This window comes from Lutra lutra, chromosome 5 (assembly GCF_902655055.1).
Source record: "Lutra lutra chromosome 5, mLutLut1.2, whole genome shotgun sequence".
Lineage (NCBI taxonomy): Eukaryota > Metazoa > Chordata > Mammalia > Carnivora > Mustelidae > Lutra > Lutra lutra.
In genome coordinates this window covers 59,171,796-60,168,972 of record NC_062282.1, presented here as the reverse complement: position 1 = coordinate 60,168,972, position 997,177 = coordinate 59,171,796, and the positions used below count along the sequence as shown (strand labels likewise).

General features: G+C 43.6%; 3 protein-coding genes, 3 long non-coding RNA genes, 1 other non-coding gene and 1 pseudogene across 11 annotated transcripts; 3 read left to right on the top strand and 5 right to left on the bottom strand.

Annotated features, from left to right (window-relative positions):
- Positions 1-43,361: 43,361 nt before the first annotated feature.
- On the bottom strand, positions 43,362-64,313 carry SPDL1 (spindle apparatus coiled-coil protein 1). 5 transcript variants are annotated; one of them, XM_047731183.1, is made up of 12 exons: positions 64,154-64,309; positions 59,341-59,525; positions 56,975-57,151; positions 54,303-54,497; positions 53,341-53,490; positions 53,144-53,242; positions 52,955-53,065; positions 50,584-50,724; positions 50,054-50,157; positions 49,263-49,450; positions 46,801-47,140; positions 43,362-44,022 (listed from the first exon to the last, which is right to left on the bottom strand). In XM_047731183.1, exons 2-12 carry the CDS (start codon positions 59,497-59,499, stop codon positions 43,875-43,877), a joined length of 1,812 nt encoding a protein of 603 aa, XP_047587139.1. In that variant the 5' UTR covers positions 59,500-59,525; positions 64,154-64,309; the 3' UTR covers positions 43,362-43,874. The 5 variants fall into 5 exon arrangements, with proteins under 5 accessions (XP_047587139.1, XP_047587136.1, XP_047587137.1 ...); XM_047731180.1 differs by lacking the exon at positions 43,362-44,022 and having other exon boundaries at positions 45,619-47,140; positions 64,142-64,313; XM_047731181.1 differs by lacking the exon at positions 43,362-44,022 and having other exon boundaries at positions 45,619-47,140; positions 59,341-59,522; positions 64,142-64,313.
- A 134-nt stretch (positions 64,314-64,447) lies between these two features.
- LOC125099714 (uncharacterized) lies at positions 64,448-71,377 on the top strand. The gene is made up of 4 exons (XR_007127332.1): positions 64,448-64,491; positions 65,382-65,429; positions 69,736-69,844; positions 71,279-71,377. It is a non-coding gene; the product is annotated as an uncharacterized LOC125099714 (long non-coding RNA).
- Positions 71,378-290,492: 219,115 nt separating this feature from the next.
- LOC125101403 (U6 spliceosomal RNA) lies at positions 290,493-290,595 on the bottom strand. Its single transcript, XR_007127819.1, has one exon. It is a non-coding gene; the product is annotated as a U6 spliceosomal RNA (small nuclear RNA).
- Positions 290,596-319,770: 29,175 nt separating this feature from the next.
- On the bottom strand, positions 319,771-320,713 carry LOC125100804 (60S ribosomal protein L5-like; annotated as a pseudogene).
- A 45,657-nt stretch (positions 320,714-366,370) lies between these two features.
- LOC125100803 (atherin-like) lies at positions 366,371-366,739 on the top strand. The gene has a single exon (XM_047731241.1). It carries the CDS (start codon positions 366,371-366,373, stop codon positions 366,737-366,739), a length of 369 nt encoding a protein of 122 aa, XP_047587197.1.
- On the top strand, positions 366,371-962,189 carry SLIT3 (slit guidance ligand 3). Its single transcript, XM_047731238.1, has 36 exons — positions 366,371-367,002; positions 411,856-411,927; positions 418,108-418,179; positions 467,443-467,514; positions 767,373-767,444; positions 805,069-805,140; positions 826,041-826,112; positions 832,256-832,419; positions 841,588-841,729; positions 851,510-851,581; positions 856,395-856,466; positions 860,053-860,124; positions 870,957-871,100; positions 872,322-872,485; positions 882,287-882,437; positions 883,414-883,488; positions 890,654-890,797; positions 891,721-891,864; positions 894,465-894,628; positions 895,720-895,852; positions 908,458-908,526; positions 910,056-910,127; positions 910,748-910,819; positions 918,988-919,059; positions 920,982-921,145; positions 923,568-923,692; positions 929,750-929,847; positions 933,587-933,726; positions 936,891-936,984; positions 941,784-941,921; positions 943,581-943,821; positions 945,721-945,851; positions 954,072-954,226; positions 955,428-955,713; positions 956,454-956,659; positions 958,206-962,189. Exons 1-36 carry the CDS (start codon positions 366,806-366,808, stop codon positions 958,439-958,441), a joined length of 4,569 nt encoding a protein of 1,522 aa, XP_047587194.1. The 5' UTR covers positions 366,371-366,805; the 3' UTR covers positions 958,442-962,189.
- On the bottom strand, positions 621,432-642,803 carry LOC125100805 (uncharacterized). The gene is made up of 3 exons (XR_007127661.1): positions 642,647-642,803; positions 624,979-625,100; positions 621,432-621,723 (listed from the first exon to the last, which is right to left on the bottom strand). It is a non-coding gene; the product is annotated as an uncharacterized LOC125100805 (long non-coding RNA).
- Positions 957,118-977,887, bottom strand: LOC125100808 (uncharacterized). The gene is made up of 2 exons (XR_007127664.1): positions 977,656-977,887; positions 957,118-958,541 (listed from the first exon to the last, which is right to left on the bottom strand). It is a non-coding gene; the product is annotated as an uncharacterized LOC125100808 (long non-coding RNA).
- Between the last annotated feature and the right edge of the window lie 19,290 nt (positions 977,888-997,177).

The following is a 997,177-nucleotide window of genomic DNA, read 5'->3' as shown; positions in this document are numbered from 1 at the left end:
TTCTTTATTCATAACTCTCACTACCTCTTTCTACCTTATAGTAGAGAATCAACAAGATAGTTTAGGCAATGTCACAGCTGATGGACAGCTATGGCAAAATATTAACTTCATATTACCTAAAGTTATTTCCTTTTCTGTTTTCTAGCAGTACAAATAAGGTAGTACCTATTGTAGTGAGCAGTTGAATCAGTCAGGATTTCCCTAGAGAAACAACCAGTAGGAAAGGTACGTATACATGAAGAAATGTATTTCCAGAAACTGGCTTATGTGAATGTGGGGCTGAGTAGGAACATCCCAAATCCACAAGGCAGGCCATCAGGAAATGCAGTCTAGACTTTCTCAGGAGGAGCTGAAGCTGCTGTCCACATAGTTTGAATTTCTTCTTTTTCAAAGAAGGTTCATTTAAGGCCTTTCAACTGATTGGATCAGACCTACTCAGACTATTGAATCTCCTTCACTTAAAGTTAGCTGATTGTTGATGTTAATTATACCTACAAAATGCATCCATAGCAACACCAAGATTGGTGCTTTATTGAATAATTAAGTTTGTAGTCTCACCAAATCAACTCATAAAACTAATGATCTTAGCAGTATTACAAATCAGATTATACATCAGAGTTGGTGAATTTCTTCTGTAAATGATAAGCTAGTAAATATTTCAGTCTTTGCAGGCCAATAGGCAAAATCAAGGATATTATGTCAATACTTACATAAAAAGATAGGAAATATCTATCTTACATAAAAAGATAGATACTTACATAAAAAAGAAAGAAAAAATTTTATTGATAAAATGCAAAATTTGATATTGATAATTGAGTATATTATTTTGTGATTAGGTCTAGTAATGAGAAAAATAAATTTGGGGGGATAGGAAGCAAGATGACAGAGGAATAAGAGACCTAAATTTTGTCTGGTCCCAGGAATTGAGCTAGATAATTATCAAACCATTCTGAACACATACAAATTCAACAGGAGATAGAAGAGAAGAAGAGCAGCAATTCTAGGAACAGAAAAAAGACCACTTTCTGGAAGGTAGGACATGTGAAGAAGTGAATCTGAGGTGACCTATAGGAAGGCAGACCATGGGGGGAGGAGCCAGCTCCCAGCAGGTAATAGAGCAGCAGAGCACAAAATCAGAACTTTTAGAAGTCTGCTCCACTGAGGGACATCGCTCCAGAGGCTAAGTTGGGGGTGGAGTCCCTGTGGGGACAGTGTGGTCTCATGACCCATGGGGTCACAAAAAGACTAAGGGTGTCTGAGTGCTACAGAGTACCCACGTATCAGAGTGGTAAAGCCGGCTGCAGAGACGGAGCTGAAGAGTGGGGTCTCAGCTCAGGGTTACCTTAAACCATGATCCAAGGCAGAGTCAGACCACTGCTCTTTGAGCAGAGACGCCCCCAAATGGCAGATCCAGAGAGACCCCCTTCTTCTTTTGGGGTGCAGGAGCATGCAGCAGGAATCTGCTGGGTTTGGAGACTCCAAACAGGGCTGTGTGTCAGAGATAGAAATGTTTGGTCATGGGTGGGTGAGCATGGAGTGTGGTGGAGACCAAGGAGATAGGAGGGACTGACCGCTATTCTCTGAGAGCACTGAGGAATGGGGCCCTGAGCTCTTGGCTCCTCCGGGTTGGAGATTGGGAGGCTGCCATTTTCATTCCTGTCCTCCAAAGCTGTACAGGAAGCATTTAGGGAACAAAAGCTCCTGAGAGCAAACCTGAGCAGATTTCTTAACCTGGCCCCCACAAAGGGTGGTGCAATTCTGCCTCCAGCAAAGACATTTGAGAATCATTGCAACAGGCCCCTCCCCAAGAAGATCAGCAAGAACATCCAGCCAAGACCAAGTTCACTGATCAATGAGAACTGTGGAACTCCAGAGCAGGGAGAAGGAAACACATAGAATTCATGGCTTTTTTTCCCACGATGTTTTAGTCTTTCAAAGTTAAAATTTTTTAATTTTATTTTTTCTTATTCTATTTTTAAAATTTTTCCTCTTTCCTATTTTAACCCTTTTTTAAACTATTTTATCTATCAATACCTTTTTTTAAAAAAAACTTTTTAAATTTTCATTGTTATAGTCATATTCTATCCTTTCGTGTATTTAACCTTATTTTTAAAAATTTCTCTTTCTTTAAAATTTTGGGATACAGCTTCTTCTAACAGATCAAAATAAACCTTAAATCTAGCACATGGCTTTGGTCTAGTCTCCAGCCTGATCACATTCTTTCCTCCTTTCTTTTGTTCTTTTTCAACCAACTTTTTATCTTATCAATTCCTTTTTTAGAATCTTTTTAAAATTTTCATCTTTACAGTCATATTCTGTCCCTTCATCATGTTTATCCTGTGTGTGTTTATGTATGTGTGTGTGTGTGTATACACACACATATATATATATATTATATATATATAATATATATATATTTTTTTGCTTTAAAATTTTGGGACGAAGTGTCTTCTAACAAACCAAAATACACATAAAATCAAGTGTGTGGCTCTGTTCTACTCTCTCTATATATGTATATAAACAGACCCATAACCAGTAAGGAGATTGAAGCAGTCATCAGAAATTTCCCAAGAAACAAGAGTCCAGGGCCAGACGGCTTCCCAGGGAAATTCTACCAAACATTTAAAGAAGAATTAATACCTATTCTCCTGAAACAGTTCCAAAAAATAGAAATGGAAGGAAAACCTCCAAACTCATTTTTGTGAAGCCAGGATTACCTTTATCCCAAAACCAAAGACCCCATCAAAAAGGAGAATTACAGACCAACATCCTTGATGAATACGGATGCAAAAATTCTCACCAAAATACTAGTCAATAGGATCCGACAGTACATTAAAAGGATTATTCACCATGACCAAGTGGGATTTATTCCTGGGCTGCAAGGTTGGTTCAACATCTGCAAATCAATCAATGTGATACAATACATTAATAAAAGAAACAACAAGAACCATATGATACACTCAATAGATGCTGAAAAAGCATTTGACAAAGTACAGCATTCTTTTTTGATTGAAACTCTTCACAGTGTAGGGATAGAGGGTACATACCTCAATATTATCAAAGACATCTATGAAAAACCCACAGCAAATATCATTCTCAATGAGAGCTTTTCCCCTAAGGTCAGGAAAATGACAGGGCTGGCCATTATCACCACTGCTATTCAACATAGTACTAAAAGTCCTAGCCTCGGCAATCAGACAATAAAAAGAAATAACAAAAGACTTCCAAATGGGCAAAGAAGAAGTCAAACTCTCACTCTTTGCAGATGATAGGATACTTTATGTGGAAAACCCAAAAGACTCCACTCCAAAACTTCTAGAACTCATACAGGATGTCAGGATATAAAATCAATGCACAGAAATCAATTGCCTTTCTATACACCAATAGCAAGACAGAAGAAAGAGAAATTAAGGAGTTGATCTCATTTACAATGGCACCCAAAACCATAAGATACCTAGGAATAAACCTAACCCAAGAGGCAAAGAATCTGTACTCAAAAAACTATAAAGTACTCATGAAAGAAATTGAGGAAGACACAAAGAAATGGAAAAACATTACATGCTCATGGATTAGAAGAAAAAATATTGTGAAAATGTTTATGCTACCTAAAGCAATCTACATATTTAAAGCAATCCCTATCAAAATACCATCACTTTTTTTTTCCAAAGAAATGGAACAAATAATCCTAAAATTTATATGGAACCAGAAAAGACCCTGGAAAGCCAGAGGAATGTTGAAAAAGAAAACCAAAGTTGGCAGCATCACAATTCAAGACATCAAGCTCTATTACAAAGCTGTAATCAAGACAGTATGGTTTTGACACAAAAACAGACACATAGATCGATGGAACAGAATCGAAAGCCCAAAAATAGGCCCTCAACTCTATGGTCAACTAATCTTCGACAAAGCAGGAAAGAATGTCCATGGAAAAAAGTCTCTTCAATAAACGGTTTTGGGAAAATTAGACATGCAGAAGAATGAAATTGGACCATTTCCTTAAATCACACACAAAAATAGACTCAAAATGGAAGAAAGACCTCAATGTGAGACAGGAATCCATCAAAGTCCTTGAGGACAACACAGGCAGCAACCTCTTCAACCTTAGCCACAGCAACTTTTTCCTAGAAACATTGCCAAGCTTGGGAAGAAAGGGTGAAAAGGAACTGTTGGGACTTCATCAAGATCAAAAGCTTTTGCACAGCAAAGGAAACAGTCAACAAAACCACAAGACAAGAATGAGAATTCTTGACAGAATGGGAGAATATATTTGCAAATGACATATCAGATAAAGAGCTAGTATCCAAAATCTATAAAGAAGTTATCAAACTTATCACACAAAGAACAAATAGTCCAATCAAGAAAATGGGCAGAGGACATGAACAGACATTTCTGCAAAGAAGACATCTAGATGGCCAACAGACACATGAAAAAATGCTCAACATCACTCAGCATCAGGGAAGTACAAATCAAAACCACAATGAGATACCACCTCACACCAGTCAGAATGGCTAAAATTAACCAGTCAGGAAATAACAGGTGTTGGTGAGGATGCAGAGAAAGGGGAACCCTCTTACACAGTTGCTGGGAATGCAAGCTGGTGCAGCCATTCTGGAAAACAGTATGGATGTTCCTCAAAAAGTTGAAAATAGAGCTATCCTACAACCCAGCAATCACACTACTGGGTATTAACCCTAAAGATACAAATGTAGTGATCTGAAGTGGCATGTGTACAAAAATGTTTATAGCAGCAATGTCTACAATAGCCAAACTATGGAAAGAATCTAGATGTCCATCAACGATGAATTTTTACCACGAAGAGTTGTGACACATCTTAACAGAGTCCACTTCAGGTTTACTGAATTAATGTTCTCTCCTTGCCTTTGAAAGTATTTTTGCTGATAGTTTTTCCACATGGACTGTTCACAGAAGCTAATTCTTCATGCACTTCAAACTCAGCACTGACTCATCAAATAACAACTGCACTATATTGGTGACATCTGTCAGCTCATCAAGAGCCAAGGAAAACCACTAGAAATCATTTGCCTTGTTTTTAAATTGATTATTGATGTAGCTCCCAATGTCCTCAACTCTTCAGGCAACCACTGCTATCAAAAGGCTAGTGGTCTTAAATGAGTTTATTTTCTCAGACACATTTTGTCTGCTGCTACAATCAAACATGAAGAACTCACCATCAACAGATGTCCTTCCTCATGTGAGTAGTAAATGAGCCACTTTGAAACTTATTTCAGTTGCAGTCTCATTTTATTTTCATGAAGAAATTATACTATGGTGACAAATTCTGTTTTAAATTTTCTAATTTTTCTGGCCATTGCTTTCTTGTGGTTGAGAGTATTGTAAAGAGTGTGTCCTCTGTTATACTGTAGTCTTTTAGCACAGCTGTATGACTGCATAAACACACTGCTTTCCTGTCTAATTCAGCAACAAAATAACCCATACACCACTGTGCATTAACACCATGACACTTGAATCCCGCTACTCTTCCCTTCTTCTCCTTTTACTCCTTCTTCTACTTCTTCTTTTTCTGACATGATGGCTATTGTACTGGTCATTAAAATAAAATAAAATAAAATAAAATAAAATAAAATGTACAGAAATACTCATGGCACTTGAAACACTGTGGAGCTAATAATCACATGCTTGAGATTTGTAGGTTGCTGGACAGCACTGCAAAACAATGAAATTGTTGCAAGTTCTCAACTTTGCCATCATATCATGAAAGCAGCTATAGATGATACATAAATGAATGAGTAAGGCTATGTTCCAATAAAGCTTTATTCATCTATAGATGATGAAATTTGCAGTGCATATAATTTTCATTCTTCTTTTTATTTCTTTTCAACTATTTAAAAATATAAAACTGTTCTTAGTTCATGGTCCATATAAAAACAGTTGGTGAGCCAGATTTGGCCATGAACCATAGTTTTTCATCCCTTGCTATACAAAATTCTATCATCTTCATAAATCTATCGCCAAGTGATCTAAAAGATGCCTGGTTGTTTTTGTTTGTTTGTTTGTTTATTTTCATCTTAGTTTTCTAACATGTACACAGACAAGTCCATCAACAGTATTATAAAGTACTTGGTGGGGGGCTAACAGTAGGTGCAGATGTCTGAAAGTAAATAAGGTTGAGATTTGAAGAGTATTGAAGATATTTTCCCCATTCAGCTTGTGACACAACCTAAAGTAGGCATCATATATGTTAAACAAATCAACATATTAAAAGAGTTGAAAAACTGCTTGTAGTAGAGGGAGATGAAGTTTAGGAAGTTATTTTGAATAAGGTCAATAAATTTCTTAAAGGAGTAGTTTTAACGTAGAAATCTTTAAACTTCAAACTGATTAGCATCTGATTTTTGTATTTCTGAAATATAGGCTTTTTATTATAGTATATGGCACCATGAAAAATTTTAGTAAGTGAGACTGATGGTCAAATATAAAAATCTTACTAAATCCTCTTAAATAATTTATAATTGTCTTGGTCATACAATTTTATTAAACACCATCTGGCTATTTATCAAAGCCATATACCTGGCTACTAGGCTGTGCACTATTCATGACTGTAATTTCACATACTCTGAGTGAAGAACAAGTACTTCTCTAGGCCAGACCCTCCTGAGATCCAGATCCATGGGTCCAACTTCTTTCTGTACCTCCTCTCCCCAACTCACATTTATGTCTCCATTTCCAAAACCAAACTCATCATCATAGTCACATACCAGACCTATCCTTCTTTTGAGGCTTTCTATCCTATGTAACAGGACAAGTGACCAGATTCTGTGCTCCAACTGATGTGCTAGAATCCCAACTCCATCACTTACCTAACTGTGTACTTCAAAGCAAATTATTTAACTTTTCTAAGCCCATTTCTTGAAGAAAAAAATTGCTAACATTTACTGAACACTTAGTGCATGCCACTCTCCAATTAACATTATATATTCATTATCCCATTTAGTACTCAAAGTAGCCTTATGAAGAAGTACCACTATCATCCTATTTTGCTAATAAGTAAACAGAGGCCAGAGAGATGAGACCCTTTTTATAGCCACCAACCACTATGACTACCTATGAGTGGTATCATCACTTTCCCCTTTGCTCAGCTTAGAAACTTAACCCATCTTAATTTCCCTTTTATTGTATATGATCATCTCAAAAACAGTTCTTGGATCTGCCCTCTCCTCCATGCTGCTACCTTGTCAAGATCCTCATTTGAAACTTGGTCACGAGCTCCCTGCCTCCAGTCTTGCCTCCTTCCAATCTCTTCATTATGTTACTCCAGGATACTTTGCCCAAGCAATTGTGGTCTCCTCAAATTCCTGGAACATACTAAAAAAGATAAACAGATCAGGTTTGTGGTAACTTAGAAAATATTACTACCTTTTTGAAATCAACACATTACATAGAAAAGGGCCATGCAAAGCCTCAAGTGCAGGTCAAAGAAATCCATCTGGAACTATGTTTAGGCAATTATAGAAATCTCTTTCCAAGGCACACAGAAAGGGAAACTTTCAATGTCTGTTTTCCTCAGAATCATAGATTCAGGTCTGCAATTTTGCTACAATTCACTCATATGGCTGTAACCACTATTACATATTGAAATATTCCCATATAAATTGCTTAAAAGCCACTGTTTCAAGCCCCTGGAGTGGTCTCCTCCTATTCCTGCCTTGGGAAGGATTCAATGGGCACCACTGGGTCACTATGTTGCCTGCCAGCTTGTCCCCTATAATTTGCAGGGAGGGGGTCTCTTCTCTGTGTCTTCACAGTTCCCAGCCAGAGTGCACCTGGACCCAGGGTAGGAAGATGTCTGCCTGGAGGTAGCACTGGCATGTCAGTAGGTAAATGCTGAGGGTCTTCTGACTCATCCATTGGTGTCTTTCATGTGGCTGCCTTTGGGAACTATGGCCTCCACTGTATCATTCAATATTTTTACCATCATCTTTCTTCATGTTACTCATAAGAGTCATGGCAAATAGCTTCTATGAGTATGTTCCAATCAATTCAGATAGTCTGGAGCTAAAACCTGTATTACCCAACTACCCAGCTTTTATTTACCAGATTAAACACTAGGTCCCTATCATGACCAGAAAGACTCTAGGTAAGAAGGATATACATGCTCAAAAGTAATTAGCTACATTAAAGGAAGCAGCAGGAGTGACCACAAAGACTTTATGTAGGTAAAGAGGCACTCAAAGTAATTATGCCTTAAGGTAACAGTGAAATCTCTAGAAGTGAACATGGGAGTGAGAATTGGAGATGAGGGAAGATCAGAAGCTTTACTGCTTAATAGGGTTTACTTTATTCCATTAAATGTCAATAGCCTAAAACTTACTGCTAATTAACACTCCACAGGCTGCCAGGAGAATCTGTCTAATTTGCAAGGCTAAGATGTCAAGGCCCTAGTTAACTGTCCCTTGGTGCATCCTCTATACCCTTTAAGATACTAGTTGAACAAAGTAGAACATCATACAGGCCCCTCACAATCAGATTCTAGCTTTCCCCTACAGCTTCACTTCCTGCCTCCTTTGCACTGCCCTTTCTTCCACCACCACTCTCTCCCTGCAACACACACACAGAGTCACTCTCCACCACATGACACCATATAAATGGATGGTGTCTTATCACATGTAGTGTTTGAAGTCTCCCTAAAGTACCACAAGTTCTCACATCTCTGTGTGCTCTCACCTCTTCCCCAATAAGAACACTTTTTCATCTCTAGATCAAACTGTTCTAAGAAGACTTCCCCAGTAACCCCCTCCCCATCTCCCAGCTCCTCTTCTAGCCACAGCCAGACAACCCTTCTTGGTACCTACAGCAGCCCATGCCCGCAAACTACTATCCTTATTCTTTAACTGGCTATTTGTCCAGAAGCTCTGGGCAAATCTGCCAAGGCTCATACTGTGCAACACCAATATTAATCTTGTCCCTTGTGCATGTCTGATTGTCACTGACTTGAGTCCTTACCTAGAAAAAACTACTTTCAACCAGGGTTCCAGTACCAGCAGTCCAAAAGCCAAATCTGGAGGACAGCCTGTTTGTTCAACAAGTTCATTTGATTCTCACAGTGTTTAAATAAAAAAATAAATATTACCAAGAACTATCAGTCAAGGGATTACACCTAAACTTCTAGATTCTAGTTTGGAAAATATAGCTTTTATTCTGTGTGGCCATATGTTCAATTAAATGGTTATTGTGAGAGAAGAGGAAAACAGTCATTGAAAGAGTGGGGAGGAAAGACAAACTCTGCTTGGAGTTAGTTAAGGAGAGGATATAATATAAGAGGATAGAAGCAGTGAATATAAGCAACTTTTTAAAAAAGACTTATTTATTTATTTCCTTATTTATGTGTTTATTTAGAGTGCATGTATGAGTGGGGGGATGCAGTGAGAAAGGCAGAGGTAGAGGGAAATAATCTCAAGCAGACTTCATGCTGAGCATGGAGCCAATGTGGGGCTCAATCTCACAGCTCTGAGATCATGACTTGAGCTGAAATCAAGAGACAGTTGACAGACTGAGCCACCCATGCACCCCTATAAGCAAACGCTTTTAAACAGTTTTATTAGAAATGAGAGTCAGATAAATGGGGTGACAGCTGGAGAAGACCATGAAATCAAGAAGTTAAGAGAGACATTGTGACAATGGATATGTGCCTTTCAATCTGTTCCTGTGAAGAACAAAATTGCCTACGGTCCTAGGTGCTATGTTCTGAAATTCTTTCCTCCTCATTCATAACAAGACTATATGTCCCATGGGCTGCTCACAGCCAGTGACTAGGGGTGGTAGGAAGACCAGTGTAGGTATGTTCCTGCATTGACAAGGACCTCTCTGATCAGCAACTTCAGCCTGCGGACTCATTCTTGGCATTGCCAAAACTTTGTTAGAATTACAATGCAAGCTTAGACCTTCATTTGTCTCTTCCCTCCTTTTTCTTCCCCTCTTGTTCAGAGCTCAAATCTGCATCACAATCTGATGACTCTCCCAATCTTCCCATTTTTTTCTCACCAGTGCATGTGAGTGAAATGTCCAAACATATTTTTTTTTTGTGCATCTAATTCTGTCTTGGAATCTGCTTCTTGTTAGACCTGAACTGTTATAAGAAGAGATATTGGAGCTTATCTATAGCTTGATGGGAATAATCTAGGGATGAGGGGGGAAAGGGAACATGCTTAAGGGAAAGGGAATCATTACAGAGGACAAATCCTTGAGTATATGGGATGGGATACATGTTTTTTGATGGGAGTACCCAGAATCACCCATTCTAAAAGGAAGGAAGATAGAGCCAAGATGGTGAAAGAGTAGGGGACCTCGTTTCATCTGGTCTCTTGAATTTAGCTAGATTTCTATCAAATAATTCTGAATATCTATGAATTCAATCTGAGATGTAAGAAAATACTTGCTGGAATTTTACAAATAGAAAAGTGACTACTTTTTCAAGATAGGATGTGTAGAGAAGTGAATATAAGGGAATATATTGGAAGATAAATGGTGGGGGGAGGGAACCTCCTATCACAGGAAAGTGATAGGAGTGAAAAATCAAAACTTTGAGAAGTTTGCTCTGGTGAGAAACATCCATGCCTGAAAGGTGCTCAGGTGGTGAAGCAGGGCAGAATCCTAGGTGGGACACTGTGGTCTCAGGGGTCACAGAAAGACCAGGTGTGACTGAACCAGCAGAATTCCCAAACATTGGAACAGAGAAACTGGCTATGGGAGGGGGCTCTTAGCTTGGTTTGCCATAAACCCCAAACCCCTAACCTCCGCCAAACCTTGTCACCATCAGTGACTCCTCTAGCAGGGCCCTTGCAAAAGGCAGAAACATGGTGAGCCTCCACCTTTCCCTGGAAGGATTGTCGCAGGCATACACACAGGAGTCTGCAGAGTTTGGCACATGCAACAGTGAAAACTGCTTTTCCCTGAGAGTTTACTGAAGAGAAGCGGCTGTGATTTTTCAGCTCTGGGGTTGGAGATCAGGGCATGGACATTTTTATTTTCACCCTCTAAAGCCCCATGGAAAGCCTTCAGGGAACAAAAGCCACATAGAGCAACCCGAAGCAGCTTACACTAAGCCCAACCTCTGGCAAGGCATGGTGTAACTCTGCCCAGGCAAAGACACCTGAGAATCAGTGCAGCAGACTCCTTCCCCAGAGGACCAGCTGGAACAGCAGGCAAATTCCAAGTTTACAGAGCACACAGGACTACAAAACTCCAGCACTAAAGAAATATAGTAAATAGAATTCAAGGTTTTTTCTCATTCTTTTACCTTTTGGTTTAAAACTTTCTTTTTCTTTTTCTTTTTTCTTTTCAACTAGTTTCTAATTTTGTCAACTCATTGTTTTCAAGTCTTTTTAAATTTCATTTTTATTTTTATTTTTTTAAAGATTTTATTTATTTGACAGAGAGAGTAATCACAAGTAGGCAGAGAAGCAGGCAGAGAGAGAGGGGGAAGCGGGCTCCCTGTTGAGCAGAGAGCCTGATGCAGGGCTTGATTCCAGGACCCTGAGATCATGACCTGATCTGAAGGCAGAGGCTTAACTCACTGAGCCACCCAGGCGCCCTTCATTTTTAAATTTACATCTTATATTCATATTCTTCATTTTTTGCTTCCTTTCACTGTATTCAATTTTGTGTGTGTGTGTGTGTGTGTGTGTGTGTGTGTACACACATATGGGATTTAGTGTCTTCTAATAAACAGACCAAAATACACCCAGGACCAAATAGCCAAGTGTATCACCCTGTTTTGTCCATGTGGGAAATTGTATTGTCCTTTTGTTCTCCTTTTTTTTTTTTCTTTATCTTTTATTCTTTGGTTTCTGACTTCTTCAAATTTGTCTAGTGAGTATTTTGTTTGGGTCACAATTGATATTTTTTATTTCATTCTCTCATTCATCATTCTTCTCTGGGAAAAATGATTAGAAGGAGGAATTTACAACAAAATAAAGAACCAGAGGTAATACTCCCTACCACAGATCTAATTGATATGGATATGAGTAAAATGTCAGAGCTATAATTCAGGGTATCAATTATAAAGTTACTAGGTGGGTTTGTAAAAAGCATAAAAGACACTAGAGTATCTTTTAGTGCACAAATACAATCTAATCATTCACAATTAAAAATGCTTTAACTGAGATGCAGTCTAAAATAGATGCTCTAACACCTAGGGTAAGTGAGGCAAAAGAGTGATATAGCAGACAAGATGATGGAAAGGAAGGAAGCTGAGGAAAAGGGAGAAAAAAACTAATAAACCATGAGGGGAGGCTTTGAGAAATCAGCAATACCATAATGCAAAAAAAAATATTAGAATTATTGGGGTTCCAGAAGAAGAAAAAAGAGATTGAGGGATAGAAAGTATATTTGAGCAAATCGTAGCTAAGAACTTCCCTAATCTGGGGAAGGAAACAGGCATTCAAGTCCAAGAGATAGAGAGAACCCCTTCAAAATCAATAAAAATAGATCAACACCCTGACATTAAAAAAAAAAAAAAAGTGAAGCTTGCAAATTTCAGAGATAAAGAGAAAATCCTGAAAGCAGCTTGAGACAAGAGGTTCTTCACTTACAAGGGTAGGGACATTACACTGGCAGCAGACCTATCCACAGAAATGTAGCAGGCCAGAAAGGGCTGACATAATACATTCAGGATACTAAATGAGAAACATATGCAGTCAAGAATACTTTATCCGGTAAGGCTGTTGTTCAGGATGAAAGGAGAGATAAAAACCTTCCAGGACAAACAGAAACTGAAAGAATTTGTGATCACTAAACTAGCCCTGTAAGAAATATTAAAGGGAATTCTGAAAGCAAAGAGAGACCCCACAAGTAACATAGACCAGAAAGAAATAATCTACAGAAACAAGAAATTTACAGATAATACAATTAATGGCACTAAATTCTTATCTTTCAATAGTTACTGTGAATTTAAAAGGGCTAAATGTCCCAATCAGAAGACACAGGTATCAGATTGGATAAAAAAGCAAGAACCCATCCATATACTGTCTACAAGAGACTCATTTTAGACCTAAAGACACCTCCAGATTGAAAGTGAGGGAGTGAAAAGTCATTTATTATGCTAGTGTACATCAAAAGAAAGCTGGGGTAGCAATCTTCATATCAGACAAACTATATTTTAAACCAAAGACTACACTAAGGGATGAAGAAAGACACTATATCATACTTACAGGTTCTATTCAACAGGAAGATCTAACAATTTTTTTTTAAAGATTTTATTTATTTATTTGACAGAGAGAAGCCACAAGCAGGCAGAGAGGCAGGCAGAGAGAGAGGAGGAAGCAGGCTCCCTGCTGAGCAGAAAGCCCGATGTGGGGCTCGAACCCAGGACCTGGGATCATGACCTGAGCCGAAGGCAGCAGCTTAACCCACTGAGCCACCCAGGCGCCCCGAAGATCTAACAATTATAAATATTTATGCTCCTAACTTGGAAGCAGTCAATTATATAAACCAATTAGTAACAAAATTAAGGAAAACACTGATAATAATGCAATAATAATAGCAGACTTCAACATCCTACTCTCAGCAATGGAGAGTTCATCTAAGCAGAAGACCAACAAAGAAACAAGGATTTTGAATGACCCACTGGACCAGAAGGACTTCACAGATATACACAGAGCATTCCATCCCAATCTTCTTGAATGTGCATGAAACATTCTCCAGAATAGATCACATACTGGGTCACAAATCAGGTCCTCAAGTGGCACCAAAAGATTGAGATTATTCCCTGCATATTTTCAGACCACAATGCTTTGAAACTTGAGCTCAACCACAAGAGGAAAGTTCGAAGGAACTCAAACACTTGGAGGTTAAAGAGCATCCTACTGAAAGAAGGAATGAGTCAACCAGGAAATTAAAGAAGAATGTTTTAAAAAGGGAAAGAATAGAAAAACCAAATAATTCAGTCAAGAAATGGGCAGAAGACATGAACAGACATTTCTCCAGAAAAGACATACAAATGGCCAACAGACACATGAAAAAATGCTCCACATCACTTGGCATCAAGGAAATACAAATCAAAACCACAATGAGATGCCATCTCACACTAGTCAGAATGGCTAAAATTAACAATACAGGAAACAAAAAATGTTGGTTAGGATGTGAAGAAAGGGGAACCCTCTTACATTGTTGGTGGGAATGCAAGCTGGTACAGCCACACTGGAAAACAGTATGGAGGGTTCTCAAGAAGTTAAAAACAGAGCTACCCTACAACCCAGCAATTGCACTACTGAGTATTTACCCCAAAGATACAAATGTAGTGATCCAAAGGGGCACCTACACCCCAATGTTTATAGCAGCAATGTCCACAATAGCCAAACTGTGAGACAAGCTGAGATGTCCTTCAACAGATGCATGGATAAAGAAGTTGTGGTTTATATATACAATGGAATATTATTTAGCCATCTGAAAGGATGAATACTTACCATTTACATCAAAGTGGGTGGAACTGGAGGGTATTACACTAAATGAAAGAAGTTAATCAGAGAAAGACAATTAGTGTATGGTTTCACTCATATGTGGGATATAAGAAACAGTACAGAGGATCATAGGGGAAGTGAGGGAAAACTGAATGTGAAGTTATCAGAGAGGGAGCAAAACCATGAGAGACTCTTAACTATAGGAAGCAAACTGAGGTTGGCTGGAGGGGAGATGGGTGAGAGGATGGGGTAATTGAGTGATGGGCATTAAGGAGGGCACATGATGAGATGAGATGAGATGAGCACTGGGTGTTATACTCAGAGCAACTGATGGATTCTTGAACACTGAATCTGAAACTAATGATGTACTATATGTTGGCTAATTGAATTTAAATAAAAGGAAGGAAGACAGAAGATATGGTGCAGCTGTAGACTGGTAAGTAAAGGCGATAGAAACAAAGGTTGTTTTCAGAGAAGTAGTTGTTTTATCATATGATGAAGAGGTGAGTGAGGGCTGAATTCTAGAGCCAGCCTAACTAGGTTCAAAGGAAAACTCCTTCCAATGCCAGCTGTGTTACTTTGTTCCTCAGTTCTCTCATCTTTAAAATGGAGATATTTTACAGCATCAACTCCAGCAAGTTCACAGGACCAAATGAGCTAATACTTGAGAGCATGTAGAGCATTAATATTTAGCACATAAACATGTAAGAAATGTTAACTATTATTTTCTCAGCAAAATATGAAGGTCATCAGCTGAGATTAAGGAAGGAAAGAAGGTACAGAAAGAGAAGTGAAAGTCATCTTGCAGAATTGGTATATGAGTGCTCACTGGTCATAAGATTAAAGTGAGAGAGTCAAGATGACTGGATTTCTTCTGCCACATTTAGCTATTTGGGCACAAACATAAATTAAGCTGTGATTCTCTACTCTGGGTGCTGTAAGAATCACCTGGAGAGCTTTTTTTTTTTTTTTTTTTAAGGATTTTATTTATTTATTTGACAGAGAGATCACAAGGAGGCAGAGAGGCAGGCAGAGAGAGGGGGGAAGCTGAGCAGAGAGCCCAATGTGGGGCTCAATCCCAGGACTCTGAGACCATGTCCTGAGCTGAACCCACTGAGCCACCCTGGTGCCCCACCTGGAGAGCTTTTAATACTTACTATGTCTCAAGTACTCCCAACTGGTCTGAGATGGGAGTTCAATAGACTTTCAAAGATTCGAATGTGCAGCCAGAGCAGAAAAGCACTAGAATAAGGGAAGAACTAACTCAGTTTGACTGAGTTGGGTTTAAATGAAGTTTGGGGGTCTGTCCAGAGGAATTCAGAGGAGAGATCCAGGGAAGGATTAATTATGAATAAATAGAATGTAAGTTAGTTAAGGAAAAAACTGAAGACTTCCATGATGGACAGTAGAAAATTGGAAGAGTCAGGGCTTGCAGTTCCCACTGGGGTAGAATTGTTGATGTGGGAGTTACTCTGAGAAGAGAAATAGCTCGTGATCATATATCTTTATCCCACATGCCAAATACATTGTGAGCCCCTCAGATGTTTTACATAACCACACAAAAACTTAAGTAATTGAAGTATGCCATGAGAATTATTTGAACCCAACTGACCTAAAGTGGGTTTGTTCTAAAAGGAGTTCAGTTACAGAGAACAGAATCTGCTATAACTAATTTAAGTAGGGAGTAATATATTACAGTGTACTAAGTGGGTCACAGAACTGATGAGGGGGGCTAAAGCAACAGACACTGATATTTAAGTAATAACTATCAAAGCTACATAATGGAACTGGACTTATTAATTTTTAAAACTGCCATAGTTGATATCCCCTTTTTATAGTAATTCAGCAAGATAAACAGAAAAAAACAGGAAAAAAAAAAAACATCAAACAAGAGAGGTACCAAATATACACCAATGCAACCTTTTACATGCTGTTACTTAGGTGAAATAGAAAAGTACCAAGTGTTGAAAACTACGTCTTTGGGCGCCTGGGTGACTGAGCCAGTGGGTTGAGGCCTCTGCCTTCGGCTCAGGTCATGATCCCAGGGTCCTGGGATTGAGCCCCGCATCAGGCTCTCTGCTTGGCAGGGAGCCTGCTTCCTCCTCTCTCTCTCTCTCTGTCTGCCTCTCTGCCTACTTGTGATCTTTGTCTGTCAAATAAATAAATAAAATATTAAAAAAAAAGAAAACTACATCTTTTTATACAATCTGTCGACAAAGTCAATAAACAGGAAGTAAATTTATTTTTAAAGAGTTATTGGTTACTTTGTCAAATAATATGCCCAACATTCTACTTCATCATCCTCATACCTTTTTGGGTGAAAGACCTCTAAATTTAAGACAAAGGGTTCAATTGTTAATCTTAAAAAATGTACAATAAACATGATTTTTCCTGTTATACTTTTTTTCCCCAGATTAGGAATTAGACTTATTGCTTTAAATTTAGAGTATTTCATTCAAAAACTTGCTGAATATTTTTACTTGAAAATGTAAGTAATACATAGTTTAAAAAATTAAACTATGTTTCCCAAATTTGTGGACAGCTTGCACAGTAAAAACAGCTCAAGCCAACTTTCTACTTTCTTCTCTTTACTACTACTACTTCTTCTTCTTCTTTTAAATTTTATTTATTTATTTGAGAGTGAAGGTGTGAGAGCAAGAGAGTACACAAAAGAGAGAGCATGAGCAGGGGGAGGTACAGAAGGAGAGGGAGCAGACTCCCTACTGAGCAGGGAGCCTCATGCAGGACTTGATCTCAGGAAACAAGATCATGACCAGAGCCCAAGGCAGACACTTAACCACCTAAGCCACCCAGGAGCTCTCTTTACTTCTAATGTACAATTCCAAAATGAAGTTTGCTTGCTTGCTTTCTCTCTCTCGCTCTCTCTTTCCCTCCCTCCCTCCCTTCTCTTCCTTTCCTTCTTTCCAAAAAAGAGAGGTTTCAAAACCAGAATCTAGAGGAAATGTAAAGATTTTATTTATTTATTTGACAGAGAGAAATCACAAGTAAGCAGAGAGGCAGGCAGAGAGAGAGGAGGAAGCAGGCTCCCTGCTGAGCAGAAAGCCCCACGTGGGGCTTGAACCCAGGACCTGGGATCATGACCTGAGCCGAAGGCAGTGGCTTAACCCACTGAGCCACCCAGGCGCCCCTAGAGGAAATGTAAATAACAGATTATTCAGGGTAAAGAAATTCATTCTAACAAGATAGGAAAAACATTGTTTCAAAGAGCCATCTCTTCATTTAGGAGAAATCACTTCTTTAGGTTTCAAATTTCACTGTTCTTGTTCTGTTTTGAATTATTCTTTGCCTGTGCTTCTTTTAGTTTCTTTGTTGACATTTCTTTGCCCTCTTTTTCCAGATAACATATCTCTCAAGGCTCATAAGAAATACCATTATTAAAAAAGAACACTACATATGGGGTCAAAATTTCTGGACTTAAGGCTGGGCTCTGAAGAAAAATTACCTTGTCTTACAATTACATCGGCATTCTTAAACACAATGGCACAATATGATCTCTGGAAGGATCGACAAGTACTTATAGAAAAAAGTAATTGATACACAAGGTCAGTATCAATTTCACAAGTCCTAATGTTCCTAATAGTTCAAATTAAGTTTAAAAATTTCAGGTTATCTCATCTGCATCTCATAAACTTCTTGTAGATTTTATTTTAGCTAGCTATATATTATTATCTTAAAATAACCTAAATCTGGAATATCTAGAAACAGAATAAAGTATTTACAAAGATTAAAAAAATATATATTTCTGTTAGGTGGAGATAGGGATCAAGATTTATTTTGTCTTGATACATTTTACAAATTGACCCAGACTATCCTTTCCTCCCTGAATCTGTAGTGTCATTTTTTTGGTCATAAATCAGGTGAGCAAATGTATTTGGCTCTGTTTATAGATTCTCTATTCTCTTTCTTTAATCTGTTTTCTATGTTTGCATTTACATCACACTAAATTATCATCTTATAACAGATCTCCATATCTATTAATACAAGTCCTCCACTTGTTCTTCAAGATTTCCTTGGAAATTCTTGGCCTTTTGTATTTCCATGTAATTTTTTTAAATTAAAGACTTTACTTGAGAGAGTGAGGGAGAGAGAGTGAGCACAGAAGTAGAAGGACAGGGAGAAGCAGACTCCTGGCTGAGCAGGGAGCCTGATGCTACGCAGGGCTTGATCCCAGGACCCTGAGATCATGACTGCCTGAGGCAGATGCTCAACCCACTGAGCCACCCAGGCACCTCAGCATTTCCATGTAATTTTAGAATCAACATTAGAATTAACTTGCCATGTTCCAGAAAAACAAACAAACAAACAAACAAAACCCCAAAAGCTTGCTGGGAATTTTATTGAAACTGCTTTGAATCTTTAGATCAATTTGGAGAAAAGTGATATTTTTACTATGGTATATTCTGCCATTTATTTAGCTCTTTATGCATGTTATATTTTGTCATTTTCAGTGTAGAGGTCTCATACAACTTTTGCTCACTTTATACCTAGGCATACTATATCTTTTTTTTTTTACTTTTTTTTTTTTTAAAGATTTTATTTATTTGTCAGAGAGAGAGGAGAGCGAGCGAGCACAGGCAGACAGAATGGCAGGCAGAGGCAGAGGGAGAAGCAGGCTCCCCGCCAAGCAAGGAGCCTGATGTGAGACTCGATCCCAGGATGCTGGGATCATGACCTGAGCCGAAGGCAGCGGCTTAACCAACTGAGCCACCCAGGCGTCCCCATACTATATCTTTTATGCTCCTGTAAATAGCATAAAATTTTAAAATTTCATTTCTATTTGTTTGTAGCTGGTATTTTTTAAAATTAACACTGTATTCAATAGATATCCTTAGTAAACACAGTTCTAAATTTTCAGAGTTATCTACAAAGTGTTTTATATTTTCCACATATCCTGTCATATCATTTGTGAATAATGAAACTTAAGAACTTCTAATTTTTTTTAAAGATTTTTATTTATTTATTTGACAGACAGATCATAAGCAGGCAGAGAGGCAGGCAGAGAGAGAGAGGAGGAAGCAGGCTCCCCACTGAGCAGAGAGCCCGATATGGGGCTCCATCCCAGGACCCTGGGATCATGACCCGAGCCGAAGGCAGAGGCTTTAACCCACTGAGCCACCCAGGTGCCCCAAGAACTTCTAATTTTGATACAATTTCAGACTTATAGAAAAGTAACAAGAATAGCAAAAAAAAAAAAAAAATTCTGTATTCTCTTCATCCAGATTCTCCAAATGTTAGCATTTTACCACAGTTGCTTAACTACACGTCTTTCAATATATATACATGTTTTTTCTGAGTCATTTGAAAATAAGGTGTGTGACATCATACTATTTTGTCCCTAAATACTTCACTGTGAATTTCTTAAAAACAAGGGCAGTACAATGATCAGATTTGCAATATAATGATCAGATTTAGGAAATTAACATTAACAAAATAGCATCAGCTAATCAAAGTCCTCATTCAAATTTTGCTCATTGTCTCATGTTATCCCAGAAAATTCCATGTCATAACTCACAGTCATGAGTTACATGTCTCTGTAGTCTCCTTTAAACAGGGTCACTCCCACTACTTTTACTAGTCATTCATAATCCTACATTTTGAAGACCACAGACCAGTTATTGAATGCCCCTCAGTTAGGGGTTCAGGATGTTTCCTTGTGATTATATTCAAGTTATATACTTTATTGGCAGGAATACCAACTAAGTGATGTTTGTTTTCCTCACTACTTTTTATCAGGAGACCCATCTTAACAATTTGTCCTGTTACTCGTGGTATTAACTTTAATCATTAAATAGGGTTTCCCCACGTGAATGTTAGAGGAGATTTCCTATTGTAATTAATATGTATTTGTGGTTAGATATTGGGAGACTATGTAAATATTTTATAACTCATCATACTTTCAGCCCACTTGTTTTAATATCTATAAAACTGATTCTTTCCTGAATCATAGACAAAAAAGTTTTAATTCTATCAATCTTTCTACATTTATTAAATGGAATTCTACTGAGAAAAAGAGCTAATCTTTCATTGTTTATTCATTCATATATTTACTTATTTATTTAAATGAATATGAGCTCATGGTTTGTGATTTTCCTCAATGTCTTATAATCCATTACTATCATTTATTTAGATGTTCAAACTATCCTAGATTTGGCCGGTGGGAGCCATTCAAGTTGTGTTCCATGCCATTTTGACATGTTCCCATCAATCTTTCAGTACTTTCTTACTTTCTGGAACAAGATATTCAGGGCCCATCTCATTCATTCTCAGCGTTAGACCAGAAAGTAGTCATTTCTCAAATAAATGGTTCATTTAGTGGAGGATCATTTTAGTGGAGGATTGTATTAAGAAACAAAGATCTGAGTGCTGGATGTACTAGATGTGCTAATTGCTATTGAGATGCTCTTGCTTCTAAGGCTTCTCAGTAGATAGAAATAAATATATATGTATATGTATATGTATATGTATATGTATATGTATGCCCATGTCTGTGTCTATACGCATGTGTGTGCATGTATAAAAGTGTACACATACATGTGTATCTATCTATGTAAGATTTTTTTTATTACTGATACCTCCAATTCCAAGTCAACATCAAAGAGTTCATTTTTAGTTTTCCTCTTCATTAATCTTTACTCATCTTACCAACAGTGAGAAATCTGGCTCCCATTATTCACAATACATTTATTTATTTGGTCGAAACTTCAGTCCTTTTGCAAGTTTCCCCAGTCATTTTTTGTTAGAATGATTACCCTTAGGAGATTCCTCAAGAAAGGTCCATGGGTAGAAATATTCCTAAATCTTACAATGTTTAAACGGTTTTCCTAAAGCCCTGATGTCTAAAAAATAGCTTAAATACAAATAAAATCCTTGGTTCACACTTTCTTTCCTCAATGCTTTCGTTTTGTTTTGTTTTTGTTTTAAAGGCTGCATCATTATTGATGTTGTTTTAGATAAGTCTGATGTCAGACTAATTCTCTCTTTTCTGTAAGTTATTTCATTACAACCCCCCGCCCCTCCCTTCCCCCAGGGAGTCAATGAGGAGTTCTCTTTGTTTAAAACAAGCTAATAGTTTTGAGTGTTCAGAATCAATTTTCCCTATTTGGAGTGTTGTGTTATTATTTGATTCTACTTCATAGAGCTTTTGTGGAGGGTCAAAAAGGAGGGAGCTCATCAGTTCATAAAGTGGTTCCTATTTTCTGTTTCCCTCATAGAATGGCTTTATATAGTTTTAGGCTGTTTTTGCCTTGTGTCATGGAAGGTTCCTAGTCAAAGGGTGCCCCCTCCTGTCAGTGCATAGAAGTACAGTCTTTAATAAGTAGTTTGATAAGTAGTTTTTGTTGTCAGTGATAGGGAAGTTGGGAGACTTCTGAATCCTCTGCTATGCTTCTTTTGTCTTATAAGACCCCCACATTTTTGCTCTTGTTTCTTTCCCCCTTATTTCCAATCTACAAAGGAATCCTCAATAAGAAATTACTGATTGGTTTCAACTTTTGAAATTGATAAAGTTGTGTTTTTCTGTTTTGAGTAGTATTAGGTTTACATAAAAATAGAGCAGAAAATACAGAGAGGGGCACCTGGGTGGCTAAGAGGGTTAAAGCCTCTACCTTCAGCTTGGGTCATGATTCCAGGGTCCTGGGATGGAGCCCCGCATCGGGCTCTCTACTCAGCGGCAAACCTGTTTCCCTCTCTCTGTCTCTCTGCCTGCCTCTCTGCCTGTGATCTCTCTCTGTCAAATAAATAAATGAAGTCGTTAAAAAAAAAAAGAAAGAAAGAAAATACAGAGAGTTCTCATAAACATTTTCTTCCCCACCAGCATTTCCCCTATTATTAAAATATTGCTTTAGTGTGGTACATTTCTTATAATTGATGAACCAATACTAATACACTTCTATATGTAAAGTCTATAGTTTATATTAGATTGCCATTTGTGTTGTACAGTTTCAAGAGTTTTGAGAAACGCATAATGTCATGTATCTGCCAGTACAATAGTATGTAAAACAGTTTCATTGTCCTAAAAATCCTCTTTGCTCTGCCTAGTCATCCTTCCCTCCATCCCCAATTTCCTCTTAAAACCCTGGCAATTACTGATCCTTTTCCTATATCTACAGTTTTACCTTTCCCAAAATATCATGTAGTAGGAATCATACAGTATATAGACTGTTAACACTGGCTTCTTTCTTTGTTGTATTTACATACATTAAAAGCTGATGCCTAAGGATTAGGTTTCTCATTAAGCATCCATCTAGAAGCTGACTGTGTTCTTTCCCAGAGAAGAGGTAAGTCTGCAGAAACCTTCTCTACCCTCTCCCTCTAGCTCACTCTGTCACCAGTATCTCCTTGAAAGGAGCTTGAACACATGACTGTCTTTTGTGGCTGGCACCCAAGAGCTGGGCCCCTGCAATGCCTGACTCTGATAGCCAAAGGGGCTTGTACTCATGAGTCCCATAGGACTATAGCAAACAAAGAAGCAGTTAATAGGCATAGGAGTGCTTGTCTGTGGCTATATACCTGGTTCCAGTGCAGAGGGAGCAGGCAAAAAAGCCCATCTCCTACTTTTCCCATGGAAGGTCTCTAACTACATGCTTTCTTGGCTGCTGCCTGAGGGTCTAGGTCTTGGCTGCAGTCCTCCCCTTTGGAACACTGACAGGTCAATGCAAACCCCACTAAGAGCCACATGAAAAAAAGAAGGTAGCTTGGACAATTACAAAGGATTGAGAGACAACTAAAAGCTCAAACTGAGCTAATCAATAAGGTTAATCTTCTATATGAGATCACTCCATGAAGACTAGGAAAAAAAGGGGCACCTGGGTGGCTCAGTGGGTTAAGCCTCTGCCTTCAGCTCAGGTCATAATCTCAGGGTCCTGGGATTGAGCCCCATGTCAGTCTCTCAGTGTGGCAGGAGCCTGCTTCCACCACCCTCTGCCTCCCTCTCTGCCTACTTGTGATCTCTGTATGTTGAATAAATAAATAAAAATCCTTTAAAAAAAAAAAGACTAGGAAAAAAAACTCTAGGAACATAGGTTAATCAAACAGAGATAAGTGGATTACCTGATAAAGAGTTCAAAACAACAGTCATAAAGATGCTCATCAAGGTCAGGAGACAATGTATGAACAAGTGAAAATTTCAACAGAGATAGAAAATATAAGAAAGTACCAAACAGAAGTCACAGAACTGAAGAATGTGACAAAAATCTTAGTAGAGGGGTTCAATAGTAAACTAGATCAAATGAAAGAAATGATCACCAAATTTGAAGACAGGGCAATGAAATTCATCCAATTAGAGCAAAAAGAAAAAAAAAGAATGAAAGAGTGAAGATAGATTAAGGAATTTATGGGACACCATTAAATAGACCAATATTTACTTTAGAGGGGTTCCAGAAAGACAAGGTTGAGAGAAAGGGGCAGAAAACTTATTCAAAGAAATAATAGCTGAAAACTTCTTCAAAATAGGGAAAGAAACAAATACCCAGATCTAGAATGTATAGAGAATTCAAAAAATATAAATCCAAGAAGGCCCACACCGACACACATTATAATTAAGTTGCCTAAAGACAAGAAGAGAATCTTAAAAGTTGCCACAGAAAAACAATTTGTTACATACAAAAGAAACCCCACAAAACTGTCAATTGATTTTTCAGCAGAAACTTTGCAGACCACAAGACAGTGACATGATATATTGAGAGGGCTGAAAAAAAGAAAAATGACAACCAAGAATACACTGCCTAGTTAAGGTGATCTTCAGAATTAAAGGAAAGATAAAGAGGTTTCAATGCAAGATAAAGCTGAAGGAGTTCATCACCACTAAACTGACCTTACAAGAAATGTTAAAGGGAGTTTTTCAAGCAAAACCAAGAGGATGCTAATTAGTAATAGGAAAATATATGCAGGTATAAATCTCATTGGTAAAGGTAAATACATATCTTAATTCAGAATATTCTAATGTTGAAATGGTTATAGGTAAATCACTTATAAGTCTACCATGAAAAGCAAAAGACAAAATTACATATTAAAAAAAGCCATAAAACTACAATAATTTGTTAATGAATATACAAAGTAAAACAATGTAAATTATGACTTTGAGTACATAAAATGCAGGGAGGGAAAATGTAAAAATGTAGACCATTAGAAATTAAGTTGTTATCAGCTTAAACTAGATTGTTATAAGCTATTTTATATAAGCCTTATGGTAAGAAAGCAAAAGCCTATAGTAACACACAAAAGACAAAGAGAAAGGAATCAACACATATCACTATAAAAAATCATCAGATCACAAAGAAAGACATCAGAGAGGAACAAAAGACCAAACGACTTAAAATAGTTAGGAAACAATGAACAAAATGGCAACAATAAATCTACAGCTATCAATAATTTCAAATGTAAATGAACTAAAATATCCAATCAAAAGACATGAATGGATTTAAATAAAAACAAGCAAGACCCACTATTTGCTGCCTACAAGAGACTCACTTTATCTTTAAGGACACACATAGACTAAAAGTGAAGGAATAGGGGAAAAAAAAAAAACAACTAAAACAAAAATGGAAAAAAGTTCAAGCAAATGGAAACCAAAAGAAAGTAGGGATAGCGATACTTATATCTGACAAAATAGACTCTTAGCAAAAGATTGAAATAAGAGAAAATGCAGGTTATTATATCATGACAAAGGGAATAATCCAACAAGATGATAAAACATTTGCAAATATTTATGCACTCAACACGGGAGGACCTAGATATAGAAAGCAAATATTAACACACTTAAAAGGAGAAATAGACAGCATTATACAATAAAAGTAAAGGACTTCATTATCCCACTTCAACAAGAGATATATCATCCAGACAGAAAATGCATGTTAAGACCAGAGGGACTTAACAGACATTTAAAGAATATTCCATAAAACAGCAGAAGAATACATATTCTTCTGAAGTACACATGAAATGTTCTCCAGGCAGATCATATGTTACATCACAAAACAAGTGTTAATAGATTTAAGAAGACTGAATCATATCAAGCATCTTTTTGAACCACAATGATATGGGATAAAAAATTGGTTTACATGGGCGCCTGGGTGGCTCAGTTGGTTGAGCGACTGCCTTCGGCTCAGGTCATGATCCTAGAGTCCCGGGATCGAGTCCTGCATCGGGCTCCCAGCTCCATGGGGAGTCTGCTTCTCCCTCTGACCTTCTCCTCGCTCATGCTCTCTCTCACTGTCTCTCTCTCAAATAAATAAATAAAATGTTTAAAAAAAATTGGTTTACAAAAAGAAAGCTGGAATATTCATAAATGTATGCAGATTAAACTATATGTTACTGAACAACCAAAGCATCCAGGAAGAAATCAGAAGAGACCTAAAAAAGTATCTTGAAACAAATGAAAACGTAAAGACAACATACAAAACTTAGATTCAGCAAAATCAGTTCTAAGGGAACTTCATAGCAATAAATAGCTACATTTAAAAAAAAGGAGAGATCACAGAAAAACATCCAAATTTACACTGCAAGGAAGTAGAAAAACAAACAAACAAACCTAAACCTAAAGTTAGTAGAAATAAGGAAATAAAAATCATAGTAGAAATAAATAAAATAGAAATTTAAAAAATATAGAAAAGATCAATAAAACTAAAAGCTGTTTTTTAAAAAATACAGACAAAACTTTAACTACTATTACCAAGAAAAAAAGAGGATTCAAATAAATAAAACTAGAAATTTTTAAAAAGACAATACAATTGATACCAGAGAATTCCAAATAATAAGAAAATACTATGAAAAATATATACCAACAAATTGGAAAACCTAGATGAAATGAACAAATTCCTGAAGCATACAAAACCCTATCAAGATTGAATCATTAAAAATATAAAATCTGAACAGAACAATTACTAGTAAGAAAATACACTCAGCAGTCAAAAACTTTCCAACAAAGAAGTCTAAGACTAGACAGTTTCACTGCTGAATTCTATTAAACATTTAAAAAAATTATACCAATCCCTCTCAAAACACTTCCAAAAACATAACAGAGGAAGGAACACTTCCAAACTCTTTTTGTGAGGCCAGGATTACCCTGATACCAAAATCAGACATGGTCACTATAAGAAAAGAAAATTATATCCCGGGTGAATATAAATGCACAAATCCTCAACAAAATATTAGCAAACTAAATTCAACAGTGCATTAGAAAGATCATTATACCATGATCTACTGGGATTTATTGCAGGGATGCAAGGATGATTTAAAATATGTAAATCAATCAATGTGATATACCACATTAACAAAATAAAGAATAAAAATCACATGATGATCTTAATAGATACAGAAAAAGCATTTGACAAATTTGACATCCATTCATGATTAAAAACTCTAACAGGTGGATGTAGAGAGAATATATCTCAGCATAATAAAGACCACATATGACAAGACCACAGCTAACATCATACTGAACAGTGAAAAGCTTTTCCTCTAAGATCAGGAACAAGACAAGGATGCCCAGTCTCACAATTTTTATTCAACATAGTAATGGAAGTCCTAGCCAGAGCAATTAGGCAAGAAAATAAAAATAAAGGCATCCAAATTGGACAGAAAGAAGTAAAACCATCTCTATTTGTAGACATGATATGATATAAGGAAAAACCTAAGGACTCCATAAAACTTTATTAGAACCTAATCAACAAACTCAGTAAAGTTGCAGTATACAAAATCAATATGCAAAAATCTGTTGTGTTTCTATATACTAATCAAGAACTACCAGCAGAATAGATTAAGAAAACAACTCCATTTATAATAGTATCAAAAAGAACAAAACACCTAGGAATAAATTAAATCAAGGAGTGAAAGAACTACACACTGAAAACCCATAAGACATTGAGGAAGACACAAATAAAAAGATATTCCATGCTCAAAGAGTAGAGGAATTATAGTTAAAATGTCCACACTACCCAAAGCAATATACAGATTCAACACAACCCTTATCAAAATGTCAATGGTATTTTTTACTGAAATAGAACAAATAATCGTAAAATTTGTGTGGAACCACCCAAATAGCCAAAACAATCTTAGGAAAGAAAAACAAAGCTGGAGGCATGATGCTCCTTGATTGTAAATTACATTATAAAGCTATAGAAAGCAAACCAGTACAGTATTGACATAAAAACAGACACATAGATCAATAGAACAGAAGAGAGAAGCCCCCACATATATGGTCAATTAATTTACAGAAAAGGGGCCAAGAATATATAATGGGGAAGTCATCTCTTCATAAATGACTATATTTCCATTGTTCTATTTCTGGACTTTCTATGCTGTTCCATTAATCTATTTTGTCCACTTGTTTACCAATACTACATTGTTTTGATTACTACAGCTTTAAATTAAGTCTTGAAGTTGGGTAGTATCAGCCATCCATCATTCTTCTTCAATACTTTGTTGACTATTCTTGGTCTTGTGTATTTTCACCTAAACTTTATAACCAGTTTATCCATATTCACAAGACAACTTGCTGGCATTTTTCCCCCTGTGGGAAAATTTTATTTATTTATTTATTTATTTATTTATTTATTTATTTATTTATTTATTTTTCATTATGTTCAGTTAGTCAACATATGGTACATCATAAGTTTTTGCTACAGTGTTCAAAGATTCATTATTTGCATATTATACCCAGTGCTCATCCCAACATGACCTGCTGGCATTTTGATTTGGATAACATTAAATCTATGTATCAAGTTGGAAAGAACTGACACCTTAAAAATATTGAATTTTCCTACCAATGAACATAGGATATCTATTTATTTATATATTTTTTATTTCTTTCATCAAAGTTTTATGTTTTCCTTATATAGATCTTATACATATTTTGTTTGATTTATAACTATTTCATTTTGGGAGGTGATAATGTAAATGGCATTATGTTTTAAATTTTAAACTTTAATTCTTTTTTTAATAATATTTAAAAGATTTTTATTTATTTGAGAGATAAAGGAAAGAGAGAGAGAGCATAAGCAGGGGGAGGAGCAGAGGGAGAGGGAAAAGCAGACTCCCTGTTGAGCAGGGAACCTGATGTGGGGCTCAATCCCAGGGACCTAGGATCATGACCTGAGCCAAAGGCAGACGCTTAACCAACTGAGCCACCCAGGTATCCCTAAACTCCAATTCTTCATTGTTGGTGTTTAGGAAAGCAATTGACTTCTGTATATTAACTTATATTTTATAATCTTGCTGTAATCATTTATTAGTTCCAACAGGGTTTTTGTTGTTGTTGATTATTTGGGATCTTCTAGATATGCAGTAATGTGATCTGGGAACAAAAAGTTTTATTTCTTCCTTTCAAAATTCTATACTTTTTATTTCCTTTTGTTGTCTTATTGCATTGGCTAGAACTTCCAGAACATGTTGAATAGGAATGGTAACAGGGGACATTTTGTATTATCCCTCATCTTAGAGGGAAAGCAGCTAGTTTCTCATCATTAGGTGTGATGTTAGCTATAGGGTTTTTGTAAATCTTGTTCATCAGGTTGAAAGTTCCACTCTATTGCTAGTCTGCTGAGAGTTTTTGATTTTGTCAAATGCTTTTTCTGTATCTGTTGATATAATTATTCGATTTTTCTTCTTTAGTCTGTTGATGTGACTGACAGATTAGTTGATTTGTGAATTTTGAACAGTTCTTCCATACCTGGAATAAATATCATTGGCATGCATATAATTAATTATTTTTGTATGTTGTTGGATTCAATTTGTTTACATTTTGTTCAGAATTTTGCATTTATGTTCATAAATATTGGTCTGTAATATTCCTTTTTTGTAATTTCTTTGACTGATTTTGGTATTGGGGGTAATGCTGACCTCATAGAATGAGCTGGGTAGTAATCCCTCTGCTTCTTTTTTGTATAAGAGACTGAAGAGAGTTAGTATAATTTTTTTCCTTAAATATTTGGTATTCACCAGTAAAACTACTTGAGTATATTGCTTTCTGTTTTTAAAGATTGTTTATTATTCGTTCATTTTCTTTAATAGATTTAGGTCTATTTGGATTATGTCTTTCTCCTTATGTGGGTTTTGATAAATATTGTCTTTCAGAGAATTGATTGATTTCATCTAAATTATCAAGTTTGTGGGCATGGAGTTATTTATTATATTCTTTTACAATCTTTTTAATGTCCAAAGGATTGGTAGTGATGATCACTCTTTCATTTCTTACTTGTGTTTTCCTTTTTTCTTAGTCTGGCTGTAGGTTTATTTTATGTATCTTTCCAAAGAACTAGCTTTTGCTTTCATTAATTTTCTCCATTAACTTCTTGTTTTTAATTTTACTAACTTTTACTTTTATTATTTATTTTCTTCTGCTTACCTTGGTGTATTTTTATTTACCCTGACAGGCGTCTTTTAATTGGTGTATTCAGGCCATTCACACATAAAGCGACAGCTAAATTAACAAATACCATATTTGTAAATGTTTTCTATTCATCACTCTTGTTCATTTATTGTCTCTCACTTTTTTCCCACCTTCTATGGTTTTGAGCATTTTAGGATTTCATTTTATTTTTTCTCTTATCAATTACACTTTTAAACATTAGTGGTTGACCTAGAGCTCACAATATACATTTACAACTAATTTAATTCCACTTTCAAATAACATTATGCCACTTCATAGGTAGTGCAGATACCTTATGACAGAGCATTGTCAATTCCTCCCTCCCATTTCTTAGTTCATGTTGTCATTGATTTTACTTGGCTATCAGCTGTAATCACCAAATATGTTGTTACTTTACTATTTTGAACAAAATGTTTTCTATTAGACCAATTAAAAATAAAGCAATGGGGGGAAGAGTCAAGATGGCGAAGTAGCAGGCTGAGACTATATCAGGTAGCAGGAGATCCCCTAGACAGCTTATCAAACCATTGCAAACACCTACAAATCCAACAGGAGATCGAAGAGAAGAACAGCAAGTCTAGAAACAGAAAATCAACCACCTTCTGAAAGGTACGACAGGTGGAGAAGTGAATCCAAAGCGACGGGAACTTAGACTGTGGAGGGAGGGGCCGGCTCCCAGCAAACGGCAGAGCAACGGAGCACAAAATCAGGACTTTTAAAAGTCTGCTCCACTGAGGGACATAGCTCCAGAGGCTAAACCGGGGTGAAGCCCACACAGGACCAGCGTGGCCCTAGGTCCTGCAGGGTCACAGAAGGATCGGGGGTGTCTGAGTGTTGCAGAGCTTTTAGGTATTAGATTGGGGAAGCTGGCTACAGAGACAGAGCCGTGGAGTGAGCTCTCAGCTCTGGGTTACCTTGAACCAGTCGCAGGCTGGGTGAGCTCGGAGCGTGACCAGAGGCCAGGGAGACAGGAGTGTTTGGGCACTTTTCTCTGAGGGCGCACTGAGGAGTGGGGCCCCGAGCTCTCGGCTCCTCTGGGTCTGAGACTAGGAGGCCGCCATTTTCATTCCCGTCCTCCGGAACTCTACGGAAAGTGTTCAGGGGACAAAAGCTCCCGAAAGCGAACCCGAGCAGATTACTTAGCCCAGCCCCTGGTAAGGGCGGTGCAATTCTGCCTGGGGCAAAGACACTTGAGAATCACTACAACAGGCCCCTCCCCCAGAATATCAACAAGAAATCCAGCCAAGACAAAGTTCACCTACCAAGGAGAACAGGAAAATTCCAGTGGAGGAGAAAGCAAAGCACGGAACTAATGGCTTTCTCCCCATGATTCTTTAATCTTGCAGTTAATTTAATTTTCTTTTAATTTTTTTTTCTTCTGCTAAACTTTTTTAACTCTAACCCTTTTCTTTTTTAACGTTTTATAACTAGTTTATCTAATATATATATTTTTTTCTTTTTTGTATTTTTTCTTTTTTTTTATGGATTTTATTTATTTATTTGACAGAAAGAAATCACAAGTAGGCAGAGAGGCAGGCAGAGAGAGAGGAGGAAGCAGGCTCCCTGCCGAGCAGAAAGCCCGATGCGGGGCTCGAACCCAGGACCTGGGATCATGACCTGAGCCGAAGGCAGCGGCTTAACCCACTGAGCCACCCAGGCGCCCCTTTGTATTTTTTTCTTTATTTGTTTTCTTTTTTTAATTTTTTTTTTTCTGAACTTCTTTTTATCCCCTTTCTCCCTCCCATGATTTGGGGTCTCCTCTGATTTGGTTAAAGCGCATTTTTCTGGGGTCGTTGCCACCCTTTCAGTATTTTATTTTCTCCTTCATATACTCTTATCTGGACAAAATGACAATGTGGAAAAACTCACCACAAAAAAAAAAGAACAAGAGGCAGTACCAAAGGCTAGGGACCTAATCAATACAGACATTGGTAATATGTCAGATCTAGAGTTCAGAATGACGATTTTTAAGAATCTAGCCAGGCTCGAAAAAGGCATGGAAGATATTAGAGAAAACCTCTCTGGAGAGATAAAAGCCCTTTCTGGAGAAATAAAAGAACTAAAATCTAACCAAGTTGAAATTAAAAAAAGCTATTAATGAGGTGCAATAAAAAATGGAGGCTCTTACTGCTAAGATAAATGAGGCAGAAGAAAGAATTAGTGACATAGAAGACCAAATGACAGAGGATAAAGAAGCTGAGCAAAAGAGGGACAAACAGTTATTGGACCATGAGGGGAGAATTCGAGAGATAAGGGACACCATAAGATGAAACAACATTAGAATAATTGGGATTCCAGAAGAAGAAGAAAGAGAGAGGGGAGCAGAAGGTATATTGGAAAGAATTATTGTAGAGAATTTCCCTAATATGGCAAAGGGAACAAGCATCAAAATCGAGGAGGTGCAGAGAATGCCCCTCAAAAGCAATAAGAATAGGTCCACACCCCGTCACCTAATAGTAAAATTTACAAGTCTTAGCGACAAAGAGAAAATCCTGAAAGCAGCCCAGGAAAAGAAGTCTGTAACATACAATGGTAAAAATATTAGATTGGCAGCAGACTTATCCACAGACCTGGCAGGCCAGAAAGAACTGGCATGATATATTCAGAGCACTAAATGAGAAAAACATACAGCCAAGAATACTATATCCAGCTATGCTATCATTGAAAATAGAAGGAGAGATAAAAAGCTTCAGGGCAGGGGCGCCTGGGTGGCTCAGTGGGTTAAAGCCTCTGCCTTCAGCTCAGGTCATGATTCTAGGGTCCTGGGATAAAGCCCTGCATCAGGCTCTCTGCTCAGCAGGGAGCCTACTTCCCCTTTTTCTCTCTCTGACTGCCTCTCTGCCTACTTGTGATCTCTGTCAAATAAATAAAAATATTAAAAAAAAAAAAAAAAAAAAAAAAGCTTCCAGGACAAACAAAAACTGAAAGAATTTGCAAACACCAAACCAGCTCTACAGGAAATATTGAAAGGGGTCCTCTAAGCAAAGAGACCCTAAAAGTAGTATATCAGAAAGAACCAGAGACTATACAATAACAGTCGCCTTACAGGCAATACAATGTCACTAAATTCATATCTCTGAATAGTTACCCTGAATGTTAATGAGTTAAATGCCCCAATCAAAAGACACAGGGTATCAGAATGGATTAAAAAACAAAACCCGTCAATATGTTGCCTACAAGAAACTCATTTTAGACCCAAAGACACCTCCAGATTTAAAGTGAGGGGGTGGGAAAAAATTTACCATGCTAATGGACATCAGAAGAAAGCTGGGGTGGCAGTCCTTATATCAGATCAATTAGATTTTAAGCCACAGACTATAATAAGAGATGAGGAAAAACACTATATAATACTCAAAGGGTCTGTCCAACAAGAAGACCTAACAATTTTAAATATCTATGTCCCTAACGTGGGAGCAGCCAACTATATAAACCAATTAATAACAAAATCAAAGAAACACATCAACAAAAATACAATAATAGTAGGGGACTTTAACACTCCCCTCACGGAAATAGACAGATAATCCAAGCAAAAGATCAACAAGGAAATAAAGGCCTTAAATGACACACTGAACCAGATGGACATCACAGATGTATTCAGAACATTTCATCCCAAAGCAACAGAATACACATTCTTCTCTGGTGCACATGGAACATTCTCCAGAATAGATCACATCCTGGGTCCTAAATCAGGTCTCAACCGGTATCAAAAGATTGGGATCATTCCCTGCATATTTTCAGACCACAATGCTCTAAAGCTAGAACTCAATCACAAGAGGAAATTTGGAAAGAACCCAAATACATGGAGACTAAACAGCATCCTTCTAAAGAATGAATGGGTCAGCCAGGAAATTAAAGAATTGAAAAAAATTCATGGAAACAAATGATAATGAAAACACAACGGTTCAAAATCTGTGGGACACAACAAAGGCAGTCCTGAGAGGAAAATATATAGGGGTACAAGCCTTTCTCAAGAAACAAGAAAGGTCTCAGGTACACAACCTAACCCTACACCTAAAGGAGCTGGAGACAGAACAAGAAAGAAACCCTAAACCCAGCAGGAGAAGAGAAATCATAAAGATCAGAGCAGAAATCAATGAAATAGAAACCAAAAAAACAATAGAACAAATCAATGAAACTAGGAGCTGGTTCTTTGAAAGAATTAGTAAGATTGATAAACCCCTTGCCAGACTTATCAAAAAGAAAAGAGAAAGGACCCAAATAAATAAAATCACGAATGAAAGAGGAGAGATCACAACTAACATCAAAGAAATAAAAACAATTATAAGAACATACTATGAGCAACTCTACACCAACAAATTTGACAATCTGGAAGAAATGGATGCATTCCTAGAGACATATAAACTACCACAACTGAACCAGGAAGAAATAGAAAACTTGAACAGACCCATAACCAGTAAGGAGATTGAAACAGTCATCAAAAATCTCCAAACAGGGTGCCTGGGTGGCTCAGTGGGTTAAGCCACTGCCTTCGGCTCAGGTCGTGATCTCGGGGTCCTGGGATCAAGTCCCGCATCGGGCTCTCTGCTCAGCAGGGAGCCTGCTTCCCTCCCTCTCTCTGCCTGCCTCTCTGTCTACTTGTGATATCTCTCTGTCAAATAAATAAATAAAATCTTTTAAAAAAAAAAACTCCAAACAAACAAAGCCCAGGGCCAGATGGCTTCCCGGGTGAGTTCTACCAAACATTTAAAGAAGAACTAATTCCTATTCTCCTGAAACTGTTCCAAAAAATAGAAATGGAAGGAAAACTTCCAAACTCATTTTATGAGGCCAGCATCATCTTGATCCCAAAACCAGACAAGGATCCCATCAAAAAAGAGAATTACAGACCAATATCTTTGATGAACACAGAAGTGAAAATTCTCACCAAAATACTAGCCAATAGGATCCAACAGTACATTAAAAGGATTATTCACCATGACAAATTGGGATTTATTCTAGGGCTGCAAGGTTGGTTCAACATCCGCAAATCAATCAATGTGATACAACACATTAATAAAAGAAAGAACAAAAACCATATGATACTCTCAATAGATGCTGAAAAAGCATTTGACAAAGTGCAGCATCCCTTCCTGATCAAAACTCTTCAAAGTGTAGGGATAGAGGGCACATACCTCAATATTATCAAAGCCATCTATGAAAAACCCACCGCAAATATCATTCTCAATGGAGAAAAACTGAAAGCTTTTCCACTAAGGTCAGGAACACGGCAGGGTTGTCCATTATCACCACTGTTATTCAACATAGTACTAGAAGTCCTAGCCTCAGCAATCAGACAACAAAAAGAAATAAAAGGCATCATAATCAGCAAAGAAGAAGTCAAACTATCACTCTTTGCAGATGATAGGATACTTTATGTGGAAAACCCAAAAGATTCCACTCCAAAACTGCTAGAACTTGTACATGAATTTAGTAAAGTGTCAGGATATAAATTAATGCACAGAAATCAGTTGAATTTCTCTACACCAACAACAAGACAGAAGAAAGAGAAATTAAGGAGTCCATCCCATTTACAATTGCACCCAAAACTATAAGATACCTAGGAATAAACCTAACCAAAGAGACTAAGAATCTATACTCAGAAAACTATAAAGTACTCATGAAAGAAATTGAGGAAGACACAAAGAAATGGAAAATTGTTCCATGCTCCTGGATTGGAAGAACAAATATTGTGAAAATGTCTATGCTACCTAAAGCAATCTACACATTTAATGCAATCCCTATCAAAATCCCATCCATTTTTTTTTTTTCAAAGAAATGGAACAAATAATCCTAAAATTTATATGGAACCAGAAAAGACCTCGAATAGCCAAAGCAATATTGAAAAAGAAAGCCAAAGTGGGTGGCATCACAATTCCGGACTTCAAGCTCTATTACAAAGCCGTCATCATCAAGACAGCATGGTACTGGCATAAAACAGACACATAAATCAATGGAACAGAATAGAGAGCCCAGAAATAGACCCTCAACTCTATGGTCAACTAATCTTTGACATAGCAGGAAAAGAATGTCCAATGGAAAAAAGACAGCCTCTTCAATAAATGGTGTTGGGAAAATTGGACGGCCACATGCAGAAAAATGAAATTGAATCATTTCCTTACACCACACACGAAAATAGACTCAAAATGGATGAAGGACCGCAATGTGACAAAGGAATCCAACAAAATCCTTGAGGAGAACACAGGCAGCAACCTCTTCGACCTTGGCCACAACAACGTCTTCCTAGGAACATCGCCAAAGGCAACAGAAGCAAGGGCAATAATGAACTATTGGGATTTCATCAAGATCAAAAGCTTTTGCACAGCAAAGGAAACAGTTAACAAAACCAAAAGACAACTGACAGAATGGGAGAAGATATTTGCAAACAACATATCAGATAAAGGGCTAGTGTCCAAAATCTATAAAGAACTTAGCAAACTCAACACCCAAAGAACAAATAATCCAATCAAGAAATGGGCAGAAGACATGAACAGACATTTCTGCAAAGAAGACATCCAGATGGCCAACAGACACATGAAAAAGTGCTCCATATCACTCGGCATCAGGGAAATACAAATCAAAACCACAATGAGATATCACCTCACACCAGTCAGAATGGCTAAAATTAACAAGTCAGGAAATGACAGATGCTGGTAAGGATGCGGAGAAAGGGGAACCCTCCTACACTGTTGGTGGGAATGCAAGCTGGTGCAACTCTGGAAAACAGCATGGAGGTTCCTCAAAAAGTTTGAAAATAGAACTACCCTATGACCCAGCAATTGCACTAATGGGTATTTACACTAAAAATACAAATGTAGTGATCCAAAGGGGCACGTGCACCCAAATGTTTATAGCAGCAATGTCTATAATGGCCAAACTATGGACAGAACCTAGGTGTCCATCAACAGATGAATGGATAAGGAAGATGTGATATATATATATATATATATATATATATATATATATATATATATATATACACACACACAATGGAATATTATGCAGCCATCAAAAGAAATGAAATCTTGCTATTTGCGACGACATGGATGGAACTAGAGGGTATCATGCTTAATGAAATAAGTCAATCGGAGAAAGACAACTATCATGTGATCTCCCTGATATGAGGAAGTGGAGATGCAACGTTGGGGGTTGGGGTAGGAAAAGAATAAATGAAACAAGATGGGATCGGGAGGGAGACAAACGATAAGTGACTCTTAATCTCACAAAAGAAACTGAGGGTTGTTGGGGGGAGGGGGGTCGGGAGAAGGGAGTGGGGTTATGGACATTGGGGAGGGTATGTCCTATGGTGAGTGCTGTTAAGTATGTAAACCTGGTGATTCACAGACCTGTACCCCTGGGGATAAAAATACATTATATGTTTATAAAAAAATAAAAAATAAAAAAAGATGAAAAAAAATAGACTAGAAGAAAAAAAAACAATAAAAGTCTTTATTTTACCTTCATTCATTCCTTGTCTAATGCTTTTTCTTTGTGTATATCCAAGTTTTTGACCTAGATCATTTTTTGTTCTCTCTGAAATACTATTTTTAACATTTCTTCCAAAGCATGTCTATTGGTAAAATTTCCTCAATTTTCATTTTTCTGAGAAATTATTTCCCCTTCATTTTGGAGGAAAATTGCACTTAGTACAGAATTCTAGGTGTGTTAGGTTTTTTTTCTTTTGACACTTTATTTTACTCCATTCTCTTCTTGCTTGTAGGCTCCTGAAGAGAAGTCTGATGTGATTCATATTTTTGTTTCTTTATAGGTATTTTGTTTTTTATTCATGTGTTCCCCTTATGGTTTCTTTCAAGATTTTTGTTTCTTGAATTTTTTTTTTTCAGTTCATCATAGTTCTAGCTGCAGATTTTTTTTTAAAAAATATTTTTATTTATTTATTTAACAGAGAAATAGCACAAGTAAGCAGAGTGGCAGGCAGAGGGAGAGAGACAAGCAGATTCTCTGCTGAGCCAGGAGCCTGATGCAGGGCTTGATCCCAGAACCCTGGAATCATGACCTGAGCCAAAGGCAGCCGCTTAACCAACTGAGCCACCCAGGCACCCCTAGCTGCAGATTTTTAAAACTTATTCTACTTAGTGCTCTATGAGCTTCTTCAATCTCTAGCGTGGCATCTGTCATTAATTTTGGAAAATTATCAGCCATTATTAATATTCTAACTATGTTAATATATTAATATTAAAACACTTCTTCTGTTTCCTTCTTTCTTCTCATTCTAGGTATCTCATTACAGGTATTTTGCACCTTTTATAATTGTCCCAGAGTTCTTGGATATTTTGTCCTACATTTTTGTTTTTTGATTTCTTTTTCTTTTTCATTATTTTTGCATTTCAGTTTTAAATGTTTCTATTGGCATACCTTCATGCTCACTGATTCTTTCCTCAGCCATGTCCGTTCTGACACTGATTTTGGACTTCAGTATCCAGAACTATGAGACAGTAAATTTCAATTGTTTCATTCACCTAGTTCTTTATTATGGCAGTCCTTGGACACTAATACAGTAATATTATACTGACTTTCATCTTGATTTGTTCTTGCATTCCTGGGACACATCTGAATTGGTCATAGTGCATGATCCTTTCAAAATGCTTCTGAATTGGATTAGCAAATATTTTGTTGTGGATTTTTGTATCCATATTCATAAAGTATATTGGTCTGTAGTATTCTTTTCTCATGATGTCTTTGGTTGGAGTATCAGAGTAATACTTCTCTCAGAGAATAAGTGAGGAAATGATCTCTTCTGTTTTTTGGAAGGGTTTCAGAAGGATTAGTATTAACTCTTCTTTAAACATTTAGTAGCAAAAAAAAAAAAAGCAATAAATAAACATTTGGTAGCATTTACTAGTGAAACCATATTTTCTTAAGCTTTTCTTTGTTGAGATTCTTTTTTTTAATTACTAATTCAGTCCCACTCTTTTTTGTTATAGTTCTATTCAGATTTTTATTTCTTCTTGAATAAGTTTTGATAGTTTGATTCTAGGAACTTGAGCACTTCATCTAGGATACATTGTTGGCATATACTTGTCAATAGTATTCTCGTAATCCTTTTTATTTCTGTAAGATCTGTAATATTGTCTCCAATTTAATTTCTTACTTTAGTACTTTGAGTCTTCTCTCATTTCTTTCTTGGTCTAGCTAAACATTTTCCAATTTTCTAATCATTTCAAGAATAAACTTTTGGTTCCATTGATTCTCTTTGTTGTTCTTCTATCTTTTCATTTATCTTTACTTTAATATTGATTTCCTTCCTTCTGTGAGTTTTTTCTTTTTCAGTTTTTCAGAGTAAAAATTATTGATTTGAAATCTTTTTTCAAAGTAGGCATTTATAGTTACAAATTTCTTTCTGAGTACTGATTTTCCTATACCCCAAAGTTTTTTTTTTTAATAGTGTACTTTGTTTTCATTCATCATAAAGTATTTTTAAATTTCCCTAGTGATTTCTTCTTTGATCTACTGGCTGCTTAAAACTGTTATTTCTACATATTTGCAAATATTTCAGTTTCCTTTATGTTATTGATTTTTAACTTCATTCCATTGTGTTCAGAGAAGATACCTTTTCTGAGTTTAACTTTTCAAATTTATTGAGACTTCATTTGTGGCCAAACATATGGTCTATGCTATAGAATGTTCCATGTGCACTTAGGAAGTGGATGTATTCTGCTGTTGTAGGATGGAGATTTCTATATTTCTGTGAGGTCTAGTTGGTTTATAGTGTTATTCAAGTCTTCTGTTTCCTTGTTTATATTAATTCTGTTATTGAAAGTGGATGCTAACCTCTCCAATGATTATTGTTGAATTATCTATTTCTTCAATTCTTTCAGTTTTTACTTCATGTGTTTTGGGGCTTTCTTGCTAGGTGCATGTTTACTATTGTCCCATCTTCTTGATGGACTCACCGTTTTACAATTATATAATGTCCTTCCTAGATGTGTAAATTCATGTTTGTAGGGGCTTTGAGAGATTTGGAGACTGATCAAGAAAAAAAAAAGTGATATAACCATGAATGGCAGTTAACATACACAGTAAGCTTTACTGGGTGGCACCTATATCATGTTGTCTGAGTGAGGAAGTCCCTCATAGCATGAGAAATGTCCAGAAGCTACAGGGCAGGGGACAACATCAAGAAGAAGAGCGTAAGGAAACTCCTAGCAGAGAAGGGGACAGAAGAGAAAGCTTACATGTCTAGGTGATATTGCTCAGCAAAATGATGGGAGTCTCCATGTCTGAGATTCTGAAGAGCAATAGCAGCTTAAGACCTTATAACCACAAGACCCTCTCTTATTAGGCAATAACTAATGTGGTCAGTTTTGCAGAGTATGCAGAAGACACAAGCTCTAAATGGCTAAGAATCTGCTTATTTGGTATTTTTATAATAACTTGATGTATAAACATTTGAAGTTGGTTGGCACTGCTGGGGCTTTTGAGCTTATAGGTCTCAGTCTGTAGTAAAGAAATAAACTAGAAATCAGTTTGCAGAGGCCATCTTTGGTTCATTCATATATGAATATCTTTCATAGTTTGGAAATTTGGGGGCCATTATTTCTTCAAATATTCTTTTTGCACCTTTCTCTCTTTCTAGGATTCCTCTTATACAAATGTTGCTATACTTGACAGGATCCTACGTGTCTCTTAGGCCCTGTTCATTTCTCTTCTTTCTTCGGCCTGTATCATCTCAATTAGCCAATCTTCAAGTTCACTGATTTATCTACTTGCCCAAATCTGCTGATGAACCTCTCCAGTGTTTCTCATTTATTATTGTACTCAACTCTAGCATCTCTATCTAGTTCCTTTTTACAATTTATTGAATAGTCTCTCTTTGGCCTTATTCTTAAGAGTTTCCATTAGCAATTTAAGCATATTTAAAATTATTGATTAAAAGTTTTGTCTAGTCCAATTTTTGGGCTTCCTTATAGTTTATTCTCCCCTCCCCATATATCGGCCATACTTATTTCTTGCATGCCTTGAAATTTTGTGCTGAAAATTGGACATTTCTAATACTACACCATGTGACAACTCTGGAAATCATACATTCCCCCTCTCCAGAGTTTGTTGTAACTGCTTTAGTTGTTTCTGTGATTTTAAAATGACTTTTCTTCACCAATTTTGTAAAGTCTTGTGTTCTTTGTTGTGTGTGGCCACAGAAGTCTCTGCTTCTTTAGCTTAGTGGTCAGTTAAGTCATTCATCAGAAATTTCCTGAAATGCCAAAACTCACTGATTTTTCTTATTATTCGTTTTCTTATTATTATTTCTATTATTCTTCTCATTATTCTGATTTTATTATTCTTATTATTTCTGATTACATAAAGAAATGAATACAATCCTTATCCCAAACATGGGCACCCCATGCGTACTTCAATAAAAGTATTCCTCAAAACTGAAAAACCTCCCACTCCCATTTTCTCTTAATATCCCCACTTACCCACTCATATCAGATGTATCCTTTACTCCAAAGTCTAACGTCCTATCTTGCCAACACCTCTTGACAAATTTTTCTCTAAACAGTACCTCGAATCTTACCACCAATCTTCATTCTCACTGCCACTGCCTCAGTTCCCATCTGTATTTACTACTTGGAGTAATCAAATGGTCCTGCCTCCATTCTTATCTTTTTCTAATCCAATCTTCCATTATGCTTCTAGGGTGTTTTTACTAAAAATAATTTCAATAATTCACTCAACGTTTTCAATTTATTCAATAATTGCTTTGTTATATCAATTATTCAGTGCCCTCCTATCATCTACAGTGGTTCTAAAAATATATTCTTAAAACACTCAACACAGTTGCTTCAGTTTCTAAGGATGATGAAGCAGAAGGTATGTGAATAAGGTTTTCTTGTCATTCCTATTCTTCAACCTTTAATCACAGTTGCTCTATAGGATTAGAGATGTTGTTTAATGCCTTTATTCTTTAAACAGCTATTTCTTCTACCTATAGTGCTATTCTCTCCATGCCTTAGTAAACGTCTGAGACAATCTTAAAGATGACAAAAATATAAGAAACCTAAAGGCATTTTCTTGTTTCATTCTCTGTTCCTACAGGACTCTGTATACTCTGCTATTAACAACCTCTACCACATATTTTTCATCATCTGCTAATACCTGTGCCCTTGGACAAGTAACTTCTCTGAACTTGGCTTCCTCATCTATAAAATGAGAATGACTAAGTGCAATATTTAACTCAACAGAGATTTTGTGGCGGGGGGGGGGGGTCAAATGTGGAAATCTATGAAAAGGCTTAGAAGAATGCCTGGACATTAGATTTATACAAATGTTAAATGCAAGTGTTTACTACTAGTAATAATAGCACTACCACTACTCATCTATGTGCGCCCATTAAACTGTGAATTCTAAAGGGTTATTTTTATGCCCCCAGCACACAGCTCATAGTAAAAACTCCATGTTGGAAGGAATGGATCTACATTCTATAATGTGCAATGAATACGGTCAAATATTTGTTATTATCCTCAGGTTAAAATTTTCATTTCCTGGTGCCTTCAGCTACTTCTTTTTGCAAGAGATATTATTTAATGTGAAATCTCTAAATTCCTTAGAGTACGCTTTTTGCAGAAAATTAAGTTTATTTAATTTCTGACAAGTGGGAAGGGGTTTCCTTTTATTTAATATATTTCAGTAAACTTGTCTAAACTACTATGAAGGGCATTAAAAAGGGCATGTGATATGATGAGCACTGGGTGTTATACTCAACAAATGAATCATTAACATTGTATCAAAAACTAATGATGTACTACATCTTTGCTAATTGAATTTTTAAAAAAATTGTGTGTGTCAACTTGGTAGCACCACAGAACATAGATATGCAGTGAAACATTATTTTGGATATTTCTATGAGAGTGTTTTTGGATGAGATTAACATTTAAATCTGTGGACTCTGAGTAAAGTAGTTTGCACTCCATAATGTGAGTGAGTCTGTGTGTGCAATTAGTGCAAATCCTGTTTAGAACTAAAGACTGAGCTCCCCAGAGCAAGAGAGAATTCTGTAGCAAACAGCCTTTGGATCTGAACTGTATGTAACTCTGGCTCTTCCTTGGGTCTCCAGGCTGCTAGCCCATCCTGATGACTTTGAACTTGTCAGCCTCCATAATCACATAAGCCAAGTTCTTAACATAACTCTCTTTCTCTCCCTCTACCATCATCCTTCTCTTTATATATAATACATCCACCTACAGTATATATGAAATTAAGTTGTAGACCAGGCTACAATCATTTAAAGGAAAAAAAAAGTCTTTATTTGGAAAGTTTAGAATTAAAAAAATATCTAAGTATATAATTATATAAATTATATATGTGTATATATAAAAATTATATGTGCCAGGGAATTAAGAATCCATAAAGTTTTATTTTATTTCTCTTATCCCCTTTTGATAACAATGTATTATCTATACAGAGTAAAAAAATTCAAAAAGGGGATAAATTTTTTCAGTTTTATTTTAAATTTCAAAATTATATTTTTCATATATTATGAATTACTATGAATATTATGAATTATATTTTCATATAGACATTGAGACATAAAATTTAAATCATGTACATGGACACAAAGATGGACATAGCTAATTAAAACACTGACAAAATTCAGTTATAATATATATCTTTAAACCAAGTTTTCTGTTTTCATAATATAGTGAAAAACTAAGTTCATTAAAAAGTACATAGGAAAATATAATAGTTAATTTTGTATTCTCTTTTCAAATATGTGACTTTGAAGGTATGCATTAATAACACTTAAAAATCCATAGACAATACAACAAATAGATTCATAACACTTTCCTTTAATTATTAGTTTATTTACTGTAATTCATAGAAGCTCCATGAAGAGCCATCATTTAAGGAACTCTTCTGGTTAGAATCACAACCAAATTTTGAACATTTGATCAAAGGAACATGAAAAGGCCAGGTCTTGGCACAACAGGTTGAAAGAACTAATCTATAATATTGTGTATTTCAGATAAAAACAATCTTAACTAAGCTCCAAATCAACTTTTTTGGGCAAGTGGTACTTTACTCTCATTAAAGGAAAGTCCTTACTGCTGAGGGCACTGGGTCTCTGGAGTTGATTTGGAAGACACATATAAAATAGGGTGTGATTTCTTACAAGTTTCCTTTTCCAATTTGCTTGCAGTTTCTTTCCCTTCTTTAACTTCTGTTTGAAGCCTTGATTCAGCAGCTAACCTACAGGCATTAAAGCATCCACTCTGAATTTAAATGCAGTTAAAAAATTTAAGAAACAAACCTCTCATATAATGAACCTTGAATGAGACATGATCAATTTTTTTATGTATATGAGGAAAAAATTATAGTTGACCCCAGTACCATTAAGAACTAAGTCACTGCCTCTCTAAAAGAAACTTTTTTATATCAACAGACTTAATTTTTTAAATGCCTAAAAAGATATTTTTAAGGTTGATAAAAGTCATAGCAAAGCCCAAATTAAAGAATTAAAATATAATGGAACGTCAAATGTGATAATACACCTAATAAATAAAAAAATTAAATGCTAGAGCACAATTTTAATGTTAATATGACATACAAAAGGCAAACACAAGATAAAAATAACATAGTAACCTGGGCTGCATGAATACATACCAATTTGTCTCAAAAAACAAAAACCAAAACTTAAACTGAATTTCAACTAGCAGAATATTAATTTAAGAAAAAATAAACAGTGGAGAAATATTTTAAAAGGTTTATAAAGATTTTATAGCAAGAGCATCAATTAAATCTATAAAGCATCTAGTAGTGTAGTCCCCAGTAAGCCTGTATTTACTGTTACAATATTATCATAGGATTGCGCATCTAAGTTAATCATGCAGAGAACAAAAGGTTGGAAACGTCTTAAGGTAGCAGATGGACTCACACATACACAAAAACAAATGTTTTGTGGTATTTTATTTGTTTTTGTTTAATTTGCCAGACAAAATTCCAACATGTTACTTAATTTGAGTCAAACAAGTAGCTAAATACATTTTTTTAAGTAATTTTTATCAAGCCAAAAAAGGGCAGAAAAAAGAAATGAAGACAACACAGATAGCAAGGTCCGCAATGTTCAATTCTGGAACTTTGCCTCCAGAAATATACAATGGTCAAGCACACTTACACAATGAATCACATATATACGAGCATAACCTATTGAATTCATTTCAGAACTACTTGGAACTCTGTGTGTGTGTGTATGTTTGAGAGAGAGAGAGACAGAGAGAGATAAAATTCATTTCAAGGTATTTTTCCTCAAGAATATTAAACTTTTATGAGACTTACATGTTATTATATAAAAATTCAAGGAATGAAGTAATAAATTATATTTCACCCTTGAATAATGAAGGGGTTGGGGAACTGGCCTTTGTACAGTCAAAAATCCTTATGTAACTTTTGACTACCCCCAAACTTAACTATGGATAGCCTACTGCTGACTGGAAGCCTTACCCATAACATAAACAATCAATTAACACATATTTTGTATATATATTACACACTGTATTCTTATAGTAAAGCTAGAGAAAAGAAAACGTTATAAGAGAAAATCATAAGGAAAATACATTTACAACAATGTATTCAGTGAAAAAAGTCCACATGTAAGTGGACCTGCACAGTTCAAACCTGTGTTGGTCAAGGGTCAACTGTATGTTTTTTTTGTTTTTAAGATTTTCTTTATTTATTTGAGAGAGAGATAGTAAAGCATGAGTGGGGAGAAGGTCAGAGGGAGAAGCAGACTCCCCATGGAGCTGGGAGCCAGATGCGGGACTCCACCCCAGGACTCTAGGATCATGACCTGAGCCCAAGGAAGTCGCTTAACCAACTGAGCCACCCAAGTGCCCTCAACTGTACTTCTCTTAATAGTAATAGCAGCTCATGTTGTTGAGGGGCTTTCACTATAGAGCACCACCTTTAATAGCACTGAAGACTTTCAATAAAAAAAAAAAAATCAGATAAAACATATAAAACAGCCCCTTTAAAAAGGTGAGCTATGCCTGACTATATTAATTCAAATGCACACTAGTAACATGTCTTATTCTGTACCCTCCCATCTACAACTCATGTAGCCCTAGCAGCACCTTAAAGATCTCCTTTCATAAGCAAACAATCCAAGCTCTGTCCACATCAATATTCTTAATTTTTTAAATCTGAAGATATTTGTTTTAAATGCATCTATTATTCCACTGCATACAGACATCCTTTATCATCTTTTTATTACCTTCTCCATTTTCTTCATTTCTCTTGCCCTAACCTTGGTCCTGCTTGTGAAGACCTGGGCCTGTGCCTTATTCCACCCTACCCTTGGCCACTGTTACCTACCTTTCTCTTTCACTCACTTTCTCTTATCTCTATTATTTTCTTAAAGATAAGACTCTTAAAATTTTAAGTCCTATATACATATAAGTCTGACACTTTCTCTTTTAGTCACAAACTCAAATATGTAGAAATGAGAGGCTTTGAAGTTTTGATATAAAATGAAAATTACCTTTGATATTTAAAAATATCAAAATCAAAGCTCATTCTTAAAGACTTAGGAGAAACATTTTCAAGAGCCATAAGAAAAAATTCACCTAACAGTTATCAAGAAAGCTGCAATTTCTTAGACTAGAAAGCCCTTTTAAGAGGTAAGATAATTTTTCTTTCATGGCCACTCTTGAACTAGGGAAAAAAAAAACTGTTCATTTATTCAAACCAACAAACATTCAGAGATGTACTAGACTGTGATATTTTTGTTTCATGAAAGAGCAAAGTGTAACTTTTGAAAGTAATTCCTTTGTTCAGGAATCCTTTCCCTTTGTAATCATTTTAGTTTTTCTTAAGGTTTTAGAAAAGTTGAAGGTAGGCAGATGAAACTGTGGAATTATACTACATGCAATACTAAGAAAATAGATAAAGACACAGATAGCACAGTTCATGCAGCGATAGAGAAGAGATGGAGAGGCCTGCTGGTTGCCCTGAAGAAAAGAGGACACTGACCTGGGAGAATTTGGGGTGTTTCCACTTCTTTCACTTAAGGCTTCAGAGTCAGCTGAAACTCCTATAAGTTTCACACATTTCTTTTCCTTCTTTGGCTGAATGTCCATGGGCAGACTTTTGTGAGGAGAGAGATTGATTCCTGGTGTATTTATAGAAACTGTCTTTTCTAACTGCAAGTTATCTTCAGAAATGCTGGGACAGCACTGGGCCTCCTCTTTCTGAGGTGGTAATTTATAAACTTCTTCCTCAACAGCACTTTTGGTACATACATTGTTAGGGGTGGTTATATCCACAGGCAGGACTTCCCGCCTCTTTTTGGGTACAGGCACTTCGATTTTCTCTGAGAACAAAAACCATTAGAAATATATTCAGTCAGTAAGTCAAAACAAAGACACAGTAAACATAAGAGAACTACTTAAATAGTTTTCTCCTTTCCTATTCCTCATTCTTTTGAAACCCACTTATCTCCTTATTGAAATCTTTTATCCTTTCTTTCTTCATGGACTTCACTAACTATACCTTTTAAAGTTTATCTGGCTATAAATTTTTCCCCGGGAAATCAAAAGATTTAGTTCTTGCAATGAAAACTTCTATGTTCTGATACTGTGATAAAAGTTACATGGGGCTTTGTAAGACTCAGTGTGGAGGTAACAAAGGATACAGTGTCTAAGAGTCAAGGAATCCAGGTACAAATCCCATACCAGCACTCTGCAGCTGGAAGACTTTGGAGAAGTACTTAACCTCTTGAGCTTTATTATTTTTTTTAATCTGTAAAATGGGGATTAAAAACATCCACTCCACTTAATATTGTTTGTTGTAATGATTACATGCAAAGAACAAGTCAAATTCTCTATGGCAACTTGTGCCTATTAGCCCCACCCATAAAATATATTCAAGATCTTAGTACTTCTACTATGAATACTTCCCAAGTTCAAACCATAGTATGTCTCACTGCAGGCTATGGCAATAGCCTTTTGCCCCCTACTGCGTAACATAATATCATTCCATCCCCATGCAGGTCTATTTTCAGTCACTAAATTAATTGTTCTAATACTTTTTCCCTATCCCCCACCAATGCGTCTTTCATTTTCAAAATCAAAATCAATATTCAAAATAAAAAAAGTTAGTAAAGTTGGAGAAACCATAGTTGGACATGGGGTTAAATCGTTATTTTCCCTTTCTCTTGTACTGCACCCCACATCAACTAGATTCACTATACTTCCTTCTGTCTCTTTGCTGTGCTCAGTTCAACAGACTTTCGAAATTCGTAATGTATTATTCTTAATTAGGAAAGCCTATTAGAATCAGGGAAGAGAAAAAGGATGAAAAAGAAGCCTTTTTAAACTATAAAAAAAACTCACTATTGCTGACAACCTCCCCACTACTGTTAAGAATCCCTCGAGTCAGTGAGACAATAATGAAGAGAGTCTTAGGAATATGAACAGCGTAGGGGCAAAAACTGGCTGAAAATCTATAACCTAAAACACGTAATAACACCTTTTTTGGGTCTAAGAACCATTGTATTCTTAGGCTTTTTTACTTTTGGCCTTTATCTTTTAAAATTTACAAACAGTAAAATCACTCTTTTTAGTGTATAACATGCAGAGCCCACATGGTAATGGTATTTTCTACCTTACTGATTAGATTTGCTAATTGTCCCCTAATATTTGTTCTACTAGTCTTCCTCAATAATAGAGTCCCCAAAAGTGTACTCAGTAATATTGTAATAATTTTGCATGGTGACAGATGGAAACTAGACTTATCATGGGGGGTCATTTTGTAATGTATAAATATCGAATCATTATGATATATACCTGAAACTAACAGAATATTAGATGCCCATTACACTTAAAAAAAGAAAATCCCAAGATGTAGTTGGGAACATGGCTCCTGAGAATCAAGACTACCTTTCTCAGCTTTTCTCATAGGTGAGGCCACATGACTCAGTTTTGCTCAAGGATTATGCTGATGAACAATGCAAATGAAGCCTAGATTGTGACACTCTGACCAGTCCCAGAATGTCTCTTTCAGACTTCTGTAACAGGAGGACTTAATACCTATCTTGTTTAAGTCTCCACTATTTTAGGTTTTCTATAAACAATATTAACTAATACAGCTCCCAAATATCAGTTGCTTCAACAAAATCAAACTCTTCGACATATTGCATAAGATGCTACAATTGTAAATGGAAAAGTCTCTAAGGTTTTCAAACCTTATCAAGGTTCTAATATACAGATATCCAACAGAATATCTATTATATTCATTCATACCCAGTACTTAGTTTTCTTTGAATTTTCTTACACATTTTATAGCAGTAAATTTGTTTTATTAGATCAAGATACATAACCACAAATTAGTTTGTAATGGGATTTGCATAAAGCTGTAGTAAGAAAAAAAAAACCTGATATGATTTCTCAGAGTTTCTCATAATTTAAAAGACAAAATATATGAGACATACATACCTTCAGGTTCATACTTCAGTTTTAGCTCATCTAGTTTAGCTCTCAGTTTCATATTTTCACTTTGGGAGAGCTGGAGGCATCTTTCATTTGCAAAAAGTTTTCTCTCAATATCCAAAGCCCTTTGGCTCTCAAATAATGCTTTCATTCGTTGTATGGACAATTCACCTTTAGTGCTTTCATTTTCTTTGCTATATAAGTAAAAAAAAGGAGAACCAAAGAATATTACAATAACACATAACATATATAAGTGTTTTATACACATATGTAAAACATATTGTTAGTGCAAATCTTTTATTAGATATTTGAATTCTTAGATAAACACACATATTGGGGTTTTTAAGTAACAAAGAGACAATAAACAAAATAAGCTTTAACAATGGCACTTTCAAATAAAAAATGTCATATATCCTTCAAAGGAAAAGGAGGAAAATATTCTTTCCACATTAATGCATGTGTAAATAATTTCGTTTCAAATTAGATGATATTTGTTCCTGAAAAATTTAGATTATAAGAACATTTTCTATGTCAAAGTTCTTTTCTCTTACCAATCTAAAATGCTAAACATGAGAAAATAAAAATATTTAATGATTCATTGAAAGTATTTTTTTCTTCAATAACCAGCACTAATTATATCTTGACTGCATCTTATTTGCTACACAAAGATATTTTTGATGCTTTTTTTTTCCCGGAATTTCTTTTGGCAATTTGAAAACAAAAATTTGTAGTCACTAACACTACTTATTATAAGTACATCAAGAGAATGTCCATCTTTCTAAGCGCCCAACACTTACTTTAAGTTGTCAAGCTTCATCTGAAGTAAATCTGTGTAATAGGTGTTATCTTCCGGAGCTCCAGAGTTGGCAGAAAGCTTAGATTCTGTACTTTCATATAAGCTCTACAGAAAATAAGAATTCTTATTACTTAACATAAATTACAAATTACATTAATCCAGGTGTCCTTGAATAATACCGGTCTGAATGGCACAGGTCCACTCATATGGGAATTTTTCCACAGTAGAGTACTATAAATGTATTTTCTCTTCTTATAATTTTCTTAATGGTATTTTACTTTCTCTAACTTACTTTAAGAATACAGTATTTAATATGTATAACATACAAAATATCTGTCAATCACCTGTTCCTGTTATCAGTAAAGCTTCCAGTAAAGAACAAGCTATGCCTTAGGTTCTGGGGAGTCAAAAGTTATACAGATTTTTGACTGCGCAGGGTTGGGCATCCCCAATCCCCATGTTTTTCAAGAGTAAACTGATTTAAGATATTCAAACCAAATCTGGCTGCATTATTGAAGGGGTTACATGTACCTTAAATTTCTCCAGATTTCTAATTTCACCTAAGAGGTGTTTAATTTCACCATTCTTCTGCTCTAGCATAGCAAGCAACCGTTCCTGCTGTTCAAATTCAGTTTGAGACCCTTTCATTTGCAGCAATGTGGCGATTTGTAACTAGAAAAAAAAAAAAAAATTACCACCCAACACCCCACAGAGAACTGAGTGGAGGAAAGGAAGATTCTGATGACTATATTTTGGTACAATGCACATTCTGTACTGTGTAACCTTGAATTCAGTTTGGAAACTAAACTATGTCTACTTTAATAATCTAATAATTTGAAAACATTTATATCAAGAAGTTTAGTTATAGATATAACTCTTGAGTACTTATTTTACTTATGAGTAATACATGACAACTGTAACAATTATTTGTACTTCTGTGAAACATAAAATTGAACTAAATGGCTATGATCCAGAAGCATCACTTAACTGGTAAATAAACCTGTCCAAACACTGTAATGCTATACTTTAATCATCATATGCACTGTCATTAAGGTTCTGATGGGGTTTCTCAAAAATTTTGATTAACTTCAATAGTATTAAGTGGAAGAAATTATTACACTACTCACATTTGTAATGGCGAGATTTACAAATGACAAGGACGGAAAACAAAGGTAAGAGACATCGAAGGATACCAAGGGAATCTTCAATAAAAATATAAATACATTTATTTTTTAATAACAGTAATCAACTTACCTAATTATGAATCCACCAAAACCTGGAGTTACATACCTACTGAAGGGAAATTAACTGGAATCTAAAATTACCATTCCTTTCTGCCTTCAGAAATTTCCAGAGTTCTAAAAATTGCCAATAGTTTAGTTTTGAGTAAAGCAAGCAATGATAATACAGTTGCAGTTGTGGTTATGAAGATAGAAAGATGACTTTTAACATTCTTAAGGACCTGCTTTTTGTTCCTGCTTCAGACTGGAGTCTAAGAAGATTCATATCTACTTGCTTCTAAAGATAACTTGGAATATCATGGGAACATTGGGAGATTAATAATAGTAATTATACTGAAAATATATAATATGTATATATTACTATATATATATATATGTAGATATACACACACACACACACACACACACACACACTGTAAGAAAGCAAAAAGCAAATGTGAGAAAATTTACAAAAAAATCATTCCTGGATAGGGGAATCTTGGTAAACCAGGCAGTACTGTTGAAATCCTTAAAAACTATAGCTGTTTGTTAAATTGGCACTTCCTTATATGCCAAGTACTGTATAAGCATTTTACTATGTTTTCATTTAATTCCAGGACAATTTAAGAAGCAGGTTCTATCATATCTACTTTATAAACAGGGTGACTGATGATATACTGAAAAGTAAAAATGCTTGGACAAGGTCACACAGCTAGCAAGTGATGGAACTATAATTCAATCCCAGGTTGATCTAATACCAAAGTTTCATTACTAATTTTTCCTATTTTTAAATCTCACCACCCTGAATAAAAGGCAGAAAGCCTTCTAGACTTCCAGTTGCCAGTTAGGCATAACAGTTCAGGGATCGGGATTCTAAAAGACGGTACAATACTACAATCTTTCCAACATTTGCATGTTTTTCTGTTACTGCCTGTTTGACTAAAATGATAACCAAAAAAACCCTTAAAATTAAAGAGGCCTACTGAGAGTTGCTGGAGGGGTGATGGGTGGGGATGGGGTAATTGGGTGATGGGCATTAAGAAGGGCGCTTGAAGAAATGAGCACTGGGTGTTACATGTAACTAATGAATCACTGAATTCTATCTCTGAAATTAATAATACAATATATGTTAAACTGAATTTAAATTAAAAAAAATTTGTTAAATTAAATGGGCCTATATGCTTGTCTTGAGGAACTGTAAGAAAAAGGTATCCGAATCTCACTCTATAATAAGCCTTTGCAGGAGAACTGCAGAATGTGAGAGAACTAGTTTTCATTGAAGTAGGAATCTTAGGCCTGTGCTAAGAAATGCCAGGCCAACAGCTGGAAATGAAAACTTGTGAAATTTTTCTCTGCTACACAAAGATTTGTATATTTTTGGGAAAGAAATTGAGTAACCATTAAAAAAAAAAATCAATCACAAGGCTATTGAGTAACCATTAAAAAAATTAATCAACAGATGTTACCTGTATTACTACTAAATACCTACTAAAGGATTAATTTTTTGAAATTGATATAATAGAAATTTTAGTCAATCTACAGATATTTTTTCTAAAATAATGCAGTTCTAGAAATAATTAAGTACACTCTTTGAAGGAAAAGATGCTTTCTTTGATATATCTGTACACGTAATGCAGATACAAAATTGCTTTAATAAACCTTCAATGGTGGTAACGCTGTACCTTCATTCTTTGCATCTGTTCTCTGTTAAATGCATTTTGCTTCTTCAGTGACTGATACTTGACTTTCATACTGATAAACTGACGTTCCATTGCTGCCCTTCGATCTTCCACCTAGAAAATATTAACATGCTTCATTACTGTTGTATTAAGTGAAATGCCAATTTAATCAATGGAGTATTTGTTACATACCTCTGCAAACAAAGAGTTGCCCTTACTATTGGGGTCCAAGGCTTGCTGGAGTGCCTGGTCTAATTGCACCTGAAGATCTTGATTTGCTACACGAGCTTTCTAAATTTGAAAGGAAACAATTTAGCTAATAGAGGTTAGATTAGCAAGGAAACAACTTATTATTATTGGAAAAGATAATGTGACTCTAATCATAGTACCTCTAAAGCATTATAGTAAGAAACTGCTTCTTTCTCTCGCTCCTCTTTTTCTTCTTTAAGTCGGTCTACCTGGCGCATTAAATTAGTACTAAGAAGTTCTAGTTGTTCTTGTCTATATTGTAGTTCATTCACTTCTTCTTTGAGGGCGGTCTATTCAACAGGAATTGAAAAAGAGGAAATTGTCCTGAATAGTCTTTCATTTAGCAGCTGCTCAGTTTATCTATCAGAAGTGGTTCACGCCCAAAACTAAAACTAGAGTTAGTCAGTAGTTGTAAGATGCATAATAAAAGAATAAAAATCACTAAAATTTTTCAGCAGGGAGCCATATGAAAGGCTATCTTTCTTTCCTATAAATTTAAGTCTTTAATTTTTAATTAACCTCAGCCTGCAATGAAAAAATCTACATTCATATGCATATCAATTTCCATGAAACCAATATTTTATATAGGGCTTTTATGACACAAACTAGGATCAGAGTTAATGACTCTAAGTTCTTCCAAAGGTTTCATTAATCTAAAGGTAATCTGCTTTACATAACCACATAATCTAAAGCTTTACCATGAATGAATAATCCACCTAAAAACTCTACAAACTGCTTTTTAATTAGTAGCATCAAAGTTAAGATAAAAAATATTTCAGCCCCGGAGCACCTGGGTGGCTCAGTAGGTTAAAAAGCCTCTGCCTTTGGCTCAAATCATGATCCCAGGGTCCTGGGATCAAGCCCCACATAGGGCTCTCTGCTCGGCAGGGAGCCTGCTTCCCCCCTCTGCCTCCCTCTCTGCCTACTTGTGATCTCTGTTTGACTTGTGATCTCTGTCTGTGAAATAAATAAATAAAATCTTAAAAAAAATATTTCAGCCTTAAAATTACCTAAGGATTATAACAAAAACATGTAAAAAAAAATACACAAGGAAAAAAAGAAAAAAAAAACAACCAAAGAACATACATGCCATAAAAATTACCTTCATACTTTCCATTTCAGTCAGTTCAATTTGAAGAGCTAGCATCTCTGAAGACATGCTTTCATGTACACGCTCAGATATTATTCGCATTTCCTCTGATTTACATGAAAGGAGTTCTTTCTGATGATCTACTTTGTGCTTCAATTGCTTTTCACTAAGCCTAGCTTCATCTAATTCAGCTTTCAGTTTTTCTAACTAAAGTAAAAAAGAAAAATTCACAATTTTAAAAAATCAAAAGGTGATTGAAGGTCATCAGAATATACAGTGCAGTATAAATTACTCTGGTAACTGCAGAATAACTATTTTATAAGACAATCAAGATGAACAAACTAATTACACTTTCATACAGTTCTCTCTTGGAAAACTAAAAATATGTAGTTTAAAGGGAACAAACTTACAGCAGAAGGATGAAGTTTTAAGGTCAAGCCTAGATTTAGCCTGTTTTATTCCTCTTAGGTAAAAACTGTTAATGATTGTACAATTACTAGGTTATTGTGTGGCTCTCAACTGAGATGGGGGGGAGGGGGTAAAACATTCAGCACCACACCTAGCATTCATTAAACAATTTCTGTTATCTATAAAAAACTTCTGCTTGATGTCCAGGGTTATAATTATCACCTATATAGAATTATCTTCAATTAGGTATCAATGTTCTATATCCTGATATCTGCTTTCTATTTAAAAAATAAGAGCCTCTTGTTTTCCTTTTTCTATTTTCATGAGGTGAAAAAAAAAATTTTCAGCTGAACAATCTATGTTGAAATGTGGCTATTCTTCTGAAAAACATCACTGACTGACCTAAATTTACTGCCTGATGAGACTATTAAGTCTTCCTATTTGGCCAAGGCTAAGCATCTTAAAACAGTGATATGCACTGACCTACAAACATACAAATAGTCCATACAAGTAATCAAAGGATGTCTGGACTCTTGGCCACTTTGGCTTCAATGTGAAGAGTGAATAGTATGAAGAGCAATGATGGAAGCAGCCTACCTGGATAGAGGTCTAAAATAGTCTAGAGGAGAGGATGGTAATCTGGACTAGAATGATAGTAGCAAAGATGGATCCTTTGTAGATCAAGTTCTTAAAACCAGCTGATGGAGTAATTGTGAGATATAAGCAAGGGGCATCTGGGTGACTCAGTCAGTTAAGCATCTGACTTCAGCACAGGTCATGATTCCCAGGGTCACAGCGACTGAGCCCCAGGTCAGACTCCCTGCTCAGTGGGAGAGTCTGCTTCTCCCCTTCCCTCTGCCCCTAAACCCTGCTTGTACTCATCTTTTGCTCGCTCACTCTCTCTCAGAAAGAAAGAAAGAAAGAAAGAAAGAAAGAAAGTAAGTAAGTTAAAGATATCAAATATAACTCCAAAATTTTGGAAGAAGTGATTTGAGAACATCTGTAAGACTGAAAATATTTTTTGACTAATTTAGTCTTTGCTCTGCCAAAAAGCCATTCTTATATAAGTGGCCTTGCTTCAGATTGTGAATATTTCCTACATTACTCTTTTTCTGTTTAGATAATGAAAGCCACTGCTAAAATGAAAATATGACAGGGGCGGGGGAAAGGTATCATTATCAGTCATTGGTGTCTCAACTCAGATTAGTTCCAGACAAGGTGGATTACTGTTTGCCAGTACGAATATAAGATGATTCTAAGTATTACATGAAAGTGCATTTTGTTAGCTATGTTCATCTGACTACAATTTAGGAAAAAAATACAACCAACTCAAATATATAATTTCATTGATCTCATTACTTAAAATGAATAAACATTTAAAAAAAGAGTCAATTTAAAGAAATTAATTAACAGTATAGGTGGTACAGATATGGAAAAATTTTAAAAGATGCTACACAAAACACAGAAAATTAGAAAGCAAGCCGAAAGTCAGGTAATGTTTTGTAGAGAAGAGTTTGGAAAGTATGGACTCTATACAAAGAAGAGCGTAATAAAAGTTCCAGATTCCTGAAGGAACTGGATAGTTGGGGGTAACCAAAAAAGAATGGACAATTTGTTTTTAATGCGTGAAATGAAGCCAGTGTAACATGTCATTAGTCTAAGTATAGTGACATTGGCTTTGTAATCAGGCAGCTTTAGTCTAAATCTTGATTGATTTCTGCAATTTTTGTCCAATTTATTTAATCCGTTTAAGCACTGGTTTTCTCACCTAATATCCACAGACAATAATGGTACCTTCCTTACTGAGTTCTAAGAGGCAGATCATATGTCATTAGCTTATCTTCAATAACCAAAGAAGAAAGTTTGGTTATTCTAATGTTCATTAACTTACAATAAACTGTTGGTTTCTTTTGTAAGATTACAAAAGATTACTTCTTTCAGTGAAAGCTAGGAGACTGGTCCTTCTGAAAAGGAATTGCTATACTACGCACTACAAGCAAGAAGGTCATGCTTTTCACTAAACTAAAACTCCATAACAAATATCCAGTTACTGAAATTAAATAATTGTATTTAATTAGTAGAATGTTATTACTACAATTCCCTTGGGCAAACTCTTGTTTCTCATTGTTTCCACTCCCAATATTTTAATGATGGAGCCTTCATTTCCGCTATTTTGCACAGATGGCATTAAGAAAATCTTCATCACCTAAAATTTACATATTCCTAACTCCATAAGCATGAAACATTTTTGTTTTGACATACGTAGATATTCAAACCTTATTCTTTAGTTCATTTACTTCTTGTCCATGGCTTCTGCTCAGTTGTTCTTTCAATTGCTCCAGGTGTGTTTTTTGTTGTTGTTTAATAGCTTCACATTCAGAGCTCAAACTTTCTAACATTCGACTCTTAAGCTCAACTTCTCTCTGAAGAGTATATTTTTCTTGTTCATAATTCTGAAAACAGATTCAATTATAATTCAATTACATAAAAATAACTTAAAGCCATCACATATAAACAGTTCTCACCTTCAACTGTTTCATTCTTATTTCATGTATTTGCTGCTTTCTAAGTAAAAACCACAGGTTAGACTTGAAGTAACTCTGTAGCTAATCAGTCTTAAGAAAAGCTCAGAGGGTTTTAGTCCATGCTACTGATGTGGTAATTATTTCTATGCCATGTCAAGGAAGTAAGGTGTTCCGTGGCATGTCAACATGTCAAGTAATCTCTGCTAGTGAAAAAAACAAAAACAAAAACAAAAAACAAAAAACACTTAATAGCATTTCAGTTTTCCCAGTGAGAATTATTTGGTTTGATAATGATATTTATGGCTCTGAAAATAAAATAGTGGACAAGGCACAAAGTGAAATACTAAATTATCCCTTACTTTCAGAATGTAGTCATCTGAGAAATGTTTACAAATTACTCAGATGAATACAGTGTTGAGACAAAAGGAAGATTTAAGAAGGCTTTTGCTTTTGCTTCTGGTAGGGACAAACAGGGAGGAGGAGCAGAGGGAGAGGGAGAAGCAGACTCCCTGCTGAACAAGGAGCCCGACGTATGACTCAATCCCAGGACCCTGAGATCACGACCTGAGTCCAAGGCAGACACTTAATCAACTGAACTACCCAGGTGCCCCTCTGACAGGGAAATTTAAAGATTAAAAAAGCATTAGTTCAAAATCATTCAACTAGTTTTTAAAAGTAAGATTAAAAAAAAAAAACTAGATTAAATAAGAGGGAAAACCAAGAAAAGCAGTTTTTTTTTTACTGTACTTAAATTTTGAGATCAAAGTTTAAACATATTATTGAGCATTTACTACATAAAACAGATTAATTCATTCTTTCAATAAATGTGTACCAGATTTGACATATATAAAAGTGAACAAGAGAGACAAAATTTCCTCTCTCACGGAGCTTATAATCCAGAGTTAATTAGGTGAATCAGTGAATGATAGCAAATTTACAGAACACTCAGGGAAGGCCTCTCAGCTGAAGTGATATTTAACAGACACCTAAAGGTTGAGGACTCAATCCAAGACAGAAAGGGGATGTGCAATGCAGATGAAGGCAATATAGCTAAGCACAAGGGAAAGTAGTTTAAAATGAGGTCAAAAGGTTGGCATGGGTCAGATCACATAGGAATCTACAAACCCAAGTAAGGGATTTGAATATTGTTGTTAATACAATTATAAGCCATAGTTGTGTTTTTAGCAGGACTGTGATAGGATCTTTCATTTCTTTTTCTTTCTTTTTTTTTTTTTAAAGATTTTATTTATTTATTTGACAGACAGAGATCACAAGCAGGCAGAGAGGAAGGGAAGGAGGCTTCCTGCTGAGCAGAGCCCGAAGCAGGGCTTGATCCCAGGACCTTGGTATCATGACCTGAGCGGAAGGCAGAGGCTTTAACTCACTGAGCCACCCAGGCACCACTTTCATTTATTTTTCAATGGCCATGTGGCTGCTGTGTGAAGAATGAACAATGTGAAAGGCAATGAAGGAAGCTGGCAACCTGGTTAGAAGGCTACAGTAGTAATTTACAGGACAGATGATGGTGGTCTGAATTAGAGTGGCAATAGCACAGATGGATGTTTTCTAGGTCAGGTTCTTAGAGTTTGTTGATGGATTAAACATGAGAAATAAGGGCCACAAGGATACAGAGTAAAATTCCCTTAAATTTGGCTCAAGTTATTATACATTTACTAAGTAAGCTAAATTGCAAGAGAATGTTGTTAGCTGGCAGGGAATCAACTGTTCTCTCTGTTTATGTTATGTTTGAGATGTCCATTAGTAGGCAATTGAATACACAAGTCTAGGAGTAAACTAAGGACTTGCTGTTGTGTTATAAGGCATTTAGATGTTATCTAAAGCTATGAAACAAATGAGGTCACCAAGGAAGAGTGCAGACAAAACAAACCTAAAATCCAGTATGTGCTAAAGAAAACAGTAACCAGATTTTTCAAATTCAGAACATACATGGTCAGAAACACTATCAGTTCATTCACTTCAGTACCGTTTTTGAGAGATAGGGCTGAACAGCAACTAGAACTACAATCTTCAAAAGGAATAAATCTAATAATAATAATAATAATTGCTAGACAATACAAATGTTCTACAGCTAAGCACTACAGAGTCCAGGGTCCTACCTCAGTCATGGTCATCATTTCATTACGACATTTATCCAACTGATTCTGCAACTCATTTTGGCTCTCCACTAGTTGTAAGCCATACTGTGCAGCTTTAAGTCGCTCTTCTTCGACCTCTTTGAGCTTGCATCGAAGATCTACAATTATATCTGCCTCCATGTTTTTTTTTTTTCGTTTTTAGTCTACTGTAAATAGAAGAAATGAAAGTACTTAAGCTTAAACAAAATACTATGAACAATGGTAACAATAGTAAAAGATAAATATATCTTTCCCCCCAATACTACTGCCATATAAATAACACAGCACTGAAGATTGCATTATTGGCTTTTAAGTAGTCAAATTTGCATTCTTATTCTAAAAGTAAGGTCTGAAAATTCTCTTACCTGATTTGCGACTAAATCAAACAAAGAAAAAATATCGGACACATTTAACTTTGTTCCTAAGAAATGCAGTTATTACGAAATTGTTCACTTGTGTAATAAGCTTCCTTAAATGCTGAGGTAGGGTAGGTCTCATATTTATATCACCATAACAGGTAATCAAGTTAAGAGCACAATGAAAGAAATCAAGAATTTATAGTAACAACACTGCTACTTAAAATATAAAAAGGCAGCTTTGAATAAGGTTTATAAGGCAAGGACTATCATGTCCACAATTTTTTTTTTAAAGATTTTATTTATTTATTTGACAGAGAGAGATCACAAGTAGACGGAGAGGCAGGCAGAGAGAGAGAGAGAGAGAGGGAAGCAGGCTCCCTGCTGAGCAGAAAGCCCGATGCGGGACTCAATCCCAGGACCCTGAGATCATGACCTGAGCCGAAGGCAGCGGCTTAACCCACTGAGCCACCCAGGCGCCCTCATGTCCACAATTTTTCACAACAGTGCTAACTTCTTGAACACATTAAATTTGCTGTAGCAAATTTAGGCTCACTACTATTTTCCATTATTCATGAGAAGACATGCAAAACAGAATCATGTTCAGAGTAATTAAAAACATTTCTTTCATCCTAGATCTTCAATCAAGGACTTAAACATTTTATACAGAAACAGTCCACATAATTCAACTTTACTCATCAGCCTTTCCAAATTGGTCCATCTCTTAGGCCAGATTCAAACTCAGCTTTGCATTCGAAGAGCAACAGGCTGTTAATAAGGTTGTTTCCCCACTTTTCAGCCAAGGAATGAAAGAAAGAAAGAAGAGAAAAGAAAAGAAAAGAAAAGAAAGAAAAGAGGCAAACTCTTTCATGAAATTGACCTTCCAATGGGAGAAGACAAGTTATAATAGTATCATGATTATATGCATTAGAAAGTGAAAAAAAAAAAAAAAGAAAAAGAAAAAAAGAACAAGATAAAAGAACTTGGAAGAAGTGAGAGGTATTGCAACTAGGATGAAATCTAAAATAAGTGTTGGAGAGAAAAACCCTCATAGTGGCTTCCGGAAAAAAAAAAAAAGCCTTGCAAAGGATAAGAGAGTTAACTATGTATCTATTTCAGGAAACAAAAAGGAGTAGAGGAAGGGGGGTAGCACTAAAGTGGAAGGCCATCCAAGGAATGAACAAGATAAGAGTTTAAGTCACAGGAGATAATAGAGGAGAATAGGCAAATCAGGCCATCGAAAGAACTTTGGCTTCTACTCTGGGTGAAACTGGGGGTCCTTGTAAAGTCTGAAGTAGAGATCTGATACTTTAAAGGGATCATTTTGACTGCTATGTTGATAGTTTGGAGGGAAGCAAGTGGGAAGCAGAAAGACCAGGTAAGATGATTGCTTACACAAGGGTGATTGTATAGGAAGTGGGGAGAAATGATCACATTCTCCACAAATACTTTGAAGGTAGAGCCAACATGATTTCCTGAAAAATTAAACATGAGGTATATGAAAAAGAGAGAAGTTAAAAATGCCTGTAAGGCTTCTGGCCTGAGCAACTAGTAGAGCAAATTTGCCATCAGCTGAAGCATCAAAAATTATAAGTAAAAATTTTTTTGAAAGAAAATCAGGGGCTTATGTTTTGGACATGAGATATATCAAGTAACCAGTCCGCTATATGAGTAGGATTTGGGCTGGAAATATAAACGTAGGGGTTATTAACATAAATCCTTGTGCCTTGGTGTCACCAGAGTAAGAGCATAATTAAAGAGAAGAGGACCAAGGATTGAGCCATCAACAGCAAAATATACTCAGGCAAGACCAGTGAAGTAGGAGGAAAATGAAGGGTATGTGTTATCCTAGAAGCCAACTGAAATGGGTTGGAGAAAATGGTGGGAAAACAGGAAACGCAGTTTTGCTGCAAAGCTGAATAAATGGGGCAGTAACTGAAGGGGAAGTAGGATTAAGTTCGTCTTTTTTAAGAGACAATATTTTAAGAAAAAACCAGCATCCTTGTATGTCATGGGATAGATTCAGGTGAGAAAAAGTGATGATATAGAAGGCATGGAGAGCTACCAAAGTGGTGAAAAAGAGTGAGGTCTAAAATACAGGGACTGATTTTAGACAGGAGCATGAATATTTCATCTAAACTAAGGGAAAGCAAAGTATATGGGTACTGACACTGATAAGTAGGTAGGTTAGTGGTGGGAGTCTGCATAAGTGCCCTTCTAAATGCTCCAATTTAGGGGCGCCTGGGTGGCTCAGTGGGTTAAGCCGCTGCCTTTGGCTCAGGTCGTGGTCTCAGGGTCCTGGGATCGAGCCCCGCATCGGGCTCTCTGCTCAGCAGGAAGCCTGCTTCCTCCTCTCTCTCTGCCTGCCTCTCTGCCTGCTTGTGATCTCTCTCTGTCAAATAAATAAATAAAAATCTTTAAAAAAAAAATAAAATAAATGCTCCAATTTATCAGTGAATTAGGAGGCAAGGTCATTAAGTAAAAATAAAGATGAAGGAGGAGATAAAAGTTTTCAGAAGAGAGAGAAGGGGAAAAAAGGTATCCTGTTACCAAAGGCTGGCAGTTACTGCTCTAAAATACAGGAGCTTTCCGTGGTGCCTACATGGCACAGTCAGTTAAGGGTCTGACTCTTGGTTTCGGCTCAGGTCGTAATCTCAGGGTAGTGAGATTGAGCCGTGTAGGGCTCCTCACTCAGTGAGGCATCTGCTTCAGACTCTCTCCCTCTCCTTCTGCTCCCCCACCCCCGCCACCATTGCTCACTCTCATTCTCTCAAATAAATAAAATATTTAAAAATAAATAAAGACCTTTCCAAAGCCTGTAGGCGATGGGGTTAGGCACTAGTTACTGCACTGTTTATTATATATTTGTTGAGGATTTACCATTTGCCAGGCAGAGCGCTTCAAATGAATTATCTTGCTTAATTCTCTTGATGGGACTAAGTTAAACATTATTGTCATCAACATTTACCGAAGAAAAAAGGAGCTAGCCTCAAGACATCCCAGCCAGCAATGTCCAAGGAAGTAAACAAACAAACAAACAAAAAACCAACAGCTCTTATTCTTTCAAAAGATTTGCCAGAATTCCTATTATGTCTCGGGTACTGTGGTATTACTGAGGACAGAATGCTGACCCCAGAACTAAACAATGTCCTGCCTTCTTGAATCTTACAGTCCATTTGTGGAAAGGCATTACATCAAATAACTGTAAAGTTTTAGAAGTGTTTTAAGTGCAAGAGGGAACCTGTAACGTGGGGGCGCAGTCCTAAGTTGGGAAGTGAGGTAGGGGTGAGGAAGTAGGGACAAAAAAGATTTCTCCGAGGAAGTGACTTTTTTTGCAAAGGTCTAAAGGATGAGTAAGAGTTCGCCTGTCAATCTGCAAAGGGGTAGTGGGGCTGAAGAACTATACTTAACATATGCCAGACATTGTACGTGGTGCTTTGCTGGTATTATCTAATGCAACAACCCCATGAAACATAAGGTATTTCCACCATTTATACATATGCAAACTGAGGCACAGAAAGGTTAGGTAACTTGCCCAGGGTTCCCAGCTATCAAGTGGCCGAGACAGGACCAGGGTCTCGCTCCAAAGCCTGGTACCCGGAACCACTGTTCTGTTCAGCCTCTCAGAAACAGCGTGCACAAAGCATTCAGAACAGGTTGCTCGGGGATTCAGTCTGCCTCAGTTCTTATCCACAACACACTGGTAGCATGAGTCTGGACAATTTAAGGTCTTGTGTTCTCATCTGTAAGATAAAGACAATAACTAACTAACAGGGTTGTGGAGAGGAAACCAGCTACGGGATGACAAGCAGTTAGAATCTGGTAACGCAGCTGTCCTGGGGGAGCACTGACCAACGGAAAAAGAATGAGAGCTGTGATATGTGACTTTTAATATCCTAGGAGCCATGTTAAGAAAAGCAAATACAGGTGAAATTCTTTTTAGTAATGTTTTATTCAACCCCATTCATCCAAAACACTAGCATTTCAACATGTACTCTTTATCGTTATTAACGGGCTGTTGTTCTTTTTGAGTAGTCTTCGAAATGCAGAGTGCATTTTATATTTACGGCATCTCTCAACTCGGACTGCCACATGTGGCTAGTGGCTACCATACTGTAGCGCGCTGACATGGTGTTTGTTGTCACCCGGGGGCCCAGCCAGGCGACCCGGCCTTCCTTACTGATGCACAATAGCGGGGTGGGGGCGGGGGGCGGTACGCAGCCCAACGGAAGATTGAGACGCGCTCGGAAGCCGGCTGAGAAGAACTCTGGGTTCCGCTGAAGAAGCTGTTCCGGCTACGGGCCTCCGCGGTGACCCAGACCCCAGGTTTCCTGAGGGCCTGCTCTCCCCACTCCCCAGAGAGAATCCCTTGGCCGCTCCCACCGCTCCTCTCCACACGCACCTCCCTCCAGGCCCGTGGCCCCTACCTCTCTCCTCACCCCTTTCCCCAGCTGCTGCAGCCGGCGGCTCGTGACGAGGGCTCACGGCGCCCAGGTTCGCGACGGCAATACCACCTCACGACCAGAGACGCTCGCCCATTCACCGAGCTAGCTCTCGGGGAAGCGCCAGGGCTTTTTGAATGCAGTTCCCGCGACAGCTCACACTTCTCGCGAGGTGTTCCGCGCAAACCGCGCGCAGAGGAAAAACGGGGAGGAACGTCCGATCCTGCGCCCCGCCCCTTCTACCGCGCCTGCGCACAAGGATGTGGCGTGCTCGGGGTTTAGGTCTACCACAGGTGTAGCTCTGTAACTGGTCGTCTTTACTCAGGCTCGGTTTTGTATGTGTCTTACCAATGTCTAGTTTTAGTTGCCGTGTCGTTTGTTTCTGGTTGTTGTTGTTTTTCTGGGGACAGTACCTTCTGGAGAGAGTGTCACTACAAGGCGAGGCGGTGGGGAGTTCTGAGGTGTGCAAGCCTCCGGCGTCCTACCCGCAGATTGGCTGGCGCGCGTCGTGGGGGCTGTGCTCTCTCGTATCTTCCACGGTTCCCGGAATCTGAATCCGTGTGACGGTGTCTAAACTCCTCGTAGGACAGTATCACGGTCCCCGTTACAGAACAGGATGACAGTTATCGTTATAATGGCACTAACATTTGAGCTTTCACCATGTGCCATTACAGTGCTAAATTTTACACGGATTATCTCAGTTAAGTCCACAGCCTGATGAGGTGGGTATTAATTATCCTCTCTTTCTACTGAGGAAAACAGACCGAGGGGGAAAAAAAATACAATGGCCAAATGGTAGAACTCCAGTTTGAACTAATGCAGTCTACCGCTAGAGGCCAGGCTTTTGTGTGTGTGTTTATTTAAGCCTGTTCACTATTCAAACATTTAAGCAATCACAGATGACACTAGCCAACATTTACTGAGCACTTCTGAGTCCTAGTAGCTTTTATATGGGTCCTGGGCTTTGAAACCATCTTTCTTGCCTCCTTGAGCCCTTGATCATAGCTCCTCTCTTCCATCATCAGTTTTTTCCTTTCCTGGTGGATCTTACCTATCAGCAAATAAAATGACTGACATCTCAAAAAATAATTCCAATCTTTCTTAACTCCAGTCAGCTTCCACCCCATTAATTCTCCCTTGATAACAAAATTCCTTGGGGGGGGGGGAATGAGACTGGATATCTTCATTTTCTTAATTTTCATTCTAACATTTTTTCCCACTTCAGGTTTTGGTCCCCACAAGTCCAGTAAAATGGCTCTTCTCAACATCACCAGTGAGTTCAGTTTTGCAAAATCCTCACTTCGCTTGTATTATGACAGAGTTGATCACTCTCACTGAGTCTGGGTTTAGGTCTTGGTGTGCTATATACCCTCTCTTTTCTCTTAGTTTCCTTTGCAGATCTAGTTCTGATTGAGCGAGGCCAGACATGGAGGATTGATCTCAATTTGAACACTGGCAACAATGATAACTTCATGTTGCCTAGCAGATAAACTTGGGGTCTGAATGAGTGAGATGCTTGCTTATTTGTCATCACCCTCATGTTCTTGAGTAAATGAAATTCCATTTTCTCTACGATTTAACAAAGATTCCTCAACTGAATTCCTCAAAGTAAGACACCAGTCTAGCCTAGATCAACCATGACTGACTGAGATTAGGTAACCTAAAACGTATCTAAACTTCATTTTTCTTTTTTGTTACATGAGAAGGTAGACCTACATTTCACTAAGATTTCTTCTAAATCTAATTTTTAGTATATTAAACTCTTAACTGAGTGGCCATAATGTGTTAAGCACAGTGGAAGGAATTCAGAGATACGGTAATCTCTACCACAGTCTGGAAGAGGTTCACAAACATAAGTAGCTACAGGGCTGTATATAAAAGCCCTGTGAATGGCATATACCCTACACTAAAGGGTGTAAAGGGAGAAATCAGTTTTGTGTGGCTGTTCCATTAATTTGTTACAGTGCAGGAGGCACTTGAGCAGGGCCTTGAAGAATGGCTGAGTTAAGGAGGAGTAAATTCAAAGGGAGGGGATAACATTAGCAAAATCATACAAGCAACCCGTATCATAATTATGGTCATTCCTTAGGAACAGTCTGGGTAAGGTGTTACGACTACTACCACCAGATACTAGATGTTACAAATGAAATGAATTCTAGATGATTCCTGCTTGTTTGGATAACTTGCTTAAGATTCATAGTTTCCAAAACAGATGCACATACCCAGATGAGGTCAACATACCGTGCACTAAATGCCATGGGTCAGGAAAAAGAAAACAAAAACACATATATCTGTTACTTTCCATTCATATAAAGTAAGATGGGATTTTGCTTCCTTCCATAGAGTAGTGGAATCACCATGCATAGGAAGGTGATTTAGATGCTGGGAAAGAACAACCCTCCTCCCCAGTACAATTCCTGATATTATAGCTGTTCAAAACTAGGAGAGACTACTATAGTAAACTGGCCATCTTCCTTCACTATGACTATTTCAATGAAAATGAGAGGATTGGTTATCAGAAATGGTGTAGAAGGAGTGTTGCATTGTACTGAAAGATGTGTGTATTTTGATATGAATTTACTGACTGATTAATTTTTTTTATATTATAGGAGAATGGAATAGTCTTTGTCCTCAAGGGACTTAGGATTTAGTGAGAGAGGCATTTAGCAAACAATAAACCTTACTCAGAGTATGGTTTAGACTTTTCTTGTTCCTTCATATTATTAAGTAAAGTTCCAAGATAGTTTGGGGGTATCAAGCAAGAACAAGCCCAGGATGCTGTGATACAGTTTGCAAAAAGGAACTGGGTTGATCTACAAAGTTCCATAATTTATAAGAAATGAGGTTTTAGAAGTCGTACTCAAGGCTGTGATAATTGAGACCTGGAGAATGGCTAACATCAAGAAACAGTCTTAGGGAGAAGAGAGGGCTGTGTGTAGGACTTGATGATTGTCTTAATCCATAGAACAGGAGAAGAGTAAGGATACAACAAGAACAAGAAAAAAATCAGAAGAACCATCTGAGAAGTGATCAGGAAATTTAACCGTCAAAGTTATTGTGTTAATTAGATATCAATCTGAATGATTGCATCAGGCCAGCAGATTTGACTGTTTAATAGTAAGAATGACAGTGGCAGTCTTTTTTGGCCTTGCTATTTATAGCCAGCTTCAGCTCTTCGTGAACCCTATTGCTATACTCCTTTTCCTCCTGAATGGATGTAGTCCTCACTTGGAGCAAAGTTGCACCATCCCAATAGAGAGGACATTTATTGGTTAACTTCTTAGAATCAATTCCATTCTCCTTTTCCTGTCCAAAGCATTCTGATTATTCTTTTTTTTTTAATTTGTTTATTTGACAGAGATCACAAGTAGGCAGAGAGCAGGCAGAGAGAAGAGAGAGAGGAAACAGGCTCCCTGCTGAGCAGAGAGCCTGATGTTGGGGCTCAGTCCCAGGCCCCTGGGATCATGACCCAAGCCGAAGGCAGAGGCTTTAACCCACTGAGTCACCCAGGCACCCCCATTCTAATTATTCTTTAGTAATTCATTTTTCTGTCCATTTCCAACCACGTGGATTTTTTACAGTTGATCCTATCCTTCAGTCATGAGGTATCCCAACACTCTGGTTATAGTAATTTGTTCAGAGATGGGCATGCAACTGAATCCAAGCAAGTGAAACAAAATGAGATATTCAGCGAGACTCCTGGAAAAATGGAGTTTGTTAACCCCCCTCTGTATTTAAACTCTGTAGCCCAAAGCTGCCAGCTGCCATCCTGGTTCTGTGAAACTTAAGTCAACCTGGAATAGACTCAAAAACAGCTGATAATTAGGTTGAAAAAGAGTCCAGGTCATATTGTTTATACCCGTACATTAAACTCCTCTTTTTTTTTTTAAGATTTTTATTTTTTTATTATTTATTTGAGAGAGAGACAGTGAGAGAGAGCATGAGCGAGGAGAAGGTCAGAGAGAGAAGCGGACTCCCCGCGGAGCCGGGAGCCCGATGCAGGACTCGATCCCGGGACTCCAGGATCATGACCTGAGCCGAAGGCAGTCGTCCAACCAACTGAGCCACCCAGGCGTCCCCATTAAACTCCTCTTAAAGCAAGAAATATCCCTGAACAATAGTTTTTGCTCAAGTGGCTTCAATTTTTGTTTTCTTTTACTTGTAACATGAAGGGTTTTAACCAACAAACACAATAATACTTAAGTCTGGACCTGAGTGGACTAATTAACCTGTCAAGTTCCCAGTCTGCATTTAGGATGCTATGAGACCAAAACTGGAAGTTGCTAATTTCCAGAGATAGGATTTAGTGATGGTTCCTCTGAGAAAAATGCACTGGTTGAACTAAAAGGAAAACTTCTCCCAAATGAAGGGGCTTAGTGTAGAATAGAGTAAAATAGGATCCAAACAGCTTGTATGTAATCCCTTTCTTGGCACCACTTCACATTACCATTATGCCCCTGTCAAGCTGACTTCTTCAGGTGATTGTAGCACCTAATACAGTTAGAATAAACTGAAGGTTTATATCAGTTGCAGTTTTTACCTGCCAAAAATAGTACCCAGTCTAGCTAAAGATATATACATATTTATAAATACAAATATGTAAGTGTGTGTGTGTGTGTGTGTGTGTATATATAAAATATACCAGTCCTAATTTCTGCAACTATTCAAAAGACTGTAGTTAGTTTCTGACGACCTATCTTCCAGTGCCCTTTACGTATTTCCTTCATTTTTTGTCAGTATCTCAACTAATTGGGGCTCTTATTCCAGTACAGTGACCCAAATCTACACTGCTGAATAAAACATTTTCACTAGTTTATGATTTATATTACTCACTATTCTGTTGACCCAGATTTATTTGGTCAGACTCAAAGTGAGATAGGATACAACTTAAGGTTTTGTTCTTTCTCTGAGAACTTGAAACTGTCACACTACTTTTCTCTCTCTCTCTCTCTCGTGTGTGTGTGTGTGTGTGAATTCAGTGGAAAGAAGTGGTAACTGTCTAGATGCTTTAATATTTAGGTTAATATATTTTATTCCTAGAAAAAACAACTTGGGAGTGTACACAGTAAAAGGAGAAATTGATGAGTCAGCACCCCCAAGTAAGCCTCTGGATACACCTGTTCCATAATACTAGCTCATGAACTACCTCTTGCCTATTGCCACTAGGTGACAGTCTTTACAAATATTTTATCTGGAAGAGTGTCTTTCTGTTACAGAAATTAGATTCTGTTGGGAGAGATGGTTACCTTTCTAGTTTCAGCTAGAATATTAAGCAAGTGCATATATTTGTTATAACCTACACTTTTGGTCACTTGAGGTCATAGTTATTCTTCATCTGGAGGAGTAACTTCTCCTACCTAGAAAGTTTATTCCTTTCTACAGACTGAATTGCTTTAAAATTCATGTTAAATCCCTAACCCCCAATGTGACTGTATTTGGAGATAGGGCTTTAGAAGGTAATTATGGTTAAATATGGTCATAAGAGTGGGGCCCTAATCTGATAAGATTGGTGGCCTTATAAGAAGAGGAAGAGAAAAAGCTTTGTCTCTCTCTGACTCTCTCTCTGTCTCCCCATGCAGCACAGAAGAAAGGCCATCTGAGAAGGTGACATCTATAGATCAGGAAGAGAGCCCTCCCCAAGAACTGAGTGGACCAGCACCTTGACTTTGACTTCTCAGCTTCAGAACTGTGAGAAATGAATTCTCTGTTAAGTATTTCATTATTGTAGCCTAGAGCAGACACTCCATGGCTGGAGAGGCCTTATAACTAACGGTTAAGAATGCAATACATCTTCTGGAGTCAACATCTGGGTTCATTTGTAGGCTCTGTTACTCCCTAGCTGTGTTACCTTTAACAAACTACTTATCCTCTCTAAAACTTGGTTTCCTCAAGTACAAAGTGAGATAAAGTACCCAATTTGATAGGTCATTGTGTAGTTTAAACACTTAGCATCATATCAGTAATGTCACCTGTTAATAAAGCATTGTCTCAGCTCAAATGTTACACTGTCTGGGATAGAAAAGGGTTCCCCTTTTCTGAATCCTTATCCTAGGGTGTGTCTTTTATGTATAGTTTGTAGCACCCTGTGCTTATCCTTTGGAACACTTAAAATAGTTCGCAATAATTTGTGTAATCTATGCCCCCCTTACTAAACTATAAACTATTTGAGTCTAGAAAGTCTTATATGTGCTTTACTCACTGTGGTTTCTCTCAGCAAGTGTCATATTGTGTGGGACAGGTAGGTGTTAAAGTTGAGTTTGATTAATGAATGATAAATTAAATCATTAATTTAAATGAGAAATCTGTAAACTCTTTTTGAGAGAACCAAGTAAGGTAACTTGTAAAAGAATTACTATTCTTAATTCTGAATGAAAAGTGCAGAAAATATATTCATTGTTTATGTGAAACAAAAGTGTCCTAAAGATGGTATACCAAATAATCTGAAGTTTTAATCACTTCATTCACTTATGATATGTGTCCCTCATTTGAACCAATATTTCTTCATTGAGAATTTATATATTGATATAATGTATTTAATTCAAACATTTTAGATTATACTAAGGAACCTGGTATAGGAAATACTCTACTGGAGAGGCCTATAAAGCAAAGAATTCTTGGCTTAAGTAGATGTTCACTTTTGTGTAAATACAGAGTTGTATTAAATTCTTTTAAAGGAAGATAGACCCTTGATGAAGTTAAAGTTTGAAGACTCATGTTTTCCTAATATTTTATCATGCCGTGGGTGGATTTATCTATTTCCTGGAAAACAAAGCTTGTGGTCCTAATAGTTTTCCAAAAAGAGAAAATATTAAAAAGGGTGTATAATTTTAGTAATTATCTTAAAGTCCTTTGGTTGTGACATGGCCGGCTAAGTAAGTAAGGTGGCCCAAAAGAATAATAATAAGAAGTGTTAGTTTTTCATGTTTAAACAGATAATTTTTTGTTTCCAACGTTTTCTCAAAATATGGGGCATAAGTATTTTGTGGGCTTTCTATACCTTAGATGGATAGGAAACGTTCCCTGTTTCCTATCATGGTGATAAACCTTTAGGCAGCCTTGATACAGGACGTGATCCTTTTTTCAGTCATTGCCTTACCATTTTATTTGCCTCTGCGTTATCAGGCAGGATGCCTGGATCCTGGATTCATCACAAATGAACTCTGTCAACTTCCCCGTGATACAACACATTCTGGCAGTATTTGTCTACTTTTGATAAATTGGTCAGTCTTGTGAAATACTTCTCTAAACTAAAGTTCTGGAACTTGTCAGGTGTCCTCTCTGACACTCATGTCTTCCTTTGGATTTCAAATTACCCAACCAGCTGGGGTAAAGCCAGCATCCTCCCACAAAGCATGTTTCTTTGTAAATTCTGATCTATTGGCTTTTGGCACCAAAAAGTAATGCTCTTACACTTTCTGTCGGATTCAGATCAGTACTGAATAATCTCTTGGGGGTGAGTGACCTTTTAAATGTTGGAGGAGTAACAATTCCAGGGATCAGTGTTTGTTTAGCATTTGTAAGAAAAATCAGAAGGAATACAGTGTCCTTTTGACTACATTTGAATGTAACAAGGCCTAAATCTCTATGCACAAAGAAAGTATGTCTTCTGAATTACAAAGGTGTGTAATCATTATTATTATATATGACTGAAGGCAGGAGTTATGAAAGGGTCTTGGGTGACTGTTACCCTTCTACCTATAAAACACCTGGCAAAGGGATTAATAGTTATCCTATAAACAGAGGCAGAGTTAAGTTCTTAAAAACAGCATCCCATTCATACGATTTAAATCTCCCAGCCAAATGGAAAATGGGTTTAAAAAGTAACATCTAGTCTATTTTTAAATACAGTTGGGAGATCTGATTTCATTTCTACTCCCACAAAAATAAGTAGTGTTACTCTCATCCTAAGAAATAGATATACATATGTACATTTCAAAGAGTGGTTTCCAAACGTTGTTCTACATTAGAAATACCTTATATAGAACATTAATGAGGAGGTTTTACAACCTCTGATGCTAAGGCTGTACCCAACACTAATTAAATTGGAATGTCTGGGGTTGAGTGCCAGGCATCAGTAATTTTTAAAGATACCAGGGAGAATGCAATGTCCAGTGAAGTTGGGAACCTGGGTTAACACAGTCATGTACTCTCTTCTGCACTCCAGCTTTTCTTTTTTCTTTTCTTTTCTTTTTTTTTTTTTTAAGATTTTTCTTTGTTTATTCAACAGATATCAGGAGTAGGCAGAGAGACAGGCGGAGGTGTGGGGGGGGGGGAGCAGGCTCCCTGCTGTGCAGAGAGCCCGATGCAGGGCTTGATCCCAGGACGCTGAGATCATGACCTGAGCCAAAGGCAGAGGCTTAACCCACTGAGCCACCCAGGCGCCCCCCAGCTTTTCTTCATTGCCTCTTTAGTTAACTGGTTCTCACCCTGACTGCTCATTAGAATCACAGGCATCTTTAAAAAAAATTTTAAAATCTGATTTATTTGGTCACAGGGCAGTGTGTAAAAATCAGAAATGTTGGGGTACCTGGATGGCTCAGTTGATTGGGGGTCTGCCTTCAGCTCGAGTCATGATCCCAGGGTCCTGGGATCGAGTCCCTGGATTGGGCTCTCTGCTCAGCAGGAAGCCTACTTCTCCCTCTGCCTGTCTCTCTCTTTCTCTTTCTCTTTCTCTCTCTCTTTGCCTCTCATGAATAAATAAAGAAAATCTTAGAAAAAAAATAGAATTGGAAATGTTTAGCCGTTCCCCAAGTGATTCTAATGTGTAGCTCTGGTGGAATCACTGGGCTAGTTGATTGTAGAAAGAGGTAGGATAAGGTGGGCTCTTTAGTCTTTTCCTGGCAGTTAAGAGCTTTATACATTTTAAAATTATTGTTCACTAGCTTTGTTGAATGGATTTTTTCTTCAATTCACTAGGCTGTTAAGTCCAACCATTTTCTTGAACCCATTGATGGTAGGATTGCCCAATAAAACTCAGGACAGCCAGTTAAATTTGATTTCAGCTAAGCAATGAATAATTTTTAGTACAAGTATGGTCATGCAATATTTGGGATATATAATTGAAAAAAAAAGATTGCTTATTGGAAATTCAAATTTAACAGGTATCTTGTATTTTCATTTGCTACTTCTGACAATGCTTAGTGGTAGGAGAGCATAGCTCGTTCTTGGGAAAATCAGCAGCTGAATTCGGGGGGGTTCCACCCTTTTAATCTTCAGTTTATAGTCTGTATTTTAGCTCTTACCCCTTCTAGCTGTAGAGGTGGTAGATAAAAAGGCATGAGCATTTTGGGAATTAAAAATTGCTTAAAATCCTGGAGTGAGCCAAGAAGACTCACATTTTCCCTTCCTTTAGGGTATCATTGGGTGACCATCAGGGAAGCAGCCTAGGAGATGAGGGGGGTCAGCATGCAAGAAAAGAGAACACTGAAGGGGGTGGAGATCTGAATCTTCAATATAAACTTTAGTTTCAGGAATCCCAGTTCTGTCTGTGCTCTCAAGAGGATTACCATTTTGAGCCTTTTCTGTGACTTTCAAGTAGTTCAGAATTGCTTTTTAAAAAATTATTATTTCTTCTTAATCTATCTAAATATCAGATCCTTGCTGCTTTGGCTGGAGTTGAGATAGTTTCCAGGTGAAACTGTTCCCAGGGTTACTGAGTCTGAACTAATGGAAACTTCAGATTGTCCCTAGCAATCTTTAAGAACCCCTTCATCTCAAGAGGCTTCCCAAGCAGTCTGGGTGCCTTTCAGCCCCATCCTCAAAGGATTGTTCACCATAAGCTGATCCCTGATATTTCCTTCCACTCCACCATCACAAATAGGCTTTGAGCTGTAGATAAAAGTCATAAAAGTCATGGGTAGGTGTATTTCTTGGTCTATAGTGGGCTCTATACAAAAGGAAGAGGAGCAAGATTTCACAGTAATTCCCAGAAAGCAGGTGATGTCATGATATAACCAAATTTGAGCCTGACATTTTGATGAACAACTCTTGAGCACCCCTCATAATTTCCTCCATGGAGGAGATAGGCAAACAGGTAATATGTCAAATCCCCATTTGCCAGTCCAAGTTTACTAATAGAAGGAGGTGAAACAGGTGAAGCACGTTAACTTTTAACCTGTTAACACTGATTTTTTTTTCCCCCACTAAATGTTAGATGTTTAAAAGGGAAATGCACACTGGCAGAAAGGAGACAAGACAGAGGGTGATAGGAAGGGGCTAAAAACTGGCTTGCATCATGGAACATATTCTCAAGTCGGCTGGGCCCACTTTGTGCAGATGTTTCTATAGGAACAAGAAGGAGGGGTCGGTGTTCTAATATTTGGCACATTAACGAAGCAGTGGAATATCTCTGTGATGCTGCTCCTTTCTGTAGCTGGAGGTGGAGGTAGAAGATCAGAGGCTTTGAGATAAATTTATTGTTCAGATTGAGTTCAAAGAAATTGCTTACATTGTTAGTAAGGCTTTTTTTCCAAGTTTACTTAAAAAGGGCTAATTTATTTTTTAGGTTGCTGACTCTACTCTGTAAACCAAAGAGCTGTATGTTTATTTGCCTGTGGATGAAATGATCAAATCATCATCAGATATTTTTTTTTTAAGATTTTATTTATTTATTTGACAGAGAGAGATCACAAGTAGATGGAGAGGCAGGCAGAGAGAGAGAGAGGGAAGCAGGATCTCCGCCGAGCAGAGAACCCGATGCGGAACTCGATCCCAGGACCCTGAGATCATGACCTGAGCCAAAGGCAGCGGCTTAACCCACTGAGCCACCCAGGCGCCCAGATATTTTCTTCATAGGTGGGCAAGCATGTATCTATTTGGAGATAATAGTTTCAAAATTGATCTCCTTGAGTCTAAATGTTGAGCATGTTTTAGGGTAATGTAGATTAAGTCTTCCTCTTCTCTAGATGGTTTTTTTGGCTTCCCACTTTTGGCCTGAATGCTTCAGTAGCATGCCTATACAGCATGCACTTCAGAAAATGGAAGAAGTCCATTTTTCTATGTCAGTTGGAGGTTTGCAAACTGGTGGCCCACTGTTTAGTGTACACAGTGCAGAAAAAAGGAGGAAAAAAAACACAATTTTGTGCCAAAATAAGAAACCTGGGAATTTAAACACACACACATACACACACAATACGCTTACTCACACACCCACACTCACACACTCACACTCATATGGACTCACAGATTTTGGATTGCCAGCTTCTCTTGAAAAATCAGAAGATTTGGTCATGCGGTACACACATTCCTCATGCCAACATCATCATATTTTCTGGACACACATTTTCCAGTTTACCTGCCTGTCATTTTATCTTTGGACTTATTCATTCAGTGAAATAGGTCAAATACAAGAAGACATTTATATTACCTTTATGTATATTTCCTATATGCATTTGAATTTGCCATCCATAATATGAGACTAGATTGTATTATCCCTCCAGTGTCCTTCAATATGCTTCTGTGATTCTTCTCTTTTATATAAATGGAGGTTTTAATATTGTTAGGGATTATCTGATACTTTGCTTGAGTAAAGAACTTGACTGTATTGTAGCTCTAAAAGTCATTTCTGTCCTTCCGATTTGGTCTGCTGAAAGCGTGAATGAATTTATGACTAACAGAATAACTCTTCAGTTGATTTTCTTCTTTGGCTGTGTTTTTATTGATGGGAATTAAAATGATCATCTGGATAAACTTATTTATTAATGAAAACCAGAAATTAATAATTGGAATATTCAGAAGGGATTGCCTGTGCAGGCAAAATCTGGCAAAGAAATGCTCAACTGCTGACTCAACCTAGTATCAGACAACTTAACTCAAGAAAGGACCTTAGGGATAAAATCTGACCCCTTTGTCTTACTGATAAAACTGAATTTAAGAGAAATAAAGCCATTTATTCTTTTTTTTTAAAGATTTTATTTATTTATTTGACAGAGAGAGATCACAAGCAGACAGAGGGGCAGGCAGAGAGAGAGGAGGAAGCAGGCTCCCTGCTGAGCAGAGAGCCCGATGCGGGGCTCGATCCCAAGACTTCGGGATCATGACCTGAGCCAAAGGCAGCAGCTTAACCCACTGAGCCACCCAGGCGCCCCAAAGCTATTTATTCTTAATCATACCATAGGTTTATGTCAGAGCTGGGGCCCAAACTATCTCTTTTGACTTTAACCAAGGCCAGTGTTATTTCTCTTATTCTTGATTGCTTCTAATTATATAGGTACAGTTTCAGGTTTACTTCTCAATTTTCATTGTTATTTGTTCCAATAACATCATTTATACTAATAATTATTATAACCTTATCATAGCTATGCTTTTTATAATTAATAGAATTATTTATGATAAAATTATAGATCATTTCATACTTTTCTTGAAAATATGAAGATCACCCTTATTAATGAAAAATTTATAATTCATATTTTAATTTTAAAAAAGGCTTTCAAACAATAGGAAATGCTAGCAATAGTTGACTTTGCCTAGTTTTAGATGGCTTCCTCCACTTCTTTCCTATTATTTTCTGTTTGTCCAAATTTTCCATAAAGGATCTATATCATTTTTATAATTGTTAGAACTTTAAAACAGTTATATAAAAGAAACAAAGGCAAGTACAGCCTAATAAAGACATTTATGTGAAATTAAAATGTTCTCACACCTCATTCATTCCTATGAGTGGGATGTAAAGACCATTTCCTGTGACTCAAATATGCACACACAGAAAAAGGATTTGACACTTTCCCACAGTGAAAGAAAAATGTCTGGTGACCATGATTGCAAGGGGCATGTGCTGAGGGCTGTGACCTAGATCACATTCCAGGCTGAGTAACACGGACTTTAAAACTGAAAATCTAGTAATTCTAACTCTGACAATTATGATCCCTTTATAGTAATCTTGCTAATCAATTAGCCCAGTCTTATAGTATGGATTTTAAAAAAAAATTTTGGAAATTCTGAAAGCTAAGGAGAGTTCAAATTTTGATTTACCTTTTGTCTAGTGTTAGGAAATTTAAAGGAAAGTTTGCACCCAACATCTTTCCCAGAGGCTGCTGCAACAGCTGCATGGTTACCAAGGGAAAAATTTACTTGCATGGAGAGAGAAAATACTTCTTTATAAATAATCTGTTTTTACGACTCCTGTTTCTGGGAAACCTGATACATACAATGCATCTATGAGTTATTGGAGGTCATGTTCTGACTGTGTTTTTATTAAATATTTGACTTTTCACTTTTTTTTGTATTCACTAAGTTTGAGATCTGGGCAATTAAGGAGTTTGTAAAGAGCTTGCCACTGTCTCTCTTCTCCCTGTCTCCCTGTCTTTCTTTCTTTCTCTCTCTGTTTCTCCCTCCCTCCCTCTCTCCTTTCTTTCCTCCTTTCTATCCCCTCCCTTTCCTCTACCTCCCTCTCTGTATTTTGAAAATACCAAGTTTTAAAGTAAGGATCACTCTACTTTTTCATGCTTCTTAATTTTGATTTCTTAAGAAGATGAAACATCAGAGAATATTGCACAGCTCAGTATTGATTGACCAATTATTGTTCTCAGTCCTTTAATGTCCCTTCTGCAAATCTGGGATGCCTGCGAGAATAGTATTGACAAATAGAGCCAATGTTCTCTGTCTATTAGGAAGGCACCATTTTACTTACTTTCCCTTTATCATGGGAAAGGATACAAGCCCATCTTACAAAATAATGTTTTAGGATCCCAGAGAATCTCAATAAAATATTTCATCAAGTTTTTCTTTTTCTTTTTTTTTTAAAGATTTTATTTATTTATCTGACAGACAGAGATCACATGTAGGCAGAGAGGCAGGCAGAGAGAGAGAGAGGAGGAAGCAGGCTCTCCACTGAGCAGAGAGCCCGATGCGGGGCTCGATCCCAGGACCCTGAGATCATGACCTGAGCTGAAGGCAGAGGCTTTAACCCACTGAGCCACCCAGGCGCCCCTTCATCAAGTTTTTCTATCAGCAGTTAACTCTTAGCAGGATTACTCCCTTTTTAAAATTTTGGTGTGTTTCTAAATAAGTCATAATCTCTTTTAATATCTAAATCAGTGTGGCACACACACACACATGGACACACACACACCTCAGCTGCAATTTGTATCTATAAACTTTCTGGTATAGTTGGGATATAAACTGCTGCTATTTAGAGAGCTAGACAGAAGAATTCTTTGGCAAGACCTAATGACACTTCATAAGACATAGGCATAACATTTCTTCCCTCCTATTTCACTACTAAGTATTTTGGTAAATTTCATGTTCTCTGTCGGGGTCAGGATTGATGAGCTCTGGCTTCAGGCTGGGAGGGCCAAGGTTCTGACACACAGGCAGGAGAGTACTTAGAATCTAAATGACAAAAAGCACCTTAATTTAGAAGGAAGAATAATTGAAAAATCCCAGGCTGCTCATGCAGTTCTTCTCAGTTGATTCCTGGAAACAAACTTTCATAGTCAAAACTCCCTCTTGCTCATGAGTTCCTGCTTCTCACCCTACAATGACATAGGTATAAAATAAAACACATTTGCATTTGTAGATGTTGTTAAAGAAGATTCCAAAGAGGAACCTTGGTTTCTTTTGAAATCTTTAAAAATAACTTTTTAAAAAATACTTTTTTGCTACTTAAGTTGGAGATTGAGTATATTTTTCGTATTACCTTACAGTTTATGAAGCGCTTGCAGGTAGATTAAATTATTTAGCAGAAGAAAGTAAGAAAAAAATAAGAGAGTTTCCCCAGTAGGAAATGGGTGTATGAGTGTGATGTATTAAATCAGCACGGGGCGCCTGGGTGGCTCAGTGGGTTAAGCCTCTGCCTTCAGCTCAGGTCATGATCTCAGGGTCTTGGGATCAAGCCCCACATCAGGCTCTCTGCTCAGCAGGGAGCCTGCTTCTCCCTCTCTATCTGCCTGCCTCTCTGCCTACTTCTGCCTATTTGTGATTTCTCTCTCTGTCAAATAAATAAATAATCTTTAAAAAAAAAAATCAGCACAACATGCAAACTTGGGAGGAAGGTGCTTGGACGGGTGTGGACTGAATACAACTGGGGAGGGACCCAGCTCTGAAAGTCCCGCTGGCCACTGTAAAATGGGTAATTCCTGCCACTGGAGACAAACTAATCTTGGTTCCAGCCTCTGCTTTACTTCTTAACAGAGTAGTCTAAGAGTGGAGGCTTTGGAACCACATTTCTTAGATCCAAATCCTGTGTTCACACTTCTTCTAAGACCCTGTTCACCCTCCTGATACTTCTGTATTCTCATCACAGAATGGGGACAATAATACCACCTAATACATAGTGTTGTGAGGATTAGATGAGATATGATATGCATCGTGATTGGAAAGGTGTTGGCACACTGTATATCTTTAGTAAACACAAGGCACTATTAGTAAACATGTTACCTTAGAAAAGGCCAGTCACATGACTGCTTCCTATCTCAATATCCCCTTATATAAAAAGGGAGAATATAATTATTATAAGGATTAATTGAGAGTGTGTATTTTGTTAATTTAATTTTAACCTTTTTATTAAAAATATTGTAAACATACACAAAAGTAGAAGCTAATGTGACCTTTGTTCCTAATTTTCCATATGAGAGGCTTGGAAGTTGCCTCTCTGTTCTAATAGGTAAAAAGCCAAATAAACTAGAAAAATAAGAACTCTTCTAGGATGTGTTAAGAGAGGATGCAGGGTAAACCCCTGCGCTCAACATTGGAGAGGCAGAGAGATGAATACAGAAAGGCATAACTTTCTGGAACAGAGACTTAAGTGGGTACTCTTGGGGCCCTAAGTGCCACGTAGGAAAACACAAGCCATAATTGCCAAATTGCTTGAGGCTCAGTGCAGACAAGTGTCAGAGTTAAAAACTCCAGGGGAATCCAGGCATAACGGGACCCCTATAATATTGTGAGGTTTACCTCCAGGAGCTTGGCCAGGTTCACACAGTAAATATGGGAGAAAAATCCCATCATCTTTACAGCAAGGAGAGGGGAAAATAAACCATTTTGAAATATGCCAGAGCACTCTGTTCTTAATAAGACCTGCCATGAGGAGTAGCTAGCTAACCAGGGCCTAACCTGGCAAAGTATTATCATAGCTTAACTGACCCAGGGAATGGAAATAACTAGTTTCATCTGGCTCCAGCTACTCTGTGCCAACTAATGGGGGAGAAAAACAGCAACAACAAAAACAACAACTGAGAAACACTTGTGAAGTTCACAGTCCAGAGAGGTGGGATCACTGAAAGTTTGAAACCTGATCATAGCACTATAGTACATCTCTCCCCAGCTACTACCACATTACTAAACGCCTGTTTACAGCAATACTTTTAACCTAGAAGATTATATTTGGTTATCAAGGAAAAAATTATGAGGCATGCCCAAAGTAAGATATACATATATATAAAATAGTTTGAAGAGACAAAGCAAGACATGGCAGGAATGTTGGAATTAGACTGAGAATTTAGAACAACTGTGATTAATATGCTAAGGGCTCTCATGGATGAAGTAGGCAGCATGCAAGAACAGATGGGCAATGTAGGCAGAAAGATGGAAATCCAAAGAAAGAACCAAAAATAAATGCTAGGGAGACTAATATAAATAACTATATATGCCCATCATCAAGCATTAACAATGATCACTTTTTGCCATTTTTGTTTCAACTGTTAGTCCATCAGTTTTTTTCTGGGACTTTTTGACTAAGTTACAGACGTTACATTCTTTTAACCATAAATTCTTCAGCATGCCGATACAATAGATTATTTGCAAGATGGCCACAAATACTCTTCTGTGTACAATGTGACTTTGCAATGTGAGTTTGTATCTCCTCCAGTTAGGAAGTGGAGTCTGTTTCCAGTCTTGTGACTTGCCTTGATTAATGAATCTGGAAAAAGTGGTACTGGTGGGCTTCTAGACCTCCAAAAATTGTCCATTTGAGCCTAATCCAACTGCTGACCTCACAGAATCATGAGTTAATAGCACTACTAAGTTTTGAGTGGTTTATTTTGCAGCAATAGATACCTAATGTAGTGATGTGTTTTTAAAAGTGCCTAACGCAGGTCTTCATACATAACAAACATGAAGCTTTTACCAACCTGTCCAGAAGACTGAACTCACAAGGTTTCAGACATTTTACAACTCTGGGAGAGATTGTCAGCATGCTAGGGTTAGTGTGGAAATAGTATCCCATGGCATGAATCCTAAGTAAGATAGCCTTCTGTGGCTGAATTAGATATTTCAGTTTAAGGTCTAAGGGATGCTGATCCTTGACCCAAGCTTTATTGGGTCACAGTCTCCTTCGAGGATCTGATGTAGTCTATACCTTCTTCTTAGAAACAAATACATGTGTACACAGATCACTTTGCATGCACATGTGCATGTGCATGCATGCATGTAAGTGTGCTTACATCCTGGGGGCTCGTGGTTCAGTCATCTTACATGAGCACTGAATTCCTGTGGCTGCATCGTCAATGCTAACTGCCAGACAACTGTCTAGGTATTTACTTCATTGTAATTGCTGTTGCAGCTACTAGTGAATGAGGAAGAACTCTTGGTATGGGTATGGCTGGATTTCAGATTTAGAGTCTAAAAGCTTTTTCTTTTTTTTTTTTTAAGTCTTTCATATATTTTATTTTTTTTTTATTTAGTTAGCCACCATATAGTACCTCATTAGTTTTTGATGCAGTGTTCAGTGATTCATTAGTTGTGTGCAACACTCAGTGCTCATCACAACATGTGCCTTCCTTAAAGCTTCTTGGCCAATGCTTAATTTAACCAGATCTGTTTCTAGACCCTTCACAGCTTCCCTATCCAGACCTTCCTTTAGCCCAAACTCTGGGTGACAAAATGCTCGGAAGGTGGCAGCTCCCCAGAAGAGCCTCAGCAGCTGCACCTCACCATGCTGCTGCCACTGTCCGATGTACTGGATGCTCCCACAGGACTCTGCTTTGCATTTCTTGAATATTGTAGATGGTCATTTATTTGGCTTGCACAGACTATAAATATTGGCCTTGGTTCACATTTTACACTGCTAGATTGCTATCTGCTGTGTACCATATACTAGTGGGTTCAACATCTTATTGATGGAGATGGCCAGCTCTTTGGCCATTGAGTCCATCTCGTGCTAGTAGTCATAGCGTCCAGTATTCTCCAGGAACAGGCAGAGCTGGATGGAAGCAAGGGCATGCTGAAGGCTAGAGAGCCAGCCCCAGACTCAGGTGAACTGAGAACTTGGAATACGTCTAAGATCAAAATTAAAGTAACTTTATTATTTATAAAAAAGATAAATGAAAGGTATTGATTATTAGTAAATATAAAGTAGTATCCACTTCATGTCAATTATCACTCTTTTTCCTTTTTGTTTTATTCTTTGAAATAGCACTTACTGCCTTGCATAACAATGTGGATCCATTTATTTATCGTTCATTTTCCTCCATTTTAATACAGGCTTTATTAGAACATGGACTTTGTTACATAGCCAGCACAGTGATTGGCATAGAGTAGGTGCTCCATAGTTATTATAATTCCCTTTTGAATAAGTGGATGAATACTTGAATGAACCAATGGTAGTAAACTGGTGGTTCCCAAAGTTATTCCAACATTCTTGTATGTAAGCATTCTCTGGAGAGGGCTTCAAAAGATGGAACTGTCCATTCTAAATTTTGAGGGACTCTCATCATTGATATGAGAAATGAACTCCAGAATCAGGTATTTAAGCTCTCCAATTTATGCTGACACAAGTGGTCCTAGAAAAGTGATTTGAAAAGCTGCCTCAAGTGATTTATTTTCCCTCCAAACATGTACACCAGGAACACTTAGCAAAACATTGGAGTCCCATCCTTTGTCCCTGGTACTTTGGGATAAATAAAAATATAACAAACTTCTAAAATAATCCAATAGTAATTCAGTAACTCATTTTCATTTAAAATAATTTTTCTGTTTTCTCCCCATTTTTTCACTGTGTCCCTGGATTTTTGTTTGTTTTAAGTAAAGTTAGGTAATGGATATATGGTGTTGCTGTAAAATCCTTTTTTTTTCTTAACATTTTATTTACTTATTTGAGAGAGAGAGAGTGAGAGAGAGCTGAGAGGGGAGAAGGTCCGAGGGAGAAGCAGAAGGTCAGAGGGAGAAGCAGACTCCCTGTGGAGCTGGGAACCCAATGTGGGACTCGATCCTGGAACTCCAGGATCATAACCTGAGCTGAAGGCAGTTGCTTAACCAACCGAGTTGCTCAGGCATCCTGTAAAATTCTTTTTCTAGAAAAATTCTAGTGTAGCTAGCATACAGTGTTATGCTAGTTTCAGGTGTACTATATAGTGATTCAGCAATTTTATATATTACTCAGTGCTCACCACAGTAAGTGTACTCTTAATCTCCATCCCCTGTTTCCCCCATTCCTTCTCTGGTAACCATCAGTTTGTTCTTTATATTTAAGAGTCTGTTTTATGTTTGCTTGTCTTTTTTCTTTGTTTTGTTTCTTAAATTCCACATATGAGTGAAATCATATGGTATTTTTCTTTCTCTGACTGACTTATTTTACTTAGCATTATACCCTCTAGATCCATCCATATTGTTGCAAATGGCAAGATATCATTTTTTTATTATTATTATGTTATGTTAGTCATCGTACACTACATCAATAGTTTTTGATGTAGTGTTCCGAGATTCATTGTTTGCATTAACCCTCACTGTTCTTTTTCATGGCTAAGTAATATTCCATTGTATACATACAACATATCTTCTTTATCCATTCATCTGTTGATGTATACTTGGGTTGCTTCCATATTTTGGCTATTGTAAGTAATGCTACAATAAGCATAAGAAGACATATATACCTTCAAATTAGTGTTTTCATTTTCTTTGAGTAAATTCCCAGTAGTGGAATTACTGATTCATATGGTAATTCTATTTTTAATTTTTTGAATAACCTTCATACTGTTTTCCACAATGGCAACACCAGTTTGCATTCCATTAGCAGTTCCTTTTTCTCCAAATCCTTGCTAACACTTCTTTCTTGTGTCATTTCTTTCTTTTTTTTTTTTTTTAAGATTTTATTTATTCATTTGACAGAGAGAGATCACAAGTAGGCAGAGAGAGAGAGGGAGAAGCAGGCTCCCTGCCAAGCAGAGAGCCCGATGCGGGGCTCAATCCCAGGACCCTGAGATCATGACCCGAGCCGAAGGCAGAGGCCCAACCCACTGAGCCACCCAGGCACCCCTCATTTATTTCTTTTTGTAGGTTTTCCTGAGATATATATCTCAGAAAGGCTGAAAACTGCTCCTGACTATATATTTTTTTCTAACTGAGAAAAATGTGGTAGCAGTTTGCAAAAAGAAATGTTTGAAAAATGGACAGACTCACTTTTGGCACTGGAGTCTTTTTTTTTTAAATTTTTTATTTATTTTTAAAATTTCTTTTCAGTGTACCAGAATTCATTGTTTATGTACCACACCCAGTGTTCCATATAATACGTGCCCTCCATAATACCCACCACCAGGCTCACCCAACCTCCCACCTCCCGCCCTTCCAAAACCCTCAGATTGTTTTTCAGAGTCCATAGTCGCTCATGGTTTGTCTCCCCCTCCAATTCCCCCCACTCCCTTCTCCTCTCCATTTCCCCATGTCCTCCATGTTATTTTTTAGCTCCACAAGTAAGTGAAACCATATGATAATTGACTCTCTGCTTGACTTATTTCACTCAGCATAATCTCTTCCAATGCCGTCCATGTTGATACAAAAGTTGGGTATTCATCCTTTCTGATGGAGGCATAATCTTCCATAGTGTATATGGACCACATCTTCCTTATCCATTCATCTGTTGAAGGGCATCTTGGTTCTTTCCACAGTTTGATGACTGTGGCCATTGCTGCTATGAACATTGGGATACAGATGGCCCTTCTTTTCACTACATCTGTATCTTTGGGGTAAATACCCAGTAGTACAATTGCAGGGTCGTAGGGAGCTCTATTTTTAATTTCTTAAGGAATCTCCACACTGTTTTGCAAAGTGGCTGCACCAACTTGCATTCCCACCAACAGTATAAGAGTGTTCCCCTTTCTCCACATCCTCTCCAACACACAGTTTTTCCTGTCTTGTTGATTTTGGCCGTTCTAACTGGTGTAAGGTGGTATCTCAATGTGATTTTGATTTGAATCTCCCTGATGCCTAGTGATGATGAACATCTTTTCATGTGTCTGTTAGTTGGCACTGGAGTCTTATAAGTTAAAGAGCATATAGGTCAACTAACACCTATACTTAAAAAAATCAGTTAGGCTTCAAAGAATATAATCAATTAATTCATTTTTTAAAAAGAATACAAATAGTTAAAAGCATTTTTAAATTTTTTACTGATCAAAGAAATGCAAGAGTAGTGAGATTTTTCACTGACCAGTTTGGCAAAAATTAATATCCATTGTGGGAAATGTTGTAGAAAAACAACAAGGTGGTCTTGTACACAAAAACAAGCACTCCTACATGACCTGGAAGAAGTTTCCTAAAGGGCAGCTTAGAAATAAGTGTCAAATTTTTAAATGTGGATACCCATTGCCACAGCAATTATATTTGTGGGAACATGTCCATAGGAAATCATTGGATATGTGTTAAAGATATATTTTCAAGGATATTAAAGGATGGGCCATTTATAAAATAAAATATTTTCAAACAATACTAATATCTACTAATCAGGATTAAGGAACTTATTTGACATATATCCATAAAATGAAAATAGCTGACGTTTATTGAGCACTCACTGTTTGCTTGCTACTGTACTAAGTTCATTATAGGAATTAACTCATTTAATTCTCATAAGAATTCTCTGTATAGATAGTACTATTATCTCATTTTAAAAATGAGGAAAGTGAGGCACAAGGAGGTGAAGTAACTTGACCAAGGTTATGCATCTCAAGCAGTTGAGTTGGGGGTGACACCCAGGTACTCTTGCATGAGTCTGAATATGTGGAATATAACACAACAAGTATATGGAAAGGGGACAAGGTTATATTTAGTAGAGGCAAGTAGATTTCAGAAGAATCTAGCATGGTTACAGGAAGAATAGAGTGGAGGAAGGAAGAATATATATAGAATGCTTAGACAAAATTTGCAAGAGTTTATGCCTAATATATCTGGGGTTACTTTTAAATGACTTTCACTTTCTCCTTTTAATTGCTTACAATCTGAGATTCTTGTTTAGTAGGGTTGTATTTTTTTTTTTTTTTACAATTAAAAAGGTATTTTAAAAAAAATCCAACCTTTAACCTTAAATTTGTTTTGACAAATTTCAGGGCATTCATTTTTAAATCAGTTGGTATTGGTTTTCCCTGCTAATGTTTCCTACAAGTCAGTAACTTCCTAAATTTCAGTTATTAAACAGTTTAATGTTGGTTCCCATCTATATTTTAATTAAACTCTATATAACTATACTATGAGTTGCAATTAAGGAGGTTGCAGGGATATGAAGATATAATACTGAAATGATTATAATAGACACGGTTACTTAGCTACCCAACTAGTCATTGATGGGATCTCCACTCTGCAGATTGGAAAAGCTGGATACTCACTTTCACAACCCCTCTTGGACCTAGAGTTGGTCATGGGACAGAAGAGACCAAAGGGGCTGGCTGCCGCATGAGCTTCTACAGAATACTTTCTTTTCCTGGTAGAAAGATCAAACCTAAGTGGTACTGCTTTTCTGTCCCTCAAGCTGACAGCCAGTTGTGACAGCATGATTTTTGCAGTTATAGAAGCCATTTTGTGAATTTGAGGTTACAAGTGAGGGCAAAATCAAGAGATGTTCTGATCCTAACATATGATACTGCTGAACCAAAAACAACTGAAGCTTACCTCCAGACTTCTTGTTTTGTGTGGAAAAAGAAAACCTTCTATGTTTAGACCACTGTGAACTCTTTTATTACTTGCAACCAAGAATATTCCGAATGGACAGAGTACTCACAGTGCTCAGGTATTATTTTTTATTGTACTTAAAAATGTCTTATATCTTACCTTGTGTAGAAATACTGTTTGACTCATTTTTATGGAATTCTAAAGAGCTAAAAGTAAAACTAAAATTGAAAATTAGAAATAGAGATCATCTGGTTAAATTATTTTTTTTCTACTGCAAAAAATATTTAGGGAGAGTAAATGATTAGCACAAGTTTATTTGACTAGTGGATTTTTTTTTTTTTATAAACATATTCTGGAACTTTGTATGGTGATGCCTTCAGGTGGCTATTTCTGCTTACTGCAAGTCATAAGTCACAAGGTATATGAAGTACAAGATGATAAGACTATGAACAACCTACAGCATCTCAACAAATAAACTTGCCTGACAAGAAATATGTCTGCTCCTTCCCTGAGCATGGGAACTACTGGCTGATGAATTCAGAAGATATGCATGAAAAATGCTTGCCTGAGTGTATTGGTAGCTGTTCTTCATCATAAGCACTTAAAGAGTCATTTTGTTGGATGATTTTGGTCACTGATAGAGGTTGAGATGTGCAAACCTATGGCAGCCAGCACAGCAATGAACTCATTATTTTTGTCTAAAAGTCTAGCTCAGCCTCCACGAGAACATCTTTTTGGGATTTCTGTATCACTCACAGCTAATGAGTCTGGACTTGTAACTTACATTTCCAAAGTGAATTCCAGTGGTATAATATCATTTTAGAGTGAAGCTTAAAAAGAAAGAAGGTTGACACTAAGGGTATAATATACAACCTCATCCACAAGATATTTATTATAATAACTGCATTTGAACCTGTACCAATAAGATCTTTTTCTCATGGCCAAGCCACAAAATGGCCCCCAAATCAGAAAACAGCTATATCCTAACACTTGTGAGTCAGCTCTCAGCATAAAAGTCACCTCCAGTAGAACATTCCCTAATTCTTCAGTCTGAGGCAGCCTTTCAGCCACTCTAAGATATAACTCCACTTTAGTTTTTTCTAGGCTTTTATTACCATCTGGCCATTATTTTGTTAGTTTTGCTCCTTGTTCATTGTATCTCTCCCCTCACTAGCATCTCCCATCAGAGGCAGCCAGACCCACTCATCGTGTTCACTGTGTCATCCTCAGTGAAGATGTTGGGCCCGAGAATAGGAGTTCAGTAAATTGTATGTTGAATGAATTGTTGAAAGAGTGACTATGATGCTCTCTCTACTTTGACTATTTAGTCAAGTCAATAAATTATCTTTTCAGGGTGAGATGGAAGATGAAGTCTCTCTTTTTAGTTTTGGTGGTGGTATCAATTTGTGAGTTAGCTGAGTACTTATGTCTTGGTCTGAAGAGTTACAGTACAAATTAGTGGAAATATATTGGAGCAGTTAGAACTAGCACATGCCTTAGTCACAATAAAATTTATATTTGTGTGTGTGTGTGTGTGTGTGTACACATGTTGGTTGGTCAGGTTTCTATAACTTGCTTTTAACTGGGTGGCCAGTGGCCTAGATAACTGAGGAAAAGATACTGTTTAAAATTATGCCAGAATTATGCAGCTATTTTCACATTTTACTGCATAATATGTTAAGCAGATATTTTCACAACCTTCAACTGACCCTGTGCTCTAAGCATACATATACATCGCTTATCCAGTATAGACCCCAATATTAAAAGCCCTGAAACCATACCAGCATCAGACTCACTTAGAAAAACTGGGGATCTTGAGAGGTTGACGCTGTGCCCAAGGGAGAAAAGCCCATAGTGAACCCTGACACACCTACTGCCTACTCTTGGGATGGGAAATCATGTGGGATGTGATATAGCAATAGCATCATTCTGCTCCAAAGAGTAGCTAAAACAGCCAGGAAACTAAATTTTCAGAGCAAGATAAAACATTAATTACAGATGTCAAGATTAAAGTTTGCTTTTTCTGCAGATTCCATGAGGTCTCTAAGCAACTTGATCTTTGAATTCCCAAGGTACTAAAAAGTATACACAGAAGAGATGGTTGTCTTAATTTTGTAAGAATCCCTACCTTCAACACTGCCAAATAAAAATCTAGCTTAATGATACAGGCTACAAGGAATATTTTTGGGCTTCTTTTAGAGGGCTGACATTTAAAATACAATTTAAGCTGATAATTTAACTACAAGTTCTTCCAAAAAATCTATGAGTATACAAGTGCCTTGCCTGAGCTTAAAGAAACAACTGTGTAATCATCAAAATTGGATTTTGATTTTAGGAAGCCTTTCCACACACTACTTTTTAAAAGTCGTGCCACTCTGAAAGTGTTCGTCATTTTAAAAGAAAAGCACTTACCAAAAGAGGAATTTGGCTGCTGGAAGGCAAAGAGTTGAGTTCTTGTATTTGGTATTTGTAAATGTGAAGTCAGCTTTTCCTCTCTTCTTGCCTTAGTCCATTAATACTGATCTCAGAGAATCCTAGGGAACAGAATACAGATTAAATTACCAATGTCTAGGGTTTGGAAAAAGTTACAAATGTCCAATCAATATCTATTAGAGAGAAAATGTTGTTCTGAGTATACACTCTCAGACCACAGAAAGATAAGTATACAAGAAATGGAATAAGCTTTTTTTTCTCTCTCTCTCTCTTTTTTTCTCTCTCTCTTTTTCTTCTTTTTTTTTAGCACTAACCTACGTCTTAATATCTTAATATCTTATATCTTAATATCAATATCTTAATATCTTATATCTTAATATCAATATCTTAATATCAAGCCCCCTTCTGTTGAATGGCATAAAACATAAAGTTAATTGTGGGTAAACTCCGTCCTTCCAAGTTCAAGCTTCATAAGTTGAGAGTTTCTTTCTCTGTCCTTCTTCCTGGAATAGCATTAGCATCGTGGCAATTTACAAATCTCTCTGAAGCACTGGGAATGATGCAAAGCTTAGCTGCTCTGGTCTGCCTTTAGTAATATGGTTGGCCATCTTCAGCTCTCTAGGGCTTCAACAGTGCATGCAGCCTTCTTTACCTTTTTCCTCCAGGCAAGGCCACTGTCTCTCAAAAATCCAGGTGGGAAGTATAATACAAGTCTTCTCTGTTATCATATCTGATCATTATATCACTTCCCTTCTGCAACAAACACTAGCCACTTTGATGAGAGCCCCCCATTAACATCTCACTATTTTGCTCTCTTTTCTGATTCTTTTTTCTCCATTGCAAAAAGTTTGTTAATTTTGAAAAATTCAACCTTCAGAAATGTTGTAAGACTAATATAATGAACATCTGTATGCCTTTTACCTAAATATGCCAATGGTTAATTTTTATATCATTTGCTTTTTCTCCTTCTGTCTACACACAGAGATACACAGACACAAACACACAGACACACACACTTTTCTTTCCCCTGAATCAATAAAGTTGCCTACAACATATCATTTCATCCTGAAATACTTTATCATGTATCTCCCAAGAACGAGGCATTCTTCTACCTTATTGCATTTGGGAATTTAACATTGACACAATGCTTTTACTAGTATTACTAATATAGATCCATATCTGAAATTTTCTAGTCCTCTTGGCAATGTCCTTTATACATTTTTTCCTTTATAATAATCTTTGTATAATAGTCTGGGATCCAATTTGGGACTACTAACTGCCTTTAGGTATTATGGATCTGACTCACCTTTATTTTTATTTTTATTTTTTTTAAAGATTTTATTTATTTGACAGAGAGAAATCACAAGTAGGCAGAGAGGCAGGCAGAGAGAGAGGAGGAGGCAGGCTCCCTGCTGAGCAGAAAGCCCGACGTGGGGCTCGAACCCAGGACCTGGGATCATGACCTGAGCCGAAGGCAGCGGCTTAACCCACTGAGCCACCCAGGCGCCCCTCTGACTCACCTTTAAATGAGATTATCAGCTCAGAGAATTATCTTGTCAGAGTGTATGGAGGGAGAGAAGGAGAGAGTAGAGAGGGAAAACCTCAGTTTGTTCTTTAGGCCAAGCCCTTGGTTTTTAAGGCTCAGAAGCCAAGAGATCTATTATTGTACCACTATCTGCCTCGCTGCTCAGCTGCCTATCTTATAGGCAATATGAGTGCTAGCAAAGGAAACTGGAAGGAGAAAAATCATGCCAGTTAATATTACACTTCAAATTGTTACCCCGCACCAGTGTTATTACAGAAAAATGGATTTGTATCTCCCATTAAAGTAGATTCTTCTCCTTGGGGATTTCTTGATAGTGTTCCAGAGTCATCTTGTTCTGCCTTATAGAACTCAGTCTCTGGAGGACGGTGTTCTTCCTTCTCACCTTCCTCTCTCTTCTGATACCCTTCTTAGTGTCATATTATTGCAATTGATGCTAGAGAACAAATACTTTTGGTTGGCTTTTTGGAGGGACGTTTTGGACGCTGACTAAATTTAGGACAGTCATGTGGATTGGTATGAAATCAGTACTCTTTTTTAAAAATTTTATTTATTTATTTTGACAGAGAGAGATCACAAGTGGGCAGAGAGGCAGGCAGAGAGAGAAGGGGAAGCAGGCTGCCTGCTGAGCAGAGAGCCTGATGTGGGGCCCGATCCCAGGACCTTGAGACCATGACCTGAGCTGAAGGCAGAGGCTTTAACCCACTGAGCCACCCAAGCGCCCCGAAATCTGTACTGTTAAAGATGAAATTTGCAGGACACTGGCAATGAAGTGAATTGCTTTTGCACAGGCCTCCTGTAGCTAAAAGCATCAGTAGCAGCCTCAAGTTAAGTGTAGCAAGTTAAGAGTGTCTTTGCTTTCTGATTGTCTCTGAAACTGTCTCTGGGCAGATGAGCTCAGTTTATTAATTAAAGCTGATAACTTGTGAAGTTTAAATCAGTTGCAGGATTTCAGCATGATAACCTCACTACTTTTGAGAGGCTTATATTACAAAGACAACAACTATGACAATGAACTAAAGGCCTTTTGTACTGTTCTAGGCAGTATTTTACTTGACGTAGGGAGATGTTGTATAAATACTTACCAATTGCAACACAAAAGAGTAATTATTCTTATTCAATGATAACATAAACAATTGAGCTCAGATTCTGGGATTTACTCAATTACCCCTCAGAACATGCTTTGCTACTACAGAGATGTGCAGGGGATAAAAGAGAAAACAAACAAACAAAAGAACTCCACTTTTCTTTGAAAGACTAGTCATAGACTGGGAAAAATATATATTATTTGCTAATAGTATATTTACTATTTACTAATAGTATATTTACTATTCACCTATATGATAAATGAATTTATCAGAATCTACAAAAAGCTCTCACAGTTCAATAATATGAAGGCAGACAATCCAATTAAAAATGGGCAAAAGACACAAACACACACTTTGGCTGATAAGCAGACCAAAAGGCACTCAATAGCATTAGTCATCAGGGGAATATAAACTATAATGAGATACCATCTCACACCAACTAGAATGGATAATGTTAAAAAGACTGCTAATACCAGGCATTAGTAACCCAAATGTTTGTCAAGATGTGAATATGTTAGTATGTCCACACAATGAGATACTACTCAGAGAAAAAATAGAAAGGCATGAAGCAACAGCCTGGATAAATCTCAAAATAATTATATTGAGTAAAAAAATCCAGGCAAAAAAGAATATATATGATATGATTCCTTTCATATGAAACTCTAGAAAATGTGAAGTAATCTGTAGATGCAGAAAGCATACCAGTGGGTGCCTGAAGATGGAATGGGGAGAGGGTGTCTCGGAGGGATGGACTACACAGGGGCATGAAGGAACTTTGGGAGATGATGCATGTGTTCAGTGTCTTGACTCTAGTGGTGGTTTCATAGGTGTATGGATAGGTTAAGTCTCATCAAATTTTACACCTTAAATACCTGCAGTTTATTGTATATCAATTATACCTCCATAAAGCTGTTTTTAAAAAAGAAAGCATAGATTGGGAGAAAATGTTTATGATATATAAAATTTAAAAAGGACTAATTTCCAGAATGTAATAAATCAAGTTTACACAGCTCAGTAAGGAAAAAAGACAAACCAATAGGAAAATAAGCCAATATCTCTTATGGAATATATTAACTTGCCATGGTAGCTCAGAAGTAAGATGGGAGGAGGGAGGTAAATGGAGTTAAAGTGTTCTACCATCCTTGAATTTTTTGGGAATTGGCAGAAGTACTTATTTATATTAAATTTAAATATGTTAAAGATGAATATTCTAATTTCTAGGAAAACCACTCTAAGAGTATATAAAAATATATGACTAAAAAAAAAACATGACTAACAAGGTAATAGGGAAGGAAAATACAATAATAAAAACCTTTTTTTTTAATGCTCCCTATCCTGAGAGCTCTGAGTTTAAGTTTTCCATATCCCTCTCTAACCCTGGTTCAGTGTTCAAAACAGGACAAATTTGGAAATTGTTCAGTTTTCTTTTGTTTTTTTCTTTTTTCCTGGTTTGGGGTAAGAGTTGTGTGTGTATGTGTATATGTCACTTATTTTATTTTTTGCTGTTCCTGCTTATTCTTCTTATTATTATTATTCTTACTATGACTAATTATGTGCTGTATGTGAGAGTAAAAATAAATGAAAGAAAATTTAATCTGCTACTTACCTAAAACCTGGGTAAAATGCTTAACTGAGAAGGAGTCTGAAACTCCTAGTTTAAATGCATGATTTATGTCTCCTGTAGTTTTTATTTTATTTTATTTTATTTTTATTTTCAGCATAACAGTATTCCTTGTTTTTGCACCACACCCAGTGCTCCATGCAATCCGTGCCCTCTCTAATACCCACCACCTGGTTCCCCCAACATCCCACCCCCCACCCCTTCAAACCCCTCAGATTATTTTTCAGAGTCCATAGTCTCTCATGGTTCACCTCCCCTTCCAATTTCCCCCAACTCCCTTCTCCTAACTCCCCTTGTCCTCCATGCTATTTGTTATGCTCCACAAATAAGTGAAACCATATGATAATTGACTCTCTCTGCTTGACTTATTTCACTCAGCATAATCTCTTCCAGTCCCGTCCATGTTGCTACAAAAGTTGGGTATTCATCCTTTCTGATGGAGGCATAATACTCCATAATACTCCAAGATGGACCACATCTTCCTTATCCATTTGTCTGTTGAAGGGCATCTTGGTTCTTTCCACAGTTTAGCGACTGTGGCCATTGCTGCTATAAACATTGGGGTATAGATGGCCCTTCTTTTCACGACATCTGTATCTTTGGGGTAAATACCCATTAGTGCAATTGCAGGGTCATAGGGAAGCTCTATTTTTAATTTCTTGAGGAATCTCCACACTGTTCTCCAATGTGGCTGTAGTTTTATCTGCACTATCACAGTGTACTTTGAAAACAGATAATTGAGAAGTATGATATTTTGCTTTCAAATTTGTCTCAGGGACAGCAATAGAGTCCCATCACATTTACATATGTAGGCTACCTAATGTAGGCATCTGACCTTTAGCCCCTACACTCAGTAGTTTTCTTAGTCCTTTTTCCAATGAGTCATGACTAGGGAATTGCCAGAGAGTTGGGTGAAAGATTTTAAGTTTGTAGACTTAAATCTATAGTAGCTCTATAATAAATTACTACTGTGTCTGAAGTTAGTATTTATATATATTTAGTCTCATATTTACTATTGCTCTTTATTACTTCTTGGATCTCTGTGCTTCAGTCTAGGATCATTTCCCTTCCTCTTCCCTTCACTATTTGTTTATATGAAAATGTCTATTTTGCCTTCATGTTTAAAGAATTTTTTTTATTGGACATTGAATTATAAATTTACAGGGTTTTCCCAGTGTTTTTCTGATATGCTTCCATTGTCTTCTGACTTCCATTGTTTATATTGAGAAGTCAGTGTCAATTTTTTGTCTTCTTTGTTAATAATGCATCATTTTCCTTTGTCTACTTTTTCCTCTTTTTATTTTGAAAAAAAATTAAAACTAGAAAACTTGAAATAATGGTACAGTGAAAACCTATGTATACTTTACCAATATACACCAATTTTTTAACATTTTTCCAAGTTTGTCTTCTCTCTCACTCTGTCGCCCATATACATGCATACATATATACATGCACATATGTATGTTTTTATGTATACATTTACATATATACATGCATGCACACACACACACACGTCCTCACTGTCTTCACTCAGAATATCTCACAATCTGTCCTCACTCAGAAATGTACTGCTCTTAACGGTAGAATCTAATTGTCCTAATCCATCTCACCAACAACTCTGTTCACTGTTTCTTTTTTCTTTGTTAAATGCACATTCTTTTTTTATTAATTATTTTTATTAACATATAATGTATTATTTGCCCCAGGGGTACAGGTCTGTGAATCGTCAGGCTTACACACTTCACAGCACTCACCATTTCACATCCCCTCCCCAATGTCCATAACCCAAACACCCTCTCCATAACCCCCCTACCCCCAGCAACCCTCAGTTTGTATTGTGAGATTAAGAATCTCTTATGGTTTGTCTCCCTCCCAATCCCATCTTGTTTCATTTTTTCCTTCCCTACCCCCAAACCCCCCAATTTGCCTTTCAAATTCCTCATATCAGGGAGATCATATGATAATTGTCTTTCTCTAATTGACTTATTTCGCTCAGCATAATATCCTCTAGTTCCTTCCATGTCATTGCAAATGGGAAGATTTCATTTCTTTTGATGGCTGCATAGTATTCCATAGTATATATATACCACCTCTTCTTTATCCATTCATCTGTTGATGGACACCTAGGTTATTTCCATACTTTGGCTATTGTGGACATTGCTGCTATAAATATTCGGGTGCACGTGCCCCTTCAGATCTACTACATTTGTATCTTAGGATAAATACCTAGTAGTGCGATTGCTGGGTCATAGGGTAGCTCTATTTTCAACTTTTTGAGGAAACTCCATGCTGTTTTCCAGAGTGGTTGCACCAGCTTGCATTTCCACCAACAGTGTGGGAGGGTTTCCCTTTCTCCACATCCTTGCCAGCATCTGTTGTTTCCTGATTTGTTAATTTTAGCCATTCTGACTGGTGTGAGGTAGTATCTCATTGTGGTTTTGATTTGTATTTCCCTGATGCCGAGTGATTGTTGAGCACTTTTTCATGTGTCCGTTGGCTATCTGGATGTCTTCTTTGCAGAAATGTCTGTTCATGTCCTCTTCCCATTTCTTAATTGGATTATTTGTTCTTTGGGTGTTGAGTTTGATCAGTTCTTTATAGATTTTGGATACTAGCCCTTTATCTGATATGTTATTTGTGAATATCTTCTCCCATTCTGTCAGTTGTCTTTTGGTTTTGTTAACTGTTTCCTTTGCTATGCAAAAGCTTTTGATCTTGATGAAGTCCCAATAATTCATTTTTGCCCTTGCTTCCCTTGTTCTTGTTGATGTTTCTAGGAAGAAGTTGCTGTGACTGAGGTCGAAAAGGTTGCTTGCCTGTGTTCTCCTCAAGAATTTTGATGGATTCCTGTCTCACATTGAGGTCTTTCATCCATTTGGAGTCTATTTTTGTGTGTGGTGTAAGGAAATGCTTCGGTTTCATTTTTCTTCATGGGGCTGTCCAATTTACCCAACTCCATTTGTTGAAGAGGCTGTCTTTTTTCCATTGGACATTCTTTCCTGCTTTGTTGAAGATTAGTTGACCATAGAGTTGAGGGTCTATTTCTGGGCTTTCTGTTCGTTCCATTGATCTATGTGTCTGTTTTTGTGCCAGTACCATACTGTCTTGATGGTGATAGCTTTGTAATAGAGCTTAAAGTCCGGAATTGTGATGCCACCAACTTTGGCTTTCTTTTCAACATTCCCCTGGCTATTTGGGGTCTTTTCTGGTTCCATATAAATTTTAGGATTATTTGTTCCATTTCTTTGAAAAAAAATGATGGTATTTTGATAGGGATTGCATTAAATGTGTAATTGCTTTAGGTAGCATAGACATTTTCACAATATTTGTTCTTCTAATCCATGAGCATGGAACATTTTTCCATTTCTTTGTGTCTTCCTCAATTTCTTTCATGAGTACTTTATAGTTTTCTGAGTACAGTTTCTTTGCATCTTTGGTTAGGTTTATTCCTAGGTATCTTATAGTTTTGGGTGCCATTGTAAATGAGATCAACTCCTAATTTCTCTTTCTTCTGCTTTGTTGTTGGTATATAGAAATGCAACTGATTTTTGTGCATTGATTTTATATCCTGACACTTTACTGAATTCCTGTACATGTTCTAGAAGTTTTGGAATGGAGTCTTTTGGGTTTTCCACATAAAGTATCCTATCATCTGCAAAGAGTGAGAGTTTGACTTCTTCTTTGCCAATTTGGAAGCCTTTAATTTCTTTTTGTTGTCTGATTGCTGAGGCTAGGACTTCTAGTACTATGTAGATTAGCTGTGGTGATAGTGGACATCCTTGCCATGTTCCTGACCTTAGCGGAAAAGCTCTCAGTTTTTCCCTGTTGAGAATGATATTCACTGTGAGTTTTTCTTAGATTGCTTTGATGATATTGAGGAATGTACTCTCTATCCCTACACTTTGAAGAGTTTTGATCAAGAAAGGATGCTGTACTTTGTCAAATGCTTTTCAGCATCTATGAGAGTATCATATGGTTCTTGTTCTTTCTTTTATTAATGTATTGTATCACACTGATTGATTTGCAGATGTTGAGCCAATCTTGCAGCCCAGGAATAAATCCCACTTGGTCTTGGTGAATAATCCTTTTAATGTACTGTTGGTTCCTATTGGCTAGTATTTTGGTGAGAATTTTTGCATCTGTGTTCATCAAGGATATTGATCTGTAATTCTCTTTTTTGATGGGGTCTTTGTCAGGTTTTGGGATCAAAGTAATGCTGGCCTCATAAAATGAGTTTGGAAGTTTTCCTTCCATTTCTATTTTTTGGAACAGTTTCAGGAGAATGGGTATTAATTCTTCTTTAAATGTTTGGTAGAATTCCCCTGGGAAGCCATCTGGCCCTGGGCTCTTGTTTGTTGGGAGAGTTTTTGATGACTGTTTCAGTCTCCTAACTGGTTATGGGTCTCTTCAGGTTTTCTGTTTCTTCCTGGTTCAGTTTTTGTAGTTTATATGTCTTTAGGATGCATCCATTTTTTCCATGTTCACTGTTGTTGATTGAGAGAATCTCTAAATATTTAACCAAACAATATAAGCATTTGAAAAATATGCTAGTGTATTAGTTTTCTGTTGCTTCATAAGAAATCACCACAAACTCAGCAGCTTAAAACAACACATGTTATGTATCTTACAGTTTCTGTAAGGCAGGAGTCCTAGTTTGAGTTAGCCAGGTCCTCTGCTAAGGCTCTCATGAGTCTGCAGTTATAGTGTTATAGCTGGGGCTGTGACCTCATGAGACTAGGGTGAGACTAGGGTCTTCTTTCACACTCACTAGTTGGTTGGATTTAGTTCATTGTGATTATAGGACTAAAGTCCCCATTTTCTTGCTAGTGGAAGGAACAGCTCTCAGCTAATTTCAGGTCCTTGTTACATGTTTCCCTCCATGGGTAATTTAGATATGTCTGTTTGCTTTTTCAAGGCCAACAGGAGAATCTTGCTCTTGTCTGCTATGATATAGTCTCATGTAACATAACACAATTACAGGAGTGACTATCCCATTGTTACAGTCCCTACCCACACTCATAAGGAGGGAATTACACAGCACAAATACACCAGCAGGCAGGATTCTTAGGGGCCATCCTTCAATTCTGCCTACTGCAGTAAAATTTAATGACATTGATTAAAATGATATTTGGAGAACATCCTACGTCCCTTTCCCTTGGAAACTCAGATTGCTAAAACACTGCAGACATGCACTTGTTCAGAATTGTTTTCAATATTCTTACTGCATTGCAGTAAGACTGTTCTTTACTTAATTAGTTGTCTTCTTTATTTTCAGAAGTATATGCAGTTGACCCTTAAGCAATGCAGGGGTTTGGAGTGCTAATCACCTGCACAGTTGAAAATCCACATAAAACCTTGATGCCCTCAAAACTTAACTGCCAATAGCCTATTGTTGACTAGATGTCTTACCAGTAACATAGTGATTAGCACATATCTGCTATATTTATTATATGTGGTATTATTTCAATAAAGTAAGCTAAAGAAAAGAAAATATTATTAAGAAAATCAAAAGGAGGAGAAAATACATTTATTTTACTGTACTGCATTTGATACTGTAATCAAAATACATTTGATCCTGTAAATTTACATCATCTACTTGCAAGATGGATTGTCTGTCAGTACCTATGTCTACTGTCTTATATAATACAAAATAGTGTAGTGTTATTATTATTATATAGTATTATAATACTAACTATAGTTAGTATTACTAACACGACATCAAAAATGAAAAGAATGTGAAAAGTATTTATTTACAGGTATAACAGTTCATTCATTGATAACAAAGAAGCAGCAATATGATTGCTTTTGGTGGCCTAGTGTAATCAATACGATTGCTTCTTAGTAGCCTAGCCTATACACTAATGAATGAATAGTTATAGAAATTCTATGACATAGAGTATTACAGTCATATTCATAATACAGTGTGGATACATTTCTAATATGTTTTAAAAAAACACCTGTGATTGTAGGCTGTTACAGAGTTTCTCTAATTAGAGAGAGAGGCAGGCATACTGTATAGTAATATAATATTTTGAAAACAAATTTATAAATCTGTACAAAAAAAGAAACCACATCATTAATTTTATACTAAATATCATTCACCTTGTGGCTGTCCCATTTCTTTACAAGTCTTGCACACAGTGTTCTACATGATCAATAATACTTAGGTGATGATAACAACACAAAAAATGTCTCTTACAGCTCTTGCTATACAGTTGTTAGTTTTTTTACATGAAGACACATACATGCATACACAACAGGTAAGTTTGTTTACTGTATGGCATGATGATTACTTATTGTTAATTAAATGAAAGTAGATCATAATCAAGGTCTTCATCCTTGTCAGTTTCATTGTTGCATAGGCTGAGGAGTAGAAGAGGAGGAGTTGGTCTTGCTGTGTCTGTGGTAGCAGAGGTAGAAAAAGTAAAGGAGGTAGAAGGGGAGACAGGAGCAGTAGGCATACTAGTATAACTTTACAGAAATACATGGCAATTCCTGAGTTTTTGTTTTTCATTTCTCTAAAACTGTTTCTTTATAGTACCAATTCTTCCACCATTTGCTTTGATTTCAGCAACTGTTTCATAGAAGCCTCTATGTTGTAAAGAAGTCAAAAGCAGTCTTGAATAATCAGAACCTTTCTGCCAGATTGTCTACTGTCCGTTTGTTTTCTGGCACTGCTTCTACGTCTTCTTCAATGTCTGGCACTGGTTTAGAAGTACTCATCTCCATCAAATTCTCTTCTGTTCATTCCTCTGGTGTGGTGTCTATTAGCTCTTGAATTTCTCCAAGATCCATATCTTGAAACCCTTCACCTCTCACCTATTTTGCCATATCCACAATCTCTTTCATGATTTCTTTGATTGACTGTGTTGTAAATCCTGTGAAGTCACGAACAACATCTGGACACAATTTTCTCTAGCAGCAATTTATTGTTTTGAGCTTTGATGGCTTTCACAGGTTTTCATATAACTGGGATGGCATCTCTAATGGTGCAATCCTTCCAGACTTTCATGCTGTTCTCCCTATGGGGATTCTTGTCCGTAGCATTGACAGTTCTTTCCATGGAGTACCATGTGTAATGAACTTTACAGGTCCTTTTGACACCCTGATCTGGAGGCTTAATTAGAGAATTTGTGTTTTGGGGCAATTAGAACACTTAATTGCTTTCATTGTTGAGCTCACAGAGTTCTGGGTGGCCAGGGGCACTATCCAATATCAAAAGAACTTAAAAGTCTGTCCCTTACTAGGAAGGTACTTCCTGACTTCAGGGACAAAACATCAATAGAACTAGTGCAGGAAAAGTGTTCTCATTGTCCAGTCCTTCTTGTAATCGAAAACTGGCAACGGGTGTTTATATATCTTCCCTTTATGGCTTGGGGGTTAACCACTTTATAGATAAGGGTAGATAAGGGTAGTCTTGATCATAAGCCCAACTGCATTTGCATACAACAGTAGAGTTAAACTATCCATTCCTGCATTAAATACTGTATTCACTGCTCTTCCTCAGTAATAAATGTCCTTTGTTGCATTTTTCCCCCCAGAATAGGACACTTTTGTCTGTATTAAAAACCTGTTGATAACAGATATCCTGTCTCCTCAGTGATTTCTTATGGCCTTTGGAACTCATCTGCTGCCTCTTGATCAGCAGAAGGTGATTTGTTATCTCAACATAGCATTCGGTTTTAAGCCAAACCTCCTTCTAAAATTATCAAACCATCCTTTGCTGGCATCACATTCTCCAGCTTTAGACCCTTTACTTCTTTTTTTTTTTTTTTGACATATGTAAAGTTTTTATACACATATGAGTATTACATTTTTTTATAAATATATAATATATCCTTTACCTTCTTTTTGCTTAAAGTTGTCACATAATGACTTTGCTTTTTCTCAAACTGTGTTAGATTCTATAGACATGACTTTCTTATAGCAATCTTGCACTCATATATAAGCTGCATTTTCAATACAAGATAAAAAGGTAGTTCACAAAAAGTGCAAGGTTTTTGTATCTGCTAGTATAACTGCAGTAACAGTTTTACACATTTCCTTTTCTATTTTTACCACTTCCTTACACTGGATTAATTTATCTCAAAATAGTGGGCAACCACAGCTACAGACCTCAGTCCATGATACATACCAAGCAATTCGTCTTCTTCTTATAATGTCATGACTTTTCTCTGCTTCTTGAGAGCACCTCCAGCATCACTAATGGCACTTCATATGGGTTCCATGGTGTTATTGAAGGCTTACGGTATTACACCAAACACAATGAAAAATATGCAAGAACCATGAGAAATCACTTTTCACAGCAATACTCAATTTACCAGAGAGGTGAACTGCTCGCATGGAGATGATTAGTGTCACATAGCATTTTAAGTGGATTCTCATAGCACTTGAACTCACCACTATGAAATTCTTACAGTAGTACAGCATGTGCTACAATTTACTTCACGTAGTTAGGATTAGTATTGCATCCTTATGTTTTGTTTACATTTCTCTTGACTGCAAATGATCCCATGTACAGTCTGTAAGTGTGTGTGTAAGTTTTGATAAAGTTTAACTTTTTTTTTTTAAATTTATTTGACAGACAGATCACAAGTAGGCAGAGAGGCAGGCAGAGAGAGAGAGGAGGAGAGGCAGGCTCCCTGCTGCAGAGAGCCCGATGCGGGACTCGATCCCAGGACCCGGAAATCATGACCCGAGCCGAAGGCAGAGGCTTTAACCACTGAGCCACCCAGGTGCCCCGATAAAGTTTAACTTTTAATAATGTATTTATGTATATTTTATGGTAGTAAGTGATAAAAGAGTATATCCATATAACTTATGTATTTCATGACATATCCTTGTCTTAATTTTTCAGTATTTCTGGGGCACATGGTTCATTGCAAGTTGTTTCAAATTGTCACAAATCTCAAAAAAAAATGTCCGATATATTTATTGAAAAAGTCCACATGTAAGTGGACCAATGAACTTCAAAGCTGTGTTGTTCAGGATCAACTGTATTTTTAAATGTATATAAGTAAAATAAAAATCTATGTTTGTAAAAAAGCTTCTCAGATGCAGCAATGTAGAGATGAAAAAGTGATCTCCTTTCAGTTCCTCTTTCCATTCAATCCAGTTCATTCTCTAGAGATAATTGTTGCTATTGGCTGGTCCTTTCACACTTTCTTCTATGCTTTTATGTACTTATACATGCATGTTTGCCTAATTGTTCTTAAATAATTAATAGAATCATCCTTCACTTATTGTTCTGCCATCTTTTTTTACCTCACAGTGTATTTTGCAGAGTTTTTAATGGCAGAAGCTACTGCTGGATTCTATTTTTAAATACTGCATAATTCTGTATTTAAAAGAAGAATCGTGCTAACATGTACTAAGTACCTGTTATGTGCCAGATAATGTTCTGGCTCTTTAAAGAGGTATGTCATTTAATTCTCACAATAGTCCTACAAACAAGGAAGTTTTGTCTTCTTTTTATCATTGGGGAAGACTGAGTCACTGGAAAGCTAAGCAATTTGCCAAGGTCACATAGTTGATAAGCAATGGAGCTGAAACGTAAGCCTAAGCAATTTGGTTCTGAAGATTTTGTTCCAACTACTACACTCTGCTCCTAATATGAGATATATATATGAAATATATTTTTTAGTACTCACCTATTCCTGGACATTTAGGTTATTCCAATTTTAGACTATTATAAGTAATATTACATTGAAAAATCCCTGTTTATATGTCTTTGTGTTTCATGTACAAATATTTCTATGGGATAGAGACTTAAAAATGTGCTGTCTAGGGGTGCCTGGGTAGCTCAGTGGGTTAAAGCCTCTGCTTTCAGCTCAGGTCATGATCCCAGGGTCCTGGGATCGAGCCCCACATCGGGCTCTCTGCTCAGTGGGGAGCCTGCTTCTTCCTCTCTCTCTGCCTGCCTCTCTGCCTACTTGTGACCTCTGTCTGTCAAGTAGATGGATAAAATCTTTAAAAAAAAAATGTGCTGTCTAGGTCAAAAGGCATGCACACTTTAAAGTGTGATAGTTCAGATAAAAGAAGGCCCATTGTATTTGGCTTATTGACCATGATCAAAACCAAACTGGGGCACCTGGGTGGCTCAGTGGGTTAAGCCGCTGCCTTTGGTTCAGGTCGTGATCTCAGGGTCCTGGGATCAAGCCCGCATCTGGCTCTCTGCTCAGCAGGGAGCCTGCTTCCCCCTCTCTCTCTGCCTGCCTCTCTGCCTACTTGTGATCTCTGTCTGTCAAATAAATAAATAAAATCTTAAAAAAAAAAACTCAGAGCAAGTTATCACAGGTCCATCTACAGGATTTGAGAAATGTCTGAGCACTCAAGCCCAGTTTATTCTTTTATACTGTGATCTCATCCTTTGCTTCATGGACCTTGCAAAACTCCTTTCACAATCGGTCTCTAAGGAGAAATTGCCTAGTCCACATGTTGTTCTGCCCCAAATTATTGTTTATTTCATTTGCATTTGGCTTGTCTTGTAATGATGCAATTAGCATGCGGAGGAGTACCAGTTGTCCAGGGGATTGTGAATGGAGACCAGAGCTCCATCTCGGGACCTCCTCAGGTCTTTTTGGTTGGTTGGACTCTTAACAATGCTCTTGGTTATGCTTATTCTTGGGGTCACAAGAATATAAACATCTTCTCTGCCCTTCTTTGTTTATTTAAAGGTCTTATCAACCTATTCTCCTTACCTCTAAGTTTTCTAATTTAACTCTTTACTTTGACTTACTCATCTTCCTACCTTTCTCTTCTCCATTATAGTATATTGACTTTCTGAACAATACCGAATACTCAACATAGATGTCATTTGTCCAAGATTGCACATTTCTGTTAAGTTTCTCATTTAGATGTGTGCCTTAACTGACTCAAGAGAGCTGAAATTTCCAAGTAGTCAAATATCTTTGCCTTGACTTATTGAAAATGCAAGCAAGGGTTCATATTTGAGTGCCCTGGGCATAAAGTAATCAAGTAATCATGTGATGTGATATAGAAACTATGAAATCAGATTTAACATGAAACTTTCTTTTCAGGGAACTACCTGAGAGGTCTCCACCTGGATAAACGAGGACATTTTGTAAGGGTCCAACTCTGTGAACATTTTTAGAGAAGACAGAATTTTTAGAGAAAACAGAGAAACCTGTGCTTGTTGGTGGAATGGTATTCTGCTTTCCTGACAAATATTCTCTTTCTGCCAATGCCTTAAGATGATGTATGTTCCATTAAGGCTTTTAATAAATACTTGATATGGTATTCATTTCTTGCATCTCAGGTAAACTGATGGAAGTGGTCAAAATTGGTGTTTAAGAGAAATTTAGTTATAACCCTCCCTTCATTTTTATGTATGCCATACAACTCCCTAAGTCAAATACATCTTTTTATTTCAAGTCTCCATTTCATGGTTAAGTAATGGCATTTCTAACCTCTGTGAAGGTAGAAATTAATACAGAAATTTTATCACTGAATTAAAGTCAATTCATGAAAGATGACTTCAGTCTCTTTCCAGATTCTTTTGAGTCTCTCCCTTGAAATCCTTCCCCGTGCATGTGGACCAAGGGGGCCAGAAGGACAAGGTCTTCCCCCAGAATCTGCCAGCAGCTGTGCAGCAAATTGAGCCACAGTCAGAAGCAAAACATCAGTAGAGTAGGAACTAACAGAATTGAGGGGTCTCCTGAAAAGTGTGTCTTCTGTTAGCACCAGTTCCACCACTGCATAGAATAAGCCACTGATATGTTTTGAGTTCTGGAGCATTTCACAGTTTACTGCATCTCTTGTGGACTCTCTTTTGCTAGGAAAATGCCCAGAGTTAAGTAAATAAAACACAAGAGGCTGACTTTTTGTGGACAATAAATTAGAAGGGGTATGTGAACATTCCTGCATTCATTGATTAGATTTGAGACACATCGTCTGTTTCCTATTAAAATCTAATGTCCTAGAAAAAAGCATTTTTGGAAAAACTCCACTCGAATAAATACTAATCAAGAACTTCCTATCTTCGTTGAAATATCTGCTACATTCTCTCTTGGCCAACCAGCCATTGTTAGGCCAGATCCATTGAAAAAGGTGAAAGATCCACATCACCTACATGAATTTCAGACATTGCCCTTTGCTCTGATAATTAAAACATTGTCTTTGAGGCTGGGCTTCAAAATTATTTCCCTTTGATTGCCGAGAGCTCCTGTTTTCCACAGGAATGAGAAAGTGTCCGGTGAAAGGTAAGATTATCATTATCATCATCTTCATTGTCTTCATGACAGTGCATTCTCAACTGAAGAAAAGAGCATTTTAAGGTTGTAAGTATTTAATTTTCAAAGCTCTGCTCTTTCCATGTATTTTTTTTTTTAAAACATGGACATTTTTATAAACGAGGCTAACCCTGGTCATCCTTTTGATGTGATAGGCAAGCAAACTTTGTGGAAACTGCTTCCTTTCAGACTCTATAGTCAGAAAAATATATCCCATTTTCTTGTGGGATATGGTTACATGGGAAGAAGCCACAACAGGTCTCTTACCATATATTGACATCATGAGCTATACTAATCATATTCATGACTCACTGTTAGTGTCCTGCTCCCAAATCGAGCTGAATAAAAAAGGTGTCTGAATAATTCTAACTATAGTTACCACTTAGATTTCCTTTGAACTCACTGCTCTATATTTATGAATAAATGCATGTTTTTTCTAGGTTGCCTTTAAAAAATATTAAATAGAGAAGTAGCTTGTTTGGGCTGAATTCCTTTAAGCTGGAAAGCATATTCAAATCCTTGTAAATTCTGAGTTGGTAGTATTTTTCAGGCTAAGATCTATTTAAACACAGATAAGAAGATTTCTGTTCCTAGTTCATTTAGGTGTGAGATTTATGATGGAGTTACTGGTTCTTTTGACTATTCTATTGAAAGAAAGAAGAACTTAAAGTATGGGTAGAGTTTCTGTGTTATTTTTTTCTTAAGGCTTTGTCTGTTCTAGTATGAGATTGACTTTCCAAGCCATAAATAAAAATCACCTTCAGCTTCCTACAGTGTATCATTAAGAATAGAGCACTATTCTGAACTTGAGGCAGTTTGGGTACTGCCCTGATAGTTTTAGTATCTAAGGGTTCTTAGTCCCAACTGCTGGCTGGGACTCCTCTTTGAGAAGCCTGATCCCCTGAGACCATGACTAAAGAGCCCACCCAACTCTGCCTCCATCTACAACCCTGTGCCAGACTGGACCCCTTTAGATATTAGTTGAAACCTGGATCTAGGCTGAGTTTTCCATACTCTCTGTGAACCTGAATACTAAACTCTGGCCTTGGGAGTCAGGTCTAGAACTGGTTAATGGTTAATACTCCTAATCCTACCTGTTCCCAGGTTCCTTCTCTGCCCATCAGCTCATGTCTTTGACAGATATCACCAGAAGTATGGCAGGCATAAACTCAAGAATAGAAAAATGCAAATGAGCTTGAATATGAAATCTCAAATGGGTAGGCAAATCTGCTTTAATAATCTCCCAAAGTAAAACTAAAAGTTTTAGGTTTCATCTTTTGTTTGGCGTTTTATATATTATGCTTCTATTTATATGGATAATTGAGAGCTGATTAGATTTCTAGATGCATTACAATAAGTGATTAAGTTATAAACCACTGGATGTCACTCTTAAGCTATGCAAGTATAGCTGCAGTAAAGATTTTTGATAGTGAATTGGAAGTGGATAGTTAGGATATAGAGCTAGGGATAGAAACCATTTGAACTGCTGGGGTAGGTACATTTACAATGTCAGTGAACTATGGCAGAGTTTGCCCTTAAGTTCTTATATATTTTCTCTAGTCTCATTTCTCAGTGGCAGTTAAACTAGATTAGTAATCAGAGAAAATTCCCTCGGCACCAAAAAGCCAAAAAGACGTTCATTTATCTGTTCAATATGTACATTAATCACATGCTATAAGTAGGTTACTAGGCTAATGAACTATAGGATTCCAAGAAAAGGTGAATTGGCATCATAAATACATTTATCTTACTGGAATTCAACTATGGTAAAAGAAAATGAAGGAAAACTCTGCCTATTATTCCACTCAGTGAATTTATGCCCAAGAGTAATTTTACCTACTGTCTCTCAGCCTCAAGCTGAGAGGATTTTACACTCCACTCTAGGACACTGGAGCTGAGACTATGCAAACTACATTTCCCAGACTTCTTTGCTGGACTCTGGTTAGGTTCTGCTGACTGGAGGCACTGGCAGGAGACAGGTAGTAGAAGAAATATTCTTTCTGTTTTCTGTTCTAGCCAGCTTCTCTCCAGCAGTAGCACTCAAGTAGGACTCCAGGCTTGAGCTTATTTTAGCATTTCTTTTTTTTTTTTTTTTAAAGATTTTATTTATTCATTTGACAGAGAGATCACAAGCAGGCAGAGAGGCAGGCAGAGAGAGAGGAGGAAGCAGGCTCCCTGCTGAGCAGAGAGCCCGATGTGGGGCTCGATCCCAGGACTCTGAGATCATGACCTGAGCCGAAGGCAGCGGCTTAACCCACTGAGCCACCCAGGCGCCCCTAAGTTTAGCATTTCTAGCACCAGTTCTCCTGTAGTCCCTGCAGAGGTACCAGTAGCAACTGTGCCACATTTCCTCTTCCAGCCGTCTACCAGAGGCAAGTAACAATCATGTGATGCCCCCCTCAGAGGTCCCAGAACTAGCTGAGCAGTGACGCCTTGGAGGTCTGAACATCTGCTCTGTGGAGACACTTCACCCAAGATCCCAGGTTCTAACACCGTTTCTTCTCTTTCATACTCTCAGCCCTCAGAACAGTTAGTTTCCCAAGCTACTAATACCAGGGTTCCCTTAGCAACTGGTTTTGCTCTTTCAGCCTTCTAAATGTTGTATAACTGATCCTCTGCATTAAATCACCTCTGTCTTGAAATGTCATGAATGGTTTCTCTTTACTTGATGGGATTCTGAGTACAGTGAGCATGAGATGAGAGGTGTGAATGTTCTCTTTCCTCATTCAGTATCAGATTTTGGTGCTTCTGATAGTTGAGACATCTTGTAACACTGAATGAGATTCTAGTGTTTATAGTTCTCCTTTTCAAATAATGTGGGCCTTAATCATAAGGCAGCTAAAAACAGTAGAATGTAAAGCTTCATGCAAATAAAGGATTTAATAATACACCACCCTGTTTCAACACCAAAGGAAACCTGATGTTGAACTTAACGAAAAATGGTCACAGAATTGCCCCTTTCTAAGAGCTTTCCAAGGATGATTTGACCATATAATATTTTTTGCCTTTCAAGTTGATTTTAGAAACTGAACTTCTCACAGTACATGTCTCCATAGTATAATTTTGGAAAATTGAATAGGATAATAGTTCTTGCCTTCAGGAGTTTTCAGTCTGGTAGAAGAAATAAGTATATACAAACAGGAAGAAAATACATGTCAATGTTTGATAGGAACAACATACAAAGACAAACCCATTTGTCACATTAGTAATCAGGCTTCATGAAATAGGTTGAACCAGTAGCAGGAAAACAGGGAACATGATGCACAGTTTCTGCTAGAAATTTTATTCACTTCCCTGCTTAGAACAAGAAATGATTATCATTATTACTATTTCAATTTGAAAGACCTACTTGGAAGAAGATGCTTGCCTAGTCATGGAGTTTTGCTTAGTGTATAACCTTATCTTCTTTTGATATGTTTCAGTTCCATTTTATTTTATTTTTCTCAGTGACAATAGAGAACATCTTATTCCTCCTCAATGTCCTTCAATAATATACTCTTTAAAGGTGTAGAAGACCAGTGTTAATTCTTCATTTTATGCCAGATTTTCTTTTTCAGTGTTTGTTTGTCTGATTTTTTTCCCCCAGAAAACACATGACTATATTCACTAGTTCCAATTGTTATCATCCCCGATCCTCCTTCATGTCTTACTTCTGGGACAGATGAAATAATCATTGTCCTTTCAGCATAGAACACCAGGTTTAGAAAGACAAGAAAAGAAATATTCCAGCTCTAGTGCTGGGAACATCACTCCGTAGGCACTTTTGAACTTCAGTATGTTTCATCCTCATACCAGGTCATTTATCTTTGAAGGTGGCGACATACTAGGGTGAGAGATGACCTAATGATGAGGGATGTCTTCACAAGTTATGAAGAAGTAGTTTAACTCTTTTCTTAACTGCTGATCTTTGGGGATTCAGCACTTTTTCAAAATATATTTACTTAAAATTCTTTAAGGATTCCTTTAAAGGACAGGAACAAAAGGGAAACATAGAGGTTCAGAGCTGAAGAGAAAATATTTGTTGCTTTTTTCCCTCATGATTTCAGCTTCTTTGAGCAGTGTTTGGCCTGCCAAATGACTTAGTTTGAGGGGCTCTGCCCTTGTTTTGAACAGTGAGAGGGGTGTAGAAAAATTTTTTTCCCAAAGATACCTCTCCTAATACTTAAGAACTATATCAGAGCACACTCCATGCATATAATTCTGTTAATTTACCTCCCCTCTCTCTCTCTTTTTTTAATGGCAGCTCATTCTAGATGAATATGACAGTCTGAGAGGTATTAATACAATGGAAGTAATACACTTATTTAAGTCAGGGTTTACTCTACCCCCCAGAATGAAATATTTATGTAACTATAGCTTTCTGATTAAAACTTTTTACAAATGAAGGATCTGACGAGATACTGATATGTTTTGAATATAGGTCCATGTTAGAAGAACTTGGCTGCCTTACAACATTACGTTATAGACACACTTCAGTGTGGGGTAATACAATTCATACACACCTTAATGGGAACCTCCTGGCTCTGACTCACAGCAAGAAAGGAAGCCAAACACTCTGGTCTATAGTGCTTGTTTTAAATCTGGAGTCCTATTTACTTTGCACTTATTTTCTGAAGTGAATAGTATCACGGTGGCCAGGACTCCAGGTACAGAGCACTAGTGGGTAGTTGGGAGATACTTCATCCTTCGGAAAAAAAAAAAATTCATACGGTACGCCAAAAGAGACCATTCTCAAACAGTAAAGGTGCAAACAAGAGCCCACAGAGAAAAAGCCAAAGGATTTCAACTTTATTTAGAAATCATCTAACCAGGATATGTGGGGGAAATAATGCTAATTTCTAAAACAGGAAAAAAAAATTCATGGAGCTAAATCTTAGCCTGTAGCACCTAAACTATATGAATATATAAAGGGATTTCAAATTTGCAATCAATTAATTAAATAACAATATCAGACCAGCTTTTGCTATCACTAAATTAGACTGGTTGATTGATTAGTCACTTTTGCTACCTTATAAAATGAAACTAATGAGCTTAATGTTAGATCTATGTAATACAATTAAATTCCCTTGGGATGGTTAAATCAATGCGTTTTACTATCTATATAACTGATTGTGGTAATGGTAACTTGATCCACAGTGGTGCAGCAAAATTCTGTTTTTGAGATAGGCCCCCATGGCTTGTACAACTATGGTTGTTTTAGTTATGAAAACACAGTCTCAGTCTTCATGACCTAAGCAATGCAGGTGGTTAGGGCAATTCTCCAAGTACTCTAATTCAGAGAAAACATAGGCTCTTCTAGAAATTAGCTGGGTCACTTGACATGTGGTTTGCTTGAACTTGTTCAATACTTTTTTCCAATCCCTTAGTTTACTTCCTCCAAAGAGACACAACCCTTTGATGTCTGGACACAGAATATAAAATAGAGATGGAGAATTTTCAATGCTATAAGGCTTGAATAGGATTTTTCTAACCTGGCAGGTACAGTTTCACCTAAAATTAGCAATATTGTTGACCCAGGTCTGTGTTTCACTGGATGTATGTGGAGTGAAATAACAGAGATCTGTAGCTGTTGAAGATCAGGAACTAGGATGCCAAAACAGTTAGCTTTGCAATCAGATTTACAAATAATATCTTCCACACCAGTAGTTTTCAAAAGTTTTTACTAATCGTTCTATCCAATAATCAGGATTCCACTATCTTAGAAAAAGTCAATATTCTAAAATGACTTTTTTCTTTTTTTTTTAAAGATTTTTATTTATTCGACAGACAGAGATCACAAGTAGGCAGAGAGGTAGGCAGAGAGAGAGAGAGGAGGAAGCAGGCTCCCTGCAGAGCAGAGAGCCCAATGTGGGGCTCGATCCCAGGACCCTGGGATCACGACCTGAGCCGAAGGCAGAGGCCCTAACCCACTGAGCCACCCAGGCGCCCCAAAAAAGTCAATATTCTAAAAGAGGAGACTTATATGATTATAGCGGGAAATACAAACTTAAATGTCAGGATAAGATGACTGAATTAAATGCCCAACTATAAACAATATGTAGTGGTGGAGACTATAGCAAATTGGAACTCATGCCCCATCTAAAGATGGCATTCATTCATTACTCAGTTCATCCAATGCATTTTGGGTGCAAATATGGCCCCAGTCATGCCAAACCTTCCATTTTTCAACAAAACTCAGAAACCTAGATCTTTATATGAAATTTCCCAATGTTTAAATGTTGACAACCTCTTGAAGTTTGTAGAAGCCAATTAATAACACCCCCTCCCTTTGCTTCTTGAGTTCATTAGCAATTAAGAAATGACACAGTAGTAAGACAGGTGGAGATCAAGATATCAGCATTATTACTGATAAAGCTCATGGAAGAACAAGTCTGAAATTTTCGGCCAGATATATTTTCTAATTACCACTCTCCTCAGAAGAAACATTAGCTATGCAGACCTGCTCAAGGTGGGGGAGGGATGAAAAAAGAGAGAGCTCATACTGCTCTCAAATTGTTCATACGGTAACTTTACCCAATTAATAAATGACCAATGGAGATCATAGATAGTCTTCTACACATTTGGGAGAGAAATCAGAGGGTTGCTAGAGAGGAAGTCCCCAACACACACTATCACTTACAAGTGAAATTGTAAGGTGTAAGGCCAGGGGAATAGTAGAAGTTACACCAGAGTAAAAACTAATTCATTTTTTTAAAACGCTGCATAGGAGGGGCATTTGGGTGGCTCAGTCAGTTGGGTGTCTGCCTTCAGCTAGGGTCATGATCCTTTTTTTTTTTTTTTTTTTTGACGACAGTATAAATTTACTTTAAAATCAGTACAGAAATTTCTCACGTAAACAGTTACTGATAGCTTCATTAAATTATGGCATAATTATGGCCACTGAATTAAATCATTAAAGGAGAACAAGTTAAAAAGAAGAGAGGTATGAAAGTGAGAGCAGATACTGAGTTTGTATTCTTCCTGGTTGTGGTGGACTTTAATCCTTAAATATCCTTGCTTGGCAGGGAGCCTGCTTCTCCCACTTCTCTGCTGCGCTGCCCACACCTGCTTGTGCTCTCTCACTCTCGTCTCTCAAATTAATTAATTAATTAATTAATTAACTTAGTTAATTAAAATCTTTTTAAAAAGACTGTGCAGGACAAATACAGCTAAACTTAGCCCACAGATACCCAATTTGCAACTCTGGTTTATACTTAAACTGTTTTTGGTCAATTAATAACAATTTTAAGATTAAACATTTTCAGTAATAATATTATAAACATAAGTGCTAAAAATAGTATTTACTTTTTTTTTTAAAGATTTTATTTATTTATTTGACAGAGAGAGATCACAAGTAGACGGAGAGGCAGGCAGAGAGAGAGAGAGAGAGGGAAGCAGGCTTCTTGCTGAGCAGAGAGCCCGATGTGGGACTCGATCCCAGGACCCTGAGATCATGACCTGAGCCGAAGGCAGCGGCTTAACCCACTGAGCCACCCAGGCGCCCCAGTATTTACTTTTAATAGAATTCAACATATTAGAATACTTTTTGATGACTTATGTGATAATTTAATAATTGTGTCTTCTTTCATTGGCTAAATTTTCCCAACAATGTATTTCATGAAACAGATTTCAGATGATGTTCAACTCTGTACTCTTTTTTTTTTCCTGACCCCATAAAAGAAAGCCTGTGTTCAGGGGTGCCTGGGTGGCTCAATGGGTTAAGCCTCTGCCTTCGGCTCAGGTCCTGACCTCAGGGTCCTAGGATCGAGCCCTGCAACAAGCCCCACATCGGTCTCTCTGCTCAGCGGGGAGCCTGCTTTCCCTTCTCTCTCTCTGCCTGCCTCTCTGCTTAGTTGTGAACTCTGTCTGTCAAATAAATAAATAAAGTCTTAAAAAAAAGAAAAGAAAAGAAAAAGCCTGTGTTCAAAGTTCACAGCCCCACTTCTGACTTCACATTTCTCTCCCACTTGCACTTTAGTTTCATATCTGCTAAGACTCACCTTCTAATTTCTGTCCTTGCCTTACCCTTCTTTTTTAACATCTGAAGTTGTTTTCTTGGTGACTGTTTTAACTGCTCCCTGATTCTGATTTATCCTTCCCTATCCATTTCCAGCCATGCTCCCTCTAGGTGCTTTGGGTAAACACTCTACTACATTCAATACCAGAGATCTCCAGACACTGTGTGGTTCTCCCGTTACACTTACTCCAGACACTTCAACAGGAAATGGCATTCATAAGTTTTCCATTCTTGGTGGTTCTGGAAATTTTTATTAAATACATTTTGCAGTGAGTGGACCACTGGCCAGGGCAATGATATTTGTCATAACAGGATCAGTCCTGTTCTAATGGTTTGGCATTTTAAATGGGTTTCTTATTCAGCAGAGAAAGAAATCAAAGTCATCCTTGATGGGAATATCTTGATGTTTCCTCCCTAATGTGACTAAATCTCAAAAAGTGATTTTAAAATCTAGCTCCCACTTTTTATAAAACCCCTCTCTTAGAATCATAATTGACTAAAAAAGTCTTTTTAACTTCATCGTAGTGGTGGTCTGGGACTTTTTTGATGTGTAGCCCTAATTCACTGCTTGCTCTTTGGTGTGTTTTTTATTACTCAAAAGCTGTTTTTTTAGGCAAATGACACCTACATATCAAAATGATGACCCTTTCTTGGCATATTATCCCTGGTATTTCCCCCATTCAGAGCTTTCTCCCACCAATATTCAAGGGAGGTCTAGATGATCAGAGTGCTTTGAAGGGGGCATGAAACTGGATGATGGAATCTGTTCTTATCTTATTTTGCTCTAAGATGACCCTATAAAAGAAATTTACTGTCTATTTGGGGGCATGGGGGAAGAAACCTCAGCCCTGGCTTCTCAGCCTTCTCAGCTATGGGCCTTGAACTTCTGCTACGGCTAACACAACACAGTACAGAGAAGTTAATCTCCACTCTGGCAGGCAGAAGGTCAGAATACTTGCCTGACCAGCCATGAGCTGTGCAGAGAGTTAGGCTAGGAGTTGTGGGTTCCAACTAGGGAGAACCCTAGGCATGTGGCATCCACCAAAACTCAGTTACCAAATGGTGTCCACTTATTAAGTACCTACCATGGATTTGGAACTGCACTGTTTTTCATATGTAATCTCTTTTAACTTAATCCTTACTACATCCATGAGATAGGGATCCTCATAGATGAAGAAACTCAGGCTCACATGGTTAAAGACATAAACAAGGTCACACATCCAACTAGTAGCAGAGTTAGAATTTAACTCCAGGTATCTGATCCAGTGCCTGTCAAACACTGCCCATTGGCCTGTCCCTACAGTTTTAGTTTTCACTGAGGCATTCCATTCAGCATTCCAGTTCTCCATTTGCCTGGGAACCACCACATTTGCCTTGCTTTTAATAAACTGCCCAGGTAGATTTAAAGCTGCCATCAATGGGGTGGCTCTGACTGTATCTTTAACGCTGAACTCTCAGTTGGAGACAGTCTGTCTTAACTTGCATCCCTTCCCATTCAGCAGAAAAAGGGACTTCAGAATGCCTGTCATTATGCCCATGATTGAAAAGACTGATGCTCAAGGCTGTTCTCTGAATATGAAAATTGTTCCATGAAGTCCAGTTATATTACAGATTAAAGATATATCCTAACTTGAGGCTCTTACTTTTTGCCATTTTGATCTTTGTGTCATAAGATGAACCTTATCTCTCTGGCAGACATTTTTATAGCTGATGAGTATTGAAAAGTATCTTTTGGGGGAGGTTCTAGCAGTGGAATGTCATGGTTATATACATAAACTCTGGGATCTGATGCCCTGGTTAGTTTTTGAGCACTACTTTATGACTAAGTGACCTGGGGTAGGTTTCTTGATCTCTTTATGTTATACTTTCCTAATATATAAAGAGAAACAAATAATAACAACATAATGGATTTTTATTAAGATTAAGTAAATTAAAGCATATAATGAAGTTACAACAGTGTCTGGCCCATTGTAAGTACTCAAAAATCTTAAATCTAATATTATTAGTGTGAGAGTTTATAGAATTGTCTTTATCCTTTAGTTTTGTTTTATAGTAGGTAATTTTTACAAACTGTGGATATGTGATTCATGGAGTTATTTTTTTTAGTCTACAAAAGATAAAAATTTGATCCAACTGGTTTATATATAGAAAAGAAATTACTGACTCTTGTAAATCAAGCAATTCACAAACCAGTTTCCAGTATGGCTTGATCCAGGGCTCAAATGATGTCTCCAGAATTCATTTTGTCTCTATACATTTCTCAGCTATGTTGCCTTGGTTTGTTTCCATTCTTGGTGGTTCTTTTCTTGTGTTTGAAAGATGATTATTTTTTTAAAAGATTTTATTTATTTGAGAGAGAGAGAGAGAGAACATGAGAAGAGGGAGGGCCAGAGGAGAAGCAGACTCCCTGCTGAGCAGGAAGCCCAATGTGGGACTTGATTTTGTGACTCCAGGATCATGACCTGGGCTGAAGGCAGGCACTTAACCAACTGAGGCATGCAGGTGCCCCTGAGAGATGACTATTATCAGCCTTTGGAGCTCTGTGCTTCTATGTTGAAATCCAGTGAAAAGGAGTGAGCATCTTTATCCTTGAATTCCCAGAAAACATTCTGGGGTCTACTCTGATTGGACTAGGTCAGTCTGTATGCTCATCTTTGATTTGATAACTGATGCCATTTTGGCCAGGTCTGGATCATTAACTCCATTTTTGAGTTAAGGGTGGAGTCAACTCCATAGCAAGCGCATGGATTGAAAGTAGGGGAAATTGGGGAATAGATGCCAGAAGAAAGATAAAAATATCCCAGATAGCAAAATAATAGATGTTCACAGCATGAATGCTTTTAAATAAAGTTGGACTACTTTGCAACTACGGGGACCCTAGTTATTACAATTCAGTTCTGTTGTGTTTCCAAACCCATTACACTGGATTATGTCTAGCATTATATAAAAGACAGTATTAATGCAATAGAGATAGTGGATCTCGTAAATGAAACAAGCAGATATATGTTAACATATATAATGCTGAGGTATGAAAGATTTTCACATTTTGGTTTCTAAGAATGGAGAAGAGCTCTTATACTCTTCTTTTTTTCATTTATAACCTCTTCCTTCCACCTGCAAAAGGGGGAATTTTGGCTACAGTTGGGCACTTTGTGTGAAGTTCCTATACACAGATGGTTAAGAAGCTCATTTCCTCTTTTTAGAGTAGTTTATTCACTTGGTCCTGCTATGTAGGGAGAAGGCCTAGTCATCTCTCTTTGGGTGCTTCTTTTCCAGTGGGTCCTAAGAATTCCCAGTTTAGCTTTGGGCACTAAAAATTTTGCAGAGATAAGCATTCAAACTGGTTGGGCTTTGTTGAGATGGAATATCCTTTCTGTTGGCTTATAGTCCTTTCAGACCTGTTTCACTTTGATATATAGGAGCTGTCTATAGATTCAGTCCTGACTTGCTTGAATTTTGCTTTGGCTTTTGGGGTCAAAGCTCCTGTACTTTATATTTGTTTAATAGCTCCCCTGTAGACATTATAAAAGAAATAGTGGTATACTCAAGGTAAGAATTCAGGTAGTACTAGGGCCTCTGGCTAAAATACCATCAAAATATCTTTATACCATCACTTAATTGCACCTAATTATACATTCCAAACACAACTTTTGAGAACATTTAGATGTAACATTATTGGCTTTAAACTCCAGAATTAAAGGTCCAAGGAACAAATAAAAGGGAAATCAAAGGCACATTATATTGCTCACACACTTGAAGAATATAGATCAGTAGTCTGAGCTGGGCTGTCACAACTTTTTGTTAAGAACAAAAGAATCTGGCTCAAAAAACCAAACTTGAGTAAAACCTCTTAATGGAACCAAATGTTTACTAATATGATTTCCATGGGAGGAATCTGGCCCTAGATCAAAATTTTATTTAGTACAAACTAATCTACTAAGGGGATTTGTTTTCTTAACCCAAAGCCTGAAAATCATTTTTGTGAAGTCCATCACTGTATACAGTGTGACTATTGTGCATTCCCCATATTAGGAGAAAGAGTGGAAAATATCAAATCTTGTCAAATGAAGCAAAGGAAAAAAATTAGACTTTCATTTGTAGGAGAGAAAATAACACCCCTGGGACTGAAATGCCTGCTCTATTACTAGACAGTCTCTAATTGAGCCCTCCTTCAAAAATCCAACTTCATGACTTATGTCTTAGAAATTCCCTCTAATTTAAAGTGCTCAACAGTTTAACATCTGAGAATGTCCCCTTCTGAGCTGTAAGGACTAATGATCAAACGGAAACCTGTGAGATATAAAGACAGTTAACTTCTCTCATGTGAGTTCAGTGATTTAGAAAAGATTGATATGCTAGTTTTTTTTTTCTTTAATGACCTTTCCTGTATGTGGACTCTCTGATTCCCATAATAACATTTTGTTTATACAGATAATTTTCTCTCCAGCAGGAGCCCTTACATGCTTTAATAACCTTTTCTCATAAATCAACTCAGTGCACTGTAAAGTTTGACGAGGTACAGGGGCTAGGAAGGGTTTCCTTAAGTCTGTCAACTGGGGCTCTGATTGCTTCATTACCCACTCCTGAACTTTCAAGTGGGTTGATGTTGGTGTAGGGACCTGGGGGTAGGGCTTGACTAGGCAGGGAGGTCATGCCACAATGGCCCAGGGGCGAGTACAAGTTCTGTGAGAAACAGAGTATCTGAGAAGGTCTCATGTGAAGAAGACAAAATCTGTGTTTGTGTTCATAGTGAGGAAATCTTGGATCAGAGATTCTTGGGTTGGTTGTAGATTACCTAGGAATGCCATACTTTTTACTGCCCCAAGTCTTCACTTACAAAATAAAAATGTCTCCACTGGATGATTTGGGTAGATTACATAGTATTTTTTTGGTAGCACAAGACAGAAACAGTTCAAATTGGCACAGACACAAAAGAAAAAAAAGCAGATGGTATTAGTGGGATACCCAATGAAGGGCTTTAGGTACAGTCTGATCTAAGGAGCTTTTTCTTTTTCTCATTTTTTGGCTTTGCTGTTCTCAGTCAGACTTTTTACACATAGTGAGAAAAGCAGTTAGCAGCCTCCTTTTCTGATCTTGATAACGTAGGATCCAAAGGAAGAGAGAGAGAGAGAGACCTTCCCTCTCTTGGCATGTCTGTATCAAGCTTTAAGGAATACAGTGACACTGTGGTTGATAATCCCAGCAAGACCCACATGAACTCTATATGAATGGGTTTCCCAAATGTGTCAGAGAAAGGAAATGGGAAAATCTGCTAGAGTGACCCATCTCTGTCAGCTCTATCGTCTTCTTTCCTATAACCTGCCTTGCCCCTAGCACCCACCCATATACATGCATGTATGTATATATAACCCACACATACATATGAAGTATTGCTTACAGTTCTGCCTAAAATATTCTGAAAGGAAACCTCATAAAAATTAAAAATAATAAAGAAATACGACATAAACAATAAATTACAGTTCTTGAGGGTCTAATTGTAGTATTACAAGAAATTCCCTAGAATCATTTAATGTTTGTTTTATTTCACAAGAACCATTATATGTACTAGGCACTGTTCTAAGTATTTTACAAATATTAACTTATTTAATTCTTATGACAACCCTATGAGGTACATACTATTGTTATTCCTATTTTAGGAATTTCCACTTTAGGAAATTGAGGCACAGAGTGGCTAAAGCATTTGTACCCAAGTAGTAGGAGTCAGAACTAGGATTTTTTTTAATTTTTGTTTTATTTTTATTATTTTTTATTATGTTATGTTAGTCACCATACAGTATATCATTAGTTTTTGATGTAGTGTCCAAGATTCCTTGTTTAAGTATAACACCCAGTGCTCCATGCAATCCTTGCCCTCCTTAATGCCTATCATTGGACCAGACCATCCCCATCCACCTTCCCTCTACCATCAGTTTGTTTCTCAGAGTCCACAGTCTCTAATGGTTTGTCTCCCCTTCCAATTTTCCTCCCTTCATTTTTCCCTTCCTTCTCCTAATGTCCTCCATGCTATTCCTTATGTTCCACAAGTAAGTGAAACCATATGATAATTGACTTTCTCTGCTTGACTTATTTCATGCAGCATAATCTCCTCAGTCCCATCCATATTGATGCAAAAGTTGGGTAGTCATCCTTTCTGTTGGCTGAGTAATACTCCATTGTATATATGGACCACATCTTCTTTATCCATTTGTCTGTTGAAGGGCATCTTGGCTCTTCCCACAGTTTGGATATTTTGGACATTGCTGCTATGAACATCAAGGTGCATACGGCCCTTCTTTTGACTACATCTGTTTCTTTGGGGTAAATACCAAGTAGTACAATTGCCAGGTCATAGGGTAGCTCTGTTTTTTAGACTGGATAAAAGGACAGGACCCCATCCATATGCTGTCTACAAGAGACTCATTTTGAACCTAAAGATACATCCAGACTAAAAGTGAAGCCATGGAGAACCATCTTTCATGCCACTGGATCTCAAAAGAAAGCTGGGGCAGCAATTCTCATATCAGACAAATTAGATATTAAGCTAAAGACTTAGTCAGAGGTACAGAAGGACACTAGATAATTCTTAATGGGTCTATCCAACAAGAAGTTGTTGTAAATATCTATGCCCCAACATGGGAGCGGCCAACTGCATAAGCCAAGTGTTAACCAAAATAAAGAGACATATTGATAATAATACATTAATTGTGGGGGAATCTTAACACTCCACTGTCAGCAACAGACAGATCTTCTAAGCAGAAAATCAACAAAGAAACAGCTTTGAATGACACACTGGACCAGATGGACCTCATAGATACATACAGAACATTTCACCCTAAAACACAGAATATTCATTTTTCTTGAGCTCACATGGAACTTTCTCCAGAATAGACCATATACTGGGTCACAAATCAGGTCTCAATGATACCAAAAGATTGAGATTATTCTTTGTGTATTCTCAGACCACAATGCTTTAAAACTGGAACTCAATCACAAGAAAAAGTTTGGAAGAAATTCAGACTCTTAGAAGCTAAAGATCATCCTGCTCAAGAATGTTTGGGTCAACCAGGAAATCAAACAAGAATTTAAACAATTCATAGAAACTAATGAGAATGAAAACACATCTGGTCCAAAACCCATGGTATATGGCAAAGGTGGTCCGAAGGGGAAAATACAGAGCCATCCAAGCCTAACTCAAGAAAATAGAAAAATCCCAAGTGCATAAACTGTCTTTACACCTTAAAGAATTAGAGAATCAACAACAAATTAAGCCTAACACATGCACGAGAAGGGAAATAATTGAGATTAGGACAGAGATCAATGAATTAGAAACCAGAGATACAGTAGAACATATCAACAAAATTAGAAGCTTGTTTTTTTGAAACAACAAGATCAATAAACCACTGGCCAGACTAATCCAAAAGAAAAGAGAAAGGACCCACATTAATAAAATTTATGAATGAAAGGGGGGACATCGCAGCTAACACCAAGTAAATAGAAACAATCATCAGAAATTATTATCAACAGCTATATGCCAGTAAGTGATGCAAACTAGAAGAAATGGATGCATTCCTGGAAACCTATAAATAACCAAGACATAAACAGGAAGAAATTGACAACTTGAATAGACCAATAACTAGTAACAAGATGAAAATCTCCTAGTAACCTAGTAACAAGATAGTTAATTATCTTAAGTAACAAGTAACCTGGCAACCTAGTTAACCTAGTAACAAGGTCAAAAACCTCCCAAAAAACAAGAGACCAGGACCCGATGGATTCCCTGGGGAATTCTACCAAACATTCAAAGGAGAAATAATACCTATTCTTCTGCATCCCTGGGATGCAAATGTAGTTCAACATTCACAAATCAATCAATGTGATAGAACAAATTAATAAGAGGAGGGAAGAACCAGAGGGTCCTCTCAGTTGATACAGTGCAACTTCCTAAGGGGGCACGGGAGAAGAATGAGGCACAAACAAGTCAGTTGTTAAGAGAGAGGTAGCAGGGGACAACAGCTGAAAGGGCTGTCACCCTGAACAACTCCTCAATCCCCTATTTATTAGATACAAGATAACAACCAACAAAGGAGAAGAAGGTTATATATTAGCCCTAGGTCTTGTAGGTAAACAAGAAGGAATATGAGTCATATGTTGGTCACAAGTCTTATAGGTCAACAAGAAGAAGAGTAAGGTGTGTCGTCAAGCAGCAGGGATCTGTAGTTGAGCAAGTGCACTTAAATGGATTACCTTAACAGCAGGCTATCTCTGAGGTGGGGAGACAAAGAAAAAGGGAAGCAGGCGGTGTTCCACCTTGAGCAGGCTGGGCATCCTCAGCTGCTCGACTTCAATGACATATATCATCCTCTCCACCAGAGGCCTGCTGCTAGTATAGGTTTTTCTCAAGGTCGTCTTTAAGCATGCTTGCGTGACCAGTACATCTCCTCACTAATTAGAGTTATGTTTTAAGCAGTATATTATTCTGATGGACGGTTACAATACAGAAAAAGCATTTGACAAAATACAGCATCCTTTCCTGATTAAAACTCTTCAGAGTATAGGGAAAGGGGGAACATTCCTCAGCTTCATAAAATCTATCTATGAAAAACCCACAAGTACTATTCTCAATGGGAAAAAGCTGAGAGCCTTTCCCTTAGGATGAGGAACATGACAAGGATGCCCACTCTTGCTGCTGTTGTTCAACATCTTACTATAAGCCATAGCAACAGCAGTCAGGAAAAAAAAAAAAAAGGAAATAAAAGAATTTCAAATTGGCAGAGATGTCAAACTTGATCTTCCTTACAGATGACATGATACTTTATGTGGAAAACCCAAAAGACTCTAACCCAAACTACTAGAACTCATACAGCAATTCAGTAATGTAGCAGGATACAAAATCAATGCACAGAAATCAGTTGCTTTCTTATAAACTAACAATGTAACTGTAGAAAGAGAAATTAGAGAATTGGTTCTATTTACAATAGCACCAAAAACCATAAGATACCTTGGAATAAACCTAAACAAAGAGGTAAACTATCTATACTCTAGGAACTACAAAACACTCGTGAAGGAAATTAAAGAAGACATGAAAAGATGGAAAAACATTCCATGTTCATGGATCAGAAGAATAAACATCGTTACAGTGTCTATGCTGCCCAGAGCAATCTATACTTTCAGCGCCATCCCAATCAAAATACAGCAGCATTTTCCAAGTGCTGGAACCGTCCTAAAATTTGTATGGAACCAGAAAAGACCTTGAATCATCAAGGAAATGTTGAAAAAGAATAACAAAGCTGGGGGCATCATGTTGCCTGATTTCAAGCTATATTACAAAGCTGTGATCACCAAGACAACATGGTGCTGGCACAAAGACAGACACATAGCCCAATGGATCAGAGTAGAGAGCCCACATATGGACCCTCAACTCTATGGTCAAATAGTCTTCGACAAAGCAGGAAAAAATATCCAATGGAAAAAAGACAGTCTCTTCAACAAATGGTGCTGGGAAAATTGGACAGTTATATACAGAAGAATGAAAGTGGACCATTTTCTTAGACCATACACAAAGATAAACTCAAAATGGATGAAAGACCTCAATGTGAAACAGAAATCCATCAAAATCTTAGAGGAGAACATAGGCAGTAACCTCTTCAACATGGACCACAGCAACTTCTTTCAAGACACATCTCCAAAGGCAAAGGAAACAAAAGTGAAAATGAGCTTTTGGGAGACATATAAACTACCACAACTGAACCAGGAAGAAATAGAAAGCCTGAACAGACCCATAACCAGTAAGGAGATTGAAACAGTCATCAAAAATCTCCAAACAAACAAAAGCCCAGGGCCAGACGGCTTCCCAGGTGAGTTCTACCAAACATTTAAAGAAGAACTAATTCCTATTCTCCTGAAACTGTTCCAAAAAATAGAAATGGAAGGAAAACTTCCAAACTCATTTTATGAGGCCAGCATCACCTTGATCCCAAAACCAGACAAGGATCCCATCAAGAAAGAGAACTACAGACCAATATCCTTGATGAACACAGATGCAAAAATTCTCACCAAAATACTAGCCAATAGGATGCAACAGTACATTAAAAGGATTATTCACCACGACCAAGTAGGATTTATTCCAGGGCTGCAAGGTTGGTTCAACATCTGCAAATCAATGTGATACAACACATTAATAAAAGAAAGAACAAGAACCATATGATACTCTCAATAGATGCTGAAAAAAGCATTTGACAAAGTACAGCATCCCTTCCTGATCAAGACTCTTCAAAGTGTAGGGATAGAGGGCACATACCCCAATATTATCAAAGCCATCTATGAAAAACCCAACGCAAATATCATTCTCAATGGAGAAAAACCAAAAGCTTTTCCGCTAAGGTCAGGAACACGGCAGGGATGTCCGTTATCACCACTACTATTCAGCATAGTACTAGAAGTCCTAGCCTCAGCAATCAGACAACAAAAGGAAATTAAAGGCATCCAAATCGGCAAAGAAGAAGTCAAACTATCACTCTTCGCAGATGATATGATACTATATGTGGAAAACCCAAAAGACTCCACTCCAAAACTGCTAGAACTTGTACAGGAATTCAGTAAAGTGTCACGATATAAAATCAATGCACAGAAATCTGTTGCATTTCTCTACACCAACAACAAGACAGAAGAAAGAGAAATTAAGGAGTCCATCCCATTTACAATTGCACCCAAAACTATAAGATACCTAGGAATAAACCTAACCAAAGAGACTAAGAATCTATACTCAGAAAACTATAAAGTACTCATGAAAGAAATTGAGGAAGACACAAAGAAATGGAAAAATGTTCCATGCTCCTGGATTGGAAGAATAAATATTGTGAAAATGTCTATGCTACCTAAAGCAATCTACACATTTAATGCAATTCCTATCAAAGTAACATCCATTTTTTTTTTCAAAGAAATGGAACAAATAATCCTAAAATTTACTTGGAACCAGAAAAGACCTCGAATAGCCAAAGGAATATTGAAAAAGAAGGCCAAAGTTGGTGGCATCACAATTCCGGACTTCAAGCTCTATTACAAAGCTGTCATCATCAAGACAGCATGGTACTGGCACAAAAACAGACACATAGAGCAATGGAACAGAATAGAGAGCCCAGAAATAGACCCTCAACTAATCCTCGACAAAGCAGGAAAGAATGTCCAATGGAAAAAAGACAGCCTCTTCAATAAATGGTGTTGGGAAAATTGGACAGCCACATGCAGAAAAATGAAATTGGATCATTTCCTTACACCACACACGAAAATAGACTCAAAATGGATGAAGGACCTCAATGTGAGAAAGGAATCCATCAAAATCCTTGAGGAGAACACAGGCAGCCTTCTCTTCGACCTCAGCCGCAGCAACATCTTCCTAGGAACATCGCCAAAGGCAAGGGAAGCAAGGGCAAAAATGAACTATTGGGATTTTATCAAAATCAAAAGCTTTTGCACAGCAAAGGAAACAGTTAACAAAACCAAAAGACAACTGACAGAATGGGAGAAGATATTTGCAAACGACATATCAGATAAAGGGCTAGTGTCCAAAATCTATAAAGAACTTAGCAAACTCAACACCCAAAGAACAAATAATCCAATCAAGAAATGGGCAGAGGACATGAACAGACATTTCTGCAAAGAAGACATCCAGATGGCCAACAGACACATGAAAAAGTGCTCCATATCACTCGGCATCAGGGAAATACAAATCAAAACCACAATGAGATATCACCTCACACCAATCAGAATGGCTAAAATTAACAAGTCAGGAAATGACAGATGCTGGCGAGGATGTGGAGAAAGGGGAACCCTCCTACACTGTTGGTGGGAATGCAAGCGGTGCAACCACTCTGGAAAACAGCATGGAGGTTCCTCAAAATGTTGAAAATAGAACTACCCTATGACCCAGCAATTGCACTACTGGGTATTTACCCTAAAGATACAAACGTAGTGATCTGAAGGGGCACGTGCACCCGAATGTTTATAGCAGCAATGTCTACAATAGCCAAACTATGGAAAGATCCTAGATGTCCATCAACAGATGAATGGATAAAGAAGAAGTGGTATATATACACAATGGAATACTATGCAGCCATCAAAACAAATGAAATCTTGCCATTTGCGACGACGTGGATGGAACTAGAGGATATCATGCTTAGCGAAATAAGTCAATCGGAGAAAGACAACTATCATATGATCTCCCTGATATGAGGGAGAGGAGATGCAACATGGGGGGTTAAGGGGGTAGAAGAGTAAATGAAACAAGATGGGATTGGGAGGGAGACAAACCATAAGTGACTCTCAATCTCACAAAACAAACTGAGGGTTGATGGGGGGAGGAGGGTTGGGAGAGGGGGGTTGGGGTTATGGACATTGGGGAGGATATGTGCTATGGTGAGTGCTGTGAAGTGTGTAAACCTGGCGATTCTCAGACCTGTACCCCTGAGGATAAAAATATATGTTTATACAAAATAAAATTTAAAAAAAAAGGCAAAAAAAAAAAGAACTTTTGGGGCTTCATCAAGATCAAAAGCTTCTGCACAGCAAAGGAAACTGTCAACAAAACAAAGAGGTAACCCACGGAATAGTAGAAGATACTTGCAAATGACACTACAGACAAAGGGCTGATACCTAAGATCTATAAGGAACTTATCAAACTCAACACCCAAAAAACAAATAATCAAGTGAAAAAATGGGCAGAATACATGAGCATACACTTCTCCAAAGAAGACATACAAATGGCTAACAGACACGTGAAAAAATGTTCATCATCATTAGCCATCAGGGAGATTCAAATCAAAACCACATTGAGATGACACCTTACACCAGTTAGAATGACCAAAATTAGCAAGGCAAGAAACTACAAATGTTGGAGAGGATGTGGAGAAAGGGGAACCCTCTTACACTGTTGGTGGGAATGCAAGTTTGTGCAGCCACTTTGGAAAACGGTGTGGACATTCCTCAAAAAATTAAAAACAGAGCTAGGATTTGAATCCAGGTAGTCTAGAAAAAGTTCTATGGAAAAGAAATTAAATATATTAAATTCACTATCTCCTACTAATTAGCCCTTGTCCCATTAAAACTACTTCATTAATGTCTTCTGCATCCTTTGCTTGAACTGCACTTCAGAGTTACCAGCATGTATATGTAATATGCTATCCACTGCTTCTGACCAATCTCCTCACCTATTACATACAGCAGGGTTGGCATTGCTTCTGATCCAGACGGACCACAGAGATACTATGCAAAGAATCTGACACATAGTGGACTATCAATATGGATTCATTTTTTCTACCTGAACTGTTTTGTTTCAGCTTACTGTTACCTGGCTATTTTATTTATTTCTTTCTCATTTCTTAGTTTTGATTTTTTAAAATGAGGGGATCACTGTATCCCATTTGAAAGAGCCAACATACTGAGCTTTGAGCAGAGTTGGGAATAGCTTTGTGTTCTCATAGAAATATAAATGCCTTTTTTCTTGGGATCCATTATATCATGGACCATTTATCCAGACAGATAATCCAGCAACTGAAATCTCACTCCTACCAGACTATAATCCTATGATAAAGGACTAAACCATTTGTACTGGGTTGAATAGTATTCCCCAAAATTTACGACTATCTGAAATCAGAATGTGACCTTACTTGGAAATAGGGTCTTCGCTGATGTAATTAATTAAGATGAGGTCATACTAGATTAGAGAGAGCCATAAACCAAATGACTGGTGTCCTTATAAGATAGCCATGTGAAGATCCAGACACACAGAGGGAAGAGGGTCATGTGAAAACAGAGGCAGAGATTGGAGTGATGCAGCTACAACCAAGGAATGTCAGGAATCTCTGGCAACCAACAGAAGCTAGAAGAGGCAAGACAAGATTCTTCTTTAGAGCCCTTAGAGGGGCATGGCCCTGCTGATACCTTGATTTCAGACTTCTAGCCTCCATACTGTGACAGAGTAAGTTTCTATTGTTTGAAGCTACCCAGCTTATAGTAATTTGGTATAGCGGCCCTAGGAAACTAATGCACTCTTTGTGCTAATTATTTTCTCAGTGCTTTAAGTGCTCCCTCCTAGATTCTGCTCTGTGATGCTAGGGCTAGTATTTTGAAGCCATGTTTATGCTTTGCCAGCAGCTCCCTGTTAGATCTCCCAATTTGAATCATAGAAGGAAGCTTCACAGTTGGGGAGAGGTATGAGGCACGCTTTGTCCTGTTTGCTACTCTTCGATGTGTGTTAACACAGCAATGCTTCTTCACCCTAGTGTGGACAGTTAATTCCAGGAGCAGCCCATATTGTCAGAATCAGTCTCATTGACCTCCCCAACCAAGAAACCAGTACCAATCTTCTCATTTCCCCACAACAATCAACAATCATGGGGCTCCATGTCCTAGGAGACCGTCCTCTAAGTTTCTACATGATAATAATCCAACCTCCTACCTTTGCTTCCACAGCCCTAGGGTGGTCAGCTATAGTTAGTCTGTATGCCATAATTTCTTTTTGCTTTGTCAGTTCTTAGTAACAAGTTAACAAGTCTTTAAAATATATTTCACCCTTAAAATAACTAATGTAGTTTCTCCTTTCTAACTCGACTCTGATTGGTTCAGCCTGTAGTCCTTGGCTTAGTAAAATGCTCCATTCCTCCGTTTGTTCAAATTAGCCATGGGGAGGCAGATCAGTTAGGAGGATTGGGAGCAGTAACAGTAAGACCTGACTACAATGGCTTAACCCAAAGGCTTTTCTTTCTTTCTTTCTTTTTAATTAAGACTTTATTTTTTAGAGTAGTTTTAGTTTTATAGCAAAATTGAAGGGAAGGTACAGAGAGTTCCCTTATGCCTCCTGTCTCCACTTTTACACAGCCTCCCCCATTATCAACATCCCTCACCAGAACACATTTGTTACAACTGATAAACCTACATTGACACATGGTAATCATACAAAGTCCATGATTTACCTCTGGGCTCACTCTTGGTTTTGTGCATTTGGACAAATGTATAATGACATACACCCATCATTATAATATCATACATAGTATTTTCACTACCCTAAAAATCCTCTGTACTCTGCCTTTTCTTTTCTTGGCTTCTCCCCCATCCCATCCACAACCACTGATCTTTTTTCTGTCCCCATAGCTTTGCCTTTTCCAGAATGTCATGTAGTTGGAAGTTAAATTGTAAAAGTTTACAGTATGTAAAAGTTAAGTGTAAAAGGTTACAGTATATAACCTTTTCACATTGGCTTCTTTCATATAGTAATATGCATTTAAATTTCCACTGTGTCTTTTTTTTGGATTGATATTTTGTATCTTTTTAGGGCGAATAATATTCCATTGCCTGGATGTACTACTCTTTGTTTATCTATTCACCTACTGAAGGATATCTTGGTTGCTTTCAAGTTTTATCAATTATGAATAAATATGACATAAACATCTCTGTCTAGGTTTTTGTGTAGATATATGTTTTTAACTCCTTTGGGTGAACATAAAGGAGTACCAAAAGCATTTTTTATGAGGAAATATCCAGAAGCTGGCTTCCCTGTTGATTAATTCAGTGGCTCAAGGCTATAGTGTCATGACTGGTTCAAAAGCACTTCCTTTCCTCACCTCTACCTCATGGCCGTGGGATGTCTGCAACAGTTCATGACACAACAGATGTCACATGGAGAGGTGAGGATGTATAGTGAAGACAAGTAGCATGCTTCCTCCTGTATACCTTTTACTAGGGAGTAAAATCTTCACAGAAGCCCCCAACAAATTCCCCCAAAGGTTGAACTGTAACACATGTCCATACTCTAGCTCAGATAGGTGTCAAAAGTGAGCACCTGGCATTTGTAGCCTCTTATATGCAGGACAGTCACCATCAACTTCCTTCACTTGACAAACCTTTTCTAATATGAGCCTCATTTTCCTTGTCTATTAAGTAGGGTAATAAAAACTATCCATAAAGATTTTTGCAAGAACTAAATGAGGTAAAGGACTCAAATGTTCCTAGCATGTGTGGCATTTAATGCACATTCTATAGAAACAGACTTGTCCTCCTATTATCTGACTTCTTGTCCAAGGGGACTGCCTACCCTATACAACCAAGAAGATGCTCTTGGTTCTTGCTCTTGTATTTGGGAGGTCAGAGCTCAAAACTCCTGCTAGAGCTAATGGATCTTCCATTTACATGGCACTTTGTCTTTTTTTTGGAGTGCTGTCACCTATGTCACACAAAAATTGTGTGAGGAAGTCATCATTACCACAAATGTGGAAGTTGAAGTGCTAAGGAAAGAGTTGGATACCTGTCCCTGATGAGTTTATCAATATGACTTTTTAGTCCAGAGTTGTGGGAACCATTCTACCTTTTAGGATGAATCTAGGTGTCTGCAGAGATTTTGCCAGGAATAACATAGACCCCCCATTTTATGGTAACAAGGCTTTCTGCTCAAGTATCAACCACTGAAATTTTCTTAAGAGTTCCTGGGAGTATACACTATGGAGTATTATGCCTCCATCAGAAAGGATGAATACCCAACTTTTGTATCAACATGGATGGGACTGGAAGAGATTATGCTGAGTGAAATAAGTCAAGCAGAGAGAGTCAATTATCATATGGTTTCACTTATATGTGGAGCATAAGAAATAAAATGGAGGACATGGGGAGATGGAGAGGAAAAGGGAGTTGAGGGAAGTTGGAGGGGGAGATGAACCATGAGAGACTATGGACGCTGAAAAACAATCTGAGGGTTTTGAAGGGGCAGGGGGTGGGACGTTTGATGAGTCTGGTGGTGGGTATTATGGAGGGCATGTATTACATGGAGCACTGGGTGTGGTACATAACCAGTGAATTCTGATACACTGAAAAGAAATTAAAAAATAAAAAATAATAATAAAAAAATTAAAAAAGAGTTCCTGGGAGAAGTATTTTCTGTACACAGTTGTAAATTTATTCATCTATACCCTAAGAACATCATATTTCTAACACTGCATTTTTATTTTGACTTCGACTCTCCCCAGCCTTGTTCATCTGCACAAAGAACCACTTTGAATCCTTTCTGCTTCTGCTGAATTCACAAGCATATTAGAAGCATCAAGGAGAAAATGAGGTTGTTGGATCTGGGGCAATGCATTCTGAGTAATGGAGGATGTATGCTGTGTTATGGCCCAAGGCAGCCCCCAAGACAGAAATCTTCTCAGCTCATTTCTGGGGCTATTGGGGTATCTTCATGCTCTATCCTTGTAGGTCTGGGGAGAACTGCTCATTTGAAGAATCAGGACTACTTAGTCTTCTCTTTTCTTTATTTTTCCCTATTTGTGTTACATAGTTTCCCTCCTGATATGGGCTGTTAAGTGTACAGTCTTTTAACTATAATGTATCAGGAAGCAAAGGGTATTCACGTTGATTAACCAAGAGGTAAATTACCAAGTGCCTTGACTTTGAAACATCTCTCTGAATCTTATATCTTACAAGAATTCTGTAAGCACTGGTTTCCTCTCCCTACCTTTCCCATGATAGTATAGACTTACCCTGGGAAACACAGTCTTTCCTCATAACCAGAGAGACTCTGTTGCAATGGAGTGGTTCTCAAACTATGGTAAAAATACTAGGTTCTGCCACTTAACATCTTGAAGAACTGTTTAGATCCGGTGTGCGTGTGTGTGTGTGTGTGTGTGTGTGTGTGTGTGCTCTTGTGTGGGAGCACGCACAAGCATGATTGCACAGGTTCATGGAGGGTAGGCAGTAAATGTTACATTCTTCTCTAGGACAATCAGAATTTCTCATTCCTTTTTAAATCCTCTGTAGCAAAAGAGCTGAAGCACCCTCTTGCCATTTTTTATGGAACCCTCCCCCCCACACACACATGCATCTCTGCAGTAAGTGCTTAAAAAACTGTTACTGTCTGGCTGTAGTTGGAAGGAGACAGGGCAGGAGATGAAGGGCGCCATGTCTGTGAAAAGCTTCCCCTTCAGTCAGCAGGGAGCTTACTTGTCTACTCTATGGACCTTGGAGCCTAGCCTGCCCCCTACATAACAGGACATGTTATCAGGAAGGACACTATTTGACAAGTAGAGATCAAACTCATCTTAGGGATGGCAATTGGTATTCTTGTATGTAGCATAGTGGGGTTATCTGGGCTTCTGTCAGGCCTCCTTTTAATTTGATGAAAATGCAAACAATGTTATGTGAAAAGTCAAATGAAAAAAAGTTCTCAAAGCATTTTGAAGCATGGTGGAAACAAAACAACAAATAAAAACAAAGTATTTCCTTCTCCGGGAACTGCATATGAAAACTTCTGGAGAAGCAGGAAACAGCCTGACTAGGAACAAAGATTTTCCTCAGGCCTGGGTTCTGGTCCTTGTAACCGTCCCTCAATAATATATTGCTCAAAATATAACTTTAACTAATGAGGAGTTGTACTGGTCATGCAAGCATGCTTAAAGATGACCTTGAGAAAAACAATGTACTAGCAGCAGGCCTCTAGTGGAGAGGATGATATATGTCATTGAAGCTGAGCAGCTGGGGATGCCCAGCTCTCGCAGGGGCAGGACACCACCTGCTTTATGTGAGCCAAGCATCTGGGAACGCCTGGCCTGCTCAAGGTGGAACACTGCCTGCTTCCCTTTTTTGTTGTCTCCCCTACCTCAGAGAAAGCTTGCGGTAAAGGTAATCCCTTTAAGTGCACTTGCTCAACTACAAATCCATGCTGCTGGACCCCACACACCTTACTCTTTTGTTTACCTCGTTTGCCCTTAAGACTTGTGACCAACATATGACTCACATTCCTCCTTGTTTACCTACTAGACATATGACTATTGTATAGCCTTCTTTCTTCTCCTTTGTTGCTATCTTGTATCTAATACAAAGGAGTTGTTCAGGGCTACAGTCCTTCCAGCTGTCGTCCCCTGCTCCCTCTCTCTTACAGCTGACTTGTTTGTGGCTCATTCTTCTCCTGTGTGCCATTAGGTCCTGTCCGTGATACTTACCCAGAGATCATGGGCAGGTCACTTAACCTCTGACAGTTAACAGGGTTAACTTTTTTTTTTTTTAATGGAATTTTAGGATAAAGTGCAGGGACATCTGCTGTGACTGCAGGAGCAAGCTGGCATTGGTGAAGGATGAGAGCTAAGTGTTCACTAATAAGAGTTCTGTGTTTTGTTTTGCAAGTTGGAATATCTTTTCTCCTCTAATACATGGTGTATTTGTATGTAAATCTATGGCATGCATTTTAACATGGGGTTCATGTTACTCCAAAGAAGCAGCAGATTTTTAAAATCTCAGCTTATGTGGCTCATTTTTAAAGAATCTGAAATGAATTATTCCGTCTTTTTTTTCTTTTCTTTCTCTCTTTCTTTCTTTCTTATTCTTTTTTTTACAAAAAATCATTTAGGGAGAAAGGTCAAACACTGAACTTCTCTGTTGGAGAAGAAAAGTTTCCAAAAAAGAAACCATCAAAGTTGAACATGAAGTAAAAAATGTATACTTCTAAATAGGTAATAAGTGCCAAAAAATTAATCTAATATGTTCTCAGACTCAACAAACATGGTTCTCTGCACAGGAGACAGATTTCCATGCCCAGTAGAAAGAGGTGGGATGGGGGAGAGTATGGAGAACAGGGGTCTGATATCTATAAGCTCTTCATTTCTCCTCAGTCTGCCTCTGTCATCACCATTCCCACCCTGTCCGACCCATAGCAAATAAAGTCAGAGAACATGCTACTATATTATGACTTTAACCTTGTTGATTTCTAAGAGTTAAAAATTGACATTTTTAAAATGTTTAGCCTAAATGTATTATGCAATCACAACAATGCTTTAGCTTAGCACTAAATTGCTTTCCTACAAATGAAACAGATAAAACCACATTTTCATGTCTTTTCCTACAGCAAATATGTTGCCTAGTTCAAAAGTAGTTTATTCAGAGAGGGAGTATAGGAATAATCCACAGGATCAAAATTACTTAACCTCCAATATTTGCTATTATGAGTAGTGGTGCTGTGAGCATTCTTGCATGTCTCTTCTGTTGCAGGGTTGCAAGAGTTTGGTGTATTGGCTTAGGAAAGGAATTGGTGGAAGATAGTAAATGCAGTTGTTCAATCTTACAAAATAATGTCCAGTTGTTTTCTGAATTATTTATACTAATTTACACAACTGTAAGGAGTTGGGTTGCTACAAATCCCCACTGATACTTTGTATTATCAGACCAACCAATCTTTGCCAAACATCTATCTACATATTGAAGCAATAATACAATGACAAAAATTAAAAAGATGGCATAAGGTATATACTATTTTTATAAAGTTCACAAAAAAGGCAAAATAAAACTATTACTTAGGAACACATACATAAAACAGGTTTTAGAAAGTATCAGTCTAAAACTGAGTAATGGTTACTTTGGGGAGTGAAGGAAAGGACAAGGATAGGATTAGGCAGGAGCACACAGTTATTGGTAATGATCTAGCTATATTCTTATGCTTCGTAACTTACACACTGAGGCTTCCATTCATCCTCTCTAGAAAATGGGGCCAATGAAGAATATAAATTTCTGAAAGTTGTTGTGAGGACTAAATGACAGAATGCAAATAAATAAAGTCTTTATTCTAGAGTTGGTACCTTTAAATATTTTAGTGTTTGTTTTACAAGAACTCTCTTGCTGGACCTTAGAAGATTAGAGAAAAGAATGGGTAAATTTGCATTTGGATCTTAGATACCTTTGGAAGAGAAGCCTTTGCAACTTTTCTTCTTAGATACCCAAAAGAATCCAAATCCATCTGGATGACAGATTGAAGTTGGTGTTTGTTAAGTCCCTGGGGCAGGAATTATACCCTGAAGTAATATTTTGGTAGTGGGATGAGATGGGTCATGTGGGGTGGTGTTCAAAAGGGTCTGCAAAGTTACAGACACACTAAAACTTGTCCTGAATCACACATCTTGGTGTCAGGCCACAGTCCTAGAACACCAAGCAGTGGGTATGAATCTAAACAGGCCAGAATTTGACCACCACTATCACCTCATATCATTAATATGCAATAGCCACCACGTCAGCAGTGAGCAGGATACTCAGCCCCAATCATGAGTCTTTGCACTGCAGGGATTTCCTTGAATGTTGACTTGGACTCTGTCCTTGGTGTGTACAGCAGCATCAAGTAGGGCATGGAGACATTCCAAGCTTGTAACCCTTTTGGGTTGCATATTTCCAGAATAGTGAGGATTCCAACCAGTCTTTTAGCTCCAACTTAGGCCTCTGTGGCAAGCAGGTATTCTTTGGTGGTGGCAAGGAGACCTCAGCCTCAACGTGAGTTTGTAGGTAAGAGCAAGCAGGTCTGGATGTGGGAGCATGATGAATAAGCACCACCGGGTTTGTGCTTTCTAGACATTGCAAAGTTGGGGGGAAACCTCTGTGAGGAAAGAAAGGATTTCCTTGCTAACCTTGGCCCTGGGAGATCTGAGTGTTTACTATACTTTGGTCCACAAGTGGTTGGGGAACAATCGTTATTTGGAATCCAACCTATAAAGCCAGACACTTCATCAAAATATTTTCATATTGATTACAATAAGATGACATGTCTGCAAAGTATGAAGGCTGCCATCAGTTGAAAATAAGGCCTTGTACTCTGTCAACAGGGTACATATTTATGTCCTCATCTTGGTTAGATCTTGTGGGATGGAAAGGAAACTCTTTTTGAATGTACACTGGATAACTTAGGACCTATAGTGATAGTTCTAAGTCTTCTAAAGTGCATTTAGAGGGTTTTTAAAAAAACTTTATTTGTATAATTTTTAGTATAATAAGCACTCTTATTCCTACCATATAATATTAATAACTGCCACATTTGTCTACTTGCTAAATATTTTAAAAGAAATAAAACATTATAAATAGATCAAGTTGAAGTTCTTTTTCTACCCATTCTATCCTATTCTTACCCATTCTGTTTTCTTGCTCTTCCAACTGCTCTAAGGCAACTAATAATACAACTTGGGAGGCATCCTCCCCCTGCATGTTTTTATAACTTTACCATACTTGATATATCTATACAACATTATTTAGGTTTGGGTCTTTGTTTTTTAAGTCACTATAAAATGTATCATCTGTACATGTTTTTCTGAAACTTCTTTCATGCATTTGTTTTTGAGATCTGTCCACTTTTGATGCATTACCATTTTGCTATAATATGAATACTATAATATAAATATTCCATAATACAAATATATAATGTTTTACTTATCTATTCTTTTACCCATGGGTATTTAGATTTTTAAAAATATTCACAAATTCAAATAAGGCTATAATGAACAACCTCTTAAAGGATGTTCTTAGCATGTTCTACCAGTTAGATTTGCCTACTTCACAGGAAACATGGTTTATTGTAGCATCAACATAGTCATCAAGGACAACCTGTGATCACACTGTGGCCAGCTTGTCTAGTTTTGCAAATGGCAGTTGTTAAAATTTCGTGAATTTTGTAAGGCAGTTAAAAATAGCCATTATTGGGGTGCCTGGGTGGCTCAGCGGGTTAAAGCCTCTGCCTTCGGCTCAAGTCATGATCCCAGGGTCCTGGGATCGAGCCCCACATCAGGCTCTCTGCTCAGCAGGGAGCCTGCTTCCCTTCCTCTCTCAGCCTGCCTCTCTGCCTACCTGTGATCTCTGTCTGTCAAATAAATAAATAAAATCTTAAAAAAAATAGCCATTATTAAAAACACAATCTAATTTTACAGTATAATAAAATTATATTTTAAAGGTAGTAAGTACTCAAAACTCAGCACTTCCTAACTATTTCACAATAACTTGTGATTATGCTCTTGAAATTATTTATGTCTTATTTCTGTGTGGTGGAAATACTATATGATGATGCATGACTCTAATCTCTCAACTCTGCCTTGTATTGTTAGCTTGAAATTAGCCAAAGAGGGAGTATTTACACTATAGAAATCAGCGATGCTACCAAATCAAGGCTTGATTTATTGTTTTGTTGATTACATAGACCAAGAGTTGGTAAACTTTTTCTATAAAGATCCACAGAGTAAATATTTTAGGCTTTGCTGGCCACAAGCAGTTGCTCTCCGGACCCTCTCCCCCACTTTCTTCTTCCCCCTCGGCTCTTCCTCCTCCTTCTCTATAATCCTTTAAAAATGGAGAAAATACAGTTAGCTAATGAGCTTTACAGAAAAAGGAACCAATGGCCTGTAGTTTGCTAACCTCTGGTCTAAACATAAGAAAGTAATAGAGAAAATGTTAGTGCAGATTAACTGAAGAGTGTGTTGTGTATATAAATACACATTTGCGAATAGTGAAAAAAATTGGAAATGTTCTTCTAGTGTTTGAAAACTGTTACCTGCTTCAACAAAGAAGCTATTCACATCCTTCACAAAGGGATGAAATTTTGACATATGTTCTTATTGTTTATCTCTTTTTCATCTTACTCATTAACACAAATGAAACATCAACCAACATTCATTGGAACTACACCTGGAAATGTAGTTGTTGTACATTTATCAACATCTCTGGATCACACCCATTCAGTTTATGAAGAAAAGAAGCACAGAATAATTTGATTGAGATGCCTTATTATACACCACAAACACCCACCTACCCCTGCCCCCGCATACACCACTCATAGAATTGGCATATCTTCTTCTTATGTATGGTCTTCCAGTTTTCCACTTAAAACTATTTAAATTGCTACTGTTATGAATACTATGAACATCTTTATCATCATCATCATCATCATTATTTCACAGCCTGTCTTCTCACCAGATGGCGAACTTCTCAAGGGTAGGAACTTTGTTGTAATTATTCTTCTAAGCCTCAGCATTCTCATTTGAAAAATAAGCTTAATAATAACTACCTAATAGGAGTTTTCTGTGAGCATTAAATGAGATAATATATGTGAAGTGCTTTTGATGGTACCTGGCATATTTTAAACACTCAGTGACTATTAGGTATTATAACCATTATAAATATTAATGGTATTAGTATTATTCTCATTATCCTCAATATCAGGGTAGCTTCAAATCCCAAAATAGTTCCTGGCCTATTGCATATACACTGCAAGTGTTAAATTCATGAATGTGACCTCTTCTTAGCATATGGGATATACCAATAAAAAAAATTAAGCTGTTTAATCTACTTCTAATGTCCCTACGACAAAACACTAGATGATGTGGTGATACCAATGTATGTGACACCTAAATGTAATTCCCTTATTTAATGAGTTGACTAGGGAGACTGACCACCCTAAACAGTAGCTGGTAAAGTGCAGTGGAATGGAATAGGCTCTAAGTGCCAGGGCACAAGAAGTCAGGGAAGCTACTATCTTCTGCAATGATCAGGGAAGACTTATGGGTGAGATGGGTCATGGGCTGTTTCAGAGGGGCAGAATTTCTTTTGTCAAGGCCATCTAATACCACAAATTAATGTAGATCCTTAAAATAATGTATCTATCTTCCCCTCTCTTTTTTAGCAAATCATTTTCTTCTCTCTATGAAATGCCCTTAGTCTCTCTCACTTATGTATCTAGAAAAGCATCTCACCTCTCAAACCATACAAGCAAATTCTGACATATAAACAGCACCAAGTGCATCCTTGCAGATGCTGGCAGCCTCCCTATCTAAAAGAATTTGCAAATTCCTAATAACCCTAGACAGTACTCCCACATCCCGTAAAGTGCTGCAGTAAGTCACTTGGGAAGTATTCTACTTCCATGTTAATATTCTCAATATCTGGCGGGGCCATCTTGCAAGAGGGCCTGGCATCTGTCTTAATGAGGCTCTTCCATGAAGCTGTCCTGTGGTGAGCCAGGCTTTCTCTGAAATGGCCTCACCCAGATCCCCAGGTCTTTCTTCTCTGTCTATTGTGATGTCTGTTGTGATGTTTCTGATCTACAAGGTGTCCTAGGGCTCTCATCACAAGCTCAGGAAGAGCCTGAGGAGGAAGCATAATTCCAAAAGAATGGTCTTGAACATTTGTTGGCCTGCCAAAAAGGTCTGCATATTCTACTAGCTGGGTTTCTAGTACTGCAAAGTAGAGCTGGTATCATGCATATCATGTAGTACCTTTCTTTCTCTTTACCTGTTGGGTTTTGTGAGGGTGTAATTAAACTCACACTTCACCCCTTTGAGGTCTAAACCTTTTAAGAAATACACACCCAAGTCAGATGGAGCTCAAAATATCTATAACATAATTGGCAAAGATGGTAGAAGAATGATTTGATAGGGCCTAATGAACATCCTGTTCTTTACCTCTAAGTCTAGATCTTGGGATGAACATGGAGTAAGTGGGTCTACATAGCAGACTCTCCTCTAGCCAGCCACATGGACAGACATGGCTGGCCTCATACCCTGCTGAGGCCAGAGTCCTGAAAGAGAGACAGAGACTAGGCCCTAGGCAATAGTGCCTTCAAACCATTACCCTGCCCATAGAGACTGGCAAACACTAGATGCCAGAATCTGATCCCCTCACCAAGCAGAGAAGTCTCTCTTCATCATAGAGGAGAGCCAGAAAGAGGTAGAGAGAAGTGCAGCAGTCTCCCACTTCTCCCCCACCCCCAATAACTCTGAGAAGGGGACATTCCTATTTTTGAGTCAAGATGTTGGGCAGAGGAAAAATGCTCAGTTATCTAACACACACAGAGTAATACCTCATTCCCAAATAAACTGCTGACCAGTCACTATGCATCTCCATATTGTGACCAGTTGTTGGTGGCCTAAGGGAAAGCCTCTCTCTCTCCTCTCCTCTCCTCCCCCCGCCCCGCCTCCATTCCCCTTTCCTCCATTTTCTGCACTCCCATTTTTTCTTTTCTTTCCTCTTTCCTTCCTTTGTTTTGTTTTGTTTTCTTCCCTTTTTCTTTATATTTTCCTTTCAATAAATATTTATTGAGTGCCTGGTATATGCTGGTGATAGAATGGTGACCAAGACCAATATAACCCTTACTTTCAAGGAGCTTACATCAAGTGGGTAAGACTGTTGAAAAAGTAAGTACCAAGCAAATAGTAGTTAAGTCATGGTAAATGGTGTGAAGGAATCAAACAAAAATCTGAGATAGAGAATAATGGAAAGCATTCAGGCATTTATTTAGAGAGCTAAGGTCTCAATGGGAAAGTCTCTTTGGAGAGGTGTGTTTTAGCTGAATTCCAGAGGATAAGAAGTCAGGAGTGAAGAGGAAGTAGAGAGAAAGGGGGAATAGGGTAGGGAAGAGCTTTTCCTAGGCTACTTACAGGATTGGCCCTTCAGACAGGCCAAAGAAAGCAGCCTCTGTCACCATATAGGAGCTGCCTGTTGGTTTTCTCTCTCTGTGCAATGCTGATAAGTTGGTAGTGGCTTCCTAAAGTGTTGTCTTTTAGGTCCTTAAAGTCCTGATAGTAAAGAGGTCCATGGAAAATTGGTTGTGCCTGCTGTGGGAGTAGAAAGGGCTCCTGGGACAGAATTGTCCCTCCTATTCTGTAGGATTTTTCTGGTGGTCTGATTTCTAGGAGGTGTGGGAAGAATATGAGGATGATGTAGTTCCCACTATTACCTTAAAATAAAATTATTCCACTCCACACCTTCTATAGCAGAAGGTTTAATAACTCATTCAGCAATCATTTAGCCAATGAGCTGCAAGATTGAAGGTATCTGACCCCATCTTAATGTATCTCTTCAAAATTATTCCATAACTCTCCTATGTGTTACTTCCAGCAGTTGGACAAATTCCTAAAGGGGAGTGAGGAGTAGATCCCTCCCTATCCTGCTTTCCCATTTTAGAGTCTTTTTGTGACCCTACTATATGGAAAGTTAGGTGGCCTCTTTCTGTGAGGGTGGAGGGATACAGAAAATTCCTTTAGAGCACTTGGAATTGCAAGAACTACTACCTCTTAAATGGGATTTGCCTCATTCAATAAAAACCCATAAAATCCCGTATCACATGGTATACGTGCAAACCTGTATATTTATGAGTCATTTGGATTTGTGTTTCTCAAGTGATATATTCTTATCAATAGCTGTACATGAGATAATGTTATGTGGTGTGTGGACTTTTTAATTTTAATATATATGTTAATATAAGAAAAGCATTGGTCTATGATTTATACAAGAGATAAAATTACCTTTTCTAGTCAATCTATGTCAGTACAACAAGGTGATTTTTAAACAATAAGGGGGTTATCATATAGATGGTATATGAATGTAACAAAGGTATGACGATGACAATGCGTACACAAAGAGCTGACATTTGGGAAACACATTTCAAGTTTTGTATGGGTTCAGTAGTGTTCCCCCCCAATTAGTATGTGGAAGTTGTAACCCCTAGTACCTCAGAATGTAACCTTATTTAGTTAGGTTCTTTTACTAAGAGTGAGCCCTAATTTAATATAACGAGTGTCCTTATAAAATGGGGACATTTGGATCCAAAGACAGGCACGCATCAAGGAAAGACCATGTGGAAAAACAGAGAGAGAAGACAGCTCTCTGTAAACCAAGCAAAAAGACCTAGAACAGATTCTTCCATCATAGCACTCAGGAAGAACGAACCGTTCCTTGCTCACACCTTGATTTTGAACTTCTAGCCTCCAGAACTATTACACAATAAATATCTATTGCTTAAGCCATCTGATTTACTTCATTTTAGTAGCCCTAACAAATACAGAGTTTATTTTCGTAAAGTTGCGAACAATTGCCTCCTGGACGATTGTTGAAATCTCAGAAGTGTGGGCTTCTGAAAGGTGGGAATTCCAAGTGCCTGTAATGTACATGTACAGAAGATAGCTTAGTAAATCCCTTTTTCACAGACAATCAATATTCTATTAGTGTGGGGGGGTAAAAAAAAGAAGTTGCTTCTCAGTATCTAGATTATCTAGTAGAAACAACACTGGCCTTGGAGTCCAAAGACTTGAGCTCAAGTTCTTACTCTGCCACAGACTGTAAGGACTTTTTTTTTTTTTTTTTTTAACAATTTCTTCATTTGTGAACTCTCCTGGGGTCCTACAGTACCGATTCAGTTCTATTTTTCTCTCTTCAAGAATCCATGTTTAGAAAGTATATGTCAGTCATCTCCACAGCTGGAGAGGAGGAGAGTCAGGGCAGGGCTCATGAGATGGGAAGAGGTTTGACTAGCTGTCTAGACAGACAACCTCAATGTTTAAACCTGACTGAACATCTGTTATGCATCTAAGATACTCCTGACACTACATCAGTCTGGTCACCTGGCCAGCAAAGATGTTGTCTGATGATGGCAACTCAGGGGCTACAAGATAGTGAATTAGTGAATGGGAAAGAATCTATCTAGTCTACCGAGAATCCAAACCCTAAATGATATTAGGAACTTGATTAGGCTACTAGCTTTGGTCTACTAAGATTAAAATTCAATTTTCCTCTTAATTGGCAGGATTCCAAGATCCAAAAACCCTCATTGCCAAGTGTTTAGTCTGGCTATAAGAAAATGTATAAATTTTATTCTCAAAAAAATCAGTTAATCTGAACTGGAAAAGGTACCTCTTTCTTTAGTCTTTACTCCAACAGAGGCCCCATCCTCTCCAGTCACTACCAACCAAGTGAGGGAAAGACACTTATTCTGACATTGGAGATTATCTCCTACTACCTTCTTGTTATCTCCTTGAATTTTGGGGAACTCAGAGTGAAAATAAGAAAGGAATTTGAGGGGCTCCTGGGCAGCTCAGTCATTAAGCATCTGCCTTCCACTCAGGCCATGATCCCAGGGTCCTGGGATCAAAACCCACATTGGGCTCCCTGCTCCTTGGGAAGCCTGCTTCTCCCACTCCCCCAGCTTGTGTTCCTGCTCTTGCTGTCTCTCTCTCTGTCAAATAAATAAAATCTTTTTAAAAAGTAATTTGAAAATCAGTCACATGAAGTCACGTTAATCACATCATGAATCCAATCAGGGTGAGCGGCTGCCTTGTTGGATCTGTCTTAGGCAGCAAGATTCAGACCAGAACTCCAGCTAGGTTGGTTGTGGTTAGTTTCCATCTTCCCATACAGTGATAGTTGCTGAATCTGCAGGAGAAAAAGGAATCTTTAGATGGGAAAGACATAGGCTCATCCTCAGCTATGTATTTATCTGGCTTCAAATGAGAGAGAAGCTAAGAATATCAATATTATTCAATTATTCAATATTCATTATTCAATATAATTCAATATTCATATCAAATCATCAATAATATTCAATATGAATAATCAAATGAGAGAGAAGCTAATCTAAAGAGAATGAAAAGATATGAAGCAAAAAAATATTGTTTCTTCAATCTCTTCTCCAATACCACATTGTCAAAACAACAATAAGTGTTTCTCTGAGACAGTGTTAGGCATTAGAGATCCACCAACAGCAAACGTAGCACTGGTCTCTCCCCTTTCTGAGCCTGTGTGTTAGGAGGGAAGCCCAGTGTTTTTCAGAACACTGGATGTGCTAGCACTTTACATGGTTTATCTCATTAAATACTCCAACAACACTATTGGGGGACTATTATGATACCTGTTGTGCTATTAGGAAAATTGAGGTTATGCATGGTTTATCTTTGCCTATGGCCATGTATCCTAAAAATGGTGATGGTGACATTTGATTTCAGGTACTCTAGGGTGGAAGAGAGTATACCTATTCATCCGTTCTCAGACTTCCCAACATAGTCCTGTAAACAGTTATATATCTTATCTCTGCTCTGTTTACATGTGTGTTGGTGCCCTGGGAACCAGGACACATCCCTGACTGGACTTTGGCTTACTCACCAACATCTCACTCTTCTCTTAGGTCCTGCAATTCAGAATTCAGCATTCTTGTTTAACTTACCTCTGTCTCTCAGAAAGCTCAGTTGCAAAAGGCTATTTCAGTTCTGCAAACTACTTTTTTTTTTTAAGATTTTATTTATTTATTTGACAGACAGAGATCACAGTAGGCAGAGAAGCAGGCAGAGAGGAGGAAGCAGGCTCCCTGCTGAGCAGAGAGCCCGATGCGGGGCTCGATCCCAGGACCCTGGGACCCTGGGATCATGACCTGAGCCGAAGGCAGACGCTTTAACCCACTGAGCCACCCAGGTGCCCCTACTTTTTTTTTTTTTTAATGTGTCTTCTGACCTCTTTGTTCTCACATTCTCATAGTAACAGTTTGATAAGGATTTTTTTTTTAAGATTATTTATTTATTTATTTGACAGAGAGAGAGATCACAAGTAGGTAGAGAGGCAGGCGGGGGAGGGGGAAGCAGGCTCCCCGCCGAGCAGAGAACCTGATTCAGGGCTCCATCCCAGGACTCTGAGATCATGACCTGAGCTGAAGGCAGAGGCTTAACCCACTGAGCCACCCAGGCACCCCTGATAAGGATGTTATATCTGATTCTGAATTTGTATTTCTTCCAGATTTTGGTTCTGTATTTGAGGTTTGATACCAGTTACACATTCTTCCTTCCTTCCTTCCTTCCTTCCTTCCTTCCTTCCTTCCTTCCTTTCTTTCTTTCTTTCTCCCTTTCTTCCTCCCTTCCCTTCCCTTTCCCTCCTGTCCCTTCCCCTTCCCTTCCTCCCTCTCTCTCTCTCCCTCCTTCCTTCCCTTCCTTCCTTCCTTCCTTCCTTCCTTCCTTCCTTCCTTCCTTCCTTCCTTCCTTTTGTCCTCCTTTTTTCACCAGTGGCAGACAGATATAAGGAGATGGGGAAGACCAAATTCCTGGATCAGCTTTATGAATACCCAGATTTAGGGCCTCTGGTACTCTGTGCTGGAATGTAGACTGACCTTGAAGTAATAATGGGTCTTCCAATAACTTCCTCTTCCCCATACCCCAAGTTTAAACTTTGGTACTCTCTTTGGGTCTGCACAGCTGATAGGTAACTAACCAGTTACCTGAAGGGCTGTATAGATAAAGATAGGATAGCAGGATAAAGAGCTGAAGAGGGGACTGAGGATAAAGAGCTGAAGAGGGGACTGAGTTTCTAGATCTTCCCTTGGAGACAGATCCACAGCCTGACCTGGCATGCTGTCTGTGTAAGAGCAGGAACACAAAGTACAATTTGGCCCCTTTTTCTGGGAGGCTGGCTGAAGTGAGAGTGGGCAGAGCCTATTTCCCACTTTTGTGGCAGAGTATCTCCATGCACTAGATCCAGGATTTGGCCTTCCTGAGAATGTACTGGGCAGGAAGGTAGTGATCATATTAGTGGGTGGAGAGAAGAGTAGAAGTGCTGGTGGAAGTACACCCTTTTCTGAAAGAGTAAAGGTAAGAAGAGTAAGGAATTCCTTCAGCATTCAGACATCTGACATGATTTCTCCATTTAGCAGACTATAGAACTCTTCTTTCTGGGTGGAAAAAAAGAGCCAGAAAAATGCTTAGTGCTGGAAGAGGCAAATTCTTTAATTTTGCAGGTAGAAAACCGAGAACTTCAGTGATTTGCCCGAGGACACACATCTGCTTAGGAACTGAACCAAGGAACCAGAAGTCCTGACTCCACTCCCAGTGCTTCTCTGTTCATTGACTGGGGCTGAACTTAGAGACTTCTCTCCCTGAGAACATCCACCAACACCCACAAACAGTTTTCAACTCACTCTCAACAGCATCATATAATAGCTAAATTCCCTTTGTTTAAGAGCTTTGATCAAGTGGCCTTAGGCAGTACATGGCTCATTCCATTCCCAATCCAATTGTCTCTATCTGTTGACTGTCACCCTCTTCCCAGCAGTCTTTTGTTCTACACCAAGAACCCTAAGGGCAAGCCTGGAAAATCAAAGAGCCATCCTAGTAAGTGCCCTGTTACTCTGGACCAGCCTGGAATAGGGGATAGTTGTTTAGTGACCCATCTTCCTTACATTCTCCTTGAGAAATTTTTAATTTGAATTTCTGTTTAATAACCAAGTAGTATAATGAGAGTTATAAAGAAAAGATGGTGTTTTCATCTCAATAGAGAAGGACATGAATGGATGCAGGCTTGAAATCAAGGAGGACTGGGTGCAACTTCTAGCTCTGCCACTCATTCATTTATGACACTAAAAAAGCTTAATCTCTTTGAATTGTAGCTTCTTCATCTATAAGTGGGAATAAAAAAAGCTGTGTGTACGTGTGTGTGTGTGTGTGTGTGTGTGTGTGTGTGTGTATTAAAGCAATAATGTTTATAAGGTCCTGGATATGTACTTTCAATAAGCTTTAGTTCTCCCCCACTCTCCTTCTTTACTATAATGTTTTAATTTTGCTGTACTTTCTTTAAGTTCTTGTCCAAATGCATATATATCGTTAAAGGCAGTGGATGTAATTTTGCTTCTTGCATTTTTCATCTAATGTTATACCATCATTTGTTTTCCTCCATTTCTTTTACATTTGGATTAGATGAAATTGCTCATATTCATCTGTTTTGAGCCAGATAAAGGAATTTTATATATTCCCGTCTAATACAGAGTTTTTAGAATCATCATTGTAAAAGAGTATTTTATTGAGTTGATATACCAGGATTTGTATAAAGATTCCCCATTGTTGACCATTTTGGTTATTTCTCATTTTTCCCCATTAAAAAATCTTCCATAATAAAAATCTTCATCAACACAGATTTTTTTCCTTTCTTTGAATTATTTTTTTGGAATGAATTTCTAGAAGTAGCTCCAGTTTTTACTTTGAGGCTTAATGAACGCTATTCATTTTGCCCATATTTATCACTTCCTTGATCTGTTCCTTTGGTCTGGTTAGGAATGAAATCTTGGGTAGAAACAACTCAGAAAACAATGGTAATTCTAGAAACCAGAACCTGGTGTTTGTCAGGGCTGAGGCAAGGGGCAGAGAACAAAGATACAGTGGGAATTCATCTCTGGAGGCCTGGTCAATCTCTGCTAGAAATTAAAAAAAAAAAAAAGAGGAAGGAAGGGAAAGGAAAGGAAAGGGGAAAGGAAAGGGGAAAGGAGGAAGGAAGAAAGAAAGACCATTAATTCATGTTGAGCTGTCAAAAAGGAAAAAAAATGCACAAAAAGGAGAATCTTGGAAATGTTCATCCGTAGGAGAATAAATAAAATGTAATGTGGTTCTCTGATGGACTAATGTAAGCAGTTAAAAGTGAACTAAATCTATATATAGCAGTATGAAAAATTCTCAAAAAGAATTAATGAAGGAAGTTAATTAAAGTACAGTATATTATGTGTTTTTGTCAACTTAAAAACCATATGTTACAATACTTTATATTATCATGGATACTAACATATGCATTTATTTTTTTTTAAAGATTTTATTTATTTATTTGTTAGAGAGAGAGAGGGAGCGAGCATGAGCACAGGCAGACAGAGTGGCAGGCAGAGGCAGAGGGAGAAGCAGGCTCCCTGCTGAGCAAGGAGCCCAATGTGGGACTCGATCCCAGGACGCTGGGATCATGACCTGAGCCGAAGGCAGCCGCTTAACCAACTGAGCCACCCAGGCGTCCCTAACATATGCATTTAAAATGAATAAAAACAAACAGGAAAGATACACATCAAAATCATGATCCTCTTTACCCATGGAAAGGAGGAACAGAGGTGATTTGAATTATGCCTATAATGTTTTTTTTTAATTTAATTTTTTTTATTTTATAAACATATATTTTTATTCCCAGGGGTACAGGTCTGCAAATAGCCAGGTTTACACACTTCACAGCACTCACCATAGCACATACCCTCCCCAATATCCATAACCCCATCCCCCCTCTCCTAACCCCCCTCCCCCCATCAACCCTCAGTTTGTTTTGTGAGATTAAGAGTCACTTATGGTTTGTCTCCCTCCCAATCCCATCTTGTTTCATTTATTCTTCTCCTACCCCCTCAACCCCCCATGTTGCATCTCCTCTCCCTCATATCAGGGAGATCATATGATAGTTGTCTTTCTCCGATTGACTTATTTCGCTAAGCATGATACCCTCTAGTTCCATCCACGTCGTTGCAAATGGCAAGATTTCATATATACACAATGGAATACTATGCAGCCATCAAAAGAAATGAAGCCTATAATGTTTTTAATTAAAAAAACATAGAAGCAAATATGGCAAAAGTGAATAATAGTGAATTCTAGGAAGAAGATGCTTAAATTCTAGGAAGAGGACACCTTGTTTTATTATTTTTGGTTCTTGTCTGTGTTTGTTAAATTTCTCAAATCATCATTATCATCATCATCAATAACAAAAGCTCTAATGATGAGAAGTGGCAGAGTTGATGGACAGGGGAGAAGGGCCACCCAAGTGGAACCTACAGCAATTCATTTACCTAGTTCATACTGTCTCTTTGTTTCTCTTTGCTAAGTCAGTTTTCCTTTCCTGACATTAAGACAGCTCTGCCCTCTTGTTGGCTTCTAGACACTTTCAAGTGTTCAGTCAGCTGGTGTTTCTGGGAAGTGCTAAAACCCCAAGGCTATTTTTCCAGTCTTGCCAGGATCCCATGGAGTCTGAATCTCCACTTGAGATTCTAGGAGTGATCTCATAGAGCAGCTACTTACCTGATTCTGGAGCAAATGCTGGTGATTCAGACACTGACCAATTGCTAGTTTAGCTAATAAGTAGTTTTTGGTAGTTTATTTCTGATAAGTGGAGCAAGAAACTGCAAGGAAGGGACAACCTATGAAAATTATATTTTTGATCTAAAATAAACACATTTTAAGTCAGGTCAGGCATGTAAAACATAATAGCCAGAGAATAGATAGAGCTGAATGCCAAACACAGAGGTTAAGCTGAGAAGGCCAAGAGGTCATATTGTCATATTACCCACCTGTAGTGGATACTGTGATATACCACCGGGCTCTGCCTTTGGACTGAGACACTTGCCAGGGGCCAGTAATGTTGACTCCTGACAGCTCACAGCTCTGTCCCTCCCGAGGAATTGCCTAAAGCAGTTGCCTTGCCTAAGGTTATCCTTTTTCCTTAGGTATAATGGATATCCAAAGAGTGGGCTCAGTGGTATAAACACTTGGCTCCTTTGCTTCAGTTGGGATGATTTAAGGGTCATTTCAGCACCAAAGCTCCCTATGAAATTGACTAAAGACTGTTAGAACTACAGCACAGTTCAGCTTCTTTCTTCTTCTTCTGCCCACTCTTCATCCCTTACTCCTTGTCCCTCATGCCCCAGAGGTATTGATCTCAGAGCAATAACTTTCTGAATTCAAATCTCAGAGTCTCAAACAAAAGCAAAAGTATAAGTGAAAACAAAATAATGATAAAAAAAACCCTTAGAGTTTTCATGGTCTGTTTATAGGGAGCCTGATCTATAACATGTTGACCTTGAAATCAGCTTTTTCTTATGCTTGTCCCCATTTGGGTAGTTTACATTACTTTTGTAAATTGATAACCCTGATTCCTGTCATCCCTCATAATTAATTAATCACCTATTGTGCTTGCAAGAAGAAGAATCCAATACAAGTCCTGGTCTTGAGTAATTTATAAATCAGACTTAAAACTAAGATTCAATTAAAAATAAAGTTCCTCCAAATCAAATGACAATGAAAATCTAGCTAAGCAGTACTACAAATTTACTTGCTTTGAGTGGAACAGACTTATTCTGTGAGCGCAAAAGAAAGAAAATGTGGTGGATTAGAGAAGTTAGCAAAGAGATTGGAAAGTTAGCAAATAAAAAAAGAATTAGAAAATTAGAAGAAAGTTCACAAAGAAATTGTCCATAGATACAGTGATGAATTAGATGGCTAAGGAGTGAATGGAGGTAATTCTGTATTAGAGTTTAGACTGATTAAAGGAGGAACAAAAAGCCTACCTGGAGGAAATGTAGGGAAAAAGAGGGGAAAGGTATACTGGGACGTGTTCATTGATGGATTGTGAAGAACATCCCCTATTAAGCTAAGGAGCTTGGTTTTCCCTGAAAGCAATGGAATGGGCTTAAGGAGGGGCAGACACTGAAAGCTTGGGAGTAGGGTAGAGACAAGTGGGCAATAGTGTTGAAAGAAGGCTGAACTGGGGCGCCTGGGTGACTCAGTGGGTTAAAGCCTCTGCCTTCGGTTCAGGTCATGATCCCAGGGTCCTGGGATCGAGCCCCACATCGGGCTCTCTGCTCCGCAGGGAGCCTGTTTCCTCCCCTCTCTCTCTCTCTGCCTGCCTCTCTGCCTACTTGTGATCTCTCTCTGTCAAATAAATAAAATCTTGAAAAAAAAAAAAAGAAAGAAAGAAAGCTGAACTGGTGGAGGGTATTTAAGATCCACTGGTATAAAATCCAGTTGGTATAAGTTCCACTGGAAGGGATGAACCCAGAGGCAGTCTGAGGCTTTGTGTGGAGGTCTACCTTCTAATTGTAAGACAGAAAATAAGGATGATGGCAAGCCTGCTTCCTGGGCTGACTACTGAAAATTAGTCCATAGGTTTAGTGCAGATGTTTAGTGCAGTGGCACAATAGTTGCCATCTCTCTGCTTTTGGTTCTTTTCCCTCAGTAACCTCCTTATCCATCAGAAGATGGATCTACATACCACTTGTTCAGTGCAGCCCAGGACAAGCCATGCCTCCTTCATGAAGTCCACTCTGTCCCCTTCAGTGCATGGTCATCTCTCTCTTCTTTGAATTCCTACAGTCTTTCAAGCCAAACTGTTTAATTATTTGGTCTGAGTTAATCTAAATTAGCACTGTCTTATAACTTATTGTTGAAACTCATAATTATGTCTAGAAAAGTGCTAGGAACCAGCTATGTACCACTGTGTTGTCTGGTTTCTTAATTCTTTTCAAAAATAAATTAACAATGTTTATTCTTCCAATCTGTGAGCATGGACTGTTTTTTTTTCCCCATCTTTTGTGTCTTCAATTTCTTTCATGAGTATTCTGTAGTTCCTGGAGTACAGATACTTTACCGCCTTGGTTAGGTTTATTCCAAGGTATCTTATTGGGTTTTGGTGCTATTGTAAATGGAATTTATTCTCTAATTTCTCTTTCTACAGTTACATTGCTAGTGTATAAAAAATTGATTTCTGTACATTGATTTTGTATCCTGCCACATTACTGAATAGCTGTATGAGTTCTAGTAGTTTGGGGTGGAGTCTCTAGGGTTTTCCATGTAAAGTATCATGTCATCTGCGAAGAGAGAGAGTTTGACTTCTTCTTTGCCAATTTGAATTCCTTTTGTTTCTTTTTATTTTCTGACTGCTGTTGCTAGGAATTCTAGTACTATGTTGAACAATAGTGGCAAGAGTGGGCATCCTTGTCGTGTTCTTGATCTTAAGGGAAAGGCCCTCAGTTTTTCCACCTTGAGAATGATATTTGCTGTGGGTTTTTCGTAGATGGATTTTATGAAGTTGAGGAATGTTCCCTCTATCCCTATACTATGAAGAGTTTTAATCAGGAAAGGATGCTGTATTTTGTCAAATGCTTTTTCTGCACCAAGGGAACCATGTGTTTTTTGGAGAAGTTGTGGAGAAGGGGGAACCCTCTTACACTGTTGGTGAGAATGCAACTTGGTGTAGCCACTTTGGAAAACAGTGTGAAGGTTCCTTAAAAAATTAAAAATAGGGGGCGCCTGGGTGGCTCAGTGGGTTAAGCCGCTGCCTTCGGCTCAGGTCATGATCTCAGGGTCCTGGGATCGAGCCCCGCATCGGTCTCTCTGCTCAGTGGGGAGCCTGCTTCCCCCTCTCTCTCTGCCTACCTGTGATCTTTGTCAGTCAAATAAATAAATAGAATCTTTAAAAAAATTAAAAATAGAGGTACCCTTTAACCCAGCAATTGCACTACTGGGTATTTACCCCAAAGATACAGATGTAGTGAAAAGAGGGGGCACCTGCATCCCAATGTTCATAGCAGCAATGTCCACAATAGCCAAACTGTGGGAAGAGCCAAGATGCCTTTAACAGATGAATGGTCGCCAAACTGTGGAAAGAACCAAGATGCCCTTCAACGGACGAATGGATAAGGAAGATGTGGTCCATATACACTATGGAGTATTATGCCTCCATCAGAAAGGATGAATACCCAACTTTTATAGCAACATGGATGGGACTGGAAGAGATTATGCTGAGTGAAATAAGTCAAGCAGAGAGAGTCAAGTATCATATGGTTTCACTTATTTGTGGAGCATAACAAATAGCATGGAGGACAAGGGGAGATGGAGAGGAGAAGGGAGTTGGGGGAAATTGGAAGGGGAGGTGAACCATGAGAGACTATGGACTCTGAAAAACAATCTGAAGGGTTTGAAGCGGCGGGGGGTGGGATGTTGGGGGAACCACGTGGTGGGTATTGGAGAGGGCACGGATTGCATGGAGCACTGGGTGTGGTGCAAAAACAAGGAACACTGTCATGCTGAAAAAAAAAAAGATTAAGCTAAAAAAAAAAAACCAGATGAATGGATGAAGATGTGGTCCATACACACAATGGAATATTACTCAGCCATCAGAAAGGATGACTACCCAACTTTTGCATCAACATGGATGGGACTGGAAGAGATTATGCTGAATGAAATAAGTCAAACAGAGAAAGTCAATTGTCATATGGTTTCACTTACTTGTGGAGCATAAAGAATAGCATGGGGGACATTAGGAGAAGGAAGGGGAAAATGAAGGTGGGGAAATCAGAGTGGGAGATGAACCCTGAGAGACTATAGACTGTGGGAAACAAACAGAGGGTTTTAGAAGGGAGGGGGATTGGGGATGGGTGAGCCTCGTGATGGGTATTAAGGAGGACACAGATTGCATGGAGCACTGGGTGTTATATGCAAACAATGAATCTTGGTACACTACATCAAAAACTAATGATGTACTGTATGGTGACTAACATAACATAAATAAATAAATGAATAAATAAATTTAAAAAATTAAAAATAAATACATAGATATTTTTTAAATTGAGGTATAATTGAGATGTAACATGATATTTGCTTTAAGTATATAACATAACATTCTGTATTTGTGTATATTTGCAAAGTGATCACCACAGTAACACCTATCACATAGTTACAAAAAATTTTTTTCTTATAATGAGAACTTTTAAGATCTACTTTCTTAGCAACTTTGAAATAATGCAATTCAGTATTATTAGCTATCATTACCATGTACATTACAACCCCATGACTTATTTATTTTATAACTGGGAAGTTTATACCTTTTGACTTTCTTCCCCAATTTCTCCTACCCTCCACCCCTCTACCTCTGGGAACCAGCAATCTGTTCTCTATAACTGTGAGCTTGTTTTTTTGGCTTTGTATTGATTTTGTTTTTTTTTTTTTTAATATTCCACATATAAGTGAGATTGTATGGCATCTTTTCTGATTTCTTAATTCTTAAATAGTCGATGGATTTCCCTTCTTCACCCTCATTTCTAAAATATTCTTCTCATCTATCTTTTCCACTTCTGAGTAAAGACTAGTGTTTGACACTTAATAGTGACAATTGAAATTCATTAAACACTTACTATATGTCAAACCCTTGTTTTGCACTTACAGCTCTCTAATTCTCATAGCAATCCCAAGAGGTAAGTCTTGTCATTATCCGCATTTTAGGGAACATGAGGCACAAGAGGTTAAATGAATTGCTCATATTTACACAACTAGTGAATAGTAGAGTCAGAGTTCTAAACTAGGCAGCCTGACTCTACTACCTACCCATTTAATCCCTGTACCATTCAACAAGGGACTCGGAGAAGAGTTGATGGATGCATGAGGGAATGAGGAATGGATCAGGTTTGACATGTCCAAGTCTTGTTATACAGTAAGAGATTAGCTTCTCAGGGAGGGCATTCTCTGAATGTTTGTAAGGAAAGAAACTTTGCTACAGATCCCAGGTATTTCCATGGTAGATTTAGGGTGTGTACATAGGCTGCTGTTGAAGAGAACCATCCAGTTCTTAAAGATTAAGAGACTATGAAACTCTCAGAAAGAGTACTGAAACTAGGAACTTCTACAAAGCATGTCTGATTGAATTAGATGTGTATTTAAAATTAAGGTGCTAAACCAGTCACAAATCCTTTTAAGTATATTGTTCATCTCAATCTGTAGCTTCAAATGCTCATAAACCTCTCCAGATATTATTAGATGGGCTTATAGGGCTTGGATTCCTCTGGGGGCTCTGTTAACTTAAAACAACTAAGGCAAAAGCACAGCTAGGGGTGTTTATCATCAAGGCTCATCATTATTTTCCACTTTTCTCTTCCTTTATCAGAAGTCAAAGGCAACGGGAAAGATATGTGGCTATCAGAGGGTTATCGCTTGTTGCCAAGTGAAAAAGCACAGCTGAGTTGGATTTAGCTTGATGGCCCCACTGCTGAAATTCAGGATCTCTTATCTTTGCTTCCACTTCTCCTGTCTAGACACTTGACAATGATTTGCAGGAAATTGAGGCACTTACCCCTGCTGAGAAGTCAGGCCTAAAACATTTCTAAATATAATTTGTGTGTGCGTATGTGTGTGTGTATTTGATGCAAGTTAATGTTCATTCAAAAGGAAAACAAAGATGTTTTTCTCTGGGACTGGGATTAGCTGACCTTCACTCAGACAGCGATATGTGACTTTTCATATTCTAGTTTTTCTAGGCCGGTAAGCTTGTCCGGTTATTTAGGGCACAAAACACTGGCCTCTCTTCCAGGAGATTCTTGTATTCAACCATTTTTTTTCTTTTATTTGCTTTCTTTTTATTTTATTTTTCTTACAAAAATGAAAAAAATAATTTTATTCTTTCCACAGCTGGTATCAGAACTTCTTATAATGAAAATTTGGGTTTTGTTGAAAAAAAAAAAAGCAATAATAAATTCACTTCAGGGTTTCAGGGCCTAGGTAATTGTCATCTGGCATCCAGGTTTTGAAAGGAGGAGAGAGGTTTTACTGCTAGACAGAAGAGAAGGAATTTGGGATTTGGCTTTCCTGGGGGCATCTAGAGAGGGTGAGCCTTTAGGGTGAACGCTGTTGGAGAAAGAAAAGAGAGGGCTTTCAAAGTTTGTCAATTGTAAGAAAAAATTTTGAGGGACTATAAAAAAGGCTAAAGGCAAGTTTTAAGGTTTTCACTGTAGGATAATTAATATAAACTACTCTCACCTCACCCCTCATTTCTCCTATGAAATCTAAGGGGGTTTTTTGGAGGAAGAGGAGGCAAATCATATGTTCATGTTAATGACCAATATTCTTTCATGGATTCAAGAGCCAGAGTTAAGGGGGAAAACAGTTGTCTGGGTCACATTATAGGACTATCTAAATGTTGAATTTTTGCACAGTGGACCTAATTAGTTGCAGATTTTATCTGATTCGGTCAAGATAGGTAACTGACCAATAGGCAGTGCTCAACCCCATTGTCTTTCATTCTGCTGCCCATTCAGGAGGAAGGAATTGAGGAAGAGCTAGCACTTGGCAAAAGGCCAAGTTTTCCTATAAGAAGCATTTCAGACTGCAATGGAAATTTATTTTCTCACAGTTCTGGAGGCTAGTCTGAGATCCTGATCTCAGCAGGGTTGATTTCATCAGAAGTTTTCTCTTCTTGGCTTCTAGAGGGATGTTTTCTTCCTTTTCTTCACCTGGTCTTTGCTCAGTTTCTGTGTCAGTGTCCTAATCTTCTCAGAAGGACACCAGTCCTTTTGGATGACGGCCACTCGTACGACCTCATTTTACTTTGATTACCTGTTTAAAGGCCTATTTTCAGATACAGTCGCATTCTGAGGTATTGGGGGTTAGGACTTGAACATACAAATTTTCAGGGGGTACAATTCAGTTCATAACAGTAAGGTTATTGGGGAAATTATTAACAGGAAGGTTTGGTGAAATTTCTGCACAAGTGCACATATAACACACACGCCCTACATCTGAAGACACACATTTTTAGCTGCTACACAAAAGCACGCATGCATGCATTTTAGTAAGTTTGAAGGATTTCTGCCGTTGCTGGAGGTATGATTGGAGGATATGCAGTAAATTCTACTGAATACTGCATGATGTAGCCCACCAGGAATGTTTTCTGTTTTGCAGCACTCTTTACAATCACACTGGGGATTCTTTTCCCATGTCTGTAAACTCCAAATGGTATAACTTTAAACCATGCTATGCTTGTGAAACTCAGACCTTGATTTGTCTGAGTTTGTCTCCTGCAACAGCCAATGCTTTTTTGTTTGTTTGTTTCAACTCAGTTCCTGGTTTTCTTTAGTGTTTCTCTAATTGCTCAAGTAGGACACCTCTAGTATCTATGAAAAGAACTGGCAAGTCTTTTAAATATCTCTGGCCTGCCCACCTTGCTTTTTTGAGAAACATATCAACCTTGAATGTGTCTAAGGATGTTCCTTTTATAACTGGAGATGAAGAAGTTAGCCATAGCATCAGAGCCCAGCTTTTGTTCTGGTGTCTGTGGCCCTTTGCTTGAAGAAATGAGGGGCCTCCACTTTGGAGGAGCTTGTGTGAATCATGATATGCTTAAGATAATTGCGAAAATTTCCATTCCTCTTGCTAGTGACTAGTTTGAGCATGGAAACTTAAAGAAAGTCTGCTCAGTGGCTTTTGGGAAGAGGTACTTGGGAGATAATACCCCTTCTATTTATTACTGACTGTGCTTTTATGGGTTTTGATATTTGGACAGTTGCAGCTATCTTATGCCCATCAAGGGTCTTTGTCTCAGTATAATAGTATCTCTCTTAAGAGTGTCAAGAGGATCAACTATGTTAAATGCTTATAAAATATTTAGGACTGCATAAAACATATAAGCATTCAACATATGAATGTGAGGGGCATTTTATCAGCCTTGCTGAAGATGGCAGGGCCCCAATAGTAATGATATTGCTGAAATTCTGAATTAACTAACTCCAACTCTATAGCTGCCTACCACTGGGCATCTTATTTTGTGGGATGATACATACCTTCATTATTATTGAAGATACTTTTTGTTGGGACTTATGTTACTTGCAACAAAAGTCATCCTTACTGATACATATCAATAGATTCTTCTGAGTAAAGGCATGGGTAATATCACTAGATGCTTCCAGTGTTTCCAAGGGTACTAAATGCACTTGAGAAATTCGTCATTTGTTAAAGAGTTAACTATGCTTCATAGTCAAGGGCAGTATTTTTCATCTTCCAAGTAATTCATGGCAGGTACTCTGGGATTTCAAAAGCAATAGACCTTGTATTTCTTGGAGGCAATAAAGGCAGTAATATTATAGTGAAAAGAGCCTGGAATTTGTAGTCTCTAGTAGTTGGGCTTACGTACCTAATGAACCACTTACTGGTTCTGTGACCCTGGACAATCTGCTTAATCTGCATGTGTCTGAGTTTCTTTATCTATAGGATGGAAACAAATAATCTTCATTTCCCATGGTTACTGAGAAGCTTAAAAAATTATATATGTAGTAATAATATTGAGGTTTTCCTGTGTGCCATCAGTCACTGTGCTAAAACACAGACATGTTTTTCTCCCATCCATGAATCTACCTAAAACAGTATTAAATATTTCATCAAAGCAGAGTCCCATTTTACTCACAGATGTTTAAACTACTCTGACTGAAGATCTTGACATTAGCGTACTTGAGAATAGGAGTAATACCAGTTATAGATGAGCCTCTTCATAGTTATTGCCATTTGTGGAACATTTGAAAATGGCATTTGGTTTTCAATGATGTGCTGAGAGAAATGATGAAATTTTCCCCCAAATTGACACAAAAGCCTTAAACTGTTTCACTGTATCAGAAAAGCACTTATTTGATTTCAATGTTCCTGAGACTATTCTGAACCAAAATGCAGTGGATCAGAATAATTTGCATTGAACAGAGCCTTAAAGAGGCTAAAGAAATGCTTGCCAAACACAACTCCCCTGAGAAAAACGTGCCAAGACAGGTTCACTGTCAGATACCCAACTAATTGGTGTGTTCTGAGTTCAGGTAACATGAGTGGAGATATGTTGATCAATATCCCTCAAGATACTTATAAAAAGAATCCTAATGTCATGTTTTTCTCTTTAGGCAGAGGACAGCATGTTTCTTTTATATTCTCATAATGATGTTTACTTTTTATGTCTTAATTGCCAGAAGTCCCAGAGGTAAAATTTTGTATTTAATAGTGGTAAGTAGCTTTAGGTAATGGTTCTAGTAAAATTAAATTTCCCTTCTCCACCATTTCATGGTTCTTGATCCAATGTCCTTCTTAAAATGGTCTACATATACCTTATGGTGAGTCACCTCAATTCTTTTTCTAGGAAGTGGATATTATCCATTCATTGATTTATTCATACAACCATGTACAGGTATTTTTGGGCTATCTGTGCTATTTGCAGAGAACTCAGAGGTAAATAAGAACCTCTGCCTTCATCTCCATTATTCTAATAACCCACTGGGAATGAAAGACATTAAATAACTTATAAGTAATTTTTTTAATTACTAAAAATTAGAAACACAGGGTCCAATGAGAATGTGAAATAGGAATTGTGGGAGTACACAGTCATCACATGCATATTCTGTAAAAGGTCTCCCTAGCACTCCATGAATGTGAGTTGCAGATATCAACAAGCTCTTTTACTGATATGTATAAACAGAGCCTGAAGGAAATCCTTTACACATAAAGAATTGGGTCCTTATTATTATTTGTCATTTAAAAAAATTCATCCATATTTAGCTCATGATTATCATCATCAAATATAATCTTCAAAATTCCTAAACCATAATATATGATAAAGAAATTTACTTGACATATATTTTCTCAACATGCAAGTTCTGTTGTCATTATAACTTTTTTCTCTATCTCTGCTGACAAGAAAGGAGGAATTGTAAGTTCCCAAAGGAGGGTTCTACATCTTTCTACTTTGTTTGGCAACATATATTGCACTGAGCCTGTTTTAAATAGGAATTTTTGTTATTTTATTTTGAGGTTATTTATCTTGACCATTAAGTCTTTGGAAATTTTCTAGGCAGAATTCACAGCTAAGTGCATACACTGACAAATGCATTTGGGAAATTGTTCAAGAATTTAGAAACATAAAATCTTAGTCGAAAGGACTGAAGACATTACTGAGGCTTAATACCTCGTTTTTGGTGGGGAAACTGGCCAGATAGAAGTGATATACCTAAGCCTAAGTGCTATATCTCATAGGCTATTGCTTATATGTCTTATCCTTGGTAGACTCCCAATTTCTTCACTTCTGCTATTTTTTACTCTAATTTCTGGACTGACAAAAGGGCAGTCGTTTAGAGTAAGGACATGGAGTGACGTACAAAGGCATTCAAATAACATTAGGGGTCACCTGGGTGGCTCAGTGGGTTAAACCTCTGCCTTCGGCTCAGGTCATGATCTCAGGGTCCTGGGATTGAGCCCCACATCAGGCTCTCGGCTCAGCAAGGAGCCTGCTTCCCCCTCTCTCTATGCCTGCCTCTCTGCCTACTTGTGATCTCTCTCTGTCAAATAAATAAATAAAATCTTTTTAAAAAATTAATATTAGACCAGGGCACCTGGGTGGCTCAGTTGGTTAAACGTCCAGCTCTTGATTTTGGCTCAGCTCATGCTTTCAGGTTCCTGGAATCGAGCCCCACATTGGACTTCACACTCCATGGGCAATCTATTCAAGATTCTCTCTCACCCTCTCTCTCTGCCTCTTCTTGTGGACGATCTTTCTCTTTTTCCCTCTCTCTAAAATAAATAAATCATTTAAAAAATAACATTAGATCATCTAAGAAAGTCACAATGATGGCTATACTTAACTTCTTTGAGACCAATTTCTTGCCCTTTATTCATATGTAAAGCAGCATGCTATAGAGTACAAATATAAAAACTGAAGGTTTGTACCAGGAAATACATATCTAGGAAAAGCCCAAGAAATCACTTTATTCATGTTTTGGTTTCATCTGGATACACATGGTTAGAGCACAATTTATGTGGAGAAAATAAAACATGACGTTGTTCATTTTGAGGAAGGATGCGCCCTTCAAATCCAAGGCAGTGAACTGATTATTTCTTTTTTAGACAAAACCTATTTAGTCTGACTGAGGAATCTGCTGTTTCTTTCTACCTTTTGCAAAATTGCTGTTTAAATGTAACCTAATGGAAAATTTCATTGTTTTGCCTCAGGAATTTCTGTGGCCTTTTGTCTAACAGGAAGTCAAGGTCATGAAGTGTTTGCATCTTCCAGAATCTACTCCGAAATAACATAAGATTCTGAGGCATAATGGCTTTCTAAGGTAACCTTCTAGGTAACTTTGCCATTTTTTAATTGAAAGGGAAAAATAGGGTACCATGATATAAAATTTGCTCCAAGAGGTTTGTTTTGATAGGTGCTTTTGAGCAGTGATTCTCAATGCTGGCTGAACATTCAAATAACCTAGGAGCCTTAAAAATAATGCAAGCTCACAGACATTCTTATGTAATTAGTCAGGAGTGAGTTAGGGTCAGAATTACAAGGGACACATCTCTTCCATCTTTCTAAAGGATCCTCTTGTCTCTCTTTACCATTTTCCACTGCTTCTTCTTTGCTAGAGGGCTGCTCAGTCACCTCCCACACCACACATATACCACCTCTTCAATTCCCACTTCTCCTGAGCTAGCTGGAGCTCAAACTTCAAGTAGCAAGAGTCTTAAGAACCAAATGTTGAGTTTTTGCTACTTAGAGTCATCTCTTCTTCTGTAGATTTGGATAAAATGCTACACGCCAGGGCATGGGATTTGATTTCCCGAGAGTAGCCATGGGCGGAATGATACCCAGGAAGCAGCTTGCCATAGGTGAAACTGAAATAGGAGACAAAAGGGACAAGGGCTGATAAATGTCGCCCCCTCTTTTTCTCTTCTGCGGACTGCTCTGATGTGAGACTGCTCCTTGCATTTCTGGAGAGGTCCTCATGAGCAACTGCTCTGTCTCTTCATACTTTTGGTGAAGTGCTGCCCATCAAAGTAAGCCTGCATGACATTACTTTGCGTCTTTCTTTGCCCATTTCTCTTATCTCTTCACCTTCACTGTCCTGTGCTTGCATCACACAAATAAAGTGTCAAGCTTTTTTTTTTTTATTTTTTTATTTTTTAAAGATTTTATTTATTCATTTGACAGAGAGAGATCACAAGTAGGCAGAGAGGCAGGCAGAGAGAGAGGAAGAAGCAGGCTTCTGAGCAGAGAGCCCGATGCGGGGCTCGATCCCAGGACCCTGAGATCATGACCTGAGCCGAAGGCAGCGGCTTAACCCGCTGAGCCACCCAGGCGCCCCGTGTCAAGCTTTTAATCTTTTCTTCATGCTTTGCTTTCTACAGAACTTAAATTCAGACCTTTTTTTTTTTTCTCCAGTTCCCGGAGTGATTCTACCTTATAGCCAAAATGGAAAAGTGCTGCTTCTGAGAAAGATGTGAACTTCCATCTCTTCTAGAATATCACATGGGAATGGGATTTTTCTTGATGTGTTTCCTTTTATTAATTTTTAAAAATAAGCTTATGATTAAATTTAGAAATTCTCTCTTTACATTCCTTTTCCTCACCATTCCCTATCCACTAGCTTTCTCAAAGTTCCAGCATTAACTACTATAAATGGTTTGTTATGCTGTCTTATAGAAATGGATTTCATAAATAGACATAGAGTTCCAAAGTTCTTTTATTTTTCATGACCTTGATCATCTATCCATATTGTCTTATAGTGCTTTTGTCATTTAATAATATCTCTGAGATTTTTGTAATACCAAAGGCTCCTTTATTGTTTTGAGTTGTGGTATAATATTTCATCATGTGGTTATATGGAATTACCCTTAATAAAAGAGCTTTAGATCGCTCATAACTTTTTGATGTTAAAAACAATGCTGAATTGAGTATCTCTTAGTGTGTATCTTTGTGCACATGTGAATGTAGTTCTCAAGTTAGAATTGGAATTGTTGAGTTGAAAATCATAGTCACAGTAAATTTTGATATATTATTCCCAAATGCCCTTTAAAATGGTGTCTCAATTTATACTTCTACCAAGAGTATATGAGAATTACCATTTCTTCACACCTTTGCCAACAGTGGGTATTTTCAGTTAAATAAATTGTCAATTTGTGTGAATAATGATTGTTTAAATTTATTAAACACCATTTTTTAATCTTTATTTTAAATCTCTTTTGGCCTTGCATCTCCAGTATGGAAATTTTTATTAAACTTTATTAGAACAGGATGTGAGTACAGTATGGCTGAATTAAGGCAGATCTAATTACTTCACACTCTCTATAACATTGGGATTTGGAATTTAGAGGGCTGAACCATCCCAGCCCCCTCTCTGAGAGGAATCAGACCTAGGCACCAGAAGATGATTGAAAAGGCTTCTAATATTTGAGTTGCTGGAAGAGACTTTCACACCTGCCTGGCCTGCTCTCCAAATTCCCTGTTGACTCGAACTCCAACCAACCAGTCTGAACAGAAGCAGAGCAAGCTGAGAAGTTTCTCCAAAGACAAACCAATACCCTCTGCCAGAGAGTCTGAGTCCAGAGAAGCTGGGCCAAGATTTCCTTGGTAAACAAATTTTAGGCAAAGCTAATGTTGACTTGCCAACATGAAACAGCCCAGCTCTTTAGTATGATTGGAGCATGGCAGTAGTAAAGATAGGGAAACTGTGGTGAAAATGAGGCTTGTTATCAGATATAAGCTGTAGGCCCCAAGCCAGCCTTGCATCTCTACTTCTTATATTGGTAATCAATATTTTCATGTATTACTTTTCCCTGAGAAGAAAAAAGGCATGGTCCCTATCCTTGGGATGCACCTAGTCTGATAAAGAGACATGGTCCTTGGTCCTAAATGCTCCCACACCTACTGAGAAAATAGATAGTGTTATGTCTAGTTGAAATTTACAATATAGTTGATGATATGAAATGTCGGCACAAAATGACTCAAGAACACTTCAAAAAGCAATGTATAATGAATTTAATATAGGCACATTCAGCACAGAAGGGACCAATAAGAGTAGTTAATTTGGGCACAGTTCTAAGAAGCAGTGTTTAGCATGTAGGAGCCCAGGAATTTGGCTCCTTTCCATTCTTTCCACTTAATTTTCCATCCCTGCTTATCCCTAGGTATCTCCTTCACTGTGGCCCAAGATGGAAAGTCCGTGAGTACTCCAGACTGGTTCTGCTTCCTTAATCCATCTTTCAGAGAGAAAGACCAGGTTCTGTTTAGTGTGATGGCTTCTAGCTTAGAATGTTACTCTCCCCTGTCTCTGAAGATCCCCGTATATGTGGAATTCAATCTATTGAATTCTAACTTATTCAGAAGCCCTCTAGTGTCAGGAACAACAATGACAAAAACATAATCTCTACTAACAACTTGAGAGAGGGAAACACAAACAAGTAGCTACAAATAGTGTGATGAATACTACAGGGAGATTTAAAAAAGAATTGGTGGGAACCTGTAGAAAGGGGCTATTTATTTTGTATATGTTGAGTTCTAATAGCTTATGGGTCATCTAGCAAAACATGAACAGTAAATTGTTGGCTAGATAGATCTAGAAATGACACAACAGACTGAGGTAATGATGGAAATTTTGTATTCATCAACACATGGGTTTACTTGAAACTTTGGGATGAGATAACCCAGGGATAGAGTGATAAAGGTGAAGAACAATTCAATGGAAAAAACCAAGCTTTAAAGAATGAACAGAACTAGAGCCCATGAAAAATAAGGAAGCACAGCCTTACAAAATGTTATAACCAGGAACCTCCATGTTCACTTAATGTAGAGTAAAAGTGATCAAATTCACCCTCCCACCTGAAACAAACAAACAAAATAAAACACCATCACCAACAATAAAACAATAAAATAAAGCACCACCAACAATAAAACAGAGAAATATATAACAAGAGTTTTCAAAATACTGGACATTGAGCATCAAAGTGTTGTGATGCATGTGAGATGGGAAAAAAATGAGGTAAGCCCTAAAATTGCCCCAGCTTACTGCCTTGAGAGAGTTTCCAGGCTTCAACACAGAGGGAACCCTGATAGTGCCTGGTAGACTCTGTGAGTTGACAAAAGGTAGTAGAGAGTCTGGGGAAGGCAAGGCAGCTAGGATTCACAGGACAGAATACAGGAGGGAGAAATCTGCACAGAAAGAGAATTTCAGCAGTCTGAAGATGGTTCTTCTCTAATATTCAGATGAAAACTGACTAGTGTATCCATATGAAGCAACTACACAAAACCAAGTAAATAATCACCTGAAATGAATAAAGGGACACTCTGGGGTTCATATGTACAAGACCAGGATTCATGCTTGTTCTTACCAGCTAGAGTGGAAAATTTTAATATCTTAACTAGATATAAGGGAAAGTACTCAAAAGGGTTTTACTTTAGTAGTATGGTATAATTAGCCTTAGAATAAATTCACCTAACAAAACTTAGAACCAAGACCAAAAGGATCAAACTCTCTCCAAGTAACTTAACAGTATTATAGAACAAACCTCAAGAATATGTATAAGAATACTAAAGTATTCAACAGCCAACAATGTAGAATTCACAATGTCTTGTATTCAACCAAAGTTATCAGTTAATCAACTGAAACTCTTTCAGAGGGGCACCTGAGTGGCTCAGTCAGTTAAATGCCTGCCTTTGGCTCAGTTCATTATCCCAGGGTCCAAAGCTATGAGAAGATAGACTGCGGAGGGAGGGGCAGGCTCCCAGCAAGTGGCAGAGCAACAGAGCACAAAATTAGGACTTTTAAAAGTCTGCTCCACCAAGGAACATCGCTCCAGAGGCTAAACGAGGGGGAAGCCCATGAGGGGTCAGCATAACCCCAGGTCCCGCGGGGTCACAGAAGGACCGGGGGTGTCTGAGTGTCACAGAGTTCACAGATATTAGAGCGGGGAAGCCAGCTACAGTGACAAAGCTGAGGAGTGAGCTCTCAGCTCTGGGTTACCTTGAACCAGGCACAGGCTCAGTGAGCTCGGAGCACGGCCAGAGGCCAGGGAGATAGAGTGACTGAGCACTTGTCTCCAAGCGCACGGCTGGAGGCCAGGGAGATGGAAGCGACTGAGCGCTTTTCTCCAAGCACAAGCGATCAAGTGCTTTTCTCCAAGCGTGACCAGAGGCCAGGGAGACAGGAGCAATTGGGTGCTTTTCTCTGAGGGCACACTGAGGAGCGGGACCCCGAACTCTCAGCTCCTCCGTGCCAGAGATTGAGAGGCCGCCATTATCATTCCTGTCCTCTGGAAGTCTAGAGAAAGTGTTCAGGGATCAAAAGCCCACGAAAGCAAACCCGAGTGGATTACTTAGCCTGGCCCCTGATAAGGGCGGGGCAATTCCGCCTCCAGCAAAAACACTTGAGAATCACTACAACAGGCCCCTCCCACAGAAGATCAACAAGAAACACAACCAAGACCAACTTTACTCACCAAGGAGAATGATGGAATTCCAGAGGAGGAGAAAGAAAATCTTATCTGGACAAAATGACAAGGTGGAAAAACCTACCACAAAAAAAAAGAACAAGAGGCAGTACCAAAAGCTGGGGACCTAATCAATACGGAACTGGTAATATGACAGATCTAGAGTTCAGAATGATGATTCTCAAGGTTCTAGCCAGGCTCTAAAAAGGTATGGATAATATTAGAGAAATCCTCTCGGGAGATATAAAAGCCCTTTCTGGAGAAATAACTAAAATCTAACCAAGTTGAAATCAAAAAAGCTATTAATGAGGTGCAATAAAAAATGGAAGCTCTTACTGCTAGGATAAATGAGGCAGAAGAAAGAATTAGTGACATAGAAGACCAAATGACAGAGAATAAAGAAGCTGAGCAAAAGAGAGAAAAACAAATACTGGACCACGAGGAGAGAATTCGAGAGATAAGTGGCACCATAAGATGAAACAACATTAGAATAATTGGGATTCCAGAAGAAGAAGAAAGAGAGAGGGGAGCAGAAGGTATATTGGGGAGAATTATTGTAGAGAATTTCCCTACTATGGCAAAGGGAACAAACATCAAAATCCAGGAGATGCAAAGAATGCCCCTCAAAATCAATAAAAATAGATCCACACCCCATCACCTGATAGTAAAATTTACAAGTCGTAGTGACAAAGAGAAAATCCTGAAAGCAGCCCGGGAAAAGAAGTTTGTAACATACAAGGGTAAAAACATTAGATTGACAGCGGACTTATCCACAGAGACCTGGCAGGCCAGAAAGAACTGGCATGATATATTCAGAGCACTAAACGAGAAAAACATGCAGCCAAGAATACTGTATCCAGCTAGACTATCGTTGAAAATAGAAGAAGAGATAAAAAGCTTCCAGGGCAAACAAAAACTGAAAGAATTTGCAAACACCAAACCAGCTCTACAGGAAATATTGAAAGGGGTCCTCTAAGCAAAGAGAGACCCTAAAAGTAGTAGAGCAGAAAGAAACGGAGACTATATAATAACAGTCACCTTATAGGCAATACAATGGCTCTAAATTCATATCTCTCAATAGTTACCCTGAATGTTAATGGGCTAAATGCCCCAATCAAAAGACACAGGGTATCAGAATGGATAAAAAAACAAAACCCATCAATATGTTGCCTATAAGAAACTCATTTTAGACCCGAAGACACCTCCAGATTTAAAGTGAGGGGGTGGGAAAAAATGTACCATGCTAATGGACATCAGAAGAAAGCTGGGGTGGCAATCCTTATATCAGATCAATTAGATTTTAAGCCAAAGACTATAATAAGAGATGAGGAAGGACACTATATCATACTCAAAGGAACTGTCCAACAAGAAGACCTAACAATTTTAAATATCTATGCCCCTAACGTGGGAGCAGCCAACTATATAAACCAATTAATAACAAAATCAAAGAAACACATCGACAAGAATACAATAATAGTAGGGGAATTTAACACTCCCCTCACTGAAATGGACAGATCATCTAACCAAAAGGTCAACAAGGAAATAAAGGCCTTAAATGACACACTGGACCAGATGGACATCACAGATATATTCAGAACATTCCATCCCAAAATAACAGAATACATATTCTTCTCTAGTGCACATGGAACATTCTCCAGAATAGACCACATCCTGGGTCCTAAATCAGGTCTCAACTGGTATCAAAAGATTGGGACCATTCCCTGTATATTTTCATACCACAATGCTCTGAAGCTAGAACTCAGTCACAAGAGGAAATTTGGAAAGAACCCAAATACATGGAGACTAAACAGCATCCTTCTAAAGAATGAATGGGTCAACCAGGAAATTAAAGATGAATTGAAAAAATTTATGGAAACAAATGATAATGAAAACACAACGGTTCAGAATCTGTGGGACACAACAAAGGCAGTCCTGAGAGGAAAATATATAGCGGTACAAGCCTTTCTCAAGAAACAAGAAAGGTCTCAGGTACACAACCTAACCCTACACCTAAAGGAGCTGGAGAAAGAACAAGAAAGAAACCCTAAACCCAGCAGGAGAAGAGAAATCATAAAGATCAGAGCAGAAATCAATGAAATAGAAACCAAAAAAACAATAGAACAAATCAACGAAACTAGGAGCTGGTTCTTTGAAAGAATTAATAAGATTGATAAACCCCTGGCCAGACTTATCAAAAAGAAAAGAGAAAGGACCCAAATAAATAAAATCATTAATGAAGGAGGAGAGATCACAACCAACACCAAAGAAATACAAACAATTATAAGAACACACTATGAGCAACTCTATGCCAACGAATTCAACAATCTGGAAGAAATGGATACATTCCTAGAGACATATAAACTACCGCAACTGAACCAGGAAGAAATAGAAAACCTGAACAGACCCATAACCAGTAAGGAGATTGAAACAGTCATCAAAAATCTCCAAACAAACAAAAGCCCAGGGCCAGAAGGCTTCCCAGGGGAACTCTACCAAACATTTAAAGAATAATTAATTCCTATTCTCCTGAAACTGTTCCAAAAAATAGAAATGGAAGGAAAACTTCCAAACTCATTTTATGAGGCCAGCATCACCTTGATCCCAAAACCAGACAAGGATCCCATCAAAAAAGAGAATTACAGACCAATATCCTTGATGAACACAGATGCGAAAATTCTCACCAAAATTCTGGCCAACAGGATCCAACAGTACATTAAAAAGATTATTCACCACAACCAAGTAGGATTTATTCCAGGGCTGCAAGGTTGGTTCAACATCTGCAAATCAATCAATGTGATACAACACATTAATAAAAAAAAAAAAAAAGAACAAGAACCATATGATACTCTCAATAGATGCTGAAAAAGCATTTGACAAAGTGCAGCATCCCTTCCTGATCAAAACTCTTCAAAGTGTAGGGATAGAGAGCACATACCTCAATATTATCAAAGCATGAAAAACTTTGAAAAAGTTTTTGAAACACCCACCGCAAATATCATTCTCAGTGGAGAAAAACTGAAAGCTTTTCCACTAAGGTCAGGAACACAGCAGGGATGTCCGTTATCACCACTGCTATTCAACATAGTACTAGAAGTCCTAGCCTCAGCAATCAGACAACAAAGGAAATTAAAGGCATCCAAATCGGCAAAGAAGAAGTCAAACTATCACTCTTCGCAGATGATATGATACTATATGTGGAAAACCCAAAAGACTCCACTCCAAAACTACTAGAACTTGTACAGGAATTCAGCAAAGTGTCAGGATATAAAGTCAATACACAGAAATCAGTTGCATTTCTTTACCCTAACAACAAGACAGAAGAAAGAGAAATTAAGGAGTCAATCCCATTTACAATTGCACCCAAAACTATAAGATACCTAGAAATAAACCTAACCAAACAGGCTAAGAATCTATACTCAGAAAACTATCAAGTACTCATGAAAGAAATTGAGGAAGACACAAAGAAATGGAAAAATGTTCCATGCTCCTGGATTGGAAGAATAAATATTGTGAAAATGTCTATGCTACCTAAAGCAATCTACACATTTAATGCAATTCCTATCAAAATCCCATCCATTTTTTTTTTCAAAGAAATGGAACAAATAATCCTAAAATTTATATGGAACCAGAAAAGACCTCGAATAGCCAAAGGAATATTGAAAAAGAAAGCCAAAGTTGGTGGCATCACAATTCCGGACTTCAAGCTCTATTACAAAGCTGTCATCATCAAGACAATGGTACTGGCACAAAAACAGACACATAGATCAATGGAACAGAATAGAAAGCCCAGAAATAGACCCTCAACTCTATGGTCAACTAATCTTCGACAAAGCAGGAAGGAATGTCCAATGGAAAAAAGACAGCCTCTTCAACAAATGGTGTTGGGAAAATTGGACAGCCACATGCAGAAAAATGAAATTGGGTCATTTCCTTACACCACACACGAAAATAGACTCAAAATGGATGAAGGACCCTCAATGTGAGAAAGGAATCCATCAAAATCCTTGAGGAGAACACAGGCAGCAACCTCTTTGACCTCAACCTCAGCAACTTCTTCCTAGGAACATTGCCAAAGGCAACAGAAGCAAGGGCAATAATGAACTATTGGGATTTCATCAAGATCAAAAGCTTTTGCACAGCAAAGGAAACAGTTAACAAAACCAAAAGACAACTGACAGAATGGGAGAAGATATTTGCAAACGACATATCAGATAAAGGGCTAGTATCCAAAATCTATATAGAACCTATCAAACTCAACATCCAAAGAACAAATAATCCAATAAAGAAATGGGCAGAGGACATGAACAGACATTTCTGCAAAGAACACATCTAGATGGCCAACAGACACATGAAAAAATGTTCTACATCACTTGACATCAGGGAAATGCAAATCAAAACCACAATAAGATACCACCTCACATCAGTCAGAATGGCTAAAATTAACAAGTCAAGAAATGACAGATGCTGGCGAGGATGCGGAGAAAGGGGAATCCTCCTACACTGTTGATGGGAATGCAAGCTGGTGCAACCACTGTGGAAAACAGTGTGGAGGTTCCTAAAAAAACTGAAAATAGAGCTACCCTATGACCCAGTTTGATTGCACTACTGGGTATATATATCCTAAAGATACAAACGTGGTGCTCCAAAGGGGCACGTGCACCCAAATGTTTATAGCAGTAATGTCCACAATAGCTAAACTATGGAAAGAACCTAGATGTCCATCAACAGATGAATGGATAAAGAAGAGGTGGTATATATATATATATATATATATATATATATATATATATATATATATACACACACACTGGAATACTATGCAGCCATCAAAAGAAATGAAATCTTCCCATTTGCAACGACAGGATGGAACTAGAGGGTATTATGCTTAGCGAAATAAGTCAATCGGAGAAAGACAACTATCATATGATCTCCCTGATATGAGGAAGTGGAGATGCAATGTGGGGGGTTTGGGGGGTAGGAAAAGAAAAAAATGAAAGAAGATGGGATCGGGAGGGAGACAAACCATAAAAGACTCAATCTCAAAAAACAGACTGAGGGTTGCTGGGGGGAGGGGTGATGGGAGAGCGTGGTGGGGATATGGACATTGGGGAGGGTATGTGTTATGATGAGTCCTGCAAAATGTGTAAATCTGGCGATTCACAGACCTGTACCCCTGGGGATAAAAATACATTATATGTTTATTTAAAAAAATAAAAATTAAAATCAGATAATGCAAAAAAAAAAAAGCTGGTTCTTTGAAATCATTAAAATTGATCAAGTGTAGCCAAACTGCTGAGTTAAAAAGAGCATACAAAGTACCAATATCAGGAACAATTGAAGTAATATCATTTCAGAATCTGTAGATATTAAAAGAATAATAAGGGGGATCTTATGAACAACTTTATACCTGTTAATTGAACAACTTAGATAAATTGGACAAATTTCCTTGAAAAAACACTAACTACCGAAGTTCATTCAGGAATAAATAAATTACCGAAATATCCTTAAGAAACTGAATTTGTAATTAAAAATCTTCTCACAAAGAAGCTATTCAGACACAGATGGATTCACTGGTGAATTCTACATAACATTTCAGGAAGAAGTAACACCCAATTCTACATAAACTCTTTTAAAAAAGCAAAGAGGGGGAAATACTTTCCTACTCATTATTTGGTGCCAATATTACCCTGACTCCAAAGTAAGACAAAGACATCATAAGAAAACTACAACTTGATAAATATGATGTCACTAACATAAAAAACTTCTGCATCTTGAAAGACACTGCTAAGAGAATGAAAAGACAATGCACAACTAGTAGAAAATATTTGCAAAAAATAAATTTGATAAACCCATATTCAGATTATAATCCGCTCTCATAACTCAATAAAAATAAAACAATGAACCTGATTTAAAAATAGGTGAAAATTTGATATGGCATTTCATCAAAAAAGTTATCCACATGGTAAATAAGCATACAAAAAATGCCCAATATTAAATAGTCATTGAAGAGATGCAAATTAAATTCAAAATTATATACCACTAAATAGCCATTAGAATTTCTGAAATTAATAACTAAACCTTACCAAGTGTTGGTGAGGATGTGGAGATACAGGAACTCTCAAACACTCCTGCTGGGAATATGAAATGATACAATCAATTAAGAAAAAAAGCTTGGCATATTCTTAAAATATTAAACATGCGCCTCACATATTATCCAAACAGTTGATTCCTAGGTTTTTACTTAAAAAAAAACAGAAAGCATATGCACATATAAAATCCTGTACCTAAATGTTTATAGTAGCTTTATTTGTATTAGCAAAAAACTGGAAATAACCCAAAAGTCTATCAGCAGGTGAATGAATAAACAAAATATGGTATATACATACAAAAAAATATTGCTTAGCAATGAAGGGGAATAAACTATCGATGCTGGAAACAATACGGATAGATTTCAGAACCATGATGATGAATCCAGACCAAAACCAAAATAGCCTGTATGTTTCCATTTATAAAAAACTCCTGAAAATGCAAACCAACCCATAATGATTGAAAGCAGATCAGTGGTTGCTGGGCATGTCGGGTCAGGAGGGTAAGAAGGCAGTATTACTTTGGGGCATAAGGAAATATGGGGGAGGGGGTGATGGATATGCTTACTTTTTTTGATTGTGATGTTTCATGGGTGAAACTTGTATATCAAAACATCAAATTATAAATGTGTATTTATTATGTATAGTTTATTATAGATCAATTAAATCCTAATAAAGCAGCTTTTAAAAATCCTATAATCATTTTCTATATTGATATAGGTGAAATTGATTTTCTTCATGGAATGTTAAATGAAGAAACCTTTCAAGGGCATTACACTTCTACATGTCCTGTTGTTTCACTGCTTTCATTAAACCTAAACAACCCAAGTCATCTTTACCATGATAGCTGAAATGCCTTCAAGAAATAACACAGCCAGTATACAAACTTAGATAAGGCTTAAAGTATTTAGGGATAATTTGTAATCTCCTACAGATCTGCCACATGTGGTGTGCTTCCTTTCTATGTGTGATAGAGAAACTTGAGATGGTATAAAATAGGGACCAGGAGGTGGGCACTGCAAAGAGATTCCTGTCTTTGCCATTAACTAGCTATGTACCTTTAGGCAAGTCACTTGCCCTCTGTGTTCCTTTATTCAGTTTTAAAATAAAGTGGTTTTGATTTGAATTTCCCTGATGGCTGATAATTAATACCCATCACCAGGCTCACCCATCCCCCACCTTCTAAAACCCTCAGTTGGTTTCCCAGAGTCCATAGTCTCTCCTGGTTTGTCTCTCATTCCAATTTCTCCTCCTTCAGTTTTCTCTTTCTTCTCCTAATGTCCTCCATGCTATTCCTTATGTTCCACAAGTAAGCAAAACCATATAATTGACTTTCTCTGTTTGACTTATTTCACTTAGCATAATGTCCTCCAGTCCCATCCATGTTGATGCAAAACTTGGGTATATTCATCCTTTCTGATGGCTGAGTAATATTCCATGTATATAGACAACATCTTTTTTTAAAATTAACATATAACATATTATTTATTTCAGAGGTACAGGTCTGTGAATTATGAGTCTTGCACAATTCACAGCATTCGCCATAGCATTGTCCATCACCCAGCCACCCTATCCCTCCACCACCCCTAGCAGCCCTCAGTTTGTTTCCTGAGATTGAGTCTTGTACAGTTTGTCTCCCTCCCCAGTCCCGTCTTGTTTCATTTTTCCCTCCCTTCCCCTCCACAAACCCCCACCCTGGCTCTCAAATTCCTCATATCAGAGAGATCATATGATAATTGTGTTTCTCTGATTGACTTATTTTGCTTAGCATAATACCCTCTAGTTCCATCCATGTCATTGCAAATGGCAAGATTTCATTTTTGATGGCTGCATAGTATTCCATTACACATATATACATATATATATAAAACCTCTTCTTTATCCATTCATCTATTGATGGACATCTAGGTTCTTTCCATAGTTTGGCTATTGTGGACATTGTTGCTATGAACATTGGGGTGCACATGCCCCTCCAGATCACTACATTTGTATCTTTAGGGTAAATACCCAGTAGTATGATTGCTGGGTCATAGGGTAGCTCTATTTTCAACTTTTTGAGGAACCTCCATGCTGTTTTCCAGTGGCTGCCCCAGCTTGCATTCCCACCAACAATGTCGGAGGGTTCCCCTTTCTCTGATCCTGGCCAACACCTGTCATTTCCTAACTGGTTAATTTTAGCCATTCTGACTTTGAGGTGGTATCTCGCCTGGTTTTAATTTGTATTTCCCTGATACCAAATGATGTTGAGCACTTTTTCATGTATCTGTTGGCCATTTGGATGTCTTCTTTGCAGAAATGTCTGTTCATGTCTTCTGCCCATTTCTTGTTTGGATTATTTGTTCTTTGGGTGTTGAGTTTGATAGGTTCTATATAGATTTTGGATACTAGCCCTTTATCTGATGTATCATTTGCAAATATCTTCTCCCATTCTTTCGGGTTGTCTTTTGGTTTTATTGACTCTTTCCTTTGCTGTGCAAAAAAAATCTTTTGATCTTGATGAAGTCCCAATAGTCCCTTTTTGCCCTTGCTTTCCTTGCTTTTGTTGATGTTTCTAGGAAGAAGTTGCTGTAGCTGAGGTCGAAGAGGTTGCTGCCTGTGTTCACCTCAAGGATTTTGATGGATTCCTGTCTCACATTGAGGTCTTTCATCCACTTTGATACTATTTTTGTGTGTGGTGTAAGGAAATGGTTGTTTCATTCTTCTGCATGTGGAACATGCAGAAGAACAATTTGTTGAAGAGACTGTCTTTTTTCCATTGGACATTCTTTCCTGCTTTGTCGAAGATTAGTTGATCATAGAGTTGAGGGTCCATTTCTGGGCTCTCTATTCTGTTCCATTGATTTATGTTGGACCACATCTTCTTTATCTGTGTTATATACAAACAATGAATCATGGAACACTACATCTTAAAAACTAATGATGTATGGTATGGTGACTAACATAACACAATAAAATAAATAAATAAAATAAAGTGGGACAGGATGATCCCTAAGTTTCTTTTAGGCACCAAGATTAGGTTTTTTAGCATACTCTGTGATCATACAGAGGTTTTTTAACCCTGTTTCCAATATATGGAAGACTATTTTCACCACTTATCCTTTGATAGCATGACTCCACATTCAGGTAGATTTACTACTGCTGTAGCCACCTCCTGGATTATTGCAGTGTACTTCAGCATGTTAAGTGCTTGGGGGTGTCCTGCAGGGTGGAAAAAAGAATATAATTTATTTTTACTCTGTCTTCCCAAGTTTTGACCACAGCATCATATGTTTCACTAAACACCTTATAAATACCTCAGGATTTGGGGAATGCTGATGTCACAGATTGTCCTCCAGAGGGCAGGAATTAACTCGGGGAGGATGCCCTTGGATGGCTGGTGTGCTGACCCTTTGGAACTAGGAAATGGAGAAGTTGAAAGGGATATGCATGAAAGTGACCAAGTATTGGAAAGAGAAAACTTGGAGGGTCATGAAAATGTGTAGACATTTTGGAGTGGGCTGCTGGAGAAGCAGGGGCAAGTGGCTTCCTTTGGGATATATATTCTAAGACCTTCAGAGTCACCTTCATTCTCTCCCCACCCTCCCCAGCTCCATGCAGAATCACTGCAAAGTACTTTTCTTCATATCCATTAGTCTGCATATTCAGCTTGACTTTGAATCTCTCTAATTAGATTTTTAGCAGACAGAAGTCTTTCTGATGCCTTAGATCAATATCTCCCATTGTGTACGGAAAAAGGTTTGATGCAGGTGTGGTTCTGTAGGCACAAATTTCCCCTGAGGCTGGAACCTCCCCATCCAGGGTCCAGTACTTCTAATATTTGAGAGAATTCAGGTCACACATCCTCTTAAAATTGATCATTTTCACTAATGAAACTAGCTGTGTTGCTTTTTTTTTCCTGTACATAGATTTACAAATAGTCAAAAAGATAAAACTCTATGTAAAATTTTGAGGAAAATGGTGGAGAATTAAATTTTGCTACCCATGATAACTACTATAATTATGATGACCATCTTCCATTTGTCATTATATATGTATATGTAAAAATGCATATTTATAATATATGTATGTATATTTGCATACTTATATATATGTATACACAAACACGTATATATATACACACACATATATATATGCATCTACATTTGCAGGAATGGAATATGATTTGTGGTAGACAGAGCTCTCATAGATCCTCAGAACCAGTTTGTTACATTACATGGCCAATGGGATGAAGGTGGCAGGTGGAACTAAGTTTGCTAATTAGCTGACTTTAAAATGAGGAGATTATGCTGAATTATTCATTTGGGCCTAATATAGTCACAAGGATTTTTCAATGTAGAAGTCAGGAGCAGAAGAGTTAATAATGTCAAATTGTTATGATATGAGAAACATTGAACTGGTCATTGTTGGCTTTGAAGATGAAAAAAGCTGCCACCAGCCAAGGAATGTGGTTGGCTTCTTAAAGCTAAAAAGGCGTATAAAACTAATACATGCTGTAAATACTATTATTACGAAGAACACTTTTCGACCTAAGTCCTTCTACCTCCTTTCCTGGTCTTTACTTCCCCACCCCACATAAACAGTTTTAATGACCTGTTATGTACCTACCCTTCCATGCATTTTCATGCTTTTTTCTTTTTTACATTCCCACAGATAGATGACTTTGAAATTATTTTATAAAAATGGAAGCACAGTTCCCATATGCATCATATTTGAACTTTTTAGATTGATTTTACAACTAAATATGACAGTATGTGACAAAATTAAGGCAGGAATCTACCAGCCTTATGAGAATTTTCTTGGTTTCTGAATGGAGCCTAAGGATATGACCAAACCTATGGCAAAAAAAAAAAAAAAAACCGGTGCAGAGGTTCTGAGCTTTTGAGACAGTGGTTGAGCTGTTAGATTGAATTTGGCTATCTTTATCTGGGAACCACATCTGAACTTTTCAGCTACATAGGTCAATAAATTCCCTTTATTTTATTTTATTTTTTAGCGATTTTGAGCTGACTTTTTTTTTTTTAAGTAACTTAGCAACACATCCTCCTGAGATATAAACTCTAAAAATCTGTTCATCTTTGGCTATTACACTATTTATTACAGGGCTTGGGAGGTTAGATGGCTTATCAGCTCCTTCCCTCTCCCCACCATAGTTCAAACTCTGGCAATTATTTTAGTCAAAAGGCAGTAACAATCTAGCTTATACCAAAAAATAAATAAGTAAATAAATAAAAAGTCCCTCATGAAACCAGGAAACACCACAAAAGTTGTCCTCTTAGCTTTATTGTCTTTCTGTTTTCTCCGAGACACTCTCTTCAGTGGACTGGATCTGTACCAGGGAGTGGCTTAGCTCATGTCCTCAAAGTATAACAATCAAAGAAGAAAGAGACCTTCTCAATCCTAGCTTTGGTTCAGAAAATCCAATTTTTGGTTCAGAAAAGGAAAGCTTTCTGATTGGCTATCTTGGGTCAGGTGCACGAGTGATGAGAAGCTATGGTTGGTCCATCTTGGGTACTAGTCTACCTCAGTGGCCATGGTTGGGGTCATAATCTTTTCCCAGATGATAGTCATAGTACAGATGTTTCCAGAGAATTATTGCAAATACATTACATGCAAACTTGACAGTCAATAAAAGACTGAATCAAAGAAAGTTAAGTCAGAGAACACTCATGTTTGAGTGTGTCCCTCTTGGGTCTCTGGGTTTTCTTGCTAAAATATGAGGAAAATTTAGGACAAAGTGAAGTACTTATGATGCATCATTAAGTAAAGAAAAACAAGATGCAGACAAGTAACATGGAATACACAGTCTGTTTCATACGTTTAACTTTTAAGGCAAGTTGAGACCAGAGGCTAATACTGAAGACCCTTCTTGTCCCATGACATAATCCCTGATAGGCTTGTCATTTTCAGAGGTCACAGGTCCATGTCTAGGCAGAAGCACCTTTGAGACTCTCCTGTTCCTACAGTTCTCTTGTGAAGATGGTTCTGGCTGTCATCTTTTCTTTCCCTCCCTGCTAGACAAGTCTTAGTCCTCTCCCTGGCACAAGACTAGATGACATTTTAAGTCAAGCTGTCTCTTGGAAACAGAAATCATTATGAGAGGCTGGGTTGGGATGATGGGAAAACTGGCATTCAGCTGAGTGGGAGGATGAGGAACAAACCACTTGCCAGATGCTGAAGAGAATGTTTGCAAAGCATATGAAAGAGTGATAGAAGAAAAATGCTGAACATCGTGTGTGTGTGTGTGTGTGTGTGTACAAATGCCATTCTCCCATCCAAGCTTAAAGAAGAGACTAATGGCATGGGAGCCCCAAACCTCCCACAGATGGTGTAGGACCCTTTGTGGTCTAGAAGGTGGAGTGGATGGCCTCTTTCTCTCTGAGGCCTCCATTACACCATTTAAAGCTTATCAGTGCTTACATTACTTCTGTGTGTATGTAAGACTCATCACCTCTCCCCCGTCTGTACACCTTAGGTGGGTAATTTAACCTGCTTGTGGATTGATCCCAGTGACTGGCCCACCCCAGGTTCTCTTCACCTGCTGCCCTAAGATGATGAAATAGGCACTTTTTATTGAGTTCCAATTGTGTGCATGGACTGTGAAGTCATACTTTCAGGTACTGGCCCTTCTAGCTACTAATTTAGATATATCACTTAAATGCTATTGCAGCAGTGAGTTAATAGATAGAAAGGGTATAGAAGAGTAATACTCAACAAATGTTAACTATTGATATTAATCCTCATACCCTTCTTGAGACAATAGGGGGAGGGTGGTATATTGCACTTTAGAAATGAGGAAACTGAGTGTCAGGGAATAAATTAGTAAGTGGCTCTCTGGATCACACAACTTCTGAAAGATGGAACCAGAATTCGTACTGTTCCTCTGAATAGAAAAGCTGCATCTTATTAAAGAGTCACCTCCTTACAAAGTTCATGAACATGTAGGAAAGCAAATTCCTACCTTTAAGACTGAGCTGATTATGTAATACCTCAGAATCTGTTTCCCTGTTTATATGGTATTCTTGCATAACAGTTGTTATGGTGGCTACATGAGATAATGTCATAGAAGTAGTAAATATTCATGTCTTTTCAGTCTCCTTCCTTTTTATAGCAAGCAGAATGAAACATTATGGAAGATGTAGATTTCCTACCTGAGAATATGCTCTCAAATGATAAGTACTTTTTGGTTTATTTTATGTTGTAGAGCATGTGCATTCCCACTCTCCTCATGGTGATAGAGCGTCAGCAGCTGATGACTCAGCATCTTCTAACCCAAATTGTCTCTTTCCTTCCTTAGAAAGACATGAGATATGTGTGCAGCAGTAGATGGTACAGGTAGAGACAGGCATTGGGCAGGCATCCAGAACATTGGTGTCCCAGACCAATTCTGCTGTTACCCACTGTGGGTATGACCTTGTCAATCACTGAACATCTTTGGGACCCCAATTTCTCATTTTAAAGTGTAGCCAACGACATATCCTCTGATGTCCTCACATGATTATTGTGAAGAACACAAGAAAGAATGACAGCAAAATAAATTCAAAGAGTAACATGTTATAAAAATGCAGGGATTTTAATTGATGTCATACCCGACTTGATCACTGTTCTCAGGAACTTCTGACAGTCCTTCCCTTTTAATAACAAGGCACCACAGAGGGCTCGACTTAGCATCTGCATGGCACAGTTCAAATTTTAGCTTCAGAACCTTGGCAGGTCACATCTCTTCTCTGGACTTACATTTTCTTTTCTGTGAAACTGGAATTATTACCCCTGCCCTGACTACTAAAATATTTGTCATGAGGATCAGATGAGATCATATATGTGAAAGAGTTTTACAAACTGCATGACATCATGTAAACTATACAGAACCCAAACAAGGAGTCATCCTAGGCATTTCTATTATGTGAACAAGAAGCCTTCTGGTTTTTATTCTCACCCTGAGAACTTTACAGCCCTGCCCCATTCTCTGTTCTTTCAGTCTCTCCATCTTTTACTTTCCAGTTCAGAGATGGCACACCATCTCACTAGCTTTGTTTGTCTTGAGTGGGTGGCTAAAGGCAAGTTGATGGTAACATCTAAACTGGCCTGGTGGTTGGTGTTCTCAGACCAACAGGTATTCAGCCGGGGACAATAAGGGGTGAATAAAGCAGTGTGGAGGAGTAGGAAAACTTCTCCTTTCTTTCCTTCTAGGTTCCCTGGCTGGCCTAATAATTAAATTGAGGTAAGAAAAATTAGCAGGAGAAAAACAAATTTAATTTTGTCTATACAGGAGCTCATAAAAATATGAGACTCAAGTAACCAAAGCAGGCATCTTTCATACCTTTAAACATAAAAACAATAAATTTGTGCAGAATTGACAAGACCCAAGAAGTCTGGGTTTGAGATAGTAAGTTAGTGAAGAAGTAGCAAGGTTTAAAACTTTCTTGGTCCTGAATTCTATATCTTTCTGATAATGATGTCTCTTTACCTCCTGGTACAGAGAGGGTACCTTTCATATAGGAAATTTGTTTCCTTTTTTCAGGGTGGAGGGACAAAGGAGGATCAGAGTATCCTTTTTTAAATTGTTTCTTAAGTAGCTTTAATTTCTAAGTTATCAGTATGCCAAAGTGGCATATTTAGGGGCAGCCTGCCCTGAACTCCATCAACAAGGAAGTTTTGATATGGCAACCTCATTACTAGGCCTACAGAGTAGAGATTTTGTTCCTGGGGTGACAGTAAAATAGTTAATGACAGGAAGATTGGGCAATGCCACCCTGGTAATGGAGCAAGTTTGGGGAGACTCCTGCAGTATTAGGAGACACCCCTTTGGTTGCTGGGTAGTATGGAAGTATTGGTCATAGGAGGTGAACAAAGCACCTAGTATGATAGTAGAACATTCAGGAGGCTGGAAGCAATGGATATTCTCTAGCCAGTTTGCAAATCAGCATTTTCAGTGTGTAACTATTTTCTAGTACTGCCTTAGCTGAGACTACCAGATGAGTACCAGATTTACCTTTTACCCAGACATAACAAAATGAACCTTATCTTTAGTTTCTTCAAAGAGTAGGGCATTGTGCCCAAAGCTGCTTTTTCCTCTTCCTCCTCCTTCACTTTCACCCCCTTCCCTCCTTCATCTCCATTTCTTCTTCTACCTCTGCTTTTTTCCTCCTCTTCCTTGTTACTTTTAACACAGTATGAATGAAAAACCCAAACATATGAAAAAAAGATGACGTATTGCTGCACATTTGGCCCTGAACATTTGGTCAGGGTTTGACCCTCTCCCTTCTAATGACTCCCTTCAGTCATTTATTGAATCAATTTCATTCTCTTCTTAGTCTTTAAAAAAATATATCTGTTTATAATTCAGCCACAGTGTTAAGTAAACACTTGATTCAAATAGGAACAAGAATCTTCCATTTCTTCCCTGGCCTTCCTCTTAGGGCAAGACTGAAGGTTTTCTTTCTAGAAAGGGATTTATAGCTGCCATGAAGAATAATGGGAAACCCAAAAAGATGATTAATTAAGCCAAGGGGCAATAAAGAATATATATGGAGAAAATTCAAATCTATTTGCATGGAAAAAGTTGAATTTAAACTGTCTTTGTAACATGAGAAGTGCTGTTTGTTTTTGTTTTCAAATATGAGAGTATCTGATTTGAGATCTAGAAAGCCACCTAAATAAGTTCTGGGGAGCATGGCAGCTGGGCCATCATCTCTCTGAACTAACTAGCTCTGTGAACTTGGAAAAATAACTTAATCTCTGTTCTTCAGTTTTCTCTTCTGTAAATGTGAAAAAAAGGACTAGTTACTATGTCAGAGTTGGTGTGAGATTAAATGAGATCATTCACCAGCATGCTTAGAGCATTGACTGATATACAGTAATTGCCTAATAAATGTTTGTATTAACCAAGCTTCACCAGGGGATAGAACAAATAGGACATCTATCTCTATATATCAATATCTATCTCCCTACATATATCTATAGAGAGAGACAGAGAAATGGTTAGACAGAAAAAGATGAGGAAGATTTGGCTCATACAATTACAGAGGTTGAGAAGTCCCACAGTCCGCCAACTGCAAGCTGGAGAGCCAGAAAGCCAGTGGTATAATTCCAGTTTGAGTTTGAAGCCCTTAAGAACCAAGGGGCACATGATGTGATGAGCACTGGGTATTCTATGCAACCGATGAATTACTGAATTCTACATCTGAAACTAATTATGTCCTATATGTTAGCTAACTGAATTTAAATCATAAAAAAGACACTAAGTCTTTTATAATAGTAAAAATAAAAAGAGAAAGGGGTGACACAAAAGGCAAATACCTCTCAGAGTTTTTGTAAAGTTAAATTGACTTAATATAAATTTATATTTATATTTGTATATATATGAATTTGTAAGTTTGTAGCACACAATAGTCCTTAAGAAAAACAACTTATTTTTGAGTTGTTTTATTCTTCTAAAAAGAATTTTAGTCACTTTATTAGATTACTTATGGACATTTCTTTTTTTTTTTTTTTAAAGATTTTATTTATTTATTTGACAGAGAGAGATCACAAGTAGACGGAGAGGCAGGAAGAGAGAGAGGAGGAAGCAGGCTCCCTGCTGAGCAGAGAGCCTGATGTGGGACTCGATCCCAGGACCCTGAGATCATGACCTGAGCCGAAGGCAGCGGCTTAACCCACTGAGCCACCCAGGCGCCCCTTATGGACATTTCTTAAGTGGATGTCTGGTTCTTTTTACTCTATTCTCTCTCTCTCACCCTCTTTTTTTTTTTTTTTTTACTCTTGTGATGTTTATTTATTTATTCATTCATTTTTTAATTCTACCAAACATTTATTTTTTTCAGATTTTCAAAATGTGATTTCATTTTTTATTTTATGTTTTATTATGTTCAGTTAACCAACATATAATACATCATTAGTTTTTGATGTAGTGTTCAGCAATTCATTAGTTGTGTTTAACACCCAGTGCTCATCACAACACATGCTCTCCTTAATACCCATCACCAGGTTACCCCATTCCCCCCACTCCCCTTCTGTAATCCTCAGTTTGCTTCCCAGAGTCAAGGGTCTCTCATGGTTTATCTCCCTCTCTGATTTCTTCCCATTCAGTTTTCCCTCCTTTCCCCAATGGTCCTCCATGCTATTCCTTATGTTCCACATATGAGTGAAACCATATGAGAATTGTCTTTCATTCCACTGTCGTGTATCCTTTTTCAAAGGAGGCTCTTCCTATGCTGTGTGACCCTGATTTCCTGCTGCCATTGTAGTCGGCTATCCCACTTTATGTCCCCTTGAGTACTTTCTTCTAAAGAGGCAACATCTAAAGTGTGACCTCAAAATCCTTGAAAAATCCACCACTTTTTTTTTTCAACCAAGGCTAACTCCTCTGGTTATTTTATTCACTCACTGCTGAGGCAAAAATGACCGTGATGGGAAACCAGCAGAGGGGTACCAGAGCACTGGAGCTTTTGGCCCTTGAGATTTTTGAGATTAAAAGGCTGAGTTTCAAAAAAAAGAGGCTGAGTTTCCATACTATGTCTCTGCTTTCTTATAGATTCAGTGGATTGGGAATTAAGAAAGGGAAGTAAAAGGATAACTTACTCTGCTTCATGATGTCCGGGGTCTCAGCTGGAACACTTGTAGGCTGGAGGCTAGAGTCAATCATCTGAAGGCTTTTTTACTCACATATCCAGTGGTTGGTACTGGTTGTTGGCTTTGGCCTCCATTACTCTCCCTGTGGGCCTCCACACAGATTTGATTGGGCTTCCTTGCAGCATGGCAACTGATTCCAAGTAGAAACATCTTGAAAGAGAGAGCCTTTTATAATTTAACCTCCGAAGTCACAGAATATCACTTTAGCACTGTGTTCATCAAACTTGTTACAAAGTCTTACCCAGTTTCAAGGGAAGGGAAGATACATTCCACAAATTTCTGAAGAAGCATGTGGGACCAGAAATATGCTATAGCCATTTTTAGAAATTATGACCTCTCATAGCTTAAATGCCCTAAAGTTCCTGGGATCGTAGAGATCATCACATACTTGCAACTTTTGGAATGACTGCTAATTGAAGTGGTTCTGGGACTTCTTAGTTTGATGATTTGAGTTTATGAACTATGCTGAGGGCTGAGTATGGACCTGTTCTTTTAGAGTTTCTCTGGTTGTTTTTTTTCTGGCAAGAAACTGGAGACCTATAGCAGAAAATATTTTCACACGTTTCTTGCATTGCTCCAGGCTGCAAACCTTCCACAATAAACTCTGTCCTTTAAAGTTAAGATTCAGTTAATCAAATCTTCTGTCTTTTTACTGAAAGCATATTTAATCCCCATACCCCAAATCCCAACATTTGGATACCAAGGTCCTACCAAGTTGATGACATGGACCAGCATGCTTCCTTAGGACTCTACAGGGAAGGAGTCCAGACTCGGAATCTGAATTAGGGACCAAGTTAGAAAAGCATTCATTCTTCTTGTAGGATATCTGCTTGTAAGGAGCATTCATCTTTGTTCATTTACATGCTCAGATCTCTACCCAGAAACATCCCACATAAATATTTTAACATGGTGATGGTGTTGACACATTCTTTCTTTCTGCCACAAGTGTAAAGAATTCTGTCACAGTGGCCAGTTGATGTATTTTACTGACTTTGGTACTCAAGCTACTAAAGATTGGGAACTAAAATTAATTTATAATGAATTTGAATTAGATACTTTACTCTTTATTTCTTTTTCTTAAATCAGCTTCCTCTGGTTTCACTCTACTTGCAGAGAAGTCAGGAAATTTTAATGTAGTCAAGATTGTGGTGGTGGTGGTGGTACTAGCAAATCATGGGGGTTAAGTGGGGTGGGGAGGTTGCTCTCCCTTTCTTGAGTTTGTACATCTTGTCTGGAATATCAGATTGTAGCTTCCTATCTTCAGTCAGTTGCTATTGCTATTGATATTCTTACCGTTCAAGCTGAAGAATCAACAGCTACCTAAAGGAAGTTCTTCCCAAATCAAGAGCAGGAGTGAAGAGGGTGAGTGAAAACCCAAGAGGCCTCTTAAGGCCTTAAAGCTAAAGCTCAGAGGTTTGCACTGTCAGTTCTGCTGCATTCTATTTTTCAGGTGACTTTCATTGCCAAGCTCAGAGTTAATGGCAGGCAAGTACACTTCTTCCACAGTGGAGCATTGCCACGGGTATGGATGTAGAAAAGGTTGAATAATGGAGGCCAACAGTTCAGTCAGTCACAGTTCCCCTTTTCCTCCCTATAATTTATTTGTTGACGAAACTAAATACTTTGTCCTGTGGAATTTCCCACATTCTGGATATTTCTGATTGCATATCCACATATCCGTGGTATCATTTTACATGTTTCTTAGTTTTCTGCATTTCCTACAAATTGATAGTTAAATCTAGTGGCTGCAACTGACATGACTTTTTACAAGGATCCTCTATAGGTAGTGATGTGTACTTTCATCAAGAGGAGCATAACATCTCATTGTCTCTCCTTTTCTGTTGTTATTTGCCATCATTGATCTTTACCTAGATCCATTATTTAGCTGGGGGTTTACTAGAGTATAGTAGCATTTTTCCTTCATTTATTACTAGGAACCCTTCTATAAAGAAAAAACATCTCCTCATCAACCCTTATCTAAGAAATAGGTCCTACAGGAGATCAGGATAATAGCTTAATTCTTTCCTTTCTTTACCAGTTTCAAGAGTAACATGGTTCCTCAGCAAGCTCCATATAGGACATTGAGTGTTCTTTTTAGTACCTTATGAACTCATGGATATATATATATATATATATATATATATATATATATATATATTTTACTTCCTTGGTATGATATTATTCATGTCAGTGCTTGAATTGCCCCATTTTAGTCAGTGGAAGTGTATTTTGGACTAATTCTTGACCTTCTGATTTGACTCCCATAGTCTTTGACAGTGATCCTACTCTCAGGTAAGGTAAGACATTCCAGGGTCATCTTGTACGTTTATTTTCTGCCTCTGTTGTTGTTGTTGTTGTTGTTGTTGTTGTTGTTGTTCTGAAGGATTAGGATAACTCTGCCTCATTTGGGTGCTAAGTTGAAAAAAAAGATAATGAACTTTTGGGGGTAGTGCTTAAACTAGTATATTTAGAGGTGGGCAAGGGATTTAATGAGGAAATGGGCATTGCTAATGGATAAGACTGTTTGCTGACTGAGCCACAGAAAGTGGGAAATCCATATTAGGAGAAGTCTTGGGGTTTTAGAACTCCGACATTCCTATTTACCTCTTTGCAGGTCTGATTGTCCATAGATCCATGACCCAGTGTTCTACGGGAGCTTTTGGTAAAGCCAAGAAATTTGTGTAACAACAATTAATGAACATAATGGATTTGTCTCGAGGCAATGCCATCTCTGGACAATAAAACAGCCTTTAAGCTCTAGGGCACAGCTTCATTTTTAATCTGTCTGCCTGCTTGTTCAGATAACCATTTACAGATCAGCCCCTCAGTCTTGAGTTTTGAACAGCTGGTAGTAATTTTCTTGCACTAAATGACCACTAATTATCCTATACACCACACTTAATTCATGCCTTGTTGGCTGAGTTGTGAGTTCACCTACTCATTGTAATTACACCTTACTCTCATTCATTTTTACTGCCCCCTTCTCTCTTATCCTGCCTTGTATTTCCAGCACCACAATACAGGGAGTTAGATCCAATTGAAGAGAGGTTTCATAGCACTAGCAATCTCCATGGGTCAGGAGATGAACTCTGGTCTCTGTAACATGCCACCTGATGATGAGACGATGAAAGCTCCAAGGAGAAATTGTCATCTCAGCATTATGGTAAACCAGAAAGCATCACAACCAGGAGGCTAACACCTTGGTATTTAGTACCAGGTATTCCATTGTTAGACTTTATGCTTTTGATTGTGTCATTTGATTTAATATATCCCTCTCAGTTTTTTCACATCTAGAATGAGGATGATAACCCTTCCCTGTCCATCTCACAGGCTTAAAGTGGGATAATGTATATAATTTGGATTAATTATAAAGTCCTAGTAAGTATTAATTTTGACAGTTCAAGTATTTTGAAATATTACCAAATCTTCACAGTAAATGGCAAGGGGGAGAAACTCTTCCAGGCATGTGAATAGTAATATGTCATTTCTAAAGACTTTCTCTGTAAAGACAGTATGTCTAAAGACATTATCCTACTGAGTCCTCATAAAAAATGATGAGCTGGGTTAGACAGGTGGAATTATCCCTGTTATGAGTTGAATTGTATCCCCCAAAAAGATATGTTGAAGTCCTAACCCCCAGTACCTCAGAATGCAGACCTATTTAGAAATAGCTTGATGCAGATGTAGTTAAGATGAAATCATACTTGAATAGGTCGACCCTTAACCCATAGGACTGGTGTACTAATAAGAAAAGGAGGGGTGCCTGGTTGGTTTATTTGTTAAACAATTGCCTTTGGCTCAGCTCATGATCCTGGAGTCCCGGGATCGAGTCCCACATTGGGCTCCCTGCTTGGCAGGGAGTGTGCTTCTCTGTCTGACCTCTCCCCTTTCATGCTCTCTCTCTCTCTCATTCTCTCTCTGTCTCAAATAATTAAATAAAATCTTAAAAAAAAATGGTAGAGGGGCACTTGGGTGGCTCAGTCATTAAGCATCTGCCTTTGGCTCAGGTCATAATCCCAAGGTTTTAGGATCAAGCCCCACATTAGGCTCTCTGCTCAGTGGAGAGCCTGCTTCACCCTTGCCCACTCCCCCTGCTTCTGTTCCCTCTCTTGCTGTGTCTCTGTCAAATAAATAAATAAAATCTTCAAAAAAAAAAAAAAAGGAAAGAGAAGAAAAGGAGAAAGAAACCCACAGAGAGAATACCATGTGACAACAGAGACAGAGATTAGAGAGATGGAGCTGTAAGCCAAGGAATGCCAAAGATTGACAGCCACTACCAGAAGGGAAGAGACAAAGAGGGATTCTCATCTATGAATTTCAGAGGGTTGATACCCTGATATTGGATTTCTATACTACACAAATGTTACAGAATAAATTTCTGTTGTTTTAGACCACCTAGTTTGTGGTAGTTGTTATGAAAGCCTTAGGAAACTAATATAGTTCCCATATTTCTGACCAGTATTCTGAGTTTTAAAAAGTTTAGTCAGCAATTTTTTGTTTAGAGTCAGTTGTGTGCAAGGTTCTTTTCTAGGCCCAATCCATACAACTCTAAATAAAACAAAATTTAAATCATGCTCTAGAGTATACAGCTTGTTAAAGACAAATAATATAATGACACCCAGGTCTCTGGGCTTTCAGATCAGCATTTCTGTTTTATTTTCATTATATCCTCCAAATTAAGGAGGCAATGCTTATACTGCTTGTGAATGTGCCTAGATTGTTTTGCTATTCTCTTGGGAACTCAGGAACCTATCTCCTTAATAGTGAACCTGTATTTCCCTACAGATACATTACATGTATGATTACAATCCTCTCTAACCCTGAGGATGGACACCCTTTTTTCCCTTTACCCTGAATTTGGGATCAAATAATCTGATTCAAGAACAGCTGCTTGTGATGGGGCATTTTTGAATGAAGAGAGAGAAAGGGAATTCCAAATTGCCACACTTCGAGTTATGGAAGTAAGTATTTAAAGCCCTCTGAAGGGTTGAGAGTCACTGGTCAAGGGACTTATGTAGAAAAGTCCTTCTGGAGCCCCTGAACTTACTCTTCCACGTATGAGGAAGAACAGCAGATGGTAGAGTATGGTCTGACTTTAGTCCTGCCATGGAAAGAACAAAATTTGGCTTCTCAGCTCCTTGGTGATGGGGCTAACAGACTTGTTATTTCATCACTTAAGGGTAAGAAAAGGTAAAATAAATGTGTACAGGAACCTTACTCCATAAATAAAACCAACCGCGGCAATAGCCTTGAAAGACTTATTTCAAGACCTCCTTTCCCTCCTACCTTGACATTTTAATGGGGTAGGCAGCTTGAACTTCATTGTAATGGAAACCAGAAGACAATCTCCAAAAGTGAAAGGCTACAACAGAGGCCCAGCAGCCTTTGTGTCTAAATGTATCAACTCTGTCCTCAGCAAATGGCAATGTTGCCTGACAGGCAATTACTGCTGTTCCTAATTGCTTCCATCAAACCCGGCTGTTTGAAATACCTAGAGCCCCATACCAACCCATGTCTCAGCCAATAGTTTTCTTGGCTTTGGTTAATGCTTTATTTTTGGCATGCTGGTTTCTGTCTGGCAATTGAATCTATTCCGACCCATTAAACTTTCCGAAGACCCTTTCTGATCAAAGCCAGAAGACAATCTAATTAGGTTGTTTTAAGCGGAAGATTGGCAAGGCAAAGAGTCTCCTGTTCAGTTTGTTGGTACAAGGGAAGAAGATGAAAGCTCTACTTAGAACTCTGCCCACAGATACACAGCTCATGGTAGAGCTGCCCAAGAGTGGCATTTTCTCGAGTGCCTATAAATTTTTTTTTTTTTTTTTTTTTTTTTTTTGTGGAGAACTCTGAGCACCATCAGAAGGGGTGAATGGGTTTACATTTTCAAGTGCATAAGTTTTATTAGTTTGCTATAGGAAGCATGATTTTTTCTTAACCTAAAAGTTTTCCAGTGTGATTATATGAGAACTCTTGATATTTTTCTCTACAAGTATCCTCAACTCAGGAAAGGTCACAGACATGCAGATAATTATGAGTCATCTTTGGGGTTTCCATGTCCCTCATCTGCTGTTACTTTGAGTTCCTTTTCTATCTCCACTATTACCAATGTTTCTCAGTCCCCACTATCTTGCACCTGGACTAGGAAATAGCTTTCTAATAATTCTTACTGATTTCTATCTTCCCTTTCTCCAATTCATTCTCTGCAATGCAGCAGTGATGCACTTTTAAAAATGTACATCCAATAAAAGGCTACCTACTTTATGATTCCCTGTATATGACATAGAAAAAGCAAAACTAGAAAGAAAAAGAAACAGTATTTTCCAGTGTCTAGGGAGTGGATTAACTTCAAAGGAGGGAATTAAAACTTTTGTGGGGGGTAATAGAAATGTTCTATATCTTGATTGCGACATTGGTTATATGAGTGTAGGTACTGCCAATATTCATCAATCTAAATACTTAAAATCCTCAATTTCATTGCATGTAAGCCACAATAAACTTGACCTTTAAAAGTAAAAAACAAAACAAAACAAAAAAACCAAAAAACTCCAATCTTAGGATTTGTCTTTATTTGACTGATGCAAAGCTCTGCTGTCTGTGAATAGCCCAATGGCAAAAACAATCAATGGCAATTGTTTAACATCAGAGTTGTTGTGGTAGCAATATCAGTTGAGGCTAACAAGAAACTTTGAGCCAAAACAACTTTAAAGGAAAAATTTGGGAATAAGATGCCCACAGGGGAATTTGAAAACTAATTATGTATTCCTGGGATTCTAGAAGGCCTTACATATATGCAGGGCAGCGTACCTTCCCAGAAAAGACACAAGAGAAAAAGAAGTCAATACAAACTGTCCCTGAGGAATCTCAGACATTGGGCTAACTGGTTAAATACTTTAAATCAAGTCCTAAAAATAAGTTCAAAGAAATAAAGGAAGCCATTTAAAAAGTAAGTGGTGAAAATGATATTTTCTAAATGGGGAATATCAATATAGAGGTAGAAATTATTTTCAGAAATAAAAATTGTGGAGTTGAAAGATACAACTTGAAAAATCCACTAGAGATGTTCAAGAGCACATCTGAGATAGGAGAAGAAAGAATCAGGCAAAGTGAAGATAGATCAATTGTGGGATTAACTAGTTAGAAGAACAGAAAGGAAAAAGAATAAAGAAAAAAGAGCAGAGCCTCTGAAAACTGTGGGAAATACCAAGCCTACAAACATACACATCACATAGTGGGAATCCTAGAAGAAGAGGAGAAAGAGAAAGGAAAAGAAGAAATTTGAAGAAACAATTGTCAAAAATTCCTTAAATTTGGTGAAAAACATTAATCTACACATTCAAAATGCTCAATTAATACAGGTAGAAAAAACTCTAAGAGATATATATCTGAATACATAATAATCAAACTATTGAAAGATAAAGAGAAAATCTTGAAAGAAGCAAGAGAAAAACAATTCACCCTATACAAGGGATCTTCAATAATAATTAAAAACTGATTTCTATTCAGAATCTCCTATGGAAGCCAGAAAGCAGTGGGATGACATATGTTGACATGTTGAAAGAAAAGACTGTAAATTGGGAATTCCATAACCAGAAAATTATTCTTCAATAAAGAAAGAGAAATTAGGTAATTTTCAGATAATTACAAACTGAGAATTTGTTATGAGCAGATATGACCTACAAGAAATGCTTAAAAAAAAAAAGTCCTTCAGGCTGAAATAAAAGGACACTAGACAGTAACTTGAATTCACATGAAGATGTAAAGACCACCAGTAATAGTAACTATGTAGTTACCATTTATATAGGTAAATATAAAAGAAAGTATAAATATATTTCTGTTTATAACTCTTTTTTTCCTCCTATCTGATTTTTTTTTAAAGATTTTATTTATTTATTTATTTGACAGAGAGAGAGATCACAAGCAGGCAGAGAGGCAGGTAGAGAGAGAGGAGGAAGCAGGCTCCCTGCTGAGCAGAGAGCCCGATGCGGGGCTCGATCCCAGGACCCTGAGATCATGACCTGAGCTGAAGGCAGCGGCTTAACCCACTGAGCCACCCAGGCGCCCCACCTCCTATCTGATTTTAAAAACACTGCATAAAGCAGTAATTATAAAACTTTTGATCAGCTTTTAATGTATAAGCATGTAATTTGTATGACAATAAAAGCATGAAGAAGGGAAAATAAAGGAAGTCTTATTGCAGCAAAATGTTATGTATAGCATTAAAAATAAGTTGGTATTAATCTGATCTAATTTGTTTTAGGTTAACGTGCCAGGGCAACCACTAAAACTAACTTAAATTTTAAAAAATTATGTATATAAATTAAAATGATATATGACCAAATATGTATTTAACACAAAAGAAGGCAATAATGGAGGACTAGAGGAACAAAAAGGACGTTCAATATATGGAAAACAAATAGCAAAATGGCAGATGTAAATCCTACTTTATCATAATTATACTAAGTGTAAATGGACTAAACACTCTAATTAAGAGGCAGAGATTAGCAAAATTGATTTTTTTTGCCTTGCTTTCTTTGATTTAAATTCAATTAGTTAACATATAGTACATCATTAGTTTTTGATGTAGTGTTCAATGATTCATTACTTGCATATAACACCCAGTGCTCATCACATTACATGCCCTCCTTAATGCCCATCACCCAGTGACTCCCCAACCCCCACCCACCTCCCTTTCTGCAGCCCTTAGTTTGTTTCCTGGAGTCAAGAGTCTCTCTTGGTTTGGCTCCCTCTCTGATTTCTTCCCATTCAGGTTTCCCTCCCTTCCCCTATGAAATTCTGCACTATTTCTTATATTCCACATATGAGTGAAACCATATGATAATTGTCTTTCTCTGCTTGACTTATTTCACTTAGCATAATACCCTTCAGTTCCATCCATGCCAATGTAAATGGTAAGTATTCATCCTTTCTGATGGCTGAGTAATATTCCATTGTACATATAGACCACATCTTCTTTATCCATTCATCTGTTGAAGGACATCTTGGCTCCTTGCACAGTTTGGCTATTGTGGACATTGCTGCTATGAACTTTGGGGTGCAGGTGCCCCTTGTTTTCACTACATCTGTATCTTTAGGGTAAATACCCAGTAGTACAATTGCTGGGTCGTAGGGTAGCTCTATTTTTAACTCCTGAGGGAACCTCCATACTGTTTTCCAGAGTGGCTGTGCCAGCTTGCATTCCCACCAGCAGTGTAAGAGGGTTCCCCTTTCTCCACATCCTTGGCAACATTTGTTGTTTCCTGTCTTGTTAATTTTTGCCATTCCAACTGGTGTAAGGTGGTATCTCTTTCTGGTTTTGATTTGTATTTCCCTGATGACTAGTGATGTGGAGCATTTTTTTCATGTGTCTGTTAGCCATTTGTATGTCTTCTTTAGAGAAGTGTCTATTCATGTCTTCTGCCCATTTCTTAATTGGATTATTTGTTTTTGGGGGGTTGAGTTTGAGATGTTCTTCATAGATCTTGGATACCACCTCTTTATCTGTACTGTCATTTGCAAATATCTTCTCCATTCTTTAGGTTGCCTTTTAGTTTTGTTGACTGTTTCCCTGTGCAGAAGTACTTGATCTTGTTGAAGTCCCAATTTTTGTTTCCCTTGCCTTTTGTTTCCCTTGCCTTTAGAAACATGTCTTTCAAGAAGTTACTGTGGCCGATGTTGAAGAGGTTACTGCCTGTGTTCTCCTGTAGGATTTTGATGGATTCCTGTCTCACATTTAGGTCTTTAATCCACAAAATAGATTTTTTAAAAAAGCCCAACTGTATGCTCAAAGACACATTTAAACTTAAAATACATAAATAGTTTTAAAATAAAAAGAGATATCATGCAAACAATAACCAAAGAGAACTATATTAAAACCAGGCAAAACAGACTTCAACACAAAAGATGTCACTAGAGACTAAAGAGGATTTTTTAATGGTAAAAGTGTCATTCTAGAAGGAAGAAAAAATAAAAGTTATAAACATATGTACCTAGCAATAGAGCTGAAATACGTGAAGCAAAAAACTGACAAAATTAAAAAGAGAAATAGACAATTCAACAATAAGAATTGGAAATTTCAGTATCTACATTCAATAATATTTAGAACAACTATATAGAAAATCAAATTGAAATAGAAATCTTTAAGAACACTATAAACCAAGTAGACCTAACAGCTATGTATAGAATACTACCCAACAATAGAACAGATATTCTTCTTAAGTACACATGGAACATCCATCAGGATAGACCATATTTTAGGCCACAAAACAAGTTAAAAAATTCAAAAAGGATTGAAAACATACAAATTATGTGGAAGGAAATTAGATGACAATAACGAAAGGAAATTTGGGGAAATCAGAAATATGTGGAAATTTTACAATATGCTTCTAAATAACCAATCAGTCAGAGAATAATTCAAGATAAATTAGAAAATACTCTGGGATGAATGAAATAAAAACACAGAATACCAAAACTATGGAATGTAGTATAAAGCAGGGCTTAGAGGGAAATTTTACCTTTAACTTATCATATTAAAGAAGATCTTAAATCAAGAGCCTAAACACCACTTTAAGAAATTAGAAAAAAGAAGAGCAAACCAAAGCCAAAGCTATAAGAAGGAAGAATATAATTCAGATGAGAGTGGAAGTTAATGAAAAAAATAATTAGAAAAACAATAAAAAATGTATAAAGCCAACACTGTATTCTTTGAAAAGATCAATAAAATTGACAGACTTTTAGCCAGACCAATAAAAAAAAAAAGACCCAAATTACTAAGGGACACCACTAGCAAACTTAAAGAAATAAAAAGCATTATATGAGAATAGTGTGAACACTTGCATGCCAACAAATTAGATAACAAAGATGAAATGAAAAAAAAATTTCCTAGAAAGACACAAACTACCAAAACTGACTTAAAAAGAAATAGACTGGGGCACCTGGGTGGCTCAGTGGGTTAAGCCACTGCCTTCAGCTCAGGTCATGATCTCAGGGTCCTGCGATCAAGCCCCACATCAGGCTCCGTGCTCAGTGGGGAGCTTGCTTCTCTCTCTGCTTCTGCCTGCCTCTCTGCCTGCTTGTGATCTCTGTCTCTCTCTCTCTCTCTCTGTCAAATAAATAAATAAATAAAATCTTAAAAAAAAAAGAAATAGACTATCTGAATAGACATACAGTAAGTGGAGTAAATTATTAATAATTTTTTTTCACAAGGAAAATCTCAGGCCTGGATGATTTTGCTGTTGAATTTACTAGATGTCTAGAAGAATATAATCATTAGCAAACTCTTCCCCCCCCCCCGCCAAAAAAAAATAGAAGATGCAGAAGCACTTCCTAACATATTCTATGAAGCCAATATTATTCTGATACCAAAACCAGATAAAGTCATCCAAGAAAACCACAGATTAATATCCTTTATGAATATGAAAGCAAAATTCATCAACAAAATACTAGCAAACCAAGTCCAGCAATATATTTAAACTAGTATACACTATGACCAAGTGCGATTTACCTCAAGAATGCAATATTGGCTTAAGATGTGAAAATCAATCAATGTAATATATTAACAAAACAAATAACATAGATATAATAATGCTATTGACTCAAAAAAGGCAATCACAAAATAGTACACCCTTTCATGATAAAAATACCTAACAAGGGGGGAGGAGTCAAGATGGCGGAGAAGTAGCAGGCTGAGACTACTTCGGGTAGCGGGAGATCAGCTAAATAGCTTATCTAAAGATTGCAAACACCTACAAATCCAACGGGAGATTGAAGAGAAGAAGAACAGCAATTCCAGAAACAGAAAATCAACCACTTTCTGCAAGGTAGGACTGGCGGAGAAGTGAATCCAAAGCGACGGGAAGATCGACCGCGGGGCGGGGGGCCGGCTCCCGGCGAGCGGCGGAGCAACGGAGCAAAATCAGGACTTTTAAAAGTCTGTTCCGCTGAGGGACATCGCTCCAGAGGCTTAACTGGGGTGAAGCCCAGGCGGGGTAAGCGCGGCCTCAGGTCCCGCAGGGTCGCAGAAGGATCGGGGGTGTCTCAGTGTCGCAGAGCTTACCGGTATTAGAACGGGGAAGCCGGCTGCAGAGACAGAGCCGAGGAGTGACTCTCAGCTCGGGGTTGCCTTGAACCGGTCGCAGGCTCGGTCAGCTCGGAGCGCAGCCGGAGGCCAGGCTGACGGGAGTCATTTGGCGCTGTTCTCTGAGGGCGCACTGAGGAGTGGGGCCCCGGGCTCTCGGCTCCTCCGGGCCGGAGACCGGGAGGCCGCCATCTTTATTCCCGTCCTCCGGACTCTACTGAAAGCGCTCAGGGAACAAAAGCTCCCGAAAGCGAACACAAGCGGATGACTCAGCGAGGCCCCGGGTAAGGGCAGTGCAACTCCGCCTGGGGCAAAGACGCTTGAGAATCACTACAACAGGCCCCTCCCCCAGAAGATCAACGGGAAACCCAGCCAGGACCAAGTTCACCTACCAAGGAGAACGGCGGAATTCCAGAGGAGAAGAAAGCAAAGCACAGAACTCATGGCTTTCTCCCCATGATTTTTTAGCCTTACAGTTAATTTAATTTTTTTTTCTTTTTCAATTTTTTTTCTTTTTCTCTTCTTCTGCTAAATTTTTTTTTAACTTTTACCGTTTTCTTTTTTTTAACGTTTTTTAAATAGTTTATCTAATATATATATATTTTTTCCTCTTTTTATATTTTTTCTTTATCGACTTTCTTTTTTTTAATAGTTTTTTTTTTCTTTCTTTCTGAACCCCTTTTTATCCCCTTTCTCCCCCCTCACAATTCAGGATCTCTTCTGATTTGGCTAAAGCATATTTTCCTGGGGTTGTTGCCACCCTTTTAGTATTTTACTTGCTCCTTCATAAACTCTTATCTGGACAAAATGACAAGGCGGAAAAATTCACAACAAAAAAAAGAACAAGAGGCAATACCAAAGGCTAGGGACCTAATCAATACAGACATTGGTAATATGTCAGATCTAGAGTTCAGAATGACGATTCTCAAGGTTCTAGCCGGGCTTGAAAAAGGCATGGAAGATATTAAAGCAACCCTCTCGGGAGATATAAAAGCCCTTTCTGGAGAAATAAAAGAACTAAAATCTAACCAAGTTGAAATCAAAAAAGCTATTAATGAGGTGCAATCAAAAATGGAGGCTCTCACTGCTAGGATAAATGAGGCAGAAGAAAGAATTAGCGATATAGAAGACCAAATGACAGAGAATAAAGAAGCTGAGCAAAAGAGGGACAAACAGCTACTGGACCACGAGGGGAGAATTCGAGAGATAAGTGACACCATAAGACGAAACAACATTAGAATAATTGGGATTCCAGAAGAAGAGGAAACAGAGAGGGGAGCAGAAGGTATATTGGAGAGAATTATTGGAGAGAATTTCCCCAATATGGCAAAGGGAACAAGCATCAAAATCCAGGAGGTTCAGAGAACCCCCCTCAAAATCAATAAGAATAGGTCTACACCCCGTCACCTAATAGTAAAATTGACAAGTCTTAGTGACAAAGAAAAGATCCTGAAAGCAGCCCGGGAAAAGAAGTCTGTAACGTACAATGGTAAAAATATTAGATTGGCAGCAGACTTATCCACAGAGACCTGGCAGGCCAGAAAGAGCTGGCATGATATATTCAGAGTACTAAATGAGAAAAACATGCAGCCAAGAATACTATATCCAGCTAGGCTATCATTGAAAATAGACGGAGAGATTAAAAGCTTCCAGGACAAACAAAAACTGAAAGAATTTGCAAATACCAAACCAGCTCTACAGGAAATATTGAAAGGGGTCCTCTAAGCAAAGAGAGACCCTCAAAGTAGTAGATCAGAAAGAAACAGAGACAATATACAATAACAGTCACCTTACAGGCAATACAATGGCACTAAATTCATATCTCTCAATACTTACCCTGAATGTTAATGGGCTAAATGCCCCAATCAAAAGACACAGGGTATCAGAATGGATAAAAAAACAAAAACCATCTATATGTTGCCTACAAGAAACTCATCTTACACCCGAAGACACCTCCAGGTTTAAAGTGAGGGGGTGGAAAAGAATTTACCATGCTAATGGACATCAGAAGAAAGCAGGAGTGGCAATCCTTATATCAGATCAATTAGATTTTAAGCCAACGATTATAATAAGAGATGAGGAAGGACACTATATCATACTCAAAGGAACTGTCCAACAAGAAGATCTAACAATTTTAAATATCTATGCCCCTAACGTGGGAGCAGCCAACTATATAAACCAATTAATAACAAAATCAAAGAAACACATCGACAAGAATACAATAATAGTAGGGGATTTTAACACTCCCCTCACTGAAATGGACAGATCATCCAAGCATAAGATCAACAAGGAAATCAAGGCCTTAAATGACACACTGGACCAGATGGACATCACAGATATATTCAGAACATTTCATCCCAAAGCAACAGAATACACATTCTTCTCTAGTGCACATGGAACATTCTCCAGAATAGATCACATTCTTGGTCCTAAATCAAGTCTCAACCGGTATCAAAAGATTGGGATCATTCCCTGCATATTTTCAGACCACAATGCTCTAAAGCTAGAACTCAATAACAAGAGGAAATTTGGAAAGAACCCAAATACATGGAGACTAAATAGCATCCTTCTAAAGAATGAATGGGTCAACCAGGAAATCAAAGAAGAATTGAAAAAATTTATGGAAACAAATGATAATGAAAACACAACAGTTCAGAATCTGTGGGACACAACAAAGGCAGTCCTGAGAGGAAAATATATAGCGGTACAAGCCTTTCTCAAGAAACAAGAAAGGTCTCAGGTACACAACCTAACCCTACACCTAAAGGAGCTGGAGAAAGAACAAGAAAGAAACCCTAAACCCAGCAGGAGAAGAGAAATCATAAAGATCAGAGCAGAAATCAATGAAATAGAAACCAAAAAAACAATAGAACAAATCAACGAAACGAGGAGCTGGTTCTTTGAAAGAATTAATAAGATTGATAAACCCCTGGCCAGACTTATCAAAAAGAAAAGAGAGAAGACCCAAATAAATAAAATCATGAATGAAAGAGGAGAGATCACAACGAACACCAAAGAAATACAGACAATTATAAGAACATACTATGAGCAACTCTACGCCAACAAATTTGACAATCTGGAAGAAATGGATGCATTCCTAGAGACATATAAACTACCACAACTGAACCAGGAAGAAATAGAAAGCCTGAACAGACCCATAACCAGTAAGGAGATTGAAACAGTCATCAAAAATCTCCAAACAAACAAAAGCCCAGGGCCAGACGGCTTCCCGGGGGAATTCTACCAAACATTTAAAGAAGAACTAATTCCTATTCTCCTGAAACTGTTCCAAAAAATAGCAATAGAAGGAAAACTTCCAAACTCATTTTATGAGGCCAGCATCACCTTGATCCCAAAACCAGACAAGGATCCCAACAAAAAAGAGAACTACAGACCAATATCCTTGATGAACACAGATGCAAAAATTTTCGCCAAAATACTAGCCAATAGGATTCAACAGTACGTTAAAAGGATTATTCACCACGACCAAGTGGGATTTATTCCAGGGCTGCAAGGCTGGTTCAACATCCGCAAATCAATCAATGTGATACAACACATTAATAAAAGAAAGAACAAGAACCATATGATACTCTCCATAGATGCTGAAAAAGCATTTGACAAAGTACAGCATCCCTTCCTGATCAAAACTCTTCAAAGTGTAGGGATAGACGGCACATACCTCAATATTATCAAAGCCATCTATGAAAAACCCACCGCAAATATCATTCTCAATGGAGAAAAACTGAAAGCTTTTCCACTAAGGTCAGGAACACGGCAGGGATGTCCGTTATCACCACTGCTATTCAACATAGTACTAGAAGTCCTAGCCTCAGCAATCAGACAACAAAAGGAAATTAAAGGCATCCAAATCGGCAAAGAAGAAGTCAAACTATCACTCTTCGCAGATGATATGATACTCTATGTGGAAAACCCAAAAGACTCCACTCCAAAACTGCTAGAACTTGTACAGGAATTCAGTCAAGTGTCAGGATATAAAATCAATGCACAGAAATCAGTTGCATTTCTCTACACCAACAACAAGACAGAAGGAAGAGAAATTAAGGAGTCCATCCCATTTACAATTGCACCCAAAACTATAAGATACCTAGGAATAAACCTAACCAAAGAGACTAAGAATCTATACTCAGAAAACTATAAAGTACTCATGAAAGAAATTGAGGAAGACACAAAGAAATGGAAAAATGTTCCATGCTCCTGGATTGGAAGAATAAATATTGTGAAAATGTCTATGCTACCTAAAGCAATCTACACATTTAATGCAATTCCTATCAAAGTACCATCCATTTTTTTCAAAGAAATGGAACAAATAATCCTAAAATTTATATGGAACCAGAAAAGACCTCGAATAGCCAAAGGAATATTGAAAAAGAAAGCCAAAGTTGGTGGCATCACAATTCCGGACTTCAAGCTCTATTACAAAGCTGTCATCATCAAGACAGCATGGTACTGGCACAAAAACAGACACATAGATCAATGGAACAGAATAGAGAGCCCAGAAATGGACCCTCAACTCTATGGTCAACTAATCTTCGACAAAGCAGGAAAGAATGTCCAATGGAAAAAAGACAGCCTCTTCAATAAATGGTGTTGGGAAAATTGGACAGCCACATGCAGAAAAATGAAATTGGATCATTTCCTTACACCACACACGAAAATAGACTCAAAATGGATGAAGGATCTCAATGTGAGAAAGGAATCCATCAAAATCCTCGAGGAGAACACAGGCAGCAACCTCTTCGACGTCAGCCGCAGCAACATCTTCCTAGGAACATCACCAAAGGCAAGGGAAGCAAGGGCAAAAATGAACTTTTGGGATTTTATCAAGATCAAAAGCTTTTGCACAGCAAAGGAAACAGTTAAAAAAACCAAAAGACAACTGACAGAATGGGAGAAGATATTTGCAAATGACATATCAGATAAAGGGCTAGTGTCCAAAATCTATAAAGAACTTAGCAAACTCAACACCCAAAGAACAAATAATCCAATCAAGAAATGGGCAGTGGACATGAACAGACATTTCTGCAAAGAAGACATCCAGATGGCCAACAGACACATGAAGAAGTGCTCCATATCACTCGGCATCAGGGAAATACAAATCAAAACCACCATGAGATATCACCTCACACCAGTCAGAATGGCTAAAATTAACAAGTCAGTAAATGACAGATGCTGGCGAGGATGCGGAGAAGGGGGAACCCTCCTACACTGTTGGTGGGAATGCAAGCTGGTACAACCACTCTGGAAAACAGCATGGAGGTTCCTCAAAATGTTGAAAATAGAACTACCCTATGACCCAGCAATTGCACTGCTGGGTATTTACCCTAAAGATACAAACATAGTGATCCGAAGGGGCACATGCACCCGAATGTTTATAGCAGCAATGTCTACAATAGCCAAACTATGGAAAGAACCTAGATGTCCATCTACAGACGAATGGATAAAGAAGATGTGGTATATATACACAATGGAATACTACGCAGCCATCAAAAGAAATGAAATCTTGCCATTTGCGACGACGTGGATGGAACTAGAGGGTATCATGCTTAGCGAAATAAGTCAATCGGAGAAAGACAACTATCATATGATCTCCCTGATATGAGGGAGAGGAGATGCAACATGGGGGGTCGAGGGGGTAGGAGAAGAGTAAATGAAACAAGATGGGATTGGGAGGGAGACAAACCATAAGTGACTCTTAATCTCACAAAACAAACTGAGGGTTGATGGGGGGAGGGGGTTGGGAGAGGGGGTGCGGTTATGGATATTGGGGAGGGTATGTGCTATGGTGAGTGTTGTGAAGTGTGTAAACCTGGCGATTCGCAGACCTGTACCCCTGGGGATAAAAATATATGTTTATAAAGCTGTAAAAAAAAAAAAAAAAAAAAAAAGAAAGAAAGAAAGGATGAATCCCCAAGTTTTGTAGCAACCTGGACGGGACTGGAAGAGATTATGCTGAGTGAAATAAGTCAAGCAGAGAGAGTCAATTATCATATGGTTTCACTTATTTGTGGAGCATAACAAATAGCATGGAGGACAAGGGGAGATGGAGAGGAGAAGGGAGTTGAAGGAAATTGGAAGGGGAGGTGAACCATGAGAGACTATGGACTCTGAAAAACGATCTGAGAATTTTGAAGGGGTGGGGGGTGGGAGGTTGGGGGCACCAGGTGGTGGGTATTGTAGAGGGCACGGATTGCATGGAGCACTGGGTGTGGTGCAAAAATAATGAATACTGTTATGCTGAAAAAATAAAAATATTAAATATTAAAAAAAAATACCTAACAAAGTAGGAATTAAGGGCAATTTCATCAACCTGATAAGGAACTTATATAAAATACACTTCTAACATGATACTTAATGATGGAAGACTTAAAATTTTATCCCCTAAGGTCAGACATAAGAGAAAGATGTCTACTCTTTCTATTTCTATTCAATACTGTTTTAGAGATTCTAGTCAGGGTAATTAGGCAAAAAAAAAAAGGACACACATACATGCATATACTATTGGGTTAATAAAAAAGTTCAGCAAGATTGCAGGTATGAGATCAATATACAAAAAACAGTGTATTTCTATACACCACTAATGAACAATCCAAAATGAAATTTTAAAATCCCATTTGCAGTTGCATCAAAAAGGGTAAAATACATGAGTAATCTAAGAAAAAAGTATAAGATATGTACACTGAAAAGCACAAAATATTGTTGAAAGAAATTAAAGTAGATGTTAATGATTAAGTGAAAAATCATCATATATTCACAGTCTAGAAGACTTAGAATGGCTATACTTTACAAACTGACCTGCAGATTTAATAGTATCTCTATCAACATTCCATTTGGCTCCTTTTCAAAAATTGACAAGCTAAACCTAAAATTCTTGAGGACTCATACTTCTCAATTTCAAAACTTGCCACAAATCTATAGTAATCCAGACTGTGTGGTACTATCATAAGGTAGACATATAGGTAAAGTAATGAAATTGCAAATCTACATCTTTAATGGTCAAATGATTTTTGAAAAGGGTGCTAAGACCGTTCGGTGGGAAAAGAATAATCTTTTCAACAAATGGTGCTGGGACAGCTAGATATTTATATTGAAAAGGTTTAGTGGGACTCTTGTCATACCACATACAAGAATTAATTCAAATTGATCATAGACCTAAATGTAAAAGCCAAATCTATCAAACTCTTAAAAGCAGAAAGTATAGGAATAAATCTTTGTGACCTTGTTAGACAAAGCCTTATTAGATATAACAACAAAAACACAAGGAACAAAAGAAAAAATAGGTAAATTGGCTTTTATCAAAATTAAAACTTTTTGTGTTTCAGAGGTTATTATTAAGAAAGTTAAAAGATAACCCCCAGAATGGGGAACATATTTACAAATAATATATCTGATAAAAGACTTATATCTAGAAAATATAAAGAACTCTTCCAACTCAGAAACAAAGAACTCTTATATATAAAGAACTCTTCCAACTCAGAAACAAACAAAAAGGGGCACCTGGGTGGCTCAGTGGGTTAAAGCCTCTGCCTTCGGCTCAGGTCATGATCTCAGTGTCTTGGGATTGAGCCCCGCATCAGGTTCTCTGCTCAGCAGGGAGCCTGCTTCCCCCTCTCTCTCTGCCTGCCTATCTGCCTGCTTGTGATCTCTATCAAATAAATAAATAAAAATCTTTAAAAATTAAAAAAAAGAAACAAACAAAAAATAATTAAAAATGGGCCACTTATTTGAATGAGCATTTCTTCAAAGAATACGTAAAAATGGAAAATAAACACATAGAAGATGCTCAACATTATTAATCATTCTGGACATATTAATCAAAATTACAATGAGATACCACTCCATACCCACTAAGATCGCAAAAATAAAAAATAAAAAAAGATAATAACAGGTGTTGGTGAGGATGTGGAGAAATTGGACTATCCTGTGTTGCCAGTAAGGTTGTAAAATCATAGCAATTTTGGAAATTGGTTTAGCAATTCCTCAAAAAGTTAAACACAGAGTTACCATATTACTCAGTAATTCCATTCTTAGTCATATGCCCAAGAGAAATTTAAAAAAAAAAATCCACACAAACCTTTATACAAATGACTATAGCAACATATTTCTTAATAGCCAAAATGTAGAAACAACCAAAAATATCCATCAACAGATGAATGGATAAATGAAAGTGATATATCCATACAATGCAATATTGTTCAGTCATAGAAGAAATGAAGTACTGATAACATGCCACAAGATGGGTAAACTCTGAAAATCATGCTAAGTAAAAGAAACCAGATTCCATTTATATGAAATATCCATAATAGCAAATCTACAGAGAAAGTAGGTCAATGGTTGTCAGGGTCTGGGACTAGGAGAAAATGAGGAGTGACTATTAATGGGACTTCTTTCTGAAATATTTGAGATGTTCTAAAATTAAGTAATGGTGATGATTGTACAACTCTGTAATCATACTAAAACTACTAAATTGTACACTTTAAAAAGAATGACTTATGGTATGTGGATTATAGTTCAATAAGTCTACTATTTTTTAAATGTAAGTTATATTATTCTAAATACATTTTTAAGCTCTTTGGTAACTAGCTTCTTCTTATTCTTACAATAAAGTCCAAAGTTTGGCCATGGCCTACACTATCCTGCCCCTGTAGAATACAATACTCTCCTGCAGAATCCTGGCTTTTGTTTTTCCTTCTACCTGGGATGTCCTTTTCTGCTTTGCCCATGACTTTCTCCATTTCACTTTTTCTTTGTCTAAAGTAATTGCTTCTCCTTCCATACATTTTATCACATCAAATTTTATTTTTTAAAATTTTTATAAAGATTATTATTTATTTATTTATTTATTTATTTATTTATTTCACAGAGAGAGAGAGATAGCAAGAGAGGGAACATAAGCAAGGGGAGTGGGAAAGGGAGAAGCAGGCCTCCCACTGAGCAGGGAGCCAGATGCGGGCTCAATCCCAGGACCCTGGGATCATGACGCGACCTGAAGGCAGATGCTTAAGGACTGAGCCACCCAGGTGCCCCATCACATCATATTTTAATTTTTTTTTGTACACTCATAATCCTAAATCTTGTTTATTTATGTATTTATCTGTATATTTGCCTAATGATCCTCCAGCCTTTTACCTCTACAATAAGATATAGCTTCCTCAGGGAGGACTACCTCTGTCTTGTTTTTCACTCTATATGTAATTTTGAGAAAAGTGTTTATCCAACAGTTAAATGCTCAGTGTATATTTCTAGAACAAATAAATAAATGTTCAGTATAATGAATGACAGATCTGACTCCAAACTTCTCACAGACAATACATTCTACACAAGGGCCCTCTAACAGATAAACTTCCTGGGGAACCAGATGGGTGGTTATGTTTTTCCTCTTAATGGCATCAGGGAACCCAGAAGTTCTTGCCTTTTGCCCTTGTTTTGGTATTTCATCCCCTGAGCCCTGCATTCACATATTCTTCCAGGCTGTAGGAATGTAAAAAGGCTGCCCTTAAGGGGCCCACATTCTAGGGATGGAAACATACCCAAACAGTTGTGAAATAATGCAATAAATGCTAATGGAGAGCCACAGGGCACTAGGGAAATACAAAGTTGAAGGTGTAAATTCTTAGTTATAGGAATATGGCTTTAGGGAAGACTTCACTGAAGGGTTTAAATTTATGACTAGTGATTCTCAGATTGGTGGTGGGGGTGTAGGGGAGATGGTTTTGCCCTGCAGGGCATATGTGGCATTGTCTAGAGACATTTTTATTGTCACAACTGGAGACAGGGGAGGTACTATTGGAATCTAGTAGGTAAGGATTAGGGATGCTGCTAGACATCCTGCAATGCACTTGACAACTCCCGCAACAAAGAATTACCCTGTCTAAAATGCTGATAGTGCTGAGGCTGAGAAACTCTGATTACAACAATAATTATTAATTGCTAAAACTGTTAGGTGAGAGGCTGCTAGGTAATTTATAATGGATGGATCAGTCTGATAATACTGATCAGTCTTACCAGAAAAAAAAGAGATAGCCAATTGTTCCATGTCCCCTCATGATGTAGTATATGAAGTGTTCTCACCAAAACATCAAATCTGAAGATACCTAGGAATAAACCTAACCAAAGAGACTAAGAATCTATACACAGAAAACTATAAAGTACTCATGAAAGAAATTGAGGAGGACAAAAAGAAATGGAAAAATGTTCCATGCTCCTGGATTGGAAGAATAAATATTGTGAAAATGTCTATGCTACCTAAAGCAATCTACACATTTAATGCAATTCCTATCAAAGTAACATCCATTTTTTTCAAAGAAATGGAACAAATAATCCTAAAATTTATCTGGAACCAGAAAAGACCTCGAATAGCCAAAGGAATATTGAAAAAGAAGGCCAAAGTTGGTGGCATCACAATTCCGGACTTCAAGCTCTATTACAAAGCTGTCATCATCAAGACAGCATGGTACTGGCACAAAAACAGACACATAGAGCAATGGAACAGAATAGAGAACCCAGAAATAGACCCTCAACTAATCTTCGACAAAGCAGGAAAGAATGTCCAATGGAAAAAAGACAGCCTCTTCAATAAATGGTGTTGGGAAAATTGGACAGCCACATGCAGAAAAATGAAATTGGATCATTTCCTTACACCACACACGAAAATAGACTCAAAGTGGATGAAGGACCTCAATGTGAGAAAGGAATCCATCAAAATCCTTGAGGAGAACACAGGCAGCCACCTCTTCGACCTCAGCCGCAGCAACATCTTCCTAGGAACATCGCCAAAGGCAAGGGAAGCAAGGGCAAAAATGAACTATTGGGATTTTATCAAAATCAAAAGCTTTTGCACAGCAAAGGAAACAGTTAAAAAAACCAAAAGACAACTGACAGAATGGGAGAAGATATTTGCAAACGACATATCAGATAAAGGGCTAGTGTCCAAAATCTATAAAGAACTTAGCAAACTCAACACCCAAAGAACAAATAATCCAATCAAGAAATGGGCAGAGGACATGAACAGACATTTCTGCAAAGAAGACATCCAGATGGCCAACAGACACATGAAAAAGTGCTCCATATCACTCGGCATCAGGGAAATACAAATCAAAACCACCATGAGATATCACCTCACACCAGTCAGAATGGCTAAAATTAACAAGTCAGGAAATGACAGATGCTGGCGAGGATGTGGAGAAAGGGGAACCCTCCTACACTGTTGGTGGGAATGCAAGCTGGTGCAACCACTCTGGAAAACAGCATGGAGGTTCCTCAAAATGTTGAAAATAGAACTACCCTATGACCCAGCAATTGCACTACTGGGTATTTACCCTAAAGATACAAACGTAGTGATCTGAAGGGGCACGTGCACCCGAATGTTTATAGCAGCAATGTCTACAATAGCCAAACTATGGAAAGAACCTAGATGTCCATCAACAGATGAATGGATAAAGAAGATGTGGTATATATACACAATGGAATACTATGCAGCCATCAAAAGAAATGAAATCTTGCCATTTGGGACGACGTGGATGGAACTAGAGGGTATCATGCTTAGCGAAATAAGTCAATCGGAGAAAGACAACTATCATATGATCTCCCTGATATGAGGGAGAGGAGATGCAACATGGGGGGTTGAGGGGGTAGGAGAAGAATAAATGAAACAAGATGGGATTGGGAGGGAGACAAACCATAAGTGACTCAATCTCACAAAACAAACTGAGGGTTGATGGGGGGAAGGGGGTTGGGAGGGGGGTGGGATTATGGACACTGGGGAGGGTATGTGCTATGGTGAGTGCTGTGAAGTGTGTAAACCTGGTGATTCACAGACCTGTACCCCTGGGGATAAAAATATATTATATGTTTATAAAAAATAAAATTAATAAAAATTAAAAAAAAAAACATCAAATCTGAACCTGACCAAAATTCTAGTACAGCACTGACTATGTGAAATATGTGAGCCACATATGTAATTCTAAATTTTCTAGTAGCCATGTTAAAAGATAAAAAGAAACAAGTAAAAATTAATTTTAATGATAGAGTTGACCCTTGAACAACACAGGTTTGAATAGCATGGGTCCACTTTCACACAGACTTTTACAGTACAGTACTTGAAATAAATTTTCTCTTCCTCATGATTTTCTTAATAACATTTTCTTTTCTGTAGCTTACTTTATTATAAAAGTACAATATTTAATACCTAGAACTAGAAAATATGTGTTAATCAATGACTTATGTTTTTGGCAAGGCTTCTCGTCAACATTGTGCTCTTAATAGTTGTTTTTGAGGAGTCAAAATTATACATGGATTTTTGACTGCGTGGATGGTCAATGCACCTAACCCCTGCATTTTCAAGAATCAATTGCATATTTTACTCTACCCCGTATAAACAAAGTGTTATTATTTCAACATATAATCAGTATAAACATTATTAATGAGATATTTTACTTTTTTTGTACCAAGTCTTTGGAATCTGGTGTGTATTTTATACATACAGAACCTCTCTATCCGGACTAGCCACATTTCAAGTGCTCAAAAAGCACATAGCTAATGGCTGCAATTTTGGATAGAACAGTCTAGAATTAAACACCAGTTTGTAGAACAATTAGAGAACAGAGGGATATGTTACACACACTTCAAGGATGTAATCAGAAAAGATCTGGAATGTGGGAAACCTTTTAGGAGAATGATCTGGTTTCTTTCACAAATTAAAAAAAAAGGGAGGGGTGTGTTATCAATTTAAAGTGACTTTATGAAATATACCCATCAAATGGATTTATGGATCTTGCTTGAATCCTGATTTGAACAAAATGACTGTAAAAAATTATATTTGAAAGATTGAAGGCTATTTTATGATATTAAAGAATTATTAATTTTGTTAAGTGGGAGGCTGGTATTGCGATTATAGTCAAAATCAAACTCCTCTTAGAGACACGTACTGACATTTACAGGTGAAATGAAGCAACATCTGTGACTGGGGAGGGAGAAGTGGGTGTGAGTATAGAGGAAACAAGATTGGCCATGAGTTGGTAATTCTTGAAAGTAGGTGATGAGTGAGTGCATGGGTTTTTATTATACTGTTCTCTTTACTTATGTAAATATTTTTAAAATTAAGATTCATTAAATATCTTAATAAATATTTTTTAAAAAATATGCTTGATTTTAACAAATACTACATGCAAATATGTTTTGTTGTCCTGGCCCATGGCATGCATGTGCCTCTGATACTTGATGATGGCTTTCCAGAGGAGATCTCTGTCTTTTCTTCTCCCCTATTCCCCTACAGAAGCCACTTGTAGGTGATATTTTCAAAGGGAGGTGAAAAGAATTGATGTTTATATTACTTATTTTCATTTAGGAATTGTAATCTTTTAAAAATAAGGCATTCTGAAGATTCTGCATATTCTAGCATTGAGATAAGAGCAGTGATTGAAAGTTGACATAAATGTTTATGTCAGGAATGAAAAAGAGAGAAACTGAAAGAGAATGTTTATATTGCTAACTTTCTGAGACAGCATGTCCCTATTGCACAAAGGCAGTCGGTTTTTCCCCCTAAAAAATTTACCCATAAGATATGATTTTAGATGGTATAAAAGAGATTTAATATTATATTCATTTTATGTGTAGTAAACTAAAAATTAAGTAGCATATCAAACTCATAATTATGTGGATGTTATCAATTGGGGGGAGGATAAGAAAGATAAGATAATAGATAAGTTTAAACAAAAGTATTAAATAAATATAGTAGGTGGGACACAGATATGGCATAAATTCTGAAGGTGATTCACAAATGGTTGAGTTTTGGGAAATGCTAGATGCAGAGATTTTCTTCTCCTCGTAACCTGGATCTTAGGGGAAGAAAAATATTGAAAAGCGCATGGAGAAATAATCATATAAAACAATTCGGGCTGAAACATCATTTTAATCAAGAGTGATTTTCATTATGAGAGTGACATATTCCTAGATCAATCTCTTTGTCTTGTGCCAAGACATATTTTCCCATATCTTGTGCCTCCCAGAGCACAAATCTGGTGGGAAATATAAAGAGAGAAAGTATGATGGTTTTGCTTTAGGGACAACATGTGCTGGGTAATAAAGTTTTGGATAGGGATGGAGAGATCTCTGCTTACATGTACTATATCACGGACATTGTTAAGTCAACTAGTGCCTCAGTTGTTGGCCTTGTGTAATCTGGTCCCTGCTCCTCTCCAACCTACAGCTCACCCTGTAAGCTCGGTTTCATGGCCAGCTTTCTGAACCCCAGTATGCAAGGCTTGTCCTATCTCAGAGTCTTTGTACTTGCTCTTTCTTCCTTCTGTCTGCCTTCCCAAAGATCTTTGCTTGACTAGTTTCTTATCACTGAGCATCAGGTCCAACATTATAGCCTCCTCTCAGGGTCTTTCTCTTGAAAGAACCACTTCTGTATCAAAGAACCACTTCTTTATCACATTATCTCATTTTTGTCTTCTTCATAGAAACTAATGGTCCCTGAAATCATGGTTTTTGTTTACTTGCTCCATGAAAGAAGAGACTTGTCTGCTTTGTTCCCAGTATTTCTCCATCATGTTGAATGGTGTCTGGCATGTGGAAAGAGCTTGGCAAATATTTGTTGAATGAATACATGAATTAGATAAGCTGGGGTTTGGACTAGATCATCTCTGCGGGTCTCCTTCCAGCTATGAAGTACTATGATTTTCAAAATCCATCACCAAAAGCATTCATCTTTCCAACACAGAGGTTTTCTCCATAAATCGACCAAGACAGAATTTCTCAGGGCTTAACTGAAATGGTGGGTAAGCAAGCTAAGTGAAGCAGATGCCTCCGGGTGCCGACACATCTTTCTCTGAGTTTAGGAACAGAGCAAGGAGCAATCATCATAATCAGTGAAGAGGTGGATGAGAGAGTAACTAGGTCCTCTGCCAAATTGCCTTTGTGGATGTCAGAGCCAGCTTCTCTGAAAACAGCCCTTTATTTAAAACATTACTCCAAGTGAAGCAAGCTCCCATCCCCACCCCCTTCCCTCTTACTTGGGCCTGGGCCCTCCAACTTGTCACATATGTGTTCAATTGCTTTCTTAACATCAGTTTGGGTAACCCTGATGTGAGGGAGATGTGAGAGTCAGCCATTAGCTCTGTGAAGGCCTGATGAAAGCAACTTTAACACATAACCATTTGCTTTGGCAGGAGCTCAGGCCAAGAGCAAAAGTCCTCTTGATGTGTCAAATTATAGATAAACACAAGTTTCAAAAACATTTGTGATATAACTGCAAATAAATGCTGGTAACTGGCAGGGTGCTCCGTTTACAAATAGTTCCTGTCAACCAAACAGTAAGAGGATAAACTTGAACACGACTGACTTCCCAAACATTTGAAAGCACTTTAATAGCAAGACTCTGAGACTGCAAGTATAAAACAGAATAATAATTAAGGCTTAAAATGCCATCCAGCCAACAGCAAAGCTGCACAGGACTGTGCCTTGGGTTCTGGGGTTTATCACGATGAGTCAGTGTCTGGTTCCTTGGGCCCCTCCCATGTTTCTGAAGACCCTCTGAGATGTCCATGCCCTGGCTTTGGTTTGAGTTGTCTTGTTTTCTTCACATCCCCAATCCAAGAAGCATGACCCGTGGAAACTGGAACAGTTGATACTTAAGAAGAGATGATGCATTTCTTGCCTAGGTGGGGAGTTTTAGGCCCCAACAAAATAGTTTCATCTGGTAGGTTTTTTGTAATGGGACAAAGTCAAAACAGACACTTGCCATGTCTGTGAAGCTCTTTGGTAATAGTGATAGTGGTAGGAAGAAGATGGGGATATACTTCCTTCTGCTCATTGGCCACTATGAGTTTTCATCCATCAGTGCATCTATCCATGATTTGAGAAAGAAATATTAAGTTCTTCTGATATGCCAAACATGGTGTTAGACACCAGAATACATTGGAAGAAAAACTTGGGTACTGGAATCTGATGTCTATGATACAGTAAATCTCTGAAAAAGGAAGCCGTAAGTGTAGGTTCAGGTCTGTATTAGCATTAAATCTGTTGTCTTAGTGCTATATCAGGAGCTTCAAACTCAGTGCTTGATCAGATAGCAAGTGAATGAAGCAATCAGGGTAGGAACCATGTCTTCTCTGGAAATTTTGTGCCCCATGCACAGCAGGTGGTGAGACCCACCTCTGGCTAAATGTTGTTGTGCTTGAAGATGGTAGAGATTTCCATATTTTCAAGACAAGCAGGGAATCTTGACCTTTAAAATGTAAAATTCCCTCATTATAAATATTCATGATTTAGTTTTTAAAAACACTGGTCAGGACAAAATTAAAATCCAGGGTATAATTTTCTCAGTTTGTTCATCAGTAAGAGAAAAGTCCTGTATCTGTGGAGTCTGATGATCCATGTGGTGATTTATAGGCTGCAGTTGGTGCAGCCTGCCCCATGCTTGCTAGTTGTAGGTTCTAGTTAAGTTGTTTACCTTTTCTGTTCCTCACTGTCATTTTTAAAACGGGGACTACAACAATATCTACTCACAGGAATAGTATGAAGAGGAAAGGAGTTAATATAAATAAAATGATTAGAACAAGGCCAGATGTGATAATGATAGGTAGGTAGGTAGGTAGATAAATATCTATATTATATTATATTATATTATATTATATTATATTATATTATATTATATTTGATTCCATATATAAAATTGGGCTATTATTATTTTAATTTCTAGTTCCTCTCACTCCCTTCTCCACTCTTTTCTCTCCTCACTTACCTCTCTTTTCCCCATTCAGAAACAAAAATAAAAATATGCCCATGACTTGTCTCTATTTTCACCCAGATTAGTTTGTCTTCTTTCTCCTCTGAGCTCTTGGCTCCTGCTGATGTCATATCCGAACTGTGTTTACCAAGGTGTTTTCCAAACAATGATAGTTCCCTCCCTAAGAAGGATTAAGATGTCAAATGTCAAGATAATATTTTTTCTACATGTTTTATTTTATATATACACAAGATGTTCTATATTTTAAAGATTTTTTTTAAAGATTTTATTTATTTATTTGACAGAGAGAGACCACAAGTAGACAGAGAGGCAGGCAGAGAGAGAGAGGGAAGCAGGCTCCCTGCTGAGCAGAGAGCCCGATGCGGGACTCAATCCCAGGACCCCAAGATCATGACCCGAGCCGAAGGCAGCAGCTTAACCCACTGAGCCACCCAGGCGCCCTTAAAGATATTTTATTTATTTATTTGACAGACAGAGATCACAAGTAGGCAGAGAGACAGGCAGAGAGAGAGGAGGAATCAGGCTCCCCGCTGAGCAGAGAGCCTGATGCGGGGCTTGATCCCAGGACCGTGAGATCATGACCTGAGCGGAAAGCAGAAGCTTTAAACCACTCAGCCACCCAGGCACCCCAAGGTGTTCCATATTTTAAAAATAAGTATTAAAAACACTGGTTAGGTCTTCAGGTTGTTTTCAGCCTCTAAAATTCCATGATTCCAGGGAAATGAAGTTTCCTAGCAGCCTGAGATGACTCAGTACATGTCTCCTCATGATGGATCAGGAAAGGCTGGAGCGCACAGCCTGGCTAGAGCTCCTTCAATACTCCAGAGCTTGGAGATACTGTTGGCCCTTTCCTAAGGAGTCAAAGAGGCTGCAGTTCTGGAATGCTGGAACCTTGTACAATATTCAGATAATATACTTTCCCCTCAGAAAAAAAAAATTTTACCCCATTACTCTTAGAATATTTCTAGCCTCTTTAATCCACCCCACCTTGAGAAAGGTCAGTCATGCAGATGATATGGATGGAGATAGACTTCTCTCGGTGAAGAGAAAGAATTATTATAGATTTTTTAAATCTTATTTTTGTGTATTGATTTTGGCTTTCTAGTTAGAATTAGCAGATACAAAATCCTCAAAGATCCATTCTCTTCTCATTCTTCAATAGAGCCAATAATCATATATATATATATATATATATATATATATATACACACAAACACACACACATACATATACACACATATATATGTATATATAAAGCATATATATGTGCATTATAACTTTTACAAAGTATTTTTTCATCTATTACAATATTCATAGAAGAAAACAACACTGAAAAGAAAACCTTCCAAGATCTATCTGTTTTAGATCTGCTCTATGAGACCTTCCTTTCTTGTCACTGTGGCTTCGATAAAAGGATGGCAGTCTGATTTTTTGGCCACTAGTTGCTACCCTTGGCATTTTTTAGAATGAGAAGTTGAGATATTCTATTGTAGGTTTGGGAATGGATATTAGGAAAATGAAAGGAACAGGAAAGGCGTGTTCTGCAATCTGTTTCACACAGGTGTGTCATGGAAAGAGTACAGCAGACTTGGCACTGAGTTTTAGCTCTGACACTAACTAGCTTTGTGAACTTGGGTAAATAAAATTAACCTGAGCTTAGATTCTTCCTCTGTAAGATAGGAATGATAATGTCTGCTCAAGAGGCTATACAAGTTTGATAACACCTGTAGCAGGGGTTGGTCCTCTTTTGTGAAACATGTTCTCCTGTGGAGTCTGTAACACCATCCCTTCTTGCATTTTATTACTACCTTTTTAGCTCCTCCTTCTCAGTCTCCTTTTCTTTTCTCTAGGCTAGCTTGAGTTGAAGTAAGCTCTAGTTTGGATCTAAAAGCAATTGTCTTCTCCCTTGACACTTTTCTCCTAATTTCACACATACTATATTTATTTTTATTCCACTAGAAAGGATAGGAAGATGGTTTCCCATTTCCTCATGGAATAGAAAAAGAGGAAAGGAATATATAGTAACATATTGGCACCCAAATGGTTTTCAGTTTTGGGTTTTTTCTAGAAGGCATTGCCCTAGAAGATAAGCAAGAGCCTGTTCGAGGAGCATTTGAGGTAGGCTGAAATGGGGACATGATCAGTTGTCTAACAATACCAACACCCTGTATTCATGACAGCAGGATCCTGAGAGCATGGAATATTTCTGACACTAGTAGTGAGTCCCAAAAATCATCTGGGGGAACTCTGGGACCCTGATGCCATGTAGGGGATGTTAGGGAGCACTGAGGTGCAAACGTAGCTATACAAGGGAACATGGCCACATTTGTGTCCATAGGCTGGTGAGACCATCTTGAACACCTGTTATAGATGTGGAATGCTTAACCAACCATGGGTTCCGATACGTTTTAAATAATCTCTCTCCCATTTATTTGGATACCAGAAGCCATATGTCCTATTAAGAACTAGTCATTTTTGTTCTAATGATTGAATTTTATTAAGGATTTCTTGGAATTTTATAGTTGGAAGAGACCTTAAAAGGTCAGGTAATCCACTTCTTCCAGTGGGATTAAAGAAGCTTGCAGATTCTTTCAGTATAAAATAAATAATTTAAGAGTAAAAGAAAATTGGGAATATCTGAAGGACTCAAAAGGAGTTGATGTCTTTAGACACCTGATTTGGGCTAATTATAAAACTTGGGGTAATACATTTTTGGCACAAGCTTCCTCGCAGTGAAGGCAAAATGGAAACATGTTGGGTTATTTAGTTTTGGTTTTCTGATGGTGGAAAGCATACACATTTTTTTGTAAGGACAAACTTTTTCCTGGAACCAAACTTAGGCATTTATCACATGAGTTACTGTGAGGCAGAATGGACAATATCTCCCTCCATGCCTTCTTATGTAACGTGCAGTTTTTCAACTGTATGTTCTCATCTTGACCATTTATGAAAGTGAAAATTCAAATAACTAAGAATTCCCATTCTGATGCACTGAGAGAGTCTGAAATAAATCCAAAAACCAAGTCACTTATGCTGTTCTTCTCACCACTATGAAGAAAACCTATGGAGAAAAACTTTGGAAGGGGTTCTATTTAGGTATAATCTGAAGGTAGTCATCATTTTCATCATCATTATAACTACCTTTTATCAAGCACAAATACATTTTATAAATAAAAGCACATTAACTAAAGCTTGGTGAGATTAAATAACACTTTTTTAAAAAGATTTTTAAAAAATTTTTATTTATTTGACAGACAAAGATCACAAGTAGGCAAAGAGGCAGACAGAGAGAGAGAGGAAGGGAAGCAGGCTCCCTGCTGAGCAGAGAGCCTGATGTGGTGCTTGATCCCAGGACCCCGGGATCATGACCTGACCTGAAGGCAGAGGTTTTAACCCACTGAGTCACCCAGGAGCCCCTAAGTAACTCTTCTGAGCTCACATAGCTCATCCTGGTTTCTAACTGCATTTGATTGGTGGTGTTTCCTTGAACCATTGTGTTGAGGAGGATTCTGAGGTCATGTTGTATAACAATAGCAAAGAGTCCCATGATCAATTCATGATGTTTGCCTGTGAGAGGGCAGTAAGACTTGCTGGCCATGCATCTACCATCAATGTGTGGTTACATTTTCCTGCTAGCAAAGCAACTTTCATGTGACAGCAATTAGCAGATAAATGTGCTGCATATAATTCCTCTACATTTGTTGATGGAAATATCCCAAGATGTATGTTACTTAACTACTTTCTATTACATACTGCTTGGAACTTCAGGATGCCTAGAAGCTGATATAAATTCATAGGAACCAAACCAAATGAAAATCCCAACCTCATCACCTACCCGCTGCACACACACAAAAAAACACCCAAGCCCACAATGCAAATTAGAATTATCAACATGAATTAAATATGTCTGCATAATCCAGTTTACAAATTTATTAACTGCTTTATAATCTTATCCCATAGCTAGTATATAGTATTTACTTATTTAATCAAGTGATAGAATCCTTTGAGAGTTACAAATTTTATAGGTTCTCTGTGTGACACTTTGAATGATTTAGCAATTTCAGACTGTATGCAGCAGTTGAAGTGTAGTGACTCTGTCTCCTGAAGAGCTGTGGTCCCTCAAAACAAAACCTTTATTCCAAGGTTGCATGAGGCAACTGATCATCCCAAGTTAGGGGCTGCTGCTTCTACCTACCTACCATCTCTGTATCTGGTAACAGGACCATCTCTTTCTCTATCCTCAGAGCATTAAGTTCTGGTAGAACTGACTCCACCTCCTTACCTAGACATATACCGACCCTGGCACCTTGTTCCCCCAACCAATGAATGAGGCAAAGATGTACAAGTTACCAAGTCAGGCCACTTAAGGCCCACCTACCACTTTGGCTGGAGCTCCAAATAAATGCCTTCACTATCCTTGGTTTGCTGGGCTAGTAGAATGAACAGCCAATAGCTGCAGGTGTACATAATCCGAGCAAATGAATGTAGCCCCAAACAAAGTATCAGTGGGTGGAAAAGGAGGGAGTCAGAGCTTTGAGTATATATGTGAGTTGTGTATCCATAACCACAATCAATTTTAGGACATTTTTATAACCTAAGGAAGAAAGCTCATTTCTCTTAGCCATCATCCTCAAATGCTCCAAGCACTGCCTCCAGTCTTGGTAACCACTAAGGTACTTTTTCTTTCCAGATTTGCCCATTCTGGACATTACTTATAAATGGAATAATATGATATGTGGTATCGTATTAAACTACCTTTTATCGTATTAAAAGGTAGTTCCCTTTTCATTAATTTCATAGCTTCCTTTACTTCTTCTTGCAGCCCTTATTAAAATTAAACATTTAAAATATGTGTAATCATTTGTTTAATGTTTTTTCTCTTCCATTAGACAATACATTTCCATCAGAGCACAGTCTCCATGTGCTTAATTGACTATTGTACTCACAATACCAGTGTCTACCCCAATACCTCTACACCACAGAGTAGACACTTCACAATATTTACTCAGTGAATAAATGGATAATGAATGGATGGCTGAATGATTAAATTAGATACCCACCCTGTCACCCCGAGACTGATCCAGAAATTCCAGTCTAGTTAGTGCAGTGAAAGAGGCTGATCTTGTTAACTTACTTCAAAACCAGTTCCCCATGTTGGGCAGAAAGAGAAATAAGTATCTATTTAATGAGAGTGTGTGGTCACACATGCAGATGTGTAATGTTTGTAAATGAGAAGTGAATTGTTTGTGTATAGGGGTAGAGAAGCTAGAGACTCAGTAAGCTGGAGCTAAGTTAAAGTAAATTATTTATTGCACTAAGCCACAAAGTCGCCACTGCCAACTGGTCACAACTGCAGTCCCTTTCTTTAAGACCTCAGTCTCTATAAGATACACTCTGAATAATAGGAAAGAAGGCATTCTTTATCTCAGAGTTTGTTCATGGCATCTTCAACTGTTTAAGGCCTTATTCAATGAGAATTTAGTTCTAGTTGTTTTCTTCCTGTGCCTGTAACCACACAGGTAAAGAAAGGGATGGGAGAAAAATCAGATGCCTACTTTGTTCCTTGGATGAGAAGATCGTGGAGTTGGAAACATACTCCTGCTTAGATAACTTCTACACTGAGGCTTGGCAAAGCAGTTGCTGAAAACATTGAACAAAATAAACTACAGAATAGAGAAGGAATGCAGAAAAAAGTCATGAAAACAAATTGGTGATTCATAGAGATTGCAGTCTAATGGCTACAAGATTTTCCCGGCTTTGATTTGAATTTTTCCAAGAAATCAGTTGCAGTAGAGTCTCCGTTGGTGGTTGGACATGAGAGGGGGCTTTCTAGAAAGAATGAATTTTTGTTTAGGGTATTTATTTTATTTTTAATAAAGCAAATACTGTTTTTATTCCCTTGCTTCTGCACAAGAAATAAAATCTCTAAGTAATCTCAGCTCTTGTATGCAGGCAGCATAAAGAATACACGCAAAGAGATCATTTCAGAGATGGGATTTTTTTTTTTTTGTAATTTATGAGCACTTCAACGACTATAGGAGTTATAAATGGCAAATATGGCAGGTATGTATCCCTGTGTGTGTGTGCTTCTGCCCCTTCTCTTGTGCTCAAACAAGTCCTTAATTAGAAATGTGAGACTGGGGGCGCCTGGGTGGCTCAGTGGGTTAAAGCCTCTGCCTTCGGCTCAGGTCATGATCCCAGGGTCCTGGGATTGAGCCCCACATCAGGCTCTCTGCTCAGCAGGGAGCCTGCTTCCTCCTCTCTTTCTCTGCCTGCCTCTCTGCCTACTTTTGATCTCTGCCAGTCAAATAAATAAATAAAATCTTAAAAAAAAAAAAAAAGAAATGTGAGACTGATTTCTTAAATGAAGATCTCTATTATGATTATCCACAAGGTTATAATTGATTTTTTTAAAAAGATTCAAGATTCAAATGAAGAAGTGACCAAGATAAGTTTGACCAGTGGGATATTTAGTAATATATTTTTTTGGAATGTGTACTCCAGAGATACTATACAAAGTTAAAATGCCCAGCACAGCTTTGCTCAGTGAAGGGATATACACATACCTACCTCGTGTAATAAATAGGAAGAGCCTGTAGTGTTTTGCTTCCTTGGCCTTGTCCCCAGCCAATTATCTCTCACTTGTCTATAGCTCTTGCTGCTAACTTCACCATTCATCCCTCAGTTCTTTCAGATAATTCAGAATTTTCTAAATTCTTCTGCTGGTAAAAATTACCTGGGACGCTTGTTAAAATTAGAGATTCTAGGTCTTACCCATGAAAACAGACTTTTCAGACAAATCCCTCATTTTAGGTGATTTTTATGAACAGAGGAATTTAGGAAACATGGGGCTAATAGTTTTTCACTTTTATTTTATAATAACAAAGTGCTTTCATGAAACCCTTTCAGAAGATCATCATCATGAGTCTGTGACAAAAATATTATTCCCAGGGTGCCTGGGTGGCTCAGTGGGTTAAGCCTCTGCCTTCGGCTCAGGTCATGATCACAGGGTCCTGGGGTCGAGCCCCACGTAGGGCTCTCTGCTCAGCATTGTGCCTGGTTCCCCCTCTTTCTCTTTCTGCCTGCCTCTCTGCCTACTTGTGCTCACTCTCTTGCTGTCAAATAAATAAATAAAAACTTTTAAAAAATGTTATTCCCATTTTACATAAAAGGTAACTGAGATGCTAAAAGATAAAGTACCCTGTTTAAGGTCATTGGCACTATATCCTGACTACAGGCCATGTGGCCTAGTCCAGGCCCTCACCTCCAAGCCACACTGCTTTTCAAGAGCTTATGGTAATAGTGATGACATTGGTATAAAGCAAGTTTTGGTTGAGCAAAGAAAGGAGAGAAGGGAATTGTTGATAGAGGCTTTAAGAGAACTAAGCCTTGAAGAATGAGAAACTCTTAATAGTTGAAGATGAGAGAAGAGAGTAGATGAACAGTCATGGAAATGTGAAGTCTGTTGTATTTTTGTTAATGAGAAGTTGTTGAAAATAGTGGGAACCTAAGAGTTTTCTGTAAAGTCTCCTCTACAGAACACTAGTTCTTTAAGATATACCACATAAAGGGTGTTCTTGGCTCAAATAAATTCGGAAAACATAGTGACCTTTACTCCAGTGAGTAGATTCCCAAAGCACATGAGCATATTAAAGGCTCTGAGAAGTCTAGCAGGAAAAAAAAAAAATTAAAACTTTAAACCTGCAATATCACAAACTTACTTGATCATGGAACTCTTACCCCATTTACTTATAAATTATACAGAAACATCTGAGGAAGCCCACTATGGGAAATACTGGCCTAAAGCATAAATTTAGATTTGGGAATAAATGGATGGGAACAGTTGTAGTATTAAACACCCCAGAGATTGTGCTTTCTATTTTGCCTTTGCTCATTCTGGAGAGAAAGACAGACAGACTACCACCCATAAAATAAGCAACAGAATATTTATTTCTCTGAAGTTTGTTCTCTCTTATTACTAAAACAAAGCAAGTGTATAGCAAGAGAACCAAGCAGGAGCTGAGCTAAGCCCTGGGGTGTAAAAGTCTGGTCTGTCTCGAGCTTCTGACTCTTTCCAGTCATCTGCATTAGAAGCCCAGTTTGTCTTCCTTTCTGTCCTTGCCAATTTGCCTCTGCAGGAATGAGCGAGTCTAAAGATGTCTCCTTATGGACATACTTCCTGCTCTTTGTGTTAACTGTATTGATTCAGAGAGATTCTGCATTCCAGAGGCCTTTTAGGCTCCAAGACTTCCCTAAGCAAGATACAGGTTGTCCCTGGTCAGAATAGCAGCAGAAGGAAAAGTAGGCAGGTTTGCCAATTCATCAGTGAACATCACTCTGGCAAGAATGGAATGGCATGAGCTTGTGGTTATGAGTCCCATATGTCAGAGCCTGATGGCACCCAGAGATGCCTCCTTAGCTTAAGTGGGAAGTCAGGTAAAGATAGGCATGGTGTACAATAGTTCAGATGACTGGATGGGGCTCACATTAAGGATGGAGGGTTAAGGAAGAATGATCTTCCTTCTTCATTCTTTGTAAACTTAGGCTTTACACAGGGAGAGAAATTATTCCAGTTGCTTGTGTTTGTATGCTTTGGAGATGAACATATCCAAACATGTTCATATGTTCCTCAGAAATATGTACATTTCTCAAAAATGTAAACTCTAGTATTATTGTTCAAGTGAGTCCTGACCTTGACCTACTGTAGGTCCGACATAGCAAAAATGGCATTTGGAGGAAGGTAGAACAAAGTTTTGTTTAGAAGGACAGTGTTTATAAAGTGAATTTGTGGGGCGCCTGGGTGGCTCAGTGGGTTAAGCCGCTGCCTTCGGCTCAGGTCATGATCCCAGGTCCTGGGTTCGAGCCCCACATCGGGCTTTCTGCTCAGCAGGGAGCCTGCTTCCTCCTCTCTCTCTGCCTGCCTCTCTGGTTACTTGTGATTTCTCTCTGTCAAATAAACAAATAAAATCTTAAATAAATAAATAAATAAATAAATAAAGTGAATTTGTATGCATTCTCAAGGGATGGTTTATTACCATCTCAGTGTCTCAGTGGTTTGTTGATGAATATTTAATGACCAGTTCTCCAAAAATTAATAAAGTGTGTGTGTGTGTATATGTGTGTGTGTGTGTGTTTATAAATTTTACTGATGTAAAGGACATATAATATAAAACTTATAAATCATAAAATATACAGTATCCTTTATTATAAATTTCATATAGCAAGTTGATTCTCATAGGATTATTTCACTGATTCTCATTGAACTATCTTATCCATAGCCAACCTATAGTTGCAACTGACAAACAAGTACAATTCCAACAAGAATGGTTAGTGATATATTTTTTTAAGATTTTATTTATTTATTTAACAGACAGAGATCACAAGTAGGCAGAGAGGCAGGCAGAGAGGGAGAGAGGAGGAAGCAGGCTCACCACCAAGCAGAGAGCCCGATGCAGGGCTGGATCCCAGGACCCTGAGATCGTGACCTGAGCTGAAGGCAGAGGCTTTAACCCACTGAGCCACCCAGGCACGCTTTACTGATATTTTTATCTATGTTAAGGGTAAGATGAAACAATGAAGATACATGTCTAAGGTTGCCAGATTTGACAAATAAAAATTCAGAAGACTCAGTTAAATTTGAATTTCAGATAAACAGTAAATTAAATTTTAGTATAACTATGTTCTGAACCATAGTTGAGATGCACTTAGGCTAAAAATATTCTTGCTGATTTAAATTTAAATTTAACTGGGGCCACAGGTTGCCTCAGTCAGAAGAACATGTGTCTCGTGAACTCTAGGTTGTTGAGTTCAAAGGGTGTAAAGATTACTAAAAAACCAAACAAACAAGCAAGCAAATAAATTTAACTGGGCATCCTATATTTTACCTAGCATTAAAGAATTTCACTGTTCTTCAATAAAACAAATTACTTCTTTGCTGAATCATACTAGATTTTGAATACTAGAAGATTATTTCCTCAATTTTTTATGCTATTCATCATGTAATGATTGTAAACATAACATAGTTTTGACTTTTGTCATCATTGATATTTTGCCATCACTCTCTTCAGTCCAGAAAATCAACAAAACAATAAGCCAAACCCTGTTTTGTAGCATTAGCCAATTTCTGTGATGTCTAAACTCCCACCATAGCCAATTTTAGTCAATCAACTTGACATCACTGGGCAAGGAATTTTAAAGAGATGCACAGGAACACACAGTACAGCATTTCCATCATACAAATACAGTAGACACAACCTCAAAAACATAGATAGGGGCACCTGGGTGGCTCAGCCAGTTAAACATCTAACTCCTGATTTTTGGGTCAGGTCATGATCTCAGGGTTGTGGGACTGAGCCCCAAGTCAGTCTCCACACTTAGTGGGGAGTCTGCTTGAGATTCTTTTTCGGCCTCTCCCTCTTCCCTCTGCCCCTCTCTCCCACTTACATGCTCTCCCTCTCTCCAAAATAAATAAATATTTTTAAAAAATAGATAAAGCATGGAATGGTCTTCCATCTTGTGTCTTCTTCAATTTCTTTCATGAGTGTTCTGTAGTTCCTCGAGTACAGATCCTTTACCTCTTTGGTTAGGTTTATTCCCAAGTATCTTATGGTTCTTGGTGCTATAGTAAATGGAATCGATTCTCTAATTTCCCTTTCTGTATTTTCATTTTTAGTGTATAAGAAAGCCACTGATTTCTGTACATTGACTTTGTATCCTGCCACGTTGCTGAATTGTTGTATGAGTTCTAGTAGTTTGGGGGTGGAGTCTTTTGGGTTTTCCATATAAAGAATCACGTCATCTGTGAAGAGAGAGAGTTTGACTTCTTCATTGCCAATTTGGATACCTTTTATTTCTCTTTCTTGTCTGATTGCTGTTACTAGGACTTCTAATTACTATGTTGAACAAGAGTGGTGAGAGTGGGCATCCTTGTTGTGTTCCTGATCTCAATGGGAAGGCTGCAAGCTTTTTCCCATTGAGGATGATATTTGCTGTGGGTCTTTCATAGATAGATTTGATGAAGTTCAGGAATGTTCCCTCTATCCCTGTACTTTGAAGCGCTTTAATCAGGAATAGATGCTGGATTTTGTCAAATGCTTTTTCTGCATCAATTGAGAGGACCATGTGGTTCTTCTCTCTTCTCTTACCAATTTGTTCTATCACATTGATTGATTTGCGAATGTTGAACCATCCTTGTAGCCCAGGAATGAATCCCACCTGGTCATGGTGGATAATCTTTTTACTGTGCTGTTGGATCCTGTTTGCTAGGATCTTGTTGAGAATCTTAGCATCCATATTCATCAGTGATATTGGTCTGAAATTCTCCTTTTTTGGTAAGGTCTTTGCCTGGTTTGGGGATCAGGGCAATGCTGGCTTCATAGAAAGAGTCTGGAAGTTTTCCTTCTGCTTCAATTTTTTGAAACAGCTTCAGGAGAATAGGTGTTATTTCTTCTTTGAAAGTTTGGTAGAATTCCCCAGGGAATCTGTCAGGTCCTGGGCTCTTGTTTTTTGGGAGGTTTTTGATCACTGCTTCAATCTCGTTACTAGATATTGGTCTATTTAGGTTGTCGATTTCTTCCTGGTTCAATTTTGGGAGTTTACAGTTTTCTAGGAATGCATCCATTTCATCTAGGTTGCTTTGCTTATTGGAGTATAACTGTTGATAATAACTTCTGATGATTGTTTCTACTTCCTTGATGTTAGTTTTGATCTCTCCCTTTTCACTAATTTTATTAATTTTGGCTTTCTCTCTTTTCTTTTGGATTAGAGTGGCCAATGGTTTATCGATCTTATTGATTCTTTCAAAAAACCAACTTCTAGTTTCATTGATATGTTCTACTGTATCTCTGGTTTCTACCTCATTGATCTCAGCTCTAATCTTGATTATTTCCCTTCTTATGTGTGGAGTTGGTTTGATTTGTTGTTGATTCTCCAGTTCTTTAAGGTGTAGAGACAGCTGCTGTGTTCTGGATTTTTCAATTTTTTTGAGGGAGGCTTGGATGGCTATGTATTTCCCCCTTAGGACCGCCTTTGCTGTATCCCATAGGTTTTGGACCGAAGTGTCTTCATTCTCATTGAAGAAGACACAAAAAGATGGAAGACCATTCCATGCTCTTGGATCGGAAAAATAAACATTGTTAAAATGTCTATACTGCCTAGGGCAATCTATACTTTTAATGCCATTCCAATCAAAATTCCACTGGTATTCTTCAAAGAGCTGGAGCAAATAATCCAAAAATTTGTATGGAACCAGAAGAGACCCTGAATAGCTAAGGAAATGTTGAAAAACAAAAATAAAACTGGCGGCATCACATTACCTGATTTCAAGCTTTACTACAAAGCTGTGATCACCAAGACAGCATGGTACTGGCATAAAAACAGACACATAGACCAGTGGAACAGAGTAGAGAGCCCAAATATGGACTCTCAACTCTATGGTGAGTGAATCTTTGACAAAACAGGAAAAAATATACAGTGGAAAAAAGACAGTCTCTTCAATAAATGGTGCTGGGAAAACTGGGTAGCTATATGTACAAGAATGAAACTCGACCATTTTCTTACACAGTACACAAAGATAAACTCAAAATGGATAAAAGACCTCAACATGAGACAGGAATCCATCAGAATCCTAGAGGAGAACATAGGCAGTAATCTCTTCGATATCAGCCACAGCAACTTCTTTCAAGATATGTCTCCAAAGGCAAAGGAAACAAAAGCCAAAATAAACTTTTGGGACTTCATCAAAATCAAAAGCTTCTGCACAGTAAAGGAAACAGTCAAGAAAACAAAGAGGCAACCCATGGAATGGGAGAAGATATTTGCAAATGACAGTGCAGACAAAAGATTGGTATCCAGGATCTATAAAGAACTCCTCAAACTCAGCACACACAAAACAGATAATCATATCAAAAAATGGGCAGAAGATATGAACAGACACTTCTCCAATGAAGACATACAAATGGCTATCAGACACATGAAAAAATGTTCATCATCACTAGCCATCAGGGAGATTCAAATTAAAACCACATTGAGATATCACCTTACACCAGTTAGACGGCCAAAATTAGCAAGACAGGAAACAACATGTGTTGGAGGGGATGTGGAGAAAGGGGAACCCTCTTACACTGTTGGTGGGAATGCAAGTTGGTGCAGCCTCTTTGGAGAACAGTGTGGAGATTCCTCAAGAAATTAAAAATAGAACTTCCCTATGACCCTGCAATTGCACTAATGGGTATTTACCCCAAAGATACAGATGTCGTGAAAAGAAGGGCCATTTGTACCCCAATGTTTATAGCAGCAATGGCCATGGTTGCCAAACTGTGGAAAGAACCAAGATGCCCTTCAACGGACAAATGGATAAGGAAGATGTGGTCCATATACACTATGGAGTATTATGCCTCCATCAGAAAGAATGAATACCCAACTTTTGTAGCAACATGGACGGGACTGGAAGAGATTACGCTGAGTGAAGTAAGTCAAGCAGAGAGAGTCAATTATCATATGGTTTCACTTATTTGTGGAGCATAACAAATAGCATGGAGGACATGGGGAGTTAGGAGAAGGCAGTTGGGGGAAATTGGAAGGGGAGGTGAACAATGAGAGACTATGGACTCTAAAAAACAATCTGAAGGGTTTGAAGAGGTGGGGGGGTGGGAGGTTTGGGGAACCAGGTGGTGGGTATTAGAGAGGGCACGGACTGCATGGAGCGCTGGGTGTGGTACAAAAACAATGAATACTGTTATGCTGAAAATAAATTTTAAAAAATGGTTTAGAATTTTAAAAAAGCCAAAAAAAATAGATAAAGCAACTCTTATTAAAATAATTAGGAAGTGATGAATTTTGAGTATTTACTACCTTTGTTTTTTAATATAATTTTTATAGTGGTTAAGTTAATAAAAGCTTTGCTTAAGCTGGTTCACAAAAGTCTTCACAGTGTAACAGTTGGCTCTTACAAGCTGGTAAAACCACTGCAATGTACTGAACCTGTCCATGTCATCTTACCCAAGTCTTTTTTATTGATTCACAAAATCTGCTTGTCTCCTAGAGTTGTTTGAGTTTATGGCCTTTGTTAACTTGTTGAGATTTTAAAGACAAAAAAAAAAAAAAAAAGATACAACATTTCTCTAGGGAACTTGGAGCTGTTCAAGGGAAGAATTAACATTTATTGAGTACCTTCTCTATTTGAGACACTGCTCTCTACTACAAATTTAAGATTACAACCTTATAAGATGCCATGTTATACAAAAACCAGAAAGGTAGAGGGGACATGCACTCTAGACAGAAAAAGGTCACTAACACTGTAAAGTAGAAAGTTAAAAGATGAAATCTATTTGCATTCCCACCAACAGTGCATGCATGAGTGTTCCTTTTTCTCCACATCCTTACCAACACCTGTTGTTTCTTCTGTTGTTGATTTTAGCCATTCTGACAGGTGTGAGGTGATATCTCATTGTAGTTTTGATTTTCATTTCCCCGATAAGTGATGATGAGCATCTTTTCATGTGTCTGTTGACCATCTGGATGTCTTCTTTGGAGAAGTGCCTGTTCATGTTTTCTGCTGACTTATTAATTGAATTATTTGTTTTTTGAGTGTTGAGTTGTGTAAGTTCTTTATATATTTTGGATATTAACCCTTTATTAGATATGTCATTTACAAACATCTCCTTCCATTCTGTAGGTTGCTTTTTAGTTTTGATGATTGTTTCTTTTGCTGTGTAGAGGCATTTTATTTTGATGTAGCCCCAGTAATTTATTTTTGCTTTTTTTTCCCTTGCCTCAGGAGACATCTAGAAAGAAGTTGCTACTACTGATGTCAAAGAATTTACTGCCTGTGTTCTCTTCTAGGATTTTTATGGTTTCAGGTATCATACTTAGAATTTAGAATTTATTTTTGTATACAGTGTAAGAAAGTGGTCCAGTTTCTTTCTTTTGCATGTTGCTGCCCAGTTTTCCCTCGCACCATTTGTTGAAGAGACATTCTTTTTCCCACTGGTATTCTTCCCTAGTTTGCTGAAAATTAATTGACTATATAATTGTGGGTTTATTTCTGGATTTTCTATTCTGTTCCATTGATCTGTGTGTCTGTTCTTGTGCCAGCATCATGCTGTTTTGATCACTATACCTTTGTAATAGAACTCAAAGTCCAGAATTGTGATGCCTCCAGCTTTGCTTTTCTTTTTCAAGATTGCTTTGTCTATTGGGGTCTTTTAGGGGTTCATACAAATTTTAGGATTCTTCTAGTTTGTGAAAAATGTTGTTGGTATTTTGACAGGGATTGCATTTAATATGTAGATTGGTTTGGGTAGTATAGATGTTTTAACAATAGTTATCCTTCCAATTCATGAGCATGCAATGTCTATTTCTTTCTTTTTTCTCTTTTTTAATTTAAATTCCAGTTAGTTAACATACAGTGCAATATTAGTTTCAGGTGTACAATTCGACACCTGAATTCACAACTTCTGTACACCACTCTGTGTTCATCACAGCAAGTGCACACCTTAATCCCTATCACCTATTCAACCAATCCCTCCACACACCTCCCTTTTGAGTAACCATCAGTTTGTTCTCTATAGTTAAAACTCTGTTTCTTGGTTTGCCTCTCTGTCTCATTTTTTTCTGTTTGTTCATTTGTTTCTTAAATTCCACACATGAGTGAAATTACATGGTATTTGTCTATCTCTGACAGAATTATTTTGCTTAGCATACTACTCTCTAGCTCCATCCATGTTGTTTCAAATAGCAAGATTTCATTCATTTTTATGGCTGAATAATATTCCAATATATACATACATATCATATCTTCTTTATACATTCATAAATTGATGGATGCTTGGGCGGTTTCCACAATCTGGCTATTATAGATGATGCTGCTATAAATATTAAAGTGCATAGTATGTCCCTCTGAATTAGTATTTTTGTATTCTTTGGATCATTACCTGGTAGTGTGTTTGTTACATCATAGCTAGTTCTATTTTTAACTTTTTGAGGAAACTCCATACTGTTTTGTCTTCCATTTATTTGTGTAATCTTCAATTTCTTTCATAAGTCTTTCACCTCTTTGGTTAGGTTTATTACTATATATCTTATGATTTTGTGTCCAATTAGAAATGGGACAGTTTCCTTATAAATGGGATTCTTTCTACTGCTTCATTATTGGTTGGAATGCAAACTGGTGCAGACCTTGTGGAAAACAGTATAGAGGTTCCTCAAAAATTATGTATGTATAATAGAATACTATTCAGCCAATAAAAAAAGTGAAATCTCACCATTTGCAACAACTAACATGGATGGAGCTAGAGTATATTATGCTAAGTGAAATAAGTCAGTCAGAGAAAGACAAATGCTATATAATTCCACTCATGTGAAATTTAAGAAATAAAGCAAACAAGCAATGGGAAAAAGAGAGAAAGAGAGAGGTCAAGAAACAGATTCTTGGGGCGCCTGGGTGGCTCAGTGGGTTAAGCCGCTGCCTTCGGCTCGGGTCATGATCTCAGGGTCCTGGGATCGAGTCCCGCATCGGGCTCTCTGCTTAGCAAGAAGCCTGCTTCCCTCTCTCTCTCTGCCTGCCTCTCTGTCTACTTGTGATCTCTCTCTGTCAAATAAATAAATAAATAAAATCTTTAAAAAAAAAAAAAAAAAGAAACAGATTCTTATTATAAAGAACTGATGGTTACCAGAGGTGAGGTGGGTGGGGGGATGGGCCAAATAGGTGATGGGAATTAAGGAGTGTATTTATTGTGATGAGTATGGAAGTGTGGAATTACTATATTATACACCTGATACTAGATATAACACTGTGTGACATATAACTAAAGTTGAAAACTTAAAAAAAAATAAATACAGGAATACTTCAAAGAAGTGATGAAATCAAAATTCCTAGCATGGTTGTAATATTATTTGTCATCTATACCCATAATTAATGACTGGAAGGGCTTGTATGTAATTTTTCCTTTGGGACAATGGTCTTAAAGCATGATGTATTTTTTTCTATATTTTTCTTTGATGTTTTTGTGAAGATTTTCTGGACAATAAGCACTAATGTCTACAATTCAGGCAACAAATACATTAAAGTAATTGAAGGGGCATTTCTCTGTGCTGACAAAGCTTTGAGGGAGCATGTGGAGTGTAAGCTAGGCCTTAAAGAATGGGAGGGATTTAGACAAGTACAGAAAACATTCCAGGCAGGGGAAATGGCATAAGTAAAGGGTTAGAGAGAAGTATTTTGAAGGAATAATAAATAAAATAGTCTGTCTGGAAAAGGTTCAGACATATCCATAAGCTATATAAAACCAGGCCCCAGAAAGTCCACTTTTGGCCTAGAATCAAATTCAAATAACTAATAGTTGGAAAAATTGAAACTAATTTAAATCTTTACTACAGCTGCTTTAAGAAAACACAAAAGCTAGAGGACTTCTGCCCCTCATCACCAATGTTTCTCTCCCCTTAGGTTCTCATCTCTTCTGGTAAATTATTCTCTCCCTGTCTTGCCCTTCTCTACTTCATTGATTACCTCAGTCTTCCCATTAAGTTTTGGGACAGGGTTGAATGGAAATTAGAATTTTTCCTTAGTAGGCTAGGGAGAGAAATAGGCTGGGTACTATTGTAAAGTTACCTCTTGTCTGACAAACGTGGCAATAATAGTCACACGCACATATGATGATTATATCAATAAGCCATTTCTCTATGTTTCCTCTCCTTTCCAACTCTGTAGTATTAAATTATGTTCATTTCTTGATTTTTTTGTTTGTTCTTCTTTGCATTAGTCTTATACTTGCTATCAACCTGCATATAATATTCACTTCTTACCCAATTCAAGTTAATCCTGAAGGATTCATTTATTTTTATTTTATTTTATTATTTTATTTTATTTTGTAGGAAGAGGGAGGGAGGGGGAGAGAGAGAATCTTAAGCACTGGGTGTGGAGCCCAACATCTGGCTCAATCTCACAACTTAGAGATCATGATCTGAGCAGGAATCAAGAGTCAAACACTTAACTGACTGAGTGACCCAGGCACCCCAGGATTCATTTTAGAAATTACTTCACCCAGAAGCTTTCTTGACCACATAACCTGGATTAGTTGCCTCTCTTCTTTGAATCCATAGTACCAAATACTACCTCTTGTTTTAGCACTGATTGCATTACCTTATCATTGCCTGTTTTACCTGTCTTGTCCCCACTGGACTATGGAAGATTTAAGGATAAGCCCTAGGTCTTACTTGGTGTGTGTGTATGTGTGTGTGTGTGTATACTTATATACAACAATATCTCTCTATTTATGCATTTAGTATACATATCTGATGGATTTACATACATCTATATTTATTTTTGAGTGCTCCTTTTATAGTTTTGGATAAATTAGTCCCTTTATTAGCAATTTCTGTGTGACAGACACTATATTAAACAATTTGCAAACAAAGTTTTCCTGCTCTGAACAACCATATAAAGTAAAAGTTACCCTTAATTATCAAAAGAGAAGTCTAGGACTCATAGAGGTGTGATGCTTGCTCAAGTTCCCACAACTAAGAAATGGGAGCAACATAATTTGAACCCCAGGGTGTGACTATGTGTGTGCCTCAGCCTAAAGCATAGAAAGTCCATTATGGAGCCTGCCTTCAACAGGGTGGAGAGAGAAGATGTGTTATCAGACAAGAGATGGGGGCTGTTTGGAACTAACTGTCACCCAGACCCTTGGTCGGCCATTGAGAGATGAGCTTGTGCCAGCTAGCTGCTGCTAATTCAGTCAAATGCTGAGAAAAGATGGATGGAGAATAGATGTAAGCACACATTCATCACTTATAGTTAAGGCACTCTTGTTTTTTTATTCCTTTGCTTCCCTTATTATGAGACATTTAAATAAAAACAGCATTTCTTTTCAATAATGATCTCTTGTCCTCCTTTAAAGGACTCTGAATGGGTCTCCTAGGTGACAAGCAGATACTCTCTTTTAAAAGTTTTAACAATTAGGGCGCCTGGGTGGCTCAGTGGGTTAAGCCGCTGCCTTCGGCTCAGGTCATGATCTCAGGGTCCTGGGATCGAGGCCCGCATCGGGCTCTCTGCTCAGCGGGGAGCCTGCTTCCCTCTCTCTCTTTCTCTGCCTGCCTCTCCATCTGCTTGTGATCTCTCTCTGTCAAATAAATAAATAAAATCTTTAAAAAAAAAAAGTTTTAACAATTATATAAAGTAGTATGTGTATCTTACAGTGGCTATAACAAAGTACCACATACTTAGTGGCTAAAACAATACAGCTAAGTTCTATAGGTCAGAAGTCCAACATGGGTCTCACTAGGCTAAAATCAAAGTGTTGGCAGAGATACATTACTTTTTGGAAGTTCTAGGGGAGAATCTGTTTCCTTGTCTTTTCCAGTTTCTAGAGATGACCTGCATTCCTTGGCCTGTGGCACCTTTCTCCATCTTCAAAGCTAGCAACAATAAGTCAAATCCTTCTCATGCTTCTCTCTTGCATACTTCCATTGCCACACTGCATCAAACAACAACCAGGAAGGTTCTCCACTTTTAAGGATTCAGATTATTAGATTGGTCCCCCTGGATAATGCAGGATAATCTCTGCATCTCAATGTTCTTATTCTTAATGACATTTGCAGAGTCCTTTTTGCCATATAGGGCAATATATTCACAAGTTCTGGGGATTAGAGTGTGGGCATATCTGGGAGGCTGTTATTCTGTTATACCACAAAGTAACCCATTCTACAGATGAGGAAACTAAGACTCAAAGAAGTGAAGTGACTTTTCATAGTCTCATGTCTAATAAGTGACAGATTTGAGATTCAGACTTGGCTCTGTTTGACTCAGAAGTTGATCACTCTTTCTGGAACACCAAGCTGTCTTTTCTAACATTTCTGTGCAGGTCATAGAACTGAGTAGTGGTCTTGAAGAGGTGGCAACTTACAGAATGTAATGATTGGATGGCTTTCCAACTGGGAGCAGGGAAGCATTATTGAGTAATGAGAAACCGGAGACCCCTTACTGATCAAAAGGATAATGTTGCATTTTATCTCAGGTATCTTTTTATAGTTTCCCAGCACGAATTACATTGCAGATGACACTACCACATATTAGATGTTGGACCATGGCACATTTATTAGTCAGCTTGGACTGCCATAACAAGATACCACAGACTGAATGGCTTAAACAGAATTAATTTTCTCAAGTTCTGGAAGCTAAAAGTCCAAGACGAAGGTGTTGTAAGGGTTGATTTCTAATGAAGCCTCTCTTCTTGGCTTATAGATGGCTGCCTTCTTGCTGTGTCCTCACAGGGACTTTCCTTAGTGTTCGCAGAGAGAAAGAGAGAGAGAGAAAGAGAGAGAGAGAATACTTTGATGTCTCTTCCTCTTCTTACAAGAACTCAAGTCCTGTCAGATTAGTTCTCCACCATTATGACCTCATTTAACATTTTTAACTCCTTACTGGCTCTATTTCCAAATACAGGGGGCTAGGGCTTCAACTAATGTAGATTTGGGGAGGACACAATTCAATCATAACAGCATATAAGAGGCATTCAGTAAATATTAACTGAATGAATGAATGAATCAATGAATCAATTTGTTGAGCAAATATTATATGTCCATTACTAAGAATCAACATTTGTTGTTCTTTTAGTCCTTAGAACAATGTACAATGTAAGTATTATTATCCATACTTCTCTAGGCCTTGATACATTGAACTGTAATACAAGGTAGTCTCAGTTTAAGAATCTGTGATCCCATTAATTACCTTCTGTGGGCTTTTTAGGGATCTTTTGTCCTGACACCTCTGACCAAAGATCATGATTGATAAGAGTCTTGGCTTCTATTAGACAAGACTTGTATGTTATTTTCCCTAGATCAGCCTTCCATGGGAAGTATAGTAATAGTCCCTGCAGGGGTCAGCATTTTCGTTGGCCCGGAGGTCAATAGAACACATTACCTGGAGCATGTTACCTAAAGAGGTGGTTATAGAGGAGGCCTTTGTGAGCAGAGAAATGCACCACATATACTCTTGCAGATCCCCAGCCTATTCAGGTGCCTGCTTTGCATTGACTCCTACCAATCTGTTACATGCCAGGTGCCAGGATTATACCAATTACTTGACCCTTAAGGTGTTTCTAGTCTAGCCAGGTAGACACACAGGTAAATCAGCAAGTACAGTCTAGTGTACTAAATACTATATTAGAGCAAAGAGCTAGGGCTATGAAAGTATAGAAAAGGGATATCTAAACCAGTCTAGAAAGGTTGGGAAAGGCTTCCTGGGAAAGGTGGTGCTTGGACTGATCATGCAAGGATGAGAGCTATTTAGCCACAGGAAGAAAGTAGAGGGAGTTAAAAAGGATGCTTGAATTATAACTGTGCCATTCCTGTGCGTACATTCATAGCAAGAAAGAGGGCAGTATGTATCAAGGTACTACAAAGTGAGTATAATTCTTCATCTGTTAATTTCACTTCTAGGAATTTAACCTGAGGAATTTACTAGACATGCACATAGAGATTTATGTGCATGGGTGCTCATTGCTATATGATTTATAAAAATAAAAAAACAGAAATAGTGTAAATGTTTATAGTGAATTGGATAAATGAATCCATATGATGGAATATAATGTAGACATTAAAAGCCACATTTAATGAGAGGAAGTGCTCAAGCTGTAGTAAGTAGGGAAAAAGTAGTTTAAAATATGACCCCAATATTGTTAAAATTGGCTATAGAGTAGAACAAATGTATATTAGTTATATAAGTTCTCCATGGGAAAAAAAAATTAGAATGAAATATATCAAGGAGACAGTAGAAATATTGATTTAAAAATTTTCCCTTTGTATTCTTTCAAATGTTCTATAGAATCATTCATTACATTTATAATTTTAATGCAAATTTAACCCCTCAAAACTGCAAAGTGTTGTTTTTTGCCACTCACACATCCCTTAGCATCCTCTCAATGCTCATGCTGGGACCCCAATCACTATGTCTCCATCTCTACCTGGGTCTGTGCACATGTCTGCAAGAGAGAACAAGAACACAATTTCAAGATGGTATTTCTATTTCAGTACCCACAGCTTTCCTTTTTCCACGTTCTTTTCCACCCTCTTCATGATCCCTTTCCTCCAGGAAGGTCCAGTTCTGTGCAAGTGGCTCTGTTGGTCAAGTCCTACTTTTAGGGAATAAAATAAGTGCATTTATTGAACACTATGTGGCAGGCACTATTCTAAGCACTTTACATGGATTGGCTTGATTAATCCACAGAACATCCAATAGATACTACTATAACTTCCATTTTACTGATGCATACACCAAGGGGAAATTCAAGAACAGGCCCAAGTTCACCTAATTAGTAAGGGCTGGAACCTGGATTTGAATACAGGAAGTCCCTGTGCACATGACAGATTCTGAAAGAGATGCTGATATGTAACCGGGAGCAGAATCTTTCCCAGGAAAGTGTGTGTTTTAGTAGAAGACTGAATTCTCAACTGACATAGACAAATGCAGTGGGATTGGGATAGAGAAGTTAATATTTAGGGGGTATTGGGCCTCCCATTCCTATGAGATTCTCAGGGTATTTTATAGACCTGTTGATGTGTGACTCTTTATGTTCCAATTTCTTTGAATCTCACTTCTGGGCAAAACACCCATGGAACAATGAGGAATTGGGTTCCTGCATAGAACTAAGAGAGTGTACCTATAGAAAGGGCACATAGAACTGCATTCTGTGATTCTGCAGTTTCATGAGGTGCCCTGTTATTGTTTTTCCTCATGCCAAGGAGGGGAAAACCCAATCTCTAAAGGGTTATATGCAGAAAAAAAAAAACCCTAGCTTGCAAAAGGGCCCGGCCAGAGCTTTTAGTAGGTTGAGAACCCTGGATGGATAAGTTCCCGTGTGAGCAATCCTGAAGGGGTCCCTCAGTAGGGCAAACCCTTTGTACCCAGGCCAGCATGGGCTGCAGAGGCAGAGGCCTGGGCCCGATGGTGAAGTTAGTTGCCAGATATGCATAAGCTGAGGTTCCAGGGAGCTCCAGCGCATTGGCATTCACCAACTCAGCTGATTCCAAGATGACCTTTTATATTTGTGCCAATGTGTTCCATCTGGCTCAGAGTGCTTGGTGCAGTCCTCCAAAGGAATTTTTTGGCCTGCCAAAAAGGAAATCAATTGTTAGAAATCAGGAGATTTCTTTAAAGCTTTAATGTAGGTAGCCTAGAGCTGAGATAATAGCTTCAGTAATACTAATAATACATCGTTCACTTTCACATACATTGACCCAGGGGTAAAAGGAGCATTTTAAAGCCTACATTGAGGTACCCCACCTGTTGTCTTTGTCAACATGACTGTTTTATCAGTCATCTAGGTTTCCTCTCCCTGCTTCCTTTGTACCTTGAGTCAATAGGATGAGATGAGTATGACCCTGAAGAAGGCCTGTCCCCCCTCCACCCTGTCCCTGATACAAGGCATGAGTCATCCACTACAGAACCAATATACAAAGTCCATAAGCCCATACTATCAAATTTCAAAATGTGAGACAGAAGGAGCACTCCTTTGGAACCTGCAAGATAGTTGTCCTACCTTATAACTAGGAAAAAGGCAGTTGGGTTGAGAAGAAAGGAAGGGGAGTCAACAATGTGAGACTGATGAACTCGGCAGACTCCATTTATCAGCAGAGCCAAGTGGCAGCTGAGATAGCACCCATTTCTCTTTGTCACTGTCAACCAGTGAGGATGACCAGCCATCGGCCAGATGGTTCCCAATGATCAACAACTGTCTGGGCTTAAGGCTTAGCTTGGCTCCCATCCAACCATTCCACGAAGACAGCCCTCATTTAATGGCCCAGGATTCTGAGCATCCTTGAAAGGACTCTGCACTCCTAGAGGCCATGCCTTAGCATGAGAAGGAAGCCCCCATCTCATGCTGGTGGGACTAGATAGAACTAGACCTGGAATCCTTATGGAACCTTACTTAGGTAGAGGTGAAACTCACAGTCACGTGTGTATGTGTGTGTGTGTGTGTGTGTGTGTGTGTGTGTGTGTGTGTGTGTGATCTGTTATCCTCCCTGCCTCAGCAGCAAGGAGTAGTTGGAAAGCAACCCAAGCAGGGTATAGAAACCTCAGTTTTGGTACTGACTCACAAAGAACCAGCCTTTGCCTTGGGGTAAGTCCTTCCAGTTCCCTCTCTGCATATCAGCTACCTCAAGTAAAAGTATCAGGCCAATGATTTCCATCAACTCTGCATTTAAATCACCGGCTTTCCCTTTTCCTAACATATGCCCTTGTAAAAACTTACCTTCACCTCTTTCAACCTCAGTTCCTCATCTATACGTTGGGGATTGAAATACTTAGAAAATAAAATAAGATGTACCCCAAACAGTTGTTTTCAACTCTGACTGCATATTGGAATCATCTGCAGAGCTTTAAAAAATACTGATGCCCTGGCCCCACCTCCAAAAATATAACTTAATTGGTGTGCAGTGCAGCTTCTAGGTAATACCAATGTGCAGCCAAAGCTGAGAACACCTATATAAAAAGAATAGCACATTTCTGGCCCCAAAATATGCATTTGATGAATGGACGTTCTTAGATAATAATAACCTTCTCTAAGAAGGTTCCCAATGGTAGAAACTTCAGGCAAGGTGAAGAACTTTTGGCTTTTTGTAGCTACTGATATCAGGGCATGTGCGGTCAACTGTGTCCATGGCAGAGGGGTTCAGATGCAATATTCTGTGTTCAAATCCTTTTAAAAAATAAATAATACTTTTTATCAACATAGAAACGTTAGAAACCATGGAAAATTATGAAGAATTCCATCACCGAGGGCCAACCACGATTAATGATTTGATGTGTCTTCTAGTTTTTTCCCCACCATAGTTAAATTCAACAACTAACTTAAGGTATTTGCTAGTGTTTATTATGTATATACCATACACCAAGTACTGTTTGGGATACTAAACTAGTTTATCTCATTCCAAGACAAATGGATATAATTTCACCTTCTACTTTTTTCACTGGGCATTTTAGTTTGAGTGTGTTTTCACACCTTATTAAATATTGTTCATAATCCATGGTTATTAAGGGCTAGGTCATAATCCATTTTATGGTCTTACCATGATATAACCACTGTTGGATATTTAAATTATTTCTTGTAATGTTCAGATCTTAGGAATAACCTTTAAAGCATTTCATTTATGTCCCTTGCTTTTTTTCTTAATGTATCATAACAAACGTTCCCTAGCAGATCAAATCTTTTTTTTTAAAAAAGATTTTATTTTTTGACAGAGAGTGAGCACAAATGGGGAGGAGCAGCAGGCAAGGCAGAGAGAGAAGCAGGCTCCCTGCCGAGCAAGGAGCCTGATGAGGGACTTGATCCCAGGACCCTGGGATCACGATCTGAGCTTAAGGCAGTGGTTTCACTCACCGAGCCACCCAGGTGTCCTAGATCAAATAGATCTTAATTTTTAAGTGCTTCATCATAATCTATTATTTAACTGAACTATAATTTGTTTAACCAACTTTCTTTCAATGGAGTTTAGATGTTGTCAATTTCTGCAATTATAAAAATTGTAATGAATATCCTTACATACGTTCTTAATAATATTTTTTTCCTGATTATGAAAAAATATTAACTCATCTATATAGAGAATTAAAGAAATACAGAGAAACAAAGAAGACAATAACGTTTATCTAAAGATATCCATCATTAATATTTAGTTCCTTTGTCTTCTTGGTACTTGATTTTTATATTAATTTGTACGGTACAATTTTTTATTCTTTCTTTAACTTTTACTTTCTATGAGCATTTTTCCTATGTCACTAAACACTCTTCAAAAGCAACATTTTAGAATGCTAGAGAATTTTCCATCATACGGCTATACTTTGATTTATTTAACTATTGCCCTTCTATTGGACATTCTGGTTGTTTGGGGGTTTTTTGTTTGTATATGTAGTGCTTCAACATACACATTTGTTCATAATCTTTGGGTTTCTACTTATACTAAGAGAAGGTTACTTGAAGAGGAGAATGAACTTCCCTTTAGGCCTGTCATACACATTTTCAACTTGCTTTCTAGAGAACCTGTGCCAATTTGCCCTGCTACCAAGATGCCAGTGAGCATCCATCTCACCTAACTCTTGCTAACATTGTGTGGTAGTTACTAGGGCTTGTCACAAATATTTCCCTTTTCATTTTCCAGGCGTAATGCCTGATTGCACTTCTCGACTGCCTTAAAGTTAGAAGTGGCTGTGTGACTTGCTTTGGTTACTGAAATGCAAGTGGAATTGGCATGTGTCATTTTTAGGTGGAAATTTACGAGGCAGTGTGAAAATCACTGTCTTTTCCCCTATCACAGCAACCAGAAACATTTTGAATGGTGGAGACACTATCTGCCTGAGTTTCCGAGGGAGGAGATGTAGAGCGAAACTCCCAATCACCCCTCTTTGGATTCTTTGCATGAATGAGAAATAAACCTTTGTTTTTAAAAAGCCTAAAACATGAAGTTTTTGTCACTATTTATATAATTTATTTTTGAAGCAACATGTGATAAACCTAAAAGAGAAGCAAGGGAAGACCCCAGTGAATAACACATTCCCTTTTTCTGTAAGACTTTGCTACCTTCTTCTGTTATCAAAAAGAATTCCAAAGCGGGGGGGGGGGGGGGAGGAGTCAAGATGGCGGAGAAGTAGCAGGCTGAGACTACTTCGGGTAGCGGGAGATCAGCTAAATAGCTTATCTAAAGATTGCAAACACCTACAAATCCAACGGGAGATCGTAGAGAAGAACAGCAACTCTAGAAACAGAAAATCAACCACTTTCTGAAAGGTAGGACTGGCGGAAAAGTGAATCCAAAGCGACGGGAAGATAGACCGCGGGGGGAGGGGCCGGCGAGCGGCGGAGCAACGGAGCAAAATCAGGACTTTTAAAAGTCTGTTCCGCTGAGGGACATCGCTCCAGAGGCTTAACTGGGGTGAAGCCCAGGCGGGGTCAGCGCGGCCTCAGGTCCCGCAGGGTCGGAGAAGGATCGGGGGTGTCTGAGTGTCGCAGAGCTTACCGGTATTAGAACGGGGAAGCTGGCTACAGAGACAGAGCCGAGGAGTGACTCTCAGCTCGGGGTTGCCTTGAACCGGTCGCAGGCTTGGTCAGCTCGGAGCGCGGCCGGAGGCCAGGGTGACGGGAGTCATTGGGCGCTGTTCTCTGAGGGCGCACTGAGGAGTGGGGCCCCGGGTTCTCGGCTCCTCCGGGCCGGAGACCGGGAGGCCGCCATCTTCATTCCCGTCCTCCGGACTCTACGGAAAGCGCTCAGGGAACAAAAGATCCCGAAAGCAAACCCGAGCGGATGACTCAGCGCGGCCCCGGGTAAGGGCGGTGCAACTCCGCCTGGGGCAAAGACGCTTGAGAATCACTACAACAGGCCCCTCCCCCAGAAGATCAACGGGAAACCCAGCCAGGACCAATGAGAGCGGCGGAATTCCAGAGAAGAAAGCAAAGCACGGAACTCATGGCTTTCTCCCCATGATTTTTTAGCCTTGCAGTTAATTTAATTTTTTTTTTCAATTTTTTTTCTTTTTCTCTTCTTCTGCTAAATTTTTTTAACTTTTACTGTTTCCTTTTTTAACGTTTTTTTAAATAGTTTATCTAATATATATATATATTTTCCTCTTTTTATATTTTTTCTTTATCGGCTTTCTTTTTTTAAATAGTTTCTTTTTTTGTTGTTGTTGTTGTTGTTTTCTTTTTGAACCCCTTTTTATCCCCTTTCTCCCCCCTCACAATTCGGGATCTCTTCTGATTTGGCTAAAGCATATTTTCCTGGGGTTGTTGCCACCCTTTTAGTATTTTACTTGCTCCTTCATAAACTCTTATCTGGACAAAATGACAAGGCGGAAAAATTCACAACAAAAAAAAAAAGAACAAGAGGTAGTACCAAAGACTAGGGACCTAATCAATACAGACATTGGTAATATGTCAGATCTAGAGTTCAGAATGACGATTCTCAAGGTTCTAGCCGGGCTTGAAAAAGGCATGGGAGATATTAAAGCAACCCTCTCGGGAGATATAAAAGCCCTTTCTGGAGAAATAAAAGAACTAAAATCTAACCAAGTTGAAATCAAAAAAGCTATTAATGAGGTGCAATCAAAAATGGAGGCTCTCACTGCTAGGATAAATGAGGCAGAAGAAAGAATTAGCGATATAGAAGACCAAATGACAGAGAATAAAGAAGCTGAGCAAAAGAGGGACAAACAGCTACTGGACCACGAGGGGAGAATTCGAGAGATAAGTGACACCATAAGACGAAACAACATTAGAATAATTGGGATTCCAGAAGAAGAGGAAACAGAGAGGGGAGCAGAAGGTATATTGGAGAGAATTATTGGAGAGAATTTCCCCAATATGGCAAAGGGAACAAGCATCAAAATTCAGGAGGTTCAGAGAACCCCCCTCAAAATCAATAAGAATAGGTCCACACCCCATCACCTAATAGTAAAATTGACAATTCTTAGTGACAAAGAAAAGATCCTGAAAGGAGCCCGGGAAAAGAAGTCTGTAACGTACAATGGTAAAAATATTAGATTGGCAGCAGACTTATCCACAGAGACCTGGCAGGCCAGAAAGAGCTGGCATGATATATTCAGAGTACTAAATGAGAAAAACATGCAGCCAAGAATACTATATCCAGCTAGGCTATCATTGAAAATAGAAGGAGAGATTAAAAGCTTCCAGGACAAACAAAAACTGAAAGAATTTGCAAACACCAAACCAGCTCTACAGGAAATATTGAAAGGGGTCCTCTAAGCAAAGAGAGACCCTAAAAGTAGTAGATCAGAAAGAAACAGAGACAATATACAATAACAGTCACCTTACAGGCAATACAATGGCACTAAATTCATATCTCTCAATACTTACCCTGAATGTTAATGGGCTAAATGCCCTAATCAAAAGACACAGGGTATCAGAATGGATAAAAAAACAAAACCCATCTATATGTTGCCTACAAGAAACTCATCTTAAACCCGAAGACACCTCCAGGTTTAAAGTGAGGGGGTGGAAAAGAATTTGCCATGCTAATGGACATCAGAAGAAAGCAGGAGTGGCAATCCTTATAGCAGATCAATTAGATTTTAAGCCAAAGACTATAATAAGAGATGAGGAAGGACACTATATCATACTCAAAGGAACTATCCAACAAGAAGATCTAACAATTTTAAATATCTATGCCCCTAACATGGGAGCAGCCAACTATATAAACCAATTAATAACAAAATCAAAGAAACACATGGACAAGAATACAATAATAGTAGGGGAATTTAACACTCCCCTCACTGAAATGGACAGATCATCCAAGCAAAAGATCAACAAGGAAATCAAGGCCTTAAATAACACACTGGACCAGATGGACATCACAGATATATTCAGAACATTTCATCCCAAAGCAACAGAATACACATTCTTCTCTAGTGCACATGGAACATTCTCCAGAATAGATCACATTCTTGGTCCTAAATCAAGTCTCCACCGGTATCAAAAGATTGGGATCATTCCCTGCATATTTTCAGACGACAATGCTCTAAAGCTAGAACTCAATAACAAGAGGAAATTTGGAAAGAACCCAAATACATGGAGACTAAACAGCATCCTTCTAAAAATGAATGGGTCAACCAGGAAATTAAAGAAGAATTGAAAAAATTCATGGAAACAAATGATAATGAAAACACAACGGTTCAAAATCTGTGGGACACAACAAAGGCAGTCCTGAGAGGAAAATATATAGCGGTACAAGCCTTTCTCAAGAAACAAGAAAGGTCTCAGGTACACAACCTAACCCTACACCTAAAGGAGCTGGAGAAAGAACAAGAAAGAAACCCTAAACCCAGCAGGAGAAGAGAAATCATAAAGATCAGAGCAGAAATCAATGAAATAGAAACCAAAAAAACAATAGAACAAATCAACGAAACTAGGAGCTGGTTCTTTGAAAGAATTAATAAGATTGATAAACCCCTGGCCAGACTTATCAAAAAGAAAAGAGAAAGGACCCAAATAAATAAAATCATGAATGAAAGAGGAGAGATCACAACGAACACCAAAGAATTACAGACAATTATAAGAACATACTATGAGCAACTCTACGCCAACAAATTTGACAATCTGGAAGAAATGGATACATTCCTAGAGACATATAAACTACCACAACTGAACCAGGAAGAAATAGAAAGCCTGAACAGACCCATAACCAGTAAGGAGATTGAAACAGTCATCAAAAATCTCCAAACAAACAAAAGCCCAGGGCCAGACGGCTTCCCGGGGGAATTCTACCAAACATTTAAAGAAGAACTAATTCCTATTCTCCTGAAACTGTTCCAAAAAATAGCAATAGAAGGAAAACTTCCAAACTCATTTTATGAGGCCAGCATCACCTTGATCCCAAAACCAGACAAGGATCCCAACAAAAAAGAGAACTACAGACCAATATCCTTGATGAACACAGATGCAAAAATTCTCGCCAAAATAGTAGCCAATAGGATGCAACAGTACATTAAAAGGATTATTCACCACGACCAAGTGGGATTTATTCCAGGGCTGCAGGGCTGGTTCAACATCCGCAAATCAATCAATGTGATACAACACATTAATAAAAGAAAGAACAAGAACCATATGATACTCTCCATAGATACTGAAAAAGCATTTGACAAAGTACAGCATCCCTTCCTGATCAAAACTCTTCAAAGTGTAGGGATAGACAGTACATACCTCAATATTATCAAAGCCATCTATGAAAAACCCACCGCAAATATCATTCTCAATGGAGAAAAACCAAAAGCTTTTCCGCTAAGGTCAGGAACACGGCAGGGATGTCCGTTATCACCACTGCTATTCAGCATAGTACTAGAAGTCCGAGCCTCAGCAATCAGACAACAAAAGGAAATTAAAGGCATCCAAATCGGCAAAGAAGAAGTCAAACTATCACTCTTCGCAGATGATATGATACTATATGTGGAAAACCCAAAAGACTCCACTCCAAAACTGCTAGAACTTGTACAGGAATTCAGTTAAGTGTCAGGATATAAAATCAATGCACAGAAATCAGTTGCATTTCTCTACACCAACAACAAGACAGAAGAAAGAGAAATTAAGGAGTCCATCCCATTTACAATTGCACCCAAAACTATAAGATACCTAGGAATAAACCTAACTAAAGAGACTAAGAATCTATACTCAGAAAACTATAAAGTACTCATGAAAGAAATTGAGGAAGACACAAAGAAATGGAAAAATGTTCCATGCTCCTGGATTGGAAGAATAAATATTGTGAAAATGTCTATGCTACCTAAAGCAATCTACACATTTAATGCAATTCCTATCAAAGTACCATCCATTTTTTTCAAAGAAATGGAACAAAGAATCCTAAAATTTATATGGAACCAGAAAAGACCTCGAATAGCCAAAGGAATATTGAAAAAGAAAGCCAAAGTTGGTGGCATCACAATTCCGGACTTCAAGCTCTATTACAAAGCTGTCATCATCAAGACAGCATGGTACTGGCACAAAAACAGACACATAGATCAATGGAACAGAATAGAGAGCCCAGAAATGGACCCTCAACTCTATGGTCAACTCATCTTCGACAAAGCAGGAAAGAATGTCCAATGGAAAAAAGACAGCCTCTTCAATAAATGGTGTTGGGAAAATTGGACAGCCACATGCAGAAAAATGAAATTGGATCATTTCCTTACACCACACACGAAAATAGACTCAAAATGGATGAAGGATCTCAATGTGAGAAAGGAATCCATCAAAATCCTCGAGGAGAACACAGGCAGCAACCTCTTCGACGTCAGCCGCAGCAACATCTTCCTAGGAACATCACCAAAGGCAAGGGAAGCAAGGGCAAAAATGAACTTTTGGGATTTTATCAAGATCAAAAGCTTTTGCACAGCAAAGGAAACAGTTAAAAAAACCAAAAGACAACTGACAGAATGGGAGAAGATATTTGCAAACGACATATCAGATAAAGGGCTAGTGTCCAAAATCTATAAAGAACTTAGCAAACTCAACACCCAAAGAACAAATAATCCAATCAAGAAATGGACAGAACACTTGAACAGACACTCCTGCAAAGAAGACATCCAGATGGCCAACAGACACATGAAAATGTGCTCCATATCACTCGGCATCAGGGAAATACAAATCAAAACCACCATGAGATATCACCTCACACCAGTCAGAATGGCTAAAATTAACAAGTCAGGAAATGACAGATGCTGGCGAGGATGCGGAGAAAGGGGAACCCTCCTACACTGTTGGTGGGAATGCAAGCTGGTGCAACCACTCTGGAAAACAGCATGGAGGTTCCTCAAAATGTTGAAAATAGAACTACCCTATGACCCTGCAATTGCACTGCTGGGTATTTACCCTAAAGATACAAACGTAGTGATCCGAAGGGGCACGTGCACCCGAATGTTTATAGCAGCAATGTCTACAATAGCCAAACTATGGAAAGAACCTAGATGTCCATCAACAGACGAATGGATAAAGAAGATGTGGTATATATACACAATGGAATACTATGCAGCCATCAAAAGAAATGAAATCTTGCCATTTGCGATGACGTGGATGGAACTAGAGGGTATCATGCTTAGCGAAATAAGTCAATCGGAGAAAGACAACTATCATATGATCTCCCTGATATGAGGGAGAGGAGATGCAACATGGGGGGTTGAGGGGGTAGGAGAAGAGTAAATGAAACAAGATGGGATTGGGAGGGAGACAAACCATAAGTGACTCTTAATCTCACAAAACAAACTGAGGGTTGATGGGGGGGAGGGGGTCGGGAGAGGGGGGTGGGGTTATGGATATTGTGGAGGGTATGTGCTATGGTGAGTGCTGTGAAGCGTGTAAACCTGGCGATTCGCAGACCTGTACCCCTGGGGATAAAAATATATGTTTATAAAGCTGTAAAAAAAAAAAAAAGAAAAGAAAAGAAAAAGAAGAAAGAAAGGATGAATACCCAAGTTTTTTAGCAACATGGACGGGACTGGAAGAGATGATGCTGAGTGAAATAAGTCAAGCAGAGAGAGTCAATTATCATATGGTTTCACTTATTTGTGGAGCATAACAAATAGCATGGAGGACAATGGGAGATGGAGAGGAGAAGGGAGTTAAGGGAAATTGGAAGGGGAGGTGAACCATGAGAGACTATGGACTCTGAAAAACGATCTGAGAATTTTGAAGGGGTGGGGGGTGGGAGGTTGGGGGCACCAGGTGGTGGGTATTGTAGAGGGCACGGATTGCATGGAGCACTGGGTGTGGTGCAAAAATAATGAATACTGTTATGCTGAAAAAATAAAAAATTAATTAAAAAAAAAAAGTAACCTTACTACATTAGTGGTAAATGGTGACGCTAGTTTGAAACCATGTCTTCCTGACTCCAGGTTTTAGAGTTGGTTAACTCCATTCCTCTATTCCCAATTGTCTACACTAGACATCAAGAGAAAGAGTCACAAGCAGATATCTTTCAGACAGGACCTAGCCATTAGATAAATTTAGTTTTATTTTTTTCTGTTTTTAAAAATTGGAAAATTTCAAAGTATCTATGTCTCTGACTTCTACTGACAGACCAGATGTGAAAGCAATGAACCTGAATTGTGCGGAAAAAATTATCTGAAATGAAATAGCAGCTTTCTTCTTTAGATGGGGTATGAGATCTCTTGTCTCCACAGTCCTCACTGCTCCCTATTGTCCTGTAACCAAATCACTGTTTCTGGCTGCTATCTGTCCAGTCTCTAGAGTCATTGGATTTGTGAATCCTGACCTGAATCTCACTGTGGTATTGTGCAAAGAATGCTTCACTAGAATGCACGTTCCCCAAGACAGGCAGGACTTGTTGTCTGTTTTCTTTTTTTTCCCCTTTCCTTTCCTTTCCTTTTCTTTTTCTTTTTCTTTTTCTTTTTTTTTTTTTTTTTTTTTTTTCTTTTAGAGAGAAAGAGAGCATGTGAGTCGAGGGCAGGGGGGGATGTTGAGAGAGGGACAGAGGGAAAGAGAGAATCTTAAGCAGGCTTCCTGATGGCCCCTATCTCACAACCCTGAGAACATGACCAGAGCTGAAATCAAGAGTTGGACACTTAACTGACTCAGCCACCTAGGTGCCTTGTCGTCTGTTTTCTTAACTGTATCTCCAGGACTTGGAACAGTGCCTAGAGGATTCTAGACTTGCAGTATATATTCGTGAATGGATGAATGGTGTCTTTGTATCAACCAGGTGTTTTGATGGTGAGGAGAAGTAGTCAAGAAAATTCTTTTGATTGAGAAATATGTGCAAAGCCATCTGATACTAAATCTCTTTCTTTGCCTGATTTCATACCATGGAGGTTCCAACTCTTTTGCTGAACTTGAGTTTGGGGACAGATGCTCTCAATGTTGCAGGTTTCACTTCCCTTACCTTCCCTTTCCTGCCCACTAGATTATTCTACCCAATCACCCTGAGGCCCCTGAAAGTGTAAGACCACAGCATATTTGGATTACAGACAATTTTAATTGTCTTTCAAGAGCCTACTTAGTGAGATTCTACCATCCAAGAAAACTGCTTTGCATTCAGAGCTCCAGATGCTTTGGGTGAGTTCTTGGCAAAGAAAGGACTTTTGAACCTAGATGAAAGGTGTTAAGAATAACTGGGCTTGAAAATCACTGGCTGCTGCATTAGTGGAGCTAGGATTTGTTGGAGCTAGGGAGAGAGGAAACTTTCTCTTCCTCTACTTGGATCCGTGTGAATTTTTGCTCTGCTATGACTACATCAGCAGGGGAGTCAGGCACATTGGAGCGATGAATCCTCTGTGACCCTCACAAAGCATTTGCCTTGACTTGAAGTAGTAGTTCCTAATTCCTCAGAATGTGCTGGTGGAAATAAGTTTTGATGCAATATAGTAGCAACTTCTGTCAACAATTCAGAGCCTTGCTAGGAAAGAAGTGAATCCCAGTCACTGGAGATTCTCAGGGATTCTTTCCCTAGAGCTACATAGTAAGCAATGAAGTTGTAGTTTGCCAGGGGAATAGTAACCTTCCACAAGCACATACTATGTCCTTGGCTAGTTGCATATCTGTTATCTCTTTTCATCTTTATTCTATTTCATAAAAAGAAAACCTGAGACTCAGAGAATTTCAATGACTTGTCCAAAGTCACATAAACCATAAGTAGAAGAGTCAGAATTTAAACCCCAAACCCCAAAATTGATTGCTGTTGGTGTCTGTATTTGCCATAGAGAAGATGGAAAACCCATCTGGGCGGAGATGCAGTGAGCATGTGTAAGACAAAAATGTAAAAGGATGGGATATTGCGGTAAGTGGGGAAACTACATTGCAAATTGTACCAAGGATACCTGTCATGGCGAGAAGGGTCAGCCTTCTTTTTTTAAAGACGACTTTTATTTTACTTTTAGAAAAATGAGGAACAAATACATAAGCTGTTCTTCCTGGGCATTGCAGTAAATAAGCTGAACGATTTTAAGATCCAGACAATGAATAAGGAGCCCATGTTCACTTAACATTTTCACCACTTAATCCTTAAATCTTCCCTTGCCCGCCCACACTATTGCAGCTGGGGCCAAAGAGGCCTTGGCTTCTCTTACCCAGAAACTGGAGCTGCTTCTGTGGTAAGCCACAGCTCCCTGGGGCCTGGCCTGTGATGCGGGTTAATGACGTCATCTTCAGCAGGAGTTTCAGATGGAGAATTCCCCAAGGACCTTATAATCAATATGTGTCCTGCCCCTGTCGCCTTCCCAGACAGAAAATATATTCATTCCTTGAGTTTTATATGCTGCTCTAATATCTCAGCTTGCCACCAAGCTTGATATCCCTTCTTACTCTCATCTACCACCCACTCCCAACCCATTTCATCAAAGCCCAGCTCAAGTATGGTGAACTTCAGAGCATTTCAGCAATAAAAATGCCCAAATTTGGAACACTCACTTTTCCATTTGTCCTCTGTGGCTTATTCAGTGACTAGGGAGAATGATGGGGCACCAGAGTAAACCTTCTCTCCTCACCTCTTTTTAAGGACAGCAGATGCTCTTTTATCTGTTTTAGATTTTGAGCTTGTGCATATAATTCTTTTTGAGCCAGAACTGAAAGAATTCAAAACCTACCTCCTTACAGAACATCTCTGCAGAGGTGTTAGGGATTCTTGGGAAACTGTCTGATTGTACCATATTTCTGGGCAAAAGCTGTAGGGGACCCATCTGGTAGGGCAAATGGAAGCCATAACATGAGCTCATGGAAGGAACATGAATAACTGTCACTTCCTGGCCCCACTTGCATTACTGAGAAGGTGAATGGAAGAGAATTATCATGCATTCATTAAATCAATATTTTATTTCCTCCCTGCCCCCAGCTACCCTCCCAGCTTTGATCTCTTTGCCTGAGGAGCAGAGCTGGACAGGTGACTTTCACAATGCAAATTAGGATCACTGGGCTCTCTGCCCAGTCTTTGATCTCCTACCAAAGGAGAAGGCTGGTAGGCAATGCCATGTGCCCTGGTCCCTTCTCACCCACTGTAACCTTGGGTAAGGTAGAGCCTGTGGAAGGGCTTTCCTTTCATCCCGTAGAAGAGTAACATGGCTCATAGCAGCAGTCATTAAGCTGAGTTATGATCATTTACATCATAAGAGGCACAGGAGAAGCTAGAGAGGAAAGGGCATCTTGTTGAAAAGATTTTATTTATTTACATATTTTTACTCAAAGGTTAAGAAGCTGAGTTTAGAGCAAGACCAAGGATATTGGGAAATAATTTTTCCGACCCGTCTTAATTGGTAGCTGCTTTATCGAGTCTGATAAAAGCCATGTACCCTCCCCCATTTCCCAAAAGTTTGTACTTCTGATGGCCCCTCTATACTATCTGCATTTATGCTTAGCCATAAGCCTGGGGTAGGGAGGAAGAAGGACATGACAAAGAGGGAGTGGGAGGTCTGGAACTACCTTTTGCTAAGAAAAGGGCAGGTTGAACAGGAAAGGGAGATAAAAGCAATTCCTAACCTTTTCAGTCCTAGGGTTTGTGAGGAAAAGCAAAGAGATAGAGGGAGAGGGATCAAGGAGAATCATCAATGTTGCCATTCTTAATAACCAAGAATTTGATGATGAATGCTTGGGAAGTGGGGATTTGATTCTATCTTGCTTCACATTTCAGACTCTGAGTACATCTATTTGACTTCATTAACTTGAATAAATTTAGCTTCATGAACAAAAATTCCTATATTGTCTTTATATTTCTCATTACATTGCAGAGTGGTGAGAAACCCATTAGTGCAAGTGTTTATCCATGGACTAGGTTCTGGAAACCTCTGCCCTATACTATCACCACCTACGTATTTCAGTCTCCTTCTAGTTGGATTTTAATTTGTTATATTGATTAGAGTTTAAGGAAAAGAGATTTCCTCAAGTTGGTTCAAGTAAAAGAAGGTATTTTGAAGATAGATGTGCTTCTATTAAGCACTAGAAACCTTGGACACCACAGCAGTCCTAGGAACTGCTTGGAAACTATACTTCTCTCTGTCCATCTCCTTCCTTTCCCGTGGACCTGCTCTGGTTATCTATTGTTGCCCAAGCCACTCTGAAACTTAGTGACTTAAAATCACACTCACATTATTTTTCATAGTTCTGTGAGTTGACTACACTCTATAGTTCCCACCTGAGGTGTTTCATGTAGTTGCAGTCAGATGGCAGCTGGAGATAATGTGATCTAAAGGCTCAACTGGGCTGGACTTCTAAGATGTCTCTCTCACATGGTTGGCACTTGATTCTGGCTGCTGCTGCTGGCAGTTCAGCTGAGGCTGTTGCCTGGAGGAACTACATGTGGCCTCCCCATGTGGTCTGGATTTCTCTTTGCATGGCCTCTGGGTTTCCAAGAGAGACCATTTCAAGAGCCAGCATTCCAAGAGACCTAGGTGGAAGGCAAGGCTTCTTGTAGCCTATACTTGGAAACTGCAACTCTCTCACTTTCACCATATGTGACTGATTATAGGGTCAGGCCAGATTCAAAGGGAAAATACTACAATGAAACATGAATACCAACTGGATATTAGGGTTGACTGAGAGGGCCATTTCTGGAGACCAGTTATCATAGGACCATTTGTTTGCTTACCCATAGTTTCTGCTCCCTCATAACTTTAGTTTGCATGTCATCCCTTCCAACGGCTGCCCCTGGCCTCTCTAGACTTTTTCTATGACATTCTTTCAAGTTCCTGTCCTTACTCTCACTGGCTTAATTGCCTAGTTAACACATTTCAAATTTTTTATAATGGCTTTGTATTTTGCTTAATTAGTCATGACACGTTTTTGTATATTACTTTTTTTAGTTATTGAAGTGTAGCTGACATACAATGTTATTTAAGTTTCAGGTGTACAACAGTGATTTGACAGTTGTAAACCTTACTCAGTGCTCACCACAGTAAGTATAGCCACCATCTGTCACCATACAATGTTATTATGTTATTGACTGTATTCCCTATGTTTTACATTTCATCCTTATGTCTTATTTATTTTATAACTGCAAGTTTGTACCTCTTAATCCCCTCAGTTACTTCTAGCATCTCACACACCCCATATCTCACACATAGATTTATTGCACATCTAGCAGTGGACACATAGGTTGCTTTCATAATTAGCTGCTATAAATAATGCTGCAGTAAACACAAGGATGCATATATCTATTTTTTTCTTTTTTCTTTTTTTTAAATAACACTAAGCATTTTTTTTTAAGATTTTATTTATTTATTTGACAGAGATCACAAGTAGGCAGAGAGGCAGGCAGAGAGAGAGGAAGGGAAGCAGGCTCCCTGCTGAGCAGGGAGCCCAATGCAGGGCTTCATCCCAGGACCCTGGGATCATGACCTGAGCCGAAGGCAGAGTCTTTAACCCAATGAGCCACCCAGGCGCCCCTGCATATATCTTTTTGAATTAGAGTTTTCTTTTTCTTTGGGTAAGTAACCAGTAGTGCAATTACTGGATCATATGGTATTTCTATTTTTAGTTTTTTGAGGAATTTCCATGCTGTTTTCTACAGTAATTGCACCAATTTACATTCCCACCAACAGTGCATGAGGGTTCCCTTTTCTCCACATCCTCATCAGCACTTGTTACTTCTTGTCTTTGATTCTAGCCATTCTTATTGGTGTGAGGTGATATCTCATTTTTATTTTCATTTCCCTGATGATTTGTGATATTGACAATTCCAAGTTCTTGATGGCGCACTCTCTCCAGAGTTTCCCTGGACAACCTATGGATTGCTTGTTCAATTCCTTTCCTATCAGTTATAGCCAGCTTTGTGTGGAGCCAAATGGCACTAACCAGATTTGCCTTCTCATTAAGGTTATGGGTGGGATAATCACTATAGAAGGCATGTCTTGTACAAATTGCTTTTGCCTTTCCTTTGTTCATAGGATTTGATAATTAACTTATGTAATTATAAAGGGACCAAAAATCCAGAGAGGTCACTTCCAGAGCCTCTGTCTTATGTCTGACATACAGTTTGTAGCTCTTAAATTTTGCTGCATAGTTCTATTAGGATAACGTCTGCAAATACTGGCATTTAACCTTGGTCTTTGTTGTCCATGAGTCAGAGAATACACTTCAGTAGCTTAGTGCTTAAATAAAACATGTGGTCATAAGTTCTGGAACCCTCATTTTAGAGATGAGGAAATAGTGACTTCAGAAGCATATTGATTATAAATTCCCTAAGCATAAAGGCAGAAATAGACCAAACTCATTTCCCAAGACTCCAAATCCAGCCTCCCCAGTATACTCTGATGTTTCCTTGGGAGGAACAAGCAACTCTGTGACCAGAAAAAGTAGATACACAGAACAAAAATGAGAGCAGGTGGGCCTGTGTTGATACCAGCAAGCCCCATTCAGACAGAAAATACTACTCACTTTCTCACAATCAGGTTTTTACTCTTTTTGGTTGGCTGCCGGCATTTGCAGGTCCAAGTGACCCTCACTACAAGTCAGTATGCAAGTCTTGGTTAGCTCAACTCTCTGCCCATCCCAGTGACTAGGCCTAGCTCTGAATCTCCCGTCCCACCCCTGCTTCTCAAAGAGAAAGAGGTCAGCATCTTGGAACATCTCTATAAAGCCATTTTCACGTGCTGCTATAGGCTCTTTGGGGATTTTGATAATATTCTGGGCTCAGTGACTTCAGCCTGTATAAACTCATAGAGTATTTACTTATATGGGATTTTTCAACCCCACTTTCCACTCTGGGCTGAAGAATTAGGCAAAATGCCTTGAATTTATCCTGGGAATCATAAAATGGATTCTGCAGAGCGGTATTGGTTAAAAAATAGTTCTCCATATGGAACATAGAAGAGTGCTGGAGAACAACCTTCCTTGAAGATTTTTAAGATAAAAACAACAATGTTTATAGTTTAAGGATAAATTGGGTGACAGGAGGACTAAGTTTGTCAAGGTTCTTTCCAGCTGCAGCTCTTAGGAAGTAGTATTTTTCTTAAATATAGTAAAGAAGAAGAAGATACTACATTTCTCAATTTTATATATTTTTAAGTGCTTGAGACAGAGCTGTGGCATTAGAGTTGGTCAACTTTAAGGTCTACTTAGACAAAACTGTGAATTCAACTCATCTGCTATTCCACCATTCTTTTAGGCACATTTTCACTCCCATCATAGAAATTCTTTTCTCCCCCTTCCAGTGGAATTCCACTCCTTTACTCTATTATCAAAACCTGCTAAATATTAAGCATAACCTAGTGTATATTGAGTGATGATCATCATCTAATATATCGATTAACTTAAGGGAGGGACTTCTCTCATATTTCCAAAATTATGACAGGCAGAAATGCTCTTCCTCCACCTTATTAATGCATTGACCCTGGACCTGTTTGCCTGGTGTAGTATCATGGAAATAGCTAGGCAGACCTTGAGTGAGTTTGAGCAGTCATTAACTCTTAAGTCTCTGTTTTCTCTTTTGCAGAACAATAGCTATTGGAGTGAACTCTTTGAAATTGTCAGGTTAGTATCTCCTGACCTGTCAGGCTGGTACCTAATATTTCCCAGGGTTGTCATGAGTTTTAAATGAGATAATATATAGAAAATGTGTAGCACATGGCCAGTCTCATGTCAGATGCTTCCTCTTGTTTATTGAGTCTGTTCCAATGCCATGACAATGGTATTACTCTCTTCCTTTCTAAAAATGAAAAACAGGTCCCACCAATTTTTTAGAGAAAGTCCTTTAATTTTTCACTTCTGTTTGTGGTTTACATGATGAAATATTGCTCATCGAAATAGCAGAGAGCTACCAGACTTATAGAATTTTCCTTTATCCAAAATTTTCTTATACTAACTGATAATGGCCCCCTCCCCTCCCTCATGCCTTTTTTCCCCTTGAAAATATGCTTTGCCCCAGAAACTGGCTATTTACAATACGTATGTTCCAGAAATCTCTTGTAATGAACCATACAAATCTATTTGTCCTGCTGCTACTATAATTGCCTATATCTTATTATAACTTAATATGTAACAGATTTTTTTGGCGAGGCCAGAAGCAACTGAGCATTCACTGAAAACACAGACGCTGAAGGTTGTTGAGGAGCCAGTGAACCCACTAATTGGATAAAGTGGGGGATGGTGTGGAAATTTAATTAAACTGGCATTTGCTCTAGCTGCTGAAAATATTAATCAGAAAATGAGTTTTGCAAAAAAAAAAAAAAAAAGGTAAAAGGCGGGGGTGGGTGGCAACATGAAAAATTCCATAGGTACCATTCTTCCTGGCATTGATGAGAAAGTTATTCTTTTTTTTTCCCCCCATGAGGTGTGGGTCATCTGTCCAGTGAGCTCTGCCTACAGCTTACTTGGGCAGAGATCACAAAGAAAGGCGCTTGGAAAGCTGTGAGTTGGGAGGAGGAGTGTGAGATTCTTGATTTGGGGACCAGATGCATCTCTTGGCAGTCCTTGATACAAACATAAAGATAAAATATGTGTCTGGGGAAAAAAAAGGAAAAGAAGAAAAAAGCCAATTTCTCCTTTTCTTTTAAAGAAACACTCCTCCCAACAAGAGATGAGCTGAACATCTGCATCCATTCAAGCAATAATGCTTAAACAATTGTCAAATTTGAGAGGGGTAGATGAGGATTTTGAACAAGGCGTTTAAATACATTCCATAACCCAGGAGCCATTGGAAAGACATTGCCCTCCCTAGGCTTGCAAACAAGAGTAGAGGAGGGCAAACACAGATGGGGACTCTTGTGTTTGGTTTAAGAGCTGCTCTTATAGGTTTGTTTAAGTGCTTTGAGTGGCCCGGACAGTTGTTCCCCCAGAGACCATTGCCCTGTCTCTACTGGGGACAGCTGGGCCCTGCAGGAAACTCAGTGTTAATGGACTTAGCTCAAGAGCCTGTAGGAAAGAAGAAGATAATTCTTCACTCAGAAGGCTAAAGGCCCTAGAGTGTTCTCCTCAGGCTTGGCCATTTAGACTTCAGCTTCCAGAAGAGCCTTTTTGGGCAATGGGTGCTTTAGCTCATGGTTTAACCTTGCTTGCTCCAAGAACATCTATCATATGAAAATGAGAAGGTACAAATGCCCAAGATTCTTGCTACCTTTTCATGGTTTTTTTTAAATTTTTTTTTTAATCATTTGGGAAAACTCTGATGACCAATGCTGATCTAGACAAAATGTGTGGCAATACTTCTATATAAGTTTTTGACTATTTCTTGTGAGTGGCCCTGAGAACCACCGCCCTCAAATGGGCAACTGCTGAATGGGGCACACTCTCCTATAGCCTCCAATGTCCAGATCCTTTGTCACCTCCCCTGCTCTCTCTTTGGCCATGTAGCAAGACGGTAGGGCCAAAAACTAGGAGAAGAGGAAATATTTTTCCTTGGCTCCGTTTAGTTCCCTCAGAATAGCCTCTATTAGTTTCCTAGGGTTACTGTAACAAAGTACCACAAACTGGGTAATTTAAAACAACGGAAATTTGGGAAGCCTGGGTGGCTCAGTGGGTTAAGCCTCTGCCTTCGGCTCAGGTCATAATCTCAGGGTCCTGGGATTGAGCCCGGCATTGGGCTCTCTTCTTAGCAGGGAACCTGCTTCCCCTCTCTCTCTCTGCCTAGCTCTCTGCCTACTTGTGATCTCTCTCTCTCTCTCTGTCAAATAAATAAATAAAATCTTAAAAAAAAAATCACACACAACGGAAATTTAATGTCTTATAGTTCTGGAGGCCGAAAGTCAAAAATTAAGCTGTTGATAGTGCCAAGCTCCTTTTGAAGACTGTGGAGACAAATCCTTCCTTGCCTCTTCCTAGCCTCTAGAGGTTCCTGGCAATCCTTGGCATTTCTTCGTTTGCTTCTATTTTCACATGGCCATCTTCCTCTGTTTGCCTCTGTCTCTGTGCTGCTCTCCTTCCTCTCATAAGGATACCAATCGCTGAACTAGGGTCCACCCTAAGCCATTATGTCCTCATTATAACTTGATTACAGCTGTAAAACTGTTTCCAAATGAAGTCATATTCATAGGTACCAGGAGTTGGGACTTCAGCGTATTTCTTTGGGTGACACAATTTAATCTATCAGTCTTTACTGAAACAAAAAATGGTATTATTAGTTATATTGCTTCCATTTGTGCACACATGCCTGTGTCAACCTGGATTTTAAATAAAGTCCATGATAAATTTTAAAAAATGAATGAGCTCTATATTGTGTTCTGCTGGTGCATGTATTTTCCTAACTTGACCTAACTTGTACCAAAATGAATTACATGCAAAATAACACCACAAATTTAAAATGTATTCTGCAATTCTTTAACATTTAAAAGGTTTTTAAAGAATCATTATATTGGTTTTTTTTTTAAGATTGTATTTATTTGTCAGAGAGAGAGAGAGAGAGAGACAGAAAGAGAGAGAGCACAAGCAGGGGGAGAGGCAGGCAGAGGGGGAAGCAGGCTCCCTGCTGACCAAGGAGCCCTACATGGGACTCTATCCCAGGACCCTGGGATCATGACCTGAGCAGAAGGCAGATACTTAACTGACTGAGCCACCCATGCATCTCAAGAATCATTATGTTGTACCTCCAAGTTTCATATAACATTGTATGTTAATTATATTTGAATTTAAAGAATATAAAATAAAAAATGAATACATAAATAAAATATAAAGTAAAAAAAATCTATTTTAAAATTAGTGTACTACTGCCAACTGTTATTTCTTAATTCTCTGGAGGATTATGACTTCCTTGCATTTTGGTGTTCAGATGTCGCTCCTATAATGAAATAATTGTGATTCTAAATGGTATCTATTGGGACTCCTGGGTGGCTCCGTTAAGCTTCTGCCTTCCACTTAGATCATGATTACAGGATCCTGGGATGGAGTCCTGCCTCAGGCTCCTTGCTCAGTGGGGAGCCTGCTTCTCTCTCTGCCTCTGCCTGATCTGCCTGCTACTCCACCTGGTTGTGCTCTCTCTCTCTCTGACAAACAAACAAATAAATAAATCTTTAAAAATGATATTTATTTTTAAAAAATTGTATAATGTCCTAACTTGCAAACTGAAGTTTTAATAATCCTGTCAATTCCTAAATACTTTGGGCTCTTTTGTTTTAAATTTATATTTACTTACCTTTTAAATTCCAGTATATTTTACATATAGTGTTATATTATTTTCAGGTGTACAATATCGACAGTCCTATGCATTACTCAGTACTCATGATGATAAGTATATTCTTAATCTCCTTCACTTATTTCACCTGTCCCTCCACCCACCTCTCCTCTGGCAATCACTGGTTTGTTCTCTGTATTTAAGAGTCTGTTTTTTTATTGGTCTTTCTTTGTTTGTTTTGCTTCTTAAATCCCACATATGAGTGAAATCATGTGGTATTTGTCTTTCTGTGACTGATTTATTTCATACAGCATTATACCCTTTAGATCCATCCATGTTGTTGCAAATGGCAAGATCCCGTTCTTTTTATGGCTGAATAATATTCCATTGTGTATATATACCACATCTTCTTTATCCATCCATCTATCAATAGACACTTGGCTATTGTGAATAATGCTGCAGTAAACACAGGGATGAATATTTCTCTTTGAATTAGTGTTCTCATTTTCTCTGGGTAAATACCTAGTAGTGGAGCTACTGGATCATATGGTAATTCTATTTTTAACTTTGAGCCATTTTATAACCTAGTAAATCCCAAAAGTATAGGAATCACTGTAATAGATTTCTATTTTCATCTCTTAATGACTAAAGAGTTCCTTTATTAAAGTAATCTCTTAAATAGAGAACATCACTAGTTCCTTAAAGTTTGGGTTTTTATTGTTGTCATTATCCATAAAATTAACTCTGTCTAGGAAGAGATGGAGCTGGAATTTACAGATAAACCCAAGGTTTATCTGTAATCAGAATTTATACTGAATCAGAAATTGAAAATTGTTAGAATGTAGTTGACAATACATATGGAAAGTTAATTCTGGTTTACAAAAATTTGCATATTCCTGACTTTTTAGAGGCTCTTCTATATCAGATGTACTATGTCATTTTCAAATTGCGACGCTGATGCCTCAATGTGTGGCTGTGATTCAGTACATCTGCAAAAACCAAATGACGCAAGGCTCCATCTAAGTGGTGTGAACTTCTCTCCCAATTAGTCATGAGATTGAAAGGCCCAGTATAGTGATAGGCTTGAATGGTCCAACAAATAAGTCAGTCACAGATAGGACAGCTAAACTAATCATAGAAAATGGATTTCTAGATTTTTCAAAATGTGAAGATTAGTTCAGATATACACACTTCAGCAGGAACAAACAGGTTTTCATCATGTGAAGGAAGCTAGACAAGCATTAGACCTGTTGATTAGACAAGATTGACTCTGGATATCATCATTTAACCTTATCAGAGATCTTCAGAGCTCTCGAGAGAGGCTGTTTAATTATTGACAGGCAGGGAATGAAGAAATCCCACTGGATTGTGGTTACCTAGAGATAGAAATCAAAGCTAAGGAATGACTTAGTAAAGTCTGTCCTGCAACCTGTAAAAAGAAAATGGGTTCCCACTGCAAGGGGGTGAAGGAGAGGTAGGACAACTGGAAGAACTTCCTATCAGGACCTTGAAGAGTTTTCAAGTGCAGCTGTGATGCTATTTCCCCAGAGATCATTCAGGTTCAGATGAAGTGACATGTGTCTGGGATGGTTAGACAGGTTTTCTCCTAAGTGGGCAGGGGAGTATAGTTGAGCTGTATTCCATTATAATGGTAGGGCTCTGTCTTCTTCATGGTCCCTATCATGTGTTCCTGTGAATACAGGAAATGAGGGTTTGGCTGTCTGCATCAGGGTTCGCTTTAAAGGTATGTTTATCGACAGAGCAGGTGCACTTATATGTAGACAAATCCTACCTCACCTGTATACAACTCAGCGTCAGTTTTAACTTCAGTGAATGTTCTTTCCCAAATTAGGTCAATTAGGTCATTTGCAAATGGCATAGGCTTGTTTGGGGCAGCATAAATTAAGAAAAGGCCTTTGAATGGGGAGGGGAACTTTATCTCCTCTCCCTCCACAATTCTACATAAGTCTAGAGGGGAAGAAACTGCATCCTTCTCCCCATCTCCACACACATTCTCTGTCCTTCCCAACGGAAGTGTTGCTAACTCTGTTGATTGAATAAAAAATACTCACTGGGCCCACCTGATGCTAGTGGGTGAGTTAGCTGCATCAGGCCTCAGGTATGGTCTTTCTTCTCTTTCTGACTCTTTATGCTACTCAGCGGAGGGCCTTGCTCTTTTCAGACAGGTTGGTCATCCTTGGCCACACAGACTGTGGGATTAATAAATTATGGGTCTGCCCTGCAGACATAGCTCTATTTTTTAAAGGAGGAAGTAGATAAAGCCACATTTTCTATCTTCACTATCGGATATGTTACCTATTGTGGGAAAGAAGGAATAGAAGAAGAACGAGGTGGCTTGGATGTACCCTTCTATATCCCACCCACAGCTTTGCGTTTAGTTTCTTTGTAAATAAACCTTCCTCAATGAGTGTAACCCTGGGGTCCTAGCTGATAGAATAGTCCTTGTACATATGACAGTGTTAGAAGATTAATTTTGTATATCACTATTTACTTTTCAAAGGAGATCCATCTTGAAATTTCACTTTTCTTACATTTAGTAGCTTCAGAATATCTCTCCATTCTCTCAACCATTATCCTTGGATTACTGAATGGTGGCGGTGTTGTCTCCTTGAATGCATATGTTGTTTTAGAGAAGCCAGTCTTCAGTCTCCCCATGACTTGACTTGGAACCTCTTGGGGAAATAGATATCGAAAGCAGGAAGGAATAAAGATTTCAATTTTAATGCCTTTTGAGAATGCATTTCCCCTTTCTAGCTGAAATTTAACTTATGTGCTCACCCATATATAGAGAGGAGAAGCCCTGCTCCATTGAGTTTGCATCCCATGGGACTGCAGGAAATGCAGAAAACACTCAAGCTCTGTGGACAGGTCCCAGGGAGCCAACTCAGATGGGGCTGAGCCCTGCAAGTTTTTCTCCATTTTCCATTTCATGAGTCAAACTACTCCTTCCTCCTTGGCAAGGGGGCAGAGAGGTACTTAAAAGGAAGGAAACCTGTTGTCTTTCAAGTATTATAGAAAAATGAAAAGTTTTATTGTACATAATAAGGTAAGCATACTGGGAGTACTTCTGTAGAGAAACAGTCTTCTAAAATCAAAACCTTCATCTGGCTTGACCATAGGTTGGGAATGGTGTGACTTTCTTGATATTTTAAAATTAAAGCTTCCTCCCGGGTCTGGTCCTTATATGAAGTGGGAAAGGAGAATGTATCCTGCCCTGGGTTGCTATCATATTTTCATATTTCTATTCCTTGGGCACTTTTTGAATAAATTTAATATTATCTTTCACTAAGAGTGAATGAATGAATGAAGTGCTCTTTATTTTTTTAAAAGATTTATTTATTTATTTATTTATTTATTTGACAGACAGAGATCACAAGTAGGTGGTGGGGGGCAGGAAGCAGGCTCCCCGCTAAGCAGAGAGCCTGATGCATGGCCTGATCCCAGAACCCTGAGACCACGACCCTAGTTGAAGACAGAGGCCCAAACCACTGAGCCACCCAGGCGCCCTGAAGTGTTCTTTAAATCAAGAACTTTGTTGAGTGCCTATCATGTGTTAAGTTTTATACCAGATGGTGATAGAGGAATAAAAGACAGGAACCCTATCCTGAAGACGTTCACAGATGGATGGGAGAGAAAGGTGCATAAATATAAGGTGACAGCAACAAGTGATATGAAATTTCACTCAATGAAATATATTGAGTGCTGAGTGTGCCAGATATTGATAAAATATACATGAAATACACTTTACATGCATTAAATAATTTAATCCTCATAACACCCCTTCAAGGTGCTTTTATCATCCCCATTTTACAGATGAGGAACCTGAGGCATACACTTATAAACAACTTGTCCAAAATAACAGTAAATGGCAGAGTTGGGATTTGAATTCCAGCAGTTCAACTAATGGCCAGAGCTACTGGTTGATACAAACATACTATCATAGAGATAAGTATGGGTAACTCTGGGTATGCAGAGAAACAGGCCCTAAACAGGACCAAAGGTTCACGAGATTTTTTTCAGGGGACTTCAGGGGTCACAACTTGTTTCTACAATCTTTGGGGACAGCAGGAGATTACCATGTAGAGAAGAGCTTTTCATTCAACCTAGTGCAAGGTCCAAGGGAGTCAGAGTCTCCTCTGAGATTTGTTTGGCTTTGTCTTCACATCTTTCTCTTCCAGAGATAGACCCAGGGAATGGGCCAGAGGAACCAAGCTCTCCTTCCTTCTAAACATCCCCATATCCCCATAGAGCCGATATCTCTCTATTAGGAATCCAGAAATGGATCCTCTCTTTGCCAGCCTTTGTTACGAAGAACAGAGTTTCATGAGCAAATCTGGCTGCTTCCTGCCTAATGACAAACTTGTGAGCATCTCTCTGCTGCAGTCAAGTGTGACCTTTGGGTGATTAAATCAGTTTATACCCTTGTAAGATCTTGGACATGTAGAGCACTCTGGATGAGTCTCTTATTGTTCCAAGATGCTTTGGAGATGGGTTGGCAATCCTATGAGGAATTCCATTCACATTCCCCCATGGACTGCAGAGTAAATGCTCTCTGTGCTGACACCCACAAAGGGACAGAAGTGATTAGCATCTGTGTAAGGTCTCCCTTTGCTCCCAACTCAGTTTCTTGGAATCCTTGCAGGCTAAAGCTGTTGATTATCTCCGGGACACACTGTTTGTACTCACACTTTGCTGTAACAGAGAGGTAAAGAGAATAGGATTCGGAGTCCTGGAGCCCAAGGCTTGAGCCCCCTTTTTTCCACTTATATTGACTAGGGAATCATGTAAAACAACCCCATAGGATTGGTGGGAGGGTCAGTGAGCAAGGTAGGCTGTGCTTAGTATTTTCGGCTCCCAATAAGCAATGGAGAATATTATTACTGTTACTGTTATAGCTATTAAGTGTTAACAAGTGATTGTGCGTAAGTATCCTAAATTGAAGACACAGCCTTATCCTCTGGAATTCTCTGAAGCCTGCCTTCTCTGGTCTAATTTTTTCATGGCCATATGACAGGTAGGTAGGGACAAGACTACCTAGGGCCCAGGTAGAAATGGGTGTTCTTGATGCCAGGTCTATATCCCAAACACATTGCTTTTTATCTAGGAGTTTACCTAAATCATTTTTGGAATTATTTGGAGTTATATTCAAAAGCTAAAGAAGATTCCTGTCTGCTCTGTAAAGTAGCATTTCAGCTGCAACTGATCTGACCCTGTGAGGTCTAGTTTTCTAGGATTATGAAACCTTATCTCTGTTTGCTCTATCCATGTCCATTATGGTTTTATAACACCTGTCTTTGGTTCTTCCCTATAAGGAAGAATTTCTTCACAAGTACAGATGCCCATTTAAAGAGCCATTCACATATCTCTCTTCTAATATCTTTGATGTCCTATGAGAAGCAGAAAGATTACAATTTTGAATTATCTTTCTTACAATTTTAACTCCATGTTTGGCTGGGATGCCTACATCCTAAAGGACAGGATAAGTTAGTGGCCAAACATGTGCTTCACTATCTAGGTTCCCTCAAGTACCAGCAGTATTAATTCTTCAATCACAGGCCATTATCTGTAAATGGGGATGATAATAATGATTTCTACTTTGTAAAGTTTTTATAGGTTTTAAGTGAAACAATTAAAGAATGTCGTATAGAACCCCTCTCAGAGTAATCCTAAGTAAATGGAATATTAGGATTAGCAATACCAATTGGAATGGGGATTAGAATTAGGATTAATATTAGTACCCCTTGTCTTCACATATTCTATGCCTCTGTCTGAGTGGCCCTTCCCCAGTGTTCTTTGTAGATACCAAATCATCCCTCAAAATCCGTTTCAGATGACATCTCTTCTAGAATACCTCCCCTTTTCTCCCAGGTAGAATTTATCCATCCCCCTAGTACTTTTTAATCTCCCTCCATTGTAATACTAATTCCTCTAAATGGCATTCATGTGAAAATGAGGCCATCTCTCCTGCTACACTGCTTCCTGAGTGGGCCCTGGGCCTAGGTCATGTCTGTATGATCTGTCAGCAAATCTGCTAGAACTGTCCCTTCTTTTTTTTTTTAAGATTTTATTTATTTATTTGACAGACAGAGATCACAAGCAGGCAGAGAGGCAGGCAGAGAGAGAAAGGGAAGCAGACTCCCTGCCAAGCAGAGAGCCCGATTGGGGGCTCAATCCCAGGGCCCTCAGATCATGACCTGAGCCTAAGACAGAACCCTCTACCTTAGCTGCATTGTGCAACTTCCAGACAGTGTTTCTTTTCATAGGAGCTAGGCCAGCTATGCCAGCTTTAGGGCACATCGAGGAAGTTTCTGAAAGTTATACCAAGTTTCTGCCTTTGCAGAGAGACAGGAACTAGTGAATGACTGTCTTGTCATGCTGTCAGATGGCATGAAGACACCAGGGCATGTGACAGGGAGTGTGGAAAGGAGGCACATCACTTTTCAGTTGTTGGCATTGCTTTATTTATTTACTTTGTAGGAAGGGGAGTTGAGTGCTTCATGCCAGCCCCACTCCTTCCCTTTTATTCATGAAGGCTCCTTTCTTCTTGATATTTATTGCTATGAGTCACTCCTCTGTGTGCCAGATGGAAGATGCAGAAGCTTGGGCTCCTGTGAAGAAACATGAGGTTGAGGGTGGGGATCAGGCTGAGAGTGGGGTGTGGAAAGGGAGCTGGAATGGGGACATGAGATTTGTTTTCAGATGGAATCAACCTCCTAGTCTCCTCCCTCTAGTCCCACAGGGTTTGAGCAATTCTCTAGAGATGGTTATTTGCATGAGTTTTCTTTCTTGCTCTTGAGCCCATCTGCACATTGCAGGAGAACTTTAATCCTTATGGACTCATTCATTAAACTCATTAAGCTATTGTTTAATGAGAACAATTTTCTGACTGTGCATCCCTCAAAGTTGACTCCTAACAGCTATGATTTCCAATCTGTGAAGACCTTGGGCACTGAAGTCTGAGATGGATGTTCCTCAGGCCTCTTGTTCTAGAAATGAGACCTCTCCATTCCAGAGAGGGCTGGAGAGGCTGTGTGTCCTGATTGCCAGAAACAGCATTGGCACCATATCTGTCCTTCTAGGTCAAAATGACCACATCTATCTAGACTTGGAAGATTTTAGAATCTCAAAAGCCATGGTCTTTTGGATTTATTACAGGTTACATCACTTCCGTGAAGCTTGCTCCAATAGCTGAACATGATCTCTTCCTTGGTTTGATTCTCTTTCTACCTCTCTTATATCACTGTTTATTTATTTCTTTTCTTATAGGTATAACTGATGTGCTCCACTATATGATAACTAATTTATAAATAGTGCTTAAAAAGCACAGGTTTTGAGATCAGAGAGACCAGGGATGTCTTAAGTTGATGGGTATCCCATCTTAGAAAACTCAGTTAAAATCTCTGAGCCTTGGTTTTCTATCCATTTAAAACCTCTTTTAAAACAGAGAAAATGTACAAACCATAAATATATGACTTAATGAATTCTTATGAAATGTATGCACCCAGGTCACACCAATCAGGGCATGATATAGAACTTTATTAGGACCTTAGAGGCCCTCTCTGTGCCCTTTTCCCATCACACTTCATCCCCCTCACCTAAATATAACTATAACTTGAGTTATATAGTGAAGACTTATTTGCATTTCTTCAGTTTCACCATGTAAATACTCCCAAATACTGCAGTTTCCCCCCACCACTTTGAATGTTGTTTAAATGGAAATCTGTAGTATGTATTCTTTGTGCATGTCTTCTTTTCTTCAATATTGTATTTGAGTGGTTCAGCCACCTCATTGTGTGTAGCTGTAATTCACTCACATTTGTGATTGTGCAATGTCCCATTGCATGCATATACCACAGTTCATATAGCCATTCTGCTTGTGATAACAGTCGGGTTATTCCCAGTTTGGGGCCAAGACAGGTAATACTGCTGTGAACCTTCTTGCTTTTTATTTCTGAGGTACTTGTTCCTGGATCCTGTATTACTGGGTCACAGGCTTGGATTTAGCTTCAAATTTAGTATCTAATGCAAAAGTGTTTCCAAAGTGTACCAACTTAAAATTCTATCAGCAGTGTATGAGAATTCCCATCACTTGATATTGTTCATCTTTTTAAGTTTCAAATATATGACTAGATGTGTGATAATATTTCATTTTGGTTTTAATTTTCTGTTTCTTGATTATTGATAGACTATGTATCTTTTTTTTTTCAGCATAACAGTATCCATTGTTTTTGCACCACACCTAGTGCTCCATGCAATCCGTGCCCTCTCCAATACCCACCACCTGGTTCCCCCAACCTCTCACCCCCCGCCCCTTCAAAACCCTCAGACTGTTTTTCAGAGTCCATAGTCTCTCATGATTCACCTCCCCTTCCAATTTCCCTCAACTCCCTTCTCCTCTCCATCTCCCCTTGTCATCCATGCTATTTGTTATGCTCCACAAATAAGTGAAACCATATGATAATTGACTCTCTCTGCTTGACTTATTTCACTCAGCATAATCTCTTCCAGTCCCGTCCATGTTGCTATAAAAGTTGGGTATTCATCCTTTCTGATGGAGGCGTAATACTCCATAGTGTATATGGACCACATCTTCCTTATCCATTCGTCCGTTGAAGGGCATCTTGGTTCTTTCCACAGTTTGGCGACCGTGGCCATTGCTGCTATAAACATTGGGGTACAGATGGCCCTTCTTTTCACGACATCTGTATCTTTGGGGTAAATACCCAGTAGCGCAATTGCAGGGTCATAGTGAAGCTCTATTTTTAATTTCTTGAGGAATCTCCACACTGTTCTCCAAAGTGGCTGCACCAATTTGCATTCCCACCAACTGTGTAAGAGCCCAGGACCTGATGGATTCCATGGGGAATTCTACCAAACTTTCAAAGAAGAAATAACACCTATTCTCCTGAAGCTGTTTCAAAAAATTGAAGCAGAAGGAAAATTTCCAGACTCTTTCTATGAAGCCAGCATTGCCCTGATCCCCAAACCAGGCAAAGACCCTACCAAAAAGGAGAATTTCAGACCAATATCACTGATGAATATGGATGCTAAGATTCTCAACAAGATCCTAGCAAACAGGATCCAACAGCACAGTAAAAAGATTATCCACCATGACCAGGTGGGATTCATTCCTGGGCTACAAGGATGGTTCAACATTCACAAATCAATCAATGTGATAGAACAAATTAGTAAGAGAAGAGAGAAGAACCACATGGTCCTCTCAATTGATGCAGAAAAAGCATTTGACAAAATCCAGCATCCATTCCTGATTAAAGCGCTTCCAAGTATAGGGATAGAGGGAACATTCCCGAACTTCATCAAATCTATCTATGAAAGACCCACAGCAAATATCATCCTCAATGGGAAAAAGCTTGCAGCCTTCCCATTGATATCAGGAATACAACAAGGATGCCCACTCTCACCACTCTTGTTCAACATAGTAATTAGAAGTCCTAGTAACAGCAATCAGACAAGAAAGAGAAACAAAAGGTATCCAAATTGGCAATGAAGAAGTCAAACTCTCTCTCTTCACAGATAACATGATTCTTTATATGGAAAACCCAAAAGACTCCACCCCCAAACTACTAGAACTCATACAACAATTCAGCAACATGGCAGGATACAAAGTCAATGTACAGAAATCAGTGGCTTTCTTATACACTAAAAATGAAAATACAGAAAGGGAAATTAGAGAATCGATTCCATTTACTATAGCACAAGAACCATAAGATACCTGGGAATAAACCTAACCAAAGAGGTAAAGGATTTGTACTCAAGGAACTACAGAACACTCATGAAAGAAATTGAGGAAGACACAAAAAGATGGAAGACCATTCCATGCTCTTGGATTGGAAGAGTAAACATTGTTAAAATGTCTATACTGCCTAGAGCAATCTATACTTTCAATGCCATTCCAATCAAAATTCCACTGGTATTTTTCAAAGAGCTGGAGCAAATAATCCAAAAATTTGTATGGAATCAGAAGAGACCCCGAATCTCTAAGGAAATGTTGAAAAACAAAAATAAAACTGGGGGCATCATGTTACCTGATTTCAAGCTTTACTACAAAGCTGTGATCACCAAGACAGCATGGTACTGGCATAAAAACAGACACATAGACCAATGGAACAAAGTAGAGAGCCCAGATATGGACCCTCAACTCTATGGTCAAATAATATTTGACAAAACGGGAAAAAATATACAGTGGAAAAAAGACAGTCTCTTCCATAAATGGTGCTGGGAAAACTGGACAGCTATATGTACAAGAATGAAACTCGACCATTCTCTTACACTGTACACAAAGATAAACTCAAAATGGATAAAAGCTCTCAATGTGGGACAGAAATCCATCAGAATCCTAGAGGAGAATATAGGCAGTAACCTCTTCGATATCAGCCACAGCAACTTCTTTCAAGATATGTCTCCAAAGGCAAAGGAAACAAAAGCGAAAATGAACTTTTGGGACTTCAGCAAAATCAAAAGCTTCTGCACAGCAAAGGAAACAGCCAAGAAAACAGAGGCAACCCACGGAATGGGAGAAGATATTTGCAAATGACAGTACAGACCAAAGGTTGATATCCAGGATCTATAAAGATCTCCTCAAACTCAACACACACAAAACAGACAATCATATAAAAAAAAATGGGCAGAAGATATGAACAGACATTTCTCCAATGAAGACATGCAAATGGCTATCAGACACATGAAAAAATGTTCATCATCACTAGCCATCAGGGAGATTCAAATTAATACCACATTGAGATACCACCTTACACCAGTTAGAATGGCCAAAATTAGCAAGACAGGAAACAACATGTGTTGGAGGGGATGTGGAGAAAGGAGAATGTGTATCTTTATTTATGTTTATGGATTACTTGGATTTTCTCCCTTCCTCCCTCCCTCCCTTCCTTCCTTCCTTCCCTTTCTCTTTTTCTCTTCCTCTTTTTCTCTTTCTTTCTCCCTATCTCCCTCCCTCTCTCCCTCCCTCCTGCTCCCTTGCTTGCTTTCTCTCTCTTTCTCTCTCTTTCTGTCTCTCCTCTCTCTCCTTCTCCCTCCCTCCCTCTCTTCTCTTCTCTTCTCTTCTCTTCTCTTCTCTTCTCTTCTCTTCTCTCCTCTCCTCTCCTCTCCTCTCTTCTTTTTTCCCCTCCCTTCCCCTCCCCTCCTCTCTCTTCCCCTCCCTTCCTTTCCCTTCCTCTCCCTTCCTAACCCCTCCCCTCTCCTCTCCTCTCTTTTTTTTTTCTTTTAGAATCTTAAACAGGCTCCATGACCAGAAGATATGGAACCCGATGTGGAACTCAATCCCATGACCCTGAGATCATAACCTGAGCCAAAGTCAAGAGTCGGACACTAAACTGACTCAGAGGCCCCAGATTTTCCCCCTTTTGAAGGATCTGTTAGGAGTCTCTGCTCCATTTTCCTTTTTTTTTTCTTTTAAACTTTTCTTTCTTTGCCTATGTTTCTGCTGGATTGTCTATATTATTTTTTGTCAATTTATAAGAATTCTTTACATCTTCTGAATATGAATTCCTTTGGGGTTATGTTTGTTAATATCTATTCACTAATAGAGTCACTAATAGAATTGCTAATATTCTTTCATGTGGAATGCCTTTTTATTTCTTAGTAGTACATCTTGAAGAAATGAAGTTCTTAATTTGAATGTGGTCAAATTTATCAACCTGGTCCTTTTTTTTTTATGTCATATTTAGAACTTTTGGCTGAAACTGAAGTCATAGAGATAATCTTTTCCATTATAATCTAAAATGTTATTGTTTGCTTTTCATATTTACATCTGTAATACACTAGAATTGACTTTTTGTTTATGGTGTTAAGATAGGAGTCAAATTTATATTTTCCCATATGCTACTTAATTATCCCAGCACTATTTATTGAAAAAGCCTACCTTTCCTTCTTTACAGTGACATTTTTAGGATAATCAAGTGTCCCTTTATTGTGCAGATCTGCTTCTATTTTACATTATTATTTGTTGAAACTGATACTTATAAAATATTACCTTCTTCTAGTAACTTTATAATAAATATTGATATCCAATATAGCAAGTCTCCCCACCTTGTTTTCCCTATTTAAATTGTCTTTGCTATTCTTGTATGTTTGCATTTCTATTTACATTTTTAAATCATATTGAAAAATTCCACAGAAAAGATTTTAGGGTTTTTTGAAGGCAGAACCAATATGAAGAGAGGATTGAACATTTTGTAATAATGGGTCTTCTAATTTATAATCAAGATATCTCTCTGTCTATTTAAGACTTTTAAAATTTCTATCATAACATTTTGTGATATTCTATTGGAAGTTTTTCACAAATTTTGTTAGATTCATTCCTATGAATTTGTTTCTTAAAATCTCCCGTGAATGGTATCTTTTTATAAAACTTGTTTTCAAGCTGCCACTTGAATTTAGAAATGTAATTGATTTTTATATGTATCAACCATGTTAATTTTATTTTGCTCCATCATTCCATTTAGATTATTTCTCATATTTATCATTTTAGTTGTTCCTTGTTCCTTCCTGAATCTCACTTTCCTTCTGTCTTAATCCTTTAGTATTTCCTTTAGTGCAAAACTACTGGCGGCACATTCTCTGTTTTTCATAGTCTGAAAATGACTGCATTTAATTTTTTTCCAGTTTGTTTTTGTGAATTGAATTCCTAATAAAGTCTATATACATGGTAACTATGTAATAAGATTTTCAATTATTTTAACCTATCATTTCTCTCCAGGTCTTCTTTTTATTACATTTTAATTTTTGAAGCTATCCTGATTTGTCCTATAGAATTTCCCCGTAAACTTAGTTTTGCTGATGGCATCCCTGGAGTGTCATTTAACATGTCCCTCTCTCCCTCTATTTCTCACAAATTAGTAGTTAAAGGATTTATTGCATACATATTCAATTATTTGGCAACACTATTCATATATGGTATTGGATCTTTTCCTCAGGAGGCACATAATACCTGGTTGCCTTTTTTTTCTGATGAGAGCAGTTATCCATTAAGTGTAACTATATTATGTCAGTAACTCTCATATTATGTTAGACAACTCACTTTGGTTGTCTGAAGCCTTTCATCTAATGCTTTCCTCCAAAAGTGCAAATGAGATAAATATTCTTAATGTTCAGGGTTTGTTTAGGTCTTTGTTCTTGAAAGATAGTGTGAATGACTAAATAATAAGCCCACATTTCCCTCCATGGGAATTTTATATATGTTATATCATTGTCCTCTGGCATAAAATATAGCTATTAAAAAATAAGATGGTTATATGATTTTTTTCTTTATAAGTGACTTAGTAATTTTGTCTGGATAGCCAAATGATTTTTCCCATTTCTATAAAGTTCTATTGCCTTTTCTAGAATGGATTTGGTGTTCATTGTTCTGGCTTAATTTTTCTGGCCACATAGTGAGTACTTTCAATATGTACTTTCATATCTTATTTTTTTTTTCAATTTCCACAAAGTTTTCTTGAATTATAATTCAATATTTCCATTGCTTTGATTTACTTTTTTTGTAGACTATGTATTCAAATACCTTTGCCTACCTTCTTTATTTTTTATTTTCTCTCAGCTAATTTTAGTCTCTTAATTTCAGTTTTTTCTTTCCCTTTCACTTTTTGTTTCTCAAATCATAATTTATTTTGTTTATTCCTGTGTTCCTTCTAGTTTAAGGTTCATTTCTGAAATACATTTATTTTCCTTTTATTTTTCTTTCTTGAATTCCATCACTTCACTTCTGAGTTTTGTGGTTTTTTTCTGATGTATGCTCTTTTAAAATATTTTTGTCAATTTTCTTTTTTTTTTTTAATTTTATTTTCTTTAAACATATATTTTTATCCCCAGGTGTAAAGGTCTGTGAATCGCCAGGTTTACACACTTCACAGCACTCACCATAGTACATACCCTCCCCAATGACCATAACCCCAACCCCGCCTCCCAAGCCCCCTCCCTCCATCAACCCTCAGTTTGTTTTGTGAGATTAAGAGTCACTTGTGGTTTGTCACCCTCCCAATCCCATCGTGTTTCATTTACTCTTCTCCTACCCCCTTAACCCCCCATGTTGCATCTCCTCTCCCTCATATCAGGGAGATCATACGATAGTTGTCTTTCTCCGATTGACTTATTTCGCTAAGCATGATACCCTCTAATTCCATCCACGTCGTCGCAAATGGCAAGATTTCATTTCCTTTGACAGCTGCATAGTATTCCATTGTATATATATACCACTTCTTCTTTATCAGTTTATCTGTTCATGGACATCTAGGTTGTTTCCATAGTTTGGCTATTGTAGACATTGCTGCTATAAACATTTGGGTGCACGTGCCCCTTCAGACCATTACGTTTGTATCTTTAGGGTAAATACCCAGCAGTGCAATTGCTGGGTCATAGGGTAGCTCTATTTTCAACATTTTGAGGAACCTCCATGCTGTTTTCCAGAGTGGTTGCACCAGCTTGCATTCCCACCAACAGTGTAGGAGGGTTCCCCTTTCTCCGCATCCTCGCCAGCATCTGTCATTTCCTGACTTGTTAATTTTAGCCATTCTGACTGGTGTGAGGTGATATCTCATTGTGGTTTTGATTTGTATTTCCCTGATGCTGAGTGATATGGAGCACTTTTTCATGTGTCTGTTGGCCATCTGGATGTCTTCTTTGCAGGAGTGTCTGTTCAAGTGTTCTGTCCATTTCTTGATTGGATTATTTGTTCTTTGGGTGTTGAGTTTGCTAAGTTCTTTATAGATTTTGGACACTAGCCCTTTATCTGATATGTTGTTTGCAAATATCTTCTCCCATTCTGTCATTTGTTTTTTGGTTTTGTTAACTGTTTCTTTTGCTGTGCAAAAGCTTTTGATCTTGATAAAATCCCAATAGTTCATTTTTGCCCTTGCTTCCCTTGCCTTTGGCGATGTTCCTACGAAGATGTTGCTGCGGCTGAGGTCGAAGAGGTTGCTGCCTGTGTTCTCCTCGAGGATTTTGATGGATTCCTTTCTCACATTGAGGTCCTTCATCCACTTTGAGTCTATTTTCGTGTGTGGTGTAAGGAAATGATCCAATTTCATTTTTCTGCATGTGGCTGTCCAATTTTCCCAACACCATTTATTGAAGAGGCTGTCTTTTTTCCATTGGACATTCTTTCCTGCTTTGTCGAAGATGAGTTGACCATAGAGTTGAGGGTCTATTTCTGGGCTCTCTATTCTGTTCCATTGATCTATGTGTCTGTTTTTGTGCCAGTACCATGCTGTCTTGATGATGACAGCTTTGTAATAGAGCTTGAAGTCCGGAATTGTGATGCCACCAACTTTGGCTTTCTTTTTCAATATTCCTTTGGCTATTCGAGGTCTTTTCTGGTTCCATATAAATTTTAGGATTATTTGTTCCATTTCTTTGAAAAAAATGGATGGTACTTTGATAGGAATTGCATTAAATGTGTAGATTGCTTTAGGTAGCATAGACATTTTCACAATATTTATTCTTCCAATCCAGGAGCATGGAACATTTTTCCATTTCTTTGTGTCTTCCTCAATTTCTTTCATGAGTACTTTATAGTTTTCTGAGTATAGATTCTTAGTCTCTTTGGTTAGGTTTATTCCTAGGTATCTTATAGTTTTGGGTGCAATTGTAAATGGGATGGACTCCTTAATTTCTCTTTCTTCTGTCTTGTTGTTGGTGTAGAGAAATGCAACTGATTTCTGTGCATTGATTTTATATCCTGACACTTGACTGAATTCCTGTACAAGTTCTAGCAGTTTTGGAGTGGAGTCTTTTGGGTTTTCCACATATAGTATCATATCATCTGCGAAGAGTGATAGTTTGACTTCTTCTTTGCCGATTTGGATGCCTTTAATTTCCTTTTGTTGTCTGATTGCTGAGGCTAGGACTTCTAGTACTATGCTGAATAGTAGTGGTGATAACGGACATCCCTGCCATGTTCCTGACCTTAGCGGAAAAGCTTTTGGTTTTTCTCCATTGAGAATGATATTTGCGTTGGGTTTTTCATAGATGGCTTTGATAATATTGGGGTATGTGCCCTCTATCCCTACACTTTGAAGAGTCTTGATCAGGAAGGGATGCTGTACTTTGTCAAATGCTTTTTTCAGCATCTATTGAGAGTATCATATGGTTCTTGTTCTTTCTTTTATTAATGTGTTGTATCACATTGATTTGCAGATGTTGAACCAACCTTGCAGCCCTGGAATAAATCCTACTTGGTCGTGGTGAATAATCCTTTTAATGTACTGTTGCATCCTATTGGCTAGTATTTTGGTGAGAATTTTTGCATCTGTGTTCATCAAGGATATTGGTCTGTAGTTCTCTTTCTTGATGGGATCCTTGTCTGGTTTTGGGATCAAGGTGATGCTGGCCTCATAAAATGAGTTTGGAAGTTTTCCTTCCATTTCTATTTTTTGGAACAGTTTCAGGAGAATAGGAATTAGTTCTTCTTTAAATGTTTGGTAGAACTCACCCGGGAAGCCGTCTGGCCCTGGGCTTTTGTTTGTTTGGAGATTTTTGATGACTGTTTCAATCTCCTTACTGGTTATGGGTCTGTTCAGGCTTTCTATTTCTTCCTGGTTCAGTTGTGGTAGTTTATATGTCTCTAGGAATGTATCCATTTCTTCCAGATTGTCAAATTTGTTGGCGTAGTGTTGCTCATAGTATGTTCTTATAAATGTCTGTATTTCTTTGGTGTTCGTTGTGATCTCTCCTCTTTCATTCATGATTTTATTTATTTGGGTCCTTTCTCTTTTCTTTTTGATAAGTCTGGCCAGGGGTTTATCAATCTTATTAATTCTTTCAAAGAACCAGCTCCTAGTTTCGTTGATTTGTTCTATTGTTTTTTTGGTTTCTATTTCATTGATTTCTGCCCTGTCTTTATGATTTCTCTTCTCCTGCTGGGTTTAGGGTTTCTTTCTTGTTCTTTCTCCAGCTCCTTTAGGTGTAGGGTTAGGTTGTGTACCTGAGCCCTTTCTTGTTTCTTGAGAAAGGCTTGTACCGCTATATATTTTCCTCTCAGGACTGCCTTTGTTGTGTCCCACAGATTTTGAATTGTTGTATTTTCATTAGCATTTGTTTCCATGAATTTTTCCAATTCTTCTTTAATTTCCTGGTTGACCCATTCATTCTTTAGAAGGAAGCTGTTTAGTCTCCATGTATTTGTGTTCTTTCCAAATTTCCTCTTGTGATTGAGTTCTAGCTTCAGAGTATTGTGGTCTGAAAATATGCAGGGAATGATCCCAATCTTTTGATACTGGTTGAGACCTGATTTAGGACCCAGGATGTGATCTATTCTGGAGAATGTTCCATGTGCACTAGAGAAGAATGTCTATTCTGTTGCTTTGGGATGAAATGTTCTGAATATATCTGTGATGTCCATCTGGTCCAGTGTGTCATTTAAAGCCTTGATTTCCTTGTTGATCTTTTGCTTGGATGATCTGTCCATTTCAGTGAGGGGAGTGTTAAAATCCCCTACTATTATTGTATTCTTGTCGATGTGTTTCTTTGATTTTGTTATTAATTGGTTTATATAGTTGGCTGCTCCCACGTTAGGGGCATAGATATTTAAAATTGTTAGATCTTCTTGTTGGACAGTTCCTTTGAGTATGATATAGTGTCCTTCCTCATCTCTTATTATAGTCTTTGGCTTTAAATCTAATTGATCTGCTATAAGGATTGCCACTCTTGCTTTCTTCTGATGTCCATTAGCATGGTAAATTGTTTTCCACCCCCTCACTTTAAACCTGGAGGTGTCTTCGGGTTTAAGATGAGTTTCTTGTAGGCAACATATAGATGGGTTTTGTTTTTTTATCCATTCTGATACCCTGTGTCTTTTGATTGGGGCATTTAGCCCATTAACATTCAGGGTAAGTATTGAGAGATATGAATTTAGTGCCATTGTATTCCCTGTAAGGTGACTGTTATTGTATATTGTCTCTGTTTCTTTCTGATCTACTACTTTTAGGGTCTCTCTTTGCTTAGAGGACCCCTTTCAATATTTCCTGTAGAGCTGGTTTGGTGTTTGCAAATTCTTTCAGTTTTTGTTTGCCCTGGAAGCTTTTCATCTCTCCTTCTATTTTCAATGATAGCCTAGCTGGATATAGTATTTTTGGCTGCACGTTTTTCTCGTTTAGTGCTCTGAATATATCATGCCAGCTCTTTCTGGCCTGCCAGGTCTCTGTGGATAAGTCTGCTGCCAATCTAATATTTTTACCATTGTATGTTACAGACTTCTTTTCCCGGGCTGCTTTCAGGATTTTCTCTTTGTCACTAAGACTTGTAAATTTTACTATTAGGTGACGGGGTGTGGGCCTATTCTTATTGATTTTGAGGGGGGGTTCTCTGAACCTCCTGGATTTTGATGCTTGTTCCCTTTGCCATATCGGGGAAATTCTCTCTAATAATTCTCTCCAATATACCTTCTGCTCCCCTCTCTGTTTCCTCTTCTTCTGGAATCCCAATTATTCTAATGTTGTTTCATCTTATGGTGTCACTTATCTCTCGAACTCTCCCCTTGTGGTCCAGTAGCTGTTTGTCCCTCTTTTGCTCAGCTTCTTTATTCTCTGTCATTTGGTCTTCTATATCGCTAATTCTTTCTTCTGCCTCATTTATCCTAGCAGTGAGAGCCTCCATTTTTGATTGCACCTCATTAATAGCTTTTTTGATTTCAACTTGGTTAGATTTTAGTTCTTTTATTTCTCCAGAAAGGGCTTTTCTATCTCCCGAGAGGATTTCTCTAATATCTTCCATGCCTTTTTTGAGCCCGGCTAGAACCTTGAGAATCGTCATTCTGAACTCTAGATCTGACATATTACCAATGTCTGTATTGATTAGGTCCCTAGCCTTCGGTACTATTTATGAATTTTTCCGCCTTGTCATTTTGTCCAGATAAGAGTATATGAAGGAGCAAGTAAAATACTAAAAGGGTGGCAACAACCCCAGGAAAATATGCTTTAACCAAATCAGAAGAGATCCCAAATCGTGAGGGGGGAGAAGGGGATAAAAAGAGGTTCAGAAAGAAGAAAAAAAAATGAAACAATAAAAGAAGAAAACGAATAAAGAAAAAATATAAAAAGGAAAAAAAAAAATATATATATATATATTAGATAAACTAGTTAAAAAACGTTAAAAAAGAAAAGGGTAAAAGTTAAAAAATATTTAGCAGAAGAAGAGAAAAAAATTGAAAAAGAAAAAAAATTAAATTAACTGTAAGACTAAAGAATCATGGGGAGAAAGCCATGAGTTCCGTGCTTTGCTTTCTCCTCCTCTGGAATTCCACTGCTCTCCTTGGTATTGAAACTGCACTCCTTGGTAGGTGAACTTGGTCCTGGCTAGATTTCTTGTTGATCTTCTGGGGGAGGGGCCTGTTGTAGTGATTCTCAAGTGCCTTTGCCCCAGGTGGAGTTGCACCGCCCTTACCCGGGGCCGGGCTGAGTAATCCGCTTGGGTTTGCTTTCGGGAGCTTTTGTTCCCTGAGTGCTTTCCGTAGAGCTCCGGAGGATGGGAATGAAGATGGCGGCCTCCCAGTCTCTGGCCAGGAGCAGCTGAGAGCCCAGGGCCCCACTCCTCAGTGTGCCCTCAGAGAACAGTGTCTAATTACTCCCGTCACCCTGGCCTCTGGCAGTGCTCCAAGCTGACCGAGCCTGCGACAGGTTCAAGGTAACCCCGAGTTTAGAGCTCACTCCTGGGCTCTGTCTCTATAGCCGGCTTCCCCGTTCTAATACCTGTATGCTCTGCGACACTCAGACACCCCCGATCCTTCTGTGACCCTGCGGGACCTGAGGCCACACTGACCCCGCATGGGCTTCACCCTGGTTAAGCCTCTGAAGCGATGTCCCTCAGCGGAACAGACTTTTAAAAGTCCTGATTTTGTGCTCCGTTGCTCTGCCGCTTGCCGGGAGCTGGTCACTCCCCCTGCGGTCTATCTTCCCATCGCTTTGGATTCACTTCTCCGCCAGTTCTACCTTGCAGAAAGTGGTTGATTTTCTGTTTCCAGAATTGCTGTTCTTCTTCTCTTTGATCTCCCGTTGGATTTATAGGTGTTTGCAATCTTTAGATAAGCTATCTAGCTGATCTCCCGCTACCTGAAGTAGTCTCAGCCTGCTACCTTCTCCGCCATCTTGACTCCTCCCCCTTGTCAATTTTCTTAATCACTTTTAGCTTTGCAATCTATATATGTGGGTTAAAATCTTTATTGTTGATTCTGGTGTAGTTTCATTGTCTGTAGGGGTGTTATTCTGCTCCTCATTTTCTTTTTTTCATCATATCTTCCAATGGGTAATGAACAAAGTTCTTTTTGGTTTCCTTTTTTTTTTTTTTTTACACATCAAATTAGTGTTATTGGACTTTCGGGAATGAGGGTGAATAGTTTTTCTAGCTTTGCTATTCAAGAGTTTCTCTTTCTGGTGTTGTTTTTGTAAAGTGTTAAAAAAATATGACCTCATATTTTATGAAACTTCCTTGCATTTTTCCCCTTCTCCACTTTTACCTGGCTCTTCTCTTTTCTTTGCCCCTATGGACTCTGTCCTACTCAACTTTAACTCTTTTCCAACCCTTTTCCTACAATGGAAGATTTCATGCTGGAAGAAAACTTGAGCAGCTTAGTTTTGAGAATTTGTAGGACCCTGGGTGTTTCAGCCATTCATACCTTCTTATAGATCCCTTGCCCTCCGTTGTAAATAGCAGTGTAAAAAATTCCTCCCAGTTTTGGCTTCTCAATCTCAGTTTGGACTCTTACATTTTTCAGAGAATAACTGTCCAGGATTCCGTGATTCTTATTTCAGGGCAATAAATGCCCTGTTGCTTCCTTCTGCTGCCATTCCTATACATGCTGACAGCACACATGTCCAGTAGCTGCTGTCCAGTGAGTCATCCAAATCACTTGTGTTTGGATCGGTGGAGGTACCTTAGTCTCTCTTTTTGTTGTAGATATTATTCTTGGTCTCTTAGTTTTTCAATCTTAGTTGCTCTGGATAATTTTTACGGGATCATTCAGAGAGATTAAAGAACAACCATTGCCACCACTCAGCTATATTCCCAGAATTCTTCCCTTCCCTTTATTATTGAAGAATATTTTTTGTTGACAATTATTTTCTTAAAGTAAATAAAAGCCTGTCATTCTGCTGTCTGCTGGCTTTCACTATTGATGTGGAGAGTCAGCTGTCATTCTTATTGTTACTCCTTTGAAGGTTATCTGCATTTTCCTTTAGCTACTTTAAGAATATTTCCTTTTAAAAATTTTCAATATGATGTTTTTAAATGTGGGTTTATTTTTATGTTATGCTTGGGATGTATTAGGTTATCTCAAATCAGTAGGTCAATATTCTCATCAATTTTGAGCCACTCTCAGTCATCATCCCTTCTTCCATCTTCCCTTTTCTCTTCCAGTGCTCCAGTTACAGGTATGTTAGACCTCCTCATTGTATCCTCTGGGATTCTGCCTGATCTGCTCGGTTTTATATATATTTTCTTTTATGATATTTCCTGAACAGTTTCTTCTGACCTCTCTTCTAGTTTACTTACTCTTTCTTCAGGTCTATTTAATAAACTATTGAATCCAGCCAGTGAGTTCCTTTTTAATTCTAGAATTTCTGGTTATTTTCTAAATCTGCAAAGCTAGATTTAATAGTTTCTAGTTCTTTGCTGAAAATACTAAGTCCAACTTTTGTATTTGTGAGAATAATAAGCTAATTATTTTTATAAGTTATATCTAGAATTTTGACTATTTGGAGCACTTTTCAATTTAAGTTATTTTTATCAGTTTTCTTTTATATTGTCTTATCTTCTGTTAGCCTGGTTGTTGTTGATTATGTACTGGCTATTGTATATGAAAATTCATTTTTAAAAATAATTTGATGGATATGATGCTCTTATCTTTGTCAAGAAAGAGTTCTCATTTGCTTTTTCTAGATACCTGGGGTCATTATCAGCACAGGGTCATCTGAATCAAAATTCAGGGCTTGAAATTTTTGTTGGCCACTCAGATGAATTAAAACTATTTCATATGAATGTGATATCTTCATTGCATCTAGAATCTATTTCTTCCAGGTTCTAGTCCTTAATGTAGCATGTTTTCTTAGGACCCCTAAGTTTGGGCAAGCCCCAGATTTCAACTTTTATATCCCTAAACCTGTATAATGCTGTGAAAAGCGCGGCTTAGCCTCTTATCTACTTCTTCTGCATTAATAGGCATTAGTAATATTAGTATGTATCCTCTGAGTTGAAGTGGAACTAAGTGTAGCTTCCCTTTTCTGAATGTTTGTTTTCACCCAGGTTTTTCCCTAATAATTCCACTCTAATTTGCTTGCTCTGTAACACTTTTAGAGGAAGATGTTTTACATATTTTTTTCTAGAATTTTTTAAATTGTCTTCAGCTAGAATAGCAGCTTAAACCACCTAATCCACTGCTGCTCAAAACTTGATTTCTTCATCTGCAGAGTCCCTGAATATTGATCTTATGGTTTTGTTGTAAGACCCAAACGATACATTAATAAAATATTAAGCAGACTATTTGGCGTATAATGAGCTCTCAATTTAAAATAGCTATTATTATCATTGTGTCATTGGCAAGGACAGTGTCTTACTAATTGTTACACCAAATGCAGCAACTGTTAAATCTCTCTGGCACAAAGGGAAATAATCATATAATTAGCACATTATTGAGAATTTCAAACTAAGTAAATGGAAAGAAATATTTTTCCATTCCAGGCTTACCTTGTAACTAAGATAATCAGAAAGAGATAGAAATCATTAAGGAATGGTTAGAATCCATTCATGTTTCTTAAACATTTCAACAAGTTATCCATTGATTATGGAAGGGATAGATAAGATAAAAATAAAACAAGATTAAAATACAAATGTTTTATTCAATATCTTGCTTGAAAATAAGCTCATTGGCCTTTCTAGTCCTCATCTACTTAACCCTCTATAAGATCACATGGTAAGTAGAAGAGACAACAAAGCTCATTAATTTCTTAAAATATGGAATGAACAAAAGGTCATGAAGCCTATTGGGTAATTTAATTTCGTCCTCTGATATATTTGTTTTAAAAGTTCCTGATTGGCAGGAGTGACTGCTGAGTTTAGTAACAGTTGAAATGACATATTATCAGTTTGGAGATTCAGTTGCCTGTCCTTCCTTATCCAGGGACTCTAATGGCTTTGGTTTCTTAGTCAAGAGAAATAAAAGGACACTGAGATCCCTTCACTGCTCCATCTTGGCCCATGTATGTGAGGCCAAGGCCTCCTAAAAACAGCAGACTTTGTTCCACTTTCAGACCCATTATTGAACACTATGCAATAATGACAGTTATAAAACTACTATAATCACTAAATGAATTACTAAGCACTTTGCATGTTTTAACTCACTATGATCACAAGCACTGTAAGCACTAAATGTTATTATTATAACCATGAAGAAACGGAAGCAAAAAAAGTTTAATCATCCAAAGCTCCCTATTGAGTAAGATCTTACTAACCTCTCAGACTTCATACTATCCACCTGCAAAATGGTAAATAGTAATTAGTCTTGATGGGATGATTGGATAAGGAAATTATATAATATACCTGACTTGTGTCGGCACTCAATATTATTAGTTGCCTACAAAGGTAGAAACATGTTATAGAATGATAGAATCCAATGAACTATTTTTTCCACTTGGTGGGTTATTTTGATCATTATAGATCTAAGTTCCTAACACAGTGCCAGGTACAGTATTGGTACCCAATAAGTACTTGTGAAAATGTAAGCATATAAGTATTACATTTAAAGAAGGACTTTAGAAGTCGTCTAAACCAATCTGACTCATTTAAGAAATCCTTTATTAAGACATCACCAAAGAGAAAAAGCAACAAATTCACCATTTTCATAAGCTGATCATTTTGTTGTTGAAAAATCCTTATTCTTAGAAAATTCTTTTTTTTTTTCTTTTTTAATCTTAAAGCAAGTAATCTGTAAATTTAGGGCATTAGCTCTGATTCTGCCCTCTGGAAGTTTATGGAATAAGTTTGTTTGTTTTAAATATTATATTATTTTGCCTGAATCTTCCTTCAGACACTGCAATACAGTTCATATCCACTTGGTATCTTCTATTCCAGACCAGATATGTCTAGTAACCTCCATTATTCATCATATAAACCAGATGTCAATTCGGGACAGTCTGTCCTTTGAGATTTAAACAAAATTGGCTAAAGCCTTCCATCCCACATCCTGTGGGAAATCCAGGCCCCAACCCAAGGTTTCTGTGAATTCCTGGCAATTTATGTTCTTAAGGTAACCTCTGGCTTTGAGTTTCTAGGTCCACAGAACTCTATCTTACTCATGGTTCTTTGTCTTGGATTTTTTTCAATTCTCTGCCATGATCTTGACATAAGCTTATCCTCTTGAGCCTTTAAAACCACACACATGTAGTATCTGGGTGCATGACAGAGTTTACTGATGGTGATAATAGAGGCAATTTTCACTGTTAAACATGATTTGAAAGTAAATCTTTGATAATACAGTTCTTTAAATCTCTTATCCATTATGCCACTGAGAATTTATTTTTTGCCCCCTTTTTCTTTGTATTATGTCTTCTAACATATTGCTCTAGCCCTCCTCTCTTCATTACTCTCCGCATTTCCTATTCTTTTTTTTCTAACAATACTCAAATTTCTGCTCATTACTTATGCAGAGCTCTCTCCTTGCAAGCTATGCCCGCAGGGTCTTCCACACCAAAGCTGTTTATCAGAATACTTAATTAAACAACAAAATAATCTTTCTAAAAGGGCCCCTTTATACCCCTTCTTCTGTCTCCTAGATGTGCTCATTAAACAAGTTTACTTGTTGATATCTCTTCTGGAATAGATCTCCCAGATGGGATATGTGCGGTCTGAGAAAATACCTTTATTATGTAAAAACTGTACCTGTTAGAGTTCCACAGAGGTGCCTAGATAGGCCCTCTATGTAATATAAATGCCAGACATGAATAACATGATGGCTGTTATTTCTTCTCCCTTAAGGTGTTCCAGCCAGCTAGAGATTTAATTTATATATGCATGCACCAGTAGAATCCTTAGTTGTTACTCCAGCAAATATTCTGCACCATGGATGGGATGCAGATATCCTGGGCACAAGACTCCCATTCTGAGTGATGGACATGTTTTCTTCTCTCTGTGTATATGGGGAAAGTTATATTAATGTCACATGCATACTTTTAAATCTACATTTGATTGCTTATGGATGTCAAGATGTGACTTGGGCTTCTTAAAGCATAAGAAAGCAATCAGAGAGATCCAGAATGATAATAACAACTTGGGAAAGCCCCAGTTTTGGTCTAGCAGTCATCATTTCTGTAGACAGTTTTGGAGTTCCCTAGAATGCTAATTTGAAATTGCATTCATAATTGATGGCTTGAAGGACAGAGGAGCCTAGGTTTCCTTTCAGGTACAGTTGTGCATATCTCCTAAGTACTTACTTTGGGCCAGGCACTCTGTTAAATGCATTATATCTATTATCTTATTTCTTCCTCCCTAAAGCCCTAGACTATAGATAACTTTATTCTTCCCATTATGTAGGTGAAGAGATTAAGGTATAGAGCGGTTAAACAGTATGCTCAAGGAGAGACAGTTAAGAAGCAGGAGAGTGAGTTGCCAACTCCCTGGCTTAAAAGGCAGTGTTCTTAACCCCTGCACTCTTTTCCCACTCCTCCCATCCTGAGGAGGAAGAAAAAGAGACCAGGTAGAACATTTCTCTTCTAAATTTTAATTTTTTTGCCTCAACAGCTTCCTTTTGGGTCTTTGACATACCATTATTGGCAAATCTAAACCAGGTGGCTGGTCGATTTTTTAAAGGGAATCTGAAAGAGGAATTGCTTCTTCGTCTTTCTCTTTTGGGAGTCAGAGCTGCACAAGAGTAATGGGAGAGTTCACTGAATTTTAAAGAAATTTTAAAGAGGAAAGAGGCAGTGGCTCAGAGGTCATGAAGAGGTTACCAGGGAGATGCAGGGGTGACAGCTATCAGAGATGAACTGTCCTATCTTGGTCTCCGTGGAAATGTCAGTCCCTTTCAGAGAGGATTATTTTGCATCTTTATTAAAGTGTCTCAGGAGATGAACCTTATTAAATAGAACCAATGGGTAGAAAGCATGTAATTAAGCTAAATCACTTTTGTTCTTAATACCTTAAATACCTGTTTGTGTGGAGGCCTGAACATCAAACAGCTTCCTCAGGCGAAAGACAGTGATAGCCATAGACTCACGGTAGTAAGAATTCTCTGGACGATTAGGAGTCCTCATATTTCCTCAGGGCCTGAGCTCACTTTCTAAAACTTAAAATTCCTACTTCACAGAACACACATGCATGAGGACACTCACAATCTGGAATATCAGAGTCAGAGATACTGCTTGGGACATCACCTACTTTATTGATTTGCTGATTGATTCATTTAATCTTTAGTAAGGCCCTAATATGTATCAGGTACTAGGAACCCAGGAGTGATTAAGGCATATTCCTGGCCTCAAGGAAGGTATAATCTAATATGAAACACAGCAGTCTTCCTTTAGTGTTCTATAGGGATTCTTTCTGTATTCCTTTTCTTTTCTTTCTGTTTTTACTTTATATTCTCATCTAGGAGATCTTGGCCATTCTCACAAAATCATACCATTTTAATGAAGATGATTCTCAATATATATGACCTATCTGGTCTTGTCTTGAACTTCACACCCATACACTTAACCATCTCTATGTTTTTTCAAATTAAATGACACATATGAATCTTAAAGGTCACGCAGCCAAAATTCAACTTTCAGTTATCCACCAAAATCCTTCTCCAGCCTTCTGCCATCTTTATAAATGCCCCCATAATCTACCTTGGACTTGAAATGAGAAACCTGAGAGACGTGCTGAACTTTCCTCTTATACCCTCCATGTCCAATGGATACACAAGCCTTCTTCCTGCTCCTTTCAAAGCTAACCTCAATAGATTATGTCTCTTCATTCCTCTTGCCACTTCACTATTCTAAATCTCTGGTATCTTTTACCAGGGCTACTGCAACAGCCTCCTAAACAGTCTCCTTGCTTCCATTCTTATCCATCTCCAACCTGTTCCCCACACAGCAGCCAGAGTGGCCTTCTCAAAGTATAAATTGGACTATCCCTATTCTGCATAAATTAGCATAATGGTCACAATAATTACTATGTACTATAAGGCCTCTCAGATATGGCTTGGCCTACCCTCAACCACTTCTTAGAAATCTCAGCCCTCACAGGTCTGGTTTGGCCTGATAGTAGGTTATAGTGGGGGAGTATATGGGAGAGATTCTAAAGTCCTTATAATAATGGCTACCATATGCCCAGCCCTGTACTAAATGGTTTACTTACAAAGTTTTTAATCTCAAGCCACACTCCCCTGCAAAGAAGGCATTAATATACCCATTCTACAGATGAAGAAGTATGGATGTGATGTCACTTAGTTATTGACTGGAAGAACTTGGACTCAACCCTAGGCCTCTGTCACTTCAAGGTGGACGCTGTATCTAATCTATCTCTGTTTTGCTACTTAATGCTCAACAAATATTCTGCCTCAAATTGTACAGAATCAATGACTATTTGAACCAGAATTTGAACCCAGAACTCCAAAACCTGGGCTCTTTTAATGCTACTGATATAACCTTCCTCTTCTACCAGGAAGTCATAAAAGTTATGCTCACTGTGCAGAAGAAATTTTAAGTGTCACTATAAGTGACAATCAACCTTGGCATCATAAGCTCATGTAGAACTTTCATAAAATAATCATATGTAGGCCCCTTTTCAGGGATTCTGTTTGAATTGGACTGTGTTGGGACAGGAGGTCCAATACATTTTTTAAATGTGCTCCAAGTGATTCTAACTTACATACAGAATTGAGAAGCTGTTTTCATTTGGTTGGAAGGTGCCTAATTCAAGTTGAGATGATCCTCATGGGCTGGTCTCCCTTTTTAAGCCCACTGGCCAGGCCAGGTGAGCAGGCAGCCTCAGCACCTGGTTAACTAGAGTCTGATGGAGAGCCTACATCACTTCCTGAATGGTACACTTGGACAAAGGAACACTTTGAGAACCAAATATGGTAAATAGGGTTTCTAGAGACTATTTGGTTACACAGAATCATTTGAACAATAGTTTCAGATCTCTTCCAAAAATTCATTTTATGCTGAGCAGCTTCTGAGGAAATGTAATCAACAGCTCTCTTCCTACCATCCTCCAGCAGTTTCTTTTCAGGTAGATGAATGGCTCCTGAAGGTTGAGCTCTATTCATCCCTAGGGGCAACTTTGAAAGTTTAGTTAAGATCTGCAAGGAATTTGGGGGGAAATATGAGGAATTAAGGATAAGGCTTGGGTAGAAGGAGGAGACATTAATAAGCTCTCTCATTTTCCTATTCCTCTGAACTGCCCTCGTACAGAATTGAGACGATCCATCAGCAGGTTGAACTGAGAGTTAAAATATACTACTTTTCATTTTAAGGAGGAATAGTAGTCCTATTGTTTAGTCTGCAAATCTTACCCTGTAGTGCAAGGATCACCTCGACAATGGGCCACTTCCTCCTCTTTACTATCATCACATGATCCCTGAATACTGTTAACAGCATCAAAATAATTGGAGTCAAAGTTTACTCCCTTTATAATGGTAGAGCTGTATGATTAAAAACCTGAACTCTAGAGCTTGATTCTTTAGCAGATTAGATTCTTTAGATTCTGAGAATCTGATCTTTACTGATGGAATACTTTAGGCAAGTTACTTTACCTGTTTCTCTATCTATAAAACCGGTACTCTAATTTATGTGGATTAAAATAATATATGTGAGTACTTATAATAATTACTGGCACTTAGTAAATATTATATAAATATTTATCTTAAGGGGCATCTGGGTGGCTCAGTGGGTTAAAGCCTATGCCTTCGGCTCAGGTCATGATCCCAGGGTCCTGGGATCGAGCCCCCCATGGGGCTTTCTCCTCGGCAGGGAGCCTGCTTCCTCCTCTCTCTCTGCCTGCCTCTCTGCCTGCTTGTGATCTATCAAATAAATAAATAAAATCCTTAAAAAATATTTATCTTAAAATATTATAAAATACAGCCCACAACCAAGTGGATTAACTGCTAGTTTGTCAAACTTCCATGAAAAATCTAGGAGAACATTCAGCCTTTGAGTGTGGTGGTATTCCCTATCTTATATACATTAGTATGGGCTAGAGAGTAGAGAAGAGTTCTGTATAATATTCTTGTCATCTTTCAGTTCATCTAAAATCCTGGGTTATTAGCTGTGGGCTTCTGGGGCCTCCAGGTAGCTGCATTAATACCTTCTTGGGCACTAGTTCATCTGCTTCCATGCTTTCTTAATCCTTTCAATTCCTTTGTTTCTCCCAAACTCCACTCCTTAGCCCCTACTAAGGTTCTGTCTAATCATCTGCTTAGGCTGGCATAATTTATCATTTATTCATGTCTCTTGCTTCCAACACTACTTAAAGGTTGGAAGTTAGATCTTGAGAATGGAGGTTGGAAGTTAGATCTTGAGAATGGAGGCAGGAAGACAAGAAGATGCTCTCACCATGGTTTGGTCACAGAATGAGTCTCTGCATGATAATCAGACCTTTCATTCTATCAGTATTAAATGCTTGCTGGTGTGTTGTGTTTTTTTTTAAGGCAGCATCATTATAAAATGTTTTCTCTGCCATTTATTTTCTTGGATTGTTATGTGTCAGCTCATATGGAAGGTATATCTGTTTCACTGTGAAATCATAAATAATAACTGCCATTCATTGAGCACCTCATCATGGGCCACACACAAACCATATTGACACTGTATGTACTAAGACCCCCAAAAGTAAGCAAGCGTTATTATTCTTACTTAGAGTCACAGAAACCTGGGATAGAGGGATTCCTTCATCTATATGAGGCTGATTTTCAAGACCTTAAAAGGTGAATCACTTGAAGAACCACAGGCACCAAAATAATTAAAGACTGCTTTAACCACATTTTAACATTTATTCTTTCAAACATCATAGTAAAGCATTCATTATCTTTCCCATTTTTTAAAAAGGAAAACCAAATTTGAGAGGGTAACACAGCTAATACAAAACTGGAACCAAAAGCTGGGTCTCCTGACATGAATCCCACATCCTGGCCACTATACCACTTGTATATACAGCCCACATTTCTTTGTGGCTTTTCTTAGTGCAAAATTGGAGCCTAGCATGCAGTACATTATCATCAAATATTTTTTGAATAGATGAATGAGAAAGTGAAGGCTTTCTTTAGTCCCTTCTTCACCTCTTTTCCATGCCCCCCCCCCAGATAGCTAATCTTAGTTGATACTTAGCAATTTCCTACCCAACTCTCAGGCAGCTTCCTGTTCCCTGTTCCCATTAAGAACTTAGCCATCTTTTATCCCATTCTTTCTAGTTTATAAGAACTAAGCTGAAAGACCAGTTAACAGTTATTACATATGTACTATGCTTTAGGTACTTACTTATCATATTAAATCCTTATAGCAAATGTTAAGGTTTAGGATTATTTACATTTACAGGTAAAAAACCAAAACCTTAAAAGTTACATGGCTTACAGAGCTAGAAAGTGTGGGATCTGGAATCCTATCCCAGGTTTATCTGACTCCTGAAGTTGAAGGCCATACTTGTTGAACTTCCCTACCTCCACACAAAGCTGAAAGTGACTGCCAAGAATTTATTTTTTCACTAATCCTTCCCAGAAGACACTTGCATTTTAATATGGTCTTTCAACACTTTATCCCAACAGTTCTCAAAGTGCAGTTCATGGCCTCTGGGCTCCTTAAGAAACTTTCAGGAGGTCTTCAAAGTCACAACTATTTTCATAATAATGCTAAGATGTCATCTGTCATTCTCACTAAGTTAACATTTGCACTAAGTTAACATTTGCACTGATGGTGCAGGAGCAATTGTGGACATAACTGCTGCCACTTTAGAACAAATCAAGGCAGGATACCCAACTATCATTGCATACTTCCATACCACACATTCATGGGAAAAACAAAAAGGAAGTTTCCTTAAGATTTTCTGTGATGAAGCTATGTTACTAATTTTATTAAAATCCCAACCCCTGAGTACACATATATATTTTTTAAATTTATTTATTTGAGAGAGAGAGAGTACATGCATAGGGGAGGAAGAGGGAGAGGAAGAGATTGAAACTTTAGCAGACTCAATGCTAACCCTGAGACCATGACCTGAACTGAAACCAAGAGTGAGACACTTAACTGACTGTGCACTGAGGTGCACTAAGGTGCCTCAAGTACACATATTTTTAAAATTTTCTATGACAAAATGAGAAGCACACATAAAACATTTTTGAAGTATACCAAATTCTGAAGAAAAAGCATTTATGAGATTTTTTTTGAACTGTGAACTAAACCAGCCACTTTTGCCATGGAACACCATCTTTTCTTGAAAAATTGACCGTCAGACTTGAGTATCTGGCAGACATTTTCTCAAAAATGAACAAAGTGTGTCTGTCATTTCAAGGAAAACAGCTGATGCTATCTGATTTATCAAATGATCAAATTTGAGCTTTCAGTGAAAATTAGAACTTAAAAAATAAATTTACCTGCCACCATGAGCTTGACAAGTTTCCAATACTTAATATTTGTCTCATAAGATCAGGGGTGATATTAATAGATGTGAGATTTTTTATATTGTATAGTGGAATGTATCAACATTTGGAAGATCTGCATAACTCAGTGAATCGATATTTCCTAAATGATTAATGTATGATATTACAGAACCATGCATGGATAAAAGATCCATTCAAAGTGCAGGACAGATCAGTGGACTTTAATGTAATAGAGTATGAAAAGTTCATTGATATGGGGTGAGATTCCATACTACAACTAACCTGTTTTGGTGCACTAAAAAATCACCACAGTTATCTAAAAAGTCTGTTGAAATACTCCTCCCTTGCCTAATTAGATACTGTGTGAGGTGGGATTTTCTTCATAACCTTCAACCCAAATAACATATCACAACAGATTGAAAGCAGAAGCAGATCTTAGAATCCAGCTGCCTTCTATTAAGCCATACATTAAAGAGATTTTCAAAAACATAAAACATTAACAGTCTTCTCAACCAAATATTTTTTATTTAGAAAATATATTTATTTTTTCAGAAAAATATTATGTTAATATATGATGATATATTGTTATTTTAAAAGGAATTAATGAATTGAAATTTAAAAATTTTCTCAGTTTTAATTTCCAATATAGTAAATATTGAAAGGTATGATTCACACAAACAAAAGCTCTTTGGAATCCTCCATTATTTTTAAGAGTATAAATGAGATTTGAAACCAAAATGTTTGCAAACCACTGCTTTAATGCAAGGAAGTGATAATTTGGGTATTTCTGATAAACCAGTGGAGTGGGCATTGAGCAAGAGGACTTTTTACCCTCTCTCTAAAAACCAAATATAAAATCCATGCATATTCCTCTGAGAAAACTTGTTCCCAGGAAACCCCCAATCAAGACTTGGGTTGCATGCTCTCCTTATATTACCATTTCACAGTGCCAGTTAAGTCTTTGCTCAGGCAAAAGCTCAGCATGGCATGCATTTAATTCAGATTTTTTTTCATGGATCATGACCTTTCAACTATAGAAGTCAGCAAAGGGAGGGGACTTCTATATAGTACCACTGGGAGGGTATATTTCACCCCCAATGTGAATCTTAGTCTGAGAACATTTCTTGGCAGGTTCTAAGAGTCTGTATCTAATTAATCACCTCTTCAGACACTCCAGTGGACAGCCCTTGGGACAGGAAGGGAGAGGCCTGGGAGGCAAAGCAGAATAAACATCTTAATCCAAGTCAAGACTGAGGCCAGCTGTCCAGGCTGTCTTGTGGCCACGACTCACAGTGCTGCTGCCCATGGCTGCCTCTACTTTATCCCTTGAGAGTGCCTCCTTCCTTCTCCTTCCCACGCAAGCAGCCAGTCCAGTGTATAAATTTGTGGGTTGGACTCTAATTGCTAGCTGTGCTGGGAAGCCTGCCTCACTGTAATTCAGCCTTGACACAAATAGCTAGAAAGTTCACTTGCAAAGCCACAACTCCCACAGGAAGGCCCTTGGAGGTTCCCTTCTAGAGAGAGGACTTCTATTCCATTCAGGTCAACAGCTAGTTACTAAGCACCTATTTGGTACTTAGCACACCCTGTGAAAAATTAATCTGAAAAACAAATTTGACAGAATCATAAAGGCTTGGAGTTTCTAGGTATCTCATAATAGCTCTACCCTCACACAGGGCCCACCAGCCTCTACTTGGACCACTTCAGTGATGAAGACCTAGCTGCCTCTTCAGGCATTTTTAGAGAACTTTAGTTGGTAGAAAATTCTTTCTGCTTCTCTAGGAGAGGCACCATAGCACAATGGTTAAGCCACATAGACCTGGGTTTTAATTCCATCTCAGTCACTTATGATCTTGAGCAAGTTGCTTTATCTATCTATGCCTCAATGTCCTTATCTATAAGAAAGGAATAATAATACCCATCACACACCATTGTTATGTTAAAATAAACTATACTTGTGAAATATACTGCCCAGGTCCTGGTACAAGTTAAGTGCTTATTAAGCCAGTTCCGTCATGTAATCACGTTTGACCTTTAGCAAAGTTGTTAATTCAGACTCTAACTGAAATAATACCTACAACTTAGGGTTGTTAGGATGCATCTCTGATTAGAAACTTGCTAGTTTTAGGACACTGGGCAACTTATTTTAATCTTTAAAGCTAGAAATGTCTTTATCTGTAAATAGCGGTAGCAGTGCTTGCTACCTAAAGGAGTTTTGTGAGAAAAAAAGTATATTAAGATACATATTAACTCTGTGCTTGGTAAATAGTAGACTTTATTAACATTCACTCTATCCATTTGTCCTGAGAGACATCTCCCTCCCATGGTCTTTTGCCCACTATTTGGATCTACACAGACTAAGTCAAATCTTTCTACCAGTTGGATTCTTCACTTTAATGTTTCCCAGGTGTGTTCTTTTCTCTGGTGTATACTTCTCCAGTATCTCCAAAGCATTTCTTGCTTTTTACCATCCTGGGACTATTTCCCAGACAAACCTTTAGTTTGTCAAGGTTCTTTTCAAAATATGGTGTTTGGATTTAAATGTGAAATTCCAGGTGAAGACTGACCAGCCCAGAACAATTTGAAACCATTGTCTTCATTGTGTATGATGCTGAATTTCTTTGAATGCAACCAAAGGTTAAGTGGTCAGTTTATCATATTACTGATTCATATTGAACTTGTAGTCAACTTAAATCATAGAGTTGTTTTCATATTTAACTGCTGTTAAACCATGTCTCTCCTGTACCATACTCATGAAGTTTAATTTTAGAAGGAAAAAAAACATGGAACACTTCACAAATTTATGTGTCATTCTTGCTCAGGAGCCATGCTAACCTTCTCTCTATCATTCCAATATCAGTTTATGTGCTGTTGAAGTATGTTTAATTTTTAATTCATAAAAAATACAAGATTTTTTTCTTCATCTCTGATAAAACTGGTTTCATTATTTTGACTCATTCTTCTTTTTTTTTTAAGATTTTATTTATTTGACAGAGCGAGATCACAAGCAGGCAGAGAAGCAGGCAGAGAGAGAGGAGGAAGCAAGCTCCCCGCTGAGCAGAGAGCCCGATGTGGGGCTCGATCCCAGGACCCTGAGATCATGACCTGAGCTGAAGGCAGAGGCTTTAACCCACTGAGCCACCCAGGCGCCCCTTGACTCATTCTTCTTACCATTACTTTTAAAATAAGTCCGGATTTTGATATCCAGCATATTACCTACTTGCTACATTCTCTGTTTACAAATTTAATCAGAATGTCCTTTATTTAATTTAATTAAATTGTTGGATAGGCCAAGTCAGAACTCTGTAGGATGAAAGAGTGCACCCCACCCCCAACCAGGTGGATTTTGATCAACATTATGAAGGTCTAATCAGTTAAATCCTAGAAACTGTCTGTATTGTAATACTATCCAGGTCTCAGTTCTTTTCCATTTTTTTTTAATTTTTTTATTTTTTTCAGCATAACAGTATTCATTATTTTTGCACCACACCCAGTGCTCCATGCAATCCGTGTCCTCTACAATACCCACCACCTGGTGCCCCCAACCTCCCGCCCCCAACCCCTTCAAAATTCTCAGATCGTTTTTCAGAGTCCATAGTCTCTCATGGTTCACCTCCCCTTCCAATTTCCCTCAACTCCCTTCTCCTCTCCATCTCCCCTTGTCCTCCATGCTATTTGTTATGCTCCACAAATAAGTGAAACCATATGATAATTGACTCTCTCTGCTTGACTTATTTCACTCAGCATAATACTTCCAGTCCCGTCCATGTTGCTACAAAACTTGGGGATTCATCCTTTCTTTCTTTTTTTTTTCTTTTTTTGCAGCTTTATAAACATATATTTTTATCCCCAGGGGTACAGGTCTGCGAATCGCCAGGTTTACACACTTCACAACACTCACCATAGCACATACCCTCCCCGATATCCATAACCCCACCCCCTTTCCCAACACCCTCCCCCCATCAACCCTCAGTTTGTTTTGTGAGATTAAGAGTCACTTATGGTTTGTCTCCCTCCCAATCCCATCTTGTTTCATTTACTCTTCTCCTACCCCCTCGACCCCCCATGTTGCATCTCCTCTCCCTCATATCAGGGAGATCATATGATAGTTGTCTTTCTCCGATTGACTTATTTTGCTAAGCATGATACCCTCTAGTTCCATCCACGTCATCGCAAATGGCAAGATTTCATTTCTTTTGATGGCTGCATAGTATTCCATTGTGTATATATACCACATCTTCTTTATCCATTCGTCTGTAGATGGACATCTAGGTTCTTTCCATAGTTTGGCTATTGTAGACATTGCTGCTATAAACATTCGGGTGCATGTGCCCCTTCGGATCACTATGTTTGTATCTTTAGGGTAAATACCCAGCAGTGCAATTGCAGGGTCATGGGGTAGTTCTATTTTCAACATTTTGAGGAACCTCCATGCTGTTTTCCAGAGTGGTTGCACCAGCTTGCATTCCCACCAACAGTGTAGGAGGGTTCCCCTTTCTCCGCATCCTCGCCAGCATCTGTCATTTCCTGACTTGTTAATTTTAGCCATTCTGACTGGTGTGAGGTGATATCTCATGGTGGTTTTGATTTGTATTTCCCTGATGCCGAGTGATATGGAGCACTTCTTCATGTGTCTGTTGGCCATCTGGATGTGTTCTTTGCAGAAATGTCTGTTCAAGTGTTCTGCCCATTTCTTGATTGGATTATTTGTTCTTTGGGTGTTGAGTTTGCTAAGTTCTTTATAGATTTTGGACACTAGCCCTTTATCTGATATGTCATTTGCAAATATCTTCTCCCATTCTGTCAGTTGTCTTTTGGTTTTTTTAACTGTTTCCTTTGCTGTGCAAAAGCTTTTGATCTTGATAAAATCCCAAAAGTTCATTTTTGCCCTTGCTTCCCTTGCCTTTGGTGATGTTCCTAGGAAGATGTTGCTGCGGCTGAGGTCGAAGAGGTTGCTGCCTGTGTTCTCCTCAAGGATTTTGATGGATTCCTTTCTCACATTGAGATCCTTCATCCATTTTGAGTCTATTTTGGTGTGTGGTGTAAGGAAATGATCCAATTTCATTTTTCTGCATGTGGCTGTCCAATTTTCCCAACACCATTTATTGAAGAGGCTGTCTTTGTTCCATTGGACATTCTTTCCTGCTTTGTCGAAGATGAGTTGACCATAGAGTTGAGGGTCCATTTCTGGGCTCTCTATTCTGTTCCATTGATCTATGTGTCTGTTTTTGTGCCAGTACCATGCTGTCTTGATGATGACAGCTTTGTAATAGAGCTTGAAGTCCGGAATTGTGATGCCACCAACTTTGGCTTTCTTTTTCAATATTCCTTTGGCTATTCGAGGTCTTTTCTGGTTCCATATAAATTTTAGGATTATTTGTTCCATTTCTTTGAAAAAAATGGATGGTACTTTGATAGGAATTGCATTAAATGTGTAGATTGCTTTAGGTAGCATAGACATTTTCACAATATTTATTCTTCCAATCCAGGAGCATGGAACATTTTTCCATTTCTTTATGTCTTCCTCAATTTCTTTCATGAGTACTTTATAGTTTTCTGAGTATAGATTCTTAGTCTCTTTGGTTAGGTTTATTCCTAGGTATCTTATAGTTTTGGGTGCAATTGTAAATGGGATGGACTCCTTAATTTCTCTTTCTTCTGTCTTGTTGTTGGTGTAGAGAAATGCAACTGATTTCTGTGCATTGATTTTATATCCTGACACTTGACTGAATTCCTGTACAAGTTCTAGCAGTTTTGGAGTGGAGTCTTTTGGGTTTTCCACATATAGTATCATATCATCTGCAAAGAGTGATAGTTTGACTTCTTCTTTGCCAATTTGGATGCCTTTAATTTCCTTTTGTTGTCTGATTGCTGAGGCTAGGACTTCTAGTACTATGCTGAATAGCAGTGGTGATAACGGACATCCCTGCCGTGTTCCTGACCTTAGCGGAAAAGCTTTCAGTTTTTCTCCATTGAGAATGATATTTGCGGTGGGTTTTTCATAGATGGCTTTGATAATATTGAGGTATGTGCCCTCTATCCCTACACTTTGAAGAGTTTTGATCAGGAAGGGATGCTGTACTTTGTCAAATGCTTTTTCAGCATCTATGGAGAGTATCATATGGTTCTTGTTCTTTCTTTTATTAATGTGTTGTATCACATTGATTGATTTGCGGATGTTGAACCAGCCTTGCAGCCCTGGAATAAATCCCACTTGGTCGTGGTGAATAATCCTTTTAACGTACTGTTGAATCCTATTGGCTAGTATTTTGGCGAAAATTTTTGCATCTGTGTTCATCAAGGATATTGGTCTGTAGTTCTCTTTTTTGTTGGGATCCTTGTCTGGTTTTGGGATCAAGGTGATGCTGGCCTCATAAAATGAGTTTGGAAGTTTTCCTTCTATTGCTATTTTTTGGAACAGTTTCAGGAGAATAGGAATTAGTTCTTCTTTAAATGTTTGGTAGAATTCCCCAGGGAAGCCGTCTGGCCCTGGGCTTTTGTTTGTTTGGAGATTTTTGATGACTGTTTCAATCTCCTTACTGGTTATGGGTCTGTTCAGGCTTTCTATTTCTTCCTGGTTCAGTTGTGGTAGTTTATATGTCTCTAGGAATGCATCCATTTCTTCCAGATTGTCAAATTTGTTGGCGTAGAGTTGCTCATAGTATGTTCTTATAATTGTCTGTATTTCTTTGGTGTTCGTTGTGATCTCTCCTCTTTCATTCATGATTTTATTTATTTTGGTCCTCTCTCTTTTCTTTTTGATAAGTCTGGCCAGGGGTTTATCAATATTATTAATTCTTTCAAAGAACCAGCTCCTAGTTTCATTGATTTGTTCTATTGTTTTTTTGGTTTCTATTTCATTGATTTCTGCTCTGATCTTTATGATTTCTCTTCTCCTGCTGGGTTTAGGGTTTCTTTCTTGTTCTGTCTCCAGCTCCTTTAGGTGTAGGGTTAGGTTGTGTACCTGAGACCTTTCTTGTTTCTTGAGAAAGGCTTGTACCGCTATATATTTTCCTCTCAGGACTGCCTTTGTTGTGTCCCACAGATTCTGAACCGTTGTGTTTTCATTATCATTTGTTTCCATAATTTTTTTCAATTCTTCTTTGATTTCCTGGTTGACCCATTCATTCTTTAGAAGGATGCTGTTTAGTCTCCATGTATTTGGGTTCTTTCCAAATTTCCTCTTGTTATTGAGTTCTAGCTTTAGAGCATTGTCGTCTGAAAATATGCAGGGAATGATCCCAATCTTTTGATACCGGTTGAGACTTGATTTAGGACCAAGAATGTGATCTATTCTGGAGAATGTTCCATGTGCACTAGAGAAGAATGTGTATTCTGTTGCTTTGGGATGAAATGTTCTGAATATATCTGTGATGTCCATCTGGTCCAGTGTGTCATTTAAGGCCTTGATTTCCTTGTTGATCTTTTGCTTGGATGATCTGTCCATTTCAGTGAGGGGAGTGTTAAAATCCCCTACTATTATTGTATTCTTGTCGATGTGTTTCTTTGATTTTGTTATTAATTGGTTTATATAGTTGGCTGCTCCCACGTTAGGGGCATAGATATTTAAAATTGTTAGATCTTCTTGTTGGACAGTTCATTTGAGTATGATATAGTGTCCTTCCTCATCTCTTATTATAATCTTTGGCTTAAAATCTAATTGATCTGATATAAGGATTGCCACTCCTGCTTTCTTCTGATGTCCATTAGCATGGTAAATTCTTTTCCACCCCCTCACTTTAAACCTGGAGGTGTCTTCGGGTGTAAGATGAGTTTCTTGTAGGCAACATATAGATGGTTTTTGTTTTTTTATCCATTCTGATACCCTGTGTCTTTTGATTGGGGCATTTAGCCCATTAACATTCAGGGTAAGTATTGAGAGATATGAATTTAGTGCCATTGTATTGCCTGTAAGGTGACTGTTATTGTATATTGTCTCTGTTTCTTTCTGATCTACTACTTTTAGGGTCTCTCTTTGCTTAGAGGACCCCTTTCAATATTTCCTGTAGAGCTGGTTTGGTATTTGCAAATTCTTTCAGTTTTTGTTTGTCCTGGAAGCTTTTAATCTCTCCGTCTATTTTCAATGATAGCCTAGCTGGATATAGTATTCTTGGCTGCATGTTTTTCTCATTTAGTACTCTGAATATATCATGCCAGCTCTTTCTGGCCTGCCAGGTCTCTGTGGATAAGTCTGCTGCCAATCTAATATTTTTACCATTGTATGTTACAGACTTCTTTTCCCGGGCTGCTTTCAGGATCTTTTCTTTGTCACTAAGAATTGTCAATTTTACTATTAGGTGACGGGGTGTAGACCTATTCTTATTGATTTTGAGGGGGGTTCTCTGAACCTCCTGGATTTTGATGCTTGTTCCCTTTGCCATATTGGGGAAATTCTCTCCAATAATTCTCTCCAATATACCTTCTGCTCCCCTCTCTGTTTCCTCTTCTTCTGGAATCCCAATTATTCTAATGTTGTTTCGTCTTATGGTGTCACTTATCTCTCGAATTCTCCCCTCGTGGTCCAGTAGCTGTTTGTCCCTCTTTTGCTCAGCTTCTTTATTCTCTGTCATTTGGTCTTCTATATCGCTAATTCTTTCTTCTGCCTCATTTATCCTAGCAGTGAGAGCCTCCATTTTTGATTGCACCTCATTAATAGCTTTTTTGATTTCAACTTGGTTAGATTTTAGTTCTTTTATTTCTCCAGAAAGGGCTTTTATATCTCCCGAGAGGGTTGCTTTAATATCTTCCATGCCTTTTTCAAGCCCGGCTAGAACCTTGAGAATCATCATTCTGAACTCTATATCTGACATATTACCAATGTCTGTATTGATTAGGTCCCTAGCCTTTGGTATTGCCTCTTGTTCTTTTTTTTGTTGTGAATTTTTCCGCCTTGTCATTTTGTCCAGATAAGAGTTTATGAAGGAGCAAGTAAAATACTAAAAGGGTGGCAACATCCCCAGGAAAATATGCTTTAGCCAAATCAGAAGAGATCCTGAATTGTGAGGGGGGAGAAAGGGGATAAAAAGGGGTTCCGAAAGAAAGAAAAAAAAAAACTATTAAAAAAAAGAAAGCCGATAAAGAAAAAATATAAAAAGAGGAAAAAATATATATATATTAGATAAACTATTTAAAAAACGTTAAAAAAAGAAAACGGTAAAAGTTAAAAAAAATTTAGCAGAAGAAGAGAAAAAGAAAAAAAAATTGAAAAAGAAAAAAAAAATTAAATTAACTGCAAGGCTAAAAATCATGGGGAGAAAGCCATGAGTTCCGTGCTTTGCTTTCTTCTCCTCTGGAATTCTGCCGTTCTCCTTGGTAGGTGAACTTGGTCCTGGCTGGGTTTCCCGTAGATCTTCTGGGGGAGGGGCCCGTTGTATTGATTCTCAAGCGTCTTTGCCCCAGGCAGAGTTGCACCGCCCTTACCCGGGGCCACGCTGAGTCATCTGCTCGGGTTCGCTTTCGGGAGCTTTTGTTCCCTGAGCGCTTTCCGTAGAGTCAGGAGGACGGGAATAAAGATGGCGGCCTCCCGGTCTCCGGCCCGGAGGAGCCGAGAGCCCGGGGCCCCACTCCTCAGTGCGCCCTCAGAGAACAGCGCCCAATGACTCCCGTCACCCTGGCCTCCGGCCGCGCTCCGAGCTGACCGAGCCTGCGACCGGTTCAAGGCAACCCTGAGCTGAGAGTCACTCCTCGGCTCTGTCTCTGTAGCCGGCTTCCCCGTTCGAATACCGGTAAGCTCTGCGACACTGAGACACCCCCGATCCTTCTGCCACCCTGCGGGACCTGAGGCCTCGCTTACCCCGCCTGGGCTTCACCCCAGTTAAGCCTCTGGAGCGATGTCCCTCAGCAGAACAGACTTTTAAAAGTCCTGATTTTGCTCCGTTGCTCTGCCGCTCGCCGGGAGCCGGCCCCTCCCCCCGCGGTCTATCTTCCCGTCGCTTTGGATTCACTTCTCCGCCAGTCCTACCTTGCAGAAAGTGGTTGATTTTCTGTTTCTGGAATTGCTGTTCTTCTTCTCTTCAATCTCCCGTTGGATTTGTACGTGTTTGCAATCTTTAGATAAGCTATTTAGCTGATCTCCCGCTACCCGAAGTAGTCTCAGCCTGCTACTTCTCCGCCATCTTGACTCCTCCCTCAGTTCTTTTCCATTTTAGTACCTGAGAATTATCTGTATAAAGTGCTTTGTATTATAAAATCTCAGATTGATATGAATTGTTATCATAATTCATTTTACCATTTAGAAAAGATAGGTAGGTTCATTTAGCATAATTTGTCCTCCATGAATGCAAGTGGCCTCTGGTAATTACAAATTCACCCTTTTATATACTCAAAAAACACCTTTTAATAATTTTTTTGCAAGTTTTTTTTTTAACTTTAGACACAATAAGTTTATAAATTATAGAATCATCCCGTCTTTCTTAGAAAAACTGAAAATATTTAACCTTCTCAGGTTTCTGGTACTTCTCACTTGGAGAAATATGCCATGTTATTTTGTGTGGGTTTTTGTTTTTGCCTACAAAATGGTTACATGTAAATGTGGGAAACTACACAATAGGTAAAGAGTTACATAAAATGTAGTAAGGTATTAAAATGAATGACAGAAATCAAGAATTGTCCTAGACGGTCAAGAAAGTGATTAAGTGTGAGCTGCAGATATCAGCAAAGACCTCATGGTATGGACTGTAATTCTAGACTCCAAAAGATCAGTCCTTGATTTTTGAATTTTCCATAATGAAGCAAGAGAGCACTGATTGTGTTCCTTGAAGATTCCAGGAATCTGTTTTCACTGTCCTGTGCTTACTTGGGCTCCTTCTATCTTCAGTGGTACCCAGTAGCAGTGCTAACTGCCAGAGCTAACTGGTTCACTCCTGTTGACCTGTTGTCCATGAACCCAGATACACTTTGCTGAGGGAATCATCAGAAGAGCATGGGTGGAGACCTGTGTTGACTGTGCAGGGGGAGTAGTTATTGTCCAGAATTCCTGAAAAAACAGAGCGACAACAAACCCAGGCACTTTTGCCCAAAGTCTATAAGTTTTTAACTTATTTATATTACAAACATGTATTCAACACTTGCTCTATACTGGGCACTGGACTAAATGTTGGAGATAAAAAGTCAAACTAAACATGTCTTCTAGGAAGTTTCTCATAGAAAATGAAAACTTAACTTCTTAATTGAATTTTGAGGAGCCACCTACTATTAGTTGGATGAAAATGTGAACGGAGTTAAGGTATACCAGAGAGTGGAAACAGGTAAGGGAAAGCAAGCAGAGAAGCATGAGATATCCTGTCAAATTTGGGAAACTGAAAATGCTTTTAGGTGACTAACAGTACAGTGACTATGAGGGAGTGATGGGGGCAAAACTAAAGGAGTAGTCAGGAGCCAGATGGTGAAAGAATTCTGGATGCTAAGATTAGGAGTTTGAACTCTTATCCTGGAGGTTATGGTGGCCCACAAAAGGAATTTAATCAGCAGAATGAAATAATTTTAACTATGCTTTAAAAAAGATGGCTTTTATGAGAGGTATTTAGAGTAAATGGGAAAAGAACTGTTCTGAAACCCAGAAAGTCCAGTTAGGAGGCTGTGGCAGTAATCAGATTAGAAGCAATGGCTACTGACTAGAGCAGTGGCCATTAGTGGGAATCAAGTAGAGGGAAGAAATGCAAGTGATATTAAAGGAGGTAGAATTTGAGTCCTTGGCAGCAGCAAGAATGACATGGGAAGAAAGGGGAAATAGTAAAGAGTCTAAGGCAATTCTCATATTTCTTATATGGCTCACTGCATTGATTATTGTTCCATTCATTAAAATAGGGCATGAAGTGGGAAGATGAATTTTGGCGTGGGAAGATGAATTTTGGCGTGGTAAGATGATGAGTTTAGTCTTCAGTGTATTATGGTTTGAGTCTACAGGATTTCTAAGGGAATATTCTGTCTGTCTATCTAACTATCTATCTATCTATCATGTTATGTTAGTCACCATAAAGTACATCATTAGTTTTTGATGTAGTATTCCACGACCCATTGTTTGCATATAACCCCCAGTGCTCCGTGCAATACATACCCTCCTTAATACCTATCACTGGGCTAACTCAACCCCCAACCCCCTTCCCTCTAAAAACCTCAGTTTGTTTCTTGGAGTCCATAGTCTCTCATGGTTTGTCTCCCTCTTCATTCCCCCCCTCTTCATTTTTCCCTTCTTCTCCTAATGTCCTCCATACATTTCCTTATGTTCCACAAATAAGTGAAATCATATGATAATTTTCTTTATCTGACTTATTTCACTTAGCATAATCTCCTTTAGTCCCATCCATGCCGATGCAAAAGTTGAGTATTCATCCTTTCTGATGGCTGAGTAATATTCCTTTGTATATATGGACCACATCTTCTTTATCCATTCATCTGTTGAAGGACATCTCAGCTCTTGACATAGTTTGGCTATTGTGGATATTGCTGCTATGAATATTTGGGGATACATATGGCCCTTCTTTTCACTACATCGTATCTTCAGGGTAAATACCCAGTCATGCAATTGCTGGGTCATAGGGTATCTCTATTTTTAATTTTTTGAGGAATCTCCACACTGTTTTCCAAAGTGGCTCTACCAACTTGCATTCCCACCAACAGTGTAAAAGAGTTCCCCTTTCTCCATAACCTCTCCAACATTTGTTGTTTCTTCCCTTGTCAATTTTTGCCATTCTAACTTGTTTAAGATGGTATCTCAGTGTGGTTTTGATTTGAATTTCCCTGATGGTTAATGATGATGTGTCTGGTTTTTTGTTGTTATTGTTGTTTTGTTTTGTTTTTTTTTAATATATATATTTATATATGTCTGTTAGCCATTTGTATGTCTTCTTTTGAGAAGCTTCTGTTCATGGCTTTTGCCCTTTTTTTTTTTTTTACATGATTATTTGGTTTTTGGATGTTGAATTTGAGAAGTCCTTTGTAGATCTTGGATATCAGCCTTTTGTCTGTAGTGTCATTTGCAAATATCTTCTCCCATTCCATGGGTTGCCTCTTTGTTTTGTTGACTATTTCCTTTGCTGTGCAGAAGCTTTATATCTTGAAGTCCCAAAAGTTCATTTTCACTTTTAATTTCCTTGCTTTTAGTTGTGTCTTGAAAGAAGTTGCTGTGGCTGATGTTGAAGAGGTTGCTGCCTATGTTCTTCTCTAGGATTTTAATGGATTCGTGTCTCACATTGAGGTCTTTCATCCATTTTGAGTTTATCTTTGTGTATGGTATAAGAGAATGGTCCAGTTTCATTCTTCTGCATGTAGCTGTCCAATTTTACCAGCACCACTTATTGAAGAGACTGTCTTTTTTCCACTGTGTATTTTTTTCCTGCTTTGTCAAATATTAGTTGACCACATAGTTGAGGGTCCATATCTGGGCTCTCTACTCTGTTCCATTCATTGGTCTATGTGTCTGTTTTTGTGCCAGTACCATGTTCTCTTGGTGATCACAGCTTTGTAATATAGCTTAAAATCAGGCAACGTGATGCCACCAGTTTTGTTTTTCTTTTACAACACTTGTTTGGTGATCCAGGGTCTTTTCTGCTTCCATATAAATTTTAGGATTGTTTGTTCCAGCACTTTGAAAAATGCTGGTGGTATTTTGCTCAGGATGGCGTTGAAAATATAGATTGCCCTGGGCAGCATAGACATTGTGACAATGTTTATTCTTCTGATCAATAAGCATGCCATGTTTTTCCATCTTTTTGAGTCTTCTTCAATTTCTTTCATGACTGTTCTGTAGTTCCTAGAGTATTGATCCTTTACCTCTTGGTTAGGTTTATTCCAAGGTATTTTATGGGTTTGGGAGCTATTGTAAATGGAATTGATTCTCTAATTTCTTTTTCTACAGTTACATTGCTGGTGTATAAGAAAGCAACTGATTTCTGTGCATTGATTTTGTATCCTGCCACATTACTGAATTGCTGTATGAGTTCTAGTAATTTGGGGGTGGAGCTTTTGGGTTTTCCACATAAAGGATCATGTCATCTATGAGGAGAGAGAGTTTGACTTCTTCTTTGCCAGTTTGAATACCTTTTATTTCTTTTTGTTGTCTGATTGCTGTTGCTAGGAACTCTGGTACTATGTTGAACAGTAGTGGTGAGAGTGGGCATCCTTGTTGCGTTCCTGGTCTTAAACGAAAGGCTCTCAGCTTTTCCCTATTGAGAATGATATTCACTGTAGATTTTTCATAGATGGAGTTTATGGAGTTGAGGAATGTTCCCTCTATCCCTTTACTCTGAAGAGTTTTAATCAGGAAAGGATGCTGTATTTTGTCAAATGCTTCTTCTTTACTAATTGAGAGGACCATGTGGTTCTTGTCTCTTCTCTTATTTATGTATTCTATCACATTGATTGATTTGCAAATGTTGAACCACCCTTGCATCCCAGGGATAAATCCCACCTGGTCATGGTGGATAATCCTTTTAATGTACTGTTGGATCCTATTAGCTAGGATCTTGTTGAGAATCTTGGCATCCACATTCATCAGGGATATTGGTCTGAAAGTCTCCTTTTTGATGGGGTCTTTGCCAGATTTGTGGATCAAGGTAATGTTAGCCTCGTAGAATAACTCTGGAAGTTTTCCTTCTGTTTGTATTTTTTAAAACCTCTTCAGAAGAATAGGTATTATTTCTTCTTTGAATGTTTGGTAGAATTCCCCAGGGAATCCATCAGGTTCTGGACTCTTGTTTTTTGTGAAGTTTTTGATCACTGCTTCAATCTTGTTCTGGTTATTGGTCTATTAAGGTTGTCAATTTCTTCCTGTTTAAGTCTTGGTTATTTATGGGTTTCCAGGAATGCATCTGTTTCTTCCAGGTTGCTTAATCTATTGGCTGTTAATTATAATTTATGATAATAGTTTCTATTTCCTTGGTGTTAGTCGTGATCTCACCCCTTTCATTAATAATTTTATTAATTTAGGTCCTTTCTCTTTTCTTTTGGATAATCTTGGCTAGTGGTTTATTGGTCTTATTCTTTCAAAGAACTAGCTTTTCGTTTCATTGATGTGTTCTACTGTATTTCTGGTTTCTAATTCATTGATCTCTCTCTAATCTTAACTATTTCCTTTCTTGTGTGTGATTTAGACTTAATTTGTTGTTGATTCTCCAGTTCTTTGAGGTGTAAAGAGAGTTTGTGTATTTGGGATATTCCCATTTTCTTGAGTGAGGCTTGGATGGCTATGTATTTCTCCCTTAGGACCATCTTTGCTGTATCCCATAGGTTTTGGTCTGATGTGTTTTCCTTCTCATTAGTTTCCATGAATTGCTTAAGTTCTTCTTTGATTTCCTGGTTGACCCAAACATTCCTGAGCAGGATAGTCTTTAGCTTCCAAGTGTTTGAATTTCTTCCAAACTTTTTCTTGTGATTGAGTTCCAGTCTTAAAGCACTGTAGTCTGAGAATACTCAGGGAATAATCTCAATCTTTTGGTATCAGTTGAGACCTGATTTGTGACCCAGTATGTGGTCTATTCTGGAGAAAGTTCCATGTGCACTCAAGAAAAATGAGTATTCTGTTGTTTTAGGGTGGAATGTTCTGTATATATCTATGAGATCCATCTGGTCCAGTGTGCCATTCAAAGCTCTTATTTCTTTGTTGATTTTCTGCTTAGATGATCTTTCTGTTGCTAAGAGTGGGGTGTTGAGGTCTCCTACTATTAATGTATTATTATCAATATGTCTTCTTTATTTTGGTTAACAATTGGCTTATGTAGTTGGCCACTCCCATGTTGGGGTCATAGATATTTACAATTGTTAGATCTTCTTGTTGGGTAGACCCTGTAAGAATGTTATAGTGCTCTTCTGTAGCTGTAACTACAGTCTTCAGCTTAAAATCTAATTTGTCTAATATAAGAATTGCAGCCCCAGCTTTCTTTTGAGGTCCATTGGCATGAAAGATAATTCTCCATCCCTTCACTTTCAGTCTGGATGTATCTTTAGGTTCAAAATGAGTCTCTTGTAGACAGCATATGGATGGGTCCTGTCTTTTTATCCAATCTGCAACCCTGTGCCATTTTATGGGAGCATTTAGGCTATTCACATTGAGAATGATTTTTGAAAGATATGATTTTATTGTCATCATGTTGCCTGTGAAGTCTTCGTTTCTATAGATTGTATCTGCAAATTTCTGTTCTATATCACTCTTAGGGTCTTTCTTTTTTTATAGACTCCCCTCTTAATATTTCTTGCAGGGCCAGCTTAGTGGTCACATATTCTTTCAGTTTCTGCCAGTCCTGAAAGTTCTCTTTCTCTCCATCCATTCTGAATGACAACCTTGCCAGATAAAGAATTCTTGGCTGCACGTTCTTCTTATTTAGTACCCTGAATATGTCTTGCCAGCCCTTTCTGGCTTGCCAGGTCTCTGTGGACAGGTCTGACGTTATTCTGACATTCTTCCCTCTGTATATAAGGAATCTCTTCCCCCTAACTGCCTTTAAGATGGTTTCCTTGATTCTAAGATTTGTGAGTTTGACTAGTACATGCTGAGGCATTGATCGGTTCTCCTTGATTTGGGGAGGGGTCCTCTCTGCTTCTAGGACACAAATACTTGTTTCATTCCCCAGATTAGGGAATTTCTCGGCTATGATTTGCTCAAATATGTCTTCTAGTCCTCTCTCTCTCTCTCTCTCCATCCCCTCAGGGATCCCAATAATTCTGACGTTGGAGTGTTTCATGGCGTCATTTATTTCTCTAAGTCTGTTTTCATGGATTTTAAGCTGTTTGTTCTAACCCTCTTCCTGTTCCTTCTTTTCTATCAATTTGTCTTCCAGATCACTAATTCATTCTTCTACCTCATTTACCCTAGCTGTTAGAGTATCTAGATTAGATTGGATCTAAATGATGGCATTTTTAAGTTCCACCAGATCAGCTCCCATTTCTGCCCTTAGGGAATCTATGGTGCTATTAATGAGTTTTCTCCATCCTAGATATCATCTTCATAACTGTTACACTGAAGTCTATTTCTGACATCTTGTGTATATCCATATCCATTAGTTCTGTGGCAGAGGTCACAATCTCTGAGTCTTTCCTATTTTGGGGGTTCCCCCTCTTAGTCATTCTGTTGAGGGGTAGTTGAGGGAATATACAGAGTCCAAATTATTGCCCAGAACCCAAGCAAGATGTATCTGTTTTATAGGGACCTTAGGATTGTTGGTCCTTGTTCTTCTTGACTGTCTTCTGGGGTAGGAGCCTGTGGCACCGTTACTCAGGTAACCCTGTTAGGGCAGAGCTGCTGTACCCCTGTTGTGGGGGGGTGGTCAGTGAGAACTGGTTTGGGGGGCTTTTGTTCTCTGGTGACTTTCCCTGGTGGCTTTCCTTGTCTCTTCTGAGAGTCAGAGTGGAAGTGACCATATCCAAACCTCTGTCTCAAAACAGAGATCACAGTCTGCCCCTCAGTGAGCTCTCCAGGCCACACTGTCTCCATTTCTGTCTGTGCTGCTAAAAACTGAAGCATCCTGGATTATGCACCCAACAGCAGCACTCCCAGCCCTCGCTTCCAGGTCCAAGCACATTTCTTCCCTTTGTGCTTCTAAAACTGCCAGCCACCCCCAGTTCACACATGTGCCCCTGCAGCTCCAGGTTTTAGGGGAGCTGCCCTAAAGTCCTTTCTCCACTGCTACCAGTCTGCGAGTCTGTGCCCGGTTCCCAGCACATGTGGCTTTTGCACTCCCAGTGGCACAAGATCCCAGAGGCTCCCTACCCCTTCTGTTCATCTTCTGATATCTTCTTGTAGAATCATGGCTCCCCACTTCATACCTCTGAGACCAACCACCTGAGAGATCTGTTTGTATAGATCTAGATATATCTTCTTACATCACAGGCTGATTTCGTGGGTGTTCAGAATGGTCTGGTAGATATTCAGCTCAATTCAGAGGACTGGTTGCAATAGGGTCCCCTACTCCTCCACCATCTTTGTGACTCTCCCCAGGGGAGTATTTTAGTTGGCAATTTTATATAAGAGTCTGAAATTCATTTGAAAGAACAGAACAAAGAGAGATTCATTGGTGTATAAAAATGGTGGCTTGAAACCATGGATTGACATGGAAGGAGGAGATACCAACAATAATTATTTTGGAAGGTCTGTCCAAAACATATTTTTTCTCTAAGAATTCTCCCTCACCTGATCCATAGGTGGACATGTTTGAATAGTGTGACTTGACATACTGTCCTAATTGTCATAGCTAGTTGATCCAAACTGGACAAATTAGAATACATCAACTAGAGGATCTGACATTGAAACATCCTTGCACAATATCTCCGTGAGTTGTTTGGCTTTGGAAATGTAAATTCAAGAAGTATGGGACAACCATATTTGGCAATGAAAAAGCTAAACAAATTAAGGTGAGAGTAATGGAGGCAAGCCTGGGAGATAAGAGAGAGAAAAACTCCAAATTACCTAATAGTTTTTGAGACTGTGACAGCCCTTCACTAAGCCTTGGTTCCTTGGGAAATACCCCCCAAAATTCTTCCATTAAATCCCAATCCACCCCCTCAAACATCCCATCTTCCCCCTTAATCTTGTATAGGATGAAAATGTTATTTACAAGCAGAAGGAGAATTAGAATATAACTGATTTGAAAGCCTTAATAAAAGTATGAATCTGGGCAGTAAGTAGTAATAGCTGCTAACAAAACAAAAACTAAGCAAATATTATGTGTCTCCTAGGTGGAACTGGACAACATCTCCTATGGTGAAATACTCCCAGAAGATCAAACTTGAGTCTGATCAAGTCTCTAAATCTAACAGTTTACAGGAAACACAGGGTTCAGGGGAGCATGTTAAACTTTACTATGGGGATAAAATCAGTAATATCCAGACTGGACAAACATTACCAGACAGATTACCTTATTTTTTTTTCATGCAGAAAAAGAGATGGGAGGAGGTGGGGGGGGGGGATCCAAAAAGTTAAATGAAAGTTAAGGGATACATTAATCGATTTTAATATTTAGACCTTATTTTGATCTTGAGTCAAATTTGTTAAAAGGTATGAGATAACTAATAAAATGTGTTCCCTGACTGGACATTTTTTGATATTAAGGAATTATTGCTTTTAAATATGATAATGATACTATGACTATTTTTAAAAATAGTCTTATACCCTTCAAGATACATATATAAGTAGTAACAGATGAAGAATATAATTTCTGGGATTTCCTTCAAAATTATGAGAATGTGGCAGAACAAAGCAAAGAGTATAGATGAAATAAATTGGCCCTGGAGTTGATAATAATTGAAGCCGAGGGTTCATTATATTATTCTCTCTACTTTCTATGTGTTTAGAATTTTCCATTATAACAAGTTTGCTTTTAATAACAGCTTGACATACCTAGGAAATGGTGTCTGAATATCACTGTACTATACCTTGTCAATAAAGGATAAACCCCACATGGTCATTTCAATAAATGCAGAAAATACATATGACACTTGTCAAACTAGAAATGGAAAAGAACTTCCTCAAGCTGATAAAGGTCATCTACAAACAAAACAAAACAAAAACAAAACAAACCCAGGAAATAAGATACTTAATTGTGAAAGACTCAATATTTTGCCTCTAAAATTGAGAACCAGGTCTGCTTTGACTATGTCTATTTAACACTCTGCCAGAAGTTCTAGCTAGCACAATTAGGCAAGAAAATTAAATAAAAGACATTTAAGTCTTAAAGGGAAAAGTAAAACAATCTCTGTTTGTAGATGATATGACCTTGTATTAGGAAATCCTAAAAAACCCACTAAAAAACAATTAGAATACTAAATGAGTTCAGTAAAGTTTTCAAGACATTAGATCAATATACAAAAATCAGTTGAATTTCTATATGTTAGCAATGAACAATCTGAAAATGAAATTAAGAAAACAATTGCATTTATATTAGCATCAAAAAGAATAAATAGAATACAAAAAATAAAACACTTAAGAATTAATTTAACAAAACTTATAATCTGAAAACCATAAAACACTGATGAAAGAAATAAAGACCTAAATAAATGGAAAGAAATGCCATGTTTGTTAATCAGAAGTCTTAATATTGTTATGATTACAGTTTGCCCCAAATGTTTGTCTGATCCAATGCAATCACTATTCAGATCCAAGCCTGCATCTTTTCAGAAATTAGTAAGCTGATTCTAAAACACATATAGAAGTGCAAGGGAAGAAGAATGGCCAAAACAATCTTGAAAAAGAAGAATGTTGGAGGAATCACACTTTCTGATTTTTTTTTAATGTTTTAGTTTTTATTCCAATCCTGTTTCATTTGTTGCATTGGGGAAAGCATAGGCAGCAACATCTGTTTCCAGGAACACTGGAAGAGGAGTGCATATAGACAAAACATGCAGTCATAAACAGACAAGTCAGGAGACAAAGACTCTCCTAGTTTATAAATGGAATGGCATGAAGCAGTAAAAACCAGAGGGATCACTGAGCAAGAAGATTAAAAAAGAAGAAGAAGAAGAAGAATAGCAGATAAAGAAAGATTGTACAAAAAATAAAGGTGTACAGATCTCCAGAATGGATTCATCTTGCATAACTGAAACGTTGTCTCCTTTGGCTGACAACTCCCCACTTTCCTTTCCTTCCAGCCCTGGGAACTATTATTCCACTCCCTGGTTTTGTCAGTTTGACCATTTTATTTTTTTAATTTAATTTTATTTTTTTAATTTAATTTAATTTAATTAATTTATTTTTTTGTGTGTTCCAAAATTCATTGTTTATGCACCTCACCCAGTGTTCCATGCAGTACGTGCCCTCCTTAATACCCACCACCAGGCCCACCCAACCCCCCACACCCTTCCCCTCCAAAACACTTTCTGATTTTAAACGGTAGAAATCTACACTAATCAAAAGAGTATATATTGGCATAAGGATAGATGTGTAACTGAATGGAATAGAACTGAAAGTCCTAAAATAAAACTCTCACTTACAAGGATGGAAAGTGCTCCTTCCACTAACCAGTGATGACTGAAAAAAAAAAGAGAAATGTCTTTTTACCAGGGGAGAGGGATATTGGGGCTGTTGGCCCTACTTAATTTTAATTGCTTTAATTTATAGCTCATTAGAAAAAAAAAACATTAAGTTTTTGCCCATATGTAAAAGACTCCATGAAAATCAGAACACACAGAGAAAAGGAAAGAGGAAAAGAACACTAATTACAACTACAGTGATGATGACAATAACAGCCAACATTTATACAACATTTACCAAATGCTGGGCCTATTTATAAATATTTTCAATTTATTGAGTTGTTTAATACAAAAATCATATGTGCCACAAAAATCATACATACCATTATTATTATTATTATTATTATTATTATTATTATTATTATATAGATGAGAAAACTGAAGCACTAAGAGTTTATCTAGCTTACCCACAATCAGGTGGGTTGGAAGCGTTAAGACAGGGGTTCTCAACACTGATTACACATGAGAATCATGTCAGGAGCTTGTAAAACACCTAATAATCAGTTCATATCTCAGACCAAGGTGATTTCACTATGCAATCAAGGCTAAGAACCACTATATTAAAGCCCATCCTTAGTGATCAGAGTAAGAGGCCTACTCACCTAATAGTACAGTGTCCTCTGGTTTAAAGACTGATTTTTCAAAAAGTGGTTCCCAGAGACATTGCATGAATATTGAAATGAAAGTGAACTAAAATTGTCAAGTCTCCATCAAAACCTTGGATCTGTGTTTTAACTACCCTACAACATAAGTCTGATGCTAGTTCAAGTTTGGGAACCAGTAGTACAAGGATTAGGGCAACTTCCTCTTCTCTTGTACCATGGCCTAGGAGACTAGAAGTGAGCATTTTTAGTGCAAAGTTCCATTTCTAGGTGTTTATCCACTGGCAAGTGTTTTGTCTATGAAGTCCTTAGATTCTTCAGTTGTAAAGTGAGGGAGAAAACAAAAATCTCTCAGATGTTCTCTAAGGTTAAAACTCTGCTTTTGGAGAATTCTTTCCTAATTTCCAGAGCTGATTCAAGTTACCTGATAAAAGGAGATTTTCCTAAACCATAAACAAACACATCCTTATTACCAGACATGAGAAGTCACTATAGCAAAGTGATTAAGAGCATGGGCTCCTGGCCCTATCTAGGTTTTAATTCCATTCTTACCCTTCCTATCTGGTCATAGAAAACTTTTAAAATATGTGGGCCTCAGTCTTTATTATAAGATTGGATTCCAATTCATACCTACATCTTAGGCTTATAGCAAGGTTGTATAAACAATTATATGCCAATATGTTAAGCAACCTAGACAAAATGGATGCATTCCTGGAAACCTGTAAACTTCCAAAACTGAATCAAGAAAAAATTGACAACCTGAATAGACCTATATCAGTAACAAAATTGAAGCAGTGATCAAAAACCTCCCAAAAGCAAAAATGAACTTTTGGGGCTTCATCAAGATCAAAAGCTTCTGCACAGCAAAGGAAATAGTCAACAAAACAAAGAGGCAACCCATGGAATGGGAGAAGGTATTTGCAAATGACAGTAGAGACAAAGGGCTGATATCCAGAATCTATAATGAACTCCTCAAACTTAACACACATAAAACAGATAATCATGTCAAAAAATGGGTAGAAGACATGAACAGATACTTCTCCAATGAAGACATACAAATGGCTAACAGACACATGAAAAAATTCATCATCACTAGCCATCAGGGAGATTCAAATCAAAACCACATTGAGGAAAGCACCTTACACCAGTCAGAATGGCCAAAATTAACAAGACAGTAAACAACACGTGTTGGAGAGGATGTGGAGAAAGGGGAACCTTTCTTACATTGTTGGTGGGAATGCAAGTTGGTGCAATCACTTTGGAAAACAGTGTGGAGATTCCTTAAGAAATTAAAAATAGAGCTACCCTATGACCCTGAAATTGCACTACTGGGTATTTATCCCAAAGATACAGATGTAGTGAAAAGAAGGGCCATCTGTACTCCAATGTTCATAGCAGCAATGGCCACAGTCGCCAAACTGTGGAAAGAACCAAGATTTCCTTCAATGGACAAATGGGTAAGGAAGGTGTGGTCCACATATACAATGGAGTATTATGCCTCCATCAGAAACGATGAATACCCAACTTTTGTATCAACATGGATGGGACTGGAGGAGATTATGTTGAGTGAAATAACTCAAGCAGAGAGAGTCAATTATATGGTTTCACTTACTTGTGGAGCATAAGGAATAACACAGAGACCATTGGGAGATGGGGAGAAGAAGTGAGTTGGGGGAAATGGGAGGGGAAGACAAACCATGAGAGACTGTGGACTCTGAGAAACAAACTGAGAGTTTTGGAGGGGAGGGAGGTGGATGTTGGGTGAGCCTGGTGATGGATATTAAGGAGGACAGGTATTGCATGGAGCACTGGGTGAGGTGCATAAACAATGCATTTTGGAACACACACACACACAAAATTAAATTTAAAAAAAAAGTGTTTTTTAAGCACTAAAAACTCTAATCCCAAAACAGCAGTATCTTTTGAACAACACATTCTTTTTTTTTTGTTTTCTAAATTTTATTTTATTTTATTTTAGTGTTCCAAAATTCATTGTTTATGCACCACATCCCCCCAAAAAAAACATATTAAGTGCAAAGAAGTAAAGAAAAATAAGTTATATTTTCTTATAATAATAGGAGCTATTTATAACATACATTTCTATATGTCAAGCATTGTGTTAAATACTTTACAATCATAATCTTTTTTTATATTTATAATAATACTGAGAATTAATATTATTATCCCAGGTTTACAGATAAGGAAACTGAAATTTAGAAACTAAGTGATTTGCCTAAGGTGAAGAAGTGGTAGAATAAAGATTTTAAACCTGCAAAAAAAAAAAATGCTTATGGAACACTTAACATCAACTGAGGCACACACTGAGCTCTCAGTAAATGAAAGCTATATTTATAATTATTAACATTATTTTTCCACAGTGGATATTGCACAGAATTTGTATTTCAATATTGCCCCCATTTCCAGGCATACCCCAAAGGCAGGTATGAATGAGAAAGTTTTGGCAATTAGAAGAGAAAGTGACTATAGAGGACATGGGGCTGTGAGCAGAGATTATATGATAAGAATGAAATCCTAGGTTCATTCTCTTAGAGCTGGCAGGGACCTTAACTACCTTCTAGGTCAACCCTCCATCCTTGTGGATCTGGAGAAAGGGGCCATGGGGGGTAGAGTCTTGGCCTTGAGGGGTAACAATTTATGAAGCATTAATGGGTGGGGTCCTATTAATGGATGTGACTGGGGTTGGGCTTTGACCTACAAATAGACTACTATTAATTCAGAATGAAAATAAAAGCCAATATAGAAGAAAGAAGATTTTGGATGGAGGAAGTCCCACATTGTCTTAACCATCAAACCAAATGTTAAGTGTCCTCCAATTCACCAGAATGGCTCCTGAAAGTAATCCATCTTGCATACTGAAAGGTGTTTCACCCATTGGAAAGTTCTGTCAGACACCCACAAGATTTATCACCTGTTACACAAAATTCCCCATACCTTTCCTGTGCCAAAAACTGATTTTTAAAGTACACATGAGATGAAGGCCAATGAGAAGGGAGGATGCAGAATGGACTTAAGGTTGAGAGTAACACTCACAGTGCCCCCTGAGGAGAGCACTAGAAGGTATTCTTGGCTATGGGAAGACAGAGTGTGGTGCTGGTACCTGAGGCCAGAGACATGAGAAGTAATTGCCAGGTGTAGAAAGCAGATGTGGGAGAGTGTTGGAGGACAAGCTGTAATCTCAATTTTATGTATTTCCAAACCCTGGCCTGTAATAATAATCTGCTGCTCTCTCAGAAGCAGAGGATGCTAGGTAAAAGACTCTGAATCACTGTAGTAATGTAATTCCCTCAGGAACAGCCATAGTAATTTTCTGAGTCCGCTGAAACAAAATTTGGAGGCTAGAAGTCCAAACTCAAGGTGTTAGCAGAATTGGTACCTTCTGAGGGCTGTGAGGGAGAATCTTTTTCCTCTCCAAGCTTCTGTTGACCTCAAACATTCCTTGACTTGCAGATGATGTTCTCCCTCTGTGACCTCACTTGATGTACTTCTGTATGTGTCTGCCTCCATGTACAAATTTCCCCTTTTCATAAGGACACAGTCATATTGGATTAAGGCCCATCCCAATGACCTTATCTTAATTTGATCATTTGCAGAGACCCTATTTCCAAATAAGTTCACATCCACAGTTACTAGAAATTAGGACATTAATACCTTTTGGAAGGGAACAGAGTTCAACCCATAATATAGCCCTTGCTTTGCTCCTAACTCTGGCTAACATGAGACATATACAAACTTTCCTTTGTTATTCGATTTCTTGAGTCTTCAGTGTTCTGTCTCTAATTCAGAACTGTATGGCTTCCAGGCACATTCCTTACTGCCTTCTACCTGGAGAAGTATGGGTGGTCCCCATACCTCTCTGCAAGGCACTCTGTCTAGCAGAGAAAAGCGTCAAAGTTTTCTTCCTAGAGCTGTTGGCAGGCAGCTGTTGCATAGAGAAAATGTAGATCTGGGAGGAACTTCAGGGGTCATGTGGTCATAGGATAGAACAGTGAACTGGGACACAAAAAGTCATTCTTGTTCACGTACATAGCAGAACTAGTTACAAACTCAGTGTCCTTATTTGAAGGGCATCACTCTTTCTATTCCACTTTTGACCAGCTCAGTATTATATCAGGCACTGTAAAAGAGTCAAAGGAAGTATAATATTCCATTGAGTTAAAGATGTGCATTATTAGGGGCTCCTGGGTGGCTCAGTGGGTTAAAGCCTCTGCCTTCGGCTCAGGTCATGATCCCAGGGTCCTGGGATCGAGCCCTGAATCAGGCTCTCTATTCAGCAGGGAGCCTGCTTCCTCCTCTCTCTCTCTGCCTGCCTTTCTGCCTACTTGTGATCTCTGTCAAATAAATAAATAAAATCTTTTAAAAAAATAAAATAAATAAAAAATAAAAGAGTCACTTCTTTGAAAAACCTTCTCTAACTCCCTGAATAGGTTAAATTGGTTCCTTATAAGCTCTCAAAGTAACACGTATCTTTTCCTTTGTAGCATTTGCTATGGATACATATAGTTAGACATAAATTTGATCATTTGGGTAATACCAGTTTCTTCTATTAGACTTGAAGATCCTTGAGGATGGATTCCTGTCCATTGTGTCCCAGGACCTAGCATAAAGCCTGGCACATAGATGATGCCGATAAATATCTGTTGATGGATGGATGACTGATGAATCTATACTCATTATAGTATAATGAGTATAAAAAAGTTATAGTAGCTTTATGATTTGACCTTCAACTTGAAAAATGGTGGGCAATGAGCATAGAGAATATCACAGTCATTGGGTCATGCAAACATGAAGTAAAATCCTAATTCTGTCTTCAGTGGAATAATTGAGATGATTAAATTAAATAATATGTAAAACACCTGTGCAGTATCTGGAATGCAGATAACAATAAATCACAGCCTTTTTTGTTGGTATCACATGCTTATCTCTAAGAGGCTGTTTGGGGGTAAGGGTCATGCTAAATTGGTACTTCTGTACATGTGTTGTATCTTCTGCCCGCCATGTCCATAAATGTCCATTGACTGAATGCAAGGCCTTTAAGGTTAAAGAAACATTTCTGGGATAAATACAGGAATGCTTTGTGTCTAGATCTACATCTAAGTAATAACTGTAAAAGTCACTTTTATGTTTTTCAAGAAATCATTTATGAATGGTAGGGAATCCTTCAGAATGGTAGGAAACTTTATCCCATCTTTCTCTCAGTGCAAATGTTCCTCATGCAGCACCTGTGATTCAGTAGCATTTTTTGTTTTGTCACCAGTCCATGGCTTAAGGGGGGAATGGAATGCCTAAATCAAATCATGGGGCAGGGCTTATAAATGCCATTGGCTTAGAATTTCCACTGTGTCCCCCAGGGCTATTCACAAGCTCTTGGCTCCTTGCTTCTTCATCTGACTATCATTTTTGGCTACAAGCCTCCTAATATAGAAAGTTTGACACTGTTTTTAAGTCAAGCAGAGAAAGACAATTATCATATGGTTTCACTTACTTGTGGAACATAAGAAATAGCATGAAGAACATTAGGCGAAGGAAGGGAAAAATGAAGAGGGTGGGGAATCAGAAGGGGAGACAAGCTATGAGAGACTATGGACTCTGGGAAACAAACTGAGAGTTTTAGCGGGGAGAGGTGTGGAGGGCTAGGTGAGTCAGGTGATGGGTATTTAGGAGGGCACGTATTGCATGAGTACTGGGTATTATATGCAAACAATGAATCATGGAACACTACATCAAAAACTAATGATGTACCGTATGGTGACATGCATAATAAATAAATAAATAAAATTTATTTTCTCTCATTATGCCTAAATTTTGATGAGTCTTTTAAATCCATGAATATTGGCATTTTTTTCAACATAGAAATATTTTAATCTCTTTTTACTTTTTAGTTCCATTTTATAATACTATTTGTCTATGTATTGTGTATCTATTAGATATTGTATCTATTCTCTTATCTCTAATTCTCTAAATGTCCTTATAGTTTTGTTGTTTGTGTGTGAATTAACTTTTCCTTTGAGATCATTGTAGATTCACATGCAGGTATAAGAAAAATATAGAGATCTTATATACCCATTGTTCAGTTTTCTCCCGTGGTAGTACCTTGCAAAATATAATATAATATAATATAATATAATATAATATAGCATCACAGTTAGGATACTGACATTTCTGTATATACCAATTGTTCAGTTTTCTCCTGTGGTAGTATCTTGCAAAAATATAGTATAGCATCACAGTTAGGATATTGACATTTCTACAATTTTCTAATCTTACTCAGATTCTTCAGTTGTACTTGTATTCCTTGTGTGTGTATGCATACTTAGTTATTTGTAATCTTATTACATGCATTGGTCCATTTTCTACCTCCACAGTCAAGATACAAAAGAGTTCCATCACCACAAAGATCCCTGATGTTGCCCTTTTATAATCACACCTAACTCCTACCCCCAGTCCTCACTTCGCTATTTTTCTCTACATTACTTTCATATTTATCTACCACAGTACTGACTGGATTTTCTGCAATATCAATCCTGCTCTTCTCTGCTTCCAGTATAAATGGTAGTTCTACAGACATACTCTTTTTTTCCCTCATCGTCCTTTTTTAAAAAATCTTATTCGTATCTCTTGTTTTCTTATTCCCTTTTCCTCTTGTAGCTGTTCTCACGTGAGCATAAAATTGAGTGGGAGCATGGGGAATCATCTAATCCAGGGAGGCAAATTCTTAGAAAATATGCTGACAGATATTTCTATACTTCATATATGGCAAGCTTATGGCCAAGGCACTTACGACTAATCAATTGGATGTGGCCTACAAAAGCAAATCTGTTTGCCATTCATGGCCTTTTCCAATCTTTCATTTTGCAAATGAAGAAACTAAGGACAAGTATAAGAGAGTCTGTACCAAATTGTACAGGTAAGATTGGGAAATAGATCCATATCTGAAAATGAAATGGAAAACCAACGCCATTTGCATTCTTTTAGTTCCAAGTCTTTGCTTGGCCTCAGGGATGTTTTGCATCTAGGCTAGATGTAGGGTCCTTCTGGATGACAAAGAGCTCTCAGGAGGGATCTGCTGATAAAGCTATTTTTCAAAAGTGTTCTCTGCCGAAGAATTTCCTGCCTAAATAAGGCAAAAGAAGGAAAGACTGTGTATCCCACCTCTAGTTTTATTTATCTTATTTTAGACTTCTCTCCCCACCTTTCTCTTCAGCTAGTCAAATCAATCTTTAAAAGCAAACAGGATTCAATCCGACTATATGTAACTAACAATGCAAAACAGCACTAGTAAGAATGGGTAAGGAAAGGCAATTTTCTATTTTAATCACAAAGAATATGGCTATGTATTATAGACTTCACTTCAGAAGAGAGGCAGTATTATGTAGTGGCTAGGGCCATACATACTGGGTCCAACTTCTGGCATTTGAAGCCCATCTCCAGCACTTTTTGATTGGTGACTTTGAGCAAGTTAGTTAAGCTTTTATTGCCTCAGCTTCTTCGTCTGTAAAATGGGGATTATAATATCAGTACCTACCTTACAACAATGTTGTATAGATTAAATAAGTAACATACACAAAGAACTTGGAAGGGTTCCTGGCATATAGTAAGTGATATATAAGTGTTTGCAATGGTTATTTCAACACACCCAGACATAATGTACATAATGATCTTATGACGTAGGTATTGCTTTTCCCATGAGAGAAATAAAAACTCAGGAAGTTACATAATAAAAATAAATAAGTATCACTTTTAAATAAAGCATAGAAAGCTAATATTTCCAACTTGGGGAAGTCATGGAACGCTTCTTAGTATAGGCAGATAAGTACATAGGGAAGGAAGGAGACCATTAAAATATGAATGGTTGAAAAAAAGAACAAAAGATGTCAAACCCTGGGTGTCAGATCTTCTGGGGAAGGATACTAGATGCATAAGACTTCGACCAACAACACTGTATCATTCCTTACCTATTTATTGGGCATTAGTTAAATATACACCATGATGTAATTATGATGAGGAACATAAGACAGTAGAGAAAACATAACCCCAGCCTCAAATGTAAGTACTATGTATTCTTCTAGGAGAGAAGAAATGGAGGGTAGAGATTGGTCATTTTCATGCCCTTTTATTATATTATTTTCTAATAAATTTCTTAGCACTGATCAGATGAAATTTTCCATAATGATCATACTTTGAGGTCCATTCCTATTACTGAAAATGTCATCAAAGTCTGTCCTCTCAATGATGGTGTCAGAATAGGGGTTGCAAACTGAAATCCTATAGGAGCCAAAAGGGATAATAAACCAATGAGGCATTCTGGGTATAAGTGCAGGAGCACTAGGAATGTAAAAGTTGAGGTGTAGACCACAGAAACCTGGGGAGCATACAGCCTGTATAAAGGGCATGCACTCTTCACTTGTAGTGGGTTATTGCCAGGTCTTTTTAAATCTTTGAGAGAATCCAGAAATCTGAGAATTTAATGTGAAAGCTCTTTATTTTTAAATACTGCATCAAATATTATAAACAAAACTAGGTGTGCCAAACAAAACGTGTCTGAGTGTCATTTTTTAGCACTTGGCAACCAGCTGGGAGCTCGAACAATCAATGATATACAGTGGATGCTGTTGTCTTTCCAGCTTTCTGAGAAAACCCAAAAGTCCTGCTCCAAAGCCCTCCTCCCAGATACCCTCTACTCTATCTCCTTATGCCCACTGGCTCCCCAGACAATAAGCCGGACAACTTAAACCAAGAGTCTTACTGCCAAGGTATTGCTGCCGAGATTTTCAAGTTTCAAGTCCCTGGTTTAGAGTGAGTCATTTCAGATTCAATTAGTGGAGAGTTCCTCTGGGTTTGTCACTATTGGCAGAGGGGAAATGACTCAGACAGTGGAGCATGCAGTGCCTAATGGGTCCAGCATGTGAGGGCTTTTGAGATTGCTGGGTATAGTGCTCATGGTACCCAAAGGGAGCACAGAGGAGGGCTAGAGGTTGCAACATGCTCTCAGCTAAACTCACTGCTGGCTCTTTTCAACTAAAAAGAATTTGAGATATTTGCATCTGTCCTCGAACATAAAGTAGGTCCAGCACCTCAAAGATATGTATTATTACAAGCACTCTGGTTCCTTCCCTAACCTTCTTTTCTTCTGTCTGTCCAAACTGTGCGTGCACTTTGCATTTGGTATCACCAAGCTTTGCAGTTCTCCCAACCCCCTTTCTTGCTTCTATACCTTTGTAAATGCCTCTTTGTCTTCCTGGGATGCCTTTGGCATTTATATTTTGCCTTTGTATTTCACAGTACCTTGTACATAGGCAGTCAATAAGGGTTTACAGACCTGTATTGAATTGGAATACTACACAGTCCTGAAGTGACCACATTGTGACCTATCTCAATTTTGTGGGCCAGACCTAAAATATGATTGATTCAGGCTCTGCCATCTAAGCCCTTCTGAGTTATCTGTGGGCATGAGTGGAGTGATTAGAGCAGAGAAAACAGGAATACACAGATCATTGAAAAGCCAGTAGTTTCACCCCAGTGCTATCATTCACTCAAATTCAGTAAACATTCTTTGAAAAAAATACTTTGTCAGGTATTATTCTAAACACTTGGGATGTAGCAGTCAGGGAGAGGAATCTGTTCCCTGCTCTTTTAAAGCCTATATGTGTAGGGGAGGAGAAGTAAATCGGTAAATATAAACATGAGAGTACCAGGTAACATTAAATTCAATGAGGAAAATCCCATAATCTGATAGAGACAAAATAGGTGGGGTGGCATCCCAAACAGAGTAGCAAGCTTGGTCTTTCTAGAAAAGCATTGTTTGTGCTGAGACATAAGCGATGAGGACTCAGCAATGCTGATAGGAAGAAAGAAAGAGCATTCCCACAGAGGAAACAGGAAATGCTAGGAGCTGGGAATGAATTCAGTGTGTTCCAGAAAGAAAAGGGCCAGAATGGCTGGAGCAGCATTACAGAGGGCAAGAAATAAATTTTAAGAAGTAGTCAGGCCCAGAGAATGAAGGGCCCTATGAGACCACAATAAGGAATCTGAACTATTCTGAATGTGATAGCAAACCAGTTTTATACAACTTTCTGTCGTGTTATCACTTTCCTCCACTTGGCATGGAATGCCCCATGAGAGGAGGAGAAACAATAGAACAGAATAGCTGAGGCTGAGATGGAGTGCTGGATGGCCCTTTGCTTATGGACCCTGTTTCAGGCCAAAAGGCCTTTATTATTAGGGATCAAGGCCTTGGCATTGCTATTAGGAATTTGTAGACTCCATGATGTGCACTATTGTTGAAACAATTAGACACAGGCAATGTCCTTTATGATGCATACTGGGCTCTTTGGGGGTCTGTATTCTTCCTTTAAAATCTATGAGCATGTTGTTTCTCAAATCTTAACATACATATGAAACATCTTAGCAGTTCATGTTAAAATGCAGGTTCTGATTTGGTAGATTTCCTTTTCTTGTCTTTTTTTTTTTTTTTTTTAGCTGCTTGATGGATAAGTTTATTATCTTTACCTGAAAAATCTTAATAGAAAAATGTGGTTTGGTTTATTAGCTCTCAACAGCCCACTCCTGGGTGCTAAGAAGCTTGCCTTTTTCTGAGCTATGCAGTTTCTCTCCTGGGCAAGAGACATTTTGGGATGGTTCCACCTTTTCCTTTTCACTTCTTTTTTAGTCTTCTTCTCATAGAATAGATTCTCTCATATAACTGTGAGCTTTCTTAAAAATGTCCTCCATCATGTCTAGAGTTGCATTGTTTGTGTATTGAGAGAATTATTTATTATAAGTATTTCATCTTCTTCCATTAGGTATCACATATAATCTGCAACATTCTGACCCATGATGTGCTTCTATTGTAGTTCTGTATTGAATTCATTGCATTCTGAATCATAACCAGGGAATAATTTGGTACTGTAAGGCGTAGACAAGCCTCCATCCACAGCTCCCTGAGTGCCCCAAAAACTTCATTTCCAGTAGTAGTTCTGGCAAGCCTTGCATCCAGATAGTGGGTGATGGCACCACATTGGCCATCAATCTTCCCATATTGTATTCATCTCTGGTCACCTCCAGTTGGCCTTCATAGATCTTGTCCATGCCAAATCTGTTGAGAAGCCTGCAGACTAGCAACATGCCCATACAATATGATGCATCCTAATTTTTCAGGCCAACCTTCATACCATACATTGGGAGTTCATGCACAGCCTATCATATCTCCTTCTCTATAGGCATAAAAAATCTGACAAATGACATCTCCTTTGATCATGCACTATCATCCTGTATTTAGGTGTGTTGTACTTATTTTTATCCTGAGTTACCAAGCATTTCTGAGTATAGTAATCAGTTTTACCCTCTCATCTTTTTCTAAATTTCACAGGGTATCTCTTGAAGTAAGCCTTAGTCTTGACCAATTTAACCCCCATCCTGCAGAACAAAGACTAGTGTCTGTGGCTTGCTATAGAGCAGCCAGGGTGTTGCATTTCAAGTAATCTCAGAGGTCATACTGAGGCATCATATAGTCAGATCATGCAGTCTGAGGACTACATTTTAAGAAGCCAGAACTAAGGCCCCTTTGACAGGGATGCAGTTGGATTCCTTCACCTGTCTCCAGTTTACCTGTTCAGATTCAATCCCCTTGGTTCCAGAGCTGGAGTGACCTGATATAAAGGGAAGTAAAAGATGAAAAGTTTAAGTATAAGATGTATAAGATAAGAAGTATAAGATGCAATTTGAGGGGCACCTGGGTGGCTCAGTGGGTTAAAGCCTCTGCCTTCAGCTCAGGTCATGATCCCAGGGTCCTGGGATCGAACCTCGTGTAGGGCTCTCTACTCAGCGGGGGGGGGGGGGGGGGGTGGGGGGGTGTCCTGGGGCCTGCTTCCTCTCTCTTTCTCTCTCTGCCTACTTGTGATCTCTGTCTGTCAAATAAATAAATTAAATCTTAAAAAAAAAAAAGATGCAATTTGAAATCATACCTAGGCCCATGGATCCTGAATTAAATAGTGAGGCCAGATGGACCAAGTCAAATAAAAGTCCTATGCATGTTAGGTAGTCACTCTATTTGCCCCTCCTATGACACCAAGGTCATTTGTTCCAGGATCTCTTAGAAGACAGAAAGCAATTTGAAACCAAACCTGAACCCTGAGCACCTAGGGCTGGCCAGTGGGGCCAGCTGACCCTGATCAAATGACACCCCACTTCTGTCTCCAGAAACACCAGGCTCCCCAGCCTGGCTCCTGCAAGGAAAGCTTTTTTTTGTATTGCACAGGATATTAGCCACTTCCTTCTCTATAATTCATCCTTCCACTTTGCCATCTGGAATATTTCTCTTTTACAAGTGCCTAAGTTGTTACAGTTTGAGGCAGTTGAATCTTAAATTTGCCATTTTAGGTAATTTATTGTTTTTAATGCTTTCTTCCCTAAATTCAGAGTCTGTGGTTTGAAACAGACTCCAGTCAGGATTTCTACTTCCTACTTGGATATCTGGTGGTCTGCCCTTTCCAGGTCTTCTCTGGATTTATTTTTCAGCTTCCCACTGGTGACTACCAAGGGTTTCTTCAAATCACTCCTCCCACTGAATCCATTAGTTTCCTCCATTCCATAACTGTCCTGAATGCCTTGGTCAGACCCCTTATGGTGGGAGCTAAGAGGTCTTATTGTGCCTAAAACATCTTTATACTGATACTCTAAATCCTGCTTTTAAAAACCTCTTGGGCTATGGTCATATAAACAATAGGTAGAAATAAGTACAAAGTAAACAATGAGATTTGAAGGGAAAGAGACCTCACAATTGTTGAATATTTACTATGTATAAAAGTCTGAACTGAGAGAATAAGAAATATCATTCCTACTGTGCAGATGAAGAAACCAAGGCTCCAAATAATTTTCCCAAGGGATCCTGAGTTACAAAGTGGTGGGATCAAAACTTGTACAAGATCTAACTCAAAGCCCATGTGTTTGTCATCAGGTTAGTACTGGAGGATTAGGTGAAGAACAGGATACCGGGCAAAGGACGAAAACCAGGTTCTGAGGGTGTTCAGGGGTGGGATAATTGAGCATAATTCAAGCCAGGAAGCAGAATGGGCACAGAATTTCTAGAACAAAGTACCAGCTACTAGATAGAAGCTTTATGTTGAACTAACCTTGGCATTATCTCAAGATTTTATGAACTTCTTATTTATGGAAAGAGCTGTACTTCTGGTTTGGTTACCTTGAAGCTTGCAAATGAAAGTGAATGGCAATAATCTGCTTTATGGAAATTTTGAGTAGGAGTGGGAGAAGATTAGTTGATCCCTGGAAATTTTTCCATGATTTTCTTTGAAGAGGCATGTTTAGGTAACAATACCCTAGTGGTTCTCAACCCTTGGGAGCTTTGGAATAGTTAGTATATGTGGGCCCCATCCAAGACCAACTGTTGGGTTTCTAGCTGTGGGACCCTGGCATTTATGCTCTCTGAAGCTATTCAGGACTGATGGGATGCCAGGGTTAAAACAACAGCCTCAGGATAAATGAACTTACTATTTTTCCTTGCTCTGAGAAGGACAGACTTAAAACACTGCACAGTTCTAAGAGGCAGAGGAGAATAGGGAAAGCTTTCTAGTGCTAAAAGTTGGAAACCTGAACTTTTGTCATTTGGAAGGAGAAAAAGACAAATTTTAACCACTTTCCAGTTTTGTCAAAGGACCATCCACCCAGAAATTCTCTTCATCTCATGTTTTGATGAGTCCAGCTTCCAGGGTTTAACCTTCATGGAATCAGGTTCCGGAGTGAGTTTGGTAACATCTGACACTCACTTAAAAAGCTCAATTTTAAAACTCACCACACTACATACAAGATCTGCTCTTTGTCTAAAGTACTGGCAGTTGGGAAAACACTGCTTCATTGATTTTAGACCCAGATAATCAAAGGGACACAGTAGTTTTTTGTCCTGACCAAGCTGCTTACGAAGCCATCAGGGAGCCAGAGCTAGGCCCTGCCCATCCTAGACCGTCTTCTTGAAGTAGAGCAGCATTTAAGATGCTCCTGAAATGTGATGAGAAATATAATCATCCCAATAAAATTAACAGGGGATGCTGAAGGGAAACAGTCTGTGTACCCAGCTCAACCCAGCCTCATAATGGTGGCCTCATAATGGGGCATCATGGCTATAGTTCCAACTTTTTAGCAAGCCTCTCTTTTTTTTGGAATTGCTGTAAGACCCCAAGATGAACTATAGCACACTAAATCAGAAATGAACTATAGAAGATGATGAAAATTTCAGAGCAAGATGACCCCCAGCTAGCATTCACTCTTTCCTAATTTGTCCTTGGTCTCTTTCTTGGGATGTATTACAACTCAGAAAAAAAAATAAATAAATAAATGAACCAGATTCATGATAGCTAAATGAGATTTTTGCCTAAGAAGAGGTATGGCCGAGAGAGAAAACATAAAAATCCCATAGAGTTGAACAAGACTTTTAGAGCTCATCTAGGTTAGTGTATCCATCAGGATTGGGCAAGAAATGAAAATATCTTCCCCATATCCCATGAATTCATTTCATTGGTAGGATGTAATCCAAATACAAAACCTTAGCTACCCAAGTCTGAGAAGTGTAATTTTTGTTCCTAACTATTCTAAATGGAAGGATGGTAAAAAGAAAGTTTAGAGAACCAATCCAAGGATTGCCCAAAACCAGCAATTTTCAACCTGTATACCATAGAATAGTGACATGTAGCTACATGTTATTTTTTTAAGACTTATTTGAGAAAGAGAGAGAGAGAGAGAGCATAGGAAGAGGGGCAGAAGAAGAAGGGAGAATTTCAAGCAGACTTCTCACTGAGTTTGGAGTCCAACATGGGGTTTAATCTGAGGCCCTGAGATGACAACCCGAGCAAAAACCAAGAGTTGGATGCTCAACCAACTGTGCTACCCAGGTGTCCCCATGTTTTGTTTTGTTTTTTTAAAGATTTTGTTCTCAGATGAATTTGAGCCATCCTTGACAAAACAAAGCTGAATATGATTCTTTACTGAAATAGGTCTCAAGGTCTTCAATATCCATGCAGGCAACCCAGTTTTTCATATTTTAGGAAACATGAATTGGGTAAACACTTATCTAAGCCCACTTTTCAGATGAGAAAATTGGAGTCCAGAGAGATTAAATAAGACACCTGAAGTTGAATAGCCAGTTCCAAACCAGAATCCATGTCCCTTAAGCAGCCAGGCACGTTCTCTGCTAGAAGAGAATGAAAAAGATGTAGGGGTGGCAGACAAGCCAAAAAGAAGAAAGATGAAACTGACAGGAAGGTGAGAAGGGCTAGAAATCTAGAGGAAGAATATGCATCTATGTCTCTCCTAGTTACTGAGAGGAAAAAGTACAAATCACTCTGTATGTGTCCTGACCCAGATGCAGAGTAATTTCATTAAAGAGGTTGGAGCCCTGAACCCACATCTCATCCCTTCCCACATGTGCCTGGAATATGTTGATGCTTTAGTCTCAATTAGTAACAGAGAAAACTGGTTCTGTGGAACATGTCATCTTTATAAATAGAACCAGAGGTTTCTAATAGTCAGGAGAAGCTCTGTCTTCTGGTATCAGCTATTTATTTGTATTTCTGTTTCATAAAACGCACCTTCTCTGGTCCTAGGCTTCCATTAGGCGTCTGCTCTCCTGCCCCGGATGTGCTACACAGATTCCTGTCTTCTTGACTCAGACCCCTGGGAACAGGGCCAGTGGGCACTTTCTCCTCTGGTCCCTGCCAAAGTTGTCACTGTGGTGAGGATGTTTGTGTTTGATAGTAATTCCTTCTTTAGATGGTGCACTTAGGGGAAGGAAGGAAAAGAAGAAATATCTTTTTCAGCCGCTATGCCTCAGTGGCCACATCTCTTTCTCTCAGCCAACCTGCACATTTGTTAATTCTTTTTAATAAAAATTTTAGTGTGTCAGTTCTTTCTGGTTTGGGTATATTTGTCACTCACAAGAAGTAAATTGTAATTCTGAAATGATGCTGGGCAATCTGGTGATGTTATGGTGCCAAGTCTCTCCTCCACTCCTGTCTTTCTCTCTCTCTCTCTCTTTCTCTCTCTTTCACAAGCACTCTCTTCCTCAGGTAACAGACAGAAATCTAAGCTCAATCAGCAAAGCTGAAAAAGACTTAGGATTCTCTAGTAATGTAGCATTTCCTTTTCTGATAGACTTGATTTTAAATGAAACATTCTGGAAATGAAGAGCTCAGTAATTTGTGAAGCAATTTATACTACAAATAGCTATTTATCTCTATTAGTTAACACATGTTTGGCCACAAGTAATAGAAAAGCCAATTAAAACTGGCTTAAACCCCACCTCATACATATCCCCCCCAAAAGGTAATTTACTGATCACCCAAAGAACAGTTAAGGAGTAGAGCTACTTGTTATACTGTTGGATCCAGGAGCCAAAACAATGTTACTGGGACACAATTTCTCCCTTGCTACCCCTGCTCCCTGCTCACCCTCAGCAGACTTCTCTCAACCAAGAGGTCCCCAGATGCCCCAGACTGACAACCTCACAGCTCCCAGTCAGCAAAAAGAGAGAGTCTATCCTTCAGTTGCTCAAGCAGGTCCTTAGATGAGTTTCCCTGTACCAAGTTCAACCATGTCCAGTCTCCTGAACCAGTCACTGACCAGAGCTGTTCATGTGATTGCCATGACCTGGGTCATGGGCCCACTTCTGGAGCCAGCAGTGAGGTGCTGTTACCAGGATGCCAGGCAATTATTGCTGGTCAGGAAAAAATACTCTCGGTTATACTCTATTTATGTATCATTCATTTATTCATTTTTGCAGAGATGAATTGAGAACTTGTTTTGTGCTGGAAACTAGGGATAAAATCCTGGATAACTTCTGCTTGTCCTTCATGATACAGCTGAAGAGTCAGCAATTTTACGATGAATTTCCTTCACTGACACCCCCTCAGCAGAACAAGGTATTCCCTCCTGATGCTCCTGCTTTTCTCAGTAAATACCTCCACCATAGCACACACTATTCAGATTTATACTGATGTCTCATCTTCTTTCTCCCTAATTTACTGTGAGCTCCTGGAGGACAGGTCTTCTGTCTTATTTATTTTGGCCTCCCCAGATACCAACAGCAGGCACAAAGCACTCAAAAAACCTTTGCTGAATAAATATATGAGCAATGAGTTATTTAATTAGTGAATTAATACATGTGTTCCTTGGAGATTTTGGAAACTCTCAGGAGAAAAGAAATCCATAAATAACTAACTGGAATACAGTGCAATCAATGGGACAACAGCTGTATGATCAAAGACCTGGGAAGCACAATGGAAGATGATGTGTAACAGAATTATTGAAAAAATTTAAGATATTTTTTGGTATTTCAAATCTAAATCTATCTCCCTATGACTTGTACCTGCATTTTTTAGTTTTTCACTTTTTTAATAACTCCAAATATGTCTACCTGTTTTTCTAGCATCTGGGACAATTCCTGACAACACATGAGTCACTTAATCAATATTTCTAAGAGAAATCATTGCATTTTCTCAGCTACATAACAGTATCAGTTGTGTAAAGGTAGGTATCTTATCCTACTATTGGATATTCTCTGATAATTGCTATTTCATTATAAGAGTGAAAATACTCTCTTGTTGACAGTGTCCTGTGTTGGTATGTCTGCAATCCCAAAATCAAATTGAAAATTGGTTGTTTGAAACCTGAATTACATTTTTTTAGGTAAAATATGGTCAATGGTGCTTGCTTTCCAAGCTATTACTCACTAGCTGATTTAGTGGCTATTGGTGCTCACCTGGGACTCAGGAGTCAGAAGCCTCTAGGTAGTCCCAACCCTCATTTAATGTAAGTTGGGTTCAGGCAGAACTGGGTCAAATCAGTCTCAGCCTCCTTTAACTGCTGATATCCCTCTTCCTTCCTCTACTGTCCTCTTCACCCATGGCCTTCTGTTGCACTAAGGCTTCCATAGCTATGGTGGCCTTGAAGATGCACCACTCAGAATTCCTACTGTGTCATTGTGACTATAATTGATAAACAGCCCCAGATGCTGTGCTCCAAATATACCATGCCATCTGCTCTGAGGCTTTGCTTCCCTTGGGCTACTCTCACCCAATGATTGAGCACAAGAGGGGTACTAAGGCAGGCCCATACTTATGAGGTGCTATGTACATTGGCTCTAGGACTCTCCTTCAGCTTGGCCAAAAATGTCCTAGCTCTGTGCTACAGTCCGAGACTCTGCCAACCGAGCTGCCTATCCTTCCTTCCCTCTGGCCTGCACAGGGTCAGCCCTGCATTGTGGTCAGATATCTCTTCTTACCTTCTCACACTCCTCCTCTGCATCTCTTACAGACATTTTCCAGTGGATCTCTTGCATGTCTAATTCTGTCTTGGCCTCTGCTTCTTGCAGGACCAGGAGTAACACGTTCGTGACCTTGAGATTGCACATAGGAAGCATACAGCAGGGAGACTTCTTCAACCCCAATAACTGATGAGCATTTTCTTGCTTGGGGTCCAGGAGACGGTGGTTGGCCAGTGCATTAAGGAATTATTAATTCAAACAAGAGGAGTTGGACTTACCTAATGGAGCTGAAAAAGATCTGAGACTCTTTTTTTTTTTTTAATTTTATTTATTTATTTGACAGAGAGAGATCACAAGTAGATGGAGAGGCAGGCAGAGAGAGAGAGAGGGGAGCAGGATCTCCGCCGAGCAGAGAACCCGATACGGGACTCGATCCCAGGACCCTGCGATCATGACCTGAGCCGAAGGCAGCGGCTCAACCCACTGAGCCACCCAGGTGCCCAAGATCTGAGACTCTTATACATGCAGTTAGCACCCAGTCTTCATCAAGACCCTAAGGTCAAATAGATAATCTGCTCTTCCTGATTTCCTGACTTAAATTTCAGACTGTTTCTTATTTTTACTTGATTTATACTTTAAAATTACTTTGAAGATTCATCTTGATCTGATTTTACATGGAAATAAATGGGAGTAAAAAGAAAAGGTTTCCAGTGCAATTTTTTAATTTAAATTCAATTAGCCAACATATAGTACGTCATCAGTTTTGATATAATGTTCAGTGATTCATTGGTTGTGTGTAACACCCTGTGCTCATCACATCATGTGCCCTACTAAATACCCATCACCCAGTTACCCCATCCCCCTCACCTCCCTTTCCTCAACCCTCAGTTTGTTTTCCAGAGTCCAGAGTCTCTCATGGTTTGGCTCCCTCTCTGATTTCTTCCCATTCAGTTTTCCCTTCCTTCACCTATTCTCCTCTGCACTATGTCTTATATTCCACATATGAGTGAAACCATATAATAATTGTCTTTCTCTGCTTGACTTATTTCACTTAGCATAATCTCCTCTAGTCCCATCCATGTCAGTGTAAATGGTAGGTATTCATCTTTCCTGCTGGCTGAGTAATATTGCATTGTGTATATGAACCACATCTTCTTTATCCATTTATCTGTTGAAGGACATCTCAGCTCCTCCTGCAGTTTGGCTATTGTGGACATTGCTGCTATGAACATTGGTGTGAATGTGCCCCTTCTTTTCACCACATCTGTATCTTTGAGGTAAATATCTAGTAGTGCAATTGCTGGGTCATAGGGTAGCTCTACTTTTAACTTCTTGAGGACCCTCCATACTGTTGTCCAGAGTGGCTGCACAGCTTGCATTCCCACCAACAGTGTAAGAGGGTTCCCCTTTCTCCACATCTTCACCAACATTTGTTGTTTCCTGCCTTATTAATCTTAGCCATTCTAACTAGTGCAAGGTGGTATCTCAATTGCACCAAAAACCGCAAGATGGTTAGGAATAAACCTAACTAAAGAAGGTAAAGGATCTGTGCTCTAGAAACTACAGGACACTTATGAAAGAAATTGAAGAAGACACACAGTGGTGGAATACACTCCATGCTTATGGATTAGAAGAATAAACATTGTTAAAATGTCTATCTTGCCCAGAGCAATCTACACTTTCAGTGCAATCCCTATCAAAATACCATTGACATTTTTTAGAGCTAGGACAAACAATCCTAAAATTTATATGGAACCAGAAAAGATCCTGAATCACCAGGGGAATGTTGAAAAAGAATACCAATGTGGGGGGCATCACAATGTCTGACTTCAAGCTATGTTACAAAGCTGTGACCATCACGAGAACATGGTACTGGCACAAAAACAGACACATAGATCCATGAACCAGAATAGAGAGCCCAGAAATGGCTCAGCTCTATGTTCAACCAATCTTTGACAAAACAGGGAAGGATATCCAGTGGAAAAAAGATGGTCTCTTCAATAAATGGTGTTGGGAAAATTGGACAGCCACATGCAGAAGGATGAAACTGGACCATTCTCTTACGCCATACACAAAGATAAATTCAAAATGGTTGAAAGACCTCAATGTGAGACAGGAATCAATCAAAATCCTAGAGGAGGACACAGACAGTAACCTCTTCGACATCAGCCATGGCAACTTCTTGCAAGACACGTCTCTAAAGGCAAGGGAAACAAAAGCAAAAATGAACTATTGGGACTTCATTAAGATAAAACGTTTCTGCACAACAAAGGAAATAGTCAACAAGGCTAAAAGGCAACCTACGGAATAGTAGAAGATATTTGCAAATGACATAACAAATAAAGGGTGGGTATCCAAGATCTATAAGGAACTTATCAAACTCACACCCAAAAAATAAATAATCCAAGAAATAAGCAGAAGACATGAACAGACACTTCTCCAAAAGAAGAAATATAAATGGCCAACAGACACATGAAAAAGTGCTCCATATCACTTGCCATCAGGGAAGTACAAGTCCAGTGCAATTTTTATGAGTTTCTGTCCCTTCACCTCCCAACAACACTATGCACGCAGTCCTGTCAGACTGAGACATTGGACATGTCAGGTGACTAACCTGGATCCTTTTTACACAATTTTGTCTGTTCCTTATATGTCTGTTCAGTATTTAATAGGAATGGAAAAAAATAATAAAAGTAAATGCTTTTTTATGTTTAAAATAAGGAAATATTTTCCATGTACATACTACACACGATTTTTGAACTAGACAATTTCTTGAGGAGGCATATTAAACTCTTTAAATGTAGACATTTTAAGAAGCCATCTCCCGAAAAGACCACATACAGCATCATGAATTTTTCAGTTTCAGAATTTCAGTAGGCTGGTTGGTTACACAGAACTCTCAGAGGGCCAGTCTCAAAGTTAGTGGTGAAGCCTTGTACACACCATGTACTGCCACAAAAAAAATATCAACAGAGAGAGGTTGGCAGTATAGTAGGGAGTGTTTAACTGCAGCCAAACCAGTTTATGTCTCACCAGTTTTGTTAACCATCGTGTGAGGAGAGCTGGATCCCTACTCTAGTTTTATGCCAGTAACATTTTGGGAGCCCCTATTGACTGGTGCTCTGGATAGCTGCCTAGTGGCTCACCCATTAATCCGGCCTGTATCATTCTTAGCCTGGGGTATAGAATGAACTCAGACTGAAATACCATGTCATGTCTCTGAAAAGCCCCCAGAGAGCCTGAGTGCCATCTGGCCAGAGGAAGACTGGGGAGAGGGGAACCTGGTAGAGACAGATGAAAGAATTGGTGCTGGTTGTGTACCTGGAAGGGTGAAGGAGAGCTGTGGCAGGAAATCACAGGTTTTTCTCACCACCTGAGAAGGAATGTCTTCAGTGAAAGAAAGAAGGGGGTAGAGGTTTTCAGTTTTGCCATTCCTCCCGCCCCCAAGAACATTTGGCAAAGTCTAGAGACTTCTTTTGGGTTGTCACAACTGGTGGAGAGGTGCGATTAGCATCTAGTGGGTAGAGACCAGAGATGCTGCTAAACGTCCTATAATGCGTGGAATAGTCCCCACAACAAAGAATTATCTAGTCCAAAAGATCAGTAGTGCTGAGTCTGAGAAACCCTGCTAGACCCAGGCTTACCTCTAGTCCTGGGCTAGGATAATTTATGAGTCTTTTATTTCCTTTCTCTGATAAAAGCTTTCCTACAAATCTTCCTTTGCTTCAACCTTGGTTTACCTTCTTCTTGTCTGAGTCCTGTATCACCTAGAGTATGTTCCACACCTTTATTCCATATTGGTGGAGAGCGTGAGTGGCCGGAAGCTGGGATGGAGGGGAAGGCAGGGAGCTTTGATACAAGGTACTCTCCATCTTCCCTGTCTGGGCCTTTCATGTGTACCCTGAGGCATTCACAGGAAGGGAAAGCCTTACAGACTAACAAGGAGATGGCTCAAGAATTAGTGACATCCAGATTTGTGCAGAGGAAGGAGAGTTTCGAGAAAAAATAAGTTTCCTTATTAACACTTACATGGGAGAGGGAGTGCATGTGGTATGCTTATGTCCTATTTATCTAAATAATGTTTCCATGAAGTCAGAAACCTTACCCTATGTTCTGACTATCCATAAATGCATAACAAACCACCCCTAAATTAGCAGCTTAAAGCAATGTATTAGTATCTCTCACAGTTCTTGAGTTGGCTGGGCTCAGCCAGGTAGTTCTTGCTTAGACATCTCACATGTGGTTATAATCAGATGGTGGTCGAGGCTAGTTATCTGAAGGCTCAACTGGCCTGGATGTCCAAGACAGCTCACTAATACGGGTTGCATTTATTGTTGGCTCTCAGCTTAGAACTCAGCTGAGGTTCCACCTGGAATGTCTACCTGTGGCCTCTCTGTGTGGGTCAGACTTCTTACAGCATGGCACTGTCCTCTAAGAGGGAGCATATGGAAGAGCAAACTGCAAATCTTTTTGTGACCTAGCCTCAGAAATCTCAGATTTCAGATGATTAGAATAAAGTCACTGAGGCAAATTCAAGAAGAGGGAAATTAGACAACTTCATTTGACATGAAGAGTACATGCACACAGGGAGGGAAAGGATTGATTCTTGCCATCTTTGACTGTTTACTACTTCCTACTCTTTGAAGTCTCAAACTCTCCTTCCCAACCCCAAACAAAGGGCCCAGCATAATGCTGTGCCATGTAGGTGAGAACCAGTATAGAGTAGTGGTTAAGACCATAGGTGTATAGAAGCAGGGATACTTGGGTTTGAGTCTGGGATTTTCCACTTACCATCTGTGGAGCTTGGGCAATTGGTCTAACCTGTCTGAGTCTCTTTTGGCTCATTTGTGAAAGGGTGTTAATAAGTACCTCCCTTCTTTGTACCTGTTTGGGGTGTGGGAGAGGATGCTGATCTCAATGAATTCCTTTGGCTTTCTGGCTTCTGTTTAGGTTCAGTCAATGAAGGATCCAGCAGGAGACTGGAGGGCACAAGGCAAGAGAGTTTGAAATATTTATTTCCAATGGAATGCTTCAGTTCTGTCATTATCTGTGATACTCCATGACCACAGCTTCTTCAGGGCAACTCACCATCCTGGCTCCTGCTATCACTGCTTCCTCCCCTTGCCTCTTCAGGCGTAGGGGTAAAAATGGCTTCTCATTGTAGCTTTGCTTGGGTGCCTTAATATCTTGCCTTGGTCCCTTTAACTCCACCACGCACAGGAAAATAATTCTCTCTGTAAATTATCCCAACATTTCACTGAAGTATGATTCAAGCAAACCAGCAGTTACCTCCTAACGTCTTAAAGGCTACATCCACCAGTGGCTTCCTATTGGTCTCAGGGTGGAGCCCAAGCTCTTCTTCACAAGGGCCCCATAGCCCTGCTAGATCTAGACCCTGCTTGCCTCTCTAGCCCCACTGGGCTGTTTGTCTCCTCTGCATCTAGTACCCTGCCCTTAAGTTAGTTCTTACAATGCTTGTTCCCATTGAATGTGCCTTTAAGCCTTCCTGGAAATCCTGTCCTCATTATCCCTCTTCCCTTGCAGAGTCCACTCAACTTACCTCAGCTCAAATGCTGCTTGCTTGGGAAAATCTCCACAAATCACTAGATTGGGCATTTTATTTGTTTCTTAAATTTCCTTCATATTTATATCACAATTTATGCATTTGTTTGATCAGTCTGTCTCTCCTACTGGACTATAAGAGGCAGGGGATTGAACTCATAGAAACAGAAAGTAGAAAAATAGTTGCCAGGGGCTGGGAAGTGGAGGAAATAGAGCTAGTCAAAGGGTACAGATTTGAGGTATAAGATGAATAAGGTCTGGGGGTGCCGAGGTGGCTCAGTGGTTTAAGCCTCTGCCTTCAGCTCAGGTCATGATCTCAGGGTCCTGGGATCGAGCCCTGCATTGGGCTCTCTGCTCAGCAGGGAGCCTCCTTCCCCCCCATCTCTCTGCCTGCTGCTCTGCCTACTTGTGATCTCTCTCTGTGTCACATAAATAAATAAAGTCTTAAAAAAAATGAATAAGGCCTGAAGATTGAACGTATAACATAGTTGCTCTAGTTGATAACACTATGCTATATAATTGAAATTTGCTAAGAGAATAGAACTTGAATGTTCTTGCCAAAAAAAGAGGGGAGGAAATACATGAGGTGATGGGCCTGTTAATTAACTCACTAGGGGGAATCCTTTCACAATGTGTATGTTTATCAAATCATCACATTGTACACTTTAAACATCTTACAATTTTATTTGTCCATTATACCTCAGTAAAACTGGGGGTGGGGAGAGGCAGGGAATAGGCACCATGTCAATTTTGGCTCACTTTTATATCCTCAACATCTAGCATGGTACCCTGGCACATTTAGAATTTTTTAATCAATACATATAATCCAAAATTCCAGATCTTACCAGAAAATGAAAAAATAGTTGGTGAAAAATGAGTTGGTGCTTCCAAGGTCATTTAAAGAAATTAGATGCCGTGTTGAGGACTTGAGTCACCAGATTTCCTACGACTTAAATTGCCCCTCTGCACCTTCAATTCCTTTTGGATATTTTTAGAAACCATGTGTCCAAACAAAGCTCTGCAAGGAAAATTTATACCCCCACGACCACCACGTGTGTGGTATGCAACAGAGCAGAAAAACAATCAGAAAAGCGCTTGATGAAGGAGAAAACAGCAGAATGTGAGTCCCTGGGCAAAGCATCTTGGAGAAGCCAGCCCAACAGCTGCTTACATTAAAAATGATTGCTTTATATTTATGGCGGACGGGCAACAATAAGCAGTTTATAGCCTATAATGTAACACAAATGACTTGGGAAAATAGTCTTAATAGATAGTTCAGCTGAGTGTCCCAGGGCGTTAGGAAGCCCATCAGGGAACACTCAGAGTTGGCCTTCATTGATCCAACAAAACCTCCCTCACTGGCTGCATGTTAAACCATTTCGCTGTACAATTTTATATTCTCCCACTTAAGGAGACTCTGCAGAAGACCCATCAAACTCTGGGGGCACAGACTCTACTAGATACTCATCCCCCAGAGTTCCCACTGGCTTCTTAGAAATTAAACCGTCTTCCCTGGGCTGCATCAAGCCACAGAAAATGAAGCGTGACCTTGTAAAATATCAGTTCCTGGCTATTTTTCCCCTAATTGTGGGGATGTTATCATGGCAGAAGAAAAATATCATTTTTCTGCCCTCCATTCTGTCTGGAAAATGATATCCGTCTGTGGGAATGCTGAGCAGGCACAATTGCTGAGGCCAGGCATGGTATCAGACTGACAGGCTGAGTAAGAGTTTGGTTTTTATGAGGGGTCAGCTAGAAGAAAGGAAGTCGGTTCTGGGGGAATTTGTGTTCTCACTGTCCTTTCTTCTGGCCCTCTCACCGGTGCCTTGGGCCTTCTTGCTGTGCAGTGGCGCCTGTTAAATTGAGCCCAGAACACCATCTTGTATCACTGGTTCCTGTATTATACACACATATTCCTAACTAGACTGCATGCTCCTCCAGGTCAGGTCCATGCCTCAGACCTCTTAGTCTCTCCTGGACCTCATTAAGACAACCGTTTGACTAGAAAGCCTCTACTTCCTGCTAGAAAAATAGTAGTTCCATCTACAAGAAAGAGCACAGCCTCCCACCTCCTAACCATGGGTAATATTTTGTGTTACACCAATCCCCCCACCTATGTTAAATTGGTCTGACCTATATTCCCATTTCTCTTTCCTCTTAATAGTTAAGAACTTAAGATCCAATACCAGGGAATTAGTGGCCAGCATTCCAGCTCACTCACAGTGGTGTGATCTTTGGGGAGTTATTTAATCTCTCAGAACCTCAGTATTCTTATCTGTAAGATGTGGCTAACAACGATACTTACCTCACAGCGTTGTTGTAAAGACCGAGTGTAATATGTACAGCATGTTCGCGTTGTTTGCACAGCGCATCCACAGAGTTAGCATCAGTCAGTGTCAGCTTCTTGCTATAGTCTGCATGTTTGTGTCCCTTCAGAATTCAAGTTTTCAAATCCCAGTGGCCAATGTAATGGTATTTGGAGGTGGGGCCTTTGGGAAGTGATAGGAATCTGAGGGTAGCGCCCTCATGAATGGGGTTAATGCTGTTATAAGAGACTCTACAGGGGTGCCTGGGTGACCCAGTTGGTTGAGCATTGAGCTCTTGGTTCTTGGTGTTGGCTCAGGTCATGATCTCGGGGGTCACGGCATCGAGTAACATCGGGCTCTGCACTCAGTGGAGAGTCTGCTTGAGGATTCTCTTTCTGCCCGTCCCCACGTCTCAAATAAATAAATCTTTAAAAATATATAAATAAGAAAATAAATAAAAGAGACTCCACAGAGCTTCCTCACCCCTTCCAACATGTGAGGACAGAGTGAGACGGTGACAGCCATGAACCAGAAAGAGCCCTCACAAGAGTATGACCATGCAGGTGCCTTGATCTTGGGCTTCCCAGTCTCCAGAACTGTGAGCAATAAATTTCTGTTTATAATCTACCCATTCTGTGTTATTTTCTTAACAGCAGCTAAATGAACTAAAATAGGAATTCTCTCCCTTCCCTTCTTTTTCTACATTTTATGAGGGTAATCTCATCATGGCCTACAAATATTTACAGATTTTTTGTGTTTTTTTTTTAAGAAGTAGAATTTTCCTACCCGGAAGGATTGCCCTAACGAGGACCAAGAAAGACAAGGAGATCTGAGACACAGACCTGACCTGCAGGAGCTTGTAGTTCAGTTAGTGATAAATGTGTGCAATACAGGAACCAACAATACAAGACAGTGAGCTCTGAGTCCACAGCAAAAAGAGCAGATACTCTGAGCACAAAAAGAATAGCTCCATAAGCTTGGGAAATCTTATCAGAGAAGCAGGGTCTTTAAGTTCTCAGAAAAATTAACAGGAGAAGTACTCCGGACTGGAAAATGATATCAGTAAAAATCTTTAGGTAAGAAATAGAAAGTTCAAAGGACAACAAATAGACCATACGACTGAATTGCCCTGCGTGTGTTTGGCCAGTAGTGAAACATATGGCCATAGGAAGCCTTTGCTCCAGGAACCATAGCCCCATTGGTGTTTTTACACATGAACTTGGGCTATTCAAAGTCACAGAATAACACAGTATCTCTTCCTGGAGCTTCAACTTTCTTGAAAATTAAGTTTCAAATACATCATGTTTACATTAAAATAAATCCAGATATAATGTGCAGCAACTAAAAAATTCACATGAAAATCTAGGATAAAGAATGAGAATTTACAAATGCTATGCATTTTATGTATTTATTTATTTTATTTATTTGAAAGAGAGAGAGCATGAGAGGAGAGAGGTCAGAGGGAGAAGCAGACTCTCTGCTAAGCAGGGAGCCCAACGAGGGATTCAGTCACAGGACTCCAGGATCATGACCTGAACTGAAGGCAGTTGCTTAACCAACTGAGCCACCCAGGCACCCTGCTTTGCATTTTGGGAGGCTTCTTAGAACTACTGCACAGATCTTATGGAGACTCCTCATCAGAGTACTTGGTAGTCAAAGTTTGAGATTAACAACTAAACCAGGGAATTGTTTCTAGTAATAGAAATTGTGTGGGTAAGAGAAAAAAAGAGTGGTAAAATTTTAGATACCAAATCCCTTTTCCTAATTTTGTATGTGGAGAGAACAAGGTTTCAAAAGAAAGCAGTTATTGCCTGGGGGTACACAGCTAAGTCTCGCCAATGCTTTTTAAATAACAACCAAGAGATCATATGTGGGGTGGCTGTAACATAATCTGTTTCCCTGCTTCTGAGATGCTCTCTCAAAGATTAAACCTTACAAGTTGTGGTAGAAACCTTGTGTAATCTTTTGAATAGCTTGTAACTTTTCTATGTGAAATATAAAGCTTCTCATTCAGGGATTCTGAATCTAGGCACAATTTTCAGTCTGTGAAAAACATGTAGGAAATATTTTCCTGGCTACTTGTCAGTTGTTGCTCAAGTGGCGACATTTTAGGTTTCCAGTCTTTTTAGCTCTCATTCTGATGGTGTCAGGTGAAATGGTTCAGGAGGTCTGGGTGATCAGTGCACCCTAGATTCTACTGGTAGTCAAGAGCCCGAAAGACACAAATCAGTTAGGAAGATCAGTCTAGCTTCAAGAGCAGTGTCTACATGGGTCCCAGAAGAACATGGAAAATTCACCTACTCCTATGGTGTCCACACCACACTATAACAAGGTGGAAAAGGATAAGCAATACATTTTAGCAGACAGACTACAGAAATCTTAATCAAGTAAGGTTTTCTTCAGACCCTAAGGAAAGTCTCCAAACAACAAACTGGAAAAAAAATACTTAAAATTCACAGCTGACAATTACACCCAGAAATTATAAAACTTCCTCATAAATCAAATAAAAGGAAGACTGAATTGCGATAGAAAAATGGATAATTCACAGAAGAAACCTGAAAAACCATAATCATGGAAAAAAAGTTCAAACTCATCGTAATCTTGTAATTGCAAATTAAAACCACAATGAGAGAACTTTCTGTATCAGATGGAAAAAAGGTAAAAGATCTAACAAAACCACGTTTTAAGTTGGATATTGAAAAGTCAAGATCATATTCTCTATCAAAATACTTATGGCTATAAATTAGCACAACCACTTAGGATAGTAATTTAGCAACACTTAATAAAGTTAAAGATGTCCAAATCCTATGACCCCATAAGTGTATATAGCCCAAAGACACTTCCACAAATGTGTACAAGGAATATTCATGCAACAATAATTTATAATAGTGAAGAATTGGAAACAACCTAAATTTCCCTGAATGGAAATGGAAAAATGGAAAAAATGTTGTTTTTGAGTTTTGAAAAAGGGAAAAAATGTTATAGTGGATTACTATACAGCAATTAAAGTGAATGAGCTTGATCTGTATCTGTCAGCATATTTAAATCTTGAAAATATGTTTACCGTGAAGAAAATAGGCTGCAGTAAATAACCGCAATATAATGTGAATTGGTATAAATTTTAAACCACAGATCGACACTATATACTAGTTTTAGACACTTAGTCAAAGTATAAATACATGAATAGGAAAGACACAAGCCATCTTCAGAATATGAATCACCTCTGGGGAACAGAGTTGGAAAGGGGATAAGAAAAGCTTTAACTGAATGCTCTGCGGCTGAGAAATCATATCCCCAAGCTTGTTGCTTAGATGAATATGAGTCCATATTTTTTTTATTTTCAATTAGCCAACGTAGAGTACATTATTAGTTTTTGATGTAGTGTTCAACAATTCATCAGTTGTGTATAACACCCAGAGCTGATAACAACACATGCCTTCCTTAGTACCCAATACCCTGTTACTCCATCCCCCACCCTCCTCCCTCCTATAACCCTCAGTTTGTTTCCTGGTATCCAGAGTCTGTTAGGGTTTGGTTCCCTCTCTGATTTCTTCCCATTCAGTTTTCCCTCCTTCCCCTTGAATAGGAGTCTAAATTTACAGTACCTGAATGACATAAAAATCTCCAGCTGAGAAACTGGTGTTTAATAAAAGCAGTCCTGTACTGATAAATGCCTAAAACATACGTTGGAAATACTTTCACCACTTCGGGTACACATGACTGACTACCACACTCGTGCACGCATAAATCCCTACTGATAATCAGCCCACAAACAAACAAAGAGTAGAAAGTAGTACATCATGAAGAAGAGTCAGTGGACACCACTAAATGAAGAATGTGCCTTCCAAGAAGTGGGTATTATAGAACATTCCTAAAGAAACTAAGTAACAATCAAGAAGTTCCTATCCCTATTGAAGTAGGCCATCACAATATGCATCTTCCTTTTCCCCCTTTCCGAATAGATGTTTTCCCTGAAATTATCCTGCTGGTGTTCTATTGCTGTGTTGGGGAGAGGGGCAAATATTTACTTTTTGGTTCATAGACCTCAAGGCAAAGAGGAACCATGTCCGAATCTGATAGAATTTAAACTGAATGAAATGACTGGATGGACCTTTGGGTAGCTTCCCTTGGGGGAGGGGATGGCTTGAATGTGTTCTACAACTGGAAAGAAGGGGGCAAAAGAGTATTCAGTGATTAAAAAGCAGAAACATGTACTGTTCACCAAATATTCATATGTTCCTCACAATTTTCAGGACACTTACAGTTAGTTAGGAGCATGTGACTATTTCTTTTTTTTTTTCTTTAAAAAAAAGATTTTATTTATTTATTTGTCAGAGAAAGCACAAGCAGGGGGAGCAGCAAACAGAGGGAGAGGGAGAAGCAGGCTCCCCACTGAGCAAGGGCCTGATGTGGGACTTGATCCCAGAACCCTGGGATCATGACCTGAGCTGAAGGCAGATCCTTACCTGACTGAGCCACCCAGGCATCCCACCATGTGACTATTTCTAAGCTGTGGATTGAAGTGGAAGTAACATGGGTTACTTTTGGACCAAAGCATAGAAGAGAAGGCATGAGATCTCCTGGCCTTCATGAAAAATTCCTCAGTGACAGTGGCAGCTCCATCTTGAGATATTTTAGCCCCTAGATGGAAACAACTGGATTGCCAGATCACGGCTTGGAAGGAGCTGCTGACTTTCTGTGAGAGAAAAATAAACTTTCATGTGTTAAGCCCAAACTTGTATTGCGTGTGACTCTTATGCACAAATGCACACACAACCAATGCTCATTGAAAAGAAGATCTCATACTGGGGCGCCTGGGTGGCTCAGTGGGTTAAAGCCTCTGCCTTCGGCTCAGGTCATGATCTCAGGGTCCTGGGATCGAGCCCCACATCGGGCTCTCTGCTCAGCAGGGAGGCTGCTTCCCTTTCTCTCTCTCTGCCTGCCTCTCTGCCTACTTGTGCTCTCTGTCAAATGAATAAATAAAATCTTTAAAAAAATAAAAAAAGAAAGAAAGAAAAGAAGATTTCATACAAAAATTAAAATTACCATGGAAGGCCATCCACTATAAGGAGAACAGCAGATATAGCAAAATGGGAATAATGCCCCAGAAGTCTGAAATAATGGAACCATCTGATAGAGAATATATTAAAAAGTACATTTTAGATACTTGAAGTGCCATTTACAGAGATACAGGGTAGTATTGGGAAATTTTTTAAAAATTTATTTGAAAACAAAATTAACCGACCTGTTAAAAAGGAAAAGCATTGCATTTCAAATTGAAAAGAAAAGAAGACACACACACACACACAAACATATGTTTACTCATTTTATGACAGAAGTGAAACTGAAATGTAGTAGGAAGTGGGGTCTCTTTTCAATAATTTAATTTTTCATCAATCAGATACCCATATGAGAAAAATGAATTTTGATTTATATCTCACATTATAAAAAATTCCAGGTATATTGCAGATCTAAATATAACAATAAAGTTTCTACATGAAAACATGGAAAATATTTCATGGCAAAGATTTCCTAAGTAGAATAACTATAAAATATTAATTAAAGACATTTTGGACTGTGTTAGAAATAAAAATTCCTGCTTGCCTAAAAATGCCACTATGAAAGTGAAAAGGCAAACCATAGAATGGGATAAGATATTTACAGTATGTATATCTGACAATATATCAAAGGAACTACCACAGAATAATGATAAAGACATAAACTCAATAGAGAAATGGGCAAAAGACTTAAAATAAGTATTTCAGAAAGAAAGCTTTCCAGAAGCCACTTAGCACTGAAAAAGATATTCAATATTATTAGTAATCAGAGGAATACAAATTAAAACATCAGTGGAGTGCCTGGGTGGCTTAGTTGGCTGAACAGCCGACTCTTAATTTTGGCTCAGGTCATCATCTCAGGGTCCTGGATCAAGCCCCACATTGGGCTTCAAGCTCAGTGGGGAGTTTGCTTGAGGATTTTCTCTCTCCCTCTCCTGCCTCTCCCCCAACTATAAATAAATAAACCCATCTTTAAAAGAGACAAATTAAAACATCAGTAAGATAACAATCCACCAAAACGAGTAAAATGAAAAAATAAAATAAGTGTTGGCAAAGATATCAAGCAATGGAACTCCCCTCTACTGCTATAGGAGTGTAAATTGGTAGAGACAATTTAGAGAACTATTACAGAGTAATATACATATATACATACACATATTCTATGTGGTAGAATAATGGATCCCCAAAGATATTGGTGTCCTAATCTCCAGAACCTGTGTTAGGTTACATGGCAAAGAGGAATTAAGTTCACAAATCACCTGACCTTAAAAGAGGGAGATTACTGGAATGTGTCCATTGTAATCATATGAGTCCTTAAAAGTGGAAGAAGGAGTCGGAAGAGAGAATGGATGAAACAAGAAGGATCCGTATTGAAGTTACTAGAGGAAGTCAGGTGCAAGCCAAGGAAAGCTGGTGGGTTCTAGAAGTTGGAAAAGACAAGGAAATGGATTATCTCCTATTATCTCCAGAAAGAAAGGCAGGCCCTCAAATATCTTGCTCTTAGCCCAGTGAGATTCATGTGGGACTTCTGACCTACAGACTGTACGTTATTAAATTTTTGTTGTCTTAGGCTACTTTGTCTGTGGCAGTTTGTCACAACATCAAAATGAATCTATCCTGTGACCCAATAATCCTACTCCCAGATAGGTACTCACAGGAATGCAGAGATGCATACACAAAAAAGACATGTACAAGAAGGTTCACATGGCTTTATTCATAATTACCTAAAATTAGAAACTACCCACAGGGGGTGCCTGGGTGGCTCAGTGGGTTAAAGCCTCTGCCTTCAGCTCAGGTCATGATCTCAGGGTCCTGGGATCGAGCCCCGCATCGGGCTCTCTGCTCAGCGGGGAGCCTGCTTCCTCCTCTCTGCCTGCTTCTGTGCCTACTTGTGATTTCTCTCTGTCAAATAAATAAAATCTTTAAAAAAAAAAAAAAAAGAAACTACCCACATTTACATAAATGTCAAATGGATCATGTGTAACGTCTTAATACAATGGAATACTAAACCACAGTGAAAAATGAATGCTACACACAATGGTGAGATGGCTCTCGCAAACATAATGTTGAATAAAAGAAGCCAACAGAGCTCAAGTAGAAAATTCCATTTCTATTAAGCTTAAGATTAGTATAACTAACCTATGGTGTTAGAATCAGAATTGTGGTTGCCTTGGCAGGTGTCTGGGTAACTGAAAAAGGGTGCGAAACGGGTCTACTGGTGCTAGCAACACTCAATTTCTTGATCTGGGTGGTGGTCTCAGTGTTTGTTTTGTGGAAAATGAGTTGAAATCTGTGATTTATGTATAGTTGTGTATGTATTTTTTATTCCAATAACTAGTTTAACTTTAAAAAGGCAGTAGATTGTTTAAAAAGCAGATTGGCACAATAAGGGTGAAAATTGAAAATTGAGAGGTAAATCTGAAGAAATTCTCCAGAATGCAACTAGAGGATAAAAAGATGGAAAATATAGAAAGGAGTGTAAGAATGAGAGAGATCAAATTTATCTATAATAGATGCTACATAAAGAGAGAGTAGAGAAAATAGAAGAGGAAATATTCAAAGAGATAATGCTGAAAATTGTCCAGGCCTAATAGAAGATAGGAGACTTCAGATTTAGAAAGCAGGGTTTAAAAAGATGAAAATAAATGCATCCCTTTATATATTGTAGTTAAGCTTAGAAATACCATTATCAACAACAGAGGATTGAGAGCAGTGGAATAATAAGTTCAAAGTTCTGAGGCAGAAGCAGAGCAGTCAGCCTATGTATTTTTTTTTTAACTCAGGTGTATTAAATATAGTTTCCATAAGGTAAAATTCTCCCTTTTTAGTGTATGGTTGTGTAAGATTTGAGAAATGCATACAGTCATGCAAACTCTACTATAGTCAAGATACAGAATGTTTCCGTCACACACACACAAATTCCCTCATGCCTCATTGTGATCAACCCCTCCTCCCACCCAGTCCATGGCAACCACTGATCTATTTTCTGTCTCTGTAATTTTCATTTTCCAGAACATCATATAAATGGAATCATACAGAATGTAGGCTTTTCAGAAAAACTAATTTCACTCAATATAATGCATTTGCAATTTATCTAAGTTGTGTGTATCTAGAGTCATTTTTTTTTAATTGCTGAGAAGTATTCCATTGAATATATGTAATTCAGTTTATTTATCTATTCACTAAGTAGAAAGGCATTTGGGTTGTTTCCAGACAATAAAATTTATGGAAAAAAAATACTATAAATATATGCATACAAATTTCTGTGTAAACATGTTTCCATTCTTTTGGGATGGGATTGCTGGGTCATATATGACAAGTGTATATTCAACTATGTGAGGAAACTAATGATTTTCTGTACCATTCTGTGAGTATCTGTACCATTTTGCATTCCTACCAGCAACATATGAGAATTTTGTTTTCTCTATATCCTCACCAGCACTTTGTAGTACCCATTTTTTTCTTCTAAAAATGTGTGTGGTGATATTTCATTGCCATTTTAATTTGTATCCTTGCATGTACTCATTTATCACTGGTATACTTCATGGGTTAAGTATTCAAATCCTTGCCCATTTTAGTTCAGTTGTTGGTTTTGTCTTTTAATTGTTTTAACTATATTTTGAAGAACAAAAATTTTTAATTTAAATGAAGCCCAATTTGTGGATTTTTTTAATATATGATGCTCTTGATGTCCTATCTGAGAAATATTTGCCTAATCTTAGATTACAAAAATTTTTTCCTATGCTTTTTTCTAGGGATTTTATAGTTTTGGGATTTGCCTTTAGGTCTATATCTATTTTAAATTCATTGTTGTTTGTGGTATGAGATATGGGTGGAGGGCTTTTGTTTTTTATTGTATTTTTTCATGTGGATGCCCAATTATTCCATCACAAATTATTAAAAAGACCAACCTTCTCTACTGAATTACCTTTATGCATTTATCTATTGTCTATATATGTGTGGGTCTTTTTCTGGACACTATTCTGTACTATTGATTCAAATGTCTACTTTTTCACCAATACCACACTATCTTAAATACTATAGCTTGACATTAAGTCTTGAAATCAAGTGGTTTAAGTTTTCCATCTTTGTTCTTCTTTTTCTAATTGTTTTGACTATTCTAGTTTTTTTTTTCCTTTACAAATAGATTTTAGATGCAATTTGTCAATTTCTACCAGAATGTTGGTTAAGATTATCTTAAATCTATATGTCAATTTGGGGAAGGATTTACATCTGTAGAATATTGTGTTTATCACTCTATAATTCTGAAGAATCTATTTTAAGTCTTTAAAACTGTTTTTCAATATTTTGTAATTTTAGCATATAGATCTTGCACAAATGTTATTTAGATGTATACCTATTTACTTCATGACTTTTGGTGATATAAATTACACTGCTATTTAAAGTTCTAATTTTTCATTGCTAGTATATAGAAAAACATTTGATTTTTTAATTCTTTATCCTGTAACATGTTACTCTGGCAGATTTTTGGAGATTCTTTGAGATTTTCTATATGGCAATCATGTTATCTGTGAATATAGACAACTTTATTTCTTCCTCTTTAACATAAAATCTTTTGTTTCATGCCTCACATAAATATTCTCACTTTATTCTTGAGAAAACATTCAGTTGTTTAGTAATAATGTATCTACAAAACTCTACAACTAACATCACACTTGTGACAAATGATAAATACTAACAGTACAATGATATTGTGCTAAGCTATTTGGTTGAATCATAGAATTATTTTTTAAAATATTTTATTTATTTATTTAGAGAGAGTGTGTGTGAGTGGAGGGAAGGGCAGAGGGAGAAGGAGAGAGATTCCCAAGCAGATTCCCCGCTGAGTGTGGATCCTGACATGAAGCTTGATATCACAACTCTGAGATCATGATCTGAGCCAAAATCAAGAGTTGGATGCTTAACTGACTAAGCCACCCAGGTACCCCTAAAATTAATTTTTTATAGCTTCCCAGTGTAAAGAGTACAACTGGAATCCTTTTTCATAGATAAGGAAAATGAAACTCTTGTTTATTAAGTAATTTTTCCTAGCAAATGGAAAGCCCGGATCTCTAATCTGGGTCTGATTGCTTCCAAAGCTGTACTATGAGGGCCTGTCCTGCTTGCTTTCCTGAGTTTAAGGCTCTTCTCCCTAAGCTTTAGCATCTCATAGATCTAAGATCTTTCCAATCTCTCATTCCAGTTACCATAAGATATTTTATGGCCTACCATAATATATTTATGGTCCCACCTCATGGACAACCATTTTTACGTACTAATGTTTAGAGATTAATGGGCAGTATAGTATAATAACTTCCTTCCTACACACATGATGTAGCTACAGGGATCTACCTTCAGAATCACGAAGCCTAAACCCAGAGTTAAAGATGGGAAGAGATTTCCTCAAAGCATATTTGAAAGAAGAACAGAGATTTCTAAGGATCCTTGAAATACAACATGCCTATTATTCTTTTCAAGATTTTATTTCAATAAATGGTTTTCTCCAAGCATATGAATAACTTATATTAGCATGGGTTGAATGGAAAATCTTGGGTTTGGGACTCAGATAGACCCAGCTCTATAACCTACCATGTGAAATTAAGCAATCTCTTTATTAGTTTATTCATTCAGTGACACTGTTTTGAATACCTATTACATGCCAAGCTCTATTCTTAGCATTGGGTTATATTACTAATCAAAATAGAGGGTCCTTCCCTCAGGAAGTTCATATTCTAGCATAGGAGATAGTCAATAAACAATACACATGAAAAATAAGTGACATATTGTACCAAAAAAAAAAAAAAAAAAGATAAGTGCTTGGCAAAAAAGGAAAAAATAGAATAGGGCAAGGAGGAGTCAGGAGAATAGGTAGGGAAATGGAGGTAGATTGCTATATTAAATAACATGGTCAGCATAGGACTCATTGAATAGTCAGATAGGAACAAAGGCTTGTAAGAGGGGAGGGTGAGACAAGGGCGTATTTAGGGGAAGTTTGCTCTAGGCTTAGGGAAAGTCTGGAGCAAAGCAAGACAAAAGGGTGCCTGGTATATTCAATGAACAGGAAGAAGTCAGTGGGGCTGGAGTGGAATACACAAAGTGGGGAATAATAAGGAAGGTCAAAGATGTAATGGGGTGTGTGTCAGACTATGTGGAGTTTAAGACACTATAAAGACTTTGACTTTGAGTGAAATTGGAAGTCACTGGAGTATTGTGGCACATTGATAGAAACAACCCAGTTAAGGGACTATTGCAATAAACAAAGAAAAATGTCGTTATGGTTTAGAGAAGGGTCATGGAAGGGTGAGAATTAGCCAGAATCTGAATGTATTTTGAAAATGAAACTGACAGGATTTCCTGAAAAATTGGATGTAGAGGTGAGAAAAGGGAAGGAGTCAGGGATGATTACAAAGTTTTTGGGCTGAGATACTGGAAGGATAAAGTTGCCATTCACTGAGATGGGGAAGACAACAAAGTTTTAGAGGGAAGACCAGGAATTCAGCTCTCTGGAGATTGACCCTATTACAATAAAAGAAGAGATATAAAGGCTATAAGTGGCTTAGAAGGAAAGTTTTGTCAAACTGCTTTTTTTTTTTTTTAAGTCTCATTTCTTCCCCTCTTTTCAAAAGTTTGATCTAAATTAATTCCTGGGTCAACATGTCCTTGCTGATAGAGTGAGCTCTTGCTCCTTCTCAGCCAGGGAAGAATATAGGTTTTGAACAACAAACATAGGTACTAGAGCCCAGATCTGTGATGCACAGGGTATATGGCCCAAGGCAAAGCCATCGAGATGCTCTGTGCCTTAATTCATCATTGTGAAATAGGAACCATATCTACGTCACCTGATAGTTGTGGGGGTTAGTTCTAAGTATTTAGTATCATCCTGCATACAATTACCAATGAATGGTAATGATTGCCATGTTATTATCGTTATTATAATTGTTATAATTAAAAAGCAAAATAATGATTATGGTGGTGCAGTTTGCAGATAGGTCTGGTATAGAACATTTAGCTATGGGTATGTTTAAGGAGTTTGTCTCCAGTTGAAATAAAAGACTAGAAATTGGGCCCATAAGATGTGATACCTCAGGACAGTTGGGGGAGAAAATCTGTGAAGGCAGTAGATACAAAGGTCAAACCATAAGCATTACTGTTAGAGTTGTAATGGGACCTAGACACAGGCTGAGTTCTGAGACCAAATGAAGGAGTAAGCCCACCTCCAGAGAAAGTGGAAGAAAACACAAAATGTATTCAGTTACTGTAAGTATAATTATGTCAGCTATGAAAATGCATTTACATGTTGTACTGTTGTATGTCAGAACTCTGATACCTGCTAGGCCACAAGAAATAAATAGAAACATTTTTCTAGAATTTTTCCTTCAACCCAGACAACATTCCAATGCAAACTAAGAAAAGAGATTAGGGTGTGAATTTGAAAAGCAGAATGTATTCACTACAGTCTGAATTCCAGGGTATCTGCTTGACCCTGAGAAGACTGACTCTGTCTTCCTCTTTTATTAAATGTCATGCTAACTTAAGTATTGCCCAATTAACCAGTACATATGGAGCATAATAAAAGATGCTGGTCATAAATATATTTTATCTTTATTTTAATGACACAAAATGGCAATAGTAATCAGAGCAATGAATTAGAAACCAGGGCCAGAATGATATTTTTCATGGAAAGGATCATTTAAAAAAAATTATAACAGTAGCTGCAATTATATAGATGAAGAAACTGAGACTTAAGATGAAATTTTGAGGAACCATGTTCATTGAGATATTTATAGACAATAATATATTTCCTTTTTAAGAGTATAGTGAAGTAAGTTTTGACAAATGGGTATAGTCCTATAACCAAACCATAACTAAGACAGAACATTTCTATTACTGCAGAAAGTTCCTTTGTGTCTATTTATAGTCAGTTATCTCCCTTCACCCCCAGTCCCTAGCACTCAGCGATCTGGTTTCTGATCTGCTTTTTGCCTTATCAATATGTCATATGAATGTAATCATACAGTATGTAAGTTTAGTCATAAATATATTTTATCTTTATTTCAGTCACATAGTGGCATAGTGCTTTTGACATTCACCTACTCTTTGCCTGTTTTGATGCTTTATTTTTTTATTGCCGAATTGTGTTCTATTATATTAATGTACCACGAATCGGTTATCCATTTAGCAGTTGATGAGCATCTGAGTTGCTTCTATTCTTTATTATAAACAAAGTTTCCATAAACCTTTGCATATACATGTTTTGTGGACATAGGTTTTCCATTTTCTTGGATAAGTATTAGGAGGAGGGTTTCTGGGTCACACAGTAAATGAATGCTTAACTTTCCTAGAAAGCACCAGACAATTTACCATTTTGTCTTCCCATAATTCATGTGTATGAGGCTTCCAGATGCCTTATATACTCAAGAGCACTTTTCAGTTTAAGCTCTTCTAATGGGTATCTAGTGATATCTCATTATGATTTTAACTTTCATTTCCTCAGTAACTGGTGATGTGTAGTTTCTTTTCACAAGTTTATTTGTCATATGTGTGTCTTCTTTGGTAAAGCTTTTACCCCATTTTTATTTGGTTTCTTGTCTTATTGAATTTTGAGACCTCTTTATATATTCTGGACATGAACCCATTATCAGATATGCACCACTTACCTCTTTATGTATGTCACAGTATCTTGCAAAGAACAGATGTTTTTAATTTTGATTCAGTTCAACTTATCAATTTTTTTTTTCTTTTCTGGTCTGTGCTTTATGCATATCATTTAATAAATCTTTGCCTAATTCGAGAGCAAAAGGATTTTCTCCTATATCTCGTCTTCTAGAAGTTTTTATACATTTAACACTAACATTTAAATATAGGCCATTTCAAGTTAATTTTGTATATGATGCAGGAAAAGGTCAAGGTTGTTTCCTTATTTAGCATATAAGTAGCCAATCCTTCCAGCACCCATTGCCAAAAAGATGATCTTTTGTCTGTTGAATTACCTTACCACTTTGGTTGAAGATCAGGGAGCATAGGTAAGGGTCTGTTTCTAAACTACAGATTCTATTCCCTCGATCTCTGTCTCTCTTACAGTTAATACCACACTGTCTTGATTATTACAGCCTTATAGTAAACCTCCAAATCAGGTTATCTGAAATCTCCAACTTTGTTCTTCATGTCCAAAATTACCTACTTTAGGTCTTTTAGTTCTTTCATTTTTCTATATAAATTTTAGAATTAACCTGTAAATTTCTACAAGAAAAAAATTCACACCAGGATTTTGATTGGGATTACACCAAATGTATAAATAAATTTGAGGAGAATTGACAGCTTACCAATATTGAATTTTCTAATCAATGAGGACAGGTATACAGCTATCCATTTATAAGGTCCTCTTGATTTCTCTAATCAACCTTTTTGTCATTTTCAGCTTTTAAATCCTGTACATAGTTTTGCCTCTAAGTATTTCATGTTTTTTAATGCTATCTTTTGTTTTTATTTATTTTAAATTTTATTATTTTTTATTGTTATTTTAGTCACCATACTTTTTAATGATGTTGTAAATGGTACTATTTTTGTAATTTCAGTTTCCAGTTATTCATTGCTAGTATCTGAGAAAACAGTTGATTTTCATATATTGACCTTATATCATACAACCTTACTGAATTCACTTATAAGTAGATTCTTTAGGATTTCTTATGTAGACAATCACGTTGTCTGTAAATACAAGTTTATGTCTTCCTTTAAAATCTGCATGCCTTTTTACTTTTTCTAATATTACAACATCGGTTGGGACCTCCAGCATAGTGTTGGAAGTGAGTGATGAATCAGACATCCTTTCCTTGCTCCTGATCTTAAGAAGGAAGCCTTTTTTTTTTTTAATCTTAACTAACTGTAGAGTTTTTGTAGATATATGCTATTAGTCTGAGGAAGTTTCATCTTTCCCATTTTCTGAAAATTTCTATCATGAATAGATGTGAAATTTTGTTAACTTTTTTCTCCATCTCTCTAGATGATCAAATGCTTTTCTTTTTTTACAGTCTGTTCATGTTTTGCACTCTGCTTTTATTTGTTACACACTTTTTTACACTCAGTTAACACTGATTAATTTTCAAGAATTGAACCAATTTTTCATATTTATGCCAAACTTTAGTTGGTCATGAGATATTATCTTTTTTATTACTTAATTCCATTTTCTAATATTTTGTTAAAGATTTTTGATATTTATGAGAGACATTGGTATATATTTTTTGTTTTTTTATAATATCTTTTTTTGGTGGGCAGCAAAGCAAAGTTTTGTTTTATTATGTCCAATTATGTCTTTTCTGTTTTTGATATCATGATAATTCTAACCTCACTAATGAGTTAGAAACTCTTCTCTTTTTTTCTGTTTTCTTGAACAGTTTATGTGAAGTTGGTTATATTTGCCAGTGAAAATATCTAACCTGGATTGTCTTTGTGGTAAGGTTTTTAAACCATGAATTCAAATTTTAATAGATGTAGGGCTAATTAGGTTATTTCTTCTTGAATAAGCTTTTGTAGTTTGTGTTCTTCAAGGAATTTGTCCATTCCATCTAAATTATCAAATGTTTGGCATAAAGCTTTTCATAATATTCTATTATTCTTCCTTTAATGTTCATTGGCTTTATAGAGATGTCTCCTGTTTAATTCCTGGTATTGATCACTTACGTCTTCTCTCTTTTTCATGATTATTATTTTAGAGATTTTCCACTTTATCGCTTCAAAGAAAAAAAAATAATTTCATTAGTTTTCTCCGTTGCATTCCTGTTTCAGTTTTAGTGATTTCTGTTCTCCATTATTTCCTTCCTCCTGTTTACTTTGGGTTTGACACACTCTTCTTTAGCTAGTTCCTTAAAGTAGAAATTTAGGTTATTGATTTTCATCCTTCTTTCTTATCTAATAAAAGCATTTAATGCCAAAATGTTCCCTTTAAACACTACTTTAGCTTCATTCCACAAATGATCACATGTGGTGTTTTCATTTTCATTGAATTAAAAATATTTTCTAATTTCCCTTGTGATTTCTTCTTTCACCATAGTTTATTTAGAAGAGTGATGTTTAATTTTCAACATTTTAAGTGATTTTCCATGTATCTTTGTGTCTTTGATTTCTAACTTAATTCCGTTGTGGTCAGAGACTATTTTTATACAATTTGAATCCTTTTAAAATTATTGGAACTTACTTTATGACCCAGACTATTGTTTATCTTAGTGAATATGCTAAGTGGATTTGAAAATAATGTGTATTCTGCTATTGTTGGGTGGAGAGTTCTCTAATGTGAATTAGTCTTATTTGGTTACTAATTTTTTTTTCAGTTTCATATATCTTTAATGATTTCTTGTCTACTTGTAGCAATTACTGAGATAAGAATGTTGATACCCACAACATAATTGTGGAATGGCCTATTCTTTTTTTAGCTCTACTGCATTTTGTTTTCATGTATTTTGAAGCTCTGTTGTTCGGTACATCCACATTTAGGATTGTTATGTTCTCTTGGGGAATTGACACCTTTATCATTATGAAACATATTCTCTTTATCGAGGAAAATAATGCTTCTTTTATTTGTTTCTTTTAAAAAAAGTTTTATGTAAATTCAATTAATTAACATATAGTGTAGTACTAGTTTCAGAGGTGCAGTTTAGTGATCCATCAGTTGCATTATAACACCCAGTGCTCATTACTTCACATGCCCTCCTATTGCCCGTCTCCCAGCTACCCCATCCCCCTTATGTACTTCCCCTCCAGCAACCCTTGGTTTGTTTCCTATAGTTAGGAATCTCTTATGGTTTGTCTCCCTCTCTGACTTTGTCTCATTTTTTTTTCCCTCCTTTCCCCTATGATCATCTGTTTTGTTTCTTAAATTCTACATCTAAGTAAAATCATATGAAAATTATCTTTCTCTGTTGATTTGAAATAATGCTTATTTTAAATTCTGCTTTCTCTAATAATAATATAGCCACTCTAGGTTTCTTTGACTAGTGTTTTCATACTGCATTCTTTTCCATCCTTTTATTATTACACTCTCTGTGTCTTTATATTTAAAGAGGATTTATTATAGACATCATTCAGTTGGGTCTTGCTTTGTTTCATCCAATCTCACAAGTCTCTGGCTTTGTTTATTTTATTTATTTATTTGTTAAGATTTTTAATTATTTGAGGTGCCTGGGTGGCTCAGAGGGTCAAGCCTCTGCCTTCAGCTCAGGTCATGGTCCCAGGGTCCTGGGATCGAGCCCGGCATTGGGCTTTCTGCTCAGAAGGGATCCTGCTTCCCCTTCTCTCTCTGCCTGCCTCTCTGCCTACTTGTGATCTCTCTCTGTATGTTAAATAAATAAAAATATTTTAAAAAGGATTTTTAATTATTCATTTGAGACAGAGATCACAGGTGGGGAAGAAAGGGAGAAGCAGGCTCCCCACTGAGCAGGGAGCCTGATGCAGGACTTGATCCCAGGACTCTGAGATTATGACCTGAGCTGAAGGCAGACATTTAATCAACTAAGCTACCCAGGTGCCCCAAGTCTCTGGCTTTAAATTGGATTGTTTAGACCATTTATATCTAACATTATTATGGCCATATGGGTTTGAGTCTACCGTCTTGCTATTTGTTTAATATTTGTTCCATCTGCTCTTTCTTGCCTTTTTTCTTATTTTCTTTTTTCTTTTTTTTTTAAAGATTTTTATTTATTTATTTGATAAGAGAGAGGAGGAAGCAGGCTCCCTGCCGAGCAAAGAGCCCGATGCGGGGCTCGATCCCAGGACCCTGGGATCACGACCTGAGCTGAAGGCAGAGGCTTTAACCCACTGAGCCACCCAGGCGCCCCTTTTCTTATTTTCTTATTTTAGATATAGTGAGAAATTTTTATCACTTCATTTTATTTCTTCTACTGGCATTTACTTATATGTCTTTGTTTTGTTTTGTTTTATGATTTCCTTAAAATATTGTTTAGAACACATATTTTAAATTTTCATAGTTTATCTTCTACTCTCCAATAATATTATACCACTTTTCCTATAGTATAGTAACCTTACACAGTATACTCCCATTACCTTCTCCTGTCCTTTGTGCTATTATTTTCATATCCTCTACTTTCGCATATATTATAAACTCAGTGGTACACTGTTGTCATTCTACTTTAAACAATTACCTTTTTAGCAGCTTTATTGAGGTATAATTTAAATCCGCTTGCCGGGAGCCAGTCCCTCCCCGCCGCAGTCTATCTTCCCCGTAGCTTTGGATTCACTTCTCCGCTGGTCCTACTTTTCAAAAAGTGTTCGATTTTCTGTTTCTAGAATTGCTGATCTTCTTCTCTTCGATCTCCTGTTGGATTTGCAGGTATTTGAAATGGTTTGATAAAATATCTAGCTGATCTCCTGCTACCTGATGTCATCTCAGCCTGCTACTTCTCCACCATCTTGACTCCTCCTAAATACAGCAAACATTTTTAAGTCCAGTTGACTTTTGAGTTTGGGTAAGTATATAGTTGAGTGACTATCATCACCACAATCCACTCTTGAACAATTCCAAAAATTTCCTTTATAGCTGTTAGCAGTTAATTTCTACTGCCCATCCTACCCTACACCCAGCTCCAGGAAACCACTTATTTGCTTTCTGTATCTATAAATTTCCTTTTCTTTATATCTGAGGTAAATGGATTCATGCAAAATGTAGTCTTGTATTTGAATCTGGATTATTGCAATTAGCATTATGATTTTGATCTGCATCCACGTCATTGCATGTATCAGGAGTTTGTTCCTTTTAATGAGTGAGTAATACTCCATTGTGTAGATATATCATTTTTAATTTTGTTTGTTTTATCTGGTCATCAGTTGATGGACATATGGATGGTTTCTAATTTTGAGCTATTATGAATAATATTGCTATACAAGATTTTGTGTAGACATATATTTTCCTTTTTTGTTTGGTAGGCATTTAGGAGTGAAATTATTGGGTCATATGATAAGTATATGTTTAACTTTTAAGAAACTGCCAAGCTGTTATCCAGAGTGTTTGTACCATTTTTATTCTTATTAGCACTGAATGGGTGCTCAAGTTTCTATTTATCCTCTTCAACACTTAGTAATTTCAGTCTTTTTGGTGCTAGCCTTTTTAATGTCTGTGTAGTGGTCTCTCATTGTGATTTTAATTTGCATTTCCCTTATGACTGATTTTGAGCATTCTTCCATGTGTCTACTTGTTATTCATATCTCTTCATCTACCTACTTGGATGAAGTGCTTCTTTAAATCTTGGGTTTATTTTTGCTATTTATCTTTTAATTATGGAGCTATATTAGTTTTGGTTGTTTTTTTTTTTTTAATAAATTCTGGGTACAAGATTTTGGTGAATTTTACCTGCTGCCAATACCATCCAGTGCCTTTACATGTTAAATACTATATTTTACATCTTTAGAAGTTCCATTTGCTTCTTTTTATATCTTCTTTTATTTTTGTAAATATACAAATTATGTTTAAAATAGCTCTTTTAATATCCTTGTCTATTAATTATTATCATCTCTACCATTTCTGTGTCTGTTTGTATTGATTTTTTTTTTCCTTTTTTTTGTAAATCATATTTTTCAGGCTTCTTTGTGTTCCAGGTGATTTTTGATTGCATGGCAGTCATTGTGAAATTTCCATTGTTGGTTGCTCTACTATTTCTTTAAAAAGCATGGAATAGCCAAACTGTGGAAAGAGCCGAGATGCCCTTCAACAGAAAAATGGATAAAGAAGATGTGGTCTATATATGCAATAGAATATTACTCAGCCATCAGAAAGGATGAATACCCAACATGGATGGGACTAGAGGAGATTATGCTGAGTGAAAGAAGTCAAGCAGAAAAAGTCAATTAGCATATGTTTCATTTACATGTGGAACATAAGCAATAGCATGAAGGACATTAGGAGAAGGATGGAAAAATGAAGGGGGGGGGAACCAGAGGGGGAGATGAGCCATGAGAGACTGTGGACTCTGAGAAGCAAACTGAGGGCTTTAGAGGGGAGTGGGTAGGGGGATGTGTTGGCCCGTGATGGGTATTAAGGAGGGCATGTATTGCATGGAGCACTGGGTGTCATACATAAACAATTAATCTTGGAACACTACATCAAAAACTAACTAATCCTATATGGTAACTATCATAACTTAATAAAAAACAATAATAAATAAATAAATAAATAATAAAAAGCATGAGCTTTGTTCTTCTCACAGTTAAGTTACATAGAATCAGTTGGAGACATTTGAGTCTTGTTTTTAAGCTTTTCTTAGGGTGGGCCCCAAGTATCTTCAGCTCCACTGCAAAGGTAATATTATTCTGAGGTTTCTACTCAATGCCTTATATTATGAGGGTCTTTCAGTGTGGCTGGTGGAAACACTAACTATTCCTAGTCTTATGTGAACTGTGAGAATAATTCAGCCTATTCCTGTCAGAGAGTTCGCTCCTCAGCCTCATGTATTTTTCTCTAATAAATACTTCACCAAAGACTCAAGGAAATCTCTCAGTAGATCCTAGAATTCTCTTTTGTTCAGCTCCCACCTCTTGGTTACAACTCTAGACAAAGTTGTCTTTCCAGTCTCTGTCTCTTCAACTTCAACTTAGAATGCTGAGTTCTCATCCCTATACTGCAATCTGGAAATTATCTATAGGAAGTGAGGTGTAACTGTACAGCTCACCTCACTTGTTTCTCATTTTAGGGAGGGGTCATATACTTCTTATCTTTCGATGTTTGAAAATCATCTTTTTTATATATTGTGTCCTATTTTCTATAGGCTTAAGGTAGAAAGGTAAATCTAGTTTCGGTTATTCCATCATAAATAGAAGCATAAGTTTCCATAGGAAGTTTTGGATCATAAGAATTACATGATCTGATGTATATTTTAACAATGTGGGGCTGCTGAATTAAAGGTTGGCTATAGAAGGTGGGAAGTGATGGAGGCAAGGAGTTAGGAGATGATTGCCAGAATCCAGGCCAGAAGTGACCATCATTTGTTGTAATGGTAGATATGAAACAAAAGGATTGAATTCTGGACTCGAAGAAAAAATAAATGAGACTTGCTGATTATTTAGTTGTGTATGAAAAGAAGGGAGAAATGAAGGATGACTCTAAGACTTTTTACTTAACTAGAAAATGGGGAAGTCATTGGAAACAACAGTTTCAGCTTTGGGGAGAAATTCTGAAAGGGGTGGTGGATTGAAGAAAGAATAGAGGAGTTAGACACAGTGAGGATAGACAGCTCTCTCAAGGAGGTCAATCAATTACATTCCATCTGTCAAGAGACCCACAATCTAGTTGGGCAAGAGGAGTATTCATAAGTAGATAATTACATCAGTGTAGGAGTGCAGAATAGAGGCTTACAGCCACAAATCAAATGAAGAAGTCTCTAATATAGGAGGGAAGCATAAAATACTTCACAGAGGTGGAGATGCTTTAGCTGCATGGCAAAGGACCAGGACAATTTCACCAGAGGAGGTGGGCAATGGCATTGCAGAAAGTGTGAAGAGAATGGGATAACTTGACAGATGGTAGACACCTCAACACTTTCAGGAAATTCTAATTCTCTATGGCTCAGCCTAAAGAGGGAAGAAGGATTTGTGACAAAGTGAAGCAAAAGATAAAGGCAGAGACAAAGACCTTTCTTTACCATGTACATAGTTTAGACTACACTGTAAGTAATGGAAATACTTCTAAGGCTCTGAAATGTGACTGGAGGAGTTGAGCAGGGAAGCCAAGTAAGAGCCTGGGTGAGAGGCCATATGGGCAGAACAAATCCAAGGAGAGGGAACATTTGGGGTATGAACTCACAACATTTTAAGCTGAGGAGTCAAGAGGTCTGGGTGAGCTGATGGATGGGGTAAATTAAAAGGAATAAAAGGGGAAAGTTAAAGATGATGTTTAGGTTTTTTTCTTGGCCAACTGGGTAGATGGTGATGCTAAAGTTGGGAAATAAAATATTTTACAGAAAAGCACACTCCTTTCCCAAGACAAGATAATCCCTCAATGAGCTGGTGGCTCCAAGAGTGGGTTAGAAGGTCCTTAACCTCCTACTCTAGTGGTCTTCATCAACTCCATCCCTTATCCCCTAGCCACATTAAAAACTTAAAAGCTGTGGGATAAAAAATATGTTGCTACCTATGCAACATACCTTTAACTCAAATCCCCTAATTCATGTGCATTTACTAGCCCCTTTATCTACAAATATCCCTGGAATTGCAACTGATTTTGTGTCCAGTCAGATTAGTCCAAAAACTTAGGCTTCTCTTCATACATATAAATAATAGGGGTAATACCACTCACTGTAGTACTTCACATAGCCCAGGATCAGTACAACGGTGAAGAAGAAATAATTCTGGCCTTCCCAGAAAAAGTGTCTTTCATATTCTAGGATCCATACAGTGCCCTTTTTTATGTTCCTCAACTAGTGAACTCACAGCATAGGGCCTTTGGATGTTTGTCTCTTGGAATAGTGACCTATCCCATACCTTATTATATCATAGCTATATATCATATATATGATATATACATATATACATATATGTATATATCATATTCTTCAGGTCTTTTGCATCTCCTTCCATGGCCATTTTTGAGATATTTCCAGCCTCAGTTAGTCTTTATCATATCACCTTGTTGATTCCCTTCTCAACACTTTATAATTTCTAATTATATATTATTATTAATTGATTGTTTTACAATTAATTGCTTGTTTTACATCTATTGCCCAAATAAGACTCTATAAGAGTAACAATTATGATTTACCTTGTCTTCACTAGAACATATATGACGTGACCTTTATCCAAAAAGTACACAGTAAATATATGTTGAATCAATAAATAAGTCAGACAATTAGGGTTACTATTTAAAAACATTTCATTAATTAACCAATAGGAGGAGGTATTATTTTGGGAAGGGAGAAATTTCCTGTTGTTTCTGAAATCATACCACATAGATAATGGCTTTTCCTAAGATTCATCCTGTGTGATTTGGGGAAGACATAATTTCAAAATTGCATTGTTATCCCTTGCTTTTGCAGAGCAAAAATGAACTTTGGGGACTTTATCAAGAGAAAAATCTTCTGCACAGCAAAGGAAACAGTTAACAAAACAAAAAGGCAACCCACAGAATAGGAGAAGATATTGCAAATGACATTACAGATAAACGGCTGGTATCCAAGATCTATAAAGAACTTCTCAAACTCGACACCCCCCAAAATACAAATAACGAAGTCAAAAAATGGACAGAAAACATGAACAGACACTTCTCCAAAGAAGATATATGAATGGCTAACAGACACATGAAAAAAATGTTCAACATCATTAGCCATCAGCGAAATTCAAATCAAAACCACTTTGAGATACCTTACACCAGTTAGAATGGCAAAAATTAACAAGGCAGGAAACAACAAATGTTGGAGAGGATGTGGAGAAAAGGAGAACCCTCTTACACTGCTGGTGGGAATGCAAGTTGGTATAGCCACTTTGGAAAACAGTATGGAGCTTCCTTAGGAAGTTAAAAATAAAGCTAACTTATGACCCAGCAATTGTACTACTGGGTGTTTACCTCAAAGATACAGATAGAGTGAAAATAAGGGGCACCCCAATGTTCATAGCAGCAATGTCTACAATAGCCAAACTGTGGAAGGAGCTGAGTGCATTCAACAGAAGAATGGATAAAGAAGATGTGGTCCATATATGCAATGGAATATTACTCAGCCATCAGAAAGGATGAATACCCAACTTTTGCATCAACATGGATGGAACTGGAGGGGATTATGTTAAGTGAAATAAGCCAAGCAGAGAAAGACAATTATCATATGGTTTCACTTACTTGTGGAAAATAAGGAATAGCTTGGAGGACATTAGGAGAAGGAAGGGGAAAATGAAAGAGGGGAAATCTGAGGGGGAGACGAACCATGAGAGACTCTTGACTCTGGGAAACAAACTGAGGGTTTCAGAGGGGAGGGGGTGTGGGGATGGGTTAACCTGGTAATGGGTATTAAGGAGAGCACATATTGTAATGAGCACTGGGTGTTATATGCAAACAATGAATCATGGAATGCTACATCAAAAACTAATGAAGTACTGTGTGGTGACAAACATAACATTAAAAAAAAAAAAGATTGCATTGGTATATCAGCCTATAATAATAATGAACAACCCCAAATCTTAGCGGGGGTGTTGGGTTATTCTCCTATTACAGACTGTATGGTCATTGCCTTCTATGTAGTGATTCAAGGATTCCAGTGTCTTCCTTTCTGTGGCCCCACCATCCTCTTGGGTGGGACACTGTGATTCTTCACTGGATCCCCTCTGTTTGTGTAGCGAACAGGCAAAGAGAGAAGGCCTGCCTGATTACGTAAGAAGTTTCAAAGATCAAGTCTGGACGTGGTGTGCATCACTTCTACACAAACTTTATTGGTCAGAATGAAGCATATGACCCCACCCTAACTGCTGGGAAGGCTGGGAGGGAGGCTGGTAAATATAGTCTTTTTGTATTCCCAGAAAGAAGAAACTGGATCTGTGAGCATCAAGCTAGCCTCTGCCACAAGAGGGGACTTCATTTGGTTGTTATTAAGATTAGAGAGTTAATATATGTAAAATACTCAGAACAGGCCCAGCATATTGGGGGCATCCATGATGTCAGGTTAAGTTGCAAGAGGAGTTTCTCTGATTTTGCACTAATCACTGCTTGCTAAACAAGGGTGGTATTCTAAAGTTTCTGTCAAACTCAACAGCTGGCTGGAGAGTTTTTTGAGCCCCAGTACCCAAGGAAGCCAGCCAAGAATGCAGATGCCACCTCCAAGTCCGTGTGGCACATCCTCATGCTTTGTTTAATTTGGTTCCCTGGGTGGGATGAATTTTATGAGCAGGTGTTCTGGTTAATTAGGTGATTAATACTCTTCAAATTGGAGAGCCATTTCCCCAGTGACAGTTCTTGCTTTGCTCAAATATGAGACAAAGCCTCATTGCATAGTTTGGACAGACCCATGATTGCACTCACCTGTCTGCCAGGCCTCTCAGGTCCACCCTCTGGTCTGAGGACCAAGAGCCTGACCCCACATCTGGCTGAATCACCACCATCTTGATGTACCAGTTTAGAGAAAAAAGAGCTCTTCACTTCATCTGGCCTCCTTTCAGACCAGGGCAAAGCTGATCTGGGATATATTTCTGGTTCCTTTCTGGGGATTCCAATCTGTATCATCTCTCATAGAGCCCAGATGGCCAACCCATGTCCAAAAGCAAATCAAGTATCAGAGCTTTTTCTCGAATTTGCTCTCAGACCAATAGGAATCTGTCCTAAACTCTCTTATATTCCATATTCCCAAAGCCCTTTCCTTAAAACACTCATATACCATTCTTTTCCTGCTTGTTCATAGGCATAGGTTCATAGCCTTTGCTTCCCTCCAGAGGAAGACTCTTTTCCCTCACATTGAGCTCATCAAATCTGTGTATTATCCAAAAACTGACTGGCATTCCTCAGCACTTCCAATCCAGCTTGAAGTGATTTTTTTTCTTCCTTTTTAGAATTTTTGTAGCACTTACTATCTGACTCACATTAATTAGCATTTAATATCTTTTATCTTCTTTCATATATCTTAAACTTCTCTTCCTAATTGGATTGTTGGCCGCTGTGAGCTGTGTCTTCTGGGCGTATATAAAGTTCCCAATAAATGGCTGTTCGATTGCTAAATTAAGCTACATGCCACTTATGCTTCTAGAAAATGGGTCAAATCCATTTTATTATACCAGCTGGGCCACACAACTGAAAATACGTCTACTCATTCTAGTTTCTCACATGTTCCAACTTTACAGTAACAGAGGAACTGAATCTCTTTCTCCAGTTCCAGTTGGAAAAATTTCAGGGAAGACTCTGATTGGCTTTATGTCAGTGCTCACCCCTAGAAAATCACTATCATGAGAGGGAGGCAAGATCATGTAACAAGAAAGTTCTAAATTATAATCACATAGTTGGAGTGAAAGATGAAGTAAGAGTTGTCCATTACAGGCCGTTCTGGATTTTGGAAGGTTCTATTGCTTTATCTTGTTCCCCAGGATAGGTTATATATTTTAAAGTTATGTATTCAGTTATCAAACATTTATCTATTCAGAGTAGATCTTGCCCCCTGGGGAAGCTCAATAGTGTAACTGGCAGTAAAACTTTAATACACTTTTTTTCTCAACAGAGAGAAAAAGAAGCCTTTGCAGGGAAAAAAATGACCTTCCAGGTCCAGCTGATGGTACCTTTACTTAATCCTGCTCCCCAGAAATGACCTAAAATTCACATATGTGAGTTTTTCCCTCCCCTGGGAAGATTTAGTAGGAATCACAGTCTTAATCTCAAATTGGAGTTTTTGCCGTCTTTCCCTTCCCTCCCCGGGGGTTCACATATTCCTCAGAGATCTACTAGGATGGCTCAGTGAGGGAGTGTGTCAGTTTCAGGGCCCCTGGTAAGAAGCAGACCACACAACCCAAAGGAGTAATTTGAAGAAGGTGAAGTAGAGGGGCTATTTAGAAAAGTGAGATAGGGTTAAGGAATCAAGAGATAGGGACTGCCCAAGGTTTAGCAATAACTGGAAGCTACTCCTACCCTCTAAAGAGATAAAGGGATGGGAATGGCAGTTGGAGGACATGAACTCTGACCTTCAGTAAAGGAAGGTAGCCACTGCCACACTGCTGTCCTTATAGAGGAAGCACTGACTTTCCTCCAGATTTCTGGGCAAGTTCCCCACATGGGCAGACCCAAGGGAGCACAGGTGATACAGTCCATACAGTGGGCAGAGCAGTCTGGACAATTCACTGGGGAACAACCAGCACAAATGGTAAGTTTCAGTGGGATGGGAGCAAACATATCAGAATGTGGGGTGGGGCGGAGAATGTATATAGTTTTCAAAAAAAAAAGAACAAAACAAAAAACCCACTCAGAGTTTCTAGAAGAGTATAGTCTCATCCTCCTCCCACAGAAGATCAAGTACTACTGATTGAAATAAGTAAAACTGCAGCAAGAGGGTGTCAAATAAGCTAGGTGATTGGAGAGATGATTCATTTGCATACTTATAAATTAGTCATTCACCAATCATCAGAGATGAATTTGTACCTCTAGGCATCAAGCATGCAAAAATGAATTAGATACTTCTGTATGTTTGAAAATTTTTATAATAAATGTTGGAATTAATAGATTCTGTAGATTCCCTGACTTTGAAAATCTAATAGACTGGATCAGCAAGGTTTCCTGGAGAAATGAAAGGCTCAACTAACTCTGGGCTAGCCAGACAGGAAAGAGCCAGGAAGAATGTTCAGGAGGGATGTTATGTTGAGTGGGTGTGGAAGAGCAGGAAGAGTTGAGGTATAGAGGAAGAAATCTACTTCAAAGTTCAGGTTTGCATTATAATGTGTGCATTTTAGAAAAAAATCCCTTGATCATCCGGGCCAAGGATGAATTGTTGGAACAACAACAACAACAACAACAACAACAACAACAACAAAGAAAGAGAATTGAGTTGGGGGCTGGTGTGAGCAATGGCAATGCCCGAAACAAGGATGTGAACAATAGAGCTGGACACCCAACGATGAAGAGGGACAGATGCAAGTGATACTCATGAGGAATAATTAACGGGACTCGGGAACTGAAGTGGTATGAAACAGAGGGAAGATGCTTTGGTGCTGTTTTGCCTTCTCGTCATCCCCTTACTTTTTCAGCTTATAGCTCCCCAGTTTTCCTTTGAGAACACTGCTCCTGCCTGCCTCACTGAGTATAGCTTTCACGGAACTATTATCCACAGAATCTGGCCTTCTGTGATTAACAGGGTGGTTACATAACCTAAGCCAGGCCAGTCTTTGTGTCTTGGGAATTTGGGAGTTTGGGTTTGGGCTTGATCCTAGATCCTGCTTGGTTTGTGTCTTTTTAAAAACTTCCTTCTTTAGTTTCTTCCTCCTTAATTTTGTATGCTACCCAAAGGCGTTCATAACAATTATTTCTTTTTATCTTCAATGAGCTATTTTCTATTGCTGAAACCAGAAAACATCAATTGATTATAGTAGCCATGTAAATAATGGTGCCTTCCACTCAGAGACAGAAAACAGGTGGAGGAGAAAGTTTGAGGTGAGTTTCTTTGGGGTATGGGTGGGCAGTTTGCTTTCGAGAAGCCTCGAGAGAACTAAAGGAAAAAATCCAAAAGTTGGCCCTGGAGGCTTATGCGGAACTCTGAAAATGACACCATAAGGTATAAATGCCATCTCTGGTACTTAGACATAATAAGTCCTACCCAACAAACTCACCTCCTAAGGACTTACTCATACTTCTCTGGGAAGAGTAATGCTTCAGAAGCTGTAGGGGAGAGTGGGTAGAGCCTAATTCTAAGCACTGGGAGCCCTGGGTCCTGGCTCTGGCTCTTTCATTAATTAGCTGGATAACCTTGTACCAGTGACCCTCCCTCTCTGAGCCTCAGTTTCCACGTTATTGAATACAGAGGCTGAATTATATTGGGTGTTCTCCAAAAATTTCAAAAGAATTTTAAGTTTATATGTAAAAGGGTAAGCTATACCAGGGAAACTGGGTTCAACAAACCTTAAACCAGTTTCCTTACTGCAGGACTTCTCAGAATCTTAAATATGCTCATTGGTGATACAAATCTCCAAGAGTGGTGAAAGCGAGCATTTCTCACCCTATTTTTGCCCAAGAACCCCCCTTCCCCACTTTCTTGAAGAAACACATAGAACTAGTAGTCGTCAGAACACACTTGCAGAAATGCTGGATCAGGTGGCTTTCAAGGTGGTTCCAGCCCTGCTTCCTAATTTTGTATGGCCCATGCCCTCTTTACCGCCTCTTTCTTTGGGATGGTTGACTCCCAGGCTCTGTTCTAAAGTGTTCTCCCAAAGAAAAGCAAGCACACTTGAATGCCTAGTAAGTCACTTAAAGATCTAGTCAGGCTCAGGAAATTTCCCATCAGCTTAAATGGAAAACAAAGTCCCTGCCCCCCACCCCACCCTCACACTGTGCTCAGAGCACAGACCCAGGCCCAGCCTAAAGGGATTGCAAAACATGCTCTAGCGTGCGTTTGGGAAAACAAAGAAAACTCCACTCTTTTCTGCTCCAGACAGTCTGAGACGCTTTTGTGCCCTTGGTTCTTTGCCCAGTTCTCTCATCTGCCTCAGTCCTGGTACTAAATTGGTTCAAGGTTTGGAGGAAAGTTTCAGAGGAAAGGATGTTTAGAGTTCTTAAAAGCTGAAGTCACTCTATGGACCAGGGCTTAGACTCTCTATGGCCACCAGAGGGCGCTGAGAACAGCATCGGTACGGAAAGCTGCTCCCAAGAAAAACAGCAGTAAATTACGCCTAATGTGTTTATGAACGATGGAGGGGCTGAAGGGTGTGTGACTGTGTATGTACGTGTACACGTACGTGCAGTTGGGTGCCTGGAGCTATGATTTTGAAAATATGTTAAATGGTATAAAATAAAATCTACACCTCTACTATAAATTCACAGGATACGGTCAAGTCGTTGAAAATTTCCTTCAAGGAAAATGAGGCAGAAGGAATTAGAATAGCATTTATATGAAAGAAAAGGAAAGAGCTCTCAGTAGCGTAATTATTATTGTGGTATGTGTGATTGTGCATAGTGTGAGGCGATGCATGTACACATGTGTGTATGTGATTGAGTGTGAGGGTGTATATGGGTGTGTGTGTGTGAGCCTCAGTATAAGCATGTGTGTGCATGCAAGTGTGGGGGGGGCGTATGCACGCACGTGCATGTTCAGGGCTCATTTAGACTTTTCCAGTGTGAGCAGACCTTAAGGAAGTCTGGGCAATACTTCCTCCAGTTGCTGCCCTCTCCCTCCAAACAAACAAACAGAATCATTCCTACAAGTATTTATGGAGCCTCTAACACACGCGCCCCTCCCCACCAGCATCTGGAAAAGCTCAGACCTGGCCAATTTAGAGCGCTATGGAAGAATGAAGGCTCTGGGGATGAAGGGATGTCTCACACGTGAATGACTGTTTTGCAAAAACACTTTCTCTTCTTTGATGCTCCAAACAACCCAGTGAGGTGGTCCCAAACAGAGCTGTGGCCCCTTGCTTTGAGGAAACTGAGGCTCAGAGGGGACATGATTGGCCCGGAGTCACCAAGTCAGGAAGCAAAAGCTGACTATGGACACGCATTGTCAGTCCAGGGGTCCTAGTCCCGGCCATCGCGACTTTTAGCTGCACAGCGGGCGTTGGGTCTAGGCAAAGCAGGACCCGTCTGCGTGTAGGGTTTGTCAGCAGCAGCCTGATGAACAACACTATCAAACATTTTATGTGATACGTGTGACTGTGAAATGCGTTAGTACCAACAAAACAGGTCCTTTAGGAAGAAGTTGCGGATCTTTGCCAAGATGAGGTAGGATCTTTGAGGATCTTCCTAGATGAGTGACGGACACAGCTTCGATGGGCTGCGGTGTAAAATATGAGTGAATGTGAGGACTGCGGTTTGGGGTACCTAGGAGCTGTGTGGCCTTGAGCAAGTCCCTTTACTTCTCTGAACTTTGTTTCATTTATAAAACGGGGTACTCAGATGCCCTCTTGCGGGACGGTGTTGAAACCCAAGGAAAGAAAACTGAGCTGAGTGCCTAGCTCAGTGCCAGAATAAAGAGAAAGTGCCACCAGCCTTATCAATCCTTGGCTCCGTAACAGTGAATGGGTCTCAATTTTGGGACCCTGCTGGCCGAGCCCCTTTTCCTTCCCTCTAACACATCTCCTGCCTCCTCCCCTCCGGGCTCTGGGTTGCTCCAGCAAAGTTCCCAACTTAGTCGACATGACGTGCGGCGCAGCCAATGAGAGGCGGAGCTGGCGTTTTTGGGGGGGGGGGACGGGAGGGGTGGGCCCCGCGTCTCCGGTGTCTGCCCTGCTCAGTGAATGGAGAGAGCGAGCGCCGGCCAGCTCACCCGGCCGCCCCGTGCCCCAGCCGCCGCCGCCGCGCTCCCGAGCTCAGCCCCAAGTCGGACCTCCTCGGGCGCCGTGCCCCACTGCGCTCGCCCCCAGGTCCCCGACCCGGCCCACGCCCCGGGCAGCGGGCCAGCGGGCCCAGGAGGCGCTCTGTACCTGGGCACTCCGAGCGATGCGCAGCGGGGCAGCAGCAGCCCCGCGGATGGAGCTGCTGCCGCCGCCGCCGCCGCCCGGCGCGCCCCGCTCCGCCCGCGCCCCGTGCGCCTGAGCGCCGAGCTCGCTCCTCCTCCGCGCCAACTCCGCCGCCCGCTCCCCAGGCCGCTTGGGCTCCGCGCGTGATTCCCCGGGCTCCACGCGTCTTGCCCCGCCGAGGCAGCCTCCTCTGGGCGCGGGCCCCTGCACACCATGGCCCCCGGGCGGACAGGGGCCGACGCCGCGGTGCGCGCCCGCCTGGCGCTGGCCTTGGCGCTGGCGAGCGTCCTGAGCGGGCCCCCAGTCGCCGCCTGCCCCACCAAGTGTACCTGCTCCGCCGCCAGCGTGGACTGCCACGGGCTGGGCCTCCGGGGGGTTCCCCGGGGCATACCCCGCAACGCCGAACGCCTGTGAGTACCCCCACCCCACCCAACCCGGGCCACCCACCTGGGTCCACAGTGGGGCCCCCAGGCACCAGATCTTTCCTCTCCCCTTGGCCGCACTGGGTGCAGTCTCTGCTGTCACCTCTCCCGGGTCGGATCCTTCATCCCCTGAGTTGGGGGTCTGTGGCGTTGGGCAGGTCTAGGGAGAGAGGTCTTGAAGCCCACTGCGATGGGCAAAAAGCAGTGCTTCTCCAGGGGTGAAGGCTCCGGACGCAGGGCCGGGTGACAGCTTCCAGCAGAATGCTGGCAGGAAGCGAGGGGAGGAAAGAACACTGCAGTCAGTGAGGTCTTAGGACGAGGGCAAGGGATCCGCGCACATTTAAGAGGTGGGCGAAGGAGAAAGCCGAAAGGTGATGGGGCGTAAGGGCACGGAGACGGGAGAGGGCCGAGACTCCGACCTGCCTGAAGATCAGAAAGGGCCAGTCACTGCCCTTAGAAGCGAAGTTGAGAGTGTGTGTAAAGGTCTAACTTCTGAGGAACCAAACGAATTGAGAGTGGGTGCTTGCAAAACCCGCCCTGCCTGGAGCGCAGCCTCCCAGATGCCAAGTTGCAGCCGGGGTGAATTTTTTATGGCTTGGTTATAAATGCCTCCCCAAACGGGCCAGAGAATGGAAATGCTGACAGCCCTTTAAATGAGACCGAGCGCTATAATCTTACAAACCGCACTCAGCCTCGGATCCTGGGTTTGGCAGCAAGAGGAGAGGCGTTTGGAGAGTGGGGTGGATTGACCCTCGTTTTAACCCCAATTGTGCAACCAAATATTTACTTTTCATATGTCAACGTTTTGGAAACATTTATCATTTTGATCCTCGGACCAAATTCAAAACTTGGACTCCGAGGGTGGGCTCTTCCCAGCCCACAGTTGGGGAGTAGGGAAAGAAGGAGAAATGGAGGAGGGGGTTGGAACCGGCCTGGGAACACAGCCCAGAAGTGGGTGAGGGTTTGCTCCAGTGTAATCAACTTCTCCGTGTCTTGCTCTCCTTCTGTCTCCCTTGCCCATTGCATCTCAGGGGTAGGTGCATTGGGTCTTCCATTCTGTTCTCTTGACTTGAGGCTGGAAGAGAGTGGCATGAGACTGAATTGTCCTGTAGCGTGTTATTCCTGTTGATCACCTTCTGTCACCTCACTTCTCTTCCTCTAACTCTGTGTGTCCCTAGGCAGAGACTCAGTATAACTGCTTTCCTTTCTCCTGGAGCTTTCCTGTGGCTCAAAACATACTTTTTTTTTTTTTTTTCTAAGTGCATTCATTATTCTGTGTGGTCATGCAATTCTAGAACACTGGAGCCGAACCTTCATTAACATATGTAGAAAAGGAGTTTCAGACATTTGAAAAGACTTGCCCAAGGTAATGCCCAAGTTAGTGTCAATAAAGGGGCCACAATCCAGGTGTCCACAGCTTAATTCAGATCTTATATTTTACAGTACCAGTTAAAAACTTGTCGTAGTGGTATTTTTGGGTATCTCCCACTCTTTGGAACAAGGGTCAGTTGGGGCCAAGATCTGTAAATAGATGGTCCTGGGAGGGTTCTAGCTGGGCTTGGGTCTTAGGGTAACCTGCTCTTGTTACTGCTTCGGGTGGACCCCGCCAACATTCAGCTTGCTATGACATTGGCTCTCCTGTTTGGAACCGTGAGACTACCTCTCCTCCATCCTCAAAATCATGGTATCTGTTTGGGAAACCGGGGGTGGGGGTGGGGATGGGCCCTTCTCCTGCTGGCAGGTAGGAAGTCTTCAAAAGCTATAGACACAGCACTGCAGTCAGTATGCCATCCACCCACCTTCCCCGGGAGAGAGACCCAGGCAGCTTGGAGCGCCCCATCTGCTCTACCACTGGAGACACTGGGTGGAGACCGAGTCTTGGGGATTCCCATGGCCCCCTGCTGCAGTCACGGTCATTCGAAGGCACTGGCAGAGTGGGATGTGCTTTGGAATATCTGAGTCTCAGCTACCTTGCACTGGTGCCTCTTGGGCTGGGGTGTGTGGAGTGACGTGGCTACCAAGGCTGGCTCCTCATTTTGGGCTTCCTACCCTGGGAGAGGGGACAGCCTTTAGAAGAAAGCTTGGTCAGGAGGGCTGCAGGGGGAGGACCAGCCCACCCACAGTCCTTCACCACCTCTCATCCTCTGTCAGTCAATGCAGATGGAACGATTGAGTTCTGCAAACTCTTGGGGGTATGTTTGGCATTTCTAAGCATGGGAAGGATTTTTTAAAGGGAGGAATTTGTCATTCATTCCTTTCTTCATTCATTCAACAAACATTACTTGAACCTCTATGCATTCCAGTAACTGTATATAAAATCATTGCATATACAGAAGAAAACCAGCAATTCAGCTTAAAGAATGTAAGCAGAGGACAGAAGAAGGAAACTTCCTTTAGTCAGGCTTTGAAATTCCCCAGGACTCGTTTTCTTCATGGGGCATATGGTCTGTCAGCCTTGGCATGACATGCTCAGGACTTTCCTCAAATCCAGTTTTCTGATCTCTAATGTTTATGTTGTATTTTATAACAAAGGAGAAGCATCTTCTCCTTTTTCCATTCCTGCTACTTGGCCTCCCAGAGAGGCTTTTCTGTAGGAGTGTGTGTATGTGTGTGTGTGTGTGCACATACATGTACAAATGTGTGTCATTGTCTCTCTGGGGGTTTTAACTTCTGAGGCCTTATGTGCTCATGCTACCCCTTAGGGAAAATCTGTATGGGGATAATGTGGTCACCATTTGGACTTTTTGCTTCAGGCCTGGAATGGGGCTTGTTTCATTTTTCATAATTAAGCTGGTATCAGAGTTGGGGGTCTGTGTTCCAGCTTCTTCTCCATAATGTCAGCACATTACACAGAAAGAGAAACTCTCTATCGTTTATAAACTACTGACATTTCTTCCTCTTCAGTGAAGAGGTGACACCCACAAGAAAACTAAATAAACGCAGGGGAGAATTCAGTGTAATTTATTATCCGTGCAGCAAAGATAGAGGACAAGAGGAGAGGAAGTGAATGGTGGTGCTTGAAACAAAACATTTACCATGGAGCACAGAGTAAACAGATGTCGCATTTACCCTTCTGAGTACAAAAGGAGCCCACAGATGTAATTCTTCTCCAACCACAATCTCAGCCTGGAAAAAGAGGAGACAGATGAAAACGAACTCTCACAAGGGGCCCCTTCTCCCCATGCCGCCTCAAGGCAGGCAGAGGCCTACTTCTCACCCGCAGCGAGGTGGTGGCCTAAACAGCGGAATGGGGCAAGAGTGGACATCTTTGGTTTTTCACTTGGCTCTGGAACATGCTGGAGACTGCTGTATTTAAATAAACATTTCCTGTTTGCGAAGGAAAACGGGCGAAAGGCTGAAACGTGAGAATGTGGTAACTTAATTTTCTCCATCACTCCAGATGATGGCAAGCTTCGCCGGTGGTTGGGTCCAATAAAAACCGACACCGTGTCACAGGCTTTCCCTCACTTGACCACAGAGGTCTCCAGGTCAAGTGGGAGACGTTCCAAGATGCTCCACAGCCAAGCCCTGCATCCTGGTACTTCTAGCCTTGGAGCCAGCCCAGCAGACGAGGGGCAGTTTGGTGAATCACGGGCCCTCTCTGAGCCACCCGTGGTGATGTGGCCTTTCACGGAAGCATGGTGCTCTCTTGGTGAACCCGTGGGCTGGATGGGGGCAGTTAAGCGCACCTGCCTCCAGTGTGCTGTGCTACTGGATGGATTGCTTTGCCTTTCTGGGCTTCCTTTTCCTGGAAGCAGAAGTCTAGTGTAGTCCTAATAGTTTTCCCTGTATGGTCCTCTTCCCCAGTGCCTGACACATGGTAGGTTTTCAACCGGTATGTGTTGATTAAATAAGTAAGTCTCAAAAATACAAGTTTTTCTTTAGTTCTTACAAGTAAAAGATGGGTGATTATGGTTTTGTGTTTTTTATGTATGGCCAAGGGCGACTTACTAGTAACCTATTACATGAGTTATTAAGGGTTTCTAAAATTTGGCTTTCATGAACTAAAATTATTGCCTTACTAGAGTTACCAAGGACTCCTAATGAGGGATGCACTCTGGAGTCTGGTTGCCAGGCGTTGCTTAGCAACCTTGCAAAACTCCTACTGTGCACATGCCCATGAAAAGAGCTGGCAGTCCTGAACACTTAAACTGTAGGCCTTTCTAATCAGAAGCTCATCAGCATCATCCTGAGCTCTCTGTGGTTTTTGATTGCTGCTCTTCTTGTATTAATTGATGTATTTGTAGGATCATTATTAAGTTTTGCTTTTGCACATCATCTGGGTCTTGTATATTTCTGCATTTTTTGCATTTTGATTGTTATTTTGTTTCTCTCCGGTTCTTGTTTGTTGTCTCTGAGTTCTTCCTCCCCTGCAAAGTGAGAATGGTAGATCTGAGAGCCATGGGATCTTTTGCAAGGACTAAGTCGGCTGTGGCAAGGTTTCAGAACCCCATTCCTCCCAGTTCAGGCTGTGGGCTCTGCAGACAGGCAGCTCTGGTTTGAATTCTGTCTCTGTCAGGGCTTTGCTGTTGCACCCTGGGCAAATGACTCCGCTCCTCTGGGCTGTAGTCTGTTTAATCCCTTTGTACTGCATTTCCGCAGCCGTAATACTGGGATGATGATCGCGCTGGCCCTGTGAGCATGCTGTGAGTGTGGCCCCGGACGAGCCATGTCGGGCACTCAGCACAGTGCCCACTTCTCTAGCTACTGCTCTTTACCCATAAAGTGTGCGTCATAAAATGCTCCTCTCGGGGAGAAAATAATGAACAGGAAGTGCTTAACACAGTACCTGGCACTTAGGCCTCCACCAGCTATCCGGAGTGGTGACTATGGCCGTTTCTTCTGTTGCTTCATCTCGGGCCCCATCCAACTGGAAAGTTGGAGATGCCCACTGTTTCAGTGTGCTCCACTGAGGCAAGCTCCTCGCTTGCACATACACTGTGCCTGGCGTAACTCATGCCTGGTCCCCTCCCTCTCCTCTCCAGCTAAGCCCAGGTTGGCCTCCGTTCCATAAAAAGGGGATTACAGTTGAAGTGGTTTATATCTTTTCCATGGGCGTGCTCCTCTGTGGTATATTTAAATAAGGAATGTATTTTATTTATTTATTTTGGGGTTGCATTTTCATGGGGGAATTTTTGGCCCTGACTTTTTTTTTTTTTTCAAAGCTCATTCTTTCTGTCTTTCCCTAAATACCTTTTACTGACTTCCCGTGTCTGCCTCTGTTACTGCTTTTACTTGAAACAGCTGTATTTACTAGTACGCTCCACCCTCCTTACGTAAGGTGGTCTTAACCCTTTTCAGAACTGCTGAAAAGGAAAAAGTGAGGCACGAAGGCTTTTCCAGGACGCTCTTCTGGACCATTACTAATCCCAGATAGGATAGATGCAGAGGGTATCCTGCTCGGGTACATGCGTTGAGTTTCCAAGGCATTCTCCAGCCTTAAATTCAAATCAGCCTTGCCCAGGTGGGAAGCGCTCATAGTGGGAATCTTCTGCTTCTCGGTTCTGAAGACCTGGATTGTGTTTCGTAAGTACTGCTAGGGCTGGTCTGCCAAAGGCTGTCCTTTCCTTCCCACTCACTGTGGTCTTTGTAGCTCTGTGGCCAGCACTGTATTTGATACAGCATTCCCTGGAAAACATTTGTCAGGATTGTGTCGTTAAAAGCCCTCAATAGTTAGTGGATGGAGAGGTGGGAAAACGAACAACCTTTGGGTAAAGGCCTAGACTTCAGAGGCAGACAGGGCCCACTCCCGGTTTCTCCGCTTACCAGTTGGGTGACCTCAGTTTTCTCATCTGTAAGGTGGGGATGATAAAACTACCCCCTTCGTAGGATGCTGTGAGTACTGAATTTACTCACACGGACTGCCCGGATCACAGTGCATCCTCCCGAAGTATTCCTAGTGTGGTTTTCATAGTGATTCTTACTGACTGTAGCTCTCCTTCCGGAGCAAGCCCAAGTCACAGCCTGATGGGAACCACATAGACTGTCAGGGTTGAAAGGGCTCCTCTGGTTCATGTTCCAACCACGTGCAGACTGATCTTCCACCAACATAATTTAGGAGAGAGCGGCCTTTCTCCTTTGCTGGATTACAGCTAGTGGGGAGGAACTCACTTTTCCCTAAAGCAATTTATTCCATTTTAGAAAACAGTTTTAGCAAGAAAATTTTCTTTGCCTGGGGGTTGAACTTATCTCCCCCTGACTGTTGTTACACAGAGCAAATATAATCCTTCTTCCAAATGGTAGGATTTCAAAAATGTTACTGCTGTCGTGCTTCTCACTACCCACTTATCTTAGTCTTCTTCTTTCTTCCATAAATTTTTATAATTGCCTCAACTATTCTGTGTGTGTTAGGCTCTGAGACAGGCCCTCTTCCCGTTCCTAGTTATCTTCCTCCAAATAGGTTCCAGTCTTTGCTGGTCTTAAGAGTTAGAATGAGTCCTTCCACTCCCTTGCTATCTAAACTTCTATCAACATCCCAAAGGGACATTTTCACTTCAGAGAGCCACACACCCCTGGCTTGGCTCTTTCCCACCAGGCTATTCACTGCGTCCCTGGTGTCTCCCAGCCCTCCCTGCTGTTGGTCCTATTTTCTCCATCCCACATTTGCACAGTTGACTTTTTGGAGTCTAAGTGCAACACTCTGCATTATCTGCAAATTAAATTTTGGCAAGTAGTTTAATTTCATCAGCTCTTCAGCGACATTTTCTATTTGGATTCTCGCATCTAGCGTGTTACTACTCCTCCCCCTTCTCCCTGTGCAGGGTTCCTGAGCTTGGCCCGTGGATCTTTATCCAGGTTGTCAATGGAATCAGCAGAGTCCTCTCTGCTTGTTTAAAGTCTTTCTATGGCTGGGGTTTGGATTACATGAATATATTGTCCTGTTCTTTCTGGCTGGGATGCATAGAAATGTTGTGGTCTTGCTGGCCAGTAGCATCTTCTTCCCCTGAGGTTCTGTTGTTCATATTTTCTCTGGAATGATTTCCTATTAATGCTTAATTCCTGTTTGTCAAATGCTTTCTAAAGTCTTGGTTACTCTTGGCCCTTTCCGTTGTGATTTGAGTTTCATCCTTGTCCTGGTACCAGAAGCCCCACCAGCCCCACCAGCATGGGATGGGCCTTGATGTGACATGTGTGTGCGCGCGTATGTGCACGCATGCCCATGTGTGTGTTCTCTCCTGTAAATTACTGTAACGTGTGAAGTTAGCTTTTCTCTCAGCAGCAGAGCTCCGAGGAGAAGCCTCACTCTTGCGAAGTGATTTCCTTTAACATCTTGGGCGCCCACTGGCACAGAGCACATTTGCTTGAGCAGTACTGGGCATGGACGTGATGGGGAATGAGGCATAGAGGTGCACAGGCTCTCCCCATATTTTGAACCAATGATAATGCTAATGACAACAACAGTCACTGCCACCACAACAGCTGCGGGTTGTTAACCCCCTCATTGTGCCTGGCACTACTCTCACACTTTCTTTACATACTTTCTCTCATTTAATTTAACAATCATGCAAGGCAGAAACCCATCCTGACCTCATTTGACGGATAAGGAAACTAAGAGAGGTGAAGTAATTTTCCCAGGTTTGAGCAGTAGAGTCAGGGCTCATTCAGGCAGACTGGTCTCAGGTCTGAGCTCCCCCCGCTGATCATGCCATCATTCTTCAACTAGCCTTCTAAGTCAGCCCCCAATTCTCAAATAAGAAGGAGGAAAAAAAATGAGTCCCGGTTGAAACAGTGAGCACCTGTTTGATGCGAGGCATTCCGAAAGGAATGCTGGGGCTGCATTCTGGATAGTTGGTGGTAGAGCCATCGTGTCCAGTTTGGGAAGCAGGCGGCATTCAGGTTGGAGCTTGAAGGATGAATAGCGTTCCCATTGGGAGTGATGGAAACGTGGTACAGATTTGCAGGAGTTCATGGTTACGTTGAACAAAAGAGAGCCTGAGCCCAATTTAGAGTGAAGAGAAACTGTTCTTGAAGAAGTGTCCTCTAACAAGGGTGTTTAGAGAAGAATCCATTAGGTCAAGTCTGAGGAAAAGTATCACCATGGTTAGATGGCTAATATTTTTATTTTGGATTTGAGGGGATAAACTCCTTAAGAAGAATTCTGAGGAGGCTTCTTGACCAGTATTTTCCCCAAAAGTATTTGCTTAAATTTTTGCTGGGATTGCCTTCCTTTCCAGTTAGATATACCACTGGGCTTCTCTCCGCCTTGATCTCTGGGCTCCCCCACCCTGAGATCCGGTCCTGATAGAATAGGACATGTAGAAGATGCATCCCAGTTGGAGTAAATATGCCTCCACTTTCCACAGCCTTATACTGCCTGTGTGGGCTTCGACTCTTCTTGTCCAAAACGCCAGTCTGGCTTCTCGACCCCTGATTCATTCTGCACTTTGGCAGTAGTGTGGATTGTGGTTCCTGAAATTCAGCCAGCACATTTAGCCACCCACCTTGACTCCCTCTTGAGTTTTTCGGGCTCCCTAGTTCCTGTACTTCCTGTCTGCTACCTGGCATACTCAATCCTTGCTCCCCTGCCCTCTAGAATTAGTGGCTGCCCTGACTCGGGCTGCTCTACAAGATGTGAAGCCCATGGTCCTCTTCTAATCTGAGATATGTGGGCTCAACCATGGACCTGTACATTTTGTGCTTCCCTCCTTGAACTTGAGCTGCTCCTGGCCCCTGCCTTGACCCTTCCAGCTTGGCTTCTTGCCTTCTCACCCTCCCCTCCCTTTCAAGTAGCTCTCCATAGCATCAACACTGAATCTGGACATTCACCACTTAAGCCTCGGATCCTGGAATTGGATTTCAGGAGGTTCTTTGTGGCCTGGACCTTCACTGGAGACTGGAGATGCCCATCTTGCGGTTGTGTCCTGGAAACACCTCAGACTTCCTTTTCATGGCCACCTGAAGGCATTTATGATGCCCAGGGTGAAGTGTAGAGATGCTCCAGGGCTGGGCGCTGTGCATGATCTATTACTTACAGTGTGCTGCCGAGTTTCCTACAACCCAAAGAGAGAGTAGAGCAGATTTTTCTGCAGTTGAAAAGCTCAGCAGTGATGATTTCATTGAAGAGATGTCCTGTTCAGAAATGTGGTACAGAAGTTTCTGGCCTGTCTAGCACTTTGCTGATATTCTTTCTTTTCCTCCCCATCTCTGCCCAGCTCTAGAGTGCACGTAGATAAGTGTTTAAATATGGGGTTTCTTTTTTTTTTCTTTTTTTTAATTTAAATTCAATCAACCAACATAGTACATCATTAGTTTCAGATGTAGTGTTCAATAATTCATCAGTTGTGTATAACATCCAGTGCTTCTGGGTGTCGGGATTAAGGAGGGCATGTGATATATATGGGGTTCCTAACTGGTATTAATGAGAAACCAATAACAAGTACAATTTGATGTAACCTTAATTGAGTAAAAAGACTGAGGCCAAAACCTGGTTTCTATCACCACCCCCACTTTTTCTTTTAACTGTGGGACCTTGTACAAGTGTCTTTCTGAGTCTCAGTTTTCTCATCTGAAACCTTCAGAATGGTAGGACTAACCCTTCTCCTGTGGGGCTGATGCAAGGTTTATATGAGATCAGATGTCTGCAGATGCCTCCTAAATTTAGAGCTCTGTGAATACCTTAATGAGTCCACCCACGATATCTGATTTTAACCACTAAATCCTATATCTGAAAGACGATCAGCGTGCATTTTCAGAAGAGGAAACTCAATAATGAGTTCAAAGTCACCCATGCCTTCAAACTCTTGCTAGGTTTTCCTTTTCACTTCTTAAGGGGCATCTTTTACAAATGCAAATAAAGCACCTCACCAGCCAAGTCAGCAACCCAACCAGGGGAAGTTTAGAGGAATTTTTGCCTGAGTAATTGAGAAATGGCAGTTTCCAAGAAAGTAGAACCACAGAAGGGGCTGTAGGAAGGATGGAGGTGTTTAAAGGAGCTATTGATTGAATGCCTACTATGTGCCAGAAACAACAATGGATAAAGCAAGTGAACTGTCCTCATAACTAGAATAGCCCAAAATGACATGGAATGCAGTCTGAGCTGTTGCTTCCCATCCAGTGACTGACAAGGCAAAGGCCACCATGCTAGGTCCAGAGAGGATGGAAGGGTGGGGGGAGATGCTAGAACAATAAGGGAGGCGACACCAAGCCCTCAGGAACCACTGATGAAAACTAGTCCCACTCATCCCTTTTAGTGGATACAAATATGCAGAAAAACTCACATGTCACACACACAAAAAAGTACAAGTAGAATTAAAAAAACTCATGGGGAAAATATTAATCTGAGAACAATTGTATCTGAGAAAGCGTTTAAGTATGCCTCTGCAGCTAGCTGGCAAACAACACCAGTTCTGCATTTTATTAGAGCCCTAACTCTGTGTAGAACACTGACCTTATTTGAGAAGCATTTCATAAACACTGACACACAGCGCAGCAGCATTGGAGGCCACGAGGAGATCCAGGGCCGCCTCTGCGCCGCCAGCTTTCCCTCCTGGGTGCTTGCGGCTGCTGCTAGACCACTAGACCCTGTTTCCCTGTGGTGCTAATTCCCTTTCTTCTCTTTTAGGTTTAACAAGCAGGTAGGGATTTTCCCAGGGGAAAATGAAACAGGGGGCTTTGGATTGGCATGTGCTCTTTGTGCAGGTTTGCCTGCGAGAGGGCTGGGCTATGTGCTAGACTAAGCTTAGAGGGGAAGGGGAAGCTGAGAACTTTGATTTGGCCCAGTTTCTTGTTGGAGATGTCATCTTGTGCCTGGGACCTAGTGCTGTGTGTATGTAGAGGAGGCTGGTTCTCAGGCGGCATTCACCTGGTCCTTTGGATTGGAAGGCCTGCGGCTTGTAATAGCCCTGAGAAATGTGTACACCACATCTCCTCCTACTAGAAGCTGGCGGTTTTCTTTCCATCTGCTGCCAGCTGAAAAATCCTGAATTTCTGCCGTGGAACTTGGCTCTGTCCCTCCCCCCTCTCGTTTCCTTCCCTAGCCAAGAGATTTTTAGGCTTTGGAGGTATCTCTAGGGATCATCTGGTCTACTTCTTCCCTACTGATCCAGCCACCTGGACAGTGGATTTCTGGATTTCTTCTAGAGAAATCATAGGAGGCGACCTCCTGAGAAGTTTGCCCCCTCTCATGTCAGCCTTGTTCATAGCGTTGATCCAGAATAAAGATCTCTCACCCTTTTAGGAAGCCTCTGCCAATCTGGGAAGCTAGGGAGACAGAAGAGGGACCAAATCTAGTACCAAAAAACCCACAGAACAAAACAACAACAAAAACAAAAAGAAAACAAAAACAAGGAATAATGTGGAGCTGGAGGGGAGAGGCACAAAATGGGTGAGTTGGGACAGCAGCTTATACTCAAGGCCCTAAGCACCAAAGTAGCTTGTTTAGAGTCTAGAAAGGGAAGACCTCAGATAGGAAAACTGTAAGGGAAGGAATGCTGGGAACCAGGCCTGGAGCAGGAATCCAGAATGGGAAGGCCAGTTACTTCATGGGAGTTTTTAATGAGTCTGGTTCCCCCCCCTTCTAATTACTTCATACCACAAGATGGTAACCAATCTGCTCTGTTTACTCTGTTTAGGCGTACATTTTAATACTTTCTGAAACATTTCCCATAAGCTTCCTCCTGCCATGTGCCCTCCTTGTATGTTCTAGAAATTTTGCAAAGACCTAAATCTCCTCGGCGTTCTTTCCTGACTGGAGCTGCATGCTGATTCAAGCCATATTCAGCCAGGAAGCTCTCTTCCCGTCTTTAAAACAAGAAACATCTCCTTCTGAGAAGACTGTGCTACAGTTTTCTTTGTCTGTGTTGCTAACGAACAAAGAGGCCCCACTGCAAAACAGCATTTCACGAGCATAGCGGGGCTGATAGGACCTCTTGCCAAATGTGACTGTGTGTAGTTGCGCGGGGTGGGGGAAGCAGCTTTGTCAAGAGGAGAGCCGAGGGAGGCAGCTCTGGGGAATTTTTAGCAACTGCAGCATGGTGTAGTGGAAAGAATACTTGCATGGGAATTCGGAGACCGGCTGCGTGTCCGACACACGGAGTGCCCTCAGACAAGTCACTTGACCTCTCTGGGCCTCAGTTTCCTCGTCTTTAGAGGGATGAAGGGAACAGGCTGGATGATCCCCAAGGATCCTTTCAGCCCTATACGTCCTCACTTCTGGGGGCTGGGATTTGAGGTTTAGACCTGAGCCAACATCCAGCCAACCCAAGGGACTTTCTAGAGGCAATAGAATGGCCGGGACAACTGCTTCAGGGAGTGGCTGGTCCTTGATTAAGGCTCAAATAATGAGCTCAGCTCCACAGTTAGCCTTCTGAAATTAAGAAAGAAAAAGATGTTTCGTTTCAAAAATAGCAGTTGGTGTCTCTTCAAACTGATTGGCTTTGGGTTTTGTAGACTTTGTGCACAGACATAATTTTCCTCCCTCTACAGCAGAGCAGTGCGGAGTTATCGGTACCGGAGTTGGAGTGACCTGGGCTCGAATGCTATAGCTAACTAGGTAATCTTGGGCATGTTCTTTACAAGATCAGTGCTCTAACCCCTGAGCTATGGGGCCTGGCATGTTCTTTAATAGTAAGCTGCTTCATCGGGTTGCTGGAAGGTTCAGATGAGGTAACACATGTCGAGCTTAGAGGACAGTGCCTAACCTTAAAAAGCCATTATCCTGATTACTTATTGGTGCTTAACAAACCACCCCAAAACTTAAGGTTTTAAAGCAACAACCATTTCACTGGTTATTGCCCTATGCTGCTCTGAGTCAGGGTTGGGGACATAGCTCAAATGGGATGGCTTTTCTCTGCTTCTTAATGTCTGAGGCATCAGTGTGGGAATGATTGGGGGAAGAGTTGAATGGCTGGGTGCTAGAATCATCTGCAGGCTGTTCACTCACACACCTGACGAATAGACTGGGTTGATTTGAAGGCTGGCCTTGGCTGGGATCATTGACCAGAGCCCCTACATGTGACTTCTCTATGCGGCCTGGGCTTCCTTATAGCATGGTGGCCTTCGAGTGTTCTAACTTCTCACATGGAGGCTCAGAGCTCCAAAAACAATGTGACAATAAACAACAAAGAGGTTGCATGGCTTTTCAGGAACCGGGCAAAAATTGTCCCTTCTGTTGTATTTGATTGTTCTAAGCAGCACTAAAGTTAGCCCAGATTCAAGGGTGAGGATCACCTCTCAAAAGAAGTCCCAAAGAATTTGTGGCCATTGCCACCATGTTTTACAGCCTCGACAGCCATATAATTCTCACTGTTGTTATCTATACTGTGTAACTGATCTCTTAAGTAGGTAAAAGCTTCTTGAGGGCAGAAGCTATACATTTCTCTACAGGGGCTTAGTAAGACTAAGTCAACATATTTTTTAAAAATTTTAATTTAATTTTATTTTATTTCTTGTCAATGTTCCAGAATTCATTGTGTATGCACCACACCCAGTTTAAAATAGCAAATTGACTTGAGTAGGCAGGAGGTTTAGTGGAAAGACCCTGAGCCAAAGAGAGTTAGAATCAGAAATCCGTGTTCAAAAATGAGCACTTTGGCAAATTACTTGTCTTTCTAGATTCAGCTTCCTCCCCTCACCCCACCATGGAGACACTAATACCTATCTCAAGCATTGTTGGAAGAATGAGGGATAATATATGCAAAGTGGCAAACACGTAGTTAATTGATGTTAGTGGACATTGTGAAGCATTGTGGCACTGTGGCAAGGACACAGATACTCAAGGTGAAAGACTGATTTCAAATCCTATCGTTTACTGTGGGACTACAGAGAAATCCTTTCATCTCTTTTATGGATAAAATGGATATAATAGTATATATGTTTTAAGTTTATTGTGAGGATGATTAATACATTATGTAAAGCTTCTAGCTCAGTTCCTGATGCATAGTAGGGACCTTAATACCCAGCACCTGCACATTGAACAGCGATAGTTAAAAATTATTGTTCTTTTTTCATATATTGACTTATCCATGAATTGACACATCGAACAATTATTTATTTAATGCTAATAACTCATAATAGACTCATTTCTCAAGTCTGTGCATGCTAGGGGTCCGTGGTTGCCTAGATCTGGGAAGATTATTCATGGATGGAGAACTGGTCCTTTGTCAAGGAGCTCATGGGTGCAGGCCAGCTGCTTGGCACAAGGTTCTTTTTGAACACAGGTGCAGTTGAGTTTTAATTGCCTTTGTTGACTCTTGACCCCAGAATGCCCCTGGCTTCCTTCACGTACAGCCATTTTGCTCAGATATACATGTGTGTCCTTTCCTCTTTGGGTCTATTTTCTCCTTCGCTGCCATGTAACTACAGGCAGCACGCAAGCTCTTTGTGTCTGTTTTTGTTGTGTGTGATCTTTTAAAAAAGCGTTGTTTTCCTGCTTCAAATGTGTCAATCCGTACCAGTCTTGTCTGTGTGGAGCCAACCAGGACACCCAATTTAATTTTTCCAGGTGGTTCCTGGGACCTGAAGCTCTCTTAGGAACCGTTGACTAGGAGCTCCTCCCTTTCTTTCTGAAGATCTCCCCAAAGCCCCAACCTTGGCCTTTTTTTAGAAAACAAGTCTAGATAATCTGATAAAATAAATTGTCCTTTGGAAAAATACACACACTCACAGTATTTTGCGAATGATCTTGAGGCCATTTGTTTTCACCTTGCCAGGTGGTGTATTTCTTCTGAATCACTGTTTCATGGGCTTCTGGGCTTCTGCTAAGTTCTACTTGAGGATCATAGTGTACCTGTGAGACTTAGGTCTTCCCATTTTTCCATGTCTTGCACTTCCTCCATCGTGATAGACATGTGCTGTGTTTGGCCGCTGAGGATTCAGTCGTCCTTCCTAGCCAAGTAGCATCTTCTGTACCCACAGGGTACAGAAGGGCTGGTGTGTCATCTGGGACCTTGCCCTACCCTGGTCAGAAGATGAGCTCATGCCCCAAAGTCAGGTCCATCAGGTGCTTCCTCTCCGAAAATGGTACCTTGACCAAAGGGACAGAGAGATTGGCCATGATTCCTTGCCATTTCAGCTAAGCATCTGTGCAATGACCAGAAATTGCCTGCTTTCCTTCTCCCAGCCCTGTCCTTAAGAATCTCTTTGAGTCTAGAAGTTCCTGATAGTCTTCTAGTGAATTCCCTTTTGCTCAGGTTCATAAACTTGCCACCAGATAACTCTGAGAAAGCCACAGACAATAAACTTCTGGGGTGGGAAGTGGCATAATGAAAAAGATTGTGACTGGCATTTGGAAAAAGGCAGACCCAGGTTTGAATCACAGTTTTACCAATTCACCAGCTGGGTACCCTTAGGCAAGTTCATTTTTCTCTTAGGATGTCAGCATCATTGCAAAATAAGGATAATGAGTCCTGAAAACTTGATTCTCAAACTTGGCTGTGCCTTAAAATCACCTGGGGAGATTTTAAAATTACCAACGTCTGGGTCTGGTCCCAGAGATTCTTCTGAATGATTTTGGGGTGCTTTCCTGGGTGTTGGGATTTTATAAAGCTCCCAGGTGTTTCTAATGTGCAGCAGCACTTGAGAAAATTGACCTGAAGAAAGTCTTCAAATTATAGAGAAGATTAAATGATACAAGTTACATAAAACCCTTAGCATAATGGAGAGATTGATAAAAGTCATTCTCCTTTCCTTTCCTTTCTTAAGATGAACCAGAATCTCTTGCCTTTCTTTGCTTCTAGCATAGTTTTCTTTGTTTGGAGTAGTCAGAGCCATGCGTGACAAGCACAGTGCAATACAGCCCTGCTTATTTATACCGTTTAAGGTGAAGACCAATCATGGACATAGCCGGAATTGTAGAATATACAAAAATGTTATTACCGTCACATCCATGCAATAGCTAGGACGGGTTCAACAATGTTTTGTGAGAGCATTCTATGGAGTAACTGCTTTAATGAGAAATGAAATTGATTTATAATTACCATGGCAACAGCAAAATAGAATGATGTCTTCCCTAGGGATCTGGATCAGGAACCCAAGAGGTCTGCCAGATCTGTCCTGCAACTTGCTGAGTGACCTTGGCTTAGGCACTTCATTTCTCAAGTCCTCAGTTTCCCCAGAGCCCATTTGCCAATGGGTACCGCTTCAACAGAATTTTTTAAGGAAATATGTTGATGTGACAGTTGTTAAGACACTGATGAAAAGATTCCTATAGGAAGCAGAGTGAAAGCAGGGCCTTGAGCCTCTTAGAGAAGATAATTATAGATCTCACTTCTCCCATCTGCCATCTCCCCTCTCCCTCTACCCCACAGACTCTCCCATATCTTACCACGTAGGAACCTGTCCAAACCTCCATCTTTATAAAGGGCTTTCTATAGAGAGGGTGCGAAGGTAAACTTCCATCTTAGCCTAGGGTTTCTCTACCTGAGTACTGATGATATTTAGGGCTGGGCATTTTTTGATTGTAGGGAGTTGTCCTGTTCATCTTTAGCTATCCAGCGGCATCCCTGACCTCTGCCCATGACTCCAGTCTCAGCCCCTCTCTACTCTGACGACCAAAAGATGTCTCTAGACATTGCCAAATGTCCCTTGGGGGACAAAACCATTTTTGGTTGAGAACTACTCCTCTAGCCCAGTCACAGTAAAGTGGGTTTAAATTAACAAAGCACCATAAATGTTGTGAAGGTACAATGGTTAATCTCTCTAGTACCCTCACAGATTTTCTCAAATGCCGGTGAGCCAGAGAGGTATCAGGAATCCTTACATCCATTGTTACAGATGGGGGTTCTGAATTACAGAAAAGTTAATAGTAATAATAATAACCACTGGCTACCATTTATTGAGTGTTTATTATGTGTTATGTGCATGGGTAAGTGCTTTATATATTACATTGTCCCAATTAATAGTTACATTGACAGAGTTCACAAATAGTGGCCAGTAGGCCAAGTCAAGCCTTCTGATGTGTTGTACTTGGCTCACAAGGTATTGGCTCATATAATTGGTCTTTTTAGTGTCCGTTTCTTGCCAACATTTTAAGATTGGGTGAATTCACATAAAAAACTACCATAGCTTCTTTTTTTAAAAAATTGTGGCAAATAGGAGGGTCAGCTTGGCTCAGTGGCAGTAATTGGCTGGCTTTTAGATGAGGCATGTCCCCATTTCACACAGTCCCCACCATTCCTTGTTGTAACTCCAGCTATATGTTAGGTGCCATTTGGCGTCATGTTGGTTTCCTCCTGCTTAGCCCAGCTTCCCTCACTGGTATCTTCAGGCTGGTTTCTCTAGGTGGTTGTATTTGTGGCTTCCTTCCTTCCATCTACACTGTGTCGTGTATATTACCATTCCCATTTTAAAATGGGAAAACTGAAGCTCAACCGAAGGAAAGCGCTCGTCCCAATTCAAACAACACATCAGCTAGGAGAGAAATCTGAGCCTCCTTCCTCGCCAGCATAGCCTCCAGCCATCACAGAGTAGCTGCTGGTAGAATCTCCCTGCATCCTAGGACCCTCCAGCCAGATCTTCTGCATCTTAGGGTTTCCTTGGAGAGCCAAATCTCACCATCCTTTTGCTCACCAGGAGACCGCATGTCACCAGCATAGGAAGAGTGTCCTCCAAGTGTAGCTCCCAAGCTACGTTTCCCCTGTGTCTGTGCCACTCTTTGGTCTGTGTCCAAGGGCTGCTCCACACACTCCCACATCGCCGAAGGGCCAGCTGGTGTGTGTGCTTCTGCCTAAGATGAGGCGGCTTGCCTGCGGGGAGGCTGTGATTGCTTTAGGAAATTAAGTGGGAGTGATTAATTAGGAAATGTACTGAGGACTCTGGAAAGAAATAGCTGAAAAAGAAAAAAAAATTGGAACTCTAAATACAGAATGCTTCTGGCCACATGGCTAAGGATACTGTGTTCAGTGGAACCTAAGGCATTTGATCCTGTTATTTCTGCTGCTTTGATATACCTCCCCCCACACCTTGCACAAGGATGCTGGAAGGACCCACAGAATCAGCTGGTTCAACCTCTTTTTTTCACCAAATGGCAGCGAGAGCCTCGAGAGACCACCAGAGGAAGCTGGCAGCTTCTAAGGAACAGCTAGGCTTGAGACTCAGAAAGACCCGATGTATAATCCTGGGCAGATCTCTGAGTCTTGGGCTTCACTCTGTGAAACCAAGGTAGCATTAACCATTGCCAAGGTTTGTTGCAAAGAATTAGTGAACAGACGCGTGCGCAATGACTGCTTACAATAATACGTGCCAACCACTGTTCTAGCACATTGCTATGTTTTCTTACTTTTTTTACAGAAATCCTATGAGGTTGGTACTATTACTAGCTCATTTTATAGAAGAACAAAGGCACTGAGAGGATACATTATTTACTCAATGTCCCATAGCTAGTAAGTGGCAGAGTCAAGTTTCCCATGTGGTCTGAGTCAAGAATCCACCTTGACCACTAAGAATTCTGCCTCATGTATGTATTATATAATGTATAGGTGACATTGTATAATCAACATAATAAGGCATTTATGTGTGATACAATTTATTGTACGTAAAATAATTAATATATAAGTAATTAATATATAATGTGCTATATTAGGTGGAACCCTATGGAATTGCCATTCTCGTTAGTAGAAAAGTTGACTAGTAGTAATTTTGTAGAGTTCATCCTAAAAAATGATATATACATCACAGAAATTTTTCCTTCTCTTACCTTCAGCAAGTTCCTAACTTTGAACCTCAGTTTCCCCCTCCATAAAATGGGGCTGATATCTCAAACACATGGTGCGGCCATACAGAATCAGTCAGACCGTGATTGGAAAGCACCTAGCACAGTGCTCGAAAAATAGGATCCGTTGTTTTTTTCCAGTCACAGCCATGGCTCCTCACACACCTGCAGGGTCCTGCTATGTAATAGCCCTTCTCTCTCACCCCCAGTGGTTTGGCTTTTGGCTTGAGGGTGTCCATGTCCAATAAAACTTTTAAGTTATAGGCAAAGTATTAGGCTCAGAGGCTATTTTTCATTCCATGGACTTTGATATTTTCAATATGCTCAGTCTAATATAAAGCTTCCTGTCAGGCCAAGCTGAATGTGTTGCCTTCCACTCACTTAAGAATTACGGTGCTGCCAGCATGAAATACCACCCTGCCTAGCCTCATGGCTCATTCCTTCTGTGTTTTCCCTTGGGTCCACATGGTAAAGCCCCCTGCTGTTCTCACTGAATTTTTGTTAGTCAGTCTTCTCTTTGAAAACTCAACTTTGAAAGTTCTTTCTGGTCCTTTGGGGTGTGGGCTTTGTGACTTTGCAGGAGAGCTGCGTGGTGATAGCCCCTCTCTTTCCCCAAACGCTTTGCCAAAATGAAGAAATAAGACTAAGACCTCATCTCAAATCCCAGCTGTGCATCTGGACGGGTGTTTGGAGTCCTTGCAGTCAGCCTGGAAGATCATTAGGAGACTGATGAGTCTGCCTTCATCCCAGAGCCCTTCTGGGGGTCTTGGAGACTAGAGGAAGTAGCTGAAGTGGGGTGGGAAGTAGTTTGGGTCTGTGCACTAAAACTAGAGTAACATCACATTGTGTCAGGCACTATGCTGAGTGCTTCTTATTGTTTTATTTAATCCTCCCAAGACTAGGATTAGGGCCAAATTGAGGCACAGAAAGGACTTATAGTTTGCCCATGGTCACACATGTGACAAACAGTAGATTGGAAATTCAGGGCGGTCCACTTGACCCATAGCTTTGGTTTCTTAACCACCACACTCTACACCTTAGTGTCTTCATTTTTGAGCTTCTACCGAGTGGGCTGGCTTCCTTGATGCTCAAGCAGTAAGTTTTACTGATTCCTAGCTGTGGAAACAAATGCAGAAGCTGATGCAGCTGGTCCCTAAATTAAAGCCCTGAGATACTTGTGATTTCAGTTGCTGCCTGGGTCTCTTTTGCAGAGCCGTGCTTCCTTGTGCAAGTTTCAAATCCTGTGAGCAGGAGAATCAGGAAGGAGTTGTATGTACGAGCAGTCAAGTCCAAAGGACTGATAGGGTACTGTAAACAGGAGAGCCCATGCATTCATTTGACAAAGCTGTACTCGGTGCCCCCACGTGCACCTGTGATACTCTGGTGACCAAGCCATTTCTTATCTCCTCAATTTGCTATTAACAGGAAACAACCGCACCACGCCTTCCATGGTGGTTGTAATCAAAACAACAAAACAAAGACCAAAAACCCAGCAAGTGACAAGTGTGGGTGAGAATGTGGAGAAATTACAATACAATGTAAAATGGTTTCTGTGAAAAGCAATGTGGCTGTTCCTCGAAAAGTTAAACGTAGAATTACTAGATGATCCCGCAATTCGACTAAGTTTACACTCAGAAGAATTGAAAGGTGGGGGGACTCAAACAAATGTCTGTGCCACTATTCAGGGCTGCATTATTCACAATAGTCAAAAGGTAGAAACAACCCAGGTGTCCTTCAACAGATGAATGAATAAGAAAACGTGATCTAGGGATACAGTTGAATGTTATTCAGCCTTCAGAAGGAATGGAGAGTTCTGAAACATGATACAACAAGGATGAACCTTGAAAATATGTGAAGCAAAATAAGCTAGACACAAAGGACCAGTATTGCATGATGTCACTTACATGAAATATCCAGAATAGGCAAATTCATAGAGACAGAAAGTAGATTAGAGATTATCAGGATCCAGGAGTGGGGTGGGGTGGAGAATAAGAACTCAATGCTAATGGGTATAGAGTTTCTGTTTGGGGTGATGAAAAAGATTCAGAAATAGATAGTGGTTATGGTTGTACAATATTGTGAATGTACTCAATACCACTGAACTATATACTTAAAAATAGTTACAATTAAAAAGGATGAATATCTACCATTTACATCAACATGGATGGAACTGGGGGGTACTATGCTAAGTGAAATAAGTCAATCAGAGAAACATAATTCTCATATGGTTTCACTCATATGTCGACCATAAGGAATAGGGCAGAGGACCACAGGGGAAGGGAGGAAAAACTGAAGGGGAAGAAATCAGAGAGAGAGAGACAAACCATGAGAGACTCTCAACTCTGGGAAACAAACTGAGGGTTGAGGGAAGGGAGTTGAGTGGGGGGATGGGTGATGAGAATTAATGAGGGCACATGATATGATGAGGACTGGGTATTATATTCAACTAATGAATCATGGGACATTATATCAAAATTAATGATGTACTATACATTGGCTAATTGAATTTAAATTAATAAATTGTTGAAATTATACATGTTATGCTATATATATTTTAGCACAATATAATAAAAAACAATCTTATCACAAGAGAAGCAAAAAATCTTTTTTGCAAAGGAGCAGAATCTTGCAGAAATGTCTTTCTTATTCATCTCAGCACCCAGGCCTTACACCTAGCACAGGACCTGGTGTATAGTGGATACATATTCCTTTTTTTGCTGAACCAAACTGGGAACAGACTAATTCCATTTGTAGTTGAAAATGGCAGTGAGGCTGTTGAGTGTAAATTTTACTACCATGGCAACTGTGGAACACAAAGACAATAAATACGAAAACGCAGTAATATTTTTGGCAGGTAGGGTCAGCCGGAGGTAACATGGCCCATTGAAGGTAAGTATAAGATTTGAGGGAGAGTGAATTGTTAGTAATTGTTATAAAAACTCAGAATTGCAACTGGGCTGTGTCCTCTTTGTTCTGGTTGAGGCATTCAGAGAACGCTCTGGACCAGCGGAACCAGAATGTGTGGAAGGGTGGAGTCCACATTGGTATTGGACTCCAGGAATCTTTGTTCGAAGGAAGCTCTCAAGGGCAGACAGGAGGCCACCTGTCTTATTCCATTTATTCATGACATACAGTTCAAATCCTCACAAAGAGGTGTTGTGGGTCTCCACATGTCCTCGGCTGTTAGCAGAGTCACAGCTGCTATCCAGGGGGAAGAAGAAAGACCACAATTTGGCATTTAAGGAGATGGGCTGGGAGGAGAGAAGACGGATTCATCTTGCCGTGGTGTTTCATGGGCCCAATGCTTCTTTTAGAAAAAGAAAATGGTTTCTAAAAGCTGATGTGAATTGTGGGTTATGTTTTGTTGTGCTTCTTCTGTAAACGGAGGCTGAGATAACCATTTTTGGATTAGGAAGGAAAGTCATTGCCTCTTCTCCCCTCTAACACCTTCTTCATCTTGATTGATGTGCACACATAGACATGAAATATATACATTGAATTACTATTAGCACGCAGGGAGCAGTCTTGGAATCCAAGAGGTTGATCCCCTCAGTATCCACCATGCCGTACCCAGCCCACCTATGACTTCCTTCTTTCAGACTCAGAGTTGTGAGCTATATTCCCTTCTCATGTGTTGTGGGACATGGCATCACCATGAAAGAGTCTGGCGCTCTGACGCAGCTGCTGGATAAACCCCATTTGGAAAGGTCCTTAGGCAACCTCTGAAGGAAGTCTGGAGCTGATTTCATGATCATACAAAGACCATGGGATTTGGAATTACGGCTAAATTTGAATCCAGACTTTGATACTTAATAGTTTTATAACTTTGATGAGTCACTAAACTTCAGTTTCCTCATCTGTAAAATGGGCACAAGGATGCTTGTCTCAGGGTTCACATGTACAGCACCTTACATGAGCAGCCCCTGCACACAGCCTATAAGTAAGCAGCTGCCTCATACTTGGGAGCTATTATGAAGATACCACGCAGCCATTTTGTGTTGCTTGGTTCTGGCGCTAGAGTGTATTGATGCTGGTCTGCTTGAAAAATCCAAGCCAGCTATAATTTAGCAGAGGTTACAGTAGCACCCAGCTGCGTGCCATGATACAAAGAGCTAAGATGTAGAGATTGGTCACTGTATTTAAAGCACCAAGATAATTGCTTTATGCAAATTATCATGTTCAATTCTCACAATTCTATAATGTTGGTACTATTATTATACCCATTTTTCAGAAGATAAAACTGAGGTTTAATGAGGTTAAATGACTCATCCAAGACCACTCAGCTAGTAAGTACTTGAGCCCAGATAGTTTGACTTCCGAGCCCAGGTACATAAGCAACACACTGGCTGTTGTGGGCAGGAAAACCTTCTTTGGGATTGCTTTGCAAGCTGAGCCAAGAAGATGCCAGTCTCAAGACCTATCATGTGTTTTGACTGCTCAGTCTTAGAAGCCCATGTCTTATCTTGAAAATCTCCCCATTTTCCCATTGAATCAAGTACCCATTCTTTGTTGCTTTTCCAGGCTTGCCAAATCCAGTCCCCATCAATCATATATTGTTTCTCATTCTTTCATTCATCCTGTCAACATTCATTTGCTCAACACCTCCCTTGAACCATGACTATTAGTGCTGGAGATCATTTATTGAGTACTTACTAGGCCCCAGGCACAGTCGTGGTGACTTTTACACATTTTCCTTGGTATTCCTAATACATTTCTACATGATAGACTTCATTACCACTCACCACTTATTACTGCTTTACAGTTGACAAAACAGAGACCATTAGGAGGTTAAAGTAGTTGTTTAAGATTCCAAGAAGTATGTCAGAACTAGGAGCCAAATTCTTTCATCAACTCTTGACCCAAGGAACTGTCTTCCCTTTCTCAGTGCCTTTAGCATTAACTAGTCCTCTCAACTAGTGGTTCCTAAACTTGAGGAGGCATCAGAATCACCTGGAGAGCTTGTTTAAACACAGAATGATGGGCCTCACTTCCCAAAGTTCTGATTCAGTAGGCTGGGATGAGGCTGAAGAATGGGCATTTCTAATAAGCTCCCAGATGATGCTGATGCTTCTGGCTGGGGGACCCTACTTTGGGAACCACTTCTAGTCCGAGCTCTTTGAGGACAGGGATCCTATCTTTGTTGTTGTTCTAGCATTGCACAGTGACTGGCACAAAGTAGTTGTTTGATATGTATTTGTCATTTTGAATTTTTTTTTTAAGATTTTATTTATTTATTTCAGAGACAGCACCAGAGAGAGAGAGAGAGAAGTGAGCAAGCATGGTGGGGGGCGGAAGGGCAGAAAGAGAGGGAGAAGCAGACTCCCACTGAGCAGGGGGCCTGACCTAGGGCTTGATTCCAGGATCCTGGATCATGACCTGAGCCGAAGGCAGATGTGTGACCTACTGAGCCACCCAGGCATCCCTGTCATTTTGAACTGTTTGTTCGTATATCCATTTCTTCTTTGTATATCACATTGTGTTTTTATCTTTCAGTGGACAAATTCTTAGGCTTTGCCATTTAGGATTTAAACTCTTGGGGGTCAGGAATTTCACCTTACACTTCCTTTTTTTTTTTTTTTTTTAATTTAATTTTATTTTTTCAGTGTTCCAAGATTCATTGTTTATGCACCACACCCAGTACTCCATGTAATACATGCCCTCCTTAATGTCCACCACCAGGCTCACGTAACCCCTCACCCTCCTCCCCTCCAAAACCCTCAGTTTGTTTCTCAGACTTCTTAGACCCAGCCTTGGACACACTAGGTGTTAAGTAAATGTCAGCTGGTTGGTTGGTTGAATCAGAGACCAAACTCACCAAGACCCAATTCGCAAACCACTTGAACTCTGGGAGTACAGCTCTTAAGACGATCTCTATATACCTAGAAGAGGACCAGTATAACGTTGGTGCTCCGTAGTGTTCATTGAATGAATATCACCAGTCTTTGTGGCTTTGTGGCCAAAAAACTCAGATTTCTCTGATATCTTGAGCCCAGTTCCGGCTTGGCGGCTCACCCTCAAAGCATAGTTCGGTGGATGGAATTTTCCAGGATTTTCAGTTCACCTGTAGTCATGATTCTTAATCCTAGCTACACATTGGAATCACCTGGGGGGCTTTAAAATAATATTGATGCCTGATATCTACCCCGAGAGATTCTAATTTCATTGTGCTCCGTCTGACCTGGGCAGCAAAGGTTTAATAGCTCCCTGGGTGATCCTAATGGCCAGCCAAGCATGGGAACCCTGAGCATTTGGCTGCATGTATCTCTCTTGTGCATTTGGAGAGGGCTGTTCACGTTTGTGGCTGTGGGGAATATGGGTGCACACGTGTGTCGAGCAGTGCAGAGCTCTGCAGTCCTTGAGTGGCACAGAAGGAGCGTAAGGGAGCAGAATTAGAAGTCAAGCCTTAGGTAAAAGCTTGGCAAAGCCAGAGGGTACCTGAGAGCGTTGAGCAGGCCTGCCTCTGTCTCCTGTGGCTGCCTTCAGCTGACCGCTGCTTGCCACTTTCCACGGCTGAGGTGGCTCAGTTTCAAGGCTGAATGCAGGTGGTGTGGCTTTTGCAAGGCCCTTTTGTTCACCCTCAGTTCAGAAGGGGCCGTCCTCCCAGGGGCTGAGGTGTGGGGCTTAGTGTTTGGCAGCATGCTCATTGGGGCTATGTTGATTCTTGGGTTTCTTGCTGGAAATGCACATGGCTACTTGAGACCCACGAACTGGCTGAGAGCAATGGGAAAGGTCATGCCTGGGCCCCCAGCCTAGCGGGTTGCTTGACTCAGCACAATCCTGGTGTAATTAAGCATGACAAGAAGAAAAAGGGGAAAGGGCTGGTGGTTACCAGTGTGCACTCAGCCCAGGCCCTCCGAGACCAGAACATTCAGAAGTACCAGCTGTTCTCAATTTTATTGAAGCCGAGACTTGGCTCCCCTAGAGCCATCTCCACCCATTTCTCCCAGGCATTTGGGGTGTGGTCCAGTAGACCTGTAGCATCAGGTATCCCAGAAAGGTGGTTGGGTGAGCAATTCCTTATTCCTGTTCCTTCTCTTCTCTCTCCTCATGTGGTCTCAGGAGCTGTGCATAAGAGACACGATCACATTAGTACATTCAAATTGCCTACTTGTTGTCTGAGAAGTTGCACTGGGTAAGGCACTGTGCTAGCCACTGGAGCAAGGACTGGTTCGTAAGACTTGGTTACACTAGTGGAAAAGCATTTAATCGTGATAAAGTCTAGGATCACATCCAATCACCTACCTGAGTCAGACAGGTGATATAAATGGGTGAATTGGGCTGCCCCTGAAGATACAGGGAGTTATGAGGGCTGATGGGGGCCATTAGTGAACTGGGGACCACAAGTCCAGCAAAACGTCACCATTTAAAATCCCTCTTTGCCAAGCAAACATAACAGGGTCTGTAAGAGTGAAGTTCACTGGTGAGGAGCCCACGTGACACGACACCCACTTCTAACTACTTAGGATGGGCGAGCACTCAGCTAAAGGACCGCAGCTCCCTCACGTTTATGTGAGGGTCTAGAAACCCAAATTCCAGAATGAACTTGTGATCCTGGAGGTGTTCTTTTCCAGAGCCACGCTCCATCTGCACTTGCTGCTTAGGGAGCCCACCTTGACTGAGCCCCTGAGCAAGCTTCCAGAATGCCACTGGCCCAACTGGAAATTCACCTGGTGTGGTGGGTCAGTGTGGAGGGAGCTCATCAGGCTGCAGATGTGATAGAGAAGAGATTGTAGTGACTCTGCCCTCCAGGTGTGATTTGAAGGCTTTTCTCTCCTTTTCTGTCCCTCTAGGAGCATGAGAAGCAAGGGACAGAGGAAGGAACAGAATGGGATCCTGAGTACTCTTGTCCATGTTTCCTCCAAATTAGACTTAGGAGAGCTTGGTGCTTCTGCCCTGTTCCCACCCAGTTTCCTTCTGATCTGCCTCTCCTACCTGCCTGCTTTCTTCAGCACTGTGCTCATTGGCCCATCACTGGACTGTGGATTCAGATCTCCCTGGGGAAGAGCTGGAGGCTTTGCTTATGGTCTCAGTTTCCTGACCTCTACCCTGCAGTGTTAGGGTCAATGGAAAGGTTTCTGTAGACCAAGAAACCTATATCAGGGCCTCAGATGTCCTCCCTTCGAATGGCTTATGAAGAAACACAGACTTGGGCTTATGAACTTGGAGGGGCAAGTCCTTTTCTCTGGGGTTTGAAGCACTACATAGCTTCCAGTGCTTATTTGCTTCTGACGTGATGCTATTTTTAGCATTATTCTCCAGATATATGGGACACTCCCACTGCTGTTTTCATTTTATTTGTTCATCCATGTGCTTGTATTTTCCACAGTGAGTATGTTGCAGTGAAATGGTTTCTGTAAAGCCCCTTGCCTCCTTCCTAAAACAATTTACCCCTTTTCGGTGCCCCATGCAGCCAACACCATGGCCCCAAGCCACGTCAGAGTGAACAAACCACAGGCTGAAATTGCAACCATTCAGGAAAGAGGAGTCTTCAATTTGGGCTTAAAATAGCCCACAGCCTGAGAGTTGGGGGGGCCCAGGAGCAAGGTGTAATCGCAGGAATGGGCATAGAAGAGCCACCCCAGGATGACTGAGTGGGGGCTATGGGCTGAGAGAAAGACAGGCATAGAGGTTGGGGGTCTGGTCTGGAGTCCCCCACAGCTCATTTAATATTATCTTCTTGAATCTCTTTTCATAATGGAAGAGTGAATGACATGGCAACAAAAATACATGACAGCTACTTACTCCATCTGGAATGGTGTATCTGCTCCCTCTCTTTCCTCAAAACTCTGTGCAGGCATTGTCGTAATATTAGCTGTGATGAGATCCACCATGCTGCTGAACTCCTGGGTCACTATGCATGTTGTATACTTCATGGGTGACATTCTCACTGTATACTCTTGAACAACGTCCCCTGGAGTTGTGCAAGCACCAGTACTCGTAGTAGTAAGAGCAAAGAGATGTTGAGTATGGGCTAGACATTACCCTGTCCTCTTGATATTAAAAATCTACACTAATTCTCAACCCAAGGAGGAAGACACTGTGATTATCTCCATTTTATCGATAAGGAAGTGGAGGCAGAGAGAATTTAAATAACTTCCTGCATCATGATGCTAAGTAAGCCATGTGTAGATGAGCCTTCAGTCCAACCCTGGTGCCCATACTTAACCGTTATGCATCACCCTCCATGGTAATATTGTGGTTTTTATTCTTCTCGTTATTGTAGTGTGGCCTGTTTTAGCTCAGGATGCCAGAACAAAATAGACTGTGGCTTTAACCATAGACATTTATTTCTCATAGTCATGGAAGCTGGAAATCTGAGGTCAAGGTGCCAGCGTGGTTGAGTTCTAATGAAAGGTGCCTTCTGGTTTGCAGATGGCTGCCTTCTCTCTGTGTCCTCACATGTAGAAGAGATGCTGTGATGTCTCTTTCTCTTCTCACAGGGCACTCTTCTCATCATGGGGCACTACCCTCATGATCACATTTAAACATAATTACTTTCCAAGAGATCATCTCCAAATATCATTGTGCTGGAGATTAAGGCTTCAACATAAGAATTTTGGGGAGACAATAACATTGACGTTTCCTTATTTTCGAACCTTACTGGGCTACGTAAGTTCCTGGATCAGGGGTCAGCAAACACTATCTGTAAAGGACCATATAGTACGTATTTAGGCCCTAGGGACCGTACAGTCTCAGTAGCAACTACTCAGCTCTGCCCGTGTAGCACGAAAGCAGCTATAGACAATCTATAAATGGATGACTATGGCTGTGTTCCAGAAAAACTGTATTTATGGATACTGAAATTTGAATTTCATATATTTTTATGTGTCATGAAATATTATTCTTCTTTTGATTTTTCAACCATTTAAAAATATAAAGACCATTCTTAGCTCATGGGCCATTTAAAAACAGACAGTGGGCTCGATTTGGCCTGTGGGCCATAGCTTGCTGACCTCTGTTCTAGAGCACAGAGATCTGGAAGGTTGGGTATTTGTTTTAAATCGGTGCCTTCCCAGGATCTCTCTTGATTCTGACCCTCAGTCTCCATCAGTAAGTGCTGATTGAATGAATTACTGCATGGTTTACTGAGGCTCTCTCTCAGGTATCCTAGATGATTCTGGGATACTGCTGATTTTCAGAGAAAATGAGTACATTCTCATTTCAGAGAATGCGTACAAGATTTCCTTTTCTCAAAGCAAGGATTGGAAATCTAGTTTTTACCACAATTGCTAGAAGAGGGCAGGAGCCTCCCTTCAGGGATTTTTGTAGAAGAGTGAAAAGAGAATTTTTTTTTTTTCTACATGAAGTGTAGAGATTTATTCTTTGCAAATAGACCTACAGAACGTGATTCCTAATAGGAAACAGATTTCCTCCTGAAGATATATGGAATGTCCCCACCTCCCAAACTGAGAAGAGAATTGTTTCCTCTTTACAAAGGAAACAAATTGGATTCTCAAAGGAATAATCAGAGAAGTTTTTTAAATTGTCATAATAAGCAAGATATGGTTTCATGAATGATGAAAGAGATATTTGCCTCTTTGGGTCTGGACATGCAGGACGGTTGGAGGATCGGATGAGCCCTTCTCTCTCTCAACCTAGTTCTTGTCCCTAGGCATTTTATCAGTGCCAGATGGGGGAGAGTCGCTCCTGCCTGAATGGGGTTGGTGGGTCCATCACTGTCTCAGTGGCTTGCTGTAAAGACACCCTCTTTCTTTCCAGCTCTTCTTCTTTAGCACACTATTGAAAAAGGTCCCTATCCTTCAGCCAAGCTTCCTGATAAATGCATTCATTTTTGGTCTGTGGGAGAGGGCATTACAAATGGGAGACTTGCCTGAGCAAAGACGTGGTGCTTGAAATGAGCCTAATGGATGTGGGGGACCTGCCCGGATCAATGAGCTCTTTGCACTACACTTTGGAGGCAGCCAGGGCATAAGGCTGAGGTCTATTGCCTTGCTGAAGGGAGAGAAGCGTGATGATGCTGTTGGACATGGACTCCAAGAGTTGTCTCAGAAGTAAGAGTGTCTGGGTCAGGGAGGAGCTACAGTCATTTGACCCCAAAACCTTAATTTCCCCTTCTTTGCTGGATCCTGGCATGTGGAGGGAAGTCCCACACAACCCTTGCCCTCTGTTTGTTCATGAAAAAGTAGACAGAGTTCATTCCTTTAAATCCTTCTGTTCCCTGGGACATAGAGGAGCAGAGAGCAGGGAGCCCTGACAGTCCAGCCTACCTTCCAGAATCATTACCTTGTGGATAATACTTCGATGTGTGAACTGGGGAAAGTTACTTAACCTCTAGGGAGCTTGGTTTTCTGTAAAATGGGGATAATAATAGTACCTACTCTTAGAATTGCTGTGAGCACTTAAAGGAGATGAACAATGCCTGCCACGTAGTGAGAACTCAATACATGTCTAACTATTATTATTATTAATTAGTATTATGCTTTCCAGCAGTTATAATTTCCTATATTTGTACAACTCTCTCTTAATTTACGAAGCCCTTCTCGTGAATATTTCATCATCTCCAAAGCCCTCTAAGGTTCAGTTGGTGCTATTAACCCCCTCTGCAGATGAGCAGTGACTTGCCCACTTACTTCTGGAGCTGTGTTGTGAGCCCTGAGGCTGCAGCTCCTGGTCTGGTTGTCATCAACTCTGCGCCATTCTGCTTCCTTGCAGGGGTACAGGGCCCCATCAGCCCCACAGGGGATGTCCAGATATGTACGACATGTTCTCTGCTCTCAAGGAACATATAGTCTGGTTGAGATTTGAAGAACCTTGCTCTAAGAAGTAGGGAGACTACATACAAGTGAAATCCACTTGTGCTGTGTCCAGCAAGAGAGAGCAGGCCAGAAATGGACTGGCCAGGAGTCTTCTATGGTACCATCAGATGACACCCAGAATTTTCTTGTGCCGAACCTGCAAAGACCTGTCTCTGATTTCCTTCATGTCACTCAGCAAATTCCCTCCATGTGTGAAATGAGCAATGGAGCCAACTCTCTGGTGGATGGTGTTAGCTCCAAGTTGCATCACATTCCACCCCCTCCTCCTTCGCAACAGACCTTAACATTATTCTGTGATTACTTCGCATCATCCTTCCCAAATGTGCATCAAATTAAAGAGTTATTAGGGCATGGCAGGACATGTTTATGGGGAAGAATTTCCTTTAAAGTCACAGCTCAGCCTGAACTCACTTTATTAGTGTTTATATAAAGTATGTCGTCTGTTCCAGTGCGATCCGTGTTTATATCTGCAGCAATCATTGCATTCCTTGGGCTGCCCCTTCCTGTTTTCTTAAGGCGATTGCTGTGCCTAAATTAAAAGTGAATAGTATGTGTGCTCTGTGGCTGTCAGGTTTGGAGATGGGACGTGACCCGTTCAGAGAATGACACTTAACCACAACTTGTCCTGCAAATATTATAAGCTTTGAAGTGAACAGGAAGGGGCATTCTTTAAAGAACAAAGACATGGTGGACGGTCAGGACCCCTTGTGAGGACTCCCTTTGTCACTAAACTTGTGGTAGGCTATTGTAACTCTAGCAAGGATGGCCGTTTGTGCTGACTGGCTCAGAGCAGCCCCAACTTCTGCCTCTTTTCCTGATGTAATCATTAATGCCATTCCCTTGGACTCACAGAAACATTCAAGTTATGATGAGAAATTATATGATCACTCCAGTTTCTCCGTTGTGTTGGTACAAATGAAATACTTTGGATTTCAAGGCACCGTCAATGAAAGGCAAATGAAACCCAGTTAAAAGTGTTGATAAAGAACTAGGTTCGGAACCTTCAGTCATTCAACAAATGTTTATGTGTGCTTTTTATGTGCCAGACATTGTGCTGGACCCTGGGGATTCAAACGTTTATGGCTGCAACTCTCAAGCAGTCGGAGTTTATTGGTTTAGCTAAAATTTGGGGTATGTTAAGGAAATTGTCTAAACAGGTCATTTTAGTTTGCCTTTCACCTTTCAGGACTCTATTTATTTCTTGCAAGTTGATTGCTAAGTTCTCAGGCTCTGACATCTGACTGTCTAGATATAAATGCCCTTGGTGTACGTATAAGCTTGTGATCATGGATAAGGGTCCTAATCTCCCTGTGCCTCCGTGGTTCATTCATAAAATGGGACTAATAATAGCATCAACCTTGCAGGCTGGTTGTACGGATTATAAGAGGCACCGATGTGAGGTACTTAGAATAGTGCTTGGCACATGGTAAACACCCAGCACACGTTGGCTCTTGCATAATAATTACTCACTCCACAGATATTTATTTAGACTGTAATGTGGGCTGGCTGCAGCTTTTCTACCTCTGTTGACTAGAACTTAGGTGGCCTTCTTAAAAACATAATTTAAGGTAGTATGTTAATGGAGTTCAAAGCCTGTGAGGATTTTCATGGGTAAGAGTTCAGAGTCAGTGAGATTCAATTTATGAGAGTCAATTTATGGAAATTGATCAGTTTATTTTACTCCTTTTAAAGATTGGGGGTGGGTAGCTTCTCCAAGATCATGCTATGGTTAGAAACAGAGCACAGAGGAAAGATCATGGATGTTTATCTTCCAGGCTTTCTTTCCCACTCCGCCAAACTATCGTGTGTATCGGTCAGCACGGATAAGGCTATGCCGCAGAAACAAATAAATCCAGATGTAGCAGTGGCAAAACAACAAAATTATCTTACTTCCTTATACCAGAGTCCAGTGCAGTTGGTCTGGGTGGTGGGCTATGTTTCATATGGTCTCCAGGAACCCAGGTTCCTTCCATCATAGGACTCCACCATTTTTGACACATGGTCTACACATGTTGAGGAAGACAAGGGAAAAGAGTATAATGTGAAGGATGTTTTATGGTCTTGCCTGGAAATGGCTTATATCACTTCCATCTACATTTCTTTAATCAGAAATCAATCATGTGATCCCACCTAGATACAAGGGGTGCCAGGAAATTTAATCTTGCTGTTTACCTAAGAGGGAAATGAAATGGTTTGGTGACCTCCTAGCATCGTTCCTGCCATATCATGTGCCCAACGTTTCTTGACCCATTTTCAAAGGCTGACCCCAATCTCTTTTGAGATTTTGGTCTCCTAATTCCCAGGGGTGTGTGGAGCCATTTTTTTTTTTTTTAGGTGCTCTCATATATAGGGTGAAGAAGTATTTTAAGAATGGGCATTCTGGGAAGACTTTGGAAGGGTATGAGATTTCTGGGCATGATAAAGTAGACATGTAGACTGAGCCCTTCTAGGTTGATAGTTGTTACCTAGAGGTTATTGCTCAGGAAGAAATAAGTTGCCTTAAGTCATCTTAGGAAGAATTTGGGAATGATTTGTTTATTTCATTTTTTTGTTTTGTGAGACTCAGGGCTAGACTAGTCTGGGGGTTGTCATGAAGGGAGGGATTGAAGGATGTGGTTGAATAGACTAGAAGGATTTGGGGAAAAGAGCTATGGATTAGACTTTTCAAGTTTAGTTAAGCACTGAGGTCTCATTAACCTATTCTGCATCTTTCTGTGGTCACATTTTGTATGAGTAATAGTCAACAAATTGATGGTAATGATTACCTGTTGAGTATTTACTACCTGACCAACCCTGTGCTAAATCACTTTATCATCTCATTTACCCCTCATAACATCCTAGGAAATAGGCACTGTTATTATACCCATTTTACAGGTGAGAAAACAGAAGCTTAGGGATGAATTAAGGAATTTGCCTAAAACCATTAACGCTATCTGATAAAATTTGAGCCCAGGCCATCTGATTTTAGCACCTGCTTTCTTAAGCATTATGCTCAGAGCAGAGATCTCAAACTCCAATGCCTGTGAGGGCCATGCAGGTGGCATAAGTGAGGGAAGCAGATGAATGGGACTAATGAATAGCAAAGTCTATACCTTGTCCAGAATGGGCAGTTCCCTCTTAGCTCCAGTTTCCAGTGGCCATGAAAGCCCAGGGGGTCAGATCATCTGATTTTTTTAGAGATAATCTAGAATTCCAGATTTGTATGTGAAATGCTTCCAAATTGGCAATTAGTTTATAAATGCTAAAATCATAGTCTGAAGACCAGACTAAACATGTCTGCAGGCCAGAATTGGCCCATGGGCTATGAGTTTGCAAGTTCTACTCTACTGCCTCCAGCAAAGAGCTAGTTATGTACCCTGTATGCCCTTCATGCTGGAGCATGAGACTGAACAGAGCGAGACAGGGGCCGGCAGGGAGCCCTCCTGCAGCAGGGAGAAGAGTGGAGATCCACACTCACCCCTCCTCCTTGCAGAGCCCTCACCACCCCCACGTCCAACCATCCAGGTTGCCCCTCTGTCTGGCTGTTCTCCTCCCTGCAGGTAGCTGTCTGCAAAGCACTGGCTTCAAACTTTTGCAGGTGTAAAATTATATATGCGAGAGTGTTGCCAAGCCAGAAATTTAGCCCAGGGAGGCTTAGTTCCCAAACAACTGAGGTAGTGTGAAGCCAGTTTTTTAAATCAAATTCAGTCATTTCTCTCCCGAATGCGTGTATGTGTTTTTAAACTTGTATGTGGTTATGTAACTGATGAGGATGAAGTGAAAAAGTCAGAGAATAATTCAGTAATGTCTCCGTTGTGTGGTAAGAGATGAGATGGAAGCTCTATGAGGGGGATCCACAGTGAAATGTGGCTGCGTATGACCTACTGGGATGGTGATTTGGTGATTCTCGAACACGTATTGCTTTCTCTTTTCCATCAGGGAAGATGAATGGATGACTGGGGAGAGAAAGCAAAGAGAAGAAAGACCTCCATATGGGTAGGGCCATCTGAGCAGCTTCTAAGAACTGCCCTTGGGCCCATCAAAGAGCTTCTTCTTTTGGCCAGACTTCCAGGTCTTAAATGGCTTTAGCTCTGCTGGTCACTTTAGCCATGAGAAGAGTCCAATTTCAACTGGGCCACTTCTTTTCAACATTTTGGCAGGGAGAGGGGAGAGTGCGTGAGTAATACATATTTACTGTGGAAAACATTGCTAAGAAGCAAAATGTAAAATATTTAAGAAAAAACAACAAAGGAGTAACATGGAGGACTTTAGGAGAAGAAAAGGAAAAGTGAATTGGGGAAAATTGGAGGGGGAGATGAACCATGAGAGACTGTGGACTCTGAGAAATAAACTGAGGGTTTTGGAGGGGTGGGACGTGGGGGGATGGGTGAGCCTGGTGGTGGGTATTAAGGAGGGCACGTATTGCATGGAGCACTGGGTGTGGTGCATAAACAATGAATCTTAGAATGCTGAAAAAATAAAATTAAATAAAAAAAACACACACACACAACAAAAACTCTTTGCCCCAGCATCCAGAGAATACTAGTGTACATTTCTCTAAGTGTCTCCAAGGGACCTCACTTCATCCAAGGTGTCTGGGAGGAAGTGAGGGGAGTATGATCTGTGGTTTTGGCTCCCACGGAGCTTCACACTCCTTTGGGAGACGAGGCAAACACACAGGAAACAGGCAGCACACACGAGGTGGGAGGAAATGTGATGAAAGGCCAAAATGGATTGTGCAGAGGCTAAATGATGCAGAAGTTCAGAAGTTCAGAGAAGGGAGAGATCAGTGCAGGGTGGAGAGGCTGGGAAAGCTGCAGAGAGGAGGCTTGGTAGGGGTGTGGGGGGGTACTTCACAAAGCCTGAAGAGAGGCCGTATGTTTCGTGAGGCAGCTGAAACAAAGTACCACAGACTGGGTGACTTAAATCAACAGAGATGCATTCTGTCACACTTCCTGGGTCCAGAAGTCTGAAATCAAGAATTCAATATGGCCATGCTCACTCTGAAATCTGTAGTGGAGGGGAATCCTTCCTTGCCTCTCCCTAGCTTCTGGTAGTGGCTGCTGATCCTTGGCATTCATTGATTTGCAGCTACCTCAATCCAGTGTCTGCTTCTGGTGTCCCCTGGCATTCTCCTTGTGTCTCTATCTTGTTGTCTAATGAGGACTCTAGTCCTACTGGATTAGGGCTACCCTAATGGCCTCATTTGAAACTAATTCCATCTGCAAAGACCCTACTTCCAGATAAGGTCACTCTTACAGGTACTAGCAGTTAGGACTTCAACATATCTTTTGGGGAGACACAATTCAGACCACAACGTAGGGTAGGGTTTGGTTGGAGAAAAGATGTTGAGGGCTTCAGAGGCCAGCAAGTAGCAGGAACATAAATGTCGATGGAGTGTCTCACAGAGTCCCAAATCAGGAAGGTGCTCAGTAAAGGTCTTTGGACTGAAGGAAGGAAGAATTCAATGAGGCAGGCTAAGCCCAGTTGTGAGACCCACCCAGCTGCAGTTCTACTGCACTGTGAAAAGCACTGGCATCTTGGGGAAATGTGTCTGGTTGTAAGGGGCAGGTTTAATGCCAGGGGGAAGAGGTGGAGGGCTGTTAAACCATTTATTTTCCTGCTTGAACCCTTCTGTGGTTCCAAGTGCTGAAGACCTGAGAGCTGCCCCTGATGCTCCACAGTCTGGCCGCCACCTGCCTCTGTGATCCTGTTTGGTCTTATTCTACTCCAGTCACCTGACCTTTCTGTTTCTTAGACCCTCCAAATGCTTACTCTCCTCAGGGCCTTTGTGATTCTCTTCTGTACTTAGAAATGTCTCCCTTCAGCCTCTCCCCTTGTCTGGTTCCTTTCTTTCCTTTCAAGGCTCAGACCAAAGATCTCACCTGACCACCCAACCTAATGGCCCTACCTCTTCCCATGCCCACTTTCATTCTCCTCACCTCACCCTGAAATGATTTTCTAGTAGTTTCTTTGTAGTCTGTAATTGTTTTGTTAATCTGTGGTTGCCTTTGTCCCCCTGTGTTAGTTTTCTGTTGGTGTGTAACAGTCTTACCATAAACTTGGCTTAAAACAACTCTCCAGGGGCACCTGGGTGGCTCAGTGGGTTAAAGCCTCTGCCTTCAGCTCAGGTCGTGATCCCGGGATCCTGGGATCGAGCCCCGTGTCGGGCTCTCTGCTCATTGGGGAGCCTGCTTCCTCCTCTCTCTCTGCCTGCCTCTCTGCCTACTTCTGATCTCTGTCTGTCAAATAAATAAAATTAAAAAAAAAAAAACAAACTCTCCAGTTAGCTACGGGCCTCTGCTTCAAGGTCTCACACAGCTGTTCATGGAGGGGGGCGGGGATGTGGTCTCATCTGAAGGCTCAACTGGGATGGATGCACTTCTGAGCTCTTGAGGTTATTGGCAAAATTGCAGTCTGTTAGATTGAAGACTTGAGGCTCTTGGTGGTTGTTTGTGGGGGCTGCCCTCAGTGCCTTGCCATGTGATCCTAATATGGTCGTTTGTTCTTCATAGGTAACAAGGGAAGGGTGTCCTAGCAGGATGGGAACTAAAGTTGTATATAACATAATCACAGAAGTACCATCCTGTCACCTTTGCCATATTATATTAATGAAAACCAAGTCAGTAGGTCCTGCTTTGCTTAAGGAGAAGGGATTACTCAAGGGTGCTAATACCAGGAGATAGGGATCATGTAAGTCACCCTAGTGTCTGTCTGCCATGTTCAGCAAGAGAATAAAACTTCCCTGAAAGGAACAATTTTTGTTGTTCAACATGCTATCCCTAGCCATAAACACAATACCTAGGTCCAGAGTAGGTATATAGTAAAGGCCTATTGTAGGAATATAGGAAGGATGAAGAGAGCAAGAGAAAAAGGGAGGAAGGGAGGATGGAAGGAAAGAAGGAAGGAAGAGAGGAAGGAAGAAAGGAAAGATGGAAAGGAGTGTCCTGTCCTGCTTTCCCCTGTAACATGCTTTAATAGCCAAATGAATCTTGCAGTTATCCTAAAGCAGTGATGCTGGGCTTTTACACATGATGCTGCTTTTCCCTAGAATCCTTTTCCTCTCTCTCAGGTATTCCCATGCCAACCAACCTAGCTGTGGCCAACTCATTCTTCATGTCTCAATTAAAACATTACCTTTTCCTGGAAGCTTCTTCTGACCCTTTAAACTTGGTATCCTCTCCTGTAAGCTTTTGTGTATAGTTCTGGCACAATATAGAACAGTAGTCTGTAAACTGTAGCTCCCAGACCAAATCTGGCCTTCAGCCTGTTTTGCAAATAAAGTTTTATTGGAGCACAGCCATACACATTCGTTTATGTATTGTCTATGCTACAGAGCTGAGTTGAATAGTTGTGATAAAAAATATGACTGGCAAAACCTAAATTATTCACTGTCTGGTCCTTTACAGAAAAAGTTTGACACTTAGTGTAGACTATTTAGCACAGTCTGTGGGAGTTGACCCTTTATTTCTTCCTCATTATACTTGCTCAATGTCGGAGACCGTGCCAGTCTTATTTACACCTGTGTCCCAGCATCTAGTATAGTGCCTGAAACGTAGTGGTTAAGACAATTTACTGAATGAGTGATGTGAACGATGTATCAGTCAGAAAATGAAAATAGGTAGAAAAATTCAAATTAGGATTATGTAAAGAAGATTGATGTACAAGGGGACTATTTTAGTAGTTGGGTGTGGTTCAGAGAACCAGGACTAGAAGCAATAGAGATGTTCTAAGCCAGAAGAGATTAGAGAAAGCAACTGTTCTGGAACCAGGAAATGGTCAACTGTGAAGAGGAGTCATGATCTTTGGTGGAGACATTAGCTAACCTGAGTAACCTCTCAGGGAGGGAACCAGGAGATTAAATACACTCTTGTCACTCTGTTTTCTTCCCCCGTCTCCTGCTCAACTCAAAGTGAAGCAGGAGGGCACAGCAGCCAGCCTTGTGATGTGGTCCCTTCAGATTAGCCTTGTTGGGGTAGAGAGCGAATAACTAAAGTGGGGACCAAAGCCTCTCAACTAATTTATTCTGACTTGATTGGAACTTCTTTCCTGGCCATAAACAAGGGGTCAGGCTGGACCACAAGATGTCTTAATTCTGGCCCCTCCTACCACTTTCCTAAGCAGAATTCCCCAGATTAGGCTTTGAGATTTTGAACATGAATGCATCACACCATCCTCTTTCAGAAGTTCGCTGTCCTTGTCTTCAGACCCTTTACTTCTCTGTGATCCCCATCAGAGCCCTTGCTGTCACCACCGCATCACAATGTACTTCCTTCTCATCAGCTCCAGGTCTTCTGAGCTCCTGTTTTCACAGCTATCTCAAATCTCTGATTGCTCACTCTACATGGAATCTAGACCACATCTCTCAACATCTAATTTTGTATATTCTTACATTGTTCTCTAAGTAACTCGTAAGTCTCAGTCCATCTCCTCAACTAGATTCTACACTGAGGGCAAGGACCAGGCCATATTTTTAAGCCCACATGGTTCTAGGCCCCAAAAATACAATTCTAGATCTTAAAATTATTAGGACTTTATAGGTCATGTCACCCAGCTTCCTACCTATCACAAGTACATCCTGTCCGACATGAGTTAATTACTGATCTCTGCTTATATACCCCTGTGATAGGGAATTACTTCATTGCAAGACAACCCTTTCAAATTTACCTTAGACAGAGATATCATTTTTCCTGAAACCCAGAAGGCATCACTCTGTAGATACTTGCTATGGGGCAGGTGGTCTTAAAGTCTGATCAGAACTGATGGTGTATTCTCTAACTCTGTAGTTAGGGAATCCTCTTTTTTGATGATTCAAAAAAATATGCACCATCATAGGAAACATCTTTTTTTTTTTTTTTTTTTTTTTTTTTTGGACACCAGTCCTAAGTTCCACCTCTGCATCCTCTCCCTGCAAGTTGTTGGCTGTGAGTGAAAAACTAACTACTCTGATTACTATTTTGCTATTTAGGAATAGTTCCTCACATAGTTTATCTCTTGAGTCTCTTGGTCAACCTGTATAGCTGGTGTTCTTGGTCATATTTTATAAAAGTCTCAAGAACAATACAAATAACTGGGGTTAAACAAGTTTAAGTAATGTTCCCAAAGCCACCCAGCTAAGAAGGAAGAGGGGACTGAAATCTACATCTTCTGGGTTTGGTATTGAAGCCCTTTTCTCCACACTACACTGTTTTTACTGTTCCCTCTTCCCAGATGTGCCACAGCAAAAAGAACATTTTGCTGGAATACCACAGAATGAATCAAAAGAAGAATGTGAATATATGTGTGCCAAGTTAGGGACAGTGGCCTGCCCCAGAACATTTTTGTTTCATTTTTTCCAGTGTTGTTCTGAATTCCTCATCCTCCCCACCCCACCCAAGGTGTCAAACAGATGTGAAAATACCACAAAGCTGCAACTCACAGCACTGGTTTATGATTCACTGATTGGGATGGGGAAAAATAATGCAGGAGATTGCTATGGCTATGCCTATTTATATAGGCAATATGGTAGATGACGAGCAACATGGCAGAAACCAGACACAGGCAAAAACAGCAGGAAAACACCCCCACCCCCATGTAGCTTGCAGATGGTCTCAGCATCCCCTCTGGCCCAGACCTCACTAGGAGACAGAAAAGGAAATGGGCCACTTTGGCTGAAATGGGAACCACTGAAGTCCACCAGGAGTGCCCTTTGCTTTCTTTTAAGATGGGATGGGAAATTCTATTCTGTACTGTTCTATTTATTTATTTATTCATTCATTTTTCTCTCAGTCAGCAGCTAACCTGTTGTAATAGAAAATGCTTAGAGTCTAGCTATAGATGAGGAGCATGATGTGATTTAAAAAAAAAAAAAAATGTCCTCTCCATTCAGAGAGCCCAAGTTCACATCCCAGCTGTTGCCACTTACTGGTTGTGTGACTTCATGGCAAGTTGCTTTATTGGTAAAATCTAAGGTGGATTGGGGTGGGGGAAATTATGCTTCAGCTTCCTCCTGTGCAAAATGGGCTAATAGTAGTACTTACCACATATGATTGGTGTCTGGATAAGAGAAAATGAACATAGAGTTTTTAACACAGTGTACATAGTTTGGGACCAGCAAACATCAGATCTTATTAAGGTTTATCTTCTTTTTATCTGTTTAAGGAAGATAATAACACCCACCTTTCAGAACTGTTGTGAAGAGAAAGAAAAAATAAAAAAGATGGAAAGATCCTGACTCAAAGATATTGCATTTGTCAGTGTAGACCGCTATAACAAACAAGCCCAAAATTTCAGTGGCTTTAAGAATTATTTCTTGAATGTGTCTGAGTTTTATGTAGGTAACTGGAGAGACAGGGGAGAGAAGGTTGCTATTCCATGCAGTCGTTCAAGGACTCAGACCCTTCCTGGCTGCCCTTCCTAGAGTCCTCCACTGGATTTACTGAATTCAGCCCAAGCAGAGGGAAGAAAAAGAGCGCAGAGGATTGGACAAGAAGTGTTACTGGTCAGGCCTGAAGGCAGTATTTATTGCCTTTGCCTGTGTTAATAGTGAGAACTTGGTCATATGGTTGCCCATCCCTGCCAGGGAGACTGAGAAATGTTACGCTGTGCTCACCAGACAGAGGAGAAATGGTTTGGTGGACGACTTGCCAGTCTCTACCACAATGTTCACTGAATGGTACCCACTACTGCAGTTATTAACATAACACCAGGGTGATTCTCATGGTATCCTAAGGCTCACTTGAAGAGATGGGCAACCATAACTATGCAGCCTTTACTCCTGAGAGAAGAGCCGGTTCTCACTTCGTTCCTAGAATGGGTGTTTTTTGCACCTGTGAGCCATCTTTGACCATAACGACGGGACTGAGGATCTTAAGCAAGCATAGAAAGGCCATGCCATTGAGAGTCATATAAAGGGACTTCCATTGTCAGTGGTAAATTAAACATTCAAAAGGTGTCTTTCTTTTCCTTTCTCTTCCATCTCCCTTTTGTTGCCAAGCGAATCACTCCAAAACTTAAAGGCTTAAGACACAGTGCTCATTTTCGTATTCTCCCTCACAGTTTCTGTGAGCAGGAATTCAAGAGTAGTTCAGCTGGGCGATCTGGCTCAGAGTTTCTCATAAGTCATAGCCAGAAGATAGCTGGAGCTGGAGACCTCAAAGATGTTTGCACTTCCGTGCCTGACCTCTAGGCTGGAAACAACCAAACAGCCAGAGTGGAACCGCCGGGGCCCCTCTGGCACCTCTTTGTCTCTCCCTCTCTCTGGTCCTCTCACATGGCCTTACCAGTGGTGGCTCTAGGCCTTCTGGTCTTCCCACATGGTAGCTCAGGGCTCCGTACAAGTGCTCCAAGAGAGAGCCAGGCAGTCGCTTACTATCTTTTCTAACCCAGCCTCAGAAATTCCACAACATCATTCTTGCCCCAGGCTTGTCTAGGCGGTCATGAGGCCGGCTCGCTTTCAAGGGGAAGGGACCTAGACTCCACCTCTCGACGGCAGGCTTGTCAATGAAACAACTCGCAGGCATGTTTTCATACCACCCCACTTCCCTAGCCCACAGCTAGAACTGCAGTGCTTCCCACCTAGTGTTCATGCTTGCAGGTGGTTCCAAACTCGTGCGAGGCTAAGATATACGGATTCTGATTCCCTCAACGGCCAAGGCTGAAGTTCCAGAGTAGCCTGGACTGGGACAAGGGGAGCTGGGGGAGCGATGGGCACATGAGGTAGTACAGCCTATTCTCAGTGTCCATTTAATTAATTCCCATTTTCAGCCAAGCATGCTTGCAGTCAAGTGTTAATGCTCCTCGCCATTCTCAGGTTGCAAGAAGGAGAGGCTTACATAAAGCATGGAGGCTCAGAGAAGTTAAGTAAAATACTAACTTATACCCCCTAATACTAGGGGACAGGGAAGAGATTTGAACCCTGACCTGTCTCACCTCAGAGCCCAGGAACGTGCTCCCTGACCTCCTTCCTGGGAGGTGGGCAGTGTGTGTGCTGGGAGGCCTGGGGAGGATTTGGAAATGGGTGTCCTAGAAATGTGAGAGGGAGGGGCAGCGTGAGGGGGCTGCTTGTGGTGCCATTTTACCATGTATTGATCACAAAATGTACCCCCCTTCCATCTATGGGAAGATAGTGTCCTGGAGTTCCCAGGATTCATCTGTGGGCACAGGGTTTGGGGTAGTGCAGGCGGCTGCTCTCGATGCGCTGGAATTTCAGGCCGGAAGTGGCGGGTGCAGGCGAGAAGGATGTCATTCGACTAATGATCGTAACAATAACTGCCACGACTAAGTGTCTGACACGTGCCCCACGTGAGCACTGTGCATGTGTCATCTCGTTCGACTTTCATAAAAGCCCTGGAGGTTGAGGCGACCATCCTGTTTGTGAATGGAGCAGCTGAGCCTTGGAGATGAGGTGAACTGCCCGGAGGTCACTCAGCAGGTGGCAGGGCAGGGATTCAAACTCAGGGCTGCTTGTCCCTGAAGCTCTGCCTCCCCAACATGCACTATGTGCCCGGGGCGGCCACCCCATGACCGGTCCCTCCCCCCCCACTGCCAAGTCCTCAGTGTTTCAGCAGCACGCTTTGTGCCCCTTCACATACTAAATATTAATTGAAAATATTGGTGCCACAGCCACCAGCACAAGCTGCTGAGATACCATGCCGGGCCATGGTAATTAAACCCTTAGTTGCATTGTCATATCTGCAGTTTTCAGTGTCCCCAAACATCAGTCCTGATTGAGACAGGAGTTGAGGATACTACTCAGGGTGAGCATGAGCACGCACGCGTTCCTAGCTGTGTGCTGCTGTCTCATTCTCACACAGGCGACCTTTCTTTATTTCCCTGGGTAGTTCTTGCTCCTCCTTTACCAGCGCTCAGCTTGGTCTGGGAAGGCTATATACTGCCTCTTTCCATCACAGGCTAGTCAAGAAACAACTTGAGTGCTCTTTCAGGCCGTGGAAAACTGGATGAGGAACGGAGGTGGTTCCCAGGTGAGGCTCCCCAAGGACTCACTTGATTTTTATTTTGGTATTATTTTCCAAGTCAGGAGTAGAAGCCCTCCTCATAAAGTGCTAGAATCTGAAGACTGTTTCCCTGTTCCTTTGACACTGCTGCAGAGCTCACAGGTCCCTCTGAGGCTTGACTGCAGGAGGACAGCTTCGGGCCCTGGCTAGGAAAACCCAAGAAGTAGTGACAGTGTGGATGGGGATCTGTCATAGGGAAAATGGCCTCCTTGGTTTCTGAATGTTCAGGACAAGAGCAAAGCCAGTTGACAAGTGACTTGTTGAAAGTCCAGTGTGGCCAAAACCCTGAGAAGTTTCTCAGGAAGGTATGGTAGATAAGAATTAGTCATTCAGCATCGTTATTAAGCACTGTAACATATTATTCATGGTTTTTTTTTTTTTTTGGCATCTAGTCTTAGATGATGTTAGTGAACACAGAATATATGTACAGTTAGTCATAGGCTCATTCTTGACTTTGGTTTTATCGAACGCTGGTTTTCCATTACCCATAGTGCCCCTTCTCCCCACCACGAATACCACCGTAATGCTTTCAGTCCTTCCATAGCAAATTCTTCTCTTTGGGACCATTTTTAGGAGCGTAAACCTACCAGTTGAGGCAGGAGCAATCCACGTAACTGTCTTTACCTAATGTATCAGATCAGCAAAGTTCCTTCTACTCTGTGCCAGGCACATCCTCTCTAGGTTGGGCTATGGAAGTAAAATGAGATATTACCTTTGTCCTCAGGGAGTTTGCAGACCAGCTGGAAAATAAACAAATACCTAAGTAGGTACCAAAGTCAGTCAAGATTCTTTTGGTTTCAAGTGGTAGAAAATTCAACTCAAACAGTTTTAAGACAAAATATAAGGGAGATGGGGGTAGATTGGCTCAAGTAATTTCAAAATGAGGAAGTACTCAAGCCTGGGTAGGCCCACGTCCTCACAGGACAGCACCAGGAATCAGTCTCTGTTTGACTCTGGAGAACTCTCTCTTCATGGTGGCAAAATGGTTTCTGGCAGTGATGAACAGCTTGGAAACCCAGCGTGGAGAGAGCTGTTAGGAATCTGAGTCATGTATACTTTCCTGAAACAAGTAGTGTGATCAGGGGGAGTAAAGATGCTTATAAGCCTAGTCTGGCTTAGGTCTGGACCTGGGAAGAGGGGTCAGCCTCACTGACGTGACACGATCTGAGAGTTGGGGGAGGAGACTTCCAAAGAAAGAGCTGTTACCCAGAGAAGGGGCAACAGAAGCCAGGCGGCTAAATATAGCAGGGCTCTCCTACCTACATAATGGGTAGCTTATTCCATACAGTATCCTTAAGGTTGGTTGGGCGTGCTCAGGGGATGACATTAATCATTGGAATTACCTTCTGCTTAACAAGCAACATTCCTTCAAGCCCGTCTGAGTTGAATAGACCGTAAGTATAACCTGCAAAAAAATCTGACCCAAATTTGCTCTCTATTGCAGTGACCTGGACAGAAATAACATTACCAGGATCACCAAGATGGACTTCGCTGGGCTCAAGAACCTCCGGGTCTTGTAAGTAACACAAGGCTCTTTGATGCATTTTCATTTTCAGCTCTTCGGCCTTGTGAAAATGTTCTGCTGCCCTGACATCACACCCCTCTACGCTGGGTGACAGGAATGTACCATTCTGCAACAGAAAACCCTTCATTCGTGTACCCGGGTTTTCACAGGTATCTCCTTCTGTGTCTCCATGCTGCCGGCTGGGCTAGACCAGTGGAGGAAGTCAGGGACAGGGAAAACAGAAGGCTCTACACAAATAAATCAACATCCCCAGCTTCTAGGATGACAGCAATACCAGCTTGACTAACCATGCTACTCTTCATAGAGATTATAATTCCTTCTCCAGCCTGTGCGTTAAAAGGGTATCAGAAGGAAAGTTATTTATCTTGTTGCTTACTGGAGAGGAGAGGAGAAGGGAGGGAGAGAGGCAGGCAGGGTCAGAGCCCCTGCTCTATACGCACAGCTGTACAGAGACAGGTAGCAAAATTGGAGCTGGGTATTGATGCAACCGGGGAGCAAGAAATACCAGGTTTCCTTGCTAAATATTGAACACCTTCACCCATCCCTAAGTCTGTGAGTCTTAAGAATGTGTCTCACTGCTTGTCCGTTGGCAAGTGTGAGGCTTTTAGAGGTAAAGGAGAGAGGCAATTGGAGCCTCTTTCCTGTTTTCCTCAGAGGCTGATTTTGCCCCACAGGTGTGGCTCCAACCCGGAAACATCGTCTGGGCAATCTGGCCACTGCCCTGGTGTTTTTTCTGTCAGGGAATCGTGGATGGCAAGTCCCTACTAGAAGCAGCAGCCAGAGTCTTGGTATCTGAAACCATCTCCTTCTTTTTACCAAGAGCCCATTGTAATACAAAGAATTTTATTGTAGGGATAGAAAGTACCATGTTCTGGTCCTACATCAAAATTAACTGCCCCTGTGATTTTCGGGGCATCACTCTAGCTGTTTGGACCTCAATTTTTTCATGTGTAAGTAAGTAAAGCCCTAGTTCAGCAGGGCTGCCGTGACAAAGAACCACACAGTGGGTGGCTCGAACAACAAAATGTATTGTCTCACAGTTTCCAAGGTCAGAAATCCAAAATCAGGGTGTCGATGAGGTTGGTTCCTTTTGAGGCTGAGGGGGAGGATCGGATCCAGCCCCTCTTCTAGCTTCTGGTGGGGGATCCCTGGTTTCTGGATGGTTGTCTTCTCCCTGAGTCTCTCACACTGTCCTCCTCCTGTGCCGTCTCTGTTCACATTTTCCCTTGTCACAAGGGACACCGGTCGGTCGTATTGGATTAGTGCACACCCTAATGACCCCATTTTAACTGAATTACCTCAGTGAGGACAGTATCTCCAAATAAGGGCACATTATGATAGCTTAGGAATTAGGACATCAGCATATGAATGTAGGGGGTGGATCTAATTCCACCCATAACAAATAGTCAGAAGTCCTCCTGACTCTCACGGTTGCACAGTTAAGCTCTATGGTTTTAACATTATCACAAAGCCTGTTTATTCTCACCGCAACCTGTGGACTATTACTTGTATAGCATTGCTTTTCTGATGGAGAAGTAGTAGTGGTAACAGTGGTGAGGATAACCAGCAGATATATGGTACCTTTTGCAGACCAAGCTCTGTGTTATATGGTTAGAACTCCTGTCCGCCCAGAGGAAGCAGAGGCACAGTTGGTTAAGTTGTCCCAGCTTCACATGGCAAGGAGAAATCAGAACCCGGAACGTGTGCTTTCTAACCTCTGTGCAGAACTGCTATCCATTTGCATTTTAGAAATCTTTGAAAACCAAGAAGCAGTAGTCGCCCCGTCTTATAAATGCAGCCCTGGTGTGCAAGTAAGCGGCTTACCTGAGTTTCCCTGAACACCAGTGTGTGGGGACACTAGGATCTGTATGTTGGGCCTCCAGATACCAGATGTTTCCTCCTTGATATATTCTCCAGCTGTGGCATGTTCATACTCCTCTCACCATCCTCAGGAGGAAAGGGCGGGGGGTGGGGGGAGGGCAAGAGGGGCTGCCTCTACCCTCTGGCGAGTCTTTTGCCCTAAGCAGTCCCATGTCTGTCAAATGACCGGCAGCCCTCAGGAGATGCGTGGGGGTCAGAATTGAGACTCGGTGGGTTGAGCGATTCCGTGGCTCCATTTTAGAGTAACTTTTATTGAAGAGATAGAGGCAGTAAACTGATTGCAGGTCATTTGACAGCTTAAAAAGCAAACATTAACTTCTCTCTTTGTTTCCATTTTCCTCCTTGCATCTGTGAGAGATTTCCTTTCATACAAGTCAGAAATTTCACCTAATGCTTCATTTTCTAACCAAGTCAGAAAAGAAAACCCTTTGATTTTCTTACCATTACATCAAAAAGGCTAATAAAAATTCCAATTTCCATATCTGCTCTCTGCAAATAGAAAGTTTAAAATAATCACAAAAGATTGTATTAATATCCTCTGGATGGTCTACAAAACATTGCTTTGACTCCAGCTTAATTGGCACATTCTTCTTATTTTGATAAGCAACACCAAAACACTCCCCCTCCCCCCCTTTACAGACTGTTAATATACTGTGTTTCCTTATCTTCCTTATCAACTCAAAGACAATCCCATTCAAGTGGCCCTTTATTACTGTGAAAGAATCTGTTAGGTGGGATAGCTGAAATGCTTTCTCACACCAGTAAAATACCCAGACATTTCCCTCAATCTATTCCTTTTAGCTGAGTAACCTAGACAACTATCTTTTTTGAAAAGCTTTCATCACACCTTGGCCCATTCCCTATATCTGTTTCTTATTTACAATTTATAGTGAAGCCAGGAAAGACTCAATAGTCTTGAATAATTTGAGCTTGCCACATATTTCCATGCAAAACTTTTAATACAGCGCAAGTGAATGGGCAAAAGCAGATAAAATGGAGATTGGGGGACTTTGGTCTCCTCCCGAGGCAGTTTACCCCAAATAAAATACATTCAAGGAGAAATAGAAGAATCGCCCATAACAATTCTTTTTCCCACAGGGTGAGAGTAGGAAAAGATCTGGTGTTATCAATTATATTTCGTTTCTTAGTAGTCTTTTGCAAGAATTCTGCTATGCCCACAATGTGGGAGCCAGCTTTATCCCAAATGGGGTTAATAAAAGAGTTAAACTCCTCCCCAGCCATCATCACATGGGGCGATTTCCGATTCTGATCCAGTGTTAAAACTAAAAAAAATCAATGCTAAAAGAGTCGAAAATGAACACAGTCTGTGTGTCTCTAACTCAGAACAGACTCAAACCATGGACAGCCTTTCTGGGCATCCAACCTTTCCTGGATCCCTGACTGCCTGCATCTGGTCAGTAGAATGAGAGCGATATCAATGGCATTAGCCCAAGCTCCTGCACTTCATCTCAGCCTGCAAGTCTGGATGGAAGGTTCCCAGCTGCTTCCTTCGTTCGTTTGTTCGTTCAGTCGTCATCAGATGTTTATTATTTATTGCACCTTTAAAAGTCAGGTACTAGGCTAGACTCTCATAGGTCTAGGAAGTAGATCTAGAAAGGGATCCCAGTTACCTTACCAGCCAGGATTCCAGCAGGAAAGAGGTAACACTCACTCAGGACAAATAAGGAGAGCTAAATAAGGAATTATTTACAAAGGTGTGGGCAAAGTTAAGGGAAACCAAGAAGACGTGGTGTGGTTTCCTGGGGCTAGCAACAAGGAGCTACACCAGTACTCTGGGCCTCAGCGGTCCCACCAAGGTAGGAACTACCTGGTAGGATCTGTGGTCTTAGGTAGAGAGACACAGTCAAGCTGAAGTTACTTGGCAGGGAAGGAAGTGGGAATAAATCCCAGGATAGCCCTCCATCCCACCCTCTCATTTTCTTCTGGTTCCTTCCATTGGCTGGTTCAACTGGAAACCAGAGTCCAAGAAGCTTCTGAAAAGTGATAAAAATTAGCCTCCCTGAGCCTGAGCAAAGTAGAAAAGGGGCAGATATCTAATACAGATGTCTTTGCTTTTTTTGGCTCTCCTTTCTAAAAGAAGCTAGTAGTGTTAGGTTAATTAGTACAGAACTAAAAGATTCATCAGCGGTTGGAGTTAAACTCCTTCACAAACCCAGCAAGAATATCACACTCAGTCACTGTAGTGTTGCTCTTTGTTATAATTGGGAACTTATGACAACAAGCACTGCGGATTGATTGATAGTAAAAACCCAGCTAAACAAATCCCCAGTCACTAATATTGAACTGGTTCCCTATTTAGCGAGATGTGCTAGTGTGAGTCTGTTGGCATTCCAAGGCCCTCCTCGCCATATGGCAGAATAGAGGGAAAGACAAGGGAAGGAAAAAGAACATTTATTAAGCCTCTGATTGTACTCCAGATCCTGGACTAGATAATTTACACACTTTATTCCATTTTTACCCTCACAAGGACTTAGGAGATTTTTTTTTTTTTTTTAATTTTACAAATGAGGAAACAGAGTCCCTGAGAGGTTGACTGGATAACCCAGTGTCACACCATCAGCTGGTAAGAAAGCAACACAGGGGTTTTACACCAGATTTGACAAGCACACTAAACTGGGGGTTAGAGAGCCTGTCCTAGATGACTGTGTTACTTTATCCGAACAATTTCTCTTAGCCTCCCTGCTTCATGGTGTCCACATCTGTTAAGTGAGAAGATGGTAAGGGGCCAGAGCAACATGAAGGTATGAACTGGAGTGGGTGAGGACTGAGGCAGACTGAGGGGCTCTTATGCCTTGCCTGACCCCATACTCAGTTCCCACCAGTTGTTGGTATTTGGAAATACAGGAGCTGGGTTTTCAAAAGGAGCTTCTTTTGTGATATGGCTCTGTGTGTGTGGTATTGATTTTTAATTGTTTGCAAAAAACTCACCAAAAATGTAAAATGTCATTGAACCCAAACAAAATCCCTTATCACTCTGGTAGTCTGAGTCAGATGTGTCATGTGCCCTAGACTAGCCTTTCCCTTGATAGAAAATCATATGTTTTGTGGCCCCAAGGCATCTTTAGTTTTTCATTATTGAAAAGCCTTTTTTAAGTGGCTGCTGCACTAGGCAATGGTGTTAGGGTGAAGAGTATGATAATAAACAGAAGTTCTTACCCTCTTAGTCCTTAGGCATCATGGGGAAGATGAACTTGAAAATAAACACCAGGACCCCAGTGTTAAGCCCAAGAAGTACAGAGGTTATGAAATGCCTTTGGAGACGCGGGGCTGGCATGGATGGAATCATTTTGAGATGAAGATCAAGCTTCCTTAAAGCTGCCTCCCATCCTTCTGCTTTTCCTTTAGGTGCTCGGGACACCTCTCCTTCTGCCTAATCCAGGGGCACCCACAGCCTTTCCTAAACTCCTCCTTCCAAAGGCTCATGTTTCAAACACAGCTGCATCCCTCTAAGTCTTATTCAGCCAGCAGGATTGGTCCTGGGTGAAAACTGGGCAACCTCATTGCTTTCCTTCCCTCATTGCTTCCCTTAGCCTAAAGCTAATCCAATTTAAGCTGCCATTGTGTGTGTGTGTGTGTGTGTGTGTGTGTGTGTGTAAGTTAGAGAAACAAATGTTTCATTGTATTCTCAGTTCTTAGGATATGCCACATCCTTGAATCAGCCTCACTTAAAGTGTTTAGGTTTTTAATCATCTGCATGGAGGACTTTAGAGGTCATCGGAGTCTGTGGCTGGACTAGCTTTTGTGACCATCACCCTCAGCGTTGGGAATAGCCAGGCTCTGGGTGAGGAGAGTTCCTGGCACAGGCTGTTGTCCAACAGTAAGGTCACTCTTTCTACTAGGTGACCCACAGACAGAGTACACAGAGAAGGCCCTCTTTAATGAAGTATTTTTACATCCCTAGAGGAGGGAGCTCCAAGGAAAGAGATGCTGAATATCTGTGTGGTTTTTATAAGAGGCAGCTTTTACCTCTTCTTTTTCTGTGCAACATCCTGCAGTGCTTGGGGGGACATTTGCTGAGAACATTCTTAAAATAGAGGCATGGAAACCAATCTGTCAGGTAGAAGTGTGCAGGCGGCGAAACCCTGGTTACCGTGACACCAAGCTGGCATGTGAATTATCTTGTCCCACCAGACTGATCCTGGCTTGGGGTGGGGGGCGGGGCAGAGTGTTGTGGGAGGGGCTGAGTGACCTGGCCTGCTGGGCCCAGAGCCTAGCACCAGGACCCTTCAGGCCCCTTGTCCTTGACCGCTGCTGTTTCTTTGGTTCTAGGCATCTGGAAGACAACCAGGTCAGCGTCATCGAGAGAGGCGCCTTCCAGGATTTGAAGCAGCTGGAGCGATTGTAAGTATAATACAACCTCCTTTCTTGAAAAGTTTTTTTTTTTTTTTTTTTTTGTAAATTGACTTCATTGTGACCTTGCCAAAAAAAAGTTTCCAATGCTTAATGAAATGTTTGCTCTTTTATTTAAAGCATATTAGATACATCTTAAAGAGACATGGAGATCCTTTTAAACTCTTTCTCTTTATTTTTTTTTAAACTCCTTTTCTTTAAAAGATGCTAGAATTGGCATCTGGGGTGTATTTTTCTTCTTCCCAGGCTTGAGCTGTTGCTATCGATATCTGTACATGGTGCTGGTCCTTGCCCAAGCCTCTTCCCTTTCGCAGAGGGTGGAAGCCAGCACCATGGCTTCGCATGGCTTTCGCTGTCATGGAGGCCAGTGTTGGATACTCGCTATTTCGCTGCCCCCTCCTGCCAGAGCCGCCCCCGCCCCTCACGGGAGAGCAAGGACGGGAGAGTGGGCAGGACCTTCAGTGTGCCTGCATCTCCTCTGAGCATCAGCCTGTCAGGAAGCCCACATGTTTCCACAAGAGAATGTAGTGCCAGGGTTTAAAAATAGGCTGCTATTCTATCAGAGGGAGAGACAAAGACAGTGGGGATGGAGATGGATGGAGCCTCCATTTGTTGTGATGATTAATGCTTTTGCAGAAAACTCTTGGGTCACTCGGATGGGGCTGCTGCTTAGATGGTTAAGTGGGCAGCTTCACCTTTCCTCAGTTAATCACATCTGGCAGCTCGTAACATCTGGATATTTGCTTCCTGCCCTCTAAGTGGGGCCTGTCCCCAAGAGCACTTAGTCATGCCGGTGGGCGGTTCTCTTCCACGTTTCCCTCTGCATTCTGGTTGGCCTGACATTTCAGCCTCTTTCTCCTGCAGTTGGGGTGCAGGGCTGCCACAACTCCTGCTCCAGCAGCCTCCCTAGAAGGTTCCTGCTCGAGTTACCTGTCCTGTCGCCACATCTCGTCTACAGAGATGGGCATGGGTCAGGTGGAGGGCCTGCCACTAACATGCTGGCTTTGTCATCTGCCACCTTTTCCCTTGGACTCATTGCATCTGGGGCGACACGGGTATTATCCAGCAGAACCCAGTACTCCCCCTGCTTTGTGTGAACCCTCTCCTTTATTGCTCTCCATCTGGGTCAAAGGTCAGCATATGTTTCTGTTGTTGGTTTAAAAATATGACATTTATTTCTTATAAAGGAAAAGAGTTCTAAAAATGATGAATGCTGCCTCTGTGTATGCTTATATTTTTAAGTTGCTTCAAACCTAAATTCTCCTTATTTAGACTAAGGGAAAAAGGTAAAAGTATTTGTTGAACCTGGTTCTTTTTGTATGAGGTAGTAAACATTTCTGTGGAAGAGTAAATATACAGTTCTTTGTGAAAAGGCCACGTCTTGCTTAGTCTTCTGATTAGAAAGGTAAATAAACTCCTAATTTATTCATTTCATGATTGTGGGGAGGGAACTAATTGATCATTGAGTACCTTGGACATGCTTGGAACTATGCCGATGTTTTGTATGCTATCTGTTGTTTTATCCCCACTAAATTCCTATGAGGTGTTATTACCCTCATTTTGCAGATGAAGAAACGAGGCCCAGGGAGTTGAAGCCAAAGAATTGTCAGAGGTAGGGTGTGGGGAGCCAAGATTCAAAGCCACATCTGTCTGACATCAAAGCCCACGGCCTCTCATAGTTCTGTGCTGCGGACTTTAGATGAAGTGTGATCCTTAGCAATGGCCCTGGAAATAGCCTCTCACATGCCCACTTAGCTCCAGGGAATATCAGCGAAATATGCTGGCAAAATGCGCTTTTCTTCGGGTTGGTGAACACAGCAGAAATCCCATGCACATCTGCTAGACCCAGCGGCTTGCAGTCGCAGGGTAAACCTGGCTGTTTTTCCACTTTTGTGTAATAGGAGGCAAACGCTCACTGCTCTACTAGATAAACCCTCAGCTCTCACGGCTGAATGCAGAAGTTGACTTCTTGTTCATATCCAACCCAGGAAGGGTGTTCTTGGTTGCTGGGCCTCTCTCATCCAAGGGGAGGCTCAGGAACACAGGCTCCTTTCACGCCTCGGCTCTGCCATCTTTAAACAGTGGCTACCAAGGAACCAATGTTTGTGTCTGAATCAAACCACTGGAAGGGAAAACAGCATGAAGGCTTGCACATGGGAGGTTTCTAGGGGCCAGACCTGGAAAGAGTACATATGACTTCCACTGTTACATACCTTGGATTAGGAATTGTTCACATGGCCACACTATGCTGCAGAAGAGGCTGGGAAAAGTCAGGGTGTATGCCCAGGAAGTAGAGGACACAGAATGAGCGAACAGGTAACCTGTCTCTGATTTATACTGCAAGTGATTTAAAGAAGTACTGGGGCAGGAAGGAGAATGAAAGCATAGGTGGCTGGACCAGTATGCACGGTTGAATGGACCCCGTTAGTTAAGACTTTCCAGTGTCAACGATAGAGGGTGTGTGTGACATTATCCTGACGTGTTAATCTGGTGTTGCTTATCCATTGTGTGCCCAAACAGACTGAGAGCTACAGAATGGGAAAACTGAATATATCTGTGGTTAACAGCTGAAGAAGTAGATGGCCAATGGTGTCATCTGTAGCTCCCACTCCTGACTTACCTTACTGGTGTCTCTATATTTGGTAGTAGATTTATCTTTATCGATCTTACTCTGAAATAAAGCCTGGAAATTATATGGGTTTTGATAATTCATTTCTGAAGTATTGATTTTCATTATGAATGGCCTTTATTCATTTGATCTCTTGAGCCTTCCTGGGAAAGGGGAGAGAAATCTGTCCCTCAGGTCTCCAGTCAGAGTTCTCCATTATTCCATGAAATGACCTCTGCTGCAGACTAAGTTGCATGCCTCTCCTCACATACAACAGTGATTGCCCTCATTACTGCGCTTATCATGCCGTCTATTAATTCCCTATTTGCCTATTGTCTCTCTCCAAAACCACGAGTATGTTGAAGTCAGAAATCACGTTTCATTAGGTCTTAATCTCAAAGCTTTGCACAAGGCATGATAATAAGTACTTGTGGAATACTTACCAAATACTTGGGTTTTTGTTCTATACTAATGGCTCTGAACTGGAACCAATTACCCCACCTCCCACCCAGGGGACACCAGTTCCCCCCACCTCCCACCCAGGGGACACTTGGCAATGTCTCGAGATATTTTTGGTTGTTGACAACAGGAATATGCTGCTGGTATATAATGGGTAGAGGTCAGGAATGCTGCTGAAGCACAGGACATCCTACAATGCACAGGACAGCTCCCACAACAGAAAATTATCGGGTTCAGAGTGTTAACAGTTGAAAAATTCTGCTCTTTACCTACTATGTATCAGATGGTATTATAGACACTTGACATATGCCATCTCATTTAATCCATACAACAATTTTTCAAAGTTAGAATTACTGTGTCCTTGATGTGACAATATATAATTCAAAACATTGGCTTTAAAGTATTGTTGCTAAGTATGTCTCCCCTACATCTAATTTAGCTACATCTCACTTTTGGTTTCTGAAGAGTAGACAGGATAGAGGACCAAGTTAAATGAAACTAAGAGGAACAAGTAAATCCTATAGATGGAACATTCTACAAGACAACTGCCTTGGTCTCTTCAAAAATGTCATGAATGAGATGGGAGCTAACTGTTGTAGATTAAAAGACACTTAAGATAGAAACAGTAGCAAAAAGTTGGGAGGGTCAATGGAATATAAGTGTTCTAAGATCTTTGAATTGTCCAGGAAGTGATAATAGCATGAAAGTTTATTGCCTTATTAAATAAAGGATGCATGTTGCAACCTGTAGGATAACCTCTAAAAAGAACAGTTTAAATAACATAATAACCTAATAGAGGGAGTAAGGACATAGAATGATACAAAGAAAAATATGGTTAATTCAAATAAGGGATAAAGGAAAGAAAAAGGAACATTGAACAAATGAGACAAAGAGAAAACAAATAGTAAGATGATGATCTTAAACACAAAAATATCATAATTATTGTGTATGTAAATGGATTAATCCTCCACTTAAAAGACAGAGTGGATAAAAAACAAACAATAATTATATGCTTCTTAAGAAGACAAACATCAAACAAGAAGATAGAGAAAAATTGAAAGTAAAAGGATGGAAAAGATATCATGAAAATACTAACCAAAAGAAGGATGCTGTGGCTTTATTAATACTACATAAAATAGACTTTTATTTTTTTAAGATTATTTATTTGAGAGAGAGAGAGGGAACACACAAAACTAGTGAAAGAATTAGAACTAGTGAGAGAGTACCTGAATTGAGTGGAAGACCAGAGGGAGAGGGGCTGAGCAGGAAGCCCCAATGTGGAGCTCAATCCCACGACACTGGGATTATGACCTGAGCTGAAGGCAGATGCTTAATTGCCTGAGTGACCTAGGTACCAAGTCTATCATAAAATAAACTTAAAAAATATTATTGGAGAGAAAGAGGGCTATTTCAAAAATAACAAAGGAATAAATACACCAGAAAGGAATCTGTATTTGTATGTGTAAAAACATAGCCTAGCGATACATAAAGCAAATATTGACAGAATTAGGAGGATAGACAAGTTTACATTCATAGTTAAGATACTGTTCTTATAATTAATGGGATAAGGAGATATAATCATTAGTAACAATCTGGAGTATTATAATATTAGTAACAATATGAAATACTATTAGTAACAATAGGGAACAATATGACAAAGTTTGCAAACCTGACCTAACTGATACTTAGAAAATACTGCAACCAGAAAAATGTAGAGTAAACATTTTTTTCAAGCAGGTATGAAACTTTTATTAAGCACGGGTCTACAAAGCAGGTCTCAAAAATATCAAATGGTTGAAATCATATGGCGTATTTTCTCTGGCCACAGCAGAAATATTCAAGTCAATAAGAAAACAATAACTAGAAAATTGCTAAATATTTGGAAATTGAGTAATATACTTCAAAGTAACATCTGAATCAAAGAACATATCATAGGGGAAATTGGAAGATATATATGTTCTGAATGTTAATAAACATATAACATATTACAATGTGTCAATTGCAGCCAAAGCCATGCTCAGAAAATGGATAGAAGGGGCATGTGCACCCAAATGTTTATAACAGCAATGTCCACAATAGCCAAACTATGGAAAGAACCTAGATGTCCATCAACAGATGACTGGATTAAGAAGATGTGAGATGTATAGATAGATAGATAGATAGATATAATGGAATACTATGCAGCCATCAAAAGAAATGAAATCTTGCCATTTGCAACGATGTGGATGGAACTAGAGGGTTTTATGCTAAGTGAAATAGGTCAATCAGAAAGACAATTATCATATGATTTCCCTGATATGAGGAATTTGAGAGGTAATGTGGGGGACTTGGGGGGGGTACGGAAGGAAAAAAATGAAACAAGATGGGATCGGGAGGGAGACAAACCATAAGAGACTCTTAATCTCACAAAACAAACTGAGGGTTGCTGGGGTGTGGGAGGTAAGGGATAGGGTGACTGGGTTATAGACATTGGTGAGGGTATGTGCTATGGTGAGTGCTATGAAGTGTGTAAGCCTGATGATTCACAGACCTGTACCCCTGGGGCAAATAATACATTATATGTTAATAAAAGAAAAAAGAAAATGGATAGCCTTTAAGTTACGTCATTCAATTTATGACTTATGTGTGCTATCATATATTTTAAAAGAAATAAGGATAAATTTTTTTTCTTTTTCTTTTTTATTATGTTCATTTAGCCAACATATAATACATCATTAGTTTTTGATGTAGTGTTCAAGGATTCATTAGTTGCCTGTAACACCCAGTGCTCCTCAACACACGTGCTCTCCTTAATACCCATCACCCAGATAAAATCTTGATGAAAGTATCCATCTCAAGAAACTAGAAAAAGAACAGAGTAAAAGGAAGAAATCAGGAAGAGCAGAAGTATATGAACTAGAATCATATATATAATGTTTAAGAACTTTGAAAAGCCAAACTTTCATTCTTGACACAATAAAATCACAAAAACTAGCAAGACTGATCAGAAAACAGAAAAGAAAGAAGACCAAATTGCCTATATGAAGGATAAAAAGGAGAACATATCTATGAATTTTACAGATTAAAGTGATAAGAGTAGATTTTGAAGAACGTTAGTTCAGTGATTTTAAAGATTAAGTGGAATTGAAAGCTGAAGCAAGGAGGGATAGAAAGTCTATATAGTCCTATATCTATTAAAGAAATTAAATCTTTAATTAAAACGTTCCACCTAACAATCAAGACTCAGATGGTTTCACTAGTGAATTCTACCAAAGCTTTAAGGAATAAATAATATCAACTTAACATAAATTCATTCTATAAAAAGAATAGATGTTTGTCATTTGGACGATATAATTTTTTTTTTTTCTCCCAACCAGAGAGTGGGAGATTCTTGTGCGACTGCCAACCAGGGCACTGGCTCCTTGAGCTCTATGGTCCATGAGCAGCGGGACCCAGGCCAAAGTTGGGCATTACAGGGTCTCAGCTCCTATCAGGGAGAGGAATGTTTCCCAGGCCTGTGAGGCAGTGGCCAGCAGGGTGCGGGGGGCAGTCCTGCTGAGGCCAGAGCAGGTGGCAGGGTAGACAATATAATTTTTATAGCAAAATCCAACAAGAACATTTCAAGAAAAATTATAAACCAACATATTTCATAAATATTTATATGAAATTCCTTACAAAATATTAGCAAAGTGAATCTAGTAGTACATGAAAAAGATATATGCAAGCAAGTCTGGATTATTGAAAGAAGACCAGGTTGGCTTAATATTTGAAAAGCCTTTCCCAAATTAAAAAATGCTGAACAACTAGGGTAGCAAAACCAAAGACATAGGCAACATCTATAATAAAATGGTTGACACAGTATTTTAATAAACCTCTGCATTCCCAATAAAAGTAAGCAGGGAAAAACAACTGGTGGTTACAAGACGTTGTGTTATCTCATCTGTGTGGGACAAAGCAGAGGGAAGCCAACTGAAATTCTTACGACTCTGAGAACAGGAGATGGCTTAAATAACCAATATGTACTCATTGGAAAACACAGTGACCAACCTGAGAAAAGCTGCCAAAAATGGAAGAGAGTTGGATTAGCTCCAATTCATGGTAAGTACAAAGGAACCATGATGTGATAATGACTGCTAGTACTTGGAGTATTCCAGGCCCTATAAATTCTTCAAACTAACAAAAACAGGGCTCTTTTTCAAAGAAAGGGCTAGCATTGATAAGAAACTCCTGAGTGTAGTAGATCAGAACAGGAACAATAGTAGAAATGAAAAGAGAACTTCTTGATGAAAGTGTTAGAAATCACCAGAAGAGTTAGGTTTTAGAAAATCCAAGGCCATGTTTTTCATTAGTTTGTGCAAAAAAACAAAGAATGAACTCTAGACTCTTGAAGCTAAAAAAGCTATCACTTCCCACCCCTCCCTCATAAAACTACAGGAATTTCTTTTATTTAAGAAAAGCAACCAAAAAGATTATGGTTGAAGCACATACAAAATGTTTTTTCACAAGAAAAATAAAAAAGAGTAAGAAGTATAATAGCCCTTCTAGAAACAACGAAAACATGCAAGGAAGAGGTATCCACAAAACAGATGAAAACTGTAAATAGTTCAAAACTAGCCACATAAATTTAAGGTCTTATAAACTATAAAAGTACAACATAAATTTGAATTTTAAAAACTGGAAATTAGCTGACTAGAGAAAAATGGAATGTGAAAGGAGGGGCAAAGAACTCAGGGAACAATTTTGAAATAAAAGAACTAATTTCAAAATAAATACTGTCAATTCTGAAGAAGAATGAACTTGGAAGAATCACACTATCCAATTTCAAGACCCACTATAAAGCTACAGTAATCAGGACAGCATGGCATTGGTAAAATAACAGACATATGAATTAACAGAACAGAATAAAAAAAACAGCAATAGATCTATTGAAATACAGTTAACTGACTTTTGACAAAAGTGCAAAGACAATTTGATGGAGAATGAATAGTCTTTTCAACAGATGGTCCTGGGACAATTGGATGTTCATATGCAGAAAATTGAACCTAGGCACAAAACTTACATCTTACACAGAATTTAATTCAAAGTGGATCATAGACCTGAATGTGAAATGTAAAACTATTAAACTTCTGAGACAAGAAAAAAAAAAAGTACATGACCTTAGTTTTGGGGATACATTTTTCAACATAACAAAAACATGATCCACAAAAGAAAAAAAAATGATCAGTTGAACTTTATTGAAATTAAAAACTTGTGCTCCACAAAGGACACTGTTAGGAGAATGAAAAGTCACAGACTGGAAGAAAATTTTTGCAAAATGCTTACCTGATTTGCATATAAAATATGTGAAGAGCTTTAAAAATTTGAGAGCAAGAAAACACCCCTACCCTACAAAGAGAAAGAAACAGGCAAAAGATTTAAACAAGTACTGTACCAAAAGATATATATGTATATAATAAGCATATGAAAAATTCTCAATATCACTTCTTATTAGGATAATACAAATTAAACAACAATGAAGTAGCATTGTCCCCTTTCATTACAATGGCTAAAATACTAAAGACTGATAATACTAATTGCTGGTAAGAAGGTAGAGTAACAGGAACTCTCATTTGTTGCTGCTGGAAATTCAAAATGCTATAGTCACTTTAGAAGACAGTTTCGCAGTTTCTTACAAAGCTAAACCAGTCATATCTTGCAGTCCAGTTCAGTGGTTAGGGGTTCAGGGAAGAAGAGGGGATGGAAGGTTGAATAGGTGAAGCCATGGGGGTGGAGGGGTTATGGATGGCAAAATTATGCTGTATGATACTGAAATAGTGAATATATGACATTTGCATTGATAAAACCCATATAATTTTTTTTATTAACATAAAACGTATTATTTGTTTTAGGGGTAAAGTTTTGTGATTCTTCAGTCTTAACAATTCATAGCACTCACGATAGCATATACTCTCCCCAGTGTCCATCACCCCCCCACCTCATTCCTCCCATCCCCCTCCACTCCAGCGACCCTCATTTTGTCTCCTGAGACCAAAAGTCTTTTAAGGTTTGTCTCGCTCTCTGGTTTCATCTTGTTTCAATTTTCCCTCCCTTCCCATGTGATCCTCTCTCTTGTTTCCCAAACTCCTCAAATCAGTGAGATCATATGATAATTGTCACTCTCTAATTGACTTATCAATTATATGTTTATAGCAGCATTGTCCACAGGAGCCAAACTATGGAAAGAGCCTAGATGTCCATCAACAGATGAATGGATAAAGAAGATGTGGTATACACACACACACACACACACACACACACACACACAAAATGGAATATTATGCAACCATCAAAAATGATATCTTGCCATTTGCAATGATGTGAATGGGACTAGAGGGTAAAACCCATAGAATTTTATAACATACAGAGTGAACCTTAATGCATGAACATTTCTTTAAAAAAACAAAGATTTTATTAATTTATTTGAGAGAGAGAGAGAATGAGAGGAAGAAAACATGAGAGTGGGGAGAGTCAGAGGGAGAAGCAGACTCCCCACCGAGCAGAGAGCCTGACATGGGACTCGATCCTGGGACTCTGGGATCATGACCTGAGCCAAAGGTAGACACCCAACCAACTGAGCCACCCAGACACCCTGCATGAACATTTCTAAAAATTATTTAGAAAATTGGAGGATCCCAAGATGGAATATAGACAGTGATGAATGTATGAGTCAACCTCCTGAAGGTGATGGGGGAAAGGTGCTGACCTAAGGAGATTTGGAAATGAGTCTGTGCGACAAAAGGCAAAAGGAACCACACGTAAGAACTGTACTGTAGTTAACAAAGTTGTTTCCCATAGGAGTCTGAGTTAACAATTCTGAAGTCACTGTACATGTGTACTGGAATTGAACAATGGCTGCTGGATGGTAGAGACAGATTTCTTGTGGCTGAAATGGGTGATTACAGACAGGCAATGAAGAAAACTATAATGATCCTGTGTCAATGGATTGCCGTTGGAGACATCAGTATGGACAAATGTTTAGCCTAATGTAGATATGTTCACTTAATACAGATGGATATATACATAGAAATATATTAATATGTAAATAGACCTGTTTGTATATAAGCACATATTTCCTTGCTGTTAACAGGAAAGCCTAGAAGTGATGACACCGCAATAGCAGTGAGCACACCTAGTGCCCAGATCTTGATTTCTAATACCACTCCCCAATAAAAGGAAGCTAAGGCTCTTAGAGAAATGGGAGCATTCTAGGACTGGACGTGAGATAGATTGTGCCAGAAAGGAAGTGCTCAAAACAAACAAAACAAAACTGAAGCCACAATTAGGGGATATGTTAAGTAAAAGAACATAAGGAGCAAACTGAAAGAGCTCCTAATGGCCAAAGCTGAAATAATTTCAGCAATAAATAAATAAACTAGTATTCGATTATAACCAAAGTTATATTATCCATGAGTTCATACTGACATAAATAAATTACTGGACAAATTCTTAAATGAATAAGAAGAGGAGAAATCTCCCATGCAGAAGAATTTGGAGTGATTTATGTAGATTTTATGCCCTTACAGGTTTTATATGTAGGATTTGCACAGTAACTGCCTTCAGAAGAGTACTGTATGAAAAGGAGAGGGCAGAACATAGAAATTTCACAGTGGAGAACTATGACACACACTACTACTACCTCAGCCAGATGATCAGGGCCAGTATCCAAAATGCTAAGTCATGTTGATAGCATGCACCTTTGGTATGATGAAATGAAAATAGCCGTTTACATCTGTGATCTCTATCTCAAAACCCATAACTATATTTTAATGAGAAAAACATCAGACAAATTCCGATGGAGAGACATTCTTAAAACCATCTGAACAGTTCTCCTCAAAACTGTCGAAGTCATCAACAGCAAGAGAAGTCAGTGAAACTGTCAGAGCTAAAAGGAGCATAAGGAGATGTGAAGACTAAATGTAATGTGGCATCCTGGATGTTATCCTCAAACAGAAAAAAAAAAAAAAAAAAAGATGCAGATAAAAAATTAGGGAATCCAAATAAAGTATTGACTTTAGTTAATAATAACATATCAATATTGGCTCATTAATTGTGACAAATACACTATACTAATATAAAATGTTGATAAGGGAAACTGGGTGTGGGGTGTATAAGATTGCTCTGTACTGTCTTCCCAACTTTTACGTATATCTAAATCTATTCTACCCTACAAAGTCTGTTTTTAAAAAGTTCACTAATGGCAAACGCTACTTGAATTACAGATTCATAAGCAAAATAAATGTTATTGTTTTACACCAAACATGCATGCATACATACTTATGTAGATGCAATGTGAGGGCAGATAAATGCTTTAAGAGAAATGGAAAACGAGTATTTTTTCAGTCAATAAGAAGTTAGTATAGAGGTTAAGAGGATTTAAGAGGAAGTGATAGATACAGAGGTCAAAGACATTCTATCACATTTATAATACAATTCTCTGAGGAAGAAGACGAAAACAATTACTCTACGAAACTCTTTGGCATTATCATCTACAGCTGAACATACACATACCCCATGACCCAGCAGTTCCCCTCCCGCATATACATCCTAGAAAAAGACCTACACAAGAATATTCATAGGAGCACTATTTGTAATAGCCCCAAAGTGGAGACAAAGTGGAGACATTGGCATGAGCAAAAATCATTTGTGGTCTCTTCATATAATGGGAGAGCCTGATGGAAAATGAAAAATTACCCCAACTCATACACACACAAAAACAGCTGTATGTAACAACATGATATATCTCAGAAATAGAATGAGTGACATAACCCAGACATAAAAGAATATATATTACCTGTTTTCATTTATATAGTCTTCTGAACAGATACAACTAATCTATGGTATTACAAGTCTGGGTAATGTTTATCATTGGAGGGCTGTAAACGGAGGAGAGCACTAAAGGGTTTCTGGGGTGTATCATCATCTGTTTCTGGATCTGGGTAGAGGTTTTGTGGATCTGTTCAACTAGGTGAAAATGCTTCTAGCCATAAAATTTAGATTTGTGCTTTCTTCTATGTATATACTATACTTCAAAAAAATTTTTATTTTATAAGGAGACTTTAGAGACAGATATAACAACCAAATTCAGTGCCTGGCTCTTAATTGAAGCCTGGTTGGAAGAAACTAATGTATAAAATAAAATTTTGAGGGACACCTGGGTGGCTTAGTTCTTAAGCGACTGCCTTCTGCTCAGGTCATGATCCTGGAGTCCCGGGATCGAGTCCTGCATCGGGCTCCCTGCTTGGCAGGGAGTCTGGTTCTCCCTCTGACCCTCCCACTTCTCATGTTCTCTCTCTCTCTCTCATTCTCTCTCTCAAATAAATAAATAAAATCTTAAAAAAAAATAAAATTTTGAGACAAATGGGGAAATCTGAACATGGATTGGGTATCATGAACATGGTGTCAGGGAATTGTTTATTAACTTTGTTAAGTGTGATAATAGTACTCTAGTTATGGAGGAAACCCTTTCGGTGTTTTGAGATGCATGCAGAAGTGTTTAGGGGTCAAATGTCCTGATTTCCATACTTTCCCTTAAATAGTTCCCTAGAGAACACAGAGTATAACAAATACAGCAAAATGCAAGTAATTGCTGAAATTGAGTAGTGGGTATACAAAAGTTCAAAATACATTTTTAAAATTATCTGTTACATTTCAGCATTTTTTATTAAAAATTTCTAAATGTATTTTTGTAAAGTATCATGTACTTTTGGCGGAGAAAAAAAATTCTGAGGCTCTGAAATTAAAGTAACTTATCATGCTGAGATTCCAAATTCAGGTGCTAGGAAAAGAAAACATAACCGTCAGGAACTAGAATGAGATTGTGATATTGTATTATCCAGTTTCCTTATTTTACAGACAAGGAAACGGGCTAGAGAGGAATTTGACTTCTATGAAATGTTAATGCAGCGTGCAGGGTTGGAGGGGTTGAGTTGCCTTGGTATTAGCTCAGTTTTTCCAAAGAGCAGAACACAATAGTGTTCTTAGCTCTAAGCCTGAGTTCCCACTTACCCTTTAATTAGATGTGAAGTAAATAATTAGATTATATATTTAAACACATATGGGTCACAAATATATATTTTTAAATTATTGCAGGACTTATTTTGTTCTTGGGAAGATAGAACCCCACTTGTCCCACCAGAACTGAAATGTGTTATGATCCTTGAGCCAATCATTTAGACCCCTGACACTCCAACAGCCCATGAATGTGACTTTTTCTTCCTTGGCCTCATTTGTATCAACATCAAACACTGACCATTGTTATTAACTCAGAATTATGGACAGGGTTTTCTTTGTGCAATTTATCGCCTGCGGTGTCTACACTTAAATTACTCTACGTCCATGAAAAAAAACCCAGTGTCTGTGTGGGTGTATAGCTGCCAACGCCAGAAACACCACCGTTGACGGATTTTTGATTGGTTTATGTTATTATTCCTTATTTTTTGGAAAAAAAAATAACTTCTGTCTTGGAATATATTCTCCATTTGTTCCTTAAGAATTGCAAGACAGTGTGAAGGGGAGCCTTAAAACTAGGGAAATGTTAGGGGAAAAAAATAAAAGCTAGAGAAAATGTTCACCACCATGTGATGCTCTGAGCTGGGCAGGCCCAGAGGCCGGTGTGGGTCAGTGCTGCCTCATTCTCTCCCACCAAGCCCTTTCCTCTCCTGCTGCTCTGAAGGACCAAGGCAGATGAGGAGGGGGCTGTTGGGAGACTTAAGCCTAAACTCATCAACTGTAACTATAACTTCGTAGAGTGGATGATGAGGCCACCTCCCTGGAGAACAAGACTCAGGATTATAAGCCCCTTGATGGCAGGAATTTAAGTGCATATGTAGGAATAAAGTGTAATGAAGTAGTAAGGAGTGTGGGTTCTGGTGTTCTGGCCCACACGTGCTTGCTGTATGACCTTGGACCAATTAACAAGCCTCTCTTAGCTTCAGTTGCCTCATCTGTAAAGTATCTAGATATCAACCTCATAGAGGTTGTTGTGAAAACTAAATAGCATACATGAGAAGAATTTAGGACAGTGTCTGTTTTGTAGTAAATGCTCATAAGCATTTCACTGCAGGCTCTGGGGAAAAAAAAAGATTGATTACATGTTCGTGGAGAACCTCTAAGACTGGTATTTTCAAACTTTTTCCAGCAACATCCTCTCCCACTTCACCCCACAGCAACTCACCCATCTCCAGACAATCCCAGGTAATCTATCTATTAATCTATCTATCTATTAATATTAAGATATTAAGAATATCTATTAAGCATCTATGCCACCAGGAATTGTGTCAGTGTTAGAGTTTTTGAGAAGAATACAGTGGAACCCTTGCCTTCAAGCTGCTTACCATCTACTTAGGAAGGCAAGCATGTAAACACAAAACTTTCAACAGGGCAGATGGTGAACCCTCGAGAGTACAGAGGAATGACCACCTCTACTGGTAAGGCCAGGGAAAGCTTTACCCAGGAGGCATCACTTGAACCAAGTCTTGAAGATCTAATGGGAGCACAAATCATGTGGCCAAGAATAATACATCTAGCATTCAGGATGGAAGCAAGAACAAGAGTCACTCTCGAAAATTTTCCACAGGCCCTTAGATCTGTCCGTTTAGTTGGAGTATGTGGTGGATATTTAGTCTAATGATTTAAAGATTAAGAATGTGGACTCAGGAGCACCTGGTGGCTCAGGTCATGATCTCAGGGTCCTGGGATCGAGCCCCGCATCTGGCTTTCTGCACAGTGGGGAGCCTGCTTTCCTCTCTCTCTCTGCCTGCCTCTCTGCCTACTCGTGATCTCTCTCTGTCAAATAAATGGATAAAATCTTAAAAAAAAAAAAAAGAACATGGACTCAAAAAGAAGATATACAGACGGCCAACAGACATATGAAAAAGTCCTCAACATCACTCAGCATCAGAGAAATACAAAATCAAAACCACAATGAGATACCACCTCACATCTGTCAGAATGGCTAAAATTAACAAGACGAGAAACAACAGGTGTTGGTGAGGATGTGGGGAAAGGGGAACCCACTTTCACTGTTGGTGGGACTGGAAGCTGGTACAGCCACTCTGGAAAACAGTGTCGAGGTTCCTCAAAAAGTTAAAAATAGAGCTACCCTATGACCCAGCAATCGCACTACTGGGTATTTACCTCAAAGATACAAATACAGTGATCCGAAGGGCCCCTTACCCCCTAATGTTTATAGCAGCAATGTCCACAATAGCCAACTTTGGAAAGAGCCCAGATGTCCATCGACAGATGAATGATTAAAGAAGATGTGGTGTATGTATATACTCAGCCATCAAAAAGAGTGGAATCATGGCACTTGCAATGCCATGGATGGAACTAGAGGGTATTATGATAACCGAAATAGGTCAGAGAAAGACAACTATCATGGTTTCACTCATATGTGGAATTTATGCAACCAAATAGGTGACCATGGGGAAGATAGGAAAAATGAAATAACGTGAAACCAGAAAGGAGGACAAACCGTAGAAGACTCTTAACTATAGGAAACAAACTGAGGGTTGCTGGAGGGGAGGCGGGTGGGGGGATGGGGTAACTGGGTGATGGACGTTAAAGAGGGCACATGCTGTGATGAGCAGTGAGTGTTATATGCAACTGATAAATCACTAAATTCTACCTCTGACACTAATAATACACTATATGTTAATTAAGTGGATTTTAAATTAAAAAAAAAAAACAGTTAAAAATAAAAAGCAGAACATGGACTCAAAGTTAGGAAAGACTTGGATTTGAACCGGGATAAATCTTTCCATTTCTCTTACCAACCATGAGGCCTCAGGCAAGTTTCTTCGTAGCTTCCAAGTGCATCTGGTAAGTGGGATAATCATTATTCAAATTATTGACCGTTCTGTCTCCCATAAGCAAGACATGTAGGGACATTTTATACTGACAAAGACAGTTGACCACTGGAGTCTCCACCAACAGAACGCGCCTGGTGGGCAGCGCATGGGGACTGAGATTGAACTAGAGGCGGTTCTCATCTCTCATCCATGTCATTTGGGGGCACAGGTTCATTGAGAAGAAGAATGATTGCTAGGACCTTGTGTACCTTGTATTTCTTCCTTTTTCTTTTCTTTTAATTTTTGCTGAGTGCCTATACGTGGGTTTACCTGTGAGTGAAATGCGCACATAGATTCCACTAACCCACGTCTTGAGGCTCTCATGAGAGTTCCTGTGGGAAGGGCTTCACACAGTGACTGGCACAATTATCACCGAGTTGGTATACTGAGGCACCCTCAGACTCTCCTTCCCTTCATCATCATCACGGCTAAGAGTGATGGATAGAGGAAAAGGGCAATTTATTTGACGAGGTGATCCAAAGGACTACTCATTACCTTGTTTTCATCTCTTAGGCCAAAGACCCTACACCAAATACATCCCAACTCCTATTCTTCTTTTCCTGTCAAAAATTGCCTAAGCTTTTTTTTTTTTTTTTTTTCCATTTGGAAAACAGGCTTAATAGTATTTTCTCTCTGATAAGAGTAAGGGCATTGTCAGAAAATACGTATCCGCTAACATACTCTAAAAAGGCAAACAGACTAAACAAAGCAAATTATCATCATTATTTCTATACTCCTTCCCTTGAGAGGGGCACAGCAACACAGCGGTTTAGATTCTGCCCAGTCTTTCCTCGGAATGCCTAAGAGCAAAAGAATTAATATTTTAGGTTTGTTTGTTTTACTGTCTTTCTTTTTTACTGTTTTGTTAGAAGTAGAGAAATAGCTGAAAAGTCCATTTTTGCATTTCAAAGTATAACAAGTAGAATTGCTCTAAGTCTGGGAATATGCCAGCCAAGTTTTGAACCTCAAAATGCTTATGTCTCTCTGTCTGTCTCTGGGGGCTGTGGTGTGTGTATGTGTGTGTGTGTGTGTGTGTGTGTGTGTGTATATGTGTGTGTGTGTATATGTGTGTGGGCTTCTCCAAGATGTGGAGGTTTGGAATGAAAATGGTAATTGACCTTTAACGAGAGAGCCGAGAGAAGTGCTTCTGTATATTATATGACTGTGAGCTGGATTTTAAATGTTTGATTAAGTTATTAGAGTGTTTTGCTTTGGCATAAAGTACTATAAATTTACGATCGCTGGCCAAAGCAGTTAGTCAGTGGAGAAGAATAAATTGTTTTGAGAGGTGCTTCAAAACCTGGATTTTATTCTCTTGGAAAGACAGGGTTTTAAATAAATCATGTAATACAAATGAGAATTTCCATAATTAAGGTTCAAACCAGGAAGATCCCTAGGAGCTTTCGAGAGTTAAAATGAAGAACAATATTCCAGGATGCTTTCATTTTCATTTCTTTTTTCTTTAAATGGATGTTTTGTGTGCTAACTCTGTTTTTAGGGACCCAGGGACCAAACAGCCCAAAACGAGCATATATTAAATATATGTTGTGAAACCATTTTCCCCTGAAATGTACTTTAGAGAGACTTTTTAAAAAGTGTTCAGGACACCTTTGCTTGGAGTGTTTCCCATGTTAGAGGCCCCTGTCAAGTGCACCCATGTCACTACTCAGAGAATTTCTGTCTGGCCATCCTTACTCCCTGTCACCCAGTAATGTCACTCCCTGACAGCTTTTGTGTTTTCAGAGCATGTCCTCTTATTTCTGTTGTTTAGGAAATCTCTTTTAAATTGCAACTCCCCTCTCTTGGGCACTCTTTCTGGCTCCTGGACTCAGACCTTTTCCCCAAAATTCTTCTCCCTCTTTCCTCAAAGTCCCCAGCCCCCGCTCAGTGCTGCTAGGCTTTTCCCAGGAGCGCCTAAGTCAATAAAATGTGATTAAATGTATGTGATTGGTTCTCGTACCCCTTTATTTATTTGATATAGGCATGCACTAGAGAACTTTCTACCATACATTATACAAATATACCATTTATAATTGATTAAGTAGGGCAATTATGGTCATTTCTAGAAAAGTATGCCATCAAGCCCTCTGTTGGGAACCTGGGCATGTACTTTCATGTTGTTTCCGTTGGATCACTTGAGAAAAGGACTGCAGCTCTTTGTAGAATATTGTGAAGTGCTACCCAAATTGTACTACTAAAACACTGATTTTCATTGGAGATGGGCTTAGTGATTAAGAGCACAGGTTGTGTCCTCAGGCTACCTCCCTGGGAAGCTCAGGTTCTCAACTGTCCAGCGGTGTAGCCTTAGGCAAATGCCTTCATCTCTTATCTGTACAGAGGGGTAGTAGAATTACCTACCCCAGAGTTGTTGAGAGGATCCAATGAAGTAATGTTTTGTGTCTAACAAAGCACCTGACATGAAACAAAGTAAGTGGTTAATATATATATAAACTATTAATTACATGATCGTCATTATGATCAGATATAAGTGACAATTTAGTATATTAAAAAAAAACTCTTCCAAAACTGGAAGCAAATATAAATGTAAGGATTGACTATTGAGCTGTTCCCTCACTCCTGAATGCTCAAATAGATGCTGATGCCCATCCAGGTTGCCCATCCAGGGTTGGCCACGCTGATCCTGTGCACAGCAACCCTCATCTCCCCAGTGGCCTCCATGCTCCTCTTCACCCATGATCTTGCAGACCTGCTGTATCACTCGAAAGCCACCGTTTTCCCAGCTGGTCCCCACTTCCTGCAGGGTGAGGGCTGTAGTGACAGGACTGAAGGATGGGGGGGCCCACAGATGTGGGAAGTTCAGGTAACTTCCCTGCCACTCCTCCAGCCGTAGTATATATCTCACGGAAGCATTCCCTGGGCTCAGAATGTTAGATTGCTTCTTCCCACATCCACACTGTAAGATGTCCGAGGATCTTGGCAAAAATTGAAGCTGCATCTCGAGTCTTTGAGCATCCTGAGACCCAGCATTAGAACGTCTCCAGATTGTGACAGAGTGAGAAAAGAAACTGAGGATAACAAACTGGCATTAGTGATTTTGGTCTTAGCTTTGCCCTTAGAATAGTGAATGTGCTAGCATTTACTAAACAACCTACTTAGTCAGACACAGTGCTTGGTACTGTACAGATACTGTCTCACTGCATTCTCTGAGTTGTCCCACAGGTAGAGGTTATTGTCAGCATTTTACAGATGAGGTCACTGACTCTTAAAGAAGGTTAATCCCTTTTCAGTCCCACAAAACAGAGACTGGAGCCTGAGAACTAAACTTAGACCAAGGCCAAGTGCTCCGGATCCCTATGGGTCTTTGGTTGTGTGTTGGGGGCTGGAGTTGGTGGGAAGTGATTGTAAGGCCACTTCCTTTCCACCTCAAGAATGGGAAGGGGCGGAGAGAAGACAAGGGCTGAGGAGGAGTCCCTCTTGCCTCCCAAAGGCACGTCTGGGCAGGAGACTGTCTGCCATCGAGGTCCAGCCATTCACCTCCACTCTCTATACTCCCTGAGCATTCTGGAATTTACCTGAGAGTTCTCGGGAGCTCCCATTGCTCAGCGATGGGTAGTTACCACTAACTATATGATGGTGGGGATTTCACATCCACATCTCTATTCCTAGGAGGTAGCAGGGCCTTCCTATTCCTAGGGGTTGTCAAGTCCTGGAGGAGGAATACAGAGCAATGAGGGAGATGGTGGAGGCTACCTCCAACTACAGCCTCTCTTTTCTCCCCTTGTCTTCATCCTCATGGCTGCTGAACTCACCCATGGCTTCATCATCTCTTGCTTGAAGGACCACAGATCTCTCTTACTCACCTGCTTCCACTCTGGCACCAGGGAAAGAGTTCTTCACTCTACAGCAAGCTAGAGTGAGCTTCTCAAATACAGATAGTGCTTAAAATCCTTCTGAGGCTTCTGAGCCTCTAAAATCTACTTCAGTCCTCGGTCATGGCCAGTCTCCCCCGTCCCCTCCTCAGCTAGTAAACACCATTCATCCTTCAGCTATCAGCCACAAGGTCACCTGCTCAGGGGAGCCTTCTGTGCCCCTCCAGCCTGTTCAGGGCCTCTCTCACACATTCTTACGAGCCTCTGACCCTTCGATCATCTCAGTCTGTATTTATACATTCCTTAGTGATGCCCAGTTGACGTTGATCTCCCTCATGAGACGGTAAGCCCCCTGAGACAAAGACCATGTGGCAGTGCTCAGCACAGCAGTGCTGGCCTCTACCGTTATGCAGCCCAGAACCTGCCCTTGTTAACATTTGTTGTGTGAGTGAGCAGCGTCACTGGTGATTCTTGTGCTTTAGAAACCCAGGCAGAACACTCACACAGGTGTAGCCACGCCAAGGGTCCTGTGGTTACCCCACGTCTCTTCCCTTCCATCCCCATGTAGATCGGCTTTGCTGGGCTCTCCTCCACTGCGCCCACAATGGGAACGACAAGCAGAACTTCCTTCACGGTACCTGCCTCTTACACTCACTACCTCGTGAGGCCCTCCGCTTATCCCAGTGAGGAACCCATTTGTGGAACCCCCTTCCAAAACTGCCTTCACCTCCCCCCTGGCAGTGACACAAGACCTGGCACATAGCAGGTGGCATTCTGGGGACATTGCTGAATGCTCAGCAGCATTCATCATGCCTGGACATCCTTCTTCGTAGCAAATATTTTTTATTGAGATAGAATGTATATGAAAGAAAATATGTACATTTTGAGTGTTATGTAATTACCGGTTGGACTATGCATTTTATTTAAAAACTGAGTAATGCATTTGGAGCCGGGTCAAGTAATTATAGTAGGTTGGTAGGCTGAACCGTCTCCTCTCCTAGGAATTTTCTGTATACCATCTGATCTCTGCAGTGATGTCCTGTTAGGGGTCTGGCATTCTTTCATTATTTAGTCCTTACTGTAACCCTAGGGAGTACTTGTTACTAGCCTTGTGTTTGCCAGTAAGGAAATGGGTCCTGAGAGGTTAAATGATTGGACATCGAAGTCTTGATGCTTTGAAAAGTGGAGGCAAGATTTGAAAGCAGCTCTCCTTGCCTCCATAGCAGGTGATGTCATTGCCTGCTCCTGTGTATCTTCTTAAAACCTACGTGGTGAGGACAAGCTGCGGTTACAAATCAAAAGCCTGCTTGTTCTGCATGACTTGTAAACAGGCTCTGAAGGTAGCACCAAAGGTGGAGGGCTCCTCTCTTAGCCCTCACCGTTCTCCGCAGATCCCTGCAGAGGGCCTGGGAGACATGCGCATGCCTTGCTACAGAAACAGATCTCTGAGTCAGCCCTTGAAAAAAAGAAATCTCTTTGCTGGTTTTATTTTTCTTGGTTGATTTATTTGACAAGAACCCATTTTGTACATCCATTTTGGAATTTCAGAATCTTTTTTTTTTTTTTTTAATCTCCAAAGGTCTGTCTTAAAAAGCTGAAGAAAATAAAAGAGAGGGCATGTATGCTACTCCCTGTGTGATGCTTTCTAAACCAGGGCTCTGCCTTTTTATTTTCTGACCCTGAGATCACACGGGTTGTGGAATAGGGACTGAGCAGAGCTTAAATCCCAGCAGGTAGGAGTCCAATTTTGACTAATCCCTAAAGACACATTTCTATCACTGTTGTTTGACTTGTTAGGACACCTATGTTGCTAAACCCCACAGAAGAAGAGCACATGAATTATTCACTTTCTAACAGAGCTTCTCGGTGAGATCAGGTGTTACAACCAGCCAGCAAAAAGGAAACGTTCCCAGCTCTGGCTGGCTGCAGATACCATTACTGTTGGTCTTCTTTACCTGGAGGTCCATGAAACCCCACTCTGAGGCTTTCAGCAGAGATTCTAGGCCAGTGTTCCTGGGGTCTCCAATTCGGCAACAGTCACTTACAGAGTGATTGCTTATTCTGGCACATGGCATGTCAGATGCAATGAAAACGGGCACCAAACCTCCCTGGGAACTTTCTCCACTTTAACATGTGTTTCAGCTGAGGGAAAAGCTTGGTGAGGGAGGGGGTGGTGAGGAAATGCAGGCTGAATTTATAGTTGCCTTTAATAACCCATGCAGCTAAATTTATTAGGTCACAATGCCCCTTTGAACTGTGGCATGGAATTTTCCATGCATAGTCCAGTTTCTCCAGTGAGAAGCAGATCTTCCCATTCAGTTTTGTATCCTTGTCGAGTGAATGCCCTTGCTTTGACCATTTTGGTTAAGAACCAGCTTTGATCAGGGATGGGCTGGGAGCATTTCCCCGTGGTGCTCCATGCTTGTATCTGATGACAGTAGCTACAGCATGACACCCACACATGTGGATTACCACGCGTTTACCAGCTCTCCATGCACGATCGGGTCTGTAGACATTTTTCCTCCTGAAGACACTTAAAGCGGCATTCTGCATCATTTTTTTACAAGCTCTGCTTTCCTGCATTCTTTGTTGTTTTGCTAAGAATAAGTTATAGCATCACTTTGTCAGTTTCCTTAGCCCCTTCTAATTGAACCAAGAAGCTCAGGGCAAAGATGTTCTTTGAATAGCTTCCAAATCTCAAGGCCTACAAAGCAGGGAAATAATTTGCTTAGATTCTGGAATCTCTCTCTCTCTCTCTTTTTTTCATTCCACATCACAATCCCAAGAAGTATTGTTTGGTTAAATGGCACCTGAGATCAATTCAAATGAGCAAATTGATAGTGGGCACTTACTGTGTGCACAAATCCCTTGCTAGCAATGATGGGAGATAAAAAGAGTTCAAGGTACAATGGAGTCTATTGACTTCTGAGTGATGATTTGTCTTCCAAGTGTGCCAGGGTGTGAGAGACTTAACATTTTCATTTTCACTTTTATGAATTTTTGTGATGTGTATTAGATAAATAGCCATTCAAAGTCATAGCCTTGTGGGTAATTTTGCTATGCATGAGAGTAAAGCAGGCACTTAAGGACAATAAAGGAGGTGAGTTAATTTACAGCCATATATTAAATAAAAATCGAGATGATCCCTAAAAGTGATAACGAGATAGTTTGTGAATGATTAGAATATCAAAAGCCACCATCCTAAATGTACTTAAACACACCCCCAAAGAACAAGTCAGTTTATTATTCAGGGAGGCAAGCCAAGAGCCTTTGAGTATTTGACAATACCTGGTCATTAGTTTGCATGGCTCACTGCACAGCCAAGTCATGATGGACTTTAAATGAAATTGATCTCACACATGTCCTTGTGACTTCCCATCATCCACTAACAGTAACATTGAGATGTAGACCACTCCCTGCAATCTTGACTATCTAGATGTGGAGGAGACATGGTGGAGAGAAATGAGCTTCCCATTAAACTTCACACATCCCACTCCACACATTAGAATTGGAAGGGGGATGCCGGCGACATGGCAGAGGGCGGACACAGCGCCACAGGCTAGATGGTCCAAGGTCAGAGGGGGGACAGAGGGAAAAGGATGTCCTGAGGCGTGGGGACTGCTGGTCTGATGAGCCACAGTACTGACAGCCCACCCCTGCAACAGAAGCTGTGAATAAACCCCAGGGCACACCCCCCGTGAGGAGCCTTAAACCCATTCAGATGTGTAATGCTGTTGAGTGCAGTGAGTAGGCTAACAGCATCTTGGCATCGCCGTGGTGACTAATTTGTGGGCTCTCTGATTTTGTTCTGAGTTAAGTGGTCTTTATGTTCCAATTCTGGCAAGGCTGAACAGTGATATATTGTGTCCACGATTCTGCCCGGTTTATTGGCGCTCACATAATGACAGCCTGTTGAATGGGAAGAAGTAGTGCGTAAACAAAACAGCCTGAGCGGGGCCAGGGTTGGGGGTGGGGGGAAGCACTCATTTTCTGAGCTGTATTTGTTCTCAGTTAGGCACAAGATTTTCTTCTATCTGTGTGAGCCGAGACTTTGAAACCTGATGTGTATCTGAGTTTACCTGTACACTTGGAGTTCCAAAAGAGCTCAAGTTTGATTACACAGGGCAGTCGGCAGTTAGCATAAAGACCTCTTTGCCAGATAGAAAAAGTGAATTCTGGAGCCCTGACTCCTTGCTGTGATGGGGGGTTGGGGAGAGAAGGGGAAGCCCTGTAAGTTTGGGATCTCAGGAGTCAACAAAAGATACCCCACACTAAGGAAAAACCTGAGTGCAGGTCACGAGCAAAGTCCTTTGTCCTAAGAAGACAGATCAGTTGATTAATACAAAGAACAGGAACTGGAAGTAGAGGCCACAATTAAGGTCACACACTGGAAAGATCTGGTATGGTCGTGGGTGGTGGGTTTGAGGGGGCTGCGGGGCGTCTGTCTTGAAGGGCACCGTTTTGCATTGTTGACACGTATGTACTGTGCTTTGTCGGGGGGGGCTGGTTTGAAGACCCAGTCTAGAGTGGACACATGACAGGACCGTATTTCTCTCACCAATTCCACATGTTTTTTATTGTTGTTATTGACTGTTGTTGGAATTGAAATTAGTAGGTACTACATATTCATGGTACAAAACCATTAAGGATTAGAAATGAGCAAAAGGAAGTGTCCCTGCTTTACTCATTTCCTGGTTCCCCCTTCCTAAACATAGTTGTTGTCTTGTTTCTTTTGGATGCTTCCAGAAATTATTTGTATACAAACTTATAAAAATGTGTATGTGTGTGTGTGTGTATGTATGTACATATGTATACGTGTATCTATATGTGATTTCATACACCAATCAGAGCTCTATCCATAATTGAGAAGATTATCATTTCTTTGGTGTGATTGAAGGAAACCAGAAAGTGCAGTAGCCAAAAAACACATGCCCGTGACCTACTATGGATCCAAGATTTGTTTAACTCTTTGAAAATTATTCTTTAGATTTAAAAAAAAAAAAAAAATATTAAGACTATTTAGAGCAGTTTTAGGTTCACAATAAAATTGAGGGGTACAGAGAGATGTGCCATATGCCTCCTTCCCTCATATACCCACAGCCTCTCCTATTGTCAACATTCCTCACCAGAGTGGGACATAAGTGACAATTGATGAACCTACCTTGACACATTTAAATCACCCAGAGTCTGTAGTTTATATTACCTTCATTCTTTATATTATCCACTCTGTGGGCTTGGGATTTAGATTTTTTTTTTAAACCTCCTAATTAAGACTTCTCTTGCATTTGATTGGATCCATCTGCCAGTGTGTGAATGAAGAAGGCCAGTCTGCCAGTGGGTTTTAGTATCTTATCTTTCATCTTATCTGGGGGGGGTCTCAAGGGGGCACTGGCCACATGGGGCACTGAAGTGCACAGAGCAGTGTGGGGTCCTAAGGACTGGCAGGGGCTTAATGGGAAAGCCGTGAGTACAGCGAGACCAGAGGGGGGAGAGTGAGGCCATGTCTGAGGAGGGGAGCCAGAAACACACTACTGGAGACTTGGGGGCTGGGACAAGAGCCCAGACTCTCTTGCATTGGCTACCTGGTGCGTGGGCCAGTGGGCTGAAGGGAAGAGACAGCATGGAGGAGAGATCACGGCCTCCATGCTTGCCTCTGCATCTGTCTCCACACAGAGACATTGAGTCTCTGCACCTAGAGACTTCTTGACAGCTTGGGGTCTCAAAAGATTTCCGAGAGCAACAGAGGAAGAGGCGGTCAGTGAACACTCACGTATAATCCTGTGCCTTTGTCGACAGATGCCTGTCTTTGTACTTAGGGTGATAAACCGCTTCTGCGATTTCATCTTTTGAATTTCCCTTTTGCTGTTCCTCGGATAGGAATAGGCATCCCAGAAAGTGTCACCACTCGCCTGTAGCTGAGGCTGAGTAAGATGAGAAGCCCTCTCTCCGGCAGGATCTGGAATCCGTCCCTCCGAAGGTGGGGCGAGCCCCTTTCTGCAGGCCTCAGCCAGCCCACCCTTGCCTTTCCTGGGCAGCTCAGGATGTCTCGGCTACACCAGATAGACAGCAGGAGGTCAGTGCTCAGTGAAGGCACAGGTGAGGTGAGAGTGGCACTGTGCACCTGACCAAAATCCTGGTTCTGCCACTTATTAGTGCTGTGATGAGTCATATAGCAAGTGACTGAAGTTCTCTAAGCCTTGGTTTTATCATCTGTAAAACAAGATAAAATAAGTAATGGTCTGGACCTTATAGGGTTGTCGAAAGGATCCAGTTAGTTAAAACCTACAAAACCCTTAGAACACTGTGGCACTCAAAAAGGCTTAGGTGTTGCTGCTATTACTCCAGCATCTTCCTCTGCTTTTGTTGTCAACTGATGCCACTTTCTAAAATGCAGGTGGGTCCGTCCAGCACTACGGCCTTTCTCTTCCTTCTGGCCGTAAACCAGTGCCCGGCAGGGCCTGAGGTTGACCTGATTCCTGTCTGCCTCTGCCCTCCGGGAATGTGTCCTCCAGGCGGCCCTGGTGTGTTTGCTGATCTAATCAGGAGAGTGATTCCGGGCCCATTCCAGTGTTTATGTTGGCTCTCAGCCTAATCTTGTCGGTCTTGAATCTTGAACTGTAAGACTGAGAAGATGGGCCAGATCTGGTTCAAGTATTCTGCAGGGTGGAGCCTTCCAAATGTTTGGAGTGATAAATAAATGTATCTGGGGAGGGTGGCTGAGTGGGTGGTAGCTGCATTTTGGTTTTACTGATTCATTCCTTTGGGAACATCCTGTTACCTGGAATGGTCAGTTGGACCATCATTCTGCCTCTTGTCTTGGACGCTGGGTTTCTAAGAACCATCGCTGGCGTTAATTGGACGTTGACCAGTTATAAGCTTGTGCTAACCACTTCCATATGCATAATCCCGGGCAAGACTGAGAACTACCGGATGAGTCAGCTGGATTGTTTTCCCCTTTGCCTCGATGAAGAAATAGAAGCTTAGAGATGATAAATCGCTTGCCTAGGTCACAGATGTACTAAGTACAGAACCAGAACTTAGGCAGCCTGTCCACAGAGCTCTGACCGTCAGACGTTAATGTTCACACGAGCCACCCAGAGACGTGGCTAACAGGCCGAGGCTGGTGTAGCAGATTCCAGGCATGGCCTAAGAGGCTGCATTTCTCACTAGCTCCCAGGTGATGCTCACCTGCCGGTCCCTAGATGCTTTGAGCGACATGGCACCCAACCAGGCAGGCACCCAGCCTTGCCTTCACATGTTATCTATTTTGTTTGGGCCTAATGGTTGACTTCACACACAGCTCCCTGACAGCGTTCATGGTGAAGATGATCTCACATGGAGCTCTCAGCAAGTGACACAGTAAACCCTTAGAGTCTGGGGAATGCACTTGATGAAGCAGGTGCTCTGCTCTTAAAAGGTCTAGGAATCCTTCCTGTTTGAGCGAGGGCCTTTCCGTGCCCCTGGGTGTGTCTGTTTTTCTAGTCTCTGCTGGGTGCCTGGATTTGGGACCCAGAGGAAACCACCATGACCTTGATTTTCACCCCAACCTCTTTCTCTTGTACTCCCCACCTCTGATTATGGTCTCATTTAGCCTTTCATTCCCCAGAAAATCCTTTCTGGCATCTGATTCCTTCCTTCATCCCAGCTGTCCTTTCATCATCAAGTCCCAGACTGATTGAACCTGCATAGTATCTGTGGCACCTCTGCCCTCTAAAACCTAGAGAAAGGGACAAGGTCCTGATCACCTCCTGATAAAAGGAGCCATTATTTATTTGATAGCCAACATGTGCATTATCTACTTCATGGAGCTCTTACCACTATCCAGCAAAGATACTATCGATTATTGCCATGGGTCTGATGATGTACACAAGAGTCAGAAGACTCACTCACTCCAGGTCACCCAGTACCCAAGTTTTGGCTCCAAGACTGAACCCAAAGAGTCCAACCCAACTCTCACTCCTAACCTTCTGCAAGACTGCCTTTCTCCTTTCCATCCGCCTCCACCCCAGCTAGTGGAGTCCCAAGTTTGGTCACTTGTTCATTCACCAGCTAGTGATTAGGCCTCTAGTATGTTCCAGCACTATGTGACATGCTGCTAATTACCGTGGAGAGTGAGACAGGCATACTCCCTGTCTGTATGGAGCTTCATTTGAGAAATCACATCATTGCTACTTAATAGCCATGTGACTTTTGTTGGGTTATTCAACCCATATGAGTCTATGTGACCCATATAAACTTCGGTTTTCTCATCTGGAAGTGGGGAATCATTATAGTACCTACCCCACTGGGATGCTGCAGATATCCAGTGAGGTTATGTATGTTGCACTCAGCCCTGGCACATCGTAGATGGACCACATCTTACCTGAAATCACATGTAAATGAAATTTAACTTCCTCAGCATGCCATTCCAGGACTTTTATCCCAAGCACCCATGTGCCCCCCAAGATGAATCATTGTTCCTCCCCAGGTAGGACAAGCTTTTTCCCGATTCCATGACCTGACTCAAGTGCTGTTTTCTTTTGCTGTTTATGACACCCTGCCTCTTCTCTACGGTCAGACTCCTACCTACTCTTCAAAGGCCAGCACTAATCTTGCCGCCTCCTCTAAGGCTTCAATCTCACCTATAAGAACAGTGCTCTGTTCCATGATCGTATTGTCCTCTGGCTCCCACGTAGCACTGAATCATGCTACCTGTGTTCGAGAGTACGAGTCTGCCTCCTTGGTTCCCCATTCATTCAGCAGATGTTTCATGAACACTCACTATGTGGTAGGCACTGTGCTACCTATAGCGGTATAGAATGGAGGTAATAACTTCCAGGACACCTGTCTTCACAAAGCATACAGTCTAGCACAGCACTGTCCAATAGAATGTTCTGCAGTCATGGAGGTATTCTCTCTCCTCTGCACCATCCAGTATGATAGCCCTTAGCCACTTAAGATGTGACTAATATAGCTGAGGGACTGAATTTTTAATATTGTTTAATTTTAATTAATTTTAATTAAAATAGCCACATGGCTAGTAACACTTGGGCATTGCAGGTAGTAGGAAGAAGCTGTTAGTCAAATAATCACAGAAAATGATGGAAAATTACAGTCATACTAAGTACTGTGCAAAAGGAGTACATGGTTGTATGAAGGCATACTGGGAGGTCTGACTTACTCGGATGGGGGTGGTAATCAGGGAAAATAGTAATGATTCCCTGAGGTAGTAATGATTGGCAAAAATCTGAGGCTACTCAAAAGAAGGTTGGGAAGCATGAAGGGCACGCATGCAAGATAAGTAGGCAGCATGTGCAAATGGCCTGTGGTAGAAAAGAGCATAGCCTATGAGAAGATCTCTGAGAGACCCAACCAAGAGCAAGCACCATCTCCCTCCATGCCTCTTATTTGAAATCTCCAAAGCACTTGGCGCCTTGCTCTGCACATAGTGGGTATGGAATTAAATTTCATGTTTGGCTGTGTGAAGCCAATGTCTCATAAATGATGCAGCCTCACCTGTTTCCTCCTTAGAAATGCCCCAGCTGGAGAGCCAGGGAACAGGTGCCCCCACTCCATCTCTGCTGTGGAGGCTTCAATCAATAAGGAATCTTGTTTCTTGTCCCAGAGAAGCTTCTTTATCATGTATATGGCTGGCAACCTCCCACCCCTCAGGACTGTGGAAAATATTCAGGGTGTTGTTTGGAGGAGATGAGACCATAGACAGGGGCTAGAATCACAAGAGAACCTATGTATTGTACCATTTGTTCATTACTGAGCAAACACATGTGAGTACTTACCATAGGCAGATGCTCTGCTAGTTGTTGAGGTTGTGGTCAAGGGCAGAAGCCATAGTGTCCCTGACCTCACAGAGCCTGTATTATGGCAGGGACCCCCAGAGATCCCAGACTGTAGCAGCGAGGGCCCCTAGCTCTCTGTGGAACCTGCAGACTGTTTGTGGCATTCTGTCATGTTCTCTTGGGTCAGTGTACAACTCAAACGTGCTCTCCAGACTCAGCCATCCTACGCTGGGTCCCAAAGGCCTTGGCCACAGAGTCAAGCCTTCAAATTGTCTAGTAATTGAGCTGTAGACTCCTGGGACCTGTACGTAATTTGCTATATATTCTCCCCAGGAACTCTGCCTTGCACACAAGTGGGGAGTGTGTGAACTTCACAAAGTCATCATCTTTTAATAAGAAAAAACAAATAACTCCTTGTTTACACCCCAGCTTGCAGTCCCCACACCAATTTCTTATTCACACCCTTGGCTCACAAAACAGCTTAAAGTTTAGTTCCCCAAGGCTGGGGGAAGGGTGGAAAGTCTATTTTTTTTTTTAACCTACTCAAGGTCTTGTCCAAACGAGTTGTCACCAAAAAATGAAAGCCAGATGTTATTTTAGTAAGAAATAAATATGTGGCCAAGCTGTGGATTGAACCTGAGGTCCCCCTGGATAGTTTCCACGTGTGTCGGTAGCCGGACTCCCAGGTATCGGTCGCGCACATTCTTCTCTTGTCTTCTAGCTGAGGCGCAGCACGCACAGATGGCTAATGAGCAATTAATATCGCAGGCTCCCATCCCGCCATGGCGATACCCCTGGGCTCGTAGCTCAGATTCAGACCAGCGCCTTGAGCTGCCAGGGGCTGCTGAGTTCAGGGTAGGAGGCAGAGACCCCTGTCTGGAAAAGCGGGGAGAGGACAAATCCAGGCTGAAAGTGCCGCCTCCAGCTTCTCAATGAGGGATCTGCTTTTGTTGGGAGCCCTTAAATCCTCTCCGGGAACATACTTCTGATAAACATCGAGAAATTACAGATGAAATCAGGGCCTCGGAGCAAAGAGAGGCCCTTTGGGGTTTAACATTACAGCGAGTTCTTCCCCCAGTCTAATTCAATGGTGAGCCTTTCAGCCAAACGAAGTGTTTCGGTAATTGGCCGAATCTCCGTAGGAAGACCGCTGAGCTTGCTACTGCTTCTATCGGAGCATTTCTCTTCTCTTGGATTTTTGTCACACTTTTCAAGTTCTAGATACGATCGTTTGTGCCTTGGACTTTGAAACGGGTCATGCTGGTATTAGAACTTCCTCGGATCCGGGGCAGAATAAAGGTGAGAGAGGGGGAAAATGATAGAATGGAGCTCTGAGGGTCCGTAGGGCCCAGAGCAGTGATAAACCCCTGGGGAAAAGGCAAGAAGTCTCACACCTGGAGATTGTGGATGAGGGAATTGGACGTTCGGCAGGCAGGTGATCCGAATTAGGAATGGCTGACCCCAGACTGGGTGCGTGGCACACGGACAGAGCAGGCCACGGGGATGCAAGGGTCAGGCCGACCTCAGAGACACTGAGGGAAGGAGTCCAACCGAGGGGCTGGATCGCGGGCACTGAGCCAGGGTCTCTAGAGTAGGGGGGCTCTGCTGAAGGCAAAGCTCTAGCTTTGCAGAGCTTCTCTGAGATTTCCTCCTGCACAAACTGAAGATAAAATAGTTTATAGCTCATAGGGTTATTTTGAAGATAAAATAGACTAATCATCATCAAGTGTTGAAAAGGGCGGCACTCAATAAATACTATTATTTCATGACATGGTTTTAAACAGGAGGGAACAAGAAAAGACACAGTTCTTAAAATACGAGTTTAAGTGTAAGAAACATGTTTTTCAAACCAGGTTAGCTTGGCTTTAGAAACATACCATTCATTTACTCAGATACTCATGTGATCTTTCCTTCTTTATTCAAGAAATCCTTTTGGCGCCCCTTTGATAGTCCTAGGGTTACAGGGACAACCTAGAGCAGGGTTAGCAGAGTGCAGTCTGTGGGCCAAATCCAATGCACTCCTGTTTTTGTCAATAAAGTTTTATAGGAACACAGCCATGCCCAGTCATGTATGTATTGTTTATGGCTGCTTTCATGCTAGGTTGGCAGAATTGAGTGGTTGTGACAGATAGCCTAAGGCCTGCAAAGGCTAAAAGTAATTACCACCTGGCTCTCACAGAGAACACTGACCAGCCCTGGTGTAGGGACACCTTTCAGTACAGCTCTCACTCTGTAATGAAAGAAGCCAGTCAATAGGCAATTTCAGAAGGAATATGAAATAATTTCAGAAGACCATAAGGGTAGAGAGAAGGATCAGACAGGCTTCCTAGAAGAGATGCCCTCTCAGTGGAGACCTGGAGGCTGAATAGGAGTTAATGAAGTAGAGGAGAAAGGAAGAGAATTCCAGATAGAAGGAACAACATTCGCAAAGGCCTGGAGGAAAGGAAGAGCAGGGTATGTTCGGGGGCTAAATGAAATTCATCACAGCTAAAGGGACCAAGGACAGGTGACACCGTGCTTCCCAAGCAAGATGAAGATGTTTCATTATTTTCTGAGGGCAGTGGGGAGGTCTTGAGGGAATTTCAGCAGGGGAAACAATATAATTAGGCTCATTTTATAGGGAAATCAGTTCACCTGGAATATGTAGAATCACTTTAGGAGTTGAGTGGCTGCATGAGGAGTAAGACTGAAAGCAAGAAGGCTGGCAGGGGAGACCATGGTAAAAAGAATTAGGAAAGAGGCAGTGGAGGTGGGGGGAGAGAAAAGTTTGGAGACATATTTAATAGGCAAAGCTCACAGCACATGGTGACTTGTGGCACATGGGGAGTGTCAAATGAGGAGGAGAGAAGCATGAGAGGGGATCACTCCCTGAGATGGGGACTGTGTGGGTGGGAGCAAGTGTGGGGTGGAGGGAGATGGCAGTATCCACATGCCGATGGGATGCCCAGGAGATGTCCAGTTGGATTCAGAGCAGGCCATGTCATTCATTCCCCTGCTTTAAGACTGGAGGTGACGATGTTAGCTATTCAGATATCCGGAGGAAGTGTTTTCTAGGAGGAGGGAATCAAGGAGAAGGCCTAAGGAGGGGAGCACCCTGATGTGTCCCAGGAGAAGCAGTGAAGCCATGTGGCTGGCACAGTTTGAAAACGCAGGAGAGTGGAAGGAGCTGAAGTTTGAGAGGCAAAGGGGGAGGGCGGTGGACAGAGCGCATAGAGACATGGGGCCCATCGCAAGAACATCAGCTTTCACTGAGTGAGATGGGAGCCATTGGAGGATTCTCAGCAAGACTTGATGTGGATTTTGAAAGGATCCTTCTAGCTGCTAGAGGAGAAGAGGATGTAGGTGGGCAATGGCGAAAGCAGGGGGACCAGACGGGAGACTACTGCAAATCTGAAGACAACTCCTCCTCTGTGTTAGTCAGTTTCCTTTTTATCTAAACAACCTCAGAACCTCAGTGTCTTATGGAAAATAAGTGTTTATTTTCCTTGCTTTATGGGTCATAAGTTGGCTGGGTTTGGCTGATTTCAGCTGACCTTAGCTGGGCTCAGCAGGGCTTGGATTCAGGCTGTCGATGGGCTTAGGACCGTTCATGTGATTTCTTATTCTCCTTGGGCTTGTGACAACCAGAGGCATGTTGTTTCTCAAGGCAGGTGGAGGAAGAGATCAGATCAAGCCAAACCACAGAAGCACATTTAAAGCCCCTGCTCACATCACACCCACCAGCCTTCTATTGGCCAAATTAAGGTACATGTCAAAGCCCGTCACCAGCAGGGAGAGGAGATAGACACTCCCTATTTCATGGAAATACTGCAAGGACACATTGCCAAAGTCTTCGGTATACGATTGTATCACAGAGGAGGAAGGAAGAATTAGGACAGTAAACCCATCTACCATGTTTTCTCTCTATTCCAGCTATCCTCGTCATCGTCCTATTTGTCAGCCAATTGTAACTCTGGTCCCCTGTGACTCATACTGCCTCACATAATGGGCACCTCCATGTTCTCCCCCATCAGCTCTTACTTCTCACTGATACAACTTCTCACGTGCCCTATCTGAGTCTTCTTCCTACAGTGTTCTTTTCTTCATGTCCTGGTCAAGAAACTTCAGGGGCCAACCATTTAGCAACACAGATTTCCCCCAAATATGAGCAATTTCTGTACCCTCTTCATGTTTCTGGGCGACCTGTGTCACACCTGTACTGTTACTATTTAATGTTTTTTTAACTTTAAGTCGACTTTTCCACCTTAGCTTTATCTTAATCACGAGAGTTACACATTTTTCTAAAAACATAAGGATATATGCTGATTTTGATAAGCATGTTTGTGCATTTACCCTCTGAAATCACTTTAGAGGTTTGCTGACTGCATTCGGGGACCCACTGGCCTTCCACAAGCCCTATAGCTTCATCCCATCCATCTAGCTTTCGTTTTTGCCTCTACGTATTTCCACTGCTGCGACCATGATGGTTGCCTCGCTGTCTGTGCACCTGTCATGGAAAAGCATTTGCCTCTAGCTGTGCTCAGACTGATCTCTGAGCCTGGAAGACCTACCACTTTCTCTCCACCTGTCCTTGAAGACCTGCCTCCTCCACAAGTCCCCTGGCCCCCGATTGGCTCTCCCTTCCTGCTTCACTTACAGCTGATGCCCATCACCCTGTGTTCTAGATCACGCTTCTCCCATTGCTTCACGTGTGCTGACCTTACCAACTTGATGCACAGGTGCGCCTAGCCTCACGTGGCTTGTGCCTGCCAGGTCTTACTCCGTGCACCCACAGGGCATCCCCAGCCATCATTCAGCACATTAACATAGATGCCGTGCCTGAGGTGTCCCATCAAAGTTCCTTTGACCACGTAGTCTCTCTGCCCTTTCTCTGTTTTTCATTCCCTAGCTCTTTCCTCTTTCTGTTGCCGGATGCGAATCCAATAGTGCCTCCTCCAAGAAGTCATCCAAACTTCCCCCACAGCTTCCTCCTCAATTCCCTTCTCCATCAGCACAGATCGCATTTGCCTGTGGTCATCAACGTACTTCTCTTCCTTGTCCAGTGGACTGACTCTTTAAGGAGAGGATCTTGCTGGACTTTGTGCCCCAGAGCATGACACAGAACAGGCACGAAGAAGGTGCGATATGCGTGCACAATGGACTGTTACTCAGCCACAAAAAGGAATGAAGTCTTGCCAGTTGCAGCAGTATGGATGGGCCTAGAGGTATAATGCTACGTGAAGTAAGTCAAAGACAAATACCATATGATTCCACTCAGGTGGGATTTAAGAAACAAAGAAAGAAAAAGACAAGAAAATCAGGCTCTTAAGTATAAACTGACGTTGCCAGAGGGGAGGTGGTAGAGGAGGGGGAATTAGGTAAAATAGATAAAGGGCATTGAGTACACTTATGCTGGGAGCACTGAGAACTGTATGGAATTGCTGAGTCGCTCTATTGTGCACCTATAACTAATATAATACTGTATGTTAATTATACTTGAATTAAAAGAGGGAAGCATCAAAAATGAGTAAAAGTAAAAGGAACAGGCACTGAGTAAACATGACATTTCTCAATCAGTTTATGCATTTAGTGACTTGAACTTTGCTGTTTCTACCGGACTCTGTTCTTTAAGTCTTGCCTTCTGTCCTTTTCCTTCCCTATATTGCTTGTCCCAGAGAGGCAAATAGTGGGTGCTTGTTAAATTTGCAGTAAGGTGAGTTTCATAGGAAATGCAGGAAGAGGCTAGGATTGACAATGAAAACTGGTGCCAGTTAAGATAGTTTAGCAATTCTAAGTGCTTTCAGGCCTAACCTGATTTTGAACATCAAATGTATCATGGTTTTGATTATCAAAGGCAATGGGGAATGTGTTTGGAGCCCTTTTGCCTTTGTCCATGATTGAAGAGATGTAATTCACGTTGGGTAACTAGTCCTGTCCATTCTGCATTAGCTCTACATCTGGAGATGGTGTCGAATTCTTTTTCAGGATGGAACTGGTATCGTGTGTGTGTGTGTGCTGTGTGTATGTGTGTGTGCATGTGTATGTGCATGTAAAATGGAGAAAAAGGGAGACAGCAATCCAGATGCCAACACACCTGGCCTCTATTTGCGAGGATCACTGGTTCCGTCCGCAGCTTGGGCCATTCATTTATTTCTTGCTAAGTGAACATCTGGGATTCAGTTTGAGACGCCAACATGTTTGGAAGGGATCTCAAAGCCGTGGTTGGGATGGGGAGCTGCTCCCCTGAGGTGGGAGTGAGAGAGGTGAGCAGGGGATCTTAAACTATTCTGCAGACTTCGGTTCAAATGCAACAGCCAGAGGGTGGAGAAACCCTTCCCAGGCTGGAAAAGCATTCACAACCAGGAATAACCAAAGAAGGCTCAATCAGATTAAAGCAATAATGCAACCTGAAAAGTGCCCCCTTTCCCCTGTCCCCTTATTCTCTTCCCATCCCACAGTTCTAAATATATCCAGGTATCTTCCTTTTCTAGGAAAAAAAAAGAAAGAAAAAGGAAAAACCTTGGAACTAGACCAAGAAGGAAATGCTATGAGAAAGTAAAATTCTAATTAGTTATAGATGAGAATTGGTCACAGAAAATTACTCTACATTCCTTGGCTCATGCCCGAGAAGGCTGCAGAAATCTTTTTTTTTGTTGTTGCTCGATATGTAGACATACTTCTAGATACCTAGATAAAAACACAGAGAAGCACGCCATCATTAACAGATCTTGCAGAGCCCAAGTGTTTAGAACAGAAACGAAAGGCAAATTTGTCATTTACAAGCTAGGAATGTTTGAATCTTTTGCTCTCAGGCCTTTTTTCCTTTTTTTTTTTTTTTTCCCTTTCTCTCTTCTTTTTTTTTTTACTTTGAACTTTCTTAAAAGCAAAGGCCAGTGGGTTCAAACAGGACGATTTTAAACAGCGTACTTCCAGAAAATTGTGCTGAGCTGCACCTGCCCCTGTGACGTCCACCAACTAGTGTGTTTCTCCTTCAATTTGCATCTGTCATTTTCCTACCTGTGGGTCAAAGGGGTTGGAGACCCAGATGACGGGCTGAGAACAAGCCAGAGAGAGCATAGGAAGTCTGAGATAGGCTCTGCTCATGGCATTGTATTTAGAACCAGCTTTGCTGCATTGTTTTTGGAGATCTGAAAGGGGGAAAATCCTCATAGCTGCCTAACGTATTTTTCTCTTAAATCCTAGTAGAAATGACTCGACCATTGACCATAGGCCGCTCGAGGCATGCTTACTGTCTTAATGGAGCATGCTTTTGCGGAGCAGTGCTGATGTCTGAGAACGTCTCAGTCTTCCTCCCCTGCGCTCCCCAACATATTCATTCCCAGGCAGCACACACAAGAGAGAGTTCACCTTTGGGCGCCTTCTACCTTCTCACGTCCGCACCCCTCATTCCACTGATACAGACACCTCACTCTCGTGCTTCATGTGGTGTAGGGACTCTCGGCCTCCCTCTGGCTTCACTCGGTTCTAGAGCTCTCCTTGCTTCCCCTGACCACACTCTACAAATTGTGCCCCATACTCTCAGGACCCTCCTTCCAGCACTGTGGCCCAGGGTATCAATCTGTGCTCTTGGGACTGCAGCTCTCTGGGAACCTGCTTGTGCCATTCCAGCAGGTCCCCAACAAGATACTCTGGTTTTAACAGCCAGAGTGAAATGGCCAGCTCAGGGGTGCCTGGGCAGCACTGCATAGCAACTTACAGCACTGCAGGCTTTTTGCAGAGTTTACCATATTTTTTCTCATTTGTTCCTTACTAATTTCATGGGATAGGTGAATTATGTATCCCCTCACTCATTGATTCATTCATTCAACCAATCAACTGAATAACCAAACAGCAAATATTTATGAAGCACCTACTAGTTGCCAGGAACTGTTCTAAGTACTGAGTTGCAGTGGACAAAATTGACCAAAACAAAACAAAAACAAAAAAAAACAAAACAAAAAAACCCTCTTCTTGTGGCACCTCATATTTGGATTGATGATCTAATTGGTATCATTATTTCGTTTTTTTTTTTTTTTTTTTTAACATGAAGAAGCCAAGAGAATGAGAGATTAAACCCTAAGGACCTACAGCTCATTTAGAGCTGGATGTAGGATCTAGGTATCCTATTCATCTCTCAGAATAAGGAGAATAATAGAAGGATCTTAGGAATCATCTCAATAACCCGTTGATTCTGTTGATGAAGAAAACCAGGGTGCTGCCATGCAGCTCTTGGGGGCAGAGATAGGACCATCGCCCAGCTTCCCTAATCCCTAGGCCTTTGCCCTATCCATGAGCTCTTGGACCCTGCATTGGCCTATAATTCACTGGCTCTGTCATTTTGTCACTGTTCCATATCCACCTAATGACCTCTGTCTTACTCCATTTGGGCCTGTAACAAAATACTGCGGACTGGGTAGCGTAAAGGAACAGGGAGTTATTTCTCACAATCTGGAGGCTGGCAGTCCAAGGTCAGGGTACCAACGTGGTTGTGTTCAATGGAAGGCACTCTTTTGGGCTGCAGGTTGCTGACTTCTTGCCATTCCTCACCTGGTGGAGAGAGCAGTAGAGCTCTCTGGAACCTGTTTCAGAAAGGTATTAATCCCGTTCATGAGGGCTCTGCTCTTATATCCTAATCAACTCCCCAAGTCCCATCTCCTAAATCATCACCTTGGGGGTTAGGATCTCAGCATATGAATGTGGTAGGGGCAAGGGGACAGAAGCATTGTGAAACTTGACAACACCCCTTACTTTCTTAATCCACTATGACAACACCCCTTACTTTCTTAATCCACACAAATATCATGGCCCATTTTCATAAGAACTCTAACTCCCTCAACTCCCTTGTCCATCTCTCCCTCTGTTGTGGTTCCTGCGAAAACCCTAACCTAGGCTGAATTCAATTTCAGTTGTGTGCACCCCATCACCCAGGCAGCTTGGATGTGTCCGGAGAACAAACACATGCTTATGGAGGCAGATGTCACCTACAACTCAGGATCACTAACCTCACCAGCTTCTGCCCCACCAACCTCTAGCCTTTCCTGGTCGGTTCACGCTCCTGCTCTTTCCTGGAAAACTGTGTCTTACCTTCTCCCCTCAGTCACCTACCACCGTTCTCCCCTCCTCAATCTCTGCAGACAATCTAGCTTCCTTTCTCAGTGAGAAAATAGAAGTACTCAGAGGAGACCTTTCATAGATTCCCACCAGTGTGTCTGCCATCACCTGTCTCCTAACTTCTGCCTGCCCTGCTGTTGCCACAGACGACCTTTGGCCCTGTCGAGGGCCATTGCCATCCCTTGTGCACTGGAATTTTACCTTTCACCGGCTCAGGAGCCTTGCTCTAACAATTTTCCCGTCATCCCCCGCATCAGCGATTTCCCCTGCTTACCAGATCACTCTTATCAGCATAGAAGCATGTTGCACCTCCCCTCCATCTAAAAACAAAAAGCCTTTCTTGACTCCATATCCCCTGCTAGCTACCAGCCTGTTTTCTCTCCTCCTTTATAGCAACCCCCCTGAAAATCCTTGTTTGCCCTTGATTTCCTCCTCCCACTCTTTCTTGAGCCACTCCAGTGAATAGGTCATGCCAACCTCTGTAGCAAGCTGCTTTCTCCAGGTCACCAGTGAGCTCCTCCTTTCTAGATGCAGTGTCATCCTTCTCTTTGTCTACCTCTCAGCAGCAATCCAGCCCCACCTGGGAACTCTCTCCCCTCACTTGGCTTCCACGATTCCGCCCTCTCTCGCTTCTCCTTCTACCACACTGGTGGCTGTTTCTTGCTATCTCTGCTCTCCAGCAGATGGTAACCCCCACCACTCATCCTCATTCCTCTTCCCCTTTCTTCATCTCCCATAGCAAGACCATGGTTCGTGCCTTTAAATATCATCAACTTCCTATCTTGGTCTTATTATTAAAGCCCAGATTGGCATATCCAGTGGTCTATCAGGTGTCTCCACATGGATATTTATAAGCATATCAGATTTAATATATCCAGATCTGGTCCTCAGACCTTCTCTACCCATACTCCTCCCCCATCTCTGGTAGCAATAGTTCTACTGTTTGAGATGCACAGGCCCCACCACAGTGTCCACATTCCTTCCCCTGTCTCTCAAGCCTCACTTCAGTCCATTGGCAAATCCTGTCTGCGCCACGTTCAGAACATTCCTATCTTAATACCTCCATGCCTGCCACCCTGGTCACTGGGTAAAGAAAATTCCCAGAGAAGGGAGGAGCATTTGTAAACACCTGGAGGCAGGAGAGGATGCAAGATCGGAATGTCCCAGAAGGGATCAAGGCATGATTTTTGAGTTGGGAGCTGCCTGCCTTGTCAGCGTGAGGACGTCACCTTGGGGAAGCAAGTTGTGGCCAATGTCAAGTGGTCTGCTTGTCTGGAATGGATCTGGTCAGCTCTGACAGATATACGTGACTCTGTGAGGTTGCATGCTCTATATCTGTGGTAAATGTTAGGTGCCTGTGTCTGGTTCTTTGCGTTCCCATGCATGCATAAATGCATGTTTTTTCCCACCCTAGATATGTTTTCCTGGAATCTGAGCCCTCAGTGTTCTAATGTGGTTTCATGTACAGTCTACTGGGAAATTCCCAGAGACCCCTGCTCTTGAATTTAGTCCTGGATAAAGAAGCCTATTGGTCATAGCCCCTGGGGTTCCCTGAATTATTCTAGGCAAAAGTGACTTAGGTCTTATAGGTCAGCCACCCTGGAACAAGAGGGTTCAAGGCTTTCTGGAAGGAAGGATTGGCTTACCGGTCAGAGGCAAAGCAGGCTTAGGCCGCTGATGTGCTCTGCTTTCTTTCTAACGACTGTATAATTGGAGGAAAATTGGTCCAGTGTGAGGTGCAGGAAAGTTCAAACGGGGTTGTTTGGGAGTCTGTGTGCCTGTTTTCTTTTCACGCTAGAGTCCTGAGTTGGATCCCAGCAAGATGAGATCCTGGGCAAGCCCCAGAGCTCTTTGAAACTGTATGTAAATCTCAGTACAAAGTCACCTACAAGGGCAGGCAGGGAAGTTCTCAATGGACAGATCCTTTGGGTCTGTAAGGTGAACAAGAAGAAATGGCTTGTAGTGATGGCTCTGGATTTCCCTCCTGCCCTGGGAACAGTGATTCCGGGAATCTTAGAGCCTTCCAGAGGGACAGTATCATTAAATAGGCCTTGGACATTAAAGCCAAGAGAGCACAGGGTCAGTTTCCTAGTCTGCTTTGACTCAGTTTCTCTAGCTATAAAACAGACAAAAGCTCTCTGTTACTGACCTCCCTCACAGGATTGTCACAAGGCCTGCTGGTCAACCAAGCACCAAAGTGTTAAGGAAGGAGAATGTTGAAGTGGTTCAAAGCACAGGCTTTGGTGTCAGAGAGACCTTTTTCCAAACCTTGTTGATCAGCTGCGTGACTTTGGAGAAGTTACATAATCTATCTATGCCTCAGTTTCCTTATGTAATAGAATGGCAGTAACAGTGTTTATTTTAAGAGTCACTTTAAGGGGAAAATGAGAGAGTATATATAAAACATCTCACACAGTATAGTGTAAGTGCCCTATCTTGAGAGAAAAAAGGAAGAAAAAAAGACACAACAAGGACAAAGAGGTCATGACTGTTGCTGTGATGCTAAGACAAGCTGGCTATTGTGATAGTTCTCACCAAACACCCAAGATCCGTGTCAATGTCCCAGCTCCTTTACAGTTAGGTTTCCATTAGTTCTGGCCAACAGACCGAGAGCAGAGGTGTTAGGAGTCACCACTTGGTCAAGAAACCCAAGAACTGGTATGGCTCCTTGTTTCCTCTCTCCACCAGCCCAGCGGCCTTGGAGGCCATGCCTTCCCTACGTCATCTCACAGGACGGAGCGAGTCCTTTATGTGAGTGTAGAATCTGCATTTACTCTGTTAACCCAGTGAGATCTGGGAACTCATCTGTTAGGCTAATAGCCTTGCGGACCAGCACAGTCGTCCATACAGGAGAAGTAAATCTATTTCTGGCCTCCTGGGGGATCTAAGGATGATGGTGGTGACAAGAACAGTCGCTGTAACAGTCACTGTTTATTGAGCCCTTGAGGAGGGGAGAGACCTGTGCAGATGTTAAACTATTCATCCCTCTCAGGGACCTCATGAAGTAAAGATTTTGCTATTACATAGTAATCGTGTTCCTGAAATAAACTTTATTTTTAAAATGGGTTTTCTGGGGTACCTGGGTGGCTCAGTCGGTTAAGTATCCGATTCTTGATTTCAGCTCAGGTTATGATCTCAGGGTCCCTGGGATCAAGCCCTGCACTGGGCTTTGTGCTCAGCGGGGAGTCTGCTTGAGAGTCTCTCCCTGTCTCCCTCTGCCCCTTTCCCCATTCTCTCTCTCTCTCTCAAATAAATAAGTAAATCTTTTTAAAAAATAAAAACAAATAAAATGGGTTCTCTCAAACAACTTTAATGAAGAAAAAACTGCTTAGGGGGAAGAATTTTAGAAAGTTATTTCTCTCACAGAAATGTCAAAAATAAAGGTTTTAATTGCTATTAAGGACATTTTGAAGTTACAAACTAAAAATAACAGATTTTCAAAATTGGCATAACCAGCCTAAATGTCAGTGAGCAAATGCTGAATTCTGTGGAAGATAAGACTCAGGTCAACTTGCTCCTGAACCATCAAAATAAATTGTGGTTTGGACCAGAAGTGCTATTAAAAGGAAGCCCCCACTAGATCTCAAGAAAGCTGCTAGCAAAAAATAAATAAATAAATAAATAAAAATAAAAAATAAAAATAAAAATAAATAAATACATAAATTTTAAAAATGGAAATCCCAGTGGCAAAGAAGAATCAGTCACCCAATAGACATGGCCATGAATGCTGAAGCAAATAGGCTTTTTGTCCACACATGTGGGAAGCATTTCCAATCATGACAGTGATGTAAACCAACAACATCACAAGTCAGTTTTCTTACTGAACTGATCAGATGTCATATAGTTTGCATTATGAAATTTGCATAGCAGGAAAAAAGCCTGAATGTGATTTGACCAGTGAGGAAACCAAGAAGGTAAGAGGACATCAGCGTTTATAGGGAACAACTGTAGAAATAGCACCACGTCAGGGCTGTCTGCTTTATTCACTTGCCGACGTTCAAGTTTTTTCCCTTATGCTCACAGAGTTCCCCTAATGTATAGTGACACATGCTTACCCTCATGGATGATGGTGCCCCCTCTGAGCTGGGATTTGAGACCTCTGCAGTTGGGGGCTGCCCTTCCTCTGGACTTAGCTGGAGACTCAGCTCCGGGGTCCTCTCCATCTATCCCGTCCTTCTTTTGGCGGGGGGGGGGGGGGGAGGGGTTTCAAATCTAGTTTAATAAAACAGCAAGGGATTCAAGGCAGTTCTCACTTCACAGTGTCGTCCTTGGTGGGGTGAGGGAAGGTCGAGGCCAACTCTGCAGACGGACTCGATCCAAAATCCTCTCCTGGCGACACCGGGGTTGGGAAGTGCTGCCCTGGCCCCGTGGAGGACCCCACTCCAATTTGTAAACAGAAACATAAATAAAACAGGGGAAGCTGGGAAAGAGAAGGACCAGGACCCCAAACCATCGTGCTGGGGAGCTTCAACAGAAGAACAACCTACAGGGTTGTTCAGCTCCATGGTCCTCTCCATCTATCCACTGGGGGAGGCTTAGAGCTTCTGCTCTGAGCGACAGGGATGCTTTGGCCTTGTTGCTTAGACATGTTGACATTTCTGAAAGTACCAGTTGACCCAGAGAGAGTCTAGGCAGTCTAGGAAAGTGCCTGGGGCTAGGGGACCAATGAATTTCATTACTAAAGTAAACAGTCCCAGTGACCTTTGGGAGTTAGCACATTTTGACTTTTCCCCTCCTTCAGGCCATAGCTGGGCAGCTGGACATGCCACTGTTCCCTGAGGAAAGGAAGGCTTGGCCGTGCGGTGGCCTTGCCTTTTCCTGCTGCTGACATACATGCTTTCGGCCTGGACCCCTCTCGCCCGGCGTCCTTCACCCAGCGGGGGAAGTACTGAATGAGCCCCACAGTTCTTGCCTTGCCTGTCAGTGAGGCAGGTGAATCTGCAAGAAGTTTCTGGAAAATGCAGATAGACGAGTGGGCCCTCTGGGAGTTGTGTTTGCCTCCAAACAGGATGGCGCCTGTCACCTAACCCAGGAAGGCTATTGATTCTTCAGCCTCTCCAAATTTGCCATTCTTCCCTTAGGATTTATTCATAAAATTCAGCAGGCCCTTCCTGAACACCACCTACTGTGTGCCTGGGGCTGTGTGGGCTGAAGCTGGGACAGCAGGAAGATACTAGATGCATTTTCTGCTCTGGAGGACCTTCAAAACTTAATGGGTAGATGAGACTCACACATTAGGTGATAAGTTGAGACAGTGTATCATGAAGAGCTAATTAAATATTATCATTATACATGGCAGCTAAGAGCACAGATTTAGCATCTGGTGTCTGGGTTCAAATACCATCACCATCATTTTGATCAAGTTTGATTCTGGGCAGATGCTTTAACCTCTTTAGTTTGCTATTTCCTTATTATGGGGCTACTGAGCCTCAACGAGTTTCTGTGGAAATTAGGTGGGACAGTGCAGGTAACGTGCCTAGTACAGCGCCTAAGTTATGGCCTCACTGTTATTACCAGCAACTGATCTTAGTTATCAGAACATATTTGAGAGACCCCAGTAGTACAGAAATCAGGAATCTGAACTCGCCACATTCTGTGTGCTGGTCTCCCTTCTCTGTTCCTTTAGCAATGACTGGTAATCTCAACTGCTCAGTTACTCAGTTAACAGGAGCCCCAAGGAAAGGTTTTAATACCTCCACTCCTGTAACTCCTTCCCACTCTGGTGATGATGCCTCCCATGTATCTCCTACAACCCAGTCCCATTCTCATCCTTTTTTTAATTTATTTGACAGACAGAGATCCCAAGTAGGCAGAGAGAGAGAGAGGAAGCAGACTCCCTGCTGAGCAGAAAGCCGGATGTGGGGCTCGATCCCAGGACCCTGGGATCATGACCCGAGCCAAAGGCAAAGGCTTTAACCCACTGAGCCACCCAGGCGCCGCTCCCATTCTCATCCTTAAACCAGGTCCTCATACAGCCAGGTGTATTACACAAGAGCCCTCTTAACTACTCTCCTTGGTTCCTTTTTTTTGCTCTCTGCTAGACTGGGTTTATTGATACTCCAGAGGACTTTCTAAAATCCAAACCAGATGATCATTCCCTTGCTCACACCCCTCCTGTGGCTTCCCATTACTCTCAGGAAACACCCTAGCCCAGCTCCTTTATCATGACCTACAAGGGTCCTTGCTGTAGGACCCCTGCCTAGATTTATAGCTTCATTGCTTCTGTTTCTCATGTCATCCCCACGATCCAGCAATGCAACCCGCTCCCTAAGTGCTCCTGGGTCTCATGGCCCTCCGTGGCCAGGCACAAGTCTCAAAACCCCTGTCCCTGTCCCCTGAAAAGTTGCACTCATGCTTCAGCACTAAATTCCAACCACTTCCTTTGGGAAGCCTACCTTTACCAGGTCTGGGTTCACTGGCCCCCCTCTGTTCTCCTATGATATCTTTGTTTTCATGCCTATCTTCTCCACTACTGTCTGCTAATTTGGAAGGGAATATTCTTGTTCATCTTTGTATGTTCATATTGAAAAAGGGCTGGAGAGACGGGTGGATGGTGGTTGGATAGAAAGCTAGATGGATGGATGGATGGATGGATGGATGATTAAAAGGATAGATAAATGGGGACGCCTGGGTGGCTCAGTTGGTTAAGCAGCTGCCTTCGGCTCAGGTCATGATCCTAGCGTCCTGGGATGGAGTCCCACATCGGGCTCCTTGCTCATCAGGGAGCCTGCTTCTCCCTCTGCCTCTGCCTGCCATTCTGTCTGCCTGTGCTTGCTCTCTCTCCCTCTCTCTCTCTGACAAATAAATAAATAAAATCTTTAAAAAGAAAAAGAGATAACTTGCTAAAAAAAAAAAAAAAAGGATAGATAAATGGACTAATTCAACAAAAAAAAAGTGTCAAAACCTCTAATCCGATCTTACACCCAGGTGCCTCCAGGAAGGTGATAGGAGTACGATAAAACTTCATAGTTCAGGCTGAGAAGCAGAATGACCTTGCAACTCCTAGCCAGTGGGTTTTTTACCTTGATGCTGCCCATTGTTCCAGCAGGAAAGCTAAAAATGAGTACTGATCTCAGAGAGAGGGGGACAGCCGGGTGGACTTTATCTCCTCACTGACCTGGCCTATGGCCTGTTTGTCAAGCTCCTCGGTCTGCCCTCGTATTGGTCCCGTTCGGTCCTTTTCTCCATCCAAGCATCTTGGATCTATTTTCAGCTGGAACTGTGGTAGGAGATTTCAACCTTTGGTTCCAGGATGACAGAGCCCCGGATGGCACGAATGATCGAGGGCCTCATGGCCAGTACTCTCGTCTGCAGCCCAGGGCTTCTCTGTCGCCCTGCCAGAACAATGACACCTTACCGACTATTTTCCTGCTCAGGGGCTGCTGTGCAGCAGTTACATGGGGACATGCACCTTACGCAGCTTGGAGCCTTCATTGGCTCTTCAAGGAGGACCTTTTTGCCGGCTTGGTTAGTGAATAAATCCTGGAATGAACTGGAACTGAAACAGAGCATCGACCCCCTTGTGGTAGGGGGAGCCAGCACGAGGCCCGCCTAGGCTGCCACGGAAAAACCCAGAGGCTGTGGGAGAAGAGCCCGGCCCAGCTGCCCTGGAAGGCTCATCAGGGTTTACAGAGCAGCAGGCAGAGACCAATTGGCTCAGTTTGGTTGTGTTTTTATTTTTGTCCAGCCACAAATACTGAAAAATGATTCCTTCCCTTCCTGGAGCCCTGGAGCCAAGCTGGTTTTATTTTTAGCTTCAACTCTGGTTTGGGGCTTTTAGAACTAAACACCCTACCGGCTACAGGCCACGGCAGGCCAGATTCTCGGATTTTTGCCTAGACTGGAGCGTCGGTCGCCTAAATGTAGCTCTCACTCGGCTTTGTGGGGCTGTGACAATAGAGGGTGGTTCCCGACAGACCCACAGAGAGACCCGTTCTGGCCTCAGGGACCTCCAAGGGAGTCCTTTTCAGGGAGGGAAGCATATCCGGGGAGGATGGTTGTCTGGGGTGGGGCACAGGGGGCGGCAACCGAGGATGAAAGGAAGCAAAAGGGGGAAAAAAGAAGACAAGGGAAGAGGAAGGGAGCTCTCAGTTATTGCAAGGCTTCAAGTGGTTCGTCGTTCAGAACCGGGGCTCTGGAGGCAGACTGCCTGGGTCCTGATGCTGTCCCTACCCCTTCCTCACACTGTGGCCTTGTGGAAATGTGCCCAGCCGCTCTGGGCACCTGCGTCCTCAGCTGTGAGGTGTGGATCATAATGGTGCCTGCGTCCGGGTTCTACTGCCTGCCATCCTGCCCGCCCAGCCTGCAGCCCAGCATCAGACACGCAGTTAGGACTCAATATGCACCATTTATTATCATAATATTATCAATAATATTATCATATTATTATCACCATGCTCTTACTGCAGTGCTAGACACTTAGGCATATACTGTGTCATTATGAATTACTGTAACACAACGAATAGGGTTATTTTGCACATGGAACCCTGAGGCTCCGCAGGCTCAGCAGGCTAGGCTAGGTCCCACAGAGAGATCAAGAGATAGTTAGACCTGACCCCAGCCCTGGCCAGCCCCAAAGTCATACCACCACGTCTCCCCTGGGATCTGTGCTCCCACATGATGTAAAGGGGCTGACCATTTGGGAACCGATCTAAACAAGCAGCTAGATTACCCCTCACCCCCCCCCACCCCCGGGCTCCCCTTGTCTCTCCATTTGAATGACAAGAGCACAAAGAGTAGATACTGGAAATGATCAAAAGAACACTGGTCAAACTCATGGAAAAAGAAAGCGTAGTGGTGGCTATCAGGGACTGGATGAGGCGGGGGGGTGGGGGGGTGGGGGGGTTGTTTGATGGGGATAGTGTTTCAGTTTTGCAAGATGAAAAAGATCCAGAGATCTGTACAACAATGTGAATGTACTTAACATTGCTGAACTATACACTTAAAAATGGTTAAGGTGGAAAAAGAATTTTTTTTTTTAACCATAATAAACAAGAAATTTAAAAAGAGCACTGGTGTAGGAGTCAGGCTGCAGTGGGGATGAGGCAGGGAATTTGAGCTTATCCCATCCAACTTCCCAGCCTCTTGTCTGGCCTCCTTGCCGTCATGGGGCTCACTGACAGCATCACTGGTCCGTACCTGCCCACATACAATGTGAGCCCCTTTAGGGCTAAGCAGCGCACTGCTGACAAGAGCCTTACTCTGGGGTTCTTAAATGCTCCTCTCTTACACGCTTTGCCCTTTTTAACCCCCTCCTAGTTCCCTGTCCCTCTCAAGTATTTGGCCATCAACCTGTGATGAAAGGGGGAAAATGCCAAAATCCCACCCAGGGAATCGTATCTGCTTGGCCTCTCGGAGAACGTGGGCTTTGGGGGCAGAAGCAGAAATGAAGCTCACCTTTTCTTCAGTTTGCTTAACTCTAAGAGGATAATAATGGTTGTCCCAGGTAACCAAAGAGGCACTTCACTCTAAGGAAGAAATTCAGCCAGGCTGCGAACTGTCCTTTTGCTCTAGGACATTCTGAGGACAGGTTTGGAGACACTGATTTGGACACTCATTGGATCCTAGGAGAGGGAGGCGTGGGAGCCAGCAGGGAACTAGGTCTCCCTCTTCGCTTTCCACTTCCAGGAGAGCAGCCCTCCTGGAGGCCACCACAAGGGTTCCGTGTCCTTTGGAAACACTCGTGGCCTTCTTTACTATTGGCATTAGTATTGACCATTCTCTGGAGGGCGCCTGACTGGCTGTCTTGCTGCCATCCAATGTGGGGCATCCATTCTGGCTGAGTTTACCTCCAGCCACGCGGCATGCCCACACTGTGACCCGGAACCGACTGCCCGTTAGGCACAGTGGGGCAGGGTCCAGGGCCAGCAATACTTCCAGAGGCCCATGGAAATGCTTTCATTTCTTTTAAAATTATAAGGAAAAAAAAAAAAAGACCCTTTCAGGTCAAAGTAAATGTTATTATATATAGTATTAATATGTTTTATACCTACAAACTTATAAAATATATTAATGTTTTATAGAGACAGGGACCCGCAAAGGCAAAAGTGCCAAGGGCCCGTGGAAGTTAGAATGCAGCCCTGCTCTGGGCCAAAGAGCCAGGCTGGCAGGGATTCCATTTGTCTCCTCAACCTGTGGCTTCTTCAACTCCCATAGTAACTGCTGTCTCCCCACCACACCACCACCACCATCTAGGATAGAATATTCTCTCTGGTAGTTTACTTCTTTTTAGGGACCCACTTTGCAGATCAGTTTCATCACTGGCAAGAGCTACCCGGAGCACATGGCCAGAGAGTTTCAAAAGCTTTGCTTGGGATCTGTGGGAAAGAATGTGGGATCAGTTAGTGATGTCTGTCTGTCTGTCCTAGGCTCGTACTGGGGGAATGGCAGCACGCATGCTGTGTTCTTGCCTGTGACTGAACTTTGCCTTCTGTCCTCAACTTGACTGCCTGCTTTCCGAGACAGAATATGCCTTAACATGATGTGCATCCCCCGCTGAAAAATCTGGAAGATCTCTTCATACCTGTTGATTAATTGATTAATTGATTGAAGTGATATCTGTCAATACACTTGATCCAATTTAATGTCCCCTGACATCCTCTCATTCTTCTCTTCATCCGTAGGCGCCTGAACAAGAATAAGCTCCAGGTCCTCCCGGAATTGCTTTTTCAGAGTACACCGAAGCTCACCAGACTGTGAGTAGAATTGAATTGTGTTTTCTGCCTGGCGTCCTGCCTGGCTTTGGTGATATGTATATTGTGATTGCCTTTGTGAGTGGAGCCTGGTGCCAGGCACAGCTTGGCAGTTAGACCGTCTGCACGGGGACTTGGAGCTGGGCTTCAGCGTGGCGTGCCCCTACACCAAACTTTTTGCTTTTGATCAGTGGCGTAAGTGGCCAATGAGAGCTAGTGACTTGCAGTAGGTCTCTTCTTTGCAAGGAAAGACAAGATGTCGTTAAACATGGGTCTGACCTTGCCTCAGGGAAATGCCCTGAGGGTGGGATTTGAGATGGGTTTATTTACAGGAGACAGCAGTGTTGTTGGAAGGCGTTGGATTGGACTGATCATTCCAACCTCACCACCCTGCAGACTAGAACACCTCTTGCCCTTTTCCTGCCTCCTGCCACCACCAGCCTGGGAACTCTGGGCCTGGAGATCTGTGGTTTTGTGGGAAAAGGAAGAAACACCTTGAATTTGGCTTTCTCTTCTGGGATGATCCAGGATATAATGCAGGGGGGAGATTGGAGATGCTTCTGTGCGTTTCTACAGTCTGAGAGTGTGGAGGGTTAGGAGCTGGAGATGCACGTCAGAATGGAGACTGTGGTTTGCATGTCTTGGGTGTTAGGCAAGTGCTCGTGCACTGATGGTGAACGGCTCTGTGATCCTGAACCTATATGTCATACTGGCAGTGACTTTTGTAGCTCATGGGGTAAATTGGGTTGGCCCAAGCCTTGGTTTTCTGAATGGAGGGACAGAGTCTGGCTGCTTAGTCGTCAAGCAATGAGATTTACAGCCTGGCTGGGAAGACTCTAACATTACCAGGGAGGCTCCAAACTTGTGGCCGCCATTCACATTCCCAGAGGCTGTGTTTAATACCTGTTTATGCAGTCGAGCAATGTATGTAGGCTCCAGGATACATTGGGCAATATGAAACACATGTCACTGTGTGCACTTAAGAATGAGCTCTGAATTAGGAATCTGTATCCATATCTGTATCTGTGGGTACACACAAAGAAAGAGACCATATACGTAAGTGTATTTGAAAGGGTACTTTGTTGGAACAAGAACAGTAAGGGTTGGTTTGTGTTTAAGTGGTAAGCAGCGTGGCTCGCCTTCTCTAGGACACACCTGTACCTTTTGTCAAAGTCTCCTCGTGCTGTTTACTGCATTTCTCTGGCTCAGACCACCTGGATCACTTTGCTAAACATGGACAAGAATATGCTCCCCTTTTCCACCATTCCTCTCTGAGCCCACCCTGATGAGCGTGAGGGTGGATAAAGGGACATTCGGCAGCCTGGGTGTCTAGCTGAGCCGGATAAGCAGTACGAAATGGGCATGAGGAGCAGTAACCCGGTTTTTAATTTCCTATTCCTGTAGAGTTCTTTCCCTCCGTGCTCACTTACTCGCCGTCTCCGCACCCAGCACTACGTTGTGCCTTTTCAGCCAGCTCCTAATTAAGGCTGGCTATCTGTTCTTCATCGGGAATGTCAGCATCACTTTCTAGGCACACAGAGGGTGGCCATGGGGCTGGGACTGCTGGAAGGCTTGGAGCAGGTGGGGTCTGACCGTTCTGCTTGTTGTAGGACGTTGGGTGGGCTGGTTTTTGCTCACGGAATGTGGCCTCCCAGCTGCTCCCCACGGCCATCAAAGTGATGCCTATTTTATTCTAGGCTGCTCTTGATCCGATCAGAGGAGGAATTTCAAGCATCGAGATGCTGGGGGCCAGGCCCAGGCAGACAGCCTGGGGCATGGGAAACCCCAGGGTGGCATCGTGTCATTTTCTGAGAGAGGTTAAGGGAGTCACTTTCCCTTCTGTGCCTGAATATTCTCATCAGTAAAAGGCAGACACCCCTCTTCCCTTTCACCTTCCTCACTGAGGAGTTGTAAGCCTCAGAGGAGATCACAGTGTGGGTGTGTTTTCTAGGGTTTACGGTGCGGCCTGAGTGTCCTCACCAAGATAACTGTGACTACTCCTACACTCCCCATCCCCTCCGCCTCGCTCTCTGTTCTCTTTCTCCGGGATGCGTGAAGGGACTGGGAGTTGCTGTGAGCACTGAGGTGGATGACACTGAGCTTTTACCTGAAGCCAGAAGAGCTGCAGCTGGGAAGGCAGGGGTGACATTCGACTCCGTGTGGTGTCCGTCCCTCTCCAGGTCCTAGCCAGGCACCGAGGCTGGCATACATCAGCTCTCAGTGAGAAGAGAAGGATGCAGGCCTAGGTGTACAAACAATGCCCTTAGGCTCTGGTTCTTTTATCCCCCTTTCACTCATTCATTCATTCACTCATTCATTCATTCAATAAGCTCTTCTACTATCCCTGTTCCAGCCTGGCTTCTGCTGGGTTTTCGGCTATAGACATGAAGGATGCCCACTTCTCTGTGTGCCTCATCATGACACATTCTGAATGGCTGCCAAAAAGCTGAGAGCTAAATATAATTTTTTTTTTTTTTTATTGAAGGAACTATATTAACCCAGGTTTCAGCTATAATCAGCAATCCCTTTTTTCTCTCTGGGCTTGATCTTTGATTTTTCTTAATGGCCCCATTGTGTCTTTGTCTTATTTTATCAGCCACTCCAGGGCCTTTTTGGAAGTAAGCAGGGTACAAATTAGAAATCAATAAATGTGCAATCATGAGTGTGTATACATATGCCACTAGCTCTGTTTTAAAAGAGCGTTGCATCTCAATAGACACAGTGAGCCATTTTCTAGGGAATGCTAAATGTGGGTACTGTGTGGCTGTCTACTCCGTAGTACACCATGTGGGATAAGTAGCAATTCTGGACACGCCTCTTCCTTTCTTGCTAGATCTGTAGACAAAAACTGCCTAATACTCAGTGTTTATCCAAAGAATACCTTTTGGAAAGGCTATGGGCACGTAATAAGATGTTTTCAGGATTGATTGGAAAGGGAAATAATATTTATTGAAAACCTGCTATTATAATAATGCTACTAAACAGTAAGTGACAGAACTGTGACTAAAGTTAGTTTAATCCAAAGAGAAAATATATTTGTTTATATACCCGGGAAGTCCGGGAATAGTTATGGATGGCTTCAGGAACAACTGGATCAAGGGGCTTGGTGATGTCATTGGGACTTCATCTAACTCCTCCGTCATGTGTAGCAGTGCACCTGCAGCACCGAAACAATGGTGGATTGCTTAGCCTTGGTCACTCATCTATGTCGGAGCACATCACTGTTGCCAAAGAAGTGGTGTCCTTTGACTGATCCAAGTTTGGGTCATGGGTTCATCTCACCTGTTTGGGGATGAGAGTATGGGTTTCCCAAAAGAAAGAATAATTCTGTTATCAGAAGATAGGGGGAGTGATGCCAAACTTAAAAATGACAGATGTCTGCGAGTTTATTGAGCATCTACTTTGTGCAGACTGCTGTGCTTTAATTGAGTGCTTTGGATCCTCCGTAACACTTCAGGGTAATAACAGTAGCAAACCCATCAACTGGCAGGTGCTGGTCTGAGCATTTTATGTAGAACTCGCTTGCTACTCCTACCAGCCCTGAGGTTAGATGCTATGACTATTATTGTTCTATCAGTGTGAAACTTTGGCTCAGAGAGGTGAAGAGCTCACCCAATGTCCTACAACTACCAAGTAACAGAACCAAAATTCAAATTTGGGTAATCTGCCTCTGGAGTCTGTGCTTTTCTCTACTACAGTCAGCTCCCTGCCTCAATACTCCCATTTTATAGTAGAGGAAACTACAACTCAGAATTTAAATTACTTGCCCACGTGGCCAACATTTCTAAGAAGAAGCACTACCCTGGGACTCCGCCTCGATTCTCAGATTTAACCTTTACAATCTCTGCAGTCCTGCAAAGAGAGCATTCTCAAATCTTCTTCTGAAGCTTTAAGGGGTTATCTAACTTACCCCATAGCTATGTAACCAAGGTACAATGGAACTGGGACTCGAATGTGTGTCTGTGTTCCTGCAGGTCCTTCCTTTCCTGCCATGCCAAGCTAGCTATTGTGAAGGCCTGAAGTGATAATAAAAAAGAGATTGGTATTGGACCTGTCATATATCCAAGTGTTTCTGCCAGGCCTTTGCTGGTCACTCCACCCCCATTCACCCCCAGATCCAGCACCATTGATTCATTGATCCATATGCATGTTAGTGGTATGTCTGTCCTCTTACCCTGTTTTCAAGCATTGGGGTACAAGCCAGAGCATCCTAGAGCTTGGAAGTGCCCTGAGGTTTAGGTAACATCACTGTGGTTGATAAAGGGCCAGCAAGGTCTCTCTCATGCCCTGGGCACTCAGTAAATATTAGCTCCCTCCCCCACCCCCATCTTGACATAGATCATGAGGTTCTCAAGAGTCGGGACTGTGTTTCTGCTCTTCCTAAGTTGCCTACCATTCCTGACCTAGAGCTGAACATAGGAGGTGGCAGTAGACTGAAGGGGTTAAGGGGCCATGAGACTGTGGACAAGTCACTTAACCTCCTTGGGTCTCAGGTTCCTCACCAGTAAAATAAATAAGAGAACCTACTTCTCCACACTGTTGTGAGGATACATGAAAGTAACCCATGCACAGCCTTCAGCTTTGACTCTGGCGCATAGCACATGCTCAGGGAAAGATGGCTCTGGGCTATGTTGCTAGTTGATGCGAGCATACCTAGGCCAGGGCGTTGATATCTGTGGTTAACACTTCCACACCTGGCAAAGACTTCAGATTCCAAAAGAGATGAGGGTGAGGAGACACTGCACTTGGGGTGGGAAGATCCTGGTCTTCACACAGGCTCCACCACTCACAAGCTCTGTGGCCTTAGACTTGTTACTTTCCCTCTCTGGGCCTCAATTGTCTCATCTAGAGAGGACAGGATGGAACACAGTCTGTTACATGGTCTATAGGTTATTAATTCCCCCCCCCCTTTTTTTTTGTATCCCCTTCTAGCTTTCTCTTTCAGCTACACATGGGAGAGGGAACAAAGGATTTCTGGTTGTTTGGAGGTTAAAGTGTTAATGTTGCCAGAAATCATTAGAAGGAGCAGAAGACGAGATAAAAACTGTGATTAAAAGTCCTTTGCGTTTTACCAGAGCACCTGGGTGGCATAGTCCGTTAAGTGTCCGACTCTTGAACTTAGCTCAGGTTGTGATCTCATGATTGTGAGGTTGAGCCCTGCATCAGGCTCGGGGCTCAGTGCAGAGTCTGCTTCAGATTCTCCCTCTCTCCCTCTGATCCTCCCCCAGTCTCTGTCTCTCTCTCTTAAGTGTGACTGTGGTTTTTAAGGGTTTGACTTCTCCATATGAGGATGAGCAGACCACTGAGGTCCTTGTGGCCCATCTGTTCTGGATTCATGACCAAAGAGCCCATTCAATATTTGATGGTGGTTTAAAACCCGTAGCTAAAAAGCAGTATTTAGTAGCAGACCAGCCTCCTCCCCAATTCTTCCCCACTCAGTTCTATGAGGTATGTGACAGCTTTTAAAAAACTGCCACTGTGGTTAAACCCCCTGGCCCTCACTTGGATCTATAGAGTTGCAAGACACTTAGAAGGTTAATCCCTGAAGCAGCTGAAAACACTAGGAAGTGTGGTCAACTGACCAGCCTCGAGTCACTGGGCTGTTGTCACAATAGATCAGCATCCATCCAGAGTTAAAGGCTCTGAAGCCTCAGTTTCCAGGGAACTTACGTCCAGTGAGGGAGCCCTCCTCCCAACTCTCATTCCTGCTTGAGTGTACCTCTTCTTCCTCTTCACCATTGGCCGCCCTTATGGCCACCTTGCATGTGCATGCCCTGTACCCCCAAACAGACAGCACGCTGCATTCAGCAAGGGGCTCTAGTGTCCCTTTGAGGCAGCCCGGTGGGAAAGTAGAGTGTGGCCTTTGGAAGGGTATAGACCTGGGTTTGGATCCTGCTCTCCTGTGACACTGGCAAGTAGCTTCAACTTTCTCGGTCTCGGGTTGATTCACTGCAAAATTGTGCCTGCCTTCGTTCGCTCGGGCTGCCATAGCAAAGGAGCTCAGATTGGATGGCTTAAACAACAGAGATTGATTTTCTCATAGTTTGGATTCTGGCTGGGTTGTTTTCCTCAGTCTCTCTCCTTGTTTTAGAGAATGGCGGTCTTCTTGTGCTGCTTCTCATGGTTGTCCTCTGTTCATGCTCAGCCCCGGTGTCTCTCCTTCTTCTCATAAGGACATCAGTGACACTTGCTTAGGCCCTACCCTAATGGGTACATTTTAACATAATCACCTCTGTAAAGACCTGATCTCCAAATATAGTCACATTCAGAAGTAATGAGGCCAAGGGCTTAAATATGAATTTGGGGGCTGGGAATGACGCATCAGCCCATAATAGTTCCCAAGTGCGTATTATATATTTGCGTGGTTTCGGTGCTTTATGACCTGCTTCTATCTATATTCTCTTACTTAATCTCAGATTTAGGGTGTCAGATACTATAATGTATCCATTTTAGAGATAAAGAAACAGAATCCTAGAGATTTGGACCGCTTGCCCAAGGTCAGAGCCAGCAACTGGCAGAACCAAAATTCAAACCCAAGCTTGCCTGACTCCAGAGCCCACACCCCTAACACAGTCTCCCTACTGTATTTATGAGAAGTTAGTAATACATGAAAGTGCCAGGCACCTAGTAGAACCTCAATTAATGTTTGTCCCTTTATGCCTTTGAAGCCTTAAATGAGCCCAGGCTTAGTGAGTGACTGGGGCCCCATACCTCTAGGTAATACCTTTTGCTGTTCGTAGATCCGTTTGCAGCCACCTTAGTCTTTCAGCTCTGCATTAAACTTGAAAACATAACTACATGCAGTATGTGTCGCCGTAAAACTCTATATCGATGTGAAACAGTACTATAAAAATGAAAAACCAGTGGAGAAAACAAAAACCATACTGCTCAATTTTCCAGCAGAGTTGTTATCTGATGTGGTGAAATAATAGGACGACGGGGAAACCAATCCATCAGGATGGTGGGGGTTTCGGAAACAGCCCGCCTACCTAGAGCTCAGTCCTAGAGACCTGCTCCCCCTGTGCTAGCCCTGCCTTCAGAGGCCAGGGATGGACCAGCCTCACCGTCGCAGACGTGGGGTCACTTTTTCCAGGGGCACAGCCACCAAAAGCTCATGGAAAATATCCCTGCAAACTGGAGCTCCCGTCCCCCCTCCTTCGGCATTCCTCCACTCCCTGAACACAGCAGTGAAGCCCTGGCCTTCGGTTGGCTTTACAGAGGGCCTCCCCAACTACAAGTTCCGTCATGTGCTTGAGGAAAGGTTTAGCTTTAATCTGCATGTGAGCAGATAGTGGGTTACAGCAGGGTCCGTGTCACTCCTGGGATTTCTATTTTATGTGAGTTGCACTCTGGCTGTAGTACTTTAAGCTAAAGCCAGGAAAGAAGGCATGGAAGGTTTCTTTTCTCCACCACGGAGGCTTTATCTGGCTGAGCACAGAAGCCTGCAGACTATCCACAACGCTGACTACACGCTAATGCTTTGATTGTCTTATAGACTTTTAAATGGTAACATTTTAGAGTTAGGAATAAGTTATATAGGCCAGAATTTTTCAAACTTCACTGTGCCTCTGAACACCTGGGGATCTTGTTAAAATGTGGGTTCTGGTTCCGTAGATCAGGGGTGGACCTAAGAGTCTATATTTGTAACAAAGTTCCAGGTGATGCCCCTGGCCCAGAATCACATTTGGTGAGCAAGGATCTGGGTTCCACTGCTTCTCAGAGTTAGCATTTGTTGGGGGAAAATTCCCTTGCGATACTGATTAAAATGTTGATTCCCAGGCCATGTAACCAAGATATCTCATTCAGTAGATCTGGAATGGACCTGGGGTTCTGACTTTGTACATAGGCACCCTACATGATTTTGGTGTGTGTCACACATGAGCATACTTTGAGAAGCACTGATCTAGTACAAACCCTGTTACTTTATAGATTTTGCAGCAGGCAAAAAAACAGACATTTCTGGAGCACCTGTTATGTACTAGACATCCTTGGCAAATACAGTCTTCTTTAGTTCTCCTGTGGGGTAGGTATGTTTGTGCCTACTGCACCGATGATGGAACTGAAGCCTGAGAGACTAACTCACCAGGAGTACTCCCAGGGCTTTCTGACCCCAATTCTGTGGATTGATTTCTACCTTATCATATGCCTCCTGTGCTAAAACACACCTTACCAAAGAGAGAGAAAATAACCATGGATCTCTGAGGCTTCAGTGTTTTGTACTTTTATGCTTATAGGAGTGTCTATGGGCAGATGCTCATATCTGATATCTAAAGCATTAAGACTCGGGGCGCCTGGGTGGCTCAGTGGGTTAAGCCGCTGCCTTCAGCTCGGGTCATGATCTCAGGGTCCTGGGATCGAGTCCCACATCGGGCTCTCTGCTCAGCGAGAAGCCTGCTTCCCTCTCTCTCTCTCTCTGCCTGCCTCTCCATCTACTTGTGATCTCTCTCTGTCAAATAAATAAATAAAATCTTTAAAAAAAATTAAAAAATAAAGCATTAAGACTTGAAACATTAGTAAATTTACAGACTTAAATAGATGTGTGCAGGTAGACCTTCCTAAGTTCCCTATAACGTATCAAAAGCAGAGTTGGGTTTTATATTTTAAAACTCTTCGGCCCTTTGGGCCAACAGAAGAACTTTCTAAAGTGATCAGGTAATACTTGAACTGAGAACATCCTGCCAGCCTGAAAAGTTTTTTTGGTGGTTTTTGTTTTTTGTTTTTTGGGTTTTTTTCCAGAAAAAAAAAAAAAACAAGCTGTGACTTTACAATGCTTTGGAATTACAGAATATGCTTGTAATTTTTACAATTCTGCACAGACTTCTTGGCCACATCTGGTTGATATTACTGGCAGGGATATATGGGGGAATAAACCATGGGCTGGAATGTGAAACATCCCACAAAATGAGTTTCTTATAGGTTGCTGCATAAAACATTTTGATTCTCCCTCTCTTTGGAAGGATGGCTTAAGTGATTTCATGGATTTAGTATTTTCTTTGGTTTGAAGGTAAGGTTTTTTGCTGGTCTACTTGGTGGGGGATCCAAGATGGCTTTCTGAAGATGTGTGCAAAAGGTTAACCATTTTACAGCTGTGCCATGGATCAGGGTGAGAAACGGGACCCTTGAAGGAAGTCAGACAAAACTGGACACTGGTAATAATGGTGAAACCCTGGGGCCAACTGGAGTGCCACAGAAAAAGGAAAAATATAAAGACACAAGGTATATGTGTAAGGGCTTCAGAAAAGCTCCTGAATTTTTTGTTCTGGTGGTACATTAAACAGCTCACAGTAAGAAGAGCTCAGCTCCTTGGACACACAGCCGGAAGCCTTCATATGGTGGTGTGTTCTCTGTGCTGTATGTGAAAACAGTGAGTTGGGAAGTGGAAAAATAAAACAAACACCCAGCTGATACCTGGCACGTAGTCAATTCCCTATTGGGGACATTCCTGCTCAATTCCCAGGGAGAGAACCGTGTGATCGGGGACTACTAAAATATTCATTGAACACCTAGTGTGTGTGTGTGTGTGTGTGTGTGTGTGAGTGAGAGAGAGAGAGAGAGAGAAACGTGCTGGTTGTTGGGATGCTGAGTATAGAATGCAGACATGTCTAATCTGAGCCCAGAGGGTGTGAGCATGGGCTTCTTGCCACCTGGCTCCTTCTCAGACTTCCTTGGCTCAGACCCACCTGCAGAGTTGGAACCTCTCTCTACAACACCATGTGCTGCTCTCAGCACCTTGTGGCATGTGGTAAAGTCAGCTAGCCTCAGCACGGCTGTGTGGCCATCACTGAGGGTGCTCACATAAAGGCTGTGTTCTCAGTGGCAACTTAGGCCATTAATGAGAAGGAGAACCAGAGGCCAGCCTATGTACATACCCTGGGATCCTTGTTCCCCTTCTCTGGAGTTAGAAACTCTCAAGGGAATTGAGAATATCAAGGAATTATCACATTATATATAGAAAAATATAAACATTTTGAGGTGGGTGGACTGCAAACACACATTCTTCAATTGCCTGAATGATGCAAATGTACCCACATCTAATAATCTTGAATTGTTTGTTCTTGAACCACATTTAGCATCAACAGAAACATTTCTAAAGAGCCTAATCATCTCTTATTTTCAACCAACATTTGGGAATCTTTCCAGGGGACAAATAATGTTTTAATTTGATGTCCCAAATTCTAGCATAATTTCAAATTATTAAAAAAAAAAAGTCTGTAACTTTGGATTTCTTTTTTCTTTCCTGTGGGCTTAGTATCCTATATGTTGAACATTCATTTCATTTGTTAGGTTTGTAGTCCTTTACAAAGTCCTGGAGACTGAAGATTGTAATGAAAGTGTTCACACAATATTAATAAGAGCCAAACTATACTAACACAGTACTGTCTGAAACAAATAGAAATAGAGAAATTTGAGGAGGCAATTCAAGACGGCATCATAGGAAGACCTTGAACTCACCTCTTCCCACAGGCATGCCAAATGTATAGCTACATACAGAACAATTCTCTATGAAAAACACCTGTAAACTAGCTGAACAGCTCCTCCACAACAAAAGATAAAAAGGCCACACTGGAATGATTAGGAGAGGTAGAGATGTGATCTTGCCAAAACCCCCACCCCTAATGGGGACAACCTGATAGTGGGAGGGATCTCTAAGGAACAAGGGATTCAAACCCCATATTAGGTATCCCAATCATTGGAACATGCAATGAAGAAATGAGCCTACAAAATATCTGACCTTAAAAACCGAGGGGGCTTATATCCAGGGGACCTACAGGGCTCTAGGAAACTGAGACTCCACTTGTAAATGGCTCAGACAAAGATTCACTCACCCCAGGATGCAGCTCAAAAGCAGCGAGCTGAAAGGAGCCTAGACTATATCTGAAGGAGAGTCATTGGCTAAGCTTAAAGGGTCTACCAGAGGTGTAGGAGTCTGTTGGAGCTCTCTCTAGGACAGAGGCACAGGCAGGCACCATTTTTGTACTTTCCCTCTTTCTAGTGTTGCTTATCCCATCCCTGTGCTCTCCTGCAGCCTTGCCAAACCTGGTAAGTAAGCTCATCCCAGCCCCAAATGCCCCCATAGCCCTGCCCTGCAAAACCTGGTAGGCCTATTTGCCTTGGCCCAATGCTGCCCCATGCCTCCACCCTGCAAAACTGACTTGGAAAGCTCAGTCCAGCCTGGCATTCTCATTCCAACCTGGCACTCTCCTGGGGTCTCAAAAAAAAGATGCAGTTCTTAGAAGGCTAAGACACTGGGGTCACTGCATAGACATCAGGCTGAAACACACACCCCCAGGCTTCCTGTGACCACTCCTTTAAAACTAGGAAAGATACCTGGTTTGCCTAATACCAGAAATGAACACAGAGAGTCAAGCAAAACAAGGAAACAGAGGAATATGCTCCTTGTAAAAGAATAAGATAAAACCCTCGGAAAAATTCTTAATGGAGATAAGTAATTTACCTGATAAAGTGTTCAAAGTGTGGTCATAAAGATGAGAGAGAGGGAGAGGAGAAAAAAGAGAAGAGCAGAGGAAAAGAGAGGAGAGGAGAGTAAGGAGAGGAGGTGAGGAGAGGGGAGAGGAGGCAGGGAGGGAAGGGAATGGAAGAAAAAGATATTCGTCAATCTCAGGACAAGAATGGATGAACACAGGGATAATTTTAAGGAAGAGAGAAAAAAAAAATAAGAAAGTACCAAGCCAAAGTCTCAAAGTTGAAGAATATAACTGAACTTAAAAAAATACACCGAGGGGAATCTTCGACAAAACAGGAAAAAATATACAGTGGAAAAAAGAGAGTCTCTTCAATAAATGGTGCTGGGAAAACTGGACAGCTATATGTAGAAGAATGAAACTCGACCATTCTCTTACACTGTACACAAAGATAAACTCAAAATGGATAAAAGACCTCAACGTGAGAGAGGAATCCATCAGAATCCTAGAGGAGAACATAGGCAGTAATCTCTTCGATATCAGCCACAGCAACTTCTTTCAAGATATGTCTCCAAAGGCAAAGGAAACAAAAGCAAAAATAAACTTTTGGGACTTCATCAAAATCAAAAGCTTCTGCACAGCAAAGGAAACAGTCAACAAAACAAAGAGGCAACCCACGGAATAGGAGAAGATATTTGCAAATGACAGTACAGACAAATGGTTGATATCCAGGATCTATAAAGAACTCCTCAAACTCAACACACACAAAACAGATAATCATATCAAAAAATGGGCAGAAGATATGAACAGACACTTCTCCAATGAAGACATACAAATGGCTATCAGACACATGAAAAATGTTCATCATCACTAGCCATCAGGGAGATTCAAATTAAAACCACATTGAGATACCACCTTACACCAGTTAGAATGGCCAAAATTAGCAAGACAGGAAACAACATGTGTTGGAGGGGATGTAGAGAAAGGGGAACCCTCTTACACTGTTGGTGGGAATGCAAGTTGGTACAGCCACTTTGGAGAACAGTGTGGAGATTCCTCAAGAAATTAAAAATAGAGCTTCCCTATGACCCTGCCATTGCACTACTGGGTATTTACCCCAAAGATACAGATGTCGTGAAAAGAAGGGCCATTTGTACCCCAATGTTTATAGCAGCAATGGCCACGGTCGCCAAACTGTGGAAAGAACCAAGATGCCCTTCAATGGATGAATGGATAAGGAAGATGTGGTCCATATACACTATGGAGTATTATGCCTCCATCAGAAAAGATGAATACCCAACTTTTGTAGCAACATGGACGGGACTGGAAGATATTATGCTGAGTGAAATAAGTCAAGCAGAGAGAGTCAATTATCATATGGTTTCACTTATTTGTGGAGCATAACAAATAGCATGGAGGACAAGGGGAGTCAGAGAGGAGAAGGGAGTTGGGGGAAATTGGAAGGGGAGGTGAACCATGAGAGACTATGGACTCTGAAAAACAATCTGAGGGGTTTGAAGCGGCGGGGGGTGGGAGGTTGGGGGAACCAGGTGGTGGGTATTAGAGAGGGCACGAATTGCATGGAGCACTGGGTGTGGTACAAAAACAATGAATACTGTTATGCTGGAAAAAAAAAAAAAAATACACCGAGGGGGCGCCTGGGTGGCTCAGTGGGTTAAGCCTCTGCCTTTGGCTCAGGTCATGATCCCATGTCCTGGGATCAAGCCCCACATCAGGCTCTCTGCTCAGCAGGGAGCCTGCTTCCCTTCCTCTCTCTCTCTCTCTCTCTCTCTGCCTGCCTTTCTGCCTACTTGTGATCTCTGTCAAATAAATAAATAAAGTCTTTAAAAAAAAAAATACACCAAGAAGTTCCACAGGTTTGTGCTCTCTCTGACAAAAAAATAAATAAAATCTTTAAAAAAAGTAAAAGAAAAAGAATAAAATACTTAGGAATAAATTTAACAAAGGAAGTAAAAGATCTGTACACTGAAAATTACAAGACACTGATGAAAGAAACTGATAAGAACACAAAATAGAGAGCTAGCTATTCCATGCTTATGGAATTTTACCCAAAGCAATTTACAGATTCAGTGCAATCAGAGGAATCCCTATCAAAATCCCAGTGGCATTTTCCACAGAAATAGCACAAACAATCCTAAAATTTTTATGGAACCATAAATATTCTGAATAGCCAAAGCGATCTTGAGAAAGAACAAGGCTGGAGGCATGCCTGTGTGCCCTTTGTAACTATATTAGAAAGTTATAGTAATGAAAACTGTATGGTATTGGCACAAAGACAGACACATAGGTCAAAGAAACAGAATAGAGAGCCCAGAAACCCTTTCATATATGGTCAATTAATTCATGACAAAGGAGGCAAGAATATACAATGGAGGAAGGCCAGTGTCTTCAATAAATGATACTGGGGAAACTGAAGAGCCATATACAAAAGAATGAAACTGGACCACTATCTTACACCATATATAAAAATTAATTCACATTGGATTAAAGACTTAAATATAAGACCAGACACCATAAAATTCCGAGAAGGAAACATAAGTGGTAAGCTCCTTGACATCACTCTTAGAGATAGTTTTTGGATTTGACTCCAACGGTAATGGCAATGGAAGCAAAAATGAACAAATGGGGTTATATCAAACATAAAGCCTTCTTCACAGTGAAGGAAACTATCAACAATTTTTATCAATCCAGTCTACTAAGTGGGAGAAAATATTTGCAAATCATGTGTCTGATAAGGGTTTAATATCTAAAATATATTTTTAAAAGTCATACAACTCAATAACAAATAAAAAGTCTGTTAAAAATTGGGCAGAGGATCTGAACAGACATTTTTTCGAAGAAGACAGGCACATAAAAAGATGCTTAATGTCACTAATCACCAGGGAAATGAAAGGCAAAGCCACAGTGTACTCTGATGTTTATAGCAGCAATGTCCACAATAGCCAAAATATGGAAAGAGCCCAGATGTCCATCAAAAGATGAATGGATAAAGAAGATGTGATAGATATCTGTCTATCTATCTGTCACATCTTCATATATATATATACACATACACACACACAATGGAATATTACTCAGCCACAAGAATGAAATCTTGCCATTTGCAATGACATGGATGGAACCAGCAGGTATTAAACTAAGTAAATTAATCAGTCAGAGAAAGACAAATACCATATAATTTCACTCATATGTGAATTTAAGAAACAAAACAGATGAACATAGGGGAAGGAAAAGATAAATAAAATAAGATAAAAACAGAGAGGGAGGCAAACCATAAGAGACTCTTAACCATAAAGAACAAACTGAGGGTTGCTGGAGGGGAAGGTATAATTGTGTGATGGGCATTAAGAAGGGCACTTGATGTAATGAGCACTCGGTGTTATATGCAACTGATGAATCACTGAATTTTATCCCTAAAAACTAATAATACACTATATGGTATCTAAACTGAATTTAAATAAAAATAAAAAAACAATGAGATATCATCTCATAATGTGAGAATGACCATTATCATAAAGATAAGAAATAGCAAGTGTTGGCGAGGATATGGAGAAAAGGGAAGTCTCATGTATGTATGTAAATTGATGGAGCCACTATGGAAAACAGTATGGAGGTTCCTCAAAAAAATAAAAGTATAATGCCATATGATTTAGCAATTCCACTCCTGGGTATTTACTGAAAAAAACAAAAACAAAAAACAACTAGTTTGAAAACATATGCATCCCTATGTTCATGGTAGCATTAGTCCCAGTAGCTGAGATATGGAAACAATCTAAGTGCCCTTTGATGGATGAATGGATAAAGAAGATGTGTTGTACATATGCATTGGAATACTACTCAACCGTTAAAAAAGAAATGAAATCTTGACATTTGTGACAGCATAGGTGGACCTTGAGGGTATTATGCTTAGTTAAATAAGTCAGATAGAGAAAAACAAATACCATATGATCTCACTTACATGCAGAATGTGAAAAGCAAAATAAATGAATAAACAAAACCAACATGTAGATGGAGAAAACAGATTGGCGGTTGCCAGAGGGGAGGGAGGATTGGGGGTTGGGTGAAAAGGGAAAAGGGGGTCCAGAGGTACAGAGTTTCAGTCATAAAATAAATAAGTCATGGGGATGTAATATATAGCACGGTGACTATAGTCAATAATAATATATTACTTATTATATGATTTTATATGGGTAGAAGCTAGACTCACTGTGGTGATCATTTTGCATTATATACAAATATCAAATCATTATGTTGTACACCTGAAACTAGTATAATATTATGTATCAACTAAACCTCAATTAAAAAATAGTAAATAAATATGATCTGGTTTGAGTTTTATTTATTTTATTTATTTATTTATTTATTTTTTTAAATATTTTATTTATTTATTTGACAGACAGAGATCACAAGTAGGCAGAGAGGCAGGCAGAGAGAGAGGAGGAAGCAGGCTCCCTGCTGAGCAGAGGCTCAATGTGGGGCTCAATCCCAGGACCCTGAGATCATGACCTGAGCTGAAGGCAGAGGCTTTAACCCACTGAGCCACCCAGGCGCCCCTGGTTTGAGTTTTAAAGAAGAAAGAAAAGAAATGGAGAAGTTTAGTAAATTTTACGCTCCTTGCTTGAATGTGGTGTGCTGGACCAGAGTTTTTGGTTCATGGTTTAGAAAAATATTTTAATGTTTTATTCATGATGTTTCTTTCTTCCTGTGATTCCTTCTCTAATTCTCCCCACTCTGCTTAAGGTGATGAGCCTGTTTGGAAGTCTGGCCTCATCTTGACTGGCATTGCCTGTTGTAGAGCCAAGAACTTCCCATGGTTGGCTAAATGGAGTATTTAGCTATTAAACTGATGGTTTGGCCTCCCATTGGTGTGTCTAGGGCTCTGGACTAGAATTTCTTATCAATGAGTCAGCTTTTGATTGAAATACATGTAGAATCATGCCAACATTTCTCCCAGTGAAGAAAGCGTCCTGACTTTTTGAGGTCAAAATGCTCCAAGGGGAAAAACTGCCTTTCTAAGAGGGTTAAATTTCATTTAATTTCATTAAATTTCATTTAATTTGAGATTTATGAGATCCTAAGCTACATATCAAGATGCTCAGAGAGGACCTGACCTTCATAATTTAAAAAATCTATATTTTTGATAGGAATGCTGATAGTGGTATAGAAAGAAATGCTGGATCGTCAATTTATTAATATCACGGCCTAATCATCTCCTTCCTGTGTCCTCCACATTTCCTACTCTGCCCTTCCTCTTTCCAAAAGACATGCACATACAAATCACATTCCACCAACACGTACACATAAAACCTTCTCTCTATAGAAGAGTCCCAGACAGATAAATGAAGATCCCTTCAGGCGTTAAATCTAAGCACAGAATAATTTCACTTTAGTGCAAGATACTGATTTTTAAATTAGCTTGAATTATTGAGCAACACTGTAAGAAGATATCAGAGGTCAGAAAGGCAGCAGCAGTGGTGGAGGGGGAAGATGGTTTGTCTCCTTGGCTCGTAATTGGTGTTTTAGGTGCATAAAGATGGTTAGTGGCAGATCTGTGTCAGAGACAGTAAATTATTAGGGTAATGTTTCTAGTCTCCAGAGAGAGCTTCTGTCTTCACTGGAAGAGATGTGCATGGTCAGGCTTCTACCCGAGACCTTCCGGGACTTTGATTCCATTTTACAACACAGAACAGAGCATTGTCGACCACCAGTTCCCAAGGGCTCAGCCATTGAACAAAATTATCTTAGGGAATAATTGTTATGGCTTCCATCGCTAATGGCGTTCTCTGCAGATCCTTTTCCCTGTGCATGGCACTTCCTTTATTTAAATGAGAGTGAAAGATGGAAGATCATAGGTCTCATGAGGCCAGAAAAGCAGGAACAGGGGAAGATGGGTTGTCTGGAGAGTACTCTACTCACAAGCTTCTCCCCAAGGTAGAATCATTGACAGGAGGGTGGGTAGGAATTTGTCAGCTCTGTCTTTACCAGTTTGTCCACCACCTTCCGTCTCTGCTGCTGTCACCTTTATACAAGCCACCCATACTTTCTGACTAGATGACCTCAAGGACCTCCTCACTTAAGTCTTCCTGCTCCTACTGTGTCCCTTCATCATCCAGGTCCATCCAACAGATGCCGAGATCATTTTGGGATAAATCAGATTCCTTACTCCACAGTTAAATCTCCAGTGACTTCTTGTTGTTCTAAAAAGAACCCCAACTCTACGTCCACACGGTCTAGCTCTGTCACTCTTCCTGGTGCATCTGAGGCTTCTCTCTAATTCCACCACCGCAGCTCCTCCTCTTGCTCCAACACTTCTACATCTTTCTCAGCTCAGGACCTGGCCTTGCTATTACTTCTGCCTGGGACATTCTGTCTCCAGACGTTGGCCTGGGTAGGCTCTTCTTGAAATGTGGATCCTGGTTCATACACGATTTCCACAGAGAGCCCTTTTCTAATAACCCTACCTGCAGTGCTGTTTTTTCCTTGCTGGCCATTGTCCATCATATGACCAATTTTCTTTTCTTCATGGCACTTTACCACTCCCTGAAATTCTTTTGCTCATTTATTCATTTAGTTGTTTTTACTCTGTTCTCCCATTCCCCTGTTAGAATGTAAGCTTCTTGAGAATAGGGATTTGTCTGTTTCTGTTGACTCTATAATTGCCTAATATTTTATCTAGCACGTCATGGGCATTCAATAAATATTCTGTGAATGAGTGACCGAGAGAAGGAATTGGTCTCTCTATAATCTGCTTTTTGCTCAATGTATAGTCAAAGGTGCCTTCTGTTCCAAATCATTGCCCTGAAAAGCTCAAGTCACTATAATAGCCTATGAACACATATACGCACACAGACATACGTGTGCACACTTGTCAAGGATGCACACAAAAGTGAGGATGAAACTAACACACCACATTTCCTTCTTCCGTTTCTGGCCTCTGTTTCACTTTTTGCACGAAAAATTATTTGGGTTTAAAAAGTAGGAGGATCCTGCCCTGGAGTTTTGAGAGGGCCTGCGTGGGATGAGCCCATCCACACACAGCTGGGCTATGCAGCCTGGAGGTGAACTGGCTTCAGGAGCCAGCAGAGTAGGATTTCATACTCCCACCAGCGAGACAAACAGCCCATCCAAGATCCTCTGCTGGCTGATTGGGAGCCAGTGCCTGAGACCAAGAGCTGGGGAGGGAGTGTTATTTTCTGATGCTTATTTCAAAGACCTGAGGATAATATTCTGATACAATGAAATGAAAAGATAAACTGTGTTTGCTTCATCTCCCAGCCTCATTGATTTTTTTTTTTTTTACTTCCAATGGGCATTGAAAGGGATTACGTACCTATTAGGAGCCTCAGCTCAGTGAAGGCTTTACAAAGAAGGAAAAAGAAGACTAGTAGGGAATCGAACAAAAACCAAACCTAAGTCTGGGGAAAAAAAAAAAAGAATAGATTACACTAATTTACTGAACCCTGACCTAAACCTCCAAACTATTCTCCTCTTGATCTGAGATCTAAACCAGAGATTGTTCAAAAGACATCTGGTCACTTAGTCCAAACCTGAAGTGAACCCTATTTTCTTCTTTTTTTTTTCTTTTTTTTAAAGATTTATTTATTTGACAGACAGAGATCACAAGTAGGCAGAGAGAGGAGGAACCAGGCTCCCTGCCAAGCAGAGAGCCCGATGCGGGGCTCGATCCCAAGGACCCTGAGATCATGACCTGAGCCGAAGGCAGAGGCCTAACCCACTGAGCCACCCAGGAGCCCTTGAACCCTATCTTCTGAACCAGTTGAACCAGAACCACACTGGAACATCGCATCATTAATGTTCTCCAAACTAACTCTGTCCAAATCTCTGGCTGGTGCTGTGTAAAGCTGCAACACCAACCCACCATTTCTTCTTCTCCACCCCAGTCCTGCTTCCTACCCCTGTCCGCCACTCCTCCCTTCTGCACACATCCCAGCCTTCAGTGATGTGCCTATCATCTGTGCCATGCTGTGGAATCCAGGCCTTCCAGACTCCCTCTCCTGCTTTGGTGGTGTGAGAGATGCTGCTGTTCTGCACAGCTTGACCTACTCACCACTTTTAATTCAACAAATTGGGGAAAAGTCTTTTCAGTGAGGGCATACTCATTTATGAATGGGGAGAAAAAAGAAGATAGGATAGAACAAACAAAAGGAAGAAAACCTAGAATAAGGAAGAGAGGGAGGAAGGAAGACCACCACCAACAAAAAGGAAACGTGGGCAGAGGTGGTAAAGATAAAGAATCAGTGAGGACAAAGGAAAGGAAAGCAAGAGAATAGGAATACTGGGGGGGAGATGTATTTCAGATTTTGTCCTTTTGTCCTTTTCTCGTTCCTTCCAAGGCAAATCAAAATTTTTGATCACACGTGTCCTCTTCATTCTGTGCCAAGATGTGTGTGAGCCCTTGTCTGTACAGGAGCCCCTCAGGAGGAAAGAAGCATCATCTTCATAGATGACCAGAGCCAAATGGCACCTTCTGGAACTTCTAGACCAGTGTGCTTATTTTACAGTTGGAGACCCTGAAGCACGGAGAGTAGGGAACTCAAAAATCCCAGCCCTCAGATTCTTGGTCTGATACTGTGGGCACAGCCCAAAGATTCGTTCTTACCTTGGCCATGATTTTTCATTACGTGACAGGGAAGAGAAACCATGGAAGAAGGGTCATTGGCTTGTAAGGTATCAGTATTGATGCTTGAGGGGTCAGGCTGGCTGGGGTAGCAGTTATCTTAAAGGATATTCCTTGATAGTTGTAATACTGGCAATAGATTTTGCTGGGGAAGTAAGGATGAGTGATTTTATCTATGATAGGGTTGTTGGAGGTTCGTGATGACTGCCTCCTGATAGTTATGTCATGACATATCTGAGGAAGGGAATTGAAAAGGTCAGACCCCTCATAAGAGCCATTCTAAGGAAAGAATCAACAAACCAGGTAATCAAAAGGAAGGAGTAGAGGCTGATTCCCCAAGGCTATCAGCCTGGTGTTGGAAAAATGGCGGTACTAACAAAGGAAGAGAGGAAAGTTTTGAAGTAGGGTGATGGAGACTGCTCCCAGGGATGACAAACCCTGGGATATTTGAATTTTCACCCCCTACGAATTTCAGAAATTAAAAAGCTAAAGTCAACTTGGTATCAGCCTGAACATGATTTTCTTTCCCATCCTAGTGAGTTACTTCTCTAAGGACACATTCTTTATAAGGAGGCTGGGCATTTAAGCAAAAAGACCCTAGCCTGTTACTTATTACCCAGCAGACACTGAGGAGCTCACCAGGTTTTCCTAGTGGGCAGGGGCCCTGTACCCTGCTTACCTGTCATAAATAACCCATTTACCTGTAGCTAATTAGCCAGACTTCAGTGTGGAGTCTCAAATTGCTATGCTAATGATGGCAGCCCTCCCCTCCCAAGAAGGGCTGATTTCCCAGCTCAGCATGAGGGACTTCAATAATATCTCTTTCCAGTGATATAATTTGATTCCTCCATGGGAGGCTGCTCTGGTCCTAGCTCACTTAGCACTAAATCTCTCGATAGATAGTCTCATTACTTAATCTTTTCAAGCCCCAGACCAGCCCAGGCCTCTTATTTATTTATCTGGGGCCCTGTTTACTTCCCTGTTGTAAATTACTTCTGGCTCCCGGCCGTCTGATCGCTGCAGTGATAGACTAATAGCTCAGAGCTACCACATTTGCCTTGTGTGATGAGGCAAATAATATGCTTAACTTATGGGGGAGAAGTGCACCCTCCATTTATTTCAGTGGGGGAAAATATTACTCAGGGGAAAGGGCCAAATCATTTACCTAATGGCTGCTAGTGGAAGTCGGTGTAATTACTGACAGAATTATGTGAAACAAATTGCCATGTGCATAAATCTAAACTTCCAGTTTCTCCAAGGCAGAGAGAGAATTTCAGCAGCTGGCATGGGTTCTGCCTTTCTGATGAGTGGGTTTCTAAAGAGATGTTGGTAGAAAGAAGATACTGGCCCTCTGATTGGCTTGGCAAAAGGATGGATGCTCTTCCTGAGCTCCGAACTCCTTAAACATCTGAGACTGGAATGGGCAGTCTACAGCCTTCCACCCTGTCCAGCCCACTGCCACCTGCTGTAGTAAATAAAGTTTTATTGGAACATAGCCACACCCATTTATTTGCATACTATCTGTGACCCTATCTGTGCTACAGTGGCAGAGTTGCTTCGTTGTGGCATTGAGTGCTGATCCTTGTTCTACTAGAAGAACCTTCAACTATTTTATATGGAGATAGATTAATTTGTATGACTCCCCTTAACCTTTCTTCAGACAAGTTCAGTCCCATGACAAGGAAATTTGAAGGGAACTGGAATGGTTATCTTACTCTGTAGGGCTTCTGAAACCATTCATTGGCTTCTCTCAGTGGTTGTGTGGTTTAGTAGGGATCGTGAGCCCATTTGACAGAAAAGAAAACTGAGACTCTGAAAGGGCAAGTGTTTTGTTCAGTGTTCTTCAATTTTGCCCAGTGTCCTTCAGTTCATATCTTGCCTGTCTGACTCCCACTTTTGTCTCCTTTCAGCTCAGCCTCATTGCTTTTCAAGGTAAAGGAGAGAGCCTTCGGCAGAGGGAGAGGATGTATCTAGGCTTTCCCTCTTTCAGCAGAAGGGCTGCTCAAAGGTGTCGTGTGAGCAGCCAAGTCACAAGGAACACAAAAGCCAGAGGAGAAGTGAGGGGTCTTGCTTTCTTCAATTGGGGGAGATGGTGGAGCAAACCCTGGATATTTTGTCATGCTAGGAAGCATAGCAGTTGTCTGTCAGGCAGCAATAGGAAAATCCAAGAAGAAGAAGACCTGGGTGATAAAAGCTCATTTCATGGCCATTGTTGCCCTTGTAATGCTGATTGCTGGAGACAGAGCCTGGTCCGTGTGGCTTCCTTATGGGGAAGATGGATGCCACCAGCTGTGCTGCAGCCAGGCTGAAAGCTGGCCTTGGCTCTTGGGTCCACTGGAAGCAGTTCTCTAAGCTTTGGGGCAGCCTGGAGCCAGGTTCAGATGCCCTGAACTCGTGCAGTGGGTGTGAGAAAGGTGGTGTGTCCACAGGCCTGCTGACATCACCAGTGTGCCTGCTGCCACTGTAGACAGCTCTGGTTGAAAACAGGACCAAAATAGGCTTTGAGCTCTGAACCTAGGAAGACAAGAGGGCACATTGAAATGACGGTAAATAACACAACTGTGTAACAGCAGCTACAATTTGTTCCACACTTAACAAAGCACCAGCCATTGTTCTCAACCCCATAATCTCCATGATCTCATTTAATCTTCATGACCATCCTGTGAGGTGGGTATAACTATTCCATTTTCTCAAGAAGGATATGAAGCTCAGAGACGGTAAAAAGTTTGCTCAAGCTAATGGGTAAAGAGTGCAGCTGAGAACGGAATCTGCCTGACACCCAACCACTCCACAGACCAGGGCTGGGGGGTGGGGAAACCACAGACATAGAGCCAGACTGTCATGGAGTAGCTTTGCCATTTGGGTACATAATTTTGCTTTTCTGAGCCTCGGTATCAAATGTTTGAATGGCTGTGACAGCCAGGGTTGTGGAGCAATGAGAGGTGGTAGTATATTTTCAGCCTAATCTATTGTCTGACTCATAGTAAGAGCTCAGCGGGGCCCTCTCCATTTTTTCCCCTCTTCCTGTGCCTGATAAAACACAAATCCAAGCCTTTCCATCACTACCATCATTGTCCATGATACTCTGCTGAGCTCCTCAGGGAGTGAGATGCACAGAGCCAGCCTCTCCCTTTAAGGCATTTTCCACCTGAGGTGGACATATGTTTTTCCATGTATAAATGGATATTCATTTATGGATAGTGGCAAGGGGAGAGAACATCCCACCAGACGTGAATGGAGCAAGATGTATTTGTATCACATACACGTCAAGGGAAGTTGCATTTTAGAGGAAGACATTTTCCTAATTCATTCATCTTTGCTGAGCTCCTGGTCTGGGAAATAGAAAGCAAAGAGAGTTCTGCAAGTACGCAGATGGGACAGGTGAGGGCTGGCTGTCACTTGTCTTTTGATCAAGCTGCAAAGGCTCTTGGTTTAGTCATCTCCCCGCCTGGAACTGGCAAGGTTTGTGATATCCCGATGAGCTGGGCTTCAGTAGAGGAACGTGATACTCAAGAGAATTATCATTGTTTCTCATTGCACTACATGCCGCACAAGTACTTTCTCTGGCATTTTTCCTTCCAACCCTGTGAGGTGGATATTAGTCTTATGTCCATTTGACATCAAGGGAAGAGGCTTAAAGAACGTATGGTCTGAGTTAGGGAGAGATGGAAACAAGACCAGAACCCATGCCTTCCCAACTCCAGAACTCATTATACACTACACACCAGGTGATGTCTTCACTCTGAGAAGGAGAGGTACTCTCTTCATGCCCTCTGCCTTTCTTATGACATCCCAGCTGTCTCCAAAGAATTTCTAGGAATTATTCCAGGATCTACATACAGTTTCTTGAGGTCTGACTACTTCCAGCTTAGAGGGATTGGGCATTTTGGGACTCTCAAGATTACCACTGACAGAAACCTGAAGCAAAGTAAAATAAGGAAAAACAAAGAAGCGCCAATAATGACGGGGGGGGGGGGGGGTGGTGTCCTTTGTGATTCTCTGAATCTCATCTCTGTATCTCTCTACCTGGGAGCACCATTCCCTCAGGTGTCACCCTGTGATGAATCCCGGGTAGGTGGGTAACTTATCCTTACAGCTTTGGTCCTTGGAGTAGTTCCTGGGACTATGTGGCCAGAGTCTGGGCCTATGTTCAGCCAGTCTGGGTCATACACCCACCTGCTATGTGACCAGATGGAAGGAAACCAGATGGATTCGAGGCTTACAGAGCTGAGAGCAAACATGCCTCAACCAGGTGAGGCTGGTAATGCCAAAGGTCACAGTCCCCTTATGTCCAGAACACTATACCTCTTCAAGCCAACAGCCCTGTCAAGAGTGCCTTGCCATTTTCATTCCTGGTCCTCCATAAAATAGAGAAAACACATCTGCATCTCTTCCTAAGACTCACTCAGGGAGCTAAAAAACAAAACAAAACAAAACAAAACACATGTAATAGGACTGGAGAGACCTCAAGGCTGCTGGAGGAGCAGCAAACATTTGAATTTGTGAGGCTGGGGAAATAATGGGAAGGAGGTATGCACTCAGGAAGCCAATGCCTCTTGTTTCCAGAGCTAAGAGGCAGCGTCCATGAAGCTTGGCAGGACTTTGTAGAACAGAGAAAACTTGGTGGAAGTCTAGATCCCTCCTCTGCCTCCCTCTCCAGCTTTCATTCCTGCCATGTCCTCACTCACTTCTTTTAATCCTGTCATTTCAAAACTGTCTTTTGCAGTTCAAAAATTCACCAGGTTTCACTTTTGTCTGCATCTTTATGCCTTCTTATTCATACTTAGAAGGCTCTTCTCACAACCTGTTGTCTGAGTAAATATCACTCTTTAAAACTCAGCTCTCATCTCTCATCCAGGAAGTCTCCCTGATGACACTGGTTTTTATGTATTAGAAAGACTTTCTCTGGCCCTTTCTTCCTGGGTGAACTATTTTTCTGAGCCTCAGCCATATCCACTCTTTTTTTTTTTTTTAAAGATTTTATTTATTTATTTGACAGACAGAGATCACAAGTAGGCAGAGAGGCAGGCAGAGAGAGAGAGAGAGAGAGAGGAAGGAGGAAGCAGGCTCCCCGCCCAGCAGAGAGCCCGATGCGGGGCTCGATCCCAGGACCCCGAGATCATGACCTGAGCCAAAGGCAGAGGCTTTAATCCACTGAGCCACCCAGGCGCCCCCATATCCACTCTTGAGACTGATGCTTTGCCTGCCTTTCTACCAGACTATAAACTACTTGTGAATGGGGAAATTATGTTTGTATTTTTACAGAGTTTAGAGCAGAGCTAAAATACTTTAAAATAGTTTTAATGGAAAAACTGAGTAAGTGATGTCTTAGTTCAGGCTGCTATAACAAAATACCTTATACTTGGTGGCTTAAACAACAGACATTCATTTCTCACAGTTCTGGAGACTGGAAGTCTGAGATCAAGGTGCTAGTATGGTTGGGTATGGATGAGAACTCTTTTCCTAGCTTGCAGATGGCCATCTTTTTGTGGTATCCTTACATGGAAGGGGTTGGGGGAGGGAGGGAGAGAAAACTCTGCTCTCTTCTTATCAAGGCACTAATCTGAACAGGAAGACCTTACCTTCATGACGTCATCTAAACCTAGTTACCTCCCAAAGGCCTCACCTCCTAATACCACCACCGTAGAGATTAGGACTTCACCATCTGACTTTTCCAGTAGGACACAAACACTCAGTTTAACAAATAGGAAGTAGCAGCCACAGACCAATGTTGATTTTGTAGAACTCACTACCTCAGACGTATTCAAGGTGGAGGATATGAACATCAGCCTTAAATGTCTGGATATTCATTTCCCAAATGTGTTCTGTCTTCATAGATGTTCAGAAAAAAAGAAAAAGAAAAAAAAAAGTATCCTGGTCAGATAAGTTTGGGAAATGTTCTAAAGGAAATATGGGAGGCTTCTTGATGGCAGGACTTTTCCACGTCTTACTTGGCTAAGATGCTGAATTTCCAGGAGGTGCAAACAAGTGTGCAACTAGTTCCCAAACATTTTTTGACTGTGGGATCTGTGTTCATGGTGCACTGGGTAGCACTTGAGACTTACAGTACTGGTATTAAGAAAAGATGAGGTTAGAACTTTTTAAAATTAGGTTAATCCATAGGCGAAAGAGCCATTAAAAAGAGCCCCCCAAAAATACTGAGGGCAGTTCGGTATTTTGTTTGGGAATGCTATGGTGATCAATCCGAGTTGGTGATTCTGAGGTGCCTTTTAATTGCCATCTCATTTTGGCCTTCAAGCACCTTCTCATTGTTGGTTCTGATACAGGGCCAAGTTCTCCCTCCAGGCCCTTCCCTCTGCTGAGGTCGAGAAGCATTTCAGAGGCTTTCGTAACACCCCACGTCTTTCTCAAAGCTTTCCTTGATTTGCTAGAAGAAAGGTGTCAGTTTCCCTCCATGCCATTTGTCTCAAGTTGCTGGTCCTTTCTCTCCCTCTCCAAGCCCACCCCCCTCAACATTTCCTCTTTGACTCTATCTTTGGGAAAGTGCTCTAGCCTCAAGGGCAGAGAGTAGCTGTTGACTACGGAGGCATTCCAGGCGGGTTGTGGGAACCCAGATCCCTACTTGAATCCAATGTTCTCACCCCAACACCACCCAGTTTCCCTCCAGAGGTGGAGTGCATTCTTCCCAGCTGAATCCCAGGCAGTGGATGCCTGCAAGGACTCAGCAGCTTCCCCAAACAAAGAATATTTATGCATTCACAGGGTGCACTGCATTCCAGCCTAGGGGTCTTTCCTGCTCTGCCACTCTGTCCCTCAGGACTGTATTCTGATCCATGCCCCTCCTGTGGCAAAAATAGCAATTAAATGGGGCCTCAGAATCACCAACCTGGACTGAACACCATGGTGCTCCCAGAGGAAGTACTGAATTGTTCTCAGATACTTTTTCTCGTGCCTGAAGCCTCATATCAAGGCACTGCTACACCATCTCAGGGCTGTGATCACCTCTGGAATCTCGGTGTCAGATGCTTGTACAAAGCACAGAAGCACAGAGGAAACCTGCAACACACACTCTTATCTCCCCCTCCCCATCTTCCCACTCCTTTGTTTGGCCCATTACTTCCCCCATGCTTTTGCCCATGCCCTTGCTACTTCCTGGGATACCCTGCTTTCTCTTCCAAGGCCTATCCAAGTTGAGAAGGTGCCATATGGTTCTTAAGGACTCCTGGGTGGCTCAGTCAGTTAAGTGTCTGTCTTCAGCTCAGGTCATGATCCCAGGGTCCTCTGCCTGCTGTTCTCCTCTCTCTCTCTCTCTCTCTCAACAAATAAAGAAATAAAAAATCGTTTTTAAAAAAAGAGTGTGGTTCTGGGAGTTAAGAGATCATTGCAAACATTAAATGAGGTATTTTTACCAAGCATTTAGCACCGTGCCTGGTGTTCAGTAACTGTCCTTTGCTTTTATCTCATCCTCAAGCCTCCAAACCCTCCCCATTCAGTGAAGACCTTGTGACCGACTTAGGCCACATGGGTCCCGCAAATTCCTCACTGTGATCCCCAGAACCACCTTGATCAAATTTCTGATGACACTGTTTGCATTGTTTTAACAGACTGCTGCTCATCTTCAGTTTATTACACAGGGCTGTTCTGTCTTCTTCTCCTATACGTTTGGTTGATAGTCATGTTGTCTGCCGGGGTCCACGCACACACAGGCTAGTTGATTTACTTGTTTGTTTAATTCAGCCGCACGATTGGCCTAAAATCAAAGATTTGGAAAAATCACCCTGTTCTCCCTGCAGCCACCCTTTCATGTAAGGGTGTGCAAAATGGTGATCCCACAGATGGAATCCTGCCCACAGATATATTGTGTTTGGCCTGCATTTTAAAAAAAAAAAAAGCTGACTATATTTAAAAATTGAGAGAGTTCATAGGAAAATCCAGACTGCTTGCTCCTCCCCCCACATCAGGATCCTTGGCAACTGTAGGGGCCCTGATTCCCATTTGGCCGCAGTCCTCAGAGCCAAGTCTTGGGAAGCCCTTTTGAAGAGCATGATTCTTCCCATTTTGCTGAAATTCCATCGCCGTCACTGCCCCACATGGGCCTTGTGCATTTGTTTTCATAACCCTTGTAGTCTTTCACATAAGGGGACAAGACCTCCTTTGTCCCCTAGCAGCGTGGCACAGAAGAGGCAACTGAGGCCCACAAAAGCCAGGGCCACTGATCAGGCAGGTGATGGTGGAGATCATTGACAGGGAGAGGACCATCAGGCTGCTTCTTCATTCTCCTAATGAAGAACAGGTCCCTAACAGGTCCCTTTTCCTTTGCTGGATCTGGAAATTGTTGAAGACTCTGTGGGACCTTTCTCTGATGCTTTTCAGAGTTCTTTCACTTCTGCGAGGGAGGCAGGGCAAACCTCATGATCTCTATCCCATACAGTAGGGTGCCCAGCAAAGTCGAGGTCCTCAGTGCTCTTCTTGGGACTCTGAAAGCCAGTGGAGGGAAGCAACCCAAGCCTTTCAAGTGTGGGTTTTTGAGTGATCTGCTACCTGCAGCCCAGCAAGACCACATCCCCTTCTTTGGGTGCAGTCAGGGAGGCAAGGAGAGAATCCCACCACGGCATGCCTCCAGAAGTACTTCACCTGGACACACCATTCTCTGTCCCAGGAAAGGCACACCTGAGCTGCCCACCCCACAGTACAGGCCTTCCTCTCAGAAGGAGGGCTGGACTTGGTCTCTGTGGCTCACTGGACCCGGTCGGTCCCAGCAGCATCACATGGTCAAGATCAGGTCTTATAGCTCTTCTGCCTAGTCAGGCTTTGCAAACAGGGAGTTTAGAGGAATGGGTAGGTCTGTTTTTAATTGAAACAGTTACTTCACTTCATCTCAGAGTCTGTGGGTCAGGGCCCTGATTTTGTGGTAACACAGCTTGTCTCTAAAGTTCAGGCCTCTCTGTCTCCAGGTCTTACTTATGTTGTTGCCAGCAAGTGATTTGGGGTGTGCTAATTACTGCTTGAACCCAGTAATAATTCTCTGTGGTAAGAGAGCCTTCCCTTGCCAGGGATGCTCTCTCTAATTTTCTGCACCGTGAAAACTTCCATTCTCTCTCATTTGACATCTTGAAGTTCCTGGGCTCAGGACCCTTTTACATGGAAAGGTTTGGGAGAAGCCAGCTAATTTATTTTCCCAAGTTATGTCATTGAAAGCTGGTCCCATTATTTATTCCAGAAAAATGTGTGTTTTCATACACTGCGGGTGTAGACATACCATAAAATGATATATTAATCTGGAAGGGTCCTTTGAGATCTTCTCATTTAGGCATGACAAACAGATTACATTTTAAATGCCAACTGATTAGATAAATGGTGCTCGTGGCAATATGTTGAGAAGAATTCTGAGGCCCATCTAAACCCTAGAAGGCACCCTGGGACATATTAGACCTGGTTACTGTGGGGCCAGTACCTGGAGCGGCAGCAAATACCCTCCGGTAGGGTCCCCCTTGAGAAGGTTCAGGCTCCCCATTTTACAAGTGAGGAGTTTGTGCTCACAGACTGGAGGCAACTGGGGTGCTTCTGGGCCTTACAATACCCAGTGTGAGTTGGAAAAGGAGACACTTCCTGGCTGACAGTGCTGCAAGGTCACGGATGTGGGTGTGTCTTAAATGAATGACTTCTAAAGAAAAGTTCCCACTACCATGGCAAGGGAGGAGAGGCGTAGAGCTATCCACAGCAAGGTCTCTGGCCACTGGCCACATCCCAGGGGTCAAGGAGCTTCTCTCCAGTTTGCCTCCTGTCACCATTTCCTATTGTCCCTCCTGAAGGACGCAGGCAGATCAGCCATCAGCCATTAGGAACATGCCTGAGAGTTGAGAGCTTGAAGGGGATTCTGTATAACTGAGTGGTTGAAGCCTATGAAATCCAGACAGACCTGGATTTGAATCCTGACTTTGCCACTTTAGGGCCTTGCAAGTTACTTCATTTCCAGAGATTAAATTTGTTTTATTTTGTTTTTGAAGTAGTGATACTAACACCTACCTCATTGAGCGGTTGTAAAAATTAAATGAGATGATGCATGTAAAGCTTCTAGCACAGAGTACAGCATTCAGTCAATACCGTCTCAGTAAACATATGCTATTTTTACCCTCCGATTTTCCCCCGTCAAAATGATCTGAGGTGAAGAATTTACCAAGGCTCTGGGACTCTGCAGTCTTGGAACAATAGAAAACAAGATGGCAGAATATTTATTATTTTCTAAAGTACTTCATCCCAATTAAAAATGATTTGAGTGAACAATTTTGGAAATAGTACTAAATTACAGTTTAGCAAGACATATAGCCTACTCTCTTAAAACTGTTTTCATTACCATGAGGTTGTCAAAAGGGGCTGACCCCATGCTCAGAATGAATGACCCAGGAGGATATGAGAGGTTTGGGTTCTGTTGACCTACGGTCCAGGAGAAACTCTTGAAGAGATGAAGAGGTGCTCCCACAGGAAGCTCCCTCATTAATGCCCGTCTTCATTGCCAGAAACCTCAACAGAATATAAAATCCAGATCTTCACTGTGGAGAAGTTAGGAAGTTCTCTGATAGTGCTCCAGAGGAGCTGTGTGCTCCCCTTCCCCCAGGTCAAAACACTTTCCAGAGTTCACTCACACTCTGTCCCTCCTCCTCATCACTAATCTGTTGTTGGTGCTGCCAAAGGATCGGGGAAGAGGGGTGTGAGGACGTGGGTGGGGTGAGCAGAAGGACCAGTACCTGAGGTCAGCCTACCTGGGCTTGAATCCTCTGCTCCTTACCTCAGACAGATTATTTAATCTCTCAGGGTCTCAGTTTTGTTGTCTGTGAAATGGGTATGATAACAGTACCTAGCTCACAGAATTGCTGTGAGGCTTAAATGAGTTAATGCATGTAACCACATAGAATAGGACTTGGAAGCCAGTAAGCATTCAGTTCATGTTGGGCAACATTATTGTTATTAACACAAGAGTGGGGGAAGGGAGGTGGGAAGATCACTTTGGAGAATCTCCCAGATTCTCCAATCCCAGATTCCCCTAAGAACATACATGGACTTTTCTAGATAGGAAGGTTCATTCTCCTCATTTCTGTCTTTCCTGAGTTTCTCTTACCTGTAATTTCAGTTCTATTACTAAAGTAAACCAGAAATTGGAAAAGATAAGACCTGAAGCATTAGAGAAGGTGGTATTGGAGGCGGGGGGGGGGGGGGGGGACAGGGGGGTCCTTACCAATCCCCCAGCCCTCTGTTAAGTGCTTACTAGATTAGCTTAACCAAAATGTAGGAGGGTGTTTTTCTCTATCAGTAAGGAGATGGGTGCCCAGAGAGGTGAACTGACTTGACCAAGATCTCACAGTTCTGGTATAATAAGATCTCACCAGGAATCAGACTGACGTGGGTAGCTCTGGGACCCAGACTGTTTCCGCCACCTCTGCTGCTTCCCTGTTGCTCAAGAAGATTCCATAGCTCTGCCAACAATAATACCGTTATCGTGTACCTTGATGTGTCTGCTGCTAAATGAAGCATGAGTATGAACACTTCATACCTGAGTGAGTCATTCACCAGGTAGCAGTTTTCTCATTAAGAACACGTGTTAGCAAATGAGTCTGTATCTCGGCATGAATGAGTCCTTTGGGGGGGGGTCACTGGTCTCCAGAGAAAAGAAGGCCAGAAACAAAAGCAGTGATCCCAGAAGAAGAGGAGAAGAAGGGGGAAAAAACCAAAAACAAAACTGGTAGTATTGGTACAGACACTGACCTTAGACAGAAAGGGGAGAGAATATAGTGTGTGGTTTCTGAATTTGAATCCTGGCTTTTATCTTTACTATGGGACTGTTGTCGAGTTCCTCAAAGCCCTCACTTTCTTCATCTGCAAGACAGGCATAATGATGCTGATATCGCTGACCCCATCAGTTTCATTCAGCCAGCAAATGTCTGCTGAGCACCCACACTGGGCTAGACACTCAGATCCCCTTCTGTTCCAGGTGCTAGGGACACAGCTGGGAGTGAAATGCAGCAAAAATGCCTGTCCCCGGGGGGCTCGTGTTCCAGTCGGGAATGCTCATCATGAACAAGGTTAATATATAAAACAACCGGTATGTTGGATAGTGGTACAGGCTAAGAACAGTTACACAGAGATGACAGCAGGTGGCTAGGGGAATTTTAGGGCCCACAGTATGAAGGTGATGTTTGAGCAGTGACTTGCAGATGGTGAGATAAAGAGCTAGGTGATATCTGGGGGGAAAGCACTCTTAAGGAATTCATGCATGGGGTCATGTGGATGCAATAGCACTTAAAACAGTGTCTGATTATAGTATGTGCTCAATAAATGTTAGCTACTTTTATATTTATCAGATTAATCATTGAAGTTGCTGCTGCTCCTTCTGCTTCCAGATTTCTGAAAAGTCATGTTCAAGCTAGGCAGGAAGGCAGGCTGCAGAAACCTCTTCTGATTCTGTTGGCAGTATACAACGCCACCTCTCTTTCATGTTGGCCTGGGCACAAATTAAGACTCATCACACATTCAAGGGTCACGATCATGTTTCCTTATGCATGTAGCCTTTTGGAGCTTGTTCATACTTTTGCATAACCTGAATCCCTCGTTCCTTCCAGTAGCCCCATGGGGTAGGTAAGGCAGGTGTCCCCCAGCTTCCCACCTCCCTTAGAAAGGGCAAAGGATCTAGCATTTCCTGAGCAGCTACTCTCAGAGCCTGGTGCTCTGCAAATCCTCCAAGGTCCAAGTCCAGTAGGACATGAGTTGTCTATCGCTGCTATTTGAGAGGTGAGAAAACCAAGTGGGGCTAGGGCTGTGGCTGGCTCAGCAAGGCATAGCAGTGGTGGCCAGCTGGGGCCCCCCTGGCATCCTGTGGTCCAGTGTCTTGTATGGCTCATGTAGTGAGCCTGCCCGCATCTTTGTCGCTGTGTGTAACCTTGGAGTGCCACCTCGGGATAGCCAGCCGTGCATGGGAATCCAGGGGACAGAGCCTTGTGGGAGGCTTACAGTTGAAATGAAGTGGAAAGCAACCCTGGGAGACAGGCATAGATCAGCTAATCCTGATCCTAAGAATGTCAGAGTTAAAAGCAACTGTGGGCCCAGAGAACAATAGTTCCACATACCAGCAGGAAGGGGCAAGGTCACTGCCCCCCAACCCAAACAACTGCTCTTTATCCAGCAGAGCCTGGGCCTGCAGGCTTTGGCTGGGTCCAGCCCAGGAAAAGGCTGACTCACAGGGGAGGAGAGAACAGCCCAGAGAGGATGGGAAAATGCAGAAGCCAAGTTTGCCCCCAGTGGCATATACTTTGGGGCTGAGTAATGTGGCAGACAGATCACTCCCTTTACCATCCCACCCAGAATGGAAGCACACCCTGAAGCCACAGAGATGATTTTTACTGAAACAATAAAGCAAAATGGAACCACAGACTCCGCTGCTTCTTCAGGAAAAGATGCTGTGACCATGAGCAGCCTCCCCACCTCTCCACCCCCACCACTGCTTTCTAGAATAGGACCTTTGGAAGCCAACCTTCCTTTAAGGGAATTGAATTAGCCAGAAATATTTCAGGTCATATTTTCCCTCCCATTGACTTATATTTACTGGTCTTGGTGGGGAGTCTGACGGTGGTATTTAGAGAGCCTTCAAGGGAAATTCTAAAACAATAGGCTAGACTTCCAAATATGTGGTCATGTTGAGATGTCTTGGGTTACTTTACCCTGGCTTGGAAAAGGAACAGCCAAAACAACTTGACTTGCTAAAATCCTTCCAGAACATAAATCACTGGGTGCTGTCAGAGCTCATTGCGAGATGGGCCCATTGCCTCTCTCCCATGATCTGCCAGTTGCACACTGTCCTCTGTCCCAGAAGGGCTCTCTACTGGGCCAACAAGCACCACTGCTGCCCAGGCCCAGAAGGAACTAACATGGCACAAATCCCAGAAATTTGTCTTGGTAAGTTTTGCAGGAAAACTAGCCTGAAAGTTATAAGATTGGAAGAGGAGAGGAGTGATCGTGTCACTTCCTTCCATTGTCCCAGAGACTGTTCCTGGACATCTTTATTTCCTGATTTGCCCCGGGCAAAGGTAAACCAAAGTTTCCAGATCTTCTGCCCTTGCTCTGAGCTAATAGCTCATGCTAACTGTCTCATCACTTCCATGAGGTTTTAGGCCTCCAGAATAGGGAGGAAATAAATGTGAGACAATCACAACTTAAAATTTTTTATAATTTTTTTCCACAGCCCACAAGTTATATTTTGGATGCTCCATCAGAGAGTATCCAGAGAGAAGGGAAGAGCTATAGGAATATCCACAGCCCTCTTCCTAAACCTGGTGAATCAACAGGGTGTGGCTTGGACAGCCTGTGTCTGGGTCTAAGATACTCTGAGATCTTGAGTCAGCATTCCCAAGGTGAAAGTCAAGTAGGTCAGACTGCTTTTGGCCTACTAACTGTTAGACTGGCACGCCTTTTAACTCACTCTTTCCTAAGCAATGGTACTATTTTCTTCTTTTCCCTCATGTCCATCTGCTGAGATTTGCACCCTGCATTGAAATCAAGTTTAAGTCCCCATTCTCTGTAAGCCCTTCCTCCCTCGGTGCCATTCCCCCGACCTCCACCTTACCTGTCATGATTTGGCATGAAACCTGTAGTAGCATGTGGTGACAAATCTTAATGATGGCCCCAGCCATTTAGTAACTAAGCCTGGTACCATGGGCTGGCTAACATATAAGGTGGTTGCCCTGATTTCATTTTATCCTTAGAGCAGCCCCAGGAGTTGGGGAGAGAAGCCAGACCACAATGAGGTCACATGACTTCATTAAAGTCCAGTTCCTGAGAATGGGACCCCCAACCTCTGAACGCTGATGCTTTTGACTCCCAGTGTGGTCTGTGCTGTTGGATGACTTTGTGCACATGCTTTTCTGGGCTTGATAATCAGAGAATACTCTGCGGGCAGCAAGCTCACATTTCTTTGTGTCCCCGTGGCATCTAGCACAGTGCTTTGCACCCAGAAGATCTGTGTTTCTGTGTGTTGTTTGAAAGGTGTGTGGTTATGCCCACTTTGTATCAGTTACCACGAGACAGGAAGAAAGGGAGCTTCTCCTCTTGCTGTGAGGGGGAGGTGGTGATTGTGCATCTCAACCTCTGGGCATCACCCCCTCCTGAAGAGCTGATTAAAACATTGCTGGACCCACCTCCAGAGTCCCTGAGTCAGTAGGTCTGGATGGAGCTGGGTCCTTTGCATTTCTACCAAGTCCCTACGTGGTCTGGGACCTTACTTTGAGAATCACTGTCATAATGGGAAGTATAACCCAAGTTCTAGTCCCAGCTCTGCCACTTACTGTCTGACCATGGGCAAGTTTCTACAACTCTGAGAGATCCAGTAGAGTTTTCTCCAAAGGGTTTCTCTGATAACCTTATCAAGCTGTTGTGAAAATGAACTGAATATCATATAAATGTATGTAGTATTCCTTTACCAAATGTGGGCACAGCTCTGGCTGTCCTTTATAAATATGAACTCAGATAATATCTATAATGAGCTTAGAAGATGGTCTTCTTATTTTCTTCATTGTTCAGAGAGATGACTGAAGCCCAGAGAGGTTCTGTGACTTGCCCGAGGTCATCTAGCTAAGTCTGTGGAGCTGGGTTAAAACCCAGGCAGGCTGGCTCCAGGGTCCACATGCTCAGTGCCATACAATGCACCATACCTGGCCCATTGTTGGCACACATTCTTTCCTGTCTCCAGGCAGGCTAAGAACAGGCCCTCCAAAAGGGGAGAGAGGCTAGTTTTCTAGTTCATAGGCATATTAACCAGAAATGACAAAGAAAAGACAACTGTTTTATGACCACAGCTTGAAAATCTCACGCTTGACCTCCCTTCTGATACCTGTATGGTTGGTAGGGAGCGGCTGTTTTCTCTTTAAACTTCTCTGGCACCAAGGTTTATCATTGCTCAGGAGGAGGGTGCTTAAAAGAAGCCTCGTGGGCTGAAGGAGTGTAGGAGGTGGGTTGCGGGTCAGTAATAAAAGCAGAGAGAGGTTTGCAGCTCCCCCACTGAGGGCCTCGGGATTCTGGCCAGCAGGCGGGTACAGAGGCACAGCCTAAGGAAGGGGCAGTGATGGACAGGGTGGGAGGGGAGCAAATAGTTTCAGCCTGGCCGGGTAGCTGACACCAAGAGGGCAGGCAGTGGGAGAATTCCAGCTATGTCATGGGAAATGGCCATGGCCAGGGCTCTGATTAGCAGCCGACCACAAATCCTCTGGGACCCAGCCAGGGGTCGGGAGGCGGGGGCACACGGAGATGCCAAATGGCTGCTGGATTTTATTGTCGGAGACGGCAGTGATTTTGACTGTTCTCCCTGGACATGAGTGCTGGCACTGCCAGGAGCCGAGAGCAGGGTGGGGACGTGGGAGTGAGAGGGAGGCTAGAAAAATCCACTTTTCATCCCAGGGAACATAGAGGAAACACCAAGCCATGCCGCTGGGGCTTGGCGCGATCTCAAAGCTTTTTGGCCACCCTCTCTGAAGCGTTTTTGCCCTTTCTTCTTCTCTTGGCAAGGTGAGACATCAAAGACTCCCATGGCCATGGTAGGGACATGAAAGGGGATACTTGACCTAGATGCCTCAAAGTGTAGAAGGGTTGGGACAGCTGGGCTTCTGGGAGAACCGATGACTCCAGTGAATCCCCATAGTCTGCTTGGTTCCCATGTTGGGCTTGGAGCTGACCGATGAGATGTGGAAAAATCCATTTTCAGAGTAAACAAGCTCAGTGCCCCACCTATAAATGGGGACCCCTATGGGAATTGGATCGGGTCACCTGATTCATTCTAGTAGCTTATCTCAAGGCCCAGTACCATGAAGCCTTTATAAATGCTTGTCGAATGAATGAGGGGACTGGTTGATTAATTGATTGATTATGTCCAATAGAAACACCACCTAATAGATTAAAACTTTCTCTGGTAACATCATGGTTCTGTGTGACTATGGAAGGAAACCTTTCAGTCAGGCTAGAGGACATGAGACAAGCCTGGTTTTTAAAAAGGGTTTCACTGGGTTTCACAGTACACTGTTTAGGTTAACAGGTCAGGCCCTACAGTTAGACTTCTCACGTTTTCGCCGGGCAGATGAGATGCATGACCCTGGGCAAGCTGCTTAACTTCTCTGAACAGTAGTTTCCTCACCATTATAAAATGAGGAAAATAGTATTTTTTTCCTTTTCAGTTCATTAAGATAATCTCTCTGAAGGGCTTGGTACAGTGATATACCCATAGTAGCTTTCAGTAAGTATAACTCTTTGGTATTAGTGAGGATTGGGTTTAGCCACAAAAAAATCCCATAGTAACAGGGTTTAAACAATGCAGAGATTTATTTATCTCTGAACTAAGAGTCCTTGAAGAAGTCCGGAGTTGGTATAACAGCTCTGCTCTAACACGTACTCCAAAAGCCAGGTTGCTCTCTTTTAGTTCCATTACCCCTATGTTGTACCCTAATAAACTAAGTTGAATGGCAGCCATCACCTACATCTTCTAAGAGATAGAATGGAGGACGACTCAAGAAAAAAGGATGTGTGCCAGTTGCCTTTTAAGGGAACCAGCCAAATAACAATTTTGCTTATATTATATTAGCATATACTTGGATCATGCTTTTAAAAAAACAAAAAACAAAAAACCACCAATCTCTATCTTTAAATTGGTGTATTAGACCATTTACATTTAATGCAATTTATTGTAATTATTGGCCTGTTAAGTCTGCCATTTTATTTTCTGTCTTCTGTTTGTTCTTTTTTCCTTTTTCCTCTGTCTCCTTTTTCCTGTCTCAGAGTGGGTTACATGAACATTTTATTTGGAATTCCATTTTGAATCATCTATAGTGGTCTTGAATGTCTCCTTTTTATATAGCATAGTGGCTCCTCTAGGTATTACATTATATATACTTAACTAATCACATTTTATTGGTGTTGACAACTTAGCAGTTTGAGTGAAGTGTAGAAATCTTCATAACCTCCATTTATTCCCCTTTACCATCCTTGGTTTATAATAATAATCTTAAATATTTCCTCTAAATACACTGAGAAACACACCAGCATTATAATGTTTACTTTGACCACCAAATATAACTTAGAAAACTTAAAGGAAAAGGGAATAAAGTTACCCATATTTTTAAATAATATTTATTTATTTATTTATTTATTTATTTATTTATATAAAGAGCAAAAGTATGAGCAAGAGCATGAGGGAGAGAGAGAGCACAAGAAGATGGGAGGGATGGAGGGAGAAGCAGACTCTCCACCAAGCAGGAAGCTTAATGTGGAACTCGATCCCAGGACCCTGGGATCATGACCTGAGGCAAAGGCAGATGCTTAAGCTACTGAGCCATCCAGGCACCCAAGTTACCCATATTTTTACTCTTCTCATTATTCTTTCTCTTTTTTCTGATTTTTTTTCCTTTCTGTTTAGAGAATTTCCTTTAACCCTTCTTTCTTTGTAGGCTATATCTGCTAGCGACAAAGTCTCTTAGTTTTATGTCATCTGAGAATTCATTCTGAAGGATGTTTTTACTATATAGAATTCTGGTTGACAGTTGTTTTTTGTTTTTGTTTTTGTTTTTATTTTAGCTCTTGAAAAAACTTGTGTCATTTCTTTCTGAACTTCATGGTCTCTGATGAGAAATTTGCTGTTATTCGAATTATTTTTCCCCTGTATGTAAGGTGTTTCTCTTTCACTGCTTTCAAGATTTTTTATTTTGTCTTTAGTTTTCAGAAATTTGATATATGTGTCTTGGTATGGATTTCTTTTTATTATACCCTGTTTGAGTCTGCTCACCTTTTTGAATCTGTTGATTTATGTCTTTTTCCAAATTTGGGAGTTTTCAGCCATTATTTCTTCAAGTACTTTTTCAGCCATGCTACCTTCTTTTTCTTCTGGGTTTCCAGTGACATGTTAGATTTTTAAGGCTCTGTCCATTTCTTCTCAGTCTATTTTCTCTCTGTTGTTGAGATTGGGTCATTTCTATTGTTTTATCCTCAAGCTTATCAATTCTTTCCTCTGTCCCTCCATTCTTCTGTGGAACTCATCTACTGAATTTTTCATTTTGATCAATTTATTTTTCAGTTCTGAAATTTCCATTTGAGTCTCCTTTTATTTTCAGTTTCTTTGCTGAGAATTTCTAGTTTTTCATTTATACCAAGTATGTCCAAGTGTGTTCTTTGTTGCTCATGGAAGCATTTTTATGATAGCTACTTTAACATCCATGCCAGTATTAGCATTTTTTGATTGTCTTTTCTCATTTAAACTGTGATTTTCCTTGTTTATGGTATGATAGGTGATTTTCAATTAAAACTGAATACTTTGGATATTATGTAATGAGACTCTGGATCTATTTTAATCTTTTGCTTCTGCTGGCTCCTGACATTGCTCTGGAAGGAGGAGCACTGCCTTATTACTGGCAGATGGCAGTATGAATCCTCATTCCCCACTTGGGCTCCACCAATACCTGGAAGAGAGGACTACTTATTATAGCTGAGTAGGAATGGGAATTTCAGACCCCCACTAAACTTTTGTTGATGCTATCTAGCTGGGAAGGCAAGAATACCTTATGACAACTTCTCACATGACCTCACCAACATCACAAGGGTAGAGGGTGGTATCATTGGGCAGTGGTAAAAGTATTGACCTTCCTTGGGACTCCTCTGATGCCACTCCACTGGTTAGGTGACTGAGAAGAGCCACCTTGTTACCTACCACCAGGTAAATCTAGAAGACCAGCCTCTCCACATGGTCTCCACTGATACCATGGGGAAGAATTTCATTGCCACTCAGCAAGGATAAAGTGCCTTTATCTGATACCATCCAACAAGAGCTTGGGGCTCATGAGCAAGAGTGAGGCTCATGAGAGTAGAAGTTTAACTTCCCCACTCAGCCAGTGCTGGAGAAGGTGAGATGACAAATTTTTCTATAGTGTTTGGCTAGAGTAAAGTGGTGAGTGGCTGGAGGTTTTCTGTTTGCTAGGCTGCCTCTTTTCTGCTCCTTAGACTGGGAGAGGAGGTTTTATTTGTCTGTGCCTATTGGCATATTGTAGTTGCTGACTTCACCAGCACCAGATCTGAAGTACATGAGGCAGAAAAAATATCCGAGGATACCACCATCCTATTTCTTGGGTTCCAAGTCCCTAGCCAAACTGCCTTCTTCTCTCCATCTTTTAGAGTCTTCTGATATTTGTTTCATATTACATCCAGGGCTTTAAATTAAACTCAGTGGGAAGAATAAGGAAAAGTATCTCCATCTACTCCAGTTTCCCAGAAAGGGAAGTCCTGTCAAAAGGGCTTTTTAAGCATTTCATCAGGTATCTCAGTGGTTCTGACCTTTGATGATTTGAACCATGGTTTGTCCATATATAAATCTACCTTTAATCCCTGTGATTTTTTTTTTAATAGATTCTGCTTACTGCCCATCAGAAATGAGATGGAAGATGCTTTCTACTTAACTCTTGATGAGAAGCTGTTCTCAATGGGAGAAAACAAGGCAAGATAGGGCAAAAAAGGAAAAAGAAGGGGTAGATGTGGGCCTTCCCACCTCCACAGCCTAGAAATTCTCCTCTTGCCGATACCAGGACCAGGCTCTTGGAGCAGGAAGACTTGACAGGCTGAGCAGGACATTTGTTATGGTAGCCACTGAGGGGGGAATCAATCAGAGTATCTTCAGTTCGGGTTATAAGGACTGTTAAGTGGGATGTTGCTTGGTGTGTGTGTGTGTGTGTGTGTGTGTGTGTGTGCGCGCACAGACACATGTGTTGTGGATTTCTGCAAGGTATCTGTCTTAGAGGAAACCGTGTTTCCAGAGTGTTCCCTTTACCGTTATAGTGATTTCTTACTTCATCAGGATGGAATGAGCTGGGATAAGAATTGTTGGGGTGTTCCCTTTAGCAGTCGGAAGAATGAACTAGCTGGTTTATAGTAAGCTTGACAATTCCTGGAATATTTCAGGAAGCTTCTATGGACTAGAAATTACAAAGTTCTGTGGTCAAAAACATTGGAGAAATCCATGGTTAAAATAAGTTAAATGCTTTTCTTTATTGTGGAACTTCTGAGAATCTTAAATGGAATGATGTGCATTGTAAAATCTGCAGTGTTTCCCAAATATACTCAGTCATAACTCCATAGATCCGTAGATCCATTTTGTTATAGGGTGTTGATGAGTGCTGGTGTCCTAGAGAGAAATCTTCTAGGAAATATGCCACCATAGACAAGGTTGAGGGTTTTACAATTTTGAAAAGAAGGAGTCATGATGGCCCTTCTAATAACCAAGGTGCACACACAAACTCTCTCCCCACCCATGCCCACTTCTGTTGCTCCAGAAGGGGCAACACCAGTTTGCATCTGTCAATTGGGGAACTAGCTACCCATGTCTTAGATCCATGTCTTCCACAAATGCTTATTTTAAAGGAAAAGAAAAGTCCCAAGACTTTGCCGTGGGTTTCCCACAAAGAATCAACTCTCCTGAGTTACACAGGGGTACAGGATCATCCCACTGATGAGAAGACTAAGCTTCATATCTTCCCCCTTCCTTCTTAGTTGCAGCCCTGTATCCATGTTAGAACTGAAAACTCTGCTCATTTAGGGACCATTTGCCTCAATGATTTGGTTTCAACCTAAGACCAAAGGTTTGTACCTTAGCAGCTCATGGGGCATTGGGGTTTTCAGTAAGTTAATTTCACATCCAAATTGTTCATGATGTTGCATTATGTAAACGTGACTCAGGCCAGGAGAAAGGCTCTGATTGCTATCAATTGCAGACACCGAGGTGTTGACAGCGGTTGGAACAGTCTTGCCTTGTCTGAGTAGGAATGCAACCTCGGAAAGCTGACCGCACTGATAGGGAAGACTTGAGTGAATTGTCCTTTTGTTGAGGCAAATACGTGGATGTGCTTTGTAAATTAGTTCTTATCTGACTCACAGACACAGGGTTCAAAGGCTCAAGCACCAGCCACTGACACTAGGTTACCAAAAACTGCAACTGTGTGTGTATATTGTAGTTAGTTTAACCAGGTCTTAGTTGAAGCTAGTAAGCTAAAATGTCTTTAACTTTCTCATCCTATTTGATCCTTAGATCTGATCTTTAGATGGCTTCCTCTTTTAATGTTCCTAAGTAAAGCATTCTTTTTGCCTTGAGATAGGCCCCCAAAATGGCTTGGTTTGAGATGGTTTTGAAGGTTTATTTGGAAAAGCCTTAGTGAGCTTATGCATTCAAAAGAAACATTCTAACCAGACATGTTCATTTTCTCTGATTCTCATTCTCAGTTTGCTACAGATTTCATAATAAATTTTAGAATTCCCAAATGTCAACACCACATAATTAGTATAATAACTAATATTTATTGTGCCCTTAAAAGGTACCAAGTAGCATGCTCTCCTTTCTATTCATTATCAGCAATTCCCTCAGCAACTCTGTGAGGCTGTTTTGACTTTACAGTGAGGAAACTAAGGCACAGAGTGATTGAGGAACCTGTTCATGGTTTCACAGCCAACAAATTCTAGGGCTGGGATTTGAAGCCAATAGTCTAACTCCAGAGACCAGGGATCCTCTTTCAGGACAGGCCTGGGCACAGCCCCGTTTCTGGCGTTGAGATGAGACAGACAGGCAGAGGCCGGACGTAGAAGTCAAGGAATAAGCAGAAGGAACATAGTGTAGGTGATGACAATGGGAAGAACCCAGGAAGGGGAGAGTGTGGCCCCAGGTGCTGCCAAAGAGCTGTCAGCATGGGTGTGGGGGGGCACAATTAGGAGTAATGGGAGCAGAACAAAGGATGAAGTCAGGAGTCTGTGTTACCCAGAGACCTGGCAGGGCTAGCAGCATCAGGGTAGTTTTTCAAGGTCTCCACCGGGTAGGTAGGGTTCAGAGGCAGGACCCACAAATGAACAAACTCGGGTGCCACATAGTTCATTTCGATGGGGTCAGGCCACAGGAAAATGTCTGGAACCAATAACCAGAACCAGAGTCCAAAGTGGAGACTGAAGGTAAAATTTGATTTGAAAGGTCAAGGTTACGACGAGACCTAAAGCCACGTTGATGATGGAGAGTCCCAACATGGGAAGCAGAGATCCCCAGATCCTTTCTGCCCAAGTGGTAATTAACTCCTAGTGTTGACTCAAGACAACCGCCCCAGGCAGAAGGCAAGCAAGCTCTGCCTGACACACAGCCTGTCCTGGAGCCAAAGAGAAAACCCAGGCCTGGGCGTTTCCAAAAAAAAAAAAATGCCAAGTATCTGAATATTGTCTGACAGTCTGTTAGTAAGATAGGAAAACAGCAGGCCTGGGTGTTGTAATACCGCCTAGCTGTTCACGCGAATAAAACCCTGTCTGCTGCCACAGTTTACAGGGTATACTATTTGTTGAGAGAATGGGAATGCTACAAAGGGACCTGTAAACTGCCCAGTATAATTTCCATTGCTTTGTAAAGTCTGGAAGTTGGAAATGAAGTTTTTGGACTTGGGTTGTTCAGGGAGAGAAAAATCATTGTCTGTGTGCCAAATTCGGGAAACCTACTGTGAGTCAAAGACGGGTTGCAGGCCCTCCTGCCCTCCTCCTGGGCCCAAAAGGAGTGAGCGGTGGGCCGGGGAACTGGATTTGAGGCAGCTTGTCAGTATTGAGCTGTGAATTCTGAAACCTGGCCCACATCAGCACGAGTGATGTCTTAGCCAGGCACACGCCATAGGAGATATGAACTGGATTGAAATCAGAGCAGGGAAGGCTGTGGGGACCTCAGCGCCTTCTGAAGGTATTTTTAGAATGCTTTTAACCTGAAAAAGGGAAAGTGCTGCCCTTCTGGAGACCACGAAGCTGAGAATGGCTTGTAGCTAAACCAGGCTTCGACTTAATTTGGGGGCAGCCCCGGGCTGCTCCCCTGGGCTGGGGCGGAGGTGCCTGTTGTTATGCTCTGGGAATGTGACATGCAGCGCTTGGCTGTCATCATAGCCACCCCACCCCCTCTCTTGAGCCTGAGACTGGGACACCAACAGTGTTGGGGAAGGAAATAATTATTCCCTGTATTTGCGAATGTGGTTTATGGAACACATGGACAGATTTTATGCCCATGACGGCACCCGGTACACAGGCCTCCTGCCCCCTACTTCTGCTGAGGATCTTGGGGGTCTCACATGTCCACACGGCTCTACAAGAGACCCTGCCTTGAGACCATCAGTCCCTACACTCGGCACATAAAGCAAAAAAATGATGTAGAGTCACAGTTACCGGAAAAATAACGCAAATCGGTGCCTGGCCTGTTTGCCGTCCAGCTGGCAGAGCTCGGTTTCTTCAGTAGCCTGCCAGCTGCTGTCGCTGACTTGCGTCTAGAGTCATGTTTTATGAAACAGGGGGAGTTTCTTAATGCTCAGCCTGCTGGGATGCACACACAGGAGAAGCACGTAGAAGCTGAGGCTGTGCATGAAGGCAGGTGTGAGTCCTTGGTCCGCATTCAAGGGGAGCACTCGCCTTCCAAGCCGCGTGGTGGCTAACTGACTTTCTCTCTCTTCTTCTCTGTCACAAATGCATATCATTGAATTGGCCCAATTGAAATGTGCGTATGCTGGGATTGTACTGTAAGGTGTAGAGCACACATTCCAGCCAAAGGCCCCTGACCTCAAACCCTGAGCTCTTAGCCCCACGGTCACCTGGCCTCCCTTCGTCCAATGTTGCCTGGCTATGGGAACTGTGTCTGCTAACATTTCAGTAATAATAATAATAATAATAATAGCAACAAGCATTGAGATGTCATCTTGCAGTAAGTGTTGTTTATCTTCTTTGCTCTTCAGACAACACCTTGAGATAGGTGTTCCATTTTAGATAGAGAAACGAAGACACAGAGAGATTGAACCAAGTCAGTTAGCTTGTAAGGGGCAGAATTTGAACCCAGACTTAGGCAGCTCCCAAGGCCCTGCTCTTAACCACTTGGCTCTTCTGCCTCTGTCTCACCCTTTTCCTGACCTCTGAGCCCTGTGCCCACATACTCTTATGGGAAGGCGAACCTTCTAGATGCCAGGAGGAGCAGGCCTGGGCACCTTACCCTGGGCTCTCTGGCTTGCTCTTGATTGTGGACCTGGAAGTCAGTAGCAGATGACACTGTCGTCTGACTAAATAGAGTCCCCGAGAAGGATGACACCAATGGCAAGTGGAATCACAGGGGGAGACTGCTGACGCAGTCCCTCAAACACGGCTACTGTACTCTCTAGAGGGAGCACATCTGGGTCCCTGATAGGAGGGTTATCCCCGCACTGGTTTTCCTCCTGCCAAAGCTGTTCCTCAGACTCACTTTTAAAGTTAGTGAGTTCTTTGGAGTGCCACACCTTGCATTAGAAACCCCTCTGTCCGATGGCACCCGCTGGAGCTCAGGGAAGTCTCCAAAGTAAAAGGAGGCTGCATTGATCCCAGTGAAGAGGGAAGCAGGGTCCATGGGGCAGAGGGAACGTGCTCTCAGTCCACTGGCGGTGCCCTTCATACATGGCCGCCCGCTGCGCTGAGCGAGAGAGCCCCAGCCGGGCCAGGAGCCTGGGCTCAGTAGGAGACAGGGGTGATGGCTGTTTCTGTGCCACACATCGATCTCAGTGTCCCTTATGCTGAGCCTCTCTCCCTCACTGCCAACCCCAATTCCGGGCCTGCCACCCAGCTTCCAAGCTCCCAGTGGTGTTCCTGACATTTCTTCCACTGCTCGGAGCCCCCCTGTCTGGAAGTCCAGCGCAAGATGCTTAGCGGTCCTCTCTCCTAGGGAAAGGGAAGTTTGAATTTTCCTTTGCCCAGATTGCTAGAGACTCAATTTCAGTAATTGTTTCTAGCACCTCTGTCATGAGTTCAGATTATCTGCTCCCAAAGCCTTGTTCACCTGTTTCCCTCGCACCCTCTACATCCTCGTGCCTCCGTAAGGTGAAGGGGTACCAGAGTGGCCACTCCACCCAAATTCTAGCATCCCTGTGTGAGACGTGTGTGTGTGTGAGAAGTAGGATGGGAAGTTGTCCCTAGTTCCCAGCCTGGGACTGAGACCATTTTCCCTTCCTTATTTAGACCTTTGTTTAGACCCAAGTGTCATCTGCTTGTCCCCGAGAACCTGCACAGCCTCATGGCTTTATCTTTATCTTACTTTATATTTAACCTCATTAGCCATTTGTGGGCCTTGCCTGGGCCCCATCATAATGGCAGACACACAGGACAAGGGGCCCTGATGTTTATCTCTGCTGTGGAGTGTCTGGTATAGTAATTAACTTTGAGGTCTTGAATACAACAGGATATGGAAGGAAAAATCAGAAAAGCCCTCGCTAATTTGCAGAAGGCTTTATAAACCAGAAACCAATTATTTGTTTGTTGCTTGTATAAGGAATATTTACAGTATCCAGTTGCACATGAAAACATGATGGGGAGGAAGCTGATTTGGCATGCAGCTGCCAGGGCTGGAACCCTTCCCACCGGCTGCATGGTCCTGGGTACACCGTTTTCTCCTGCAGAGCCTCCATTTCTCTATGTGTGAAGCAGGCATGACAAGAGGAGGGGCATAAAAGTGCTTGGCACTGTCCCTGGCATGCAGGGGCATCGACAAAGGTAGGAACTCCCATCCAGCTTGCAGCAGCCCGACCTGCACCCCGCCCCCTGCCCCGTGCCTAGCTGTGCGCAGCATGCCTACAACTCGGATTCCTGCTGGTGCAGGGCCATCTAACAGTGATTTTTCCTGTACAGGGAATGAAGACTCTGTTGGAATTTAACCATCCAGGGAGTGAGTACCCCTAGACCTTCTTAGTAGGCGATATCATCGCAAAACCAGATTTAAAAAATCATTCCACATTACTCACATGCTTGATCCTTCAGTTGTGCAATATCTGGTAATTGGCCCCTCTTTGCTTTCGCAGGCACTAGAGAAAGATGTTTATTGGGGGGTGGGGGAGGGCGCGCCTTGGTTTGAGGAAGCTCCCAGGGTCTTGATTCTGCGGATTTGTGCTGATAGCCACTAGAGGGTGCGCCAGGGGTCTCCGGGGTCTGTGTCTCCTGCTGATAGGCTGGAGAGTCAAGTCAGTAATTACAGAAGCCTCAGAGGAAAGAGCCAGACTGCAGTGCGGATGACGGGAACAAAATTTTGGAGCTGGAATTAATAAAAGAATCTTACCACATGACCAAAAAATGCCCATGTTGTATTCCTTTGTGAGGTTAGGCTATATCTTTTTCTAACAAGACCATTTACAGTGATTTTACCCCCAATCACTGAGTACAAAATGCCTTTCTATAAGCAATCGAATAAAATCTGTTAGTATCATTTCCTCTTAATTAGTTATGTAATTAGTGTGTGATTAGAATTTCCCAGGTTGTGTTTCTTCTGTTTCAGGAGGCGAGGTGGCTGAAAGCCACAGATTTCAGAGTTAGAGAGATCTGGCTTCAAATCCCAGCTTCCTCCATTACCAGCTATGTAGACTTTGAGGTCATGTAACCTTTCTGAGTCTCAGTTTTCTCCTCCATAAGATGGGACTGATGAGAGGCATCTGGCTGGCTCAATTGGGAGAGTGTATGACTCTTGATCTTAGGGTCATGAGTTCGAGCCCCATGACTGGGTATAGAAATTACTTTAAAAAACTGAAATAAAATAGGACTGAGGGTACTCCTTTAAAGGATTTCTGTGGATAGTAGATAGATTGTGAATATAATGTCCTGGATATAGTAGCTTTTTTTTTTTTTTTTATTTGACAGAGAGAGATCACAAGTAGACGGAGAGGCAGGCAGAGAGAGAGAGAGAGGGAAGCAGGCTTCCTGCTGAGCAGAGAGCCCGATGTGGGACTCGATCCCAGGACCCTGAGATCATGACCTGAGCCGAAGGCAGTGGCTTAACCCACTGAGCCACCCAGGTGCCCCATATAGTAGCTTTTTAATACATGACAGATATTATGCTTATTTGATTTTTCTCAATGCCAGTGTTAGTCACAAACATCCCTGATCTGCCCTGGAGAGCAACTTAGTGACTTTTAGGATATGATGAAGTATGTCAGTTCTTCCGCTGTCACAGTTTAAATTTGATCCATCCTGTTTCCTTGTTAAACATTTTTAGTTAAGCCTATTTAAGAAATAAGCATTTTATACAGCACACCAATGCCATATCACAATTAGTGACAATTTTTATAGAACACCTAATGGGAGGGCAGGAACTATTTATGCAAGATGACAACAACAACTGAACAATGTGCAAAGAAAATATTGTGCCTTCCTGGCCATTCCTAACATTTCAAGTCAAGGTGTTGCATTTAATTAATCTCCAGAAGGTTTAATCTCAGACTTATTAAGAGCATGATTTTGTGAAGGCAAACAAACAGCCCTGCTAACGGCACCAAACATGTTTATTCCAAATAGTTAATTAGATTGTGTCAGTTCCTTCCCTGGAGCTTTCAGGCTATTCTGTTTTTCTACCCATGTGGACATTCCATCATCATTCATGTTTATTTCCTCTCTGGCCTTTTAAAGAGGGAAGCCGAGCGGCAGCGGCAGCCCAAGCGTGCGAGTAGCTGGAGCATTTTGCAAAGTGAAATTCATTAAATACAAGCCCAGCGCTGGCCGTCGGGGCTGCCTTCAGTATTCAGAACTCAGTGGGCTTTTCCAGCAACATCAGAGTATCCCTGAACCATTCTGACTCTGAACATAAGCAGCCATGGTGACTAAGGCTTGGAAGTCTCTGGAAGTCCCCAGAGCTTGAAGCTGTGTGGAAACAGGAGCTTAGACAGGAATCTGGGTGCGAGAACGTACGGCGGTTGGCTTCCAAAACTGCTAACCCATGTCTCTGTTTCTCTCTGACTTGCAAAAACGGGATATATGAGCTTGGGATTTTTCTCTAAGAAGTAAGGGGGGCTACCTTTGGCCTCGGGAGTGCAGGGCACCAGCCCCTTGCAGGGCTGGGGGCACATGGAGGCAGAGGGAAAGGCAAACAGCTCTGCTTGCCTGGGCTGCTGTGTATGGTGAGTCAGCAACAAGGACGTTCCAGGTCTTAGACATCCAAGGCCCAGGGATGTGAAACTTGGGGCAGGCTAGACCAGACACACACTGCTAAGAAGCAGGAGGCTCCGGGTCTGTCCGTACTCCCAGTCTGGCACCTCCAAAGCAGTTCCGAAGGAAGGTGTAGAGAAACAGACACAGACCCGTCCACAGGTAGACACATACCTGCCAGTCACACCTGTGCACGAGCATCTGACATGGTTGCAGGCTCAAGGAGCTGGAGTCCTGCGTAGTAGAGTAACAACCAAGATTAATGAGCCAAGCACTAGGGGAAGTCAGGTCGTCACCTGCATTAATTCCGAACGCCTCTCTATGGTAGGTATAATCATTATCTTCATTTAACAGTCTAGGAAACTAAGGCACAAAGAAGCTAAGCGACTTGCCTGAGGTCACACAGCTTATGAGGGGCAGCTCAAGGATTCTGTTGCATGAAAAGATAATATAATGGGGTTATGAGTTAAAATAGGTGTGTATACCAGCGTGGCGATTATGTACCAAGTAAATCCTGAAAAACCTCTCGGTCGTAGAAGTTTCAAGGAGGAAGGGGTCTCTATGAGCTGGGGTTGGCAAGGGTGTCATAAGACATGGGGGGGTGCCCATTGTGTTCGGAAGAGTTTCCAAACGTGGAGAAAAGCAGGGAGAACATCCCAGTCAGAGAAGGTTTTGCAGGTGGCCATGGAGGCAGGAGGCGCTGGGGTGGTCTGAGCAGGTGGCAGAGGAGGGTATGTGAAGGGCAGGAGGGTGGCTGGGACAGCTGGTTCATAGAGGGCCTTGAACTTGAAGCCATTGTCCTCAAACCAGAACCAGGGAAAATGAGGTGATTAAAGCCCCACAGCTGGCAGAGTCCTGGTTGGAGGGGTGGGAGGACTGGGCTCCATCGGGGCAGTCAGCTTCCTTGCCTGAAAGACAGAAATGGCTGTCCGTTAGCAGGATCATGCACTAAGCCCTGAATCATTGCTGTTTGACAACAGCACCAGCCTACGCTGGAGAGGGAATCCATTCTGTGGTTAGGAGCAAGTGCCTGGGATTTTGCTCCGGTTCTGCCACTTAGCTATGTGTCCGTGAAAGAGTGACTCAGTTTCCCTGTGCTCCCATTTTCTCTGTGCTATAAAATGGAGTGACACATTCCTGGTGGGATTATTGTCATTGAATTAAAGTGCCTGACACCTAGTGGGTCCTCGATATATGTTAGCGATTACTGCTTCCTTTGGTGGTGCCGCTGGTGTGGTCGTCATTGTCGTCTTCAGCTTTGAGACATGAGCATCATTCCAGAGCCCAGAGAATGGCAGGAACACACTAAGAGTATGTAGGTTTACCCTTCTTCCTGGTTCTCAACCCTGTGAGGTCATTAGCTCTGCTAAAGGGTCACAGGGAGCCCAGCCAGTGTGGCCTGGCCCCTTGGCTATGATGCCCTTCTTTGGTGCTTCCTTACTACAAGGCTATGAACCTAGGTGTGCTTCCTTTTAAGCAGAGAGCCTCACCAGGGGGAGGTCCACGGGCTCTGCCTGCAGCCCTAGGCTCCTCAGGCATCTGCGCATTTGTACCTTCTGAGCTGCGTTGTTGGGGGAGAAGCCGACATGTGGCGCAGCGGCTTTCTTAGGAAGGCCTCTTGTCCTCAGTGGACCTAGCAGGCACCAAGCAGGCATAAATTGTATTTCCCTTCTAGTCCAGGAGACAGGAAGCTCCATAGGGGACCCCAGTTAACTCTGAAGGAACACGGATTTCTCCAGAGCCTGGAAGTTCCAGTCGGGTCTAAGGAGGTGTCACACAGCCTTGGAAAATATTTACAACCACAATGACGGTGTCTCCCAAGCCGGGCTCCTGACGATACGCCTCAAACAGATGTGTGTTTCTCCTGCCTCACAAGGTTCGCTGCCCTTAATTGCTACCCTGCTTCATTAAGGGGCAATTAATTTTGCGGCTGCGTTTTAAAAGGCGGTGATTATAAGGCGAGGACAAAAAGCCCATGGTTAGACATAATCAGCTGGATGTAAGAGGTGTTCCCTGGCCTATTAAAGAAGGAGGGAGAGAAGGAGCTTATGTCCCAGGCAGGCGACATTTTTCTTTTGGACTTTTCTCTTCTTAGTTCACAACAAGCCCATCATTTTGAGGGCATGAGACTTATTCTTTTCTAGGTCTTTGATTTGGGCAGCTAGGCCGGTGGACCTTCTCCTGCCATAAAAGTTGACGAGAAGGCCTGGACCCAGGTCAGTGGCCTGAGGCCTTGAGCAGTAGGCTTGGCTTTCCGAAGAGACCAGACTCCTTTCCAGGATTTTTCCATGTTAGGGGTACTTGTATCTCTATGTCATCCTGGATCACATCCATTTCTTCATTTGTCATTCGTCAGACATTTGCTGAGAGCATTCTAGACACCGTGCTAGACTCTTGGGATGAAATGGTGAGCACAGCAAGTGCGTTCCACGCCTTGGGAGTTTATCGTCAGATGGGCCCGCTGGATATTCATGAAATGATAACCAGATACATCATTCGAAGCAGTGAAACGTGCCATGCAAGAAAGGGGGTTGTGGGAGCAGAAACTGGAGAATCAGAGTGGTTCTGGAAGATGACCTCAAGAAAGGGACTCCGAGCTGAGACCAGGAGTGGAACTCAGTTAGCCAGGTCGTGTGGGAGGGAAAGGTACAAGGGCCCTGAGACAGGAGTGAGGGTGACACTTTGAAAGAAGAGTGGACCGCAGCACAGAGGTGGGGTTGAGTGTCACTGGATAAAGGGAAGAAGCTGGCTAGCTTCTTGGACCTGTTTTCCTATCCATGAAATAAAGATGGTATTGCCTTCTCTATTCCATAGAGCACTTGTGAGGAAAAAGGTAGAGAATAGCTATAGGAGGTGTTATCTATGCAAGAGTGTTTAGTGAACAACTACCCGGCACTAGTCTATTCCTTTGAAGCAGACAGAGAGTCAAGACTGGAATCACAGGCCGAGGCTTAATGACACTATTTAATGTGAGCCATGTGAGATAATAGGGCCTTCTGCTTTGACTTTTCTGTATTGTTACCCCATTTTTTACCATGGACCCATGTAATCCTGCCTGTTGTGAGCCCTCTCAACCCAGCTCGCTCTCTCTCTCTGGCTCTCTCTCTCTCTCACAGACACACACAGACACACACACACACACACACACACACACACACACACACACACGTGCATATATTGTTTATGCAAACAAAATTGAAATCACTTTGCAGCAAGGTCATATGGGAGTTGGTGTGGGGGCCTGGGCTCTGGTGTCACTGGGTTTATATCCCAATGGCTCTCCTAATCACTAGCCTTATAATCTTGAAAAGGTACTTAACGTTAAGCCTGAGTTTCTACTTCCACAAAATGAAGGTGAGAACATCTATTTCACTGGTGGTGTTTGAATTAGATGCAGCAATCATGGACAGCCCTTAGCAAACTATAAGCCCTCAATAAATAGTAATCATAGTGATAACATGATTAGCACTGAATGGCCTATTAAAACACCTGACAACTAGTGTGTGTGCAATGAAAGATACAGTTCCCAAAAGTAGGGTTAATAAGGATTCTTTAGGAAAAGAGCAGGGACAGGGCTTACACAAAAACAGCACCTACTGGTTATTAGGACTCATCCTCTTTTCCTCTCTGTTTCTTCTTGCATCTCAGTTTCCTTCTCCCTGCAGCAAATTGGCTTTTTCTTTTTTTTAAAGATTTTATTTTTTTAGAGCAGCTTTAGTCTTATAGCAAGATTGAGAGGCAAGTACAGAAATTTCCCGCTAACCCCTACCCCTACACAGGCCCAGCCTCCCCGTGATCAACATCCCTCCCCAGAGTGGGATGTTTGTTACAACCGATGTATCTATACTGATACATACAGTATATATACATATACTGATACCCTGATCGCCCAGAGCCCCCGGTTTATGATTGAGTTCACTTCTGGTACGTTCTGTGGGTTTGGACAAATGTATAGTGAGATGCATCCCTTCCCTCCCTCCTGGTTTTGTGTTTGCCACAAAACTTGGAGGTGGACCTCTGTGCGAAAGTTTGCTCTTAGAAGGAAGGGGGCACTTTAGGGTCTCTGTAGTATCATCGAGCATTTTCACTGTGAATTGGTTTTCTTCATGTAGGAAGAAATGGTCTCTGGTAGCTCCAAAGTCATCTTCTTCCATCAGGTAACCCATCTGAAAAGGGCTGTCTTCATCCAACTCCAATGTGAACAGCCCCCCATGTGGGCTGTCATTGGCTCTGCTTAGCATAGGTGCCTCACACTTGGACCAGTTAGCACGGCATCCGGGATCCGAGCTGGGTCATTGGCAGCCCCCAGCCACATGGTTGGGTTGGGGGGATGTGTATTGGGGAGTGGGAGCCAGGTGTTCCAGAGAAGGTGGGGGAGTTGAGCAGAGACAGACCGTGATGAGGGCCCATGTCCAGAGTGTAGCACAGGTTCAACCTGCCAGTTCTCCTGTCCTGGCAAGTCCCGTCATGTAGGCCAAGAGGACAAGGGTGCCACAGTTTGACTTGGGACCTAGACATTCCACGAGTCCCAGGTTACAGTTGGTCTCACAGCTCATGAACTGCTTTGCCATTCCTGTCTTGCTCTGGGCTGAATCCAGTGGGCAGTGACCCAATGCCCAAGTGATTTGTGGGTCTGAAGGAGGAGGGGAGAAGCTGATTATGGAGTCAGCAATTACTCTGCCCAAGCCCATGCCTGGCAGGGCCTTATCTTTATTTATAGCTGGCTGAGCCTCCCAGAGCCCAGGTTTTGCCCTTGAGTGACTAGTGCACTGCAGTTTTAGTTCATAAAACACTGTTTGTTTATAATCCTTAACGGATTCTGTTTTATTAAAAGAGAAGGCTCCATCCAGAGTATAAATAAAGTTAACTGGTTAAGTTTTAGTTTATATCCACAGCGAATAGGCAGTGGGTGGGCACTCACCACAAAATTATGCACACTCAGGAGCTAACTTTATTAATTTTTTGTAAAGGTCTCTGTGGTCTGGACAAAACCTTTTCCAAAGGCAGGGGAGGTTTAGCATGGAGGACTTTAAGATCCTAAAATCTGCTTTGTGGCAGTGGATTTCTTTTTTATTTTTTTATTTTTTTTAATTGTTTAGTATCTTTTTGTTTTGTGTTTGTGTATTTGACTATAGAGCGGGCAGTATGCCTTCTCATCCAGTTGTGTGATTGGGGGATGGGAATGGGGTAGACTTAGATCTAGTTCTGTTTGAGTGTGCATGAGTGTGTGTGTGTGTGAGAGAGAGAGAGAGAGAAAGAGGGAGGGAGATTGGGAGAGGAAGAGAGAGAGAGAACATCTAAGGGGATAGTGAAGGCTTCTTGGAGCAGATGGCGTTGAGCTGAATCTTGAAGAATGGATCAGATTCTGACCAAAAAAGCAGAAAGAAAGGGGAAAAAAACATGAGTCAAATTCATGGTAAAGGGAAGAAGTTGAGGTTGTTTATGATATTGCATGAGAATCAATTTGTCAGGGGCATTAAAATGACACAAGGGAGACCAGATTCCAGGAGAGTGTCTCCTGCTGGAGGATGGTGGCCAGATCTGAAGGGTTTTTATACTTGACTTAGAGGGTAGTGGGAAGCACTGATTTTCTGAATGGGGGAGGGGCATGGTTGGACTTAAACTTTGGCTTGTGTGATTCTTCCAACTGGTACCATCCCTCCAAAATGGTTCTTCCCCCTTTAGCCAGCATCTTCCCCAAATCTGGAAAGAGCAGCCGTGCGTTGCTCTCTGGAGTGCCCCTCACCCTCACCTTCCTTCCCTTCCTCCTGTTTTGGGGTTGCTTCAATTCCAGAAGTGGGCCTCTGCGTGAAGTTTTGCTCTTAGAAGGAAGGAGGGGGGAACTTGAGGGCCTCTGAGAATTGAGTATCTCTGAATTTCTTACCCAAGACCTACTAGTGCTTTAAGTTTCTAAGTAAACTTTGGCCCCTGGTGGATAGAACAGTTCTTGTAGGCCTTCTTGCGGCAGCCTTGCTAGAGGGAAAAGAAGCCCAGATGTGAAGATGGAGTTTGTAAAGGCAGTAAAGCTCCAGGGGATTGGAGAGGTAGCCTGCCTACATCCTTTCTCACTCCCTCTTTTGTTTCTCCCTTCCAAAAAAAAAAAATACATTTATTAGGCGCCTACTGTGTACTTACCATTCTGCATAGAATGCTCCATTTTCTCCTTGGAGGGACCTAGAAGGATTTCTTGAGAAAGAAAGAAAACAGCCTCAAGCATCATCATTATCCTCATACATTTAGGAAGGCATGGCAAATAATGGGCATATTTATTGAGACTCTCCCCTGGTATCCATGATGGACATCATAACTCAATCACAAAACACCATCTCATAGAGCCCAGAAGATGCCTCAGAACCATTTCTGGCACAATGCTCCAGACAGCAATTTTCAGTTAGTAAATTTAGATGGGCTTCTAGGTTTGCTCCTGCATGTCTGACATCCTCACTAAACACCACCGGGGCATGCCCAATTCCTTCACACAAGACTTCCTGCCATGTCTAGAGGCCCATGTACACCCCATTTCACTTGTCCCTGCCTTTTGCCCATCTTTCCACCCACCCAACACTTTCTATAGACACAACGGCCATTGATACTTGCCAGTCAAGAGGCAAGTGTTGCTTTCAGGAGTTAATGCTGCAGAAGACATAAGCCCGGGTCCTCTTCTGGGCTGGCTACTTACTCCTTGGGATCATGAGCAGATTAGGTCACCTCCGTGGGTCCTGGTTTCCTCACCATTAAAGGGAGAGCTTGGGTAAAGTGATATCTTGCATCCCGTCCAGCTCTGGCATTTTCTAATCTAATGAATGAAAATATTTCCCATTTAAATCTAAGAAATTGGGCGCCTGGGTGGCTCAGTGGGTTAAGCCACTGCCTTCGGCTCAGGTCATGATCTCAGGGTCCTGGGATCGAGTCCCGCATCGGGCTCTCTGCCCAGCAGGGAGCCTGCTTCCCTTCCTCTCTCTCTGCCTGCCTCTCTGCCTACTTGTGATCTCTGTCTGTCAAATAAATGGATAAAACTTAAAAAAAAAATAAATCTAAGAAATTAAGTTCTAGTCTTTTCTTTAGTGATAGAGAAAATAACAAGGGAAAGAGGACAACAGGTTTCTGGTTTTTATTACTGTGTATAAGCCACATATCTAAATATAAATAAGATCTCTGTCATCCATGACTGAGCCAGACTCAGTGCCGGGTCTCCACTTAGACTTTTGGCATCTTTATCACATCTCTTGAGCTCCTTGTCCCCTAGATCCCTGTTCCTGGCCTAATCACACATCCCTGATGCCTGCAGAAGAAAGTGATAGGAGTTCCTGGAGCTCTTCAAGGACAGACATGGCTGTATCCCATCATGGGGACGGGAGGTCTTAGCATCCCCTGGACCCTTGCCCCGGAGCCAGCCCTGGTTCAAGAGCCTTGTAGATTCCTCCACCAGGAAGGAGAGCCTGTTTCTGGCTCCGACAAGGGCCATGGGGAGGTGGCAGGGGGCCAGCATCCCCCTCCCTGCTGAGGCATGCTCGCTGCTCTCACAGTGTTTGAGCTGCGGTTAATATATCAATATTTGCTCGGGAGGGTATTTGGCACAGACCAGGGCCCTGGGACGCTGGCAGATAGATTGCCTCCTCTTGTCGCATTCTTTGTTTTTTGGCAGGGACGAAGGGGTTCCTAGCTGCTGACAAGAGGCATGGAAAAGGAGCCCCTACTTTCCTCATGAATACTTACATTACACAGTGTGACACTGGATGATGTTGTCAGGGCTTCGAGTTGTCCCCATCACTCAACGTCTCCCTGTGCCTTGTACTCACTCCGCTTCTGCTGTAATTCTGTTCCTGAAACTCACCGTCGTTTCAGCCACTGACTGAAAGCCCCCCAGGATCAGGCTAGTACTAGGGAGTGGGGAGCTTAGCAGAGGTGAGCATGGGCCAGAGTCACTCTGCCTGGGACGAATCCTGCTCTTGCTGTCTAGACATGCACCCTGGGCAAGCTCCCTGTTCTCTCGTGGTCTGAGATCTCTCTCTGGGAAGTGGCAGGGTGGATGACAGAAGAGCTGTAAAGGATTAAATAATGTCACACACGCAGAGCAGTTAGCAAAACACCTTGTGCATAGTAAGTGCTTGATAAAGGCTGGATCTTGTTAATCATGTTTTACTGCTTCCATAAATATCTGGTGATTCTTGGATACTTTTGCCTGTCCTAAGTTTCTGGAGGACAAGGACTGAAATCTTCATTTCTTCTCTAGTTCTTCTTCCCTCCCTACAACTTTGGGGCTTTAATCTAAATCTCTCGAAGGTGGGTGCCCTCATTGCCATGGGAAGTGGCACCCATGGGGAAACCAGGAGCGCCAAGGAGAAAACTTGTCCCTGGACTTGGGATAGGTCTTGCTAGTGAGAGATGAGAGGAGGAACCTTCTGCCTATGACCTCTTTAGGGAGCAGGTTAAAAGAGGCCCCAGGCCTCCTGGGAGAGCTGGGACAGCAGGGCTAGATGTAGGCAGCCTTTCTCAGCGGTGATCAGTATAAGAAACCTACTTATTGTCCTGCTGGTGCTTGCAGATGATTAGTACAAAAGTCAGAACAGTTTCCCCTCTATCAATGGTAGAGGGCCATTTCCATTCTGAAATAGAAGTCGCAGATCAGGGATCGCGTCATAGCCGGGGTACCCAGCATTTGGCACACCTCTGGGTATGCCCGTGCACCTGCATCCTGCATAAGGGCATTAGCACCACAGGGGGGCAGGGGAAGACAAAACCTGCAGTGCCGTGGGACAAGACTCAGTCCCACGGGTCAGGACAGAGCAGCTCCATTCAGGGAACTTAGTATGTGCCAGGCTCCGACATGATAAGCATTTTAGGTGCACGATCTCGTTTAGTCTTTTCTGCAGTTCTCAAAGGCAGGTGTCTCAGCTCATGCTCTCCAGGAGCAGAGCCTGAGCCAGGGGTACTTGGACAAGTGAGTTGTTGAGAACATGTGGGAAGCAGGATAGGATGGGGAAGGAAGCCAACAAAGATGTGGCTACAGGACAATCCAGTCTCCGCCTGACCCCGCAGAGAGCACTGGCACATGTGTGGCATCACAGATCTGTTCTCACTGGAGGCCAGGCAACTGGGCTTCTGTTCTCTCCTGTCAATCAGTCCCTGGCTATAGGTCACACCTCCCAGGAGAACAGGTGGCAGAACTTGCTATGCATTTCTGAAGTCACTCCCATATTCTGAGGGCAACTTTAACCTATTAGTAGCAAATCCCAGCTGGGGGATGGGTGTATCAACCTGGAAAAAAGGATCTGGGTGTGGCACAAAGAGCATTTACTCCCATGGGGAGGCCCCTTTTCCATATCCATAAACTGAGGTCTAGAGTGTTTATGTAAGTGGTCCATGGCTGTGTGGAGCCAGGAGTCAAACCCAGTCATCTACCTCCAAGCCTTTGGCCTTGCTGACTTGTACTCCCCCAGTGTCCCAACTAAGGGCTAGGTAGGAATTAGTAAACCAGAGATAGCTAAGGCAAGTGCTCAGGAGGCCTGGAGATAAGGTTAAGGTCATGAAGGAAGCCCAACCGGCAAGACAAGGCTTTAAGGCCTCTGTAGTGTGACCAACTCATCCTGCTTTGCCCAGGACTTCCCCAATTTTGACACTGAAAACCCTGCATTCTGGGAAGCCCCTCAGTCCTGCCCAAATCAGGCTTGGTAGTCAGCCTGGCTTTCTGGACGGGAGCATCGTCAGGATGCTACAGTCTGTGTTTATGGTGCTGGATATAGGTTAAAGGTGAGGCAGGTTAAAGGTAATTAGAACTGTCATTCCCCATGGCTCTTAAGTCACAGCCTCATCTGCTAGAGGCTGTTTGGGGGGCATGCGTAAGGGGGGGCAAGCCAGGAAAACCCCGTGGCAAGAGGTTATCCTGGCCAGGAGCTGAGCAGAGAGGGTGGTCTGAGATCCAGGGTGGGCTAATGAGAGGAGAGACTTGGATGGCTCAGAGAAGGGGAGGGGAGTGAGTTACCAGCCCCCTGAGGCCTCCTCGGGGAGCTTGCCAGAAATAGATACCCTTCTCCTGCCTCCCGCTTTGAAGCAGGCTGTTTGCTCTGTGTGTGTGTGTGTGTGTGTGTGTGTGTGTGTGTGTGTGTGTGAGAGAGAGAGAGAGGTGGGGGGAGAGACAGAGAGAAGGGGTGATGTACATTTGAATTAATTCTAATGAGTAAATGTATTTACCCCATCCGTAGGGCTGGGCACAGTGAAATCGGCCTGTGTGCTGTTGAAAGTCCCTATCACCTGCCTCCCAGTCATCTGCACACCTGACAAGAAAGCTGTCAGAAAGCCGGGGCCGTGTAACTCATGAATAATCCTGTCCTTTGGTGAAGTTTCCTGGGGAAGAGTCAGAGAGAGTGGTTAGGACCTAAGGCCCAGAAGCCTCAAAGCAAAGTGGGTCCTGGGTCCTTAAGGTTGAATGGCTCAGCACACAGATATACACACACATACATATTCATGGGTGAGTGTGTACACATACACATGTACACACACACACACACACAAACACACACAATCTCCTTGTAGCCAGAAAAACACACTGGCCCATCCTCCAGACGGGAAAGCTGAACCCAGGTCCATACCTGTGTGTTAAGCTTGTTTTGGGGAGTTGAAAGGAAGGTCTGGGGTCACCAAGTTTAACCTCTAAGGTGGTGCAGTTGCACTGTTGACACATGGCCCAGTGTGACCCCACGACCCGGCTGTTTCCTGCTGCCTTTGGGATGCAGGTGCTCACTTTATTTTGCAGGAGCCGAGGAGTGAGCAGCAGCCCTGCTCCGGGAGCAGGTGGTGGAGGCATGTGGAAGGCGGTGGCAGGGATGCGGGGACGTGGGGACGGGGTGGCATGGGCTTGGAGGAATGCTCAGAAAACAGCAAACCAGTACAAGAGGCGATGCCCACCGGCTCCCTTTCATCTGGAGTCTTTAGGTTCATCACGGATGTTTCCATCTCGTGTTTCCTGCTGCTTTTCCTGATGGGCCCTCTTAAGTGTCACCTCCCGAGAAGTTGGCCGCTCTGGAGAAGGACTCTGGGGAAGCGGCCCCTCCTCCCGGCGCTGGCCTTTGCCTGTTGTGTCCAGCCTGGCTCTTCCCCACAGAGTAGCAATTTTGAGACTGACTTTATTTCTAGTTCTGTGTGGCATTCTGATCCATCATGCTGTGTTTAGGAGACTGTCCAGGGAAGGAGCAGGATTGGGAAAGTGACATGTGTCTTTTCCTGCTTGGGCCACAGAAGACCATTTTGTTAAGTCAAGGTGGTAAAGGCAGAACTGACTGGAACACGCTTTCCCAGGGACCAAGTCTGAAGTCTCTTGCTTCCTTCCCAGTTAGACAGACCTTCCCAGCCTGCCCCGGTAGCAAAGGGGGAGTGGGGTAAGAGATCCGCGAAGGCCAAGACTGGGAGCCGGCGTAGGGGTCTTGGACTCTGTGTAGTCTAGTCCTTTTCCAGCATCCCACAGTTGTAAAACGTGTTGAGGTGTTTTGTCTGTGGCTCACAGGGAGAGACATGGATCCTTTCCATCACAACCCAGTGAAGAAATGCATGCACACGATGCCAAAAGAAGGGTCTCCTGAAATAGTACTTACCCTGTTGGTTTCACTGGCAGTGAAAGCATTGTTTCCGTGTGCCTGGTAGTCCCTTGCTGTCTCACGTTTTGAGAGCATTAGCCTTTGACAACCGCTGAACTGGTCTCATGAATCCAGAAGGAGAAACCATCCAAAGGTGGAGAGAGTCCTGATCCGGTCTGCACTCTCACTTTGTGGAGGAGAGAAGAGGCACAGGGTGAGGAAAAGGACACCCAGGGCTGCACAGAATCTGATAGGTTTACTAGCCGCTACTAGATGCCAGGAATGGCCATAGGCAGAATATAGTGGTGAGAAAACAGGGGTAGCTCTGCCCTCCAGATGCTGAGAGTCTCATGAGGCTGGCTGACATTGAACGAATGAGAGAACAAGCTGACATATAAAATTATAGTACAAGATGTGATCATTGCTATAGGGGGAGCAAGTCGGGAGCCTCAGTAGAGACCAGCCGGGGTCAGGGAGAGGCGGGGACTACTTTTTATAGGGTGGTCAGAAAGCTCTCTCTGGGGCTACCAAAGTTAAGTCAAGTCCCGTGGAAGAGAGCCGGGCAGTTACAGAGGGGTGGGAGATGGTGGGAGCCGGAGGAAGAGCAGAGGACGGTTTTACGCAAGGGGAGTGGGAAGTATGAAGACCTTGGGTCCAAGAAGAATTGAACGTGAACTGAAGGAAAGCCAGTGTGGCTGGAGCCCGGTGACAGAACACAGACCCCAGATGGTCAGGAGGAGGCTCAGGAACACTTCTGGCCTCTGGACCTTACTCTAAGGTCAGTGGGAGCACTGAAAGATCTTAAATCAAGTATGTGACATGTCTGACGTATGGCTTTAAAATGTTCCCTTGGCTGCCCTGTGGAGAAAAGATCCGATGGGGCAAGTGTGGAAAGAAGGAAATCGGTTGGCTTCTGTCTGCATCGTCTCCCGGGGAAGGCCAGCGGGTCTGCCTTTGCAATGGCCCAGAGCTATGCACACTTAGAAAGACCGCACTATTAATGAAACATTGACATCTTAGGAAATGATAAAACAGGCTGCTACGTGTAAAAATTAAGTAACTCAATTTGTTTTAACAGCTTGTGCTCTAGTACAGCAATTCGCTTGGCATATACACGGACCCCATCTGAACAGTAATTATGGCATGCTAATTGTTTTACTGCATTGTGTACATCTGACATTTAATTACGGGCGAGTATGCGAGAGCGGATTCTCTTCCTCCCTCCACCTGCCTGACAGGTAGTTTTGTTTCCCTCCTTTCCACCTACGTTGTCTTTATGCCAACTTGTCATCTGCGACGAAATCGTGTTTCCATGACAGCTTTGCTCAGCCGTGTTGCCTGCAACTCGCAGACAATCACCAAAATAAACAGTTGACACAGATGTCATTCTCATCCTCCCATTCTGCCTCTCCCTGCCCCACCCCCCGCCTTGATCTAGTTCCTACTATAAAGATGCTAATTTTTTTTCTTCCACTTTGAGAAAGGAAAGTGATCCCTGTCAACCTTGAGCATCCTTTGAGACATTGGCGTGTCTCTCAGTGGCTCCTCTCGTGACCTCTGCCCTTCTCCATGGAGACCGCTGGCAAGCTGACTCCCATGGCCCTGTGCATAGATGACGCAGCTCAGCAGCTCTGGGTGGTAGACAGACAGGCTCCAGTCTTGCATTCACAGGGAGGCGACAAAGGTGGGCTCATCACTCAAGAAGCTGGACCAAGGCTGCAGCGTGCCCATCCGAGGGGGCCATTGACAGACACCATGAAGCCATGTCAAGCTTGGTGCTGGCCTGCCTGCAGAGATGGGCCTGGGGGCTGGGAGGCTGGGGAATGGCATGAGGAAGAACAGAAAGCTCCTGCCTATGAGCAGAAATGCCAGACCCTGCTGGGTTAAGGGCAGGAGAAGGGGGAGTGGGGGGGGGGGGAGGCAGATCAGCATCTCCTGCTGGTTGTGTCCTCTTGGCTGGTGTGTCTGTAATGGCCTCTCCACAAAGAGGAAATGCTGTCTGTGTCTCTGTGCTGGTGGGAGGCAGTTGAAATGGGGGGGGGGGAGTTATGAGAACAGAACAAGAAAGAAGAAATGGCTTGAAAATGAAAGCTACCAGAACACCATAAGGCATCTTGTAAAAAAATGAGCCTTGCTACAGGATTCCAAATCTCAACATGTAGCAAATGCAAATTAAAATGCACACACAGTCTTGTTGTGGGTAAAAATAAGTGTCCTAAGGGTTGAGAGATCACAGAGTCCTCCCAAGGCCTGAGGAGGAGCCATTCTTTCCTGCTTGTGTTCATTATATTTCCTTATATACTTGGGCTTAGCTAAGAAATGTAGTGTACCTTCGGGAAATAAGGAGAGTAGACATAAAGACCTTCAGCTTGGTACAGAATGTGCTCTTTGAGAAGTACTGGTTCCTGCTGAGTTCAAGCGATCTTAGATTTGGATCTTTCCAGCTTGCATTTTGCCATTTCAGACCTAAAGCTGCAAACCCTCTGGCCAGGAATTTGCATAATTCAACACTCCTTGTAAGTGCCAGGCAAACCTCTGCTGGTTCACAAGATGATTTTTGGTGGCACACGGACGTCTATATGTGTGTGTATTTTAATGGTTAGGTATTCATTTTAATGTGCATTAAAATATATATAACCAGCACATCAAACCCATGTTTTAATGGATATAATAAAGTTTCTTGTATAAATACAGATTTGGCATGCTTTCTTTTTCCTCTCTGCCAGGCCTTTTCTCACTTTACAAAATTGCTCAAAATTTACTCCTTTTAGGCATCCTGTCCTCAGTAAATCCACCTGGCTCAGGCCAGCCCTCAGTCCTCGTTCCACTTCTTTCCCCTGCTTGGCTTTCTCTTCCTCTGTCCTCTTCCTCCTCTCTGTGGTCATCCGCTGACATCCGGAGAGCCTAATGTGTGCTGGGCATGTAGGGGGCAAATCAAACAGGTATGTGTTTAGCTGCAGGAACAGAGAAGTCACGACGTGGCTTAAAGAAGTAGTGGTTTTGAATCCTGCAGAAGAAAGAGCAGAGCTGGCACAGTTGTTCCAGAAGGCCATCAACGTCTTCCTGGGCCTCCAGGCTTCCCACGTGACCTTCGTGTGTGCAAGAAGGCTGCCACACAGCGCTCATGTCTATGTAGTGCCCTTTTCCCTCTGAACTAGGTTTTATATTTAGAAAGCTCAACCTTCCGCTCACATCTCCTAGGAGGCACTGTTTCATATGGGTGTCCCTACTGCAAGGGGAGTGGATAGAGATTGTGTTTTATATTTGCAGTCTCTGTGGTAGAGGAAGGCAGGGTAGAACGAGGTTATGGATGCGTTAGGGAAAGCTGAGCCACGGTCAGCCAACAGAGAGAATAGGACGGGGCTCTGGCCTTATGGTCTCCCAAGTTGAAAAAGTCTGATGAAAAGTTGCCTTATAATCTTTTAAGTCAGAAACTTGTAGAATTGAAAAGGAATTTAGGTATCATTTGGACCTAATCCATAGTTTAAGAGATGAAGTCAGAGATAAAGGGGCTTAGTTTTGGCTAAGCAGGTCAAGAACCCTTCTCAGCAGACCCTGCTAATCTGGTGGTTCTCGTCAGGATCGAGCCTCAGAATCAAGAACAGGGCATGTTAAAATACCTGTTGCTGGGCCTTACCCCCAGAGTTCAGAATGTAGGAGGTCTGGGGTCAAACCTGAGAATTTGCATTTTTTAAGGTTGTTTTTTTTTTTTAATGTTTTATTTATTTGACAGACACAAATCACAAGTAGGCAGAGAGACAGGCAGGGAGGGCGGGGGGAAGCAGGCTCCCTGCTGAGCAGAGAGCCCCATGCAGGGCTCGATCCCAGGACCCTGAGATCATGACCCTAGCCAAAGGCAAAGGCTTAACCCACTGAGCCACCCAGGTGTCCTGCATTTTTTTAAGTTTTATTAAGTTCCCAGGTAGTGTTGATGCAGGAACCCCCCTTTGAGAATCATTGTGCCAGCCATTTGCAAGCCCGCAGTTACAACCAGTGCTCCCACAGCAGGTTTTCCTAAATTATGCTATTTTAATTTGTGCTTTTGTATGTGTTCTTTAGCAACTAAATAATACAGTAGCAGATAATCAATGTGGTTATCGGGCCAACTAACCTCCGTCTTGGAATTGTCAGTGGTCATGTTGTTTGGAAGCCAGAGTCTTTCTGCTTGCATGAGCTGGCCATGCCCCAGAAAGGTTGAAGAGTGGTCCGTCCTCGGTCATTCTGCTCTTGTCCCAAGATAACCACTCCCACACATCTAATGAACTTTTCTGGTCCATGTTGCTTGATATTTTTCACCATGTAAATAAATATCTAGAAACCGTTTATGGCAACCTTTTATGTATTTTCAGACATTTTGCATAAACAGTATCCTACGTACTGTTCTGTAACTTACATATTGTATTCAATGTTATGTCGAGCTCTGGTCATAGTGAAATATCTCAATGTCGTTTATTTATTTTAACTGCTTGATAGTATTCCATTTTCATATGCCGTGTTTCAAATGATTTTCAGTAGGGTTGGTAAGGTTTTAATATTGCTCTTAATAGCAATAATAAATTGAAGTGGGATGCCATTTTGAAATTTTTTCATATATTCACTCACATACGCAACATTTGTCAGGTAGCTAATCTGTGCCAGGCACTGTTCTAGGCACAGGGACTATTGCAGTGAATGAGCTCCCTTCCTCCCTCACGACGATTACTTTGTAGGATACTTGTAGCAAGTCTGTCCCACCGGTGCTCCTATTCAGGTGAGAAAACTACAGTTTTCTGACTTTAAGTAGCTCACTCAGATTCTCATTGAAAAGAGCAGGGAGTTTTGAATTAAATCTTTTCTCTCTAATTCCAACATTCTTCTAACATTTCACCAAGACTTCTGGTGAACCTAAAAACAATTACCATTCTTTTTTTTTTTAATTAATTTATTTATTTGACAGACAGAGATCACAAGTAGGCAGAGAGAGAGAGGAAGCAGGCTCCCCACAGAGCAGAGAGCCCGATGCGGGGCTCGATCCCAGGACCCTGGGATCATGACCTGAGCCGAAGGCAGAGGCTTTAACCCACTGAGCCACCCAGGCGCCCCAACAATTACCATTCTTCATCTTAATTCTCTTTGGGGGACTTGATTCCTTTTTAAATAAGCTATTAATTTGGAAATATTACTAGATTTACTGAAAAGTCACAGAGAATGCCCATTTTTCTTCATTATTATTATTATTATTATTATTATTATTATTATTATTTTATACCGAGCTTGAACTCATGACCCTGAGATCAAGACCTGGGCTGAAATCAAGAGTCAGATACTTAACCAACTGAGCCACTTAGGCCTCCATGGTTTCCCTCATTATTCGCGTCTTATATCACTTTGATCCATCTGCCAAAACTATGAAACTGACATTTGCTTATTACTCTTAATTAAACTTCAGACTTTGTTTTGATGTCACCAGTTTTTCCATTAATGTCCTCCCTGTCCCAGGATCCTGTCCAGGGCACCACAAGGTATTTAGTCTTCATTGTCTCCCCAGTAGCCACTGGTCTCTTACAACTTCTCAGTCTTTCCTTGTTTTTTGTCACCTTGATCATCAGTGTACTGAGTCATTGATTTAGTGGAGTTCATTACAGTGTCCAAATAAGTCAATATCAAGAGTTGAGAGAGTTGTAAGCACCTCACCTGAGAGTAAGTTAGGTTAGTCCTGGCAGGAAAGGGATGTTGCCATTTCAGCACATCGCATCTTTTTGACACTGCAAGCCTGATGCTCTCTTGGTGCAAGGATGCAGGGACACAGTGGAGTGACACAGTGTCTGGAGGCTACAGGGGCCAGATACTTGCTGGCTGTGGCAAATAGCAGGTTTCAGTGGCTTACCAAGAGATTTTAGCCTCCCGCCCCTCAAGCCCTGTTCCAAGTGTCCCATAACCACAATGTGACACTACTCCATCTCCCCCGGCTCTGCCTTTTTTTTTTTTTTTTTTTTTTTTTAATATCTCTACCTCTCAAAAGTCAGTCTTTACTCCAGATAAAAAGGCCTTCACAAAGGGATGTGAGTGAGCTTCTACTGCCTGGGTTCTGTGATGCTGTCAACAGAAGGAATTTAATAATTAAATTTTACAAACCTACTGTCCATGTTGGCAGCAACATGGAGGGATCAGAGAACTCTTAAAAACAATATCCAGATTGTTGGTTGAAAGTATTTTTAGGCTCAAGATGGAAGAACCCAGAAAGGGTCAATTTTTAGAGCCTAAATAGCCAACTGCTTTCTTAGAAGGGCAGTGTTCGGGACACATTCTGTTTTAAATTTATATATGTAAGTATGTATATTAACTTTATTTTGTCTTAAATTTATTTTACATTTGTATATGTATATGTGTATTTGAGTTTGTATATATATACATATATGTATATAATTTGTTTATTTGTATCCCATTATAAAGTGAATGGTCGCTGAAAAATTTTTAGAAATTTCTCAAAAAATAGAATCCAAAAATGGTTTTCTGTGATCCACTTCCCAAAAGACCATTACTGTTGATATTTTGCTTCTTTCCATCCATTCATTTAAGCTTTTGTTCTCAGAATATATTATGTAACATACTTGAAAAAAATTTTTCTTATGATACCATCATAAGCAATTTACTTATTTCTTTTAAGGAACTATCAAATAAATACATAACAGTTTCTTATTTAAATAACCTTTAATTCACTTAATCATTCTATGGTATAGTTGGTTAATTTTGATCCTGAGAGAAATATTTTGAAAGTAGAGCTCTCCTTTCCTTATATCTTTGGTTATTTCCATCAAATAGAGTTCAAGAAATGGGACTGGTGGGTCAAAGATTATAAATATTTGTAAACGTATAAATGTTTGGGAGTAAAATGCCAATCCGTCTTATTAGAGCTCTGCTGAAGCCAGGTAACTGTGCTACATTTTCTAACTTTGTCCTGCGTCATCGCTTGCTCTCTAGAGCTAAACAAACTTTGAACTCACCACAACAACGAAGGTTCTAATTCATTCAGTCGGTCACTCAGGCATCAGTCAGTTTTGGTGTCAGGCTGCCAACAGATGCTGAGGATAAGATGCTAGCCAAAACCAAAGCTCCTGCTCTTGTGTCCAATATAGCATCTGTCTCAGGAAGACCGTGATTTGGTTGAGAAGAGAGTTAGATGAACGCTTTGGTGAGCATCTCTTTTCATCAGAGGCTTGAAGCTCACTAGCTACCTCCAGTTCTGTTTGCCTAATTGAGGTGTTCTGACTTCAGAGAAAGTTGGCTGGCCCATTTTCAATTCGAGGGGCCTTTGATTTGAGCCCAGGAGACAAAACTGAAAGTATTTTGTCTATGGTGGGAAAACCATTTTGGTTGCAAGGCTGATGCTGGGGCCTTGCTGCTGCTGCTGTTGCCTCCTTTTAACAATGGAAATACACTTAGATTTCTCACAACAATGGAAAGTGCAGTTTGAGGGGTTTCTCCAACTGTTTTGCAGGCAGTACCTATTTTACTGTTCTCTGTACTAGAGAGTAAAGTCCCTGGTTTTATGGCTCTTCAGATCTTCCTCATTGGTCCTCTTAACCTCCTGCAAAGAGTTTTCATTTGACTTTTTCCTTTTTGTTAATTTGCCTGGGTATGAGAGGCGCCATCTTGAAATGACTACCCAAAAGGATTGGAGGAACAAACATCTGCCTCTTGGCAGCCTGTGACCAAAGTCTATAGGAATAACTCTCAGACATGCTGTCTGATGATAAGGCCATGGTCAGTTGTCTGGGGAACATTTTGTCTAAATCACTTAAATCGTTGAAGTCAGTGCAGACTTTTCATTGTAATTATGTGGATCATGAAGTCCTGATGACTCCCAGTGGATGTCAGTAAAGAGTGACTAATGGATCATGGGGTCATTTGGTTCAGTTGGGGAGAAAAATCTGGGCAACTAAGGACAGTGCTTGAGGCGGTACCCATCTGTGGCCAACCTCTTGCAGTGCTGTCTCCCTGTGTCATTTAGGAACTCTGACTCATCAGGGCCTGCCTCCCCAGCCTCATTACAAGAAAGCTTCAGACACACAGGCAGGTTTGTGCCTCTCCAGCTTGGCCCCATGCCCTCTGATGCCTCAAGTGGTTGATATCACTATATCAAGGGAGCAGAGCCTATGTCTATGAGCAAAGTTGCCATGGAGCACTTGTGAAAGGTAGTGCCCAGTGTCAGCCATGATGTCATTTGAAAGTCAGCAGCCCAGGCTGTGCTCTTCATGATGTCACTGCTAAAGTCCCTTGGCTCTGAATCACAGTTTCTCTTATGCTAGCTTTTTTCATTAGTCGTTAGTAAAAAAAGAAAGAGGCCCTGAGGATATTTTACCTTTACCTCAAAATACTTCTAAATATTTTACCTTCAGCAACATCATGGTGTTCCCTGGATGAGGTCTCACATCTCTCTTTCTCTCTCCTATTTCTCTTCCTCTCTGTCTCTCCCATTCTCTTATCTCTCTCTTCTTTTTTCTATATACATTTGCTTTTTAATTGGTCAGAGTACCTGTCACTTGAGAACATAAATAGGATGTCCAAAGTGGATGATTTTTAAAATAAAAAAATTTTAAATGAAAATTTATCACAGGCTCTTGCATGGGAAGACATTACTACAGGGTATTTTGAGGTCAAAGGGTGTGTCATCAGAGAGCTGGAATCCCAGCTAAGTCAGTCCTCCTAGATCTGTGGGGCCCCTTTCCTCTGTGGGTTCCAATGCAAACATGTTGTTATGAGATGAGCTAAAAAGCAAGTTAACTAAAACGAAGTCCCTGAGGAGTGTGAATTCTGAGACACCACTTGGTGCTGTCCCAACAGTCAACCTAGAAGCATATTTCATCTCTTGGCAAGCTGGTTTCATCGCTACCTGAGAAAAGATAAAGTACTTTGCTCAGGAAACATAAGCCCTTGTTCCCAGACCTCCTGCCTCTCAAGCTGATGGACAGGTGTGGAAGGAATGCATTTGTCGGCAGGAATTAGTTGGTGCCCAGGCACAAATGGAAGTCATGTTCTTATCCCTCCTCAGCTTTGGGGAAAAAAACTGTGGTGGAGGGGGATGCTATGCGGGGAGAGGGGTGCAGAACAAGCTGTCTCAGTTTCAGCCAGCTGTCACTTGTCAACGGATTCCAGCAATGGCATCTCGCTCAGTGAACATGGAAGCCAGGAATGTGCCTAATAATGGGGGCAGGGTGACCAGTGAGAGGCAAGGTAGACCTTCACTGCAAGTCAGGAGCAAGCTGCAGGGACTTAGCTTACCCTGGATATATTCTCGCCAAGAAGGGTTTTTCCTAACCATGTACTGTTAATCAGTCATGGCTCTATCCCAACTGTGAGACTTGGTGTTCCCTTTGCTTCTGTTTCCAAACAGATGGCTTTCCATGGCAAGCAGGTGGTTAAGACAGGAATTTAGAGACCTAGTTAACCTGAAGTACCAACCATAGGCTTACCCAAATGCATTACGGTTCAAGAGGATGCTGCATTGCTGGTGCAATGATGCTAGAGATAGGTCTTAGCTCCTGTGCAAGGATGTGCGGGACATAATAGGCAAAAGCCAAAGACCACAAAACAGTACGTATAATACATTTACATTACCATACTGGTATTCTCTGATCTCTCTTTTTTTAATGTATCTTTGCAAAGAAGAAATAAAAAGAGTGGAAAGCAGTACACCAAAGATTTGAATAGTCATTATTTCTCAAGGAGGTATTTTTTTTCTGGTGGTTATTTTTCCTTGAGATTTTTCTGTTTGCCAAACTTTTTTTCTTTCCCTTAATGGTTTATGATCATTCTAATTCTAGCAAGCTCTACCTATGTCCATAGTCCATATCCATCCATACTTTTCTCCAGGGTTGCTCTGCAGGGGGTAGGCAGTCATAGGACCAGCATTGGCTTAGAAGCAGTGAGTGGGGTCTGAAATCCGTCTCTTGATTTAGTTGCCAAACTATTCCTGGACTATGTCTTCCTAGATAAAAGGGAACATTTTTTCTAATTTATCTCTGCAGAAGAGATGCCTTTTTCTAATTCATGTAGTAACAATGTAGTAACACTGGATTTCTTGCTGCAGGCCTATGTGCGTACATGAGTGCGTGTGCGCGCGCGCGTATGTTCATGTTGATCACTTTCGGCCATTCTATTTGATGACCTCATTGTATTTATTTATTTATTTATTTATTTAAAGATTTTATTTATTTATTTGACAGAGAGATCACAAGCAGGCAGAGAGGCAGGCAGAGAGAGAGGAGGAAGCAGGCTCCCTGCTGAGCAGAGAGCCCGATGCGGGGCTCGATCCCAGGACCCTGAGATCATGACCTGAGCCGAAGGCAGTGGCTTAACCCACTGAGCCACCTAGGCGCCCCACCTCATTGTATTTATAAAGGGTAATTACTCCCCACTCTAAATGTGGCAGGAGACTTAATACTCTGATTGAGAGTTTGGAAATGGCTTTCTGGAGGTGTAAGTAAAGTTGAAGAGTCTTTCAAGAGACCATTTTCAAAAGGGCCTAACTACTACTCTTTTATGAGCTGAAATCTGTATTTCCTAGGAATCAGAATAGGTGGGGGGGAGAGCAAGAATGCGTGACTTCGAAATGTCAATAATAGACATAGACTAATAAAAGGACCAAGTAACTGCCTGGTGCCACGAGGATGCAGGCAGCCTTCGTTGTTTCAGGAGATAGTGATGGTGTCACCAGCCCTGTAAAATCAAGGGACACCATGACCATGTGGCTATGTCGGAGGGTGGAAGATGATCAAATTCTTTCATCATCTTTCCAATCTATATCTCTTTGTATAGCCACAACTTTGTGATGTTGAGGAAACTGGGCTAGCTTAACAGAGAGAACGTATAGTTACCATGAGATATCCAGCCAGTATGAAATAATGGCACCCAATGGCTCCCAGAGTTCTTTCCTCTAGCCAGAGAAAAGTGCAATGAGCCGCAAGGACTCTGGGTACCAGGGCCCAGGGCTCTGATGCACATGCGGAAGGCAGGCTTACTCCAGAAATAGTATCTCTGACCCCAGAGACTGGGGAGGCCTTGTTTTAATTTCAGGGTTGGAATAATGACAGTTTTATGAACAACTAAATAGTTATTCTGGGTTCTTCTCTTGAGAGTGTGGTCTGAGACCTTGGCTTGTGTAGTCTAAGTGTGTAATAACGTCTGATTGTGCTCTCAATGATCCTGTGACAGCCTCCACTTTGATTTCTATTTTGGAACCCCGTCCTAACTGGGAGCACCTAAACATAGGCCCTAGTGGGGTGGAACTTAGAAGTAGCCTCAGGGCTACTTCTGGGGCCAAACTGGTCAACTCCCCACTCTCAGTGAAAAGAAACAAAAAGTCACCCCCAGCATTTTGGGGATGATAAAAGGAACTACCATTTGGTAGCAGAGGGATTCCTCCAGGGTGGCTTTTGAGCAGTTCTAGAATTCTCTAAGAAATTACTAGAATTGGGGTGTTCAGTAACACGGGGTAGAGGAAAATGCACAGAAGTGGAATGACAGCAGCTCCTGGGTAACCTCAGATGCATCATTGTCCTTGATGTTACTATCTCCAGTTCATAGCCAGAGAAAAAGCTTTAAAACTCTAAAGGAGTGGGGCGCCTGGGTGGCTCAGTGGGTTAAGCCGCTGCCTTCGGCTCAGGTCATGATCTCAGGGTCCTGGGATCGAGCCCTGAATCGGGCTCTCTGCTCAGCAGGGAGCCTGCTTCCTCCTCTCTCTCTACCTGCCTCTCTGCCTGCTTGTGATCTCTCTCTGTCAAATAAATAAATAAAATCTTAAAAAAAAAAAACAAACTCTAAAGGAGTGTTGATTGTTTTTCCTTCTCTTTGCAGAATAAATGCCTCCAATTTTTACTGACAGTAGGGTCTTCAAAATGTTAATGATGAGATTATGTTCCCCTAATAGAATGTCCTCCAAGAGTAAACACAAGGCCACAAGGAATATCAAGAGGAGTGATCCCTTGATCCATGGTTGGCTATGAAAACGAAGCCCTGTGAGTTCGAACATCAACAGTATAGGACAGCCTTGGTCTCAGTCAGTGATTGGGGTAGACAGGACATCAGGGGTCATGGAAGAGTCTCCCTGTGAAAGAATCAGGTATTGGAGGCCCAGACACAATAGACACAAGTCCATGGTTGGGGCGGGGGGTGTTTGGCATTACTGTGGTTGATGAATCTAAAACTATACAGAGTATGCCACTTCAGAACTTAGATTTGCTCTTGCTCTCTCTGGAGTGTAATTAGGTGAGATTAACTCAGTTTCAGTGCTCACTAGAAACGTATAGGCAGTAAAAGTCCCAAAATTAATTCTGAGCCATTGGGTTCCGAGATAAGGCCCTGGGCCACAGTCCCTGGTGTTTTCCACGGCAGGGGGCAGTTAAGAATGGCCGTGCTGAAGAGTCCTTGAGAACACAGATTTGGAGTTTGGCATCTGGATTGCAATCCTGGCCTTAGTAATTAGTAGCTATGTTAATGGTTGTCTACCTTTAACCTCTTTGTTGCTAAATGGTGATGGGGGGTAGAATATAGTATTTCTCTATAGTAAATACTTGTGAGAAGTAAGATCTCATGGTAGATTCCCAAGGAATGGAAGCTAGGGTTATAAGAGGGGATCCTATATCAATTCTGAGACAAAAACACTAGGATCATTGCTAACCCATGTTAAAATTATAAGCTTGTACCACTTCATTCCTCTCACCTATTTCTAAAATAGGTCTTGAGGGTGTAATATACAGCATTGGGAATATAGTCAATAATATTGTAATAACTTTGTATGGTAACTACACTCATTATGGAGATCATTTTGTAATGTATAAAAATATCAAATTAGTATGATGTCCACCTGAAACTAATAGGATATTCTATGCCAATTATACTTCAATTTATATAAAACCCACATACTATGAGCCGACCCAGCAGCAATGAAACGGGAAAAGGGGTCTAGCTCATGGCTAGGATGTGGATATTGGGTCAGAGGCAGGTAAACCAAGACTGTGGTAAATTAAATAAATAAATAAATAAATAAATAAATAAATAAAAAACAAAACCAGCGAGAAGCTAAGTAGAACTGGATGCAACAATGAGGGTGGACACAGAGCAGGTGAGTGTGTAAGGTAGCAGAAGTCTTGGACCACGTGCTGTATTAGTATCTTACTGCTACTATGGTAAGTACTATACTTTAGTACCATAAAAACACACACACACATGTATTATCCTACAGTTCTGGAAGTCATATATCTGAAATGGATTTCACTGGGCTGAAATCAAAATGGTGGCAGGGCCACACTCCCTCTGGAGGCTCTAGGGAAGAATCCATCTCCTTTTCTTTTATAGACTCTAGAGGCCACCTGCATTCCTTGGCTAATGGTTCCCTCCTTCATTGTTTCAAAGCAGCAGCAGCACAGCATTTAAATCTCGCTGTCTTTTTCTATCATCACATCGCCTTCTCTCTTCTCCTGGACTTGGGGTGGAACTGCGATGGATGGCACCGACAGAAATCACCCCCCCACACTTTTTTTTAAGATTTACTGATTTATTTATTTGAAAGAGAGAGAGAGAGAGAAAGAGAATGTGAGTAGGGGGAGGGGCAGCAGGTGAAGGAGAGAAGGAATGCTCATGCAAGCTCTGTGCTGAACATGGAGCCCAACACAGGGCTTGACCGCAGGACCCTGAGATCATGACCTGAGCCAAAATCAAGAGTCAAATGCTTAAACAACTGAGCCAACCAGGTGCCCCAGAAATCACTTCCCATTCAAAGGATTTCTCCAAAGCATCTGTTTCCAGAGCAACTCTATGAGGAACATGGGGAAGGCTAGAAAATTAGGTCCCCTGTTGCTTCTCCATCTTATGTTTTGTACCATCACCCCCAAACCAGGCACTCTGACATTATATCTATGATCAACTGTATTTTTTGAAAGATCAAATTAAGTCTAATTTTAGATGGAAAGAAGGGTAGGATTTTCTTTACATTTCTACTTAAGAAAAGATATCCTCCTTGGTTCTGTTCTGCCCATGGAGTAAAGTTTTTAATAGCCAGATCCAAGGCAGGATTTGGAAGCTGATGAGTGGTACAGAGACAAAGAGCTTTTTGATAAAAGGGCTTTTATTGGCCTCCCATCAGTTAGCTGATTTTTTTTTTCTTTCTTTAAATAATATGACAAATGAGCATTCTGATAAGGTTGTGTTTGGTATGGTTTCATGAGTTGACATAATCAAAAGCCATTTCCACTTGGCAGTGTACAAGAAAACCACCCAAGGCAGATGAATAAGGAAATTACTTAATTAGCAACTCAGGTGAGCACTGACTCTTGAGAAAGTGGATGTTATGATTGGAGAGAGGACAGGAGACCCACAGAGGCAGCTACCATGGTTTGGTGGTCAGCCAGAGACAGACTCCCCCATCCCTTTCTTGCTGCCTCTGCATGAGGACTTGATCACCGTACACCTGAAATGGGATGTAGATGAGTTCTGACTTTGCTACAGCCCACCTGTCAATGTCAAGGAAAAATGATTGCGTCTTTGGTTCCCTCCAGTTCTCATGAAATAAACATCACCTGGCAATTCCTTTGAGATCGATTAATCACTATTTCATTCCCTTGGGTCCTTCTTTCTGAGTTAATCATTGTTCTAAACAATGGCAGCATTAATCAGAATGAGAACAGTTTTTAGTCATTAACAGCAAAACCAGGTTTTGTGCCTGTTGGAGGTCCCTATATCAAACCAGCATAAAGATCAGAAATTCATTCTATAGTGGGTACTCTTTCCAGGAGAGCCGTATGCACCCGTGTCAGGGGAATGTGCCTGTGGGAAATTTAGTTTTGGACAGTTTTCGGGGGTCATCTGCAAGGCAAGACTGAAGAAGTTTTTTCTGGTGGAACTCCAAGACCTTTGCTCTGGGTCAGCCAGTGTCTTTGACTTCCATATGTATCAACTCTGGTGCTTTTAATAGCTGCAGAGGCAGTCCAGATATCATGGGTCAGTAGTAGAGTTTTAGATCTAGACAGCTCACATATGAGCTCCAGCACTAACTGGTCATGGGACCTTGGGAAAACTTTAACACAAGGATAAATATCATCATCCATGTGGATTCCTTTCACGTGGTGCCTGATACATAATAAGGGCTCATAAATGGCAGTGTAAAGACAGAGACCCCTGAAATTGTTTTAAAATGTCATGAGAGGGCGCTTGGGTGGCTCAGTGGGTTAAGCCGCTGCCTTCGGCTCAGGTCATGATCTCAGGGTCCTGGGATCGAGTCCCACATCGGGCTCTCTGCTCAGCAAGAAGCCTGCTTCCCTGTCTCTCTCTCTCTGCCTGCCTCTCCGTCTACTTGTGATCTCTCTCTGTCAAATAAATAAATAAAATCTTTAAAAAAAAAATAAAATGTCATGAGACTCCAGTCTGTTTTCTGGGACTTTCGAGCCGCAGAGTATGTCCTGAGGGGCAGAAGAAAACCAAAGAATGTCATAAATGCCATTCAGGTAAAGAGATGGCTGGAGTGTTCCCTACTCTCAAAATGAGTCACCAGAAGAGTGGCAGGCTTGAATATAGACAGGTTCCTGCAGGTGCCAAATGACACACTTAGCCCTTTTAACAGCTAAGTTTCATCTCCTAGTGATGGCCAAGGTCCTAAATTCCTCAGAACTCTATACCATCCATATTCCTGGGTCAGCTCTTCTCTAGAGACCCAGAGCTGACCATTTGGGAGACTAGTCTTGCCCCTTTAGCATAAAGTGTGGACTGAGGTCTGCTCCTTGACGCCATTCTCCTGGGTTAACAGGCTAGCCTTGACCTGACTCTACCTAGGGTTTCAAGAAGAGCAGGATGAAACCACTAACTCCAGTTCTTCTTCCCACTTCTTGGTCCTGTCTGCCTTTCCAAAGGTCGTGGGGCAAAGACTGGAGGAAGACTTCAGTCCAGAAACAGCTCCAGGCACTGTCACTGGTGAGGCAAACTCAGACTAGTGCGTGGTCTTAGCGCCATTTGCCAAAGACTTCCCCACCAACACATGAATGTCTTCATCTAAGACCTCACTGAATGTGACACATGACCTATCTAACACAAATTCCTGGGAAAATAAAGATGCTGTTATACGTACACATCAGAAAGCCACATGTTTCCAAAATATTAAAGTGGAAGGCGTGTATCTTAGAGTCACAGAACTACAACATTGTTCTGGGCCCACGTCAGAGCACCTTCCCCTTATTATGTCAACTCATGCCTAAGAAACACTCTGGAGGGTTCTCAAGTGCCATTTAAATGGCCAAGAGAGAAAACTCAGAGTTTTCAAATCTATTAAATCTATTTCTGACTTCACTGGCAATATTCAGAACTCACCTTGCATAGGCAGTCGGGATTTTTTCTCTTGAGAATAGAGACCTTCTGGTGGCATGAAATAGTATTTGTCAGATATTTCCAGGGAATATGAACCCTTGACTGTGGGTTGGGTAAGATGTTTTAAACAAACAGAATTTTGGCTAACACTGCCCTTGAGTGCCTAGAAATCCTGCCTTCCTCTTTCTTGCATCAAACTTGAGGTGAAGTTCGGGTTGGCAGCAGCTCGGGTCTGCCATCGTGTTCGAATTCCACTATTTCTGGCCTGAGTTTGCTTTTTCTGGCAGACTTGAGCCAAGTCCCAATGAAAGATATCCATGGCTTTCCAAAATTCCTGACAAAATTGGGCTGGCAAGAGGTGCGGGGCAGAGGAGGGAAGGGGAGGGGAGCGCGTCCAGGGTAATCGCTGTGAATGGCCCAATGATGAGGGTCTACATCCAGGAAGTAATTTCATGGGGTCTCTGCTCACTCACTTCTGGTTTGGCTCTCCCCGCTCCCTCAGGCCGGGCACAGAGCAGTGCTTTTTATAGACTGTAAGTCCATTGTGAGGTTATGTATCCTAGCAGTTTGTAAAGCAGTGTTTTCTTTATTTTTCATAGTGAGACCGTAGAAACACACTCACACATTTACTGGTGCCTTCTCCTTCCACACTATCCTTGAATCATCGAGAAGGACTGTCCCCCTGAGCTGTTTGTAGGAAGCTGTGTTTCTTTTGGGTCCAGGGCCACTCTATGTCCCTGGTTGAGGCTCCCCAAGCCCATCCTAATTAATGTTGTGGGAATGAAGGAAGCGTGAGGACGTAGCCCTTCCTGAAGGGTTATGCATATCCGAAAGGTTCTGTGGACTTTGAGTCTGGCCAAGGGAAACCTCAACAAATCAGTGATCCCCTGCTTTTTATTAGATTCCCTATAAACAACCAAGCCACAGTGGTGTGGGAATCAGAGGACAGTCAGCTGTTTGATGGTTAAGGACTTTCCTCCAGTGCTGGTGCCAAGCAGTTGGAGCCTCTTATGATGCAGGCTTGATTAGCCTGGTTCTCCCTCTGACTTCAATGTTTTGTTGAGGGTAAGGAGTACTCGTGGCCAGAGGAAATATAATTAACAGAAAGATAGTGACCACAAACTCTCATCTTTTTTTTTTTTAATGGCATTATGGACTTTTATTTTTTTATTTTTATTTTTTTTATTACTTTTTAAATTTATTTATAAAGATATAATGTATTTTTATCCCCAGGGGTACAGGTCTGTGAATCGCCAGGTTTATGCATTTCACAGCACATACCCTCCCCAATGTCCATAACCACACCACCCTCTCCCGACGCCCCTCCCCGCAGCAACCCTCAGTTTGTTTTGTGAGGTTAAGAGTTTCTTATGGTTTGTCTCCCTCCCAATCCCATCTTCTTTCATTTATTCTTTTCCTAACACCCAAACCCCCCATGTTGCATCTCCACTTCCTCATATCAGGGAGATCATATGATAGTTGTCTTTCTCTGATTGACTTATTTCGCTAAGCATGATACCTTCTAGTTCCATCCACGTCATCACAAATGGCAAGATTTTATTTCTTTTGATGGCTGCATAGTATTCCATTGTATATATATATACCACATCTTCTTTATTCATTCATCTGTTGATGGACATCTAGGTTCTTTCCATAGTTTGGCTATTGTGGACATTGCTGCTATAAACATTCGGGTGCACGTGTCCCTTTGGATCATTACGTTTGTATCTTTAGGGTAAATACCCCGTAGTGCAATTGCTGGGTCATAGGGTAGCTCTATTTTCAGTTTTTTGAGGAATCTCCATGCTGTTTTCCAGAGTGGACCACAAACTCTCATCTTATCAGTGATGATCATAGGCCTGGTTGCTGATACTTTTCCAGTTAGCTGCCATGTTCTGCCAGCATGGCGTTTGTAATTCCCCCTTCATTCCATTGTCAATGCCTTTGGGCTTCTAGTCTTTCCCTCCTCAAATCCGTCTCAAATCCATCCCAAATACCATAACCAGGCCATTCAGACTGGAGAGCTATCTTAGCCTCTCCCACCCAATCATTCAGTAGCACCTTATTTTCCAGGGGTAAAATCCTAACTTTGTATATGACATCCAAACCCCCACACAGTGTGGTCTCAAACCTTGTTTATGCCATCATGCCCCGTGTTGCTTCTGTGAATACCAGACCGGACACCTGCCTTTCCACATCGCTGCTCAGAATGGCCTCCGTTGTCTGGACTTCCTGAACAATGCTCCATTCAACTCCTCATCCCTCACAGGGCATCTATGACAGCCCCAACCCCAGAGTCTCTCTCTCCCCTCTCTCTCCCGCCCCGCTCTCCTGAAGCTCCTTTAATACTTGTAAACTGGGAATTTGTTTTTTGCCACATTGTAGAACACCTGACCCAAGTGCAGGGAACGTCCTCTGCTTCTCTACAGAGCCCGCTGAGCCCGCTCTGCTAGGCCGGCCTTGTCCCGAGCAGAGGTGGACTGGCATGGAGCCCTGGAGCACTGGCCTGGGTCAGGAGCACGGAGCCTTGAATCCCACTGTAAAGCACAACTCGGGCAAGTCCCTGTATCTCTCTGTTCCAGAGTCTCCGCATTAGCAAAGTGAGGAGTGATGACTCATCTGACAGAAATAGTCCTAAGGATTCCATGAGATATTCTGGATGCAGCACTTAGCAGGGTGCTACACGTACTATCATTCTCATTCTCACTAAGTAGAGGTGTGCTGGTGGACAGACTTCTGGTCACAGGACCCAGGGCCCTTCTGGGGAGTTGGGACACTTGGCTTGGTCTGTTTGGGGAAACCCTGGTCTGCGTCTGTAAGTTTGACTTACAGTTTGACACTTTCCTTGTGTGTCAGTAGGACAAATGAGGAGTCCCCGCGACCCAGGTTGTTGTAAGAACTGAATGGAATGATGGGTCTAAAATGCTGATGCTTAGGAAAGGCTTGGTTAATGTGAAAGCTATGGAATTCTGAGAATTACTGGAATAAAGTGGCCAGGAACGGGGACCTGCATCTCCTCTGGGCCTTTGCTTGTGGGGCCTTGCTTTCCCTAGTGCCTCTGTCGAACCTGGTTAGGGCGGGTAAGGGAAGCCTCCTCAGGCTCTGACTTTCTGTCCTTCTTCTCTTCTGCCACCCTTTGCCCACTCTGTCTGACCAGAGCTGGGAGAGTCTGGAGACTTTAGAAAGATGGTACTCTTCAAGTGGCCGAGGCAGACAGGTCACCTGTATGTCCCCAGGCAGCTCACAAGGTCCTGCAGACCCTTCCTCGGTAACACTGAGTGCTCCTGGGACGTTGTGCTCCTGGTAGTGGGGACCAATGCATACAGATTAGCATCCCTCCTCCTCATCCCTGCCCCTCCGTTTCATCAGCTTTATCCTGAGGTGGATCATGTTTCTCTAACTGCCTAATTGGGAGAATTTAGCTGGAAAATTGCCAGGGTGCGAGTGGCCTGGGTTGCCAGCTGTCATGTCAGCGGGTAATCCCCACGTGGCCGCCAGGGAGCCAGGAGCAGCCCTCTTGCTTCAGTCTTCCCCAGTGGTAGAGCGTGCCACGGGCTCTATGAGAAAGGAGGTGGAAGACCACAGAGGTTGCCCAGCAAGCTGCTGCAAGCACTGACCTGTGTACCTCCCACCCCTCCCGGCCCTCCTTGGCCTGCACCAGTGGGGGGTGGAATGCCACCTGCTGGACCGCCCCTGCCCCTTGGTGCCCCACCATGGTGCCGTGGTCAGTTCTGTGGACTCCCACTGCAGCCGCCCTGAGTTCACATTCGGTCCAAGGGTCCTCCCGGAAGAGGAAAATCTAATTGTAAAAACTCATTCCTGAGTTTGAGAGAGAAACAGTGTCCAGCCTGTGAAGACTGGAGCCTGACTGCTTGCTTCAGTTCAAATCTAGGCTCTGCCACTTGCTGGGCAAGTGACCTAATCTCCTGATCTTATCATCTGTGAAATGTGGATGGTAAATCCTAGCACCTTTCTCCACACCACACACCAAGGGACCCGGACGGATGGTGGCACTCCCTCCTTTAACCCCTGGCGTCCAGGATCATCCTGAAGGTGGATGTCTAGCCCACCCAGAGAGAAGGCATAAGAGACTGGACGTCAGAGGTTTTGATGGGCCAGGCTTAGAAGGGGGTTGTGGGGCGCCTCACCCCGGTCACAGTCCACCCTCTAGAAAGAATGTAGTCACGTGTTTGCAGCCTGCCTCAGCCAGGGAGGATCCTTAGCCAGTGCTCAAGATGAAGAGACCCTGCCCCCTCGTCTCTGCCACCAGAGACACCTTCCGAGAAGCAGCAGGCATGAAGTGAGCACACGTGTTAGTGCTTTTCCTGTGTTAACTCCATCATCATGACGTGAGGAGACTCTATGCAGACACGACACACCAGCCAGGGTCTTGAGAGAAGCCCAATGGGACCCGCAAAGGACCGGTTAGAGAGGGTTTAAGAATCTCTGGAGAGCCACCTTCATGACAGTGACATCCTCATCTGCCAAAAGGTAGAAGCAACCCAGGTGTTCCGACAGATGCGTGTGTACGCAGAATGTGGTATATACGTAAACAATATTATTCAGCCTTTCTTAAGGAAGGAAATTCCAGTGGTACTGTAATACAACATGGACGAACCCTGAGAATAATTATGCTGAGTAAAATGAGCCAGCCACAAAAGACAAACCGTGTATGACTCCACTTAGATGCCGTATCTCGAGTAAAAACTTGACACAGACACAAAATAGAGTGGTTGTTGCCGGGGCTGGAGGAGCGGGGAGAGGGGACTTACTGTTTGGTGGGTGCAGGGTTTCAGTTTTGCAAGAGGAAAAGGGTTCTGGGGAAAGGTAGTAGTAATGGGGGCAGAACAATGTGAAGATAGTTCATGCCACTGATCTGTATGGTAAAAAATTGTTCAAATGGTAAATTTTATGTTACGTGTATTTTACCACAATTAAGAATAAGTTTAAAGGCGGGTTTAAGAAGAAGATATTTACAAAGATTTAAATGAGTTCTAGGTACCAGAGAGTGATGGTATGGTGCAGAGGGAGTAGCACCATGGGAAGCAGCATCCGCCCAGAGACCTGAGGGGTAAACAGAGGAGGGGGCGGTTACCAGGATAGGAGGGAAGAGAAGCCAGGGGAGAAGGGCCACCGAACAGGAGGTGAGGCTTAGGTAGGCGAACTCAGCACTTGCAAAGCACAGCTGAGTAGAGAGGAACCCGTGGATAAATGCCCAGACCGCTGTCTTTCTGCCCATGACTCCCCTGTTCTCACCTAGAGGGCAGGGGAAGCTAGTGTTGGCCTCCTGTGACTCAGCCTCCCCAGGGCTCACAGGTTGGGGGATAGTGGAGGGTAGGTCTTGGGGACAAGCAGAAAGCATTCGGGGCAGCTACCGTACTCCCATTCCATCGATGAGGATTCTGAAGTAATGTAACTCATCCAAGGTCACGCAGTTAGTGAATACAGAGCAGGCTTCCAACCCTGCTGGCCCCAGAGCCTCCTGAAGGAAAAGCCAGGCCTGAAATGTCCGGAAGGTCTATGAAGTGCCCAGCAGTATGCTTTCTCCTCCTCGAGTAAGTGAGAAGAGAGAGACTCGGAGAGCTTAATTCAGTACTTTTCCCAGGTCAGGCAGCTAGCTAATAAGCTGCAGATCCAGGATTTCAGACTCCAAAGCTGAGCTCTTCCCACCAACTTCAAGAACCTTCAGGCAGGCAGTCACTCACTGTCACCACCATTATCACCAGCATCAGACGCGGTCACTGAGCAAGGGCTGCATTGTGGCTTGTGTCCGGACAAAGGAGGCTACTATGCACAGACCCTACGCCTCTCCGACCCCCATTAAGCCTTCAGGCCAGGGCATCTACTTTGTAACAAGCCACACCAAACACGAACTCAAAATACAGTCCCTCCCTTGTCAGCAGACGCCAGAATGTTGAGCTAAAAGATATGCTTGAAACCATCTGTCAAACCCCCTCATTTTGCCTGGGCCGAAATGACCTGTTTGTCCAGGGTGAGTTCAGGTCACAAGTTCAACATTTACTGAGCACCTGGCTAATGCCCAGTGTGAGCTAGGTGTGGGGGTGACCCAAGAGGCAGACGTGGGTCTCTCACCATACCATCTGCTTCTTTTCATCTGCAACACCATCACTCAGACCCAGAGTCCAAAAGCTATGGCCCATGGGCCAAATCCACCTACAGGCCGTTTTAAGGTACCAAGGGTCATTGCCATGCCATGTGGGCCACAATAGATAAACAAACACCCTTTATTTATCTATTGGCTGTAGCTGCTTTCACATTATGACAGCTCAGTTGAGTAATTATGACAGGGACATTATGGTCCCCAGAGTCCTGTGTGTGTGTGTGTGTGTGTGTGTGTGTGTCCTGACCTAAACTAAGTACATTAGTTTGCTCAGGCTGCCCTACCAGGTTCCACAAACTGGATGGCTGAAAATAACAGCCATTTATTGTTTCCCAGCTGGAGGCTAGATGTCCAAGATCACTGTGTCAGCAGGCTTGGTTTCTTCTGAGGGCTGAGAAGGAGAATCTGTTCATGCCTTTCCTAGCTTCTGGTAGCCTCGGGCATCTTGGCTTGCAAATGGCATTCTTCTGCGTCTTCACATCGTCCTCCCTCGACTCATGTCTATCTCCATGTCCAGATTTTCTCTTTTGGACAGATGTTGGATTTGGGCCTATCCTCATGACTTCATCCTAACTCAATCATCTGTGGGTGATCAGAGGTCATTTCCAAGTAAGGCTGTTTCCAAATAAGGTCACCTTCACAGGCACTGGGGGTTAGGATTTCAAATTTTGGGAGACACAATTGAGCCTATAATTCCAAGCTACATTATTTCTGCCTGGACTATGGCGGGAGCTTCCTAACAGGTCTTCCACAACCCTCTGTGCACAGCACCCCACCCCATTCTCAAACCCTTAGCCCACAAGCCGCTGCCTGTGTCTCAGCTTAGTCATTTCACAGGAACATTAGGATATGTCGCCCTCCAAGGCACTCCCCATGGGCAGAGGCTGAACTTTACCATCATCTGTGGCGTGCTGCGTCCTCCGCCCTGGGAGACCTTGCCACTTCTTCGTACCCCACCTGCCTGTCTCTGTCGCCACCTCTCTGGCTTTCTTTCTGGTGTCCAAACTTGCCACAAATCCTTCCTCGACAGGGTTTGTGTGTAAAGTGTCCTTGTACCTGCACCATTGTTCCCCTCACCTCTGCCAGTTCAGCCCTCACTCATCCTTCATAGAACGTCCTAAACATCCCTGTCTCCCCCACCAGGTCACATTGCCCATTAGCAGCCCATCGCACTTCTCCAACATAATGCTCCTGGAGGGGGTGCCTGGGTGGCTCAGTGGGTTAAGGCTCTGTCTTTGGCTCAGGTCATGGTCTCAGGGTCCTGGGATGGAGCCCCACATAGGGCTCTCTGCTCAGCAGGGAGCCTGCTTCCCCCTCTCTCTGTGTGCCTCTCTGCCGACTTGTAATCTCTCTCTCTGTCAAATAAATAAAATCTTTAAAAAATAATAATAATGCTCTGGGAGTAGTGTGTGTGATTTTGGAACTGATGAGACTCTTTGTCATTGAATGTCCTTGAATTTAATGTCTTTGTCATTAGATTCAAGAGGTAAGACAAGACTCTTTAAGCTACTGTTGTTGTTTGTCTTTATATCCTGGCAACCAGGATTGCCCTGCCCACTGCGAGCTCTCCAAAACCATCTGTTGACGGTAAAGAGAACTGAGGAAAGAGAATGGGAAGACAGGGCCGTTGCCCCTGAGGAGCTGAGGGCTTAGTGAGCGCAATCAATGTGCAAACAGAAAATGACAGTATAGTGTGAAAAGCTATACTGTCATTTTCTGTTTGCACATTGATAAGGCAAACACAGGACGCACTGGGGGAGCACAGATGAGGGGCTTCTAGAGTGGGAATAGAGTAAGAATCGGGAAGGTTTCCTGGAGGAGGTGATGCTCAAACTTAGTCTCTTCGGTCTCCCTTGGTCCCACATTTCCAGATGGAGGGACAGCATGATTAAAGGCCTGGAGGCTTTTCCATTGTTGTGTAGCAAATTACTGTAAGCATAGAGGTTCAAAAACAGCATACATTTACTATCTCACAGTTTATGTGGTCAGGAGTCTGGACACAGTTTGACTAGGGTTACCACGCACGGTCTCACAGCACTGCAGTCAAGCTGTTGGCTGAATTGCATTTTCATCTAGAAGCCTGACTGGGGAGAATCATTTCCAAGATCCTTCAGGTTGTCGGCGGAATCATTTCTTTGTGGCTGTGTGACTGGGGTCCTGCTTTTTGCTGCTGTTGGCTAGAGGCTGCCTTCATGTTCTAGAGGCTCCGACCATTCTCTGCCACGAGGGCCTCCCCAACATGCCCTGCTTCCTCTCACCAACAAGGAGAACCTCTCCTCAGTCCACTAAAGACAGAGTCTGGTGTAATGGAATAGAATCCCTGAGTGACAAGCCATCACTTTTACTATGTAACGTGGAGTAATCATGCGAGGGGCCTCCTACTTCCTTTGCTATGTAATGTTACTAAATCACGGACTGACATTCCATTACCTTTCCCATATTCTGTTAGTTAGGAGGAAGTCACAAGTCCCACCCGTACCCAAGGGGAGAGATCTCACAAAGGCACGGATACCAGTTGGTGGAGAATCATCAGGGGTGACTTGAGGGTCTGTCCACCACAGAGCCTGGACAGAGAATTGTGTGAGGGTATCTACTATTCCTTCTTTTACTTACATAGGCTTGATGGAGGACCCATCTTACCAGGCACCATTCTTGGTGCTGGGAACATAGTGGAGGATAAGACAGACCAACTACCTACCCTCCTAGAATGTCTCCATTCAGGGTAGCTAAACTATGCAGGAGTGGGGAGGTTACTTTGCCTGGAGTGGTCTTCGGGCATCTTCCTACCAACAGCCTAACACGTAGAGAGCTTTCCTTGTCAAACCTGCTCCAATCCCCAAAAGCATTAGGCAGGGTCCTTGGCCCAGCCATTGGTTTAACCATCCCTCAGATGTTGGGGGTTATGATGCCCCCTGTCATTCCTAACAGTTGAAGCTACTGTTGTTCAGTCTTACAGGAACCCTCCATGGCTTTGTGCCCCTCTCACTGCTCCACCTGGCTTCTTCCCTAGCCTTCGAGAAGATCTCTCCGAAAAATCCCTCTGGACTCCAAACCAGTGATAGGACACCTTCCTTGGCCTGCCGTGCCATTGGTCCTTAGTGCATGCTGGGTCAGCTGTCTCTCATTCTGCCAAAAATCTGTTCTTCACTGTAGACATGCCAGCATCCAGTCGTCAGGGCCGGGACCTGAACCCGGGTCACCTGACCTTGAAGACCTTTCTCTTCCACTGCACCTTGCTGTCTAAGATTGAGAGTATCTGATCTGGTCCTCCATCTGGAGAATTTTTGATCTCTCACTTATTCCATTGGTATTCAGTGAGTGCCTACTCAGTGCCTTAGGCTGGAAACATGCCAGACGCCTGCCCTTAGCCAGCTTACAGCCTAGTGGGGGAGACAGGTGTGGATTGAAGTATCATGCATGGAGGTGGAAATGGCATGTGATTCATCTGTAGTAAATGTTAAGAGTGACCCGAAGTGGCGATGAGAGAGCCCATGGGGCCGCATTTGAGCTGGTCAGCAAGGGCAGGAGAGCCATCCCTGCCTCCAGGGTTCTCGACCAGCCATTAGGAGGAAGAAGGAAAGACGACTAAGCCAAGGGCACAAGCGGATTAGAACAGTCATCCAGGCAGAGGTTATAATGCAGGTGAAGGCCCTGAAGTGGGAGAGAGTTTGGAGAAATGAACCAAGTGTAGTTGGGCTGGAGAGAAGAGGGCCAGGTGGTTGTTCTTGCTCAATCTGAAGTCAGACAGCCAGACGCAAACAGAGAGAGTGCAAAGGCCCTACGCCCGTCTCATTCCCAGGCTCCCTGTGATCCCCACATGCCAGGGCCTCCCATTTATCATTCTGAAGAGCCCTGCCAGGCTCCTCCCTGGGGCTGTCATCCCCTTGGGAGAGGTTATCACCACACAGAAATCCAGCCAATCCTCTTACCATGTTCAAGGCACACAGCTTAGAATAATAGCCATTTTTTTCAAGCCTTCAGAAATGTCAAACCTGCATCTACTTGGAATGAAAGGCCCATGTTACCACTCTTAGCACAAGGGTAGTGTGCCGGCCACGGCTCTGGGTAAATGGAATACAGCCAGTAAGTGCATTTGGGCCTCTAAAACGGGAGAGAGAAGCTTGATTTTCTACGCCTCTGGGTTTGGGAGTGCAAGCTTGAGCTGGGAGGAGCATGAGCTGCAAAGACTGACCTAGAGAAAGAGAGACAGACAGACTCACTCGTCTTGTCCGTGAGCAGCAAGGAGCAGGGTCCAGCCATATGGGCAGTCCTGAGGAGGCAGGGACTGTGTGCCCTGCTCAGCACTAATTAGAAGCAAACTAAGGCCTGGCTGAAGTGGCTGTAAGGACACCCAGCGGGGACCATTTCCTGCGCGGGGCAGGCAGCCCTGGATGAGGAGGCCGACAGGTGCTGCCTCCTCTGACACTTTTGGCAGCATCTCTCCCGCTCCTGAAGCTCATCCCAAGATGCCCATGACCTTGGAATGCCCAGGGAAGCTGGGTTTGGCTCAGGGTCCTGGAGACTGCTTTCTGCAGGGAATGGCTATGTCTCCAGCTTTCCCTTTTGAGGGTCTGTCTGCAAAAACTGAAGGACTTTCGCTTCTTTAGAAGTTCAGCACAGCGACGGCTGGTAGTTTGACCTGGCTGTCTTGACACAGGGTCATTTTGACATGACCTAGAAATCAAGCCAGTGAATTGTCGGTGGGGACTGTGATGCCTTAGCACGCGGCAGGGAGACAGGGAGGGGGTGTCGAGACACGTGCAGTAGCATCAGGGATGGGAGGAGCTCGGGACTGAGCCACAGAATGAGGAGAAAAGCCAGAAATAGGAAAGGGTCGGGGATACGATGGTGGCATTCAATACTGGTAATTTTTAAAACAGTATTTTGTGTGTCGAAGCAACAGTTGTAACATTGGAATGATGGTGCCAAAACGATCAGATCAAAATGACCCACTTTGCTTTGGCAGCGCAGAGGAAGTGTGTTTTTGACAGAAACTCCAGGAGTTCTCCCATCTCTCCTTTTCTTTCACACCCTTGGCCCAGACTTTCAGCATCACTCCCTCAGAATGTCCCAGCACTGGTCACTCTGTGGTCGCTACCCTCCATGCATCAGCCAGAGAGATTTTTTTTTAAAAACACATCCGATCAAAAAAAGGATCCTTGGACTCTGCCTCCTAGTATAAACCCAAGGCTGCTGACTCTGGTCTCTGGATCCTGTTGCTTCTACTTCCTTCTGCCCTGGAACATGTTGGTTTGTCCAAGGATGACCTTGAAGGTCATCACCTGGTAGATGAGCCTTGTCTTCACAGGCCTGATGCCTCCTGAGCTTGGCTGCCCTCTACCAAGAAGGCAGCCTCAAATCTTGGTAACACTCAGCATGCCTTTGGGGGTGGGGGGCGGGGGAGAGTGTTCTTGACACAGTGGAGGATGGCCCTCATGCATCCCTCTGCCTGTAAACTGCTTCTCCATGAAGATGAAGACAGAGCATGAAGTTGTACCTTGGGCATTTCCCTGGTTTCCAAGGAAAAAAGAAAGGCCTCCTCAGTCTGTGAGCATGTGCATATATGTGCATTAGAATTGTTAATGTTTCTTTGAAGAGAGGTAAAATTTATGTGTGGTTTAACCAAACGATGTGTCTCCAGTGGGGGAGAAAACCGCCCCTGACCCCATTAAACACTATTTGTGATGCATGGGGGAAAAAAAGAAAAGAAACCTTGAACTCTATGAGCGTGAGAAAACAAAGGGGAAATCGGAATTGTGGATCTGCCAGAAACCTGCCATTCATAGAGCCCACAAATCACAGGGAAACAAAGAGAAATGGAAAGATTTGGTATTAAAAACCCATTCTTCCCTGAACCTGTGCCAGCATCTATAAAACAATTACATGTGATCGTACTTGAGGCTTTTCTGAGACACTAATTCTTCTCTTGACATTAAAATGTTGTACATACTGCTTTCAAAACGTCGCACCCAGTCAAGAAGGGCACACATCACAAGAGCAGAGTGTGCGGGGCTAACCCAGCCCAGCTCCTGGACACTGGGAAAAAACTGTGGTTTTCTTCCTTTTCTCCCCTGGGAGGTTTCCTTGGAGTCGCTAATTTTTGACCCCCAGGGTGTGATGTCCATGCCTGGCTCCCACACAGCTCCCTTGTTGCCAGGAGACCAGACGAGGAGGTGGATGGTTCCCGAAAGCTCCCCACCCCCGCCTCCAGAATTCAAGAAAACTCACCAAGGCTCATGTCCAGAAGAAGGGGATGAGGCTCCAAGCGTGGCCCGAGGTGGCATGAACGCATGTGCCCCGTCACTGCAGAGAGCACTGACCCCTGGATCCATTTGGGGATGCCGAGTTCCCCGGTCGTATTCAATGGGTCTTTGATTTAAGATTAAATAGGGCCCCTGTGTGAAATCGGCTGTTGGTTTTAAAAGCCTTTTCATTTTGACAGGTGAAAACTTCATTAGAATTACCCTATGCAACGATGTCAGGAAAAATATACAAAGGGAAATTGGAAAATGTAATGGAGTCGAGCATGCGCTCCCTCTGTCCTGGTGTTTCCGCCGGGGCTTATTTATTTCTCATGCACTTGCTCTTTGGCGTGTCCCCCCGTTGGGGCTTAGATGTAGAAATGCACAAAAGGCAGGTGATTCCATGGCTTTTGGCTTCTTGCTGGCATGGCTTCACGGGCTTACTTCTTGGCAGGGGGATCCATCTCTGGATCAAAGGCGGGGTATTTCCAAATTGAGCTTTGGGAGGAGGAGCCCCAAGAAGGAGAGGCAAGAAGAAAAATAGGTGAATTAAGTGAAAAGCATGTTGTGGGCCAATTTAATTAGGGCTAATATATCAGGCCCTGTATTGTTTTTGGAACTGGATTCAGGAGTAACAGGATCCCTGACAAGTTGTAGCCAGCCCTGCTAACGAAGGACTCTGGAGTTCACAGACCGGTCTTGAGGAAACCCCAACACGGAGCAGAAAGTGGCAAGTCCACTCTGGTGGCAGGGTGGGACACAGAGCCAGCCACAGCTCACCCCTCCCCTTGGTCTCCCTGCCCTTCCTGCTGATGAGAGACAAGAGCTGGGAGCCAGCACTTCTGGGCAGCGTGGCTGGCCCCAGGCTGTGCAGGCCTGCCCTAGCCAGAGGTCTGGGCCTGCCTGGGAGTGGGAGACTGGGGCATGCTTTCAGAAAGCTCCCCGGATTGAAGGCTGCAAGCATTCCTTCTGGGCCTAGAAAAGGGGCAGACCCTCCCATCTCCCAGGCATAGCATGGGACCCTCCCATCTCCCAGGCACAGCATGGGGGCCTTGAGGAAGGGGCTTTGTGGTGTGTAATTTAATCCTTGCATTTAACAAATGGAAAATGAATGGCCCAGAGTGGGAAAGGGGTCTCACTCCCCACATACACTACTGGCTTTGGCCCAGGGGACAATGCAGGGTACTGGCAGCCACTTGCTTTCAAAAACTCACCAGGCAGAATTGACCTTTCTTGTGCTGGAGACCACAGGATCACATATCCTCTGGTTGGTTTCCCTCACAGGCTCTGAGGATCACCTGAGCTGGGGCTTTTCAAACCCTTCCTCCCAGGCTATGATTCCAGGGTCTTTGCTAGAAGGAAGGGGCCACAGGTCCACTTCCAATAAAACAGGCTTGATTTGTCAGTTTTACCTAACATGCTGCATAGAAACCCTACCCATTGGGGTCAAACACAGTCCTCACTCCTTGCAAGCTGTGTGATTGACTATGTTCTCTTCCGTCCTCTTGATCCTCAGTTTCCACCTCTGAGAAATGGGAGTAGAATAATAGTAGCTATTTAATAGGGTTGCTAGGGAGAGTCAGTGACTCCATGTGTATAAAACACTCTAAATAGGGCCTGGATATAATAATCACCCAAAAAAGTGTACGACTACTACTGTTTATTTGTAACGCCATGGTCATTATCATGTAAGACTTGTAGGGAAGACTCAGTTTGAAGGAAAAGGGGGGTTTCCTGAAGGATAGAACGAATTTGAAATCCATTGGCCTGCGATAGTAAGTTTTATGTGTCAGCTTCACAGGACCATGGGATGCCAAGATATCTGGTCAAACGTTATCCCAGGTGTTTCAGTAAGGGTGTTTTCTGGATGAGATTAACATTTGAGTCACTAGAGGGAATAAAGCAGATTTCCCTCTAAGACATGGGTGGGCCTCATCTAATCAGTTGGAGGCCTGAATAGAACAAAAAGTCTGACCCAATCCTGAATAAGAAAACATTCTCCTGCCTGATGGCCTCTGAACCAGAACATCAGCTCTTCCTGGTTCTATAACAGCCTCCTGGCCTTTGAGCTCAAACTGGGACATCAGCTCTGCAGGTTTGGACTTGTCACTCTCTACATAATAAATCTTTATATGTGTGTCTGTGTGTATATATACACACAATTACTAATTTATATATATACATATATATATATAAAATGTATAATATATTTGTAACATGTATATATAACAGGATATATATAATATATATAACATGTGTATATATATATATAATATATAACATGTATATATATTATATATATATATATATATATATATATATATACATATATAAATCTGTGTGTGTGTATATATATCTATATAAACTTTATTGGTTTTGCTTCTCTGGAAAACCCTAATATATGACCTAAGAGCCACATTTGGCCCTCAGTAATGTATATGTGTACATGTGTGTGTGTGCATGCACACATATGTCTGCATGATTTTCTACATGTTTTCATGTTAAAAATAATCCAAATATCCATGTTCTCTGAAAATTTTAAGTTGTGGCAGCAGTAGTTTCAAACTGGCTAGGAGTTCAGCTGTCCCTATCCCACAGGATGTGTGATCCCCAGTTCTCACCTTGACGCAGACACACATCCTCGACAGCTGCTTCCACATAGGGAGTAGAGAAAAATTTTGAGAGATATTGGGGAAGTTGGTTGCCCTTTGGAATACAAGGTTCATTCATGTAGTCAGTCTTCACTGGTAGGTGGCAGGTGAATAAGACATCACTTAAGGAGCTCGTAGTCGGAAGGAGAAGACAGACATTTAAGTGGAATACTGCAGTGCTGAGTGGTAAGTGCTAGACCGGACGGAGGGCCAGGTTCTCTGGAGTCTGGGATGCAGATGTTGAGGAAGGCCACTGGAAAGTGAGGAACGATGGAGCTGAGTCTTCAAGTTTGCACAGAAGTTTAGATAAGTGGGGAAGAAGGTGAAAGATAACTCTAAGAAGAGGAAATAGGCTGTGCAAAGACCCTGTGGTAAGGGGAGCAGCATGGATTTGAAGAGCGGTTTGCCGTAGCGGGAGCATATGGCAGCACTCAGGTATTGAGGCCAGAGTAGTGGAGACCCACAGGATCATCAGGTTCTTTTTCTTGAAAATGATTCAAGACTATTCCAAATTTTTTTGCAGAGAAGTAACTGATATATTTCCATTTTAGGAAGATCTGTCTAGCTGCACTGAGGAGAATGAACTGAGAGGGAAAGTTGTAGGAAAAGTGAACATGGAGTTGCCACAGAAGATGTCTGGAAGTCTAAGATTTCCATTCCAGGCGTTAAAGCTTGGAGTCCTGTCATATTCTATATGGGATAAGAACTTAATCTCTATCACACTTCACTGTGAATGAGTTCAGGGACCTTCTCCAAGAGCAAGTTTTCATGTAGGAGCTGTAGAAAGCACCAGGACATAAAAAACAAACCTCACCTCATCATGATTTTGCCCAGATCCTATCCTATGAAGAGGGACCATTCAGGAGCTTAGTGATAATGTTCAGTGGGATGTTTATGGGCTGCTCTTTGGGGCTCACCATTGTACAGCAAACCAGAGGTCTCTTTGCTGCCTGATGTTCATGTTTATGGCTTTCTTCTGGAAGGATAATGGCCAGTTTTCCTTTATTCCATAAGACCCTCAGCAAGAAAATCCTAATTTGAGATGTCCATGGGACTCAGGATGAGGCTGAATGCTCAACACTAACTTTTCCTTTGTGAGCAAACAGAACCCAAACGAGTTAGCTAGGAGGAGTCCTTGGGGAGAGGACATGGATTGTCAACTTTCACTTGGGCTCTCACACTGGGATGTTTGTTTAAAAACCAAGAGGACGTTTGGAGAGGCACCAGCTAACATCTTGCCAGCGGGTTACAGCGACAGATGGGGTTTCCCTGTGTCAGCTTGTCATTAGTGACCATAGAGAGAACTCTGATGAGTCAGCCTGATCCTCAATCTTAAATCACCCCTGGCCCTTGGGTAAAGATGGCAGCACCTGGAATTAGCCACAGGCACAGTGAAAGATGGAATGAATCAGTGTCTACTCTGGCCTCGCGTCCCCCCACCATAGGCTTATGTTGGAAGCTCTGGCTCAGGTAGTCATAGGAAGGTTGTGGGTAATGTTTTTAGCGTCTTTGTATCCCCTGTATTCCTCATCCTCAATGTCTCCAGAAATGAGCCAGCCTGGACAGGGACCTCACACATCATATGTTGAGTGGCCAGTCGCCATCCTCTGCCCAGGTGAGAGCATGGACCTATCTTCCTGACTCCCTTGGATGTTCAGCATCTTGCCTACTTTCATGTGGAGAGCACTTTCTCGCACTCTTTCTTTCAGGTCTGAAGTGGCCCTGTGGAAGTGCGTGCACTCATCCCTTTGTGATGGATAGGTAAGCTGAAGCTAGCATACTTCAGAGGACTCAGCCCAAGTCCATCACGCTTGCAAGGGGTTGCACCAGGACCGAACCCAGCTGTTAAATCCAGAGCATTTGGCTGTGCTGTCTTCCCCATCCAGCTGGTGGTGTTTGACATGGTCTCCTGGGCCTCGGGGGAGCCCCGCCGTGCCATTCTTCCTTGGCTTTCCTTGCTTTGAACCAGATTCCGTACTCTGTCTGCTCCAGGCTTGCTCCTCCCTGCTTCTTCTCCGCTATCACCGAGTCCCAAGCACCCATGGTAGCAGAGGCGGGCTTGACAGGTTGAGTAACTAAGTGGGGGTAATGCACAGTAAGGCGTTCCAAGCTCATGGCCAGTTGTCTCTCTGACATCTGCTCCCCAGGGAAGAAGCTGCTCTCTGGCTCATGGTCAGTTGGCTTTCATTTAAATAAAACCAGCAGGTGGGCCTGGACCTTCCTCTCCCAGATGACAGAAGTCCCACTTGCCCACTTGGCTTCAGGACTCCCCCCAGTTGTCACCTCCTTGAACAGTCCCTGTCCTCCTTCCCCTCGAGCTGGCCTGCATGCCCCTCCAGGGCACTTAGCCCTCCAGCAGCCCTAGGCACACTGTGTTGTGATCTATGCATTACCTCACCACCTTGCCCACTGTACCATGAGCCGCCGAGGCCGAGACCGGGGTCCTGTGGCCGGCCACTCTTACAGTTAGGACTAGGATGGACTACGAATTCAGACTGCCTGGGTTTAATCTCCAGCTCTAGTGCTCAGTAGCTGTATGACCCATTTAGAGGATATGTTTGCCCATCTGTGAAATAGAGCCAGTAATCATACCTGATCAAAACATTATTATGAGGATGAGATGCATGGTATATAGAAAGCATTGAGCACTAGGGAGGGCACACAGTAGGTGCTCAGCATGCCAGCTGTTATTATTACATTGTACCGCCAGTGTCTGGTTAGCACACATGAATGGGAGAGAGGAGGTGGGAGGGAGGAAACGTGGAAGGAAGGAAGAATTGATTGAATTAAGAAATGATGAATGATTAAATGGCTGATGAACAAGCCATACGCATGTATTAGTCAGAGAAACAACCAGAAGGAGATGATGGATAGATGGATAGAGATTTATTATGAGGAATTAGCTTTTGCGACTAGGGATGAGGAGGCTGAGAAGCCCTACCATCTGCCATTTGTATACTGGAGACCCAAGAAATCCAGAAGTAATTCAGTCTGATGCCAAAGGGCTAAGAACCAGGTAACCGGCAGTGTAAATCCCAGTTCAGGAGCAGGTGAAGATGAGCTAAGATGTTCCAGTGCAATCTGTGAGGCAGGAAGAGAGGGGCGTATTCCTTTCTCCTCTGCCTTTTGTTCTATTCAGGCCCTTAACGGGTTGGATGAAGCCCACCCACACTGGGGAGGGTCATGGTACTTCACTGAGTCCATAGATCCAAATGCTAATCTCACCTGGAAACACCCTCACAGATACCCCTAGAAGCAATGTTTAATCTGGGCACCCACAGCCCATCAAGCTGACACAAAATTAACTGTCACATACAAGCACGAAGATGAAAACAGGGCCTCCAGCAGTACCCGGGGTCCTTCCTACCAGCCTAATATGTCAAGGCCACTGTCTCTGGGGGCTACTGGGCCCATGAATCACCTGTTTTGTGCAAACACAAAGTGTAATCTAAGAAGCATATTCCACACTAATCAGAGAGTCCCAAGGAAGGGCAGTCCAAAGAGACGACAAAAGTCTAGGGTGAAGGGGTGGGCCAGGGAGGACGCTTGCTTAGCCTTCAAGCCATCTCTGGAGAAGGTCAAACAGAGGCTATGGATTTATGGAACCTTCCCCAGGCCACAGGGAGCAGGCCTGAGCTCCTGAGCCTTTGTGCTGCTGGGGGGGGCGGGGGGGGGCGGCGTATACAGACACCCGAGATCCGACCTCAGAGCTCAGCGCTCTGGCCTCCTCCTGCCTGCCCAGGTGTGTGACCCTCCTACCCCCTGGAATGTGGCTGTGCTGGAGATGTAATCAGCAGAATGCCTCTGGCTTCTCAAGAAATGCCCCTTTGGGAGGGAAAAGTATAAACAGGCTGGGAAAATGCAAATCCTGTTTCTGCGGCGGAACAATTGCTCCATTGTAATGACCGTGTGCCGTGAGGTAGAAGTCTAAGATTTCAGATGACATCTTTGTCAAGAACCATCCACATGTAACTTAACATCGTCGGATGCTTTTGTGGGCCAAGCTATGTCACGTCTACCAGGTTATGAGCAACATCCCTCTTTCTGGAATGATCGGGGCTGTAAATATCTAGAACCGGACTCGTGTGATGTGTGGAATCATAGATGGTGAATGTACTGGCAGATGGGTCCTCGGTGCCTAGCGGCATTTGTTCAGATTCTGGCTCAGTGTCATCAAGGTAGTCTCCCCTGAAGCTCTGGGCTCAGTAAAGAAAGCCTGCTGCATCTGCCACATTCTTCCTCGGGCCAAAAACGTGCCCGAGTTTGTGCTCAGTTATGGGTTATGTGTGTGGGGTATGTGTTTGCATGGGCGCGGTATGGGCACGGGCTGCCCACGTTCAGAAGGATGAACTTCTTTTTGTAGAAGGAAGGACACTTGGTCACTCGGCTCCTTGGAAAGGGGACTTCTTCTTGGCGTAGTTTCTGACTGAGTAATGATCCCCAGCCATGGAACCCCATGTGTGAGAAGAAGCCAGCTCTCCAAAAGAAATAAAACCAAGCTGGGCCCAGTGATAACCATCAGGAAGGCATGGGCAGCTTGCCTGGAGTCAGAGCTTTCCTTTACTCTGGGCATCCCTTCTGACAGGTTTTCCCCTAAACTGGGAATAAGCACTTGTCAACTATATTAGAACATTAAAAAGGAGGAGAACATTTGGAATGGTCCCTGGTTTGGGCCCCTTGGGGATTCCCCCACTTATATTTTTAAAAACTGGGCCTTGGCAGGTCTTGGCTTTCCAGCTGGCGTGAGGCCGAGTGGAAAATGCACTTGATCCTCCAAGTTGTGCCTCTGGAGCTGGGTTTGAACCTAACAGAGGACAGGTAAGAGGCAGCATTTGGGGAGCTTTGAGAGCTCCAGAACAAGCTGCAGAACACCAGTGTCAAGTTGAGAACATTCCTCGTACTGCCACTTCACCTGACGACTTCCCCCAAACCACCTGTGTCTGGATCTGCCCGTGGCTCCTAAGCTCACATTATCCATAACTGTTCTTCTGGCAGAATACGCGTCTCCCTGGTAGTCTGCCCTGATGTTTGTGGTCGCCAGACTGCCTCTAAGAGGTGGAAGCACATCCGTAAATACAATTTTAAAAGCTCATATACATTTAACAGTAGTATTCTTTTTTTCCCTTCTCTTGACCTCCCTCCCTACTTCCCTCCCTCTTAACCTCCTTTTCCCTCTTTTCTTCCCTCCCTTCCATTCACTTGTTCATCCATCCATCCATCTTTTCATCCTTTAGTGGGAGGCCAGTTTTAATGTCACTTCTCAAATTTCCTGGACCAAGGGGGGAAGAAAAGCAAGGATCCCTATCCAGAGAAGGGAATTGAGAGCTGCAGTATCCCAACCCTGTAGGCAGCCTGTGGTGCACGCTGCTGGTTGAGCCTACAGGGGGTAGCGTTCTAGCACTGGGTAGATGCCCAGCCACACTGAGTCCTAATACAATGAATCTTAACCTGAGGCTCACGGGTGGCTCTCAGGGGCTCTCTGAATGACCTGAAATTATAGGCAAAATACGTATTGATATTCCTGAGGGGACAGTCCACCAAACCACCAGATTCTCAGTTGTGAGAGCCATCTGGGACTTAAATTACTGACTAGCTATGTGTGGACGCATCTGCACTCTACCTCTTCTCCTCTTAATAGTAGAAAAACACTGCAACGTAGTAGCTAAAAAATTTAAAAAAACACTCTGGAGCCGTGCTACCTGGATAATGCCAGCTCTATCACTTACCAGCTACGTGACCTTGAATAATTATTTAATGTCGCTGAGCTTCAGCTCATTCTGCTACTTCATTGGAGTGTTGAGTGGATTAAAGGAGATAACACTGGGAAAGCCTGTAGCAATGGGCATGGTGCATCTGAGAGGCTCAGTAAATTAGTAATCATTGGTGCTATGGTATGGTAGTCTAGAAATACCCATTAAACACCAGTGTTCTACTTTGAAGGTGTGCTCTAAACCAAGGGATAGAAAACTACGGTCTATGGGCCAAATCCTGCACACTGGCTATTTTTGTGAATAAAGTTTTACTAGCCCTCGGCCATTCCTGCTTATTTACATATAGTCTATGGCTGCTTTCAAACCACAAGCACAGACTTGAGCAGTTATGATAGGAAATGTATGGCCTGCAGAGCCTAAAATATTTACTACCTGGCCCTTGACAGAAAAACATTTGCCAACCCCCATTCTAAACAGTCAGAAAGCAGTGATCTACTCTGGAGAAACTCATAAGTACACAAGGAGGCCTAGACAAGGCTGTCTTTATAACATGGTTATTTTACTCTCAAATAGCTGAAAACAATCTAAATGTCAATCAGAAAAGGCCTGCTATACTCATACCGTGGCAGATAAAAAGAAAGCATTCTATCTATATTGAGTACTGTGGAAAAGTCTCCAGTAGGGATTGTTGAGTAAAAAAAGCAAGGATGTTACCATTTGTGTAAAACATGCCAAACATATTATATATTTTATACTAGTTCATATGTAAATATGCAAATGCTTAGAAAGGGCTCTGGAAAAATATGCAACAAATGGAGAATATTGCTTGCCTTTGTGGAGGAACGGAGCATGAGGGTTTTTGTCAATAGAGAATTTAACCCTCTCCATGATGCTTTTACATTAGGACCAGGCAGACGCAGTCATGTATTTCTTGTTTAATTAAAATGGATTGGAAAAACATTGTATATAAAATGAATGACCCTTGGACAGAACATTGAGATGTGGGTGCGATTCTGATAGGGATGATGAGGGAAGAACGTGATGCCAAGCAGGGGGACCACAAGAGCAGAATGAGGGGGGAGGGGTGGCACTGGTGTCGCTGGGCAGCGAGGACGGTGACCAGTATGGCAGGTTGCTGAATGGCAGGAGAAGGTGAGGATTGGGGACAGGAAGCAGATAGTTAGCATTAGGGAAGTTATTTATCATAGTAAAGGTCAGAAAGGGGAATCAGGGCCTTACCTCTAATGCCATAGTGGGCCACGCCTTCCAGACAACAGGTGCACAGGTCATGGACATTTACAGTTGAGGCTGGACAGAGCCCTGGGGTCCATCGACCTGCCAGATAAGGGGGTGGGGGCTTGCTCTTCTTAGTTCTTCCCCTTTTTAATTCTTTTTTTTTTTAAGATTTTATTTATTTATTTGACAGAGATCACAAATAGGCAGAGAAGCAGGCAGAAAGGGAAAGAGGAGGAAGCAGGCTCCCTGCTGAGCAGAGACCCCCCCCCCCCCCCCGATGCGGGGCTCGATCCCAGGACCCAGAGATCATGACCTGAGCCGAAGGCAGAGGCTTTAACCCACTGAGCCACCTAGGCACCCCTTTAATTGTTTTTTTTAAATTTCCTCAGATTATGTTCTGGGGGAAGAATTCGCTCTGCTTCTCAGAGCTTCATAAAACAACTGGACAATTAGATTTGGTTTTTAGCATTAGGAGAAAAAAAATGCCTATTTCTAAAACAGTTGCTATAACATGAAAAAGTACCAGTCAGATGTGGCTTGAAGCAAGATGACTCTGCACTGATATTTTTAACATTAGGAAATCCACCCAGCTGGAGGAGAACTTAAATGTGCTTCCTGGGATGAGCAGCAGTTATACAATAACCAAGAAGAAACTGAGTAAGCGGCCAGATTCGGGGGCTCTTGTTTGAAACAAAGGTGGGCCCAGGCTGGGAGCACTTGGCAGAGACAGGAAGTCGGGCAGGGAAGGCAAGTTTCAAATCTACAGAGATGATTGTCAAACTTCAGCTCTGCGATTAGGTATTAGGGAAGCAATCATTCCCTGCACTTCCTCTTATTCCACAGCAGTTCCTGTGGCATAAGGTAGAACTAGTGAGACACGAGCCTTCCTGGGTCCTCTCCAGGCAGCGACTGGTTGGCAAGCTGTTTCTGTAAAGAGTCAAATAGTAAATATTTTAGGATTTGCAGAACAGGTGGTCTCTGTCACTACTCCTCAGTTTGGCTGTTGTGACACAAAAGTAGCTATAGACTGTACACAGGTGAATAGAGATGGCTGTGTCCTAATAAAACTTTATTTATAAACATAGCATCCAGCTGGATTTGGCCCATGAGCCGTAGTTTGCTAGCCTCTGTTCTAAAGCAGTGACTTCACACCTTGGGGCATCAACACTCTATTCTCTCCCCAGGGGATTTGCAGTATTTGGGGGGGTGGTTAAGAGCAGGGGCTTTGAATTCTGGCCCAAAGTCCTTATGACCTTTGTGACCTTGGACAAATGGTACAACCTCATGAGCCTTAGTATCTTCATCTGTAAGACAGAAATAATATCTATATCACAAGGCTCTTTTGAATGATAAGTTAGATTACTCAATGGGGGCAAGATAGCATAGTAGTTAAGAATATAGAATACAGATTTACTGGATTCAAATCCTGTCCCCAGCATTTATTAGCCCCATGACTTGGGACCAGGTTCTTTTATTTCCATTCCTCAGTTTCATCATTTGAAAAAAAGGATTAATAAAGATATCTACTTCATAGTACGTTAGGACTATGATTTGAGTTCACAAATAGGAAGAGCTTATAACAGTGCTGGAAACACAGTGCACTCATAATAAACATCGGCTATGGTAGTAAAGTGGTTGTAATTACTTCTGTGATAAGTATTTTGTTTTACATAATAATAGATCTTTACCTGCCTTAATAAATGTGATTTAAGGCTAACCTTATAATAAGGTCACTCTTACTTGCATTGCAAAATAACCTTTTCTTGAGAGGGGCAAGAAACAAATGAGACCATCAGCTTATAATCAACAGTCTGTCTTGTATCCAGCACAAACAGTGGAGGAAGCAACTAAATTCTACTAATGGCATGTTAACTGTGTAAAAAAAATTAAAAAATTTAAAAACACGAGTTACTCTATTATAAAACTTTACTTCCCATAAATTGGGGGACTAGGAAGGGTGGCAGGGTCAGGGTCTACAGCAGAATCTCAGAACATTTAACTAAAGGAGCAACTTAGGGAGTGACCCCACATCATAGTCCAGACCGGGGCTAGTCAACTTCTGGCCTCCACCGCACTCAAGCTTGACCGCAGGTTAGAGCAGACAGGTGACCCAAATTTGCCCAGTTATACTCAGAACCAGGATTTTGCTGGACTTTGGGGGAAAATAAGCCTTTTTTTTCTTCCTACTGGAATTGCTAAGCTGATGGGTTCCAGGCCTAGAAGAGCCAAAGCCCATTACATGAACAAAACCTGCCTAAGAATAAAGCTGGAAAAGACAAAAACAAGAGAGTTAATTCTTGACATGACTTACCTCACCAGATCCAGCTGTACCTGGATCCTGTTAACCCCCATACTTTACAGTTATAAATAAATTCCCATTGTTCTTAAATCAGTTTCTGTCACTTGTACCTCATAGAGGCCTGACAAATATATCCAACCTATTATGCTATGACAGAACAAAAAAAATTGAAAATCATTTTCCAGAACTCTCCTCCAGATAAAACAGGGCAAACTTCCCTTACTTCCTCCAACTACTTAGAAATAAACCAGTCAGCCCTCTGGGTTGGGCCAGGGTAATAGTCCAAAGGAACAGCAGTCCCCACCGGCTGAGATAAACAGCAACTTAATGTATAGAAATTGCTAGAGACCTGAGGACTGTGCTCAGGATGGGGGTGCGAACAAGGGGGCACCAGCACCACAAAGGGCCTGGATGGAGAGGCCGCTGCTACCGCCAAGACTGGACGCTGATCCTGGCTAGAGACAGTCCTCTCTGGTGCTTCTGCCCCAGAAATGGACCGTGCTGCCTCCCTGAAAGAATTCCACATGTGACTGACACCGAAAGCTCAGGATTCAAATATCCCAGGCAATTGCATGATTGTCCGAGCCTAGGTCCCCTGCCTGAATCCTGGCCGTAAAGGAAGCTGGCAGAGTGATGTGACTGTTCTGACTTCGAGAGTGGAAGGCAGACTACACCTCCCCGTGAGACTCTGGATAGCAAAAAACAGAAATGGAACAGAGTGGAGTGAAGAGGAGTAAACAAAATAAAATGGCATATGTCCATGGTAGTTCATCTTCCTTTTCCTAGAAATGCTGCCACTCCGCTCAGGGATTTGCTTACCGTCCTCGGCCTCTAGCAACTGCCACAGCTTATCTCCTACCCACTGTGGGTCAACCGGAACCCAGAACCTTCTCAACGCTGCCTACCTATCTCTGAGGCATTTTTCTGGGCCACTCAGTGATTTCACGGGGACATGTTACCTCCCCAGGCTGTCAGCCTTGGACAGTGTGATTTCCAGAAGGCCCTCAGCCCAGCTCACACCATCTGTGAGCCGACTCTAAATCCGCCCACAGTACTGAGTGATAACTAATTATCAGACCCATCCAGCCCGGCCATGAGGCTCTGCACACGTCTGCTCTGCATTGTGGGCGGAAGGGGAGTCGGGCAAGGAGCAGCACTGAGGAAGTCGCAGGTCCCAGCAAGCCTGCCCTCCTTGTCATTTCCCTTTTGTCTCCCAGGAAACTAATCCCATCCCTCTTGACGACTGCACAGTAAGGCTGCTTGCTTCAGCGATCGTCAAGGTAGCTTATCCCCTAGTTAATTAACTACTCAGAAAAATGCTGTACGACACTGTGCTGTTTGGTTTCCGGCTTGTTAACACAAGGGACTCCAGAGAAACTTTAACCTGGCCCATGGCTGGGAGTTGGATGACTCAAGAGAAAAGCTGGATGGAGGAAGGGCTTGTTTCTCCCATGGCTCACTGTCACTTTCAGGCACCATGGGTTGGAGATGGGTAGAGTGGCTGGGACCCCAGCTGCCATTAGGAAACTTGGGTTTTCTGCCATCTAAATAGAGTGTTCCTTGCAGGGCCCTGGGCTTGGGAGGCCAGATTACAGAACAGACAGACCAGCATGGTAGAGTCTGGCTAGATGGCTAGAAATATCAGCATATTAACCTCTTCATTTGGGCAATATTGTCCTAAGAAAGAGATCGAAGATCAGGTGTGGCTTACAACCTAAATTCAATTGACCAACACTTATTGGTCATCCATGACCTGCCAGCCACTCTGCTGAGCACTGGGAAAATAAGTACCCAAGACGCAGTCCTGCCCTCAAGGAGGTCGGTCCATCTGGACAGATCAGCATTGGCCTAGGCTACAGAGATGCAAAAGAACAGTGGACCGTGGAGGTGGGAGGTGAGCACGACGCTAACTGGGAACTGATAGAGGGCTATGGTGGTGTTTCCTGTAGCTGCTGTAACAAACTGTCCTGAATGTGTAGCTTAAAACAACAGAAATGCAATCTCTCACGGTGCTGGAGGCCAGACGTCGGAAATCAGGGTATCAGCAGGGCTGCCCTCCCTCTGAAGGCTCTGGGAGGAAATGGACTCCCTCCCTCTTCCGGCTCCTGCTGGCTGCCGGCAGTCCTTGGCTTGCGGCCACCCCACTCAGGTCTCTGCCTCCACCTGGTCTTCACATTGCCTTTCCTCTGTGTGTCCGGCTCCCTCTGCCTCTCCCTTATAAGGATACATGGGTTGGCTCTCTGGGCCTGTCTAAAAAAATCCAAGGTAAGCTCCTTCTCTCAAGAAAACTTAATCATATCTTCTGGGACATAAAGTAAGATCATCACATAAGATAATATTCAGAGGTTCTGAGGATTAAGAGGGGAATATATCTTCAGGGAACCATTTTTCAGCTTGGGATGGGGAGAAGGAAAATTCCCTAGAGGTCTTGGGCCCCGCCCTTCCCCTGCTCTGCTCTCTGAGTCAGGGGGCCAGCCCCTGCCGGCTGCGGTTCCTGAGCTCTGTGTCAGCTGGCTCCCGGCTGAGTGCTCCCAAGCAGAGTCATTCCCAGGAGATATGAGAAGAGGGGGATGAGAGGGAGAAGCCAAGGGATCCTTTTCCTTCTTCTTTCCCTAGCAGCAGTTCTGGGAGTTGGCTGTGTCTTCTCCGTGCTTACATCTCCTGCCATTTGGGTCCCTGCGCTCTGACACCACCACCTGTTCCTCCAGCCCAGGAATGGGAACAGCTTCTTATTGTGGCCTATCTGTGGGAGAGCTCAGCATCCTCTGTTGGGCTCTCGGCTCTGCTCACCTGTGTACCCGGTTCCCCTGTATTAAAGTCCTTCTGTAGGACCTACAGTGGCTTCAGTTCTTCTGCTAGGCCCTCAACCAACACCAGGTCCAAGCTCAGATTTGAAGGATAAATAGTTTAGGAAAGGGGGGAGGGGATTGTTGTCCCAAGGTCAGCCGGGCAGGCAGATCCTCCGAAAAGACAGACATCAATGAGTTCATCACCCAAATAACTATATGATGACAAACAATGGTCCGTGTATGAAGGGGAAGTAGGATAGCTGTGGAAAAACACAGTGATGGGACATCCAATCCGGCATAAATGGTCATTAGGGCTCCCTGAGGAGTGATGTTTGTGCTGAGCATTGAGACCTGAGCTAGGAGATGATCCAGCCAAGGCAGCTCAAAGATGGGTTGAGTCATAGGCGGAAGTCCTGATGTAGGAGGGAGCTCCCAAGGGTCTGAAAGAAGGTCAGTGCAACTAGAGCTCCAACTCTAAAGGGCTTCACCAAAAGGGGCAGTAAAGATAGGCAGGAGGCAGCTTGTTGTACAGGGCCTTATGGGGTTTGGGTTTGGGAAAGGCAGTCAAGTAGTATGGTTTTCTCGGAACAGAAGAGAATATAGTCTAGGGCTAGCAGCCACCTAAGGAAGGCCTCAGCTGGGACACAGGAGATCAGGGACAGATGCTACCCCCCTCCCCCCGGCCTGGATTTGAGCAACCAGTTTGCTTCTCAAGAAATGAGGTAGGAGGGGCGCCTGGGTGGCTCAGTGGGTTAAAGCCTCGGCCTTTGGCTCAGGTCGTGATCCTAGGGTCCTGGGATCGAGCCCCATATCAGGCTCTCTGCTCTCCAGGGAGCCTGCTTCCCATCTCTTTCTCTGCCTGCCTCTCTGCCTGCTTGTGATCTCTCTCTGTCAAATAAATAAGTAAATAATCTTAAAAAAAACCAAAATGAGGAAGGACATAATGCACAGAAACCATGTGAGAGAACTGCAGGAGGCAGACTCTAGGAAGAAGTTTCTAGAAGTTTACAACCACAGAGGGGCCTGCCATCTTCAAAGAAGTGCTTGGACTCAATGATGGATAGCCAGAATGAAGGATGGAGAAGACTCCAGCTGTGACTAGAAAGGAGTCCTTAAGGCTCCTTAGCATCTAGATGCTGTCCAGGAGTCCAGAGCTGGTCATATCAATATCCTAGGCACATTTGCTCAAAACACAGGTTCCCTGACCCCACCCCTGGAGACTCACAAGCAGTATTTCCAAAGAAGGGCCTGAATCTGAACTTGTCAAAGCCCCCTGGAAATTTTATTTTATTTTATTTATTTTTAGAGAGAGAGAGAACATGTGTGTATGCATATAAACAGAGGGGCAGAGGGAGAGAGAATCTTAAGTAGGCTTCATGCCCAGGACAGAGCCTGACACAGGGCTCAATATCATGACCCTGAGATCATGACCCAAGCCAAAATCAAAGTCAGCTGCTGCTTAACCACCTGAGCCGCCCAGGTGCCCCATCCTAAGATTCTTATGCATAGCCAGGTTCATCAACCAGGGCTCACACTGATTCTTCAGTAGACTCTGCCCATGTCTCGGTGATGTAATTCTTGCTTCCTCCATGCTACACCGCTCTCTCTGGTCTTGCTCCCTCCCAGACTGGTTGTAAACCCCTGTTCAGAAATGCTGGTTTTATGCCGGGGTTCTTTCTGGGATGCCCGTTGCTTCTGTTGTTGTTAATGTTCTTGTTGTGGTGGTGGCAACAGCTTCTTGTAAGAAAGACTTCGGTGGGGGGCAGGGGCCTGTGGACCTCAGCCTTCTGCAAACACCCTCCTAGACATTCTGTAACACATGTTTTGTCTTCTGAAACTTGTGAAGCACCCAGTACCACCTAGCTAAGATGAGAACAACTTAGGAAGGAGGACAAGGTTTTCTCACTCACCAGTGCCAAGTAGACCACTCCCTCCAGCCCACCCCCAACTGTAGGAGGTGGAGATGCTTAGTCCCCACCTTACCTGAAGCTGTTCTCCTTTATTTCCTACTTCAGAGAGCAGTCAGCCTGGAAGATAGCTGTAGGGACCACATAGCAACGTAGACGGGCATTGGCATTGGCAGCTGGGGTGCCCCCTGCCCTCTGGCTTCCATTGCCCCACCTTCTTAGAAGCCAGGAAGCCTCCTCTTATGGGCGGTCTGGGAAAAACAAGGTGGCAAAAGAATAAAGAAGACAGGGCAGGGACTGGGGCAACGCCAACACACCTTTAAAACTCAAAATAGAAAAAAAAAAAATTAAAATAAAACAAACAGGGGCGCCTGGGTGGCTCAGAGGGTTAAAGCCTCTGCCTTCGGCTCAGGTCATGATCCCAGGTCCTGGGTTCAAGCCCCACATCGGGCTCTCTGCTCAGCAGGGAGCCTGCTTCCTCCTCTCTCTCTCTGCCTGCCTCTCTGCCTAACTTGCAGGTTATCTCTGAGTAGAGAGAGACCAGAGAGGAAAATTCTCTCTGTCGAATAAATAAATAAAATCTTTTTTTTTTTAAAGATTTTATTTATTTATTTGACAGAGAGAAATCACAAGTAGGCAGAGAGAGAGGAGGAAGCAGGCTCCCCGCTGAGCAGAGAGCCCGATGTGGGGCTTGAACCCAGGACCTGGGATCATGACCTGAGCCGAAGGCAGCGGCTTAACCCACTGAGCCACCCAGGCGCCCCAATAAATAAAATCTTTAAAACAACAACAAAAAAATAAAAATAAAAAACAAACGAACAAAAAAACCTCAAAATAATGATTCTGGATTCCCAGGTCCTAATCCTAGCTATTGGCCTCCTGCAAGTCATTATGTTTTGTTCGTGTGTAAAATGGGGTGGTTGACCTGTAACCCCTAAGCTCTTAAAAAAAAAAAAAAGGTGTTTGTGCCCTTTGGCCTTGACCATTCTCACAGGAAAATAAAAATCGATTATACAGGCTGCTGGAGCTTCTGAAGGACACCCCGTGGCTGCGAGTGGAAGCGCCATTGGCTTTAGAGGAGGGTTTCCGTTTTTGCTCAGGAAGAAGACCACCTCGAATCAAGGCCCCTGAAAAATGATTTCGGGAGCACCCATGTGGAATGAAGGTCGGTGCTAACTCCCTGGGCCTCAGGCTCATGTGCTGTGGCCGAGTGAGCTGCAGATCAAGGAGCCAACTTCGGGCCAGCTTTGAAAGAGGGCTTGATGGTAACACCCGTGTTACTTCTGCCCAGGGCTGGGCCTCGCTTTCTATCCGGCTGTGAAAATCACAGAAGGAATTTTCACCAGACCTGACATCATTCCAGAAACTAGGGAGAGGATGGATCGGGATTAGGACTGGGGTGAGCACTGCCCACCCCTTGCAGGTGCCGTTAAGACCAGTCGGTCTTGCTGCGCTGGGGCAGGCTGTGTTTGGTTTGAGTATTGACTCCAGGCCCTTCTGATTCACAGCAGTAACCTCCTTCTCGTTTCCGTTTCATTAATTTTCATTAAGGCTTAAACAGCCATGCCTGTGGCCTGGATTCGGGGAATCGGGATGGATCTGGACAATTAACAGTTCTTTAAGTTTTGCAGGTTATCTCTGAGTAGAGAGAGACCAGAGAGGAAAATTCTCTTTTTTTCACCCTTTTACTGTTGTGTTCGTTGAGGCAATTTCAGTGGGATTAATTGACTGCCGGAATGGTTTGCATTTTACTGCCCAGGTCTGCTCACTGGGTCAGAAGATGTCTTAAAAGCAGAGGCCCGAGGCTGCTGACAACCTCTGAGACAGCAGACCACTCCACAAGGAAAGTGGGCCCACCGTTCTCATTCTTTATGACTCGGCGGGGTACTACGCCGCCTGCGTTTCCAGTGACCTGCTCTCGCTCGGAGAGTCAGGTTTTCTGTCTTTCCAGGGCCCAGGAAAGCGAGTAAACCTGAGCAGAGGCGGATGGGGAAGACTGAGTTCACGAAAGCAAGAAAGCTGGGGTCTAGAAAAGACCGGACTTGGATAGCAACCCGGTAACAATTTTCTCTGAAAGCTGGGTGGAAATCTAATCTACGCGTTGGTGCTGTTGAACTTTGGTCAAAAGTTAATAGCTGTAAATTCTTGTTGTCTGTGGCAGGGATTAGCCACCCCAACTGGGAGAAGCAGGCCACGTGAATGGGTGACGTGGGTCAGGTGCCCCGTGGAAGGAAACGCGTTCCTTTGGCCCACGGCGAGGCTTTGTGTGGACTTGGGAGAGGGGCCCCTTCCTCCCCACGGAAGCCAGCGAGGCCGGCTTTGATTTCAGCCTGTCTGGGCCCCCTGAGCAGACGCAGCCGAATGCAGTGGCTCTCCCACCTAGGAACGGTGCCCTGCTCAGCTCTGGATGACATGCATCAAACGGGGCTGTGGACCCGGTTTGCCAGCTGGGTCTGATGTGCTTTTTTGCTTGTTTGCTTCAGAATGAACTGGAAATCTGTGTGTGTGAAATATCCCAAGTTTAAAATGTAAGCCACCACTTCAACTCTTGGTTTCCTCGGAGGAAGGCTAGAGTGTACCAGCAAGGCACGGGGAAGGCGTGGATCGGGCTGCAGCTTGCCGGCTCTGGTACTGTACTGTGCAGGAGTTACGTACACACGCTCTCCACTCCTACACACACACACACCTGAGACAAGAGTGGAAGATCCTGGGAGTCTTGTCTTTGATTCTTATGCCCCAGTGAGCACACATTTGGAAAAGACCAAACGCCAAGCTCGAACATGTTCAGATGTTTTAAAGACAGTAAAATCCCAAGGGATGGAGAGCCAGGGCGCTTAAGGGCATGGGTGTGTGGAGTGAAGCGGGCAGAGTGAACCAGGAGGGACAATTCTGGTCCAGGTGGATGTTTTCAGTAGCCCATAATGACCTTTAAGTCTTTAATTGCTGGACAGACTAGAAGAATTCCAGCCCTCCCAACCCCCAGCATTAAAAATTAGGAAGGGAAAGGAGGAATTTCTGGAGGGTGGCTGGCATGCCAGCTCGTTGGTGGACAGAGCTCTGGGCCATGCTGTGTGCTTCCCAGAGGCCTGTGATGGCCTCCTCCAGCCGTGACACTGTTTGTTCTTCCCTGCTGAGCCCAGATTGAGCTCCTAGAGATGGCTAATTAAACTCTGAACTGCCAAACACACTGGAGAGGCCCGCTTTTGAAGAACAGGAAATCCTAAGGACAATTTCCTGTTTGCCAGTTTGCAACCCCAGATCTCATTGTTGCGTTAAATTTAACTAAGGCATGTAACAGCACTGAACACCAATGTCCCCTGTGCTGAAAGTTCTCATCCTGGATGGGTGATGATCTCTTTTCTTCTCCCATTTCATTGTCAGGTATGTGTGCTTTGGAGGGGGTGGGGAGGTAGGTCAGTCAAGTTTTAATGGCCCAGTTAACCTTTTCGTGGACTCTGTTCTGTTAAAGGAACAGATATGTGTCCTTCTGTCCATGTATGTCTTCTCACACATGTATCGAAATTATAATATGCATTTGATAGATAAATGCAGATACATGTAATTTATATGGAAATCGAGTCAATGATGAGGTTAGTTTGATTTGGAGCCTTTACCTGTCCTGTTCCCCCTCTGGGGTGACCAGTTGGTTCCCAAACAGCACTGGCAGACAGTGCATCTCACAGACAACCAAGAGAACCAAATTCTTATCTTAGATAAGTTATGTCACATGTGGTAGTCATTCAATAAAGATCAGGTCTGATTCTGAGATCACTTCATTTGCTTTAGAGCTGTAAGAAAAATGGCTGCGTTCAAGTTGTGGACCCCGTACCAGACTCGGAACACACTTAGCGATGACTGTGCAACTGGTGTTGTTGAGGCAAGGGGGAAGCAGGGATAAACGTAGCTGAACAGAGAGTGAAGTTGCATACGGTTGCTGATGAAGGTACCAACAGCAAAAGGTAAACAGTGGGTCTCACGGGAGAGAAAGGGTTAACGAACACCACATGTAGATCTGTCATTTCTCTACTTCTTTCCAGGAACCCCTGGACTGATTAAATGGCCAGCTATGCTAACTCTTAGTCTTGGTGCAGTCCCTTTTCCCATTCTGCCACATGGTTTTATGCACACATATGCACACATGTACTTTCCAAAACCCTGGGCACTGGGGTGGGAGGAGCAGAGTGTAGATAACCAGTAGACAAACGTCCAACTTCCAGAGGCTTCTGTGTTACTTTTTTTTTTTTAAATAAAAATGTCTCATTACTCTTGGAAATAGGCAAGGCAGACAGTTTGAACAAAATAATTACTCCAACATTATCTTAAGTAAAATCTTTGCCAAAAACTCAGACTGGGAGTTCTGTAGATTAAAAAATAATTCAGAGTATAAAATATGAGACTTATATCTTTGGTATCTATGAGATTCCTTGGGAGTGTAAGGGGGAAATAGGAAAAAAGCTAGAAAAGAAGAAGGGTTTTCAACTACCCAAAGAAAGCAGTGGTTTGTTTAGCATGGTTTCCCACTCATGGACCCATTTGCTGGAATGGCCACAGGCTGGAAAGTTCTAGCTAAGGACATTTACTGTGTTGCTCTGTGCAAATTCCTTTACCTCTCGGACTTCCGACTTTGTCATCTGCGAGAAGTGTTCACAATAAGGACCTTCCAGAGAGTTGTTCACGTTAAAAGGGAAAACGGATATGCCTTACCTTGTACGGTCCTCACCGAACCTTCCAGTGGGAGTCTGGAGACAGACTGACCTGGGTTCAGAGGCTGTCCCTGCAACGCTCCAGCTGTCCATTCTCTCAGCTGAAAGCCTGTGCCGATAACGCTTGTCATGGTGAGGAGTGAGACAGTGTGTGCAAAAGAGACAGTGCAGGGTCTGGCTGAGAATGAATTTTTTATAGGTCTGGGATGTTATTAGCTGCTTTAAATATAATTCATTCTAGGCAGCCTCTTACTACCACCGCTGCCCACTGCTCACACCTCCCGCTGGATATCTGGGGAAGAGGGGTGTGTGCTGCTCAGTGGAGGAGCTCCCAGTGACTTTCTGGGACCTTTCCAGAGAAGACCCCTCAGTTCAGCATCCCCTCACCTTGGAGGCCCTGTTGGGAGAAGGTTCTGAAGCATCCAGTCGCTCCAAAACATGCCACAAAAATCCCAGGAAGGAAGGCCCCGTTAGCACCTGCACAATTGGAGACCCACGTCAGCAGAATGGCCGGGAGCTTCCTGCCGAAACCCAAGGGCATGGCAGGTTTACAGAGGCCTTTCATTAAGATGAATTATGAACGTGTGGGTCTCTGTGGCTCTGTTTGGCCCAGGCTAGGAGGCGGAGGCCCAGCTGGCCCCCTGCCTGGACGGCCTGAAACCCTCTACCTCTCCTCCCCTCCCAGGCTCCTTCCCATCCTGCCGTGTACCCCTACCCTTGTTTAGGGAAAAGGAAAGGCACCACCCCCACCTGGAGATCCCCAGAGCAAGAGGGAGAGTTCAACCTACAAAAATTTCTTCTTGTAAGTGGCAGGCACCTGGCTGACCAGGCTTGGCGCAGGGCCCTTTGTGATGTGTGCTGAGCCCTCTCCCATCTTCCCTCTCCCCTGCTTCCCAAGGCCATTTACAAGTCCACATAGCCAGGAGGGAGAGGAGACAATGGGAGCTGGGGGGAGCAGCCACAGCCACGGAGCTGGCTCTGCATTTGTTCCTATCCTAAGCCACAGGTCAGAGGTTAGCCTGTCAGCTCCTCCAGTGTGCCTGGCTTTTTATGTTTTTGCTTTTTTTCTTTAAAACCGTGAAATACGATAAATGGTTGCACAGAGAAGCCAAGCACAAAATGCTCTCTAGGGCAGTGGTTCTTAAATGTTAATGTGCTAGCAAATCACCAGGGAATCCGGGCGTTGCCGGGGAAAGCCTCCAGCACGAAGGTGACATTTGGTGGCAGCCAGCCGAGGACTCTGAGGGCTCATCCGCAGCATGAGGGATGGGAGTTGGACACTAACAAGGTCTCCCCACCTGACCACAGAGCTGGCTGTATGGCAGAGAGAAGAGTCGCTGATGGGTCAGAGAACTGGGAGGCTTGTTAAAAACAACTTCCCCAGGAGAGTTTTAAAAATAGAAGAGTGGGGGCGCCTGGGTGGCTCAGTGGGTTAAGCCTCTGCCTTCAGCTCAGGTCATGATCTCAGGGTCCTGGGATCGAGCCCCACATCAGGCTCTCTGCTCAACAGGGAGCCTGCTTCCCTCTCTCTCTCTGCCTGCTGTTCTGCCTACTTGTGATCTCTCTCTTTAAAAAAAAAAAAAAAAAAATAGAAGAGGGAACTACTGTTTACTGAAGACGAACCACGTACACGCTTTATAGTTTCCACCAGCAAGACCGAGTCACGCATCCGCGCGTGTGTGGTTTTAGAGCCCGACTGCCTGGGATCAGCTCCCAGCTCTGTCTCCTGCGAAGGGTATCTTGGGGAAGTTATGTCATGTCTCCCAGCCTGACACTCTGTCTTTACAGCGATCGTGGTGGTAGTGCCTTTGTGGTCACAGAGTTATTTTATTGTGGGTTAAATGAGATACTACGTAAAAGCCCTTAATATCTCGCTTGGCACATAAACGTTCAATAGACAATCTGTGTGGTCCCCATCCTCATCAACACCATAATCACCACCTCCACCCAGTACCCTCAAAGCTTGAGATCCTGTCTCTGACCCTCCTCTCTCTGGTCAGTGGGTGTCTTTTCTTCAGTTAGAAGAATTGAAGTTCTCTTGGTCAGAGACCAAGGATGAGAAGCAAAGCTTCCTTGTTAATCTGGAGGCTGTGAGCATTGAACACAAGCTGAAAGCAGTCTGGGTTGTGCTACAGGCCTCACCCTTCAGTTCCCTGGTTTACACATCCACCTGGGCAAGCACTGCCCTGACAGCTGGGGGCCCCCAGGAAGCGTGTGCTCTCCTACATGGAAAAGCAGGAAAGGCATCAGGGAGTTATTGCCTGTAGTAGCAGGATGAGGGACAAGGATCTGCTTCTCTCTCCCCACTCTCTCCTCTAGTCCCTCTCTCCTTCTCTCTTCTTTCCTCTTTAGAAAGCCAAAGGTGAAGGCTGATTTGGGGAAGCTGTGCTTTTTCTGATATCCCCAGAATTGTCTGCCATTAAGAAGCTTGAAATCTGGAGCGTCTTTTTTTTTAAGATTTTATTTATTTATTTGACAGACAGAGATCACAAGTAGGCAGAGAGGCAGGCAGAGGGGGGGGGGGAAGCAGGCTCCCTGCGGAGCAGAGAGTCCGATGTGGGGCTCGATCCCAGGACCCTGAGATCATGACCTGAGCAGAAGGCAGAGACTTTAATCCACCCAACCACCCAGGTGCCCTGAAATCTGGAGCGTCTTAAGAAGGAGGATTCTGGGTTTGGACCATGACATTGAGGAGGCTAACTCTTCCAAGCCTCAGTATCTTCTCAGTATCTTTATCTTTTGAAAACAAATGGTAATGGGAGCATCCACTAGACCAGAAGCAACTTGAAGACAAGAAATGGGTTTGTTGGGGTTTTTTTCCCTCACTTCTTTCGCTTTCTTTCTTTCGAGCATCTCCAGCAGTGGCTGCCACACCACTAGCATGGGGTACGTGTCTAAGGGAACATGTGCCCCTCGCCTTACTGAGCCATTGGATTCTCTGTGGAGATACTGTGTGTGTGAAAGCTCTCGGCCCACACTGAGTTTCACTCTATGTTTACTTTTCCTTTTCTCATCTTAGACATGCTCTAAGGAGAAAGATGAAGGGTAAAGAAAGGAAAGTGATAGGAAGGGGGCGATGGAAAATAAGGAAGCAAGGAAAAGCAGGTAAGCGGGCTGAAGCAGGTAGGGCTGGGGGTTGGGAGGAGGCTGGCCTTTTATCACACGCTAGGTCTCTGATTTCCACTTGACCATTTGACTGATCGGAGTCTCGGGTTTCTCATCTGTAAGATGGGAGTAAAAACATTCATTTTACTGGTGGTGTGTATCTAAGGAGAAATATATTTGTGGAGACAGCCCCTGGAGTTCCTGGTGTGCTTTAGGTATAAAATGGTATGAAATCTGAAGGCGGAGAGGAAAAGAGGAGCCAAAAAAATAGAAAGAAGGAAAATATGAAGCAAGGGAAGTAAAAGGAGAGGTTTGGAGTTTCTGCTTCAAAACACAGCCATTTCCTGCTGCTTCTGGATTCTGGATGAGCTGCACTTGGGTCTGAGAAGTCCTCGAGCCTGGATACCACCTTATTGCTGAACCCTGTATTTTGTAACCCGATGGGATTCAATCAAAGCAGCGGGTGGCTAAGGTCAGGACTGGGTAATATACACACGGGATACAGCCACTGTGGGGGAAGCAAAAACGAAGGGAGGGCCCCAGCCACGATCCTAGAAAGTTAATTGTAGTTTCCTGGGATTCTGCAACAGACAGCGGCCTTGATCCTATGTGGGCCGGATACCGTGACTCTCGGTCAAGCCAGACAACAATGTGGCTGTGTGTACAAAGTGACACAGCCTGAGGAAAAGGCACCTGTGAAGTCCTGTTTTGTTTTGTTTTTTTTTTTAAGATTTTATTTATTTATTTGACAGACTGAGATCACAAGTAGGCAGAGAGGCAGGCAGAGAGAGAGAGAGAAAGAGGAGGAAGCAGGCTCCCCACTGAGCAGAGAGCCCGATGCGGGGCTCGATCCCAGGACCCTGGGATCACAACCTGAGCCGAAGGCAGAGGCTTTAACCCACTGAGCCACCCAGGCGCCCTGTTTTGTTTTGTAAATAACTTTAAATATTTTGGCAACAGCATTTTCATTTTAATAATCAAGGAAGTTGTAGGCACTTACTCTGAAAATTTTGGAAAATGTAGGAAAGAATCTAAGTTCACCAAGATAATCCACCACTGACTTTTTAATATATATTCCTTCCTGTGTGTGTACATGCATACCTTTCTTTTGGGTGAGGTTGTGTAAAGTTGGGGTATATTTTTATTATCCTCTAAGTACTTAGTTTTCCCAAGACCCGTCAGTTAAATAATATTTCTTTGACTCTATAGGAAATCCTGAACTAGATTCTGATTAGCTTTCCTCAAGTCTGAAATTAAAAAGAATGTTCTTGGGAACTGTTGTTAATTGCAATATTCTACAATTTATTCTAGAATTTCCAGAGAATAGATTTTCCAGAGATTGAGTTATAACATGTCCCCTATTTCTCTTAGGCTCTCAAGACACATTTCTTCAGCCCTCTCTCTTCTCTTAGAATAAGTATGAGAGCAGCAGAAAAACCCAGTTTTGACTCTTGTTTTTCAGGATATATTCCACAAAAAAGCATTTTAGCAAGCTGAAGAGAGAGGTAGGAACAAGAGGCGAACATAGGAAAGGAAGGGGAGAGAGAAAACAAAGATAGTGGAAGAAGACAGGCAGAGGGGTGAGAGGGTGTCCTCTGTTGTGGGACATGCCATAGTTCTTTGTCCAGCTGGTGCTTACCACATGTCCATTATGTGCCAGCCCTATGTAATAATCACAACCTCCTGAACAAGCCCTGCCCTAATACATGCTCTCTGATCTCTCTGAAGTCTGGAAAACACCCCCAACCCCCTTGCCCCTTGGATAACATTCTTCATAAACCATTGGAGAAACTCAATTTATCTTCTTTCCTGGAATCCCCTTACACCTCACAATGGCCGAGGGCACACCAACGCAATGCCAGGCCTGCTCTTTGCTGAATGAAACTTCCCCTAAGGGTCGTGCCCTTGTTGGTGGGGCCCTAGTGCAGGAAGCTCTCCTGGGGTTCGAGGGGACTTTGCTTTGGGTGGGAACCTTCCAGGACACCTGTCACCACACTGCAGAGTCTCAAAGAGCAGGGTGGAATCCTCTCGCCACGCCAAGGGGCCGGGGCCTTTGCCCCTCGTGGGGATGTGTTGTAGGAAAGCCGGCAGGGCAGACTAGATGAAGCAGTGGCTCCATCCGTGGAGAGGGAGGGAGGGAAGGTTGCATCTTGTTGTAACTGACCGCTTCATTCTTTCACGCTCAAGACACGTCTGTTGGGGGCGCCTGGGCGGCTCAGTGGGTAAGCCGCTGCCTTTGGCTCCGGTCATGGTCCCAGGGTCCTGGGATCGAGCCCCGCATCCGGCTCTCTGCTCGGCGGGGAGCCTGCTTCCTCCTCCCTCTCTCTCTGCCTGCCTCTCTGCCTACTTGTGATCTCTGTCTGTCAAATAAATAAATAAAATCTTAAAAAAAAAAAAAGACATGTCTATTGAAACAAAAAAGATAAATATGTGGGGGAGGGGGAGGTGTGTTGATTCACTGAATGGGGGGCTCCTTTCTCCATGTTTATGTTTATCAGATCATCACGTTGTTACACTGTACATAGCTGCCAGCTTTATTTGTTCATTTTTATCTCCACAGAGCTGAAAAAAATAAAACTTTGGAAGAAAAACGAGGTATTTGTGGAGGGTCTACTTCAATTATGCACCAGACGTTGGTGTGGGCCCTGAGGGCAGTCCGGTAAACGGACAAGACAGGTTCCATAGAAGCATCCAGAGGAACTGAGAGGAAAATGGAAGATCACGCTGTGATCAGCCCTAAGCGGAGAGCCAGCGGGGTGGGACGAGGCAAGAGAGCAGTGGTGCTCAGTTCCGGTCAGGAAGCTGGTGACATTCAAGCTGAGCCCTAACTCAGGGCTTCTCATACCTTCATGTGGACAGAATCCCGTGGGGATCTTGTTAAAAATGGCAGATTCTGATTCTGAAGATGGTGTTTCTGACCAGCCTCCCCAGTGATACCCATGCTGCTGGTCCCTGAACCACACTTTGAGTAGCAGGGTTCCAAATGCCAGTGAGGGTTGCTTTGGACCTGCTTGTGGAATGAGCACTCCAGGCAGGGAAAGAGCCAATGGAAAGAGAGATGAGGACTAGCATGGCTGGGGAAAGTGCCAGATGAGCTCTAAGAGGCAAGAAAGAACCATATCCTATAGGGCTTTGCGTGGAGGGCAATGGGAACTCTGAATAGAGGGCTGTCATTAATAATGTTTCCCTCCGTTGTTCTATCTGTATATAAGAAGCCAAGTCTGTCCTGTGCTTCTGCCTAGACAATTCTGAGCAGGAACCAAGCTCAGGCAACCTCTCACAGATTTGGGGAAGGGGGGGTGGAGAGGCTGCAAAGAAAGCATTCCTATAGCCCACTCCATATGGCTAAAATTCAGGCAAACAACTTCCCTCGCTCTGGAGTTTGCCTGGGGGCGGGGCAGGGGAGGGGTTGTGGAGAATTTCTTAACAAAATGCTTTCAACCTCACAAAATTTTAAGACACAGCTTTTATGATTTCCCAGGATTTAGACATAGGTACACAAACAGCACCAATAACACACCAAGAGAGAAAATTCCAGATCCTCACTCACCCCTGATGCAGAGAGACTTTATTCCCCAAATAGGTGCTTATGGTAGTCGGTTCAAGAAAAATGACATAAAAATCCTGGCATCAGCTGATCCCCTCCTCCTCCCTCTCCTACCAGAGTCACGGTTACTGTAGACGTCCCATGGAATGAGAAAAGTCAACTAAAATGGTAAACCCAACCATTATCCCAGAGTGTCTACTCCAAAATTAGAATAAAAACAAGATAATCAGGGGCCCCTGGGTGGCTCCGTGGGTTAAAGCCTCTGCCTTCAGCTCAGGTCATGATCTCAGGGTCTCTGCTCAGCAGGGAGCCTGCTTCCCTTCCTCTCTCTCTGCCTGCCTCTCTGCCTACTTGTGATCTCTGTCTCTGTCACATAAATAAATAAAATCTCTTAAAAAAGGAAAAGAAAAAAAAAAAAAACAAGACAGTTAGTCACTCTCAGGTGATGAATTATGACCGGGTCCCTCCATGATGTGTTGCATTTCTATCCAGCTCTCCTTCTCGATGGTTGGCCTTGTGGGATGGGTTTCCTGCATTGTGAAACTGCTCGCTGTGTGAGAAGAGCTCAATCGGCTGAGCTCTCAGCCTAATTAATCCAATCACGGGATGGTGATTAAGAGGTCAACAATGGCACTTCAGAGAACTCCATCCGCCTTAGCAGCGGCGAGCTTGACCCCACAGTGTCTCTGGACCCAGAGAGCTCTGGGGACCGGTCCCACTTTGGGCACTCACTGCTGTTGTTCGTAGCAAGGCTGACCAAGGGAGAAGGCCACAGTTTGGCCCTCCCCCAGAGGAGCCACAGTTGGCAGCCCCAAGCATGATGACTTTAATTAGGAATTCCCTCCTTCAGCCTAACTCCTTAGGAGGTGGTAGGAGGAAAGGGTGAGCCTTAAGACCTCAGCAAAGGTACTTACCTCTCCAACATTCTGCTTCCTCGGCTGTAAAATTGGATTACTGGTTGTACTGACTTCTGAGTGTATGTTTTAGGAGTAAATAGGTTATTATATAAAGAACTTCGAGACAATGCCTGAAATATGGAAATACTCAATAGATGCTAGCTATTACTATCAGTATTACTATTACTATTATTGTTTGTGTCATTGAGTATATTACTCAGAATTCCTAGTTTCAAGGTACAAAATCAGACTTTGCTGATTTGAGCAGAAAAGGAATGCACTAAAAATGATATTAGGTGGCCTACAGAATTTGTCAGAGAGACGGGAAATGAGACCAGGAAACCACCCAGCCAGGAACAACACCCAAAATCACCGCGCAGACCAGCCCCGGAGGGCGACACGCAGTCCGCACCCGGCTGTGGAGACAGAGTGGCACATACCACTGCCCACTCCAGCCACGGCTGCCCCAGCACCCTATCTGGCCCAGCCTCTGAGAAGGATTCTTCCAAATCCCCACTTCCTCTCGGAGCGTCCTCCTCACTCCCTTGTGGCTCTGCTCTCTGATTGCCGGAGCCCCAGCAGCATGCCCCTAGCTTACTGCAAGGGGGTCTGGCATTATCGGGTTCTGTTGTGGAAGGGGGCTCTGCCTCCCAGCAAGACTCAAGATATGGAGAATTCCGCAAGTGCTGGATGAAGGACGGGCTTGGGCATGGTGGTGACCGTCATGCACACAAGCCTCATCCCCCCACCTTCAGTGCCGGTGCTTGTGGAAGTATAGAACTAGGAAATTCAGGCCCTGTAAACCTAAGGAGAAAACAAGGAACCTGGGGAATGGGGGAGGGGAGACTATGGTGTAAGAAAAGGAGGTTTTTGTTTTTTTTTTTAAGATTTTTTATTTATTTATTTGACAGAGATCACAGCTAGGCAGAGAGGCAGGCAGAGAGAGGGAAGCAGGCTCCCCACTCAGCAGAGAGCCCGATGTGGGGCTCAATCCCAGGACCCTGAGATCACGACCTGAGCCAAAGGCAGAGGCTTTAACCCACTGAGCCACCCAGGCACCCCGAAAGGGAGCTTTAAAAGAAAAGCCTGATGGGATGTGAAGGTTCCGGTCTGAAGGATAAATTTCCAGTGCTTACATGCAACCCACACTGCATGAGCATTTACCAATAAATACTAAATGAATGTGTGTCGTTACTGGATGAGCCCTCTGGCTACCTGGAGCTACCGCTGTGTTGGAGGTAGGCTGGGGTCTGCTGTAGAGGCTGGCAGTGCTTCAGCATGGAGGCAGGTGCCTTTCCCGGGACAGTTTGAGCTGCTGCTGGGTACAGCGCTGGTAAGCCAGAGGGAGACTGTGGGAGGCTGAGAACGGCCAGAGGCAACAGGAAGAGCATCCAGAGGCTGAGACCAGGGTCAGGGGTCATGTTGCTCCAGAGATTACCCTGGCCAGTGACCTAGCCTCATAGGTGGTGTGAGTTTTATCTTTCTTGGCTAGGCTCCCACGGGTCTGTGCTGACCCCTATCCAGCGGGAGTCTAGAAACATCCCTAACCCTCTCCCTGGGGGGCTGTGTTGGAATGACAAAACCTCTGCAGACAGGCTAGACCTAGCATGGTGGCTCGGTTGGTCCCCCTGGGCGTCTTCAGCTTTGAATGATAAGTCACCTCTTCATGTGTACTCACCTATTGTCATAGTCCTCTTGGAGCTGGAGGGACCTGATGTGAATAATAGAAGAGTTGGTTTTAAACAGAGACATCCATGCCTTAAGTCATTTGCTCCTCTCGACCCCTTGAGGAAGGGCAAGCAGATGTTTACAAACCTCATGCGATAGAGCAGGAGCACACCTGGAGCTCAGGAGGCTTATGTGACTTCTCCAAGGTCACACAGCAGTAAGTAGAGAGCTCATCTCAGGTCTCCCAGTCCAGTGCACCTGTTGCTCTCCTTGTGTGGAGACTCATCAGTGCAGGAGGTAGGAGAACACTGGTCCTAGGGACTGGACTCAGACCTCCCTCGGTTGCTGTAAGGGTTAAAGAAGATACACGAAGAAGTTTGAGCTTGGAGCAGCCAAATGGTAGCGCTCAGTAATGCCATAATATTCTCATTCTTCATGGTCATCAGTATTCTCTGCTGTTCTCTGGGATACTCCTAGCTGTCTACACTCCCCCCATACCTCCATACTGCCTAAAGTCCCCTCTCTCTTGATCCAGTACATCTCCGTGGGGGCCGTGTTCCTCTCCCTCTCATTGGTTTCTGGAATCTGGAGGTAGTAATTCTCACACCTGTTCATAAATGACTCTTTGGCTCATTGGAGATCAAAAGTGAGCTATTGTTCTAGTCCCAGCTCAAGCCAGCTTCGATCCAAGAAACATCAAAGGGAGTTTTTGTTACCTTCTAGCATTTCCCTGTGACATTCTGAGAGCCCCGCACCTGTCATTTCCCCCTTTCTCTTCCAACCAAAGTGACCCAATATCCCTCCTCTCTCTGCCCCGCCCACTGTCTCAACAGCTCACACAAGGCATGGAGAAGGCAAGAAAGGCTATTTCCTGAACAAGAGGCCAAGTCAGTCGTAGCGGTATAGCTAAGGAACACAAGGCCTGTGTGGTGGAAAGAGACAGGCAGGCAGAATTTCCATTTCGGTCGTACCTCTGGGTTCTAGGCTGGCCCCCGGTAGTGCTCCCCAGTCAAAGGGGTACTGCAGAAACCCCCCTAATGCAGAGGCTCGATTTTTAAGGGGAAAATGGAGAGCACAGGGTGTTCTAAAGGGTTGTGGCCTCATCAGAGGGACAGCAACCTACAGAAAGCACCAGGAGTGAGAAGAAGCCCTCCTCTTGTACCCTTTTCTAGGCCAGCCATTTGTCCCTCTCCATGCCCTCCACCCAGGAATCAATGTCTCATGAACTACCTTTCCTGAAAAGCCCCTTCTCCACCCTTACGTTACACAAAACAAGAATCGAATTAAGCTCTGGGCTCTTCCTGCTGCTACTTTGCGGAACAGTGAAATATAGCTGGAGGTATTGGACTGTGCAGGAATGATTTTATCTGTTGCTTCTGCTTTCAAAGAAGAAGAAAAACAAGCACAGTCCCCAGTTTTGTGTCAGCTACTAGGCTCCCATCAGGTGCTGAAGCTAGCACCCTCTGCAAGATTAAAGGTACCAAAGACTTTTTGACCATCATGGCCACATATATCGAGAACAACCCCCATGCGCTTCCCCCACCCGGCATGATGAGCACTGTCTTAAGACCCGTCTCATATCAGCCTCTGAGCTGCCTTACCCGGAAGGTGAGTTCTCTTAGAAGTAGCACTTCACAGATGGGGAACTGAGGCTAATGGAGGTTAAATGGCTTGCCCAAGGTCACCCAGCTAGCAAGTGAGGCAGCCAAGATTGGAACCCAGTGTGCTGGCTCCAAAGCCCAAGGGCCCAGTTGTGCCATAATTTATGGAAGAGGGTTGATGATGATGAAGATGACTTAGCAGCATGGGAGTCTAAACGATATGTAAGGCCAGTTTGAAAGTTGGGTCATCGGGCTCTTTTTTTTTGCAGGAAAAGGTATGGAGAAAACTTAGGCATGTGTCAGTGAACATAGCACCATGGCATTCAGGCGATGGGATTGGGAACTCAAGTGAGGAATCTGGCCTTTGCATCTTTAAATACCTCAGAAGGTCAGATTAGCACAGAAACCCTGATGCTGAACCGAACACTTGGTCCTCCCAGTTGGCAAAACATTAGCTGGTTGAAATACTTCCTGATGGAAATACCGATAACGCACTGACAAAAGTTCAGACTTGTTTCTAAAGGTCATCTCAACCAGCGGAGCAATTAGTTCAAGTTTGCCTTTTGCTTTTCCCTGGCGAGAGTTTTAGCCGAAACCTCAAATTTGCGTCCTCTTTGCAACATATGGTCAGTGACAGGAGACAGCCTGAGATTATACCTCATACAGGACGTGCGGTGATCAGGTTTCTCTTCCTCGGGGCCAGAAGCAGAGTTAGACATTGAGACCGCAGTGTGGCAACATGTAGCAGCCTCTCCGAGGGGGAATCTCATCCCTGGGATGCTCCCTGAACCCCAGAAACTTCCCGTGTCCTCCTGCATCTAGCATCTGAATCCTGCAAGCCCCACGATATCACTGTGTTGAGCCCCCGAAACCCCCCAGTCCCTTCAGCATCCCCTGCCACCTTCAGCGTGGGATCTGCTTCAAATCTTACCACATCTCTTTCCTCTTCCTTTTCCATTCCCACTGCCGCTGCCCAGTTTCACATCCCATAGCCACTGCCCAGCCTGTCACGGCTACCCTGTCTTCATCCCACCTTCCTGTGCCGCCTCCATAGGCAGGTGGGGTGACCTTTCTAGTAGAACCCCCCACCTTGACTTAATCCTGCTTAAAATCCTTCAGAATTCCCCACTGCTTTCAGAATAAAGCCCAAAATCTTCTGTGGACTGGACAGGCCCCTGCTTGCTTGCCTGTCCTCGAGTGTCACACACTCTTCACACACTCTCCACCTCCTTTCATTCTGCCGGCCTCCCTCTACTCTTACCAAACGCCAAATAGCGCATGATCTCTTCCGCATTTGCATGTCCCGTTGGCTCTACTGTAATCGTCTTACTACTCGCAGAGTATGCAAAGCCCCCAGTGGAAGTTAGACATCTTTCTCCCAGCCTCCCAAGCCCTCTGGGACCACTCCTACAAGTCTGAGTTCCTCAGGGACCCAGGACAGGCACCCTTGCTCTGTAGTGAGTTGCAGAGGAGCCAGGATTTGGTCAACGCGGAAAGCCCCCAGGGAAGCAGATGAGGACGGAAGGTACCTTCCAGGGCCGTTGCTCAGTCTGCTGACTCTGGTTGCAAATCTCCCGCCTCGAGCTTTCTGGGGCCCCGCATGGCAGTCCTTCTCCGCATGCCTCACCTGCCACCTGCATGCGACTCTGCTGCTCCTCGTTAGATGAAAGCATCTAGAAGTCAGTCCCCGCCGTGACAGGTGGTCCCGCATTCAACTCCAGTGTCTGACACTGATGATTTCTGTGCCTCTTGATATATGCCTCTTCTGTCCGTCGGGGGCAGTGGTTGTAACTCTCTCTGTGGGTTGTTGTGAGGATTCCATCAAGCATGTTGTCCGTGTCCAGCTAGTTGGTAAAGGAGTCACAGCGGTCCGTATTATCTCCTATCTGTGCCTTCTCCATTGTAGCTGAGTTTCTGTTATCCGCCTATTTCCCTGTATGTTGCAAAGGCTAAAAAGTTTATTAATTGAAATTGAATTGCCCCTGAGCTGCTGGGTGTTAGAAGGTAACCTTTACCTATGGGATCATAAGAAAAAGATTCTGCACTCTTTTGGAGGCTTTTAAAGTCTACATGTTTAATAGGATTTTGGCCATAATAAGAGTAGAAGCATTACAGCAAACTTTTGCAGCTGGGTGGGCTGTGAGGTGTGCTCGGCCACAGGCAGTCTCCTCACCTCTCTGTCTGATCAGACACCTAGCTCCCTGGACCTCGTTGCCTCAGGGCTTTGGAGAGCATCCTAAGAAACAGTGTTGAAACTTGCCAGGACATGGCCTCTAAAGGGTACTGTTGGGGACATGTGGTTTGCTTGTTTGTTTGTTTGTTTGTTTGGGACTCACAGAAGAAATTCCTTCCAGCTTTTGGTTGCCAGAAAGGACTTTATTTCTATAGAGGGATTGCTACATTTTGAACTTTTATATCTCTCTTTACTTTGGCCACTGGGAAGCTCAGGATATAGTTTACAGCCTTCCTTCACCTTCCTCTGGTGAACAATGTTGTCTTCTGACTTTACTCTGGGCTTCCTCTTAGTGCCCTACCTTAGTTTCCTTTTACTTTAAGCTCTTTATCTCGGCATCTAGCTCAGTGGTTCGCCCATAGTAAAGCAATATTAACCACAGTCTAGATTTTAAAGTCTATTACCAACAGAATACTCTTCATACTTTTTTCTATGGAAATATAAATATGGGACTTTTTAGAAAATGGCAAGATATAAATGAAGAAACCTTGTTATTGACTGTTTTTCTTTCCCTTTCTCCCTCACTTTTTTCCTCCCTCATTGTCTCTTCTTAAAACATAGCGAGAGTTCCCTTAAAGTAGGATTTATTGTACTTTTACAGCCGAACAGGGAATAGTCCTTACCAGCTTGACTGGTGGAAAATTTCTAAGCTGCACAGTTCACTAGTTTATATTACCTAATAGAGAGATAAATAAGCCATGATTCTTCTTAAGGACTCGCTTTTAATTAGATTTTTAATGGATCCTCTTTGACTTTCCCAAGCATAAGTACTGCTGTATTAGTTCATTATTGTGATTAAAGGCAGCTAATAATGATCATAACTAAATAATTTTCCTCAAGTGTTCCAGCCCGGTTTACAGCCCTGTGTGTTCGCAGTACATAGCTGGCCTCAGCCTATCTCTTTTTCTTTGGGTGCACAACAGAGCCACTGTTTTGTGCTGGAGGCAGGAAGCCAGCAAACACAGGAACATGCAGGAGACATAGAGTGCAGTCTCTCAGAGCCATGTCTATATACATGTGTGTGTGTGTGTGTGTGTGTGTGTGTGTGTGTGTGTGTGTACATATATATATATATATATATATATAATTCATTCATTCATATATTCATTCTTTCAACATATGTATATTCATTCATTTGACCACAAAGATATTGCCATTGTAGAAATTCTTGAAAATTCCTAGAAAGAACAGAATAATCATCACAATTTATTTTACTATTAATACTGCATGTTTGTTCTTGTCTTTTTATAGGCATATATTTATGCCCACATTATTTTCAGAAATGGTATCATGTTGTTGCCTTAGCAATATATCATGGCCATTTTCCCATGTCATTAAATCATCTTCTACAAAATCATTGTTTAAGATCTGTAAAGTATGTCATTACATAGCTGTATCATAATTTATTAATCTATACTTATTGTTAGACATTTGAACTATTTTTAAGACATTATTTTAAGCAACATTGCAATTAACATTCTTTTAGAAATAGTTGAACACTACTATGATTATTTCCTTGGGTAAAAATTTTAGAGGCTGGTAAAAGGGAGTGGAGAATTTCATGTTTTTGCTTACATTCTCCAACACTGAGAATTAATCGTTTTTATGATTAATATTCTTTTCTAGGTTTCAAGGTACAGAGAACGATAGTCAGGTTTTTTTTTTAAGATGTTATTCATTTATTTGACAGAGAGAGGGAGAGATCACAAGTAGGCAGAGCAGTTGGCAGAGAGAGGGGGGAAACAGGCTCTCCGATGCGGGGCTCGATCCCAGGACCCTGAGATAATGACTGGAGCTGAAGGCAGAGGCTTTAACCCACTGAGCCACTCAGGTGCCCCACGATAGTCGATTTAATTTAAGCTTTTTTCTTTCCATGTAAGTCAGATTGAACTTTTTGTCAGGGATGTGTCGGCTATTTGAGTATCTGAGTTTGTGGCTTGCCTCTCTTGTCCTTTTCCCATTCTGTGTTATGATGTTAATTTTGGTGTAATTACTTGTTGAGGGGCTCAGGGTGTCCTACTTTACCAAAAAAAGGTAACTTACTGGCTATATATAATTCATGCTTAAGGGGAGGATAGGATCAACTCTGTGTTTGGGCTTCGGAAAATATGATACCACTGCAGTCAAGTCCAGCAAAGTATACACAACAAATTACAGACTACCCAAAGCTATTTTAAAATGTCATTGCAGGTGATATTTGTGTTATCATAGTTAGACCATATCTTAGTCCTGGCTCTGCCATTACCTGCTTTGTGAACTTGGGCCAAGTCACTTCACTCCTCTAAGCCTCAGTTTTCTCATCTGTGAAATGGGATGATGATATTTATCTCACAGTCTTCTTTAGTAGCAAATGTGCTAAAGCTTACAAAACACACTGCCTGGCACAAAGATGGCAGTTGTGAAAGACACTATTATTATCATTTAAGTGACTGTGCAAAATGATATCCAACTTTCTGTTGAAACATGTCTCTTTGGAATAGATTTTTTAAAAATTTTTAATAAGCAGTTTTGATATAACTGTTGAGGCTGCCTTCAGCCTCTCTCCCTCCCTCTTTGCTAATAGGACAAGCAGGGAAAGGTGCATGCTGTGTTAGAAAGAAGTCTTCCAGCTCCCATGAATGGGCCCTCTTAGGGGATTTTCAGATTTCCCACCTTCATCTTGACCGACAATACTATGGGAATAGAAGCACTCCCAGGACCCAAGGGCATCTTGGGGGTTGGAGGGTGACTTGGCCTCCAAGTGCCCTTGCAATGAGTCGGATGCCTGATGTGGTCAAGTCAAAGGTCCATGTCAAAAAGAGGATTGCTTTGGTGGTCGTGCTCCTCCAGTTCGTTCCCAAGGGATGCAGGCTTAGAACTTCTGGGGATTCCAGGACGTTGGCGCAACTTTACAAACACTTTGCAGGAGCCACCCAAGTGGAGGGGAGTGGATTTATGAGGACTCTGACATGAACCTTGGGCCCTGCTCTGTGTGATGGCTTCCACATTATTCACTGGGATGGAGTAGGAAGAATTCTTCTGTCATTTTTGATTCTAGCACCCTTTAGGATATGCTATAAGCAGTAGCCATTGTAAAGGTGGGTGCTGAATGTTTATCTGGTCATTGGAGGGCAGATTTGACTGCATTTGAAACTAGTTTGAGAGAGGCATTAATCTTATTTCTTATGAACATCTAAGACTCTCTAAGGAAATCCTCTTCGAGAATTTTAGGTACTAGAAGTAATTCCCACTTTGAGCCTCTCCACCAGTAGCATGTACAACTTTTTTCGTTTGTTCGTTTTAAAGATTTTATTTGTTTTTTTGTCAAGGAGAGAGAGCACACAAGTAGGGGGAGCAGCAGGCAGAGGCAGAGGGAGAAGTGGGCTCCCCCTGAGCAGGGAGCCCGATGTGGAGTTCGATCCAGGACCCTGGGATCATGACCTGAGCCGAAGGCAGACGCTTAACCCACTGAGCCACCCAGGCCCCTTGCATCTACAACTTGTAACCATACGAAGTTTGCCCCTCTGGGCTTCCATTTCTTCAAGGACAGTAGTAATAATTTCCACACCTTCTTCAAAGAAGAAGTTTTGAGGATAAAATAGTGGGAGTGAAAGGTCAAAACTCATAGTGTCAAGATGAGCAATTAGTCTGGGCTCTAGTTTCAAAACTACCAGGAAAAGCCCTCTGAGGCCTTAATGTCACCATCTGTAAAACAAGGAATTTGAACTTGATCCCTAATAGCTATGCTATCCCGGGAATGTATATGGAATGTCCAAAAGGATTCATCCACAGTCAGTCCTGTAAACATAGACAGTGCTTCTAGAACTGAGTCAATATGGAAGGAAACCCAGCTTTCACAGGACAGATGTTCACAGAGGGAAGAGACTGCCCGTCTTTTAGCTGCACTCAGCCATGAGCAGCATTAATGCTCAGCATACAGGCAGCACTGCCTAAAATGTACAGTACATTTGGTAGCAGAACCCTTGGGTTCAATTCTTGATTCTGTCACTTTCTAGCTATGTAACTAGAAATGTTCTCTAGCCTCAGTTTCCATCTCTGTAAAAAGAAAAAATGCATAGCACATCTGCTGGGTTTTTATGAGTGGCAAATAAGGTCATGTGTCCAAAAATACTTGTATATTATAGGACCTCACACATAGTGGGCATTCACTAATGTGACCACCGTTGCTATTATTGGACTAAAACAGAGAAGACAAGTTTCTATTCCAGCCACCAAAAGAATCCAGAGGCAGTGGCCCAGAGCCAAGAAATGTTTCAGTAGGCAAAGACTCTGTGTTCTGTCCCCCTCTCCTTTCCTTCCCACTTCAATGAGGGTCCTTCCAGGAAGTCACAGGTGAGTTGTAAGAGTTCAATTCGACCTTTAATAATCCAAGAAAGTGCCTCTGCTTATCTTTTTAAAGGGGAGCAACAGAATCCATTTTTTGACACCCAGCAGAATGGGAAGGTGTTCCTTTGTCCTGGGCTGGTTTCATGCCTTAAACCCTTTCCTTATGAAAATAATTTATCCTGCTAATTACATCACATTAACCAACTACTCCCGGTCTGGATTAAAGGACTCCTTTTACGAATCATTCCATAAATTAAAAGCAGTCCTCCCAGATACATGATTTCGTGGATAAATGCTGCATTTGTGTTGTCAGAATTTATGTTGAGAGGAAATGGAGGAAATGTACCCTTAAAGAAATATTTTGCAGTCGTTGTTAACACCTTCCAATCCTGCTCCCTGCTTCTGGTACCACAATATAAATGTGCAAGCCGTTAGTGTGAGATGAACGTTCCGGAGCTTCCTGGGCCACCTGCCTGCGTAGCTGGCTTGTTATATAAATTCCCTTTGCATTTCACAGATTTAAATACTGCCAGGGTCCTGATTTATGGTGTCCGCATCACACACATAAAACTTTCCCTCGGATCTCCCTCTTTCTCACACATGGGAGGAAGTCAGTTGTGGCCGCAGGTGGAATGGGTTGTGGAGCTGGTTGTCACCAGCAGGGTGTAAAGACCAGGCAAGAGCATCCAGAAGCCAGCTGGAATGTGGCAGTGTTTGGGAGCCTGGTTCTGAGAAGTCTCTCTCAACTCCTGCCATCAGCCACAAAAGACTTAAGAGAACGTAGGCGGAATGAAGGAGCGGAGACATAGAGGCGAAGACATTCTGGGGGCTCTCACTCGCCCCTGGTAGGAAAGAAATGCACAGCCTCTCCTTCCAGACATGGATCTCATGGGACGCTAGGGAGCAAGCCAGCCAAAGGAGATTGATCTAAGTGACCTTGGAGAATACAGAATACAGAATCATCAAGGTCCCACGTCTGGTACCAGGGCAAGCTGTGGCCCTCCGTGCACAGCTGGCTCTGGGGCTCCACGGATACTTAGGATTCCAAACCTCCCTCCTCTGGCCGCCTACAGCAGCCAGGGTGCTTACCTGTCCCTAAGCATCATCTTTAAGCTGGGCAGATAATCCAGCACTTGCATTTTTTAAAAACAATTGATACAAGTCATATTTCCATTCTGAAATGTAAGGGAACATCTTATCAAAGGCTTGATTTTGAACAGGTTTACGTGTGCGTGCACACTTGCACAGAGTCTCTTTATGAGTCTTGTTGCTGTTCCTGGCCCTCCCTCTCGTTCATAGGTAAAGGTTCTCTCCCCACCCCTGACTATGTTGAGAACTTATCCAGGTAGATAAGGCAAGGGGAGCACATTAATGGGGAAATGATTGCAACAGTAACACCTTACTGGGCCCAACTCCCTATCAGGGGGACTCGCAGGTGACACATCTCACAGACGGGGTCTCTGCTCTCATGGAATTTACATTATTTGGGGGAGAGCAGACTGTAAGAACCAGACACATGAATAAGTGAAATAATTTTTAAAAGTATAAAATCATAAGAAAACACAATAGGATCATGTAATTGGGACTGGTGACAAGGGCAAGAAGAAGGGCCTGGACTTGACACGTTCAAGGGGCAGAAAGGGGGTGAGTGTGGTGAGAACACAGTGAGTAGGGGAGGGGGAGTAGAAGAGAATAAAAGCTGAGAAAGAGAAGATTCTAGATGTACAGGGTCAAGGTGGGGACTCAAAGATGTGAGTCCTTGCCTACACCTTTATGGTAAGGAAAAGGACAAGGAAGTTACCAAAGTCTTTCCTAAACATCTTTGTAAACTCAGTGAGCAATAATGTGGTTCTTAAAACTTTAGTGAGCACTAAACAAATTGGGCGGGCTTATCCTCCAGCAATAAGGATTCTGCCAAGAAGGATGACTGGCAAATGTCTGTCAGATGAACTCTGGAGCTTTTTCTGGGGTGATCTAGAGTCTAACTGTCCCCAAAGTAGAGGGACAGACTCAGCCTTCCTGGGCACATTCCTGACCCAGAGGTGGAGGGTTGGGGTGGGAAATGATTCTATCATCATGACACTGGTCTGCAGCTGGAGGGAAGGGAGGGTGTTTCTCAGGGCATAAGTCATGACCTTAGATGAATGATGTTCTAGCATTTTCCCAGAAAGGTCTGGCAACATCCCATTGATGCTTGTTTTCAAGTGTTCCTAATCTAAGCACTCAAGGTTCTTTGTGCTCCATTATCAATGACTGATAGGACAGAAATGAAGCCAGCCTTGGCCTACCCAGCTGTTGTCTGGGACTCTGTTAGAGCTCTGTAGTAAGGTCAGGTGGAGACCATGGGACAGGGGACCAAAAGCTGTGTAGGAGTGTCTCTCTATCTGCCTTCATATGTGTGGCTAACAGGATGTTCTGTGCAGTGAGGACTATAGGGTGGGTGGGAGGGAGCCGAGGGGCAGGTAAGTGGGCCTCTAAGTTATGGGTAAGGGGAGAATCACACAGAATGGATAGAAACCTAAGTGAAGCAGACCAGGGTTCCAGTCCAGCATGCGTCACTGGCCAACATCCAATCACATGTACATTTTTTTTTAAGATTTTTATTTTATTTATTTGTCAGAGAGAGAGGAACGAGAGCGAGCACAGGCAGACAGAGTGGCAGGCAGAGGCAGAGGGAGAAGCAGGCTCCCTGCCGAGCAAGGAGCCAAATGTGGGACTCAGTCCCAGGACGCTGGGATCATGACCCGAGCTGAAGGCAGCTGCTTAACCAACTGAGCCACCCAGGTGTCCCTCACATGTACATTTTATGGGAAGCATCAGTTTGGAGCCTTTCTCTCCTTGGCCGTGTGGACCAAACTGCTGAAAGAGCCCTACCAAGATACCACTGAAGCCACACACACAGCATTCACCTCATTGTAAAGGAGCATTCTCCTCCCTTGACCGAACTGAAAGTCCCTCTGAATCATCCAGGAAGGAAACAGTAATGGGAAAGTAAGAGTTGCCTCTGTTTATTGAATATTTATTCTAGACACTGTGCTAGTGAATTACCTCACTGAATTCTCACAGCATCACAATGAGGGAGATTCTCTTTCTACCCTATTTGCGCATGAAGAAAGTGGGGTGTAGAGAGGTGACAGAAAGTTGCTCAAGGACATAGCTTAGGAAGTGACCGTGCAGAACTTCAGCCCAGGTGTCTAGGACCCCACAGTCCCTGTGGGCACCACTACAGTCCCCTTTTAAGACAGATGATCAGTTCGTCATAAGTAGGCAGGTGGAGCGTCCCAGTGGCACTCCAGAGCTGCCCAGACTTCTAGCCCAGGCCCCGTGGATCGGACCTGACTGGGATCAGTGCCTCACACAGTCTGGCGAGCACTGCTTTCATCCTGTCTTTGTAGGTTCTTCTCTGCCTGCAGCTGGGCTTCTGGTCAACCTCAGCCTGGAACCTCACCAAGGAGCAGGGGACAGAGCTGCTTCCTTTGGTGGAGCAGAGAGCAGCAGACACACAGAGTCCTGATCCAAGATGCTTATGCTTCAGTGATACCCAAGGTGGTGGCGACATGAGGCCATACACAAAACTAGAGAACTCACACACCTGCGGGGCTGGGCAGGTCACCTAAGGGACAGAAGCCAGTCAAATACTGCCAACTTTCACCTGTTGGGCCCCAGGGAAGCATAGGGCTGTTGTGCTCAGGTCTCTTAATTGTGTTGTAAGTCAAGCTGGAAATTTGGATTTTTAAAGATGTAATCTCCCATCTTTAAAATATTAGCAGCCAATTTTAAAAATTGTTTTTAATGTTGTGCTGTGCATACTAAGTATGTGTGTGGGCAGAAGGAAGCCCAGGGACTGCGCCTTTGAGATTTCTGCAGGATAGTAGGGGATAAGAGTATAGGGCTTTGGGACAGACTGCACCAGGTTCAAATCCCTACCCTCCCACTTCCTAGCAGTACAACTTAGATAAATGACTTGATATCTCAGCGGGGATCCTAATGTCCTCTTGCAGCCTTGCTGTAAGTTAAACGGATAATGAAATGCCTGGCTTTTAAAATACCAGGTCCAGGGGCTGTCAGGTAGTCAGTACTTAAGGAACGTTGCTATTGTTATCCCTGTTGTCAAGTAGGTGTGAAGGGGGAGCTGTCTGACTTTGCTCCTAGGAAGCAGGAGAGGTGCTTTATTGTATCCTGTCCTTTAAAGAATCTCTCTGGTCCTCTAGCACTGAAGAAATGTCAGCTTTCTGTTTGCCAGGAAGACTCTGGCAGCAAGTTCTTCTGTACTGAGAAGTAAAGGATGCCATGAGCTTGTGATTGGTCAGGACAACAGCTAGTGTTCCTGGAGCTTGTGCTTTAAAATGAACTCCCCCTCTTATTCAGAATTTCTCACCAGTGCTCACAGCAAACTCCCCAGCACCTGTGCTCCTCACTGGGCATTGCAGCATCCTGAGTTTGGTCCGTGCAAAGGGACGTAAGAGGGCATCTTCCCGGCATGGAATGTTCTGGACGTTCTTCCTTGCCACCCTCTGGAGCAGCAGAGAGTCCTTTCCCCAGAGGGGATTCATTTTCTAAATCTGAGGACACCCTCCTCTTTCCTCGGGCTCAGCCTGCTGTCTGAATCTCATAAAAGGAGTGAGAGACAGGGGAGGGCTCGCTCACCCGGGTCAGACATAGGGTGTCACCAGAGTAGGAAACAGAATCATAAATTGTTGCAATCCATGGAAAGTCAAGTTGCTCCACAGCCTGTCCCAGCACAGCGAAGTGTTCGGACGGAACCACAGACCAGCATTCAAAAAGAATGCCCCAGGATCTCAGTCTTAAAATGTTTTTGTTTTTTTTGGTTTTTGTTTTTTTCAAATAGTACGACACAGAATTATATTCATACCACACAACAAAATTTCTGGGAATTCTCTCCATATCTCACGTATCCAGCAGCTGCTGCCTGCTCCCCATTTTCCTTCCAAATGTTCTTCCCAATGTAGCCAGAGCTGTTCTGGTCTCCTTGCCCTGCTCTCTTACCTTCCAGTTCTAGAATTTTCTTAACTCTGCCTTCCCATGTGACTCAGGCTCACCTTCTCCTGGTCTGCGCCCCTGGCCCGTACTCCAAGCAGCGCAGTAAGAGCAAGCAGCAACAGAGTCTGCATGGGGATGCTGCTGGTTAGGAAGGCTGTGAGTGCATGCGCGCTCACGTGCTGCCCCGTCGCATTCGTAGAGCGGATGTTACCGGCTCAGGGAGAAGCCATTCCAGAGAATGCTCTCTTGACAGGCAGAATGGTAGAGAAGCAGTGTGAGGAGACTTTTCATGGACGAACAGAGCAATCCCTACATCTGCGAAGGAAATCCCACTCTTTATACCTCGTGGAATGGGGCTGATCTTTTGATTCACTACACAGTGGGGCAAGCAACCAGGTAACCTATGTTCTGTTGCCAATCTCACCTTGATCTCAAGGGGAGGAGGAGATCCCCAGCCTTTCCAATGAAAAAAGAAGCCATCTCTTTTTGCTTTCAAAGTTTGTTATGGGGGACACCTGGGTGGCACAGTCGGTTGAGCTTCCGACTCTTGGTTTCAGCTCAGGTCATGATCTCAGGGTCCTGAGATGGAACCCCACTTGGGTCCACACTCAGCGGGGAGTCTGCTTCTCCCTCTCCCCCTGGTCAGTCCCATTCCCCCACCTCCCCCGCTCAGACTCTCTCACTCTTTCTAGAATAAATAAATAAACCTTAAAAAGAATAGGTAGTTTGTTGTGGGCATAGAGGGGAAACTTTCATACTTCTGATGGCAGGGGTGGACATCAGATCCTTAGATCCCTGTGCTGCCCTGTCCCGGTCATCTGGCATCCATTGCTCACATCCATGGCTGATGAAACTTGCTGTCTCTTCTCTCCACCCAGTAGGGAGTCCTGATGACCCACCCCACCCACCCTCTGAACCTGGACCCCACCTACCTTCCACAGTTTCTCTGTGGCTCAGACATGTTTTCTTTCCGGCCCCCTGGTGTATTCTTCCCTCTGCTTCCACTAAATAATCCTTTCATCCCCCACATGTTAACCTCATGATGGGCCCCTGGCTCCCTTAGCCACCTTCCACATCCCCCAACCCCCAGGGAGTTCATGGGGACTCTTCACTTTTCCACTCTCAAAACCCTACTTTTGGGATTCTCTGGCTAAGCTGACCATATCACCATTTCTAGTCTTCCCTAGATGCCCATGCTCATGCCAGGGCACTTGGCAATGCAGGGAAGAAAGAGTAGGGCCCCGCTGTGCTAAGCTTCTTCCCAGTCTAGCTCAGGTAACTCTCCTTGACCTGTCCTCCAGACCTTAGCTCAGGGTTATCTTTGCCAAGTACCCCCAAGGCTTGGCACCTCTAAATTTCTCCCATATTGTCCAAAGAGCGTTCTTTTCTTTTCCTTTCCTGATGGAAGGAAACTCACCACTATGTCATATCCTCCTCTCACCTTTCCTGGGTTATAGGTCATAGCTGCTCTTCTCTTTCCTGGAACATTAAACCTCTACATGGACTAAATGGCAGATAGGATAGAGAGAAAGGATCTTGTTTACCAGAAAAGGGGAAATATATCAAGAAGTATTTATTTTTTTAAATATTAGCACCATTTCACTTATAGCATGCTTACTTTTGTCATAAGACAGATATGGTAGATAACATTTTCCTATTTTCCAGTTGAGAAAACTGAGCCTCAGAGAGGTTAAGAAAACTGCCAGGGTCACACAGCTTGTTGGTGGCACAGCTGGGAAGAGCATGTGGCTGTTTTGACCCTGGGGTTGAGCGCTCATTTGGTGGCACTGTGCCGCTTCCCCTGTTAGGACTCCCTTCTCCTCCAAGAGGCTGTGAAGTCAGCCATGGGGCACCATCAGCTCCACCAATCTGCTCCCCGTCCCTTAAAGTGATTATCAAGTGGAAACCATGAAATCAGCAGCTACAAGAACGGCAGGCATTCTGCTTCAAATAGGCACAAATCCTGGAAGCCAGCAGTTAATGCTGAAGTCACTGTGAGCTTCATTTAATCTTTTTTTTTTTTTTTTAAGAGATTGCCAGCTATGAATGTCTGGGAGGTGGCCAACGATCTGCTGTAAGCACTTAATAATTTGTAAGTCAGACCCCTCTATTGATGGCAATGTGATGTCGAAATCACTCAGCTTAACGACGCACATTGAAAAGACAAATCAGTTATCCCTGGGTCTCTCCAAAGGTGGCTTGGGAAGGCAGCACATGGATATGTAAGTATGTATAAACATATATATTTAATGGAGTGTGGAAGGAATAAAAAACTGGCATAATAATTGAGGAATCTTTCGGACTCCCCCTCTCCTGGCTGGGAAACCTGCCCAGCCATGAATCCACAAGGCCCCTGGATCAAGTAAGAGCCATCTCCTTACTCACTGGGCTTAGGAAGAAGGGAGGCTCCCACTGCCCACAGCAAAGGTTCCAGAGCCTACTCGGGCCCCATTCTGTGCAATACTCTTATGCAAGAAAAGATGGGACAACCCCACTCCATTGCCTTCTCCAAGCCCCCTTCAGTTCCCACCTGGAATTGTATGGAAGCTGTCTAACCAGCCTCCTTGACTCTAAGACTCTGCCCTCTACAATCCATTTCTATGGAGAAGTCAAACAGTCTTTTGAGAACTAAGGTCAGATCATGTCTTGCCCGAGCTCACTTCCACTGATGGCCCATTGTATTTAGAATAAAATCTTTTTTTTTTTTAATTGTGGCTGATAATGCCCTACATATTTTGACCACTACCTACTTCTCTGACTTTTTCTCACACTTACACCCAGCATGCCTCTTCTGGCCTTTTTTTTTTTTTTTTTAAGATTTTATTTATGTATTTGAGAGAGAGAGACAGTGAGAGAGAGCATGAGAGGCGAGAAGGTCAGAGGGAGAAGCAGACTCCCCGTGGAGCTGGGAGCCTAATGTGGGATTCCATCCCAGGACTCTGGGATTGTGACCTGAGCAGTTGCCCAACCAACTGAGCCACCCAGGTACCATCTTCTGGCCTTCTTGATCTTACTTGAATAAGTCAGGATGTCCTTTGGGCCTTTGTTCAACTTCTGCCCAAATGACCAGCTTTCAACTTAGCACATTATTCAAATCTAATTTAAAATGTTACTTCCTCTTTTTTTTTTCAAAGATTTCTATTTATTTATTTGAGAGAGAGAAAGAGAGACAGAAGTGAGAGAGCATGAGAGGGGAGATCAGAGGGAGAAGCAGACTCCCCATGGAGCTGGGAGCCCAATGTGGGACTCGATCCCAGGACTCCAGGATCATGACCTGAGCCAAAGGCAGTCTCTTAACCAACTGAGCCACCCAGGTGCCCTAAAATATTACTTCCCCTTGAAGCAGAAACAGATTACACTCTTTTATTCCTTTTAGCACATATTTTTATCTGAAACTTACTTATTTGAGTCAATTATTCATCTGCCTGCAATGGAAGATTCCCAAAAGCGAGGAGTTTTTCTTTCCAGTACCTAGAGTGCTATTTGGCTTATGATTGGAATCACTGGGAATCTGGATTGACTAGACTAATTCCTTTCTCCCCCTACCTGAAGAAATAACATATTAAAATTTACCAGAGAGGGGCGCCTGGGTGGCTCAGTGGGTTAAGCCGCTGCCTTCGGCTCAGGTCATGATCCCAGGTCCTGGGTTCGAGCCCCACATCAGGCTTACTGCTCAGCAGGGAGCCTGCTTCCTCCTCTCTCTCTCTGCCTGCCTCTCTGCTTACTTGTGATTTCTCTCTGTCAAATAAATAAATAAAATCTTTAAAAAAAAAAAAAAATTTACCAGAGATTCAGTCACTCATTTTTTTCAAACTTATTTCCACAACAAATATTCACCAACTCCCTACTGTTTGCCACCTTGTACAGCAGGCATTGGGGCCACAGAGTAGTCCATGACCTCGAAGAAATCAAGATCTAGAAAACACCATGAAACTTCTTCAACATGGTAACAAATATAACAAAGGTATACATGATCTACTCAGAAAATGGACTCCTAGGTCAGGGCTTTTCAAAGAAAGGATTTCAAAAGGAAATAAATCTTGGGGCACCTGGGTGGCTCAGTGGGTTAAAGCCTCTGCCTTCGGCTCAGGTCATGATCCCAGGGTCCTGGGATCAAGCCCCACATCAGGCTCTTTGTTCAGCAGGGAGCCTGCTTCCCCTTCTCTCTCTGCCTGCCTCTCTGCCTACTTGTGATGTCTCTCTCTGTCAAATAAATAAATAAATAATCTTTTAAAAAAAAAAGGGAGATAAATCTTGAGCAGTAACTTGGAGGATGTACAGGAATTAGGCAAGCAAGGAGTTGAAGTATTCTGAACAGCACAAACAAGTATCAGAAGCTCCTCCATCTGGCTAGAGTAAATGATTCTCATGAAGGAGAAGCAGGAACTAAAGAGGCAGATAGGGCCAGATTAAGAAGGATCTTTGTAACATTAAGGAGTTAGGACTTCATCTTGAAACAACTATAAACTTTTAAGATAATCACTTTGGTCCCAGTGGAGAGGATGTGTCTGTCAGAGGAAGAAAACATTAGTCTTAAGAGACCCTGTGGGCCTGGATTAGGAGAGTGTGATAGTTTCCTAAGACTGCTGTAACAAATTACTACAACAAAGAGAAATTTATTGTCTCACAGTTCTAGAGGACAAAGATCCAAAGTCAAGGTACAGGTAGGTTGTGTTCCATCTGAAGTCTCTAGGAGAGGATCGTTCCTTGCCTCTCCCAACTTCTCGTGGCCCCAGGTGTGCTTTTGGCTGGTGTCTGCATCGGTCCTATCTGTGCCTCTGTCCTCACATGGCTGTCTTCTCCTTGGTTGTCCTTGTCTCAGTATGGTGTTTCCCCCCTCTTACACCAGCACTGCTCATGTCGGACTAAGGTCTTCACTAATGACCTCATCTTGATGATATCTACAAAGACCCCATTTTGAAACAAGGGCACATTCACAGGCACTTGGGTGTCTTAGTGTTTTCAGGCTGCCCTAACAAAATACTACAAACTGGGTGGTGTATGAACAACAGAAATTTATTTCTAACAGTTCTAAAGGCTGGGAAATCCAAGTTCAAAGCATTGGCAGATTCAGTGTCTGGTGAGAACCCTCCTCCAGATTTTAGGCTGCTGACTTTTTGTTGTATCCTCACATGGTGGAAAGAGGGCTAGGGAGGTCCATGGGGCCTCTTTTATGAGAGCACTAATCCCATTCATGTGGGCTTCACCCTCATGGCCTAAGCACCTCCCAGAGCCCGCCCACCCCCCCTCTCCCTGATACCATTACATTGGGCATTAGGTTTCAACATATGACTTTTGCAGGGGAGCACAAATATTTGATTCTTAGCATAGGAGTTTAGATTTCAATACATCTTTTGGGGGGACATAATTTAACCCATAACAGGGAGTAAAGGGAAAGAAGGGGGAAATTCCAGAGTTGAATAGAAATGGATTCAATAAGTCTTAGAAGCTAAGCAGATGTGAAAGTCTGAAGGAAAGGTGGTGACCTAGAAAGATTCCCACATTTTTGGTTTATGTGATCAAGTAGAGGGTGGAGGCATTTGCTAAAATATAGACCGTATCATATAGGATATAGAACACAAGATCCCTGTTTCTCTTCTTCAAATGCTTAGCCCATCAGCCAAAGTAATCTTAGTAGCCTAAAAAACTTCCTTAGAGAGGAAGAAATGGCCAAAAAAAAAAAAAAAGTAACCACAAGAGTAAAGAGGGAATATTACCTCCCTCAAAATTCAGACCAGAAGTCAAAATGGAAATCAAATCACTGAATTCAGTTGATTTCTTAAAAACGAGAGCCACAGACCCAACCTGAGTTTTCCTTGTGGAGGAAAAAGAAGAAGCCTGTTTTCCTGTTGACCCTTCATTCATTCTGGAGCCAAGCTGAAATCAATAGTGTCTTGTTTGGTCGGAAAACCTTAGGAAAGGGAGGCCACGGCATAGGCCAGAGCTTACTTGAGCAGAGCGTTCACAAGCGCAGGAAACAGCCGACTACACAGGTAAAGCACCCTCAGCGGAGGCTCCAGCCGCCGAGGGTCTGGTTCTGACATGGTTCATCCGGTGCCTGTGGCCGAGCCTCTTTGATGTCCAGACCAAACACGACCCGCTGTCCCATGGGCATCGGTGCCTTTCCGCACGCATACCTGGAGGCAGTAGCTCTGGGCGACGTCTGCCCGCCCGTGCTTTGAAACAGAGTGGGGCGGAGGTAGGTGGGCCACCCCTGGGAAAAGGCTGACTGGATTCGCAGGCACCAGGCAGAGGCGATGATGCGGCGTTTCAGCACCGGGCTGAGAGGAAGCTTGGATAGTGTGGAATGAAATCTACCTTCCTTCCACTCAGAGCCCAGTTCCACCTCCGAAGACCCCAGCGACGGGCTGGCTTATTGGGACCGAGACGTTGCCGGGTCAAGGCCAAAGAGGCTATGACCTACCACATTTTACAGATTGCTGACAGACAGGCTTACTGGCCTTCACACTCTGGATTCTTCTGGACATTTTCCCTCCGTCTTGTTCTCCTGACAGTCAGAAAGCCTTGTGTGGCTTAGCTGCCCTTGACAAGCTTTCTGTTGCCTGAGGCCGGGAAACCACCTCTGCTCTTAATCTGACCCAGCTAATTGGCCCTGAAGAAGTAAATTATGTAGAAAGAGGAGCTGTCTGTGACTCTTGCCACATATATCACCTAAGTATAAGAGACACAAAGAGTGACCACAGCCTTCTTATAAATCTATTATGGCCTCTTGACCTCCAAGCAATAACAAATAGAATTCTTGCAGGCTGTCCTGAAGATATGAAGACGTTTTGTGAGAACATCTGGCATTCATTGAGTCAGGAAAAGGAAGAAAAAAAAAAATCACAAGCCCTGGGACAGAATTTCATTTTCTTTTCATGTTGCATGTGGATGAAGGAGCCCTCTCTGTCTTTAAGCAAATGTGTGTGGGGGGGGGGCGGGGGGGAGGCTGGTGGTGGTATGTGAGCTCCCTTTCAAGTTTTAAAAGGGGCATAAAAATGCACATGCATTTCTGTGAAGAAGTTCTCTGGCAGGGGGAGCATCTTTTTGAAGGGGATGTCCGGTTATTGTAACTTGCTGTCAGTATGTCTTCTTTCCTTCTGCTCCTGTGAAGTTTTCTCTGTGCTGTCCTCTGGAAGGACCTGGGTCACAGATGATGGAATCTATAGGTTGCTCAGGGGACACCAGAGTGTGCAAGCATGACACAGTCAAGAGCCCAGAGGGCTCATGTGCACCCTCACTCATTCTCTCTCCCTCCTCTCTCTCTCTCCATTTCTGTAGACTTTGTCTCATCAGCTCAAAACCAACAAATTCAGATTCCCCTTGGAATGCAGTGGAAGTTTACTTCTGAAGCCTGGATTTGCCTCTTTCCCACAGGATAAGCATATGCTCTCCTTCCCCCACACAAAAGTTGGCCTCTCTTTGATCAGTGAGTTTAAATCAGAATAGGTCTTAGGTAGCCAAGGTGGCTTAAAATGTTAGCAAACAGTGGGATCCCTTTTAATTTTTAAAGGGAACTCTAATTCTACCCTTTATGACTTGCTTAATTACCCTGGGCCCCTGAACAGCTGTCTATTGATTCCAATTAACATGATTGACATCTCCTCTGGAAGGTAAAAGCTAATCAACTACAGGGTCCCCCACTGAGAATTCATTTCCTTCTTGGAGTCACTCCTGGGCAGGAGGAAACTTAAATAGAGAATTGAGAATCGGCACCCACAGCTCTGATTTACTCTTTTATATACAGTCCCACAGTGTCTTGTGCAGAGGAAAAAAAAAAAAAGCCTAGCAATTTTTAAAAAAATGGCAATTTATTTTTGAATCAAACTAGTGTTAATTCTGTTGGCTTTCCTTTTCCTTCTTTTCTATTTTTTATGAATCTAAATTGATCCCTTGAATGTTTGATTTCCTTTTCCTTTCCAGTTCTGAAGGACCCACAAAAATCTACTCCTGATTACTTCTGACAAGTTCAGAAGTTGACATGAACTTTCTAGTACAGCCAAATTTTAGCTTTCCATCTTTGGGATGCAGATCTTGATGGTTTTCTTGATGTTTTCAGATTAAAAACAAAAAAGCAAATAAGAAGGAGGTTATGTCTGGTAACAAATCAGGCCCTATAAAGACAGCAGAGGGCTGGAATGATGCTGAACCTGACTATGCACTATAAAACAAAGAGAGCCAACAAATTCATTCAACTTATATTTCTGCCTATTATGTGCCAGGAACATGGAAACTTCTAGAAGGGTGGGTGTGATTTGGCCTTGATACCTATGGCATCCCCTTTCCTCCATATGTATTCCTTTTGGCCAGAAAGGAAATCTAAGTGTTACAGTTGGCAGCAAGCTCAATACGAACAGTGTTCTGTGGTTGCCAAGAGAAAAAAAAAAGGACTAATATAGTCTTCAGAGTATCCAGTTCAAAGGGGGCAAGTGGTTAGGCAAATCGTCACACTGATTGGCATTTTATTTGACTATAAATTTCATTAGAGCGACGCACTGTTGGTCTGGCTGATCACCACATTCCAATAACCTAGCACAGTCCTTGGCATGTCACAGATACTGAATGGCGATTTGTTGGATGAATGAATTCTCTGGGCACAGACCCAGTAATTTCAAAGAAATGTGGGCCAAATTTGTGTTTAGAAAGCTGGGCAGAGAGAATGATTATTGGATGATGGGACAGATGGACAGACCGATGGGTGGACTGGATAAGGTGAGATTAGAAGAAATGAGATGAAGTTTGATTTTGGACAAATAACATAGGATAACTAATAAAGCTCAGTGTTATACTCAAACAAGAGTTTACAGACTGAGTGTTTGGACATCAGGAGATCTAGCACTGTATCCCTAACTGTTTGTTGAGTGACCCTCCTTCAGTTGGGTTGAGTGATAGTGAGAAGAATGGCGGAAGGGCCCTTGACAGCAAGCAGTATGGTCCGGCAAATCCCGGGCCAGCGGGCCTGTTCATTTCACTCTACTGACCGGAGAAAGTGCTCTCCTGACACACCTTTTCTCTCTCGTTCTGGAACCATGCCACTTACTTGAAGGACAAATGAGGAGGAAGGGAGACAGCCAAGGAAGAATAAATGGTTCAGCTCTGCTGGGAGACCAGGGTCCCAGTCTGGTTTTGCAAGGCTGCTCCCTCCCTGGGGCAGATCCAACAATTGTGGCAGCATTTCTTGACCAAAATGGAACCAACAACCAATAAAAACAGCACTACAAACCCACCCGGGGAGCTACAGGACACTTCTGTTTTGTTTCGCTTTCACCCGTTTCTGAATGTAGGTTTGTGTCTAACAGATTAAAGCGTGTTGGCTATCACTTGTCAGCCCCAAATGCCGGTTTCTGTGTCTTAATGTCACTTCCCCTTACCACTACAAGAAATCTTCAGACAATTAGAAACTTCCCGGCTTCTTGCAGGAAGGCCAGAGCCCTCAACCGGACTTCCTAGAGGGAAGCGAGTATTTCTGATGCTTCCCTTTAAAACAGTTTTTATCGTTTTGCTTCTTATAATTTTGATTTCATGCTTTTCTGTATATTGGAGCCAATATATTTTTTTCCAACTCCAGATATTTGCCTGTTCCCTGAGAAAGTTCCCGTGCCTCGGGGGTTGACAAACGCGTGACATGGCCTCACCCACTGCAGCAGCCCCAGGGGCCCCTGGCAGGCTGTTGGCTTCATAAGACACCTGCCTGATTGTCCTCTCTGTTCAAGCTGGGTTTGCAGTCGTCCACTGAAAAAGGTCCAGAGCAATGCTGGTCACGGTGTTACTCGATTCCTAAGGCCCCAAGCTCTGGCCTGTTCTTTGCTCAGTCTAATCTGAAGCTCAACGTTCCGAGAGCAGTATCTTAACTAAGTGGGGGATTTTTTCTGAGCAGCTGAACCAGTGGAGGAAGGGAGCTGAGTTCCCCTTTCCAGATTGTGATTCCTTCCAGAGGAATCCCATGCCACCTGCAGAGATGAGACAAAGTCGGTCACTATAACAACTTAATGTGGCTACTATTATCTGAAGCAAAAATTCTATGGCATTTAACGTGCATTACTGTTACTCAGATCTGAAACTCAGAACTTGGATCGGAACTTGCTTTTTATACTCAAAGCTCAAAAGTACAAATAATTCTGAGTCCCTGGTAGCAACAATGAAGGAAATCTGTAGGCAAACTAAATATCTTGCTTCAAACATTCATATCGGTGGTGTTGCTTAAATTCCAGTAAGTCTGGTTAGGAAAGTCACTCTCCTTACTCTTGTCCCACCTCATCTGTCACCCCAACTCGACGACCAGCTTCACCAGGACAGAGAGTGTCTTAAAGTTTGAGGAGCTGTATTTGGTAAGAGATCACTAAGGACAGTAATAAGGTATAATAATGGAAAATGTTCTTCATTGAATGCTTACCAAATGCCTGGTTTTGTTACTAGAATGTTTTATACCTTATCATGTTGCCCAGAGGTTAGGGCAACTCTGTAAACGAGCTGATGATGCTATTTAAGAATAAGGAAACTGAGGGGCGCCTGGGTGGTTCAGTGGGTTAAAGCCTCTGCCTTCGGCTCAGGGTCCTGGGATCAAGCCCTGCATCGGGCTCTGTGCTCGGCAGGGAGTCTGCTTCCCTTCCTCTTTTTCTCTGCCTGCCTCTCTGCCTAGTTGTGATCTCTATCAAATAAATAAAATATTTGAAAAAAAAGAAGAAGAAGAAGGAGAAGGAAACTGAGGGGGCACCTAGATGGCTCAGTTAAGTGTCTGACTCTTACTACAGGCTCAGGTCATGATCTCAGGGTTGTGAGGCTGAGCCCCACATCGGGCTCTGTGCTCAGCATGGAGTCTGCTTGAGATCCTCCCCCTCCCTCTGCCTCTACTCCTCCCCCAGCACGTGCTCTCTCCTTCTCTCTCTCAATAAATAAATAAATCTTAAAAAAAAAAAAAAAAAAGAAGAAGAAGAAGAAGAAGAAGGAAACTGAGGCTTTGGGAAGTTAAGCAAGCTGTCTGAGAGACTACCATGGACTGAATGTGAAGTCTGCTCTGAATCCCTCAGCTTCTCCTTTCTGCTTTGGATTTCATTCAGAGAGCTTTCAAAGAAACAAAGAAACAAAATGAATTTGGGGGACAAGATGTGGATCTTGAGAGTAGTGAATTTGACATTTTGCTCCATTTTGTTCCCTTCTTTCCTTTCTCCCTTACACAACCACTTACTAGACGTTGTGGCTAAGCCGAATGTAGCCTGGTCCCGCTTTCAAGTCGCTGGTCCCCTAGAAAAGCAGGTGACCATACAGTGCTTCCTTGCCGCGCAGTGGGCCGAGGGGCTTCGTGGAACCAGTGCATCCTGCAGCACAGGGGAGAGCAGCCAGCAAAGAAGGGGTGGGAGGGCTCCCAGCAAAGAAAGACGAGGTGTATGAGAAGGCCTGGAGGCAGGAAGGCACACAACATAGTCAGGGAGAGACAGCACATCCGGGGGAGTTTGGTCAGACCAAATGGATTGAAGGAGCTCTCGTGCAAAATGCTGGTCATAAGACTAAATGGAAAGGTCATTTCAAGCCGTGCTATGGTGACATTTGGAGGAAGCTAGAGGCAGAGATCCCAGTAAAGATGGAGGCCAGCCCCTGTGCTAGGACAGAAGGTATCAGAGATGAGGTAAAGGGTTGAATTCAAAAGACATTTCAATTGTAAAATCCACAGGGCTTAGAGACAAATTGTCATTATCAGCCGGCATTGTCCACCGGGCTGAGGCTGAGGATGTGGCTTTGAACGGGTGGCGGGGGAGACATCCCCAGTGCGATCTGAGACATGTTGCCTTTCGAGATGCCTGCAGGACATCCAGGTGGAGAAGTATATTTTTTCAGCTACGCATTGTGTTTTGTGTTTTTGTTTTTATTTTTTCACAGTCTACAAATAGGACTGGACTCCTCCTTCGAGAAGTGAAGTTGCCAGTAAAAATAATGTCAGCATTAGTGTGTCTTGACTGTGGCTGGAGTAGGGCCCCTGTGGCAAAGCCCAGAATATAGAAAGCAAATGGTGGTTGTTAGCAGTCGGGGACAGGCCCCCAGCTGCTAAGTAGGGATGTAGGCCTGGAGAGGGGGCTAGAGGGTTGAGGAAGGACGGGGGTGGGGAGGCAGGCGAATTATCTCTAAGAAGAAATCACTTTTGTTTTTAATTTTATGCACATGGGGCTCATAATACTTGCAGGAACAGGGCTTAGCGATGGAGAGAGATGGAGAGATAAGAATGAGCCTCCCTTACTGAGGGGCTGGGGGGCACTGTTGCTTTCCCCTGGACTGATTTTGGTGCTCACAGAATGGATTTTGGGTGATGATCAACAAGAAAGCGACTCCCAACCCTCTCCTGGCTTTCTTCATGCTTTGCTACATGTGCAGCCCCCTCTCAGCCCTCCTCTGCCCAGAGTGCACCTCAGAGTGTCCTCTGGAGAAGTTTCAGATACACACCAGAGATCATGATGACTCTCTCTTGTACCTTACTTTTACTTACCAACCTACTTAACTTTTTAAAGCAAGGTCGAAAGGCAACAGCATCTTCTGCAATACATCACATTCTAGGAGCCTCACCTCCCTTCTTGTATTCATTTAGGAATGTTTCATTTCTGCAAAAATGGTTCTGTGATCTTTGCTTTTCTATGCATGCCTTTCATCCTGCGCTCACAATGTGCTGTGCAGATGTTCCACGGCCAGACCCTGCTGCCCCCTAATTTGCTCTGTGATACCCCGCAAGTTACAGTCCCTCTAGGCCATACGTTTACCTGCAGCGAGGCACACAAATAGGACACGTTGGGAGGATGTGGTCTCCTCCATGCGTGGCCTTCTACTTCTCTGCCTTTGCTCATCAAACTCTCTCCATACTCTCTGCCTTCTCTCTTCAGGCCATACAGCTCCCTCTCAACAGGTTGCATTCATTTGTTAATTCGATATGTCTGTTTCTTTTTTTTTTTTTAAGGTTTTTTATTTATTTATTTGACAGGCAGAGATCACAAGTAGGCAGAGAGGCAGGCAGAGAGAGAGAGAGAGGAGAAAGTAGGCTCCCTGTTGAGCAGAGAGCCCAAAGTGGGGCTCGATCCCAAGACCCTGAGATCATGACCTGAGCCGAAGGCAGAGGCTTTAATCCACTGGGCCACCCAGGCGCCCCTCAATATGTCTGTTTCGAGTGGCATTGTAAGTATTGTGCCTGTGTGTCCCCAGGGATACAGCTATGAACAAAGAGTCAAGAGTCCAGGAGCTCATAGTATAGTGGGGGAGATGACAGAGAAGTCAGCATAAACATACCATCTGGTATGTAGACGCTAAGGTAAGGGCAATTGCAGGGTGCTCTGGGAACACAGAACTTGGGCCCCTTACCAGGGTGAGGCAGTGCAGGCCTCCCATAGGAAGTAGGAGCTGGCGTGCTATGGTCTGGTTCCTGGATCCCAGGTCTACTCTTTACAAGTTGTATTACTTTGGGCAAATTACTTAACACCTCTGTGCCTTTACAACGTGATAATGAATTTAAAACTTAGTAAAGCACCTAGTACATAGTAAATGCTTAATAAGTACACCTAGTAAGTACACTTCATTCATTCATTCTTTCATTGACTCCCTCATTCAGTCACTGCCTGCTGAGTACCGACCATGTGCTGAGCAATGTTCCTAAAGGTGTGAAGAGGTGTGGCCAGGTCTTGGAAAGTCAGTTCTTCTAGAAAGTAAATTACTTCCTCCCAGCCCATTTTATCCTGCATGGACTGTATTTGGAGAAAGTCTTCGAGGTGATATTAATGGAAGTTCCTTTTGCTGCCTCTAGAAGCTGCAATCAAGAGGCCTTTGCTAGGGGTGAGGGAGAGCCCGGGCAGGGAGCGAGTAGCAGGTGTAGCTCGGTCCAGTTTGCACATTTCAGGCTCTTCTTCAGCTCCGCTTGGCTCCCGCTCACTGCAGTCCTTAGCAGTCCCCCCTCCTGGGACCGCATTGCTCCCAAACGCCATCTCAAATGTAGGTCTGTTGGGTGCCTGAAGATTTGACCAACACCCACCGCATCTGAATACTTGCAATTCTTGGAAATAAAACGCACCGGTCCCAGGGGCTCTTCCTGAGGGAGAACCTGGCCGTCCTACTGACGCATTCAGCTGCAGCTGCTTAGAACCCTCACATGGAGGAGGTGGAGAGTCCGTAAGCCAGTGCTGTTCTCTTAGACCTGAGCATGGCCCAGCGCCTCTAGGGCTGCGTTGCCCTAGAGCAGCTCTGAACCGGGGAAGAGACCTCCCCGTGCTGGGATGGACAGGGGCTGCTTCTCCAGAGAAAATAAACTTGCACGGTACAGAACCAGGGAAGGCTAGACTTCTTGCTATCGTGACACTCCAAAAATGCAGCCGTAACGAGTCTCCTTTCCTGGGTCCAGAACGCAGAGCCGGGTTCTTCAGCCCCATTGAATTGAGAGATGATAAGGTACCATTGTTTGGGGTCATTCCCTTTCCAGCAAAACCTTGTCTTTTTTTTTTTTTCTTCCTCAAGGTATAATTCCAGTAACACAGCATTCATCATCTTAAAGTATATAGTTCAATTTCGAGTATATTCACTCTATTGTACAACCATGACTATCTAATCCCATAGCATTTCCATCACCCCAAAAAGCAACCTGCTATCCATTAGTCTCCCTCTCTCCATCCCCCCTACAGCCCTGGCAACCACTAATCTCCTTTTTGTCTATATAGATTTGCCTGTTCTGGGCATTTCATATAAATGGAATCACTCATGTGTACCCTTTTATGTCTAACTTCTGTCACCTAGTATAATGTCTCCAAGACTCATTCATGCTATAAGTATGTAAGAGTACTGCACTCCCTTTTTTTGGCTGAGTAATATCCCATCGTATGGATAGAGCACTTTTTGTTTATCTAGGCATCACCTGATGGGCATTTGCCTTGTTTCTACCTTTTGGTTATGATAATGCTGCTAGTGGAAACTCATGTGTAAGTTTGTGTGTGGATAGGTGTTTTCAGTTGTCATGGGTATATACTTAGGAGTGGGATTAGTAGATTGTATGTTAATTCTGTGTTTAGCAATTTTGAGGAACTTGGGAAGAGTTTTCCACTACTGACTTCACCATTCACGTTCATGCAGTATATGAGAGTTCCAACAATATACGAGAATTCCATTGTCTCCACATTCTTGCCAATACTAGTTATTGTCCTTGATTTTTAAAGTGTATCCATCCTAGTGCCTACTAGATGTGAAGCGGGCCCCTTTCTTATGCCTATTAATTCGGCTGTTACAGGCTTTTTCTACTTCTGTCTACCCATAGCCATCTTATATGATCCAGAATTTTTCCTAGAACAAAAAGAAAAATGATGGACAGTTTTTAATATTTTGTATCTCTCATAGTTACATCCTTCTTGTTAACCCAGCCAGAATCTGCATAATTCCAATATTGAGCTCCCAATTCACATACCTTCCAAAGACCAAGCTCCCTTTTACTCCTGTTCTTTCCTAATTTTATTACCTGAATTTGAGAAACCATAGATAGCTACTCCCCCTTAAAGCCACCACCCTGCCCTCCCTGGGCAACTGGAGAGAGGAGAGAAGGAGCTCATTGTTTTCACATTCTTCTCTTTATTTCCAAACCAAGGGGTTAACGAAATGTACAAATTTCTTTGGAAGAAATTAAAAGCAAAGCCTAATCACGTCAGAACTTACTCTTCAAGAATTTGTGCTTGAACCTAGCATCAGCTAGAACATAGCTAGTGTAAAGTGTCTTCAGGAGAGAATTTAATATGCACATTATTAAATTATATTAAACCAGCTTCAGGGAATGGAGTGTTTTCATGTATTTTAGTTGCGTGTTCCTATTCTATGCATTGGGGTTATGACTTAAAAATCCTTATCATTAAAATAAGTCCTGAAGGATCTCCAGCAACCAGTGAAATCATCAACTCATTGTATATAGTTGTGGGTAATCTGTGCATATTTTGTAACTCAAAATTTTCTAGTAAATTTAAATGGCCATGTGTCTCAACCAGCCCATATTAATGAGGTTTTTATTCAGTTGGATTTCTAACAAGACCAGAAGAGTGAAATGCAAAGCAAAACAGACTTAAGTTTGAATTCCAGCTCTGCTCTGGCTAGATGACCTTGGGCAAGTCACTTTTCTCAATATGAAATGAGATTCTGGTATATAGATTTCAGGGCTGTTTTGAAAAGTAAATGAGATAACTTATGTAAAGTGTCAGCACAGGGATAGTCACATAAATAGCAGGCATTCAATAAAGGGAAACCATTAGTAGTAGTACATTTAAATAATTGGTGTATTCCAGAAGTGGTGCAAGTAAACACCTTTTTTTTTTTTTTTTGTGGATAATGAAACCTATTAACTAGATTAGGAAACTGATTTTTCAGGAACCCTTTTTTGTAAATGGATGAATCGCTTCGAGTTTTATTTGGTTGAGATACATTTCATTTTTTAATACTAGGATTTCTTGAAACAGGACACACCTATCCAGAATCTTAAGGCCCCATCTCCTGTTTCTGAAAAATACGTTTCGATTCTCATGTTGGCAAATGCTGGTGAGGCAAACAAACACAACCTCCCCCCCCACCCCCACCAACCTTGATATGAGCAGACTGTGTGTGAGAGCCCAGGGTCTATGGACTGAAGGAGGTACCAGCTCCTGGGAGGAAAAAAACCCAGTTTTACTAATCTTGTTCTCCATCGGGATTTTAAGAGAAATCTCACAAAGATGTTTTGGTTAAAATGAAAGCAAAGTGCTCAAACCATAATAAGGGTCTCAATTATAACCCTGGGAGAGCAGATGGGCACCGGATTTGATAGAGAGGACCCTTTTAGCACATCTGTCTTTGATAACTTCTAACACAGAGACTGGCGCCTTTGAAATTAATGGGTCACTCCAAAGCAGTGTTTTAATAATGCGACTGAGAACTTTTTGTTATGTAGAGCAGTCCTTACTGGTGCTGACTTTGAGGACTGAATTAATTTTTCATGAGTTCATAGTGCTTTAGGCTACTATTCCAGCTTCTCCTAGTTTCTGGGTTTGTTTGGGGTTTTTTGTTGTTGTTGTTTTTGTTTTTTAATGTGTAAGCTTTTTTTTTTTTTAAGGGTAATTTGTTTTAAGCATCTCCATATGAAGGTTTTGGGGAGCTCTATTTTCTCTTTGGTCACTGAATGAGGGATTCTAGAGAGCTTGAGAATTCTCCAATAAGCCCTATCTCCCTTTGCTTCCAAATATTCTTCTACCATCTTCCATTTTACTTGCATATGTCATGGACCAGCAATGTACACACAGCCACTGAATCCAGAAGGCAAGTCGGGGAGGCAAGTTACCCTCTTGGAGAGAAGTGCCTTCTTTAGAACTGTAAGATTTGAATGAGGAATGAGATCCATTGCTTATTTTTTTCCTTTTCATTCCAAGAAGGATTCTTAAGGCTCTCTACCATCCCACTTGGGTTCCTAAGAGATTCTATCCTCAGAAGTCTGGTTGCTAGAAATGAGGGTCTTGTCCAGTGGAAATAGAAAGTACTTACTTTACCGTTACCCTATCTTAGAGAGCAAACTCAGCCTCCTTATTTTTGGAAGTATTTTCCAAATACTCTACTCCACACAGATTGGCCCCACTCTCTGAAGTCCTATAGGAATCATACTGTCTGCAACATCGGGTATAGCATTTAATCATCCATAGCCATTTATCAAGTAATATATATTCATGGCATGAAAAAACAGGAACTATCTTTTTGCCTGCCTTTCCCAACATTTTATAAATATGTCATATTTCACTAGCTTGTAAGCACAAGAATTGAAGCGTGGCTGACATTTACTTTTATAGGAAGGAAGGTACAAAGGGAGGGAGGGTGGGAGGGCAGGCCCATGGTTGTTCTATAGTTCAGAAAACTTAATCTAAGTGCTGAGGCCACTGCAGATGTAATGGATTGGGGGTGAGGGGAAGCTCTCCAAAATCTTCCCTGCACATCCTCCTGTGTTTGAGGTAGATGCCCCCCAGTATCTGGGACTTGGCTCCTTCCAGCACTGTTCACACTCAGTTGTTATTAGCCATGTGCATGTCTGGCACCCCCACTATACTATGTTCCCCGAGAACAAGGAACTTGTTCTGTGTCTGTCTTGTTTGCAGATCCATGCCCAGTGCTTAGCACACAGCCTACACACAGCTCAGTACATGTTGGGTGAATGAATAAAGTTGTTCATGAACGAAAGAGCCGTGTAAATTAGTTGGGGCTTCTCCAAAGAAATGATCCTGAAAAATAGTATGTGCATACCCAAGGTATTTAGAATTGATTCGGAGAACGGTACTGTACTTCTGTAATTTAGTTTGGGCATCATGGTACCAGGAATCACGAGAAGAGTGACAGATATGGAATGTTGGGGCCAGTAAGGAAATTACGGGCGGCTGAACGTTTCTCAGCCTTCTGCATGTTATTTCGACAGTACACCTATTACTCACCAGCTCCATCAGTTTTGGAGTCTCACTTAATGCATCATCATTTGCAGAGGTGGGGAGTAGGAGAAAGTAGCAGGCTGTAAGAAAGATTTCTGTTCTCTGATGGTAGTAGCTAAGCAGCAGTGGTAGGATGCCTACTGGTGGGATTCTTCAGGTCATAATGTATGCACAAGACCTCTTTTTTTTTCCCCCTTTATTAAGGGATAATTGATTGAGGTCAGAAGTTTTGGAGAATCCTGGGAGATTTTTAATCTAGTGCCATCATGCAAAGCTTACTACATCAATAAGACGGTTCCGTAGGGGGATAGAGGAGTAATTGAGATGCCACACCAGCTGGAATCCAGATGAAGATACATTTGGAAGCTTAATCACAATCATGTTCTACACTAAATATTCATCCGTCTGTCTCCCAAAGAGGACAGGAAATTAAGTTGTCAAGGGCAGGGGGGATGTGGATTTAGCTGAAAGAAGAAACCCACACCTCAGCCTTAATCTCTAAATATGCAAGACTGTCTTCGATGGTTGAAGCAAAATCCTCTCCTTTCCAGTTTTATTTTCTGAGAAATATTTGAGCTGTTTATACACAATTTATCAGCTTTACAGTTACTGAAATGGACTGTTAAGATAGCTCAGGCTCCTCACTGTGGGATAAATACAGATGAACAATGCCATCTCAATAGAAAAATGCTTTACTGAGCCAATATAGAAAAGTATTAAAGTTGTGTAAACACGCGAGGAGCAGCAGGGGAATTCCTAAACAGAGTTGACGGGCTGTGATTGCACATGCCTTGGGGTACTGTGTCCTGAAAGTTGAACTAAACCCCGCATATAGTGAGTAGGAATTATATTGCGTACTGTGGGTATTCATTCGTTTTTTTTTTTTTTTTTCTTTTTTTATTTCCAAGTTCAACTCTTAGGGTCCCTTCAAGACATCTAAATTTCATTTCAAAGGATGATTTGAAAAATGTGTGTTGCTGCCATACATTAGATGATCGTCTCCTTCACATTTTGGTCCGACATTATGAATCAAACATTGGCTTTAATGAAAGGGGACAGTGTCCTATTAGAGGAAGAGGTTATATGAGGCAGGGTGTCATTGGATGCAAGTAACAAAAAAATCTCCACTCAAATCAGTTTTCATAAGGTGTACAGGCTTCCCTGCTCTCTGAAAGTTCGCTCGATGCCCACCATTTTTATGAAAGGCCCACCTTAGTACCTGTTTTTGCTAACTGCAGGAAATCCAAAAAGGATTTTTGCTTTTACAAAATGGTGACTGCTTCTTTGCTTCATGCCACTTCAGCTTACAAAAGGCTTCATAGGAATCCTCTACTTTTGGATAGCAGGGAAAACTTTTACTTCACAAGATGGAAGTCTTTAGGTGGGGGATACCTGAGATGCAGGACATTAGAGCTCCTGTCCTGCTTCTCCATGGCTCTCTTGGTGCTCTGCCTCCCCCAGTGTGTTGACACCATTCTCTAACTGGGACTTAGATGGCTGTAGGACATCCCAGCTATCACATCCTGATGCTTGAATTTCCATCAAAACCAAGGTGTCGTCTCTTCTCTAGGCATTTCTCTTAAGGAGTAAACATCCTAGAAGCTCATTAGTAGAATTGCTCTCACATGAAACCTACCTCGGCCAGTCCACTGATGATGATTTTACAGCCATCTTTGCTTGGAAGTGGTGGTGGGAACACACCCATCCTGTGAGTAAGACATAGCCACCCATGACGTCACCCAGTTCACATGGTGCAGCTGAAGGAACACGGGCCGTGTGGAGTCAGAGCTGCATTTGAATCCTATTCTTGTCACTAAATAGCTGTGGATCACTTACCCTCTGTGAGCTTCACTGCCCGTGGGTAAAATAGGAGTATGACCCACCAAGATGGCACACAGAGCACTGGATAGGCACAGCTCAGTCCTAACTCCCTTTCCACGTGTGCCTTTTCATTGAGTGGGTCTTGGTGCCGACTTGCTAGCTAATACGCGCCTGTGCCTCCTAGGCATAGGTGTCCGTTTTGTAATCCTATCTTCTAATTGATGTACCATGTAAAGTATAATTTAATTAGATGTGCATATAGCTATATTTGATGTTATCTATACATTTAATGTTATCTATACATTATCTATATATTACATATCTATTCAATCAACAGTTACATATCAAGGAGCTCCCTTATGTCCCATACTGTTTCAGGCACCCCCGTGTTCTGGTTTAGTGCTCCTCAAAGTGTGGCCCATGGCTTTGCGGCAGTTAGCAAATTGTGTGTTCCTGGCCTGGAGTAGATAAGTGCAGAAACTGAGAGTAACCATTTAGACACATCATAGTCTGACATTGCTAAGACAGCCATACCCGTGTTCGTTCTTGTAATACTTCATTTTTGTTGTAGTCTACAAAAGGACTGGTGAATGAAAGATGGAAAATTAACACAAAAACAAAAACAGAAAGAGCCTGCTAGCCCTTCGTGGAATCACAGGAGAGGTTTGCTAGGACTGACACGTACCAGAGCTACTCCTTGCCTTCCAGGTGCTGAGGTTTATTTGGGGTCAGAAGAGACAATTACAGAAAGTTGTTGAACAACAATGCAAAGACAACAGTGAGAAATAATGTCATGAGGCAGTCGTAAATGACCAGGTGCCACAACAGTGGCTGCGACAACGCTTGCCCCAGATGCCCATAGGGGGACGAGGTGTCTGGAGAGTCTTCCCTGAGTAGGTGGATGTGTTTGGATTTCCCCTGCATCCCAGGCCTCCTATCCGGGTCTGCTCTGTCCCTTCTCACTCGGCGGCCTGACGGGTTAATCTCCTGGCGAGCAAGGGCCTGTGAAGAAAGCTGGACGGAGTTAGATGTCAGACTGCAACGGGCCCGCACTAAATATCCCGCTCCGTTTTCCTTGACGGGGCTTTGATGTCAGCGCGAGACATGTCAGATTATATGGAACGTCGTGTCATGTGTCAAATCAGTGTTGGGGCTCCATCCTGACACTTTAATTAGTACGCGTGGAAGGAAAGGATGTATTATTTTTCTGTTTCAAGGCAAAGACCCTGACACCCACTGAGAACTGTTAGGTTCTGCCGAAGCCCCTTTTAAAAAACATAGCCTGTACCCCCACTAGGATAATGACCAGAGCGTCAAGCTAATGAAAAGAGCCGTGGGCCGGGAGGTACAAACCTTGCTAGACTCCAGTCCACCGACAGTGCCTTGTGTGAGCTAGAGACGCCTCCCACGTGTCATCTTCAGCAACATAAATGCTTGTTAATTATCGATCTTGCAGCCTTAAAAACTAGCTACTAATGCTTTCGTAGATCTCATCAGAGTATTAGGTGTTGAAGTGAGATAATGCCTCAACAGGGCTGCAGAGGCCACAAATGATGCCAAATGGGCAGGGAAGGCCATGTAGAGGGGAGGGGAGGGGGAAAGATGCCATTAGAGACCTTCGCTTTTACGAACTTCTGTCAATTAGCAGCCGCTTACCCCACAGCTGGAAATACCTGCAAACACCTTGCTTTTCTTGTACCACACCAAGCAGGCCGGGGTTTCCGAGCTCAGGGACGTATCCTATCCAGAAAAGCGCCCAGGCGTGAACGTAGCCCTTGGCCGCCCGTGAACGTGGACCCTGCGTAACGAGAAACCCGTGCTTTGCTCTCTGCTCCTAGAAGAAGGTCATCCAGCTTAATACTGGGTGTAATCTCTGAACATCAGTAAGCTGCATTCACTCTGACATCTAGACTCCTGTGTAATTAAGACCTCAGGTCTGGCGCTCGGTTTATCAGTGTGTCAATTCTCATTTACATAAGACTTCGGTTTTTCCCACATCTCTGCACAGACACGGCCAAAAAAAAAATACTATTCACAATGAAAGGGCTGAGGATAGAGTTACACAGCCCATCGTGTCTTTAATCCCTGCTTAACATTTCCCTTAAAAAGAACATTGCCCTATTCGGAAATGAAACGCAATGTGTTAGATGTTCTTTATGGAGGGTGAAGGGAGGTGGATTTTCCACTGCTTTATTCTGAGCTCGAAGAACATCCGATTTCATGCCCTTTATTCAACTGGGAAGCAGAATCTGCTGCATAATTGGAGGGTGGTTTCTTCATCTGTGCTTCTAGAAAACAACAGGCTCTTCTCCCCCTCCCTGTAGCTGGATGCTAAAATCTGAGACCGGACTCAGAGATCCCCTAGGTGTGTTCCTCCAGTTTTGTTTGTTCAGACTGCAGTCTACTGGGTGTAACTGGATCCTACAAAGGAGAAAAGTGACTTCTGGGCTGCTAGAAACCGTCCTTCCCTCCCCAGGGGAGCTTTCTCCAGGGCAAGGAGCAGTGGGGACCCAACGCTCCAGATGCCTCCTCTTCTTCTAACATTAATGGTTATGAGGCAGAAGCATTTATTGTTGCAACTCAAATGAGAACAAGTATGTTCAGGAGAAGTCTGAGGAGTCTCACGAGACCACACATGGAGTTGGTTATATGACCTAGGAAACAATGCAGGCCTTCATTGTCACATCAGTGAAATGTACTCATCTGCAAAATTAGGGGTTGGGAAAGATATCTAATAAAAAGGCACAGGGAAAGGAGATTCTGGTCTGTATAATAGGATTCTAGGCTCTAAGGTATCTGTTTTAAGCAGGAAGCCATATGAAAGGATGGGAACTTGGGATTGCTTTCAAGGAGGCTCCATCCCAGCTCTGTCACTTACTACTTTCTGTGTAACCTTGGCCCAGGCATTCACCTCTCTGGGCTTTAGATGTCTCGTTTCAGAGACAGATAGTTACAGAGCCCCCTTTGCAGTGTTGCTGTGAATACTAATGACATAAGTCTTTTAAACTACTTGGAGGAGTAACTGACATAAAGTTAGCTCTCAATTCATACCGCCTGTTAGTGGTAGCACCGCTATACGTTATTTTTATCCAGATGGCCATTCCTTTCTGAATGAGACAGGAACAGCGATCGACTCCCCTACTGCCATACAGTCTCCCCATATAGTCTGTCCTTGATATCTGGCCAATCCTAGCAGGCCCAGCCAGTCCTGGAAGGCACCCAAGAATCTGGGTTGATGCTTCTCAACCTGGCTTCACATGAGGATCATCCCAGGGAACTTGGAACAATACTAAGGGTCGCAGGCCTTGAGAGTTTTATTTAATTGATCTGCAGTCCAGCTGGGCATCAAGAGTTTTAAAAGCTCTCCTGATGATTCTAATGTTAAGAATCCCTGGGCTAGGGAAAGGCTCTATTAATTTTGATATTGAAAAAAGTTCCTGAAATATGAGCAGGATAAGCTATTACTTCCCAAGCAGAGTGGTTACCGCTGGTGTTATGTGAGATTCTGTTAGATAGTTCTTTGTATGTTAACAGTGTTCCAACTGTTGTCATGTGAATTAAGAAAAAAATATTTCAAAGCGATATTCTTTAGCTTTAAATTCATTAAAACTCAAAGTGGAAAGGAATATATATATATACATATATATATATATTCAATTTAAATAAAATACAAAGTTAATATTTATACATTCCTGGGTTTAAAAGTATGACTTTGGAACGTAAATGACTAAGGCCTGGGAAATATGGTATGAAGCAAATATGATTGCAATCATAATTCTGAGTAAATATGGTAACTCTAAAGAATCAAATTATTGAGTAGCTCTATAACTTTTATCTGTCGAAAAAAATAAAGGTAGATTTATGGTGGAATGTGCTGAAACTTCTAGCACATCTAAGAACATAAACTCCTTGGTGTCTAGTAACTTTCTTTTGGGATGCAATTGGAGAGAAAAATGTTACTCCATATTTACTCAGAACTCTAATTATAATTACTTTGTATATACCTACATGGTTAATGATAATGGCATCCTGTATTTCAAGAATGCCTAACCATTTACAAAGCACTGGCACTTCCATTGTGTAATCAGGTTGCCTGATAACTTGCTGTGGTTGGGCTGGGGGCTCCTCGTCCAACTGGGAAAACCGAGGCCTAAGGGGTTAGTTAGATGGCCCGTCTCACGTTACACGGATGACTTGTGGGAGGGCAGGACGGGAACCTTGTCATCTAAATCTACAGTAGAACTTTCTGTGTTTTACCCTTCTTGCACTTCTGAAGTCTTCCACGTGAAGTTATAAAATTTCTCAAGGGCTCCTCTCACTGCGTGACCGCGGATCGCCTTTCAGATCACTTGCTCCACACTGACGAGGACCCAGGTTTACTTCCAGTATTAGAAATTAATTGGAAAAAAAAAAAGAAGTTAATTGGGGCAGTTACATCACCTATATGCAAACCCACCTTGATGAGGCTCCTCGAACGTCTCTTCGCTTTATACTCCAGACCAACCCCACCTTTTTGTGGTCTGGACAGTAGCCAGAACCATCTTGGAAAACACGTCCATCCATCATGACACTCCTTATTTAAATCGCAGCGGTAGCTGTCCATTTTGCTTTGCAGAAATTCTGAGCTCTGCCCCACTTGGCACTCTGGTCCAGCTCATCTCCCAGGCGTCCCTCAAACAGGCCACACTCTTGCTGCTCCGTATCTCGACAGTGCTCTTCCATGTGATGGGAACGCTCTCCCTCTCCCTGTCTGCCCTGCCAGTGGTTTCTCCATGGAGTGGAATTCCCTGACCTCCTGAGTGGATCAGACACTGCCCCTGCCCTTCCCCCTCCCCCACCCCCCTGTTATTTCCATGCAACAGACAGATCCTTCCGTAATAGCTCTTACTGTGATTTGGAATTATTTATCAGTGTGAAGCTCCATAAGGCCAGAGAAGAGTCACTTCCGTGTTGGTTTCCTACCATTCTGGTTCCAGATCCTAGCACAGAACTTAGTACAGAGTCGCTGCTTAACCAGTATTTGTTGAATTTATGGACAGAATATGAAAAGGCTGAGGGGTAGCCTGCCCCCTCTGAGGACAGGGTGCCGTTGTCACCTCCTACACTGAGAGCAAGTCAGGGAGTCAGAAGTGTTTGCAAGAAGGTGAAGGCTGCTCAAGGCCACTGCAGCGGTACTCTCCTGAAGCTACCGTCCATAGCTGACTAGTAATCCTGCCCTGCTGGGTACTCCATACAGGAAATGACAACCGACCAGTGGCTCCCAAGCTGCTTTTTAAGGGAGGGAACATTCTAGTTAAACCCAGGGTAGGACACCCAGAGCCCTGCCAACCCCCGCTTTCCATGGCTCCCCCAGAAGTTATGAGGCAGCATATAAGAACCCTGAAGGTCTCAGAACGCAGTGTTAACACCACACATCTTGTAGAAAAATAGAGCCCCAGACGTTAGAAATCTGTATTCGATTCCCAGCAATACCACTTTCTACTTTCTGAGCCAGTAAGTTGCTTTTATTGGCCAAATTTTAGTTTCCTTACCATTAAAATAAGTATAATACTGCTTATCCTACTTAACTCATTGAATTGTTTTGTAGACAAAATAAGATAAAATGAAAATATTTTGGATAGAAGCACTTTACATTATTATTATTTGAGCCTGATATGATTTCTTCTCCTTAAGGGCTTTTAAGTGAAGGAAGACACAGTGATTTTCATAGATACAAAGGCGTCCCAAAGACATAAACACAGGGAAAGAACAAATGCATTATTCATTAGTGTTATGGATTTAGGTAGGTCGTCAGAAAGAGACAGTGTTCTGTAGCAGGAAGATCTTTGCCTGCAAATCAGGAGACCTGAGTTTGAACCTATCTTGTTATCTAGTTACTAACTGTGGGAATCTGGTAGGTCATGTAACCCCGGGAAGCCTCAAGGCCCCCCACCTATAAATTGCAGAGGGTATGAGAGTGGATAGGGAAGTGGAGAAAGGCAATGATACTACAGTAGTTTGGAGGATCTCATGACGCAAATAAGAAAGGCCTCTGGAAACAGCAAATTGCCTTAGCAATGCAAGGCATTAGTATTATCCGAGTGTTTGCGTTACTTTAGGCAAAAGGAAGTCAAGAAGTTTCAGGGAAGGCTGCCCAGAATAGCAAGGGAGTACCAAGAATGCTTGAGTAATGACAGGGAGAGGGCAGGTCTCGCCAGAGAACCCGTGCTTCAGGCAAGGGTGCAGCCTGGGACAGGGCTTATTTCCAAGGTGCTGGCAGGACCCGCCAAGATGGTGGGTCATCCCCCCCTTCCCAGGAGCTGAAGTGGCTCCTAAAAGCTCTGGATTACAAGGCGGAGGACAGCATCCAGGTGGGCAGAAGGTGTTAAAAGGATACCAAGTACATTCAAGGGTGTTTGTTTTCGATTGGAAGATAAGGATTAACTGGATTAATGGAGCCTCATGGATGGAGAATGTGCAGACGCTAATTGCCCCTAAATTACAGCGGATTCCATTGGAATTGTGTATTCTCTTCTAGAAGCCTAACAGCTGCCCCTCCTTCCTTCCCTCCCTTTCTCCCCACACAATGCTAAATGAACATGTCATTGTAACTGAGATGAAAGGCCTTGAAATTTATTTTCCACTTCCCTCCAGATCTCTTGTTTGCAAAATACAAGAGGAACTAGGTTACTAGTCTAGTTTCAGTTTGTTTCATACCAAAAAAAAAAAAAAAAAAAAAAAGTATTCCAGGGATTCAAATTTCTGGAAGATGATTCTGAGCCCTCCTTCCTTGCTGGGGCTCTGCCACACCAGTGGCGTAAGAATAAACAGTTCTCAGAGTTGAGTGTGCTTCAGAGTCACCTGGAGACCCTCCAAAAACACATTCCTAGGCCCTGCCCAGGACTCTCTGACTCAGTGGGTCTAAGGAGGTCCCCCAAACTTGGATTTGCTGCAAGTTTCCCGGTAACACTGATGGGGGCGGTCCCAAGACACACTTGGAGAACCACTGACCCTGGGAAAATCAAAGTATTTTTAAAAACCTGGTCAAAGAAAAAAGAATGCAAACCTCAAAATCCTGGGGCTGCATCTTCGGGGAAATGGAGATACAACCACTCAGAACTTCAGAATGATTCATTTCCTAGGTCAAAAGTGCATATTCCCTTGGATTTTGTAAAGCTTGTGGGATAAACATTCCTTGCAATGCATGAGAGATGCAAAGAAGCCTGGGAGTGGGGCAGGTGCTTGCTGGTGGGCCCCACCCATTCCTCCTTCACTCTGGTTCACACACCTTTTCTCTGTCCATTATTGTTGTCAACCAATTTTTTGGCATCTCTGCAGGCATCACAGCTCCAGACCCCTGAACTTAACTTAACCCTCTGCCTTAACCCCACCAATATATGTCCAGTCCTGTTCCACATGTATTACTTCTTCTCTGCAACACTGGCTAGGGCTTGGGCTACTTTTGCTAATGCTTCTAGAACATTGCGAAGCACCGGACAGTGAATCAACAGATTCTGGGTTTTAGTTCTGGTCTCACATCTGTCTTACCATGTGACTATGCAAAGAACACTCTAAACCTCCGGGCATGATTTTAGTCATTGATTAAAGGGGAAAGTCTAGCTAGATGAGTGGTTCTTCCCCTTTAGGGGAAAGTGAAAATTGAATATATAGACCTCTTCCCAGGAAAATGCACATGTGCATGACATGCAAAATGTTGCTTACAGTTTTTAGACTGCATAAATAATAGTATGGTAATAGCAAGCGATAGTAATAGCAGACATTTATCAAATGGCAACTTTATGCCAGGCTCTGTGCAAAGCGCTTTACATCTATTACTTTATTTAATCCTTGCAACAAACCTCTGAGGTCATCAGACCCAGATTCGACTTGAGAAGATCATGGCAGAGACCAGAAGGAATGCATCTCAGGTCACTCAGTCGGAAGCAGCAGAAAGGGGATTTAAGGCCATCTGCACTGTTCTGAAGCTGGTCAATTCCTCTAGATTAAGAAAGGGACCCTGTTCTAGGTGATAGTTCAAGTTCCTGAGGTTCTGATGTCCCAGGATTTGCATTTTTTCCCCCAAGTCCCAAGAAGGAAACATTGGGAAAATGACCCATGGTCTTCTCAAGGCTTTTATGTATCAGAGGTGATCACAAAAGTTAGAGAATTTAAAGGTGATTTGGGGTTCAGACTCAGAAAAGTAAGTCACTTCTCTCCTTTGTGTTTGTCTTAAAAATGAACGCTTATCACAGCTTCCACCCAGAGGCAGCCGCCTCTCAAGGCGAGGGAAATACCCATCCCGGCTTGGGCAGGTCAGTGATGTGACAAGATAAAGGGCAGATCCTTAATGAAAACCACTCTGCCTCCTGCCAGCAAAGGAGTTTTCTTAGTGCATTTCAAGTCCACTAACACCTCTTCGCAGATCAATGGCTTTTCATAAATGCACCAGGAGATCTTTGAACCACTAATGCTTTAGGGGCTGTTTAGGTTTGGGTCCAACTGTTTAATATAACTCTCCTCCAGGTCTGGCTCTCCTGAAAGGTCTCAGGAAACAAGGCGGGGGATGTATGAAAAGCAGAACTGCTGTGGCCAAGTGACATCCCCCTACCTAGGCCTCCTGTTTATACAAGCAAATTGGACCAGGCTGATTACTTGCAGGAGGGGAAAGGAGGAATGAAATGACATGCAGGTCATGGTGGAGAGTTGAGTGAAAAGGAATCAGATTAAAGGTGCCTTTTGATTGGAGGGGAGCAGGTCATTTGCTTGAGGCGGGGGGAGCCAGTGATTGGATTCATCAACAGACAAGGTCACCCACAGATGAAGCGCTATGATAAACACCACAGCGTGCCTGGGAGCCATGGGCCAGGCTTCCCGTGTCCCCCGGAAAATAGTGCCATTTACTTTAAAACTTCTTTCAGCACTTAAGCTAAAGGAATGGTCTTGTTCAGAAAGCAGATGATCATTGGCATCAGGAGATGTGACCCCAAAGGGCTTTCCTGTGTCTACAGTGTGCCCACACCTGCTTTCCCAGAGCCCTTGGTGAGGTCATAGTAGTAGCTGGCATGTCCCGAATGTCCCCCAGCTGGCACTGTGTTCTGTCTGGACCCCATGGAAACCTCCAGCAGTCCTGTAAGGCGGATCCTCTGCTCTCATTAACCCCACTTTCAGATGGGGAGTCTAGGCAGATAAGCAACTTGTCGCATCCATCTGGGATGGGAATCTAGATGATCTCTGCCTCTTTGCCACCAGACTTTGTCTGTCTACCTGTGTGAACAGGATCCGCCATCATCCAATGTTTAGTTCATTTCCTCCTAAAGATCGAGGACCTAGTGATTATTTCAGGTATCCGCTCATTTAGATGTCAGGTCCCTTGACGGCACAGACCATGCGGCCCTTTCATTTTGTCTCCCACCACAGTGCCTGGTAGAGGAGCCACCTGGTCCCTATCTCTTATTCTTGAAAGGTCCCTCTTAAAATCACTTTAGGGTTATGTGAATTTTTTATCCTGATTATATTAATACAAATTCACCACATAAGATATTGCTTTAGGCACCAAAATTTTATAGAGACAAAAAGAAGAAACCCCCGGAGGTAACAGTCATGAACACATCGGTATATGACCTTCTACTCTTCTCTTGATGTGTGTATGCACATAAAGATACAGCTTAAATGGGATTGCACTATGTTCATCGTTTTAGAGCCTGACTTTTTGCTAACAACGTATCACGGATGTCTCTGCCCTTCCGTAGTCACAGATCTTCAGTTGTTTTTACATCCTAGTCATGCAGTGTCCCACTGTGCAGCCGTGTCAGCATCCACTTATCTGCGCTTGGTGGGCTGGGAGCTCCCTGGTATGTGCCCGTCCAGGCAAGACGCCGCGAGCACATCTGCGCCAACTTGCTGCTCCTGTATTTCAGTCCTTGCTCTTGGCCCTGCTTCTTGGAAACTGCACTCTCCTAACAGTTGCTGGGATCCCAGTTCTAGAAATGGCAGAATATATAAGTTGTCTGTTGCAGGATGCCTTGGAGACATAGACAGTCCAGTTTCTAATATGAAAATTGGGCTGTGGCATTGCCCTTAAAACAGAAGGAAGTCACAAGGGCCCACTTCTGCCTCAGTCCCTCAGGAGGTTCTCGTCTCTTCTCCTGGGAGCGCTCCATCCCTGGACTCACCGCAACCTGGGGCTCATAGCTATTTCCAGAAATGCCCTGTCTGTGAAATTGCTAGGGACAGCTGATAAACCTCGGGGTCGAGGGTTAATGAAAGCCAGCAAGAGCATGGGGAGAGGGGGGTCAGACTGAGGATCTGGGAGTTTGGGGAATGAACCACTCCTGTTTCAAGTTCCCCGGGCCCAAGTGCATCCTGGGGAATCACAGGTGGCCGAAGCTGTGTGAGGACCCAGCCGGGTGTGAGGGTGGAGCTGGGGGAGCTTCCGGGCGTTGGCAGTGAAAGCTAGTACAAATGCAAGCCCCAGAAGCCCTATTTATTATTTTTCATCAGCTAAAAGAAGGCAATTTTTAGATTTAGATTTTTTTGATGAGCTGTCACCATGGTGATAGGATTGGAAATTCTTTTTCTGACAACATTGCTGTTGGACCATTTGTTGAATTATTTGCATACTGTGACTCTAGGAGGCCCCCAGAGCTGGGTGCTTCCCTCTCTATCCAGAGGAAGGTTGGTCTCAGCCATCCCTTGGGTTCTTTGCCACACAGAGGTCCATGTTCCTATATGCCTGGGCTCTACCAGGTAGGGAGGAGATTTCTGGATCACCACAGTGCATCCTACAGAAGGAACTCATGAGAAAACAAAATCAAAGACAAGAAAAGAGTGAAGAATTTACCATCTGTTCCAGGGAAATTTGAGTCTCTCTACTTTTCTCTGGACCCCCTTGGTTGGGTGTCTTACACATCACATCTCCATAATCCACTGCAGGGCAGAGGTGCTGGAGGAGACGTGCAGGAAGTATGACCTTCCAGAATGATCCAGGCACATAGGAACCCTGAGTTGCTGCTTCCACTACCGGACTGGATCTGTCTGAATTCACTCCTGTTCTTCTTTCAGTGATCATTTCCTTAAGATTCCAGATGGATCCAAGATAATTTTTCAGATCCTCTTAATTCTCTGACTGATTTCAGAACTGTAGCCGGAGAAATCCCCTCTTAACATCCTTTTTTGATTTGGGGCCAGCAAAGGAGGATGAATTGCATTTTGAAACTTCCAGCACTTTTTGCCCTCACACTTTCATTCAGACCTCTTCTCTGAAAAAAGCACCAGCCCCACTAATGAAGAGCCAGGTCCTAATGAGAAATAAAATCATTGCACTGATTGTCTTCTACTTCTGTGAGAATAGGATGTGTCTGGAGACTTCAGGAGTCACAGTTGGCCCCCAGGGTCTTGGCCCTGTGAGAATTCTCTACACCTAGGTAGGAACTGCTTGAAACTGTACCTGTGTCTTAGGTCCGTGCCTTCCCTTCATCTCGTCTCCTTGCCTGCACACCCCTCCCCCCAACCCCCACCCTCCCGCAGAGCCCACTCTTCTACTACTCTTCTTTAAAGACAAGTAGGGGGTGGTTTATTCTGGGTAGCTATCAGTTTGCTTCTGGAGGATGGGTTGCATGTGACAGCTTGGGCAAGGCACAGAGCCCAGGCTGTTTGTGTCACACTCCGTTCCCAGTGACAAACACTGCTGCTCGCCTCCCTGTCCAAATCTGATAACACGTATGTTCTCCCAATTCCATGCTGTTGCTCTGGAAACGGAAGCAGCAGCACGATCTAGAGTAGGATTATGGCTTAGTCAACCTCAAAGTCTCACAGCCCTTCTGGCAACTTCTGGCAGGAAAAGTGTATCCACTCCCACTGCCCAGTGATCAACGGCTTTCTCTCCCCGCTGGGAAGGTCTGACTCCTGAAGTTAGAGAAGGTGTGTCTGCCCACAGCTCACATTGGGGGTGTATAATTTATTAGAAGACTCAAACTCGAGAATCTCAACCGAATCCCAGCCCTGCTGCTCACAAGATAAGGCATGATAAGCACGAGCTGTTTTCACAACCCCTTTGAGCACCTCTGTTCCTCCCAGGGTTGACTGGCCATCCCGGAGTCTCCCCGTTGTTAGACCTCAGGGCTGCGTTCACATTCAGTACTCGGCTCTGAGGACCAGCTTCCTGGCTCAGAGGCTTACCAGCTGGGTGACTGGTCATGTTCTTCACCTTTCCAATCCTCCCGTGGGTTATTCATAAAAGAATAATTATGCCTACCTCAAAGCTAGTTTTGAGGATAAACAAAGCAGCATGCCTGAGGTCCATAGCTCAGGACACACCCAACGTGACCCTCTGGGAGAATCCAGTTCTCCACCTTCAGGATATAAATATTTCCACTGAGGAGAGGAAACAGCTCTTTCCCTTTCCCTGCATTCAGTCCTTCATCTCTTTCTGAAAATGTGCCTGCCTTTAGGATTCCTGTTCCCCTCTGTCTGAAGAGATGGGTGAAGCATGGGTAGAAAACCCAGGCTCTGGCTCCCTTACTCACACACGGACACACCCACCCGAGCTTTACGGTCTCCCCTAGCACCTTGCAGGCATGACCTTAGTGTGGTGGGGGAGCCTAAGTGTTTGAGACACAGGAGGCAGAGTGAAGATTATAGAAGACAACCATGAGAGAAGGTAGCTAGGAGTGGGAAGGAAAGAAAAGGGAGGGTGGCAATGAGGAGGGGGGAGAGAGAGAGAGAGAGATCATGAGAGAGGAGACTTCCCAATGAGCTTAGAAGTCCCCTAAGGGACTCTGTAGGGAAAGTTTACTGTGCCTCCCTTCTCAATGCCACCAGCCTCCAACCCAGAGGTCCAGAACTACTGCTAAAGAACACAGAGGCCTGTGAAAACCTTTAGAGATAAGCATTCTTTTTTAAATAAAAATTGCACCCCCCCCATTTTTAATAGAGCCCTAAAGTAACACAGCCCTTTTTTTTTTTTTTTTTTGCAATGAACAAAACATTTTTTATTATAATGGAGTAAATGAAACCCCAAGGCCCTCTTTGCTGAGGAACTGCCTGCCCGGATACCAGCACGTGGTCCTCAAGGAGGAACTCACCCCGAGGTCCTGGTCCTCAGGACCTTCTGGTAAGGCACACTGACATTATCCATGCCTGCGTGCATTTGGACATTTGTGCAGCTCTGTACCAGAAGATGGGCACCCAGAGTGATCAAAATGGGGCTGGTGCTACCGTAAATAACTAGATGAAGAAATTTTCAGGAACACATGGAAAGAAGAGTGTGCTCGGATAATGGAAGCTAGAGCTTCCGTTTCCTTAGGCACCTTCATATAGGCAGAGAACATAATTTTAGAATGGGCATCATCAGTAGTACCACTAGCACTTTTACCAACAAGGTGATGCGTTTCTGCTTAGGATCTGTTCACTTTGGGCTCATTTTCTTGTGGAGTAAAGCAGGGCTTTAAGCTTGGGTGGGGTGGGTTCCCTCTCAGTGTGCTTCTGTGTTTAAGCATAGAGCTCTTACTCTGGTGTTTACTTGTCATGCCTCTTGTTCTCCTCCACTAGGGCAAGTGCCAGAGAATTCTGTCACCTTTACACACCCTGTGTTTCATCTAAACAGTGAGGGGTCTGAAACCGCTTCTTACATCTACCCGTTACCCCAGACACATTTTGTTCAACAGGATACCCTTAAATGCAAGAAACGTTGGTCTCTGGCTCACATACAACCTTCCATTATTTTCAGCAGCACGATTATTTTTGTACAAGGCAAACATAAGAAATACAGAGTGGATATAAACTCAGTCTGCAAACACCAGTATATAGAACAATTTCTCACACCTGCCCACTTCCCACAAAAACTAAATCTTGGGCACTTCTCCGTCCCCCGCCCCCTTTCCCAGGGCTGTGTCCAAGCTCCAGGGTATTTGAATGGTGCCCACAGACAGAAGGAGGTGATGGGCATCTAGTTCATGGCACTTTAGTCTGTCTACCTTGGCATCCAATAAGACAACCACCTCTCTTCATCCAACTCCCTTCTTCCCTGCAATTCAGCCCAGCACAGGAAATTATCCTTTTAGTTCCTTGCTCCTCAGAAGCTCTGGGAAACTCTCAAAGACTATCTTTCCTGCAAGGCTGCTAATTGCCGCCATGAATCCATTCTTCTCTAAGTCTCCTGCCCCAGGGTAGAGCAAAGGGAATTCTGAGAGACCTGACCACCTCACGTGGCTCCACCTGGCAGAGGTGTGTCTCCTCAGACCCCCAGCTTCTCTCATTCCCCTTCATCCCATCCATGTCCAGTCGTGGTACTTGGTAGAGAGAGGTTAAGAAAGGGGTCTCTACCCTGTGCCCCTCTGTGTCTCAACTCCCTTCATGATCCTTTTAAATATATTCCCCAGCAGGAAAAATCTTTGGATTTTTGCTAATCCTTACTAATCCAGTATACCCCAAGTACGCTCGGGGCTTGAATCAGCACTGTCCAACAGAATTTTCTATGACGGACATGTTCATTATGGTATAGCCACAGCTACATGTGACTGGTAGGACCAATGAACTGGTTGTTTAATTTTAATCGACATAAATTCAGATAGCCACACATTGGACAGCACAGGTCGAGATTTTTCAAACTTAAAAGCCAGGAGTTGATGTCTTTGTTCTCTATATTGTATAGGACAGTCCATCCCTAGGGCAAAGTTAATCTATATCCTGCGTGTTTGGATACAAGAAAGTGTATGAGTATTGGTGGATGTGACGTGGAACATATCAGTTATTGCTTCAAAGTATTCTCTCACCATAAATAAATAAAAAGTCATGCTGTGCTGATTCAATCAGTAGGAAGCCCAGAATCTGCCCGTCGCCCATCCCTTAAACATTACAGAAGATCCTGAGGCACTTCTGAAGGATCACAGCGGTCCTTGGAACTTGCTTTGGAAATCACTGAGCTAGTTATTTCTAAAATCCAGTCTGGTTCTGACATTTTCAAGACGTAGACTTGTTTTGATGAAGAAGTCATGCCTTCTGAGGGGTGGTGACTTGTCTTAAGGTACATAGCTAATTTTTGCAGGAAAGATCTGAGAGGCAGGTGGGCCACACCTTATGAGAACTCTTTCCCCTGTACTTCTTAGTGTTCTCTAAGATTCCAACCTTGATACTAGACTGTTCCATCTCGCCTGGAAATAATTATTTCTTGGGGGAAAGGGCAAGTCTCCTCCTCTAGCACTGTGTGTGGCAGGGCACCTACCAGTCATCAGTGGGGGGAATAAATTCATCATGCTGGCACTGCAGGATGTGTGGAGTGCCCTCGGATAAATGGTTCCTGCAACCGCTGTCCTGATCCTCCTCTACCCTTCTCTTGCCCCGTAAACAAGTAGCAACCCCTCATTCCCCATCCTGCTTTTGAAGATGCTAAGGACCTCACGCCTTAACTCTAATTTTTTAAGATTTTTTTTAAGATTTTATTTATTTATTTGAAAGAGGAAGAGAGAGAGAGAGAGAGCGCATGCCTGAGCAGGGGGAGTGGCAGAGGGAGAGGGAGAAGCAGATTGGCCACTGAGCAGGGAGCTCAACATGGGACCCTGGACCAAGGACCCTGGGAGCATGACCTGAGCCTAAGGCAGATGATTAACTGACGGAGCCGCCCAGGAGCCCCTCAGCAAACTTTTCACGCAGAAAGCCAAATGGGAAATATTTTCAGCTTCGCAGGCCATATGGTCTCTATTGCAAATACTCACTTGTGCCTTGCAATATAAAAGTAGCCGTAGACAATATGTGAACAAAATGACATGACTGCATTCCAATAAAACTTTATTACACAAACAGGCAGCAGGCCAGGTTTAGCCTGAGGACTGTAGTTTGCCAATCTCTTTTCTAGACCTGGGAACGCACAGAATGGGAACATTTTAGACTACTTGCAAAGAACTGAAAAAAAGTATGTGCATTTTCTCCGGGTGCTGGAGGCAGCAGAAGAAAATGGATTCAGAAAATATAGGAGGAGTTGAAGGACTTATTTAATTAGTCCTTTATAAAAGAGAAATGTTTTCAGTTGTGCTTCGAAGGAAAGCCATGATAGCTATGAAGAGAGCATTTATTAAATATGTAGATTTCAGGATTCCACTCTCAGTATTTTGGGACAGGGCCCAGGAGTCTGCAGTTTTGGCATACTCCTCAACTGGTTTTAAGTAAATGGTAGAGGTGGGGAGACCACAATTTGCTAAATACTGCAAAGCCCTTAGGTTTTGTGATGCTCATGGATGTAACAGTTATAATTATGGGCCTTCTGAGTTCATAAGAAATAAGATGCAAGGTACAGACAAATTCACTGATCTAGGTAAACCTAATTTTCTTTTTCCTTCAAGGAAGCTATCAGAAGGAAGCAGAAGTGATCCTATAGGTCTTTCTAATTTATTTTTTTAACTGAATTAGCTTGGGACTCTAATTAGGAACAAATTGCATATGGCGCAACCCACAATCCGTTGTGAAGCAGGGAATAGAATCAAGACTTCCAATGAGGCTGTGACTGGCAGGCAGCTTTGTTTCTTCTAGGCATTCCACCACTTGCTTCCCTCCTCTGATAAATGGCAACTCCCAGATCTGAAAAGGGACAGTGTTTGCACCAGCGAGAGAGTCACAGTCCACAGTCGTAGAGAATGAGTTGACACAGTTGGGTGATTCCAATTCCTAACATCATGTCGCTTCCCTTCCCCTCTCCACCATTGCAGCTCAAAGTTGCCTGAAACAACCCGTCACTGCTTCCCCTCCTGCTGCCCAGCAACCCTGAGTGGGAGGAGAAAAATCAGCTTGGGAGAATTCAGAGTGGCCCAGGTGTCATTGCTGGGTGCTAATGGGCACCCCCGCAGAGAGAGGGAAAAATGCGCTCTATATGACCTTGAGAAAGTCAGGGCAGGAGTGCCCAAGGAAGGGAGTCCCTTATGTTGGCCCATGTATTCATGTTCCAAAGATGTAGTTGCAGTAGAAGGAAAAAGACAACTGCCTCTATAACACTGCATGTTAATTAGACTTAAAAAAAAAAAAAAAAAAAACCACAGACAAGTTAAAAACAAACAAACCAAAAAACCCTGCAGGCCCAAAAAACCCTAAAGAAAGAAAACTGCCATGGAGCCCTCTCCTTTCCCCTAGGACCAGCAATCACCCACCTCCGAGTGGGTGCAGATGTTTTCAGTCCCTTGGTAAGAAGACCACAGAGCACCAAGGAGTGAAGCACAAATCGGTGTGTGTTTCCATAGTTGAGCACCCAACTCAGAGATAAGAGGAGGGAGAAAGATAAATTACTCTTAAGATTTCTTTCTCTAGTAGAGGATGGCAGTGCACTCAGATCTGATTTCTGGGCACCGGAATTTGCCCTGAACTGAGGTTTCTCCCCCTCCTGCTCTCAGCTGTCTGTCTATAAACAAGGTTGCCCAAGCCAACCCTTTTCTTCAGTTTAGCAGCGTGACTGTGCCCTGGGGTCACAGTGGGGCTCCAGCACTGAGCAGCCCATCTCCCTAGAAAAGGCAGTTTTCATTTCATTTTATTTGGTGCCCTTTGCAGCAACCCTTGGATGAGTTTGATAAAATGCATACATTCAGAAAATTCAAAGTGGAAGTCACCTTGCCTTGGTTCACGCCCCTCATGCGGAGGGGGGTGGGGGTGGGAGGCGCTCAAGGATTTCCATGTAGATAGGAACCACCTTGCGAGCTGTAAAATTGAGGGTTATGGAGCGCCCCCCCCCCCCGCCACCCCACCCTGGGGATTCTGACTCAGTCGTCAGAGGCGGGGCCTGAGAACTTGCATTTATATAAGCTTTCTAGATAATTCTAATACAGATTTAATGATGCTGGTAATTCTGAGACAAGTGGTATAAGTGGGAAGCATACAGGATTGGGCGGAGAGAGGGGTGTTTAGAATTGTTTTTTGAAGCTTTACAGGTAGAACCATAACCTCAATCTGCAGTAAAACCTGGCAGTCTCGCCAGCTTTGCATTCAAAAAGGGCTTTGTTTTGTCCAACTGGAATGTTTCTCCAGCTTAATCCCCGTTTCCTTTCTTTGATCCCCATTGGCTCCAGATTCCTTCTCTGACTTCTCCCCATGTGAGCAAATAAACCAAATAAAACTTCAGAGCTGCTTCCTGACACCTAGGCATTCCTTAGGCTTTTCTTTCTCTTAGTCTCTCTCTTCTTTTCCTTATAGACAAAATTCCTCCAGAATACCCTCTCAGGACCGATGATCCATGCCATTTTGCCACCCTTCCTAGTTACCGCGGCAGTGCACGCCTTTGAGGTCAGCCATTTCTACGGCACGTTCGGCCCCGTTGCTCTGCGGAGGCTCGTGGGAAACATTCAGCTGACTTGGAGGCGCTGGCTGAAGATGGTGTGCAATTTGGCTTGCCCTTCCCAGCCCTGCTGCAGGCAAGGGTTGGCATAAGCATTACGAATGTCCCCCAAGGTGGCTGCTTTCCTTTCCTTAAAAGCTTCTTTTGGTGAGAGCCTCTGGCGCCTTGCCGGATCTGTGCCTTTCCAGCCCCATTTCATGCCCTTTCAGGCTCTTCTCGGCTCAGTCCTTGGCTTTTCTTTGCTGGGCACCCCCAGGGTCTGGTGTGAGCTGGGTCATTAGGAAAGAGCAGAAGGAAACGTCCCAGAAGAGTCCAGAAATAGGGATGGGCAAAGAGGAATCACAAATGACGAAGCAGCCTCATCTGCCTCTGTCAGAGTAAAGACCGCAGACATCTCTAATTCTAAGGAGGGACCTACTGTATAGGCTGCACATTTGCATGATTTTTCCAAGGTAAGATTAATAAAACTGCAGATCCACAATGACTTTCGAGGGTAGATTGCAGGACAAGTCCACGGTCGGTGCCAGGTTTCCCGGAAAATGTCAAGAAGTGGCCATTAAGCAGTGATAGTTTACGTCACAAGGGACAAGAGAGTGTGATCACAGACCAAGTTGCGCTCAAACCCCCTCATGGCCATGTGACCTCGGAGAGCCCACTTACACTCTCCAGACATTAATAGCCGTATGTGGAAAAACGTCGCCACCAATAACAAATAATGTTCATGGACCGTTTACTACATTCTTAACATTGTGTTAAGTGTTTTATATAATTTTTAATTGAAAAAACAAACACCAGTCCTGTAAGGACAAATACTGTTATTTGACCCATTCCACAGATGAAAAAATTAAGGTGCAGAGAAGAGCAAATCTGTGTGACTAGTAATATGCTCTTAACACTACGCTGACATCAGTCTCCTGTTTTATTTTATTTATTTATTTTTTTTTTTTTTTTAGTCTCCTGTTTTATTATGAGGACTGAATGAGGTGTGGATGAAGAGTTTAGCACAGTTCATAGATACAGGGCTCAGCCAATGATAACTACATGTGTTGTATGTGCTTTTGGATGGTTCATCCCAAATGAAGTGATTTCTCAATTTATAGGAGTATAGTTGCACTTAATGAGGAATGATGATATTATGTTCTGCTAAACTTGCACATTATCCATTACCATACCCTTTCCTAGGAAGGCTTTCCAGATCCCCAAAATTCCCTCCTCCCATACCATAGGTGCTAGATTTCCCCCTTTCGCTCTGTCTTGATTTCTGCAACAGAAATGTTGCAATTCTGGGGACACCTGTTTCTGTGTTTGACTAAACTTCTTGGTGCAGTGGCTAGATGTGTTGCTCTGTACTGCCAGGAGTTAAGCAGGAGTCTTGCTTTTGCTGATTGGCTGGTCTGTATTATTTAATGCTCACCAGGAGATTTGGGGATTCTAAGACGTTAGAGCCTCGGAACGAGACGGTTGAATCATAATTATGGGACATCAGCTACTCCAAACCTTGTGAGAACAGCTGCTGATTTGCTGGCTTTTCTGGTCAGCTACTGGGGGCGGGGGGAGGTCACAGGCCCCCTTGAGGCAGTTGAAGAGGACTTGGCCAAGAGGAAGAAAGGAAAAAAGGCAGAAGATGAGACAGAAAGAGCAAGGGAGAGAAAAATCAAAAGAGCATAGAAAGAAAGTAATGTTTGCATAAAAGTATAGAATTTTTGAACTGGAAGACCCTTAGGGAATACCTGTTTCCATGTCTTAATTTTATCAATGAGGTTAGAACAGTCTAGATAGGTTATTATACAGAGTTCCACAGCTACTGATTAGGTATCACTTTTGGACAATCCTACCAAAAACAAAAACTGTTCTTGCCCATCCACATGTGTGTGCATGCATGCATATTGCCACACTCTGGCTTCTGGAACCCCACTGCTCACTGGCTGCTGACACTCAGAATCCCAGCTCCCTTTGCAGATGTGCCTACAGCCATTAAAGGCACACCTGCAGGAGTTCTCCCACCACTAGACTGAGGGTCACCAGGAAACGTGCCCTAAACCTGCCCTAGTGGGAGCATTCCACCCTGAGCATACAAGCAGCTGCCCAGGAAGGGGCACGTCGTGGTAGTTGCCATGACGGGGGCAGGGGGCGGGGGGTGGTGGCGGAACAGAGCTCCTTCTGTCTTGTCCTTTCATAATGGAAACTCCACACTAGGGCAAATATATCTACTTGTTGAGAGCGTTGCTTTGTTTTTGTTTGGTTAGTTTGCTGTTTGATTTGCATAGATGTATAGCCCTCCTCAATGACCAGGTTTTGCTTTATGCCCTTTTAGAAGTTTTGTTCTGTAGCCTACAAGGTCATGACAGCCTCAAGGTTGCTTCTTAATTGTCCTGCAAACATGGCTACCCCTTCTCCGCAGCCCTCTGTACACAGAACACTGTTGCCCAGCTCAGAAGAGCCAAGGAAAGCATTCATCGCCAGGTGAGGGAAACTAGCTTGACATGAGTCTTGACCTGTCCTTTTCTGTTAATCTGTTTTAGACTTAAGTCAAAGGAAAGCCCAGGCTTCTGTTCTCTCTCCTCCTCCCGTCTCACCAGGCTCTCTTGCCCCCAGTGCTTGAGATTTCTTGGCTCTCTGCAAATTTATACTAACTTACCACCCTGTGTACTTAGCCAGGCCCTCAGCAATTGGGCTTTAGCACAGTCACTAGATACAGTGAGAGAGAGGACGCAGGAGAGAGGATATGCACAATATACAATGGCTGGTGACACTTAGGAATAAAATGACTGAGTTACTCAGGCCTTGTGTATGATGTCAGAGAGTATGGTGAGTCCATGTGTGTGTGTCATAAAGCTTTAGGACATCAAAAGCAAAACAGCATAATTAACCTCCCTCCCTCCCTCCCTCCCTTCCTTCCTTCCTTCCTGCACTGAGCGTTCTCTATACTCCAAGCCCCAATGGCAGGCAGAACTCAAGATTTTTGTGTGGCATTATAGAAGTGTTTTATCTTTTCCTTCTCCCCCTCAGTACAAACTACCATGTGCCTGGGCCATGGCATGAACAAGACAGGTAGAACTTCTGTTCTCAGGGATCTGACAGTCTAGGGGCAGCAGGCAAGCTCAAGTCAGCAAATATAGACATGAGAAGCTTTGAGCTAAGTGATAGGAGGTCATAGAAAAGGCTGATGTGCAGAGGAGACAGGAGGCATGGGACTTATATGCAGAGGTCTGGGAAGGACTCTCTAAGGGGTGGACACCTGGGCAGAGACCCAAAGGAGTAGAAGGAGCCAGTCTTGCTCCAAAAATATTTGTCACCCAAGGAGCTGCCTTGGGCCCGGCTGCCCTGGCCTCCCTGTGTAGCGAGGGTTTAATTCCATGGGGGGGGGGGGCGGTTTGCCTCAGAGTGGGTTTGAGGAGAGGTCAGGCAGCCCCTGAAAGCAGAGTAACCAATCTTGGGGATGAGCCGGCCCTTCATAAACATCTGGGTCCTTTGAAAAATGAAACTTGTGGTCAGGTCCCCCAGAGCAGAGGAGTCAAGTTTCAATTTTAATCATTAAACCAAAGAGATGCCCCTGTTTATATTCTATTTTGCAAAATTTCAGCTTCCCCTGGAAAAGGGGTTTCTTGCCTTGGATCCTGGAGGCTCTGGTGTGCTTACCTCCTGCAGATACTGCCTGTCTGAGTAATGTTGGACATGGAACCTCAGTGGCGAGCTCACGAGATGGTAGGGTAGAAGCAGAGGCCCCAGATGTTGGATGCAAGTGGGTGATGAAAAGTGTGTGGGAGGTGAGGACTGGTTGCTGGGTTGTTAGCATTCAGATTTGTGAGCTGTGGCTCAAATTATGACATCACAGAAGGATGGGACAACTTGTGAGTCCAGGAGCAAGAACATGGCTTTTCCTCTCCTCAGTTCCCATGTAGCCAGCAAAAATTCTGCTAAACACAAGATGGAATGATGCAGCAGAAAGATAGGCAGCATCTGCAAAAGACCCCCTGTTCATAGCTCACATTTTTGGCACCTGCTCTGTGCTAGACACTGGGGTAGACAGTAGACATGCATTATTTTCCTTAACCCTCACAATATGTGACACAGTGGGTCACAGTACTCATCCCATTTTATAGATGCAGAAAGTGAGACTCACAGAAGTGAAGGAACTTGCCCAAGGTCATCCAGGTCGTATGCAATGGCCAGGACGTACCTTGGGCCTCACTTAAGAATCTGGATCCTCTCTATTCTTCCTGGTTATGCTTCACTGCCCGTTTGCTTAGGCACCAGACCTGCCAGAGTAAGACAAATGGGAAGAGGTGACCTACCTTCCTCAAGACGTTCTCTGAAATGATTTCTAAAGAGATGTGATATGGGCAACTTTCCAGAACTCGCTCAGTAGTTAGTTGTTTAATAGATGAGTAAGTGGGATTGGAGGTGGGGGTGGGAAGCAGGGAGGAAAGACATGCGTGGAGAATGATTTCCAAGTCTGGATCTTTTCTTTATTTGACTGTAGTAAATTTTAACAAGGCCCTTAATGAAATCCTAGGGCTTAGCAGAGCCTCTACGTTTGTAAGTCACTGGCCCTGGGGCGGAGAAAGGAACATGGAAATCTGGCGCAGAGTTTAGTCCTGCTGAGCTGTGGCCCATTCAGGTGAGCCAGCCTGGTCAGAAGGAGCCCCGTGCTCTGAGGGCATCACTCCTGCCCAGATACATCAACCAAGAGTCCTGATGCTCACGCAGGAATGGCCCCAGCTCCTTGGAGGACTTGCCACATGTCAGTGGCTGCCGGTTGATGAGATGTTTGAAAGAAATTCTCAGAGACACTTATCATGGGTCTGCTGAGCTTCATGTCATGGTGCTTTGGAAACATTACAAAATAGATGTTGGTAATAAATGTTTTGGTGATCATCGAAAACTTGTCTCATTTCCCAATCTATAAGATGCCCTTTCTCACCCCCCCAAAATGACTTCAACCAACAATGAGGAGTTATCATTGTTAGTGTTAATAAATTATATTGTTAGTGGGCAATAAATAATAAAATAGGACAATAAGACTGGTTTCCATCTTCCAGCACTTCAAAAGGAAAAGAAAGAAAGAAAGAAAAGAAAAAAAAAAGAGAGAACATTTTCCTGCCATTGAAATCTTCTGTGTAGAGTGAAAAATGAAATTTTTATCAAAGTGGACAGTAGTACACATAGGGCTTCCCCAGGATCATATTCTTGATTTCCTACAACACACTTAAAAAAAAAAAAAAGCACTCCAGCTTGTGTAATGGCAAAAACAGCTGCAGCCCATTTGCTGACAGCAGAACCAGGTAACTTTTCAAGTCTGGTTGGGTTTTTTTTTTTTCTCTTCCCTTTGACCTGACATCCATAAGTAAAGATTTTAGGATGTGTAAAACCCAGAGCTCTGACAGAGCAGGCCCTCCCACCGCCCCCAGGCAGAAACTGTCTTGAGTGTGCAGGACAGAGCCTTCCTCCGTCCACTCTCCTCAGTGATCTGCAAAGCATCCCAAAGTCTGGCCTCCTTCTCCAGAAATCACCATCCACACCATCCTCACATTAGAATCAAGCCATCTTACTTGTCACCTGTCAGTTGTCACCTGACCTGGACTACAGTGAACCCAAAGGATTATCATCCAAAGTCTTGTCATCCCAGAACCCACAGGTGATGGAGACCCTCACCAAGTAAAGGCATTTTCCAGCTCTGGCTCTTCTGCAAACCAGAGAGAGGTCATCTGGAACCAGACACCTCTAAAAGCTCACACTTCACAGAGGCTCATGTGAGGCATGTGGAACTGAAGTCTGGACTGCTAGCACCTGGGCCAGGCTGGGGCTCGGAGGCAGTGCAGGGTCCCAGAGCAGAGCAGCCGAAACCAGTTTTGGGTACAGCTTTGGCCCACGTGGACTTAGCATCTACAATGGGCTTCGCTTCCCTGAGCCCCATTATCTTCTTCTGGAAAAAAATTGGACTCACATTTCTCATCTCGCCAGGTTATTGGGAGGGTTGAACAATACAATATAAGTGAAGGAACTGTATAAACTGTAAAACTCTCTAAAAATAAAAGGTGTTATATGTGAATGAATATAAATCACAGCGGACCATTTCGGTTCTACAAATGAATTTTTGTACGAATCTCAGATACGAATTTTTGTCCACATCGTTTGTGTCAACTTAATTTCTTCAGGTCCATTCCAGAGTTGCCAGACTCAGCAAATAGAAGTACCGGACACCCACCCAGGATAGGACGTCCTCGATTGTCTCTGGCAACCGAGGCCCTATCCCTCTAGGCTGCCAAGAAACCGTGGTGGGCATGGCTTGGGTTCCACTCTCAGTCCGGGCCACTGTTCTAGGGCCTTGTGGAAACCAAGCAAGTTACGTCTGTGATGCCCCTGACCCCCTCCATGTGGCAGCTAGGGCTGCCTGCTCTCTGTGGTCACACTGTAGAGCGGAGAATCGTTTTGCAGAATTATCTCCGGTCCTGTGTTTGCCTGGATGTACAACACAGCCTCTGCCTGTGGGGGGGTGGAGGGTCTTGCTGAGCCAAGAGTCATGAGGTTGAGTCTTCCTTGCCTGATCACCCAGCAGTCCCAGCCTCAGTCTCTCTCTGTCTCTCTGCCTCTCTCGGTGTCTTGTGCCCTCATTCTCCTCCTGCCTCTGCTCCCAGCCCCAGGATGTTTCTTTCTGTTCTGGAAAAAACCTGTCTCTACCTTGGTTCTCTCCAGTTCACTTTGCCTTTTCTTCCATCCAGTTCCTCCTTTGCCCCCTTCGCTCTCCACAAACCCTGCTGGTTCAACTCCAGGCATTAGCTTTCAGACTGTCAGAGCCAGAGAGCCTTACGAGGGACTCCTCCTTTCTCTCTGAGGAGAATGAAGGCAATGAAGGCGAGGCTGATTGGCCCCGCGCTTGAGGAGAGAAGACAGGAGAGGAGAAAATGGATGAAAAGTAGATACAAATTAATAGTTCAGAATACGTTCCAGCCGTCATGAAAATGGTGCTCATTTAGCATGTATTTAATTACACCCCGTGTTGGCACATTCCTCCACTGGTCTTTTCCTGCATTACGTTTATAATGTGGGAGAGGGCCAGGCACTGTGTTTCCGCGTGCCTGCTACCTCGTCTGGAGTGAGAGCTCAGCGAGTGTTTGTTGAACGGGTTTGGTGACTTATGGCTGCCTCATGCGATGTTGGGATGCGCTATCAGGATGCTAAGCGCCTTCCAGGAAAGTGGGCTGCTCTGGAGACAGCAGCGGACCAAATATCACCTCCGCGGGTTACTGTTGGTTTGCCCTTCGTCAGCATAGATGGCTGCGTGGGCTGGAGGAGCCTGGCACAGAGAGGTGATGCGGAAGGGAGCTGGGAGCTGCATCGCACGCTTGCTCTTTGGCAAAAGAAGGAGGAGGATGTCTGCAGATGGACTACCCAGGTGACACTTGGCATCGTTTCAAATTAATGATATCTTTCTGAGAGTCTTGCAGACCTTGTCAGCTGACTCAGTCCAGTTATGATCATCCAGAGACACAGCTACATGGGATCTGGAAAGTGAATTAGCAGGCTGCCGGTTTCCAAAGTTGCAGGGGAGGACTTGAGGTAGAATGGAAATTTCAAGAGGAGGAAGATGATTTTCTGGCTTGATACCTTTTGGGGTCCTTTGGCTTTGTGTCCCAAGGCAATCCCTCTCTCCTGGTTGACAGTTCCTGGTTTCCTCTAAAAAGAGCAGTGATTTTTGCTCATACTGAATTGTGACTTTGGGTACAGAAAGCTCACCAGCTCACCAGCTTACTAGCGGTGCGACCTCAGACAAGTGAGCTCATCTCTGAACTTGGGTTTCCTTGTCGGTGAAATGCGAGCGATAGCACATATAGACATTCACCATGAGCTGGTGTGAGGGTCACATGCGAAAATGTGTGAAAGGGCTTGCCGTAGGACCTGACAGATACTAAGGACATGGGGAGTGTTTGCGGTTACTGCTTTTGGAATAATTTAGCTCTGAGGCAAAGTGAGAGCTGGAAGATTTCCCTCAGAAAGGGGATGGTGAGTTCAAGTGGCTTGTCTAGGCTGCAAGGGCTAGGAGCCTCTTTTCCTCAGTGAAGAGAGGGACCTGGCTGGGACCACAAACCCTCTGCGTTTCTCTGGCTCCTTCCAGATGCCAGCTCTAGCTCCAACTGTGGTCTCTTCTCCGAGGTTCTGTCCTCCTCTGCCTGGCTGGGATGGCAGGCCCCATTCTCTACGTGCTGCTCCTCCCAACCCCACAGCTCCGTTGCCACAGATGATGTGCTGACCCAGAGATGAGTCATCACAGAAATCATTTGCCTTGTTTTGTAGGAGTTTGGAGGCCGCCTTCTTCGCGGGACCCAGAGTTTTTTCTACCTCACATCCTACCAGAGATGGTTTCTTTCCATCACAGTGAATTGATTTTTTTTTTTTTGCTTATTTTTTTAAGATTTTATTTACTTGTTTGACAGACAGAGAGCACAAGCAGGGGGAATGGAAGACAGAGGCAGAGGGAGAAGCAGGCTCCCCACTGAGCAGAGAGCCCGACTTGGGACTCAATCCAAGGACCCTGGGACCATAAGCTGAAGGCGGCTGAGCTGAAGGCAGACGCTTAATCAACTGATCCTCCCAGACACCCCAATCTTTTTTGCTTCTTAATCTCTATCTTTTCCTTTATGGACTTCACCCAGGAGGATGAAGTTATCGTTCCACCAGGAACCATATAGAGCTGGGGGCATATGCCCAACATGGCAGCAGGAGGACCCCTTGCAGCCGGCAACCCCGCAGGAAAGTGGCAGTTCTCCTCAGACTGGGCTCCGGGAAATCCAGCACCAGAACCTCCTGGCTGGCCAGCTGCTTTGCAAGGGTCACTGTTTGGTACCCCATTAAGGCAGCAGGGAACAGGGAGGCTAGCGGGGAAGATTGACATCCAAATGAACAGCCCGAGATGATTGCGTTGTCTCTGAGTGTCCCAGCTAGAGAGGTCCCGGGCAACCCAAGGTCCCTAAAGGCAAAGTGTAGGCACGTACCTCTGTATGTACAACCCCACTGCGTGGGGAAGGAGCCGTCCTCAGCTCTGATAAACCCGAGGAAGGAAAGCTGTGTAGAGGAGCTTTCTCCTTTACGCAAGTCAGGTTAGTCAGAACGGTAGCAAAGCCAGTAGCTATGCATTCCGCCAAGCAGACAGACTGCAGCGTATGTCAGCAAACATACCCGGGCTGTGCTCCCCAAATATACACCTCCAAGTGCACACACACATGCACAGGTCTGATGTAAACACGTTTATGCACCTACCCGAGGTCTCCTGGGCTCTCTCTACCTAATCTCATTTTAAAGTCTGTTATTTCTGAATCAAAGAATAGAGAATGAGGCCGGGGCTAGGAGAGTAAGCTCACGGCTGGCCCTTCATCCCTGATGGTCGGGGCAGGGCCCCTGAAGTTGCCAAGGACCCGTGACGACAGAACAGGAGAGTCGTGCGGGCCCGCAGGTGGCAGCCGCGGAAGGAGGCGGACAGCGCCCTGTGAGGGGAGGGCCAGGCTCGCCTGGGACCCAGGCTGCTTCCTGGGCACCACATGTGCCTCCCCAGCCTTTGCCAGGGAATGACGGCCGAGAGGGCCAGCGGGCTTGGTGTTACTCTCTGGCTGGCTTGGATGGGAGGCATTCCTGGTTTCTGGTAGAGTCATCTCTTATTTAGGAAACTTTGGGCAGGAAAAAATAAGTGGAGGTGTGGGACTGGCTTTCTCTCATTGGGCTTTCAGATCCTGCTTCTAATAGTAAACACCAGGCTGTCATCGGCTCTTTGTGCTCAGAGAAGTGGGAGTGTGTGTGTGCATGTGTGTGTGTGTGTGTGTGTGTGTGTGTGAGAGAGAGAGAGAGAGAGAGAGAGAGAGGGGTGGGGGAGAGAGTCTTTAAATTTTAATTGGTCTGCAATGAAAGATTTAACTGTTTAAAAAACAAAAACCCTCTTAGTCCCAGACCACAACTTATGTGCTAATGTGGGAGGTTAGGGGCTAGTGAAGAAAGGAGGAGGGGAGGGCAGATTCCTAATGGATCCCATGGGGTATTGCGCTGTTAAGGGATAGGGGAACCAACCATATGGACAGTGGAATACAATCCCGATCTGCCGACTCTCCAGATATTGTACCATCTCTTAGGTGGGAAGGGAATCTTTGCTCTCCTTTTATTTAAGATTATCCCGTAAGTGAAATAGATGATGAGGGCATGTGAAGTTGGTTTAAGGTTAAGAATATACCCTGCTTCAGAAGACACCCTGGTTGGTAGATGGTTTTGCTGTAAAGCCCCGAAATACAGTGGTGTAGCCTTGGGACTCAGGCATTGCTGTTGGCTAAGATGATTCTTTGCTTATCCGTCCTCCCCTTCACTCAGGTTGTGAACCTTAATCCCATGGTGTCCTTCAGCCCAGAGCAGTGCCTGGTCCTGAGGAGAGATTAGCAAATTCCTGTTGGATTTTCTGCAGGCGTTTGGGGCAGGTACAGCCCCTAAGTTCCTGTGGCCCTGATGAGTTCTGTATCCTGCCATTGGGATGCAGCATGAGCCTTAAGTTATAATGCTGACGGCCTTCCAGGCATCTTGCACTGAGTTTGCTGTGCTGGTGTTCCAGCCCCACCCCCACAGCAGAGGAGACTATGCCCTCCAGAAGGACAAGGACTGCGTCTTCCCTGCTAACGCTGTATCTGTCACTCTAGAAAAACGTCTGGACCTTCCTGGGTACAATAAATGTTCATTAAATGAATGAATGAGTGAATGAGTGAGTGAGTGAATGGATGTTCCAGCTGCATTTTGTCCTGTACCCTGGTTATCCAGCTGAAAAATGTAACTGGGGAAGTATACACTGGCCCTGTCACCAGTGCCATTTGCAAATCCATTCTAAATGGCACAGAGCTGAGTTGAACTTAATGCCTCTGTTCTGGTTCAGCAGATCATCAGGGAAGACAGTGATGGTGGGGATGGTGATGCCTGCCATTAACTGAGATCCTGCCGTGTGCCAGGAACTCATGCATTTTACGTGCGTTGTCTCATTGAATTTTCAGAGCTGTTCGGTAGTGCGGTTACTCAAGTTCTATTTCCCAGTCACTGTTGCTCAGAAGAGGTTAACCCACATGTCCAGAGCCCCAGAGCTGGGAAGGCATGGAGGCTCTTGAGCAACCCCAAAGCCCCTTCTCTTACCTCCCCATCTTGCTGAGCAGTATCAGACTCAGCGTTGGAGGAAGGCCCAGAGGGGTTTACAGTAAAAGCAGCAGAAGAAAAACAAATTGTAGGGAGTCTATTATGCTTGATCTTAAAAGTCTTGTAATGATCTTATTTTCTCTGGAGGACATTGTGAAAGCCGGTGATTTACCATTCTCCCTGGCCAGGGGAGGATGTCCAGGCAGCCAGCTCTCCCTACCTGTGCCTCAGGGCTCTGAACCTAACCCCGCAGGGAATCCGGAGAACCCATTCCCACCCACTTGTGGTTCCCTTAGATGCACAGAGGATCAGCCCCTCCGATTTCATGGTGTTTTTTTTCCCCCCAGGCAGGTCATGGGCTTCTAGCCAAAAATCCTTTCAATTAATGGGCTAGGAACAGCACCCATGAAGAAAATTAGAAACAGATAAGAAGAGAAGGGCCTCCGTGCTCAGAGCAGAGGAAGGGAATAATTCTTGGATTATGCTGATGATTTACCAATGTTTTCCTAATGTGAGAATCGGTCAGCAGGGGCCCGAGTTTTTTACGAGGGAGGAACCTCTTCCAGACAGCTCACTCCCCAACAGCCCTGATAAATCCCCACACCCCCACTTCCAGTGAGAACGCTGCCCTCTCCAGAGTCACGGTGTCAAAGCCTGTTTAGCTGTTCTTTACGTATCGGCCGCAACCCCAACATTAGTTCATGCTTGGAATATGAAGCTATTTCATATTTATTCTTGTTTTATCTGGCAGGGAGCCTTAAAAGAAAAAAAAAAAGGGTCCCCTGCTGGTGCTGTTCAGCTCTTATATCTTTATAGTCTCTTGAATTGATTTGACAGAGCAATCACGGGCCATGGGTGAGACCAAAGGCCTCTCTCAGCAACAGGCTGGAAGAACGGACAAGACTGCGCAACTCACCTCCCTGGGCTAGTCCAGCCACGTCCGTGTTCTGCCCTGAGGTGGACACGGGGGCCTAGGGGCATGCCCTCACCTACACTGGACCGTGCAGACTGGTGCCATGGGAAGAGTGTCCTCAGGGCACTTGTTCAGTGGGGGCTTCTGAAAAGAGCAAGGGTATCTTGGGAGCCATTAAGAATGGCTTTCACCACAGAACATTCTAGAAACTGAGTAGGGTCAGACCTCCCCAGAGGAGTTGCAGGCTCTTGAATTGACTACTCTAAAGCCATGGTGAGTTTCAGGAAGATTTGTCCAGTGACCTGGCCTGCCGAGAAGCTAAGGTGCACATTTTTCAGGCTTCATATAAGTCAAAGGGTTTTAACCCAAGGGACATATGAAGGACATATGAAGTTGTGTATGCACACAGACATACACTTGGTTTTCTGGGAAAAGATTCTATTGATGTTATTAGGTAAACAGAGGGGTCTGTGACTGCGGCAAGCTTGAGAGCCTATGAACTAAGGCAACTTTCACTGATGGTCTGAAATGATTTGAAGTACAAGTCACTCGTTTTACTTATCTCAGGAGAAGTAAAAACTTATTTTACTATCTGTGTACTTGTTTTCAGGTGGGTTAAGAAAATATATATATAACTAATATATCACATTTATGATTTTGCAGATTACGCAGATTATGTTGAGTAAATCTAACAGTCAAGTTATTAGTGGATAAAGATAAAATGAGTAAATAGCAGTAGAAGTTCTATGTATCTGGGGTAAAATTCGCTTAGGGTGAATTGGGAAATACTTTGATCAAGGGAGAAAAACGTGGACGATTCCAGCCTTCACAGTCCCTTGTCCCAATCATGGAGCTGTTTCACAATTAGACCCCCGATTTGAGTCTCTCCCACCAGCTGCCTGCACACCACTGTGCATTCTAATATGCACTCCGATCATAAGGCTCTCCCGCTCCAGAACACACAATGGCTCCCTGTGGCCATCACATTATGTCCCAAATCCTCTAACTGGGTTTTCAAGTCCAGCCTCTTACCTGATGTTAGCCTCACTGTTTCCTGCTTTGGAAACTCTTCTTCTGCCAGACCATTCTCTTCACCATCCTCCCCAACTCCCCAAATTCTGTATTTATTTCTGCCCTGTTGCTTTTGCCATGTAATTACGGCCATATCCTCTGCCTCCTGTTTTTCTTTTGAGCCACCCCCCCCACCCCCACCAAATCTGCGGTTCCCACCAGTATTTCCCTTCTCTGGAATATCGCGGCTTTGCCATTCTGCATGTCAGGAAAAAAGGGAGACTTTTGGTTAATTACCACTTCGTTTGGCACCAGTAATCCTAGACATGGAGAGGAGCCACAGCCAGGAGTCTAAAACTTCCCTTTTGGCTTGTTGAACTTGTTGACGAAATGGGATAAGTTTGGGATTAATCTTTGAAAAACAAGTGAGATAAACTTCTGGGTTCCAGAGATATTAACTCCTTGGTCCTCGTCCCAGCGTAGGTTATCAAAACCAAGAATTGTTCATTTTTCACAGTTTATGAGGTTTATCTTCGACCTGCCATGAGACGCTGACAGAAAGATGAAATTGGTCTGTTTCCAGTCTATTTCACTCTCTTATTCCCTCTCTTATAACAAGTTGAAATGCTCCATTGTAAACACTTGAGGAGGAAAAAAAAAGTAAAGGCATGAGCAGGGAATGTGCACGTACCTCTTATAGATATTTTGCATTTTTTAATCTACATTTTTTTTTTTTTTTAAATCATGAAGGCCAAACTCAAAAGATAGAGGACCTCCCCCGTCATTCCAAACAGAAGGTAAATTTGAAGTGAACTATTCAGGGAGAGTGATCGCACATTGCTCTGTGGGGGTGGTTTTTTTTTTTTTTTAATTAATTTTTTATTTTTTCAGCATAACAATATTCATTATTTTTGCACCACACCCAGTGCTCCATGCAATCCGTGCCCTCTACAATACCCACCACCTGGTGCCCCCAACCTCCCACCCCCCACCCCTTCAAAATTCTCAGATCGTTTTTCAGAGTCCATAGTCTCTCATGGTTCACCTCTGTGGGGGTGGTTTTGTTTTGGGTTCCCCCCCCCTCAGGTTAGAGAGAAGATGCAGGTTTTTTGGTTTTGTTTTTGTTTCTTTTTTGTTTTCTCAGGTTAGACAGAGAAGATGCAGGTTCACCAAAGGAGGGATGGAGAGGCATTAGATGTGAAAAACTTCTAGAAGTGTTGGCTGACGTGTTTTTATTGCATCCCCCATCAGACATTCATTAAAAATAACAAAGCATTTGGATAAATGTGAAAGTGGTTTGAAATGGGATGAATACAAAGTATTTGCAGAAAAGCACTTTTTCAATTGAATGGGATTCTTTTTTTTTTTTTTTTTTTTTAATTTAGTTACTTGACACAGATAGAGAGAGCACAAGCCAGCAGAGTAGCAGGTAGAGGAAGAGGAATAAGCAAGCTCCCTGCTGAACAAGGAGCCTGACATGGGGCTCGATCCCAGGACCCTGGGATCATGACCTGAGCCGAAGGCAGTTGCTTAACCAACTGAGCCACCAGGTGCCCCTGAATGGGATTCTTTATGCCCCTCTGACACATCACAACTTTACTAATACATAAGTTGACAAAGTAATAGACTTCTTACAGGCACCTTGCTCCCTGCAGAATTCACAAAAATGGTTTCTGAAATGACTCAAATGACAGATTAGCAGGAATAGTTCAAGATGTGTAGGACTTGGATGCTCATGCAATAGCGAGCATCTAGGATAAAATAAAGACTGACTTAACAAATCATTCTCAGGACTTATTATTGAACAGCGGATTCGTATTTATCAGATAGATGTTTACCGGATGCTCAGGGTTTTTACAACTGACAGGTGTGTGTCTTTCTTTTTATGGCTGTGTTTGCATAAAAGTAATCTCTGGTGATTCTTTAGTGAGGTCAAACCAGGCCTATGATGTATGATATGATTCATCTCATGCTCTGACTTCTAACATCATAAAGTTTCTGTTGTTCATTCTTACCTAAAGGTTTTTTTGTTGTTGCCATTGTTTTTAGGTTGTTGAGCATTTTCATGTTTTCGTCATTGTGTTTCTCTTTGTATAGTTCTGAATTGTAGATTTCAGCATTAATGTAGCTGAAGAACTTCCCAGTTCTGGAAAGGGTCAGGTTAGTAATGTTTACAGTTCTGTGTGTTCTTAACTAATTTCTTTAAGGCAAGGCACACACGTGTTTCAGAATCCCCAGCCTTGCCTTGGCTGGCCTAGCACAGTAGCTAGGGGCACAGGCCCTACAGGCAGACCATCTGGACTTGAACTTGGCCCCCTACTCACCTGTGTCACCCTTGGCTTCTGACAGAGTGTCTTGTGCCTCAGTGTCCTCATGTGTAGAACAAAAGTGAATAATACTATACCTACCTACAGAGGATAAGAATGCATGAGTTAATACATTGATTATTACGTGCCTGGCCCATCATTTCTCTCTGTTTAATGTTGCTATGCCTACCTGACAGAAAGCATTGTGTTCCTTTTTTTTTTCCCACATAGCAATCTAGAAATACCATATAACTTCTTAGTAACGATCACAACATTTATGAGCACTGATTTTTGCAAACGGTGGGAAATGCTCGACCCCCACTTCTTCTGTTTCCCTAGCGGGGCAGGGACATCCAGGCCCCAAGAGGAAAAATCATGAAGGGCCTTCAGGCTATCTTCCCCTCTCCAACACTCACTTCTCCCTACTCCAGGCCCTAAGCTATGACATCTTTGAGGTTCAATGCACCGTTAGAGCCCAGCAGGCTTCTTGTCATACAGATCTGCCAGCTCACAAGTGGCATAAGCTCTGTGCCTGCCACCACAGAGCCGGCCCTTGGGGTGGAGCCAGGACTGCCCTTGTGAGGCCTCTGGACACACCCTCCATCCATACTCTTGGGGTGTGTCAGCGTGAGCCAGGGATTCTGATTAGACAGGCCCCTTCTGCATTCTCCACCCTTCAGCCCCAGGCACATTGTCCAAAGTTCTTGGAGACAACACTAGGAGGTCCAGTGGTCAGTGGTATCACCTCTTTTATCAGACCACCTTTAAGAGCAGTAAAGCCAACATTCTCTATCTGCTTGCTTCACATTGGTCTTGAACTTGGAAGGGGTGGGGTTCGGACTAGTTTTTACCAGTACCCCCAAATACCTACACCAGGCTCTGTGTAGTGTTTCACTGGATCTGACAATCCTTGGAGCTGGGGATTATTAGGATCTTGATCAGATCAGAGAACCAGGCTGAGAGAGGTGGAGCCAGCAGCACAAAGTGAACAGCCTCGTATCTGAAGATCTGGATTCAAACCCACATCAGTCTGACCCCACACCTCAGGGCCTTGAGCCTCCCCAGAGGTTCCCATACTCAGAAGTCTACCCAGGTTCCCCCAGAGGACTCATTAGAACACAGGCTGGTAGGCATCCTCGCAGAGCTTCTGATTCCATGGATCTGGGATGGAGCCCAAGAATCTGCATTTCTGACAAGTTCCCAGCTGGCGCTGGTCCATTGGGAACACTGCTCTATACCCAACCGCATACCATCCAATGGCTGTCTCTTAGTTCCGGACTTCAGAGTCGGTTGGTACATGAGGTGTATAAAATTTTGGTGCAAAACATTAGAACTGGGAAAGTAAGCTTATTTGAAGTATGAACTGAGGTATCTACAATCTTGCATAGAAGATGGATCCGTCTGAAGACATTTTAGGATTTGTTGTACTTTCTCAAGCCAAAATGAATCAAGGGAGGGATGAAGGGATGTGTCACTTTAAGCTATGACGGAGTATTTTATTCTTAAAATACATTTTCTGGTGACATTTTATTCTAGAGACAATCTGGATGGCTTTCCTTCTTGTAACTGTGAAACCAGGAACCATTCCTGTGTCCCAGGAGATTCCTAGAATTTATTACTGAGAGCTCCCACCTGGTTTTGAACATGAACAGTCAAGAGGGAGAGTCAGAGAGATTGGAAATGGGTCCCAAATTCAGGGAAAAGTGATTACACAAAGAACAAGTCCCCTGGTCCTTTAATAGACACCAAAGAGAAGGCCAGACAGGAGTTCTAAGTGGGTTTTCAAGTGCCCAGGAGAAACTTGGATGTACCAGAAATACCATTCCCATGAACCTGATTTTGACCTTTAAGTTCCCATCTTATGTACCAGGCTGGCTGGAAAATGGTGTGTCACTCACTATCTGGGTCTCCCACCCTCTTCTCCCCTCCCGCATCCTTCCCAACACAGTTAAGAGTTGGCAAGTGGCAGAAACCAAAGATGGCTAGCACTGCTCCCCGCAGTGTTGATCAGTCCCACAGAGGACCCGTGAAAACCGCAGCCCTACTCAGAAAAAGTTTTGCTAGCAAAGGGAATTTGGGGCAATTTTGATTTCCAGATAGGCCAACAGGTATGATTCCTGGGGTCTTTCCTCCTCCCTGGGGCGCAAAAAGGAGTAAAGCCTTTCCCAAAATTTTGGGGCCCCTGCATATTTTTCTCTCTCTAAACTCTTCCTAGTTTTCGGGAAAGAAGCTGCTTCCCACATCATTTTGAGGCCACTCTCCCCTCAGTAGTGTCCTTCCCCAGTAAGACTTGATGCCCACTAGACACAGAGTCCATAATACTCAGCTCTTTTCTGGAGGTGCAGAAAAGTAATTTCATCCTATCCTTCCAGAACGGAAGAAGGGGTCAGAAAGCCAGCAGAGCTTGGGTTTGGTCATAAAGCCATGTGACGACCTTAGATTCAAGCCAGGGCTCTCGGTGGGAGGGTGCGTACCCACCAGCCCTCTACATTCTTGAGGGGCAGCACACCAGGGGCACTGAGCTCAGGTTTTGTTAGACAGTGATGTGAACTCTCAGGGCAGTAGCTTCCAGGCCCTGTGCCCTGGTCCTTGCAGATGTCACTCTTAGGGAAGGGGCTGGCATTGTCACATCCCCTCACATATGGGGCAGGAAACAGAGTCTCACTAGGCTAGACATAGAGAACACGAAGAAATTGAGGAACCTTTGCACGGGGCAGTGAGTCCCTCCCTCCTGCCGTGATTTCTTGGGGGTGGGGGTGCTCTTACCTTGCCTCGCAGCTCTAGGAGTGACCTCGTGACACAGCAAAGCCACATCCATCACTTGATTGTCCTGCAACAATGAAAGGCTCTGAAACCTACTCAGACTGGGAGCCAGAGTCTACCCTTCATGAGCTCCTCCCCAGCTCAGCTCTTCACCCCCCTCCCACCCCCCACCCCACGAGGCCAGCCTAAGTCTCATTCTGCATACCAGTGCAGGCCATAAAAACATAGGTGGCTGGGGCCCCTCGCTGTCAGGAGCACTACTTCCTGTCACCCTGCCTGGGGACTGGATGGACTGGCCTGATGCCAAATCACGACTAGCCCACAGAGGAAGGGCCATTGAAAAATCTGCTACCATTAACTTTCATCAGGTAACTTCCCACCAGCCGAGAACTGTTGATGGTCAGAGTCAACAGAGTTCCTTATGAGTTTCTGAATTCACTGTTTCTAAGAAACCATGCAGTGGCATCGTGAAGGGGTTTGGCATTATAGCTGAAGCCCCCAAGGATAGCTAAGCAAGCCTAGGGTCATTAGAAGTCATAGATGATTTCTCCTGCATAAGTTTTGGGGGGATAAGTACCTAAGAGAGAATATTTTATCGGTGTTCATTAAAAATAAAGCTTTAGCTCCAGTCCTCCCTTTTCCCACCTCCCATCAGCTTAAAATGGAACCATTTTATGTCACTCTGGTGCAAAATGGGAAAGGATATTTGTAGCTCAAATGTCCCCGTGTTGGCTTCAGCCCAGGAAGAGGACAGCAGGCCCGGCTCTGGAAGGGTTCTGTTTGCAGACCAAGCGCCTCTATATCTGTTCCTCCATCTGAAAGGGTGAGGTCCCCTCTTGAAGGGAAGAGCTTCCCCACAGCAGAAGTCTAGTCATCCCCTCTTTTCCCAGCTGCCCCCAGACCTCCTAAGCTTCTGTGAACTTTGTGGCATGCCTGCTCTGGACCCGGCGCTGTGCTAAGTGCTTTCTTGTACACTAATGATCTTGGCAGTCATTTGGGGGTTGAATGTTTGTGGGGGAGGGTGGGGGTTGGAGGCATGTGCATGGTTGGTCGGGAGGAGCCAGAAAGGACAGTGCTGGGGGAATCGGATTCAATAGCGATCTTGCTCTGGGAAATCAACCATAGTTCTCAAGCTGTGTACAAGAATGCAGGCTCAGATGTCCAGCGTGTTTTGGCTTTGCTATCTGGGAGTTGGGCTGTGAGCAGAGTTGGCAGGTGCCAGCGGGATGCTGGTTTGCCACGCAAACAGTTATGCTATGAAAGGGACAGGAAGTGGGGTAGCAAAGGAAGCCACCTTGGAGACCACAAGTTCCCAATCCATTGGAACCATTTGCCATCTAATTAATGAGAATCATCTATTTTGCAAATGTGTCAAGTGAGTCCTCTCAGGGGAAGAGTTTTCTTGACACTGATGATTCTCAATCTTCTAACAGTAGATTAGCTAAGTTTTTTTTTCTTCTTTATCCCCTAACACAATTCCAGTCATTTTCTTTCATCACTTTGTCACTGAGGACCCAAGGAAGACAACTCAGCGTAGTATTCGTTTGTGTAAACCGTGACTAAGGTATCACAATTAAGAATGGAAGAAGCATATTTAAAAACTGTGTGATTAATTTGATAGCAGAATAATGGACTTTGAGCACCCACCCTATTGGATTATGCATGTAACTAATTTGCCCTTGCTCCGTCCACATGCCCCCTCTGGTAGCCCAGCCCGAAGCAGCTCACTCGTGTTTTCCTGCTGTGTGTGTGGGAAGGCCTTGTTTGCTCTCATGCTGTGTCAGTTGGCTTGGTGGGGTACTCACGCACTCAGGGGGCTATCCCGGGGTGTAGTGTCCATGCTGCCGTTGAGGGACATACTTAAAAGATGGGCTCTTAAGTGAGGTTGGTTTGAATCTTGCCTCTATCCTCTGCCAACTGTGTAATTTTAGGCAAGACAGCAGATTCTTCTGTACCTGAGTTCCTTCATGTAGAAATGGGGGTAGTGATAGCTCCTAACTTTGTCGGCTTGTGACAGGCGTGAAATAAGACAATTCATGCAAAGTAGAAAGCCTGATGTGTGATGAATCTTAATAGCACTGAATACTGTTAGTCTGTGCATCTCCATTTTGACTAGGGGATGGAACGGCTGTCAATCTGGGAGGAGAGGTGGGATTTATGTGGGCATATAGATAAATAATTTGGTTGGGCATGGAAGGACACCGAGAGGGACAGATAACTGAATCCTGGGATATGCCTGTCACCATTCTTGGAGTATGAGCAAGTCCCAGGTGAGAAGGTATGGAAAATAAAAGTCAAGGACCATGTAAAAGTTAGGGCTGTTTTTCAATACGAATCCAGAAGATGTCTTTTGATTGTGTGTGGGTATGTCCTATGTAGCCTTGAAAGAAGTTCTTCACCAGCCACAGCAACCCAGCATCAAGGGTTCCATTTCCCATTTGTTCTTTATTCCATGGGGTTCTGGAGCCTTCCAAGGATCCCACACAGCCTTCCCACTCCAGTGCCTCTGGGACAAGGTGTCTTCAGACAGCCTGATAAAGTCATTTTCTTCTCTCTATCTTTTCTCAAAGCCACACAGCTAGCCTGTTAGGGGCAGTCAGAACAAGAACCCCAGCCTCTGATTTCTCAGCAACATCCTCAGACGCCCTGTAATCCCAGCTGATTCTAGAAGCCCTCAGTCAGCTGCTACTAGAAGCCTACATTTTGTAAATGTTATGTTTTGTTTTATTTATATTATCATAGAACATCAAGAGAAATCCAATGGCTTTGCTAGAATGGGGAAAAGGCAGGATACAGCAGAGAAGGTAGGGAAGGCCCAGGAGGACGGTGGTGTCTTTTCATGCCAGTCGCCATATCTTCTTGTTTTTATTTTCTGCCTCTCATCATGTAGTTGGGATTTTTTTTCCCCCCTCATTACTGAATAAGTATAAGAGAAAATAAAAACCCTTTCTATGAATCTTGATGAGATGAGAGAAAGCATGTAGTCATTTAAACCAGAAAACACAGGACTGAAAGCACCTTCAGAGCAGGGCCTGAGGGCGCGTTGAGCTAAAGCAGAGAACACCCACCTGGGGGTTTCTTTGACTTTCACCTGACACTGCCTCGCTCTCCATACCCGTGCAATGGGCTACTGTCTGTCCTGCTGTTTCAGATGGCGTAGAGGAGGGGTCTTTGAGAAAGCAAGGGCAGGATTGTGCTGGTGGACACCATGCCCGGGGCCTGTGGAAGCGAAGACTAACATATCAGAGCTCTTTCCCCAACCCCAGGAGCCGGGACCAGAGCACAGAGCCCTCAGTACCCCTCATCAGAGCAGCTTATCAGCGGCTCCCCGAGGACCCGGCCATTCTGTACTTGCCTGACATCTCAGGCTTCCTTAGTCCCCTCGGAGATGGAGAGGAAATGTGTATTTTTCAGTTTGAGGAGGAAGATAAATCTCTAAATGTCAGACCTAAGGCTTAGAGCGAGTACATAAGGGCCGTTTTCATTTGGGGCCTGACAGATCTGCGTGGGTTTCCTGGCCTCCAGACACCCACCTACTGAAGTCCCAGAGGCTGACCCTCCTTGAGAGGCTCGAGGGTAAATCCCGCACCCTTGTCACCCTTTCCAACAAAGAGAACTCTTTGAAGCTCTCGCGGAGCTCTGATGGTCATTATTCTGCATGTAAAGAGCCTTTGCCAATACCCACTGGCACTTTCCAGTACAGGGGGGGCACTGTATCAACCCCCACGAAATGGAAATGCTGCTGACGCTGGCATATGAGGCTGCAGTTCCCTTCTGTGTTCAGTAATCTTGGGGAGACAACAACTAGAAGAGATGTTCTGAGGAGTAGTCAGCCACAGAGAACAGTTTTTCAAACTGCATCCTTCGGAACCCTGAGGTTCCATGGCGCATGTCTCAGGGTGAGGCAGAGGTCAGGGCTCAGGAGAAATGGGGAGGGACTGGGAAGCCCAGTGGCAAGGCTCCAGGCCTTCCTCCTCCAGAACTTCTGCTTTCATCTGTGCTTTATGTCATGGTTCTGGGGGCTGCTCCACGGACAGAAGTTTCCTCTGCTTTTAAAGAGAGTTTGAACACCACTGGCTGATTTAGAGGTTCTGTTTGCAGGATTCAAGCTATAATTATATCCATAGGAAAAAAATAAATAAAAGCCATTGACAAATCCAGCTTAATTAGCCCTTGCATAAAGTGAAAGTAAACTTCAGCAGAGTTCTACAGGATTCTGAGCCGACATAATCTTCTGGATGTAGCTGAGGGTCCTCGCATGTGTCCTCAAGCCCCCCTGCCCCTCACTAGTGAGGCTGCCTTGCATTGTCTGCTAGAAACTTCCATGGGCTCTAGCCGGGAGAGTGCTCCACTCGAATCTTCACCAGCCCCCATAAAGCATCTGAAGAAAATGCAGGGGGTCACTCTCTTTTCTGCAAGGGGCAACTTTTCAACCACTGAATGGTGGCCCCAGAGAGGGGGATGGGGGAAGGGGGGGAGTCCAGAAGCAAATGCAATGGCTTTGGGCCAAAAGGTAAAAGTGCACGTTTTCAGGAAAATTAGAAAAATTTGCCTGAGGCAGGTCCTACTTGCACACTGAGTTCTTATATGGGCCCTTTTATATTGCTGTTTGCTTTGCTTTTAAATAAAAAATGAGCGCCTGCCAGGCAGGGGGCCCCTCAGGCCCTGAAAGGGTCTGCACAGTATTGCCCCCACCCCCACTCCCAGGCTCCTGGGTCAGAGACAGATGGGGATTGCAAACCAGCGTCCCTCCATCTCTCCGTCCCTCCAGAGGGAGACCTGGGGGTAGAGGCAGGCCGGGGAGCCTGGGCTGGCTTTGTAAGCGCTGTAAAGGAAAACAGGGGTGGCCACTCCAAGCAAGGGGCTTTCTCCTCTCAGGTTTCAGGGGCGGGCCCTTGAAAACAATCTGCCTGCTAGAAAGACTAAAAGAGATCTTTGCAAGGTCCCTGGCAAAAAAAGGAGGAAGGGCAAGCCTCTTCCAGGCTCTTCTGATAGACCGCCCAGCACTGTTTTCCCAGGCCAGCCTTCCTGCAGTCCTGGCCACAGAGCTACTGCAGGAGAAGAAAGCCAAGGTGGACAGCGAGGCTTATGAGGCCCATAATCCACCTCTGCCCCTGGGGCAGCAGTGTCCTTCCTGAGATGGGAGCTGCCCCTTCCTCCTTGTGGGCCCTCTGAGCCTCCGCTTCTCCTCTAATACGGGCACAAGAGCAGACCTGCTTGAATAGGCTTTGTGGAAGGATGAAGGGCAACCGTCTTTATGGGAACTCCTGCTCAGTCCTTGGCACCTAGTAACCACTCACGTGGTGGCTTTTATTAATTTAGTCCTGCTCGTGGGGAAGCAAGCACTCTAACATAGCATCTAATAAGTGTATCTTTTGCCATTAAAAGAAGGTCTCAGTGCCAGTCTTAGCTTCCTGTGTGATTTTGGATAAATTCCTTGACCTCTCTGAGCTTCGCCTTCTCCTTTTGCAAGAAGAAGATGATAGCGTCCTCCTCACAAGGCAGCAGGGAAGAATGCAAAGACGTGCTTAGCCTGGGGCTTGGCACTTACCAAGCGGCGAATGATGATAGACCTCAGTATGGCCGCTAGCTCTCACGGATGGTATTCTCTCCAAGGAGAACTTAAGTGTTTGCTTACTCCCCCCCCCCCCCAACCACCACCCGCAAAACCTCCTCAGAATGTGTGCCCCAAGCTGAACCCATGGTCAGGTGAGGGACATAGGTACTGATACACCCGAGAGGGTCGGCCTCCCCATGGGGCCTGCAGCCTGGTGCCCTTGAGTCTCCTCTGGGAGCCAGGCTGTTCCTGGCTCTTGGCTGGCACAGGGACATAACTGTTTCAGTGTTTTGTTTGATTCTTATCACATTTAATAAAGATAATGCTGTTTAAGGCTGTGAGGAGACCGTGAAAGATAAAGCCCTAGCTAGGAAAGTGAAGTAGAATTAACAGGACTTCACAGGATCTGAATCCCTTAAAACAAAAGAAAACAAAACAAAGAAACGTGTATCATGAAAGCGAAGGTTTTTCCTGAGCGTTTTGAAGCTGGGGTAGGACTTTCACTACCTGTCCCACTCTCCCCACACACCGCACCCCCTGCGGGGTGCCCGTTTTTGCCCTTGGTAACGGCACCCCACCACCATCCCAAAGGCCCCCCCTGTCTCGTCTCAGTTGGCCTGTCCTCAGCCATCCCCTTCACATCTTCTAGGGAAAGTTGCTTAGGATCTGTCCTCTTGGTCTGAGAACGGGAGCTCAAGACCCTGTCTTGAACCCAAATAAATAGCGGGAAAGGCTGTGGTGAAATTTTTATGGCACGAGTCTGCCCTTTTCTTGTCTTCTCAGCTTAACCTCCTAACTGGTATGTGCCCGCTACACATCTCTCCACAGAACTGTTAGAAGTAAAGGGACCTCAGAGGATATTCAACCCGACCCCATCGCTTTAGAGGAGAAGGAAATTGAACCTCGGACAGGTGAATAACTTGTTCTGGGTCCCACCGCTGGGTTCTGACTGCCCTGAGAGTAAACCCCAGATCTCTTGGACGATGATCTGTTTCTCAGCTCCCCCTCTCCTGTGCTCCCATTTCAGCTGAGCTGTGGGGGCAGCGACTACTGCTTCCTTTTCCAGGACTTTTGCCCACACTGTTCCACATTAGTGTGTGTCTGCCTTTCCCATTCTTGTAGGTGTTGGTTACAACTCTGATTTGCTTAGCTCTTTTACGATTTAGCTAGCTCACACAGAGAATTTTTTGAAATTACATTAGGCGCAGAGTAGTTTAGCTCTGACTTGTCTCCCAGCCTTCCCCTAGCTGGGCTCTCCTTCTTGCAAACCCTGAGGAGGGAAACAGATGGGGTAAATCCCACAGGAGATTTGCCGGCAGCGTCTACTGTGTTCTTAGTACGTTCCTTTAAAGCAGCCGAACCCGAGTTTGAGTCCTCTTCTGTGGACGAATCACTTAGGTGTGTTCCTTCTGCATGTAGATCATTCCTTCCCTGCAAAGTTTGTTTTGGAAAACCAATTGCTAAAAGTTTTTATTATTCGTAAGGATTCTGTTTTGTGAGAATTTTTAACCAAAAAAAAAAAAAGTCCCCTCTTTAAGATGTATACTCACCATAGTCAATCATTAATGGGTTTGCCTGGTTTGCATGGCTCTGTAAAAGAAGGATTCTTTCTATCCTGTTTTTGCAAAGCTTCCCTGCTTCCAGTTTTAGCTTTCTAATAAAAAACCTGAATTCAGTGTGTGTCTCTGAGCAAATCAATTTACCGCCGGGGCTGAGACTGTGGAGATGGAAATGTCTGATAACACTGGGGACAGGAGTTTGCTTCAGTAGGATTTGTTAATGAAAATAAATCCAGAAAATGTTGCTCTCTGAAGTGATGGAGGAGGGCAGGCAACTGCCACCACTGAGGTGGGGAGTGCCAAAGAAATTCCAGGAGAAAGCTGGGGCATTCTTTTCCCTGGAGGCGAAATCCAGGCAGGCTTGTGTGGTTCAGTGGGTACCTTGATGGTCCCTGAGAATCTCCTAGTTAATGTTCCTCCAACCTACCCCACCGTACCAAAGTGAGGGGGAAGCCATGCCCAGTCCAGGTGAAATGGAAATCCCAGATAATGTGTGCCAGCTGAGCCGCACATGAATTACATCCCTAAGCATCTGGTGTGAGGTGTGCTCTAAGTTAGATCTTCTAGTCTCCCTGGGTGCGTCCTGTGCTGGGTTGCTGTTTTCCAGAAGCTATTCTGAGAGAGTGGCCAGGAAGCCAGACACCCCTCCTTCTGTATCCTGCGGCTCCGAGTGGACGGGAAGCCCATGGAAAGAGCGGCGTTTCCCAGCCTGGGGAAACTGGATGTTGTCTGTGATCCCTTCCAAATATGCAATTATAGATTTCTAGGGTTTTGGCAAATTGTGTGCCCATGTCATTGAGAAAGAAAGGAAAACCACGTGGTTGAGTGAGAGGAGCAATGTGGCAGAGTCGTCTTATAGTGGCCAGACATCCCAGTTTGCCTGGGACCAAGGGACTTCCAGGACACGGGACTTTCAGCTTTAAAACCAGGGAAGTTCTGGACAAAATGGTCACCCCAGGTGCACTTAGGGGCCCCACATCAGCCTCCCTGACACCTTAAAGTAGATACGGGTTGAGGAAGCCCAGCCTAGAGGGGATTTCTAAACCCAGGAGGGCTTTCTGATGGAGCCTGGCTGACGGAATGAGGGGGATGGGTGCTGATCTAAAAGGATGCCAAAGGGAACACCTTCTTGTACCGGCAACTTGTTCCATCTCCTTTAGCTGTGCCGTTTTGGGCTGCTGTGCACCGATACAAACTCACGGTGGAGGCGGGAGCTTACAAGGATTCTCAGTTCACCCCTGTTCCCCCTCCACCACCAAAAAGGAAAAAAGAAAAGTCATCTCTCCCTTTTCCGCAAGAAAACATTTCATCATCTTCAAGTTCTGGGTATGGAAGCTTCCTCCGCAATGGATAGGCTGCCACCTTGTGGCCATAGGGGAATGTGGGCGAGTGCAAGTAACCACAGAGAAAGAAATGCCCCTGGGTCAAAGTCAATTCAGCTCCCACCTCCTACCCGGCAGCAAGCGAAGTGCTGTAATGAGATTAACCTGGGTGGAGCTCGCTGTGTCTAGGAGAAACTTACACGTTTAGCACGTTGCAGGCCGTATCCCCGCGGGTGCTCCCAACCCCCAGAGAGGTGGGAATTATCGTCACCATTTTACAGATGAGGGAACTGAGCCTGTCACTTTCTTAAGGTGACAAAACAAAGAACTAGAGCTTGAAAGCAGGAGAGCTTGGCCCTAAAGCTCATAGCCTCCACCCCTTGGGTAGAGTGGAGGTGAGATGAGCTTGAACAGAAAGAGTCTTCGTGGGAGAGATGGGCCATCCTGAGTACACGGGAGACACTCACCTGGGGGGTGTGACGGGTGGATGCAGGCAGGGTGTGGCTCTGCCGTCAGGTGCAGTGAATCCAGAGCAGAGGGCTAGAACTAGAGTGGTGGAGATTACGGGTTAGACACCAGGCAGGATGGAGCAGCCACGGAAAGGCCAATGGGAATCAGATAACACAGTGAGCCTCCACTTAGCGACCATTAAATGATGTGCTGACAGTCTGCAAGTAATGCATGTTAGCTTCTATGACCAATGTTTACTAGCATGAGTTAGCTCCCGCGCTAGGGGTCTGAAACGTATCTCGTTAATTTACAACAACTCCATGAGAGCTGTAGCATTAGGACCCCCATCTCATAGGTGAGAAAACTGAGCCTCAGAGAGGTTGTCCCTTACCCACAGTCATATGCATGGTGCATGGGAGTCACAGTTTGAACCCAGGTCCTTATGACTCAGAAACTGTGCTAAAACCGCCACGCGTACTGGTGGAGGAAAACAAAACTGGCGCAGACGTGGAGGGCAACACGCCCAGCATGTGTGGGAGAGTCAAAGTCAGGCAGCAGTAGAGAAGGGTTTGTACAGGGCCGACGGACGAGGGTGTAGGAACTGGAGCAGGCGCCCAACTGGCAACGCTCAGGCGGATGAGTGCTTTGAGAGCCCTCTGCCTCCTGCTACCGTGTGGGCGGAGAGCGGACTCTGCACTGCCTGGGGGTGAGGAGGACCCCAGGGTCCCATGGTTGACTTTTCCTTATTCACACCACCAGGAAGTGCAGTGAGAGGACACCTGCACTCATCCATTGACCTCAAGAAAGTTAAACCACAACTCTAAGCCTCAGTCTTCTCACCTGTGATATGGGGATCACTGTTTTTTGCCCTCCATCATGGTATTTACCTAGCTAGCATCTAGCACCATGGGAGGGGAAACTGAGAATTAACTGTAAGAAGGGATTCGAAAGGAGCGTAGGGAAGTGTGAGCCCAAGAATGTATTCCGATCTCTGAAACTGAGTGTCACCATGCTGTACGAAGAATGTGAAAGTGGGATTTTCTTTGTGAGGCTGGACAGTTCATTTAAAAAGCCTTACTACATTGGTTAGATGTCTTTCGGTTACAAAGTTTTAGGAGAGCTAACTCAAGTTTACCTTTTTTTTAAAAAAAAAAAAAAGGTGATTGCTTCATGGGTCTGAAAAACACCCCTAGAATGATTTAATCAGGTGCCTGAATACAACCACCAAACCTAATTCATCTCTCTTTCTCTCTGGACTAGTTTTCTCTACATTGCCTCCATTTGCAGACAGGTGCCCCCCTCACGGTGGCAAGGTGGCCACCACAGCTCCAGACCTCACATCATCCAGGCTCAAGTTGAGTGGAGAATAATACCTGCCTTTGTCTCTGTTCCAGCATTTCTGCAAACACACCCCCTCCTGTTGGTTTCAGCTGGAGACAGAGGAATGAGTGGCTCTTGCTCAGCCCAGGGCCCCATGCTCTGCCCACCCAAGCATGAGAACTGAAATGCAGGGGACGGGGGGACTGGCTTTGCAAACAAAGATGGGGGCTGTTGGAATAAACAAAGGAGGGAGAGAAATGCTGGAGAGAGAGGGTATCAATCAACACATGCCCCCCATCATTGCCTTGACCTTCAGTTTAGGATACAGACTCTCTCAGCAGCACCAAAGCTGCTACTTTGTTCCTCTGATGACTTGCTGATGAACGGCAAAGCAGAGGTCGCTGAAGCTTAATCTCTATTTCCTAAGACTTTGCAAAATCCAGAAAAATGAGCCCAGTGACCTTGGAGCCAGAATGGCATATTCCTGGCTCAGCTCCTATGGCAGCCTTGGAGGGAGTGAGGTCCTGACTTCTACTGAAAGCACTCAAGTGTACTTAGGCTGCAGTTTGGTTCCCCATCCAGGAATTGAAGTCCTGCGGGGTGCAGAGCCCAGGTGGCTGCAGGTGCAGCACCAGAAATCCCTGGCCATAAGAAATCCTGTCGGATGGGGAAGGCACTCGACGGTCAAGTCACTGTGATTCTATGAAGTGACCTGAAAATTTTAGCTGACTCCCTTATAGCTTCTTGTAGCATTCCTCCTACTGTTTCTCTCCTGTGTGATGTTTCTAGATCATTTCTGAAAGTTTACCACTAGAATCATCTGGGTGCTTGAAAGTACAGAACTGGTGCTGTTAGAGACCTCATGATTCAGAACAGGAGTCAGGTGGGGAGCGCAGGAATCGGCAGGTCCAGTAAGCACCCTGGGGTACTAAGTCCACTGAGGTTTGAGATAGTTCTTCTATTACGTGTAAATTTCCCCCGTAACTCAGTTTACCAGCTCTTCACTAAAAATCAGCCCCATATTCCAGCTGTTTTTTTCTGAATTCCTGAAGTAGTCCATTTAGGAGAAAACATTGTCAATAGGGCCCCTCCTCCTGGACAAAGTAAGGCAAGCAAGGGATTTGGAGTTACCCCGACATTTTCCCAACGAGAGGTCAGTGGGCCCCATACAGTCTCACCTTGGTGTTGCACGGGGACTGGAAAGCGTGTTCTTCTGTTGTCGGCCTTACAGAGACAGCGTGGTGGCCCGAACTTCAGGATCAGAAGCCAGACCAGTTAAACGACAAGCCAGCTGAGAGAGAGAGAGTATTGACAGGAAGCATGCCAGGTGACTTAATTGAATTTGGGCGATTCAGATGGGGTAGCTGGTTCTCATTTAGGAAATTCAGATTGAATAACCAGTTCCCTTGTGAACGGGGGAGATACAATTTGAGGAGTTCTGCATCAAGCCCAGACACCCCAGCCAGCCCTGTGCAGAGTCCTTGCTCCTGCGCGGGTTTGCTGGCATTTTAAATTCACTTGGTATTTGTCTGTTTTCCTCCTACCCTGGGAATTTTCTAAGTTCTGTTTTAGGCTTTTTAATTTTATGGTAGTGAGTTTCAACGCTGAATGATACTGTGGTCTGTCACCAGTATATTTGACAATGCTGGCCCTCCTTTTACCCATTTTTTCATATCAGACTCTCCGTGTCTCTTTCCTTGTTTTCCTTTCCCTTTCTTCCTTGGCCTCTTTTTAATATGGTGATGCTATCCTAACTTAGCTTCCATCCAAGACTCAAATTTGGAGCGTCTGGTTCTTTTGAGGAAGGAAAGATGTTCTATGATATCTCTGTCTATATCGTGTACCTCAAAAAATCTTTTGAAAATAGCTTATGCCCTCTTAAAAAGTAAATAATTATACCAGCTAATATTTACTATGTGCCAAGCACAATTCTAAGTACTTTACAACTTAATTTTCATAGTAAGTCTAGGAATCAGTTCCTCCCATTTTGCAGATGAAGAAACTGAGGCACAGAGAATTTCCCTCAAGGGAAATGATGTGATTTCCCTCAAGGTCCATAGCTGAAAGGTGGTCGAGTAGGGAACAGACCTCGGGCCTTGGCCCTTCTCCACCACCCTGTGCCACCTCCCACAAAGAATTCTGGCCTCACAGAAATGACACAACATCAAAACCCCACTTGGGATTTATAATATTTTTGATGAAGAAGATATTTGCTCCCATCCTGGGAAAGAGATTGCAGGGCTTAGGTGGAGAACATCTTAGCACTAACCTACTATTGATTTATGTGAAAAGATAAATTGGCACCAGACAGGGAAATCCCTGGCTTTAGGTAATCTTGGGAGTTTACCTGAGGGATGAGGCTGGCGAGAGCTCTGCGAAGAGAGGAGCATTTTATTGTCCAGAGAATGATGTTTTTTGATCACTGAGTTTTCTGGAGCCAGTAGCTATCAGGAAGTCTGACTTAGCCTTCTGACATTCAAATCCATCTTGGTGTGAATGGAAATGTCACTAGAGACCGGGGCATCAGCTGACCCAGGCCTTCAGGACAGGGGTGGGACCACGTCTCACCTTCCGGTTTTGATTATTCCATGGCTCACCCAGCCTGACTTAAAATGCGTGATTCTTCTTCCTCAAAGGCAACTAAGCAAGCAAGTTAAAGCTGTGGGCAATATCTTCTCCTCCCCCAGGTTTTTGTATACGTTTTCTTATAGCCAAGCTGTTTTCAATAAAAATTTAATGTTGTTGGGCATAGCTGTACAGACCAAAAAGTTTGAGTAAGATTTCAAGAAAGCAGGAGACAGTGGGGATAATGACCGTGTATGAAATAAGGAGATTAACAAAGGGAGTCCCTCAGAACAAATTAAGGATATTAGGCTCTAGAAAAATCTCATTCCGTTGACCTGCTCATCAGCTTAGGCCAAAAAGAGTCTTGGAAGGCCCTGATGATCCTTCCACTTGCCACCCAGCTGGGGTTTTAATCAGAGACAGAGTTATAACCCAAATGCCGACTCCATTCAATTCTTTCTTCCTTCCTTTCTTTCTTTCCTTATTTGACAGAGAGACAGGGAGAGGGAGAGAGAGCATGTGTGCACACAATTGGAGGAGTGGGGAGAGGCAGAAGCAGGCTCCCCTCTGAGCAGAGAGCCCAGTGCAGAGCTCCATCCCAGGACCCTGTGATCAGGACCTAAGCCAAAGGCAGACACTAAACCGGCTGAGCCACCCAGATACCTCTCTATTCAATTCTTGATTGTCTCCATTAATTTAAAAAAAAAAAAAGCTGAGAAGACTCAGTTCAAACCTACTTAGTTACTTCTGAAACTGTCTGTGGAGGTGGATTTTTTTCCCTTTAAAAAAAAAAATCTCCAAGGTATAGATGAATATATTTGTAGAACATAATAAAAATGGGGGAGCGTGGGGGGTAGGGAAAGAAAAAATGAAACAAGATGGGATCGGGAGGGAGACAAATCATAAGAGACTCTTAATCTCACAAAACAAACTGAGGGTTGCTGGGTGGAGGGGGGCTGTGGAGAGGGTGGTTCGGTTATAAACACTAGGGAGGGTATGTGATGTGGTGAGTCCTGTGAAGTATGTAAGCCTGACGATTTACAGACCTGACCCCGGGCAAATAATACATTATATGTTAATAAAAATAATTAATAAAAAATAATAAAAATGACCTATCAGAAAAATTACATAAAAAGACATAGAAAATAGAGGTCCAGATATTTAATTTTAGATGAAACAGGCATGACACTTCAAAAAATATAATCAGAAAACTGGGAATAATATAATCATGTTATTATATTACATTGTATTATACATATTATATATTGTATATTATAGTATTATATCGTGTTATATTATAATAATTACAGCACTGCACAGTGGTCATAGAAAGGATATGTATAGGTTATGGATATCACGTACTAGGGTGTGGCAATGGCAGATTGTTATGCAAGTTTCTAGATTGCTTACTTTCAGCCTCTCTATGTATGTCTTCAGAGACCAGGAGTCAACAGTTCAGGGCCTGGCAGTGATCCCCTGAGACTTAGAGACGCTCCAGCCTCAGCTCCAGCCTTCCAGGCCCCTGAGTATCCAGGGTCCAGGAAGCTTCTTGGGAAACCTGATGCCTCTGATACAATAACCCAGGGCTCTAGGAATCGTGCTCCTGACTGACATTGATTGAAACCATTTATCAGAGGACTAGGAGAGCAGCTGATGTATCTTTAGAATTCAGGCATAGAGTTATTGATCAGGGCAGAAATGAAGACGTATGGTTATCATAGTAATGGGTGGGCGGGGCGGGGGCAGCAGTGCCCTGGGGCAGTAGGGAACCTTCCAATTGCATCCGCAATAATTAAAATCAGGCAGTGTTGGCTGGGCATTGTGCCGGCTGATTTGGCCTGCTCCTGGCTCTGCTGGCCCTGTCACCTGAGGCTCTATTTTATTTGGATGGGCACGAGGGCGGGGCTAGGTCTGGAACACCCACCAGAGGCACTGGCATAGTTGTTTAGGAGGAGAATGTTCCTCCCACCTCTTTCCTCAGTGCTTCCAAGCCTCATCAGCTTTTTGTCTTCTCCGCTGCCTCTATTCAGATCTGACTCCAACCTCCCTCGGATCCCCCCATCACCACAATCTGACCTGTCATGCAGTGAGATCCGTGTCCGCACACCCCCCCGCAGCTGGCCAGGCACACACTGGTGCATAAACCTATATGGGAGTCAAACCGCACGTATGTTGACGAACCAGAGCACTCGTTCATGCGCAGTATCATCAGCACACGTATGATGGCAAAACCGTATGATTGAGAGAGTTTCTAAAACCAATGCCCTCATCTGAGGGTTGAAATTGTTTTTAATACTTTTTTTCTTATTTAAAAAAAAAAGAATATGTTTTGAGGGAAAAATACTAATGAGAGCAAAAAGAAGAAATCCTTTTCAGTCAGTGCTTGTGCAGAACTCACTCTCTTCCCATGGAGTGACCATAATCCATTGCAAGGCTATCCCAGAATGGACGTATCCATTCGTTTATCTGCGGACATTTGGTCATACATTCATTTTTTTTTTTAACCTAACATTACATTGTAAACATTCCCTTGTCATTAGAAAACTATCCTATCCTAGTCATTTAATGACTCCATAGTACTTTCTTATATGGATGTAATTTTTTTTTGTCCAATGCCATATTTTTTTCTCCCAAATTTCTGCTATCAGTAGTGTTACTGAACCTATATCTTTGTCTGCATTCACCATTATCTCCGGCTCCATAGCCTCGTGAGTACTGGATCAAAGAGCATGGGATCTTCTTGAGACCTTGCCATATTATGCAAGTCAATATGGAAAATAAGATCTTCAACTGTAGAGAAAGGCTTTGGTCCTAATTCTCACTCTGCCGCTTACCAAGCTGTGTGACCTTTGTTAGTGACTGACACTCTCTGAGCTTCAGTTGCCTCAGTATAACACAGGGATGGAAGTAAAAGCATTGACTTCACAATGACTTGAAGCTTACACAAACTCACGCATTTCAAGCCCTGAGCACAGTTCCCAGCCTAGGAAATGGCCTTTCCCTGGGACAGCTGATGTTCAAGGGACGACGAATCTTTAACTCTGTCTGCCATCTCCATCCATTTCTCCACGAGGCTCAAGCTTGGGCATCTCTCCATCATACATTTTAGGCAGAAGGAAGCGGTGTGCGGGCTGGAATTTGAGAGGCAGGCAGAACTGGTCTAGCTCTTCGAGAATGTGAATCAAACCTCCTGTGAGCAAATGGTGACCAGATAAAGAGAGTTTGGGGTTTGCATCTTCTGAGGGTTGTGTCCCATTATCTAAACGTGGAGGCCTCCGATTTGTGTGGTTTGATGAGCAAGACGGAGATGTCAGGTTCCGAAATCCCAGGGGCCGAGGGCCCGCGATTTTTGCAGGTCCTGCTCTCCCAGGGTTCTTTGCGAAGCTTGGTGAGGGCTGAGGAGAGAGAGAGAGAGAGAAATGACAGCCACTGATCCCCAGCAGAAATCCATGCACTTCCCTTTGATGTGTTTGGGTTGAACCTACAAAGGTTAAAATTGAGAAAGCCCCCGGGGAAGGGGAGTGGTATGCAGTTTGCTTTGTTTGGTTCTCGAGTCCCAGGTCTGCCCTTGCTTTTACAGCAGACACATTTGTATGTTTGGATTTTCCAGAAGGGATAAATCACACAAACAGAGCACCTTGAGAACGCTTCAGGGAGACCAGCTCTGCGCCAGCCCCCTCCTGTTGAACACATGCCCCATTCTCCAGGCTGCGCGGAGTGCCGCACACACCATCCTTGTCTGAGAGCTTCTTTCTGGAAAACTCATTCTTGGAGAGAACTTTCTTTGTGCAGTAGTTCAGCCTTTTAGACTAAACAGATGATGCGAACATAGTGAAGCATAGAAAAGGAGAGAGAAAGAGAGCGTTCCTTTTGGTAAATAGAAAAGGGAAGGAGTCGCTTTTCGTTTAATGCTCTCTACCTCTCTGATTGATAGACTCCACGTTGACAGTGGCCCCCAACCCAAGAAGCATATTGAGAAACGGGCCCCCCCTCTCTCTGTGTCCTGTTTTCTCTTTGTTTTCTTATTGCTTGGATGACACTGTGAGCCGGTCTAGCCTCCAAGCCCTCCTCCCCGGGCCCCCAAACAGGCCTGTGGTATTTGGCCTGCAACGCAGCATTCATTTAAAATCAAAGCTTTGAAGGTTGGTCCGGTTTGAGAACAATCTGGGAGCATGGGATTCCTTGGCATGCGGGCCTCTTGGGGCTAAGTGGAAAAAGCAAAGTCTGGTTTCCCCAGGACGAGCCCAAAGCGATGTTCAAGACAGCCTCCAGGACAATGGGCCCGACTTTTGAAAGCAAAGCCCGGACAGTTTCCCCTGCCCGACATCCCTGTCCTTCCTCCACTGGGGCTGGTCTGTGGTGCTCACATCCTGTTTTTATTATGAGGTGCATTTTGCTTCCAGCGCCCTTGGCTCCTGCCATGTCCCCCCACCCCCCGGAGATGAGTCCGGGTCCCATTAGCGTGCTGATGGAGTCAGAGCAGACGACAGCGTGGCCCAGGGCTGAGCTTCCAACTAAGGAGGGAGGGAACTTTGGACCAGCAATTTCGGGAGACAGTTAAAAGATTAGATAGTAAATTTACTTAACAGAGACTAATCGCCTGGGACTGGGTTTCATATCCTGTTTTTGAAATAATGTATTTTCTTTTGTGCTCTGGTCTGAATCTGTCATCCCTCCTCTAATAATGAGAGGCAGCGGATTTTTAATCTTTGACCCTCTTCCATATAATCTAATCACAGTGGTTTTCGGCTCCTCTTCTCCTTATTTGGCCAAGTAAGGGAAAGAGAAAGAACTCTCTTCTCCCGCATCACTGGCCATTCTCTACTTGTTGCCAGGGGCTGGGCTGACAGGTAGAATCAGCTCTACCTGTGTGAGATGTTGTGCTCCGTGCTCTACCAGTGGGGGCAGGTGGGGATATGGGAAGAAAAGAGAGGAAAGGAAGGCCACGTCTCTTGCGTCTGAGTCAGAGGAGTGATGGTGCCAAGTAGAAACTACAGGACAGTGGGCCTGCCATCTCCCTGAGATCAGGAAGGCCTCCCACGCTGTGAGTCACAAACTGGGAGTGGCCTTGGGTGAGGCAGGCATCCTCCCACAAAGCCTTTGAGTTGAACAGAATTACAAATGAGACCCAGATAATCCTTTGGTTGTCTACACAGGGAAACTTTTACACATTTAACATGTTCCTCTTCCCTTTCAAGCTGGGAGGTCTTTGGGTGCCTCTCCTTTCCCTCTGGGTTTGGCCCATAGGTGGGGGCTTGACCCCAGGCACCCCATGCTGAGGTCTTCCCTTTGGGTGGGGTAGCCAGATAGGGTATCCCTTCAGGCTCTCTGATGCTGGGAATCTCTCCCAGAGGAATCCTGGAGGCTGGGAGATTGAGTTCAGTTGGAACAAGAAATGGGAGAAAGTGAACAGAGGAATACTTTCACTTTCCCTGCTGCCCTGCTCTCTCCATTTGTGTGACTGCTGCTTGGTTGGGGCTGGAGACGTGGACAAGATATCCATCACTTCCCTCTCCACCTATCCCAGTACTCAGGGCTCAGTGGCATTCCAGATGCAGCCAAGTCCCCGGACAGCTGAGTCCAAGTTCTCTGGTTGAAAGTAACAAAACACAACGAAATCCAAATGAAAAGGGATTTCTGAAACCATATGCAGTGGGGTATCTCAAATCAAAGAGATGTTGCAAAACAGAGCTTGCAAAGATGGGCACTGATTGTCCTCAGAGGGTCGTGAAAGCAGTGATTGCTTGATAGTCCTGCCCAGGCCCCAGTGCTAATGAATACATGCCAACCACATTCAGGGTTTATTTGGTTCCTTTGCCTGTAATTCAAATGCCATTTGATGGGGAGAGAATGTCACTGGCCCAGCGTGGGTCTGCATTCGGTCCCAGGAAAGGTAGGGCATCCTGATTAACAGCCTGACCCGATTGTATGCAGGGAAAAGCAATGCCTCAACAGATAATTTAGAGAGTGTGTCTCTCCTTTATCCAAAGATGAAGGCGATGATGGGCCACCCAAAACCAACCACTTTCAGCCATACACCTGCAATTCCACGTCTCACTGGGATGTGACTTCACTCGGTAGGTCTTGCCGTGGGAGCACACAGCAGAGCAACATGAAAGTTCTTACAAGAAACACTGGTGACACTCTCTTCTCTTGCCCCCGTCCTTTCACTGGACCACCATCACACACCCACACCCACATCCATCCTCCTGCCAGCATCACAAAGGTTGATTTGTGATTGATCCTAGAACTTGACCTTCTGAGTTGAGGTTTTTAAATTTCTCTTGCATCTCCAAGGTTCCCATCTTCACTTATCTTCATTAACTTTCTTCCTGGGCCCCTTTGATCCCCATTCAGATCCCTGCCACCACTCAAGATCCCCCTTCTACCCCCTCCCCCAAATTCGCAGCTGAGATAAATAATTTGTAGGCAAAATAAATATCCAGCCCCCAGCCCCAGCTCTGTGTAATTACCTCCCTGATGTGCCTTGGCTTTGCCTTGTGAGAAATTTGAGAAGGGAAACGGGTCCTTTTAGCCTATGAATAGTGCTTTATTATTTTGATGCATGAATGCGGAAGGAATAAGAGACAAAATAAAGTTAATAATACATTGCAGTGTAGATAATTCATCACTTAAATCAATAGGAACTGCAGGTCACTGGACTGGAACTGGTGTTACTGTGATCCAAACATGGAATTAATAATTGAAACTACACTGATCTGTCTTCCTGCAACGGGAAGACAGACAACCCCAGGGATAGATACATACAGCACAGGAGGAACGAGGCGATAGAGACAGACAGATGATTCATTTAATTCCTACAGCTGTCACATACAGTAAATATGAAAATCTGCTTTCTATCTGGAATCAGCCTCATTTGGGAGCGAGGTTAGCTGAATTATATCCTCAGCTGTGTGTTTATTTTTTCATTTATTGCAGGAATTTAAAATGATTGGTTAGCATGGAATGCCACATTCTCTGAGGTTGAAAAAGCTCTCTCGCAATAACTATGCAGCGGTATGCCCAGCCTACGTGAATTTCCTCCTCTTCTCGTACCTGGTAGTTCTGGGTCCTTGGTGTCCCAAGAAGGTCGGTTCTGAAGCCATATTGAGGACAGTGGAATCCATTAGCAGAAGAGCGTAACAGAAGGTCAGGAAGACAAGCTTGGAGAGAAAGCCTCAGGCCTATAAACTTGGGCAAGTTACAAGATCTCTCTGAGCCTCAGTGTCTCCCCCTCCCCCCCGCTCTCATTAAGGCAGCTGGCACCTACTTCATAAGGCATACCAGGAGTGAATGAGTTTGAATGAAAGGTACTTAGAATCATGGCTGACACCTGCTATCCACAATGTTTGACATCGCTCTTGGTGGTTGGTCATGGGGTCACCAGGCAAGGGTAAGGTGAAGTCTGTGGCTTATAGAGAGAGATTTATGTTGCTTGAACTAAAAGTCAAGGCTAGCAGAAGTAGCGCCACTGTAGACATTCATCTGTGCCCTGTTGCCTTCTGCCTCTGAGTGCAAGGGTGAGACCCCAGGCAGGGGCCTGCTGATAGGTTTGGATGCATTGCCAAGGTAGGACTTGTACCTGAAGCAGGGGATCTGGCAGAGTTAAACTGTCCTGCCTGATAGAATGGGAGGATGTGGGGTGAAGAAGGAGAGGATCCAGGGAAGGATGGAGGAGGTGCAGCCTTGCAGAGAAAGGTAGCTAAGATTCCTAAGAACGGAGGCGCTTCAACTTCACTTTAAAACCTCCCTTCATCCCCTCAACCTTCACAGTAGTGTGTACCCTGTACCAACGTCTGTGTGCCTGTGTGTTTGGGAGTCTGGCTGGACGTCCCCTGCCAGGTGTGCAGAAGTCCTTTTTCCAGGAAGTCCCTTCCTGTGTTTACCTGCATTTCTGCTGAAAGTAGGGTCTGCTGGTCCCTTGTGGTGACTTTTCTACCTAACTGGAGCGCAGGTCTGAGAAGGCTACGGGGATGTGTGACCAACGCTGAGAAAGAGAATGGTGGAAGGCCAGCCCCCCGAGGCCAAGGAGGAAGACCCAGTAAATGGGCAGTGTTTCTGGAAGGGATACTCTCAGTCCTTTCCCCATCCTCAGAGGAGAGGCCAGAGTTGTGTCTGCAGGTAGAAGACAGGGCCCAGGGCAGACAGTAGGTAGGTGAGAGCCCCTCCCTAAAGACAGAGGAGGGTAGGTTCCGTCTGAACAGGTTGTTGTTGTTGTTGTTATTGTTGTTGATGTTGTTGTTGTTGTCTTAAAGAGCCAGCTCCCTCTTCTCTCAAGGTGACTTCAGAGCCTATTGGCTCTTCTAAGTGCAACTGTTTTTAGAGGGAAGTGCAATATAGTACCATTAATGTAAGCATTTAGTTTTAAAGGGAGTGGTGATAGGAATATCTGTACACTCCGAGGTACCCTTGAAAATCCCTTAAATTACCCTTCAGTTTCCAGAGGCTGGTCCCTTCAAGACTCAAACGCCAAAAAAGGAACTGACTTTGTAAAATTCTGTTTTCTTTTGGGATCTGACTTCCCACCGTGTAGTAGAGGCTGAGATCTGGTTCAAACTGGAAAGAGGATAGGGTCAACAAAGGATTTTTCTCTTTTTGCTGAGCAGTCCAGCTCTGTTTCATGAGTCATAAGTCAGGTGCCCTTTCCCCTTCCCTGTATGACTTAAGCCAATAGTGTTAAAAGTGGAGAAGGCAGTGAACTAAGAGACAAGACTTCAGGCTGAGGTCTAGCTCCACTGCAAACTGGTTATGGGACTTTGAACAAGACTTTGATCTCTCTGGATATTGATTTCCCAAATTTTAAAACAAACTCAGTGAAAAAAAAATTAGATAGGTTGGTAGGTAGGTAGATAGTTCCCAGCTTTAAAAATATGTATATAATTTAAAGTGTTCTAAACAAGAGGAGAACGGAATGGTTTTATAATCATGGTTTTCTAGTTTTCTGTATTTTTCATAAAGCCCTATGAGTTATAAATCCAAACTCTCCCCAATATTGTCTAATTGGATTACAATTATGTAGCCAGAATTTATATAGATACTGAATATATCCCATTTTAGAGTTGAAATCAGCGAACATTTGTGATGTCCTCCTTGTTAATTAAGAAAAATCCTTTCTCACTATGTTCTAGATGCCATGTATGTTGGGGATAAAGAAGATAAATTAGGGGAAAGTCTTGGTTGACTGTTCGGTATCTCAGGTAGACAACTTTGGAGGAATTGTAATATTTTACAGAATTTGGAGGGCCTTCCTATTTAAGACTTTGTTGATCTGGACTTTTGGGAAATTTATGTCTCAGAGTCTGAAAGTACTCACACAAACTGTGGGGATGCTGGGCAGAATCAACGGCCTTCACATTCCTTGATTCTCTTGATATGCCCCACCAGCCCTATCAGGAGTGGGGTAAAGAGAAAGGACGTGAGGAACATTCTCGCTGTCAAGATTCCAGGATTTCCTTTGCCCCTTCTTTCAAGGATATGGCTTTCCTTTGATCTGATTTATATATTAAGGTATCCATGTCGGATTTCATTCAAAGAAAGGGTTCATCATGAGGGGAAAAAAAGAAAAGAGAGAGATGATCTTTAAACTCTTAGGTCTCCTGTGTCCATGTTTTTGTGAGGCTTTGATAAACAGACAAAAATCTGAGTTGATGAGTCCTGGGGAGAGGAGACTTGAGCAGAATACCCAGTCCTCTGCTAGTTTCCAAGAATGGCTATAGATTCCTTCCCATCATCCAAGTCACCCAAGGGCCATGAAACCAATATGCGTTGGATTCTCATTACTCATAGTAGTTAGAGTCTGTAAAGTCACCTCGAACACTGAATTAGTGAATGTTGAATCACTGCTCCTAGGGGAAATAGGTACACACAAACCTCACATGATAATTTTAAATTATAAAAACAACTCATTCTGATAGATTCTGCTTTCTCTGTTTTATGAAATAAAAAAACAAGGTTCAGAATTGTTAAAAGGCTTGCCTGAGGCCACCCCACTAACTGGTGACTGAGTTGGAATTCAACCCTATTCAACAGGCCTACGAGCTCCACCTTCTGGCACCACACTGCCTCGCTCCCAAGGTGTCCCCCCTCCCCCGACTCCCACCCCCCACCCCACCCCCCACCATCTCTGTATGACACCTCACACAAGAAGCCAGAGCATCACCTTGTCTGACCTCAACTGGGAACCCGTTTATCAGACGACTCAAATTTTTTAACTCTGCGCATGTCTGCAAATGACTGCAGAAGCATTGTGAGTATTGATGTTGGGGTTATAAATAAATGTTAGCAAGTAAGCGAATTTGCAAAGATGGAATCTGCAAATAATGAGGATCTGCTATTTCTGTAATGCCAGCCATTTGCATTCTAGTCAAAGCTAGAGAAGTTATTCATTCTACTATTCTGCTGGTCATATGCCCAGTGCATTTAATGTATCTGTTTGCTTTGGTCAGCTGTTGGTCAGGTGATGGGGCGGCGGGAGCGGGGGGGGGGGGGGGGGGGGGGGGGAACGACTCCTTGAACAAGTCAAAATCTTATACTGATGAAAAAACAAAGTGAAAAAAATGCATGCATTATAAAAAGAAAATGTAATTATATGTATCAGTTCCCTCCTTCTCCTCCCCACCCCTATTTTTCTCTGCCCCACCCTTCCCTGCTGCCTTTCCTGACTCCCACCCCTTCAAAAGAGAGTCTTGTCTTTACCAGTCTAGTTCCTGCCTGTCCTCTGATGTAAAATCTGGAAAACAGATAAAGAGACAAGACCTCAGAGGTGGTAAAATGGCAGGATTGATTGAGGGATGGGGGCGTGTTAGCAAGTAGGAGTGTGCAGACATCCAGGAGGTGAGCACATGACACATGGAGATCAGAGAGAAGGGGTGCCTGAAAAGCCTGCCTCCAGATGAGGGTCATTTAAGAGATTCAAGTAAATGCTGAAATTCCTTTTTGACCATCTGTGGTGGCCTAACTTCTTCTTGACACATAGCTCTATGTAGAAACTGGACCACAGGGAACTTTGTTTTATCAGGATTACGGGACAAGCGTAAAATCTGTGTTTATTAATGGGTATGTTCATGTGGTATTTGCATTATTTTTCTATGGTGAAGTTATTAGAGGACTGGCTTGGGATGATGGTTTGGGATGCAAACCTATGAAGGTGAATTTCACTTCTTTCTGGAAGAACGAATATAAAATTGGAGGGGGGAGCCTAGTGTCACCAGAAATATGACCCTTAGGAAGAAAAAAATAATTTTCAGGCTCAGTCTAACTGTATCTTTCATGTTTGGTTCTCTTAAGAAGAGAGACCCGAACATGAGTAGTACCTAGGCGTTTCTCTTTCCTTTTATGTTATTCAGGCTCTGTAAGGCACTGATTCCTCATCTGTAAACTAGGGGTAATACTAATACCTATCTCGGGCCAGTTGGATCAGGACTCAGTGAGATAAACTCAGCATAGTTCCTGACATCAGCTAGTAGCACAGTATATGTTATTTGCTATGATCATGGTTATTACCATACTGTTAGAGGGAAAATTTATTCAAGGAGAAGTTTTAAAAAGTTATTTCTAAAGAGAAATGAAGACAGGTCCACACATGTTGTACAGAAATGTTCGTAGCAGCATTCGTAATAGCTAAAAAGTGGAAAAAAATCCAAGTGTCCATCATAGACAAATGGATAACTAGAATAGGGTATGTCCATGCAATGGACCATTCCTCGGCCATAAAATGGGATGTATGCTCCCACAGGGAAGCATCTTGAAACATGGGGAAAATACCACGTACTATATGATTCAATTCACATGGAAACCCAGAATGGGGATATCTATAGAGACAAAAAGTAGATTAGTGGGTGCTTAGGGCTGGGGGTGGGGCAGAGATGGGGGATGAGGGACAGGGTAATAGTTAAAGGATATGGAATTTCATTTCGAGTTGATGAAAACAGCATTCATTGACTATCGCAATGGTTGCGCATATCTGTGAATATATTAAAAACCATTAAATTACTTGCTTTAAATGGATAAATTACAAAGTATCTGAATTATGTCTTGATAAAGCTGTTTAGACATTTTTAATGAAGAAGGGGGGGGGGAGTTACTTCCAGATGATTTCTCTTCTGACCGTGAGTCGGAAGCCAACAGTTAGAACGCTGTCATTATATTCATGACAGACATGGAAACACGATAGAAGGAACCTGTCTGTGTCCCCTTATTCCTTTGGGATCTGCAAAGGCAATACCCAGAGTCTGTGTTAAGCTGAAGCTTAGCATCCTGAAGTTGGAAAGAATTTCAGAGGTCATCTGAGGAAAGTATGCCCCAGTCACTGCCAGCATTTTGGCTCAGCCAAACACTTTTTATCTCTGCTTGTACCAGGAACTTACACCTAGAGAGGAGAAGGGAACCTAAAAAATCCATGTGGGGGATATTTGTGGCACAGCATGGGGCAGGAGAAAGGACTTGGGAAAGAATGCATTTGATCCCGTGAATGGAAGGAGAGAACAGAGTGACAACAGCTGCCCCGAAGTGTGGGTGAGATGTTGCACGCTGCTCACACCCACTGAGAGGCAGAAGCAAACGCTGAGTTAAACCGGCAGAGATGGGTAGGAGCGTATAGAAGGCAGCAAAGGAAAGAGAAAGGGAGGGAGCCAACAGCTGCGGAACTCTCGTGATGAGTTGCCATACCAGGTCCTCTCGCTTACCCCCTCCAGCATCCCTAAAAGCAGGTGTCAGTGCACCACTTCTACAGCTAAGGAGAGACTCAGAGAGGGGCTCAGAGACCCCTTTGTCAGGAGGTACTCAATGAACAAGTAGGAAAACTGAGATTCAGGCACCACATCTTGGGTGTCTTTACCAGTATTGCCCTAAAACACGCCTGGGAAATGGGTCCGCCATAATCCACCCAGTGACTATAGCCAGAAACCTAGGAGTCATTCTTTACCATCCATCAGCTCATCAGCAAGCCAGGATGGATCACACTCCTCCCCTGGTCCCTCCAGGTCACGCACAGCCTGGCTCTGCCTTCCCTGTCCATTCTCTGCCTCTTGCTCACTCTTACCCCCAATCTGCAGCAAGGCAACCGTGCCTCCCTCTACCTGGAATGCCCGTCCAGGTCTTCTTCACCACCGGCTCCTTCTCAGTCTCCCGATCCCAGGTCAGAAGTTGCCACCTCTTCTGAGAGAACTGCTGGCGACCCATCAAATGTGGCCTCTTCTAAGTACTTTCTGTCCCGTCGCTACGATCATTTCCCACATCGCACTTACCTAAATCTGCAGCTTTTTTTTGTAGCTTGGTTTACAGATGGTCTTATTTGTTCCCTATGTGCCTAGCTACAATGTAAGTCCAGGAGGGGAGAGACACGACTCTCTCGTTCCCCAGCAGAGTCCTGGCACCTAGAACAGTGCCTCGTGCTTAGAAGGTGCTCAAGATAGAGAATGTGAACAGGAAATGAAAGGGCGCCCCCTGGAGGTACCCCCACCAAAAAGAGTCCCAGAGTGGACTTTTTTATGCAGCAGAGGGCTCTGGGATACCCTGGTTTTCTGCTTAATTGCCATGAACATCTGAACACCTTTCCTGTGACTTTGTTTGTAGGGATATTTATTGAATATTTACAATAAAAGAGTAAAATCCACTTCTCAGTGATTGAAAGCAGATATCCCAGGAGGCAGGAAATATCGATGCTAAGGTTTGATTTTGCCCACGTGGTGCAGGTATGAAGTCTGTGTCCCCAGGCTGGGTGTGAGAAGGGGCAGGACTGTCAAGGAAAAGAAAAGCCCCCGTCTGTTTTACCACATGTGAGGTACAGCCGCTGGCTCCGGCAGAGGTTCTGTTCCCGGGTCTTCTTACGCCGTTCATTTTAGGAGAGTATGTTTTGGTTTTGGTTTTGGTCTTGGTTTTAAAGGAAGGGATGGCGAGGAGGAACAGGATGTTAACTAATCTCACATCACTAGGAGAAATGTGGTTTCAAGGACCCCGAGGAGAACCTGAGACCAGCATCCCTTGCCCAGCCCTGGGAGCCGGGGCAGCCACCTAGAAGGGAAGCGAGCGCACAGAACTGCACCTGTCACAGACAAATTTAGGGCGTCTCGTCCCCATTTATCAGGCTGTCAACCCCTCACCTGTCAGAAAACCATCTAGATGTGTTCACGTTTATCAGCCTGATTGAGCAGAGCAGCCGCATGCTGATAGCTTGATGTCTGTGTTCAGAACGAACTGGGAGAGGGAGGGAGCCTCTTCCTGCTGCCGTTTCTCGGAACAGAAGAAAATCAAAAACAAACAAGGGGAGCCCCACAATCTGGGGTAATAGAGATGCCAGCCAGCTGTGGAAGGGCATGTGGCCGGGTCCGCGCAGGCCAGCGGCGTGTTTGTCCAGTCACACACGGGGCCAGGGCGCTCCGCAGCTACAGGTGCGGAAAAATCAAAGCCCAACCCCCCCGTGTCATTTATTCTTCACAACCCCAACTTGACTCCCTGCCTGTCTGCATTCAGGTTGAGTCCATTTAGCTGCCTCCACTGTGTCTGTTTAAAGAGAAAACAGAAGAATCAGCTCAGGGGGTAAGAGAAACGAAAACACACAACGGCAACAACAGTGCTTTTATTTTACTTCTCAAATGGCTTTGTTTCTCTCTGCTGGTTAAGACGAAAATGGCTCTGCCTCAGAATGATTAATTATTATGATTATCATAAGTTTAGTGTCTCATAAAAAATATGCACTGGGTATTTTTGTTTTGTTTTGTCTGAGCAAAAGTTTCTGTAGACCAGAAACAGTGCTTCAGTCCGACTCTGACTGGGTTTTCACCTGCTTCTGAAAACATCAGTGCATAGTAGACATTGTTGTCATCATTTTTTACATGAAGATCAGAGATGATAGTGACTGACCCGATGTCACAGAGCTAGCAAGAGACCTATGACAGACTCTGAGTCAGAGCGTCCACATTTGCCTGAGCTTCATGTAGGAGGTTACGGTCCATTAGGGCAAAGACCTGCAGAGGTAGGAAGCCAAGGCATGAGGTAGGAGATCGATGTGGTAAAAAAGAGAACTGACTCCCAAGTTTAGAAGACTTGTTTTGGGTGACTTGTGAGGGAGGAACCAGATTTCTGTGGGTGAGTGGGTAAAAGTTTCTGTCTTCTCTCCCCAGTGAGAGTTTTTGCTCCCTGAAGACAAACACTTAAAAGGGTATACAATTGGGTCTGCAGAAGGATTCCTTTTGTAATGCGCTTAACACCGCAGACAACTACAGAGATGCCTTCCAAAGTAACAGTGATGTGGTTGACAATGATGGGAGTGAAGGCTGGCATCTGCCAGGGTGATGACAGGGGTGGAGTTCTGCCACCCTTCTGTGGAGACTGGAGCTTCCATCCCAGCTGTATTTGGGAAGAGAAGAGTTTGAAATTCCAGGAGAGCAGGGAGAGGCAAAGGAGAAGGGTTACACGTTGTGCTTGGAGACACAGGAAGAGTAACAGTTGAGCAGGGCTCGGCGGTGGGGACGGGGGGGTGGTGTGGTGGTGAGAGTGGGTAGGCTTGCTTGTGGATAAGGGTGGTGACAGCAATATCCCCAGCTCCGCTGACCCGAGCAAGCAGAGGAGGAGATCAGCTCTGAGACAAGAATGCCGTGTTTAACAGGAGGGCAGAAATAAATAATTCTTTATCTTTATGTTCAGGGAGGAGTGTGGTGAGGAATCTTAAAAACCCACTCTCTTTTCCAAGGCCCAGGGAGTGCAGGGAGGAAGGAATTTGAGCGCCTGCCAGAGCAGGTGAGCAGGGCTTGGGAAGAGAATCCAGTGCAAGCAGGCGATGCCGGCAGGAGGGGCCAGAGTGTCTGAGAGCGCAGACCCTATTTTTCTGCCAGCTTTGCCACGGTGGGGAGGAAAGAGGGAAACCATGTGCTGTCCTTTCTGCAGAGGCAGGCTGACCACCTCCAATATGGTGGGTGGAGAGCTGTTGGAGGGACAGGAGCAACAAAGGTAACGAAAACCCTTCCAAGACTGAAGACAGGGGTGCTGGAGGAATGCAACGGTTTTAAAAAGAAATTATCACACGAGTGTTTGATAGTCACTGTGGAAAATTTACATGATGCAGAGAAGCCAAAAAATAAAAATTATTTACTCATAATCCCTCACCTAGGGAAAAAAAATCACTATTCATATTTTGGTGCAATTTCTCCCCAGATCTTCTTCCCCCTTACACATCCACACACATGTGCACACACGCACACACATTTCTATTTATAGCATTGGATTACACCACACATGCTCCTTGGAAAGCTCCCTTTTCACTTAAAATACATAGAACATTTGTCTAAGCCTATCAACACCGTTCTTCCTTTTTTAAATGGCTATTGGTCTTCCACTGTAATGATAGGCTATGATATTCAGCTCCTATGGTTGGAAAGTTTAGGTGCTTTCCAGTTTTTTTCCATCATCAGATGTGCTCCAGTCTCGTCCAATCATTTTCTGGGCCTTTGTCAGACTATTTCCTCGCAAAGAGAGTTGCTAAACAACAGGTTATACACAGCAAGGCTTACTGGGATATATTGCCAAGTTGCTCACCCGAAAGGCATTTCCAGCTTACATTCCTTCCAGAAGTGAATGGGAGCATCTGTCTCTCCCCATCCTCATCTTCACAAGGTATCATGTGGGGAAAATTGGTTAGTGTTGTCAAGTTTGTGAGGCTGGAAGGAGCACCATGACCTAACTCTGCCTTGAACCCCCCATAACGCTTCCTCAGGCAGAAAAGGCTCAGGCAGTGGGGTACTTAGAGCCCTCAGAGAGGGACTGGGGGGGATCCAACCATATACAGGAGAGTGCACTTAACGTATGGGCAATGGCAGTGACTGGGAGGTTCTCTCTCCGTCGGTTTTAAAGATGTTATTTATTTATTTGACAGAGAGAGAGAGAGATCACAAGTAGGCAGAGCAGAGGCGGGGGTGGGGAGGCAGGTTTCCTGCTGAGCAGAGAGCCCGATGCGAGGCTCGATCCCAGGACCCTGAGATCATGACCTTAGCTGAAGGCAGAGGTCTTCACTGAGCCACCCAGGTGCCCCTCTCTGTCGGTTTTAATACGTAGACTCCAGAGACAGCCTCTGCCATCCGAATTGACACCTGAGAGAGGGGCTGACACTGGTAGCAGGGAAAACATGGTCACACATGGAAAGGATGCCCCACGCCGCCTTCTCTTACTCCTCTTGTTCGTGATTCCAAGCAATGGCCCCACATTTTGACTCTCTATTGTAAAAACCACTCTGGCTTTAAAATAAAGAAATCCGGGGCACTCCTGACTCTTCTAGGCAAAAGATTGGACTTCATCTGGGTCCCATTTGAGAAGAGTAGGCATATAAAAGTCTGACATAAATGGCGCAGATAAGATCGAGAGCTCACCTGGGGAGACTTACCAGTGTTTTCACATTCAAAGCACATGTCTCTAATGCTAATCAGATAACTGGAGTGTTTAGTTCTTACATCTGGCACAAAACTCTTGCTTTTGTGTTTCCTATTTTTTCCCAGAAGGTCATAAAATTCACAATTGTATCTCACAATCAATATAGCATCTCTTCAGGCACTTCTGCATGTGATGAGCGCCTCAGCCCTGGCCTGCTTCAGATAGGGGAACCAGATGCTGTTGCTGGTTTTTCTTTGTGGAGATGCTCTGTTCAAAGATGCTGTCACAGGGAGCATGTAGAAGGCAGGACTTGTTTCCTCAACCAGACAGGGTACAGCGAGTTAGAGCGAGCGACTGGACGGGTTCACAGTTGGGAAGGCAGACACATCACCGCACATTTCATTTGGGGTTGTTAAGCTCTTTGCCTAGAACTTGTAGGCACCACCTCGGAATCAAGTGAAAGGTTCATCTTCAGAAAGGCAGTGAACTTTTTCGTGTGACTGCTGATAAGTGATAAAAGAGAAGAATTCTGTCTGGACTTAGAGTAGCCGTATGATATCAGTTTGTCACACTGGTGTGTCAGAGTGCTCTTGGCATGAAGTTCATTTTGGATGACCAACAAGAGATATTCCGTAAGGGACCAGCTCTTAAAGAGGCAGAACTCATCATATGTCCCTGAGCTAATTTAGTATGAGTCAAAAATCCCCTGAAAGTCACAATTTCTATATTTTGGGACTGATGAGAATGGACAAAATAACCTAGAATCTTAGAGCTGTCTCAAAATCACACCAGAAAGTAACAAGAGAAAAAAGGCCCTAATAAAGTTTGCTTCTGAGCTATGAAGGTCACAAGGTTCATCTTCCTGGTCCAGCTTTACTTAAAGTTTTAGTTTCTTTTCTTGTTGAAGAAAGCAAATTCTCATGCCCAGTTAAGGTCTTGCTTATCCCCTAAACGTTTGAGAATATGCTCATGCCTTAATTTGGTTCTCCCCATTTTGGCCTCAATAGATATTTTATCATCTTTAAATTCTTTCTCTCACAAAACTCCAGACGGAGAAAACCATCATGTCTCCTCTCCGAGAGCGATCCATTGGGGCTCGATTGTTCTGAGAAGGACAAAAAGTCCTTGTTAGAGCTGGGACTGGGATGAGACAAGCAGAGCGCTCAGGGGGCACCGTGGAAGGAAGCACTCACCCTCAGAAACTTGTATGGTCAGGGTCACGCCTGCATCTGGGCGCCTCCCCTAACGGCGTCCTAGTGCCTCCACTGGCCTCACCGGGACCTGGCTCTGGGCCAGACATTTTTTGGACACATCAGTGGAATCTAGCTTTTAGAGCCTTCTTCACTAGAAATGGATTAAGGGGGCTCTACTAGATGTCAGAAGATGTACTTTGCGGAGTGCCCAAATAATAAAGAACAGACACCCCTTATGCTAAAGGGGCTCCTCTTTGCTGATCTGCAGGTGACTCGGCTGCTAACACAGACTGACAGCAATTTCTTCAATGCCCAGCCTAGTTTGCGCTGTATCTTTGCTTCCATGACCACACTGGGGCCAAAAGTTTTGAAATAAATACCGCCACGTGACCAGAAATCTCGAAGGTTGAGCGTATTCAACTAGATTATATTTTTTTCAGCTTTTGCTTTGTTTACAAACAGTAAATTCACTCGGTTCACCTGGCTTCTTACATTTTGTTCAGCTTGAAAAATGAAATGAGATGTTTTTGACCGTGTGTATTCTGCAGTCTCCTAATCTCCCTTCATATGTCTTGTTGGCCAATAATACGTGAAACTGTGCCCCGGGCTTTCTGTCAATGCATGTCAATATCTGCCTCTTTCTTATCTCCCAGGGTAGTAATTTACCCAAGAAACTTATTTATAACAGGTTAGGTACTAAAGTCTCCCTTACATAAACCCACATTGATGTCTCTGATCAAATTGTAATTTTCAAAGTATTCCATCAGAGTCCAGTTAAATTGTTCCTAGTGTTTTCCCAAGACTAGGTGACTTAAAAATCTTGATTGTGCTACAAAAGTGTTTTCCCAAATGCTTTATTAAGAATTGCACAAATGCTCACCTTTTACCAGCAGGAAGTCTTTGCCCACTTGGGAAAAACTCACGCTAATAAATTTTTTTTCTTTTTTTTTTTTTCTCCTTTTTCCCAGCCTCTTGCCTTTCTCTTCATTCAGGCGGCCTTCTTTGAGCTTGCTGTTGTAACTCAGGATGATCCTCTGTGGCCTCATAAATCAGAATTGTTAATATTTATAGCTTTGTTGGTCTTTTAAAATCCAGTTTGAGGATTTGAGGTCCCCCCCCACTTAAAACTTTACCTTTTGTTCTCATATTATGGAACTAAAGTATCTTCTCCTGGTTTTTAACCCCAAACTAAGTATAAGGCAAGCCATAAACAGAGCAAACAACAAAGTCTGAGGTTTACAAATGAAGATTATCCTCGTGGCCATTGACTAGGCAATCCCAACCTAGCATTTTTGAGGGTCTTTTAGCAAATGCGTATCAAGTTCATATATGAGACTCTGGGCAAGAAACCAGTAATAACCTGATAAACAAGACAGGCCTGGTCTCTGCCCTCATGGAGTTTACTGTCCAATACAGAGGTCATTGACCCTTTTCTATAATGGGCCAGAGAGTTAACCGTCTTAAGCTTAGAGGCCCATATGGTCTCTGTCCCAGCTCTACTCTGCCATGTGTGGCAAAGCAGCCTCAGGCAGTCTGTGAAGAAATGAACAGGAGGGACTGTGTCCCAACACAACTTCATTTACAAAAACAGACAGCGGATCGGGTTTGGCTCATGGACCATAGTGGGCGACCCCTAGCCAAATGAAAGAAAGAAGTGAAAATTAGCAAGGAACTGAATATAACTGCCATGCACAGTCACTTCCATAAAAGATAGAAGCAGGGCACTGAGCTACGCGGTGACAGGGGCACTCGTGTTGGATGGGGTCTTCTGGGAAGAGAGGTGGCTTTGCCAAGGCATCCTGTAAGCGGTGTCCTGAAGCAGGTGAATGACCCGTGTTGTGAGGTCGGGGATTTCAGGCAGTGAGAACTGCATGTCCAAAGGCCGCTAGGAGGGAAAGTGCCTGGCGAACCTGAGGAGCTGGGGAGCCGGGAGGCCACTTTCACCCCTCCCCACTTCCTCTGTGCTTGACGTGGGGTGCTCCTGTGAAATGTGGGGGAGTCTGTTGGCATGCCCCAGAATCTGGCCATGAAAGGGACAGCCCAGGTTGTCCTGGGGGACTCCTCAGCACTTTCAGTGTGCAGGCAATGACCTCTCCTCTAGCCACCCAGGGAATGTGGGGGTTGGGCTCACTTTTGCTTTTTTTCCCTGCCCTTCTACTTCTTAAGGGAGGACCTTTTACCAGCACACGGAATACAGAAAGCTTGCTTGGAATGTGTCAGGCTAAGCAAAAACACATGGTCTGGATATATTCTCCTAAAATAGAGCAAGAAAGAGGCGGGAAATAGAGCAGCCTCACATAAATCATCATTTGTCCAGGGAGAAGGTTTCTGACAGATATGCAGGGTACCAGTGTGTGTGTCGGAGGGGAGGGGTGGAGAGGATGTTGTTGTTTGATTTCCAAGGCAGAGTCTCGTTGTCCGGTCCCATCTGGAGAGCAGCATGCTTGTGCATTCTACATTTGGAAGCCCAGTCTCAGTGCGGCCAGCCGCTAGAGAGATGCCCTGAACCCTGAGGAATACTGAAACTCCTTCTGGGTCCTGCAGCTGGCCAGAGATCCCTGCGGGGGAGCAGGAGGCAAGCAGGTGGGCAGGTGGGCAGCCAGGGGTTCTAGAGCATCAGAATCCATAGCTCTGCTGGGCAGAGCGGGTGGGAACAGTACTGTCCCGTGCAGTGGAGGTGTCTGCAGAACCACCGGGCTCTGTGCCCTCGTCACACATCCCTGGCCTTCCCCATCCACACTCCACACGATGCTCTGAATGAGCTTTTCAAAGCACAGCTCTGACCAGCTGTTTCTCCCCCTCCCTACACCCCGCCGTCCTGTCTCCCTCTGTATGCCTCTCTTTCTTTCTCTCCATCTCTCTCACACACATATATATATACATACCTTAAATGGTGTCCTGTTGCCCTTAAGATAAAGAAAAAAGTTTCTAACATTTAGACACAAAATATACCAACACTTAGGTCCTTGGGTTTTTCCTTCTCCTTACTCATCTCCTGCTGTTCTCCAGCCATGTTAAACTTTTCATCAATTCTACCAGTCCATCCTACTTCTTCCTGCCACAGAGCCTTTGCACATGCTTGGAAAGCTCTATTCCCTATTACCTCTTCGTTTTGTTCTCAACTCCAACACCTGGCCTCCTACTCAGGTCCATTTTCCCTTCCCTAAACTCCTAAAACACCCTGTAATTTCTCTTTCAAAGCCCTTATTACTACGTAGATTTACATTTACTTGTATTATTTGACTAATGTTGATTAATCTTTGATTAATCTTGGTTCTCACCTCACCCCCTCACCCTGCTCATCAGTTCTGGGACAAGAAACAGGGCAGGGTCCGTATATAGGTTTTGGTTTTGTTGATTCTGTTTTTTGTTTAGTTCAGTTTGCATTCATCATTGTACCATGTCTGGTACAGAAAACAGTGTCTGGTACATGGCTAAAACTAAAGACTTTTTTTTTAATGAATGAGTGAATTTCCTGGCTGTTTCTTCCTACAGTGAGCACCCGAATCATGTCTAGTACTTGTATCTTGGGGGTTCCCCTCTGCTGGGACTTTTATCTAATCAAAGATGCTCTGGTCCCTGACTGGTATTTCAGCAGTGAAAGGGGAAGGGTGGAGGGCTGGTGAATAATGACAATCCTTTCTGGAAATGAAGGTTTTCTGAGCAAAAGGTGATTGTCGAGATTATCTACTGCCTCTTCATGATACAGGTGAGGAGCTGGTTTTTCAAGGTCAAGGGCTCATTACATCACCAGCCATATTTACAGCCTCGATTGTCAGTACTTCAGACACCAATTCTTACATAAAACCTTACTGCCTGCCCTCAATCATAGTGCTTGATCTTTCCTGAGTTTATCGACCTTTTTTTTTTTTCTTAAAGCAAGATTAGCCAAACTAATAAAGCTCCAGGATCTCTTTTCCTTCCCTCCTGGATTCTCTCTCTCCAATCTCAGTGTCCACCACCAACAGGCCCAATGACCCTTTCCACTGCAAGGGTGCCCGGCATCTTCTAGAGGGTGCCTCCTATGCCCAGCCTTCCCGATCTAACATCATCCTTAAAACTTAACTATTCTATATGCTTGATACCTTTGATTTATAACTTTGTTGACTCAACTGTCAGACAAAGCACCTAGTTGTGTTCATGGGTTTATATGCAGCACAGCTCAGTTAATAACACTCATTTTCAACCCAGGCCCTCCCGGAGCTATTGAGCAACAGGAACTTGGGACATGTTCCAAACCAGCATGGGAGGCTATACCCTACTTGGGTCGGTCAGCCCTGTCTCAGCAGAAAAAGCAGGAGATGTTACCTGTGCAATGGGGATCCTCCCAGGGATTACCCCAGCCAGGCGTATGTTAAAGACCACTGCTGCTCCTCACAACTGAATTGACTTGATTTTTCTGTCACTTTCCATCTCTCCATGGACTGAAAGTGAAATCTTAAGTGGGATGTGTCCCATCTAAGTGGGCTCTAAATTCAGGCCCATGTGGACAGTGCAAAACACCTTGGGTTCTATCACTGGCTCAGCCCCGTTAGCTGAAGCTAAGCTTCCCTGCCTGACCTGGAAGTGTGGAATATGTCCCAGGCCTTAACTTCCCCATCTGTACAATGATTCTGACCTAACGACTGCCTTCTGTATGTTTCTAGATGCATGCATGTTCTTTCACTTAATTGGGGAGGGGGAGGCATGACTTGGGTTCATTATCTTGTACCTGGCATGGCTAAAATAAGCCAAGTGTCAGGCAATGGGGAGTGGTGGAGAGCATGGTTCATTGGGCATGTGCCCACTGAGAGGGACAGGATGGCAGGATCTGGTAGATAATGAGGCTGTCTCTCCAACCTCAATCCTGCCCTTCCCCCACTGGGTAAAAGCCATGTGCTTAGGCTGGGACCCATCCCAGCCCACAGCAAGATATTCCTACAGCCATAAGTATTGCTTCAAGGTGATTTGATTAACCCAAAGCTCAGGTCTCTGCTGGACATTTGGAGGCACATGAAGGCTGGCTGCATCTCAGTGATAAAGCTGTAAAGTCTAGGACCACAGTCACCATTTTGCCCCCATCAGGGAAGGCCTCCTTATGATGAAGGCAGCTGGGGAAGAATGGAGGACACAGAAAGAAATTGGATCCTCGATGACCTTATTGAGCTCTATTTCTAATCTATTTCCAGGCTTGTTAGACATTTGGTCTGGGTTTTTTGTTTTTTTTGTTTTGTTTTGTTTTGTTTTTTGGGTTTTTTTTACTTGTAAGAAGATTCTTACTCAGTTGAGCCTCATCCAGTATTTACCATGTGAGAATACAGAACCTCAGTTTTGAGGTCTTTTCCCCCCAAGAAAATGTGGGAGTTTGGATTTTTAGCTTAAATTACATTATTCAAGTACCATGTTGGCCAAATAAGAACTCCCAGTCCACACTGCCTACTTCTACTCCACTAGAGAAGTAAAATGAAGAAAATCTTCATTTTTTTAAGATTCCATTTATTTATTTTTAGAGAGAGAGCATGCGTACATGAGAGAGAGAGAGAGAGAGCACGAGCACAAGAGTAGGAGCAGGGGCAGAGGGAGAGGGAGAAGCAGACTGCCCACTGAGCAGGGAGCCTGATGCAGGGCTCAGTCCTAGGACCCTGGGATCATGACCTGAGCCAAAGGCAGATGCTTAACTGACTGAGCCACCCAGGTGCCCCTGTAGGTATCTAACTTTAATATTCTTTGGTTCTTTGACCACAGATCCTTGCTAGAACCCCCGTATTTTCTTTCCAATAGTCTTAACCTGGCTTTGTGTGGCCAGCTGTGTCTTTGAATCTTAACATTCTCTGGAATACTGAAGTAGCAGCCTTGAGTTCCCATCACTGAGCTAATGAATGTCTGGATGACTTAAGAGCTCTGAAGTTTCACAAGGTTCAGGCATGATGGCAAAAATTAGAAAAAACATCTGAAGTATCACACCTACCTTCTCAGCTGTCTTCCTCACCACCACTTCCAGCTGGCCAAGGGAGAGCACCTTCTCCCAGCTCCAGCAAGACCACTGCTGTATCTCCTGGCCCCCTTGAGTCTCTTCCCTTGGATCACAGACCATCAGAATTGGGAACAACCATTTGCTTGAGCCTCCTCCTTTTGCAGATGGTGGAAAGAGGTCCCAGATATGGGAGAATCTTGCCTATGAGCACATAACTAAATTAATAAAGGTGCTCAACCTAAAATCCACAATTTCTTTTTTTTTTTTAAGGATTTTGTTTATTTATTTGACAGAGCACAAGTAGGCAGAGAGAGAGGAGAAAGCAGACTCCCCGCTGAGCAGAGAGCCCAATGCGGGGCTCTATCCCAGGACCCTGAGATCATGACCTGAGCCGAAGGCAGAGGCTTTAACCCACTGAGCCGCCCAGGCGCCCCTAAAATCCACAATTTCTTACACTCAGTTTTATGTTATCTACATTTGACCATGTTGTACCTCTTTCTTTTATCCCAAATCAAACCATCCAGACCAAGAAGCTATCTTTGACCAGGGCACACTGTCATGGCATGATCATGGTACTTTGGGGCCAGTTGGCCCTGAGCTTGAATCCCAGCTCCGCCATTTGAATGGACAATTAACTTAAGCACCCTGAGCCTCCGTTTCCCCCATATGTAAAGAAAGTATGAAATTGTACCTCATTTGGTTTTTGTAATTAAAGAAACCCTTCGTGTAAAACATTTAGCACAGGATCTGCCATATAGTGGGAATTTAACAAATGGGTTTAATCTCTTTCTTTTCAGAAAGCTTATAATTCCTGGGATGAGGCAATGCTGCTTAACTCTTGTCTGCTAGATTGTGCTCACCTCTTTATGCAAGCACTGATCAGAAATCAATGAGCACCATCAATGTGCATGGATTTGCTAGACACCGTAGGTACAATAGCGAATAAGTAAGGTGTGGCTCCTGCGCTCCTAGCATTTGTTATCCAGGAAGGAAGATCATCACTTAAACAAATGTGTAGAAATTATGCAATAGAGTCCCTGATACTCTCTCCAGCTAGAAGCCATGTTAGGGAATTGATACAATATATGGCAAAAATGAAGGGCGCTGAGTCCCATCGCGCAGGTTTGAGTCCTGGGTTGGCCTACTAGTGTATCACTGTGGGCAAGTCGCTGAACCTCCCCGAGCCTTTGTTCCCTTATCTCTAACATGAGGATAATAATAGTTCCTGCCTCATAGGACTGGTGCGAGGGCGCAGGCATACATAACAGTGCCTTGTACCTGGCACAAAGAGAACAGTCAGTAAGAGTCCCTGTCATTCTCTGGGGTGACATGGTTCTCACTAATGCTGACTTTCACTGGGATGCCACAACCAGGGTCCCGCATGTCTGAGATGAACAGAAAAGCAGCACCTCCAAGCTGACTCCCAGACACAGGGAAGACAGATCTGGAGGCCTGGGGGTACAGAACAAAGCAGCCATGTCCTCAAGGCTCCAAATCCCTCTGCCCCCATCACTGGGACAGATTCTTGGCCCCCATCTCAGGTTCCATTCCGGAGAGACCACCTGCTCCAGACAGCCTGGGAGGCAAGGCCTCTACCAGCTTGTCACTCCTAATTTGAACAAACAATATTGTGTTTGCTTTTTCTTCTACTTACAGATACTTTATCCCACAAAGTCACAGACAACATGGCATAGTGGCCCCTCTGGGGTGGTTTCCACACGTGCAAGGGAGTGGGGTATTCTCGTACATGTTTGATCGCGCAGTCATATGAACAGAGGCACTCTTTCCCCTGATGAGCTCCACCTGGCTTTCAGTACCTGTCAGAACCCAGGATGTTATTTTTGGGAGAGACTGTAGATTCTCCAGGGCATAGGCCAACTCCTTGTCTCACAGATGAGTAAACCAAGGCCTAGGGTGACACGTAACCTGCATGAGGTCACAAGCAGGTCAGTGCAAGAGCCAGGGTTGGATCTCAGGCTTCCAAATTCCCTGATAAGGGTTATTTCTGCTTTGCTGTAGCACCAGTAAGGCTTAATGCTGAAAGGCAACCACTTTCTTTTCAGATCTCAACCTGAGTCAGTTGGCTGTGCCTCCCTGGGGTGCTCTGAAAAGGAAGGTGGGAAGCCACATTCAGCCTCCAGGAGAAAAGAATTGTGATCGATTAGCAATGTCTGCCATGGACAGGCGTGTGGGGCATATGTATCCCACACAGTCATTATTCTCGGCCTGATGTAAACCAAAAGAGGCACCACTGGCGGTGGAATTTCAATCCCAGGCCGCAGGCAGGAAGGAGAATCTGAGGTGTTAACTTGGGGTGGGCTGGAGAATTCGGAAGAGAGAATGTCAGTAGAGGACTACACCCTCTCCCTTCCACCGGAAGGTAATCCAGATGCCCCCTGCAGGCCGCCGTTTAATCCCCCTCCTCTCCAGCCCCTCCTCCTCTCTTTCTCAAGGTAAAAATCCTCCCTGTCTCTGCCAAGGAATTGTCATGGGTTTGATGAGAAAGGTGGGAGCGTCCATGGCAGTTACAGGCACAGACGTACAGCCAGAGAGTTCTGGCATTAAATCCCAGCTTTCCACCCGATAGTTGGTTTACACAGAGCACCTTGGGGCCTCAGTTTCCTTCTCAGTAAAGTGGGGATGATAATGCCTGCCGGTCCTACAGGGGGGTTTGCGAGGATTAAAAGAGAGCACGTAAAATCCTGAGGTCAGTTCCTAGCATATAATAAGCTGTCCCATAATAAAATGGCAGCTGAACATGAATGTATCTTGGAAATACAAAATGCCATGGCCGTAGCAACTTCTTTCCAGATATGTCTCCTGAGACAAGGGAAACAAAAGCAAATATAAACAACTGGGACTTCATCAAAGTAAAAAAGCTTCTACACAGCAAAGGAAACAATTAACAAAACTAAAAGACAACCTATGGAATGAAAGAAGGTATTTGCAAATGACGTGTCCAATAAAGGGTTAATATCCATACTCTGTGAAGAACTTATAAAGATCCATATCCAAAATACAAATAATCCGAGTTAAGAAATGCTCAGAAGACATAAACAGACATTTCTCCAAAGAAAACATGCAGATGGCCAACAGACACATGAAAAGATGCTCATCATCAATTATCACCAGGAAAATGCAAATCAAAACCACAATGAGATATCACCTCACACCAGTGAGAATGGCTAAAATCAACAATACAAGAAACAACAGATGTTGGCAAGGATGCAGAGAAAGGGGAAGCCTCTTGCCCTATTGCTGGGAATGCAAACTGGTACAGCCACTCTGGAAAACAGTATGGAGATTCCTCAAAAAGTTAAAAATAGAGCTACCCTAGGACTCAGCAATCGCAGTACTGGGTATTTACCCAAAGAATAGAAGAACACTAACTTGAAGGGATACATGCACCCCTATGTTTATGGTAGCATTCTTTATAAAACCAAGATAGGGAAACAGCCCAAGTGTCCATTGATTGATGAAAGTATAAAGAAGTGAGATAGATATAGATAGATAGATAGATATAACGGAATATTATTCAGCCATAAAAAAGAATGAAATCTTCCCATTTGCAATGACATAGAGCTAGAAAGCGTCATGCTAAGCGAAATAAGTCAGAGAAAAACAGATTATCATATGATTTCACTCCTGTGTGGAATTTAAGAAACAAACAAAGGGAAAAAATTAAGAAGAGAGACAGACAAATCAAGAAACAGACTCTCAGGGTACCTGGGTGGCTCAGTCAGTTAAGCATCCATCTGACTCTCGATTTCCGCTCAGGTTGTGATTATGAGATCAAGCCCTGAATCACACTCTGTGCTCAGTGGGGAGTCTGCTTGGGATCCTCTCCTCTTCCTCTGCCCCTCCCTCCCTCATGCGCTTTCTCAAATAAATAAATAAATCTTTAAAAAAGAAAGAGGGAGGAAGGAAGGCAGGCAGGCAGGCTCTGAACTACAGAGAACAAGCTGATGGTCACCTGGAGGGCAGAGTGTGGGGGATGGGTGAAATAGTGATGGGGGTTAAGGAGTACACTTGTGATGAGCACCAGGTGATGTACGGAAGTGTTGAATCACAATATTGTACACCTGAGACTAATATAACGCTGTTAACTATGCTGGAATTAAGATAAAAACATAATTTTAAAAAATATATAAAGTGCTGTGCAGGGTTCCTTTGAGTTGGGAACTACTCATTCTTCCGGTTGGGTGATGGATACCCAAGCATGGCGAGGCCCCTCGGAGCCCTTTCACTACCAGGTTTTCTGAATCAATAGTGAGAGTTTTAGAAAACTCATTGTGCTCAGTAAATGATATCCCCGTATCTTGAAAAAAATGAATCAATGGCTTGTAGAGTGTATATGGCTAATTAGGATGCCTCAGTGATCAGAATACTCCATCCATGCAAGGTACAGGAGGCTTCTGAATGAGAGGACTGATCAGTCCATAGGAAGGATAGTCGTCTGATTGACAGGCACCCGTTCTCAACAGCTCCTCAACAAAGTTTTAGAAAGGCAGTTGGGGGAGCCGAGGGAGAGAAAAAAGGCGGTTTGGTAATCATTCCAGTATTTAAAGTATTTTTACTTAAAATAGGAAGGAATTAACCATGTTTAGGTAATCAAACTGGGCCATTTCTATCAAACTGCAACCTCAGTGTTTGTATAGAAGAATTTGAGATTCAGAGTGGTCAAGGGACTCGTATAAGGTCACAGGGTGAATAAATAGCAGAACCAGAACTGGAATCTGTCGCACCATGGTCCCTCCCCACTTCCGGGGGCACGCAGTAGAGGGCGCCACGGAATCACCTGAGAAGCTTGTTAAAAAAAAATACACGCCTCAGGCGCGCCTGGGTGGCTCAGTGGGTTAAAGCCTCTGCCTTCAGCTCAGGTCATGATCCCAGGGTCCTGAGATCGAGCCCGAAAACCGGCTTTCTACTCAGCAGGGAGCCTGCTTCCCCCTCTCTCTCTGCCTGCCTCTTTGCTTACTTGTGATCTCTGTTTCTCAAATAAATAAATAAAATCTTAAAAAAAAAATACATGCCTCAGTACCATGTAATCAGAGCCTGGGGGTGGGGGGCAGGGACAGGTGTGACTACAGTAGCTACACCAGTGATTCTGAGGCTCAGTCGGGTTGGTCAACCATTGCTAGGCCCTGGCCACTCAGAGTGGGACCCAGGAACCGATAGCATTGGCATCACCTGGGAGCTTTTAAGAACTAGAGAGGAGCCCAGGCTCCCGTCCCGACTTCCCAAATCAGAATCTGCTTGCTAACAAGATTCCCCTGGGGGGCATGCGTGTCCGAATGTCAGAGACGCCAGGTCCATGGAGATGCTCAAGCACCCCTCAGATGCCTCTGGTTCCAACAGCAGTCTGCTTTAAAAGGTGGCAGAATGAACACAGGTATCTGCCTTGCACTGAAGAGATAATACAGACCTGGGATGAGGTCAATTTCAGCCTTTGACCTTGTGGGTATCATCAATATTTTCAAAACCCATCCACCTCGAAGACGCACGTCCTCTGTGTCTCTTCGTGCTTCAGCTGACGGAAACGTCTCACTGCAGGGGAAAGGTAACGATGTGTTTTTTAGTGAACCTTAATATTTCTTCAAATGTCTTGGCATCTGTCTTACCCTTGCCTAAACACAGACGAGTTTCTCCAAGCTGTCCTTATCTCACGTACTGAGAACATCTTCACTTTCTTATACTCTGATTTCTCATAAAGCTATTCAGGGTCTTTTTATGTCCTTTGGTGTATTGTGGGGTGTTTCTGAAGAAGAGTTTTGCTCTGATGTGAGTTCGAATAGTGGGTGTCATGGGGTGAACAATAACCAGCCTTTACATCTGGAGTGAGGTGGGAAGGAATCTCTTTCTAGGAAAGTTTATTCTGTAATTTCTAGAATTACACCATTTGTGTGGGCGTTCCTCCCCCCGTCCCCCCACCCCCCGCCCCTTTAAATCCCAGAACAAGTTTCCCTTGTGCCTGGGGTGGCTGCAGAGTTTATGTTGAACCAGGCCAGCCGATGGCCACCCCTGCTATTTTGCTAGCATGGATTTGAATGAACACAAGTGTATTGTCGGCTGCTCTTTCCTTGTTTCTTGAGCAAGGTAAGGCCAGACTCAGTGGGAGTCTCCCCCCACCCCCCAACCTGCAGTCTTAGCCACTAACAGAGATGTTCCTACAGAACCTATTGGGGTGGGATGAGGGGGTACAGGAGGCAGGAGGGAAGGTTGCATCACCGCTCACAAAACAAAACTTAGCCTCCCCATTAGAGCTCTCTTCCCTGCTGGTACTGGTTTAGGTCTCCTCTCCCTCACTCCCTGCACCATGCAGTCCTTAAAAATCCCCGCTCTTACCCCAGACCTTTCAGCAGTGGCCCAAAGGTTTGGAAGTGGTTCCAAAGGTGACATGTCTCCCAAGCCTGCCCTTTGCACACACCAGTTCACCTCACCCTGTGGCCGATACTGGAGCGTGTCTCCCAGAATCTGAGCTCCTGTCTTCCCATCTCTTGGTCTTCAGAACACCCTGACCCAGAGCACGAGCTCATCGAAGTCACCCAACCTGAACTACGGAACAGGCTGGAATCAGTTGGCTAGAATGGGGGGGGGGGGGGTGGGAGGTGCGGGTGGGAGAGCAGGAAGCAGCATAGTCCTGACCATTAGTATTCGCCACTGAGAACGCAGCCACACAGAGTCCCTCTTGGGGGAGCCTCCAGGGAGCACTGCTGTCTAACCTGCAAAAATAGAAAAATAATTTTCTTTTCAAAACGCCACACTACCCGAGTGATTTGCTAATGGGTTCTGGCAGCCTTTGTATTAGCCTGAGAAGCCGTTCAGACCACCACTGACAATGTCAAACTTATAAATTGCTCTTGTTAAGACTTACACATCAAAATTAAATAGGAAACACCTGGCGAGCTCCCCACCCCCCCCCACCCCCAGGAAGCCAGGAGTGCCACTAGGTGGCCAGAGGAGCGTGGCCAAGGAACAGGCCCCCCTGTAGAAGGACCAGAGATATTCTGACATCTTTGGAGGCAGTGGGGTGGGGAGGATGCCCCCCCCAACCCAGAGGACTTTGGACTTTGGGTCAAATCTTACACAGAGGTGCAGATGATATAGTTTTGGAATATAGGTGAGGTTTGGTGGGCTGAGATCCGGAACCGACAACCAAGAAAGAGTTCTTCAGATGTCTTTGGGGCAAAATGGTGGTTTTATTAAAGCACGGGGACAGGACCAGTGGGTAGAAAGAGCGGTGGCCTGGGGGTTGTGAGGAGTGGCTGATTGTATACCTGGGAGTTGGGGGAGGGTAGGAAAAAGGGAAGTGTCCAAAAGGACTTTCAAATGCTCAAGAAAACTCAGAATTCCAGAGGCCTTGTTGTCAAGCTAAGGCCTTGTTGTCAAGCTAAGGCTTTTTTTCCCCTCTAGCAAACTTTAACATTAAGACAGTTGGAAGTTTCCTGGAGGAATGTCCCACAGATCCCACCTGGGAGTGGGGTGTGGGGAGGCTGCAGGGTGCCTCCTCTCTCCTGCTTTGTCCTCAGCTAGCCTTCTGCTCCCTCAGCACAGGTTCTTCTGTCTTCCTTTTGTCACCATTAAAAAGCCACAATTTTTGTTTTGCTTAAAAATCAGAAGACCTGGCGACCCTGGGCCACATTCTCTCACAGCCACGGTCCGAACAACTGTGCCCTTTCGATGAACTGTTTACCCTCCATCTCCCCAAACAACTGCTTTCCTTCCAGACACTTCGCTCTTTGGCTTCACCGGCCTGGCCCCCGCTACTATGTGTTTGAACTCGGAGTTCCTAAACTTTGGAGATAGAGGGCCTTGGCTTCAAATGACCTTGGAAAAGTCCTATCTTGCCTATCAACCGTGGTTTGCTCCTCTGTAAAATGGAGGGAAAGAACCCCACCTGGTAGTACTATGTCCATAAACCAACCGAATAATCATCTCTGAGAACCTTCTTCTTTCTCCAAGTGTCAACCTGCTTTCATCTGTACGACTGGAATCTTTGAGGCTAATGCCTTCCCTCTCACGGGGCCTCTTCTCCTCTTTGGGGGCACTTTCCTTCCCCAGCCCCCCATCCAAATAGCCAAATTTCTACTAAACAGTCGCAACATCTGCAGAGAGCCCCGTCTGTGCCAGACATGCTTCTCTCACCTTGTGTCTGTTATCGGTGCTCCTCCCGCCTGGCAAGGCTGGGACAAGGATTCTCGGTTGATCCACGAGTAGGTAGGGCTGGAGAGGCTAAATCACCTGCCCAAAGGTACTGCCCTGAGGCCGCTACCAACGCCTCCTCCCACCACCACTGCCCCCTTTCCTTCCTGCGCTAGATCACCTAGAATAAGACAATTTTCCGTGAATTGCTAGGCTCTGGAGTGACACCTGTTTCCCCAGAGCAGAAATGACACCTTTGAAGTCAAATTTTCTCAGCTCCCAGCTCCACAGGAAAAACCTATTTGGGGCCCCATTATGGCTGCATTCTAGAAGCCGTCTACTCGGATCCTTAAATATAACAGTTCTTCAGTTCTCAGACACTGGCGGCAGGAAAAACATTTTGAAGGGCAAATAAATATTTATGTACGAGGGCTCTTTTGTGCACAGTAAATGTTTGATTCTGTTGCCCCAATTCCCTGGGCTGAGAGTAAATTATGGAGCCCAGAAGAGAACATGGAAGCAAATATGCATTCAGCACCTACACCCCTTCCACCAGGCGAGAGCGACCATCTCCGTGCAGGCACGGCGCCCTGCGTGTGGAAACAGGCCGTGGAGTGCTTGCATGTGCCTGAAGACCCGTCTAGTACTTCGCACTAATTCTCCTTTAATTGTCGCAACCCTTCATTTTATAGATGAGAACCAGCTGAGGCTGTTTCTGGCCTGTTGTGTGTCGACGTGAGCCCAGGAAGCAAAATCTTTTTTTTTTTCTTCCTTTTCACACTAAACTGTAGACTCATTGGAGAGTAGCTGGAATGAGAACAGTTTCGAAGACGTGCTTGGGCCCTTCCCAGGAGCAGCCCCTCTAAGCGCTTGGAATTGCTGTGAATCCTCCCGAGCTGCACGCTCGATGGAGGAATGAAATTGTAGCAGTCTGCTCCCGGCCAAGGTGGTGGGAGGAGAAACCTCCTCGTGGATGCTTCCTACATCTCCGTAGAGGAGATGTCAGAGCAAAGAATCCTCCATTGGATCAGCTTGTTACAGGAAGGACTTTCCTCCCCATTCTCTTGACACTCTCTCCTTTTTCCTTTCTTACTGTCCTTTCCCTTTGTCCTCTTCTTCCTTCATCTTTTCACTTTCTTTTTAGTCTCATTTTTGTTCTACTTTTCCATTCTTTACTGTTTGGGGCATTTCCTACCCCCTCCCCATCCCCCCTTTCTTCTCTTGCTCTTTTCTCTCCCTTCTTTCTACCCTCCTTCCTCTCCCTCCTCCTCCCTCCCTCTCTTCCTCTCTCCCTTCCTTCCTGCTCCTCCTCTTCCTCCTGCTCCCCACAAAGTTAGCCCTCAGGCCCCCAGAGAAGGTAGGGGAAATGTTTGTAAGAACTTCGGGGGCTGGGGGAGCCGAGGGAGCATCAGCCACTTGGGGGAAGTAATACCAGATGTGCCCTTGGTGCTAACAATCAGTGTGAGATGTAAATGTGTGCAGAGCTCCAGGAATAAAGCCCTTGCAGCTGGAGGGCTGGCAATGCCAGAAGGAGGGGAAAAGGAGGCCTTGCTTCTTAATCAGAGATGGATCCAAATCTGGTCTTTGCATATATTTCTGCCTCCACCATCCCTTTTGGCTTTTGTAGAAAGGTGATCTATCTTCCCCCAAGTTTATTAGAGGCGGTTTTCCAACACCACTTATAAAATATTACAGGCAGCCCCGTGATTCATGGCCTCATTTATAACCCATAGCACTTGGGAAATTTGGGGGAATATTTCTCATTAAATCTATTTCCCAACTCTTTGGAGCTGCCTCCACCTCCAAGAAATGTCGGGAAATTCAAGAGCAGTTTGAGCCGTGGGGCAAGGTGGATAGCCCAGTGTTGGAGGGGGAAGGCTGGGCTGAGGGAGATACACTGTGACCTTCCAGCAGGGTGTCTCCAGGCGCTGGGGTAGGTTTCCCACATCCATCAAAGCTGCGTGCGTCTAAGTGCTTCATCATAGGTCTGTTTACCCTGTGTCTTTCCTTAGCAGAGGTGTCTCTCCAGGAGATGGTTCTGTAGGGTAGATAGAAGGAGTGACCTATCAGGCCAGGGCTCAGCCTGTTGGTCAGCAGGAACCCTTATTATAAAGAGGGTTCCCTTCCATAAGGAGTAAACCGGGACCTTATTTCTCGGACTTTGCTATCAAATGGTGCAGCTCCTTCCAATTGCCTGGAGCGATATTTTTCTTAACAGTAAACATTGTTTATAGCTAGTAATCCGTTCCTTTGACCAATGTGGGCATTAAGTCACTCTACCTTGAACACTAGGCCAGATGTCTGTAAGGCTTTCATGAGAACTTTTATACTTTGACTCTTATTTAAAAAAAAAAAAAAAAGGTACTGTTCTCTTGCTGAATCTTAGCTTTTAGAAAACCCAGAGCTCTCCCCTTCCATGCCAACAGCAGTCCCTCCCTAATCTTCTATGCTAGTGCTGATTTTTCTCTTGGTGATGGCCCATCTCCTGAGATAAAGGGATGAAACCAGACTTTTTTTAATATTTTGCCTTCCTACCAACCATGGTTTAGATATGCCACACAGTTTCAACCTATTGGATGCAGCATAAATCAATGAAATTGGGAAAAAGATAAACAGGCTTGGTGTTTTTATATTTACATATTGGGTTGTAAAGGGTAATAGTCAACTTACGGAATTCAACTCTGTGCTGAGCAGTAAGAGGCAGATAAGTCACTTAAATATTGGGCAACTTCACCTGTCATTCTGGTCCCTGTATGCCCAGGCAGACTCTGAGACAGAAAACATGAATCTGTTAATCTGTTACTCACCACTCACCCCATATCCTCGTGTGGTAGTGTTTTGAGACCCTTTTTTTTTTTTTTTGAAAGTGAAATAGAGAAATTTATCACTCGTATCCCTGGAGGAAATATGTGGCACGCCTTGAGTGGCCACATGGGGAGCTCAGGGGAGGGTGTAGGCAGAGAGCAAGCAGCAGGACCTGCGACACATGCCTCTGTTAGGATCTGTGGGTAGAGTGTTTTGGGGGTTCCCAGGCTAAGGCTGGATTGGTTCCTCAAACCAAAAATGGGAGGTTCTGGTAAGCTCTATGGTGGTCTTATCTCATGGGTGCATAAGGGAAGGAGTTGGGAGGCAGAAGAAACTGCGTCATCAGCCTCTTCTGGGGAAGTCCTAACAGAAACTTACACTTGTGACTGTGCAGGCTGTCCTAAATGGCATACACTTGAAAAGGGGGCTAGTGTCCGTTCAAGGGCCCTGCAAGCCACTTAGCTTACAAACTGGATGCTGAGGCAGTAACATAATACAAAAGTTTAGTTAAACTCTCAATGGCCAGTCAGTCTTCCACAGGTGAGACCACCCATGTAGGCCTACCTCTCATTCCGGAGGGTTGTTTAAAAGGGAATAGTTGTTCGTTGTAGAGCTGACACTGTTGACTGAACTTGGATGAACAGCCTAGAGTGTATGCATATGTGAATGGGAGGCTCTTCATGATACAGGAAGGAACTTTTTCAGTATTCTTCATTCCTTTGTGGAGATCTGGGTTTCCCTGTGTTACTTTATTCTAAGACCTAATTTTTATAAAACAGGTCCTTCCCTCTATTGCCTTCTATAACTAAAGGTGACAAAGTATGGCCTGGGAAATGGGCTAGAGGGCCAAGTCTGGCCCACTGCCTGTTTTTGTAAATAAAGTTTTATTGGAACACAGCCATGCCCACTTATTTATATCTTTGGCTGCTTTTTTTTTGCTACAACAGCAGAACTGTTGTATAGTTGTGACAGAGATTGTGTGACCAACAAAGCCTAAGATATTGACCATCTGGCCCTGTAAGAAGTTTTCAACAATTACATATTAATGTACAGAACTGTGGACTCAGAGCTGTCCTGTGTGGTGTTTTATGGATGTTTAAGGACTTTTCAAGGGCCATCTTCACTAGCTATGACTTTGCCTGACGCACTGACTTCTGTTTGTCACTCCAGCAAAAGACTCCCTTCTACTGTGGGCACTTTGCTGTTGGTTTTGGGATTTATTTTTTAACCCAATCCAGCCAGCAATTTTTGGCCTCGTGTGAGTGTAGTCACGGCACTTACTTTGGGAGGGTTCTCAAAGGAATCCTTCCCTGGAGAATGGGCTGGCTGTAACGAGAGCAAGAGCATCCCTGTGATGTGTTTCGGGGACGGGGGTTTCACGCAGCCGCATGTGGGGGACATACTACACATAGGCACCCCCGTTGATGACCTGATACTTTCTCACAGTGGCTTCTCTCTTACAATGTTTGCAGATGCTGAATGATCCCCATGACTGCCAGGATCTGCTGTGGCCTCTGCTCTGGGGACACATTATTGGGAAGGAAGCTTAAATTTTCCAAGCCCAGTCAGGTTTATTGCAGGTTAAAAGCAAGGCCACAGAGCCTTGGAACTCCTGCAGGTGGAGAGACTCTCACAGGTCAGTTCGCTATCAGGGGCTTCCAATCTTGATCATGAGTCTTTCCAAAAATGCTTGTGAAAAATACGGATGCTCCGGCCTTGCCCCAGGCAGTGCTGTTCTCAGGGACATGACATGGTGGGGAGGCATCTCTTTTAACCCCACCAAGGAGTCTGAAGAGCAACCCCATGTGGGAGCTGCTCATCTAGTCCACATGCCTCCTTTGAGAGCTCAGGAAGATGAGCCTGAACGTGGCCCAGCAGATGACCAGCCAGGACCAAATTCTGGGGGCCTTGATAATCAGTCCCTACCAGTGGTTTCCCAGTCCACTTCAGTAGAGCCCTTGGGGGTTCACAAGGATGCTTTTGAGGCTGCCCTGGGAAAAGAATGACAACGGGGCGGGGGTGGGCATAGTCCAAAGAGCAGGGCTCTGGCCTTGTTCGTGTTCAACCAGTCTCCCTTCACGTGCCTCTCTTATGTATTAGATTCTCTGTAGATCTTGTTTCTAGAGCAAGAACAGGCAGGAAGAAAGCATCTGCTAGTGGGGGCAAAAAAAGGGAAGTCTCAGCCATGCATCTTGCAGCAAAACCTTTTCTACTAGAATCTCCTTTTCTGAGAAATCTCAAGGGAGAGTTTACTACCTAAACCGGCAGAGTATCCCCAGCATGATCTCTTCTTTCAGAAGCAGAGAAAAAGATGGACCAGCAGTCCATCTGTAGTTCCCACAGGTACGGATCAGAACGGGATTTGTACCTCAATCCTGCCTACTCCAAACAGAGCCCCTTCCCACTCTCCTTCTGCTCTAGACCCAGAAAACCGCTCACCAAGCAGCTCCAGTGCCTCCTGTGGTCGTGACTGTAAGTCATAGAGTGGTTGAGCACCTTGTGTGTGTCAGACACCGTGTAAGGCTCTGGACAAAGCAGGCATGATGCTCGGGTGCACGGTCTAGGCTAGGGAGAAGACAAAGGGAGGAATGTGTCCGACACCACCCTTCCATGGGCAGCAGCTTCCAGGGCCCTTCCTTTCCTACTTTTCTTCCAAGATGATACAAACTACCTTTCAGGCTCCTTATCTATGACTCCGGCCTTGGCTCCTCACCCTCAGGCCCTGGATATGGGGCACACGCTTCAAGAAGGATTTCACCAAACCCCACAAACTGTGCAGAGGAACTGGCCCCCCATGGCTGTGCTGGCAGCCCTGGAGTTTTGCTCAGCCTGGACAGACAGTGGTCTGCTCCTTCCCTGGGCAGGGATGCAGGGCACAGATGATCAGGGCATCCCGATCTGGTTTTCCTTTTTTGCCATCCCTTTGGGCTTCAGTCTTGCATAGCATCTCTGCCCTGCCACCTCCTGGCCAACATAAGGAGCGAGCAGGGGCCTGAGGGCGCGGGAGTCCCGCTGCCCAGGCTGCAGACTTCAGCTCTCCCACAGCTCCTGAGGGATTCAGGGAACATCCCGGAGTGCAGGCTGCTGAGACGACACCCACAGGCCATGGACAGGTGATGGGCAGACACCAGCCCAAATGCTCCCCCAGAAAATGGTCCCGGCAGAGGCAAGGATCTGTTTTCTCTCTTGTAGCATTTCTTTCCGCCTTTTAGCTTCTCCTGCCCCTGGTGTCTGCTTATGTGTTGAAATGCTTGTGTGTGTGTGTGTGTGTGTGTGTGTGTGTGTTTAGGGTTTAGGGTCTAATTCTGTGCGCAGTATATGTTCCTTGGGTCCATAGACAACCCTTTCTCTTTATAGTGCAGATCAAAACAAGGGAAACGGCCTGATGAATATGAATGGGATGGTACTGAGAGACATAAAAGTAATGATGTGACACCCAGCACAGCACGTTTGCTGTTGGCTTGTGAAAACTTTCTCTTTGAGGGGAGGACTGAGCTCATTTTTAGTTTCCGAAACAGCTGCTGTTTTCATCAGGTAGTGCGAACAAGACCTCATGAATGGAGATGTGTTTAGGGGTGAGGAAAGCTGTGGTGTATTCAGTTAGGTCGAGTGAGAGCCTCCTTCCCTAAATGCTGGGGTCCCTGAGCCAACGGCTGGGGGAGTGGGGGTGAGGATCAGGCAAGGGGAGGCTGTGCAGTCGGTGTAGAAGGACCCCGGAAAACTGCAGGGGGTTCGCTGACTGGGGAGTCCCAGATGCCAGCCCCTGCTGATTCAGGGTCTGCGTGCCTGTAAGTCAGCCTGAACGCTGTGGAAGATGCTGGAGCTTGGCGGTCCCTGCCATCACCCAGCCTCTCCCCTGGATGTCACTGTTGTGCTGTGTAAGCAACGTTGGGGAGCACTTCTGGGACCATGGAAAACCCTCCCTGGCAGCGGCTGCCCCTTGGGGCTGGGAAGACCCAGCTGGAAAAGGTAGGGCCAGGCCAACTTAAAGGCTTTTGGGAGATTGGGGTTCAGTGTCCCACTCGCCTCCCCAGCTGAACCGTGCTGCCCCGTGATAGTGGTGGGCGACACCAAGGCTTTCTGCCCCCACTGGTGCTGGGACAGGACCAAGACTTCAGTATGGAGAGGCCACGGTGTCTGAGGAAAGTGGGGTCTGTTGCGCCTTGGTCCCACTGAGGCTTTCAGGCCCTCGGTTGCCAAGTGGGTTCCGGGCCAATGTGGGTGATGCTTGAGAGCAGGGATGTGAGTCCAGATCCCATCGTCATGGTCAACAGTCCAGCAAGCGGCGGGGGGGGAATTGTCTCCAAGCTCGGAGCCTCTGTTTCATCGAGGGCATTAAATGGGCCCGGAGTCCATCGTGGCATCATTGTAAGAAGCAGCCAGGAAGGCTGCCCGCAGCACCTCTACAGACGGCGGCTGCCCAGCAGGGGACGGGGGAAGAGTTCACCAAGAACCTTCCAAGGCCCTCGCTTGCCTGGGAGGACAGTCTTGTGCCTGCTCCAATCCTGAACATTAGCACGAGCTCAGAGAGCAGAACAAATCAAGAGATTTGGCCCAGGCCTCCTAGAGCAAGCGCCCTCCCTTTTCTTTACTTGATTTTGAGTTTGGTGGCCTCTTCACAGAGCCACATGTGCATGTGTTTTGATCAGTGTGTTGAGAGAAAGCACCTAAGTTTACCCCTAAAGCAGTCCGAGTGCTTTTTTTCTCTCCTAGTGTTGATATAAGCAGACTTGGTGCATACTAACAATAAAGCGTGTGCAGAGAGCTCCAGACAGGGTGACCAATAGTGATAACAGGAAGAGGTATAGACCCTCAGCAGTGAGTCCAGGCCAGAATGTGTCTGACTCTCCCCAGTCCTAGTAGTGCAATCCAATCAAGAAACCTGTGATCTCCTGCTGAATTTCTTCCCTGGAATGAGTTTTCACACGGTAAAGACTGAAATAACTCCCAGATAGGAATCAGTGTGGTGTGGTTTTGGGTGGCGTGGGCTAGTTTTCCGGCTGGGGTCTCTGTTTATGTAAGCTGCCAGTTTCACCAGGGTCCCACTCCCGTTGCACAAGGTAAGCTTCCGTGTTAAGGACCTGAGCTGGAGAGGACCATTTCTTTCCCCCTTCCCTCTCCTTTCCTCTGGTAGCACAGGTCTTCCCAGTTGGGTTTCTAACGCTCCTGTCCCCTCAGCCTCATTTCGATGACTGGAAGTACAGACCCCTCTGAGTATTGAAATGGGCTGATTCAGTGAGGCCACTGCTCTCTCCACTCAAAGTCAATTAGAGATACAAGTGAGAGACCCATTTGATATTAAAGGGCCATCCTTACCCCACACAAAAGAGCTTGGAGAATGGGGAGTCCAGACCTGCTAACGAGACTTCTACGCATGGACAAAGAACAAACTGGGAGATGGAAGACACCCTTTTGTTTTATTGTGTGTTTGAATGTTCCGTTTTTAGGGAACACTTTCAACATCGTCAATTTCCCATCACAGACTCAACCCCTGCTTCCTCTTTCAGAGCATTTTGGGCCTGTGCCCCATGAGGAGCTTTGTTCCTTTGTGTCTGGAGGGTAATGGGGAGGACAGAGACAAGGGTGGCATGCTTCAGTGGGGGAAAGGTAAATTGGAAAATGAGGAGGGCAGCCGTGCCCGAGCAGCTGCAAAATTGTTCAAAACCGCTTTCTCAACTGGGTTAATTGTTCTTCCCCATGGTGCAGAGACACCTACGCCTTGTGAGGTCGGTGAGGTCTGTGTTTCTTTACTGCAAGGAGCAGCCTGTTAGAGAGACAGTCTACCACCAAGAAGCTGACTCTCCACCCCTCTTGGCTTTCCCTCTTTCCCACTTCTCTCCTGCTAACACCGCTGCCCCCCAGGGCAGAGCTCATACAACTCTTTCCCCCTTGGCATCCGCTTTATCACTGGAAGAGTTGTCAGTGATAGGAGGGGTAGGCGGACTCAAACCAGCTCTGCTTGCAGAGTAGGAATAATTACAAAATCTCAGGCTGTTATCCAATTACTTTGACATGTGGCCATTCTAGGGAGTTCTAACTCGATTAAGTTCATTATAAAAAGATTAGTCCTAGGATGGGGACTGTGGATAACAAAGTGAACCTTCAGAATGTGTGCTGCTGGGCCACCAAGGACTTTGGGGGTAAAACCAAGTGAATGGCTTTGTTTATTGAATTACCGTTTAGGGATTTGCCAAGGAGTTTTGTTCAGATAGTTTGTGGCTTAAAGAAATGGTCAGCAGTTTCCTGTTTGTTTTCCTTTTTTCAACACCGTTCTTCAGTGCCATTATGGTTATTGTCAAAGCACTAATCCAAGATGTTTGTCCCTAATGTTCTATGGGAGCATGGAGGTGAGGTTATTGATCAAAATGGGTCTGAGCCACATGGAGCTTATATATTATTCATAAGCTATGTGTATATATGCGCATGGAGAGCTCGAGCCTGGATGATACCTTGCATTTGCCTAATGCTTCCAAGCGGTACAGAGCACTTGCCCATTTCTCATTTTGACCCACACAGCAACGCTTTGGAATAAATAGGCATTATTATAATGATTTTACAGATAATGAAACTGAGACTGAGAGGTTAACCTGTGGCCACCCCAGCGAGGTAGTCCCAGAACTGAGGTTACTACTCCGATCTGCTCTTCCCAACCTAGAACTCTACAAATACATGTGAACTCGGTTTCTACATATATCTTAAACACTAAGTGTGTGTTCAGCTCATGGCAGTTGACTGTTTGGATTAGCCAAGTTGGTTGAGATCAGCTTTTTGTATTTCCCATGAGAACTATATCAGATACAAGTTCGAGCAGCCAAGTTTAGTTGCTAAAAATTTTCTTCTCTTTCTTCTGGGCTCAAGAAAAGTGTGTATGCAGGAAACATCATGGAACTGGTTTTGGGGGGTCACCCGAAACCCTTCTGGCATATTCCCTAGAGTCTGTCCTCCTTTAGGGAAATTGGTTATCACTTCATCTCCGTAGGATAAATGCCCAAGCCCCTGCTGAAGACCCTGAGATTTGACACATGAATATTAGGGTTAGTGAAAAGAGGTAATTACCAGCCAATCTCTTATAATTCACTCACTTTTTGAGGGCCCCATAACCCTCTGGGTGAACTAAGGAGATTTAAAACTCTAAATAGGTACGTAGGAGACCCCAACCTTTTTCAAGGTTAGCACTTGCTCCCCTTCCTTCTCCTGATGGTGAACACTGCCAGTGGGTTATCTATCACACACTTTTACTTGGCCAGGGCTGGCGCTTCCAACACCTCTCAGAAATCAGGAGTTGGCTAGCAAGGTGGCATCTATTACCATCTCAATCTAGGACTTTAGTGACCCCACAAAACTCCAGAGGCACCAGCAGACTGGCCATTCAGCCCCTTTATGTCTGATACCATCTTTAGGGCCTCATTTCATAATCAGCAACTGGAGACACCTGGGGAAGGTCAAGGAGAATGTGAAATGATCAAAAACCTTTACATTTAGGTAGTAAATATATTCAGGATACAATTACAGTAAAAATTAGGACAGAAGTTAGTGTTCCAGGAAAGTTAGTTTGTGCATAAGCAGAAATCTAGATTTCTACAGACTAGTAGTTCTATGCACCCCCCTCCTCCCCTAAAGGAAATACACACAGATATGCTATGTCCTACAAATGTTTACTCCCTAAGCTTGTCCAGCCTAGAGACCAAGGTTAAAAAACAAGCAAAACCAATTTAGACTGTTGAAGTATGGCCAGGATTGTCATTTGCAAATAATAGAACCCAATTTTAAAATGACTCCTAAAAAAAAAAAATCGAGAAAGAAACTTACTGGCTCATAAAACTCAAGATTTAAGGGCTTCAGACAAGGCTGGACCTAGTAGTTCACTAATGTCATTGGGACTTTTTCTATGTGATGGCTCCCAGCATTTCCACACTTAACCTCTTCAGTGTGGAATTTGGCAGAAAAAGAAGTATTTATTGTTTTGTTGTGTCTTCTTCCCCCAATAGTTCCTGTAAAAGTTCTGGAACTTACTTGGATTGGGTCTGGCTTGGTCATGGGCGCATCACTGAGCCAACCACTGCTGCCAGGGGACATTCTGTTTGCACTGGGCCAGGCCTGAGTCATGTGGAGCCTCTGGAGACAGCCCTGCTCCCTTCTCCATCCCTAACACACGCACGCACGCACGCACGCATGCACACGCCAACGCCAACTACTTACACTCCAAATGATAGATAAAAGCAACTAGAGGGAAAGCTCCATTGACTTTTTTTTTTAAGATTTTATTTATTTATTTGACAGAGAGAGACACAGAGACAGACTACAAGCAGGGAGAGCAGGAGAGGGACATGCAGGCTTCCCATCAGGCAGGGAGCGCGATGTGGGCCTAGATCCCAGGACTCTAGGATCATGACCGGATCCAAAAGCAGCTGCCCAACGACTGAGCCACCCCGGTGCACAGCTCCGTTGACTGTTGCTGTGTACCTGGCCCAGTGCTAGATGCTGAAAGAAGCCTTGACCCATAGGTCCAAAGCTTAGCAGTTTGCAGGCTCTTTTCAAACAAATAATCTTATTTGACCCTGACAAACACAAGGTAGAAATTTTTATTACTACCTCTGTGCAGATGAGGAAAGGTACATTCAGGAGGATTCTGTCATCCACTCTAGTAGGCCTGGCACTTGAACTTTGATTTATCTGATGCCAAATTCTGTTGCATTTCTCTAAGCCCTGTTTCTGGACACGTGAGAAGATTAACATGAAAAATTGAAAATCCTCTCACTCCTTTACCCGAAAGAGGCAAATCAGAGACTGGATTTCAGTTTCTCCACTTAGGAATAAGCCTCCGGGCACCTGGGTGGCTCAGTTGGCTAAGCAGCTGTCTTCAGCTCAGCTCATGATCGCGGAGTCCTGGGATCGAGTCCTGCATCAGGCTCTCGGCTCATCGGGGAGCCTGCTTCTCCCTCTACCCCTCCCACTGGCTCATGTTCTCGTGCACACACTCTCTCTCAGATAAATCTTGTGGGGGGTGAGGGGAGGAACAAGCCTCAAATGCTGGATTCACACCAAGGAAAACTGTCTCCTCCACTGTTCATCAGCACTCAGGTACATTGGAGAAATAATACCAGCTATGGTGTATTGAGCACGTATTATGTGTTAGGCACTATGGAAGCACTTTAAAAAATTATTCAATGAATGATAAGAACAACCCCATGGACTAGCACTTCTTATTCTCATCAGACAGCTGAGAAAAGCAAGTCTGGGAAGGCTGAAATGACCTAACCTAGGTAGTGTGCCGAGCCAAAGTTTGAACTGTGCTCTGACTCTGTTCTCCTACCAACAAATGAATGAGCCCAATGTCTTTGATTTCAGTCACTGACTAATTAGAATTCTTTAGAAAACTGAGGAGAAATGGGAGATGAGAAGGGCATCCATTCTAAACTGCAGGGTGATAGGCAGGAAAAAATGGAAGAAAATTAGATTGTAGATGAATTCCTGGTGATGCAAAAGGACTTAAACCAAAATAATGAGAAATAAATAAGGAGGCCAGCTACAGGCTAAAACAAGAATATCATCTTTCAAAGATTTCCAGAAGTTAAAATCGACTAGGTTTTAATTGTCCAAGCCCTGGGGGGCTTGTCTGCTTTCTAGAGGACAGTCTTGCGTTTCTCTTGCTCCTATAACTCACTTGGGAATGACAACAGTCCCTAGGGGATCCTGAGTGGTTCCATCTGGAGACAAGGGCCAGCCAGCCAGAGCTCCCCTGAAACAGCTTATACGCTCCTCTTCACAACCCCATCCTTCGCCACGTCTGTTTGCTGCAAAACCTGCATTTTCACATCATTTATACTTTTCAAGGTACGTGTCTCCTGACAACGCTGGCAGCTTTCAATTTATTAGGCTTATTAGCAAATAAAACTGTCCTGAAAAACCCAGATTTGATATCTGCAAGATTCATTTCAGGATTGATTTAATTCAACCTGCCTCCTAGTTTATTTCACATCTCCAGGTTGGAACTAAATCACCCTCGCCTTGTTGATACCCTTAATATGATGGTTGGTGTTTGCAAAATAGAGCAGGCTGTAAAAATCTGAAGACTCCAGTTGGTTCTTTTTTTTTTTTTTTTTTTTTAAACAGAGATGATAAAAATACTTTGTAACTCTATGTGTCTGGGAGATTCTGGGTAGTTTTGTGTTTTTTTTTTTTTTTCCTTTTTCCTTGCTATCAGTGATGTTGTTTGAATATAGAGTGGTAAATCTACTCAAGGATGTGGTCCTTCTTAACTGTTGATTTACAGCAGTGGGAAGTCACCTACTTCCTCTGGAATCACCACTGTACATGAAGGACTGGTGACATCTGGCATTCAAGATGACAAACCTGTAGAAGCACCATCCAGAAACGTTCCATCATTTAAGTCTTCTTGTTCTTAAGCCCTGGGCAATGGCACACTTTTTCAAGATGAAGACTTGAACAGAACAAACCTGTTATTACCAAACCAGCCAATGGCACTTACCAAGGGCTATTACCTTCTGTTAGCATTTATCACCCACATCTCATTTGACACTTATCATTTATTGCCTGACAGTTTTATTTAGCTTTTATCCTCCCCCACTGTATCACCATCTGCTGTGAGGACATGGGTCCCAGAGTTAGTCCAAACCAGTGTATTTCCCATCTCTGCCACTTACTTCCTGGGTAACCGTGGCTATTTAATTTAGCCCCTAATCTCCGTTTGCTCATTTGCAAAAATAGGATAACAGGATTAAACTAAGTAATGTATGAAACCTCTCTAACAGTGCAAAGCACATGGAAAGTGCTTAATACATGGTGGCTGTTATTATGATGATTAATATAGGAGCAGTAATACTAATAGCATTAAAACATGGTCTTAAGTGTTACTTTCTGTTTTGTATACCAGAGTGCCTTAAATAAAAGTAGATAATGTGCCTCCTTAAACACTCTTGATTATAGAACACTTATGAGAAAAGATCCATTTCACTAAATTTTAAAAAATAGGATATATATATTGGGGCGCCTGGGTGGCTCAGTGGTTCAATCCTCTGCCTTCGGCTCGGATCATGATCTCAGGGTCCTGGGATCGAGTCCCGCATCGGGCTCTCTGCTCTGCAGGGAGCCTGCCTCCTCCTCCTCTCTCTCTCTGCCTGCCTCTCTGCCTAGTTGTGATCTGTCAACTAAATTAAAAAAAAAAAAACTTAAAAAAATAGGATATATATATATCCAAACATGAAATAGAGTAGAGCTGCTTAAGGCAGCTTACTTCATAAGAGAACACTTAAAACTGTCCAGTGTACTTTGAATGTAGGGTTTTCCTGGCGACATAAGTCTCCTTCTGTCTTGCCTACGTTGGTAAATTGTTCAGCCAAGCCTCCCTCTGTAGAATATACATGGATCATCTCAAGACTTTCTGAATTGGCAAAAATTCCAAATTTTGGAAGTATGAGAATCCATAAGTTTTATTGTATTCCTAGGATATAATATACTCCTCAGACAGCAGTTCTAGCTAGACTTCCAAGCCAGGTACACATCTGAGCTCTTGCCTGTTACCTATTTTGACATAGTAAGTCAAGGGCCAGGAGGCACTGGGCTCACATAACAAAACATGCCCATGCACAGCAGTAGCACCCGAAGACCCCCACTCGTCTGCCCCCGCCTTCACCTGCCACCGGTTGGAACTCTTTTATGCCCAGGTGCCTCGGTCTGGCTTGCTGCTGCTTTGTCTGTCTTGGCTTCCCCTTTATTCTGTATTTGTGGTTCTTTGCATGGCTCCCCCTGCCTGTTCATTCCTGTATGGTCTATAGGGTTTCCTATACCCAGCAAGGACCCTTTTTCATGTCATTGTCCAGCAGTAGATCTGGGGGTGTATCATGTCTTCTGTCTTCCCAATGAAGGCAGATCGGTCTCTGCCACAATTATTATAGAGAAAAGAGGATAAACCAGGATAGAGGGGACTAAAAGCTAAATTCATTAAATTATCAGATTTAAAGCCCTGGCATTTGAGATGCTCACTGATTGACCTGAAAGGGTTCTTCTAAAGTATAGTGCTTGGACGTTAAGTTTGTTCTAGAACAGCAGTGTCTGCAGCAGCAGCACAGTCCTGCCACCATGGATCTGTCACTCAGTCCCTGGCAATGTGCCGAGCACTTTTGTCCCTTCCTTACCTATTTCCTGTTTCAATGTCCCTTTCTCCCGCACATTAATGTCTTGGATTAGAACTACACATTCTCTATAAAAGTCTGGGGCTGAAATCCATCCATACTAATGGATAATGCCAACAGGATTTTTTGGATGCTTTCTTTGTCTCGTGTTTAGCCAGAATACAGTTTGTGTTCTCACACGTGGACAGGACAGAAGCAAACTATAAGAATCGGAAGAGGTTCACCCTTCCTCCAAGTAGTTTCCTCCATTGTGTCAGAAACTGGTATGATGTATTGGTTTGTTAGAACAGGATTTTACAGCCATATTCTGGGGAGGAAAACATAATAACGATACGGATGTACCGTGTCTACTATGTGGATGGACCTGTTAGGATCATGACCATATTGTGTGCCTGCCTTCTGGAAGTCAGACGTTCTCGCTAAGGAATTCAGGGAGCTTTAGTGTGGACTTGATGGCTTGCGCTGGGAAAAATACTCAGGATGATTGTAACTACTATCATTTATTAGTTTCTTATATACTGGACATTGTGTTAGATACCACACTTTATTCGACTTCTTGAAAGAAGGGTGATGTAGCTGTTGACCTCTATTAATCAGAGAAGAGAACTAAGGTGCATGGGAGGCCACATGACTCACCCAAGGTCCTACGGCTGGGGAGTAGCCAATCTGCGGTTCTCACGCGTGTTATGATCTTCTTCCCCAGCTCCCAGTGGCTTCAGTGTCATGGGTTCAGAGAACGCTAGAACCTCCCATCCAGCTCTGCAGGAGACTTATGTCAGTCTCATGGGTTTACCTCTGAAACTCACAATAGATCCACTTCATCTTTTGCCACCACTACCGCCCAAGGCCAGACGGCCACTGCGGGGACTCCCATCTCCTAAATGGTCTCTCCTTGTGCAAGTTTCTCCCCATCCAACTCCTTTTCCATGGAATGCGTGTCTCTTCCCAGATGCACATCAGATCCCCTCACTGACCTGCTTAAAACACTTTAATGGTTTTTCCCATTCTCTTAGGGTAGAAATGAAAATCCTCCCTCATGACCTGTAGGGACCCTGTATGATTTCACCCAGTGTCACCACAACACGCATTCCCACAGCCCCTGTGTTCCACCCACTGGCTTTCTCCCTGCCCCTCCAGTGTGTTGGACTCCTTCCTACCCCAAGGGCTCATTTGAACTTCTCATCCCCTTCCTCCAGAAAGACTTCTCTGATTGCACCCTCATTCATACACACACACACACACACACACCTCTGTATATGATAAACTCACTTCCACAGCATGAAGCCTAGTTACAATTAAAGAGTTACTTGTTATTTAATTTCTAGGCACCACCTCCAAATGGGAAGCTCCAGGAGAATAGGGATTACATTTAAATCTTCACGACTTATAGCCCCAGACTCTAGCACAGGACAGGCACCTAGTAGGTGCTCAATAAATATATGTTGATTGACTGAGTGACCTAATTATTCCAAAGCCCCCCTCCTTTTGCTGATCACCACCTTGTGTCCATTGAGGATCAATGTCCACATATCACCCAGCCTGGGAACAGAGCATTAAAGGAAGTCCAGTGGCATGGAAGCTGTGTGCTTGTTATTCTAGCATGATCTGGGATGCTCATTGAGTTAATTTTCTCTCCCTTCTGGGGACGTTTATTCTTTCAGGGTAGAGACTGTGGCTTGGGAGGTCTCTGACCACTTGCTTTGAGTGGAGAAAGGAGGGGCAGGTGAATGAGCTGGCCCCATCTTTGGTTTTGGCCCAATGATTGTTGATTTCCCATCCACAAGTAATCAGATCCAAATACCTTAGCGCCAAGGGGCAGCTTTTGTTAGAATCTCTTTGTTCCATTTCACTAACTTCACATCTATGCAGTCCTCCCTAGACTAAGCATTGCTAATTGTGCAGAGAAAACTAGAACTATGGGATTCCCGAGTCTTTATTTGGTAGGTCCCGTTCATTTCATTGTTTGAAATTTGCTTACAGTCTGATACTTTTTTTAGTTACCAAATATAAACAGATTTGCTTCTTTAATGTTTGCCATCTTGGACAGAATATATTTTTTTAAGATTTTATTTAAATCTTAAATTTATTTGGCAGAGATCACAAGTAGGCAGTGGGGGAGGGAAGCAGGCTGCCCACTGAGCAGAGAGGCCGATGCAGGGCTCGATCTCAGGACCCTAAGATCATGACCTAAGCTGAAGGCAGAGGCTTAACCTACTGAGCCACTGAGCAAGAATATTTTTTAAACAAAAATCAGACACAAATGCAAAGGATGCTTCTCAAAGAAACCACACCACAGTGTCTGTGAGTGCTGTGATGGGATTTCTCAGACTTTCTCCAGGGCCCTGGGAGCTCAGAACAGAATGTCGTGATTTGTGCTGAAACTCTTTCCTTGGTATTCATCGTAACCCTGTACATCTTTATTTATGAAAACACCTGAAAGCAGAAATGCACTGAAACTTCCCTTTTGGCCAGGAGTTAGAGACCTGTGTAGACCTAACAAGTTTTTCCATGTAAGAAGATCATTTTATCAGTATGACACTGGGGCAAAAAGAGTGGTCAATCAACAAATACTTTTGAAGGTGCTATGAGAGAATTAAAACAAAGGAATAAAGAAACACACCAAAACAGAGTGGAGGCTGCACCCCCAGCCTTAGGGAAGATGCTCTCTGGTTATGGTGCTAAGAGGGGACCCAGTGATAAGTAGAGAAGGAATACTCGTCTTTGTAGACTGATTAAATCAGGAAAGGCTTCCTGGAGGAGGTGTGGCCAGAGAGGCCCTGGATGCACAGCAAGGAGGCTCTGATTTCAGGATGAAGACAACCTGAACTGAATCCTGACTTTATTATATTTTAATAGGTGATGTTGGACAAATTAGCTACCCTCTCTAAGTTAACTTCTCGTCTGCAAAATGAGGGCAAGACCTACTCTTTAGGGCTCTTCTTGTTTTGCACTTAAAGATCTATGAGGAAATGTACATAAAGCATTTAGCATAGTGTCTGGCCCACAGTAAGTGCTCAAAATAGTTAGAATATATTATAATAATCATTATATTGAATAACTGAATAATAATGATTATTCAAGAATAATCACTTATGTTGTTTTAGTTCCCAAAACAGGCTTGCTTGCCTCTGCCTTCGCACAGGCTCTCTGCACCCCCTCCCAAACCACTCCTGCCCTGTCTCAAAGGCTGCCTCTTTCAGGACTGATGCGAATGTCAGTTCCAGCAAGAAGCCTCCCCCTCATCCTGTGTGGCTTCTGGAGCCTTATGCCTGCCTTGTTATCACAACGTAGTATCAGCCTGACACTTCCCGTCAGCCTGACCTCTGACGCTATCACACTGGCCTCTGTTTCTTCCCACAGTAGGTTCAGTAATTACTAGTTGAATAAATGAAGGAACGAATGAGCTCTTTCTCTCCTATAATTTTGCTCCATGCAAAGAAAATGTGAATGCAGAGTGGATCATCTAGTGACTGGCTATTTAAGTCGAATCCTAACAAACAGGAAGGGAGAGCAGACTGTCTGTCAGCTCTCCAGGCTCTTTCCCTAAGCAGGTGCTCCCTGTAGGTTAATTAGTCCTTCGGGAGCTCGGGATGAGTGATGATCGCTGTGCCATCTGCCAGGGGCCCTACCCACCTTGGCAAATGGATCTTTTCAGAGGATGACTGAGTGGAAGTCCTGGTGGGCTTCTGGGAGGCAAGTCAAGCCCGTGGTGCCCTCAGTACTGCAGATCTCGTTTGTCAGATGCAGAGCCCCTGCTGCCCGGTAGAGCAGAATGCAAGCTTCTGGTCAGAAAGGGAGAAGACAGAGTGAGCAGCACCTTCTCAGCACCACGCTCAGCAAACATGGGTTGAATAGATGATGACTTTCTCCTTGTCTGTTACTATTCCATGTGCCACTCAGCTTATCCCAGCCAGGTTCATCCTCCAAAACATCTCATGCCTCTCTTCTACTGAAAGACCTTCCTTCTTTCCCCATTGCTTATTCTATAAAATCCAGATTCTCCTGTTGGGCCATTGTTGGCTTAGGTCTGGCCCCAGATGATACTTACCTTTTCCTCTTTGAGTCTTTTTTTTTTTTTAAGATTTTATTTATTTGACAGAGAAAGAGATCACTAGTAGGCAGAGAGGCAGACAGAGGGAGAGGGGGAAGCAGGCTCCCCGCTGAGCAGAGAGCCTGATGTGGGCTCGATCCTAGGACCCTGAGATCATGACCTAAGCCAAAGGCAGAGGCTTAACCTACTGAACCACCCAAGTGCCCCTCCTCTCTGAGTCTTTACCCACATCTGTGCTTTGAAGCCAGAGGTCCTGAACCCAAGTCCAGACTCCATCACTTACTAATGGTGCTCAGTAGAGAAAGAGACACCACTCCTTAGAGCTTCAATGTCCTCATCCCTAAGCAGGGAACCCTGAGTTTTGCCTCCTCTACCAATTATAAAACTTAGCAGAGATGCTAAGATACTTAGCAGACTGCAAAGTCATTTCAAATGTGCTAGTGATTATTAAATATCCTCCACTTCAACCCAGCTGTTGTGTTTAACACCCCATGCATATCTTGGCATCCTTGCTTATGTCCTTTTCTCTCCTATGCTGCGAGGTTCTCTGTATCCATTGATAGTGTTGTCTCTATAAGCTGGCAATCTTTCCACTTTGCTGGTATTCTTGGTGGTAATACTCAGATTCATTAATAGTGTCAGCTTCCAAAGGCTGGGATCTTACAATGAGAGCTGCTACTGACTGAGCTCTTGCTACCGGAGCCTACCACACAGGGTTTTGCATGTTGCACAGAATTAGTTCAACTCTAGGGGGCGCTACCCAAACAGTGGTCTGTGCTGCCAGAGTTTTTGTGTATGTGGGGCTGGTTTAGAAGCACATGACCTCACTTATGAACAGGAAGTATATGGCCCCATTTTACAGATATGGAAATAGACTGAGAAGGTATGAACTGGCCCATCACACAGCTGGGATGTGGAGGGGCAGGGATTGGAACCCAGCTCTGTTTGCCTCCAGGTTCACTGGTGACTGACTGTGATGCCCCGTGGGGTGTCTGGGCCACATGTTGATTGATTGAGATGAATACACCAGGGTTTTGTTGGCAAACAGAAGGAAAAATTTTGTCAAAAAAAGGGGGGGGGCGGGGGCAGAAACTACTGTATTATCTGCCTCCTTGTAAGGTAGGAGCCCAGAAAAGAGATGACTTAAAGAGAAGAAATCCAGGGGTCTATGTTTTTTTGTTTTTCTCATGCCCTTCTTATCTATTCCAGAAGAATAACTTGAAAACTTATGGTGCCTTCTATGAAAAAGAAAAGTGTCAGGAGTAGAGTAGAAGTTGGGATGTGGGACTGAATTGGGAGAAGTGTCCCAACAGGGCCTGCCCCCTACCCAGGAGCTGGAGGCATACGGCAGCCGCACTCCCTACAGCACGCAGCATGCCCTGTCTTCATCGGCTGTGGTTCTCTGTGGTAAAGTGTAGCCTCAGTTCCACTGTATTTGAAATCCCCACCGTCCCACTGGGAGCACTGTGACGGCTACAGGCCAGCCAACAGGCAGGTTCCCTAAAAAGGTCAGATTCAGCCCACTGTCCGCCCCCGCCCCCCCCCGCAGGTCTGTGACTCAGAGTAGTTGTGTCAAGGAACGTTTTCAAGTAAGGCTCCAGGGTTTGGGTACCTGGTGAAGATGTCCCCAGGAAGCTGTTAAGGCAGGCTTTGAGAGGGGCACCTCCAGGAGTCCTCTCGGCCAGCAGGTCCTGGCAGTTCTCCCGCCTGGAAGCGTCTACAGACAGACACCCGCGCCACAGAGCTTCTGGCCACACATCACTGCTTTGTTCGCTGACACTCGGTACAGGGGCAGGGCCACTGAAGGCCTGACCACCCTGTGCCACCCCATGCCACCCAGCCCAGCTCCCACCCCTCATTACGTGTGCTCAGACACACGACGCCTTTCCTTCCCAGAGAACTGCTATTGAAACTCTCACCGTAGGACTTGAGTTCTTGTGGGGGGTGGAGGGGGTCAAGGTCTCTCTCACTTCAGGCTTAGGCTCGGTGATGCCAGGGACCATGACTTTATTCTGCTCATCCCTCTATCCACAGCTCCTAACACAATGTTCGGCACATGGCAGATGTCCAGTAGTATCTGCAGGGTGGATGAAGGAGCGCGTCCGTCCGTCAGTCGTTTGCTATTTCAATTCTGTCTGATTTTTTTTTTTTCCCCTGAAAGGCAATTGCCAGGTAACGGGCAGCCTAAACTGCATACATATAACCTGAGCTGAAATGAAATGTGGTCTTTCTCTTCGGGGGGCGTCTTTTTGGTGGCTGCTGCTCTGACTTACCTGGGGAGTTTGTTCTGTGCCCAGGTTTCCTTCCTGTCAAATCACAGTCAATACGAAGAAGCCTGTCTGTGAGGGACTCCCGGGCTTTCTGGTCTGACAGGGACGTGGAGAGCAGTGGGCCGGGGCTGGCTGTCAGCGGTCAGGGCGGGACACCGTATCTGTAGAGGGAGGCAGCGGCTCTGTGGCATTTGTCCTTAGAAATAGGCCATTCCATTTTCCGTGGGCCCAGAAGCACACAAGTTACTGACCATGGCCCGTGGCAGCATGAGATGGGACGAGAGGCTCTGTGCTGGGTGCATTAGGCCTCCCGGGGAACTCCTGGTGTGAGAATTTCCAGAACTGGACTTCTACAACTTATATGAATGAAGTTGCAGGTGTCGCCTGTGGCTCCCTCCCCAGGGTTCTGTTTCTAGGCATTAGCTGGGGAGGAGCCTGGAAGGCAGCTGTGGGAGGTGTGAGTAACCAGCATCTGGTGAGGAGTGGCAGGGCACATACTGGAAACCACACCGGCCGACCTCGGAGCCCCAGAGGACAAGCCATTTGGCCTCCAAGCATGCCTGCCTGGTTTATTGTTTGCTTAAATATAGGCCTCTCTCCCTGTGTGGAAGTCCTGTGTGGGGAAGACTGAAAAAGGGGTGATCTCCTCCACATTGATGGCCCTAGGTACAATGGCTGGTTCCCTTCCCCTCCCCCACTACCCACCGCCCCGCTTGGGAGCCATCTTTAGGCAAAGATGCAGCCAAGGGTTCCCAAAGCTGAGAGTGGATGCTGGAATGACCAGTCCTCGTCCCCATGGGTGTTGTTTCATCTGGAAGGTATGTCCAGGAACCGGTGCTGAGATGTGGGTGGGTGGCTTTCCCCTGCCTCACTCTGCCTGGAACCCCTTTTCTGTCTCCTGAGGGTGACATGTGCTACAGGTGCCTGGACTCACCATGTCTCCTCCTTGCCTGCCTGCCTTAAGTATTGGTTCCAAAAGTGGCTGGAGTCCTCATGGTGGAGGTGGGGAGGACCCCATGGAATAAAGCAGGCCAGAGCCTGACTGTGAGGAGCCCTCCACCTACCCTGGTGGCCTCAGCTGCTTCCCAATGGTCCACATTCTCCCACCCAGGTGCCGGTGTGAGTCATCAGGTCGTCTCTGCCGGCGTTTCCCCTCCCCCATGGAGCCAGGCTTTATCTGTCTGCCCTGGCACAAAACTCCTCAGGTAGTCTTCAGATAAATAACCTGCCAGTCAGGAGAGACAGCTATCCCTTCAGAGTAAGCGAGGGAGATGGAATCCCAGGAAATCTTACTTCCCATCGGTCAGACCCCTCTCTCTGCTCCTCTCTGAGCCACACCCACCCTGGCTCCAGAGCCGGCCTGCCTTTGGTCCTGCCTCTGCCACTCTCTGCGTGCCCACACAGCTTCAAGTAGGTGCGTTAACCCCTCTGTGCCTCAGTTTCCTCATTTGTAAAGCGAAGGTCCTGATAGCACCGACTCCTAGTATTGCGGTGATGACTCAATGATTTAAATCTCATAAAAGGTTTAACACAGTATTGGGCACATGGTAAGCCCTCAATAAATGTTAGCTATTGCCATTATAGCAGCAACAATAATAATGCTTAATATGATTATGGGACATTGGGTGGGGTTGGGAATCACCTCACCTCTGTTAGCCTTGGTTTCTGTATCTACAAAATGGACCCAATAAGAGTCCCAAACTCACTGGGTTGTTGTGAGGATTGAGTAAGTTCTTAGGACAATGCCTGGGAATAATAAGCACTCACCAATAGTAGCCGTTGGATTATCATTGGGATTGCTTGGTATTTTTAGTGAGTAATTTATTATTTATTATTGGATCTGGGTCAGTGACCTATGACCTGATGAGAAGAGTCGTGCTGAGGGTCGAAGTCCTGTGTCACCAGCCCAGAGACTTTGGGCAGAGATATTTTGATGACCTTAGGCAGGGTTACTCTCTCCATGTATAAAATAGTGCCCATTTCCCTTCCAAAGACAGGATGAAGAGAAAGTGGGGGGAACAAGTGTGAAGGTGTTCTGGCTCTAAAATTTCTATTTTAAGTAAAGGAGTACCTGAAATATTAATTAGAATCCCTCCCGGCTATTTCGATGTTAAAATAAATAAATAAATAAATCCTCTAAAGAAGAATGTAATGTCAAACGCTAGAGATTTTAAAATTCTGTTCGGCATTTCCTCCTCCTTGCAAAAGGCTCGAACAGCCACAGAGGGGCAAGAAGCCGCCCCGAGCCAGGTTTCTAAACAGAGGGAGGATCCGTGGGCGGCAGATGTGATATACACAGTGGCCTCTTTCACCCGTCTTTCCCGGGCGCGGCCCCAAATCCAGAGATCTGGAGGGACCCCAGCATGGCAGGGAGGCGAGGCTCCCAGTCTTTACACCAGTGTTTCTCAAAGAATGATAGTCCACACAATTTAGGGATATATGGGAAACCTTTTAAAAAATTATTTTTAACGTGTAATAGAGAAAACTATAACTCACCCATTAAATTCTTGATTTTACTGATATTACTGTTTTTCCTCTTTACATAATTTTTAAAATGTGAGCCAATTTAAAATTTACTTACTACAGGTGTAAGTAAGCATGCCAAAAATCGTGAAGGTGGAAAAAAAATGACAAAAGTTTGGGAAATGCTACATTAAACACATCTTTATGAAGTACCTGTTACTTGCCAAGCACTCTATAGTAGGCTGCTGGGAATGTCACATTTAATAACATATCATCCCTGGCCTGAAGCTTTCCATCACTATGAGAAATAGCCACGCCCACGCTTACTAGGACACGATGTGAGAGGCGATACGCTAACAGTGGAAAAAAGTGCAAAGTAAACCAGGTAAGGAGGGGTCCATTCCATGAGGTAAATGAGAAGGGCTTCAGACAAGAATGACATCTCGCTGCGTGTCAAGCATGCTCAGTCCTTCAGTTAATGGTATATGAGCAGTACTGGGCTGAACAGTGTCCCCATGGCCACAGAGCTCACCTGCTCACAGGCCACATAGGCTCAAACATAATGATAAGGAAATACGTGAGGCAAATGCAAGTTTTCGTAAATGCCACAAAGGAAATGAGCTTCAGAATAAGGATAGGGCCCTTCTATGCGCGAGCAGTCAGAGAAGCCCTCTCTCAAAGATAAGGCTGAAACGCAAGACGAGATGCCACTAACCATTGGAAGGGCGGCGTGAGTGTTCCAAGCAGAGAAGATGCAAGCCCGGGCTTTGAGGCCAGAAAGAACCTTGGGATATTCTAGGAACAGAAACAAGGCCAGTGTGACTGCAGGTCCGAGAACAAGAAGGCAAGTGGTCCATTGCCAGAGTCTCAAATGGCCTCAGGGACCAGAGTAGAGTTTGGATTTGATTCTAAACTCAGTGAGAAGTCAAGAAGAATGATTGGGATTGGGGGAGCTGTCATGAACAAGTTTGGAGAAATGGACACCAGACCAAGGGGGCAGTTGGAGCAAAGGCCAGAGATGTGAAAGGGCGTGATGAACTTTAGGAACAGTCAGTATAGTTAACTGTAGGAAGAAACAAGGGGGTAAAGCTAGAACAGGTGGGAGCCCAGTGGCCTAAGGCGTGGAATACCACAACGGGCACCTGGGACTTGAGATCTCTCTATAAAGGCCTTAAATTGTGGTATAATACACATAACAAAATCTGCCATCTTAACCATTTTTAAGTAGGTCATTCACTAATATTGAGGATATTTACACTGTTGTGCAAGCCACCTCCAGAACTCCTTTCATCTTGCAAAACTGAAACTTCATACCCCAAGATAACCTGCCCCAGCACCCTTGGACCCTGGCAGCCACCACTCTGATTTCTGCCTCTGTGAATTTTACTACTCTCAGTACTTTACTTAAGTGGAATTATACAGTGTGGGGTTTTTTGTGTGTGTGTGTGACTGGCTTATTTCACTAAGCCTTATATTTTCAAGGTTCACTGATGCTGTAGCACGTGTTAGAAGTTCATTCCTTTTTAGGGCCAAATAACTGTCCATTTTGTGTATATACCCCATTTTGTTTATCCACTCGGGTTCCTTCTACCCCTTTCCTATTGTGAGTAATGCTGCTGTGAACATCGGTGTACAAACATTTCATCATGCCTTGATGTCAGTTTTTTCAGGTATATACCCAGAAACAGAATTGCTAGATCAATTTGGTAATTTCATTTTTAACTTTCTGAGGAACTGTCATACCGTTCCCCACAGCAGCTACATCATTTTACCTTCCCACCAACCCTGCATGAGGGTTCCACTTTCTCCAGATCCTCTCTAAAACATATTATTAGGACTTAATCCTTCTAAAAATAGTAGGGATCCTAAAGCATACCGTGTGGTATCTCACTGTGGTTTGGCTTTTCATTTCTGTAATGATTAGTGATGGTGCACATCTTTTCATATGCCTGTCAACCATTAGTATGTCTTTTTTTTTTTTTTTTTTTTTTTTTGACAGAGAGATCACAAGCAGGCAGAGAGGCAGGCAGAGAGAGAGGAGGAAGCAGGCTCCCCGAGAGAGCAGAGAGCCCGATGCGGGGCTCGATCCCAGGACTCCGAGATCATGACCTGAGCCGAAGGCAACGGCTTAACCCACTGAGCCACCCAGGCGCCCCTAGTATGTCTTTTTTTAGAGCAAAGTGTATTCAAGTCCTCTGTCTGTTTTTTAATTGGGTGGTTTTTGTTGTTGAGTCGACTCTATCTGTGACAGAGCAATGACAAGCTAAGGGGTTCTTGAGCAGGACATTAACATAGATCAGATTGTAAGTACACATCTGGTAGTAGGAAAGATGAAATGGAGGGTACAAGCACAAACCAGGGCTCCCGGGGTGGGTGCTATGACGACGCCATGGTGAAATGACAAGGTGGTAATAACCAACTGAATAATGACTCATGTCTGCTCCTGAAAATTTCCAGATTGGAAATCTATGTTCTCTCCTAGAGAGATGAGCTTCTCCTCAGGACTGCATGTGCTGAGTTGGGTGGATGGATAGACTTAGCTTTCCTGTGTTTGGGGACCCACAGATTGTCGTTTTATGGTGCTCCTGACTTCTGAGTTACTGCCCCTGGAGAAAAGCGCTATTGTCATTGAGCGACCCGGTGTGTGGAACACAGCCTGTGCAAATCATTTTCTGAATGGTGAGCTGCTGGAAAAGCTGATAGAGATCCCAGATTTTACCCATCTGGGTTCACAGCTGACCCTTGTCAGCTGACTTCTAATCTGTTTTCCAGCAGCTAGCTGAGCTCTGAAATGTGTCATTTAAGGCAGTACGAAGGCCAAGACTCACTTGGTTACTGCCTTGAAATATAACAAATGACATTCTCTTTCTTCATACTAGAACAGGCATGAGGCTTAGAGTTGACAAACCTGGACTTGTCTTTGAGACTGAGCACATCATCCTCAGAATCTTGGTTTCTGCTTCTATAAAATCAGGGAAATGGTACCCCCCCCCTTTTGTTTTACAAGATACAGACTACATATTGCTTCATTCTGTGTTCACACCAACATCCTCCTTTTTTGTACTTGCCTGTAAAGCAGAGATGGGAAAGCTAAACATGGCAGTCCCCAGACTTCCCTGCGGCTCTGGCGGTGACTGGATATCTGCCGTCTGAGACACTTCTACAAGACTGGAATCCAGAACTGAGTCCATTGGGAAGAGAGGGGGGCCTGCCAAGGATCCTTTTTGCTGGTGTGGCTCCCACAGGCCTGGTGTGGCTATGCAGCCAACTGCTCTGGATGTAGCTTTTAAAATCCCCACATGGCAGCCAGGCGGTCTGACTTGGAACCAGCCGTTGGGGCAGTTGCTTCCTGCTTCCCCAGAGAGTGCATTGTGGCAGCTCCCATGGCTGGCCAGTTCTGCAGTATTGTTCCTGGGAGCTACTCCCAGAGGGATACCCTGGAACCCATCCAACAAGTTGGTAAGCATTTCATCCCATTTGCTGCAGAATTGACAGATGCTTACAAAATTGTTGGTCTTCTTGCTGAAGCTCTAGAGGAGCTCCTGTTAACTTGTGATGAACCCCAGGCTCATTTACATGTCTAGGAGGACAGCACAAAATAACGAACGTTCCTAGCACTCTTCTTGACTCCTGGAAGATGTTCAGTCAGTACCAATTGGCTCTGAATGAAACTGGGACTCTTCTCGGTGGAAGAGGCCATTGCTTTCCTCTATGACAGAATCTCAAGGATATGAGGAAGGGATTTCTCTACCTTTTCTTTTCTCTCTGCCAAGTCCTCCCACCTGCTTACAGATCCCTGGGAAGTTTTTTTGTTTTTGTTTTTATAAAGGGAAAAGGCTATCATTTAGAAGTAAGACTCAAAACTCAAATGTTCCTATATTCATTGCACTGGCTTGTGTTGAAATGAGGCGCAGTGGTTGATTTGGGCTCCTGTGCTAAAAGGGGGACTTGAGAAGGAAGGAAAGAGAGGTATGGGGGGTACTGGACCCCTGTCTATAGGAAAGAAAGAAGCCTGCAGAGCCCAGGAAGGGAAGCTGGACAAAGCCTGGAGCTAGGAGTGTCCTCCCTCCAAAAGGACTGTCTCCCAGAAACACGTGGAGTTAGGATGCTGTACAGTCCGTGCCAACGCATGGCCGCCGAATCCCATTTCTGTGACCCCCGTGAGCAGCAGGAAGTTGGCCAGAACCACTGGAGTGCCAAGGGCAAACGGGTCAGAGGCATGAAGAGAGACTGGAGTAGGTGGGGACTAATCAGGCAGGGTCTTGTGAACTATTTTAAGGACTCCTTGTCCAGCAGTTACCCAGCATTTTCTGCCAAGGGCCAGGCGGTCTCTGTCATAACCACTCTGCTCCTGTGGCCCCCAAAGCAGCCCCAGACAATAAATACATCAATGGACAAGAAGAGGCTGAGTTCCAGTGAGCTTTACTACAGGCAGCAGGCTGGATTGGGCCCCCTGGGGCTGTAGTTTGCTGATGCCTGGCCTAGTCTGAGGACACAGAGAAGGCTTTAGAAGAGAAGAAGTTACCCAATCATGCTTATGTTTGTAAAAGACCCCTCTCACAGGGCACCTGGGTGGCTCAGTGGGTTAAAGCCTCCGCTTTCGGCTCAGGTCATGACCTCAGGGTCCTGGGATCGAGCCCCACATCGGGTTCTCTGCTCAGCGGGGAGCCTGCTTCCTCCTCTCTCTCTCTGCCTGCGTTTCTGACTACTTGTGATCTCTATCAAATAAATAAATTTAAAAAAAAATCTTTGGAAAAAAAGACCCCTCTCACTCCAGGTTGGAGAGCTCATTAAGGGGAGCAGAGGGTTTGGAGCAGCCCAGAAAGAGGTCGTGGTGGTTCAGGGAAGGCGTTGCCAGCAGACACAGAGAAGTAGTTTACACACATACTTGGAAATGTAAATGATAGAACCTGGTGATGGGGTGGGAGAGGGAAACATCCAGACCCATGCCGAGACCTCTGACCTATAGGCTGTTCTAGGCATCCGCTTGTTTATGCTTTTTTTTTTTCTTTTTTTTTCTTTTTTTTTCTTCCAGCTAATGATTTGTTAAACCCTTTCCCAAAACTATTTTCAATCCAGGCCTTTCTTTTCTGCTCATGGGCCCTCTATTGTTGTCCCAGTCATCAAGACCCCAGGCTGGAATCATCCTTGACTCCTTTTTTCCTAGGAGTCCTGCTCTTTCCTAATTGAGTATGTGATCTGTGCCCTCTGCCCCACCATCTGCAGTTACAGCCACACCTCCTCACCTCCCATGACCTTGGTCTCTCTCTCTCTCCCCCTTCAGAACCTCTTGGTCTTGGTCAGTCCCTTCTCAAATGCACCACACACATTCCCACCTCTGCAGCTTTTTCTTCACATTGGTTCCCACCCTGTCTGTAGGATTAATCTTGTTTGCAAAGATAAAGACCTACCTCCCTTTGAAACTTGTTCCTTGACATAGTCACACTACAGGATGGAGCCAATTACCTCTCAAAACCTCAGTTTGCTCATCTATAAAATGGGATTCATTTTATTAATAGGAGGAATAACATATTGGCATGAGTATTAACTCACAGAATGCATTTAGAATGTGGCAAGTGTTCAGTTCATATTGCTTTCCTTCTCCCACACTCCCTACGAGTAGTTTCTTTTGTTGTTCTTATTTATTTATTTATTTTTACTTTTAATTCTTTTTAGACAGGGCGAGAATGTGGGGTGGGGGGTGGGGAGAGAATCTTAAGCAGGTTTTATGCCCAGCACGGAGCCCAATGCAGGGCTTGATCTCACAACCCTGAGATCATGACCTGAGCCAAAATCGAGTCTGACGTTCAACATACTGAGCCACCCAGGTGCCCCCCTAAGGGTGCTTTAAATAATTAAGCAAGCTTTACAGGTAAAGTACTGGCACGTAGTATGTGCTCAGTAAAGGTTGACCTTTTTTTTTCTTAGTGTAAGTGTCAAGCAGAGTTTATAAACTCTGTTCCCTCTGCTTGTCATTCAATCATTATGATAATCAGTTTGGGGAACTTGCAGATCAAGAATGCAGGACAGGGCAGCAGCTTGGAGCCAGAATGGAGAGAAGATGCAGCCGGAGGCAGGAGGAGGGCACTAATGGTGTGCATTTCCCAAAATCAACTTCACCTAATTTTTAATTTTGCTAATGGCTAGTCTTTATTTGAGATGTCATGCTGAAATAACTCTTTTAATAAAGGAAAACTAATGCACTCATCCCCCTTCCCCTTCCTCTACATCAGCAAGGACTTGGTGCAATGATGTATATCACCCTTTTATTTTAATTAAGCATATAGCTGTGAGAAGCTTGTAAAAATATTGCCAACAGAAAAATGCTTTAATGGATGTGAACTTGAGGTTGGCTTGTCCCATATATCTTTACTACATAAAATTGCCCTCTTCATCTCGCACGTGAGGGGAATAGACGAGCCCCAGTGTGCACCTCTGGGTGGAAGCAGTGGAGGAAATGGGGTGTTTGGGAACATGAGGATTGTGCAGTTGTGAGCGCTTTCAAGAAGACTGAGAAGAGAAAAAGAAAAAGGAACACTGTCTTCTGCGCATGATCATGTGCAGGGAAATATCCCCTTGGAGGTTCTCTATCACTTTCCCTTCTACATGTCTTGTGACCGATGATGTCTAAATACACAGATTTGGAGGGAAAAGATGAGGATTTTAAATCTGAGGCCTGAGATTAAACTCCAGTCGTCCAGCTCCAGAGCCAAGGCCATCATGCTAAGCTACTCCCCCACTGAAGGAGCGTAGCAAGGGGTCATGTGAGGAGAATGCAGTGATTCCATTCCATAAATGAAGGAGTGAGCTATGTGTCCTGGGTATTGATGCAACACCTTGCGCCTGGTTTATCAGTGAGTGCGTCCCAGGAGACTGAGTGGATGGGGTCTGTGATTCCTATTTAAAAAAAAAAAAAATGGGGTTGGGGCGCCTGGGTGTGTCAGTGGGTTAAGCCTCTGCCTTCGGCTCCTGTCATGATCTAGGGTTCCTGGGATCGAGCCCCGCATCGGGCTCTCTGCTCAGCAGGGAGCCTGCTGCCCTCTCTCTCTCTCTGCCTCTCTGCCTACTTGTGATCTCTCTCTGTCAAATAAATAAATAAAATCTTAAAAAAAAAAAAAAGGGAGAGAAACTCAGTTTAAATAAGCCAGGAAGATCGAGACTGAGAAATTGACTTATACAAAAGTGGTTTTGAGAGAAGAGACTCCCCCCCCCCCCCCCCCCCGCAACACACACACACTCTCAGAGAAGTAAGCCTGCTGTGGAAGATGGAGAACACATGGGGGCTGTGTGGAGACCCTGAATCCCCAAATGGCCCCTATCCAGGACACCTCGTCCCCAGCCGGCCCTGTGGAGAGCAAGCAGAACATAACTAGAGGTGAGGACGATCACCTCAGAATGAATTATTCACCAGTGAGACATGTCGCAGCCGCAGGTAGGAATACAGAACCCCCCACCGCCCCGCCCCATGGGGCAACATCTCACCCACTTCCTTATGCAGGTTTAGTGCACTTTCCAGCCCTGGTGAGTGGAGTGTAGGGCAGTCAGGGGCTCTCCGCACTGCTTCCCAAACCACTGCCTTCTTTCTCCATGATCCCAAAATATAGGCCAAATGAATCCAATCAGCATCCTGATCTTCCCCAAAGGCAGGACTGACTTCCTTCCTCTGTAGCCTTTTAATGTCCTCTTCTAGAATTCTGTCCGAATGGGATCAGACATCCCAAAGTCACTTATCTTCCAGAATCAAGTCCATTGTTAGAGTCTGCTGTTCCGGAAACTGGGTTCCATAATTCCTGCTAGAAAGAAATGACTTTCATTTCCACGTAGGAAAAGCCAAAGTCCCTGTTTGATTTTATCTGTTCTAAATCGCTGTGTGTACTACTGACTGTGGACATTGACTCTTCTCAAAGTGAAGTCCTTAAATGGAAGAAACCATATTAAGTAAAATCAAATTGAGTGTAGATCCCCAAAACATGGCATGGAAAAAGCTCCTAGCTTTTATGCTCCCACTTTTTATCAAGGAGGAAATGACTTTAACCAATAATGTATAGAATCCAAAATATAATTTATTGTTGAAAAATTAAAGCACTTGGTGGTATTTAATGTGGGAAATAAAAAAGCCTAGCATGTGATTCAATTTGTCTTTATTAAATAAGGACTTCTAAAGTGTTTTAAACAAAGAACATTATTATTTTTATAAAAATCAAGTAACACCTAATCTTACAATCTAAAAGTTCCTTGTCACAGTCCTAGCCGTTATTAACAGCTTGGATATCTTTCCAGAAAGTTTCTATGCCTAATCAAATAGAATCAGACTACATATTGTTCTGAAGTTTACTATTTCACTTAACATATCGTGGCAATGTTTCCATGTCGGAACATAATTATTTTTTGAATAAACTTCTTGGTATTCTCTGATCTAGATGTGCCAGAATTTAGTTTAACACTAACCAGGCAACCATCGACAAGACTTAAGTTGTTTCCAGCATCACTGAGACAGTGTTGTAGTAAACACCCTTCTGTGTCTATCTCTGGACGGGACTCTGAGGGTCTTTGTAGGCTAAATCTCTAGAAGTGGAATGGCTGGGGCAGACCATTTTTAAGAAGAAATGAGATGGGCGCAAACTAAAGCTGGGATTCTTTGAGCTAGACAAAAAGCGGAGCTTTGCCATCCCTGTATCACCTTGAATGCATCACTGAGGCTGTGACCTAGTCTTTTCTGAAGAGCTTTAGGGAGAACCCCATCCCCCCACCAGGCCCAGAGGCTGCCCTGCCGCCTCACCTGGGTGCTTGTTCCCGGGGCATAACCCTGCCACGAGCCTCTGTCCATGGAGCCAAACCGCTGAGAGCTGAACTCTTCCACTGGACTGTAATTAATGGCGAGTGCAAGAAAGTTGTTGGAAACACAAATCGGGTTCACAAACCTCTTATAAAATATCTTCTAAAAACCCTCACCTTAGCGGAGCCGTTGACATCGTGGCTGGGGCCCCAGTGACAACTGATACATGAACTTCCTTTACCCAAGTATTACTGGCCCCAGGGACCCTCTAAATCTCATTTTCTTTTACCCAACTCGGAACACCGCGCAGAAATGCATGTATATGTAAGACGAATGCAGTGTACAGCTGAGACTTCCCCTGCTAGGAGTCTCTCCACACCTTGAATTTTGGACTCTCAAACCGTTTTTAAATGCGGCTTCATTTTTCTTCCCTGTCATTACCTGATTTCATCTGAAAATCTCAGCATGTGGCTCTCTTTTCCTTTAATTCAGTAGATTTGGCATTGCTGTTTATTATATCAATGTGACATCTATCTAATGTAACATCTTTGGAGCACCAGGATGTGTTTTGTTTTGTTTTTAAAGGGCGGTTTAACTCTTCAGGGCTAACTGGAGACTTTAAATTTATAGAGGTGACTTTAGCCCTTTGTAGATCTTCCTCTAGATAGAAATATATTTGTAATCAAAATGATAATCCACATTCCCTCATTCCTCAGCTGAGATGAATGGAAAGAGACTTGGGGGAAGGCTGAGCTATTTATTCAGATTGTTTAAAGTCAGAGTTAGTCTGTCTTGGGAGAGAAGATTGTATTAGCTTGATAAAGCTAACCCTTTCAGCCTGGGGAGAAAAGAATTACACAATAACAGCACACAGGTTTTCTTGGCTTCTCTGAAGAGGAATTAGATTTTCACACACCAAAACCTTGGAGGTTTTGGAGCATTGGAGGGTATGCTTCCAGAGATAATACGGACATAAAAGCAATACCAGATTGGTTTTTTTTTTGTTTTTTTTTTTTTTTTTTTTTTTTTGATGAGAAGCAGGAGTCATTACAACAGACCCTGGGATTTAGAGAGAAAGCTGGCAGGGAGCCACAGGGGCATGGTGGAAGGGCTATGTCCATCTTTCTTTTCAATACAGACAGAATTTTGTAGAACAAGCAAATAAAACACAAAACAAAACAAAAACCTGTCGTTAGTGTCTGCGGCAAGGGGTGCCTTGTTTGGAGTTCTGGTTGGAATTTTTCAACACGGAGTATCCGTAAGAAGCAAATAGGGAGCTTGACAGTGATTTTTGTCAGGGGACCAGTTCTTTGCCTTCCTGCAGTGCCACACACGGATTCGGAAGTAGGGGAGGAAGCAAGCCGTGACAGAGCTAAGGCACAACGCCCCAGACAGAGCAGAGCAGGAGGAGTTTGGAGCAGCTAAAATCTGGCTTACAAACCTCAAGGTATGATAACACTAGGACTTCACTAGAAGCTGCCGTTGACTCTGGCCCTAAGCTCACATCCACTTGACCTTAGATAGGGTGTTGATACCAGATTTTTTTTTAAGAGCCTTTCAGGCTCTCAACCTGAGGATGATGAGTATGCAATGATATCTGGGGCCGTCTGTTCCTAGTTACTCATCATCCCACTGCAGGGATAGAAAAACTCCTATTTAGCGATCTCTTCATTTATTTCTGTCTCCTTTGTACCTCTGAAGCTGAACATATTAGTCATGTTGTATGACAAGGATCGCAGGGATATTCCCAGCTGTTTGGAAGGAGAGGGGGAGAAATGACAGGCAGAGAAGCCACTATCAATAATACAAAGCACCACGGGTGAGGTGTACAGCATTTTGTGTTGTCAGCAATCTATCCAGACCCCAGTCAATCTCCTGTATGAGGTGTCCCCCAGTGGACTTGAGAGAAAAGTTGCCTGGAGAAAGAGATGGGGGGGAGGGGGAGGTAAGAAAGGGCTCCCTAAGGCTGAGAAATACATTATGTCTAAAATTGGCAATCCTTTTTGATGAGTTAAGTGGAAGCAAGTTATGATCTAAATCAATAGAATTGATAATGTTTTCATCTTGAAAGGTTAACTGTATTTTTGACACTCCCCTATCTCCCAAGCAACTTGGCTTTTAAGAAAAAAGAAAAAAAATCCTCTGGGCAAGGAGCCTCAGATACACTTAATTTAGGGCTGATGTTTATGACTGGTCATTGACCTTGAAATTCCATTAGCGCTAATGAAGGACAGTGCGGGATGCGTCCTGCCTGGAGTCCGGTAAGTGACGGGCTTGGTGCCTGCAGGGGCCCCCCTCCTCCGGCTCCGCACTCAGCTAGGATCTGACTTCACTGGGTCCTTCTGCCTCAGCCAGGCTCTTTTCTGCCTGGCATGGCTCTCGAGAACAGCCTACCCTGGCTGCAGCTTCTCTTGGGCCTGCCTTCCAGAGCAGAGGAGAAAAGTCCTGTTAGAGCAAGTTTGGCGTTTGCTGTATAAGCTTCTCCTTTCCCAGAGCAGTGGAATTCCAACGCAGATATGCTGCTGGCTGAAATTTTCCATCTGAAACTGACACAGATAACAGTTGTAAATATCCTGCTATTGGTGGGATCGCTGGGGCTGTTTTGCCGAAGTATTTTAAAGTAAATTATAGACATTGTGACACTTTATCCCTAAATATTTCAGTATGCCTCATTAAAAAGTAAAAATATGCTCTTCCAAAGCTACAACACCACTATCACACTATCAAAAAATGAATAATAATTCCTTAGTATCATCCGATACCCAGTCCACATTATAAGTCCCCCATTTTTTTTTTTAATATTTTTTTAACAGCCGGTTTGTTCACGTCACAAACCAAACACCGTGTACACACTGCATTTAGTCGTTACTGCTCTTTTAGCAATAGCCTCTGGCCTCATGTGGCTACAAGCGCCTGAAATGTGGCTCGTCAAAATTAGGATGTGCTGTAAGTATAAAACGCACCCCAGATTTCCAGGTCAGCACTAAAACGAATGTAAACTAGCTCCTTAACAACCTTATATCAGTTGTATGTTGAGATTATGATATTTTGGATATCGTGGATATAATAAAATACATTTAATGTGTTTTTTATTTTTTCATGTGGCTACTAGAAAATTTAAGATTCTGCAGGAGCTGGCGTTTGTGGCTCGTATTCTGTTTCTCTTGGATAGCACTGGTGAAAAACATTACACTCTGCTTTTAATAGAGTTCCTTCCTCTATTTTTCTCTTGCCCTTGACTTATTGAAGAAACCAGGTCCTGAGGTATCCACTTTCTGGATTTTTCTGGTGGTTCCTCTTAGCTACAGTTGAATTTGTGTTCCTGTATTTCTAACAGCTGGTTAATTCGGCTTGCTCAGATTCAGGTTTAGGTTTTTTCACAAGAAGCCTCCATGAGCGACACTGTATTTCAGACGCCCCTAATCTTTGTCTTCTTGCTATCCTGCTAAGATTAATCATTGAGTTCAGATGGTTACTGTCTGATCCCTCTCTTCAAAGCTGTTTTTGGGGGCACCTCGGTGGCTCAGTTGGTCAAGTGTCTGACCCTTGATTTTGGTTCAAGTCATGATCTCAGGGTTCTGAGATAAAGCCCTGCTTGGACTCTGCACTCAGTGGGGAATCTGTTTGAGGATTCTCTCTCTGTCCCTCTCTCCCTCTGCCCTTCTCCCTGCTAGTTCTCTCTCCCTCTCTATCTTTCCCCCTCTCTATCAAATAAATAAATAAATCTTAAAAGGGGGGGGTGTTTTTCCACCCTCATTACCAGCAATAATCTGTGACCAAATATTTGGCACCCTGAATCAGTCTTTAACTTAATGCTTTAACATTCACTGATAGCCGTTGCCCAAATTAATCATTTAATTGGAGGTTAAGTTGCAAAATGATTTTTTTCTACCATTCTATTTAGATCTATTAATTAGAATTTCTATGTAAAGCAAAGCTCAGAAACCTAGACCAGTTGGCTACCCTGAAACACAGTCCTGTAGGAAAGATCAGATAAACACTTGATTGTTACCCTGTAACTAACCAGTTTTCAGTATAAAGAATTGTAGAGTGGTGACAAAGGGTTTTGTTTTTTTGTTTTTTGTTTTTTTTACTTTGAGCATTGCTGTGAACTTAGGGATTTTTGTGTATTAAATATCAAGTAGGATTTTGAATTTTTAGTTTCTATCATTTAAAAATCTAGAAAAAAGAAATTCAGAAATTTTGCATAAAAATCTGTATTCCTGGATTCCCATGAGAGACTGGGGGCTCCAGCAGTAGGCTGACATGTTCACCAGCCCCCATCCCCACCCCTGGAATCCTCTGGAGGAGAGTTTGGCTCAGTTCTCGAACTGGACGTCTGCGTCCAGCCACTGAGTCAGGTTCTCTGCCTCCTCCCCGTATTCAGCGTGTGATCCTGAGTCCACCTTACATCAGGAATAAAGAAATGAAAGAACAGGGAGAAGGGCCTGGCTGAGGGTGAAACAGCACCATGAGGGGCAGAGCTGGGACTAGCAGCTCAGATTCCTCCCTCCCCAGAAGACCGCGGTGCTCATCCTTGGAACCAGGAGGCTGTTTCCAGAAAGTTTAAGTAACAATACAGCAGCCAGCGGAAGGCGCTCCTTTGGTGTGTGCCCTGCACTTTCGTACTGCTGCCACTGCGGTTCTCTCTGGCCTTGATTAAATCTGATTAAATCTTCCCCAAACCCTGGGCAGATTCTGACTCTGCCCACAGCATTAGCCCTACTTTGGGGTCCTCCTTGGGGACGATGACCTATGGAGTCTATGTGAACTACTCAAAATAAATAGCATTAGTACAGCCTCTTTGGAGACCCCTTGGGCAATATTTATCAAAATTTTAAGTGCATATACCCTTTAACACCCAGCAATTGCACTGCATTTGTCTAACAGATACATTCACAAAATATTCCAAGACGTATGTGCCTTGAAGCTCACTGTCCTCGCAGACAGCTGGAAGCAGCCTTCACCGGGGACCCATTAATAGTTTACGCACATCCATATGTTAAAGAATAGCACGTGGTCATTTAAAAGAGCGAGACCTGCATGTGCAGATAGGGGAGAGGTTCAGTGAAGTTTGAAAGGTACCATTAAGTTAAAAAAAGAAAAATGTAGAATAGTGTGTATATTATTTTCTTATTTGTGTATATTTTAAATAATATGTATAAATGCCAGTATATATAGAAATGTTTTCAAGAAAGAGACACAAAATATTAAATGCTTTAGGTGTAGAGACGGGAGGTCAGTGTGAGGGAAAAAATAATTGGTTTTACTTTCTGTTTTATACCTTTATGGGTTTTTTATGGACATGTATCCATTTTTTTAAGTATTGAATTTATAAACAAGTTTGAGTGTTCAAACAAAGCAGCTGGGTTTGGGGGAAGTTCATGGGTGCAGTTTTTAAAACCCGGTCTTCTGGTCAGAAGGACAATCGTGCTTCTCAGACCAGCGGCAGTCATGAATATCTACAGAGCAAGGTACAGCGGGGAAGGTACTGACAAGGGGAAAAGAACTTGCTGTCAAATTAGGGAGGAAAGACCGACAGATCTAAAATGATTCTAGCAAGAACAGCCGGTCTGGAGTTAAATGCTCAGCTCATCCTGTCTTCTAGGCTATGGGAGTTTCAGGCTACAAGAGAGAATCTCTTAATCAGGAGACTGGCAGGCTGGGGTAAAATTCCAACGCCAAATGCATAGTAATAGATGCATCAGGCTGGATAGGCGCAGAGACGGGGGGAGGGAAGTCTGAGGTCGGAGTTAGATAAGAGCAACGCAGGTGAGTGTGACTGCAGAAAGGTCAAGGCTTTGGTTTGGTGGGAAATGGATTTGCAGCCCAACTTAGCCATTTGTCAAGAAGCCACGGGCAAGGATATACATCCCAGTTCCTTCATCTGTAAAGTATGTAAACTCTATCCTAGAGTCATTAGAGGGATGGAAGGGTCTGGTGCACATTCAGTGGTCAGTCCGTGTGGGATGAACACCCCAGTTCCTGCCTGCGGAGACGGAGGGAAAGAGAGGGGTTCATGGGAGGGGAAGTACAGAGGCAGCCTGTGGTAAAAATGGCCCAAAGCCAGAAGGTCTGGCTCTAATTGGTCACTCTACTTCCTGGCTGTGCAGTAGGCAGCTTCTCTGACCTCTCAGATCCCTGGTGTTCCTGTCTATTAAATGGGGAGAAAGTGAAAAAAAACTGGGGCATCCTAAGCACTTGATAAAGGGCAGTGACGTGCAAGTGAAGGTCAGTCCAGAAAGTTGAGGGTGGTCTGGGACAGCGACAGCCAACGTTCTTTTACACAGGCTGGGTTTCTGGCGGTTTCCAAGCATTACTATAGCGACTCCTAAGACTGTCCAAGGTAAGTGAGGCAAGCGAGCTAAGACGCAGTGAGAAAGAGATTTCTCCAAAATGTGACGGAGCCCAGATGTAAATCTGAATCTGTAAAGCTCTGAACTTCCACTTTGCCCGCTGCAATCCCGACGACAAATGTGCCGCCGAACGGAAATCTCCCTTATTCTGAAATCAGGCTGGAATTACTTAGAAAGGTAATCGGAGGATGGTTAAATGATGGCTACTTCTTATGGCCAGAGTGCATGTATATGTTTTCAATATGCTAACCTAACATTACATGCGGTGAGAATGTTTCAAGAACTTCCTAAGCCATGCATTTAATTTACATTTTGCAAAACCCCATTTTTAATCAGACTGTTCATTAAAAGCATACTCATTGGGAGCTAATGGTAAGGGAGAGAAAATGAGTTTAAATCCACATTGCAGCTGTTCTCCCACATGCACTCGTTACACCAGCGTTTGGAGATTGTGCAGAAAAGGGGGAACCTAACAGGACAGCTACTACAGCTCAGATACTCCATAAATTATTCAAAACGTATGCACCGCGGTCTAATACATAGATCTGCTACATACGTAATAATTATTCCCTCACAAGTGTTTTTAATCATTTGGTATTTAATTACGTGCACTATTTGTCTTGGGAAGGCAGCCTGAGATGGGAGTTAGGGCAGAGAGAGGAGGCTGGCTTTCATCAAACCAATGGAGAAGCTGTTTGATTTTAAACCCAGCTTTTTTTGCTTTTGTACCTGGTGCAAAAAATTAGGCTATACTCTCTTTCCCAGAGTCTAGGATTTTCATTGGTGTTTTCGTTATAATAGAGGATTGGGGGCTGTGGTTTCCCTCACCGTCTCCTAGGAAAGTCTCCAATGAAGACAAAGCATAAAGTGTGTTTTGTGAGAGGTTCTATTTGCAGACATCGTTTTGATCAAGTGTACAGACCCACTTGGCATTACCATTTAACTCTGCAAGTGTTGTGGGATGGTTAAATCCAACACGGATACATGGCCAAGTATGTGTGTATGTGTGTAAACACACAGGTGTGCAGAGGTAGATTATATAAATGTGTGTGTCTTTGTGGATAAAAAAAAATTCTTTGAACAACTGGAGCAAGCTAATGTAAAGAAAATTCTGCTCATTTAGAGGTTTTCGTCCTGAAGTTGGTTTTTCTGGGACAGGAGAGAGGAAGTTTCAGTGAATCTTTAGTTTCATTACTATTTAAGTAAACAGATTTCATCTCTGCAGCTAGACCAAACCAGCCAAAGAGTTAAAGAGAAAACAGTTGTTTTAAGAAGCTTGTCTTCATCCCAGATGTTTTGGTTCTGCACAAAATCATCTGATTATGTGCTTCACTCAGCTTTGAAATCATGTACCGATCTGTCCGTGTTTAACAAGAAAGGGAATGCTGCACATTTGTAACAAATTAAGTTAATGGGTTTAAAGCACATAGGGCAAAGGGGGAGGTGGGACTTCTTTTGGGAGACAACCAGAGAGTATGGCCACATCTAAGTAGACAGGTTCTCTCGGAGTCTTGGCTCAGTGGATCATAACCTACAATACCTCAGAATATGCTCAAACCAAAAACCCGTTTTTGATGCAAGAAGGAGCTCAGTTGGGGGACCGGCACAGTGCAGAGGAAGGCATTGTTTCGTTTTTTGCGTCTCTTACTTTCTGTAATGCCTAAATAAATCTTCAGGCCATTTTCTCAGAACTCTAGGCCAGGGATTACAACTCAAATGCCTTCAAGTAAAGTAATTGAGTGAAGCGGGCAAGCATAATAAAATTATTTTTCTATGATGAGAAAAACAACAATGTGAGCCCAATGACAAATGGCAGTGGAAACAGGGACCTAATGTTAGCTGGCAACAGGGACTTTGGTGGACAAAACCGAACTCAAGATAAAAATTGCCTGCGTCTTCTGCAGAGGGCAGCTGTCACTGAGATTCATGCGACAGGAGAGCCTAAGTTGATGGATCCTTGGAGTTTTCAAGAGTAGCCCCAAATTCAGATGTTTTTACAAATTTCCCAGTTTTAAAATGTTGGCTCAGATTTTTTTTAAGAGCAGGCAGGCCAAATCAAACACCAGTTCGCACCACCTATAGACAAAGGAGGACTCCACAAGAAGCAAAACTGTGCCCTAAATACTGGTCTCCGTGGGAGAACAGCTCGGGGGCTGTCCCTTGCTGTCTTAGGTGCTGCTTATTCACATCTACACATGGACAGGACAGATGTATGACTGCAGGACAGACATCTGTGTGTCTGATACAGGTTTGCATAGAGGAGTCCTTGAGCATGTTGGGAGAAAATGCAAACACTGGATGGGTACCCTGATGTGGTTTCCACATCACCTCCCAATCGGTAAGGGAGCCGTAAGTCAAGGTCAGGGTTAGGTAGGTGTTAAGAGTGCCCCCCGTGGGGGACTCTTCCACAGGGTTCATGGAATGTGTGTCTCTGTATAAGTCAGAAATGATTGCAGCTCCTCCATAGGTCTTACGTGGAAAGCATTTTTTGTTGAAATAGAGCTTACATATATGAAATAGGGTAATCAGGTTTGGAAGAATTGCAGTGAACTTTACTATCCAGTCTGCATTTTTATGTTATTTCAGGCCAAGGTAAATATGTAATAAGCCATGTTCCCTGGTCTTCATAATTACTTTTATTTTTTTTTTTTAAGTGCAGATCCTTTGTTTCCTTTGTTTGTTACCCTGATTATATGTGTTCTAAAATCCCTTGTCCTAAGAGGAAGAAGTCTCTGGAGCCACCTTAGGAACAATCTATCCATAGCACTGTGTCCCTTGTTGGCTTAGCAGTGTGGCCCATGAAAAGTCTGGGAATTGGAGATGCTGTTAATTCAGTCTCTTCACAACCTCCTGCCCTCTCCCCCCTCATGCTGCTTGACATCAGGACTCACTCCCATAGAGTGACATCAGCTCTGCTGGAAACCTGCCCTTAGTCCTCCACAGACTAGCCGTGGGCTGCATGCCAGTGGGGCAGACTGGGAGAAGAGTTTGGGCAAGAATGAGAAGGTTAGGAGGAAGAAGTGACTTGATTGTCACCAATGTGACTGACCTGGTCACCGTCTATCTCTTCCAGCATGTTCGCAAGGAATATAACACAACCACTCAAAAAGAAGAGTATGCAAGTACAATAGCACAGAAAATGCTGACTACAATAAGAAATTATATTTTAATCTACTTCAAAATAGGCAATTCAAATCATTTGAAATTCAAAGATTCAAGAGGCATACAATGAAAATTTTTCTTCCCACCCCTGTATATATGGCCACCCAGGTTATGCTATTAAGTGAAGAAAGAGCGTAAAGCCAAACCTTTCTCCCTCCCTCCCTCCCTCTCTAAAGATATGTATATTTATTCATGTATTTATTTACAAGCATGTGTCCACAAACAAATTTATCTCTAGAGGGCTGGAAGAATGTTTTCCACGGTTGGATAGAAGGATTATAGATAATTGCTTCTACCTTCCTGTATTTTCAAAAATGTCTTTGAGTGTTACTCTAAGGAAATAGTAAGTTTCTTTATTTTACATATGATACCGTCATTGAAGTCAGTAGGGGAAAATTGGACATGACCAATCATCCAAAAAAAAAAAAAAAAAAAAAGGAAGGAAAGAAAAGTCACTCGTTTTGTTGCAACCCAGAACTCACCATGGATGGTGCTTGATACTTTTGTAAACTGCTTTCCTGGACCCTGCCATAGATGTGCTCATACTTGAATATTGCTGAATAACTGGCCTTCTGATTAACAGAATATTCAGGATATCTTTTCTGTTACCTATCCAAGAGAAGAGTAATTCAAAGGAAAAATACTGTGTACACCAGGATACAGGTTTGAAGGAAAGAAGAACAGATCTTCTAGCTGGAAAGCTGTAGGTAAATTTACACCTTGATGAGCCAGGAACAGAGATGAGGAAGAGGACAGTGGGCAGTGTGCTCCAGTGATTTTCCCCCTTTCCATGTGAGATCTCAGCACCAGGCTGCATCATCCTCACGCTGTAGTTCTGTGAGGACACGGGGCTTGATGGAGCAGAGGGCCTGGCATCAGCCACTTGGAGCACAGAGGTTTAAAATGCTTGCTGAGAAAGTGTAAAAAAAAAAAAAAAAAATCCCTTCCTTGCTCCCGGGAGCAGTAAAAGGGGGCTCTGAAAGTACCATCGCTCACTTTACTTTTAACTTTCAACTACACATGAATAAATTATGAATACTTTCTTATAAAAATTATAGTACAGAAATATCAAAAGTTATAAAGTATATGGTTTGGGTCATATATTTTTTCTTGTCCTCTATTTTTTATTCAAAAAAATATAAATTATTCCCCTTAACCTTTATCTCCCAATTCCACTCCTCCCTGAAGAGAACACTATTGGGGATCTAGACAGAACTTTTCTGATGCACTTGCTTCCAAACCCACACTCACGCACAGATACATAATGAATGCATGCTTTTTTTTAATTAAACTTAAACTCTCCAGGTTTTTTTTTTTAATTCCCATGGGCTCTAAATCTCACTTATTCTAAAGCTCTTTTCCAGAGCAATAATGTTTTCCACATACGAATCACCAAATGCTAAATGTGCTCTTCTCAGCAAATGCAATTCATTTGAGAATAACTCCCAATAAATTGCCTATGATGTTTCTTTATTGCCGCAGACAATGGACAATGCCAAGGCAACGAGGGGTAGCACCAAACCAGTCATTAGTTTTAATGCAGTCTGGCAGTTTTAATCCTTTCTGTATTTTTAAGTGTAATAGCGTGGTATGGTGTGTGAAGATATTTTTTTTTAATTCTTTTCTTTCTTGAACATTAAAACATAGAGGGAAGGTGGGGAGGGTAATGTGATATTTTCCTTATGAGAAAAAACATTGCTAACCCCATTTCTGCAGACTCCGAGTGCTGTGGGGCGGAAATTTTGACTTGCTGATAATTAGGGTTTCGGGCTTGCGGTGTCTAGCACACCCACCGAGTTCTCGCAGGACCTTGTATTTCTTTAGTTTCCATCCCCTCCTAACGCTTTGCTGCCTAATAGTCAAAACCTCAACCCAGAAGTTATTCAGGAACTAACTTCCACGTGCGAGTATATGCTACGTGTTGAGGACTGTCCATGAAACTCTTCTCAAAAGAGACTGCCCCTTCAAATTCTGTCCTAGCCCCATCGCCTCATTAATGCTAAAGCTTTAGTGTGACCCCAATAAATGAAAGATGCTGAAATAAAAGTAGCATTTAACTCCTGAATATCTGACAGTATTAAACCAGGAAAATACCAGCTTCTTTCCAAGTCAGAAGTCTAGACCTCATCTCCGTGTGCATGGCTATGGAAGTCTGCCCTCTCCTCTAACTGGGCGACATCAAGGAGAAGTGGGGGTACAGGGGGGATGGGCTGAACTGAGCTCTTCCAAGTAACCATTGGGGGTTTTGCAAAGGCAGGGCATGGCTCTGGAGTCAGACAGACACGTTCAATCCCAGCTCCTCCTTGCTTTGTGCCCCTGGGCGAGTTGCATTTGGGACCGTAGTATTTGCCCTGAGGTCTCCTTACTTATAAAATTACAACGGTGGTAATTTCCTCTGCGTTGTTTTTCCAGTGGAAGTGGACGCAGAGTAGGTCCTCTTCAGGTGTTGGTCTTTCGGTGTTTAAGTGCGGACTTGAGCTAAGACCCCCTAGGATCTTGTGGTGCTTTAATGGCTACCTCCCCGTTGGAGGGGAGAGTTTGGAATCTCCCTTTAAAGAAGGTTGTGAGATTGTAATACTGAGGAAGCCCAGGATTATCTAAAACTCCTGTGCTAGCCCAGGGCACCTTTGGACTGCCAACACTGTGGCACGGAGGAACTGCCCTCCTCCGGAGACCGGTGATCTGACCCATTTCGTTATGGGCGCCTCTAATTATGCACATGTGTCCATCACCGTGTATTATCTCCATAGCAATTCACCCTCCTGCCATTATGCCTGCCCCCAAAGCTGAAATTTGCATTTTCAGTGATGTCTGGGTGTTTTTCCTCTGTTCTCCTAATAGGAAAGAGAAATTTGAAACATACGCCAAAATGCTTATAAGGATCGCAGAAAACGTGATAAGGGCTAGTTAAGCATGTGCAAGGTATTTTTATCACTGTTGTTATTTCTAAAGTAAAGTTTTCTGGATTAGCCCCACAGGGGAAATAAGAGTCAGAATGTTTAAAGTTTCATAGCTTCCTCTTTGAGGGAGCTCTGATTCACCGCTGTGGATACACAGACACTGATTAGCAGGAATGAAGGATAAGGCTATATGAGGTTTTTCCCTCACTGTTCAGCTTCTCAGCTAGTCTCCTACCCCAGGCACCCTAGCAGGACAGGCCGGGGTGGGGGTTGGTGGCAGAAGAGAAATGTGGTTTTTTTCTTATCTAGAATGGGTGGTCCCCAAGTCCGTCAACTATAAACAAGTTCAGATGAGGTCAAACTGAGTCTTCGTGGAGTATGCTGTCCCGGACTCTGAGCGCTGGTCAGCTTCTGGAAATGGCACAAGAGGGACAGAGTGCCAGAAGCAGGTGCCGTGGGCTAGAGGGTTTTAGCCCTCTCTACTGAATGCTCAGACGAGGCACTGACGTTTGTGCCTCAGCTTCCTAGGAAGCAGCGCGTAATGCTCAAAGTCTGTCAAAGCACTCTCGTTCCTGGGGGTGTGACAACGCCGGGTTCCCCTGTCCCCTCTCCACCTAGAGAAGCTCCAGTGTGATCTGTCTTGTACATCAGGATACTATTGGAAGCACCCAACAGACAAAATAATTCTGCATGTAAATAGCAGTCTGAAACCCACCTAACTAGTTTAAAACATGCTGGAAGGCACCACCGTGACTCTCCAATGTTTACGGGGAGTAGGGAGGGATAGACAGTAGAGATGGGGGTCAGGGGCAATGACAGGGGTGCGGAGAGGAGGGAGGTGGGTGGAGACCTTGAGGAGGACCAGCCAGGGGGCACTGAGCTCCAGCCTGCACAGCAGGGATGACCCAGCCGTTCATTCTGCGCCCCCCACAAGGGCTGCCTTTTTGCCTACAGGACTAGAAGAAAGAGCAAGGGATCCGAGGGTCCTGCCCTAGTTTTCTGTAACATTGGGATTTTGGAGCGAAGCCGCAGCTCTCTGCTCTGGAGAACAGGATCCAGCGCCCCCACCCCACCCCCGCCCCCCCAAAAAATGACTTTTTTTTAAAAGTCATCCTTGGTGAGAACCAGGAAATTGCATTCTGCACGCTTGCCAAAGTCTGCCCCCCAGCTTCCTTAGTTTTTGAGGTCCTCTGAGATTAGTCTCTCCAGAAGAAAGATCCTTGATCTTTTCCCCAAGGTGATGTCTTTGCTGTGTGTTAACTACTCCCTGATAACAACAACAGCTAACATTTGCTGAGCTCCCCCTCTCCGTCTAGCACTGATTTGTGTAACTCCCCCCTAAGGGACTGCTTTTGCACAAGATCACCTTTAATCTTTACAACCACCTTTTCGCATAGATTCTGTAATCATCCCCCTTTGGCTGAGGAGGACAACGACATTTAGAGACTGCACAACTGCCCAAGGCCACACGGGCAGTATGGAAGGGCAGAGAACTTGTGCCAAGTGTACCCTACTCTGGTTAAACAGGGACCCCCTGCATTCTACCAGGAAACGCCATCATGTGCGTGTTGTTAAAATTCAACCAAGCAAATCTGAAGATCGAACTGACTTTATTGATTCATGAATCAGGCAGCACCCCGTCTAGCAAGTAGAGACACACTCGGAGGTGAGATGCGTTTATGACCCATCAGAAGATGCAGAGACAATTAAAGCCCTAGCCGGTAAACCTGCTGAAGCAAGAACTCTGGGTTTCCCGGGGGCACCAGGTTCACCCCCCCCCCCCAGGAACCAGCTGCTTTTGAGTTCTTTCTCCGTCCAGCTGCCGCCCTGCCCTCTGGCGCTTACGGACTAGGGCTGCGCCTTCCCTCCGAGAGCTGAGAGGAGGAGGCTCAGGGTGACACCACCACCGTCTGTGGCCTTTTCCGTGAAAATCCACATGTAAGTGGAAATGCGCTAAAATACCAGCTATTTTTTAACCAAAGAGCATAAGGAAGACCTATTCCTGCTGATCTGCTGTTTTCATTTCAAGAGTCTCATCAACATTAAGTAAAGAACTATCCCCTCCCCTGCTTAGCACCTCCAGTGGCTCTTCTTGTCCTGAAATCGTGTCCAGACGTGATCCCGTCGGCCATCACCTCCTCTCTTCCCTACCAGCTTCCACTCAGCCACACTCTGCCCTCGCCCCATTCTGGCCACTCTCAGCCTTGGTCTGCTCCTCAAACCGCACCGTCCCCCTTACCCCCCACACCGGCGGACTCTACGCCAGCAGTTCTGGCCATGCTGACCTCACCCGAAGCCTTGGTTAAAACTCAGGTGGCCCAGCGGCCATGCCGGACTTTGTTAGAATCTTGGCTACAGACTTACTGTTCGTTTTGTTAGGTGTAATAATGCCCAATGGTTAAAGTCTTTTTTTATTAGAATGGCATCCTGGATTCACACACACACACGCACACATATGTGTGGTAAAATGGGATGATGTCTAAGATTTGCTTTTAAACTACCCCAGAAAGAAAAAAAAAAAAAGTGTGTATGTGGAAGGAAGGGGTGGGGAGGGGTGAAATGAAATTAACACACTATTGATACTTGTTCAAGTTGATGTTTATTATACCATTCTCCCTACTTTTGTGTCTGTTTTTAAATTTCTACCAAAAAATAACATGTATTTCCTCAGTAAAAAAAATATGCAAGTGGCTTTTTCATACCCCCAAGTTTTTAGTTTAGACTGTCTAAGATTGCATCTGGGAATTTGCATTTCTGGTAGGTTTCCGGCTGACATTAATGTGGCCGGTCCAGAGACTACACCAGCCCCACCATTTCCCTTGCCTGATTCCTACTCACCCATTGGAGCTTTACTCTTCCCCAGCGGCCTCGCACGGACTGAGCGTTCCTGCTATACGTATTCCTATCGTGCAAGTGTCGAACTGAATTATAAATGCTCATCTGTACGGTTGTTTGCTTATGTTTATCCTCCCTATAATTCCGTAGACTCCATGAACAAAGATCGTGGCCATCACCTACCACCTGTGACGAGCATGTAGTAGGTGTTTAATAAATGTGTGCTGTGTGGATGAATCTAGAAAGACTACCCATTTCAAATGCAGGAGGAGCATTAGGAAGGCTGCTCGTATGTTGCAGAGAAATAACAGAAGAGGACACCTGCCCAGTTAGCCAGATTGGCCAGATGCTCCCTGGCAACCTGGGAAATGATAACTACTGCACCCAGACCTCCCTGACATCCCACCTTTTTTTTTTTTTTTTTTAATAAAACAGAAACAATACGTGTGGAGGGCAGAAGCCTTCTCCACAGACTCTGGGTCCTGCCTTCTGGCCTCAGGCTGTGTGATATTGGGCACTATCCTTTCTCCCTTGGGGCTTTAGTTTGCCATCTGTAAACCCAAAAGGTTCAATCTTCTACCCTAAAATTTGTTGCAAGTCACAGATTCTGTGCAAAAATGCTTCATTCCAAATAATACCCAACGATGGTAGGGGTGTTTGGTCCTTTTCCCTAATGTTAGCCAGATCATGTCTGCAAAGGAAATCAAACTGGGAAGACTTAAGCTGTTTATTGATTCTGGAGCCTTTGTTAGGTGCCACCCTCCCCCAGGAACTGGCAGGAGGCTGGCTGTGAAAGGGTAGGGGGCCACAGATACAGCCCCATACACCAGAGCCTCAGGGGAACCAGGGAGCCCAAGTGTTTGAGCAACACTCCCTTCCTGCTTCTTGTCATTCTGCTTTATTTAGGGCGGTGTTCAAACCGGTGGGCCTGGCCGAGGAGGTTTCAGGTGGTGTGTATTTCAGATCAGCACCGCCAAGTCATTTCTATATTTTTTTTCTTTCTTGCAATCCCGGTTTCAGATAGTAACTCTGAATGTACATCATAATACTCCCAGCTCTGCTCGTTCTGCCTGGGACGTACCAGGGGGACCCCACTACAGCATTACGAATGCTCCCTATTGCTTAACTGGCTTACTTTCGCGTTTTGAGTACATTTGTACTTGCCTAGAAGTCTTCTCTTTGCTTTCTATCTTTGGGGACAGAGACTACAGTACGACACTTATATACAAAAATAAATTGATTAGAAAAGCTGAGACCAAAAGCATAAGAAGAGAGAAGCAAGAGTCTTGGCCTCCTTTGCCACATTATTTAGTTAGAGAAGATAGGCTTTTTAGCCTGGCTTTTACAGAAGAAATTTAGAATACGTTTACCCAGATATGTTGATGTTCTGGTAATAGCCTTCTCAGTCATGATGCTTTTAACCTTTGGCCTCCTTGGGGTTCTCTTTGTCAGGGCAGAGGGGGTGTGCCCTCCTCTGTGTGTGTGTATCAGGGAGTTCCAATTACAGATGATTGAAAAAGCAAGCTCCGAAAGACCAGAAGAAAATGAGGGCGTTTGCAGGTACAATGATCTGAGGCTTAGAAAAGTTGATAAGAAGGATTAGAACTGAAAAATGAAAAAGACTCTTAAAAAAACCTAATCCATTATAGGGTCCATTACGTTACACATATTGTCCAAAAATCTCATGAATAAAGGGGAAAGAAAAGAACGAAGGAAAACCCTGGCCTCAGTTCAGAATGTCAGTTATGTCTCTTTTTAATCCTCTCTTTACAATTTATTTGACGTTTTGAACAGTGGCCAGAAAAGCTATTATAACTATAAAACATATTCATTGGTATAAATCTCATTAGGTCGAGTGATTTAATTAAAGTATTGACATGCTTAATTGATACATGTAAGCCAAGACCGTTTTCATATCTCATTTCCATATGCTTTCTGCTTTAAGAGAATCAAGGAGCTGGAACTTTAAAAAAAAAAAAAAAGTCTCCCTCCATAAAAACTGCCATAGATTCATCAGTGCCTGATGTCCCAGGGGACCACTTCCTGCCACTCTCTTGATTCCCAGTCAGCTACTCCTCTAAGTGGTGCTGCTCAGAGGGACGGTGATGTATACCCAGCTTGAGTGCCTGTCAGGCCCTCTTATGATCAATAGGAGAATATTTATATTAATAAAGCATCAAGTTAATTAAATAAAATGGTCCTCTGGGTAAACTTAAGATACTAGAGGATGGGCAGGGATCAATATATTCTGCCATTTGAGCATTAAGTATGTGCCTTGAAATTTTATGGAGCTTTTAAAAACTCGCTTCGTAATGTAAAAAGTTTGAAACCTCCGCAAGTTTTTCTCCCAGAATCTCTTGTGCCTGCCTTCTGGAGCTGAGGGATGCAGGGACCAGAGCCATTCCTTAGAGATGGGCACTTGGGTGATACCCCGCTTCCCTCCGTGTAGGGGGGCTGTGGTCTGTGGACGAGGCTCAGGAGGGGGTGGAGGCCTGAGTTCCGTGCAGGGTGCAGGCAGAAGGATGACAGTCCCTTGGTTCCAGAGCAGCCCCCCATGTCTGATGGAAAAGAGACCTTGGATCCCCTCCCTTTCTTGCTCCCCTTATCCGGAGAAAGCCCAGCCACTAAGGATCTGTGGAGAGGGATCTCTGCAGAGCTTCCCCCTGATCCTTGCCTCTTGCTGTCATCTGCCCCTCGTTCTCCCAACCCAGCTCTTTCCGCGTGTTTGCACTGGTCTCGACCCGTGTCCTTTGTCTCACATCTGTGCTTTTCTCTTTCTCTGTGCATCTCTGCCTTTCATGATCTCTTCTGGGAAATCACTGTTTCTGTGCACGTGTGTTTCTCTCTGACTTTTTTCTTTTTTTTTTTTCCTTTTGTTTTCTCTATTCTGTCTCATTGTCAATCTCCCTTCCTCTTTGTTTTTGTGTCCCTGCCTCTTTTCCCCTCCCTCTTTCTCTATTGTTCTATCTCCCAATCTCTATCTCTAAATCTCATCTATTTCTCTGTGTATCTCTGTCCCTCTCTGCTTGGCTTCTCCCACCCATCCATAGCTGACTTTAAAGAATATCACAGACATGGCCCCTCCACACCAGCACTCAGAGGCTAACTTTCTGGTTCCTTCCTCTTACTCCTACGGCAGCCTCCAGGGTGGGTTTGGGGATAGGAGAGAGGACAGAAGCCCAGTATCTTGCCTTGAACAGCTGAGTCTGTCTGCAGAGGTGACTTTCATTTCCTAAGAGGTGACGTCATACGTGCTGTCCCTTTTTGTCCTCTCCCACAGACTATGTTTTCTCCTTTTCTTAGCTTTCACCCATAGCCCCTAAGTCCATGGTCACCTTATTAATGATGACCTTGCTTTGAAATGTAAGCCACAGGTCCGTTTTAACAGGGTAGGAAGTACAACCAGGGAATTTGCTTTAGTAGCAAATTCAACTCCCCTTCCCATCTTGAGTGATAGCCTCTCCACTTGTGGCTGTTTGCTGCACGGCTCTGGACCCCAGGCAAGGTCATGTTCCCCGGCTTCCTTCGGAAGATGGAGGGCTACTTGGATTTGTCCCAAGGACAAATTAGTTCTTGGGACAAATTGGGGATTGGTCACCAAGATTGGTCACCAGCCTGTCCTCAGCCCGGAGCCCGAGTTAGGGTTGAGGACACCTCCCATCTAAATCCTGCCTGACTGGATCCTCCAGCTCTCCTACCAGTGGTCCCCCCAGCTGCCTCCTGCCCCCACTATCGTTGTCTCTCCTCTTTGTGGCGCCTCCCGCTGGCCTCTCTGCACAGCAGTTGCTGTTGGATCCGTAGGTTTCCAGCCAGCTTCCAAGAGACGTGCAGAGAGCTGTGGGGCTTTAACTCTGTGACTGTCCATCCTGACCATGCATCCCAGGAAAAGCCTGGTAGAATCTGTGAGGTCAGGTCTCCCTGCAGGACCCAGGGAAGCTTTGAGGCACGGCAGGCTGAGCAGAATCCAGGTGTTGCTCTCTTTGGTATTAAATTTGACTGGGAATTGCTGCTTTGCAGTTTGAGCTCCTATGTAATGTTCTCTGGGACAAGGAATGTGCGCGGATTTTCTTGTCATCTACTCATAGTGTTTTGAACGCAGACTCGAACAGATACTCATAATAACTGGTATTTATCAAGTGCTTCTTACCAGCCAGGTAACATACAGCTCTAAATTCATTAGCGATTTTATAATAATCCCTACCATGAATATGTTCATTGTCCCCATTTTACAGATGAGGAAACTGAGGCTCAGAGAGGGTGATCTGCTCATACAAAGTCACACAGCTAGCAAGAAGCCAAGTCTGAATTCATACCGAGGTTTTCTGGCTCCTGAGCCATGCTTCCAGTAGCGTGCCTCACTGCCTCCTGGAATCCTGACCATAGGCAGGACATCTGGGGTCACTTACGAAAGGAGGGAGCTGAGTTACCAGGCAGAGTATGGCTCGGGCAATGGTTAATGAACAGAGAGGCAAGGGAGGTGTTTCAGAAGGAGTCACCCCCTCTATCCCTCCTCTCCACCCCCAACTCCTGCTGTGGAGGTCCTACCCTCTTTGCCTGGGATAGGGGAGTTCGTGGTATTGGGCATCAGACCAGTGACAGCAGCCCCACATTCATCACCGCTTACTTTCATCTCTGCGGATCACTGGGTTCTTCCAGCACACGCCCCTCATCTCCTGCCTTTCAAGCTAAATGACCAGAAGCAGGTCTGGGATTAAACCTCAGAGTTAACTTCAGGCTTGGTGTCAGCCTATTGGGCTGCATCCGTTCCTACATAAATAAGCAAGAGAACAGCATCTATTCCGCCCGAGTCGATACCAGGACATCCACAGGTTGAGTTATTAGCAATAGCTGTAATTGTTTTAAATGGAACAATAAATAGTGCAGGGGGTCACGGCGAGAAATGTCATGCTATAGTATTAACATAGCTTAATGGCTTTAGCCATGATATGCTTCACCCAGCCCTGGGCTTCGAGAAGCTGGATTGTGCAGCTCAGGGCACTGAGCTCTTGCTGAATTGCTTTCCCGCTTGGGCAGAAGATCATTTTGAGCCTCTCTGAGGCTGCATTGATTTTAGCAGCGGACGGCCCCGGGATAGCATCTCACCTTCATCCCTGAGGTTTCACTTATTTAATGGGGTTCTGAAAAGTTACAAGAAAGAACAGGCATACACAAGCCCCATTTCCTTGATCTGCTGCTCTGCCTTCCAGACTCCAGGCACTGGGCAGCCACAGCCCGAGGCATATTCCCTCCTAACCACCCCCTGGCCCCTAGGGACTCCCATTTCTTTTTTTTTTTTTTTAAAGATTTTATTTATTTATTTGATAGAGATCACAAGCAGGCAGAGAGGCAGTCAGAGAGAGAGGAGGAAGCAGGCTCCCCGCTGAGCAGAGAGCCCGATGCGGGGCTCAATCCCAGGACCCTGAGATCATGACCTGAGCTGAAGGCTTAACCCACTGAGCCACCCAGGCGCCCCTGGGACTCCCGTTTCTTCAGTGAAAATGAGCAGAGGCAGAGGACGAGCCCCAGTAGCATATCCTCCAGTGGAGGAAGGAGGAGTTGCTCAGTCCATAAAACATGAGTCTAGGGTCAGACACACACAGGGTACGCAGAGAAAGGATCCTTTCTTCATGACCAAGTTGAACACTGAACATTACAGGGATAGAAATCAGGAAATGGCTTTACCTGCTCCCAGACGACAATGCCTCAGCCCCTTGGCCTGCCTCTCTGCTCCCACCTTCCCCAGTTGGACTCCTTAATTCTCGGGCTCCGTGGGGGTTTCCACACGTCTTAGACCCTTTGGCAGAAGGGAGAGTGATCACAGAGCAAATTATCACAAAGATAATCAAAGCTTTCTTCCTGCCAGTCATCCCCTTTCTGACATGTCCTATAGTTTGATGCTACAAGTGTCTCCTTCTGTCCCCGGGGTTTGATTATCAGTATTATCCTAGTCCCAGTGAGTGCCAGAATTCAGAAATGAGGAGAGGAGGAGGGGTTCTTGGAGATGTGTCTTTGTCAGGCACACAGCCCTTTTCTGAACCGAATTCATTTTCCAAATTCTTGGTGTCCTCTCAGACCAGGTTTAAACCCTATCCCAAAAAGCCAAACCATTTGCTTAGCCTCCCTTCCCAGGTACCTGCTCATTCCCACTCTTCAGGGTAACTCACTAAACCCGTCTCAGAGACTTTATCAGTGGCTCCTTAGAATGCAAGCCTGTTCTAGTGGCATTGGTTCTTGAACCCTGCCCTGCATCAGCGAGGCGGAGATAGAAGGATAGGGACTCAGGGACAGAGCTCTCTATAATCTAAAGGGATAGACAGGACTTGGGAAAAAATCCACATAGGTTTGTATTCTTGACCATTCATGAACCAGGCAATGACATGAAATCATTTTCGCTTATTTTTAATCCATTCAACAAATACTTTTTAAGCGGCGTGTCAGCGCTTGGGCTCAGCAAAAGTTTCTGACCATGTGAGACTAATAATTTAATGAAGGAGCCCGTGGAAATGACCATGTTTCCATACAAGCTTGACCTTCAGTCAGCACAAGGATTGGCAAGCATGCAACCTCTCTGGATTCAAACTCACTTCTACCTGTGGCTAAGTCCCTAATCTGCCTTGAGCCTTTGGGTGAGGTCAGATTTAACAGCGCCCGGGGTTAAAGGACCACTTTTGGTGGATGGTGTGGCATTTCGTTGGAGTTTTCTTTTTCAGAGGCGGTAGGGGTACAGGGAAAAGAGATTAAGTCAATCACAGACACGCTCTCCTTCCTGATGCCAACAGACATGGGCCCAAGTGGTCACTGAAAATATGAATCTGCCAGAAAAACGTGTAGAAGGTACACTTTCCAGCCCCCTTAATTTTTGCTAATTGTACAAGCGGAGCGTTGCTTATGGGATATTCTACCTCAGAACCTAGGCTATCAGGCCACCGTCTGGGAGGCAAATGAAGGTGCCCAGGTCAGCGGTTAATCCTGAAGCAGCCCAAAGGCGCATACTTCATTTCAGAACGATTCCATAAATGCTCCCCCAACCCCTGCTGCCTCCACCCCCTGCTCATAAAGTTTCATCTCCTAATTGCAAAAGCTTTTTGGCATGGAAATGTCTTTGTGAAGAAGAGAGGACTCAATTTGGGCCATCTCTCTAAAGAAGACACGGGAACAAGGACGCTTCTCCAATTAATCAGCAAATGCTTGGCTCCAGCTTTCGGCCGGAGGATCGATTTACATAAAGCTATTCTCAAGATGAATTTGCCTCCCCCTCTGCTCCCCATCCACTCCCTCGTCCAGCCAGCCTTAGACGTGCTACTGGATTTCGGATTGACGGTGTCAGCTACGACAATCAAATTAGGGATGAAAGACTCAGAGGGTTGCCAAGGGAGAGGGACGGAGGGAAGGGAGGGGGGGAGGAACAGTATGTCAGCCTGGAAGGAGGATGGATCGCACAGAAATGGGCTCCCTTTCCCCAACTCCATTGAGCAGATGCACGGCTCCAAACAAAGGAAAAAAGGAAAACCCTGGTCCCCAGCCCTTTGAACTAGGTGGCTTACCCCCCACCCGCCACACGCGCACACATACACGCACACTCACTCACTCACATCAAGATTGGGAAGTTAAACCAAAACATTCCATTGGGCTTAAAATTGGCAAAGGGCTATCTCAGGCATGTAATTCAGTCCTTAGGATCAGGTGATTTTCAGCATCAGGTTTCTGCCGACGATGTAAGAACACCACAGTCTCAGTGCCACCCCCTAAAGGGTACGTGGCAGTGGACACACAAACTCGAGTCAGATGCGGGTAGTTAGAATCTTGGTGATGGGGGCGTCTGGGTGGCGTCTGGGTGGCTCGGTGGGTTAAGCCTCTGCCTTCAGCTCAGGTCATGATCTTGGGGTCCTGGGATCGAGCCCCGCATCAGGCTCTCTGCTCAGCGGGGAGCCTGCATCACCCTCCCCCGCCTGCCTCTCTGCCTACTTGTGATCTCTCTCTGTCTCTCTCTCTCTCTCTCTCTCTGTGTCAAATGAATAAATAAAATATTTTTTAAAAGAAAAAAAAAGAATCCTGGTGATGTTTCTTAGCCACTTAGTGAAGCAGGGAATTCTGGACTAGAACAGAAGGCACAATTAGACTGATAACAAGCGCTCGCCAATCCTATCTGATGTAACTACTTTGTCGCTAAATTGTGATAATTCTAGGAATTAGGGAGCTGTTGAGAAGCTCAGCTTCTGTACCATTTGCTGGAGATGATCAGTCAATTTTAATGCTGTTTCCTGAACGCAAAGAGCTTTAGTTGGCGTTGCATATGATAATTCGATGAGGAAAGCTTCTGTTTGGACTGCAAGCATTGGTTAACCCTGACAGCCCCGGAAAGTTCATTCAGAAAGACGCAAATTAAATCCTTTGGCTGGAAGGAGGTTCTCTTTGCGGAGGAGGAATGGCTGAATGACTGGGATATTTCAAGCCCTTAAGTCCAAAGGTTTCTATCTTGAATGGCTCCCTTCCATATTTCCTATTGTTTACCCATCCACCCTGCCCCCAGCCTCTGAGGAGTCCCGCACTGGACTCCTTTACATTCGTTCCAATAGCTAATACTCTTTTCCTCTCTTGACGATGAGTGGGTGCAAAACTCCAGCATCGAGCGCCTAACCTTATTCTAGAAGTGCTCTGTTCAGTATGACAGGTGCTAGCCGTGTGTGGTTACTGAGCACTTGAACTGTGGCTCGTCTGACTTAGATGGATGTAAAATACACACCAGATTCTGAAGACTTGGTGTAGAAAAAAAATATAAAGTGTCTCAATATATTTTCATATTGATTACATGTTAAAATATTTTGGATATATTGGGTTAAGTAAAATGAAAATGAAAAAGATTCATTTCAACTGTTTCTTTTTATTATTTTTAATACAGCTAATGGAACAAATTAAATTGCACGAGTATCTTATGCTATATTTCCATGGGACAATCCTGTCCTAGAATTAGCAGATCCCCTCTGGAGGGGTGTTGGCCTCTGTACCCTTCAGCCTTGGGCTGCAGTGTCCTGGCACCAGCATGGAGGGTTATTTGTTTTAAACTGGGGGGAATTCAGTGGGTTGGGCCCTGTGTCCTCCCTATTTGTGGGTCCATGGTCAGCCTGATTTGCTCATTTTCTTGAACCTGTGTGATCCTAATGCAATTGAATTTGTGATTTCTAGAACATCTGCTCCTAAGGAGCCAGAGGGTGTGTATGTTAGTAACTAATCATAGAGCAAACCAATAACCCTAACCATACTTGCAGCCTTTAGTCTCTCCGCCTGGGGGATCTCCTTAACTCTGGGTGCTCAGACACCAGGTCTCTACCTGCTCTAGAACAGTCACCGCTCGGGATCTGCCTCAGAGCCCAGCTGCTCCTGACCTGTCCTCCAGTGTTTCTCCCCTCAGCTCCAGGCATCCTAGAAACCTGGGAGAACACTTGTCTGTGAGGCCCGACCCGGAACGCTCTACTCCCGGTCGCCTGTGTCTTCCCTGCTGGTTTAGGACAGTCCTGGGGCAAAGGGCTTGGTTCCCTCCTGGTGATTCGCTGGGGTCCCAGGGAGGGGTGTAACCATCTATGGACTCTTAGCCCTTCTAGGTCAGCCTCCAAACGGGGCCCCTGAGTGGCTTCATCAGGTATGAATTAGATATTGTCACTCTGTCCCCCTTCAGCCTTCTGTGACACTATCCCATAAGCATTTTGTCCAACACCAGCAGGCTCACTCACACCTGGGACACAGGAGGCCTTTGCATCTTGGACCCAAAATTTCCCCTAGACACTCAAGGTAGTAGGATACTGTAATTGTGAGCTTCATGCTAATAAAACAAAGATAGTAATTTGCATTTATATCCTGCATTAGAGTATAGAAAGTACTTGATTTTTCATTACTCTCGATGCTTATCCTGATTTCGCAGAAGCACAAGTTGAGGCTCAGAATTGAATTGATGTTCTTAACAGACACACAGCCCATTAAGTAACATCGGGTGTGAACTCAGCACAAATCATCCTACCTCTGCTCTCAAACTTGTCCAAAGTTGATGCTCCAGAGCCCATCCCCAGGGTTTCTGACTCAGTACGTCTGGGATGGGTCCCAGAAATCTGCATTATTTTTTTTTTTATTCTGGAAAATTTCACACATATGTAAACGTCAAGCACAAATTATAAATGAACCTCCTTTGCACCTAGCACTCGGCTCCAGAAAGTACTCATTCACGGCCAGTCTTACTCCTTCTCCACTTCCACCCACTCCCCCCTTCTTCCACATTATTTTGAAGCAAAACCCAGACATCATCATTTAATCGTTAATTGCTTCAGTATGTATCTCTCAAAGATAAAGACCTAAATGAAGGGAAACATAGCCCACAATACCATTATCCTATCTAAATTATTTTAGAAACCAGGGATTTGTATTGTTTTAAAGCATCATCGGTAAATTCTGGTGAGGTAGCCCATGAGCCCCGCTGTGAGAACAGCTGCCCATGCCATCCCTTGCCGACTCCTAATATCTTCAGACAGTCCTTATTTCTATCAGACTGTCCACTTTGAAAGACAGAACCAAAGTACTTGATGAAACAGGACTGCAAGCCCCAGTGATTCAGATTGGCATCTTTCCCTCCCCTGCCCCCCCCCCCAAAAAACTAAAAAGATGTCGAGCCTCGAGTAAAACAAAGCTGTGAATTCTTTTCCTTGCTGGTTAGGAACAGTCTGCAATGGGATTTTAGGTACAGGGTTTTTTCTGGTTGAAAAGGAAAAAAAAAAAACAGTAAAACTGCAACTCTTATATTTGGGGACATCTAGATATTTACTTTCCAGTTAAATGTGGGAAGAGTTCTGTTTGTTTGCATCGGGGGGGGGGGGGGGTCAAAGAGAATGCAAGCTCCAGGAGGACAGGAACTCGGTTCTGTTCGCTTCTGTGTCTCAACACGTGACACAGCATAGCACATAGTAGGTGCTAAATTTATGTTTTGCTGCATGAAGTAAGAATCTGAGCTGACACTTAATCTGCCAATATTAAACATCTGAATGGTGTGGCTGGGACTTTGCTGATGGGCTTGTCAGGGGAGGCAGAATGAAAGGAGCTTTTCCTCATCTCTTTCATTCAGTAACTTTAGCATCAAGAAAGCAAGCCTGTAAACTAATGCAGTGAAATATTCAGAAGCCAACTGGAGCGGCGGAAAGCTTTTTTTTTTTTTTTTTTTGGTTTGGTTTGGTTTTGTTGATCATGTTTTGGGTTTTGGTTTTTTGTCCCCCATGGGTACTTTGATTCTCTGGGTCCCTGACGTACATGGTGGTTCTTCCAGGGAATGATCCAGTGATCCCGTTATAATCTCCCTCAGACAAAGGATGCCATTGACTAGGCATCCAGCTGGAGGCACCAGGGCTTCTAAGCTGGGACATATGCTCGGGGCTCACTTGGTTTTGACAGTGACCCAACTGCAAACATATAATCTTGCTTATTAAGATAAATTGCCTGCAGAAGAGATTTTCCTTTTAAGATAAATCCTCCCCAAAGTCCACATTGTAAAAATCCCCAGGGAATAATTTTTCCTGCATGTGTGTCCCTCCCACTGTATAAAATAAGGGAAGCAAGACCATCTTTCTCTTGGGCTCCTTGAGCGGAGTGATAATGTCAGAGTTCCTATATTATTAGGAGTTGGGGCTAAGGGGAGCAGGGTTCAGCTTTGCATGAGATGGCAGCAGGATGAGTATAAGAATTTTTGGATTCATGGATCATCCATCAGAGAATTTGTAGCTCCATAAATGACTTTTGATTGATGGGGCAGGTTTCCTCCTATTAGGCAGTGACCAAGAAAGTAATTTTAATACATACTCAGGCCAAAGAGAATCAGAGTGGTCATCCACAGCCCTGATCTCAAATCCAATAATGGTTCCAAATAGAAGTGCTTTTAATTTTTTAGGATTTTATTTATTTATCTGACAGAGCACGCCCACGTACAGGAGTGGGAGCAGACTTCCTGCTGAGCAGAGAGCCTGATATAGGGCTCGATCCCAGGACCCCAAGATCATGACCTGAGTCAAAGGCAGCTGCTTCACTGAATGAGCCACCCAGGTGCCCCTAGAAATGATTTTAGATCATCCCATCTTTTAGTCTAGCTAATCAAGAGTAGATGGGATTTTTTTTTAAAGTTACTACTAAAAAGGTACCTGATTGGTCTCAGCACAAGGAGTCTGGGGAGGTAGACAAAGGAAGGTATCAGACTGGGTTTTTCCAATTTCGTTTGGTCACTAACCACCCCCCCATGACCTCTTGATCCTTGAATGGGTCGTCTTTCATGAATAATTTTTTTTTAATCTTCTGAGAACTTCTCAATCAGGAGAATTATCCTTGCAGCCTTTGTATGCATGCTTTGGGTTGGATCCCTTGGGTCTTTTTACTGACACTGGTACCCATCTCCTGCTTCTTCAGATTTTGAGGATAAAGATCAGGACCAGGAACCTCTTCAGCAATGTGTCCTTGAGTTGTTATGGTCACCTTGTTCAGCCTTATGGAGAACAGGCAGAGCCGGGCAGTTTGTGTTATTCTGGGTGGTCTCTAACCAGGGGCTGTCTGGTGCAGAGCTCTAAAGGCCCAGATCCCTTGCTTAGAAACAGGAGCTCCCAGGATATGGGGCTAAGGCTAGGACTTTTCCTAAATGACCTTTATTTCCCTTCTTGATCCTGCTTCCTGCAGCCATTACTGGTGTCTCCCAGGAGCACTTTGTGAATCCATCACTTGGCTACTTGTCAGCTGCTTTAAGAGCCCAATCTGAGACAGACCTTTTCCCCTGAATTAAGCTCTCCTCTCCCATTCAAAAGACTCTAGAATAAAATACGGATACTCCTATCTCGATGATAGAGGAGGGCAACTTTGATCCCTCCCCCAGATTTTATGGAAAGAATATTAGCAACGTTTATGTGTTCAATTCTTTGCACAGTTGTAGACATAGGTCCTGAAGAGGGTCATAAAAGATGTTTTCAGCAATGTAAAATGCAGGACTAAATGGGCGGAAAATCCAAGAAATAAATACAGCCATCTGGTGAATGCCTACAGGGTTCCAGGTGCTACGCAAGACACATATCAACTCCTTTCATCCTCATGGTGAACCAAGGAGGTCAGTAAAGCCCCTGATGTAAAGATGGGGAAACTGCAGCATTTCAGTAGTTTGCAATGATCATCCAGCTAACTGGCTCACCCCACCTCAGAAACAAGAATGCCCCAAGGTTGGGGGAGCTTCCAAGCCCCATCCTGTACCTTTGGAATAATTGAAGATTGACATCTAGGAGCAAATTCCACCCTCCACTACCTGCCATTTAACACGGGACTTCCTGGGAGCATGGACGTGACTGAGACCAGCGCATTGTCCCCACCACAGCAAAGAGGACACTGTCTTCCTGCTTCTTGCCTTGTCGTCTTCCCTGGAAAACACGGGGTGGGCGGAGATGGGGGTGAAGGTGGGCACTGTCATTCACTGTTGCTCGGAGAACAAAGCACGCCTGACATTGCAGGGAGAGCCCCGGGAAGCATTTCAAAGCTCCACTGGAACTAGACAGCCTTTCAATCCATTTATCAAAGTGTCTGCAGTTCCCGTTTCAAGGTAGATGAAGCAATAATAAATTTGTGAAGAAAGTTAATCTGTGTCCAAAGCATTTTAGTAAATTAAAAAGGGGGGGGGGGCGCTGGCTGGAAGGGGGATATATTGGTTCTTGCCAACTCCTATTTGACTTACTGTCTCCTTAATAAGTCCTCTTTGGTCTTGTGTTTTTGGATGGAATAATCCGTCGGTTAATCATTTTCCGGAAGCAGGAAAATGCACTTTAGCTAATGCAGTCCTCCTTTCTTTCAGAGTCCTAATTATTTAAAAAGACATCCCAACCTGTAGCCCGACTTCCCAACCAAGAAAGCATTTCCCAACAGCTGTCTTCCTTTACTTCCCCCAGAAAATCTCAGCATGCCCCTTACCCTCTTGCCGTGCTCCAGCCTCGTACCTTTCATCTAATGTTTAAAAAAAAAAAAAAAAAAGTTATTTTTCCCTGGTTCCTTCTAAGCAATTTCCCTCAGGAGGGGCAAGGCACGAAACTCCCGCCAAGCAATTGGCCGGAACTAGACTCTGGGGCACTATGGATAGATTTTGTTATTTTTAATTTAAATGTCTGCTGAAAATGGTGCCTCTTGTCTCTCTCAAGGGTAGCGCTTAGCACTGGCTCCACGCTCTGGTATCACGCTGAGATAAACATGCTATTAGGAGCCTTCACAAAGGCCTCGAGATAATTGTGAAGGGACAGTTACCGAAAACGAAGCACCCAGCCCTGAGCCCTCCTCCATGCCCCATGAGTAACACCATTAAAGCTGTCAGTTGGTCAGCCTACTGGAGGTATTGATGAAATCAATATACAATCCTGCAGATGGATGGCAGTGGTATTGTTAGCTGGAGAAGAGAGAGGCTCAATGGAAAATAAAATTAATAAAATTTACAAGCAGACTGTCATGGGGAACAGATAAATTCCGTATGACCCACCGTTTTGCTCAGTTGGCAGCAGGCAGAAAGCCGTGGCAGGGAGGTGGAAGGAAAGCTGTGCTTTCAACTGGGGCCCTTAAACTAGGAGCAAGACTGGGTCAACTTCCAGCAATAAAATAGGGCTGAGAAGCCCGAGTGGCTGCCCCGGGCAATTGTAGGATTTCGCCCGTGTGATTGCTTTTGTGGGACGTTTCCCAGCAGCTAGGCTGGATCTCTCGCGAAAATGCTACTCTCCTCTCATCATCCTGCTGTATTATAAGTCAGAACCATCAAGAGATGGTTATTTCTTCAGTGTGTTTGAGGCATAGTAAACTCCAAGGGTTAGTGAACTACTGAAACACATGTCCTTTCTCCTGGCTCCCAGGCATGGTTATTGCTGACTCGTCCAAACCTCTCTCCTGTTTGCTCCCATGCCCCGGATTCTGATCATCAGGGGCTGGCCAGAAGTGTGGCCCCACCTGTTTCCCAGAGCGGCCAAAGGTAGCAGCCAAGCCTGGGAGGGGAGTGGGCAGGGGCTCGCTGTCCTGGAGACCAGCCTTTACTTTGGCAGAGAAGACTAGGCCCATTGTGGTTCCTGGAGCCTTGGGTACAGCCCAGATGCCTGGTGGAAACTGCATTAGTCAGATGACAGGACCTGTGCCCTCTTCTCCTGGAGTCTGATGGAGAGCAGAGGAGTGACCTTGGTGACCCTGCCTGACCTCTGCTGTCTCCGTGGGCTTTGTTCAGTGCCCTGACTGCAGGCTGGAGCCCTGCTCATTGAATCAGGCCCAGCCAGGGGAGCCTGCAGACAGAGGAAACTGGATTTGAGATGGGGAACACCGTGTTATTCAGCCCCCGAAGCCACCGGTAGTCATAGCTACACCCTACCCCAACTCCGAGCCTTGCCTTGGGGCTTAACCGTGGCCCCAGACAATCCCCAAGTGTCCAAGGTTCCAGCCAGCTGCTCGGAGTGTGGTAACTCCTCTCTACAGGGGAAAGCAGAAAGGAACGCCTCTCTCCTGCTTTCATTTTTTCCTCCTGCTCCTTCACACGAGGTTAATTTATACAGCCCAGGTTTTTGTGGAGGATGGTTGGCTGACCTCTCTTTCCAAATATATTAGGAGTTCCTCTTTAGCTGTTGATTAGGTTCCTGTGGAAAATCAGGGTGGGAGGGTATCCATTAGTACAATCTGCCTCTGGGACAACTTGACAGTTAAAGATGTTGACCCTGCGACCCAGTATGTTCTCCTTACAGGACTTCCTACTAAGGAAGGAGGTCAACAATTGCCCCGGAAAGGTGTGGGGAGGAAACCTCATCCTCACGTTCCCTTAAATGACAAATCCCTTCCCCCGACCCCGCAGTGCGGGATCCTACGGCCCTGTATGCAATTGGATGATACACAGTGATTAAAAATGTTGGCATACGTGGACTGTTAATGACATGAACAGATGTTCTCAGTATAATAAGTGAAAAAAGTTTATTACTGACTATATACTGTGAGATCACATTGGTGAAATTTATATATATTGCTCCTAATTTGTAACTCTGGTTATGGTCTGAGTAGGTGATTTTTTTACCTTTGTATCTAATGGTTTTTGTGTTATTTTCACAATAATTGAGATATATATATCTATAGATGTATATGCATATGATTGATGTGTGTGTGTGTATTTGTGTATAGACATACACTGGTATGATTGATTACTGAGATTCCAAGCAAGCTTGAGGTATGAATGAAAACAAGTGCATGTGTTTGGTTTGAGTGGGGACTTGGGGGGAAGGAAACAGAAAACTAACCACATGGGTCTTAGGAGAGGAAACTGAGGTTTGGGGGATTGTTAATGAGGACACTGGCACGAGACCTGGGTTCGAGCCAGCTTCAACACCTGTCACTTTGTCCCTTACCTTTCCTCCTCGAAACAACACATTAGCACTGCTTAATGCTAGAGGAGGTGCCCATGGGACCCTCCATTTTGGGCAAGGTTTGTAGACATGCAAATTGAAGTCATCATGCCTGTCACTAAGCCCAGGAGGCCCCCAGGGGGTGTCTGGGGTAAACAGAGATGGTGACCCCCTTCGGAAAATCAGGATGGCTAGGCCCCTTTCCAATTCCAGATGACAAAGGCAGAGAGTCCCTGAGAGTGGGAGACTGAGTACTGTTGACCCTGCAGTGGGGGAGGGACGGCAAGAGAGGAGGGGGGCAAGGGGTCTCTCTGGGAGGTGGCAAAACAGAGAATTGGGTGCGGTATGCGCAGCAAACAACCCAGCGTCTTGGCTCATGGCCTGGAGGTGCGAGACCACCCACAGAGCCCGCCCTGGAGGCAAGCTGCTCTCGCCTGGTAACCATTCCAGCAAAGGCTATCACCGGCAGGAACAATGTGGAGGCTGTAGCAGCCTGGGGCCTGAGACTGAACAGTCTCTCCACCACTCCTGACCGCAGAGACAGCCGCTGAGGGGTTTTGTTGTCATAATGAGATGCAGATAACGCCAGGCCTGGGTCCTTAACGCGGTGTGCCTCTTCTCTTCCTGTTTAGAGATCTGAGTGAAAACCAGATCCTGGGGATCCCGAGGAAGGCGTTCCGTGGCATCGCCAACGTGAAGAACTTGTAAGTGATTTTTTTTGTTGTTGTTGTTCCTCTGCAGATGTGGCTTTCTGGCCAGAATAGGGGTGAGGGATGGGACAGGAAGGTGGTCTCACCATGCTGTGTGGTATCTCAGTGCAGGCGCCTTTGGGACAGAGGGAGGGAAGTGCTTGAGTGGCTTCCAGGGAACACACGTCGGATGCCTTGACAGCTACACGGAGTCCTGTCGCACTCTGGTTTTTCGGCCCCAAGTGTGAGCACTGGAGTCCCAGACCTGGGTCAGAGCCGGGCCCCACAGTAGCTCTGTGGCCTGGGGTTTGACTTAGCTATTCCCAGGGTCGTTATTTTCTATAAAATGGGGATGACAGACTGGTGGGGGTATTGACACAAATGAGGAAGTGTGCTTCATATGTGGTAAGTGTTCAATAAACAGGAGCCTTGATGATGGCGGTGATGATCGTGATGGCGAAGGTGTCACTGTTACTAATAAGATCTTGTGAGAGGGCCTGCCCACTGGTGTCCCAAGATTGTGGGGGAACACAGCCACGTCCACTCACTGTACTAGCTGGTTGGTTTTGAGGGTGTGTTTAGTTTTAATTTGAAGTGATTATCGATTCACAGGAAGTTTCAAAAATAGTACATAGGTCTATGTGCCCTTTGACCCCAGTTTCCTCCCAGTGGTAACATCTTACATAAGAAGTACAGTATGAAAACCAGGAAACTGCCATGGGTACAACCCACAGATGTTATTCTTCAGATCTCAGATAATTACACACCCTCATTTGTGTGAGTGCCTGCCCGTGTGATTCTGTGTAATTCTACCCCATGCAGATGCCTGTGTCCATTGATGCAATCCATGCGGAACTCGTCCATCACTACGGTTCTTAACTTGCCAAATAACCTTTGTCATTGTTAACCTGGCCTCTACTATTTCCTGTTTAGCAGTGACTCCTGGGCCCTTACTTTCACAAGGACTGTGCCTTCCAAATCCTCTTCCCTGCCACCATGTCGGTGTGTTCAGAGCGTGTGTTGGGAGAGGGGCACAGAAGGGAGTCTGGTTTGCCTAGGCAGGCCTTTCTGTCCACTGGTCTCTACGGGCTCACGCTCAACTTGAGAAGTCTTGAAGGAAGTTTCTTTAAAACTACTTTAGCTATCGGTTTTCCTTATAAGGACTGCAGGGATATTAGTGTCCTGGGAAGCCGATGATGGCTTCCAGATACAGGCTGTCTGCTTCCCCTGTTGCGGAGAACTTGGCGGGAAGCTTTAGCTGTTTAACATGCAAAGCACACAAGAGGGCAGAGGCTTCTCCAGGTGAAGGGAGCCTAGGGCAGAGAGGACTTTGCAAGGGGATCCCACACAGGAAGCTGCCCTCCGCTTCGTCTGGGGGTGTCTGCTCAGAAGGAGAAGAGGGCAGGCTGGAGCAGGCAAAGCCCTGGAGAATGTGACTGAAGACTGCATATAAACCAAAATCAGAGACTGTGTGAATTAGCATCTCAGAAAGGCAAGGCAGGAGGGAAACATAGAGATCCTCTAAAACCCCATCGGTCTAACAGTGAGAAAATTGAGGACTAGAGCAGGGCAGTGACTAACTCAAGGTCAACCCAGCTTCTTAAGCTGGCTGATCCCCAGACTAACATTTTACATATGCAAAGTGGTTTATCTGTCCTGTCTCCTGGCTCTAATTTTAAATGGGCCAGTTAACGCCGATGAAGGCAACAGCGAGAATAAAACCATGCAGGGATGTATAAGCAGGGCTGTGGAGTCACCAGCTGCAGTTTGGGTTCTCAAGAAAGTGACTAAATCTCACAGTGGGCCACGGTAGCTGCTGAATTGGGGGGCTTGTTGTTTTCCTGTAATATCTTTAACCTCACAAAGGCCTCAGAGACTCCAAGATTCAAGATTCTGCAAACACAGACTCCTGAGTCACTCAGGGCTCAAGTGTCAGGCCTTCCTTCTCCAGGCCTTGCAAATAGGTCTGACTCAAAGGCCTGAATTTAGGGAGGATTTTCTCTTTTGTTTTTTATAGCCAATGTCAGTATGTGGTCCTGGGGTGAGAGGAGAGGTAAGTAAACACACTGCTGAAGGCATGAATCAGCCGGCAGAACTGAAGGGGGTTGATTACTTTACATGTGGAATCAGTTCCTTCAGCATGCATTTGTAAGACAGAACCTAGGAGGCCCAGAAGTATTACATTCTCGGGTGGCTTACGGTAAAACCGGGGACAAGAAACACGTGTACCAGACGATGTTTAGTGCTTTAACAATCCAGGCGAAAATTGGCAAATAAGTAGCTATTAGAGCTCAGAGAAGAAAGATGGCTTTAGGGAGCACAGCCTAAAGGTTAGAAACATGGCTTTGGCCACCTGGTGGATCTAGGTCTGATTTTCAGCTGTTGTGCACACGGAGTCTGTGACCTTAGGCACATTACTAGACCCTTCTGAGCCTAGATTTCCTCCACTATAAGACAAGGATAAGAATTGTACTTAACCTCCTAGGCTTTTTGTGAAGGTTAATGAAATAATGAGTATGGAAAACTCAGTACTATCCTTGATACATGGAAGAGATTTAGAAAGTTCTAGCTATTGTTACTGATGTATTCCTTGGTCGTTGTTATAATTGTAAAGACTTTAACCTGGTCTGAGTGACGGTTGGAATTCACAAAGGAAATGAGGCAATAGTGTGTGCAAATATAGAAGCAAGCCTGTATAAGGTATGTTTCAAGGGACACAAGCAGAGCCATCTTGTGGGGGGTGGGGATTTATGAGGCAGAACAACAGATGATAAGGTTAGGAAGAGAGGTGGAGGCCAGGAGGCAGTGAGACTGGCCTGCAGGGTGTATGGACTTTAGATGTAGGTAACTGAGAATGTAGATGGCTTCCAACCTGGGAAAAATCATGATGAAATCATTTATTGTGAAAGAGGAGCCTAGGACAGGAGGAGGAGAAAAAGGAAAGGCGGGAACAGGAGATGATGCTGAGTCCTGGGTAAGGGGTCAGGACTCACGCTTGGGAAAGAGAGCAATCAGAAGCGAAGGAGGATCCAAAGATGCCAGTAGGGGCCAAGTCAACAGAAATTGGCAATTAATGAGTTACAAGTGGCCGGGGGGAAGGGGGGAGTGTGTGGAAAATGACGACTTTCCAAGCTCAGATGATATAAAGAATGATGGTCAGTTTCCATAGTCTTTCATCTATGCAACCATCAAAATGGTTTTTGAACCTACTAAATGCCAGGTCTGAAGGAAGTGAGATCTGCAGATCTGTGAGCTTTGCCTTCTTGGAGCTTCCACTCTGTGAAGACTGAAAGGTCTGGAGAAGCGCCAGACTTGAAGACCCTAAGTTGGGTGTGAAAGGATGTCAGGTCTTCTACGGGCAGTGTGAATGGAGCATCTTCTGTGTCTTCGGAAATTGGGGAGCCTGACATCCCATCCTCTTGTTCCTGCTGGATAAATGACTTTGGTCTGGTCCACAGCTATGTCTATGAATCTCAGCTTCCATGGTTTTCATAAGAGGGAGGTAGAGGAAATAGGCTTAGAGCCTTCAGACAAAATACCATGTGGGTAATTGGAGACATAGGAACAGAGCTGAGGAGCAAGTTCAAGGGGGGCAAGCATCTGCATCGAGGTGATAATTGAAGTTATACATTTAAATATGCATCAGTACATGTAAAATAGAGGACGCTTTGCAGAAATTAAGTTTGTATAAAACCTATTAAGGAAACACTCCTCCTCCTACCAGACCTCAATTACCCGCATGTAGACTGTCTCTCTTGTTACAAATTTTAAATCTCAGGAATGTACATCCCTCTCATCAGTGTGTTCAAGAAGCACCTCCCATTCCCCCTGCTGCAGCCTTCTTTACCACCTTGTGTGGCTCAGGGAACATAACACTGTTTCATTTCTTAGGTAAAATAGAAATAGAAGATAAGTGATTGGAGTATCGGGCTATGAAATGACAACAGTTGGGCCTGTCCAAGACACCATATATTTCATTAGGAGAAGGAGATCAAGGGTTGTCTATTTTTATTTATTTTTTTTTTTTACTTTTGTAGTTTTGACATGGAATTTTCTTTGCTTGTCCTTCCATTCCCCTTTAAGAAGAAAGAGACTGCGATACACCCATTTTCCAGCTGATAAAGTTAAGTTCTGATCAGTGTTTGATTTGGTAAAAGTCAGCAGACACAGTTGGGCCTAGGCCTCCCTACATACCTCTTCTGAGTAACACCCCCAACCATGTTCCAGACTCTACCCGTAGACACTTCTGTGTACCCAGATCCCTCTCCACTCAGCCTTGCTCACAGCAGGAAGGAACCAAGAAGGCTGTAGCTAGTGATGGCTGTAGCTAGTGATGCCCTGATTCACAGAGGTGGAGAGGTACGTGTGTAGCTTTCGTCAGAGCCCAGGGCGGGACACAGGTGGCGTTTAACCCAGTGGGAATGGGGGCTAATGGCCCCCACCCCAACAAGGCAGTGGAAGGAAGTCCCTGATTGCTTCCTGGTTCTCAAGAGAGAAAAGGTCCTTAGCCGGGGATACCACTCTATACAATTACTAAAAGCTGGTTTTATGGGCCCGTCCTGCTCTGCTCCCTGTCTGGAAGCGGGGAGAGGTGCTGTATTTAAAGAGAAGCAGCGAGCTGGACAAACAGATCTGGAGAAGGAACCCTCAGAGAGACTGATCTGTAGATAAAGCAGTATCCAGCACAGCACAACGCCTCCCATAAGCCGACACCACGCCCAGTTCTGGACCAGAGACATAGTGAGGGTGAGAGAGGAGGAGAGGGAGGTCACCGGGACGGCACAGGGAGAGGGAAAAAGAAGTGAATTGGGGAAAAAAAAAAAAAAAAAAAAAAAAAAAAAAAAAAAAAAAAAACAGATGACAAGCCACAATCCAACAAAGCATAAGAAGAAAAAGACAAAATCCAGTATAGATTGTTTAAAAAAAAAAAAAAGTCACCTTGCCCTATCTTTCCCAGTACTTGTGTTTTCCTCTGTTTTTCAGTTTCTATTTGCGAGGACTCTGTAGGACATGCATTCCAGAAGGGAAAATCAATAACCCCCTGTCTCTGCCAGCCAGCAGAATTTGGAATTGACGGTTTCAAAACAAAGCTGGGCAGGTGGCCTTTGTGTTCTCTAGTTAGTCTGGGTTGCCGCACTGCCCGAGTCTGCCCTCCTGCTTCCTGAGATTAATGAGGGCTGTCTCCGCCTGCCCGGTGAGCAGCCAGTAATCTCATGTGAGGGCGAGGGAGGCGTGCGGAGGGACTCGAAGCACCCGTTCGCTGGGAGCATCTGTGTCTGCTAATCTCTGCAGCCATTCCTTCTGTCACTGTGCCCGGAACCAAGTTCATGCTCCTGGCCATGCCCTGCAAGACTCTGTATGGCTGGCCCCCCTCCCCCCATCATGCTCCCCATGCTCCATCTCATCCCTTGAAACACCCCAAGCTCCTTCCCACCTATGGGACTTGGCGCTCACCCCTCCCTTTGCATGGGATGCTAAGCACTGGCAGCTCGCTGTGGTCAACTCCTTCAGATCCGTTAGGTCTCAGCTCCAACATCGGCTCGTCAGGGTGGCCTTCCCTGACCCATCCAAAGCAGCTCCTCTGTCCCCCACTGTCCCTCCTCTATATCCCACTACCCAGTTATATTTCTTCAGAGCACTCATTGCCCCTGAAATTATCTTGTTCACTTATTCGTCACCCTGTCTCCATCTGTCTCACAGAATGAACATGAGTACACAGTGCCCCTGCCTGCCTCTGTCACTGTGGAGTCCCTGGTGCCCAAAACAGTTCGTGGCAGAGAGTACAGTCGACTAAAAATGCACTGAATGAATGTTTGTTCAGTCATTCCTTAAGTATTTGCAGTTGACCTGTCACGTATAGGAAATCATTCACAGTCATTAAAATGTTGAAAAAATATTATAGAAATAACAAGATACCATCCTCGTACTTAAAGAACTCAGTCTAGGAAGAGACAGACTAGTAAATGAGCAGGTGTAGGCTGTGTACCAAGACTCAGTTGGAGATAATGGAGGAAGGGTTAGGAAAGCCCCCAGGCAGGCTCGATTCTGGCTTCACTCAGGAAGTAACATGAGTTGGGTCTTGAAGGATGAGTAGGAGTTCGTCCAGGGGAAGGGCTTTCCAGGCAGTTGGAACAGCATGTGAAAAATCACCCACCATTGCAAAGGCACAGAGGTATGTGAAAGAGTCGATGCTTGGAAGAGTTGATGGCTGGAACACAGCAAGCAAGAGAGGCACTGAAGACAGCCAAGCTTAGTGAGGCAGGGAGTTGGGGCTGGCGGGAAGGGAGGGCTTCAAATGTCATGATCCATGACATCATGAGATCCACTAGAGGGCTTTTAATTGGGGCGTGGTGTGGTCAGATGTTCATTTAAGAAAGATGGTGGCAGTGACAGTGGGGAGGATGGCCGGCTGAGGGGAGACTCAAGTCCGAGTGGCTGCTGGGGTATTCGTGAAGCTGTTGAGAGATGGCAGGACCCCAGAGGCAGGTTCGGTGGACCTAAAGAGGCAGCGACAAACTGCAGAAACTTACAGACACCTGTGCAGGCAGACTGGCCACGTGAACCGCGTGCCGGTCACCAGGGCCTAGCAGGCCAAAGGCAGAGGTAGCTTTCAATGCCAGGCATCTCTGCCGACTCAGACCCAGGAGTGGTGGCTGCCCCTCATGAAGAAAGCCATGCTTGCCTCTTGGCAGGGGTTTGGGAAGTCTGTTCCCAGGAGGCAACCAGATGCTGTACGATCACCTGCCCAAGGGGACATCAGGGTTTCCAGCCTTTCCTCCCTCTGCGCTCGTGGCTCTGACTGCGTCAGGTTCAGAAATGCTGCTGGAGGAAGTTGGACTGGATCCCCGTCTGCGAAGTGCTACCCAAATAAGCTATCCTTAAAAAGGGATCGTGTCAACCCACCTCCCTTCTTTCCTCCTCTCCTTCCCTCTCTCCCTTACCCCCTTCTTTCTGCTCTTCTGTCTTTGCGTTCCTCCTTCCATCTATCATGATTGAGCGCATACCGTTACCAGACCCAAAACCAGTCCTGGAAACACATGAGTAAGACACAGTCCCTGTTCCTGAGAAATTCCATCTGCAGAGGGAGGCAAACAGATTCACACAGGGCATATGTAATATGATAAATATATCCCTAGAGCGTCTTCTTTATCTGCCCCATGGCCCACGATGCAAGTGCTCAATAAATAGCAGTTAATTTATTAAAGTAAATCCACTGAAGTGAGAAAAATAGTGGAAGACACCGGTGAATTCAATCCTGTAGTCTGGAAAAGCTATGTTACTATGTTATCCGAAGGCAAGGAGGTGGAGTGGTCAGTGCCCTATCCCCAACGCTGTGCCTAGAATTAGAGGCTGTAAGTGACAAACAGAGTCCCTTCCCAGCCAGATCACACAGGCTGTAGTCTGTGTTAGGGGTCCTCTGTTGGGCTTTGGGTAGTTCTTATGCTCACTCTAAGTCATAAGTGTCTGCTCAGTTGTCTTTCTCCTCCAGTGGCGTGAAGCTATGTAAATGTAGAGGTCGAGTCTGTCTTATTCACTGTCTGCTTGTTTCCAAGAGTCACTCTATGCCTGGCACATGTGATAGATGCTCAAACAATGAAAATTAATAAGTGGATGACTTTCAGAACAAAAAGACTCCAGCGCTTAGAGAATCACTAAAACCCTGAATGAAAGAGCATGATTACATCTGGGGACAAAGGAAAATTAAAGCAAAGCCTCAAGAACCAACCCAGAGAATCCCTCTGTTTTTTTCAGGATAATGGAGAGCACTCTTCGGAGGCCAGCCCCGAAATTTACTCTCTGGGGTATTTTTATTTGTGGACAAAATGCTTTTTTAACTCATCACAGATGAGTAACCCCGGTGAGCATTCAATCCACAAAAAAATGAGGAGTTTAAAGAAGCCTGTAAAATAGAATCCCATCTTTCCTGCACCCTGGCAAGAAGGCACAGTGATTCTGGGCTCTTCAGAGTTGGGCTTAGTGGTCTTATGAGAAATTCACCATAGGGCTGAGCATTTGGCCTGGAGATTTTTAGGTCTACAAAGAAATGAGGGCATCTGGGTGGCTCCGTGAGTTAAGTGCCTGCCTTAGACTCAAGTCATGATCCCGGGGTTCTGGGATCAAGTCCCGCATCGGGCTCCCTGCTTGGTGAGAAGCCTGCATCTCCCCCTGCCTGCTTGTGCGTGCGCTCTCTCTTTCTCTCTCTCTCTTTCCCTCTTTCTGTCGAATAAATAAAATCTTTTAAAAAGGGTCTTCAGAAGAGGAAATACGAGTGTTACAGTGGAGATTACACTGGGAGACTCCAGTAACTAATGATGTTCTCATTCTTTGTCTCATTGGAGACAACGTAGTATAGTTTTGAAGAGTGTAGATGTAAAGTATGAGTTTTGGAGTCAGACTTGATTTTTTGTTGTTTAATTCCAGCTTTGCACTTATGACCTGTGTGGCTTTGGGCAAGTTATTTGAACCTTTCAGAGCCTTAGTCGCCTGATCTATAAAATGGGAAAACTACTGGTGAGGAGTTTAACAGGAAAGTGTGTACCTTACATATATGAATAATAATGCTTCATGGTTTGCCCAAAGCCTTCATAGGTATTATCTTTTTTGTTTTAAGGATTTTATTTATTTGAGAGAGAGAAAGCACGACTTGGGGGAAGGACAGAGGGAAAGGAAAAAGCAGACTCCCCACTGAGCAGGGAGCCCGATGCAGGGCTCCATCCAAGGACCATGGGACCATGACCTGAGTTGAAGGCAGATGCTTAATCAACTGAGTCACCCAGGTGTCCCATAGGTATTATCCTGTTTAATTACCACAACAGCCCTGCCTGATTAGAGAAAAGTCTATTAACCTCCTTTGGATATAGATGAGGCAGTTAAGGCTCAAAGAACTACAGGAACTCTCCGGAAGCAGCAGAGCTGATCAGTGGCAAGGCTGGGGCAGGATCCCAGGATGCGTCAGTGCTTTTCTGAGTGGCTAGCTAGGAAGGGCCCTGAGATTTGGTGAGCATGGGTGATGTTTTGTTGGAAGCAGCAGGTATAGATTAGTGGGGGGATGTTAGGAAAGCATTTCTGGCACCCAGCTCCAGCCAGGCCCCTGGGAGGCAGGAATAAAAGATGATGGTCACCATCTGGGAAAGAATTTCTGAGAAGACCAGCAGGAGTGTCTGAAAGTGTGAGTTCTTTAATTAATAGACTTGATTTTTTTAAGAGCAGTTTTAGGTTTACGGAAGAATTAAGCAGAAGGTATGTAGTCCCATATATCCTCTGCCCACACACACAGTTTCTCCCATTAAATCTTGCACTGCTGTGGTGCATTTGTTGCAATTGCTGAGCCAATATTAACACATTTAATTAAGATCTATAGTTTATAGTAAGGTTTGCTCCTGCTGTTATACATTCTGTGGGTTGTGGCAAATGTCTAATGATACATATCTACCTTTATAGTAACATGCAGAATAGTTTCACTGCCCTAAAAGTGCCCCGTGTTCCCCCATCCATCCCCCTTCCATTCTCCTAAGCCCTGGAGTGTGAGTTTTTAAATGGACAGGGAAATCCCTTCACATTTCACAGCCCTTCGTAATAGCTTATATTTATTCCATTGTTCAGACTCGAACAACCCACATCATCTTTTTGCTTCTTTGAGAGAGGGGGGGTGAAGGGTCATAGAGCACATCAGCAAGAAAGCCAGGAGCAGTCCCCACTTTCTCACCTGTAGCCTGAGGTGTGAGCATTAGAATTTCTTCCTGATGCCGCTCCTTCAGAGAAGACCTATAATCAAAGCCCCCCGCCCCAGGCCAGGTGTTGGTCCAGACTCTGCATAAACTCCCCAGAGTTTCCATAATGGTTTCAATCTCAGGTTCCCAGGTCAGCCTGCATGGGGTCACGTGGCCCCTGGCTCTTACCACCTTTGTGATCTGCAGCCAAATATGTCACCATTCTGGCCTCAGTTTCCCCATCCGTTAAGTGGAAATATTACCCTCATCATGGTGTTGTTATGAAGGTTAATAATAATTATTGCTCCTTTATCTCATCTCTGAGAATCAATTGGAATCAGACTATCACATCTCATTGTCTATCTTCCCCTCCGAGACAAAATACATGCCCAAAGAAAAAGGTTATATTTACGGTGTTCTGCTTCAGATTCTTAAACATATTTAACTTCATCACACCTTCTCATCTTTCTTCCAGTGGGGCTGCCGCTTTCTGCTTTATGGCTTGTAATAGGCAAGGTACAAAACAGGTCAGAGAAAAGGAGGTGTACCTTCCCCACCCTGATCCATCTCCCTGTCCCCATCAAGACACAGAAAGTACCAGAAGAGCCCACACGAGTTATGGGCTCAGTCTCAGCTCTCCTATTAACTGCTGCCTACCTGTGATGGGCTGAATCATGCCCCCACCCCCCCAGAGATGGCCACATCCTAAGCCCCGGAATATATTACTATGTACCCTACATGGCAAAAAGAACTTTGCAGATGTGATTAAATGAAGGCTCCTGAGATGGATAGACTATTCCTGAATTATTTAAGTGCATCTAATGTAATCAGAAGGGTCTTTATAAGAAAGAGGACAGTACTGGAAGCAGAGGGAGAGAGACCCTGTGATGCAGCCAGTGAGGACAGAACTTACTGGAGAAGGTGAGGAAGCAGGTTCTCAGGAACACATCCCTGCTTGCACTTCGACGTGAGCCCAAGTGAAACCGATCTAGAACTTCTGACCTCCCAATGCTGAGAAAATATATTCCTATTTTAAGCCTCTAAGTCTGTGGTAATTTGTTATGGCAGCAGTAGGAAACCAATACTAATACTGCCCTCGGGCTGCCACTTAACCTCTTGGTGTTGGCTTCCTCCTCTGTTCAGATAAGGCATTGGCACGCTGTCATCCATGGATTTCCGTGTGTATTCTGAGACGCTCTTGTGCTTCAGGAGCCTACAAAGAAAAAGTTACTTTTAATAATGATAAGGTTTTTAATTCTCTTTTAGACGTTGATATTCAATATGAGATTTTGAGTAAGCAAGAGTCCTATTTAAAAAAAAAAAACTTGAAAAGTCACTGGACTAGGGCAATCCTTCAGGTAGGCTCTGACTGCAAAGGGTGATGATTCTTTGGGACCATGGTCCATCAGGAAGGAGCTAGGTTGTGTCACTGAGAGAAAACTCTGGGCAGCAGAATCAACAAGCCAGGATCTGGTGGGGCCCAGCGGAGAAGAAGATCAGAATAACACCTTCTCTCAGTGCCTAGAAGGGTGACCACCCAGGTTGAGGGTCTGGGCTGGGCTTACCCTCGGAGAGAAGGAAAAGAGAAAAAGAAAGTTGAATATTGACTGGGAGACATTTTCTGGAATGGGGCTGAAGGCACCCGAAATCTTTGGGACATCCTTGGGAGGGGTTCCAGATTTCTGCGGCATGACTGAGTCCAGCCAGCTCTCCTGCACCATCTCCCCTCCTGCTTGCCTCACCAGATCCACTGGTTTGCATCTCAGGGAAATGTCTGCTTCGGGGAGGGAAGACTTGGGCAGCCACAGCACTCAAGCAATATTTCCCGGATGAGTAAGGAAGTCTTCTGTGCAGGGGCAGAGACTGTGGTCTCCAGAGCGTGAGGTGTCAGCCCCAACATAGCTCAGGACAGGCACAGGTGTGTTACGGGAGCTGGTGTTTTCAGAGTGCCTCGCTGTGTATCAGGACTGACAAATCCACACACACTGGCTGTGCTAGAGTGGAGCGCTTCTGTGTCTACCCCAAGTGCTGAGCTCTCTAAATGGACAATGTGTTACAATGTTTCCATTTAGAAGACAGCCCTTATTTGCCATTGTTAACACTCTCCTTTAAAGCTGTCTCTCTAACCAGGCTCCAGGCACAAATGCCCAAAGCTAAATTACTTCTAAATGCCAATGATCCGTTCTCAGTTACTGTGTCTGCCAGGAAAACTACCTAGCTGGACAAATAAGTACCCAGTAGCTAAGATTTGGTTTACATGGCATGTGGCCCAGCAGCAGTTCTGAGATTTTTTTTTTAAGATTTTATTTACTTATTTGACAGAGAGAGAGAGATCACAAGTAAGCAAAGAGGCAGGCAGAGAGAGAGGAGGAAGCAGGCTCCCCACTGAGCGAAGAGCCCAATGCAGGGCTTGATCCCAGGACCCTGAGATCATGACCTGGGCCGAAGGCAGAGACTTAACCCACTGAGCCACCCAGGCGCCCCAGTTCTGAGATTGTATAGCTAATTAGCATTTTATTCAGATAGTTGCACTTCTTTTTTTGCTCTTAAAAGCTATACCATCGGCGCCTGGGTGGCTCAGTGGGTTAAGCCGCTGCCTTCGGCTCAGGTCATGATCTCAGGGTCCTGGGATCGAGTCCCACATCGGGTTCTCTGCTCAGCGGAGATCCTGCTTCCCTCTCTCTCTCTCTGCCTGCCTCTCCATCTACTTGTGATCTCTCTCTATCAAATAAATAAATAAAATCTTTAAAAAAAAAAAAAAAAAGCTATACCAGAGGTGCCTGGGTGGCTCAGTGGGTTAAAGCCTCTGCCTTCAGCTCAGGTCATGATCTCAAGGTCCTGGGATCGAGCCCCACATTGGGCTCTCTGCTCAGCAGGGAGCCTGCTTCCCTCTCTCCCTCTCTCTGCCTGCCTCTCTGCCTACTTGTGATCTCTCTCTCTCTGTCAAATAAATAAAATCTTAAAAAAAAAAAAAAAGCTATACCATTTCTTGGGCTCAAGGATGGGATATGTGTGCTGAGAGCCCTCTAAGGCCCATAATGTAACCTGAAATGCTCCTATCTCCTCTCCACTCCCTCACAGAATAAACAGGCTGCTTCAAGAAAGGAGTAGTAGCTTCAAAACAGACAGTCATTCTTCTTAGTAGTAAGTTCTTATAGGGCCCTTAATCTTAATAATTAATGCCTATCGTCTCAATCTCCATGACAACCTTATGATGATTATTGCCAGTTTACAGATGATCAGACTGGGGCACAGAGGAGTGAAGTGCTAAATCCCAGGGTCATACGCTAGTAAGTGGCAGAGCTGGGACTTGAACCAAGAGAGTTTAAGTCTAACACCTGTAACCGCTATGCAATGCTGCCTGTATTTAGAAAAGCATTTAATGAAAATCAAAACCAATGGACAAAATCCCACCTCTGGACAAGTTTTATTTCTTAGTCGTTGTGGGGTTTCAGAGATCAGTAAATCTTGCTTGAGAAATATGGATATCCAGCTTCTCTGGAAAAAATCAGATGTGTTAACACTGGACGCTCAAGCCTACTTAGCAAACAGTGGCCTGAAGCTGAATTACAGCTTTCTTATTAGAAACAGTGTGCTCTGCTGTCCCTACCCGGCCTGCTTGCCTAGTCCTACAAGCTTCCCAAGAACCCCATGGTTGTGGAGAGCCATCCCAAAGGAAGAGCTACCAACCCACCTCTTCCCTAAAAGGGTCCCTGGTCTGCAACGGTTGCTTTACTATTGAGGCATACTACTTCTCTTCCCCGAGCCTTCATTACCTTTTCAGTAAAATGATGATTATTAGCCTTTAACCAAGTCATAAATTTTCATGTTAAAGTTAAATGATATAACAAGTGGAAAGACCTGATGATAGAGCTTGGCACAAAGTAGATGCTCAGTAAATATATATTTTCTGCCCCCCATCCCCCCACATTCTTTCTCCTTCACCTTCACTGATGCAAGGAGAGAGAACCCAACAGTCGGCCTATTGGCATGAAGGGTTGGAGAAAAGGGAAGGTTTGGGAACTTGGTTTGGTTGGCTTGGGCATTCTCTCTGTTCCAGCATCTTGAAGACAAGCTCTTCAGTGGGGGGTTGTAAGCTCGCATACCGTGAATGGACAAACGGCGTGTGGATTGGGCCTGATGCTATTGAGGGAGGCACAGGAAGTAGTAGATGCTATGGCTTGCTGGAGAACGATGGCTCCATCTAAATGTTACCATGAGTTGGCTCCAGCAGGTACATACAGGCTCACCATTAGCACAACTTTTTTTTTTTTCATTTTCCTGCAAGAAGCAAGAAATGGAAATTTTTCTGTAAAATCATCTGATTTTGCAATGCTAAGACCTAACACAAAATCTCTTTAAACACTGAGCATCCTCACTGTGCAGCCTACATAACACCATCTGTGGGTCAAACAGGAGTCTGACTCAGATGGTGCCTCCCGCTCCCTCAGGAGCACCTGCTGCGGGAGTGGAAGTGAATGGAAGGTTCTGGTGGTTTGTCCTAAAGCCCCACGTGTCAGTAATTTGATCCTTGCTAATGTGTTGGCAGGCCGTAGTGCCATAATTCCTTAAACCAGTTAAAATCCACCAGCGTCCAAAGGCCATGGAAGAGTGACTGTAAATGGTGGCAGTCGGGATGGCTGCAGAGGGAAGAATTTAAGAACCATACTCCTGTAACCACATCATGCAGATCACTGCTAATTGTGCTAAGCAGAGCACTGTCCCTGGACTTGAACTTCCCTCTTCACCACATCCCATAGTGTTTTGAGGCCAAATACCCTGCCAGGAATTGGGTTTACTGCCTCAGAGTACGGCCTTGGCCCATCCCTGAAGTGAGTGACTTTGCCATGCTTTTTGCAAAGTCACACCCCAGTGGTCCTCTTCATGGAAGCATCCCAATGCCGCCAGCCCTCCAAGCGACTGACACATTCTTCAGCTCGACTCCAGGTTATTTATTTTGACTAGACTGTTTTCTCAATGCACGCAGCTCTGTCTGTGTGCTCTGCTGGCACCAGCGTCATCTCGACGCCATCATTGATTGCCAGTCCTCTCAGAGCTCAGCAGTGGAGTCCTGTAGTCCCCTTCCTCCCTGCCCGCCCCCATGATTTCTGCAGTTGATTTTTAAAGTAATAATGGTGAAGTAATGGTCGCCTATCTTCATTATAGCCACGTGTAATGTTTCCAAAATGTGGCTTGATGATGCTCTGCTTCCAGAGCCAGACCTCAGCAAGAGGGCAGATTCCTGCACCTTATTAATGACTAAATCGTGATTTCTGGTTGGGGCCCAGGAATCTGCATTCTAGCCCCCTCCAGCTTGATTCTGTAAGGCTTGAGAATGACTTGCATGCTGGATAAGGACATGGTGTTGAAGTGAGAGAGGTCTGGGGCCGAGTCCCAGCCCTCCCCACTGATCTTGAGCAAGTGGCTAATTTCTCTGAGCTTTGTTTCCTGCCCCCTGCCATGGAGACTAAAGATAGTACCTAAATCAGAGACTGTAAAGTAGTTAGAACTGACACATAGTGAGCACTTCAAAACTGAATTTTTATCTCATGGGGTTTGTTGTAACCACCCAGTGAGGTAGGGGGCATTGTCCCTCTTTTCAAGATGAAGTTTGGACTCAGAAAGGTTCAATAGTTTGCAGAGATCACACAGCAGAGCTGAAATTTGAACCTACATCAATCTGACTCAAACTGTTAACTGTTCTTAAAAGAAAAGTGGGAAATCAAATCAGAATTGAAATGAGAGCAAAGGGGCCTGGAGGAAAAAGGATAGGGGGACCCAGCCTTGCTTATGAGGCCAGTGTCTGTGGTCTCTGTTGGGCTTTCCCTGTAGGGGCCGTGGTTGTGGCTTCCATTGACTCTTTTGTGTCCAATGCTCTGGCCTTTGTTGCTCTTAATTTGTCAATCCCTTGGAATGTTGTCAGTGGAGGAGGTCCCATGTCTTGACAATGGATTGGAGAACGTGGGAGGGCCTCCTTTGGAGCGAAGCCAGAAAACAAAGCCTCCCTTTCAGTTACTTGGAGGCCTTTGTCTCCCCCAAACAGTGTAGAGTGGAGGACCTCTGGTTTTCTTTGGAGGCTTTCTGGGCTTTTCCCTGTGAGTGCCTTACAAGCTGGGGAATGAGCCTGGCCCCGCTTTGAGTTTATGCCGACTCTGCTACCCCGTGAACCACGACCCCAGAGGGTTGCCATCTGCCCAAGGCCAGTGTAATGCACACATCTTATAGGGACAAGGGAAAAGGCATCTGAAAAAAGAGATGTCAAAACTCATCATGCTTCCTCAAACTCGGTTACTCTACGAGGATGATTTTTTTTTTTTTAACCGATGGTCAGGTGTGGGGGGTGGGGCAGGTGAAGCCCACTACTGTTTCTGTTAGGAAGGAGAAAACAGTATGAGATAAGGAGTTAAGCAGTTAAATAAGCTATTAAAGAATCTAGCCAATATGTCATTAAGATGTCTTTAAAATTCAGATCACCGAACCCTGCATTCTCGTTTATTTTTTAAAAATACAATGAAAGGTACATTTTAAAGTGTGAATATGGCAGTGTATTCAGGTGATTTTAATTTTTAAATCAGCTTTATTGAGGTAAAATTTCCCTACAGTAAAGTGCATCCCTTTTAACTACACAGATCAGTGCATTTTGATGAGGATATTGTCCTCTAACCACCACCCAAAAGGTGCTTTGTATTTGCATGCAGTCAGTCCCCGCTTCCCTTCACCCATGCCTAGACCCCCGCAGCCACCCACGGGCTTTCAGGCGCTACCACTTTGCCTGAGGAACTGGTTCATATAAACAGATTCGTGTGTGTTGTCTTGCGTAACTAGCTTCTCTCACTTTCTGTAGTATTTTGAAATTCATCTTCCGTTGTATCATCAATCTGTTCTTTTCGGTTGCTGAATAGTACTCCGCTGTGCCGATCAACGACAGTATGTTTATCCGCTCTCCTCTGGGTGGGCATTTGGGTTGTTTCCAGGTTGTGGTTATTATGAATAAAGCTGCTATGAACTTTGACTTGTGGGTTCGTTTCTCCTGGATAAATACTTAAGAATGAGTTCATTTTATTTTATGTTTTATTTTGTCTCTTTTCTGATATGTCTACAGTGAACATGCATTACTTAACAGCAATCAGAACAAATACCAGAGTAGGCTGGTATCTCATGTCCCATAGCCCACTGACATAAGTTGAGAAAAAAGACCTCACTGTATTTTGTCTTTATACTGGGGTAGTGTGTCCGACTGCTCCCCATGACATTTGGATGTGATTAGAGAGCTGCTTTTCTTGAGTGCTTGCTAAGAATTCATGGGGCGCTCAGCTGGCAAGGATGTGGAGTGGTTATTTTACACTGACAGAGGGAGCGTCCCCAGGATAACCCCCTTAACAAGCAATCTGGCAACCCCTATCAAATGTGAAAATACGCATATTCCTCAATGCAGCCAGTTAACTTCGATGAATCTGTTTTACGGATAAATTTATACAAGTTCCCAAAAGGCATGTAGGTAAGTGTCATTTGTAGCAAAGATGTCTTGGGAACCACTGAAAATCCCATCAGTAGGCCGCTAGTTACATGAATTGTGGTATGTCATTCACCCGACTGTTACAGAGTAGTTACGCGCCGTGTACGCGCAGTGAGACTGATCTTTGTATATGATACAGAATAGCATCCAGAGCTGATGAATGAGAAAACAAGGTGCAGGAAGCTTGGTACAGTTGTGGTTTTTTTGTTTTTTGCTTTTTGGTTTTTTTTTTTTTTTAACCATTTGTGCTTTTAAAATAGGACACCTGCATTTGTTCTCCTACGCTTTTACCTGTGGTGAGATATTTGTGGACACATTCATTGGAAATTCTGACATTATTGCTGGGGAAGCTAAGTTGCAGAATAGGAGGAATAGGGCAGGAGGGATATTCCTTTCACTCTAGACTTTTTGATGCTCCTTGAACCTTTCTTCATAATGTGCATATATTTACATATTAAAAAATTATAGGTTAAATCCATCTGATCTCAGCCCAAAGAACGGGAGCTCTCCTGTTTTCATTTGATTCCCTGGTATAACATAGAAAAGAGAGAGTGCTTTTCGGAGCAAGAACTCAAAAGACTCTGAGTCGGCCATGCCCCGTGCCCACCTGTCTCTGTCACAGTTGACCCTCTGTAACTGAAAACTATGATCATTACCATTTGCATAAGTACAACCACGTTGACCCACAGTTCTGCCTGCCAGTTTTGAATGAGGGGAATTATTTGTATTCCTTAGGCATCTCTGATTGTGGCCTTGACCAGCTCTGAGATATCTTTCAACAACGAATCACCAGCAGCCAACCCCATGACCTTTGGAAAATGAATTTGCCCGCCTTTGGGCCAGCCCCAGTTCTCTTGCCCAAGTAAAATGTCAATTAGATCACTGGCTGAATATCGCTTTTGTCTACTTAAGCACATTCAGCTCACAAACCCGCCAATGTTTGCTTGATTCTTTTTAAAAAAAAGACTCCACACCCAAGTTCAAAGTGTGCTCCTGGCTCTGCGTGGTCACAGAAAGAAACCAGTGTATCGATTCATTGGGAAGATACAAATATTGAGTCATTTTTCAGCTGTTGGGGAAATCACACCGTGTGGTGTTGTGAACAGACTGCGTTTAATTTGGGTTTGTGAACGCTTCTGGTCTCATGGCACCGAGGTCTCATGCCCAGCGTTTTCCAACTCCTTCACACCCAGCTTGCACTGTTCTCTAAACCACATAATGAAGAAGACAAAACCCAACTTAGGTGATCTTGAGGAGTTAAATAGACAAGAGAGAAATGAATGGGGAAGAGGAGATGGCTGAGCAATAGAGATTCAGCCGTGGGGTGCCTGGGTGGCTCAGTGGGGTAAGCCTCTGCCTTTGGCTCGAGTCATGATCTCAGGGTCCTGGGATTGGGCCCCACATCGGGCTCTCTGCTCGGTGGGGAGCCTGCTTCCCCTTCTCTCTCTGCCTGCCTCTCTGCATACTTATGATCTCTACCTGTCAAATAAATTTAAAAAAATAAAATAAAAAATCTTAAAAAAAAAAAAAAAAGATTCAGCCGAGAACCATAGAGTAAGAGGACACCGCCAGCCAGTAAAACCTCAATTAACTGTTAACCAGTTTCTGGAGTCTTCTGCACTCAGGCTTTAAGACATTTCACTGGGGTTGTAACCAAAGGGGTTTTCCCAACATTTCCTTAAGCAGATTATCCCTGTCCCCATTCTCTTTTATCTGCCTTTTACTGCCGGTGTCTTATTTTAAATAGGGACCAAGGGATTCCTTTGGTCCCAAGTCAGCCTTAGGTATGTTTTCCAGCTACAGGAAAATATACAGACCACGAAGCCAAGATTCTTTTTTTTTTTTTTAAAGATTTTATTTATTTATTTGACAGAGAGAGATCACAAGCAGGCAGAGAGGCAGGCAGAGAGAGAGGAGGAAGCAGGCTCCCCGCTGAGCAGAGAGCCCGATGCGGGGCTCAATCCCAGGACCCTGAGATCATGACCTGAGCTGAAGGCAGCGGCTTAACCCACTGAGCCACCCAGGCGCCCCCGAAGCCAAGATTCTAAACTTGACCTCTGCCTTAGAAAGGGTCGCGTTGTGTTCTCCAAAGAGAAGAATGGTCTCTACTAGTTACATCTCGTATACATAGAACAGTAAGTGATGCTCTCACTGCTAACGACCAGCTGCTGATGTTTAAAAGGGCTCGTCTCTGCCCTGGGCACAGAAATCCCAAGGGCCCCAAGCTAGGGATTTCTGCTTTGAATTTTGAGGGTCTTCCTTCTTGTGTGTCTCGGAGGTTGAATGGTTTGAGTCAAGCTTTTCCGGGTCATCTTCACATGTCTCAAGCTATTTTAAAGCAAGAGCTGGCCCACAGCTTCCTTTTGTGTCTGTTATGAAATTGGTTCATAGCATTTGCACCTTCTAGCAATTAAGATGGCCCATGTGCAGTTTGGGGAACCTGCTGTCCACCAGTGTAATTGAGTTGCGAATGTGTAAATTTTCTCTGCCAGATTGTTCATCGCAGAAGACGAGCCTTCTCAGTAGACTATTAATCCAAATGCCTTTTCTGGAATCAGCTCCTTAATGCAATTAGATTTCCTAAAATGAATTCCTTTCTTTGCCCATTTTACTACTGAGACAAGTATGAGCCGTGCTTTTATAATAAGTGGTTTGGCCATCATGTACTTCCTCCCCTGCAGCCAGCCTCTGCCTGCTGACTCGAGGACCTGGAATTCAGGTTGCTCTACTTAGAGTCCTAGACTTAACCCAGCCAGAAAGGACTTGCAAATACAGTCCACGCCTCTCCTTTTTTTTAAAAGGTGGCAATTTAACTTGTCCAGAATCATTCAGACAGTGGGCAGGAATTGTGACCAAACCCTGGGTCCCCTTGACCTATCCCTGGGTCTTGGTTTATAAAAGGTGACCAAGTGATAACACGGGAGGTCAGTGCCATTGAAAAAATAGTTCGTTGTTACCCAGAGCCATGCTAGAAATGAGAGGCTGACCACGGCATGTGGGGAGAGCCACATAGGGAAGCACTGAGGTCAGGAGGCAGATGCAAAGCGAAAGCATAGACCACAGCTTTTACTGAGGTTCGCCCGGGAAAGTTGAGGCAGGGCAGGGTAAACAGCTGGGGATTGGCGAGTTTGAATCACTCCAGTGGGCCTTCGGGGTGTGGGAGCTGTTCCAAATGCTCTGCTGCCTGGGTCTGCATGATTGAGAGCGGCTGATACCCACCTGGTGTGTGTGTGTGAGAGAGAAGCGTGGTTGCAGGTATGGACGAGAAGATAGTATGGTTCGCATAGGAAAGACCGGCTTCCTGACAAGTTGTTTACTATCTCTAGGACTTAACTAGCTCTGGGAGATGCGGTCTCTCCTCAGTCAGCAAGACACCCCTCCAGAACCCACCTCCAAGATGTCAGGCAATCATAAAACACAGAAAATGAAAAATATGATGCTGGGGCGCCTGGGTGGCTCAGTGGGTTAAGCCTCTGCCTTCAGCTCCGGTCATGATCCCAGGGTCCTGGGATGGAGCCCTGCATTGGGCTCTCTGCTCAGCGGGGAGCCTGCTTCCCCCTCTCTCTCTGCCTGCCTCTCTGCCTACTTGTGATCTCTGTCAAATTAATAAATAGAATCTTTAAAAAATAGAGAGAGAAAAAGAAAAATATGATGCCTGTATCCCTTAATCCCTGGACTCAGTTCCTTTTTGGCCCCCCACCTCCTCACCGCACTCCAAGCCCTGGATTGAAAGGTTCAAGTATCCCTGGGTTCCAGCAGCATTCAGACTTGACAATACAGTTTAATCATCATTCACTGTCTCAGTTTTTTCCCTGATGTATCGTACATCACTCTTCCCTTCCCAAGTAGTGTGACCTAAGGGGGTTGTGATCAAGCCCTGAGTATTCTGCCAAGTGTTATCTTAGGATTTGAAGTAATTATTCCCCTCTCTGAACCCCTCTTTCCTCTTCTTTTTAAAAATGATGGACTTGGACCAGATAGTCTCCAAGATTGATTCTAACACGGAAATTCTACAACTCTACAGTTACCATCACCCAGAGGGCTGGAATGTCCTTCAGCAGGACAGAGGGCCATAGTAGGTGATACTGTTAATGACCTAGAAACACACAGTGAGGCTCTGAAGTTCGGTGGATGACACGGTAGGCAGGTGGTTGTTTCCCAAGAAATCACAGTGCTACAGTTTGCAATCAGGGCTCAGAAAATAAGTCCAAGGCAGAGAGCTCATTAGGACTGAAAGACTTTGCTATCCCACCCCCTTTCTCCTCTACCTCCTCCTGCTCCCACTCCCGAATAAAACAAAAAGGTCATCTTCTCCTACACACACACACACACACACACACACACACACACACAGATTCTCTTCTGAAATATGTGGGATGCATAAAATAACAAATGCCGTCAGATCTCAGGTTGGGCAAATACAGAGACAGCATTTTCAGTCTCATTGAAAAGTAGTTGTCAGAAATATGCCATTCATTCAGAGTCTCTAAGTGCTCTGTCAAGCTTTAACTTGATTAAAATTGAAAACCACATTGCTTGCAAACCAAACGCAAAATCGAAATCTCTTTACTCAGTGCTCTTAGATTCCGAAGCCCGGACTTATGGATTATCCTCAGTTAATTTATGCCATCTTTGTGCCATACATTAATTTTGAATATATTTGTTGAAAATTTCCTGTAGCTTGCATTTATGGTTGTCAAAGGGGCTTTTATCTTGAAAAAAATGGTGCTGGTTTTAATTACAATTCTAAATGGCTTCATAACCATCGTGAACCCTGGATTTACATCATCTTTATGACAGCCACGCGATCCCCGCTTTATTGATTTTGTCATTTGCTTCATTACAGTTAATGCAAACCTTTTGTACAGACACAATTCTGGTGCTGCGCTCTTCTTGGAGGGGTTCATATAGAACAGCGTGACCGAAACAGACCCCATCCCTCCGCCCCCTACTTCCACCGCAGTGCTGACCAAAGGAAAAATCAGGACGGGAAATAATTCCAAAGTGCTATGCATCACAGACAAAGGAAATGTTAGCTCTGACTATCCAACCCTTTCCTCTGATCGGATGGGTCCTGACTTTTCCGTTTTGAAGTCCTGTGAGATGACATCACTCACTGGGGCAGGACTGTTGGGTTCACCCCACCCCAAGCCTTGCCTGCCTTCTGTTCAGAGAAGACCTATGGCAGTGGTCACCCCCTTCCACTTTTCATATGCAAACCCCCTGCACCCAGGCTGGCCAGGGGCAAGGGGACCAAAGTGTATTGGGATGTGAATGTGTTGTAAATGTAAGGTTAGTCCCAGAGTGTGAGTGCCCAAAGAGTAGGGATTTAGGATGGAGCACTGGAAACTGGGGTGGTCAATTTGAAAAAAGAATTTTTTAAGGGGAAAAAAACAGAATTCAAGAGTTCAGGAAAGTATATGAAGACACAAACTTATGTATTTTTATCGGTCAGGCACCAACTGCAGAAGGGCCAGCAATGGCTGAGGGAACCAAGAAGGAGGCTGAGCGCCTGATAAGTAAGGGAGGCTGCTTCAGGGCATTTTGCGGACAAAAACCAGACCCTATCTAGGTGGAGGGTTGAGAAAACAGCACTTTTAACCTGGAAATTAGCATTTTTCCTTCTAGGCTCAGCTTCAAAGGGCCTTGCTTTTCCTCACAACAAGGGTTGTGAGACAACTAGGCTTTAGCTGAGATGTAAAAATAGGGTGAGTTTGCCAGAAAGAGCAGTGTGGGTCCAGAGATCATTTCTGGAGGGGAGAGGGGATCACTTCTCGGCCTTTTGGCTAAGATCAAGTGTGGAGGGGAGAGGGGTTTCATTTCTGAGGTACTTTAGGGGCAAATTCAGCCAAGTCCTAGAAGGTGTTCTCTGCCCTGTTACCTCCTCGAGACATAAAGGTGAATTACTCAACTCGAGGGTATCACTGGGATGGCCTTCTCCTCTCCTGCCTTCAAAGGCTGTGTTCCCACAGCTGTACTCTCATTTTGCCTGTCCCCTGTTTGATCGGGGACTCTAGCCTTAGCTTTCTGGGGTTACTGTAAACATTACTGGTTTTCAGAAGTCATCTCTGTGACTAATGGGATGGAGAAAGATGCCATTCTGACCAGGAAGAGGACACATTTCAAGGAGATGAGGTAGAAGGAGCCACAGCAGCCTGACCCCTTATTTCTAATCCCACAAACATTCAAAAGCTTGAGAGTGCTGGTCTTATCCTACCTAAGAAACGCTACGTGATCTCTACCCATCAGACACTGTTTCAGACTGCTGAGCTCAGTGGGTTTCTGTGGAACATTTTAGCAGAAGTTAATACCACGTTTCATTCATTGTTGTATTTTTTTTTCTTTACCTGTGCAGACCTCCAGCGTCTCCATCCTAACTGTTCCAGCCAGGAGGAAACTCATATTTGCATTCTCAACATACTGCATTAAAAATAAAGTCTGACTCCTCCGATAGTACCTGTAACCACAACATGAGAAAATTCTCACACAAGGACCTCAGGGGCTGGATTAAAATTCCGCAGCCCTGACTATTCAGCTCTGGAGGGGTGCACACACATCGTCTTTTTCACAGCTTTGTTTTACTGATAGGGAAATTTTAGCCCAGAGAAGTTAGGTCGTGACCCAGGAAGGTCAAAGATCTTTGTCATTTGATTCTAGAGCAAACTTTATTTTCTCCACTAAACCACTCCATCTTAGATAAAACTCTACTGCCGGCAAATGAGAAAAAGAAAATCATTCTTGTTCTTTTCTTCCTCAGCATGGTGTTGCTTATCCTCAGTTTCAAAGCATAAGCCATGTTCTCATTTCCTTTTCCTGGGAATCACAGGAGGGCTCAGAAGCTCTTTTCAGGCTTGACATGACCAGGAGGTAGCAGCAGCCTCAGTGGAAAGCCAGAAACCTTCCCTCGGGACTTGGAATCTCATCAGTAGAACCGGCCCTCACCTTGCACCCAGGGAGGAACTGTCCCAATGGTGCTTCGTCCCTATGGCTTCCAGCACTTTCTGTCCTTTGTTTTTCTGGCCTCTTCCTCCAGTTCCAACTTGTTTGGATTCGTTCAACTCAGTGAGACCATGTGGCCGCCCCAGAGCCCTAAGAATTTAGGGAGGGAAGAGTACAGAAAACAACTCAGCACCCTACCCAGGCTTTGCCCACATGTCTTTCCCCAGGAGCCTTGCCCAGGGGCTTCCCAGAGGCCCAGTCAGGCAAGAGTTTCTGGTTAGAGACACTTCTTTCTCTGGACCGAGGAGAAAAGTTTGGCCTTCTTCCTAGCCTTCTTGGTGGGGAACCAAAGAACCAACCCGAAGAAAGGCAAGAAGGAAAGTCAGTACAACCTCCTGAGTAATCTGTGCTGGATACTGATGGTGAAGAGGGAGCAGTGGTGTAGAAAATACAGCATAGTAGCTAATCCCACAACACTGTACATTTGACTTGGGAAGCAAGCCCATTGTTTCCACCCCCACTCCCCCCGCATCAAGTTTGCTAACCTCATTCTCTTTGCTTAAACTGGTTTTATTTTTTGCTGAGTGCTGAGTGACTGCTGGTATCCCCAAAGCCAACTAGGAGAATTTTAAAATTTGCTATAAATAAATCCCAAAAGTAGATGGATTAACTCTCTCCCACCCCACCGTATTTTTCTCCTTCATTCTCTTTGCTCTTCGTATGCCAAGATATTTTTTTTCACGTCAGATGGAACTGGCTTTGCCGCCTGATGGTGCCTCGTATAAATTACCCTCACAGTGTGATGCTCTCATAAGACTCCTCTCTGCCACAGAAAGAGAAAGTGAGCAAGCCCCTCTTTTTTTGGGGGGGGGGCAGTCGGGAAGTCAGAAGTCACATAACAGAATTCATCATTTTAAAGTAGACACAATTCAGGGCGCCTGGGTGGCTCAGTAGGTTAAGCCTCTGCCTTCGGCTCAGGTCGTGATCTTGGGATCCCAGGATCGAGTCTCGCATCGGGCTCTCTGCTCGGCAGGGAGCCTGCTTCCTCCTCTCTCTCTCTCTGCCTGCCTCTCTGCCTACTTGTGATCTTTGTCTGTCAAATAAATAAATAAAATCTTTTAAAAAAATAAAGTAGACACAATACAGTGGTATTTCCTGTATTCATAATATTGTGCAACCGTGTTTTATCTAAACCATTTCATCCCCCCAGAAGGAAAACCCCATACTCATTAAGCAGTTACTCCCCATCTCACCAGTCCCTGGCAAATGCTAATCTGTTTTCTGTTTCTGTAGATGACCTGTTCTGAATATTTCACAGAAATGGAGTCCTACTGTATGTGTCCATTTATGTCTGGCCCTTTCACTTAGTACAATGTTTTCATAGTTCATCCGTGTTGTAGCACACGTCAGGAGCTCCTTCCTTTTTAATGACTGCATAATATTCCACCATGTGAATGCATCACAGTTTGTCTACACATTCATCTGCTGATGAACGTACGGACTGTTTCTGCCTTGGGCTATTACAAAGAATACTGCTATGAACATTTGTGTGCAAGTTTTTGTTTGCACACCAGTTTTCAATTCTTGGAGGCATATCCCTAGGAGTGGAATCGCAGGGCCATCAGATGACGCTATGATTAACTTTTGAGGAGCCACCCAACTCTTTCCCAGAGCAGCTGCACCATGTTACAGTCCCACCAGCACTGTGAGAGGGTCCCTGTTTCTCCACATCACTTTCCATCTGATTCTCACCTTCCTAGTGAGTATAAAGTGGTGGCTCACTGTGACCCCCCGGGGGTGTGTGCCAAGCACTCCCTGTATGCCAGGTGCTCTGGGGCAGGTGCAGTTGTGAACCAGACAGATCCTGCCCCTGCTGTCCCATTGCCAGTGAGTCCAGGCCTTCTCCCTCCTTCATCAAGAATAGTGAAAGAGAGGAGCGCCTGGGTGGCTCAGTGGGTTAAACCTCTGCCTTCAGCTCAGGTCATGATCTCAGGGTCCTGGGATCGAGCTCCGCATCAGTGGATTAAAGCCTCTGCCTTCGGCTCTGGTCATGATCCCAGGGTTCTGGGATCGAGCCCCACGTCAAGCTCTCTACTCCGCAGAAAGCCTGCTTCCTCCTCTCTCTCCCTGCCTGCCTCTCTGACTACTTGTGATCTCTGTCAAAATAAATTTAAAAAAAAAAAAAAAAAGCCTGCTTCCCCTCTCTCTCTGTCTACTTGTAATCTCTCTCTCTGTCAAATAAATAAAATCTTAAAAAAAAAAAAAAAGAATAGTGAAAGAGAAGCCACCCTTTCCCTAGAGTATTTCAGTTCTGTGCGTTAGCTGGATTGAAAGTAGTTATCAGCACTGCCCATGTTGCTGAGTTTTGATGCCCCCTTTTCCAGCAGTTAATTACAGGGACCTTGATATCCCCTTACAGTGAGCTTACGAGACGTATTTTAATTGGCTTCTGCTGCCACAAAGACACCTTTGAGTGACGCCTCACTAATGGCCGCTGACCCTGCACATCCCAGTACATGACCTGGTTAGTACTGCCCTGTTGTTTTGAGTTGTACAACTTTGGAAGTCATGCCTGTATCGCCACTGGGGGAGGCCGTGCCTGGGAAAGACTGATGAAATTCTGTGCCATTTGAAAGTCGCCCAGAGGACAGAGAGCCATTTCCTTGAATGAGCCTCCACCTTGCTCAAGAAAGCACAAAGCTGTCCCAGGCTGGTCGGAGGCCACCTGCCAGGTCCCAGTAGTCAGCAGGAAATTGTAGCATCTCCTTAAGGCATAGGTGCCTGCTTCTACCAGTGGTCCTAAAAGTTATATAGACTGGGACTTCCAGGGAATCTCACTGAGACACACACAGGGGACAGCAAGGGGACACTGTGAAATGTACTGCCCTCACCTTCCATTGTTTGGGTCAGAATGCTTGCAGGTCAGTGAAAGCAACTACGTTCCAGCAATCACTGCCAAGACCAAACCTTGACTTTGTTCTCTTCCCAACTGAATATAACTGAGTTAACTCCACATGCTCCTAATATAGGCTCCCTCTCTTCTCACTTTGGAAGTCAGAGAGGGAAGGATAGCAACGCCGGGTAAGCCCCGGCTAAGCCCCGGGTAAACTCCCAGATCAGGAAAGCAGGTTTGACCCTGACTCTCCGATGTATGAACTGAGTTCCCTTGAAGATGCCACGTAACCTCTCTGAACCTTGGTTTCCTTATGTGTTTACAATTAGCCCTACTGCTGTGAAAAAAAGTGCTCTAATGGAAGGATGACCAAAGGGTCAGGAGGGTTTGGAGAGAGCCGTTCATTTTGCTGCACTTGCACAGGAAGGTTTGCTGGGTGTCGTGGCCTCTGAGGCAAGCCCTGATGGATGAGAGGGGATTCCCCAAACAAAAGAGGCAGGAGGGACCGGCATGATGAGGAACCCTGCACACCCTTGGTACGCTCACATACCATGGAGCGGATGGAGTGGTGCCGTGCTGAGGCATTGGGGCCGTTCACAAAGAAGCAGCACCTGTTTATAAAGCACCCTGTCATCATTATGAGTAGGGACAGACCTGGGTTCAAGGCCAAGCTCAGAGGTTGAACTCTCCAAGCCTTGCTTGCTTTTTTTATAAAACGGGAATCACAATATTATGAGACCCAACTGAGAGAAAACATTGAAGACGCCTAGCTCAGTACTTGCTGCCTAATAAACGGTGACTGAGTACTACTATGTACAGTTGTGATTGTGATTGTGTTGTTGTGATCATTTATAGTGTAGGCCACAGGGAGTCATTAAACATCCATGTCCCGATTAAGGCATGTTAAGATTAAGAAATTACACACCGCTGGAGCACCTGGCTGGCTCAGTCGGTGGAGTGTAGGACTCTTGATCTCGGGGTTGTGAGTTTAAGCCCCATGTTGGGTGTAGAGATTGCTTAAAAATAAAATCTTAACAACAAAAAAGGAAATTACACACCAGGAACAGTAGTGTGGCAATGGACTATTTTAGGTGCTCAACACATAACTTGGTTGGTTATTAATTGAAAAAGGTCACCAAGGAATAGGGTTCAGTTTTGTAGTCACTCTCCCTAAAGGTTCTCACCTATAGGAATTATAAATAGAGGCCCATATTGACCTCATTCTCCTGGTAAAAGAAAAATTTGTATTTTCCTTCATGGAGGTTTTTGATGGCTTCTCATATTTCAATCTCCTATCAGCTGGAGAAGTACCAAAAGCATGTGGTCTGAACTACTGCCCTCCAGTCCAGAAAAAATGTATTGAATATCTCAAATAATAGATTCTTTGGCCTGGGATGTAGGAAGAGTGGATAAAGGGATAGGCTCGAAGCGCAGAAGGATCTGAGTAAGATGAACAGGAACTTTTTCTTAAGAATCTCATAAGAATCTCATAAGAATCTCAGGCTGCATAACTTCAGATCTGAAGGAGACTAGAGATTACAGAAGACGAATTCCTGTGTTTACTATTATTTATTTCAAAGGAAAGAAAATTAATGCCATAAATACCTTTTCAGAGTGCATATATTTCATTCCTTTCATACTCAAAACTTCCTTTTGGACTAAATGTTATTCCATTTCACAAATGAAGAAACAGACTCAGGGGCGTGGATGCTGTCCATAAACTGGGTGCTTTATAAACAGCAGAAAGTTGTTTCTCGCCCTGCCGGAGCCTGGGATGTCCAAGACCGGGGTGCGAGCCCATTCCGTGTCTGCGGAGGGCCTGCTTCCTGGGGCGGGGTGGGTGCGGGGGCAGCTGTCTTTGTGCTGTAATGTCACATAGTGGAAGGTGCGAGGAACCCCTTTCTGGATTCCCTTTTATAAGGACGCTAGTCTCACTCATGAGGACTCTGCTGGCATGACCTAATCACCTCCTAAAGGCCCCACTTCCTAATAGAATTACCTTAGAGAAGAAGTTTTAACATAGGATTTGGGGTAGGGGGAAACATTCAGTCTCTACTATTCTGCCCCTAGCCCCCCAAATTTGATAGGCTTCTCACAGGCAAAATATGTTTCATTCCATCTCAATAGACTCAAACTCATTCCAACGTAAGCCTAAAAATCTAAAGTCCTAAGTCTCGTCTAAGGTGAGGCTGAAGGGGCGCGCTTGGGTGGCTTAGTAGGTTAAACCTCCGGCTCTTGGTTTCAGCTCAGGCTGTGATATCCTGGGTCCTGAGGCTGAGTGGCATGTCAGGCGCCACGCTCAGCAGGGAGTCTGCTTGAAGATTCTCTCCCTCGGCCCCTCCCGCTGAGTGCAGTCTCTCTCTCTCTCTCAAAATAAAGAACTCTTTTAAAAAATAAATAAATTGAAGCTACAGGTATGATTCATTCTGAGCCAAACTCCTGTCTAGCTATGAACCTGTGAAATCAGACATGTCCTTCCAAAGTGCAGTGGTGGGACAGGCATGGTATAAGCATTCCTGTTCCGAAAGGGAGAGATAGCAAAGAGGAAAGGAGGGGCAGGCAGGTCCTGAGCAAGCCCAAAACCTTCCGGCCCCACTGGGGCAGATAGGGGTCCCTTCATTCATCAGCTGGAAATTTACAGGCGACCTAGTCTTCTATTTTACAAAAAACGAGTAGCAAATGGTGAGAGCGTGCAAAAGTTCTCCGTATGGGTTGGAAATTTGAGTAAATTTAGAAGGTCTTTAATTTCTCCATGAGAGATCCATGTGATTCTCTTAAAGGGAGACAAAGATCTTTCTAGGGGCTTAGGAGGCCTTCCCTGGCCTCCCTTGATGCGGCTTTGATGGGCTGTCAGGGAGAGACCCCTTGACCGGCACAGAGTAGAGCTGCTTACGTCCCGTGCCTGAGTGGAGCTCAGCCTCCCACCGGGCTCTGATGCCTACAGCTGTCCCATCTGGGAAGAAACACTCTGCCCTGCCAGTTTCTTGTTGCTCATACTCGTGTGGCTGGAACAGTTTCTCTAGAGTCCAGCGGGAAAAACTTCTGAAACCCTTGGGGGGATGGGGAGTGAAAAAATTTTAAAACTCTTGACAATGTATGCTGATGGACCTAAACACACAAAAAAAGCAGATCTGTGGAGGGTAACTTTCAGGCCTGCTAACAAAAGCCCATTTCATCTTCTGGTTTCTCACTCCCTCTCCCCTACACTGGGGAGGAACCCCAGATGGTTATTGCTCAAAGAGTGTAACTAGGGAAACCACAAACCTGCCCCAGTCACTATGGAGACAGCCTTTATTTGTTTGGCCTCTGAGTATTCATGACCTCAGCAAGGAGGCCAGTAAAACGCTCTGGTGCTTCGTACAAAGACATTTTAATTCCCAGGGAAGAAAGTTGGGAATGTATGTTAGGACATCTCAGCAACTTCCAGAGCTCCTGCTGTGGGTGTGTTTGTAAAAGGACAGCCCATTTTACAGGAGATGCAGTGAGGAGCCTCTTAGAGTAGACATAACTCAAGGCTGAGTTTGTGAATCAGCACGCCTTTTACGGTTTTAGGAACACTGGTGAAGAAGTGACGTGCCCAGAGTCAATCTGTCTCTCATGTAGTCAGGCTCCGGGGCCTCACCTGGGAACAGCCACTGCAGTTTGCCAAGACTGATGAGTCCCCCAGGATGGGTCTCAAAAGTTTCAGGGCTCGGGCGCCTGGGTGGTTCAGTGGGTTAAAGCCTCTGCATTCGGTTCAGGTCATGATCTTAGGGTCCTGGGATCGAGCCCCACATCAGGCTCTCTGCTCAGCAGGGAGCCTGCTTCCCCCACCTCTCTCTCTGCCTGCCTCTCTGCCAACTTGTGATCTCTGTCTGTCAAATAAGTAAATTTTAAAACATATATATATATATGTACATATAAAAATAAAAGTTTCAGGGCTCAAATGGGAACGTTTCAGGCAAACCCTGGCAGTTTGGACATCCTGGATATGAAGCCCTTTGGTCCCTAATATTAGGTTGATACAAGAAAGGATGGATTGGAGACAAGTCTCGAACCGTGAGAGCACATTCTGCAACAAGAACCCAACTTCCTTGGTCCCGTGGTCTAAAGTTGCTGCGAAACGAACAGAACTCTCTCATCCTGAATACAGGATGTGTCCGTTTGGTTTGGTTTTTGGTTGGTTGGTGTTTTTGTTTTTGTTTTATTTATCTAGAAATTGGTTTCAAATGGTAGTAGTCCAAATTAAGCGAGAGCTCGGTTTCTTCCTAGCAACTATCCTTCATGCAAAATTGGTGTGCAGGGCTTCTCCCCGCTGCATTTTTCAGCACAAAGGCATTTGCCAAATCCCCAACAAACCGGAAACTATGTAAACACAGAAGTGGAGTTATTGATATTTCCCAGTGATGTGTAAAACACCCCTTTATTCTCCAAGGTCTGGCTTGCCTCTTTTGTGCTAATCCATCATCTGTGTTTGCATGACTGTAGGGTTTGGTTTCGGGGGCATCTACTGGAGTGGGTGCGGTTGTGCTTCTGCTGAGAAGTTGCATGTCGAACAGCAATAGGATACGTACTTGATAAAAGGTATTATGCCAGCCATGTGGCAAAGTCTGCACAAGGAGGCTTGTTGGAAAAGATTCATGCTTCCGTTTTTAACTGAGTTCTAAGCGGGGTGTTCTGATCAGAGAGCTTGATTAACCTAGGATTCTGTCCTTTACGAAGTAGGTTTGGTTGGTTGAACTCTGTGGAATACTCACAATCATTTAATTATCTAAATGTATCTGTAAGTATGACCAGATATGGGCACGTCGAATTTCAGAGGTCAGCAGTCACTTTAACCATTTTATAATACTTATAAATTTTATAATTTAATAATTATATAAATATTATGAAATTTAGGTATATAATTTATTTATGTATTATATATTATAAATTATATATATAATTTTATAATAAGCATTTGCATTTACATGCATACAGTAGGGAGATATTGCATGTAATTATTATGTAGGGGAAATAGGCATAAAGTTGTCAGTTCTATAGACAGGAACCATTGTGGATACATAAATAATTCATGGATCAGTAAACATATCAATATGCATGTATTCTTGGGTCTGGTGGACAAGTGTACCAAATGTGCAAAATAATAGATTCACCTCTTTTTGTTCATTTGAGATGTCATTTTAATGTGGAATTACAGTAGCTCCTTTATGATGAGAAGCAGTGACAATTCATTAGCAGACTGTGGCTTAGATCAAGTGTTTGATTTGCCTACAAAGTGTGGCCAGTACTCAATTATATGGAGTGTATGCATTTCTTTTTGAACATATTTTTTCCCCTTTGCCAGTTAAAATAACCTTGAGCTTTTTTTTTCTTTTGAAGACCCCAGCCAGCAGCAGACAAATACTTCTATAATTTGTTCTTCAATAATGATTTTTTAGAATGTTAAACTGTCATTAAAAAAAAAAATCTTAGGAAGCACTACTGGATTCCTTGTTTTCTGCTTAAAGGACATTTGTATAATGTGAAGAAAAGAAACAGCATACCTGGGCTACTTCACTTGTTTTAAGAAAACACGGATTCCCCAGGTTTTTTGTTATTGTTGTTGTTGTTTTTGTTGTTGTTGTTTTAATAGTTACAACACTCCGTTTCTCCTCTTTTGGAAAAAGGGGTATACTTTGAGTGTGTATATGTAGAAACATATATATTTCATCAAAAACAAATTTAGATTAATTTTAGAATTCCCGTATACCTCTTAAGATAATTGAAATGTAAACACCACAGGTGCCGGCTTCTTCCAAAAATTTTCAAAGGAGTCTTACACTTCATTCTGTATCCTAGGCGCCTAACACAGCATGAACAGCTACTAACCCTCAGTTGCTCTTACAAATTAGTTAATTGTTGGATTCGGAGCCCATAGGCTTGCTTTGAATTTCTACCAAGGCTTCCCTTGTGGATTTCATGCAGAAGTCCTTCTCCTTATTGTGTGCCTTTTGTGTAGATCATTTTGCTTGGAAATTAGCAAACTGTTTAATTCCAAAGAGCGCTGAACCTTAGCTCCTTCTCCATTTAGCACGAGGACTGCGGTTCCTCTAGCTGCCGTCCTGGAGCACACGCTGGACTGGATTGGGGGCCTGGAGCAGCAGTGCCCTTAGGCTAAGTTTCACTGTCCAAGGGCAGAGATTCTGGGGCCTCCCAGAACATCTGCATGAGAAGCACACATCTGGATGCATGTGCTTTGGTATGTAGACCCTGCATCTAGATGACTAGTTGGGAATTCTACTTTTCTTCCAGAAGCCTGTTTCTGGAGATCTTTCAGGTGTTTTCTCCTCACAGCTACTCAAAAGCGTCATGGAAATCATGACATTTTCTTTCTTTCTTTGTTGCTGTTGGGGGTGGGGGGTGTGGTTAGAAGATAGGTAGATGGCTCTTAATATTGTCATCAGGTTTTTTAAAGCCCTTTGAAAAGGATTTAAATATGCTTCTTTAAGTTTCTGAACTACAAAAATATTTCTTTTCTGCTTCAATTATGAAATTTGAAATTGTGATTGAAGGAGATGAATGGCGATTATATTATGCTTACGAAGGGGAATTCTGACAAAAGTGCTATCTCCCCCGTCTGCCTTTGGTGAAGATTATTTTTAAGTCCTCACTCATGCTGGCTTTCCTTGCGGACTTGTTTATATTCGCAGAGTATAAAAATACAGTAGTCGGGAAGCTCCTCTCAGGGAGTCTGCTGTGAGCTCTTGTTGGAGGAGTTCTTTCTAAATGGACTCTGGTATCATTTTAGCACACATTGTTTGGTGAAACCTGAGCTGCCCAGGGAAATTAGAGCAGTTAATTTAATATCATGAATGTTTTGGGGCTTCCAGACTTAGTCACAGGCAGGAGAGTGTAAATCAAATTGAGTTTTCTGTATAGAGTAGACGACGAAAGTTGCCTCCAAAAAAAACCAGCCAAACTTCCCTCCATCCACTGCCTTCCCGCTCCTCATCTTCACCACAGAAATCTCAGGTTATTCCAAGCATCTTCTCCAAATACTCCCCCGGCAGAGGTCTGTGTGGCAGAAAGCTCCCCGTGTAGTCAGAGAAGGAATGCTCCATCACACAGGGCCATGGCCAGGACATCATAGCTCATGGCTTGAACCCCACCCTGCCATACCTTCAGTAGAAGGACTCACCGTGCAACCAAGTATGGCCAGCTGGGAAGTCCCTGGCACTGTGCTAGGCACCAGGGCAGGTCATTTTGTGTGATAAAAATGGATTCAGGATCTGTGAAATATACCTCTTACTGCCGGGGGAAAATAGAAAGATCGGGCATCCCAAGACTTGCTGATTCTTTGAGTTCTGCATGCTCCCATATCCAGACTTCCTTCTGCACATTCATGCCTCCCGAGCAACGGAGTATGGAGTGAGCAATGGGCTTTTTTTGTTTTTGGGAGGGCCTTTGAAAGAGTCCTTACAAAGCTGCAAAATGGACCTTTGACCCAAGAGCTCAGAACGCAGTTCAGCAGCCTCCATCCACCCTCAGAAGCAAACTGCTAAGTCAGAGGCTTTGGCCTTAATTCCAGAAGGTTCTCCGTGTGTTTGGTAGTGCCCCACTCCAAACAACTGTCATGGGATGCTGGGCTTGCATTGATTTCGCATCCCCCACCCCGTGCTCGGGGACTAACTTTTGTGTATCTGAGATGTGATTTTGAAAGAAAAAGCAACCTTGTCTGAGGAAAGTATGTATTTACTTTGCTTTAGGGGCCTAGCTTATTTGCATGAAATATCAGGATTGATTGCAGACAATTAATGACCTTTACCGAACACTCTGATGCTCAGTGCCATGAAGATATTAATAGCTGGGCCATGAAGCAACTCTCGGGTCTTCCTTTGCTTGACACACTCCTAGGCCTCGTACCCCCGAAGACTTCCCTGATAAACTAAGTGTATGGGAAATGACCGACGACCGAGGCCGGGGTACTGTTTATCTGTGGGTAGAGTAAAAGGAGACGATCGTGGTTATAATAAATGTACACCACACTTCTGCATAAATATTTGAAATTTTGATATATTTCATACATTCCAAGAGCGTCTATGAAAATTCACCCACAGAGACGCTTCTGTTACTGCTGTTTTCCTCATTACTAATATACAACCAGGTGTCAGCTTGTACTGCCCAGTGAGCCTGTTTGAATATCACAGAACTGATCACGTAGGAGACCTTCCTGCTTTTAGCCTTATAGCGAGCAAGTCCCTTCCTGAGACTCTGTTCCCGCTGCTCCAGTAATCCCCGGGCAGGACTCTGATGGAATGTTGAACAGTGGGCTTGGTTTGCCATCTTTCACACCTCTCCTTTCCTCCACTCTTTTAATCTCTTTCTACCTCTTCATTCTTTCCCTTCTTTCTATGAATTTCTCTTCTCCCCTGCAAACCGCACTCTTTCCACGTAACATTCTGTACATTTTTGGTTTCTCATGCTCAAAAAGAAAAGCAACAGGAATCATCTCACAAATCCAGCAAATAAATAATATTCTAATAGCAAGGACCTCTCTGAAATGTCTGCCCAGAAGCAGATGCACCATAAACGGCCATCGTTGTACACCACCCCAGACTTCTCAATCTGATGATTTAGATACTTTTGTACTTAGGTGGATGGGGCCATTTTTGCCGAATTCAGCATATTTATTGAAGAATTTCTTGGAGCCAAAAGCCAACTCCATTACATTTTGCTTGGTAAGGTTTGGTGGCCTTGATGTAGGGCAGGCGTTGTTGATCATCTGCCCTTAAACTGATGATAAATCTAGAAACCAGGCAGCAGGACTAGGCTGCCTTAATAGAACCTTTGCAGGGAATCCGCAGCCCCAGTACTTACAGGAAATCTTGGGAAAGGATATTCAGCAAACTCATGTTAAGAAAGACTTGGGAAGAATTCCGGGTAGCGAGGACACTGGGAAGTGGGGATCAGTAAGAACTTTGAATTCTAGATGTAGAAGTTGTCCACCTAAAGAGTGTTTCTGCTTCTTGTGATACCCATTTGTCGCTTATTTTTAAACCCCAAATGTCTAAATCTTGTATCAGGGGCATTTATGGAGATGATTCGGTTCCCCGTAATATCGTGGCAGAGTCCATCTGTTGTGACACACGACATCATTCTGATTGTACGTGTTTCATTCATGTGCCTTTACAGAAATCCTATATCTATCTGGTTTCTCGATGATGATAGTATTTTAAGTTTAATTCCACCTTCCTGCAGCAAAATATAAAACCCTCCGTGAGGGTTACTGAACGTATTGTTGACACATCTTTTGCACAGAGTTGTTGAGGTAGATTAGTACAAATCACAAATGAAAATTCCAGCATCAGGAAATCCTTTCACCTGAGAGGGGCTGATTTTTTTTCTGAGACAAAAGAAAAAAAGTCAATAAGGGAATTTTTTAGGACAGCCGTACTTATTTCGGCCATTCGCCCCAAAGACCGTGGTGTGTTCTGCACACAAAATACAACAGACAATCTGGTGCCAATAAACGTTTTCTGTATTACCATCCTTTATTTTAGAAATCAAATGACTAATATGTAATGTGAGATTTGAGTTGGAGTGTGGTCGCAACTTACACTTAAGACCTATTCTGATTTAGGGATAATGGTATATATTCATTATCTTTCAACTAAAATACCTCAGTCCCCAACTAGAAGGTATATCAGTCAAGGTATCCTTTTAAGAGACATTATTTTCATGCTCATAAGATGGAAAGGGAAATAAAAAAGGAGTCCCGAAATAGGTGCATTTAATTCTCCCCAATTTAAATTTAAGTGGTACATCTTTAAGGCAATAACAGTATTCCTTTTCTTCCCCCACCAGGAATGCTTCCATCAATGGATTTCTTTAATGTTGATGGTGGTTTGGTGCAGTTTGAGGGTCTCTGTAGTTAGTCGGAAAATGCTTCAATAGAATGACCTACCAGATGGACCCCATAACAAAGCACAGAGGCATCAAACCACCACAGACATTTGGTGCTTAGAATAATAAAAAGACTATAAAATTAGATTAGTTGAGTCTAATTTGGAATCGGTATATTCCCCATGCACCCTCGCTGCTCTTGGGCAGATAAAGCCTTGAGATTTAGCACTGTGTCAGAGCAGAAGACTGCAACTTCCAGTAAAGGGAGACGAGGGAGAGGGAGAGAGGGAAAAAAGCATTCTGGGAGGTCGCGGAGGGCAGAGCAGTGACCTCCAATGATTTACAGGCCTTTAGCTTAATGAAATTGTTTCAGTGACATGACGGTAAGAGCTCGTAATGGATTGGATGCCCTAATGTAATGAAATTACTCCCTTCTGCCTAAAAAAAAAAAAAAAAAAAAATGCGCAATTAATATTTACTGAGACCTGACAGCCTTTGGTGCGCTCGTCTGTGTAGTTCTCTCAAACAGTCAGAGAGCAGAGACGGAGCAGCGTGGCAGACAGGCTGGCTCTGCGCGAGCTCCTGGCAGGGACGAGCAGAGCCTGCCAGGGGTGGAGGGACAGGCACTCGGGTGGCCGGGGACGGCCGGCCCGGGCCACCCGGCTCCTCGGCGCTGCCCCCACTCAGCCTTCACGCCCTCCCCTTGCTTTTCCACAGGCAACTGGACAACAACCACATCAGCTGCATTGAAGATGGAGCCTTCCGGGCGCTGCGTGATCTGGAGATCCTGTGAGTTGATTTTGCGACCGGTGCTGCCGTGTGCGTGTGCGTGTGTATGTGTGTGTGTGTGTCCCTGTGAGGAGGAGTGAGGGGGCGTGTGTGTGCAGGGGGGTCTGTGTGGATTGCATTTCTGTGTCTTCTGCTGCAGTGCTATTAAAATTGGGAACCGGGAGATCCCTCTGGCTCACCTTGGCCAAAGTGTTTGTAGGCAGCAAAGTGTGATTTCTCACCTCCCGCAAACTGGGGTTCCTGCTAATTAAGTCGCAATTGAGTCCTTTCTCCCCCCCCCCCCCCCCCGTGCTCCCGCGGTATTTGTTGCTGGGTGGAACAGATGGGCCGGAATAGCCCCCCGGCGCCTGCCGGGGTGTTCAGGGAGAGTCTGTTTGAGTGTGAGCATGGGGAGAGACAGGTTACAGGTCTGGGAGATGCGAGAGGGGACAGCACCAAGGGGTCAGTTGGAATCACCCAGGATCACAAAGGGACCTTGGCACGGGACAGGGGGGATGCCAAACAGCCTGGTAAAGTCTAGTCATTGCCATTGCTCCTGGGATCTCACCTCGGGTTTCAGTGCAAACTTTAAGCAGTAACCTTAAAGTGGCAGGGTGGGGGAGAGATGAGAGGAGGTGTAATTCCCCCACCCCCCCATACCTTATGTAGCTGCCTTCCTGTGTTCTAGATTTCCCAGTGGTTCCAACCTGATTTCCAGGGGTGGGTTGGGGGTGGAATTCAGCTAGAAATCATCCTGGGGTCATTCAAACTAAAGTTAAATTGTGTAAGAAAACATTTTGATTGTTGTCACTCAAAGCAACACTTCCAGTGGTCCCTGATTTGGAGAACCCTAGAAAGGAAGGCAATAAAGCCTAGTAGAACTTGAGTCCTGACTCAGCCCCTAATTGGCTGTGTGACCTTGGGCAAGTCCCTTCCGCACTCAGAGTCTCGGTTTTCCCATTTGGAAAGTGAAGGGTTTGTTGCTGTAACTTGCGGATGGCTTCCCCTTTCCAAATTCTGTAATTGCTTGGTTCTAAAAATAGTTCTGATGGTACAGTTCTATCCAGTGAATGATAGGGTAGGATTTGTTCAGCATCCCCCTGAAAAAACAAAACAACAACAAAAAAAAACCTACCTAATCACCAGGTTATATATCTCTGACTTCCAGAGGAATGAATAAATGTCGAACCAATGACAGAATGGATTTATTAAAATGTCCCTTTCTTTTCACCTGGCCCCCCAGACAGTGGGCACGGGTTGGAGAAAGCCTCTCCACGTTGTGTGAGAGGAAGGTGATTCCAAGAGGAATCACGGGAAATAAAAGGGGATGCTGATGCTGCAAGGTGCCAGAAATCTGATGGAAGCTGCGAATTCCCGGGACAGGAACGGCTGGACCCACAGCCAGGGAGGTCAGGCTGTCAGTCCTAAGATGGATGGTGGCTTCTCACCCCAACTCTGACCCCAAAATGGGCAACAAATGCTTGTCTGCTAGGGAGAAGTTGCCAGCCCAGTTCAGTGACCCAGGATTTCTCTGATCAGGAGAGAGGGGCTGGGAAGGGTAGGTGCAATTTTCCCGCCGGCAAAAGAGCATTTCTGGAGAGGGATGCAGGAGCATGTCACCCCTTTCTTCAGGAAGATGAGAGAATTCCTTGGGAAGAGACCAGGAAATGGAAATCCCCAGCTACCACAGAACAGCTGTGACAAGCTGACAGCCCACATGTTAGCTCTCTGTACGAGGAGTGGTGGTGCCTCGTCTCACCAGGAAGGCTGTCTGGGGGAGAGGATGGGAATGTACAGTCAGACACACCTGGGCACAGTGGGACTTTGGCCAAGCTATGCAACGTCTCTGAGTCTGTTCCCTCAACTTTAAGAAGAGGTGGCTTCTGTCCCTTCCATTCCCCTAACTTCCTCCCTGTTGTGCCCTCATCCCCATCAAACCCCTGTCTGGGACAGAACTGGATTGTTCTTCTCTATCCCAGTGTTTGCTATTTTTAAAATGTTGGTATATTATAGCATGTTGGTACACTAGGTTTCTCAAACTTGAAGCTTAAAAGCCTATGGTGGGGTTTAAAAAAAAAAGTTCTCATTCCGTATTTTTACAAAGAGATCACAGGATCTGATGAGTTTATCTTCTCAGTTCCAAACAAAGCCAGATCAATAGCTTTGTTTTAAAGACACTCTCATTTGGCTTCACATGGCTAAGTACTTAAAATTAATCATAATCATTTATTCCATGGGTTCTTAATTTCCAGCAGAGGCACGTGGCTTTGGAACCATCTATCTTAATGGTGAGCCATTCTGAATTGGCTGGAGCCAACATCTCTATTTAAAGAATCTCCCCTCCCCACCCCCAGACCTTCCAAATCTCATCTGCACATTGACATTTTATAGCAATTCTCTGTAATCACAACTTAGGCTCCGTAAAGAATCTTGACAATGAAATAATAAATAGGAACTAAGTGAAGGCATCATATATTAACTTAATAAGTTCCTGAAAGAGAGAGGTTCAAAACACAGTATCCCCAGAAAGGTCATCTTTAAGTATCCAAAGCTTTAAAAGTCTTCAAATTAAGACGACAAAATAGAGTATTACTCTAGGTGTTTTCTCTCTGACATTAGGCATAATGAAATAAAAAAACAAGGCAAGACTCACGATAACTCCCATGGAAAGCTCCCTCAAAATTAACTTAAGGAAAGTTTGTGGATGTCAACTACTGGTGGAAATATTTCACATAGGACCCCCCTGTTGTTCCTTTTTTTTTCTTTGGGTGGAACTGCTGTGAAACTTCTTCCCATCGAGGCTGAGGTTGGTCCTACAGGACACGCCATGGGAATTGAGGGGAGCCCGTGAGAACCCCTGGAGGTAGAGAGAGACGAGTGGGTACCAGGCTGGAGAAGGCTATGACAGCTGCTCGCTTCATCCTCATTTTTGGCTCCTGTGCAGTGGGGGATGTCTTGCGCAGAATATGACGAACAAAGGAAAAGAGCCACTCCTTCCTCCCCTTCCCAGGTAGCCAGAAAAGGGACTAAGGAAAATAGCATAGTGCAGGTGAAACTTCTCAAAGCCCCCATGCCACCACGGAGGAGGGAGTCACAGCGCGCAGAGGGTACTGCCTTGGTAACATGTGCTGTGCAGTAAGCCCTGCCCGACGGTGGCCGTGGTGCTCTTATGGACCTTCTCCCTCAACATCCTCACAGCCCTCCTTCTGCAAAAGACCCATCTCAAAGAAGCCAAGTAGCTGCTTAACTAGTAAGTGGCAGAGCCCACGTGATTAACTGTCCTACCAAACTACTTTCCCAATCTGTGTTGCCAAAGCTCTCACGGCGTCGGCTTCCCAGAAGCATGGCCAGCGGGTGCCACAGACTGGTGTGAACTGGCCCCCGAGAGCTGGGCTAGGCGAGCTAGCGGTGATTCACAGTCCTGCCCAGGAGAATGGTGGAGCCTCCCACATGCTTCTGAAATTGTCATTTCCTTTACCCAGTTAGCGGACCCCCACAAAGTTGAAGGTAAATCAGACTTGCCAGGGAAAAAAAAGAGTCCTGCTTTTTCACTGAATGACATTCTAGTCCCAGAGGTGATTTCTTCTCACTTCTGCACATCACCAGTTGACTTTGTCACTCAGTGGTCTGTGGGCTCTTCCAACGATCCAGCCCCAGCTTTCTGTATGGCTTTAAGGTTCTGAACCGAGAGTTGCTATGACTCAGATGGCCTTATGTTGCCCAAATCACTGGCCTTTCCTTTCCACCTGTTCTATACATTTGGTGATTCACATACTCAGTCTCCTCCAAGTTGGGTTATACTGCAGTTGCATATGCCAAGACTGCATTTCTGACCCTGTGTGGTCAGGAGCCACTCTGTCACAGCTCTCTGACCTGGTTTCCTGGCCAGCTAGGTGGAGGACCACCAGGCACCTCCCTGCCCAACGTGCTGTCCTGGGCCAGAAATACGTTTAATGAAAAAAAAAAAAAAGAGTGTGGACAAAGAAAACAAAAGCAAGAAAACCTAGTTAATAAAATCATTTTTTTTCAGTAGTCCTGCGGGAGAGGAAAAAATATTTTCAGACATTGTCTCCTGACAACACGCAGCAAATCAGAAGTTCGATAGATATACACTGCCAAAAATGCCGTGCAAAAGCTGTCAGGAGCAGAGCCTGAAAATGCTCACGTACCCCAGTGAGTGGCCTGCCCTTGATAAATCACGGTACCCGCTAAATTGCATGCAGGTCCAACACATCTGCAGATAACCAGCATGCGTTGTTTTGAAGGTCTCCCTCCATTTATGTCACTTGCCAATTTTGGAAATTCATTGGCTTTATTATATGCTGGGCCTATAAGGACCTTCAGGATGACCTCTTATTTGGAGATAAGACACAGAGAGATCGAGAACAGGCAGGAGGGAGGCCCGGGCCATATAACATTTTGCACCCGGGTATCTACCGCCGTCCCTCACCCTTGTCTAGGCTCTGGCCAAGAGATTTGTCAAGGGAGACAGCAAGTTGGTGGCAGCAAGGGGATTAAAACCTGGCTCTGCAGACCCCTGATCCTGTGCTCTTTGCCCACACTGCACATCTTCATGCAACTAGGCAGTCCAGAAAAATAACCCTCAGTAAGACAGGGGATCCCAAGCCCAGCTCTCCTTTCAGAGCCATTATTAAGTATGTTATTTAGGAGATTTGGGGAGGAAGGCAGACTTGAGTACATGACAGAATCAAGGAATGATCCTGCTTTCTGCTCTCTTGAAACCAGATGTTGCAAACTAGATAGACCACAGACTATGTTGCATCCACAGATGAGTTTTTTTTTTCAATCTTGTGGAGTATTTTTTTAATTGACATTAGCATATTATGTTTTAAAATTATAAAATTTTTCATAAAAGTACAGGTGCCCAGCTTTGGGTTTCTGGTAAACCAGAAGCATTGGCAACCCTGGGCTGCATTTCTGCACTGTGACAGTTATGGCTAAAGAGCACATTCCCTCCTTAGAAGGGATGCATAGACTCTCCTTTCCCACCGACCTCCATTCATGTCAGCTACTTATCAGCCGGGGTGGGCCCTGCTGTAATCCATCCAAGAAGCAAGGACACACTGTGTGCCAGCATGGTGCCAGGTGCCAGGTGCCAGAGTCAGTAAAGCTTCAGAAGAGCAGTTCTCTGGCAGATCAAAGTCTAGAGGCCAGAGATTACCAGAATTGTTGAATGGACATGTATAAGCAGAACCAAGTGACATGGAGTCGAGGACCCCCAAACTGAGCGAGGACATCATAGAAACAAGCAGGAATCTCTCATGCCCCATCTTCTGGAAAGTTCTTCTCAAGAGTTGAACTAGCCTCCAAATTCCCTTTGATTTTTTAAAGCACTTGTCATTGGGTCTATGCAACTGATGAGAAGTGAGATAAACACGCCCCACCCAGTTTCTTGTTTCCTGGACCCCTTCATTATCCCATGTACTGAGCTCCTTCTTAGTCCACATTTAGAGAAGAACGATTCATGAGTTAAAGCAGTGGTGGGTGGGAGTTGACCAGACTTTTAGGGTAGATATTCAACCACATGCCTGCAGGTACAACATTGCCTGACCCCAAGCCCTACTTGTAGACACAGAAAGATGGAGAAGAAAGTCCTTTGCTGGTCTAAGAAGAAGTCAGTGACAAGAAATTAACAATAGTCCTGATACCCAGATCAGGGTGTGCTTACTCCTCTAGCATGGGCTTGCTGTGATGGCTGAAGGGCGCTGGGCATTGGGTGTAAGGATGTTATAGACCTTGTCGGCCCAATACAGAAAACCCAGAGCTTTATAGGAATGGAGAGCTATCCTCCACTTCAGCCCGAGCTTCCTCTGGGTGAAGAACTAGATGCTCTGATTAACAAATAGTAATTAACAACATATAATACAATGATATGATAACCATTATTAGTATGGTCACTATAGATATTATAATTACTATTGTCGCCTCCGTTTCTTAGTGTCTGCTATCTTCCAGGGACTATGACAAGATACTAGAATGCCGCATTTTATGCAAATCCTCGCCACAACCTTACAAAGTAGAACCTCTAAATCTCATTTTTCTGAGGAGGAAACTGGGGCTCAGAGAAGCAAATGACTTTCCCAGAGTGCCCCTGGCAAGTACTTGGGTCTGCTCTTCAAGTAGCAAATCCAGCTCTGCCTGGTGTTTGAGCCCCTGAACTTCCCTGCTCTGCTACAAAAAAAATTTTAAAAATGCATTCTGGGGCGCCTGGGTGGCTCAGTGGGTTAAGCCGCTGCCTTCGGCTCAGGTCATGATCTCGGTCCTGGGATCGAGGCCCGCATCGGGCTCTCTGCTCAGCAGGGAGCCTGCTTCCCTCTCTCTCTCTCTCTCTCTCTGCCTGCCTCTCTGTCTACTTGTGATCTCTCTCTGTCAAATAAATAAGTAAAATCTTTAAAAAATAAAAAAAAAATGCATTCTGGAGCGCATATACCAAAGAAACATTTATATGCATTAATAGGATTACAGGCTGTTGTAAATGCCCATAATGATTCAGGAATGATAGTTTTTCTTTTTCAAAAGCTGACCCACAGCGTGCTCAGATCTAAACCTGTGACCTTAGCGTAATCAGCATTACATCCAATTCCACAGAACCACCCGGGCCCTGGAGGTATAAGGCCACAGTTGACCTTGGGGGTGTTAGAGTCCTCCCATAGGACTGGCTGCCAGTCCAGCTTCACCAAACTGGGTGGTTTGGGGTTCGTTTCCTCATTGAGAAATAGAAGCATTAAGACCCACCCTGTAGGCTAATACATGGATTGAGGGAGGTACCATAGGTGTAGGTCTAGCAAACAGCAGACACCCAACAAGGATGCTCACCACAACCGAAGACGGACATGCCTGCACTATTTCACTGCCTTATCCCCGGAACCTCACACAAACCTGAAACAAAGTAGGTAGTCATTTAAAGTACATGGAACTGGGGTGCCTGTGTGGCTCAGTCATTTAAGCATCTGCCTTCAGCTCGGGTCATGATCTCAGGGTCTTGGGATCAAGTCCCAGGTGGGGCTCTCTGTTGAGCAGGCAGTCTGCTTGTCCCTCTCCCTCTGTCCCCCCGCTCCCCACCACACCCTCTAAGGCTCACTCTCTCCCTCTCTCTTAAATAAAGAAACTTCAAAAAAGGGGCGCCTGGGTGGCTCAGTGGGTTAAGCCGCTGACTTCGGCTCAGGTCATGATCTCAGGGTCCTGGGATCGAGCCCCGCATCGGGCTCTCTGCTCAGCAGGGAGCCTGCTTCCTCCTCTCTCTCTGCCTGCCTCTCTGCCTACTTGTGATTTCTCTCTGTCAAATAAATAAATAAAATCTTTAAAAAAAAAAAAAGAAACTTCAAAAAAAAATAAAGTACATGGAACCAAATTCAGTTGAAATTAACTAACTGAATGGAAGCCTACTCCACCCCAGCCTCCAGATTCTCTGTTATGCTTCAGTCCTAAATAGAACTAAAGCTGTGATTGTCCCAAAATTATTTTAAATACTGAATGATGTAATATTTTACTGAAACAGCACATTTTTCACATTACCTTTGTTTTTTTATTCCTCCAGCTAAATGGCAATATTTTTTTATTACCTATGAACAAAGTTAAAGCCATAGTAAAAAGTGGTGTTTTTTTTTTTTTTAAGGTTTTATTTGACAGAGAGAGACTCAGTGGAAGAGGGAACACAAGCAGGGGGAGTGGGAGAGGGAGAAGGAGGCCTCCTGCAGATCAGGGAGCCCGACACGGGGCTCGATCCCAGGACCCCAGGATCATGACCTGAGCCGAAAGCAGACACTTAACGACTGAGCCACACAGGTGCCCCCCAAAAGCAGTGTTTTTCTAACAGACAAGACTTGTTTTCATTTATTTACAAAGTGTTTCACCTGGGTTTCTCTAGGAACTGAAAATATTTGTTTTTGGAATCAAGGTATTTAGTCACAACATAGCTTTGAATATAGAATTGTCACTGCCTACTCAAAGTCTTAAAATATTTCCAGAATATGAATCTTTGTGGTACTGTGCTACAAATTGTGATTTGTTCAGGCAGTCAGAATTAAAATTGCACTTTGTGGAAGGCACCAGTAACTTCCATTGAGCTCCCAGGACCCTAGGAAAGGAACTAGGTTTTCTGTGAATGCTCACATGGGCCATACAACACACACCCCTCCTTCAGAGTAACCCAGGCTCAAGGCTCAGTCATAGCCATGTTCTTAAAGTGGCTGGCTTGGTTTTTTTTCCCATTTAAATAAGCAGCACTTTAAAGTTCAAGTAGCTAGAATTGGGGTGGGGGAGGATGTTCCAATGGTTCCCATTCGATTGTACTTTCCTGTTAACTAAAGTCCTGTTTAGTCTCTGGATTGAAAATGCATTGGTGTACATTCCTGGATTAAGAGGATATGGGGAAGGTCGTTGAACTGTTCTTGAGCACAGAGGATCTGTGAATTGGTAAGTGGTGCCCCTTGAACACCACTTAGGTGGAATCAGGTGTTGGAAGTATTACCATTCATAGCGGCCACAGACTCCTCCAGCCACCAGGTCTCTGGCCTGAAATTCTGGCTTGACAAACTAGCTTTGCTTTATCCCACCTTAAATGAACTAGAAAAATAACTGCGTCTTTCAAAAAAGATTCCAGAGAATTTCCTCTTGGGGGCAAGATGAGGAGGCCGGTGGGGAAACACCACGGAGCTACCAAGTGCACACAGGGGTCAGTTCACTCCCAAAATGGAGCTTCTACACCGATTTGCAAACGCACTCCTGAGCCGATGGTCAGCCTCTCTCCTTTCTCTCTCCCCCAGCAGCCAGCAATGGCTTCAGTGACCAGTGTGTGAGTGTACTCAGGGAGCATCCTGCCCTTGTCCAGCTCTTATCTCATGGCTGTCAAGGGTCTCCAGGCCAGGGACCCGTGACTCCTTGAAGAGCTGAACCTGCCCCTTTCTCAACGTCCACTTCCATCCAGGATGCAGAATATTGGCTGGCTCAATTCACCTGTGGCCAAGAGTCCATTACTCTGCAGAAATGTGTCCTGAAAGTCAAGGTCCTAGGAACTCAAGGAAATTGACCCACCCCTTCCTGCTAGTTAGCTCTATGGAGGGGAGGATGGCATGGGGCAGACATGGAGACTCAGGGCTGGGGGAGAATCAGAGCATCATCCGTACCTTTCTCAGCTTCCATTTCTCATCTGCAAAAGGGCTTAGAAACAAGGGATGGGAAGGAGGAAGGATGGAGGGAATCTGATTCTGTTTCTCCAAGGTCATATCTGGACTCTTTGGACTCATAGAAACTCTAGAGCGCCCATTCCCATTTGACTTATAACTAAATCAGAGGACCCCATCTATTGGCACATAGTTAATTGAAAACTTCAGATAGTGTGATTTTTTTTAATTGTTTTAGTCTTTGCAGTGTTTAAAAAAAAATTAGAATTTGTTGCCAATGTTTAAAACCCAGGTAATTTTATTTAAATTTATACAATTTCAACTTCCCCAGAATATCTGGAACCTGGGGCAGTCCTCGGCATGTGGCTCTGATGGTCTAGAGTGGCGCTGTCTCATAGGACTGTGTGTGGTGCAGGAAATGCCTCTATTCTGTGCTGTCTAGCATGATGGCCACTAACCACAGTGTGGCTCTGGAGCACTTGAAGTGTGGCTTATACAACCGAGGAACTGAACTTTTATTTCATTCTAATTGATCCAAATTGAAATCACCACCTTCAGCTTATGGCTACCTTATTGGACCTCGCAGGTTTAGAGCTGAGTGGCGAATAAGTACCCCATTTGGACAAGACTGGCCTCTGCAAGTCCCCACAGCTCCCACCATGCCTGTTTCCCTGCTTGCTTTGTTCCAGATCACTGGGCCTGTTTCACCTTCATTAAGAGACACTTTTAAACAGTGTATTTTCTGAAGTTAAATACTTTGAGATATCTGCCACTCCCCTCACCCCCCGGCTCTGTCCTTTCTCTTTCTGAATTTAACCATTTGGATCTTGGACCTGCAAAAGACCCTTTTTTATTAAAACCCAGGAGTATGATTATTAAAACTGTCTCCCAACCATGTGAATTTCTGTCTCTGCGAGAATTAGTGTCCTGATCCCAATTATTCACTTTTTCAGCCTTACAAATCATTTCCACCAAGTCAACTGGGTAGGAAAATCGCTCCCGTGTCTGGACCCATCCCTTCTCCATACATAAAATAGAGATGAGAGAGCTAGTTAGGGAAGCAAGCCCGTTAACCCCACAGAAGCTGAGTGGAACTGTAACTTGGAACGACCTTGGAGGTCAACCAGTCCCACCGCTTCATTTTTTTTTTTTTTAAGATTTTATTTATTTATTTGTCAGAGCGAGAGAGGGAGAGAGAGTGAGCACAGGCAGACAGAATGGCAGGCAGAGGCAGAGGGAGAAGCAGGCTCCCTGCCAAGCAAGGAGTCCGATGCGGGACTCGATCCCAGGATGCTGGGATCATGACCTGGGCCGAAGGCAGCTGCTCAACCAACTGAGCCACCCGGGCGTCCCCCACCGCTTCATTTTAAGAGAAAGGAATTCTGCCAAAAGGTTGAGTGACTTACACATTGCCATAGAAAAATTTCACAGAAGAACCAAGCCTTTGACTCTTTATCCAGTGCTCTGTATTGCCGTCTACCTTTCCCCTGTATTGGCAGAAGGGAAATGAGGAATAGGGAAGCCAGCCTCTATGCCCTGTCCATCCCATCATCTCTTAATCTCTAGTATTTTTCCAGAGAGAACAGCGTATGTTCAGTATGGGGACCAAAACCCTCCCTTTCTAGGGCCCTATAGTCCTGCAGCCACTGCTTGGGAGATGACGACCACAGTAGCCAACAGGTTGCTATTTGTTAGGAAGGCAGTCTGGGAAGAGATTGAATTCTACATCGTTGATCCTGGCTATACCAGTAGTGATCAGAGGCCGGACGAGGAAGCTCCCTGCCTCCCTTGTAAATATCAGAGGTAAACCTGGACCTTGCCAGCGTCTCAGCCCAGGAACAGAGCCTCAGTACCCTGTGGCTTAACTCCGAACCATACATAAGAAATAACTTACAGGGACGCCTGGGTGGCTCAGTTGGTTGGACGACTGCCTTCGGCTCAGGTCATGATCCCCGGGTCCCGGGATCGAGTCCCACATCGGGCTCCCAACTCCATGGGGAGTCTGCTTCTCCCTCTGACCTTCTCCTCGCTCATGCTCTCTCTCACTGTCTCTCTCTCAAATAAATAAAATCTTAAAAAAAAAAAAAAAAGAAAGAAATAACTTACAGGTTTGGCCAGAAGACTGTTGCACGGTGTGTGGAAAGCTGCACACCTTCCCAGTGGGACCCAGCCTTACCCTTATAAACAGAAACTTTCTTAAGACTCTTTGTGTCCAGGTGATGATAGTTGGAGAGGGTAGGGGTGGAAGAAACTTGAATAATTGTTTATCATTTGAGATAGTTCATTTGAGGGGCGCCTGGGTGGCTCAGTTAAACGTCTGCCTTCAGCTCGGGTCATGATCCCAGGGTTCTGGGATCAAGGCCCACGTTGGGCTTCTTGCTCAGACGGGACCCTACTTCTCCCTATCCCTCTGCCTGCTGCTCCCCCTGCTTGTGCTCTCCCTCTCTCAAATAAAGAAGAAAATCTTTTTTTTTTTTTTAAAGATAGTTCTTTTGGATGGTAGGTTCCTGGTGGCCGCCCTCCTGGAGTTGCAGTATGGAAGGAAGGTGTCAACCACATTTCACCACGAACATACTTTGATTTTATGTATAAATATATATATGTGTGTGTGTGTGTGTGTGTGTGTGTATACATATACATATATATACACACACACACATACACCTACATTTATATATTTCAATCTTTATATTTATACATGTCTCAGAGTGTGTGTTATATATAGGATATGTATTAAATATACATATATGATGTATGCGTGATACATACGTGATATATATATGATTCAAATTGTTAAATTGATTTTTTTGGTTCAGAGACTAAAAACTGTCATCTGCAAGCCAAATCCAAGTTATTTTTCATTGTGACTTTTGTTCCTTTATATGATTTAATCACCAATATTAAAAAAAAAAACCAGGAGACTTCACATAAAAATTCTACATGTCTGGTTTTCTCTTAAAAAAAAAACAAACAAAAAGGAACAACCAACAGCAGGTGCACCCACATTCCGGCATAGCAACCAAGCCTTTGAAACGAGAAGTGAGGATCCCAGGTGGCAGAGTGGGGTTTACTGCAGACTCCACGCAACCCACTTACTCAGATGTAAAGCCTGGCTCCTGCAGGCAATTGAGTTTGTACTCCTGGATCAGCCCAGGCGGCTGTTCAGAGTGGAAATTTATTTTGATGAAAAGATGCCGAAAGCATGACCCTTCACATTTGGAAACTCATCCATCCATGCAGGAAATATTTATCAAGTTGTTCTATGTGCCAAACACTGGGCAAGGCCCTGCCTGTACCACAGGGTGCATAACTGGCGTGTTCTCTCTTCTCTCTCTGTGTCCACATTAGTGGGCGTTGAAAAACTTGCCCCTTCTTCCTCTCTTATGGGCTGAAATGCAGCTGAGGGGGGAATCGCCCATTGCCCACCCCTAAACCCACCCCACCTTGACTGCACGCTCACCTATTCAGTTATATAAGCTGGAGGTCATTCTTCCATTCTCAGTCTGCTGTGGACATCTTGGCACACTGGCAACTTCCTGATTTCTAAATAATGTAGTAGCCAAGATGGATCGTCCAGTTTCCCAGCCTATGGATGACGAAACAGAACCGGGAGAGGCCACTCATTCTTGTTGTTGTTGAAGGTATATTTTACAATTAAATTGGTCGTTGGGAGGCAGTGAAATCATTCTGAATCACCACCAGCCGGTGTCTGTGATGATCTCAAAAAATGAGTAAGGAGAATTAAAGGACCAAAAATACTGGAGCCCCAGGAATACCGAGCTCCCGGACATCCAAACGGGCAGTGGCAGGATTTGAAGATGCGTCATTCTCTTTTGATCTTCCACTTCTTACATTTATTTTGGAGGCATCTTTTTTTTTTTCCCTTTTAACACTGAGGCTCTGCTGGGTAGAAGGAGGTGAGTTTCTGCCTGTCACAATGTGAAGATATAATGAAAAGAGAACCAAAGACAAGCCCTTTTGTTCAGGAATCCCTATCATCAAAGACTCAAATTGGTAGCTGATTGTTTTTATTTATTTCTGTAGGTTTTACATGACACCTGGAGACGTTTAAAATGTTACTTGGCGGTAAGAGCTCTGTGTTTAAAAATAACACTCACCCAATGCCAAATCACTTTAGAGTCGGGTACAAATATTGAGACAAAAACCCCAGCTGTTATTGCTTTGGCTGCTAATTTGAGGTGTCAAATGAGAGCTTGCCTGCGATACGTCAGTGAAGAAGGCCCCTTGTGAGATCATTATGTTTTCTAACAGTTGAGAGTAATGGACTAATCAGTGCAGCATCAGTTGGTTTCATTATATGCCCACACAATGGTTATGAGCTTTAATTTAAACGGTCCACAGGGAGATGAAGGAAATCAGTAATAGGCGGCACCCAGGATAGTCCCGGAGAGCAGGTGATGTGCGAGAGAGGGCTTCCCACCATCCTCTCTCCTCTCTCCCTCCGTCCCTCTCAGTCCTCCTGCGCCGTCTGCCCGCAGAGACTCACTACCTGCTCCAAACAGCCCAGAGATGAGCTTTGCTTAAGAAGCAGATCTGTACTCTTGATTCTGAGGGGAATGCTTAAAAATCCCAACCAACCGATCCAACAGCAAGGGCGGCTTCTGGCAACACTTAGACGCGTTGAGACAGACGTTGAGCTCAGAGAGCTCTGAGACCGAATTGCCTCTCTCCTGCGTAGCCTCTCCCAGGGCCCTCACTGTCCGTGCCGAGCTCTGTGCTCTACAGACACGAGGAGGCTCAGGTCGTGCCAGTGCCTCTGAGTAGCGTTGGCAGGGAGGCAAACACCGTGGTCCCCACCACGTGGAAGCCTGTGAGGGCTGAGCACAGCACTGGCTTCTAGGACTCATCTCAGCCTTGGAAAAGGCATGGAACTTGGGCAGCCAGCCTCTGTCAGACCATCCCATGAGAGGCAGTTTTGCACAACGGTAAAAAAATCAGGCCCTGGCATCCTACTTCCCTGTATTTGAACACAGTCTCCACAACTGTAGAGCTGTGGTCAGAGCAGCTCTTTTGAGGCTCCAAAATGGAATGGATTACCTCAGCATTGTGGGGAGAATTAAATGATGACATGTGAAAAGTGCTCAACCCAGTGTCCTCACATGGTGACTCCTTAATAATTAGTATCAGTGTTGTTATTGCTCTCGCTGACATCTTTACGGGAGGATCTCGGCAGGCTCGCCTCCAAGCAGCAGACTTCGCTAGTCTCGCCGATGAGAAGGCAGACAGTTCATGGCAGAACCGATAACGTTCAGTTTAGATTTTCTCAAAGGATGCGTGTTTGTACGTTCTTCCTGATTTCTGGAGTTTCCTAGAGCCTCCATCCGAAGCAGAAAGTGGGCAGCTGGGTGATAGGAGGGGAAAGCTCAAGGGAGCTTCCTCCAGAAATGACTGAGTCATTGAGTTGGGGAGAGATTCTGGGCTGGGGGGAAGGCTTGGGGATGCCTCCCTTAACCTCACAGGGCACTGGGTGTGTGTTCTCCTGCAGCCAGGCCACAAAGAGACACCACCTACCCCTGTTATCATGGACTCAGCCAGCCCAAAGCGTTCACATCCCCAGGACCTAGGAGCATGCAGAAGGGCCTGGTTACCAGCAACAGGCCTTATTCCTGGGGCCACGGTAGATCAGTTAGCAGCCACCAAGCTAGACCAAGACACGCCAGCCCTGCTTTGACGTACAGGCCAGAGAAGGGAGCTGGCACCTAAAGCATCCTCAGTCTCGTTCCTCTCTCCCTGTCCGAGTGGCCGCGAGCCCTCAGCCCCTCCCTCCGAGGCCCTCACGTTGCCTGCCGGAATCCCCTGTGATTCCCGTTCTCCAGGCCAGCAGTGTAGATCCTCCCCGCAGGGTCCCGCCGCAGTTTTTGCACTCTGCTGCTGTTCAGACAATGCTGCTGCCTCCTTTGGTTTGTTTCTGCCCCTGGGAATTCAATACAGGCCCTGCTGGAGAAGTTCCAGCCTCAGGGCTTGGAGGGTTCGCCGTGGGACCCAGGTATGTGTAAGGACAAGTCAAGGCACCTCCAAGCTCCCTTGAAAAAGACATTCCACTGCCATGGCTGCTGATGACTCGCTATGCATGTCCTTCCTGGGGAGTGTTAAGGAGGGAACCACCTTATTTACCGAGACAGAAGGGACAATCAGCCTGTCTCGAGAAGAGGGCTGAAATAGGCCTGTCTTCCAAGAGGGATTATCCAACCCAGGGAGCCAGGATCCCTACCTGTGCGGAGGGGAAGAGGAGGGGCTCGAGGAGTACCCCGAGGGCTGGCACGCCGGGAGTCTGCGGTGGCACTTACTGTGGGTGCCTGGTTTTGCAATTATGTGATACGTGCTCACAGATAATACTGCTGCATTAGAGTCAATTACATAGTGCTGTGGACACACAACACGCAGATTACAGCCAGAGCCAAGAAAGCACAGAGTGATAAAGCGAGGGCCTAATCGGAGGAGACAGAGGGAAATGTCAGCCTTATTAAGGTTGCCAGGGTGGCGTGGCTGCAGCTGGACTTGGCCCTTCCAGACCGAAGATGGCTATCTTGAGGGCCACGAGGGAGAGCCACACGTCAGCACAGAGCAGAGAGCAGCAGGGAGCCGGGGGCAGAAGCCAAGTTGGAGCTTTCCAAGGGTGAGTACAGCAGCCTCCATGGAGGGCTGTGTACTAGTTCAGATCTCGGGGCTCTTTCTAAGCAGGAAACCCCCCCCCCATGCCCTCCGCAGAAGAGGCTTCCAGTCCTAGAGTCAGCAAGAAGGTAGCTTATACGCTGTCCTCCCTCTCAGGTAAAGGCTCTATTCTTAGCTTTTTGTCTAGCTCGGTGGTTTTCAAACTTGAGCTTGCATAGAAGACTATGGAGGGAGTGTCTCGTGTTAAAACACACGAGGCTGGGGGACATCCCCCCCCCACCTCCACCGCCACGCCAAGCATCTGCTTTAGTAGGTCTGGGTGGGGCCTGAAGACATGATGATGCAGGTCTGGGGACCACACTTAGAGAACCACTACCCAAGTTCATTCCACACCCAGCCCAAGGTGGACTCACCTGCCTCCTCCCTTGAGCAGGGCCCTCTCTTGGCTCGGATTTGGTTCTGGAAGGTGGGCCTGTGCTATGGGCCAGGAGTGTGGATTCTAGAGTCAGACCTCCTGCTTTCGATTCCCAGCCCTACCAGTTGCTGCTTGGGGCTTCCTACGTGGGTTTTGGGAGCTTCTGACCTAATCCCCTCTTCTTACAGAGCGGTTATGCTCCCTGCCCACATCACAGGCAATTACTGACAAAGGCGAGACGGGAACTTCCCAGTTCTAGAGAACCAGGATTGACAAACACTTTCTATAAAAAGGCAGATGGCGCTATTTTCGGCGCAGCCAGCCCCGTGGTCTCTGTCGCATCTGCTCGGCTCTTGTAACACAGAAGCAGCCGCCGTAGACAATACATAAACGGATGGGTAAGACCTTACTTACAAAAACAGGCTGTAAGGGATGGGATCTGACTTGTGGTCAGTAGTTTGTCATCTCCTGGAACAGACTCATACGGGCACAACTGCCTCATGCATTCTTCCCTACTGGGGAGCCCTGGTCTTGCCTCAGTACACAGTACACAGGATTCAGCTGAGGAACATAAGCACATTCTTTCTGGGTATCAAGGTTCTGTTTGTGCTCCCCAGGAGCAGTAAGTTCACTAATCCCTTAGTGTCCTGGGGAAAACCAGTTTAATGCCTTCCCTCTAGTGCTCAGAACGGAGAGAGCGTGGGATCCATTGGGAGAGGTAGCATTGCTCACATGGATCATTTTAATATGGAAAATGATCCTTTTTCATTAAACATTTATGTTCTGATATGACAAAACAGAAAAGTGATTGCACAGTATATAGGTCACCCTTAGTCTCAATATAAATACAGTATAACGGGTAATGGTTTTAGGACAAAGAAAGGGAGGTAGGCAGACTGTCTTTAAATCTCATGGGGGGGTGGCCTTATTTCTAGTTAATACTGAGATGCCCATTTAGTAGCTTGTGATGGTGCAAAAGTTGGGGGGAGGGCAGCGTAGTTCCGAAGTCTTAGAGAATTAATTTGACCCTGATCTTGTTCTTGACACTGCATTTATTTGAGGAGAAACCGCCAACCTGGGTGACTTGGGGTAAAATGTATTTTCTCAAAATATCTCCAAAGGAGCAGAGCAGTGAGGTTAAAGCTAGATTGTAGAACTGGCAGAACTCCAGAAGATGGAGGTACATAAAACAAGATGATGAGGTCCCCACAGCTTAGTCCGGGCCAGCCCTCCAGAGGCGGGTCGTCATTAGACTCAACCGTTTATTTTCCCGTTGGTTAATTTTCAAGGAAGTTCATAGAACAAGAGACACTTGGGTACTTCTTTCCAGCTTTGGGTGCCAGGGTGGACGTGACAGAAAACATCCATGCTGGGGTAACAAACTGGCTTGAAAACAGGAGGCAGTGGGTAAGTTGGGGGAAATTGTGGTATAAAGAAAGAACAGCGATTCCCAGATCCTCCCAGGAGCTCGTGAGCTACCTTTCGTAGCCTCAAATCACTCATCTCTAAGATGGGGATAAGAATTCCAACCTCAGAGTCCTACAAATATTTAATAAGGTGAACGCAAAAGCTTATTGTAAACCATAAAAGGGTAAAAAGACACAAGGTCAAACAACAACTAAGGGTTCCTGAGGGCTGTGCAGGAGCCAGGCCGTGTGCTCACAAGTGTGCTTTGTTTCAGGGCAGGGTGGTTGACTGGGTAAGGCCCCTCCCTCCATAAAAGTCTGTGTCCTCATCCCAGGAACTTAGGAATATTACCTTTTATGGCAAAAGGGACTTGGTAGATGTAACTAAGATAAGGATCCTGAGATGGGCATGTTATTCTGGATTATCCATTTTGGCCCTAAATGTCTCACGAGGCTCCTCATAACAGGGAGCTGGGTCACAGTGGATGGTGGGAGATGTGACAGCAGAAGCAGGAGGTCGGGGAACTGCAGGAATGGACCACAGGCTGAGGACAGGCAGCAGAAGACAATGAAACATTCTCCTGCTGCTGCCACCATAAGAAATGTGGTCCCCACATTAGACTTCTGACCTCCAGACTGTTGCTTGAAGCCACAAAATTTTTAGTAATCTGTTCTCCTAGCAGGAGGTGACCAATACAGGTATCATTCCTGGATTTGGGCTTGCTTCGTCCCTGAAATGGAGGCGATCACAAAAGTGCCTGTCTCATAGGGTGTTTGCAGAAATTAAGTGAGATGGTACAAGTGGAACCCCCAGCCCAGTGCCTGCGTGGCACACAGTAAGCTCTCAGCTAACACTGGGAAGTACTAGTATCATCGTATTATATTACCCCTAAAGCTCTGTGAGATTGGTGCTAGTATTATCTCCATGTTAAGGGAGGAAACCTAATGAGATTCAGAAAACTTACTGGTGGTTCCACGGGCTGTAAGTGGCAGAGCCAGAGTCTGAACCAGGTCTCCCTTCCAGGCACATGCTCCCCAATGCTGCTCCACTGTGGGGGGTGGGGGGAGGGGTGGTTATAACACCACCACCTTCTTTGAAAGCCGACTACTGAGGGGTGCAGGCACCAGAGAGAGCACCGTACTCCATGCGTGGGCGCAAGCCACCAAGACTAGAGATCAAATAAATCTAGGTCTATCAGGGAAACAAAACCTGTAGCTGCCATGGAGATCAGCATCTAAGAGGTCACCAGCCCTCTGTCATCCCCAGGCTGGCCAGCCCCATGCAGCAAATCAGGAAAGTCTGAAGACTGTGTTTAGTCATTTTGGTTCTGGAATAATTGCTATTATCGTAAATGTTTTATAGCCCTCATTACAGCTCACATTTAAACATCAGTGTAGTAATACATTAATAAGTCATTGCTGCCAGATGCACTTACGGTCAAGCCTTGCACTGTGTGTTCAGCTCAGTTAGGGCTGGCTGTGAACTCTCCCCGTTGTGAGTGGCTGGGTATGCTTGGAAGGAAGTCTCTTCTCTCCAAAGGCTTCGTGCTCTTTGCCTTTGGGAGAGGAAGATGGTCAGACTGTTGTCTGGTAGTGAGTCCATGACCCTAACGAGGTATCCCCAAAGTGTGGAGCCTAGAACTCTGGCACAGAAAGGGAAATGAAGGCATCATTTCAGCCCCAGAGGTATTCCTCATCTGATGGAGGACTGGTGGGGGGCAGGGGGACATAGTCCCCACACCCAGGAAGCTTCCTGCCAAGGAAGTGGAGTGATAGACTCTTCAGCCTTGTCGGATGAGATATTCCAAAGGCTACCTGGGTATGGGGAGACAGGATGGGTTAACACACACTTCACAGAAAAGATAAGCCACAGGACACAGAATAGCTACGTGGGCTCAGCTTCATAGAATGCAAAGTGTCTGCACGGGAACATTGGTAAAGTATGGAGGAGGCAAAAAGCAGCCATGCAGATGTGCTCTGCGCGTTTCTCTTTGCCATGCCCTGGGCCTGAATTAGTGCTGGACCCGCGGTAAATACCAGATGAGGGAGGGAGACGTACTGGGTTCTGTGTCTTCAGGTAAACAGATTTCCTTCTGGCCTTATTAGCCAAACAAATGCTAAGTAGGCCCTGAGGAATTGTAGGGAGGGCCTGAGGCAAGGGGGTGTGGTGGGGTGGACTCCCCCTGTGGTGGGGTGGATGGGGAGAGGATGTGCAGGCGCCTTGGGTGCAATGGGTATGGGGGCCACTGTGCCGGGTGAAGCTGGATTTCCACTTCCGTGGAGGTTGGGTTGGGGGAAACCATGAATGACCAGAACAGGACCAGATTCTCTCTGCCAGTGTCCATAAAATGGTAGGCTTCATTTACTGAATATAGACTGCACGCTGAGCCTTTTACCAGCCTGTGGGAGAGGTACCGTTACCCACCTGCTTCTGCCAATGAAGGGCCTGTGGCTGAGAGATGCCAGTAATTTGTCCGAGATTGCACAACCAGGGCATATAAGACTCAGTCTGAATCATGTATGGACCAGGTCGTGGGGCTGTGGTCGTGCACGGGGTAGGAAACGTTGGAGGGCATTCTAAGAGAAAGGCAATATGTTTATCAAGAGCTGAGGACAAAAGAAGTCGGCTTAACCATGAAAGGCTCCAAAGAAAGGCTCCTTCCTGGGCCAGTGGGGCCCATGGGAGGGGAACAGGGGGTGAGCTCATGAGAACATACTTACAGAATAAACTGTCCATGTAGCACCCTGGGTTGGGTGGTATGGGCAGTGGGCAGAGCAGGGAAATTGGAGCAAGACAGTGCAGGATTCCAATCCCATCTCCCAAGCTCAGCAGCTAGGTGTCCCTGGGAGAATTCCGTCCCCTCTGTAGCTCCACTTCCTCATCTATAGCATAAGGACAATGTTCACCTCACAGGCACGTGTGTCGCTAACCAGAATGACACATATCTGTTTTCTTCTCTCAAAAAGTAGGACAGTGATACGTAACTGACACTGGGCTTGTGAGAATTGGAGACGTCGTTGTAGGTCATCTGTTCTCAGCACCTGGTAGGATTTCAGGAAGTGACAGTGTTGCCCTAGGTGGGTCCGCAAGTACTGAGAGGGCAGCCAACGAGAGGAAAGAGCCTCCCTTTCCTCTGAAAGAAGGAGTCAGTGATTCTCTCATCTTCTGGAGATCCACCCCCTTGTCTCCAGCTGCCCCATAGCTATTGATTTATGATCCTTTGGGCAGTTGCACCAATTCCTCCCCCCACCTTCCAGAAATCGCTACTGCCCCCCGATGCTACGTCCTTGTTAACCGTTTCCCTTCTTCCTCTACCTTCACAGCACCCTCAACAACAACAACATTAGCCGCATCCTCGTCACGAGCTTCAACCACATGCCGAAGATTCGAACTCTGTGAGTAAAGGTCCCTGCTTCTGCCCCACACTCAGCCCCATGTGCCCTGCTCTGACCTGAGCACGGGTCCTAGAGCAAACCCGCCTCCTCCCGCCACTGACGAGGAGATCTTGGTGAGCCACAGATGGGGGAGAAGCGTTGCAGTGCCATCCACAGTTCTGAAACCCCATTCCATGGCAGAGAGACAAATGGGTTTCTCTTTACCCTGTTGACAGGGGAATGCGTCTTTGTGTGTCCCATCTTGACGGAAAAGTTTATTAGTGTTACATTGTGACAGAACATGGCTAACTGGGATGTAATGATTCGGTGTCTCCTGAGCTGATGTCACCTGCCATTGTCTTCTGTCGTAGCACTGTGGTCATGTTTTCCCCTCTGTGTCCCGTGGCAGAGTGAGAGCCTTAATCCCACCTTCTCCCCATCCTCGTGTCCCACACCCAACAGAGTGCCCTACTCCCTTGATGATATTCTGGTAGGATACAGGAACTTGTTCTTGACAGTTAATTTTGGGGTAGGCTCCAGCTTTCCTTTTCCGTGTACTAACAAAGCAAATCTTCCCACAACACCCCATGTGGAGAGCAGTCCCAGTGCCTTTATTACCTGGGGAGTTCCCCTCTCCTCTCAACCAGAACGCCTTTTGTAAGTTTCTCTGCAAATGGAATACATTGGCCTTTCCGTAGGGGTTCACAGGCATGGTTTCCTTGCGTTGGTGCAACTTCACCAGCGTGTGCATTACAGTAATAGTGGAGAGCCAGCCCCCAAGAGCTTTCAGCTAAATACATGTGGGGCCAAGGCAGCGAGCTGGAATTTCTGCTGTTCCTTTGTTAGCTCCAGGACCTCTGTTCCTTCTAAAAATGGGGGCGCTGGAGAGGACCAGATGAGAAGAGGTACGAGGAATGCCTGGCACGGAGTGAATGATAAATGATGTTGACTATTACTATTACGGTCACTCTATCCAGCAATCTGCACTGAAAGTTCCAAGCAACCAGCCCATCAGTGGCCCCTGAGCAACATGGGATCCACAGGGATTTAAAAATCCGTAGAGCAGTGGTTCCCAAAGTTGGGTCCCTGGACCGGCAGCATCAGCATCATGGAATGAGATTAGACCCAAGGAATCGGAATCTGTGGGGGTGGGACCGGCCATGGGGTTGTAACAAGCCCCCAGGGAGATTCTGTTGCTCATAATGTTTGAGAACCCCTGCGTGAGTGAGAAAGTGACCTTATCAGGCCGGGGTGGGGGGTGGGCAGGGAATGAAGCAGAGAGCAGTGGAGCCCTGTGTGAGGGAACAGCAGGGAGCTCCCTGGGCAGACCTGAGTGTAAAGGCGAGCTCTGACTGCCCCTGACTCTGGGCAAGTTTCTTCCTCTCTCTGCCCTGCAAGGACAGGGAGTTCGTAAGTGCTTGTCTCACAGTGGCGAGAATGAGGTACGCTCACAGGTGTGTCATGAGGTCCACTCAACAGATACTGGTCACGGCGAAGAAGCATCCAAGCCCAGTGTCTCTCATTGCTCCCCATTTCTCCCTTTCGACCCCTCATGTGATAGCATCAGTCCACCAAGAAAATCTAGCCTTTTCCTTGCCCTTTGAAATGGGATGGTGCAGTCATGGGGTTTTAAGGAGAAACCATGGGAGTCTTCAAAGACCACCTCAAAGCCCACGGCAAGCTACAGATGAGCTACCAAGGAGTGTGCCCAGGGCTTCTGGCCTGAAAGCTGAAAGTGAGCCTCCTGGTGCAGGGCCTGCCTCACCCCACATGGGCTGGCGGAATAGAAGAAAAAGGACCCTCCCCTGCAGAAACCCGCAGTCCAGCTCCTCTGGCTCCTCCTCTGTGACTTCAGCTTCCCTCTTGCTGTTCTCCATCTAGGAGCAGCAATAACAGAGGCTGGGCTGCGTCCACGGGACGGGGCCCCTGGGGAGCTGGTCTGGCTCTCAGGTGCCTTGTTTGGCAGCCTTGGATGGGAAAGGAGGGTGGAGGAGGGTCTTCTCCTTGTTTCTGTTGTCATCCTTCCCTGCGGTCCCGAGCACTCATCTGATGAGTTGAGATCAATCAATCAATCTCGTCTGTTCTCTTTGCTCCGTGCCTGCTGCCACTTTCTCTTTAGTTTAATTTCAGAGACGGCTCTGTACAGAACTCCCCAGAGACTTGCACTGACTAATCCCCCTTCACTGTAATTAAAGTGGGGGTGAGGGAGACGGGGGGGTGGGGAAGGGGGGAAGAGGAGCAAGGAAGGAAGTCATAAATGGGATTTCTAAAGGAAAGCTTTTATATTTAATTCAGAAAGCCACATTTTATAGAAAATGAACACTGACCCTCTCTAAAAGGATTTGCTGGAAATTTAATTTAGCGCCTGTGGCTAAAAGGCACCTTTTACAAATTGGCATTTGTATGCATTCACCTTATCTTCTGTGGAGGTGGATTTGCCAACATGGGATGTGGGGTTTCCATCAGCAGAAGATCGTAGAAATGCATGCAGGAACCACCTCGGCGCCTTGATGCCTTGGTGTCTAAGTAAGAAATGGCGCCCTGTACAGGGAGGGCTCTGGGCTGGGAGGAGACGGAAGTGTGGAACCAGTGCCCTCATGGCAGTAGCAGTTGCAGACATTCCTTTGATGGCTCATAGTGTGCAGGGCCTTGTGCTGAGTCCTTCTCATGAACCGTTCCAGTCCTCACAACAGCCCTGGGAAGGGGCACCATTAATAATCCCCACTTTATAGATCATAGCACTGAGGCCCCGAGTTCAATCACTGGCCAAAGTCAGAGTCAGAAAAGCGCAGAGTCAGTGTCAGATCTGGGCGATTTGACATCAGAGCCTGAGCTCGTTCCATTCAGCAGAAACAAAAGCAGAGGAGCCGAGGAAGGCCTGAAAGGCCACTGGAGGCCACCTTCCCCCAGGTCACTGCCATCCCAATTCACCAAAGTCATGAAAAGGAAATATTTTTCTTCCCACTTGAGGAGATTAGGAATACTCCTGGCAGTGTCCAGGCTCACGTTTCCTGATCGATGTGATAACTTTCAATAGTAGTATTTGGGGTGATACTCATCAATTTGATCTCCCAAACATGGTTTGAAAGGCTGGAGCTTGGAAGAGTCTGCCCGGCTCGACTCTGCCAGCACTTCTGGCGGTTAAAATTCTAAGGTGGGGGGTGCCTGGGTGGCTCACTGGGTTAAAGCCTCTGCCTTTGGCTCAGGTCATGATCCCGGGGTCCTGGGATCGAGCCCCACATCGGGCTCTCTGCTCCGCGGAGAGCCTGCTTCCTCCTCTCTCTCTGCCTGCCTCTCTGCCTACTTGTGATCTCTGTCTGTCAAATAAATAAAATCTTTAAAAAAAAAAAAAGTCTAAGGCGGGTGGGAGGCTCTGAGCCCATCCACTGCTCTAGACTTTTGGCAAGAGCCTTTAGGTGGATTCTAGGTCTGTTTTGGTCACCTGTTTTCCATGGTCCCTCTTGGAAGTAGAGGAATCCCCGCAAAGGCAGACAGAGGGTGAGGAACCATCTGGAGGAAGGTAAGGAAGAAAAGGTAGCTTGGGGCCACCTTGCAGGGATTGAGAAAGAACCAACCTAACATCATCTTCCAAAAGGAAAACCTCCAACATTTTCAGTCTCCCAGAAATTAATCTGCTTAATAAGGATCTGACTGACCTAAACCTCACTTTAACCATTCCATTGATCTCTTACGCCTGATGGGAACTGATGGGAACTGATGGGAAGTCGTTGACATTGATCTACCTCGTGGACCCATGTTCTACCGTTCATAGGAATCCCTGTTTGCTCAGCTTCCATACATCACTGCCAAAGAAGGCAACCGCCTTTCCTCATTGAAGCCAGACTCTGTATAGAAGGCTCTGATCCTCCGGACACACAGAAGTCTCCCAGCACCCCAGCCTATGCTGGCACTGCGACCTGCCTTTGCTCTACCTTGTCACTGACACCGTCACTTGTCACTGTCGCCATTTTCCTCAGCAGTCTTTACACCAGTGGTCTCTTTCCGGCCACAGAGCCAACACCCCATCCCTTCTCTCTCTTGCTCTCTTCCCCTCTCTCTCTCCCTCCTGTCCATCTGTCTGTCTCTCTCTACAGCTCACTGATAGGTCAGGAAGCAGATCATTTTCACGCATGCTGAAATTTTCCAAGAAGGCCCAGGATAGAAAAGGAATTCCCTCATCTCCTTCATGTTCTTCCCCTAGTTTAGGATTGTGCCTCCCCTACCTTTTCCCGCTGGCAGCACCTCTTTCTGAAACGCCAGATGAAGAGGAAGCGGCATAGGGGTCTGAGCTTTGAAACTCAAAGGGGAGAATTGCTTGGGGCCCATTTCAGGCACAGGATCATCGGCTGTGGAGCCTCTGAAAATGTGTTCAACTTTAAAGTATTGACTCTGAAATCCACAAGAACATCGCAACATCAAAATTAATCACTTGGAAACAAAAATCATAAAAATCTTTTCAAAAATTTTTAGCAGAAAAAAAGAATTATATTCTTCATGGTCATGGGTTCATTTAGTTGGTCAGAAATGATGAGATCTGGAACCCCCTGAGGCTGTTGAGGCTCCAGATGGCCCTGGCCTGCCCGAGGTTTGCACCCACACCGTGGCAGGAAGGCTCTGCCGGCACACCCCTCCAGTTGGTTGCACATGGCCAATGCTGAGCAATGCTGACTTTATGCTCAGTGGAGTGTAGTCAAGAGCCCTTCAGAGCTCTCCATTTCAGGCATGGAGGTAGCCAAGCCACTGATTCAGGCCGCCACTCAATGATAACCAACTTGACACAGAGCACTTGAAAGTCTCAAGATACTACTGGCTGATTAGCATGTCCAGGATTGGGCGCTTGAAATTCACAGCAGAAACCCAAGTGTGTGATAAGCTGATGTGACTAAAACTTAACACCACCACTTCTAATGACCTAGGGTTGTGGGGAATATGGAAATTGGAAGCCCAATTTCGATAGCAAAACCTTAGGAGAGAACCTGTAGAAACCCCTAGATATCTTTAGTTTGCCCCTCAATTAATGGAAGGTAAATTCAAGTCATTTAACCAGATGGGATTCCTTTCAGAAGTAGAACATGCAGATCCCTCTAGCAACTCTTAATCACTCAGAGGCAAGAAATTGATCTGGAATCACAGCTACTGGAGGGGGAAAGCCGCAGAGTCCCGGAACCGGCTAAGAGTGTTTTTTCCAGGGGCACCTGAACCAGAATAGCAAATATACCTGGTGGAATTGAACTTGAGAAGAAGAAGAGGGCACTGTGGAGACATTGCAGTGGGCTCCAGGAGTCTGCCATGGGCAGCTCCTTATTTAAATGGAGGTGGGTAGGGTCACCTGGGTGGCTCAGTCAGTTAAGTGTCTGCCTTCAGCTCAGGTCATGATCAGTGGCTCCTGGGATTGAGCCCCCTCAGGATCCCTGCTCGGCAGGGAACCTGCTTCTCTCTCTCCCTCTACCTGCTGCTGTGCCTGCTTCCTTCCTCTCTCTCTCTCTCTCTCTCTCCCTCTTTTTGTCAAGTATATAAATACAATCTTTTAATGGGGTGGATGCAGAAAAGATGCCTCCTACAGAAAGGACCCTTCCCGGCATGCCCTGCTCCCTGGGCCAGTGCACACAAGCTTCCCAGTATTCCTGGGGTGGGGGTGGGGGATTCATTCACCGTAGGGAGGAAATGCAGGAGAAAGAGCGAAGGCGATGGCAGGTCTTGGCCACAGTGCCACTATAGACTGAGGCATTGAGACTGCGGAGCCGTTTCAGGCCATCGGGAGCCCAGGCTAACTATAGTCCTAAAATCTGCAACCTAAAATCTGCAAACTTCTTTGGAAGTTTGACTGGCATCTGAACCATTGCTTTAATAACATCACTTTTCCTCCTTCTACATGCTGAGGCTTTCTTGAGTGGGGAAAAAAAAGGTGGAATTACTATTAAGAAATGGGGACTTGCTCAGAACCCCAGAGGCATCCGTCGGATGTGGCCTGCACGTGAAGATAACAGTCATTTGTGGTTTGGCAATAAAGGGCTGAGGCTTCCGTGGTAACTCACAAGTGCAGAGGGAAATGCTTCCCGGGGCTCCTGAGGATTATCACGACGGGCAAAGGGGCATGGAGGTTTGGCCTGCTGTGTTCACTTCAGGCCATGACAGCGTCTTACCTCTGTCCCTCCCTCTCCCAGACGCCTCCACTCCAATCACCTGTACTGTGACTGCCACCTGGCCTGGCTCTCGGATTGGCTGCGACAGCGGCGGACAGTTGGCCAGTTCACACTCTGCATGGCTCCTGTGCACCTGAGGGGCTTCAACGTGGCAGATGTGCAAAAGAAGGAGTACGTGTGTCCAGGTGAGCTTGCCCCGCCCCTCTCTCCTCTGTGCTGTGACCCACGCACCGCCGAGCCCACTCTGACATCATTGCGGGCATGAGCCCACACCGAGCCCAGACCTGGGCGTGGAATCTCCTAGGTTCCCCAGCACCGCACAGTCCCCTGGACTCTGGGGCGCCCTGACTAGAGTCCTGAGAAAGAAGCTCTTGTCATCTAGTAAAAGAAACTGCTCAACGAAGTCATGAATCACTTTCTGTTGAGCCTCGTAGTCCATTGATGCTAAGAAACTTAACATGTGTTAAGTGCATTGTTTAGCATTTCCTAAACACTTGCCTATTATCTAATTGCTCATAGAAATTGAGAGACAAGTGAGTGGAGGTGGTGGGGGTCAGTCTGCTTGGCTGGAAACCCTAGCTCTGCCCCTCAGTAGTGTGTGACTTTGGCAAATTACCGCACGTCTGCAAAATGGAAAAATCATAGTACGTAACTCTAGGGATGGGTGGGAGGATTAAATGAAAATAATGCAGAGAAAGCCCTTAGCATAATACTCAGCACTTTGGTGAGAGCTAGTAAGTGGAGCTTAATTTTTATAGTTTAGTGGACCCACAAATTGCGTTGAGCCAACAGCAGAATTTGATCTGTGGGTAACTGAAGTATAATAGAAGCACAGAGTGTCTAGTACAGGAAACAGAACTGTGCACAGGACGGAAGGCAGTGCAGACCTCCAGGGACGGGAGGTGGCTGAGCAACCCGAGAAGATCTTCCCAGAGGATGTAGTGGCTTTTAAACCAAGTCCTCAATTCCAAGTTTGCTTATTTGTTTTTACTTCTCATTGACACCTTCCATTCCCACCAGCTCTCTTCTTCTGGTGGCAAAGAAGGAGAGCCGATCCCTAAATTTCCTCAAAAACAGAAAGTATTCAGTTGAGTCTCTCACAGAGGCATCCCCGATTTCCAGGAACCCAATCCCGAAACAGGAGCCCAGTGGCCTCTGAAAGCTGATCTTAGGGGGTCGGCCTAAAGGAAGGAGGAAGGAGAGGGACCTCAGCACTGGGGTGGAAGGGAAGGAAGCGCACCTCTGACATTTCTTGACCAGTGCTGTTTTCAGAATTGAAGGCAGCTTGAGCCCCACGTGTGCTGCAGGGCCCCAACCCAGCCAGCAGTGCAAACCGGCCCCCTTCTGCTCTTAGGCGGCATTGGCAACAGACGATTTTTTTTTTTAATTCAACTTCATCTCGTGCTCCCTCCTGCTCTCTCTTGTCATGTTACTACTTCATCAAGTTATTTATTATCCAAAAACATTTTAACATGTCTCAGAGCAGCACCTTAATAATTTCCTATAGACGCCCACTTAGAAATCACTTCCCGTCAAACACATATAATAAAACCGTTTATCACACAGGCACCCAACTCACATACACTGACTATAATTATAGTAATTATTAGGCAAAGAGTACAATATCGGCATAAGTGCCAGTGAAAGAAATAATTACAGAGTGCAGGAGTCATCCAAGAGCTAGTGAGAAAAACTAATTAGAGAGAACGTGAAAACACATCATTACCGGTGGGTGCCAGGCTGACACTCTGCACCAACACGCGTACCACCTCGTCAGGAAAGCACCTTCCTGACCAAGGAGGGGCAGCTTGCTTCCCTGTCACTGTCACCATCAGGATCCAAACCCTGGATCCTGGTCAGGGAGAGAGGCTGACCCTCCCAGGTCCTGAACGTGCTCGTGCCCTAAACCTCCCTGCTTCGAAAAGGCTAGATCTAGCAGGCGGGTTAATGGTTCAGTACAAGCGACCCTGTTGCCTCCCCTGTTTATATCTGTTAAGCCCAGGGCTCGTGGTGATCCCTCACACTTGGTAGGACGAAGCTGGGTGTTTTGTGAGGATATAAGCATCTGGCCCACAGGCTCCAGACATGAATGCGCCATTCACCTGCACCCCTCATAGGAGAAATGGACTGTGGGAAATTCAGGGTGGGAAGCCCTCTGCAGGAGGGATTCTTGGAGGCTCTCCAGGCTCTCATGGGTTAAAAACAGAATGCTTCGCAGGGCGTTGCCTTCCTTGAGGGTCCAAGTCAGATGTCTTGGTTGGCTGAATTGACTGTCCCCGACGAAGGAAGCGCCGCCATCTTAGTGGGGTGCAGGAGGAACATCGCCTCCAGAAGGTTCGACCTCTTCAATAACTATTAAAGGTAGTTTGTGAGGCTATGTTCGGGGGATGGCAGAGGAAGCCTCGCGGAGCAAGACCCCGTGTGTGCACACTCAGGAGGCCAACGCGGAGAGCTGCTTTCACACACCGACCGTCCCCCACCCCAACACCCACCGGGTAGAGTGCGGGCTCCACCCGTGGCGGAGCCCACAGGGCATCCACGTGTGGCCGTTTGGTAGGAATCTGACCCCGTCGGTTGTAGACTGCGACACCATCAGTGTTCCTTGTTGAGGCTCTTCCCCTGGTGACTCCCCGGAGGAGGACTTCCGTGGAGAGAGGCAGGAGCAAGAGCATCTCCGTGAAGCTAGAGGTCATCTGCTTGGGAGAGAAAAAGGCCCGGGCACCAATAAGCCACCCCTGCCTGTGGCTTCATCACCAGTGGCCCCTGTCAGGGAAGCGTCAGAAAACCTCCAGGGCCCTCAAGCCATATCAAAAAATTCGCTCAACACATGACTCCAGAGACAGGAAAGAGCTTTATCTCGCTCAGCCTGGGCGGGCCCTGCCTGTTCAAGTCCCCGCTATCTCCCTGTGAATGAAATCCAGCCGACGGGAGCCAGGCCTCTTCTCCCCAGGATTGCTGGTAGCAGGCGCCTTATTGCTCCAGCTAACCCAGAAATTGGCTATCAGGGCACTTTGGCCAAATTCATCTCCTCTGAAGGTATTTATTTCATCCTCTAAGGAGACATCTAGGAATTTTTCAAAGGGTGGGAGACCGTATTTTATTTTTTATTAACGTTTTCTCAGGTATACGGTTGGACTGCTCGGTTTCCTTCAGCCACTACTGCAAGAATTCCTCTGTGAATTTTGTTGTTGTTGTTAAGAAGAGGGTCAGGGCCCTAGGACTAGAAGAGGCTGTGGCCCCTGCTGTTTGTTGCCTGAACGGGACTGGGACTTTATTGAGTTCATAAGAACAGGCCAGAGAAAAGGTTCTACTTTGGCCATTACTGGACTCATGTGCGTTCCAAGTTCTGGGTTTTAGCCCATCCTTACCTAAAGGGTTTATGTTGGGGTTTAAGCTCTAGGGTTTATCTTCCATGCATTAATTTTCTGGTTCCTTAATCTGAAAAAGTTTCTACTGGTCACAATTTGTAATTCAAGGGTATTAGTTAAATATTTGACCCCTTGAGTCAATTATCTCTTTCCTTTAGACATCTTTGTATTCATTGGTTTGTCCACCTGTTTCATACTTAACCTCTGCATAGTCTTTGAGGGTGAGATACTCTTTCCTGAAGGTCAGTCTTGTCTTCTAGTACGAAAGGCTCACATCAGACATTTTTCAGGTGCCCCAATGCCTAGAACAATACTTGCTCTTAAAAGCCTCTCAAGAAATCCTTCCTCATTTATTATTAAAAATGAAATAGGCATATCTCCCTGGAAACAAGACACTTTCCCCTTCCTTCCTTCCTTTTTTTTTTTTAATTTGGGACTAGTTACTAAGTATAAAGATAATTAAGGTAAGCCATGACTAGCCGCCCATCTCCTTAGGAGGTTTTAATTAAAACACCCTAATTGGACATTGCAAGAATGAGATTATTAGGTTTATTTAGCCATTCCTAAAATTATCATGCCTCTGGTATTTAAATCACATTCATTTATATTCTCATCATAATTGCTCAAGCCCCATTGTCATTGCAGTCTGTTGTTGGCTTTTGAAAGGCCAGAGGCCAACAGGGATGCTTAATTTGAATGCGGGAATTAATTTATTTCCACATGCTCACGAGGCCATTGGATTTTTCAGTTCTGTGCACTCTGCTGGGTGGGAGTCCCTTTAAAGACAGAAAGGAATAAACACAGCTCTAACAAGAGTGTCCCGCCATCTCCAGCATAGCTTACACAGTCTGTGTCTTGGCCCCTGAGCTTCCTCTTCCTACCTCCTGAGATTGCCAGGCTCTTACGGTTTTCAGTATCATGGCAATAAAGAGAGGCGTTGGGTGTCTTTTTGGTAGAGGAGGTGGTACAGAGAGCACTGGACCAAATTTTAGAACTTTGTCATTCACCGGCTCCCTGATCTTGAACAGTTTGCCTGACCTCCTTATTCTTCCCTTTCCTCATCGGTATAATGGAAGTAATAAGAATAATATTAGAACCTGTATCACAGATTTTGTGAGAACCCAGTGAGATCATGCCCACAAAGCACTGGATGAAATATGGGGCACATAGGAAACTGTCCCTAAGCCCTAGCTGCTATTATGAGAATGACATCATTCTTAGTTTGGCCACCATTGTGTCCCTGGGCAAGTACTCTCCTCCAAGGGATGGTTTCCTCACCATCTCTGTGGCCCTTTTTAGGTCTGAAGTTTGGTGACCTTTGCCCCACTCTTTTGGGCATGAGTTAGGACTTTCCCCTTTTGGCACGATGCTGAGTAGAAGAACAAAGTTGAGGAGGCAGCCGGCAGGAGCCAGTCTCCCCAGTCATCACTCCTCCTCCTTCTCTCTCAGACCGGAGGGGGTGTGGTGCAGTCAGCAGAGACAGGATGACATGATCGCTGTCCATGCCAGCTGTCACAGGCACTTCCCCGTGACAGGGCTAGCCAGGGACACATTCCTGCCCTCGTGCTCATTGCGGGCCCCCTCCCCGCACCGGGAAGCAGCAGCCTCATGATGGCCTTCAGGGAAGAGCAGGGAAGGGCCAGCATCTTGCCCTTCATTCTGCCCTGCCCTCCCTCAAGACATCAGACCACGGTCTGAGGAGTCAGGAGACACCAGAAGGCAGGACGTCTCTGTTTGCTCCTTGTGTGGCACCAAGGGGGCTGTGGTTCCACATTGAAATTCCCAGTAGTGATTCAGAAAGGGGAGACAAGCCCTGAGGGCAGACAGGTACTTGGCCCATACCCCCCTCTCCCTGCTCTGGATGAGAACTTCCTTCCACCTCAAGGCAGCAACATTTTCATCCCACTGAAAGAGTGCTCAGGGCAGATAGTTTGGGACCCCATTTAAAAACAAAGAGCAAGTTCATGTGCTCTCCCAAGTTCATCATGAAACATCTCCGAACGTGGACTACAGGGGTTCTGTGTGCTAGTGAATCACTACACTCTGATTTAAACTGCTTTCTTTGCCAGGAAGAGGAGGAGGTGGTAGCAGCAGGCAGGCTTGCTCGGGACCGTGAACGTTCGCGGGTGGCGTAGGCACATGTTCCTACAACAGGAACAGGCCCGCGTGTGTAGGCAGACACCGGCCCAGATCAGCCCCTCCCTTCAAAGACAGGTGGAGACTCTTTCCACCCTGATCAAAATACTCTGTTCTCATTCCTCTCTGCTTCCCAGCTTTACAGTACTCCTAAAATTTCTCAGAAGAAAGGTGGGTGTTTCATCACTTTGTCCCCCTGGGAATCCACTGTCACCTGCACCAACCCCATCGCATGTGGACAGAAGAGGCTGGGAGGGAGGGATTTGCTGTCAGAACTAAGGGAAGCCTGGGTCACTCTTACCTGTGCAGGTGAGCAAGGCTCAGAGGGAGCCCCAGGGGACTGGGCAGTTGGCCTTTGCTGGCACTGAGCTGTGGTAGAAAGACCTGAACTTCAGGCATGAAAGTCCCATCCACCTAATAGCCACTCCATCCCTCCACACTACAGTGGAGCCTATCAACCAGAGCCCAGGGCCCTCAGAACTCAGGCGACCTCCCCTCAGGACCCTTCTAGAAGGATTGCTTGCCCCCCCCCACACACACACATAGCTTGGTGACATTCAGCCCCCACTCTGCCAGGCTTCTAGACCAATTTTATCCATGTGTTCATCCTTTTACTCACCCAAGGTATGTTTACTGAGTTCCTGTTCTGTGTTTCAGTCCTATTTTGGGCACTGGGGATGGAACAGGGCAGAAGAAAGAACAGGTCACTGCCCTTATAGAATTTATATGCTAGTTGCCGTCTCTCCAAAGACCAAAAGCCAAGGGGAGGGACTTCTGCCATCACAGCACTCCCAGGCTCAAAGGGAAGTGGGCTCAGTCCATCGGACATTGATCAGAGGGGAAGGTTTCCAGGGGCAATGAACCCATCTTTCAACCCCATCTTAAACCTGACATGTTTGTTTCAACAAGAGGATAACACCCTTACCATGTGTGAATGCCTGGCTGGGAGCTGCCAGCCCAGGATGCCAACAGAGGCTATAATTACCTTTGTTTCTCTCTTCGTAATTAAAGGTGTTATTAGTGACCTGGTTACAGAATCTTTTTCAAAGGCTCTTTTTTTTTTTTTTTTTTTTTTTACCTTGACGACATCCCTTGAAATGTAGCACATGCCGCCTGCAGAATGAAAGCCGCCCTCTGAAAGACCCAGCTCATCCCAGAGGGATTCCAGACTACAACCTGGGTCTGGTTTAAACAGATTTAATTTCAGCATAGATGTCAAAAGGGGCATTTTTGGGGGGGAAAAAAAGAAAACTCCATTTCAGAACTTCCTGTTGCCCACATGAGCCCTTGACTATACTGTCTTTCTTCCCGACTTCCCTTTCTGACACACCCCAACCAAGTAATATTTTTACAGATCAAAAGATGGGCAACCATCTGATACCCTCTGCCTCAGTGGATGGAAGCTCAAGGGCACAGACTTCAGCCTTCCGTGCAGCCCCTGACTTGCCCAAGCAGGAAGGTGCCCAGGGTGTGATTCTCCCTGACTTTGTTAGGTGCCCTTTGCCCCAGATGTGGAGGGTCAGGCCTGGCATTTTTCTTTCGGGAGCATGATCTGCACTTCAAAAGCCCTGACACCTGAAGCCATGCCTCTCCCAGCCTCTCTTGCGTGTGGGGAGAGGGAGGGAGCACTTCCCACAATAGATCCCCCTGACCACCTGCAAAGCGGTGGAGCCAGGGACGCAGAGGTGCTGTTGGGTGTCTTACTCCTGCTTCCCTTCCTCTGAAAACCAGGAGTCATGAATCTTTCCATCCAGAAAGGACTTCAGAAGTCATGCAGTCCAAACTCCTTATTGGCTGAGATCAAAGCAAAAAAACTCAGGAGCATTATGACTTGCAGACCATTAGTGGCAGAGCCAGACTCATTAATAGTAATGATAATAACAACTAACAGTACTAAACTCTGACTCCGTGCCGTGCATTCTTCTAAATATTTCACATGCATTAACTTCCTTTACCTTCACAACCAAACCATGCTATGAAATAACTATTGTCATCTTCCCCCATTTCACAGATGGGGAAAACTGAGGCCAGGATATAAGGATGAAATTACAGAACCAGGATTCAAATTGAGGCAGTGGGACTCCAGGGCCACAGTATTCTTGTTCCTGATCTGAGGCTCTCACAGACTGATTCTCTGGAATTGCCATTTTTCTCAGAAATGGGAAACTTCTCTAGTTTCAAACTAAGTTGGTATCCCTTCTCTCAGAGAATGTTCCAGTTGGGGACTTCGGTATAAGTCATCATCTCTCTGGCATTTTTCTGGTCTCCATGAAATCCGCTAGTGCAACACTGGAGAGTTTGAAATCCTTGTGCCCTTGACAAGAATATTTTCTCAAATGTCCCTGCTAGGAGGACATTTTTAAATATTTGATGTGTGTGTGTGTGTGTGTGTGTGTGTGTGTGTGTGTGAGAGAGAGAGAGAGAGAGAGAGAGAGAGAGAGAGAGATGAGCCAAAGGAAATAAGAATCTTTGGTTATTGAGTTAACACTGTCCAGCGAGGTAAGTGTTCCACATCAAGCCTTCCGCATTCCTTTGAGCCCTTGCAGAAGGGCCTGCCCCAGGCACAGGGACTGTGGAGAGGGAGCCTTCCACTTTGAGTCTCAGCGTCTGAAAAGGCATTTGCTGTAGGCCCCCTTGGTCTCTGATGCAACCACTGTAGCCAGACCCTCTCTGGCTTCCCAGACTTGGCTTCTCCAGTGAACAGAGGCCACACCAAAATTAGTTTTTCTCTGCCGACATTTTTGTGTTTCATGTTTCATCTCTTTCCAAGATCTCCCAGCCGGAAGTCCCATGTCTAAGCAGCAAGGAGATCTGCAGGGTTGGTCTGAGCTTACCCAGCCTGTGGTCCTCTGCTCTGGGGCTGGGGGTCTGGAAAGACATTAACAGCATCACTGCTGACTAGATCTAGCCAGTGTGGGATATAAAGTCCTGAGGACGTTTGGGGTTGAGTCTACTTTTTTGGGCCACAATGTCGTCATTTGGAAAACTAACCACAGGTTCGAGATTCTTGACCTACTTTGAAGAAATAGGGATAGCATGAAAGTTTTTCGGTCTTGAAAACATCTGAATTCACTGCTTGTGACTGTTTGAACCCTGAGTTAGTTTGCTAATATATGTACTTCTCTGCATTTGATATTCTAAGTAAGCGCCTTAGATGCCATGTACTCGAGTTTTTACTACTTTGCTTTAAACTCATACCGGTTCTCACCTCAAAACGAAAAGCTAACTCCAAAATATGTAGTAACTTATTTACCATCTTTTCCAATGAGGTAGGTTTTATTTGCATGTTCTCTGGACATACAAGCTGTTTGAAAATGTCTTAGATGTTGTCACTGCTGGTGACTATTGACAGTTGGACAACATCAGTGCCCCAAAGAATGAAATTCTGACGCCTTTTTTCCTCCCACTTGGTTTTAGTCATGAGTCCTAGCCTCTAGAGAAAAGAATGAAAATGTGTCTATGTTCAGCATCCAGTCCTCCAATAAAAGCCAAAGAACGTGGGTGTTCATTCAAACATTGGGCTGAGAGCGTAGTCCCAGCGTATGCTGTTTGCATTCCTGTGGCATATTTTCACGCGGGATTGACTCTGTGAGCAACCCTTTCTCTGAAAGACGAGGCTGATGGGATGACAGAGCAGGTGGGACAGTCCAGAAGCAGGTCAAGGTCAGAATCTCTCCCTTGGTTAAATATTTAGCCAGGGGCAGCTGTGTCTCCCAGCTGAGGGGAGATGTCCGCTGGCAAAAGTGTTTCAGGTGGCTTTTCAGGTAATGCTGGGGAGTGGTGAAGGGGCACAGAAGGCCAGGCAGCTCCTGACCCTGAGTGACTGACCACTGTGTTCCTGCCCGACAGGCCCGCACTCAGAACCTCCATCCTGCAATGCCAACTCCATCTCCTGCCCCTCAGCCTGCACTTGCAGTAATAACATCGTGGACTGTCGAGGGAAGGGCTTGACTGAGATCCCCGCCAACTTGCCAGAGGGCATCGTCGAAATGTAAGTGCCCCATCTGCCACTCTCTGTCCCTGGCGAGTTTACCTCTCCGTCTCAGCCAGTCCCCCAGTGATCTGGCAGCACGATGGCCTGTCAGAGCTAACTATGGAGAACACTCAGGAATCTCTTTGCTATCCTTCCAGGCTCTCCCAGGTGTGGTAGTTTCCAGAACGCAGTCAGCAAACTGCCTAGGGGTCCAAATACTCTGACACTTAGTTCTGTGAATAAAATTTTCTGGGAACACATCCACACCTATTGTGTAGGCATTGTCGGTTGGCTGTCCTCATAAGGCAAGATTGAGTAGTTGTGACCTACAGCCCACCCAGCCCCCTTACGTGTACTCTCTGGTCCTTTACGGTGGGAGTTTGCCAGTCCCTTCCCTGGAGCCGCCCTGGGATCACGTTCTAGCTCTACCCTCCACTAGCTGTGTGGCTTTGGGCAGCATAATTGCTCTCTTTCCATCTCTAGTTCTCTCAGCTTTAACAGTGTGGTAATTATAGTATCATCCATGGGTCACTGTGGAAACAGTGAAATACAGCGCGTAAGCCCTTAATTCGGTCCTTGGCACATGAGCAAGCGCTCTGTGCAGTGTGGTAGTGTTGGCAGAAAGTACACGAGTGACGAACTCATTTCATGGCTGCCATTAACTGAACAAGAGACTGAACTGTTAATCATTTCAAATCAGATTCTTGTCCTCTAGACTCGGTCTGTAGGTGACACAGACAAGATTGTGCATGTCCACGTGTGTGTACAGATCCACTAAAAGTTCCACTAGAAATTGGTTGACCGTATAGCTCAATCTTGTCTACGCTTCCCCCACGCATTAGATGATAGCCGGTTTCTCATTCTGGATCGAGTAGAGGGTCAGTCGACACCGACGTCAAGATCACTCATTAAATGAAATGACTCACTAAATTAAATGACCACAAGTGTGTTCATGTTCTACCTTCACTTTTAGGTGGCTTTATTAAAAACACAGTGAGATACAACCCTCCTGCTCCAGATATCATTGGATAAAATCCTCCAAATAAGACACACATTCCCCTAGCCTCTCTGCTGCTCTCCTCCCCCCTTCCTCCTCCTACGCATGCCCTTCTGGTCGAATAGATGGCCCATTAACTCTTCTAGCCATTCATACGTTCATTCAACAAACATGTGTTGTTAGCCCACTGTGTTCCCATCACAATTCTGTGCTTGAGGAGCATCAGTGAATAAAAGAGATAAAATTTCTGCCTTTGTGGTGCTTGCATTCTAGTGGGGGTTGGGGGAGGTAATAGGCAATAACCAAAGCAAAGCAAATTTATAGGATATGATCGAAGGGGGTAGCTTCCGTGGAGAAAATAAAACAAGGAAAAGATTCAAAGTAAGTAGGGAGGAGAAAATAAAGTGGCTATGTGGAGGAACAGCATTGCAGGTCGAGGGCACAGCACGTGCAAAGGTCCAGAGGTAGGAGTGTGTCTGCTGTTCCAGAAGGCCAGTGTCGCTAGAGTGAAGTAAACACAAGGGAGAGTGTTGGAGGATGAGATCAGAGAGGCAATGTGGAGCCAGATCAGGGGAGCATTTTATGAACTCTGCTTTCATCCTGGTTGAGATGAGAAGAAACATGATTTACCAGAGTGGAGACTCGGATTCCTCTTTCTTCATTGGTTTTACCAGCTTTTCCCTAATTCCCTTTAAAACTTTCTTCCCCAGCCCCAGGGGATGTAACTCATGCCTGCACCTCTTCCTATGGGCAGGAGCTAGTCTGTCAAGCGTCCTTTTGTCCTGACACCCACACCTTGTGTGGTCTTCTCTCAACCTTCAGTCTTCCTTTCAGCAACAACCAACAATTAATTCACTTCACATTTTGCCATTTCCCTTCACTCCTCAGGGTCTATTGCTCTAGCCTTGGAGATCCCTTCCTTCCGTGGAGCTCACTTAGACGCCATGCCTCTCCTGTTCATCCCCTCACTTCTCTTCTTCTCCCATTTCCTTTTATTCCTGGCCTTATGCTCTCTCCTTTCCATACTGTTTCCCTTGTCTTCATCTTCCTCCCCTAATTCATTCCCCCCTTCTCTCCCTCTCCCACCCGTGATCCTCCCAGTTCCCTTCCCAGCCCCATCTTCCTCTTCACCTAGTTAACACTTTGCTCCTTGTCATAAGAACCTCCACCTTCCCTCTCCATCCACACCAGGGTAGGACTCTGGCTCTCCCAAGACAGATGTTCAAGACAGAATTCTTGCCCACGTTCATCTCATTTCAGATTCCCATAGATCTTTGCTTTCTTTCTCTGCCCCACTTTGTTTCTTTCTCCCTCCATCTGCCAGGTTTATCTTCCCTCCTCGACAACCACAGATCTTTCCTCAAGCCACAGCCTGATGAAAGAGGCCAACCAGTCTAGTAGTCAAGCGGTAACTTGACCCTCACCAGCCCCTTCTCTGCTCCCCATCTTTACACCTCCAACTTGGGCCTCACAGGCACAGAGCTCAGGTGTCTGGGAGAGAGAAAGTGCAGATGTCCACATCAGAGGTGGGATCCGCGTAGACCCAGCCATACCTGGACTCTTGACTTCATACCTGGACACCAAATTTTTAAAGGGATATTAACAAACTAGTGTAGCGATTTCTGAAAGGCTCTCTGATCACTGATATCTTTTTCCTGATGTGAGGTAAAGTGAGAAAAACAAAAACAATGTGATGTTTTTCTGTGGAGCAAAACTGGTCAATTTAAAGGACTATCCTTTATTTTAAATTCCTGGGCTCCCTTATTCTGTTATTATTGTTTTTAAAAATGCCCATTATCTTATGAAATGATGGCCGCTGAAGGCAGAATACATATGCTTGTGTGCCTACGCACAGGTCCATGACAAATATGTGTGTAATTACATGTGTAATTATTATGTAATTATCAATGTATGTCTCTGTATAAACACGTATCATATATAACACACAGGGCACCTTAACTGGCAAAGTAAAAGGTCTGGAACCACCTAGCCTGTGATATCTAAAGTCTGGGAATAACCAACCTAGCTAGAGTGCTTCTAAAAACAGCCGCAAACAGCAACCGGATTCTTAAGAGTGTAGATGGTGAATTCAGGGAGCTAGCTCCATGTACTGGCTCTGGCCCTACCTTTTAGCTCTTGCTAAATGACTTTCTGAGTCTTGTTTTCCTCAAATGAGACATGCAGAGGCCAATGGTACCTTCTTAACAGTTCTTGTGAAAGTGAAATGAATGTGTGCAGCCAAATGCTTAGCATTGTGTCTGACACATAGGATAGACTCTATTAGCCAGAACTGTTGGTATTTTACTACTGCTAGTACTAGTACTAGTACTAGTACTACTACCACTTCTGTTTAACTACTACCACTTCCACTTGTATTAGGCTCAGTGAGAAGGGTTGGACCATGTCATTGGCACTGGAGCTACCTGCATGCGTGAACCTTCCATAACGCTATGTCAGGCTTTTGAGGGTTTTGGGTGAGAGAAGAGGTTCAAGAAACAGGCTAGCCAGTTGCATTAGGAATGGAGCCGGACAGTGGCTCATCTTCATGCAAATGTATGCAGACATGGAAATAAGGCTGTCCCTGTTTCCTGAGCACCCATGGCCCACCAGACAGATTGCCCAGGATTTCTCCTTCTGTGATGAAATGAAGCTGAGACATTAAAGCAGACAAGGCAAGATTCTTTGGTTCGGAATATATGGGGAGAGGTGACATGTAAGAGAGACCTTTGAGGAAGAAACCTGCTCATTCTTCAAGGTGACAAAGCCTGTGCCTGGGGACCTGTGTGTTGGCCCAGAAGTCTTGAAAGCAGCTGAAACGCATCCTCTTAGCAGGGAGAGAAGACCAGCAGATGGGGGAGGTTGAAAGATGAGACAGAGAGTAGAGAGTTGAAACTGCAGTACGCACCCCAGGATGAATAGGAAGTGTCTGATTTATCATCCCAAAGACATCTGAATGTGACTTTTTCTTTTTACTGTCAAGAATTCTGCCACTTGTCCATGGCATGCATACAATGCAGACTTTCCCTCTCTCCTTAGGGATGCTGGGCACCTTATTAGGTGCTCCAGGCCCTATGCACCACCCTTAGCCAGCAGTGGTGCTCCAACACCTCAGGAGGGGTTCTGTGCTCCCCAACATTTTAGAGGGAGGAAGAGCCATCTCTCATGCAAAGCAATCTGGCGAACTCTTTTAGAAATTTTTTTTCAAAGCCGAAGCAGCTCAGAGAACTGTATGCTGGTCTCCCTGCATGGCAGAGCCAATTCCTCTAAAAATAGCTTTCTTCCAGAGAACCCACAGTGAGGCAGCTCCCTGCAGATTTCCCTCGAAACTGAGCTTCCACCACCACCACCATTCTTGCCGCTCCCTGTCGTTTCTCTCCACCAGCTCTAGCCTCTAGCTGGGGTAGATTCTGGGAAGAGCCAGAGGCTCACGCCTTCTCTCTTCTGTGGTCTTCTGTCTTCCCTCCACGGTCCTTCTCAAGGCTCAAGAGAACCTTCTGTAGCTAGAGTTTCTTCTTAATCTGTGTTCCATCTTCCGGTTTGCTCTGTCCCCCTCAACCCACAGCACCATCCAGTGTGTCTCATGCCCTCTGCTCTAGCAGCTCAGTTCAGTTGATGGAGAAAGGCCATGGATGGGCTCACTGGCAAGTCATAAGCGAAAGCGTCTGGGGTAAAGTAGCCCCACGTTGCACCTCATCTCACCTCAACCCCCCTGTTTATGTGGGGTGAAGAGATAAACAGTGGTTTATCTGCTTAACACAAGCAAATATTCTCCTGTTATACTGGTCACCAGGGGATTTTAAAAAGAGAGAGTGGGGGGGTGGAAAAGCAGCCAACAGAACGAAAGGACTGGAGGGTTCTGGAAGCTGTCACCATCTGGGATCTTTTTTTTTTTTTTTTTTTAATTTATTTGAGAGACAGAGAGAGAGCATGAGAGGGGAAGTCAGAGGGAGAAGCAGACTCTCCATGGAGCTGGGAGCCCGATGTGGGACTCGATCCCAGGACTCCGGGATCATGACCTGAGCCAAAGGCAACTGTTGCTTAACTAACTGAGCCACCCAGGTACCCCACCATCTGGGATTCTTTTTTTTTTTTTAAGATTTTATTTATTTATTTGACAGAGAGAGATCACAAGTAGACAGAGAGGCAGGCAGAGAGAGAGAGAGAGAGGGAAGCAGGCTCCCTGCCGAGCAGAGAGCCCGACGCGGGACTCCATCCCAGGACCCTGAGATCATGACCTGAGCCGAAGGCAGCGGCTTAACCCACTGAGCCACCCAGGCGCCCCGCCATCTGGGATTCTTAAACGTTCTGAGGGCACCAGGTTTCTGAGGGACTGCCACGTGGAAAGAGGGGAGATGGGGTGGGATGGGGCAGTGGTATACAGGGGAAGCAGAGGAAGCACAGAATAATTAGGAACAGAGCCTTGAGATAAATGGTCCACAGTTAAATTCCCAGTTTTGCCTCTTACCTAGGGCACCTTTCTTAACATATCCTGCTTCAGTCAGCATCCCTCTTTGCACAATGGGGCTCATCAGACCTACTAGAGATTTTCTATGAAGATTAAATAGCACAGTTGTGCAGAAAATTAGCACAATGTTTGGAAGACATTGAATGGAACCTAAATAGCAAACCTACTCACCAGGTCACATGTACGACATTGTAGAATGGTTTATAGTCTCAAGTTCCCCATACTATTTTTCTTTCATTTTTTTCCTAAGGTGATAAAAAAAAATTCTCTGGGAGAGGCATCTGGGCATATGCATAGAATCAGAGGAGCAGCTCTGGCTCTGTGCCTGTTCCTCTGCTTTCTGTAGGCAAATGCCAGGTATTGTGCAGAGCAGGTTATGAATGACTCATGTCACATGTGCCTGCGGCCGCGTCTTTCTTGTTATTACGCTAATAATGATACTTGCTTTATCGGATTGTTGAAGGAATGAAATGAGCCAGCATGCAAAGAGCCCAGTGTCTAACATATAAGCTGGTCCTCAGGAGATGGTAGATGTTTGTCCTTCTTGTCCCCTCAGTCATCACCGCCACCAGCACTCGAACCCTGCTCCAGAACCGCTCCGTCAGGTGACTTGTAGCCATGACCTGGTGCTGCCGTGCCCCTGCCAGTCTCTGTGGCATCATGTTGACTTCTGCGCTGCTAGAAATATATGGTGTTCAGTCGCATGTTTGCAAATGACAGATCATTAAGGAAGCACCGAGAAACTAGGGCAAATCGATACAGAGCGCAAATGGCTGAAATCCCCATCAGATGTTCCCGTTGTGTTTACTGGTGCCGGAAGACGTTCAGATGTTTGATTTGTATGTTTGTTTTGATGCTAGTTCTTTTAAATCAGTTTGCAGTCTGAAGAATGTTTGCCAGACAAAGAAAGACACATGTGCCGTTTAAGAGAGACCTGAAACAGCTGTTGGCTTCAGACACCTCTCTAAATGTGACAGTTTTTGCTAATGCTAATGCTGCTTTTCATCCTTCCCTCTGAAAATTTTGTCACTGGGAATATGGATCTTTGCATGCTTGTTCTAGGCTATATCCAACCCTCCAGGAGCTATCTGCTGCATAGAAACTTTGTGTGAACATGGGGCACTGTGGGCTTACCCCCTTGACAAAGGGGCTGTTTCCCTGAGGATGAGCTGGCAATGACTGGAAATAGACATGCCTCTGCTCCATATGGGATTTGGCAAAGCTCAGTGATGGAGTTCAGGCTGTTGAATGGGATGGAGAGTTCAGGTGTCATCCCGGCTAGATAGCTCTTCCTGGCTGTGTGAATTTGGACAAGCGACTTAACATCTCTGAGCCTCCATTTTCTCACATTTAAAGTGGGGATGATGATAATGACTAGGATTTGCCTCAGAGAGGTGTAAATATTAAGATTAAGCATGTGAAACGCGTAGCCTAATGCCCGACTTACAAGCACCTGATAGCTATTAGCTCTTACTATTGTCGCTTTCCCTACCCTCATCTTTACTTGGCATTTGAAGAAACTGACTATTCACGACTACACCCCCTGCCAAACTCTGATTCCCCCTGGGGCAAGGTTAACCCCCACATCGTGGCACTCGCCATGGCCTTGGCCCTCCGTAAGGGCTCCGGTGTCTAGCCAGGACCCACAGCAGCATGAGCAGTAGAGAGACTACAGAGACAAATGCCACCCCTGGGCTGTGCACGTCTGCTGAGTACAGGATGCTCAGAGCCGTCCTGCCGAGAATGGCGTTCTTTGTTCAAAACCACACCTTTGCACTCTATTTGCATATTTATAGATATTCGCATCTGTACTGCGTCTCCCTCAACTCCTACAGCCTTTGTACAAAACACCGACCTCTGCAGAGGCTGCCTGATGTCTCAGCATCAGCACTGGGGTCTTACCCTCCCAAATGCCTCTGTGACACTGGGGAAGTCACTTTGGTCTGTAGGCCTCAGTTTCTCTGTTTTCAGAAAGAAAGGCGGTATGTCCAATGGGTAGAAACAGATGTCAGTCCTGCTCCTTGTTAGCTATCTTGCTTTGGACAGGCTATCTGATCCCCCTAGGTTTTATTTTCTGCATCTGCAAAAGGGGGCCACCACCACTTGCCTCATAAATGTAAGGATTAAAAGAGATAACAGACACAAATCAACTTGGCCTCATGAATGGTAGCTCTTCGTGTTTGTTCTGTGAGCCATGGAATTTGCTTCTCTGATGGACCGTCTTGGGCTGTTGCTGGGCCCAGATTATTAAGCTCCTTGGGGAAAGGTACCACGTGGTGCTCACTGGTTCATCCCTCCCTTGGCCTTACGCCCATCAGTAAAGTGGAGGTTGACTGATTATGAATTGCACGGAGAGCTGGCTGACCTTGCACATGGTGCTGACCTGACTCGCCTGGGCTCCTGGCCTGCGGCTGGGAGCGGTGGGTCCTCTTGCAAAAACTGAGGGGGTTGCCTCGTTACTGACAGTGGCTCTGCCCAGAGGCATCCTCCAGCCACGATCCCTTGCCGAAGTGGCAGGTGAATCACAGGATTCCCGGAGAGCATTTTCCACCTGACTGGTAGTCCCAGAGACCCACGATGCTGCTGCCTTGGCTGAGAGATCCCTGCTCAACCCTGCTGGGCTGGAAAACAAGAATGTCCTTGGAACTTCTCAGTCAAGGCAGCTGGCCCCGAGTCTGCTGCCTCCATGGGTGGCTGGATGCGGGAGCTCCCAGACTCCGAGACCCGATGGCTTGCTCTTGTGCCTTACCGTGAGTCAGCCGGGCTGCCATCCAGCCAGCCTGTGCCCATGTGCCCAGCAGAATATGCTCCCCACCCCCTCCAGCAGGCCACAAAGGCTTTCCTAATAGACCGTGGCAGTCTCATTTGTAGACTCTATTCATCCAGCAGCCAAGAATGATCCGTCCTGATGCTCCTCTCTCCTCCCACCCACCCTTCCCCCCCCCCCGCCGCCCCCAACCCTTCCTTTGGCCCAGAGAGTGATTTGTCTGTGTTATGGGTAGGCTTGACAAACCATTCCACATTAGCGGCCGAGATGTTGTTTGAAATGGGAAAATTGCTGGCAAACTGCTCCATTAGCGGTTCCAGTAACAAATACTCTCTTCCCCCAATGAAGATGAGATCGCAGAGGCACAAATTAATATGGCTGTCTCCCCGTCTCTGCAGCGGGGATTACTCTTCAAGATGAATGGGCTCATCCCCGCCAGAAATGCACCCACTAGATGTAGCCTCCAAGGGAGCCACTCCGCCCGTCTATTCCTTCTGCTCCCACCATCCCTCTCTGCACACGCTTTTTTGGGCATCTTCCCAGTCGAGGGTTCAGGGGACATCTATGCCAGATGAGGAGGTGATAAAAATATCTGTGCCTTGGAGAAAAGGAGATGGACAAGGAGAGGCTGAGTCCTTAGCCGAGGCCAGGGCGTTCCTCATCCCCTCTAACAGAGGGAGACCTGTGGCCCACCACACCGGTTCTTGGTGACAGAAAGTCATCTAAGAGGCAGGAGAGGAAAGCATCAAGATGCTCACTTGTTCCCCGTGGCTCCTTACCTTCAAGGGCGTTCTGGGCCCTGGGCCTGTAGCATTTCTTATTCTGGAGTCCCAGGAGAGGAAGCACTTCAGTAAAGTCTATAAAGTGGTAACGCCACTGATTCTAGCAGCAGCCTGGAGTGGGGAGTGGTCCAGCTGGAGCCTCTAGAGCCCTCAGGGTGCCAGGGAGCCATTTTGATGGCTGTCAGGCTGGAAGCCTAAAGACTTGAAGGCCGTTTCTCCAGCACATTAGAATAGCCCATTGAAAAACCCCAGAAACAAATATCTAATGTTGTTATATACTGTATATCATACTCCTGAAACTAATAAATTGGTTATACCTTAATTAAGAAACCAGAAGTGAAGTCAGCCATTGTCATTTCTGCCTGTTTGGTCCCCCTGTGGCAGGGGGATTGAATCTTTAACTGAAAGGTATGACATGCTTCTCTGGCCAATGGGCATTGCTAGCCTACAGGTCATTTCTTCTTTTTCCCTTTATCACTTTGACTTTTTCAGTACTCTGGTGCTACAGCTTTTTTGAAGAAGGCCTCTGCCTTCCAAGATGGCTTATAAGAAGCAAGAGCCAGAATCCTCAATTACTTTTCTAATTTTTCCAGAGCCCATTAGATCCTGGGACGGGTGCTCCATCCACCAGAACACGAGTCTCTAGCTTTCACATGGTCTTTGCCTGGTGTTCTGGAACCAACATGGATGCCGGGTGATGAGGGGGACCATCCTATCCTCGAGACCCTCAGCCACCGCCTGTAGACAGGTGGGTGGTTAACTGACTCTTCTCTGCTCTGTTTCTCAGACGCCTGGAACAGAACTCCATCAGATCCATCCCCCCTGGAGCCTTCACCCAGTACAAGAAGCTGAAGCGAATGTGAGTTTTCCCTGGGGGGAGACAAGGCCGATGTTTCCATGTGGGGGGGTGATGTGTCCTGTGTCGTGGGCAAGCTGCCCAGCGGACAGCCTGCGTCACATTCTTCTTGGAGAGTTCAGTGTCGGACCTGGAATGCTGTCTGAGATGGAGAGGTATGGCTCACAAGTGCTGCTTTCAGATGCTGAGGTATACGGATTTAGACACCTCAGAACTCAGGGTCTCTCCAGCTAGAACACAGTAAGATCATCTGGGTGAGAGGTGGAGCTCAGCTGGCTGAGAAACCCATACCACCATTTGGTTTGTCCTCACTTTCATGATGTGGACCTGAAGTAGGAATGTCAGAAAAGCTGGGATAGTGGCCTCGTGTCGGTCTCCAGAGCCCTAACCGACATGTCCACAGCCACGCACACACTCATCTAACAGAGAGTGAGCGTCTGCCGCATGCGGGAACTGCAGGGTCCGTGGACAGAGTGTGCGCTAAAGCCAGGTCGGCTCTCGTGGAGCTTACATACCAGAGTGGGAGAACACAGGAAAGAAACAAATACCAGAAATCGGTAAGCACTAGGAAGTAAAACAAAGGAAGGGCCCACAGAGGCCTCTCCATGCAGGTGACCCAAATGAAGGGTGGGAATGAGGAGCTCTCAGGAGAGAGCGAGTGAAGAGCCCTGGGGAGCGTATGCCGATAGTTTGCAGAGCAGCAAGGAGGACGGGAGGGTGAGGGAGACAGCGGTGGGGATTGTGGTGGAAGGTAGGTATGTAGGGGCCAGACCCTGTGGGCCCTTTAGGCCATGGTAAGGGCTTTCTGTCTTTCTAAGTGAAATAAGAAGCCTTGGGCCCTTCCTTATCCTCCAAGCATATATATCTTGCCTGTGATTATCCCCACCATCCCCGTTACCACCATGTCCAGGATCACTGCCACCACTGTACCCTATCAGTACCTGGGGGACAACACTGTTGTTCCTTCCCTACCATGGTGCCACTGACAGCATCAGGCATCATGGCCCTCATCACCCCCATGGTGGCACCACCATCATCACCACCCTTCCCCAGCCTGTGACTGCCCCGAGCCCCGCTCTGTGAGTCACTCAGACCAGGGCGCTCAGAAGAGTGCATAGTGGGATTCAGAAATGGTCCAGCCATTGCCAGCGTAGATATTAAGAATCTGGGAAGGAGAGACACCTTTCCCTTTTCCAGGCTGCGAAATCATTCATCATAGTCCAATAATCAAAATGCTGTTTTCATCCCAGTTCCTTACCCTCTCTGGCCCCCACAGAGGAAGAAAGAGCAGGTAGAAATATGCACCGACCGATCTCACGCCCTTCCGCTGAAAGCTGATTCTTCGGTTTCCCTTGAGTAGGAGAGCCTCCATTAAAGAGGTTAAGTGTCTGCTGACTTCTTTTATGTTAAAAATAAACATCCCCAAGAAACAGTGGCATTGGTAGGCTTTACCGTACGATCTTGGGAAGGCAACTTCCCATCTCCCTGGAAATCCAAACCAAACAAGATTTTCTCCTGGTACAATTCCAGCAGTAGAAACCAACATAATGAGCTAGCCCCGGGCACGTACTTTTTACCCTCCCCTTGGCAGCATTCTTGCTGGAGATGCTGTATAAATACAGGCCTTAATATTTAAAACCTTGGGCCATTAATCTCCTGGTCTCCCTGCTTCCCCAGCTCACTCCATACGCCCCCCCCCCAATTCATTTTTAAAGCCTAGCTTGATTATGCAGCCAGATAGTAATTTCAGTGAAAAATGACAAGTTCAGTCACTGCCCCAACCTATATCTCTTGCATGATTTAAGTTACTGCTCTAATTTTTTGTGAAGTCCAGGTAATTTAGAGCTTGGCTATGTTTTACTGTCCTTTCTTCATCCCATTGGAGTTGCCATGATCTGTGCATTCAAAATTCATAAGACCTTCTCAGTCACGATCTGGGAAGGGAATTTAATTTTTGATCACTTCTAATGCTACTGATATTTATTATGATGCCCTTTTTTTCCCCAAGGAGATGGCGGTGGGGAAGAGAGACCACTTAAAAATTTCTCTGATTAACAGAACTTCACAAGCCAAGACTGGAGTAGGGTGGTTTGGGAGAAGTAGGGCCCCTGGTGAGAATGGATTTTAAAACCCTAAGTGTGAATTCCTCCTGTGTGTATATGACCACTCTCTCTAACAGAAGTTTCCCCTCAACTAAATGTGAACCACACCCTTCTCTTATCTCTAATAACAAAACAAAAGAAGAATTGTCCTGGAAGGGATGACTTTGTCCCTATTTCTCGTGGCCAGCTTAGTATAAAAAGTGTTTCCAGGTAAAAACTAGTATCGCAGTAGAGAAGCCACCTATGAGGAGAGTAGAAGGCCCTAGAGAGGAGCCCCTGGTCTTCCAGTGCTGGTTACTTGGTGGCGCTGGCTTACAGGGGCCACAGCTGTGTGGTTTGGCCAGAAAGTCCTGTTCTTTCGTTTCTGTCTCCTGTTTCCATGCTCTTACACACATTAGGATTCCACAGATGCCAGCCCTTGCTAGAGTCCCACAGCTATGTCCCCTACTCTGAGCCTTGCCAGCAGGGAATTTGCCACCTTGGTTCTGAACCATCTGGAAAGTCCACTGCCTCTTGGCAACCCAGTCTGTAAACCCTGGGGCACTGGGGTATGTCTGAGACCAACCAGATTGGAAAGCACAATGGCCTAAAGGATGACCCTGGGACCATGTGCATGGGAATCACGGGAGATGGGCTACACATGCAGATTCCCAGCCCCCTTCCCCCTGCTGGCCAGAGCAGACTCCCTGGGGGTGCACTTTAGTAAACACCCTAGTGATGTTTGAGAACCGCTGACCAAGAGTGACCCAGACTCTGGGAGGCAGCTCAGGGCCACCTGCTGTGGACCTGGAGGAGTCACACGTGGAGGTCAGTGAGCGGCAACAGCCTTTCCCAGCCTGCCTTCTGTCCAGCACCACTGCCTAGTGTATCCGTCATTGGGAAGCGAGGGGAGACCTGAGGTGCCAAGTACATAGCTGTGTCAGGTCACCTGTGGCTCTGGGTCCTTCACCTTTTCAGGCTGCCACTTGCTTTCTGCAGAACTAAGAACTAAGATGAAGTGACCACCAGGGGCAATTCCCAGCTAAACTAACACTAGTCCACTTTTGTTCCCCATCATCTCCGAGACCACCAGACATCCCTCCCATGCTATAGAGAAGAGCACGTCCGAAAGGCCAGCTGTGGCCTGAAAACCACTTGGCCCCAACGAGGCTAAAGCAGAGGGCTCCTCCCCACCCCCATGTTCCAGAACTTCCTCCTGCAGGCTAGAGTTCTAAGGAGGTTGAAGGGACATCCCATGATCAGGAAGACAAAAGAGAGCCCAAAAGCAAAACGAAACCAAACCCCAGGCTCGCTCAGCAGGCTGATGGGAGCACAAACCCCACGTGCTGGCCTGTCGTGCCTTGCGAGGCAGGCAGGCAGAGACCGAGCAGGAGTGGGATAATCCTGGGCATTTGCTTGTTAAGACCCTTCTACAAAAGTGGAGCGCCGGAGAAAAGCCTGGTGTAAACTGACGGGTTTGTGAGCACAATCTGCGGATTTGAGAGAGGCGATCTTGCCAGCTAAAGGGATAAGCTCGACAGCTGTGCCTAAGAAGCCTTAACCTGTGAAATATCTTTCAACTTACTGGCTTTGGAACCAGGGAGGGAAGGGAGTGGAGGCCTAGGAAAGGTGGCTGCGCAGCCCTTTGAAGGCTATTAGAAGGAGGGGAGAAACAGACCCGGGGAGTGTGTTTCAGAGGCTGGGGGCAGGGTGTCTGGCCTTGCCAGAGGCAGTCGCTTAAGATTCTGCTTAGATGTGCTTTCTTCTCCATACTCCCTCGTCTCCTCCTCGTTGACCCTCCAAGACCCTAGCGCGCTCTCTCCCACACAAAAGCAAAGACCCATTGATTTCTTTTGTTAGAGTTAAGAACTGGAGAGGGGCACTGTCTCTGGAAACTGGAGCAGCTCACCTTCCAATGACAGGAGCCCAGGGGCCAAACTCAAGCTAAGGACTCACGGAAAGTCTTCAGCCTCAGTGAGGTGCGATTAACAAGAACTAGAGGCTGGAGCCTCGGAAGTCACTGGGCTGCAGGAAAGGGGCAGCCTCTGGGCTCTAAGGAGGAGCCAGGTCAGGGCCACTCCTCACGCAGCCTCCCGCTCGTCCCTGCTATCCCCCAGCCCTGGGCATCACTTCCCCGCCCCTCAGGCTCATGCCCTGCCAGTGACAGATCCACATCTCAGAGCCATCCCATGAGAATCTTGTGATTCTCACGTGACCTGGAGGGTGCCCTGAACCAGACAGAGATTTAAGTCACTGCTCAAAACCTCTTTTCAGGTCAGGAAGGAAAGATCACTGGAAGGTGAAATGACTCAGAACAACATGGGGAAGGAAATCAGCATTGGCTGAGGCATGCGACAAGAAGAAGATGCATGCCTGCACCCTGGCCCTCGTTTGGCCCTTATTTATGCTGTAATTGCTTGGTAATGCCACAAGGCCCCGGTGTGCCCGGGTGCGGTCTTCCCTACCAAGGGAGGGCTCACACGGACAAAGCTGGATGTCAAAGTCAAGATGCAGTGGGTGAGCATTCTCTGAAAGCCAAGAAAGAGCGAAACAAATGTATCTATTTTGTCGAGACACAGTTGAACTGAATGGTCTTTAAGCCCTTTCTCTTATACTAGGAATAAACTGATTAATTCTCACCATTTTAAATATCTGAAGTGCTTGATTCAGAACTAGGAAGGACCATTTCACACCTTGGAGCTGTGTTCTCAGACTCTCCCATTAATGTGTTTTAGAGACATCAGCAAGAATCAGATATCGGACATTGCTCCAGATGCCTTCCAGGGTCTGAAATCACTCACATCGCTGTAAGTGGGGAGCAGAGTCGTGTGGGGGTGGGGGGGGTTGGCAGTGTGAGAGGGATATGTCTGTATATTTCACGAGGTGTTTATCAAGGCTTTATGTTCCCTTACACACTTGTGGCAACCTGGTAAAAGAAACAAATATTTCTTCAGGGGAAATTGATCTTGGGGAATATTTCTACAACCAAATGCATTATTTTTATTGATTAAGTGCCCAGCAGCCTTCCCAGTTATTGGCTTCTAATTCAAATGAATCTTCTGCTCTACCCGCACTTCTCCCTCCCTCCCCTGGCTCTCTGGGGAGCTGGAGGGACAGAATGGTAATGTATGTTTATGACCAGTGCGCCCATTTTGCCCATCTGTGTGACCTTGTCAAGGGAGAAGCTAATTTTCTTCCCCTGATTTTCAGGCTTTTTCTCCAAACCAGCCTCTTGGCCTTTGTTCTGAGTAAGCATCCCTCCCGTCCTGGAAGGCCTTCTTTTCTTGGATTTTGCGATCCTAGGGCAGCCTCCTGGGTGGAGCCACGGCCTCGCCCACTGGGGACTCAGAGACCCCCAGGGGCAAGAAGGCGTGGAGCTTTGTCCTGATTCTGTCAGTGACTCACCTGTCATGTGGCACGGGGGATGCCACTTGAGTCTACTGTATATTTTCCCGTCAGACAAAATGGGGATGGGGCTATCTTTCCTGCCTAACCCACATTCAGTGGTGACCATGATTAAAATAATTGGCAGTACCTATGAAGCCCTTAGGGTATGCCAGGGGTCTTGCAGGTTTGGTGCTCATAACAACCTAAAACAGAGACTCTATCCTCATTTCTTTTACAATAGAAGGAATCAGGTGATCTAAACTCTACATAAACAAGAATTTTTACCTCTCTTGATCCTGGCTGAATCTCTGGCACCTCAAACAGCACCTGGCTTATAGGAATTACACAAAAATAAAGTTTGTCGAATAAGTGTAATTATCCAAAGTCCATGATTGGGAGAGGCAGGATTTGAACCCAAGCAGTGCGACTCCAGAACCCGTGCCCTCAATCCCTGTGCGATGCTGCCTCCCCAGATAATGTGAAAAATACACACTAAGACCCAAGAAAGGTATCATCAGTTGACACTATTTGTATTATTGGATGACCCGCCCACTGAGTAGGGGCGAGGATGCTCAGAAGCGAACTGTCGAGGCTTCGCTTCTCTCTGCAGCCTGCTTGCTTAATGTATGAGTAGGTAGGTAACAAGATCCACATTTCCCCCACCTGGCCCCATCCCCCTGGGAAGGGGCTGAGGACAGGGAAGTCTCTTGATTCAGCTGTTGCCTGCTGCTTGCAGAGTAAATTAGTTTCATTTATCGAATAGAACATCTGGCTGGGATATCAAAGACAGGATTGTATGTGAGATTAGTGTCTGCTTATTGTGCTGAAGATCACAGAGGAGCAGAGAGAGAGGCTCCGTGTGCTGCCAGGATCCGATCCCTGCCCCCCTACCCTTCCATTCCCCTTATCTGGCTTCCCTCTGCTAGAACTTGGGCACAATCTGAGGGCTGTGAGATGCTTCTGGTCCTGCAGGGGGGAAAAAAATTCAAAATCTGGTTGCCAGACATGAAATTGGCATCTCACTGGCCAGTGTTGAAATATACTGGGACTGTAAGGGAAGTGCCCCTCACCTCTAATTTATGCATTCATCCATTCAAGTAGAGGCCTGCTAGGCACATAGAATGTGACAGTGAGCTGGATAGACAAGACCCTTGGTCTCGTGGAGCTTGGAATGCAAACACACCCAGCCCAGACTCAGGAGTGGCCAAGCTAACTAAAAGGCAAGAAAGCCTTGCCCATACACATTCATTTGTTTAAACAAATACTATGCTAGGCGGCGTCAGCTCTGAGCTCTAGGGAGGAGCTCCAGCCATGAGCTCCAGCCATGAGCAAGCCACACATCACCACACGGAGCCGACATTCCAGGGAGCTGAGAGGTAGAGGCACAGAAAAATGTTTAAATAAATGAATACAGAAGTAATAGAACATAACCTAAAGAAAAGTGATGAAGAAATAAAAACAGGGTGACAGGTGGTTAAAAAAAAATTAAAATATTTAGAAGAAGCTTCCCAAGGAAGGGATGTGGTCCCTCAGACCTGAAAGATGGGAAGAAGGCAGGCAAGAAAAGATTTGAAAGCAAAGCCAGGTGGGTTTACTCCCAGATTGTTCCAGGGTAGCCCCACAGCCCTCTCCAGTCTGCCAGAGAGTGGTTTGACCTACCAGGTTAGAGCTGTCCCATCTGGAGGTATGATGGGTTATAAGAGAATGCCCTGCCCCAAGTCTCCGGTCCTACCACCCCACCAGCTGCTGCTACACCAGAAGCTTTGACATCAGCTGAGATGAGCAGACAGTGACGCTACAACGTTTGGCACAGAGAGCGGTGGGACGTTAATATGAATTACAAATGTGAGTCTGAGCCATCATGCTGACTTTTATTTACTCATTAATTTGTTGAAACATTAATGAAACACACCCGCCGGCTGAGTGAGACACTTTTTCCCGGTGGCGTCTGGAAAACAGGGGGTTTGGTTTATCGCTCCCATTTACTATTTCCTCACCCTAATATTTTGACTCCTTAAAGATGTGGAACAGCCTGGATTTGAAGTCCAAGTGGGGATTGAATATTGTACTCATTCAGTGTACTTCAGGGCCCAAGAGGGAATTGAAAGGAAAAAAAACAAAAAGAAAAAAGCCCTCCCCCGCTCAGTTTCCTCCAGACCGAGAGAAGCAGGCTGTGCCACGGATGAGAGCGGAGAGAGGCCAGCAGTGGCCTTCAGCGCCTATGCAGAGGGCCAACCAGACGCCCTGGGTGCTGGGCCAGAGAGGCTGACCGCAGAATTCTCCCCCAAGCCCCGTCCCCCCACCAAGTTTCCGAAGGCCAGACCATGAACAGGAGACACAGTGTGAGGGACCCTGGAGGTCTGACGGAGAGAGCGGTAAAAGAATTCAGAGTCTCTTGGTTCCTGCAGCTCAAAGAGGGGCTGGAGTGCAGGGGCATTGCTCCAAGGTCACAGTTCCTTGCTCTCCCGTGTTTCCCAAGAGCCAGTCCTCGACTCAGCAGTCCCCGTGCCACCCGGATAGGACCCCAGATCCCCAAAGCCCCGTCTGGATGGATGATTAAGGAACTCCGCTCAGGAATTCCTAGGATGCAATGGGATATTAAAAGGAAATGTTCTCTAGGCTGGGCTCAGCCTGATCAATACCCATTGAAGACAAGAAGACACGGGGCGACCAGCTTCCTACACATTTATTGCCAAGGTGTGAGTCATACTAACCGCTCAGGGAGACACTACAGAGGGACTGCTGCTCCCTGTTGTGGTTTATTGAACTGGCCTGCCCAGGAGTAAAACAGGATAGAGCCCATTTCTCCTGCCTCTCCAGCCCCTGGTGGCACTTGCCCGCTATCCCCCTGGTAAGGAGTGGGGCTGAGGCCAGCCGGAGAAGGAGATGCTATGAGAAACCCCACCCACCCACCGGCTGGAGTTGGCCGAGGCAGTGGCCTCTATGGGAGTGGGTCCCAGTGGCCTTGCCTCCACAGTGACCGCTCTCTTCTCTGCTCTGTTGCAGGGTGCTCTATGGGAACAAGATCACGGAGCTTGCCAAGGGACTCTTTGATGGACTGGTGTCCCTACAGCTGCTGTGAGTAGGCCCCTTGTCACTGTGTATGTCTTGGGGACTCTTTGCAGGTTCTTCTCTGCAAACTTCGAGCCACTCACTGTACAGTTCTTTTGAGTTTACACATACTAAAAAGAAAAAAAATCTGAGCTGTCCACCCCACACCTCTGTCACCTCTTTTTGGTGGAAGGAAAGCCAGGGAGTTGGCAGAGGGAGGCCAAGGTCAAGGTAAACAAATCTAAATGCTGTAGCTCAGGAGCCTGGCCTGGGCGTGAGTGAGTCACTGACCACGGATCTGGGGGCTCAGAATGAAGCCTACGTTGAATCTACAAGGGGCAACGTCTTACAGAGGTCAGCTAGGAAAGTAGGGAACTAAAACACTGGCACACCATATTGCAAGAAAGCTGCAGGGGACCTGCTGTCAGGCATGTGACCTTGAAGACGGGTGGGGGAGGGGTTGTGAAATAATTATACAGAAGAGCGTAATCGTCACCGGTGCGACTCTTGGTAAGATGTGGCTGAGGGGGAGAGTGTTTATTGAATTTAAAGGAAGATTTGTTGCCTCAAATTTTAAGCTCTGGGATTATTTATTTGCATTTATTTCATTCTGGTCATTTGAGCTTAAATGTTTGAAGAAGATAATTGGACTCTGATGAGGAGAGGAACTTAGCTGGTCCTGTATTTGAAGATTTTATGATGGGGGTGAGTTATCTCTGGTCTGTGATGAGGTGGTGTGGCGTGTGCGTGTGTGCGCAGTGGGTGTCAGGGTGTGTGCGCGCACACTTCCTTGCCCGCTCGGTGACCATCGCAGTTCCTGGGAGTTGATCTTGAGTGTCCTGGGAGCACTGGAGTAGACCGAGGTCTCAGGGAGGTCAATGACCTGCCCTCGGTCACACAGCAAAATCAGTGTGGAGCTTGGAGAAGGCGCTCGGCCCTCTGAGTAGAGTGCCTCTGGGGGCCGACGAGTGAGCGAGTGGGTGCCTGTATCTTTGTAAAACCATCTCCAAGTCACAGGCGGTGAGGAAGGGGCCCCCCATGTCCCCGCGTGCAGTTAAGCAAACTTGCAGTAGAAGTTTGTAGACCAGGGAGTCAAGCTGGTCTCCAGCTGGAAGGGAGGCCGGATGCTCGAGCAGAGAGAGGAAGGTCGGCAACACTTTCTCAGGGTGACGCCCAAAGACTCTTCAAGGAAGAAGATGTGAGAATTTTCCTCAGTCTTTCCCTTTCCGCATCTTCACTCCCTACCCTTCCTGTGTCCTGTAAGACTCGGGCCTGGACAGGTCCTCCCAGGCCCACGCAGTCAGGGACATAACGCTTGGCGGGCTGCCCAGGCCTAATAGCCGTCTGTAAGCAATGAAGTGGCAGGCGAGGGAAAGAAGGTTCCGGGTCTTTTTGTCTGTATCCCCCGTCACCTCCGTGTCCACGTCCGTCTCAGTCTGAGTCACTGTGTGGGCGTACGGGTTTTAAGTTCCCGCCCTCAGGTGAGCCTTAAAGGCTGTTAGTTACAATGACACGCCAGGGCTCTGCAGGGAGCTGGGGGTTTCACAGATGGTGTTCTTTGCTTCTAGCAGAGAAGCTGTAAGTTACAACCACCACCATCAACTAGCTAACTGTAGCTATTAATCCCTGGAAAGAAGTGTAACAATAGCGTGGGCCTTGAGGGAGATTTTAGGGTGTTGTGTTCCACTGGGCTGGGGTGAATATCCCTTTATAATCAGCATGTCTGATCACGAAAATGCCCTTGCATACATTAAGGAGAAACCTAGCTTGCATCAAAGTGCCTAGCCCAGGGCATCGCTTGTTGCAAAGATCAATAAATGCATGGGTTGGGGGAGGGGATGCATATTTTTTATAAAAAAGGAAATGTCTCCCAGCTTGGAGCTGACAGCAGTGATATTAATAGAACTCATAGGACTTTGCAGGAGCAGGGAAGGCAGCTCTAGTTCAATCCCACCACAGTTTTGAGCAGACGGAATGGAGTAGCTGGGAGCAAAGACAAAGCATCCCCCTCACACGCACCCAGAAGTTGACACAACTTAGGAGGGCTTGCTTTCCAGAAAGAAGCAGCAGCCACCGCCGGCCATTGGGCTTTGACCTGCTGCTGAGCAGTTGGAAAGCATGTCCTGATTAGATCGAATTTAGCGTCCAGCCCGCTGTAGATTGGATTTCTCCTTGTTGGGCTAGAGACACTCTGATAAGAAGGCTTTGATTAGAACACCCTGGTAGTCTGGGTAATTTCCTCTCCTTTGACATGAAGGCTTTTTGCAAGAGGTTTGTGTTTATTTTTCTCTCTCCGTTTCTCAAATTATTGGTACATCACAAAGTCAAGCTGTCTCTGCCGTGAAGTGATCCCAGCTCTTTCCTTCCTGGCACTTGTGGTTTTTCTGGTCGTTTTCTTCGTAGCTTTGTTCCAGCAGATGGCCAACACTAGGCTGTCTCGGGCTTCCAAGTTTCTCAGAAGCTTCCACAAATGGGTCTACGTGGAAAAGCTTCAGAATAAACCCCTAAACCCAACGCCCTGTCCTCTGGGTGTCAGCCTCTAAAGAGTCAACTCCTTTAGTTTAAGTCCCAGAATCTTAGAGGTCAAAGGAATTTCGGGCTCCAAGCACAGTCTCCTACCCAGCCGGTGCAGAAACCCCTCCCCCATGCCCTCTATGACAAATCTCACCTGTTCTTACTGGTGGTGTTTGCAGTGCGTCATCACTGTGTGCTGAGAAGCTGCCTTTCTGATACTAAACCTCAGTAATGGCTTCTGGGAAACTCAGAAAAGGCTATTCTCAAAGTCTTCGAATGTTTCAAAACAGCTAGTATGTCTGCCTGTAATTCATCCCAGACAGGTTCAGTTCCTGCAGACACTCACCAGGGGGAGCATGAGGTGGTCTCTCGGCTTCCCTCCTTAGAACAGACGGCTGGGGAGCAAGCCCAGCGCCCACTGGGACCAGGAATATGTTTAGAGACTCCCTCCTAAACCTCTGAGAAGTCAGATATCCCGCATGAAGACATCTCAGAAGCCACGGCTAGGACAGGATATGCCACTGCGCATATGCTTCCAACTCCAGGGATGGAGGCAGGTAGATGACCAGAGAGGTGACCTGTCCTCTTGTCCCGGGCTGCACCTGTCCCCTTCCTCACCAGAAACTTAGAATCAGTACTTAGGATGCTCCTGTTCCTGTCCATTCCCCTGCCTACCCAGGTTCCTAGGACATTAGCCAATCAAGTGCCCCCAGATCCCTCATGTTGTAGCTCAAAGGTCAACCTCCCCCAAAGCAAGAAAAGCCATCAGCATGTCTCTAGAACCATCACTTTCTCTTCTGACAGGCAGCCGGCTTCAGCTCCCCCAGGAGGAAAAAAAAAAAAAATTCACTGATTGCATGGCCTGCATAGAAAAGTCACCTGAGTGGGGTGGGCCATCATTTGAGACAGAAGCTTTCGTGTAAATACTGGCCATGATCGATATTAAGCCTGCCCCAGGAGGTCTTAAACCAAACCAGACTGTCTTTGGGCTGGAATAAGTTAAGAAAACCCAGGCACCTGTTGTTTGATTTTCTTGGAAAGCAGACAAAACCATTTGAGAATCTTGGAGTTTGCCAAGCAACATGCCAATTACAGGGCAGTAAGGAAAACTCCACTCCCGTAGCTCACTTTTCCTCACCAGCTGTTTCTCAAGTAATATTACTGCTACTAATAGTAGCCGCTAACATTTACTGACTACTTACTATGCTCCAGAGCCTGTGCTAAAGGAATTTGATGTGCGTATATGCTTCTCTAATCCTTACAACGATGCTAAGAGGAAGGTATTGTTGAAAGGCCCATTTTATGGATGAGGAGACTGAGGCATTGAAGGGTTAAGGAACATGGCCGTCGTCACTCAGCATGTAAGTGGCAAAGCATTCGCACTCAGGCAGTCTAATTCTGGAGTCCATGCCAGAGACTTCTGCTTCAGCCCCAGTCCTAAGCAGATCTATAGAGCTAGTTTGGGGATCCATGGAACATTCCTCACTGGCTCACGCCAAGGAGGAGGTGCTGCTGAACTAACTGTATCTCGTTCCTTTGGCTGTGCCTCAGTATCAGTCCTGGGCTGCCGTCTCCCTGGGACTTCCTCCAGTTCCTTGGCATCCTGCTAATCCCATGAGTGGGCACGAAGAAGGTGCTTGTCCTTAAAGACTGGGTCAAGGCGAGATGATAAGAACTCTCCCCCCCTACAGAAGTAAATTTGCTTTTTGATGTACTCCTGAGAGAAGCCTTCTGCCCTTTCTCGTGTACCTGGGGCTTCCCAAGGAAGGTCATCAGGGAAACTGAAAGTCCGGGGTCATCCCATGCTTGGTCATCGAGTGAATAATTTGCCCCCCTTAAAGGACCGATTAGCAAGCAGGAGGCAATGGAAAGGCGAATGACCACCCTAGTCACTGTTAAGGAAAAGGAGGGGCCAAGCCAGGTGCCACTAGGCGAGGCCTTTGACCTCCTGAGAGCCGGTGATGGCTTCCCTGTCTGGTCCCTCAGTCTCTGCTTCCCTCTGCTTGAACCCTCTTCCTAGAGTCATCCTGTATCTGTGGATTCCAAGGAGGTCCTGTTTCTCAGACAGGCCACCTGCTGGCATTGCTACATTTGCAGTTTCCCTCACATCAGGAATCACCATGACAACCCACAGCTGGTGACCAGCAGTGCAGCCATGATCAGGAGAGAAGGAAAGAGTCCCCTTTGTCCTTAGTTAGGCCTGGGAGGGCTCCTCCTGTTTCCTCGCATGGGTATTTAGCCCCACATGGCCCAGAGCAAGACAGGGCAAGGTTAGACATTCTTGACCTCGTAGTCCTGGGTATCACCAGGCTCCTCTCCGTGTCTGCCTGCAGTAGGTTCCTGAAGGTCAGAGCAAATCCCCCACATAATACGGTAAGGGTGAGAGCATAATATTTGTTCTAAGGCAAACGAGTAGGATAAAGAAATTCAGGATGGTCGGAGGTTAATTCTGGAGAAATTAAAAGAAAAAAAAAGAGGAAGAGATTAATGAGGGAGGCTTGACTCTGTACCCAGCAGCTTCATCAGAGGTCCGAACTACCTCCCCAGATTGGTGTCCTCGCTAATAGTTTATGCCCGTATGTAATAGTGGTAAATACTTTCAGGGAGAGCACTTCTAAGAAGGAACCGTAGAAAGGGCTATGCCAGGCCCTTGCTGGTACCATCCTTCGCCTCCTGTGTATCTGCATCTGAGTGTTTATGAGACAGAAACTGACTCCCCAGCCTTGCATTAGGAAAAGGGGGATCCACAAAGCACCACCCCCCACCCTGCCCCTCAAGACAGGATCCTGGGCCATTTTCCTGTCCTGTGGTCTTTCCTGCAAGGGTTTTGCTTATTTCCAGGAAGGGGGTCACTATAGTCTTTCTTGGCACCAGTGTTCTGAGAAAACCTTGCACTGTGGGGTCTGAACATGCTTGCGGCATTTCCCGACAAACACCACAGAAGTAGGAGGGGTAATGTCTCCACTGTCTGCCATAGACCCGTGGGCAGGTGTGGAGAATATAAATGCCACCCAGAATGTTAGCTCCGGGGCACTGAATCAACACGTGGACTGCCAGAGTTGCCAAGGTAATTTTAATGCGATTTATCAGTAAACCCAACTCCAGATGTTCGTGTTTTCCAAACCTTGCAGCAAAGGCCTATGAGCTCCATGGGACTCTTCCCTGAGGATATGTGGGCAAGGACAGGAGCAAACACTGGGGTCTCGGTGGCCTTCTGTGTCACTGGCTTCTTTAGGGAAACTGGGGGTGGTGGGTCCTCTTCACCGATCAGGGAGGACCTCATCTCCCTGCCGTGGTTCTTTCTCCTGCGCTACCTGGGCCTTGAAGGAATGAAGCCGCCAGCTGCTCCCCGTGTGGAGAGCAGCTGGGACTTCTATGGCCAGGCCAGGCCAAGTCCTCTAGCAGAAGGACCTGAGTCACAGGGCCCTCCTGAGCACAGACTCAGGGTGTTCACCCCCCACCCCCTCCAAACACACACACACACACACACACACACACACTCTCTCTCTCTCTCTCTCTCTCTCTGTGGTTCTCAGTGGCTTGCTTCCAGCCTTGCCTTTTCTGAAGGCAACAGCTCTGGAAAGGATTATCTCTCAACAGCGTCGTTACATTGGTTAGTCAGTGGGCTGAGTGCTAATACCTCTTGACACGGAACATATGTGGAAACCGAACGTGTTCTGAGAAGAGGGGCGGCCGAGGGACTCGTTAGGGCTCATGCTGGAAATAAATGTAGAAGGCGATATCCGTGCGCTCCCACTCTCCTTAATCTCTTCTGAAGGGAGCATGGCTCTTTTCATTTTGTTTTATTTTATTGCAGAATCATCACAAAGTCCGTGGGAGCGGCTATGGGGAACATTCAGCCCCCACCTCCCAGAAGCATTAGGTGATTCCCCAGGCCCCTTTGTGGGCATCAGGGTGGCACCTAGGTTGGAGCAGTCTTTGGGCTAAGATAGATTGGGTTCACTTCTCAGCCTACACTTAATAGCTGTGCAAGTTTGGCCACTGGTACTTAAGCCTTCTCTGTCCTAGTGGTGTCATCAGTCACATGGAGTTGGCACTCGTCCTGCAGGAAAATGTGTGGCGATTCATGAGTTCGTGTTTGTAAGGGCTTTGGAAGGTACCTGTCTGAGCATCGTGCTTGTTACCTGTAGGGTCATGTGGCCCTGCTCTTCGTCTGGCCTGACCATCTCAGCCCTCCTCTTCTTTTGCTTATGAGACCTCTGAGGCCCTTTGGGAGGTGGGCCTGGGAGTAGGTAGCTCTGGGAGGAGGTGGCCCCACAAGGTGGTTCGATATGCTTCAGGGGGAAATATTTATGAACACGGTATGCCCCCAGCCCCTGATTCCCTGGATCCAACAGACCAAGCTGGGACGAAGTCAGAAGGTCAAAGTTTTGAGTTAGAGGCAAGCTGGAGCTTCTCATCTTGCATGAGGGATGCTGTTGTCTCTGCTTCATCTCTTCCCCCTGATCTGCCCAGGGTGGAGGGGGAATTCAGGGGAGCCATGCATACCAGCTCCCAAATCAGCATGTGGTCAATGATCGCTGGGCGGTGGGAACCCTGCTTTGTACATGTGTGAGCCCCTCGGTGAAGAACCAGCCACTTTGTGCCAATGGCAATTTGGTGAGTGTCCCAAAGAGCGTCCCATCTCTGACAGCTTGGTGCCACGTCCTTCCTAAGAGTTGTCAGGATTCCTGATACCTCTACACAACCAAGAGGCAAGGCCTATGTCCACCTGGTGCATTCTATGCCCAGGTGCATTTCCAAGCTAGCAAAAATAGCCACTCCCAGAGTCAAGGAACACCCTCCACTGGGCACAGAAAAGACAGTATGGATATTATATGGTGGAAAGAGTTGAAGTCTGAAGTCAAGCTGACCCTTTACTTATCACTGGATGACCCTCGGTCTCCTCACTGGCCAAGTGAGGACAATCCTAGTGCCACACAGAGTGGCATCTCTAGAGATGACACTGTGTTATCAGTATCACTCTACCAGCAGCTACAAGGCTGCTCCTCAGATGGGGGTGATGACATGGGACAGGACAGATGGAGCAGCCTTGAAGGAGAAAGAGGGAGAACCAGTCCCTCCAGTGGAATACAGAGAAGGCCTGTCTTCAGGACTTCTTAGGGAAGTGCTGAACCCCATTCCGGATAGACACTACCTCTTTGCTCTATCCCAGCGTGTTTTCTTAATTCCCCTCCAACTCTTGTCCGAGTACCAGGTAGCTCGGAGGTCCCCCCATAGAAGGCAGATGGAGCAGAGTAGCCACCAACCTTCCTCCCAAAGGACAGAGGACAGGAGGACAGGCTGTCAGATCTTGCTAGAGCTAGGGATCAGCGAGGCTGTCCCCAGCATCTAAATCTGGATAAGCAACTTAATTTTATCTCTCCCTGCACCTACGTGTCTTGCCTTAGAGGCAGGCATCCCGGGAGAGAACGAGTGACCAGGAGACTGTGCCCGTCTGCATTTCCTCACGTGCTCGGTGCCTCGTGCCGTCTTTGCCTGGTCATTCCGCCAGCCCGGCTTGTTTTGATGCCTCCTGTCTTGGCGCTAACACCCCACACTAAGACATCTAGAAGCAGTAGGGAACAAGAAAGCATTTGGGTCGGAAAAAGAAGCCTCAGTAGTTCCCATGAGTGAGGAGGGTGACCAGAGTAACAGTCCACTGGGATACCCTTTCAGGGCAGGTCCAGGTCACCATGGCGCTCTCCCTGTGGGTCTCGTCCTTGTCCGACGTCCAGCATTCCCCAGAGTGGCAGCCGGGCTCGCTCATCTGCACAAGGGTCCCCAAAATGAGTGCCCATTCAGGAGAGATGGGAGAAGAAACTAGTGAAAGGTACTAATAGGGACCAGTGAGGACTGTGGCAAAGGGGGCAGCGGTCCTATCTAAGGGGGACAGCCACTCCGTAGCCACCTCCAAGGGATGCAACATTGCTAGAGCGTCTTAAAAAAAAATTTTTTTTTTCAAAAGGAAATAGAAATCTGATGTGTGTGTGAGAGAGAGAGAGAGAGAGAGAGAGAGATTTCCTGATTTTAAAAAACACTGGGAGGGTAAATAAACAGATTTGCATGTGGGATGTTGTAAGATCTTGTGGGGGGTGGGTGTTCCCTCCTCAGGCCATCAGACCTCTGACTTGGTCTCTTTCCTGAATTGTTCAGTATTTCCTAGCGAAGTGATGTCCTCAAAAGGCCCTGAATATCAAGGTTTGGAACAAATCTCTCACCACATACTTTATTCTTCTTTGTAAACAAGTAAACCAAATACAAACAAGCATGTGTGACGGGTCCATTCCCTCCCCGTGGGTGCTCGGCCGTGCTGGGTCCCTCCAGCTTTTCTCCATGGTGCCCTCCTTGGAGAGTGACCTTGACTGAAGTGTAATACACAAAGCACAGGAAACTCTTGGGGGCCTGCCGCCGAGGGGATAGACAGACGGGCAGGGTGTATAAGACATTCATAAAGAAGAAAGTGCACCCTCCATGGACCTCAATTCTTGTAACTGCCTCCAGCATGCTCCCTAGAAACACGTGTGACCTTGACCAAGCCACCACACTCTCAGCCTCCGTTTTCTCACCTATACGTAGGAGGTTGGCCCTGCCCATCTGCCCAGGTTACCGTGGGAACAATGGGATGCCAGGAAAGCACTTTGAAAACAAGAAAAGTATTCTAGTAGTGGGAGCTTTCCTGCAGGAGGACATCTGTGTGAACCCTTGGGACTCTGCCCATCATTAGCCAGATTAAACAGGCATTCTTCCCATTCTCACTGCCGCAGCTGCCTGCCCACTCACAGGCTGCAGGGGGCCCACTGGGAGGACGGTCCTGCAGCAAGGGAGCAGTGGCACAGATGACGGGGCTCCCGTGGGCAGCCTCATCATCACCAACTCCAGTCCTCCTGGACCCTGGTGTCTGGGCCTCCAGAGGCAAACCAGCCCATGACGAGTCTCCTGGGCCATTCCCCCATGGGAGAAGCACTGAGTCAGCCTTGAAAAGAGAAATTTTAAAAATGTAACATTTTTACTGGTTAGTTTAGTTCTCCCCATCCTCTCTTTGATTAAAGAGGGAATGAGAACTGATTTTACACCGGTTAAGGGGGCACAACTAGTCGGTCTAACATTGTAAGGGAAATTCTTAGGACTCAGATTTGCTTGACTTGCCAGCCCTATTCTGGAGTACACTCCTACAAGCCTCACAGCATCCCCTGTGCTGGACCAGAGCTTTTCCGGAAAGGCAGCTTCCTCTAGTGCTGTTTTTTTGTTTGTTTGTTTGTTGTTTGTTTGTTTGTTTGTTTTTGGCGGAGGGAGGGGTCTGAGGCTCTAAAACCAGGGCAGATGGGTGCCACCTCACCGGATTGTGGGCCCCTGGAGTTGTGGATGGGGTTGGGTGTATTTCTTAGTAAATGCTCATGCTGAGCACTAAGAAGAAAGGGAAGAAAAGAGATGTCATTTGTGCCATCAGGGCTTATAGTCATTATAGGCGGGAGGTAAATGATAAGCAGCAGCAAATGTCAATCACAAGTTGAGAAGAGTGCTACAGAGACAGTAAACTGGGCTATGGGACACCATGGTAGGGAGCCTGGGGGTCTTGCTGTGGATGAGGGGATCGGGGCCAGGCTCTCCGAGGAGGTGACATCCACACCGAGACGCAGAGGAGGGGAAGGAACCACCTGATGAAAGGGGGTAAAGAATGTGTTCAAAGGACCTGGGCCTAAACGCTTGTGGGGGCGTTTGAGGAACAGAAGTGTCATGGGTGGGGATATGTGAGTGAGAGGGACAGGGGCAGAGGTCAGGTCACACGAGGTTCAATCCACGTGCGTGCACCTGTGCGTGTGTGTGCACACGCGTCAAAAGGAGGATGCTCACCCGTGGGTGTATTTTTCTGGGAGATAGCACGGCCTGTAACCATCATCTGATTTCCAGCAGGACCCATGGTTCGGAAGAACTCCAAGGAGTTCTCTGAGTCAAAATTGCCCTTAGTCAATCAACGAAAGCTTTAGCATGATTGTGCCCAGTGGTTTTTTTGCAATTCCTGGAAGCTCCGCATTCTAAAGGAGAGAGGAAAGCACAGCCGCGCCGTTTCCAGCCTCCCCCCGGAGGACATAGGGAAGGCTCCAGGTCACCTCAGCCTGTGACGCAGCATCCAGGCTAACTGGCGCACAGGTGCCCATATGTGTGTGGAGTTCCGGGGGCCACGGGGATGCAGGAGCCCCCCCAACCCCAACACCCACTCTCAGCAGCAGGGGCCATGGCTATAAGGTGCGCGTGGAGTCTGTAGCCTGTCACCAGTGGTTGCAGCCTTGCTCCACAGGGAAGTGGCAGGATTACTGAGTCACTGGCCTCTCTCCTGCCTGCAGCCTCCTCAATGCCAACAAGATCAACTGTCTGCGCGTGAACACATTTCAGGACCTGCAGAACCTCAACCTGCTCTCCCTCTATGACAACAAGCTGCAGACCATCAGCAAGGGACTCTTTGCCCCTCTGCAGGCCATCCAGACCCTGTGAGTACGCCCCCACAAGTGGCAGCACGTGCCCAGAAAGCAAGTGACCCCAGACGCCGAGACACACAGAGCACTCCAGAGGAAGTCAAAGTGAGCATGTCCAGGGGGAGGTCTAGAGCCTGCGGTGAGGACAGACTAGTAACAGTGGTTCTCACTCACCCCTACTGAGCACTCCCGTGGTGCTCCACACCTTGCTGAGGACTTTCCCCTGTAGTCAGAACTTTAGGCCTCAGCAACCCTTTGAGGTAGGTGCTATTATGGTCTCTCATTTCTCTGTAAGGACCAGGGCATAGAGAGTTTAAGTAACTTACTCAAGGTTGCACAGCTAGTAAGAAGCAGGATATGAACAGGCAAAGTTGCAGCTCACCTGCTCTCTTAACCACTGTGGCCAGCGTATTCTGAGCCGGCTCTGTCTCTGCTGATAACCCAGTCCTGTCCCCCTCAAAGCCACCCCACCACCACCCTGTAAAACCAAAGCTCTAGAGCAGGCACTCAGAATTTTGCCCGTCTGTCTTCAGGGAGCAATTCCCCATTCCCAAGCACTGCAGATGTTCCTAAGTAACCCCGTCAGGTACAAAACACCCAGGAACAGATCTCAGCCCAGCCTGGGCCTGACCTTGAACCTGGGGCTTCTGGACACCTTTTGAGTCACCTGGCACTTCCCTGTAGCCAGAGGCAGGTACTGATAAAGTGTTAAGAATAGCCCTGTGTGTTGAACAGTGACCACGTGCTGAGCACCATGTTGGTGCTGAGAAGAGTTTTCTTATGAGCCAGAGGAAGCCAAACCACGGTGCTGGTCAGGGGACAAGGAGAGCAGCAATACCCACTGCTCTGTGTGGGACGCCCGCCATGTGCCAGTCACCATGCTGGCCTCTTTCTGTGCCTGGCATGACGGAGCTTGAAGAAGTCAAATCTGGGCGGCTGTAAGGACAGACCCTGAGCCTGCCACGTTACGTGGCCCATCAGAACTGGTGTGGGTCCGAGTCGAGATCAGTGGTGGGTCCTGCCCCAAGTCAGGAGAGGAGGGACATGGTCCCCCCTTCATACCCCACCCCCCACCGGCTGGCTGCCAGCTGTACCTGGGACTGTCTCTGGCCCACAGCAGGCCTCCCCCACTCAGCTCCCTGCTGCCCTCCCTGAGGGAGGGGCCCAGCACCAGGAAGGTGGTGGTGGAGCGCTGCACCCTGGGTCACTCCTGATCAGTTCTCCTCCCTCTCGCAGCCACTTGGCCCAAAACCCGTTTGTGTGTGACTGCCACTTGAAGTGGCTGGCCGACTACCTACAGGACAACCCCATCGAGACGAGTGGGGCCCGCTGCGGCAGCCCGCGCCGGCTGGCCAACAAGCGCATCGGCCAGATCAAGAGCAAGAAGTTCCGCTGCTCAGGTAATCAGGTTATGGGGCTGGGCCCCACCTTCCGACTCAGAGCACAGCAGCCCCAGAGAGGCCAGTAATCCAATCTGGAGGACAGCAAGCACTGTAATGGCTCCTAGGGAGCATCTTTGCAAATTAAATTGGGGAAATTCAGTTAGGCCTGCAGAAAACCAATTACCTTATGGATTTAAAATAAAACACACACACACACAATAAAAGCATTGGTGGGGGGTGCACAATTTCAGGAGAGACAGAACCCAGGTGGCAGCCCATCTCCAGGGCCAGGTGGAAGCTAGGGGAGGGCCAGTCTCTGCCCATGTGCCTTTTAGAGGCCACAATTTACTTTCTTTTAGTTCCCAAGGTGTGCTCCGCAAGTGGCAGATAGGGAAATAAACATGTCCCAGGTGAGGCTGCAGGCAGCGTGTAATCTGGGGGCCTCCCATCCCCTCTGAGACCACCTTTGGTACAGCCCTTAGGCCAGAGTTTGTTACAGATTTCATGGACATTTTTGCAGGCTAACTCCTCTGCCCTAGATTGGTACATTCTGCTTATGAAGAGAATAGCAGAGAGCTGTACTCAGTGGGAAGGCAAAGCCTTGCCCTTCAGTTTCCAAGCTCTCTCTGGAAACCTTCCTCTCGTCCGCACCCGGGAAAGATACCAGGGGTGAATGGCAGGGGAGTTCTTGGTTCATCTTGGAAAGAGACGTAGCTGTCCTTGATCCAGGAGCTAGATGAACAGGCCGTTAAAAATGCCAACCATGTTTGTCAGTTGCTGCTGGAAAAAATCACCATGCTGCATTGTGCTCCCAATGACAAGAGACTGATAGTATGATGGGCTGAGGGGTTGGCACTAGCCTTTACAATCTGTGTGTCAGCAAGATCCCTTCTTCTCTCCTGCCCAAGAGCATCTTATGTAAGCGAGTTCTCCCAGGGAGAATGGCAGCGTGGGCCCTGGTGGCCAGGAGAAGACCAGGAGACAGACTTCTGCCTCTTTCATGTTGTTCTTGGCCTCTAAGTCAGATCCTTTAGTCCATGTCTCCAGAGGAGTAAACTTCAGCTATTTGCTTTTTTAGTCGAAACTAATACCTGGAAAGGGCTTGGCGGTACCACAGGGACTCTGTGGCAAAACAAGGCATTGGTCCCACTTTATCTTCCACAGAATAACAATGTCAATTACAAGAGCAGTTTCTGGCCAGTGATGAACTCTGTGCTGAGTGTCTCTAGTTCGATCTGGTTCTTCCGCTAGTCAGTCCTCTGAGCTCGGCAGGAGGGGTCCCCATTCTGCAGCTGAGGGAGCCAGGGGCTTAGAGGTCAAAGGGCACCCACCCCACAGTCACAGCAAGCAGATGCTGGAGGCAGGACCAGACCCCAGGTCTGGTTGACTCCTCGATGCTGCACAGCATGTAGGAGAGAAGGAACATTTGGGAAGGCAGTCCAACTGCTTGGGTGACTCCTTTCACAGTCTCATGGCCTGCCCCCCACTCCCTGCAACCCTTCCTTAAGTTCCTTCTTGGGGCCAGCAGCATCTCTGGGAGGAAAACCCTCTCCCAGCCCAGAGGTGTCTCCTGAAGAGGAGCCCTCCTTCCCCAGGGCCTTTCTTATAACACGCACCTCTTATTCCCTCTTCCCACTCTGTTCCTCTCCAAATCTGTCCAGGGCTGAGTTCATTAGCTCTAACAAGCAGTTGTGCCCCAGAAGAGGGGCAGTAAAATGCAGAGGAGGATGGGGTACCACCTGCTGACCCCAACCCCTAGGTCTTCCATCGTGATGTCAAGGCTCCAGGTGGATGCCAAGACCCTGGGGGGCAGAGCAGGAGTGGAATCAACCCAGGGTCCGAGGACCGGCATCTCCCAGGGACCGAATCTGGGCAGGTGCCTAGGAATGACTGTAGGCTGGGACTAGGGGTGGCAGGGTGGACGTGCAGACAGACCAAGTAGAGAAGCGAACAGCAAGCTGACCCAGGACACAATAAATGCCTCATTCTCTTGCTCTGCCCCTACCTGCCTACGCTGGCATGGGAGAGATCCTGGCTGCTTTTCCTATGGAGGGCAGGAGTGGTTGGAAATTGTAAAAAGAAACAGAAGTGCAGGGTTCTTGGACTGACCCTGTCTGAAAGCCTTTTTTTAATCAATACTAAGCAGATTATTTCTATAAAGGTAGAGAATGTCAGAGCTGACGCCTGACATAGAACGTTTTATGTGCTATTATTTCATCTAGCTGCAGAGAAGAGAGGTAGAGAGAGCTACTGGGGAGCATCAGAGGCCTGGGCTTTGACAGACACTGAGGCCCAGACCTGCCTTGGCTTTAGGGGATACAGAAACCATAGGTCCAAAGCTCTATATTTCCAGGAAGCTCCAGAAGAAGGAGGGGCAGGTGACACATACTGGAGTTGACAGATAATAACTGTGTTTTACTTTCCCCTAAAAGCACCCCCATTGCAAAGACAGCTGATGTAATTAGAATCCAATTTGAGGGCTGCTCCTGCAGCGCATGAAGCCCCTCCTTAGGCAGGGCGTCTGGCTCCCAGCTGCCCTGTGTCTGCCTCTATCAGCTGCATCCGCCGCCCTGGGCAGCAATATCGGGTTAGAGGTGAACGCTGCCAGCTGGGGTCATCTGGCCATTGGATTAAGTTCCCCTGAAAAGGCACTGTCTGGATGGCTGGGGAGCCCTTGGCAGTTGGAAGATGCTGCCCAACTTCTGTCACACACACACCCCCTTTGTGTGTAGAGATCTGTTGGCAAGAAGAAATTCACGGGGAAAAGCACGGAAGGTGGTGATGTGGTATGTACAGAGAAGGCAAACGACATGACCCCGCTCAGGGCATCAAGAGTCTTAGAGAGCTCAGCGATCGCCCAGTCCCTGCCAGAGATGACGGAATGGAGGCGCGCACAGCAAAAACGTATTGTCCGAGGTTAGAGAGTAGTATTTGTAAGACGAGATCTGAAACCCGGCACCTCTAATGTACTGAGAAAATTTTCTCCAGTGTCCCCCCTTTTCTTTTTGTTGACGGAAATCAAAGACCACGTTTCAAGGCTTGGAGGCAGGGATGATTTTTCCCTGCTCCAATCAAACTGGAATATGATATCCCCAAACCAGAGTGTGGCAGAGCCCTGCCTGTCCAGGGATCGAAGCAAGGTTGAGACCAGGTTGCAGTGACTGCCTCTTGCTGGTCAGGTGGGAGGGCTTTGAAAGAGGTCAGATCTGGGGCTATGATGTGACCTTGACCAACTGACCAACGATTGCAGACAACCTATGTATGCACAGGCAAGATGCACCATCGTGTCCCAAAAGCACCCAGTAGAGGAACAGCAACTCCGTCTCTCCTGTCAGAGGGCAAGAGTAGGGAGGATCCCAGTCACTGGGCCCCGACTCTGGCTTCTTCAAGATATACACATCTCCTCCCAGTGGCTTGGGAGGAAGTTCATAAAAACTGCCCCTGATCCATTGCAGATAGGGATCCAGAGGCTGGGTGCCCTCACCTAGGCCCCCGACACCCAGAAAGAGCTGGTTGTTGGTCCCTCCACCCACTCCGTTTCCATCCATGGAAATCTGGAAATCAGGAAGGACCCTAGAATCTGGTGTCTTCCCCCTCCCCTTCTTTCTCTTATTCTAAAAGAGGCCACTCGTCGTGATGGGAACTGCTCACCTTCTCTGTGAAAGTCAGTGTTCGCAGACAGTCAGGATTGTAGGTTTCCTAGTCCCAAACCCAGGGCTCCGTCGGCTTCCCCGTCTTTCTCCCTGGCTAAGGTCGTGTATTTTCTTTTGATGCCACACCCCCCTCCCCCCGCAATACTTCAAGTCATCTGGGATGAATGTCTGTCAGCTGGAGGGTTTCTGGGTGCCTGGAAGGGTACTGAGGAGACTCCTGAGGTGTGGAATGTCAAAGGCGCTTTTCCTGAGGAAGAGCATTGCAGCTTTGTTAGCCCACTGGAAGCCGTGCCTGTCTCTTCATTGAAGAGGCCGGGAGATCAGACTGCTACAGATCCACTCTGCTATGGGGACGGACATGTTGCAGAGCGTGAGGAAGATGCTTCTGCTAAGTCTGATAACTGGGCAGATGGATGGTGTGGTTGAGTGGGATTTAGAGGTTCAGTGCAGGCCTGTGATATGACCAGAGACATCTGCGCTCATAATTCCCTTGGGAAGGCTCCAGTGTGCCCTGATCCTTCCCAGTAGGGGTATCTAACAGTCTCCCACCCATTCTTCTCCCCTTCCCCTGTGTCTCCCCTGGGAATGGGGTACAAAGGCGGTGGTGCTCCTGTCTTCAGAAGTGTTCCTGTGGAACCCTGCTCCTGGTACTAATCACGCTCAGTGGGGGCCTGCTCCGGCTTCCGCTTCTCCACGCTGCTTCCTCTGAGTGCTCCTGTCCTCTCTCTGACGCTGCTTCCTGACCTTGACTCTGACCGGTCGCCGCGGGGCTTTCCTTTGTGCTTGATCTAACCATGTGGTGGAACGATGGAAACGGAACATGGTTCTGTCAAGCACCGCGGAAAGCACCGCGCTCTCCTGCAGCATGGCCCGCCACCACCGCCGCCACCGCTGGACACCTCTTCTCTGCTCTGGAGCACCGCAGCCCAGCACCTGCCAGACCCACCTGTCCTGGTCTAGCCTCACAAAGGCCAAGGGGAGGTGCGGGGGAGGGGGCAGTCTCGAAGGAGTCCCAGAGCACCTCCACCTCCAGGTAGCAGATATGGGCTGAAACGGGTATGGAGAAGCTGACTGGGGACACGCTAAGATCTATATCCGCATCTCCTACCCCAGGTGGAGTCATCATCCCCCAGAGCTACATTGGATGCCAGCCGAGGGGCAAAGTCTAGGTCAAAGCTCAGAAACCACTGTTTTTCTTCTATTCAGAGAGAACAGGTCCCCCAATGGCATATGCCCCACGGTTTCATGGCAGGGTCCCAGCGCAAGGTTATCTTCCCAAGTGGTAGCTAACCCAGAGGTCATACTGGTGTGACCCACTCCCTACCTGCCATCTTTACCGAAAGTATTGGGGATGCATGTGAGCATGAGAATGGGTGAAAGTGGCGTGAGTCTGAGACTTTGGATTTAACCTGTGGCTCCTTTTGAACCCAACCCCCACTCCTCATGAGTACCTTGGCCCTCGCCCCCCACCCCCCGCCGTGCAGACTGAAGTCCAGTCCGTGTCCTTCACCTCCCAAGAACAGTTGACATGGTGACCTAGGTGCTGGGCTCCTCACATGGTGCTGATTCCGTGCCCCCGAGGGCTGTGTAGAACTCAGCTGTCTCTGACAATAAAGGGATCGTGGCACCTGCCATTCTGTTTGCTTCTTGGTAAATCCTTAGTGTAACTAGAAGATTGTTTTTGGTTCATTCTCCCTGAGGTCACCCCTCAGAGCCAGGACTTCGCTGTTGCTGAGTACCAAAGAGTCCTGCGTGCTTCTCTGGGTGCTTTCCCCATACCCTGAGTGCTTACTATATAGGTCAGGGATTGAACTCTTTCCATCATTACTTTTTTTTACAACAAGCTGATAAGGCCCGTTGCACAGAAGTAGATAGATACCAAATTAGAGAGGTTACCTAACTTGCCGGGGGTCACATGGCTGCTCTCTCCAGCTATAATACTCAGCCTTCTCAGCTGTGGACAAACCCATTGCCTTGAATTATGAAAAGGAAAAGAATGATAGGATTGACTTGAATTGACAGGGAATGGGAAAACTGTTACCACTCCGTTTCCAGCTCGCTTCTGTTAATAGAGGAAAACTTGAGTAAGCAGGCAAGCAAGGAGCGTGGTTTAAGTGGCTCCCCTGTCCAGCGTGGACATACCAAGATCCGTTTGGTACAGAACAAACCCTCGAGCCTGGAGCAATTCCCTATCCTGAACGGGGGAGGCATTCTGGGTTCTCGGAGCTGCGTCTACCATGCCAGGGGCTGGGCCTCTGGTGTGGGTCCATGATGGCACCTTTCTGGGCACCTCCCTGGTTCTGCAGCAGCAGACTTGCAGACAGGCAGTGCCCAGCCACAGGCCATGGGCCTTTCCCTCTGCTCTCAGGCAGATGGCTACATCCATAATTGACCCTGATAGGAATAGGTTACGAGGACAGCTGTCTGCCCCACTGATCACCAAAGTCCTGGGAAAGCAGTGGACATCTTCCAGCCATTGGTGTCTAATCCCCTAGCCTCTGCCTGTGACCCAGTAACTGTGTGCCTAGCAATGTTCTCTTGATTCCAGTCATTACTTATGACCCTTTGCTTGTCCACATGACTCTCTCTTCAAGCTGATGGGCTGACCCCCACCCAGTTCCTCTTTCTGCTGCTTTCCTCCTTTCATCCTACCCCTCTTAGGGATATTGGAGGTAGAAGAGGAGAGTTCTGGGCATGTGTACTGGCAGGGCTGTGGTCGTCAGATGACAATAAATATGTGACTTTCATTCAACAAATGGGTTGCCCAGAGAATGACGCAAATCGAACTGCTAATGACAGGAGCCGTCCTGGGCCCAGCGCTGGCCTCAGCCTCCGGGGCCATCCAAAGAATGGGAGCTGTGGCTCCCTACCTGCCCCAGTCCCATGACCATCCAAATGTCAAAGACGGTCTCTCCTGGGAAAGCACCGGAGGGCAGGGATTCGTAATAAAATCACAGTGCTGTGGATTTCCACCCCCTCGTCTATTAAAGCTTGTCTGTGATCATGTACCAAGTGTCGTCGTTCTGAGCTTCGAGCAGAAAGGAAGGAGGGCTTCAGGGGCAGGAGCAGGCGAGAGGCCTGATGACATCAGCTCTCCCATGACCTGCTTCAGTCGTCGTTTTGTTTTATGGCCCTTCTTCCAGTCCTCCCGAGATCTCCGCTGTCTGAACTCACCCCAGAGAGAAGCAGCCACAGCCCGTTCAGTTACTCCCCTCCTACTAAGTATTTCTGGCAGTGACAAATATGCATTGAGATTGAAATTGACTTTTAAAGCTCTGGAAAAGTTAAAAATACTTTGGGGTAGTTATGAGCATTAGGCATAACAAATGGCTCTGAGAAACCCTGGGTAGTTTGGGTAATGAAATATGAAGTACTGGGGGTGGCATTTCAGGCTGGCTCTGGATGGGGAAGGAACTCTGGGATCTGGGCAAACGCCATTGTTAACATTTCTGGCTCCCACGCCTATAAAATACCACACTCCGACCCCCTCGTTATGACAAAGCAGGGCAATAACAAAAACAGCAGGGGGGAAATGTTGGAAAGAACATATTAGTCCATCGAATCTAATTGCAAAATCATTTCATTAAAATGGGTCAGCGGTTCCATCGCAGAGGTCCACCAGTTATAATCTAACTATACTACAGAGAGTGATTCCTGCTAACTACACACGCTCTCACCTTGATTAAAATGAAAACGCATTTAATCGGCTACAGTCCCCGGCCACAGCCCAGCCGGTGTACATCTTCAGGCTCGCTCTGTTGAAGAGCAAACCGTGCTCCCTCCTTTCAAAGGCAAAATTTGATCAACGCTCAGGGTTCCTCTACTTTGCGAGGATTCCATTGTAGGCGCCTTCTAAAGGGAAAATAACATGCGTGCGCACAAAGTGTCCCTTCATGCCATCACCATGTAGAGCCACCGGCAGAGAACAAGAGAGGATTGTCATTTAGCAGGGTTTGCAAAATGAAATTCACCCAGGACTCCACACGCTGATGTGTCTGGAGGAAGATGGCTCAGGTCAGAGTTATTCAGTGGGATGGATGCTGGCAAGCCAAGGGCAAGAGATTTGCATAATGCATTGGATTAGGAAGCAGCCCAAAGTACTGCGGAGATACGTGCACAGATTTTGCTCACAAAAGCCTGGGGGTGGCAGGTCGGATCAAGGAATTGGGTGGAGAAAGGGCAAAGAGGGAAAGGAGACAGGTCCAGGCCTCTGATCCCATCTTCAGGAGAAGGTCTCACTTCAGAATCAGAGACCACCAAGTTCATCCGTGATCAGGGATTAGTGTAGGTTGATGAGGTGAGGGGTGAGAAGCCATGAGCGTGGAAGATGGCTGCTTCCTGCCTCCCACTGCCCGCTGCAGGAAAGCGCTGTTCCGCCTACCTCTGCCAAGTTGGACTCTATAATCAGTCCTAGAAAGACCGGGATGAAGGTTTTGTCAAAATCCTGCACATTTGCAGGAAAGCATAGTATTGGTCACACAGGCCATGGCATCTGCCTGCCTGGGTTCCTCCCTCTGTGGTGTACCAAGGGCCTCAGTCTTCTCATCTGTAAAATGGAGTCACAATAATCTCAAGAATGTTACAAGGATTAAATGGGCTCCCCCATCTGAATTTTGAAGAATAGTGCCCGGCTCATGGTCCGTGCTCCGTAAAAGTCAGCTATGATCACTAGCTACACGGATGTTTTAGTGGCCTCTGATAGGCCAAATGTTCTACTAGGTTCTGGAAAATAACAGTAGTAGGAACGCAAATGTCCATGCAGCTCTTTTCCCTTCCCCAGAGCCTCTCCACTGTCACAATCTTCCTTGTATTTGCACAACCATCCCCATGAGGCAGGGGCAAGTCCGAGACCCCCATTTCCCACATGGAGGGGCAGAGGCTAGTAAGTGCCAGAGCCTGGACAAGCCTACGACTGCTAAAGTTTCTGCACTGCTAGCGGCCCACACTGGCCCTACTGTGAATCAGATCACCAAGGTCCGCCTCAAGCCCTTAAGCAACCCCGTGACGTTCATGTTCTCTGAAACGCTCTGGGAACATTCACATATGGGACAGCCGGAGTGGTAGCAGCGCCCTGCTTACACACCGGACAAACGTGGACCAAGCCTGGGTTTCATGCTTAGCAGGGTGCTAATGAACCGTTGACCCCTGTCAGCTGGGAAGAACCAGGGCTTCCCCAGTGACCGCCGCTGGGACTGCTGGTCTCGCAAGGTGTGGCCGGGTGCCAAGGGATCATTTCTAATCAGTAAAGCAGCACCCCAGGGCCTGTCCTGAGACGTCACTTGCTGATCCTCTTGCTGTTACTGTGCGATCTCAGGAGAGATTCGATGGCAAAAAAATAAATAACTCTTCATTCCAACCACTCTTAGCTCATCAGAACTGCCTTCTTTTCACTGTAGTTAAACCAACCTTATTCTCAGAGACGGGACAAATCACTTGGACCCTCCCAAGAGTTGTGCTTGTCTTGACAGTTTTTAAGTGTTAATTTATTGCTCTTACTGGTTTTAAAGAGGATCCTCACGCAGGATTCACACACATTTAGGGCCTTGGCCTCCAATTTCCCAGGTCCCCAGCCCTCATTATTGTTTTCCCAGTGCTGAGACCTGGTGTCAGTGGTCGTTGACCTCCATATGCTGGGTCTCCTTTGTTGTTTCATTAGCTGCTTGAGGAGAACTGAGTTTGTGACCCCCTTCCTTGACCTCATTCATCCCTACCCTGACACAGCCCCTGTCAAAATGCCATCAAAATCTCTTCATTTGGGATTTTCATGAACGTTTAGAGGGTCCACAGATGATGGGCATCAGGAACTAAGTACTCTCCACCCCAAATTGTGGCCCAAATTCTGCACATGTGCACCTAGGAGCATTTCTCTGAGAACATAAATTTGCATCAGCTTCTCAAAGAGGTTCATGACCCACAAAAGCTTAAGAGCCCACAGAGCTTGAGCCTGGTTTCCCAGAGGACTCAATGAGTGACAAAGACCAAATGGAAGTGGGAGCATGGGATGGGAAGGGCACCAGCCAGGTGGTCACAAATGAAGACAATGCTGTGTCTATGCCTGGGACACCCCTCACCACCACCACCATGTGTCTCCCAATGGCACTACCCATAGTCTCGGCCCAGGCCGGGCGCCCGGGTGATCCTGACTGTCCTCTTTGGCCCTGCCCAGGCTCAGAGGATTACCGCAGCAGGTTCAGCAGTGAGTGCTTCATGGACCTCGTGTGCCCCGAGAAGTGCCGCTGCGAGGGTACCATTGTGGACTGCTCCAACCAGAAGCTGGCCCGCATCCCAAGCCACCTCCCCGAATACGTCACCGATCTGTAAGTACCACCTGGGCCGGAACTCCCTACACGGCCCCAAGCACCCTGTCACCCTGAGCCAGCCAGAGCGGTGTCTCTGGGAGGCAGCCCCCTCCCAGCTCAGTCCCATGGGTGCTCTTGGCCATCCTCCACGTCCTCAGCAGAGGATGCACACCCAGGCACCCCCTACCTACCACCGCCTGGAACTGCTTCCTCGAAAGTAAAGACCATTAGTTCATTCTACAGATATTTCCTGAACACCCACTGTGAGCCAGGCACGGCACTAGGCCCACCGGCTTCCACACTGAGCAAAGCAGACAGTCCCTCCCGGCCCTTAACGAAGCTTATCACGTAACCGAAAGATGGTTCGTAAATAGTTGCCAAAGTCGAGAAGATGCTGGAACAATGAGGTATAGCTGAGCCTCCGGTTACGCTCGTGACTGGAAGGGTGTGCTCGTTTGTGCAGAAGCGGGAGAGCTAAAGAGCTACAGCGCGGTAGGGGTGAGGGCGCAGCACGTGCGGGACCGTCAGACCCACATGTGGCTCCCATTATCTTCACTTTCTTCTCACTGGGCAAGGTGCTTCTCAGACCTCAGTGTCTGATGCTTCACTGTAAAATGGTGGGGAGGGGAGGTGCCTGCCTCTTAGGGGTCTAAGAAGATCAAGGAAGAGAATGCAAGCACGGAATTCACCTTGACTCCTGCAGGGAGTGAGCCCAACCTGCATAGACGATGGCGGCCTTCCCGATCAGCGGTGCTCGTGCTAGCGTTCCCTTCCACTTGACACTTCACAGAAGCACACGGCCAGGCACAGCCTCCTGGGCCCTCGTGCTCTCCCTGAGTTTTCCCTGGCTCCACTGACCTTGGCTGAATGTGAGGGCCAGGTGGCTACTGAGGTCAAGCCGTGGGGGAGCTGGGAAGGGTTCCATGGAGGGCGGCGGAGGGGGGCGCCCCCTCCCCGGCTAACCCACCACCTTATCTGCTTGTTTCCCATGCAGCCGACTGAACGACAATGAGATATCCGTCCTCGAGGCCACCGGTATCTTCCGGAAGCTGCCCAACCTGCGGAAAATGTAAGTCAGCCTCGGGCACCTGGCAGCAGCCTCCGGGCCTGGCCAGGGTCTGTGCTGGGGACTAGAGCAGAAGGCCAGGGCCCCGGTGGCTCCCTCACCCTCTGCTCCAACCCCTCCCAGCCTCTTCCCGTCCCCCCTGCGGGCATGTATTTGGAAGCAGGACAGTAAGGCACAGCTAGGCAGAGACAGACCAAAATGAAACTTCACTGTTTTGGGGTTTGTTTTGTTTTTAATAAAGATTTTACTTACTTGAGAGAGAAAGAGCAAGAACGAGCAGGAGTGGTAGGAGGGGAGAGGGAGGGGAGAAGAGGGAGGGGAGAAGCAGGCTGCCTGCTGAGCAGGGAGCCCGATGTGGTGCTCAAGCTCAGGACCCTGAGACTGTGACCTGAGTCATAAAAGCAGACACTTAACTGACTGAGCCCCCGAGGCGCCCCAAAACTTCACTGCTTTTAAATTGCCATGTATTGTGCAGAGTGTCCATTCAGCACTAACCCCAATACTCAGTCCAGGTGCCCTTTGCTTGTCCTGATCCTCCACCTCCAGCTTCTACCCCAAGGGGTGGCAAGAGGAAGTCAGGTGAGACCAGCAATGGGATGCAGGAGTCTAGGGGCCAGTGCACTTAGGACTTTTCACAAGGTGACAAATGTTCTGTTTTTAGAAGGCCTCTAGAGGCTTCTGCATCGGGGAGGCACACTGGAGCGGAAGTGCTAGACCTCTTACCCATGGGGCTTCGGCCCAGGTGTCCTTGGCCCTGACCTGAGCCTGACCTCAGGCAGAGGGCCCACATGCTTGCATTGGCTTCTCCAGTGCCAGAGCTGCCCGTCCTCATAACCCTCTCCCTGCCTCCGAGTTTGGGCCAAACAAGAATCATGTGGCTGAGCTAAGGGAGCATTTGTCCCAGGCCAGAGGCCACATTCCCTGCCTCACGTGCATCATCTCATGTCGTCCTTATACACCTTCCCGGTGCTGGCCTCACATTGCCCTTTGTCTGGGGGATGTAGCTGGCAGGGCTTCTTTAAGGCCACACGCCAATAAACGCCGGGGCTGGCACTCACACTGGGGTTCATCCGTAATCACAGCAGTGTCCAGTGAGGCTTGCTTCCACTCATCTTCCCTTCCCAGGGGCCCTCATGGAGGTACCCGTACAAGCAGGGGCTCCCTACCCTCTGATTCCCTTCTCCTTGGCCCCTCTCCCTGCTCCCACCCCAGACTCCACACCTCCTGGCCCCAGCATTGGGTTTGCTTCTGGAACAAAGGAAATACAGTCAAGCCTCATCATTCACAAATCCCATAGTTGCTAATTCACTTACTCGCTGAAACTTCTTTGTCGTCTCAGAATCAACAGTGGTGCTTTTGTGCTCATTTGTAGACATGGACAAAACAGCAGGGAATTTGAGCTTCCTGCACACCTGTTCTCAGCGGATACCGAACAAGGCCCTGCTCTGATTTCTTGTTTCAGCTCTCAGACTGTAAACTAGTGTGCTTTTCACAGCATATTTGGTACAATATCTTTTTGCACGTTTATGCATTTTGTTGGTGATTTTGACACATGCTGCGGCATCTAGCCTTCCGAAGCATAGGAAGACCGCGATGGGCCTCGTGGAGAAAACATGTGCATTACTTAGCTTTGTTCAGACACGAGGACCGGTCCTATGGGCTGTGAGTGCAATGTCAGTAAATCAACCACATGTATAAAATAAGATGTCTTCAAGCAGAAGCACCCGTCAGGCAAGGTTATGTACTGATCAGCTGATGACAGTGTTGTGACCAGAGGCTCACAGGAACATAACCCTGTATTTCTCCTAGGAGCTGTGGTTTGGCATTCCCTAATTCAGTTTTCCCCAGGACTTTCCAGACTATAACTATGTGAATAATGAGAACTGATGATAAACCTTTATTTTTTGTCATGTGCTCCACTCTTCCACCCATCAGTCCCCTGCAGACCAGAAGGAGAAAGGCCTTCCCCTGCCCTGTGCTGCACCTCCCTCCCTCCCCGCCCACAGCCACCACCTTGCCCGTGGCCTCAGTGATTGCTCTGTAACTGGGAGCAGGAGGGGAGCATTCTGAAGGCACAGAGGAGAGAGGGACACACGTGGGTCCTGGTGAGGATTGTGGTTGTCTGTAGGGTCAAGCTTCGGAGGCTGCGCACAGATATCATCCATCTCCTGCAAGGAAATGTCGTGTTTAATTCAAACCTGAGAAAGACGTACCGTTTTTGTTTTTTTTTTTTTAAAGATTTTATTTGTTTGTTTGTCAGAGAGAGAGAGCGCACAAGTGAGCACAGGCAGACAGAGTGCAGGCAGAGGCAGAGGGAGAAGCAGGCTCCCCACAGAACAAGGAGCCCGATGCGGGACTCGATCCCAGGACGCTGGGATCATGACCTGAGCTGAAGGCAGCGGCTTAACCAACTGAGCCACCCAGGCGTCCCGAAAGACGTACTGTTTTAAACCTCAGCAGAGAAACTGCCCTGCCCAGAAGGCAGGTATTAAAATGAGTGAGGTTGCCCAAGTACACAACTATATAGTAAACAGGATAAAGTAGTCTTTGCTTCCTTGGAGAGACATTACCCTCCCATGTGAGATGAGATTCACACACTTGCAATCTCTCTCTCATCTTCCCCCTTGTGACATGGACGGGAGACTAGAGAACCATTTCTGTGCACTAAGAAAAACAACCACACGAACACGATGCTAAGTGACCCCCAACTCACAGCCTCAGCATCCAAGCCGCAGGAGAGTGGTGGGGACTGCGGCAAAACACAGACCCAGTTCTCGCCGAAAGAGGCAAAGGTCACTGGATTTGTCCCACTGTTTGCTGTGCTGGAACTCAAAGGTCTGGGCTGCTAGACATTCCCCGTAGCAGCCAGAAATCCAGGTGCAGGCCTTACCTGCATTTGTTCTGAGTTCAGCTTAATCTCCCTCCTGCTGTGTCACCCCAGGAATGCCCTTAACCTTGCTGAGCCTTAGTTACAGTATTTGCATGGTAGAAAGAAATCTACCTTCCTTGTAAGTTATGATGAGGATCAGAAATAAGTGTGAAGAGGTTGTTGAAAGACGTGCCTTTTTGACCGTGGACCTGGGATGGAAAGGCGCAGGAAGACAGACGAGTACATCTGGGTTGAGGGTGGCTAGCTATATATTTAAAACAGGAGTTGCAAGTTCAGATACTTTCAAGAGCCAGAGAGTAGCAGAGAAGTGGAAAGGAGCTCGGTGCATGGCAATAATAATAGTAATAGAAATAGATAACCACTAACAGTTACGAGACGCTTCACTCTGTGCCAGACTGTACTAATATTAATTCATGTCACTCTCCGCAAGAAAAACAAAAAAGCTTTGGGATTGTTTCATTTTACAAATAAGGAAGCTGAAACACAGAAAGTTAAGTAACTTATCCGAGGTTAAAAATCAAGCAGCGGAGCCAGGGGTGGTAACAGTGTCGATGGGCTGGGGGATGTGTGCACTATCTGAAGGCAGTAATCACGTGTGCATGCACATGTGTGTGCATAAGTTCATATTCATTGCACTAGCCAACCAGGTGAATGCCGAAGGAACAGATCTGGTCCCAAAGGCCACCGGCTGCAACCACTTATTTAAAATAACCTGATGGCAGCTCTTCTTGTTAAGTAAAGGGTCTTAACTGGGACCCGTTGCTGTCCCCACATCCCCATAGAAGTAGTGGGCCAGCTGGGTCAGAGTAAGGTTAAAGCCAAGTCTGCTGGGCTTCCTCAAGGACTGTGAAGTCAGGGCCCTGAGGTTATGCTCTTGACTTTATTCTGACTGGGCCCAGGAGCCCCAAGGAGAGTGAGCATAAAGCCAGGTGTTGAAACTCTACTATGCCTTTACCTGTCTTGTTGGAACAATGAGATCTCCAAGAATATCATGTGTACTAAGGGATGTCCTCCCTCCACCCCTGCCGAAGAAAAACACGTATAAGCCATTACCAAAAGGATTATTGGTACGACTTTTCAAATGACGTCACATTCAGACTGTGGTCACGGCCTCTCAGGCAGACTTCTTAGGTCAGTCCTTACACTGAAGGAGGATCTCAGCCACAGCCCTCTAGCCAAAATGAAGTACATGCAGGCACATTTGTTGGCAGTAATTGTGTTTTTAGTAAGAATTTGTTGCCCACCTTTAAAAATCAGGAGTGTTCACGGAAAAAAATATCCAAATTTCTGGGATCTCTCAGAAAAGCAGAAGATCTAGCAGAACAGGGCCAAATGTCTCCAGTTGAGTTAAAGTGAGGAGCAGCTGCCCCGCTAAGCAAGGACATGTGCTTTTCTGGTCACTGGGCTTGTGGACTGGCTATCCCCCTGGACCTGCTTCCTGCATTAAGTCACCAGCCTGGGCCCTGTGGACATTTGAGCTTTCAACCCCAGCTTGAAATAGAATTTCCACCTTGGCCGGGGAGAGGTTCATCAAAAGGGTAGACAGGACCTCCCTGCCCTGATAGCATGCAGAGTGTGTGCTCCAGGATGACCCAGTATCCTCAGTTTCTAGAACAAAATCCACTTAGCTCTCTCCCTACTACCCTTTCTTCTGGGACTGGGCTTGAAACAGGATTACAGATGCCTCCCTGCTGCCAGAGTGCATGGGCTGTCTTACAAGCCATGGACTAGAAGAGGCCCAGGCTTGCCTTCTCAAACTCAGGCTTTCCAGGGGAAGCCAGACAAATCCCCAGCCTGCAGGGGCCTCATTGTTTCTCAGGACAGCCAGCAGAGGCAGTGGGTTTGTCAGACACTGAGTTTGTCAGGATACTGCCCCTCTGAACTATCCCCTGAACCTGCGTGGGAGTCTCCAAGGCTGGGCCCTTTCAATATAAGATTCCATCCTCATCAGAGGCAAAGCCAGGATGAAACCATATTCCTTCAGGTGTGTTCATAGATACGAAACTGAGGAGAGGCCACCAGCCTGAGTGGTCCTGGCTTCACATTTTGTGGTCCCTGGGATCTGGGTATCTTCAGGAAGATAGTACTCTGAGAGTAAGATAGAATTCCTACAAAAGCCGGATGCTTTCGTTTTGTGTGTGGCCTGCTTGCCCCAAGCTGCCTGTAGTTTTGAGCAGCGCTTTGATGAATGGAGAGCCAGCCACAGCCTGGTCTTCTAGAAAATTCTATCCCCTCCCTTTTTGTTCTCCTTATGTTTTCCATTCTCCCAGCCTGAGGAAATCCAATTCACAAACCTTACAGTAATGTGATGTTAATTTTGCTCATTTGAAGAAACAGATGTCAAGAAATGGGAGCGCTCCCCCTTCATGGTTGCTTTAACTCATCTTCATTGCCCGTCCTGTGGACTTTAATTCCCCACGGAGCCTAACTCTCTGGAGCAAAATCCTTCTCCTCCGGCGTTCGTATGAGTTACAGCTACTGGGGGAGCCTTTATCTCTCCTCCCATGTCTAATTTGGGGGTAATTTGCAGTCTCCCCTGTGCGCTACCTTCATTCCTGGGTTATCCCAGACCAGGACTACCAGGATTTATTTTTTAAAAAGAAAAGAAAAGGCTGAGTTTAAGAACAGCCAGCAAGGATGGGGGGCGAGAGTGCAGTGAGAGAGTCTCCCAACCCTCTCAGACCTTGGGGGAGGGCGCTGAGGAGTACTGCTCCTGTTTCCTCAGCAGGACAGAGCAGGGAGGGGATCAGGGCCAGGACAGGAGCGCTCAGGGTGCCGATGGGGCTCCAGCTGTTTCCTCTGTACCTGCACATAGGCATGGGCGCTGCCGTTGCCTTGCAGGCCGTGCCCTGTCTGGGAAGGAGGCAACAAGCTAATGTCGAGCCCCTGGGTGCCCCGTCCAGTCGCTGGCTCTGAGCCAGTTCCCGAGGGAAGCCTCACCCCCTGGGATTGCCGTGGGTGAGCCCAGAGCTGCGCACAGGTGCATGAGGGAAGCAAAAGCACCAGGGGCTCTGTGTGGTGGGGACATGGACCGGGCGGGACCTGGAGCCCCGTCCTCACCTCTCTCATTCCCAGCAGGACCATGGGCCAGCCTGTCCATCTCTGGTGAGCCCCGGGTCCTGACATCCTCAGTGTACTTAGAGGGTTAGCAGGCTCCATCTACACCACCAGATTTCACCATTCACAGAACACCATTCCTTGTGCAAGGCATGGACAGGGCTCTTTGCTCCTGAGACTGGATTCTTCCCCCAGTTTGTGTAAACACCATCGCTCTCCACTCCATCCATCCTGGGATGCCTGGGATGCATTTCAGGCCCGACCGTTCGGGTGGTCCACGGAGGCCCCTTGCCAAGGAGCGCCCTGGGGGACGCGTAGCCCTGGGGACCCTGTAGGAGTTCACAAGAGGCCTGGCGTGTGGTGATCAGGCATGGGGGGAGAGGCCTCCTCAGAGCTTGGGCAGACTTGGAAAGGATGGTCCCAAGTCTTGGTGAGACCGTGCTGTTAGAAAATACAATATCCCAAGCCCTGAATCCTACAAAGCAGTAACAGAAGGGTACGAGTATCCACACCACCAAAGGAACATTCACTTAGGAAAGAGGCTGCTCCCTGACGGACTTTTGATGCACCAGAAAGCCTGGCCTCAACCCCAGTTCTATGAGCTGTGTGACACTGAGCAAGTTACTTAAACTCTCTGAACCTCAGTCACCTCATCATAAAATGAAGCAATGATAATACACGTAATACTCTTCTGATAGGTATTGTTTGAAGGGTTTGACGTGATTCTGTGGGCCAGACCCCTCACATGGAACCCACTGCGTGATAAGTACTCAGAAAGTAGTAACTAGAAAGTGTCCATTTATATGAAGGATCTCAACTGTAGAGCTAGAAGCTAGAAGCTCTACAAACATCCCACCCCCGCAGAGGGCACATTTCATATTTTTTTCCTGCCTTCCACTTGAGAAGCACTGCTAGGCGAGAGTTTCTGATGAAAGGAGAAAATCAGTTTGAGACTCGCTCTTTTAAATGTGCTCATCCCCAAGGTTTAGAAAAAAGGGTCACCCTGAAAAGACTTACGGCCACACGCGTTCTGTTTCACACGTGAGCTCCAACCTTGCAGGACTGGGGTCCCTCCACAGCCACAGGTGCTGAAGACCGCCTGGGAGCCCCAGGGAGCCCCACCATCCAGTTCTCGGTCCAGGGGCACCTGCGAGTCCCCTCTGACTGCAGGGCCCGTGATTCCCTCCCTGCATCCTGACCCACTCTGTCCCCTCCTTCTAGAAACCTGAGCAATAATAAGATCAAGGAGGTGAGGGAGGGCGCCTTCGATGGAGCGGCGGGCCTGCAGGAGCTGATGCTGACCGGGAACCGGCTGGAGACGCTACATGGACGCATGTTCCAGGGACTCCGCAGCCTCAGGACTCTGTGAGCGCCTGGGGCCTGGGCCAAGACTTACAAGGAGATGGGAGGGCAAGGGACCAGTGGGGGGCTACGAGGCTGGGGCGGGCAGCTCCTGGGCCTGGGTCCTGCCCCGACAAGCTGAGTCCCTTCCTTCCTAGAGCCAGAGAGGCACCGGACATTTGCCAGCCCTTGATGGACAAGAACTTAGCATGTTTGGCTCCCCAGCCCACACACCCCAAAAAACCCTTGCCCTGGCGTGTGTACATAGACAGACTCGTGCCGGAAATGTGCTGAGAGAGGCGCACACACACTTACCCACTTGGACCCAGACACATGTGCCTAAAAATGACACACTCACAGGCAGCATGCAGATAAGCACAGACGCAAACAAGCGTGTACACACAAGCTGATGGCCCACAGCCACACCCTTTTTTTTTTTTTTTTTAAAGATTTTATTTATTTATTTGACAGAGATCACAAGTAGGCAGAGAGGCAGGCGGGGATTGGGGGGAAACAGGCTTCCTGCTGAGCAGAGAACCCGATGCGAGGCTCCATCCCAGGACCCTGGGATCATGACCTGAGCCAAAGGCAGAGGTTTAACCCACTGAGCCACCCAGGCACCCTCCACAGCCGCACCTTGATTCTCCTTTCTCCTCACAGAAATATACATGCAGACACTGACCATCACACAACATACATGTGCACATGTATGCACTCATGACACACACACATTTATGTAAAGCACGCACAGTCAAGAGTATATGCGCACATTCATGGGGGGCTGCAGTGGGACCCCACACCCTGCTATCACAGAACAAGCCTCAGCATCGCGACTGGTCTGGGCTTGGAGTTAGGGGAAGCATCCCACCTACACACACACACTCCCTGTGGCTCGGTGGGGAGAAGATCATGCCTGTGTTCCCTCATCCCCACCCCTCTCTTTGCAGGATGCTGAGGAGTAACCTGATCAACTGTGTGAGCAATGACACGTTTGCTGGCCTGAGTTCAGTGAGGCTGCTGTCCCTCTATGACAATCGGATCACCACCATCACCCCTGGCGCCTTCACCACCCTTGTCTCCCTGTCTACCATGTAAGTCCCCCTGTACCTGCACTGCACACTGACTCTGGGCTCCTCTCCTGCACACCTCTCCCCTAGCAGCTCCCTGCTATGTTTGGCCAAGGTCACCTACCCATTTGTCAACTTAATAACCATTTGCTGGGCTCCCTCTGTGTGTCAGGCACCATCTAGGTGCTGAGGATTCACAGACATGGTCCCTCCTTCCTGGAGCTCATAGCATAGTGAATGATCACAGAACAGAGGTCCACAGTAATAGCAAAACCCAACATAGACCTTGTCAAAGAACACTGGAGCTGTGTTCTGGAAGGTGAGTAGGTGTTAGGTTGTTCAACAGAGTGGGAAGTGCATTTCCTTCTATCAGAAGAACATGTGCAAAGGCCCTGTGGTGGATCACTGCAGAGCAGATGTACGAGACAGAGCATGGTCCAACATGGTCATAGCACAGAGTAAGGGAGGATGAGGTATGAGGCAAGGCAGGAGGGAGGCCAGGGCCAGGATACAGGCTTGCCGTGGACTATTTTGGTCTCCATCTAAAGCATGTCAGGAAGCCACTGAAAGTTTTAAGCAGGCTGGTGACATGGTCTGACAGGGTTTTAAATGATGTCACTGGCTGCTTAAATGTGTATCAGAACCAGAATTAGAATCTAGCCTTCTGAACACCTAAACGAGTGCTCCCGCCCAGATAATTCACTGTATTGGTAAAGCGGGCTTTAGAATAGTAAAGTGATGGGATCTAGAGCAAATTTCCTAGGTTCAAACCCTGGCTTTACTTCTCACGAGCTGTGTGGCCTTAAAAAAGTTACTTCCTCTCTGTGTGTTTCAATTGTTCCTTCTCTGTAATCCATCTCATAGGATTGTTATGAGGATTGAATCTGTTAGTAGTTGTAAAATGGACAGGAGGGGTCTGACATATAGAAACTACTCAGCATTTATGATTGCACATAGTATTTCCACGTGGCTCCATTAACCTTAGTTGCTGGTCCATCCTTCTCTCTCTCTCTGCTTCCCAGTGACTCTTTGAAAGACAGAAGAGAAGGCTTTTGGTTGCATCTCCTATTGCTGCTTCTTGTTCCCGTATCCCACCTCACTGGGAGTAAAAGCCAAATTATAAATGTCCTGAAGGGCCCACACCATCCGGTCCGTCCTAACCTCCCTCCAGGCCAGTGCCGCCCCTGCCAGACTCCTCACTGGCCTGCACGCCCTAGACCCACTCCCACTACCTGGAAGAGCCTTCCCCTGGCCTCCTTCCGGTCTTTGCTCAAGTGTGGGTTACCTCACCCTATTCTGCCCCCATGCCATCCCCTCCAGCTCCTTAGCCCAGCCGTGCTGACCTCCCTAGCATGGACCATTTCTTAATTGAACATACAACCAACCTTTGCCTTGTTGATCCATGCTGTCCACCTCCCATCAGCTGGAATGGAAGTTCCAGAAGGACAGGGATGTGCAGCTCTTCTGTGCACTGCTATGTCCACTATGCCTGTATGTGTGCCTGGCACTAAGTGCCCATCATATACCTGGAGAATCGGGGCATGAATGGAATGAATGAATGACAGCAAGACGGGGGTGGGGCAGGGGGCTAGAAACTGGCACCAGCAGGTTGGTTTATTTGAGCCCACTTTTCACCCCTCCAGTGTGTCTCCACACTGAGAATCCAGAGACACACAGGATGCCCAGAGAGGTAGAGTCACAACACATCAGGGGAACCAGCTTTGACACGAGAAGAAACTTGCCTGACTTGGCACAGCTGGGGCACATCAGTGTCAGGATTCAAACCCAGGCTGTCTGACTCCCAAGCTCTTAATTTGTCCTGTCTTACCACAGCCACTCAGGGCTGTCTGGCCTCTTAGGTAACCTCCCTAAGCCTTACTTCCTTCCTGTGTGAGATGAGAATAATGTCCCGTCCATCCTCAGGCTCATGAAGTGCTGAGCCTAGTCCCAGTCCTCTAGCAACACTCACCCGCCCACAGCTGCTCTCCCCTTGTCCCTCCACCAAGCCAGTCACTGCATTTCCCAGGTACATACAGAGTGGCAGTGCTGGTTCCAGGCAGGACCCCGGAGACACAGGATGGACAGACAGGTCTGATGCCCACACTGGGGGAGCCGAGAGTCTAAGGAGGGAGGCCAGTATGCACTCTGTGGGTGCTGTGCCAGCCACACACTTGAATGAGGGAGAAGACTAGGGCAGATGCAACTCCTCATTTCCGTGTAAGCCAGGACTGAAGGAGGAGAGCAAGGAGGCAGCCAGGCAGACAGTAGAGAGAGTCATGCCAGGCGGGGGACCAGTGCCGGTGGGGGTGCTAAGTGTAAGAGAACGTGCTGAGGGGCTAAAGACAGTCCACAGCTGGAGCTCAGCGGAGAAGGGACGGTGTGGCAGGAGACCACGGTCCTATTGTCCTCAGAGGTCCAGAGTGAGACCCCTGCGAAGATCGCCTCTGGATTCTAGAAGAGAGTCTGCATTTCCTTTCCTGGACATCCTTCCTCCTTCCCTGGAACCCAGAGCAGGCCTTCCTAGAGAGCTGGGCTCCAGGATTGCAGCCCTGGATCCCAAGACCAGCTTCCACGGTAGAAGAGTGGGTACTAACCTCTCAGAGAGTCCCCTTCTTTCTTCCCAGAAACCTCCTGTCCAACCCTTTCAACTGCAACTGCCACCTGGCCTGGCTTGGCAAGTGGTTGAGGAAGCGGCGGGTCGTGAGCGGGAACCCCCGGTGCCAAAAGCCATTCTTCCTCAAGGAGATCCCCATCCAGGATGTGGCCATCCAGGACTTTACCTGTGAAGGTGAGGAGGCTGGGCTAGGGCAGAAGGGCAGTACCTGGGAAGCCAAGAAGCATACAAGAGAAGAGAGATGCAGCAAGGAACTTAACAGTCAGGACCCCCTGAGATCTGACATGACTCTACCCTCTGGCATGCAGCTGTGGCTTTGAAGGGCTCTCCAGGTCTGGGGCTAGCCATATGGCTCCCTCATGCAAATTAAGAAAAGGGGTCTCTTTCTAAAAGGGATCTCTTTACTTTTGTCAGAAAAGTGTCATAGTACACTGATTTTTTAAAACAAGACACTTTATGGCTATAAGAATACTCTTGTACTAAATGTCTTAATCTATCACATCCACAGTGCCCAATAGATGATGAGGCACCCTTGTGTAGTACGCAACCTACACAACTGTGCATGAGAGCTCTGGCCCTCAGTTCTCCTATCTGTGTCATGAGGCTCATGTATCCTGAGAAACAGACTTCAAGATGAGCTCCTGGGAAATTTCTGTCACTGGCTGGGGGGGTTATGAATACCTGGAGGTCCAAGGCTTTGAGTGTCAGGATTCCCAAGGGCATATTAACATAAATTCAAGCCAGCACAATTTTTACTTGGTCAGCTATAGCTTATCTAAAGACAAATTAACTGGTTTGTAGATTAACTGAGGTTAAAGTATAATGGGGGCTGGGGACACATTTACCACCCCAGAGGGACTGTGTCCTTGGAAGGAGTGGAGAAAGGGAAGAGAAAGAGGTAGTAGACAGGGCTCTCCGCCTACCCTGGACAGCTCCTTCAGTCAGTTTGGCTTATCCCTGATTGGGTTCACAGTAACCTCTTCCCTATCTAATTCTCTGGTTAATCAAGTTTTTAAAGTCTTCATGTAATGTTGAGTGTGGCAGCAGAGGGTACCCTTTTCCCTGACCCAAGCATAATTCTTTCCCCTTTGCCCATGGAGACCAGCAAGGCTTCTTATTTCTGGTTTGGGCTCCGAGTGGAGGGCTTCCCTTTCCTGAAGACGGCTTGGTCCCTGGCGCCTGGCCTCGCTCACCTGCCCCACTCCCCCGTCCCACCCCCCCCAAGAAGTTAGTGTCCCCCATGCTCACGCTGGGATCCTCCACAGGCAATGACGAGAGCAGCTGCCAGCTGGGCCCACACTGCCCGGAGCAGTGCGCCTGCATGGAGACAGTGGTTCGCTGCAGCAACAGGGGGCTGCACGCCCTCCCCAAAGGCATTCCCAAGGACGTGACCGAACTGTAAGTACCCCCACCCTTGAATCCCACTGCCGCCAGCATTCACCACACTCCATCTCTAGTGTCTCTGGCACGACTACCTGGGGTGCCCTTCCTTAAGGGGACCCCAGCACCATGGCCTCAGAGCCTCCTCCCCAGTGCCCCTGCCTGGCAGGTGACGACCACCCAGCCCTCCAGAATACAAGTGGGAGGGTTACCATCTTGTTTTCTAGATCACCCCAAACCCCCTGCTCTGCGCTCCACCTTCCAGGTTCCCTAGCAGTCTCAGTCTGACACCAGAAACAGCCCGGGGTTAATAGTAAGAACATTGCCCAGCAGGCACTGTGGCTTCCGGAGCACTTCTACCAACATGATCTGTCCCCCCCTTACAGTCCCCCACGTCACAGATGAGATCTTACCCCTGGGTCCTGCTCGTGCTCTACCTAGGAGCCATCTGACTCCACAGCCCAAGCTCCCCACATGAATTCCTCAGGGCTGCTCCTGCCCCAGAAGCTCCCACTTACACAAAAGAGGTCTCATTCCCTTCCTGAAGCACTCTTCATGTTGTGGAGGAAGCTGTCTTTCCGCCCTCTGGAGAGCTCAGCAAGTCCGGAGGCAGGGAGGCGTCTCTCGAGTGGCCAGGAGCCCAGCCCACACACGTTGTGTTCCTGCTTCCGTTCGGTCACTCATTCACTCAGCACCTGTCTGTTGAGGGCCTGGTGTGTCAGGTTCCTCTGCTCACAGTGGGGAGACCCCCACCCATGTAGGGCCCCCCAGTTCACTGGGGAAGGGTGACGTATGCTCAACCATCTCAGCAGCATGTGCGAGATGACAGCTATCACAGTGCCACGAAAGAGAGGACAAGGTCTCTGTGACATCCTAGAGGAGAGAGACTTCCTTTGGGTGTGGAGATCAGAGAAAGCTTCCCTATGGTGATGAATCCCAAAGGGCCGGGGCAGGCGGGGGGGTGCCCCACATGCCCCACGGCAGTGCTGTGGGTTGTGGCAGAGCCGGGTCAGGTGTGACCAGGACCCAGAGTGCCAGTGTGGGAAGACACACTTGCCTGCCACTCCCCACCCACATCACAAGTGCACACTGTGTCCCAGACCCCGGACACGCCCCTTCCTCTGAGACAGCTTAGCATGCACCCTGTCCTCGGACACAAGTGGCAGAAGTGACCTGGACACCAGCAGGGACTGCTCTGTGATTGGCTCTGCCCATGCTTCCCCAGGGGATCCAGAGTAGGACAGTGACATAGGATAGCAGGTCAATGCCTCGATGTGCGTTGTGGCTCCCGACATCTCCCAACACTCAGGGAGACTGTGACCTGGGCCGTCCATGCCAGGAAAGGAAAGGAAGGAGAAGGGGAAAGGAAAAGGGAAGGGAAGGGAAAGGGAAAGGGAAAAGTGAAGGGAAAGGGAAGGGAAGGGAAAGGGAAAGGAAAGGAAAAGGGAAGGGAAAGGGAAAGAGAACGGAAAGGGAAAGGGAAGGATAGGATGGGTGGGAGCAGGGAGGGAGGAAAGAAAGAAAAGAGAGAGAGATGGGGAGGGAGGGAGGGAAGGAGATCACTAGGTCTTGACAGTCACTAAAACATCCACAACAACCCTGCATTCAGGCTCTGGTTGTGCTGCTAGAAGTCAGCATGAGCACCACCATGTTGCGCTGCCAGCCCCAGGCCCTTCCCTCCCCCAGTGCTGTGGGGTGGGGGCCACAGAAATGACCCAGGTACTCGCCTCCTTCCTAGGCCAACTGAGTGCCAAGTGACACATGTCAAAGAGGAATGCCATGAAAACACGCCTGTGGATGCTTTTCCCCAAAGCTCATGAAATAGAGATTGAAATAACAAAGATAATTGGCTGTAATGATAAACTCAACTCCTGGGCTTGGGGAAACACAATTTCCTGCTTTGGAAATGATGGCAGCCCCCTCGGCCAGGCTGGTTTCCAAATCATACCCAAGATGGCAGCCTTCACCTCTGAGCACAGACTATTTCCTGGAGGAAAGGAAGTAAGGAGGATCTGGGGAGGGGTCTGAGGAAGGGGTGCAGGGAAACTGATGCTGGAAAAAGTGCAAGTCAACAGGCCCAGAAAGCAGTGGCTTGGAGCCTTTGGTTCAAGGACCAGATTCAGTGTTTGGATCCAGTGCTGGTTTCTAGCTCCCTTAGGCATCATTAGTGGTCTCAGGCAGAGCTGCCAATGTATAAAATAATATTATGTTTAATTCATTGAGAAGCAGAGAAAAAAAGTTCCACAGCATTTCTCCAAAGGGAGGAGGAGTGCTTCCTACCATAGGCACCAGCGAGGTGGTACCACACAGGCGGGAATTGAGTTTTCCCCTGTCAGGCCTGCTCTCTTCTTGGATGAGGGGCCACCTGAGACCTGCGGCTCTCACCCTGGCAGGTTCAAGCAGTCCCTGAGGTCGGCATGCCATCCCCCAGCTCTCTCTCAGTGCTGAGAACTAAGAGCCACTCCCTAAGCCTCATCCCCAGTAAGCGGCGAGTCAGGATCAGAAGGCAGCTTGGTCTGATCCTACATGCCATGCTCTTGTCCCCTACCCCAGAAGTTCTTAAATTTGGGGGTCTCAGGACCCCTTTAGGTATTTTTCAAAAGCATGAGGACTCTTACTTCCGTTTATGTGGTTATAGCTATGACACTTACCATATTGGAAACAACTACTGAGGATTTTTTTTTAAGATTTTTTTAATTTATTTATTTGACAGACAGATCACAAGCAGGCAGAGAGGCAGGCAGAGAGAGAGAGGGAAGCAGGCTCCCTGCTGAGCAGAGGCTCACGACTTAGGGCTTGATCCCAGGACTCTGAGATCATGACCCGAGCCGAAGGCAGAGGCTTAACCCACTGAGCCACCCTGGCGCCCCGAGGATTTTTTTTTTTAATATACTTACTAATCCATTTAAAAATAACAGTTTCTCATTGCACGTTTATATAAACAGCAAAGTTCTGTGGAAAACAAACCAAAAGAAACTTAATTGAGAAGATGGACATTTTTACAAATGTGGTAGAAGGCAACTGGATTTTTTTTTAATTTTTAAAATTTTTTAATTTTTTATTAACATATAACATATTATTAGCCTCAGGAGTACAGGTCTTTGAATCACCAGGTTTACACAGTTCACAGCACTCACCATAGCACATACCTTCCCCAACATCCATAACCCCACCACCCTCTCCCTAGCCCCCTCCCCCTGGCAACCCTCAGTTTGTTTTGTGACAGTAAGAGTCTCTTATGGTTTGTCTCCCGCCCGATCCCATCTTGTTTCACTTATTCTTTTCCTACCCCCCAAACCCCCACGTTGCATCTCCACTTCCTCATATCAGAGAGATCATATGATAATTGTCTTTCTCTGATTAATTTATTTTGCTCAGGATAATACCCTCTGGTTCCATCCACATCATAGCAAATGGCAAGATTTCATTTCTTTTGATGGCTGCATAGTATTCCATTGTACATATATACCACTTCTTTATCCATTCATCTGTTGATGGACATCTAGGTTCTTTCCATAGTTTGGCTATTGTGGACATTGCTGCTATAAACATTCGGGTGCACGTGCCCCTTCAGATCACTACATTTGTATCTTTAGGGTAAATACCCAGTAGCGCAATTGCTAGGTCATGGGGTAGCTCTATTTTCGACTTTTTGAGGAACCTCCATGCTATTTTCCAGAGTGGTTGCACCAGCTTGCATTCCCACCAACAGTGTAGGAGGGTTCCCCTTTCTCCTCATCCTCGCCAACATCTGTCATTTCCTGACTTGTTAATTTTAGCCATTTTGACTGGTGTGAGGTGGTATCTCATTGTGGTTTTGATTTGTATTTCCCTGATGCCGAGTGATGTGGAGCACTTTTTCATGTGTCTGTTGGCCATCTGGATATCTTCTTTGCAGAAATGTCTGTTCATGTCCTCGGGCAACTGGATTTTTATAACCACTTCGGCATTCCCTGTGTCGTAACATGAGGTTTGGGTCAAGTGCAAGCAGCAAATCTGGCTTCATGTAGTCATGTAGTTGGAAAATGGAGGAGGATTTTCATAGCCTTTCCAAATAATTGTGAACATTCTTTGATATCACATGGGGTAGTTTCGTAAAGGCTAGTTGTTGTGTGAAACCCAAAGCCGCGTCAGTGGACTTTCTGTCCTATGTTACTTGAATGGGGCTTTCCCCCATGAATGATCGTGTAACAGTGTGCACTGGTCATTTGGAAGATACTGGTTCACTGAGTTATACAGAAATTTCCGAGGTTGGCACATTGCATCACACAATATCAAGAATGTCATAGCCAGTAACATCACCACAGACCCCCTCAGAAAAGCCTCCCAGGAAAGGGAATCTGCTCAGTGTGGCAGTTACAAGTTTTCTAAACTTTGAATTTTCACTTGGAAGCAAGCTTGAATTTTATCACTGCCAGTAAGTACTATTAGTGGTTTTCCTGGAAGTGACAGGCTTCCAGTATTTACTTTTGACACATTGCCAACAAAATACCCATCCCGGAGTGACCTGTTTGCTGGCCATTCTTCAAAGCAGAAATGTTTTATGGAAGAAAACTTTAAAAATGGCTAGTTGAGCTGGTAACTCCATGACACCACAGCTTTTTCTCCAGAAAACCAAAGCCAAAATGCTTTATGCATGTTTCCCATTATGCCACACAGAACAGTAAAAAGATGTGTGTTCAAGGGTTGATATTCAGTGCAATTAATAATTTTTCACGGCTTCACAGAGGACATGCTTAAGTGAAACTGGCTTTTTTTTTTTTTTTCACCTGCATGTACTTAAAGGGGAAGAATAGTGCCCCCTGTTACCACATGGTGCCATGGCTGCGACTCATACTGAGGTGCAGGCGACTTCGCTGACCCATGCAAATGGAAAACAATGCTTTAATTGTTATCAAAAAAGTAGTTCTAGTCTCCCAGAGCCCTGAAAAAGTCTAGAGGAGCCCCAGTGGCCCGTAGACCACACCTTTTAAGAACCACCCAAGTAATTACACACGACCCCGCAAGCAATCCAGACCCCCGCTAGAGGTCAACACTAAGGTCCTGATTCAGAAGCAAGCCTGCAAAAGCTTACTGACAGCAGGGCAGAAGCAGACATGTCAGCCCCTGCCCCCCAAGGGAGGTGACACAAATTCAGTCTGCAAAGGTAGGCTGCCGTCAACTTCAGAAGAGTTCTGTTCTTGCTGGGCCATGAGCCTCATGGATTCAGGCTTGCCATTCCAGAAGAACTGAAACCTAAAAAACCTCTTTGCTTGCATTTAAGAGAATGTTTATTAACATCAGACCTTCCTGATTCTGGAAACAAACCTGCAAGTCCACATCTTCCTGAGGGCTAAAGAGGAGAATGAGAACCTAGTGTCAGCAAACCATGCCCCCTCCATCCCCCGTCCCCTGCCATCCTCTCCTGCTTAAAATCCAGGAAATTTTGAAACTGATTTCATGTGAGGACTGTGAGCATGGATTTGTTGTCCCACCACCTGACATCCCAAGGAGAGGAGAAGGTAAGGATGACATATCTCCCCCAGGCACCATTGTGGGAAGAGGGGATTTCTGCTGGGGTGTGGAGGCTGAGGACATGGGGGAAGCAGGCTCACAGTAGCCCCACATCCACAGCATTGATAGGAGGCTTGAAAGGGTTTGGGGCTTAACTATCAGGGTACCAGCTGAGACACAACTCTGTGAGACTGTGTATTGCAGGGGAGATGAGGAGAATGTGCTCCTTAAAGGAGGGGGGACAACCTGGCCTGGCACTGGTTAGCTCCAGAGGGTCAGAAGATGGGGGTGTGGGGCACATCCAGCAGCTCAAATCTAGGGCAGTGGAGGTACGTGCTAGAGAAGGGGCAGAGCAGTGTAGGAAGTGACAAGCATGGAGGCATGGCAGGGACGTATGTGCTCAGGGATAGGGAGGAGCACAGGCCGTTCTGCCCACGCCAGCCTTTAGGAAAGCAAGGGAAGATGTGTCTGTCCAGCTGTGATTGGCCACTGCCAGCAATCCGAGCGTGGACTGTGTGCCAGGCGCTGCGGTGGTCGATTGTTTCCTTATGTGATCTCATTTAATCCTCCCAGGAATCATACAAGGCAGGTATTGTTACTCTCATTTTGCAGAGGAGGTCACTGAGGCCCAGGAAGTTCGAAGAATTTCTTGAGATCACACTCCCAGGAAGCAGCAGAGCATCGACATGAGCCCAGGGCAGTCCGACCCCAAGGCCCATCCTTTAGCCACTCAGCGACTCCCATGAGCAGAGGCCTGGGTCCCCATGTGCTCTGTCCCGTGGCCTGGCTCATTGGCGATTTGCAGGAGGCAATCATGTGTCTCCTTGGAACCTGCCACCTGCATTTCAGCAGGGAGAAGGCAAACCCGGCACCCCTGCCATGACACTAGAGGTGCCTGTCTGGTTCCAACTGGGGCCATCCTGACAGCTGTGCCTTGTCTAATAATGCCAGCTGCTGCTTTCTTCACATACTTGCCACCTCCCCCCACCCACCCGCGCTGGGCAGGTTCCCTGGAGCACTTTAGAGAGCAACAGCCCAGCTCTGACTATATCCTTGCCTTTATCTGGCCCAAGGAGAGGGACAGAGATTGCCTGCAGCCAGCTGGAGGGCAGCTGGCTCCAGGCCGAGCAGCGCTTAGGAGTCCAGGCACAAGCCTTGGCGCAGAGAAGCCCTCAGCAGATGGCTTCAGGAGAGGATACTTCTACGCTAGCGGGCAGTCATGGCCATCTGTGGGAGGGCCTGAGGGAAGGGGGAGCACAGGCCACAGGCTCAGAGAAGCCCTCTTCACGCAGTCACGTGTTCACTGAATTTATTGTGCCAGATAATGTCTCAGGAGCTGGGAGCACAGCAGCTAAGGTGACAGATGAGACCCCTGATGTCAGAAACTTAGAATGGGGGAGAAAGTAAGAAGGCTAATCAGGAAATTAGGCATTTCAGATAGGACGGAGAATAGTGTTTCCCAGGAAAAGGTGGTGGCGGTGGGACGTGGGAAGCAGTAGAAAGAAAGAAACTGTTTTGAGAAAACCCAAATGTGGAAAGATCTGAAAGTCAAGAGACGAAGAAGACCAGTGATGGAGCAAATAGAATGGAAAGGAGACTGGTGTGTCCTGAAAACTTGAGAAGGATCTACAGTGAGGGCTGACTCCTTATCCCAGGAGAGATGAGGGAGCCAAGGAAGAATTTTAAGCAGGAAAGTGACACGATGTGGTTCTCATTTTAGAAATACTACTCTGGAACAAGAATAGAGAATAGACAGCATGGGGATCATTATCTGTTTTCCAATATTCATATGTATTACTGGATGGAGAGAGAGAGAGAGTGTGTGTGTGTGTTCAAAACACTGAAAACCAATGTGCTGAGCATTGCTCCAAGAGCTTTCTACAGAGACTCCTCATAATCACTTCAAGGTGGTGATCATGATAAGCCCCCCCTTTTACAGATGAAACGTAAGCTCAGAGAGATTAAGTAAGTTGTCCAGGGTCACATAGCTATTAGCTTGTGGAGCCAGGATGTGAGCCTGGGCTGCCTGACTCCTGAGCTAAAGCCATGAACATCATCCCAGACTCCTGGTGGAATCCCTGGCCATGAGTGGGGGCTCCTGGAAGGCAGCCGCCCTTCTCCTTCATGATTCAGCAGGTCTGAGAGTTCTTATGTGACGCCTGTCAGCGCCTCCAAGTTCCGAACAGAAAAGGGGAGCATCCATTCGACAGAGCTCTGTGTGGATTTTCATGTGAGGCAGGCACATCCTCGTGGGCTGGTGCCGAGACTAAAACAGAGTGTTTAAATGCAGAGCAACACAAAGGTTGACCCGCTAGAGAGGCTCTGATCATTCCGAGGCCGGCAGGGCAAGCGTGGCATCTTCTGAAAGCGTCCCTCCGGGCCTGGGCTGCAGGCTGCAGGCAACTTTGGAGTTCAGAGTCTTCGCGAAGGGCTTTGCACAAAGAGAGCTTTCCCGCACAGCCACCTCTGTGTTTGTGAAGTGAAGCCTTTTGATTTCATGTCTTCTGCACCGCCACACCAGGGTGCCAGGGACCTGGTGCCCTTAGAGCAGGTCCCACACGGGCCCCCCTCAGCCCTGCAGGACCGCACACAGCTCTCCCTGCGGACTTCGGGGCTTTGCATCACACAGTGTTTCCTGCGCCTCGACTGCTGCCAGCCAGTGTCCTGGGGTGCCACAGGGAGCAAACAGACATGGTCACGCCCCACTAATCACAGACTCACATGTGGAGGTCACAGCAAGGGGGGGGGCGATGCTGTGAAGAAAATGCACTGAGAGCTTGGACTGAGTAGCCTGTCATGTCCGCAGTGGGTATGGGGATGATGTCCGGGAGGCAGTGCTGGAACTGAGCTCTGAGCAGCCGTTGGAGTGAACTAGTGGGGGGTTGGGGGGACGCATGTGTGACCAGACTTGCCCTCCAAAAGAAGCATGGAACATTCGGGGGGCAGGGCTGAGGCCAAGGGAGAGTTTGCTGTGGGGTGAACAGCAGAGGGAGGCAGGGCCTGGGACAGTGAATCTCATGGGTCAGCTTGACTGGGCTGCGGTGCCCACATGTTGCCCAGAAGGTATTTTGTAGGTGCAGTTAAGTAAAGGAGCTTACCCAGAGTAACGTGGATGTAGGATTCATATAATCCATAGAAGGCCTTAAAAACGAAAAATTGGAGTTTTCTGTAGAAGGGGGAATTCTGCCTGAAGATCGTAACACAGAGGTCCTACTTGAGTTTCCGACTTGCTGTCCCTTCTGCCTTAGAGTAAATTCTGTCTTGTGGTGCCCAGGTGGCTGTGTCGGTTGGGTGGCCAACTCTTGCTTTCGGCTCAGGTCATGATCTCAGGGTCCTGGGACTGAGCCCCATGTTGGTTTCCACACTCAGCAGGGAGTCTGCATGAGAATTCTCTCCCTCTGCCCCTCTCTGCATGCGTGAGTGTGTGCGCGCTCTCCCTCTCAAATATTTTTTTAAAATTTTAAAAAACAAATTCTCTCTCCTTCTGTATATATATTCATATGTGTGTATCATGTCTGTGTATCTCTCCTATTGGTCCATTTCTCTAGAGAACCCTGACTGACCTAAGACAGGCCACAGATAGCTTGGAAGGATTTGGGCAGGATTCGGGTAGTCCTTCTCTAGCAAGCAGTGGAAGCCAGGGAAGGGTATTTAGCAGGGAGCAAGACCAATCCAGTCGGCATCGGCAGAGCACTGATCAAAGCCAGGTTGGAACCCAGGGGACTGGCATGGCTGCCCAGAGGTTCCAGAAGCTTCTGTGTCATGTTGCCTACCCTTCAGGGACCCCCGAGCCTCCCTACCTCTGATGAGCATGCTGTCAGCCTCCCTGATTTCCAGTGGTGGTTTCATGTGTTCATTCAACTTTCAGCAAACGCCCGCATCCACAGAGCGTGGCCTGCCTTACAGATGGACATGGGTCAGCCACAGGGCATCTTTGACGCCACTGTAGGCAGCCCTTCTCTTCATTCATTCAGTCATTCATTCAGCAAATACTTGAGGTCCTACTGTGTGATAAGCCCTAGACTGTGCTCTGGGGTTGCAGCAGGAAAGAGAAACGGCCCAGATCCCTGCTGCGTGCATCTTCTGTTCTAGCAGAAGTGAGAGAGTAAGTTTTGTGGTAGAGTGATTCCTCTCAGGACAGAGATGGCCAAAGGTGACAATAAGAAGCTTCAGGGGGAGAGTTGAAATAGCGTGGGTTTGGCCTCTTGGACGGCACAGCCCTGTGGCCCTGAGTTTCCATCCTGGCTCCTGGGCTCACTCCTCCCTTCTCAGAGCCTCCGTGTCCTCGTCAACAAAATGGACAAAACACCCAGCAAAATATCTAGAGGATTAAATAACAGACCAGAGTCTCTGGATCCCACAGCACTAGGCTGTGCACCTGTTTTTCTGTGTTGTTATTTTCCTTGTCACTATGTTTCCTTGTCTGTGAGGTTAAGTAACTTGCTTCCAATGTGCTTGTCATGGGGCCTTCTGTAAACATCGAGCAGGGAGATTTGGGGTTGTGGTGTCTTATTCTGGGTTTCCTCTTAGATGCCTCGAGTTTGCTAAGTAGCTGTAGCAAACAAACAAGAATGAGAGAATGAGCAGCATGGGAGAGGGTGAGCCGTCACTACCAGCCCGAGGCTAGACCCCTTCAAGTGGCTCCCTCGTGATTAATTAGCCTGCCTCCAGCAGAGATGCTCCCTGGACCAGTGCCTCGGCAGCAGCCCTGCTCATTCACCCAGCTCCTCCCTCCTCTTCTCCCTCCCTTGTGCCACACTGTCCACAAAACACTCCCTGAAGACAGACGGCCCCGCATGACCCCAGAATCCCCCCACACACACACACAGCGGAGAAGGCTGGGAGCTCTTCACATGTCTGCTCCTTGCCACCACGGTTGAGCCACAGGGCCCATGTCCGCACAGGATGTGAATGCCCCGCCACCTGTCCCTCAGTGCAGAGCAGAAGGGTGAATGCAGGGCAAGCCCTGTGCTCCGCCAGCCCCCTGCACCTGTCTGCGGCCACGCCCTGCCCCGGGAACAGACACCCCTCCCAGGCTGCAGTGTGTGATCAGCCCATCCCCCTTAGCCTGCCAGCCCGGCCTCCCAGGCTTCTTTCTTTGCCTCAACAGCACCCAAGCCCAGGGCCTTCCACAGGCCTCACTCTTGCCCAACTGTCCCTCCTCCCTGGCCATCCAAAGCACCCCCACCTCAGCAGCATCTCCATTCCAGAACTTTGCTTCTTTCCTTCAAAGCATGCATCAGTTTGTAATTTCTGTCGCGTTCTGTGCATGTCCTTAATCTCTCTCTCTCTCTCCCTCTATCTCCCCCAGTCTTTTTCTCCTCCCTGCTCCCTCCCAGCCCCTCCCCCTCCCTTTCCACATTCGATTTTCAAATGCCAGGAAATCAGGCATCACGCCTGTCTTCTCCACCAGTATGTACACTGCCCAGCACACTGCAGTTGCCCAAGAAATATATCTGCCTGAATACATGAATGCATCTGCGAATACATGTCTCTTAACTCCTCTGCCTGTGGGCATGATCTAAGTGTATGTGGCTGAATTTTAGGCCAGATGATCAAGCTCCCTGAAGGCAGAAATGGACTCTGGTTCATCTTTGTATCTACCTCCCTCATCTGGCATTGCTCTCGGCACATAATAGATACACCCCAAAGGATTAAGGACCAAAGGGACAATAATCCAGCATGCCATGGCCACCTCAGACCTTATGGGGTCCTGCCAGTGCTCTGGCCCATGAGGATTCCCAGGGGCCAGCCCTGGAAGTAAAGTCACTTGGCCCTAATTTAAGGAAACACCCATTCCAACTTGTCCTTAAAGCTAAGCCTGGTTTGGCCATTGACAAGCTGACTCCCATCCTGTTTCAACCCATGTCATCCCATTCAGCCATTTGGCGGTGGGTCCACTGGGTGTCAGGCGGTGTGCCAGCACCTTGTGACTCAATAGGCAGCTTGCAGACTAGCAGTTCCCACCCTCACCCGGGAGGCTGTTGGAAATGCAGACTCTCCAACCTGGCGCAGACTGCTAGGTTAGAATCTACCTTTTAGCAAGATCCCAGGTGATGGGTACCCATGTTAAAGTCTGAGAAGCACTGGGCTGGAGAGAAAGACAGAGGATCTGCCTCCTTGGAGCTCAAGGCAGCCATCGTAACTCATCTTAAAGATTTTGTCATTTTCTCCCAAGAGCAACAGGAAGCCCAGGGAGAAGGAGTTTACAGCAAGGATGGGATTGAATGAATTGGCCCATGTCCCCTCTTGAGGGTAGTCATGACTTTTGTAATACATGATCAAAACAAGACTTCCTTCTCTTGTCCTCAGGCACACTTGAGTGTCCGAGGAGGTGACCTCATCCTAGGTGAGCAGGTCAGTGCAGGACCCTGAAGTCCAGACAGGTCTAGGCACAGCCTTTGCCTGTCCAGGAGGAGTCTCTGTCTGTTGGTCCGTCTCAGGTCTGAACCATGGTCCCCGCCTGCAGGCGGTCATCCTGCTGGGAACCACAGCATAGTGCTCCAGGAACGCACTCTTTCTCCTCAGCTTCCCAGTGCAACCCTGAATTAGGGTTCTCAGCAGGAATTGTGGCTCAGCCCTCCCGTGCCCTCCAGTAGCTAAGTAAAGGCCACAGGGAACTGTGGTGAGACGACAGTCAGAGACCTGGGTTCAAATCCTGGCTCATCCACTCATTCGCCGTGTGAACTTGGGCAAGTGTTTTAACATCCCTGAAATTGTTTCCTCAACTATGAAACATTGCCATGTGAGAGTATTGTGAGGTTTGGGTACAGAGTGAGTGCTTTATGTATTCAGGAAATGTTTATTGGACACCTACTGTATGCTAATTCTGTACACACTCAGGGAGTGGGGGGAGGTCCACCACTGGACAGTTTTAGGCAACAGCCCTACCATCACGGAGGATAGTGGACCAGTGGGAAAGAGTGTCATTTGTTGAATAATCACACAAATCAATATTAAGTGACAAATGTAGTATGTGCTTTGAGATGGGGGGCGGGGGAGAAAAGGAGCTATGATAGAGTAAAACATAGGCCCGACCTCGCCCAGAAAGTCAGAGGAGGAATGTTGGTGAAATGACCATGTGTCCAGACCACATCTGGACCAGGTGTCACTATGTGCCTCTCTTGCAGGTACCTGGAAGGAAACCACTTAACAGCTGTGCCCAGGGAGCTGTCTGCCCTCCGACACCTGACACTTATGTAAGGAGCCTGGCATGGGGGGCGGGGGGAACATGGACTGTTCTCTCCTGAGGAGGCTCAGGAAACTCTTGTGGAGGGTAAAGGAGGATGGTCTGCGGGCCTCGCGGCATTCCTGCACTTACTCCCGGGGTGAGCAGAGAGAGGCAGCTGGCAGGCGTGAGCCAGTCTGACGTGCCAGGCATTACCATGGAGAACTACACACAGAAATACCAGAGCCTGGCATCACTGACCATCCACATCACCTTCCCCCTGGGCTTAGGGACAGGTGGGGGAGCCTCTGACTTTCTGGGGCCCCAGTTGAATCAGGAGACTCCTCAGTCTCCAGGTTCTCGCAAGCTGTGGCTGCACTGAGGTTTTGCCAAGAGCTTAAATGAGCATTTCTTCTTCCTCCTCTAGTTGCCTAGAAAATGTTCCAAGTAGATGGTTCAAACTGACGTTCCTTCAGGAGGCAGCTCCTACTGGCTCCAAGTCTGCCAAGGTCCAGGAAAAATTCCCAAATAAGGAACGGGGCTGCAGGACATGGGTGGGGCCCAGGAAGCTTCGGGGTCCATGAGCTTTGTCCCTTGACAGCCTCATTGCCTTGCCAGGAGGGGATCCATAAGGGCACAAAATAATTCTTTGGGGCCAGTGGAAGGTCACCCTGGCTGCTCAGGGTTCAGGGAGCCAGTCCACCGGGGGAAAAGGAACGTTCTTTCAGAATGAATCACTGTTACCTTGGAAAAGTGTGGCTACTGAAGAAAGGTGGAACAAAGCCACCTGTCACCTCCTTCAGCCTGGCTTCCTATAAATCCCCTAGATGAGCCTCTAGATGAGATTTCTACCCCTCAGTCCTGTGGGCATTTGGGGCCAGGTCATTCTTGCTTGTGGGGCTGTGGACACTGTGGGACATTGAGCAGCATCTCGGGGCCTCTACCCATGAGATGCCAGTAGTGTCCCTCCCCAAGTGACAACCAAAAATGTCTCCAGACATTGCCACATGTCCCTGGGGAAGCAAACGTACCCTGAGTCGAGAACCCAGCTGATTAATTTGTTTGTTCAGTACTGATGCTCCAAACCACCCTCAAGCAATTAATTCAGAAGATCTGACTTATAAACCAGAGTGTCTGGACATGGCACCCAGGCCTCGGAGGGTGTAAGCACTCTCCAGGGGACTCTAATGCACAGCTGCTTGTGAAAACCACCGCTTGGGATAGTTATCCCTGCCGAGAAGCTGGAGATTGTACTTGGCAGAGGTGTGGGAGGATGAAATGGAAGGATAGACTTGGAATTGGTTGACAAGGTAAATGGATGGATGGATGAATGGACAACAAATGCTTGAATGAGTGATTGAATAAATGAAGGAAAAAACTGGACGAATGGGTGGATAGGTGAGTAGACGGGTGAGTGGATGGATGGAGGAACAGAATGATCGATGGGTGGATGGATGGATGGATGGACAGCAGGCACACACGGATGTGCAAAAGTTGGGAATGAACCTCTGCAGATGCAACTAACAGTCAAGTGTGGCCCTTCTGTTTTCCTCTTCCTAGTGACCTGAGCAACAACAGCATTGGCGTGCTGACGAACTACACGTTCAGTAACCTGTCTCACCTCTCCACGCTGTGAGTACAGGGGGTGCTGTGTCTAACGTGGGCCTGGCAGTAAGTGGCGTGTGGCCATCCTCTCTCCCTGCCCCCTCGGGCCAGTGTTCTCTACTCTGGTGGTCCTCAGGGCCATGGCGGCCTTCACATAGTGCAAACCTTAATCATCAGAAGGAAAACAAAGTAGGTCAGAACCCTACTGTCTGGGCGGTAAGAGAGGAACTAAGACCTGATTATTTCTGCAGAATGCCCTCTTTGGAATACCTTCTGGGGTTTGTGAATTTTCCTTCCCAGTGGAAGGTTTCCCGTCACAATTTTATTTTGCTCAGATCCATTTATTTCCTATTATCTCGGCACAAGGTGAGCACTGACCATTTGACTGTAGAGGGAGGCAATGGCAAAGCTGGTTAGGAGGCCAGCCTGCCGTGGAACTCGAGAGGAAGTCGGGGAAACAAAGCCAGTGAACTTTCTGGAGCACTGGAGAGCATTTCTCTTCCTTTTGCTGTTGGGATGTTGTCAGTATCTTAAAACTGAAGTAGAGAAAGAAAGCATTTGCCTTGACTGGTTCACAGCGTGGACGGTACACTCATAAGCAGCTGAGAATAGCAGTGGCCAAGAGCACCCCGTGTCTCCTTCCACAGGATCCTGAGCTACAACCGGCTGCGGTGCCTCCCCATCCACGCCTTCGACGGGCTGCGGTCTCTCCGGGTGCTGTGAGTACCCCGGAACCCAACCCCTGCTGGGCTTCACCAAGTCACAGTGGGCAGTACTGAGTGCTCCTATCCCCCCGCCAACATGTCCCCAACCCAGCACTCCTGTGGGCTCAATGGGGTGGGGAGTGCAGGGGGGCAGCCCACTACCACCCATGGACCAGGAGCAAATCACAAACACCCAGAGTTTCTACTGCTTTTTGTGCCCAGTGAGATCAGCAGCACCTCTCTAGGGAGGATTAGCACATGCAGGTGTATTCTGCACCCCAGTAGAGCCCAGCATGTGGCTTGTGGCCACTGTGCTGATGAGCACTCCGCTGCTGGCCCCACTGGCTTCCGAGGGCCAGCGTAAGCCCTGTGAACCTCTGCGAGGAGTGTCAGGGCTCACAACTAGAAGCCCAGAGACCTGGTTCAGCTCACAGACAGCCATGAGTTAGCTATTGTAGAGTTAGTGGACTCACAGAGCATCCTTTCAAAAGAACAAAGTTTTAGTAATTTGCTAAGAATTAAACATCAGAGGGCTTCTCGTACAAACCCTCATTTCTAATCTCTCTTAGAAAATGGAGAGGCGTGGCCATTGCAGGGCTTCCCATCTACCTTCCTATGAGGCCAAGCAGCCCTGCCCCTTTAGATGGGGCTCCAGAGTCTGCAGCCTCCACACCCGCCCCCACCCATCACCATTATGACACCTGCCTCACCCGTCCTACCCAGGGTAGAGGGCAGCTGACTGAGGCGGGTGAGCTCCTAGCAAAGACAAGACGGCCACAGAATCTACCTCTTTCCAAGCGTGGCTCTGCCCCTCCCTAGCCATGTGTCTTCCATAAAATACAGGTGGTAATTACCCCATACAGTTTTACAAGGATTAAATGAGATGATGTATATACAGCCTTTAGCATAGCTCTGGTCCATAGTAAACACTATAAATAGTCACTTGTTACTATCGGTACTTGTTTTACTTTACAAGAGCAGGAATGGTGCCTCACTGTGCCACCCCCATCCTGGGGCCCTATTGTCTATCACCTCATCTTTGTGCCTTGTCATCTTGCATATTTTGTTGGCAAAGGAAGATCCTTTGAATGATGTTCCCATGAGGACAGAAAGGCCACTCCTCATGGCCATTGCCTCATATAGCCCTTTGCAACAGTGCTGTGAGATTGAGGGGATTGTGCCCATTTTAAAGATGGGAAAACTGAGGTCCGAGTTGTAACTGGCCCAGAATCCAGCCATCAGGAGGCTACAGCATCCAGCCCCCTGACTCAGAGCCTTGGGACCCTTTCAGGATCCACTAGCAATCAGCAAACAGCACCCAGTTAGCCCGTCCATTCCAGAGCCTCCAGGCTGATGTGATTTATTGGAGCCCACAAAACACTGGTGTCAGCGACAACTCCCGCCACATGTCATCTGCGCTGTTATTAAAAATCAATTCTCTCGGGGCAAAGAAGTGCCCGCGCTGACAGCGTGCAATCTGTTATTGTCACTTATTTATTATCTGCCTTCTCTGGGGAGTTTGAGAATGGAAACATCAGCAGAACCATTTCTCTGTTTCTAGTTGAACACAGTGGAAGATGGGCTCCTCTCATTAGCCGGGACTGGGGTGGACCTGCTGCCCCCTCCCACGTCCCACCATCCCTCCCCAATCCCAAACTATTGTCTCCCATCCTGGTCTTCCAGTTCTCTGCATGGGTTTGCTGCCAAATTCGAGTGGTTCCAGTGCGGCAACCCAGCACAGGAAAGGGAGGGAGGCTGAGAATGCTTGCCTGTCCATTTGTCTAGTCTCCTAGGGTGGCCGCATGAATATCACTGGGGTTTCCTGCTCTCTGGGCACCTCGTCTGTCTCACTCCAGACTGCTCTCATTCGTTCATCGGGAGCGCACAGCAAAATACCACATATTTCTGCTTGTTTCTTGAATTAAGAATTAGTAGGCTTATGGCATCATCATTTTAGAATCATGGGATCTCATAGATAATAAGTGGTCTTAGAGGCCCTCGTTGCAACCATCTGCCTCAGTGGGGAGCAACCATTTTCTGCATAAAGGCCAATTCAGGAAAAATAAAAATGTTTATGGACGATGTTTCTTTTATGATATTTATCTCCTTTCCCTCAGTAATTGCACAGCTAGGAATTTATGCTAAGGAATAATACAGTATGAGGGAAAGGTTCTCTGCTTTAAGATCTTGGTTGCTCTGTTATTTTTAACTTACATTTTATATAGTACCCACAAGCGCCACAGTGGGGAAATGTTTAAGGAAAAGCATAACGCAGGCAGCCAGTGAAGGGCAATTATTAAAAGAGGTAAAGATGAAAACAAGGTAGCAGCGTGGGAAAGTGTTACCACATAGCCTTATGTGGAAAAGTGAACCTAATTGGTATATATGTTACAATTATAACTTGCCTACCTTTCTCCTTATAAAGAAGGACTATAAGGGAACATAGCAAATGAAAAAAGAAATCATTGATCACTATTCGCTAATGTGAAGTTGTTTCTGTAATAAAAGAAGGCAGAGTTAAAGATGAATGAATATAGGAGGATATTCGCAATTTAGAGCGTTGGGGGAAAAGGTAGGTTTTTGTGAAATCAGGAGTTGTAATAGCTACAGCTACATTTGAGCATTTATGTCTTTTCTCATTTCTAAATAGTTTCATTACTTTGATGAAAATTTCAGAAATGACCAGAGACCCACGGCTGCTGGCAGTTTGGGGTAGGGGAAAAGAATGAGCATCAGGTTTAGCCAAAGAAAAGAGCCAAAAAAGTATTCTAGAAAGATGTGAGAATTTTAGAGTGAGAGGGTGTGTGTGTTTTATGGTGGGTGGATACGAATACATTTCTGAGACAGGAGAGTTGTCAGGGAACCCTGAGTACAAAACACTGGGTGAAAATTTGCTTTTCCTCGTTTGCTCCTAATCTTAAAAATAGCTAGAAGAGAACATCCTCATGGACATTCTCGTTCTTCTTCAGGGATCTGCATGTTCCCTGATCTTTGCCCCACACTGAGCCACATGCCTTGTGTGCGTGTGTGTGGTCCCAACTGTCAGTGCCCAGCCCCAGCTGCAGGAGGGCCACCTGGAATCAGTTAGCTCTGCTCATGAGGGAGGGAGTGGGATTATCAGTCATCATCCTCAGTATTTTTAGCCCCTCGTCCCTGAAGGAAGATGGTGCTTGCTATTTATGTGCACCGGGCTGTTCATCCCCGTTCTACCAATAGGATGGGTCCTCCCTATAGCATCTTGCAAAGGGCTCCACTGCCCTTTGCTTGATTACCTTTAGAGACCAGGAGCTTGCTCCCTTCCCAGATAACCACACTCCGTTAAGTTAATTAGTTAGTTAGTTAAGAGGGAGAGAGAGAATCTTAAACAGACTCCACACCCATCACAGAGCCAGACACAGGACATGATCTCAAGACCCTGAGATCATGACCTGAGCTGAAATCAAGAGTTGGGCGCTTAACCAACTGTGCCACCCAGGCATCAAAACCCCATTCCATTTTTTTTTAAAGATTTTCTTTATTTATTTGAGAGAAAGAGTGAGAGGACTCAAGCTGGGAGAGAGGCAGAGGGAGTAGGAGAAGCAGGCGCCCCCAAAACCATGGAGACTAAGTCAGGGAGGGCTCCATCTCCATACCCTAGGATCATGTCCTGAGCCCAAGGCAGACGCTTAACAACTGAGCCACCCAAGTGCTCCAATCCTACTCCATTTTTGACTGGCTGCTGAACATTAGACAATTCTGGTGAGCCAAAAGGTGATTCCTTATGACCTCTAAACCCTGGTTCTGGTTTGGCCCTCTGGTGCTACCAAAAAATAAAATTAATTTTGAATTTTAGAAATGGGAAGTGAGTCTCAGAAATTATTCTAACCTGAGGCTTTCAGTTAAGTGTCTGACTTCAGCTCAGGGCATGATCTTAGGGTCCTAGGATCGGGCCTCACATCGGACTCCTACTCAGCGGGGAGTCTGGGAAGGGGAGTCTATTGCCCTTCTTCTCCTCCCCCTGCTCATTCTCTCTCACCCCCACCCAAATAAATAAAATCTTTAAAAAATTATCCTATCCAAACCTCTTGTTTATAAGATGACAGATTCAGAAAGGCTTAGTGACTTAATCCACATTCACTTATTTATCCTTTCCTAAATGCCACTATGAGTTGAATACTGTGCTAGACATCAGAGAGGAAAATAATGAAACACAATTCCCATCCCCAGAGAGCTCATGGTCTAGAAGAGGAAACAGACAAGTAGATAACCTCCTGCCACACGTGGTGGTACCTGGGAGGGAGCCACAGGACTACACGGGAGAGGCATGTGACCCAGTCCTGGCCATCCACTGAGAAGGCTTTCTGAGAGGGATATCATAATCACGGCTGACAGTTATCAAACCTTCTGTGTGTACTATACAGCCTGGACTACATACTTTAGTTAATCATAGCCTCTTCTCATATCCACCCTCTGAAGAATGTACCACTATTATCACCATCCCCCAGACCAGGAAACAGGCTCAGCAAGGTTGAGTCACTTTGCCAAAGTGGAGTGGAGAATATAATAGGCCGGGAGAATATAATTTTCCTAGACAGAGTCCTTGAAGGAAGGGTATGTGCATCGGGACCCCCAAGGAGCGACAGTTGGGAGGGGAGTGCGGCTTCTGGGGGCGGGAGCAGGAAGCAGTGCTGCAGGACTAGCCCACAAGGCCGGAGCAGAAGCTGGGTGGGAACCAGGCTCCCAGCAACCAGCCCAGTCCTCTTGCCACCACATTCTCTCCTTCCCAGCCAGAGGTTATCTCTTTTCCTTGCTGCCCATTTCAGACTTTCCTTGACGACTGGAGGGACAAGGCCTAGAGAGTCCTCTGATGAGAGTTAGAGTGTGGTGGAAAGAAACACAGGCCAGAAGGTGATGGGTGCAGGGTCACTCTGCCAAAACCCAAGGTGTCTCTTCTCCAATCTGGGAATCTGACTCACTACTGCCTTTGCAGGGTATAGACTGCATAGCTTCAGGCTTCCACTGTGTGGGGGGAATGTTTTGAGAGGGCTAGCCCCAAAACATGTCCCGGAGCCTCGAGGGGACGAAATCATGACGAAGCTAGCCATAATCGCAGCTCACATGAGCGAGTACATGTCCCGGGCAGGCTCTGCACTGAGCTCTGTGCCATCTGAACGTTTTGCATTGTATCTTTCATCTCTGCAACTGGTTTAGGAAACAGTATGTTAGATCCCTTCCTGACTGAAGGAGGAGAAAATCATTTCAAACCACCTTAAGCAGGAAGAGAATTTCTCAATGCAGGTAACTGAAATAGTCAGTAGTAGACATTACCTTCTGGGACTGGGTTTGGGAGCTCCCGTTGTACTATCGGAAATGTGCCTCTTTCTGCTTCTCCAAGTGAAACTGTCTCTGGCTTAACAGTTCCAGAGAAAGCCCCAGAAATGTCTCCCACTAGTCCACTTAGGTCACATACTCAGCCTCCAACCCCTCTCAGAGACTCTGGGCTGACGCTGACTTGGGCCATAGTGCACGGGTGGACTGGGCACAGATGGACTGAGAGGTGGGGAAAGGTGACTCCCCCATGGAAAAGGAACTGTTACTGAAAAGAGATTGATGCCAATCCACCCACACCCCTGAAAAGATATCTACTGTAAGTGGATCCTAAGAATTCCTCCATCTGAGAGATCAAAAAACTGAAACAGAAAGATGAAGTCCCTTGAATCAGATAATCACATAGCCAGCGGTGTTCAGAATAGGGACACACACTCAGGCATTCTGATCTAGAACGTAACCCCCCAAGTCACGGGAGAGTGACCTAGCCTGCTCAGAAGAGAATCTGCCCACCTACCCCCATGCGCATACAGGATAGGATGATGGTCATCCCTGCCATCTGTCACACGAACCCTGAGCACCTGCCTCACGTACACATACCGTGAGCACCTGGGGGTCTGGAGACCTGAGGTTCAGGCAACTCAGAACTGTCATGAGAAGGTTCTGCTTTCATGTTACTCCAAGCGATGCCCTCATCTGCACCTCAAAATGCCCAAGTTTGGGCCTTAACACCTCCTAAGAGTCAGCAGGGAAGGAATCCTGGGCTCCTGAAGATGAGCTGTCCCACTTCCCGGACAGCCCTGAGGATGGTGGCGGGACAGGCAAGAGTCTTTCTTTGGGGGCCAAACCGGGAGTGGGAACCTGCAGCGTAGACAGATTTCTTTAGTGCTGTCCCAGTAAATTACAGCCCCGTTACTCTGCAGTTTATGGAGATCTCAGTGGCTCAGCTCGTAATAAATGGGAGCGTGACTTGCAGGAGTCACAGCGCCAAAGCTGCCTTTGGGTCATTTGGCGTTTTTAAATTAGGGCTTCGTGCCTCTCCAGGAGCCCAGGCCTCATTCAGAAATGATTAACAACGGGGCTGGGTGCATTTGCTGAACAGCAAGCAGCCATGAAGTCATCCAAGCTAATAGCAGGCAGGAGCCGGTATGATTCATAAATAACCACATGCATTCCAGACTAGATGATACTGGTGAGTGTTAGGAAGTGCTTCTGGCCCCTTCTTATCCGGGGAATGAGAAGCTACCTCCAGCTCTCTTTGGAGGACTGGGTACCTTCTTCCAGCTGTCCTGGGGATAGGAAAGGGGAAGGGGCTTGAGGTGATGAGGGTGATGACCTAGGGCAACTAAATGTGGTTCAGGGGACCGAGAGCATGAGCGTCACTTGGGAGTTGGTTAGAAATGCAGCCTCCTGCCCCTGCCCCCATCCAAATACATGGGATCAGAGCCCCTGAGGATGGGTCTCGGAAATCTTTTGGCTCTGGCACTCAGTCTGTCGGAGAGGTTCTGTTCTGTGTTAAGTGTAATTAAGCTCCTGTCTATATTCCAGCTCAAAGCCCAGGGCAGGCTATCAGCTAAAAGGAAAACAAAAGGGCAGATTCATTAGTTAGGATCCTTTTACACTTCCGCAGTCACTTCTCACCGCCCCATTGTTGGTGGGCTCCTTCCCAGCACAGACGGCCGTGTGCGGTAGTCACCACCGGAGCCTCTGAGTGTCTGTGAATTTCACCTACCGTGCATTCCACAGGCCAGACCCAAGGGAGTCATCCGGGTGGGGACTTTCTATGGGTGTTTGATGATCAGTCCTTCAAAGGAAGGTGTAAGCCATGAGTTACGGATTTACTAGGGCCACCTGAGTGCTGACGCAGTGTGCATTTCGTTTTTCTTGTGGACCTATCCTGCAGCCATTTACTAAAAGTGCCGTCTATGCCGTCATTCTGCAAGTGAGAATGGCTCCCAGCTCTTGCCACACAAGGTGGAGAGGGGTGTGATGAATACCAAGCACGTCGCCTGGCCTCTTGGACATGCTGTCAGAAAATGCACTTGGAGGCATGCGAGCACCAGATATGTTCGCGTCATGGCAGACGCCAAACCTGGATGAGTGTCCAGCTCCATGGACTCTCCCGGGGACCACCGCCCCCTCTGTCACCTGAGCTGGGATTCATAATGTTTCTCAGTCTGCCCCAAATCTCTGTAGGTGAATGTGAAGGGAACTAATTTATTGATCTGTACCAGCCTTTTTTCAAGACCCTTTCACATATCTGAATAATGGTTGGTCATTTAGCACATAGAAAATGCTAGACTTTGTATGGATTAATGCACCCACAACCACCTTCTCTGACAAATCTGTTTACTTTCATTCCTGCTGTACAATAGGCAACTGAGGCACAGAGAGGTAAATAACTTTGGCCAGAGTCACACAGCTGGTAAGTGGCAGAGTCAGGAGTTGAAGGCAAGCAGCCTAGCTCTAGAGCTTAGTCTCGACCATGGTTCTTCCCAGAATCTCTCCATTGCCTCCATTACATAGACATCTCTCTCCATGTTTCAGGTGCCAAAACGGAGGCTCAGAAGAGTAAAGCTAATGCACCCAGGATCCCACAACTAAAAGGGACTGGTTTCTCCTTCCACCCTGGGCCTGTCAGATTCAAAATTCCATCCTCATCTCCCTCAAACCCTCTACCCACCCCCCCACCATATGCACGGCTGAGCTGGACATGGAAATGGGCACACACCCGCCACAGAGGAGGCACCTCCTTCTAGGAACAGTGGGGCTCTGAGTACAGTCAAGGGGTGTCGGGGCCAGTCTGGGACCCCAAGGGCATGCTGAGCTCAGAACCATAACTGGGGTTTAACCTCCACCCTGTGCTTCCTCTTCAGGACTCTCCACGGCAATGACATTTCCAGCGTTCCCGAAGGCTCCTTCCGCGACCTGACGTCTCTTTCCCATCTGTAAGTAGCCTTAGTTCTCCTGGGTGTGGATCCGCTGAAGGCAGAGTATCATGATCGTGCCAGGGATCATGCCGTCCCTGTACCCATTTCAGTGTATGTTCTTTAAGGTACGCACAGAGCGCGTTCCAAAAAAACGTGCCCACGTGGTGCACCTCGTGTGTTCTCTGCCTCAGACACCTTCAGGGGCGTCATCAATTATGTAAACAATGTAAATGTTTAATAAGAAGAACTAACATAAAACTCTTATTATGTGATAAACACTTTAGATGAATTATCTCATTTACTTGTTACAGCAGTAAAGCATTCTGTCCCCTTATTACACGCGGCGAAACTTAAAAATTGAGAAGAGCTCAAGACTTTGTCCAAGGGCTGCACAGCGAGTAAGCAGCAGAGCCCTGGTTCAAATTCTGGTTCACCTTGACTCTAGAGCACAAACTCACTACGACTTGGCATGAGGTGTTCCCTCCCCATTTTATGCAGTGGAAACCGAGGTCTGCACATATTAGCTGTTACATACCTCTGCCAGTGACCATTTTTGAGTCTGTATACCAACTCCATGCATATTTAATTATTTTCATAGTGCATGCATATACTGTGATACTGATACATTATGTATGTACCTTATAAAACATTCAAGAAGTAGAAATGGTGAAGGATATGATTTTTGAAAGAAGCAAAAGTTCTTGTATTTTCTGTCTAGACACCCCCATGCAGAGGTCTGCACCAGCCTGTGCCATCCCCCCTCCTGTGCATTTTTAAGCTGACTGGTGTAGTTAGCTTCTACCCCCTTGGGTCCTGTGACTGGCCTAAGAATTAGATGAACATAAGACAGAGCAATAGGAGAAAAGCATGCACGTGTATTTGGTATTTTTATGTGTACGTGGGGGTCTTTAAAAGGAAAATGAAGACCCAAAGCCGCCATTGGGCCCAAAAGCTTATATACATTTTTATATAAGGAATGATTGTAGGGATGGGACAAGACAAAGGGCCTTGGGCTGGGGCCGTCTGTTAAGGGTCAGTGGCCAGGAAATCTATCGATGGACTGATGGAAGATCAGGGTTATTTGAACAGGCTTGTTCGTAGGGGTCCATTTCGGCATTGACTCCCAGGCTCTAGTGGTAAGAATCTTTTTTTGGTGCAGGGAAGGCGACTTTCTCACAGGAAACTTTATGACTTGCTCTTAGGTAGAAAGAGGGAGGTCGGGATGCCTGGGTGGCTCAGTTGGTTAGGCCACTGCCTTCGGCTCAGGTCCTGATCCCAGGGTCCTGGGATCGAGTTCCGCATCAGGCTCCTTGCTCAGCAGGGAGCCTGCTTCTCTCTCTGTCTCTGCCTGCCACTCTGCCTGCTTCTGTTCTCTCTCTCTCTCTGACAAATAATAAATAAAATCTTAAAAAAAAAAAAAATGAAAGAAAGAAAGAGGGAGGTCAGAGAGCCCCTCTGGCACCTGCCGTTTTTCAAGTACCTTTAGCTCAAAATCATCAATATACTGACACAGAATGTGTAGGTGTGGCGGGCTCTGAGCCCTTTCTGTCATATGAAGCTTCTCCCTAGGTTGCTGTGTACCAGCACCTTCTCTGCAGAGTAGACCCTTTCAGCAGGGCAAGTGAGCCGGAGAGTCAGCCGGCCAAAGTTCGAAGCATCCTGGAAGGGCTAGGATTGGGGTTAACTTGAGGATTGAATCTTAGCAGGGCAGGTGCGAGCAAAACTTCAGATGTGGGAGGGCCTTAGGTGGGGTGGAAACATCTGGAGGGATTGGAAGGACTATCTGGAGTCTGGTGGAAACTAGCCCAGTGGAAACTACTTCTCCATTAGGTCTCCAGTCAGACACCCCTAATCCTGCCAGAATCTGAAGATTCTGTTTTTCCGTGGAGCCTCTGGGCCAAGCTGAGCAGGGGGCCCTGACTTCTTGCTCTGCCTTCTAGGGCACTGGGAACCAATCCACTCCATTGTGACTGCAGTCTGCGCTGGCTCTCAGAGTGGGTGAAGGCGGGGTACAAGGAACCCGGCATCGCCCGCTGCAGTAGCCCCGAGCCCATGGCCGACAGACTCCTGCTCACCACCCCCACCCACCGGTTCCAGTGCAAAGGTACCTGCTGACTCTCCCCTGCCCCCCCGCCAGGGGTCTGCTCTGTCTCCAACAGCCAGTCAGAGCTGGGCATCTCAACAGATGGGACTTCTGCAACCACTGCCCCATCTCTTCCATGGGCCACCTCGAGAGACTCAGACGCTTTGTCATCTCTCCTCCAGGTCCCACTGCTGGCATCCCTATGTGTTCCTCACTGACTTCTTTCTCTATGTAGTTTTGCACAGAGAAAAATCTTTAACCTGCATTTCTTTACCCAACATTCTTAAAGCATAAGCATTTTCCCATTTTTACTATGGCAAGCTTTTGGTACATGAGATTTTAATCGACTATATCATTATGATAACAAACCGCTACTGAGTTCTTATGTGCTGGGCATGATGTTAAGCCCTTTTTTTTGTGTTATTTCATTTAATTCTCAATTTCCAAGTATTTATTTAATTCCCCGACACTCTCGGTAGACTTCAGTATTACCCTTATTTTTAAAAATGAGAAAGCTCGGGCTTACCTAGGTTAAAGGACTTCTGAAGACTTGTCTTAGGAGGCTTCCAGGTCTTTCTGATCCCAGAGTTCACAGTCTTGCCCACCAGACTAATATTCTGCCATAACTCCTTTAACCAAGTCCTGCTTCAGAACCCATAGTACTCACTGATATTTCCAATTATTTTCTTACCACTGATGCATAAAGGTATTTCTCTATTTAAAATTATACACTTAGGGGTGCCTGGGTGGCTCAGTGGGTTCAGTGTCCAACTCTTGATTTCAGCAATGGGTCGTGAGATCAAGCCCCGCATTGGGCTCCACACTCAGCACAGAGTCTGCTGGGGATTCTTTCCTTCTCCCTCTGCCCCTCCCCCTACCCTCTCTCTCTTTGCCCCCTCCCTCTAAGAAAATAAAATACAATTATATCCTTAGTAAGATTCAGAGAACAGAAGCTACCGAGCCAGAGTATGTGATCATCTTTAAGGTCTTCACACATATTGCCGATTGGTTTCCAAAAAGGTCGTAAACCACTTTATGCCCCCAATAGCACCATTTGAGTGCATTTTCCACCAGACTCGTGCATTATTTTATCTCATTTCATCTCATTTCTAATTAGAGAGGCTTAAAAAAAATCATATCTCCTCTTTTGTCTGTCTTTATTGGGGAAACAGTTTTTTTTCAAAAATTTACTTTCCGCTTGTATTATATATTTTCTGTTAATGTCCTTTGCTCATCTCTTAGAGCCTTGAGTTTGATTTACATACATGCTTTGATTACTCTATAAACTTCATGTGTCTCACATTTTTGCTTAAAGCAGGAAAACATTCCATTGGTTTTAAGCTAATTTTTCATTTTCCTCCTCCTGCTTCCAAAACATCTGACTTGATTGATGTTAAAGAGGCCCGGCTCACTCTAAAACAGTGCTTCTCATTCATAGCTGCACATTTTGGAATCACTTGAGGACCTTTCTACTGGTGCCTGGGCCCCAAACTCCAGGTTTTAAATTCAGTCGGGGCGGGGCACAGCCTGGGCGCACTGGGGATATTTAAAAGCGCCTTGGCTGTACGTACCGTAAGGTGGCCTGTTCATCCCAGTTTGGCTGGGACCTTCCTGGTGTTTTCACTGAAAGTTCTGCATCCTGGGAATCCCCTCAGTCCCCAGCAAACCAGGCCAGAGAGCGTCCCTTTCCTAATGTGAAGCCTGGCTTTGAGTCAGCTGGCAGAGCCTCCGTCGGGCCGTTCTTTCTGTTCCCTTACCCACAAATGGTCAGACTTGCCTGGGCGGGTCAGTCTCAACCCAGTCTCCGAAGCTCTGTGCAGGGACTATGAGGGCCACCCCCCACGCTTACAGCTGAAGAGAACAGGACATGGTCGGAACTGTCATAGAGGCAATGTGTGCCTGAGCATAGTCTGCCAGCCACCACTGACCTCATCGCTGTGTCTCTTGCCGTCACTTCTTCCCTCCTCCCGCCAGTTCAAGGGTTCCACAAGAAGGACTTCCTTTGGCCCAGGCACCATGCGCTCCTTAGCCTAGCCTGAACTACTCCATGGGGAGGGATGCTTGGGGGCAGAGGAATGGGAGGTCCAAATGGAGGCTGGACCCAGAGCTCCCAGAACATTAAAAGATACACAAGGGGCTTCTAATTATGGTGCATTGATTGTAGATTAGCTCCAAAATCGGATCAGGCTAATTATAGTAATTGATTTGACTGCAGAAGTGCTTCTGAATGATGCACCACTATGATTTTTTTCCCTCACTGGACAGTGACTGCATTAATGGGACTCTAGCTAGGCTGGATGGTGCTGGCTGGGGAGGGCCAGCTGCCCTCTGTGTGTAGAGATGGAGAGGAGCCGGCAGCTGGCTGAGGATGGGGTCAGAGAGGAGAGGAGGGGAGGGAGGGGTGACCATGACCTGCCACCAACATTCTGGTTTTGCTGTCCAGGGCCAGTGGACATCAACATTGCAGCCAAGTGCAATGCCTGCCTCTCCAGCCCGTGCAGGAACAACGGGACGTGCAGCCAGGATCCCGTGGAGCTGTACCGCTGCACCTGCCCCTATGGTTACAAGGTAAGACAGGAAGCCTTGCCCCCACCCTCCACGGCCCCAGGAGGGGCCCTGTGCCCTGCTGACCCTCCCTTCTCCAAGGGCAGCCGGGACAACTCCATTTTGCTGGTCACTCTGGAGTGGTCTTTGCCAGTACCACTCCTCGTCCACTGCCGCCCAGTCTCTATGCTGCAAAACATAGAGAACCCCTACAGTCTTGACAGTGACACTCCGAGATAAGGAGGAAATGTAATATTTGTATGCTCTTTGCTAAACATGGGGAAGTTAAGTCTCAGAGAGTTCAGATGTTTCCAAGCAGAGGCATCTGTGGAACTCACCATCCTGGCTTCCCTTCAAGGGGATTTCCAGATCCTCCCCTCCACCTCCCCAGCTCCACCCTCTGATGGCCAGGGCTGGAAGCGCCACTCCAGCTGAAGTTCAAGAAGGACAGAGGGACAGTAGATTGAAAGGCCTGGGGGCTGCCAAGCCAACACACTGTTCACAGGCTCGCGTGAGCCCATAAGGGGATGGAGATGCCCGTTCTCCTGGGTGTCCTCCCTAGAAATCCAGGCTACCTCCAGAACAACTTTTCCTCTTTCTTCTCATCCAGCACCATCTAGAACATGTTATCCTGCCTCCCTACTAACATCTATAGAGTATGGACTACGTGGCAGGTGATCTGCTTGGCATTTTATTCACCTTTACTTTTTAAACACACCCTATGGGGAAGACTGATTACTTCCCATCCACAGATGTGGAAACTGCGTCTCGGACTGTTGAAAGGGCTTGACTCAGTGTCCCAAAGCTCATAAACAGTAGGGTTGGGATAGGACCTAGCGCTGTGTGATTCCAAAGTCCCCACCCTTTCCCCTGGATGGCCGAGCCCCTCACTGTGCCTCACTGGGGTCAGCAAAGCCGTGGCTAAATCCTCTTCCCCAGGACCTCCCCCGCTTCCCACCTCCCCAGGGTGCCCATCCAAATGGAGTGGGCAAGCCAGGAGTTGCAGGACCACTCCAGAGCCCATCTAACGCCCATGGCTAGTGTGGCAGAGTGGGAGGGAGCCGGCATCACTGGGCCTGCTGTCCCCAGGGGCATCTGCATGTGTAGTGACCAGCTTGAGGGGCAGACTTACTCTGGGGAACAGGGCTCCCCGGTGGCTCTTTCACGCCAGCTGTGTCTCCAGCCGACAGTGTCAGAGTGCCACCTATGGGCCTGGCACAGGAGAGCCAGAGGATTCCCTTTGCAGCCTGCCAGCCAGTCTTGCCCCAGCCAACCACGCCAGACCCAGGCATCCTACGTGTGCACGTGCACAGACATTGCAGGGGAAGTAGAGAAATTAAGATGACATCCTCAGGCCTGGGTCCTCAAGCTCCCTTGTATGAATTTAATGCAGAAAACAGGCTGTGGAATTACACAGAGGGCGAGTGTGGCCTCTAGCTGTGCTGTGCGGTGGTGGCCAGGGGTCTCCTCTCCACCTTCCATCGACAAACCAGGGCCCATCTCACAGGTGTGCGGTGCAAATCACAGGCACAGTAACGTGTGCAGCGCACCTAGGAGAGTCGTTCAGTAAGCACGCAGTAAGCCGGCCTGCTGCTGCCTTTGGCTTCACCTTCACCCAGGACTCTCGGTCCATGACCCTGAATGGTCAGAGGCCATCAGTTGCCCTCCTAGAAAGGGGACATGTACATTTATGACATCCCCAGTTCCAGAGTATGTAGTTCTCTTTTATGCATTGACTGTGTGCTGGGTGCTCAGCTGGACGTTTGCATTTATTCCCTCCCCTAAATTTTATAATCGCCTTTGAGGCGGGCAATGTCATCCCTCTCCGAAAGATAAGGGAAACCACTTCACAGTCTGAGTCTCGCTCCCTTCTCTGTCCAATCAGCCTGCATCTGAAAGTCCGGGAGCTGGGTTTGCAGCCCCCCGCTGCTTCCTGCCCCACTTCCTGCTATGCTTGTGAAACTGGCCTGGCCTTCGGTGTCAGAGCAGAGTGCAAGCACAGGGCTCTGGCGGGACAGTGTCGCTTGTTTGGACTTTGCTCGCAAGGTTCTGAATGTCTTGTGGAAGAATTTGAGCAGAGATTGGGGCCTTTAGGAAGCCGCTGGGCTCGCACAGGTCTGGGGTACGTGGAGGATGCTGGTGGTGGGATGGTGCGTGGCGGTGATGATGGTGATGACTAGGACAGCAGGGAAATGAGCAGGCAGCATTTACTGTGCCTGCTGCATACCGACAGCACACTGAACAAGGTGCAAGCATTATCTTGCCTACCCCTCCTCGAAGCCCTAGGAGGCCAGGTCTGTTTTCCAGTTTAGGAAACTGATAGTGGATGAGACCGTTGGGATTCAGAGCTTAGAACCACCTGATTCCAGAACCCATGCTCTTGACCACCACATTCATGGCCTATTGGCAAGCACCATGAGTCTGTGGCCATGTGGGAGCTGTCAGAATCTCCAGACCAGGGCAGAGTAGGGTGTGCTGGTGGAAGGAACACCAAGCGGGACCCCCAGAGCTTGTCTCTACCTGACTGTGTGACCTGGAACAGCTCCTACTACCCACCCCCCCACTTCAGGCTCCTCAACCTCAACATGCAACAGGTAGAACCAAAGAGGTCCCTTAACCATGGGTTCCATCTGACCCCCTGCCCTGTGTTTGTTCCCCTGCGTTCCCTTCTTCTGGGGTCAGAGTCCACCCAAGCAGAGTGACTGAGTAGTCCTGGGTAAGTTGCAGAGTTGGCAACAATCAGCAGACACCCACGAAACCACGCTCAGCGTTCTGACGTATATCTCATTATTTCCCCAAATCTCAGTTTTTCCACTGACTGTCTGAGTGACCGTGGGAAGCTGCAATATTACCCCCAAAAGCATGACCCCCCCCACTGCGTAATGTTTAGTAACAGCTACTGTTCATCTATAATGCCAGGCCTCTGTGAAGCAACGTAAGCACATCACCTGATCTCATACTCTCTCTTATCCTCTGAAAGACGTTTTGTTGTCCTCTTCTGGTAGTTGTAGAAACTGGGGTTCAAAAGGATCAAATAACATCTGCAGCTCCCACACCTAGGAAGTACATGAGCTAAACCCAGAGGACACATCTCCCTTGCAGGAGAGTCTACACCCCACAAGGAACCAGTTCCCTCTGAGCCTCATGTGCCCCCCCCTGCCCCGCCCTGTCCCTGCACATACGTAGCGTCTACTTACCAGCAGAGCCCCCGCGAGGATGGAACGGGTCATGCATGCACTTTGGCAGCCTCAGAGCCAAGACTCAGCAGCTGCTTCAGAGAGAGAACGATTTTACAGCTCTGCTAACACTGGGGGAAAGACAGTGTATGTTTGGGCTCATTCTGTTTTCAGCCATTTAGTTTCATGTGGCTCTGTTCAGTGTCCCAGCACAGTGCTCCTCACACTGTAATGTGCACGGGAGCCTCTTGGAGACCTTATTAAATGCAGGTTCTGACCCATAAGAGCTGAGATCAGGTCCAAGTTTATGCATTTTTAACAAGATCTCAGGGAATGCCAGTGCTAGTAGCCCAAGGACCATACTTTGACTAGGCAAGGTCCTGGAGCGGCCCACCTGGTCCCATCTCAGGAAGAGGTTTCCAGTGGGGACAATGACTCCCAAACTCCTTTAAAAGAAGCCAGAAGTCCCAGCCATGGTGTCTGTCCTCTCTCTCTCTGTCATACATACACACATACACACACACACACACATACACACAGCGGTAGGAGACCATGGAGCACCATAAATCTAGTAGATTTGAGCAAAGTGAGGCTGAAGAGAGTTGAATTGAGCTAATTAGCCAGGCATTGACAATGGTGATTATTTCTCAAGGACACGTAAGTGACAGAAATCCTCACCTCCAGGCCCAATTAGCACATCGTCAAGAGCTAGGATCTGCCTCCTGGATTTCTGAGCTCAGCGTAAGGGACCGCAGGAGACCCCACCAACTCCACATCTCCCCATCCCACCCCCAAGGGAGGATCCCACCTGGAGTCCCCGATCCTTGAGAGTTCCCCAGAGCCAAGAGGCTGGCCCGGGTAGGGGCGAGGAAGGCCCCGCCTTGACCTGATCAGGGTTCTCCTGTCCTGCTCTTCACGGCTCATCCGTCTTATACACACTCACACTCCTGAACAATTCAGTCCCAACCAAAGGCCTGAAAAAGTCTTTGGATCCCCCTCCCCACTACCCAGCCCTGCCTCAGACCCCTGACGTCATCCCCATCTCAAGAGCTCTTCCTTCCAGCGCTACCGTCACATGCCAGGTGCTCGTTATATACATGCGTGATTTCTCGTCACCATAGGTGAGGTCGTTATTATCCCCACTTTATAGATAATGCAGACAAGGCTCAGAGAGAGCTGGTAATCCCCTTAAGGCGCATAGCAGTCGGACGGGAGCGTCCACCCAGGCGTGCTGAGTCTGGAGCTGTGCTGTGAGAGGGCCAGCAGAGAGGTCCCCGGCACTGGCTGCGGACTGGCTGGCTGGCTTCAGCCGCCGCCTGCTCCCCTTGCTGCCGTGCTGCCTTGGACATATTAGCTCACTTTCCAAGCCTGCCTTCCTGATCTGGAAATGGCCGTAGTAACAACCATACCAATCTCAGAGGGTTGTTGTGAACATTATATGTGATTGTGAATATAAAACCCTTAGTGCGAGGCCTGGAATGGAAAATGTGCTCAATAAATTGAGAATAAGTATTGCAGTTTCCATCGCACACAATGAGTCTCTGAAAGGGATCCCGTGTTGCTCTGGTTTAGAGTAAGACCAGATCCCACCCCAAACTGCATTCTCCTTCTCCCCCTTGAGAAACCCCTGACTGGCCCTTTGCAGTGAGAGCCGTGAGGGCCAGACCCACGCGGCTGTGCCTCCCGGTTGCTGGAGACTGTGCCTGTGGCTTCAGGGTGTGAGCCGGGAAGAGGGTCGCAGGCCCAGTTGGCAGTGACCTCCAAGCCAGGGAGCCCTACCCGACTCTGCCCCAGGCCCTGGCAGCAGCCGCGGTGGGAAGAGGATTTTCTCAGGCAGATGGTGAGCAGGTGGTGTGGCAGTGGGAGGGCTCCCGTGATCACCCCCGCCTGGCACGCTGCCCACACCAAGCCCACAGCCCAGAAACGAATGCAGCAAATGCCTCCCCAGACCCCATGGGTCCTCCAGGGGACTGCTTGTCAAGACTTAGCCGCAGCGCTGGGGCATCAGTCCCACCAGAGAAGCTGGAGCCCGGGCCAAGAAGTGGGCGGCTCCCTCGGCGGAGGCTTAACGGCCACAGTGTCCGCCTTGGGTTCCCTCCTCAGTGCCTTTGCCCTCACTGTCCTTCTGCCCAGCGTGCTCCTCCCTGCCTACTGCACGGTTGGCTCCTTCTCGCTCAAGTGTCCCCCTTCAGAGGGGCCCGCTCCGGAGGAATGCCACCCCACCCACAGCTGTCCGTCTCAGCGTCCTCAGTCCGGCTGATTCTGATTCTGAAAGAATCAGAACTTTCAGTACCAACGCCCAGGCCTGCTTCCAGACCCATCAAAGATGAGCAACTGAGGGCGTTGTCACTTTACAGGGGCGAGGCCTGCTGGCCACACCTCAGCACTCCTCTGCCCTACCTACGTTGGGGCCCCATGGAAGCCTCCACAGGGCTAGGAATACGGTCACTGGCTAGCATGTACCGAGCGCCTACTGTGTGCCAGATGTTTTACATTCTTGAGGTATTTCCTCACGGGAAAGGCCGCATTTCACTCTCACACACCTCTGTGAGGCAAGCTGGGAGAGGCTAGAAGGCTTACACAAGGTCACGGTCAGCCCACCAGAGAGATGAAGCTGGACCGTGAACCCAGGTTTTCCTGTATTCTTGCCCTGCAGTTCGGGATAGAGAACAGGATGTGAATTCTGGGAACTAGTGAAGCTGAGGCCCAAACTCCTGAGTTCGCTCACTCACTCCCAGGGCCCCCTTTGGCTTTCTCTGGGCCACACAGCAGACTGGTCCCAGGGCCTCCTTGTGGCCATCTGCCCGGCCCCATCCCAGAGGATGCCGGGAGCTCCAAGGGGCGTCCTGGTTCAGGTGGTCATTGAAAGCCTCCCTAACCCGTTGCTGTTCCCTCCTCTCCTCAGGGCAAAGACTGCACCGTGCCCATCAACACCTGCATCCAGAACCCCTGTTGGCACGGGGGCACCTGCCACCTGAGCGACAGCCACAAGGACGGGTTCAGGTAACTGCGCCCCTGTGGGCCTCTCCTCCCTCCCTCAGAGGGCTTTCTGGGCAGAGTCCTGGGGCAGGCCGAAGAGGCATAGCTGCTCCCCGAGGGCCTACTATGTGCCCACACTGTGCCAGGCCCATCGTGCGGATGAGCTCAAGACCCTTCTCACCCTATGAGGGAGCTCCTGTGATCCCTACGATACAGATGAGAAGGTCAGGGCTCCCACAGGAGTCATCCTCTGCAGTGACATGGTTAGCAAGCGCTGGTGGAGAGAGTTCAGGGAGTCTGTCTCCAGAGCCAGGAGGGCACCAGGGGAGGCTGCAGCTGCTGGCAGAAGTCAGAGAAGGATGACACGACAGCTCAGAGCCCCACCAGCATGGGAATTCCAGCAGTCTTCTGGGTGCTACAAACAGTAATTACAGGTGACCTTGACTACATGTTCATTACGTTCTGGGCACGAGCTAGTCTGTAGTATCTCATTTAAATCCTCATAGTGACCCTACCCACTGGAGGCTGGGGCTGGCCCCATTGGACAGATGAGGAAACTGAGGCACAGAGATGGATTTGCTCAGTCACCTATCCTGACACTCATTCCTGGGTCTTCCCACCCAAACTTGTTCCTCCTTAAGAGCTCAGGAAGAAAAGAGAATAGAAGCCACTTACGTTTTTCCCATCCCTGTTCTAAAAGCGGGCTTTCAAGGCCTCTGCCAATCCCCAGGCCCCCTTCCTACTTCCCACCCTTCTCGATTGCTTTCAGACGCCCAGTTTTCCTGGCCCCTGGCCCTGGCAAAGCAACCAGTAGGAAGTGGTTCCTTTAGCACCCCTAGCGAGTGGGTGGGAGGCAGGAGAGGAACGGGTGCTGAGCCAAGCTGTGTGTGGATATGTCAGAGCTCAGATTGCAAACAAGTATCAGAGGCACTCTGGCTAGGGGCTGCCATGTGGTCTGCAACAGGTTCTGGGCTCCCAGTTCTCCTACCCAAGGAACCCAGCCTGCCCCTGTGTCTACCTGCCAAGCCAGCCCCATCAAACTCTGGCTCTTAAAAAGTGAAATTCAAGGCAAGGTTTGTTTTCCTGCCTGAAGTCAGCCAAACCACCCACTCTAACCTTATCGCTGGGAGTGGGTATGGGGGGGAGAAACCACACAGGAACTTCACAGAGGTGGCCATGCGGCCCCAGCCAGGAAACACCTCCAGGGTAAGAGCCTGGTTCTGCCCACCCAGCCAAGGGATGGAGGTCTGCAAGAGAGAGGAGTGCCCCTGCAGGCGACCATGTCTCTCCTCTCTGGTTCAAATTGCGGTATGCCTCCCACCCCCCAAAACACACCCTGCTCTCCTCTTTGTGGGTGCCTCCCTCTCTGGAGCTGCAGGTGAGCAGAAGGATCTTGTTTCCACCTCAGTTGCTGAGGGGATACAGAGAAACTGGAAATACTTTTCGAATTTCATTTTCAAGAAAAAGGGCCCAGACCTCCAGGATTAGGGAAATGGAGTGGAGGATTAAGGCAGTAAGGACCACATACTGGGGACAGCACAGTTTATGGGGGGCTCCCAAGAGCAGCCCGTTCCCTCACTAGGTTAACCCCTGGTAGGTTGGCAAAGTGAGGGACACTCATCGGGGAAGCTGTGCTCCCTTTTTCCTTCCTGTGTCCCTCTGCTAAGGCTGCTGTAATGAAGTACCACACGGGTATCTTGGAACAACTGAAATGTATTCTCTCATGTTTCCAGAAGCAAGAAGTTCAAACTCAGGGTGTCAGCAGGGCCATGCTCATCCTGAACCCTGTAGGGGAAAGGCAAGGATCCTTCCTCACCCCGTCCTAGCTTCTGCTGGTGGCAGGCAATTTCGGGCCTTCCTTGGCTAGCAGCTGCCCCACTGCAGTCTCTGTCGTCATTATCACGTGGCATTCAGCCTGGGTCTCTGTCTCTACCTGGCCGTGTTCTTACAAGGACGGCAGTCATATGGGACCAGGATATGGTCCCTCCCCTGGGGATAACTGCATCTAAGTTACATCTGCCTCCTCATCAGATGCTTCTCCAGTCTTAGTGCATTATCTGCTCACAAAAAGAGCAAAGGCCAGCAGAGCTGGCCGGGCAGGAGACCAAGACAGGAGATAGGACCTGTCCTACATCCCCAAGCTAACTGGGTGCTGTTGGAGTCTCCTTGACAACCGCCTGCCAAGGTTTCCAGTGAGGGCAGAGGAGACTTCAGTCTCCTTCCCACCGTCTGTCCACTGCATGAGCAAGCCGTTCCCTGACCAGCCATCCGTATCCCAGTTTCATGCAATCCCGAGGCTCTAGGGACAGCCCTATTTCAGGAAAATAGGCAATACTGTGGTTTCAGACCTTCGAAAACCTACCCTCTGTCTGGCTCTGAGGAAATCGCTTTTCATGAACACCAGAGTCCCTCACAGAAAACAGGAATCCATCATTTTGCTTTACCTCAAGAGCTCAGACCGAAGAACCACCCCCCGCCCACCTTCTGTAGAAGATGTGACACAGCTTTCAGGTTGTAGAGGAAAGGAAGTTAAGTAGGATTCTAGAAATCCACTTCCTATTAGTTTAGGTTAATGCCTAAATCCCAAATCAGAGCAGTCTCTAAAACAGAGAAAGGCCTGGAATCCTGAGTCTGAAGCTGGAACATATGTCCGTGAATGGGATGTAAATCCCTGATGGGGGGCTGGGCCACAGAGGGAGGAAGTCCCTGCAGCTAATTTAATCAGATACTCGTCTCCCACCTGTGCCCCTTCTCATTCGCTCAGGGTTCTCCGTCCCGGCTTAGTTTGCCCCCGTAATCCTGGGATGTGACTAAAGCTGGGCAGAGGACTGCCAAGGTTTGAGGTTTTGATCCAAGAGATGTAGCGCTTCAGAGACAAGTTAAGGGAATGCATCGTGCAATCCAGTGTTTTGAGCGAAGCTCACCAGAGAGCCTCGGCGTGGGCCGGAAAGCAGCCTCCCTCCCCGTCCGCTTCTCCCCCAGAAGCTGGAGGGGTCCCAGAAGTAGGAGTACACGCAGGGAACAGTGGCATCCCTGAGAAAGGGTAAGGAGGCCAGATGTAGAAGTATCTAGAAGTGAAGCTAGCTAACATGTTCTGAGCAGTTTCTGTGTGCCAGGGTCCCACTAAGCCTTTTATTTGTGTCATCTCCTCATGCCCCACAACCACCACGGGGGAAGGTTGTACTCCCCCAGTCACTAGATGTGGAAACTGAGACATGGAATTTAATTAATTGGCCTAAGGTCTTATAACCAGGAAGCAGCAGACCCAGAATTCATTCCCGATACTTGGCTGCAGATCCTGATCCTGGCCACCGTGTCCTATTCCTGCTTGAGGTAGAAGGCCTGTCCTTGAGTAGAAAGTCACTCGGAGGGGGAATGTGTGTTCTGCTGCTTCTCTCTCTGTCTACAAACCACTACCAGAGAAGAGCCAAAGGAAGACAGCTGGAGAATTTAAGCTCTCTCCAGGAAACCACTTCCAGCTGGGGGCTGGGGTCATGGAGGCAGGCAGCCATCCAGGGCCAGGGGATGGAATATTGCCCAGAGACAGCAGGCTAGATGAAATGACCTTTGTGGCCCCTAAGGGTCTCCCTGCTCAGGACCCCAGGGCTTCAGGTAGACCGAGTGCTGCCTGGGACCTCCATCCAGAGAGAAACCTGACTAATTATCTCCCCCCAACCTTCTTTTCTGCCACCCCAACCCCACCCCACTCTCTGACACCCCCCCGCCCCCGCTCCCCTCCTCCTCTTTCCACACATCCCCAAAGCTGCTCCTGCCCTCTGGGCTTTGAGGGCCAGCGCTGTGAGATCAATCCAGACGATTGCGAGGACAACGACTGTGAGAACAATGCCACCTGCGTGGACGGGATCAACAACTACGTGTGTGTCTGCCCTCCTAACTACACGGGTGAGGCCCCCGGCACCTGCACACGGCGGCGGGCCAGGGTCATGTGCTAAAGAATTCTCTTTTCTTAGCTTCTTTCAGGGTCCCTGCCGTCTGCCCCCACGGACAGAGATGTGAATCCCCCAAACCCAGTGCTGTGCCAGGAGGGGCTTCCCAGAAGCCCTCTTGGCTTGTTGGCCCCTCCCACCCCTCCCCCGCCCACCTCACCCACCCCACCGGGCACATCCCTAGCTCCTCCTCATTTGAATCAGGTTCCCAGGGCACTTGCAGCTGTCTGCTCCAGTGGCTGATGGCCACCCCCTCCTTTGGGAACCCCGGAGAGCCAGTGCTGGTTGAGGCCAGCGAAAGGCCTTTGCTTTCCATTTCTGCTTTGTTCAGGTCTAGTCTGCTTTCTCTGGAAATTCACAGCTTCTAGACACTCTGCTAGGAGCTAAGGATACAAAAATGGCCAAGACAAAGTGGCCTCTCATAAGAAGCTCATTGTCAAGTAGAGAGAGACATGTAGAAAGAGAATACAACACCTGTAAGCCCCCGGGGAGTCTTGGGATCACAGAGGAAGAACCTAACCCAGACAGAGAATCCAGGAAGGCTCCCATAAGTCATTCATCAGTATCCTCATGCTACCCATCCACCCCTAACACACAGCACCTCTATGTCCTGTATTGACAGCCCCCTGATGAGAACAGTTACATAGACTAGATGATGAAGCAAAATGCCACCCAGTGACGGGAGCACAGCCTCCTTTGTTGTAGGAGCAACCCAAAGTGGCATATTCAAGAATGCAATTCCATAAATTCCATGAGTTCTTTGAGGAAAAGCCTCCAGGAACGAGAGTTGGAGCGGCACTGTATATAATAATAGTTTTCTTCCATATGACACAGAAGCAGCGCACTAAAGGTTCCAACAATTCTTGCTTGGAAGAATGCTGATTAACTTTGTTTAACCCTGCAAGTCCTAGATGTATCTGAAGTCAGAGCTTCCCTCCTACCCTACTCCAGATCTCCTTCCCAACACAGACATTGTGTGTTGCAAGAAACGTATTTTAGGAAATAGCAGCCCAAGGCAAGGATGAAAACAAGGACCGGGCATCCCAGGGACAGCTGCAGCCTGTCCTTTTGGCACCTGGCTTGATATCAGGAACGAGGTAGGAGATGAGAATATACAGACAGTGATTAGAGGCATTCTGAGGCCATGGAGAAGGAAGCCAAGTAGCCCCCAGTGCCCTTCGGGGCCCTGTGCCATATGCAGACCCCAGCCCGTTAACCCGGTATCCCCCAAGTGCACTCTTGGGACTGTGGTAGAGCATGCCAAGGGTGACTGAGAAAACACTGCTACTCCTCAGCCTCCTGGGTCCCAGGAGAGGCTCTCTGATGGAGAAAAGTGCAGGGAAGTCTGCTGACGGTGTCCTCCTCTATATCTTCCACCTTCCCAGAGCAGAGTTGTAGCCAAGAGTTAAGTTAGAAATAGGCAACACTTATAAATCTACTGTATACAGACCACTGAATTAGCTATAAGGGATACCAAGAAGTCTAAAAGTATGCTCTCAAGGGGCATCTGGTCTACCTAGAGGAGAGGAGGCGTCATATAGGGTTAAATTGTTGGTCCAGAAGAATCCACTTGGTACCAGAAGAGAGACAGTAAAAATCCCAGCAGTTAAAAAGAGAAGGTGGGGGCGCCTGGGTGGCTCAGTGGGTTAAGCCTCTGCCTTTGGCTCAGGTCATGATCTCAGGGTCCTGGGATCGAGTCCCGCATCAGACTCTCCGCCTGCCTCTCTGCCTACTTGTGATCTCTCTCTGTCAAATAAATAAATAAAATTTTTTTAAAAGAGAGAGAAGGCAAAGCAACTCAAAATAAACTTTGGGGCAAAGGAAAGGCAGTAGGACTGAATTTATGGTGGGCAAATGAGCAGTGGTGGGGGGACTAAGGAAACATTTATTGAGGTGGCTTCCTGCTAGTGGGATAGCACGGCCTATGTCTGCAGTTAACTAAAATGCATCTCTGCCTAAGAATGGGATGCCATGGTTCTCTCTGTCTTAGAAAATGCCAGTCTGACACAGATGACTGTCTGTCTCTCTGGGTCTCCCCAGGAAGTGAGGAAAAGGAAATGCCTTATAAAGAACACAGCAGCCTCTATGATCTTGAGAGGCTGGCAAAATGAGGATAGGGTAGGGGTCAGCTTCTCCGCATCACAGCACAGAACAGACACTGGGGCTGTGTGTGTCATCCATTTCTACCCCAGCCACCCTCAGACCTTCCTCTGCCCTGTCCCAGAAGCCCTCACTGCCCATGTTCCCGCCCCCACCCCCGAAAGAAATCCCATGGGTGACATTTTCCTCTCTTAGGTCACTCTCCACCTGGCTTACCAGCTGGATTTAGGGGTGCCCAGAGCTCAGGAGCGCATCTGCCCCTGCCGTCACCCTGCTGTCCCATCTCACTCTGCTCCACATTCCCAGAGAACATCTCAGGTGGTGTGAGCTTTGGGGAGCTTGTGTGCAAGCGCCATCCCTGGGTATTTCTGACCCATTAGGCATTTCTCGGCATGATGACTTTCAAAGGGAGTGTATCCAGAGACCTCAACTTCAAAATTCCTTTCATAGTTTCTTCTCTGAGAAAATCCAGGGGGGCTTACTTGTCTACAGCAGGTGGACTCTGCTGCTAAGCCACATCCACTCCTCCAAGAAGCCTCTGAGTTTTCACGGCATTTACCCCGTGGTCACACTTACATCTCTGTGTTACAGTCATCTACTAATTTGTAGATCTGCACCACCCCCCAGGCCATGGGGAGGACAAGACTAGGTCACTGTTGTGTCTCTAGTGCCCGTCAGGGTGTCTGCCACATGAGAGGTGCTCCATGAATGGATGTGGAAGGAGAAATACAATTAAGCATAGCCCAAGGTCAGGGTCTGGCATCCTGTGGTTTCAGCTGCAGCAGCCTGTGAATGATCAAGTGAAACAGCTGAAGGATGGTGCTGTGACAGTGTCCAGGGGAATCCTCAAGTCTTCCCAGTGTCACTGCTACGGAGACCAAGGCAGGGGTACAAGAGAAAGAATGCGCCAAGAGAGCGAATGCAGGGCGCCTGAGATCCACGACCTCCTTGGGGGCTGGATGGATCTGACCTTCTAGCCAGGGTCTCCCAGGCACCTGACCTTTCTACCCACCCCCACAGGTGAGCTGTGCGATGAAGTGATTGACCACTGCGTGCCCGGGATGAACCTCTGTCAGCATGAGGCCAAGTGCATCTCCCTGGACAAAGGATTCAGGTAAGGCTTGGCTTTGTGTCCCCAGCAACACAGGGTCCTGGGGTCTCTGCCTCTAATGGGGTCCTCTCCATTCTCTCCCATTCGTGATCTCTCTCTCTGCCTGTTACTCATTCATTACTGTGTGCTTGTATGTGCCTCTGTCTCTGTCTCTTTGTGGTTCTCTCTCTTTGTGAGTCCATCTCTCTCTGTGTAGACAGACAGACAGATGGAGATAAAGATATCCCCTTTCTCTTACCCTCTCCTTCCCCTCCTTCCTTGTCTTCCCACACCACCCCCCAACCCCAGCATACTTTCCTCTCCAGAGCTAGTATGATAGAACAAGCCCACTGAGGAAGCTGAAGGGCATTTGCTCATCTTCCTTGAGTGTCTCCTTCACAGCATTCTGCTCTCTGTGGCTCCGGAGAGGTTGCCAGCTTATGTACCTGTGTACGCTGGAGTGGGGTGGAGGACGGGGAGGGGAGAGGGGACACTGACTCAGTTCAACAGTATGGCCGTGGGTGGCGCTGTCTCTACAGTGAGCAGCAGAGCCCAGGGGAGATTGGAGCACTCAGGAGCAATTCTAAGGGTGGAAGGAGTGTCTGCCTCAGAAGGTACCAGTTCCAGAGCCTGAGAATCAGATGACACCCCAGGAAATCACTCCCAGGCTCTGTCCCTACTTCCTCCACAACCCCTCTTTCATGAAAACATGTACCATTGCCTCTTCTGGAGAAAACCATGAGATCCTTGAGTCCTGGGATAGACTGACATCAGTAGGAACATCCTAGAACTCTAGGGCCAAGAACAGTCTCCCCTAAATCCTCTCCCAAAGCTGCCTTGCACACACAGTTGGCTCCCCTCATCCCCAGCAGGCTCTGCCCAACACTGGAGAGGTGGCGGGAGCCTCTAGCGCCAGTGAATCTGGGGGAGCATGCAAAGGCCAGAACAGCTGGGGGCATCCCACATGAGCCTTCAGAAAGATATCAGAAGTGACTCCACAGAGTCACCCCTAAAGATGAGAGATGTGGGTCTGGAGCTCCGTGCCTCTGCTGATGAGTCTTCAAAAAAAATCCTGACCAGCCTTCTGTCAAGTAGCATCTCCAGCCTCTGGAGCAAAGCTCATGCTCTGGGTCTAGATGGCTCCAGGATCTGTCATCAGTCTGAGTGTGTCCAGCTTTCAGTCATAAGGCAGAAGAGTTCCCAGACTCTGGGGGTTTTGAGACTATAATGCTATGCTGCAAAGCTTAGCACTTCATGGAAACCCAAGATTTTAGAAATTCTGAGGCTAATGACAATATTAAATCACAGAACCTTAGGGACTTAGGAATTGTGCACTCTTAGATTCATAAATCTCTCCAAGACTTAAGAACTTGAGAAATCTTGTGATCCTAGAATCCTAGGAATCGTGGGTTCTGGTTGTTGCCCTCAGTGAGCCGACCCTTCCGTCCTCAGATTCTCGCTGTGGAAGTGCCACGGGTATTGTGAAAAGTTTTTGATTCCCTCACTCTCGAGGCCCTTGCCATGGACCTGGGGGAGGAAAATCAGACATAAAACCAGTGTGTAGAAAGAAGGCATTTCTGGGGCCTTCAGTTCTGGCTCCGAGTGCTGCCAGGTTGCTGAGGAGGGGAGAGAAGAACGCGCTAAAGCAAAGGGAAGCCCCTACACACTTTAGGAGGTGAGCTGAGATGGGTGGGATTTGAACAAGCTGAGGGAGCGGGAGAGGGTCCCACCAGCAGCAGAAGGGTCTAGAACAGGTACAGGTGAGAGAGGGACATGAGCATATCTTGTCCAGTATTTTCCTTTCCCGTTTTGACTTCTCCAGCCTAGAGCTCATCACCAGAGAAAATGCTAGAGGCCTATTAGGGGCTCTGGTTTTGCTGACCCCAAAGGAAGCTTCAGTCCTGCCTCCTGCCGTGCACGCACCCTCATTCAAATCCGCCCTATCTGCTCCTCTCCCCTCTGAGAGGTGCCACGTGGGCTCAGAGGTAGCTGGGCTGCTGGAGTGTAAGTAAGGGTGAGGGAAGCCTCCCAACCCCCAATCCCACTTTTCCTACTCCTGGATTTGCCTTCAACTCAGAGCTGCTCTTTAACTGAAGGAAGAGGCCAAGGGGAGGAAGAGACACGTAAAACAGACTTGAACCCAAACCAGAGCAGTCTGGACCAACAGGCAGAGTGCTCTGGGTGTGCCTACGAGGGGCAACAATGGTGGCCAGGCATCTGAGCTGTGAAGACGAGTAGAAGACCCAGAGCTGGAGAGCAGATCGGGGGCATTCCTCAAACTCAGAGGACGCCGACTTGACAGAGCATAGTGAGCATGAGAACTGGTCGGAAGTGGCCCATCGGGGTACAGGTCTGGGGTCGGGGTGCTAGGGACTTGGGGCCAGAGACAGGATCCTCTGGTACTGGTCCTTAGAAAGCTCACTCTACTGTAGCCAAGGCCCCTTGAGTTCTAGGGGGAATATAGAATACAAAATAGGAAGAATCTAGAACATAGAAGGAAAGCAGTCTAATTCTCAGTATCTTGAGATGATGTAGTTACGCACAGTGTCTCCCAGCATCGTGAAGAGGGCTATAGCCAGCTCAGTAATGTGGATTTTATTAAAATGCATTTAAATCAAACACCCCTTCTCCCAGTGCAACATGTCCTAATCTTAGTCCCCTCCCTTCCCCTCCTCTCCGCTCTCCCCTCCTCTCCTCACCCATATCCCAAGGCAGGCCGCAGGGACAGTAATAAGACACATGCAGCCAATGCAATGTTGGCCTAAGTTTGAAGATGTTTATCCTTGAAGATTTCCTCGTGTGATGCTCTAATGAGGACACAACAGAACAGATAAAACCATATACCTATCTGTGATATAAACACTGAAATCGTAACGTACCAAACCTGGAAGATAATGAAGCACATTGCGCATGTCACCATGTCACACTGCGCATGAACCGAGGCAGTCAGAATGACAGAAGCACGTCACAGTGATTACCACGCGTGGAGGACTTCGCCTGCGTCAGGCACGCTGGCCTGTCTCCCACCACACTCCGCGGTCTCCGGCTGTTAAAAACAACTCTCCGCTTGCTAGGCCGGGGCCAGGTGCCGCGAGCTGAAGCAAGCCGTCCAGGCAGTCACACGCAGAAACACTGGGGCTGCGAGTCAGTCCAGGCCTGACTGGTTTATTAGCTACATCGGGAGACTCCGATGTCCTGGGACCAAAGAGATCACTTGGTTTTGCTCCCTTGTCCAGAATCAAAAAGTTCTATACATAACAAAATCATCTAAGCCTTATTACACTTGAGAAGTAAGGCAACGGGGAAACACGGGAGCACATTAGGGAATGCACGTTATACCCCCAGATGCTCCTCTAAGCAGATGAAGAAGTGGTGGGCGGATCCTTGCTGTGGGACGCGAGGTGCAGGAACCAGCAGCAGCGGCATCCCAGGGACGCTTGTGCAGCATGCTGATTCCCAGGCCCCACCCAGCCGCCCTGATCAGAAGCTGCACTGTAACAGGAGCCCCGGGGCTTTGTTGGAGCAGCACAGGTGTGAAGAGGGCTGTAGCGTTGCCAGGAAGAAGGACAGGCGCACACTCGCCCCCAGACCTGCTGTCTGCGAGGGCGCACGGCCTCCAAGTCCTCATGGAGACCTCCTCGGCCACCTTGACTCCATGCCTCCCAGGCTGGACCTTACCCTGCAAGGACTGAGCGGCCACTGCTGCCTCAGAGGGGCTCGTGCAGCTTGAGTTGTGCTGCAGGTACTTCTAGACAAACGCCTCCAGGGGCCAGGCTTCACACTAGCGGGTATACTGAGCCCGTGCCCCACCCCCACCGAGAAGCTTGCCCAGTTGGTCTCTCTAAAAACCTGGGCGGAGTGAGGGCTATGACATCAAAGTTGGCATTTTCTGGGGTAGCAGGAGGCCACATATTTGAAATTTACCCTGCAGATCAGTAAAGGTGAACAGGTCAGATTGTAGCTGATTCCAGTTTCTGAATGCAGGCTCAGCAGATCCTCAGGCGCTGGAACTTGTCCTCCTCCAGCAACACCCCAGACACAGAGTCTTAGCCAACCACGAATCCACGGCACATGCCGTGTTCTGCCAAGCAAGCCCAGCAATGCCAGGATGCACCTGTGATTCCACAACATCCACTCCTACAGGAGGAGGAGCAGGGAGAGGAGGAGGGAGGACCATCCCTTTGTCCTGTGGCTTCTCGGATCAGGCTCCTCTGTCCCAGGTGTATTCAGAGGTCTTGCTTCCCTGGCCACCTTGGCCACCCGGCCCACCTTCCTCCTCTGACCTGGGTGGGCTGTGGTTACTGTTTATACTCGGCCCAGTGGAATTCAGCTGGCGGGCCCACAGCAGTACGTGGGCTCCAGGCCTGTAGGAGGCAGAAGCGCCAGGAAGTGTTGGTGTTGGCGTGTGCCTATGTGTGTGTGTCTCTGCCCCTGTGAGCAATGCAGTCCCTTCAGGTCTGTTTCGTGCTGGGACTCTGGCCAGTGTCACCCAGACAGAGGAGCCCAGGGCTGCGTGCTCCAGGTGCACGCTCTGGGGGGCCCTGTGTGCAGCTGGGCCAGCAGGTGCTGGGGCTGCAGCGCCCACCCTTCTCCCTGAGTGCAGCCGCCAGCTCCTAAAAACAGGAGCCCCCACATGATGTAAGCAGACATCAGCTTGTGGGAACCCTGAGCCCACAGACGGCTGGTGTAGCCAACCGTGGGCCGGGCTTCAGGGAGCCCTTGAAAAATGAGAGGGACTTAGGAATGTGGGTACCCAGAGAAGACAGGAGGTCCCCTGGAAGCCACCCTGGCCCACAGAACAGCCTTGCTCTGCTGCATTCCAGATGCGAATGTCTCCCCGGCTACAGTGGGAAGCTCTGCGAGGTGGACAACGATGACTGCGTGGCCCACAGGTGCCGCCACGGGGCCCAGTGCGTGGATGCGGTTAACAGCTACACGTGCATCTGCCCCCAGGGCTTCAGGTATGGCAGGGGGCCCCCGGGAAGGAGCCCTCCGGCTGGGGGACTGGCAGGCTAAGGCAGGCAGAAGGGAGACCCACTCCTAGTCAGTGCTAGCCTTGGGCCTCCTGGGTGTCCTTGGAAGGTCAACCCTTCCATGTCTGAGAGCAGATGCTGTTAAGCCCATGTAATAGACAGGAGAGCCATCCAGGGCAACTGTGCGGGAGTTAGGATGCGGCTCACGTGATGTCAAGCTTGGGCGTGATTCCTTCCAACAGAAGATGCTACCGTCTTGGAGCTCAGCTTAAACGGTAGGGTAGTCACATGGCCACAGGGGCGGGGATCTTCTTTTTAGGCTAGAGAACAAAAGCATTTTTGTACCCTAATGGTAGAAAAATGGAGGTAAATGGGAAAGCTTGGGGTTAATCACTGGAATCAGCAAAGTAGGAAGAGAAAGAGGGAATGGGAGGCACTGGCGGGTGGTCAGGAGAGGTCCTTGGGGTATGTGGTCGGAGACGCTGGGTACCAGCCCTAGCGCCCACACTGACTGGAATGGAAAGGTACAGGGGGCACTGAAGGGGCTCCAGGGACCAGACTTAAGGTGGGGGGGGGTCAGTTTGGGGAAAGTTCCGTATACATTAGTACTTGCCGCACGGCATAAACACAACCATGCAAATGACCCTTGGTCACAGACTCTGAGAAGGAATCATGAAGAAGTCTGGTTTTTCCAAAGCCTGATTGAGACCATCTACATGAGGCTTGTGAAAATAGACATTCCTGAGCCCCACCCCACAGCTACTAAGTTGGAATTGGGGGGCGGGGAGGGGGGGGAAAGGGGCTGGGAATCTGCACTCTCTTTTAATGTCTTTATTTTTTTTTTGGACTACATTTTTTTTAATTTTTTATAAACATATAATATATTTTTATCCCCAGGGGTACAGGTCTGTGAATCACCAGGTTTACACACTTCACAGCACTCACCATAGCACATACCCTCCTCTTTTAATGTCTTTAAATTCTGGTGAGATACGTGTAATGTAAAATTTTCCGCCTTAACCATTTTTAAGTGTGCAGCTCTGTAGCATCAAGTAAGCCAACCACCATCCATCTCCAGAACTTTTTTAATCTTGCAAAACTGAAACTACATGCATTAAACACTAACTGCCCACTCCCGCTCCCTACGGCCCCTGGTAACCACCATTCTACTTTCTGACCCCATGAATCTGACCACTCTAAGTACCTCGTGTAAGTGGAACATGTGGTATTTGCATTTTTGTGACTGCTTTATTTCACATCCTCAAGGTTCATCCACCTGTAACAGGTGTCAGAATGTCCTTTCTTAAGGCTGAATAATATTCCATTGTATGTATGTGCTACCTTTGTTTAGCCATTCCTCTGTTGATGGGTGAGAATCTGTGCTTTTAACAAATTTATGCCAGAAGATTCTGATGACACTGAAATTTGGGGACCAGCACTCTCCAACCTCGTTATTGTAAAAATGGGGAAATGGGGGCTTAGAGAAGGAAAAGGACTTTTCCCAGTTAGTGGGAGGGCTAGAACAAGCCCCAGTTCCCATCTTTTTTTCCTCTCTCTGTTAGTGGCCCTCTGGGCAAAATAACTCTGATTGTCTCTTCTCACTGTCCTCCCCTCATCCCTCTTCCATCTTCTCTCCCCTCCTCCCAGCGGGCTCCTCTGTGAGCAGCCCCCACCCATGGTCCTGCTTCAGACCAGTCCCTGTGACCAGTACGAGTGCCAGAATGGGGCCCAGTGCATCGTGGTACAGCAGGAGCCGACTTGTCGCTGCCCCCCAGGCTTTGCCGGCCCGAGGTGCGAGAAGCTCATCACCGTCAACTTTGTGGGCAAAGACTCCTACGTGGAACTAGCCTCTGCCAAGGTCCGGCCCCAGGCCAACATCTCCCTGCAGGTGCGCCTCTCCCCAGCATGCCCCCAGGTTCCGTCCAACCATTCTGAGAACCACTGCTGTTTTAGGACAACTCCTGACTGGCTGTCACCGCAAATGGCAGCCCCCATTCCCAGCCACATCCATTCATTTACCTAGAAAATAATCACTCAAATATTATATGTCAGACACTGTGCTGGCAATGGGGCTTTGGTGGTGGGCAAGACAGACTGAGCCCCTTGTCCAGAGAAAGATGACAAACAGAGGGCCGGTGCCAGCCCTGGGTGTTGTGAGAGCGCGTGGGTGCTCCCAGGGGCTCCCACAACAGAGATCCTCACCTGCTGGGAAGAATGAGGAAGGCTCCCCAGAGACAGTGATAACTAAACTGAGATCTGAAGGATGAGTAGGGGTTTGCCTAGAGAAGGCTAGAAGGATGAGGGGATGCCCTTTTCACCTGAGAGATCAGTATGTACAAAGGCGCAGAGGCACAAACACTCGGGGCGTTTTTTAGGGAATGGAAAAACATTTAGTAGGAACCAAATTCTTTTCCAGCTAACTTCTTTCAAGTTCCTTGCCTGTGGACCCAAGCACATTTATTCCAAAATGCATCTCTGGGTGACCTAAATGCTTCTGAGAGGGGTGGAACGGGGATGGAATGGGGTTGAGACGTAGCAGGCCCCTGCCTATCAGCTTGCTGGGGAAGAAGAACCCCAGAGACACAGCAAAGGGATGCAGGCCAGCTGCCCCCTGCCACGTGGCACTAACTAGGGCCCTGCTCTCCTTTCACTTATGGCCGCACTGACCCAGCTTTAAGCTTATGGCAGAAGTATTTATTCAACACAGATCTGTCGAGTGCCTTTGTGTCCAGGCCCCTTGCAGTGGTGAGGCTGCAGAAACGCACAACGTTCAGACTGCCTTGGCTTTTGGAGCACCCAGTGCAGCGGGCAGGCCTCTGAGATGAGGGTTGACCCTGGGCACTCACAAGGAGGCGGCTCTGGCTACCGTCCGCCTCTCCTGCATTCTCCTCCTTGCCCTCCTGCCTTCCCCTCTCTGTCCCACCGACCCAGGCACCTGAATGTTGGGTCCCAGTTAGCCCGTGCCACAGACATCCAGAGGTCCCGTCAGACCATCTGCTCTATTTCCAGTCCTTCAGGCTGCACTTGTGCTAGGTGGTGGGAGCGGACAGGCTGGTCAGAGGATCCCATCCCTGCAGCACGGTGCCCTCTGGGCAGCAGACTCTGAGGGGCTCTCCGCCCGGCACCACATTAGAATCACCTGGAGAACTCCTAAAATTATCTTTGCCTGGGCCCTGCCCCCCAGAGATTCATCTGGAGTTGATTTGGGGTAAAGCCTAGACACAGGTGTTTTTAAAAAATTCCCCAGATGACTCTTACTTAACACAGTGCCTCGCTCATAGTAAACACTGAATGCAACGGCCATTGTTAGCATTTTGTTCATGATTATTATCATACTTTATACAGAGAGACTGAGGCCCTGAGGGGAGCAAGGATTTGGGTGGGATCACATTGTATGCTGGTGGGAGATGCAATTAGAACTCAAGGCTCCTGACCCAACCCCTACCACCCGCGCACACAATAAAATACATGATTATATATTATATATATGCTATATACATATGTATATATATCTTATATGTAATAATCTAATGTTTCTGTACATAAATAAAGTGGCACATAGTGGGTCCTCAGTAAATAGTTACTGAATTGAATTGCTCCATCAGCACTTGCTGGAGGGTAAGTATCTGCGCTCTGGGAAACTCCCAGACTAGACAGAGGAGGAAATGGGGACGTGGATTCAGATCTGGGGTTCATCCAGAAGATGCCCTCTGCAAGAGGTCTCTGTGAGGGTGGGGTTGGGGAGGCTAGGCCTCAGGGGAGCCCTAACCCACATGCCTCTCTCCAGGTGGCCACGGACAAGGACAATGGCATCCTTCTCTACAAGGGAGACAATGACCCCCTGGCGCTGGAGCTGTACCAGGGCCACGTGAGGCTTGTCTATGACAGTCTGAGCTCCCCACCCACCACGGTGTACAGGTAAGAACCACAGCGCCGCCTGCCAAGGCATGAGCCCTGAGAGGAGAGGCCAGGGGCCGCTCTGAAGCCGCACCTCCCTGCCCACCCCGCACCCCCCCCCCACCCCACTTTCCCCAGCTCGGAGCTGCGGGCGGGACGGGGAGGAGCGATACTGGAGGAAGAGGCAGGACACGAAGGCCGACCCCCGAGGGGAGATGACACCTCATTACCATAAGATAAATGGCCAGCTGGCTACTGTGCAGGAGTGCGCGCGCGCCAATGCGGATGAGGCTGCTTAATGAGCTGCCCTTTTCAAAATGTCATCCTAATCTTTTATTAGTTTAAGAAAGAAAACAGGGGGAGATTAGCTTGCAACTCAAGGGGAAGACATCCCAGAGCACAAGGGAGCAGGACTCTTCCTTAAGTGACTTTCAAACTATTCTGAAGGATGGTTTTTCCCCTAAACTTCAGTCTTTCCAATAGTCACCCTGATTTTTCTGTAAAACTATAAAAATACGGCACGTCAGCTGTCCTGTTCCATAGCAGGCTGCTTTACATCAGCTTTTAAATCCGCGCCCTCTTTCCTTTCAGCTTCATCTTAAGTCATATCATTGGTGAAATCACAGATATGCTAGTTCAGTGTTAGTTTTTTTTCTACTCCTCAGTAAAATAAATACTAAACTAATAAATTAGTTATATTTTTGTAATTATTACAAAAATCATGATTAAAATAAGAAATATTTGTGTTACACCTAAAATCACATAAAAACTGTCGGTGGCAGGAGAGCCATTTCTTGGGGGGGAAAGCACGTATATGAGAGAGACCACATCTGGAGGCCAGCCTTCCCCTCTAGAAGCCAGCGCACATTCACTGGGATTGGGGACGGGTAGCAGTTTACAGACTTTTTTCCCAGGAGCTAAGTCAGTTATGCAGTCACAACTTTATACTGAAATCAAAATATTAAATACGCAGAAGCAAAACTGTCCCACAGGGCTGAGAGGGAGCAAAGTTTCTTCCCTCATACTTACTCTCATGAAGGCCCCCCAAAACAACTCCCAGCAAGCCCAGTTGAAAACCATTGGTTTAAAACCAGTGGTTCTCAAAGTGGGGTCCCAGAGCATCAGCAGCCAGGAACTTGTCAGACATGCCCATTTTCAGACCTCATCCCGCACCTACTGACAAGCTCTGGGCTAGGGCCCAACCATCAGTTTTAAGGAGCCTCCAGGTGGTTCAATGCACAAGTCTGAGAAGTGGCATCTTACACAGGAAACTTTCCTGGAGGAAGAGCCTTTTGTGATGGGTCTTGAAGAAAGGGTGGAGTTTACATGAGCAGGGAGAGCAGGTGGGCGAGCAGGCCGGAAGAAGAGCAATGACAAGCCTAAGGGACAGTACAAAGAGCTGGACCAGACAGAAGGTACACAGCAGAGGGTAGGTGGAGGGAACCCCAAGCAGGTTAGGATGGTGGGCTACAATGGACACCAGGAGAAGGAACTCACCTCAATGGCCTCAAGAGTTCCCTAGAGTCAGGGCCTCCCAACGTCTGTGTTCTTGGAGCCACTGGTCATGGTCATAGGCCTGTGGTGTCACACACGTCTGAAAGCCTATATTTAAAATGGGTTTGTTCCAAACAGTCTTCTCTGTGGCAGGACTGGTGGTGCCCCAGTAAAGTGCTCTTTCACACACTCTGGAAACGTCTCTTTCCTCCCCTGTGCACTGTGCATAATCGTAGGATTCATTTTGGGGGGTGCTGTTGAGAGCTGGGGGTGCGAAGGTGCTTGGCAAACTGAGCCTTGACATGGGCGTGTCTCAGACAGAAGGTGTCACAGAAGAAGACTTCAGGAGAGGTTGGGCTCTGTCCAGAGCTGGGAGCCCATGCCCCACACTGACATGAGCTGTTAAGGGGTGATGTTGTCGGTGAGAATGCTGGAACCCTTTGCTAATGCCTGACTCGGGATGTGAGGAATGAAATGGGAAGCTAGAGAATTCTCTCCTACAGCCCTCGTCAGGGAGCCTGTGGGCTGAGGGCTAGTGCAGGGCCCCAGGGAGACCCCAGGCTCTTTCTCTTACCTGTGGGACAAACCCAATAAAGGATGCCCATGCCTAGGTCTGCGTGGCAAGCCTAGGGACAGACCCTTAGTGTCCTGCCACTCACAATCCTAAAGGACCCAAGTCTCCAGAAATCCTGTATTTAAAATGGGTTTGTTTCTAGGCTTCTCGGAGGCAGCACCCACCGTGCCCCAGCAGTGTACTCTTTGACTCAGTAAACATCTCCCAGGCACCTCATGTGGGCCGGGCCCTGCACTCGGTATGGGGGACACAGAGTTAAACAAAACACAGTCCAGAAAAGAAGGCAAGTGTAGAAACAAGCAATAGTCACAGAAGCAGAATTAAATAGGTCTCCCAGAAGACACTGGCACGTGCTATGGGACATCGAAGGAACAGACATTTCTGTTCAGAGAACGGGGGAAGGATCCCTGGAGGAAGAGGTAACATTTGAGCTCAGGCTGGAGCTGGGGCTGACAAGCATTTCCACAGGTGAAGTGAGAAGGCCCTGGGCAGGGGGAGACCCTGTCAGTATGCAAAGAAGCCATGCTTAGGGGCTGGGGTTAATGGAGAGCACAGAGTCACTGTGGTGACTTCTGGCCACCTAGGAAGGCCTCCTCAGCCTCAGGGCCAGGGTGTCAAACCAAAGCTGATTTAATCAGGGGAATTGGCAGATTGCAAAATTCTTCCCACTGAGGCCCCATGGACAGCCCCCAGTGAGAATGAGAAGTTAGCACCCCCAGCAGGGATTTGTAGGCCTGGAGCAGCTGCTTTCTGGGCCGCCATCATGGGGGTGCCTGATTTTTTTCATCTGCCCAGCTGTAGTCACAGGTGGGGGTGCTGTACTTCAAGGTCCTACCCTGGGCTCTAGGGCAAACACACAGTAAAGCCTGTCTGAGCCCCTACCTGCCCCAGAATGGGAACAGGCTGCACTATTGCTGAGTTCTGAGACTTGTCAGAGGGAATTCAGGCATTATTTCCTACCAGCGAGGCCAAGGGGCCAAGTAAGGTAACAGACTTGGGAAAGTGGACTATGGTAGCCTGGAGAGCAGAGGCTTTGTCCAAAGGGACTGCTGACCTCAGCTCCAGCAGATGCTGCCATGTGGGAATGCAGGGCATTAAGAGAAGCTAGAAACCCGGGCTTTCTATGTGAAATAGCTCTCAGTGTTTAAATGTGGGCCACAAGGCAACTCTGTTTAGCCCACAGTGCAAGCCCCCTGAGTCTTAATTACCATAGTCCCATCCACTGCCAAGGTCTTTTTCTCCCTTGCCCCTCCCCACAAGTCCCGGGCAAGCGTCATCACTCTTATTTTAGGGATGAGCTGCATAATGCTCAGATGAAGTCTTTGGCCCCGTAGCACACAAGCCAGTAAAGTGGCAGAGCAGAGTCAAACCCAAGTCAGGTTCCCACCATGCTGAGGCATGACGGCCAGGGTAAGAGAGAGAGAGAGAGAAAGACCATGCAGCCACAGTCCAGGAGTTGGGGGGTCAGGGCAGGGGGCTGGTGTCGCTGCCCTGTGGTCTTGATGTCTCAGTTTACCACTTAACGGAAATCCCAGGGACGATTTGGTCCTGTGAGGCTCTGTCGCCACCTAGTGGCCACAACTCAGCATCCAGGTGAACATGCCCAGTACCTGGAGGAATGATGATTCATTTCACAGTGGAGTAGGGTCCTGTGGCTTAGGATCCTGGGTTTCAGTCTTGCCTCCACCACTTCCACTTTAAGACTGTGAGCTGAACACCTTAAGTCTCTGAGCCTTAGGCCTCATCTCTAAAAGGAAAAAAAAAAATTGTACCTCCCCTGTGGGGGTTGTTAGGGTTGAGTGAGAGAATGCAGGTCAAGTGCTTAGCACAGAGTAGCACAGAACATGTGCCTGCTATTGGTATTAAAAGCAGAAGAGGGGGCGCCTGGGTGGCTCAGTCAGTTAAACGTCTGACTCTTGATCCCAGCTCAGGTCTCTATCTCAGCTCGGGTCTTGATCTCTGGGTTGTGAGTCCACCTTGGCAAGGAGTCTACTTTAAAAAAAGCAGGGGGGAGAGAGGCAGGAAGGAAGGATGGATGAAGGAAAGAAGGGAGGGAAGAAAGGAGGAGGAAGGAAAGAGGGAGGGAGGGAGAGATGGAGAGAAGGAAGAAAGGAAAGAAGAAAGGAAGAGGGAAGGAGGAAGTAGGAGAACTCGAAGTGTCCTCATGCCATTCCCAGACAGGAGCCACCCAACTATCTCTGACACGTCCAGTGCTCTCCACCTCCCACGTGGTGCTGGTTCATCTGGCCCAGTGGTTACTGAGGAAGACTCTCAGAGCCCAGTTGTCTCCCCTGTAATCCCTACATCTCTCTCCAGGAGACTAATTATGGGGCTTGGAACCTTAGTAGAATCCTTTCTTTTAGAGTTAACAGCAGATAGTTTCGGGTTGCTTTTTGGGGTTTTAGTCTGCTTTACCCCAACCTTTTTTCTTAGAGCAGCAGAGCCATTTTTCTCATTTACTTCAAGGGCCAAGATTACAAAGGAAAAAACAGTGAGAAGAAATGAAGCCATCCTGATTTATGAGATGGTGGTGGATAATCAGAGCCTGTAGCACCACCTACCCCAAACCTCCAGGGACCTGCAGTCTGAAAACCACTGGCTTTAGGCATCACCTCCAGGAGACCCTAACAGAAATGTACCAGGAAGGCATCCTATTGACCCAGGAGCCCCTACTGGCACAGGTTATGGGAGATTTGGATTTGGAACAAGCCCTGACTTTGAACCTCACTTCTCCCACCTCCTAGCAATGTGTCCTTGGTCAAGTTATTTAGGTTCCCTCCCTGTAAAATGGGGCTCATGAGTGCCTTCCTCAGAGATGGTTATTAGCCAGTGGAAACAGAAACCCAAAGCCCTGGGCAGCTGGAAGGTAGAAGAGCTCTTCTAGGGTCCATGAACCTGCTCCCCGACTTGGTCCCTCCTGCCACACCCAACTCCAAGCCCAGGGTCAGGGTGGAGGAGATCATCATTCTACCTTTGAGTGCTTGCTAGGTATCAGGAACCATGTGCTGTCCATCAGAGCATGGCGAGGTCGACCTCTGTGCCATTGCTGGAGTGTGGAAATGGAACCTCAGGTCTACAGAGTGGTGGGATTTGCCCAGGGTACCTCAGTTGGAAGGCCCGTGTGAGAGCAGATCTCTCCAACACCCGAGCATGAAGTAGCAGAAGACTATAGCAGGAGGAAGGGGCCTGCCTAGGACTCCCCTTGTGGGAATCAGAGGAGGCCTTCCACAGACCCAAACAGCTGGGGCACTGGGGAGCCTAGCAGTTACTCGGGGGCGGGGGTAGGGGGTGGCCTCACGTGCTCTCTGCTCCTTCGGCTCCTTCCAAACCACTGTCTCCAGGCTGGGGCCCTCAGCGAAGGCGTGCCAGGGCCTGGGCCAGCACGTGGAGCCCAGGAAGGAAGCAAGCAACGGGCTTGGCGCCCGTGGCCAGGAAGGGGTTAGTGGTGTATGTTTGTTCACTGTGTCTGTGTGTTTATAACAGCTGCCTCAGACTCCCTGAATTTTAGTCAGAAGGGAATGCCAAGACCACCCACCTAGAGCTCTGGCCTCTCTACAGCTCCATCTCTGACAGGTGGCTGCCCAGAGTTAGTCACGTGGCTCAGGGATGGGGAGCTCATTCAGGACAGCGTCAGTTTACCAGATGGTCTGGGGACACAGCTGCATGTTCTTGCATGTATGTTTAAAAGCTGCGTTAGGACTCCGGGTCAGAAGCTTGTAGTCTCCACACACGGGCCTCATTCCCCCCACCCACCATCAACTCATCTGCGGGAGCACGGGTCTCACCCTTTTCCTCAGCTCACTACTTAGAGCAGTTAGAAGCTGCTGGACTAGAACAGCTCTATCTTCTTATGACTTCCTGGCTCCCCATCACAAATGAGATCCTCCAGTGGACTCTTAGCTACCACTCCACCCCTGTTGCCCTATTTCTTGACCTACCCGTAGGCTGACATATTGGTCGTGAGCTCTGTGAGCATCTGTCCTGTTTGCCACTGATCCCTAGCACCTGGGACAGTGTGGCTCAGAGCAGACATCCAGCAGGTGGAAGACAGACGGCTGGAAGGGTAGATGATGGATGGAGGATGGATGGATGGGAGAGAAGAGAACGGTCATGATGGGTTTGGGAGGGTCCTGCACCCCTGCATGTCCCCCTCAACCAGCACTTTTTCACAGAAATCAGCAGCATAAGAGCAGGAGTCGCTAGTTTGCAGGCAATGGTGGGTTCCTGCTGCTGTTAACAGACCAGCCAACACTACTGATGATGGTCACATTTTCCCAGTGATTTACAGTCTATAAAGCACCTTCAAGTACCTCCTCTGATTTGCTCATCACGCTAATTCTGTCAGGTTGTCCTCCCCCTTTTACAGATGAGGAGACTGAGACCGGAGGGGTTCTGAGTGGTCACGGGGCCGCCAAGGAAGGGGCTAGGACAGACTCTGCTTTCTCCACTCCCCCCTACGTGAGCCTCTCTTCCCCCAAATATTTTCCTCACCTCTCTGCTGAAACTCCCTTCAGTCGAAAAGGGCTGAGGAGGCAGCTGAACTCTGCCCTCTCCAGTCAGATGGCCGTGGTGAATGCAGAGGCCCCCTCTCCACTTGAGGGCTCAGAGAAAGAGTACCTTATTTCCAAATGCCTGTCACCTGCACTCAAGGCTCCCTCCCAGCCCCGGCCAAGGATCAAATAGCAGAAAGAGCAGAACTTTGGGGTCAAAAGTTTTGCCTATGCATTCTCTTTTTGGAACATATTAGCTGGATGACTTTAGACAAATCCTTTCACCTCTCTGGGCCGCATTGGTCTGATCTGGGAAATGGGGTATTGATGCCATTGACAGAATGATGGTGAGGGTGCAGAAAGAGCAGAGAGCCATTCAGCACGATGCCTGGCTCTTGCACCTTGAGGCCTCATGAGCCCTCACTGGGGGCTGCTGGGACTGAGGGAGGCAACGCAGGAAAGAGCGTATGTGTGGGCTTTGAAGCTAGACGGACCTCAGTGTACAGTCCTGCTCTAGTTGTGGGGACCTAGGAGCATTATTTGAACTCTCTGACCTTCTGTCTCCTTGTCTTTTGTAAAGATTTTAACTATCTATCTATCTATCTATCTATTTTATCTATTTATGAGGGGGGCAGAGACAGAGTACCTATGGCGGGAGCAGAGGGAGAAGCAGACTCTGTGCTGAGCAGAGAACCTGACGTAGGGCTTGGTCCCAGGACCCTGAGATCATGACCTGAGCCGAAGGCAGACACTTAACCAACTGAGCCCCCCTAGGCACCCCTCTTTCCTCGTTTCTGTAATGCTGTAAACATGTGAAGCAGTGTTATGCGGTATTACTAATCCACTTATGGTCAGCATACTGCTGGAGGTACAGGAGATGAATTAGATGGCACGAACTATTGACACTTTAATTGAGAGCCTTTATTTTTCATAGGTACTAGGAAAAATATAAATCACCCTGAAATATTCTTTTCATGGGCAGGAGTCCTTAGAACAATGCTAGCTTTATATCCTTACTGATGCTTATGTTGGGAAATGGAGCAATTGAAGAAAAACACGTTAATAATGGTCCTAGTGGCATGCCATAGAGGAAATATTGAGAAGGCGGTCTGAGGATGAGTTTGCTTAACTCTGTAAAATCCTAGAAAGAAATGCAAGTAATTGAATGCATGACATGGTCGTAGACTGGCTCTTGTACTGGAAGGGGGGGAAAATGCTATAAAGATACTACTGGATCCACTGAAAAATTAAAATCCAGCCTGAGTAGATACAAGTATGTTACCAATGTTAAATTTACCAAAGTTGAAAATTGCAGTTTGCTTCCGTAGGAGAATATCCATGTCCTTAAGAAATGCACACTGAGGCATTTTGGGATAAGGGAAAGGTATGTAACTTTTAAAGGATTCAGAGTGTATATATGTATATACATCTACATGTATACATGTCTATGGAGATAGATGGATATGGAGACAGAAAATTCAGGATAAAGCAAGTGGGGCTAATAGGAGAATCTATGGGTACTGTTTCTACTTTTGCAACTTATTTAAGTTTTAAGTTATTTCCAAATGAAAAATATAAACAAAACAAAATGCTAGGAATGCTGGCCAGGTTCATGGGCCAGCGCCTGGCTGTGGGGAGGCACCCAGCAAACCCTCTGATTCTCGCCCCTTCTCTCCTGCCCAGTGTGGAGACCGTGAATGATGGGCAGTTTCACAGTGTGGAGCTGGTGATGCTAAACCAAACCCTGAACCTGGTGGTGGATAAAGGAGCCCCCAAGAGCCTGGGAAAGCTCCAGAAGCAGCCAGCAGTAGGCATCAACAGCCCCCTCTACCTCGGAGGTAAGGCCCTTTTCCCCTCCCATCCTCATCACCTCCACCTCCCACCCACCCTCTGTGCTTGGGCACCCACCCCGGCCTGGCCGGGGTTCTCCCGATCTCACCATCCACTGCCAAAGCATATCAGGAAAGGCTTCCTGGAGGTAGTGACAACCAAGCTGATTACCCTAAAGGGTAATCAAATAGGCAGATCATGGCGAGGAGGAGAAGGAGCGAATATAGGCTCCTTCTGGGGAACTACAAGTGGTTCAGGAGACAAAGATGATGGGAATGGTGGGAAAAGGTGAAGATGGAAAGGGGTGGGAGGAGATGGGAGGTCAAATCCAGGCCCTACTATCCACAGACTTCAGGTCACATTCCCTCTGCTCTGCCACCACGTCAAACACTGTGTGGCTCAGGTGACGTATGTAGTACACGTTTGAGATGAAGGTCATACAAAGGCCGAAAAGGAAGTAGCCATCTGTCTGGCAGAACCTGGGCCTGAAACGCAGCCCAGGGCCTGTAATTCTCAAAGGGTTATGTGCAAAAGAAAAAAAAGTCACCAGAGCAGCTTGTTCAACAAAGAGATTCCCAAGGCCTCCCTGCCAAGGAGACCCCTCTAAAAGGCTCAGGAGTCTGTACTGTTAACAGCTGATCCAGGTGCCAGGGGCCCAGAGAAAGCCTTCCATCAAGATCAATCCCAGAAAGGACACAGTTTCTCCCCCACTGGAGATCCCCAAAGTTCCACAGAGCAAGGCTGCTCCCCCAAATCCCTTATCTCCCAAACTCTAGCTCTCCCACCCTATGTTCCGTGGGGCTGTGACAAGGGGCAGGGGAGGTCTGGTGGGGACAGCAGAGGAATGGGATACACCCTCCTTCCCCTGCCTGGAGGGGGTGGTCCTCCTCCGTCTAGCAGGTGTGGCCCTGTGATGAGCCAGACATTCTTTTTCTAAAGAAGTTTGAAGTAAGGGTTTTGGGGGAAATTTTCTATACTTAAAATGAAGGCAGCAAATGCACGTTTTTTAAAGAGTTAAAGTACAGGACAAAGGCTAGGAGCCCTTGTGTGGCTATGGGCCCAGGTTTTGGTCCATTCCCTCCATCTGAACAGCAGATGCTCAGAGCTGTGAGCGTTCAACTCTGAGCACCCGGAGCCCTCCTTCACACTCAGAGGGACTGGTGGGCAGGGGAGGGTCTTCAGGCAGCTGTCCCGGCACCCCTCCCGCAGGCATCCCCACCTCCACGGGCCTCTCGGCCCTGCGCCAGGGCACAGATCGGCCGCTGGGCGGCTTCCACGGCTGCATCCATGAGGTACGCATCAACAACGAGCTGCAAGACTTCAAGGCCCTCCCGCCACAGGCCCTGGGAGTGTCCCCGGGCTGCAAGTCCTGCACCGTGTGCAAGCATGGCCTGTGCCACTCCGTGGAGAAGGACAGCGTGGTATGCGAGTGCCACCCGGGCTGGACCGGCCCACTGTGTGACCAGGAAGTCCGGGACCCCTGTCTGGGCCACAGGTCAGTGCCCTGCAAGCCCGGGCTCCCCACACGGACTCAGTCCCTGCCTGTAGCCCTTCCCTGCCCAAGAAGCGGCACTAAGGAAAGCTGGAAGGACTGTGGTCAGACGGTCTCCAGAGCCCATGTCAGTGTGACTGCTCAAGCGGGCAAGAGCTCACAGAGCCAACAGCAGGGCCCCCTTAGAGACAGTGTGTGAGCACCTTGCTGAGAGCAGCTATCTCCGTCAAGTGGAAGGACAGTGAGTTTCAGCATCAGTTTCTCCATCTCGGAGATGTGGGTGAGACTAGGTGCAGCATCAAAGCCACAGAGGAGAGGGGATCGTAGAAGGTAAGAATGATGTCAGGTGTAAAGCACTTATCCCCATGCCTGGCACCGCGTGGGTAGGTGGGAGGTGCTGGGGGGAGGGGTGTACACTCGTGACATTGTTATCAATTAAGATGCCAGAGCAGTTACAACATTTAGAGAACGCTTAGCTGCTTCGGAGCAAGTACCTGCCACTTGCAGAGGGGAGGTGGCAAGCCAGCCAGCCTCGTGGCCACAGCTGGCAGCGGACTTGGCGCGATCTGAGCCTCCAGCAGGTCGGATGCTGCTGCTCAGCCCCTGAGCTAGCAGAGGGCAGACTAGGGGATGGAGAAGACCTACGAGGACCCACTCTGAGCCTGGGCCTCGGCTGCGGTGGACAGAAAAAAACCTCTGCAGCGCTCTGCCTTCCCCTTTCTCATTCTGTCCTCTGCCAACAGCTGCAACCACGGGAAATGTGTGCCAACCGGGACCTCGTACGTGTGCAAGTGTGCAGAAGGCTACAGCGGGGCCACATGTGATCACAAGAATGACTCCAACGCCTGCTCTGCCTTCAAGTGTCACCAGGGGCAATGCCATTTCTCCGATCGAGGGGAGCCCTTCTGCCTGTGCCAGCCTGGCTTCAGTGGGGAGCACTGCGAGCAAGGTGGGTTCACTGTGCACAGGGGAGGGGGACCGGAGGCGGCCATGGGAGGCAGCGCTAGACTGTAGCTCCAGACTGCCGACAGTCCAGTTCTAGCCCAGAGGCTACATCCTCTTGCACCTTCATCTTGGAAATGGGGTAACGCCCTCCCTCTCTGAAGCAGTTGTCCACTGCGGTGTAACTAGCCCCACAACCCCAGGGATCCAAGCCCTCCTCCTTACCCTCCTCCGTGACCTTGACCCGTGGAGTTTGTTCATTTTGAAATAAGCTCAAAAATAGGAAAATTAAAACTGAACTGTATTAAAATTCAAATCTACCTCCCCCAGGAGGGCTTTTTTTCCTGCATGGAAAAAAAGAAGTCTTCCTCCCTGGGCCCAGATTTCTAGGCAGACCCCTCGGTCTCTAAAGTACTCTCACATTTATACCTAGTTGCGATACTATTCTCAACCAAAACAGACCAGGTTTTGAAATTTATTAAGAAATATATTTTGAAATAATCTGAGATTTAACAGAAAACTTGTCAAAAAATAGCTTTCACACTCCTGTCACCAGATTCCCCAATGACCATATTGCCACATGGGCTCTCGCCCACCACCCCACATTGTACACACAGGCACTAACGTGTAATTTTTTTTTAAATTATGAGCTTGTTACATCATGCTTACCAAAATTCATTAAAATGAATAGAACCCTTTCTCATTCAGTCTCCTCTGAGGCTCATAACCTGTGAAGCAGTAGGAAGAACAGGGAAATGGGTCACCGTCTTCCAGACGAGGAGAGTGGCTCAGGGATGACCAGCGTCTTGATCAGGCTGCAGGGCTGGAGGGTCTGAGCTCCTCCTTCTCCTCAGGGCCTTGCTTTAGACCTCCTCCCAGTGTCCACACAGAGAGTCTGGCAGGGCGTAGAAGATTCAGGCTGCTATCGGGGCTCATTAACTCCTCATTCAGCTCCCCCCTCCACGGCAGGTCCCCGAGACACAGCCCTGGACTACATCCAACGCCTTGCCCTGTTCAGTTCCGTAGCCCCCATCTCAGTTTATCCTTACCACGCATTCACTTCAGGGGTGAGAGAATTAGTATCTCAACTCTATACCAGTGGGCACTGGGCAAAACTAGAGACTTCCTGGTTTTTGGCAAAGTCAGAAATCCCAGTATTTAATTGATCTTGTGGGGTTTTTAATGGTGACATTTGGTTTCTAAGTCTAGGTGGCACAATCAAAACCTGGGGCCAGGATTTAGCCCGTAGCCTACTACTTGGCCACATCTACTGTGGTGTTTGAGTTCCTTGAAGGAAAGGACAGGGCCTGCTGTTGTCACCAGGAAATGCTCAGGCCTTAGTTGTAAATCTAGCAGCAAGGCAGGCCCAGAAGAAGCACTCTGTATTTGTGCAACAGCTGCATGGGTTCGTGGACAGGCAGGTGGAAGGACGCGTGAAGAAGTACAAAGGGTCTTCAGGCCACCAATGTTCGCCGACAGCCAGCCCAGGAATGGCCCCCGGCCGGTCATCTGTACCACCCAGGCCCTGACCTTACCTCTTCTGCCCTCTGCAGAGAACCCATGCCTGGGGGAGGTGGTCCGAGAGGTGATCCGCCGCCAGAAGGGCTATGCCTCATGTGCCACGGCCTCCAAAGTGCCCATCATGGAATGTCGTGGGGGCTGTGGGCCCCAGTGCTGTCAACCCACCCGCAGCAAGCGGCGGAAATACGTCTTCCAGTGCACCGACGGCTCCTCATTCGTCGAGGAGGTGGAGAGACACCTCGAGTGCGGCTGCCGCCCATGTTCCTAAGGCCGACTGCCCACCTGCCCCCCACCACTCAGACTCCAGCTTCGTGGGGCTGGGACAGCCGTGGGGGACCCCCTTGAGAGTCGAGGTGAAGAAGTAGAAGCTGGAGAGAAAGCAGAAGAAGAGAATATTAAGTATATTGTAAAATAAACAAAAAATAGAACTTATTTTTATTATGGAAAGTGACTATTTTCATCTTTTATTATATAAATATCACACCGTCTGAGTATATGTACCATATAGTGAGTTATTTTTACCAAGTCCTGTGTATTTGTTGTGGTTTTTATAAACAGCTGTTAAAATTTCTAAGAAAAAAGACTAATAAAAATGTTTTAAAACAAAAGGATAAGAATAAAGAAGTGATAGCCTGTCCGAGGAGAAAGAAGGAAGTTTTTATGCTGATGAAACAGTTTCAGGTCAGCAGAAACCAAGACCTGCTCACTGAGCTCAGGGAAAGGAATGATAAGAGGAAGAGAAGGAAAAGATTTTTCTTTGTTTCTTCTTACTTTTAATGACTCTCTTTTTCTTCCCTAAAAGCACCCAGCTTTTAAGTCCTGGTTGCCGAAGGCCATCCTTCTAGGAAAAGCCGCTGCACTCTGGCCACCTCCGCCTCACAGTCGCTGCCCCCACCTGCCCCAGGCCCCCAGCAGGTTCTGAAACCTCCTGCAGACCCCTCTTCTCCCTCCTGGCTGGCCCTCCCTGCCACTACAGGGTCATTGGAGACTCTGCCACAGGCTTCATCTGAGCCTGCTTTGCCAAATTTTAAAACACCGCCTCTTTCCCTGCCCCTCTCCAGGTGAGTCAATGGAAGGGGTCAATGACATCTCAGGCCCCAACCACTGGCCATTCCTTTGAAAGTTCTGAACCATCCTCTTCTCTCCAGCCCATTTCACATTGGAATGCAGGACTAGGGGAGCAGGCAGCCAGGGCTAGGGGGATGAGGAAGGCCAGGAGCCCAGACTGCCCACAGCCCTGGTAGATGTCCAACTCTGGAATGTGCTGGGAGAATCTGGCTATGAGACAAGCCTCTGCCACCTGATCCTCCAGGCCACCCTCATGAGCTGTCATCACAACCCCGTGCCCATCTGCAATACTTTCCAACACGTATCGGTACTGCACCGGTTTTCATCTGTGCCATACCTGCTCTGTGCAATTCCTGCTCCCATAAGAAGGGTAAAGCCATACGGCCCCATTTCACAGACAAACACGCCTCTCTCAAGCTCTGTATCTGGCCTGAAGCTATATATCTGATAAGTAGAAGAGCCAGACTCAAAGCTCTGGGTTCCTTCTCTAAATAGCATAAACATAAGAAATTCACAGGTAGTTCATCAGACAAGCCCTACCAGGAAAAGAAAGTAGATGTTCTTTACTACTATTTTTCCTGCTTGTGTTCAAGTCTGGTTCTGTTCCCCCCGGTATCCAGAAAGCTTCTAGAGAGTTACAGATCAGGGAATGTGAGCAAAGGCAGCTCACCCAATGGAGATTTGCCCCTGTCAGCTCCCTCAGACTAGTACAGACGCTCAGGGTCTCAACTGCTCAGCCCAATGCCTTGTCTCTCACTCATCCCTCCTGCCCCTTGGGAGCCTCCCCTGCAGAAGTGTGAGGGAGGGTGATGTGGGACTCAGAGGACCTTCCAGGATGGAGCTTCCCCAGAGGAGCCTAGTGGTTCTGTGAGGACCAACAGTGGGCCAAAGGGTCTAAGAATCAAGAGGGAGGCAGAAAAGGAAGATGGAAGAGCACAAGGCAAGTGGCAAACAAGGAGGGAAGGAGAAAAGGAAAGAAGGGATGGGTGGGGGAGAACAGAAGAAAGGGATGACCAGGAGGAGGGGAAAGGAGGGAGAAATAAGATGGAGGAACTTCAGGCAAGGGTTCAAGCAGTCAGAGCCATGTATGGCAGGCTAGAACACAGGGACCCAGCAGGGTTTTTAAGCAGGAGACTAGTAAGACAAGGTCTATTTTAGGAAGAGAATTGGTGGCAAAGATGAGACAGTCTTGGAAGAGGAGAGAGCACTCTGCCACCCCAAATGGCTCTGGGGGCTTCCCAGTTGTTCACTTGAGTTTGTTGTAGCTAAACAATGCTGATTTCCAGATAGGTCCCAAAAGTCTTTGCAGTAGCTCCAGAGTCCTGAAAGGGGTATCCTGAGATCTCCCCAGTACCCTTCCCCATCCTTCATGCCTTCAGTCCACCTCACTCACACAGGTAAACCCTAGGCTTATTCTACCACCAGCACTCCCAGCTAGCCTCTCTCCATGGGACATGAAGCCCACTCAGCCTGCCGTCTTGAGAGCCATGCCCCAGGGTCCCTGACTTTCTGGGAAGACTTGACAGGCTGCCAGCTTTCGCTCTGCCACCCCCAAGGAATCCAAGCCCTGCCTTGCACCTATTCCCGAGCCCAGCTGCAGTCAGCCAGGGTCTTAGTGGGGCTTGAGGGTAATTTTGAGACTTCCCCTCAATTTTACAAGCCCTGACTGTATGAAATGCCTAATCCAAGATTAAGAAAATGCTCCCCAAAAGGAAGTTTCTCTAACAAACGCAGATTAAAATGTTCTTATTTCAACAGCTAAATTCTAGTCCCCCAGAGCAGGAAGAGGTCAGTCAGGTAACTTGCATGCTTAAAAGTATGGTTCAGTGTTTGTGTGTGGGGACGGGCATATGTGAAAGGGGGCTTGGGCTCGGTTTCCTCCTGAGCAGGATTCAGGGGAAGGGAGAATCCCTTTGACTCAACCAAGGGACCCTAAAATGGTTATGAGATGATGTATTTAAAAGCTCTTTGTAAAGTGTAAACTAAAAATCTTTCATGTAAGCTATTACTGCTATGGTTGTTGCTGTGATTGACATGCCAACAGGCCCCATGGAGAATTTGCATTTTCAGTGTCAGAAGGGAACCCGAGTCTAATGCTTCAGAAAGAGGATAGGACAAGGGAAAGAGGCACAAGGAAAGAGAGGGAGATTTCTTAGGGCCCGAGAAAGAGGAAATCCCCCAGAATCACCCTTAGGAACCTGGGAATGGCCAGGAGCAGGAGGGAGCTAACCTCGCCTTCCACCAGATACAAAGCTACCATCAGATTGAACCCCATGGCCAAGCAGCCCCTCACCACCTTTGCTGGGAGGAGAAGCCTCTAGCCTAAGTGAACCTGCCCCTCAAAACTCACAGGTATCAGAGCTCAAGGAATCCCTGGTGAGGGATTAGCCTGAGAATCAGAGAAAGGGAGTGTCTAAACCAGAGACCAAGATCATCCAACAAATTAACACCAGAGGCAGGAACAGACTCAGGTGTCTACCCAGGCCATCATTCTTCCTGCTACTCCACTGTGAGCACAGGAAGAGTGAAGGTTGAGACAGACCCTGTGATACCTTCTAGGTGGCCAGAAAAGTATCCTTCCCCCACAACAGATGGGTGATGGCTGGGAAGCTGGGGCAGTGCCTGGTTTGGGGGCACTTATCCATATGTTCCAGTCTGGATTAGACGGTACCAAAGGAAACACTTGGGGAAAGTGGGTGAGAGACGCCCCTTAGCCAGAACAAGCAAAGACAGAGTAGGGCACTTGGCAAATCTTATTTCTCTAATTGCACAATAGGTTCTAAGGGAAAAAAAAATAAAATAAAAAATAAAAAAAAACCTTTTAAGATGGTTTTTATAAAAAAATGTTATAGTGCCACTTCACGATTATGGGATAAATAATGTGCATTTTTTGATTCAACAGACTGTCATTATCTGATATCATTAAAATAAATGAATGAGTCACAGGAGAGCTGAGCTATGTGATGTTCTTATGAATACCATAAACTCAGCCTTTCTCCCTGGTATGTGTTTTATTTTTATTCCTGACCTTCACTCCCTGGGGCAAAGATTACTACATTCATGGGATTTGGACAAGTCTGCTGTGGAGTTAGTGAAAACAATTGGTTTCCTGAAACACGAAGTGGGGAAAAAAGGATTCAGAGTTCTCAAGAGACATGGGGGAGAAGGCCCAGCACATGGCTTGAGGTGTGCAGGGTGTGTGATCTGTATGGTCACAGACTGGGTGCCAAGGGACACAGGGGAAGAAGCCACTCCAGGGCATAGAACATTGAGTAAGATGTGGAAGAAGACTGGTCCTGGGCACTCCAATGCCTAATTAAAACCCCTCTTTTATTTATTCCTTCCCAAGCATTTATTTAACATCTACTATGTGCCAGTCCTCATCTAGGCATTGAGGACAACACAAAGATGATCAAGACAAAGTCCTTGTTCTCCTGGAACTTAATTTTTTTTTCTTTTTCAGATTTTATTTGTTTATTTGACAGAGAGATCACAAGTAGGCGAGAGGCAGGCAGAGTGAGAGAGAGGGAAGCAGTTTCCCTGCTGAGCAGAGAGCCCAATGCGGGGCTCGATCCCAGGACCCTGGGATCATGACCTGAGCCAAAGGCAGAGGCTTAACCCACTAAGCCACCCAGGTGCCCCTGGAACTTAACTTTTAATTGAGTGTCAAACAAATAAGTAAAGATATCATATAATATTAAACACACACACACACACCCGAGTTGATAGGACCAAATAGCATGGTGAAGTCAAGGGAAGCTTCTCTGAAGAACTGGGACCTGGGGGCAGGTGAAGTACCAAGAAACGGAAGGAGGAAGCCTGACCCCCCAGCACTCACTAGATAACTGGCCCCATGCAGGTGGAATCTGAGCGAGAGCCCAAGCATCTTAGGAGGCCAGAGGCAAAGACGTGGGTGAGCAAGCACAATGAGTGGGCTTGCAGGTGAGGGCAGAACTCACCCCTCAGCTTCCCAGCCCTGAGGAATCCTTGAGAGCTCATGGCCTTTCTAAATGAAGAATGCCATGGGTCTGGAGGCCACCACCAGCTGACTGAAGGTCACTTTTGCTTCCCTATCAGATAGCCCTGCACCTCTGTGAAGAACACCATTGGGAGCAAGACAATGGGGGGCAGCAGATGCACCAAGTGTTGGAAAAGCGCCCAGGCCTGTTGTTCCTTCTTCCCCTGGTATTTCCTGAGCAAGACATGGCCACACAGGCCGGGGCGGGAGGCACTGAGCCTCCATCAAGATGCCCCTAATATTAGCTTCAAAGCTTTCTGTGTCAAAGAATCTAAGATGGAAGCGGGGAGTAGATTTTGTGCTGATGCCTCCTAGACCAGGCTGCCTGGGCATCCCTGCCAGGAGGAGCTGCTGGCCAGGAACCAACAGCCTCCACTTTCCAAGCTTAGACCAAGTAGCCCCTTCTCCCAGGGGCTACTTGGGATCCTGTCAAATTCCCTTCTGTGTCAACCGCAGAGTTTCTCAACTGGGAGAGATTTTGCCACCAAAGAAGGCATGTGGCAATGCCTAAAGACAGTTTTGATTGTTTGACTAGGGCAGGGGGAACGCCTGGGGTGCTGCGAGCATGCACAAGACAGCCTCCACAACAAAGCAGCAGCCCGCCAAGGAAGGGATCAGTAGTCTTAAGATTGAGAAACCCTGTCTGGGTCTACTCAGATCCTTCCTGCAAGACCTGAATGGAATCATTTATAAACGAAGAAGAGGGTGAAAGTGCTCAATAGGCAATGAATAGTGGCCTCCTCAGGGGAACCTGGTCCCTTGGTGCAAATACATAGCAGGCTGGTGGTCTGTCCTTGTATTTAGAACACAGTTATTGATGGGAAATGGGCTGCGACATTTCCAGCAATGAGGTGCCACCATCATGCTTCCTTTGCCACTCTGTCCTTACTACCCAATCATGGCAAATGGGTGCAGAACATGGATTATGGACTTGTTATGCTTAGGTGACAGATATAAAATATGGCGGAGGAGGGGGGCATTCATCTCTGGACCTGCCACTGGCAAAATAAATAAAATTTTTTAAAAATGAGGTTTCTATTTCCTGGAACTCTACCCTTCAGCTAGGCTCCTGAAGGAAGAACGGTAAAAGTTATCAAATCAAAACATGAGGACTGTGGATGTGTCTATGGAACGTCAAAGGTGAGTGCAGAAAGTATAGGTCAAAAGTCATAAGCAGCCCGACTCTAAGATGGGGCAAGGGATGTTGGACAAACTCCCAATAATGATGGCAGGATTAACTCATTGTCAGAGTAACCTTGCTCACTCAAAACAATCTTGGAAATTGCTGCAGGGATAGGAGAGGCTCTCAGCACCTGACCAGAGCTCTGTAAATAGACCTTGTAAGTGTCCATGTTTGCAGGGGTACTAGAGGTGAGGCAGCCTTGAGAGCAGGACTGGAGGAAGGTCTAAATGGTAGTAAGTGAGGAAGGTCTAAGGGATAAGTAAGCAGTAAGCAGGCCTCCATCTGGATCCAACTCCACTGGCCCTAAAGAGCTACACTCTCTCCCCGATTTGGCTGTTTGACTTCAGAAATTTCACTGAGATTCGGTTTCCCCTTCTAAAAATCGAGGATGGCAATACATCCGAGGATGGCATAAATCTCTAAAAATTATAAGTGGCAAAAAGCAATTCAAATTAAGCCACAAGAAGAATATGTTGGCTCAAGTCATTGGAAAATCTAAGATAGTTCTCACTCATCAGACGGAGATGCGCATATCCTAGAGCTCATACAAGGTCATAAGGGCTCTGGGTCTCTCACACATACTTGGCTTTCTTCTGCATGGGCTTCATTCTCAAGAAGGCCCTCCTGGGGAGTTGGCAAAGTGACTCTCAGCCATTGCACAAAGTAATACATATTACTAATTTCAAGTCCAGGAGAAAAGGGCTTTTTTCCAATAATCCGAGCAGAGTCACTGCCAGCAGAGTCACTGCCTCTGACGGGCCTGGATTCAGGCAAATATCCACCACAGAACCAGACATTATGGGCAAAAGAATAAGATTCATTCATTGGCCAAGCCTGTATCACATGACCATCCCTGGAGCCAGAAACAGGTAGTCGAAGGTGAAGACAAGTGTTCCCCCAAAGAAAGTAAGTAATAGATGCTGGGTAGGCAAAAATGGCATATAGAAACTACTCACCACAAGGAATTATTTAGAAGAAGATTTAAAAGATTTAGAAGATTTTTTTTAATTAAGAAATCTAAGAAATTTTAAAAATTATTTAGGGATGCCTGGGTGGCTCAGTTGGTTAAACATCTGCCTTCAACTCAGGTCATGATCCCAGGGTCCTGGGATGGAGTCCCACATAGGGCTCCTTGCTCAGCAGGGAGCCTGCCTCTCCCTTTGCCTGATGTTCCCTCTGCTTGTGTTCTGACAAATAAATAAAATCTTATAAAAAAAATTATTTTAAAAACGACAAGTTCCAGTTCAAGGTGGCAACACAGGAAGGATCCTGAACTCATCGCTTCCCACAGACAACAAATCTACAATTACATATGCAACAGTTTCTACAGAAAGAAACCTAAGAACTCGTTGACCCACTCCTTCACATTGGGTGAACCAGAAAAAACCCACATCAAAACCAGTAAGGAAAGGCCAAGACACAATCTGATCATAAATGCCACCCCTTGGCACAGAGACCCACAATCAGAAGCAAACTAATAACCCTGAGTTTCTCACTGAGGAGTGAAGGGTTTGAATCCCACATCCCAATTTTTAAGACCTGCACTTGAGACGTGAGCCCCCAAAACATCCAGCTTTGAAAACAAACAGGGCTTGCATCCCTAAGACCCACAAAGCTATAGCAAACTGAGGAACAGTTCTTAAAAGGCTCTCGCCTGTGGATTCACCCACCCCAGAATACAGCACAGAGGCAGGAAAGCAACCAGTTTTTCTGTATATGAAGCTTATCTTAAAGCACCCACCTAAAGGGCATGCATCTGATTTACCACACATAAACTCTCACATACCACACATATACTCATAAACTCTCATATACCACACATATACTCTCCAAAGGCAGAGGCCAGTAGATGCTATCTTTGCCCTCTCCCTCTGCCTGCATCCAGTTCACCAGTATCTACTGGAAAGGAGCTTGTGTACCCATCTGGAACCCCAGTTTTGTGGCTGCCACCCAGGGAAAAACTCTTGACCATGTGACTCTGGTGGCCCGCGGGGCTTACACACATTGATAAAGACTTCTGCATGGCTACACTCCACAGCACAGTGGGGAGGCAACAGACTGAGGTACTCAGGGTTTCTACAAAAAAGGCCAATTACTTTATAACTTCAGCCTCAGGGACCAGCGCCTAATTAAACACACATCTAAGAGCTGACTACAAACCTCTACAGAGACCCAAGAGGAAAGATACTATCTTCACACTCTCCCCAGTGGGCTTCAGACTACCAGTGTCTCCCAGAAAGGAGCTTGTGCACATGTCAGGTGCCCTGTCTTTTTGTGGCTGCCACCCAGGGGATGACCTATGGTCTCCCCTGGCTCAGGTGGCCAGCAGGGCTGATACTATCAAAGTGCTGAAAGTAAGAAAACTGCCAACAAGGGTGCCTGGCTGGCTCAGTAGGAAGAGCAAGTGACTCTTGATCTCAGGGTCATGTGTTCAAATGCCATGGTGAGGGTAGAGATTACTTAGGTAAATAAAGTATTTAAAAAAAAGAAAACCCGCCAACCAAGAATACTCTACACGGCAAAGCTATTCTTCGGAACTGGAGAAATAAAGTTTTCCAGGTAAGCAAAAGCTAAAAGGAATTCACTACCACTAGACTGACTTTACAAAAAATGTTAAAGAGCCTCTTCAAGTGGGAAATAAAGGGTACTAACTAGTAACAGTCAAACATCTGAAAGTATAAATTTCATTGTTAAGGGTGAATATAATAATCTGATGTTGTAAAGATGGTGGGTTAAGAACATAAATTAGTAGGAAGGTTAAAAGACAAAAGGAATTTTAAAAACCCTAAAACTATAATAAATAGATACACAAGATTTAAAAAATGTAAATTGTGACATCAAAACCATAAAACATGGGGGCAGCAGGGAATAAATATGTGTAGCTTTAGAATGTATTCAAACTTTTTTTAAAAAAGATTTTATTTATTTATTTGACAGAGAGAGAGAGATCACAAGTAGGCAGAGAGGCAGGAAGAGAGAGAGTGGGAAGCAGGCTCCCCGCTGAGCGGAGAGCCTGACGTGGGGCTCGATCCCAGGACCCTGAGATCATGACCTGAGCCGAAGGCAGAGACTGAACCCACTGAGCCACCCAGGTACCCCTTCAAACTTTTTTTTTTTTTTAAGATTTTATTTGAGGGAGAGAGAGTGAGTGAATGAGAGCATGGCAGGTGAGGGAGGGTCAGAGGGAGAAGCAGACTTCCCATGGAGAAGGGACTCCAGGATCATGACTTTAGTTAGCCAAAGGCAGATACTTAACTGACTGAGCCACCCGGGGCTTGAAACTTAAACTATAAATCATTTTATATAAACCTCAGGGTAACCAGAACAAAAACCTATAGTAGACAGAAAAAAGTTAAAGGAATCTAAGTATAATGTTAAGGAAAATCATCAAATCACAAAGGAAGAGAGAATGAGAAAAAGGAATTACAAAACAGCCAAAAAACAATTATCAAGACACCAGCAGGTATCAATAATTACTTTACATATAAATGGACTAAATTCTCTGACCAAAAGACAGAATGGCTGAATGAATAATAATAATTTTTTAAAATCCCATCTATACAGTGTCCATGAGAAACTCACTTCAGATATAAAGACACACACAGACAATGCAGGAATAGAAAAAGATATTCCAAGCTAATGAAAACCAAAAGAAAGCTAGAGTAGCTATACTTCTAACTAGACTAAGACTTAAGACAAAGACTAATAAGAGACAAAAGAAAGTCATTATACAATGAAAAAGGGGTATATCAAACAAGAAGATCTAACATTTGTATTTCTGCACAAAAACACTGGAGCATCTAAACATACAAAGCAAATATTAACAGACGTAGAGGGAGAAAAAGTCAGCAGCACATTAATGACAGGGGACTTTAATACCTCACTTTCATCAATGGATAGATCATCCAGAGAGAATAAATCAGAAAACATTGGCCTTAAATGTCACCTTAGACCAAATGGACTTAACAGACATACAGAACATTCCATCGTAAAGCAACAGAATACACATTCTACTAAAGAACACATGAAACATTCTTCTGAACAGGTCACAGTTTAGGCCACAAAACAAGTCTTAATAAATTTTAAAAAGACTGAAATTACATCAAGCATCTTTTCCAACCTCAGTGGTATGAAACTAGAATCAATTACAAGAAGAAAATTAAATTCCCAAATCTGGAAATTAAACATGCTACTGAACAACCAATAGGCCACATTAGAATTCTAAGAAATCAAAAAATACCTTCAAACATATAAAATTGAAAATATAACATGCCAAGCCTTTAAGACACAGTGAAAGCAGTTCTGAGAGGGAAGGTCATGGCAATAAATGCCTACATTAAGAAATAAGGAATATGTCAAATAAATTTTTATGCCACAAGGAACTAGGAAAAGAAAAATCAAGCCCAACATTAGTAGAAAAAAGAAAATAAAGATCAGCGCAGAAATAAATGCTATAGAAACAAACAAACCAAAAAAACCCATTAAAATGTATTAAACTAAGAGCTGTTTTTTTTTTTTTTTTTTAAAGATAAACAAAATAGGCTACCTTTAGCTAGACTCACCAAGAGAAAGACCATGGACTCAAAATGAGAAATGAAAGAGGGGATGTTACAACTGATACCACAGACATACAAAGGATCACAAGAGGCTACTGTGAACAATTATAAGCCAACAAATTGAACAACCTAAAAGAAACAGTTCAAATCCAACAGTACAACCAATAAGGACTGTAACAAGAAGAAGAAAATTTTAACAGACCATGAATGACAGTAAGGAGACTGAATCAGTAATCAATAACCTCCCAACAGACAAAAGTCCAAGCCAAAATAATGTCATTGGTAAATTGTACCAAACACTTAAAAATAGCAGCAATCTTCCTCAAACTCCAAAAATAGAAGAGGATGGAATACTTCCAAACTCATTTTATAAGCTGGCATTACCCTGATACTGAAACCAGACAAGAATACAAGAAAATTATGCATCAATACTTCAGATGAAAATACAGAATTCCTCAACAAGATAGTAGCAAACCAAATTCAAAAGTACATTAGAAGGATCATACAAGGGACACCTGGGTGGCCGAGTCAGTTAAGCATCTGCCTTAGACTCAGGTCATGATCCCAGGGTCCTGGGATCGAGTGCTGCATCAGGCTCCTTGTGCAGTGGGGAGCCTGCCTCTCCCTCTGCCTGCCGCCCCCCTGCTTGTGCCCTCCAACAAATAAAACCTTTTAAAAAAAAAAAAAAAGGAGGAGGATCATACAAAAGGGACATCACCAACACGGAGACTTAAGTCATTCCTGACTTTGCTGCTTATCACAGGGAAAACAACTAACAACTATTCATAGATGAGACACCACCTAGAAAGTGGGGGTGAGGCTAAAGCATCCTCCTGCACCCGAGACCAAGACGGACAACATTAGAAGGGTAAGAAAGGTGGTTACATGCTGATTACATTGTCCCTTCCCCAGACCACTGCAACACACATCAAGAGGTCTCCCCAGAGCCTATAGTTCCTCTGGTAGGAAAAGAAAACCCAGCATGAAGATCTATCCTCCCCTACATTGTGGGCTCCTTCTTGGGAACCCCCACTCTGGTCTCATACCACAGGGATTTCAAGAGAATGTGCAAGCACTGACCACTGGTAATATGACTGTGAAGAAGAAAGGGGAAGGGACCTGCAGCAAGAAGCACTCAAATCTTGGCAGACCAATTTCCTACAGTGCCCAAATGGATGTCCCACCCAGCACCTCTGCTGATGTGCAGAGTCAAAACGGTAGCAAAGTCTGACTGGGACCTCAGCAGGGCATAGGTCTGCCTGATTTGGCATCTTAAATCAAGAGCCATGAAGCCTGTATGCTGACCCCACCCCCCCACAAGCCCCTGTAGGCAGAGGAGTGAAATCATATCCTCACCCACTACTAGGTGTTCCTGGTCCTGCTCAAGCAGAAAGAGCCTTGCTGGCCTTGAAGCCAACTACCCTGCTTGGACCAGATAGGTGAGCTAATTCAGAACCTTGCCCACTGCTTGAGTATAGCTCCTGATCCCTCCCAACCACAAAGCCTCATACTTGGAAATTCTTGAAAACGGCTTGGATCTGCCCCCAGCTTCCCCTCCCCCCCCCCCGCCACCCCAAAGCCTGCCAGAGCTAAATTGTAGCCCTATCTACACCTCTATGAAGCATCCAGACCCACCCAAACAGAAAGCCTGGCCAGAACGCCAGCAAAGCTATGTGATCCAGCAACACTGTAACAGAAAGTCCAGCAGCCAGGACTCGTGGTCTCCAGAACAAAACCAGGCGCCCCATTAGACCAGGGAAATTAGGGGCAGCACGCCTAGAATCAAGACCACAAAGAGTCTTTGCAGCCTTGGAACTAGTTTTCTTGCTGTACCTGGGCAGGGAAACTAACCTGTAGCTCAGTCATTTAGTGAATACAGTCTTCAGCCCACCTGAACAGAGAACTTAACCAGAGTACACAGGGAGCTACATTCCCATCCAACAGCACTCTTTACAGAGGCCTTAAACACAGAACACCGACTTTGCCATCTGCTGAGCAAAACCAGGGGCTCTGTCTTGTCAGCAAATTCAGTGCACAGTCTTGTCTGTGATTTGGGTCCCCAAAAACCAAGCACACAGGTCCTCAGACCCATCCTACTGCCCCAGCAATGCAGAGAAGCTAATTCATAGCCACACCCACTACTGAGTGTATTACCCAATCGCACCCATTTGGTAAGCCTGACTAGAGAACCCAGATAACATCCTACAGCCTCATTTAGGCAGGGAAACAAGCCAGCAGTACTATCCAACAGTTCTCAGCCAACAACCTTTGAGCTTGGGCAGTGGCCTTGTCAAAAAACAGACCACAAGTGAAAGCCTCACCTATAAAGACATTACAGTCAGACATGCCCAGAAACTCAAACAGATCAGAATGGTGAAGAAAGGTCTCTGCCAAAGCAAATATGTAAAATCTGGAAGAGGAGACACTCAAATGTGCACAGACCAATATATCAAACAAATAACATGGAAAACTCTGATAAACATGAAGCCACCAAAGGAAACCAGGATAGCCTTGATAATGGATCAGATAATAATTCAAAATAGTTTGAGGCACCTGGGTGGCTCAGTCAAGTAAACATCTCTTGGTTTCAGCTCAGGTCGGGATCCCAGGATCATGGGATCAAGCCCCAAAATGGGCTCTACACTCAGCGCAGAGTCTTCTTCAGATTCTCTCTTCCTCTGTCCTCCCTACTCATGCATTCTCCTTCTCTTCCTCTCCCTCTAAAATAAATCTTTTTTAAAAGTTCAAAATAGTTCTTTTAAAGGAGTCTACTGAAAGAAAAGTCTAGTGAACTACAAAAACACACCAACAACAAAATGAAATTAGGAAAACTGCATGTGAATAAAATGAGTAGTTCAAGAAATAGAAAACAAAACCAAAACAAATTCTAAAGCTGAAAAAAAATTGACTAAAATAAAGGATTCAATAGAGAGCTTCAGAAGGAGACTTAACCACACAAAAGAATCCTTGATCTAGAAGACAGGACATTTGAAATTATCCAATTAGTGGAATAAAAAAAGAAAAATGAGGGCACATGGGTAGCTCAATCAGTTAAGCATCTGCCTTTGGCTCAGGTCATGATCTCAGAACCCTGGAATCCAGCCTCACACTGGGCTTCCTGCTCCTCTGGGAGCCTGCTTCTCTCTCTCCCTCTGCCTGTCACTCCCCCTGCTTATACTCACTCTTTCTCTATCAAATAAATACGTTTTTTAAAAATGAAAAAAAGTGATGAAAACCTATGGGACTTATGATACATAATCAAAATAAATAATACCCATATTATGGGAATTTCAGAAGAGAAAGGGACAGAGGGTGTATATATAGAGCAATAATGACTGAAAATTGCCCAAACCTGAGGGGAGAGATAAACATCCATCTCCATGAGGCTCCAAAATATCCCAAATAGGTTGAATCCAAATAGGGCTAAACCAAGATTTATTATAATCATTCAGAATTTTTTTCTTTGAATATTTTCAATATATCATCTAATTCTCTCCTGACCTGCAACATTTTTGTTGAAAAATCTGCTGATAGTGTTATCAGCACTAAAAGGGGTTCCCTTTTATCTAATTTCTCTTTTCTCTTGCAGCTTTTAAAATTTTGTCTTTGACTTTTGACTGATTTTAGAACCAAGAATTCTATACCCAGCAAAGCTGTCCTTCAGAGATGAATGAGAGATAAAAGCTTTTTGAAACAAACAAAAGCTGAAGGAATTTAGGACAATGAGACCTGCCTTATAAGAAATGCTAAAAGGATTTCTCTGACTTGAAGTAAAAGGTAAAACCCTAAGAAAGGAGTATAAAATTCATTTGTAATGGTAAATATATATTCAAAGTTAGATTCTATTATAGAATATTGGTGGTCCATAATTCATTTACAAGTCTAGTTTAAAAGTTAAACATCCATATCTACATTAACCTTTATTAATTACACAATATAAGAAATAGGTAATTTGAACGTAAAACCTAAAATGTGAGAGAAATAAAAGTGTAAAGTTTTGGACTTCTACTGAAGGTAAGTTGTTGGGAGGTTTTACAATTTTAAGGTATTTTATGTAAGCCTAATGGTAACCACACTGGAAGACCTATGGTAATTACACAAAAGAACATGATGAAGTCAAAGTATATGGATACCACAAGACATCAAAACACAAAAACAATACAATGGGAGGGGGGGAAGGGCACAACGGATCTATAAGCCAAACAAAATAAAATGGTAACAGTAATTTCACACCTCTCAAAAATTACTTTAAATACAAATGGTTTAAATTCCCCAAAAGTCAAAGAATGGCTGAGTGGATTTTTTTTTTAAAAGGTACAATGATATGCAACCTACAAAAGACTTATTTTAGTCTTTTAAACACACATAGACTGAGAGTGAAGGCACTTAAAAAGATATTTCAAACAAATAGTAACAACAACAACAAAAAGCAGAGACAGGGGACGCCTGGGTGGCTCAGTTGGTTAAGCAGCTGCCTTCGGCTCAGGTCATGATCCCCGCGTCCTGGGATCGAGTCCCGCATTGGGCTCCTCGCTCTGTGGGGAGCCTGCTTCTCCCTCTGCCTCTGCCTGTGCTCGCTCTCTCTCTTTAAAAAAAAAAGAAAAAAAAAAAAAAAAAGGCAGAGACAGCTATACTTGTATCAGACAAAACAGATATTAAACCAAAAGAGGGTTTAAAAAAAAAAAGAGAGAGAGAAACAATGAAGGTCATTATATAACGATAAAGGGGTCAATCCACCAAGATGGTAGAACATTTGTAAATATTTATGTACCCAACATCAGAACACCCAAAAATAAGGCAAAAGCTAACACTGCTAAAACACACCTTAGAAATAAAGAGGAATATGGGGCACTGGGGTGGCTCAGTGGGTTAAAGCCTCTGCCTTCAGCTCAGGTCATAATCTCAGGGTCCTGGGATCAAGCCCCACATCAGGCTCTCTACTCAGCAGGGAGCCTGCTTCCTCCCCTCTCTCTCTGCCTGCCTCTCTGCCTCCTTGTGATCTGTCTGTCAAATAAACAAATACAATCTTTTAAAAAAGAAAAAAAAAGAAACAAACAGGAATACAACAATAGTTAGAGACTTTAATACCCATCTCCCAATTATAAGTGGATCATCCAGAGAACCAACAGAAACAGTGGATTTGAACATTATAGACTAAATAAACCTACCAGCCACATATAGAATATTCTATTCAAAAACAACAGAATACCTGTTACTCTCAAGCACACATGGAACGTTTTCTAGGACTCCATGTTAGGCCACAAACAAATTCAAGAAGATTGAAATCCTACCAAGAATCATCTGACTACCTTCATATGAAACTACAAATAACAAGAAAGAAACTAGAAAATTAAAAAATACATGGAAACTAAACAATCCCTTGAACAGCCAATGAATGAAGAAAAAAGAGGGGAAATAAAAAGTGTCTTGAGATAGATAAAAATGGAAACACACTATACCAAAACTTATGGTATGTAGCAAAGCAAATCTAAGTGGGAAGTTCATAGGAATAAACATCTATATTAAGAAAAAAGAAAGACCTCAAATGTGCAACCTAACTCTGCCCTTAGGAACTAAAACAAGAAAAAAATGAACTCAAAATTTCGAAGGAAGAAACAAAGATTATAGCAGAAATAAATAAGAGGAAGACAATAGAAAAATAAAATTAAGAATTGGTTCTTTGAAACAGAATTGGAAAAACTTTAGCTAGACTAACCAAGGAAAAAGGGGAGTGGACCCAAACCAATAAAATTCAAAATGAGAAAGAAAATATTACAACTGATAGTAAGAGGCTACTGTGAATAATATATGCCAATAAACTGGACAACCTAGAATAGAAAAATTCTTAAAGACATACTGAATCAGGAAGGGGAGAAAAAAAAAAACTAAACAGACCAATTACCGGTAAGGGGACTGAATGATTTTTAAATATCCCCCAAAATAGAAATACCCAATGACCCTGCAATTGCACTACTGGGTATTTACCCCAAAGATACAGATGTAGTGAAAAGAAGGGCCATCTGTAGCCCAATGTTCATAGCAGCAATGGCCACAGTTGCCAAACTGTGGAAAGAACCAAGAAGCCCTTCAACAGATGAACGGATAAGGAAGATGTGGTCCATATATACTATGGAGTATTATGCTTCCATCAGAAAGGATGAATACCCAACTTTCATATTAGCATGGACAGGACTGGAAGAGATTGTGCTGAGTGAAATAAGTAAAGCAGAGAAAGTCAAGTATCATACAGTTTCACTTACTTGCAGAGCATAAGGAATAATATGGAGGACATTAGGAGAAGGAAAGGAAAAGTGAACTGGGGGAAATCAGAGGGGAAGACGAAACATGAGAGACTCTGGACTCTGAGAAACAAACTGAGGGTTTTGGAAGCGGGGGTGGGGGGATGGGTGAGCCTGGTGGTGGATATTAAGGAGGGTACGTATTGCATGGAGTATGGGGTGTGGTGCATAAACAATGAATCTTGGAACACTGGGGAAAAAAAATTAAGATCTTAAAAAATAATAAAAATAAATAAATAAAATATCCCAAAAAAGAAAACCCAGAATGACATCACTCGTGGATCTTACTAACTTTTGAAGAATTAATGCCAATTCTCAAAGTCTTCAAAAAATAAAAACAAAAAATAAAACAAAAACAAGAAGGAGGAGACGGTCTTAAACTTATTTTACCAGAATATTAAACTGATTCCAAAGCCAAAAAACACACTACCAAAAAGAAAATTATAGGCTCATATTCCTCATTGATATAAAAACAAAAATTCTCAAATACTAGCAAACTGAATTCAGCAGCACTTTAAAAGGATTATTCACCATGCTCAAGTGACATTTATCCCTGGGATGCAAGGACAGTTTAACCAATGCAAATAGTGCAACATATCACATAAACAGAAAGGTAAAAATCATATGATCATCTCAACACACACAGAAAAATAATCATTTGACAAAATTTAACACCCATTTAGGATAAAAACTCAACAAACTGGGAATAGTAGGATTTTACCTCAACATGATAAAGGCCACAGATGACAAGCCCATACCTACCATCATACTCAATGATAAAAGTTGAAAGCTCTTCCTCTAAAATCAAGAACAAGACAAAAGTACTCACTCTCACTATTTTTATTCAAGATAGTACTACAAGTCCTAGCCACAGCAATTAGGCAATAAAGTAAATAAACTGCACCAGAATTGGAAAGGAAAAACTAAAACTCTCTCTACTTGCAGATGACATGATTTTTTACATAGAAAATCATTAAGACCCCAGGAAAAAAATGGTTACCTCTAATAAAAAATTCAGTAACGTTACAGGATTACAAAACTAACATGGGAAGCAATTGCATTTTTTAAAAGATTTATGTAGAGAGAGAGCACATGCACACAAGTATGGAAAGGGACTGAGGGAGGGAATCTCAAGCAGACTCCCCACTGAGTGTGGAGCCCAAGGCTGGGCTCAATTTCATGACACAAGAGATCATGACCTGAGCCAAAAACCAAGAACCAGACACTCAACCAGTGTTGCTATAGCATTTCTATACACTAACAATGAATTACATGAAAAAGAAAATGATCCCATTTACAATAGCATCAACTATAAAATACTTTGGTATAAACTTAACCAAAGAGGTGAAAGATCTCTACTCCGAGGACTACAAGACTTTGGTAACAAATCAAAGACAATACAAATACATGTAAAGAATTCTTTGTGCTCATGAATTTGGAAGAGAATTGCTAAAATATCCTAAGCTCACTTCATGTCCCACAGATACAACTGGATAACATTCACATCAGTGTAAATGCCCCAAGGCCACAAGAACAAACTCCACAGCTAAATGCAGAGAAGAGGCCACAATGAAGATGGTAGGAAGGGCAGGGACACATCAGGGTGCTAAATAGACTCTCAAGTCCGTCCACTGGAGGGAGGGAGCGACAGGCACAGACAAAGGAAAGAAACAGACCCTCAGTGTACAGAAGTCAGTTGCATTTCTTTACACTAACAATGAGGCAGAAGAAAGAAATCAAGGAATCAATCCCATTTACAATTGCACCAAAAACCATACCTAGGAATAAACCTAACCAAAGAGATAAGGATCTGGACCCTGAAAACTATAGAACATTCATGAAAGAAATTGAGAAAGACAGGAAGAAATGGAAAAACATTCCATGCTCATGGACTGAAAGAACAAATATTGTTAAGATGTCTATCCTACCCAGAGCAATCTATACATTCAGTGCAATCCTTATCAAAATATCATCAACTTTTTTCACAGAGCTGGAAAAAACAATCCTAAAATTTGTATGGAACCAGTAGAGACCCCAAATAGCCAAAGCAATCCTGAAAAAGAAAATCAAAGCTAGAAGCATCACAATCCTGGACTTTAAGCTGTATGACAAAGCTATAATTATCAAGACAGTATGGTACTGGCATAAAAACAAACACACAGATCAATGGATCAGAATAAAGAACCCAGAAATGGACCCTCAGCTCTGTAGTCAACTAATCTTCGACAAAGCAGGAAAGAATATCCATTGGAAAAAAAGACAGTCTCTCCAACAAGTGGTGCTGGGAAAATTGGGCAGCCACATCCAGAAAAATGAAACTGGACTATTTCCTTACACCATATACAAAAACAGACTCACCGTGGATGAAAGAGCTAAATATGAGACAGTAATCCATCAAAATCCTAGAGGAGAACACAGGCAGCAACCTCTATGACCTTGGCTGCAGCAACTTCTTGCTAGACATGTCTCCAAAGGCAAGGGAAACAAAGGCAAAAATGAACTATTGGGACTTCATCAAGATAAAAAGCTTTTGCACAGCAAAAGGAACAGTTAACAAACTTAAAGGAAACCTGTGGAATAGGAGGTGATATCTGCAAACATCTTGTAAAATAAAGGGCTAGTATTCAAAAATCTACGAAGAACTTATCAAACTCAACACCCAAAAAAAACAAATAATCCAGTCAAGAAATGGGCAGAAGACATGGACAGACATTTCTCCAAAAAGACACCCAAATGGCCAACAGACACATGAAAAAATGTTCCTCACTCGGCATCAGGGAAACACAAATCAAAAAAATCACAATGAGATAACATCTCACACCAGTCAGAATGGCTAAAATAACCACTCAGGAAACAATGAATGTTGATGAGGATGTGGAGAAAGGGGAACCCTCCTACACTGTTAGTGGGAATGCAAGCTGTGCAACCACTCTGGCAAAAACTATGGAGATTCTTCAAAAAGTTGAAAATAGAACTACCCTATGACCCAGCAATTGCACTACTAGGTATCTACCCAAAGGATACAAAAATATGATTTGAAGGGGCATATGCACCCTAATGTGTACAGCAGCAATGTCCACAATAGCCAAACTATGGAAAGAGCACAGATGCCCGTCAATAGATGAATGGATAAAGATGTGGTATGTGTATATACGTATGCACACGCACACACACACACACACGAACAATGTGTATACACATATGCACACACTGTATACATACACACATATGTGCATACACATACACATACACACAGGAATATTACTCAGCCATCAAAAAGAATGAAATCTTGCCATTTGCAATGATGTGGATGGAACTAGAGAGTACTATGCTAAGCAATATAAGTCAATCATAGGAAGAAAAATACTGTAAGATTTCACTCATATGTGGAATTTAAGACACAAAACAAAGGAACATAGGGGAAGGGAGGGGAAAATAAGACAAAAACCAGAGAGGGAGGCAAACCATAAGAGACTCTTAGGGAACAAACTGAAGGTTGCTAGAGGGGAGGTGGGTGGAGGGATGGGATAACTGGATAGTGGGCATTAAGGAGGGCACTTGAAATTATGAGCACTGGGTATTGTATGTAACTGATGAATCACTGAATTCTACGTCTTTTTTTTTTTAATATTTTACTTATTTATTTGACATGGTGGCAGGGAGAGAGAGAGCAAGCACAAGCAGGGGGAGCGACAGGCAGGGGATAAGCAGCTCCCCACTGATCAGGGAGCCTGATGCAGGGCTTGATCCCAGGACCCCAGGATTAGGACTTGAGCCAAAGGCAGATGTTTAACCAACTGAGCCACGCAGGCGCCCCCTGAATTCGATCTCTGAAAATGATAATACACTTTGCTAATTACATTGAATTCAATTTTTTTTTTTAATGGAAGAAACAGACCCTCACACAAGGGAGCCTCATGGGGAAGCCAAATCCGCATAGCATTTGGCTTTGAAAACCAAAAAACTATGTGAGTTCTTACAACATGCAGGACTTAAAGCCTGGGACTTTAAAAGTCAGCAGGCTTGGGTCTGGGAGAGCCTAGACTGTGAAAGAACCTGGGTCCCCACGGTTAAAGAGAAAGTATTAAAAATAGTCCACAGAGAGTCAGTATAGAAGGATCAGTTTGAAAAATGCCTGGGGCATACAGGAAGGAGACTTATTCACTAGTTGTGAATAAGTGACAAATGTCACTAGCATTTGTTCAGAAAGGCAGGGCAGGGATCACGGAGCGACTTCTTCAGGAATAAGAAATGTGCCAGGTGCCATTTTCCTCCCCAGCCCCCAAACATAAACACACAGCCACCTGCAGTAACCGGCAAGGTGCCAGCATTCACTACCTAACTTGCTTACACAGCACCCCCACACCCCCATACCTCCAGCTGGGCCTGCCTCAGTCCCAGCACTTTAAACCCTGCCCCCTTCAGAAGACTGAAACAAATCCTGTGAACACTGTGTCTCCCTAATGTACATTCTGTGGGGTCTCAATCCTGGCAGCGGCTGGTTACCTTCTGTGGAGGATGCATACACCTTCTTAAACTGAGCTTGCTACCCACTACTTTCAAGAGCAGGTAACACATAGATACAGAGTTAGACAAAATGAGATGGAGCAAGGGATCATAAAAGAATAAGACCAAAAAAAAAAAAAAAAAAAAAGAGAGAGAGAGACCTAGGTGAAATGGAAATTAGTATCTCAGAGAATTTAAAGTAATGATCATAAAAGATACTCCCAAGGGGCATCTGGGTGGCTCATGTCATGATCTCAGGGTCCTGGGATCAAGCATCGCATCAGGCTCTCTGCTCAGCAGGAAACCTGCTGCCCCCTTTCTCTCTCTGCCTGCCTCTCTGCCTACTTGTGACCGTGCTCTCTCTAATAAAAAAAAAAAAAAAAAAAAAAAAAAAAAGATACTCCCAAGTCCTGAGAGAGAGATTGGAGGATATCAATGAGACAGTTAGAGAGATAAAGAACTAATCAGAGATGAATACAATAATTGAAATTAAAAATACATCAGATAAAATAAATAGCAGACTAGAGGAAGCAGAACAACAAAAAAATCAATGACCTAGAAGAAAGAGTAATGGAAAGTAAACAAGCTGAGAGGGTGAGAGGAAAAAAAGATTATGCAAAATGAGAGTAGATTTAAGGAACTCAGTGACTCTATCAAGTACAGCATTCATATTATAGGGATTCCAAAAGAGAGAAAAAGGGAGCAGAAAAATTATTTGAAGAAATAATAGCTGAAAATCTCCCAAACCTGGGAAAGAAAAACTCTGATCCAAGAGGCAGAAAGATACCCCCAACAAAGTCAACCCCAGGTCTACACCAAGACACATAGTAATTAAGATGGCAAAGAATTTTAAAAGCAGTAAGAGAAATGAGGACAGTTACATACAAGGGAAACCCCATAAGCCTATCAGATTTTTCAGCAGAAACTGCAGGCCAGAAGGGAGTGGTAGGATGCATTTAAAGTGTTGGGGATAAAAATCTGCAGCCAAGAATACTCTATCCAGCAGGGCTATCATTAAAATAGAAGGGAAGATAAAGAGTTTCTCAGCCTAACAAAAGTTAAAGAGTTCATTACCACTAAACCAGCCCTAACCTAACAAGAAATATTAAAGGGAACTCTGAGTAGAATGGAAAGACCATAAGTAAAAGTAAGAAAGGTACCCTTCCAGCATCCTCCGTGATTGTGCTTCCTGCATGAAGGTTATGGACAAGATGGTGCCGCCAGTGCAGGTCTCCCCACTAATCAAGGTTACCTGAAACCTCTGGCAGAAGAGGAGAGAAGGATAGCTGCTGAGGAGGAAAAGCAGGAGGATGAACAGAAACACATTGAGAGAGAAACTGGTAGAAGCCCAAGATGACAACATACTAAAGTGAGCCTGCCTTTCTCTGGAATGGTGTGGATGAATAAAGCTTTCTGTGTTGTTGGGGGGGGGGGGGCGCTGGGTGGGTAAAGAAAGTTAGAAAGCACAAAAGCAGTAAAATAAGTATATCTGCAAAAATTAGTCAAGGGATTCACAAAACAAAAGGGTATGAATTATGATACCACATACCTAAAATGTGGGAAAGAGAGTAAAGAATAGGTTCAAACTTCAGCAACCATCAACTTAATATAGGAGTAGATGTTATATACAGACCTATAGTTAACCACAAATGAAAATACAGTAACAGATAAGCAAAAAATAAAGAGAAAGGAATCAAAGCATAACACTCAAGAAAGCCAATTTATAGTAAGAAAAGAAAGCAAAGAAAGGAATAAAGAACTACAAAAACGACCACACAAGTAACAAAATGGCAATAAGTACATACCAATCAATAATTACTTTGAATGTAAATGTGCTAAATGCTCCAACCAAAGACACATGGTGACAGGAGGGATAAAAAAAACAAAAACAAAAACAAAACAAAACAAACAAAAAAACCAAGACCCATCCAAATGCTGCCTAGGAGAGATTCATTTCAGATGTAAAGCCACATGCAGATTGAAAGTGAGGGGATGGAGAGGGCACCTGGGTGGCTCAGTCATTTAGTGCCTGCCTTCTGCTCAGGTCATGATCCCAGGGTCCAGGGATCAGGCTCCCTGCTGGGTGAGAAGTTTGCTTCTCCCTCTTCTACTCCCCCTGCTTGTGTTCCCTCTCTCACTGTGTCTCTTTCTGTCAAATAAATAAATAATCTCAAAAAGATAAAAAAATAAAAAAGTGAGAAGATGGGAGAAATATTTACAATGCAAACTGATGTGAAAAGAAAGCCAGGGCAGCAATACTTGTATCACACAAAATAGACTTTAAAACAAAGAACATAACATGAGACAAAGAAGGACACTATATAATAATGAAGAAAATAATCCAACAAGAAATAATTATAAATATTTATGGACCCAACATGGGAGCACCCAAACCCATAAAATAGTTAATAACAAACATAAAAATATCTGATAGTAATGCAATAATAGTAGGAGACCTTCACACCCAGCTGACATCAATGGACAGATCACCTAAACAGAAATCAGAAAGGAAAGCATAGCTTTCAATGACACATAATGGACCTGGTGGATTTAACAGATATATTCAGAACATTCCACACTAAAACAACAGAATTCATATTCTTTAAGCTCACATAAACCCTCCCCAGAATAGATCACATATCAGGCCACAAAACAGGTCTCAACAAATTAAAAAAAAAAAAAAATCAAAATCCTATAGTGCACCTTTTCTGACCACAATACAGTAAGACTAGAGATAACTCACAGGGAAAAAAATCTGGAAAGAGCACAAATACATGGAGGTTAAACAACATGCTACTAAACAACGAATGAGTCAGCCAGGAAATAAAAGAAATCAAAAAACATATGGAGACAAAAGAAAATAAAAACACAATGGTCCAAAATCTTTGGAATGTAGCAAAAGTGGTTCTAAGAGGGAAGTTTATAAGCAATACAGGCCTACCTCAAGAAGAAAACTTTCAAATAAATAACCTAACCTTACACATAAAGGAGCTAGAAAAAGAAGAAATAAATCCCCAAGCCTTCAGCTTGAGTCAGTCCCCTATGGGCCTCCTTGCTGAGCATCTCCCTCTGTCTGCTCTGCCTACTGCTCCCCTTGTTTGTGTGCTCTCTGACAAATAAAAGCTTAAATAAATAAATAAATCCCAAAACCAGCAGAAGGAAGGATAATAATAAACATTAGAGCAAAAATAACAAAAAATAGAAACTAAAAACATAGATCAATGAAACCAGGATCTGGTTCTTTGAAAAGATCAACAAAACTGATAAACCTCTACCCAGATTCATCAAAACAAGACCCAAATAAAATCACAAATGCAGGAAGAGAAATAGGATCTGACATCAAAGAATTACAGAAGATTACAAGAGAATACTATTAAGAATTATATGCCAACAAACTGGATAACTTAGAAGAAATGAAAAAATTTCTAGGAACACATAACATATCAAAACTGAAGAAGGAAGAAACAGGAAATTTGAACAGATTGCTAGCCAGCAAAGAAATTGAGTCAGTAATAAAAAACAAAAACAAGGGGGAGGAGTCAAGATGGCGGAGAAGTAGCAGGCTGAGACTACTTCGGGTAGCGGGAGATCAGCTAAATAGCTTATCTAAAGATTGCAAACACCTATAAATCCAACGGGAGATTGAAGAGAAGAAGAACAGCAATTCTAGAAACAGGAAATCAACCACTATCTGAAAGGTAGGTCTGGCGGAAAAGTGAATCCAAAGCGACGGGAAGATAGACCGCGGGGGGAGGGGCCGGCTCCCGGCGAGCGGTGGAGCAACGGAGCAAAATCAGGACTTTTAAAAGTCTGTTCCGCTGAGGGACATCACTCCAGAGGCTTAACCGGGGTGAAGCCCAGGCGGGGTCAGCGCGGCCTCAGGTCCCGCAGGGTCACAGAAGGATCGGGGGTGTCTGAGTGTCACAGAGCTTACCGGTATTAGAACGGGGAAGCCGGCTACAGAGACAGAGCCGAGGAGTGACTCTCAGCTCGGGGTTGCCTTGAACTGGTCGCAGGCTCGGTCAGCTCGGAGCGCGGCCAGAGGCCAGGGTGACGGGAGTCATTGGGCGCTGTTCTCTGGGGGCGCACTGAGGAGTGGGGCCCCGGGCTCTCAGCTCCTCCGGGCTGGAGACCGGGAGGCCGCCATCTTCATTCCCGTCCTCCGGGACTCTACGGAAAGCGCTCAGGGAACAAAAGCTCCCGAAAGCAAACCCAAGCAGATTACGCAGGCGGCCGGGTAAGGGCAGTGCAACTCCACCTGGGGCAAAGACGCTTGAGAATCACTACAACAGGCCCCTCCCCCAGAAGATCAACGGGAAACCCAGACAGGACCAAGTTCCCCTACCGAGGAGTGCAATTTCAATACCAAGGAGAGCGGCGGAATTCCAGAGGAGAAGAAAGCAAAGCACGGAACTCATGGCTTTCTCCCCATGATTTTTTAGCCTTGCAGTTAATTTAATTTTTTTTCTTTTTCAATTTTTTTTTCTTTTTCTCTTCTTCTGCTAATTTTTTTTAACTTACACCGTTTTCTTTTTTAACGTTTTTTAAATAGTTTATCTAATATATATATATTTTTTCCCTCTTTTTATATTTTTTCTCTATCGGCTTTCTTTTTTTTAATAGTTTCTTTTTTTTTTTTCTTTCTGAACCCCTTTTTATCCTCTTTCTCCCCCCTCACAATTTGGGATCTCTTCTGATTTGGCTAAAGCATATTTTCCTGGGGTTGTTGCCACCCTTTTAGTATTTTACTTGCTCCTTCATAAACTCTTATCTGGACAAAATGACAAGGCGGAAAAATTCACAACAAAAAAAAAAAGAACAAGAGGCAGTACCAAAGGCTAGGGACCTAATCAATACAGACATTGGTAATATGTCAGCTATAGAGTTCAGAATGACGATTCTCAAGGTTCTAGCCGGGCTTGAAAAAGGCATGGAAGATATTAAAGCAACCCTCTCGAGAGATATAAAAGCCCTTCCTGGAGAAATAAAAGAACTAAAATCTAACCAAGTTGAAATCAAAAAAGCTATTAATGAGGTGCAATCAAAAATGGAGGCTCTCACTGCTAGGATAAATGAGGCAGAAGAAAGAATTAGCGATATAGAAGACCAAATGACAGAGAATAAAGAAGCTGAGCAAAAGAGGGACAAACAGCTACTGGACCACGAGGGGAGAATTCGAGAGATAAGTGACACCATAAGACGAAACAACATTAGAATCATTGGGATTCCAGAAGAAGAGGAAACAGAGAGGGAAGCAGAAGGTATACTGGAGAGAATTATTGGAGAGAATTTCCCCAATATGGCAAAGGGAACAAGCATCAAAATTCAGGAGGTTCAGAGAACCCCCCTCAAAATCAATAAGAATAGGTCCACACCCCGTCACCTAATAGTAAAATTTACAAGTCTTAGTGACAAAGAAAAGATCCTGAAAGCAGCCCGGGAAAAGAAGTCTGTAACGTACAATGGTAAAAATATTAGATTGGCAACAGACTTATCCACAGAGACCTGGCAGGCCAGAAAGAGCTGGCATGATATATTCAGAGTACTAAATGAGAAAAACATGCAGCCAAGAATACTATATCCAGCTAGGCTATCATTGAAAATAGAAGGAGAGATTAAAAGCTTCCAGGACAAACAAAAACTGAAAGAATTTGCAAATACCAAACCAGCTCTACAGGAAATATTGAAAGGGGTCCTCTAAGCAAAGAGAGACCCTAAAAGTAGTAGATCAGAAAGAAACAGAGACAATATACAATAACAGTCACCTTACAGGCAATACAATGGCACTAAATTCATATCTCTCAATACTTACCCTGAATGTTAATGGGCTAAATGCCCCAATCAAAAGACACAGGGTATCAGAATGGATAAAAAAACAAAACCCATCTATATGTTGCCTACAAGAAACTCATCTTAAACCCGAAGACACCTCCAGGTTTAAAGTGAGGGGGTGGAAAAGAATTTACCATGCTAATGGACATCAGAAGAAAGCAGGAGTGGCAATCCTTATATCAGATCAATTAGATTTTAAGCCAAAGACTATAATAAGAGATGAGGAAGGACACTATATCATACTCAAAGGAACTGTCCAACAAGAAGATCTAACAATTTTAAATATCTATGCCCCTAAGGTGGGAGCAGCCAACTATATAAACCAATTAATAACAAAATCAAAGAAACACATCGACAAGAATACAATAATAGTAGGGGATTTTAACACTCACCTCACTGAAATGGACAGATCATCCAAGCAAAAGATCAACAAGGAAATCAAGGCCTTAAATGACACACTGGACCAGATGGACATCACAGATATATTCAGAACATTTCATCCCAAAGCAACAGAATACACATTCTTCTCTAGTGCACATGGAACATTCTCCAGAATAGATCACATTCTTGGTCCTAAATCAAGTCTCAACCGGTATCAAAAGATTGGGATCATTCCCTGCATATTTTCAGACCACAATGCTCTAAAGCTAGAACTCAATCACAAGAGGAAATTTGGAAAGAACCCAAATACATGGAGACTAAACAGCATCCTTCTAAAGAATGAATGGGTCAACCAGGAAATTAAAGAAGAATTGAAAAAATTCATGGAAACAAATGATAATGAAAACACAACGGTTCAGAATCTGTGGGACACAACAAAGGCAGTCCTGAGAGGAAAATATATAGCGGTACAAGCCTTTCTCAAGAAACAAGAAAGGTCTCAGGTACACAACCTAACCCTACACCTAAAGGAGCTGGAGAAAGAACAAGAAAGAAACCCTAAACCCAGCAGGAGAAGAGAAATCATAAAGATCAGAGCAGAAATCAATGAAATAGAAACCAAAAAAACAATAGAACAAATCAACGAAACTAGGAGCTGGTTCTTTGAAAGAATTAATAAGATTGATAAACCCCTTGCCAGACTTATCAAAAAGAAAAGAGAAAGGACCCAAATCAATAAAATCATGAATGAAAGAGGAGAGATCACAACGAACACCAAAGAAATACAGACAATTATAACAACATACTATGAACACCTCTATGCCAACAAATTTGACAATCTGGAAGAAATGGATGCATTCCTAGAGACATATAAACTACCACAACTGAACCAGGAAGAAATAGAAAGCCTGAACAGACCCATAACCAGTAAGGAGATTGAAACGGTCATCAAAAATCTCCAAACAAACAAAAGCCCAGGGCCAGACGGCTTCCCGGGGGAATTCTACCAAACATTTAAAGAAGAACTAATTCCTATTCTCCTGAAACTGTTCCAAAAAATAGAAATAGAAGGAAAACTTCCAAACTCATTTTATGAGGCCAGCATCACCTTGATCCCAAACCAGACAAGGATCCCAACAAAAAAGAGAACTACAGACCAATATCCTTGATGAACACAGATGCAAAAATTCTCGCCAAAATACTAGCCAATAGGATTCAACAGTACATTAAAAGGATTATTCACCACGACCAAGTGGGATTTATTCCAGGGCTGCAAGGTTGGTTCAACATCCGCAAATCAATCAATGTGATACAACACATTAATAAAAGAAAGAACAAGAACCATATGATACTCTCCATAGATGCTGAAAAAGCATTTGACAAAGTACAGCATCCCTTCCTGATCAAAACTCTTCAAAGTGTAGGGATAGACGGCACATACCTCAATATTATCAAAGCCATCTATGAAAAACCCACCGCAAATATCATTCTCAATGGAGAAAAACTGAAAGCTTTTCCGCTAAGGTCAGGAACACGGCAGGGATGTCCGTTATCACCACTGCTATTCAACATAGTACTAGAAGTCCTAGCCTCAGCAGTCAGACAACAAAAGGAAATTAAAGGCATCCAAATCGGCAAAGAAGAAGTCAAACTATCACTCTTCGCAGATGATATGATACTATATGTGGAAAACCCAAAAGACTCCACTCCAAAACTGCTAGAACTTGTACAGGAATTCAGTTAAGTGTCAGGATATAAAATCAATGCACAGAAATCAGTTGCATTTCTCTACACCAACAACAAGACAGAAGAAAGAGAAATTAAGGAGTCCATCCCATTTACAATTGCACCCAAAACTATAAGATACCTAGGAATAAACCTAACCAAAGAGACTAAGAATCTATACTCAGAAAACTATAAAGTACTCCTGAAAGAAATTGAGGAAGACACAAAGAAATGGAAAAATGTTCCATGCTCCTGGATTGGAAGAATAAATATTGTGAAAATGTCTATGCTACCTAAAGCAATCTACACATTTAATGCAATTCCTATCAAAGTACCATCCATTTTTTTCAAAGAAATGGAACAAATAATCCTAAAATTTATATGGAACCAGAAAAGACCTCGAATAGCCAAAGGAATATTGAAAAAGAAAGCCAAAGTTGGTGGCATCACAATTCCGGACTTCAAACTCTATTACAAAGCTGTCATCATCAAGACAGCATGGTACTGGCACAAAAACAGACACATAGCTCAATGGAACAGAATAGAGAACCCAGAAATGGACCCTCAACTCTATGGTCAACTCATCTTCGACAAAGCAGGAAAGAATGTCCAATGGAAAAAAGACAGCCTCTTCAATAAATGGTGTTGGGAAAATTGGACAGCCACATGCAGAAAAATGAAATTGGATCATTTCCTTACACCACACACGAAAATACTCAAAATGGATGAAGGATCTCAATGTGAGAAAGGAATCCATCTAAATCCTCGAGGAGAACACAGGCAGCAACCTCTTCGACCTCAGCCGCAGCAACATCTTCCTAGGAACATCACCAAAGGCAAGGGAAGCAAGGGCAAAAATGAACTTTTGGGATTTTATCAAGATCAAAAGCTTTTGCACAGCAAAGGAAACAGTTAACAAAACCAAAAGACAACTGACAGAATGGGAGAAGATATTTGCAAACGACATATCAGATAAAGGGCTAGTGTCCAAAATCTATAAAGAACTTAGCAAACTCAACACCCAAAGAACAAATAATCCAATCAAGAAATGGGCAGAGGACATGAACAGACATTTCTGCAAAGAAGACATCCAGATGGCCAACAGACACATGTAAAAGTGCTCCATATCACTCGGCATCAGGGAAATACAAATCAAAACCACCATGAGATATCACCTCACACCAGTCAGAATGGCTAAAATTAACAAGTCAGGAAATGACAGATGCTGGCGAGGATGCGGAGAAAGGGGAACCCTCCTACACTGTTGGTGGGAATGCAAGCTGGTGCAACCACTCTGGAAAACAGCATGGAGGTTCCTCAAAATGTTGAAAATAGAACTACCCTATGACCCTGCAATTGCACTGCTGGGTATTTACCCTAAAGATACAAACGTAGTGATCCGAAGGGGCACGTGCACCCGAATGTTTATAGCAGCAATGTCTACAATAGCCAAACTATGGAAAGAACCTAGATGTCCATCTACAGACGAATGGATAAAGAAGATGTGGTATATATACACAATGGAATACTATGCAGCCATCAAAAGAAATGAAATCTTGCCATTTGTGACGACGTAGATGGAACTAGAGGGTATCATGCTTAGCGAAATAAGTCAATCGGAGAAAGACAACTATCATATGATCTCCCTGATATGAGGGAGAGGAGATGCAACATGGGGGGTTAAGGGGGTAGGAGAAGAGTAAATGAAACAAGATGGGATTGGGAGGGAGACAAACCATAAGTGACTCTTAATCTCACAAAACAAACTGAGGGTTGATGGGGGGGGGGGGTTGGGAGAGGGGGGTGGGGTTATGGATATTGGGGAGGGTATGTGCTATGGTGAGTGCTGTGAAGTGTGTAAACCTGGCGATTCGCAGACCTGTACCCCTGGGGATAAAAATATATGTTTATGAAGCTGTAAAAAAAAAAAAAAAAGAAAAAAGAAAGGATGAATACCCAAGTTTTGTAGCAACATGGACGGGACTGGAAGAGATTATGCTGAGTGAAATAAGTCAAGCAGAGAGAGTCAATTATCATATGGTTTCACTTATTTGTGGAGCATAACAAATAGCATGGAGGACAAGGGGAGATGGAGAGGAGAAGGGAGTTGAGGGAAATTGGAAGGGGAGGTGAACCATGAGAGACTATGGACTCTGAAAAACGATCTGAGAATTTCGAAGGGGTGGGGGGTGGGAGGTAGGGGGCACCAGGTGGTGGGTATTGTAGAGGGCACGGATTGCATGGAGCACTGGGTGTGGTGCAAAAATAATGAATACTGTTATGCTGAAAAAATAAAAAAATTTTTAAAAAATAAAAAATAAATAAATAAATAAATAAATAGGAAAAAAAAAAAAAAACAAAAACAAAATCCTCCCTGCCCCCCCAAACAAACAAAACCAAACAAACAAACAAAAAAACAAGTCCAGGACCAGGTGGTTTCACATGTGACTTCTACCAAACATTTAAGGTTTTTATTTATTAGAGAGAGACGGAGAGGGTGGGGGGAGAGAGAGAGAGAGAGCATGAGTAAGGGGGAGTGGCAGAGGGAGAGGGAGAAACAGACTCCCTGCTGAACAGGGAGCCTGACATGGGGCTCAATCTCAGGACCCTGAGATCATGACCTGAGCCAAAGGTAGATGCTTAACCGACTTAACCAGGCACCCTCTACCATTTAAAACAAGAGTTAATACCTATTCTTCTCAAACTTTCCAAGAAAACAAAAGAGAAGGGAAACTTCCAAATTCATTCTGTGAGGCCAGCATTACCCTGATACCAAAATCAGATAAAGATACCACAAAAAAAAAAAAAGAGAGAGAGAGAGAGAGAGAAAGAGAGAACTATAGGCTAATATATCTGATAAACAGAGATGCAAAAATCCTCAACAAAATATTAACAAATGCACTCCAACAATACATTTTTAAAAAAATCATTCACCATAATCAAGAGGGATTCATTCCCAGGATCCAAAGGTGGTTCAGCATTCACAAATCAACAGGATACATCATACCAATAAAAGAAAGGATAAAAACCATATGACCATTTCAACCGTATAACATGCAGATAAAGCGTGTGATGAAGTACAAAATCTGCTCATGAGGAAAATCCTCAAAGTAGGTTTAGAGGGAACATACCTCAACATAATAAAGGCCGTGAATGAAAAATCCTCAGATAACAGCATACTCAATGGCAAACACTGAGGGCTTTTCCCCTAAAGTCAAGAATAAGACAAGGATGTCCACTCTCATCACTTTTATTCAACATAATACTCAAAGTCCAAGCCATAGGAATAGTGCAACAAAAAGAAAAGGCATCCAAATCTGTAAAGAAGTAAAATGTTCACTCTTTGCAGATGACATGAGATGATATATAGAAAACCTGAAAGGCTCCACCAAAAAAACTGCTACAAAGGATTACTGAATTCAGTAAAGTTGTAGGATACAAAATCAATGTACAGAAATCTGTTGCGTTTCTTCTATACACTAATAATGAAGTAGCAGAAAGAGAATTTTTTTAAATCTCATTTACAATTGTATCAAAAATACAATACCTTGTAATAAGCTTAACCAAGGAAGTAAAAGACCTGTACTATGAAAACTATAAAACACTGTTTAAAGAAATTGAAGATGACACAAAGAAATGGAAAGACAGTCCATGCTCATGGATTGGAAGAAAAAATATTGCTAAAATGTCTATACTACCAAAACAATCTACACATTTAATGTAATGCCTATCAAAATAACACCAGTATTTTTCACAGAACTAGAACAAATCCTAAAATTTGTATGGAGCCACAAAAGACCCTAAATAGCCAAAGCAATCTTGAAAAGAGAAACAAAGCTGGAGGTATCACAGTTTCAGATTTCAAGTTATATTACATAGCTGTAGTAATCAAAAGAGTATGGTACTGGCCCCAAAGTAGACATATAGATCAATGGAACAGAATAGAAAGACCAGAAATATACCCACAAATTATACGGTCAATTAATCTTCGACAAAGTAGGAAAAAATATCCAATGGGAAAAAGTCTCTACAACAAATGATGTTGGGAAAACTGAAAAGCTACATGCAAAAGAATGAGAGTGAACGACTTTCTTACATCATAGACAAAAATTCAAAATGGATTAAAGACCTATTGTGAGACCTGAAACCATAAAAATCCTAGAAAAGAGCACAGGCAGTAATTTCTCTGCCATCAGCCATAGCAACATCTTTCTAGATAGGTCTCCTGAGGCAAGAAAACAAAAGCAAAAATAAAATATTGGGACTATAACAAAATAAAAGGCTTCTGCACAGAAAAGTAAACAATCGACAAAACCAAAAGACAACCTACTGAATGAGAGGAGATAACTGCTAATGACATACCCAATAAAGGGATAGTATCCAAAACACATAAAGTACTTATAAAACTTAACACCCCCCCAAAAAAAATGGGCAGAAGACATGAATAGACATTTCTCCAAAGACATATAGATGGCCAACAGACACATGAAAAGATGCTTAACATCACTCATCAGGGAAAGGCTAATCAAAACCACAATAAGTTACCACCTTATACCTGTCATATGGCTAAAATAAACACAGGAAACAAGTGCTGGCAAGGATATGTAGAAAAAGGAACCCTCGTACACTGTTGGTGGAAATGCAAACTGGTGCAGCCATTGTGGAAGACAGTACAGACATTCCTCAAAAAATTAAAAATAGAATCCATATAAAAATAGAATTCCCACATGATCCAGTCATTGCACTACTAGATATTTACCCAAAGAATTAGAAAACACTAATTTGAAGGAATACATGCAGCCCTACATTTACTGCAACATTACCTACAACAGCGAAGATATCGAAGCAGCCCAAGTGTCCACAGACAGATGAATGGATAAAGAAGATGTGGTATACGGGGCGCCTGGGTGGCTCAGTGGCTTAAGCCTCTGCCTTCAGCTCAGGTCATGATCTCAGGGTCCTGGGATCGAGACTCACATCGGGCTCTCAGCTCAGCAGGGAGCCTGCTTCCTCCTCTCTCTCTGCCTGCCTCTCTGCCTACTTGTGATCTCTGTCAAATAAATAAATAAATAATCTTTAAAAAAAAAAAAAGAAGATGTGGTATACATAGGCAATGAAGTATTATTCAACCATAAAAAAGAATGAAATCTTGCCATTTGCAACAACATGGATGGATCTAGAGACTATAATGCTCAACGAAATAAGCCAGTCAGAGGAAAACCAATACCATGATTTCATTCACATGTAGAATTTAACAAAGGGGAAAAAGACAAATAAAAAAGCCCAGACTCTTAACTATTGAAAACAGATGATTACGAGAAGGGAGATGGGGGTAGGGGAAGGGAAGAGGATGGTGAAGGGGATTAAGAGTACACTTAACACAATGATCACTGAATAATATATGAAATTGCTGAATCACTATATTGTACACCTGAAATTAACATTGTGTATTAACTAAACTAGAATTTATTTTTTTTAAGATGTATTTATTTGAGAGAGAGAGAGAAAGGAGAGAAAGCAAGTAGAGGGAAAGTCAGAGGAAAAAGCCAACTCCCTGCTGAGCAGGAAACCAGACATGGGGCTCAATCCCAGCATGCTGGGATGACAACCCAAGCCAAAGGCAGATGATAACCCACTGAGCCACTGAGGCACCCTAAACTGAACTTAAAAAATTTAAGTCTTCTTAAACTATTGATCTGCTCTTAATAAGACATATGTAATTTTATCTTTAAAATTAACTGCCTATAAAACAAGGATTCTGTTTTGCCAGAATAATTACCTACATTTATCAAATCTTTGATTTACCTTTAAAAAAAAATCTCAATATTCTACAAAGCTAAATTTGCTTACAGCTATTTGACTTGATATATTTGTCTTTGATATCTTTTACTGTCACTTTAAGTGAATAATTAAACAGTTTCATATTGAAAACAAATGCCAAATTCACAGAAAAATATTATATTTGTGTTTACCAGAGGCAGGAGGTGGGGGGAGGGAGGACTGGATACAGGCTACCAAAGGGTACAAACTCCATTCTAAGATAAATCAATATTAGGGTTGTAATGTACAACATGATAATTATAGTTAACACTGCTGTATGGTATTTACAAAAGAGAATAAACCCTAAGGGTTCTCAAAACAAGGAAAATTTTTTTCCAGTTTTATCAGATAATGGATGTTAACTACACTTTCTGATCATTTCATAATACATGTAAGTCAAATCGTTGTGCTATACACTGTAAAGTTACACAGTCCTATATATCAATCATATCTCACTTATAAAAAAAAAAAGAGAGAGAGAGAGAGAGAGACACCTGGGTGGCTCAATTGGTTAAGAGTCTGCCTTTGGCTCAGGTCATGATCCCAGAGTCCTGGGATCAAGCCCCGCATTGGGCTTCCTGCTCAGCAGAGAGCCTGCTTCTCCCTCTGCCTGCCACTCCCCTTGCTTGTGCTCACTCTGACAAATTAATAAGTCTTAAAAAAAAAAAAAAAAGAAGAAGAAGAAGAAGAAGGAAACAGGATCATCATTATTCCCACTTGATGCATGAATGGTTCAACTTTATCAATTGACGTGACCTTCCATATAAACTACATGATAAAAATTATATCATCTCAATAGATACAGTAACATTTAACATCCGTTTATGATAAAAACTCCTAACAAAGTGGGTACAAAGGTAACATACTTCAACATAATCAAGGCCACATACCGCATATGTACAACTAACATCATACACAATGCTGAAAACCTGAAAGCTTTTTCTCCAAGTTCAGGAGCAAAACAAAGATGCTCACTCTCACTTTTATCTCAGCATAGTATTAGAAATCTTAGCTAGAGCAATTAGGCAACAACAACAACAAAAGGCCTCCAAATTGGAAAGGAGAAGTAAAACTGTCATTATTTGCAGAACACATATTACATGTAGAAAATCCTAAGACTCAACAAAAAAGAGAAATTAGATCAATGAATTCAGTAAAGTTGAAGGATACAGAATGAACATATAAAAATCTTATGTTTGGGGCGCCTGGGTGGCTCAGTTGGTTAAGTGACTGCCTTCAGCTCAGGTCATGATCCCGGGATCAAGTCCCGCATCAGGCTCCCAGCTCCATGGGGAGTCTGCTTCTCCCTCTGACCTTCTCCTCGCTCATGCTCTCTCTCACTGTCTCTCTCTTCTCTCAAATAAATAAAATGTTTAAAAAAAAATCTTATGTTTGTATAAACTGAAAATGAACTATCAGAAAGAGAAATTAAGAAGATAACCTTGTTTACAATTCCATCAGAAAGAATACCTCAGAATAAGTTTAACTAAGGAAGTGAAAAACCTATACACTGCAAACTATAAGACCCTTATTAAAGAAATTGAAGACCCCAGTGAATGGAAAGATATTCCCACTTATGAGTTGAAAGAATATTTCTTTTAAGATTATTTATTTATTTATTTAGAGAGAGAGAGAGTGCATGGGCATGGGCACACAAGTGAGCTGGAGGAGAGGCAGAGGGAAAGGGAGAAAGAATTCCAAGCAGACTCCATCCCAAGCTCAAAACCTGACATGGGGCTGGATCTCACGACCCTGAGATCATGACCCAAGAGGAAATTAAGGAGTCAGATCACTTAATCGAATAAGCCACCAGGTGCCTATGGAAGAATATTCTTAAAAGAATATTCTTAATAGAATATTCTTGAAATGTCCATACTGCCCAAAGCAATCTACATATTCAATGCAAACTTTATCCAAATTCCAATGGCATTTTTCACAGAAACAATCCTGAAACTGCATAAACCACAAAAGACCCCAAGCAGCCAAAGCAATCTTAAAAGTTGGATGCATCATAATTTCTGATTTCAAACCATATTATAAGGTTATAGTAATCAGAACTATGGCATTGGCATAAAAACAGACATAGACCAATGGAAAAGAATTGAGAACCCAAAATAAATGCATGCATATACAGTTAATTAATTTTAGGAAAAGGGGCTACAAGTATACAATGGGGAAAGGACAATCTCTTTTAATAAATGGTTTTGGGAAAACTGGACAGCCACATGCAAAAGAATGAAACTATGTTGCTATCCTGCACCATACACAAAAATTATCTCAAAATGGATTAAAGACTTAAATGTAAGATCTGACACCATAAAACTAGAGGGAAACAGGTGATAAATGCCTTGATGTTGGTCTTGACAAACATATTTTGGATAGGACACCAAAGTCAAAGGCAACCAAAGTAAAAACAAAAAACAACAAATAAAAAAAAGTAGGACTTCACCATATTAAAATGCTTCTGCACAGCAAAAGAAATCATGATCAAAGTGAAAAGGCAACCTACTGAAAGAGATTATTTGCAAATCATATATATAAGGGGATATTATCCAAAATATATAAAGAAGTCATATGACAACTTAGGAGCAATAAATCAATTAAAAAATGGGCAGAGAGTTTAAATAAACATTTTTCCAAAGACAACATACAGATGGCCAACAGGTTCATAAAAAATGCTCAACATCACTAAGCATCAAGGAAATGCAGATTAAACCCAAAAGGTATCACTTCACACTAGTTGGGATGCTATTTAAAAAAACAAAAAGGCAAGAAATAACAAGTGTTGGTAAAGATGTGGGGAAAAAGGGACATTTGTGCACCATTGGTGGGAATGTAAATTGGTGCAACCACTATGGAAAACAGAATGGAGGTTCCTCAAAAAATTAAAAATAGAACTATCCTATGACCCAGCATTCTGCTTGTAGGTATGTGTAAAAAGGAAATCAGAATGCTATATCAAAGAGAGAGATGCACTACCCATGTTCACTGCAGCATAACATATAATAGTTGAGACATGGAAATGCCCTAGATGGCTACTGATGGATGAATGGATAAAGAATATGTGACAGAGAGATGATCATTACTATAATACTTTGTTACTAAAACTGTAAATACAATATTATATTGTGTATATTTATGTATATATAGTGTATATATGCACACACACATAGTGAAATATTTAGCCATAAAAAAGTAGGCAATCTCACTATTTGCAACCACAGATACACCTTGAGGGCATTATGCTAACTAAAAATAAGAAAAGACAAATAACATGATCATACATGTAGAATCTAAAGAAAAAAAAAACTGAATAGAGAACAGACTGGTGGGTCAGAGCAAGTGTTAGCAGCTATTCGGTCACCCCCACCCATCCTCCAATGTAGGGAAAAAGACATCTTTAGGCTGCACAGGTGGGGGGGAGGTGAAGAGGGAGAAGGTGGTCAAAAGTTACAAATACAGAAGTTACAAATAAGCAAGTCCTGGGAACGTAATGCATAGCATGGTAACTACAGAATGGATGAATGGATAAGGAAGATGTGGTCCATATATACTATGGAGTATTATGCCTCCACAGAAAGGATGAATACCCAACTTTTGTATCAACATGGATGGG

Excerpts from the sequence above, each read along its gene's own strand:
- SLIT3 (XM_047731238.1), top strand. The coding sequence starts at position 366,806 with ATGGCCCCCGGGCGGACAGGGGCCGACGCCGCGGTGCGCGCCCGCCTG. Across the intron at positions 826,113-832,255 it reads ATGCCGAAGATTCGAACTCT|ACGCCTCCACTCCAATCACC; the intron begins GTGAGTAAAGGT and ends TCCCTCTCCCAG. Across the intron at positions 856,467-860,052 it reads CTGAAATCACTCACATCGCT|GGTGCTCTATGGGAACAAGA; the intron begins GTAAGTGGGGAG and ends GCTCTGTTGCAG.
- SPDL1 (XM_047731180.1), bottom strand. The coding sequence starts at position 59,499 with ATGGAGGCAGATATAATTGTAGATCTTCGATGCAAGCTCAAAGAGGTC. Across the intron at positions 54,498-56,974 it reads TAAATGAACTAAAGAATAAG|TTAGAAAAACTGAAAGCTGA; the intron begins GTTTGAATATCT and ends TTTTTACTTTAG. Across the intron at positions 47,141-49,262 it reads ACTGAAGTATGAACCTGAAG|AGAAAATCGAAGTGCCTGTA; the intron begins GTATGTATGTCT and ends TTTTGTTCTCAG.
- LOC125100803 (XM_047731241.1), top strand. The coding sequence starts at position 366,371 with ATGGAGAGAGCGAGCGCCGGCCAGCTCACCCGGCCGCCCCGTGCCCCA.